General features: G+C 46.0%; 1 protein-coding gene, 2 long non-coding RNA genes, 1 other non-coding gene and 1 pseudogene across 9 annotated transcripts; 1 reads left to right on the top strand and 4 right to left on the bottom strand.

Annotated features, from left to right (window-relative positions):
• Nucleotides 1–132,937: 132,937 nt before the first annotated feature.
• On the bottom strand, nucleotides 132,938–633,869 carry USP9X (ubiquitin specific peptidase 9 X-linked). 6 transcript variants are annotated; one of them, XM_063955592.1, is made up of 45 exons: nucleotides 633,294–633,867; nucleotides 499,208–499,461; nucleotides 451,910–452,055; nucleotides 449,911–449,990; nucleotides 449,577–449,689; nucleotides 440,459–440,677; nucleotides 422,370–422,485; nucleotides 420,959–421,210; nucleotides 419,966–420,104; nucleotides 417,500–417,652; nucleotides 402,038–402,142; nucleotides 401,149–401,364; nucleotides 400,730–400,866; nucleotides 385,711–385,844; nucleotides 384,623–384,710; nucleotides 379,736–380,078; nucleotides 364,112–364,207; nucleotides 345,890–346,101; nucleotides 339,057–339,297; nucleotides 338,648–338,797; nucleotides 337,882–338,002; nucleotides 335,985–336,115; nucleotides 335,020–335,295; nucleotides 312,325–312,441; nucleotides 312,098–312,223; nucleotides 310,788–310,954; nucleotides 256,256–256,364; nucleotides 254,462–254,608; nucleotides 253,104–253,250; nucleotides 246,308–246,515; nucleotides 232,952–233,172; nucleotides 223,799–223,989; nucleotides 220,842–221,015; nucleotides 220,499–220,640; nucleotides 195,033–195,783; nucleotides 193,737–193,860; nucleotides 187,497–187,722; nucleotides 187,209–187,338; nucleotides 186,358–186,543; nucleotides 176,487–176,722; nucleotides 151,920–152,008; nucleotides 138,715–138,871; nucleotides 138,072–138,284; nucleotides 136,774–136,869; nucleotides 132,938–133,453 (listed from the first exon to the last, which is right to left on the bottom strand). In XM_063955592.1, exons 2-45 carry the CDS (start codon nucleotides 499,301–499,303, stop codon nucleotides 133,319–133,321), a joined length of 7,656 nt encoding a protein of 2,551 aa, XP_063811662.1. In that variant the 5' UTR covers nucleotides 499,304–499,461; nucleotides 633,294–633,867; the 3' UTR covers nucleotides 132,938–133,318. The 6 variants fall into 6 exon arrangements, with proteins under 6 accessions (XP_063811662.1, XP_063811665.1, XP_063811664.1 ...); XM_063955595.1 differs by having other exon boundaries at nucleotides 176,502–176,722; nucleotides 633,294–633,866; XM_063955594.1 differs by having other exon boundaries at nucleotides 401,158–401,364; nucleotides 633,294–633,866.
• On the bottom strand, nucleotides 241,208–241,321 carry LOC135054098 (U5 spliceosomal RNA). The gene has a single exon (XR_010243351.1). It is a non-coding gene; the product is annotated as a U5 spliceosomal RNA (small nuclear RNA).
• LOC135051838 (5S ribosomal RNA) lies at nucleotides 316,315–316,433 on the top strand (annotated as a pseudogene).
• A 210,315-nt stretch (nucleotides 633,870–844,184) lies between the features above and the next one.
• Nucleotides 844,185–846,122, bottom strand: LOC135051264 (uncharacterized). The gene is made up of 3 exons (XR_010242144.1): nucleotides 845,942–846,122; nucleotides 845,255–845,774; nucleotides 844,185–845,173 (listed from the first exon to the last, which is right to left on the bottom strand). It is a non-coding gene; the product is annotated as an uncharacterized LOC135051264 (long non-coding RNA).
• Nucleotides 846,123–860,853: 14,731 nt separating this feature from the next.
• Nucleotides 860,854–946,918, bottom strand: LOC135051263 (uncharacterized). Its single transcript, XR_010242143.1, has 4 exons — nucleotides 946,885–946,918; nucleotides 946,073–946,160; nucleotides 900,226–900,309; nucleotides 860,854–861,454 (listed from the first exon to the last, which is right to left on the bottom strand). It is a non-coding gene; the product is annotated as an uncharacterized LOC135051263 (long non-coding RNA).
• Between the last annotated feature and the right edge of the window lie 123,200 nt (nucleotides 946,919–1,070,118).

Raw genomic sequence — 1,070,118 nt, 5'->3', positions numbered from 1 at the left:
CAGTTATCCGTTCTCTGCCTGAAAAAAACGCTCCATATCTCTGCTCAGTGTGCTGCATATATCTGTGCTCACACTGCTTAATTGTGGGGACTGGGGAGCAGCTGTATTATATAGCAGGAGTACAGTGCAGAGTTTTGCTGACAGTGACCACCAGTATACGTTGTCTGCCTGAAAAACACTCCATATCTGTGCTCAGTGTGCTGCTTTATTGTGGGGACTGGGGACCACCAGTATAATATATAGGAGGAGTACAGTGCAGAGTTTTGCTGACCACTGACCACCAGTATATAATATATAGCATTACGGTACAGTAGGCCACTGCTGTACCTACCTCTGTGTCGTCATTAAGTATACTATCCATCTAGATTCTATACCTGTGGTGCATTTCAGTTGTGCAGTTTGCTGACACAGTGACCACCAGTATATATATAGCAGTACGGTACGGAAGGCCACTGCTGTACCTACCTCTGTGTCGTCATTAAGTATACTATCTATCTACATTCTATACCTGTGGTGCATTTTAGTTTTGCAGTTTGCTGACACAGTGACCACCAGTATACTATATATAGCAGTACGGAAGGCCACTGCTCTACCTACCTCTGTGTCGTCAAGTATACTATCCATCCATACCTGTGGTGCATTTCAGTTGTGCGCAGTATATATAGTAGTAGGCCATTGCTATTGATAGTTACTGGCATATAATTCCACACATTAAAAAATGGAGAACTAAAATGTGGAGGTTAAAATAGGGAAAGATCAAGATCCACTTCCACCTCGTGCTGAAGCTGCTGCCACTAGTCATGGCCGAGACGATGAAATGCCATCAACGTCGTCTGCCAAGGCCGATGCCCAATGTCCTAGTAGAGAGCATGTAAAATCCAAAAACAAAAGTTCAGTAAAATGACCCAAAAATCAAAATTTAAAAGCGTCTGAGAAGAAGCGTAAACTTGCCAATATGCCATTTACGACATGGAGTGGCAAGGAACGGCTGAGGCCCTGGCCTATGTTCATGGCTAGTGGTTCAGCTTCACATGAGGATGGAAGCACTCATCCTCTCGCTAGAAAAATGAAAAGACTTAAGCTGGCAAAAGCACAGCAAAGAACTGTGCGTTCTTCTAAATCGCAAATCCCCAAGGAGAGTCCAATTGTGTCGGTTGCGATGCCTGACCTTCCCAACACTGGACGTCACTGTTGAAGTACACCAGGATGAGGATATGGGGGTTGCTGGCGCTGGGGAGGAAATTGACAAGGAGGATTCTGATGGTGAGGTGGTTTGTTTAAGTCAGGCACCCGGGGAGACACCTGTTGTCCGTGGGACGAATATGGCCATTAACATGCCTGGTCAAAATACAAAAAAAAAATCAGCTCTTCGGTGTGGAATTATTTCAACACAAATGCGGACAACAGGTGTCAAGCCATGTGTTGCCTTTGTCAAGCTGTAATAAGTAGGGGTAAGGACGGTAACCACCTCGGAACATCCTCCCTTATATGTCACCTGCAGCGCATTCATCATAAGTCAGTGACAAGTTCAAAAACTTTGGGTGACAGCGGAAGCAGTCCACTTACCACTAAACCCCTTCCTCTTGTAACCAAGCTCCTACAAACCACACTACCAACTCCCTCAGTGTCCATTTCCTCCTTACCCAGGAAAGCCAATAGTCCTGCAGGCCATGTCACTGGCAAGTCTGACGAGTCCTCTTCTGCCTGGGATTCCTCCGATGCATCCTTGAGTGTAACGCCTACTGCTGCTGGCGCTGCTGTTGTTGCTGCTGGGAGTCGATCGTCATCCCAGAGGGGAAGTCGGAAGACCACTTGTACTACTTCCAGTAAGCAATTGACTGTCCAACAGTCCTTTGCGAGGAAGATGAAATATCACAGCAGTCATCCTGCTGCAAAGCAGATAACTCAGGCCTTGGCAGCCTGGGCGGTGAGAAACGTGGTTCCGGTATCCACCGTTAATTCAGAGCCAACTAGAGACTTGATTGAGGTACTGTGTCCCCGGTACCAAATACCATCTAGGTTCCATTTCTCTAGGCAGGCGATACCGAAAATGTACACAGACCTCAGAAAAAGACTCACCAGTGTCCTAAAAAATGCAGTTGTACCTAATGTCCACTTAACCACGGACAAGTGGAGCAGGGCAGACTCAGGACTATATGACTGTGACAGCCCACTGGGTAGATGTATTGCCTCCCGCAGCAAGAACAGCAGCGGCGGCACCAGTAGCAGCATCTCGCAAACGCCAACTCGTTCCTAGGCAGGCTACGCTTTGTATCACCGCTTTCCAGAAGAGGCACACAGCTGACAACCTCTTACGGAAACTGAGGAACATCATCGCAGAATGGCTTACCCCAATTGGACTCTCCTGGGGATTTGTGACATCGGACAACGCCAGCAATATTGTGCGTGCATTACATCTGGGCAAATTCCAGCACGTCCCATGTTTTGCACATACATTGAATTTGGTGGTGCAGAATTATTTAAAAAACGACAGGGGCGTGCAAGAGATGCTGTCGGTGGCCCGAAGAATTGCAGGCCACTTTCGGCATTCAGCCACCGCGTACAGAAGACTGGAGCACCACCAAACATTCCTGAACCTGCCCTGCCATCATCTGAAGCAAGAGGTGGTAATGCGGTGGAATTCAACCCTCTATATGCTTCAGAGGATGGAGAAGCAGCAAAAGGCCATTCAAGCCTATACATCTGCCCACGATATAGGCAAAGGAGGGGGAATGCACCTGACTCAAGCGCAGTGGAGAATGATTTCAACATTGTGCAAGGTTCTGCAACCCTTTGAACTTGCCACACGTGAAGTCAGTTCAGACACTGCCAGCCTGAGTCAGGTCATTCCCCTCATCAGGCTTTTGCAGAAGAAGCTGGAGACATTGAAGGAGGAGCTAAAACAGAGCGATTCCGCTAGGCATGTGGGACTTGTGGATGGAGCCCTTAATTCGCTTAACCAGGATTCACGGGTGGTCAATCTGTTGAAATCAGAGCACTACATTTTGGCCACCGTGCTCGATCCTAGATTTAAAACCTACGTTGTATCTCTCTTTCCGGCAGACACAAGTCTGCAGAGGTTCAAAGACCTGCTGGTGAGAAAATTGTCAAGTCAAGCAGAACGTGACCCGTCAACATCTCCTCCTTCACATTCTCCCGCAACTGGGGGTGCGAGGAAAAGGCTAAGAATTCCGAGCCCACCCGCTGGCGGTGATGCAGGGCAGTCTGGAGCGAGTGCTGACATCTGGTCCGGACTGAAGGACCTGCCAACGATTACTGACATGTCGTCTACTGTCACTTCATATGATTCTCTCACCATTGAAAGAATGGTGGAGGATTATATGAGTGACCGCATCCAAGTAGGCACGTCAGACAGTTCGTACGTATACTGGCAGGAAAAAGAGGCAATTTGGAGGCCCTTGCACAAACTGGCTTTATTTTACCTAAGTTGCCCTCCCTCCAGTGTGTACTCCGAAAGAGTGTTTAGTGCTGCCGCTCACCTTGTCAGCAATCGGCGTACGAGGTTACTTCCAGAAAATGTGGAGAAGATGATGTTCATCAAAATGAATTATAATCAATTCCTCCGTGGAGACATTCACCAGCAGCAATTACCTCCACAAAGTACACAGGGAACTGAGATGGTGGATTCCAGTGGGGACGAATTAATAATCTGTGAGGAGGGGGATGTACACAGTGAAAGGGGTGAGGAATCGGAGGATGATGATGAGGTGGATATCTTGCCTCTGTAGAGCCAGTTTGTGCAAGGAGAGATTGATTGCTTCTTTTTTTGGTGGGGGCCCAAACCAACCAGTCATTTCAGTCACAGTCGTGTGGCAGACCCTGTCGCTGAAATGATGGGTTCGTTAAAGTGTGCATGTCCTGTTTATACAACATAAGGGTGGGTGGGAGGGCCCAAGGATTTTCCATCTTGCACCTCTTTTTTTTCTTTCATTTTTCTTTGCATCATGTGCTGTTTGGGGACAATTTTTTTTGAAGTGCCATCCTGCCTAACACTGCAGTGCCACTCCTAGATGGGCCAGGTGTTTGTGTCGGCCACTTGTGTCGCTTAGCTTAGTCACACAGCGACCTTGGTGCGCCTCTTTTTTTCTTTGCATCATGTGCTGTTTGGGGACTATTTTTTTGAAGTGCCATCCTGCCTGACACTGCAGTGCCACTCCTAGATGGGCCAGGTGTTTGTGTCGGCCACTTGTGTTGCTTAGCTTAGCCATCCAGCGACCTCGGTGCAAATTTTAGGACCAAAAATAATATTGTTAGGTGTTCAGAATAGACTGGAAATGAGTGGAAATTATGGTTATTGAGGTTAATATAACTATGGGATCAAAATGACTCCCAAATTCTATGATTTAAGCTGTTTTTTAGGGTTTTTTGTAAAAAAACACCCGAATCCGACAAAAAAATTTCGGTGAGGTTTTGCCAAAACGCGTCCGAATCAAAAACACGGCCGCGGAACCGAAACCAAAACACAAAACCCGAAAAATGTCCGGTGCACATCACTAGTTACAACAGGGTCTGTTCTTTTTCTCCGATTTAGCGCGGCTGCGTTTGACGGAGTGGCTGTTGAGACAGCCCTCTTAAAAAGAGAGGGCATTCCAGAATAGGTTATACCAACCATGTTACGAGCTAGGAATCCGGTTACGGCAGCTCATTATTATAGAATTTGGCATGCCTATATAGGTTGGTGTGAAGTTCGGAAGTTTCCGACATCTTTCAAGTTATCCCGTCTTTTGTTATGTCTACAGATGGGGTTAGATGGAGGTCGGCGTTTATCCACACTAAAGGTGCAGATATCTGCGTTGTCAATTTATTTTCAAAGAAGATTGGCTCTATTGCCGTCGGTACACACCTTTATGCAGGGTGTCCTCAAAGTACAGCCTCCATTTCACTCCACTTACTGCGCCATGGGACTTGAATCTGGGTTTAGATTTCTTAGTCTTTTTGTTTCGAACCCTTACAACAAGTGGATATTAAGTTTCTCACTTGGGAAACAATTTCTCTCCTAGCTTTAGCTTCGGCAGGGCGGGTTTCAGTTTTGGGTGCCTTGTCATGCAAGCGACCGTATTTAGTGTTTCATAATGACAGAACGGAATTTTAGACGAATCCCGCTTTCCTGCCAAACGTAGGGTCCTCTTTTCACATCAATCATCCAATAGTAGTTCCTGTGTTAACAGGAGATTCTGGAATTTTGGTTGTGGTACGCGCATTACGAGTTTATGTATTCTGAACGTCTACAGTTCCTAAGACGGATACGTTGTTATTCTCTATGATGCGGCCAAGATGGGTTGGCCACCTTCTAAGCAGACCTTATCCAGATGGATAAAACTGACCATACGTCAGGCTTACCTTCATGTTAGATTACAGCCGCCTACATCAGTAACAGCTCATTCCACACGTTCTCCGGGAATGTCATGGGCAGCTGGTCGTGGAGTTCTACGACACAGCTTTGCAGTGCGGCTACATGGTCTTCAGTGCACATGTTTGTGCGCTTTTACAGGTTTGATATTTTTGCGGCATCAGCATCTAGCTTTGGCCGTCTAGTGTTACAGGTGCCAAACAGCTCTCCCGCCCAGGGGGGAAACTTTGGTACGTCCCTAGAGTACTCCAGTGACCCCTAGTGGATGAAAAAGAAAATAGGATTTTGGTACTTACAGGTAAATCCTTTTCTTTGAATCCATAGGGGGCACTGGACGCCCACCCAGAGCAGTTGTTTACCTGGTTGTGGTAAGTGCAGGGAATTTTATGGTAACACACTCTTACCGACTGTTTCAAATTAGAAATTCTATCGGGTTGGTGTCAACTGTTAGTTGTCAGTTTCGTTTTGTGTCAACTTTATTGTTGTCCGTTTTTGGTTATATGTATTTCTCCATTGTCAACCTCTATAGCTCCAGTTCGGCTCAGTAAAAAACACTGAGGTACTCTGGGATATGGAGGGGAGGTATAGTCAAAGTTTAACTATTCAGTGCCTAGTTCCTGTGGAACCGTCCATATCCCTAGACTACTCCAGTGCCCCCTATGTATTCAAAGAAAAGGATTTACCTGGTAAGTACCAAAATCCTATTTTTTTCTCTGTCAGGGGCAGTCATAAGGCCAGCTATTGCTTCACCTTGGATGGCAAAAGCAGTTGCTGAATGGGCTGAGGTACTGGAAGACGGGCTTGCAGCACCTTCTAGGAAGCAAGAACCCCATATAGCTCACATGAAACAGGCTGCAATATTCTTGGAAGAAGCAGCAATAGATATGGGTACTATTGCTTCTAAAGCATCAGCCTTAACAGTAGCTGCTCACAGAGCAGTTTGGTTACGTACATGAAAAGCTGATTCAGAATCAAAAAAAGTGGAATCTTTGCCTTTTGTAGGGAATATTCTGTTTGGTAAGGAATTGAGATATTCTGGAATCAGAAGCAGAATCCAAAAAGGTCAGGTTTCCTGCCACATATAACCCCAGGCCTAAGGGTCCGGTTTTTCGGCCATTTCGGTCGCAAGGAAAAGCAAAAGGAAAAAGTGATCATAAAAGCAGCCCCAATACAATAAGTTTGGTAAGGCAAAGAAGTATTGGACCACCAGAGGGCCAGCTTCCAAACCAGATGATAAGCCATCAGCCTGATGGTGTGGGCCTCCGCCTGGGGGACCTCAGGGTAGGGGGCCGACTTAATTTTACACAGATATGGCAGCAGTCTACAACAGATGCCTGGGTGCAAGAAGCGATATCTCTGGGTTATGGTTTCCCTTTCAAGAAGCAGCCTCCTCGAAGGTTCTTCTGCACCAGCCCATCTCGGGTAGAGGCGAAGGCCAGAGCCCTGCAAGAAGCAGTTCAGAAATTGCTTCAGTCCAGTACCCTCTGCACAACGGAGACAGGGTTTTTATTCCAACCTGTGTTTGGTTCAGAAGCCAAATGGGTTGTTTTGGCCCATTCTCAATCTCAAAATGCTAAACAGGTACTTTTTGGTACCACGGTCCACATGGAGACGTTACGCTCCATAGTTTTGGCCATGGAACAAGGGGATTATATGGTATCCCTGGATATACAGGATGCTTAGCTACATGTTCCTATAGCACTGTCTCATCAGCATTATCTCAGGTTCCTCCAGCAACATTTTCAGTTCCAGGCTTTACCCTTTGGGTTTGCCACGGCCCCCAGAGTATTTACCAAAATTATGGTGGTTATGGCAGCTTATCTCCGCAAGCAGGGGATAAGGATTTTTCCATACCTCGACGACCTTTTAATCCTGGGACAATCCCAGGAATTGCTCTTGGGCTATCTCCAACAAACAATAACTTGTGTACAGGAGCACAGATGGCTTATAAATGGGGCAGAGTCATCTCTGATTCCGTCACAACGCATGATTCACTTGGGGACTATTGGATTCAAGTCTGCAGAAAATATATTTTTACCTCGGAACAAGATATCCAAGGTACAGTTAAGGATTCAGGAGTTGTCACACAGTCAAACAACATCAATTCATGCAGCAATGTGAGTGATGGGTTTGATGGTGTCAACATTCGACATGGTGGAGTATGCACAATTCCACTCAAGACCTCTGCAGTGTCTGATTCTGGCCAGATGGAATGGAGTCCATCAGACAAAGAAACAGACCATAGTATTTTCAGAAAAGGTAGTCATTAGTTTGGTGGTTGCAGACATCCCATCTAGACAAAAGGAGACCCTTTTGGATATCAGATTGGGAGAATCTGACAACAGATGCCAGTCTTCAGGGCTGGGGAGCAGTGTCCAGAAAATTATGGTTCCAGGGACAATGGACCAAAGAAGAAAGTCGCCTGCCAATAAACCTGTTGGAACTTCGGGCCATATACATGGCACTGATTCAGGCAAAGGACAAAGAAAACCAGTCCAGATCTGCTCGGACAATGCAACGGCAGTAGCGTACCTCAACCATCAGGGAGGAACTCGCAGCCAAAAAGCAATGGAGGAGGTAAGTCGCATACTAGAGTGGGCAGAACTCCATCGTCCAGCCTTGTCCGCAGTGTTCGTTCCAGGAGTCCTAAACTAGGAAGCGGACGTTCTCGGTCAACACACCATTCAAGCAAGCGAATGGGCTCTACACCCGGAAGTATTTCAGACTCTGGTAGACAAGTTCGGTTTGCCAGAGAGAGATCTCATGGCGTCCCGTCTGAACAACAAAGTGCCAGTATACGGGCGTATATTCATTGGTGCAGTGAGAAGTATGGACCCGAAATCTTTAAGAGTTTCCAGGGTCTTAGCTTTCCTTCAGGCAGGAATGGATAAAGGTTTGAAGGTGGCTTCCTTGAGAGTTCAAATATCAGTATTGACTGTATGGTTCCAAAAGAAAATTGCCAATTTACAGGATGTGCGTACTTTTTTCCAGGGAATGCTGCGCATTCAACCGCCTTTTGTTCCTCCTACAGTGCCTTGGGACTTAAGTCTAGTTCTCAAAGCCCTTCAAGTAGCTCCGTTTGAACCACTTAAAGTGGATCTTAAATGATTGACGGCTAAAGTTCTCTTTCTACGGACTATGGCTTCAGCTAGAAGAGTGTCAGATTTAGGAGCGCTGTCATGTAAATCTCCTTTTTTCTGAATTTTTTTTTTTTAATCCAGATAAAGCAGTTCTCAGAACTAGGTCTGGGTATCTTCCTAAGGTGGTATCTAAATACCAACTTAACAAAGAAATTGTAGTCCCGGCTTTTCAGGTATCGGGACTTTCTGCAGGAGAAGCGTCGCTGGACGTAGTCCGTGCATTAAGAATCGACGTGAATCGTACCAGTGCCATCAGAAAGATTCTCTCTTCATCTGACCGTTAATTGGATCACCAACGCTTTCTCCACCGGCAGAAACACCCTCTGCACTTCCGTATCGAGTATCATCCCCAGGAAGGGCAGCCTCCTTGTCAGCTCCAAATGTGACTTTGGAAGGTTTTGGATCCATACTACTTTCACTGCACCAATGAATATAAGCTTGCCATATTCGGTGATAAATGCGAGCTGAGGAGGGTTTCCTTGCTCTGAGCATAGTTTGAATTACCTGTTGTGAGAATCCTCTTGACTTTAGGATAGAGGTTTCAACAGCCAATCCAGATGCCTGTGATAACAAGGACCCTGCATCAGTAGATCTGGACGTTGAGGGAGCAGAATTGGAACATCCATCGACATTCTATGCAGATCTATGTACCAATGCCTTCTGAGCTAAGCCGGAGCTATCAATCACTGTACCCTTTGCTTGCTTTATTTTCCTCACCACCCTGGATAGCAGGGAGAGTGGAGGAAACAGGTATGCCAGATGAAAGTCCCATTTCACTGCCAGTGGATCCACAAGGATCGCTCCGGAGTCCTTTTTTCTTGACCTGTATGCTGGAACTTTGTTGTTTAGACCTGATGCAATGAGGTCTATCTCTGGCAACCCCCTACTAGAGTCTGAAAGACCTCCGGGTGTAGAGCCCATTCACTTGCTTGAATGGTGTCAACTGAGAGAGTCCGCTTCCCAGTTTAGGACTCATGGAACGAACACTGCGGACAATGCTGGAAGATGGAGTTCTGCCCACCTTAGTATGTGACTTAACTCCTTCATTGCTTTTTGGCTGCGAGTTCCTCCCTGATGGTTGAGGTACGCTACTGCCGTTGCAATGTCTGAACGGATCTGGACTGGTTTTCCTCGCAGAATGTCCTCTGCCTGATTCAGTGCCATGTATATGGCCCGGAGTTCCAACAGGTTTATTGGCAGGCACGTTTCTTCTGTGGTCCATTGTCCCTGGAACCATAATCTTCCGGACACTGCTCCCCAGCCCTGTAGACTGGCATCCGTTGTTAGGATCTCCCAATCTGATATCCAAAAGGACCTTCCCTTGTGTAGATGGGATGGCTGTAGCTACCAGGCTAATGACCTTTTTACCTTTACTGGAAGTACCATCATTTGTTTCTTTATTGTCTGATGTATTCCATTCCATCTGGTCAGAATCAGATGCTGCAGAGGTCTTGAGTGGAATTGTGCATATTCCACCATGTCGAATGTTGACACCATCAACCCCATCACTCGCATTGCTGTATGAATTGATATTGTCTGACTGTGTATTAATTCCTGAGTCATTAACTGCACCTTGGATATCTTTTCCTGAGGTAAAAATATTTTCTGCAGACTTGAATCCAATACAGCCCCCAAGTGCATCATCCGTTGTGACGGAATCAGAGACGACTTTGCCCAATTTATGAGCCATCCATGTTTCTGTAGACAATTTATTGTCTGTTGGAGATGGCTCGAGCAGTTCCTTGGATTGTGCCAGGATTAACAGATCGTCGAGGTATGGAAAAATCCTTATCCCCTGCTTGCGGAGATAAGCAGCCATAACCACCATGATCTTTGTAAATACTCTGGGGGCTGTGGCTAACCCAAAGGGTAATGCCTGGAACTGAAAATGTTGCTGGAGGATGGCGAACCTGAGGTAACACTGATGGGACAATACTATAGGCACATGCAGGTAAGCATCCTGTATAGCCAGAGATACCATGTAATCCCCTGCTTCCATGGCCCAAACTATGGAGCATAACGTCTCCATGTGGAATCTTGGGACCCAAATGTATTTGTTTAACATTTTGAGATTACGAATTGGCCGGAATGACCCATTTGGCTTCTGAACCAAAAAAAGATTGGAGTAAAAACCCTGCCCCTGTTGTGCCGTGGGTACTGGAATAATTACCCCGGACTAAAGCAATTTCTGAACTGCTTCTTGCAGTGCTCTGGCTTTCGCCTCTATATGAGACTGGCTGGTGCAAAAAAACCTTCAAGGAGGCTACTTCTTGAAAGGACAAACGAAACACAGACGCTTCTTGCACCCAAGCATCTGTCGGCGACTGATACCATATGTGTGCAAACTGAAGAAGTCGGCCCCCTACCTTGGGGTCCCCCAGGTGGAAGCCCTTACCATCAGGCTGATGGTTTTTGTTCTGGTTTAGAAGCTAGCCCTCTGCTTCTTTGCTTTACCAGACTTCTTGTACTGGGTCTGCTTAGAATCATTTTTGCCTTTTGTTTTACCTTGCCACCGAAATGGCCGGAAACCTTAGGCCTAGGGTTATAACTGGCAGGAAACCTGACCTTCTTTGATTCTGCTTCTCACTCCAGCATATCAATTCCTTACCAAAGAGAATATTCCCAACAAAAGGCAAAGCTTCCAGAACCTTCTTGGATTCTGAATCCGCTTTCCATGTACGCAGCCAAATTGCTCTGCGAGCAGCTGCCATTAAGGCTGATGCTTTGGAAGCAATCGTACCCATATCCATTGCTGCTTCTTCTAAAAAATAGTGCAGCCTGTTTCATATGAGCTATATGGGATTCCTGCTCCCTAGTAGGTGCTGAAAACCCGTTTTCCTGTTCGTCAGCACATTCAGCTACCGCCATTGCCATCCAGGCCGAGGCCATAGCTGACCTTATGACTGCCCCTGATAGAGAGAAAATATTTTTCAAAAACCACTCTTCTGTCCGTGACATCATTTAATGATGTTGATGGTAAAGGCAAAATAGATTTTCGCAGTAATCGAATAACGTGCTTATCTACCTTAGGAGGCACTTCTCTTTTTAAATAGTCCCCAGTTGGGTAATAGGAATCCCATTTTTTTGGAATTCTATATTTTTTGTTGGGTGTAGCCCAAGCTTCCTCCATAATTTCCATCAGTTCCTCTGACCTTGGAAACTCAACCCTAACTGTTTTGGGATGTTTAACACAGATGCTTTAGCTTTTATTATTGGCTCTGCTGAATCCTCTAGAGCAGGCATTCCCAACCGCGGTCCTCAAGGCACACTAACAGTGCATGTTTTAGTGATATCCAGGCTTCAGCACAGATGGTTAAATCAAAATAACTGAGGTACTAATTAAGTCACCTGTGTTCAAGCCTGGATATCCCTAAAACCAGGATTGTTAGTGTGCCTTGAGGACCGAGGTTGGGAAACACTGCTCTGGAGACAGAATAGCTCCAATTAACTCAGCTCTATCTTCTGAGCTGAAACCTTCTACCTGTTCATATGGTGAAGTAGAGTGAAGCTATCCTCATCTAATGTATCATCCTGTGTAGCCTGTGAATTTGATGATTTATTTACCCTTGGTTTATCAGCTTGTTAATTTGTAGAAGCTGTAAGGCCTATACCATAAGACGGGAGCTGCATGTATGGGTTAATAGTGTACCCTATTCTTGAGGTTGAAGCTGTAGGGACCAACCTGTCAGCAATACTGGATAAGGTTTGTGAAAACATAGCCCAAGGTGGATCTATTTGTTGTTGAACAGGGATCTGCCTTGCAATCTGCTGAAACGCAAAACAATTTGCACATAACCCATCATGTGCCAGATGCTGAGCTGATAACCCCACCTTGCAGGATAAACATGTTATAAGTGTTGGTGTTACTGTTATTGTAACCTCGTCATGTTTGCCGCTCTTAGACATGATAAATAATCAGCTTTACCCAGTATACTACACCATCTGTGACTAATAACTTTACTGTATTAAAGTAATATCAATCTGACCCCAATCCAAGCACCAGCATTGAGGCTCAGAAGAAACACTGACAAACATATATAAAGTCAGCAACCAGTCATATGAGCATATTATCAACTACAAACACATTTCAAGTATGTATGAGTTCATATTACTGCATTCTGGTCTATACAGTTATTTCTCTAACGTCCTAGTGGATGCTGGGGACTCCGTAAGGACCATGGGGAATAGACGGGCTCCGCAGGAGATAGGGCACTTTAAGAAAGCTTTGGATTCTGGGTGTGCACTGGCTCCTCCCTCTATGTCCCTCCTCCAGTTAGATCCTGTGCCCAGAGGATGAAGGGCGCACTGCAGGGAGCTCTCTTGAGTTCTTTGCTATAGAAAGCATTTTTGTTTTGGATTTTCACTTTTTTACAGGGAGCACTGCTGGCAACAGGCTCCCTGCATCGAGGGACTGAGGAGAGAGGGGCAGACCTACTTAACTGATAGGATCTGCTGCCTCGGCTACTGAACACCATTAGCTTCAGAGGGGGTGAACACAGGTTCGTCCTGGGCGTCCACCCCCGGAGCCACGCCGCCGTTCTCCTCACAGAGCCAGAAGAGCTGTAGCAAGAAGACGTCTCAGGCGGCAGAAGCCTTCAGCTTCACAGAGGTAACGCACAGCACTGCAGGTGTGCGTCATTGCTCCACATCACCTCACACACTCCGGTCACTGTATGGGTGCAGGGGATGGGGGGTTTGGGGGGAGGGGATGGGGGGGATGGGGGGTTTGGGGGGGGGGGGGGCGTCCTGGGCAGCAATGGTTACACCTCTTGGATGGCAAATAGGTATATACATGTACAGCTGGGCACTGTACATGTATATAATTGAGCCCCCGCCATTTTTTCACGATTTTGAGCGGGATAGAAGCCCGCTGCCGAGGGGGCTTCTCCCTCAGCACTCACCAGCGCCATTTCTCTCTCCAAAGAACGCTGAGAGGAAGCTCCCCGGACTCTCCCCTGCTTACACACGGTGAAGGGGGTTTAAAAAGAGAGGGGGGGGGGGCGCACATAATTGGCAGATACAATATAATACAGCGTTACTGGGGGAAAACATTCTGTGTTGGTCTCCAGGTTGTTGCGCTGGGGTGTGTGCTGGCATACTCTCTCTCTGTCTCTCCAAAGGGCCTTTCAGGGGATACTGTCTTCAGAAAAAGTTTCCCTGGGTGTGTGCAGTGTGTCGGTACGGGTGTGTCGACATGTTTGATGAGGAATGCTCGCTAAATGTGGAGGGGGAGTGCTTGAATGTCAGGTCGCCGTCGGCAACGCCGACACCGGACTGGGTGGATATGCTAAATGTCTTGAATGCAAATGTAAATCTGCTGCATAAAAGATTAGACAAAGCTGAAGCTAGGGATCAGTCAGGTAGCCAGTCCGTGCCAGTCCCTGGGGAGCCAGGACCTTCAGGATCTCAAAAGCGCCCCATATCCCAGGTCGCTGACACAGATACCGACACAGATACTGACTCTAGTGTCGACTATGAGGATGCAAAATTACAGTGAAGGTGGTAAAAGGTATTAGGTACATGATTATTGCCATAAAGGAGGTTTTGCATATCACGGAGGAACCCCCTGTCCCTGACACGAGGGTTCACATGTATAAAGGGAAAAGGCCTGAGGTCACGTTTCCGTCCTCATTTGAGCTAAGCGAATTATGCGAAAAGGCTTGGGAATCTCCAGATCGGAGACTACAGGTTCCCAAAGGATTCTCATGGCTTATCCCTTTCCACAGAAGGATCGGATACGATGGGAATCTGCGCCTAAAGTAGACAAGGCGCTAACACACTTATCCAAGAAGGTGGCACTGCCTTCTCCGGATACAGCTTCCCTCAAGGATCCTGCTGATCGCAAGCAGGAAATCACCCTGAAGCACATTTACACACATTCAGGAACTATAGTTAGGCCGGCCATGGCGTCGGCCTGGGTTTGTAGTGCTGTCGTGGCATGGGCAGACTCCTTATCTACGGAGATTGACACCTTAGATAGGGATGCCATTCAAATGACCATAGAGCATATCAGAGATGCTGCCTTGTATATGAGGGATGCTCAGAGAGACATTTGTTTACTAAGCTCTAGAATAAATGCTATGTCTATTTCTGCTAGGCGGCTCTTGTGGACCCGACAGTGGAGGGGAGACGCCGACTCGAAGCAGCATATGGAGTCATTGCCGTACAAGGGGGAGGAGTTGTTTGGAGAAGGCCTCTCGGACCTAGTCTCTACTGCTACGGCTGGTAAATCAAATTTTTTACCTTATGTTCCCCCGCAGCATTCTAAGAAGGTACCGCATTATCAAATGCAGTACTTTTGTTCCAATAAAAACAAGAAGGTACGTGGATCGTCCTTCGTTGCCAGAGGTAAAGGCAAGGGAAAACGGCTGCACTCAGCTAGTTCCCAGGAGCAGAAGTCCTCCCCTGCTTCCGCAAAGTCCACAGCATGACGCTGGGGCTTTCCGGGGGGGGGGGGGGGGGTCAGATCAAGTGGGGGCACGTCTTCGTCTTTTCAGCCACGTCTGGGTTCAATCACAGGTGGATCCCTGGGCAATAGAGATTGTTTCCCAGGGATACAGACTGGAATTCGAAGACATGCCCCCTCGCCGGTTTTTCAAATCGGCTCTGCCAGCTTCCCCGTCAGAGAGGGAGCTAGTGTTAGCGGCAATTCACAAATTGTACATTCAACAGGTGATAATTAAGGTTCCTCATCTCCAGCAAGGAGAGGGTTATTATTCATCCCTGTTTGTGGTACCGAAACCGGACGGTTCGGTCAGACCCATTCTTAATCTAAAATCCCTCAAGTTCAAGATGGAATCGCTCAGAATGGTCATCGCCAGCCTGGAGGGAGGGGATTGGATGGTGTCCCTGGACATAAAGGATGCGTACCTTCATGTTCCGATTTTCCCCCCTCACCAGGCGTTTCTGAGATTTGCAGTACAGGATTGTCACTACCAATTTCAGACGTTGCCGTTTGGTCTTTCCACGGCCCCGAGAATTTTCACCAAGGTAATGGCGGAAATGATGGTGCTCCTGCGCAAGCAGGGAGTCACAATTATCCCGTACTTGGACGATCTCCTTATAAAGGCGAGATCTCGGGAGAAGTTGCTGGACAGCGTGTCTCTGTCCGTGAAGACGTTGCAGAGGCACGTTTGGATTCTCAATTTACCGAAATCTCAGCTAGTACCTGCAACGCGTCTGACTTTTTTGGGCCTGATTCTAGACACAGACCAAAAAAGAGTTTTTCTTCCGGTGGAGGAGGCTCAGGAGCTCATAGCCCTGGTCAGGAACCTTTTAAAGCCGAAAAAGGTTTCTGTGTATCATTGCACAAAAGTTCTGGGGAAGATGGTGGCTTCATACGAGGTCATCCCCTTCGGCAGGTTCCATGCGAGAATGGCTTCAGAACAAACCGGTTCTGATTCAGTCGGACAATGTCACGGCAGTGGCTCATGTAAACCGCCAGGGCGGCACAAGGAGCAGAGTGGCCATGGCAGAGGCGTCCAGGATTCTGCGCTGGGCGGAAGGCCATGTAAGCGCGCTATCAGCAGTGTTCATCCCGGGGGGACTTCATCAAGAAGTCTTCACACAGATCGTGGATCGGTGGGAACTGCCTCAAATAGACATGATGGCTAAAGAGGTATTGCGCCAGGTCAAGAGACCCTCAGGCGGCACCGTGGGTGTTCAGATCGGTCTATGTGTTTCCTCCTCTGCCTCTCATACCCAAGGTGTTGAGATTAATAAGACTAAGAAGGGTCAGAGCAATTCTCATTGTTCCAGATTGGCCAAGGAGGACTTGGTATCCGGATCTGCAAGAGTTGCTCACAGAAGATCCGTGGCCTCTTCCTCTAAGGCAGGACCTGCTGCAGCAGGGGCCCTGTTTGTTCCAAGACTTACCGCGGCTGCGTTTGACGGCATGGCGGTTGAACGCCGGATCCTAGCGGAAAAAGGGATTCCGGAGGAGGTCATTCCTACCCTGATCAAGGCTAGGAAGGATGTGACATCGAAACATTATCACCGTATATGGCGGAAATATGTTTCTTGGTGTGAGGCCAGAGCTGCTCCTACGGAGGAGTTCCATTTGGGCCGTTTGCTTCACTTCCTTCAAACGGGAGTGAATTTGGGCCTAAAATTAGGGTCCATAAAGGTCCAGATTTCGGCCTTATCCATTTTCTTTCAAAGAGAATTGGCTTCTCTTCCTGAAGTACAGACTTTTGTGAAGGGCGTGCTGCATATTCAGCCTCCCTTTGTGCCTCCGGTGGCGCCTTGGGATCTTAACGTGGTATTAAGTTTCCTCAAGTCACCTTGGTTTGAACCACTCAAAACAGTGGAGTTGAAATACCTCACTTGGAAAGTGGTCATGTTGTTGGCCTTAGCTTCTGCAAGGCGTGTTTCAGAATTAGCGGCTTTATCATATAAAAGCCCATACCTAATTTTTCACGTGGATAGGGCAGAGTTGAGGACTCGGCCTCAATTTCTGCCCAAGGTGGTCTCATCTTTTCATATGAACCAACCTATTGTCGTGCCTGTGGCTACTCGAGACTTGGAGGACTCTGAGTCCCTGGATGTGGTCAGGGCTTTGAAGATTTATGTGACCAGAACAGCTAGGATCAGGAAGACGGAAGCTCTGTTTGTTCTGTATGCGGCCAACAAGGTTGGCGCTCCTGCTTCAAAGCAGACTATTGCTCGCTGGATCTGTAACACCATTCTACGGCAGGATTGCCATTACCTAAATCGGTTAAGGCCCATTCCACTAGGAAGGTGGGCTCTTCTTGGGCGGCTGCCCGAGGGGTCTCGGCATTACAGCTTTGCCGAGCGGCTACTTGGTCAGGTTCCAACACTTTTGCGAAGTTCTATAAGTTTGATACCCTGGCTGAGGAGGACCTTGTGTTTGCTCAATCGGTGCTGCAGAGTCATCCGCACTCTCCCGCCCGTTTGGGAGCTTTGATATAATCCCCATGGTCCTTACGGAGTCCCCAGCATCCACTAGGACGTTAGAGAAAATAAGATTTTACTTACGGGTAAATCTATTTCTCGTAGTCCGTAGTGGATGCTGGGCACCCGTCCCAAGTGCGGACTTCTTCTGCAAGACTTGTATATAGTTATTGCTTCAATAAGGGTTATATTATAGTTGGTCGGTCTTGAACCGAGGCTATATTAATTGTTCATACTGTTAACTGGGTAGTTTATCACAAGTTATACGGTGTGATTGGTGTGGCTGGTATGAATCTCGCCCTTAGATTACAAAAATCCTTTCCTCGTACTGTTCATATCCTCTGGGCACAGTTTCTCTAACTGAGGTCTGGAGGAGGGACATAGAGGGAGGAGCCAGTGCACACCTAGAATCCAAAGCTTTCTTAAAGTGCCCTATCTCCTGCGGAGCCCGTCTATTCCCCATGGTCCTTACGGAGTCCCCAGCATCCACTACGGACTACGAGAAATAGATTTAACGGGAAGTAAAATCTTATTTTAACGTATTCAGATGCATTGCGAATAAAACAACAGTAATGTACACAGACTCATATGCAATAGGCACTAAAGTTAACTACTCATACTAACAAAATAGATAAGAAATTTAGTGCTGTATAACCCTTAATGTGTAGAGTGGGAAACAGGGAGACTCACCCCACTTCCAGGATCGATCAATATGTTCGCGAACACCGAGTGGATCCAGACGCTACTAGTATACACTGCTGCTCTGGTAACTTTAGTGGACACAGATGCTCAGTGAACGCCAGTGCATGTAGACGCACCCGTCTGCGACCCGATTTAGCGGTAACCTTAGTGTATACAGATGCAGCGGCCTATGCTGCGACCGAGACCACTCGTGGTAGTGTCTGAGACGGAAGTGAGGCAATCCGTTCATGGCGGGAGACGCATGGAAACTGGTCATGAACTGGGGGGAGGGGCGAACAGGAAAGCGTCTGACTCCTCACCGCTGGCTTCAACCCTAGGGATCGCAGCCTCAAACTAATCCTGGTGCCTTATGATCCCTAAGGCCTAGCGCTGGAGCACCCGTGGTGGCGGCGCGCCAGCTACTGTTTGGTAGTCTCCCCCCAAACAGTCCGGCTGTGTCCGTATTCCCCTTCTAAGCGGAACTGATGCCTTATGTTCTCTCCCCGTGCTCCGGCCACAGCCTGGTAACGTCTTCTGGACCTGCTAGTATATCCCACAGAGACGCCCGTCGAGGCAGCACTTGTACCGTGGGTAAGCGTTGCGACCCGGCGGAGAGTTGTTGGAGTGACTCTTTCCAATATGCGTGTAAGATGCTGCTAGGAAAGATCACTCAAAAACTATGTAGTAATACTAAAAATAAAATAAAAAAGCTTAGGGCTGCCAAACACAGCAGCCCTGTGACCATGGTCCGACTTCCTGCCGCACCAAACAAAAAACTGATTTGACTGAGCCAGTGGGCAGGGATATATGGACGAGCCTGTTACATCCTGGGAGGCCTGAAAGCTTGTGATCGTTTGGTGCCAATCCGCTGTCGCTCCATCATATCCCATTGTCATCCTGTGGACCCAGCCGGAGAAAGCCAGAATTTCACTCCGCTGGTGGCTGCAAGCTTCTCACCTACTCGAAGGCCGCAGGTTCGGGATTCAGAATTGGATCCTTCTAACCACGGATGCAAGTCTCAGAGGGGAGTAGTCACCCAAGGGGCAAACTTCCAAGGAAGGTGGTCTAGTCAGGAATCTCTCCTTCCAATAAACGTTCTGGATCTGAGGGCCATTTACAACGGCCTTCTACAAGCGGCACATCTTCTACAAGGTCAAGCCATTCATGTTCAGTGGGACAACGTCACAGCGGAGTCCTACATAAACAGGCAGGGCGGAACGAAGAGCAGAGCTGCGATGTCAGAGGTAACAAGAATCATCCTCTGGGCAGAAAAGCACGCGGTGGCGCTGTCGGCAATCTTCATTCCAGGAGTGGACAACTAGGAAGCGGACTTCCTCAGCAGACACGATCTCCATCAAGGAGAATGGGGTCTCCACCCGGAGGTGTTTGCAGAGGTAACAAGCCGATGGGATGTACCTCAAATAGACATGATGGCCTCTCGCCTCAACAAGAAGCTTCTGGGGTACTGTTCCAGGTCGAGAGACCCACACGCAGTGGCGGTGGACTCACTGATAACTCCGTGGACGTACCAGTCAGTGTATGCATTCCCTCCACTTCCACTCATCCCAAGGATTCTCAGGCTCATAAAGATAACGAGTTCAGGTGTTCCTCATTGCCCCGAACTGGCCAAGAAGGGCTTGGTATGTGGATCTTCTGGATCTACTGCTGGAGGATCCGAGGCCTCTTCTCGAGGACCTTCTGCAGCAGGGGCCATTCACCTATCAAGACTTACCGCGGCTACGTTTGACGGCGTGGAGGTTGAACGCCAGATCTTAGCTTGGAAGGGCATTCCGAAAAAGGTCATTCCTACCCTGATACAGGATAGGAAGGGAGTAACGTCAAAACATGATCATCGGATTTGGAAATAGTATGTGTCTTGGTGTGAATCCAAGAAGTTTCCTACTGTGGAATTTCAACTGGGACGGTTTCTCCTCTTTCTGCCAGCAGGTGTGGATGTCGGCTTACGCTTGGGCTCCATAAAGGTCCAGATTTCGGCCTTGTCCATTTTCTACCAGAAACAATTGGCTGCTCTTCCTGTAGTTCAGACATTCTTGAAAGGGGTTCTGCATATTCAACCACCCTTTGTGCCGCCTACGGCACCTTGGGATCTTAATGTGGTACTGCAGTTCCTGCAATCAGATTGGTTCGAGCCTTTACAGGACGTGGCGTCAAGTTTATTATTTGGAAAGCGGTCACACTGTTGGCTTTGGCGTCTGTTAGATGTGTGTCGGAATTAGGGGCATTGTCATGCAAGAGCCCCTACTTAATTTTCTATGAGGATAGAGCTGAGCTTAGAACGCGTCAGCAATTTCTTCCGAAGGTTGTCAGGCTTTCATATCAATCAACCTATTGTGGTGCCAGTGGCTACGGACTCCTCAATTACCTTAAAGTCCTTGGATGTTGTGAGGGCTTTGAAAATATATGTGAAGAGAACGTCTCGTCACAGGAAGTCGGACGCTCTGTTTGTCCTTTATGATCCCAACAAGGTTGGGTTTCCTGCTTCTAAGCAGACAATTTCTCGCTGGATCAGGTTCACTATCCCGCATGCTTATTCTACGGCAGGCTTGCCGTGTCCAATATCTGTTAAGGCCCACTCTACTCGTAAAGTGGGTTCTTCCTGGGCGGCTGCCCGGGGTGACTCTGCTTTACAGCTTTGCCGAGCAGCAACTTGGTCAGGGTCGAACACGTTTGCTAAGTTCTACAAGTTACAAGATACTTTGGCCTCTGAGTCAGTTTGGTCAGTCTGTTCTGCAGGAACCTTAGCATTCTCCCTCCCGTACTGGGAGCTTTGGTACATCCCCATGGTACTAAAATAGACCCCAGCATCCTCTTGAACGTAAGAGAAAATAGGATTTTAATTACCTACCGGTAAATCCTTTTCTCGTAGTCCGTAGAGGATGCTGAGCGCCCGCCCAGTGCTTCGTATTCCTGCTTTGTTACATGGTTCAGTTTGTTGGTTCAGCCATTGCTGAATTGTTCCGAGTTGGTTAGCTTGGCTTTCCTTTTGTTATATGTGTGAGCTGGTGTGAATCTCACCACTATCTGTAAATTTCCTTTCGAAGTATGTTCGTCTCCTCAGGCACAGTTTCTAGACTGAGTCTGGTAGGAGGGGCATAGAGGGAGGAGCCAGCCCACACTATTAAATCTCTTAAAGTGCCCATGACTCCTTGTGGACCCGTCTATACCCATGGTACTAAAATGGACCCCAGCATCCCCTACGGACACGAGAAAAGGATTAACTGATAGGTAATTAAAATCCTTTTTTTCTGGCTCCTTTTTATCAAAGTATCGTAGTCTGGAAGAACTGTAGGTGGGGGATAGAAAAATATGTAGCCAATTGGATAAATGAAAGTGTCTTTGGAGAACAGAATTTCTCTAGCATCCATAAGGGATATTGGTGGATACTAGTACAATGGGGTATAGACAGGGTCCATAGGAACCAGTGCACTTTAAATTTCTTCAACTGGGTGTGCTGGCTACTTCCCTCTATGACCCCTCCCACAGGCAGTTTAGTAAAGTGCCCTCAGGAAAGGATACACATCTCTGCAGCTCCAGAAAGTTTTCTTAAATTGTATTATTTTCGGTATGCTGTCGGGGCAACAGCATACCTGTGCCGTGGGAGTTAGTGGGGGGAACGGTCACCAGCCTTTCGAGGTGCAGAGTTGCTTCCCTGCTGCAGGACCACAGTCCTGAGGGGCGGCTGTTCAGGGGGGCACTGCACCTTGGCTGTCAGAGCCGTAGCATGCCGCACACCCATAACGCTGCCTGAAGGTGACATCGATGGTGAGTATAAACCGGGGGCCCCGCTAGGGGGGTCCTCTGGTTCAAAGTGCTGCGGACCACGGGTGCGGCATACGGGACCCCTCCTGGGGGGGTCACGCTAAGATCCCCTGTGTAGAACTGGCACAAAAGGGCTTGACTAGTACTTCTGTGATGTTTTAAGCTATATAGGAGACTTTGCCAGTATAAATATACGTTATGGTAAGAACTTACCGTTGATAACAGTATTTCTCCTATGTCCACAGGTTTCCACAGGATAACAATGGGATATGATGGAGCGACAGCGGATTGGTACCAAACGATCACAAGCTTTCTGGCCTCCCAGGATGCAACGGGCTCGTCCATATATCACCCCACTGGCTCAGTCAAATCCGTTGTTTTCCAAAGCATTTAGGCAGGAGCATTATGTAGAACCCTATTCAGGCGAGAAGAACACACATGCACACCCTTGCATGCAAGGGGGAAGAGGTTAGTAAGTATAAAGATTCTCAAATCAGGTGCGTCAGGGTGGGATCCCTTGGGAAACCTGTGGACATAGGAGAAATACCGTTATCAACGGTAAGTTCTTACCATAACGTATATTTCTCTGACGTCCTAGTGGATGCTGGGTACTCCGTAAGGACCATGGGGAATAGACGGGCTCCGCAGGAGACTGGTCACTCTTTAAAGAAAGATTAGGTACTATATCTGGTGTGCACTGGCTTCTCCCTCTATGCCCCTCCTCCAGACCTCAGTTAGAATCTGTGCCCGGCTCGAGCTGGTTGCACACTAGGGGCTCTCCTGAGCTTCTAGTAAAGAAAGTATTTATTAGGTTTTTTATTTTCAGTGAGATCTGCTGGCAACAGACTCACTGCTACGAGGGACTTAGGGGAGAGAAGCGAACCTACCTGCTTGCAGCTAGCTTGGGCTTCTAGGCTACTGGACACCATTAGCTCCAGAGGGATCGAACACAGGCCCAGCTTCGGTCGTCCGGAGCCGCGCCGCCGTCCCCCCTGCAGAGCCAGAAGAAGAACATCCTGGAAATCGGCGGCTGAAGACTCCGGTCTTCATTAAGGTAGCGCACAGCACTGCAGCTGTGCGCCATTGCTCCCTATGCACACCACATACTCCGGTCACTGATGGGTGCAGGGCGCTGGGGGGGGGGGCGCCCTGGGCTGAAATTAGAGTACCTTACATGGCGAACAGCACATAATATAGTCTAATAAACTATATATGTGCAAAAATCCCCCGCCATAATATAAATATAAGAGCGGGAGAAGTCCGCCGAGAAGGGGGCGGGGCTATCTCCCTCAGCACACTGGCGCCATTTCCTCTTCACAGCTCCGCTGGAAGACAGCTCCCCAGGCTCTCCCCTGCAGTTTCCAGGCTCAAAGGGTAAAAAAGAGAGGGGGGGCACTAAATTTAGGCGCAAACTGTATTTGTAAAGCAGCTATAGGGAAAATCACTTTGTGTTAGTGTAAATCCCTGATTATATAGCGCTGTGGTGTGTGCTGGCATACTCTCTCTCTGTCTCCCCAAAGGACTTTGTGGGGTCCTGTCCTCAGTCAGAGCATTCCCTGTGTGTGTGCGGTGTGTCGGTACGGCTGTGTCCACATGTTTGATGAGGAGGCTTATGTGGAGGCGGAGCAGGTGCCGATAAATGTGATGTCACCCCCTGCGGGGTCGACACCAGAGTGGATGGATATGTGGAAGGTTTTACACGTCAGTGTCAACTCCTTGCATAAAAGGTTCGATGACATAACAGCTGTGGAACAGCCGGCTTCTCAGCCAGTGCCTGCCCAGGCGTCTCAAAGGCCAGCAGGGGCTCAAAAACGCCCGCTACCTCAGATGGCAGACACAGATGTCGACACAGAGTCTGACTCCAGTGTCGACGAGGACGAGACTAATGTACATTCCACTAGGGCCATCCGTTGCATGATTACGGCAATGAAAAATGTGTTGCACATTTCTGACATTAACCCAGGTACCACTAAAAAGGGTATTATGTTTGGGGAGAAAAAGCAACCAGTGGTTTTTCCCCCATCAGATGAGTTGAATGAAGTGTGTGAAGAAGCGTGGGCTTACCCCGATAAGAAACTAGTGATTTCTAAAAAGTTACTGATGACGTACCCTTTCCCGCCAGAGGACAGGTTACGTTGGGAGACATCCCCGAGGGTGGATAAGGCGCTCACACGCTTGTCAAAAAAGGTGGCACTGCCGTCTCAGGATACGGCCGCCTTAAAGGAGCCTGCGGATAGAAAGCAGGAGGCTATCCTGAAGTCTGTATATACACACCCAGGTACTATACTGAGACCTGCAATTGCTTCAGCTTGGATGTGTAGTGCTGCAGCAGCTTGGTCCGACACCCTGTCTGAAAATATTGATACCCTCGACAGGGATACGATTTTGCTAACCATAGAGCATATTAAAGACGTAGTCTTATATAGGAGAGATGCACAGAGGGATATTTGCCGGCTGGCATCTAGAATTAATGCAATGTCCATTTCTGCCAGGAGAGTATTATGGACTCGGCAGTGGACAGGTTATGCGGATTCTAAAAGGCACATGGAGGTTTTGCCTTACAAGGGTGAGGAATTGTTTGGGGAGGGTCTCTCGGACCTCGTTTCCACAGCAACAGCTGGGAAGTCGACATTTTTACCTCAGGTTCCCTCACAGCCTAAGAAAGCACCGTATTATCAGGTACAGTCCTTTCGGCCCCAGAAAGGCAAGCGGGTTAAAGGCGCGTCCTTTCTGCCCAGAGGCAGGGGTAGAGGGAAAAAGCTGCACCATACAGCCAGTTCCCAAGAACAAAAATCCTCCCCTGCTTCCACTAAATCCACCGCATGACGCTGGGGCTCCACTGGTGGAGTCAGGTGCGGTGGGGGCCCGTCTCCGGAACTTCAGCGACCGGTGGGTTCGCTCACAGGTGGATCCCTGGGTTCTGCAAGTGGTATCTCAGGGTTACAAGCTGGAATTCGAGATGTCTCCCCCTCGCCGTTACCTCAAATCAGCCTTGCCAGCTACTCCCCAGGACAGGGAGGTAGTGCTGGCGGCAATTCACAAGCTGTACCTCCAGCAGGTGATAATCAAAGTTCCCCTTCTTCAACAGGGACGGGGTTACTATTCCACAATGTTTGTGGTACCGAAGCCAGACGGTTCGGTGAGACCCATTCTAAATTTGAAATCCTTGAACACTTATATAAGGAAGTTCAAGTTCAAAATGGAATCGCTCAGGGCGGTTATTGCAAGCCTGGAAGAGGGGGATTACATGGTATCACTGGACATCGAGGATGCTTACCTACATGTCCCCATTTACCCACCTCACCAGGTGTACCTCCGTTTTGTGGTACAGAACTGCCATTACCAATTCCAGACGTTGCCGTTTGGTCTGTCCACGGCACCGAGGGTATTTACCAAAGTAATGGCCGAAATGATGATACTCCTTCGAAAGAAGGGAGTTATAATTATCCCGTACTTGGACGATCTCCTTATAAAGGCGAGGTCCAGGGAGCAGTTGTTGGTCGGAGTAGCACTATCTCAGGAAGTGCTACAACAGCACGGCTGGATTCTGAATATTCCAAAGTCGCAGCTGGTTCCTACGACGCGTCTGCTGTTCCTGGGTATGATTCTGGACAGGTTTTTCTCCCGGAGAAGGCCAAAGAGTTGTCATCTCTGGTCAGAGACCTCCTGAAACCAAAACAGGTGTCGGTGCATCACTGCACGCGAGTCCTGGGAAAGATGGTAGCTTCTTACGAGGCAATTCCATTCGGCAGGTTCCATGCAAGGATCTTTCAGTGGGATCTGTTAGACAAGTGGTCCGGATCGCATCTTCAGATGCATCGGCTGATCACCCTGTTCCCGAGGGCCAGGGTGTCTCTGCTGTGGTGGCTGCAGAGTGCTCATCTTCTCGAGGGCCGCAGATTCGGCATACAGGACTGGGTCCTGGTGACCACGGATGCAAGCCTCCGAGGTTGGGGGGCAGTCACTCAGGGAAGAAACTTCCAAGGACAATGGTCGAGTCAGGAGGCTTCCCTACACATAAATATTCTGGAACTAAGGGCCATTTACAATGCCCTAAGTCAGGCAAAACCCCTGCTTCAAAACCAGCCGGTGCTGATTCAGTCAGACAACATCACGGCGGTCGCCCATGTAAACCGACAGGGCGGCACAAGAAGCAGGATGGCGATGGCAGAAGCCACAAGGATTCTCCGATGGGCGGAAAATCACGTGATAGCACTGTCAGCAGTGTTCATTCCGGGAGTGGACAACTGGGAAGCAGACTTCCTCAGCAGGCACGACCTCCACCCGGGAGAGTGGGGACTTCATCCAGAAGTCTTCCAGCTGATTGTAAATCGTTGGGAAAGGCCACAGGTGGACATGATGGCGTCCCGCCTCAACAAAAAGCTAAAAAGATATTGCGCCAGGTCAAGGGACCCTCAGGCGATAGCTGTGGACGCTCTAGTGACTCCGTGGGTGTACCAGTCGGTTTATGTGTTCCCTCCTCTTCCTCTCATACCAAAGGTACTGAGGATAATGAGAAAGAGAGGAGTAAGAACTATACTCATCGTTCCGGATTGGCCAAGAAGGACTTGGTACCCGGAACTACAAGAAATGATCTCAGAGGACCCTTGGCCTCTGCCTCTCAGACAGGACCTGCTACAGCAGGGGCCCTGTCTGTTCCAAGACTTACCGCGGCTGCGTTTGACGGCATGGCGGTTGAACGCCGGATCCTGATGGAAAAGGGCATTCCGGTTGAAGTCATTCCTACGCTGATAAAAGCTAGGAAGGATGTGACAGCAAAACATTATCACCGCATATGGCGAAAATATGTTGCTTGGTGTGAGGCTATGAAGGCCCCAACAGAAGAATTTCAGCTGGGTCGATTTCTGCACTTCCTACAGTCAGGAGTGACTATGGGCCTAAAATTGGGATCCATTAAAGTCCAGATTTCGGCCCTGTCTATTTTCTTTCAAAAAGAACTGGCTTCACTGCCTGAAGTTCAGACGTTTGTTAAGGGAGTGCTGCATATTCAGCCCCCTTTTGTGCCCCCAGTGGCACCTTGGGATCTCAACGTTGTGTTGGATTTCCTAAAATCACATTGGTTTGAGCCACTTTAGACCGTGGAGTTGAAATATCTCACGTGGAAAGTGGTCATGCTTTTGGCCTTGGCTTCGGCTAGGCGGGTGTCAGAATTGGCGGCTTTGTCCTGTAAAAGCCCCTATCTGATCTTCCATATGGACAGGGCAGAATTGAGGACTCGTCCCCAATTTCTCCCTAAGGTGGTATCAGCGTTTCATTTGAACCAACCTATTGTGGTGCCTGCGGCTACTCGGGACTTGGAGGCTTCCAAGTTGCTGGACGTAGTCCGGGCCCTGAAAATCTATGTTTCCAGGACGGCTAGAGTCAGAAAGACTGACTCGCTGTTTATCCTGCATGCACCCAACAAGCTGGGTGCTCCTGCTTCTAAGCAGACTATTGCTCGCTGGATCTGTTGCATGATTCAACTTGCACATTCTGCGGCTGGACTGCCGCATCCTAAATCAGTCAAAGCCCATTCCACAAGGAAGGTGGGCTCTTCTTGGGCGGCTGCCCGAGGGGTCTCGGCTTTACAACTTTGCCGAACTGCTACCTGGTCGGGATCAAACACGTTTGCAAAATTCTACAAGTTTGATACCCTGGCTGAGGAGGACCTTGAGTTTGCTCATTCGGTGCTGCAGAGTCATCCGCACTCTCCCGCCCGTTTGGGAGCTTTGGTATAATCCCCATGGTCCTTACGGAGTACCCAGCATCCACTAGGACGTCAGAGAAAATAATAATTTACTCACCGGTAATTCTATTTCTCGTAGTCCGTAGTGGATGCTGGGAGCCCGTCCCAAGTGCGGATTGTCTGCAATACTTGTATATAGTTATTGCTTAACTAAAGGGTTATTGTTATGAGCCATCTGTTCAGTGAGGCTCAGTTGTTATTCATACTGTTAACTGGGTATAGTTATCACGAGTTGTACGGTGTGATTGGTGTGGCTGGTATGAGTCTTACCCTGGATTCCAAATCCTTTCCTTGTAGTGTCAGCTCTTCCGGGCACAGTTTCCCTAACTGAGGTCTGGAGGAGGGGCATAGAGGGAGGAGCCAGTGCACACCAGATATAGTACCTAATCTTTCTTTAAAGAGTGCCCAGTCTCCTGCGGAGCCCGTCTATTCCCCATGGTCCTTACGGAGTACCCAGCATCCACTACGGACTACGAGAAATAGAATTACCGGTGAGTAAATTCTTATTATCTCCGGCTGGGTACACAGGTTACCCACAAGATAACAATGGGATTTCCCAAAGCAATTTTTAGTGGTGGGGATGCTCCTGATTAGACAGGAGAACCTTTTGCCCGAATTCAGCGTCATGAGAGGCAAAAGTATCCAAGGCATAATGTCTAATGAATGTGTTAATGGAAGACCATGTGGCTGCCTTACATATCTGTTCTGCTGAAGCACCATGTAGTGTTGCCCATGAAGGACCTACCTTACGTGTAGAGTGATCAGAGACATTAGCCGGAACAGGGAGATCAGCTCGAGAATATGCTTCTGAAAACGTCATTCGAAGCCAACTTGCTAGCGTCTGTTTAGTAGCAGGCCATCCCCTCTTGTGAAATCCGTAGAGAATGAAGATAGAATCTGTCTTTCTGATGGCACTGGTACGATCCACGTAGATTCTTAATGCACGGACTACGTCCAGCGACGCTTCTCCCGCAGAAAGTCCCGACACCTGAAAAGCAGGGACTACATTTTCTTTGTTAAGGTGAAACTTAGAGACCACCTTAGGAAGATAACCAGACCTAGTTCTGAGAACTGCTTTATCTGGATAAAAAATCAGAAAAGGAGACTTACATGACAGCGCTCCTAAATCTGACACTCTTCTAGCTGATGTCATAGTCAGTAGATAGAGTACTTTAGCTGTCAACCATTTAAGATCCACTTTATTAAGTGGTTCAAACAGATCCCCTTGAAGGGCTTTGAGGACCAGACTTAAATCCCAAGGTACTGTAGGAGGAACAAAGGGTGGTTGAATGCGCAGCATTCCCTGGAAAAAAGTACGCACATCCTGTAAAGTAGCAATTTTCTTTTGAAACCATACAGTTAATGCTGATACTTGAACTCTCAAGGAAGCCACCTTCAAACCCTTATCCATTCCTGCCTAAAGGAAATCTAAGATTCTGGATACTCTGAAAGATTTTGGATCCATACTTCTTTCACTGCACCAATGAATATGGGCTTGCCATATTCTGTGATAAATGCGAGCTGAGGAGGGTTTCCTTGCTCTGAGCATAGTCTGAATTACCTGTTGTGAGAATCCTCTTGACTTCAGGATAAAGGTGTCAACAGCCACGCCATCAAAGACAGACGATTCAGATGCCTGTGATAACATGGACCCTGCATCAGTAGATCTGGACGTTGAGGCAGCAGAATTGGAGCATCCATCGACATCCTCTGCAGATCTATATACCAATGCCTTCTGGGCCAAGCCGGAGCTATCAGAATCACGGCACCCTTTGCTTGCTTTATTTTCCTCACCACCCTGGGTAGCAGGGGGATTGGAGAAAACAGATATGCCAGATGAAAGTCCCATTTCACTGACAGTACGTCCACAAGGACCGCTCCGGGGTCCTTTGTTCTTGACCCGTATGCCTGAACCTTGTTGTTCAGACGGGATGCCATGAGGTCTATCTCTGGCAACCACCACTTGTGTACTAGAGTTTGAAAGACCTCTGGGTGTAGAGCCCATTCGCTTGCTTGAATTGTGTTTCGACTGAGAAAATCCACTTCCCAGTTTAGGACTCCTGGAACGAACACTGCGGACAATGCTGGAAGATGGAGTTCTGCCCACCTTAGTATGTGACTTACCTCCTTCATCACTTTTTGGCTGCGAGTTCCTCCCTGATGGTTGAGGTACGCTACTGCCATTGCATTGTCTGAATGGATCTGGACTGGTTTTCCTTACAGAGTGTCCTTTGCCTGAATCAGTGCATGTATATGGGCCGGAGTTCCAACAGGTTTATTGGCAGGCGACTTTCTTCTATGGTCCATTGTCCCTGGAACCATAATCTTCCGGACACTGTTCTCCAGCCCCGTAGACTGGCATCCGTCGTTAGGATCTCCCAATCTGATATCCAGAAGGGTCTTTCCTTGTTTAGATGGGATGTCTGTAGCCACCAGGCTAATGACCTTTTTACCTTTACTGGAAGTACCATCATTTGTGTCTTTATTGTCTGATGTATACAATTCCATCTGGTTAGAATCAGATGCTGCAGAGGTCTTGAGTGGAATTGTGCATATTCCACCATGTCGAATGTTGACACCATCAACCCCATCACTCTGACTGTGTATTAATTCCTGAGTCATTAACTGCACCTTTGATATCTTTTCCTGAGGCAAAAAATATCTTCTGCAGACTTGAATCCAATACAGCCCCAAGTGAATCATCTGTTGTGACGGAATCAGAGACGACTTTGTTCAATTTATGAGCCATCCGTGTTTCTGTAGACAAGCTATGGTCTGTTGGAGATGGCTCAAGAGCAATTCCTGAGATTGTGCCAGGATTAACAGATCGTCGAGGTATGGAAAAATCCTTATCTCCTGTTTGCGGAGATAAGCAGCCATAACCACCATGATCTTGGTAAATACTCTGGAGGCTGTGGCTAACCCAAAGGGTAAGGCCTGGAACTGAAAATGTTGCTGGAGGATGGTGAACCTGAGGTAACACTGATGGGACAATGCTATAGGCACATGCAGATAAGCATCCTGTATATCCAGAGATACCATGTAAGCCCCTGCTTCCATGGCCAACACAATGGAGCGTAACGTCTCCACGTGGAACCTTGGGACCCAAATGTATTTGTTTAACATTTTGAGATTGAGAATTGTCCGGAATGATCCATTTGGCTTCTGAACCAAAAATAGGTTGGAGTAAAAACCCTGCCGGCATTGTGCCGGGGGTACCGGAATAATCCCCCAGACTGAAGCAATTTCTGAACTGCTTATTGCAGTGCTCTGGCCTTCATCTCTATATGAGACTGGCTGGTGCAAAAAAACCTTCGAGGAGGCTGTTTCTTGAAAGGGAAAACATAACCCAGAGATACCACTTCTTGCACCCAAGCATCTGTCATCGACTGATGCCATATGTGTGCAAACTGAAGAAGTCGGCCCCCTACCTTGAGGTCCCCCAGGTGGAGATCCGCACCATCAGGCTGATGGCTTCTGTTCTGGTTTGGAAGCTGGCCGCTGCTTCTTTGCTTTACCAGACTTATTGTACTGGGTCTGCTTAGAATCATTTTTGCCTTTTGTTTTACCTTGCCACCAAAATGGCCAAAACCCGGAACCCCTAGGCCTAGGGTTATAACTGGCAGGAAACCTGACTTTCTTGGACTCTGCTTCTGATTCCAGAATATCGGTCAATTCGTTACCAAAGAGAATATTCCCAACAAAAGGCAAAGCTTCCAGAACCTTCTTGGATTCTGAATTAGCTTTCCATGTACGCAGCCAAATTGGTCTGCGAGCAGCTACCGTTAAGGCTGATGCTTTGGAAGCAATTGTACCCATATCCATTGCTGCTTCTTCTAAAAATAGCGCAGCCTGTTTCATATGAGCTATATGGGATTCCTACTCCCTAGTAGGTGCTGAAAACCCATTTTCCAGTTCGTCAGCCCATTCAGCTACCGCCTTTGCCATCCAGGTTGAGGCCATAGCTGGCCTTATGACTGCCCCTGACAGAGAAAAAATGTTTTTCAAAAACCCATCCACTCTTCTGTCTGTGACATCATTTAATGATGTTGATGAAAAAGGCAAAATAGATTTTCGCACTAATCGAATGACGTGCATATCTACTTTAAGAGGCACTTCTCTTTTTAAACAGTCCCCAGTTGGAAAAGGGTAATAGGAATCCCATTTTTCTCCTTACGTCCTAGAGGATGCTGGGGACACTTCAAGAACCATGGGGTATAGACGGGATCCGCAGGAGACATGGGCACTTTAAGACTTTAAAAGGGGTGTGAACTGGCTCCTCCCTCTATGCCCCTCCTCCAGACTCCAGTTTAGAATCTGTGCCCAGTGAGACTGTATGCACACTGAGGAGCTCTCCTCAGTTTCTCTGAAAAAATACTTTTGTTAGGTTTATTATTTTCAGGGAGACCTGCTTGCAACAGACTCCCTGCATCGTGGGACTGTGGGGAGAGAAGCAGACCTACTTCTGTGAGTTTCAAGGCTCTGCTTCTTAGGCTACAGGACACCATTAGCTACTGAGGGTCTGAATGCTAGGTACACCTTGATGCTCGTTCCCGGAGCCCGCCGTCACCCCCTTTACAGAGCCAGAAGTCAGAAGACAGGTGAGTAGAAGAAGATCAGAAGACTTCAGTGACGGCTTTGAGGTAACGCACAGCGGCCGCGCTGCGCGCCATGTTCCCACACACACAGCGGCACTACAGGGTGCAGGGCGCGGGTGGGGGGGGGCGCCCTGGGCAGCATAAAATCCTCATTTTGAGACTGGCTATGTGGTATTTAAGTGCCTAGGCACTAAATCCGAACCCCCGCCAGTATAAATAATAAAAAAAATAGTGGGGCTGAAGCGCGCCATTAAGGGGGCGGGGCTTAGCCCTCACAGCTCTCACCAGCGCCATTTTCTCTTCACAGAGCTGCAGAAACGCTGGTCCTTCCTCAACACTGCTGTATCAAGTAACAGGGGGCAAAGCAGGGGGGGGGGACACAGTTAATTTGGTGCTGGATTAATGATATAAAAGCGCTAACAGGTCTGAGGCATTATATAAAAAGTTTCAGAACCGGGATAGGCACTGGGTTGTGAGCTGGTAGAACTCCCTCTGTGTTTCTCTTACAGGCTTTGCTGTGGGTCTGTCTCCTATAGCCCCAGTGTGGTTGTGGTGTCGGTACACGTGTGTCGGCATGTCTGAGGCTCTTCCCAGGAGAAGACTGAATTAGGGAATGAAACGACTGTGGGAGTGACCCTGTCAGACCCAGACACGGAAGAAATCCGTGGAGGATGTGTTGTCACAAGTTCAGACCCCCTCGGGGTCACAAAAGTGTTCTTTTACCCAGATACAGATACCGACACGGACTCTGACTCCAGTGTCGACTATTGTGATGCCAGATTAAATCCAAAACTGGCTAAAAGCATTCAGTACATGATTGTGGCGATAAAAGACGTGTTACATATCACGGAGGACCCTGCAGTTCCTGATACAAGGTTCTGTATGTTTAAAGGAAAGAAACCTGAGGTAACGTTTCCTCCCTCTCATGAACTGAACGCTCTTTTTGAAAAGGTTTGGGAAAATCCTGACAAGAAGTTTCAGATTCCCAAGAGAATTCCGGTGGCATATCCGTTCCCCACTGGGGATAGGGAAAAGTGGGAGTCACCCCCCACTGTGGACAAAGCTCTGTCGCGGCTGTCCAAAAAGGTGGCGCTTCCGTCTCCTGACATGGCAGCCCTAAAGGAACCTGCGGATCGTAAGCAGGAAAATATATTGAAATCCATTTATATCACTACGGGTACGCTACTCAGACCTGCCGTTGCTTCGGCGTGGGTGAGTAGCGCTATTGAAAAGTGGGCAGATAACTTGTCATCTGAGTTAGATACCTTAGATAGAGATAACATTCTTTTGACTCTGGGTCATATCAGGGATGCTGTAGCCTACCTTAAGGAAGCTGCGAGGGTCATTGGCCTTTTGGGATCAAGAGCCAATGCTATGGCAGTCTCAGCTAGGAGAGCATTGTGGATTTATCAATGGAATGCTGATGCTGACTCTAAGAAGGCTATGGAGTCTCTGCCGTATAAAGGTGATGTCTTGTTTGGTGATGGCCTCGCTGACCTGGTACCTACGGCTACAGTGGGTAAGTCATCCTTTTTACCTTATGTTCCTGCACAACAAAAGAAAACGCACCACTATCAGATGCAGTCCTTTCGGCCCAATAATTACAAAAGAGGATGAGGGTCTTCCTTCCTTGCTTCGAGAGGAAGAGAAAATGGAAAAAGGTCACTGACTGGCAGGTTCCCAAGAGCAGAAGTCATTTCCGGCTTCTACCAAATCCACCGCATGACGCTGGGACTCCTCTGCGCACCAGTGGGGACACGTCTCCGACTCTTCAGTCATTTCTGGGTTAATTCAGCCCTAGACCCATGGGTATTAGAAATAGTGTCCCAAGGGTACGAGCTGGAATTTCAAGACGTGCCCCCTCGACGATTTTTCAAATCAGCCTTACCAGTTTCTCTTCCGGACAGGGAGGTGGTATGCGGTGCTATACAAAAGCTATGTCAAAATCAAGTCATTGTCACTGTGCCCCCGTCACAACAGGAAGAAGGCTTTTATTCGAGCCTGTTCGTGGTCCCGAAGCCGGACGGCTCGGTCAGACCTATTCTGAACTTAAAATCCCTCAATTTCTATCTAAAAAAATTCAAATTCAAGATGGAGTCTCTCCGAGCAGTGATCTCCAGTCTGGAGGAAGGGGATTTTATGGTGTCGGTCGACATAAAGGATGCCTACTTACACGTCCCCATATATCCTCCACATCAGGATTACCTGAGGTTTGCCGTTCAGGATTGTCATTACCAATTTCAGACGTTGCCGTTTGGTCTGTCCACGGCTCTGAGGGTTTTCACCAAAGTTATGGCGGAAATGATGGTTCTTCCGCGCAAGCAAGGTGTCACAATTATCCCGTACTTTTAGCTAGGGGATTCTGCCGCTCCTTCAGCATTGCCCCGTGACCTACAAAATCTGTGCTGTTACTTGCTTCGTAGCCGAGGGCCTCCATGGGGCACGGAGTCACAGGCGGTAGCCATTTCAATTGAGTCAGCCCTGCTACAGAATTGTATATGTACCGTTTGGTGCATAGAACCTTAACAGTACAACTGCTCCTGCAGCTTTGCCCTGGTTTATGTGAATAACTCCCTCCCTGTCTACTGCATGACCTGTGAAGGCTCCCAGTGGGGAAGGGCGATGGGCTAGTGGGAGGCGGTGGAAAATACTGTGCTTTTGAAATGCAAGTACTGTATGAGTCTGAGTCCCCAGTATGTTCTTCTAGTGTACTAATTAGCAGGAACAGCTTGTAACGTACAGTGGCAAGTTTAATCTTTCTATGGCAAGTTTAATCTTTCTATGTATAATGGAGAGATAAAAGCTCCTCCCTAAGTTCCTAGATGCCAAATCACCGTCCTTAGTATCTCTGTACAGTATGTTCTACTAGTGTACTAATTAGCACGAACAGCTTTTAACTGGATGCCAAACCACCGTACTTAGTATCTCTGTACAGTATGTTCTATTAGGGTACTAATTAGCACGAACAGCTTGTACCGTACAGCGGCAAGTTTAATCTTTCTATGTATAATGGAGAGAGATAAAAGCTCCTCAGTAAGTTCCTGGATGCAGTGGTTGGTCTGCCCCGAAAGCCAAGAGTCTCCTCTTTTTTATGGTACCAGTCCTGAGTCTCTGGGACACCCAGAACCAGAGATATCAGTACGCAAAGTGGACCCATTTTCCCATAGATTATAATGGGCCCGTTAATTCAGACCCACCATGGGTTCCGACGCTTGCCATGAGCCTTGTGGGGGTCACAGAAACTTGCGGTTGGTACCCTCCAGTAGCTAATTGTCTCCCCTTCCATACCAACCTAGCAATGAAGGCTCCCACCTCCCACGCTGAGAGTCCCAGGTTTGAGTCCCAAAGTGCCAACCTTTTTTTTTTTTCATTTTATATGTTCCCGTGACATTCACTTTATTATTATTTTTTTTCTTTGTTATACATTCAGTGAAAAGGTGCACACAGGTTTCACATAATTCAAAGTAAATCTGCAGCAGTGATTCATTCCGCTATATACAAATACACAGCGGTAATGAGTATAAATAAGTGTATTCCGACGCAACTAACTGAGCAACATAGTACTGTAGATCGTCGGCATTTGTGTATTGTACCTGACCTGAACTCCCTCCCTGTCCACTGCATGACCTGTGCAGGCTCCCAGGGGGGAAGGGCGATGGGGTAGGGAGAGGCGGTGGAAAATACCGTGCTTTTGAAATACAAGTATTAGCGTCCGAGTCCCCTAAAAACCAACACCAATTGGAAGGAAGTGCCAACCTTTTTTTTATGTGTTCCTGTAACATTCACTTTATTATTATTTTTTTCTTTGTCATACATTCAATGGAAGGGTGCACACAGGTTTCACATAAATCAGAGTGGGCGGGGGATTTTCCTACATACAGTAGTATACTGTTGCACATGTCTTGTAACCTGATCGGAACTCCCTCCCTGTCTACTGAATGTACTTTGCAGGCTCCCAGGGGGGAAGGGGAAAGTGGGATGGGGGTAGGGCAACGCAGTGGAAAATATCGTGTTCAAAGAAAAGGCATAATCAAAACCATGGGGAACTTTGCGGTGTATCGTTATGTGCATAGACCTAGCTTATCCATATCACCCCTGTATATTTTAGCTAGGGGATTCTGACACTCCTTCAGCATTGCCCCGTGACCTACAAAATCTGTGCTGTTACTTGCTCCATAGACTAAGGCCTCTATGGGGCAAGGAGTCACAGGCGGTAGCCATTTCAATTGAGTCTGCCCTGCTACAGAATTGTATGTGTACCATATGGTGCATAGAACCTTAACAGTACAACCGCTCCTGCAGCTTTGCCCTGGTTTATGTGAATAACTCTCTCCCTGTCTACTGCATGACCTGTGCAGGCTCCCAGGGGGGAAGGGCCATGGGCTAGCGGGAGGCGGTGGAAAATACTGTGCTTTTGAAATGCAAGTACTGTATGAGTCCGAGTCCCCAATATGTTCTTCTAGTGTACTAATTAGCGCGAACAGCTTGTAACGTACAGTGGCAAGTTTAATCTTTCTATTTATAATGGAGAGATAAAAGCTCCTCCCTAAGTTCCTAGATGCTAAATCACCATCCTTAGTATCTCTGTACAGTATGTACACTAGTAGAACATACTGTGGATAAAAACTCCTTCCTATGTTCCTGGATGTCAAATTACTATGCTTAGCATTTCTGTACAGCATTTCCTATCTAGCCAGAAGCCCTGCATCCTGTGCAAGCTAGGCGGACAACTGGAGGGGACCCGATACACGGTTGCTTACCGTTTCCGTTTCCAGTGTCACATAAACCAGTGGTTGTTCTGCCCCGAAAGCCAAGAGTCTCCTCTTTTGTATGGTACCAGTACTGAGTCTCTGGGACACCCAGAACCAGAGATATCAGTACGCAAAGTGGACCCATTTTCCCATAGACTATAATGGGCCCGTTAATTCAGACCCACCATGGGTTCCGACGCTTGCCATGAGCCTTGTGGGGGTCACAGAAACTTGGGGTTGGTACCCTCCGGTAGCTAATTGTCTCCCCTTCCATACCAACCTAGCGATGAAGGCTCCCACCTCCCACGCTGAGAGTCCCAGGTTTGAGTCCCAAAGTGCCAACCTTTTTCTTTTTTTTTTATATGTTCCCGTGACATTCACTTTATTATTATTTTTTTCTTTGTTATACATTCAGTGAAAGGGTGCACACAGGTTTTACATAAATCAAAGTAAATCTGCAGCAGTGATTAATTCCGCTATATACAAATACACAGCAGCAATGAGTATAAATTAGTGTATTCCGACGCAACTAACTGAGCAACACAGTACTGTAGATCGTCGGCATTTGCGTATTGTACCTGACCTGAACTCCCTCCCTGTCCACTGCATGACCTGTGCAGGCACCCAGGGGGGAAGGGCGATGGGGTAGGGAGAGGCGGTGGAAAATACCGTGCTTTTGAAATACAAGTATTAGCGTCCGAGTACTCTAAGGCATAAACCAACACCAATTGGAAGGAAGTGCCAACCTTTTTTTTATGTGTTCCTGTAACATTCACTTTATTATTATTTTTTTTCTTTGTTATACATTCAATGGAAGGGTGCACACAGGTTTCACATAAATCAGAGTGGGCGGTGGATTTTCCTACATACAGTAGTATACTGTTGCACATGTCTTGTAACCTGATCGGAACTCCCTCCCTGTCTACTGAATGTACTTTGCAGGCTCCCAGGGGGGAAGGGGAAAGTGGGATGGGGGTAGGGCGAGGCAGTGGAAAATACCGTGTTCAAAGAAAAGGCATAATCAAAACCATGAGGAACTTTGCAGTGTATCGTTATGTGCATAGACCTAGCATATCCATATCACCCCTGTGTATTTTAGCTAGGGGATTCTGACGCTCCTTCAGCATTACCCCGTAGCCTGCAAAACCTATGCCGTTGCTCGCTCCATAGCTGAGTGCTGCCACAAGGCAGGGGTTCACGTGCCTCAGACATTTTGTCACTTTGCGATGCGATGGGGTCTGGTGTATCATTATGTGCATAGACCTCGCTTATCCCTATCGCCCCTGTGTATTTTAGCTAAGGGATTCGGACGCTCCTTCAGCATTGCCCCGTAGCCTGCAAAATCTGTGCTGTTACTTGCTCCATAGCCGAGTGCCTCCATGGAGATAGGAGTCACAGGCGGTAGCCATTTCAATTGAGTCTGCCCTGCTATAGAATTGTATGTGTGCCGTACGGTGCATAGAACCTTGACAGTAGAAACTCTCCTGCAGCTTTGCCCTGCTTTATGTAAAACTTGTGTTTTGTCAGTTTGCTATGCGATCAAGCCCAGTGTAATGTAATGTGCATAGACCTCGCTTATCTCTATCGCCCCTGTGTATTTTGGCTAGGGGATTGTGACACTCCTTCAGCATTGCCCCGTAGCCTGCAAAACTTATGCCATCTCTCACTCCATATCCGAGCGCTGCCTGCCACGTGGTGGGGGTTCAGGGGCGGCGGCCATTTTGCCAGTGTGCTATGCGATCGAGTTCGGTGTACCGTAATGTGCATAGACCTCGCTTATTACTATCGCCCCTGTGTATTTTAGCTAGGGGATTGTGACGCTCCTTCAGCATTGCCCCATAGCCTGAAAAATCTGGACTGTTACTTGCTCCGTAGCCTAGGGCCTCCGTGGGGCAAGGAGTCATAGGTGGTAGCCATTTCTATTGAGTCTTCCCTGCTACAGAATTGTATGTGTACTGTACGGTGCATAGAACCTTAACAGTACAACCGCTCCTGCAGCTTTGCCCTGGTTTATGTGAATAAAAATAATACTAAAGTGTCTGGAAAAAACTAACATGCATTCGTACTTTAGGAATCGAACCAGGGACTCTGAGTATAGGAAGTGGAACACTTCACCACTTCGCCGCAGACAGATGAATAAATCCATTGGTTTTGATTATGCTGTAATGGCTACGGGATTAGGACTCTAACATACTGTACAAAATTCCTAATCTCAAGAGGCAATAGTGAACTTCTAACACATCCATTTGCAACAGTGTACACTACTGGTTTTGTTGTTTTGTCTGCGGGACTTGGACGTTCACATATTCATAAAGTACTGTAGATGGATCATATACGGCATCTGTACCGTATATACTGTATTAAATAATGCAGCGTAATGAGTATTTACTGTATGCAGCGTAATGAGACGCCTTAGTAAAGTAGTCCTTATATATTACAGTATTGTATTTTACGGGAGACCACACGCATGCGCAGTGGTGATTGTAAAAAGTGACATCTGGTGGATGATCGCAGGTATTACACGTAAAGGTAACGCCAAACACTCTGTCTGCCTCCGTGCGATTAGGTACGCCTCTCTGTGACTAGGCGCGCCTCCCTACGCCCCGGTACACTGCGTATGCTCGATCGGGACAAACGCCTCAGCCAGTCAAGATAAAGGTGGCTACATCTGTAAGGTAGAGTTGAAATTCGTCACTTGGAAAGTGATCATGCTGTTGGTCTTGGCCTCTGCAAGGCGGGTGTCTGAATTGGCGGCCTATTTGATCTTCCATGAAGATAGAGCGGAGTTGAGAACTCGTCAGCAACTTCTGCCTAAAGTGGTGTCATTGTTTCGCATGAACCAACCTATTGTGGTGCCAGTGGCTACGGACGCCTTTGAAGAATCGAAATCTCTAGATGTGGCCAGAGCTTTGAAAATTTATGTAGCCAGAACGGCTCAGATTAGGAAAACGGAGGCTCTGTTTGTCCTGTATGATCCCAACAAGATTGGGGCTCCTGCTTCCAAGCAGACTATTGCACACTAGATCTGTAATACGATTCGGCAAGCTCATTCTTCGGCTGGATTGCCGTTATCGAAATCGGTGAAGGCCCATTCTACCAGAAAGGTGGGCTCATCCTGGGCGGCTGCCCGGGGGGTCTCGGCATTACAGCTTTGCCGAGCAGCTACTTGGTCGGGTTCAAACACCTTTGCAAAGTTTTACACGTTTGATATCCTGGCTAAGGAAGACCTCTTGTTTGGTCAATCGGTGCTGCAGAGTCATCCGCACTCTCCCGCCCGTTCTTGAGCTTTGGTATAAACCCCATGGTTCTTGAAGTGTCCCCAGCATCCTCTAGGACATAAGGAGAAAATAGGATTTTAATACCTACCGGTAAATCCTTTTCTCTTAGTCCGTAGAGGATGCTGGGCGTCCGTCCCAGTGCGTACTGTATCTGCAGTCATTGGTTATGGTTACACACGTGTTGTGTTGAGGTTATAGTCAGCCTGTTGCTGTCATTATTCATGCTGTTGCATGCGTTGGGTTGAATGCCATGTTGTACGGCATGTTTGAGGTGTGAGCTGGTATGTATCTCACCTTAGTTTAAATCAAAATAAATCCTTTTTCCTCGAAATGTCCGTCTCCCTGGGCACAGTTCCTATAACTGGAGTCTGGAGGAGGAGCATAGAGGGAGGAGCCAGTTCACACCCCTTTTAAAGTCTTAAAGTGCCCATGTCTCCGGATCCCGTCTATACCCCCATGGTTCTTGAAGTGTCCCCAGCATCCTCTACGGACTAAGAGAAAAGGATTTACCGGTAGGTATTAAAATCCTATTTTTTGGAATGCTATTCTTCCTATTGGGTGTAGCCCAAGCTTCCTCCATAATTTGCGTCAGTTCCTCTGACCCTGGAAACTCAACCCTAACTGTTTTGGGACATTTAAACACAGGTGCTTTAGTTTTTATTATTGGCTCTGCTGAATCCTCTAGAGACAAAATAGCCTTCATTGCTCCAATTAACTCAGCCATATCCTCTGAGCTGAAACCTTCTACCTGTTCTTCATAAGGTGAAATAGAGTAAATGGAGTTATCCTCATCTGATGTATAATCCTGTGTAGCCTTTGAATTTGATGATATATTTACCCTTGGTTTATCAGCTTGTTGATTTGTAGAAGCTGTTGGGGCTGTACCATAAGACGGGAGCTGCATGTATGGGTTAATAATGTACCCTGTTCCTGAGGTTGAAGCTGTAGGGACCAACCTGTCAGCTATACTGGATAAGGTTTGTGCAAACATAGTCCAAGGTGAATCTATTTGTCGTTGAACAGTTTACTTAGTATACTACACAATCTGTGACTGTAATCACTTTACATGTATTAAAGTGATATCAACCTGACCTCAACCCAAGCACCAGCATTGAGGCTCAGAAGAGACACTGACAAACATATAAAGTCAGCAATCACACTAGCAGTTAGTCACGTTACATATTAGTCATATGAGTATTTTATCAACTACGAACACATTTCAAGTATGTAGGAGTACATTTACTGAATTCTGTTCTATACAGTTATTTAACGTATTCAGATGCATTTGCGAATAAAACCACAGTAATGTACACAGACTTGTATGCAATTATGCACTAAAGTTAACTATTCTTACTAACAAAAGTAGATAGAAATTTAGTGCTGTATAACCCTTTTCTCCATAGAGTGGCATACAGGGAGACTCGCCCCACTTCCAAAATCGATCAATACGTTCGCAAGCGCTGAGTGGATCCAGACGCTACTAGTGTACACTGCCGCTTCGGTACTTTTTAGTGGACACAGACGCTCAGTGAACGCCAGTGCATGCAGACGCACCCATCTGCGACCTGATCTCTAGTGGTAACCTTAGTCTATACAGATGCAGCGGCCTATGCTGCGACTGAGACCCCTCGTGGCAGCATCTGAGACGGAAGTGAGGCAATCAGTTCATGGCGGGAGATGCACGGAAACTGGTCATGAACTGGGGGGAGGGGCGACCAGGAGAGCGTCTGACTCCCCACCACTGACATCAACCCTAGGGATCGCAGCCCCAAACTAAACCTGGTGCCTTTTGATCCCTAAGGCCTAGCGCTGGAGCACCCGTGGTGGCGGCGCACCAGCTACTGTTTGGTAGTCTCCCAAAACAGTGTGGGTGTGTCCGTATTCCCCTTCTAAGCGGAACCGATGCCTTACCTTCTCCCCGTGCTCCGGCCACAGCCTGGTAATGTTTGCTTGGACCTGCTAGTATATCCGACACAGATGACCATCGAGACAGCACTTGTACCGTGGGTAAGCATTGTTGCGACGCGGCAGAGAGTTGTTGGAGCGATTCTTTCCAATATGCGAGTAAGACGCTGTTAGGAAAGATCACTCAAGACAATGTAGTAAGACTATAAAAATAAAATAAAAAAGCTTAGGGCTGCCAAACAGCATCCCTGTGACCATGGTCCGACTCCTGCCATACCAAACAAAAAACGGATTTGACTGAGCCAGTGGGTGGGGATATATATGGACGAGCCCGTGTCATCCTGGGAGGCCAGAAAGCTTGTGAGCATTTGGTACCAGTCCATTGTCGCTCCATCATATCCCATTGTTATCCTGTGGATAACCTGTGGACCCAGCAGGAGAAATATTCATTATAGCTCCGGCGCCTTTAGAGGGGGCGGAACTAACTCAGAGCAGGACCTGAGGCGTTTTGGCGCCTTCCTCTGCTTACTGCAGCCAAGACACACTGGAAAACGGATACAGGGTGTAGCAAACGGGGAGAGCCGCTTGTGTACTCTATCCTTATTCTCTGTAGGACAAAAATTGTTAGTGTTTACTGTGTTTTAGAAAGCTGACAGCCTCACTTGTGCTGCGCAGCTCAGGGTGTGCTGGTGTCCGCTCTTCTCTGTGTATCCTCTCACAGTAGGGCAGGCTTGCATTAGAACTGTCTGTGTGTATGTTATTGTGCTTACTGTGAAATATGGGTAAACACAAGCTGCGCAGTGTATGTCACCCCAGATTCTCTACATTATCTAATGATTCTGTTTCTTATGAACAATGTAGTCAATCTTCACAAACTAGTGAAGGGGCTGGGGTAGAGGGTCCAGAGGCCCACTGAATAGGGTCTCTTAAGACTATGATGTCGGATATGTCTTCCCAGCTCACTGCTAATGTGCAGAAAACTCAGCTACTACAACAAATTGTTGCGGATTTAGCTGCTAGGGCAGATGTACAGCCCCCCCTCCATGAAGGGATACAGAAGTGTGGTTTACCTGCTCTGTTATCTGATACAGATGATTGTATACAAGATGACGGGGATGACCTGGATCCCGTTAGTGGGGATCCCGATGCTGCTCAGCGTATTGAACACCTCATTTTGGATATACGGGATGTGTTAAAGCTCCCTCTAGAGGACGCTGCATCATAACAGTTGTTTTTTTTTAGTCCAAAACAAGCCCAATGTCCCTTTCCCTGATTCTCCAGAGTCAGATGACTTATTCAAACAGGCCAGACAAAAAATTCCAAGTGTCCAAAAAGTTTTTGCGCACTTTCCCATTTGCTTCTGAAAGTAGAAAGAACCCACTGGAGTGGATATCTAAGTCTCTCGCCTGTCTAAGAAGACAGTGCTGCCTGCCCCGGGCTTCTTTACCATGAAGGATCCAGGGGATCGGAAGATAGAGACTACTCTAAAATCTATATACATTGCAGCCGGCCTATCACAAAGACCGGTCATTGTGGGTTGCTGGATGACCCATGCTATTAATTCTTGGGCCGCGCAAATTCAGGGAGGCCTCTCAGAGGATATGCCCTTAGTTACTATGGTAACCCTCCTGAAGCACATTCAGGACACTACCCGTGTCCTCTGTGATTCCCTCAAGGTGATGGGGAACATTCATGCTTGGACGTCGGCCATGGCAGTGTTGGCGCACAGGGCCTTGTGGTTTCATCAGTGGATTGCAGACGCAGAATCCAAACAGTGTGGAATCCCCTTTTCTGGGGAATGGCTCTTTGGGGCTGAGTTGGATACGTGGTTTTCCAAAGTCACTGCAGGGAAATCCACGTTTCTCCCCTCTGGAGCCCCCGCCGGCTAGGCGTTCCTACTGGGGCCGTCTGTTCAGTCTAACAGATTTCATTCTAGGGCCAGAGGTGCCTCCACTGTGACTAGAGGCACCAGAGAGGAGACAGAAAACCCAGTCATCGCAGGTTCTCAGGAGAGCACCAGTTCTGCTTCCACTGAGGCCTCGGCATGACGGTGCCCACCCACTCCGAGGGGATCTCGAGGTGGGAGCTCGACTGCGTCATTTCAGCTGCGTCTGGGAGAGCTCCTACCAGGATACCTGGGTAAAGGACCTAATCTCTCACGGCTACAAGCTGGAGTTTGACTGCGCTCCTCCCCATACGATATTTCAAATTAGGCTTACTAGCTTTGGAGGATACGCGTGTTACGCAGCAACAGGCCGTCCAAATATTGGTCCAGTCTCAAGTAATTGTTCATGTGCCACTGCAACAACAGGGGAAAGGGTTACTACTCCATCATGTTCATGGTACCGTCACTGGATGGTTTGGTAAGGCCCATTTTGGATCTAAAATCCTTGAACCCTTGCCTAAAGGTTTTCAAGTTCCAGGTGGAATACATGTGAGCAGTGCTTGCAGGCCTAGAAGACCAGGAGCTTTTTTTGGATTCTCAATTTACAGAAGTCCCACCTGGAGCCAACTCAGCTGCTCCTGTTCCTGGAAATGTTGCTGGATACTGTGACCCGATGTAGGTAAACTGGATTCTGTAAATTTTCCTTGGATTTGATGGAAAATTACTTTTTTTAATAAGATTTTCCTCCCAAAGACACGTAAGTTTGTCTCCCACATAAACCGGTTAAAGGGCTTAGAGGGTGAAAAAGTGAGACCCTTCATTAGTATACTCTTTAAGTCTTCCGTGAGTTCCATGAGGTTGATAATGTTAAGTTGATTGGTGTTGTTAATTTCTTCTTGTATGTCCTGGTGGGATATCTCGGAAGGTGTTCCTCCCAGGGGACACAGTGAGAGCACTTCGGGAGATGGTCCGCATGGTACTCCGGCCTACTCGAATATCCATCCATTCTTGCATAGGATCAGGCTCGGACTAGCCCATAGGGGTACAGGTGAAACCACCGGTGGGCCCCACTGCCTAGCGGACCACCCTCTCAAATTATACATTATGAACATGTTACATTATACTGCACAGGACAATGGTGTATTTTCTACAGGGCATTGCTGTTATTCTGGCACATTATCATGCATGCAAAAGCAGTATTTACTATATATATATTACTTATCAAGGGACCCAGACCATGCACTAATGGTTACCCAAGTCTATAAGAATGGGCCCCTACCACTGCATTTCCCCGGTGGGCCCTTCATGCCCCAGTCAGACACTGCATAGAATTGTTGGGAAAGATGGCAGCCTCATACGAGGCGATCAAGTATGGAAGGTTCCCTGGCAGGACATTTCAATTGGATCTCCTGAGCAATCACATCTTCAGATGCACCGGATAATACGGCTGTCACCTCAGACCAGGATTTCTCTCCTGTGGTGGCTGTGGTGGTTTTTCAAAACAGGTAATTCAAACAATGCTCAGAGCAAGGAAACCCTCCTCTGCTCGCATTTACCACAGAATATGGCAAGCCTATATTCATTGGTGCAGTGAAAGAAGTATGGATCCAAAATCTTTCAGAGGATCCAGAAACTTAGATTTCCTTTCGGGCAGGAATGGATAAGGGTTTGAAGGTGGCTTCCTTGAGAGTTCAAGTTTCAGCATTGACTGTATGCTTCCAAAAGAAAATTGCCACTTTACAGGATGTTCGTACTTTTTTCCAGGGAATGCTGCGCATTCAACCACCTTTTGTTCCTCCTGCAGTACCTTGGGATATAAGTCTGGTCCTCAAAGCCCTTCAAGGGGCTCCGTTTGAACCACTTAAGAAAGTGGATCTTAAATGGTTGACAGCTAAAGTACTCTTTCTACTGACTGACATCAGCTGGAAGTGTCAGATTTAGGAGCGCTGTCATGTAAATCTCCTATTCTGATTTTTTTATCCAGATAACCAGACCTAGTTCTGAGAACTGCTTTATCTTCCTAAGGTGGTATCTAAGTTTCACCTTAATGAAGAAATTGTAGTCCCGGCTTTTCAGGTATCGGGACTTTCTGCGGGAGAAGCGTCGCTGGACGTAGTCCGTGCATTAGGAATCTACGTAGATCGTACCAGTGCCATCAGAAAGACAGATTCTCTCTTCATTCTCTACGGACTTCACAAGAGGGGATGGCCTGCTACTAAACAGACGATAGCAAGATGGCTTCAAATGATGATTTCAGAAGCATACTCTCGAGCTGATCTCCCGGCTAATGTCTCTGCTCACTCTACACGTAAGGTAGGTCCTTCATGGGCAGCACAACATGGTGCTTCAGCAGAACAGATATGTAAGGCAGCCACTTGGTCTTCCGTTAACACATTCATTAGACATTATGTGTGGGGATACATTTGCCTCTCATGCCGCTAAATTCGGGCGAAAGGTTCTCCTGTCTAATCAGGAGCGTCCCCACCACTAAAAATTGCTTTGGGAAGTCCCAATGTTATCCTGCGGATAACCTGTGGACCTTGCCGGAGAAATATACGTTATGGTAAGAACTTACCGTTGATAACGGTATTTCTCCTATGTCCACAGGTTTCCACAGGGATCCCACCCTGACGCACCTGGTTTGAGAATCTTTATACTCACTAACCTCTTTCCTCTTGCATGGAAGGGTGTGCATGTGTGTTCTTCTCATCTGAATAGGGTTCTACATAATGCTCCTGCCTAAATGCTTTGGAAACAACTGATTTGACTGAGTCGGTGGGCGGGATTATATGGACGAGCCCGTTGCATCCTGGGAGGCCAGAAAGCTTGTGATCATTTGGTGCCAATCCGCTGTCGCTCCATCATATCCCAATGTTATCCTGTGAAACCTGTGGACATGGGAGAAATACCGCTATCAACGGTAAGTTCTTACCATAACGTATATTTTAAGGATATGCTTGCTTGTGTGCCATTAGTTGGATCCTGAGGCTAGCCAACTCGGCAAGATTGCAGGGTTGGTCCTGGGAAGGACCTGGGTTGTGGCGCAGTGTAAACTGGTAAGCTGGGTTGGTGCGACCCGGCACATGTTTATTGCATAGGGGGAGCTGGCTCTAGGAGATCTTATTTCCAAACGCCATGGCTGCAACTATGTGGAGTGACTTTACCGCCACCGCAAAAACTATGTGGGGTGACATCACCGCCACTGCAATAAGCCAGGACCGGCTGCCAGTCTGAAAGGGGTCTCAACCAGTTCGCACCTCGGTTGGACTAGTGTACCAAATCCTATTTTCGACCCAGCATCCTAGCCTAAAAGGGGTATTAATGTACTTTCAGGGCTGTAGTTGAAACACTGCTGAATACACATGCTTCACAAGGGCTTCTCAACTTCAGTCCTTACATACAACTAATACCCCTTTCAGACATGTGACCCGAGTCTAGCAGCCGGCAAATTGGTCGGTAATAGGGTCGGGGACCTAGGACTTATTCCCGGGTTGTGTCTTTTCACACATGCAGAAATCCTGGGTTCGTGCGCATTCACCTGCATAAACCTGGGATTTAGCTGCATGTCTGAAAGGGTATAATTGGTCATGTTTTGTGGATTTCTTTAATAATGCACAGGTTAATATATTTTGCTTGGTCAATAATTTATCTCACCGGCTTGCACAGACAAAAATCCTGCTCTACTGCACTATGGGTGTCATTCCGAGTTGTTCGCTCGTTGACGATTTTCGCAACGGAGCGATTAAGGCAAAAATGCGCATGCGCATGGTACGCAGTGTGCACGGGCTAAGTATTTTAGCACAAAACTTAGTAGATTTACTCACGTCCAAACAAAGAATTTTCATCGTTGAAGTGATCGGAGTGTGATTGACAGGAAGTGGGTGTTTCTGGGCGGAAACTGACCGTTTTCTGGGAGTGTGCGGAAAACACAGGCGTGCCAGAATAAAACGCGGGAGTGTCTGGAGAAACGGGGGAGTGGCTGGCCGAACGCAGGGCGTGTTTGTGACGTCAAACCAGGAACGAAATGGGCTGAGCTGATCGCAGTGTAGGAGTAAGTCTCGAACTACTCAGAAACTGCTAAGAAATTTCTATTCGCAATTCTGCTAATCTTTCGTTCGCATTTCTGCTAAGCTAAGATACACTCCCAGAGGGCGGTGGGCTAGAGTTTGCAATGCTGCTAAAATCTGCTAGCGAGCGAACAACTTGGAATGAGGGCCTATATACGATTATAGTTCTTATATGAACAACAAATTTCCTAAATATTGTTTCTCTAGCATCCAGGGATATTGGGGACAACTTAGTACGATGGGGTCCAAAGGAGCTGGTGCACTTTAAATTTCTTCAACTTGGTGTGCTGGCTCCTCCCCTCTATGCCCCCTCCCACAAGCAGTTTTTACTAAGGTGTCCTCAGGAGAGGATGCACACTCTGGAGCTCCAGAGAGTTTTCTTCAGTTTCTTTTAAAACTTTATTATTTCCAGTGTGCTGTTTGGGCAACAGCATACGTGCACCGTGGGAGTTAGGGGGGGGGGGGTCACCGGCCTCTGTAAGGTGTCAGTCGCTTGCCCGCTGCAGGACCACTGTCCCGAGAGGTTGTTGTACAGCAGGGCACTGCGCCTTAGTGGTCACAATTGCAGCACACCACACACCCCTATCCGTAGCCTGAAAGTGATGACAGTGGTGAGTACAAACCGGTGGCCCCTGTTCTTGGTGTGACAAAAATGCAGGGGAGGCATATGGGACCCTCCTGGGGGGAGACCCGCTATAGCCCCCTGTGGACACTGACCATCGGTTGTGAAAACAGGTATTTTTACAGCAGTGTACACTGTGTTCCACAGGGTATACATTGGGGTGTAGAGATGGATCTTGTTCCAGGCACAAACAGGTTAAAGCTTTAGCTGTCCCAAGATGCATTGGGGCCTCCTCTATAACCCCGCCTCCAGGCACTGTGAGCTCAGTTTTCAGTAGGTGTCTGCAGAAGCAGGCCACTTAACAGGTGGGCTGCACTGGGCAGCCCTGAAAAAGTTTTTCTGACAGAAAATTTCTTCAAAACTGGGATGTTAGCGATGTATGTCATGGTGACACTTCAGCACTGCATCTCCATCACCTCCTAAGCGGCGTGGCATACTCTCGCTGGCTCAGTTCCCGGGTACTTGCGGCGGAGATGCTCCGGCTTAGGCACACAGTTGCTGATGCTCTCCTGGTTCGCGTGGCTGCTACAGGGAGGAGGTAAGGGGGTCACCCAGATGGGACTCACCATTAAATCGCGTTCCGATCACAGTCTAGGGAGACGGACTGCGATGCTGGCATGGACACTGTGACCGAGCAGGGACTCCACTACATCCACCAGGGCATAGGAGTACAGGTCGGATATACTAATGTCCACTTTTAATAAGACTCCACAGTACCAGGTGGAGAAGTCCAGCATAGGGGAACCGGCGCTTGACTTGTAGCCCATCCCCCGGCCCAGGGCGCCATCTACTGCTGGTGTTCCCGCCCTGGAGCTGCCTCACACTCCCTCAATCCCTGAGATACTGAGTGCCATTTTCTAAAATAGATGCGACTGGTCTCCGGGACTGCAGGGCAAGGTCTCCTTTGTAAACCTACCTGTACATCAGCGGCGTGGTTTTACAAACACTTAAGTATTCTACATGTCGATATTAAGACAGCGTTAGTTATGAACAAGTGTACCTGTGCCAGAATATATTGTAAGGGTATTCTGATATATACATCCGGTCTCAGACCGTGCATTGCTATATTATTTATATATATATATATATATATATATATATCTCCTATATAATAGCCCAGATCTGTGACTTTGTGATTCATTTGCTAACGCTGGGCGGAGTCACAAGTGGGCGGAGTTAGTCAAATGAGTCACAGATCTGGCCAAATCTACAGGAGACTAGGAGCAGAAGCAGATAGTATGGGCATGGCACAGGCAGGGGTGCATACCTCCCAGCTTTCTGCAGGAGCTTTCTTCAGACAGAAGGAGGGACACACACTCGGCGAAAAGGGGGCGTGGCTTCACGGGAGGGCCCCGTTTTCGTCAATGAGGGGGCATGCCCAGCGCTCTGTGAGCTGCTGGCATGCCCCCAGGGGCAGATTATGAGTCCGGGGGGGCCAGGGCACTTGAGACAGGGGAGCCCTATCTCATTGCTGTGCCTGCTGTGGGTTGGGGGTGTGACCTAATAGCGGGACGCGAGGCCACGCCCCCTTACGCAAATTCCGTTTTTGATTTTTTTTAAATGGAATTTTGGCCCCTCAGCTAGGGGTAAATCCAGAGGAGGTCGCTCCCACCTACACACCCGCACAGGCAGAAGAAAGCAGGGAGACTGCTGCCTCCCTGCAACACCACAGACCTGCCGTGTGCTGACAGTAGCACAATGCTGCCGTTGTTGCTGGCAGGACGGGGGGGGGGGGGGTTCTGAGCTGGGACAGAGCTACTCGAGCCGGGGGGCCCCCTAAAACTGTGGGGCCAACGGTACGTACCCCCTGCCCCCCCCTTAATCCGGCTCTGCTGCTGGAACCCCCCCTTAATCCATACCCCCTGATGCCCCCTCTCCCTCTGTCTCCACTATTCACCGCTGCTCTGCTAAGCAGAACAGCGAGTACAGGAGCTTTCCAACTGACCCCCCCGTTACCGCGGGACACTGCGACCCGCGGGTGGGACAGCGGGACAGACCCCAAAAAATGGGACTGTCCCGTGAAAATTGTGACATTTGGGAGGTATGGGGGTGTGTGAGGGGGTATGCCGTACAGACAGACGGGCACCGGCTCACTGTGTGCTTGACCCCCCCCCCCTCTCTGGCGCGGAGGAGCGTCACTTTCTGGCACACTCCACGCTTCTTAGCTGCAGTTTTGTGGGGCACCTGCCGCTGTGCAGGTTCCATACTGCCTCTGTTATCTCCAGCCCCGGCAACCCCACCGCTAGCTGCAGCGCTGCCACCCACAGTGAGGTGCGCCCAGCTCCTTCGCACACTTTAGCCGGCGGGTAACGCTGCAGAAGTCCGAGCTGCTTGCAGGCTCCGACCCCCTCCTCCCTCCAGCCGCAGCATCTCCTGGGGGCTAACCAGTCACTCCCAGTCTCCCCTTACCACAGTGCCCGGCAGCTGCGCGAGGTCTGCGGTGTGTGACTGAGGAGGGGGGGAGGGATGCGGACGGGCAGAGGAAGCAGGACTCCAGCCTAAGAGAGTCAGCCATGCCAAGTCTCCACCAGCAGCAGATCCCCAACAGGTTGGAGTGGAACAGCAGCAGCCAGCAGCAGTGACTCCGGTAAGACACATCTGTCTGTCACCACTGGTGTTTTGTCCCTAATACCAATCTCTCCCGTGCCCTGTGTTCTGTCATGTCCCTGTCACCCCTGGCCTTGCCCTGCCCCCCTTATCCTGGCCCTTTCACCCTTATCCTGGCCCTGTCACCCTTATCCTGGCCCTTTCACCCTTATACTGGCCCTGTTACCCCTATCCTGGCCCTGTTACCCCTGTGCTTGCCCTGTCAACCCTATACTGGCCCTGTCACCCCTGTCCTGTTCCTGCCACCCCTACCCTGTCACCCCTATCCTGTCCCTGTCATTTCTGTCCTGGCCCCGTCGCCCCTGTCCTGGCCCTGTCACCCCTTTTCTGACCCTGTCACCCCTGTCCTGGCCCCGTCAACCCTGTTCTGACCCTGTCACGGCCCTGTTACTGCATACCCTCCAACTACCTTTTTGGCAGGTACAGTACCCGCAGCGCCTCCAGACCTCTCCCCAATGCACCACACCTCCGCACCTTCCCCTCCACCCCACCCCCACACGCTGTGCCTCCAGACCCCCTACACCACCCGCGGCTCCTACTCCTCCGCCCCTTCACCACCCACAGCACCTCCAGGCCCCCTCCACCATCCACCCCCTTTATATGTCTCCCCCCACACCTGCCCCCCTCCACCCGCAGCATCTGCAGACACCCTCCTCCATCCCCGGTCCCCCCCTCCCCCACCAATGGCACCACCGCACCTGCCCCTCCACCACCAGCAGCACCTCCGGACCTCCTTCCCTATGCTCCGCACCACCCGTACCTGCCCCTCCCCTACCCATGGCGCCTGCGGACCCCTACCCCACCCCCGGCACTCCCGCCCCTTCCCATCCCACAGCACCTCCGGAACCCTTCACCCATCCACAACATCCCCACACCTGCCCCTCTCCCACCCATGGCACCCCTGCCCCTCCCCCACCTGCAGTGCCTCCGGACCCCTCCCCAATCTGCATCCCCCACTCCTCTGCCCCTCCCCCCACCCGCAGCACCTCCCGACTCTTCCCCATCCGGGCCCCGCCCCCACTTCTGCCCCCCCTCCACCTGCAGCATCTACAGACCCCATCCGCAGTCCCTCCCCGCACCCGCTACATTCTGTACATCGTGCCCTGCAGGTGCTGTTCACGCCGTCGCAAGGGGCTGCGCCTCCTTCACCATCGCACGCCCTTTCATTGTGCAATATTTAACCACTAACAAAGGAATGCAGGTAATACTTTATATAATACAAATATTGAACCCCAGAAAGGCATGCAAGAATTAAGGGGGCGTAGCCCCTTGCGACGGTGTGAAGAGCGCCCGTAGGGCGCGATGAAAGCACCTAGTATATATATATATATATATATATATATATATATACACTGCTCAAAAAAATAACGGGAACATTAAAATAACACATCCTAGATCGGAATGAATGAAATATTCTTATTAAATACTTTGTTCTTTACATAGTTAAATGTGCTGAAAACAAAATCACACAAAATTTATCAATGGAAATCAAATTTATTAACCCATGGAGGTCTGGATTTGGAGTCACACTCAAAATCAAAGTAGAAAAACACACTACAGGCTGATCCAGCTTCGATGTAATGACCTTAAAACAAGTCAAAATGAGGCTCAGTAGTGTGTGTGGCCTCCACGTGCCTGTATGACCTCCCTACAACCCACACAAGTGGCTCAGGTAGTGCAGCTCATCCAGGATGGCACATCAATGCGAGCTGTGGCAAGAAGGTTTGCTGTGTCTGTCAGCGTAGTGTCCAGATCATGGAGGCGCTACCAGGAGACAGGCCAGTACATAAGGAGACGTGGAGAAGGCCGTAGGAGGGCAACAACCCAGCAGCAGGACCGCTACCTCCGCCTTTGTGCAAGGAGGAACAAGAGGAGCACTGCCAGAGCCCTGCAAAATGACCTCCAGCAAGCCACAAATGTGCATGTGTCTACTCAAACGATCAGAAACAGACTCCATGAGGGTGGTATGAGGGCCCGACGTCCACAGGTGGGGGTTGTGCTTACAGGCCAACACCGTGCAGGACGTTTGGCATGTGCCAGAGAACACCAAGATTGGCAAATTCGCCACTGGCGCCCTGTGCTCTTCACAGATGAAAGCAGGTTCTCACTGAGCACGTGACAGAAGTGACAGAGTCTGGAGACGCCAAGAAGAACGTTATGCTGCCTGCAACATCCTCCAGCATGACCGGTTTGGCAGTGGATCAGTAATGGTGTGGGGTGGCATTTCTTTGGGGGGGCCGCACAGCCCTCCATGTGCTCGCCAGAGGTAGCCTGACTGCCATTAGGTACCGAGATGAGATCCTCAGACCCCTTGTGAGACCATATGCTGGTGCGGTTGGCCCTGGGTTCCTCCTAATGCAAGACAATGCTAGACCTCATGTGGCTGGAGTGTGTCAGCAGTTCCTGTAAGACGAAGGCATTGATGCTATGGACTGGCCCGCCCGTTCCCCAGACCTGAATCTAATTGAGCACATCTGGGACATCATATCTCGCTCCATCCACCACAGACTGTCCAGGAGTTGGCGGATGCTTTAGTCCAGGTCTGGGAGGAGATCCCTCAGGAGACCATCCACCACCTCATCAGGAGCATGCCCAGGCGTTGTAGGGAGGTCTTACAGGCACGTGGAGGCCACACACACTACTGAGCCTCATTTTGACTTGTTTTAAGGACATTACATCAAAGTTGGATCAGCCTGTAGTGTGTTTTTCCATTTTAATTTTGAGTGTGACTCCAAATCCAGACCTCCATGGGTTAATAAATTTGATTTCCATTGATTATTTTTGTGTGATTTTGTTGTCAGCACATTCAACTATGTAAAGAACAAAGTATTTAATAATAAGAATTCACTCACCGGTAATTCTATTTCTCGTAGTTCGTAGTGGATGCTGGGAACTCCGTAAGGACCATGGGGAATAGACAGGCTCCGCAGGAGACTGGGCACTCTAAAAGAAAGATTAGGTACTATCTGGTGTGCACTGGCTCCTCCCTCTATGCCCCTCCTCCAGACCTCAGTTAAGGAAACTGTGCCCGGAAGAGCTGACACAACAAGGAAAGGATTTGGAATCCAGGGTAAGACTCATACCAGCCACACCAATCACACCGTACAACTCGTGATAACCATACCCAGTTAACAGTATGAACAACAACTGAGCCTCAGTAACAGATGGCTCATAACAATAACCCTTTAGGTAAGCAATAACTATATACATGTATTGCAGAGAGTCCGCACTTGGGACGGGCGCCCAGCATCCACTACGGACTACGAGAAATAGAATTACCGGTGAGTAAATTCTTATTTTCTCTGACGTCCTAGTGGATGCTGGGAACTCCGTAAGGACCATGGGGATTATACCAAAGCTCCCAAACGGGCGGGAGAGTGCGGATGACTCTGCAGCACCGAATGAGCAAACTCAAGGTCCTCCTCAGTCAGGGTATCAAACTTGTAGAACTTAGCAAATGTGTTTGAACCCGACCAAGTAGCAGCTCGGCAAAGCTGTAAAGCCGAGACCCCCCGAGACTGTATTATGTGTATTTTTATGCCAAAAGGTATTTTATTGCTGCCCAGGGCGCCCCCCCCCCCAGCGCCCTGCACCCTACATTGACCGGAGTGTGTGGTGTGCAGTGGGAGCAATGGCGCACAGCTGCAGTGCTGTGCGCTACCTTAATGAAGACCGGAGTCTTCTGCCGCCGATTTCATCTCCTTCTCTTCTGTCTTCTGGCTCTGCAAGGGGGACGGCGGCGCGGCTCCGGACGATCGAGGTCAGGCCCTGTGTTCGAACCCTCTGGAGCTAATGGTGTCCAGTAGCCTAAGAAGCACAAGCTAGCTGCACGCAGGTAGGTTTGCTTCTCTCCCCTCAGTCCCTCGTAGCAGTGAGTCTGTTGCCAGCAGATCTCACTGAAAATAAAAAACCTAACAAATACTTTCTTTCTAGCAAGCTCAGGAGAGCCCTCTAGGAGCACCCAGCTCTGGCCGGGCACAGATTCTAACTGAGGTCTGGAGGAGGGGCATAGAGGGAGGAGCCAGTGCACACCAGATAGTACCTAATCTTTCTTTTAGAGTGCCCAGTCTCCTGCAGAGCCCGTCTATTCCCCATGGTCCTTACGGAGTTCCCAGCATCCACTAGGACGTCAGAGAAAAGAATATTTCATTCATTCAGATCTAGGATGTGTGATTTTAGTGTTCCCTTTTATTTTTTTAAGTAGTATATATATATATATATATATATATATATTTATGTGTGTTCATATAATAACCCAATGCAATTTTATGGTCATGAAAATAATTATCTGCATTGCAAATGTGACTGTGTGCCTGTATCTGCTATATGATTTCACTGCGGTGTATTCCAGATATATCTATCACCGTATACTGTACCCTAGGGGACTAGGTGCGTCTGGATCAGTATATAGGCCCTCATTCCGAGTTGTTCGCTCGGTAAAAATCTTCGCATCGCAGCGATTTTCCGCTTAATGCGCAATGTTCGCACTGCGACTGCGCCAAGTAAATTTGCTATGCACTTAGGAATTTTACTCACGGCTTTTTCATCGTTCTGGCGATCGTAATGTGATTGACAGGAAATGGGTGTTACTGGGCGGAAACAGGCCGTTTTATGGGCGTGTGGGAAAAAACGCTACCGTTTCCGGAAAAACCGCAGGAGTGGCCGGAGAAACGGAGGAGTGTCTGGGCGAACGCTGGGTGTGTTTGTGACGTCAAACCAGGAACGACAAGCAGTGAACTGATCGCAGATGCCGAGTAAGTCTGAAGCTACTCAGAAACTGCTACGAGGTGTGTAATCGCAATATTGCGATTACTTCGTTCGCAATTTTAAGATGCTAAGATTCACTCCCAGTAGGCGGCGGCTTAGCGTGAGCAACTCTGCTAAAATCGCCTTGCGAGCGAACAACTCGGAATGACCTCCATAGTGCGTCACAATATTTACCTATTACGTGTATTCTACTGTGTACTCAGTCACATAATGCCAGATTTATTCGCAGGTGTTGTGTACTGGGTACTGTCACATGCTAACGGATTTATTCGCAGGTATTGTACTCTGTCTTCATCATACTAAACCGCTCTCTGTTGCATTTGTGTATAATGTTTAATATGTAGGGCAGTAAATCTGGGGACACTCTTGCATCCTGCAGAGCATGCGCAACAGATTTACCTGAGGGGAAAGTTTTGGGTGATGGTCTGCGTACTATGTCTCATACATCTCCCAGTCAGTCCGCAGCTCCTGTAATCAATCTGGAGCCAACCTGGGCTGCGTTCTCAAACCTACTGGGTACTCTAGTTGAACACTTTGTGCCCCCTATGGGAGCACCTGTAACATTACAGTCACTGATGTCCCCATGGTTAATCCGCTTTGGGCAGGAAAATTTTGCCTCACTGGTATTAGCCTATGACTCAGTCCAGGCAAAACCCTATTCCAGGTCACTCATGTGTCTGAGTCATCTAAGTGGGCTGCTCCCTCCCCCCTATCCAATAGTGTCTCTGATATTTTATCGGAAGAGAGGGGGATCATTCTGACCTGTCAGTCCCTATATTAGGTATTTCTGACAAGGATTTTTCATTGCTAAATGATACCACTTGCCCTTGTCGTTACTGGGTAACAAATCCTATAAAACACTGATAAGAGGATTCCCCTACTGTGGTTAAGCAAACTGATATGTTCACACGTCAGAGGGTAATTAAAACTCTGTTACCACAATCTGACCATTAAGTGTACTGTACATCAGACAAGACCCCTGGTCTAATTCAGGGAAGACATTCCTCCTGGCTACAACGGGCATTAGCTCGATATCCTCCCCTGCAGAGTTATATAACAAGTAGGTAATTCACTGCTAGTGAACTCATGTGTCACCCATTGGGTATCGTCCACTCTGCCTCTCACCACTGTCCCCTTACTGTAGAATCCGACAAATAAGCGTGTGGATTACTCCCTTACGGGTGTTGTACCTAGACCACGATTGCGTCCTCTTGGGACTGCAAAATAGATTGATGATCAGGCATTAGAGGAAGAGCTGCCCGAGGATACATCGGACAATGCCAGACAATCCCTGTCTCACAATACCACCGCCACCTTTTTCTACACCAGGGGGCATCCCCTGAGGCGGGTGTGTTGGCTGCCAAGGCATCGAATACGTCTGTCCTGGCTCATCGTATTCTGTGGTTGAGGTCATGGAAGGTGGATCTGGACTCCAAAAGTCCTTGGAGGTATTCCCCTTTACTGGGGACATCTTATTTGGGGAAGACCTAATTAAAAATTGGGTCTGAATCGGCAGCTACTATGACTGCCTTTCTCCCAAATGCTAGTCCTTCTGCACAGAAAGCATAAGGTACCACTTTTCCCTGCTTTCGGCCTTAAGGGAAAGCAAAGGTCAGGGATACCTGAGATTGTCTCATTCTCCCAACAACCACTAAGCCCAAGGCCTAACTATCCTGAGCTGCTCGTCGGCCTGCTTCTAATGATAAGCCTGCTGCATGACAGGACAGGCCTCCCCCTGGGGGATCCCAGGGTGGGGGGGGCCAACTTCTACGATTCTTCCAGGTCTGATTAATGATCACTTCAGACGCATGGGTGTGAGAAGTTGTCTCTCACGGGTACACAGTCTCTTTCAAGAGATGTCCCCGTCGCCAGTTCTGCACAACAGTTATCCCTTCAGATCCGTTAAAGGCACAAGCTCTACAGATGGTTGTGTGTTCCCTCAAGGATACAGGAGGGGTAGTGCCGGTACTTCTGTCCCAGAGTTGCAGAGGATACTACTCGACCCTGTTTCCAGTCCCGAAACCTGATGGGTCTTTCCGGCCTATTCCCAACCTCAAATCACTGAACAAGTTTGTTAGTGTCCAAGTTCTGTATGAAAACACTGCGCTCAGTTGTACTGGCCATGGAACCTGGAGGCTATATGATATCCCTGGATATACAAGATGGTTAACTGCATATACCTATTGCCATATCACATCAGCAATATCTGAGGCTTGCTATTGGCAACCTTCACTATCAATTCCAGGCTCTGCCGTTTGGACTGGCCACGGTCCCTCGGATCTTCACCAAGGTTATGGCCGTGATGATGGCTCATCTCCGTCGCCAGGGAGTCGGGATCCTGCCGTATCTGGATGATTTGCTGATTCTGGCAAACTCACACAATGTCCTCCTCAGTCATCTACAACTGACTGTAAACTTCCTACAAGCCCACGGGTGGCTCATCAACTGGAAGAAGTCCTCGCTGGTCCCTGCCCGGAGCATGGTGCACCTCGGGGCGCTACCGGACACACACAGTCAATGGCTGTTTCTGTCTCCAGAGAAGGGTCGGAAACTTCAGGACAGAATCAGATACTTCCTTTCTCACCCAAGAGTGTCGATACACTCAGCGATGCAAGTACTAGGCCTCATGGTGTCGGCTTTTGATATGGTAGAGTACGCTCAATTCCATTCCCACCCTCTACAGATGGGATGGCCTGCCTCATCGGATCAGGTCTCACATGATCTCCTTGATTCCGGAGGTTCGTCTGTCAATGACCTTGTGGCTACAGGACCAGCAGTTGAGCAGGGGCCGTCCCTTCTGGATCCCCAACTGGGTCCTACTGACTACAGATGCCAGTCTGAGGGATTGGGGTGCGGTGTTGGAGCATCACTCTTTCCAGTGTCGGTGGACCATGGAGGAATCACTCCTCCCGATAAACATTCTGGACTTGCGGGCAATGTTCAATGCATTGTCTATCGCCCTGCCTGATACAGAACAGGCCTGTTCAAGTACGTTCACACAACGCCACCACAGTGGTGTACATAAACCATCAAGGCAGCACAAGTGAACAAGTGGGGCCTACTAGATGTAGGCCTGATGGCATCTCGACACAATCACAAAGTTCCGGTCTTTGGATCAAGAACCAGGGATCCTCAAGCAGCGTTCGTGGACGCATTGGCAATTCCGTGGAACTTTCGGCTGCCCTATGTGTTCCCTCCAGTGTCACTCCTGCCCAGGGTACTATGGAAGTTCAAACAAGTAGGAGGAATACTACTTTTGGTTGCTCCAGCATGGCCCAGACGGCATTGATTCTCAGACCTACAGGGTCTATCGATAGAGCATCCTCTTCTATTTCCTCAACGCCCAGACCTCCTCGTTCAGGGCTTTTGTATCTATCCAGACATGGCCAGACTGGCTTTGACGGCGTGGCTCTTGAAGCTTTACTCCTGAGGGCCAAAGAATTCTCAGAGGCGGTCATTCAAACTGTGCTGAAGGCCCGCAAACTGGCATCTACGCGGATTTATTCTAGGGTCTGGAATTCTTACTTCCCCTGGTGTGCTGCTAAGAATTATGAGGCTTACAAATTCAGAACTTCCAGACATCTGGCTTTTCTTCAACACGGCCTGGACTTAGGCCTTTGTCTGGCCTCCCCCAAAGGTTCATATCCTTGCCTTGTTGGTATGGTTTCAGAGAAAAATTGCGTATATTCCTGACGTTCATACTTTCACTCAGGGTGTTTTACGGATTCAGCCTTCCTATGTCCCTTCTGTGGCTACATGGGATCTGTTGTTCTGCATGTCCTACAAAAGTCTACATTTGAACCTCTTGAGTCAGTGGACCTGAAATGGCTCACGGTCAAGGTCCTGTTCCTACTGGTTATTGCCTCTGCTAGAAGGGTGTCGGACCTAGGCGCTTTGTCCTGTCATTTCACTGTGACCGGTCAGTTCTTAGAACTCACCCTGGTAATTTGCCTAAGGTGGTGTTATCTTTTCACCTTAACCAAGAGATTGTGGTTCCGGCCTTCATCTCTTCTGGTTTGTCCTACAAAGAGCAGTCTTTGGATGTGGCACGGGCTCTCCATATATATGTGGAGAGGACTGCCTCTATCAGGAGGTCAGATTTCCTTTTTGTACTTTTTGGTTTCACAAACGTACCTGGTCTGCGACTAAGCAAACCTTGTCCAAATGGATTAGAATGGTGATTGCAGAAGCTTATGCACAGGCTGGACCTCCAGCTCCTGCTGCTACTAAAGGCCATTCTACTCGGTCTGTTGGACCCTCTTGGGCGACCCACCGTGACGCATCCACAGAACATTGGTGCAAGGCGGCACGTTCATTAGGTTCTATGCCTTTGATACTTCCACCTCCCAGGATGCTTCCTTTGGACGCCGGGTTCTCATACCCGCTAAGGCACGTCACCTCCCTTTAGGAACTGCTTTGGGACATCCCCAGTGTATTCCCTGTGGAACACAGTGTACACCTCTGCAGAAAGAGATTTATGGTAGACTTACCATTGTTATATCTCTTTCTGCAACGTACACTGGGTTCCACAGGGCGCCCGCCCTGACGCACCTAGTTTCTATGAGTTTGTATGGCATTAGTCGCTGGTCCCTTCTCCTATCGTGAGAATGTGGTTCTGTGTGACTAACATCTACCTTCTCTTTTACCTGCTCCTGCATTGGACTGGTTAACGAAACTGAGTTCACAGTGCATGGAGGCGGGGTTATAGAGGAGGCCCCAATGCATATTGGGACAGCTAAAGCTTTAACCTGTTGGTGCCTGGATCAAGATCCATCTCTACACCCCAATGTATTCCCTGTGGAACCCAGTGTACCTCGCAGAAAGAAATTTAACAATGGTAAGTCTACCATAAATCTCCTTTTATATAATGTTTTACACCAAGAGGAGACATTTGCCAGTATAAATAAATGTGTAGCTCTGGCGCCATTGCAGGGGGCGGAGCTACCTCAGAGTGGGACCAGCAGCTTCTTGGCGTCTTCCTCTGCTTCCAGCAGCATCAGGCACACAGCTCCTACAACACTCCAGAAACATATAGGGGTGTTAGAAAGGGGTAGAGCAGCTATTATACCTGTAAATAGAGTCCTGATAAGGACACAACACCGGTGTTAAACTGAGTCACAGTATAAAGTTACAGTCTACAGTCTCCCTGAGTCTGTTAGGTTTGGTGTGCTGGTAATTTTCTCTGGGTCTCCTACTCACATACCAATCAAGGGCAGACTTGCTTGTACAGTGGTTGTGTGCGTGTCTCCTGTGAATATGGTAAACTCCATTTATGCACATACAGATTCCCCCCCCCTCCTCTCATGAACAATGTAGCAAGTCCTCACAAGGAGGCTGGGGGGGGGGGGGGGGGTGCAGCAGCAATCCTGGTTAAAATCCCTGGATGGCAGACATATTCTCTCAGCCCTCTGCAAATAGTCAGAAGAACTGCAACAGGCTGTAGCAGACCTGGCTGCAAGAGGTAGAGGACAGACCCCTCTCCATAGCTTAGAGGGGGAGGAGTTGGACCCTATTATTGAGGATTTATCTCCTGCACAAGGACTTGAGGCCCTCATAATTGTTATCAGGGATGTGTTAAAACTCCCAGTAGAAGATGATGCAGTAAAGCAGTCATTTTCTTCCTCACAGAAAAAGGTTAGGGTCACTTTCCCCAATTCTAAGGAATTAGATATGTTTAAAGTTGACCTGGAAAAATCCTGATAAAAAATTCCAGGTGACCAGACGCTTCTCAACACTGTCCCATTTTCTCCTGAATGCAGAAAAAACTGGGAAGATCTGCCGGCTGTTGACGTCTCTGTCTCACGCCTGTCTGAAGAGGTGGTGTTACTGGTCCCTGGCTCTTTGGCTTTGAAGGACCCTGGGGATAGAAAACTAGAGACTACACTGAAGTCTATTCCACAGCAGCTGGTATATAACAAAAACCTGTGATAGCGGGGTGCTGGATGTTACATGCCATTCACAACTGGGTGGGCCAGTTCAAGAGAGCCTTGCGGGGAGATATGTCTCTGGTGAGTATGGTTACTCTGTTCCAACACATTCAGAATACTGCGCGCATCCTGTACGACTCTATTAAAGAGATAGGTGCTATTAATGCAAATACTACTGCCATGGCAGTGTCGGCACACAGAGCTTTGTGGCTGCGCCAGTGGATAGCAGATGCAAATTCCAAGCGTAGTGTGGAGTCTCTCCCTTTCTCAGGGGAGTGGCAATTCAGGGTGGAGTTGGATTTGGGGATTACAAAAGCTACTGCGGGGAAATCCACATTTCTCTCCTCTGGGGCCCCACCAGCTAGGCACTCCTACCTGGGGCCAACTAATCAGTTCTTTCGGATCGCTATGTTTCAATCTAGAACCAGAGGCGTCTCAAACGCTGCACGAGGCACCAGAGGTAAGGCAAAAAAAGCCAGCAGCTGCAGGTTCCCAGAAACAAAGCACCACTTCAGCTTCCACCAAGGACTCAGCATGATGGTGCCTCCCCCCCTCCCGAGGGGATCTCGGGGTGGGCGCTCAGTTGCATCACTTCAGCTGCATCTGGGAAAGCTCCTGCCAGGATACCTGGGTAAAGGAGCTAATTTCTCAGGGCTACAAGCTGGAGTTCGACGGCACTCCTCCCCAACGATTTTTCAAATCAAGTTTACCAGCTTTGGAGGATATGCGTGTTTCGCTGCAACAGGCCATCCAAATATTGGTCCAGTCCCAAATCATTGTTCCATTGCCTCTGCAACAACAGGGAAAAGGTTACTACTCCAACCTGTTTGTGGTAACGAAACCAGATGGTTTGGTAAGACTCAATTTGAATCTAAAATCCTTGAACCCTTTCCTAAAGGTTTTCAAGTTCAAGATGAAGTCCTTGCGAGCAGTGATTGCAAGCCTGGAAGAACGGGAGTTCATGGTCTCCCTGGATATAAAGGACGCTTATCTTCATATCCCAATTTGGCCATATCACCAGGCCTTCCTGAGGTTTGCCCTGCTGAACGACCACTACCAGTTCTAGGTGCTACACTTCAGCCTGTCCACAGCTCCGAGGGTATACACGAAGGTGATGGCAGAGATGATGTTTCAACTTCGGGTCCAGGGGGTCCATATTATCTGGATGATCTCTTGATAAAAGCAAGGTCCAAAGAGATTCATATAGACCGCACTATCCAACTTCTGTAACACTTCAACTACCGAAGTCCCACCTGGAGCCAACTCAGCGGCTCCTGTTCCTGGGAGTGTTGCTGGATACTGTTGGGGAAGATGGTAGCCTCATACAAGGCGATCCAGTATGGAAGGTTCCATGCCAGAACATTTCAATTAGATCCCTGAGCAAGTGGTCTGGATCACATCTTCAGATACACCGGATAATATGGCTGTCACCTTAGGCAAGGATTTCCCTCCTGTGGTGGCTGCAGTCCTCCAACCTACTGGAAGGTCGAAGTTTTGGGATTCAGGATTGGATCCTCCTCATGACAGATGCGAGTCTGAGAGGATGGGGAGCGGTCTCCCTGGGGGCTCAGTTCTAGGGCAGGTGGTCAGCCCACAAAGCCCTCTTTCTGATCAACATTCTAGAACTTCGGGTGATCTACAATGCCCTGATTCAGGCCTCTCCTCTACTCAGGGATCATGCGATCCAAGTTCAGTCAGGCAACCCCATGGCAGTGGCGTACATCAATCGACAAGGAGGGACAAAAAGCAGAGCCTGCATGCAGGAAGTGCCAAAGATACTCCTCTGGGCAGAAAGAAATGCAAGAGTAATGTCCGCAATTTTCATTCCGGGGGTAGACAACTGGGAAGCAGACTTTGAGTCATCACGAACTACACCCGGGAGAGTGGGGGCTTCACCATCAGGTGTTTCAGCAGATCATCAACCAGTGGGGCTGCCCACAGATAGACATGATGGCTTCTCGACTCAACAAGAAGCTTTGATGGTATTGCTCACAAACCAGGAACCCTCAGGCGAGGGCAGTGGATGCACTGACGTTGCTTTGGCCTGGCTGGTTTACCCATTTCCACCGATTCCATTGCTCCCAAGGGTGCTAAAGCGAATCAGGAATCGAGGAGTTCAGGCAATTCTGATTTTCCCTGGAGCGCGTGGTACGCAGATCTTCTGGACATGTCAGTCGAAGACGCTTGGCCTCCGCCCCTGATAAGAGATCTTCTTCAACAAGGACCATTCGTCTACCTGGGCTTACAGCAACTTTGTTTGATGGCATGAAGGATGAGCTGAATATCCTAGCTCACAAGGGCCTTTCCAAAAAGGTTCTTGCTACCATGGTTCAGGCCAGGAAAACTGTGACGTCAAAAACACTATCATATCTGGAGAAGATACTTGTCTCTTGGTGCGGGGACCGCACGTATCCGCCTGCAGAGTTCAACTTGGGACATTTCCTCCATTTCCTGTAGGCTGGTGTGGCTAAGGGCTTACGTCTGGATTCCACTAAGGTCAACATTTCAGCTCTCTCAATTTTCTTCCAGAGGACATTGGCAGTATTGCCAGAAGTTCAGACCTTCTTGCAAGGGGTGCTTCACATTCAACCTCCTTTTGTGCCGCCCACGGCACCCTGGGATTTGAATGTAGTGTTGGAGTGTCTACAGACCTCTTGGATTGAACCTCTGATGACGGTAGAAGACAAGTACCTCAGGTGGAAGACGGTGATGTTTTTGGCCCTGGCTTCTGCTAAGAGCGGAGCTCAGGACTAGGCAGCAGTTCCTGCCGAAGGTAGTCTCTGCATTCCACTTGAATCGACCTATTGTGTTTCCATCTAGTTCTGGCATTTCTGCGCCTCCGGAGGCATTTGATGCTGTGCAAGCCTTGAAGGTCTATGTCAAGTGAATGGCACAGATCAGAAAGACGGATTACTTGTTCGTGCTACATGATGCACAGAAAAAGGGTTGCCCTGCTTCAAAGCAGTCCATTGCTCGTTGGCTTTGGCTTACTACAACAGGCCTGTGTGTCAGAAACCTTGCCTGTTCCAGTCTCTGAAGCCCCACTCTACAAGATTGGTGGAGTCTCGGCCTTGCAACTATGCCGAGCTGCTACCTGGTCGGAGAACACATTTGTGAAGTTCTACATGTTAGATACCCTGGCCCAAGAGGATTCCCAGTTTGGGCAGGCGGTGCTGCAGACGTCTCCGCACATTCCCATCCTTCTAGAAGCTTTGGGATGCCCCCAATATCCCTTATGGATGCTAGAGAAAATAAGATTTTAATTACCTACCGGTAAATCCTTTTCTCGTAGTCCATAAGGGATATTGGGCGCCCGACTCAGTGCATTGACTTGTCTGCATGTTTTCTCTTGGGTGTGGTATGTAAGATAGACTAGAATTAGGTTGACAGTGTCTAGGTTGACCACTGTTGGTCGACAGTAAGTAGGTCTACATTGTTTCTAGGTCGACATGAAAAAAGGTTGACATGAGTTTTAAAAAAAAATTGTGTCGTTTTCTTTGTAGAGTGTCCAGGAACCCCAATTAGTGCACCGTGTATGCTCGCCATGCTTCGGGCAAGGTGCCTCGCTCCATTACCGCTGCGCTCGGCACAGGTTACCATTCCCAATTGTAGTCCACATGGATTGTAAAGTACGAACAAGTTGAAAAAAAATTAAAAATAAAATAAAATGTGAAAAACTCATGTCGACCTTTTGTCATGTCAACCTACTATCGACCAATAGTGGTCAACCGAAGTCTTGTCGACCTAGAGACTGTATCCCTTTCTCTTATATGGTTACCTGTTCAGCTGTTGATGTTTTGTTCCCAGCCGTTGCTGGTCGTTTTATGTTAGTGTGTGAATCTCACCTCTCATTGTTCTGTTCCTCCTCTCAAGTATGTCCTTTCTCCTTCGGGAACTATTTTACCTATAGCTGCCTATGGGAGGAGCCAGCACACACAGTTGAAGAAATTTAAAGTGCACCAGCTCCTTTGGACCCAGTCTATACCCCATCGTACTAAGTTGTCCCCAATATAGATTCTAGAATACCACAAGGGTCTGTACTCGGACCACTACTGTTCAACATATTTATCAATGACCTAGAAATAGGCCTGGAAAGCACAGTGTCAATCTTTGCAGATGATACTAAACTGTGTAAGGTAATTAGTTCAGAATTGGATGTCGAGTCCTTGCAGAATGATCTATCTAAACTTAAACTCTGGGCGTCTAAATGGAAAATGAGGTTCAATACAGACAAAGGCAAGGTTATGCATTTTGGGACTAAAAACAAACTTGCATCCTACATATTAAATGGGGAACACCTAGAGGAAACAGAGTTGGAAAAAGATTTGGGGGTATTCATTGATAATAGGCTTAATAAACGTACACAATGTCAAAACGCAGTAAAGAAGGCAAGTAAGGTGCTAGCATGCATAAAAAGGGGAATAGAGACAAGGGACTCTGATGTAATCATACCGCTGTATAAGGCATTGGTACGTCCGCACCTGGAATATTGTGTTCAGTTTTGGGCACCATTGTATAAAAAAAGACATCAGTGAACTCGAAAGTGTTCAAAGGCGAGCTACTAAATTGATTAAAGGCCTAGAAGGACTGGACTATAAGGAAATACTTACTAGGCTGAATATGTATATACTAGAAAAGAGGCGCCTAAGAGGAGATATTATTAATATCTTCAAATATGTAAAGGGACATCACAAAGAGTTATCAGAGGAATTATTTATTAAAAGAACTCAGTTTAGGACACGTGGGCACTCGCTGTGACTGGAGGTGAGAAAGTTCCGAACGCAACGGAGGAAAGGGTTCTTCACGGTTAGGGCAATCAGGATGTGAAATTCCCTGCCAGGGAAGGTGGTAATGGCGGACTCTGTAATTGAATTTAAAAAAAAGGAATGGATAAATTTCTGAATGAAAAAGCTATCCAAGGTTATAATACTTAAAATATCAACGTAGTTAATCCGGGTGTAACATGAGTTATAGTAGCTAACTAGTCATAAAACATTATTTAGCAAGTATGTAGAATCATCACAACTTAAAACAGGTTGAACATGATGGGCAATTTGCCTCCATTCAACCTCAAATACAATGTTACTATATCCCTTATGGACTACGAGAAAAGGATTTACCGGTAGGTAATTAAAATCCTATTTTCTCTAACGTCTTAAGGGATACTTGGATGGTCTTAGTACCATGGGAAATAGATGGGGTCCATTGGAGCCTGGCATTTAAAATATTCTTCAGAATGTGTTGGCTCCTCCCCTCTATGCCCCTCCAGCAGACTCCGTTTAGAAAAATGTGTCCAAGAAGACGGGTGCATTCTCCAGAGTGTTTTCTTCAAAGACCATTTTAGTTTATTTTCAGGCAGCACTGGCTGGCACCAGTCTGCCTGCATCGTGGGACTTAGGGGGGGACCGGACCAACCTCTTGAAGGGTTAATGGTCCAGATCCCCGCTAACAGGGCATAACTCCTGAGGCGTTGTTTCGCTCACCCCCAGGGTTCGCGCGCACTCCAACAGCATGCTGCCACCCCTAACAGAGCTGAAGACGCTGGTGTGGTGAGTACAGGAACCGTGGTCCAGGTTAGCGAGTCCCCAGTTCACATGGTGGCATAAGGGCTGGGCAGGCACTCGGCACTGCAGTGCTCGCTGCATATACCCACACTGGTGCTGACACAAAGGGGTTTTAACCCCGTTTTCTGTAGATTGGAGTGACTTGCCAGTATAGTAAAGTACGGGGACCGCACGCCATTAAGGGGACTGGGATTCCCAGAGAGTGGGAAAAGCGGCTCAGAGGCGCCATTTACTATTGCATCACACTACAGACTGCATGCAGAAAGGCGCTGCTCCTCCAAGGACCCTCAAAAGCATCTTTCACTGGTACCAGGGGGTTTTGTAGAAGGGGGGAGCAACACATTGTCTGTTAAAACTAGTTACCTTAGCTAAGGTTCTAGTTTCTGCCCTGCAAAGCACTTCTTTAGCTGATTGAGGCAGGAATGTGCTGGTTTTTTCCCTCTCTCTCACTTCATCCAGGCTGTAACCTGCGTTACTGTGTTATTCCACTGCTCCTGTGTGTGTGTTCTGCTGCATAAACATGTCTGGCAATAAAGTTATAAGTCAGTCCTGTAGCACAAAGTTTTCCACCACTCCAGGGGGTCTCTGTTGTGTACTCAGTGCAGTCTCCCTTCACAAGGAAGCAGCACACAGGAACCAGAATGGCTGGATTCAATTAAAGGGATGATGTCTAATATATCATCTGAACTGGCTACTGCAAGGCAGGAAAGACAAGTGTTTAAAAGATCTATGGATGATTTTCTGATCTCAGACCTCCCTCAACCCCCCTCTGCTGGTTTCCCAGAAACTCATGCTGCCACATGTGCTCCAGTCTGACTCTGACAATGAGATACCAGATTTGGAGGAAGGGGAAGTAGAGGTTGCTAAAGGAGACCGTACTCTGTCTCAGGGTGCAGAGGCATGTATCTATTCTGTTAGGGAGGTCCTGACTATCCCTGATAAAGAGTCAGAACCTAATAAGGAGTAATTTTTTAATGTAAAACAAAAGTCTACTGCCACCTTTCCTGTCTCTAAAGTATTAAACACACTTTTTAAAGAGATGTGGGTTAATACTGACAAATTTCAGACCCCTAAGCAGTTGCTAAATTCCTTCCCTTTGCCCCTGTGTATAGGCAGGTGTGGGAGAATCCTCCAGCTGTGGATACCTCAGTGTCCAGGCTGTCAAGTAAGATTGTACTGCCAGTACCTGGTGCTATCTCCTTGAAAGACCCTGCTGATCATAAGATTGAGACTACACTCAAATCCATTATACACTGCAGTGGGAGTCGCACAGAGACCCACCAATGCTTGTGGTTGGATCACAAAGGCCATTGTTAAATGGTCTGGTAACATGATAGAAAGTTTTGACACTATGCCTCAGGATGATCTTCTGACACTCCTGCAACATATTCAGGATTCTGCTAACTTAATGAGTGAGGCTATCAAGGAGATTGGCCTAATCAATTCACGTACCACGCCAATGGCTGTGTCGGCTCGCAGGGCGCTATAGCTGCGACAGTGGACAGCAGATGCTGAGTCCAAAAGAGGAGTTGTGAATATTCCCTTCACAGGGGAGGCTCTGTTTGGTGAGAAACTAAATATGTGGATTTCACAAGCAACTGCTGGTAAGTCCACCTATCTGCCGTCTGCAGCTTATCTGGCTAGATGTACTTACCCTGGCCCCTCTTTACAGTCCTTTCATGTGGCCAGATTCAGAAGTAGGGACAGGGGTGATGCCAGTGCAGCTAGAGGAAATTGAGGTAAACCTCGCAGACCAGCAGCCGCTAGATCACTGGAGCAGAATTCAGTTTCTTCCTCCACGAAGCAGTCCGAGTGACGGTTGGCCTCGGCTGCAGGGGGACTTTCAGGTGGGTACTTGACTTCAATATTTCAAACAGGTTTGGGTGGAGTATTGCCGGGATCCTTGGATGATAGACCTGATCTCCCAAGGATACTGGTTGGAATTTCAAGCACTCCCTCATCACAGATTCTTCAGGTCAGGCTTACCAGCTTCACCTGTAGGAAGAGTTACCTTGCAAGAGGCCATCCAAAAACTGTTAAAGTTGCAGTTCCTCCTCTGCTCTGAAACAGGGGATTTTAATCAAGCCCGTTCGTGGTGCCGAAACCGGATGGTTCGGTTAGGTCAATATTGTACCTCAAATCTCTGAACCCGTACCTATGCGTGTTCATGTTCAAAATGGAATCTCTGCGAGCTGTGGTTTCTGGTCTAGAAAAAAGGGAGTTCCTGGTATGCCTGGATATGAAGGATGCATACTTTCACATCCAGATCTGGCTGCTTCATCAGGCCACTTCCAGTTTTGGGCCTTGCCTTTTGGTCTCTCCACGGCACCAAGGGTGTTCACGAAGGTGATAGCAGAAATGATGCTACAACTCTGCGTGATGAGGGTGAACATCGTCCCGTACTTGTACGATCTCCTCATAAAAGCTGTGTTCAGGGCTCAGTTGTTGGAAAGCTTTGACCTAACTAAGCGACTTCTCATGAATCACGGTTGGACTCTCAATCTACAGAAATCACACCTGAAACTATCGCAGAGGCTGCAATTCCTGGGGATGATACTGGACACGGTGTCTCAGAAACTGTTTCTTCCTCTGGACAAAGCCTTGACAATTCAGTCGGGTTTGTTCCGCTCTGAAACCACACAAGATCTCGGTGCATCTTTGCATCCGCCTACTAGGCAAAATGGTAGCCTCCTATGAGGCAATTCAATATGGAAGATTCCATGCCCATCCATTCCAGCTGGATCTGCTGGACAAATGGTCAAGGTCACATCTCTACATGCACCAGAGGCTAGCCCTTATACAAAGGGCAAGGATTTCCATGCTATGGTGGTTACAGATCTCCCACCTAGTAGAAGATCGACTGTTCGGAATTCAGGCTTGGATTCTGTTGACAACAGATGCGAGCCTCCGCGATTGGGGTGCTGTGACCCAGGGGGCTCAATTTCAGGGAAGGTGGTCGCCTCAGGAGTGTTCTCTTCCAAAAAACATTCTGGTACTCAGGGCAATTTACAATGCGCTTCTACAGGCCTCTTCCCTCCTTCAACATCAGGCCATTCAGGTCCAGTCAGACAATGACACGGTGGTGGCATACATAAACCAAGGAGGAACAAAAAACAGGGCCACAATGTGAGAGGTGTCCAGGATACTCCTCTGGGCAGGACGCAACTCCAGGGCCATGTCGGCCATATTTATTCCGGAAGTGGACAACTAGGAAGCAGATTTCTTCAGCAGACACAATCTGAACCCGGGAGAATGGGACCTTTACCTGCAGGTGTGTCAGCTGTTGGTTCAAGGGTGGGGCAGCCCGCTGATCGACATGATGGCTTCACGGCTCAACAAGAAGCTGGGTAGCTACTGTTCCAGGATGAGGGATCCACAGACTGCAGTGGTGGGTTTACCAGTTCCTCTGTGTCCTCAGATTCCTCTCTTTCCCAGGAGTTCTAAAAAGGGAATGCCTACAGACAATTCTTTTTTTTTTTTATAAATTTTTTTATTGACAGATGGTTACAGAATATAGTAACAGATAACAGAACACAAATGTATCCAGTGCAAAACAGCTTGACAATACATATAAATTATGGTGTTTCGCCATATTTTAACATCCTTAGATATGTATTTAGAACAATCAATTATGCAAAGATGAACGTGATATTATAAAGTCATATCATATTCTATGGAAGTTATGTGAAGACAGGTATATAGATGAAGATCAGAGTCAGAAAGGAGCAGTAGAGTTAAGCGTCTCTAGTAGGTACCATCTGGTATCTTGAAAACATTGTCGTAAAGCGGCCCTTACCAGTGGAGATAAGGTTATAACATACGGTAGCCAAGTTTGGAAGTATTTTTCTGTTAGTTTGTCTTTCTGTAGTGAGGTGTTGGTCCAATCCAGGTGGAAGAGATGGGAGATTCTGGGATGTAACAGTGTGATGGGGATTGGATCAGTGGCGATCCATTGAGAGAGGATTGTTTTCTTTGTTGCAGCGGCCAGTTTGATTAATAGGATGCGATTACCTTTGGTTAGCGTGTTGTGTGAAGAAGGTGGGTAAATGCCCCAAAACGCCCAGGTCCTATTTATGGTAAATTGTATTTTCAGCTCTGTGGTTATATATGATTGGAGTGCCTGCCATAAGACCTGTGCTTTAGGGCATGACCAGAGGCAATGGACTATACCCGCTTCTAAAGCGGTGCATTTGTAACAGCGTGATGTAGGGGCAGCTCCTATAAGAAACCTCAACCTGGGGGTGACATATGCTCTGTGTAATATTTTCTGGTGCATCTCTGTGTATGTGACTGAGCCCAGTGTCTTATCTAGGTAGCTGTTGGCGTCTAAAATATTTCTTAGTGTCAGGTCCGGGAAGTCCCTTGTCCATTTCAGTAAGCCCACTGTGCCAGAATCTATATTTAGTAATGGGCGAGAGTGTGTGTGTATGAATGCTATTGAGAAATGATCTTTTGGATTAAGTCGAGCCGATCTATCTAAGGCGTTGGAAATGTCTTGGGAGGATAGACTGGATAATAATTTTCTTACAAAGCTGCTTGCTTGAAGGAAGGGGAACAATGGTATGGATAGGTTCGGGAAACGTTCTATGATCTGCGAGTGTGTGAGTAGTGTTAAATTTTGGGTGTCTAAGAAGTGATGTGCATATTTTAGTCCCCCTTCGTGCCAATTACGGAATATCGGAGAGGTGACATGTGGTTTAAAATCAGGATTGCCCCAGAGGGGTGTGAAGAGTGACGTCTGGTTTGAGAGTTTTAATTGAGAGCGGATCTTTTGCCATGCAGCACAAGTAGAAGAGATGAGCACATTGTCTTTTATGTGGTTGGGCATGTTATTCGGGGAGGTGTGTAGTAGGGATGTCAAGTTCCAGGTGGGACTGAAGGATTGTTCTAGTTGTGCATTGGTGTATTTGTTTTGTCCACCAATCCAGTCCAGGGCAATCCTGTAATTTGCTGCCAATGCGTATGCTCGATGGCATGGTAGGTTTAAACCCCCGAGTGACCTTGGTTGTCGCAATTTGAATAGGGAGAAACGTGGGCGTTTACCCGCCCAGATAAATTTAGTCAGTGCTTTGTCTAGTTGTGTAAATGTGCCTTTATTTGGGATCATCGGAAGCAATTGTAACACGTATAAGAGGCGTGGGAAGCTGATCATCTTATACAAGTGACCTCTGCCTGTGTATGTCAGCGGAAGGTGAGCCCATCTGATGAAATCTGCGTGAGTTCTGGCGAGGAGTGGGAGAATATTGAGGGAGTATAATTTGGAAGGATGATCTGGGATTATGATGCCCAGATAGGTGAGACGGTTATTCTTTGCCCATTGGAATGGAAAGGTGTCACCCCATCCCAATTTAGCTGCAGGAAAGAAGGCTAATGCTTCTGTCTTTGAGTAATTAATTTTGAATCCTGATACTGTTTCAAAGGAATTAAGTATATTAAGCAAATGTGGCATGGCCTCATGAGGATTGCTAACGTAAAATAGTATGTCATCTGCAAATGCTGAAAATTTAAGTTCCTGATTGGCTAGTTTAATACCTCTCCATTTTTTTTCCTTTAAGAAGTGTCTGAGGAGGGGGTCCATAGCTAGGTTAAATAAGAGAGGGGATAAAGGACAACCTTGTCTGGTCCCACGTTGTAGTATAAAACGTTTAGAGTTATGGGCGTTGATTGTTAAGAATGCTTGGGGGTTTTGGTATAGTGTTTGAAAAACATGTGTAAAGGCTGGATCAAAGTTCTGGTGTTTAAATATCCTATTAATATGGGCCCAAGATACCCTGTCGAAGGCCTTGTCTGCGTCGCAGCTGAGGATTATATTTCCCATCTCCCGTGATTCGTGGGATTTGATCATGGCCGCTAGTAAAGATCGAACATTGATCACAGAGTGCTTATTACGTAGAAATCCTGTCTGTGCAGGGTGTAGAAGTGTGGGCAGTATCAATTGGAGGCGGGAGGCAAGGATTTTTGTAAAAATTTTGAAGTCTTGGTTCAGTAGCGAGATGGGTCTATAGGATGAGACCAGCCTACAGACAATTCTGATTGCCCTCGACAGGCCTGGTATGCGGACCTCTTGGCCATGTCCCTCGAGAAAGAGTTCTTCTTCTGCAAGGGCTGTTCATCTATGCAGACTTACCAAGGCTTTGTTTGACGGCATGAAAGTTGAAAGGGAGATTTTAACCCAGAAAGGACTTTCCACCAAGGTTATTGCGACAATTGTCCAAACCAGGAAGAAGGGCACGTCTAAGCATTACCACCGCATATGGAAGAAATATGTTTCTTGGTGTTAGTCGACAGTATTCTACTGCGGATTTTCATATTAGCCGGTTCTTACTCTTCCTGCAAGCAGATATGGGCTTACCTTTAGGCTCCATTAAAGTTCAGATCTCTGCCCTGTCTTCAGATCTTCTTCCAGAAGCAGTTGGCTGTTATTCCGGAAGTCCAGACGTTCTTGAAAGGTGTCCTCCGCATTCAACCACTCTTTGGACCTAATTCAGAGCTGATCGTAGCAGCAAATTTGTTAGCAGATGGGCAAAACCATGCGCACTGCAGGAGGGGGGCGGATATAACATATGCAGAGAGATTTAGATTTGGGTGGGATAGATTGTTTCTGTGCAGGGCAAATACTGGCTGTTTTATTTTTACACTGCAACTTAGATTTCAGTTTTAACACATCCCACCCAAATCTAACTCTCGCTGCACATGTTACATCTGCCCCCCCCCCCCCCCTGCAGTGCACATGGTTTTGACCATCTGCTAACAAATTTGCTGCTACGATCAGATCTGAATTGGGCCCTTTGTGCCTCCCACGGCTCAGTTTAGTCCTGACCTTTCTCCAATTGGATTGGTTTGAAACTTTACACAGGGTGGACATGAAGTATTTAACTTGGAAGACTGTTCTGTTGTTGGCCTTGGCGAAGCGTGTCTCAGAATTGGGGGCCTTATCCTGTAAGAGCCCTTATCTGGTGTTCCACGAGGATAGATCGGAACTCAGGACTCCTCTACAATTTTTGCCTAAAATGGTGTCAGCTTTTCACATCAATCAGCCGATAGTAGTTCCTGTGGCGTCAGTTACGCCGAAGTTCCTGGACGTGGTTCGAGCTTTGAATATTTATGTCAAGAGGGCGGCTCGTCACAGGAAATCTGACTCGCTTTTTGTGCTCTATGATGCTACCAAGATTGGATGTTCTGCTTCAAAGCAGGCCATTGCTTGTTTGGATACGTCTGACCATCCAACAGGCTTATTCTTCGGCAGCCTTGCTGCTGCCAAGATCTGTTCAGGCCCACTCCACACAGTTGTTGGGTTCTTCATGGGCAGCTGCCCGTGGTGTCTCAGCTTTACAGTTGTGCCGAGCAGCTACTTGGTCTGGTTCTAACATGTTTGTAAAGTTTTACAAGTTCGATACCTTAGCTACTGCGGACCTTTAGTTTGGTCAATCGGTTTTGCAGGGGTCTCAGCACTCTCCCACCAAGTCTGGGAGCTTTGGGACTTCCCCATGGTACTAAGACCATCCCAGAATCCCCTAGGACATTAGAGAAAATATGAATTTAATACCTACAGGTATTTCCTTTTCTCGTAGTCCGTAGGGGATACTGGGCGCCCGCCTCAGTGATTCGTGTTTTTCCTTTAAGAGTTGTTCTTGTTTATTCTTGATTGGCTCTGCTGTTACTGTCCCTGTTTTCAAGTTGTGGCTAGCGTTGCTATCCTCTTGTTATGTTGTGTGCTGGTTCGTTCTCTCACCACTTTCTTGTCTATTTTCTTCCTCTCAAAGTATGTCCATCTCCTTGGGCACAGTTTTCCTAGACTGAGTCTGCAGGTGGGGCATAAAGGGGAGGTGCCAGCACACTCTGAAGAATGGACCCCACTAAGACAATCCCAGTATCCCCTATGGACTACGAGAAAAGGATTTACCGGTAGGTATTACATTTCTATTTTCAGTGATCTTTTAACATGCAGTTAATCTGACCCATCACATTTGCTGCACAGTAGCAGCTCATCAGGGCTGACAAATGTGCATTACTCCTGCTCGTTAGAGCAAACCTGATTTACTTTCAAACAGTTGGCTCTGGTTGCTGTGTACACACAGTTATAATCAGACTGACCGGCCAAGAATTGGTTGATTGGCCTGATTATTGCAGTGCGTACCTAACTTTAGGGCACCAAATTCAATAAATTGCTTATTTATATACAACTTATAGCTTGAATGAATGAGAAGCTTTTCAAGAGTAAATTAGTGGGTCCTTTGGTACTGTAAGTAGTTAAGGGGCCTATACCCAGGAGAACTACCTTGGCAAGTCCCATATTTCGGTGACTGGGTCAGGTAATTAGAATCAGCAATCATCGGAGTCTGCAGATTATCATAACAGGGAATTGGACAGTAGATGTATGACCCACATTTCTTGCATTGCAAGGGGATGCTTGGTTAATTGAATTCCCATGTAAGTGATATTACTGAATGTTTATTGTTTGTGTTACTACTTATCACTTGAATTATGTATTACACTTCAAGTTTCAGGTCCTTGTATGCAATTGTTTTATGTAATAAACACGTCAATGTACAGTAATACATAGTATTTCAGAACTTGATAAATAAGATTATGTACTGTATACATAGGTTTACCATACCTTTAAACTGTGACACTTACGGATTACACAGGATCTGTGGCTGCTGACTTCATGCCTGCATTTCATCTGGTTTTACTCAGCCACAGAACCTGTGTAATCCATAAGTGTCACAGTTTAAAGGAATGGTATGGTAAGTCTATGTACATATAGTTTATACAATTGTCTAGAATAGAATACATACAATTTACGGACGGGATGCTGGCTGTCATGATCCAGACAGTGGGATCCATCAGCCAGCAGCAGGGCGAGCGCTAGAATGAACCTTGCGGGCTCGCTGCGGTCGCCATGATGAGGGTAGTCTCCCTCTATGGGTGTCATGGACACCAACATAGGGAGAATAGCCTGTGTCACCGGTATTCTGGTAGCGGCATTTCATCGCCTGTCAGGATTCCGATGTCTGTATTGTGACCGGCAGGATCCCTACTGCCGGTATTTCAACCGCTTCCCGTCTAGAACATGGTACATAGGCTATGCAGACATTTATTATGTAGATGCTAGAATATCAACATTTATAGCGACATGGTTAAAATGTTCACAACTAAAATATTGACATAGTAAAAATGTCGACATTAGGATTTAAGTGTATCTGAAAATTGGATTGTCAATATTTCACCAGTGTCAACATGATGAACATTTTGACATGTGCTCTGTCGACATCATGAGCATGTCAACATGGTCACTGCAGCCCTAATACACTGAACCCTGGCACACAGATGGAAATTGTTGCATGGTTGCTGGCGATACCCAGCCCCTCTCTTGCATAACAGTTAACATTTGTAAGCTCATAATGGTATTAAAAATTTTAGTCAGCCACTGGTTTTAAGGTTTGAACACCTTTTAAGGACAAAATAAAAAATTGCATAATCAATATAAAGACCAACAGCCTAATTAAAGTTGATCTATGCCGCTAAAACACAGGTTATTGCCGTGAGAACCAGGGAGCGGCACAATGGAAAAGGGTTAACCTGGGTTCAGTGACAAAGAATAATACAACCTGGCTTACTTGCAGGGTTGGTCCAGGTAAGGACCCGGGTTGATGCAACCTGGCTCAAGTTTGCAGCATAGGAAAAGCCGGCAATAGGAGATGATCTCCTCTCTAGTGCTGACACTGTATACGTGACTAGTGACGTCGCTGACCCAGCAATAAGCCAGGTCCAGCCGCCACTCTGATAGTGGTCTCAGCTGGGTCGCATCTAGGTTGGACCCTTATACAAAATCCTCTCTGCAACCTGGTATTTTAGTGTAAAACAGGTATACGATTGTATACTTGGTTCCCAAGCTATTTATTGCTCAAATGGCATTAATTACACCCAACAAGCCATATTTTGTGGATTTCTTTTATCTTGCACAGCTCAGTTAACCTATTTTGCTGGACCAGTAATTATGGCAGATGTTTCCACAAATTGAAATTTAGAAAACATGACCTGTTGGTAGAGAGTTGACAACTACAGATTTTTTTTTTTTTCTTTTTAAGATGCCATAGCACTCTTTAGTCCATTAATGCAACTCACTTAGCTAAATATAATTTCTGGGAAAAAAGATACAAATGATCACCATACCCTGACTATACTAACAAAACACACTACAATGAATGTCTCATTAATTGGGGAATTTCATAAATGCCTTCTCTTGTATTTTCAAGTCATCTGAACTTTTAACGATGGGGAAAAAACCCAAAAAGCCTTTTACCTTACTAAGAATGGACCACATTTATCATCATTGCAAATGGGAGATAAGATTTTAATCTTTTCTGAGATAACAAATACAGTACTACACGGATACGACAGGTGGAGAGTCATAATTTCGACTTTAAACCATGTGTACCAGTGATGAAATGTTTATGACCAACAAGCAGTTTTATGCTAAGTAGCTATGCCACAGATAATGTGGATGTAGGATGTCTGAATCTGTGTAAGAATGGAGGAGGCAAAGATATGCAGAGAATAATAAAGTGCAACACTCATGAAATAATGTGTAAATGACACAATCTGACACATTTTGAATATGGAATGATTGTTGATACTGGTAGAAGTTGTAAAAGGGAACACTGACTGGGCCAGCAAACAAAAGCCTGGGAATGAGCACAAAGGCCCATGGCCGTAAACAGCTACTAGATGCTTGAGTGGAATAAACAGTGGGCAGACTTGTTTGGTTGCATAAATGGGCAACAGTGCATTACATTATGGCTAATCTGAATCAGGGACCAAGTCAACCATTGTCAACAGGGTGAAACACCTCCACTTTTCTCAGCAGCACAGAAATTGTACATTACATGATTGAGAATGTGATTTGTTAGAATGCATGCTCAATTTCCATTCAGAACATGCAGATGGTAGGGTGATGATATGGAGACAACAGCGGTTTGTTATGACGCTCCAGGCTGGAGGTGTCAATGTTATATTATGGGGCATGTTTTTATGGGAGCATCCAGGACCCTTGATTCCGGTGGACATTAAGTAGAATCCATGCCTAGAAGAATTCAAGCTGTATTAAAGGCAAAAGGTGGCCCGACCTAATACAAACCCGGTTGTCATAATAATTTGGCCACTTAGAGCAGGGATGTCAAACTCATGGTCATCCAGCTGTAGTGAAACTACATGTCCCAACATGCTTTACCAGCTGATCAGTGGAAGGTATGCTAGGACTTGTAGCCCTCCAGCTTTGGTTAAACTACAAGTTTAACATGCCTGACTCAGAGTATAGGTTTTTAACCTGTGGCCCTCCAGCTGCTGTGGAACTATACATACCAGCATGACCTGCCTCAGTTTTAGAATGTCTTAATAGCAAAACTGGCAAGGCATGCTGTAATGTGTAGTTCCACAGCAGCTGGAGAGCTACAGGTTGAAGATCCATGACTTAGTGCATATTATATATGTGTACACACACACACACACTAAGACAATAATAAAATAGTTGTTGAAGTCTGGATAATATATTTTCTAATCTGACTTTTACAATAAACATAGGTTTCTTAGAGCACATTTTTCCCAAATTGTGGATGCCCATCTACCCAGGCAAAGTGGCCTTTTTCAGATGGTACAGTAACTTGTGCCCCATATCTGCACAGAATTTTTACCTCCTCTATTGAAATGTGTTGGTGAGAATGTGAACAGATTGCTTTGTTTCACCACACATTCTGGATGTGCCCTAAATTTACACACATGTGGACTAAAGTACATACTTTGAGGACACAGGTTACTGATGTACCTTCCACTTATTCTCTATTACCTTGTACGATACCAGTGTTACGTAAACACACGCAAAAACTGATTTGGCATATCCTAAATACTGCAAACTGGAAAAACCCAGCTCCACCCACACTTGCCTCAATTCAGGAGGCGGTGTGGTTTACATACCAAATGGAGTACATAATCAGTATTATCTGGATTCTCGGCCATATGTTCACCGCTGTAGGACTACGATGACGCTTCTCCTCCTCGCTCCCTGGCTCAATGATTGCAGGCTCCTTACACTATTTGCACCTTTTGCTGTTCACATGTGGAAACAAACCTCTTAGTACGTTCTAGGTCTTATGTATTGGTTTTGAAATTAGTTAATAGTTGCCAAATGGTGCATAGTTGCTCTTTGATTTTTCAACAGCATTTGAATGCTTGTACTGTGTCCCTCCCTTTCTTATCTTATCCCTCTGTTTCTTTCTTCTTGTGCCCCTTCCTATCATCCAACGTTTCAAATAAAAATTAAGGATAAGTTTTACCATAACGCTTTCTTCAAGATCAGTGTGTTAACGGTGGGCTATGCTTGTTGGACACCAAGATTCACGCACAGAACAGCAACGCTTTGAGCCTCCTGGGATACACTAAATCCCTCTTCCCTCAAACCCTACCTACTGCACAGGCTCTTCAGTTTAAGTTAACAAGCCCAAAGCAGGAGCTGAAGAGGAGAGAAGGAAGATTATTATACACAAGACACACACTCACTAGTAGGAGAATGGAACTGGTGAATGAGAGAAGTAACGCATTGAAGCTAGGTGCGTTTGGGTGGGCACCCTGTGGCTCCTAAGGACCTCAAAGAAAAAGTAGTTAACAAGATTAAATTTTACCATAACTCTTATTTTCTTCTTCAGGGTCCATGGTCTTCACAGGGTTAATCTTGGGGATGTCCCAAAGCAGTTGTAATAGGAAGGGAACGCTTCTAAGCAGAAAGTAGGATTTTGGTACTTACCAGATAAATCCTTTTCTTTGAATCCACAGGGGGCACTGGAGTACTTTTGGGATATGGATGGGGCATTAGCAGGATAGGCACATTTTAAATATTTAAATTAATAACTCTCCACCCTCTTCATACTCCCAAGTTATCTCAGTGATTTTTACGGAGCCGAACAGGAGCGATAGAGAAGATGAACAATAGAGAATTACATATAACATAACTTAACGGACAACAATGAAGTTGACACATAACGTAACGTACAACTAGTTGGCACAATAATCGATATCACCTGAACATGGAACAAGTCGGTGGGAATGTGGTACCATAAGATCTACTGAACTTACCACAAGAAGGGTAAACCTGCTCTGGGTGGGCATCCAGTGGCACCTGTGAATTCAAAGAAAGGGATTTACCTGGTAAGTACCAAAATCCTATTTTCTTTTTCATACACTAGGGGACACTGGAGTACTCTTGGGATGTACCAAAGTTTTCCCCTTGGGCAGGAGAGCTGTTTGGCACCTGTAACACTAGACGGCCAAAGCTAGATGCTGATGCCGCAAACATATCAAACTTGTAAAAGCACACAAACGTGTGCACTGATGACCATATAGCCGCACGGCAAAGCTGCGTCATAGAGGCTCCATGACCTGCTGCCCATGAAGTTCCCACAGACCGTGTGGAATGAGCGGAAACTGATGTAGGCGGTTGTAGCCTAGGATGAAGGTAAACCTGACTTATGGTCAGCTTAATCCACCTGGACAAGGTCTGCTTGGAAGCTGGCCAACCCATCTTAACTGCATCATAGAGAACAATGTATCCATTTTACATACTGTAGACGTTCGGGCTACATAAACGCGGAGCACGCGTACCACATCCAAAGTAGCTGGAGTTCCTGCACTTCCTGATAACACCGGAACTACGATTGGTTGATTGATGTGAAAAGATGATACTACCTTTGGTAGGAAAGCGAGATTCGTCCGAAGTTCCGCTCTATCACCATGCAACACCAAATAGGGTGGCTTGCATGACAAGGCACCCAATTCTGAAACATGCCTTGCTGAGGCTAAAGCTAGCAGAAAAACTGTTTTCCAAGTGAGAAACTTAACATGCACCTGTTGTAAGGGTTCAAAAAGTGAAGACTGTAAAAAATCTAACACTAGATTCAAGTCCCGTGGCACTGTAGGTGGTATAAATGGAGGTTGTACTCTGAGGACACGTTGCAGGAAAGTGTGTACAGCTGGCAAAAGAGCCAAATGCCTTTGAAAGTAAATTGACAAGGCAAAGACCTGCACCTTTTGTGTAGATAAACATAGTCCTCCATCTAACCCAGTCTGTAAAAATAGCAAAAGACGGGATAACTTGAAAGATGATGTCGGAAACTTAAGAGCTTCACACCACCCTATATAGGCACGCCAAATCCTGTGATAATAAGCTGCCGTAACTGGTTTCCTAGCACGTAACATGGATGGTATAACCGATTCTGGAATGCCCTCTCTTCTTAAGAGGGCGGTTTCAACAGCCACCCCATCAAACGCAGCCACGCTAAATCGGGGTAAAGGAACGGACCCTGTTGTAACAGGTCCAGACGTAGCGGGAGCGGCCAAGGATAGTCTGCGAGTAGCCTGCGGAGATCCAAGAACCATGGTCTCCGAGGCCAATGAGGCACCTCTAGTATGACTGTCGTGGACTCTCGTTTGATCCGCTTTAGCAACCGAGGAAGCAGCAGAAACGGTGAAAACAGATACACGAGGCTGTACGGCCACGCGATCGTGAGAGCATCAACTGCCTTTGGATCTCTTGTTCTGGACACATACTGGGATGTTTGATGATTTTGTCGAGATGCCATTAGATCCACCTGTGGGTAACCCCATTGCTGGACCAACATCTGGAACACTTCTGAATTTAATGCCCATTCTCCTGGAAGAAAATCCTGACGGCTGAGAATCTGCCTCCCAGTTGTCCACTCCCGGAATGAACACTGCCGACAATACCACCTGGTGATGTTCGGCCCAATTGAGGATTCGAGCATCTTCCCACATGGTCATGCGACTTCGACTTCCTCCTTGTTTGTTGATGTATGCGACTGCCGTCGCATTGTCTGACTGAACCTGGACAGTCTGAGACCGGAGCATGTGCACTGCCTGTCGCAGCACATTGTAAATTGCCCTGAGTTCCAGGACATTTATTGACAGTAATCTTTCTTGGTCTGACCAGAGACCCTGAAACTGACAATTTTGGACCACTGCTCCCCAACCTATGAGACTTGCGTCCGTCGTTAGAATTATCCAATTCCAGACTCCGAACCTTTTCCCTGCGGTGAGATTGTGTACTTGGAGCTACCAGAGTAGATACTGTGGCCCATGGAGACAACCGCACCATCTGGTGAATTTGTAGATGCAAGCCTGACCACTGTGCGAGAACATCCAGTTGAAAAGGACGTGAGTGAAATCTTCTGAACTGGAGCGCTTTGAAAGACGCCACCATCTTTCCTAATAGTCGAATGCACCGAGACTGTCCGTGGTTTGAGCACTAACTGTACCAGATGACGAATACTTTGTACCTTCTGTTCTGGCAGGTAAATTTGTTGATCCACCGTATCGAGAATCATTCCTAGCAATTGAAGTCTTTGAGACGGAATCAGGTTTGATTTCTTGAAGTTGACAATCCAACCGTGCTGAACTAGTACATTGTACGTTAGCAAGGCATATTGAAGGAGTATCTGTTGAGCAGATCGTCTAAGTACGGAACTATTATCACTCCCAGGGATCTGAGATGCGCTATCATCACAGACTTCACTTTGGTGAATACCCGAGGCGCTGACGAGAGGCCAAACGTTAGAGCCCAAAATTGATAATGGATTTGCTGTACTGCAAACCTTACGTACATCTGATGCGGTGGCCAAATTGGAATGTGCAAGTACGCATCCTTGAGATCCAGCGCAATCATGAATTCCTGTGGCTCTAAACCTGCAATCACTGACCGCAGGGATTCCATCTTGAATCTGTAGTAAGTGACGTACTGATTGAGCCCCTTTAGGTTCAATATCGGTCTGACAGAGCCATCCGGCCTTGGTACTACAAAAAGACTGGAATAACAACCTTGACCCTATTGGTGAACTGGAACCGGGATCAAAACTGCTGAATCTAGTAGATAGCAGAAGCCAGTTTGTGCGCAGGAGAAACAATTTAAATATAATATCAATAAAAATGGTTTATTAATTGTCCAATTAATGAATAAATATAACTAAAACACAATCCTTGAAGTGACCACATTAATATATTAATATGTTAAATATCATTGATATGATGCATATTGTTAAAAAACAAGACAATCTATTATTATTCCTATATATGACCTCGTATTTGAAAACAGAAACAAATTGTAACAGTCTCTCTATGATTGTTACTGTTCCTTGAACTTGTGCTTCTATGATGATTCAGGATGTAAAATCTCACTTCACAGTTCTTCATAATAGATAAGTCTATATATATATATCCTCAATGGCTGGCCAGCCTGTTGGAGCTTTAATAAATATTTGGCTCTCAATATAAATTCATCCAAATGCCAAATTAACAGATGATAGTGTAATAAGAATTTACTCACCGGTAATTCTATTTCTCGTAGTCCGTAGTGGATGCTGGGTACTCCGTAAGGACCATGGGGAATAGACGGGCTCCGCAGGAGACTGGGCACTCTAAAAGAAAGATTAGGTACTATCTGGTGTGCACTGGCTCCTCCCTCTATGCCCCTCCTCCAGACCTCAGTTAGGGAAACTGTGCCCGGAAGAGCTGACACTACAAGGAAAGGATTTGGAATCCCGGGTAAGACTCATACCAGCCACACCAATCACACCGTACAACTTGTGATAACTATACCCAGTTAACAGTATGAACAACAAATGAGCCTCATGAACAGATGGCTCATAACAAAACCCTTTAGTTAAGCAATAACTATATACACAAATTGCAGAGAGTCTGCACTTGGGACGGGCTCCCAGCATCCACTACGGACTACGAGAAATAGAATTACCGGTGAGTAAATTCTTATTTTCTCTGACGTCCTAGTGGATGCTGGGTACTCCGTAAGGACCATGGGGATTATACCAAAGCTCCCAAACGGGCGGGAGAGTGCGGATGACTCTGCAGCACCGCATGAGCAAACTCAAGGTCCTCCTCAGCCAGGGTATCAAACTTGTAGAATTTTGCAAACGTGTTTGACCCCGACCAGGTAGCAGCTCGGCAAAGTTGTTATGCCGAGACCCCTTGGGCAGCCGCCCAAGAAGAGCCCCCTTCCTCGTGGAATGGGCTTTTACTGATTTAGGATGCGGCAGTCCAGCCGCAGAATGTGCAAGTTGAATCGTGCTACAGATCCAGCGAGCAATAGTCTGCTTAGAAGCAGGAGCACCCAGTTTGTTGGGTGCATGCAGGATAACAGCGAGTCAGTATTTCTGACTCTAGCCGTCCTGGAAACATACATTTTCAGGGCCCGGACTACATCCAGCAACTTGGAGGCCTCCAAGTCCCGAGTAGCCGCAGGCACTACAAAAGGTTGGTTCAAATGAAACACTGATACCACCTTAGGGAGAAATTGGGGACGAATCCTCAATTCTGCCCTGTCCCTATGGAAGATCAGATAAGGGCTTTCACATGACAAAGCCGCCAATTCTGACAAACGCCTAGCCGAAGCCAAGGCCAAATATATAAATATATGACCACTTTCCACGTGAGATACTTCAACTCCACGTTCTGAAGTGGCATAAACAATGTGATTTTAGGAAAACCAACACTACGTTGAGATCCCAAGGTGCCACTGGAGGCACAAAAGGGGCTGAACATGCAGCACTCCCTTAACAACGTCTGAACTTCAGGCAGCGTCTTTCCTAGCCTTTAACAGCGTAGGAATCATTTAATCCGGAACGCCCTTTTCCGTTAGGATCCTGCGTTCAACCACCAAGCCTTCAAACGCAGCCGCGGTAAGTCTTGGAACAGACAGGGCCCCTGCAGTAACAGGTCCGTCTGAGACACAGAGGCCATGGGTCCTCCGAGATCATTTCTTGTAGTTCTGGGAACCAAGTTCTACCTGGCCAATCCGGAACTACGAGTATAGTTCTTACTCCTCTCTTACTTACTATCCTCAGTACCTTGGGTATGAGAGGAAGAGGAGGGAACACATAAACCTACTGGTACACCCACGGTGTCACGAGTGCGTCCACAGCTATCGCCGAGGGTCTCTTGACCTGGCGCAATACTTTTGTAGCTTTTTGTTGAGGCGGGACGCCATCATGTCCACCTGTGACCGTTCCCAACGGTTCACAATCTGCGTGAAAACTTCTAGATGAAGTCCCCACTCTCCCGTGTGGAGGTCGTGCCTGCTGAGGAAGTCTGCTTCCTAGTTTTCCACACCCGGAATGAACACTGCTGACAGTGTTAGCACGTGATACTCCGCCCATCGGAGAATCCTTGTGGCTTCTGCCAACGCCATCCTGCTTCCTGTGCCGCCTTGTCGGTTTACATGGGCGACAGCCGTGGTGTTGTCTGACTGAATCAGCAACGGCTGGTTTTGAAGCAGGGGTTCTGCTTGCCTTAGGGCATTGTAACTGGCCCTTAGGTCCAGAATATTTATGTAGGGAAGTCTCCTGACTCGACCATTGTCCTTGGAAATTTCATCCCTGAGTGACTGCTCCCCAACCTCGGAGGCTTGCATCCGTGGTCACCAGGACCCAGTCCTGAATGCCGAATCTGCGGCCGTCGAGAAGATGAGCACTCTGTAGCCACCACAGCAAAGACACCCTGGCCCCGGGGACAGGGTGATCAGCAGATGCATCTGAAGATGCGATCCTCACTTGTCCAACAGGTCCCACTGAAAGTTCCTTGCATTGAACCTGCCGAAGGGAATTGCTTCGTAAAAAGCTACCACCTTTTCCAGGACTCGCGTGCAATGATGCACCGACACCTGTTTTGGTTTTTAGGAGGTCTCTGACCCGAGATGACAACTCCTTGGCCTTCTCCTCCGGGAGAAACACCTTCTTCTGTTCTGTGTCCAGAAACATGCCCAATATCAGCAGACGCGTCGTAGGAACCAGCTGCGACTTTGGGATATTCAGAATCCAGCCGTGCTGTTGTAGCACTTCCTGAGACAGTGCTACTCCGATCAACGACTGCTCCTTGGACCTCGCCTTAATAAGGAGATCGTCCAAGTACGGGATAATTATAACTACCTTCTTTCGAAGGAATATCATCATTTTGGCCATTACCTTGGAACACACCCTCGGTGCCGTGGACAGACCAAACGGCAACGTCTGGAATTGGTAATGGCAGTTCTGTACCACAACCTTGAGGTACTCCTGGTGAGGTGGGTAAATGGGGACATGTAGGTAAGCATCCATGATGTCCAGTGATACCATGTAATCCCCCTCTTCCAGGCTTGCAATAACCGCCCTGAGCGATTCCATTTTGAACTCGAACTTCCTTATATAAGTGTTCAAGGATTTCAAATTTAGAATGGGTCTCACCGAACCGTCTGGTTTCGGTACCACAAACATTGTGGAATAGTAACCCGGTCCCTGTTGAAGGAGGGGAACTTTTATTATCACTTGCTGGAGGTACAGCTTGTGAATTGCCGCCAGTACTACCTCCCTGTCCTGGGGAGTAGTTGGCAAGGCTTTTTTGAGGTAACGGCGAGGGGGAGACACCTCGAATTCCAGCTTGTATCCCTGCGATACCACTTGTAGAACCCAGAGATCCACCTGTGAGCGAACCCACTGGTCGCTGAAGTTCCGGAGATGCGCCCCCACCGCACCTGTCTGTGGAGCCCCAGCGTCATGCGGTGGACTCAGTAGAAGCAGGGGAGGATTTTTGTTCCTGGGAACTGGCTGTCTGGTGCAGCTTTTCCCTCTCCCCCTGCCTCTTGGCAGAAAGGAAGCACCTTTGATCCGCTTGCCTTTCTGAGGCCGAAAGGACTGTACCTGATAGTACGGTGCTTTCTTAGGTTGCGAGGGAGTCTGAGGTAAAAATATCGATTTCCCAGCTGTTGCTGTGGATACAAGGTCCGAGAGACCATCCCCAAACAATTCCTCACCCTTATAAGGCAAAACCTCCATGTGCCTTTTAGAATCAGCATCACCTGTCCACTGCCGGGTCCATAATACCCTCCTGGCAGAAATGGACATTGCATTAATTCTAGATGCCAGCCGGCAAATATCCCTCTGTGCATCCCTCATATATAAGACTACGTCTTTAATATGCTCTATGGTTAGCAAAATAGTATCCCTGTCGAGGGTATCAATATTATCTGACAGGGTATCAGACCACGCTGCAGCAGCACTACACATCCATGCTGAAGCAATTGCAGGTCTTAGTATAGTACCCGAGTGTGTATATACAGACTTCAGGATAGCCTCCTGCTTTCTATCAGCAGGCTCCTTCAAGGCGGCCGTATCCTGAGACGGCAGTGCCACCTTTTTTGACAAGCGTGTGAGCTCCTTATCCACCCTAGGAGATATCTCCCAACGTGACCTATCCTCTGGCGGGAAAGGGTACGCCATCAGTAATTTTTTTTAGAAATTACCAGTTTCTTATCGGGGGAACCCCACGCTTCTTCACACACTTCATTCAACTCATCTGATGGGGGAAAAAACACTGGCTGCTTTTTCTCCCCAAACATAATACCCTTTTTAGTGGTACCTGGGTTAATGTCAGAAATGTGTAACACATTTTTCATTGCCGTAATCATGCAACGGACGCCCCTTGTGGATTGTGTATATGTCTCATCCTCGTCGACACTGGAGTCAGACTCCGTGTCGACATCTGTATCTGCCATCTGAGGTAGCGGGCGTTTGTGAGCCCCTGATGGTCTTTGAGACGCCTGGGCAGGCACGGGCTGAGAAGCCGGCTGTCCCACGGCTGTTACGTCATCCAGCCTTTTATGTAAGGAGTTGACACTGTCTGTTAATACCTTCCACATATCCATCCACTCTGGTGTCGACCCCGCAGGGGGTGACATCACATTTATTGGCACCTGCTCCGCCTCCACATAAGCCTCCTCATCAAACATGTCGACACAGCCGTACCGACACACCGCACACACACAGGGAATGCTCTGACTGAGGACAGGACCCCACAAAGTCCTTTGGGGAGACAGAGAGAGAGTATGCCAGCACACACCACAGCGCTATATAATTAGGGATTTACACTATTACAGAAAGTGATTTTTCCCTATAGCTGCTTAACATGTATAGTTTGCGCCTAAATTTAGTGCCCCCCCTCTCTTTTTAACCCTTTGAGCCTGGAAACTGCAGGGGAGAGCCCGAGGAGCAGTCTTCCAGCGGAACTGTGAAGAGAAAATGGCGCCAGTGTGCTGAGGGAGATAGCCCCGCCCCTTTCACGGCGGACTTCTCCCGCTCTTTTATTAATATTATGGCAGGGGATTTTTACACATATATAGTTTATTAGACCATATTATGTGTTTTTTGCCATTTTTAAGGTAATCTAATTGCAGCCCAGGGCGCCCCCCCCCCCCCCCCCCCAGCGCGCCCTGCACCCATCAGTGACCGGAGTATGTGGTGTGCATGGGGAGCAATGGCGCACAGCTGCATTGCTGTGCGCTACCTTAATGAAGACCGGAGTCTTCAGCTGCCGATTTTCTCCTCGGAATCTTCCGTCTTCTGGCTCTGCAAGGGGGACGGCGGCGCGGCTCCGGTACCGGACGACCGAGGCTGGGCCTGTGTTCGATCCCTCTGGAGCTAATGGTGTCCAGTAGCCTAGAAGCCCAAGCTAGCTGCAAGCAGGTAGGTTCGCTTCTCTCCCCTAAGTCCCTCGTAGCAGTGAGTCTGTTGCCAGCAGATCTCACTGAAAATAAAAAACCTAACAAATACTTTCTTTACTAAGAGCTCAGGAGAGCCCCTAGTGTGCAACCAGCTCGAGCCGGGCACAGATTCTAACTGAGGTCTGGAGGAGGGGCATAGAGGGAGGAGCCAGTGCACACCAGATAGTACCTAATCTTTCTTTTAGAGTGCCCAGTCTCCTGCGGAGCCCGTCTATTCCCCATGGTCCTTACGGAGTACCCAGCATCCACTAGGACGTCAGAGAAAAAGTACCTGTGAATGATTAGGATTCCATGAAGTTATATCGTTATTGAAGCAGTGATTACCGTGAGGCTGAGTTCTATTATCACACCGTAGCCAGTCTTATAGCGTACCTGGCCGCTGGTAATAGGCTGATAGATCCCATACAGATAGGCGGTTCCGGTTCTCACACAGCCGCTAGTAGAAATAGCTGTATGGCCAGGATATTGATAAGACCATAGTACTTGTATCTCACATATGGGAAACAGCTTGATGCCTCTTCTAGCCGCTGCTTGTAATACCCGTCTATCCGGGATAGCACCGAAACTCCGCTGCTTGTAATCCACGAGCCGCCGTATACTGCGCTGCCTGGGTGCTTCCCAGACGGTGCAGCTGGGTTGTCCTTTGAGGCTGAAATCGTGTATAGAAGATTGCTTGCGGCGGGTTGAATTGGCGGCTGTGCAAATAGTTTCCAAATAAAGTGAGGCAGTTCAGTAGATGGTCTGAATGAAGGGGTCACTCAAATATCGTCACCCAACGCGTTTCTCGACCTTAGCACTGGTCGTTTCATCAGAGGAAATAGGATAAGAAGGAGTCCTTGTCCAGCTGTATTTAAAGCCCCAAGATAATTGCTTAAATGCAAACAGCTGAAGTGTTCTGGTCAGGTCAGCCTTATAAACCAGATTGAAGTGATACAGAGTCCAAGATTCTAATATGTGTAGCTCAAACAAATAAATTAGTAAATCTTAATACCATATATCCTACTAAAATTAGAACTAATAAACATAAATATGTGGACTCAAACCCACGTAGGTCTAGATACACATATGGCGTCATCCACAAAAACATGTCCATAAACCACAGTTCTCAGGAGTGGAATAGTAGAGAAATTATATGTATAAATATATGATATTATAATAATAATAGTAATAAAAAAATATATATAATGAAGTATAATAATATAAACATACAAAGATATATTTGAAAATACATACATATATATATATATATATATATATATATATATTGGGAAAAGTGTGTATAAATGAATATATAAATGAACAATAAATGTGAATTTCATATACATAACCAATATATAAACTGATTTACACAATCTATATATCAATATTCGTTTTAATATTTATTAAGATAAATAACTTAGTGTTAAATTAATTATTTAAATTTAAGTGTGAAAAATACATTAATAAATTCAATAAATAAAGTGAATTGTGATCAACACATTCAAAATATCTCCAATGAGTATCCAGTTACATTAACTTAACTTGGCCGGTCAGTGGGGTCGACAGAGGGGCAACCCACCATAAACAGGAGAGATATATTTAAACTCATCCCAAGCATGCCCGTCGCCAATTCGTCAACTCCACTTACACAACCCGGTTATGATCCCAAATACCTAACCACCATTAAACCTAGTAAAGACAATCTAACCTATTTATCCACTGTTAAGAAGAGAGGAGGAGGATACAGTAAACTAAATTCTGGTGTAGGTACATATGTAATGTTGCATATAGTACTTACATATAGAGATGTTCACCAAAAAGGTGTGGAATATAACTAAACAACTAGTAGATATTAATTAATAAATATGCCCCATAAGCTACTCTAAAAATAAGAATTTACTTACCGATAATTCTATTTCTCGTAGTCCGTAGTGGATGCTGGGGACTCCGTCAGGACCATGGGGAATAGCGGCTCCGCAGGAGACAGGGCACAAAAGTAAAAGCTTTAGGATCAGGTGGTGTGCACTGGCTCCTCCCCCTATGACCCTCCTCCAAGCCTCAGTTAGGATACTGTGCCCGGACGAGCGTACACAATAAGGAAGGATTTTGAATCCCGGGTAAGACTCATACCAGCCACACCAATCACACTGTACAACCTGTGATCTGAACCCAGTTAACAGCATGATAACAGCGGAGGAGCCTCTGAAAAGATGGCTCACAACAATAATAACCCGATTTTTGTAACAATAACTATGTACAAGTATTGCAGACAATCCGCACTTGGGATGGGCGCCCAGCATCCACTACGGACTACGAGAAATAGAATTATCGGTAAGTAAATTCTTATTTTCTCTGACGTCCTAAGTGGATGCTGGGGACTCCGTCAGGACCATGGGGATTATACCAAAGCTCCCAAACGGGCGGGAGAGTGCGGATGACTCTGCAGCACCGAATGAGAGAACTCCAGGTCCTCCTCAGCCAGGGTGTGCCCCTGAGCAAGTAGCAGCTCTGCAAAGTTGTAAAGCCGAGACCCCTCGGGCAGCCGCCCAAGATGAGCCCACATTCCTTGTGGAATGGGCATTTACATATTTTGGCTGTGGCAGGCCTGCCACAGAATGTGCAAGCTGAATTGTACTACACATCCAACTAGCAATCGTCTGCTTAGAAGCAAGAGCACCCAGTTTTTTGGGTGCCTACAGGATAACAGCAAGTCAGTTTTCCTGACTCCAGCCGTCCTGGAAACCTATATTTTCAGGGCCCTGACAACATCTAGCAACTTGGAGTCCTCCAAGTCCCTAGTAGCCGCAGGTACCACAATAAGCTGGTGCAGGTGAAACGCTGACACCACCTTAGGGAGAAACTGGGGACGAGTCCGCAGCTCTGCCCTGTCCGAATGGACAATCAGATATGGGCTTTGTGAGACAAAGCCGCCAATTCTGACACTCGCCTGGCCGAGGCCAGGGCCAACAGCATGGTCACTTTCCATGTGAGATATTTCAAATCCACAGATTTGAGCGGTTTAAACCAATGTGATTTGAGGAATCCCAGAACTACGTTGAGATCCCACAGTGCCACTGGAGGCACAAAAGGGGGTTGTATATGCAATACTCCCTTGACAAACTTCTGGACTTCAGGAACTGAAGCCAATTTTTTTTCTGGAAGAAAATTGACAGGGCCGAAATTTGAACCTTAATGGACCCCAATTTGAGACCCATAGACACTCCTGTTTGCAGGAAATGCAGGAATCGACCGAGTTGAAATTTCTTCGTGGGGCCTTCCTGGCCTCACACCACGCAACATATTTTCGCCACATGTGGTGATAATGTTGTGCGGTCACCTCCTTCCTGGCTTTGACCAGGGTAGGAATGACCTCTTCCGGAATGCCTTTTTCCCTTAGGATCCGGCGTTCCACCGCCATGCCGTCAAACGCAGCCGCGGTAAGTCTTGGAACAGACATGGTACTTGCTGAAGCAAGTCCCTTCTTAGCGGCAGAGGCCATGAGTCCTCTGTGAGCATTTCTTGAAGTTCCGGGTACCAAGTCCTTCTTGGCCAATCCGGAGCCACGAGTATAGTTCTTACTCCTCTACGTCTTATAATTCTCAGTACCTTGGGTATGAGAAGCAGAGGAGGGAACACATACACCGACTGGTACACCCACGGTGTTACCAGAACGTCCACAGCTATTGCCTGAGGGTCTCTTGACCTGGCGCAATACCTGTCCAGTTTTTTGTTCAGGCGGGACGCCATCATGTCCACCTTTGGTCTTTCCCAACGGTTCACAATCATGTGGAAGACTTCCCGATGAAGTCCCCACTCTCCCGGGTGGAGGTCGTGCCTGCTGAGGAAGTCTGCTTCCTAGTTGTCCACTCCCGGAATGAACACTGCTGCCAGTGTTATCACATGATTTTCCGCCCAGCGAAGAATCCTTGCAGTTTCTGCCATTGCCCTCCTGCTTCTTGTGCCGCCCTTTCTGTTTACGTGGGCGACTGCCGTGATGTTGTCCCACTGGATCAATACTGGCTGACCTTGAAGCAGAGGTCTTGCTAAGCTTAGAGCATTGTAAATTTCCCTTAGCTCCAGTATATTTATGTGGAGAGAAGTCTCCAGACTATATCACACTCCCTGGAAATTTTTTCCCTGTGTGACTGCTCCCCAGCCTCTCAGGCTGGCATCCGTGGTCACCAGGACCCAGTCCTGAATGCCGAATCTGCGGCCCTTTAATAGATGAGCACTCTGCAGCCACCGCAGAAGAAACACCCTTGTCCTTGGAGACAGGGTTATCCGCTGATGCATCTGAAGATGCGATCCGGACCATTTTTCCAGCAGATCCCACTGAAAAGTTCTTGCGTGAAATCTGCCGAATGGAATCGCTTCGTAAGAAGCCACCATTTTTCCCAGGACCCTTGTGCAATGATGCACTGACACTTTTCCTGGTTTTAGGAGGTTCCTGACTAGCTCGGATAACTCCCTGGCTTTCTTCTCCGGGAGAAACACCCTTTTCTGGACTGTGTCCAGAATCATCCCTAGGAACAGCAGACGTGTCGTCGGAAACAGCTGCGATTTTGGAATATTTAGAATCCACCCGTGCTGTCGTAGAACTACTTGAGATAGTGCTACTCCGACCTCCAACTGTTCTCTGGACCTTGCCCTTATCAGGAGATCGTCCATTTTCTTTGAAGAAGAATCATCATTTCGGCCATTACCTTGGTAAAGACCCGGGGTGCCGTGGACAATCCAAACGGCAGCGTCTGAAACTGATAGTGACAGTTCTGTACCACGAACCTGAGGTACCCTTGGTGAGAAGGGCAAATTGGGACATGGAGGTAAGCATCCCTGATGTCCAGGGACACCATATAGTCCCCTTCTTCCTGGTTCGCTATCACTGCTCTGAGTGACTCCATCTTGATTTGAACCTTTGTATGTAAGTGTTCAAATATTTCAGATTTAGAATAGGTCTCACCGAGCCGTCTGGCTTCAGTACCACAATATAGTGTGGAATAATACCCCTTTCCTTGTTGTAGGAGGGGTACTTTGATTATCACCTGCTGGGAATACAGCTTGTGAATTGTTTCCAATACTGCCTCCCTGTCGGAGGGAGACGTTGGTAAAGCAGACTTCAGGAACCTGCGAGGGGGAGACGTCTCGAATTTCCAATCTGTACCCCTGGGATACTACTTGTAGGCTCCAGGGGTCCACTTGCGAGTGAGCCCACTGCGTGCTGAAACTCCTGAGACGACCCCCCACCGCACCTGAGTCCGCTTGTACGGCCCCAGCGTCATGCTGAGGACTTGGTAGAAGCGGTGGAGGGCTTCTGTTCCTGGGAATGGGCTGCCTGCTGCAGTCTTCTTCCCTTTCCTCTATCCCTGGGCAGATATGACTGGCCTTTTGCCCGCTTGCCCTTATGGGGACGAAAGGACTGAGGCTGAAAAGACGGTGTCTTTTTCTGCTGAGATGTGACTTGGGGTAAAAAAAAAAGGTGGATTTTCCAGCTGTTGCCGTGGCCACCAGGTCCGATGGACCGACCCCAAATAACTTTTACTCTAAGCAGCTCTTTAGGAGAGCCACCTAGATTGCACCCTTCTCGGCCGGGCACAAAAACCTAACTGAGGCTTGGAGGAGGGTCATAGGGGGAGGAGCCAGTGCACACCACCTGATCCTAAAGCTTTTACTTTTGTGCCCTGTCTCCTGCGGAGCCGCTATTCCCCATGGTCCTGACGGAGTCCCCAGCATCCACTTAGGACGTCAGAGAAATAAAAATAACAATGATAATGACCAAAAGGGGAGGACCAGAAACCAACCATCTATACACATGTACACATAAGTACTCACACATTAGTACCTATGTGTAGTAAAGGCTCCAGATGATCCATTATTATCCCCCATTAATCTAGAATTACCTAGATAAAAATAAAAATTAATAAAAATAAGAATTAAAAATTAAACCATTGAATGGTAATAGATATCACTCAATGGAATGACCTCAAAATTATATCGTAACAATTGGACTAATGATGTACAAAAACTAAACAGAGGATTGCAGAATAGGACCCCTAATATGTAAAGACCATAATCTATAGTATCTAGAGATAAGATCCAAATGATTATCCACTCATTGGGTTCCAAGTGACCCCCAGGGACCTGGAGAGTCAATTGGAGAAACCAATGAATCAGACATTAAGTTCAACCGTGTCATTAAGGCCATGCGGAGATAATGTTTGTAGTTGGAAAATCCAAAAAGCCTCTCGCTTGCAGAGTTTGTTATACCTATCACCTCCCCTACTAGTTGGCTTACCTTGTTCAATCGCTCTCACCGTGAGGTCCTTCCCACGTATTGAATCCCGCAGTGACACTGAATTACGTATATAACATAGTTAGATCTACAGTTGAGATAAGAAGTAATCTCAAATTTCTCTTTGGTTACATGTGAGCTTACATTGGCACATTTATGGTCAACATATGAACACGTCAAACATCTTTCTTTCCCACATTTAAAAAACCCCTTTGGTTTGGGAGGTAATCTAAATTTTTGTTCATTAGTGTCCATAACGGATACTACAGACTCTTTTGAACATACTTGGCGCTAGCCTGTTTCAAATTTTGTGCTTTCCTAAATACCACAGGATTTCTATCAGAGATGGCACCTTCTAAAAAACGGTCTGATTGTAAAATAGTAAGATTTTTAGAAAGAATTTTCTATAATTTGACCTGCAGCAGAGTTATATTGTGTAATAAATGTAGGTAACCGGTCAAATCTTGGGTCTTTTCGAGGTGCATCCCTATTTGGATTAATCATTGATGATCTAGAGCAACCACTGGTTGTTTCTAATGCCTTATCAAGGAGGTGGATAGGATATCCTTGTTCAACAAATGACGCATACATATCCTTGGCTTGTAACTTAAACGATTCTTCAGTGGAACAATTCCTACGCAGCCTGAGGAACTGACCTTTGGGAATGTTATTCTTCCAAGGATTATAGTGACTACTTCTATAATGTAAATAGTTACCACAGTCCACCTCATTGATATAGGTAGAAGATTCTATTTTAGAATCTTTAATCGAGATAGTGATATCCAGGAAATTGAGACTAAATGAACTAAAATTATACGTAAATTTCAAGCCCAAGGAGTTTGAATTAAGATAATTATTAAAACCCATTAATGATTCAATGTCACCTTCCCAAATAATAAAATATCATCAATGAACCTGCCATAGAGGACTAGGTCCGCGCCAATGGTGTTGTTAAAAATGCAACTTTCTTCAAACCAACCTATAAATAGGTTGGCGAAGCTCTGCGCGAACCTAGTCCCCATGGCAGTATCTCTATTCTGTAGGTAAAACAGAGAGTCAAAGGAAAAATAATTATGTTCTAAAATAAATCTGATAGAGAGCAATATGAAAGGTCTCAAATTATCGGAAATTTCTGAATCACGTGTCAAATAATAATTAATAGCCAATAAACCCCATTCATGTATAGGGACTCAATATCACATGCTAAAAGTGTATACGTGTCTCTCCACTTGATTTCTTCTAACTTCTGTAAAAAGTGTGTAGTATCTTTAGTGTGAAGGGAGGGAAATGACATATTTCTCTAAATGAGCATCTACGAAAGAAGAAAGGTTTGCTGTGAGGGATCCTACTCCGGATATAATTGGTCATCCTGGGGGGGAGGGGGGGGGACCAATGATTTATGCACTTTTGGGAGATGGTAATAAATTGGAGTGATGGGATATGGTGTCCACAAATGTCTCCAGATATCTTTAGTGATATCTCCTCCTCTCTTAACAGTGGATAAATAGGTTAGATTGTCTTTACTAGGTTTAATGGTGGTTAGGTATTTGGGATCATAACAGGGTTGTGTAAGTGGAGTTGACGAATGCGTGATGGGCATGCTTGGGATGAGTTTAAATATATCTCTCCTGTTTATGGTGGGTTGCCCCTTCGTCGACCCCACGGACCGGCCAAGTTAAGTTAATGTAACTGGATACTCATTGGAGATATTTTGAATGTATTGATCACAATTCACTTTATTTATTGAATTTATTAATGTATTTTTCACACTTAAATTTAAATAATTAATTTAACACTAAGTTATTTATCTTAATAAATATTAAAACGAATATTGATATATAGATTGTGTAAATCAGTTTATATATTGGTTATGTATATGAAATTCACATTTATTGTTCATTTATGTGTTGATTTATACGCACTTTTCCCAATATATATATATATATATATATGTGTGTGTGTGTATTTTCAAATATATCTTTGTATGTTTATATTATATATATATTTTTATTACTATTATTATTATAATATCATATATTTATACATATAATTTCTCTACTATTCCACTCCTGAGAACTGTGGTTTATGGACATGTTTTTGTGGATGACGCCATATGTGTATCTAGACCTACGTGGGTTTGAGTCCATATATTTATGTTTATTAGTTCTAATTTTAGTAGGATATATGGTATTAAGATTTATTAATTTATTTGTTTGAGCTACACATATTAGAATCTTGGACTCTGTATCACTTCAATCTGGTTTATAAGGCTGACCTGACCAGAACACTTCAGCTGTTTGCATTTAAGCAATTATCTTGGGGCTTTAAATACAGTTGGACAAGGACTCCTTATCCTGTTTCCTGATGAAATGACCAGTGCTAAGGTCGAGAAACGCGTTAGATGACGATATCTGAGTGACCCTCTCATTCAGACCATCTACTGAACTGCCTCACTTTATTTGGAAAAGATTTGCACAGCCGCCAATTCAACCCGCCGCAAGCAATCTTCTATACACGATTTCAGCCTCAAAGGACAACCCAGCTGCACCATCTGGGAAGCACCCAGGCAGCGCAGTATACGGCGGCTCGTGGATTACAAGCGGCGGAGTTTCGGTGCTATCCCGGATAGACGACTATTTCTACTAGCGGCTGTGTGAGAACCGGAGCCGCCTATCTGTATGGGATCTATCAGCCTTATTACCAGCGGCCAGGTACGCTATAAGACTGGCTACGGTGTGATAATAGAACTCAGCCTCACGGTAATTACTGCTTCAATAACGATATAACTTCATGGAATCCTAATCATTCACAGGTACTTTATTACACTATCATCTGTTAATTTGGCATTTGGATGAATTTATATTGAGAGCCAAATATTTCTTAAAGCTCCAACAGGCTGGCCAGCCATTGAGGATATATATATATATATATATATATATATATATATATACACACACTTATCTATTATAAAGAACTGTGAAATGAGATTTTACATCCTGAATCATCATAGAAGCACAAGTTCAAGGAACAGTAACAATCATAGAGAGACTGTTACAATTTGTTTCTGTTTTCAAATACGAGGTCATATATAGGAATAATAATAGATGGTCTTGTTTTTTTTTTAACAATATGCATCATATCAATGATATTTAACATATTAATATATTAATGTGGTCACTTCAAGGATTGTGTTTAAAGTTATATTTATCCATTAATTGGACAATAAACCATTTTTATTAGTATTATATTTTTTTAATTGTTTTTCCTTCTGCGCACAAACTGGCTTCTGCTATCTTTTGTCATTGTATTCCATTTTGAGGGGTTGGCAATCTCCCCTCTCCCCAAGTTGTGCAGCATTAGGAAGTTCCCTGGGGTTGAAGGTTATGGGCGCCTTTTCTTTTCTTCTTGAATCTAGTAGAGACTGAATCGCGGTTTGCAGAACTGCCTTCTAGTCTTCTGACACAGGCATACCTGTCTTGAAAAAGCACAGTGGTGGGAGACAAACTATTTTGTAACCTTTTAACACTAAATTGCAGATCCACCCATCTGTGAATGTCTGAAACCACGCCAAATGGAACGTCTGAAGGCGTGCCCCCACAACTGAAGATCCGAGATGGGCTGGGAACCCATCATGCCACTGGCTTGTCGGCGGTCTTAGCGTCCCGACGATGGTTGGTCTTTGATTTGTTAAAAACAACGTCCTCTACCACGTCTACTGTGTGTGGTTGTTCCTCTAGCACGGCCTCGAAAGGACTGAGGTCTAAAAGATTTGAACGCTGAACCTGAATATTTTCATTTAGGAGCCTGTGTAGGCAATGGTAAGAAAACAGATTTCCCCCCCGTGGCCTGAGAAATCCATTTGTCTAATTCAGGACCAAACAACATCTCACCAGCGTAAGGCAACGCTTCTATTTCTCGTTTGGACTCTGCCTCCGCCTGCCAAGAACGCAGCCAGAGTTCACGTCGTGCCGAAACTAGTGAAGCTGAAAGGCAAGAACTAACCTGGCCGACGTCCATAGAAGCTGTACATAGATACTCAGCAGATTCACTGATGTGATCAGCAAGTAGTATAAGGTGGTCGTCTTGTAGGGCCGACCTGAGCTGCTACCCATGTAATTACAGCCTTATTTATCCAAATTCCAACCAAAGCAGGCCTAAGGAACACCCCTACTGCTGTATACATTAACTTTAGCATAGCATCTAGCTTACGCTCTGACGGGTCTTTAAGCGTAGTAGCAGTTGGTACTGGAATGGTTAACTTTTTAGAAAGTTTTGACACTGACGAATCCACCGTCGGAGGATTCTCCCATTTAGATGTCAGACTCTGGAAACAGGTAACTAGACAGAAACCGGGGAGATATAGAAAACCGTTGATCCAGATTCTTCCATGCTTGTTAACTGCTTATTAAGAGACTCTGAATAAGGAAAACACACCGGAGATCTGTCGTTTAGCAAATAACACCTCATCATTTGAAAGAGGTTCTTCAGTCTCTGTAAAATTTAGAGTCTGACGTACTGCCCTGATGAGATTATCAATGGCCGGGCTGTCAGTATCCTCACTATCTGAGTCCTGGCCCAATTCTCCCTCATGTTCCTCTTGAGATATGAGGTCTGGCATGGAATCGTCTGAATGCAACATAGCAGAAACTGGTAAATTATAAGACAAATGATAACTATCTTTATGACCCGAACTAGACTTGGACCTTTGCAAAGTCCTAGACATGTCCCAAAACCCCTCCGGTATCTCCGGCGGTCTCACCCGAGCCTCAGGTCTATCCGCATCACGCTCCTTTTGAGTGGCGGTCAATGCTGATTGTAACCCAGACATTATATCCGCTAGCATTGCCCACGGAGGATCAGGAGAATAAATTGTATTTGTAGCTGTATTTACAAAACATACTGTGCATATGGTAGATCCATCAGGTAACACACTCGCACAGACATTGCAGTGAAGCTGCTTTTTTGATTTTGTATGTGCCTTACTCATGTCACAGACAAGTAGACAAAGACAGACAAGTCCCACGACTAAGTAAAAATGTTACTAAAGTGTGTATACGGACGAAGTGCAGTGCACGTGGCAACACTACAATCCGTGAAACCTGATTTGTCCAAATTCCTACTAACACCCCAGCTCCATCCGGTGAACGAGTGTTGTAGGACAGCAAACTTCCTGGAAGAAGCAGGAAGTCGAGTTTAAGTGGTTCCCAACCATGTGCTTTCATGATATACATGTATAAGAAACCACAGTGTCAGGTTATACTAACACAGTCATCATACAACCAGATTATGTATAACCTATTTTTAAATAGACATCCCTCTTATTACAGGCTTAATACCCAGATATGAGGGACAATACTACTCCCCAGAGCCGTGGCACTGCAAGGTATAATGCCCCCACTCAGCCCACGCGTTCTCCTCCTGTGCAGCATCACTGCTTGTAGCGCTGGCAGACCGTGGCAGCAGCGAGAGCTGCCCGCGGTCTGATTAATGACTGAGCCGGTCGTGAACACTGTCCGCATCAGAGCTCCCCCCCTCCCGCTGTGATCACCTAGCAGGAGCCAGAAAGCAGATGGAGCTGGGGAACGCAGGCAGACGCCCAGCGGTGGCAGCTCCCACTGTGATCACCTAGCAGGAGCCAGAGAGCAGAGGGAACCGGGAAACGGTGGCCGCTCCCGCCGTGATCACCTAGCAGGAGCCGGAGAGCAGAGGGAACCGGGGAACACAGCCCAGCGGCAGAAGTGTGGCTGGGCGGAGAAGCAGGCAGCGGGAGGCAGCAGCTTGGGAGTGGCTGCAAACGCCAAGGGGCAGTGGGACATACATTATGCACACAGTGGGCCGGCAGCATGATGACAGCCCCAATCCCCCAGCAAGTCACATTAAAGAAGTGGCGGCAGTGTGAGCTGCACGTTACCTTATTCCAGTGGAGGCCATGACGGGGCTTCTGTAGCAAGCTCTCTCCAGCTCCCTGAGCAGTCTCAGGCTGCAAAAAGCACAGGTGCGTGTGGTCCATGGCGGTTCTCCTCTCTGAGCACCGACAAGCCAATAGCTGCATGCAGGAGCACCAACAATCCCGGACCCAAGCTTCTTTATAAGCTGAGAATGGATTGCATGTGAACAAGAAAGAGAAAAATAAAAAATAAAAAAAATAGACATAACGTGGAAATTGTCCACGTGTGTTCTATCCTGATTGAGCACAGAAAAAAACCTGAGGTATCTTGGGAGTATGAAGAGGGTGGAGTTACTAATTTAAATATTTAAATGTGCTTATCCTGCTAACACCCCGTCCATATCCCAAGAGTACTCCAGTGACCCTTAGTGGATGAAAAAGGAGGACATTGCAGCCAAAGGTTGCAGCCTGAGAGGCAAATGTATCAAAGGCACAAAAAAAGTGTGGTCAGAGGACCACGTTGTAGTCTTGCAGAGTTGTTCAGCATATGCACTACGGCGGGCTGCCCTCGAAGGTCCCACAGAGCGATTAAAGGGAGCAGAGACTGTACTGGGTACTGGCAGGTCAGCTTGCGTGCAGGCCACTAAGATGGTGAAGCTGAGCCAACAAGCTTAAGTTTGTTTATTAATAGGCCAGCACTGCTTGTGGAATAGAAAAACAAACAAGGGGAATTTGTTTTCATAATGGAACGGGTACTGTTCATGTAGATCTTGAGAGTTCAGACCACATCTAACAAAACTTTCTCAGGGTAAAGGCCAGGTGTATGGAAGGCAAGTAGCACAACTTCACTGTTGATATGGTAATTGGAGGCCATCTTGGGGAGGTATCCCTCTTTAGTCCAAAGGACACCTCTATCATGATGAAAAATCAAAACGGGGGGGGGGGGGAAACTGCAGGAGAGCACCCCCCAAGTCAGATACTCTGCGGGCTGAGACAATGGCCAAGAGGAGACAATGGTTCAAATAAAGGCTGTTGTAATGACCGAAGAACCAAAGACAAATCCCAAGGAGCCACTGGAGGGACAAAGGGAGGTTGTATTTGCGCAGCCCTTGAAGGAAGGTACAGACATCCAACAAGGAGCAAACCTTTTATTGAACCAGACAGGGCTGAGACATTAACTTTGAGAGATGCCAGGCTGAGACCAATGCCCAGGCCAGCCTGTAGAAATGCTAGGAGTCTAGAAAACCGAAACATCAGAGGATCATAGTGTCAATGAGCAAACCACTGAAAAGAAGAGTGCCAAATACAGTAATCTATGCAAGCTGATGATGATTACAGACTATGAAGCATGGTTTGAATAACTGTACTGGAAAACCCTTTATTCTTTAGGATAGAGGACTCAAGAGGCATGCCGTCAAAGACAAGCGAGCTAAGTCCGGGTGTAGACAGGGACCTTGTTACAATAGGTCTGGTCATAGCAGCAGGGCGAATCTATGGAGACACACTGAAGAGCCGTGAACCAATGGCTCCTGAGCCATACTTGGAGTCACCAGGATGATTGTGTGGCCCTCCACTTTGAATTTGCGTAGGACTCTGGAAAGGAGATACTGGAGAGAAAAAATAAGCCAGACGAAATGGCCATGGGACTGTTAGAGCATCCACGAAGGTTGCGTCCAGATCCCTTGTCCTGGACCCGTACACAAATACATTGCTTGTGGTAGTGTCTTGAGGCCATAAAGGTCCATGTACGGAAGACACCATTTGTTAACCAGCAGCTGAAAGATGTCTTTGTGTAGAGATCACCCTCCATTGTGTACATCCTGTCAACAGAGCAAATCTGCTTCCCAGTTGAAGACCCCCGGGATGGAGATGGCTGGAAGGTGGAGTTCTGCCCTGGTAAGAATCTGAGCAACTTTCTGCATCGCGGCGGCACTGCGAGTGCCCCCTGCTGACTTATATAAGCCACTGCTGTTGCATTATGTGACTGTACTTGGACGGGAAAGCCGTGAGGGTCATGGCAGAAGATCCAGCACGTTGATCGTAAGATCTTTGTTAGGGACTAGTGACCCTGAAAGGAGTGACAGCTCCCCAGCGGAGGCTGGCATCAGTGGTGAGAAGAACCAAGAGTGGAATCCAGAACGGGTGACCCTAGCCCAGGTTGGAAGTTTGTAGCTACCAGGAGAGGAACATCCAGACATTCTGAGGTAGAACCATAGTTTGAGATTTGATCTACTTGGGTTGTCCCCATTCCACCTGGCGAGTAGGTGTTAGAGACGCCTGTAGTGGAATTGTGCGTATTCCACCATGTCAAAAGCAGATACCATGGAGCCCGGGGTCTGCATTTCCGAGTGAATAGAGACTCTGCGACTGTACAGTAGGTTGTGAATGCACTATTGTAATTCCGCAATCTTGTCCAGAAGAAGATGCATTGCACTTGAGCACCTAGCAGAGCTCCGAGCTGGAGCATCCTCTGAGACAGGATGAGAAAGTACTTGGCCAGGTTGATCAGCCATCCCTGACTCTGAAGGAATGACATTGTTACCTGGAGTTGATGATGGAGGACCCCTGAAGAATGTCTTGTATATCCAGGGAGACCATAAAATCCACAGGTCGCATAGCCAGGACAATGGAACAAAGAGTTTCCATTCAAAACCTGGGCACCTTGAGATATTTGTTCAGTCATTTTAGATTGAGGATAGGATGATGAGACCCATTGGGTTTCTGAACCAAAAAGAGTGAATAGAACCCATGGCACTGTTGAAGCATGGGGACAGGAATAATCACCCCTAATTGCAGTAAGGAGTGAAAGATAGTCTTCAGCGCCTTGGCCTTGCTGAGGTCTGCTGGTGGACTGGTAGGAAATTAACATCTGGGAGTACGCTTCAGGAAGGAGAGCGTACCCCGGAGAGACCACTTCTTGAATCCAGGTGTCCATTGTGATCTGACACGATGCATGGACTAACTGAAGAAGTCGGCCCCCCAGGGAAGGCCCCGCCCCATCAAGCAGAGGGTTTATCCTCCTGCTTGGTAGTTAGGCATCTAACAGCCCAAGCCTTGGGGGGGGTAAGACTGTCTAGGGAAGGTCTGACCTCTGGCCTTGCCCTGGGGGCGAAAGGACGTAGTCCAAAGCCACATAGAACATACTGAGGGCAGGCAAGATTTTTTTAGACATTGATAGGTTATTTACAATCTTATCCAATTCTGGCACTTTTTTTGCCTGTGTATGGAAGTGCTTCCAGGGCTTTCTTAGCATCAGGGTCCGCCTTCCAGGAACGAAGCCGCCACAGCCTTAGAGGACAGTAGTGCAATGTAGAAGGTGGCACCTCTTATGTTTGCAATTGACAATTGTTCCTTGGTTGCCTCCGAAGGAAAACAATTTTCAAGGGCATCCACCCAGTTTTCAATTGCATTAGCTACCCAGGCCGTAGCTGTAGCAGGTCTGGTTGTGACTCCTCCAAGTAAATACATAGATTTAAGATACGTGTCAAATTGCCTATCTGGACGGTCCTTTAGGGAGGATGCTGTTGGAATCAGAAGAATGGAACTTTTAATTAAACCCGTCACATGAGAATCCACAGGTGGATTTTCCCATTTTGTACAATCAGCCATGGGTAACGGATAAAAGGAGCTTAGCCTTTTAGGTACCATACAACTTCTTGGTAGGAGTTTTTCATGCCTCATTCATAGCATCAGATAAATGATCTGTATAGAAACTCAACAACTACAACGTTCTGTAGTTTACACACAGGATCTTTAGCTTTTGGGGCTGGTTCAGTATCCTCAAGCTGGAGTGAGAATGTAACCTTCCTAATTAAAGCAGGCACATTCAATTTTTACTGCACCTCTTCATCCCAGAGGGGGACTCTGCATCAGACACCAGCCTGATCTGGTGCAGAAGATTCCTCAGAATAGGAGTGACAGACTGTGAAGATGGAACAGTACGCTTATTGGCAGGTGTAGGTAGTGTCACCTGGCCATGCAATGTTTTGAAACGCAGCCAATGAAGCAGCCAGATTCTGTATAGAGAACACATCCAACAAGGGAGGAGGGACAGGTGGGGCTAACAGGCTGTAAGAGACCCATAGAGGGGGTCACAGATGGGGGGCTGCAATATGGTTAGCAATTTTTGCCAGCAGGTTAGAAAAAAAGGCATGGAGGCGCCTGTGCTGGCACTGGGGGAGCCGATGGACCCAGGGGCACAAAACAAGAGGTGCACTGACCATATTGTAATAAATCCTGAGGTAAACCTCTGAGGTTTAGGTCCTACATGACACTAGAGTAGGGGCCCCGGTCTGCTTAGCTGCCTTGACTTTGTTAGACATAACTGCAAGGAGAGCACACACACAATATGGTAATGTGCAGTGTATAACTAAAAATAGTATGAGCTTTCACAAATACAATTATTTGCAATGTGTGGCAAAGTAAACCCTGTACACATCAGTATCTAAGGTTTACTGTAGCAAGAAAGGTACAGGTGAAGCAATATAATGGACAGAGAGAGTAGTACAAACAGCAGAACTAGCATAAGTCACATGCAATGCAGATAATACAATTTAGCTGCAGTGGGCATGGATATCAACTAGCCAGCTATTAGAGAAGGTAGGAAGCAGCGCATTGTAGAACCCGACTCCAGGGAGAGGTATACAGGGGGATCAAACCCAGCGTTCCTGAAGACATGCATAGCTCTTGTAATGGCTGCCCAGCATCTCTGTGAGGAAGGAGGGTGAAGGAGCAGCAGGGGACAGGAAGACCTCCCCTTGCTGACATCCACCACTGGTTCCCTGTCCTTATAGCAAGTGTCTCTCAGCGGTAGTAAAGTAAGCCCCGGAGGTCTAGTGAAGCTCAAGGTCACACAATGGTCTGGGTCCACGCCAGCACCGCCAGTCCATCTCCCAGGACCAGCAGTTTCGGACTGCTGTGATTGCAGATCTCAAAAGCGGGAACCCACTCTACCTGTCCCCAATGAGTCCGATTGCAATCCGGGGTGCCCATGTACCCTTTTTATCAGGTGTCAGAATCTTGCTGAAGTCATCGAGCCATGGCTAGTGTTGTGGCGCCGGCATGGGGTGATGGAGCACTGCATGCTCAGTTAAAAGTAAAAAAAATAAAAAATGTTAAGCTTGGGTTGCATCATGCGGCCCCACTGTTCAACTGTGACAAGCTCCTGCTGGCACAAAACTAGAGCTCAAGCTGTGGGTGGGGTAGGAGGTGAGAGGGACGCAGTGCATCCTGGGAGGCTCAAAGCTTTGCTGTTCACTGCCTGAATCCTGGTCTCCACTAAGCATACCACAAGGTTAACCCTGTGGAGACTATGGACCCTGAAGATAGATATTAAAAAAAACAACATACACTAACACTATAATTTTAATGTGGAACTTACCATGCTTTGTGCTGCTGAAATAAAACTTACCATGTTGTTCTGATTAGAACACCTATGGAGATATCTATATAGCCACACATATACTATATACTAGCAGATGCCCCCAGTGGTGCCTGGGGCTTTTTCTCTTTCCATATCAATTGCCAATCTCTCTCCTTATACTCAATATTCTCCTCTACCAACGTGCCTTCTAAAACAGTAGCATTGTTTTTTACACTTATATCACATACCCACAATTATTTGTACTCATTCTTGTTTTCAGCCACATTACCCTCATGCCACTCTTCTCATCGTCTCTTATTTTTACTCTGCCACTCCTCCATGGACCTGAAATCCTCAGTTCTGGTTAACACTGTCATTGCGTTGGTGCATGAGACGTGTATAGTGTGCACACATATGTCTGTTTACCAGTGCCTGCATGAATTGGACTTGTCTGTAGCTGCAGTAAAGCAAAGTACAAATGTGTGTATGATGCTAAGCATTATACATGTGAGCAGAGGGGAAAAGTATTTAGAAATAATTCAGCATTGCACCTTACTATATATTGGAAGTGCACATGCTTCCGTACTTACTAGTAATTTTTCGATTTCGTCCTAGAGGATGTTGGGGACACCAAAAGAACCATGGGGTATAGACGGGATCCGCAGGAGACATGGGCACTTTAAGACTTTCAAAGGGACGTGACCTGGCTCCTCCCTCTATATCCCTCCCAGACTCAGTTTAGAAAATGTGCCCTGCGAGACGGAGGCACTCGGGGGAGCTCTACGGAGTTTCTCTACAGCCTCCCTGCTTCGTGGGACTGAGGGGAGAGCAGTCTAGACCCACTTCTAATGAGTTTCAGGGCTCTGCTGCTGCTGACAGGATGCCTCCGCACCTGAGCGGAGATGAACGCCGGGTACTCTCGGATGCTCGCTCCCACAGCCTGCCGTCACCCCCTTTCAGAGCCAGAAGTCAGGTATGTAGAAGAAAAGAAGACTTCTCTTCACTAAGACGGCATTACAGAGGTACCGCCCAGCGAGTGCACAGTGCGCGCCGGGCTCCCATACAGTACACACCGCTGGGTGCAGGGCGCTGGGGGGGCGCCCATTTACCTCAGAAAAGCTGGCTAGTGGGACTAAAAGTGCCTAGGCACAGTCCCCCGCCAGGGTAAACAGGCTCACTGCTCACTCGGCGCCATTTCCTCCTCCACACAAGCAGCGCTGGTCCTTCCTCACAAGTACCAGGGGCATAAGAAAACGAGGGGGGCAGAATTAATAGACAAATATAGCGCTGCAGCTCTGGGGCACTTGAAGGTGTTTTCAGACCTGCATTTTGGCGCTGGGGTGTGAGCTGGCTTTTTCCCTTTGTGTTCCCTGACAGGCTTTGATTTGGGTGTTGTTTTCAGTGGACGACATGTCCGAGACAGATTATTCCTCTCAGGGTGATAATTTATTGGGGACACCAAATGTTTTGGGGGTGGCCCTGTCGGCACCGCCAACTGCTGACTGGTTATCTACTTTGAATGCTTCAAATGCTAATGTCGTTTTAAATCAAAAAAGTTTGATCAGTCTGAATCTCAAATCCAGCTAAGAGTATCCAGTATATGATTGTAGCTGTTAAAGACATTACATATTGATGAGGACCCTATTACACCTGAAACGAGGGTCCTTATTTACAAGAAAAAGAGACGCTCAGTTGCTTTTCCTCCATGTTTTGAACTAAATGACCCCTTCGATGGCATTTGGAACAACCCTGATAAAAAAATTCTAATTCCCAACCGGATCAAGGTGGCGTACCCCTTTAAAGCGGCTGATAGGGAAAAGTGGGAAACACCACCCACAGTTGACAAGGCCCTAGCGCGCTTGTCTAAACAGGTAGCCCTCAGCGGCTCGGTGGACGACCCTTAAGGAGCCGTCTGATCGTAAGCAGGAGGCTACTTTGAAAGCTATTTTTACAACCACGGGGACGCAGCTTAGGCCTCAGCGTGGGTAAGTAGCGCTATTGAAAAATGGGCTGAAAGTTTGTCTTCTGATTTGGATAATCTTGATAGGTATAGCATCCTAGTGACGCTTGGTTATATCAGGGACGCAGCTGCGTACTTGAAAGAGGCTGCGCAAGAGATGCTGGCCTCCTGTGTGCTAAGGCTAATGCTATGTCAGTTGCGGCTAGGCGAGCGCTTTGGACTCACCAGTGGAATGCTGACGCCGATTCCAAGAAAAATATGGAGTCCCTTCCATTTAATGGAGATTAATTTCTTAGGGTTGGCCTTACTGATTTGGTATCGGCGGCCACCGCGGGTAAGTCAACCTATTTACCTTATGTTCCTGCGCAATAAAAGAAACCACACTATCAAATGCAGTCCTTTCGGCCCAACAAGTATAAAAGAGGCCGAGGAAATTTCTTCCTTGCTACCAGAGGTAGAGGAAGGGGCAAGAGAACACCCACCTCCTCGGGTTCCCAGGAGCAGAAGTCCTCCTCGGCTTCTGCCAAATCCACCGCATGACGCCGGGTCTCCCCTACAGGAGACCGCACCGGTGGGGGCACGTCTAAAGCTCTTCAGTCAGGTCTGGGTTCGTTCGGACCTAGGCCCTTGGGTGTTGCAAATTGTGACACAAGGGCACAAACTGGAGTTTCAAGACGTTCCCCCCTCGCCGTTTTTTCAAATCAACCTTACCAGCTTCGCTTCCAGACAGAGTTCTAGTCTGTGGAGCAATACAAAAATTGTGTTAAAATCAGGTTGTGGTCCCGATTCCCCTGGCACAGCAAGGGGAGGGCTTTTATTCAAGCCTGTTTGTGGTACCAAAGCCGGATGGCTCGGTAAGACCAATCCTCAACCTGAAATCTCTAATTTTTTTCCTGAAGAAATTCAAATTCAAGATGGAGTCTCTCAGAGCGGTGATCTCCAGTCTGGAGGAGGGGGAATTCATGGTATCTTTGGACATAAAGGATGCATACCTTCATGTCCCCATCTATCCCCCTCATCAAAGGTACCTCAGGTTTGCAATCCAGGATACTCATTACCAGTTTCAGACGTTGCCTTTTGGCCTGTCCACGGCTCCGAGGATTTTCACAAAAGTCATGGTAGAGATAATGGTTCTCCTCCGCAAGCGAGGAGTTACAATTATCCCATACTTGGACGATCTCCTGATAAAGGCGAGATCCAAAGACAAGTTGGTACAGGACATTGCACTGTCCCTATCGATTCTGCAACAGCACGGCTGGCTCTCAAACTTGCCGAAATCACAGTTAATCCCAACAACCCGGTTGGCGTTTTAAGGTAGGATTCTGGACACGGTCCAGCAGAGAGTGTTCCTCCCTATGGAGAAAGCTCTGGAAATTCAGAGTTTGGTAAAACTCATTCTGAAACCAACAACAGTCTCCATTCATCAATGCATTCGGTTGCTGGGGAAGATGGTAGCGGCATACGAAGCCCTCCAGTTTGGGAGGTTCCATGCCAGAGTGTTTCAGGGGGACCTGTTGGACAAGTAGTCCGGATCCCACCTTCATATTCACCGGAGAATAATTCTATCTCCCAACACCAGAATCTCACTCCTGTGGTGGCTCCACAGCTCTCACCTCTTAGAGGGACGCAGGTTCGGGAGCCAGGACAGGATCCTAGTGACCACGGATGCAAGTCTCCGAGGTTGGGGAGCAGTCACACAAGGGGTGACCTTCCAAGGAAGATGGTCAGGTCCAGAGACTCATCTTCACATAAACGTTCTGGAGCTAAGGGCCATTTACAACGGCCTTCTGAAAGCGGAGCATCTTCTTCGAAACCGGCCTGTCCTGATCCAATCGGACAATGTGACAGCAGTAGCATACATAAACCGCCAAGGCGGCACAAAGAGCAGGACAGCCATGGCAGAAGCCACAAAGATTCTCCGCTGGGCAGAGACACATACAAGCGCTCTGTCAGCAATATTCCTTCCGGGGGTGGACAACTGGGAAGCAGACTTCCTCAGTAGACACGATCTACATCCAGGAGAGTGGAGCCTCCATCAAGAGGTCTTCACACTAGTGACAAGTCTTTGGGGGGTTCCCCACATAGACATGATGGCGTCTCGCCTCAACAGAAAACTTCTGAAGTATTGTTCCAGGTCCAGGGACATTTTCCCTCAGTTTCCTCTCATCCCAAAGGTTCTGAGAATTCTAAGAAAAATGAAGATTCCAGCGCTCCTTATAGTTCCAGACTGGCCAAGGAGAATTTGGTACCCGGATCTTCAGGCGTTACTGGTCGAAGATCCCTGGCCTCTTCCTCTTCGTGAGGATCTGCTACGACAGGGGCCGTTCGTCTATCAGGAATTACAGCGGCTACGTTTGACAGCATGGCGGTTGAACGCCAGATTTTAGGCCGAAAGGGTATTCCCAGTGAAATAATCTCTACCCTTATTCTTGCTAGGAAGGGTGTGACGTCAAAGCACTATCACCGTATTTGGAGGAAATATGTTTCCTGGTGCGAGTCCAAGAAAGCTCCTGTGGAGAAGTTTGACCTTGGACGGTTTCTCCATTTTCTACAAAATGGAGTGGATGCGGGCCTTAAATTAGGCTCCATTAAGGTGCAGATTTCTGTCTTTTCAATTTTCCTTTCAGAAACAATTGGCCTCACTTCCTGAGGTGCAGACCTTTGTAAAAGGAGTCCTGCACATACAACCTCCCTTTGTGCCCCCCTGTGGCACCTTAATGTGGTATTGACATTCCTTCAATCACATTGGTTTGAACCTTTACGTAAAGTGGAATTGAAATTCCTCACTTGGAAGGTTGTCATTTTGTTGGCATTGGCATCCGCAAGGCGGGTGTCTGAGTTAGCGGCCTTGTCTCACAAGAGCCCTTATTTGATCTTCCATGAAGATAGAGCAGAGTTGAGAACTCTGCAACAATTTCTGCCGAAGGTGGTTTCCTCTTTTCATATTAACCAACCTATTGTGGTGCCAGTAGCTACTGGCGCTTTGGCTGAGGAAAAGTCTCTAGATGTGGTCAGAGCTTTGAAAATGTATGTCGCCAGAACGGCTCCAGTTAGGAAAACAGTCTCTGTTTGTCCTGTATGCTCCCAGTAAGATTGGGTGTCCTGCTTCCAAGCAGACCATTGCCCGCCGGATAAGTCAAAGATTCAGCAGGCTCATTCCACGGCAGGTTTGCCGTTGCCGAAATCGGTGAAGGCCCATTCCACTAGGAAGGTGGGCTCGTCCTGGGCGGCTGCCCGAGGTGTCTCGGCATTGCAACTTTGCCGAGCTGCTACTTGGTCGGGGTCAAACACGTTTGCTAAATTTTACAAGTTTGATACCTTCGCCGATGAGGACCTTAAGTTTGGTCAATTGGTGCTGCAGAGTCATCCGCACTCTCCCGCCCGCTATAGAGCTTTGGTATAAACCCCATGGTGCCCCCAACATCCTCTAGGACGAAATAAATAGGATTTTAATACCTACCGGTAAATCCTTTTCTATGAGTCCGTAGAGGATGTTGGGCGCCCATCCCAGTGCGTACTGTATCTGCAGTTCAGTTCTGGTTACACACAGGTTGTGTGATGGTTTCTTCAGCTTGTTGCTGAATTTTGTTTATGTCCGTTGGCATGTGTTCAGTTGAATGCCATGTTATTCGGCATGTTTATGGCGTGAGCTGGTATAATGCTCACCTTGTTTGTGAATTCCTTTCCTCAAAATGTCCGTCTCTCCGGGCACAGTTCCAAACTGAGTCTGGGGAGGGATATAGAGGGAGGAGCCAGGTCACGCCCCTTTGAAAGTCTTAAAGTGCCCATGTCTCCTGCGGATCCCGTCTATACCCCATGTTTTTTGATGTCCCCAACATCCTCTACAGACTCATAGAAAAGGATTTACCGGTAGGTATTAAAATCCTATTATTTCATTACACAAATATATTATTAAAAAACCATTAGCTATTTCCCCAGCACACTTCTTTTTGCAACACCATGTGTTACCTGCCAGGTCACATCTATACTTTTAAGTACGTCTGCTGTCAGTATTTATAGTAAATTGTTCACCTAAAATTTACTATTGTAATGTGTATGACTTCACAATAATGGTTATGTTAGAATAAGCAAACACAGAATTTGATGGCAGATAAGAACCACTTGGTCCATACAGCCCCCCCCCCCTTTTCTTTTTAACCATAGTTACCACAAACCTTATATGATCCTTATTTCTATGTAAGGATATCCTATGTCTATCCCAAGTATGTTTAAATTGCTCTACTGCTTTATCCTCAACCACCTCTGATGGGAGGCTTATCCACTTGTCCACTACTCTTTCTGTAAAGCAATTTTTCCTCATATTTCCCCTGAACCTACCATCCTCTAGTCTTTGTGCATGTCCATATTCTAATACTTCTCTTCCTTTAAGAATGTTTCCCTCCTGGACTTTGTTAAAACCTTAGAAACTTTCAAATCTATGAATCTCGTCTCCACTTTCCCTTCTCTGCTCCAAAATATACATAGAGACTTTTATTTTGGTTTTTCCAGGTACGTTTTGTTATGTAGGCCATGCCCCATTTTAGTTTCCTTTCTTTGTAATCTCTAATGTATTAATATTCTTCTGAAGATATGGCCTCCCAGAATTGAACACAGTGTTCTAGATGAGGCCGTACCAATGACCTATACAGTAGCATTATTACGTCTTTCTTTTTGCTGCGGATTCCTTTCCCTATGCAAACAAGCATCTGACTAGTCTTCCTCATTGCTTTGTTACATTGCTTACCTGCCTTTAACCACTTAACGGACGTCCCCCCCCCCCCCAAAAAAAAAAAAAAAAAAACGCTCCGGGTTTTTTAATGAGTGAATTAGGTGAAGAACATAAATTTAACCCTATCCAAAATGATTTTAGTTTAAAAAAAAAACGAGATTTATGGTAAGAACTTTCCATTGTTAAATCTTTCTGCGAGGTATACTGGGCTCCACAGGGAACATCGGGGGGGAGTAGAGTAGGATCATGATCCGAGACACCAGACTCAAAGCTTTGACTGTTCCCAAGATGCATAGCGCCACCTCCTCTATAACCCCGCCTCCGTGCACAGCTCAGTTTTTGTTAGCCAGTCCAATGCAGTAGCAGGTAAGAGACGACAATCGTTAGTAGCCACATACACCACACACTCAAGACAGGAGAGGGTGTCAGCAGCTAATGCCATACCAACCCAAAGAATCTAAGTGTGTCAGGGTGGGCGCCCTGTGGAGCCCAGTGTACCCTCACAGAAAGATTTAACAACGGTAAGTTCTTACCATAAATCTAAATTTCTGCAGCGGGGTACACTGGGCTCCACAGGGAATAACATCAGGGATGTCCTAAAGCAGTTCCCCTTGTGCCCGCGACATTGTACTGTAGCGGGCACAAGAACCCAGCGTCCAAAGGAAGCATCCTGGGAGGCGGAAGTATCGAAGGCATAGAACCTTATGAACGTGTTCACTGAGGACCACGTAGCCACCTTGCACAATTGTTCAAGGGTCGCACCACGACGGGCCGCCCAAGAAGGTCCAACAGACCGAGTAGAATGGGCCTTAATGGTAGCAGGAGCTGGAAGACCAGCCTGTACATAAGCATGTGCAATCACCATTCTAATCCATCTGGCCAAGGTCTGCTTATTAGCAGGCCAGCCACGTTTGTGAAAACCAAACAGTATGAAGAGATTCAGTCTTCTGAATGGAAGCAGTTCTCTTCACATAGATACGGAGAGCCTGTGCCACACATCCAAAGACCGCTCTCCAGAAGACAACTCTGGAGAATTAAAGGCAGGAACCACAATCTCCTGGTTAAGGTGGAATGAAGACACCGCCATAGCTAGGTAACCAGGGCGTGTTCTAAGAACTGCTTGATCACAGTGAAAAATCAGATAGGGGGACTTACAGGATAAAGAAACCCTGGTCTGAAACGCGTCTAGCAGAGGCAATGGCTAGCAGAAGCAAGACTTTAAGGGAAAGCCACTTAAGATCCGCGGATGCAAGAGGTTCAAATGGAAATTCTTGCAAGGCCTCCAAGACCACCGACAAATCCCAAGGGGCCACAGGTGGAACATAAGGAGGCTGAATGCGCAACACACCCTGAGTGAAGGTATGAACATCAGGTAGAGATGCAATTTTTCTCTGAAACCATACCAACAAGGCAGAAGTATGAACCTTGAGGGAGGCTAGACAAAGACCCAAGTCCAGGCCTTGCTGTAGAAAAGCCAAAAGTTTGGCTGTACTAAACTTGTAAGCATCATGATTGTTATTTGCGCACCAAGCAAAGTAAGAATTCCAGACGATATGGTAAATCCAAGCAGAAGCCGGCTTACGGGCCTTCAACATAGTTTGAATGGCCGCGTGCAAAAAAAACCTTTGGCCCTCAGTACGGAAGCTTCAAGAGCCATGCCGTCAAAGCCAGTCGGCCCAGATCATGGTAGACACAAGGGCCCTGAACGAGGAGGTCTGGTCGTTGTGGAAGTAGAAGGGGACACCCTAGCGAGAGGCCCTGGAGGTCTGAGAACCAATGCAGCCTGGGCCACGCGGGGGCAATCAGAAGAATTATGCCCCCTTCTTGTTTGAACTTCCTTATCACTCTGGGTAGTAGAGACACTGGAGGGAACATATATTGCACCCGAAAGTTCCACGGGATTGCCAGTGCGTTCTCGAACGCTGCTTGAGGATCCCTTGCTCTTGTTCCGAAGACCGGAACCTTGTGGTTGTGTCGAGACGCCATCAGATCTACATGCGGAGCGCCCCACTTGCCCACGAGGAGTTGAAATACTTCTGGATGGAGGCTCCAGTCCCCGACGTGCACGTCCTGACTGAGAAAGTCCGCTTCCCAGTTGAGGACCCCTGGAATGAACACCGCCGATATAGCTGGTAGATGGCGCTCTGCCCATTGAAGAATCCTTGATACTTCCCTTATTGCCATGCGGCTCAGAGTGCTGCCTTAAAGATTTATGTACGCCACTGTGGTGGCGTTGTCAGACTGTACCTGAACAGGTCTGTTCTGAATTAGATGCTGGGCCAGGTTCAGCATGTTGAAGACTGCCTGCAGTTCCAGAATATTTATTGGGAGGAGAGACTCCTCCTTGGTCCATCGACCCTGAAGGGAGTGTTGCTCCAACACCGCACCCCAGCCTCTCAGACTGGCATCCGTTGTCAGAAGGACCCAGTTGGAGATCCAGAAGGGACGACCCCCACTCAAACGTCGGTCCTGTAGCCACAAGCTCAGTGACAGACGGACCTCCGGAGACAAGGAGATCATGTGAGACCTGATGCGGTGAGTCAGGCCGTCCCATTTGGCAAGAATCAGTTTCTGCAGAGGGCGGGAATGGAATTGAGCGTACTCCACCATGTCGAAAGCAGACCTAGCACTTGCATCGCCAAATGTATTGACACTTGCATACGAGATAGGAAGTATAGCATCTTGTCCTGAAGCTTCAGGACCTTCACATGAGACAAGAACAACCGATGGTTGCGGGTGTCCAACAACGCTCCCAGGTGCACCATGCACTGCGCGCAGGGACCAGGGAAGATTTCTTCCAGTTGATGAGCCACCCGTGGGCTTGCAGAAACTGGATAGTCAGATCCAGATGGCGTAGGAGAACTTCTGGGGAATTTGCCAGGATCAACAATTCGTCAATATACGGTAGGATCTTAACCCCTTGACGGCGGAGTATAGCCGTCATTACCGCCATGACCTTGGTGAAGACTTGCGGAGCCATGGTCAAACCGAAAGATAACGCCCGAAATTGGTAATGGAGGTTGCCAACAGCAAACCTCAGGTACTGCTGATACGACATTGCAATAGGAATATGCAGGTAAGCATCCTGTATGTCCAGGGAGACCATATAATCCCCAGGTTCCAAGGCAAGAATAATAGAGCGAAGGGTTTCCATACGAAACTTGGAAACCTTGACAAATTTGTTCAAGGACTTGAGGTTGAGAATGGTCCGGAAAGACCCATTCGGTTTTGGGACTAGGAACAGCGATGAATAGTACCCCTTGCCTCTCTGAGCCAGAGGCACTTGTACTACCACTCCTGTGTCCAGGAGGGACTGTACTACCGAATGAAGTGTGTTTGCCCTCACCTGATCCGAAGGGACGTCTGTCAGGCAAAATCGCTGAGGGGACGTTTCTTGAAGGATACGGCGTAACCTCGAGTGACGACTTCCCGTACCCAGGCATCGGAAGTGGTCTTCAACCATTCCTGGGTAAACACTAGAAGTCGGCCCCCGACCCTGGGATCTCCCAGGGGGAGGCCCGCCCCGTCATGCGGCAGGCTTGTCAGTTTTGGAAGCAGGCTGACGGGCAGCCAAGGCCGTTTGGGTTTGGGCTTAGTAGGTTTGGAAGTGCGACCGTGTTTCGGGTACGCCTGACCTTTTGCTTTTCCCGGAAGACGAAAAGGAACAAGAAGTAGTGCTTAGCCTTCGGCGCCAAAGGAGCAGTACTAGGCAGACATGCCGTTTTAGCAGATGCTAAGTCAACCACTATCTTGTTGAGGTCTTCTCCAAAAACAATGTTTCCCTTAAAAGGGAGTACACCTCCAGGGTTTTCTTGGAGTCCAGATCAACAGACCAGGACTAGATGCAGTAGAAGCCTTGGCCGCCAGAATACCGGCATCAGAAGCCTCCACATAATGTGAAGCTGTGACAATATACGATAGGCATTGTCTAGCGTGATCAGAAGCATTGGAAGGCAACTCTGCCGCCAACTCCTGGGCCCACGCCTCAATGGCCTCTGCAGCCCAAGTTGCTGCAATAGTGGGCCTATGCGCAGCACCAGTTAGGGTGTATATTGCCTTCAAACAACCCTCCACATGCTTATCAGTAGGTTCCTTCAGAGATGTGATGGTAGTCACAGGCAGAGCTAAGGATACTACCAGCAGCGCCACTTGTGAATCCACTGGCGGGGGTGTTTCCCAATTTTTACTTAGCTCCGCAGCAAGAGGATAGCGAGCCAGCATGTTTTTGTGAGGTGTGACTTTCTTACCTGGAGTTTCCCGGAATTCTTGACGTATGTCCACTAAGTGGTCAGTGTGAGGCAAAACTTGTTTGAACCTGTCCGGTGTCTTAGGAACGGCATCAGGCTCTGCGTCATCAGTGATCTGAAGAATCATCCTGATCGCCTCCAACAAGTCAGGAACATCTACCTGCCTCCCCATCAGAACTATCAGGATCAGAATCTGAGGGGTCAGTATAAACACCATCCTCATCAGATGAGGTGTCTGGGACAGTGGTAGACTGAGGAAGTGATGGCCCGTTTAGATGACCCCTTGATCTTAGGCGGGCGAGAGTCAGATTTCTTTTTAGTCAGTGACTGGTTTAATTGCTGTAACTGACTGGAGATTTGATCTGCCCAGGGCCGATTAACTGCAGGGACCATAATTGGTTGTACCGGCACAGGAGGTCCCATAGGGGGCGTAAGTTTAGTTACAAGCGTAGTTAATAACGAGGAAAATGTAGCCCAAGGTGGGTCATTTTGTACCCCCGTTGCCACTATTCCACTGGGGGATAGGGAACCCCCAGAACCTGAACTCTCAGCTGCCAAGTTATTCTCAAACATGCCTGCAGTGTCACCTCCACACACTGTGGGATCAGCTCCAGCTCTGTTGCCCCCTGTAGCTGACATAGCCAAAAGCACAATCTCAGGCAACACAGTACAATATCAGCAGCAGTAAACCTGACAAGCACCCCCTGTGCAGCTTATATATTCCGCAAACAGGGAATTCAAGAGGTATATGGTGACTAAAGATCACAAAGAAACATACATAATGAGTATATCTTGTGAGACACCTATATCAGATAATAAACCTGATGCACTGAGCCCCCTCAGGTCATAGACTATAGGGATAGCAATCTGAGACACACGAAATGGAGGTCACACAGCAGCTACATGCACACACATATAGTCACAATGTACAATGCAGAAATTATGACACGCAATAAAACTGCACTGGACTAGCAATACAAAGTAATACTCAGTATAGCTATATAATTAGTAGATATATCAATGCACAGTAAAGACTGGATGTATATCACAGGGTACTTGTACTATATAACCCTGACCAAATGCACTGTTTCTTAACTAACACTGTCAACAGACATGTAGAATACTTAAGTGTCTTGTAAAATGCACAGCGCTGACATGCAGGCGGCTTTACAAAGGAGGATTTGCCCAAACAGTCCCAGGAACAGTGTTGCTCTGTGTAATGGCGTCCAAACACTGAGTGGGAGTGAGGGAGAGAAATATCTGCAGCTCCAGGGCGGGAACATTACTGTATATGGCGCCCTGGGGCTGGGGGAGGGGCTACAGGTCCAAGCCTTATCCCCCTGCTGGACCTCACCACTGGTACTATGGGCTATAATAAAAATGTTTTTTATGAGGAAAAAAACGACCTGTGCCCTTGCCCTGGTGGTTTAGTGGAGTCCCTGCTCGACCAGAGTGTCCACGCCAGCACGCCCCACTGGCCGCGACGGACTGCGATTTCAGTGGGACCCGCCTAGGGGACCCACTTACTTCCTCCCTGAGTGCAGCCACGCGATCCAGGAGAACTGCGGCGAGTGTGTGACTAACGGGGAGCAAACCGAGACTCCGCTGTAAGTACTCGGCAACCAGGGCGCGGGAGATGATGGAGCTGCTGCAGGAGATGTCAGACTGACATCTATCACAACTGCAGCCCTTGAAGTCTTCTATCTTCACTTAGAAAAGCTCTCCTGTTATATGCCTGCTTACTGCATGGCACCAACTACAAAACTGGAGCTCCTGTGCATGGAGGCGGGGTTATAGAGTAGCCAGCGCTATGCATTTTGGGAACAGTCAAAGCTTTGAGCCTGTTGGTGCCTCGGATCAAGATCCTACTCTACTACCCCCCCCCCCCCCCCCCCGATGTTATCCCCTTTGGAGCCCAGTGTACCCCGCAGCAGAAATATATATATACATGTTTTGATTTTTGTAAAATGGTTTTACATTTTTTGCAAACATTGATCGGGAACATTGCGACCATCAGTAACCTCGCAACTTTACTTTTTAGATCCCGGACAGCCTCCAGGTATACAGGGGTGGCTTGGGTGGTTAATTTATACTCCCCAGCAGCTGCTATTGTCTGCAGCCACTAGGGGTGGGAGATCCTGCCATGCTGACCGATCAGCAATGATGGGCAGCATGGCAGACACAGGGGGAGGGTACAGGGACCTTCTGGTCCCTCTGACAGCAGCAGCAGAGGGAAGTTTCCCTTCCCTGCCAACACAGTTTATCTGACTGGTCGCATCCTGTGCGACCAGGTCAGATAAAGCACTTGCAGGTGCAACCATGCCAGGCAAGTGGTTAAAGGCACCTGAAATAGTGACTCCTAGATCCCTTTCCTCCCTCAGTAGTTTTCAGTATAGTGATTTTTGAAACCCAAGTGCATGATTTTGCATTTTTTAGGCATTACACAGTAATTGCCACACTATTGACCATTCCTCTAGTCTATCTATATATTAATCAATCATTTGTTTTACCCCTCTGGTGTGTCTTACCCTGTTGCATACCTTTGTCATCTGCAAAAAGGCTTACTTTCCCTTTAATGCCATTTACAATGTCACCAATAAAGATACCAAAAAGTACTGGGCCAAGTACAGATCCCTGGGGTCCTGTGAACGCACTCCATTTACTACAACAGTTTTCTATCCTGCAACCTAGATCTTATCCATTCAACCATTTTAGTACCCAATCCACTGCTTTCGAGTTTATTTAGCAGTCTGCAATGTGGGAAAGGTTCAAAAGCCTTACTCAAGTCTACATAAGCTATATCTATGGCCCCACCTTGATCTATTACTTTAATTAACCAGTCAAAAAATCAATAAGGTTTGTTTGACATGATCTCCCCTCCAGTGAATCCATGCCATTTGGGATCCTGTAAATTGCTAAATTTGAGATAATCTACTAGTGCTTTAAGGCTCACTGGTCGGTAGTTGCTGGTCTCTTCTTTGCTTTCACTTTTTAACAGTGGGACTACATTTGCTCTTTTCCAGTCCTCTGGAATTACTCCTATAGCTAGTGACTAGTTGAATAATTATATTAATGGTGCTACCATCACACCTTTAAGCTCTTTAAGTATCCTTGGATGTATCCCATTTGACCCCATTGATTTATCCACTTTCAGTTTTGAGAGTTTTGTTAGGACCTTCTCTGTAAATGTACTTGTTTAATTTTTATGAATATCCCTGCAACTTAATTGTGGTCCCTCCCCCTCTTTCAATAGTAAATATTGAGCAAAAATAATTATCTGCTTTCACATTGTCTCCCTCAACAAGATTCCCAGGCTCTGGCTTTAGTCTTACTTTTCTGACTTTTGTTTTTCTCCTTTCGCTTATACACCTAAAAAAAGTTTTGCCTCCTTTACCCACTGACTGGGCCATTTTCTCCTCAGCTTCTGCCTTCGCACATCTGATTACCTTCTTAGTCTCCTTCTGTCTAACAAGATATCTTCATTATTTTAAGTCTGCCTATATTGCCTAAAAGCCATTTTTTTTTGCTTTCACATTACTTGCTACTTCTTTCGCAAACCACACTGACTTCCTGTTCCTTGTATTTTTCCTAACCCTGTTGATACAAAGGTCTGTTGCGTTTAGTATTGCACTTTTTCATTTTTCTCACTTCTCCTACACTCCTTTCAAGTTTCTCAACTCTGCCAAAGAATCACTTACACATTTTCCCATCCCTACAAAATAAGCCTTTCTAAAATCGAATACCTAGTTTTTGTATGGGATGAGTCAGTCTGTCTTTATGCTGAAACATACTGCTCGATGATCACTGGATCCCAGGTTTCCCCCACTTTCACCTCAGATATTCTGTCTCCACTACGAAGCATTATGTCTAATATAGCGTCTTTCCAAGTGTGCTCCCTCGTCAATTGGTGGAGGGACGCTTCCTGTAAGGAATTCAAAATTTTTCCTACTTCTAGTGGAACTAGCAACCGATACCTCCCAGTTTACATCAGGAAGATTAAAGTCTCCCATGATTACCTCTCCTTTTAATGCCATTTTAGTGCTGTCCTGGAATAAGTGCTTGTCCAGTTCCTCTTCCTGACCCAGTGGTCTGTTTATCATGACAAAACAAAGAATCAACTTCTCCCATTTCTATGATCACCCATTGGGCCTCAGATTTTTCTTCAATACTTTGTGTTAAGGTAGTATTTATGCTTTTTTTTTTTTTAACATACATTGCTACCCCTTTTCCGATTCTTCCCATTCTGTCCTCCCTAAATTAAGTATATCCCGGTATAGCTATGTCTCAGTCATGATTTTCATTACACTAGATTCTTCTGCAGAAGAAACTGGGATATTTATTTATTTTTTGGTAATAGATCATAAAATGAGATTGGGCACACGGTTTCCATATTATTAGGTAATTGTGAGCAGGTTGGCAAACAATTACATATTATTTGATTATTAAAATAAGAATTTACTTACCGATAATTCTATTTCTCGTAGTCCGTAGTGGATGCTGGGACTCCGTAAGGACCATGGGGAATAGCGGCTCCGCAGGAGACTGGGCACAAAAGTAAAGCTTTAGGATCAGGTGGTGTGCACTGGCTCCTCCCCCTATGACCCTCCTCCAAGCCTCAGTTAGGATACTGTGCCCGGACGAGCGTACATAATAAGGAAGGATTTTGAATCCCGGGTAAGACTCATACCAGCCACACCAATCACACCATACAACTTGTGATCTGAACCCAGTTAACAGTATGATAAAAACGTAGGAGCCTCTGAAAGATGGCTCACAACAATAAACCCGATGTTATTGTAACAATAACTATATACAAGTATTGCAGACAATCCGCACTTGGGATGGGCGCCCAGCATCCACTACGGACTACGAGAAATAGAATTATCGGTAAGTAAATTCTTATTTTCTCTGACGTCCTAAGTGGATGCTGGGACTCCGTAAGGACCATGGGGATTATACCAAAGCTCCCAAACGGGCGGGAGAGTGCGGATGACTCTGCAGCACCGAATGAGAGAACTCCAGGTCCTCCTCAGCCAGGGTATCAAATTTGTAGAATTTAGCAAACGTGTTTGCCCCTGACCAAGTAGCTGCTCGGCAAAGTTGTAAAGCCGAGACCCCTCGGGCAGCCGCCCAAGATGAGCCCACCTTCCTTGTGGAATGGGCTTTAACAGATTTTGGCTGTGGCAGGCCTGCCACAGAGTGTGCAAGCTGAATTGTACTACAAATCCAACGAGCAATCGTCTGCTTAGAAGCAGGAGCACCCAGCTTGTTGGGTGCATACAGGATGAACAGCGAGTCAGATTTTCTGACTCCAGCCGTCCTGGAAACATATATTTTCCGGCCTTGACAACGTCTAGCAACTTGGAGTCCTCCAAGTCCCTAGTAGCCGCAGGCACCACAATAGGTTGGTTCAGGTGGACGCTGAAACCACCTTAGGGAGAAACTGAGGACGAGTCCTCAATTCCACCCTGTCCGAATGGAAAATCAGATAAGGGCTTTTACAGGATAAAGCCGCCAATTCTGACACGCGCCTGGCCCAGGCCAGAGCCAACAGCGTGACCACTTTTCCTGTGAGATATTTTAACTCCATAGATTTAAGTGGGTCAAACCAATGTGACTTTTGGGACCCAAAAACTACATTGAGATCCCAAGGTGCCACTGAAGGCACCAAAGGAGACTGTATATGCAGTACCCCTTTTACAAACGTCTGAACTTCAGGGACTGAAGCTAGTTCTTTTTGGAAGAAAATTGACAGAGCCGAAATTTGAACCTTAATGGACCCCAATTTCAGGCCCATAGACACTCCTGTTTGCAGGAAATGTAGGAATCGTCGAATTTCCTCCGTCGGGCCTTACTGGCCTCGCACCACGCAACATATTTTCGCCAAATGCGGTGATAATGTTTTGCGGTTACATCCTTCCTGGCTTTGATCAGGATAGGGATGACTTCATCCGGAATGCCTTTTTCCTTCAGGATCCGGCGTTCAACCGCCATGCCGTCAAACGCAGCCGCGGTAAGTCTTGGAACAGACAGGGTCCTTGCTGGAGCAGGTCCCTTCTTAGAGGTAGAGGCTACGGATCCTCCGTGAGCATCTCTTGAAGTTCCGGTTACCAAGTCCTTCTTGGCCAATCCGGAGCCACGAATATAGTGCTTACTCCTCTCCATCTTATCAATCTCAGTACCTTGGGTATGAGAGGCAGAGGAGGGAACCCATACACTGATTGGTACACCCACGGTGTTACCAGAGCCTTTACAGCTATTGACTGAGGGTCCCTTGACCTGGCGCAATACCTGTCGAGTTTTTCCCAACGGTTTATAATCATGTGGAGGACTTCTGGGTGAAGTTCCCACTCTCCCGGGTGGAGGTCGTGCTGAGGAAATCTGCTTCCCAGTTGTCCACTCCCGGAATGAATACTGTTGACAGTGCTATCACATGGTTTTCCGCCCAGCGAAGAATCCTTGCAGCTTCTGCCATTGCCCTCCTGCTTCTTGTGGCACCCTGTCTGTTTACGCGGGTGACTGCCGTAATGTTGTCCGACTGGATCAACACCGGCTGACCTTGAAGCAGAGGTCTTGCTAAGCTTAGAGCATTGTAAATGGCCCTTAGCTTCAGATATTTATGTGAAGTGATGTCTCCAGGCTTGACCATAAGCCCTGGATATTCCTTCCCTGTGTGACTGCTCCCCAGCCTCGCAGACTGGCATCCGTGGTCACCAGGACCCAGTCCTGAATGCCGCATCTGCAGCCCTCTAGAAGATGAGCACTCTGCAACCACCACAGGAGGGATACCCCTGTCCTTGGTGACAGGGTTATCCGCTGATGCATCTGAAGATGCGACCCGAACCATTTTTCCAGTAGGTCCCACTGGAAAGTCCTTGCGTGGAATCTGCCAAATGGGATTGCTTCGTAGGAAGCCACCATTTTTACACAGAACCCTTGTGCATTGATGCACTGAGACTTGGCTCGGTTTTAGGAGGTTCCTGACTAGCTCGGATAACTCCCTGGCTTTCTCCTCCGGGAGAAACACCTTCTTTCTGGACTGTGTCCAGGATCATCCCTAGGAACAGAAGACAAGTCGTCGGAACCAGCTGCGATTTTGGAATATTGAGAATCCAATCGTGCTGCCGCAACACTACCTGAGATAGTGCTACACTGACCTCCAACTGTTCCCTGGATCTTACCCTTATCAGGGAATCGTTCAAGTAAAGAATAACTAAAATTCCCTTCCTTCGAAGGAATATCATCATTTCGGTCCTTACTTTAGTAAAGACCCGGGGTGCCGTGGACCATCCCTACGGCAGCGTCTGAACTGATAGTGACAGTTCTATACCATAACCTGAGGTACCCTTGGTGAGAAGGGTACATTTTTTTGACATGAAGGTAAGCATCCTTGATGTCCCGAGACATCATGTAGTCCCCTTCTTCCAGGTTCGCAATCACTGCTCTGAGTGACTCAATCTTGAATTTGAACCTCTGTATTCAAAGATTTTAGATTTAGAATCGGTCTCACCGAGCCGTCTGGCTTCGGTACCACAATAGTGTGGAATAATACCCCGTTTCCTTTTGCAGGAGGGGTACCTTGATTATCACCTGCTGGGAATACAGCTTGTGAATGGCTTCCAAAACTGCCTCCCTGTCAGAGGGAGACATCGGTAAAACCGACTTTTGGAAACGGCGAGGGGGAGACGTCTCGAATTCCAATTTGTACCCCTGAAATATTACCTGAAGGATCCAGGGGTCTACTTGCGAGTGAGCCCACTGCGCACTGAAATTCATTGAGAACGGGCCCCCACCGTGCCTGAGCTTGTAAAGCCCTAGCATCATACTGAGGGCTTGGCAGAGGCGGGAAAGGGTTTCTGTTCCTGGGAACTGGCTCATCTCTGTAGCCTTTTTCCTCTCCCTCTGTCACGAGCAGAAAAGAGGAACCTTTTGTCCACTTGCCAACAAAGGACTGCGCCTGATAATACTGCGTCTTATTTTGAGAGGCGACCTGGGGTACAAACGTGGATATCCCAGCTGTTGCCGTGGCCACCAGGTCTGAAAGACCGACCCCAAATGTCCCCTTTTTTAAGACAATACTTCCAAATGCCGTTTGGAATCCGCCTCACCTGACCACTTTACTGGTAGAATTGGACAACGCACTTATACTTGATGCCAGTTGGCAATATTCCGCTGTGCATCTCGCATATATTTTAAATGCTCTATAGGCAATAATATACTGTCCTTATCTAGGATATCAATATTTCCAGTCAGGGAATCCGACCACGCCAACCCAGCACTGCACATCCAGGCTGAGGCGATTGCTGGTCGCAGTATAACACCAGTATGTGTGTAAATACATTTTAGGATACCCTCCTGCTTTCTATCAGCAGGATCCTTAAGGGCGGCCATCTCAGGAGAGGGTAGAGCCCTTGTTCTTACAAGCGTGTGCGCGCCTTATCCCCCCTAGGGGGTGTTTCCCAACGCACCCTAACCTCTGGCGGGAAAAGGTATACTGCCAATAACTTTTTAGAAATTATCAATTGTTATCGGGGGGAAACCCACGCATCATCACACACCTCATTTTATTTCTCAGATTCAGGAAAACTACAGGTAGTTTTTCCTCACCAAACATAATACCCCTTTTTGGTGGTACTCATATTATCAGAAATGTGTAAACATTTTCCCTTGCCTCAATCATGTAACGTGTGGCCCTATTGGAAATCACGGTTGTCTCTTCACCGTCGACACAGGAGTCAGTATCCGTGTCGGCGTCTGTATCTGCCATCTGAGGTAACGGGCGCTTTAGAGCCCCTGACGGCCTATGAGACGTTTGGACAGGCACAAGCTGAGTAGCCGGCTGTCTCATGTCAACCACTGTCTTTTATACAGAGCTGACACTGTCACGTAATTTTCAACAGTACATCCACTCAGGTGTCGACCCCCTAGGGGGTGACATCACTATTACAGACAATCTGCTCCGTCTCCACATCATTTTTCTCCTCATACATGTCGACACAAACGTACCGACACACAGCACACACACAGGGAATGCTCTGATAGAGGACAGGACCCCACTAGCCCTTTGGGGAGACAGAGGGAGAGTTTGCCAGCACACACCAAAGCGCTATAAACTGTATAGGGACAACCTTATAATAAGTGTCTATCCCTTATAGCTGCTTATATATATTTTTAGCCAAATAAGTCCCCCCCCTCTCTGTTGTACCCTGTTTCTGTAGTGCAGTGCAGGGGAGAGTCTGGGAGCCTTCCTACCAGCGGAGCTGTGTGGGAAAATGGCGCCGTGTGCTGAGGAGATAGGCCCCGCCTCCTTCTCGGCGGGCTCTTCTCCCGCTTTTATCTGGAAAACTGGCAGGGGTTAAATACATCCATATAGCCCAGGGGCTATATGTGATGTATTTTTTGCCATAGGAGGTATTTACATTGCTGCCCAGGGCGCCCCCCCCCCCCCCCAGCGCCCTGCACCCTCAGTGACCGCAGTGTGAAGTGTGCTGGGAGCAATGGCGCACAGCTGCAGTGCTGTGCGCTACCTTAATGAAGACAGGAACGTCTTCTGCCGACGATTTCTGGACCTCTTCACTCTTCAGCATCTGTAAGGGGGCTGGCGGCGCGGCTCCGGGACCCATCCAGGCTGTACCTGTGATCGTCCCTCTGGAGCTAATGTCCAGTAGCCAAGAAGCCCAATCCACTCTGCACACAGGTGAGTTCGCTCCTTCTCCCCTTAGTCCCTCGATGCAGTGAGCCTGTTGCCAGCAGGTCTCACTGAAAATAAAAAACCTATTTAAACTTTACTTCTAAGCAGCTCAGGAGAGCCACCTAGCCTGCACCCTTCTCGTTCGGGCACAAAAATCTAACTGAGGCTTGGAGGAGGGTCATAGGGGGAGGAGCCAGTGCACACCACCTGATCCTAAAGCTTTACTTTTGTGCCCCGTCTCCTGCGGAGCCGCTATTCCCCATGGTCCTTACGGAGTCCCAGCATCCACTTAGGACGTCAGAGAAATTTAGAATTTCTTCCCATCCAAATCAGGCTGTTCAAACAGGGCAAAAATTACACCCTTCCCCTCACATTGATCAATTTAAAGTAAAGAATACTTGACGAAATGCGAGTAGGTCTCGGTTTTAAAATTGGAGTCTTCTACTACAGGGCTGTTACTGAAGGTGCCCAAACACTGTCAGATAAAACTCACCATCAGACAAACAGACCATTATATAACATGCTAAAAACATACAATATTCTTGCCATAAACTGTCAGATTATTGGTCTGTCTGGTGGGAAGTATATCCACTGAAAGATCAGGACACAAAGATTGTTCATGACCAACAGACCAATGGTGATCGGTTGCAACCATACACAGTACAATTATCTGTCCAATAATTGGTGGATTGGGCTAATAATTACACAGCGTATGGCCACCTCTATAAAACACTTTTTTTTCTCTTTCTAGCAATGTAAATGGATCACATGGCCAGTGTGTTCTATGAAGTCACTACTTTGTATTCAAATATAACAAACAGTAACTGAACAATACACAATTATAAGCGTTTTGATCATCCTTACCAACCTGCTATAGCCCCTGCACAGGCCCTCACTTACCTGGCTATATTTATGGGGGAAATGGAAGAAATAGTGAACATTGTCACCAGATCTTTCATGGTACAAAATTTTCATTATTAACATCAGTTACAGAAGATTAAACATTGAAAACAGCCATGAATGATTTTGGGCTGTAAAATAGCCGATTGCTCTGGTTCTGCTTTCATGGATCAAGGAGTAAAATGTCCTGCATAACCTGGAATTCTCAGTCTCAATTTTGTTGAATCAGATGGGCTATAAAATGACAAATCTAGTCTAAAAAGGTAAATGGCTGTTGCCATCACTACACATATCAAAGGGTTTGGGAAGATAGTTAAGCTGTGGCTATTATTAAGCTTTATTTATAAAGTGCAAACATTAAGAAGTGATGTACATTGAGGGGTCGTAATACAACATAAATAACATACAAAAAGAAAATGAAAAAGTGAAGATGGTAGGCAATTTCCAACTCCCATATTCTGAAACTATGCTCAGAATAATGATTTCTATCTGATGTACACAATGGTGAATGGCCCTTATGAAACATCACAGAAAGAAAATTTACAAGATGAAAAGCCCCCCACACAAAAAATATAAATAAAAATAATAAAAACAATAAAACGCATATTTATTTAATTTTCGGCTTCATATCTCTTTCTGATTGTTTGCCCCCCACCCCCAATTTTTACAGCACGTGCCTTGGAGTGCTCTGAGTGATAGAAAGATAGAAAACAAAAAATGTGTAGAAACTGCAGTGTTAGAGGTGCTGCCTAATAGCAGTGTTGTTATACAAACACAGGAAAAAAAAACATTTGTATAGTACAATGTGTGGTTTAATTTTTTTATTTAAAAAAATATATATTAAAAACGTTTTTCACCAATATCTTAAGAACACCAGTTGCTCAATGTTCTCGTCCATACAGTATAGTGCAGCTATAGCTGAGTCAACGGTTTCAGAAAGCAGGTTATAAAAAAATATATATATATATATGAAATGTAAATATATCTATTTAAAATGTTTGCCTGGTTGTTCTAAAACGAGCAACATCATCCTTTACATAAAATTAATAAAAGGGCTAGGGTCATGCCAAGTCAGTTGGTTCCCAAGGCAGCTGCATGTTTGGCTATAGTCACGTAGTGTATTATCCTTTATCGATCTGCTATAGGACTAACTGCATCTCAATAAATAATACTGTATAGCATGCATGAAGGCCTAAACTGTTCATGCATTGTGGTGTAAGCCTTTACCTTCTTTAATTTTATATATATATATATATATATCTATCTCATACACTGTATTCAAATTTATTACGCCATATTATTTATTTCCAGATACAAAATTCACTTTCTGTAAATCTAGCATTAAAATATATATTTCGATATCCCTTTCCTAAGACCAGAAGGTTTCTGTTCCTTACAATTCATTTTTATGTACACTCCTCATTTGTGATAATGGTGAATTTACGTGCATAGTGTAACTCCTACCAGGCAATTCAACTAACCATTATATTTCCACGCTGAATAGTCTGCCTTAAAGTAATGCTATATATACACACACACACACACACCTCTCAACACATTGACATGCTTCTTGTGATCATGTAGAGTTTTGCTTGCACTATTCTCAATCTTAAATGGATTAAATATAATATCAAAATACAATTGTGTCACGTAAGCAAAATGACTGCTAAGCCAGTAGAGAAGGCTTTTTGTGTGCTAGAATTAGATAAAACGGTTACAGTTGTACAGTGACTTTTTAGAATATGATATGGGAAACTTCTACCTATAAAGCAGTCCATCTATGACTGGAGCAAGAAATTTATGAACACTGGTTGTTTATACAAAAGCAAAGAGTGTTGACAGTGACATGCTCTGGTGTGTTTGGAACAAATTGGATTATCATATTGATATGCAGTATGACAAAAGGCTCACACATACTGTAGAACATATGTAACTTAGTAATAGAAATGTATACATATTACATATCCATGTAAGAAATGTCACTATGTCAATCACTTACCTTCGATGTGTATCCTTTAACAACCATTTATATTAACTTACCTGTGTGCCTCTCTCACATTTCTCAAGTTCCACTAAGTGGGAGTAATTACAGTTTACTTTTATATAGGACCTTTTTAAAAACTGGGGCACAGGTAACTCTGCAAAGGAGGTGCCATATACCACAAATCAGTTTGTGGTAATTTCCCTTCAAGGTTAAAAAATGTTAAAAAAAATAAAAACAATTAGAATCCCACTGCTGTAGTTACTGTACTTTTTTTTTGCAGTTATCAGGAACCATCTGCCCATCACAATAAAACCTTTAAAATATTTGTACATACCCCTCATTTTCTTAGATATCTCTGAAAATTAGCAAGCACCGCTCCAAATGGTAACAAATTCAAATTCATTTTTATTTTGTTATTTTACCAAAATAACAGTTCTTGTGATAGACTGTTTAGTAGAATTTTATTCATTTATATTTTTAAACGGCGCAACTGACTGGCTTCTTGTTAAATAAAATAAAAGTTCTTTTTTGATGAACATGCCGTTGCTGTATTATTTCTAAATGCACAGCAAGCATTCAGATACCTAACTTCTACTGTACATGTAAAGCTTTCAAAAACCATAAGGATCCCATGTAATATGCAAACTGTAGCAGCAATGAGGTGGTGATATAGTGCTATTGTAACACACAGAGGAAAGCACGGAGGCTATAAAATAGCTCTATATAAAACAAATACAAAAATAATACACATTTTAAGATAGCCTACAGGAATAATGCATAACATTTTCTTATGTGTGAAATTTTATGACATCAAATAAACCAGCACCAAACAAATTTAAGGCAGAAAGAATTTTGTCCAACCCATGTTAAGCATGACAGACAAAATCACAATCACTAATTTATTCAAACCTTACTCACAGAAGAAACATAACTGGTGCAAAGGTAACTGCTGAAACACAGCAGTTTGTTCTCATTTTCTATACTGTACAACAAAAAACTAAAAGATGATTGATTAGCTGCTGTGGATCACAGAACATTTTAGGCACAGATACCTGTGCACCAGCTTTATCAAATGGGCATGTTGAGGGGAATAGTATGACTGCCGCTTGTCTGTTTAATCAGACTTCCAGAGTGAAGAACACATTTATACACTTGACCACTGATGGAAGCAGGATGGGAAAAGTTAGATATTATATATATATATATATATATATATATATATATATATATATATATAGGATGCATTTATAAAAAACAGAAAAATTACATATACCTTAAAAAAAAAAAAATTCCTTTCAACAAAAACACCCACCTTACTTATATATTATTGCTATGAGTAGACTCCAAGTTTATATACGTGCTCATAATATAGCAATCTACACGCAGAGGTATAAAATAAAACATACTAATATACTGCCAAATATGGTATGGGGTCATGGTTCTGAAAAAATAAATATCAAACATAATAATCTGCCTTAAACTATTATACAAATATCTCTGTGCGATAATAAAAACACACAACAGGACAATGTATTTCTTCTTAAATCAAATTCTATTTGTGAATTCAGCAAAATAATTTCTATAAAATAAAACAGCAAAATATTTAAATATTATAGGATGGGCTGTATATGTTTTGCAAGGAGTATTTGGTTTTTTAGACAGGTCCAAAAAAATACACACATTCAAGTTACCAATTTTCTTTTAAATACAGTATTTACTGCTTTCCTTGAAATTAATAAACATTTCTAGCCTGGAATCCATGCTACTTTGAAACTGCGTTTGACTAACCAGTAGTTCTTATGTTAAGTCCCTGCTTCTAAATGTTCTATATATCTCTTACAGAGTTAATTAAGGACTACAGGACAATTATCATTTCAAGTAGAACTGTTGTACACAGAGCAAATACCACCAAGTCTTACCCAGGCAGTGGTATTCACAGGTGTCAGAATGTCGCAGGCCCTCACTTTGAGGTGCAGTAGAAGGGAAAAGTGCCAGACAAGCGTCTTGAATAAGCTTTACCAAAACGAACAAAACAAGCACACAAAATATCATCTCTACTATGCTCCAGCGCTCCTGGCATAGTGATTGCTTGCATATTTGTTTTCTTTCCTCCATCCTCTGTAAATTATTGAAACTTAAGTATTATGTATCATATTCACAGGCAATTTTTAAATATTACAAATGGGCCACGTGTGCATGTCAATTCTAATTTTTTTGCCATTTTCAATCCCATTTTATAGTCAAGGCCTAACAATCAAAACACAAAAAAAGCCCTGAACAGTGCAACTGTTTGTAGAACATATTGTCCCAGTCACCCCTCCCGAAACCCCTATATCTGGCTACACTACCCTGGTGTGAAGCCATGCTATATGTTACAGCATTTTTCAATGTTGAAACTATTATGATAATGAAAGTAATGGGAGGAAATCTAGAAACAAATGTTACATCACCACTTATCCACATCAACCAAAAGAAAAAAAAAAAAAAAACAAACAAACAAACCAAAAAACACAAGTTTACCAACCATCAAAGTTGTTTAGAGGAAAGCTGACATGGTGGTGAAAAGTTAACATTGAACTACTTCTGTGGTTGGTGCAGAAAGGATTTACTTTTCATTTGCTGCAAAGATCCAACTGCTGTATGGCAGAAAAATTATTGTAGAGCAGATTGTTCAACAAAACTTCTCCCCCACCCCCGAGGTTGATTTTTTTAAAATATTTTTATTTTTTTGTAAATCTGTGAATCTCGTCAAGCCCCAAATAAAAAAAAAAAAAGGGGGAAAAAAAAAAGTCTTCCATAAGAATTAACAGTCAAACATTAATATACTATGTACACCTTTGCCATTTACACATTAGCATCAGGCCGTTTATTACAAAACACTATACACTTTCCACTGCAGGCGGGTTATATATTGACAGCAAGTTTCTGCAGATAAGACAGTGAATAGACTCTCCACTCGAAGTTGATTAGGAATAGTTTTTTTTTCTAGTTTTAAATATTAGCCAGACACAAAGGAAGGTTGGACTGTAAGGCCTGGGTGCACAGTCTCAGAGGAGATAAGTATAATGATTATGAGTTTCACTAATCTTTTGTTTGAATTAGGGGAGCTTCTTCACTGCCTTCAAATTCTTCTTGTGCTCGTTGGCCTGTCCGCTGAGGATTGTTCATGTGATGTGCTGCTGGGCCGGTATAAGGTTGTCCATGCAAATGGTTATTCTGAAAGGCATAACAGAAGATATTATGTACAGTCAAACTTTTATTTTAGCATCAGAACCTAAAGATCATTAGCCTCAACAACTATGATTAAATTGTCGAAGGGAATTATCATAGATGGAATTCTGCAAGCCCTGTCTTTAATTTAGTGATAAGAGACACCTATAATCTTGAGTGTACACTTCATTAGGTAGTATAATCTTGAATGTAGATCTATATGCAACAGTAGATCTGGAACATAAACCGGATATGGAGGATGTAATTTCCCCTTCGTTGACTTATTGTACCAAGCACAAATTCTATCCCTAACTCAACAATTCATGTAAAAGGTTTACAGTATAATGCTACATATTTAAGTTTTTGTTTGCAAGCGTTTTGTTATACCCAATGATGTTAAATGTAATTATGAAGGGTTAATTCAGGCTTACCGTACTATCCCTTTAAAATGGGACGCTCAAGGATAATACAGATTCTGTGGCTAATTAAAACTAGCTAACATTCTGGCTTGAAATGGCGCCAGCCACAGAACCTGTATTATTCATTAGTGTCCTGGTTTAAAGGGATTTCATGGTAAGCCTAGGTTTAATACATCATTTGGCCACACTAAATAAATATTGAATAATAATAATAAAAAAAAAAAAATCTGCTCAGGTTTGGAAAAAAAAAATCCCTGTTAAGTGCAGCCTGCGGGGACAAATGCACAGTTATCACAGCTAATTGAGTTCCACACTTAGCTTGCAGGATGGGAGGGTTAGGGTTATGGGTACCGTATTTATCAGAACACTGGCGCATCATATGGACAGCAACATGACCGTCAGGACCAGGAAGCAATCACTGGAGATGCCACTGCCAGAGGGACCAGGTTAAGCGACTGTTGGACCACCAGGGACGATATTGTTTCATCAGCATCAACATGATAAATGTCGAGATTTCATGCCTAACCTATCTGGCTGGCAAAAATAGCATGTATTTAAAGATATTTAAAGAGGAGGCCAGAAGCTTCCCCTACTCTGTCAGCTGTAAGCTGTATTGAAAACCTGCTGAAGAAACGGTCCCAAAACCAAGGGGACTGTAAGTTCCTATAAACTGCAATTCACTTAAGAACTCCCCCTCAACTGGACTGTCAAGTACATTTAGAATTTTCCTGGACTTGCAATAGGTCTTTTTTTGTTGGAAAAAAAAGACTGTTGGCTGAGGTCTGGATTACTCAAGAACCTGAATGATGGGATAGTGCAAAAGAATGTTTCATGCCAAGAGCGAAACAGACCTACAATTATTAGCATCTTTGGGAAAAATGCAACTAGATGTTTAGACAATCTTAGGTTTTTCAAAATTTTAGATATAGAATATTTTCCACTGTTATATATTAAATTAGTTTACATTAAAATAGGATTCAAAGCAGCAGTACTAGGGCATTTAAAAGTAAAATGTTGAAAATAGAATAGTCTTTAATCAATGAAAGTATTACAACAAAATTATTTTATTTTAATTCCTTAGTAAATGTTAACGCTAGTCAACCAACTGCCATTGTTAAGTAACACTGCAGAATTTCACAAATTACAAACAAACATGCTAAGCACTGACAATAGAAGAGTGAAACATGCGCAATTTGAAGGCAGAGCAGATATTTAGAAAATTTCATATATAATGCTCCTTCTTTAATTACAATTATCAATAAGAATATATTTTCAGCTGCTTTACAAACCACATCATCACTGGAACACCAATTTTGGCCTGTGCTTCAAGTTAATCTTACAAATAGGGAGAGCAGTGTTAATTTATTATATTATTTGATACACTTTGGAAGTCTTTTAGGTAGGTCAATATTAGAATACAATTTGGAGGTGCCAATAATGGCGCATATATCTATACACTTTGAAACCCATTAAAAGGGTAGATAACATGTTTGTGGGTCATGCTTTGTTTACCTTTGTTAAAAAGAATCAATTACCAATTTGTGACTAATTTGGTAAGTACACAACTTAAACCATGAACTCTAAAAGCACACAACTAAAATTGAAAAGACTTGCAGAAACCAAATTAACATTAGGATTGAACGTCATTTTCCTGTGAATGGACTAAACCATGAAATACAAGTGAACAAAAGAAAAATAGACCCTTTGTGCGCTTAAATACTATTAGCAGCCCTTGGATACCAAAGGAACCTTTCACCGTGATTCACAAAAATACAATAAAAACAATGGATGTGGCACCACGTGGCGCTAATTTTATACCCTCAGGAAAAAAGGACCTTACACAATGGAGTCTGGTTTGTTCTCAGAGGCAGTAGGTTCATATAATGCATACAGGCTTATAAGGCGGTTTTGATATTGCATGTAGATAAATCAAAAGGTGTTGAAGTTGCCACTATCCCTCAATGGAACAAGACTCCTTACTGGATGGCTGAGGTAATGGTTATAAGAGAAAATTGAATAAAGATAGGGTACGGTGAAAACTGAGGTAATGGTTATAAGAGAAAATTGAATAAAGATAGGGTACGGTGAAAACTCACTGCCGGTCACCGTCACCTCCTCTCCTGTAACCCGCCGACTCCACCGAAAAACAAGCCCAGCACCAGCGTCCTGTCTCCACACACACAGGAAACTTCTCCTCCCCCTAATCCATGTCCTTCACTCTGAGCTCACACAGAGCCCCTCTCTCACTCCCTGCATTAACTCCTTCAGCTCCTGAAGTGGTGACAGCCCGGGCTGTCACCACTTCAGGAGCTGAAGGAGTTAATGCAGGGAGTGAGAGAGAGGCTCTGTGTGAGCTCAGAGTGAAGGACATGGATTAGGGGAAGGAGGGGGGAGGAGAAGTTTCCTGTGTGTGTGGAGACAGGACGCTGGTGCTGGGCTTGTTTTTCGGTGGAGTCGGCGGGTTACAGGAGAGGAGGTGACGGTGACCGGCAGTGAGTTTTCACCGTACCCTATCTTTATTCAATTTTCTCTTATAACCATTACCTCAGTTTTCACCGTACCCTATCTTTATTCAATTTTCTCTTATAACCATTACCTCAGCCATCCAGTAAGGAGTCTTGTTCCATTGAGGGATAGTGGCAACTTCAACACCTTTTGATTTATCTACATGCAATATCAAAACCGCCTTATAAGCCTGTATGCATTATATGAACCTACTGCCTCTGAGAACAAACCAGACTCCATTGTGTAAGGTCCTTTTTTCCTGAGGGTATAAAATTAGCGCCACGTGGTGCCACATCCATTGTTTTTATCATGAAATACAAGTGTCCTTTTTCCTTAGATCTGGGTTAGAATCATTGCCAAATAAGTCACAAGAGAGTGTATAAATAAAAGTGCATCTTATACCTGCTGATACTGAGAGCCAGGTGAATGGGGATACAATGGGGCATCTTCAGGTGGTGAGGACTCATGTTCCTCAGGGGCATCTTGGTCATCTGGCTCCTATAAAGTTTGTAAGAGTCGAATTTTGTCATACACAAGTTTACATAATTCAGACTCATCTCAACAGTTTTACTGCCAGACGATAATATTAAAAAATACTTGTTACAAATTTAGGCCAGTTGAGGCCTAGTCCTCTTAATACACAACTCTACAATCTCCACTACACCAGGAGCAATATGCAATAGCCTGTGAGGTGCAAGTTGTTGGGGAATTCCGTCGAATCTGACCATATTTTTAAGCGTCAATCATTTACAGGGCAAACCACCTCATTTTGCCTTGTAAATGATTGCTGCTTTAAAAATACGGGCAGACTCGACAGAATTCCCAATCAGCCTGTACGTCGCAGGCTATTACATATTAACCCAAGTCTATTTCCCATGGGGATTTTTATATCTCTGTCTCTCTTTACACACATACAAATATTCATACACAGCTAAATTCAACCATCTTAAAACTTTCAAAATAGTACAAGCACAAAATTAGTAGTATCGCTTTGTCACAGTTCAATACTGGCTATATGCAGTCACATTATTAGACACCTCAGACAATGTTTTACTCCAATATTTGTTCCACTATTGACAAAGTGAAGGTACACAAAATTAAATTTTTCAAGGATGAAACGACTTCAAGGACAAACCTAAAAAATGTTTCTGAAATATTCACTTACAGATTCTCAAGTTACAAATTCCTAAAATTCGCAATTTCAGCAATAGAACATTATTTCTACTTAAAATAAAAGCTGTAAAACACAAAATGTCATTAGTACAAATTAGTGGAGTTAGTAAAGCAAAACATAAAACCAGGGTTATACAACTTTTATAGAAGGAAAAAGGTGTTTTTCTTCGTTCTGTATTACTGATATTTATTGATGTAGGGGGAAGAAAAGTAGAACGTTTTGACTGTGCGTGTATTCCATTAACATAACAACTGGGGGACACTTGTGAATGTCAGTGCCAAAAAAAAAAAAATGGTCTGCCAGTAGCAAGCTTTGCTTTAATTTTCATAAAAGAAACAATGTAATAGGCACAAACTAGCTTTTCACACTATGTCTAATCGAAGAAATTAAAGGTGATTAGATCGCTATAATATTCGCAGTGTGATTATTAACAGAAATTACCTTCAAAGATGTATTTTAAAATCTGCTCTTTTCACATGTTATACATACGGCTATGCAAATCTAAATAAACTGCAAACTGAATTACCTCTTCTGGGCAAAGCTCACAAGCCTTGGCAAGAGTCATCCTAGCACTGTGCGACCTCTCTAAAAAGTAGCCATTTGAGGTTTCATTGCTTTGTACTGGTGGGGACCAATTATTGTAGGTGTACTGCGGATTGCCAGTATACGGCCTGCGCTCCAACTCATCGCCCAACCATTCCACTGCCCAAGTCCATTTTCTTTTCAAATCTCCGTTGCTCTAAGAGAGGGAAATATTTTGTACTCAGGCAAATAGTCCAATTACGTTACATTACATTCATTTAGTATTGTTTATCCTTACAATGAACATACTACATTTCACCTTCCTAAATAGCACATGGACAAGTGCCACATTTGTACACACAAACTTTATTGCATTAATTTTACACCTAGCTCTGTGTTACATTTCTTCAAAACATCTGTCACTTGGTTATTTCAGTTCATGGTCTGTCTTGCAGATACCCTTCTGAGAACAGCCATATACAGTATGCATATATTATGTGAATAACTGATGCGTAGTGACAAAGAAAGTTTAGTAAATGTTCTCCTGAAGAAAAAGTGGAGAGCAGTAGATAACAATAATGCATCGTGATAAATGGACCATAAATACATAATGGTTGCACCAGACGACACTTGAAATGTGAGGTTACCTGCAATATTTGGTAAGCGACAGAACAGTTGCTGAACAAAGCCACCATGCATTTTATACATTGATAAGCCCTCTTCTGATAGTGGTTCTTGGAGCGTTGGATGGTATCAAATAAACCATCTCTGTCATCTGGTATTCCTTTAAGTGCATTATGAATCCTAAAGAAAAAACCCCAATTTGGTTTAAATTTTATGATTAATGCATTCCATGTGATCAATGCAAAAAATAAATAACTATATGTGGTTACAATATTGTATTTATTACCATTTCTACTAAACTGCCACAACTAAGTTACAAACCCTTTCTTCCTGTAGCAGAGTTGCCGCTTACGGGAATACAGTTAACAAAAGCAAAGAATGATTATATAAGACCACTGAAATGTAGGCATACTTTAGAAGCAGAAACACATACTCAAATTAGAATGCACAATTTAACTTTACTCTTTCATTACGTTGCCTTTATATTAATCTATCAAGAACTCAATCTTTTGACTTGGATTGTGTATAATGTGTTCAATCATAGTTACATAGTTGTTGAGGTTGAAAAACGACAAATGTCCATCGAGTTCAACCTGTATTATAATTTTTACATTAATTAAATGCTGTATCCCTGGATATTTTTTTCCGCTAGGAATTTATCTAATCCATTTTTAAACTTACTGATTGAGTCCACCATTACTACCTTCTCTGGAAGAGAATTCCAAATCCTTACTGATCTTACTGTGAAGAACCCTTTTCTCCGTTGAGTATGGAATTTTTTTCTTCTAACCTCAGGGGGTGTCCTCGTGTCCTGTTTTATTTTTATAAACAAATAGTTTGATAAATCCTTGTTTTGTCCCTTAATGTATTTGTCGCCTCTTTTCCAGTGTGAACATATCTAACCTTTTAAGTCTTTCCTCATAATCCAGTGCCTCTAACCCCTTAACCAGTTTAGTGGCTCGCCTCTGAACCCTTTAGAGTTCCAAGATACATCTTTTTTATAGTGAGGTACCCAGAACTGTACACAATATTCCAGGTGTGGTCGCACCAATGATTTGTACAGTGGCAGGATTACAGTCTCTATTGTCTCCATACCCCGTTTTATGCATGCTAACACCTTATTAGCTTTTGTTGCTGCATTTTGACATTGCATACTGCTACCAAGTTTATTATCAATGAGCACTCACAAATCTTTTTCAACTACCGTTATCCCTACATTTTTCCCATTTAGTTTAAAGGGTGCCTGATTGTTCTTAGTCCTAAAGTGCATAACTTTATATTTGTCTATATTGAACCTCATTCTCCATTTATCCGCCCAGACCTCAAGTCTAGATAAATCATTCTGTAGAGACTCAACATCCTTGTCTGAATTAATTACTCTACATAGTTTAGTGTCAACTGCAAAAATTGACACTGTGCTTTCCGAGTCCCTCTCCTAGGTCATTAATGAATATGTTAAACAGCACTGGCCCGAGTACTGAGCCCTGCGGTATTCCACTGAGTACTGTAGCCCATTCAGAGTACATCCCATTAATCCCCACTCACGGTTCCCTATTGAACAGCCAATTACTCACCCAAGTACAAATAGTGTTTCCTACCCCAAGCTCTCTTAGTTTGAGAATTAGTCTCCAATGTGAAACTTTGTCAAAGGCCTTAGCGAAGTCTAAAAAGATCATGCCCACTGCTTTACCCTGATCAATATTATTGCTCACTTTCTCGTAGAAGCTTATTAAGTTCGTTTGACATGACCTGTCCTTCACAAAGCCATGCTGATTCCTAGTAATAACCTTGGAAGTATCCAAGTACTCTAGTATGCTATCCCTTAATATACCTTCTAGTATTTTCCACACTAAAGATGTCAAACTTACCAGTCTATAGTTCCCGGGGTGCATTTTAATACCCTTTTTAAATACTGGGACTACCTCTGCTATACTGAAAATCAAGTATAGAGGTCTCGATATCTCTATGTTAAGTTCCATAAGAATCCTGGGGTGGAGTCCATCCGGCTCAGGAGAGTTAATTTATCTTAATTTTACTTTCTCGGACTACTCCCTCGTTTAACCAAGTACCAAGCAACGGGTCGCTATTATATGTTATGCTCTACTCTCGACAATCTGTCCTCTTTCGTGTATACTGATGAAAAGAATTTATTAAATAAATCCGCTTTTTCCCTATCACTAATCAAGACATCCAAATCGCCCTTTAAAGGCCCAATTTTCACCCTTTTTACTGTTTATATACTTAAATCAAGTTCACATTAACTTAAAGAAAGGCTCCACTGCAATAGTAAATAGATATGAGAACACAAGCATTTTGTACTTACAGTTCCATCCATCTCTCTGAATCCATTTGGTGGACACCACTTGTTTGTAATCTGGCTCTTCCTCGCTATACCCACACAATTAGACCTCAGTTACAGACGAACAAAGCCCAGTTACAAATTAAAACCACTTTTCCACTGCCGCGGGTTACTGCTGTGATAAACTGGGAAGCGGCTCAGTGGGAAAGGGCTAATTTGGGTCCAGTGACCTGGGAATCTAATCCGACGAGCTTGCAGTGTTGGTCCTAGGAAGGACCCTGGTTTAGGGGCAGTGTAAATCAGAATCAGCTTTATTGGCCAGGTGTACTCATGTACACTAGGAATTTTTTGTGGTACAATGCATTTCCAAGTAGCAACATGAAGGGGAAAATAAGATTTTAAACCTACCGGTAAATCTTTTTCTCGTAGTCCATAGAGGATGCTGGGGACTCCGTAAGGACCATGGGGATAGACGGGCTCCGCAGGAGACATGGGCACTTTAAGAAAGACTTTAGATCTGGGTGTGCACTGGCTCCTCTCTCTATGCCCCTCCTCCAGACCTCCGTTAGAGAAACTGTGCCCAGAGGAGACGGACAGTACGAGGAAAGGATTTTGTTAATCCAAGGGCGAGATTCATACCAGCTACACCAATCACACCGTATAACTTGTGATATACTACCCAGTTAACAGTATGACAACAACATAGCATCAGTCGAAGACCGATGAAAACTATAACATAACCCTTATTGTAAGCAATAACTATATACAAGTCTTGCAGAAGAATACCGCACTTGGGACGGGCGCCCAGCATCCTCTACGGACTAGGAGAAAAAGATTTACCGGTAGGTTTAAAATCTTATTTTCTCTTACGTCCTAGAGGATGCTGGGGACTCCGTAAGGACCATGGGGATTATACCAAAGCTCCCAAACGGGCAGGAGAGTGCGGATGACTCTGCAGCACCGATTGAGCAAACAGGAGGTCCTCCTCAGCCAGGGTATCAAACTTATAGAACTTTGCAAAGGTGTTTGAACCCGACCAAGTAGCAGCTCGGCATAGTTGCAGTGCCGAGACCCCTCGGGCAGCCGCCCAAGATGAGCCCACCTACCTAGTGGAATGGGCCTTAACCGATTTTGGTAACGGCAATCCAGCCGTCGAATGCGCCTGCTGAATCGTGTTACAGATCCAGCGAGCAATAGTCTGCTTTGAAGCAGGGGCGCTAACCTTGTTGGCCGCATATAGGACAAACAGTGCTTCTGTTTTTCTGACTCTAGCCGTTCTGGCCACGTAAATTTTCAAAGCCCTGACTACATCAAGGGACTCGGAATCATCCAAGTCTCGCGTAGCCACAGGCACCACAATAGGTTGGTTCATATGAAAAGATGACACCACCTTAAGCAACAATTGAGGACGGGTCCGCAATTTCGCTCTATCCATATGGAAAACTAGATAGGGACTTTTATGAGACAAAACCGCCAATTCTGACACTCGCCTAGCCGAAGCCAAGGCTAACAAACATGACCACTTTCCAAGTGAGATATTTCAACTCCACCGTTTTAAGTGGTTCAAACCAGTGGGACTTAAGGAAACTCAACACCACGTTAAGATCCCAAGGTGCCACCGGAGGTACAAAAGGAGGCTGAATATGCAGCACTCCCTTCACAAACGTCTGTACTTCTGGAAGAGAAGCCAATTCTTTTTGAAAGAAAATGGATAAGGCCGAAATCTGAACCTTAATGGAGCCTAATTTTAGGCCCATATTCACTCCAGTTTGTAGGAAGTGAAGTAAGCGGCCCAGATGGAATTCTTCCGTAGGAGCATTCCTGGCCTCACACCAAGATACATTTTCGCCATATACGGTGATAATGCTTAGATGTCACGTCCTTCCTAGCCTTTATCAGCGTAGGAATGACCTCATCCGGAGTACCCATTTCCGCTAGGATCCGGCGTTCAACCGCCATGCCGTCAAACGCAGCCGCGGTAAGTCTTGGAACAGACAAGGCCCCTGTTGCAACAGGTCCTGTCTTAGAGGAAGAGGCCACGGATCTTCTGTGAGCATTTCCTGCAGATCCGGATACCAGGTCCTTCGTGGCCAATCTGGAACAATGAGGATTGTTTTCACTCCTCTTTTTCTTACTATTCTCAACACCTTGGGTATGAGAGGAAGAGGAGGAAATACATAGACCGGACGGAACACCCACGGTGTCACTAGGGCGTCTACAGCTACTGCCTGAGGGTCTCTTGACCTGGCGCAATACCTCTGTAGCTTTTTGTTGAGGCGGGATGCCATCATGTGTATCTGGGGCAGTCCCCACCGACTTGCAATCTGTGCGAAGACTTCCCGATGAAGTCCCCACTCTCCTGGATGCAGGTCGTGTCTGCTGAGGAAGTCTGCTTCCCAGTTGTCCACTCCCGGAATGAACACTGCTGACAGTGCGCTTACATGATTCTCCGCCCAGCAAAGAATTCTGGTGGCTTCCGCCATTGCCGCTCTGCTCCTTGTGCCGCCTTGGCAGTTTACATGAGCTACTGCGGTGACGTTGTCTGACTGGATCAGAACTGGTTGGTCGCGAAGTAAGGTCTCCGCTTGCCATAGGGCGTTGTATATGGCCCTTAGTTCCAGGATGTTGATGTGAAGACAAGTCTCCTGACTTGACCAAAGACCTTGGAAACTTCTTCCCTGTGTGACTGCTCCCCAACCTCGGAGACTCGCATCCGTGGTCACCAGGATCCAGTCCTGAATGCCGAACCTGCAGCCCTCTTGAAGGCTAGTACTCTGCAGCCACCACAGGAGAGATACCCTGGCCCTGGGGGATCAACTGATGAATCTGTAGATGTGACCCGGACCACTTGTCCAGTAGGTCCCATTGGAAGATCCTCACATGGAACCTGCCAACGTATCCAGAATCATGCCCAAGAAAGTCAGACGAGTCGTAGGAACCAACTGCGACTTGGGGATATTGAGAATCCAGCCGTGTTGCTGTAACACCTTCAGTGAAAGCGATACGCTGTTCAGCAACTGCTCTCTTGATTTCGCTTTTATGAGGAGATCGTCCAAGTACGGGATAATTGTGACACCTTGCTTTCGCAGGAGCACCATCATTTCCGCCATTACCTTGGTGAAAATTCTCGGGGCCGTGGAGAGACCAAACGGCAACGTCTGAAATTGGTAATGACAATCCTGTACCGCAAATCTTAGGTACGCCTGATGAGGTGGATAAATGGGAACATGAAGGTATGCATCCTTTATGTCCAGAGATACCATAAAATCCCCCCCTTCCAGGCTGGCGATGACCGCTCTTAGCGATTCCATCTTGAACTTGAACCTTTTCAAGTATAGGTTCAGGGATTTTAAATTTAATATGGGTCTGACCGAACCGTCCGGTTTCGGGACTACAAACAGGGTCGAGTAATATCCCCTTCCTTGTTGAAGCAGGGGAACCTTGACCACCACCTGTTGAAGATACAATTTGTGAATTGCATTTAACACTATCTCCCTTTCTGGGGGAGAAGTTGGTAGGGCCGATTTGAAAAACCGGCGAGGGGGCACTTCTTCGAATTCCAGCTTGTAACCCTGGGAGACAATTTCTACCGCCCAGGGATCCACCCGTTAGTGAACCCAGATGTGGCTGAAAAGTCGAAGACATGCCCCCACTGGGGCGGACTCCCTCAGTGGAGCCCCAGCGTCATGCGGTGGATTTTGTAGAGGCCAGGGAGGACTTCTGGTCCTGGGAACTAGCTGTGTTGTGCAGCTTTTTTCCTCTGCCCTTACCTCTGGCAAGAAAGGATGCACCTCGTACTTTCTTGTTTCTTTGTGATCGAAAGGACTGCATTTGATAATGTGGCGCTTTCTTAGGCTGTGAGGGAATATAAGGCAAAAAATTTGATTTACCAGCTGTAGCTGTGGAGACCAGGTCCGAGAGACCTTCTCCAAACAATTCCTCACCCTTGTAAGGTAATACCTCCATATGCCTCTATGAGTCGGCGTCACCTGTCCATTGCTGGGTCCATAGGACTCATCTAGCAGAAATCGACATAGCGTTGATTCTAGAACCCAGCAGACTAATGTCTCTTTGAGCATCTCTCATATATAGGACAGCATCTTTTATATATATTAAAATGGTATCCTTATCTAGGGTCTCAATTTCCGCTGATAAGGTATCTGTCCATGCTGCTACCGCGCTACAAACCCAGGCCGACGCAATCGCCGGTCTGAGTAAGGTACCAGAATGTGTGTAAATGGACTTCAAGGTAACCTCCTGTTTGCGGTCCGCAGGATCCTTGAGGGTAGCCGTATCTTGGGATGGTAGCGCTACCTTTTTGGATAAGCGTGTCAATGCTTCGTCCACCCTAGGGGAAGATTCCCACCGTATCCTGTCCGTTGGCGGGAAAGGATACGCCATAAGAATCTTTTTGGGAATCTGCAGTTTCTTGTCTGGAGATTTCCAAGCTTTTTCACATAATTCGTTCAACTCATGTGAGGGGGGAAAGGTTACCTCAGGTTTCTTTCCCTTATACATGTGTACCCCCTCGTGTCAGGGACAGGGGGTTCCTCTGTGATATGCAAAACATCTTTTATTGCAATAATCATATATCGAATACATTTAGCCAATTTTGGCTGCAACTTTGCATCATCGTAGTCGACACTGGAGTCAGAATCCGTGTCGGTATCTGTGTCAACAATTTGGGATAGTGGGCGCTTTTGAGACCACGAAGGTCCCTGCGACATAGGGGCAGGCATGGGTTGAGTCCCTGACTGTACCCTAGCTTCAGCTTTGTCTAATCTTTTGTGCAATAAATTAACATTAGCACTTAAAACATTCCACATATCCATCCAGTCAGGTGTCGGCGTTGTCGACGGAGACACCTCATTCATTTTTACCTCTTCCTCCTCCTGAAAGCCTTCTACCTCAGGCATGTCGACACACGCGTACCGACACACCACACACTCAGGGAATCCTCTTATCTGAAGACAGTTCCCCCACAAGGCCCTTTGGAGAGATAGAGAGAGAGAGAGTATGCCAGCACACACCCCAGCGCTATATGACCCAGGAAAAAACACTATATAATTATATGTTTACCCAGTAGCGCTGTTGTAATTTATAAATGCGCCAATTATGTGCCTCCCCTCTTCTTCAAAACCCTCTTTCACCGTGGATTAAGCAGGGGAGAGTCCGGGGAGCTTCCTCTCAGCGCTGTGCTGTGGAGAAAATGGCGCTGGTGAGTGCTGAGGGAGAAGCCCCGCCCCCTCGGCGGCGGGCTTCTGTCCCGCTCAAATATACTGAAAAACTGGCGGGGGCTCATTATATATATATATATATATATATATATATATATATACACACACACACACACACACACATATACAGTGGCCAGCTGTATATATATTATTTTTGCCAGAAAAGAGGTTTATATGCTGCCCAAGGCGCACCCCCTGCGCCCTGCAGCCTTACAGTGACTGCCGTGTGTGAGGTGTATGGGAGCAATGGCGCACAGCTTCACCGCTGTGCGTTACCTCAGTAAAGATCATGAAGTCTTCTGCCGCCTCTGAAGTCTTCTTTTCTTCTCGTACTCACCCGGCTTCTATCTTCTGGCTCTGTGAGGAGGACGGCGGCGCGGCTCCGGGACGAACTCCAGGGTGAGACCTGTGTTCTGACTCCCTCTGGAGCTGATGGTGTCCAGTAGCCTAAGAAGCAGAGCCTTGAAACTCACAGAAGTAGGTCTGCTTCTCTCCCCTCAGTCCCTCGATGCATCGAGTCTGTTGCCAGCAGGCTCCCTGAAAATAAAAAACCTAACAAATATACTTTCTGTCAGAAAGCTCAGGAGAGCTCCCTGAAAAGCACCCAGTCTCCTCTGGGCACAGTAGCAAACTGAGGTCTGGAGGAGGGGCATAGAGGGAGGAGCCAGTGCACACCCAGATCTAAAGTCTTTCTTAAAATGCCCATGTCTCCTGCGGAGCCCGTCTACCCCCATGGTCCTTATGGAGTCCCCAGCATCCTCTAGGACGTAAGAGAAATGGCAGAATTTAAGTGGGGTCATCCAACCCAGCTCGTGTTTACAGCATGGGGCGATCCATGGGGATGTTGCTTTCTGGTTCCTGCAGCGCTGACACTTATCTGGGGGCATGGCCAGTAATGTGAGGGGGCGGAGTTGAAGTCTCTACAGCTAATGCTGCTGCTGCCAAGACTCCCAGCACTACAGTGTAAACAACACCGACCCAGAAATAATCCGGGTCGGAGTCGCGGTGGAAAGGGGTCAGTCCAGGGTCTGATCCGGTGTTCCAAATCTTGTGTCAGACCTGGGACTTAGGTGGAAAAGGGGTATAACAAAGCCCAACAGAAAGAAGAGTGACTGAGAGGTCATGGAATGGATGGAACACTTTCCTGCCATAGTTTGAGAAATAACCCTGTCCAACTCTGGACCAGTAGAGGTCAGACTAAGTGGAAGGTTAAGGCTCCAGAGTCCATTTGGAACGGATTCCAGGAAAAAAACAGTGCGTGTATTACCAAGGCCGAGATTATGGATATTTTGCTAGTAGTGTTAGTGACAGCTTCTCCTTAGTACACTAATGTTCCCTATATATGGTCCCACTAACAGCAACAATTCAGGATTGGGTGATCCAGATATTTAGACTTGGGGGTATATTTACTAAAGTGCAGGTTTTTGTAAGTGAAGATGTTGCCCATAGCAACCAATCAGAATCTACTTATTTATCTAGTACGTTCTAGAGGATAAAAGCTAGAATCTGATTAGCTGTTATGGTTAACATCTCCACTTCTAATAACCTACACTTTAGTAAATATACCCCGTAGTGTTAATTTGCTCACTCCACTTTGCTACCACTTTATTTACCCAAGAGGCCACTAGCACGGATCTGACAAATGTGCCCGCAGTGGCAAAGATGGATTTAAAAATCCGAACACATTTCTTATCCATGTTGAAGAAGATCAAAGTAATATGAATGTGGTGGATATTGCAAGATGAACAATAAGGGCATTAAGGCTAGATGGGCGTCTCCCATGTACCCATGTTACATGGGAGAAGGGGTAGCAAAAACAGCTCCTCGGAAATTGAACACTGCCCATTTGGTTTATGCCAGGCCGCAACAAAAGTTCTGCCAATTGTTGGTATGACGGAGGAGAACATTTTGAAAAAAGGAAATATCCGATTAATACTGTGGGTTTGTTGAATCACTAACAAAAATTCATTGACATCCTCTTTGTTGGAGCAATAATCATCTTATCCTATGAACTCCTCACAGTTTGAATTCCCAGAAGTTTCACCTTGTATCACAGACAGGAGCACCACAATATTTTCAGGCTATGGAGAGGGATAAGATGGAGCAGCCGAAAAGGGATTATCTTCATCCTGATTAGTTTAGATGGAGATCGCACTATGCCACGTGACCCAGCCTGGCGCCTCTCAAAAACTTTGTTCCAACACCTTTGACTAAAGAGGACAATCAACCCTCACACTAAGAGGAAGCTTCCTGGATGACTGGAGCTCCAAAAATGGTATACTGTTAAATTACCGGCTGTCGGGATCCTGACAGCCAGGGAAATGCCAGCAGTCAAATTCCCTACCCAAGCCCGTTATTCCCACTCGGGTGGTGGTCCACGCCACCACCGAAGGGGCAATATAATAGTGTGGCGACCAAAAGGTTATCACCGGGCCCGAAGCATGGCGAGCCCACAAGGGGACATGCTGCGTTCGCTGTTGGATTCCCAGTGTCCCCCAAGAATACCTCCAGCAAGGAAGACACACATGAACCTTTAGCTAGGGTTCAGACTCTGATTCTTGAAATTTCTCAGGCATGTGCTGGAACTATATATATATATATATATATATATATATATATATATATATATAAAACATACACATATTTATGTATATATATATATATATATATATATATATATATATATATATACATATACAGACTATAGATTCCTGAAGCGAACTGGAGAGACTGATATGCATTAGCCATGGTGCTGCTAAATCGGATCACTACGCAGGAGGAAAATAACTGCAAACGTGTCATAGCACCAAGACCTGTTACTGACTACTCGAGATCCATCGTTGTATACAGTCCTGCATCATAAAAAGCGCAGAAATCACAAGACTTAGACTTATTATAAAACATCTGTTGGGAATGAGACCCAGACCTCAGGGTTTACAATAATGGTGCAGTTGCTATACTCATGGGGTTTATATAAACCTACAATATACACAACACGCATAGCAGACAAGTCTGACAACCCAAACAATGCGAGATGGCCGCACATCTTAATATCTCAAACATAATATATATATCCGTTATGACCCTCTATAGAGGAAAGTGGTACATGGTGACCTATGGCAGATGAATTAATTATAATACATAGTATTATACTCAGTGAGCCCATGTGTCTGTAGGTTAAGCCACAGCAGTGATGTGAAGCCAAGGGGGAAAGGAGACACACTCAGCCATCTATACCTAGAATTACGTGATGTTAGTACAATAGTTAAGTGTGGTTGGGCATGTCCATGGCCTCTATTTAGGGATAAAAACAGAAACAGTGAGTATATTATTATACAGGTTGAGTATCCCATATCCAAATATTCCGAAATACGGAATATTCCGAAATACGGACTTTTTTGAGTGAGAGTGAAACCTTTGTTTTTTGATGGCTCAATGTACACAAACTTTGTTTAATACACAAAGTTATTAAAAATATTGTATTAAATGACCTTCAGGTTGTGTGTATAAGGTGTATATGAAACATAAATGAATTGTGTGAATGTACACACACTTTGTTTAATGCACAAAGTTATAAAAAATATTGGCTAAAATGACCTTCAGGCTGTGTGTATAAGGTGTATAGGTAACATAAATGCATTCTGTGCTTAGATTTAGGTCCCATCACCATGATATCTCATTATGATATGCAATTATTCCAAAATACAGAAAAATCCGATATCTAAAAATACCTCTGGTCCCAAGCATTTTGGATAAGGGATACTCAACCTGTATATACATTTATACTAATACCTATAAACTCCAAAAAATAGCACATCCATGTAAATTACAAAAATGTTTCTACATATATCCAAGCATGCTGGCTTATCACCCACAGACTGGCAGGACTGATCTAGCTGATGTTGCCACAGGGAGAAGCAGCACATGCCGCATTACACAGATTGCCTATACTGGTCAATTCCTGGACATGAAAATGTAGGGGAGAGAAGAATCAGTGACAACCACCTCACTGTAATGGGGTAGTCTGTCTCTCAAAACTGAGCCATGTCAGCCTGCATGGTTAAAGGCATCCGCTGTAGGGTTAGCCATAGACCACAGATGGTTACAAAACATTGATTTTTAAATGCCAGTAATAGTCAATGTTGCTTTTGATGGTGGAAAACCAATGGTTCTCCACCATGAATGGATTTTTTTCCACCTAGTTGGTGATGGGAACGGAGCCTAGCGTTGTTCCTGATGCACCTGCAAAGCTCCAACCTCCTGGATGTGATTGTCCCACAGGCCAGTCAGTGAAAAAAAAAAAGAAAAAAAAGAAAAAAAAGAAAATGCCCATCGATGGGTGAACACATTGATGATCCTCAATTACATAGGGATGCTGTCATCGATGATCACTTCCAGTTTCACCATTAATGGTGAGTGCACCTATGGTCTTCCCAAATCTGCAGACAGCCTCTAAATAAAAGTAACAAGGTGCTAGGCTAAAGACAGCAGAAGCCAATGTAACCTAATCCCTGAGAGTTACCACAGGGTTTGGCTGTGATCCATGTGGAGGGAAGGGGGCTTATAAAGGAAAATATAGTGTAAGTGAACCACAGCAATAACACAGAAATGGTATTGCTATGAAGACTACACTGCAATAACAGGCAGATACTGATATGCAGAGCAATAACATACAGCAGACAAAATAAGCACAATCTACAGTAATAACAAGAAATAATTCACTTCCTGTATAATAAGGCTCAGCATGGAGTTTCTTCCCTCTCCAGTACAGCTGTACAGCACAGGAATGAAAGGATGCTGTTGCCCATGTGTAGTCAGATCTTCCCCCAGCTCTCTCACTCTCATCCAAGTACAAACACCACTGTGAACTTCCCTTTTACAGGGAAAACATTTGCTGTAACCCATTCTAGGGCTGTGGAGTTGTGGGAACATAACAGGCAATATGGTGTCCACCATATTCTGACCTTACAGCCACTGGCACACTCTAAAAGGGGACAGCACTGGCAACAGGTTCAAATGGTCCACTGAGTTGGGGCCCAAACAGGAGAACTGAGGCAGTAAACAGACTTTCTCCGGCAGCCCTATAGCGTAAAGACCCAGAAGCCCCCTTCCTGCACTGCTCAGTTCTTGTAGAGTCTCTGTGTGTGTGCTGATAGTTGTGAAGCACACTTCAGCCAGTAAAAATAAATTAAAAAAACTACAAATCAAACAAAACTAACACTTAGGAGGAAGGGGCTGAAGGAGAAGACCAGCTGCCATGGACCCTTAAAAAATACTTAAGATCAGGGGTTACAGAGGAGAGGTCAGGGGTTGAAGAGGAGAGGAGCTTCTGTTTTAAACTGAAGTTTGTATTAACTGCCAGTTCCTTTCAGACAGTTCCAGCAAACCATTTCCAGATTGGATGAATGAGGTGGAAAGAGGGGTGGGCAGCCTGTACCCATCCAACTTGACAGAATAGAAGAGGTAGCAAAGCATACTCTAATAGATTCACAGCTGACACTGCAGCTCAATTTAACTTCTGAAGGGGTGAATACTTGTATAACCAACGTCTTTAATCTAAACACTTTTTTTCTTTTCTTTTCTTTTTAGAATAAACCAATTTTACCTTATATATAAAGTGTATGTAACATTTTTTTGTTAAAACTGTACACATTTGTCGGACTACATTGAAGTAAAGGATAAAAACACCCACCTATGGGTCTGCCAAGAGTCCTCAATCAACAAGATCTGGAGCAAGAGATCCAAGTAGGGCCTAAGCTCATAAGTGTAAGAATATGCAACCTATAGAAAAAAAAAATGAAATTGTAGTGAAGAAAACTTAATCCACAAATCCCAAAGATTACAAACCTCTCGACATTCTACACTGGACACAAATCAGATCACACCCTAGAAGGCACATCTAGGGGTTGAAAGGTTAATTTTTTTCTGAGCAAGAGACATTTAAATTCTGCATGTGCACAGCAAAAATGCTTATGACCATATGTAGAACACAGACTCCTACGCTTGAAGGAGTGGAATGGAGGTGGCCAAGAGCAGGTCGAGTATAGTAAGGGCATAATCATGCAATTTTGGCACTACTGATTTGGAAGCATCCACAAATACACAGTTCAGGAGGCAGATATGGAAGGACTGGCAGAATAATACCAGCAGTACTATCTGGCCACATGCTGAACCCCCCAAGCTGATAGCACTCATGTACTGTTCATTTTAGCACCCTGCACCTAATTAGTAAGGAAGGCATATTTTACTTTGAAGTGCAAAATTTTAGACATGATGTATCGCTGCAGCCACTGTAGCGATACATCACGTATAAAAATTTGCCCTTCAAAAGTAAAATATGCCCTGCTCACTGATTAGGTTCAGGGTGCTAGAATGAACACTACTCAAGTCATTAGTGTTGAGGCTATATTTTATAAAGTTGCAGTGATCCATTTCCTTTTTGACTACTGCAGAAAATAAGATTTTACTCACCGGTAAATCTATTTCTCGTAGTCCGTAGTGGATGCTGGGAACTCCGTAAGGACCATGGGGAATAGCGGCTCCGCAGGAGACTGGGCACAACTAAGAAAGATTTAGGACTACCTGGTGTGCACTGGCTCCTCCCTCTATGCCCCTCCTCCAGACCTCAGTTAGGAAACTGTGCCCGGAAGAGCTGACACAATAAGGAAAGGATTTTGGAATCCCGGGTAAGACTCATACCAGCCACACCGATCACACCGTACAACTCGTGATACTATACCCAGTTAACAGTATGAATAACAACTGAGCCTCACGAACAGATGGCTCATAACAATAACCCTTTAGTTAGGCAATAACTATATACAAGTATTGCAGACAATCCGCACTTGGGATGGGCGCCCAGCATCCACTACGGACTACGAGAAATAGATTTACCGGTGAGTAAAATCTTATTTTCTCTGACGTCCTAGTGGATGCTGGGAACTCCGTAAGGACCATGGGGATTATACCAAAGCTCCCAAACGGGCGGGAGAGTGCGGATGACTCTGCAGCACCGAATGAGCAAACTCAAGGTCCTCCTCAGCCAGGGTATCAAACTTGTAGAATTTAGCAAATGTGTTTGAACCCGACCAAGTAGCAGCTCGGCAAAGTTGTAAAGCCGAGACCCCTCGGGCAGCCGCCCAAGAAGAGCCCACTTTCCTTGTGGAATGGGCTTTTACAGATTTAGGATGCGGCAGTACAGCCGCAGAATGTGCAAGTTGAATCGTTTTACAGATCCAGCGAGCAATAGACTGCTTTGAAGCAGGAGCACCCAGCTTGTTGGGCGCATACAGGATAAATAGCGAGTCCGTTTTCCTGACTCCAGCCGTCCTGGAAACATAGATTTTCAGGGCTCTGACTACGTCCAGCAACTTGGAATCCTCCAAGTCCTTAGTAGCCGCAGGCACCACAATAGGTTGGTTCAAATTAAAAGCTGATACCACCTTAGTAAGAAATTGGGGACGAGTCCTCAATTCCGCCCGATCCATATGGAAAATCAGATAAGGGCTTTTACATGACAAAGCCGCCAATTCTGACACACGCCTGGCCGAAGCCAAGGCCAACAGCATGACCACTTTCCACGTGAGATATTTTAGTTCCACGGTTTTAAGTGGCTCAAACCAATGTGACTTAAGGAAATTCAACACCACGTTGAGATCCCAAGGTGCCACTGGAGGCACAAAAGGGGGCTGAATATGCAGCACTCCTTTAACAAACATCTGAACTTCAGGCAGTGAAGCCAGTTCTTTTTGGAAGAAAATCGACAGAGCCGAAATCTGGACCTTAATGGAACCCAATTTTAGGCCCATAGTCACTCCTGACTGTAGGAAGTGCAGAAATCGACCCAGCTGAAATTCTTCCGTTGGGGCCCTTCTGGCCTCACACCACGCAACATATTTTCGCCATATGCGGTGATAATGGTTTGCGGTCACCTCCTTCCTAGCTTTAATCAGCGTAGGGATGCCTTCCTCCGGAATGCCCTTTTCCTTCAGGATCCGGCGTTTAACCGCCATGCCGTCAAACGCAGCCGCGGTAAGTCTTGGAACAGATAGGGTCCCTGCAGCAGCAGGTCCTGTCTGAGCGGCAGAGGCCATGGGTCCTCTGAGATAATTTCTTGAAGTTCTGGGTACCAAGCTCTTCTTGGCCAATCCGGAACCACAAGTATAGTTCTTACTCCTCTCCTTCTTATTATTCTCAGTACCTTGGGTATGAGAGGCAGAGGAGGGAACACATAAACCGACTGGTACACCCACGGTGTCACTAGAGCGTCCACAGCTATCGCCTGAGAGTCCCTTGACCTGGCGCAATATTTTTTTAGCTTTTTGTTGAGGCGGGACGCCATCATGTCCACCTGTGGCCATTCCCAGCGATTTACAATCAGCTTGAAGACTTCTGGATGAAGTCCCCACTCTCCCGGGTGGAGGTCGTGCCTGCTGAGGAAGTCTGCTTCCCAGTTGTCCACTCCCGGAATGAACACTGCTGACAGTGCTATCACGTGATTTTCCGCCCATCGGAGAATCCTTGTGGCTTCTGCCATCTCCATCCTGCTTCTTGTGCCGCCCTGTCGGTTTACATGGGCGACCGCCGTGATGTTGTTTGACTGGATCAGCACCGGCTGGTGTTGAAGCAGGGGTCTTGCCTGACTTAGGGCATTGTAAATGGCCCTTAGTTCCAGAATATTTATGTGTAGGGAAGTCTCCTGACTTGTCCATAGTCCTTGGAAGTTTCTTCCCTGTGTGACTGCCCCCCAACCTCGAAGGCTGGCATTCGTGGTCACCAGGACCCAGCCCTGTATGCCGAATCTGCGGCCCTCTAGAAGATGAGCACTCTGCAGCCACCACTACAGCGACACCCTGGTCCTTGGAGACCGGGTTATCAGCCGATGCATCTGAAGATGCGATCCGGACCACTTGTCCAACAGATCCCACTGAAAGATCCTTGCATGGAACCTTCCGAAAGGAATTGCTTCGTAAGAAGCCACCATCTTTCCCAGGACTCGCGTGCAATGGTGCACCGACACCTGTTTTGGTTTTAGGAGGTCTCTGACTAGAGATGACAACTCCTTGGCCTTCTCCTCCGGGAGAAACACTTTTTTCTGTTCCGTGTTTAGAGGAAGCGGGGGAGGACTTTTGTTCCTGGGAACTGGCTGTATGTTGCAGCTTTTTCCCTCTACCTCTGCCTCTGGGCAGAAAGGACGCGCCTCTAACCCGCTTGCCTTTCTGGGGCCGAAAGGACTGTACCGGATAATACGGTGCTTTCTTTGGCTGTGAGGGAACATGGGGTAAAAATGCTGACTTCCCAGCTGTCGCTGTGGAAACGAGGTCCGAGAGACCATCCCCAAACAACTCCTCACCCTTGTAAGGCAAAACTTCCATGTGCCTTTTAGAATCTGCATCTCCTGTCCACTGCCGAGTCCACAATCCTCTCCTAGCAGAAATGGACATTGCGTTTATTTTAGATGCCAGCCGGCAAATATCCCTCTGTGCATCTCTCATGTATAAGACAGCGTCTTTAATATGCTCTACGGTTAGCAATATAGTGTCCCTGTCTAGGGTATCAATGTTTTCCGACAGGGAATCTGACCACGCAGCTGCAGCACTGCACATCCATGCTGAAGCAATAGCCGGTCTCAGTATAATTCCTGAGTGTGTATATACAGACTTCAGGATAGCCTCCTGCTTTCTATCCGCAGGCTCCTTTAGGGCGGCCGTGTCCGGAGACGGTAGTGCCACCTTTTTTGACAGACGTGTGAGCGCTTTATCCACCCTAGGGGATGTCTCCCAACGTGACCTGTCCTCTGGCGGGAAAGGGTACGCCATTAGTAACTTTTTAGAAATTACCAGTTTCTTATCGGGGGAAGCCCACGCTTCTTCACACACTTCATTTAATTCATCAGATGGGGGAAAAACCACTGGTAGCTTTTTCTCCCCAAACATAATACCCTTTTTTGTGGTACCTGGGGTAATATCAAAAATGTGCAACACATTTTTCATTGCCGTAATCATATAACGAGTGGCTCTATTGGAATGTACACTAGTCTCATCGTCGTCGACACTGGAGTCAGTATCCGTGTCGACATCTGTGTCTGCCATCTGAGGTAGTGGGCGTTTTAGAGCCCCTGATGGCTTTTGAGACGCCTGGGCAGGCACGAGCTGAGAAGCCGGCTGTCCCACATCTGCTATGTCGTCAAACCTTTTATGTAAGGAGTTGACACTGTCACGTAATTCCTTCCACATGTCCATCCATTCAGGTGTCGACCCCGCAGGGGGTGACATCACATTTATCGACACCTGCTCCGCCTCCACATAAGCCTCCTCATCAACCATGTCGACACAGCCGTACCGACACACCGCACACACACAGGGAATGCTCTGACTGAGGACAGGACCCCACAAAGTCCTTTGGGGAGACAGAGAGAGTGTAAGCCAGCACACACCAGAGCGCTGTATAAAGCAGGGATTCACACTACACACAGTGATTTTTCCCCTATAGCTGCTAATATTACACAGATTGCGCCTAAATTTAGTGCCCCCCCTCTCTTTTTTACCCTATGGAGTCTGGAAACTGCAGGGGAGAGCCTGGGGAGCGTCCTTCCAGCGGAGCGGTGAGGGAAAATGGCGCCAGTGTGCTGAGGGAGATAGCTCCGCCCCTTTTTCGGCGGACTTCTCCCGCTTTTTTATGGAAAGTTATGGCAGGGGATTTTACACATATATAGTCTTAATGACTATATTATGTGGTAATCTGCCAAGTAAGGTACTCTTATTACAGCCCAGGGCGCCCCCCCCCCCCCCCCAGCACCCATCAGTGACCGGAGTGTGTGGTGTGCATGGGGAGCAATGGCGCACAGCTGCAGTGCTGTGCGCTACCTTAATGAAGACCGAAGTCTTCTGCCGCCGGTTTCCAGGAACGTCTTCTTGCTTCTGGCTCTGCAAGGGGGACGGCGGCGCGGCTCCGGGACCGGACAACCGAGGCTGGGCCTGTGTCCGATCCCTCTGGAGCTAATGGTGTCCAGTAGCCTAGAAGCCCAAGCTAGCTGCAAGCAGGTAGGTTCGCTTCTCTCCCCTCGGTCCCTCGTAGCAGTGAGTCTGTTGCCAGCAGATCTCACTGAAAATAAAAAAACTAATTTATACTTTCTTTTCTAGAAGCTCAGGAGAGCCCCTAGTGTGCATCCAGCTCGGCCGGGCACAAAATTCTAACTGAGGTCTGGAGGAGGGGCATAGAGGGAGGAGCCAGTGCACACCAGGTAGTCCTAAATCTTTCTTAGTTGTGCCCAGTCTCCTGCGGAGCCGCTATTCCCCATGGTCCTTACGGAGTTCCCAGCATCCACTAGGACGTCAGAGAAAAGAATATCCTATTTCATTTTTAAAATGGAAAAACAAATAAGCATCTGACTCAACAATTTTTATGTGCATTCTCTTTGTAGATTTGGAGCACAAAATGCTCCTGTTACCTTTAAATGAGCCCTGAAATCCAGAAATCACCCCTGACCTCTCCATGCCACAACTATTTCACCGTAAGATCAGGCCACACATTTTAAACATATTAAAGTAAGAACAGTACTATGAAAATAGAATGGGTTGTAAACCTTCATATCCTAGCTTATTCAAGGAAAGTATGCATACTTGAAAAATACATGAAAAATATATTTTGTAAACACATCAGCGAAATATAGATTATTTAAAAAAACCAAACAGCACACTCACACACACACCATACTTGCCTACTCTCCCAGGTCAGGGTATTGCCTCCCGCTGCCCCAGAAAGTAAGTAAAAGCCCCGTATTCCCCTACCGTGAAGCAATGGTGTCTCACCCTAATGACAGGACACCGCATGACATATGGTTTACATGGGTATAACCTGAATGTTCAGAGTCTAGATGCAGATGCTGCTGGCGGGGGAGAGCATATGACAGAAGAGTCCAGTATTATGGACTCCTAGATGACTTTGGCAACATTGCCTGCCGCCCTCCTGCAGCAAGGACAGATCTCTCTGCTACTAGTGTGTGTGTATATTAATTATCCATCTATCTCTATCTATCTATCTATCTATCTATCTATCTACTAATGCCTGGCACCATGGGTTTTGGGGGTTTATGCTGGGCACTGTGTGGGCATGGGAGTTGTGCTTATCCTGGACACTGTGTGGTTAATGGGCAGTGCATGTTAGGTAGGCACTGTATGTGTAAGGGGCATATTTCCCTATCTTCCCGCATCGTGTAGGAGGCTTCCAGAACAGTGTAGAGTGTAAAGGTGCATACACACTGGGCGTTTTTGCCCACCGTGTATGCACAGCGATGATCGCTGGGCTGAAAATCGCTCAGTGCATATACACTGAGCTGTTTCCCCCCCTGCCCAGAGAGGTCAGCGGGGGTGAACGGCTTTCCATAGCAGGTCGCTATGGAAAGCCGTTCACCCCGCCGTTCATCTGCTGGTGATACCGGCTGCCGCCGGTGATGAAGCGGGAGCGCGCATCAGCGCTCATCGCTGGGGCATACACACTGGGCGGATTTGAGCTGAAAGCAGCTCTACACACCAAAAGTGAGCTGCTTTCAGCTCAAAATCGCACCGTGTGTATAGGCCTTAACGCTGCTCAGGAAAGTTCATTAAAATACTGATTCCCCTGCCCTGTCAGGAATCCAGATTCAGCATGCATGCGTTTAGATGCGACAGGGAGTAGGGCCTGGAGGAGAGAACGTCACAACATGTGACATCTGTGTACTTAATGTGGGGTTCTGGTGGCTGCCTCACCCAGCAGGCTCCAGAGTCTGAGCCCAAGTGGCTTGCACTGTGTGGCAGCGTCAGCCTCTTCTCACCCTAAGCATAAGGTGGCCTATATGTTAAAAAAAAAATATTAGTTGGTTCTGGAACTCGGGAGAATTTGACTTATTTAGTTTGTGTGTTTCTTAGAAGCATTTGAAAAGTTTAGTATATGTGCTTTACACATTCTACCACAACATGCTGTGAATAGTGGAGATATACGAGCCTTTTAATAGAACATATGAAGTTTTTAATGGAGATATATGGAGGTATATGAGGCTACCAAGGATGTATAATTGCTCTTTGGGGTCCTATGAAGAGTGGAGTCTGATGGGCACAGTATTTCTTTACCCATACAGTGAGCATCAAATATTAACTAATTTACACAATAAATATTTATTAACATTAAATGAAAAAAAAGTGCCTTTTAACAAAGTATGTGATAAGGATCCTATCTGCAGCAAAAAAAAAAAAAAAAAATTCTTGCCAAACTACATGTCAGATATCTACTTTTGGGTCATTTATTCTGTCGTGCAAGCTAACTGAATGGGCAATGTCATTCTGGAATTATAAGACCATTATCCAATACACAGTTTGTATTTAGGATTATATGGCTGCTAAGGAATGTAATTATTGGGTGCATTTACTAAGCAGTGATAAGAGCGGAGAAGTGAGCCAGTGGAGAAGTTGCACATAGCAACCAATCAGCACTGAAGTAACATCTATAATTTGCATACTATAAAATGACACAGAGCTGCTGATTGGTTGATGGGGAAATTTCTCCACTGGCTCACTTCTCCGCTCTTATCACTGCCTAGTAAATGTTCCCCTAATTCCCAAAACATCTATCTAGGGGCAGCAGCCATATCTTCATCTTAATACTATAGTTTTCACCCCCCTCACTGCAGGACAAATCCAAGTGGCAACAGATACGCCTACAGGTAGAGTTAGACACACCACTTTGGCAGAGCATGACACGCCCCCACAACGATGCATACTGCTACTCACTATAATCTACCTCAAACTAGTTTTCTAACAGGCAAGTATGACACACACAAAACCTCCCTCCATAAGAGAACCCCCAAAAAATGAAACACCCAATCAAGAGACTACCCCCCCCCCCCCCCCCCAAAAAAAAAAAAACAACCCAAACCACCTGTAAAATGTCCCAAACCAGCTGTAATGGAATTGTGATAAGACCAATCTATAACATCAGTTTGTAAGCCTGCACAGAATTTTTCTGCTCCAGCTTGGGAGAGCCTTCACTCACAAGGCTTGCATCTACACAAAGCACTTATATCGGCCACATTTTCTAATGATACTGCAATGTGGGAATGTCAGCTTGAAGGGTATATGTATCAAAACATGGAGAGAAATAAATTTGAAAAAGTACTAACCAATCAGCTCCTGTAATTTTTTTTAAACATAGCTTGTAACATGGCAGATAGGACCTGATTGGTTGGCACTTTATCTTTCTGCAAACTTTGATACATACAGTGCATCCGGAAAGTGTTCACAGCGCTTCACTCTTTCCACATTTTGTTATGTTACAGCCTTATTCCATAATGGAATAAATTAATTTTTCCCCTCAAAATTCTACACACAATACCCCATAATAAAACATAAACCAAATATTGAGCTCAGGCGCTCACAAAAGCATATATACACTTCTCTTAAATTCTTAAGTGAGATGGATCTGGGGGTTCTTCCTTTCAGTTTTCACGATATGTCCACATACATGAAAAAGAACACAAACACACCCCAAGATCCTTGTGTATTATTGTGAGGTGATATTGGTAATCACTCTCTAACTATTTCCATAGGACAGTTTGAATATAACGGGGAAGTCCCCCTTCCAAAACACTTACAACAGTGCAAAGGAAACGTGCATATAAATTCAAAATCTGTGGATAGGCAATTTGTCACCACGTGAACAAGAGATATCGAGGTTGCCCCTTACGTATGACACTCACAGTTTGCTGATATATAACATGCATATAAGGTGGGTCTTTCTTTTCCACTCCTTATTTCTAGGCCACGCAAATATTCTCCAAAAGTAATATATCGGAGAAGATGTTGAAGTATAAAAAGTTATTTTAATAACAAACAAACATCAAATAAAAGCAGTTGTGATCATATCCAGGTAGGCAGGGGTGAATAGATGTGTACAGAAAAAACGGGGCCCTGTTAATCTGATCTCCTCCAAATCCTACGAGGGTAAGTACAGTCCAGATGCAGGCCTCCCCACCTGGGTGGGAAGATTTTGAATTTATACGCACGTTTCCTTTGCATTGTTGTAAGTGTTTTGGAAGGGGGACTTCCCCGTTATATTCAAACTGTCCTATGGAAATAGTTAGAGAGTGATTACCAATATCACCTCACAATAATACACAAGGATCTTGGGGTGTGTTTGTGTTCTTTTTCATGTATGTGGACATATCGTGAAAACTGAAAGGAAGAACCCCCAGATCCATCTCACTTAAGAATTTAAGGGAAGTGTATATATGCTTTTGTGAGCGCCTGAGCTCAATATTTGGTTTTTGTTTTCTTGGTATATTCTTTTGTATGGAACTGTTGTGAGTCCATATCCAATATATTTCTCAGGCTGCAATACATCAGCGCATAGAGGTACCTCAATACATTTTTCACGGTTGTAATACCCCATAATGACAACGTGAAAAAAGTTCGAGACTTTTGCAAATTTATTAAAAATAAAAAACTAAGAAATCACATGTACACAAGTATTCACAGCCTTTGCTCAATACTTTGTTGATGCACCTTTGGCAGAAATTACAGCCTCAAGTCTTTTTGAATATGATGCCACAAGCTTGGCACATCTATCTTTGGGCAGTTTCGCCCATTCCTCTTTGCAGTTCCTCTCAAGCTTCATCAGGTTGGATGGGAAGCGTCGGTGCACAGCCATTTTCAGATCTCTCCAGAGATGTTCAATCGGATTCAAGTTTGGGCCACTCAAGGACATTCACAGAGTTGTCCTGAAGCCACACCTTTGATATCTTGGCTGTGTGCTTAGGGTTGTTGTCCTGCTGAAAGATGAACAGTCTCCCCAGTCTGAGGTCAAGAGTGCTCTGGAGCAGGTTTTCATCCAGGATGTCTGTACATTGCTGCATTCATCTTTCCCTCTATCCTGACTAGTCTCCCAGTTCCTGCCGCTGAAAAACATCCCCACAGCATGATGCTGCCACCACCATGCTTCACTGTAGGGATGGTATTGGCTTGGTGATGAGCGGTGCCTGGTTCCCTCCAAACATGACGCTTGGCATTCACGCCAAAGAGTTCAATCTTTGTCTCATCAGACAAGAGAATTTTGTTTCTCATGGTCTGAGAGTCCTTCAGGTGCATTTTGGCAAACTCCAGACGGGCTGCCATGTGATTTTACTAAGGAGTGGATTCCGTATGGCCACTCTACCATACAGGCCTGATTGGTGGATTGCTGCAGAGATGATTGTCCTTCTGGAAGGTTCTCCTCTCTCCACAGAGGAATGCTGTAGCTCTAACAGAGTGACCATCGGGTTCTTGGTCACCTCCCTGACTAGGGCCTTTCTTCCCTGATTGCTCAGTTTAGACGGCCGGCCGGCTCTAGAAAGAGTCCTGGTGGTTCTGAACGTCATCCATTTATGGATGGAGGCCACTGTGCTTATTGGAATCTTCAAAGCAGATATTTTTTTTTACCCTTCCCCAGATTTGTGCCTCGAGACAATCCCGTCTCGGAGGTCTACAGAAAATTCCTTTGACTTCATGCTTGGTTTGTGCTCAGACATGCACTGTCAGGTGTGGGACCTTATAAAGACAGGTGTGTGCATTTCCAAATCATGTCCAATCAATTGAATTTACCACAAGTGGACTCCAATTAAGCTGTAGGAACATCTCAGTGATGATCAGTGGAAACAGGATGCACCTGAGCTCAATTTTGAGCTTCATGGAAAAGGCTGTGAATACATATGTACATGTGATTTTTTTTTTTGAGTTTTATATTTTTAATACATTTGCAAGTATCCCCAAAAACTTTTTTCACGTTGTCATTATGGGGTACAGTATTGTGTTTAGAATTTTGAGGGGAAAAAGGAGATTTATGGTAAGACTTACCACTGTTAAATCTCTTTCTACGAGGTACACTGGATTCCACATGGAATAACATTGGGGTGTAAAGTTGGATCTTGATCCGAGGCACCGACAGGCTAAAGCTTTGACTGTTCCCAGGATGCAATGCACCGCCTCCTCTATATCCCCGCCACCAGGCACTGGAGCTCAGTTTTGTTAACCAGTCCAATGCAGTAGCAGGTAAAAGATGACAGTAGTTAGTAGCCACATTCTCACGACAGGAGAAGGTACCAGCGGCTAATGCAATACAAATCCAAAGAAGCTAAGTGCATCAGGGTGGGAGCACTGTGGAATCCAGTGTACCTCGTAGAAAGAGATTTAACAATGGTAAGTCTTACCATAAATCTCCTTTTCTGCAGCGGGGTACACTGGTGTTCCACAGGGAACAATATTGGGGATGTCCTAAAGTAGTTCTTCATGGGAGGGGACACACTGTAGCGGGCACAAGAACCCGGCGTCCAAAGGAAGCATCCTGGGAGGCGGAAGTATCAAAGGCATAGACCCTGATGAACGTGGTCATTGAGGACCACGTAGCCGCCTTGCACAATTGTTCTAGGGAAGCGCTACGGTAGGCTGCCCAAGAAGGTCCAACAGACCCAGTAGAATGGGCCTTGATAGTAGTAGGAGCTTATTCGCAGGCCAGCTACGTTTGTGAAAACCAAAAAGGACAAAAAGAATCAGATCTCCTAAGAGAGGCGGTTCTCTTCACATATATATGGAGAGCCCATACCATATACAAAGAGCATTCTTTGGGAGACAAACCAGGAGAGATAAAGGCCGGAACCACAATCTCTTGGCTAAGGTGGAAAGACGACACCCCCATAGGCAGATAACCAGGGCGAGTTCTAAGAACCGCACGGTCATGGTGAAAAATCAGATAGGGTGACCAACAGTATAAAGCACACAAATCTGAAACCCTTCTAGCAGAGGCAATAGCCAGCAAAAACAAGACCATACATGTAAGCCACTTAAGTTCCACAGACTCAAGGTTCAAACGGAGACTCTTGTAGGGCATCCATAACAACCGACAAATCCCAAGGAGCCACAGGAGGCACATAGGGAGGTTGAATCCATAAAACACCCTGAGTGAAAGTATGAATGTCAGGCAGAGACGCAATTTTTCTCTGAAACCATACCATAACATAGGAGGAAGGCCAGACAAAGGCCTAAGTCCAGGCCCTGTTGCAGAAAAGCCAAAAGTTTGGCAGTACTGAACTTGTATGCTTTATAATTCTTAGCCGCACACCAGGTGAAGTAAGAATTCCAGACCCTATAATAAATCCGTGCAGAAGCCGGTTTACGGGCTTTCAACATAGTTTGAATGACCGCCTCAGAAAATCCTTTGGCCCTCAGAACTGAAGCTTCAAGAGACACGCCGTCAAAGCCTGTCAGGCCAGATCCTGGTACAGTGATGGCTAACCACGACACTCCAGCTGTTGAACTACATATCCCAGCATGCCCTGCTACAGTTTTGTTATTTGGCCATGCTAAAACGGATGCAGGGCATGCTGGGATGTGTAGTTCAACAACAGCTTGAGTGTCAAGGTTAGCCATCACTGTCCTGGTAGACACAAGGGCCCTGAACGAGGTGGTCTGGGCGTTGCGGAAGTAGAAGACGACGCTCTATCGAGAGACCCTGCAGGTCTGAGAACCAATGCCGTCTGGGCCACCCTGGAGCGATTAGAAGTAGTATTCCTCCTTCTTGCTTGAACTTCCTTATTACCTTGGGTAGAAGTGACACCGGAGGGAACACACACGGCAGCCGAAAGTGCCATGGAATTGCCAGCGCGTCCACGAACGCTGCTTGAGGATCCCTTGTCCTTGCTCCGAAGACCGGAACCTTGTGATTGTGTCGAGACGCCATCAGGTCTACATCTAGTAGGCCCCACTTGTCCACTAGAAGTTGAAAGACTTTCGGATGAAGGCTCCACTCTCCGGCGTGTACGTCCTGACGACTGAGGAAGTCCGCTTCCCAGTTGAGGACCTCCAAAATGAACACTGCCGATATGGCTGGCAGATGTTGTTCGGCCCATAGAAAAATCTTTGACACTTCCATCATTGCCATGCGGCTTCGAGTGCCACCTTGATGATTTATGTACACCACCGTGGTGGCGTTGTCAGACTGTACTTGAACAGAAACAGGCCTCTTCTGTACCAGAGGCAGGGCCAGTTTCAGAGCATTGAACACTGCTCGCAGTGCAGATGTTTATCAGGAGGAGAGACTCCTCCCTGGTTCACCGACCCTGAAGAGAATTTTGCTCCAACACCGCGCCCCAACCCCACAGACTGGCATTCGTAGTTAGGAGGACCCAGTTAGAGATCCAGAAGGGACAACCCCTGCTCAATCGTTGGTCCTGGAGCCACCAGCTCAGAGACAGACAAACTTCCGGAGTCAAGGAAATCATGTGAGACCTGATGTGGTGAGGCAGGCCGTCCCACTTGGAAAGGATTAACCGCTGCAGAGGGCGAGAATGAAATTGAGCGTACTCTACCATGTCGAAAGCCGACACCATGAGGCCTAGTACTTGCATCGCCTAGTGTATCGACACACGTGGGTGAGAGAGGAAGCATCTTATCCTGTCCTGAAGTTTCAGGACCTTCTCCAGAGACAAAAACAACTGATGATTGTGTGTACCCAGTAACGCGCCCAGGTGCACCATGCTCTGAGCAGGGAACAGCGAGGATTTCTTCCAGTTGATGAGCCACCCGTGGGCTTGCAGGAATTGGCCAGTCAGTTCCAGATGACAGAGGAGAACCTCTGGGGAGTTCGCCAGGATCAACAAGTCATCCAAATACGGCAGGATCCTGATAACCTGACAGCGGAGAAGGGCGGTCATGACTGCCATGACCTTGGTGAAGATTTGCAGAGCCGTGGTCAGTCCAAAAGGCAAGGCCTGGAATTGATAATGTAGGTTGCCAATAGCAAACCACAGATATTGCTGATGCGACATGGGAATAGGTATATGTAGGTAAGCATCCTGTATGTCCAGGGATACCATATAGTCCTTTGTTCCAAGGTGAGAATAATAGATCGAAGAGTTTCCATACGGAATTTGGATACCTTCACAAATTTGTTTAAAGACTTGAGGTCAAGAATGGGTCGGGAGGATCCATTCGGTTTCGGAACTAGGAACAACGTTGAATAGTAACCCCTGCCCCTCTGAGCCAGAGGCACCGGCACTATTACTCCTGTGTCAAGGAGGGATTGTACCACCAAATGTAGAGTCCTTGCTTTCAACGGATCCAAAGGGATATTTGTCGAGCAAAACTGGCGAGGGGGACGTTACTTGAAAGGCATGAGTGACAACTTACCTCACAAAAAAAAAAAAAAATATATATATATATATATATATATATATATATAGTGTGTGTGTGTGTGTGTGTTGAGTATCCCTTATCCAAAATCCCAAATTTTTGGGTCCCCTACTGAGATAATGGCGTATATATTATATATTCTGTGAATATATAGATATATATAATATAATATACATATATGTGTCACTATCTCAGTAGGGGAACCAAAAATGTGCGATTCTGAATAAGGGATGCTCAACATACACACACACACACACTATATATATATATATATATATATATATATATATATATATATATATATATGGATTCTGATGCAGAATATTGGGATAACAATGTGTGTGAGATACCCGGAATAGGAACCACACGGCAGCTATAGGCACACAGTGTCACATGTACAATGCAGAAATGATTACAAACAATAAAACTACACTGGACTAGCAATACTACGTAAAGCTATGTATGTATATAGATATAACAATGCACAGTAAATACTAGATGTATATCACAGAATACTTGTACTAAATATTCCTGTAGTTATGCACTTGTTCTTAACTAACACTGTCTAAACGACATGTAGAATACTTAAGTGTCCTGTAAACGCACAGCGCTGATTAGGCAGGCGGCTTTACAGAGGAGAGAGTGCCCAGCAGTCCCAGAATCAGCGCAGCTCTGTGTAATGGCACCCAAACGCTGACAGGGAGTGAGGGAGAGAGATACAGCTCCAGGGTGGGAACTTCTGCTGTAGATGGCACCTGGGGGAGGGGCTACAGGTCAAAGCCTTATCCCCCCTCTGCTGGACTTCACCACCTGGTACTATGGAGCCTGTACTAAACAGATTTCAGTAAATCCAACCTGTGCGCCTTGCCCTGGTGGAAATAGTGGGGTCCCTGCATGCCCACGCCAGTGGCGCGGCCCGTCTCCGGAGACCGCGGACTGGATTGCGATTTTGGTGGCTCCCGCCTGGGGGACCTCTTACCTCCTCCCTATCGTGCAGCCACGCGATCCAGGAGAGCAGCAGCGGTATGTGTGCCTGACCGGAGCGCCTCCGCTGTAAGTACCCGCCGCTGGGGGAGGTGTGGGAGCCGCAGCACGATATGTCAGCATGTCATATAGCACCAAGTGCCTATGCTGCGGCCCTTGAAGTATTTTCTTATCAGAAAAGCTCTTTTCAGGGATGCCTAGCGCAGCCCTCCCTGTTAGCAGCCTGCAGTTAAGGCACCAACTTACAAACTGAGCTCCAGTGCCTGAAGGCAGGGATATAGTGGAGGCGGTGCAGTGCATCCTGGGAACAGTCAAAGCTTTAGCCTGTTGGTGCCTCGGATCAAGATCCAACTCTACACCCCCATGTTATTCCCTGTGAAATACCAGTGTACCCCGCTGCAGAAAATGTATTTATTCCATTTTGGAATAAGGCTGTAACATAACAAAATGTGGAAAAAGTGAAGCGCTGTGAATACTTTCCGGATGCACTGTATGCTCCCTTAATCTGACATATCCACGTTGCAGCTGAATCATGTATAATATACAAAGGCACTCCATACTTCTTTGGAGTATTTCCACTGTACAGACGAAGAAATGGTGAGATTACCTGTGAACGTGTAACACACGTCCCGTTACTTTTTACTGCACTGTGCTTGCGTGGTTTAGGTTCATTATGTAATGCCGATGGTCACATTACAGACATCGGCATCCCGTCCTTTAATTTCCAACAGGCCCGTAGTTAGCACCCTACACTTACCCTGTACCCTACCCTTACCCTCCCTTGCGGGTGCCTAACCCTAGCCCTCCCTGGGAGTGCCAAACCCAACCCTCCCTGGAGATGCCTAAACCTAACCCTTCCTTCCCCACTGCTTAACCCTAAACTTTCCACTCCCCCCCCAGCGCAATCGGGATTCTCTGCGTCTGTATTTTGACACCGGGAATCCAACCTATGTCGGCATGTGAACATTGGGGTTATGGCTACCGGGCGGAATTCCAGCGTCTGTATTTTGGCCGCTGGGATCCAGCCCGGTGGCATTTTAACTGCATCCCGTGTTATCATATACAAACATATAATTAGGAAATAAAATTGATAAACAATTGATGTAAAGCTTATTCAATATCTTGAAAATATAGCTGGCTGCAACACTGAACATGGTATAGCTCTGAACAAACAAATTGCTACATAAGGTGCTACAAATATCTAAACTGCAATATATTTTGAACCATTATTTATTTTACTATGTATTCTATACCTGAACACGTAAGAAGAATTTAATTGATAATCACCGCCATATCTCCAGTCTAATGTGATGGGAGATCGCGAGGGTGAAATTCAATTGATGCTGGTTATCGCGCCCATTAGTGTCGGGTTTAGCCGTAAAAAGCAGCTAAAGCCAACTAAACGAATGGGTGCAACGCGAAAAGTCCCATTTTTACTTTTCGTGCATTTCAGCTGCCATCCCCGGGAGGTGTGGGCTGAAAGGTATCCGTTCACATGGTCGACCATGTTATGGTCGACAGTCATTAGGTCGACCACTATTGGTCGACATTGACATGGTCGACATGGACACATGGTCGACACATGAAAATGGTCGACACATGAAAGGTCGACACATGAAAAGGTCGACATGAGTTTAACTTTTTTTTCTTTTGGGGAACTTTTCCATACTTTACGATCCACATGGACTACAATTGGAACGGTAAAGTGTGCCGAGCGAAGCGGTAGCGGAGCGAAGGCACCATGCGAGGGGACGCGGTGCACTAATTGGGGTTCCCAGTCACTTTACGCAAAAAACGACACCCAAAAAAAGTAAAAAAACTCATGTCGACCTTTTCATATGTCGACCTTTCATGTGTCGAACAATTTCACGTGTCGACCATGTGTCCATGTCGACCATGTGTCCATGTCGACCAATAGTGGTCGACCTAATGACTGTCGACCATAACATGGTTGACCATTCATACCGGAACCGGGCTGAAATGCCAGCACTGGCAACCGATTGTGCCTGAATGGCGCTCCATTTGAATAGCTCCATTGGACGCCATCTGCTGGCTGCCAGCTAAAATAACAATTAAATTCCCCCAAAGTGTCTATGAATAGGGTAAAGCTTCCATCCTTTGCTTTTTTACTAAATGATACATGTAAATTAAAGATAACCCAATAGAAAACATAAATCCTTGTTTGGAAGAAAGTCTATAAAACTAAGAAAAATGTACTTGCATATTGTAACTTGACATGATTCAGGTAAGACTATAAACTCTCACCAGCAGAACCCTTTGCCCTCTTGGTCTTTTCCTTCCCTCACTTATACCATCATCTCCTCCCCAACCTTTGGGTTTGGCCGGCCCGCTGTCTATTTGGGTCTTAGGGTTGCTGCAGAAGCAGCAATGTTTATATACCTTGTCCATGCTCTACTATGTTTTGTAATGCAAGTCACTTTTTTTCTAGTTTTGTTTATACGGTTCCTGATTATGTACATTGTAAGCTGCAGTGGACCCCTTGTGGCGCCATATAAATAAAAAAAAAAGGTGATAATAGTAAGATTTTACTCACCGGTAAATCTATTTCTCGTAGTCCGTAGTGGATGCTGGGAACTCCGTAAGGACCATGGGGAATAGACGGGCTCCGCAGGAGACTGGGCACTCTAAAAGAAAGATTAGGTACTATCTGGTGTGCACTGGCTCCTCCCACTATGACCCTCCTCCAGACCTCAGTTAGGATACTGTGCCCGGAAGAGCTGACACAATAAGGAAGGATTTTGAATCCCGGGTAAGACTCATACCAGCCACACCAATCACACAGTATAACTCGTGATACTATACCCAGTTAACAGTATGAAATATAACTGAGCCTCTCAACAGATGGCTCAACAATAACCCTTAGTTAGGCAATAACTACATACAAGTATTGCAGACAATCCGCACTTGGGATGGGCGCCCAGCATCCACTACGGACTACGAGAAATAGATTTACCGGTGAGTAAAATCTTATTTTCTCTGACGTCCTAGTGGATGCTGGGAACTCCGTAAGGACCATGGGGATTATACCAAAGCTCTCAAACGGGCGGGAGAGTGCGGATGACTCTGCAGCACCGAATGAGAGAACTCAAGGTCCTCCTCAGCCAGGGTATCAAATTTGTAGAATTTAGCAAACGTGTTTGCCCCTGACCAAGTTGCAGCTCGGCAAAGTTGTAAAGCCGAGACCCCTCGGGCAGCCGCCCAAGATGAGCCCACTTTCCTCGTGGAATGGGCTTTTACTGATTTAGGATGCGGCAATCCAGCCGCAGAATGCTCCAGCTGAATTGTGCTACAAATTCAGCGAGCAATAGTCTGCTTAGAAGCAGGAGCACCTATTTTGTTGGGTGCCTACAGGATAAAAAGCGAGTCAGTTTTCCTGACTCCAGCCGTCCTGGAAATATAAATTTTTAAGGCCCCGACTACGTCCAGTAACTTGGAATCTTCCAAGTCCCTAGTAGCCGCAGGCACTACAATAGGTTGGTTCAAGTGAAAAGCTGATATCACCTTAGGGAGAAACTGGGGACGAGTCCTCAATTCTGCCCTATCCATATGGAAAATCAGATAAGGGCTTTTACATGACAAAGCCGCCAATTCTGACACACGCCTGGCCGAAGCCAAGGCCAATAACATGACCACTTTCCACGTGAGATATTTAAAATCCACAGTTTTAAGTGGCTCAAACCAATGTGATTTTAGGAAACTCAACACCACGTTGAGATCCCAAGGTGCCACAGGAGGCACAAAAGGGGGCTGAATATGTTGCACTCCCTTTACAAATGTCTGAACTCCAGGCAGTGAAGCCAGTTCTTTCTGGAAGAAAATCGACAGAGCCGAAATCTGGACCTTAATGGAACCCAAGTTTAGGCCCATAGTCACTCCTGACTGTAGGAAGTGCAGAAAACGACCCAGCTGAAATTCCTCTGTTGGGGCCTTCCTGGACTCACACCACGCAACATATTTTCGCCAAATACGGTGATAATGGTTTGCGGTTACTTCTTTCCTGCCTTTTATCAGCGTAGGAATGACTTCCTCCGGAATGCCCTTTTCCTTTAGGATCCGGAATTCAACCGCCATGCCGTCAAACGCAGCCGCGGTAAGTCTTGGAATAGACAGGGCCCCTGCTGTAGCAGATCCTGTCTGAGCGGTAGAGGCCATGGGTCCTCTGATATCATTTCTTGAAGTTCTGGGTAGCAAGCTCTTCTTGGCCCATCCGGAACCACGAGTACCGTTCTTACTCCTCGTTTTCTTATTATTCTCAGTACCTTTGGTATGAGAGGCAGAGGAGGGAATACATAAACCGACTGGTACACCCACGGTGTCACTAGAGCGTCCACAGCTATTGCCTGAGGGTCCCTTGACCTGGCGCAATATCTAGTTTTTTGTTTAGGCGGGACGCCATCATGTCCACCTGTGGCCTTTCCCAACGGTTTACCAACAGTTGGAAGACTTCTGGATGAAGTCCCCACTCTCCCGGGTGTAGGTCGTGTCTGCTGAGGAAGTCTGCTTTCCAGTTGTCCATTCCCGGAATGAACACTGCTGACAGTGCTAAGACGTGATTTTCCGCCCATCGGAGAATCCTTGTGGCTTCTGCCATCGCCATCCTGCTTCTTGTGCCGCCCTGCTGGTTTACATGGGCGACTGCCGTGATGTTGTCTGATTGGATCAGTACCGGCCGGTTTTGAAGCAGAGGCCTTGCCAGACTTAGGGCATTGTAAATGGCCCTCAGTTCCAGAACATTTATGTGTAGGGACGACTCCTGACTTGACCAAAGCCCTTGGAAATTTCTTCCCTGTGTGACTGCCCCCCAGCCTCGAAGGCTGGCATCCGTGGTTACCAGGACCCAGTCCTGTATGCCGAATCTGCGGCCCTCTTGAAGATGAGCACTCTGCAGCCACCACAGTAGAGATACCCTGGTCCTTGGAGACAGGGTTATCAGCCGATGCATCTGAAGATGCTATCCCGACCACTTGTCCAAGAGGTCCCACTGAAAGGTTCTTGCATGGAACCTGCCGAATGGAATTCTGCTTCGTAAGAAGCTACCATTTTTCCCAGGACTCGTGTGCAGTGATGCACCGATACCTGTTTTGGTTTCAGGAGGTCTCTGACTAGAGATGACAGCTCCTTGGCTTTCTCCTGCGGGAGAAACACTTTTTTTTCTGTTCTGTGTCCAGAACCATCCCCAGGAACAGTAGGCGTGTGGTAGGAACCAGCTGTGACTTTGGAATGTATAGAATCCATCCATGCTGTTGTAGCACTTCCCGAGATAGTGCTACTCCGACCACCAACTGCTCCTTGGACCTCGCCTTTATAAGGAGATCGTCCAAGTACGGGATAATTAAAACTCCCTTTTTTCGAAGGAGTATCATCATTTCTGCCATTACCTTGGTAAAGACCCTCGGTGCCGTGGACAGTCCAAACGGCAGTGTTTGAAATTGGTAATGGCAATCCTGTACCACAAATCTGAGGTACTCCTGGTAAGGATGGTAAATGGGGACATGTAGGTAAGCATCCTTGATGTCCAGGGATACCATGTAATCCCCCCTCCTCCAGGCTTGCAATAACCGCCCTGAGCGATTCCATCTTGAACTTGAATTTTTTTATGTATGTGTTCAAGGATTTCAAATTTAAAATGGGTCTCACCGAACCGTCCGGTTTCGCTACCACAAACAGTGTGGAATAGTAACCCCGTCCTTGTTGAAATAGGGGCACCTTGACTATCACCTGCTGGGAATACAGCTTGTGAATTGCCTCTAGCACAGCCTCCCTGCCTGAGGGAGTTGTCGGCAAGGCAGATTTGAGGAAACGGCGGGGGGGAGACGCCTCGAATTCCAGCTTGTACCCCTGAGATACTACTTGAAGGATCCAGGGATCCACCTGTGAGCGAGCCCACTGATCGCTGAAATTTTTGAGGCGGCCCCCCACCGTAACTGGCTACCCCCCGCATCATGCGGTGGACTCAGAGGAAGCGGGGGAAGAATTTTGATTCTGGGAACTGGCTGACTGGTGCAGCTTTTTCCCTCTTCCCTCGTCTCTGTGCAGAAAGGAAGCGCCTTTGACCCGCTTGCTTTTCTGAAGCCGAAAGGACTGTACCTGATAATACAGTGCTTTTCTTAGGCTGTGAGGAAACCTGAGGTAAAAAATTTTCTTCCCAGCTGTTGCTGTGGATACGAGGTCCCAGAGACCATCCCCAAACAATTCCTCACCCTTATAAGGCTCTATGTGCCTTTTAAAGTCAGCATCACCTGTCAAGTGTCGGGTCTCTAATACCCTCCTGACAGAATGGACATTGCATTAATTCTGGATGCCAGCCGGCAAAATATCCCTCTGTGCATCCCTCATATATAAGACAACGTCTTTAATATGCTCTTATGTTCGCAAAATAGTATCCCTGTTTGACAGGGTCACAGACCACGCTGCAGCAGCACTATCTGCAGGTCTCAGTCTAGTACCTGAGTGTGTAAATACAGACTTCAGGATAGCCTCCTGCTTTTTATCAGCAGGTACCTTCCAAGTGGCCGTATCCTAAGACGGCAGTGCCACCTTTTTTGACAAACGTGTGAGCGCCTTATCCACCCTAGGGGATATCTCCCAGCATAACTTATCCTCTGGCGGGAAAGGGTACGCCATCAGTAACTTTTTAGAAATGACCAGTTTCTTATCGGGGGAACCCACGCTTTTTCACACTTCATTCATTCATCTGATGGGGGAACAAAACACTGCCTGCTTTTTCTCCCCAAACATAAAACCCTTTTTTAGTGGTACTTGGGTTAATGTCAGAAATGTGTAACACATTTTTTATTGCCGGGATCATGTAACGGATGTTCCTAGTGGATTGTGTATATGTCTCAACCTCGTCGACACTGGAGTCAGACTCCGTGTCGACATCTGTGTCTGCCATCTGAGGGAGCGGGCGTTTTTGAGCCCCTGATGCCCTTTGAGACGCCTGGGCTGGCGCGGGCTGAGAAGCCGGCTGTCCCACAGCTGTTACGTCATCCAGCCTTTTATGTAAGGAGTTGACACTGTCGGTTTATACCTTCCACCTATCCATCCACTCTGGTGTCGGCCCCACAGGGGGCGACATCACATTTATCGGCATCTGCTCTGCCACCACATAAGCCTCCTCATCAAACGTGTCGATACAGCCGTACCGACACACCGCACACACACAGGGAATGCTCTGACTGAGGACAGGACCCCACACAGCCCTTTGGGGAGACAGAGAGAGAGAGTATGCCAGCACACACCAGAGCGCTATATAATTTAGGGATAAACACTATATTGAGTGAATTTTTCCCAATAGCTGCTTGTATATACAATATTGCGCCTAAATTTAGTGCCCCCCCTCTCTTTTTAACCCTTTGAGCCTGCAAACTACAGGGGAGAGCCTGGGGAGCCGTCTTCCAGCTGCACTGTGAAGAGAAAATGGCGACAGTGTGCTGAGGGAGATAGCTCCGCCCCTTTTGCGCTGACTTTTCTCCCGCTTTTTTATGGATTCTGGCAGGGGTATTTATCACATATATAGCCTCTGGGGCTATATATTGTGATATATTTGCCAGCCAAGGTGTTTTTATTGCGGCTCAGGGCGCCCCCCCCCAGCGCCCTGCACCCTCAGTGACCGGAGTGTGAAGTGTGTATGAGGAGCAATGGCGCACAGCTGCAGTGCTGTGCGCTACCTTGGTGAAGACTGATGTCTTCTGCCGCCGATTTTCCGGACCTCTTCTTGCTTCTGGATCTGTAAGGGGGACGGCGGCGCGGCTCCGGGAACGAACACCAAGGCCAGTTCCATGCGGTCGATCCCTCTGGAGCTAATGGTGTCCAGTAGCCTAAGAAGCCCAAGCTAGCTGCAAGCAGGTAGGTTCGCTTCTTCTCCCCTTAGTCCCTCGATGCAGTGAGCCTGTTGCCAGCAGGTCTCACTGTAAAATAAAAAACCTAAAATAAACTTTCTTTCTAGGAGCTCAGGAGAGCCCCTAGTGTGCATCCAGCTCGGCCGGGCACAGAAATCTAACTGAGGTCTGGAGGAGGGTCATAGTGGGAGGAGCCAGTGCACACCAGATAGTACCTAATCTTTCTTTTAGAGTGCCCAGTCTCCTGCGGAGCCCGTCTATTCCCCATGGTCCTTACGGAGTTCCCAGCATCCACTAGCACGTCAGAGAAAACATTAATTCCATCGGTCTCGCAGGTGCCTGGATTATTGTTAAATTTATCTATGTGAGTAAACTGTACTCAAAACTAAATTCTTACTCTTCAGTTGAGTTATCCTTATCTCAATTTTCCATTAAAGACACAGTAACCCCATATTTACAAGGCAAATAACTCATAACAATCCCTTTGCTCCAGGAGCTTTACATACAGGCATCCAAGTACTGCCCTTCCATAATGCAGGTAAAACATTATCTTACTAGGCATTTGTTCCAAGGGGAATGGAGGAAGAGAAGGCAGAACAGCAAAATGGATCACCAATGACTACGCATGGCTGAGCTAGAGTGCCTTTATGATGGATATTAGTCAACAGTATAAAAAAGAAGCGCTAGCAAAGAGGCGTTATTTAGGAGAAGCAGATGCTGTCAAAAGAGGTCCACCACATCTATAAATACTCTTAGAAGAAAAAAAAAATCAAGACAGAACTGTGTAATTCAAAAGGCTACTGTAATAAGGTAGAATGCATATGTATTTATATTACACACACTATATATATATATATATATATATATATATATATATATATATATATATATATATATATATATATATATATATATTATTTTTTAATAGAAAGATCTCCAATAAATTTTCACCCTCTTATATCTGCATAATGGTTGTTTGTGTTCTTAACAGTTTTATTAATGTAATTCATTCAATTTCAGAGATACGTGTGTGTTTTAGATTTTATGAAGATATTGGAACCAGTGAATATTATATTACCCAAAAAAAAGTGCCATCCTCCTTATCATAGAATCCTACTGAATTTCAAAGTACTGACTTAAGTCTTTTTTTCTTGATGCTGGGTAACAGTTTAATTATACGTATAAAGATAAAATAAGAAATGTAAAACACAAAAAGTAAAGTACATTATAATTTGTCACCTGCCACAGCAGTTCACTTAGAACGGTAGATGAGAACTGTGGATTCTCCCAGCAACAGAATCTCAGCAGTTTGATGGTCTCCTCTGAGTTACTGCAGTCCTCTATTATCTTCTTCACATAACTGGTTTTCACAAATAACAACTCTGCTACGTTTTGCTGCAGAGGCATTATAGGCTGCGATAAATTAGGATCTCCATAGGGGTTGGAGAGTGGTGGGTTACCTAGAATTGGTAAAATAAGATCAAATTAGAACAGTGTATTCAGGATATAATTAGTATTTGTATCTACTACCAGAGCAGAACTCATTTTAAGTACAATGATTATACAACATATTGCTTTCACTTTTTGACATGTTGTTATAGTCTCCCATTAACACCTTGAAAAAAAAAAAAAAAAAAATATATGAAGCAAATGGTTTTCATTTGAGTACAAAAAATATAGGATTTTAAATTACCTACCAGGAAATCCTTTTCTCTTAGTCCATAAGGGATATTGGGGGAATCTAGAACGATGGGTATAGACGGTGTCCAAAGGAGCCGGTGCACTTTAAATTTCTTCACTGGGTGGGCTGGCTCCTCCCCTCTATGCCCCCTCCCACAGGCAGTTATAGGTAAAATAGTGCCCGAAGGAGAAAGGACATATATGAGAGAAGGAACATGAAACCAAAGAGTTGTGAGATTCATCTACCAGCACCCCACTAACATAACAACCAGCAATGGCCGGTAACACCAACAGCAACAGCTGAACAGGTAAACACATAAGAGAACCTGCAGAAAAGTCAACGCACTGAGGCGGGTGCCCAATATCTCTTATGGACTACGAGAAAAGGATTTACCGGTAGGTAATTAAAATACTATTTTCTCTAGCATCCATAAGGGATATTGGGGAATCTAGTACAATGGGGACGTCCCAAAGCTTCCAGAATAGGCGGGAACGTGCGGAGACTGCTGCAGCACAGCCTGCTCAACCTGAGTATCTTCTTTGGACAGGGAATTAACTTGTAGAACTTTACAAAAGTGTTTTTCCCCGACCAGGTAGCAGCTCGGCACAGACGCAAGGCCGAGACTCCACGGGCAGCTGCCCAGGAAGAGCCCACAGATCTTGTAGAGTGGGCTTTCACAGACTTATGAACAGGTAAGGCTGCCAAAACATAGGCCTGTTGGAAAGTAAGCCTAAGCCAACGAGCAATGGACTGCTTAGAAGCAGGACAACCCTTGTTCTGCGCATCACAGAACACAAACAAGGAATCCGTCTTTCTAATCCGAGCTGTTCGCTTGACATAGATCTTCAAGGCTTGCACAGCATTCAACGCCACCGGAGGAGCAGAAGAGTCAGAAGCGGACGGAACCACAATAGGTTGATTCAGGTGAAAAGCAGAGATAACCTTCGTCAGGAACTGCTGTCTAGTCCAGAGCTCCGCTCGGTTCTCGTAAAAGACCAAGTATGGACTTTTACACGATAAGGCCCCCAATTCTGAGTCACGTCAAACAGAAGCCAGGGCCAGTAACATCACCGAATTTAGCTTGAGGTACTTGTCTTCCACTGTCATCAGAGGTTCAAACCAGGAGGACTGTAGAAAATCCAACACCACATTCAAATCCCAGGGCGCCCTAGGCAGCACAAAAGGAGGTTGTATGTGGAGTACCCCTTGCAAGAAGGTCTGAACTTCTGGCAACACTGCCAATTTCTGCTGGAAGAAAATGGAGAGTGCTGAAATCTGGACCTTGATGGAACCCAGACGCAAGCCCTTATCCACACCAGCCTGCAAGAAACGTAAGAAACGTCCCAAGTGGAATTCTGCAGGTGGATACGTGCGTTCCTCGCAACAAGAGACATACCTTCTCCAGATATGATAGTGTTTTGACGATACAGGTTTCCTGGCCTGAACCATGGTAGAAAAGAATTGTGGCAGGGATCAGTTCATTAGGGTGCACTCATCCCATTCACAAGTGTGTGCCTGTAATATTTAATAATTTCATGTATTTATTACTGAGTATGTATTCTCAACCAAAAATGATCAATATCCACGTGGAATAATTCCCCTACTTTTATTCCACATATGATATTATTATGGCCTAAATATTCGACCATACAAAAGCGAAATATTTAAAAACAATATAGAGATAGAAAAACGTGAAGAAAAGAAGATCTTTATTAGACAGATTTCTGTCTTGTGTACAAAATAAATGTTTGTTAAAACCAAATCGTGTGCTGCCTGTTATTTCTTATATATTCAATATACTCTTATGATGAGTACAAATGTTTAAAGCTCCAACTATTTATATATATATCTCCTATAAATGGTAATATATTGTAATCCTTGCCATAAATTTCTGTGTATGATACATAACTGCACCTATATACAAATGGTGTACCGCATGCTGTATGTCATATAATCTGTATTAATCTCAACAAATTATCTAAAGTGAAAAGGAGGAGTATGATATTTCAGTCACAGCCTGGGTATTTACATCTATTCACTAAACTGTGCTAGCAACAATTATTTTCAATGTAGTATTGCTTTATATGCAAAAATTGGCAACAAATGTTGCCATATAAGTTTCAAATCAGTTCTTGGCAATCTGCCCTTGTTTCTGTGCTAGGGACATTGTGCAGGCATTACACACACCCAGGTTATTGGCTATGCATGATGTTCTCCCCCAGATGCTTGTTATTTCAATTTATGTCCCTCTATGTGTCCCTGCGTAGCACAGATGTATGGAATTATACAATTATAGTTGCTGATATTGTCCCACAACAAGGGAGATACGTCCCAAAATAATATACCAATCAATTGATATAAATTGTATTAGATGCTCCAATATAATTCCAAATACATCTGGTCTTGTGCTTTTATGTACAGCGTTCTATGATTCCCCACACATGATGTGCACTGGACATGCTAATTGCTTGCTACAGGAACTGCTGTCTGTTACTAATACATGCAAACTGTGATGAATTATACACGAGAGTCAACAGTTGATATATATTAAATTATTTGCGATGGTACTTAGTTCAAAATATGTTGACTCTACTGTTTATGGTTATGTACTCTTGAACAGACAGTGCATCAAGAAGCAGTATAAGAATAACTAGCACTTTTTTTTTGACGGACACTCGCAACCAGGTTTTCTATAACTGAATCTCCTCCAGATATTACACACACTACACGGTATATGGGTACACAGTTAGAGCAAGTAACTTATGAGCTATAAACATTTGACATAGCGCTGGTGGCACACGGCTAAACCAATGCGCATTTCGCTCTATGGTAGAGCTTCCCCAGAGGAAGCTCTACCATAGAGCGAAATGCGCATTGGTTTAGCCGTGTGCCACCAGCGCTATGTCAAATGTTTATAGCTCATAAGTTACTTGCTCTAACTGTGTATCCATATACCGTGTAGTGTGTGTAATATCTGGAGGAGATTCAGTTATAGAAAACCTGGTTGCGAGTGTCCGTAAAAAAAAAGTGCTAGTTATTCTTATACTGCTTCTTGATGCACTGTCTGTTCAATAGTACATAACCATAAACAGTAGAGTCAACATATTTTGAACTAAGTACCATCGCAAATAATTTAATATATATCAACTGTTGACTCTCGTGTATAATTCATCACAGTTTGCATGTATTAGTAACAGACAGCAGTCCCTGTAGCAAGCAATTAGCATGTCCAGTGCACATCATGTGTGGGGAATCATAGAACGCTGTACATAAAAGCACAAGACCAGATGTATTTGGAATTATATTGGAGCATCTAATACAATTTATATCAATTGATTGGTATATTATTTTGGGACGTATCTCCCTTGTTGTGGGACAATATCAGCAACTATAATTGTATAATTCCATACATCTGTGCTACGCAGGGACACATAGAGGGACATAAATTGAAATAACAAGCATCTGGGGGAGAACATCATGCATAGCCAATAACCTGGGTGTGTGTAATGCCTGCACAATGTCCCTAGCACAGAAACAAGGGCAGATTGCCAAGAACTGATTTGAAACTTATATGGCAACATTTGTTGCCAATTTTTGCATATAAAGCAATACTACATTGAAAATAATTGTTGCTAGCACAGTTTAGTGAATAGATGTAAATACCCAGGCTGTGACTGAAATATCATACTCCTCCTTTTCACTTTAGATAATTTGTTGAGATTAATACAGATTATATGACATACAGCATGCGGTACACCATTTGGATATAGGTGCAGTTATGTATCATACACAGAAATTTATGGCAAGGATTACAATATATTACCATTTATAGGAGATATATATATATAAATAGTTGGAGCTTTAAACATTTGTACTCATCATAAGAGTATATTGAATATATAAGAAATAACAGGCGGCACACGATTTGGTTTTAACAAACACTTATTTTGTACACAAGACAGAAATCTATCTAATAAAGATCTTCTTTTCTTCACGTTTTTCTATCTCTATATTGTTTTTAAATATTTCACTTTTGTATGGTCGAATATTTAGGCCATAATAATATCATATGTGGAATAAAAGTAGGGGAATTATTCCACGTGGATATTGATCATTTTTGGTTGATAATACATACTCGGTAATAAATACATGAAATTATTAAATATTACAGGCACACACTTGTGAATGGGATGAGTGCACCCTAATGAACTGATCCCTGCCACAATTCTTTTCTTCTATATACTTTTGGATCAGTGGGTAGCACCGATGTTTATATATACATGTGTTATGTACACTAAGAACTTAACATATAATTCCCAATATTAAAACATCAATTACTAGTAGTCCAGGTGCGGGATACTTTCTCCCTGAACCATGGTAGCAAGAACCTTTTTGGAAAGGCCCTTTTGAGCTAGGATGTTCCGCTCAACCTCCATGCCATCAAACGAAGTCACCGGAAGTCTGGGTAGACAACTGGACCTTGCTGAAGATGATCTCTTATTAGTGGTAGAGGCCAAGGGTCTTCGACGGACATGTCCAAAAGATCTGCGTACCACAACCTCCGAGGCCAATCAGAAATTACTGAACACCTTGATTCCTGATCCGCTTGAGCACCCTTGGGAGCAACAGAAATGGAGGAAACAGGTAGACCAGCCGGTAAGGCTAAGACAATGTCAGTGCATCCACTGCCCTCGCCTGAGGGTCCCTGATTCGTGAGCAATACCAGTGAAGCTTCTTGTTGAGTCGAGAAGCCATCACTTCTATTTGTGGCCAGCCATCATGTCTATTTGTGGTGGATGATCTGCTAGAACACCTGATGGTGGAGTCACCACTACCCCGGGTGAAGATCGTGACGACTGAGGAAGTCTGCTTCCCAGATGTCCACACCTGGAATGAAGATTGCAGACATGGCTCTTACATTTCTTTCCGCCCATAGGGGTATCTTTGACACCACTCGCATGCAGGCTCTGCCTTTTGTCCCTCCTTGTCGATTGATATACGCCACTGCTGTGTCGTCTGACTATACGTTGATCGCGTGATCCTTGAGCAGAGGAGAGGCATGAAGCAGAGCACTGCAGACTGCCCAAAGTTCGTGGGCTGACCACCTGCCCTGGAACTGCGCCCCTTGGGTGACAGTTCCCCATCCTCTCAGTCTCACATTTGTCGTGAGGAGAGTCCAATCCTGAATCCCGAAACTCCGGCCTTCCAGGAGCTTGGAGGACTGTAACCACCACAGGAGGGAAATCCTTGGCTGAGGTGACAGCCGGATTAGCCGATGCATCCGTAGATGTGATCCGGACCACTTGCTCAGGAGATCCAATTGAAATGTTCTGGCATGGAACCTCCCATATTGGATCGCCTCGTAGGAGGCAACCATCTTTCCCAGCAATTGTATGCATAGCTGGATGGACACTCGAGTAGGTCGCAGCACAAGTCGGACCATCTCTTGAAATGTTCTAGTTTTGTCCTCCGGAAGGAACATTCTTTGTACCACAGTATCCATCAACATCCCCAAAAACAGGAGCCGCTTAGTTGGCTCCAGGTGGGACTTCTGTAAAATTGAGGATCCACCCATGGTGTGACAGAAGATGGATAATGCGGATGATATGGAGCAACAGAAGCTCCCTGGATCTTGCTTCTATCAGAAGATCGTCTATGTAAGGAACCACCTGGACCCGGAGTTCGAACATCATCTCCGCCAACACCTTTGTGAAAACCCTCGGAGCTGTAGACAGGTCGAAGGGCAGGGCTTGGAACTGGTAGTGATCGTCCAGCAGGGCAAACCTGAGGTACACTTGATGAGGTGGCCAAATTGGAATATGAAGATAGGCATCCTTGATTTCCAGGGAGACCATGAATTCCTGTTCCTCCAGGCCCGCAATTACTGCTCGCAAGGATTCCATTTTGAAACTGAACCTTCAGGTAAGGGTTCAAGGACTTGCGATTCAAAATGTCCATTACAGAGCAGTCTGGTTTTGGTACCAAAAACAGGTTGGAGTAATAACCCTTGCCTCGTTGTGGTAGTGGTACAGGAACAATGACGTGGGACTGGACAAACTTTTGGATGGCCTGTTGCAACGTAACCTGCACATCCTCCAAAGCTGGTAATTTGATTTGAAGAAATCCTTGGGGGGGGGGGGGGGAAGCACCGTCGAACTCCAGATCGTAGCCCTGAGAAATGAGATTTCTGACACAGGTATCCTGGCAGGAAGCCTCCCAGACACGGCTGAAGTAACGCAGTCAAGCTTCCACCTTGAGATCCCCTCGGGGTGGGTGGGCAGAGTCATACTGAGTTCTTAGTGGAAGCAGAACTGGTGGTCTGGTCCTAAGAGCTGGTGCTTGCAGGTTTTCTTGTCTTACCTCTGTTGCCTCTAGCCACATTGGAAGCACCTCTGGCCTTAGATCGAAATCTGTTAGACCGAAAGGACTGCACAGACGGCCCAGTGTAGGAGCGTCTCGCCAGCGTGGCCCCAGAGGGGAGAAACGTGGATTTCCCAGCCTTTACTTTGGAAATTCATGTATCCAACGCAACACCAAAAAGACATTCCCCTGAAAAGGGGAGGGCTTCCAAACTGCGCTTTGATTTTGCGTCCGTAATCCACAGATGCAACCACAAAGTTCTGCGCGCCGACACTGCCATGGCAGAGGTCCTAGCATTAATATTAACCACCTTCTTGAGCGAGTCACACGGGACGCGTGTAGCGTCCTGAATGTGTTTGAGGAGAGTCACCGTAGTGACCAGGGGCATAGACCCAGAGAGGCCTTCCTTAATCTGAGTAGTCCACATATGAATGGCATGGGTCATCCAGAATCCAACTATGACCGGCCTCTGCGATACACCTGCTGCCATGTAAATAGATTTTAGCGTAGTCTCTATTTTCCGGTCCCCAGGATCCTTTATGGTAAAGGAGCCCGTGGCAGGCAGCACCGCCTTTTTAGACAGTCGAGAGACTGATACGCCAACCCCTGGGGGTTCCTCCCAAAACTTCCTGCCTTCAGGAGCAAATGGGAAAGTGTGCAAAAACTTTTTGGACACTTGGAATTTTTTGTCTGGATTTTTCAAGTCTAACTCAAATAGGACATCTACCTCTGCAGAATCAGGGAACCTGACATTAGGATTGCTTTGTATAAAGAAAAACAACTGCTGTGAAGCAGCGTCCTATAGAGGGAGCTTTAACACATCCCGTATAGCCAAAATTAGGGGTTCAATACCCTGAGCAGAATCTGAATCCCCACTAACGGGATCCAAGTCCTCTCCATCCTGTATGTATATCCTCATCTTTATCACAGAGCAGGGGATCAGGACGAAATCCCGCCGGACGGGATCCCGGCGGTCGGAATACCGACACCAGAATCCAGACCGGGACAATCCCGACAGGGGGGCGAGCGCAATGCAGCCCCTTGCGGGCACGGTGCCTCGCTACGCTCGGCACACTAATTTATTCTCCCTCTATGGGTGTCGTTATTCTGACCGCCGGGATTCTGTCCGGCGGGATCTTGACCACATCCCCAGAGCAGAACCGGTAGACCACGCTTCTGTGGACCTACATGAGAGGGGGGGGGGGGGGGCTGTGTAACATCTGCCCTAGCATTTAAGTCTGCAACAGCTTGTTGCAGTAGCTGAGTTTTATGCACATTAGCAGTGAGTTGGGATGACATAGCTGACATCGTAGTTTTAAGAGACCCTAGCCTGTGGGGTTCTGGACCCTCTCCCCCAGCCCCTTTCACGGATTTGTGAAGACTGGCTGCATTGTTCACAAGAAATAAATCAGATGACATGGGAGAGATCTAGTGTGGCATACACTGCACAGTTTGTGTTTACCCATGTTTCACAGTAAGCACAATGACAGACACATACACACAGATAGTAATACTCTGCAAGCCTGCCCTTACTGTATGTGAGAGGAGACACAAAGAGAGAAACACTAGCTCACCTCTAGCTGCACTGCCCCAGTGAGGCTGACAGCTAACTATAACACAGCAAATACTAGTAAGTTCTGTACTGTAGAGGACACAGACCGTGTACAATAGCAGCTCTCCCCCTTTCCTATACCCTCTACCAGATTTCCAGCGTGTCTTGTGATGCAGGAAGCGCTGTGTGTGCCGTTAATTAAGCAGAGGAAGGCGCCAAAATGTCTCTGGTCCTGCTCTGCGTTAGCTCCACCCTCTCCAAAGGCGCCGGAGCTATAACGATTTTTAAACTGGCAAAGTCTCCTGTGTGGCTTAAAAACGTTGCACAAGTGCTAGTTTAAGCTAATAGAAGCCATTGTACACGGGGGCTCTAGCAGGACTCCCCCAGAAGGGTCCCGTCTGCCGCGCTCGCGTTCAGCCGCACTTTGAACCGGGGGATCCCCCTAGCGGGGCCCCCTGGTTTGTACTCACCTTCAGATTAGTGTTAGGGGTGTGTGGCACGCTGCGATTGTGACAGCCAAGGCGCAGTGCCTCGCAAGGCCGGTGACCATCCCACCCCTAACTCCCACGGTGCAGGTATGCTGTTGCCCAAACAGCATACCGAAAATAATAAAAGTTTAAAAGAAAACTTAGAAAACTCTCTGGAGCTGCAGATATGTGCACCCTCTCCTGAAGGCACATTTTTTTTTTAAAACTGTCTGTGGGAGGGGGCATAGAGGGGAGGAGCCAGCACACCCAGAGAAGAGAATTAAAGTGCACAGGTCTCCTTTGGACCCCTTCTATACCCATCGTACTACATAGCCCCAATATTCCTTATGGATGCTAGAGAAAAAGTGACTTGGGGGTAATTTGAGGACAGTTAATTTTTTTTTTTAAACTAAAAATTGTGAAGAATAATAAAAAGCTATTTTTAATTTAAATAACTATTGTACTTAAATTTGGGGTGCACACACTTTTTGAGGGTAATTTGTTGATTTTTTGCACCCCAATAATGACAAGTAATTATTAGAACAATTAATAAGCTAACTGTGAGCTTCCAATTGCCTAATTCAGGCCTGGCCAACCTGTGGCTCTCCAGCTGTTGTAAAACTACAAGTCCCATCATGCCTTGCCACAGTTTTACTATTAGGGAATGCTAAAACTGTGGCAAGGCATGCTGGGATGTGTAGTTTCACAACATCTGGAGAGCCACAGGTTGGCCAGGCCTGGCCTAATTAGTCATTAGGGGTAGCGGGGTGTACCAGGAGTTCTGATGGAAGTCCTGATATTTTTACCTTAACTAAGGATTTTTCCACACTTTGCACCTGCTCTGGGGCTGCGAGAAATTAGCAGTGTAAATTCCTAGTGTAATTACCGCGGCTTAATTTCTCGTAGTCTACTGAACAGGAAAAAAAACTTGTGGCTGTAAAAATCAATGCGTAACACTAACAAGATATAATGATATAATTGATGGACTCTATAAAAGTAGAAGGGTACAGATGTATTACTGTAGAAGGACATTACCATTAATAGAGGACTGCATACGCGATGATACATCGCAACAACGGATTAGCTGTGACACTACAGTGTACAATTTGCCCAATTCCGCATACTGGTATTTGATTGGAGGACCTGGCCCTTCATCCATTGCTACTAGCATAAAAGTTGCAGGCACATTGAGTTTCAAGAGCTGGGTCTTTTCTTGCATGCCTGTGAATTAAAGATACACATTTTAGATTAAAAACAAAAAGATTATATTGTACGAATGATCGTGACTAGATAAACTATAATCTAGTGTGTGTTATGTTTCTTGGTTATAGTCTGGTTTGGTTTGGCAAGAGATTGTGATAGGCTTAGGATCCAAAGGGTTCAGAGAAAAGCGGAAAGAATTATTGGGATTCAGGAGTTGTATATGTCTAGGGTGTGAAAGCAGGCAAGTAATATTGTAAGGAATCAGTCGCATCCTGGTTGTTCCCTGTTCCAACCACTTCCATCAGACAGGTGCTTTAGAGCGCTGCCTGTAAAAACTATACATCAAAAGAGTTTATTTCCGCAGGCAATTCGTTTGTTGAACACTTGATGGAAGGTCTGCTTAGTCTTGTATTATTCTTTTTTTGTTTTATCAATAGGACATCTCTTTTTTAGAATAGGGGATTTTATGTTCTATTGATTGTTATTCACTTATGTATTGTTTTATGTAGTGATTGGAATGTAAGATGTTTGTTTATGCAAGAGTTTGCTGGCATGCTATAAACCAGAGATAAATTCTGGGTATACGGAGGTATACTTGGCCAATAAAAATTGATTCTGATGAGAACATGCTATTTTATATATTCATTATTATAAGAAAACAAATGAGATTTTTTTTTTCTCACCAAGATTAGCATACATGACAAAGAGGTTGAAGTACTGTTGTAGATGACGCCCATGTTCGGACACTTCTCTTCTCAGCAGGTTCAGGACAGCTCTCAGCAACTGATCACTCAGGCTTAAATTATCATAGGACTGGAAGACAAATCATATTGATGAACAAGGAGGGGAACGTAAAACTGCATGCAGTACTGAAAGTGTTGCATGCAGCAGATTAAAGAGTTTATCATGAATGGCAGCTTAAAAGCCATTGTTCTTATCTACTGCAAGTTTTTTTAAAAACAAAAATGTACCTGACTTGATGGTCCAGGTGAAGCAAAGGGTAAAGTACAGGGTCCGTCTTGCAAAGAAAAATGTGCAATAAATACTACAAGTTTTGCAAAAGCTCCCCTAACTTCAGCGCTAGGACACTCCAAAAGATATTCAGAGAAGCGATTTGGATAAGCAAAAAGAACGCCATGCGCAAACCAGTAGCGGACATTCTTGCTATGGCGGAGAAGGATGCACAATGCATCATACCTAAAACAAAGCAATAAAAAAGCGTCAGGTTTGCCAAGAACTCTGCAATATAAAATAAGATTTTACTCACCGGTAAATCTATTTCTCGTAGTCCGTAGTGGATGCTGGGGACTCCGTAAGGACCATGGGGATTAGCGGCTCCGCAGGAGACTGGGCACAACTAAAGAAAGCTTTAGGACTACCTGGTGTGCACTGGCTCCTCCCACTAAGACCCTCCTCCAGACCTCAGTTAGGATACTGTGCCCGGAAGAGCTGACACAATAAGGAAGGATTTTGAATCCCGGGTAAGACTCATACCAGCCACACCAAATAACTCGTGATACTATACCCAGTTAACAGTATGATAACAACTGAGCCTCTCAACAGATGGCTCAACAATAACCCTTTAGTTAGGCAATAACTATATACAAGTATTGCAGACAAACCGCACTTGGGATGGGCGCCCAGCATCCACTACGGACTACGAGAAATAGATTTACCGGTGAGTAAAATCTTATTTTCTCTAACGTCCTAAGTGGATGCTGGGGACTCCGTAAGGACCATGGGGATTATACCAAAGCTCCCAAACGGGCGGGAGAGTGCGGATGACTCTGCAGCACCGAATGAGCAAACTCTAGGTCCTCCTCAGCCAGGGTATCAAACTTGTAGACTCTTGCAAGAGTGTTTAAACCCGACCAAGTAACAGCTCGGCAAATTTGTAAAGCCGAGACCCCTCGGGCAGCCGCCCAAGAAGAGCCCACTTTCCTTGTGGAATGGGCTTTCACAGATTTAGGGTGCAGCAGTCCAGCCGCAGAATGTGCAAGTTGAATCGTGCTACAGATCCAGCGAGCAATAGTCTGCTTAGAAGCAGGAGCACCCAGCTTGTTGGGTGCATACAGGATAAATAGCGAGTCAGTTTTCCTGACTCCAGCCGTCCTGGAAACATATACTTTTCAGGGCCCTGACTACGTCCAGAAACTTGGAATCCTCCAAGTCCCAAGTAGCCGCAGGCACCACAATAGGTTGTTTCACATGAAAAACTGCTACCACCTTAGGAAGGAATTGGGAACGAGTCCTCAATTCCGCCTTATCCATATAAAATACAGATAAGAGCTTTTGACAAAGCCGCCAATTCTGATACACGCCTGGCCGACGCCAAGGCCCACAGCATAACCACTTTCCACGTGAGGTATTGTAGCTCCACGGATTTAAGTGGCTCAACTCAATGCGACTTCAGGAAATCCAACACTACGTTGAGATCCCACAGTGCCACTGGAGGCACAAACGGGGGCTGACTATGCAGCACTCCCTTAACAAAAGTCTGAACTTCAGGCAGTGAAGCCAGTTCTATTTTGGAAGAAAATCGATAGAGCCGAAATCTGGACCTTAATGGAACCCAATTTTAGGCCCATAGTCACCTCTGACTTGTAGGAAGTGCAGAAATCGACCTAGCTGAAATTCCTCCTTTGGGGCCTTACTGGCCTCACAGCACGCAACATATTTCCGCCATATGCGGTGATAATGGTTTGCGTTCACTTCTTTCCTAGCTTTAAATAGCATAGGGATAACTTCCTCCGGAATGCCTTTTTCCTTCAGGATCCGGCGTTCAACCGCCATGCCGTCAAACGCAGCCGCGGTACATCTTGGAACAGACAGGCCCCCTGCTGCAGCAGGTCCTGTCTGAGCGGCAGAGGCCATGGGTCCTCTGAGATCATTTCTTGGAGTTCTGGGTACCAAGCTCTTCTTGGCCACCCGGAACAATGAGTATAGTTCTTACTCCTCTCCTTCTTATTATTCTCATTACCCTGGGTATGAGAGGCAGAGAAGGGAACACATACACCGACTGGTACACCCACGGTGTTACAAGAGCGTCCACAGCTATCGCCTGAGGGTCCCTTGATCTGGCGCAATATCTTTGTAGCTTATTGTTGAGGCGGGACGCCATCCTGTCCACCTGTTGCCTTTCCCCATGGTGTACAATCATTTGGAAGACTTCTGGATGAAGTCCCCACTCTCCCGGGTGGAGGTCGTGTCTGCTGAGAAAGTCTGCTTCTCAGATGTCCACTCCGGGAATGAACACTGCTGACAGTGCTAACACATGATTTTCCGCCCATCGGAGAATCCTTGTGGCTTCTGCCATCGCCATCCTGCTTCTTGTGCCGCCCTGTCTGTTTACATGAGCGACCGCCGTGATGTTGTCTGACTGGATCAGCACCGGCCGGTGTTGAAGCAGGGGTCTAGCCTGACTTAGGGCATTGTAAATGGCCCATAGTTCCGGAACGGTTATGTGTAGGGAAGTCTCCTGACTTTTCCATAGGCCTTGGAAGTTTCTTCCCTGTGTGACTGCCCCCCAGCCTTGAAGGCTGGCATCCGTGGTCACCAGGACCCAGTCCTGTATGCCGAATCTGCGGCCCCCTAGAAGATGAGCACTCAGCAGTCACCACCACAGCGACACCCTGGCCCTTGGAGACAGGGTTATCCGCCGATGCATCTAAGGATGCGACCCGGACCACTTGTCCAACAGATCCCACTGGAAGATCCTTGCATGGAATTGGCGAATGGAAATTCTTCGTAAGAAGCTACCATCTTTCCCAAGGCTCGCGTGCATTGAAGCACCGATACCTGTATTTATATAGGTGGTTTCCGTCTAGAGACGCCAACTCCTTGGACTTCTCCTCCGGGAGAAACCCTTTTTATCCTGTTCTGTGTCCAGAACCATACCCAGGAACAGTAGACGCGTCGTAGGAACCAGCTGCGACTTTGGAATATTCAGACTCCAGCCGTGCTGTTGTAGCACTTCCCGAGATAGTGCTACTCCGACGAACAACTGCTCCCTGGACCTCGCCTTTATAAGGAGATTGTCCAAGTACGGGATAAGTACTTCGGCCATTACCTTGGTAAATACCCTCGGTGCCGGGGACAGACCAACGGCAACGTCTGGAATTGGTAATGACAATCCTGTACCACAATTTTGAGGTACACCTGGTGAAGAGGGTAAATAGGGACATGCAGGTAAGTATCCTTGATGTCCGTGATACCCTGAAATTTTCCAGGCTTGCAATAATCGCCCTGAGCGATTCCATTTTGAACTTGAACCTTCGTATATAAGTGTTCAAGGATTTCAATTTTAGAATGGGTCTCACCGAACCGTCTGGTTTCGGTACCACAACATTTTGGAATAGTAACCCCGGCCTTGTTGAAGGAGGGGTACCTTGATTTCACCTGTTGGAAGTACAGCTTGTGAATTGCCGCCAGTACTACCTTTCTCCGAGGGCAGCAGGCAAGGCTGATGTGAGGCAACGGCGAGGGGGAGTCGTCTCGAACTCCAGCCTGTATCCCTGTGATACTACTTGCAGAACCTAGGGATCCACCTGTGGGCAAGCCCACTGGTCCCTGCAGTTCCCGAGACGCGCCCCCACCGCACCTGTCTCCACCTGTGGAGCCCCAGCGTCATGCGGTGGACTCAGAGGAAGCGAGGGAAGATATTTCATCCTGGGAACTGGCTGACTGGTGCAGCTTTTTCCTTCTTCCCTTGTCTCTGTGCAGAAAGGAAGCGTCTTTGACCCGCTTGCTTTTCTGAAGCCGAAAGGACTGTACCTGAAAATACGGTGCTTTCTTAGGCTTTTGTGAGGAAACTTGAGGTAAAAAATTTTCTTCCCAGCTGTTGCTGTGGATACGAGGTCCCAGAGACCATCCCCAAACAATTCCTCACCCTTATAAGGCAGAATCTCCATGTGCCTTTCAAATGCAGCATCACCTGTCCACTGCCGGGTTTCTAATACCCTCCTGGCAGAATGGACATTGCATTAATTCTGGATGCCAGCCGGCAAATATCCCTCTGTGCGTCCTATATATATATATATATATATATATATATATATATATATATATATAAGACAACGTCTTAAATATGCTCAATGTTAGCAAAATATTATCCCTGTCTTAGCGTATTATTATCTGACAGGGTATCAGACCACGCTGCAGCAGCACTATTTATGCTGAGGCAATTGCAGGTTTCAGTATATAACCTGAGTGTGTAAATACAGACTTCAGGATCGCCTCCTGCTTTTCATCAGCAGGTTCCTTCAAGGTGGCCGTATCCTAAGACGGCAGTGCCACCTTTTCACAAACGTGTGAGCGCCTTATCCACCCTAAGGGATATCTCCCAACGTGACCTATCCTCTGGCGGGAAAGGGTACGCCATCAGTAACTTTTTAGAAATTACCAGTTTCTTATCGGGGGAAACCACGCTTCTTTACCCACTTCATTCATTCATCTGATGGGGGAACAAAACACTGGCTGCTTTTTCTCCCCAAAAATAAAACACCTTTTATGTGGTACTTGGGTTCATGTCAGAAAATGCGTAACACATTTTTCATGCTCCTAGTGGATTGTGTATATATCTCAACCTCGTCGACACTGGAGTCAGACTCCGTGTCGACATCTGTGTCTGCCATCTGAGGTAACGGGCGTTTTTTTTTTTTTTTTTTGAGCCCCTGATGGCCTTTGAGACGCCTGGGCAGGCGCGGGCTGAGAAGCCGGCTGTCCCACAGCTGTTACGTCATCCAGCCTTTTATGTAAGGAGTTGACACTTTCGGTTAATACCTTCCATCCACTCTGGTGTCGGCCCCACAGGGGGCGACATCCCATTTATCGGCCTCTGCTCCGCCTCCACGTAACCTTCCTCATCCAACATGTCGACACAGCCGTAACGACACACCACACACACACAGGGAATGCTCTGACTGAGGAAAGGACCCCACAAAGTCCTTTGGGGAGACAGAGAGAGAGTATGCCAGCACACACCAGAGCGCTATATAATGCAGGAATTAACACTATAACTGAGTGATTTTTCCCCAAATAGCTGCTTGTATACATATATTGCGCCTAAATTTAGTGCCCCCCCTCTCTTTTTAACCCTTTGAGCCTGAAAACTACAGGGGAGAGCCTGGGGAGCTGTCTTCCAGCTGCACTGTGAAGAGAAAATGGCGCCAGTGTGCTGAGGGAGAAGCCCCACCCCTTTTCCAACTGACTTTCTCCCGCTTTTTCTGGAATACTGGCAGGGGTAATTTTACATCTATATAGCCTCTAGGACTATATATGATGTAGATTTGCCAGCCAAGGTGTCATATTGCCCTCAGGGCGCCCCCCCCCCAGCGCCCTGCACCCATCAGTGACCGGAGTGTGAGGTGTACATGAGGAGCAATGGAGCACAGCTGCAGTGCTGTGCGCTACCTTGGTGAAGACCGAAGTCTTCTGCCGCCGATTTTCCGGACTCTTCATGCTTCTGGCTCTGTAAGGGGGACGGCGGCGCGGCTCCGGGAACGAACACCAAGGTCGGGTCCTGCGGTCGATCCCTCTGGAGCGAATGGTGTCCAGTAGCCTAAGAAGCCCAAACTACCACCTGTTAGGTAGGTTCGCTTCTTCTCCCCTTAGTCCCTCGCTGCAGTGAGTCTGCTGCCAGCAGATCTCACTGTAAAATAAAAAACCTAAATATACTTTCTTTCTAGGAGCTCAGGAGAGCCCCTAGTGTGCATCCAGCTCAGCCGGGCACAAGAATCTAACCGAGGTCTGGAGGAGGGTCTTAGTGGGAGGAGCCAGTGCACACCAGGTAGTCCTAAAGCTTTCTTTAGTTGTGCCCAGTCTCCTGCGGAGCCGCTAATCCCCATGGTCCTTACGGAGTCCCCAGCATCCACTTAGGACGTTAGAGAAATCAAGACAAACAACATCGCTTGAAAGATCAGGTACAGCCCATTTTAGACATGTTTATATAAAAACAGACATTACAGAGGCTGACCTATAACAGAAGAAACTGCAAAAAAGGTTTAGATGTGCACTTTATAACCCAAGATACAGTAATGTAGTAACATATTAGATCCCATGAGATGTGAATCTGTCCTACAATGAAGAAATCCTTTATAAATAGACCTCCAATCAATTTTAAACCTTCAACATATCTATTGTAGCCTCACTATAAAGGTTACCTCTAAACCAAATGCAATAAAAGACATGTTTAACATAAAATAAAGCATTACCAGTCACTGGCAGGACCACGGACAACTTTCTTTGTATGAAATCCTGTAGTAAACAAGAATTTAGCAGCAAGCTGTATACTAATCATGGTTATTTCTTCTGGCTCAGGCATCAAATGTTCTTGCCCTGAAAATATATAGAGTGTAAAGGGGTTTTCGGAGTATAAACTTGGTCCTGCATTTTTGTATGGTTAATTGAAAGTACTTTAAATAGGGAAAATAAGAAAATTTGGTGCAAAAGAAAACTGGTATGGACTGTAGCAACCAGAATAGTCTCATTTTAAACTACACTAGAAAAAAGGACATTTGTATTAAGAGCAATTTGCACTAAAATGTATTATTATATTTGGAGAGAACACACGGTGTTCAAATTGCTTCTGACCAAAACATACACGCCAAACAAAAAAGTGTGTTTAAGTGAATGATGTATGTACACACTAATGTGAGTATATGGATGAAATAAAATGACATTTGTGCAACGAGAGACGAATAATTGAACAGAGCAAAGCTAACTGGTCAAGGTCAATATCTGGAGGATATTATAGATCAACAGAAAAAAATGGGTGGATTGTGCTAGATTTCTTTTGCCATTCCATTTACAGTAGTTCTATTTCTGATTCCCATGGAAATTACTTCTAATTCCTTTCTTTTAAACACAGCATAAAACAAGAATTCATTCAGTAACCTGAGCGTATTTTCATATTGTGGCAAGTACTAAAGGTCCATATACACTTGACGTCGTCGCTCTATGAGCATCGTCGTCTAGTGTTACCCTCCCGGGCCAGGCGGTCATTGGCCGCCCGTACACACAGCGATATGACCACTCATAACTATCAGTGACGTCATGAAGCGGCCGGCCGTGCATGCAGCTCCTGGGCGACGCCAAATCGAACATGCATGCACTGCAGACAGCGACGATCGTTGCCAACCCGTGGGGCCGGGCATCAATTGTCGCTGGCACGATACACATTGGCCAAGAAAATGAGCGACATTACTCAGGAAGGGGGAAAATGAGCGACGCCGCTCATTTTCTCGGCAAGTGTATATGCACCTTTAAATTCTTCAGAATACCTAAACAAAAAAATAGATCCCTTATCTAAACACAAACACTGAATTTCTAAGCAAAAAAAAGCAACCAACAACTTTGTAACCAACAAGGTTATATTAGCACTAGGTATTCTAATTATCCCCAACTTTTAACGGCTCATGGATGACATTATTGCACACAAGACAAAGTAGATTTTACAGGAAGATCTACATGTATTCATGTCACCTGAGTAATGTATAAATATTACTGACCTGGGGGAGGGTTCAAATAGACACTGTTACAGGTTAGTAACTTCTTTATAAATTGAAAATATTCTAAACTGAATTGCATCCGGTTGTGCATGAATTGGACATTTTGCTTGCGCACACTTCGTTCAATAGCTGATGGCATCTTGATCTGATGGGGTTTGGAGGTGATTGCTAACTCTGTAATATATTTGATCAATTCATTGTCTTTGTCTAGAGTGTCCATACGTTCATAAAAAAGAATGTAGGCATTCCACCACCTCTTTTGACGTCTGTATGACATTCTTTTCATCATGTGGTCAAACACTTCCCCCATGTACTCTCCACCAAAGCACTGGTTTTTCATTTCCTCATCATCGTCCATTTTGCATTCTGTTACATCTCCATCATCAAACTTATACCAGCGGTTCTTTTCCCCATCTCCTCCATTTCTTTGGATGATGTAAGAATAGTAATGACCTCCGCTGGCCTGTCCACTATGCACCAACACCCCTACTAATCTGTATTTAGTGCTGCCAGCAGGTTCATTCTCAGTCTGTTCATTGGGGATAACCTGATTCTCAGGGTTTACATCATCTCCTTCCAACTTTGCTACACCTGCCACTGTGTATGGCTCCATATCTAGCTCTCGCGGAAACTCAAAATAGTCATTAAATTTAATTGCACATTCCCTTTCCCAGTCATAGTCAAAGCGTTTCAGCTGGATGGCTAAAACAGGAGGCAGCTTCTTAATCAACAAGCGCTTCACCGTATCAACCTAAAAAAATAAAATAAAAAAAATACAGAAATTAGCTCTGCAATCTTACAAAGAAATTGTTCCTGAAACAATTTGTTTCACAGTCTAAAAATACTTTTAGGAATATATTTTATATGTAGCATTAAAACCTGGAAAATAAACAGAAAAGTGAAAGGACACAGTTACATCTCAAATAAAAATAAGATTTTACTTACCGGTAAATCTATTTCTCGTTGTCCGTAGTGGATGCTGGGGACTCCGTAAGGACCATGGGGGAATAGACGGGCTCCGCAGGAGACAGGGCACTTCAAGAAAGAAATTGGATACTGGTGTGCTCTGGCTCCTCCCTCTATGTCCCTCCTCCAGACCTCATTTAGAGAAACTGGGCCCGGAAGAGCTGACAGTACAAGGAAAGGATTTTGGAATCCAGGGCAAGACTCATACCAGCCACACCAATCACACCGTATAACTTGTGATAAACTTACCCAGTTAACAGTATGAACAACAATAGCGCATCAGATCAACCCGATGCAACTATAACATAACCCTTATGTAAGCAATAACTATATACAAGCATTGCAGAAAAAAGTCCGCACTTGGGACGGGCGCCCAGCATCCACTACGGACTACGAGAAATAGATTTACCGGTAAGTAAAATCTTATTTTCTCTAACGTCCTAGTGGATGCTGGGGACTCCGTAAGGACCATGGGGATTATACCAAAGCTCCCAAACGGGCGGGAGAGTGTGGATGACTCTGCAGCACCGAATGAGCAAACACAAGGTCCTCCTCCGCCAGGGTATCAAACTTGTAGAACTTTGCAAAAGTGTTTGAACCCGACCAAGTAGCTGCTCGGCAAAGCTGTAATGCCGAGACCCCTCAGGCAGCCGCCCAAGAAGAGCCCACCTTCCTTGTGGAATGGGCTTTTACGGATTTTGGCTGCGGCAATCCTGCCGCAGAATGAGCCTGCTGAATCGTGTTACAGATCCAGCGAGCAATAGTTTGCTTTGAAGCAGGAGCACCCAGCTTGTTGGGTGAATACAGGATAAACAGTGACTCAGTTTTCCTGACTCTAGCCGTTCTGGTTACATAAACCTTCAAAGCCCTGACCACCATCTAGTAACTCGGAATCCTCCAAGTCACGAGTAGCCACAGGCACCACGATAGGTTGGTTCATATGAAAAGATGACACCACTTTTGGCAGAAATTGCGGACGGGTCCGCAATTCCGCCCTGTCCATATGGAAAACCAGATAGGGGCTTTTATGTGACAAAGCCGCTAATTCTGACACACGCCTAGCTGAAGCCAAGGCTAATAGCATGACCACCTTCCACGTGAGAAATTTTAACTCCACGGTTTTTAGTGGCTCAAACCAGTGTGACTTCAGAAAACTCAACACCACGTTAAGATCCCAAGGTGCCACTGGAGGCACAAAAGGGGGCTGAATATGCAGCACTCCCTTCACAAACGTCTGGACTTCAGGAAGAGAAGCCAGTTCTTTTTGAAAGAAAATGGATAGGGCCGAAATCTGGACCTTAATGGAACCCAATTTTAGGCCCAAAGTCACTCCCGACTGTAGGAAGTGAAGGAAATGGCCCAGCTGGAATTCCTCCGTAGGGGCATTCCTGGCCTCACACCAAGCAACATATTTTCGCCATATACAGTGATAATGTTTAGCCATCACGTCCTTCCTAGCCTTTATCAGCGTAGGAATGACCTCATCCGGAATGCCTTTTTCTGCTAGGATCCGGCATTCAACCGCCATGCCGTCAAACGCAGCCACGGTAAGTCTTGGAACAGACAGGGCTCCTGTTGCAACAAGTCCTGTCTTAGAGGCAGAGGCCATGGGTCCTCTGTGAGCAGTTCTTGCAACTCTGGATACCAAGTCCTTCTTGGCCAATCCGGAACAATGAGTATTGTTCTCACTCCTCTTCTTCTTATGATTCTCAGCACCTTGGGTACGAGAGGAAGAGGAGGAAATACATAGACCGACTGGAACACCCACGGTGTCACTAGAGCGTCTACAGCTATCGCCTGAGGGTCTCTTGACCTGGCGCAATATCTCTGTAGCTTTTTGTTGAGGCGGGATGCCATCATGTCTACTTGTGGCAGTTCCCACCGACTTGCAATCTGCGTGAAGACTTCTTGATGAAGTCCCCACTCTCCCGGGTGGAGGTCGTGCCTGCTGAGGAAGTCTGCTTCCCAGTTGTCCACTCCCGGAATGAACACTGCTGACAGTGCGCTTACGTGATTCTCCGCCCAGCGAAGAATTCTGGTGGCTTCCGCCATCGCCAACCTGCTCCTTGTGCCGCCTTGGCGGTTTACATGAGCCACTGCGGTGATGTTGTCTGACTGAATCAGCACCGGTCGGTCGCGAAGCAGGGTCTCCGCTTGTCGTAGGGCGTTGTATATTGCCCTTAGTTCCAGGATGTGGATGTAAAGGCAAGTCTCCTGACTTGACCACAGACCTTGGAAATTTCTTCCCTGTGTGACTGCTCCCCACCCTCGGAGGCTTGCGTCCGTGGTCACCAGGACCCAGTCCTGAATGCCGAATCTGCGGCCCTCGAGAAGGTGAGCACTCTGCAGCCACCACAGGAGAGACACCCTGGCCCTGGGGGACAGGGTGATCAGCCGATGCACCAGTAGATGTGATCCGGATCACTTGTCTAACAGATCCCACTGAAAGGTCCTCGCATGGAACCTGCCGAAGGGAATAGCCTCGTATGAGGCCACCATCTTTCCCAGGACTCGCATGCAGTGATGCACAGACACCTGTCTTGGTTTTAATAGGTCTCTGACCAATGTCATGAGCTCCTGAGCCTTCTTCATCGGGAGATAAACCCTCTTCTGGTCTGTGTCCAGAATCATGCCCAGGAAGGGCAGACGAGTCGTAGGAATCAATTGCGACTTTGGAATAATCAGAATCCAGCCGTGCTGTTGTAATACTTCCCGAGAACGTGCCACGCTGATCAGCAACTGCTCTCTGGACCTCGCCTTTATGAGGAGATTGTCCAAGTATGGGATAATTGTGACTCCTTGCCGTTGCAGGAGCACCATCATTTCCGCCATTACCTTGGTAAATATTCTTGGTGCCGTGGAGAGACCCAACGGCAACGTCTGGAATTGGTAATGACAATCCTGTACCACAAATCTGAGGTACTCCTGATGAGGTGGATAAATGGGGACATGAAGGTAAGCATCCTTTATGTCCAGAGACACCATAAAATACCCCTCCTCCAGGCTTGCGATGACCGCTCTGAGCGATTCCATCTTGAGCTTGAACCTTTTCAGGTATATGTTCAGGGATTTTAAATTCAATATGGGTCTGACCGAACCGTCCGGTTTCGGTACCACAAACATGGTCGAATAGTAACCCCTTCCCTGTTGAAGGAGGGTCCCCTTTACCACCACCTGCTGAAGATACAATTTGTGAATTGCAGCTAACACTATTTCCCTCTCTAAGGGGGAAGCTGGCAGGGCCGATTTGAGGTAACGGTGAGGGGGCATTTCTTCGAATTCCAGCTTGTATCCCTGAGACACAATCTCTATAGCCCAGGGATCCACCTGGGAGTGAACCCACTTGTGGCTGAAATTTCGGAGACGCGCCCCCACCAGGCCTAGCTCCGCCTGTGGAGCCCCAGCGTCATGCGGTGGATTTAGTGGAGGCCAGGGAGGACTTCTGTTCCTGGGAACTAGCTGTATTATGCAGCTTTTTTCCTCTACCTCTGCCAAGAAAGGACGCACCTCGTACTTTCTTGCCTCTTTGTGATGGAAAGGACTGCATTTGGTAATATGGTGTTTTCTTAGGTTGTGAGGGAATATATGGCAAAAAATTTGACTTTCCAGCCGTAGCTGTGGAGACCAGGTCCGAGAGACCGTCCCCAAACAATTCCTCACCCTTGTAAGGTAAAACCTCCATGTGCCTTTCTGAGTCGGCATCGCCTGTCCATTGCCGAGTCCACAGGACCCTTCTGGCAGAAATCGACATTGCATTTATTCTAGAGCCCAGTAGGCTAATGTCTCTTTGGGCATCTCTCATATATAGGACAGCGTCTTTTATATGCCCAAGGGTCAGTACTATAGTATCCTTGTCCAAGGTATCAAGTTCTTCAGATAAGGTATCTGTCCATGCTGCTACAGCACTACACATCTAGGCCGACGCAATTGCCGGCCTTAATAGGGTACCTGAATGTGTATAAATGGACTTCAGGATACCCTCCTGCTTTCTATCCGCAGCATCTTTTAGGGTGGCCGTATCCTGTGACGGCAGGACTACCCTCTTGGATAAGCGTGTTAAAACTTTGTCTACCTTAGGGGAGGATTCCCAGCGTAACCTGTCCGTTGGCGGGAAAGGATACGCCATAAGCATCCGTTTGGAAATCTGCAGTTTTCTATCTGGAGAATCCCAAGCCTTTTCACATAACTCATTAAACTCATGTGAAGGGGGAAAGGTCACCTCTTGCCTTTTTTTTCCCCATACATATAAACCCTCTTGTCAGGGACTGGGGTTCCTCTGTGATGTGCAACACATCCTTCATTACTATAATCATGTAACGAATGGCTTTAGCCATTTTAGGCTGTAACTTTGCATCATCGCCATCGACACTGGAGTCAGAATCCGTGTCGACATCTGTGTCAACAATTTGGGATAGTGGGCGCTTCTGAGACCCTGACGGCCTCTGCAACATAGGATCAGGCATGGGCTGAGGCCCCGGCTGTCCCAAGGCTTCAGCTTTATCCAACCTTTTATGCAAGGAAGTAACATTATCATTTAAAACCTTCCACATATCTATCCAATCGGGTGTCGGCGGCGACCCACATTCATTTGCTCCCGCTCTGTTTCCACATAGCCTTCCTCGTCAAACATGCCGACACAAGCGTACCGACACACCACACACACAGGGGAAGCTCTTTTTGAAGACAGTTCCCCCACAAGGCCCTTTGGAGAGACAGAGAGAGAGTATGCCAGCACACACCCCAGCGCTATATGTCCCAGGAGTCACACAGTAACTTAGTGTTAACCCAGTAGCTGCTGTATATATTGTTTTTGCGCCAAATTTATGTGCCCCCCCCTCTCTTTTTACCCTCTTCTACCGTGATTCTGCAGGGGAGAGCCTGGGGAGCTTCCTCTCAGCGGAGCTGTGGAGAGAAAATGGCGCTGGTGAGTGCTGAGGAAGAAGCCCCGCCCCCTCAGCGGCGGGCTTCTGTCCCGCGTTTCTGTGTAAAAAATATGGCGGGGGCCCATGCATATATACAGTGCCCAACTGTATATATGCCCACTTTTGCCAAGAGGTTTCTAATTGCTGCCCAGGGCGCCCCCCCCTGCGCCCTGCACCCTACAGTGACCGGAGTGTGTGGGTTTAGTGTGGGAGCAATGGCGCACAGCTGCAGTGCTGTGCCCGACCTCATATGAAGACTGGAGTCTTCTGCCGCCGATTTCGAAGTCTTCTTGCTTCTGACACCGGCTTCTGTCTTCTGGCTCTGCGAGGGGGACGGCGGCGCGGCTCCGGGATCGGACGACCAAGGGTGCGATCCTGTGTACGATCCCTCTGGAGCTAATGGTGTCCAGTAGCCTAAGAAGCAGGACCTATCTTCAGTGAGTAGGGCTGCTTCTCTCCCCTCAGTCCCACGTAGTAGAGAGTCTGTTGCCAGCAGATCTCTCTGAAAATAAAAAAAACCTAACAAAATACTTTCTTTTTAGCAAGCTCAGGAGAGCTCACTAAGTAGCACCCAGCTCGTCCGGGCACAGATTCAAACTGAGGTCTGGAGGAGGGACATAGAGGGAGGAGCCAGAGCACACCAGTATCCAATTTCTTTCTTGAGGTGCCCTGTCTCCTGCGGAGCCCGTCTATTCCCCATGGTCCTTACGGAGTCCCCAGCATCCACTAGGACGTTAGAGAAAGCAGATTAAACTATAGCTGTTATAGTAACGGGTGTATACAATGTCGACAGTAACTAGGTTGACAGGGTCTCTAAGGTGACATGGTGTAGGTTGACATGATTTTTTTTAAAATGTTTTTCTGGTGTAGTTTTCTCTGTACAGTGATGGGGGACCCCAATTAGTGCACCGTGTCCCCTCGCACAGGCAAGGTGCCTCGCTGCGCTTGGCACAGGTTACTATTTCCAATCGTAGTCCGCGTGGATTGTTAAGTATGAAAAAAGGTTAAAAAAAAACAAAAATAAAAAATAAAAAAAAATTGTGAAAAACTCATGCCGACCTTTCGACCTGTCCACCTAGAGACCTTGTCTACCTAGTTACTGTCGACCTAGACACCAGATCCCATAGTAACGGCATACTTGCAGCACCTATGACTGAACAGAAAACAGCAGAAAGCATATCAGATTATAGGCTAGATTTATCAAAGCTTAGAGAGATACAGTGGAGAGAGAAATGAAGTAGCAACAAATCAGTATCTAACTGCCATGTTACAGGCTGTGTTTGGAAAATGACAGTTAGGAGCCGATTGGTTGTTACTCGATCTCCAAGCTTTGATAAAAGATCCCCCATATTGTCATTCGGAAGTATCTAAATCACCCTTGTACTCTTAGCATTCAGTCTCTCTACCGGGGGAAAACTACAAACAAATCCGGAAACTTTCTCACTCAGGAAAGTTAATCCTTTCCCACTGTCACTCCATACAATACCTTGCAGCACTGTTCTTCTGATGTATCCTTGCATTTGTATGTACTTTCTAATCTATATAAAACTAGAAACGATAAACATTTTTTTCACAGTTGTACCCATGAATAATGCTGGCTTGGACCAAGATATGTTATCTATCATAAAAGACGTGTAGTACTGCATTATTTATTCTTGAAAAAAATGGATTGGATTGCTACATCTTGGATTATGATTGGATTATTAAATTTTATTGAACAAAATTATTTTTAGTTAAGGGACGCTTTTGCTGAAATAATTTCTTCTTGTAAAATTAACGGTTTCTCCTTCATCCAGGCTGGGGGACACTAGACCTTGGGGATGTAGACTGGGACTGCAGGTGCTGGCACTTAAAGTAAAACTAAAAGTGCAGCTTTAACCCTAGAAGGTTCTCCCCTCTGCAAGCCCAGCATGACCGTACGTTAATTGACTGTGGTATTGGACACGTTTTAGAGGGGGTTCTCTTCTGCGATCGATTGGACCTGGGGACTGTGGAGCGTTTTCACATTTTTAGGTGGAGCAGCGCTGTTCCGTATGAAATAGCCATTTTGCCAGATCTCTGTAGCAGAATCCTGGATCTCTGTAGCAGCATCCCACGCGCGCAAAAACAATTTAGGGTCCAGAAGAGTAGTAAACACTGCTGCACACCACAGCTACATAAGCATCAGGTCCTATCCTCTGCAGCTCCAGAGTTTGCCCATCCTTTAAGGATAAGTAGCAAGGTTTTTCACTTTTCAGTATCTCAGGGGTGTACAACAGAGGTCAGCCTGCCAGAAGCACGTTTTGTCCCAGTAGCCCATTGACACCAAAAGGCAGTTATTTTGGTACTAACAGGTGCTCGGGAGTGCCTAATGGGATCTCGCCTCACCCAATATGGTCGTAGGTCGATTGCTGGAGGTCAGAGACATAATTTCTGCTGGTTAAGTCGAGAGCTAGATTTGGGTGGGGTGTGTTCAAATAAGAATCTAAATTGCAGTCTAAAAATAAAGCAGCCAGTATTTACCCTGCACAGAACATGAATAACCCACCCACATCTATCTCTCTCTGCAAATGTTATATCTGCCACACCTGCAGTGCACATGGTTTTGCCCAACTGCTAACAAATTTCTTGCTGTGATCAACTCTGAATTACCCCCATAGAAACATAGAATTTGACAGCAGATAAGAACCACTGGGCCTATCTAGCCTACCACTTTTTTTTTTTTACCTTTTAGTAACCTCAACCCTATTTGAGCCTTAGTTTTTGCAAGGATTTTCATATGCCTATCAGAAGCATGTTTAAAATTACTCTGACTTAGCCTCAACCACCTCTGATGGGAGGCTATTCCACCTATCCACTACCCTTTCTGTGAAGTAAATATTTCCTAAAAATTTTCCCATTTCTCAGTGCTTCTCCTCATGTTCTAGCATTTCTCCTCCTTTAAAATAAGAATTTACTCACCGGTAATTCTATTTCTCGTAGTCCGTAGTGGATGCTGGGAACTCCGTAAGGACCATGGGGAATAGCGGCTCCGCAGGAGACTGGGCACAACTAAGAAAGATTTAGGACTACCTGGTGTGCACTGGCTCCTCCCTCTATGCCCCTCCTCCAGACCTCAGTTAGGATACTGTACCCGGAAGAGCTGACACAATAAGGAAAGGATTTTGGAATCCCGGGTTAAGAGTCATACCAGCCATACCAATCACACCGTATAACTCGTGATACTATACCCAGTTAACAGTATGAAAAATAACTGAGCCTCTCAACAGATGGCTCTAAACAATAACCCTTTAGTTAGGCAATAACTATATACAAGTATTGCAAACAATCCGCACTTGGGATGGGCGCCCAGCATCCACTACGGACTACGAGAAATAGAATTACCGGTGAGTAAATTCTTATTTTCTCTGACGTCCTAGTGGATGCTGGGAACTCCGTAAGGACCATGGGGATTATACCAAAGCTCCCAAACGGGCGGGAGAGTGCGGATGACTCTGCAGCACCGAATGAGCAAAAGCAAGGTCCTCCTCAGCCAGGGTATCAAACTTGTAGAACTTAGCAAACGTGTTTGAACCCGACCAAGTAGCAGCTCGGCAAAGTTGTAAAGCCAAGACCCCTCGGGCAGCCGCCCAAGAAGAGCACACTTTCCTCGTGGAATGGGCTTTTACAGATTTAGGATGCGGCAGTCCAGCAGCAGAATGTGCAAGTTGAATCGTACTACAGATCCAGCGAGCAATATACTGCTTTGAAGCAGGAGCACCCAGCTTGTTGGGCGCATACAGGATAAATAGCGAGTCAGTTTTCCTGACTCCAGCTGTCCTGGAAACATAGATTTTCAGGGCCCTGACTACGTCCATCAACTTGGAATCCTCCAAGTCCTTAGTAGCCGCAGGCACCACAATAGGTTGGTTCAAATGAAAAGCAGATACCACCTTAGGAAGAAATTGGGGACGAGTCCTCAATTCTGTCCTATCCATATGGAAAATCAGATAATGGCTTTTACATGACAAAGCCGCCAATTCTGACACATGCCTGGCCGAAGCCAAGGCCAACAGCATGACCACTTTCCACGTGAGATATTTTAGTTCCACGGTTTTAAGTGGCTCAAACCAATGTGACTTAAGGAAATCCAACACCACGTTGAGATCCCAAGGTGCCACTGGAGGCACAAAAGGGGGCTGAATATGCAGCACTCCTTTAACAAACGTCTGAACTTCAGGCAGTGAAGCCAGTTCTTTTTGGAAGAAAATCGACAGAGCCGAAATCTGGACCTTAATGGAACCTAATTTGAGGCCCATAGTCACCCCCGACTGTAGGAAGTGCAGAAATCGACCCAGCTGAAATTCCTCCATTGGGGCCCTTCTGGCCTCACACCACGCAACATATTTTTGCCATATGCGGTGATAATGGTTTGCGGTCACCTCCTTCCTAGCTTTAATCAGCGTAGGGATGACTTCCTCCGGAATGCCCTTTTCCTTCAGGATCCGGCGTTCAATCGCCATGCCGTCAAACGCAGTCGCGGTAAGTCTTGGAACAGACAGGGTCCCTGCTGCAGCAGGTCCTGTCTGAGCGGCAGAGGCCATGGGTCCTCTGAGATAATTTCTTGAAGTTCTGGGTACCAAGCTCTTCTTGGCCAATCCGGAACCACAAGTATAGTTCTTACTCCTCTCCTTCTTATTATTCTCAGTACCTTGGGTATGAGAGGCAGAGGAGGGAACACATAAACCGACTGGTACACCCACGGTGTTACCAGAGCGTCCACAGCTATCGCCTGAGGGTCCCTTGACCTGGCGCAATATCTTTTTAGCTTTTTGTTGAGGCAGGACGCCATCATGTCCACCTGTGGCCTTTCCCAACGGTGTACAAACATTTGGAAGACTTCTGGATGAAGTCCCCACTCTCCAGGGTGGAGGTCGTGCCTGCTGAGGAAGTCTGCTTCCCAGTTGTCCACTCCCGGAATGAACACTGACGACAGTGCTAACACATGATTTTCCGCCCATCGGAGAATCCTTGTGGCTTCTGCCATCGCCATACTGCTTCTTGTGCCGCCCTGACGATTTACATGGGCGACCGCCGTGATGTTGTCTGACTGTATCAGCACCGGCTGGTGTTGAAGCAGGGGTCTTGCCTGACTTAGGGCATTGTAAATGGCCCTTAGTTCCAGAATATTTATGTGTAGGGAAGTCTCCTGACTTGTCCATAGTCCTTGGAAGTTTCTTCCCTGTGTGACTGCCCCCCAACCTCGAAGGCTGGCATCCGTGGTCACCAGGATCCAGTCCTGTATGCCGAATCTGCGGCCCTCTAGGAGATGAGCACTCTGCAGCCACCACAGTAGCGACACCCTGGCCCTTGGAGACAGTGTTATCAGCCGATGCATCTGAAGATGCGACCCGGACCACTTGTCCAACAGATCCCACTGAAAGATCCTTGCATGGAACCTTCCGAATGGAATTGCTTCGTAAGAAGCCACCATCTTTCCCAGGACTCGCGTGCAGTGGTGCACCGATACCTGTTTTGGTTTTAGGAGGTCTCTGACTAGAGACGATAACTCCTTGGCCTTCTCCTCCGGGAGAAACACTTTTTTCTGTTCTGTGTCCAGAACCATCCCCAGGAACAATAAACGCGTTGTAGAAACCAGCTGCGACTTTGGAATATTCAGGATCCAGCCGTGCTGTTGTAGCACTTCCCGAGCTAGTGCTACTCCGATGAACAACTGTTCCCTGGACCTCGCCTTTATAAGTAGATCGTCCAAGTACGGGATAATTAAAACTCCCTTTTTCCGAAGGAGTATCATCATTTCGGCCATTACCTTGGTAAATACCCCCGGTGCCGTGGACAGACCAAACGGCAATGTCTGGAATTGGTAATGACAGTCCTGTACCACAAATCTGAGGTACTCCTGGTGAGGAGGGTAAATGGGGACATGCAGGTAAGCATCCTTGATGTCCAGTGACACCATGTAATCCCCCTCGTCCAGGCTTGCAATCACCGCTCTGAGCGATTCCATCTTGAACTTGAACCTTCTTATATAAGTGTTCAAAGATTTTAAATTTAAAATGGGTCTCACCGAACCGTCCGGTTTCGGTACCACAAACATTGTGGAACAGTAACCCCGTCCTTGTTGAAGGAGGGGTACCTTGATTATCACCTGCTGAGAATACAGCTTGTGAATCGCCTCCAGCACTGCCTCCCTGTCCAGGGGAGCTGTCGGCAAGGCAGATTTGAGGAAACGGCGAGGGGGAGACGTCTCGAATTCCAGCTTGTACCCCTGAGATACTACCTGTAGAATCCAGGGATCCACCCGTGAACGAGCCCACTGGTTGCTGAAGTTCTTGAGACGGGCCCCCACCGTACCTGGCTCCGCCTGTGGAGCCCCAGCGTCATGCGGTGGACTTAGAGGAAGCGGGGGAGGACTTTTGTTCCTGGGAACTGGCTGTATGTTGCAGCTTTTTCCCTCTACCTCTGCCTCTGGGCAGAAAGGACGCGCCTCTAACCCGCTTGCCTTTCTGGGGTCGAAAGGACTGTACCTGATAATACGGTGCTTTCTTTGGCTGTGAGGGAACATGGGGTAAAAATGCTGACTTCCCAGCTGTTGCTGTGGAAACGAGGTCCGAGACACCATCCCCAAACAACTCCTCACCCTTGTAAGGCAAAACTTCCATGTGCCTTTTAGAATCTGCATCTCCTGTCCACTGCCGAGTCCACAATCCTCTCCTGGCAGAAATGGACATTGCGTTTATTTTAGATGCCAGCCGGCAAATATCCCTCTGTGCATCTCTCATGTATAAGACAGCGTCTTTAATATGCTCTACGGTTAGCAATATAGTGTCCCTGTCTAGGTTATCAATGTTTTCCGACAGGGAATCTGACCACGCAGCTGCAGCACTGCACATCCATGCTGAAGCAATAGCCGGTCTCCGTATAATTCCTGAGTGTGTATATACAGACTTCAGGATAGCCTCCTGCTTCCTATCAGCAGGTTCCTTTAGGGCGGCCGTGTCCGGAGACGGTAGTGCCACCTTCTTTGACAGGCGTGTGAGCGCTTTATCCACCCTAGGGGATGTCTCCCAACGTGACCTATCCTCTGGCGGGAAAGGGTACGCCATTAGTAACTTTTTAGAAATTACCAGTTTCTTATCGGGGGAAGCCCACGCTTCTTCACATACTTCATTTAATTCATCAGAAGGGGGAAAAACCACTGGTACTTTTTTCTCCCCAAACATAATACCCTTTTTTGTGGTACCTGGGGTAATATCAGAAATGTGCAACACATTCTTCATTGCCGTAATCATGTAACGGGTGGCTCTATTGGAATGTACACTAGTCTCATCATCGTCGACACTGGAGTCAGTATCCGTGTCGACATCTGTGTCTGCCATCTGAGGTAGCGGGCGTTTTAGAGCCCCTGATGGCTTTTGAGACGCCTGGGCAGGCACGAGCTGAGAAGCCGGCTGTCCCACATCTGCTATGTCGTCAAACCTTTTATGTAAGGAGTTGACACTGTCACGTAATTCCTTCCACATGTCCATCCATTCAGGTGTCGACCCCGCAGGGGGTGACATCACATTTATCGGCCCCTGCTCCGCCTCCACATAAGCCTCCTCATCAAACATGTCGACACAGCCGTACCGACACACCGCACACACACAGGGAATGCTCTGAACGAGGACAGGACCTCACAAAGTCCTTTGCCAGCACACACCAGAACGCTATATAATGCAGGGATACACACTACACAAGTGATTTTTCCCTATAGCAGCTATATATATATTATATGCGCCTAAATTTAGTGCCCCCCCCTCTCTTTTTTACCCTATGGAGTCTGGAAACTGCAGGGGAGAGCCTGGGGAGCGTCCTTCCAGCGGAGCTGTGAGGGAAAATGGCGCCAGTGTGCTGAGGGAGATAGCTCCGCCCCTTTTCCGACGGACTTCTCCCGCTTTTTAAATGTATATTTGGCAGGGGTATTTTACACATATATAGTCTTTATGACTATATTATGTGGTATTTGCCAGCAAGGTACTCATATTGCAGCCCAGGGCGCCCCCCCCAGCGCCCTGCACCCATCAGTGACCGGAGTATGTGGTGTGCATGGGGAGCAATGGCGCACAGCTGCAGTGCTGTGCGCTACCTTGATGAAGACCGAAGTCTTCTGCCGCCGATTTCCAGGAACGTCTTCTTGCTTCTGGCTCTGTAAGGGGGGCGGCGGCACGGCTCCGGGACCGGACGATCGAGGCTGGGCCTGTGTTCGATCCCTCTGGAGCTAATGGTGTCCAGTAGCCTAGAAGCCCAAGCTAGCTGCAAGCAGGTAGGTTCGCTTCTCTCCCCTTAGTCCCACGTAGCAGTGAGTCTGTTGCCAGCAGATCTCACTGAAAATAAAAAACCTAAAATATACTTTCTTTTCTAGGAGCTCAGGAGAGCCCCTAGTGTGCATCCAGCTCGGCCGGGCACAAAATTCTAACTGAGGTCTGGAGGAGGGGCATAGAGGGAGGAGCCAGAGCACACCAGGTAGTCCTAAATCTTTCTTAGTTGAGCCGCTATTCCCCATGGTCCTTACGGAGTTCCCAGCATCCACTAGGACGTCAGAGAAATAATGTTTCCCTCCTGGACCTTGTTATAGCTAATAGTTTCTATCATGTCCCCTCTTTCCCTTCTCTGCTCCAAACTATACATGTTAAGAACTTTTAGTATTTCCAGGGAAGTTTTGTGATGTAGACCATGCACCATTTTAGTTAGCCTTCTTTGTACACTCTAATGTATTTTTATCCTTCTGGAGAGATGACCTCCTGAACTGAATACAGCATTCCAGATGTGGCCGTACCAATGACCTATACAATGTCATTATTTGTTTTACCTGCTATGGATTTCCCTCCCTATGCAACAAAGCACCTGACTTGTCTTTCTCATTGCTTTGTTACAATGCTTCAAAGCCTTTAAGTCACTTGAAATAGTGACTCCTAGATCCCTTTCCTCCTCAATTTTCATTATAGTACACTTGATGCTATATTTAGCCTTTGGGCTTTTGAGACCTAAGTGCATGATTTAATATTTTTTAGCGTTAAACTTTAATTTGCATGTTCGTGCCCGTTCAAGTCTACCTAGATCATCAGTCATTTGTTTTACCCTTCCTAGTATGTCTATCCTGTTGCATATCTTTGTATCATCTACATACAGGCATACTTTCGCTTCAAAACTATTTACAATGTCACCAACAGCACCAGTACAGATACCCGGGGTACTCCACTGGTAACAAAGAATGCACTACATTTATTACAACTGTCTGTTTCCTATTCTGCAAGTAGGTTCAAATATATTCCACTGTTTTATAATACAATCCCACACTTCGGAGTTAATTTAGCAATTTGCAATGTGGGGCTGTGTCAAATGCCTTGCTAAAGTCTTAGATCTGCTACTTCTATGGACCCCCCTGATCTAATATTTTAGTCACGTAGTCAAAAAAGTTGATAATATAATCTCCCCCCAGTAAATCTATGCTCTTTGAAATCCAGTAAATTGTTGCATTTAAGATATTCCACAACTCACTCTTTTAATGATGCAAGGCTTACTGTCTGTAGTTACTTGATTCTTATTTGCTTCCACTTTTGTGCAGTGGTACTACATTTGCTCTTTTCCAGTCCTCAGGAATTACTCCTGTTGCTAGTGACTAGTTGAACATTCTGTGAATGGTTTTACCAGCACACCTTTAAGATCTTTTGGTATCCTTGGATGTATCCCATCTGGCCCCATTGAATTATCCACTTTGAGTTTTGAGAGCTCTGTTAGGACCCACTCCTTTGTAAAAATACTTTCATCCACCTTATTTTTATGAATGTCCTTGCAACTTAACTGTGGCTCCTTCTCTCCTTTAGTAGTGACTACCAAGCAAAAAAATAAGATTTTAAACCTACCGGTAAATCTATTTCTCCTAGTTCGTAGAGGATGCTGGGGACTCCGTAAGGACCATGGGGTATAGACGGGCTCCGCAGGAGATAGGGTACCTAAAAAGAACTTTGACTATGGGTGTGCACTGGCTCCTCCCTCTATGCCCCTCCTCCAGACCTCAGTTAGAGAACTGTGCCCAGAGGAGATGGACAATACAAGGCAGGATTTAGAAATCCAAGGGCAAGATTCATACCAGCCCACACCAATCATACCATGTAACCTGGATCATACATAACCAGTTAACCATATGAACAACAGTAACGGTCCAAGACAGATTTCAACTGTAACATAACCCTTATGTAAGCAACAACTATATACAAGTCTTGCAGAGTTTCCGCACTGGGACGGGCGCCCAGCATCCTCTACGGACTAGGAGAAATAGATTTACCGGTAGGTTTAAAATCTTATTTTCTCTTACGTCCTAGAGGATGCTGGGGACTCCGTAAGGACCATGGGGTTTATACCAAAGCATCCAATCGGGCGGGAGAGTGCGTATGACTCTGCAGCACCGACTGAGCAAACGCTAGGTCCTCATCAGCCAGGGTATCAAACTTGTAGAATTTAGCAAAAGTGTTTGACCCCGACCAAGTCGCCGCTTGGCAAAGTTGTAATGCCGAGACGCCTCGGGCAGCCGCCCAAGAAGAGCCCGCCTTCCTAGTGGAATGGGCCTTAACCGAATTTGGTACCGGCAATCCAGCCGTAGAGTGAGCCTGCTGAATCGTATTACAGATCCAGCGAGCAATAGTCTGCTTCGAAGCAGGTGCGCCAATCTTATTGGCCGCATATAGGACAAACAGAGCCTCTGTTTTCCTAATTCTAGCCGTCCTGGCTATTTAAATCTTTAAAGGCCCTGACTACGTCCAGGGATCTGGAATCCTCCAGGTCACTTGTAGCCACAGGCACTACAATAGGTTGATTCACATGGAATGAAGAAACCACCTTAGGCAAAAATTGCGGACGTGTCCTCAATTCAGCACGATCCACATGAAAAATCAAGTAGGGGCTTTTGTGTGACAAAGCCGCCAATTCTGATACTCGCCTTGCTGATGCCAAGGCCAACAACATGACCACCTTCCAAGTAAGAAATTTCAACTCAACCTTGTTAAGGGGTTCAAACCAGTGTGATTTTAGGAACTGCAACACCACGTTGAGGTCCCACGGTGCCACTGGAGGCACAAAAGGAGGCTGGATGTGTAGCACTCCCTTTACAAACGTCTGGACTTCTGGAAGAGAAGCCAATTCCTTTTGAAAGAAAATCGAGAGGGCCGAAATCTGAACCTTAACAGAGCCTAATTTCAGGTCCATATCCACTCCTGTCTGTAGGAAGTGGAGAAAACGACCCAGATGAAAATCTTCCGTAGGTGCATTCTTGGTCTCACACCAAGGCACATACTTTCGCCAGATACGGTGATAATGCTTAACCGTCACCTCCTTCCTAGCCTCTATTAAAGTAGGGATGACCTCTTCCGGAATCCCCTTTTTCGCTAGGATTCGGCGTTCAACCGCCATGCCGTCAAACGTAACCGCGGTAAGTCCTGAAATACACAGGGCCCCTGTTGCAACAGGTCTTCCCTCAGAGGAAGAGACCAGGGATCTCCTGTGAGCATCTCTTGTAAATCTGAGTACCAGGCCCTTCGAGGCCAGTCTGGGACAACGAGTATCGTCTGTACTCTTCTTTGCCTTATGATCCTCAACACCTTTGTGATGAGAGGAAGAGGAGGAAACACGTAGACCGATTTGAACACCCACGGTGTTATCAGAGCGTCTACTGCCACTGCCTGAGGGTCCCGAGACCTGGCACAATACCTCCGAAACTTTTTGTTGAGGCGTGACGCCATCATGTCTATTTGAGGAACTCCCCAGAGACCCGTTATCTCTGCAAAGACTTCTTGATGAAGTCCCCACTCTACTGGATGGAGAGGAAGTCTGCTTCCCAGTTGTCCACTCCCGGAATGAATACAGCCGACAGAGCGCTAACATGATTTTTCGCCCAGCGAAGAATCCTGGTGGCTTCCGCCATTGCGACTCTGCTTCTTGTCCCGCCTTGGCGGTTCACATGAGCCACTGCTGTGACATTGTCTGACTGAATCAGAACCGGTAGGTTTCGAAGAAGACTCTCCGCGTGTCGAAGGCCGTTGTAAATGGCCCTGAGTTCCAACACATTGATGTGTAGACAGGACTCCTGGTCTGACCAAAGTCCCTGAAAATTTTTTCCCTGTGTGACCGCTCCCCATCCTCGGAGGCTCGCGTCCGTGGTAACCAGGATCCAGTCCTGAATTCCGAACCGGCTACCCTCCAGCAGGTGAGCACTTTGCAACTACCACAGGAGACACACTCTGGCCCCTGGGGACAGTTATTTTCCGATGTATTTTCACTCGATTACTGCGATCTGTAGATGAAGGACTTTTAGCAGTACCTAGAATCTCCCGTAATTCATCTGGGGGTCGAGCTTTTAGTCATGCGGCTCCGACTCTATGGAACTCACTTCCCCGCACAGTGCGAGAGGCCCCAACTATAGAATCCTTCAAAAGTAGACTCAAGACTTTTCTGTTTACTCAAGCATTCCCATAATTGTCCCTTTTAGTATCTTCATGCTTCTGTATTTTATGAAAATGTACTTCATTATTTACTGTACTATATTATGCTATGTATCTGTTAAGCGCCTTGAGTCCTATGGGAGAAAGAGCGCTATATAAATAAAATTATTATTATTATTATTATTAAGTGCAGATGGGACCCGGACCACTTGTCCAGAAGGTCCCATTGAAAAGTCCTTGCATGGAACCTTCCGAAGGGAATGGCCTCATAAGCCGCCACCATTTTTCCCAGTACTCGAGTGCATTGGTGAACTGACACCCTTTTCGGTTTTAGCAGGTCTCTGACCATGTTCTGGATGTCCTGGGCTTTCTCTATTGGGAGGAAGACCTTCATTTGTTCCGTATCCAGTATCATACCTAGGAACGGTAGTCGAGTTGTCGGAATCAACTGTGACTTCGGTAGATTTAAAATCCAACCGTGTTGCTGGAGCACTCTCAGAGAGAGCGCCACACTGCCCAGCAATTTCTCCCATGATCTCGCTTTTATCAGGAGATCGTCCAAGTATGGGATAATTGTGACTCCATGCTTGCGCAGGACCACCATCATTTCCGCCATTATCTTGGTGAAAATCTTCGGGCCCGTGGAAATTGGTAATGACAATCCTGTACAGCGAATCTCAGGTACTCCTGATGGGGGGCATATATGGGGACATGCAGGTACGCATCCTTTATGTCCAGAGACACCATAAACTCCCCCTCCTCCATGTTGGCTATTATCGCTCTGAGTGATTCCATTTTGAATTTGAATCTTTTTATGTACAGGTTTAGGGATTTCAGATTCAAAATAGGTCTGACCGAACCGTCCGGTTTCGGTACCACAAATAGGGTTGAGTAGTAACCTCTTCACTGCTGGTGCAGGGGAACCTTGATTATCACTTGCTGTATACACAGCGTTTGAATTGCAGCTAACACTACATCCCTTTCCGATGTGGAAGCTGGTAGAGCAGATTTCAAAAATCGGCGCGGGGACACCTCCTCGAATTCCAGTTTGTACCCCTGGGAAACTATTTCCAACACCCAGGGATTCAGGTCTGATCTGACCCAGGTCTGACTAAAACGTCGATGACGTACCCCCACCAGTGCGGGCTCCCTCAGGGGAGCCCCAGCGTCATGCTGTGGGTTTTGGAGCAGCCGGGGAGGACTTTTGGTCCTGGGCACCTGCCGAAGCAGGTGCTCTTTTGCCTCTGCCCTTACCTCTGGCGAGGAAAGAGGATCCCCGAACTCTTCTGGACTTGTGCGACCGAAAGGACTGCATCTGATAGGGTGTTACTTTCTTTTGGTGTTGGGGAATATATGGTAAAAAATTTGATTTACCTGCTGTAGCTGTGGAAACCAGGTCCGTCAGCCCATCCCCAAACAATACATCACCCTTATAGGGTAGTACTTCCATATGTTTTTTGGAATCCGCATCACCCGTCCATTGGCGAGTCCATAAGGATCTTCTCGCCGAGATAGACATGGCATTGGCCCTAGAAGCTAGCAGTCCAATGTCCCTTTGAGCATCCCTCATAAATAAGACTGCGTCTTTAATATGGGCTAGAGTTAAGAATATAGTATCCTTATCCATATTATCAAATTGATCTGTCAGCTCATCTGTCCAAGCTGCAATTGCGCTACACACCCATGACGACGAAATTGTCTGTCTTCGCACAGCACCCGTATGAGAATAAATACACTTTAAGGTAGTTTCTTGCCTGCGATCGGCAGGGTCCTTAAGGGCCGCTGTGTCAGGAGACGGTAGCGCCACTTTCTTGGACAAGCGCGTCAGGGCCTTGTCCACAGTGGGGGGTGATTCCCAAATCCCCCTGTCCTGCTTAGGGAAGGGGTATGCCATATAAATTCTTTTGGGGATCTGCGGTCTCTTTTCCGGAGTCTCCCAAGCTTTTCCAAAGAAATCATTTAATTCATGAGATGTGGGAAAATTAATAATCTGTTTCTTTTCCTTAAACATGTGTACCCTTGTGTCGGGGACCGAGGGTTCATCCTCAATATGCAACACATCCCTTATTGCCACAATCATACACTGAATGGTTTTAGTCACCCTAGGGTGCAATTTTACTTCGTCATAGTCGACACTGGAATCAGAATCCGTGTCGGTAGTAGTGTCGTGTGTTAAGGGACGCTTTTGAGACCCCGACGGGCCCTGTGAGTTGGTCCAATCCGAGGATTGACCCCCTGATGTCCCCCCTAATTCAGCCTTATCAAGCCTTTTATATAAAGATGCCACACTTGCATTCAACATATGCCACATGTCCATCCATTCCGGAGTCGGCACAACCGACGGGGACACATCACTCATTTGCTCCACCTCCTCCTTGGAGAAGCCTTCCGCTTCAGACATGTCGACACCACGTACAGACACCCCACACACACACACAGGGATTAACCTACAAGGGGACAAAACCCCAACCAGGCCCTTAGGAGAGACAGAGAGAGAGTATGCCAGCACACACCTTTTAGCGCTTTTTTCTATAATAATATTCCAATTCCCACTCACTGCGTCGCCAATGTGCCCCCCTCCTCTTTTTTCCAGCCTGTGAAGTTCAGCAGGGGAGAGACCAGGGAGCCAGCGTTCAGCATGCAGCCTCTGTGGAGAAAATGGCGCTGGTTAGTGCTGAAAATCAAGCCCCGCCCACCCGACGGCGGGCTTCGGTCCCAGTGCTTTTTTATTAAAATGGCGGGGGATTCTTGGATTTACTGCCTCCGCAGCCTAATCCATCTTAACATGCCCAGAAGTGAGGAATATTGCTGCCCAGGGCGCCCCCCCCAGGGCCCTGCACCCTTCAGTGCTGCTCTGTGTGTGTATAGTGGGAGCAATGGCGCGCAGCTTACCGCTGCGCGCCTTACCTCATGAAGATCTGATGTCTTCTGCCGCCTGATGTCTTCTGCCTTCTCATACTCACCCGGCTTCTATCTTCGGCATCTGTGAGGAGGACGGCGGCGCGGCTCCGGGACGAACCCCAGGTGAGACCTGTGTTCCGACACCCTCTGGAGCTAATGGTGTCCAGTAGCCTAGAAACAGAGCCCAACCGTAAAGCCAGCCCTGCTTCTCTCTCCTCAGTCCCACGATGCAGGGAGCCTGTTGTCAACAGGACTCCCAGAAAATAAAAAAACCTAACAAAACTCTTTTAAAACAGAAAACTCTGGAGAGCTCTCTGCAGTGTACCCTTTCTCCTCTGGGCACAGAATCTAACTGAGGTCTGGAGGAGGGGCATAGAGGGAGGAGCCAGTGCACACCCATAGTCAAAGTTCTTTTTAGGTGCCCTATCTCCTGCGGAGCCCGTCTATACCCCATGGTCCTTACGGAGTCCCCAGCATCCTCTAGGACGTAAGAGAAATACATTTAGATGATCTGCTATTGTCTCCCTAAACCAAGTTCTCTCCTCTAGTTCAGTAATGCCAGCTCTCAATCAGCATCTTAAGTCTTCTTATTCCTCCATATGATTTTCTCCTTTCACTTATATAGTTGAAAAAAGTTTTGCCCCTTTATTCAACTGACTCGACCATTTTCTCCTCAGCTTCTGCCTTTTTCTCTTTCTAACCTATACCTTGTTCAGAAGCGGAACGGCTCCTTCCAACAGATTCTGAATCTTAACACCTTCAACACCAGATTTTGGGTGGATCCTCTTCGACTGGTGTTCTGTGGCATGAAGGACAACAGATTATGGCCCTGCTCGGCATAAGTGTCGCTTACCTTCGTGTTCCTACATGGGCAAGTTGTTCTCTTCTCTAGTTCAGTAATGTCGGCTCCTTATCAGTTGCAGGACCTGCCGTCAGCTTTGGCCACGGTCCAACTTATTTTCACAAATGTAAGGTATTGTGGATTTAGACACTTTGGTTCTGGAGTCCTATTCGGCTATCCAGTTGCAGGTGCACCTGTACCACATGGTATCGGTACTTCTGAATCACAGCTGAATTATGAATTTGGAGAAGCCACAGCAGATACCTTGTCAGCGCCTGCTGTTGGTGGGGGTGGTCTTTGACACCTTTTTACAGCAAGTGTCCCTGCTGCTGTCCAGTGCACAGACCCTCCAGGATTAGATCCCAATGGTGCTGTAGGTGCCTCGTCCTTCCATGCTGTGCATGAAATTGCTGGGCACCATTGGTCTACACCTTCAAGACCATTCCATACTCCTGGTTTTGCTCACGGGAATTATAGTGGGCGATTCACCAGAATTGGACGGAATGCACAAAGTCTCTTCCGTCTCAGCTTCTCATCCTGTCTGCCAGCATTTGTCACTGATCTGCTGCTGCTGAATGGACAGGATGCAGTTCATTTGCTGACGGTCGAGATCCCAGAGGTCAGGATACAGACCCCCGGAATCCCGACTGCTGACAATGCCGACTGACGGAATCCTGGCTAAAAGGGGCTATTCCCACTCGTGGGTGTCCACGACACCCATAGAATGGGAATAGAACCTGTGGCGAGCCTGCAAGGGGACTCTTTGTGCTTGCCCCGCTGCCGGCATACTGATGGCCGGGATGCCGCTGTCTGTATCCTGACGGCCGGCATGTCGGACGTTGGTATATCATACTGATCCCGCATGGACTATCCTTTGTCACCCCAGCTTTGGTCATTGTTATCCCGAACATGAGTCTCCTTGGTTGGAGTGCGGATTTAGTTTGACAACACCTTGGTGGTGGTGGTGTACATAAATCATCAGGAAAGCACCAGGAGCACGGGGGCTATGACGGAGGCATCTAGCATTCTCTCCTCGGCAGAGGTCTTTATCCGGTAATATCGGTGATCATGTTCCGAGTGAAAAACGGGGAGGTAGACTTCCTAAGAAAAACAATGTTTCTTCCAGGGGTGTGGTCACTCCATCCAGGGGTCTTTCAACAGCTGGTTGGAAGTGGAGTCTTCAGGCGTAAGACCTCACGGTCTCTTCTCGCATCTTCAAGGTTCCCAGTTATGCGTGAGGTGCAGGGACCCAATGACCCCTGATTCCAATGTTGACTCGGGTGCACAGAAGAGTCAAGACTCACAGGGTAACTGTACTCCTAGTGGCTCTATACTGACCACACAGGTTGGGCTTCGGCGACATTTTTAAACTGTCAGTGGGGCCCGGGTGGTGATTTCTACTATGGCCAGATTGGCAGCTGCAGGGTTCATTTGTGCAAGTAGACCTTCCTCGGTTAGCTTGCTGGCTTGGCTTTTGGGGCCAGGCTCTTGACAGCTAAGGGTTCTCCTCCTTTGGTGGTCCGTACTATGTTATGGGGCCCGGAAACCAGTTTCAATGCGCAATTACCACTGAGTCAGAAAGATCTACAACTTATGTGAACAGGTTTCATACTTTCAAGTTTCGCCTGCCTCATTTCTTGGCCTTCAGTCAGCGAGGTGTGGAATCTAATTTACAGCTTTGTTTCTTGTAAGTGCAGTTTTCGGCTTTGTCACTTTATTTCCAGCGGTGTCTGGCTCTTCTACTATAACTTCAAAACCCTTTTCCAAGGTGTGTTGTGGATTTAACCACCGTTTCATCTGCTGAAAGCAATGTGGGATGTTAACGTGGTCCTCTTGGCTCTTAAGCCGGCTCTCTTGAGCCTTTGAATTTGTTGCTTATTTATTACCAGTCATTTATACAGCGCACGCATATTCCAGAGAATATGTGGTCATTCACATCAGTCCCTGCCCCAGTAGAGCTTACAATCTATATTCCCTACCACATGTACACGCAAACACATTCACGCTAGGGTTAATTTTGTTGGGATCCAATTAACCTACCAGTATATTTTTGGATTGTAGGAGTAAACCGGAGTTCCAGGAGGAAACCCACGCAAGTACGGGGAGAATATACAAACTCCACATAGTTAGAGCCATGGTGGGAATAGAACCCATGACCTCAACGCTGTGAGGCATTAATGCTAACCACTACACCATCCGTACTGCCCAACTTGGTAGTTGGTCTTCTTGTATGGCCACTGCCTCAGTTCGGGTTGGGAGCTTTGGCTTGCAGGCTGCAATTTCTTAATTTCATGATGCTGAGGCGGTTCCATGTATGGTTCACTCGTTCCAACCTACGGTTGTTTTGGCTTTCCTCTTGAACCAGGAAATTGTCTTTCAGTGCTTTCTCCATCAACGACTTTGTACTTCCATGACGATCTGTCTCTGTTAGCTATTGTCCGGGCCCTGCGAATCTACTTAAACAAACCTTCTTCAGTCTGTCACACAGATTACTCGCTTGTTCTTTATAATGCTCAGAAACCTGGTTGGTTGGCTACAGTGCAGACAATTGCAAGATAATCTGTTCATTCCTCATTTAGATTTATTCTGGTGCGGGGTGACAGGTGCTGGACCATGTGTGCGCGCATTGTACTAGGGCAGTGGGGTAATCCACAAAATGAGTCTTCCGGGCAACTACCTGGACCCCTGTGCACTAATTTTCCTTATTTTGAATGTTTTTGCATCCGGCAATGCCCAGTTACTCTAGCAACACTGAGGGAATGCTCAGTCAGGCAGCCTGAGTGTTATCTTCCCTGGGGTTGGCTGTTGAAAGTCCCATGGTCCAATGCCCCCCATGATGGATGACGAAGAAAAGGGGATTTTGGTACTTGCAGATTAATTATTTTCTCTGAATGTGGCTGGGGAACACTGTGTTCCCTCCCTCACACTCAGTTGTGCAGTGTTGTCTTGATAGTCATTTTCCTTACTGTTTTGTTTTAAATGTCCTGTTTTGTTTTAGTGTTGTTCTAACGGGTTCACTAATTTACGACTTCTCACTGCAGGGCTCTTTTAAAGTTCTACTGGCATGCTGGAGATGCAGAGTGGAGGAGCTTAGGGTTAAAGCTATCATTTTAGATTAAGAGCCAGCTCCTGCAGTCCTAAACTTCAAAACCATGGTCCAGTATCCCCCACCCAGATTCAGAGAAAAGGATTTAACGGTAAGTATAGTCTACCATATATAATTACATGGCCACCAGGATCACTGGGTCATTAGAGTTTATACATACAACAATGGCCAAATATATACATACATGCACATGACGGTACATTTATAGGGTAATAAAGTTCTAATGAGTTCTCCTTTGTAAAAAAAAAAAAAAACCCAGACATTAATATTCTCACTTTTTTGTTGCACTTTTCACAGTGATATGCGTTTGCACCTTCCAGCAGGTCTCCTTTGACATACTGCTCCATTGAGTCAAGAAGATTTTGATGGTTCCTAATATCTACATTCAAGGTAGTAAAAGACTCTTCACATTCGTACCTAAACATGCAAAAACATTTATCAATTGACTAGCAATATTCAGGAAGGCGCAAACCATTTATTCATTACAACTAGCTTCATGTTACAAAATCTGTGTACAAAATACGTGAAAGTCATCAATTAAAATCAGTGCTAACAGGGTTGTCTTTAAAATATAAAAATATTGTATACTCTAAATGTCATCCATATTGGGACACTTACCTATGGGGGCATCCTTGACAAATTTTTTGATCAGCAAAGGATCCACCTAAAACTTTGCTTAGCATAGTTGGGTGACCTAATGCTTTTAAAGCTTCGTCTAAACTGTCAACCAGTGAATTAAAAAATTCTAAAGCATCATGTTGCTCCCGAAGGTTAACTGGTTCTCCCCAAAGCCTGAGAAGAAAAAACAACGTCAATACACAACTGTACCAATGGTTAAATGTTTGAAAAAATTAGATTTAGTAGCAACATGAGGAATAAAAATCTTAAAGTAGAATCCACTTCTGCCTGTTCTAGCCTTGCTTTCAAAAGCTTCGTAAAAAGCTGGTCATACCAAAGTCACAATGGGGGAGATACACTTAATTTCCCCCCATAGAGGTTGAGGAGCAGTGTTTGCCTTTTATTAAATGGGATAAAATAAGTGTTACAAGTTACAACAAACATCTTAACACTTAACGAACGAGATGCATCAAACCTTCTAAAGAGTGGAGAAGTTGCCTGTAGTTAACAATCAGGTTTTACCTATCATTTTATAGTATGCACTTGGAAAATTATTGGTTGCTATGGGCAGCTTTATCCACTCTTCCTTTTCTCCATCCTTCAGAACTTTTGATATTTTGCAGGCCGGCAGCCACTAAATGGCGCCCGACGGAGCAGCTCTACTGTAGCTCCGTTTGGTCTTACACAACCACCAGCGTGACATTGCTTTTATCATGTCATCATTTTGACAGGCTGGTAACTAGTTATATTAAAATGTCTGCTGATATATTACAGATCGTGTAAGTGTATCTAAGATTAGGTTTTAGCATTTTACTGAGATTAAGGGAAACGTACACAACTTTTAAAAAGCATAAGATTGCTCTTTACAGCTCAAATCATTTATAAGTGCAGCTGCAGCGTTACTATCCTGTGTTCACTGGAGGCAACTGAAAGAATACTAGTCTTCAATTAAAGCTTTATCCTGTGAAAATAAATTTGTACGAGTAATAAATCATGGACAAAAGAAAATCGCTGACCCACTCAGTCAATATAAAACACACACAAAAAAAACAACAAAAAACCGGCTTCCAAATTATCATTCTGGACAGTCTCAAAGCTGTTACAGGAAAGGGGACATCCATGTTGCAATTAAAACATTAACGTTGTATCTGGAGCCTGTAACTATTAAACTTATAAAGCCCTAGAACAATATAAGTGTTTATACGGAGAATCAATTTCAACCTGAAAAGCCTTTGCAGTTAAACTACCAAAATGACTTGTCACAGTAAATAGTCCAGTATTTAACAAGTATCAAATGTGTGTAACAGTTTGGTCATGTGAGTGTCCTATGCCTAAGAGCAATGATATAATGGCATCGGCTATTTTGGCAAGGCATCAGATGCATACTATGCAGTTTTTAAATAAGCCTCTTTCACAAAATCAAAAGGGTTTTGATGACTTCTGCTGCTGCTTCACTTGAATTTTGGTTACTGGACTAGCAACTACAGGAACTGGTTACAGCAGATTTGAACTAGTAGTGCTTGCAGTTTTGGATTAACTAATTCCTCCCGAAGCTATAAATGCCTATAATATGAATAATGCCTATAATAAAATGCCTATACACTGCACTGTTAATAACCCTCAAATAACAAAACTGGTAACTCTCAAATTTAAGTTATACTCTAATGCAATACAATTTACACACAACTACTTCTGTAAACAGGAATACTTTTAGTGGAGTTGTAGTCAATGTGGGTTCACCAGTGTATACGCTGGAATACCAGAATCTCACAAACCTGCAGTCATAAGACAACAGAAACTGTTGCCCAAAGCAACCAGATTCTACTTTTCCTTTATCTAGCCCTTTCTAGAAGAGAATAGTTAGAATCTGACTGGTTGCTATGGGCAACATCTCCACTTCTAAAAACCTGCACCTTAGCAAATATACCATGCAGAGTCTACACATTAGTATAAGCACAAGTGGCTGAACATGTAAAAAGCTTAAAAAAAATAAAAATATCTAATAGGCCTCCAATGGAACAATGGTAGCAGTAGCAATGGAAAAAAAAAACGAACCATGACACTGACCTGTCAATGGGAATATATTAGATCATATGTGCCCTCACCCAACTAGTACAGGTTGAGTATCCCATATCCAAATATCCGAAATATTCCGAAATACAGACTTTTTTGAGCGAGAGTGAGATAGTGAAACTTTTGTTTTCTGATGGCTCAATGTACACAAACTTTGTTTAATACACACAGTTATTAAAAATATTGTATTAAATGATTTTCAGACTGTGTATATAAGGTGTATATGAAAAAAATGAATTGTGTGAATGTAGACACACTTTGTTTAATGCACAAAGTTATAAAAAATATTGGCTAAAATGACCTTCAGGCTGTGTGTATAAGGTGCATATAAAACATAAATGCATTCTGTGCTTAGACCTGGGTCCCATCGCCATGATATCTCATTATGGTATGCAATTATTCCAAAATACGGAAAAATCCCATATCCAAAATACCTCTGGTCCCAAGCGTTTTGGATAAGGGATACTCAACCTGTACTTACTTAAATGCTTTATGTTCTTGAGCAACTTGTTTTTATTTAGATATAATGAAGCTACACAATACATAAAGCAGTGTTGATCAGGACTGCATAAAAAAAAGCAGCGCTTCCAAATGAAAGAAAAATACAAAAAAGGGTTGTATTTGTAAAAGTTGAAATAAAGAACTAAGGGGTATATTTACTAAGCATTGGATGGAGATAAAGTGGACAGAGATAAAGAACCAGCCAATGAGCTCCTAACGGTCATTTTTTAAACACAGCCTGTGATATGAGTTAGGAGCTGGTTGGCTGGTACTTTATCTCCGTCCACTTTATCTGCATCTAAAGCTTAGTAAATAGACCCCTAACACACCAATAAAGTTAAAGTAAACAGAACAAGTTGATACCAAAGCAGAATTTAACAAACCTGAACTGCTTCCAAAATCCTCTTGGAACGTAGTACTGTAATCTGGATGCTGCCAAATGGCCAAAGATAACTTGCAGATGTCTCAGCACACCAATATTGTACTCTTTCCTATCCTCTGTTTTGCTCAGGGAGGGCTTGTCATCATATTGGTGGGGGTATCCAAAGACATCATCTCGTGGGTCTACATTGCTCTGTCAAATATATATATATATTTTTTTTTTTACGAAAACTGTAGAGTACAATTTATATAGTGAATATAAAAGGTGCAAAAAAACTGAGTAATGCTGCAATTCCAGACTTAATCCCTCAAATGCATTTTTCATGCAGTCAAAACAGTACCATGACTTGTATAATATATAAGCATAATAAAGAAACAATAAAATTAAAAATCAGAATCAAGTTTCACAAAAGTGTGTTATGCTCGATTACACCTCATTTAGTGTCCAAGTCAGACATTGGGGTCTATGCAATTGCGGTCGAATTGCCGCAAAAGTCGAAAAACGGGGCATTTTCGACAAAAAAAACATGTCGAATTAGATTCGACAATGCAATACAGTACTTTTCGACAAAAAACCTGCCGTTTCAGATTCGACTTTTTGCAATTCGACATTTACTAAAATTCGACATGTCTGCAATGTTAAAAATGCGGCTTTTCGACAAAAGTATATTCAATTGAAGAATGTCGATTCGACAACAGTGCTTTTTGACAGTAATTTAGTCAATTTCATTCCGCCTCACTTTGCTGGCGGAATCTAATAAAAATGTTTAAAAACATGTTTTTGTTGTTGCTAATAGCATATCTAGTTATATTAGAAGGGAGTATCTACTTGGTTTGTCTAAAAAAATTTTTTTTTTGTAACTGACTAAAATAGAGAGAGCATGGTTTTCAGTGGGAATGGGTTAAAATCAAGAAAAAAAAATGCGTGGGGTCCCCCCCTCCTAAGCATAACCAGCCTCGGGCTCTTTGAGCCGGTCCTGGTTGTAAAAATACGGGGGGAAAATTGACAGGGGATCCCCCGTAATTTTAGAACCAGCACCGGGCTCTGCGTCCGGTCCTGGTGCAAAAAATACGGGGGACAAAAGACGTAGGGATCCCCCGTATTTTTAACACCAGCACCGGGCTCCACTAGCTGGAGAGATAATGCCACAGCCTGGGGACACTTTTATATCGGTCCCTGCGACCGTGGCATTAAATCCCCAACTAGTCACCCCTGGCCGGGGTACCCTGGAGGAGTGGGGACCCCTTAAATCAAGGGGTCCCCCCCTCCAGCCACCCAAGGGCCAAGGGTGAAGCCCGCGGCTGTCCCCCCCATCCAAGGGCTGCGGATAGGGGGCTGATAGCCTTGTGTCAAATAAAAGAATATTGTTTTTTGCAGCAGAACTACAAGTCCCAGCAAGCCTCTCCAGCAAGCTGGTACTTGGAGAACCACAAGTACCAGCATGCGAGGGGGGAAATGGGCCCGCTGGTACCTGTAGTTCCACTGCAAAAAAATACCCAAATAAAAACAGTACACGCACACCATGATAGTAAAAATAAGAATTTACTCACCGGTAATTCTATTTCTCGTAGTCCGTAGTAGATGCTGGGGACTCCGTAAGGACCATGGGGAATAGCGGGCTCCGCAGGAGACTGGGCACTCTAAAGAAAGATTTAGTACTATCTGGTGTGCACTGGCTCCTCCCTCTATGCCCCTCCTCCAGACCTCAGTTAAGGAAACTGTGCCCGGAAGAGCTGACATTACAAGGAAAGGATTTTGGAATCCAGGGCAAGACTCATACCAGCCACACCAATCACACTGTACAACTTGTGATAAACTTACCCAGTTAACAGTATGAACAACAACTGAGCATCCCTCAACCGATGCTACACAACCATAACCCTTTGTTAAGCAATAACTATATACACGTATTGCAGAAAGTCCGCACTTGGGACGGGCGCCCAGCATCCACTACGGACTACGAGAAATAGAATTACCGGTGAGTAAATTCTTATTTTCTCTAACGTCCTAGTGGATGCTGGGGACTCCATAAGGACCATGGGGATTATACCAAAGCTCCCAAACGGGCGGGAGAGTGCGGATGACTCTGCAGCACCGAATGGGCAAACACCAGGTCCTCCTCAGCCAGGGTATCAAACTTGTAGAACTTTGCAAATGTGTTTGAACCCGACCAAGTAGCAGCTCGGCAAAGCTGTAATGCCGAGACCCCTCGGGCAGCCGCCCAAGAAGAGCCCACCTTCCTTGTGGAATGGGCTTTCACTGATTTTGGATGCGGCAATCCAGCCGCAGAATGAGCATGCTGAATCGTGTTACAGATCCAGCGAGCAATGGTTTGCTTTGAAGCAGGAGCACCCAGCTTGTTGGATGCATACAGGATAAACAGCGAGTCAGTTTTCCGGACTCCAGCCGTCCTGGCAACATAGATCTTCAAAGCCCTGACTACATCAAGCAACTTGGAATCCTCCAAGTCACGAGTAGCCGCAGGCACCACAATGGGTTGGTTCAGATGAAAAGATGACACCACCTTTGGCAGAAACTGCGGACGAGTTCGCAATTTTGCCCTATCCATATGGAAAACCAGGTAGGGGCTTTTACATGACAAAGCCGCCAATTCTGACACACGCCTAGCTGAGGCTAGGGCCAACAGCATGACCACTTTCCACGTGAGATACTTTAGCTCCACTGTCTTAAGTGGCTCAAACCAGCGGGATTTCAGGAAAGCCAAGACCACGTTAAGATCCCAAGGTGCCACAAAAGGAGGCTGAATATGCAGCACTCCCTTAACAAACGTCTGAACCTCAGGCAGTGAAGCCAGTTCTTTTTGAAAGAAAATGGATAGGGCCGAAATCTGGACCTTTATGGACCCTAATTTTAGGCCCATAGTCACACCTGACTGTAGGAAGTGCAGGAATCGACCCAGCTGGAATTCCTCTGTAGGGGCCTTCCTGGCCTCACACCAAGCAACATATTTTCGCCATATACGGTGATAATGTTTTGCTGTCACGTCCTTCCTAGCCTTTATCAGCGTAGGAATAACTGCTTCCGGAATGCCCTTTTCTGCTAGGATCCGGCGTTCAACCGCCATGCCGTCAAACGCAGCAAGTCTTGGAACAGACAGGGCCCCTGTTGCAACAGGTCCTGTCTGAGAGGCAGAGGCCATGGGTCCTCTGTGAGCATTTCTTGCAGTTCCGGGTACAAAGTCCTTCTTGGCCAGTCCGGAACAATGAGTATTGTTTTCACTCTTCTTTTCCTTACGATTCTCAGTACCTTGGGTATGAGAGGAAGAGGAGGAAACACATAGACCGACTGAAACACCCACGGTGTTACCAGTGCGTCCACAGCTATCGCCTGAGGTTCCCTTGACCTGGCGCAATACCTTTTTAGCTTTTTGTTGAGGCGGGACGCCATCATGTCCACCTGTGGCAGTTCCCACCGACTTACAATCTGCGTGAAGACTTCTTGATGAAGTCCCCACTCTCCCGGGTGGAGGTCGTGCCTGCTGAGGAAGTCTGCTTCCCAGTTGTCCACTCCCGGAATGAACACTGCTGACAGTGCTTGCACGTGATTCTCCGCCCAACGAAGAATCCTGGTGGCTTCCGCCATTGCCACCCTGCTTCTTGTGCCGCCCTGGCGGTTTACATGAGCGACTGCCGTGATGTTGTCTGTCTGAATCAGTACTGGTTGGTCTCGAAGCAGAGGCTCCGCTTGACTCAGGGCGTTGTATATGGCCCGTAGCTTCAGGATATTTATGTGCAGCCAAGTCTCCTGACTTGACCACAACCCTTGGAAGTTTCTTCCTTGAGTGACTGCCCCCCACCCTCGGAGGCTTGCATCCGTGGTCACCAGGACCCAGTCCTGTATGCCGAATCTGCGGCCCTCGAGGAGGTGAGCACCTTGTAGCCACCACAGAAGAGACACCCTGGCCCTGGGGGACAGGGTGATCATCCGATGCATCTGAAGATGCGATCCGGACCACTTGTCCAGCAGATCCCACTGAAAGATCCTCGCATGGAACCTGCCGAAGGGAATGGCTTCGTATAACGCCACCATCTTTCCCAGGAATCGCGTGCAGTGATGCACCGACACCTGTTTTGGCTTTAGGAGGTCTCTGACCAGAGTCACGAGCTCCTGAGCCTTCTCCTCCGGGAGAAACACCTTCTTCTGGTCTGTGTCCAGAATCATGCCCAAGAAGGGCAGACGCGTCGCAGGAATCAGCTGCGACTTTGGAATGTTCAGAATCCAGCCGTGCTGACGCAACACTTCCTGAGAGTGTGCTACGCTGATCAGCAACTGCTCCCTGGACCTCGCCTTTATGAGGAGATCGTCCAAGTAAGGGATAATTGTAACCCCTTGCTTCCGAAGGAGCACCATCATTTCCGCCATCACCTTGGTAAAAACTCTCGGTGCCGTGGACAGGCCAAACGGCAACGTCTGGAATTGGTAATGACAGTCCCGTACCACAAACCTGAGGTACTCCTGATGAGGCGGATAAATGGGGACATGCAAGTAAGCATCCTTGATGTCCAGAGACACCATAAAATCCCCTTCCTCCAGGCTTGCAATGACCGCTCTGAGCGATTCCATTTTGAACTTGAATTTCTTCAGATAAATGTTCAGGGATTTTAAATTTAAAATGGGTCTGACCGAACCGTCCGGTTTCGGTACCACAAACATAGTGGAATAGTAGCCCCTTCCCCGTTGAAGGGGGGGAACCTCTACCACCACCTGCTGGAGAAAAAGTTTGTGAATTGCCGCCAACACTATCTCCCTTTCCATGGGGGAAGTTGGTAAGGCCGATTTTAGGTAACGGTGAGGGGGCATCACCTCGAATTCCAGCCTGTATCCCTGAGACACAATTTGTATAGCCCAAGGATCCACCTGTGAGCAAACCCACTGGTGGCTGAAATGTCGGAGACGCTCCGCCTGTGGAGCCCCAGCGTCATGCTGTGGATTTAGTGGAAGCCGGGGAAGACTTTTGTTCCTGGGAACTAGCTGCAAGGTGCAGCTTTTTTCCTCTACCCCTGCCTCTGGCAAGAAAGGACGCACCTCTGACCTTCTTGCTCTTCTGAGAACGAAAGGACTGCATTTGGTAATACGGTGCTTTCTTAGGTTGTGGAGGGACATAAGGCAAGAAATTTGACTTCCCAGCCGTAGCTGTAGAAACTAGGTCCGAGAGACCGTCCCCAAACAATTCCTCACCCTTATAAGGTAAAACCTCCATGTGTTTTTTAGAGTCGGTATCCCCTGTCCATTGCAGAGTCCATAAGACCCTTCTGGCAGAAATGGACATTGCGTTAACTCTAGAGCCCAGCAGGCAAATGTCCCTCTGGGCATCCCGCATATATAGGACCGCATCCTTGATATGTGCCAGGGTCAGTAGAACAGTGTCCCTGTCCAGGGTATCTCCTCAGACAAAGTATCCGTCCATGCAGCTACCGCACTACACATCCAGGCCGAAGCAATTGCTGGCCTCAGCAGTGTGCCAGAATGTGTATAAACAGACTTCAGGATAGCTTCCTGCTTTCTATCCGCAGGATCCTTTAGGGCGGCCGTATCCGGAGACGGCAGGGCCACCTTCTTAGACAAGCGTGTCAACGCCTTGTCTACCCTAGGGGAGGATTCCCAGCGTAACCTGTCCGTTGGCGGGAAAGGATACGCCATAAGTAATCTCTTGGAAACTATCACCTTCCTGTCAGGGGAATCCCACGCTTTTTCACATAATTCATTTAATTCATGTGAAGGGGGAAAAAGTCACTTCATGCTTTTTCTCCCCATACATATAAATCCTCTTGTCAGGGACAAGATTTTCCTCAGAAATGTGTAATACATCCTTCATTGCTACAATCATGTAGCGGATGGCTTTAGTCATTTTAGGCTGCAACTTTGCCTCATCGTCATCGACACTGGAGTCAGATTCCGTGTCGACATCTGTGTCAACTATCTGGGATAGTGTGCGCTTTTGAGACCCTGACGGCCTCTGCGCTGTAGGATCAGGCATGGGTTGAGACCCTGACTGTTCCACGGTTACAGTTTTATCCAATCTGTTATGCAAGGAGTTTACATTATCATTTAACACCTTCCACATATCCATCCAATCAGGTGTCGGCACCGTCACCACATTCAGCTGCACTTGTTCTGCCCCCACGTATCCTTCCTCATCAAACATGTCGACACAGGCGTACCGACACAGCACACACACACAGGGAATGCTCTGACTGAGGACAGGACCCCACAAAGGCTTTTGGGGAGACAGAGAGAGAGTATGCCAGCACACACCCCAGTGCTATATAACCCAGGGATTACACTGTACCTTAGTGTTTACCCTGTAGCTGCTGTTAATATATCTCTGCGCCTAAATTTATGTGCCCCCCCCTCTCTTTTTTACCCTCTAATGCACCTGTATACTGCAGGGGAGAGTCTGGGGAGCGTCCTTCCAGCGGAGCTGTGAAGAGAAAATGGCGCTGGTGTGCTGAGGAAGAAGGCCCCGCCCCCTCAGCGGCGGACTTCTGTCCCGCTTTAATGTGTAAAAAATGGCGGGGGCTCGGGCATATATACAGTCCCAGACTGTATATATGTCTCTTTTTGCCAAAAAGGTACTTAATTGCTGCCCAGGGCGCCCCCCCCTGCACCCTACAGTGACCGGAGTGTGCTGTGTACTGTGGGAGCAATGGCGCACAGCTGCAGTGCTGTGCGCTACCTTAAGTGAAGACAGGAGTCTTAAGCCGCCGATTTCGATGTCTTCATGCTTCTGCTGCTTCTGTTCTTCTGGCTCTGCGTGGGGGACGGTGGCGCGGCTCCGGGAACGGACGATCAAGGTTAGGTACCTGTGTTCGATCCCTCTGGAGCTAATGGTGTCCAGTAGCCTAAGAAGCGCTACCTAGCTGCCGTAAGTAGGTTTGCGTCTCTCCCCTCAGTCCCTCGTAGCAGAGAGTCTGTTGCCAGCAGAAGCTCTCTGAAAATAAAAAACCTGACAATACTTTCTTTTCTAGCAAGCTCAGGAGAGCAGACTAGGAGCACCCAGCTCTGGCCGGGCACAGATTCGAACTGAGGTCTGGAGGAGGGGCATAGAGGGAGGAGCCAGTGCACACCAGATAGTACTAAATCTTTCTTTAGAGTGCCCAGTCTCCTGCGGAGCCCGCTATTCCCCATGGTCCTTACGGAGTCCCCAGCATCCACTAGGACGTTAGAGAAACTTTATTACATACATGCCGACACACACATACGTACCTATGTTCACACGCCGACCTCTGTCCACTTCTCCAAGTAGAATCCACGGTGTACCTGAAAATAAAATTATACTCACCAAAATCCAGTGTAGCTGTTTCCTGTTCTTTTTTTGTAATCCACGTACTTGGCAAAAAAAGAAAACGCATTACCCGGACCACGCACTGAAAGGGGTCCCGTGTTTACACATGGGACCCCTTTCCCCGAATGCTGAGACCGCCTGTGACTCCTGTCACAGAGGGTCCCTTCAGCCAATCAGGGAGCGCCACGTCGTGGCACTCTCCTGATTAGCTGTGCGCGTCTGAGCTGTCAGACGCGCATAGCACATACCGCTCCATTATCTTCAATGGTGGGAACTTTGCGGTCAGCGGTGAGGTTACCCGCGGTCAGCCGCTGACCGCGAGTGACCTCACCGCTGACCGCAAAGTTCCCACCATTGAAGATAATGGAGCGGCTGTGCGATGTGCCGTCTGACAGCTCAGACGCGCACAGCCAATCAGGAGAGTGCTACGACGTGGCGCTCCCTGATTGGCTGAAGGGACACTCTGTGACAGGAGTCACGGGGGGTCTCAGCATTCGGGGAAAGGGGTCCCATGTGTAAACATGGGACCACTTTCTGTGTGTGGTCCGGGTAATGCGGTTTGTTTTTTTTGCCAAGTACGTGGATTACAAAAAAGAAGACGAGAGATGCTACACTGGATTTTGGTGAGTATAATTTTATTTTCAGGTACCCCATGGATTCATCTTGGAGACGTGGACAGAGTCGGCGTGTGAACATAGGTACGTATGTGTGTGTCGGCATGTATGTAATAAAGTTTTACTTTCATGGTGTGCGTGTACTGTTTTTATTTGGGTATTTTTTTTGCAGTAGAACTACAGGTACCAGCGGGCCCGTTTCCCCCCCGCATGCTGGTACTTGTGGTTCTCCAAGTACCAGCTTGCGGGGGAGGCTTGCTGGGACTTGTAGTTCTGCTGCAAAAAACAATATACTTTTAGGCTATCAGCCCCCCATCCGCAGCCCTTGGATGGGGGGGGGGGGGGGGGGGGGGGGGAGGAGACACAGCCTCGGGCTTCACCCCTGGCCCTTGGGGGACCCCACTCCTCCATGGTACCCCGGCCCCGGGTGACTAGTTGGGGATTTAATGCCACGGCCTCAGGGACCGATATAAAAGTGTCCCCCGGCTGTGGCATTATCTCTCCAGCTAGTGGAGCCCGGTGCTGGTGTTCAAAATACGGGGGACCCCTACGTCTTTTGTCCCCCGTATTTTTTGCACCAGGACTGGACGCAGAGCCCGGTGCTGGTTCTAAAAATACGGGGGATCCCCTGTCAATTTTTCCCCCTTATTTTTACAACCAGGACCGGCTCAAAGAGCCCGAGGCTGGTTATGCTTAGGAGGGGGGACCCCACGCAATTTTTTCAGGGTTTAACCATTTTTGTGCCGTCCAAAAACTCGAATCCAGGACGCACACTATCCGTCAATTGGTCCGTTTTTCGACAGCGGGACTGTCGAATCCGTTTTTTATTGAATATGTCGAATTCGGGTCCCGGTGGGAGGGTAAGTGACTGTCGAATTGTGTCGAATTTAAAAACGGTCGAATTCCAGCCGGAATTCGACCGCAATTGCATATACCTAATTGTGTTTTGTCTTTACAAAGAGGAGGAAAAAAATAAAGAAAAAACGGTTTACAGATGGCTATCTGGCAATACACCAAAACACAATGAAGTGAAGTCATGTTTTTGTGTCATTATCTACAGCATCATTAGTGACTCACCTTGCAACTATTTCCTTGAAAAATTCCTTTTTATATTCAAAAAGCACTGTAACATGAACTCTTAATTGAATATGCCACTTCTAATATTCCAGAGACCCTTTAATTTACATAATGTACACAACTCTGCATCCACAGATCATTAACTCACTAAATTTACCTCATTGTCCTGTTTCTCATCCCCAGACATGTCATCATCAACATCAGTTCCAGTGCCTTCAATAGCGAGAATACCATTCCGTATTGCAGGGATCATGTACAGCTGCTGAATTACAGAGTTCATGTAGCATGTAGCACCAGCATTTTTTAGCCCAACAAAACCCTTGGGAGGTCTTGGCCCAACTGGAGGCAGATATTCCCACTCTGTAAGAGCTTCACAACCTATAAAAATAAAGAAAAGTAAGGGAAGGAGGGAAAATAGGATTTTAATACCTACAGGTAAATCCTTTTCTCGTAGTCCATAAGGGATATTGGGGACAACTTAGTATGATGGGTATAGACGTGGTCCAAAGAAGCCAGTTCACTTTAAATTTCTTCCACTGGGTGTGCTGGCTCCTCCCCTCTATGCCCACTCCCACAGGCAGTTGTAGGTAAACCGTGCCCGAAGGAGAAATGACATACAGATGAAGCCACGATTATATTGACTTCTATGTTGTGCATAGGCACACCATGGTTTATTAGCATAAGACTTTCATCTATTATTCTCAGCTGCAATACAATAGAGACCAATACAGCAGGGTATTAAGTCCGACTGCCCTGGCTCAGTTAATCCTATTAAAAGCTAAGATAAAGGTGGCTCTGTCTGTACTTGAGAGAAGGAACAGAACAATAAGTGTGGTGAGATTTACACACCAGCACACCATAACATAACAGGGCCAGCAACGGCTGGCAACATAACAGCAATAGCTGAACAGGTAACACAGAACAGAGACCCTGCAAAAAGTCACCGCACAGAGGCGGGCGCCCAATATCTCTTATGGTCTAGGAGAAAAGGATTTACCGGTAGGTATTAAAATCCAATTTTCTCTAGTATCCATAAGGGATATTGTGGACACATTAGTACAATGGGGATGTCCCAAAGCTTCCAGAATGTGTGGGAACGTGCAGAGACATCTGCAGCACCACTTGCCCATACTGGGTATCCTCTTTGGCTAGGGTATCAAACTTGTCAATCTTCACAAAGATGTTCTTCCCAGACCAGGTAGCGGCTCAGCATAGTTGCAGGGCCAAGACTCCACGAACAGCCGCCCTGGAAGAGCACACCTATATAGTAGAGTGGGCCTTCAAAGAGACTTAGGAACAGGTAAGGCTTCCGACACATATGCCTGTTGGATAGTAAGTTGAATCCAACGAGCAATGGACTGCTTTGAAGCAGGGCAACCCTTTTTCTGCGCATCATAGAGCAGGAATAAGGAATCAGTCTTTCTGACATAGATTTTCAAGGCTCGCACTGCATCCAATGCCTCCAGAGGGGCAGAAGTGCCAGAACTGGACGGAATCACAATAGTTTGATTCAAGTGAAAAGCGGAGACCACCATCGGCAGGAACTGCCATCTATGCCTGAGCTCTGCTCTGTTCTTGTAAAAGACCAAGTATGGAGTTTTACACGATAAGGCCCCCAATGTCGAGACACGTCGAGCAGAAGCCAGGGTCAGTAACATCACCGTCTTCCACGTGAGGTACTTGTCTTCCACCGTCATCAGAGGTTCAAACCAGGAGGACTGTAGAAAACGTAACACCACATCCAAATCCCAAGGTGCCGTAGGTGGCACAAACGGAGGTTGTATGTGAAGCACCCCTTGCAAGAAGGTCTGAACTTCTGGCAATAGAGCCAACTTCTTCTGGAAGAAGACAGAAAGAGCTGAAATCTGGACCTTAATGGATCCCAGACGTAAGCCTTTATCCAGTTTGCAGGAAACTAAGGAATCTTCCCAAGTGAAAGTCTGCAGATGGATATGTGCGTTCCTCGCACCAGGAGACATATCTCTGCCAGATATGATCGCGTTTTGACGTCACAGATTTTCTGGCTTGCACTATAGTGGCAATGACCTTTTTGTAAAGCCCTTTGTGAGCTAGGATGTTCCGTTCAACCTCCATGCCGTCAAACAAAGTCGCCGTAAGTCCGGGTAGACGAACGGTCCTTGCTGAAGAAGTTCCCTCTTAGTGGCTGAGGCCAAGGGTCTTCTACAGACATATCAAGGAGAGCCACGTACCACGCTCTTCGAGGCCAATCCAGGGCAATCAAGATTGCTTGCACTCCTTGATGTCTGATCGTCTTGATCAACAGAATCGGAGGAAATAGGTAAGGCCAAGGCGATGTGAGCGCATCCACTGCGTTCGCCTGAGGATCTCTGGTCCGCGCGCAATAGCAGTGAAGCTTCTTGTTGAGACGAGCCACCATCATGGCAATCTGTGGGCATCCCCACCGGTCGATGATCTGTTGAAACACCTGAGGGTAGAGTCCCCACTCCCCCGGGTGGAGATCGTGGCGACTCAGGAAGTCCGCTTCCCAGTTGTCCACTCCAGGAATGAAGATTGCGGACAGTGCTCTTGCATTTCCGCATCTGTCGTGAGGAGGACCCAATCCTGAATCCCCAAGTGTCGACCTTCCAGTAGATTGGAAGACCGTAGCCACCACAGGAGAGAAATCCTGGCCTGGGGCGACAGCTGAATCATCCGGTGCATCTGGAGATGTGAACCGGACCATTTTTTCAGGATGTCCAACTGGAAGGGTCTGGCATGGAACCTTCCATACTGTATTGCCTCGTACGAGGCCACCATCTTTCCCAACAATTTTAAGCAAAGATGAAAGGATATTCGAGCAGGTCGGAGAACTATGCAAACCATTTCCTGGAGCGTTCTTGCTTTGTCCTCTGAGAGGAATATTCGTTGTGCTACAGTATTTAGTAACATACCCAGAAACAGGAGCCGCTGAGACGGGTCCAAGTGGGACTTCTGGAGATTTAAGATCCACCCGTGGTGAGACAGAAGTTGTATCGTGCAATGTATATGGAGCAGGAGAAGCTCCAGGGAATTCACTGTTATTAGCAGATCGTCCAAGTAAGGGACAACGTTGACCCCATGGACTCGGAGTTAAAACATCATTTCCGCCATCACCTTCGTGAACACCCTCGGAGCAGTAGACAGGCCAAAGGGTAACGCCTGGAACTGGTAGTGATCGTTCAGCAGGGCAAAATCGGGATATCCAGGGATACCAGGAATTCCTGTGGTTCCAGGCCTGCGATCACCGCTCTTAAAGATTCCATCTTGAATTTGAAAACCTTCAGGTAAGGATTCAAGGACTTCGGATTCAAAATGGGTCTCACAGACCCGTCTGGCTTTGGTACTATGAATAGGCTGAAGTAGTAACCTTATCCCTGTTGATGCAGGGGCACTGGAACAATGACCTGGGAGTGGACCAACTTTGTGATGGCCAGTAGCAGCATAACACGCATATTTTCCAAAGCTGGTAAGCTTGATTTGAAAAATCGTTGGGGAGGAGCACCGTCGAACTCCAGCTTGTAACCCTGAGAGATGAGGTCTCTTACCCAGACATCCTGGCAAGAACCTTTCCAGATGTGGCTGAAGTGACGTATCAGAGCTCCCACCACGAGATCCTCTCGGGGGAGGGGGGCACCGTCATGCTGAAGCTTTTGCGGAAGCTGAACTGGTGCTCTGTTCCTGAGAGCCGGCAACGGCTGGTTTCTTAGGCTTACCTCTGGTGCCTCTAGCTGCGCTGAAGGCACCCCTGGTCCTAGATCGAAATCTGTGGGACCGAGAGGACTGGGTAGACGGTACCGGGTAGGTACGTCTAGCAGGGGGAGCCCCAGAGGGAAGAAACATGGATTTTCCAGCAGTAGCCTTGGAAATCCATGCGTCCAATTCACCTCCGAAGAGTCATTCACCTGTAAAGGGAAGACATTCCACACTGTGTTTGGAGTCAGCGTCTGCAATCCACTGACGCAACTATATGGCTCTGCGTGCAGATACAGCCATAGCAGTGGTCCTAGCATTAATATTGCCAATCTCTTTTAGGGAGTCACAGAGGACTCTAGCTGTGTCCTGGATGTGTTTGAGGAAAGTAACTGTAGTAAACAGGGTCATATTCCCCAAAAGACCCTCCTGAATTTGAGTAGCCTATGAATGAATTGCATGCGTCATCCAGCAACCTGCTATTACTGGTCTTTGAGATACTCCCGCAGCAGTGTATATAGATTTCAGTGTGGCCTCAATTTTCCTATACCCCCGGGTCCTTTACTGTAAAGGATCCTGAGACAGGGAGTACCGCCTTTTTGGAAAGGCAAAAGAGAGACATCTACAGCTGGAGATTCTTCCCAGAACTTTCTGCCTTCAGGGGCAAAGGGAAAGGTATGCAAAATCGTTTTGACACCCGATATTTTTTATCAGGAGTTTTCCAGGCTAATTTCAACAAATCATCTAATTCCTTGGAATCAGGAAAAGTGACTGTCAATTTGTCTTGTGGGAGGAAAAAGGACTGCTGATTTGTAGCGTCTTCCAGGTGGAGCTTTAGCACATACCTTATAGCAAAAATGAGGGGTTTAATACCCTGTGCAGGGGTGGAGTTCCCACTTATGGGGTCCACATCATCCTGTATATCATCATCAGTATCTGATAGGAGTGCAGGTAAAGCACGTTTATGTGCACCTGTAGTAGACAGTGGGGGATGGGGGCATCAGCCCTGGCAGCTAGACTTGCTACTGCTTGTTGCAGTTCTTGTGTTTTATTGGCATTAGCAGTTAATTGAGGTGACATAACAGACATCATATTTTTGATAGCCCCCAACCAGGAGGGCTCGTGACTCACTCCCACATTGTCAGCATTTTGTGATGACTGACTACACTGCTCACATTATAAGGCGCCAAATGAGGGAGAGGAGAATCTGGCATTACATACACTGCATAATTTTTGTTTCACCATTATGGAGTAACACACAATAACACATACAACACAGACTGAGTTACAAACAAGCCTGCCCTATTGCATGTGAGAGGAGACAAATAGTAAGAGAGGACACCCACACACCAATACTGCAGAGCCCCAGTGAGGCCGTCAGCGTTTTTATATATCAGTTAAACTGTTTCTAACTAGGATTCCCCTAGAGTAGGGCTGGCCAAACCGGTCCTCGAGATCTACCAACAGCTCATGTTTTCCAGGCCTCCTGGAGATCTGCAGAATTGCCAGTTAGGAATGAATGCAGCACATCTTAATTAGTAATGACTACACCTGTGCTCTAGCTAGGTGGGCTGGAAAATGTGAACCGTTGGTAGATCTCGAGGACTGGTTTGGCCAGCCCTGCCCTAGAGGAATATTGTGCACAAACAGCGGCTCTCCCCCTACTCAAACACCCTGTACTAGTGATCCAACGTGTGACAAACCGGAGGAGCTGTGTGAGGCTGCTGCTTATGCAGAGAAAGGCGCCAAAATGCCGCTGAGCCCGCTCTGATATAGCTCCGACCCCCATAATGGCGGCGGAGCTACTGTTACATATTTATACTGGCTAGGTATAAATGCGCTGTGGTGTCACACAAATGTTAAGTACAGCTAATGTCAGCCAGTGTCACGCAGGGGCTATAGCAGGTCCCCCCCAGGAGGGACCCATATGCGGGGCCCCCGATGTATACTCACCACCGACGATCACCGTCAGGCAGCGTTAGGGGTGAGCGGCATGCTGCGACAGCTAAGTGCAGAGTCCCGCTGAACAAACAACCCCTCAGGACGGTGGTCCTGCAGCAGGGAAGCAGCTCTGCACCTCACGTGGCAGGTTACCGTCCCCCCCTCTAACTCCCATGGCAGCATACCGAAAATAATAAAGTTTTAAAATAAATTGAAGAAATCTCTCTGGAGCTCCAGGGTGTGCATCCTCTCCTGAGGGCACTTTTTTCTAAACTGCATGTGGGAGGGGGCATAGAGGGGAGGAGCCTGCACACACAGTGGAAGAAATTTAAATATCTGGCTCCAAATCTCCTGCAATAAAATTTGGTCCCGAAGTTCACGCCACCAACAGAGTGGGAATAGAACCTATGGCGAGTGCAGTGAGCCTTCAATGGGACTCGCTGTTGGTATTCTGGCAGACGGGATGCCGCTGTCAGTATACTAGCAGCCCGCATCCCTTCTGCTGGTATATTATACCGGACCCGTGGAAAATAGGATTTTGGTACTTACCAGGTAAATCCTTTTCTTTGAATCCATAGGGGGCACTGGAGTACTCTTGGGATATGGACGGGCGTAGCCGAACAAAGGCACTGAATATTCAAATTTAGGACTCTCCCCCCCCTCCATATCCCCGAGTACCTCAGTGTACGACCTCAGTGTTTTTTACTGAGCGAACAGGAACGATATAGAGAGGTTGACAATGGAGAATACCTATAACATAACGGACAACAACAATGTTGACCCATAACCTTACTGTCAACTAAACCGTTGACACTATAACCGATAGAACTTTATAATTTGAACCAATCGGTGAAAATGTGTTACCATAAGCTCCTCTGAGCTTAATATCAATCAAGTAAAACTTGTTACCCTAAGCTCCCTTGAGCTTAAAATAACCCAGGTAAAACTGCTCTGGGTGGGCGTCCAGTGCCCCCTATGGATTCAAAGAAAAGGATTTACCTGGTAAGTACCAAAATCCTATTTTCTTTATCATCCACTAGGGGTCACTGGAGTACTCTTGGGACGTACCAAAGCTTCCCTCGTGGGCGGGAGAGCTGTTTGATACTTGTAACAGTAGGCAGGCCAAAGCTAGATGCTGATGGCGCCACCATTTAGAACGTGTAAACGTGCACAAACATGGTGCACATGAAGGCTATATAGCCGCGTTTTAGACACTCCACGACCCACTGGGTCTGACATTCCCACAGAACCTGTGGGATGAGCTATTACTGACGTAGGCGATTGTAACTTAGCCTTAAGGTAAACCTGACTTGTAGTCATTATTATTACCCAACTGGATAATGTCTGCTGAGAAACTGGTTAACCCCAGTTGGCAGTATCCTAGAGAACAAACAACGTATTCATATCACGTACTGTTGACGTTCGGCATATAAACGCGTAATGCGTGTACCACATTCAGAATTCTAAAATGTGCTGTCCACACAGGAACCCCTATTGGTATATTGATGTGAAGAATACGAAAGCGTGATTCGTCCGAAGATCTGCTTTGTCATGAGAAAACTCAAATACGGTGGCTTGGAATACAAGGCACCCAAATATGAAAACAAAACCCTTGCCGAAGCCAAGACTATAAGAAAATTGTTTTCCAAAGTGAGAAACTTAATTCCCATTTGTTGAAAGGGTTCAAAATATGAAAACTGTAAGAAAACTGAACCCAACCTCAAGTCGCCTGGCGCTGTAGGTGGGATAAATAGAGTCTGAACTTTGATGACACCTTGTAGAAAGATGTGTACAGACGCAAATAGAGGCAAACGTCTTTGAAAATAAGTTTACCACACAGATACCTGCACTCTTAGTGTAGATCAACGCAGTTTTCCATGCCACCCCGTTTAACAGAATACGGGTAACTTGAAGGATGATGTTGGAAACTTCCAAGGTTTACAACCTATGTAAGCACACGAAATTTTGTAATAATGAGCTGCCTTAAGCGGCTTACTAGCTCGTAACATGGTTGGTATAACCGATACTGTAATGCTCTATTTCGTAATAATGAGCTGCCTTAAGCGACTTACTAGCTCGTAACATGGTTAGTATAACCGATACTGTAATGCTCTATTTCTTAAGAGGGCGGTCTGAACCCTCACCCTGTCAGCCGCAGCTGCGGTACATAGATAATAGGTACCTAGGTAACTATGGGTAAACGAACGTTCCCTGATGTAACAGGTTGGACGTATTATGAGCGGGCCAAGATCGTGTGCCAGTATTCCTTTAAAATTCGAGAAGCAAACTTCTCCGAAACCCATGAGATACCACCAGTATGTTGTGACGAACTGTCTTATGATCCGTTTTGGCAACGGAGAGAGAGCAGTGGAAAATGGTAGAGCCAGATACCCGATGCTGAATGACCACACGAATGTGAGAGACTCCACCGCCACTGCCCTTGTGATCTGTTTTGTACACATACTGATCTTTTCTAATTGTGGCGAGATGCCATCCTGTATACTTGAGGGTAACCCCCTTCTGTGGACTCACATATGACACACCTGTGGATTTAATGTCCAGTTTTCAAGATCCAAATCCTGACGGGTGAGATCCTCTGTCTAACAGATGTCCACTCACGGAATGATCTCTTGACATTTTCACATAATGGTGTTCTGAGCCATTGAGGATTTGAGTCACATGCCGCATTGCCATGCGGCTTCTTGGTTCTCATGCCGCATTGCCATGCGGCTTCTTGGTTCTCACTTGTATGCAACTGCCGTTGCCTTGTTTGACTGCTAAAGGCCAGCGTGAGGCAGGCATCAAAAATTTACATGAAACTCACGGTTGTTCCCCTCCACGGAAATCTTTAGTAAAAGGCGAAAGATTTATTCGTTCTGAAGAGAAACCAGAGTATATCCCTGGTCAGACTGAAAGCGAATCATGTATTGCATTGTAAAATGCACAGAGTTCTAGGACATTTATCGACCGCAAACTGTCGTGTTTTAGAACCTTTGTCGCTAATTTTAACTACAAATCCTGACCCTCTGCGACTGTAGTCCAGAGTATATGCACCCTTGTTCCTCTGTGGGAAACGCGAGTGAAGGGTGGCGAACTAAATTGAAAACACATCTTTATTCTTAATAGGTGAATACACCAATGTACCGCTAGTGTGCGTGTTTTGCACTAATTACTAGATGTACATTTGTTCTTGCTGGTGTAGTAGGTAAAAGTCTTTGATTTACCGTATTTATAATCTTACCTAGGAATTGACATCGTTTAGACGGAATTAGATGCGATTGTTTTCGAACTTGATCTGCTACCGCAGTATACCTTAGTAGCGCAAGTTAGAGGAACTTTGTTGAGACAGAGTTCTTATGTGAGATGAGCTATCATCCGAACATCACTTTGGTAAATACCCAAAGCGATAAGCAACGGTAGACATGAAATGGTTAATGGTTGTGGCGATTTGCAAACGCTAGAACCTGTGATGAACAAACCGGACTGGGTAAATACGCATTGTGAAGATCCAATGCAATTATGCAAATTTTGTGGCTCCAATAAGCAAATACTAACCGCAGAAAATCCATTTTCTAACTGTAGTAAATGACTTGCTGACTGATATTGCGACAGAGCTGTTTGGTTTTGCTCAAACAGAAGGGAATAAGTAACTTTGACTCTGTTGGCGTACTACTGCCTGGTTTATAAACCAGCAAAGACTAAATGACAACCTGCCAACCGTTCGACAGAGGCCGTTTTGTACTTTAAGCTGTAAATAGCTGAGACATGTATGAGTTGAAGTCCTGAAACCTCGCAACTGTAACATGTAAAGACACGCTTCCCCAATGTAAAAGAGGTCATCAAACCACTGGCTTGCTGACTGTAACGTCATGTCGTCAACGTCAGCGTGACTGTTTCTTATAAAGGGATAAAACGCCGTTACAAGTATGCGCTAATGGCTGAATAGCCTAAAGGGATAAAATGCCGTTACAAGTAGATCAAATGTATGAGCAAACAAGCTCTGGCATTGTCGCGCTTAACTAGCGACCATGAAAATAACCGGCGTTAGCAGAAGCTTTACAGATATGCTCTGCAGCTTATTTTAACAGTGATCGGCATGGTTTCATACATAGATTCTAGTGACCCACATGTATCTGTGGTTTTTATAATGTTTGACAGAAACACATACCAATGGCGGATCGCGTCCTTTTGGAAACGATTATGTATGGTTGTCCAAAACCCCGCACTATCTGCGTGCTGGACTAATGTACCCTTCTCACTTGTAGTTATCGGTGTGAGATTTGACATAGAATCGTGCATTAAATTATAAGACCAGTGAAATAAACACTCTGGTACCCAAAGGAAAATTGGCCCTTTGGAAAGACTGTCTTTTGTTAGCGCTGGCGGAGTCATTCCGAGACTCCGATTACCGCTGTTTTAATTTGAATTGCCAATGTTAACAATTTTAGTCTGCACTAGAGCCTTATTCGCTATGTAGACAGACATCATAATAGGCAACAAACAGACACTTGCACGACTTAATAAAGTTATTATATGGCATATATATCAATATATATATATGTTATTGCTGAACAGCATATTCTAAAGTGTTCTTTATGTGAAAAGCAGTTCACATGGGCATGAAACCCGAACCAAATTCCTACTAACACCCCTGCGCCTTCTGGTGGCTTAAAGATGTAGGGCAGGAATGTTCTAGAATCATCCTGAACTAAAAATTCCCACTAACACCCCTGCGCCTCCTTGTGGAGTAAAGGTGTATGGCCGGAATGTTCAGGAATTATAAGCTGGAAAAACAGCAATGATTAAAAATGGCTTATCTCCCCCCCCTCCTTAACCCATGCAGCCTCTGCTGCTATGGGCATTTACTCCCCCCTCACCCCCCCTGCAGCTGCGCTGCTTGTGAGGTAACTTCTATCCTATGTTACCTGCAGCGGATTGGAGCGGGTGCAGGGAGAGCGTATCAGCCCCTTGTGTCCCGCGATCTCCCCCTGTTCAGCCGTAGTGCTGTCCCCTCTTACACCGCAATAGCTAGCAGAGGGGTGCCGGGGAGCCGGATAGCGGCGGGGGACGGATGTAGGAGGCCAGCGGCAGCAGCCTGTCTCCGCAGCTGGCTGTATAGCGGACAGCGGGAGCCGGCCGGAAGTCGTGCGGCGCCGGATATGAGCGGCGTCGCTGGCTCTCTGCAGAGTAGCTGGCTCGGGCGGCGCTTTGTACAGCAGTGGCCGGGTACCAGCGTTGGGAGAGCGGCCGGCGTCTGATTGACGTGCGGCCGCTCGGAGCTGTGTAATCTCAGTTACCACCCCCTAGCTATACTGCAGTGTCCAGCTTAGCGATGGGAGAGCGGCCGCCGTCTGTGATTGACGTGCGGCCGCTCGGAGCTGTGTCCTCTCTGGGAGAGCGGCCGGCGTCTGTGATTGACGTGCGGCCGCTCGGAGCTGTTGACGTGCGGCCGCTCTGCTTCTTGGAACGGGTGCAGGGAGATAATTCAGCGGGGCATGAGCGGCGGCTGTAATCAGCTGTGGGCAACAGAAAAAATAAACACTTTCCCCACACTGCAGGGCGGCAGCGTGAGCTGACCGCCCTGACCCCACCATACCTTGTGCTGCAAGCTCCGTCCAGCTTGAGACGGGCTTCTGATGCTGGCTGTGACGGACTTCTAAGCTCTGTCCAGCTTTCAGATCATCATCTTGGCTGTGCTATCCTGGCTGTGACGGAGCTTCTTCTGTAAGCTCCGTGCAGCCTGCAGGAGACAGCTGCCTGTGGCTGTGAGGGTGCTCTTTGTGAGGACCGACACGCCATGCGCTGCCTTGCAGCGCCTGTGGCTGTGAGGGTGCTCTTTGTGAGGACCGACACGCCATACGCTGCCTTGCAGCGCCTGTGGCTGTGAGGGTGCTCTTTGTGAGGACCGACACGCCATACGCTGCCTTGCAGCGGCACCATCCCGGACCCCTGTTTTTCAAGAAACTGGGGAAGGGAAGTGTAAAATAAAAAGAAAAATAAAATCTCAAATGTGGGCTCTTCCCACAAGCCTTGATGTTCGTGCTGTGAGCACCGAAAAAACACTGAGGTCGTACACTGAGGTACTCGGGGATATGGAGGGGGGGGGGGGGGGGGAGTCCTAAATTTGAATATTCAGTGCCTTTGTTCGGCTACGCCCGTCCATATCCCAAGAGTACTCCAGTGACCCCTAGTGGATGATAAAGAAACAACCAGTATGCATTACATCCGACAGTCTTAGGCACTGAGCGCATTGGTTAAGCAGTTGCAGTCTGTGGAAATTAGCTGCTGACACCCAGTGAAAGCAAGGGAACATGCAGCGTCACAGCAGCATTTAAGGCTTGAACGCTAAACATGCATTTTTTAAACACAATTGCTAATGTTATTTCTACAGTTCGTCTGATATTTCACACAAAACTGTAGCCTGATATGGTGAAATCCTGGCACTGCAAGCAGATGAAATGTTCAGACTTATCCCTGGCCAGGCATGTTTGCATACCAAACTGACCAAAAGTAAGCCAAGCACTTCAAAAGGGTTCAGAATAAAATATTCAACTGCATTCTAGCCAGTCTAAACTGGCTTTTACGTACATCCTCGACCAAGCATCAATACTTCTTTTCATGCTGAAGATGGAAAAATCCTGCAGTGTGTAATTATTGCAGCATGCCACATTTCCTCTGTAGGACCAATAGACTTCACACTTTTACCTCCTCTGCAGCTCAAATTAAATATTTTGCACATTTATTTTAAGATGACCACAAAAGCCTCACAAAGAAAAATGTATTAGACTGTGAAACGTGTGATCTAAAACAATTACCAAAGCAAATGTCAGGTGTTTAGAATTTATGGCAGCTACAAACTTTCCATGTGCTACACTACAGGTGCATTCTTAATTGATCTTTTTCATTTACTTTGCTTAAAATGAATAAACTTTTAAGCTGTGAAACACAATTCTGCCTATTCCACTTAACATGTAATAAAAAAATAAGAGATTTGTCATCAGAGCAATACCAAATCACATCCTGTGATAATGTGCTTGGTCTGATACCACAGAATGGGTGCCCAATGCAGATGCTATACAGAAAAGAATCCAATCTGATCAATACAGAGCATATCAATAAAAGGAGACACATTTGGCGATTTAGGTGTGTGGCTACATGGGACTTAAACTTCTCTACGCCTGATGATCGACAGATTTAATTTATGTGTTGCTCCATCAAATGTTTTGACAGTGAGCTTCTGCAACGGAAAAGGGATACCAAGCAACATTTAAACTACATCAATGCACATTACAGTAAGGGCAAATATAGGTTTAAAACAGTGTCTTAGGGTGTGTACACACGGTGAGATCCTTGCTGTGCCCGATTTTCACTTGCGATTTCCCTTGAACTCCCCGAAGCCCAGATAGCACAGATATTGATTTTCTTGAGATATGGACTATGTGTGCTTCCTATTTTGGCTTATGTGAGATGTCATTGACATGTGAGATGAACTAGATAGTACACCGATCTAGCAAGGATTGACTTGCCTTCACAGTCTATCTTTTCTTGCGATGCCGACCTGGCGGGACCGCGCATCACGATCGAATCGGGATCGCAAGGTGACTTTCACCTTGCGATCTGCACTAACTTTTCTTGCGATTTTGACTATATAGTCAAAATCGAAAGAAAATATCTCACAGTGTGTACACACCCGTAGACTATTTATACAAAGTATTTATTCAAGTCTAGACATCTTCTGGTATGGAATGGTGGGAACCTCCATAATGGAGAACTCCGGTATGGAGCAAATATAGATCGATAACAGCCACTCACCAATGGTTTAAGAAAAGTAAAAGATCATACAGTACATGCACCATAATCAGAATATTGTAATAAGCAATACCTGTGTAATACATTTCGTTCAATGTATCTACAATCTGTCTGAGATTACGGACACATCCCACAGCTAATGCAACCAGCAACTCAAATCCTGCATTTATTGTAGCAGGTGAACTGCACACTGGAATAGCTTGTTCAGCAGGAAGCTCTCCACTCTTCATATACTGCAAATACACGTTGGATGCTGGGAAGATGAAGTCATCAATCAACTCCTGGGAGGAAAAAAATAATAATAATGTAAAAATGTACAGTATATTATATATATATATATATATATATATATAGCACCTCGAGAGTTAAACGAACATTCAGGTATCAATATGTTGGCCCTTAATAGCTGAGCCAGTAAGTTTATTGCTTTGATTCGTTTTTGTTACATTGTAATTTAGCATGTGGGCACCTTAATAGCTTATCTATTCTTTAGGAATTGTTATGCCATTGTGATCTATATTGGATTACCTTGGGATTTTCTCATATAGTAAAAAACGTATGCAAGTAGACGATATATAGTGTGTGTATCTGCCCTTCTAAGAATGAGTCCCTGTATTTGTTTCTAGCGGTTGTCATGGTGATGGGCAGTGTTGGTGTTGCAGGACGTTGTGCGCTGAAGCGCCATGGCGTCATTGCTAATGCGCCGCCGATTTGGTGTGCAGTCCCGCCGCGGCAAACATTTTACTCCAAAATGCCATGCATGTAACACTACATTACCTGCAAGTAGGGAGTTAATTTTTCTCTTCATAATGTAACAGAGCTCAAACAGTCTAACCAATGATTGGGAATAACAAAGTATCAACAAACAGTAGGTACTCAGCATATACGTAGAACACATTTAAGAAAGAAAAATATTAAGAGAGCCTCTGGAGAATGTGGATGTTAATGTCACACGCCAATCAGCCGCACTGCTCGCCTGCAGCCCGCCTGACCAACTTCATCAACAATGGCCGGTAGCAGCAAACGCTGACTGGAACTACCAGCCTTGACTCATACACTGCTCAGAATTTTGACGCTCCTTGCTTGGAGCCACAATCACTGGAGCAGAATACCATCACCAGTAGGAGCCAAAAGGTAGGGGTAGATGAGGACAGAGCTTAGTTCCATCACGGGCAGTAGTCTACTGTATCCGGACTCCATACATATTATAAAAGGAGTGTTATGGTAATCTTACCATGGTTAACACGCTCTGTGAGGTACATTGGTTCCACAGGAAAACATTGGGGTGAAGACTGAATCTTGATCCAGAGGCACTAACAGGCTAAAGCTTTAGGCTGTCCCGGGATGCATTGAGGCCTCTTCTATAAACCAGGCACTGGACCTCAGTTTTGTTAACCAAATGCAGGAGCAGACAAGAGAGAAGTCACACAGAACCACAATCTCACGACAGGAGATGGAACCAGAGGCTAATGCCATACAAACTCATAGAAGCTAGGTGCGTCTGGGTGGGTGCCCTGAGGAAGCAATGTACCTCGCAAAAAGAGTGTTAACCATGGTAAGTCTACCATAACTCTCATTTTCTGCAGCAGGATACAATGGTTTCTAAAGGAGAACATCGGGGATGTTCTAAAGCAGTTCCTCAAGGGAGGGGAAGCGCCTTAGCGGGTATAAGTACCCTGCATCCAAAGGAAGCACTCTGGGAGGTGGAAGTATCAAAGGCATAGAACCTAATAAACGTGTTCACTGAGGAACACGTAGCCGTACTGCACAATTGTCCTGCGGACGAGCCACAGCGGGCCGCCCAGGAAGGTCCCACAGACCGAGTAGAATGGGCTTCAATAGCAGCAGGAGCTGGGAGACCAGCCTGCGCGCATAAGCTTGTGCAATCACCATTCTAATCCATCTGGCTACGGTTTGTTTATTCACAGGCCAGTCACGTTTGTGGAAACCAAAGAAGACAAAAAGGGTATCTGACCTCCTGATAGAGGCAGTTCTCTAAACATATACACGGAGAGTCCTTACCACAACCAAAGAGAGCTCTTTGGAGGACAAATCTAAAGAGATATAGGCCGGAACCACAATCTCTTGGTTAAGGTGAAAAGATGACACCACCTTACGTAAATAACCCGGTCTAGTAATTTGGACTGCCCATTCACAGTGAAAAATCAGAAAGGGTGGACGACCGGACAAAGCTCCTAGATCTGACAACCTTCTTGCAGAGGCAATAGCCAGCAAGAACAGGACCTTGGCCGTAAGCCATTTCAGGCCCACTGACTCAAGAGCCAGAAGGGCATTCAGTACAACAGCCAGATCCCATGGAGCAACCAGAGGGACATAGGGAGGCTGAATTTGAAGGACAACCTGTGTGAAAGTATGAATGTCAGGTATAGACACAATTTACCTCTGAAACCATACAGACAAGGCATATATATATACCTTGAGGGTGAACAGATGAAGACTTAAGTCCAGGCCTTGTTGCGGAAAAGCCAGGATTCTGGAAGTTCTGAATCGATATGCATCATCATTCTTATCAGCACACCAGGTGAAGTAATAATTCCAAATCCTGTAATAAAGTAATAAATCCGTTCAGAAGCTGGTTTGCAGCTTTCAACATAGTCTGGATAACCTCCTCGGAAAATCCTTTGGCCCTCAGGAGTGATGCTAAAGAGCCACGCCGTCAAAGCCAGTCTGGCCAGTTCTGGTTCAAGACAAAAGCTCTGTACGAGAAAGTCCAGGCGCTGAGGAAGTAGAAGGAGTCTCTGTCGATAGATCCTGCAGGTCTGAGAACCAATGCTTTCGAGACCACGCTGGAGCGACTAGAAGTAGTATTCCTCCTTGCTTGAACTTCCGTAGTACCCTGGGCAAAAGTGATACTGGAGGGAACACGTAGGGCAGCCGAAAGTTCCATGGAACCACCAGCACGTCCACGAACGCTGCTCGAGTATCCCTGGTCCTTGATCTGAAGACTGGTACCTTGTGATTGCGTCGAGATGCCATCAGGTCTATGTCCGGCAGACCTCATCTGTCCACTAGGAGTTGAAAGGCTTCCGGATGAAGACTCCACTGTCTCTCAGTCGCCAGGAAGTGCACGCCGAAGTCCGCTTCCCAGTTAAGGACGCCCGGAATGAACACTGCCGATATGGCTGGCAGATGGCGTTCTGCCCAACAAAGGGTTTTTGACACTTCCATCATTGCCATGCAGCTTTGAGTGCTGCCTTGATGGTTTATGTTGTCTGACAGTACTTCAACAGGCCTGTTCTGTACCAGAGGCAGGGCGAGAGATAATGCATTGAACACTGCCCTCAAATCCAGACTGTTTATTGGGTAGAGTAATTCCCTCTTGGTCCAGCGACCCTGAAACGAGTGTTGCTGCAATACCTCCCCCCATTCCCTCAGACTGGTGTCCGTTGACAGCAGGATCCAGTCGGGGATCCTGAAGAGACGGCCACTGTTTAATCGCTGGTCCTTTAGCCACCAGGTCAACGTCAGACAAACCTCCGGAGTCAAAGTGATCATCTGAGATCTGATCCGATGAGGTTGGCTGTCCCATTTGGAAAGTATTAACCTCTGTACTGGGCGGGAATGAAATTGAGTGTACTCTACCATGTTGAATGCCGACACCATCAGGCACAGTAGTTGCATCGACTAGTATATCAACACACTGTGGCGGCAAAGGAAGCATCTTATCCTGTCCTGAAGCTTCAAGATCTTTTAAGGAGACAGAAACCGACGTTGACTGTGTGCGACCAGCGAGGACTTTTTCCAATTGATAAACCACCCTTGGGCTTGCAGGAAGGTTACTGTGAGTTGCAGATTACCGAGGAGGACATCGTGGGAATTTGCCAGAATCAGCAGGTCGTCCAGATACGGCAGGATTCCGATACCCTGGCGACGGAGATGGGCCGTTATAACGGCCATGACCTTGGTGAAGATCAGAGGATCCAATGCCAGTCCAAATGGTAGTGCCTGGAAATTGATAATGTAGGTTGCTTATAGCAAACCGCAGAAACTGGTGATACATGGCAATAGGTATATGCAGGTATGCATCCTGTATATCCAGGGATACCATATAGTCTCCTGGTTACATAGCCAGTACAATCGAGTGCAATGTTTCCATACGAAACCTGGACGCTCTCACAAACTTGTTCAGGGATTTGAGGTTGCGTATAGGCCGGAATGCCCCATTTGGTTTCAGGACTAGAAACAGGGTCAAGTAATAACCTCTGCCTCTCTGGGACTGAGGTACCAGCACAACAACTCCTGTACTCCGGAGAGAACTGATAATTGTTTGCAAAGCTTGCGCCTTTAACGGATCCAAAGGGATATCCGTGGTGCAAAACTGGCGAGAGGGATGTCTCTTGAAAAAGACAGCGTACCCGTGAGAGACAACTTCCAGCAACCATGGGTCTGAAGTGGTCTTTAATCAAACCTGGGCGAACTGTAGAAGTCAGCCTCCCACCCCTGGGGTCCCGCCCCGTCATGCAGCAGACTTGTCTTGTTTTGAAGCAGGCTGATGGGCTGCGCAGGATTGTTTGGCCTTGGGCTTTGTGGTTTTGGGAGCATGAGACAGTCTCGGTTAGGCCTGATCTTTTGCTTTCCATTGAGGCCGAAAGGAACGAAAAGTGGTACCTTTTGCCTTCTGCGCAGAAGGATTAGTATTTGGGAGAAAGGCAGTTTTAGCAGCTGCTCATTCAGACACAAATTTATTCAGGTCTTCTCCAAACAAAATGTCCCCAGTAAAGGGGAGTACCTCCAAGGTCTTTTTTGGAGTCTAGGTCCACTTTCCATGACCTCAACCACAGAATACGGAGAGCCAGTACAGACGAAGTTGACGCCTTGGCCGCCAACACACCCGCATCAGAGGATACCTCCTGAATGTAATAGGCGGCAGTGGTAATGTGAGACAGGTATTGTCTGGCATTGTCAGAAATATCCTCGGGCAGCTCTTCCTCTAATGCCTGAACCCACACCTCAATACCTTTTGCAGCCCAAGAGGCAGCAATAGTGGGCCTACGCACAGCTCCTGTAAGGGAGTAAGGAGACTTCAGGCATCCCTCCACATGCTTATCTGTCAGTTCCTTCAGTGAGGTGACAGTGGTGACAGGCAGAGTGGATGACCCCACAAAGCGGGTGACGTGAGATTCCACCGGCGGCGAATTTTCCCACTTACTACATAACTCTGCAGGGTGAGGATAGCGAGCCAAGGACCGTTTACGCAGAGGGAATTTCTTCCCTGAAGTAGACCAGGAATCCTTTCGGATGTCCACTAAATGGTCAGAATGTGGTAACAGAATTTTAACGACTTTCTGCTGTTTAAACATATAATTTTTCTTTGCCACAGTAGTGGACTCCTCCTCATCAGAGATTTGTAGGATTTGTTTAATAGCAACCTCTAAGGCAGGGACATCCAATTTGCAATGGAGAATCCTCATCAGTAACACCAGATTCAGTGTCTGACAGGACTGTATGTTCCCCCTCCTCTTCAGATGAAACATCAGAGAGGTATGTGGACTGTGAGGAGGAAGTAGCCAGCTTACATGACCCAGAGACATGGGCGAGACCTGGGGTGGATTTCTGTCTAACCAAGGACTGATTTAATTGTTGCAGCTGGTTAGATACATTTTCTGCCCAAGGCAAATCAACCATAGGGACAATATGTGGCAGTAGTTGTACAGGTGGTCCCATAGGGGGCGTAAGGCGTTCTACCCAGTAGGTTAGTGAACGCAGCCCAGGGTGGCTCCTGAGTAGACCCAGACACTGGGACTGACTAGGTGGTGTATGACACAAAGTACATAGACCATCATACAAAACTTTCCCTTCTGGTAAATCCCTGGAGCATGCTCTGCATGATGCAGGCGCTTCCACTGATTTAATGCCCTTTCTGTTAAACATTATGAAAAAAATGCAACAACAAAGCAACTTAGCACGATAAAGCCAAAGTACAACACCTGCGAATAAAACCGGTATTATGTGACCGAGTACACAGTAGAATATGCGTATTGGATAAATACTATGACGCACAATATTAGCGGACCCAGACGAACCTAGCCTGTTAGGGTACAGAATATGGTGACAGTTATATCTGTGACAATTTAGTAAATTTACCTACAATCAAAATCCTGATGGTCAAAATACCGACATTGTCAAAATACAGACATTTAAAACAAGGGCACGCGGTACACCTATACGGTATCCATGTCAGATTTTGTCAACCGGGATATAGTATGTATTCCCTCCGGTGAACCACATTTTTATTCATTTTTTCACCCCCACAATGGTGCGCACTATTTTTCTTTTCTTGTTTTTCTTCCCTACAGTGCATGGATAGACCTAAAACAAAGTAGATCTACAAAGAAGAGCTGTCAGTGAAGAAATAGGTCAGTTATTTTTCTGATGTAATAGCTCACATATTTGGGTAAGCATATGTATAAAATTTCCCATATGATACCATTTGCATGAAGTACAAAAATGTATTTTCTCTCTATTCTTGCTTGTATTTTCTGAATTTGTGCCTAGGTTCTCAGCCACTTCTCTGGCTGCATAAACAATAAGGAACAGATATTCTGCTGAGGAATGGAAGTGTCCCTACACTATGGTCACAAAAATAGTTTTTGCGATATTCCAATTCAAAACAAATGTTTTAAATGGTAATGGTTTTAAAATGAAGGGCTTTACGGTTCAATGAGGTACAATAGCAATTCTCTATGCTTAAATATATTAGCAATGTAATCCTAACCAATTCCCTAGAAAAGAGCGACAACAATTTTAACTTTCACATAAACAATGCTTCAGCCCACAAATGACAGCACAGAGTGAGTGTATGTACTAGGAACACGTAAATACAGAAGGAAACCCAAAATGGACTGTACCTTAATAAGATTAGCGCCCCCTTTCTCGCACCCAATGTGGTATTTCTTCTCAGGTGTCTGGAATGCTAGCAATTCTTTTGTTACTCCCAAGTGACCTTCAAGAATGGTCTCCTCAATACCTGTTTCACCAGTTCTTTTCACATCATCCTAAACAAAGTTATGGCCAAACAAGTAGATTTTATTTTATAAGGTCACAAATGTTAACACAACAATGCTTTAACAATACTGTTGATAAAATATGCCCTTGGGTCCTATATACTAAATCTTCTGCATTTAAAAACAAAATTACAAAATACATATTTAGCTGGGAAAATAATCAGAATCACAGACAAGCTTAAAGCATCTTTGCTACAAAAAGAACAATTACACTATTTTGTGATCTGTTCATATAGAGGGCACCTTATTTGGAATGTTCCTAAATACCTGGAGGTGCATATGGCTATTTCCACTTAGACAAAATTACCTGAATTTTGTACCAAGTAGGAGCTTATAGATATGGTTACTCCTAGAATTACAGTTTGTATTGCAAAGCTCAACTTCTATTTTTGCATCGCGTCTCTGCACACACTCTTCAGACATATTGTAATTATTACAATAAATCCCCCTAAGAGCAGAGTAAACAGGCATCCTGCTGTGTGTGGGGGGCAAATCAAGACCTTTAGTGTTCTGCGGAGGGTGCCACATAAGCTACACTATGTACACAACAGTGATTGGATACTGACAGCAAATAGATCAATCAGTACTTTGTAAATTCACCACATGCACAGAATACAGCAAACACCGTTCTTGGCAAATGTCCACAAGTTCCTGAACAGCAGAAGGTGGCATGTTTTGCCATTCCACCTTAAGAATAGTGACCAACTGTGACACTAAAGAAGGTTGAGTTGGCCTGGAATGCAACCATTGCTCCAATTTGTCTCAGAGGTTCTCAGTGGGGTTAATACCTGGACTCTGAACTGGCCAATGCATCTGGGTTTACCGAATTTACAGTATACCAGTCCAGCATCGCCTTGAAAACATGACAGGTAGCATTGTCGTCCTTATAAAAACCATTTGTTGTTTCCGCAGAACTTCCACAATGTAGGGAGCACAGAGTTGTCGAGAACATCTCTATACTTCTGAGAGTTAATGGTCGTCAGAGTTAATGTGACCATGCATTACAACTAGCGTACCAATATCAAACCAGCTAAAACAGCCCCACAACATAACACCAACACCTCCATGCTTCACTGTAGGTACTATAAACTCTGGCATCAGACATTCTCCTGACAATCACCAAACCCAAAAATGTCCAATAATAATGTACATAGATACTTATACAATCGAGTGATTTAAAAAAATAATAATACAATACTTACTCTTATCCTCTTGAGCCAATCAATTTCATTGTTGAGCAGCACTTCTGCATTGGGGATATTAATGTTACTATTGTAGGCATAATTCAGGAGGTGTCTTAATAGGGTGAAGTAATCTCCAGCATGTTTGGCCCGTTCTCTAGCCGTACTCTGTAAATCCAACAGAAGCAGTCAAACTTCTATTGATTTTGTTTTACAACACTTTAAATTCAATTTACTTAGCAGTAAATGTAGCCAAAAAAGCAGCCGAAGTAGAACCACTGTTTTCACTAATAGTCGTTATATTTTTGTAGCAATATTTTAAAATGGCTTAACTGTATATACTTGTATCAAACACATTTATATTTGTAAGAATTACTTTTAAAAAAGCACTAAGCAGCTACATTTTCTTAGAGAGCCTAATGATTCCAGACCAAAAGAGATCCACCCATTTTCTGGAAGCTCAGATTATGTAATACTAAATACTTTGCATCTCAACAAGTATAACACTAAATAAAACTAGGTATTCCATAGGCAAAACTTCTACTAAAGGACTTTAAGGGTAAGACTCAATTAGCAGTGAGGTTCCATCAAAATTTCACAAGCAACTATACCTTGCACCGCACCACTAAGTTAGAGCAAAGTTGTCAACTTCTTTAAGTGACTACAATGTGCTTAATTAAATGTGCCCCAAAGAATGCTATAATTTAGCTTATATGATATTCCACACACCTATATACATCTATATCTATCTCAGTCTATATATTTAATAACTGCCTGACTCAATTGATGTTTACTTCTGCTAGAGCATTTGTGGATGAAGCATTCACATGAGGGGTTGGCCTACAAGTATCACAGTTGATATAGGAACAGGGATAGTATAGAAATATTTTCACAATAACAAAAAAGCTCTGGTTGCTTTTCAGTGTCCAATAAAATAGTAAGTTAACAATTGAAATAAAAAAACACTGAAATTAGAGGGCTGCCAAAATTGACAGCACTTAAAAACAGATAAAAAATAAAAATAATTGTATGAAATGATGGTACCTAATTGGTATTCTCGGTAATATAACTGTACATCCCCACATAAACTGATATTCCACACAAGAGTGCAGTGTTACTTCCTGGTGTAATCTGAGCAGCACTTGCAACACTGCATCTACTCAAAAGACAGCTAATAGCTGGAAATCCGTCCTAAGTATATATAATTTGATTGGCTGCACAGCGAAGGATTGCTCCGCGAGTTTACTACTGGCATTTAAATAAAGGGAAAGCCCCTGTACTTGAATATTTCTTTAGATCCTGCTCTGTTGTTAGAATGTCACTTGACGTGTAAGTGGATGTAAATTCATGCTCTTTGTAGTAAAAAGTTAAAATAAGAAAAGGTCAAATAAAAACACCAGTTATCACACTTCACAGTAAGCATAGGCTGTAAAAAAACTATACATTATAGTTATCCCTAAAAACCTATTAAAAAACCCCCCCAACAACAACAAAGCTATAGAAATGTATTTGGGGAGAACAAAACTATGGCCAACTGTATTACTTGTGCAATCCTTTTATAACTAAACTAAAAAATGTATAAATTGTCTTTTGGGACAACACATTGAACACTTAAGTAAGATATACCCCACCCAGCCCCAATAAAGTAGACATATAGGGGGGAATTCAAGTGTTTGAAAAGTCGGTTGGGTGTCTTGTTTTTTTCCTATTCGATAGGAAAAAACAGACCCCTAACTGACTTTTCAAACAATTGAATATTCCCCATTGAATTTGGTCTAGTAATGAACATTTGTCCAAACTGTGTAAAGAACTTACCCCCAGTACGGTGAAAAGCAAGGTTATGAAGAAGATAAGAGGCCTGTGTCCCATGCAGCACCTTGTTGCCATAAGAAAAAACTGCTCCTGCGCCATTTGTCTTACCAGTCTACAATATGCAAAACATTAAGAGCACATTAGCCAACATATTTCCCAAGTTACAATCAGTGTACTTTCTGTAGCTCTAACTAACATTTGAGATAGGGAGAGTGACACTATATATTAACACCAATACATGCAGTTTTGAATCATTTTAATATAAAATTAATCAGGCTTTGGTACACAGAATGGAATCAGTATGTAATCCCGGCGGTCAGGAGACAAACGCCGGGAACCCGCCAGCCGGAATCCCGGCAGCGACCGCAGCATGAAACCTCGCTCACTGCACTCGCCATGCTTCGGGCCTGGTGTAGAGCTTCGCTCACCAACAGGGTTAAATTCACCCTCCAGGGGTGACGTGGACCACCAGCTGAGAGGAAATAGGGGGGTTGTGCCGTGATTGTGCGCGCAGGCATTTCACCGGCTGTTGGGATTCCGCCGTCAGTATCCTGAACGCCGGGATGGTGATTGCATCCCCACTGAAACATACAACTACGCAATGTGTAGTCAATTAACACATTGTGCAGCAAATTTAACAGAAGCACAAACAATTCAATATGAATGAGAAAAGAGACAGTAACTTTCTGGCTTCCTTGTCTGTTTTTCAGACATGTATTTCTATTGCTCTAGGATACAAAGAGCAGATAGACTGCAACTGTACCATGGCTACCAGCAATAAAAACAAAACAACAAAAAAAACCCTCAGGTGGATAGTATAAAACACATGACTGCAAAGCACAGAGGTCAGAAAGGAGAACAATGACAGCAGACAAGTCCATTTAAAGGGACAGAAAACATTTCATACTTCTGTCTAGAACCATTATGAGATGAACAAGAAAGCTGGCAGAGGGCACCATAACACAAAACGCATAACACACAGAGATCAATACTATTAATTAGGAGTTTGCTAAAGAGTTACATCATGAAACGCTAATACATCACATGAATGCACACATACACGGAAAAGCGGTCAGGGAGAAGTGCATGAAAAAGTAGGGAAACCATCATGGACCCCAAAAATTGAAGAGATAGCAGGGCCACATAGAAGGCCGTTAGTGGCCATAGAAAAATTATTGGAGATTTTAAGATGTCAAATGAAAGAGTTTTGCATTTCTTATTAATGGTAAAAAAATTGAGAGCCAGTAAGTGATTTTTGTCTTTCCAAGGAAATTAAAATCTTTCCAATATTTAGAGGTACAGAAAAAAACACATTATTTGATTTTTCAGTTTTTTCATACAAGTTTGTAAAACACTGCAAAAAAAAGTTGTTGTTTTTTTTTTAGCTTCCATCTACTAGTTAAAAATCCCTCTCTCATCAATACAACACGCCACATACCTGATCCACATCATTTAACCCATAAAAGCTTTATAGAGAAATACACCTGAAAACGGTCATCTTTATTAGCCAAAGTATGCTATTTAAACACCTGAGTCCATTATTATTTATTGGGAGAGGTTATCAGAGGTTCTGAACCGTGTCCTAACATTTTTACCTTTCAATAACTATTTATAACTTTACACCTGCTTGGGGGACAGGAGTTGTACACAAACATTGCAAATATCCTCAGAAAACGCAAGGGGCGTTTCACTGAAAGAACTGTTCTGGGTACACCACTAGCACCAAATAAGACTGACCCCCAAAGATATATCGTCTGTCTTGCATTGTGAACCTCTGCTCTGTCTACATGAATCTCAATCCATCTGAATATCCCCATCTTGTGTCCCTGTGCTTAGCTCCATATTTATCTAAAGCCATATACTTGCATTGTAATGTTCACTTGAGTTGTGAGTATTATACTGAAAAAATGGCAGCTGTGCCATTGTAGAAAACCACAAAACAGCAATTCAGCAGCCAACTGATAGATACCAGTGATAACCAAGTGAAGGATGAAGAAAAAAAAACCCCATCAACTTTTCAATGAATCTATTTAAGAAATTGATTTGAGGAACGTATTTCATAAATGGAGTCATTTGTCTAAATGTCAAATAAAATCAGATGAAAAAAAAACAAAACACTTTCTATAGTATTCTAACAATGGGTAGCTTGCTTTCCTACGATAGTGCAGGAGCAAGGGGTAGAATAAAATTCAGTGTAGATGCCGAACATCCAATCACCAAGATCAGATATGCAGCATTTCCTGTGAACCCATTTGAAAAATCACACCCCTATCATAGCAGATATATTTAAGTAACTCTCTTTGCTCCAACACTCTGGAAAACAGCCGAAGATTGTTTTTCAGACAAGCTGGTTAGCTCAGAAAGATTCAACGGACTTGACTGAACGACCATATTAGTCTGTTTTCCAGCCTTTGGGAGCAATTCCCGATTGTCATTTGCTCCAATACATTACCAGATATTCAGAACTAACCAACTAGTTGGATGGTTGGAGGAAAGTTGGCCTGGTGTATGGCCAGCTTTATAGATGTTACTGCAGCAAAAGGTGTTTCTACCAATCACTAGACTGAAGGAGTTGATTTTGTATGCAAGCAGTGAATAATGATTTATGGGTCTGAAAATTTATGTGACAGATATTGCATGGGCTGGGTAAGATCCAACACACTTAGGCTGGGTACACACTTGCCGATGTAACATCGTGCAAGATCCCCACGTAAACGATATTGTTCATACACACTGAACGATAGTTTGTTTCTCGTCAGTGATGGCATGCACCCACATCCAGGTGCATGTCGTCTTCTACAATATCTTTAGCTTTCAAGTTGCAAACAAAAGATATTGTACATTGTTAACAACTCGCGGGAGCGCGCATTGTTAACGATATAGTGAATACACACTGGACGATCTGAACGTTCAGATATATTGGGTGCATATCAGCAAATGTGCACCCAGCCTTATTTCCACCTTAGGCAGGATACAGTTTCATAAGCAGGAATCGTAGTTCAGGTTTACAAGCAGTTCTCAACACCGCAGATAATAGTCCAAATGTTCGTAGTCACAAACAGTGCATGTGCCAAAAGGCTCCTAATGTAACCCCACCTTTCACCTGGGCATTAAGTGCTATCAGGAGCAAAGTCTATGTGCACTGAACACATACTAAAAGGTAGATTACAGGTGCTGTTAATTAATGAATTAGCCTAGCTTCTGGCTGACAACTGAGGCAAAATCTGGACTGGACCCTTCAATCCTGCTGTATGTATGTATGTATGTATGTATGTATGTATGTATGTATGTATGTATGTATGCATGCATGTACAGGTTGAGTATCCCATATCCAAATATTCCTAAATATGGAATTTTTCGAGTGAGATAGTGAAACCTTTCTTTTCTGATGGCTCAATGTACACAAACTTTGTTTAATACACAAGGTTATTAAAAATTTATTAAATGACCTTCAGGCTGTGTATATGAAACAAATGATTTATGTGAATGTACACACACTTTGTTTAATGCACAAAGATATTAAAAATATTGGCTAAAATTACCTTCAAAATATTGGCTAAAATTACCTTCTGTGTATAAGGGTATATATGAAACATAAATGCATTCTGTGCTTCGATTTGGGTCCCATCGCCATGATATCTCATTATGGTATGCAATTATTCCAAAATAAGGAAAAATCAGATATCCAAAATATTAATATATATTAATTAATATATATATATATATATATATATATATATATATATATATATATATATATATACATACATACATACACATACATACATATATACACTAGGTGATTCATCGCGCCCTACGGGCGCTCTTCACACCGTCGTAAGGGGCTACGCCCCGGTAAACTGGACAGAAAAGTGAAGGAGTAGAATAGTAGATGGTGAAGTTGTGATGGAATGGTTGGTTTGTTTGTGGGTAGATGTAGTATGACAAAAGGGAATGTGCTGGTGAATGGGGTGCAGGCTTTTGTGAGTGGGTGAGCAGTGTGTATAGGGGAGGCTGGTAAGATTGTAGGTGTCAATGTTATGTATAGAGGAGATGGTTGTTCAAGGCAAGTATGTGAAGATATGGTTTACATGTTAAAAATTTGAGTGAAAACAACATTTTTAGTAAAGTGTTGGGTGTCACCAAGGAGCTGGCCTTGTTGTTCAGTTGGTGTAATGTGTACTTTGACGTGATGTGCTTTTCTTGAGCGTGATAACACGTGTGTAGGTGTTACTGGTACAGGGGGCCGTTACGTGTGTAAGTGTCACTGGTACAGGGGGCGTTACGTGTGTAAGCGCCACTGGTACAGAGGGCGTTTTGTGTGTAAGAGTCAGTGCTACAGGGGGCATTACGTGTGTAAGCGGCACTGGTACAGAGGGCGTTTCGTGTGTAAGCGTCACTGCTGCAGGGGGCATGACGTGTGTAAGCGGCACTGGTACAGGGGCGTCACGTGTGTAGGCGTTACTGGTACAGGGGGGCGTTACGAGTGTGTCACTGGTACAGGGGGCGTTACGTGTGTAAGTGTCACTGGTACAGGGGGCGTTACGTGTGTAAGCGGCAGTGGTACAGTGGGCGTTACGTGTCTAAGCGGCACTGGTACAGAGGGCGTTTCGTGTGTAAGCGTCACTGCTGCAGGGGGCATGACGTGTGTAAGCGGCACTGGTACAGGGGTCGTTACGCGTGTAAGCGGCACTGGTACAGGGTGGGCGTTACGTGTGTAAGCGGCAGTGGTACAGAGGGCTTTACGTGTGGGTCACTGGTACAGGGGGCGTTACGTGTGTAAGCGTCAGTGCTACAGGGGGCATTACGTGTGTAAGCGGCAGTGGTACGGGGTCGTTACGTGTGTAAGCGGCAGTGGTACAGGGGGGGGCGTTACATGTGTAAGCGTCACTGGTACAGGGGGCGTTACGTGTCTAAGCGGCACTGGTACAGAGGGCGTTTCGTGTGTAAGCGTCACTGCTGCAGGGGGCATGACGTGTGTAAACGGCACTGGTACAGGGGTCGTTACGTGTGTAAGCGGCACTGGTACAGGGTGGGCGTTACGTGTGTAAGCGGCAGTGGTATAGAGGGCGTTACGTGTTTAGGCGGGTCTGGTACAGGGGCGTTAGGTGTCTAAGCGGCACTGCTACAGGGGCGTTACGTGTGAAAGCGTCACTGGTAAAGGGGGGCATTATTATGTGTTTAAGTGTCAATGGTACAGGGTGGTGTTACGTGTGTAAGTGGCACTGATGCAGGGGGTGTTATGTGTGTAAGCGTCAGTGGTACACCTCGGTGTGCTGAGGGTGACGGGGCTGCTGAAGGGGGGTGGATGTGAAGGAGGCTGCTGTGCAGTGTGGTGGTGGAGTGACATGGTAGGGTGGGGCTAGCGGCGGCCTTGGTAGCAGGTGTGTGGTGGGTAAAGTAGGTGGTGGTGGGTGGTAAGGGTGTGTGGGTGTCTGTTTGTGTACCTGCCAGGGTGGGCCGTCAGTGAGAATGGTGTGTCTCCTGGTGGTCCCTTCTCCTATAGTGTGTCATGTGGTGTGCTGACACAGATAGGGCAGGGTCTGTGACTCCAATACACACACACATATACAAACATATTTTATTAAGAAATATATATCCATAAATATACACACATCCATATAGATTTCCACACCCCTATATATATATATATATACACACACACACACATCTTAGTGCTCAGCAGTCCTGTAAATCACTGACCCCTCACAGGCTTAATAGCCTGAGCTGTTTGCTGCCTTAAACGCAGCTTAGTTATGGGGCCTCCCTGTGGGCATTACTCCCCCCCCCCCCCCCCCCTCCCCGCGATCTGCCTTCTCAGAGACGGACCGCGGCTGCCGTGAGAGCTGTCTGCGGTCAGCCTTACAGCTCTCCCCCCTCTGCATACAAAGGCGCCGTTCGCGGCTCCGCAGCTGTGGCGGGTAGCGGCTAGCAGAAGCTAACCGCGGGAGGGAGGGGGGAAGCGGCGTCCGCGGACTGGGGAGCGTAGGTATGGGAGCGGGCGGCCGGGAAGCGGCTGCGGCTTGGCGCCCAGTGGCAGCTGCTGTGCAGTCCGCGGCTGGGCAGTGGAATACAGGCAGTGTATGGTGGCATGGCGGCCAGCGGCGGCTGTCCGCGGCTGGCCAGGCAGGAGGTGTGGTGAACTTTGCTTGGCTGCTGAAGGGGGGTGGATATGAAGGAGGCTGCTGTGCAGTGTGGTCGTGGAGTGAGATGGTAGGGGGGGGCTAGCGGCGGCCTTAGTAGCGGGTGTGTGGTGGGTAAGGTGGGTGTAGTAGAGTGGGGTGAGGGTGTGTGGGTGTTTGCTTACCTGGCAGTGTGGGCCGTCAGTGAGAATGGTGTGTCTCCTGGTGGTCCCTTCTCCTATAGTGTGTCATGTGGTGTGCTGACACAGATAGGGCAGGGTCTGTGACTCCACCCAGCGTTAGAAGTGCAGCCACAGAGTCACAGGGCTAATATATAGGAGATATACACACCAACAAATATAAAACCACAGCACTCACCACCCCAGAAGTCTGCACTCACCACTCATAGGGTGGGGTGCATGTAGCCCATGGCCACCTACTTAAAAATATACAAACAGAGTTCAGCACTCACCAAAGCAAGCTCACTGTCAGGTGACTAGTGTACCTTTAAAAGCCATGGAGTATTTGGCAGATACACAGTAAACCAAGTGGGCATATTTGCAGTTATATTATGTGTGATACAGTTGCTAGGTTTTAATTTTTGAGACTCTGTGATAGTGTAGGACCTGCATGAAGATGGGGTGCCTTGGCGAGCGGTTTGCAGGCTTCCGTGCATTGGCCAATTCACTAACTAAACCCCCATCATTTATTTATTGATGTTGTGAAGATAAGTGAGCTTGCTTTGGTGAGTGCTGAACTTTCTGTTTGTATGTATATATATATATATATATATATATATATATATATATATATATATAAAATTTTATTTTTTATTTAGTGGCAGGAGAGGTACTTTGCCACCTGTAAGCTACACACAGGGTCCTGGGGGTAGGTGGGAAGTGTGGATGGACCAGGTTCCCATCCGTTTGGCCCAGACCAGGTCTTATAGGCTTCTTAGCCCAAGAAGCTGCTTCATCAGCCAGCACCTGGGTGCTGGGTTTAAAGCAGAGTCTCTCCCATGAGTCAGGACTCCTGGAGGCAGTTAGTGTACAGGTGATAGGCCTGCTAGGGACAGTGGGATCCGGAGGGCTGGGCCACTAGTGTCAGGATGCAGGGACCTGAAGGGTTACTTATTAAGTAAGAGGGAGTGAGGCAGGGCCTAACCTCCCTGGTAGTTTATACTAAAGACAGTGATCTTTGTTTTATGTATATCTTTGTTTTTGAGCTACCTGAATAAAAGGTATTTGTTGTTTTTGCACAAGCCTGGAGTCTTAGTTGGTGGAAATTTTGTAGCATAGTGCATTCTAGCAAGGCTCCTGTTAAATAAATAAATAAATATATATATATATATGAATATATATATATATATATATATATATATATATATACACACACACATACATACATACATACATACAGCGGGTTGGTACGGCACTCCAAGCGACTATCACAAATAGGCAAAAGGGTCCTCGGAGTGGACAACGTTTCAAAGCAATTTAATACAGCTTTTTCATCAGGTCATATACAGCAAACAAAGTGTACTCACCTAAATACCCAGCGTGTGCGTCGCTCACCACGCGCTACCGGAACTCAGGCACCCGCCAGGCTCGTCGGCGCTATGTGGTGACGTAATCGGCCAGTGCCCATCACCATAGGAACAACTTAAACAACAAAGACACAAACAGGAACATTGTGCTATGTGCGTACAAATGGAGATCGGCACATAGATAAGCATATACAATCGGCCAAGGCTTAATAGACATTAGCATTGCAGAATATTAGTCAAGACAAATTGATATAGTGGAGTAAGAAATATGAATGCAATTCGCGGCTAAATAAGCACTATCTACTAAGCGAGTGCTGCTCATAAGTCACAGCCACCCTATATAGGTGTTGCAAATTCCACAGCTATATGGTCATTAGTTAAGTTTAGATGCTAACATATAGTAGATACCTGGAATTCCCTTAGAGAAATTTTTTCAAAAGAATTCCTCACAATAATGCATGCAGACCTAACTGTTCGTTAAGGCCCCTTGGGTGGAGAGTTCCCAACCGATGGATACACCTTACCTCACATTCCAGTAATTTATGTCCCCGGTCACCTCCACGTATAAGGGGGGGGACATGGTCTATCATACGGTAGCGTAGTGACGTTAATGAGTGCCGCGCCATCGCAAACTGTCGGGCGACCGGCTGGTCACTAGAACCCTTTGCGATAGCTGATTTTATTGCCGACCTGTGGGCTGCCATACGTTCCTTGAACATACGTTCGGTCTTACCAATGTATGACAGCCCACAGGGGCACAAAAGCTGGTAAACAACAAATTTCGATGAGCATGTCAAGGTAAAATTAATAGTCAGTGAGCGGCCAGTGAGGGGATGCTGGAAGGTCCTACCACCGATCATAAACTGGCAGGTGACACAAGTACAGCGGATACATCCGCGGGGGTTAGAACACATATTGGTATGGGGTTTAGGAGTAATATCCGATTTAACCAAAATATACCTTATGTTACGCCGCCGGGTATAGCAGGACATGAGGCGTGTGTCTTGCAGATCTAAATCGGGATCCGATTGCACAATATTCCACAGTGTCTTAGACACCTGGTTAATTTCTTTACTAGCGGGGCTGAATTGGCCTACCCATGGGATGATTTTCTCGGCTTTGGGACATCTAGATTCCTGTTGTAATAGTTGGGCTCGATCTAATGCCATAACTTTCAATTTAGCTTGTTGTAGTAGCTGCATAGGGTAACCTCTACACCGGAATTTGTCAATCATAGTAGACATTTGTGCCTCAGCTAACTCAGGATCAGATGTGATCCGCCGAATTCGCAGTAGTTGGGAATACGGCAAGCCCCGTTTCAATGATGGTGGGTGAAAGCTGGCAAAATGCAAAAGGTTGTTTCTATCGGTAGGTTTGCTGAATAATGATGTGTAAACATGGCCGTCACTGATGGATAGGTTAACATCAAGATAATGTATTGATTGTTCACTCATGGTATAAGTGAATTTCACCGGATGGTTCCTATCATTATGGGTGTCGATGATCTGTTTTAGCCGTTCAGGACTGCCCCTTCCATATGATGAGTAAATCATCTATGTAGCGGTAATAACTGATAATATCAGCAGCTATCGTAGGGTCATCGAAGAACACCTCCTGTTCCACTTGGAACATGAAGATGTTCGAGTACGATGGGGCCACAGGGGACCCCATCGCACACCCAGTTTGCTGTAAATAGATTTTGCCGTCAAAAGAAAAGAAGTTTTTTGTTAGAATCATGTATAGCATGTCCAGACAAAATTGGAGTTCAGGGCCTTTATACTCAGGGTGATTCTGCAAGAAACCCTGTACCGCCTGCATCCCACTGTCATGGGGAATGATGGTATACAGGCTCTGGACATCAATACTGCACAGGATTACCTTACCCTCAAATCTATTCAGCATCTGTAATTTACGTAGCAGCATATTAGTGTCAAGCAAGAAGCGAGGATGCGATTGAATACACGGCTGGAATACTGAGTCAAGGAACAGAGCAATCGGTTGGAACAGGGATTTAATGGCCGATATAATTGGCCTACCCGGAGGTTTTTCTAAAGACTTATGAATTTTTGGGGTAGTGTAGAGAAGTGGCATAACAGGAAATTTGGGAAGTAATGCATTACGGAGATCCCTAGATATAATCCCTGCTCCAACCGCCTCGTCCAATCTACTGCTCAACTCATTCTTAAATAGCATAGTGGGGTCAACCTTTAGACACTTGTATGTACATGGATCTGCAAGTTGGTTATAGGTTTCCTCTTTATAATCGGACAAATCCTGTAGTACAAGGGCACCCCCTTTATCTGCCGGTCTAAATACAATATCACGGCAAGATGACAGACAATCTAGGGCTGTTTGTTCAGCTCTACTGAGGTTATTTCTAGTTGCCGGTAAAGCAGAAATACATCTATCAGTCTCAGATTCTAAGAGTCGCATGAATGTCCGGACAGATGCATTATGCGATTGGGGTTCAAAAGTAGATTTAGGCATAAAGTTCTTAAGTTTGGGGGGGATATCTGAAGGCTCATCCGATATAGCAGGGTGTCTAGTAAAATGTTCCCGTAATTTCAATTGTCGGTGCAGGCGGTATTTGTCGACCTTCCACTGCAAAGGATCTTGTCGGCAAGTAGGTATAAATGATAATCCACGTGAGAGGACAGACAGTTCTACATCACTTAATTCGTAGCTGGACAAGTTGATTACTAAGTTCTCTGATTTTTCGCGTTCTTGGGCGGTCGTCCCACTCTGCCCCTTCCTCGTCCATTGGTGCCCACGTCTTGTGTGATGACGTTGCCTCTTACGCCTGGGCTCTTGGCCCTGTTGGCAACCCCTAAAGGGTGAGTATGTCGTGATGTCTGGGCAGCACTATCAGAATCACTGGTGGTTGACGTGTGTTCATGTGAGGATTCTAAATCACGAGTGCGATGAGTCCTGCGTCGAAAAAATGGGCGTCTGTTTTCACGTTTAGCATTGCCATCAGTCCATTTGTAGACATTGTGTTGTTCATAGTCCATATCGACTTTTTGTCTTTTAACTGCTTTAAATTTAATCAGGTCTCGTTTATGTAGCTGTAATTGGTCGTTAAGTTTGGTGAACCAATCAACCGTAGTGTCCGCCTCTAAATTGGCTTTATGTTTTAATTCAAATTCTGTTGCTTTCGCTTTGTATGTATTCATTTCCATGGTGGATTTCTCAATAATGAGTAACATAAGGTCCATGGAGCAACGATTTAGGATACCGACCCACTTCCGGCAAAACGAGGGGTCATTACGTCCAATTGTGGGGAAGATAGTGCTTATTTAGCCGCGAATTGCATTCATATTTCTTACTCCACTATATCAATTTGTCTTGACTAATATTCTGCAATGCTAATGTCTATTAAGCCTTGGCCGGTTGTATATGCTTATCTATGTGCCGATCTCCATTTATACGCACATAGCACAATGTTCCTGTTTGTGTCTTTGTTGTTTAAGTTGTTCCTATGGTGATGGGCACTGGCCGACTACGTCACCACATAGCGCCGACGAGCCTGGCGGGTGCCTGAGTTCCGGTAGCGCGTGGTGAGCGACGCACACGCTGGGTATTTAGGTGAGTACACTTTGTTTGCTGTATATGACCTGATGAAAAAGCTATATTAAATTGCTTTGAAACGTTGTCCACACCGAGGACCCTTTTGCCTATTTGTGATAGTCGCTTGGAGTGCCGCACCAACCCGCTGTATGTATTCATTCCATGTGAGGGCACCCAGCGCTTTTTGATCTTAATGGGAGAGCCAGACCTGCCTGCTGTATATGTATGAGACTACACAAGGCTCCCCATCATTCAAATGCACTTTTATTATACTATACTCAGTGTCTGCCTTCTTATCATTGAAATATATGAGAACTTGCTGCTATTATTATTATTTTTCTACATTTTTGCACACTAGCACTTTGGGCTGCACTTCATTTGCACTTTGGCCTCTGTGATTTGTGCATGTTGCATACATTGGATCTGACACACTCGGCATGGCTTGTGGATATTAGCATATAGGAAAAGATTTGCAAAGATCTTCCCAGTCCTCAAGTTTTTCACTTTTTGCCTCTAGTTGTTTCTGGCTGGTATAGCCATATAGTGCATTATTAGCACGTGGTGATCATTATGGCTAATGAAAATAAGAATTTACTCACCGGTAATTCTATTTCTCGTAGTCCGTAGTGGATGCTGGGAACTCCGTAAGGACCATGGGGAATAGCGGGCTCCGAAGGAGGCTGGGCACTCTAGAAAGATTTATGACTACCTGGTGTGCACTGGCTCCTCCCACTATGACCCTCCTCCAAGCCTCAGTTAGGACACCGTGCCCGGACGAGCAGACATAATAAGGAAGGATTTAGAATCCCGGGTAAGACTCTTACCAGCCACACCAATCACACCGTACAACTCGTGATACTATATCCAGTTTGACAGTATGAAAACAACTGAGCCTCTCAACAGATGGCTCAACAATAACCCTTTAGTTAACAATAACTATTTACAAGTATTGCAGACAATCCGCACTTGGGATGGGCGCCCAGCATCCACTACGGACTACGAGAAATAGAATTACCGGTGAGTAAATTCTTATTTTCTCTAACGTCCTAGTGGATGCTGGGAACTCCGTAAGGACCATGGGGATTATACCAAAGCACCCAAACGGGCGGGAGAGTGCGGATGACTCTGTAGCACCGAATGAGAGAACTCCAGGTCCTCCTCAGCCAGGGTATCAAATTTTTTGAATTTTGCAAACGTGTTTGCCCCTGACCAAGTAGCTGCTCGGCAAAGTTGTAAAGCCGAGACCCCTCGGGCAGCCGCCCAAGATGAGCCCACCTTCCTTGTGGAATGGGCATTTACAGATTTTGGCTGTGGTATGCCTGCCACAGAATGTGCATGCTGAATTGTACTACAAATCCAGCGAGCAATAGACTGCTTAGAAGCAGGAGCACCCAGCTTGTTGGGTGCATACAGGATAAACAGCGAGTCAGATTTTCTGACTCCAGCCGTCCTGGAAACATATTTTCAGGGCCCTGACAACGTCTAGCAACTTGGAGTCCTCCAATTCACTAGTAGCCGCCGGCACCACAATAGGCTGGTTCAGGTGAAACGCTGACACCACCTTAGGGAGAAATTGGGGACGAGTCCTCAACTCAGCCCTATCCATATGGAAAATCAGATAAGGGCTTTTATATGATAAAGCCGCCAAGTCTGACACTCGCCTGGCTGAAGCCAAGGCTAATAACATGACCACTTTCCACGTGAGATATTTCAGATCCACGGTTTTTAGTGGCTCAAACCAATGTGATTTTAAGAAACTCAACATCACGTTGAGATCCCAAGGTGCCACTGGAGGCACAAACGGGGGCTGAATATGCAGCACTCCTTTTACAAAAGTCTGAACTTCAGGTACAGAAGCTAGTTCTTTTTGAAAGAAAATCGACAGAGCCGAGATCTGTACTTTAATGGAGCCTAGTTTTAGGCCCATATCCACTCCTGCTTGCAGGAAATGCAGAAATCGACCTAGTTGAAATTCCTCTGTTGGGGCCTTATTGGCCTCGCACCATGCAACATATTTTCGCCATATGCGGTGATAATGCGTTGCCGTAACATCTTTCCTGGCCTTAATAAGCGTAGGAATGACTTCTTCCGGAATACCCTTTTCCTTTAGGATCCGGTGTTCAACCGCCATGCCGTCAAACGCAGCCGCGGTAAGTCTTGGAACAGACAGGGCCCCTGCTGTAACAGGTCCTGTCTGAGCGGTAGAGGCCACGGGTCCTCTGAGAGCATCTCTTGAAGTTTCGGGTACCACGCTCGTCTTGGCCAATCCGGAACCACGAGAATAGTGTTTACTCCTCGCTTTCTTATTTTTCTCAATACCTTTGGAATGAGAAGCAGAGGAGGGAACACATAAACCGACTGGTACACCCACGGTGTCACTAGAGCGTCCACAGCTATCGCCTGAGGGTCCCTTGACCTGGCGCAATATCTTTTTAACTTTTTGTTGAGACGGGACGCCATCATGTCCACTGTGGTTTTTCCCAACGGTTTACCAGCATCTGGAAGACTTCTGGGTGAAGTCCCCACTCCCCCGGGTGGAGGTCGTGTCTGCTGAGGAAGTCTGCTTCCCAGTTGTCCACTCCCGGAATGAACACTGTTGACAGTGCTAGTACATGATTCTCCGCCCATTGGAGAATTTTTGTGGCTTCTGCCATTGCCATCCTGCTTCTTGTGCCGCCCTGTCGATTTACATGGGCGACTGCCGTGATGTTGTCTGACTGGATCAGCACCGGCTGGTGTAGGAGCAGGGCTTTTGCTCGACTTAGGGCATTGTAGATGGCCCTTAGTTCCAGAATATTTATGTGAAGGGAAGTCTCCTGACTCGACCATAGTCCTTGGAAGTTTCTTCCCTGTATGACCGCCCCCCAGCCTCGAAGGCTGGCATCCGTGGTCACCAGGACCCAGTCCTGTATTCCGAACCTGCGGCCCTCTAGAAGATGGGCACTCTGCAGCCACCACAGAAGAGACACCCTGGTTCTTGGAGACAGGGTTATTAAGCGATGCATCTGAAGATGCGATCCGGACCACTGGTCCAACAGGTCCCACTGAAAGATTCTGGCATGGAACCTGCCGAAGGGAATTGCTTCGTAAGAAGCTACCATCTTTCCCAGGACCCGTGTGCAGCGATGCACTGATACCTGTTTTGGTTTCAGGAGGTCTCTGACTAGAGATGACAACTCCCTGGCTTTCTCCTCCGGGAGAAACACTTTCTTCTGGACTGTATCCAGAATCATACCCAGGAACAGTAGCCGTGTCGTCGGAACCAGCTGTGACATTGGGATATTCAGAATCTAGCCGTGCTGGTGCAGCACCTCCTGAGATAGTGCTACTCCCACCAACAACTGTTCCTTGGACCTCGCTTTTATTAGGAGATCGTCCAAGTACGGGATAATTAAAACTCCCTTTCTTCGAAGGAGTATCATCATTTCCGCCATAACCTTGGTAAATACCCTCGGTGCCGTGGACAGTCCAAACGGCAGCGTCTGGAATTGGTAATGGCAATCCTGTACCACAAATCTGAGGTACTCCTGGTGAGGATGGTAAATGGGGACATGCAAGTAAGCATCCTTGATGTCCAGGGATACCATGTAATCCCCCTCGTCCAGGCTTGCAATAACCACCCTGAGCGATTCCATCTTGAACTTGAATTTTTTTATGTACGTGTTCAAGGATTTCAAATTTAGAATGGGTCTCACCAAACCGTCCGGTTTCGGTACCACAAATAGTGTGGAATAATACCCCTACTTCAACAAGGCCGGGGTTACCTTGATTATCACCTGCTGGGAATACAGCTTGTGAATTGCCGCTAGCACCGCCTCCCTGTCCGAGGGAGCAATCGGCAAGGCAGATTTTAGGAACCGGTGGGGTGGGGACGCCTCGAATTCCAGCTTGTACCCCTGAGATACTATTTGCAGGATCCAGGGATCCACCTGTGAGCGAACCCACTGATCGCTGAAATTTTTGAGGCGACCCCCCACCGTACCTGGCTCCGCCTGTGGAGCCCCACCGTCATGCGTCGGACTTGGAAGAAGAAGCGGGGGAGGACTTTTGCTCCTGGGAACCTGCTGTTTGTTGCAGCCTTTTTCCCCTACCTCTGCCTCTGGACAGAAAGGACCCGCCTTTTCCACGCCTGTTTTTCTGGGTCCGAAAGGACTGAACCTGATAAAACGGCGCCTTCTTAGGCTGTGAGGGGACATGGGGTAAAAATGCTGACTTCCCAGACGTTGCTGTGGAAACTAGGTCCGAGAGACCATCCCCAAATAATTCCTCACCCTTATATGGTAACACTTCCATGTGCTTTTTTGAATCTGCATCTCCTGTCCACTGGCGAGTCCATAAGCCTCTCCTAGCAGAAATGGACAATGCACTTACTTTAGATGCCAGTCGGCAGATTTCCCTTTGTGCATCTCTCATATATAAGACTGAGTCTTTTATATGGTCTATGGTTAACAGGATCGTGTCTCTGTCTAATGTGTCAATATTTTCTGACAGTTTATCTGACCACGCAGCGGCAGCACTGCACATCCAAGCTGACGCAATAGCTGGCCTAAGTATAATGCCTGTGTGTGTATATACAGACTTCAGGATCGCCTCCTGCTTTCTATCAGCAGGTTCCTTGAGGGCGGCCGTATCCGGAGACGGTAGTGCCACCTTTTTAGACAAACGTGTGAGCGCTTTATCATTTAATTCATCTGATGGGGGAAAAACTACGGGTAGTTTTTTCTCCCCAAACATAATACCTGTATTTATATCAGAAATGTGTAACACCTCTTTCATTGCCTCAATCATGCAGTGAATGGCCTTAGTGGGCATCAGGTTAGACTCATCGTCGTCGACACTGGTGTCAGTATCAGTGTCGACATCTGGGTCTGCTTGAGGTAGCGGGCGTTTTAGAGCCCATGACGACCCATGCGACGCCTGGGCAGGCACGAGCTGAGAAGTCGGCTGTCCCACATTTGGCATGTCGTCGATTTTCTTATATAAGGAGTCTATACGTGCACTCATTACTTTCCATAAGCCCATCCACTCAGGTGTCTGCCCCGCAGGGGGTGACATCCCTTCTAAAGGCATCTGCTCCGCCTCCACATCATTATCCTCATCAAACATGTCGACACAGCCGTACCGACACACCGCACACACACAAGGAATGCTCCGAATGAGGACAGGACCCACAAAAGCCCTTTGGGGGGACAGAGTGAGAGTATGCCAGCACACACCAGAGCGCTATATAATGCAGGGACTAACTGAGTTATGTCCCCTATAGCTGCTTTTTATATTTTATATATATATATATATATATATTGCGCCTAAATTTAGTGCCCCCCCTCTCTGTTTTTACCCTGTTCTGAAGTGTAGACTGCAGGGGAGAGCCAGGGAGCTTCCTTCCAGCGGATCTGTGAAGGAGAAATGGCGCCAGTGTGTCTGAGGGAGATAGCTCCGCCCCTTTTCCGCGGCCTATTCTCCTGCTTTTTCCTGGATTCTGGCAGGGGTATTTTCCACATATATAGCCTCTGGGGCTATATATTGTGGTATTTTTGCCAGCCAAGGTGTTTTTATTGCTGCTCAGGGCGCCCCCCCCAAGCGCCCTGCACCCTCAGTGACCGGAGTGTGAAGTGTGCATGAGGAGCAATGGCGCACAGCTGCAGTGCTGTGCGCTACCTTGGTGAAGACTGATGTCTTCTGCCGCCGTTTTTCCGGACCTCTTCTTGCTTCTGGCTCTGTAAGGGGGACGGCGGCGCGGCTTCGGGACCGAACACCAAGGACTGGGCCTGCGGTCGATCCCTCTGGAGCTAATGGTGTCCAGTAGCCTAAGAAGCCCAATCCGGCTGCAAGCAGGCGAGTTCGCTTCTTCTCCCCTTAGTCCCTCGCTGCAGTGAGCCTGTTGCCAGCAGGTCTCACTGAAAATAAAAAACCTAAACTATACTTTCTAAGGGCTCAGGAGAGCCCCTAGTGTGCATCCAACCTCGGCCGGGCACGAAATCTAACTGAGGCTTGGAGGAGGGTCATAGTGGGAGGAGCCAGTGCACACCAGGTAGTCATAAATCTTTCTAGAGTGCCCAGCCTCCTTCGGAGCCCGCTATTCCCCATGGTCCTTACGGAGTTCCCAGCATCCACTAGGACGTTAGAGAAATTAGTGATACCAGCAGCCAAGGGGTGTCTTTTGCTCAATACCCTATTGGGGAATTACATGGCTATTCAGAAGCTGAAGCAGATGCCATTTTATATTCTGCTAAATTGTGTGAACAACAGGAATCCTTATCTTTGGAGGACCTGTATTACGATCTTTTAAAAATTAAAAAGAAAGAGATAGACTATTTCTATCATTGTCTCTCGCTATCAGAATATTATAGATCAAAGAAGATACCACGTGGGCTGAGAGTGCGCAACTCCCCCACAATTGGACGTAATGACCCCTCGTTTTGCCGGAAGTGGGTCGGCATCCTAAATCGTTGCTCCATGGACCTTATGTTACTCATTATTGAGAAATCCACCATGGAAATGAATACATACAAAGTGAAAGCAACAGAATTTGAATTAAAACATAAAGCCAATTTAGAGGCGGACACTACGGTTGATTGGTTCACAAAACTTAACGACCAATTACAGCTACATAAACGAGACCTGATTAAATTTAAAGCAGTTAAAAGACAAAAAGTCGATATGGACTATGAACAACACAATGTCTACAAATGGACTGATGGCAATGCTAAACGTGAAAACAGACGCCCATTTTTTCGACGCAGGACTCATCGCACTCGTGATTTAGAATCCTCACATGAACACACGTCAACCACCAGTGATTCTGATAGTGCTGCCCAGACATCACGACATACTCACCCTTTAGGGGTTGCCAACAGGGCCAAGAGCCCAGGCGTAAGAGGCAACGTCATCACACAAGACGTGGGCACCAATGGACGAGGAAGGGGCAGAGTGGGACGACCGCCCAAGAACGCGAAAAATCTGAGAACTTCGTAATCAACTTGTCCAGCTACGAATTAAGTGATGTAGAACTGTCTGTCCTCTCACGTGGATTATCATTTATACCTACTTGCCGACAAGATCCTTTGCAGTGGAAGGTCGACAAATACCGCCTGCACCGACAATTGAAATTACGGGAACATTTTACTAGACACCCTGCTATATCGGATGAGCCTTCAGATATCCCCCCCAAACTTAAGAACTTTATGCCTAAATCTACTTTTGAACCCCAATCGCATAATGCATCTGTCCGGACATTCATGCGACTCTTAGAATCTGAGACTGATAGATGTATTTCTGCTTTACCGGCAACTAGAAATAACCTCAGTAGAGCTGAACAAACAGCCCTAGATTGTCTGTCATCTTGCCGTGATATTGTATTTAGACCGGCAGATAAAGGGGGTGCCCTTGTACTACAGGATTTGTCCGATTATAAAGAGGAAACCTATAACCAACTTGCAGATCCATGTACATACAAGTGTCTAAAGGTTGACCCCACTATGCTATTTAAGAATGAGTTGAGCAGTAGATTGGACGAGGCGGTTGGAGCAGGGATTATATCTAGGGATCCCCGTAATGCATTACTTCCCAAATTTCCTGTTATGCCACTTCTCTACACTACCCCAAAAATTCATAAGTCTTTAGAAAAACCTCCGGGTAGGCCAATTATATCGGCCATTAAATCCCTGTTCCAACCGATTGCTCTGTTCCTTGACTCAGTATTCCAGCCGTGTATTCAATCGCATCCTCGCTTCTTGCTTGACACTAATATGCTGCTACGTAAATTACAGATGCTGAATAGATTTGAGGGTAAGGTAATCCTGTGCAGTATTGATGTCCAGAGCCTGTATACCATCATTCCCCATGACAGTGGGATGCAGGCGGTACAGGGTTTCTTGCAGAATCACCCTGAGTATAAAGGCCCTGAACTCCAATTTTGTCTGGACATGCTATACATGATTCTAACAAAAAACTTCTTTTCTTTTGACGGCAAAATCTATTTACAGCAAACTGGGTGTGCGATGGGGTCCCCTGTGGCCCCATCGTACTCGAACATCTTCATGTTCCAAGTGGAACAGGAGGTGTTCTTCGATGACCCTACGATAGCTGCTGATATTATCAGTTATTACCGCTACATAGATGATTTACTCATCATATGGAAGGGGCAGTCCTGAACGGCTAAAACAGATCATCGACACCCATAATGATAGGAACCATCCGGTGAAATTCACTTATACCATGAGTGAACAATCAATACATTATCTTGATGTTAACATATCCATCAGTGACGGCCATGTTTACACATCATTATTCAGCAAACCTACCGATAGAAACAACCTTTTGCATTTTGCCAGCTTTCACCCACCATCATTGAAACGGGGCTTGCCGTATTCCCAACTACTGCGAATTCGGCGGATCACATCTGATCCTGAGTTAGCTGAGGCACAAATGTCTACTATGATTGACAAATTCCGGTGTAGAGGTTACCCTATGCAGCTACTACAACAAGCTAAATTGAAAGTTATGGCATTAGATCGAGCCCAACTATTACAACAGGAATCTAGATGTCCCAAAGCCGAGAAAATCATCCCATGGGTAGGCCAATTCAGCCCCGCTAGTAAAGAAATTAACCAGGTGTCTAAGACACTGTGGAATATTGTGCAATCGGATCCCGATTTAGATCTGCAAGACACACGCCTCATGTCCTGCTATACCCGGCGGCGTAACATAAGGGATATTTTGGTTAAATCGGATATTACTCCTAAACCCCATACCAATATGTGTTCTAACCCCCGCGGATGTATCCGCTGTACTTGTGTCACCTGCCAGTTTATGATCGGTGGTAGGACCTTCCAGCATCCCCTCACTGGCCGCTCTCTGACTATTAATTTTACCTTGACATGCTCATCGAAATTTGTTGTTTACCAGCTTTTGTGCCCCTGTGGGCTGTCATACATTGGTAAGACCGAACGTATGTTCAAGGAACGTATGGCAGCCCACAGGTCGGCAATAAAATCAGCTATCGCAAAGGCTTCTAGTGACCAGCCGGTCGCCCGACAGTTTGCGATGGCGCGGCACTCATTAACGTCACTACGCTACCGTATGATAGACCATGTCCCCCCCCTTATACGTGGAGGTGACCGGGGACATAAATTACTGGAATGTGAGGTAAGGTGGATCCATCGGTTGGGAACTCTCCACCCAAGGGGCCTTAACGAACAGTTAGGTCTGCGTGCATTATTGTGAGGAATTCTTTTGAAAAAATTTCTCTAAGGGAATTCCAGGTATCTACTATATGTTGGCATCTAAACTTAACTAATGACCATATAGCTGTGGAATTTGCAACACCTATATAGGGTGGCTGTGACTTATGAGCAGCACTCGCTTAGTAGATAGTGCTTATTTAGCCGCGAATTGCATTCATATTTCTTACTCCACTATATCAATTTGTCTTGACTAATATTCTGCAATGCTAATGTCTATTAAGCCTTGGCCGGTTGTATATGCTTATCTATGTGCCGATCTCCATTTGTACGCACATAGCACAATGTTCCTGTTTGTGTCTTTGTTGTTTAAGTTGTTCCTATGGTGATGGGCACTGGCCGATTACGTCACCACATAGCGCCGACGAGCCTGGCGGGTGCCTGAGTTCCGGTAGCGCGTGGTGAACGACGCACACACTGGGTATTTAGGTGAGTACACTTTGTTTGCTGTATATGACCTGATGAAAAAGCTATATTAAATTGCTTTGAAACGTTGTCCACACCGAGGACCCTTTTGCCTATTTGTGATAGTCGCATGGAGTGCCGCACCAACCCGCTGTATGTATTCATTCCATGTGAGGGCACCCAGTGCTTTTTGATCTTAATGGGAGAGCCGGACCTGCCTGCTGTATATATATATATATATATATATATATGTATATATATATATATATATATTTTACATACATACACAGACACACATATATATATATATATATATATATATATATATATATATACACACACACACATACATATATATATATACACATACACACATATGTATACATACATGCATACATACACAGGGAAATCTCAGTACCAGGGTGTATTATTTCTAGTTGACACAAAACTGTTGAAAGTTTCTAAAGAGGTTAATAAGTCTCAGAAGACACTCCCCTGATATTTAAAAATAGTGAGTGTCTGCTCTACCTTAAGTATGAAAAGCGATGGCTAGTCACTTAAATAAAAATATAGTGATAGAGATAGGGTATTATAAGCGACCACTGACATAAAAATGTAAAAAGATTGGGTTTTAAAATATATAAAACATAGTTTTTTTTAATTAAAAACAGAGAGAACATACTATTACAATACTGTCACATGGAAAAATAGTACATAAGAGAAGAGTAAAAATTCAACAAAAAGAAACTATGATAGAATAAAAAAATAAGAATTTACTTACCGATAATTCTATTTCTCGTAGTCCGTAGTGGATGCTGGGGACTCCGTAAGGACCATGGGGAATAGCGGCTCCGCAGGAGACAGGGCACAAAAGTAAAAGCTTTAGGATCAGGTGGTGTGCACTGGCTCCTCCCCCTATGACCCTCCTCCAAGCCTCAGTTAGGATACTGTGCCCGGACGAGCGTACACAATAAGGAAGGATTTTGAATCCCGGGTAAGACTCATACCAGCCACACCAATCACACTGTACAACCTGTGATCTGAACCCAGTTAACAGCATGATAACAGCGGAGCCTCTGAAAAGATGGCTCACAACAATAATAACCCGGTTTTTGTAACAATAACTATGTACGAGTATTGCAGACAATCCGCACTTGGGATGGGCGCCCAGCATCCACTACGGACTACGAGAAATAGAATTATCGGTAAGTAAATTCTTATTTTCTCTGACGTCCTAAGTGGATGCTGGGGACTCCGTAAGGACCATGGGGATTATACCAAAGCTCCCAAACGGGCGGGAGAGTGCGGATGACTCTGCAGCACCGAATGAGAGAACTCCAGGTCCTCCTCAGCCAGGGTATCAAATTTGTAGAATTTTGCAAACGTGTTTGCCCCTGACCAAGTAGCAGCTCGGCAAAGTTGTAAAGCCGAGACCCCTCGGGCAGCCGCCCAAGATGAGCCCACCTTCCTTGTGGAATGGGCATTTACATATTTTGGCTGTGGCAGGCCTGCCACAGAATGTGCAAGCTGAATTGTACTACACATCCAACTAGCAATCGTCTGCTTAGAAGCAAGAGCACCCCGTTTGTTGGGTGCATACAGGATAACAGCAAGTCAGTTTTCCTGACTCCAGCCGTCCTGGAAACATATATTTTCAGGGCCCTGACAACATCTAGCAACTTGGAGTCCTCCAAGTCCCTAGTATCCGCAGGTACCACAATAAGCTGGTTCAGGTGAAACGCTGACACCACCTTAGGGAGAAACTGGGGACGAGTCCGCAGCTCTGCCCTGTCCGAATGGACAATCAGATATGGGCTTTTGTGAGACAAAGCCGCCAATTTTGACACTCGCCTGGCCGAGGCCAGGGCCAACAGCATGGTCACTTTCCATGTGAGATATTTCAAATCCACAGATTTGAGCGGTTTAAACCAATGTGATTTGAGGAATCCCAGAACTACGTTGAGATCCCACAGTGCCACTGGAGGCACAAAAGGGGGTTGTATATGCAGTACTCCCTTGACAAACTTCAGGACTTCAGGAACTGAAGCCAATTCTTTCTGGAAGAAAATCGACAGGGCCGAAATTTGAACCTTAATGGACCCCAATTTGAGGCACATAGACACTCCTGTTTGCAGGAAATGTAGGAATCGACCGAGTTGAAATTCCTCCGTGGGGGCCTTCCTGGCCTCACACCATGCAACATATTTTCGCCAAATGCGGTGATAATGTTGTGCGGTCACCTCCTTCCTGGCTCTGACCAGGGTAGGGATGACCTCTTCCGGAATGCCTTTTTCCCTTAGGATCCGGCGTTCAACCGCCATGCCGTCAAACGCAGCCGCGGTAAGTCTTGGAACAGACATGATCCTTGCTGAAGCAAGTCCCTTCTTAGTATCTCTTGAAGTTCCGGGTACCAAGTCCTTCTTTGCCAATCCGGAGCCACGAGTATAGTTCTTACTCCTCTCCTTCTTATAATTCTCAGTACCTTGGGTATGAGAGGCAGAGGAGGGAACACATACACCGACTGGTACACCCACGGTGTTACCAGAGCGTCCCAGCTATTGCCTGTGGGTCTCTTGACCTGGCGCAATACCTGTCCAGTTTTTTGTTCAGACGGGACGCCATCATGTCCACCTTTGGTCTTTCCCAACGGTTCACAATCATGTGGAAGACTTCCAGATGAAGTCCCCACTCTCCCGGGTGGAGGTCGTGCCTGCTGAGGAAGTCTGCTTCCCAGTTGTCCACTCCCGGAATGAACACCGCTAACAGTGTTATCACATGATTTTTCGCCCAGCGAAGAATCCTTGCTGCCATTGCCCTCCTGCTTCTTGTGCCGCCCTGTCTGTTTACGTGGGCGACTGCCGTGATGTTGTCCGACTGGATCAGCACCGGTTGACTTTGAAGCAGAGGTCTTCCTAGGCTCAGAGCATTGTAAATTGCCCTTAGCTCCAGTATATTTATGTGGAGAGAAGTCTCCAGACTTGACCACACTCCTTGGAAATTTCTTCCCTGTGTGACTGCTCCCCAGCCTCTCAGGCTGGCATCCGTGGTCACCAGGACCCAGTCCTGAATGCCGAATCTGCTGCCCTCTAGTAGATGAGCACTCTGCAGCCACCACAGAAGAGACACCCTTGTCCTTGGACACAGGATTATCCGCTGATGCATCTGAAGATGCGATCCGGACCATTCGTCCAGCAGATCCCACTGAAAAATTCTTTCGTGAAATCTGCCGAATGGAATCGCTTCGTAAGAAGCCACCATTTTTCCCAGGACTCTTGTGCATTGATGCACTGACACTTGGCCTGGTTCTAGGAGGTTCCTAACTAGCTCGGATAACTCCCAGGCTTTCTCCTCCGGGAGAAACACCTTTTTCTGGACTGTGTCCAAAATCATCCCTAGTAACAGCAGACGTGTCGTCGGAATCAGCTGCGATTTTGGAATATTTAGAATCCACCCGTGCTGTCGTAGAACTACTTGAGATAGTGCTACTCCGACCTCCAACTGTTCTCTGGACCTTGCCCTTATCAGGAGATAGTCCAAGTAAGGGATAATTAAGATGCCTTTTCTTTGAAGAAGAATCATCATTTCGGCCATTACCTTGGTAAAGACCCGGGGTGCCGTGGACAATCCAAACGGCAGCGTCTGAAACTGATAGTGACAGTTCTGTACCACGAACCTGAGGTACCCTTGGTGAGAAGGGCAATTTGGGACATGGAGGTAAGCATCCTTGATGTCCAGGGACACCATATAGTCCCCTTCTTCCTGGTTCGCTATCACTGCTCTGAGTGACTCCATCTTGATTTGAACCTTTGTATGTAAGTGTTCAAAGATTTCAGATTTAGAATAGATCTCACCGAGCCGTCTGGCTTCAGTACCACAAATAGTGTGGAATAATACCCCTTTCCTTGTTGTAGGAGGGGTACTTTGATTATCACCTGCTGGGAATACAGCTTGTGAATTGTTTCCAATACTGCCTCCCTGTCGGAGGGAGACGTTGGTAAAGCAGATTTCAGGAACCTGCGAGGGGGAGACGTCTCGAATTTCCAATCTGTACCCCTGGGATACTACTTGTAGGATCCAGGGGTCCACTTGCGAGTGAACCCACTGCGCGCTGAAACTCTTGAGACGACCCCCCCCACCGCACCTGAGTCCGCTTGTACGGCCCCAGCGTCATGCTGAGGACTTGGCAGAAGCGGTGGAGGGCTTCTGTTCCTGGGAAGGGGCTGCCTGCTGCAGTCTTCTTCCGTTCCTCTACCCCTGGGCAGATATGACTGGCCTTTTGCCCGCTTGCCCTTATGGGGACGAAAGGACTGAGGCTGAAAAGACGGTGTCTTTTTCTGCTGAGATGTGACTTGGGGTAAAAAGGTGGATTTTCCAGCTGTTGCCGTGGCCACCAGGTCCGATGGACCGACCCCAAATAACTCCTCCCCTTTATACGGCAATACTTCCATGTGCCGTTTGGAATCTGCATCACCTGACCACTGTCGTGTCCATAAACATCTTCTGGCAGACATGGACATCGCACTTACTCTTGATGCCAGAGTGCAAATATCCCTCTGTGCATCTCGCATATATAGAAATGCATCCTTTAAATGCTCTATAGTCAATAAAACACTGTCCCTGTCAAGGGTATCAATATTTTCAGTCAGGGAATCCGACCAAGCCACCCCAGCGCTGCACATCCAGGCTGAGGCGATCGCTGGTCGCAGTATAACACCAGTATGTGTGTATATACTTTTTAGGATATTTTCCAGCCTCCTATTAGCTGGCTCCTTGAGGGCGGCCGTATCTGGAGACGGTAACGCCACTTGTTTTGATAAGCGTGTGAGCGCCTTTAATTTTCTATCGGGGGAAACCCACGCATCATCACACACTTCATTTAATTTATCTGATTCAGGAAAAACTACAGGTAGTTTTTTTCACACCCCACATAATACCCTTTTTTGTGGTACTTGTAGTATCAGAAATATGTAACACCTCCTTCATTGCCCTTAACATGTAACGTGTGGCCCTAATGGAAAATACGTTTGTTTCTTCACCGTCGACACTGGAGTCAGTGTCCGTGTCTGTGTCGACCGACTGAGGTAATGGGCGTTTTAAAGCCCCTGACGGTGTTTGAGACGCCTGGACAGGTACTAATTGGTTTGCCGGCCGTCTCATGTCGTCAACCGACCTTGCAGCTTGTTGACATTATCACGTAATTCCCTAAATAAGCCATCCATTCCGGTGTCGACTCCCTAGAGAGTGACATCACCATTACAGGCAATTGCTCCGCCTCCTCACCAACATCGTCCTCATACATGTCGACACACACGTACCGACACACAGCACACACACAGGGAATGCTCTGATAGAGGACAGGACCCCACTAGCCCTTTGGGGAGACACCAAAACGCTATAATTTTACAGGGACAACCTTATATAAGTGTTTTCCCTTATAGCATCTTAATATGTAATAATATCGCCACAAAAATGCCCCCCCTCTCTGTTTTAACCCTGTTTCTGTAGTGCAGTGCAGGGGAGAGCCTGGGAGCCTTCCCACCAGCAGTTCTGTGAGGGAAAATGGCGCTGTGTGCTGAGAATAGGCCCCGCCCCCTTTTCGGCGGGCTTCTTCTCCCGTTTTTCTGACAACCTGGCAGGGGTTAAATACATCCATATAGCCCCAGAGGCTATATGTGATGTATATTTAGCCAGCATAGGTACTTTCATTGCTGCCCAGGGCGCCCCCCCCCAGCGCCCTGCACCCTCAGTGACCGTTGGTGTGAAGTGTGCTGAGAGCAATGGCGCACAGCTGCAGTGCTGTGCGCTACCTTAAGAAGACTGGGAAGTCTTCAGCCGCCGATTTCTGGACCTCTTCTCTCTTCAGCATCTGCAAGGGGGTCGGCGGCGCGGCTCCGGTGACCCATCCAGGCTGTACCTGTGATCGTCCCTCTGGAGCTAGTGTCCAGTAGCCTAAGAAGCCAATCCATCCTGCACGCAGGTGAGTTCACTTCTTCTCCCCTAAGTCCCTCGATGCAGTGAGCCTGTTGCCAGCAGGACTCACTGAAAATAAAAAACCTAAACAAAACTTTTACTCTAAGCAGCTCTTTAGGAGAGCCACCTAGATTGCACCCTTCTCGGCCGGGCACAAAGATCTAACTGAGGCTTGGAGGAGGGTCATTGGGGGAGGAGCCAGTGCACACCACCTGATCCTAAAGCTTTTACTTTTGTGCCCTGTCTCCTGCGGAGCCGCTATTCCCCATGGTCCTTACGGAGTCCCCAGCATCCACTTAGGACGTCAGAGAAAAAAATTTTCTTGTGCAAAAAGAACAAAATATATCATACTGGCTGAATACCTGTGCTTCGATAAGGAATTTCAAGTATTTCAGTACGTATAACTTTCATTTCAAAGGACTTCCTGGTAAACTAAGACCACCAATGCCCCAGCACGGCAGCAGCCAGCAGCATCCAGAGGGAGCAGCCCAGAGACGGAGGGGATGTCCGCCGCTGGGAACCTCCTGGAATCACACCTTCCCCAAGACGGACACCGCAGCCAGCGTCTGGTACACCAGCGGAGAGACATCTGAGTTACCCAGGAGTGGTGGTGCCGCCGTGCCCCCCCACCCTGGGGGGGGTGGTCACAGGAGCAGCGACCCTGATGCGATTTACCATTTACCAGTTGGTGGAAAGCGAGTAGCGGTGGAGAGCCTGGACCGGGTGGATCTGTGTGAGAGTCTGTTAACGTGGGTAAGTGTGGAAGCAGCAGCAGGGCTGCCCCATTACAAACCCCTGCACACACTGCCGACAGCTGTCATTGTTTCATCACCCGAACCACGTGTAGTCTATACAGGAGCAATTCCCCCAGGGGTTACTATGTAATGGGCCTCTGGGCTATATACTTGTCATTCTGATGCTTATAGCGCCAGTATAATTTGACACTAATGTCGGTCATTTTAACATTTTATTTTTCACCCCTTCTCGCCCCCCCTCTATGCTGATGGGGGCTGAACTTGCACTTAAACGGCATTGGGAGTGTCACTATTCATCACTCCAACCCCGCGATTTTTACATGCATCCCCTGTCAAAAGTTATGCTGTAACATACACACAAACATATACTGTACATCTGTTTTTATATACATTGTATAGATAGAAGACATGAGATCAATATATAGATGCTTATCTGTGAAATTAGATATATTCAGAGAGTCCAATGCATTTTATCCTGTGGACTTTGCAAAGTCAAATTCTTAAAGGAATTAATGAATTGATCGCCAGCTGCAAATAGTCGCAAGCTGGCACGCCATGCCGCATGACAGTAAGATGAGCATGGCTACAGCTATATATACTAGTTACCAGCCTGTCAAAATTACAGAACAACATAACAGTAATGTCAGCACCGACACCTATACGCGCCTGAAAGGAGCAACACTTCAATTGCTCCGTCAGGCGCCATCTTGTGGCTGACATCCTGAAAAAACACTTGAATTCCCACCATAGATTTGAGAAGCGTTAGCCTTTTATTGAATACTATAAGATATCTTTACCTTATTGCATGTAGGAATCAGCATTCACATCCACATGAGAAGCATCGTGGGGGGTGCACGCACGCATACATACATACATATGGGATCAGTACTGATCATAATACAGATGCCAGAATCCCGAAGTGTGAAATCCTGACAGGGGCGAGGTAAGTATGTTTCCCCCTCTAACTTAATCTTCCCTATCTGCAGAATAACCCTAACCCTCCCCTTTAGGGCCTAAACCTAACCTTTCCCCCAGTGGTGTCTAACCCTAACCCACCCACTCAGAAGCCTAACTCTAACTTCCCACCCCTCCCCAGCCCAAACATTCCCAGGTGGTGCCTAACCCACACCCCACCCCTCCACCCATTGCCCTAAGCCGCCAGATATACTTACAGTCAGGTTTCCGGCTGTCAGGATTTCGCCGTGGGTCAACTGATTCCACCCCATTTTGACAGGTGTCATTATTGCTGCTGGGATCCCGACAGGCGGCATCTTAAACGCATCCCTCTCTATATATATATATATCTATAAAATTTTATTTTTTAGAGCCGGAAAGTATTCACAGCACTTCACTTTTTCCACATTTTGTTCTTTTACGGCTTTATTCCAAAATGGAATAAATTAATTTCTTCCCTCAAAATTCTACACACATTACCCCATAACGACGATGTAAATAAAGTTTTTTTGAGATTTTTGCAAATTTATTACAAATAAAAAACTAAGAAACCACATGTAATTAAGTATTCACAGCCTTTGCTCAATACTTTGTTGATGCACCTTTGGCAGCAATTACAGCCTCGTCTTTTTGAATACCATGCTACAAGCTTGGCACACCCATCTTTGGCCAGTTTCGCCCATTCCTCTTTGCAGCACCTCTCAAGCTTCATCAGGTTGGATGGGACGCGTCGGTGCACAGCCATTTTCAGACCTCTCTAGAGATGTTCAATCGGATTCAAGGGCTCTGGCTCGGCCACTCAAGGACATTCACAGAGTGGTCCTGAAGCCACTCCTTTGATATCTTGGCTGTGTGCTTAAGGTCGTTATCCTGCTGAAAGATGAACCGTCACCCCAGTCTGAGGTCAAGAGTACTCTGGAGCAGGTTTTCATCCAGGAGGTCTGTACATTGCTGCATTCATTTGTACTTCTATCCTGACTAGTCTCCCGGTTATTGTCGCTGAAAAACATCCCCACAGCATGATGCTGCCACCACCATGCTTCACTGTAGGGATGGTACTGGCCTGGTGATGAGCAGTGCCTGGTTTACTCCAAACATGACGTCTGGCATTCACGCCAAAGAGTTCAATCTTTGTCTCATCAGACCAGAAAATTTTGTTTCTCATGGTCTGAGAGTCCTTCAGGTGCATTTTGGCAAACTCCAGCCGGGCTGCCATGTGCTTTTTACTAAGGAGTGGCTTCCGCCTGGCCACTCTACCACACAGATATATACAAAAAGAAAAGCGCTGGTGTATGGGAAAAATGTCTTATTTTTTATTTTCCAGAAAAAGATGACATTTTTCCCATACACCAGCGCTTTTCTTTTTGTACATATTTTTATAGTTTTTTTGGGTTGAGTATACCCAGAGAAAGGTAGCAAGTGTTTGGGGAACTAATAGGCACCTGATTACATCTTAAGTTCTTACTCTACCATACAGGCCTGATTGGTGGATTGCTGAAGAGATGGTTATCCTTCTGGAAGGTTCTCCTCTCTCCACAGAGGAATGCTGTAGCTCTAACAGAGTGACCATGGGGTTCTTGGTCACCTCCCTGACTAGGGCCTTTCTCCCCTGATTACTCAGTTTAGACGGCCGGCCAGCTCTAGAAAGAGTCCTGGGGGTTCCGAACTTCTTCCATTTATGGATGATGGAGGCCACTGTGCTCATTGGGACCTTCAAAGAAGCAGATATTTTTCTGTACCATTCCCTAGATTTGTGCCTCGAGACAATCCTGTCTCGGAGGTCTACAGACAATTCCTTTGACTTCATGCTTGGTTTGTGTTCAGCCATGCACTGTCAAGTGTGGGGCCTTATATAGAAAGGGTTTTGCCTTTCCAAATCATGTCCAATCAACGGAATTTACCACATGTGGACTCCAATTAAGCTGTAGGAACATCTCAAGGATGATCAGTGTAAACAGGATGCACCTGAGCTCAATTTTGAGCTTCATGGCAAAGGCTGTGAATACTTATGTACATGTGATTTCTTAGTTTTGTATTTTTTTTTCCAAACTATTTTTATTATAATCTCACATTGTACAGAGTAAGTAAACAGCATTTCGAGACGTGGAATAGAATATATAGTTAACATTGTATAACATAATATATATTATACATAATCCTCCTAACAGGAGACAGGGAGTCACAGATTATTCAGTCTCATATAATACCAGGTAGAGATCAAAACATATTTTCAAACTTTTCCTCATATAAAAACTTTTATACCCTTCCAAGAAAGGGAACATGTGTATAACTAGTGATATCAGGGAATTTATAGTGTGTTTTAATTACCAAAGCGGAGCAAACTATAGATGAAAAGGGATGGATCAAATATCGATTCTCCACCAGCAAAGACAAATTATCCAAAAAATCCCTAAACTTATATAAAATACCTAAAACATAAGAAATTAAACTAACATGTAATGCCTACTATGGGACACGAGTCGTCGATCCATCCACAGAACAATCTTCCCAAATCGGGGGTCTATATTTCCAATCAACCCGGTATACAATTGAATATAGAAGGGAGTGGAGGAGGGGTCCAGAGTAGTTTTGTATTTTTAATAAATTGCAAAAATCTAAAAAAAACAAAAAACTTTTCACGTTGTCATTATGGGGTATTGTGTGTAGAATTTTGAGGGAAAAATGAATTTATTTCATTTTGGAAAAAGGCTGTAACATACCAAAATGTGGAAAAAGTGAAGCGCTGTGAATACTTTGCAGATGCACTGTATATGTGTGTGTGTATGTGGGTGTATTATACACACACACATATTATGTACATACATTATACTGTACTAATCATTAAATGTCTTGAGAAAAGGATGTCACAATGTTGCATTTTACAATATACTTGACATTATTTAAGAAGCACAAGTGCCATGCTTGTTGACTTTTCAACATTAGAAGCACCTTATTTATTCTGCATTGGCACTGTGGTGGATATAGACACACACATATATATGTGTGTATATATATATTTCTCTAATGTTCTAGTGGATGCTGGGGACTCCGTAAGGACCATGGGGAATAGACGGGCTCCGCAGGAAACATGGGCACTTTAAGAAAGAATTTAGATTCTGGTGTGCTCTGGCTCCTCCCTCTATGTCCCTCCTCCAGACCTCAGTTTGAATCTGTGCCCGGACGAGCTGGGTGCTGTTCAGTGAGCTCTCCTGAGCTTGCTGTAAGAAAGTATTTTGTTAGGTTTTTTATTTTCAGGGAGCTCTGCTGGCAACAGACTCCCTGCATCGTGGGACTGAGGGGAGAGAAGCAGCCCTACTCTCTGAAGATAGGTCCTGCTTCTTAGGCTACTGGACACCATTAGCTCCAGAGGGATCGTACATAGGATCTCACCCTCGTCGTCCGATCCCAGAGCCGCCGTCCCCCTCGCAGAGCCGGAAGACAGAAGCCGGGTGAGCATGAGAAGCAAGAAGACTTCGAAATCGGCGGCAGAAGACTCCGGTCTTCACTGAGGTAGCGCACAGCACTGCAGCTGTGCGCCATTGCTCCCACACACACCTCACATACTCCGGTCACTGTAAGGGTGCAGGGCGCAGGGGGGGGGGGGGGGGGGGGGGCGCCCTGGGCAGCAATTGGGACCTCTTTGGCAAAAGTTAGCATATATACAGTTGGGCACTGTATATATGTATGAGCCCCCGCCAAGAAAATGTATATTTAAGCGGGACAGAAGCCCGCCGTCGAGGGGGCGGGGCTTCTTCCTCAGCACTCACCAGCGCCATGTTTTTTCTCCACAGCACCGCCGAGAGGAAGCTCCCCAGCCTCTCCCCTGCAGATACACGGTAGAAGAGGGTGAAAAGAGAGGGGGGGGCACATAATTAGGCGCAAAAATCAATATAAAGAGCAGCTACTGGGTTAACATTAAGTTACTGTGTTATTCCTTGGTTAATAGCGCTGGGGTGTGTGCTGGCATACTCTCTCTCTGTCTCTCCAAAGGGTCTTGTGGGGGAATTGTCTTCAGATGAGCATTCCCTGAGTGTGTGGTGTGTCGGTACGTGTGTGTCGACATGTCTGAGGTAAAAGGCTCCCCTAAGGAGGAGATGGAGCAAATGTGTGTGTGAGGGGTGTCGCCGTCGACAACGCCGACACCTGTTTGGATATGTGTAATTAAGTGCTAAGGTGAATTTATTGCACAAAAGATTAAAGAACAGACAAGGAATCTACCCATGTCTGTCCCTATGTCGCAGAGACCTTCAGAGTCCCTCAATGCTCACTATCCAAAATAATAGACACTGATATCGACACGGAGTCTGACTCCAGTGTCGACTACGATAATGCAAAGTTACAGCCAAAATGGCAGGAAAGTATTCAATATATGATTATTGTAATAAAAGATTATTTGCATATCACTGATGACTCATCTGTCCCTGACACAAGGGTACACATGTTTAAGGGGAAGAAAGCTGAGGTAAATTTCCCTCCTCTCATGATGAAAAAGAGTGGGAATCTCCAGACAGGAGACTGCAGTTTCCCACAAAGAATTCTCAGGGAGTATCCTTTCCCTACTAGGGCCAGGATACGATGGGAATCTTCCCCTAGGGTGTCACGTTTGCCCAAAAGGTAGCCCTGACTTAACAGCTATCCTCAGGGATCTTGCAGATAGTGTGCACATTCTGGTACACTACTCAGACCGGCGATTGTGTCGGCATGGGTTTATAGCACTGTAGCAGCGTGGACAGGTACCTTATCAGCAGAGATTGAGACCCTAGTATGTATATGTGTATATATAGATATATATATATATATATATATATATATATATATATATATATATATATATAGATATATATATAGATATATTAAAGATGCTGTCTTAAGATATATAGATATATATATATATGGAAAGAGTTTTATAGGTCGGTGCGCTTTGTCCAACGAAGGACGTATCTTATCTCATTAATTTCAGGAAATATAGGGGAGGGTTCCCTAAGAAATCTGCGAGGTTACTACACTATATGGCGATGATCCTTGTCTCCTGATATATAGGTGGGGAACAGCCACTGAGAATAAAGAGAGACAGATAGGCCTGATCTCAAGAATCCATCCGGTACTTACATTTTATATATGTGTTTACAATATTCCGATTAATCCAAATTACTACACCATATGGCGCTTGTTCTTCTCCCCTGCCTCCACATATACATATACATATATATATATATATATATATATATATATAAAACATGCCCAAAGAGACATTAGTCTACTGGGTTCTAGAGTCAACGCTATGTCAATTTCTGCTTGACGTGTCCTGTAGAATATGCAATGGACAGGTGATGCCGACTTAAGAGGCATATGGAAGGCTGAGGATTGTGTGGAGAAGGGATCTCGGACCTGGTCTCCACAGTTATAGCTGGTAATTCTGATCTTTTGCCTTATATTCCTGCACAGCCTAGGAAAGCACGACATTATCAAATGCAGCCTTTCGATCACAAAGAAACAAGGAAGTCTGAGGTGCGTCCTTTCTTGGCAGGGGCAGGGGAAAGAAGCTGCACAACACAGCTAGTTCCCAGGAACAGAAGTCCTCCCCGGCCTCTACAAAATCCACCGCATGTCGCTGGGGCTCCACAGGCGGAGCTAGGCCCGGTGGGGGCACGTCTTCATAATTTCAGCCACAAGTGGGTTCACTCCCTGTTGGATCACTGGGCAATTGATATTGTGTCTCAGGGATACAAGCTGGACTTTGAGGAGAGGCCCCTCACCGACGGCCCTGCCGGCTTCCCCCCACGAGAGGGAAATAGTGTTAACTGCAATTCACAAATTGTATCTTCAACAGGTGGTGGTCAATGTTCCCCTCCTTCAACAAGGAGGGGGTTATTATTCGACCATGTTGTTGTCCCGAAACCGGACGGTTCGGTCAGACCCATATTGAATTTAAAATCCCTGAACATATACCTGAAAAGGTTCAAGTTCAAGATGGAATCGCTAAGAGCGGTCATCGCAAGCCTGAAAGGGGGAGATTTTATGGTGCCTCTGGACATAAAGGATGCATACCTTCATGTCCCCATTTATCCACCTCATCAGGCGTACCTCAGATTTGCGGTACAGGATTGTCATTACCAATTTCAGACGTTGCCGTTTGGTCTCTTCACGGCCCCGAGAATCTTCACCAAGGTAATGGCGGAAATGATGGTGCTCCTGCGGAAGCAAGGTGTCACAATTATCCCGTACTTGGACGATCTCCTCATAAAAGCGAGATCAAGAGAGCAGTTGCTGAACAGCGTATCACTTTCTCTGGAAGTGTAACGGCAACACGGCTGGATTCTAAATATTCCAAAGTCGCAGTTGGTTCCTACGGCTCGTCTGCCTTTCCTAGGCATGATTCTAGACACAGACCAGAAAAGGGTTTATCTCCCGATAGAGAGAGCTCAGGCACTCATGACACTGGTCAGGAACCTATTAAAACCAAAACAGGTGTCAGTGCATCACTGCACCCGAGTCCTGGGAAGGATGGTGGCTTCATACGAGGCCATTCCCTTCGGCAGGTTCCATGCGAGGACCTTTCAATGGGACTTACTGGACAAGTGGTCCGGATCACATTTTCAGATGCATCGGTTAATCACCCTATCCCCCAGGGCCAGGGTGTCTCTCCTGTGGTGGCTACAGAGTGCTCACCTTCTCCAGGGCCGCAGATTCGGCATTCAGGACTGGGTCCTGGTGACCACGGATGCAAGCCTCCGAGGGTCTGTGGTCAAGTCAGGAGACTTGCCTTCACATCCACATCCTGGAATCGAGGGCCGTATACAACGCCCTACGTCAAGCGGAGACCCTGCTTCGCGACTAACCGGTTCTGATTCAGTCAGAAGCCACCAGAATTCTTCGCTGGGCGGAGAATCATGTAAGCGCACTGTCAGCAGTGTTCATCCCGGGAGTGGACAACTGGGAAGCAAACTTCCTCAGCAGGCACGACCTCCACCCGGGAGAGTGGGGACTTCATCAAGAAGTCTTCACGCAGATTGCAAGTCGGTGGGAACTGCCACAGGTGGACGTGATGGCATCCCGCCTCAACAAAAAGCTACAGAGGTATTGCGCCAGGTCATGAGACCCTCAGGCGATAGCTGTGGACGCATTGGTGACACCGTGGGTGCTCCAGTCGGTCTATATATTTTCTCCTCTTCCTCTCATACCCATAAGAAAAAGAGGAGTGAGAACAATCCTCATTGTTCCGGATTGGCCAAGAAGGGCTTGGTATCCAGATCTGCAAGAAATGCTCAGAGAGGACCTGTGGCCTCTTCCTCTAAGACAGGACTTGTTGCAACAAGGGCCCTGTCTGTTCCAAGACTTACCGCGGCTGCGTTTGACGGCATGGCGGTTGAACGCCGGATCCTAGCGGAAAAAGGCATTCCAGATGAGGTCATTCCTACGCTGATAAAGGCTAGGAAGGACGTGACAGCTCAACATTATAACTGTATATGGCGAAAATATGTTGCTTGGTGTGAGGCCAGGAATGCCCCTACGGAGTAATTCCAGCTGGGCCGTTTCCTTCACTTCCTACAGTCGGGAATGACTTTGGGCCTAAAATTGGGTTCCATTAAGGTCCAGATTTCCAGATTTCGGCCCTATCCATTTTCTTTCAAAAAGAGCTGGCTTCTCTACCTGAAGTTCAGACGTTTGGGAAGGGAGTGCTGCGTATTCAGCCCCCTTTTGTGCCCCCGGTGGCACCTTGGGATCTTAACGTGGTGTTAAGTTTCCTGAAATCCCACTGGTTTGTACCACTCAAAATGGTGGAACTGAAATATCTCGCGTGAAAGGTAGTCATGCTACTAGCATTGGCTTCGGCTAGGCGTGTGTCAGAATTAGCGGCTTTGTCACATAAAAGCCCCTATCTGGTTTTCCATGCGGATAGGGAAGAATTGCGGACCCGTCCATAATTTCTGCCAAAAGTGGTTTCATCCTTTCATATAAACCAACCTATTGTGGTGCCTGTGGCTACTCGTGACTTGGAGGGTTCCGAGTGACTAGATGTGGTCAGGGCTTTGAAGGTTTATGTAGCCAGAAAGGCTAGGGTCAGGAAAATAGAATCTTTGTTTATCCTGTATGCTTTCAACAAGCTTGGTGCTCCTGCTTCAAAGCAAACTTTTGCTCGCTGGATCTGTAATACGATTCAGCAGGCTCATTCTGCGGCTGGATTGCCGCTGCCAAAATCAGTTAAGGCCCATTCCACTAGGAAGGTGGGCTCTTCTTGGGCGGCTGCCCGAGGGGTCTCGGCATTACAGCTGTGCCGAGCGGCTACTTGGTCAGGTGCAAACACTTTTGCAAAGTTCTACAAGTTTGATACCCTGGCTGAGGAGGACCTTGTGTTTGCTCATTCTGGAGGAGGGACATAGAGGGAGGAGCCAGAGCACACCAGAATCTAAATTCTTTCTTAAAGTGCCCATGTCTCCTGCGGAGCCCGTCTATTCCCCATGGTCCTTACTGAGTCCCCAGCATCCACTACGGACTACGAGAAATAGATTTACCGGTAAGTAAAATCTTATTTTATATATATATATATATATATATATATATATATATATATATATATATATATCTATCGGTGGCACTCAGCATCAAATGAAAGACGACATCACCATTGCTTTCTATAATAATTCTTCCATGTGATTTAGTGAATTTCTTATTTCTTGGATATTCCTGCAGCTGTATGATCTACATATTTTGCTAGAATACGTAAATACTGTGGTCTAGCATATTTATTCAGTCAGCATTGTGATGATAGGATTATGCTACATTTTTTGACAGATAGTTTTGTTCATTATGCTAGACTTGTATAAGTCCATATAGATTAGGTCATTTATATAGCCTTTTATTTGGATGTCCTGTATTTAATGCATAATATGGAAGCATGTGGTCCACGGTTCATATGCATATCCATGATCTCAGTGTATCACTGTTAGGTGTGTTTTATTTTGTATTTCTCCCACTTGTATATGCATAACATCATTGTGCACTTCCTGCATTGCATGGTTGCCGGGCAACCGTCACCAATGAGAGATCTGGAGACTCCCCCCGCCCTCCGATCACGAGTGCCTGACGTCAGGACACTGAGACGGGGCAGCGGAAGTGAGTGTCATCCAGGCTCCCACATGGTGGTTGCTAGACAACCGGCGCATACCGTCTCTAATCCAGCTGGCTGTGATTCCCCGTACGGGACTGTGCGGGTGACGTCACAGCCGGGCGCCGGCAGAGAGCGGGCGGGATTTTGATTGGTGTTAGGTGAGTCTCATTTATGTATTTATAGGTGTTGGCTGTACTGGTACTTGTTGTGTCTGACTGTAACCAGTGGTGATGTCGTCTTTCATTTGATGCTGAGTGCCACCGATATCTATTGTCTACATGCTCCACGGAGAGGTTGTGCACTGGACTGTCATTTACTAGTAAGCGTGAGTGCTGGACATACTTTTGTTTCTATCTATATCTATATATCTCTATATATCTCTATATATCTCTATATATCTCTATATATATATATATATATATATATATATCTCTATATACATACACTGCTCAAACAAATAAAGGGAACACTAAAATAACACATCCTAGATCTGAATGAATGACATATTCTTATAAAATACTTTGTTCTTTACATAGTTGAATGTGCTGACAACAAAATCACACAAATTATCAATGGAAATCAAATTTATTAACCCATGGAGGTTTGGATGTGGAATCACCCTCAAAATTAAAGTGAAAAAACACACTACAGGCTAATCCAACTTTGATGTAATGTCCTTAAAACAAGTCAAAATGAGGCTCAGTAGTGTGTGTGGCCTCCACATGAGGCTCAGACTGAATTTAATGGTATGTTGGAACGATTAAATAGCTTAGAGTCCACGGTGCGATTTACTGGACATGTGAGCAGTAGCTCAATTAATTTTCTGGACCTGACAATCTTCCGCAAGGGTAAAACACTGGGTACCACTCTGTTTAGAAAGGAGACAGATCGAAATACAATCTTACACGCTACAAGCAATCACCCACCTGCGCTCAGGTAGAGCCTACCCATTTCGCAGTTTATGCGAGTATTGAGGAACAACACGGAACAAGAAACTGCAGAAGTACAAATTCTAGAAATGAAGGCTCGCTTTGTGGAGAGAGGCTACAAGGTGAGCATGATTAACTCATTCTTGGAAAAGGCTCGATTAAGATGCATTGGGTCAAATATGTCAAAAGAGACAAGAATGATATACGTTACACAATTTGATGAAAAATCAACACATATTGGATCATCGCTGAGGCGACACTGGCCGATAATAAGCTCTGACCCTAAGCTAAAGGGTATATGTGAACATCCACCGATGATGGCATTCAGACGAGGCCGTAATCTAAAGCAGCTTTTGATGCATCCGACAAGGCAGAGTAACATTGCGGATGGCGGTTGGTTAAATCCACAAAAGAAGGGCTGTGTCAGATGCCTAGGATGTACTACATGTCGTTCAATGCTGGTTGGAGACAAGTTTCCACATCCTCTGAGTGGAAAACCCGTTCATATCAGATTTAGACTCCACTGCCACCTTGATCATGTGATATACATGTTGTTATGCCCATGTGGCCTCCCGTATGTGGGGATGACCACCTGTACGTTCAGGTAAAGAATGGCGAACCACCGCAGCACAATCCACCAGGCACTTCTGACAGGACGTACAGATAAGCCTGTGGCTCAACATTTCTTGCTAGAGGGACACCAAGTAGCCTCTCTCAAGTGTCGTATCATAGATTGGGTTCCGATACCCAAGAGGGGTGGAGATCGATCACTCCTTTTAAAAAAACTAGAATCAAGGTGGATCCTTAGACTGGGTTCGGTGGCACCCAATGGACTTAATGAATCGAATCCTCTGAATTTATTCCTGCGTTGAGTAAGTATTTTCTTCTTCCTTTTTTTTGGGTGGCGTACCTTATAAATTGTTTTTATAGTGTCTGACCGACACAATTTTTTGATTCACATGCACATCATTGTATGTACACATTTGTGTACATGTGGAGCTTTATTGATAAATTGCTGATAATATGCACTTAAGAATTGGCACTGATGGATCTAGTATATCTATAGATTAGGATAAGTGGTGTGTTGTGTTTGTATATTTTAATATGTACCCGCGGCTGCCTTAGCGTGGGATGGGATGGAGCTCTCCACGTCTTTAATAGGAGTGTAGTTGTTTAGTAATATTTAAAAAATATTTTTGGATTTTGTTGCCTAGTATATGGAGAAACCACCACATCCCCGCTGGCAGGGGCGTGTCTATGTTTATTTACATGTAGGGATGTTTTTAACTGTTGCTTGACTGGCTCTTGCACCCATGAATTCAGTGCTCATTTGTACTGTCCATGGTGTATTGACAATTCGTCCGTGATTAGATTTGTAGGTTTAAGATCGGAGTGCCTCAGCAAACCTGATGCATTGCTTAGGATAGCGCTACATCATTTCCGCCCGGGCACCGCTTGCGGTCCATGGGCCGGAAGTGTCGCACGTTGCCCAGCGACAGACTGGAAGTGGCCTGTGTTGCTGGGCAACGTAGGTCTTGACGCGATCTGGACTCTCGGAGGATGGATGCGTCTGCCGGCACGGAGTGGTCATGCTGGCGGACGTAATTTGGCAATACTTAATGGGTATGTGATTTAATATGCTGTGTACGGATATACGGATGCGCACTGAACTTCATATTTACACTGATATGGGTTTAGCTCGGTTTAGAAATTTTTGACATATGCTAATTTTGATATATGCTAATTTGTTCATTAACTATGTCATCCATGGGCGTCCTTTGGCGCCAATTTTGATTGTTTGGGGGTGTATATAGAGCCAGTCAGGCGTGACCAGCTTCACTGCTGGACGCCTGGGATTAAGTATTAATTTTGACTGTTTGCTATACAGTTACTGCGATTTGCCTCCTGAGGAAGGCCCGCTGTGGGCCGAAAACGCTTGAGGATACTATCGCATGTACCAAGTGAACGATGTAACGTATATCAAAATAAATGTGATCTTCTTTTGCATAATAAGAAAAATCTGGAGAGTGCCTCTATTAACTTTCTCCATCTACAGTGCTTTGGCATTAGAGTGGACACCCCAGTTGTTGTTTGGTTCTGAGGATGAGAGTGCGACTTATCTTGGATATATACATGTAGTCCATAGCACCATAGCAGCCGGCACTCCAACTCTGAAACGCAACAAGTCTCCGTGCAACAGTGTAAAATCACATGCACACCTCCTGGAATCACGGCACTGGAGACAGTTTGTATATAAGCAAATGACTTGTATTAGGGTACCCTAATACAAGTCATTTGCTTATATACAAACTGTCTCCAGTGCCGTGATTCCAGGAGGTGTATATATATATATATATATATATATATATATATATATATATATATATATATATAGAGAGAGAGAGAGAGAGAGAGAGAGAGAGAAAATGTCCACGAAGTGGGGATGCACTCTCGCTGTATAAATACCAATCAATCAAAGACAATCACGTCACCGTAGTTTTTAATGTCGACGTTTCGGCCTATAAATAGGCCTTTCTCAAGACCGGTGATACAGCATGTCAGATGTTCAATAATAACAGTCAAAAAAATAAATATCTGCAAAGACAATAATCACAATCAGATTTACAAGCCTCTCCGGTCCCTGGGAAACCACACACCACAGTGGGGAAAAATTTTTGCTTTAAAATTTGAATAACATTGGGTGTATATACTATAATAAGAATTTACTTACCGATAATTCTATTTCTCGTAGTCCGTAGTGGATGCTGGGGACTCCGTAAGGACCATGTGGAATAGCGGCTCTGCAGGAGACTGGGCACAAAAGTAAAGCTTTAGAACTACCTGGTGTGCACTGGCTCCTCCCCCTATGACCCTCCTCCAAGCCTCAGTTAGGATACTGTGCCCGGACGAGCGTACACAATAAGGAAGGATTTTGAATCCCGGGTAAGACTCATACCAGCCACACCAATCACACCGTACAACTTGTGATCTGAACCCAGTTAACAGCATGATAACAGAGGAGCCTCTAGAAAAGATGGCTCACTACAGCAATAACCCGATTTTTTTGGTAACAATAACTATGTACCAGTATTGCAGACAATCCGCACTTGGGATGGGCGCCCAGCATCCACTACGGACTACGAGAAATAGAATTATCGGTAAGTAAATTCTTATTTTCTCTGACGTCCTAGTGGATGCTGGGGACTCCGTAAGGACCATGGGGATTATACCAAAGCTCCCAAACGGGCGGGAGAGTGCGGATGACTCTGCAGCACCAAATGAGAGAACTCCAGGTCCTCCTCAGCCAGGGTATCAAATTTGTAGAATTTTACAAACGTATTTGCTCCTGACCAAGTAGCTGCTCGGCAAAGTTGTAAAGCCGAGACCCCTCGGGCAGCCGCCCAAGATGAGCCCACCTTCCTTGTGGAATGGGCTTTTACAGATTTTGGCTGTGGCAGGCCTGCCACAGAATGTGCAAGCTGAATTGTACTACAAATCCAACGAGCAATAGTCTGCTTAGAAGCAGGAGCACCCAGCTTGTTGGGTGCATACAGAATAAACAACGAGTCAGATTTTCTGACTCCAGCCGTCCTGGAAACCTATATTTCCAGGGCCCTGACAACGTCTAGCAACTTGAAGTCCTCCAAGTCCCTAGTAGCCGCAGGCACCACAATAGGTTGATTCAGGTGAAACACTGAAAACCACCTTAGGGAGAAACTGAGGACAAGTCCTCAATTCCGCCCTGTCCGAATGGAAAATCAGATGAGGCTTTTACAGGATAAAGCCGCCAATTCTGACATGCACCTGGCCCAGGCCAGGGCCAACAGCATGACCACTTTCCATGTGAGATATTTTAACTCCACATATTTAAGTGGTTCAAACCAATGTGACTTTTGGAACCCAAAAACTACATTTAGATCCCAAGGTGCCACTGGAGGCACAAAAGGAGGCTGTATATACAGTACCCCTTTCACAAACGTCTGAACTTCAGGGACTGAAGCTAGTTCTTTTTGGAAGAAAATTGACAGGGCCGAAATTTGAACCTTAATGGACCCCCATTTCAGGCCCATAGACACTCCTGTTTGCAGGAAATGTAGGAATCGACCTAGTTGAAAATTCCTCCGTAGGGGCCTTACTGGCCTCGCACCACGCAACATATTTTCGCCAAATGCGGTGATAATGTTTTGCGGTTATATCTTTCCTGGCTTTGATCAGGATAGGAATGACTTCATCCGGAATGCCTTTCTCCTTCAGGATCCGGCGTTCAACCGCCATGCCGTCAAACGCAGCCGCGGTAAGTCTTGGAACAGACAGGGTCCTTGCTGGAGCAGGTCCCTTCTTAGAGGTAGAGGCCACGGATCCTCCGTGAGCATCTCTTGAAGTTCCGGTTACCAAGTCCTTCTTGGCCAATCCGGAGCCACGAATATAGTGCTTACTCCTCTCCATCTTATAATTCTCAGTACCTTGGGTATGAGAGGCAGAGGAGGGAACACATACACTGACTGGTACACCCACTGTGTTACCAGAGCGTCTACAGCTATTGCCTGAGGGTCCCTTGACCTGGCGCAATACTTGTCGAGTTTTATAAACATGTGGAAGACTTCTGGGTGCAGTCCCCACTCTCCCGGGTGGAGGTCGTGTCTGCTGAGGAAGTCTGCTTCCCAGTTGTCCACTCCCGGAATGAATACTGCTGACAGTGCTATCACATGATTTTCCGCCCAGCGAAGAATCCTTGCAGCTTCTGCCATTGCCCTCCTGCTTCTTGTGTCACCCTGTCTGTTTACGTGGGTGACTGCCGTGATGTTGTCCGAATGGATCAACTCCGGGTGACCTTGAAGCAGAGGTCTTGCTGAGCTTAGAGCATTGTAAATGGTCCTTAGCTTCAGGATATTTATGTGAAGTGATGTCTCCAGGCTTGACCATAAGCTCTGGAAATTCCTTCCCTGTGTGACTGCTCCCCAGCCTCGCAGGCTGGCATCCGTGGTCACCAGGACCCAGTCCTGAATGTCGAATCTGCGGCCCTCTAGAAGATGAGCACTCTGCAACCACCACAGGAGAGACACCCTTGTGCTTGGTGACAGGGTTATCCGCTGATGCATCTGAAGATGCGATCCGGACCATTTGTCCAGCAGGTCCCACTGGAAAGTTCTTGCGTGGAATCTGCCGAATGGGATTGCTTCGTAGGAAGCCACCATTTTACCCAGAACCCTTTCATTGATGTACTGAGACTTGGCTCGGTTATAGGAGGTTCCCGACTAGCTCGGATAACTCCCTGACTTTCTCCTCCGGGAGAAACACCTTTTTCTGGACTGTGTCCAGGATCATCCCTAGGAACAGAAGACGAGTCGTCGGAATCAGCTGCGATTTTGGAATATTGAGAATCCAATCGTGCTGCCGCAACACTACCTGAGATAGTGCTACACCGACCTCCAACTGTTCCCTGGATCTTACCCTTATCAGGGAATCGTCCAAGTAAGGGATAACTAAAATTTCCTTCCTTCGAAGGAGTATCATCATTTCGGCCATTACCTTGGTAAAGACCCGGGGTGCCGTGGACCATCCATACGGCAGCGTCTGAAACTGATAGTGACAGTTCTGTACCATAAACCTGAGGTACCCTTGGTGAGAAGGGTAAATTGGGACATGAAGGTAAGCATCCTTGATGTCCCGAGACATCATGTAGTCCCCTTCTTCCAGGTTCGCAATCACTGCTCTGAGTGACTCAATCTTGAATTTGAACCTCCGTATGTAAGTGTAAGTGTTCAAGATTTTAGATTTAGAATCGGTCTCACCGAGCCGTCCGGCTTCGGTACCACAACAGTGTGGAATAATACCCCGTTCCCTGTTGCAGGAGGGGTACCTTGATTATCACCTGCTGGGAATACAGCTTGTGAATGGCTTCCAAAACTGCCTCCCTGTCAGAAGGAGACATCGGTAAAGCAGACTTTAGGAAACGGCGAGGGGGAGACGTCTCGAATTCCAATTTGTACCCCTGAGATATCACCTGAAGGATCCAGGGGTCTACTTGCGAGTGAGCCCACTGCGCGCTGAAATTCATTGAGACGGGCCCCCACCGTGCCTGATTCTGCTTGTAAAGCCCCAGCGTCATACTGAGGGCTTGGCAGAGGCGGGAGAGGGCTTCTGTTCCTGGGAACTGGCTGATTTCTGCAGCCTTTTTCCTCTCCCTCTGTCACGGGCAGAAATGAGGAACCTTTTGTCCGCTTGCCCACGAAAAGACTGCGCCTGATAATACGGCGTCTTCTTATGTTGAGAGGCGACCTGGGGTACAAACGTGGATTTCCCAGCTGTTGCCGTGGCCACCAGGTCTGAAAGACCGACCCCAAATAACTCCTCCCCTTAATAAGGCAATACTTCCAAATGCCGTTTGGAATCCGCATCACCTGACCACTGTCGTGTCCATAACCCTCTACTGGCAGAAATGGACAACGCACTTAGACTTGATGCCAGTCGGCAAATATTCCGCTGTGCATCACGCATATATAGAAATGCATCTTTTAAATGCTCTATAGGCAATAATATACTGTCCCTATCTAGGGTATCAATATTTTCAGTCAGGGAATCCGACCACGCCAACCCAGCACTGCACATCCAGGCTGAGGCGATTGCTGGTCGCAGTATAACACCAGTATGTGTGTAAATACATTTTAGGATACCCTCCTGCTTTCTATCAGCAGGATCCTTAAGGGCGGCCATCTCAGGAGAGGGTAGAGCCCTTGTTCTTACAAGCGTGTGAGCGCTTTATCCACCCTAGGGGGTGTTTCCCAACGCACCCTAACCTCTGGCGGGAAAGGATATAATGCCAATAACATTTTAGAAATTATCAGTTGTTATCGGGGGAAACCCACGCATCATCACACACCTCATTTAATTTCTCAGATTCAGGAAAACTACAGGTAGTTTTTCCTCACCGAACATAATACCCCTTTTTGGTGGTACTCGTATTATCAGAAATGTGTAAAACATTTTTCATTGCCTCAATCATGTAACGTGTGGCCCTACAGGAAGTCACATTTGTCTCTTCACCGTCGACACTGGAGTCAGTATCCGTGTCGGCGTCTATATCTGCCATCTGAGGTAACGGGCGCTTTAGAGCCCCTGACGGCCTATGAGACGTCTGGACAGGCACAAGCTGAGTAGCCGGCTGTCTCATGTCAACCACTGTCTTTTATACAGAGCTGACACTGTCACGTAATTCCTTCCAACAGTTCATCCACTCAGATGTCGACCCCCTAGGGGGTGACATCACTATTACAGGCAATCTGCTCCGTCTCCACATCATTTTTCTCCTCATACATGTCGACACAAACGTACCGACACACAGCACACACACAGGGAATGCTCTGATAGAGGACAGGACCCCACTAGCCCTTTGGGGAGACAGAGGGAGAGTTTGCCAGCACACACCAGAGCGCTATATATATACAGGGATAACCTTATATAAGTGTTTTTCCCCTTATAGCTGCTGTATTTTTAATACTGCGCGTAATTAGTGCCCCCCTCTCTTTTTTAACCCTTTCTGTAGTGTAGTGACTGCAGGGGAGAGCCAGGGAGCTTCCCTCCAACGGAGCTGTGAGGGAAAATGGCGCCAGTGTGCTGAGGAGATAAGGCCGCCGAGAAGGGGGCGGAGCCTATCTCCCGTTTTTCTGTGTATTCTGGCAGGGGTTAAATTCATCCATATAGCCCAGGAGCTATATGTGATGCATTTTTTGCCATCCAAGGTGTTTTTATTGCGTCTCAGGGCGCCCCCCCCCCAGCGCCCTGCACCCTTAGTGACCGGAGTGTGAAGTGTGCTGAGAGCAATGGCGCACAGCTGCAGTGCTGTGCGCTACCTTGTTGAAGACAGGACGTCTTCTGCCGCCGATTTTCCGGACCTCTTCTGTCTTCTGGCTCTGTAAGGGGGCCGGCGGCGCAGCTCTGGGACCTATCCATGGCTGGGCCTGTGATCGGTCCCTCTGGAGCTAATGTCCAGTAGCCTAAGAAGCCCAATCCACTCTGCACGCAGGTGAGTTCGCTTCTTCTCCCCTTAGTCCCTCGATGCAGTGAGCCTGTTGCCAGCAGGTCTCACTGAACATAAAAAACCTAAAACTAAACTTTTCACTAAGCAGCTCAGGAGAGCCACCTAGTGTGCACCCTTCTCGTTCGGGCACAAAAATCTAACTAAGGCTTGGAGGAGGGTCATAGGGGGAGGAGCCAGTGCACACCAGGTAGTTCTAAAGCTTTACTTTTGTGCCCAGTCTCCTGCGGAGCCGCTATTCCCCATGGTCCTTACGGAGTCCCCAGCATCCACTAGGACGTCAGAGAAATTAGGTTATCACCCAGGTGAATCACCTCCACCTAATCAGTACCTGATGACCCATACCTGTAACATATCGTCCACATCTTACAGTATCAGTTGCATATGACACTGGACCTGGACAACTTAAGACAGGCCACACAGGACTTATTGTCCATACCACTAAAACACATAAGAAATACAAATGTGATTTGAAATTATCACTCTACCAACACCCACTGGTGTATTGCCAAATTTATATATAAACCAAGGGACTAAAAATTACCTATTAGGTGGCCATCCTCACACCTGGATGCAGCTAGGGATGTAGCCATTCAAAATGCTGTTAGGGGGTCCAAGGTTAATTCATATCCAAAGCTCGTCATCAAAACAGCCCATAATGCTATAATCTACTTACTTATAACCGGAGACATCATGTGTGCAGCTGCATAGCTTCCCTGACTATGGAATGAATTTAAATAGCATGCCGGCCGGAAGTGACGCGGTGCTAGGGGAAAAGAAACCATCTAGTCCGCCGGGCTATATACACCAACCACTCACAGCTATGACCCCCTCCACCAACAAGGGCCGAAGGCCAGCCCGAGTCGCGTTGTCCCCACACATCAAACATTGCCGGCAACGGCATCCGCAGGACGGAGACCGACAGCCGCGTCACCCTGCGTTCCACCAAGGCGGAAGTGACGTTGCGGTGCGGTCCAAGGCCGTGAGTACGAGACCGGAAGCCGCGTCGCCGTGCGTTCCATTTAGCCGGAACTTTGCATCCAAGTGCGTTCCACAGCTACGGGGGCGCTGTCATACTCGAGCCCCCCTTCACTAGCCAAAAGGCTACATTATCAATATATTATAAATCAAATTCCACGGCCATCAAGGGGAAAGATTCACCTCTTAAAATACATATCACACTTAGGCAATATAGACACATATAATCAATAAAGGTACCATATACATTTCAGATCGAAAACGGTCCTGATATCCATAAACAGTCTGACGTTTAACACTTATGCCTCCATCATCCAACTAGTTGTCAGTCTCTTTAGCCTTAGAACTGATTAGATTGGAGAGGAGCTAGTCAAATGAGATGCTGGAAGTGGCACTGTGGCAGTTACACGTGTGTGTGTGTGTGTGTGTGTGTGTGTGTGTGTGTGTGTGTGTGTGTGTGTGTGTGTGTGTGTGTGTGTGTGTATGTATGTATGTATGTATATTTAGGGAGTGAAGAAAACGGCGCCTACTAGTGTCTAATAAGATTATATAGAATATAAAGTATAGAGCTGGTGTGATTGAGAACAGGACGCTACTTATCTGGCATAAACAGACTTTTGCTTCAGTCATAGGACCAGTATAGGTACATGAAAAAAGAAGAACAAAATAACATAGCGCGTACTGTTTTTACGCAATTTTCAATCTACAAGTCAAATAAACCAATTATGTGTATAAAAAAAACTTTCTGGGTAAAGGCAAGTCCCACAATTTAAAATCCACAGCCAGGGATTTTTTTTTTATTTTTTTTTTTTAAGTTTTTCACAATATTTAATAAAACACATAAAACATAAAAGGTAGAAGTAATGCGAGCGTACAAGATAAAATAAATGACAAGCTTATCTGTCCATATCAGGAATGGGATACATCAAATTTTCCATAAACATCCAAGATAGATAGTAAAAATTCAAACGTACAAAAAATAAATATTAAAACAGCTTATCTGCCCATAAGGGAAGTTCAGGTGCATCAGTCCCAACGCGTTTCGTCCTTAATTAGACTTCATCATGGGGATAAGGTCAGTGAGCAAAGATGCTCCATTTATAACTAAGGAGATAGTGTGAGCCCAGCACATGGCCAGGTAATTGATGACATCACTTCCTGTTGGGTGATATCAATTTTTACTGGTGAGAAACATTCTATTTTTAAATAAAGGTATGATAGCTATATGTGGTATGTATATAAAGCACAACCAAGTGATGAGGCAGGGAAGAACTGTTAAACGAAGCTTAAAAGCTTCGTATGGCGCTGTGTAGCGCGGTGGAACGCACGCTGGAACGCACAGCTAGTTCCTGGCGTGGTCCGTCGCGCGTCACTTCCGGTCTTGCGGAAGATACTTCCGCCGGCCGGTGGAACGCACTGTGGAACGCATCGTCATCTCAATGACGATGCGCCCTGTGCTGCGGAGCTTAACAGCAAATACTAGCTGCTGCTCTTGAACTGGAGACAAAAAAAGGGGGCAGTGACGGAGGGATGGAGTGGGCAAAGTGATAAATATATAAGGGCACATAAATATAGAGCATATCAGGAGTAGTCCTAATTAAAAGAGAAATAGATCAAAATATAAAAAGATATATGTAAAAAATATATATATAAACAAATATGATGCACATAGTGGTGTAGTTCTTTTTCCATGTATAGGAGTATGTCCCATCTTAATAGGTTTTCATGGATTCCAACATAAAGTCCATAGTAGAAATGTAAGATGTGCAATTAAACTAAATTGCAGGTAATTACCTGCAATTTAGTTTAATTGCACATCTTACATTTCTGCATGTTATATTGCACTGGTTCTTAATTACTCCAGTCATCATATATTAAATTAATTTATTCTCTTAATGTTCCAGCCCATTGGCGAAAAACCAGCTTCGTCCAGCTTAAGTTTGTACGTTTTTTAAACTTTATGACCACTACGTGTGAACTACTATGGACTTTATGTTGGAATCCATGAAAACCTATTAAGATGGGACATACTCCTATACATGGAAAAAGAACTACACCACTATGTGCATCATTTTTGTTTATATATATTTTTTTTATATATATCTTTTTATATTTTGATCTATTTCTCTTTTAATTAGGACTACTCCTGATATGCTCTATATTTATGTGCCCTTATATATTTATCACTTTGCCCACTCCATCCTTCCGTCACTGCCCCCTTTTTTTGTCTCCAGTTCAAGAGCAGCAGCTAGTATTTGCTGTTAAGCTTCGCTGCACAGGGCGCATCGTCATTGAGATGACGATGCGTTCCACCGGCCGGCGGAAGTATCTTCCGCAAGACCGGAAGTGACGCGCGGCGGACCACGCCAGGAACTAGCTGTGCGTTCCAGCGTGCGTTCCACCGCGCTACACAGCGCCATACGAAGCTTTTAAGCTTCGTTTAACAGTTCTTCCCTGCCTCATCACTTGGTTGTGCTCTATATACATACCACATATAGCTATCATACCTTTATTTAAAAATAGAATGTTTCTCACCAGTAAAAATTGATATCACCCAACAGGAAGTGATGTCATCAATTACCTGGCCATGTGCTGGGCTCACACTATCTCCTTAGGTATAAATGGAGCATCTTTGCTCACTGACCTTATCCCCATGATGAAGTCTAATTAAGGACGAAACGCGTTGGGACTGATGCACCTGAACTTCCCTTATGGGCAGATAAGCTGTTTTAATATTTATTTTTTGTACGTTTGAATTTTTACTATCTTGGATGTTTATGGAAAATTTGATGTATCCCATTCCTGATATGGACAGATAAGCTTGTCATTTATTTTATCTTGTACGCTCGCATTACTTCTACCTTTTATGTTTTATGTGTTTTATTAAATATTGTGAAAAACTTTTTTAACAAAAAAAAAAAAAAAATCCCTGGCTGTGGATTTTAAATTGTGGGACTTGCCTTTACCCAGAAAGTTTTTTTATACACATAATTGGTTTATTTGACTTGTAGATTGAAAATTGCGTAAAAACAGTACGCGCTATGTTATTTTGTTCTTCTTTTTTCATGTACCTATACTGGTCCTATGACTGAAGCAAAAGTCTGTTTATGCCAGATAAGTAGCGTCCTGTTCTCAATCACACCAGCTCTATACTTTATATTCTATATAATCTTATTAGACACTAGTAGGCGCCCTTTTCTTCACTCCCTAAAAATCTCTTTTTATGTGTTTTCCAAGCACATATCTATTGCTTAAGGTTGCAGCCACTCTCACTTTAGAGGAAGTGTCACGTATCGCATACACTCGATTTTGTATTTATTACTGGTAGTACACTGTGACATCTGAGCGCCTCCGTGTCTATTTGTTCGTATGTGTATATATATATATATATATATATATATATATATATATATATATATATATATATATATATATATATATATACACACACATATACACACATACGTTATTTTTTTTTGTGTCTATATCCACCACAGTGCCAATGCAGAATAAATAAGGTGCTTCTAATGTTGAAAAGTCAACAAGCGTGGCACTTGTGCTTCTTAAATAATGTCAAGTATATCGTAAAATGCAACATTGTGATATACTTTTCAGATGCTTATTGTAATGTCAGTCAGTTCACTGAGTTATGGCATCTCACAGTCCAAAATACACGGTAAGCAGGAACAGCTATATTGCTTGCTTTACAGAGGATACATTAAGTATCATCCGCATACTGTAGCAAGGCAATATCAGTCCCCTTTGCGTTATAAAACAGTAATTTTCTAACATTCAAGTACTATAATACGCAGTTGACTTTCTACAAACGATCAAAAAGAAAGAGCTACTACATGGATTTGGATCTGCTGTGCTCGTTCTACATTCAATGCATATACTGTACTGTTGCAGCAGGTCACACTTGTGCCATGAATTTGCAGTCATGTTTACAACAGAACAGGCATTGTGTACATGGTCAGCAGGTACATCACTTAAAAATATATCCGACAGTCAGAAAAGAACAATTCTTTTTAATTTAAGTTACGCAGCATTTGTAATATGGAGATGGCTCAGTTATTCTGCTGTCTGGACATTTAATTAAGCAGGACTTGCTACAGCAGTGCAATAAAGGTATGGCACAACCCCTGTACTATAAAGAGATGGATGAAAGAAGCTAATCAGAATAACTGACATATACTGTATACTTGAGAACAATGATCCACAGAGTCTGATTCTGAGTCACGCACAGTGTCAATGGCGTATGGAGCTTGCCAATGTTTTCAGATTTATGCATGCGTCCTGATTATTAGTGCTCAGACACAGAACGGAAGTGGATGCACGGTCTGTGAATTATACTGGACCTGGGAGGTTACATGGGGATGGCTAAGCAGATGTGGACATAACGCATAGCCGCTTACACTGGAGGCTATACTCACACAGAGAAACTGCAACTGCCATGTGGCTGGTACAAGCTTCCATGGTGCAACCAATGCACCAACATAGATTTGCAGCACTGCAGTATGCTAAAAGTGGGTGTCTCAGAACAGACAAGATGGGCTGCTATATTAGCATAAAGATGCAGCCATTACTGCGTGCGACTCACAATCTGCCCCCTAGAACTCAAAATAAAATATTTAACTATATGAAGCCTATAAATAAATCTGGAAATATACAAAAGCAGTGTTTTTGACACAAACGCCTGCAATTCTTCAACGTAACACAACTACAGTACTAACACACTATTACTTTTTTTTTTTTTTTTTTTACAGAAAAAGGCACTTTGACCTCTGCTTTTAAGGTTACCTATGATTCAGTAATAATCTTGAAGAAATAAAAAAAAGGGGTCATGAATGTAAACCACTGTTCCTTGCATACTTACAGTGATCGCGCTGAGCCCCCCAAAAAGTGGGTCCCAGGGACCCCTCACTTTTAAAAATTGGGGTCCAACCGGTCCTTTTCTGGGTCCCATTGGGTTAAAGGTTCTTATTGATCTTAATCTTATTTGGACACCACAAAATAGAGTTGCAAGGGGGAAGGGGTGTGTGGGGGTTTGGGGTGACAATGCTGCTGGGTTGTGTAGCATGCAGGACACCCTGCACCAGAGCTGTAACTAGACATTTTGGTGTCCTCTGGCAGAAAGTGAAATGCTGCCCCACCTCCAAGACCCCAGACTACAGGCAGTGCGCGCCACAAAAATTTAGGGGCGTGGCTTCATGGGGAAGGGACGCGGCCACACAATAGTGCCGCTTATACACATTGCACCAGGTAGAACCTCTTATACACACTGCGCCAGTTAGAGCACATTATACACATTGCTCCAGATAGAACACATCATACACAATGCGACAGGTAGAGCACATTACACACATTGCACCAGATAGAGCACATTATACACAATGCGATAGGTAGAGCACATTACACACAATGCGCCAGATAGAGCACGTTACACACAATGCACCAGATAGAGCACGTTATACACAATGCGCCAGATAGAGCACGTTATACACAATGCGCCAAGTAGAGCACGTTATACACAATGCGCCAGGTAGAGCACGTTATACACATTGCACCAGGTAGAGCACGTTATACACAATGCGCCAGGTACAGCACGTTATACACATTGCGCCAGGTACAGCACGTTATACACATTGCACCAGGTAGAGCACGTTATACACAATGCGCCAAGTAGAGCACGTTATACACATTGCAGCAGGTAGAGCACGTTAGACACATTGCAGCAGGTAGAGCACGTTATACACATTGCAGCAGGTAGAGCACGTTAGACACAGTGCGCCAGGTAGAGCACGTTACACACAATGCGCCAGGTACAGCACGTTATACACATTGCGCCAGGTAGAGCACGTTATACAGATTGCACCAGGTAGAGGATCACTTACACACTGCAGACACCACCTCAGACCCCCACTACTGGATGTGTAGGCTAGAGATGGTGTAATATCACCAGGGAGAGAGAGAGGGGACAGGATACACCCTGCTGTTGCTAGTGGCTACTATTACATGTCTCCCTGCAGCTCAGCCTCTTGGGCTCCATGAGCTGAACTTTCAGAGCAGCCTCACCCCTGGCTTGTGCCTAGCCCTGTCCTATGCTGGGAGCTGGCTGCACACAGTAATAACTGTATGGACACTGCAGCCCTCCCCCACCACCTCCGAGCTCCGCTCACAGCACAGCCTAATAAATCAAGCAGAGGGCGGCTGCCGCTGATCTCCATAAATCCCGGGTGGTAAGGGAATGTGTACAGTGAGAGCTACGTGATGGATTACATAGAGAGGATCAAGGACGGACTTTGCTAGGGGATGTGAACACTAGCAATGACGTGCGGTAGTGCACTGTAGCCGCCCTTTCCCTCCTTCACTGCCAGATCCTCCTGTGCGGTGTGCTCCTGGACATACTCCCCAACCCCATCCCCGCTGCTGCTGCGCTTACTGAGGCATGCAGGACATCAGAGGTGCGTGGCCCCCCTCCCCCATGTGATTCGTATCTAAAACAGCGCATCAGCCGATCAGAACTGCAGCAGCGCCAGCACTGAACATGCTGGTAGCTGCTGGGTTATGAATACACAGACGGTCACTCACTGTCGCGGCCAGCCAGAGCGCCCGGGAAGCAGGGAAGAGTCAAATACACTTTTTCTGAAGGGGTGTGTCCCTGGGGACGCGCTCCACTCAGATTGGCTAGAGGTGTAATGATTGATGTCTCCCTTGACCAATAGGCTCCTTCTCCACATATTTAGTTCTCTCTGCAGCCGGACAAGGTAGAAATCAATCATTACACCTCCAGCCAATCCCAGTGGAGCGCGTCCCCGGGGACCCACCCATTTAGAAAAAGTGAGTCCCTGGACCTTAATATTGGGTAAAATACGCGCTATGCCGCGTTTTTGCGATCACTGTACTTAAAAAGTTTAACTTACTTGCTTTGACAATGTAGCAACAAGTCAATAATGAATGTCTGCCATGCCTTCTCCTTGCTAAGTGCTTCCAGTGCAGTTGGTATTAAAGCAAAACACAAGGTCATTGCCTCAAGCGCTTCACAACAAACTTGCTCATCTTCTGGGTCTGGTTCATTACCGGCATTGGTCTGTGAAATAGTGATCAAACATACAAAATCTTAAGCAAAGATCAGTTTATTGTCTTCGTACAAATACAGCCATCCTGGAAAATCTGAACATTAGTGTATGTAAACTATAAATATACTTAGCCATAAGAAATTTGTGCTATCAGTAATGTTGAAGGAAATTTAGTCTTGACCATAGTAAATGATTTTGCCTTCGCTTTGTAACTTTTTCTAAAAAATGATTGGCTGGGTATAACTTCACTATGATAAGCACACAAAACACAATTCAGAGTTTTTATAATAGCACACTTATATGATGGGTACAGTGCTCCTCTAAAAAAGTACCAAATAATAATACTTCATCAATAGCCTTGATTAGATGGCTGAACTATTAGCACTACTCTAAACAGTCTCCTGGTTGATTTATAATTCTGACCCGTAGGTACAAGGGACTGTTCCTCTGAGAATGGTGGTACATCTGGCTTGCTTTTTGAGTAGCAAAGACCAAATAAATGAGCATAATAAAGCTGTCAAGCTCTGCTTGAGCCCCCTAAAGAGAAGAATTACCAAGTGATGAGTCTTCTGTGTTCTTGAAGCATACACTCACAGGCAGGGAACACCATCATCAGCATGGACAGTAGCTCTAGCCTTTAGGTTTAGGCACTAAGGGGTCCGGGGTAGCCATAGCTGCCAAGGCTTAGGGAAGGAGACAGGGTAGAAATACTTACCCCCTCCGATGTCTATCTTCACAGTCGGAATGCTGCTGTCGGTCAAGTGTCCGCTGGCATCATGACCACAGGGATTTAGATTTTGTATGTATTCCATAGAGCAGCGGGAAAATTAGCAAGCTTGTAGGTTTCCAGTGCAGAAACTGCTAAGAGGAAGGACGTCTCTCATATCAAAAAGGAAAGGCCGGCCCCTCTACCCACAGTCACACACAATGTGTCCCCCAGCACGGATGATAGGAGGAAGAGAGGCTCAAAGGGCCCTTGCAAGGATTACATGATCGGATGAAAGATTCCTCTAGACGAGCTGGACTATAAAGGAACATTCCTTGTAATTTGTTCTTTTATCAGTTGAATGTGCTTGACTTTTTAAAGATGCTTTTTAGGCAGAAAAAAATTGTATACTGTATGTCTTTCATGAATTCTCTTTGCAAGCTCTTACCTTCTCATAAATTTTGCTTATTTCCTCATTGGCTGAAAACACCAGTTGAACAGACCCACATCCAGAGGCCCAGATTACTTTTTGTATTGCTCGAATGACACAAATATCAGGGATGTATTTAGAAGCCTACAATAAAATCATGAAATAGATTTGAACACACAGAAACACATTTATCAATCTTGTGCAAATATTTCCATTGATGAATCATTTTCTGCGTAAATAGTTACCTCATCGGATATTTGCTGTGCTAGTCGTATTGCTACATTTCTCAACATACATTCTGAAGTTGGATTAGGGATGTTCTGTAGGGCATTTTGTAGCACCACTGCTTGATCGTGGGTAGCCTGGAATTACATAAAAGTGAGTCAACTAAATTTGCTCTATTTTAAGATTTTGATTGCCTGTAAATATACTTTTCACTACAGCTCTAAAGAAAATGTAGCATTTAAATTTCCTTAAAAACTGAATTGGAATTTGCATAAACTTTAATTCTAACTATAGTTGTAGTATTCCAACTGCATCATTGACTAATTAAACTACCAATGCAAACAAGGTCTATTAAGATTGGCCAAATAGCATTCTTATAAAAAAAAAAAAAATTAGTCTCCAATATTAACTATAACAAACAAAAGGCTAAATTCAATTTGCTGCAAGTAAACTGCGAATTGACCATGAATCGCTGTAAATTTGCTAAAAAAAAAAAAAAAAAAAAAAAAAAAGGTCTATTCAATTGTCCACAGAAAAATTTCAATTTACCAATTTACCTGAGCAGGTAATAAACTTGGGGAAAATCACTATTTTAAAGTTTAATTTTCTGGATTTGCTTCTAAGCCCCTGGCACACACCCCTGAATGACTAATTAGGCACTTAGAAGTTTATAATGATTTTTAATTTGGCCAATAAAGACTTAGCACTTTTTTCCCTGAAAATGCCAAGTATGGAAGAGGTATATTGGAATGCTTAAGGATTTAGACTTACAGGTAGGAGTAATCTGTCTGTTACCACAATTTTTTTTTAAAGTCCCTTAAAATGACCCTAATATATACTTATACCCATTTTTATGTACACTGAATTTAATATGAGCACTTTTTTGGCTGGAAAAAAAAAAAAAAAGGATTTAAATTACCTACCGGTAAATCCTTTTCTCGTAGCCGGTAGAGGATACCGGGGTCCACATTAGTACCATGGGGTATAGACTGGTCCACTAGGAGCCACTGGCACTTTAAGAGTTTGAGAGTGTGGGCTGGCTCCTCCCTCTATGTCCCTCCTACCAGACTCAGTCTAGAAACTGTGGCAGGGGAGACGGACAACTTCGAGAGAAGGATTTTCCACAGATAGTGGCGAGATTCACACCAGCTCACACACAAGGCAAACCAAGCTAACTAGCTTGAAACATGAGCAACGGCTGAGCAATATTACTTGCCAAGTAACAAAACAGTACTTAACCAAGAACTAAGCAGTACTGAACAAAGTAACCACTGCAGGATCACGAAGCGCTGTGCGGGTGCCCAGCATCCTCTACAGACTAGGAGAAAATAATTTACCGGTAGGTAATTAAAATCCTATTTTCTCTTACGTCCTAGAGGATGCTGGGGTCCACATTAGTACCATGGGGATGTACCAAAGCTCCCAGAACGGGAAGGAGAGCGTGGAGGCTCCTGCATAACTGACAGACCAAACTTAAGGACCTCAGAGGCCAAAGTATCGAACTTGTAGAACTTTGCGAACGTGTTCAACCCTGACCAAGTAGCCGCTCGGCAAAGCTGTAAAGCTGAAACACCCCGGGCAACCGCTCAGGAAGAACCCACCTTACGAGTGGAGTGGGCTCTAACAGATGTAGGATATGGCAATCCTGCCGTAGAAAACGCATGCTGGATAGTGAACCTGATACAGCGAGAGATCGTCTGCTTAGAAGCAGGACACCCAAGTTTTTTGGGATCATACAGGACAAACAGAGTCCGATTTTCTGTGACGAGCAGTCCTCTTCACATAGATTTTCAGAGCCCTTACAACATCCAAGGACTTTGATGAAATTGAGGAGTCAGTAACAACTGGCACCACAATAGGTTGGTTGATATGAAATGCCAAAAACAGTGAAGAGAAAAAGAGAGACTCTTTTGTGGGCGCACTCTTTACTTTTAAACAATAATGTAGATATTACATGAATTAAATACGGAAAAAATCTAAGTATAAGATATAACTTTTATTAGCATCATGGAATAAAAGAATGTGTAATCGTCTAATGAGGTAACAATCCAATGTATACTGAAATTGGGATAACAAAAAATGATGTTGATCCTCAGTAACACAAACTGATAATATGTAAATAAATGTTCAATTAGTAACAAGTCAATACTAAAATTAGCATAATCGGTCCCGATTGCATAAATCTAGTAAGAATGCCATGAAAATAAATCAAATATAACGCCTCCAAAATATATTTGGTCTGCCTAAACTGGTTGGCCCTATAACCATGCAAAATCAAATTATGATATTCATTTTCCCGCTATTTGAGCAGGGGATAGAGCAGATGAGAAAAAGATAGCAGTGTGAATCTGCTGTCAGCGTTAGACTCAGAGCGTAACGGACCAATATGAGCTCTACAACACCGGGTATTCCTCAATGGTCACCCACTAGAGTACTGACTCAGCCCGACACTGATTAGCTTCCAAGATCGGACGGTTTTGAGTGTTTACAGTGTGGTATGATAAGTAGAGGATTGCGGATGATGGCAAGGGCTCTGGAATCACTGATGAGAGTTCACTAAATGTATAGTAGAAAGAAAAAGATGGATCTGCTGCCAATGTTAAGACAGGGATAAACCCTGAATCAATGGTGAGAGTCCACGAAACAGATATAAAGGATGAAAGCAGATAATAGTGCCTATCAGCTATACATGCCTTGCCAAAGATTACATACTAATGAATACATATCAATTTATGAATGATGTCAAAACTAGGATTCTTTGTATGCACACACAATAACAAATGATAGAAAGTTATGAATTCTGCACATGAATGCAAGAAACATAGTATCAGGATTTGAAATGTAACAGCAATGTTGCCAGTGCTCCCTGTTTGAACCCAAAAGGAAAAAAATGAATGAAAAAATAATAATAAAATTATACTTTGTAAATGTTGCTGATTCCAGGTCACAAAGGACACACTGATCTATTGGTCTATGAATACAAGGAACATAGTATCAGGATTTGAAATGTAACAGCAATGTTGCCAATGCTCCCTGTGGTTCCAGGTCACAAAGGACCCACTGATCTATTGATATAAATATCGTATCTCCTATCAAAAAATGAGTAACATCAAATGATCAAATTATATCAATTAACTGAATGAAAAATAAATAAATTACACAGCCAGCGGTTAAATTAACAAGTAACAAGATAGAAATACACTGCCGAGGTTAAGTCGGTAAATGGTGCGATATTACCCGCAAGGTAGTCGAAGGGAAAAAGGTCCCAGATGTGGATGATGGTCCTGATATGAACTGGGGTGTGGAGTTTTCATAGAATGTAGTCACCTTCCAGGACATGAGGCACGTATGCCGGGCAGGCTGTGTAATTTATTTATTTTTCATTCAGTTAATTGATATAATTTGATCATTTGATGTTACTCATTTTTTGATAGGAGATACGATATATATATCAATAGATCAGTGGGTCCTTTGTGACCTGGAACCACAGGGAGCATTGGCAACATTGCTGTTACATTTCAAATCCTGATACTATGTTCCTTGTATTCATAGACCAATAGATCAGTGTGTCCTTTGTAACCTGGAATCAGCAACATTTACAAAGTATAATTTATTATTTTTTTCATTCATTTTTTTCCTTTTGGGTTCAAACAGGGAGCACTGGCAACATTGCTGTTACATTTCAAATCCTGATACTATGTTTCTTGCATTCATGTGCAGAATTCATCACTTTCTATCATTTGTTATTGTGTGTGCATACTAAGAATCCTAGTTTTGACATCATTCATAAATTGATATGTATTCATTAGTATGTAATCTTTGGCAAGGAATGTATAGCTGATAGGCACTATTATCTGCTTTCATCCTTTATATCTGTTTCGTGGACTCTCACCATTGATTCAGGGTTTATCCCTGTCTTAACATTGGCAGCAGATCCATCTTTTTCTTTCTACTATACATTTAGTGAACTCTCATCAGTGATTCCAGAGCCCTTGCCATCATCCGCAATCCTCTACTATCATACCACACTGTAAACGCTCAAAACCGTCCGATCTTGGAAGCTAATCAGTGTCGGGCTGGGTCAGTACTCTAGTGGGTGACCATTGAGGAATACCCGGTGTTGTAGAGCTCATATTGGTCCGTTACGCTCTGAGTCTAACGCTGACAGCAGATTCACACTGCTATCTTTTTCTCATCTGCTCTATCCCCTGCTCAAATAGCGGGAAAATTAATATCATAATTTGATTTTGCATGGTTATAGGGCCAACCAGTTTAGGCAGCCCAAATATATTTTGGAGGCGTTATATTTGATTTATTTTCATGGCATTCTTACTAGATTTATGCAATCGGGACCGATTACCGTATATACTCGAGTATAAGCCGACTTTTTCAGCACTTTTTTTTGTGCTGAAAAAGCCACCTCGGCTTATACTCGAGTCAGTGCAGGCAGAGGCAGAGCAGTGTGAAGGAGGGACATGGAGCGCACAGCGCGCGGCGCTCCTGTGTCCCTCCTGCATCTCCGGCGGCAGCAGCGGCGGTTCTATTACAGGAAATACCCGTTCGTGACCTCTGATCACGAACCGGCACTTCCTATAATAGACCCGCCGCGGCCGCCGAAGATGCAGGAGGGACACAGGAGAGCCGCGCACGCTGTGTGCTTCGTGTCCCTCCAGAAGACAGCGCGGGATCGACGGAGGGGTAAGTAACAACACTGTGGGGCATACCTGGCACTTGGGGAGGGAACGTATCTGGCAGCACTGTGGGGGCATATCTGGCAGCACTGTGGGGGCATATCTGGCAGCACTGTGGGGGCATATCTGGCAGCACTGTGGGGGCATATCTGGCAGCACTGTGGGGGCATATCTGGCAGCACTGTGGGGGCATATCTGGCAGCACTGTGGGGGCATAACTGGCAGCACTGTGGGGGCATATCTGGCAGCACTGTGGGGGCATATCTGGCAGCACTGTGGGGGCATATCTGGCAGCACTGTGGGGGCATATCTGGCAGCACTGTGGGGGCATAACTGGCAGCACTGTGGGGGCATAACTGGCAGCACTGTGGGGGCATATCTGGCAGCACTGTGGGGGCATAACTGGCAGCACTGTGGGGGCATAACTGGCAGCACTGTGGGGGCATATCTGGCAGCACTGTGGGGGCATATCTGGCAGCACTGTGGGGGCATATCTGGCAGCACTGTCGGGGCATATCTGGCAGCACTGTGGGGGCATAACTGGCAGCACTGTGGGGGCATAACTGGCAGCACTGTGGGGGCATAACTGGCAGCACTGTGGGGGCATATCTGGCAGCACTGTGGGGGCATAACTGGCAGCACTGTGGGGGCATAACTGGCAGCACTGTGGGGGCATATCTGGCAGCACTGTGGGGGCATATCTGGCACTATGAGGGCATATCTGGCACTGAGGGCTGTGTACGGCTAGAGCTGCATTTCCCACCCTAGGCTTATACTCGAGTCAATAAGTTTTCCCAGGTTTTTGTGGTAGAATTAGGTGCCTCGGCTTATATTCGGGTCGACTTATACTCGAGTATATACGGTATGCTAATTTTAGCACTGACTTGTTACTAATTGAACATTTATTTACATATTATCAGTTTGTGTTACTGAGGATCAACATCATTTTTTGTTATCCCAATTTCAGTATACATTGGATTGTTACCTCATTAGACGATTACACATTCTTTTATTCCATGATGGTAATAAAAGTTATATCTTATACTTAGATTTTTTCCGTATTTAATTCATGTAATATCTACATATGCGCCCACAAAAGAGTCTCTTTTTTCTCTTCACTGTTTTTGTTAACATCCCCATTGACTCTGGGTGCACCGCCAAATCATAATTGAAAACTTAGCGTTTTCTCTATAACTATTAATTTTGGCTGATTTGATCTATTTCACGATACTCTATCCACCGGTGCGGTATTTATCCAAATACAAATGATATGAAATGCCGACAAAACCTTCGGAAGGAACTGCTGACGTGTCCGGAGCTCAGCTCTATCTTCATGGAAGATCATTATGTAAGCCACTGTCGTTACATTGTCTGACTGCACTTGAATGGCCCGATCTCGCAGAAGATGGGCCGCTTGGATAAGACCATTGTAAACGGCTCTTACTTCCAGAATGTTTATTGGTCCAGTCCTAAATCCCGAACCTGTGGCCCTCCAGAATGTGAGGTTAATTGTAGCCACCAGAGGAGTGAAATCCCGGCCTTTGGCGACAGACGTATTCTCTGGTGCATGTGTAGATGAGATCCCGACTACTTGTCCAGGAGATCCAGTTGGAAGGGCCAAGCATGAAACCTCCTTTAATGCAGAGCCTCGTAAGAGACCACCATCTTCCCCAGAAGGCGAATGAACTGATGAACCAACACCCGGGCTGGCTTCAGGACATCCCGGACCATTGTTTGTATCACCAACGCTTTCTCCTCCGGAAGAAACACCCTCTCCACTTCCGTGTCGAGGATCATTCCCAGAAAGGACAACCTCCTGGTCGGCTCCAAATGTGATTTTGGAAGATTCAGGATGCAACAGTGTTCCCTGAGTAGATGGGTCGTGAGAACAATGGACTGCAACAGCTTCTCCTTGGACGATGCCTTTATCAGCAGATCGTCCAGATACGGAATTATATTCACTCCCTGTCTGTGGAGGAGAACCATCATCTCCACCATCACCCTTGGTGCTGTGCAGAGGCCGAATGGCAGGTCCTGGAACTGAAAATGACTGCGAATCGGAGAAAAGCTTGATGCGGCTGCCAAATCGGAATATGGAGGTACGCTTCCTTGATATCCAGCGATACCAGGAATTCCCCTTCCTCCAGACCTGATATCACTGCCCTCAGAGACTGCATTTTGAACTTGAACTCCCTCAGAAAGGGGTTTAGTGACTAAGTTCAAAATGGGCCTGACCGAACCATACGGTTTCGGTACCACGAAAATGTTCGAATAGTAACCTTTGTTATGCAAATGGGGTGGAACTGGTACAATGACCTGCGACTCCACCAACTTCTGGATGGCTTCCTGTAGGATAGCCCTGTCCGCCAGCAAAGCTGGCAAGCCTGATTTGAAGAATCGGTGAGGAGGGAGATCTTGAAACTCCAGCCTGTACCCCTGGGAAATAATATCTTGCACCCAGGGCTCCAGGCAGGACGACACCCAGACGTGGCTGAAATGCCTGAGTCTCGCCCTCACCGGCCCTAATTCCAGGTCGCGTGGTTCACAGTCATGCTGAGGACTTAGGCGTACCTGAAGCAGGCTTCTGTTCCCTGGAACCTTGGCCGACCTCCCCTAAAGAATGTGTTAGACGGCTTGGCCTTTCTTGCTTTAGTAGCCCGAAAGGACTGTGATGCAGGAGAAGTGAAAGGTTTCTTCATAGCCGGTGAAGCTGAGGGAAGAAAAGGTGACTTACCCGCGGTAGCTGTGGAAATCCACGTATCCAGCGCTTCCCCAAAGAGAGCCTGACCTGTGAAGGGTAGGGTCTCCACACCTCTCCTGGATTCCGCATCAGCAGACCACTGGCGCAGCCTAAGTCCTCTGCGAGCTGAGACAGACATGGAAGATATCCCCGCAGCCATCGAACCCAGGTCCTTCATGGATTCCACCATAAATCCTACGAAATTTTGCGATCAGCCGGTTCTTTTAACGCAGTAGATCCTGGGACAGGTAAAACCACCTTTTTTGGGAGTCTGGATACAGACGCGTCAAGTATGGGTGGATTTTCCCATTTTTTCCTATCTTCCTCAGGGAAGGGAAAAGCAACCAGAACCCTTCTAGGGATCTGACATTTTTTCTCCGGGTTTTCCCAGGCGTTCTCAAAAATAAGATTTTAAACTTACCGGTAAATCTTTTTCTCCTAGTCCGTAGAGGATGCTGGGGACTCTGTAAGGACCATAGGATATAGACGGGCTCCGCAGGAGACATGGGCACCTAAAAGAACTTTCTAGTATGGTGTGCACTGGCTCCTCCCTCTATCCCCCTCCTCCAGACCTCAGTTAGAGAACTGTGCCCTGAGGAGATGGACAATACGAGGAAAGGATTTTGTTAATCTAAGGGCAAGATTCATACCAGCCCACACCAATCATACCATATAACCAGGAATACACACAACCAGTTAACAGTATGAACAAAACAACAGTATCGGTCCAAGACCGATTCTAACTGTAACATAAACCTTATGTAAGCAATAACTATATACAAGTCTTGCAGATTTTCCGCACTGGGACGGGCGCCCAGCATCCTCTACGGACTAGGAGAAAAAGATTTACCGGTAGGTTTAAAATCTTATTTTCTCTTACGTCCTAGAGGATGCTGGGGACTCCGTAAGGACCATGGGGTTTATACTAAAGCTCCCAATCGGGCGGGAGAGTGCGGATGACTCTGCAGCACCGACTGAGCAAACGCTAGGTCCTCATCAGCCAGGGTATCAAACTTGTAGAATTTAGCAAAAGTGCTTGACCCCGACCAAGTTGCTGCTCGGCAAAGCTGTAATGCCGACACGCTCCGGGCAGCCGCCCAAGAAGAGCCCACCTTCCTAGTGGAATGGGCCTTTACTGAATGCGGTAACGGCAATCCAGCCGTAACATAAGCCTGCTGAATCGTGTTACAGATCCAGCGAGCAATAGTCTGCTTCGAAGCAGGCGCGCCAATCTTGTTGGCAGCATACAGGACAAACAATGCATCTGTTTTCCTAATTCTAGCCGTCCTGGCTACATAAATTTTTAAGGCCCTGACTACATCCAGGGACATGGAATCCTCCAAGTCACTCGTAGCCACAGGCACCACTATAGGTTGGTTCATATGAAACGAAGACACCACCTTAGGTAAAAATTGAGGACGAGTCCTCAATTCCGCTCTATCCACATGAAAAATCAAGTAAGGGCTCTTGTAAGACAAGGCCGCCAATTCTGACACACGCCTCGCAGATGCCAAGGCTAACAACATGACCACCTTCCAGGTGAGAAATTTCAACTCCACTGTTTTAAGGGGTTCAAACCAGTGTGATTTAAGGAACTGCAACACCACGTTCAGGTCCCATGGTGCCACTGGGGGCACAAAAGGAGGCTGGATGTGCAGTACTCTTTTTACAAACGTCTAGACTTCTGGGAGAGAAGCCAATTCCTTCTGAAAGAATATTGACAAGGCCGAAATCTGTACTTTAACAGAGCATAACTTTAGGCCCATATCCACTCCTGTCTGTAGGAAGTGGAGAAAACGACCCAGATGGAAATCTTCCGTAGGAGCATTCTTGGTTTCACACCAAGAGACATATTACCGCCAGATACGGTGATAATGTTTTGACGTCACCTCCTTCCTAGCCTTTATTAGAGTAGGTATGACCTCCTCCGGAATACCCTTCTCCGCTAGGATCCGGCGTTCAACCGCCATGCCGTCAAACGTAACCGCGGTAAGTCTTGGAACATGCAGGGCCCCTGCTGTAACAGGTCTTCCCTTAGAGGAAGAGGCCAGCGATCTTCCGTGAGCATCTCCTGAAGATCTGAGTACTAGGCCCTTCGAGGCCAGTCTGGAACAATGAGTATTGTCTGTACTCTTTTTCATCTTATGATCCTCAACACCTTTGAGATGAGAGGAAGAGGAGGAAACACATAGACCGACTGGAACACCCATGGTGTTACCAGAGCGTCTACTGCTATTACCTGAGGGTCCCGGGACCTGGCACAATACCTCCGAAGCTTCTTGTTGAGGCGTGACGCCATCATGTCTATTTGAGGAATTCCCCAGAGACCCGTTATCTCTGCAAAGACTTCTTGATGAAGTCCCCACTCTCCTGGATGGAGATCGTGTCTGCTGAGGAAGTCTGCTTCCCAGTTGGAATGAAGACAGCTGACAGAGCGCTTACGTGATTTTCCGCCCAGCGAAGAATCCTGGTGGCTTCTGCCATCGCGACTCTGCTTCTTGTCCCGCCTTGGCGGTTCACATGAGCTACTGCTGTGACATTGTCTGATTGAATCAGAACCGGTAGGTTGCGAAGAAGATTCTCCGCTTGTCGCAGGCCATTGTATATGGCCCTTAGCTCCAACACGTTGATGTGTAGACAGGACTCCTGGTCTGACCACAGTCCCTGAAAACTTCTTCCTTGGGTGACTGCTTTCCATCCTCGGAGGCTCGCGTCCGTGGTTACCAGGATCCAGTCCTGAATGCCGAACCTGCGACCCTCTAGAAGGTGAGCACTCTGCAGCCACCATAGAAGAGACACCCTGGCCCTGGGGGAGTGTGTTATTTTTTGATGTAATTGTAGATGGGACCCGGACCATTTGTCCAGAAGATCCCATTGAAACGTCCTTGCATGGAACCTGCTGAAGGGAATGGCCTCGTAAGTTGCCACCATTTTCCCCAGAACCCGAGTGCATTGATGAGCTGACACTCTTTTTGGCTTTAGTAGTTCTTGGACCATGTTCTGGAGTTCCTGGACTTTTTCCAACGGGAGGAAAACTTTCTTTTGTTCCGTGTCCAGTATCATGCCTAGGAACGCTAGTCGAGTTGTCGGAACCAACTGTGACTTTGGTAGATTGAGAATCCACCCATGTTGCTGAAGCACTCTCTGAGAGAGTGACACGTTCTCCAGTAATTGCTCTCTTGATCTCGCTTTTATCAGGAGATCGTCCAAGTATGGGATAATTGTGACTCCTTGCTTGCGCAGGATCACCATCATTTCCGCCATTAACTTGGTGAAAATCCTCGGGCCGTGGACAGCCCAAACGGCAACGTCTGAAACTGATAACGACAATCCTGTACCGCGAATCTCAGGAACTCCTGATGAGAGGGATATATGGGGACATGAAGGTAAGCATCCTTTATGTCCAGTGACACCATAAAATCCCCCCCCCCTTCCAGGCAGGCTATCACCGCTCGGAGAGATTCCATCTTGAATTTGAATCTTTTCAGGTACAGGTTCAGGGATTTCAGGTTTAAAAATGGGCCTGACCGAACCATCCGGCTTCGGAACCACAAATAGGGTTGCATAATACCCTTTTCCCTGTTGGCTCAGGGGAACCCTGATAATCACTCGCTGTTGACATCGCGTTTGAATTGCAGCTAGCACTACTTCCCGCTCTGGGGTAGAATCTGGTAAGGCCGACTTGAAAAACCGGCGAGGGGGCACCTCTTCGAATTCCAGCTTGTAGCCCTGGGAGACTATTTCTATCACCCAAGGGTCCACGTCTGACTGAACCCAGACTTGGCTGAATAGTCGAAGGCGTGCCCCCACCTGTGCGGACTCCCGCAGGGGAGCCCCAGCGTCTTGCGGTAGACTTAGCGGAAGCCGGGGAGGACTTCTGCTCTTGGGAACCAGCCGCAGCAGGTGTCCTCTTGCCTCCACCCTTACCTCTGGCGAGGAAAGAGGAGCCCCGACCTCTTCTGGATCTATGCGACCGAAAGGACTGCATCTGATATTGTGGGGGTTTCTTTTGCTGTTGGGGAACAAAAGGTAAAAAGGTCGACTTACCCGCGGTAGCTGTAGAAACCAGGTCCGCGAGGCCGTCCCCAAACAATACATCACCTTTGTAAGATAAAACCTCCATATGCCTTTTTGAGTCTGCATCCCCCGTCCATTGGCGGATCCATAAGGCTCTTCTTGCCGAAATAGCCATAGCATTGGCTCTTGAACCCAGTAATCCAATGTCTCTTTGAGCATCCCTCATATATAAGACTGCGTCCTTAATATGAGCTAATGTTAACAAAATTGTATCCCTATTTAGGGTATCAAGGTCCGTTGACAGTGTATCTGTCCAAGCTGCTACTGCACTACATACCCTTGCCGACACAATTGCTGATCTAAGCAAAGTACCAGTTTGAGTGTAGATAGACTTTAATGTAGTCTCTTGCCTGCGGTCCGCAGGATCCTTGAGGGCCGCTGTGTCAGGGGACGGTAGCGCCACCTTCTTGGAAAGGCGTGTTAAGGCTTTGTCCACTGTGGGAGAGGATTCCCAACGTACCCTGTCCTGTGTAGGGAAAGGGTACGCCATAAGAACCCATTTGGGAATCTGCAGCTTCTTATCTGGAGTTTCCCATGCTTTTTCACATAACTCATTAAATTTCATGTGAAGGAGGAAAGTTTATAACCTGTTTCTTTCCCTTAAACATGTGTATCCTCGTGTCCGGCACCGAGGGCTCATCAGTGATATGTAAGACATCTTTTATTGCAATAATCATGCACTGAATACTTTTTGTCACCCTGGGGTGCAATTTTGCTTAATCATAGTCGACACTGGAATCCAAGACCGTGTCGGTATCTGTGTCCCTTATTTGTGAGAAGGACGTTTCTGAGACCCCGACGGGTCCTGTGAGTCGGTACAATCCGTAGATTGATTACCTGCCGACGCGCTGAACTCTGCTTGGTCCAGCCTTTTATGCAGTGAAGCTACACTAGCATTTAACATATGCCACATATCCATCCAATCCTGAGTCGGCACCGCCGATTGAGACACACCACTCATCTGTTCCACCTTCTCTTTGGATAAGCCTAACGTTTCAGACATGCCAACACACGTACCGACACCCACACACACAGGGATATAGCTATGAGGGGACAATTCCCTAAAGCAGGCCCTTTGGAGAGAGAGAGAGAGAGAGAGAGAGAGAGTGAGTATGCCAGCACACACCAGCTCCAACTGACCCAGGGGAAAAAAAAACATATAGTGCATATATATATTAAGCCTCGACCCGTTACTTAAAGATGTGATCACACAACATCCTAGGATTATATATAAAAAATCATGTTCCCTGAAGGATCGTCTAGCCCCTAGTAATATGAGAAAAGCCAACAAATATGAGGGAGGTAATAGATTGGAAGGCTTCTTTCCTTGTAATAAATGTAAAATGTGCCAGTTTGTAAATAGAAATAAGCAATTCTCGAATTCATGTAATGATAAATCTTGGAAAATTAAAGGTAAACTAAGTTGTGTGAGCACTCATGTAATCTATATGTTGGAGTGTAAATGTGGGAAACGCTACATTGGAAAGACCAAGCGCATGTTAAAATTACGTATATTAGAACACACCCGCAATATACTGCACAAAATAGATAATCATAGTGTTCCACGCCATTTCTCAGAGTGTACCAGTTCCAGTTTAAATGGTTTCTCCTTTAAGGCAATAGAGAAGGTCTGCCTGGATGAGAGAGGTGGACATTTGTTGAAAAAACTGAGCCAGAGAGAAACATACTGGATTTATACATTAAATACGTTTGTACCATTTGGTCTTAATGAGGGCTGCGATATAGGTACCCTTCTTACACTGTTAATGTGAAAGTCAGGACCCTTCTGATGATCCAAACGTGGCAGCGGCTAAATCCCGGCGAGTGGATCTATGGGGGGGTTCATGGCTGACACATTTTTTGTTACAGCCTAATAATAAGAAATAATTCCTCCTTTTCAGCTAGAAATCTAAGATTCGAGATACGAGTTGATTTATTTTTTAAAAGAATCCCTTCTAAAAATTCATGCTAGTAGGTTTATTTGGAAACAGACAAATAAACAGTAGTAGCGTGATTTACCAAAATATAGTTTACAATATGATCAGATATATAAGCCTGTAACCATTGTGATATCTTTGGTAATATTTTTAAATTATGGTTCATGTGTATTTGCTAGTAATGTGTTTTTAAAATATATGTAGTATTAAAATGAATTGTTAGTGGTAGCGACTACTCTAAACTTTGTGAAGTGAGAAGTGTCAATCCCATTTTCTGCTTTATAATGAACAGCTGGGATTAATTGTGATTGCTAGCAGACAGCTAGACTACGGGATAACTGCCTTTAGTAATTAAACTACTCTGGAGATTTGTAATTTAATAAAATTTAAATCAAAGGATATGTAATAAATGGGATAGACAATTTTTGCTGAAAAGCCTGTATGGATAATCTGCCGTTTTGATCCAATCGTGAAATGTGAGTGCATTACTATGAAGTACAATTAATTAGTAACAGCTGTTATGAATCGGAATGGGTATATAAGATCGTGCCTATGCACATAAACCACATCCCCATACGAAGACTGTGATAGGTCGAAACGCGTTGGGCGTGGCTATCTGCTGAGGACGTTGTGACGTCACCCGCCGGGTCCGGAGCCGACGAGACAGTTCCAGCTCGGTTGAGCACAATTCTGTTGGTCGTGTGGACTTCACGGAGTTTGGAAGTTTTTACTGCAATGTATGTGGATATTACTTTTTCTATATAAAGTGAATGATTTTACGTTTACCAGTGCGCTCTCCTTATTTGTTTCTAGCATATATATATATATATATATATATATATATATTTCCCCCACTCCCTGCGCCAAATATGTGCCCCCCCTCTTTTTTTCAGCCCTCTGATGCTCAGCAGGGGAAAGTCCGGGGAGCCAGCGTTCTCTGCAGCCTCTGTGGAGAAAATGGCGCTGGTTAGTGCTGAGGGTTCAAGCTCCGCCCCCTCACGCGGCGGGCTTCTGTCCCGCTCGTAAATTAAAAAAAATGGCGGGATCTGTAGTTTACTGCCTCCGCAGCCTAACTACACGCTTTAATGCCCAAAACGAGGTTTATTGCTGCCCAGGGCGCCCCCCCCTGCGCCCATCAGTGCCCAGTGTGTGTGTAAGTGTGGGAGCAATGGCGCGCAGCTTCCTGCTGCGCGCTTACCTCATGAAGATCTGAAGTCTTCTGCCGCATGGCGTCTTCATATGTCTTTCATACTCACCCGGCTTCTTTTTTCCAGCATCTGTGAGGAGGATGGCGGCGCGGCTCCGGGACGAACCCCAGGGTGAGACCTGTGTTACGACTCCCTCTGGAGCTAATGGTGTCCAGTAGCCTAAGAAGCAGAGCCCTTAACTCTTAAGAAGTGGGACTGCTTCTCTCCCCTCAGTCCCACGATGCAGAGAGTCTGTTGCCAGCAGAGCTCCCTGAAAATCAAAAACCTAACAAAATTATTTTTACAGAAAACTCAGGAGAGCTCCCTGTAATGCACCCTATCTCCTCTGGGCACAAGATCTAACTGAGGTCTGGAGGAGGGGCATAGAGGGAGGAACCAGTGCACACAATACTAGAAAGTTCTTTTAGGTGCCCATGTCTCCTGCGGAGCCCGTCTATACCCCATGGTCCTTACGGAGTCCCCAGCATCCTCTAGGACTTAAGAGAAAATAAGAATTTACTTACCGATAATTCTATTTCTCGTAGTCCGTAGTGGATGCTGGGGACTCCGTAAGGACCATGGGGAATAGCGGCTCCGCAGGAGACTGGGCACATCTAAAGAAAGCTTTAGGACTATCTGGTGTGCACTGGCTCCTCCCCCTATCACCCTCCTCCAAGCCTCAGTTAGGATACTGTGCCCGGACGAGCGTACACAATAAGGAAGGATTTTGAATCCCGGGTAAGACTCATACCAGCCACACCAATCACACCGTACAACTTGTGATCTGAACCCAGTTAACAGCATGATAACAGAGGAGCCTCTAGAAAAGATGGCTCACTACAGCAATAACCCGATTTTTTGGTAACAATAACTATGTACCAGTATTGCAGACAATCCGCACTTGGGATGGGCGCCCAGCATCCACTACGGACTACGAGAAATAGAATTATCGGTAAGTAAATTCTTATTTTCTCTAACGTCCTAAGTGGATGCTGGGGACTCCGTAAGGACCATGGGGATTATACCAAAGCTCCCAAACGGGCGGAGAGTGCGGATGACTCTGCAGCACCAATTGAGAGAACTCCAGGTCCTCCTCAGCCAGGGTATCAATTTTGTAGAATTTTACAAACGTATTTGCTCCTGACCAAGTAGCTGCTCGGCAAAGTTGTAAAGCCGAGACCCCTCAGGCAGCCGCCCAAGATGAGCCCACCTTCCTTGTGGAGTGGGCATTTACAGATTTTTGGCTGTGGCAGGCCTGCCACAGAATGTGCAAGCTGAATTGTACTACAAATCCAACGAGCAATAGTCTGCTTAGAAGCAGGAGCACCCAGCTTGTTGGGTGCATACAGGATAAACAGCGAGTCAGATTTTCTGACTCCAGCCGTCCTGGAAACATATTTTCAGGGCCCTGACAACGTTTAGCAACTTGGAGTCCTCCAAGTCCCTAGTAGCCGCAGGCACCACAATAGGTTGGTTCAGGTGAAACGCTGAAACCACCTTAGGGAGAAACTGAGGACGAGTCCTCAATTCCGCCCTGTCCGAATGGAAAATCAGATAAGGGCTTTTACAGGATAAAGCCGCCAATTCTGACACGCGCCTGGCCCAGGCCAGGGCCAACAGCATGACCACTTTCCATGTGAGATATTTTAACTCCACAGATTTAAGTGGTTCAAACCAAAGTGACTTTTGGAACCCAAAAAACTACATTGAGATCCTAAAGTGCCACTGGAGGCACAAAAGGAGGCTGTATATGCAGTACCCCTTTCACAAACGTCTGAACTTCAGGGACTGAAGCTAGTTCTTTTTGGAAGAAAATTGACAGGGCCGAAATTTGAACCATAATGGACCCCAATTTCAGGCCCATAGACACTCCTGTTTGCAGGAAATGTAGGAATCGACCCAGTTGAATTTCCTCCGTCGGGCCTTACTGGCCTCGCACCACGCAACATATTTTCGCCAAATGCGGTGATAATGTTTTGCGGTTACATCCTTCCTGGCTTTGATCAGGATAGGGATGACTTCATCCGGAATGCCTTTTTTCCTTCAGGATCCGGCGTTCAACCGCCATGCCGTCAAACGCAGCCGCGGTAAGTCTTGGAACAGACAGGGTCCTTGTTGGAGCAGGTCCCTTCTTAGAGGTAGAGGCCACGGATCCTCCGTGAGCATCTCTTGAAGTTCCGGTTACCAAGTCCTTCTTGGCCAATCCGGAGCCACGAATATAGTGCTTACTCCTCTCCATCTTATCAATCTCAGTACCTTGGGTATGAGAGGCAGAGGAGGGAACACATACACTGACTGGTACACCCACAGTGTTACCAGAGCGTCTACAGCTATTGCCTGAGGGTCCCTTGACCTGGCGCAATACCTGTCGAGTTTTTCCCAACGGTTTATAATCATGTGGAAGACTTCTGGGTGAAGTCCCCACTCTCCCGGGTGGAGGTCGTGCTGAGGAAGTCTGCTTCCCAGTTGTCCACTCCCGGAATGAATACTGCTGACAGAGCTATCACATGATTTTCCGCCCAGCGAAGAATCCTTGCAGCTTCAGCCATTGCCCTCCTGCTTCTTGTGCCACCCTGTCTGTTTACGTGGGTGACTGCCGTGATGTTGTCCGACTGGATCAACACCGGCTGACCTTGAAGCAGAGGTCTTGCTAAGCTTAGAGCATTGTAAATGGCCCTTAGCTTCAGGATATTTATGTGAAGTGATGTCTCCAGGCTTGACCATAAGCCCTGGATATTCCTTCCCTGTGTGACTGCTCCCCAGCCTCGCATCCGTGGTCACCAGGACCCAGTCCTGAATGCCGAATCTGCGGCCCTCTAGAAGATGAGCACTCTGCAACCACCACAGGAGGGACACCCTTGTCCTTGGTGACAGGGTTATCCGCTGATGCATCTGAAGATGCGACCCGGACCATTTGTCCAGCAGGTCCCACTGGAAAGTTCTTGCGTGGAATCTGCCGAATGGGATTGCTTCGTAGGAAGCCACCATTTTACCCAGAACCCTTGTGCATTGATGCACTGAGACTTGGCTCGGTTTTAGGAGGTTCCTGACTAGCTCGGATAACTCCCTGGCTTTCCCCTCCGGGAGAAACACCTTTTTCTGGACTGTGTCCAGGATCATCCCTAGGAACAGAAGACAAGTCGTCGGAACCAGCTGCGATTTTGGAATATTGAGAATCCAATCGTGCTGCCGCAACACTACCTGAGATAGTGCTACACCGACCTCCAACTGTTCCCTGGATCTTACCCTTATCAGGGAATCATCCAAGTAAGGGATAACTAAAATTCCCTTCCTTCGAAGGAATATCATCATTTCGGCCATTACCTTGGTAAAGACCCGGGATGCCGTGGACCATCCATACGGCAGCGTCTGAACTGATAGTGACAGTTCTGTACCATAAACCTGAGGTACCCTTGGTGAGAAGGGTAAATTTTGACATGAAGGTAAGCATCCTTGATGTCCCGAGACATCATGTAGTCCCCTTCTTCCAGGTTCGCAATCACTGCTCTGAGTGACTCAATCTTGAATTTGAACCTCTGTATGTAAGTGTTCAAAGATTTTAGATTTAGAATCGGTCTCACCAAGCCGTCCGGCTTCGGTACCACAACAGTGTGGAATAATACCCCGTTCCCTGTTGCAGGAGGGGTACCTTGATTATCACCTGCTGGGAATACAGCTTGTGAATGGCTTCCAAAACTGTCTCCCTGTCAGATGGAGACATCGGTAAAGCCGACTTTAGGAAAACGGCGAGGGGGAGACGTCTCGAATTCTAATTTGTACCCCTGAGATATCACCTGAAGGATCCAGGGGTCTACTTGCGAGTGAGCCCACTGCGCGCTGAAATTCATTGAGACGGGCCCCCCACCGTGCCTGATTCTGCTTGTAAAGCCCCAGCGTCATACTGAGGGCTTGGCAGAGGCGGGAGAGGGTTTCTGTTCCTGGGAACTGGCTGATTTCTGCAGCCTTTTTTCTCTCCCTCTGTCACGGGGCAGAAATGAGGAACATTTTGCCCGCTTGTCCACGAAAAGACTGCGCCTGATAATACGGCGTCTTCTCATGTTGAGAGGCGACCTGGGGTACAAACGTGGATTTCCCAGCTGTTGCCGTGGCCACCAGGTCTGAAAGACCGACCCCAAATAACTCCTCCCCTTATTAAGGCAATACTTCCAAATGCCGTTTGGAATACGCATCACCTGACCACTGACGTGTCCATAACCCTCTACTGGTAGAAATGGACAACGCACTTAGACTTGATGCCAGTCGGCAAATATTCCGCTGTGCATCACGCATATATAGAAATGCATCTTTTAAATGCTCTATAGGCAAAAATATACTGTCCCTATCTAGGGTATCAATATTTTCAGTCAGGGAATCCGACCACGCCAACCCAGCACTGCACATCCAGGCTGAGGCGATTGCTGGTCGCAGTATAACACCAGTATGTGTGTAAATACATTTTAGGATACCCTCCTGCTTTCTATCAGCAGGATCCTTAAGGGCGGCCATCTCAGGAGAGGGTAGAGCCCTTACAAGCGTGTGAGCGCTTTATCCACCCTAGGGGGTGTTTCCCAACGCACCCTAACCTCTGGCGGGAAAGGATATAATGCCAATAACATTTTAGAAATTATCAGTTGTTATCGGGGGAAAACCACGCATCATCACACACCTCATTTAATTTCTCAGATTCAGGAAAACTACAGGTAGTTTTTCCTCACCGAACATAATACCCCTTTTTGGTGGTACTCGTATTATCAGAAATGTGTAAAACATTTTTCATTGCCTCAATCATGTAACGTGTGGCCCTACTGGAAGTCACATTTGTCTCTTCAACGTCGACACTGGAGTCAGTATCCGTGTCGGCGTCTATATCTGCCATCTGAGGTAACGGGCGCTTTAGAGCCCCTGACGGCCTATGAGACGTCTGGACAGGCACAAGCCGAGTAGCCGGCTGTCTCATGTCAACCACTGTCTTTTATACAGAGCTGACACTGTCACGTAATTCCTTCCAACAGTTCATCCACTCAGGTGTCGACCCCCTAGGGGGTGACATCACTATTACAGGCAATCTGCTCCGTCTCCACATCATTTTCCTCCTCATACATGTCGACACAAACGTACCGACATACAGCACACACACAGGGAATGCTCTGATAGAGGACAGGACCCCACTAGCCCTTTGGGGAGACAGAGGGAGAGTTTGCCAGCACACACCAAAGCGCTATATATATACAGGGATAACCTTATATAAGTGTTTTTCCCCTTATAGCTGCTGTATTGTTAATACTGCGCCTAATTAGTGCCCCCCTCTCTTTTTTAACCCTTTCTGTAGTGTAGTGACTGCAGGGGAGAGCCAGGGAGCTTCCCTCCAACGGAGCTGTGAGGGAAAATGGCGCCAGTGTGCTGAGGAGATAGGCTCCGCCCCTTTTTCGCGGACTTTTCTCCTGCTTTTTTATGGATTCTGGCAGGGGTTAAAATTCATCCATATAGCCCTGGGGGCTATATGTGATGTATTTTCGCCAGCCAAGGTGTTTTTATTGCTGCTCAGGGCGCCCCCCCCTAGCGCCCTGCACCCTCAGTGACCGAAGTGTGAAGTGTGCTGAGGAGCAATGGCGCACAGCTGCAGTGCTGTGCGCTACCTTGGTGAAGACAGGATGTCTTCTGCCGCCGATTTTCCGGACCTCTTCTGTCTTCTGGCTCTGTAAGGGGGCCGGCGGCGCGGCTCTGGGACCCATCCATGGCTGGGCCTGTGATCGTCCCTCTGGAGCTAATGTCCAGTAGCCTAAGAAGCCCAATCCACTCTGCACGCAGGTGAGTTCGCTTCTTCTCCCCTTAGTCCCTTGATGCAGTGAGCCTGTTGCCAGCAGGTCTCACTGAAAATAAAAAACCTAAACTAAAACTTTCACTAAGAAGCTCAGGAGAGCCCCTAGTGTGCACCCTTCTCGTTCGGGCACAAAGATCTAACTGGGGCTTGGAGGAGGGTCATAGGGGGAGGAGCCAGTGCACACCAGATAGTCCTAAAGCTTTCTTTAGATGTGCCCAGTCTCCTGCGGAGCCGCTATTCCCCATGGTCCTTACGGAGTCCCCAGCATCCACTTAGGACGTTAGAGAAAATAGCATTTAATTCTTTCGACGCAGGGTTGGTTAGGGAGGCTTTCTTATTGTCTGTAAAGTAAGCCTCCTCAACCTGCTCAGGTGTTGTATCAGCAATATTCAATACTTCTCTAATGGCCTCTATAATCAACTGCACCCCTTTTGCAAGAGATGCCGCCCCCCCGCAATACATCCCCATCTGCCATGTCAGAGTCGGTATCAGTGTTATCTTGCATAATTAGGGCAAGAGCACGTTTTTGGGAGCGTACGTCAGGGGGCCAGGAGGCAACAGAACTGGATCAAACAGCCATAGAGTTCTGTAAAACCTGAGTTGCCAACTCATTTTGTGCAACTCTAGTAGAAATCTGAGAAATCATGCTTTTAAGAGAGGCTAGCCACTCAGGATCCCTTGCTGGGACCTGTGCTAACACAGTGCAATCCTGATTTCATGGAATGGGATCACCCTGAGTGGACATATCCTCTGCAGCATATGACACAGAGTCCCTGGACATAGCTTAATGGAGACCACAAACACTCCACACACACACACGCACACACACACACACACACACACACACACGGAAAGGCAGACAGAGTTTTCCCCCAAGAATGCCAAGAGAGAGACAGAGATTGGAGCCAACCCACACACAGCGCTTCTTGGATAGAGAACAGCCACTACCCAGCGCTGACTGTGTACCTTAATAGGTTACACAGCCCCCCCTTCTACAACCCCCCGTTACCGTTGTAAGATAGCTGGAGTTGATGAGGAAGGAAAGCTCTCCCTCCATTTCAGAGTCTCTGCAGGCAAGGAAAATGGCGCTGAACGCTGTTGTGTCCGCTCTGAGGAGAAGCTCCGCCCCCTTTCATGGCGCTGCTTCCCGCTCTCTGTTTGAATTATACTGGCCTGAGGTATGTGCTGGCAGTGATCCGGGGTCCCTGACAGGCTTGCCGACCAGTGGAGGGTGTAGGCGCTGGCTCAGGGCGCCCTTCACAGCGCCGCACTATGTACCGCTGAGCCCCGAAGCACAGTTAGTACTGCGCTCCATACCCTGTTGCCGCCATCCTCACACCGGCTCCCCGCTTGCTGGGGGGGGGGGGGGGGGGGGCGCGGTGACTAACTCGCCACAAATCTTCTGGCTCTGTAAGGGGGTGGCGGCACGCTGCCATGGTGAATGATCCCCAGCGGCGGCGATTGATCAATCCCCTCAGGAGCTCAGTGTCCTGTTAGCGGAGATTGTGGCTCAGACCCCTTAGGTCGGACACTACTCTCCAGCCCCCCCCCCCCCCCCCCCTTAGTCCCACAAAGCAGGGAGGCTATTACCAGCAGCCTGCCTGTAAAATAATAAACTCTAAAAAAAACTTTTACTAGAGAACCTCTGGAGAGCTCCCATTGCTGTGACCGGCTCCTCTGGGCACAATTTCTAAACGGAGTCTGGTAGGAGGGGCATAGAGGGAGGAGCCAACCCACACTCTCAAACTTCTAAAGAGCCAGTGGCTCCTAGTGTACCAGTCTATACCCCATGGTACTAATGTGGACCCCAACATCCTCTAGGACGTAAGAGAAAATAGCTTTTTATAATTTTTTATAAAATAAAACAAAACTGCAAATAACAGCTATTTGACGCAATTTAGGTTGCAGAAATACTTTTAATTATAACCAAAAATAAACGTTTATACTGTACTGTTATCCGATGTTAGTTTAGCATTTTTGGGGGTACGGGTAGTTAACAATTTTTTCACTTTTCACTGCCAGCAACAAATTTCGCAAATATGCAATTGAATAGGTGAATCGAGGGAGCGTACATACCCACAAAAATCATGTTTTCACAGTAAATTACCGCAATTTTGTGGCTAATTAAATTCTGCCCATTTTCTAAAACATACCATCAAATGTACTAGAATTTGTTTGCCTCAGGGCATGCAAATTTCACATGTATCATAATTATAACTGCTTCAGACATTCTGAAGCATCTAAAAAAGATAACCAACGTACCGGTGAGACTGGATGTGTTCCTTCCGCAGGCTGGCAAGCTTCGGCGACAGCACGGACATGTCCATAACCAATCGCAGTAAGCAGCAATTTGGCGACTTTCAGAGCATTCAAATAAGCACTCCTTCTTGTTTCCATGTCAGCGTTTGGCAGGAAATTATTCCGAGTAAGCATGCTCAATACAAGAGGCAAGCCACCACTTTTTAGGAAGTTGTACTGAAAATCACTGGCATCTTCTCCCAAGGGAGCATTGGCAGGCATTAACAAAGCATAAACAACCTAGAAATCATATACAGATGCATCATTAACACATATTCCCACTGTGTCACACTCTCAAAGTGCTGCAAATTTCTATCACTTTACAGCAGTTAAAATACATAATGCAAACATAGCCTGAACTATGATTTATATGCAGGAATCTGGCATTAGCTGTGGTCCTGTCCTTGAGCTCTGTGTTTTGGTCTCATGTGGGGCATGAGACCACACACACACACACATTCCTTTACTGAATATAGTATTTTTGGTTTACGCCTCAAACATTTCTTGAGCAAAGGTCTACAGATATGTTAATAACCTCCAGGCACTGGCTATAGAGTGTATTGCAAGGCGGTGAATGGGTCCACAAGCTCCTATTAATTTCAAGATGGCAAATCCTACAGCTGCTCATGAAAGATTTGTGTGTGCTTGCTTAAATTTGGCAGAGTCTGGTCCCTTTAGCACAATGTCAGATGTGCCTTGTAGGGGGAGGACCCTACTGCCTAGGCTGTGTTTATGCCTCACAGATGCCCACTTTTTTTTCTAATGACGTCTTGTTGTGGCCCAGTCCCCTTTACACACTGTTATTTTGTGCTGTATTTTGTGTGTTTTTAACTTGAAAACTTTAAATAAAGATCAAATTCTATAAAAATACATAATAAAACTTGAATGCACAGTAGCAAATGTGTACCAGTTAAAAGAAAATCACCAACCTCTGTTAGATAAAGAACTTGTGAAGCCGACTGGCCAAAGAATAGCGAATCTAAAGATGAACTCAGGCTGCTTTCTCCAAGTTTAGCATGATCTAAACAAATTGCTCTGAGTTTCTCTACAATAGTATTGTCTGAAATTAAGAAGAAACAGAAACCACTAAATACAAAGCTGGCAAACTCCAAGGGGCATATTCAATTACCAGCGGCAAATACCAGCAGAAAGTGATCACTGCTACCTCTGGGCTACTCATAGGTCTCTAACTGGATAAACTAGGTGACTTTACCTGGGAGAAGAAACAGTTTGACACAATTCATGGGAAATGTAATCTGCCCCAAAGACTGTGCACACATACAATCCAAAATTGCAAATTTAAGGAAAAACAAAGAAGCCTATTGGGATGCAGATTATTTGATTTAAACAACTCCCATATGAGCAGGGCACTTGAAGAAAAAAGGCTCCTCAAGACCCTAGTTAATACCCCCTCCTCCAGAAAGAGAGCTGTTTCATATAGCAATAACAAAATTGGGGGTCGCTGTAAAAAGTGTCGGTATGGGGGAGAAGTGATATCAGCGCATGTTAAGTATGTATGCAAGTTTAAATGCGGCGGCAAATGCCACATGACTATGCGCCCCTGTCTATATTAATGCTGCCATCTACAAGACAGTGCACAAAAGGGGGAAATTTATGAGCGGTCAGTGCGACTGACCGTTCTGACACCTGCAGCTATTGGCTGCCGGGTCCAGGCTGCATGGGAGATTTCACGATAGTAGCAAGATCTCGCGCAAGCCTAGTGGAGCCAGAAGGGAGGAGAGACACAGCGCATTGGCACTAAGCTGATGCGTTGTGGACTCTGGTGGGGATCACCAGAAAGGGTTGTTTTCACTCACCCATTCTGGTAAATTAAATGGTAATACAGCTCGTCTGTGAAGATGCCTGTTTGCTATTGTTTGGGACATTATTTACATTTTCTCTCTAAAATACAAATCTGGATAAGTAAGGCAACAACAAGATTTTAAGGGGCCTAGGTCTTAAGATAAAGGGACATGGTGCCGAATAAAACACAGGACAAGCCCATCACCTCAGCCTCCTTGCTGAGGGCAAAAGAAAGAAGAAAAAACATTAGGAAAACTCCAAACACTTGGTGTGCTGACTGAAGCAGAGGTTGAAGTAGGGATTTCATCCTTCTCTGTTCTAGTGCTCTGCCCGTTATGAGCTGTGCATAGTCCTGTCCGATTCCTGCTCCCCTTGAAAGAGTAGCCTCATTAATATTAAATGTCGTCTACATCAGAACAAAGCATTTCAGCTATCAGCCATTACCAAAGCAAATATGGAGCACATATGAAACCAAATGCTTTTTCCTTATTAAAATTTAACTCAATTGATATGAGATTTTTGTTAACTTCTTACATATATAATTAAGATTATTATTAGTTGCTCTTTTATATCAAGGTTATTTTGACAAGCAATTGGCTATACACAGGCTGCAACAGCATGAATAAACAATGTGTAATATGCTAGATACATGTAGGGCCTCTCAACATGCCAGTAACGCAAGATTCCAGTATAGATGGTGAACATCATTCATTGAACATTGTCTGGATAGAATTAATATTTTAATATATAAAAAAAAGCAAAGTAATTGATATTTGCTTGTGGATAAACATATTTACAATTGTTTCTTCATAATATACTTTTTTTTTATTTTTTTTTTATAATTGGGTCATTTCTTATAAGTAAACATAAAATTAAAAACAAACATTTTATAGTACAGGTTTGTAGGAGCAGCTCAGTAACTTTGCAATTAAATTCAGGAAGATTTTACATCTGTTTTAATACAGTAACCAACATATATGCATGCTTATAATAACAGGTGAATAGCCTGTATTTAAATATTACCCGGTGGCATAAGTTTCATCAGTACACGTGCACCATCACGTAGCGGTGACATGTTTAGGCTGCTTCCCAAGTCTGCAACTTGCCAAAGAAAAGAGATATACCGGTGGTGTAATGACATGATCTGAAAAAACAAAAATATAGTCACATCTTACATACTGTGAATGATAGCAAGAGCAAACAATTCTATAAAGCTGAAGTAATCCTTAAAGCCAAATGCAAAACACAACACACACAATGGAATGAAAATTAAAACTCCCCCAACATGACAGACCTAAAACGTCAGATAATCAAGATAAGGAAAATAAAACGGACCTCCAATCGCGCGAAAGCTCATGGGATAGGGGATAAGTCCCCGATCCCATGTGTAATCGTGGCTCAGTCAGCTCGGTTATCGCGGCTTATGCTTCAGGTGCCTGAGGCACCTGTAGCATAATCCGCAATAAGTGCAGACATCGGGAGGAGCATGTCGCATCGGGCCGAATAGGATAGCGCCCGACGATACAATACCGCGGGTAACTGGATACCCCCCCAAAGTCTGTTATTGGCTTGATTTGCATTGCGTTCTCACACCATAATTATAGAATTTATCTATAAAAATGCATACAATGATTTTAACGCTCATAAAAACGAGCACGAAATACCGAAAGGTTTGTGTATTTAAGTTACGACTGGAGCAGGAACAAACACTAAAGCAACTAACACCATATTAGTTATATTTGTTACAGCATGAAAGAAAAAAAAAATATACATATATATATATACAAACCACTCCAGGCAGGCAGCTTTCAACTTCTGGATTGGGGCCATCGCTATAGTGGTTTCCATGATTACCAGGAGAGCCCGTTGAGGAGTCTGATGAACTGTCAGGACTTGAAGGCATATTTGAACTTATCTGGGTGAGTTTGGCTGTAATCAGCTGAAACACATACACCATAAATACCATCACTGTACACAACACTTGTAAAATCACACATTTTGCAAAAAAAAAAAAAAAATTCTATACATACAAAATATGAACACCACTATATGTAAAATATATATTTATATTCTGGCTGTACATGGGTGCTTCAAGACACCCCTCACTGCAGCATTCTATGAAATTAAACAACTAAATACCTTCTTTATGGATGTGTATGTATTTTACATACAGATCAATGCAAGAACAATATACTTACAGTTTTATCTTTCAGATTCAACTGGCCAATCAATTTTCTATCTTCAGAAGGATCTACGAGTTCTCCTCCAATAAAAAGTTCAACCTTTGTATGTGCGCTATTTGCCTTGATACGATTAAGTATACAACGACGAACCGAACCTATTGTGTCATTTGTGTGAGACCATATATCCAAATCCTCCACCTGTCGACCCTGATTTGGAAATCGCACAACCAATGTTATGTGCTTACCCCGGAAAGCCCTACAAAGAACAAAAAATGAGCATGAACAATGAGCAGAAAAAGGAGGAAACAAAAAAGGAAAGCGTTAAATATGACATGAATTAATTCTTTGGGTGAGTAGTTATGCCAGACTTTCTATTTTTGGGTCTTACAAATTATAAACGTTTTCCAATTTTTCACTAAGTGTTAAGTCATCTCTGTACACTGTGGTCAATGACAGAAACGCAGGTATAGTATAGTTAAAATCCTTTCCCTGTACGTCCATCTGGGGGATAGTACAGGGCTAACTCTGGAGGTTAGAGGGGCTGGTACAATATTAGGGCACTCAACTCTTAACTAGTTCTGCCCCCTCTAACCATTCCCTATCCCCCCATATCTCAGATTATTCTACTAACAAAGGTGCCTGGGAAAGTCGAAAACAGCAAGAACACCCAGAAAGGGTGAGATACCAGTATACCCAGATGGATCACGATAAAAGGATTTTACAGTGAGTACACAAAAAAATCCACATTTCATCATACATCCCATCTAGGAGAACACTGCAGTACTGACTCTGGGACTTCCCAAAGTGGGCCTAATACTGAAGGGGCCTTGTTTGTCAAAAACACACATAAAACAAAAGTATGGAAACAGTCAAATTTGGTAAAAGTATGTACAGATGACCAGGTTGCCGCTCTGTACATTTATTCCAAGGCCCCATGGCGAACTGCTGAAGATGCACCAATGGCACAAGTCGAATAAGCCCAGAGGGGAGGCAAAACTAACGTACTGGAAGATCGATACGCCTGGCGAATGGGGGCACTAATCTGCCAAGCAATAGAAGACTTTGAGGCTGGCCAGCGACGCTTGGGAGTGTCCATGAGATTTAAAAAGCCATCTGTACATTAAATAGAAGAGGCATGCACTACAACATCAAAAAGGCAGTGGGCAGAATATACAGAATATGACAAACTGGCAACAGTCGAGAGAACAATGTATTAGTTTAAATTAAACTTTGACACAACCTTAGGGTGGTGTTAAGTGACAATCCTAATTACCTATCAGTATGAAAGATGAATATGGGAGGATTACAAGATACTGCAACAATTCCGGGATACCCGCCTATCAGAGGCAATAGCTAGGAGGAAAACCACCTAAAGTAAGGTAATTAAATTCCACAGATTCAAGAGACTCAAATGGCGCTTTCTGAAGTGCATCCAAAACCAAAATCAAATCCCACTGAGAGATAAGCGGAATGTACAGCGGTTGTGTGCAAAGCATCCTTGGAGGAATGTCTGCACTTCCAGAACGATCGTTAACCTTCTTTGGAAAGGGAGTGAATTCGCAAACACCTGATCTTTAAGGAAGGAAAGGAGAAGGCCTATAGAAAACCCTTCCTGAAGAATAAAAGATAGGAGCCTGGGAATGAAAAAAAAATACTCACTAAGAGAAGTCTTCTTTCAAGCCACTGAATATAAAATCATCAAATACGATGGTATATTCTTGATGTGGCCAGCTTTCTAACCTAGAAAACGATAGGACTTGTCTGAAAAACCCACGGGCTCCCAGAATCTGGGTCTCAAGAGACAAGTCAACAAAACAAGCGAAGACAAATCAGGGTACAGAAATGACCCTTTTTGCAGTAGATCCTCCTGCAGAGGATGACGCCAAGGTGTCTCGACCAGCAGACCCCTCAATGTTGTGTACCACTACTAACTAGGCCAATCCTGAGTAATTAGAATGTACCTTTTGCTGAAATCTCTAACTCACCATGGACAGCATGAACAGAAACGAAACCAGATAACCCATCCGGAAGGATCAAAGGTACAGTCTTGGTGTCCACAAAGGTCGCCCGAGTGTCTCTGGATCCCACTCTGTGCACAGGCAGCTTACAGAGACAGAAAACCATGACATCTATGTTGAGCGTCCCCCAACAATCCGAAACCATCTGATATGCCTCCTTATATACCCTCCATTCACCAGAATGGGCCGTATGGTGACTAAAAAAGTCCACTTACCAGTTCTCCACTTCTGGAATGTGGATGGTCGAAATGGTAGGAACCCAAATTTCCGCCCAAATGAGATGTGAACTAACTCCATCACCTGACAATTTTCGGTCCCTCCCTGGCGAACGACATACAAGATGGGCATTGTCAGACTGAATGCGAGCTGGCTTGTTGGGCAGTACATCCAGAACCTGAACCACAGGGTGTCTCACAGCTCTCACCTCCAGAATGTTGATGGGATAAGCTGATTTCACCCTGGACCAGCAACCCTGGAGATGTACAGTATGTTCATAGTTACTGGCTGGCATCTGTTGTGGCCAGGGTCCAATCCCAAATCAAGAAATGGGACCACTTGGATAGGTTCTGGGATTGGAGCTACCACTCCAGATACTGGCGAGTCTGAGGCGATAGTCAGAACAACTGCTGGTCTAAACAGGGTCCTGTCCTGTTCCAATGTTCAAGGATCTAGCTTTTTAGAGGACGATCATAGAACCAGACATACGGGTCAGCTTCAAATGAGCCACCATCTTTCACAGGAGTTGCATACACCAAAGTTCAGGAAAATGGGGTTGGTAAAGAAACGTTCTCACAGAGAGGTCCTGAATTTTCAACGGAGTATTATAGACTCCGACAGTGAGTGTTGAATAAGAGGCCCAAGAAAACTATACTTTGGGATGGTAGGAGGTAGGACTTTGAATAATTTAGGATCCATCCATGAGTCTGTAGAATATCCACTTCCACTAGCTGAAGCAGTATGGTACCTGAAGGTGCCGGCGTCCAAACAGGAAATGGTGGTAATGCCCTTGAGCCTTATCAAAGAAACCACGTGGGCCACAATTTTATTTATTTTTAAACTCTGGGGGCTGTGAACAGATCGAAAAGTAAGGCTCAAAACTGAAAGTGCATCTTACCCACTGTGAAGCAGAGTAACTTCTGATGGCCTTTCCAAATAAGGATACCAGGAATTCGCCTTCCACCATTGTGCCAGAAACTCCATCTAGAAGTGTGCCAACTCAAGGTATGGATTGAGCAGTTTTCAAATTCAGTATTTGACGAAAAGAACAATCCAAAAAGTTTACCAGGAATAGGTTGTTGGTGTACAATAACTACTGAATCTAGGAGAGAATGAACAGCATCCTGCAAAGCTGCCTTTTTTGCAGGATCCTGGGGAACAGGAATGGAGAAGAATCTACTGGGGCTGTGGTCTGTCAAATACAGACTGTAACCTCTGTTCAGAACGTCCTGTGCTCTTACCTTCAGTGGCCTGGTATACAATACTGGCGAGTTCTGGACCAAAGAGTCTCCTGCAAATGGAACCACTTCCAAGGTATGCTTGGACTCTGGATCTGCCTCCCAAGATCTGAGCCAAAATGATCTTCTAGCTGAAGTCGCAAGAGAAGAGGTACTCGATTGCGAGGAAACTATGTCTAATGCCTCATCACCCATATAGATCAAGAGCTCACGGAATTGGTCAACCAAAGAGACGATCCATGGAATCTCCCTAATCAGCACAACAATTGCTCTGTCCAAGATCCCAGAGCTTGTTGATCCAGGCCATATCTAAAACTGCTGGTCCCTGCAAAGAAAAACAAAATGTTTTTGAGCAAAGCATTACTCTTTATACCTGTCTGATCCTGTGAGTTTGCTGCTTGTCCAAAGGGATAACAGTCGCCTTGCCTATTCTGGAAATGGAAGCATCCACTCAAGGTGGCCCCTCTTGGATTTGAAGTGGTCCACTTCAATAAAAGAAGGGGGGGGGGGGGGGGGGGGCTACACACAAAGAGGCACTGGGAGGAAAATGGCGGTTGAGGGTTTTCATCCTAAAAGCTTGTGAGGGAACTTGCTGGCCAAGGCAGATGGCTTATCGGGTCATAGGGATCGCTGTAAGTGGTGCAGGCTAACCTAACGAAAGGAGAAGTTCTTCCCAGCTTATTTCAGCCCCACAGCGGTCTCGGACCTACCAGGAAGATCCTGGTAACAAATGATCTGATCCCAGCAGAACTAACCTCTCATGCTGTAACAGGAAGCTGGGAGTAGAGCGAGAGTCCCGTACTTAACTACTGGTCTCACTCAAACTGCCTGAGCGATGTGACTGAGGCAATATGACCAAAAAAATGTTTGATCTAAAATTAAAATCTGTGCCTTACTGCACATGCACTAAAGAAAAAACAGATATCGGGGGAAATGGGAGTGGTTTGAAGGGACAGCACTGCTGTGTCCCCCATATCAGATGTATGAGTGAGGAATTAGTTCTAATACATGCTACACATACATACATTTACAGCCGCACACACATTATATATATTATATATATATATATATATATATATATATATATATATATATATACACACATACACACACACACATATATATATATATATATACACACACACACACACACACACACTGCTCAAAAAAATAAAGGGAACACTAAAATAACATCCTAGATCTGAATGAATTAAATATTCTTATTAAATACTTTGTTCTTTACATTAGTTGAATGTGCTGACAACAAAATCACATAAAAATTATCAATGGACATCAAATTTATTAACCCATGGAGGTCTGGATTTGGAGTCACCCTCAAAATTAAAGTGGAAAAACACACTACAGGCTGATCCAACTTTGATGTAATGTCCTTAAAACAAGTCAAAATGAGGCTCAGTGGTGTCAGTGGCCTCCACGTGCCTGTATGACCTCCCTACAACCCACACAAGTGGTTCAGGTAGTGCAGCTCATCCAGGATGGCACATCAATGCGAGCTGTGGCAAGAAGGTTTGCTGTGTCTGTCAGCGTAGTGTCCAGAGCATGGAGGCGCTACCAGGAGACAGGCCAGTACATCAGGAGACGTGGAGGAGGCCGTAGGAGGGCAACAACCGAGCAGCAGGACCGCTACCTCCGCCTTTGTGCAAGGAGGAGCACTGCCAGAGCCCTGCAAAATGACCTCCAGCAAGCCCCAAATGTGCATGTGTCTACTCAAACGATCAGAAACAGACTCCATGAGGGTGGTATGAGGGCCTGACATCCACAGGTGGGGGTTGTGCTTACAGCCCAACACCGTGCAGGAAGTTTGGCATTTGCCAGAGAACACCAAGATTGGCAAATTCGCCACTGGCGCCCTGTGCTCTTCACAGATGAAAGCAGGTTCTCACTGAAAACATGTGACAGACGTGACAGAGTCTGGAGACGCCAAGGAGAACGTTCTGCTGCCTGCAACATCCTCCAGCATGACCGGTTTGGCAGTGGGTCAGTAATGGCGTGGGGTGGCATTTCTTTGTGGGGCCGCACAGCCTTCCATGTGCTCACCAGAGGTAGCCTGACTGCCATTAGGTACCGAGATGAGATCCTCAGACCCTTGTGAGACCATATGCTGGTGCGGTTGGCCCTGGGTTCCTCCTAATGCAAGACCATCCTCATGTGGCTGGAGTGTCAGCAGTTCCTGCAAGACGAAGGCATTGATGCTATGGACTGGCCCGCCCGTTCCCCAGACTTGAATCCAATTGAGCACATCTGGGACATCATGTCTCGCTCCATCCACCAACGCCACGTTGCACCACAGACTGTCCAGGAGTTGGCGGATGCTTTAGTCCAGGTCTAGGAGGAGATACCTCAGGAGACCATCCGCCACCTCATCAGGAACATGCCCAGGCGTTGTAGGGAGGTCATACAGGCACGTGGAGGCCACACACACTACTGAGCCTCATTTTGACTTGTTTTAAGGACATTACATCAAAGTTGGATCAGCCTGCAGTGTATTTTTCCACTTTAATTTTGAGTGCGACTCCAAATCCAGACCTCCATGGGTTAATAAATTTGATTTCCATTGATAATTTTTGTGTGATTTTGTTGTCAGCACATTCAACTATGTAAAGAACAAAGTATTTAATAAGAATATTTCATTCATTCAGATCAAGGATGTGTTATTTTAGTGTTCCCTTTATTTTTTTGAGATATATATATATATATATATATACATACACACATACACATACATATACATATATATATATATATATATATATATATATATATATATTGGTGACTGCAGTCTGGGTACGTATTGGAGAACCCCATAATATCTTCAAATAGGTGTGGTGCTACACTAGAAATGTTTAGAAGACTCCCAAACGTGGTAGCAACCCCAAATAGCCTCACTGACTAAAGCAAAGTATAGCCTTAGTGTCCACTCTAGGCTGTTTTAGCAGGGCGCGGCGCCCTGCCCTATTTTTTAAAGTCAAAATCCGCCCTGCCCGTTTTGCGGCGTCCTGCTAGAACAGCCGCCCGCTTCCTGCCCTCCCAGCGTGTAAAGATGCCGTGCCATTCACGATATGGGAGAGAGCTGGGGAAGCCCAGCACCAACGGAGGTGCTGGGCACGCCCCCAACAGTGACGTCGACGGCCACAGACGCACCCTATAGCAACGTCTGTGGCCCGCACCGTCCACTAAAATGACGTTAGCGTGGTCACGCCCCCTAATTTACATGGCCGCGCCCCCGTTTCACCGATATGCCCCTGGAGTCCGGCGCCCTGCCCCATATTAATTCTAGAAGGAACACTATAGCCTCTCAATATAACATCTCCAAAACTTCAATTTAAAGTATAACTCACTCTGCAGTAAAACAAACCTGGACATCGGAAGAATTGTCCTCTCTTCGTGGTAGTCACTGTCGCATTCATTTATATATTCTTTGAGGACAGTCAAAACCCTGACCATTCGTATTGCTTCTTGCCTTGCACAATTAATACTGTCTTTGTCACCATCTAACACACATAATGTGTCATAAGAGGCTTTCAAACGATCAAAGCAAGACTGAATGAAGTCCTCATGTATCTCCACCTAAAGGAAACAAAATCAATGAAAAAAACAGAAACCGGGAAATATGACGGGGGGGGGGGGGGGGGGGGGGAGAGAAAGAGTACTAAAATTACTGTTCCAACTTCCCATTTCCTCAGCGTTTCAGGGCTTGTTTTTCGCTACTATTTTGCTTGCACACAAATAAATGCATGAAGAGCTAATCAAAAATAGGGCAAGTAAGAATACTCACACCACTGCATTCAAAAAATTAAACTATAGGTTTACATATTAGAAAGAAAAAACAACCTAATTCTCATAAGTTAGGGGTTTGCTACCAGTAAAACAGATTGCATTGTTAAAAGCGAAATACAAAAATACCATATGGAAACTGACACATTAATACATGCTTAAATCATTTGTTTTCATTAATTTCCACCAATTTTTCCAGCACGTCTGAACAAGTTCAAGTTTAATACCGATACATGTACAGTAATTTATCATACAAAAAGGGAAAAAATTTTTTTTTTATAAAGACAAAAAGGTAATTCTAGCACAAACCGGTCATAAAGAAGAACAATCAATCGGCTATCCAATTTGTTCCTTTTCTGAGCAGGGGATCACTTTGGGGAAAATCCCTATTTTAAGTTAGAAGCATCAGGATTTATTTCTGAACCCCTGGGACAACTCCCTGAACGACTACTTAGGCACTTAGTAGTTTTTAATTGGCCAATAATGAAATGTAATTTTTGGGTCAAAAAATGCAAAGTGATGGAAATTTGAATACAAGGTATGGGACAGGTATAATGGGGTGCTTTATGAGTGGGACAAGTGTTTTTAGATTTCCAAGAGGGAACAATTGGTCTGCTTCCATTTTTTTTTTTTTTTTTTTTTTAAGTCCCCTAAAATTACTCAAATACATACTTAGACCGTTAAAAGATAGACAGTCATTAGGAAGACTCCATATGGGCGACAGTCAAAAGTCCGACAAGGTCAAAGGTCCGACACCAAAAAATATAGTTTGTTTTTCTGTGGGTTTTTTTTTTCTTTACAACTTTTGCCTCGTTTACTATCCATGTCACAAATCATTACCTTTTAGTAAAGTTGTGCCGAGAGAAGCGGAGCGAGACACAGAGACCAAAGCGTGGCGAGTGCAGCGAGTCCACGAGAGGACCAATTTCAACAAATTTGGGTAAAAAATGTTTAAAAACACAAAAAAATATATATTTTTTTTGTGTCTGACTTTTGACTGTCGACCATATAGTGTCTACCTAATGACTATCTTTTAACTATGTGCTATACTACACCCCATTTGTTGATGTACCCTAAATTTAATCAGAGCACCTATTTTGCAGAAAAAATAGCTATAATTTTAAAAAAATTTATATAACAGCCATTTGACCCCCCACAATGCTGCTATCAACAGATGCTGGAAAAGCCTTTAATGAATTGGATAAACAAGTCAAAAGCTAAACTGAATTGGTAGGCTCCTGTGAAATGTAATCAATACTTCCTTTTGGGAGACAGTGTCCTGATCTGAGAACTAGTCTTAGTTGGTTGAAGGGACAATGAAGGAATTGTCTCCTGCTGAATTCTGTGTGATCTGGATTCAATTTTGGCTTTGTGAGTCATAATTTGTGTATCCCCTCAACAACTAGAGGTGTGCAACATCTGTATGCTGTGGTACCCCTAAGCACCTTCAGCTAAGGGTTTGTCCATTTCAGGACATATACTGACGCGAATACACATCTTGCTTTAACATGCAGCATCAGTTTGTATCCACTGGCCATTTGTTAAGCACTATGCGCTTAACCATTTCTGGCTGCCATGAGGTGGAGCCTAGCGTCTCCAAACTCAAGCTGTCTGTCTACTACAAAGTGCAGTTTTGGTCTATAGGAAGTGACCAGAGGGAAATTAACCAACAGTAACCAGGAGGTATAGCAGCAGAATAATCACACATACAAGTAAACTGTTCAGGTGCCAGCGGTAGGAGCCCTTGAGAAGCGGTTACAGGTTCCAATCAGGAGCCTGTTGGAACAAGCGATTTCATGTGCCAATGTACGAACCTACTGACGTCAGCCAGTTATTCATCCACAACACATTCATAGAAGTCAGTAATTGGTTGCTACAGATGGTGAGAGGAAATCCCTATAACCTAAGAGTGGTTAAGTAAGCATATTTAGCTTGCAACAAGTAGAGTAACTTCTACAATTAACATGACTGCCTGGTGGCGGGAGGTCATCGGGTTACAGAATTGTTCATGTCCAAAGACTGACAAGAAACCTGGTTAGTCAAAAGGACCATCACAAGGCAAAACCAGACACCATCATTTGATTTATATGGAATTTAAACATCACTTTTGGGAAGAAATGGGCCTAGTACGAAGTACCATCATGTCATCCTGAAACACTAGATTAAAGGAACAGGACAAGACAATAGGCTCTGAAACCTCTATACAGAGGAAGAGAAAAGTGGGAACATTTACATTTAGGGGTAAATTTACTGAGGTGGGAGTTTTTTTTTTCTTGTTTTTTTTTTTAAAACTGGGGATGTTGCCCATAACAACCAATCAGATTCTATCTATTTCTTCTAGAACAGGCCTGGCCAACATGTGGTTCTCCAGCTGTTGTGAAACGACATGTCCCAGCATACACTGCCACAGTTTTTCTACTAGGGAATGCTAAAACTGTGGCAGGGCATGCTGGGATGTGTAGTTTCACAACAGCTGGAGAGCCACAGGTTGGCCATGACTGTTCTAGAAGAAGCTAGATAAAAGTTAAGTAGAATCTGATTGGTAGCTATGAGCAACATTACCAGTTCTAAAAGAAAATACTCCCATCTTAGTAAATTCACCCCCCTGACCGCAAAGTTCCCACCATTGACTATAATGGAGGGGTTGTTCGATGCGCTGTCTGCCAGCTCAGACGCGCATAGGCAATCAGGAGAGTGCCAGGACGTGGCGCTCCCTGATTGCCTGAAGGGACCCTCAGTGACAGGAGTCACGGGGGGTCTCTGCCTTCGGGGAAAGGGGTCCCATGTGTAAACATGGGACCTCTTTCAGTCCGTGTGGATCGGGTATGCGGTTTTTTTTTTGCCAAGTACGAGGATTACAAATAATAACAGGACACTGGATTTAGGAAAGTATAATTTTATTTTCAGGTACACGTGGATTCTACTTGGACAAGTGGACCGAACGTCGTGTCAACATAGGTAAGTATGTGTGTGTGTCGACACGTATGTAATAAAGTTGTACTTTCAAGGTGTGTGTGTCCTGTTTTTATTTGGGTATTTTTTTTGCAGTAGAACTACAGGTACCAGCGGGCCCGTTTCCCCCCGCATGCTGGTACTTGTGGTTCTCCAAGTACCAGCTTGCGGGGGAGGCTTGCTGGGACTTGTAGTTCTTCTGCAAAAAACAATATTCTTTCATTATCAACAAGACTATCAGCCCCCCATCCGCAGCGGTTGGATGGGGGGGGGGGGGGGGGGGACAGCCTCGGGCTTCACCCCTGGCCCTTGGGTGGCTGGAGGGGGGAGACCCCTTGATTTAAGGGGTCCCCACTCCTCCAGGGTACCCCGGCCAGGGGTGACTAGTTTGGGTTTTAATGCCACGGCCGCAGGTACCGGTATAAAAGTGTCCCCCGGCTGTGGCATTATCTCCCCAGCTAGTGGAGCCCGGTGCTGGTACAAAAAATACGGGGGACACCTACGCTTTTTGTCCCCCGTATTTTTTGCACCAGGACCGGACGCAGAGCCCGATGCTGGTTCTAAAAATACGGGGGATCCCCTGTCAATTTTCCCCCCGTATTTTTACAACCAGGACCGGCTCGAAGAGCCCGAGGCTGGTTATGCTTAGGAGGGGGGACCCCACGCATTTTTTTTCTTTATTTTAACCCATTCCCACCCCTTCCCACTAAAAACCATGCTCTCTTTATTTTAGTCAGTTAAAAAAAAAATATTCTTTTTAAAAATACATAATACTTGTGTCCCTCTAATAGACAAACCAAGTACATAATCCCTTCTAATATAAATAGATATGCTATTAGCAATAAAAAAAAAACATGTTTTCAAAATTTTTTTATTAGATTACGCCAGCAAAGTGAGGCGGAAGGAAATTGACGATATTACTGTCAAAAAGCACTAAAGTCGAATAGACATTCTTCAATTGAATATACTTTTGTCGAATTGCCGCATTTTTACCACTGCAGACATGTCGAATTTTCAAAATGTCGAATTGCAAAAAGTCGAATCTGAAAAGTCAGGTTTTTTGACGAAAAGTACTGTATTGCATTGTAGATTTTTTTTTTGTGTCGAAAATGCCCCGTTTTTCGACATTTTCAGGAATTCAACCGCAATTGCATATACCCTATAGGCACACCATATCTGGTGATAACGCTGAGCAGTTAAACTTCCTCATGATAGCGAGAGGCCAGAGTACCACTACGTATAAGGCCAATCTAGAGGTAATAAAATGACCGTCACCCATTCTAACTTGATGTATTTGAGAACACGTGGCAGCAGTGGGAAAGGAAAGAGTTCGATCAGGTGAAAATTCTACAGAACAGTCAAGGAAATCGAACAAGAGTGTTGCTGGAACTCTTTTTGAAACAATAATGTGCTACCTCCAGATGAAGGGACCACCTCATAGGGGTTAAAATCCTGCCAGCTGAGATGATCTGCCTCCCAATTGTTAACCCCAGCACTTGTGCCCTCCTGGTGATTGAGATACACCATAGCCATGGTGTTGTCTGACTAAGCCTTCACCAGAGATCACCACAGATGGATCTGAGCCACAGTCAAGGCCCTGTAGATTGTCTGGAGTTCCGGGACATTGATGGTTAAGGACCTATTGACTGAACAACATTCCATGGTACAGAAACTGAAGACGCATAACTCACTGGCCTCTGGTCACCAGAGTCCAATTCCAGATTGTGAAGAAGCGACAGATGCCTAATTTCTTGGAATCCAGCCACTACAGGAGGGAAAGTGTTATGCAGAGACAGCAGAGTCACCAGAGATAAACAGAAATGGAATCCATTCCATTTGGACAGCAGATCCAACTGGAATTCCCAGAAATGGAACAGCCTTGCTGGGAAAGACAAGTTTTCCCAACATGCACGCGCAGAAATGTACTGAAACCACCTTCTTCAGAACCAACCAAATCAGGAATTATATGGACAGAATCTTGTCCAGAGGGAGAAATGCCCTCTGTAGAGCGGTATCTAAGATCATGCTTAAGAACAGCATCCACTGCAATGGATTAAGTCTGGATTTATTAAAGTTAAGTCCAACTATGAGATATCAGAATACAGAGTCAAACATGGGACTAAAGAACTTCCGGAAATGGGCCTCGGATCAGGTGGTCAATGAGAAAGAGACTATTGGCACCCCCAAAAGATAAGACCGCTTAAACCTTTGTTAACACCAGTGGGATGGTGGAAAGGCCAAAGGGCAGAGTCCTGAACGGAAAATGCTCATTCTGTGTTGCAAACTGAAGGAGGGACTGATGAAGCTCCCATCCCTGACGTCTATGGACATCATCATTTCCCCATTATTTGCTGGAAACTGAATCAAGAGTTTACATCTTAAACCTCTGGAGCCATAAATAGACGTTCAGAGGCTTTAGGGCAAACAGACATGTCTTCCTTGGGAACTACAAACAGAGTAGAACAGAAACACTGTTTTTCTTGCTCCACCATATCAGGAAATACCACACCGGAGGAAATCAAGTTCTGCACGTCCTCTTCCCCAAAGCCAGACGTATCCGACGAAAACCCGGAAAGAACCTCTGAGGAGGATGTCCCAAGATTTCTATCTGGTATCCCATCAAGAGGATGTCCCGCATCCAAGGAAATGAGTGACTGCTGACCAGGATTAACGGACTTTAAATCTGACCCCCCCCAACCCCCACGCCACCCTGGACTATCCTGTGGCAACTCTGGAACACTGGACCAGAACGAGGGGAAGAAAGGTGCTTCCCCCACCCTTCCCCAGACGAGGGAAGAAAGAGCCCTATGTGACGTGATTGCTAAAGCTGCACCACTGTATGCCATTGAGATAGAAGAGCTGTGTCTGCAACTGAAACTTTTGACATGCTGTCAACATACAAATCCACTCCAGGAAAGGAGGGGAGAGCAGGGAGTAATTTCACCTTCTGAGGTCGGACCCCTTCTGGTGTCATGGAAACATGAGGATTCTCCTTCTAAAGGCAGGGACAGAAGCTGACTGCGGATTTCCTCCAATGCCAATCAGTCCTAAGATGGATCCTACTTACTGCTACTACTAGCCTCCAGCGCATGGACACAACAATCTCCGGTATCTCCTTGGAATCCCATGTAGAAAACAGACTTCCGTAGCATGAAGTCTGCCCGGAAAAGGACAGTAGAGAGTTACCCATCCACTCGGCAATGAGAGAAGTCAGAAACGGGTAGTTACTGACTGTGGGATGGACTCCCTATACCCCAGGAGTGGCAAAGTAAGCCCACTCAGCTTGCAGAGAAATACAGTAATTTATCTGCAATCTGTACTGGCCAGCGGAGTAAGAACATCAGGGAAAATTATCTTTGGAAGTTTTCACAAATCAACTTTTGTGTGTAAGGGTTCACTCAAACAGTATACCCAACTCGCCCCGCCCCCCCCCCAAAAAAAAAAGTATGGACAAGCTTGAAATATGAAAACAAAAATAAGAATTTACTCACCGGTAATTCTATTTCTCATAGTCTGTAGTGGATGCTGGGAACTCCGTAAGGACCATGGGGAATATACGGGCTCCGCAGGAGACTGGGCACTCTAAAAGAAAGATTAGGTACTATCTGGTGTGCACTGGCTCCTCCCTCTATTCCCCTCCTCCAGACCTCAGTTAGGGAAACTGTGCCCGGAAGAGCTGACACAACAAGGAAAGGATGTGGAATCCAGGGTAAGACTCATACCAGCCACACCAATCACACTGTACAACTTGTGATAACCATACCCAGTTAACAGTATGAACAACAACTGAGCCTCCTTTTACGGATGGCTCATAACAATAACCCTATAGTGAAGCAATAACTATATACAAGTATTGCAGAGAGTCCGCACTTGGGACGGGCGCCCAGCATCCACTACGGACTACGAGAAATAGAATTACCGGTGAGTAAACTCTTATTTTCTCTGACGTCCTAGTGGATGCTGGGAACTCCGTAAGGACCATGGGGATTATACCAAAGCTCCCAAACGGGCGGGAGAGAGCGGATGACTCTGCAGCACCGAATGAGCAAACTCAAGGTCCTCCTCAGCCAGGGTATCAAACTTGTAGAATTTAGCAAATGTGTTTGAACCCGACCAAGTAGCAGCTCGGCAAAGCTGTAAAGCCAAGACCCCTCGGGCAGCCGCCCAAGAAGAGCCCACCTTCCTTGTGGAATGGGCTTTTACTGATTTAGGATGCGGCAGTCCAGCCGCAGAATGTGCCAGCTGAATCGTGCAACAGATCCAGCGAGCAATAGTTTGCTTTGAAGCAGGAGCACCCAGCTTGTTGGGTGCATGCAGGATAAATAGCGAGTCAGTTTTCTTGACTCCAGCCGTCCTGGAAACATAAATTTTCAAAGCCCGGACTACGTCCAGCAACTTGGAATCCTCCAAGTCCTGAGTAGCCGCAGGCACCACAATAGGTTGGTTCAAATGAAACGCTGATACCACCTTTGGGAGAAATTGGGGACGAGTCCTCAATTCTGCCCTGTCCATATGGAAGATCAGATACGGGTTTTTACACGACAAAGCCGCCAATTCTGACACACGCCTAGCTGAAGCTAAGGCCAACAGCATGACCACCTTCCACGTGAGATACTTTAGCTCCACGGTCCTAAGTGGCTCAAACCAGTGTGATTTCAGGAAATCCAACACAACGTTAAGATCCCAAGGTGCCACTGGAGGCACAAAAGGGGGCTGAAAATGCAGCACTCCCTTTACAAACGTCTGAACTTCAGGCAGTGAAGCCAGTTCTTTTTTAAAGAAAATAGATAGGGCCGAAATCTGGACCTTTATGGACCCCAATTTTAGGCCCATAGTCACCCCTGACTGTAGGAAGTGCAGAAATCGACCCAGCTGAAATTCCTCTGTTGGGGCCTTCCTGGCCTCACACCAAGCGACATATTTCCGCCATATGCGGTGATGATGCTTTGCTGTCACATCCTTCCTAGCTTTTATCAGCGTAGGAATCACTTCATCTGGAATGCCCTTTTCTGTTAGGATCCGGCGTTCAACCGCCATGCCGTCAAACGCAGCCGCGGTAAGTCTTGGAGCAGACAGGGCCCCTGCTGTAACAGGTCCTGTCTGAGAGGCAGAGGCCATGGGTCCTCTGAGATCATTTCTTGTAGTTCTGGGTACCAAGTTCTGCTTGGCCAATCCGGAACGATGAGTATAGTTCTTACTCCTCTCTTTCTTACTATCCTCAGTACCTTGGGTATGAGAGGAAGAGGAGGGAACACATAAACCGACTGGTACACCCACGGTGTCACTAGTGCGTCCACAGCTATCGCCTGAAAGTCCTTTGACCTGGCGCAAATTTTTTTTTAGCTTTTTGTTGAGGTGGGACGCCATCATGTCCACCCGTGGCAGTTCCCAGCGATGTACAATCTGTGTGAATACTTCTTGATGAAGTCCCCACTCTCCCGGGTGGAGGTCGTGCCTGCTGAGGAAGTCTGCTTCCCAGTTGTCCACTCCCGGAATGAACACTGCTGACAGTGCTAGCACGTGATTCTCCGCCCATCGAAGAATCCTTGTGGCTTCTGCCATTGCCATCCTGCTTCTCGTGCCGCCCTGGCGGTTTACACGGGCGACCGCCGTGATGTTATCTGACTGAATCAGTACTGGGTGGTTTTGAAGCAGGGGCTCTGCTTGACTCAGGGCGTTGTAAATGGCCCTTAGTTCCAGTATATTTATGTGTAGTGAAGTCTCCAGACTTGACCACTGTCCTTGGAAGTTTCTTCCCTGAGTGACTGCCCCCCATCCTCGGAGGCTTGCATCCGTGGTCACCAGGACCCAGTCCTGTATGCCGAACCTGCGGCCCTCGAGAAGATGAGCACTCTGCAGCCACCACAGCAGAGACACCCTGGCCCTTGGGAACAGGGTGATCAACCGATGCATCTGAAGATGCGATCCGGACCATTTGTCCAACAGATCCCACTGAAAGGTCCTTGCATGGAACCTGCCGAAGGGAATTGCTTCGTAAGAAGCCACCATCTTTCCCAGGACTCGCGTGCAGTGATGCACCGACACCTGTTTTGGTTTCAGAAGGTCCCTGACAACAGATGACAATTCCTGGGCCTTCTCCACTGGGAGAAACACCTTCTTCTGTTCTGTGTCCAGAATCATACCCAGGAAAAGCAGACGCGTCGCAAGAATCAGCTGCGACTTTGGGATATTCAGAATCCAGCCGTGCTGTTGCAACACTTCCTGAGAGAGTGCTACGCTGACCAACAACTGCTCTCTGGACCTCGCCTTTATGAGGAGATCGTCCAAGTACGGGATAATTATAACTCCCTTCTTCCGAAGGAGTATCATCATTTCGTTCATTACCTTGGTAAATATTCTCGGTGCCGTGGAGAGACCAAACGGTAACGTCTGGAATTGGTAATGACAGTCCTGTACCACAAACCTGAGGTATTCCTGGTGAGGTGGGTAAATGGGGACATGCAAGTAAGCATCCTTGATGTCCAGCGACACCATAAAATCCCCCTCTTCCAGGCTTACAATAACCGCCCTGAGCGATTCCATTTTGAACTTAAACTTCTTTATATAAGTGTTCAAGGATTTTAAATTCAGAATGGGTCTCACCGAACCGTCCGGTTTCGGTACCACAAACATTGTGGAATAGTAACCCCTTCCCTGTTGAAGGAGGGGGACCTTGATTATCACCTGCTGGAGGTACAGCTTGTGAATTGCCGCCAGTACTACCTCCCTTTCCCTGGGAGCAGCTGGCAAGGCTGATTTGAGGTAACGGTGAGGGGGAGTCGCCTCGTACTCCAGTTTGTATCCCTGAGATACAATTTGTACAGCCCAGAGATCCACCTGTGAGCGAACCCACTGGTTGCTGAAGTTTCGGAGACGCGCCCCCACCGCACCTGGCTCCTCCTGTGGAGCCCCAACGTCATGCGGTGGACTTAGTGGAAGCAGGGGAGGATTTTTGTTCCTGGGAACTGGCTGCCTGGTGCAGCTTCTTTCCTCTACCCTTGCCTCTGGCCAGAAAGGATACTCCTCTGACCCGCTTGCCTTTCTGAGGCCGAAAGGACTGCACTTGATAATACGGTGCTCTCTTAGGCTGTGAGGGAACCTGAGGTAAAAAAGTCGACTTCCCAGCAGTTGCTGTGGATACGAGGTCCGAGAGACCGTCCCCAAACAATTACTCACCCTTATAAGGCAAAACCTCCATGTGTTTTTTAGAATCAGCATCACCTGTCCACTGCCGAGTCCATAATACTCTCCTGGCAGAAATGGACATTGCATTAATTCTAGATGCCAGCATGCAAATGTCCCTCTGGGCATCCCGCATATATAAGATAATGTCTTTTATATGTTCGAGGGTTAGCAAAACAGTATCCCTGTCGAAGGAATCAATGTTGTCTGACAGGGAATCAGTCCATGCTGCTGCAGCACTACACATCCAGGCTGAAGCAATAGCAGGTCTCAGTAGAGTACCAGAGTGTGTATACACAGACTTCAGGATAGCTTCCTGCTTTCTATCCGCAGGCTCCTTTAGGGCGGCCGTATCCTGAGACGGCAGTGCCACCCTTTTAGATAAGCGTGTTAGCGCCTTGTCCACCCTAGGGGATGTTTCCCAACGTAACCTATCCATTGGCGGGAAAGGGTACGCCATCAGTAACCTCATAGAAATCACTAGTTTCTTATCAGTGGAACTCCACGCTTCTTCACACAATTCATTTAATTCATCAGTTGGGGGAAAAGTCACTGGCTGCTTTTTCTCCCCAAACATAATACCCCCCTTGGTGGTCACCGGGTTAATGTCAGAAATGTGCAATACATCTTTCATTGCAGTAATCATGCATCGGATGGCTTTTGTAGACTGTACATTTGTCTCATCCTCATCTACACTGGAGTCAGACTCCGTGTCGACATCTGTGTCTACCATCTGAGCTAGCGGGCATTTATGAGCCCCTGACGGCTTCTGAGTCGCCTGGGCAGGCGCGGGCTGAGACCCTGGCTGTCCCAAGGCTGCTGCGTCATCGAACCTTTTATGTAAGGAGTTGACACTGTCGGTTAAGACCTTCCACATATCCATCCAATCAGGTGTCGGCCCCGTTGGGGGCGACACCACACTTATCTGCCCCTGCTCCGCCTCCACGTAACCCTCCTCATCAAACATGTCGACACAGCCGTACCGACACACCGCACACACACAGGGAATGCTCAGACTGAGGACAGGACCCCACAAAGTCCCTTGGGGAGACAGAGAGAGAGTATGCCAGCACACACCACAGCGCTATATAACACAGGGATTTACACTATAAAAAGTGATTTACCCAATAGCTGCTTAAATATCTTATTTGCGCCTAAATTTATGTGCCCCCCCTCTCTTTTTTTACCCTTCTTGTATCAGGATACTGCAGGGGAGAGCCTGGGGAGCTGCTTCCAGCGAAGCTGTGAAGGGAAAATGGCGCTGGTGTGCTGAGGAAGAAGGCCCCGCCCCCTCAGCGGCAGGCTTCTGTCCCGCGTTTTATGTAACTTAATGGCGGGGGGTTTTACACATATACAGTTTTCAGACTGTATTATGTGTATTTTAAGTGCCAAAAGGTATTATAATTGCTGCCCAGGGCGCCCCCCCCCAGCGCCCTGCCCCTACAGTGACCGGAGTGTGTGGTGTGTTGTGGGAGCAATGGCGCACAACTGCGGTGCTGTGCGCTACCTTAATGAAGACAGGAGTCTTCTGCCGCCGATTTCATCGCTTCTCTTCTGTCTTCTGGCTCTGCAAGGGGGACGGCGGCGTGGCTCCGGGAACGGACGATCGAGGTCAGGCCCTGTGTACGAACCCTCTGGAGCTAATGGTGTCCAGTAGCCTAAGAAGCACAAGCTAGCTGCAAGCAGGTAGGTTTGCTTCTTTCCCCTCAGTCCCACGTAGCAGTGAGTCTGTTGCCAGCAGATCTCACTGAAAATAAAAAACCTAACAAATACTTTCTTTTCTAGCAAGCTCAGGAGAGCCCACTAGGAGCACCCAGCTCTGGCCGGGCACAGATTCTAACTGAGGTCTGGAGGAGGGGCATAGAGGGAGGAGCCAGTGCACACCAGATAGTATCTAATCTTTCTTTTAGAGTGCCCAGTCTCCTGCGGAGCCCGGCTATTCCCCATGGTTCTTACGGAGTTCCCAGCATCCACTAGGACGTCAGAGAAATAGAAATAGAAACGCAAGGATCCCGTTTCTGTTGATGCAGAGATTACTGTGCCTTACTGCTTTTGCATTGCCTACAACTGGGGCTTGGCTCCAATAACCAAGCATTTTAGGAATTATGCTCAACTATTTCCCCTACCATTCTGTTTTTGTGGATGTATATATTTTAGATATACACAAAAACAGTTATACACAAAAAAATCCTCCCAGCTTGAGGCTATAAATCTACTGTGTATAGAAAATGAGAGTTTAAAATAAGAATTTACTTACCGATAATTCTATTTCTCATAGTCCGTAGTGGATGCTGGGGACTCCGAAAGGACCATGGGGAATAGCGGCTCCGCAGGAGACTGGGCACAAAAGTAAAACGCTTTAGGACTACCTGGTGTGCACTGGCTCCTCCCCCTATGACCCTCCTCCAAGCCTCAGTTAGGATACTGTGCCCGGACGAGCGTACACAATAAGGAAGGATTTTGAATCCCGGGTAAGACTCATACCAGCCACACCAATCACACCGTACAACTTGTGATCTGAACCCAGTTAACAGCATGATAACAGAAGGAGCCTCTGAAAAGATGGCTCACAACAACAATAACCCGATTTTTGTAACAATAACTATGTACCAGTAATGCAGACAATCCGCACTTGGGATGGGCGCCCAGCATCCACTACGGACTATGAGAAATAGAATTATCGGTAAGTAAATTCTTATTTTCTCTAACGTCCTAGTGGATGCTGGGGACTCCGAAAGGACCATGGGGATTATACCAAAGCTCCCAAACGGGCGGGAGAGTGCGGATGACTCTGCAGCACCGAATGAGAGAACTCCAGGTCCTCCTCAGCCAGGGTATCAAATTTGTAGAATTTAGCAAACGTGTTTGCCCCTGACCAAGTAGCTGCTCGGCAAAGTTGTAAAGCCGAGACCCCTCGGGCAGCCGCCCAAGATGAGCCCACTTTCCGTGTGGAATGGGCTTTTACAGATTTTGGCTGTGGCAGGCCTGCCACAGAATGTGCAAGCTGAATTGTACTACAAATCCAACGAGCAATCGTCTGCTTAGAAGCAGGAGCACCCAGCTTGTTGGGTGCATACAGGATAAACAGCGAATCAGATTTTCTGACTCCAGCCGTCCTGGAAACATATTTTCAGGGCCCTGACTACGTCCAGCAACTTGGAATCCTCCAAGTCCCTAGTAACCGCAGGCACCACAATAGGCTGGTTTAAGTGAAAAGCTGAAACCACCTTAGGGAGAAATTGAGGACGAGTCCTCAATTCTGCCCTGTCCGTATGAAAAATTAGGTAAGGGCTTTTATAGGATAAAACCGCCAATTCTGAGACACGCCTGGCTGAAGCCAGGGCTAACAGCATTACCACTTTCCAGTGTGAGATATTTTAAGTCCACAGTGGTGAGTGGTTCAAACCAATGTGATTTTAGGAATCCCAAAACTACATTGAGATCCCAAGGTGCCACTGGAGGCACAAAAGGAGGCTGTATATGCAGTACTCCCTTGACAAACGTCTGAACTTCAGGAACAGAAGCCAGTTCTTTTTGGAAGAATATTGACAGGGCCGAAATTTGAACCTTAATGGACCCTAATTTGAGGCCCATAGACAGTCCTGTTTGCAGGAAATGCAGGAAACGACCCAGTTGAAATTCCTCTGTAGGGGCCTTCCTGGCCTCGCACCACGCAACATATTTACGCCAAATACGGTGATAATGTTGTACGGTTACATCCTTCCTGGCTTTGATCAGGGTAGGGATGACTTCATCCGGAATGCCTTTTTCCTTCAGGATCCGGCGTTCAACCGCCATGCCGTCAAACGCAGCCGCGGTAAGTCTTGGAACAGACATGGTCCCTGCTGGAGCAGGTCCTTTCTTAGAGGTAGAGGCCACGGGTCTTCCGTGAGCATCTCTTGAATTCCTGGGTACCAAGTCCTTCTTGGCCAATCCGGAGCCACGAGTATAGTCTTTACTCATCTCCTTCTTATGATTCTCAGTACTTTTGGTATGAGAGGAAGAGGAGGAAACACATACACTGACTGGTACACCCACGGTGTTACCAGAGCGTCCACAGCTATTGCCTGAGGGTCCCTTGACCTGGCGCAATATCTGTCCAGGGTATCAATATTTTCAGTCAGGGAATCCGACCAAGCCACCCCAGCACTGCACATCCAGGCTGAGGCGATTGCTGGTCGCAGTATAATACCAGTATGTGTGTATATACTTTTAAGGATATTTTCCAGCTTCCTATCAGCTGGTTCCTTGAGGGCGGCCGTATCAGGGGACGGTAACGCCACTTGTTTTGATAAGCGTGTGAGCGCCTTATCTACGCTAGGGGGTGTTTCCCAACGCGCCCTAACCTCTGGCGGGAAAGGGTATAATGCCAATAACTTTTTAGAAATTAGCAGTTTTTTATCGGGGGAAACCCACGCTTCATCACACACCTCATTTAATTCATCTGATTCGGGAAAAACTACGGGTAGTTTTTTCACACCCCACATAATACCCTTTTTTGTGGTACTTGTAGTATCAGAAATGTTCAAAACCTCCTTCATTGCCGTGATCATGTAACGTGTGGCCCTACTGGAAAATACGTTTGTTTCCTCACCGTCGACACTGGAGTCAGTGTCCGTGTCTGTATCGACCTGAGGTAACGGGCGCTTTAGAGCCCCTGACAGTGTTTGAGACGCCTGTACAGGTATTAACTGATTCGCCGGCTGTCTCATGTCGTCAACAGTCTTTTGTAAAGTGCTGACACTATCACATAATTCTTTCCATAAGACCATCCAGTCAGGTGTCGACTCCCTAGGGGGTGACATCACTAACACAGGCAATTGCTCCGCCTCCACACCATTTTCCTCCTCATACATGTCGACACAACGTACCGACACACAGCGAATGCTCTGATAGAGGACAGGACCCCACTAGCCCTTTGGGGAGACAGAGGGAGAGTTTGCCAGCACACACCAGAGCGCTATATATATACAGGGATAACCTTATATAAGTGTTTTTCCCTAATATAGCTGCTGTATATATTTATATGCCAATTTAGTGCCCCCCCTCCCTTGTTTTACCCTGTTTCTGTAGTGCAGGACTGCAGGGGAGAGTCAGGGAGCCTTCCTCCAACGGAGCTGAGGAAAAAATGGCGCCAGTGTGCTGAGGAGATAGGCTCCGCCCCTTTTTCGGCGGCCTTTCTCCCGCTTTTTTATGTAAAAATTGGCAGGGGTTAAATACATCCATATAGCCCAGGAGCTATATGTGATGTATTTTTTGCCAAAAAAGGTGTTTTTATTGCGTCTCAGGGCGCCCCCCCCCCAGCGCCCTGCACCCTCAGTGACCGGAGTGTGAAGTGTGCTGAGAGCAATGGCGCACAGCTGCAGTGCTGTGCGCTACCTTATTGAAGACAGGACGTCTTCTGCCGCCGATTTTCCGGACCTCTACCGTCTTCTGGCTCTGTAAGGGGGACGGCGGCGCGGCTCTGGGACCCATCCATGGCTGGGCCTGTGATCGTCCCTCTGGAGCTAATGTCCAGTAGCCTAAGAAGCCCAATCCACTCTGCACGCAGGTGAGTTCGCTTCTTCTCCCCTTAGTCCCTCGGTGCAGTGAGCCTGTTGCCAGCAGGTCTCACTGAAAATAAAAAACCTACTTTAAACTTTTACACTAAGCAGCTCAGGAGAGCCCCTTAGCCTGCACCCGTCTCGTTCGAGCACAAAAATCTAACTGAGGCTTGGAGGAGGGTCATAGGGGGAGGAGCCAGTGCACACCAGGTAGTCCTAAAGCTTTTTACTTTTGTGCCCAGTCTCCTGCGGAGCCGCTATTCCCCATGGTCCTTTCGGAGTCCCCAGCATCCACTAGGACGTTAGAGAAAAATGATTGATCTACAACAAAGTGCTTGGGGAAATACCGAATATACTCGAGTATAAGTCGACCCGAATATAAGCCGAGGCACCTAATTTTACCACAAAAACCAGGGAAAACTTATTGACTCGGGTATAAGCCTAGGGTGGGAAATGCAGCTCTAGCCGTACACAGCCCTCATAGTGCCAGATATGCCCTCATACTGCCAGATATGCCCCACTGTGCCAGATATGCCCCACTGTGCCAGATATGCCCCACTGTGCCAGATATGCCCCACAGTGCCAGATATGCCCCACAGTGCCAGATATGCCCTCATGCTGCCAGATATGCCCCACAGTGCCAGATATGCCCTCATGCTGCCAGATATGCCCCACAGTGCCAGATATGCCCTCATGCTGACAGATATGCCCCACAATGCCAGATATGCCCCACAGTGCCAGATATGCCCTCATGCTGCCAGATATGCCCCACAGTGCCAGATGTGCCAGATATACCCCACAGTGCCAGATATGCACCACAGTGCCAGTTTGTTACTTACCCTCCAACGCTCCCGCGCTGTCCCGTCGCTCCCGCGCTGTCTTCTGAAGGAGGGACACGGAGAGCACAGCGCGCGGCTCTCCTGTGTCCCTCCTGCGTCTCCGGCGGCAGCGGCGTGTGTGTTAAAGGAAGTGCCGGTTTCCGGCACTTCCTTTAACACACACACGCCGCTGCCGCCGGGGACACAGGAGAGCCGCGCGCTGTGCCCTCCGTGTCCCTCCTTTAACACACACACGCCGCTGCCGCCGGAGGGACACAGGAGAGCCGCGCACTGTGCCCTCCCCTGTCCCTCCTAAATACTCACTCGTGTATATGCCGAAGAGGCTTTTTCAGCGAGAAAAAAAAGGTGCTGAAAAAGTCGGCTTATACTCGAGTATATACGGTAAGACTTTCATACTAGAATGTATTGCAATATCACAATCAAAACTTTGTAGAAGCAAACAGAAATGCAAAAAGAAAGGGTCAGCACTTAGAACTGAGAAAAAGGAGGCAAAACAAACTAAATGACATAATTAACTGAGAGGAGATAACTATCATACACAAGAAAAGTCACAATAAAAAATAATTCAAGCTTTGAATGTCTAAAATTGTCACATATAGGCCCAATAAGGCAGATATTTTATCAGGGGAACTAATCCTTATGATGGAACACGGATATGGCTGATATGTGCAATAGCAAACATAATAGCTCCTTTGTAAATAGATCCTAATGAAAGTATAAAAAGAAACATGAACTTGGTGCTAAATATCAATACAGGTTGAGTATCCCATATCCAAATATTCCGAAATACGGAATATTCCGAAATACGGACGTTTTTGAGTGAGAGTGAGATAGTGAAACCTTTGTTTTTTGTTGGCTCAATGTACACAAACTTTGTTTAATACACAATGTTATTAAAAATATTGTATTAAATGACCTTTAGGCTGTGTGTATAAGGTGTATATGAAACATAAATGAATAGTGTGAATGTAGACACACTTTGTTTAATGCACAAAGTTATAAAAAATATTGCATAAAATTACCTTCAGGCTGTGTGTATAAGGTGTATATGAAACATAAATGCATTCTGTGCATATATTTAGGTCCCATCACCATGGTATCTCATTATGGTATGCAATTATTCCAAAATACGGAAAAATCCGATATCCAAAATACCTCTGGTCCCAAGCATTTTGGATAAGGGATACTCAACCTGTATTTTTTTTTTAAATGCACCAAATTATTTGCCAATGAAGACATGCATTCCTGATAAGATTGTTTTGACCCAAGCACACTTTGCAGGTTTACCTGATTTACTTGTAACCTTGGTCCAAGGTTGGTGTAAATTTCCTTGAGAAGATCTATTGCTCTGCTTGCAATGTCATCACTACCCTGAATTACAACCTACAATGGAATAATACCAAAGAATAAACCACTTTTTATTTGGACATTAGAATAGAATACATGTAACTGGACTAATTACATCACCAACGTACATTTAAAAAGATCACATTGTTTACAAATCCATATTTTGATGCTTGATACAAAACCATATAAATTACTGCATTTATCTGTTGCCGTGAGTGTCTTCATAGTACAGTATATGAGCATTAAGCAGAAATCATAAATTTCACTTTCATCCACTAGGGGACACTGGAACTGCTTCAGACAGCTGGGGTGTGAAGCATGCAGACCGGAGGTGGCACAAACTAAATAAGAACATGTATGCACAGCCGGCTCCTCCCCCTTCACGCCCCCTATCCCTCAGTTTTAAAAAAATGTGCTGGAGGTGCAGTACAGAAAGAAGGGAGCTCCTGCTCCACTAAAATAATTATTTTATATTTAAGAGTCTGGAGCTGAGCCAACATATCTAAAAGGGGGGGGGGGGGGGGGGTGAATGCTCTAAGCTGTAAGAGACAAAAATCCCATTTGAAGGGATCTGTATCTCTCAGGAGATCCAGCGTACAGAGAGCGCAGTGAGTACACTGAGGGGGGAGCAGTGGGTTAGGCAGTAAGTAAGCGACCGTCCCTCCCTGCAGCATCCAGGAGTGTAGACGCGCTAGAGTGAGGTAGCACTGAATAGCTGGGAGCCATGGGGAGAGCGTACACCGACATGGGCAGTGCAGAAGGCGGTGAGGGCTGTCAGGTTACGGCCGCATAGCTCCGAAGAGGTGGATTGTTTCAGTAGACAAAGCCGCTTACCACGTTCCCGGGTGCGGGAGTCAGTGTGCAGAGGTAACCACGCTGACAGGGGGCTGCAAGGACTATCCCATTTTAACGTTGTGAATAGAAAATTTAAGTGGCGGACATCTTCTTTTCAATCATTGGCGCGCAGCTTGAGCGGGCCTCCCTCTCTGAGGATTTTAGCTGAGCCCAGTCAGAGTTACCTGATAGATAGAAGGATATCTGATAGAGGAGGCTTAGTCCCCCTGCTGGTATTAGGCGCTGTTAGATCACAGCAGCAGAGATTCTACTCTCACTGCACATAAAGGTTAAACTATATGGTTTTTATTTTCCAAAGGACTCTACTGAAAGGTCTGCGGAGAAAGAAGGGAGCAACTGATCTGCCAACCCGGTCTACTCAGGCTGTATTACCAGTTGGTGGTGTGGGGTTGCAACTGTCAGGCTGGTTCAAAATATACATGTGTGTGCGTGTATATATATATATATATATATATATATATATATATATATATATGTATGTGTATATATATATATATATAAAATTATTTTTATATATATATATTTTTTTTTAAAATATATAAATATAATTCCAGCTCTGTGTCTCCAAGTTACCTTTGCTCCCTATAGCCCTACGGTCTTTCTCTTCCTATTCTAATAGGATGAAAGCACTGCTGAGTGGTCTGTGTGTATGTATTTCATCATGTCAAGAGCACCAGCCAAGACCACAAAGACCTATTATGTATGCTCAAAATGTGGTAAAAAGAGCACAAATGTTGGCAGCTTCAGGGTGTGCGACGCATGTTTGGAAAAGGACACTCAGCCTGGGAGCAGTGGTCCGTCTGGGTCATGGGAAAGTGCCCTGGCTGATATTTCTAGAGAAATAGTGAAATCTTGCAAGCAACATTTAGAATGGGCAGCAGGGTTTTACAAAACTATGGAAGAATTTCTGATTAGAATTGCACCGCCAGCACAAGCAGAAAAGAATGTGCGTAAAGCGGTAAATAGACCACTCCCTCTCCTGCGGGAAGAGTCGGAGTAAGGTCTTATAGAGGGCGAGAAGGAGGGAGAGTCAGGCAAATCATGGATGTCAGTCCTCAGGAGGATGCTGAGATCAAGGGTTTAGTTTCCCTCAATGAGGAGGTAAAAACAGGTCCTTAACTTCAAGGAAGAAGAGGTTAGGGAACCTGAGGTGTATGATTTATTTGGGTCTCAAAAACCGCAAACAACGGTTTTTCCAATTACTCAGACTCTACAGGATCAAATGAGTTAAGCATGGAAGCAGCCTGATAAACGCTTCCAAATTCCAAGAAAATTCTCGGCCAATTACCCATTACATAAGAGTGTCATGTCCAGGTGGGAGGTTCCTCCAATTGTGGATGCCTCCCTGGCTAGGCTGTCAAAAAAGAATCTTGCCGATACCAAACGTGACTACGCTAAAGGATGCGTTAGACACAGCATTGAGGTCTATTTTTGTGGCAGCTGGTGCATCACATAGACCCATGGGCGGATTGAGCCACCGGGATACCGGGTGAAATTACCAGTTGGCTGGTCCCTTAGCCTCTTTGTCCGGGCTGGCTCACACTGACTTCAGGCCGGCAGCCGCACACTTACGGCTCCGTGAGCCAGGACAGCAGCAGCTGCTGTAGTATGGGTCCGGTTGTGGATGCTTAGGGACTCAGCAGGGGGCGAGGCTACATGGGGACTCGGGAGCGGACGGAGCTACATGGGGACTCAGGCACCTCATTGCTGCTGCTGTCAGAAGGAAAAGAGGAGCTATTGCAGATCCAGGGCCGGCCTTGATTGGGACTGCACTGCACTCTGCTCAGTGTTTGTTTGTTTGTTTGTAAGGTACAGTTAGAGGGAGTGGAGGGAAAGGTGTGTATCTATGTGACTGTGTGTGTGTTGCTTGAATGTGAGAGTACGTGTGTGACATATGCGAGTGTGTGTGGCTTGTATGTGAGCGTGCTTGTGTGTGACTTGTATGTGAGCGTGTGACTTATGCGAGTGTGTGTTTGTGTCACTTGTATGTCAGCGTGTGAAGCAGCGGATTGGCATGCCTCACTGGCTGCCCGCCACCCCCATGCAGGCCACCAGCCTGTGCAAAGTGTCTAACGTGCGCTACCTGGCGCAAAGTGTCTAACGTGCGCTACCTGGCGCAAAGTGTCTAACATATACATAAATATATATACACTAGGAGATTCACACACATACATATACACTAGGTGATTAATCGCGCCCTACGGGCGCTCTTCACGTTGTCGTCTCCCTGTGTCCCCAGCTCCCTCCATATAGCGGGTCCGGGGGATGAGGCCGGCTACCTGGTGTGGCTACTGAGCGTACGGGCTGTCCCGCGGGTCTCTCGCTGTCTCGTTGGAGGCAGCGTCTCCAGCTCCCTCCATATAGTTGGTCCGGGAGATGAGGCCGGCTACCTGGGGGGGGGGGGGGGGGCTCAGTGTGAGGGGAGGGAGGGCACGGGCAACTTACCAGACTGGCACTCGCTTGTTATTGTAGTGTCTGGCAGCGTCTCCCTGTGTGAGCAGGCACCCAGCTGGAGGCAATTAATAAAGTGGCAGCTGAATGGGCTGCCAGTGACAGTGCTGCCTGCCGCTATGTGTCCAATGGCTTGCGGCGGGGGTCGTGCCCTCGATGGAGCCGTAAGCAATGGTTTGTGGAGGGGGAATGGGCCGAGAAGGCGCGTTAACCTGCTGGCGCTGGGATGAGGCTGGTTACCTGGTGTGGCTGAGTGGCAGGGTTGATGGAGCGTACGGGCTGTCCCTCGAGTTCTTTCGCTGTCCCGTTGGCGGCAGCGTCTCCCTGTGTGGGTGGTGGGCCAGCAGCTGCACGGGCTGGCAATCACAGCGCGTCCTGGCGGCGTCTGGCCAATGGCAGGCGGAGTGTGCCGGGGGCTCGACGGAGGGAGGCCCAACCAATGGCTGGCGGAGGGGGTGGGCCACATGGGAGTTTGAACCAATGGCTGGCGAGGGGGGGGCGGAGCCGCAACGGAGCCTTAAGCTGGTGCTGCGGCCTCGACGGAGGGAGACTCAACCAATGGCTGGCGGAGGGGCGCATCGGAGGTTGAACCAATGGCTGGCGAGTGGGGCGGAGCTGCGACGGAGCCTTAAGCTGGTGCTGCTGCCTGGGGCTCCACAGAGGGAGACTCAACCAATGGCTTGGGGGGGGGGGGGGGGAGAGCCGCATCAGAGTTTGAACCAATGGCTGGCGAGGGAGGGCGGAGCCACGACGGACCCTTAAGCTGGTGCTGCTGTCTCTGCACAAACGCGGCCACTCTGATATAACATGCGGGCAGTTATGTATCCAATGCTTACATATATATTAGGGCAGATCTCCTATGGCAATCTCCTATATATATTGGGGCAGATCTATGGCTTGACCCCGCCCAGCGTTAGCAAATGAGGCACAAAGTCACAGATCTGGGCTAATAAATGTATATAATATATATATATATATATATATATATATATCTATCTATATCTCTATCTATCTATCTATCTATCTATCTATATATGTATCTATATCTATCTATATATCTCTCATGCTCTACCTGGCGCAGTGTGTATAGAAGGTTCTACCTGGTACAATGTGAATAAGTGGCACTACTGTGTGGTAAATTGGCACTATTATGTGGCGACGCCCCTACCCCACAAAGCCACGCCCCTAAAATTTTGCGGCGAGTTGAGGCGCACTTTCCAAGCATACCTGTTGTCGGGCCTTCTGAGCAGTAATCCCGACCACTTCACAGACTCCACCCCCCTCAACAGCCCCCCCCCCCCTTCCCTATTAGGGCTGCTTCCATAAAATTTCCCGGGCTGGTTTTCGATCCCAATACGCCCCTGCATAGACCTACCATTATTAGTGATTCAGTGACCAAGGCTATTGTAGCATGGGCCGGTAATATTGTCCAGGACATAGAGCAGGATAACAGTCAGGAGGAAATTGTACGGTTAGCAGAGCATATCCGGGAGTCTGCCACGTACATTTGCCAAGACACAAAGGATGCTAGCAGAATAGCATCACGCATCTTGGCTTCAGTCATATCGGCCAGAAGGATTTTGTGGCTGAGGGAATGGCAAGTAGATTCTGATTCCAAGAAGGCAGGTGAGGCTATCCCCTTTGTAGGGGAAAATGTATTCGGTCCAGAATTAGACAAGTGGATTTCACAGGCAACAGGGAAATCTGCTTTTCTGCCTACTACTTATCCTAGAACCAACCCACCGGTCAGAAGGAATTACTCTGGTCCGGTGTTCAATTCCTCTAGATATCAATCCTTTCGAGCTAGAGGAACAGGTTTTGGAGGTCAACCTCGTGGAAACAGGGGTAGAGGCCGTTCTCAGTCCACAACCAGAAAACAGGACTCTAAACCAGCTGACAAGACTGTGGCATGGCGGTCTCCCAGCTCACCTGGGGTCTCATATGGTGGGTGCACGGTTGTAAAGGTTTTGGGACACCTGGGCCGAAACCTCACCAGAAATCTGGATCAACAAAATTAGTCAGTTTTTTACAACAGGTATTCCTCTGTGCCTTCAAAAAGCCAGGGCATTAGATATGGCGATTCAAAGGTTACTTCAGATGGAAGTAATTATACCGGTCCCGACTTCACAAAGACGAAAGGATTTTACTCAAATCTTTTTGTAGTGCCAAAACTGAATGGGTCCGTCAGGCCAATCCTCAATTTAAAAGTTTTGAATAAATTCAGGAAAATTTACGAATTCAAGATGGAGTCAATACAGTCAGTTATTGCAGGACTGGAACTAGGAGAGTTCATGGTGTCCCTGAACATAAACCAGACAGTCTCTCTGCATCTTTGTTTAAAGCTTCTTGGAAAGATGGTAGCATCCCTCGAAGTGATCGAATACGGCAGGCCTCATTCCATACCTTTTCAGCTGAATCAGATTGCACAGGGGGCAGGCACGCATTGGCTTCTCCACCAAAGAATTTGCTTGTCGCCCCAAGCCAGGACCTCCTTACTTTGGTGGTCGGTCCACAAGAATCTAGCAGCAGGAAAGAGTTTAGGAATCTGGGATTGGAAGATTCTCACAACAGATGCCAGTCTCAGAGGATGGGGAACAGTACTGGAAAACCATCAGTTTCAGGGAAGATGGTCACTGCAGGAGAGCAGTCTTCCAATAAATGTTCTGGAACTAAGAGCCATTTACAATGCACTTCTTCTGGCGGAAGACCTAGTGAGGTCTCAACACGCAAGTCTCCAGTCTGACAATGTGACGGCAATGGCATACATAAACTGTCAGGGAGGAACAAGAAGCAGCATGGCTCTACAGGAAGCCACAAGAATCCTGTCTTAGACAGAAAAGCGGTCTTCATTCCAGGAGTGGAAAATTGGGAAGCAGACTATCTTAGTCGCCAAGATATGCATCCAGGGGAGTGGTGTCTACACCCACAGGTGTTCGAGGCAGTAATACAAAGGTGGGGCCTAACACAAATAGACCTAACGGCCTCTCAAAAAAAAACATCAGTTACCAAGGTATGTGGACAGGACACGGGATCCAGCAGCATAGGCATTGGACGCGCTGGCGATTACCTGGACATACGATCTGGTGTACATCTTTCCGCTGTTCCCCCTTTTGCAAAGTGTGTTAATGAAGGTGAAAAAGGAGAGAGAGCGTGGCTGATTTTAATAGCACCAGAATGGCCTCAGAGAAATTGGTACTCGGACCTGAGGGCACTCCTAGCGGAGGATCTTTGGAGGCTGCCTCAGAGGGATGGCCTCTTGTCACAAGGCCTATTCCTTCACCCAGACCTGAACAGTCTGCGTTTGACGGCGTGGTTCTTGGGACCAAGATCCTAAGAGACAGAGGTATTCTGAAATCAGCTATCCCTACCATGTTAGCGGAAAGGAAGCCTGTCATGGTGACACATTATTCTATAATATGGAAGTGCATAGACTGGTGTCAGTCTAAGGGTTGGAATTCAAGAGAGTTCCGCCTCAATAGACTTTTGCGGTTTCTCCAGAATGGTTAAGATGGAGGTTTGAGGTTGGGATCCTTGAAGGTCCAGGTCTCGGCCCTCTCCATTCTGTTCCGATAACGTCTGGCATCCTTACAGGAGGTCCAGACATTTTTACAAGGTGTGTTGAGTATTCAACCACCTTTTTCGTAATCCCACGGCCCTGTGGTATTTAAATTTAGTGCTCGAATTTTTGAAGTCGATAGTTTGAGCCTTTGGAGAAAGCTGATTTTAAATACATATCCTGGACAGTTACTTTGTTTCTAGCTTTAGCATCGGCAAGAAGGGTCTCAGAGTTAGGGGCTCTGTCGTGTAAAAGTCCTTTCCTTGTTTTTAATGAGGACAGAGCGGAGCTCCGTACAAAAGCAGAGTTTCTTCCTAAGGTGGTTTTGGGTTTCCACATCAGCCAGCCATTGTTGTCACCTCCTTCCAAGGATTTGCTGAGGGGGACTTGTCTTTGGATGTGGTCAAAGCCTTGAAGTATTACGTTCAGGCTACGGCCTCTATTAGAAAGTCTGAAACTTTGTTTGTTCCGTATAATGGACCCAAGAAGGGTTGGACTGCTTCAAAGCAGACGCTAGCCAGATGGATCCGATTTACTATCAAACAGGCTTATATCTCTAGTGGTAAGAGGGTCCCTTTTCGGTAAGGTGTTCATAACACCAGATCAGTGGGGGCTTCATGGGCTGCGGCTAGAGGAGCCTCCACTACCCAACCTTGTAGAGCTGCAACGTGGTCATCAGCCCACACGTTGACGAGATTCTACAAGTTGGATACATTTGCATCTAGGGACGCCAGGTTTGGAAGATTGGTTCCACAAACTTCGGACAACACTCCCGCCCAAAGGAGAATCTTTGGGATGTCCCCAGTTGTCTGAAGGAGTTCCAGTGTCCCCTAGTGGATGAAAGAGAAAAGAGAATTTTGGTACTTACCGATAAATCCATTTCTCTGAATCCACTCGGGGACACTGGACGACCACCTCAGTGCCGTCAGCCTGCGTGTTCTGGTCGATATTTAGTTCAAACGGTTTTCATTATTATGTTAATGGTTCTTGGTTGCTGTTTCATGTGTTGCTACGGTTGGTTCCTCTCCATATGACTATTTTTCATGTTCTTTCTTCTCTCAAATGTTTCAAACTGAGGAATAAAATTTAGATTGTGCCACCTCCAGTCTGCAGACTTCACACCCCAACTGTCTGAAGGAGTTCCAGTGTCCCCGAGTGGATTCAGCGAAATGGATTTATCGGTAAGTAACAAGATCCACTTAAAACACTTGAGATAACAAAATGCAAGATATCACAGTCCCATACTTCTTAGTGATATGAAAGGTTGATTTACTAAATTTATCTTGGAAATCTGAATTTATAGTGGGGCGATAATAAACCAACACTGTTGGGTAACTGGGGGGGAACAAAATGTGACAACTCCAAAAGGGTTTCCAAAAGGACAGACTATTATGTAAGTAATCTTATTGTTTAGTAATGCCATGAATGGACACAGTGAAACGAATGGACATACAGATATGTCCTCTTACATCTTTGCTCCATGCGGTACAAGTCCTGTTACGCTTAACGCGCAAGTGCCGTGTGACTGTAGTTATGAGTGTCTATTTCGCTTTTTCCCCCACAAAAATGTGTCTTAGACGCAATGTAATATAGTAGGACGTACAAGCAACTTCTGCTGATTAAAATTATATGCAGCATGCCTATATTCTGTGTGACTGCAACTGCATTTGCATACAAAATGCTATGCTAGTGTTTTCATGGAAAACACTGTAAAATGGCATTTTGCATGCAAATAGAGCCACAATTACAAACAGAATATAGGCATGCTGCATATTATTTAATCAGCAGAAGCTGCTTGAGCGTCCTATTCCATTACATTGCATCTAAGACGCATTTTCATAAAAAAAAAAAAAAAAAAAAAAGACGCTCAGCCCTAAAGAGTCCCGCCATGGCATGCGGCGACTTCAAGGGCTGTTTAGCGTGACTGCAGCAAAGACGTAAGAGGACACATCTGTACTGAAATGAATATGAAGAAAAAAATCAAAGGTTGCTACAATCTGTAGGTTTATGGAAAATAGAAAAATAATTATAATAATATATATACACATCCACAGTAAATCTCAAGAATGCCTATCAACCTTAACTAGAATCCATCTCCCTAAATGTCTCTGTGACAATATCATTAGAAAAATATGCACTACTGTCAAAGACAAGCATTATGTACCGATAAGTATTCCATTCTACAACGCTCAACTTCCTTGCGAGTGAACATTCAAATTGAAACTCATCTTACTACGCAGATTTCTGACTAGTCCTTTACAAGAACTAGATTTTGGAGAACTGATAGTCTTCACAAGTTTGCTTAATAGATTGTAAGCTTGCGAGCAGGGCCTTCCTACCTCTGTCTGTCTGTTTTTACCCAGTTTTGTTCTATTACTGTTGTTCTAATTGTAAAGCGCAACGGAATATGCTGCGCTATATAAGAAACTGTTAATAAATAATAATAATAAATAATTGTTTGCAATAAAAGTGAGTAACCTGTAGAACTGCCTTTATGGCTTAATGTGAAAACCACCTCAAGGCTTGGTTATGAACACTGAATGTATGGAATGAATGGAAGCATTTCCTTGACTATTCAAGACAACACAGGTTAAACATCACTTCCTGGTTGAGTTCTACATTCAGATGCAGAGGTGATCAGTAGGTTTTAAATTTAAATATTGTTGAAAAATATATTTTAGTGTTAAAATGCCTTTGCATATATTAGAGAGCTTTGAAATGTTACTATATTTCCTGTTAAAATAAAATAGACATGACTTGGCCTTGTAATCGCAGAATCAAAAAAAAAAAAAAAAAAAAAAAAGTTAACATTTATAAGTAAAACCAATAAACAACCAGGCTGTCTAATTATGGGGTAGCCAGGATTCTGGATCTAATGGTGCCCATACACGGTGCTATTTGTGTTAGATTACGATTTGAGCCTATACAATGTGTGCTATGCGATTTGTAGTAAGTGGGTATGCTATTTGAACTACATGCTATTTTGCATACACTACAGTATGTACTATATGTGATGTAGTACAAAAATACGTGCCTGCAGATAATATTTTGCCTTGAGATATGGACTAAACAGGAGCGCGCATCGCAAGGGGCAATATACACGGTACGATTTGAACTAGACGCAATGCTATTTGAACTAAAAAGATCAACTACCATGCGCACTGTGTGTCGGCACAACAAGACAAGGTTATCAAAAAAGACACAACAGCAAATAAAATAACCCAGAAATCTATGGTCTACGTGAAATCTACCATAATCAATATGATGGCCTGCCTTAAACAGCTGGTGGTTCAAATTTCAGATGTTAAAATAGGATTTTAATTACCTACCAGTAAATCCTTTACTCATAGTCCATAAGGGATATTGGGGAGACTTCGTACAATGGGGTATAGACGGGGTCCAAAGGAGCCAGTGCACTTTAAATTTCTTCACTGGGTGTGCTGGCGCCTCCCCTCTATGCCCCCTCCCACAGGCAGTTATAGGTAAAACAGTGCCTGAAGGAGAAAGGATATATATGAGAGAAAGAACATGAGAACAAAGAGTGGTGAGATTTAATACCAGCACACCACGAACATATAACAACCAGCAACGGCTGGTAACAATAACAGCAACAGCTGAACAGGTAACCACATAACAGAGAACCTGCAGAAAAGTCAACTCACTGAGGCGGGTGACCAATATCCCTTATAGACTACGAGAAAAGGATTTACCAGTAGATAATTAAAATCCTATTTTCTCTAGCATCCATAAGGGATATTGGGGAGACTTCGTACAATGGGGACGTCCCAAAGCTTCCAGAATGGGCGGGAATGTGCAGAGACTTCTGAAGCACAGCCTGCCCAAACTGGGTATCCTCTTTGGCCAGAGTATCAAATTTGTAGAACTTTTTAAAAGTGTTCTTCCCCAACCAGGTAGCAGCTCGGCACAGTTGCAAAGCCGAGACTCCACGGCAGCTGCCCAGGAAGAGCCCACTAATCTTGTAGAATGGGCCTTCAGAGACATAGGAACAGGTAAGGCTGTCGACACATAGGCTTGTTGGATAGTAAGCCTAAGCTAACGAGCAATGGACTGCTTCGAAGCAGGATAACCCTTCTACTGCGCATCATAGAGCACGAACAAGGAATCAGTCTTTCTGATCCGAGCTGTTCGCATGGCATAGATGTCCAAGGATCGCACAGCATCCAACGCCACTGGAGGAGCAGAAGAGTCAGAACTTGATGGAACCACAATAGGTTGATTCAGGTGAAAAGTAGCGATGACCTTCAGCAGGAACTGCTGCCTAGTCCTGAGCTCCGCTCTGTCTTCGTAAAAGACTAAGTATGGGCTCTTACACTATAAGGCCCCCAAGTCTGAGACACATCTAGTAGAAGCCACGACCAGTAACATCCCCGTCTTCCACGTGAGGTACTTGTCTTCTACCGTCATCAGAGGCTCAAACCAGGAGGACTGTAGACATTCCAACACCACATTCAAATTCCAGGGTGCCGTAGGTGGCACAAAAGGAGGTTGTATGTGGAGTACCTCTTAAAAGAAGGTCTGAACTTCTGACAACACTGCCAATTTCCTATGGAAGAAAATGGAGAGCGCTGAAATATGGACCTTAATGGAACCCAAACGTAAGCCCTTATCCACACCAGTCTGCAGATAACGTAAGAAATGTCCCAAGTGGAACTCTGCTGGTGGATACATGCGTTCCTCGCACCAGGAGACATATCTTCTCCAGATATGATGCTAGTGTTTTGACTAGTGATGAGCGGATTCGGTTTTACTCGGTTTTACTCGGTTCTCAAAACGGCATCTTATTGGCTCACGGATGTCACGTGTTTTGGATAGCCAATAAGATTCTGTTTTAAGAACCGAGTAAAACCGAATCCGCTCATCACTAGTTTTGACATCACAGGTTTCCTGGCCTGAACCATGATAGCAATAACCTTTTTTGGAAAGGCCTTTGTGAGCTAGGATGTTCCGCTCAACCTCCATGCCGTCAAACGAAGTCACCGTAAGTCCGGGTAGATGAACGGTACTTGTTAAAGAAGATCTATTCTTAGTGGTAGGGTCTTCAACGGACATGACCAGAAGATCCGTGTACCACGGCCTCCGGGGCAATCAGAATTGCCTGGACTCCTTGATTTCTGATTCGCTTGAGCACCCTTGGGAGCAACAGAGTTGGAGGAAACAAGTAAACCAGCCTGTAAGGCCAAGGCGACGTCAGTTCATCTACTGCCCTCGCCTGAGGGTCCCTGGTTTGTGAGCAATACCAGTGAAGCTTTTTGTTGAGATGAGAAGCCATCATGTCTATCTGCAGGCAGCTCCACCAGTGGATGATCTGTTAGAACACCTGATGATGGAGACCCCACTCCCCCGGGTAGAGATCGTGACAAATCAGGAAGTTCGCTTCCCAGTTGTCCACACCCGGAATGAAGATTGCAGACATTGCTCTTGCATTTTTTTCCGCCCAGAGGAGTATCTTTGACACCTCTCACATGCAGGCTCTGCTTTTTGTTCCTCCTTGCCAATTGATGTACGCCACTGCTGTGGTGTTGCCTGACTGAACTTGAATCGCGTGATCCATGAGCAGAGGAGAACTTAAAGCAGAGTGTTGTAGATCGTCTGAAGTTCCAGAATGTTGATCGGAAGGAGGGCTTCGTGGGCAAACCACCTGCCCCGGAACTTGGGTGACCGGCTTTGGTACCACAAACAGGTTGGAGTAATAACCCATGCCTCATTGTGGTATCGGTACTGGAACAATGACGTGGGACTGGACCAACTTTCAGATGGCCTGTTGCAACGTAACTTGCATATCCTCCAAAGCTGGCAACCTTGATTTGAAAAATCGTTGGGGGAGGAGCACCGTCGAACTCCAGCTTGTAGCCATGAGAAATGAGTTCACGTACCCAGGTATCCTGGCAGAAGCCTTCCCAGATGCGGCTGAAGTGACGCAGTCGAGCTCCCACCTCGAGATCTTGTCGGTGTGGGTGGGCATCATCATGCTGAGGGCTTAGTGGAAGCAGAACTGGTGTTCTGTTCCTAAGAACTGGTGGTGGCAGGTCTTTTTGACTTAACACTGGTGCCTCTATTCGCTTTGGAGGCACCTCTGGCCCTAGATCGAATCTGTTAGACCGAAAGGACTGAACAGACGGCCCAGGTAGAAACGCCTAGCCGGCGGGGCCCCAGAGGGGAGAAAAGTGGATTTCCCAGCAGTGACTTTGGAAATCCATGTATCCAACTCAACCTCAAAGAGTCATTCCCTAGAAAAGGGGAGGGATTCTACACTGCGCTTTGATTCTGCGTCCGCTATCCACTGACACAACCTCAAAGCCCTGTGCTTGAGGAGAGTCACCATAGTGACCAGAGGCATATCCCCAGAGAGGCCCCCCTGAATTTGAGTAGCCCACATATGAATGGCATGGGTCATCCAGAAACCTGCTATGACTGGCCTCTGCAATACACCTGTTGCCATGTAAATAGATTTGAGAGTAGTCGCTATCTTTCTGTCCCCAGTATCCTTCATGATAAAGGATCCCGCGGCAGGCAGCACGACCTTTTTGGACAGGCAAGAGACTGTTACGCCAATCCCCGGGGGTTCTTCACAGAATTTCCTACCTTCAGGAGCAAATGGGAAAAGTGCGCAAAAACATTTTTGGATTTTTTTTGTCTGGATTTTTCCAGGCCAACTTGAAAAGGTCATGTAAATGCAGAATCAGGATAAGGGACATTAGGCTTGTTTTGTGTAAAGTAAAACGACTGCTGTGAACAATGACGTGGGACTGGACCAACTTTCAGATGGCCTGTTGCAACGTAACTAGCCAGAATGAGGGGTTCAATACCCTGAGCAGAATCAGAATCCCCACTAATGGGATCTAAGTCCTCCCCACCCTCCTGTATATCCTCATCTGAATCAGAGAGTAGGGCAGGTAAACCAGGCTTGTGTGGACCTGCATTTGAGAGGTTTTGAGATGGAGCCCAGCCCCTTCACCGATTTGTGAAGATTGGCTGCATTGTCCACATGAAACAGAATCAGTAGATAAGGGAGAGAATCTAGTGTGGCACACACTACAGAGTTTGTGTTTACCCATGTTTATAGTAATCACAATAACATACACACACAGACAGTTAACTGTGAGGAGACACACAGAGAAAGATACCAGCACACCCCTATCTGCACAGTCCCAGTGCAGTGCACCCCCCCCCCCCTGCATTCAGCCGCACTTTGAACCGGGGGACCCCCCTGGCGGGGCCCCCGGTTTGTACTCACCACAGACGTCACCTTCCGGCATATTAGGGGTGTGTGGCGTGCTGCAATTGCGACAGCCAAGGCGCAGTGCCCCTTTGAACAACCTCTCAGGACTGTGGCCTTGCAGCGGGGTAGCGGCTCTGCACCTCGCAAGGCCGGTGTCCCCCCCCCCCCCCCCCCTAACCTCCCACGGTGCAGGCATGCTGTTGCCCAAACAGCATACCGAAAATAATAAAAGTTTAAAATAAATTGAAGAAAACTCCCTGGAGCTGCAGAGTGTGCATCCTCTCCTGAGGGCACTTTTTTCTAAACTGTCTGTGGGAGGGGGCATGGAGGGGAGGAGCCAGCACACCCAGTGAAGAAATTTAAAGTGCACCGGCTCCTTTGGACCCCGTCTATACTCTATCGTACCAAGTCTCCACAATATCCCTTATGGATGCTAGAGAAATTAGGTTTACACAACATTAATCATATCCTTTTAGTACTGTGGTACACCCAGAGACACAGATTATGGGGTGATACAATTGTTCCCCTGCTGCTGCCACCAGATAACACTGAACTGAAATTAGGTCACGGGAGGGGGGGGGGGGGGGGGGAAGAGAGGACGCATGTCAGCTCGCAACCTCCTGAGGTGGGCCCAAAGTCGTGAGTTTGGTGGCTCCGAAGCAGTCCTTTAGACAGGTTTAGCCGCTTTGCGTGGCTAAAACAGTCACTTACGGGTGAACACAGATGGCACTCATGACCAAGGGGGACGGGACACAACTGAATTCCACCAGTGGGCACCCATTATATTTGGCCACCTACACTACAATTGAAGTCCCCCTATATTATGAAAAGGAAATTCACATTTAAAATATCCACAGATTTATATTCATATAGGAAAACCTTGACATTTCTGGAATCTTCCCAAGCCAGAAACGTTTTATATAACGACATGTTGTACACAAATATATTGAAAAGTATAGCTGACAAGTAAGGAGCACAACCATGATAAACAAGGACAGCAATGAGTCACGCAAGAGAGTACTTTATGGTATACATAAAAGTAGGATAATTTATGCGAACATCACTTAGCATAACGCAAAATGACACCAGATGGGTCTAGTCAGACCCAATACATTGCCTCCTCACAGCCAGAACACTTAGCACAAGGTAATGTTCATCCACTAGTTACAGCTAGTGATGAGCTGTTTGGTTCCGATTGATTTGAGACTGGATCTGCTACTGGTCATCAGTCTGTCACGTTTTGGACGGCCAATAAAACAGGTCCGAACTTTAAAATTTAGCGATAAGTGGAGAAATGCATAAAACCACTCATCTTTAATTACAACACAGTTGACAGAAATATTTGATGCCATGACGTAATGCAACTCAACATTTCTAAATGTTGCTGAAGGTATTTCCTATGGTGCTTACATTGGAGATTAAAATTTCAATTTAAAGTTTTGTGACAGACAAGTACACTTACCCTCCAGAGGTAATCAAGCCCTATAAGCTCCAAGTCATCCATCATGTAAGCCCGACGCTTGGCCACAAGCTTTCCTTCACGACAGTTCACAGCTTTGAAAAATCGCTCAAAACATTTCATGCCATTTTCTGTTAAGAGGGAGGGATCCAGCTGCAGCACATTGTTCTCAAAGAAGTCCTTATTAATGTCTGGATCAAGGTCTGGTTCGTCACCCATTAGCTTGGAGTACCACTTGAAACAGGCTTCACGATCACAAAGGTAGGCTGCGTTCTCTGCTAAACATTTCCAAATCTGCTTTGCCTGAGGGGCACAAAGCCAGAGCTGACCATCCTTCAATAAAAATCTGCATTGGAGAAAAATAAAAACACCAATAAATAAGTTAATAGACAGTTTTAGACAAACCTGGAATCTAACGCTTTGAAATAAATTCTTGGCTCCCCACAACATCACAATGCTACAGAAAGAATGCAATATGAGGTGAAAGCTTTTTTCAATGCACTAGTAATGACAGGAAGGAACGCCACTTGTTCAGGGAAAGGCAGCACAGATACTGTATGTATCCGTTTCCCAGAAAAGGTCAGCAGAAATACCCATTACTTGCAACAACAGTGCGATGCCTTGAAGACAAAGTAATGAATGTAGCAAAAAAAATACCCAAGTCAACGAGTCCTAACAATTATGATCAAAAAAATAAGTGCCCATTTCACAGATATACAGAGGTGTCCACACACAACTAGTCTCCTGGCATGTTAAACAGCCCTTCTATTCATGCCATGCTGTGACTCGGTACCATTAAACTGCATCTTATTGCCTGGTAAATACTGTAACGTACCATTTCGTATGCAGATACAGCTGCAGACGCACACAGAATACAGGCATACTGCATAACATGATGCGAATAAGATGCAGCATTGTCATCAAAATAGGCTTTAAAAATAAAGAGAATACGAATAAATATCTCTTCTCTTAGAATCTGTATTTCAAATCTTCAAGTACGGGAGAGGGGGGGATAAATACTATTAACTAAAATGTGTGATATAATGAGTTATTGTAGACTTACCTTTGTTAACTCTCGAGGTCCACAGAGATAACATTGGGGTTATAGGGGGTGGATGAGGATCCGGGCACCAAACAGTTAAGCTTTCAGTTATCCCAGAATGCCTTAGTCCTTCCCCACTATAACCCCACCCCATTCTCAGGCAGGTCAGTTTTGTTAACAAGCCCAAAGCAGGAGCAGGAGACGAGATAGATTATGGTACACCTAAGAACACAGTCTCACAGATAGAAGGGAACCAGTGACCAATGCCACAAATCATAAGCCAGGTGGGACAGGGTGGGCTCCCTGTGGACCCTATTGACCTCGAAGAAAAGAAAGAGTTAAAAGTTCAGTCTACAATAACTCATTTTCTTCTTCGGGTTCCATGCGGCTCCACAGGAATAACATCAGAATCCAACGTTCAAATGAAGCATCCCGAGAGGCGAAATGTTTCATAGACATAGAACCTAAGAAAGCTTTGGACAGAAGACCTCGTAGCTGCCTTACACAATTGTTCGGCAGATGCCCATGAAGGTCCCAGAGCGAGCAGAATGAGCAGAGATTGCAGCTGGCACTGGAAGGTCAGCATCCGTGTACAGTATGCCTGTGAGTTAGTCAAGCAAAGCCATCTGCCCAGAGTCTGTTTGTTAACTGGCCAACCTCTTTTATGAAATCCACAGAGGATGGAAGTCAGATTTTCTGATAGAACTAGTACGATCTACGTCAGAGGTTCTCAAACTCGGTCCTCAGGAGCCCACACAGTGCATGTTTTGCAGGTCTCCTCACAGAATCGCAAGTGAAATAATTAGCTCCACCTGTGGACCTTTTAAAATGTGTCAGTGAGTAATTAATACACCTGTGCACCTGCTGGGTTACCTGCAAAACATGCACTGTGTGGGCTCCCGAGGACCGAGTTTGAGAAACTCTGATCTACATAGATCTGGAGAGCACAAACCACATCAAGGATAGCTTCCCCCAGCAGAGAGACTTGGGGAGATAAAAACCGGAACCACAATCTCTTCGTGAAGGTAAAGCCTGGACATAACTTTAAGAAGGTAACCAGGCTGGGCAAGTAGAACCGCTATATCTTGATGAAATATTAGAAAAGGAGAGCGCTCCTAAGTCCAACACCCATCTGGAAGATGCAATGGCCTGAAGGAAAAGGTTTGTCGCTGTTAACCAGTTAAGCTCCACTGAACCCAGAGGTGCAAAGGGAGAGTTCTGAAATGTATCTAGAACTACTGACAAATACCAAGGAGCTACTGTTAATGAACGTAGGGAGGTTAAACACGCATTGCGCACTGAAGAAAAGTGCGAACATCGGGCAAAGGAGCAATCCTGCGTTGAAACCATAAGGACAAAGCAGAGATATGTACTTTAAAGTAGGCTAGGAGCAGCCCTAGATTCAATTCATTCAGGAGAAAGGCAAAAATTCTTCTCCAAAAAGGTCTTTAAGGTTTCAAGGTGTCTAGTGGTGCACCACTGGAAGTAAGCATTATCTGTACTACAGAACGAAAAAAACCTTTTGCTCTTAAGATGAACGACTCAAAAGCCACGCCGTTAAAAACAGACGTGGTAGGTCCAGGTGTAGACAGAGACCCCGAGAAGGTTGGTCTGGTCGCTGAGAAAGTTTAAAAGGGAACTCAGACAGAGAGACTCTGTAGGTCGGAGAACCAGTTACATGTGGCCACACTGGGGCTACTAAGAGGAGATCTCGTCCCTCTTGCTTGAATTTCCGAAGAACCCTTGGAAGAAAGGATACTGAAGAGAAGATGTACAGTACCGTAAAGGTCCACTTAACTGCTAGAGAGTCCACAAAAACGCTGTTGTTGGATCCCTTGTCCTGGATCTGTACCCAGGAACCTTGTGGTTATGTTATGAGGCCCATGTCCGGTAGACCTTTGGATGTAGAGCCCACTCACCCGCATGTACAGCTTGGCTGCTGTGGAAATCTTCTGCACAGTTAAATGTTCCTGGAATGAAGACCATTGAGATGGCTGGAAAAAGACGTGCGGCTCATCTGAGAATTTGGGTTAAGTCCTGCATTTGCCATGTGACTGCGAGTGCCGCCCTGATGGTGAAGATATGCTACTGCTGTGGCACTGTCAGACCGAATATGGACTGGTCTGCCCTGAAGCACCTTGCGTGCCAGAGTGAATGCTCCGTATACCACTCGTAACTGTAGGGCATTGATTGGCAAGCAACTTTCTGCTGGAATTCAACGACCTTGAAAGGAGTGCTGTCCTGTTACTGCCCCCCATCGACGCAGACTGCCATCTGTGGTGAGGAGAACCCAGTCTAGAATCCAGAAGGAGCATCCCTTGGCCAGGTGTGTAGTTTGGAACCACCAGGTTAGGGACAGACTGTCATCATCTGTGGTGGATCAAGTGCTGTAGAGGCTGAGAAAGGAACTGAGCATACTCTACCATGTCGAAGGTGGAGATCATCGATCCTAGGACTTGCATGGCCGAGTGGATGAATACTCGGCAAGAGTGAAGTAACTTGCGGACTTGTTTCTATAATTTTACAATTTTGTATGTAGTCAGAAGGAGCCTCTGGACTTGAGAGTCCAGGAGAGCTCAACATGCAGCCACCTCTGTAATGGCGTGAGAGATGACTTCTTCCAGTTGATAAGCCATCTGTGTAACGTATACAATATTTGTGACTAACTTTAACAGCTTCTGGTGAGTTATGAAGATCTTAGTTCCCCTAAACACCTGGTTTTAAGGTGAGAGAAAGGAAATGGAGATAGTCATATGAATGGCAGCAGAAACAAAGATTCAAACAGCAGAGCTAGCATAAGTTACATGCAATGCAGAATACACCATAAATTCAATTCAGTTAAACTGTAATGGGCACTCTAATAAACTACTTGGCTTAAATAGCAGGAAGGAGAGGTTTACAGGGAGACTGGACCCAGCGTTCTGGAGACTTACTTGCTGCCCTAAAAATGGAAGCCTCTAGTCTCTGAGGAAGGAAGGGGGGGGGGGGGGGGAGAGAAGCAGCTCTGAGGTGGGCAGACTGCCGCAGTGGTATGGCAGCCAAAGCTGAGGGAGGAGCCACAGGCAGAGGGCTGGTATCCACTACGCTGGCGTTACCCACCTGGTACGCTGGCCTCACTACTATGTGTATAATATACACTGCCTGTGCCAGATGCCCTGGTGATGTAGTGGAATCCCTGGTCCAGCCAATGTCCACACCAGCATCGCAGTCAGTCTCCCAGGACACGCGGCGGACTGAAATTTAGAACGTGGTCTCTGTAAGCAGACACCCGCCTTACCTGTACCCCGATGCGGGACATGCAGTACTGGGTTCTCTGGAGGTAGCGGTGCTAGCTGCACTCAGCCAATCCCACCAGAAGTACCTGTCTTAGCTGCAGCTGTGCAGGAGTTTTGGCGGCGGCAGGGGATGGCGGAGCAGCAGGGCTGGCGTCTAAGAGACTGCCTAGTGCTGCTGGCTCAAATAGTAGTAGTAGAAAAGTAAAAAATTAAAAGCTTGGGACTTCAGAATAGCAGTCACCTGTTTAGAAATGCATCCGGCTTCTGCTGTACCAACAAAAAACGGACCTTCCTGAGCATAGGGTCGTAGAGTAACGAGCATTCTAGGATAGCTGAAAGCTTAACTGTCTGGTGTACGGATCCTCATCCGCCACCTACAACCCCGATATTATCCCTGTGGAGCCCTATGGAACCCGAAGAAGAAAAGGAGATTAAAAGAACTTAACAGTACAATTAGAAGCCACTTAATAAAACAGGAATATGAAGTTATCACATTAGCAGCAGAATACATCTACAGCAGAAAGGCTGCCGAGCCATTTTTGTACTGGAAGTACATTCGAAAACCTAAGTTACCTCAGAAAATTTAGCCGTTCCTGGACTTCCTGTACATGACTGTATCGACTTCCTGGCCTTACAGTTTGTGGATCATACTCCCCATGTTCTGAAAAGAAAATACCATTTCAATTACTATAAATCATTACAGCCATAACATAAATGAAGCCAAATACACTTTATATACGAGTCTCTATAAAATTTCAAAATGGTTTTTTTCAAGAACGGATATTGCAAATGGCAACAGAACATTGCATGAATATAGCAGTGTTATTTTGCAAATAGTATAAATGGGATAGAAAGACTGGAATTTGTTTTTATATTTATGTATGGATTCAGTATCAAAAGCAAAGATCCACCATCTTTTTTCATTGATCTTTATATACAGCTGACACTACCTGGCCTCTGGATCAAGCACCATTTACATTTTAATGTGCTTGACAGGTCTTTTTATGCATAACCACATGCTAGTGTTACAATAGATTGTGACGGTAAATGCTTCAGAACCTAGAAAACAATCTCAAAACGCATCACTAAAACGTGTTGAAAACGCATTGAGCTAAGAGAGACAAAAAGCAAATTGTATGCAATATTAAAGTGCTAAAATGACAACTATGAATGTTACTTTTTCACGAAGACTCAATGGGAGATATTCAATTGTTTGAAAAGTCGATTGGGTGTCTGTTTTTTCCTATCAATTGAACACCCACCATAATTGAAAAACTAATTAGAACATAAGAGGTTAATACAATCCCACTTTAAGGCAGGGCCTAATGCACTCAGAGCTGAAAATTTGTATTATTTGACATTAACCACAAGTCTATAGTAACTACATCCAGAACATATAAACCATCCACTCCCGGGGTCACTAAACAATAAAATAAAAAATAATTGTTAACATTTCAATATGTAGGAAACGTTGGATTAACATAAAGGTAGCGGAGACATAAAGGTTGTGAAAATGGAGCAATATTATTAGTCACACTCTAAACTGATTTTATACATTAATCGTTAAGAAACCAATATGGAATCATTTAAATGTGAGTAGGAGTTCTACTTTAAATAAGTTGTAAGTAAAAGTAAGGACTCTTACACAATATTTGGGTTACCTTTTGCATATTGTCGCATGCTGTCCATGTAGGAAGAAAGATTTTCAGCCACTAAAGTGACAAGGGCATGGTTATGCTGGAGTTGGTTAATTAAATCATGGCGGTAGAAAACATGAGGGCTGCGCTGTGTCTGACTGAAATGAGAAAGCAGTTATTACGTAACCAAAAAAATACATTGACTTTACAGTACAAAAGATTACAAAGGTATTAATAGAAACAAAACTGAATTTTAAGTTAGTAAAGTATTCTCTAACACAGAGGTTCTAACAAACGCAGTCCTCAAGGCATACTCAACGGTCCAGGTTTTAAGGATAACTCCGCTTGGTAACAGGAGTCTTCACCTGCGGTAATCTGAGTTTGCGTACATCTCTGTATTAGGCCCATTGGGTGATTTTTAAGAAACTCTGCCATACTGATTACAAAGCCATTGCCACAGAAACATTCCAGCAATATGGAATATCAAACAACTACACCAGAAACAATTCAAGAAAAACTATGCTACTTTATATCAGGATCCCCTGCCATATTCAATAATATACAACCAATATTTACTACCATTACAGTATTTCAGACCTCCTACAATCGGATTTGTTTTAACACCATTGTTTTGCTCAAGGTCTCAGGTGTAAGGGAAAAAAAAGCACTGCCCAAATGCTTATATATTGGACACAGCAAAGGTAAGTAACTCGTCACCAGGCTGGCCCTGGTTATAATAAGATTTTACTCACCGGTAAATCTATTTCTCGTAGTCCAACATAACATAACCCATTATTAAGCAATAACTATATACACGTATTGCAGGAAGTCCGTACTAGGGACGGGCGCCCAACATACACTACGGACTACGAGAAATAGATTTACCGATGAGTAAAATCTTATTTTCTCTAACGTCCTAGTGGATGCTGGGGACTCCGTAAGGACCATGGGGATTATACCAAAGCTCCCAAACGGGCGGGAGAGTGCGGATGACTCTGCAGCACCGAATGGGCAAACTCAAGGTCCTCCTCAGCCAGGGTATCAAACTTGTAGAATTTTGCAAATGTGTTTGAACCCGACCAAGTAGCAGCTCGGCAAAGCTGTAAAGCAGAGACCCCTCGGGCAGCCGCCCAAGAAGAGCTCACCTTCCTTGTGGAATGGGCTTTCACTGATTTTGGATGCTGAAATCCAGCCGCAGAATGAGCCTGCTGAATCGTGTTACAGATCCAGCGGGCAACGGTTTGCTTTGAAGCAGCAGCACCCAACTTGTTGGGGGCATACAGGATAAACAGCGAGTCAGTTTTCCTGACTCCAGCCGTTCTGGCTACATAAATCTTCAAAGCCCTGACTACATCTAGTAACCTGGAATCCTCCAAGTCACGAGTAGCCGCAGGCACTACAATAGGTTGGTTCAAATCAAAATAAGATTTTACTTACCGATAAATCTATTTCTCGTAGTCCGTAGTGGATGCTGGGGACTCCGTCAGGACCATGGGGATTAGCGGCTCCGCAGGAGACAGGGCACAAAAGTAAAAGCTTTAGGATCAGGTGGTGTGCACTGGCTCCTCCCCCTATGACCCTCCTCCAAGCCTCAGTTAGGATACTGTGCCTTACACAATAAGGAAGGATTTTGAATCCCGGGTAAGACTCATACCAGCCACACCAATCACACTGTACAACCTGTGATCTGAACCCAGTTAACAGCATGATAACAGCGGAGCCTCTGAAAAGATGGCTCACAACAATAATAACCCGATTTTTGTAACAATAACTATGTACAAGTATTGCAGACAATCCGCACTTGGGATGGGCGCCCAGCATCCACTACGGACTACGAGAAATAGATTAATCGGTAAGTAAAATCTTATTTTCTCTGACGTCCTAGTGGATGCTGGGGACTCCGTCAGGACCATGGGGATTATACCAAAGCTCCCAAACGGGCGGGAGAGTGCGGATGACTCTGCAGCACCGAATGAGAGAACTCCAGGTCCTCTTTAGCCAGGGTATCAAATTTGTAGAATTTTACAAACGTGTTCTCCCCCGACCAGGTATCTGCTCGGCAGAGTTGTAATGCCGAGACCCCTCGGGCAGCCGCCCAGGATGAGCCCACCTTCCTTGTGGAATGGGCCTTGACAGATTTAGGCTGTGGCAGGCCTGCCACAGAATGTGCAAGTTGAAATGTGCTACAAATCCAACGAGCAATCGTCTGCTTAGAAGCAAGAGCACCCAGTTTGTTGGGTGCATACAGGATAACAGCGAGTCAGTTTTCCTGACTCCAGCCGTCCTGGAAACCTATATTTTCAGGGCCCTGACAACATCTAGCAACTTGGAGTCCTCCAAGTCCCTAGTAGCCGCAGGTACCACAATAAGCTGGTTCAGGTGAAACGCTGACACCACCTTAGGAAGAAACTGGGGACGAGTCCGCAGCTCTGCCCTGTCCGAATGGACAATCAGATATGGCTTTTGTGAGACAAAGCCGCCAATTCTGACACTCGCCTGGCCGAGGCCAGGGCCAACAGCATGGTCACTTTTCATGTGAGATATTTCAAATCCACAGATTTGAGCGGTTTAAAATGTGATTTGAGGAATCCCAGAACTACGTTGAGATCCCACAGTGCCACTGGAGGCACAAAAAGGGGGTTGTATATGCAATACTCCCTTGACAAACTTCTGGACTTCAGGAACTGAAGCCAATTCTTTCTGGAAGAAAATTTACAGGGCCGAAATTTGAACCTTAATGGACCCCAATTTGAGGCCCATAGACACTCCTGTTTGCAGGAAATGCAGGAATCGACCGAGTTGAAATTTCTTCGTGGGGCCTTCCTGGCCTCACACCACGCAACATATTTTCGCCACATGTGGTGATAATGTTTTGCGGTCACCTCCTTCCTGGCTTTGACCAGGGTAGGAATGACCTCTTCCGGAATGCCTTTTTCCCTTAGGATCTGGCGTTCCACCGCCATGCCGTCAAACGCAGCCGCGGTAAGTCTTGGAACAGACCTGGTACTTGCTGAAGCAAGTCCCTTCTTAGCGGCAGAGGCCATGAGTCCTCTGTGAGCATTTCTTGAAGTTCCGGGTGCCACGTCCTTCTTGGCCAATCCGGAGCCACGAGTATAGTTCTTACTCCTCTACGTCTTATAATTCTCAGTACCTTGGTTATGAGAAGCAGAGGAGGGAACACATACACCGACTGGTACACCCACGGTGTTACCAGAACGTCCACAGATATTGCTTGAGGGTCTCTTGACCTGGCGCAATACCTGTCCAGTTTTTTGTTCAGGCGGGACGCCATCATGTCCACCTTTGGTCTTTCCCAACGGTTCACAATCATGTGGAATACTTCCCGATGAAGTCCCCACTCTCCCGGGTGGAGGTCGTGCCTGCTGAGGAAGTCTGCTTCCCAGTTGTCCACTCCCGGAATGAACACTGCTGACAGTGCTATCACATGATTTTTCGCCCAGCGAAGAATCCTTGCAGTTTCTGCCATTGCCCTCCTGCTTCTTGTGCCGCCCTGTCTGTTTACGTGGGCGACTGCCGTGATGTTGTCCCACTGGATCAATACCGGCTGACCTTGAAGCAGAGGTCTTGCTAAGCTTAGAACATTGTAAATTGCCCTTAGCTCCAGTATATTTATGTGGAGAGAAGTCTCCAGGCTTGATCACACTCCCTGGAAATTTTTTCCCTGTGTGACTGCTCCCCAGCCTCTCAGGCTGGCATCCGTGGTCACCAGGACCCAGTCCTGAATGCCGAATCTGCAGCCCTTTAGTAGATGAGCACTCTGCAGCCACCGCAGAAGAAACACCCTTGTCCTTGGAGACCGGGTTATCCGCTGATGCATCTGAAGATGCGATCCGGACCATTTTTCCAGCAGATCCCACTGAAAAGTTCTTGCGTGAAATCTACCGAATGGAATCGCTTCGTAAGAAGCCACCATTTTTCCCAAGACCCTTGTGCAATGATGCACTGACACTTTTCCTGGTTTTAGGAGGTTCCTGACTAGCTCGGATAACTCCCTGGCTTTCTTCTCCGGGAGAAACACCTTTTTCTGGACTGTGTCCAGAATCATCCCTAGGAACAGCAGACGTGTCGTCGGAAACAGCTGCGGTTTTGGAATATTTAGAATCCACCCGTGCTGTCGTAGAACTACTTGAGATAGTGCTACTCCGACCTCCAACTGTTCTCTGGACCTTGCCCCTATCAGGAGATTGTCCATTTTCTTTGAAGAAGAATCATCATTTCGGCCATTACCTTGGTAAGGACCCGGGGTGCCGTGGACAATCCAACCGGCAGCGTCTGAAACTGATAGTGACAGTTCTGTACCACGAACCTGAGGTACCCTTGGTGAGAAGGGCAAATTGGGACATGGAGGTAAGCATCCCTGATGTCCCGGGACACCATATAGTCCCCTTCTTTCTGGTTCGCTATCACTGCTCTGAGTGACTCCATCTTGATTTGAACCTTTGTATGTAAGTGTTCAACTATTTCAGATTTAGAATAGGTCTCACCGAGCCGTCTGGCTTCAGTACCACAATATAGTGTGGAATAATACCCCTTTCCTTGTTGTAGGAGGGGTATTTTGATTATCACCTGCTGGGAATACAGCTTGTGAATTGTTTCCACTACTGCCTCCCTGTCGGAGGGAGACGTTGGTAAAGCAGACTTCAGGAACCTGCGAGGGGGAGACGTCTCGAATTTCCAATCTGTACCCCTGGGATACTACTTGTCGGATCCAGGGGTCCACTTCCGAGTGAGCCCACTGCGTGCTGAAACTCTTGAGACGACCCCCCCCCACCGCACCTGAGTCCGCTTGTACGGCCCCAGCGTCATGCTGAGGACTTGGCAGAAGCGGTGGAGGGCTTCTGTTTCTGGGAATGGGCTGCCTGCTGCAGTCTTCTTCCCTTTCCTCTATCCCATGGCAGATATGACTGGCCTTTTGCCCGCTTGCCCTTATGGGGACGAAAGGACTGAGGCTGAAAAGACGTGGTCTTTTTCTCCTTTATACGGCAATACTTCCATGTGCCGTTTGGAATCTGCATCACCTGACCACTGTCGTGTCCATAAACAACTTCTGGCAGATATGGACATCGCACTTACTCTTGATGCCAGAGTGCAAATATCCCTCTGTGCATCTCGCATATATAGAAATGCATCCTTTAAATGCTCTATAGTCAATAAAATACTGTCCCTGTCAAGGGTATCAATATTTTCAGTCAGGGAATCCGACCAAGCCACCCCAGCGCTGCACATCCAGGCTGAGGCGATCGCTGGTCACAGTATAACACCAGTATGTGTGTATATACTTTTTAGGATATTTTCCAGCCTCCTATCATCTGGCTCCTTGAGGGCGGCCCTATCTGGAGACGGTACCGCCACTTGTTTTGATAAGCGTGAGCGCCTTATCCACCCTAAGGGGTGTTTCCCAACGCGCCCTAACTTCTGGCGGGAAAGGGTATACCGCCAATAATTTTCTATCGGGGGAAACCCACGCATCATCACACACTTCATTTAATGTATCTGATTCAAGAAAAACTACAGGTAGTTTTTTCACACTCCACATAATACCCTTTTTTGTGGTACTTGTAGTATCAGAAATATGTAACACCTCCTTCATTGCCCTTAACAAGTAACGTGTGGCCCTAAAGGAAAATACGTTTGTTTCTTCACCGTCGACACTGGAGTCAGTGTCAGTGTCTGTGTCGACCGACTGAGGTAAAAGGACGTTTTAACGCCCCTGACGGTGTTTGAGACGCCTGGACAGGTACTAATTGGTTTGCCGGCCGTCTCATGTCGTCAACCAACCTTGCAGCGTGTTGACATTATCACGTAATTCCTTAAATAAGCCATCCATTCCGGTGTCGACTCCCTAGAGAGTGACATCACCATTACAGGCAATTGCTCCGCCTCCTCACCAACATCGTCCTCATACATGTCGACACACACGTACCGACACACACAGGGGCGGATCCAGAAGAAAATGACAGGGGGGGCACCATGGAAGGGGCAAGTACATTTGCGGACGCCTTCAGCGCATGCGCTCCCAGAAAAGGGGTGTGTCACCACTACAAGGCGTGAGGCCTCACAGTACAGGGAGAGAGAGTGAGAGAGTGACTTGCAGTAGGTGACAGGGAGAGTGACTATCAGTTGGTGACAGCTAGCGGTTGATGGAGAGTGACTGGCAGTGGGTGACAGGCAGTGGGAGAGAGGGTGACTGGGAGAACGTGACTTGTAGTGTGTGACTGGGTATAGAGTGACTGGCAGTGGGTGACGAGAGTGACTGGCAGTGGGTGACGGGGAGGGTGACTGGCAGTGGGTGACAGGGAGAGGGTGATTGGCAGTGGGTGACAGGGAGACTGGCAGTGGATGACAGAGAGAGGGTGACTAACTGGCAGAAGAGATGCTGAAGGGGAGATACAGGGAGGGTGAGGGTGCTGAGGGGGAGATGCTGAGGGGTCATACAGGGAAAGGTAGGGTGCTGAGGGGGAGATACAGGGAGGGTGAGGGTGCTGAGGGGGAGATACAGGGAGGGTGAGGGTGCTGAGGGGGAGATACAGGGAGGAGGAGGGTGCTGAGGGGGAGATACAGGAAGGGTGAGGGTGCTGAGGGGGAGATACAGGGAGGAGGAGGGTGCTGAGGGGGAGATACAGGGAGGAGGAGGGTGCTGAGGGGGAGATACAGGAAGGGTGAGGGTGCTGAGGGGGAGATACAGGAAGGGTGAGGGTGCTGAGGGGGAGATACAGGAAGGGTGAGGGTGCTGAGGGGGAGATACAGGAAGGGTGAGGGGGAGTTACAGGGAGTGTCAGGGGTGCTGAGGGGGGGATACAGGGAGGGTGAGGTTGCTGAGGGGGAGATACAGGGAGGGTCAGGAGTGCGGAGGGGGGATACAGGGCGGGTGAGGGTGCTGAGGGTGAGGGTGCTGAGGGGGAGTTACAGGGAAGGTCAGGGGTGCTGAGGGGGGATACAGGGAGGGTGAGGTTGCTGAGGGGGAGATACAGGGAGGGTCAGGGGTGCTGAGGGGGGATACAGGGAGGGTGAGGGTGCTGAGGGGGAGATACAGGGAGGGTCAGGGGTGCTGAGGGGGAGATACAGGGAGGGGGAGAGTGCTGAGGGGGAGTTACAGGGAGGGTGATGGTGCTGAGGGGGAGTTACAGGGAGGGTGAGGGTGCTGAGGGGGGATACAGGGAGGGTGAGGGTGCTGAGGGGGAGATGCTGAGGGGGAGATACAGGGAGGGGGAGGGTGCTGAGGGGGAGATACAGGGAGGGTCAGGGGTGCTGAGGGAGGATACAGGGAGGGTGAGGGTGCTGAGGGGGAGAAACAGGGAGGGGGAGGGGGAGAGTGCTGAGGGGGAGTTACAGGAGGAGGAGGGTGCTGAGGGGGAGATACAGGGACACACTGTAACTTTGTTTCAGGAAAGAAACAACAAAGGATTCCCTGACAACCTTGCATGCCCCCCCCATCCTATCACATTTACTTAGCAAATACCTTAAGTCTTTGCCCCACTGGCTGGCATCCTAGGACAGGAAGGAGCGTTTGTGACTCCTAATGGTGCCCATAAACAGCAGCTTCAGGAGGAGAGAGCGCTCAGCGCACGGTGAGTAAAGGCTGGGTACAGGAGGAGAGAGCGGCAGCGCGCGGCGCGGTACAGGACGAGAGAGCGGCAGCGCGCAGCGTGATGTGTTGGCGCCGGGTTGCCATTGGCTACGAGGCAGGAGGAGGTGCAGCGCAGCGCCGGCGGCTGACAGTGTGAGCTCTGACCGCCGGGCCTCCTGCGCTGGGACTACTGCCCGCTGGCTCTATCAAGGGGAGATTGCAGCAGTGCCGTTGCCGGTCTAAAAAAAAAAAACTGCCACAAATGACAGGGGGGGCACGGGCCCGAGTGCCCCTCCCCTGGATCCGCCACTGGACACACAGCACACACACAGGGAATGCTCTGATAGAGGACAGGACCCCACTAGCCCTTTGGGGAGACAGAGGGAGAGTTTGCCAGCACACACCAAAAACGCTATAATTATACAGGGACAACCTTTATATAAGTGTTTTTCCCTTATAGCATTTTAATATATATAGTCATATCGCCAAATAAGTGCCCCCCCTCTCTGTTTTAACCCTGTTTCTGTAGTGCAGTGCAGGGGAGAGCCTGGGAGCCTTCCCACCAGCATTTCTGTGAGGGAAAATGGCGCTGTGTGCTGAGGAGAATAGGCCCCGCCCCCTTTTCGGCGGGCTTCTTCTCCCGTTTTTCTGAGACCTGGCAGGGGTTAAATACATCCATATAGCCCCCAGGGGCTATATGTGATGTATTTTTAGCCAGAATAAGGTACTATCATTGCTGCCCAGGGCGCCCCCCCCAGCGCCTGCACCCTCAGTGACCGCTGCTATGAAGTGTGCTGACAACAATGGCGCACAGCTGCAGTGCTGTGCGCTACCTTATGAAGACTGAAAAGTCTTCTGCCGCCGGTTTCTGGACCTCTTCACTTTTCTGCATCTGCAAGGGGGTCGGCGGCGCGGCTCCGGGACGAACCCCAGGGTGAGACCTGTGTTCCGACTCCCTCTGGAGCTAATGGTGTCCAGTAGCCTAAGAAGCCAATCCATCCTGCACGCAGGTGAGTTCACTTCTCTCCCCTAAGTCCCTCGATGCAGTGAGCCTGTTGCCAGCAGGACTCACTGAAAATAAAAAACCTAACAAAACTTTTACTCTAAGCAGCTCTTTAGGAGAGCCACCTAGATTGCACCCTTCTCGGCCGGGCACAAAAATCTAACTGAGGCTTGGAGGAGGGTCATAGGGGGAGGAGCCAGTGCACACCACCTGATCCTAAAGCTTTTACTTTTGTGCCCTGTCTCCTGCGGAGCCGCTAATCCCCATGGTCCTGACGGAGTCCCCAGCATCCACTAGGACGTCAGAGAAAAGATGATACCACCTTTGGCAGAAATTGGGGAGGAGTCCGCAATTCTGCCCTGTCCATATGAAAAACCAGATAGGGGCTTTTACATGACAAAGCCGCCAATTCTGACACACGTCTAGCCGAAGCTAAGGCCAATAGCATGACCACCTTCCACGTGAGATACTTTAGCTCCACGGTCTTAAGTGGTTCAAACCAGTGGGATTTCAGGAAACCCAACACCACATTGAGATCCCAAGGTGCCACTGGTGGCACAAAAGGGGGCTGAATATGCAGCACTCCCTTAACAAACGTCTGAACTTCAGGAAGAGACGCCAGTTCCTTTTGAAAGAAAATGGATAGGGCCGAAATCTGGACCTTTATGGATCCCAACTTCAAGCCCATAGTCACTCCAGACTGTAGAAAGTGCAGAAATCTGCCCAGTTGGAATTCCTCTGTAGGGGCCTTCCTGGCCTCACACCAAGCAACATATTTTCGCCATATGCGGTGATAATGCTTTGCTGTCACGTCCTTCCTAGCCTTTATCAGCGTAGGAATAACTTCCTCCGGAATGCCTTTTTCCGCTAGGATCCGGCGTTCAACCGCCATGCCGTCAAACGCAGCCGCGGTAAGTCTTGGAACAGGCAGGGTCCCTGTTGCAACAGGTCCTGTCTGAGAGGCAGAAGCCATGGGTCCTCTGTGAGCATTTCTTGCAGTTCCGGGTACCAAGACCTTCTTGGCCAATCCGGAACAATGAGTATTGTTCTCACTCTTCTTCTTACGATTCTCAGCACCTTGGGTATGAGAGGAAGAGGAGGAAACACATAGATCGACTGGAACACCCACGGTGTTACCAGGGCGTCCACAGCTATCGCCTGAGGGTCTCTTGACCTGGAGCAATACCGTTGTAGCTTTTTGTTGAGACGGGACGCCATCATGTCTACCTGTGGCAGTTCCCATCGATTTGTAATCTGAATGAAGACTTCGTGATTAAGTCCCCACTCTCCCGGGTGAAGGTCGTGCCTGCTGAGGAAGTCTGCTTCCCAGTTGTCCACCCCCGGAATGAACACTGCTGACAGTGCTTGCACGTGATTCTCCGCCCACCGAAGAATCCTGGTGGCTTCCGCCATCGCGACTATGCTTCTTGTGCCGTCCTGGCGGTTTACATGAGCCACCGCGGTGATGTTGTCTGACTGAATCAGCACCGGTTGGTTGCGAAGCAGGGGCTCCGCCTGACTCAGGGCGTTGAATATGGCCCTTAGTTCCAGGATATTTATGTGCAGACAAGCCTCCTGACTTGACCACAACCCTTGGAAGTTTCTTCCCTGAGTGACTGCCCCCCACCCTCGGAGGCTCGCATCCGTGGTCACCAGGACCCAGTCCTGTATGCCGAACCTGCGGCCCTCGAGAAGGTGAGCACTCTGTAGCCACCACAGAAGAGACACCCTGGCCCTGGGGGACAGGGTGATCAGCCGATGCATCTGAAGATGCGATCCGGACCATTTGTCCAACAGATCCCATTGAAAGATCCTCGCATGGAACCTGCCGAAGGGAATGGCTTCGTACGATGCCACCATCTTTCCCAGGACTCGCGTGCAGTGATGCACCGACACCTGTTTCGGTTTTAAGAGGTCTCTGACTAGAGTCTCAAGCTCTTGAGCCTTCTCCGTCGGGAGAAACACCTTCTTCTGGTCTGTGTCCAGAATCATGCCCAGAAAGGGCAGACGCGTCGTAGGAATCAGCTGCGACTTTGGGATATTCAGAATCCAGCCATGCTGTTGCAACACTTCCGGAGAGTGCGCTACGCTGATCTGCAACTGCTCCCTTGACCTCGCCTTTATGAGGAGATCTCCAAGTATGGGATAACTGTGACTCCTTGCTTTCTCAGGATCACCATCATTTCTGCCATTACCTTGGTAATATTCTCGGTGCCGTGTAGAGCCCAAACGGCAACGTCTGGAATTGGTAATGACAGTCCTGTACCACAAATCTGAGGTACTCCTGATGAGGCGGATAAATGGGGACATGCAAGGAAGCATCCTTGATGTCCAGAGACACCATAAAATCCCCCTCTTCCAGGCTTGCAACAACCGCTCTGAGCGATTCCATTTTGAACTTGAATCTTTTCAGATAAATGTTCAGGGACTTTAAATTTAATATAGGTTTGACCGAACCGTCCGGTTTCGGTACCACAAACATTGTGGAATAGTATCCCATTCCCTGTTGAAGAAGGGGAACCTTTACCACCACCTGCTGAAGAAATAGCTTGTGAATTGCCGCTACCACTACTTCCCTTTCTATGGGGGAAGCTGGCAGGGCCGATTTTAGGTAACGTTGAGGGGGCATCACCTCGAATTCCAGCTTGTATCCCTGAGACACAATCTGTATAGCCCAGGGATCCACCTGTGAGCGAACCCACTGGTGGCTGAAATGTCGGAGACGCGCCCCCACCGCTCCTTTCTCCACCCGTGGAGCCCCAGCGTCATGCGGTAGATTTAGTGGAAGCCGGGGAGGACTTCTGTTCCTGGGAACTAGCTGTAAGGTGCAGTTTTTTTCCTCTACCCCTGCCTCTAGCAAGAAAGGAAGCACCTCTGACCTCCTTGCTTCTTTGTGCGCGAAAGGACTGCATTTGGTAATACGGTGCTTTCTTAGGTTGTGAGGGAATATATGGCAAAAAGTTTGACTTCCTAGCAGTAGCTGTGGAAACCAGGTCCGAGAGACCGTCCCCAAACAATTCCTCACCCTTGTAAGGTAACACCTCCATGTGTTTTTTGGAGTCGGCATCACCTGTCCACTGCCGAGTCCACAGGACCCTCCTGGCAGAAATTGACATTGCATTAATTCTAGAGCCCAGTAGGCAAATGTCCCTCTGGGCATCCCTCATATATAGGACAGTGTCTTTTATATGCCCCAGGGTCAGCATAATGGTATCCCTGTCCAAGGTATCCATTTCCTCAGACAGAGTATCTGTCCACGCTGCTACAGCACTACACATCCACGCCGACGCAATTGCCGGCCTCAGTAGAGTCCCTGAATGTGTATAAACAGATTTCAGGATACTTTCCTGCTTTCTATCTGCAGGATCCTTTAGGGTGGCCGTATCCTGCGACGGCAGGGCCACCTTCTTAGATAAACGTGTGAGAGCTTTATCTACCCTAGGGGAGGATTCCCAGCGCACCCTGTCCTCTGGCGGGAAAGGGTACGCCATAAGTAACCTTTTGGAAATCAGGACTTTCTTATCTGGGGAATCCCATGCTCTTTCACATAACTCATTTAACTCTTGCTTTTTCTCCCCATACATATAAACCCTCTTGTCAGGGACAGGGTTTACCTCTGATATGTGTAAAACATACTTCATTGCTATAATCATGTAGCGTATAGCTTTTGTCATTTTCGGTTGCAATTTTGCATCATTGTCGTCGACACTGGAGTCAGAATCCGTGTCGACATCTGTGTCAACCATTTTGGATAGTGGGTGCTTTTGAGACCCTGAGGGCCTCTGCGCTGTAGGATCAGGCATTGGTTGAGACCCTGACTGGCCCGAGGTATCAGCTTTATCCAACCTTTTATATAAGGAGTTTACATTATCATTTAACACCTTCCACATATCAACTGCACTTGCTCTGCCTCCACATAGCCCTCTTCGTCAAACATGTCGACACACGCGTACCGACACAGTGATGTTATTGTTGTTGATATGAGTCTTGAAGTCTTCCAGTCTATCTTCTGTTCCGCTCCATATGAAGAAGATATTGTCAATATAGCGATAACAGCATATGAGAAAATCAGTGTATTCATTATTTGACCAGATATTGTCGTCTTCCCATTTGGCGAGAAAGAGGTTGGCATAGCTTGGCGCCAAATGGGAAGACGACAATATCTGGTCAAATAATGAATACACTGATTTTCTCATATGCTGGTATCGCTATATTGACGATATCTTCTTCATATGGAGCGGAACAGAAGATAGACTGGAAGACTTCAAGACTCATATCAACAACAATAACATCAATCTAGAATTTGACACAATCTCAAGTAAAGAACAAGTGTTTTTTTTAGATTTAGAAATATACATATCTAATTAAACAATACAAACAAAAACCCATATAAAAAAAGTAAATGGAAACATGCTCCCCACTACGAGCAACCATCACAGAAATTGGATCTCAAACATCCCGAGAGGACAATTTCATTGAATTAGAAGAAATTGTACAGACTTGCAAATTTTTAAAGAACAAAGTCAAGAAATGATGTCAAACTTTGTGGAAAAGGGATTACCAAAGTGAAAAATTAGAGCAAGAAATAGCCAAGACAGAACAAATGGAGAGGAAAGAACTCTTGAGATACAAAGAAAAGAACAAAAATCCGAACTACTCCATCCCCTTTATCACACAATTCACCAGTAACATCAATTTGGTGGAAAATATGGTGAAATCACATTGGCACATTCTGTTACTAGATGAAACACTGCGACCGATACTTCCAGAAAAACCTCAAGTAGTATACCGAAAAGCAAAGAACATCAAGTAACTGACAGTTTCCAGTTTTCTGAAGAACGAAAATTCCCAACATAGGACGAATACCAAAGGAAACTTCAGATGCCTACAATGCAAAGCATGCAAAAATGAAAAAGAAAAATCTACTAAACCTGTGACTGATTTTATATCATATACTACAAAGAAGACATATGCAATTAAAGATCATCTTACATGCGAAACAGAAGGTGTAATCTACATAGCAACCTGTCCCTGTGGATACCAATATGTAGGTCAGACAAAAAGGAAGGCAAAAATCAGGTTTGCCGAACAGATCTACAACGTAATAAAAGGATTAAAAACGCACAGTTTGTCTAATCATTTTTTGGAGAAACATGATAAGGACCCAATGGGGCTAACATTTCTGCCGATTCAAAAAATAAAAAAGGATTGGAGAGGTGGAGATATCACTACAACACTGAAGAAAAACGAAAGCAGATGGATATTCGAGTTAAAAACATTATACCCGAAAGGACACAATATAGACATCGAGCTCAATGTTTTTTTTATAAATATCGTTTTTTTTATAAATATCTTTATATTCACACAAATCAACTGACTTTAGAAGAGAATATAGTGGCACCTGTTTATATAGTTTTTTATCTATTTTTGTCTAATACAAGCAGTTTTTAGAAAAATTCAATTTGGCCCATTGAAATCAATGTGGTATTTTAAGCCATGCGGTTCCCTCATTTTATATCACTTCCGGACCGGAAGTGACGTGTTTTCCGTTTTGTGACTAATAAAGTTTTAGGTATAAAAAGGACTCCTTTCAACTACATATCCAACCTTGACAAAGTGCTAGAAACAGCACGAAACGCGTTGGTGGATAGCGGTATTACAAGGACATTCTGCCGCCTAGGAGATTGGACGCCGCCGAGTGACGTCACCCGCCAAACTCTGCTTCCCCGCTGGACGCAGCGGTGAAGGATAAGAACATACAAGCCACGGACAGCTATCTATACCATCAGGCTGAGGAATCCCGTGGACTGAGAGTGAGGTAGGGAAAGTTAGATCTCTTATGGACTGTGCGATACCGCAAACAAAGCTCTTAAAAAGGGCTGTAAACATATGCTAACAAAACTTCTTTTTTACAGGTACCACATAGTTATAGCTTTTCCAAGCGCTCAATATTTTTTTACATTATCTATTGACTTATCTGAGCAGCCATAGTAATACAAGCGCATGAAACATTATATTTTCAGTCATGAATGTGTCTGCATAAACATGTGATAGGGAATATAGAATGTAAGCTCCACTGGGGCAGGGACTGATGTGAATGGACAAGTATTCTCTGTAAAGCACTGCGGAATAGTTGTGCACTATATAAATAACTGGTAATAAATATGTTTTTCTATATTTCTGCACAAATTTGGCTTTAAACTACCTCAGACTTCCAAACAAGTCCTAAAAGTAGAAAATGATCCAATATCGCATAGTGGCAAAAGTATGTCCTTAGGAGGCTTGATACATCCCCCCACAAGGAATCTAGGTTAAAGTACCTGAAGCATATGATAAAACCTAAAAGAAAGATTTTTGTCAAAAACATAAATCTAGATTTTTATGCTTCTCCACATTTAGATAAAGTTATGATTTTGACATTTTTGGGTAAAAAGTGTACTTTGGAATCTTACCTTAAATTTTGTGGCGCTTCACCAAATAAACTGCAGATTTCTCTAATTTGTTTTAGAGCTGGAATGACCCACTTGTCATTTGTACGCAGTTCCTCTATAAAGCGATCTATCCACTGAATTTTCTGCGTGTCTCGATCCTAAAACAAGGAAATAAAATAAAAATTCAAGTAAGAATATTTTTCAACCAAAATAAAAACCCATTCCATTTCCTGCAGTCAATGTTCTACTTAAGCCAGCAGGTATTACAAACACCATAACTGCCACAATTAGGGCATGCTGAGGAAGACCGTACAAAAGGGACTTTAACATGTATCTATGGTAAACACTTCTTTATTTAGCAACCTAGAAAAAAAAAGTGTCATGCGCTATCATTAGTGATGTTAATTAAAACCAAGCAAAAGATAGAAAAATGAACCTACTTTACTAACCTGCGAGCAGCTGTAATCCAAAATTTTAATGTGAGCACTCAAGGCTTGGTCCATTATATCAACTGGTACATCATCACTGTGAGCCAAATTCCACAAAAGGTTCAACACTTTATGAGCCATTACGCCATCTTTGTCATCCTCCGCTAGTCGCCGTATCAACTCCAGCAACTTTTCCCGTTGTTTTTTACTTGCGTTTGTCCAACTGGCCTAAAAAAAAAATCAGTCAATAATACGGAAAGTTACCTCAGTATACATACTATAAAATAATTCAATGATGAGAGCAGAGGGGTTGGGGGGGATTGCAACTTCTCTTTTGCAGTTTTTTTTTTTTGTTTGTTTTTTTACTAAAGTCTGAAGCTCACATTAGTTACAGCCTAACCTTGTGAATGGCTTGGGGTTAATGTGTTTGCACCAGACACAATTGAACAGTTTACAAATGGGAAAAACAGAGTACACAAATACAATTGAAAAAAAAAAAAAGTTTTATACACAATCAGGATCAATTTATAAACCAGGCTAGACAATTTTTCCTTTAAGAATATTGTACTTGCTAGATGGCAACACATACAGTAGTCTAAAAGGGTTTATAGTTATTAATCTACCTACTAGAGCAGTGGTTCTCAACCTTGGTCCACAAGTACCCCCAAACAGTTCGTGTTTTCCAGGTCACCTAGCAGTTGAACAGGTGTATTCATTACTCACTGACACATTATAAAAGACCCACAGGTGGAGCAAATTATTTCACTTGCAATCCTGTGAGGAGACCTGGAAAATATGAACTATTAGGGGTACTTGAGGACAGAGGTTGGGATCCACTGTACTAGAAAAGTATTAAACATGGAACAAATTATGACTGCAGCTTTTAAATAAAAGCATTTACCTTAAAACAATCAAACAGATGGTCAAGTTGTTCTGGGGAAAAATCCCACGCTAGTTTAGCAAGTAAATCATGGACATTTTTTACAATGGCTTCATGTTTTCCTGCCTGCAAAGGAAAAACAAAACGCATACTTTACTTGTGTAAAGATAAACACTTTACATGCAATTACACATTTACTGGGGGGTGGACACATATAGGTATATGCAATTGCGCTCGAATTCCGGCTGGAATTCGACCGTTTTTAAATTCGACAGACACCCTCCCGCTGGGACCCGAATTCGACATATTCAATAAAAAACGGATTCGACAGTCCCGATGTCGAAAAACGGACCAATTGACGAAAGCGTGCGTCCTGGATTCGACTTCATGGACGGCACAAAAGTGTTTAAAAAAAATCAAGAAAAAAAATGCGTGTGGTCCCCCCTCCTAAGCATAACCAGCCTCGTCCTGGTTGTAAAAATACGGGGGGGGGAGCGAATGACAGGGGATCCACCGTATTTTTACAACCAGCACCAAGCTCTGCATCCGGTCCTGGTGCCAAAAATACGGGGGACAAAAAACTTAGGGGTCCCCCATATTTTATCACCAGCACCGGGCTCCACTAGTCAGAGAGATAATGCCGCAGCCGGGGGACACTTTAATATCGGTCCCTGCGGCCGTGGCATTAAATCACTAACTAGTCACCCCTGGCCGGGGTACCCTGGAGGAGTGGGGACCCCTTAAATCAAGGAGTACCCCCCTCCAGCCACCCAAGGGCCAGGGGTGAAGCCCAAGGCTGCCCCCCCCATCCAAGGGCTGCGGATGGGAGGCTGATAGCCAAGTGACAAAATAAAGAATATTGTTTTTTTAAGCCTCCCACGCAAGCTGGTACTTGGAGAAACACAAGTACCAGCATGCGGGGGGGGGGGGGGGGGGGGGGGGGGGGGGGGGCACGCTGGTACCTGTAGTTCTACTGCAAAAAAATACCCAAATAAAAACAATACACAGACACCGTGAAAGTAAAGCTTTATTACATACATGCACACCGACACACACATACTTACCTATGTTGACACGCCGACTCGGTCCCCTTCTCCGCGTAGAGTCCACGGGTTACCTGTAAATAAAATTATACTCACAAAAATCCAGTGTAGATCTGTCCTCTTCTTTGTAATACACGTACTCGGCAAAATAATAAAACGCAAAACCCAGACCACGCACTGAAAGGGGTCCCATGCTGAAACCCCCCGTGACAGAGGGTCCCTTCAGCCAATCAGGGAGCGCCACGTCGTGGCACTCTCCTTATTGGCTGTGCGCGTCTCAGCTGTCAGGCGGCACATAGCACTATGCCGCTCCATTATATTCAATGGTGGGAACTTTGCGTCAGCGGTTAAGGTTACTCGCGGTCAACCGCTGACCACAAAGTTCCCACCATTGACTATAATGGAGCAGCATAGTGCTATGCGCCGCCTGACAGCTCAGACGCGCACAGCCAATCAGGAGAGTGCCACTCCTCCAGGGTGCCCCGGCCAGGGGTGACTAGTTAGTGATTTAATGCTGGTGTTAAAAATACGGGGGACCTCTACGTTTTTTGTCCCCCGTATTTTTGGCACCAGGACCGGACGCAGAGCCCGGTGCTGGTTGTGAAAATACGGGGGATCCCCTGTCATTTTTTCCCCTGTATTTTTACAACCAGGACCGGCTCAAAGAGCCCAAGGCTGGTTATGCTCAGGAGGGGGGACCCCACGTATTTTTTTTTTTCATGATTTTTAACCCATACCCACCCCTTCCCACTGAAAAACATGCTCTGATCTCTCCATATTATTTTAGTCGGTAAAAAAAAAATATATTCTTTTAAAAAATATATTAAATAATACTTGTGGCTCCTAATAGACAAACCAAGTAGAAAATCCCTCCTAATATAAATAGATATGCTATTAGCAATAAAAAAAAACATGTTTTTAAAAAATGTTATTATATCCCGCCAGCAAAATGAGGCAGACTGAAATTGACTAAATGACTGTCGAAAAGCACTGTTGTCGAATCGACATTCTTCAATTGAATATACTTTTGTCGAAAAGCCGCATTTTTACCATTGCAGACATGTCGAATTTGACAACTGTCGAATTGCAAAATGTCGAATTTGAAACAGCCATTTTTTTTTTGTTGAAAAGTACTGTATTGCATTGTCGAAATCATTTTTTTGTGTCGAAAATGCCCGTTTTTCGACATTTGCGGCAATTGCATATACCCCATAGGAGTTTCTTTTGATACCATGGTCAATATATTATTTATTTATTAACAGTTTCTTATATAGCGCAGCAAATTCCATTGCGCTTTACAATTGGAAATAACAATGATATAACAAAACTGGGTAATAACAAACAGTCAAAGGTAGGAAGGCCCTGCTCGCAAGCTACAATCAATATATAGACATTTTTTCTCTAGCATCCATAAGGGATATTGGGGACAGAATTAGTACGATGGGGTATAGACTGGGTCCAAAGGAGTCAGTGCACTTTAAATTTCTTCAACTGGGTGTGCTGGCTCCTCCCCTCTATGCCCCCTCACACACACCGTTTAGAAAAAAGTGCCCTCAGGAGAAGATGCACATCTCGGCAGCTCCAGAGTTTTTCTTTAATTTCATTTAAATCTTTTATTTTTTTCGGTAAGCTGTCTGGGCAACAGCAAACCTCCGCCATGGGAGTTAGGGGGGGGATGGTAACTGGCCTTGCGAGGTGCAGAGCCGCTTCCCCGCTGCAGGACCACCATTCTGAGGAGCTGTTTGTTCAGCAAGGCACAGCGCCTTGGCTGATGCAGCACACCCCTAACGCTGCCTGAAAGTGACATCAGTGGTGAGTACACAACGGGGGGCCCGGTTCAAAGTGAGGGTGATAACGGGTGCGATGTACGGGACCCTCCCTGGGGGGGTCCCGCTAGGATCCCCCGTGACTACACTGGAACAAACATGCTTAACCTAGCACTTGTGTGAACTTTTAAGCTTATGGGAGACTTTGCCAGTATAAATATTGTGTACAGCTCCGGCGCCATTGGAGGGGCGGCGCTTCCTCAGACCGGGACCAGTGGAGTTTGGCGCCTTCCCCTGCTTACAGCAGCTATCAGCAGCACACACTCAATGCTTACTGCCTCACAGACATGCTGGAAACTGGTACAGGGTGTAGCTAAGGGGGGGAGCCACTGTTGTACACTATTCTGACCCTATTCAGGACTGCATTTATTAGTGTTATTGTGAATACAGAGCTGACAGTCTCACTGGGGCTGTGCAGCCCTGGGTGTGCTGGTATTTCTCCCTCTCTGTGTATCTCCTCTCACATACAGTAGGAAAAGCAGGCTTGCATTATAACTGTCTGTGTGTGTTTGTTCTTACTGTGCAGTATCTGTCACACCAGATTCTCTCCATTGTCTAATGACTGTTTCCTGTGAGCAATGCAGTCAATATTCACAAATTAGTGAAGAGGTTGGGGGAGAGGGTACAGAGCCCCACTGGTTAGGGTCTCTTAAAACTAAGATGTCGGATATGTCATCCCAGCTCACTGCTAATGTGCAGAAAACTCGTCTGTTAAAACAAGCTGTTGCAGATTTAGCTGCTAGGGCTGATGCACAGGGGCCTTGTGGTTGCGTCAGTGGATTGCGGACGCAGAATCCAAAAGTAATGTGGAGTCCCCTCCCCTTTTCTGGGGAATGGCTTTTGGGGTTGAGCTGGATGCCTGGATTTCCAAGGTTACTGCCGGGAAATCCACGTTTCTCCCCTCTGGAGACACGCCAGGGAGACGTTCCTATCCGGGACCATCTGTCCAGTACTTTCGGTATCGCACATCTCGATCAAAGGCTAGAGGTGCCTCCAATGCGGCTAGAGGTACCAGAATTAAGTACAGGAAACCTGCAATTACCAGTCCTCAGGAACAGTCCATCCGTTCTGCTTCCACTAAAGCCTCAGCATGACGGTGCCAACCCACCCCGAGGGGATCTCGAGGTGGGAGCTCGACTGCGTCACTTCAGCCGCGTCTGGGAGTCCTCCTGCCAGGATGCGTGGGTCAGGGAGCTCGTTTCTCATTGCTACAAGCTGGAGTTCGACAAGTATACCCCTCCCCCAATAATTTTTCAAATCAAGCTTACCAGTTTTAGAGGATATGCAAGTCACGATACAACAGGCTACTCAAAAATTGGTCCAATACCACGTCATTGTTCCAGTATATCTACCGCAATGTGGCAAGGGGTTTTACTCAAACCTGTTTGTGGTGCCGAAGCCAGACGGTTTGGTCAGACCCATTCTGAATCTGAAAGCCTTAAATCCTTATCTAAAAGGTGTTGAAGTTCAAGATGGAATCCTGGTCTACTTGGAGATCATTGACACCTATCTCCATATTCCGATTTGGTCTACTCATCAGGCGTACCTGTGGTTTGCCCTGCTGGACGATCACTTCCAATTCCAGGCACTGCCTTTCGGCCTGTCAACAGCACCGAGGGTATTCACAAAGGTGATGGCGGAGATGATGTTTCACCTCCGGATCCAAGGGATCAATGTGGTGCCTTATCTAGATGTTCTCCTCATAAAGGCAAGATCCAGGGAACTTTTGTTGCCTTATATCGACCGCACCAACTGTCTTCTGTCCGACCATGGGTGGATTCTCAACTTACAGAAGTCCCACCTGGATCCAACGCAGAGGCTCCTGTTCCTGGGGATGTTGCTGGATACTGTGGCACAGAAGGTGTTTCTACCAGAAGACAAGGCAAAAACACTCCAGGAGATGGTGCTACGACCTGCTCAAGTATACATCCATCTTTGCATCAGATTGTTGGGGAAGATTATCGCCTCATACGAGGCAATACAATATGGGAGATTCCATGCCAGAACATTTCAATTGGATCTCCTGAGCAAGTGGTCCGGATCACATCTCTGGATGCACCGGATGATATGGCTGTCACCTCAGGCCAGGAATTCCCTCCTGTGGTGGCATCAGTCTGGAATTCAGGATTGGACCCTCCTCACGACGGATGAGAGAGTCTGAGAGGATGGGGAGCTGTCATCCAAGGGGCGCAGTTCCAGGGCAGGTGGTTAGCCCACGAAAGCCTCCTTCCAATCAACATTCTGGAACTTTGGGCAGGCTACAATGCTCTGCTGCAGGTGTCTCCTCTGCTCAAGGATCACACAGTCCAGGTACAGTCGGACACCACCACGAAGGTGGCGTATATCAATTGACAAGGAGGGACAAAAAGCAGAGCCTGCATGCGAGAGGTGTCAAAGAATCTCCTCTGGGCGGAAAGAAACGCAAGAGCCATGTCAGCAATCTTAATTCCGGGTGTGGGCAACTGGGAGGCAGGACTTCCTGAGTCGTCATGATCTCCACCTGGGGGAGTGGGGTCTCTTATAGACATGGCTTCTCGTCTCAATAAGAAACTTCCCTGGTACTGCTCGCAGACCAGGGACCCTCAGGCGACGGCAGTGGATGCACTGGAGTTGCCTTGGCCGTACAGGCTGGTCTACCGGTTTCCTCCGATCGAGATCCCATTGCTCCTATGAGTGCTAAAGCGAATCAGGAATCAAGGGGTCCAGGCAATTCTGATTACCCCGGATTGGCCTCCAAGGGCGTGGTACGCGGATCTTCTGGACATGTCCGTCGAAGATCCTTGGCCTCTACCACTCAGAAGAGATCTTCTTCAACCCCCCCTCTCCTTCCCTCCTACCAACTCTAACATCTTTCTTTCCTGTATCTGGAGAGGAAGTCATGGTTCTCATCCGGTCCTCACCCCCCTACACCTCTCCACTTAACCCTATTCCCTCCCGCCTTCTCCGCTTCCTCTCTTCTTCTGCCTGTTCCCATCTTGCCCATCTACTTAATCTCTCGCTCTCATCAGGCACTATCCCTTCTGCCTTCAAGCATGCACTTGTCTCCCCGATTCTTAAACACCTACCCTTAATCAAACCAATCTCTCCAACTACCGACCCATCTCTCTTCTCCCTTTTGCCTCCAAACTCCTTGAGCGTATTGTCTACAACCGCCTCACTGTCTTTCTTTCATCCCACTCACTGCTCGACCCTTTCCAGTCTGGTTTCCGTCCTCAACACTCCACTGAAACTGCCCTCACGAAAGTCTGCAATTACGACCTTGCTGCGAAATCCAGGGGCCACTACTCTCTACTTATTCTCCTTGACCTCTCTGATGCTTTTGACACTGTAGACCACCTTCTCCTCCTGCAAATCCTTTACTCCCTTGGTTTGTGTGATACTGCTCTCTCCTGGCTGTCCTTCTACCTTTCTGACTGTTCTTTCTCTGTCTCCTCTCATGACTCCACCTCCCCCCCCCACTTCCTCTACCAGTAGGTGTCCCCCCCAAGGTTCTGTTCTTGGGCCTCTCCTTTTTTCTCTACACACATCCTCTTTAGGTGAGCTCATTAGCTCTTTTGACTTAAAATATCATCTCTACACTGATGATACTCAAATCTACCTTTCCTCCTCTGACCTCTCCCCTGCTCTCCTCACTCGTATCTCCAACTGTCTCTCTGCTATCTCCTCCTGGATGTCCCAGCGCTTTCTTAAACTTAACATGTCTAACGACTGAGCTGATCATCTTCCCTCCCTCCCGAATCACCTGACCTCCCACAATTTCATTATCCATTGATAGCTTAACTATCTCCTTTAGCCCCCAAATGCGATGTCTTGGAGTAATCCTTGGAGTAACTCCCTCTCCTTCAAACCACACATTCAGTACCTCTCAAAAACCTGCCATTTCCACCTCAAAAACATTTCTAGGATCAGACCCTTTCTCACCCAGGACGCTACTAAGACCCTCATTCACTCACTGGTCATCTCCAGATTAGACTACTGCAATCTCCTCCTATCTGGCCTCCCTCAAAAATGCCTCTCTCCACTTCAATCTATCCTCAATGCTGCTGCACGTCTCATCTTCCTCACCAAACGTACTACATCCACATCCCCTCTCTTGCAGGACCTTCACTGGCTACCCTTCCCATTCAGAATCCAATTCAAGCTTCTCACACTCACCTACAAAGCCCTCACCCACTCTTCTCTCTCTTACATCTCTGACCTAATCTCTCTTTACATTCCCACCCGTCCTTTTCGCTCTGCTAATGCATGCCGTCTCTCTGCCAACTAATTACCTCCTCCCACTCCTACCTACAAGATTTTGCAAGTGCTGCTCCCTATCTTTGGAATGCTCTACCTCTCCCCATCCGACTCTCCACCTCTCTACAAAACTTCAAATGGGCTCTCAAGACCCACGTCTTCACCAAACCCAGTCAACTCTCCTCCTAACCCTCTTGTCTATGCTCACTGTCTACCCCGTCTGTGTCACTCTGGTCTGTTAGCCCCTCACCTTTAAGATTGTAAGCTCGCAAGAGCAGGGACTTCTTTCCTCATGTGCCTTTCCTTTTCTTACTTACACTATCTTATACGCCATACTCCCTTTGATGGCAACTAACCCCGGGTTTTCTATACCTGTCCTATTTTGTCATGTACTATAAGTGCGGTTTTCTTGTTTGCTCATTTTATTATGTACTGTGTAATGGGCGCTGCAGAGCCGTTGTGGCACCATATAAATAAAGGATGATGATGATGATAATAATAACAATAATAATAATAACAACAGATAATAACAACCACCCTTCGTCTACCCGGACTTGGGGCGACTTCATTTGACGGCATGGATTTTGAACGGAACATCCTAGCTCACAAGGGCCTTTCCACAAAGGTTATTGCAACCATGGTTCAGGCCAGGAAACCTGTGATGTCAAAACACTAATCATATCTGGAGGATGTATGTCTCTTGGTGCGAGGAACGCATGTATCCGTCTGCGGAGTTTCACTTTGGACGTTTCCTGCAGGCTGGTGTGGAGGAGGTCTACGTCTGGGTTCCATTAAGGTCCAGATTTCAGCTCTCTCCATTTTCTTTCATAAGAAATTGGCAGTGTTGCTAGAAGTTCAGACCTTCTTGCAAGGGGTACTCCACATACAACCTCCCTTTGTGCCGCCTACGGCACCCTGGGATTTGGAAGTAGTGTTAAAATTTCTACAGTCCTCCTGGTTTGAAGACGGTGAAGTTAATGGCCCTGGTTTCTGCTTGACATGTTTCAGAATTGGGAGCCTTATCGTGAAAAAGTCTCTACTTGGTCTTTTACGAGGACAGAGCGGAGCTCCGGACTAGCCAGCAGATCCTGCCGAAGGTTGTCTCCACGTTTCATCTGAATCAACCTATTGTGGTTCAGTCCAGTTCTGATGCTTCTGCTCCACCGGAGGCATTGGATGCTGTGCGAACCTTGAAGACAGAGGTCAAGCGTACAGCTCGGGTCAGTAAGACTGATTCCTTGTTCGTGCTCTAAGATGTGCAGAAGAAGTGTTGCCCTGCTTCAAAACACTCCATTGCTCGTTGGATTAGGCTTACTATACAACAGGCCTATGTGTTGGCAGCCTTACCTGTTCCTAAGTCTCTAAAGGCCCACTCTACTAGACCAATGGGCTCTTTCTGGGCGACTATCCGTGGAATTTCGGCCTTGCAACTATGTCGAGCTGCTACCTGGTCGGGGAAGAACACTTTTGTGAAGTTCTACAAATTTGATACCCTGGCCAAACAGGATTCCAAATTTGGGCAGGCGGTGCTGCAGCAGTCTCCGCACGTTCCCACCCATTCTGGAAGCTTTGGGACGTCCCCATTGTACTAGTTTCCCCCATTATCCCTTATGGATGCTAGAGAAAACAGGATTTTAATACCCACCGGTAAATCCTTTTCTCGTAGTCCATAAGGGATATTGGGCTCCCGCCTCAGTGCGTGTACTTTTCTACAGGTTCTTGTTCTATAGTTACCTGTTCAGCTGTTGCTGTTACCAGCCGTTGCTGGTTGTTGTATGTTAGTGGTGTGCTGGTGTATAACTCTCACCACCTTTTCGGTTATCATGTTCCTTCTCTCATATATGTCCTCTCTCCTTCGGGCACGTTTTTTACCTATAACTGCCTGTGGGAGGAGGCATAGAGGGGAGAAGCCAGCACACCCAGTGAAGAAAATTTAAAGTGCACTGGCTCCTTTGGACCCCATCTATACCCCATCATACTAGTTTACCCCAATATCACTTATGGACTACAATAACGAGTTTTATGGTAAGAACTTACCTTTGTTAAAACTCTTTCTGCGAGGTACACTGGGCTCCACAAGGATTGGACAATGGGGTGTAGAGTAGGATCTAGATCCGAGGCACCAACAGGCTCAAAGCTTTGACTGTTCCCAGAATGCACAGCGCCGCCTCCTATATAACCCCGCCTCCCCGCACAGGAGCTCAGCTTTTAGTTAACCAGCCCAATGCAGTAGCAGGAAAAGAGACAACAACAGTTAGTAGCCACATACACCACACTCTCATGACAAGAGAAGTGTCAGCGGCTAATGCCATACAAACCCAAAGAAGCCAAGTGCGTCAGGGCGGGCGCCTTGTGGAGCCCAGTGTACCTCGCAGAAAGAGTTTTAACAAAGGCAAGTTCTTACCATAAAACTCGTTTTCTGCTGCGGGGTACACTGGGCTCCACAAGGATTGGACAATGGGGATGTCCTAAAGCAGTTCCTTATGGGAGGGGACACACTGTAGCGGGCACAAGAACCCGGCGTCCAAAGGAAGCATCCTGGGAAGAGGCAGTATCGAAGGCATGGAACCTAATGAACGTGTTCCCGGAGGACCACGTAGCCGCCTTGCACAATTGATCAAGTGTCGCACCACGTTGGGCCGCCCAAGAAGGTCCAACAGACCGAGTAGAATGGGCCTTAATGTGATCAGGAGCTGACAGACCAGCCCTCACATAAGCATGTGCAATCACCATTCTAATCCATCTTGCCAGGGTCTGCTTGTGAGCAGGCCAGCCATGTTTGTGAAATCCAAACAAAACAAAGAGAATCAGATTTTTTAATAGAAGCAGTTCTCTTCACATAAATACGGAGAGCCCGTACCACATCCAAAGACCGCTCTTTGGAAGACCAATCAGGAGAGACAAAGGCCGGAACCACAATCTCCTGATTAAGGTGGATCGAAGAAACCACCTTAGATAAATATCCGGGACGAGTCCTAAGAACCAACCGGTCACGGTGAAAAATCAGATATGGGGAACTACAAGACAAGGCACCCAGATCCGACACTCTTCTAGCAGAGGCAATAGCCAGCAAGAACACCACCTTAAAAGAAAGCCACATAAGGTCAGCTGAACCAAGGGGTTCAAATGGAGGCTCTTGCAACGCCTCCAAAACCACAGACAAGTCCCAAGGAGCCACAGGAAGGCGGTTGGATACGCAACACACCCTGAGTGAAAGTATGAACATCAGGTAAAGTCGCAATTTTTCTCTGAACCACACCGACAAGGCAGAAATATGAACCTTGAGGGAGGCCAGACGCAGGCCTAACTCCAGGCTTTGCTGCAGAAAAGCCAAAAGCTTGGCTGTACTAAACTTGGAAGCGTCATAAATGTTAGATGCGCACCAAACAAAGTAGGAATGCCAGACCCTATGGTAAATCCGAGCAGAAGACGGTTTCCTGGCCCGTAACATAGTTTTATTGACCTCTTCAGGGAAACCCTTAGCCCTCAAGACGGAAGCTTCAAGAGCCACGCCGTCAAAGACAGCCGGGCCAGGTCCAGGTATACACAGGGGCACTGTACGAGGAGGTCTGGGCGTTGTGCAAGTAGAATTGTACGCTCTGACGATAGGCCCTGCAGGTCTGAGAACCAGTGCCATCTGGGCCACGCCGGAGCTATGAGAAGCAGATTTCCTTTTTCGTGCTTGAACTTCCGAATTACCCTGGGCAGGAGTGACACCGGAGGGAACACGTACGGCAGCCGAAAACCTCCACGGCACGGCTAGCGCATCCACGAACGCTGCTTGAGGATCCATTGTCCTTGCTCCGAAGACCGGAACCTTGTGATTGTGTCGAGACGCCATCAGATCCACATCTGGAAGACCCCACTTTTCCACTAGGAGTTGAAACACTTCTGGATGGAGGCCCCACTCGCCAGCATGCACGTCCTGACGACTGAGAAAGTCCGCTTCCAAATTCAGGACTCCCGGAATAAATATTGCCGATATGGCCGGTAGATGGCGTTCAGCCCAACGTAGAATCCGTGAGACTTCCTTCATTGCCAAACGGCATCGAGCGCCGCCTTGATGATTTATGTAAGCCACTGTGGTGGCGTTGTCCGACTGTACTTGAACAGGACGGTTCTGAATTAAATGCTGTGCCAGGTGAAATGCATTGAAGACCGCCCGCAATTCCAGAATGTTGATCGAGAGGAGAGATTCCTCCTTGGTCCACCGACCCTGAAGGGAGTGTTGCTCCAGCACCACGCCCCAACCTCTTAAACTGGCATCTGTCGTCAACAGGACCCAGTTGGATATCCAGTAGGGACGACCCCTGCACAATTGTCGGTCCCGGAGCCACCAAAGCAGCGACAGACGGACCTCCGGAGTCAATAAGATCATTTGAGATCTGATCCGGTGAGGCAGGCCGTCCCACTTGGCTAGAATCAGCCTCTGGAGGGGGAGAGAATGGAATTGGGCATACTCCACCATGTCGAATGCTGATACCATGAGGCCCAGCACCTGCATTGCCGAATGTATCGACACTTGCGGATGAGAAAGGAAGCAACGAATCCTGTCCTGAAGCTTCAGGACTTTCTCCTGAGACAAGAACAACCTCTGGTTGTGAATGTCCAATAGCGCTCCCAGGTGCACCACGCTCTGAGCAGGGACCAGGGAGGATTTCTTCCAGTTAATGAGCCACCCGTGGGCTTGTAGAAACCGGACCGTCATATCCAGATGACGTAGGAGAGGATCTGGGGAATTTGCCAGGATTAACAAGTCGTCCAGATACAGCAGTATCCTGACCCCTTGACGGCGGAGTACCACCGTCATCACCGCCATGACTTTGGTGAAGACTCGCGGAGCCGTTGTTAAACCAAAAGGTAACGCCCGAAACAGGTAATGGAGGTTGCCAATAGCAAACCTCAGGTATTGCCGATGTGACACTGCTATAGGAATATGCAGGTAAGCATCCTGTATGTCCAGGGAGACCATGTAGTCCCCAGGTTCCAAGGCCAGAACTATAGAGCGAAGGGTTTCCATACGGAACTTGGAAACCTTCACAAACCTGTTCAATGCCTTGAGGTTGAGAATGGGCCGGGAGGACCCATTCGGTTTCGGGACTAGAAACAGCAGAGAATAGTACCCCCGGCCCCTCTGAGCAAGAGGCACTTGTACTACGACTCCTGTATCCAGGAGGGTCTGTACCACAGAGTGTAAAGTTTTTGCCTTTGTCTGGTCCAAAGGGACGTCTGTCTGGCAAAATCGATGAGGGGGTCGGTTTTTGAAGGCTATGGCGTAACCTCGAGTGACGATTTCCCGTACCCAGGCATCTGAAGTGGTCTTCAACCATTTCTGGGTATACCCTAGAAGCCGGCCCCCCACACTGGGATCCCCCAGGGGGAGGCCCGTCCCGTCATGCGGCAGGCTTATCGGTCTTGGCAGCTGGCTGACGGGCAGCCCAGGCTCTTTTGGGCTTCGGCTTACCAGGCTTGGAAGTGCGGGCCTGCTTATGTTACGCCTGACCTTTTGCTTTACCTGAAGGACGAAAGGGGCGAAAGGACGGACTTTTAGCCTTCGACACAGAAGGAGAGGTATTAGGCAGACAGGCAGTTTTGGCAGTAGCCAAGTCAGCCACTATCTTATTTAAGTCCTCCCCAAACAAAATATCTCCCTTGAAAGGGAGTACCTCCAGGGTTTTTCTAGAGTCCAGATCCACGGACCAAGATCTCGGCCACAATATCCGGCGAGCCAAAACTGACGTAGTAGAGGCCTTGGCTGCTAGGATACCGGCATCAGAAGCTGCCTCTTTAATATATCGAGAAGCTGTGACAATATATGATAAGCATTGTCTAGCATGTTCAGAGGAGATTTCAGCTTCTAACTCCAAGGCCCATGCTTCAATAGCCTCTGCAGCCCATGTAGCTGCAATAGTGGGCCTTTGTGCAGCACCCGTGAGGGTGTAAATCGCTTTCAGACAACCCTCCACACGTTTATCCGTAGGCTCTTTTAGAGACGTAACGGTAGTGACAGGTAGAGCTGAGGAAACCACCATCCTAGCCACATGTGAGTCCACTGGAGGAGGTGGTTCCTAATTCTTAGACAGCTCTGGCGCGAAGGGATAGCGAGCCAGCATCTTCTTTTGAGGCACAAACTTCGTACCCGGGTTTTCCCAGGGTTCCTGATGTATATCCACTAGGTCATCAGAGTGAGGTAAAACTTGTTTAACCGCCTTCTGACGCTTGAACCTATCTGGTTTCTTAGGAGGGACGGATGGCTCTGGATCATCCGTAATCTGCAGAATTAACTTAATAGCCTCCAAAAGATCAGGAACATCCACATGTGAACACCCCTCCCCATCAGCCGTATCTGAGTCAGTATATGTGCAGTCTTCATCAGACGAGGTGTCAGTGACAGCAGTGGATTGTGAGGAGATAAGCGCTCGCTTAGAGGACCTCTTGGACTTAGGCGAGCGTAGGTCACACTTTTTAGTAGTCAAGGACTGGTTCAACTTCTTCAATTGAGCAGATAAATCGTCCGCCCATGGCGGGTTAGCTGCAGGGACCACATACGGTTGTACCGGCATTGGGGGTCCCATAGGGGGTGTTAGTTTATGAACTAGCGTATGTAGAAACGTGGAAAAAGCGGCCCACGGTGGGTCAGTATGTGCCTCAGTTGCCACAGTCCCACTGGGGGGCAAGGATCCCCCAGAACCAGAGCCCACAGCTGCTATATTCTCCTCATATGGGTCTGTGGCTTCAGCAACACCAGCAGTGTGTTCAGACCCAGCACCCTTACCCTCAGAAGCAGAAATGATATAACTTGCAGTGTGAGGCAACACAGTACAATTATCAGCAGCACTATACCTTTGGACCCAAACTCCTGCGCAGTGTAGTCAGCACTAGCAGAGATAGAGGAGATATATGGTGACTAAATCACAGAGAAAAATAAGTAATACAGTATATCTTTGTGAAAATCCTATATTAGATAACACCTGACGCACCAAGCCTCCTCAGGTTATGGAATATAGGGATAGCAAGTTGAGTGAAAGACACGAAATGGACACCACTCAGCTATCAAATGCACACACAGAAAGTCACAGTTTGTACAATGCAGAGGTTATTACTGACAATAATACTGCACTGGACTAGCTTATATTGCTAAATCGTCAATAGATATAACAGTACACAGTAAGAACTGGATGTATATCACAGGGTAATTTTACTATAAAATCCAGACTAAATGCACTCTTTCTTAGCTATCACCGTCTAAAAAGGCAGGTAGAATACTTAAGTGTCATGTAAAAGGCACAGCGCTGACAACCAGGCGGCTTTACATAGGAGGATTTGCCCAAGAAGTCCCAGGAACAGTGAGCTGAGGAATAATGGCGCCGCAGACACTGACAGGGAGTGAGGAAAAGACAGAAATGCAGCTCCAGGGCGGGAACACTTGCAGGAAATGGCGACCTGGGGCTGGGGGAGGGGCTTCAGGTCTAAGCCTTATCCCCTCTGCTGGCAAAACCACCGGGTACTGTGGGCGATATAAAAACCGGTTTAGAGAGAAAACCTGACCTGCGCCCATGCCCTGGTGATCTAGTGGGATCGCCTGTACTGCCACAGTGTCCACCTCCAGCGCGCGCGGCCCGCCTCCCACTGACCGCGCCGGATCGCGATAAAGACCGGGTCCCGCAAGCGGGACCCACTTACCACCTCCCGAAGCGCAGCCACGCGATCCTGGAGAGCCCCAGCCATGTGTGTCTAACGTGAAGAAAACCGGAGCCTCCGCTATAGGTACCTGGCAACCAGGGCTCGGGAGTGTATAGCGCCGCTGGGGAGAGCTGGAGCTGCAGCAGTGAATATCACAAGACATTTACCACCGCTGCTGCCCTTGAAGTCTTCACTTTTTTCTCATAAAAAGCTTTTCTTAGGGCTGCTTGGAGCAGCCTCTCTGTTAAGTGCCTGCTTACTGCAGCACCAACTTACAAAACTGAGCTCCTGTGCGGGGAGGCGGGGTGATATAGGAGGTGGCGCTGTGCATACTGGGAACAGTCAAAGCTTTGAGCCTGTTGGTGCCTCGGATCAAGATCCTACTCTACACCCCACTGTCCAATCCTTGTGGAGCCCAGTGTACCCCGCAGCAGAAAAAAAGGATATACCGGTAGGTATTAAAATCCTATTTTTATTATTTATTAAAGTAATTAAAAAAAAAAAAAAACACAACAAAACCATGTAATTTAAAATAAAGAATTTTTTGCAACTGTTTCCCTAGATGCCTTCATAAAGTGAATTCACAACAGACGCGGACATATAGGAATAAAGACTAGCGTTGGGTCAAGAAGCAAGCAGAAAACTAAATCTAACATTCAGAAAATAACAAATCCGTAAGAAAACCAGTGAATTACCTGTGCTGCCCAAATGTTGTCTAGGTCCTGCAGAGTTAGGGCTTTTTCCTTGATGACAAATCTAAGAATTTTCTCTAATTTTTCAACATATTGCGGTTGGTGAAGGCTATCACGTAAAACAATTGATAGGATATTGTTCTGTTGGATCCATTCCTAAAATGTTATTACATTAACACAAAGGAAAAAAACAAGATGTTCTTAAAATCTTCATAGGGAAAGACCTCTATTAAAATACAAAAAATGTTAAGCACCATTTTTGTTAGCCACGCTGATTTTTCCAGGCTTGAGATAATCTGCTTTCAGAACAGCTTTTTGACGAACCAGCTTGCATTTACAAAAGTATGTGAAAAGATAAATATCATCAAGGGTCTAACAAATGAGCCTTTTGCCCCAGTAAGCATTAAGATATTGATAACACGACTTCTTCAACATGTACCAGGCTGCACTATTCTGTAGCAACAGCTATAAATGTGTGTATTGGAGTGTGGCTTAAAAATCACAGGAAAGGTACTAAAAGGCATAACAACGCATTACAATTACAAATCGGTGTAATAAGGTCTAACATGAATATGAAATCTTTGCAAACTGTCAACATGAAGGGAAAAATAAAACAGAAAACTATATATTTGGTATACGTTCAATATGCCGGCTGACGGGATCCTGGTGTTCAGGATACGGACGCTGGAATCAGAGGTGGATTTAGACCTCATGGGGCCCTAAGCAAGACACGGATTTGGGTCCCCCCTTCCTACAACAATCCTCAGTGTGCCCCCCCACCGCCCCCCAACCAACTGTAGCAGACAGGTCCCCACTCATTACACCGCCAAGTCAGAGTATGCTCCCCAATCTGCCCGCAGGTGATTATAGCAGGCATATGGTAATTACACTAGTTTATTGATTATTATTTAGTACCAGTTATTTATATAGCGCACACATATTCTCCTTCCCCAGAGGCGCTTACAATCTATATTCCCTACCACATGTACACATTCACCCGAGGGTTAATTTTGCTGGGAGCCAATTAACCTACCAGTATATATATTTTTGGATTGTGGGAGGAAACCGGAGTACCCGGAGGAAGCCCATGCAAATACGGGGAGAATATACAAACTCCACACAGTTAAGGCCATGGTGGGAATGAAACCTATGACCCAAGTGCTGTGAGGCATTAATACTAACCATTGCACCGTCCATGCTGCCCTTAAAATCACACCTGGCATATATCTAGTCACTGTAATCAGCCCAGCACTTAGACATTTTTTGGCGGAAATCAGAAAAGCGCCCCTGATTCTATGATCTTTGGTGAGCCCCCTGGGACCGGTCAGTCCCTTGCGGCTGCTTTGGTTGCAAGTGGTAAATCCGCTACTGCACTGTGGAGAGTCTGCTAACTTAATTGTCAGACCTTGTATAATAAAGTCAAACTAAAGGCACGGATATATAGTTAATACAGTCACTGACTGAGGGGTGCACTAACAGATATTATAAGGGATGGGGGACCTGCTAATAGGTGATGGGCAACGTGCTACAATCAGTGTGTTTTTGTGTGTGTAGGGGGCACTGATGTATAATGCAATACTGACTGTATTAGCTTAGTAGGTCCCCCATCCCTTATAATACCATTATACCCCTCAGTCAGTGTGACTATATTTATTACATATCAGTTCCCTACCGATTGTAGCAGGCATCTGCCATACACAGTAGTACTTAAAATAGAGTATTACAGCATATTGATATATTGTCAGTCAGTGTGTGCCTCCTCCCCAGCCATGATTGTAGCAGGCAGATGTTAGACAGTGTACTTAAAATAGCACTGTCCACCCCCATTCCCCGCTGCCGACTGATTGGAATTTGAAGTAGGTGGATGTTATATAAAATTGAAAATATACTGTAATAAGGTACACTGGAAGTTTTTTTTTTCTGTGCACATCCCGGCTCATCTCTCTAAGCTTCTAAAGTCATACATACGTGTGTCATGACTGGTCACAAGCAGACACCCATCAGCTGTCAAATCACTGACAGCCTGCTGGAAGTAATCAGCCAGCCCAGCTCTCGGACAAGTTCGGTGAGGTTCGTGGTCCTTCAGAAATGCCCTTTATACAGCCTTGTCGGCGGGCCCCCCTGGGACCAACAGGGCCCTAAGCAGTCGCTTTGGTTACCTTGTAATAAATCCTCCTGTGGCTGGAATTCAGACAGCTGGCAAAGCCGGCAGCCGGAATACTGGCGCAACAGGGCTATTCCCACTAGTGGGTATCCACGACACCCCTAGAGTGGGAATAGAACCTGTGGCGAGCGCAGCGTGGCTATAGCAGCGAGCCCGCAAGAAGAATCTTTGCACTCGCTCCGCTGACGGCAAACTGGCATCCGGGATGCTACTGTCTGTATATTGAGGGCCGGCAAATCCTACTGAACCCATATATTTAAATCATGTATAAGGTTACTAGGATTAAACTTGAACGTCATACTTACTGCCATACGTTCTGCAGTCAGCCACTCCTCCTCCTCTGGATTGCCATGTCTGTGTGTATAGTACGATACACTTGATATAACTTTGTTCACTTCATTAAGTGCATTCATTTTTCCATTAAAGGAAGAAATTTGTAACAACCTGGAAAAGAAGCACTTTAATGCAGATTTGTTTTACTCAGAAAAGTAAAATTACAGTACAAAATAAAAGTAAACATGTCCATTGTGAAGGATGGTAAAAACTCACAAGGGTCCATTATTTCTATTGTATGTTCTCCATTCTTAGAAGGATGAGCTTTATGCCCAAAACTACTACAGAATAACCACCTGCTTATTTAATTCACCGAGGGCAGCTTGAAAATGCTGAGACTTTAGGGGGAATTCAATTAGCGGCAGGACTTAAGGGGGGTACTCATGGAGCAATATTCAAAGCAATCTGACCAGATTGCTTAGAATTTAAGCATTATCGCTCCGTGTGTACCCCCTACAGCGATAGCGTTGCACAGCCCTGCGCATCGCTATCACTGGTGCTAGATTGGCCTGCATGCAGGCCAATCTAGCGGGTCGCTCACTTCACCCGCTGGGTGAAATTAGCAGCCCCCCCGTCTCCCCCCGCACGCTCAGCACACGTCGCGCTGTGCTGAGCGGTTCGCTCAGCACACATCTCTCCCACATCGGCACATCTATATGGGCCTTTACCGCAGACTTTTGGTTCCCTTACATCATTTATAAACCCTGAGGGTGCTTTTGAAGCAGATTTCTGTTATCACCTCAGGAGGGTTTGAACAGATATCTTTTCTAAGTGCACCCTCCGGGCTTACCGCACCTGGAATTTGCATAGCTCCCTACACTTCACTAATCAGCGGACAGAAAGCTAGTAGGTAGCAGATTTAAAAAACTTGTAGACATATGTTCAAGTTTGAATCTTTTATAAGTATGAGGCTATTATAACCAGATGGAACATGAATAGGTCATACACATACACACAAAACTTACCTAAGTATCATTTTAAGCCTAAAAATTTCTAAATTTTTGACAGTTTCTTCTTGCCCTGGAACTCGGGAAGCTAGGTTTTTAAGGGATTTTATTATCATGGACAGAGCATCATTTTTGGCTTCATTCTTTGCTTCTTTTTTCAACTCCTCATCAGTTAGATTTTCTAAAAACTGAGGAACCATTTCTATAATTGGAAGAAAATACTTCTTGACTGTGTGGAGAGTTAAAAAATCATAGCACTGTCCAAATGGCCTGAAGGGGGGGAAAAAAAAAAAAAAAAAAAAATACAATTTCAATTAAACTTAAATCACAAAACAGAAATCTGGATTGTTTTCACTCTAAAAAGCTTATTTAAAAAAAACAACAACCCATACATCCAGTACCCTTGCAGAAAGGATTTGCAATATTAAGGGGCAAATCTAACTAGCATTCCCCTCACTGGGCTAGGATAGGGTTATAAAGTCTGCTGGCAGAGTCAAGCATGCAGCACAGAGCACTTGATTTTTTTCAACTCTGCTTCAAATTCTGTTATTTCCTCTAAAGTCTCTCCATGGGCCATATCAGTCTGTTATAATCCTTAGAAAACAGCAATATTAGTTGTATCACATCACAGGAGATATGCCTACATTAGAAAACATTGTTCGCTTGGCTATATATAGCCTTTACAGGTTTTGAGGAAACCTATCCCCTGGAGGGTCATTTCATATGCCATCTGACAGCTCAGTTCCAAGAAAAACAAAACAAAAAAACCCAGATTTTATGGATTTCATTCATTTTAGTTTATTTAGGAAAAACATCTTTGCTTCCAAGTTATAGCTGGTGGTATCAGCATCTACCATAATTGGCTCCATCTATCATCACTTTCTATGGCGGCTATTCAAGTGTTTATGCGCGCACAATCTCCTGTCTAAAGTGATGTGAGATCTTGGGGAGCAATTTAAAGTGCTTGTCACAAGCAGACAGACCAGGTTTAGCTGTGTAAAACAGCTAAACATGATGAAAGTGTTGGGCATTACGTGAAAAGTACATTTTAGTCGCCCAAACTGGTCACTTTGTGCACATTTCTGCTCACCAGCTCGAGTGCTGCAAACAGTAGTGGTGTCTGCTGTTCGCGTCCAAAAGGAGAAACAACTGAATTGCTCTGTCAGGTGCCCAGCACTGGCAGCCACTGGCACAAACAACTGTATTTGCCCCTATGAATCACGTATCTGACAAGAGTCAAAATAAAAGGAAAAAGCAGTCTCATCCAGAGCCGCATCAAAAGAAAAAAAAAAAAAAATCCCAAATAGTATATTTGTGTTTTGTAAAGTGGTCCTTTAAGTAGAATCAGTCTTATCCTACAATTGCATGGTGCCGTTTTCAATACCAAACAAATACTTTCAATATAATAATTTGGAACTTTGCAACTTACTTTATGAGAGCGGCAATGATTTGAACATTCAATGCAGAGCCATTCATAAATCGATCATGCAGGATCTGGAACCCATTTAATGCGCCAAACTTATTTATAAGGTCTACTAACCAACCCTGCAAATGAAAGAAACACATTATTGACTTAAGCCATTAGCAGATATGAAACACTTGAAAGTCACAGACTAACCAACTGATACACATACAGACTGCTGTCATGCAAACGTCACTGTAGCTCTTATCCATGAATCGTCTGTAGAAAAACTGTTGATTTCTTAAATCAAAATATAACTTAACTTGAAATCAAGATTATTCACTCTGTGGGAGATTTTTTTTTTTTTTACATTTTGTGCTGTCCCTGCAGGAAGATAGGAGAAAGGTGGAGGAAGATAGGACGGAAGTATCAGTCATGGGGGACTGACTAAATTACCATTAGCTCATTTGCACTACACCTATGTGGTCTTAAACCTTCTTCTATATATGTATGCTGTGAAGTATGTTAAGCAGAACACCACAGATTGCACCGGTATTGAATACTGTGGTATGCAGCCTTCTCCCACATCTACCAAGAGCCTCGTTAATACCACAATTCACACCAGCTGTTATTTAGCAAGGATATGACAGACATTTCTTAATACCTTTTTGTGCATTAAAAAAAAAAAAGCAAACATTACAACCATTTCTTGGTAGACTATACAGCATCTACAGTATTTAGGTTGCCTCAAAGCACGAGTTACAAATTTAAATATAATTTATGTAAAACCATAATTCAAAGAATTTTTATTTTGTGACAAACGTTACATTTGGCTCGATTCAATTCAGTGCGCTGTGACACCCAATGAGAGGATTTCTTTTGTCACACCCCTCCTGGGGTGCAAGCAGAAATCCGACAAGTGCTGGCAAGATGACAATTTCTACCCGCGGTGGAAACAGCATTGTGCCGGGCACTTAGACATAGAATGCCGTTTCTCACAGCAAAACACCCTGTTTAGTTTGCGAGAACCAGCCTTCCCCGACATGACAGCGGAACCAGATTCCCGGCGCTATTCAATCCATGCTGATTTGTATCAAGCCCAAACATTAATTCTAGTTACTAGTAAAATCATTAAAAAAAAAAAGATACCAAAGTATGTTTATTTCTGAAGAAAATAAAACATGTCTGTAATAATGAGCCAGTTTTAACTAGACAAAATTATTCTGCATGCCGTCTGCCTTTTTCCCATGTCATAATTGGACAAGTTTAAATAGCTGTTTACGAGTGTTGAAGGTTCCCTAGGTCATGCTGACCATACACACTGGAGAGTCTCAACCAATATTGAGGCAATAGGCTCAAACTAGTATGGATCAGACGTCTTAGCGTTGACCCCAACTTGCCTGGGTGACTTCTAATCTTCTGACTGCACTATTAGGTCCCAGTAACACCCCAACTGACTCGAGTAGTCACATCAAAATTGTGTCCCCTACACAAGGAAGTATCCAACATTTTTTTGCAGCCAGCTTTACATTTACTATGACATTTTAGAGAAAGAAAATCCCGCACCAGAACTAATGATAAATGGATTTTAATATAAGGGGTTAAGCGTTAGATTTCAACTAGATACATTCAAATAATTTTAACACTGGTGCTACCCACTGATCTACAAAATGTATACAAAGAAGAATAATTGTGACAGAGATCAGTTTGTCTGGGTGCACTCTGCCCCCTTCATGAATCTAATCTATAGTATTTTTACTTTAATAATTTATCAATCTTTATAAACATAAGGTACCAATACCCACATGGAATATCATCCTATATGCATGATCTCCCATACGGTATTATAATGGCCTGAATATTAGGCCATACAAAGCGAAATATTAAAAAAACATTTTTTGTTTAGAAATAGAAAAACGTGAAAAGAAGAAATGTTTATTAGACAGATTTCTGTCTTGTGTGAAAGTAAGAATAAAATAAAATTGTTAAAACCAAATCGTGTGCCGCTTGTTATATCTTGTATATTTTATATCACTCTTATGATGAGTATAAGTGTTCTAAGCTCCAATTATTTATATATATGCACCTAGTGAATATCAGTATAGTGCTCTTCTACCCAAATGTTTTTGCTGTGCTATACCTATACATGAACAATGTAATCGTTTTGAGTGTACCACACATATTACATTTGGCAGTGTGAAAAGAAATAACAAATTACAGTTCCTGTCCAGGTTTTAGTGTCAACACTGTATCTGCTTTATATTTATTGATAGACAATAATGTTTAAATTTCCCACTACTCTGTGTGCGATGTTGACATTGTATCCACTCATTCCTCTGACAGTGATAGGTTTCAAATACACACTGCTTTATGTGCAGGGACTGGCAACAAATGTTGCTGCATATGTATCAGTATAAATTCTTGGCAATCTGCCAGTCTTCCTGTACTGCACAGATTTAGAGATGTGATTGCTTCTTATTCTTTAACCACGAATGATGCTGAAGTGTTCACTCTCAGTTCAAACTATGTTGTATAACCATATATTTCTCATATGTATGATAGATATAATATCAATTGCTGCTTCTTATGATTTAGGATAAATGATGGGGAATTAAATATACCAGTCCCCTTATTTCACACCATTTTTGCATAAATTCCATAAATTATGTTATGCAGTTATAATAAGAGGCATGCATATGTGGGGATGAGGGCTACAATAGGCTGTCAGTCCGTACTGAGCCTCACCAGCAATCCTGGGTTATTAGGAAACGGACTATGTCAGAGAATATAGCATAGTTGATGTTAAAGTGAGCTTGCTTTCTTATGTACAAGACCCATAAGCTGGCATGCTCCGCATGGTTTAATATATGTTAAACAAAAACGAAATGCAAGTTTCTGACAGCCTAAGTATGGTCATATAATCCTCATGCCCTCCCTCCTATGGTCGCATATCATTATACATAACTATGTATCTGAGGGTGTCTCTGAGTATACATAAGCATCAGATTGTTGGTTATTCTCCTAAGATAAGCTATCACATAAATGTACGATACATGGGCAGATAAATTAGGTGCTTTTAGAACAACACATTAGTATTAGCGGCGCACGGCTACACCAATGCGCATTTCGCTCTTTGTTAGAGCTTCTTCTGGGCTGTAGCGTCCGGCGCCCGCCTCCTCATGCAGTTTATACCGTGGGGGGACCAATCGTCATGTCCGCTGTATTCACATCTCACTGTCATTGGCGGGCGGGGGATTTTCAAACCTCCCGTCCGTTTCTCAGACTTGCGGTATAGGCAATTAATCCTCATGCCTAATTCGTTTACCCTCCACAAAGGGGGGAACATCGTCCTTTGGAGCAAGGAACTTTATTTAAAGGAGGCATATAGGCAACTTTCAGATATCTCAACGTACAAGAGATTGATATTTAATCCGACAGCGAATTTTCTAAAGGAGTATAATACTCGTTAGCAATGCATTACAGGATGAGATAATTACTAAAACAGGAGCTGACTATCTCGAAGTTAAAGATTCAAAGGTACCTACCTTGAATATGTTACCTAAAGTACACAAGTGTAAAGAATGCCCGCCTGGAAGACCGATAATATCAGGTATTGATAGTATGGCCGAAAAAGCCAGTATCTTTATAGATCTAAACTTAAGAAGCTTCGTACTAGAATTACCCTCGTATATACGAGACTCTATGGATGTACTCAATAAACTTGAAAATATCCACTTACAACCCAATACATGGCTATGCACGTGTGATGTCGAGGCATTATACACGAGCATTAGCCATGATATTGGAATAAGAGCTGTTAAATACTTTCTCAGCATGGGCAGACACCAAGATTTTGATGACTTCCTACTACAATTGTTGAACTTTGTATTAACCAAAAACTTCTTCTTATTTGATGACAAATACTTCCTTCAAGTGCGGGGCACCGCTATGGGGAGTACTTGTGCCCCGACATATGCGAATATATACTTGGGATGGTGGGAGAAGGAGTGGGTTTTTAATGACGTCAATGCCAAGCACACGGAACACATAAGTTGGCACAGATTCATAGACGATATTTTGATCATTTAGGAGGGAGAGAAGGAGAACCTTGAAGAGTTCATATCAATTTTAAATGATAATGAATTCAATCTGAAATTAACATCTGAGATCAGTCAGGAGAGCATAACCTTCCTAGATCTTATTATCCATGGTCCCCTCATGGTATAAACTGCATGAGGAGGCGGGCGCTGGACGCTACAGCCCAGAAGAAGCTCTAACAAAGAGCGAAATGCGCATTGGTGTAGCCGTGCGCCGCTAATACTAATGTGTTGTTCTAAAAGCTCCTAATTTATCTGCCCATGTATCGTACATTCATGTGATAGCTTATCATCTTAGGAGAATGACCAACAATCTGATGCTTATGTATACTCAAAGAAAGAGACACCCTCAGATACATAGTTATGTATAATGATATGCGACCATAGGAGGGAGGGCATGAGGATTATATGACCATACTTAGGCTGTCAGAAACTTGCATTTCGTTTTTGTTTAACATATATTAAACCATGCGGAGCATGCCAGCTTATGGGTCTTGTACATAAGAAAGCAAGCTCACTTTAACATCAACTGTGCTATATTCTCTGACATAGTCCGTTTCCTAATAACCCAGGATTGCTGGTGAGGCTCAGTACGGACTGACAGCCTATTGTAGCCCTCATCCCCACATATGCATGCCTCTTATTATAACTGCATAACATAATTTATGGAATTTATGCAAATGATGTGAATAAGGGGACTGGTATATTCAATTCCCCATCATTTACCCTAAATCATAAGAAGCAGCAATTGATATTATATCTATCATACATATGAGAAATATATGGTTATAGAACATAGTTTGAAACAGAGTGAACACTTCAGCATCATTCGTGGTTAAAGAATAAGAAGCAATCACATCTCTAAATCTGTGCAGTACAGGAAGACTGGCAGATTGCCAAGAATTTATACTGATACATATGCAGCAACATTTGTTGCCAGTCCCTGCACATAATGCAGTGTGTATTTGAAACCTATCACTGTCAGAGGAATGAGTGGATACAATGTCAACATGACACACAGAGTAGTGGGAAATGTAAACATATTATTGTCTATAAATAAATAAATAAATACAGTGTTGACACTAAAACCTGGACAGGAACTGTAATTTGTTATTTCTTTTCACACTGCCAAATGTAATATAAGTGTGGTACACTCAAAACGATTACATTGTTCATGTATAGGTATAGCATAGCAAAAACATTTGGGTAGAAGAGCACTATACTGATATTCACTAGGTGCATATATATAAATAATTGGAGCTTAGAACACTTATACTCATCATAAGAGTGATACAAAATATACAAGATATAACAAGCGGCACACGATTTGGTTTTAACAATTTTATTTTATTCAACATTTCACACAAGACAGAAATCTGTCTAATAAACATTTCTTTTTTTCTTGTTTTTCTATTTCTAAACAAAAAATATTTTTTTTATATTTTGCTTTGTATGGCCTAATATTCAGGCCATTATAATACCGTATGGGAGATCATGCATATAGGATGATAATCCATGTGGGTATTGGTACCTTATGTTTATAAAGATTGATAAATTATTAAAGTAAAAATACTATAGATTAGATTCATGAAGGGGGCAGAGTGCACCCAGACAAACTGATCTCTGTCACAATTATTCTTCTTTGTATACATTTACTATGACATGCAAGAAATCACTGGCTAGTACATGGAAAACTGACAAATAGGGGCTGATTCATTTGTTTTGGGAGTCTAATTTTCTTGTGTAAATGGGACTGTTCAGAACCCCAAATGTCACAATCCAATTGTAGTTTGAGTGCACATGCATATCGCGCCCAAACAAACAGGGTTTAGCTGTGTAAAACGGCTAAACCAGTCTAGAGTCCTGCTTTGGCCTTCCGCCCAAAGTGCCGACTTAGTGCACATTTCTTATGGCACCTCAGGAGGTTAAAGAAATGTCCTCCCCGTGGCTACCAGGCATCTAAACGGAGCAACAATTGAATTGCGCCATTTTTCTGCCCCTAGTAGTAGCCACGGGGTAAAAATTTAATCGGCCACAGTTTCCCAGGTTACTAATGAACCCTGTATAAATAAATGGATTAAAAACAGAAGAATGACAAGTGATAGTAGCAGAAATAAAATCACATGTAAAAAAAAAAATTACAGTATGGTTTTGTTACCAATGTCAGAGGGTTGCATGCGTTTTTTTGCTCATCTATACAGTAGAGTGAACATACCCTATCAGGTTTCTCAACTAACTTAAAAGGCAGGGTAAAAATAAAATGTTTAATTTACCTATCCCTGAAACAATCTCCTTCCATTTATGTGCATCCTTTTACAATAAATTTGTCGCTTAAAAAAAAACCCAAAACACCATGTTAAACAAAATAGTCATTTTATGTATGTCAATGATACAACCTGATATCAAACACACACATTGTACACAATTCAATTCATTGACAATTGAATAGCACCGGTAAGTAGCTCACGGTGCTATTCAATATGGCGCTGTGTGACACCCAAGTACGGGATTTCTTCTCTTATCCCCCTGGGGTGCTAGCAGAAATTCGCCAAAAGTGTCGGTGCGATGCTGATTTCTGCCCTTAGCGTGGCAAAAACAGCGCTGTACTGGGCACTTAAGTCGGAGAATGCCTGTTCTCTCGACAAAACACCCTGTTTAGTCCGGGAGAACAGGCATTTTCCGACTTACAAAGTGCTTGCAGGGTGTGGGAAAACTTATTGGGCGCTAGAAAGGAACCAGGCAGCCTGGGATACACCTACGGGGTTTTCCTTCTTTACCCCAAGAAGTATAAATGTAAGAGGATGGTGGTGTACCTTGGGCGCCTACCCTTTCTGTGGTCTTATGAGAGGGCCAAAACAATGGTCACCTTATAACATGGGTAGATGTATATGTGCAAGTGTGATTTGAAAACTGATAACGTAAAGTGTTGTATAAAATTAACACATATTGGATGGATCTACGGCTACCGGACCAAAGAAGGAATACCGATTGTTCATCCATCTGACACCGACCTGTGGTAAACTTGGGAGCCAGAGCAGGGTGAAGTCTGGACCACCCTGCTTATTACAAAACCTACGGCTCCGCAGCTACCTCACTGGTACGTTTCTGCTTTGTTTGAACAAAACTGTACGAGTATTGTCATCCATCCGGGGACATTGACCCATTATTAAGCTTAGGAGCCTGAGCAGGGTGAAGCTTGGACCACCCTGCCCTATTTAACACCTGCGGCTCCTAGCTTACCTTATTGGTAAGCTTTTATAAGTTGTTTTATATGTAATTGTGTATTAAATATGTGTTAATTTTATACAACACTTTACGTTATCAGTTTTCAAATCACACTTGCACATATACATCGACCCATGTTATAAGGTGACCATTGTTTTGGCCCTCTCATAAGACCACAGAAAGGGTAGGCGCCCAAGGGTACACCACCATCCTCTTACATTTTCCGACTTACCACTGCGCTGTATTGAATAGCGCCTATTCCCGGTGCTATTCAACTTTCACTGAATTGAATCATGCCCATAGAAACTATTTTTGTTGTTTTTTTTTAATTTACGAGTTGGTTGTAATGGGACTATACCCCAAATGTAGATAAATACCCCAACCATTTTCTAGGGGCAAAGAAAGAAAAAAAATTTAAAAAAGAATACTTAAAATATATTAAAACTAAAAAAAAAAATTTTTTTAAAAGCTATTTTGACACAACCATTGTATACGCTGCTCCAAAAAATAAATGGAACACTTAAACAAAGCAATGTAACTTCAAATCATACTTCTGTGAAATCAAACTGTCCACTTAAGAAGCAACACTGATTGACAATCAATTTCACATGCTGTTGTGCAAATGGAATAGAGAACAGGTGGAAATTACAGGCAGTTAGCAAGACACCCCCAATAAAGGAGTTGTTCTGCACGTGGTGACCACAGAACACTTCTCAGCTCCTATGCTTTCTGGCTGATGTTTTGGTCACTTTTGAAAGCTGGCGGTGCTTTCATTCTAGTGGTAGCATGAGACGGAGTCTACAACCCACACAAGTGGCTCCGGTAGTGCAGCTCATCCAGGATGGCACATCAATGCGAGCTGTGGCAAGAAGGTTTGCTGCATCTGTCAGCGTAGTGTCCAGGGCATGGAGGAGCTACCAGGAGACAGGCCAGTACATCAGGAGACGTGGAGGAGACCGTAGGAGGGCAACAACCCAGCAGCAGGACCGATACCACCGCCTTTGTGCAAGGAGGAACAGGAGGAGCATTGCCAGAGCCCTGCAAAATGACCTCCAGCAAGCCACAAATGTGCATGTGTCTACTCAAACGATCAGAAACAGACTCCATGAGGGTGGTATGAGGGCCCGACGTCCACAGGTGGGGGTTGTGCTTACAGCCCAACACCGTTCCGGATGTTTGGCATTTGCCAGAGAACACCAAGATTGTCAAATTCGCCACTGGCGCCCTGTGCTCTTCACAGATGAAAGCAGGTTCCCACTGAGCACATGTGACAGACGTGACAGAGTCTGGAGACGCCAAGGAGAACGTTCTGCTGCTTGCAACATCCTCCAGCATGACCGGTTTGGCAGTGGGTCAGTAATGGTGTGGGGTGACATTTCTTTGGGGGGCTGCACAGTCCTCCATGTGCTCGCCAGAGGTAGCCTGACTGCCATTAGGTACCGAGATGAGATCCTAAGACCCCTTGTGAGACCATATGCTGGTGCGGTTGGCCCTGGGTTCCTCCTAATGCAAGACAATGCTAGACCTCATGTGGCTGGAGTGTGTCAGCAGTTCCTGCAAGACAAAGGCATTGATGCTATGGACTGGCCCGCCCGTTCCCCAGACCTGAATCCAATTGAGCACATCTGGGACATCATGTCTCGCTCCATCCCCCAACACCACGTTGCACCACAGACTGTCCAGGAGTTGGCGGATGCTTTAGTCCAGGACTGGGAGGAGATCCCTTAGGAGACCATCCTCCACCTCAACAGGAGCATGCCCAGGCGTTGTAGTGAGGTCATACAGGCACGTGGAGGCCACACACACTACCGAGCCTCATTTTGACTTGTTTTAAGGACATTACATCAAAGTTGGATCAGCCTGTAGTGTGTTTTTCCACTTTAATTTTGAGTGTGACTCCAAATCCAGACCTCCATGGGTTAATAAATTTGATTTCCATTGATCATTTTTGCGTGATTTTGTTGTCAGCACATTCAACTATGTAAAGAACAAAGTATTTAATATTATTTCATTCATTCAGATCTAGGATGTGTTGTTTAAGTGTTCCCTTTATTTTTTTGAGCAGTGTAAATGGAGCCCTTTCTCTCCTTTTCCACTTAACACAGACTGTAAACATTACAGGCAGAAATTGCTAAATTAGGCTTTAACATGATGACAATACAATTAGTATATGGTATAAGATGCCAGTGACTATTTGGGAATTATTGAGAATGAGGATGTCACAGTAACATTAAAGCATGTTAAGTGGAGGCTGTTTAACGTGTCATTTTTGCAACTGCAGCTTTTAGTTGCAACGGTGGATATATTTGGTTGGCCTACGTTATGGACATTTCAATTCAAATCATTCACTGGTACAATTACTCCTTCTAATGTGCTAATCTATAGAATATATTTGCATGGCCTTCTAGTTAGAGTTGACAGACACAGGCATTGTGCATGATCTAAAAGCCTGCATAATTGTCCTTTAGCTGATAGTTGAACCAGTAATGTAAGCAAGGACTTGTACAAAAGCACACACTTTGACAAGCTTGCACTTCATGCCAGTTTCAGCATTAACTGCAGTGTTAGCAAGCATTAATGTGATGCACTTTGTACACTAAGCTGCAGGGATGCTTTGAGAGTATACTTTGAATGCTCTGTTAAAAGGACAAAGTACAATGTAAGGGCTTCACTTTTATCCACTTTTTTTCAAGTGTATACAAACCAACTGCTAAACACTTTACTGGTAAAGTACGTTTCTTTTTGGTGTGAAGTCAGTAAACATTGAGAGGTAAACTCAACATTATGTTCATCAACCAGTATAAAAAAAAAAAAAGCTCTACTTAATAATACTAATACTGTGGGCGGTTTCCAATTAGCCACACTAAGTTGCTTATCCAGAGCTAAAGTATTACCCCCAAGGCTGGCACTTATCAGTGCATTTCTTTCGCCTGAAGGTCCCAGATAAGTCACCAAGCTTTCTGCAGCCGCGGGAAGAAAAAAAAAATAGGTCCGTGGGTTTTCACAAATAGAATGTGTTTCCATGCGAAAATAGGAAATTTTTGGCATGGAAAAAATGGGCTATAATTGGATAGACTGATAAAAGCCTATTTTGTGCGAACAATTACCGCAGCTAATATTATGGGGTATATGCAATTGTGGTCGAATTCCCGAAAATGTCGAAAAACGGGACATTTTCGCCCCCAAAAAAAAAAAAAAAAAAAATCGACAATGCAATTCAGTACTTTCCTTCAAAAAAAACGGACTTTCCAAATGCGACTTTTTGAAATTCGACATTTCTGCAATGGTACAAATGCGGCAATTCGCCAAAAGTATATTCAATTGAAGTTTGGAAATTCGACAACAGTGCTTTTAGACAGTAAATTCGTCATTTTCAATCCGCCACACTTTGGTGGCAGAATCTAATAAAAAAAATTTAAAACATGTTTTTTTTGGTGTTTTTTTTTATTGGTAATAGCATATCTATTTATATTAGAAGGGATTAGGTACTTGGTTTGTCTATTTTGGAGGCACAAGTATTATTTATATATTTTTAAAAATATTATTTATTTATTTATTTATTTTTTAAATGGAATGGTAAAAATCAGAAAAAACATTGCGTGGGGTCCCCCCTCCTAAGCATAACCAGCCTCGGGCTCTTCGAGCCGGTCCTGGTTCTAAAAATCCGGGGGGGGAAACTGACAGGGGATCCCCCGTATTTTTAAAACCAGCACCGGGCTCTGCGCCTGGTGCAAAATATACGGGGGACAAAAAGAGTAGGGGTCCCCCGTATTTTTTACACCAGCATCGGGCTCCACTAGCTGGACAGATAATGCCACAGCCGGGGGTCACTTTTATACAGCGCCCTGCGGCCGTGGCATTAAATATCCAACTAGTCACCCTTGGCCGGGGTACCCTGGGGGAGTGGGGACCCCTTCAATCAAGGGGTCCCCCCCCAGCCACCCAAGGGCCAGGGGTGAAGCCCGAGGCTGTGTCCCCCCCATCCAAGGGCTGCGGATGGGGGGCTGATAGCCTTGAGAAAATTGAAAGTATTGTTTTTTCCAGTAGTACTACAAGTCCCAGCAAGCCTCCCTGCAAGCTGGTACTTGGAGAACCACAAGTACCAGCATGCGGGAGAAAAACGGGCCCGATGGTACCTGTAGTTCTACTGGAAAAAAAATAAGAATTTACTCACCGGTAATTCTATTTCTCGTAGTCCGTAGTGGATGCTGGGGACTCCGTCAGGACCATGGGGAATAGCGGCTCCGCAGGAGACAGGGCACAAAATTTAAAAGTTTGACCACTAGGTGGTGTGTACTGGCTCCTCCCCCTATGACCCTCCTCCAAGCCTCAGTTAGGATACTGTGCCCGGACGAGCGTACACAATAAGGAAGGATTTTGAATCCCGGGTAAGACTCATACCAGCCACACCAATCACACCGTACAACTTGTGAAAAGATGGCTCACAACAATAAACAACCCGATTTTTTTGTAACAATAACTATGTACAAGTATTGCAGACAATCCGCACTTGGGATGGGCGCCCAGCATCCACTACGGACTACGAGAAATAGAATTACCGGTGAGTAAATTCTTATTTTCTCTGACGTCCTAGTGGATGCTGGGGACTCCGTCAGGACCATGGGGATTATACCAAAGCTCCCAAACGGGCGGGAGAGTGCGGATGACTCTGCAGCACCGAATGAGAGAACTCCAGGTCCTCCTTAGCCAGGGTATCAAATTTGTAGAATTTTACAAACGTGTTCTCCCCTGACCACGAAGCTGCTCGGCAGAGTTGTAATGCCGAGACCCCTCGGGCAGCCGCCCAAGATGAGCCCACCTTCCTTGTGGAGTGGGCATTGACAGATTTAGGCTGTGGCAGGCCTGCCACAGAATGTGCCAGTTGAATTGTGCTACAAATCCAACGAGCAATCGTCTGCTTAGAAGCAGGAGCACCCAGCTTGTTGGGTGCATACAGTATAAACAGCGAGTCAGATTTTCTGACTCCAGCCGTCCTTGAAATATATATTTTCAATGCTCTGACAACGTCCAGCAACTTGGAATCCTCCAAATCGCTAGTAGCCGCAGGCACCACAATAGGCTGGTTCAGGTGAAACGCTGATACCACCTTAGGCAGAAAATGAGGACGCGTCCTCAATTCTGCCCTGTCCGAATGGAAAATCAGATATGGGCTTTTATACGATAAAGCCGCCAATTCCGACACTCTCCTGGCTGAAGCCAGGGCCAGTAGCATGGTCACTTTCCATGTAAGATATTTCAAATCTACCGATTTGAGTGGCTCAAACCAATGGGATTTGAGAAAATCCAAAACTACATTGAGATCCCACGGTGCCACTGGGGGCACAACCGGGGGCTATATATGTAGTACTCCTTTTACAAAAGTCTGGACTTCAGAAACTGAAGCCAATTCTTTCTGGAAGAAAATCGACAGGGACGAAATTTGAACCTTAATGGACCCTAATTTGAGGCCCATAGATAATCCTGTTTGCAGGAAATGTAGGAATCGACCCAGTTGAAATTCCTCTGTCGGGGCCTTCCTGGCCTCACACCATGCAACATATTTTCTCCAAATGCGGTGATAATGTTGTGCAGTCACCTCCTTCCTGGCTTTGACCAGGGTAGGGATGACCTCTTCCGGAATGCCTTTTTCCCTTAGGATCCGGCGTTCAACCGCCATGCCGTCAAACGCAGCCGCGGTAAGTCTTGGAATAGACACGGTCCCTGCTGAAGCAGATCCCTTCTTAGAGGTAGAGGCCACGGATCTTCCGTGAGCATCTCCTGAAGTTCCGGGTACCAAGTCCTTCTTGGCCAGTCCGGAGCCACTAGTATCGTTCTTACTCCCCTTTGCCGTATAATTCTCAGTACCTTGGGTATGAGAGGCAGAGGAGGGAACACATACACTGACTGGTACACCCATGGTGTTACCAGAGCGTCCACAGCTATTGCCTGAGGGTCTCTTGACCTGGCGCAATACCTGTCCAGTTTTTTTGTTGAGGCGGGACGCCATCATGTCCACCATTGGTCTTTCCCAATGGACTACAATCATGTGGAAGACTTCTGGATGAAGTCCCCACTCTCCCGGGTGAAGATCGTGTCTGCTGAGGAAGTCTGCTTCCCAGTTGTCCACTCCCGGGATGAACACTGCTGACAGTGCTATCACATGATTTTCCGCCCAGCGAAGAATCCTTGCAGCTTCTGCCATTGCCCTCCTGCTTCTTGTGCCGCCCTGTCTGTTTACGTGGGCGACTGCCGTGATGTTGTCCGACTGGATCAACACCGGCTGACCCTGAAGCAGAGGTTTTGCCAGGCTTAGAGCATTGTAGATTGCTCTTAGTTCCAGTATATTTATGTGAAGAGACGTTTCCAGGCTTGACCACACGCCCTGGAAGTTTCTTCCTTGTGTGACCGCTCCCCAGCCTCTCAGGCTGGCATCCGTGGTCACTAGGACCCAGTTCTGTATGCCGAATCTGCGGCCCTCTAACAGATGAGCACTCTGCAACCACCATAGCAGAGAGACCCTTGTCCTTGTCGACAATTTTATCCGCTGATGCATCTGCAGATGCGATCCGGACCATTTGTCTAGCAGATCCCACTGAAAAATTCGTGCATGGAATCTGCCGAATGGAATCGCTTCGTAAGAAGCCACCATTTTTCCCAGGACTCTTGTGCATTGATGCATAGACACTGTCCCTGGTTTTAGGAGGTTCCTGACTAATTCGGATAACTCCCTGGCTTTCTCCTCCGGAAGAAATACCTTTTTCTGAACAGTGTCCAGAATCATCCCTAGGAACAGCAGACGTGTCGTCGGGATCAGTTAGGATTTTGGAAAATTCAGAATCCACCCGTGCTGATGGAGCACTACTTGAGTTAGTGCTACTCCGACCTCCAGCTGTTCTCTGGATCTTGCCCTTATCAGGAGATCGTCCAAGTAAGGGATAATTAATACGCCTTCTCTTCGAAGAAGGATCATCATTTCGGCCATTACCTTGGTAAAGACCCTGGGTGCCGTGGACAATCCAAACGGCAGCGTCTGAAACGGATAAGGACAGTTTTGTACCACGAACCTGAGGTACCCTTGGTGTGAAGGGCAAATTGGGACATGAAGGTAAGCATCCTTGATGTCCAAGGACACCATAAATGTACAGGTTCAGAGATTTCAGATTTAGAATAGGTCTTACCGAGCCGTCCTGCTTCGGTACCACAAATAGCGTGGAGTAATACCCCTTTCCCTGTTGTAGAAGGGGTACCTTGATTATCACCTGCTGAGAATACAGCTTGTGAATGGCTTCCAATACCGTCGCCCTGTCTGAGGGAGACGTTGGCAAAGCAGATTTTAGGAACCGGCGAGGGGGAGACTTCTCGAATTCCAACCTGTAACCCTGAGATACTACCTGCAGGATCCAGGGGTCCACCTGCGAGTGAGCCCACTGTGCGCTGAAATTCTTGAGGCGACCCCCCACCGCCCCTGAGTCCGCTTGTAAGGTCCCAGCGTCATGCTGAGGCCTTTGCAGAAGCCGGGGAGGACTTCTGCTCCTGGGAAGGGGCTGCTTGCTGCAGTCTCTTACCCTTTCCTTTGCCTCGGGGCAAATATGAATGTCCTTTTGCTCGCTTGTTCTTATAGGAACGAAAGGACTGCGGCTGAAAAGACTGCGTCTTTTTCTGCTGGGAGGGGACTTGAGGTAAAAAGGTGGACTTCCCGGCTGTTGCCGTGGCTACCAAATCCGATAGACCGACCCCAAATAATTCCTCCCCTTTATACGGCAATACTTCCATATGCCGTTTGGAATCCGCATCGCCTGACTACTGTCGTGTCCATAGACTTCTTCTGGCAGATATGGACATCGCACTTACTCTTGATGCCAGAGTGCAGATATCCCTCTGTGCATCTCGCATATAAAGGAATGCATCCTTTAATTGCTCTATAGTCAATAAAATACTGTCCCTATCCAGGGTATCAATATTTTCAGTCAGGGAATCCGACCAAGCCACCCCAGCACTGCACATCCAGGCTGAGGCGATTGCTGGTCGCAGTATAACACCAGTATGTGTGTATATACTTTTTAGAGTATTTTCCAGCCTCCTATCAGCTGGATCCTTGAGGGCGGCCGTATCAGGAGACGGTAACGCCACTTGTTTGGATAAACGTGTGAGCGCCTTGTCCACCCTAGGGGGTGTTTCCCAGCGCGCCCTAACCTCTGGCGGGAAAGGGTATAACGCCAATAACTTCTTTGAAATTAGCAGTTTTTTATCAGGGGTAACCCACGCTTCATCACACACGTCATTCAATTCCTCTGATTCAGGAAAAACTACAGGTAGTTTTTTCAGACCCCACATAATACCCCTTTTTGTGGTACTTGCAGTATCAGAGATATGCAAAGCCTCCTTCATTGCCGTGATCATATAACGTGTGGCCCTACTGGAAAATACGTTCGTTTCTTCACCGTCGACACTAGATTCGGTGTCCGTGTCTGGGTCTGTGTCGACCGACTGAGGCAAAGGGCGTTTTACAGCCCCTGACGGTGTTTGAGACGCCTGTACAGGTACTAACTGGTTTGCCGGTCGTCTCATGTCGTCAACCGACTTTTGCAGCGTGCTGACATTATCACGTAATTCCATAAACAAAGCCATCCATTCCGGTGTCGACTCCCTAGGGGGTGACATCACCATTACCGGCAATTGCTCCGCCTCCACACCAACATCGTCCTCATACATGTCGACACACACGTACCGACACACAGCAGACACACAGGGAATGCTCTGATAGAAGACAGGACCCCACTAGCCCTTTGGGGAGACAGATGGAGAGTTTGCCAGCACACACCAAAGCGCTATAATTATATAGGAACAACCTTATATAAGTGTTGTTTCCTTATAGCTGCTTAAATATATATAATATCGCCAAAAAATGCCCCCCCTCTCTGTTTTTTACCCTGTTTCTGTAGTGCAGTGCAGGGGAGAGCCTGGGAGCCTTCCTAGCAGCGGAGCTGTGTAGGAAAATGGTGCTGTGTGCTGAGGAGATAGGCCCCGCCCCCTATTCCGGCGGGCTCTTCTCCCGGTTTTTCTGAGACCTGGCAGGGGTGAAATACATCCATATAGCCTCATGGACTATATGTGATGTATTCTTTTTAGCCAGAAAGGTATTAACATTGCTGCCCAGGGCGCCCCCCCCAGCGCCCTGCACCCTCAGTGACCGCCGGTGTGAAGTGTGCCTGAGCGCAATGGCGCACAGCTGCAGTGCTGAGCGCTACCTCATGAAGACTGAAAAGCCTTCAGCCGCCGGTTTCTGGACCTCTTCTTACTTCGGCATCTGCAAGGGGGTCGGCGGCGCGGCTCCGGTGACCCATCCAGGCTGTACCTGTGATCGTCCCTCTGGAGCTAGTGTCCAGTAGCCTAAGAAGCAAATCCATCCTGCACGCAGGTGAGTTCACTTCTTCTCCCCTAGGTCCCTCGTTGCAGTGAGCCTGTTGCCAGCAGGACTCACTGAAAATAATAAAACTATCAAAACTTTTACTCTAAGCAGCTCTTTATGAGAGCCACCTAGATTGCACCCTGCTCGGACGGGCACAAAAACCTAACTGAGGCTTGGAGGAGGGTCATAGGGGGAGGAGCCAGTACACACCACCTAGTGGTCAAACTTTTAAATTTTGTGCCCTGTCTCCTGCGGAGCCGCTATTCCCCATGGTCCTGACGGAGTCCCCAGCATCCACTAGGACGTCAGAGAAAATACCCAAATAAAAACAGGACACGCACACCGTGATAGTAAAACTTTATTTCACACATGTCGACACATACATACTTACCTATGTTCACACGCCGACCTCTGTCCACTTGTCCAAGTAGAATCCACGTGTACCTGTGAATAAAATTATACTCACCTGATCCAGTGTCCAGATTATATTCCACGTACTTGGCAAAAAAAAAAAAAAAACGAACACCCGGACCAAACGGACTGAAAGGGGTCCCATGTTTACACATGTAACCCCTTTCCACGAATGCCGGGACCCCACGTGACTGCTGTCACAAAAAGGTCCCTTCAGCCAATCAGGAAGCGCTACTTCGTGGCACTCACCTGATTGGCTGTATGCGCGTCTGCTGGCGCATCCCTGCTACAGCCTTCAGCAGAGTGAACGGGTCAGAATGACTCCCTTAAAGAGTACTTTGACAACAAGTGTGATTGTTTTGTTTCTCTGTCTAGCTTTTAGGTCTTGAATAATCTAATGGGTTATATAGGCCGCATGAAACACAACATATTTTACTAGTCCAAACTAAAACAGAACTAGTTACTTGGACAAGATACACTGGTAAAAACTCAAATTAATAATAATAATAATTTATTATTATTATTATTATTATTATTATTATTTATTCCACTGTCAAGTTACCCCAAAGACTGCTTAATCATCTATTCAAGTCACAAGGACATTCTCAAAAAAGTGGAGCAGTTACAACTCCAGGGGCGCTAGATAGGGGGCATCATTGCAACTAAAATTAGTTTACTACATAAAATGTACAGCGGGCAGAAAAAAAATCATTTAATCACAGGTGTAAAACAAAAGTGGGCTTATCACATTCCCCCGGAGCACATGCAACCCTGCTAGCTGTAACAAGGTAGTTACATTTAAAAAAATATTTAAAAAAGTTCCATGGCATTATTCTTCAATACATTTGGAAATAAGGGATTTCAAATGTTTCTTCTTCTAACAGTTTATCGCCTTCTGGAGACAACAGATGCAGAAACCAATATAAACGCAATAACCATGAGGCAACTACTGCTCAAGTTCAGATAATACTCACTTTCGGAGAACGTGGGTCAGGAGGACGGGCAAACAGCTCATCTTCTGCTAGTTGTACTCCAGCTGGAACGGTCTCTGATGGACGTGTACCATTGTAGATGTGAAATTTACAATGAGGATTTAAGGCCATAGCAAGAAGTTCAAGAAGAGGAAACCAATCCTGGGAAAGCTTGGCTACACATAGTTCCACAAGGCGATGAGTGTTGTTAATAATACACCTCTGTTTAGAAATAGGTAAAAATACTATTAGAATCATGACTGAATGAGGACATCTGACTATACGGTTGTAAATCTAGACCTAAACAGGTTACAAATACTGCCTGGTCATAAACATATCTGTACACTACTTTAAGCAAAAAAATACAATTGGAGATACAGATGTGCCCTTATACATCAATGCTGCAGTCATGCCAAATAGCCCCTCTCGGTGGACAAGATGCCATGAGGCCCTACCCCCCCCCCCCCCCCACCCCCACCCCCACCCCCACTGCTATGGCAACCTGACCCAGCAAATTGCCAGGTCAGGGAGACAGTTGTTAGGGTCAAATGCCGGGTCCCACCAGTTTCCAGTTACTGGGTTGTACCCGGCATTTGTGATGTGAAAGGGGTATAAGAGGTATAAAACATTAAACCATTCACAAGACAACTGTTTACATAACAGAAATCAAACCGAGTAAAATGTGAGAAATAAAAATAGGATTTTGGTTACCTACCCGTAAATCCTTTTCTCGTAGTCCGTAGGGGATGCTGGGGTCCACATTAGTACCATGGGGTATAAACGGGTCCACCAGGAGCCATTGGCACTTTAAGAGTTTGAGTGTGTGGACTGGCTCCTCCCTCTATGCCCCTCCTACCAGACTCAGTCAATAAACTGTGTCCGAGGAGACTGAAATCTTTGAGAGAAGGATTTAACACAGATAGTGGCGAGATTCACACCAACTCACACCCACAAGGCACATCAAGCTAACTTAGCTTGAAAACTCAGCAACCGCTGAAAAATTACTTACCAAGTAAAAATGCAGTACTCAACTAAAACGAAGTTGTACTGGACCAAATAACGATAGCAGGAAAACAAAGTGCTGGGCAGGCGCCCAGCATCCTCTACGGACTACGAGAAAAGGATTTACCGGTAGGTAAGCAAAATTCTATTTTTTCTCTTACGTCCTAGAGGATGCTTTTGTCCACATTAGTACCATGGGGATGTACCAAAGCTCCCAGAACGGGAGGGAGAGCGCGGAGGCTCCTGCAGAACTGATTGGCCTCTGATAATCTGAAGTTCAGTCAAAGTATCGAACTTGCAGAACTTTGCAAACGTGTTCAACCCTGACCAAGTTGCAGCTCGGCAAAGTTGCAAAGCCGAGACACCCCGGGCAGCCGCCCAGGAAGACCCCACCTTATGAGTGGAGTGGGCCTTAACAGACGTAGGACACGGCAATCCTGCCGTAGAATACGCATGCTGGATAGTGAATCTGATCCAACGAGAGATCGTCTGCTTAGAAGCAGGACACCCAATTTTCTTGGGATCATACAGGACAGAGAGTCTAATTTTGTGTGACGAGCAGTCCTCTTCACATAGATTTTCAGAGCCCTTACAACATCCAAGGACTTTGATGAAATTGAGGAGTCAGTAGCCACTGGCACCACAATAGGTTGGTTGATATGAAATGCAGACACAACCTACAGAAGAAACTGCTGGCGTGTCTGGAGCTCAGCTCTATCTTCGTGGAAGATGAAGTATGGGCTTTTACAGGACAAAGCCCCCAATTCCGACACACATCTAAGCAGAAGCTAAGGCCAACAACGTGACAGCCTTCCATGTAAGAAATTTGACCTCAACCTCCATAGAGGCTCAAACCAGTCCGATTGGAGGAACGGCAAGGTCCCAAGGAGACGTAGGCAGTACAAAGGGAGGTTGGATGTGCAGAACTCCCCTCAAAAAGGTCTGCACCTCAAGGAGGGCAGCCAATCGTTTCTGGAAGAAAATGGATAGGGCCAAAATCTGGACCTTCATAGATCCCAACCTGAGGCCCATATCCACACCGGCTTGTAGGAAGAGGAGAAACCGTCCCAGTTGAAACTCCACCGCAGGAAATTTCTTGGACTCACACCAAGATACATATTTTTTCCAAATTCAACGGTAATGTTTAGACGTTACTCCTTTCCTAGCCTGTATCAGGGTAGGAATAACCTTGTTTGGAATGCCCTTTCGAGCTAGTATCAGGCGTTCAACTTCCATGCCGTCAAACGTAGCCGCGGTAAGTCTTGATAGGTGAACGGCCCCTGCTGCAGCAGGTCCTCCCGAAGAGGAAGAGGCCTCGGCTCTTCTTGCAGTAGATCCAGAAGGTACGCGTACCAAGCCCTTCTTGTCCAGTCTGGAGCAATGAGTATCGATTAAACCCTTGTTCTCCTTATGAGCTTTAGAACTCTTGGGATGAGTGGAAGTGGAGAAAACACGTACACCGACTGGAACACCCACGGAGACACTAGGGCGTCCACCACCACTGCTTGCGGGTCCCTCGACCTGGAACAATACCGCCGAAGCTTCTTGTTGAGACAAGAGGCCATCATGTCGATCTGGGGTACTCCCCAAAGTTCTGTTACCTCCTTGAAAACCTCCAGATGGAGACCCCACTCCCCTGGATGGAGATCGTGTCTGCTGAGAAAGTCCGCTTCCCAGTTGTCTACTCCCGGAATGAAGATTGCCGACAGCACCAACGCGTGTTTTTCTACCCAGAGGATGATTCTTGTTACCTCTGACATTGCAGCTCCGCTCTTCGTTCCGCCCTGTCGGTTTATGTAAGCCACTGTTGTCACATTGTCCGACTGCACTTGAACGGTCCGATTTCTCAGAAGATGGGCCGATTGAATAAAAACGCTGTAAACGGCTCTTAGTTCCAGAATGTTTAATCGGCAGGCCGGCTTCCAGGCTTGACCACCTTCCTTGGAAGGTTTCCCCTTGAGTGACTGCGCCCCAGCCCAGGAGACTTGCATCCGTGGTTAGAAGGATCCAGTCCTGAATCCTGAACCTGCGGCCCTCCAGAAGGTGAGCCAGTTGCAGCCACCAGAGTAGAGAAATCCTGGCCTTTGGAGACAGACGTATTCTCTGGTGCATGTATAGATGGGATCCCGACCACTTGTCCAGGAGATCTAGTTGGAAGGACCAAGAGTGAAACCTCCCGTACTGTAGGGCCTCGTAAGAAGCCACCATCTTTCCCAGAAGGCGAATGCATTGATGAACCAACACCCGAGTTTGCTTCAGGACATCCCGGACCATTGTTTGTATCACCAACGCTATTTCCTCTGGAAGAAACACCCTCTGCACTTCCGTGTCGAGGATCATTCCCAGAAAGAACAACCTCCTGGTTGGTTCCAAATTTGATTTTGTAAGATTCAGGATCCAGCCATGTTCCCTGAGAAGCTAGGTCGTGAGAGCTATGGACCTTAACAGCTTCTCCTTGGATGATGCTTTTATCAGCAGATCGTCCAGATATGGAATTATGTTCACCCCCTGTCTGCGGAGGAGAATCATCATTTCCGCCATCACCTTGGTGAACACCCTCGGTGCTGTGGAAAGGCCGAATGGCAGGGCCTGGAACTGAAAATGACAGTCCAACAGTGTGAATCGAAGATAAGCTTGATGCGGTAGCAAAATCGGAATGTGGAGGTACGCATCCTTGATAACCAGGGATACCAGGAATTCCCTCCTCCAGACCTGATATCACTGCCCTTAGAGACTCCATTTTGAACTTGAACTCCCTCAGAAAGGGGTTTAGTGATTTTAAGTTCAGAATAGGCCTGACCGAACCAACTGGTTTCGGTACCACGAAAAGGTTCGAATAACCAACTTTGTTTTGCATACGAGGTGGTACTGGCACAATGACCTGTGCCTCCACCAACTTCTGGACGGCTTCTTGCAGGACAGTCCTGTCCGCCAGCAGAGCTGGCAAGCCGATTTGAAAAATCGGTGAGAAGGGAGATTTTGAAATTCCAGCCTGTAACCCTGAGACACAATATCTTGCACCAAGGGGTCCAGGCCGGAAGACACCAAGAAGCGACTGAAATGTCCGAGTCTCGCTCCCACCGGCCCCACCTCCGGGGAGTACAATACACAGTCATGTGGAGGACTTTGGTATACCTGAAGCAGGTTTCTGTTCCTGGGAACCTGCAGCCGCAGGCTTCTTGGACTTCGGCCGACTTCCCCGAAAGAAGGTGTTGGACAGCTTGGTCTTTCTGGGCTTGGTATACCGAAACGGCTGTGATGTAGCTGAAGAAAAGGGTTTCTTTGGAGCAGGTGTAGCTGAGGGAAGAAAAGGTGACTTACAAGCCGTAGCTGTGGAGATCCACGCATCTAACGCTTACCCAAAGAGAGCCTGACCTGTGTAGGGTAGGGTCTCCACACTTCTCCTGGATTCCGCGTCGGCAGACCACTGGCGCAACCACAGTCCTCGACGAGATGATACAGACATGGAAGAAATTCCTGCAGCCATGGAACCCAGGTCTTTCATGGATTCTACCAGAAATCCTGCCGAATCCTGAATGTTAAGTAAAAACAATTCAACATCACATTTCTCCATAGTATCCAGGTCTTCAAGTAACGTGTCTGACCACTTTATTATAGCTTTGGCAATCCAAGCACTGGCAATAGTGGGACATAGTATTGCCCCAGAAGCCGTGTACATGGATTTGAGCGTATTATCAATTTTTACGATCAGCCGGCTCTTTCAAGGCGGTAGATCCTGGAACAGGTAAAACCACCTTTTTTGAGAGTATGGATACTGACGAGTCAACAATAGGCGGGTTTTCCCATTTTTTCCTATCCTCTACCGGGAAAGGAAAAGCCACCAGAACCCTTTCATGTATCTGGAATTTTTTATCCGGATTTTCCACAAGCCTTTTAAAAAAATAGCATTTCATTCCTTTGACGCAGGGAAGGTTAGCGAGGCTTTCTTATTTTCAGTGAAGTAAGCCTCCTCAACCTGCTCAGGTGTTGTATCTGTAATATTCAACACATCTCTAATAGCCTCTATCAACTGCAGCCCTTTAGAAAGAAATGCGGCCCCCCGCAACACATCCCCGTCATCGTCTGCAGTGTCAGAATTGGTATCCGTATCATCCTGCATAATCTGCGCAAGAGCACGTTTATGTGAATATACAGTGGGGAGCCCTGAGGTACCAGAACTGGGCCAGACAGTCATGGGGGTATATGCAATTGCGGGCGCATTGCGGCAATTTTTCGCCCGTTTTTTAATTCTACACAATTCGACTGTCGAATTCCGGCAGGTGGGTGCCGGAATTCGACATATTCAATAAAAAACGGATTCGACAGTCCCGCTGTCGAAAAACGGCCAATTTGACGGATTTTGATCCGATTTTTAAAAATAGTAAAAAAACGGTAAAAATCCCGAAAAAAAATTGCGTGGGGTCCCCCCTCCTAAGCATAACCAGCCCCGGGCTCTTTGAGCCGGTCCTGGTTGCCAGAATACGGGGAAAAAAATGACAGGGGATCCCCCGTATTTTAACAACCAGCACCGGGCTCTGCGCCTGGTGCAAAAAATACGGGGGACCAAAAGAGTAGGGGGTCCCCCGTATTTTTTGTACCAGCACCGGGCTCCACTAGCTGGACAGATAATGCCACAGCCGGGGGTCACTTTTATACAGCGCCCTGCGGCCGTGGCATTAAATATCCAACTAGTCACCCCTGGCCGGGGTACCCTGGAGGAGTGGGGACCCCTTCAATCAAGAGGTCCTTCCCCCAGCCACCCAAGGGCCAGGGGTGAAGCCCGAGGCTGTCCCCCCCCCCCATCCAAGGGCTGCGGATGGGGGGCTGATAGCCTTGAGTAAAATGTAAGAATATTGTTTTATTGCAGAAAAACTACAAGTCCCAGCAAGCCTCCCCCGCAAGCCGGTACTTGGAGAACCACAAGTACCAGCATGTGGGGGGGGGGGGGGCCCCGCTGGTACCTGTAGTTCTACTGGGGAAAAAATACCCAAATAAAAACAAGACACAGACACCGTGTAAGTATAACTTTATTACATACATGCAGACACACATACTTACCTATGTTGACACACCGACTCTGGCCTCGTCTCTAATGTCGACGTCCGGGGTACCTGAAAATAAAATTATACTCACCTGATCCAGTGTCCTGGTCTTTTATTATAATCCACGTACTTGGCAAAAAAACAAACCGCATTAACCCGAACCAGACGTACTGAAAGGGGTCCCATGTTTACACATGGGACCCCTTTCCCCGAATGCAGACCCCCCCACCCCGTGACTCCTGTCACAGAGAGTCTCTTCAGCCAATCAGGTAGCGCCACGTCGTGGCACTCTGCTGATTGGCTGTATGCGCGTCGAAGCTGTCAGACGCGCATCGCACAGCCCCCTCCATCATCTTCAATGGTGGGAACTTTGCGGTCAGCGGTGAGGTCACCCGCGGTCAGCGGCTGACCGCAAAGTTCCCACCATTGAAACTAATGGAGGGAGCTGTGCGATGCGCTGTCTGCCAGCTCAGACGCGCAAAGCCAATCAGGAGAGTGCCACGAAGTGGTGCTTCCTGATTGGCTGAAGGGACCTTTCTGTGACAGGAGTCAGTGGGGGTCTCTGCATTCGGGGAAAGGGGTCCCATGTGTAAACATGGGACCCCTTTCAGTCCGTCTGGTTCGGGTTAATGCGGTTTGTTTTTTTGCCAAGTACGTGGACTATAATAAAAGACCAGGACACTGGATCAGGCGAGTATAATTTTATTTTCAGGTACCCCGGACGTCGACATTGGAGACGAGGCCAGAGTCGGCGTGTCAACATAGGTAAGCATGTGTGTGTGCATGTATGTAATAAAGTTATACTTTCACGGTGTCTGTGTCCTGATTTTATTTGGGTATTTTTTTTGCAGTAGAACTACAGGTACCAGCGGGCCCGTTTTTCCCCTGCATGCTGGTACTTGTGGTTCTCCAAGTACTGGCTTGCGGGGGAGGCTTGCTGGGACTTGTAGTTCTTCTGCAAAAAAACAATATTCTTACATTTTACTCAAGGCTATCAGCCCCCCATCCGCAGCCCTTGGATGGGGGGGTCCCCACTCCTCCAGGGTACCCCGGCCAGGGGTGACTAGTTGCGTATTTAATGCCACGGCCGCAGGGCGCTGTATAAAAGTGACCCACGGCTGTGGCATTATCTGTACAGCTAGTGGAGCCCGGTGCTGGTACAAAAAATACGGGGGACCCATACTCTTTTTGTCCCCCGTATTTTTTGCACCAGGACCAGGCGCAGAGCCCGGTGCTGGTTGTTAAAATACGGGGGATCCCCTGTCATTTTTTTCCCTGTATTTTGGCAACCAGGACCGGCTCAAAGAGCCCGAGGCTGGTTATGCTTAGGAGGGGGGACCTCACGCAATTTTTTTTCGGGATTTTACCCCATTACATTAAAAAAAAATATATATTTTTTAAAAATATATAAATAATACTTGTGCCTCCTAAATAGACAAACCAAGTACCTAATCCCTTCTAATATAAATAGATATGCTATTACCAATAAAAAAAACACTAAAAAAAATATGTTTTTAAAAAATGTTATTAGATTCCGCCAGCAAAGTGTGGCGGATAGAAAATGACGAATTTACTGTCTAAAAGCACTGTTGTCGAATTTAAAATCTTCAATTGAATATACTTTTGTCGAATTGCCGCATTTGTACCATTGCAGAAATGTCGAATTTGACAAATGTCGAATTTCAAAAAGTCGAATTTGGAATGGCCGTTTTTTTGGCGAAAAGTACTGTATTGCATTGTCGAATTTTTTGGGGGGCGAAAATGTCCCGTTTTTCGACATTTTCGGGAATTCGACCGCAATTGCATATACCCCATAGAGTTCTGTAAAGCCTGAGTTGCAAATTCATTTTGTGCAACCCTATTTGAAATCTGAGAAATCAGAGATTTGATAGAGGATAACCACTCAGGCTCCCTTGTTGGCATCTGTGCTAAACCAGTGCAATCCTGATTACATGGAATGGGATCATCCTGAGAGGACAGATACTCTCCTGCATATGACACAGAGTCCCTGGACATTGCTTAATGGAGACCACAGACACTCCACACACACACAGGGGAGGACAGACAGAGTTTCACCCCCAAAAATGGCAAGAGAGACACAGAGATTGGAGCCAACCCACACACATCGCTTTTAATGTAAAGGGAGACCCCTACTAGCGCTGACTGTGCAACTTAATAGGTTACACAGTCTTAATGCAGCCTCCCCTTCTACAACACCCTGGTACCATGAAAGATAGCTGGAGCTGCTGTTGAGGGACTTGCTCTTCCTGGATAGCGCTGTGCAGGCAGGAAAATGGTGCTGAACGCTGCTAGGTCCGCTCTGAGGAGAAGCTCCGCCCCCAACATGGCGCTGTCTTCCCGCTCTTCACAAGGATCATACTGGCCAGAGGTAAAATGCTGGCTGAGATCCATGGACCCCGACAGGCTTGCTGACCAGAGCAGAGTTCAGGCACTGGCTCATGGCGCCCCTCACTGCGCTCCTACCCCAGTTGCCGCTATCTTCACAACGGCCACCCGCTTGCTAGGGGGGTCGGTGACTCACTCTCCACTGATCTTCATCTCTGTAAGGGGGTGGCGGCATGCTGCTGGGATGAGCGATCCCCTGTGGCGGGGAACGATCTATCCCCTCAGAAGCTCAGTGTCCTGTCAGCGGAGATAGTGGCTCAGACCCCGCAGGGCGGACACTACTCTCCTCCCCCCCCCCCCCCCCTCCCCCTTAGTCCCATGAAGCAGGTAGGCTATTGCCAGCAGCCTCCCTGTAAAATAATAAACTCTAATTAAAAAAAAAAAAACTTTACTAAAGAATCTCTGTAGAGCTCCCCTAGCTGTGACCGGCTCCTCCGGGCACATTTTCTAAACGGAGTCTGGTAGGAGGGGCATAGAGGGAGGAGCCAGCCCACACTCTCAAACTCTTAAAGTGCCAACGGCTCCTGGTGGACCAGTCTACACACCATGGTACTAATGTGGACCCCAGCATCCTCTAGGACGTAAGAGAAATACATATATATTTCTTCAAATTTCATTTTTTTTTTTCTAGAAAACTAGTCACCCAAAAACCTAATAAATCTAACACTTACATGGATCTCAAACTTCCAGCCACTCACTGCCTCGTCCGTGAGAATTTTTGTAAAAGATATTGTTAGACCATCTCTAAAGAATCGTTGGCAAGCTTCACTTTTCACATCAAGGCCTAAACAGAGAAAATAAAATGTAAAGTCCTAAAGATATGATGTAGTAAATACATAAAATCAAACATAATTAAGCCTGAAAGAGACAATGGAGAGGAGGCATTTAACGCTTAGAGCAAATTACCAGCTGAAACGGAAAGGATAACGCAGTTCTAGCGTCTAGCTCTTACTATTTTAAGAAGGAAATGGTGTTTTAAAAGGTCTTTTTTTCTGCTCAACTTACTTTTTTTACTAAGATCAATAGCAGCTTCTAAAAGAACTTCTAATTCACCTTTAGGCAAAACTGGAACAACCCAGCGAGGTCTGGAAAGAAAACAAATGAGTGTCATTTCACGAACATAACATTTTAAGATTAAGTTTCTCTGCAGTATATATTGTAAACAATTGTGTTTATCAATCCCAGTACATGATTTCTGTCCATAACTATAAATACATAAAACATTTCTTTGTATATCTCTAACAGTGGTGGCACTCCTGGACTCCTCCGTCCAGGAGTGCCACCTCTGTTATTTATGCGTATGGATAGGGTTTGCTAGCCCCTAGGAGTGCACCCTGGCAAGCTAAGTTTGGTGCTAACAAGGGACTGTCGGATTATTGGGAGACATATAGATGGATAGATATATTTTACACACACACACACACACACACACACGTTATATATATATATACACACACACACACACACACACACACACACACACACACACACACACACACATACATACATACACTTTTTATTTCATTTAAGTTTTTACAAATGTTGGATTCCCTTGGTATCAAGGCTTTACAACTCTACAATAAAACAGCCATGTAAGTGTGGCCGGAGGCCCGTTCCTCAAGATAAAGTCGTGTTGCTTTTGCCATTATCTAAATCAGGGATGCGGAACCTTTGGCCCTCCAGCTGTTGTTGAACTACACATCCCAGCATGCCTTGCAATAGTTTTAGCATGGCCAAATAGCAAAACTCTAGCAGGGCATGCTGGGATGTGTAGTTCAACAACAGCTGGAGGGCCAAAGGTTCCCCATCCCTGATCTAAATGGACAAATCAGCACTAGGTGCCATGTACTGTAAGTGCATGCCATGTACTGTAAGTGCATGCTTAAGGATGTGTTTTAACATGTTAAATGTAGTGTTCTATGTCAGGTTGTAAGATTACATGTTTAAATGTATTTATATTTAAGATGTGTTTGAAAGAATGCATTTTAAAAAGGAAAAAAAAAATGCACCAGATCTGGCGAAACCTTTTTGATAATGGCCAGTATGCAGCAGGTAATGTGCTTGTATTTTTCAGTTTTCTTCTGAATTGTTAAGAGTGAAATGATCAAGACTTTGGTTACTGCAAAATTGCCCTTAGGCAATCTCTGGTGTGTCTGTGCTTTTGGGGAAAGCAGTTTGTTTTCAATGATTTCCTGTATATTTGTTACAGGTACATAAACGGCAGGAGGAAAACAATTTGTTAATTTCCAGGATGTTTTCCTGTATCATTTGTTCGTCAAATGCAAACATTAGTGCTGTATAAACTTGTATAGATTTTGAATCTGTGTGATCAAAAGTGGAATGTAAATAACCAGTTCCTGTATAATGTGAGCTATATAGTGTCTTCTGACTATATATAAGGGGCTGTGAGCACTGAGTTGTGGTAGAGAAAATTATTCTGAGAGAGAGAGAGAGAGAGAGAGAGAGATCTTCTGGCTGAGAAGTGTGTGTACATCTTTCTATTACATCTCTAACTGCTGTAAACATTTCCTATGCTGTATCCCCTTGAAAAAGGGACGAGTCAAGACTTTTTAAGCAAATAAACATCTTGCCTTTACAACGAGTGCATCCAGATCCTGCGACCACTGAATTGCCCAAAACGCTATTCTGATTTCCCGCTGTACTAGAGTGAACCCCAGTGTCTCCAAGCTCCGCCCTCTGCTAGCTACCAATGCAGGGCCTGGTCAAAGGTCAGTGACCATTGGAGAATCACAGACGCAAGTCCGGAGGTGTGTCAACAGTGTGACTGCGCATACACAGCAGTAAGTGTTATTCAGGTGCCGATGGTAGGAGCCTGGCGGTGGCAGCAAAATACCCACCCACTGCGCAGTGGGTGGAGTCAGTAACAGGCAGTTACTGACGGTAAGAGGGAATTCCCTACTGGGCAGTTCTCGTAAGAAGAAGCAAGGGGGCATCCGGTCACAGTACATATATACAATAGTAGATTACACAGTAGAAATATTACCTGTTGATCATGTCATCCAGCTTGGCCAAGTCAGTGTGAGGAAAGGCGGGTTCCTCATCCTCAAGCGGAGGTGGTGCCTCCCCTTGTCCCTGCTCATCTGGAGGGCTGACTGGGGAGTTCTCATTGGAAGAATCAGGTGAGGAGGTCTGTGCATACAACAATGTAATAAGATAAGTGTGTATTCCACATCACTGAAGTCAAATTTACTTTCTCACATCTAACTAAACTAAATTAAATTTTTCACACCGTTGCTTTGATTACAGAGAAACATAAGTTTCGACAAGAGTTATAGAATCTAGGAACCGCAAAAAAAAAATTGCAGAAATCAGATAAGCATACTATATATATATATATATATATATATATATATATATATATATATATATAGAGATATATATAGAGATATATATAGAGATATATATAGAGATATAGACATAGATATATAGATATATAGACATAGATATATAGATATATAGATATAGATATATAGATAGATAGATTTAGCTTTAGCTGTCTTATACTGAGGGCACCGGAGCAGCCATCACATTTTTAGGAAGTGCCGGTCCAGCTACGTGCGTGCATGATAGATATATAGATAAATATAAAAGAAAACAAAATATATATATTTTTTAATTAGCTAGATAATGATGACCATTATGGCCACCCAGTCCCCATCATGACGTCTATCCCATTAGGCTGCTTCTCACCCCCTCAAGTCCATTCACTACTCCCTGTAACTCCTCCATATCAGCACTGCCAAATCAATCATTTTCTCAATCATCCTTTCCACATAATCCCTCCATCATCATATCTCCATCAAAAACTACTATTCCGTCCCCATCATCAACATTACTGTTATTCGCCATCACATCCATTTCAAAAACTATAACCATAATTAACCCTTATCAGTTATTAAATAATCCATGATTAACCTCTACTCATTCACAGCTGGGCCATTGCTGCACATTTACTAAGCAGGGAAAATCATACATCAATTCTCCTGTGTGACTGATCTAAAAAGGAAACAGAGTCCGCACTGGTAGTAAGAATAGGTAGGTATAATAAAGAAAAATATTTATAAAAACAATATTCTAGACCAGTGGTTCTCAAACTCGGTCCTCAGGACCCCACACAGTGCATGTTTTGCAGGTAACCCAGCAGGTGCACAGGTGTATTAATTACTCACTGACACATTTTAAAAGGTCCACAGGTGTAGCTAATTATTTCACTTGCGATTCTGTGAGGAGACCTGCAAAACATGCACTGTGTGGGGTCCTGAGGACAGAGTTTGAGAACCTGTGTTCTGGACTGTAATAATTAAATTCATGCAGTGTTCTATTGGTGGCGCTCACAGAATTTTACAGAATACACAATTTCAAAGGAGAAAGACAAAAAAAAAAAAAAAAAAAACAACACCACCACCACCACTTCCAGGAGAAATCTCCTGTGTGACTGCAAAGCCTGTGTCTCCTTTATCACTACTGTATGAGAAGCTCCTCTCTCATCAAGTTTCAATTTAACTGGACGACAGCAGCAATTTGGACAATGAACAATCTGAATGATGATCATTATCGTCCAAATTGTTTTGCATTGCAAAATGATGTGAATGCAACAATGAACGACCACAGGTACTTGCATCGTTCATTGTTGGTGCCTACACACTAAACGATATATTGTTAATTTCTGAGCGATATCGTTGATATTGCCCAGTGTGTAGGGCCCTTATGTTGACAGTCAGACCTTAAGACAGATCTATTGGCTGCCACATACACAAGCAGCATAAAACAGCAGCGCCCATAGAAGGACAAATGTCCTGATTGATTGGGCATACACACAGGGCAATTCTTGCCTATTTTCTAAGCGATCTGTCTAGACCGCTTAGAAATTAAACACGGATCGTTCCTTGTGTACACCCCATAGATATGGCGATGCACGTCACCAGCGCCTGCTCAGATCTTTAGCACATGCAGGCAAGATCTAGTTGGGTCGCCTAGGATGTGCATAAAGAACACTAGTCAGCACAGATCGTCTATATAGCAATGTGTGCTGAGCAATCTGCGCTAACCTAGACCGCTTAGCACACAGTACCAGCCGCCCCGTGTGTATGCCCCCTAACACTACATGCGCCTAAGAAGGTAAGTCCCATTTCCCAACTTTACGCGCCAAAGTACCAAGCATTTGTGAAGTCATAACATGACCCATAACTTTAATTAAAATGTCAATTCTATATATGCTCAACTTTATACAAAAGTCTTAGAAAAGAAAGTTTACCACTAGGAGGTGAAAATAATTATTTACTCACCAGTAATTCTATTTCTCGTAGTCCGTAGTGGATGCTGGGTACTCCGTAAGGACCATGGGGAATAGACGGGCTCCGCAGGTGACTGGGCACTCTTAAAAGAAAGATTAGGTACTATATCTGGTGTGCACTGGCTCCTCCCTCTATGCCCCTCCTCCAGACCTCAGAAAGGGAAACTGTGCCCGGAAGAGCTGACATTACTATGAAAGGATTTGGAATCCAGGGTAAGACTCATACCAGCCACACCAATCACACCGTACAACTCGTGATACTATACCCAGTTAACAGTATGAAATATAACTGAGCCTCTCAACAGATGGCTCAACAATAACCCTTTAGTTAGGCAATAACTATATACAAGTATTGCAGACAATCCGCACTTGGGATGGGCGCCCAGCATCCACTACGGACTACGAGAAATAGATTTACCGGTGAGTAAAATCATATTTTCTCTGACGTCCTAGTGGATGCTGGGAACTCCGTAAGGACCATGGGGATTATACCAAAGCTCCCAAACAGGCGGGAGAGTGCGGATGACTCTGCAGCACCGAATGAGAGAACTCAAGGTCCTCCTCAGCCAGGGTATCAAACTTGTAGAATTTTGCAAACGTGTTTGCCCCTGACCAAGTAGCAGCTCGGCAAAGTTGTAAAGCCGAGACCCCTCGGGCAGCCGCCCAAGATGAGCCCACCTTCCTTGTGGAATGGGCTTTTACTGATTTAGGATGCGGCAATCCAGCCGCAGAATGCGCCAGCTGAATTGTGCTACAAATCCAGCGAGCAATAGTCTGCTTAGAAGCAGGAGCACCTATTTTGTTGGGTGCATACAGGATAAAAAGCGAGTCAGTTTTCCTGACTCCCGCCGTCCTGGAAACATAAATTTTCAAGGCCCTGACTACGTCTAGTAACTTGGAATCTTCCAAGTCCCTAGTAGCCGCAGGCACTACAATAGGTTGGTTCAAGTGAAAAGCTGATACCACCTTAGGGAGAAACTGGGGCCGAGTCCTCAATTCTGCCCTATCCATATGGAAAATCAGATAAGGGCTTTTACATGACAAAGCCGCCAATTCTGACACCCGCCTGGCCAAAGCCAAGGCCAATAACATGACCACTTTCCACGTGAGATATTTCAAATCCACAGTTTTAAGTGGCTCAAACCAATGTGATTTCAGGAAACTCAACACCACATTGAGATCCCAAGGTGCCACAGGAGGCACAAAAGGGGGCTGAATATGAAGCACTCCCTTTACAAAAGTCTGAACTTCAGGCAGTGAAGCCAGTTCTTTCTGGAAGAAAATCGACAGAGCCGAAATCTGGACCTTAATGGAACCCAATTTTAGGCCCATAGTCACTCCCGACTGTAGGAAGTGCAGAAAACGACCCAGCTGAAATTCCTCTGTAGGGGCCTTCCTGGCCTCACACCACGCAACATATTTCCGCCAAATACAGTGATAATGGTTTGCGGTTACTTCTTTCCTGGCTTTTATCAGCGTAGGAATGACTTCCTCCGGAATGCCCTTTTCCTTCAGGATCCGGAATTCAACCGCCATGCCGTCAAACACAGCCGCGGTAAGTCTTGGAACAGACAGGGCCCCTGCTGTAGCAGATCCTGTCTGAGCGGTAGAGGCCATGGGTCCTCTGATATCATTTCTTGAAGTTCTGGGTACCAAGCTCTTCTTGGCCAATCCGGAACCACGAGTATCGTTCTTACTCCTCGCCTTCTTATTATTCTCAGTACCTTTGGTATGAGAGGCAGAGGAGGGAACACATAAACCGACTGGTACACCCACGGTGTCACTAGAGCGTCCACAGCTATCGCCTGAGGGTCCCTTGACCTGGCGCAATATCTCTTTAGCTTTTTGTTGAGGCGGGACGCCATCATGTCCACCTGTGGCCTTTCCCAACGGTTTACCAACAGTTGGCAGACTTCTGGATGAAGTCCCCACTCTCCCGGGTGTAGGTCGTGTCTGCTGAGGAAGTCTATTTCCCAGTTGTCCACTCCCGGAATGAACACTGCTGACAGTGCTAGTACGTGATTTTCCGCCCATCGGAGAATCCTTGTGGCTTCTGCCATCGCCATCCTGCTTCTTGTGCCGCCCTGTCGGTTTACATGGGCGACTGCCGTGATGTTGTCTGATTGGATCAGTACCGGCTGGTTTTGAAGCAGGGGCCTTGCCTGACTTAGGGCATTGTAAATGGCCCTCAGTTCCAGAATATTTATGTGTAGGGACGACTCCTGACTTGACCAAAGTCCCTGGAAATTTCTTCCCTGTGTGACTGCCCCCCAGCCTCGAAGGCTGGCATCCGTGGTCACCAGGACCCAGTCCTGTATGCCGAATCTGCGGCCCTCTAGAAGATGAGCACTCTGCAGCCACCACAGTAGAGACACCCTGGTCCTTGGAGACAGGGTTATCAGACGATGCATCTGAAGATGCGATCCCGACCACTTGTCCAAGAGGTCCCACTGGAAGGTCCTTGCATGGAACCTGCCGAATGGAATTGCTTCGTATGAAGCCACCATTTTTCCCAGTACTCGTGTGCAGTGATGCACAGATACCCGTTTTGGTTTCAGGAGGTCTCCGACTAGAGATGACAGCTCCTCGGCTTTCTCCTGCGGGAGAAACACTTTTTTCTGTTCCGTGTCCAGAACCATCCCCAGGAACAGTAGGCGTGTGGAAGGAACCAGCTGTGACTTTGGAATGTTTAGAATCCAGCCATGCTGTTGTAGCACTTCCCGAGATAGTGCTACTCCGACCAGCAACTGCTCCTTGGACCTCGTCTTTATTAGGAGATCGTCCAAGTACGGGATAATTAAAACTCCCTTTTTTCGAAGGAGTATCATCATTTCTGCCATTACCTTGGTAAACACCCTCGGTGCCGTGGACAGTCCAAACGGCAATGTCTGGAATTGGTAATGGCAATCCTGTACCACAAATCTGAGGTACTCCTGGTGAGGAAGGTAAATGGGGACATGCAGGTAAGCATCCTTGATGTCCAGGGATACCATGTAATCCCCCTCGTCCAGGCTTGCAATAACCGCCCTGAGCGATTCCATCTTGAACTTGAATCTTTTTATGTATGTGTTCAAGGTTTTCAAATTTAAAATGGATCTCACCGAACCGTCCGGTTTCGGTACCACAAACAGTGTGGAATAGTAACCCCGTCCTTGTTGAAGTAGGGGTACCTTGACTATCACCTGCTGGGAATACAGCTTGTGAATTGCCTCTAGCACAGCCTCCCTGCCCGAGGGAGTTGTCGGTAAGGCCGATTTGAGGAAACGGCGGGGGGGAGACGCCTCGAATTCCAGCTTGTACCCCTGAGATACTACTTGAAGGATCCAGGGATCCACACGTGAGCGAACCCACTGATCGCTGAAATCTTTGAGGCGGCCCCCCACCGTACCTGGCTCCGCCTGTGGAGCCCCACCGTCATGCGGCGGATTTGGAAGAAGCGGGGGGAGGACTTTTGTTCCTGGGAACCTGCTGTATGTTGCAGCTTTTTTCCCCTTCCTCTGCCTCTAGACAGAAAGGACCCGCCTTTTCCCCGCCTGTTTTTCTGGGGTCGAAAGGACTGTACCTGATAATACGGCGCTTTCTTAGGCTGTGAGGGAACATGGGGCAAAAATGCTGACTTCCCAGCTGTTGCTGTGGAAACAAGGTCTGAGAGACCATCCCCGAATAACTCCTCACCCTTATAAGGCAAAACTTCCATGTGCCTTTTTGAATCTGCATCCCCTGTCCACTGCCGAGTCCATAAACCTCTCCTAGCAGAAATGGACAATGCACTTATTCTAGATGCCAGCCGGCAGATCTCTCTCTGTGCATCTCTCATGTATAAGACTGAGTCTTTTATATGCTCTACGGTTAGCAATATAGTGTCCCTGTCTAGGGTGTCAATATTTTCCGACAGGGAATCTGACCAAGCAGCAGCAGCACTGCACATCCACGCTGAAGCAATAGCTGGTCTCAGTATAACACAAGTGTGTGTATATATAGACTTCAGGATAGCCTCCTGCTTTCTATCAGCAGGTTCCTTTAGGGCGGCCGTATCCGGAGACGGTAGTGCCACCTTTTTTGACAAACATGTGATCGCTTTATCCACCCTAGGGGGAGTTTCCCAACGTGACCTATCCTCTGGCGAGAAAGGGAACGCCATTAGTAATTTTTTTGAAATCACCAATTTTTTAATCGGGGAAAGCCCACGCTTCTTCACACACTTCATTTAATTCTTCAGATGGGGGAAAAACTATTGGTAGTTTTTTCTCCCCAAACATAATACCCTTTTTTGAGGTACCTGGGTTTATATCAGAAATGTGTAATACCTCTTTCATTGCATCAATCATGCAACGAATGGCCCTAGTGGACATTAAATTTGACTCATCGTCGTCGACACTGGTATCAGTATCCGTGTCGACATCTGTGTCTGCCATCTGAGGTAGTGGGCGCTTCAGAGCCCCTGATGGCCTTTGAGTTGTCTGGGCAGGCACGAGCTGAGAAGCCAGCTGTCCCGCGTTTGGCATGTCGTCAAATTTTTTATGTAAGGAGTCGACACTTGCACGTAATTCCTTCCATAAGTCCATCCACTCCGGTGTCTGCCCCGCAGGGGGTGACATCACATTTATAGGCATCTGCTCTGCCTCCACATAAGCCTCCTCATCAAACATGTCGACACAGCCGTACCGACACACCGCACACACACAGGGCTCTTAAAGGAGAAAGGACCCCACAAAAGCCCTTTGGGGAGACAGAGAGAGAGTATGCCAGCACACACCAGAGCGCTATATAATGCAGGGACTAACTGAATTATGTCCCCTTATAGCTGCTATAAGTTATACTGCGCCTAAATTTAGTGCCCCCCCTCTCTTTTTTACCCTTTCCGTAGTGTAGACTGCAGGGGAGAGCCAGGGAGCTTCCTTCCAGCGGAACTGTGAGGGAGAAATGGCGCCAGTGTGTTGAGGGAGATGGCTCCGCCCCTTTTTCGGCAGACTTTTCTCCCGCTTTTTTTATGGATTCTGGCAGGGGTAATTACCACATATATAGCCTCTGGGGCTATATATTGTGGTTATTTTGCCAGCCAAGGTGTTTTTATTGCTGCTCAGGGCGCCCCCCCCCAGCGCCCTGCACCCTCAGTGACCGGAGTGTGAAGTGTGTATGAGGAGTAATGGCAGTGCTGTGCACTACCTTGGTGAAGACTGAAGTCTTCTGCCGCCGATTTTCCGGACCATCTTCATGCTTCTGGCTCTGTAAGGGGGACGGCGGTGCGGCTCCGGGAACGAACACCAAGGACGGGTCCTGCGGTCGATCCCCCTGGAGCTAATGGTGTCCAGTAGCCTAAGAAGCCCAAGCTAGCTGCAAGCAGGTAGGTTCGCTTCTTCTCCCCTTAGTCCCTCGTTGCAGTGAGCCTGTTGCCAGCAGGTCTCACTGTAAAATAAAAAACCTAAAATATACTTTCTTTCTAGGAGCTCAGGAGAGCCCCTAGTGTGCATCCAGCTCGGCCGGGCACAGAAATCTAACTGAGGTCTGGAGGAGGGGCATAGAGGGAGGAGCCAGTGCACACCAGATAGTACCAAATCTTTCTTATAGAGTGCCCAGTCTCCTGCGGAGCCCGTCTATTCCCCATGGTCCTTACGGAGTTCCCAGCATCCACTATGACGTCAGAGAAATTATCAATGGAAATCAAATTTATTAACCCATGGAGGTCTGGATTTGGAGTCACCCTCAAAATTAAAGTGGAAAAACACACTACAGGCTGATCCAACTTTGATGTAATGTCCTTAAAACAAGTCAAAATGAGGCTCAATAGTGTGTGTGGCCTCCACGTGCCTGTATGACCTCACTACAACCCACACAAGTGGCTCAGGTAGTGCAGCTCATCCAGGATGGCACATCATTGCGAGCTTTGGAAAGAAGGTTTGCTGTGTCTGTCAGCGTAGTGTCCAGAGCATGGAGGCACTACCAGGAGACAGGCCAGTACATCAGGAGACCTGGAGGAGGCCGTAGGAGGGCAACAACCCAGCAGCAGGACCACTACCACCGCCTTTGTGCAAGGAGGAACAGGAGGAGCACTGCCAGAGCCCTGCAAAATGACCTCCAGCAAGCCACAAATGTGCATGTGTCTACTCAAACGATCAGAAACAGACTCCATGAGGGTGGTATGAGGGCCTGACGTCCACAGGTGGGGGTTGTGCTTACAGCCCAACACCGTGCAGGACGTTTGGCATTTGCCAGAGAACACCAAGATTGGCAAAATAGCCACTGGCGCACTGTGCTCTTCACAGATGAAAGCAGGTTCTCACTGAGCACATGGACAGACTTGACAGAGTCTGGAGACGCCAAGGAGAACGTTCTGCTGCCTGCAACATCCTCCAGCATGACCGGTTTGGCAGTGGGTCAGTAATGGTGTGCAGTGGCATTTCTTTGGGGGGCCGCACAGCCCTCCATGTGCTCGCCAGAGGTAGCCTGACTGCCATTAGGTACCGAGAAGAGATCCTCAGACCCCTTGTGAGACCATATGCTGGTGCAGTTGGCCCTGGGTTCCTCCTAATGCAAGACAATGCTAGACCTCATGTGGCTGGAGTGTGTCAGCAGTTCCTGCAAGACGAAGGCATTGATGCTATGGACTGGCCCGCCCGTTCCCCAGACCTTAATCCAATTGAGCACATCTGGGACATCATGTCTAGCTCCATCCACCAACGCTACGTGGCACCACAAATTGTCCAGGAGTTGGCGGATGCTTTAGTCCAGGTCTGGAAGGAGATCCCTCAGGAGACCATCCGCCACTTTATCAGGACCATGCCCAGGCGTTGTAGGGAGGTCATACAGGCACGTGGAGGCCACACACACACTACTGAGCCTCATTTTGACTTGTTTTAAGGACATTACATCAAAGTTGGATCAGCCTGTAGTGTGTTTTTCCACTTTAATTTTGAGGGTGACTCCAAATCCAGACCTCCATGGGTTAATAAATTTGATGTCCATTGATAATTTTTGTGTGATTTTGTTGTCAGCACATTCAACTATGTAATGAACAAAGTATTTAATAAGAATATTTCATTCATTCAGATCGAGGATGTGTTATTTTAGTGTTCCCTTTATTTTTTTGAGCCGTAATATTAATATATATACATATATACAGGTTGAGTCTCCCTTATCCAAAATGCTTGGGACCAGAGGTATTTTGGATATGGGATTTTTCCGTATTTCAGAATAATTGCATACCATAATGAGATATAATGGTGATGGGACCTAAATCTAAGCACAGAATGCATTTATGTTACATATACACCTTATACACACAGCCTGAAGGTAATTTTAGCCAATATTGTTTATAACTTTGTGCATTAAACAAAGTGTGTCTACATTCACACAATTCATTTATGTTTCATATACACCTTATACACACAGCCTGAAGAACATTTAATACAATATTTTTAATAACTTTGTGTATTAAACAAAGTTTGTGTACATTGAGCCATCAAAAAACAAAGGTTTCACTATCTCACTCAAAAAAAGTCCGTATTTCGGAATATTCCGTATTTCGGAATATTTGGATATGGGATACTCAACCTGTATATACATATATATATATATATATATAATATCGCTCATGAAAACACACAAGTTCACTGAAACCTGTGTTTTTATAATGAGTGCAGTGCATTTTTTCAATACTTGCCCTGTGTATCCCGCGGCACAGCAGCAGCGCTGCAGAAGTCACTGGGAAAATGGAGTCATGGCATTTTCCTGGAGGTCTGCCCATGCGCACTAGACTCTGTGACAGCACTAGGGACTCCTAGTGCCCAGAGTCATGAACACTGTCTACTAGAGAGGAGGGGTCCAGAAGGAGACTGCAAACAGGCCTCCTCCTCTCTTAAGACAACCGTTCTGTCGCAGCCCCGGGATTCTGGGATTTGGTTTCGCCTGCCTGAGGCAGGTGAAACAGTTCTCGATAAACCGCTGCTTGCGCCGGATTATAGGGGTAAACTGAAAAGCCCCCGGTGAAGCAACTACCTGCGGTCAATAATATAAATATACACACACAGTGGGGGTTTGTACACAATCACTAATTTGTCATATATTCAATGCTGTGACTGACAAATTAGCAGCCACAAATGCAGATGTACATTTCACACACTAAATCCAAATCTATAAATCATTAAAAACTAATAAACTGCAGTATTGTTATGTATAGATTTCAAAACTATAACTTCTGGAGAAGTTATTAAGCTTTATGCATATTACACAGTGGATGTCCATCTACCACGACAAGGTGACATCATAAGAAATGTATATAACTACAAGTCATATTGTTAGAGACAAGGCAGTACTTTAATTAAAAACACCTATGGATAGATGAGTGATGGGGTATCTGGATGGTAAGTCAACATGTATTAGGTCAACAGTCAATAGGTCGACCACTGTTGGTCGACATGGACATGGTCAACATAGGAAAAAATTTGACATGGGACATGTCCACACATGGAAAGGTCGACATGATAAAATGGTTGACGCGGGACATGTCAACACATGGAAAGGTCGACATGACACCTGGAAAAAAAATTTTTGCTTTTTCATACTTCACCATCCACGTAGACTACGATTGGGAATAGTAACCTGTGCAGAGTGCAGCAGTAGCAGAGTGAGGCACCTTGCCCGAAGCATGGCAAGCAAAGCGAGCCATGAAAGGGGACAGGGTGCACTAATTGTTACGCAAAAAGAGACACCAAAAAAAAAATAAGATTTTATTCACCGGTAAATCTATTTCTCGTAGTCCGTAGTGGATGCTGGGAACTCCGTAAGGACCATGGGGAATAGCGGCTCCGCAGGAGACTGGGCACAACTAAAGAAAGCTTTAGGTCACCTGGTGTGCACTGGCTCCTCCCACTATGACCCTCCTCCAAGCCTCAGTTAGGACACTGTGCCCGGACGAGCTGACATAATAAGGAAGGATTTTGAATCCCGGGTAAGACTCATACCAGCCACACCAATCATACCGTATAACTCGTGATACTATACCCAGTTAACAGTATGAATATAACTGAGCCTCTCAACAGATGGCTCAACAATAACCCTTTAGTTAGGCAATAACTATATACAAGTATTGCAGACAATCCGCACTTGGGATGGGCGCCCAGCATCCACTACGGACTACGAGAAATAGATTTACCGGTGAGTAAAATCTTATTTTCTCTGACGTCCTAGTGGATGCTGGGAACTCCGTAAGGACCATGGGGATTATACCAAAGCTCCCAAACGGGCGGGAGAGTGCGGATGACTCTGCAGCACCGAATGAGAGAACTCCAGGTCCTCCTCAGCCAGGGTATCAATTTTGTAGAATTTAGCAAACGTGTTTGCCCCTGACCAAGTTGCAGCTCGGCAAAGTTGGAAAGCCGAGACCCCTCGGGCAGCTGCCCAAGATGAGCCCACCTTCCTTGTGGAATGGGCTTTTACAGATTTTGGCTGCGGTAGTCCAGCCACAGAATGCGCCAGCTGAATTGTGCTACAAATCCAGCGAGCAATAGTCTGCTTAGAAGCAGGAGCACCCAGTTGCTGGGTGCATACAGGATAAACAGCGAGTCAGTTCTCCTGACTCTAGCCGTCCTGGAAACATAATTTTTCAAGGCCCTGACTACGTCCAGTAACCTGGAATCCTCCAAGTCCCTAGTAGCCGCAGGCACTACAATAGGTTGGTTCAAGTGAAAAGCTGATACCACCTTAGGGAGAAACTGGGGACGAGTCCTCAATTCTGCCCTATCCATATGGAAAATCAGATAAGGACTTTTATATGACAAAGCCGCCAATTCTGATACACGCCTGGCCGAAGCCAAGGCCAATAACATGACCACTTTCCGCGTGAGATATTTTAGATCCACGGTTTTTAGTGGCTCACACCAATGTGATTTTAAGAAACTCAACACCACGTTGAGAACCCAAGGTGCCACTGGAGGCACAACTGGGGGCTGAATATGCAGCACTCCTGTTACAAGGTCTGAACTTCAGGTACTGAAGCAAGTTCTTTTTGGAAGAAAATCGACAGAGCCGAGATCTGTACCTTAATGGAGCCTAATTTTAGGCCCATAGACACTCCTGCTTGTAGGAAATGCAGAAATCGACCTAGTTGAAATTCCTCTGTTGGGGCCTTTTTTGGCCTCACACCAAGCAACATATTTTCGCCATATGCGGTGATAATGTTTTGCAGTTACATCTTTCCTGGCTTGAATCAGCGTAGGAATGACTTCCTCCGGAATGCCCTTTTCCTTTAGGATCCGGCGTTCAACCGCCATGCCGTCAAAACGTAGCCGCGGTAAGTCTTGGAACAGACAGGGCCCCTGCTGCCGCAGGTCCTGTCTGAGCGGCAGAGGCCATGGGTCCTCTGATATAATTTCTTGAAGTTCTGGGTACCAAGCTCTTCTTGGCCAATCCGGAACCACGAGTATCGTTCTTACTCCTCGCCTTCCTATTATTCTCAGTACCTTTTGTATGAGAGGCAGAGGGGGGAACACATAAACCGACTGGTACACCCACGGTGTTACCAGAGCGTCCACAGCTATCGCCTGATGGTCCCTTGACCTGGCGCAATACCTTTTATAGCTTTTTGTTGAGGCGGGACGCCATCATGTCCACCTGTGGCCTTTCCCAATGGTGTACAATCCTTTGGAAGACTTCTGGATGAAATCCTCACTCTCCCGGGTGGAGGTCGTGTCTGCTGAGAAGATCTTCTTCCCAGTCGTCCACTCCGGGAATGAACACTGCTGACAGTGTTAACACATGATTTTCCGCCCATCGGAGAATCCTTGTGGCTTCTGCCATCGCCATCCTGCTTGTTGTGCCGCCCCGTTGGTTTACATGGGCGACTGCCGTGATGTTGTCTGACTGGATCAGTACCGGCTGGTTTTGAAGCAGAGGCCTTGCCTGACTCAGGGCATTGTAAATGGCCCTCAGTTCCAGAATATTTATGTGTAGGGAAGTCACCTGACTTGACCAAAGTCCCTGGAAGTTTCTTCCCTGTGTGACTGCCCCCCAGCCTCAAAGGCTGGCATCCATGGTCACTAGGACCTAGTCCTGTATGCCGAACCTGCGGCCCTCTTGAAGATGGGCACTCTGCAGCCACCACAGTAGAGATACCCTGGTCCTTGAAGACAGGGTTATCAGCCGATGCATCTGAAGATGTGATCCGGACCACTTGTCCAACAGGTCCCACTGAAAAGTTCTTGCATGGAACCTACCGAATGGGATTGCTTCGTAGGAAGCTACCATTTTTCCCAGGACTCGCGTGCAATGATGCACCGATACCTGTTTTGGCTTCAGGAGGTCTCTGACTAGAGATGACAGCTCCTTGGCTTTCTCCTCCGGGAGAAACACTTATTTCTGTTCTGTGTCCAGAACCATCCCCAGGAACAGTAGACGTGTCGTAGGAACCAGCTGTGACTTTGGACTGTTTAGAATCCAACCGTGCTGTTGTAGCACTTTCCAAAATAGTGCTACCCCGACTAGCAACTGCTCCTTGGACCTTGCCCTTATAAGGAGATTGTCCAAGTACGGGATAATTAAAACTCCCTTTTTTCGAAGGAGTATCATCATTTCGGCCATTACCTTGGTAAACACCCTCGGTGCCATGTACAGTCCAAACGGCAGAGTCTGGACTTGGTAATGGTAATCCTGTACCACAAATCTGAGGTACTCCTGGCGAGGATGGTAAATGGGGACATGCAGGTAAGCATCCTTGATGTCCCGGGATCCCATGTAATCCTCCTCGTCCAGGCTTGCAATAACCGCCCTGAGCGATTCCATCTTGAACTTGAATTTTTTTATGTATGTGTTCAAGGATTTTAAATATAAAATGGGTCACACCGAACCATGCGGTTTCGGTACCCCAAACCGTGTGGAATAGTAACCCCATCCTTGTTGAAGTAGGGGCACCTTGAGTATTACCTGCTGGGAATACAGCTTATTAATTGTCTCTAGCGCAGCCTCCCTGCCTGAGGGAGTTGTCGGCAAGGCATATTTGAGGAAACGGCGGGGGGGGGGAGACATCTCGAATTCCAGCTTGTACCCCTGAAATACTACTTGAATGAAACAGGGATCCACCTGTGAACGAGCCCACTGATCGCTGAAATTTTTGAGACGGCCCCCCACCGTACCTGGCTATACCTGTGGAGCCCCCGCGTCATGCTGTGGACTCAGAGGAAGCGAGAGAAGAATTTTGATTCTGGGAACAGGCTGACTGGTGCAGCTTTTTCCCTCTTCCCATGTCTCTGTACAGAAAGGAAGCGCCTTTGACCCGCTTGCTTTTATGAAGCCGAAAGGACTGTACCTGATAATACAGTGCTTTCTTAGTCTGTGAGGAAACCTGAGGTAAAAATATTTCTTCCCAGCTGTTGCTGTGGATACGAGGTCCCAGAGACCATCCCCAAATAATTCCTCACCCTTATAAGGCAGAATCTCTATGCGCCTTTTAAAGTCAGCATCACCTGTCCAGTGACAGGTCTCTAATACCCTCCTGACAGAATGGATATTACATTCATTTTGGATGCCAGACGGCAAAATATCCATCTGTGCATCCCTCATATATAAGACGACGTCTTTAATATGTTCTTATGTTTGACAGGGTCACCGACCACGCTGCAGCAGCACGATCTGCAGGTCTCAGTCTAGTACCTGAGTGTGTAAATACAGACTTCAGGATAGCCTCCTGTTTTTTATCAACAGGTACCTTCAAAGTGGCCGTTCCTGAAACGGCAGTGCCACCTTTTTTGACAACCGTGTGAGCGCCTTATCCACCCTAGGGGATATCTCCCAGCGTAACTTATCCTCTGGCGGGAAAGGACACGCCATCAGTAACTTTTTAGAAATTACCAGTTTCTTATCGGGGGGAACCCACGCTTTTCACACACTTCATTCATTCATCTGATGGGGGAACAAAATACTGCCTGCTTTTTCTCCCCAACATAAAAACCCATTTTTAGAGGGTTAATGTCAGAAATGTGTAACACATTTTTTTTTATTGCCGGGATCAAGTCACGGATGTTCCTAGTGGATTGTGTATATGTCTCAACCTTGTCGACACTGGAGTCAGACTCCGTGTCGACATCTGTGTCTGCCATCTGAGTGAGCGGGCGTTTTTGAGCCCCTGATGGCCTTTGAGACGCCTGGGCAGGCGCGGACTGAGAAGCCGGCTGTCCCACAGCTGTTACATCATCCACCCTTTTATGTAAGGAGTTGACACTGTCGGTTTATACCTTTCACCCAACCATCCACTCTGGTGTCAGCCCCACAGGGGGCGACATCACATTTATCGGCATCTGCTCCGTCACCATATAAGCCTCCTCATAAAACATGTCGACACAGCCGTACCGACACACCGCACACACACAGGGAATGCTCTGACTGAGGACAGGACCCCACAAAGCCCTTTGGGGAGACAGAGAGAGTATGCCAGCACACACCAGAGCGCTATATAATGTGGGGATTAACACTATAACTGAGTGAAATTTCCCCAATAGCTGCTTGTATATATAATATTGCGCCTAAATTTAGTGCCCCCCCTCTCTTTTTAACCCTTTGAGCCTGAAAACTACAGGGGAGAGCCTGGGGAGCTTTCTTCCAGCTGCACTGTGAAGAGAAAATGGCGCCAGTGTGTCTGAGGGAGATAGCTCCGCCCCTTTTTCGCGGACTTTTCACCCGCTTTTTTCTGGATTCTGGCAGGGGTATTTACCACATATATAGCCTCTGGGGCTATATATTGTGGTATTTTTGCCAGCCAAGGTGTTTTTATTGCTGCTCAGGGCGCCCCCCCCCCCAAGCGCCCTGCACCCTCAGTGACCGGAGTGTTAAGTGTGTATGAGGAGCAATGGCGCACAGCTGCAGTGCTGTGCGCTACCTTGGTGAAGACTGATGTCTTCTGCCGCCGATTTTCCGGACCTCTTCTTGCTTCTGGCTCTGTAAGGGGGACGGCGGCGCGGCTCCGGGACCGAACACCAAGGCTGGGCCTGCGGTCGATCCCTCTGGAGCTAATGGTGTCCAGTAGCCTAAGAAGCCCAAGCTGGCTGCAAGCAGGCAGGTTCGCTTCTTCTCCCCTTAGTCCCTCGCTGCAGTGAGCCTGTTGCCAGCAGGTCTCACTGAAAATAAAAAACCTAATTCTATACTTTCTTTCTAGAAGCTCAGGAGAGCCCCTAGTGTGCATCCAACCTTGGCCGGGCACAAAATCTAACTGAGGCTTGGAGGAGGGTCATAGTGGGAGGAGCCAGTGCACACCAGGTGACCTAAAGCTTTCTTTAGTTGTGCCCAGTCTCCTGCGGAGCCGCTATTCCCCATGGTCCTTACGGAGTTCCCAGCATCCACTAGGACGTCAGAGAAAAGATAAAAAATAAGATTTTACTTACCGGTAAATCTATTTCTCGTAGTCCGTAGTGGATGCTGGGGACTCCGTAAGGACCATGGGGAATAGACTGGCTCCGCAGGAGACATGGGCACTCCAAGAAAGCATTTAGATTCTGGTGTGCTCTGGCTCCTCCCTCTATGTCCCTCCTCCAGACTTCAGCTAGAGAAACTGTGCCCGGAAGAGCTGACAGTACAAGAAAAGGATTTTGGTAATCCAGGGCAAGATACATACCAGCCACACCAATCACACCGTATAACTTATGATAAACTTACCCAGTTAACAGTATGAACAACAACAGAGCATCAGTTCTGAACAACAACAGAGCATCAGTTCAACCCTGATGCAACTATAACAATACCCTTATTGCAGCAATAACTATATACAAGTATTGCAGAAGTAGTCCGCACTTGGGACGGGCGCCCAGCATCCACTACGGACTACGAGAAATAGATTTACCGGTAAGTAAAATCTTATTTTCTCTAACGTCCTAGTGGATGCTGGGGACTCCGTAAGGACCATGGGGATTATACCAAAGCTCCCAAACGGGCGGGAGAGTGCGGATGACTCTGCAGCACCGATTGAGCAAACACAAGGTCCTCCTCAGACAGGGTATCAAACTTATAGAACTTTGCAAAAGTGTTTGAACCCGACCAAGTAGCCGCACGGCACAGCTGTAATGCCGAGACCCCTCGGGCAGCCGCCCAAGAAGAGCCCACCTTCCTAGTGGAAGGGGCCTTATCTGATTTTGGCAGCGGCAATCCAGCCGCAGAATGAGCCTGCTGAATCGTGTTACAGATCCAGCGAGCAATAGTTTGCTTTGAAGCAGGAGCACCAAGCCTGTTGGAAGCATACAGGAAAACAAAGACTCTGTTTTCCTGACCCTAGCCGTTCTGGCTACATAAACCTTCAAAGCCCTGACCACATCAAGCAACTCGGAATCCTCCAAGTCAGTAGTAGCCACAGGCACCACAATAGGTTAGTTTATATGAAAAGATGAAACCACTTTTGGCAGGAATTGTGGACGGGTCCTCAATTCTGCTCTATCCGCATGGAGAACCAGATAGGGGCTTTTATGTGACAAAGCCGCCAATTCTGACACACGCCTAGCCGAAGCCAAGGCTAGTAGCATGACCACCTTCCACGCGAGATATTTCAATTCCACCGTTTTGAGTGGTTCAAACCAGTGTGATTTCAGGAAACTCAACCCCACGTTAAGATCCCAAGGTGCCATTGTTGGCACAAAAGGGGGCTAAATATGCAGCACTCCCTTTACAAACGTCTAAACTTCAGGTAGAGAAGCCAGCTCTTTTTGAAAGAAAATGGATAAAGCCGAAATCTGGGCCTTAATAGAACCCAATTTTAGGCCCAAAGTCACTCCTGACTGTAGGAAGTGAAGGAAACGGCCCAGCTGGAATTCCTCCGTAGGGGCATTCCTGGCCTCACACCAAGCAACATATTTTCGCCATATACGGTGATAATGTTGAGCTGTCACGTCCTTCCTAGCCATTATCAGCGTAGGAATAACCTCATCCGGAATGCCTTTCTCTGCTAGGATCCGGCGTTCAACCACCATGCTGTCAAACGCAGCCGCGGTAAGTCTTGGAACAGACAGGGCTCCTGTTGCAACAAGTCTTGTCTTAGAGGAAGAGGCCACGGGTCCTCTGTGAGCATATCTTGCAGATCTGGATACCAAGTCCTTCTTGGCCAATCTGGAACAATGAGGATTGTTCTCACTCTTCTTTTTCTTATGATTCTCAGCACCTTGGGTATGAGAGGAAGAGGAGGAAATACATAGACCGACTGGAACACCCACGGTGTCACCAGTGCGTCCACAGCTATCGCCTGAGGGTCTCTTGACCTGGCGCAAAACCTCTGTAGCTTTTTGTTGAGGCGGGATGCCATCATGTCCACCTGTGGCAGTTCCCACCGACTTGCAATCTGCGTGAAGACTTCTTGATGAAGTCCCCACTCTCCCGGGTGGAGGTCGTGCCTGCTGAGGAAGTCTGCCTCCCAGTTGTCCACTCCCGGGATGAACACTGCTGACAGTGCGCTTACGTGATTCTCCGCCAATCAAAGAATTCTGGTGGCTTCTGACTGAATCAGAACCGGTTGGTCGCGAAGCAGGGTCTCCGCTTGACGTAGGGCGTTGTATACGGCCCTTAGTTCCAGGATGTTGATGTGAAGGCAAGTCTCCTGACTTGACCACAGACCTTGGAAATTTCTTCCCTGTGTGACTGCTCCCCACCCTCGGAGGCTTGCATCCGTGGTCATCAGGACCCAGTCCTGAATGCCGAATCTGCGGCCCTCGAGAATGTGAGCACTCTGCAGCCACCACAGGAGAGACACCCTGGCCCTGGGGGATAGGGTGATTAACCGATGCATCTGAAGATGTGATTCGGACCACTTGTCCAGTAAGTCCCATTGAAAGGTCCTCGCATGGAACCTGCCGAAGGGAATGGCCTCGTATGATGTCACCATCCTTCCCAGGACTCGAGTGCAGTGATGCACTGACACCTGTTTTGGTTTTAATAGGTTCCTGACCAGTGTCATGAGCTCCTGAGCTCTCTCTATCGGGAGATAAACCCTTTTCTGGTCTGTGTCTAGAATTATGCCTAGAAAAGGCAGACGAGCCGTAGGAACCAACTGCGACTTTGGAATATTTAGAATCCAGCCGTGTTGCCGTTACACTTCCAGAGAAAGTGCTACGCTGATCAGCAACTGCTCTCTTGATCCCGCTTTTATGAGGAGATCGTCCAAGTATGGGATAATTGCGACCCCTGGCTTCCGCAGGAGTACCATCATTTCCGCCATTACCTTGGTAAAAATTCTCGCTGCCGTGGAGAGACCAAACGGCAACGTCTGAAATTGGTAATGACAATCCTGTACCACAAATCTGAGGTACACCTAATGAGGTGGATAAATGGGGACATGAAGGTATGCCTCCTTTATGTCCAGAAACACCATAAAATCCCCCCCTTCCAGGCTTGCGACGACCGCTCTCAGCGATTCCATCTTGAACTTGAACCTTTTCAGATATCTGTTCAGGGATTTTAAATTCAACATGGGTCTGACCGAACCGTCCGGTTTCGGGACTACAACATGGTCGAATAATAACCCCCTCCTTGTTGAAGGAGGGGAACCTTGACCACCACCTGTTGAAGATACAATTTGTGAATTGCAGTTAACACTATTTCCCTCTCGTGGGGGGAAGCCGGCAGGGCCGTCGGTGAGGGGGCATCTCCTCGAAGTCCAGCTTGTATCCCTGATACACAATATCTATTGCCCAGGGATCCAACAGGGAGTGAACCCACTTGTGGCTGAAATTTCGAAGACGTGCCCCCACCGGGCCTAGCTCCGCCTGTGGAGCCCCAGCGACATGCGGTGGATTTTGTAGAGGCCGGGGAGGACTTCTGTTCCTGGGAACTAGCTGTGTTGCGCAGCTTCTTTCCTCTGGCAAGAAAGGACGCACCTCGGACTTTCTTGTTTCTTTGTGATCGAAAGGCTGCATTTGATAATGTCGTGCTTTCCTAGGCTGTGCGGGAATATAAGGCAAAAGATCAGAATTACCAGCTATAGCTGTGGAGACCAGGTCCGAGATCCCTTCTCCACACAATCCTCAGCCTTCCATATGCCTCTTAAGTCGGCATCACCTGTCCATTGCATATTCTACAGGACACGTCAAGCAGAAATCGACATAGCGTTGACTCTAGAACCCAGTAGACTAATGTCTCTTTGGGCATGTTTTATATATATACATATATCTAAGACAGCATCTTTAATATATATATCTATATATATATATATATATATATATATATATATATATATATATATATATATATATATATATACTGTGACAAGAACACTGGGATAGTGTTTGAAGGCAGGTATGTTTGTCCCAGGTTCTTGTCTTACGTGTATTAGAAAAATGAAAACTTCTAGGAATATGTTTTGTTAGAACCTTTTCAGTTTGTTGGAAAAGCTGGGTAAGGGCCCTGAAAGAGAGATGGGGCAAGTTCCAGACATTGGGCCCAGTTCGGGTCTTTGGCCTCACAGAAGGCTAATCAGGCTTTCAGCTGTGTAAGAGTCTTATAGAGCTGCTGGCCTGATTAGGGTGTGCAGACTGCCTGGGAAGACTGCAGGATCTCTGTGAGAGAAACACGCTCCTGATACAAGTGAGCTATACAGTGCTTACTGGAGAACTCTGTGGGTTTTTTGTATAGTGATAGTTAGGACCATCTTGTGTTTAGTTAGTGCCGGACAGGCAAGGTATTTTCTTTTGGTGTTTGTTTTATTTTCTGTATAATAAAACTGTCTGGGGCCAGTTGTACCAGAACCTGGACTTGTGTTGTTCCTCACCTGCTGCGTGCTGCCATATACCCCAGGAAACGGCACCTTGCACCCTTACAGTGTTACAACTTGGTGGAGAATGCGAGCATGCCGTTCTGCGCATAAGTGAAAGCAGCAGCTTTGTGAGGTCTGCAGAAAACGGTGGTTTATGCAGATACAGCCCAGTGTGAAGTTACTGAGACTCGCCCTGAGGATTTGATATATGTCCTGGGTGAAAGCAGCTACAAAGCCACCTGAAAAATCTGTCGACATGGAGGAACTGCTTAAAGCCTTGCTGCAAGCTACAGCGGCTCAGCAGGAGGCCAACAGGCAGCAGCAGGTGGCAATGGAGGAAAATTGGAGACAGCAGCAGGTGGCAATGGAGGAAAATAGGAGACAACAGCAGGCAGCTGTTGACGAACTTTACAGGCAACAGCGTCAGGATAGAGAGGCCTTAACAGAAGTGGTGCAGAGCCTTGCAGCCCGGATTGGAGATGTGGCCGTCAGTGCTCCGACCAGCTCTAGTTCTATACGGGCCAGTCACTTCCTGCAGAAAATGACAGAGGCTGATGATGTGGAGGCCTACCTGACCACGTTTGAAAGGACTGCCGAGCGTGAGAACTGGCCGAAAGCACAGTGGGCCAGCCTGCTGGCACCTTTTCTGTCAGGTGAGCCCCAAAAAGCGTACTTTGATTTAAGCCCTGCTGAGGCTCGGGACTATGATAAACTAAAGACTGAGATCCTGATCCGCCTGGGAATCACGCTGTCAGTACGAGCACAACGGGTGCACCGTTGGGTGTACGCCATGGAGAAGCCGCCTCGCTCCCAGATGCACGACCTTATTCAGCTAACAAAAAAATGGTTACAGCCAGAGACATTAACTGGTCCCCAGATGGTTGAAAGAGTCGTCATGGACCGCTACTTGAGATCTTTGCCCATGGTCCTGCGCAAGTGGGTGAGCCATGGAAACCCGGGTACTGCTGACCAATTAGTGACATGGTAGAGAGGTATTTGGCAGCAGAGGAACTACTGATGACCACCCAGCAACCCATAGATCCTCGACAGCGCCCTTCAGTAAAGACTGGTAAGACTGTTCCGTGGGAAAATGTTGCTGGGCGGTTAAGAGAACGCAAGGCTGGAGAGACTGTAAACACTGGCCCTGGAGACAGGCCAATGGGGCTAGAATGGTCTATGCTGCCCAAACGGGTTGATAATCGTGTGGTTAAATGTTTTAGGTGTGGTATGCCAGGTCATGTTATTGCCAATTGCCCAGTCACACAAGAACCCATGCAATGTGATGCTGCCTTTGAATGTCGCAGAATGTCTTTCTTTGCTAGGTTAGCCTGTACTGTGGTACCTTCACCTGAGCTGGAAAAACAAATGTGTGATGTGTTCTTAGAGGGTAACCGGGTAGAGGCCTTGCTAGATTCAGGAAGTTTAGTTACCCTCGTGAAAGCGGGGTTAGTGAACCCCTTAAAGGTCCAGCAAATACCTATTGGGGTAACTTGCATATATGGGGATACCCAACATTATGTCACTGCTGAAGTGAATATAGAAACTTGTTGTGGGTCAGCAATTGTTAAAGTAGGACTGGTCCCCACCTTGGTGCATGAGGCCATAATAGGGAGGGATTTTCCTCATTTTTGGAAACTGTGGGAATCACGTTTATCAACAGATGTGAGAAGTAAAGAGCCAGTTGATAATACCGGTGATTTCATGGATGTACGTGTGTCTTCGGAACTTTCTGACCCTTTGCCTTTTGCTAAATTGGTTGGGGAAGGGACAGATGGTGAATCCAGTGGGGAACAGAGACATAGTAGTTAGAACTGAAAGCGTGCCTGACCTGGAGGTAAAGAAGGATCTATTTGCGTCTGAACAGTTAAAGGATCCTACCTTAATAAAGGCTAGAGAGAATGTTACGGTTGTTAATGGAGGACCTGTGGTACCAGGTGACAGGGTTACGTATCCCCACATGGCGATCTGTAATGAGCTCTTGTACCACATTGTCAAAAGGGGTGAGGATGTGGTGGAACAGCTGGTAGTTCCCCAGCCTTATCGGAGAACGGTACTAGATTTAGCTCATAGTAACGTTACCGCAGGACATTTAGGGGCAGAAAAAAACACTGAAAGAGTTTTACAAAGGTTCTTTTGGCCGGGGGTTTATAAAGAAGTGTCTGAATATTGTTCTTCCTGTTCTAATGCCAGTATCATGCCCCTAGACCCCATTTCAGGAGCCCACTAGTTCCCATGCCTATTATAGAGGTCCCGTTTGACAGAATAGCCATGGATCTCGTTACGGCCCTTGTTAAAGTCTGCTCGGGGCCATCAGTATATCCTGGTAATTATGGACTATGCCACTCGATATCCTGAGGCTGTCCCTTTACGCACTATCACAACCAAGGCGATAGCTAGGGAGCTGGTGCAGGTTTTTAGTAGAGTGGGAATACCAAAAGAAATTTTGACTGACCAAGGTACTCCATTTATGTCAAGGATCATGAAAGAATTGTGCAAATTATTTAAGGTCACTCACCTCAGGACGTCCATCTACCATCCCCAAACTGACGGGTTGGTGGAAAGGTTTAATAAAACATTAAAAAGTATGTTAAGAAAGGTTGTTGAGAGAGATGGGAAAAACTGGGATTGTTTGTTGCCCTTACTTGTTAATGGCCATCAGAGAAGTTCCTCAGTCCTCTACGGGGTTTTCTCCATTTGATTTGTTGTATGGTAGACACCCCAGAGGGTTGTTGGACATTGCCAAAGAGACGTGGGAAGGACAGCCCACTCCTTATAGAAGCGTTATTGAACATGTAACACAAATGCAGGATAGGATTGCAGCCGTGGTACCTATTGTCAGAGAGCACATGGAACAGGCCCAAAGTGCTCAACAGAGGGTATATAACCGGAGTGCCAAGATACGGGAATTTGTTCCTGGAGATAGAGTTCTTGTTTTGGTACCCACTGTGGAAAGCAAATTCCTAGCTAAATGGTAGGGCCCATTTGAGATCAGGGAAAAAGTGAATGAGGTTAATTACAAAGTATACCAGCCAGGAAAGAGAAAACCCGAACAAATCTACCATGTTAACTTAATCAAAACCTGGAAAGATAGGTTGTCTCTGCTAGCGGAGCCTTGCCCTTCGGTGTCTTCACCTCGGTTGCTTCCCGCAGTAAAGGTGTCAGAGACATGATCAGCTGATCAGAACAATCAGGTTAAAGAATTTCTCATCCAAAATAGGGAGATATTTTCAGAGCTCCCTGTCCGAACGACCATAATAAAACATGACATTGTCATAGACCCAGGGGTCAGGGTTCATTTAAAGCCATATAGGATTCCTGAAGCTCAGCGAGAAGCTGTTTCTAAAGAAGTTAAAACCATGTTAGAACTTGGAGTCATAGAGGAATCTAACAGTGAGTGGTTCAGTCCCATAGTTCTCATCCCGAAGCCCGACGGTAGCATACGCTTCTGTAATGACTTTCGTAAGTTAAATGAGGTGTCCAAGTTTGACGCGTACCCCATGCCCCGTGTGGATGAGCTTATAGAAAGGCTGGGAACAGCCAGGTTTCTCACCACGTTGGACCTGACCACTGGTTACTGGCAAATACCTTTATCTGATAGCGCAAAAGAAAAAACAGCCTTTTCGGTTCCGCAGGGGCTGTACTAGTATAAGATGTTACCCTTTGGGTTGCATGGGGCTCCAGCAACCTTTCAACGGGCGATGGATAAAATTTTGAGACCCCATAGAAAATATGTAGCTGCCTATTTGGATGATGTGGTAATTCACAGTACAGACTGGGGGTCCCATTTGGTTAAAGTACAAGCAGTACTGGACTCAGAGAGGCAGGGTTAACTGCTAACCCAAAGAAGTGCTGCCTCGCAATTGAGGAGGTCAAATACTTGGGCTTCGCCATAGGCAGAGGTCTAATTAGGCCCCAATTGAATAAAATTGATGCTATTCAAAACTGGCCTCGTCCAGCGAATAAAAAACAGGTAAGGGCTTTTTTGGGAATAACTGGGTACTATAAACAGATTATTCCCAATTTTGCGACCACAGCGGTGCCGTTGTCAGACCTTACCAAAGGGAAGCAGTCAAATATGGTGAAAAGGAACCCTGATGCAGAAAAAGCGTTCCAAGCGTTAAAAGTGGCTTTGTGTTCACAACCGGTATTGATAACACCAGATTTTTCAAAAGAATTTGTGGTACAGACAGATGCCTCAGAGGTAGGGATAGGCGCTGTGCTGTCCCAAACCAGAGATGGGGACGAACACCCTATCATTTATTTGAGTAGGAAACTCAATGAGCATGAAAAAAGGTATGCCATTGTGGAAAAAGAGGCTTTGGCCATTAAGTGGGCACTAGATACCTTGAGATATTACCTCTTGGGTAGACAATTCAGACTAGTGACGGATCATGCCCCTTTAAAATGGATGTATGTAAATAGAGGCAAGAATGCTTGTGTAACTAGATGGGTTCTAGTGTTGCAGGATTTTAAGTTTACTGTCGAACATAGACCGGGTACACAATTGGCCAACGCAGATGCATTGTCCCGCATCTTCTGTTTGGGGGCTACAAGTGTTGCGGCCCCTAGGTCGAAACAGAGGAGGGGGATATGTGACAAGAACACTGGGATAGTGTTTGAGGGCAGGTATGTTTGTCCCAGGTTCTTGTCTTACGTGTATTAGAAAAATGAAAACTTCTAGGAATATGTTTTGTTTTGTTAGAACCTTTTCAGTTTGTTGGAAAAGCTAGGTAAGGGCCCTGAAAGAGAGATGGGGCAAGTTCCAGACATTGGGCCCAGTTCGGGTCTTTGGCCTCACAGAAGGCTAATCAGGCTTTCAGCTGTGTAAGAGTCTTATAGAGCTGCTGGCCTGATTAGGGTGGGAAGACTGCAGGATCTCTGTGAGAGAAACACGCTCCTGATACAAGTGAGCTATACAGTGCTTACTGGAGAACTCTGTGGGTTTTTGTATAGTGATAGTTAGGAACATCTTGTGTTTAGTTAGTGCCGGACAGGCAAGGTATTTTCTTTTGGTGTTTGTTCTATTTTCTGTATAATAAAACTGGCTGGGGCCAGTTGTACCAGAACCTGGACTTGTGTTGTTCCTCAGCTGCTGCGTGCTGCCATATACCCCAGGAAACGGCACCTTGCACCCTTACAGTGTTACAATACACATATACACATATATATATATATATATATATATATATATATATATATACACACATATACTAGGGTCTCAATCTCTGCTGATAAGGTACCTGTCCACGCTGCTACAGCGCTATAAACCCATGCCGACACAATCGCTGGTCTGAGTAGTGTACCAGAATGTGCACGCTATCTGCAGGATCCCTGAGGATAGCTGTTAAGTCAGCGCTACCTTTTGGGCAAACGTGACACCCTAGGGGAAGATTCCCATCGTATCCTGGCCCTAGTAGGGAAAGGATACTCCCTGAGAATTCTTTGTGGGAAACTGCAGTCTCTCTGGAGATTCCCGCTCTTTTTCATCATGAGAGGAGGGAAATTTACCTCAGCTTTCTTCCCCTTAAACATGTGTACCCTTGTGTTAGGGACAGATGAGTCATCAGTGATATGCAAAACATTTTTTATTACAATAATCATATATTGAATACTTTCCTGCCATTTTGGCTGTAACTTTGCATTATCGTAGTCGACACTGGAGTCAGACTCCGTGTCGATATCAGTGTCTATTATTTTGGATAGTGAGCATTGAGAGACTCTGAAGGTCTCTGCGACATAGGGACAGACACGGGTAGATTCCCTATCTGTTCTCTAATCTTTTGTGCAATAAATTCACCTTAGCACTTAATTACACATATCCAAACAGGTGTCGGCGTTGTCGACGGAGAGACCCCTCACACACACATTTGCTCCATCTCCTCCTTAGGGGAGCCTTTTACCTCAGACATGTCGACACACACGTACCGACACACCACACACTCAGGGGAATGCTCATCTGAAGACAATTCCCCCACAAGGCCCTTTGGAGAGACAGAGAGTATGCCAGCACACACCCCAGCGCTATTAACCCAGGAATAACACAGTAACTTAATGTTAACCCTGTAGCTGCTGTTTATATTGATTTTTGCGCCTAATTATGTGCCCCCCCCCCTCTCTTTTTACCCTCTTCTACCGTGTATCTGCAGGGGAGAGGCTGGGGAGCTTCCTCTCAGCGGTGCTGTGGAGAAAAAACATGGCGCTGGTGAGTGCTGAGGAAGAAGCCCCGCCCCCTCGACGGCGGGCTTCTGTCCCGCTTAAATATTCATTTTCTTGGCGGGGGCTCATACATATATACAGTGCCCAACTGTATATATGTGTACTTTTGCCAAAAGAGGTCCATATGCTGCCCAGGGCGCCCCCCCCTGCGCCCTGCACCCTTACAGTGACCGGAGTATGTGAGGTGTGTGTGGGAGCAATGGCGCACAGCTGCAGTGCTGTGCGTTACCTCAGTGAAGACCGGAGTCTTCTGCCGCCGATTTCGAAGTCTTCTTGCTTCTCATACTCACCAAGCTTCTGTCTTCCGGCTCTGCGAGGGGGACGGCGGCGCGGCTCTGGGATCGGACGACGAGGGTGAGATCCTGTGTACGATCCCTCTGGAGCTAATGGTGTCCAGTAGCCTAAGAAGCAGGACCTAGCTTCAGAGAGTAGGGCTGCTTCTCTCCCCTCTGTCCCACGATGCAGGGAGTGTTGCCAGCAGAGCTCCCTGAAAATAAATAACCTAGCAAAATACTGTCTCACAGCAAGCTCAGGAGAGCTCACTGAAAAGCACCCAGCTCGTCCGGGCACAGATTCAAACTGAGGTCTGGAGGAGGGACATAGAGGGAGTAGCCAGAGCACACCAGATTCTAAATTCTTTCTTGGAGTGCCCATGTCTCCTGCGGAGCCCGTCTATTCCCCATGGTCCTTACGGAGTCCCCAGCATCCACTAGGACGTTAGAGAAAATGCGGTTGACCTGTTGACAGCTGACCTAATCTATTGAATCCATGACCGAGTAATGGTGCTGGTCCAAACAGAAGGCAGTCCCCACCTTCAAATGAATACATCCATCTACCCAAAAGGTGAAGGAGCTCCCCAACTCATTTATAGTGATATGCAGGAGGCTATTTGTACAGTGTAGACACCTAGTGGCTGCAGGAGTCCATCATACAAACTGCTTCCACAGAACACATACTAAATCAAAGGCAGATTTCTACCAGAAATGACAATTGCTTCCAGCAGCTCCTTCATTCTTTATACTTCTTCCTTATACCTACAGTATGAATGAGTAACTGACCATGGGCCGGGGATCATGAAGTGTAAAAATTCCCATGGGGCTTTATAAAGCAGAGTGATTAAACTAGCCACTTTACAACACTGTCTCCTAATTTTTTTTATTCTTAAAGTCACCAGAATGTGACAAAATATGTATGACAGGTTGGAATAATTTGGCATAATAATTAAGACTACATTGTGAGTGGGATGCGGTCATGTAACCGGCGCTCGGGATCCCGGCAGTCACCATGTCGATGCCGGAATCCTGAGCACTCAAAATGCCGGCCAACGGAATGCCGACCCACAGGGTCTATTGCCACTCGTGGGTGCCCACGACACCCATAGGGTGGGAATAGACCTGTGGCAACCGGCTTTGCTGCGCACACACACACACCCCTCCCTGTCGGCATTCTGCTGCTGGGATCCCGACAGCCAGCAATACATTCCCAACACTTGTGAGTAACCATTACAGTACTAAAAAGAAGCCTCATCTCCTATCAGATTCCGGCCCTTCTAACCCGCGCGAAGATGAAAGGATGAAGTGCCACATTCTAACAAGTAGAGCAAGGTCTGTAAACGGCTCCCACACCTTATGTCAACATCTGCTTAACTGACAATGTTAACTGATCTCAGTTAAAACACTCCTGTACATCCAACAGTCTACAGCCAAGACAATGACATAATTTATGCACTAAACACCACACAACAGTTTATTACCAATTCATTGGGCATAAATGATAAAAAATAACAAAATTGACAAGAACTTCAATTATTTAAAAAAAATTTAAAGCGCTTTTAACAAAATAAGTCACAATTTTTTTTTACATGTATAAAAAGGATACTAGATTATATTTTACGTAAATAGAAAACCATAGCAAATGATAAATACACCTTTAAAACATACAATATACATTAAAACAGCAAAAGTCAAACCAAAAACGTATACATTTCTAACAAAGATATTGCCTTCCTTCTTACTAGTAGAATTGAGGTGGGTTGGTGCAAGAACCAGTGCTCCAGGAAATCCCTTTCAAGTGCTGTGCTTGTCCCTGGCACGGGCAAGCATCAGACCTTAGGACAGCATTTCCCAAACTTTTCAATTACAGTACAGGTTTTGATGATATCCATGCTTGAGCACTGATAACTTGGTCTGTATCTCAGTCAGTTTGATTTAACCATCTGGACTCAAGCATGGATGTCCTTAAAACATGGATTGTAATGGCAGAATTTATCTGCTTTAGGGGGTGTGCAGGTTACCACTGCATATAGACAGAAGGCTGTTTCGGTTTTACTTTCTACTTGCTTGTCAAAATCAATTAACGTTATTACTTGAAATTAGAACAATCGCTTTCAAAAGTTTATATTTAGGGGGCGTGGCCTGGCAGACGTGCGGCACCAGGGCTCTGCTCAACAAACTCCAAATAACCTGTTATATTGCTGGCTGCAACCCGAAACCCTTTTCTTACACCCCCCTTCCCGCACTCTGGACGAAATATAGCTGCAGAAGGTAGCGCTCACGGAGCCAGGAGTGGCATTAAGCTGCTCTGCGGGTTGTGGCCTACCTCCTGCGTCGGGCGCTGGGATCTGGATTGCTGCCGCTGCTCGGACCTTCCAGAAGGGAGACTGCAGGACCCTGCGGACCAGCGCAACCATCTGTCCCCCCTGTGCTGTCCCAACAGCTTCCACCCAGTTCAAGCGAAAATAAACTTTAACAATTACGTGGTATTAAGCTTTTTTAAGTCTGGTCTTAAGCTTTCCTAGCTTCCACTGAGTGTTGCCTCACCTCACATTTCTATTAAACGACTCCGGCTCTCTGCTGGGCTGGATTATTATTACCACCTGGACCACGTCACATCTTTTGTTTCAGATACTGTCACCCCGCACTCCAGTGAGCAGTGCGTGCTGGGAGCTTTTTTTCTCCCCCGCATTGTTCACTACCTAGTAATGCTGCCCTAAATACCATATTTTTCGACCAAGAGCTAAAATATATTTGAGTAGATACCTCCTCGACATTTCTCTGTATTCTATGAACACTAGCTACACAGTTAACCTATTGTACTATGAGCTGAAATTCAACAAAAGTTAAGACGAAAAGGTCCTCAGGAAATATCCCATCACTTCCTTCGCCAAGGAAAGCAACTTTGTACTCCCTCACCTAAAAGTCCCTTGCCGTCCTCTGGAATGGATCAAATGTCACCTGCCACTAGGGGTGATATTCAATACCTGCAGGCCCTTTTCATAGACCTTAAGGAACCCTTCACCACTGCACTTCAGAAAGCTGTCGGCCAACTTAAAACTGATATGACAGAACTTTCCTCTCGTACTACCTCTCTCTCTCAAGACCCATGTGGATAAAGTACATGAGGAATATAACTGATAATGTTTGTTTATTTGGACATGAACTACTATTATAATGAACTAGATCTTCTGAGGGACAAAAACGAAGATTTAGAAAATCGGGAGAGATTTAATAACCTTCGCATACGCAATGTCCCCGAAACCTTAGTGGCAAGTGAAATTGAACCCTATCTCAGTCGACTCTTCCAACATCTTCTACCCTCGGAGGATGTGTCTACTTTTCAAATTGAGAGAGCTCACAGAGCCCTGAGGCCCAAACCTAAGGACACTGAACCTCCCAGAGACAAAATCCTCAAGTTGCTCTCCTTTAAAACCAAGAATATGATCACTATGGCTAGCAGATCCTCCTCTTGCATTATGTTTGAAGAGTCCAAACTTCACATTTTTCAGGACTTCACTGCCTCAACTATTGCTAAAAGGTGAGACTTGCGCACGGTGACTGTGCTTCTGAGAGAACATGGATATAAATACAAATGGGGGTTCCCGTTTCATCTACTGGTAGATGTTAAAGGGAAACCATACTCTGTGAGGACTTTAGCCAAGGGGAAAGACCTCCTACGCAAGCTCCAACTTTCCTCAACTGATCCTCCTCGACGGTAGACCAGGCCTCAGATTTCCTGACCTGAAAGAGTCACTATTACGGTCGTGCTTACTTTTTAATTGTCGTTTCATATTGTTGGCTCTGGTTAGCTATGTGTATTACAGTTTAAGACTTGAGAATATACTGTAGTATCTGTTAACTGTTTTTCTAGATGTTTTGACTTAATTTATGCCTATAATATGCTATATGTTAGACTTCAGATGTGGTAGATGTCTATTTAGAGTCAAAGTTCGGCTTAACCATTTTCAGTATCCACATATTTTTCTTGCTTTTTTTTTTGCATCTAAGCACTGGGTGTGAATTGTAGGTATCCCACCAGGCCTCACCACCCCCACTTTTAGGGATTATTGCTTTTGAAGCTGTGTAATTTAATTTTCTTATATGGGCATCGTTCCCGCTTTACTAAGCCTCGCCCTCGAGCTCACCTCTTTTATAGAGCTCAGTTGTGTTGCGGCCCTTCATACCTCTTGGCGGTCCAAGCTACTTTCACTGTCCCTTTTCTAGACCATGTTTTTGTTGTAATTTTGCTCTATTAGAGAGAGTCCATTCCCAATTTTTTATTTTTTTTACTCAATTCACCATGCCCTTCAAAATGTATATCCATTAATGTTAAGGGCCTCAATACCCCACAAAAACGCTCTCATTTGTTCCACTCCTTGAAACGCCTCCACGCCAACTGCATTTTCCTACAAGAAACCCAACTCAAATCGAGTGGCCACCCTTCCCTGGCTTCTATACATTACCCAACTGTATATTGCTCTAATAAAGTTTCCAAGAGAAATGGTGTGGCTATTATACTTCACTCAACCTTTCCTTTTGTATTATTGGAGATTAAATCTGACTCTAAAGGCCAATATCTACTTCTGAAAGGTAAAACTAGGCCATGAAGAAGTCACTTTCGCTATTGTCTATGCTCCCAACTCTGGCCACTCCCAATTTTAATAAATTTTTTCATATTCTTTCTGATTTTAGACGGGGTAAAACCCTGGTAGGAGGAGATTTTAACACTGTCCTACTACAATCTTTAGATAAGTCAGGTCGTCTAAGTGATAGGTTCCTTGTCCCTGGGTCAGCGGCTCTCCGGAGACACGTTGCAGAGGCCGGTCTATTTGATATATGGAGATCCCTCAAATCCTGCTGTTAAGGATTATACTTTTTATTCTACTTCCCACGACACCTATTCCCGCGCATTGACCTGTTTATCGGATGCTCGTCTTTTTCCAGCACTGCAGTTTATTCCTGGATTTCTCCTAATACTTGATCTCATCATTCCTCTCGAGGCTTCCTATGGACTCCTCGAGGATACTTCTGGTAGACCCTCATGAAAGTTAAAATGAACTGCTTCTGAAAACTTCCTCACTTTCAAGATTTGGTAAGAGACCGTTAGTAGGAATACTTCCAGTTTAACTCTTCAGATGATGTACCTTTACCTACAGTTTGGGAGGCGCATAAAATCAGTGGTTAGAGGGCATATAATTGTTTGCCTCACACCGCAGAAAACAGGATTTTAATTACCTACCGGTAAATCCTTTTCTCGTAGTTCATAGAGGATACTGGGGTTCCATTTAGTACAATGGGGTATAGACAGGTCCACTAGGTGCCGTGGGCACTTTAAGAATTTGATAGTGTGGGCTGGCTCCTCCCTCTACGCCCTTCCTGCCAGACTCAGTCTAGGAAACTGTGACTAAGGAGACGGACATACTTTGAGAGAAGGATAGATAAAGATAGTTGTGAGATGCCAAACCAGCACACACAGGGGAAAGCTATGCTAACCCAACTTGAAACAGGAACAGCAACAGCTGAACCAACAATATTTTACCAAGTAATCGTACAGGAAGAAAGAAGCACCAGGCGGGCGCCCAGTATCCTCTACGGACTATGAGAAAAAGAATTTACCAGCAGGTAATTAAAATCCTGTTTTCTCTTACGTCCTAGAGGATTCTGGGGTTCCATTTAGTACCATGGGGACGTACCAAAGCTCCCAAACCGGATGGGAGAGTGCCGAGGTTCATGCAGAATTAATTGACCAAACTGAAGGACCTCAGAGGCGAAAGTATCGAACTTGCAGTAACTTAGCAAACGTGTTCGAACCTGACCTAGTCGCTGTTCGGCAGAGCTGTAAAGCCGAGACACCCTGGGCAGCCGCCCAGGAAGTACCCACCGACCTAGTCGAGTTAGCCTGTACAGATTTCGGAACCGGCAAACCTGTCGTGGAATAAGCATGCTCGATAGTAAACCTGATCCAGTGTGCAATTGTCTGATTTGAAGCAAGTCACCCACTCTAATAGAACGAACAGCGAGTCGGATTTCCTGTGATGAGCGGTTCTCTTTACATACACCTTCAAAGCCCTCATAACATCCAAAGACTTTGAAGTAGTCAAGGTGTCCGTAACAGCCGGAACCACAACAGGTTGGTTGATGTGAAACGCGGACACCACCAAAGGAAGAAATTGCTGACGAGTTCTGAGGTCAAATCTGTCCACATGAAAAATTAAGTAGGGACTCTTGTGAGAAAACGCTCCTAGCTAAGAAACACGTCTTGCTGAAGCCAAGGCCAACAGTGTGACAGTCTTCCACATAAGGTACTTTTTTACGTCAACCACCTGTAACGGATCAAACCAGTCCGATTGGAGGAACTGCAGCACCAAATTGAGATGCCAAGGTGCCATGGGAGGCACAAAGGGAGGTTGGATGTGCAGAACACCTTTCAAAAAGGTCTGGTCCTCAGGGAGAGAGGCCAATTGTTTTTGAAAGAAAATGGACAAGGCCGAAATCGGGACATTTATGGAACCCAGATGTAGGCTCACATCCACACCTGCCTGCAGAAAAAGCAGGAAACGTCCCAGGTGAATTCCACAGCAGAATATTTTCTGCCCTCACACCAAGAGACGTATTTCTTCCAAATACGGTGGTAATGTTTAGACGTTACCCCCTTCCTGGCTTGGATCATAGTCGGGAAAACTTTGTTAGGGATCCCTCTTCTGGCTAGAATCAGCCGTTCAACTTCCATGCCGTCAAACATAGCCGTGGTAAGTCCTAAAAGACAAACGGGCCCTGTTACAGAAGATCCTCGCAAAGAGGTAGAGGCCACAGATCTTTGAGGAGCATCTCCAGAAAGTTCGCGTACCAGGCCCTTCTTGGCCAGTCTGCAGCAATGAGAATTGCTTGAACCTTTTCCCTTTTTACTCTTTTCAGAATTCTTAGGATCAGAGTAAGTGGAGGAAACACGTACACCATCTGATAGACCCATGGAGTCGTCAGAGCGTCCACCGCCACTGCCTGTGGGTCTCTCGACCTGGAACAATACCGCTTGAGCTGCTTGTTGAGACGAGAGGCCATCATGTCGAAGTGTGGATATCCCCACCGACGTGTCAACCACCGGAATACTTCCGGGTGAAGGCCCCATTCTCCCAGGTGCTGGTCGTGTCTGCTGAGGAAGTCTGCTTCCCAGTTGTCTACTCCTGGAATGAAGACCGCTGACAACGCCAGAGTGTTTTTTTTCTGCCCAAAGGAGAAATCTTGACACCTGACATTGCTGCTCTACTTTTCCTTGCGCCCTGTCTGTTTATGTACGTCACTGCCGTCATCATTGTCAGACTGGACCTGAATGGCCCAATCCTGAAAATAAGAGGCTTGCAGAAGGGCGTTGTATATGGCCCTGAGCTCCAGAATGTTAATTGTAAGGGTGACTTCCTGACTTGACCATCTTCCTATCCTCTAGGGGAAAAGGAAAAGATGAACACAACCTTTTAGGGATTCGAAATTTCTTATCAGGATTAACCCACGGTTCTTCAAACAGGGTATTCACTTGTTTTGACGCAGGAAAAGTGACAGAGGACTTCTTTTTTACATTAAAATAATATTCCTCACACTCCTCTGACACCTTATCAGGAATTTGCAGAACATCTCTGAAACCTTCTATCAGAGCCTCTATTCCCTGTGACAGAGTAGCATCCACCCTCCAAATCCACCTCACCCTCCTCCATGTCTGACCCGTCAGCGTCAGACTGCAGGATATGGGTCAGAGAACGTTTTTGCGGAGAAATGGGAGGGGATTGAGACGCTGGTTTGGGGACTCTACTCAAACTCATCCACAGTCTGTCTTAAGTATTGTATCTTTCTCATTGCGGGATAGCTTTGTACAAATATTTGAGATCATTCCCTTAATGGAAGTAATCCAATCCCATTCAGCCACGCTATTCTGTTAAGGTGCACTGTCCCGAGTACCCAGTAGTGAGTCCCCAGGTGAAGAGGAACACTCCGCTTTACAAGAAACACACTCTTTGCCTGACATAATGTAAATGTGACAGCACACATACGAAAAGGTTAAGCATAATTAATCCACAAAGAGCCCTTCAGGGAGACGCTTATCTGGAGCCAGCCCCCACTGCGCCCTTATTGCGAATGCCAAGCTTAGCCAGGTCGCAGACTAAGTACCCTGATAGGGGGCTTAGTACATTAAGAATCGCCCCCCCCCCCCCCCCCTTCCTGCAATGACCCTCTGGTACTGCTGAGGTAATCTGGAGTCTCTCCGGAGGAGCTGTCAGTCAGCGTCTGTGTCCACTGCAGAGGGAAAATGGCACTGGTGAGCTGCTGGATCTGCTCATAGTGAAGGCCCCGTCCCTTCAATGGCGCGCGGTCTTCCCGCTTTTTTTATACTGGCTGAGGTAATCTGGTGCTTAAAATGGAGAGAAAACAGTTTTAAGGCTATTTTTTGCCAGTGTGGGTACCTTGTACAGTGTACTGAGACGCAGCTGTGCACTGTGTCTGGAGACGCATTCCGCCCTGGTTAGAAGCCATGAGTCTCCGTACCCTCATGCCGCCATAATGGCCGGCGACCCACTTGTTGGGACGCCGACTTAGTACTCACCACTCTTCTTTCTTCTGGCTCTGTTAGGGGTGGAGGCATGCTGCTGGAATGTACGCTGGCCATGGTGGGGCTTGCGAATAGTTCCCTCAGGAGTTCAGTGTCCTGTCAGCGGGGATCGAGACCATTAACCCTTCAAGAGGTTGGGCCGCTCCCCTCCCCAAGTCCCACGAAGCAGGCAGGCTGGTGCCAACCAGCCCTGCCTGAAAATAACAAACCTAAAATAAATGCAGAAAACTCTTCAGGAGCTTCCAGAGACGTGACCAGCTCCTCCGGGCACATTTTCTAAACTGAGTCTGGTAGGAGGGGCATAGAGGGAGGAGCCAGCCCACACTATCAAATTCTTAAAGAGTCCATGACTCTTAGTGGACCCGTCTATACCCCATGATATTAAATGGAACTCCAGTATCCTCTAGGACGTAAGAGAAAATCTCAGGAAGCGTTGATAGAATCTTTACACACTGACATTGCCTTTTTAGACCGGGAACACAAAAAAAACGCCGTCTAGAAAAGACCCATCTCAACTTTCTCAGAAACGTGCTAAGCTACAGGTTCTTTTGACTGAACGGGTTGAGAGGTGCCTCAGATGGGCCAATCAAAAATTCTACGATAAGAACAATAAAGCTCATAGTCTACTAGCCCGTAGACTGCGGTCCAAACAGGCCTCGCAAGTCATCTCTGCGATTAGGGATTCCTTAGGGAACCTGGGGTATAATCCCAAGGATCTAAAATGGGATTTTTGTTAATTACTATGAAGCTCTCTACAATTTGTCTGCCCCATCTGATGCTTCTTCTCATACTCCGGTAATTCAGCAATACTTGGGATTAGTGTGCGCTCCCCACCATCTGAGTTGGAGGCTCGGGCATTGGGGACCGGCGTCACCGAGGAGGAATTTGCTTTTGCTCTCAAGGCACAGAAGTCGTCAAAGGCTCCTAGCCCGATTGCTTTACAATGGCTTACTATAAATCGTTTGCACAGCAATTTTACCCCAGAATGGTGTGCTGCCTTCGTTAATATATCCAGACCAGGTGGGTTTTATCCCACAACACCAGGTCTCAGATAATACCAGACGCACTATAGATTTAATACACTATTATAACGTTAATATGATTCCTTCAGTTGTCTTGGAGGAGAGAAGGGAAAGGGGAGACATGATAGAAACTTTCAAATATACCAAAGGTTTTAACAAAGTTCAGGAGGGAAACATTCTTCAAAGGAAGAGAAGTATTAGAACTCGAGGACATACACTGAAACTGGAGGGAGGCAGGTTCAGTGTATGTCCCACAGAAAAGGTAGTGGATAAGTGGAATAGCCTCCCATTAGAGGTGGTAGAGGCTAAGACTGTAGAGCAATTTAAACATGCTTGGGATAGGCATATGAATATCCTTACAAAGAATTAAGCTTCAAAAAGGGTTGAGATTACCTAAAGGATTAAAAAAAAGGTGCAGACTAGATGGGCCAAGTGGTTATCTGCCGTCAAATTCTATGTTTCTATGTCTTGGCCTTGGATGCAGAAAAGGCTTTTGAACGCCTAATGTGGCCTTTTAGGTTTACCACACTGTCTTCAATAGGCATTTGTAGTAATTTTTTCCAAACTATCAAAGCTCTCTACTCACACCCGACAAACTGTTATGACAAATGGCTTGCACTCCTCACGCTTTGCTCTGGGGAACGGAATGAGACAGGGGTGCCCTGTTTCCCCACTTTTATTCGCTATCTGCATTAAACCATTAGCGGCTAGAATTAGAGCTAATCCTGATATTAAGGGAATCGAGGTGGGGAAGAATCAATACAAAGTAACTCTCTTCGCTGATGACATGTCTAACCCCTTCGTATCTCTTCCTAATCTTCACTTGGCATTACAAAAATATGGCTCCTTTTCCGGGTACAAAATCAACAGCTAAATCTGAAGCTATGGCTCTTTGTGCTCCTACGCAACTTCCCTCCACGCTTACTCCCTCCTTTTCCTATACATGGCGTCCTAAGGCTATCAAGTCCCTGATGTCTTTATCTCTAGATTTTACTGTCTTCTGTATAAGACTAACTATTCCCCTCTGTTTCAAACGTTACATATAGACTAAGAAAGCTGTCAATCTCTATATTTCATGGTTTGGTAGAATCAATACGATTAAAATGAACCATCTCCCGAGATTGTTGGATTTGTTTCAAACCCTGCCATACCTGCTCCAATTTCGGCATTAGACTCCATACAAGTGAGCTGTAAATCATTTTATTTGGGCACATGGTAAGCCGCGTATTCGCAAAACTGTACTAGCCAAACAGGTTCCTGACGGAGGCCTTGGTCTCCCAGTACTTCGCTCATATTACCATGCTGCCCATCTGAACCAGATTATATTGTGGCATTTGGAACCCGGGTGACGTAGATTTTGAAAACGATAGGATTCCGGACGGCAGTGTAGACGAGAGAGTCTGGCTCCCTGGATCGCTTAGACCGGCCTCGGCTTGTGCAATTCCAACAGTACACTTTAGCCTTAAACTGTGGGACAAACTTTACCTATCATTAGATCTAGCCCAGTTTACCTTTCCTATGTCCCCTAGATGGCATCACCCTAATTTCGCTCCAAGTTGCGAGAGGCGCATGGCCACCTACTGGCAAAATCTTGAGATTATACGGTTCAAACCTGTAAAAATCCAATCAGCCCTGGCCACACTTACCGACCTTCAATCTACATACTCAATCCCTGCGTTTTATCAATTTCAATATATTCAAATTATGAGTTTTGTTAATTCTCAATATCCAACCAACAAATCACGACCGCTCTCCCAATTTGAACACCAATGTTCCCACTCCATCGGCCGAAAGGGCAACAATTCTGTCTTATATCACTCTATCTTGACGCCTACTGTCCCTGAAAAAGAACCACGAGTTAGCCTGGGAAGCAAATCTCTTGACCCCTGTTGATGATGAGGAATGGTCAACTATCAGGTCTAGATGAGCTAAAGCATCTCTTAGTGCAGCCATCAGGGAAACCTGTTACAAAGTATACACTAGATGGTACTTGGTACCGTCTAAGCTTCATGACATTTTTCCTTCATCCTCTGATCTCTGCTGGAGGAACTGTGAGGATGTAGGCACATTTTTTCATACCTGGTGGTCTTGTCCAATAATACAGATGGGTCCATGTTTATCTTGACCTTTAATAGGATTAACTGAGACTGGGAAATCAGACTTAATCCCTTGATGTAATGACTTAATTCCCTGCTGTATTGTTCTCTGTATTGTATTGCAGCTGAGAACAATAGATGAAGGGTTTATGTTAATAAACCATGTTGTGCCTAGGCGCAGCAAACTAGCCAAGATAACCGTGGACCCATCTGTACAAGGCTTCTGGACACGTATATGGGCATTACTATCTAGGATTCTGGCTACTCCGTACTGTCGATTAATGTCAAGATAAGCTAAATTATTAATGTCTGTAATGCCGCTATATCCCTGATCGCTAAGAACTGGAGATCCCCAACAGCACCACACTGACTGCCCTTCATGCCCGTATCCATTTTGTGGCATCTATGGAATACATAACGAGCTTACAAAACAATTAGTTGTCTGCTTTCCATAACATATGGGCCACTTGGTATATCTTTTGGTCTTCCGCTCGCCCTGGACTCTGCTGATGTCCCCTCCTATTTTTTTTCCCTTTGGTTGTTTTTTTTGTTTTTGTTTTTGTTTTTTTTTAAATATTTGGAATTTTTATTCTGTTGTTACAATTTATAAAGGACCCGGTGGTTCCCCAGTTCTTAGTCAGCCAGGAGTTCTGTAACTCTGTTCTAGATCATTCTTCTTCAATTCCCGATGGCAATATTTTTAATACACTGTATTTTTTATGTCTTTGCTACTGGCCTTTGTACAACATTTTGCTGATATTTGTTGTGTACTGTTTTGTACTTCTGTATCAAAAATTGGATTCGATAATAAAAATAAAAATCATTGTTTTCGAAAAAGTTAATATTTATCCAATGTGACACTATTTCTTAGCCGATTAGGCCTATATGGTGGGACTAATTATTATTAATTATTATTATTATTCATTACTTATATGGCACCACAAGGGTTCCACAGCGCCCAATTACAAAGTACATGACTGATAAAGACTGCTGGTACTGAATCAAAACACATTTCAGATTACAATTCCATCTATATCCAATAAACAAATTTGAGTGCTTAAGTCAGCTTAGACATGAACATGCTATCCCCTATGGGCGATTGCCAGTCAACGGCATAAAGTGGACTTTAGGGAGTAACCAATTACCGGAAAAATTGCGGACATTTACCGCGATTGCAGATTTTTCCATTTTTGCTTCTTTCTTTTTTTTTATGAGAAAACAGACTATTCACGGGTATGCATACTCCCGCGATTTGCCCTATATACGTATATGCAAATTAGCGAATACGTGATTACCACAAAGATTGATGCCAAAACTGAAAAATTGGTAAATCTGCCCACACCCCCCAAAAAAGCTAAACTAACATCGAAAAAACAGTATAAAAGTTTATTATTGGTTATAATAAATGTACTTATGGTACTTAAATTGGATCAAATGGCTGTCATATGCATTCTTTTTATTTATTTTTATGATAGACAGCTATTTATTTTTTTTCAGCAATATAAGTGCTAAAATGAAACTTGAGGTACATAAAAATGGGTGTAAGTATATATTTTGGTCTAAAAAATAAAAATAAAAAAAATAAAGTAAAGTAGAAACAGACTGATTAGTTTCATCTGCAATTCTAAAAACTTGTCCCATTCACAGAACCCCAATATACCTGTCCCATACCCTGTACAACAATTTCCATAATTTTACACTTTTCCACATCAAAATGTCGTAATTATTGCCAAGTAAAAATAAATTAATTAGGTACTCAAAAGTTTTTAGTCATTAAGGGGGTTGTACCAGGGGTTCAGAACCAAATCCCAACATTTTAACTTAAAATATGGATTTTCCCCAAATGTATTACCTGCTCAGAGTTGGTGAATTGAAATTCGCTGTAAAATTGCAGTGAAAACGTTTTTGAGGACATTTATAGCGATTCGTGGTAATTTTGCATCTTTTTACAGCAAAACCGCATTTTTGCCGGTAATTGAATTCCCTCTTTGCCTTAATGTTAAAAACTAACTTGATGACATTAACATTAAAGAGAAACTGGTGCTACGGGATGAGATAAAGTACCAGCCTAGATTCACCTGTAGTCCTCTACAAAGACTGTTTTTAAGGACATGTATGTAGGAGGACGACTTTTTGGGGGAAATTCAAATGTTTGAAAAATAGGATTTTAATACCTACCGGTAAATCCTTTTCTCTTAGTCCGTAGAGGATGCTGGGGACACCATTAGAACCATGGGGTATAGACTGGATCCGCAGCAGACATGGGCACTTTAAGACTTTCAAAAGGGGTGTGCACTGGCTCCTCCCTCTATGCCCCTCCTCCAGACTCCAGTTATAGGAACTGTACCCAGGGAGACGGACATATTTCGAGGAAAGGTTTTTATGTTAAACTAAGGTGAGATTCATACCAGCACACACCTCAAGCATGCCGCAGAACGTGGCATTCAACAAAACACAAGCCAACGGCATGAACAATTGCAGCAACATGCTGAAAATAAACGTAACACAACATGTGTGTAACCACAACTAATAACTGCAGATACAGTACGCACTGGGACGGGCGCCCAGCATCTTCTACGGACTAAGAGAAAAAGGATTTACCGGTAGATATTAAACTCTATTTTCTCATACGTCCTAGAGGATGCTGGGGACACCATAAGAACCATGGGGTTATACCAAAGCTCTAGAACGGGCGGGAGAGTGCGGATGACTCTGCAGCACCGATTGACCAAACTTGAGGTCGTCATCGGCCAGGGTGTCAAACTTGTAAAACTTCGCAAAAGTGTTTGAACCCGACCAAGTAGCAGCACGGCAAAGTTGCAATGCCGAGACCCCTGGGCAGCCGCCCAGGACGAGCCCACCTTTCTAGTAGAATGGGCCTTCACCGATTTCGGCAACAGCAATCCAGCCATGGAATGAGCATGCTGAATCGTGTTACAGATCCAGCGTGCAATGGTTTGTTTGGAAGCAGGACACCCAATCTTGTTGGGAGCAAACAGGACAAACAAAGCCTCGGTTTTCCTAACCTAAACCGTTCTGGCGACATAGATTTTCAGAGCTCTGACCACATCCATAGACTTTGGCTCAACGAAAGCATCAGTAACCACTGGTACCACAATAGGCTGGTTCATGTGGAAAGATGAAACCACCTTCGGCAGAAAATGCTGACGAGTCCTCAACTCTGCTTTATCTTCATGAAAAATGAAATAAGGACTCTTGTGAGACAAGGCCGCTAACTCAGACACCCGCCTTGCAGATGCCAAAGCCAACAGGATGACCACTTTCCAAGTGAGAAACTTCAACTCCACCTCCTGTAAAGGTTCAAACCAATGTGATTGAAGTGACTGCAACACCACGTTAAGATCCCATGGTGCCACTGGGGGCACAAATGGAGTTTGGATGTGCAACACACCTTTCACGAAAAGTCTGAACTTCTGGAAGGGAGGCCAATTGTTTTTGAAAGAAAATCGATAAGGCTGAAATCTGTACCTTAATTGAGCCCAACTTTAGGCCCGCCTTCACACCTGCTTGTAGAAAATGGAGAAAACGTCCTAGCTGAAACTCTTCCGCAGGAGCCTTCTTGGATTCACACCAAGACACACATTTTCTCCAAATGCGGTGGTAATGTCTAGACGTTACTCCCTTCCTGGCCTGAAGAAGTGTGGGAATGACTTCACTGGGAATGCCATTCATGGCTAGGATTTGGCGTTCAACCGCCATGCAGTCAAATGCAGCCGCGGTAAGTCTTGGTATACGCACGGCCCCTGTTGTAACGTAGAGGAAGAGGCCAGGGATCTCCTATGAGTAATTCCTGAAAATCTGGATACCAAGCCCTCCTTGGTCAGTCCGGGACAATGAGGATCGCTTGAACCTTTGTTCTTCTTACGATCTTTAGAACTTTTGGAATGAGAGGTAGCGGCGGGAATACATACACCGACAGAAACAGCCATGGTGTCACCAGTGTATCCACTGCTATTGCTTGAGGGTCCCTCGACCTGGAATAATATCTCTGAAGCTTCTTGTTGAGACGAGACGCCATCATGTCTATTTGAGGAATTCCCCAATGACTTGTCACTTCTGTGAAGACCTCCTGATGGAGGCTCCACTCTCCTGGATGGAGATGGTGTCTGCTGAGGAAGTCTGCTTCCCAGATGTCCACTCCTGGAATGAAGATCGCTGACCGTGCGCTTGTATGCTTTTCCGCCCAGCGGAGAACCTTTGTGACTTCTGCCATTGCCGCTCTGCTTTTTGTTCCGCACTGGCAGTTTATGTACGCCACTGCTTTAACATTGTCTGACTGGATCAGTACAGGCAGATTGCGAAGAAGATGTTATGCCTGCACAAGGCCGTTGTAAATGGCCCTTAACTCCAGAACGTTTATGTGGAGACAAGTTTCCTGGCTTGACTATCTTCCTTGGAAGTTTTCCCCTTGCGTGACTGCTCCCTATCCTCGGAGACTTGCATCCGTGGTTACTAGGATCCAGTTATGGATCCCGAACCTGCGCCCCTCTAGGAGGTGAGGACTGTGTAGCCACCACAGGAGTGATATTCTGGTCTTGGAAGACAGGATTATCCTCTGGTGCATGTGCAGGTGGGATCCGGACCACTTGTCCAATAGGTCCCACTGAAACACCCTGGCATGGAATCTGCCAAACTGAATGGCCTCGTAGGCCGCAACCATCTTGCCCAGCAACCGAGTGCATTGATGGATTGACACTCTTGCCGGTTTCAGAATTTGTTTGACCAGAGTCTGAAGTTCCTGAGCCTTTTCCACTGGAAGAAAAACTCTGTAGTTCTGTGTCCAGTATCATTCCTAAAAACGACAACCGCGTCGCCGGAATCAACTATGATTTTGGCAAGTTTAGGAGCCAACCATGTTGTTGAAGAACGGTCAGGGACAGTGCAATGTTTCTCACCAACTGGTCCCTGGATCTCGCCTTTATCAGGAGATCGTCCAAGTACGGGATAATCGTGACTTCTGGTTTGCGAAGGAGAACCATCATTTCCGCCATCACTTTGTTGAAAATCCTCGGAGCCATGGACAGACCAAACGGCAACGTCTGAAATTAGTAATGACAATCTTGAATTGCAAACCTCAGGTAAGCCTGATGCGGAGGATAAATGGGAACATGTAAGTAGGCATCCTTTATGTCCACCGACACCATAAAATCCCCATCCTCCAGACTGGAGATCACCGCTCGGAGAGACTCCATCTTGAATTTGAATTTTTCCAGGTCGAAATTGAGGGATTTCGGGTTTAGGATTGGTCTGACCGAGCCATCCGGCTTCGGGACCACAAACAGGCTTGAATAAAAGCCTTCTCCCTGTTGTGACTGGGGAACCTTGACGATGACCTGATTTTGACACAACTTATGTATTGCGTCACAAACTACCTCCCTGTCCGGAAGAGAAGCTGGTAAGGCCGATTTGAAAAATTGGCGAGGGGGAACCTTTTGAAACTCCAGTTTGTACCCTTGGGATACTATTTGTAAAACCCATGGGTCCAGGTGCGAACGAACCCAGAACTGACTGAAGAGTTTGAGACGTGCCCCAACCGGTGCGGACTCCCGCAGAGGAGCCCCAGCGCCATGCGCTGGATTTGGCAGAAGTTGGGGAGGACTTCTGCTCCTGGTAACCCGCCACGGCTGGTGATCTTTTACCCTTTCCCCTTCCTCTAGTAGCAAGGAAGGAATCGCCCTTTCTTGTATTTATTGGGCCGAAAGGACTGCATTTGATAGTGGTGTGTTTTCTTTTGTTGTGAAGGCACATAAGGTAAAAATGATGAATTACCCACGGTAGCCGTAGATACCAAATCAGCGAGGCCGTCACCAAACAAAACACCACCTTTATATGGTAGAGATTCCATATTTTTCTTGGAGTCAGCATCAGCATTCCATTGATGAATCCACAATGCTCGCCTAGCTGAGACTGCCATGGCATTGGCCTTTGATCCCAAAAGGCCAATATCTCTCGCAGCTTCCTTTAGATAAGCTGCAGCGTCCTTGATATAACCCAGCGTCAAGAGGATGCAATCCCTATCTAGGGTATCTATATCAGATGACAAGTTATCTGCCCACTTTTCGATAGCACTACTTACCCACGCAGATGCAATGACCGGTCTGAGTAGCGTACCTGTGGTCGTATAAATGGATTTTAACGTATTTTCCTGCTTACGATCCGCAGGGTCTTTAAGGGCTGCCGTGCCAGGTGACGGACGAGCCACCTTTTTAGACAAACGCAATAGGGCCTTGTCTACAATGGGGGGTGACTCACACTTTTCCCTATCCCCAGAGGGAAACGGATAAGTCACCGGAATTCTTTTGGGAATCTGAAACTTTGTCAGGACTTTCCGAGACTTTTTCAAATAGAGTATTCAGTTCATGAGAGGGAGGAAACGTTATCTCAGGTTTCTTTTCCTTATACATACAGACCCTTTTATCAGGAACAGCAGGATTCTCAGTGATATGTAATACCTCTTTAACCGCCCCAATCATGTACTGAATGCTCTCTGCCAATTTTGGATCTAATCTGGAATCGCTATAGTCGACACTGGAATCAGCGTCCGTGTCGGTATCAGTGTCTGCCAACTGGGCAAACGTATGTTTCTGTGACTCCGAGGGGCCCTGGACTTGTAATAACATATACTCCACAGATTTCTTCCATGCCTGGGTCTGAGACTCAGACTTGTCTAATCTCTTACTAATACGAGCCACATTAGCATTCAAAACATTTACCCAATCAGGAGTCGGCGGTGCCGACAGGGCCACCCCCACTGCCTTTTGTCTCTCTAATACAGCCACCTCCTGGGAAGAGCACTCAGCCTGAGACATGTCGACACACGTGTACCAAACACCCACAGACACACCGAGCCAATAGAGGACAGACCCACAGTAAAGTCTGTCAGAAAGACACAGAGGGAATTTGCCAGCTCACAACCCAGCGCCAAATCAACGGGTCTGAAGCGACTAATAAAAATGCCCCAGACCTGTAGCGCTTTTAATATCAAGTATATTGCACCAAATTATCCTGTCCCCCCCCCTCCCGCCCGGTTTTGCACCCTGATACTTGTCAGCAGTGTGAGGAAGGACCAGCGTCTCTGCAGCTTGTGTAGAGAAAATGCGCGGTACCTTAGAAATACCATCACTGAAGTCTTCTTTTCTTCTGCTACTCACCTGTCTTCTGACTTCTGGCTCTGTAAGGGGGTGACGGCCGGCTGTGGGAGTGAGCATCTAGGCGTACCCAGCGATCAGCACCCTCAGGAGCTAATGGTGTCCTGCAGCCAGAAGCAGAGCCATTGAACTCACTGGAAGTTGGTCATACTTCTCTCCCCTAAGTCCCACGAAGCAGAGACTGTTGCCAGCAGCCTCCCTGAAAATAAAAAACCTTACATAAGTCTTTTTCAAAGAAACTCAGTAGAGCTCCCCTGTATAGCGTCCAGTCTCACTGGGCACAATTCTAAAACTGGAGTCTGGCGGAGGGGCATAGAGGGAGGAGCCAGTGCACACCCCTTTTGAAAGTCTTCAAGTGCCCATGTCTCCTGCGGATCCTGTCTATACCCCATGCTTCTAATGGTGTCCCCAGCATCTTCTAGGACGTATGAGAAAGTCGGTTGGGCGTCTATTTTTTCCTGTCTGTTAGATAGGAAAAAAACAGACACCCAACTAACTTTTCAAACAATTGAATACCCCTTTTCTGGGCTCTGAAAGAAATATTTAAATGTAAGGTAAAGCCAGACTCCGAATGCAATCGCTGACTTTATGGATCTGATGGTCTGCCACAAGCATTTTGATGATATTTCTATAATAAAAGGACCAATTTATTAAGTACCATACAATGTGCCAACAGTCACCTTTCTTAAAAAAAAAAATTATATATCTATATCTATATATATATATATATATATATATATATATCTATATATATATATATCTCTATATATATATATATATATATATATGTTTATTTTTTATTTATTTTTATATATTTTTTTCATTTTACAATGTCCATCCTACTGTTTAAATTCCTTCCCTATACTTTTATGTAATGTAAAAAAATTTAAGTTTGAGCTACGCACCTGATTCTGTTGGAGTGGAGGCTGGGACTGTCCATCGGGAGCTTGGCCCTGGCTTTCATTCCCTCCAACCGGAGAGCCACGGGTCGTGGCTGTCATACTCGACACAGGGCAGATTTTTGCAATTTTGTCTGTTTATGTAGCAGTTGCAAGAGAAGAAATTATAGTCCCTTTAATAAAGATGACAAGCAGGCATATGTCTGTCGTACGAAGCTCCACCTCAAACACAGAACATTTTGCAGAGACCATTGCATAACCTGTTAAGAAAATAAATTGATTAAAATTTGACCATAATTACTGGAAAAAGAATTTCATGTAAAACCTATTTTACAAGATCTAGGGAATAGAAGCATTGCCCTCCTTCAGAGACCATCCACAACTGTAACTTGTCACTCAACCCTGGCTACAGACAGCCTTCCAGCATGGAATACATTATTTTCAAAACGTAATGTTATGGCAGAAAGACTTATATTCATGGCTAATTGAAGAATGGTTGTTAGATTCCCCTTGATAGATATAGATTTATCTCTTTATATATATTTATATATCTTTATATCTTGTAGTTCGACAGTGTGCACAGTGATCCTAAAGCACAATAGTTCCTATGTTGTGTTGGACTCCTTTTGCTAATTGAGCGCACATGCAGTGCGATATAGATTTATTTAGGACCTGTAGCTCCACCGAGTGTGAAGATGAAGAGAGATTATATATATATATATATATATATATATATATATATATATAGATATAGATATAGATATATAGATATACATACATACACACACCCCTGAAATCTGAACTGCAGTGTAAAAATAAAGCAGCCAGTATTTACTGTGCACAGAAACAAAACAACCCACCCAAATCTAACACTCTCTGCAAATGTTATATCTGCCACACCTGCAGTGCACATTGTTTTGCCCAACTGCTAACAAATTTCCTGCTGCGATCAGGTCTGAATTACCCCCTTTGTCACCTGAATATATTTAACAATTCTGCAACAATATTTATAAAGGAATGTTTTATTTTTAATTTTAATGTTCTAGTAATTAAATTATTATTTATTATTATTATCTCATACATGTATTCCATATGAATTAATGTAATTATCATGGGTATTAAATTTGTGTATTTATTATAATCATTGAGTCTCTAATTTTATTCAGCTACATTAGTGTATTTTATTTTTATTTGTATTAGCGCTGGTCTTCATTTGGTTGTATAATATTGTTTCTTTAAGGTGGAATTTTTTTTTACACTTGTCCACACAGATTTCAGCTGTTTTGGATTATTTATTAGCATTATTGAATAATTAAGGATTTTTTTGTACATATACATCAGCTTTGGTTAGTTTTTGCATGTGCTATCTTTTCGGCCGTGTATATACGCATACACATGTAAAAATTATACACGTATATTGATTTGATAATTGAAGAATAGGCTCAGCAACAATAGTGAAGAGAATGATAACACAAACGTAAACAGTTTACAGTACATATTTGTGGTACAGGTTGAGTATCCCTTATCCAAAATGCTTGGGACTAGAGGAATTTTGGATAACGTATTTTTCCGTATTTTGGAATAACTGCATACCATAATGAGATATCATGGTGATGGGACATAAGTCTAAGCACAGAATGCATTTATGTTACATATACACCTTATACACACAGCCTGAAGGTCATTTTAGCCAATATTTTTTATAACTTTGTGCATTAAACAAAGTGTGTGTACATTCACACAATTCATTTATGTTTCATATACACCTTTTGCACACAGCCTGAATGTCATTTAATACAATATTTTTAATAACTTTGAGTATTAAACAAAGTTTGTGTACATTGAGCCATCAAAAAACAAAGGTTTCACTATCTCAGTCTCACTCAAAAAAGTCAGTATTTCGGAATATTTGGATATGGGATACTCAACCTGTAATGATTGGAATGCTTCTGACAACTCTAGAATTGTAGCCTATTCAGCTTCACTAATAAATAAAAAAAAGTAAAAACTCCAGGAACAAATATTAAAAATTAAAAAAAAAAAAGTCAACATGGCGATTTAGACTTTTTTTTTTTTTTTTTTTGGGGTGGGGGACGGGTTTAGGGGGGGGATAGAGAGACAGATTGACAATGCTTCATGAGAGATGGGATACAAATCACATTTTCTACTGGGGTTTTTTTTTACATACTTCCAAAAAGCAGTAACAAATAGATCAACCAACCACCTCTCTTCTTGCTATACTACAATCTCAGGCTAAGGGATCACAAGTCCAAATTCAAGTGTCTGAAGGGTTCACTTCAATGTTTTATAGTGTGGCAGGAGAGCAGGCACTCTGGCATGTGGGGTATGGGTCAACACAACTTAGCTCGACAGTCATTAGGTCAACCACCATTGGTCGTCAGGGTCACTAGTTCGACATGGTCATTAGGTCAACATGCACTAGGTCGGCAGGTCAAAAGGTCGACATGAGGTTTTTTGTTTGTTTTTTTACTGTTTTTGGTGTTGTTTTCTTCGTAAAGTGACAGAGAACCCTAACTAATGCACCGTGACCCCTCGGATGGCTCACCATGCTACGGGCAAGGTGCCTCGCTCTGCTGCCACTGCCCTCGGCACAGGTTACCGTTCCAAACTGTAGTCTACGTGGATAGTAAAGTATGAAAAAGTTCAAAAATGTTTAAAAAAAAAATTTACACACTCATGTCGACCTTTTGAACTGTCAACCTAATGACCACGCTGACCTAATGCATGTCGGCCAATAGTGGTTAACCTAATGACTGTCGACCTAACGACCGTATCCCGGCATGGGTGCCTGCTCGATGTATGTCCATAGATTCACTGTGCAATTTGACCAGGCTACAGTCTTCAGCAAGATAGATAGATAGATAGATAGATAGATAGATAGATAGATAGATAGATAGATAGATAGATAGATAGATAGATAGATAGATAGACCCACACTCAAAAATGCTTATTGACATCACGGTATCTGATGGCAAAGAAAATATTCCATGGCTTATGTTGAAAAAAGTTGCACACAACTGCTTACATACAACACATTAGACACCACAACTACGCTTCTACTTGGATGTGTCTAGCAGTTGATAAGAGACTTGTCGTTTTCAAAAATAACTATGAATATATTTCATTAGCTCAATGTATAGGCTTTGCAACCTAAGAAATAATAATATTTAAAAAAAATGAAAAAAGTATTTTTCTACATAGCTGCTTTATTTGTTATACACCTAAAAATGCGTAAAATGATGCAAACACACAGACCTAGGCATTCTTATGGAAACAAGCAAAACTAAGAAACAAAAATCCCATTAGGAGTACATAAGGTTACACAGTCAGCCAGATTAATGAAAAGTTACCAAGTACACTAGGCACACTGTGAAACAATCATTAAGTCTATCATTCCAGCCATCTTGATATGGCCTGAAACAACCTTCTCTTAAAAGCAAATGCTAACAAGTATGGAGCAAAGGTTGAAGAAATAACCACAGTGTAACAACTAACCCCATGTTGTTACAGAGTGGCATCATACAGCAGTTGTTAACAGCTTACATAGAAGTTGCTATTTTTCCACATAACAAAGCATCCTCCGCCTTGTGTCCAGCTAGCTCTAGGCAATCACTATTCGTATTTCTGTTTTCTGGCTCTTCGTATTTAGAGATATCGTACAAGAGTAGCATTTTTTTATTTTCTGTTCTTGCAATTACAATGGCTATTAAAATACAGGTTGAGTATCCCATATCCAAATATCCGAAATACGGAATATTCCGAAATACTGACTTTTTTGAGCGAGAGTGAGATAGTGAAACTTTTGGCTCAATGTACACAAACTTTGTTTAATACACACAGTTATTAAAAATATTGTATTAAATGACCTTCAGACTGTGTATATAAGGTGTATATGAAACATAAATGAATTGTGTGAATGTAGACACACTTTGTTTAATACACAAAGTTATAAAAAATATTGGCTAAAATTACCTTCAGGCTGTGTGTATAAGGTGTATATGAAACATAAATGCATTCTGTGCTTAAATTGAGGTCCCATTGCAATGATATCTCATTATGGTATGCAATTATTCCAAAATACGGAAAAATCCGATATCCAAAATACCTCTGGTCCCAAGCATTTTGGATAAGGGATACTCAACCTGTACAACTACAATTTTTAATAAATCATTCAGGGTACATATTTCTTTAGAGCACGAAGAAACTGTAGGTAGATTTCAGGCTCATACAGTTCTTTGATACACATACCAGGTGAAAATGTATTACATACAAAATATAGATAATAAAAATATTAGTAGTCATTATACACTTGAGGAGGAATTCAATTGATTTATTGTGGCCGCAGCTCCAGTCTAAAGCGACTGGAGCTATTCAATTGTTTGCGCAACAATCATTTATTGCACATTTTAACAGAAGCGATTCAATTGTTATTTAAGTACCAGTCACTAAAGAGTGCCCCAAAAATAGGATTTTAATTACCTACCGGTAAATCCTTTTCTCGTAGTCCATAAGGGATATTGGGGAAAACTAGTATGATGGGGTATAGACGGGGTCCAAAGGAGCCAGTGCACTTTAAATTTCTTCAACTGGGTGTGCTGGCTCCTCCCCTCTATGCCCCCTCCCACAGGCAGTTATAGGTAAAAACGTGGCCGAAGAAGAAAGGACATATATGAGAGAAGAAACATGATAATAGAAAGGGTGGCGAGATTTACACACTAACACACCACTAACATACAACAACGGCTGGTAACAACAGCAACAGCTGAACAGGTAACTATAGAACAAGAACCTGCAGAAAAGTCCACGCACTGAGGCGGGAGCCCAATATCCCTTATGGACTACGAGAAAATGATTTACCAGTAGGTAAATTGGGGGAAACTAGTACGATGGGGACGTCCCAAAGCTTCCAGAACGGGCGGGAATGTGCGTAGACTGCTGCAGCACCGCCTGCCCAAACTGGGTATCCACTTTGGACAGGGTAACAAACTTGTAGAACTCAACAAAAAAAAAAAAAAAGTGTTCTTCCCCAACCAGGTAGCAGCTCGGCATAGTTGCAAGGCCAAGACTCCACGGGAAGCCGTCCAGGAAGAGCCCACTGATCTAGTAGAGTGGGCCTTTAGAGACTTAGGAAAAGGTAAGGTTGCAGACACATAGATAGGCCTGGTAGATAGTAAGCCTGATCCAACGAGCAATGGACTGCTTTGAAGCAGGGCAACCCTTCTTCTGCGCATCATAGAGCACGAACAAGAAATCAGTCTTTCTGACCCGAGCTGTACGCTTGACATATCTTCAAAAGGCACGCACAGCATCCAAAGCCTCCGGAGGAGCAGAAGCGTCAGAACTGGACGGAACCACAATAGATTGATTCAGATGAAACGCGGAGACAACCTTCGGCAAGAACCGCTGTCTAGTCCGGAGCTCGGCTCTGTCTTCATAAAAACACCAAGTATGGAATTCTACATAATAAGGCCCCTAATTCTGAAACATGTCGAGCAGAAGCCAGGGCCAGAAATATCAGTCTTCCACGTGAGATACTTGTCTTCTACCGTCATCAGAGGTTCAAACCAGTAGGACTGCAGAAATTTCAACACTACATCCAAATCCCAGGGTGCCCTAGGCGGCACAAAGGGAAGTTGTATGTGGAGTACCCCTTGCAAGAAGGTCTGAACTTCTGGCAACACTGACAATTTCTTCTGAAAGAAAATGGAGAGAGCTGAAATCTGAACCTTAATGGAACCCAGACATAAGCCCTTATCCACACCAGTCTGCAGGAAAATGTAGGAAACGTCCCAAGGGAAACTCAGCAGGCAGATACGTGCGTTCCTCGCACCAAGAGACATATCTCCTCCAGACATGATAGTGTTTTGACGTCACAGGTTTCTTGGCCTGAACCATGGTTCAATAACCTCCCTGGAAAGGCCTTTGTGAGATAGGATGTTTTGCTCAACCTCCATGCCATCAAACAAAGACGCCGTAAGTCCGAGTAGATGAACGGTCCTTGTTGAAGAAGATCGCTCCTGAGTGGTAGAGGCCAAAGGTCTTGGACGGACATGTCCAGAAGATCCGCATACCACGCCCTCCGAGGCCAATCCGGGGCAATTAGAATTGCATGGACACCTTGATTCCTGATTTGCTTTAGCACTCTTGGGAGCAATGGGATCGGAGGAAACGGTAGATCAGCCGTACGGCCAAGGCGACGCCAACTCCAACCAGAGGAGTATCTTTGACACCTCTCTCTCACAAGCAGGCTCTGCATTTTGTCCCTCCTTGTCAATTGATATATGCCACCGCCGTGGTATTGTCCGACTGTACCTGGAACGCGTGATCCTTGAGCAGAGGAGAGGCTTGAAGTAGAGCATTGTATATTGCCCGAAGTTCCAGAATGTTGATTGGAAGGAGGCTTTCATGGGCTGACCACCTGCCCTGGAACTGCGCCCCTTGGGTGACAGCTCCCCATCCTCTCAGACTCGCATCCGTCGTGAGGAGGGTCCAATCCTGAACTCCAAACCTCCTGCCCTCCATGACATTGGAGGACTGACGCCACCACAGGAGGGAATCCTGGCCTGAGGTGACAGCCAAATCATCCGGTGCATCTGGAGATGTGAACCGGACCACTTGCTCAGGAGATCAAACTGAAACGTTCTGGCATGGAACCTCCCATACTGGACTGCCTCGTAGGAGGCAACCATCTTTCCCAACAATCTTTTGAAGAGATGTACGGTCACTCGAGTAGGGCGGAGCACCATGCGGACCATTTCCTGAATGTTGTTGCCTTGTCATCTAGTAGAAACACCTTCTGGGCCACAGTATCCAGCAACATCCCCAGGAACAGGAGCCTCTGAGTTGGCTCCAGGTGGGACTTCTGTAAGTTGAGGATCCACCTATGGTCGGACAGAAGACGGATGGTGCGGTTGATATGGAGCAACAAAAGCTCCCTGAAACTTGCCTTTATCAGAAGATCATCCAGATAAAGGACCACATTGATCCCCTGGATCTGGAGTTGAAGCATAATCTCCGCCATCACCTTCGTGAATACCCGCGGGGCTGTTGACAGGCTGAAGGGCAGTTCCTGGAATTGGAAGTGATCATCCAGCAGGGTAAACAGCAGGTACACCTGATGAGGAGGCTAAATCGGAATATGGAGATAGGCGTCCTTGATATCCAAGGAGACAAATTCCTGGCCTTCCAGGCCCGCAATCACTGCTCGTAGGGATTCCATTTTGAACTTAAACACCCTCAAATAAGGATACAAGGATTTCAGATTCAGAATGGGTCTGACTGAACCATCTGGCTTAGACACCACAAACAGGTTTTAGTAAAACCCCTTGCCACGTTGCGGCAGTGGCACTGGAACAATGACGTGGGACTGGACCAGCTTTCGGATAGCCTGTTGTAATGTAACTTGCATATCATCCAAAGCTGGCAAGCTTGATTTAAAAAGTCATTGGGCTACAAGCTGTCGAACTCCAGCTTGTAGCCTTGAGAAACGAGTTCCCTGACCCAGGCATCCTGGCAGGAGGTCTCCCAGACGCGACTGAAATGACGCAGTCGAGCTCTCACCTCGAGATCCCCTCGGGGTGGGTGGGCACAGTCATGCTGAGGCTTTAGTGGAAGCAGAACTGGTGGACTGTTCCTGAGAACTGGTAATTGCAGGTTTTCTGGATCTACCTCTGGTGCCTCTAGCCGCAATGGAGGATCTTCTGGCCTTCGATCGAAATGTGCGAGACCGAAAGAACTGGACAGACGGTCCCGGATGGCAGCGTCTCAACGCCGGGGCCCCAGAGGGGAGAAACGTGGATTTCCCAGCAGTAACCTTGGAAATCCATGCATCCAACTCAATCCCAAAAAGCCATCCCCCGGAAAAGGGGAGGGACTCCACATTATGTCTGGATTCTGCATCCGCAATCCAGACGCAACCACAAGGCCATGCGCGCCGACACCGCCTTGGCCAACATCCGAGCATTTATATTTCTCATCTCCTTGAGGAAATCACAGAGGACACGGGTAGTGCCCTGAATGTGATTCAGGAGGGTTATTATGGTAACTAAGAGCATATACCCCCGAGAGGCCCCCCTGAATTTGCATGGTCCAAGAATGAATAGCATGGGTCATCCAGCAATCCGCAATGATCGGTCTTTGTGAAAGGACGGCTGCAGTGTATACAGATTTTAGGGTAGTCTCTCTCTTTCTATCCCCAGGAGCCTTCATAGTAAAGGAGTCCGGGGCAGGCAGCACTGCCTTCTTAGACAGGCGCGAAACGGAGACATCCACCCCAGGGGTTTCCTCACAAAATTTTCTACCTTTAGGAGCAAACGGGAAAGTGCGCAAAAACTTTTTGGACACTTGGAATGTGTGTGGATTTTTCCAGGCCTGTTTGGATAAGTTGTCTAACTCTGGAGATTCAGGGAAAGGGACATTGGGCTTGTTTTGTATAAAGAAAAACGACTGCTGTGAAGCAGCGTCCTCTAGAGGGAGCTGTAACACATCCCTTATAGCCAAAATGAGGGGTTCAATACCCTGAGTAGAATCGGGATCCTCACTAACGAGATCCAGGTCATCCCCATCATCTTGTATATCATCATTTGTATCAGAAAGCAGAGCAGGTATACCACGCTTCTGGGGACCTGCATGAGATAGGGAGGGCTGTGCATCAGTCCTAGCAGCTAAATCTGCAACAGCTTGTTGCAGTAGCTGAGTTTTCTGCACATTAGAAGTAAGCGGGGATGATATATCTGACATCATAGCTTTAAGAGACCCTAAACCAGTGGGGCTCTGTACCCTCTCCCCCAACATCTTCACTAATTTGTGAAGATTGACTGCATTGCTCACAGGAAACAGTCATTAGATAATGGAGAGAATCTGGTGTGACAGATACTGCACAGCTTGTGCTTACCCATATTTCACAGTAAGTACAAAAACATACACAGATATAATGCAAGCTTGCCCTACTGTATGCGAGAGGAGACACAGAAGGATGATACCAGCACACCCTGAGCTGCACACTAACAAAATGCAGTACTAAACAGGCTCTGAATACTGTACACAAGCGTCTCTCCCCCTGAGCTACACCCTATACCAGTTTCCAAAGTGTTTGTGAGGCAGGAAGCGCCGAGTGTGTGCTGTTGATGGCTGCTGTAAGCAGAGGAAGGCGCCAAAACACAGCTGGTTCCACTCTGAGGTAGCTCTGCTCCTTCCAATGGCGCCGAAGCTGTACATATTTATACTAGCAAATTCTCCAAATAAGCTTAAAACCTCAAACAAGTGCTTAGTTAAGCAGATTTGTGCCAGTGTGCCCAGCGGAAATCCCCAGTGTGTACTCACAATCTGTTGTCACCTCCATGCAGCATTATGGGTGTGCTGCGGCTGTGACAGCCAAGGCGCAGTGCACCGCTGAACAAACAGCCCCTCAGGACGGTGGTCCTGGAGCGGGGAAGCGGCTTTGCACCTCACAAGGTCAGTGACACCCCCCCAACTCCCACGGCGCAGGTATGCTGTTACCCAGACAGCATACCAAAAAAATAAAAGTTTTAAATGACATTGAAGAAAACTCTCTGGAGCTGCAGAGTGTGCATCCTCTCCTAAGGACACTTTTTTATAAACTGCCTGTGGGAGGAGGCATAGAGGGAAGGAGCCAGCACACCCAGTTGAAGAAATTTAAAGTGCACCAGCTCCTCTGGACCCCGTCTATACCCCATCGTACTAGTTCCCCCAATATCCCTAATGGAAGCTAGAGAAAATAGGATTTTAATACCTACCGGTAAATCCTTTTCTCCTAGTCCGTAGAGGATGCTGGGGACTCCAAAAAAACAATGGGGTATAGACGGGATCCGCAGGAGACATGGGCACACTAAAAGACTTTGACTGGGTGTGAACTGGCTCCTCCTTCTATGACCCTCCTCCAGACCTCAGTTATAGGCACTGTGCCCAGGGGAGACGGACATTTCGAGGAAAGGATTTTTGTTAAACTAAGGGTGAGATACATACCAGCTCACACCATACAACTGGATTAGCAGGAATACCAGATAACAGTATGACGAAAAACAGCAACAAGCTGAACATAACCAATACACAACCTTCGTGCAACCGAAACCAACAACCAACAATACAACTGCAAGTAACAGTACGCACTGGGTTGGGCGCCCAGCATCCTCTACGGACTAGGAGAAAAGGATTTACCGGTAGGAATTAAAATCCTATTTTCTCTTACGTCCTAGGGGATGCTGGGAACTCCAAAAGGACCATGGGGTCTATACCAAAGCTCCAGACCGGGCGGGAGAGTGCGGACGACTCTACAGCACCGATTGAGCAAACATGAGGTCCTCATCAGCCAGGGTATCAAACTGGTAGAACTTAGCAAAATTGTTTGAACCCGACCACGTAGCTGCTCGGCAAAGTTGAAGCGCCGAGACTCCTCGGGCAGCCGCCCAAGATGAGCCCACCTTTCTGGTAGAATGGGCCTTTACTGACTTCGGCAACGGCAACCCAGCCGTAGAATGAGCGTGCTGAATCGTATTACAAATCCAGCGCGCAATAGTCTGCTTGGAAGCAGGATTTCCAATCTTGTTGGAAGCATACAGGACAAACAGAGCCTCCGTTGTCCTAACAAAATAAATTTTCAAAGCTCTCACGACATCAAGAGATTTTGGCACTGCCACAGCATCCGTAGCCACAGGCACCACAATAGGTTGGTTTATGTGAAACGAAGAAACCACCTTTGGCAGAAATTGTTGACGAGTCCTCAATTCCGCTCTATCCACATGGAAAATCAAATATGGGCTCGTGAGACAAAGCCGCCAATTCCGACACCCGTCTGGCGGACACCAAGGCCAAAAGCATGACCACTTTCCAAGTGAGAAATTTTAACTCAACCTTTCGCAAAGGTTCAAACCAGTGAGAACTAAGAAATTGTAACACCACTTCAAGATCCCACGGTGCTACAAACGGAGGATGGATATGCAGCACTCCCATCACAAAAGTCTGAACCTCAGGAAAGGCGGCCAATTATTTTTGAAAGAAAATAGATAAAGCCGAAATCTGCACTTTGATGGAACACAATTTCAGGCCTGCACCCACGCCTGCATGCAAAAAATAAGATTTTAAACCTACCGGTAAATCTATTTCTCCTAGTCCGTAGAGGATGCTGGGGACTCCGTAAGGACCATGGGGTATAGACGGGCTCCGCAGGAGATAGGGCACATAAAAAACTTTTACTATGGGTGTGCACTGGCTCCTCCCTCTATGCCCCTCCTCCAGACCTCAGTTAGAGAACTGTGCCCAGAGGAGATGGACAATACAAGGCAGGATTTAGAAATCCAAGGGCAAGATTCATACCAGCCCACACCAATCATACCATGTAACCTGGATCATACATAACCAGTTAACCGTATTAACAATAACAGCAACGGTCCAAGACCGATTCCAACTGTAACAGAACCCTTATGTAAGCAACAACTATATACAAGTCTTGCAGAGTTTCCGCACTGGGACGGGCGCCCAGCATCCTCTAAGGACTAGGAGAAATAGATTTACCGGTAGGTTTAAAATCTTATTTTCTCTTACGTCCTAGAGAATGCTGGAGACTCCGTAAGGACCATGGGGTTTATACCAAAGCATCCAATCGGGCGGGAGAGTGCGTATGACTCTGCAGCACCGACTGAGCAAACTCTAGGTCCTCATCAGCCAGGGTATCAAACTTGTAGAATTTAGCAAAAGTGTTTGACTCCGACCAAGTCGCCGCTCGGCAAAGCTATAATGCCGAGACGCCTCGGGCAGCCGCCCAAGAAGAACCCACCTTACTAGTGGAATGGGCCTTAACCGAATTTGGTACCGGCAATCCAGCCGTAGAATGAGCCTGCTGAATCGTATTACAGATCCAGCGAGCAATAGTCTGCTTCGAAGCAGGTGCGCCAATCTTATTAGCAGCATACAGGACAAACAGAGCCTCTGTTTTCCTAATTCTAGCCGTCCTGGCTACATAAATCTTTAAGGCCCTGACTACGTCCAGGGATCTGGAATCCTCCAGGTCAATTGTAGCCACAGGCACCACAATAGGTTGATTCATATGGAATGAAGAAACCACTTTAAGCAAAAATTGCGGACGTGTCCTCAATTCAGCTCGATCCACATGAAAAATAAAGTAGGGGCTCTTGTGTGACAAAGCCGCCAATTCTGACACTCGCCTTGCTGATGCTAAGGCCAACAACATGACCACCTTCCAGGTAAGAAATTTCAACTCAACCTTGCTAAACGGTTCAAACCAGTGTGATTTTAGGAACTGCAACACCACATTCAGGTCCCATGGTGCCACTGGAGGCACAAAAGGGGGCTGGATGTGCAGCACTCCCTTTACAAACGTCTGGACTTCTGGAAGAGAAGCCAATTCCTTCTGAAAGAAAATCAAGAGGGCCGAAATCTGTACCTTAACAGAGCCTAATTTCAGGCCCATATCCACTCCTGTCTGTAGGAAGTGGAGAAAACGACCCAGATGAAAATCGTCCGTAGGTGCATTCTTGGTCTCACACAAAGACACATACTTTCGCCAGATACGGTGATAATGTTTTACCGTCACCTCCTTCCTAGCCTTTATTAAAATAAGAATTTACTTACCGATAATTCTATTTCTCGTAGTCCGTAGTGGATGCTGGGGACTCCGTAAGGACCATGGGGAATAGCGGCTCCGCGGGAGACTGGGCACATCTAAAGAAAGCTTTAGGACTATCTGGTGTGCACTGGCTCCTCCCCCTATGACCCTCCTCCAAGCCTCAGTTAGGATACTGTGCCCGGACGAGCGTACACAATAAGGAAGGATTTTGAATCCCGGATAAGACTCATACCAGCCACACCAATCACACTGTACAACTTGTGATCTGAACCCAGTTAACAGCATGATAACAGAGGAGCCTCTAGAAAAGATGGCTCACTACAGCAATAACCCGATTTTTTGGTAACAATAACTATGTACCAGTATTGCAGACAATCCGCACTTGGGATGGGCGCCCAGCATCCACTACGGACTACGAGAAATAGAATTATCGGTAAGTAAATTCTTATTTTCTCTAACGTCCTAAGTGGATGCTGGGGACTCCGTAAGGACCATGGGGATTATACCAAAGCTCCCAAACGGGCGGGAGAGTGCGGATGACTCTGCAGCACCAAATGAGAGAACTCCAGGTCCTCCTCAGCCAGGGTATCAATTTTGTAGAATTTTACAAACGTATTTGCTCCTGACCAAGTAGCTGCTCGGCAAAGTTGTAAAGCCGAGACCCCTCGGGCAGCCGCCCAAGATGAGCCCACCTTCCTTGTGGAGTGGGCATTTACAGATTTTTGGCTGTGGCAGGCCTGCCACAGAATGTGCAAGCTGAATTGTACTACAAATCCAACGAGCAATAGTCTGCTTAGAAGCAGGAGCACCCAGCTTGTTGGGTGCATACAGGATAAACAGCGAGTCAGTTTTCCTGACTCCAGCCGTCCTGGAAACATATTTTCAGGGCCCTGACAACGTCTAGCAACTTGGAGTCCTCCAAGTCCCTAGTAGCCACAGGCACCACAATAGGTTGGTTCAGGTGAAACGCTGAAACCACCTTAGGGAGAAACGGAGGACAAGTCCTCAATTCCGCCCTGTCCGAATGGAAAATCAGATAAGGGCTTTTACAGGATAAAGCCGCCAATTCTGACACGCGCCTGGCCCAGGCCAGGGCCAACAGCATGACCACTTTCCATGTGAGATATCTTAACTCCACAGATTTAAGTGGTTCAAACCAATGTGACTTTTGGAACCCAAAAATTACATTGAGATCCCAAAGTGCCACTGGAGGCACAAAAGGAGGCTGTATATGCAGTACCCCTTTTACAAACGTCTGAACTTCAGGGACTGAAGCTAGTTCTTTTTTGGAAGAAAATTGACAGGCCGAAATTTGAACCTTAATGGACCCCAATTTCAGGCCCATAGACACTCCTGTTTGCAGGAAATGTAGGAATCGACCCAGTTGAATTTCCTCCGTCGGGCCTTACTGGCCTCGCACCACGCAACATATTTTCGCCAAATGCGGTTATAATGTTTTGCGGTTACATCCTTCCTGGCTTTGATCAGGATAGGGATGACTTCATCCGGAATGCCTTTTTTCCTTCAGGATCCGGCGTTCAACCGCCATGCCGTCAAACGCAGCCGGGGTAAGTCTTGGAACAGACAGGGTCCTTGCTGGAGCAGGTCCCTTCTTAGAGGTAGAGGCCACGGATCCTCCGTGAGCATCTCTTGAAGTTCCGGTTACCAAGTCCTTCTTGGCCAATCCGGAGCCACGAATATAGTGCTTACTCCTCTCCATCTTATCAATCTCAGTACCTTGGGTATGAGAGGCAGAGGAGGGAACACATACACTGACTGGTACACCCACGGTGTTACCAGAGCGTCTACAGCTATTGCCTGAGGGTCCCTTGACCTGGCGCACTACCTGTCGAGTTTTTCCCAACGGTTTATAATCATGTGGAAGACTTCTGGGTGAAGTCTCCACTCTCCCGGGTGGAGGTCGTGCTGAGGAAGTCTGCTTCCCAGTTGTCCACTCCCGGAATGAATACTGCTGACAGTGCTATCACATGATTTTCCGCCCAGCGAAGAATCCTTGCAGCTTCTGCCATTGCCCTCCTGCTTCTTGTGCCACCCTGTCTGTTTACGTGGGTGACTGCCGTGATGTTGTCCAACTGGATCAACACCGGCTGACCTTGAAGCAGAGGTCTTGCTAAGCTTAGTGCATTGTAAACGGCCCTAAGCTTCAGGATATTTATGTGAAGTGATGTCTCCAGGCTTGACCATAAGCCCTGGATATTCCTTCCCTGTGTGACTGCTCCCCAGCCTCGCAGGCTGGCATCCGTGGTCATCAGGACCCAGTCCTGAATGCCGAATCTGCGGCCCTCTAGAAGATGAGCACTCTGCAACCACCACAGGAGGGACACCCTTGTCCTTGGTGACAGGGTTATCCGCTGATGCATCTGAAGATGCGATCCGGACCATTTGTCCAGCAGGTCCCACTGGAAAGTTCTTGCGTGGAATCTGCCGAATGGGATTGCTTCGTAGGAAGCCACCATTTTACCCAGAACCCTTGTGTACTGAGACTTGGCTCGGTTTTAGGAGGTTCCTGACTAGCTCGGATAACTCCCTGGCTTTCTCATCCGGGAGAAACACCTTTTTCTGGACTGTGTCCAGGATCATCCCTAGGAACAGAAGACAAGTCGTCGGAACCAGCTGCGATTTTGGAATATTGAGAATCCAATCGTGCTGCCGCAACACTACCTGAGATAGTGCTACACCGACCTCCAACTGTTCCCTGGATCTTACCCTTATCAGGGAATCGTCCAAGTAAGGGATAACTAAAATTCCCTTCCTTCGAGGAATATCCTCATTTCGGCCATTACCTTGGTAAAGACCCGGGGTGCCGTGGACCATCCATACGGCAGCGTCTGAACTGATAGTGACAGTTCTGTACCATAAACCTGAGGTACCCTTGGTGAGAAGGGTAAATTTTGACATGAAGGTAAGCATCCTTGATGTCCCGAGACATCATGTAGTCCCCTTCTTCCAGGTTCGCAATCACTGCTCTGAGTGACTCAATCTTGAATTTGAACCTCTGTATGTAAGTGTTCAAAGATTTTAGATTTAGAATCGGTCTCACCGAGCCGTCCGGCTTCGGTACCACAACAGTGTGGAATAATACCCCGTACCCTGTTGCAGGAGGGGTACCTTGATTATCACCTGCTGGGAATACAGCTTGTGAATGGCTTCCAAAACTGTCTCCCTGTCAGAAGGAGACATCGGTAAAGCCGACTTTAGGAAAACGGCGAGGGGGAGACGTCTCGAATTCTAATTTGTACCCCTGAGATATCACCTGAAGGATCCAGGGGTCTACTTGCGAGTGAGCCCACTGCGCGCTGAAATTCATTGAGACGGGCCCCCCACCGTGCCTGATTCTGCTTGTAAAGCCCCAGCGTCATACTGAGGGCTTGGCAGAGGCGGGAGAGGGTTTCTGTTCCTGGGAACTGGCTGATTTCTGCAGCCTTTTTCCTCTCCCTCTGTCACGGGGCAGAAATGAGGAACCTTTTGCCCGCTTGTCCACGAAAAGACTGCGCCTGATAATACGGCGTCTTCTCATGTTGAGAGGCGACCTGGGGTACAAACGTGGATTTCCCAGCTGTTGCCGTGGCCACCAGGTCTGAAAGACCGACCCCAAATAACTCCTCCCCTTAATAAGGCAATACTTCCAAATGCCGTTTGGAATACGCATCACCTGACCACTGACGTGTCCATAACCCTCTACTGGTAGAAATGGACAACGCACTTAAACTTGATGCCAGTCGGCAAATATTCCGCTGTGCATCACGCATATATAGAAATGCATCTTTTAAATGCTCTATAGGCAAAAATATACTGTCCCTATCTAGGGTATCAATATTTTCAGTCAGGGAATCCGACCACGCCAAGCCAGCACTGCACATCCAGGCTGAGGCGATTGCTGGTCGCAGTATAACACCAGTATGTGTGTAAATACATTTTAGGATACCCTCCTGCTTTCTATCAGCAGGATCCTTAAGGGCGGCCATCTCAGGAGAGGGTAGAGCCCTTACAAGCGTGTGAGCGCTTTATCCACCCTAGGGGGTGTTTCCCAACGCACCCTAACCTCTGGCGGGAAAGGATATAATGCCAATAACATTTTAGAAATTATCAGTTGTTATCGGGGGGAAAACCACGCATCATCACACACACCTCATTTAATTTCTCAGATTCAGGAAAACTACAGGTAGTTTTTCCTCACCGAACATAATACCCCTTTTTGGTGGTACTCGTATTATCAGAAATGTGTAAAACATTTTTCATTGCATCAATCATGTAACGTGTGGCCCTACTGGAAGTCACATTTGTCTCTTCACCGTCGACACTGGAGTCAGTATCTGTGTCGGCGTCTATATCTGCCATCTGAGGTAACGGGCGCTTTAGAGCCCCTGACGGCCTATGAGACGTCTGGACAGGCACAAGCTGAGTAGCCGGCTGTCTCATGTCAACCACTGTCTTTTATACAGAGCTGACACTGTCACGTATTCCTTCCAACAGTTCATCCACTCAGGTGTCGACCCCCTAGGGGGTGACATCACTATTACAGGCAATCTGCTCCGTCTCCACATCATTTTTCTCCTCATACATGTCGACACAAACGTACCGACATACAGCACACACACAGGGAATGCTCTGATAGAGGACAGGACCCCACTAGCCCTTTGGGGAGACAGAGGGAGAGTTTGCCAGCACACACCAGAGCGCTATATATATATATAGGTATAACCTTATATAAGTGTTTTTCCCTTTATAGCTGCTGTATGTTTAATACTGCGCGTAATTAGTGCCCCCCCTCTCTTTTTTTAACCCTTTCTGTAGTGTAGTGACTGCAGGGGAGAGACAGGGAGCTTCCCTCCAACGGAGCTGTGAGGGAAAATGGCGCCAGTGTGCTGAGGAGAAAGGCTCCGCCCCCTTATTGGCGGCCTTATCTCCCGTTTTTCTATGTATTCTGGCAGGGGTTAAATGCATCCATATAGCCCAGGAGCTATATGTGATGCATTTTTTGCCATCCAAGGTGTTTTTTATTGCGTCTCAGGGCGCCCCCCCCAGCGCCCTGCACCCTCAGTGACCGGAGTGTGAAGTGTGCTGAGAGCAATGGCGCACAGCTGCAGTGCTGTGCGCTACCTTGTTGAAGACAGGACGTCTTCTGCCGCCGATTTTCCGGACCTCTTCTGCCTTCTGGCTCTGTAAGGGGGCCGGCGGCGCGGCTCCGGGACCCATCCAGGCTGGGCCTGTGATCGTCCCTCTGGAGCTAATGTCCAGTAGCCTAAGAAGCCCAATCCACTCTGCACGCAGGTGAATTCGCTTCTTCTCCCCTTAGTCCCTCGATGCAGTGAGCCTGTTGCCAGCAGGTCTCACTGAAAATAAAAAACCTAAACTAAAACTTTCACTAAGAAGCTCAGGAGAGCCCCTAGTGTGCACCCTTCTCGTTCGGGCACAAAGATCTAACTGAGGCTTGGAGGAGGGTCATAGGGGGAGGAGCCAGTGCACACCAGATAGTACTAAAGCTTTCTTTAGATGTGCCCAGTCTCCTGCGGAGCCGCTATTCCCCATGGTCCTTACGGAGTCTCCAGCATCCACTTAGGACGTTAGAGAAAGTAGGGATGACCTCTTCCGGAATCCCCTTTTTCGCTAGGATTCGGCGTTCAACCGCCATGCCATCAAACGTAACCGCGGTAAGTCTTGAAATACACAGGGCCCCTGTTGCAACAGGACTTCCCTCAGAGGAAGAGGCCAGGGATCTCCTGTGAGCATCTCTTGTAGATCCGAGTACCAGGCCCTTCGAGGCCAGTCTGGGACAACGAGTATCGTCTGTACTCTTCTTCGTCTTATGATCCTCAACACTTTTGTGATGAGAGGAAGAGGAGGAAACATGTAGACCGATTTGAACACCCACGGTGTTACCAGAGCGTCTACTGCTACTGCCTGAGGGTCCCGAGACCTGGCACAATACCTCCGAAGCTTTTTGTTGAGGCGTGACGCCATCATGTCTATTTGAGGAGTTCCCCAAAGACGCGTTACGTCTGCAAAGACTTCTTGATGAAGTCCCCACTCTCCTGGATGGAGATCGTGTCTGCTGAGGAAGTCTGCTTCCCAGTTGTCCACTCCCGGAATGAAGACAGCCGACAGAGCACTTACGTGATTTTCCGCCCAGCGAAGAATCCTGGTGGCTTCCGCCATCGCGACTCTGCTTCTTGTCCCGCCTTGGCGGTTCACATGAGCCACTGCTGTGACATTGTCTGATTGAATCAAAACCGGTAGGTTTCGAAGAAGACTCTCCGCGTGTCGAAGGCCGTTGTAAATGGCCCTGAGTTCCAACACATTGATGTGTAGACAGGACTCCTGGTCTGACCACAGTCCCTGAAAATTTCTTCCTTGTGTGACTGCTCCCCATCCTCGGAGGCTCGCGTCCGTGGTAACCAGGATCCAATCCTGAATTCCGAACCTGCGACCCTCCAGCAGGTGAGTACTTTGCAACCACCACAGGAGAGACACCCTGGCCCCTGGGGACAGAGTTATTTTCCGATGTAAGTGCAGATGGGACCCGGACCACTTGTCCAGAAGGTCCCATTGAAAAGTCCTTGCATGGAACCTTCCGAAGGGAATGGCCTCGTAGGCCGCCACCATTTTTCCCAGAACTCGAGTGCATTGGTGAACTGACACCCTTTTTGTTTTTAGCAGGTCTCGGACCATGTTCTGGATGTCCTGGGCTTTCTCCAGTGGAAAAAAGACCTTCATTTGTTCCGTATCCAGTATCATACCTAGAAACGTTAGCCGAGTTGTCGGAATCAACTGTGACTTCGGTAGATTTAGAATCCAACCGTGTTGCTGGAGCAGTCTCAGAGAGAGCGCCACACTGCTCAGCAATTTCTCTCTGGATCTCGCTTTTATTAGGAGATCGTCCAAGTATGGGATAATTGTGACTCCATGCTTGCGCAGGACCACCATCATTTCCGCCATTATCTTGGTGAAAAGCCTCGGGGAAGTGGAAAGCCCAAACGGCAACATCTGAAATTGGTAATGACAATCCTGTTCAGCGAATCTCAGGTATTCCTGATGGGGGGAATATATGGGGACATGAAGGTCCGCATCCTTTATGTCCAGGCACACCATAAACTCTCCCTCCTTCATATTGGCTATTATCGCTCTGAGTGATTCCGTTTTGAATTTTAATCTTTTTATGTACAGGTTTAGAGACTTCAGATTCAAAATAGGTCTGACCGAACCGTCCGGTTTCGGGACCACAAATAGGGTTGAGTAGTAACCTCTTCCCTGCTGGTTCAGGGAACCCTGATTATCACTTGCTGTAGACACAGCGTTTGAATTGCAGCTAAGACTACATCCCGTTCCGATGTGGAAGCTGGTAGGGCTGATTTAAAAAATCGGTGCGGGGGCACCTCCTCGAATTCCAGTTTGTAACCCTGGGAAACTATTTCCAACACCCAAGGATTCAGGCCTGAGCTGACCCAAGCCTGTCTGAAAAGTCGAAGACGTGCCCCCACCGGTGCGGACTCCCTCAGGGGTGCCCCAGCGTCATGCTGTGGGCTTTGGAGTAGCCGGGGAGGACTTTTGTTCCTGGGCACCTGCCGAAGCAGGTGCTCTTTTAGCTCTGGCGAGGAAGGAGGATCCCAGACTTCTTCTGGACTTGTGCGACCGAAAGGACTGCATCTGATAGGGTGGTACTTTCTTTTGCTGTTGGAGAATAAATGGTAAAAAATTTGATTTACCTGCTGTAGCTGTGGAAACCAGGTCAGTCAGCCCATCCCCAAACAATACATCTCCCTTATAGGGTAGAACTTCCATATATTTTTTGGAATCTGCATCACCCGTCCATTGGCGAGTCCATAAGGATCTTCTCGCAGAGATAGACATGGCATTGGCCCTAGAAGCCAGCAAACCAATGTCCCTTTGAGCATCCCTCATAAATAAGACTGCGTCTTTAATATGGGCTAGAATTAAGAATATTGCATCCTTATCCATCTTATCAAAATCAGCTGTCAGTTCATCTGTCCAAGCTGAAATCGCGCTACACACCCATGCCGACGCAATTGTCGGTCTTAGGACTGCTCCAGTATGAGAATAAATACACTTTAAGGTAGTCCCTAGCCTGCGATCTGCAGGGTCCCTAAGGGCAGCTGTGTCAGGAGACAGTAGTGCCACTTTCTTGGACAAGCGCGTCAGGGCCTTGTCCACAGTGGGAGGTGATTCCCAACGCTCCCTGTCCTGTTTAGGGAAGGGGTATGCCATATAAATTCTTTTGGGTATCTGCGGTCTCTTTTCCGGAGTCTCCCAAGCTTTTTCAAAGAAATCATTTAGTTCATGAGATGTGGGAAAATGTATAATCTGTTTCTTTCCCTTAAACATGTGCACCCTTGTGTCGGGGACCGAGGGTTCATCCGCAATATGCAACACATCCCTTATTGCCACAATCATACACTGAATGCTTTTTGTCACCCTAGGGTGCAATTTCACTTCGCCATAGTCGACACTGGAATCAGAGTCCGTGTCGGTAGTAGTGTCTTGTGTTAATGGACGCTTTTGAGACCCCGACGGGCCCTGTGAGTCGGTCCAATCCGAGGATTGACCCCCTGATGTCCCCCCTAATTCAGCCTTATCAAGCCTTTTATATAAAGATGCCACACTTGCATTCAACATATGCCACATGTCCATCCATTCCTGAGTCGGCACAACCGACGGGGACACCACTCATTTGCTCCACCTCCTCCTTGGAAAAGCCTTCCGCTTTAGACATGTCGACACCACGTACCGACACCCCACACACACAGGGATTAACCTATAAGGGGACAAAACCCCAACCAGGCCCTTAGGAGAGACAGAGAGAGAGTATGCTAGCACACACCCAGCGCTTAACAACACTGGAAAAATATGACCAGATAGCGCATATATATATATATATATATATATATATATATATATATATATATATATATATATATATATATATATATATATATATATATATATATATATATATATATATAATGACCAGATTCCCACTCGCTGCGCTCAAAATGCCCCCCTCCTCTTTTTTCCAGCCTGAATGTTCAGCAGGGGAGAGACCAGGGAGCCAGCGTTTTCCTCATGCAGCTTCTGTGGAGAAAATGGCGCTGGTTAGTGCTGGGGATCAAGCTCCGCCCACCCGACGGCGGGCTTCGGTCCCGGTGATTTTTTTATAGAAAATGGCGGGGGATCGTAGAATTACTGCCCAGCAGCCTAATCTACCTTGTCAGTGCCCAAATGTGAGGTTTATTGCTGCCCTGCACCCTTCAGTGCTGCTCTGTGTGTGAGAATGGGAGCAATGGCGCGCAGCTTACCGCTGCACGCCTTACCTCATGAAGATCCGATGTCTTCTGCCGCCTATGATGTCTTCTGCTTTCTCATACTCACCCGGCTTCTATCTTCGGCATCTGAGAGGACGACGGCGGCGCGGCTCCGGGACGAACCCCAGGTGAGACCTGTGTTCCGACTCCCTCTGGAGCTAATGTTGTCCAGTAGCCTTAGAAACAGAGCCCAACCGTTAAGCCAGCCCTGCTTCTCTCCCCTCAGTCCCACGATGCAGGGAGCCTGTTGCCAACAGGACTCCCTGAAAATAAAAACCTAACAAAATTCTTTTTCAACAGAAAACTCTGGAGAGCTCTCTGCAGTGCACCCATTCTCCTCTGGACACAAGATCTAACTGAGGTCTGGAGGAGGGGCATAGAGGGAGAAGCCAGTGCACACCCATAGTAAAAGTTCTTTTAGGTGCCCTATCTCCTGCGGAGCCCGTCTATACCCCATGGTCCTTACGGAGTCCCCAGCATCCTCTAGGACGTAAGAGAAAATGGAGGAAACGACCCAAGTGAAACTCCTCCGCAGGAGCTGATTTGGTTTCACACCACGACACATATTTTCTCCAAATACGGTGATAATGCTTCGCAGTGACCTCCTTTCTAGCCTTAAGAAGAGTGGGGATGACTTCCCCGGGAATTCCTTTACGAGCTAGGATTTGGCGTTCAACCTCCACGCCGTCAAACGCAGCCGCGGTAAGTCCTGAAATACGCATGGCCCCTGCAGTAACAGGTCCTCTGAGAGGAAGCGGCCAAGGATATTCTATGAGCAATTCCTGAAGATCCGGATACCAGGCCCTCCGTGGCCAATCTGAAACGACAAGCACTGCCGGAACCCTTGTTGGTCTTATGATCCTCAACACCTTTGGAATGAGTGGAGGGAACACATACACCGACCGAAACACCCACGGAGTTACCAGGGCATCCACTGCACTGGCTTGGGGGTACCTTGACCTGGAACAATACCTCGGAAGCTTCTTGTTGAGGCGAGACGCCATCATTTCTATGTGAGGAATTCCCCAACGCCTTGTCACTTCTGCAAATACCTCTAGATGAAGGGCCCACTCCCCTGGATGGAGATCGTGTCTGCTGAGGAAGTCTGCTTCCCAGTTGTCCACGCCCGGAAGGAAGACTGCTGACAGAGCGGTCACGTGCTTTTCCGCCCAGCGGAGAACTCTTGTGGCCTCCACCATTGCCGCTCTGCTCTTTGTTCCGCCCTGGCGGTTTACGTACGCCACCGCTGTTATGTTGTCCGACTGAATCAGGATAGGTAGACCTTGAAGAAGGTTTTTCGCTTGCAGAAGGCAGTTGTAAATGGATCTTAACTCCAGAACATTTATGTGGAGACAAGATTCCTGGCTTGACTACTTTCCCTGGAAAATTCTTCCTTGTGTGACTGCACCCCAGCCTCGGAGACTTGCATCTTTGGTCAGCAGGACCCAATCCTGGATTCCAAACCTGCGTCCCTCTAGAAGGTGAGAACTTTACAGCCACCACAGGAGAGAAATTCTGGTCCTGGAAGATAGACTTATTTTCCGGTGCATGTGCAGGTGAGACCCGGACCATTTGTTCAGTAGGTCCCACTGAAACACGCGGGCATGAAACCTGCCAAACGGAATGGCTTCGTAAGCCGTAACCATCTTCCCTAGCACTCGAGTGCATTGATGAATCAACACCCTTGCCGGTTTTAGAATCGCCTTGACCATGCAATGGATTTCCAGAGCTTTTTCCGCCGGAAGAAACACTCTGTAGTTCCGTGTCTAGGATCATGCCCAAGAAGGGCAGCCGAGTTGTCGGGATCAACTGAGACTTTGGCAAATTTAGAATCCAACCATGATGTTGCAGAACAGTCAGGGAAAGTTCCACAATTATTAGCAACTGCTCTTTTGATCTCGCCTTTATCAGGAGATCGTCCAAGTACGGGATAATTGTGACACCTTGCTTGTGCAGGAGTGCCATCATTTCCGCCATCACCTTGGTGAAGACCCTCGGGGCCGTGGAAAGCCCAAACGGCAACGTCTGAAATTAGTAATGACAATCCTGCACCACAAACCTCAGGAAGGCCTGATGAGGAGTATATCTTGGGACGTGTAAGTAGGCATCTTTTATGTCGACTGACGCCATAAAATCCCCCCCTTCTAAGCTGGAGATTATAGCTCAATGAAATTCCATCTTGAACTTGAAAGTTTTCAAGTACGTATTGAGGGATTTTAGGTTCAGGATCGGTCTGACCGAGCCGTTCGGCTTTGGCATGACAAAGAGGCTCGAATAGAACCCTTCCCCCCGTTGGGACGGGGGAACCGGGACAATGACCCTCTGTTGACACAGCTTTTGTATCGCAGCATGTACTACTTCCCTTTCCGGAATACAAACTGGCAAGGCTGATTTGAAAAATAGTCGGGGGGGCATCTCCTGAAACTCCAGCTTGTACCCCTGGGACACTATATCTAAGACCCAAGGATCTAGGCACGATTGAAACCAGACCTGACTTAAGATTCGGAGATGGGCCCCCACCGGCACGGACTCCCGTAGGGGAGCCCCAGCGTCATGCGGTGGACTTGGCAGAGGCGGGGGTGGATCTTTGGTCCTGGGCGCCAGACACAGCAGGCAACCTTTTTCCCCCTTCCTCTACCTTTTGAAGCGAGGAAGGACGAGCCCCTTCCTTTCTTGTATTTATTAGGCCGAAAGGACTGCATCTGACAATGGGGCGCCTTTTTCTGTTGTGCGGGAACATAAGGAAGAAAAGATGACTAACCCGCAGTAGCTGTAGACACAAGGTTAGCAAGGCCATCACCAAACAAGACACTACCTTTAAAAGGAAGAGCTTCCATAGCTTTCTTGGAATCGGCATCAGCATTCCGTTGATGAATCCACAGCGCCCTCCTGGCCGAGACCACCATGGCACTGGCCCTTGATCCCAAGAGGCCAATATCCATCGCCGCATCCTTTAGGTAAGCTGCAGCGTCCCTGATATAACCAAGATTCAAAAGAATGTTATCCTTATCAAGGGTATCCATGTCAGATGCCAAATTATCAGCCCACTTAGCAATAGCACTACTCACCCACGCCGACGCCACGGCAGGCCTGAGGAGTACACCCGTAGTGACATAAATGGCCTTTAAAGTAGTTTCCTGCTTGCGATCCGCAGGATCCTTGAGGGCAGCCGTGTCAGGAGACTGAAGCGCCACTTTTTTGGACAGTCGGGACAGAGCTTTGTCCACATTGGTAGACGATTCCCATTTCTCCCTGTCGTCAGAGGGGAAAGGATATGCCATAAAAATTCTCTTGGGAATCTGCCATCTTTTGTCAGGCGACTCCCAAGCCTTTTCACAAAGAGCGTTCAGTTCATGAGAGGGGGGAAACTTCACCTCAGGCTTTTTCCCTTTAAAATAAACAAACCAGTGTATCTGGAACCGGAGGTTCCTCAGATATATATAAAACATCTTTAATAGCCACAATCATGTACTGAATACTCTTTACCAATTTTGGATGTAAAGTGGCTTCACTAAAGTCGACACTGGAATCAGAGTCCGTGTCGGTATCCGTATCTGCCATCTGGGTAAAGGAACGTTTCTGTGACCCTGAGGAGGCCTGTACCTGAGACAAGGCGTCCTCCATGGATTTTCTCCACGTTTGTGTCTGAGAATCCGATTTATCCAGCCTCTTAGACAATAACGCCACATTTGCATTCAGTGTACTCAACATATTCACCCAATCAGCAGTGGGCTGCGCCCCCAGTAACTTCCTCCGGGGAGGAGCACTCAGCCTCAGACATGTCGACACACGGTACAGACACACACACACACACCCTAGCCAAAGGGGACAGACCCACAGGGAATCCTGTAGAGAGAACACGGAGGGAGTATGCCAGCTCACACCCCAGCGCCCATATACTACTAAAACCAATAATATATGATAAATTGCGCTGATATAATCTATATATATATATATATATCTATATCTATATATATCTATATATATCTATATATATATATATATATATATCTATATCTATATATATATATACACATACACATACATACACATATACACACACACACACATACATACACATATACACACACACACACATATTAGGGGCTGTGATTATCCTGATGAAGGTCCGGAGTGGACCGAAACGTTGAGATCACCAACTATGAAACATATGTGAGGATTAAAATACTCTTTTTTATGGATTTGTTCTGGTGAGTGCACTTTTTCTACTTTTCTATATATGGACTTCTTTTGGATTTCCCAAGTGACACCCCAGCCGATGGACATTGTTTGATGTGAGTGCGACCCGCCTATGTCTGTATCTATGGAACACCGACCCTTGTGGACTTTGTTTCTATGGGGTTTGACACCCATCCGTTATGATATGTATTCTTTGTGAGAAGTCTTCTCTATACCTGCCTACAGCCAATTTTAGTGAGAGCTATTTGTTGCTCTTTTGAGTAATGTACACGTGAACACGTGTATATGTATATATAACACAATTTTTTTGATTTGATGTTTGGGGTGTGTTGGTTCTTCTTTTTTCTTTCTGGTGCCCTTCCAGATAGTTTTGGATTATTTGATTGATTATTCATTTGTTTAGCTGGTAGCTAATCCCTCTGCTATATTTATTTCTTTGCTATTCTGTTATGTTACTATGTCACAGACTAGCCTATTTAATTTTGATGAAGGTTTGCTACAGGCAGCAGAGGGTGGTTTGGGATCACTTACTGATGACGACACTGAGAAAACCTACTTTGACCATCTTGAATTTAGAAGCCTTCCAGCAGAGAAGCCTATTGACATCTACCATAAATTACTCAGACTTAAACATAGAGAGATTGAGCTCACCCTACACGGCCAATTTCTCTCCGAGTATCACAGGTCCAAACGCATCCCCCGTGGTTTCAGAGTTGCTAACACCCCCACTATAGGCCGCACTAATGCAGCGTTTTGCAGCAAGTGGTGTGGTGTACTAAACAAATGTTCTCTGGATCTCATTTTGTTAGTCATTGAGGAGGTCGGGACTGAGGTCAGGAAGGTGCGTGAGGACATTGTGATACTCGAGAAATCTAGCTTACCTCCTTTAAAACAGGATCGCACTGAGAACTGGTGTGAGAAACTACAGATTAATGTTGACAGTTTTAAGGTTCAGTTGATTGCATTTAAGAGAAGAAAGTTACAGACTGTCCACAACAATTATACGCGTCATCAAGTGTATAGGTGGTTGACTGGTGACACCTCCAGCAATCGGCGCAGGAGGTTCCAGCGGAATCCCAATTATAGGAAGTTTGAAAAGTTAGAATCTACATCCTCCCAATCTGCTTCTGATTCTGAGCCATCTAATCAGCTACCTCCCAGTGGTTTTTTAGACCAGCGTATCAGAACGCCTACTCGGGTAAACTTAAGTCACACAGACCCCACCCGAGGAGGGGGTGGGTTATAAAACGCACCGGCAGGAGGAAGAAAACGTAGCGCTTATTTTTAATTTTTCTGACTATCCACTTTCTATTGATGAGACTTCTTTATTACATTTGGGTATGTCCTTTGTAACATCACATACACATGATAGATATAATTTGGCAGTGGATCAATTTAAATTTGGACGCAAATTGAGACTCCGTGAGTTTTTTGGTGAACAGAAAAGTTCTTCCACGGATGTGAGCTCCACCTCTATGGTTTTGCGCACACCAAGTTTGTTTGATCCACCTTCGTCAAATACAAGTATTCGTACTTTTCTCAGAATGATTGAACATGAGTTCGATACGTCACATTCTAAGAGACAATATGGTAATTTGTCTTCAAAACAACGGCAGGAATTGAAATCTTTAAAAGCCAATCAGTCTATTGTCATACGCCCCGCTGAAAAAGGCGGGGCGGTGGTAATACAAAACTATGAGAATTATGATAGAGAAATTAAACGTCAGCTCTCTGATCAATCTACATACAAGAAATGTTCCATTAACCCTATTCCAGGTATCAAGGTTGCTGTTAACGACATCATTAGGATGGCGGTTGCACATGGTTGGATTACGGAACAGATCTCAGAGTATTTACGGGTTGATTATCCTATTTGTCCGATCTTGTACACCTTGCCCAAGGTGCACAAGACTCTGATAGATCCCCCTGGCAGACCGATTATCTCTGCCAGGGGATCTTTGTTGCAACCTCTGGTGATTTTTATTGATGACTTTCTACAGGATTTGATGGTACTCATTCCAAGTTATCTTAAGGATACGGGTGATTTCATTGAAAAGATTTTGTCAATCAATGATCTTGAGGGTGACATCTTTCTATCTACAATGGATATGGCTTCATTATATACTATTACTCCGCATCAACAGGGAATAGCAGCAGTGAGATCGTTAATGGCAAATGAGCCTTCTGGCCCCCCACTATCTTACAGTTACTCGAATTGGTTTTGGTGCATAACCACTTTATGTATGAGGGTGATTATTATATCCAGACGGCAGGCACCGCCATGGGGTCCAACGTGGCCCCGGCATACGCTAGCATTTTTATGCATGAGTATGAGATTAAAGCATATTTTGCCCAGATTTGGGAATAGTATTTTGTACTTTAAAAGGTACATTGATGACATTTTTTTGATCTGGAAGGGCACCAGGGAGGGTTTTGATTTGATGCTCAGTGAACTTAATTCACTTGACCGTACAGTACGGTTTACAGGTTTGTGTAATCATGAGAAGATTGATTTTTTGGATGTCACGATTACCCGCAATGGGGCAGGGTTTAGTACCACGCTTTTTCGGAAGGATACGGATCGTAATACTATCCTTCATGCCTCAAGCAACCATCCACCGAATTTGAAAAACAGCCTGCCTATTTCTCAGTTCATGCGTGTTATGAGAAACAACTCTGATCCTTGTGTTGCTGAGACACAACTGCTTGAAATGAAAACGTTTCCGTGAGAGGGGCTACAAACATCAGACTATTGAAAAGTGCCTCACCAGAGCACGCCAAAAACTCACACGTGCAGTGAAAAAAGACAATAAAAGGATGATCTTTGTTACTCAATATGATGAACGGTCCCCGATTGTGTCTAAGGCGATTAGGAAACACTGGCCCATTGTCAGCACAGACCCAACGGTTGGCAAGCACTGCTCTGAACCCCCTATGATTACTTACAGACGGGGAAAAAAACTTGAAAAAGCTCCTTATGCACCCGAGCAGGACCAAGAAAGTGGTAGATAAGACCTGACTCTTAAACACAAAAACCGGGGTGCTTCAAGTGTACAGGTTGCGCTACATGCCAACATATGGTGTCGGGGCCAAGTTTTCCACATCCTCAGAATGGTGACTCTATACGTATCCGATATAAGCTACACTGTCTTTCAGACTTTGTCGTCTATTTGCTGACTTGTCCGTGCGGACTGTCCTATGTAGGAATGACGACCTGTAAATTTCGAGAGAGGATGGCTAATCACTGTATGTCGATCCGGCAGGCACTCTCCTCTGGAGTTACGGAAAAACCAGTAGCACTACATTTCCTGAAATTGGGTCATCAGCTATCGACCCTTAGATGTCGCATTATTGACTGGGTGCCACCTCCAGTCCGCGGAGGAGATCGGACATTGCTACTGAAGAAACTAGAGGCGCGATGGATATTCCGCCTCGGGACAATGGCCCCATATAGCCTCAATGAGTGTAACCCACTTAACATTTTCTTGCGATAAGATTGCTATACTCTTTGAAAGGTATCTTCATCATTGGGATGTTATGTTTATATTACATACCGTACTGTTGGAACTGGAGACTTGGCAGATATGCCGGGCCTCCTGTTCTAAAAAGTGTATTTTAAAATAAGTTTTTTTGGTTACCAACACCCCCCTGGACATTTGTATTTGTATTTGTTCTGTTTTGTTTTTTTGTTTCTATACACACTAGCTGTTTGATATCTAGTACTCTTTAGGATTATATATGTTTACTAGTTAGTTTAATATTTGTGCCTGTCTAGTATGGGCGTGGCACTGTGTGTATATTTAGTTAAGGTTAGATCTGATCTATATGCTCTTTTCTTGCTTGACGAGCTCCTTAATGCCGTTCCAGGATCCCTTTAATTATGAGTTTCCATAATTGCCTATACATGACCCGCCATGTCCGGATGCATTTGATTAGGGTAATATATCCGAACACTTATTTTACGTGGATGACAGGCTGGCGGATTCATGTTGCCAGAGTACGCGTTGTGCTCCACTTGTTACATGTGGAGCGCATTTGTGTCCCTGGTTGCCATGGAGGCATTACCAACGGGCGGCGGAAGTGATGGATGCGTTCCACTGGGTTCTGGTGGAATGCACCAAGGTGGCTTCTAATGGGGTCGCACGGGTGCTGTGTTACCCAGTGCGCACCCGGAAGCGGAAGTGACGGTGACGCTATGCGCTCCGTCGATGCCTGGTGGAACGCATTGTTCCGGAAGTGGCGTGGTGCGTTCCGCCGGTATTTGGTGGAACGCACGCTAAAGGTCCCTGCCTGATCTGATTAATGCTTTTGATGGCTAGGTGTGACATGCATGGGCCAGGTCGAAGTAATTGATCCTAATGGATGTCTTGACCTGGTAGTAAAAAGCCCATTGATTAAGGTTATTATTTACTGTTTGGTATGCTGTTGGATCAGGAAGTGATGCAATTCCATTATGCATAGTGATTGGCTGATTTGAATTTGACGCCTTTTCTGGGACTTCCTGGTGGTATTTTAGGGGCCTGTCAGGCACTGTTTGGTTGATGCTGGTCTGGACTGTGACAAGATGCTGTAACAGATTATGCTGTGAATATCCTGATGAAGGTCCAGAGTGGACAGAAACGTTGAGATCACCAACTATGATACATATGTGAGGATCAAAATACTCTTTTTTATGGATTTGCTCTGGTGAGTGCACTTTTTCTACTTTTCTATATACCACATATATATATAGCACCAATGACTGTGCCCCCCCCCCCCCCCCCGTTTTGCTCCTAGTACTTGAAAAGGAGAGTGGAGGTCCGGGCCAGCGTCTCTGCATGCACTGTGAAGAGATAAAATAGCGCTGGTAAGCTGTGCAGCTAAGCCCCGCCCCTTCCCAGCGCGCTGTAGTCCCGCTGAAATTTTAATTATTATACTGGCGGGGGATTCAAACATAGTGCCCAGGCACTCAATATGCTGTTTTTGCCAGTTAACAACCTCAGTAACTTGCTGCCCAGGGCGCCCCCCCCAGCGCCCCGCACCCTGTGAGTGCCGTTGGTGTGTGGGAGCATGGAGCGCTGCACGACCGCTGCGCTGTACCTCCGTTACTGAAGTCTTCTGCTTTCTGCATACTCACCCGGCTTCTGTGAGGGGGTTGACGGCGTGGCTCCGGGAACAAGCAGCTAGGCGCACCAAGTGAGCGAACCCTCTGGAGCTAATGGTGTCCAGTAGCCTAAGAAGCAGAGCCCTTAACTCAGCAGAAGTAGGTCTGACTTCTCTCCCCTCAGTGCCATGAAGCAGAGAGCCTGTAGCCAGCAGGTCTCTCTGAAAATAAAAAACCTAACAAAGTCTTTTCCAGAGAAACTCAGTAGAGCTCCCCTAGTGTGTGTCCAGTCTCTCCTGGGCACAGAATCTAACTGGAGGAGGAGGGGTAAAGAGGAAGGAGCCAGTTCACACCCAGTCAAAGTATTTTAGTGTGCCCATGTCTCCTGCCGATGCTGTCTATACCCCATGGTCCTTTTGTAGTCCCCAGCATCCTCTAGGACGTAAGAGAAAAACATTTGAATAGCCTCCATTACGTCCAAATGCACCAGGTTTAGATGAGTAAAGTGCTAAGCCCGTGTAGAGTACTGGGCAAGTTGGTTTGATCACCCAAAAGCATGACTTTGGACGGATTTCTGCTGGTCACCTTAGGAGAGTGTGAGATAAAAAAAATAGGGACCTGCACCACTCATACCCAGCGGCATAAGCAATTGAATAGCTTTTTTTTATATTTTATTTTTTTATAAGGCAGCAAAAAGCAAAGAAAACAATAGAATTCCATTGAACAGTAGTGGCGGCTGCCATGCTCAACTCAACCGTTTCTTGTGCACCCATGTCTTTAAAACATACTTTGGACACAATTCTCCAAAACGATGGTACTTTGCTTGTTGCATTTAAGCACAAAGTCTACAAAGGGTTTATAAAGTAAGTGGTTTCATTATGGGATCCGGATTGAAAGTCGACAGTAACTAGGTCGACAATGTCTAGGTCGACCACTATTGGTCGACAGTAACTAGGTCGACAGGGTCTTTAGGTCGACATGTTCTAGGTCGACAGGTCAAAAGGTCGACATGAGTTTTTCACGATTTTTTTCTTTTTTTGAAACTTTTCATACTTAACGATCCACGTGGACTACGATTGGAACGGTAATCTGTGCTGAGCGAAGCGGTAGCGGAGCGAAGGCACCATTCCCGAAGCATGGTGAGCGAAGCGAGCCATGCGAGGGGACGCGGTGCACTAATTGGGGTTCCCAGTCACTCTACGAAGAAAACGACACCAAAATAACATTAAAAACTCATGTCGACCTTTTGACCTGTCGACCTAGAACATGTCGACCTAAAGACCCCATCGACCTAGTTACCGTCGACCAATAGTGGTCGACCTAGACATTGTCAACCTAGTTACTGTCAACTTTCAATACCACACCCTTTCATTATATTTGTTAGCTAGTATGAGTGGCAAGTGTCCTATTACTTGCTCTGTTGACAGAAGCACCAAATGGCCACAAAATGGTAATATGCTTACATACTTCCAAGCAATAACAAGCAGAAATAGGTAAATCAATTTGTAAATCGTTACCAAATTCCAAAACACTACAGAAAATTAAGAACGCACTAGAGATTCAGGCCTATCACAACATATGGAAAACAAAGCAGGATCTACAAGTATAATAAATCTATAGCCTTGTAGAAAGGAAAACAGTTACCCAAAGCCATATGTGACTAATAGTGTTCACTCTAGGATTTTTTTAGGGCAGGGTGCTGAGCATTTTAGAGGGCACATTTTTATTTTGAAGGGCACATTTTTGATGTGACGCTTTGCGCGCAAAGCATAGCGCATATGTTTATAGTTTTTGTACATATATTTTGCCCTTAGTAAATAATATACCCATGCATACATATAAGACACCTAACATATGTACTGAGAAACATACTGTATATGTCCAGTCTTCTTGAAAGATCGGCTGTAGCATATACATAAATAGATAATTATAAATGTCTTTTCCAGTGCTGAAGTAGTTATAATCCGTATGTGTTATAAAATAGAAAAGTTAAACAATGGTTTTTTAACACTGCTTACCCTGTTCTTTCCCTCTTGATCAGAATGCTGTATTATTTACAGTGCCTCCTCTGCCATCCAGTTGGCTAAGGACAGAAATTGTGTTCCAATTTCAGAGGTGGGCAAGGAGTAGACGACAACATTGTAACATTCACTCTGACTGTTGCATTCTGTATACAAGGGGGCAATTTATGGTCCTGCAGGGTGCACTGAAAAAGGGCAGGGTGCTTTTTCACATTTCAAAAATGGGCAGGGTGCAGCACCCTGCTGAAACAGCCTAGAAGGAACACTAACTAAATTGTTTTCACTACCTTTTACTAGTTCCATTCGCTAGATACAGAAATATAAAGTACAATCAATTGTGATATGTAACAGTGCATTTACTATAATGCCACATGTTGAAATATAGATATATTTTTTTTTTAACTTTTGAATTAACTCTGCTTACAGTCAGTCAAAACATCCAGTCTTCTACAGACCACTAAAACCACCTGCAACATCCATAGGACACTGTCCTAACTGGACAAGATGCAGATGAGTTGGCGATGCTGTAGCCAGTCAGATTCCTGTGACATTTCCAGCAACACCAGGATGTATAAAGTAATACTAAGGCCTTATTCAGAGACAAACTCTGTGGCTTTTTCAGTGTAGTTTGCATGCGCAAGTCTACAGCTGCTACTCCTTCCCCTTCTTGTATGACGTGATTGGGGGTATAGCTTCCAAGTGGTTTAGAGCATCTCCATTGCTTTGGTAAGTAGACACACATATATATTTTATTTGTATGCCCACAGGTCATCATTTAGAAATAAATATGTTGGCTTCCCCATCCCTAATTGTGCATGAATTATTCTTAACTGCTCCTGCAGTTTCCATTTATTTGAATAGACAGGTTTATCACAACTTCAGAAACATAGAATTTGACAGCAGATAAGAACCTCTTGGCCAACTTAGTTTGCCCATGGCATGTACACGCACAATATGAGGTTAGGTTAATTTGTTACCAACAAAAAAACTAATACCCCTTTTACACTCGCAGAAAAATCCCGGGATATTGCACGTGAACGCGCATCATCCCGGGATTCTTCTCAGTGTAAATGGGTACAGGGACAATTTCCCGGGACGAGCATCCCGGGATTTCATCCCAGGTCAAAAGCAGGGTTGGTCCCGGGACCGTCCCGGGAAGCTGGGTAGTGTGAAAGGGTCCGTCCCGGGATTCACTATCCCGGGACTGTTAAAAGGACTCGGATTGGAGCTTTCTTGGGCTCAGAAAAGCTGATGTCATCTTTTCTGAGCCCAAGGCCATTTCTAATGACATACTAATGCATTTGCAGGGATATCCCGGGATCAGTGTAAATGGGGCTGTCCCGGGTCGATCCCAGGTCTTAATGCAGTGTGAAAGGGGTCAGTCCCGGGAATGCATCCCGGGATGCATCCCGGGAGTGACCCGGGAGTGCGAGTGTAAAAGTGGTAACAGGATTTATTGGGATTGTGGGAGAATACCTACGAAAGCATGGGGAGAATATACAAACTCCACACAATTAGAGCCATGGTGGGAATAGAAACTATGACCTCAGTGTTGAGGCAGTAATGCTGACCATTACACCATCCGCACTGCTAAATGTGCTACCAATCAGATTCAGTTGTCATTACAAAGTTTACACCAAGGGCAGAGAACACGCAACTCATATCCCTCCAAGAAGCTGAATTTCCGACTGTTTTACGATCATTTGAGTAGCACTTTAAGACTACAAGCCCTGTGCTTTTGCTGTGTCTGCATACCCACTTCCATAAATTGCACGCCCATTTCACATCACTTCATGGTCGCAAGTCCAGGTGTGTACACACGGTGAGATAAATCTGTAGGATTTTGATTAGTCAAAATCTTAAGGAAAGTTAGTGCACATCTCAAGGTGTTAGGCAGCTTGCGATACCGATGTGATCCCAATGCACCCTCCAGCAGGGTCAGTATCGCAAAACTAGATAGACTGTGCAGGCAAGTCAATATTGACTATCTAGTGTACTATATAGTATAGTCAAAATTGGCACTTAGTCAAAATCGTACATAGATAAAATCTGTGCTATTTGGGCTTCTGGGGGAGTTCAAGGGAAATCGCATAGTTACACACAGAAAACAAAACAGACACAAAGTGTGCAATAAAAATAAATCACAAGTTGAGACTGAAAAAGATCTCATCTTACACTTGCGATGGACTCTGAGTAAGGCCCTTTGAGCCTGCCACTCACAATGTGCTGTCCTACAGGGAGTATGACCTAGGGGTATATGCAATTGCCGGCGAATCGCGGCAATTTTTCGCCCGTTTTTTAATTCTACACAATTCGACCGTCGAATTCCGGCAAGTGGGTGCCGGAATTCAACATATTCAATAAAAAACGGATTCGACAGTCCCGCTGTCGAAAAACGGCCGATTTGACAGATTTTGATTAGACTTGTAAAAATAAAAAAAATAAAAAACGGGAAAAACGGTAAAAACCCCGAAAAAACATTGCGTGGGGTCCCCCCTCCTAAGCATAACCAGCCTCGGGCTCTTCGAGCCGGTCCTGGTTCTAAAAATCCGGGGGGAAAACCGACAGGGGATCCCCCATATTTTTAAAACCAGCACCGGGCTCTGCGCCTGGTGCAAAAAATACGGGGGTCAAAAAGCGTAGGGATCCCCAGTATTTTTTACACCAGCATCGGGCTCCACTAGCTGGACAGATAATGCCACAGCCGGGGGTCACTTTTATACAGCGCCCTGCGGCCGTGTCATTAAATATCCAACTAGTCACCCCTGGCCGGGGTACCCTGGGGGAGTGGAGACCCCTTCAATCAAGGGGTCCCTCCCCCAGCCACCCAAGGGCCAGGGGTGAAGCCCGAGGCTGTCCCCCCCATCCAAGGGCTGCGGATGGGGGGCTGATAGCCTTGAGTATAATGATAGAATATTGTTTTTTCCAGAAGAACTACAAGTCCCAGCAAGCCTCGCCCGCAAGCTGGTACTTGGAGAACCACAAGTACCAGCATGCGGGTGGAAAAAACGGGCCCGCTGGTACCTGTAGTTCTACTGGAAAAAAAATACCCAAATAAAAACAGGAGAGACACACCGTGAAAGTAAAAGTTTATTTCATACATGTCGACACACATACTTACCTATGTTGACCCGCCGACTGCCACGCCCCCCTCGTCACTTTAGAATCCGGGGTACCTGTGAATAAAATTATACTCACCTGATACAGTGTCCGGATCTTTTTAAATAATCCTCGTACTTGGCAAAACAACAAAACGGCAACCCGGACCAAACGGACTGAAAGCAGTCCCTTGTTTACACATGGGACCCCTTTCCACGAATGCCGGGACCCCACGTGACTCCTGTCACAGAGGGTCCATTCAGCCAATCAGCGAGCGCAACGTCGCGGCACTCTGCTGATTGGCTATGCGCGTCTGAGCCGGCAGACAGCGCATCGCACAGCTCCCTCCATTAGTTTCAATGGTGGGAACTTTGCGGTCAGCGGCGAGGTCACCCGCGGTCAGCCGCTGACCGCAAAGTTCCCACCATTGAAACTAATGGAGGGAGATGTGCGATGCGCGGTCTGCCAGCTCAGACGCGCATACAGCCAATCAGGAGAGTGCCACAAAGTGGCGCTTCCTGATTGGCTGAAGAGACCTTTCTGTGACAGCAGTCACGGGGGGGTCTCTGCATTCGGGGAAAGGGGTCCCATGTGTAAACATGGGACCCCTTTCAGTCCGCCTGGTCCGGGTGTTCGTTTTTTTTTTTTGCCAAGTACGAGGATTATAATAAAAGACCACAGGACACTGGATCAGGTGAGTATAATTTTATTTTCAGGTACACCGTGGATTCTACTTGGACAAGTGGACAGAGGTCGGCGTGTGAACATAGGTAAGTATGTGTGTGTCGACATGTGTGAAATAAAGTTTTACTCTCACGGTGTGCGTGTCCTGTTTTTATTTGGGTATTTTTTTCCAGTAGAACTACAGGTACCAGCGGGCCCGTTTTTCTCCCGCATGCTGGTACTTGTGGTTCTCCAAGTACCAGCTTGCGGGGGAGGCTTGCTGGGACTTGTAGTACTACTGGAAAAAACAATATTCTTTCAATTTTCAAAAGGCTATCAGCCCCCCATCCGCAGCCCTTGGATGCGGGGGGGGGGGGGACAGCCTCGGGCTTCACCCCTGGCCCTTGGGTGGCTGGAGGGGGGGACCCCTTGATTGAAGGGGTCTCCACTCCTCCAGGGTACCCCGGCCAGGGGTGACTAGTTGCGTATTTAATGCCACGGCCGCAGGGCGCTGTATAAAAGTGACCCCCAGCTGTGGCATTATCTACCCAGCTAGTGGAGCCCGATGCTGGTGTAAAAAATACGGGGGACCCCTACGCTTTTTGTCCCTCGTATTTTTTGCACCAGCACCAGGCGCAGAGTCCGGTGCTGGTTTTAAAAATACGGGGGATCCCATGTCGGTTTTTTCCCCGGATTTTTAGAACCAGGACCGGCTCGAAGAGCCTGAGGCTGGTTATGCTTAGGAGGGGGGACCCCACGCATTTTTTTTTTCTGATTTTTACCATTCCATTTAAAAAATAAAAATAATATTTTTAAAAATATATAAATAATACTTGTGCCTCCAAAATAGACAAACCAAGTACCTAATCCCTTCTAATATAAATAGATAGGCTATTACAGGTTGAGTATCCCATATCCAAATATTCCGAAATACGGAATATTCCGAAATACGGACTTTTTGAGTGAGAGTGAGATAGTGAAATCTTTGTTTTCTGTGGCTCAATGTACTCAAACTTTGTTTAATACACAAAGTTATTAAAAATATTGTATTAAATGAACTTCAGGCTGTGTGTATAAGGTGTATATGAAACATAAATGAATTGTGTGAATGTACACACTTTTTTTAGTGCACAAAATTATTAAAAATATTGGATAAAATGACCTTCAGGCTGTCTATATAAGATGTATATGAAACATAAATGCATTCTGTGCTTAGACATGGGTTCCATCGCCATGATATCTCATTATGGTATGCAATTATTCCAAAATACGGAAAAATCCCATATCCAAAATACCTCTGGTCCCAAGCATTTTGGATAAGGGATACTCAAAATGTACCAATAAAAAAAAAAAAAACACAAAAAAAAAAACATGTTTTTAAAAAATTTTATTAGATTCCGCCAGCAAAGTGTGGCGGATTGAAAATAACGAATTTACTGTCTAAAAATAAGAATTTACTCACCGGTAATTCTATTTCTCGTAGTCCGTAGTGGATGCTGGGCACTCCGTAAGGACCATGGGGAATAGCGGGCTCCGAAGGAGGCTGGGCACTCTAGAAAGATCTTAGACTACCTGGTGTGCACTGGCTCCTCCCACTATGACCCTCCTCCAAGCCTCAGTTAGGTACTGTGCCCGGACGAGCGTACACAATAAGGAAGGATTTTGAATCCCGGGTAAGACTCATACCAGCCACACCAATCACACCGTACAACTCGTGATATGAAACACAGTTAACAGTATGAAACAATAGAGCCTCTCAACAGATGGCTCAACAATAACCCGATTTAGTTAACAATAACTATGTACAAGTATTGCAGATAAACCGCACTTGGGATGGGCGCCCAGCATCCACTACGGACTACGAGAAATAGAATTACCGGTGAGTAAATTCTTATTTTCTCTAACGTCCTAGTGGATGCTGGGAACTCCGTAAGGACCATGGGGATTATACCAAAGCTCCCAAACGGGCGGGAGAGTGCGGATGACTCTGCAGCACTGAATGAGAGAACTCCAGGTCCTCCTCAGCCAGGGTATCAAATTTGTAGAATTTTGCAAACGTGTTTGCCCCTGACCAAGTAGCTGCTCGGCAAAGTTGTAAAGCAGAGACCCCTCGGGCAGCCGCCCAAGAGGAGCCCACCTTCCTTGTGGAATGGGCATTGACAGATTTTGGCTGTGGCAGGCCTGCCACAGTATGTGCAAGCTGAATTGTACTACAAATCCAACGAGCAATAGTCTGCTTAGAAGCAGGAGCACCCAGCTTGTTAGGTGCATATAGGATAAACAGCGAGTCAGATTTTCTGACTCTAGCCGTTCTGGAAACATATATTTTCAGTGCCCTGACAACGTCTAGCAACTTGGAGTCCTCCAAGTCCCTAGTAGCCTAGGCACCACAATAGGCTGGTTCAGGTGAAACGCTGACACCACCTTTGGGAGAAACTGGGGACGAGTCCTCAATTCTGCCCTATCCATATGGAAAATCAAATAAGGGCTTTTACAAGACAAAGCCGCCAACTTTGATACTCGCCTGGCAGAAGCCAAGGCCAATAACATAACCACCTTCCACGTGAGATATTTCAGATCCACGGTTTTTAGTGGTTCAAACCAATGTGATTTTAAGAAACTCAACACCACGTTGAGATCCCAAGGTGCCACAGGAGGCACAAACGGGGGCTGACTCTGCAGCACTCCTTTTATAAATGTCTGAACTTCAGGTACTGAAGCCAGTTCTTTCTGAAAGAAAATCGACAGAGCCGAGATCTGTACCTTAATGGAACCCAATTTAAGGCCCATAGTCACTCCTGCTTGCAGGAAATGCAGAAATCGACCTAGTTGAAATTCCTCTGTTGGGGCCCTTTCGGCCTCACACCATGCAACATATTTTCGCCATATGCGGTGATAAAGAGTTGCTGTAACCTCTTTCCTGGCTTTAGTAAGCGTAGGAATGACTTCCTCCGGAATGCCCTTTTCCTTCAGGATCCGGCGTTCAACCGCCATGCCGACAAACGCAGCCGCGGTAAGTCTTGGAACAGACAGGGCCCCTGCTGCCGCAGGTCCTGTCTGAGTGGCAGAGGCCATGGGTCCTCTGATATAAATTCTTGAAGTTCTGGGTACCAAGCTCTTCTTGGCCATCCACGAGTATCGTTCTTACTCCTCGCCTTCTTATTATTCTCAGTACCTTTGGTATGAGAGGCAGAGGGGAGAACACATAAACCGACTGGTACACCCACGGTGTTACCAGAGCGTCCATAGCTATCGCCTGAGGGTCACTTGACCCGGTGCAATATCTTTTATAGCTTTTTGTTGAGGCGGGACGCCATCATGTCCACCTGTGGCCTTTCCCAATGGTGTACAATCCTATTGGAAGACTTCTGGAGGAAGTCCCCATTCTCCCGGGTGGAGGTCGTGTCTGTTGAGAAGATCTGCTTCCCAGTTGTCCACTCCGGGAATGAACACTGCTGACAGTGCTAACACATGATTTTCCGCCTATCGGAGAATCCTTGTGGCTTCTGCCATCGCCATCCTGCTTCTTGTGCCGCCCTGTTGGTTTACATGGGCGACTGCCGTGATGTTGTCTGATTGGATCAGTACCGGCTGGTTTTGAAGCAGAGGCCTTGCCGGCCTCAGGGCATTGTAAATGGCCCTCAGGTCCAGAATATTTATGTGTAGGGAAATAACCTGACTTGACCAAAGTCCCTGGAAATTTCTTCCCTGTGTGACTGCCTCCCAGCCTCAAAGGCTGGAATCCATGGTCACTAGGACCTAGTCCTGTATGCCGAACCTGCGGCCCTCTTGAAGATGGGCACTCTGCAGCCACCACAGTAGAGATAACCCTGTCTCCAAGGACCAGGGTATCAGCCTATGCATCGGAAGATGCGATCCGGACCACTTGTCCAACAGGTCCCTCTGAAAAGTTCTTGTATGGAACCTGCCTAATGGGATTGCTTCGTAGGAAGCTACCATTTTTCCCAGGACTCGCGTGCAATGATGCACCGCTACCTATTTTGGCTTCAGGAGGTCTCTGACTAGAGATGACAACTCCTTGGCTTTCTCCTCCGGGAGAAACACTATTTCTGGTTTATGTCCAGAACCATCCCCAGGAACAGTAGACGTGTCATAGGAACCAGCTGTGACTTTGGACTGTTTAGAATTCAACCATGCTGTTGTAGCACTTTCCAAAATAGTGCTACCCCGACTACCAACTGCTCCTTGGACCTCGCCCTTATAACGAGATTGTCCAAGTACGGGATAATTACAACTCCCTTTTTTTGAAGGAGTATCAACATTTCGGCCATTACCTTGATAAAACACCCTCGGTGCCATGTACAGTCCAAACGGCAGTGTCTGGACTTGGTAATGGTAATCCTGTACCACAAATCTGAGGTACTCCTGGCGAGGATGGTAAATGGGGACATGCAGGTAAGCATCCTTGATGTCCCAGGATACCATGTAATCCCCCTCGTCCAGGCTTGGAATAACCGCCCTGAGCGATTCCATCTTGAACTTGAATTTTTGTGTTCAAGGATTTTAAAATAAGAATTTACTTACCGATAATTCTATTTCTCGTAGTCCGTAGTGGATGCTGGGGACTCCGTCAGGACCATGGGGAATAGCGGGCTCCGCAGGAGACAGGGCACATCTAAAAAGCTTTTTAGGTCACATGGTGTGTACTGGCTCCTCCCCCCATGACCCTCCTCCAAGCCTCAGTTAGGTACTGTGCCCGGACGAGCGTACACAATAAGGAAGGATCTTGAATCCCGGGTAAGACTCATACCAGCCACACCAATCACACCGTACAACTTGTGATCTGAACCCAGTTAACAGTATGATAACAAAACGAAGTAGCCTCCGAAAAGATGGCTCACAACAATAGTAATAACCCGATGTTTGTAACAATAACTATGTACAAGCATTGCAGACAATCCGCACTTGGGATGGGCGCCCAGCATCCACTACGGACTACGAGAAATAGAATTATCGGTAAGTAAATTCTTATTTTCTCTAACGTCCTAGTGGATGCTGGGGACTCCGTCAGGACCATGGGGATTATACCAAAGCTCCCAAACGGGCGGGAGAGTGCGGATGACTCTGCAGCACCGAATGAGAGAACTCCAGGTCCTCCTTAGCCAGAGTATCAAAATTTGTAAAATTTTACAAACGTGTTCTCCCCTGACCACGTAGCTGCTCGGCAAAGTTGTAATGCCGAGACTCCTCGGGCAGCCGCCCAGGATGAGCCCACCTTCCTTGTGGAATGGGCATCTACATATTTCGTCTGTGGCAGGCCTGCCACAGAATGTGCAAGCTGAATTGTACTACAAATCCAGCGTGCAATAGACTGCTTAGAAGCATGAGCACCCAGCTTGTTGGGTGTATACAGTATAAACAGCAAGTCAGACTTTCTGACTCCAGCCGTCCTAACTATATATATATATATATATATATATATATATATATATATATATATATATATATATATATATATATATATATATATATATATATATATATATATATATATTTTTTTTTTTTTAGGGCCCTGACCACGTCTAGTAACTTGGAGTCCTCCAAGTCCCTAGTAGCCGCAGGCACCACAAGAGGTTGTTTCAGGTGAAAACGCTGACACCCCTTTATGAAGAAACTGGAGACGAGTCCCAGTTCTGTCCTGTTCAAATGGAAAATTTTAATATGGGCTTTTGTAAGACAAAGCCGCCCATTCTGACAATCGCCTGGCCGAGGCCAGGGCTAACAACATGGTCACTTCCCATGTGAGATATTTGTCAACAGCATGGTCACTTTCCATGTGAGATATTTCAAATCCACAGATTTGAGCGGTTCAAACCAATATGATTTTAAGAAATCCCAACACTATGTTGAGATCTCACGGTGCCCCTAGGGGCACAAAAAAGCTGTATATGCAATACATCCTTTACAATCTGGACTTCAGGAACTGAAGTCAATTCTTTCTGGAAGAAAATCTACAGGGCCGAAATTTAAATGTTAATGAACCCCAGTTTGAGGTCCAAAACACTCCTGTTTTCAGGAAGTGTAGAAATCGACCTAGTTGAATTTCCGTCGTGGAGCCTTCCTGGCCTCACCCACGCAACATATTTTCACCACATGTGGTGATGACGTTGTGCGGTCACCTCCCTCCTGGCTTTGACCAGGGTAGGTATGACCTCTTATGGAATGCCTTTTCCCTTCAGGAACCGGCATTCAACCGCCATGCCGTCAAACGCAGCCGCGGTAAGTCTTGGAATAGACATGGTACTTGCTGAATCAAGTCCCTCTCAGCTCCCCAGGCCCTTAGTCCTCTGTGAGCATTTCTTGAAGTTCCGGGTACCAAGTCCCTCTTGGCCAATCCGGAGCCACTAGTATAGTTCATACTCCTCTATGTCTTATAATTCTCAATACCCTGGTTATGAGAAACAGAGGAGGGAACACATACACAGACTGGTACACCCACGGTGTTACCAGAACATCCACAGCTATCGCCTGAAGGTCTCATGACCTGGCGGAATACCTGTCCCGTTTTTTGTTCGGGCGGGACGCCATCATGTCCACCTTTGGTCTTTGCCAACGGTCCACAATCATGTTGAAAAACTTCCCTATGAAGTTTCCACTCTCCCGGGTGGAGGTCATGCCTGCTGAGGAAGTCTGCTTCCCAGTCGTCCACTCCCGGAAAGAACACTGCTGACAGTGCTATCACATGATTTTCCGCCTAGCGAAAAATCCTTGCAGTTTTCACTGCCCTCCTGCTTCTTGTGCCGCCCTTCTGTTTACGTGGGCGACTGCCGTGATGTTATCCCACTGGATCAATACCGGCTGACCTTGAAGCAGAGGTCTAGCTAAGTTTAGAGCATTATAAATTTGCTCTAAGCTTATTTATGCGGAGAGAATTCTCCAGACTTAATCACACTTCCCTGGAAATTTTTTCCCTGTGTGACTGTTCCCCAGCCTCTCAGGCTGGCCTCCGTGGTCACCGGCATCCAATCCTGAATGCCGAATCTGCGGCCCTCTAGAAGATGAGCACTCTGTAATCACCACAGGAGAGACACCCTTTTCCTTGGATATAGGGTTATCCGCTGATGCATCTGAGGATGCGATCCGGACCATTTGTCCAGCAGATCCCACTGAAGAGTTCTTGCGGGAAATCTGCCGAATGGAATTGCTTCGTAATAAGCCACCATTTTTACCAGGACTCTTGTGCAATGATGCACTGACACTTTTCCTGGTTTTAGGAGGATCCCGATTAGCTCGGATAACTCCCTGGTTTTCTCCACTGGGAGAAACACGTTTTTCTGGACTGTGTCCAGAATCTTCCCTAGGAACAGTAGACGTGTCGTCGGAAAAAGCTGCGATTTTGGAATATTTAGAATCCACTCGTGCTGTCGTAGAACTACTTAAGATAGTGCTACTCCGACCTCCAACTGTTCTCTGGACCTTGCCCTTATCAGGAAAGCGTCCATGTTTCTTTTATGAAAAATCCTCATTCCGGCCATTACCTTGGTAAAGACCCGGGGCGCCGTGGACAATCCAAACGGCAGCGTCTGAACTGATAGTGACAGTTCTGTACCAGGAACCTGAAGTACCCTTGGTGAGAAGGGCAAATTTGGACCTGTAGGTAAACGTCCCTGATATCCAGTGACATCATATCGTCCCCTTCTTCCTGGTTCGCTATCACTGCTCCGAGTGACTCCATCTTGATTTGAACGCTTGTATGTAAGTGTTCAAATATTTCAGATCTCACCGAGCCGGTTGGCTTTAGTACCACAATATAGTGTGGAATACTACCCCCTTCCTTGTTGTAAGAAGGGTACTTTGATTATCACCTGCTGGGAATACAGCCTGTGAATTGTGTGAGGGGGAGACGTCTCGAATTTCCAATGTACACCTGGGATATTACATGTAGGATCCCGGAGTTCCCTTGCGAGTGTTGCTGAAACTCTTGAGATGACCCCCTACCGCACCTGAGTCCGCTTGTACGGCCCCAGCGTTATGCTGCGGACTTGGCAGAAGCCGTGAGGAGCTTCTGTTCCTGGGAATGAGCTGCTTGCTGCAGTCTTCTTCCCTTTCCTCTCCCCCTGGGCAGATATGACTGGCCTTCGCCCGCCTGCCCGTATGGGGACGAAAGGACTGAGACTGAAAAGACTGTGTCCTTTTCTGCCAATATGTGACTCGGGGTAACAAAAGGTGGATTTTTCAGCTGTTGCCATGGCCACCAGGTCCAATGGACCGCCCCTTTATACGGCAATACTTCCATATGCCGTCTGGAATCTGCCTCACCTGACCACTGTCGTGTCTTCGTCTGGCAGATATGTACATCACATTTACTCTTGATGCCAGAATGCAAATATGCCTCTGCGCATCACACATATATAGAAATGCATCCTTAAAATGCTCTATAGGCAATAAAATCCTGTCCCTGTCAAGGGTATCAAAATTTTCAGTCAGGAAATCCGACCAAGCCCCCTCAGCGCTGCACATCCAGGCTGAGGCGATTGCTGGTCGTAGTATAACACCAGTATGTGTGTATATACTGTTATGATATTTTCCAGCTTCCTATCAGCTGGCTCCTTGAGGGCGGCCGTATCTGGAAACGGTAACGCCATGTTTTTTTATAAGCGTGTGAGCGCCTTGTCCACCCTAAGGTGTGTTTTCCAACTCGCCCTTACTACTGGCGGGAAAAAGGGTATACCGCCCATAACTTTCTGTCGGAGGAACCCCACGTATCATCACACACTTCATTTAATTTATCTGATTCAGGCAAAACTACAAGTAGTTTATTCCCACCCTACAAAATACCCTTATTTGTGGTACTTGTGGTATCAGAAATACGTAACACCTCCTTCATTGCCCTTAACATGTAACTTGTGGCCCTAAAGGAAAAATACGTTTGTTTCTTCACCGTCGACACTGGGGTCAGTGTCCGTGTCAGTGTCTGTCGACCGACTGAGGTAAATGGGCGTTTTTACAAGCCCCTGACGGTGTCTGAGACGCCTGGACCGATACTAATTTGTCCGCCGGCTGTCTCATGTCGTCAACCGGCTTGCAGCGTGTTGACATTATCACGTAATTCCATAAGTAAGCCATCCATTCTGGTGTCGACTCCCTAGAGAGTGACATCACCATTACAGGCAATTTTCTCCGTCTCCTCACCAACATTTTCCTCATACATGTCGACACACACGTACCGACCTACAGCACACACATACAGGGAATGCTCTGATAGAGGACAGGACCCACTAGCCCTTTGGGGAGACAGAGGGAGAGTTTGCCAGCACACACCAAAAGCGCCATAATGTATATAACAACCCTAGAAGGTGTTGTTTCTATATATGGGCTCTTAATATATAATTATATCGCCAATTAATGCCCCCCTTCTCTTTAACCCTGTTTCTGTAGTGCAGGGGAGAGTGGGAGCCTTCCTCACCAGCGGAGCTGGTCAGGAAAATGGCGCTGAGTGCTGAGGAGAATAAGCTCCGCCCCTTTCACGGCGGGCTTTTCTCCCGGTTATTAGGAAAACTGGCCTGGGTTAAATACATACATATAGCCTTAATGGCTATATGTGATGTATTTATTTGCCAAATAGGTATTTATATTGCTGCCCAGGGCGCCCCCAGCAGCGCCCTGCACCCTCCGTGACCGTGTCAGTGAGCCGTGTAGCAACAATGGCGCACAGCTGCAGTGCTGTGCGCTACCTCTCTGAAGACTGTGAAGTCTTCTGCCGCCTGTTTCCGGACCTCCGTTCCGCCGTCTTTCTTCAGCGTCTGTAAGGGGGATCGGCGGCGCGGCTCCGGGACGAACCCCAGGCTGACCTGTGTTCCGACTCCCTCTGGAGCTCAGTGTCCAGTAGCCTAAAACTTCAATCCTCCTGCACGCAGGTGAGTTGCAAGTCTCTCCCCCAAGTCCCTCGTTGCAGTGATCCTGTCGCCAGCAGGAATCACTGATTAGAAACCTAAAAAAAAACTTTACTAAACAGCTCCTTAAGAGAGCCATCCAGTTTGCACCCTTCTCGGACGGGCACAAAAACCTAACTGAGGCTTGGAGGAGGGTCATGGGGGGAGGAGCCAGTACACACCATGTGACCTAAAAAGCTTTTTAGATGTGCCCTGTCTCCTGCGGAGCCCGCTATTCCCCATGGTCCTGACGGAGTCCCCAGCATCCACTAGGACGTTAGAGAAATATAAAATGGGTCACACCGAACCATGCGGTTTCGGTACCCCAACCCGTGTGGAATAGTAACCCCGTCCTTGTTGAAGTAGGGGCACCTTGAGTATTACCTGCTGGGAATACCGCTTATTAATTGCCTCTAGCACAGCCTCCCTGCCTGAGGGAGTTGTCAGCAAGGCATATTTTAGGAAACGGCTGGGGGGAGACATCTCGAATTCCAGCTTGTACCCCTGAAATACTACTTGAAAGAAACGGGGATCCACCTGTGAGCGAGCCCACTAATTGCTGAAATTTTTGAGACGGCCCCCCACCGTACCTGGCTACACCTGTGGAGCACCCGCGTCATGGTGTGGCCTCACAGGAGGCGGGGGAAGAATCTTGATTCTGGGAACAGGCTGACTGGTGCAGCTTTTTTCCCTCTACCCTTGTCTCTGTACAGAAAGGAAGCGCCATTTGTTTCTGAAGCCGAAAGGACTGTACCTTTGTCTGTGAGGAAACCTGAGGTAAAATCATTTCTTCCCAGCAGTTGCTGTGGATACGAGGTCCCAGAGACCATCCCCAAATAATTCCTCACCCTTATAAGGCTCTCTATGCGCTTTTTAAGTCAGCATCACCTGTCCAGTGACAGGTCTCTAATACCCTCCTGACAGAATGGACATTACATTTATTTTGGATGCCAGCCGGCAAAATATCCCTCTGTGCATCCCCCATATATAAGACGACGTCTTTAATATGTTTTTATGTTTGCCAACTAGTATCCCTGTTTGACAGGGTCACCGACCACGCTGCAGCAGCACTATCTGCAGGTCTCAGTCTAGTACCTGAGTGTGTAAATACAGACTTCAGGATAGCCTCCTGTTTTTTATCAACAGGTACCTATTAAAGTGGCCGTATCCTAAGACGGCAGTGCCACCTTTTTTGACAAACGTGTGAGCGCCTTATCCACCCTAGGGGATATCTCCCAGCGTAACTTATCCACCTGGCGGGAAAGGGTACGCCATCAGTAACTTTTTATAAATTACCAGTTTCTTAACGGGGGAACCCACGCTTTCACACACTTCATTTATTCATCTGATGGGGGAACAAAACACTGCCTGTTTTTTTCTCCCCAAACCTAAAACCCATTTTTAGAGGTGCTTGGGTTAAAGTCAGAAATGTATAACACATTTTTTATTGCCGGGATCACATCACGGATATTCCTAGTGGATTGTGTATATGTCTCCACCTTGTCGACACTGGAGTCAGACTCCGTGTCGACATCTGTGTCTGCCATCTGAGAGAGCGGGCGTTTTTGAGCCCCTGATGGCCTTTGAGACGCCTGGGCAGGCGCGGGCTGCGAAGCCGGCTGTCCCACAGCTGTTACGTCATCCACCCTTTTATGTAAGGAGTTGACACTGTCGGTTAATACCTTTCACCTATCCATCCACTCTGGTGTCGGCCCCACAGGGGGCGACATCACATATATCGGCCTCTGTTCTGTCACCATATAAGCCTCCTCATTCAACATGTCGACACAGCCGCACCGACACACCGCAGACACACAGGGAATGCTCTAAACGAGGACAGGACCCACAAAAGCCCTTTGGGGGGACAGAGTAAGAGTATGCCAGCACACACCAGAGCGCTATATATATACAGGGACTAACTGAGTTATGTCCCTAATAGCTGCTTTTTATATAATATACTGTATACAGTGCCAATTTTAATGCCCCCCCCTCTCTTTTCCCTCTTACTGTACTGTAGAATTGCAGGGAAGAGCCAGGGAGCTTCCTTCCAGCCGAGCTGTGAGGGAAAAATGGCGCCAGTGTGCTGAGGAGATAGGCTCCGCCCCTTTTTCGCGGCCTATTCTCCCGTTTTTTTATGGAATTCTGGCAGGGGTATTTACCTCATATATATAGCCCCTGGGGCCATATATTGAGGTATTTTAGCCCGCCAAGGTGTTTTTATTGCTGCCTCAGGGCGCCCCCCCCAGCGCCCTGCACCCTCAGTGACCGGAGTGTGAAGTGTGTGAGAGGAGCAATGGCGCACAGCTGCAGTGCTGTGCGCTACCTTGGTGAAGACAGAGTCTTCATGCCGCCGATTTTCCGGACCATCTTCTTGCTTCTGGCTCTGTAAGGGGGACGGCGGCGCGGCTCCGGGACCGAACATCAAGGCTGGGCCTGCGGTCGATCCCTCTGGAGCTAATGGTGTCCAGTAGCCTAAGAAGCCCAATCCGGCTGCAAGCAGGCGAGTTCGCTTCTTCTCCCCTTAGTCCCTCGCTGCAGTGAGCCTGTTGCCAGCAGGTCTCACTGAAAATAACAAATTCTAAGACTATAACTTTCTAAGAGCTCAGGAGAGCCCCTAGTGTGCATCCAACCTCGGCCGGGAGGAGGGTCATAGTGGGAGGAGCCAGTGCACACCAGGTAGTCTAAGATCTTTCTAGAGTGCCCAGCCTCCTTCGGAGCCCGCTATTCCCCATGGTCCTTACGGAGTGCCCAGCATCCACTAGGACGTTAGAGAAAGCACTGTTGTCGAATTTACAATCTTCAATTGAATATACTTTTGTCGAATTGCGCATTTGTACCATTGCAGAAATGTCGAATTTGACAAATGTCGAATTTCCAAAAGTCGAATTTGGAAAGTCCGTTTTTTTGTCGAAAAGTACTGAATTGCATTGTCGAATTTATTTTTTTGGCGAAAATGTCCCGTTTTTCGACATTTTCGGGAATTCGACCGCAATTGCATATACCCCCTTTACTTTGTTTTAATCATGTTACTGCAGGCCATTTGTTTTGGTCATGATCCCACTCAATGCACTGCGCTGTGGAATAGGTCAACGCTTTAAAAAAAAAAAAAAAATCAATAAAAGCCTCCATCCTAAACTGACAAATCGCTGCAGAGATGTGAAAGGCATGGGACATTTTCTGAATTCGAAAATATATCCATTGTTTCATGCATATTACTAGATCTACTAATACACATGTATAATATTGTGAAGTAATGGCTCAAATATCTCTTTTGTATAGGGATCCTGATAATAAATACACCGTTAGGGCAGTGTCTGCATACTTTTGCGCTTCCCTCATTATTCCACAGCGATTCAAGTTACCAAGACAGCTCTGGCCATCAAACCAATTTCTGCAGCGAGGTACACTGGTATTCCATAGGGAATAACATTGGGGGTGTAGAGCAGGATCTTTATCCGAGGCACCAACAGGCTAAAAGCTTTGATTGTTCCCAAGATGCTCAGTGCCGCTACGTCTATAACCCCGCCTCCGTGCACAGAAGCCCAGTTTGTAAGTTGGTGCAGGCAGGGCTTCTCCAGCAGCCCTAAGAAGAGCTATTTTAAAGAAGATAGAAGACTTCAAGGGCTGCAGCAGAGGCACTCTAGTGCTAGATATCATTCTGATATCTCCTGCTGCAGCTCCATCACCTCCCACAGCAGCGCTGTATACTCCCGCGTCCCTGGTTGCTGGGTACTTACAGCGGAGGTTCCGGTTCTTCACCAAGGGCTCACACACTAACAGAAGTTCTCCGGGATCGTGTGGCCGCACTCAGGGAGGAGGTAAGAGGGTCCCCCAGACGAGACCCGCTGGAAATAGCGATCCGCCGCGGCTATTAGGAGGCGGGCCGCGCACGCTGCTGTCGTGGTCGTACAGGGACCCCACTAAACCACCAGGGCAAGGGCACAGGTCAGATTAGGCTATAATCCATTTAATTAAGGCCCGCAGCACCCGATGGTGAAGTCCAGCAAGGGGATAAGGCTCTGGCCTGTAGCCCCTACCCCCAGCCCCATGGCGCCATTTATAGTAAATGTTTCTGCCCTGGAACTGCATCTCTCCGTCTCCCTCACTCTCTGTCAGCGTTTGGGCGCCAATACACACAGCTGCACTGATTCTAGGACTGCTGGGTGATGCCTCCTCTGTAAAGCCACCTGCATCATCAGTGCTGTGCATTTACAGGACACTTAGGTATTCTACATGTCGTTTAGACAGCGTTAGTTAAGAACAAGTGCATACTTCAGGGTTATTTAGTACAAGTACCCTGTGATATTCATCCAGTTTCTACTGTGTATTGATATATCTGTTTATATACATAGCCTTACTTAGTAATAATATTGCTAGTCCAGTGCAGTTTTATTGTTTGTCATAATTCCTGCAGAGAGAGAGAGTGTGTGTGTGTGTGTGTGTGTGTGTGTGTGTGTGTGTGTGTGTGTGTGTGTGTGTGTGTGTGTGTGTGTGTGTGGCTGCTGGGTGATCTCTACTCCGTGTATCTCACTCCTACTGCTATCCCTATATTCTGTAACCTGAGGAGGCTCTGTGCGTCAGGGTTATTAGATAATAATGGTATTTCTCAGGATATACGTATTTTGTATTTTTCTCTGTGTTTTCAGTCACATTTTACCTCAGAAATCCTCTGTTTGTGCTGTCACAGTGCACTGGGGGGGGGGGGGGGCTTTGTGTTAGGTATTCTATCTCCTGACATTGCACTGAGTCGCCCGTGGTTTACGCTTTCATATGTCAGCTACAGGGCACGATGGGTCTGGGACTGAATCCGCCGTGCGCAGTTATGATGTCCAAGATGCATTTGAGGATAACATGGCTGCAGAGGGTTCAGGTTTTGGGGGTTCTGTACCCCCCAGTCAGTTTGTAAAACGGGGGCACATCAGGGCCCGCCCTGGTCTGCCTTTTCTAATTTACTGACTACGCTGATAACTAGACTTGTGCCCCCTGTGGGACCTCCTGTGTCTTATCAGCCTTATATGGTCCCTGCAGTTAATACGCCATGGATAGATGCTCTGTCCACTCAGTTACAGCATTTGAAACTCTTTGAATAAAACGTATTCCTGACCCTCGCCTGCCTAAGACTAAACCTAAGACGTCCTCTAAGTGGGCTGTTACTTCCTCTCAATCCACGCATGTTCCGGATACCTCTTCTGATGAAGATGGCGTGTATACTGACCCCACAGACACTGATAACGTTTCTGATAGGGAATCAGTTTCACAGGTGGATGTTCCTGATCCCCTAGCGCAGGTCTGGCCAACCTGTGGCTCTCCAGATGTTATGAAACTTCACATCCCAGCATGCCCTGCCACATTTCGAGCACTGATGAAGAGCAAAACTGTGGCAGGGCATGCTGGGATGTGAAGTTTCACAGCAGCTGGAGAGACACAGGTTGGCCAGGCCTGTCCTAGAGGTTATCAGGCTCATTCTTCAGATTGATGATGATCCTGACCCTGCTACCACATCCAAGAAACCGGACAGGTTCAAAACGTCAGAAGGTAACTAAATTGGTTTTACCTCATTCTGACCACTCGGTTGACATACGTTGGGAATCCTGGGAGAACCCAGGAAAAACATTCACCTAGCACAAGATGATAGCCCGCTATCCCCTTGCGGCAGAATGGAATAAAAATTGGAAACTGGACTTGCAAATTGCTCGGCTGGTGGTGTCATCTGCTCTGCCTGTCATTACCGTCACTTCTCTCAAGAAGCCGACGGATAAGCGTGTGGAGGGCTGCTTAACAAGTATCTATACCCTTGCAGGGGCTGCACATAGGCCCACCATTGCGGCTACATGGGCCGCAGAAGCAATTGAGGCGTGGGCTCAGGAAATGGAGGCCGAGTCTCCGTCCGATTTTCCTGAACATGCCAGACAATGTCTCTCTTATATTGTCATGGCATCTCATTACATTAATGAAGCAGCTTCAGATGCCGGTGTTCTGGCGGCCAAGGCTGCTACGACATTCATTTTGGCTCGCCGTATTCTCTGGTTATGGTCCTGGTCGGTGGACTTGGACTCTAAGAAAACCCTGGAGGTGCTCCCGTTTAAAGGAAACATCCTCTTTGGTGAGGATCTAAACAAGATTGTCACTGACTTGGCGTCTGCTAAGATTGCATGTCTACCTAGTACTACTCCTTTGGCCCCGAAGGCTAAGAATACTTCCTTTCGTTCCTTTCACCCTCCGGGTAATGCAAAGGGTCAGGTGTATCCGAAACAGTCTCGCACTTCCAAAACCACCAAGCCTAAACGTGCCTGGGCTGCCCGTCAGCCTGCTTTCAAATCTGACAAGACTGCGGCATGACGGGGCGGGCCTCCCCCTGGGGGATGCCAGGGTGGGAGGCCGACCTCTACAGTTCACCCAGGTATGGTTGAAGACCACGTCAGACGCTTGTGTACGGGAAGTCGTCAATCATGGATATGCTATATCCTTCAAGACGCGTCTCTCCCTCCCTCCCTCCCCCCCCCCCCTTCCCCCCCTCCTCCTCTTGTTGTTGCCTGACAAAGATTCCTTCGGATCAGGTGAAGGCAACAACTCTCCGTTTAGTGGTATAATCCCTCCTGGACACCGGAGTGGTAGTGCCGGTGCCTCTGGCTTAGAGGGACAGGGGGTACTATTCAACGCTGTTCCTAGTCCCCAAACCGAATGGTTCCTCCCAGCCCATTCTCAACCTCAAATCTTTGAACAAGTTTGTGAGGGTCTCCAAGTTTCGTATGGAGACCCTTCGCTCTATTGTCCTGGCTTTGGAACCAGGAGACTATATGATATCCCTGGATATACAGGATGCTTACCTGCATATCCCTATTGCCATGTCACATCAGCAATACCTGCAGTTTGCTATTGGCAATCTCAATTACCAATTCCGGGCCTTACTGTTTGGTCACCACGCCTCCGCGAATTTTCACTAAGGTCATGGCAGATATGACTGCTTCATTCCGCCGTCGGGGCATCAGGATCCTGCCATATCTGGACGACCTGCTGATCCTGGCCAATTCCCCAGAAGTTCTCCACCATCATTTGGATCTGATGGTCCAGTTTCTGCAAGCCCACAGGTGGCTCATCAACTGGAAGAAATCATCCCTGGTCCCTGCCCAGAGCATGGTGCATCTGGGAGCATTGTTGGACACACACAACCAGAGGTTGTTTTTGTCACAGGAGACAGTCCTGAAGTTTCGGGACAAGATACGTTGCTTCCTCTCTCGTTCGTGTGTGTCGATACACTCGGCGATGCAAGTACTAGGCCTCATGGTGTCTGCTTTCGACATGGTGGAGTACGCTCAATTTAATTCCCGCCCTCTGCAGAAACGGATTCTTGCCAAGTGGGATGGCCTGTCTCACCGGATCAGGTCTCAAATTATCTCCTTGTCCCCGGAGGTCCGTCTGTCACTGACCTGATGGCTGTAGGACCAACGATTGAGCAGGAGGGGTCTTTCTGACGACGGATGCCAGTCTTAGGGGTTGGGGCGTGGTGTTGGAGCAACACTCTCTTAAGGGTTGGTGGACCAGGGAGGAGTCTCTCCTCCCGATAAACATTCTGGAATTGCGGGCATTGTTCAATGCTCTGAAACTGGCCCAGCATCTGGTACTGAACAGGCCTGTTCAAGTACAGTCAGACAACGCCACCACGGTGGCGTACATAAATCATCAAGGCAGCACTCGAAGCCGCATGACAATGATGGAAGTGTCAAATATTCTTCAATGGGCAGAACCATCTGCCAGCCATGTCAACAGGGTTCATTCCGGGGGTCCTCAACTGGGAAGCGGACTTACTCAGTCGTCATGACGTACACACCGAAGAGTGGAGCTTTCATCCAGAAGTATTTCAACTCCTAGTGGACAAGTGGGGCCTACCAGATGTAGACCTGATGGCGTCTCAACACAATCACAAGGTTTCAGTCTTCGAAGCAAGAACAAGGGATCCTCAAGCGGCGTTCGTGGAAGCACTGGCAATTCCATGGAACTTTCGGCTGCCACACGTGTTCCCTCCGGTGTCACTCCTGCCCAGAGTAGTGAGGAAGTTCAAACAAGAAGGGGGAATCCTTCTAATAGCTCCAGCGTGGCCCAGACAGCATAGGTTCTCAGACCTACAGGGTCTCTCGCTAGAGCGTCCTCTTCTGCTTCCGCAATGAGCAGACCTCCTCGTTCAGGGCCCTGTGTTTACCAGGATTTGGCCAAACTGGCTTTGACGGGGTGGCTCTTGAAGCTTCCGTACTGAGGGTCAAAGGATTTTCTGAGGCGATCATTCAAACTATGTTGAACGCCCGTAAGTCGTCTTCTGCTCGGATTTAACATAGGGTCTGGATTTCTTACTTTGCTTGGCGCGCATCTAACAGTCATGACGTTTACAAGTTTAGTATGGCCAAACTTTTGGCCTTCCTAAAACAGGGCCTGGACTTGGGCCTTCGGCTGGCTTCCCTCAAGGTTCATATTTCTGCCTGGTCGGTACGATTTCAGAGAAAAATTGCGACTCTGCCTGATGTTCATACATTCATTCAGGGTGTTTTACGGATTCAACCTCCCTATGTCCCACCTGTGGCTCCTTGGGATTTGTCGGTGGTTCTGGAGGCTTTTGCAAGAGTCTCAGTTTGAACCTCTTGAATCTGCGAACCTTTAGTGGCTTTCCCTCAAGGTCTTGTTTCTGCTGGATATTGCCTCTGCTAGACGGGTATCAGATTTGGGTGCCTTGTCTTGTAGGTCCCCCTATCTGATTTTTCACCTTGACTGGGCGGTTCTTCGGACACACCCTGGTTATCTACCTAAGGTGGTGTCTTCTTTCTAACTTAACCAGGAGATTGTGGTTCCGGCCTTTGTCTCTCTGGATTTATCCTCCAAAGAGCGGTCTGTGGATGTGGTCCGGGCTCTCTGTAACTATGTGAAGAGGGCAGCCTCCGTTAGGAAGTCTGATTCTCTCTTTGTACTGTTTGGTTTCCACAAACGTGGTTGGCCTGCTAACAAGCAGACCTTGGCCAGATGGATTAGAATGGTGATTGCACATGCTTATGTACAGGCTGGCCTTCCAGCTCCTGCTACCATCAAAGCCTATTCTACTCGGTCTGCTGGACCTTCTTGGGCGGCCCGCCGTGGTGCGACCCTTGAACAATTGTGCAAGGTGGCTACGTGGTCCTCAGTGAACACGTTCATAAGGTTCTATGCCTTCAATACTTCCGCCTCCCAGGATGCTTCCTTTGGATGCCGGGTTCTTGTGCCCGCTACAGTCCGTCCGCTCCCATAAGGAACTGCTTTAGGACATCCCCGATGTTATTCCCTGTGGAATACCAGTGTACCCCGCTGCAGAAAAGGAGATTTATGGTAAGAACTTACCTTTGATAAATCTCTTTCTGCGAGGTACACTGGATTCCACAGGGAGCCCACCCTGACGCACTTAGCTTCTTTGGGTTGGTATGGCATTAGCCGCTGATACCTTCTCCTGTCGTGAGAATGTGGTGTCTGTGGCTACTAACTGTTGTCGTCTCTTTTACCTGCTACTGCATTGGACTGGTTAACAAAACTGAGCTCCTGTGCACGGAGGCGGGGTTATAGAGGAGGTGGCTGAGCATCTTGGGAACAGTTAAAGCTTTTAGCCTGTTGGTGCCTCGGATCAAGATCCTACTCTACACCTCCAATGTTATTCCCTGTGGAAACCAGTGTACCTCGCAGAAAGATTTAACAAAGGTAAGTTCTTACCATAAATCTCCTTTTAAACTACACACTCCCAAAGGCGTAAACCAGGGCTTGGCAATTTTTTTTATTTTTTAAGAACCTAAACACCAGGTCAACGTTTAGCCTCCAGTCTCATTACACACCTCACCTCTCCTATGTGCATTATGCTTCACTTTCAAACCACATCATCTTTATCCTCCAGTATAATAATCTTAAAATTCCTATAGACTACCCCCTGCTCAAATCCATTCTATATGCTCCATCCAAACCCAGTCAACCCCTCTTCAGCATTATTAAAGCCATCTGATACCCCTTTTAGACATAAACTCAGACTTTAATCCAGCTCAGATCCATGAAGCCACATGAGAGACGACCCGTGTTATTCCTAGGTCGGTCACCCTTCACACCCTTCCTAGGTCGTCACCCTTCCACTCTAAGCATCCTACGGCTTAGAGTGGATGCTTTGAAAAATTATGTCACTTTCAAGAGCTACTGTCCCTGTCAAAGAATTTCTTTTAGGCATGACATTATCATCAAGACCAGTCATACTTTTCACTCATATAAAAGCCGGGGCACTGACCCGGGTTGCTAGTCCCGGGAATAACCCTGGTTCGTAGCAGGGTCTCGGAAACTGTCAGACATAAGCAGGACCCGGGTCGATGTGCATGATTAGGGAAAAACAGGGATTTGGATTGTGTCTGAAAGGGGTATGATTCTGCTTCTCCATCCCATTTCACCCTGAAAACCTCTCTCACAATAATACTATCAATAGTATTACCTTCATCCTCATTACCAACCCATCTCTCATCAACCCCCAGCCACTATCATCTCGCCCTCAACATTTTATTAACCACCACAAAGTAATCATTAACCCCCTCATTAATTTACACCAATCCTTATCAACCCCAAACAGATTAAACTCTTCCTTTCTATTTCACTGCTGCCCTGATCCCAGATTACAAATTGTTGCATTATTATGAAACCCTCCATTGTTACGGACTAACCTTCATGAACTGCATCCTTCATTAAGCCCACCTTTATTAGTAATTCCTTCATTAAACATACTTTGTTTCTCAATGGTCAACTAAAACATCCATTCTCCACAGAGTACTTCCATACCATCAGTTATCTTTGCAGCAAATTTATATTTTTCGTACTCCATGGTTGTGATCCGTGCACACCACAAAACTGCCAGAAAGTTTGTTACAGAGCGATGTACTCAGAGTCTTCTCAAAGCACAGAGTGGGCATAACTCAGGGGACAGCTTACCAGACTTCAGGAGAAACAAAAGGCCCACTTTTTATTCTGTATAGTTAATGCAACAGGTCAATCAATGGCTTAACTAGAACTTCTGGGGCACCATAGCAAAATATTCCTCTGGACTGCTCTGAGCAGACCGTTACACCAGCAATGACTGAGCAGAATTTTATTAGGGAGCCCTATTTGAGCATATCTAAATAATGTGTCATCTGTAGGACCCAAACTTTAGTAAAGCACTTTCTTTAATCCTTCATGTATCCAATATTAATATTGAAGAACTGCTAGTTCCTCAATATTGAGATCAATTTAGTCTCCAGTGTGTACTCTTTCAGAATCATTCACTACTGCACAATAAACCAGTGTACAACAGATTAGTAAGCATATTTTACTCCAAACATCACTGGTTCTCGATTTAGAAACCTAGCATATGGAAGGGGCTGCAATTTTAGGCAGGCCCTACAGCATTGTACTTACCCATCCTATCAGTCATTTAAAATTTTAAGAAAAAGTGTTTTAGAAATAATAATAATAATAATAAGAATTTACTTACCGATAATTCTATTTCTCGTAGTCCGTAGTGGATGCTTGGGACTCCGTCAGGACCATGGGGAATAGCGGCTCCGCAGGAGACAGGGCACAAAAATAAAGCTTTAGGATTAGGTGGTGTGTACTGGCTCCTCCCCCTATGACCCTCCTCCAAGCCTCAGTTAGGATACTGTGCCCGGACGAGCGTACACAATAAGGAAGGATATTGAATCCTGGGTAAGACTCATACCAGCCACACCAATCACACCGTATAACTTGTGATCTGAACCTAGTTAACAGTATGACAAACGTAGGAGCCTCTGAACAGACGGCTCACAACAATAACAACCCGAATTTGTTTGTAACAATAACTATGTACAAGTATTGCAGACAATCCGCACTTGGGATGGGCGCCCAGCATCCACTACGGACTACGAGAAATAGAATTATCGGTAAGTAAATTCTTATTTTCTCTAACGTCCTAAGTGGATGCTGGGGACTCCGTCAGGACCATGGGGATTATACCAAAGCTCCCAAACGGGCGGGAGAGTGCGGATGACTCTGCAGCACCGAATGAGAGAACTCAAGGTCCTCCTCAGCCAGGGTATCAAATTTGTAGAATTTTGCAAACGTGTTTGCCCCTGACCAAGTAGCAGCTCGGCAGAGTTGTAATGCCGAGACCCCCCGGGCAGCCGCCCAGGATGAGCCCACTTTCCTTGTGGAATGGGCCTTGACAGATTTAGGTTGTGGCAAGCCTGCCACAGAATGTGCAAGTTGAATTGTGCTACAAATCCAACGAGCAATCGTCTGCTTAGAAGCAGTAGCACCCATCTTGTTGGGTGCATACAATATAAACAGTGAGTCAGACTTTCTGACTCCCGCCGTTCTTGAAATATATATTTTCAATGCCCGGACCACGTCCAACAACTTGGAATCCTCCAAATCGTTAGTAGCCGCAGGCACAATAGGCTGATTCAGGTGAAACGCTGACACCACCTTAGGCAGAAAATGAGGACGCGTCCGCAGTTCTGCCCTGTCCGTATGGAAAATCAGATATGGGCTCTTATATGATAAAGCCGCCAATTCTGATACTCTCCTGGCTGAAGCCAGGGCCAGTAGCATGGTTACTTTCCATGTAAGATACTTCAACTCCACCGATTTGAGCGGCTCAAACCAATGGGATTTGAGAAAATCCAAGACTACATTAAGATCCCACGGTGCCACTGGGGGCACAACCGGGGGCTGTATATGTAGTACTCCTTTTACAAAAGTCTGGACTTCAGGAACTGAAGCCAATTCTTTCTGGAAGAAAATCGACAGGGCCGAAATTTGAACCTTAATGGACCCCAATTTGAGGCCCATAGACAATCCTGTTTGCAGGAAATGTAGGAATCGACCCAGTTGAAATTCCTCCGTGGGGGCCTTCCTGGCCTCACACCACGCAACATATTTCCTCCAAATGCGGTGATAATGTTGTGCAGTCACCTCCTTCCTGGCTTTTACCAGTGTAGGAATGACCTCTTCCGGAATGCCTTTTTCCCTTAGAATTCGGCGTTCAACCGCCATGCCGTCAAACGCAGCCGCGGTAAGTCTTGGAATAGACACGGTCCCTGCTGAAGCAGGTCCCGTCTTAGAGGTAGAGGCCACGGATCCTCCGTGAGCATCTCTTGAAGTTCCGGGTACCAAGTTCTTCTTGGCCAATCCGGAGCCACTAGTATCGTTCTTACTCCCTTTTGCCGTATAATTCTCAGTACTTTTGGTATGAGAGGCAGAGGAGGGAACACATACACTGACTGGAACACCCACGGTGTTACCAGAGCGTCCACAGCTATTGCCTGAGGGTCTCTTGACCTGGCGCAATACCTGTCCAGTTTTTTGTTGAAGCGGGACGCCATCATATCCACCATTGGTTTTTCCCAACGGTTCACAATCATGTGGAAGACTTCTGGATGAAGTCCCCACTCTCCCGGGTGTAGATCGTGTCTGCTGAGGAAGTCTGCTTCCCAGTTGTCCACTCCCGGAATGAATACTGCTGACAGTGCTATCACATGATCTTCCGCCCAGCGAAGAATCCTTGCAGCTTCTGCCATTGCTGTCCTGCTTCTTGTGCCGCCCTGTCTGTTTACGTGGGCGACTGACGTGATGTTGTCCGACCGGATCAACACCGGCTGACCCTGAAGCAGGGGTTTTGCCAGACTTAGAGCATTGTAAATCGCTCTTAGCTCCAGTATATTTATGTGAAGAGACATCTCCAGGCTTGACCATACTCCCTGGAAGTTTCTTCCCTGTGTGACCGCTCCCCAGCCTCTCAGACTGGCATCCGTGGTCACCAGGACCCAGTCCTGTATGCCGAATCTGCGGCCCTCTAACAGATGAGCACTCTGCAACCACCACAGAAGAGACACCCTTGTCCGTGGCGATAAGGTTATCCGCTGATGCATCTGCAGATGTGATCCGGACCATTTGTCCAGCAGATCCCACTGAAAAGTTCGTGCGTGGAATCTGCCGAATGGAATCGCTTCGTAAGAAGCCACCATCTTTCCCAGGACTCTTGTGCATTGATGCACAGACACTTTCCCTGGTTTTAGGAGGTTCCTGACAAGTTCGGATAACTCCCTGGCTTTCTCCTCCGGAAGAAACACCTTTTTCTGAACCGTGTCCAGAATCATTCCCAGGAACAGCAGACGTGTCGTCGGGGTCAACTGAGGTTTTGGAAAATTCAGAATCCACCCGTGTTGTTGCAGCACTAGTCGGGTTAGTGCTACTCCGTCCTCCAGCTGTTCTCTGGACCTTGCCCTTATCAGGAGATCGTCCAAGTAAGGGATAATTAATACGCCTCTTCTTCGCAGAAGAATCATCATTTCGGCCATTACCTTGGTAAAGACCCGAGGTGCCGTGGACAATCCAAACGGCAGCGTCTGAAACTGATAATGACAGTTTTGCACCACGAACCTGAGGTACCCTTGATGTGAAGGGCAAATTGGGACATGCAGGTAAGCATCCTTTATGTCCAGGGACACCATAAAGTCCCCTTCTTCCAGATTCGCTACCACTGCTCTGAGTGACTCCATCTTGAACTTGAATTTTTGTATGTACAGGTTCAAAGATTTCAGATTTAGAATAGGTCTTACCGAGCCGTCCGGCTTCGGTACCACAAATAGCGTGGAGTAATACCCCTTTCCCTGTTGTAGGAGGGGTACCTTGACTATCACCTGCTGAGAAAACAGCTTGTGAATGGCTTCCAATACCGTCGCCCTGTCTGAGGGAGACGTTGGCAAAGCAGACTTTAGGAACCTGCGAGGGGGAGACTTCTCGAATTCCAACCTGTAACCCTGAGATACTACCTGCAGGATCCAGGGGTCCACCTGTGAGCAAGCCCACTGTGCGCTGAAATTCTTGTCGACCCCCCACCGCTCCTGACCCCCCACCGCTTGTAAGGCCCCAGCGTCATGCTGAGGGCTTTGCAGAACCCTGAGAGGGCTTCTGTTCCTGGGCAGGGGCTGCTTGCTGCCCTCTCTTACCCCTTCCTCTGCCCCGAGGCAGATATGACTGTCCTTTTGTCCGCTTGTTCTTATAGGACCGAAAGGACTGCGGCTGAAAAGACGGTGTCTTTTTCTGTTGGGAGGGGGTCTGAGGTAAAAAGGTGGATTTTCCGGCAGTTGCCGTGGCCACCAGATCCGATAGACCGACGCCAAATAATTCCTCCCCTTTATACGGCAATACTTCCATATGTCGTTTGGAATCCGCATCACCTGACCACTGTCGCGTCCATAAACTCCTTCTGGCAGATATGGACATCGCATTTACTCTCGAAGCCAGAGTGCAAATATCTCTCTGAGCATCTCGCATATAAAGGAAAGCATCCTTTAATTGCTCTATAGTCAATAAAATACTGTCCCTATCCAGGGTATCAATATTTTCAGTCAGGGAATCCAACCAGACGACCCCAGCACTGCACATCCAGGCTGAGGCGATGGCTGGTCGCAGTATAACACCAGTATGTGTGTATATACTTTTTAGGGTAGTTTCCAGTCTCCTATCAGCTGGATCCCTGAGGGCGGCCGTATCAGGAGACGGTAACGCCACTTGTTTTGATAAGCGTGTGAGCGCCTTATCCACCCTAGGGGGTGTTTCCCAGCGCGCCCTAACCTCTGGCGGGAAAGGGTATAATGCTAATAACTTTTTTGAAATTAGCACTTTTCTATCTGGGTTAACCCACGCTTCATCACATACATCATTTAATTCCTCTGATTCAGGAAAAACTACAGGTAGTTTTTTCACCCCCCACATAATACCCCTTTTTGTGGTACTTGCAGTATCAGAGATATGCAAAGCCTCCTTCATTGCCGTGATCATATAACGTGTGGCCCTACTTGAAAATACGTTTGTTTCATCACCGTCGACACTAGATTCAGTGTCTGTGTCTGGGTCTGTGTCGACCGACTGAGGTAAAGGGCGCTTTACAGCCCCTGACGGTGTCTGAGACGCCTGGGCAGGTACTAACTGGTTTGCCGGCCGTCTCATGTCGTCAACTGATTTTTGTAATGTGCTGACATTATCACGTAATTCCATAAACAAAGCCATCCATTCCGGTGTCGACTCCCTGGGGGGTGACATCACCATTATCGGCAATTGCTCTGCCTCCACACCAACATCGTCCTCATACATGTCGACACACACGTACCGACACACAGCAGACACACAGGGAATGCTCTTATCGAAGACAGGACCCCACTAGCCCTTTGGGGAGACAGAGGGAGAGTTTGCCAGCACACACCCAAGCGCTATAATATATATGGGAACAACCTTATATAAGTGTTGTTCCTTATAGCAGCTTAAATATATCAAAATATCGCCAAAAAATGCCCCCCCCTCTCTGTTTTACCCTGTTTCTGTAGTGCAGTGCAGGGGAGAGTCCTGGGAGCCTTCCTCACAGCGGAGCTGAGCAGGAAAATGGCGCTGTGTGCTGAGGAGAATAAGCCCCGCCCCCTATTTCGGCGGGCTTTTCTCCCGGAGTTTTAGATATCTGGCATGGGTTAAATACATACATATAGCCTCAATGGCTATATGTGATGTATTCTTTTGCCATAAAGGTATTAAATATTGCTGCCCAGGGCGCCCCCAGCAGCGCCCTGCACCCTCCGTGACCGCTTGGTGTGAAGTGTGTGACAACAATGGCGCACAGCTGCAGTGCTGTGCGCTACCTTCATGAAGACTGAAGAGCCTTCTGCCGCCTGTTTCCGGACCTTCAATCTTCAGCATCTGTAAGGGGGGTCGGCGGCGCGGCTCCGGGACGAACCCCAGGGTGAGACCTGTGTTCCGACTCCCTCTGGAGCTAATGGTGTCCAGTAGCCTAAGAATCCAATCCATCCTGCACGCAAGTGAGTTGAAATTCTCTCCCCTAAGTCCCTCGATGCAGTGAGCCTGTTGCCAGCAGGACTCACTGAAAATAAAAAACCTAAAAACTTTTTCTAAGCAGCTCTTTAGGAGAGCCACCTAGATTGCACCCTGCTCGGACGGGCACAAAAACCTAACTGAGGCTTGGAGGAGGGTCATAGGGGGAGGAGCCAGTACACACGACCTAATCCTAAAGCTTTATTTTTGTGCCCTGTCTCCTGCGGAGCCGCTATTCCCCATGGTCTGACGGAGTCCCCAGCATCCACTTAGGACGTTAGAGAAAATAATAATAATAATAATAATAATATTATTAATAAATTGTACTGCCTTTGATTAGTCTAAAATAAAATGGTAAGCCTAAACCTAGATGGAAAGCATAGTGTTTAACCACTTGCATATCTGCAATTGTTTGAGCTCTGCAGCGAAGGACAAGATATTAAACTGAATATAACCGTGACCCTTGCCATGCTGTGCTGTAAAGTGCATGGAGTAAATAGTTCTTCTCTACTCTGACATTGAAACCTATGTAGCAGTGGATGTGAGGTGAGGCAGAGCCTTTCCTGTCATTACAGTATAAGCCAGAGTTTTGACTATATAAACTATATGAAAAATACAATGAATATATGAAAAATACATTCGTTGCATTATTCTAATAATTTTTATAGCCAAAACTCTGGAGTAAAAAGTCTGGCAGGTGAGGCACTGCCTCCCCTGCTTATCTCTTCCGCAAAAAACGTCCCATATTTCCAGGTTATACTGCTGCACTTGTGTATAATGGCCACAGGAACCATTTAGCATATGGTGTGTAAATCTGGCTCTGATACTAGCCAGTGCAGCCATTTAACTAACCGCACGTCCCTGCTATATAGTGTCGACTGGCAGAATGTCGGCACTCACAGAATATCATCAATGGTATTTTACTTCAAACTTAACTCTGAACCTAACCCTTACTGCAACCTGCCTCTAAAATCATAAGTTGACATTCTGGCATCAAGTTGCAGAATGTTGACATGATGTACATGTCAACAGTGCAAATGTCTGCATTCAGATCTTATCGACATTCTGACACAAACTGTGTCATAATGTACATTACGCGGGATAGTACTATCCTTTTACCAAGTATTACATGCAAGCAGTAGCTACGCTTTATTTACACTTATTAATATAGCGCCAGCATATTTCGTTGCGCTTTACAACTGGGAACAAAAACAGTAGTAAAACAGGACTGAGTAATAACAGAAAAAGGCTGTTATCTAATTAACTGCAATTTACCGCAGCAAATGGATTCGGCAGAGGCTATCCGATTAGCCGCGATACGCTACACTTATTGGGGATTAGGCACCCGAAGCATAATGTCGAAGCTGCGATAATACATGGGATCTTATCCCAGATCCCATGTGTTATCACACAATCAAAGGTCCTTTTTAAAGGCGCTAAAAAACGACCTATAATTGGAAAGTGTGATGTGGCCGGAGACCCCCCTCCCACATGGAGAAAATGGCCACCGTGACACTGAAGGTTTTAACCCTGTGTTGCAACATTATTTTTAAAATGGACAATAGATGCCATTTAAACTGTTACTGGCGCTAGTGCTAGGTATGTAAAATAAAATATACTCAGATGTTACCTACTTCCGGTCCAAGCAATGTTAAGTGTCAAATCTCCCCAGTAACCGCGGCAATGCTGCTGGTTAACCCCTGGTGTACGTGGGCTGGGCACCAGGAACAGCTGCAGCAGCTGTGTGTGTACCGCATGCAGGGGAACTGGGAGACGCAGCTTCCCGTACCCCCATGATGAGTGCGACAATGCTGCAATGTGATGCATTGCAGCCCCGGATCATCATCGGGAAAGCCAGCTACCAGTGTGGCGGTTTAAGCGGTTTATATTTATGTGAAGCAAAGAACTGGGACTGCAGGTCTCAAACTGCAGTGCCTGGGTAGGTGCAGGGCACCAGGCACAAAATATTTGTGTGTATTAAGTGTATTTAAAATGGGGTTTTGAAATAATGTAATCTAAAAAATAGGAATTTAATACCTACTGTTAATTCCTTTTCTCCTAGTCCGTAGTGGATACTTGTACTTTAATACCATGGGGTATAGATCGGGTCCACTGGAGCCTGGCACTTTAAAACTTTTAGTGTGTGCATTTGTGCGCTGGCTCCTCCACTCTATGCCCCTCCTACCAGGCTCAGTCTAGGAAAACTGTTCCCGAGGAGACGGACATAATATGAGAGAAGAAACAATACAACAGCGATGAGGCAACAAGCCAACACACAACCATAAACGAAAGGAGGGTGCTAACCAGAACAGAGGATAGCAACACCAACCTAACCCAGATAGCACAGCTATCCCAACAACAGAATGGGACCGCAACATCTGTCTAATCAAACACTTACACAGGTAAGCAGGAACGAAGCACTGAGGCGGCGCCCAGTATTCACTACGGACTAGGAGAAAAGGAACTACCGGTAGCTATTAAATTCCTATTTTCTCCTACGTCCTAGTGGATACTGGGGTCTTGTACTTTAGTACAATAGGGAAGTCCCAAAGCTCCCAAACGGGTGGGTGAGTGCTGGGACCCCTGTAAAACCGCCTGACCAAACTGAAGGTCATCCTTGGCCAATGTATCGAACCTATAGAATTTAACAAACATGTTCGAACCAGACCAAGTTGCAGCTCGGCACAACTGTAGGGCCGATACCCCCCCGGGTAGCCGCCCAGGAAGACCTCGTCGAGTGGGCCTGAATAGACGTCTCCAAGGGCAGAGCCGACGAAGTATAGACCTGTTGAATGGTCAACCGGAGCCAACGAGCAATAGATTGCTTAGAAGCTGGCCGACCAATCTAGGTGGCATCATAAAGGACAAACAGCGAGTCAAATTTCCAATAATGGCCCATCCGTTTGACGAATCTTCACAGCCCTGACCACATCCAAGGACTCACGATTAACGGAAGCGTCAGACAACACTGGAACTACATTAGGTTGATGAACATGAAAAGCTGAAACCACTTTAGGCAAAAACTGAAGGTGGGTCCTAAGTTCCGCCCTTTCTGCATGAAAAATCAAATAGGGGCCTTATCCTGTAAGAGCTCTTAATTCAGAGACACATCTGGCAGATGCCAATGCTAATAATAGCACAGTCTTCAAGGTTAGAAACTTTAACTCCACCATACTGTATGTAAGGGTTCAAACCAGTCCGATTAGAGAAAGCACAAAACCACATTGAGGTCCCACGGAGCCGTGGGAGGTATAAAAGGTGGTTGCTTATGAAGAACACTCTTAAGGAAAGTCTATACTTCCGGCAACATGGCAAGCAGTTTCTGGATTTTGATTGAGCCTAAACGTAGGCTTATATCCACTCCTGCTTGGAGGAAAAGTAGAAAACTACAAATTCTAAATTCCACGAGAGACACCTTTCTACTTTCAAACCAGGAAACATACTTTTTCCAGATACGATGATAAGGTTTTGACGTCACCATCTTCCTGGCTTGGACCATGGTGGAAATAACCCGGGAGGGAAGACCCTTTCTTGCTAGAATTACACTCTCCACTCCCAAGCCGTCAAACATAGCCGCTGTAAGTCTGGATAGACGAACAGACCTTGCTGCAGAATATCGTCATGGAGAGGCAGAGGCCAGAGATCCTCCAGAGACATGGTCAGGAGGTCCAAGTACCACGCCCGTTGAGGCCAATCCGGGGCAATTAGAATTGCCTGTATGCTTTCCCTTCTTAGCCTTTTTAGTACCCTTGGGATATCGATTCCTGTCTCGACCATATCACCTTGAACTGGGCCCCTTGGGTCACAGCCCCCCAACCCTGGAGGCTGGCATTCGTCGTCAGTAGAATCCATGAGTGGATATTGAAACTCATACCCCCTACCAGGTGAGGAACTTGTAGCCACCATAAGAGAGAGATCCGGGCTCTCGGAGATAAAGTCATTTCCTGATGCATGTGAAGAGGAGACCCTGACCATTTGTCCAGCAGATCAAGCTGAAAGGGTGGGGCATGAAATCTGCTGTATTGGATTGCCTTGTAAGCAGCTACCATCTTGCCCAGTAACCGAATGCGAAGATGAAAGGATACCTTGCGAGGACTGAGCACCAAGCGAACCATAGCCTGGATGGCCTTTTCCATCGGGAGAAACACCTTTTAAGACACTGTATCCCGTTTCCATTCCCAGGAACTGAAGACGCTGGGTCGGTTCCAGGTGAGATTTCTGAAAATTTAGGATCCACCCATGATCCGTAAGGTGAGTAGTCAGATCGATGCTGTACAGCAGACGCTCCCTGGACACAGCATTTTTTAGGAGATCGCCCAAGTATGGGACTATGTTCACTCCTATCATGCACAGTTGCAGCACCATCTCTGCCATAACTTTGGTGAAAACCCTTGCAGCTGTGGATAGACCAAAGGGTACCTGAAACTGGAAATGGTTTTCCAATATGGCAAACCTGAGGTAAACCTGATGTGGTGGGCACATGGGAATTTGTAGGTAAGCATCCTTGACGTCCAAGACACCAGGAACTCTCCGTCCTCCAGAGCGGACACCACCTCCCGCAGGAATTCCATCTTGAATTTCAACAACCGCAGATATGGGTTTAGAGACTTCAGGTTCAAGATGGGGCGCACCGAACAGTCTGGTTTGGGAACGACAAAAAGACTGGAGTAAAAACCCATGTTGCATAACTTAGGAGGTACAGGAACTACCACTCCTGTGTGCAAAAGTTTTTGAATAGCCTTGTGCAAGGTAACTTTTGCTGCGGGTAAAGCTGGTAAACCCGACTTGAAAGACCTGTGAGGAGGGAGTGCTTGAAATTCCAGCGGGTATCCTTGGGAAATAAGGTCCCTCACCCAAGGATCCCTGCAGGACTCCGCCCACACGTGGGCAAAGTGTTGAAGGCAAGCACCTACTTGAAAGTCCCCTTGACGCTTGGGACAACCGTCACGCGTAAGGCTTTGTGGCAGGGAATACGGTGGTCTGGTCCAGGGAGACAGCAGGTGTAGGTTTACAGGACTTATCACGAGATCCTCTGGAAGTGGTGGAGGCCCCTGCCTCCGAACCATGCCACACGAGTAGGACTGCAATGAGCGTCCTGTGTAAGGACCGTTGCTTGGGAGACCTATTTATTTAGTTTGTCACCAAACAAAGCATCACCTGTAAAGGGAAGATTTTCTACACCCTTTTTGGAATCAGCGTCTGTCGACCTCTGATGCAACCACAGAGCCCTGCTTGCCGAAACAGCCATAGCAGTTGTGCGGCCATTAATCTTACACAATACCTTAATAGCCTCGCTCATTAAATTTGCAGCATCCCGTACATGTTGCAGCAGTGTAACAACCTCATCTCAGGGCAAAGAGTCCAAACCGTCGATAACGTTATCAGACCACTTAACTATTGCCCTGGAAATCCATCCACAAACAATTGTGGGGAGTTAAGCAGAGCCTGCCGCCGTATATACTGCCTTGAGCGTGGTCTCAATCTTATTGTCAGCTGGCTCTTTTAGTGATATAGCACCTGGCACCAGCAGTACCAATTTATTAGACAGTCTGGACAAAGACATATCGACTGACGGGGGAGTTTTACCATACCTTCCTGTCCTCATTGGGAAAGGGAAAAAATAAAAATTTACTTACCGATAATTCTATTTCTCATAGTCCGTAGTGGATGCTGGGAACTCCGAAAGGACCATGGGGAATAGCGGCTCCGCAGGAGACTGGGCACAAAAGTAAAAGCTTTAGGACTACCTGGTGTGCACTGGCTCCTCCCCCTATGACCCTCCTCCAAGCCTCAGTTAGGATACTGTGCCCGGACGAGCGTACACAATAAGGAAGGATTTTGAATCCCGGGTAAGACTCATACCAGCCACACCAATCACACCGTACAACTTGTGATCTGAACCCAGTTAACAGCATGATAACAGAGGAGCCTCTGAAAAGATGGCTCACAACAATAATAACCCGATTTTTGTAACAATAACTATGTACAAGTATTGCAGACAATCCGCACTTGGGATGGGCGCCCAGCATCCACTACGGACTATGAGAAATAGAATTATCGGTAAGTAAATTCTTATTTTCTCTGACGTCCTAGTGGATGCTGGGAACTCCGAAAGGACCATGGGGATTATACCAAAGCTCCCAAACGGGCGGGAGAGTGCGGATGACTCTGCAGCACCGAATGAGAGAACTCCAGGTCCTCCTCAGCCAGGGTATCAAATTTGTAGAATTTAGCAAACGTGTTTGCCCCTGACCAAGTAGCTGCTCGGCAAAGTTGTAAAGCCGAGACCCCTCGGGCAGCCGCCCAAGATGAGCCCACTTTCCGTGTGGAATGGGCTTTTACAGATTTTGGCTGTGGCAGGCCTGCCACAGAATGTGCAAGCTGAATTGTACTACAAATCCAACGAGCAATAGTCTGCTTAGAAGCAGGAGCACCCAGCTTGATGGGTGCATACAGGATAAACAGCGAGTCAGATTTTCTGACTCCAGCCGTCCTGGAAACATATATTTTCAGGGCCCTGACTACGTCCAGTAACTTGGAATCCTCCAAGTCCCTAGTAGCCGCAGGTACCACAATAGGCTGGTTTCTGTGAAACGCTGAAACCACCTTAGGGAGAAATTGAGGACGAGTCCTCAATTCTGCCCTGTCCGTATGAAAAATTAGGTAAGGGCTTTTATAGGATAAAGCCGCCAATTCTGAGACACGCCTGGCTGAAGCCAGGGCTAACAGCATTACCACTTTCCATGTGAGATATTTTAAGTCCACAGTGGTGAGTGGTTCAAACCAATGTGATTTTAGGAACCCCAAAACTACATTGAGATCCCAAGGTGCCACTGGAGGCACAAAAGGAGGCTGTATATGCAGTACCCCCTTGACAAACGTCTGAACTTCAGGAACTGAAGCTAGCTCTTTCTGGAAGAATATCGACAGGGCCGAAATTTGAACCTTAATGGACCCTAATTTTAGGTCCATAGACAGTCCTGTTTGCAGGAAATGCAGGAAACGACCCAGTTGAAATTCCTCTGTAGGGGCCTTCCTGGCCTCACACCACGCAACATATTTACGCCAAATACGGTGATAATGTTGCACAGTTACATCCTTCCTGGCTTTGATCAGGGTAGGGATGACTTCATCCGGAATGCCTTTTTCCTTCAGGATCCGGCGTTCAACCGCCATGCCGGCAAACGCAGCCGCGGTAAGTCTTGGAACAGACAGGGTCCCTGCTGGAGCAGGTCCTTTCTTAAGAGGTAGAGGCCACGGGTCCTCCGTGAGCATCTCTTGAAGTTCCGGGTACCAAGTCTGTAAACTATAGTCTAAAGCGGGATGTAGTGGCTTTACCGGCGGTCTGGATTCCGCAATCCCTACCGCTTACAATGCCAGCAAACAGTGGCTATTCCAACTCGTGGGTGTCCACGACACCCATAGAATGGGAACAGAACCTGTGGCTAGCGGAGCGAGCCACCTTGCCCGCTACGTGATGAGCGAATCAGGCCCGTAAGGGGCTCCATTATGCTCCCCCCCCCCCCGTCTGGCATTCTGGCGGCCAGGATCCTATGGTTGGGATGCTAACCTTCCGGATCCCGACTGTCGGCATTACAGCTCCAACCCTCTAAAACATCACGCAGGAAAGTGTAATTATGAGAGGTTACCTTAGCTGCTTTTGTTAGAAATGAGAACAATGAATCTAATGAATAAGACCAATCTTGGTCAGGTAAGTGTGGAATAATAATCATAATCTGAGCCACATAATGCTGAACATGATAATAGGCAAAGGGATAGGGGGCCAGCAAGTTATATTTTTCTACCACCTGATGGAAGTGAGAGGCCTCATAGAGGCTCTATCTAATAAACATCCAATAGTCTATAGTCTACCAAATTAGGTAAGGATAGGCAACATGTGTATGTCAGAATTCTGGATTCCGTTTAATGGAATAAAAAAGGTCTTACTTGAGTTTAGGTAAGCTTTATAGCGTAATATGTGCCACAGTCTATGGGTATTCCAAAGAAGCAGATTTTCTCTTAGCCACTGAGGTATTTCAGAATCATGAAAGTGGGAAAAGGAAATTAAGATATAAATCGGGTGGGGGGGGGGGGGGGGGGGGGAGGGGGGAATGTCTTCTAGTGTTGGATCAGTGTAAATACTGGACCCTTTCAGCCAATCCCGCATCGATCTTACAAATGCAGCATGATTATAATATGCGAGGTTGGGAAATTAATTCCTCCATAGGTTTTAGGTTGTTACCATTTAATTAAGCCTATTTTACACAGTTGAGGATTACAAATTAATTTGACAAAGTTTGAATCAAATCTTTTAGGAGTCTATTCATGAAGCAGTGAAAACAATGGAGAAACAGACCAGCGGAGAAGTTGCCCATGGCAACCAGCCAGCATAGTCCTTATATTTTACAGAATGTACTTGATGAAGGCTTCCCTTCATAGCCGATAGGTTGCTATGAGCAACTTCCCCAATTGTTCTTTTCTCCACTCTTTTTACATCTTCATGAATATACCCCTTAGTGTCTTCTAAGGTGCGATGTAATGAAAGTGATTGGAGCATATAAAAATTAGTTTTGGAAGTTTATTAATTTTTAGTAAGTTAGCCCTGCCCAGGTAAGAGATGGAGAGGACACAACCCATTCAGATCTATAAGTATAAAATAAGCCACCAGTTGGGGGTCTTTATTGGGCAAAAAAAAATAATTGTTATATATATATATATATATATATATATATATATATAACAAAGTGTGTGAGGAATCAATTTTAACCACACAGTTCCTACAATATGGGGAATTAAATTGTTTCTCACCACAGCTGCCAGTGGATGGCACCCAATGGAGCAATTCATTTGTTGCTCCAATCAGGCACGCTGAGCAACAGGGAGATATATTTTAGCTCACAGCCTCCAGTGCTGGCGTGCTGCAATGTGTGCAAAGTGACCAATTTGAGCATGCAGACGGCACTTTTCACATCGCGCCCATCACCTTGGTCGGGTTTAGCTATTTTACACTGCTAAACCTGGCCTGTCTGGGCCGATTGGAACAATTGAATTGCACACCACGATTTCCTGTCTCAACTTTTATTCATTTTCCCGTGGTTCTCTCTGTGGAGACTGACTGAAATTGTCACAGATCAATGCACCAAAGCAATACATCACATGCACAAAACTTACTTCTGTAGCAGGCATATGTTTGGGTTCATTCTATTGTCAATGAAACTAGAACCCTTACAGAATATCAATGGGAGAGGGGGCCCTTATGGTGTTAAAATTACTTGAAAATAAATATAAAAGGACTCTGTTAAAACAGATTTCAGAAAAGCTGAACCTTGCTCTTTAGTTAGCAAAATTTTCTTGCTTTTAAAATAACATGTAGATTAATTTTGTCAAGAGCCAAAGCTTCTGGTAAAGTTGAACACTGGACCTAATACGAGTATTTGCATACCGTAGAATAATATATGCAGTGGGATGAGTCCTGGTATTTTTAAGCAGCTCCTGAAACCATTTTTTATGAGCAGGATCAGATCACACAGCAATAGACCTACGCTTGGCTTAATCAAACTGGTGAATACATTACCAATCCTTCATAGACTATTACTCAACATAGCAGCTCACCGTTTAAATAAAGGTTTATTTCAATTGGCATATTACCAAGACGTCTTGTACATACAAAGTGTGTCACCCATGCTGTATAAAAGCAGCAGAATGAACTTTTAATCACTTTGTCAGAGCAAATTATGATTTTTACGTTTTGCTCTTTGCATCTTACAAAAGACATTTAGCATTGTCCTAAAGCCCGAGCTACTACTTTCACATACACAAAAGTCAACACCACAGACTTGTTCCAGAAGAGAAAACAAAAGCAATGACCTGTGAATCACAAAGCCTCATACAGGAAGGTTAGAGGGTAACATTTGGCTATTCAGAAGAGGCATAGTCTATATACTTGGTACATGCCCACACCAGCAAAGAACGTATTTTGAATAAAGGCACAGTAAGGTCAGTAAAAATGGCATCTGCAAGTAAGGGCTCCCATTGGAACGCCTCCATTTTTCATTTTTTTTCTTCGTTTTATTTATCTCTTCTCAGGTACGCAGATGTTAACTGTTGCTAGAACTTAACCTCCATGTATTGTCCAGTGCACATGTATTGTTAAGAATATGGCGCATAAGAGAAAACTGATACAGGCTTGTGGCTCACTACCCCACATAAATTCCTCACAAATGCTTGCCGGCTCTGACTCCATCACATTGGAAAAAAGCGTACTGTAATACCCCTTTTCCACCTAAGTACCGTGTCCGATCCGGGATGTTTAACACGGCTACAACCCGTGTCGGCCACCCCATTTCCACTACACTTCGACACGGGTTATTCCCGTGTCTGATCTGTTTCCACCTAACCCGGGTAAGCTCTGTAAAAGCCTATTGCTGTCATTACAAATGGACTTTTTACTGTCTCATCAAGATGATATCAAAAAAACCAAAAGGGAGGGGTGGGGCCTGCTCACAGCATTGCAGCGTGACTTCAGAGTGTTTTGTTTGCAAGCTGCCTCAATTCCTGCATGTGCCCAGCGTAGTGTTGTAGCTGCTGCAATAGATGCGCATCCGCGTTTGTTTGCTGCTGCGGTGCCTGCATGTGCCCAGCGTGTCTCCCAGGGATGACATCATCTTCCAGTGCCCCAGAAGCACCAATCAGCGTCTCAGAGTTACTCGGGTCTGAAAACACGTGTAATGACCGTTTCCACTGCACAGTTATCCGTGTCATTACAGTGTTCTACCCAGGTAAATAGCCGGGTAGGATTCCCGGGTCACTCAATCTGTGTTGACCCGTTTCCACCTACTTAAAAACCTGTGTCGATGCGCGCCCCCGTGCAAAAACACGGGTAAAAACAGCTAGTGGAAAAGGGGTATTAGTGTGACCCTGTGCATACAGGGAAAAGGAGTTTGCGCCCAGCCAGAGTTGGTTTAATTACAGGTTAACAGAGGTCTGTTTCCTTCCTCCACTAAACCAGTAAGAATTCTTTGCTGAAATGAGATCTACTAGTAATAGGACATAAGAGAAATAGGACAAAGATTATAGAAGCCGAATTTCCAGCAACAGCATTCATCTACAATTAAAGTATGCAGTGCTGCTATAACCCCATTGTGAACCATTCAGTATCTTCTGAACTTATGCATAAATGGGATCTTAAATTTGTTCAGATTTTCATTATAATCATAATATAGAGTAAACAAAACTCAAAGAAAAGAGGATATATTTCCAGTTTCTTCTTACAGAACTGCTTCAACTTAACCATTCTCTAAACACATTGGGAGGTTAATTGGATTTAGACATAAATGTGTGGTAGGGAATTTAGGCTTTAAGCACCAATAGGGCACAGACTGATGTGGATAATTATTTAGAATAGCAACTGAGCGCACCAAAGAGGTCTTCCTCTCACTCTGCAATAACGTAAAGTCCTGCTTATGTAAAGGCTCTATATAAAATAATGGTATTATATCTATTGGATAACTATATAAACTTTACTCTGCCAGTACAAAATGCAGAATTTGTTCCGCTTTGACTTTTTTTGTAGACCAACTTCTGTGTTTAGGGTTGCTGAGTCAATGATCCATTTTTCGCTTGAGCTTCAGTTCACAGAAAACCTGACATGACATTCTCCTCTAGAAATTGTTGAGACAACCAACAATACATTGTTCTATCAATGATGGCAAGGACTCCTGGTCCCTTTGTAACAATAGCCTATAGCCCAAATCATGATTCTGCCACCACCATATTTCATGGTTGGGATGAGGTTCATGCGTGTTTGGGGGGGAGACGGGGGGGGGGGGGGGGGGACACTGCATCCCAATAAAACATTCTTCATTTAAGCAAATAAAAGTTATATTTTGAATTTCTCTCTCTAGAGAGAACAATTTTCCAGTAGTCTTCTGGCTCCAAGTGGTTTTTAGTAAACTTGATACGATACACTGAGTGCACACAACCAATAAAGAAAAAGCAGTTTCAAACTTTGTTTGAATAGTGTGCTTAAACAAATTTTAAATGGGCAGCAATGCAGTTATCAGACAGCACGGCAGGGTTTCTCAAACAAAATCCTCAGGGACCCTTAACAGTGCGTGTCTTCCAAATCTCCTAGTTGTTTCACAAGTGCATTTATTACTGGCTGATGCATTCTAACAAATATGTGGTGATAATTATAACAGTTGTAATACTGAAAAGAACTGTACAACAACAAAAAAACTAGCAGAGGAACTTTTTCCTTGCTATCTTGCCATACACAGTATGTTTGTTCAGTGCTTGTCTGTGGTGTTATTGGGTTCTAGACACTGTAGTTAATTGTGACAGTCACCGCTGACTTAGGGTCCCTCTGCTTCCTGGTTCCTTTACCCCAGTGCTTGCCATGCAGCCAGTCACTGCTGATTGGGCAGCCCGGCAGCACCCCCAACACTGAGTGGCTGCAACAACAAAACAAAAAAAAAGTAGCCCCTCACCTTCCGTGTGGCCACCCTACTGCTGCAGAGAGAAGCAGCTTCCGGGAAAATATAGTGCGTCATTCAGGTGTGGTCGGATTTGCCATCACTGCTGCTTCCTTGGAACCTGCAAGCACAAAACGGGTCCTGCGCATGTGCAAAGTACTGATTTTCAGTACTTTGCCCCGATGGTCTCAGGTGCAGAATGACCCCTATAGAGCAGTGAACATCACAATATTCTGATAATCAATGGACCAATAAATCTGCCACTGATGTTAAGAAAAAAAAATAAAAAAAAATTTATATATATATATATATATATATATATATATATATATATATATATATATATATATATATTTTTATTTTTTATTGTTTCTTATTTGTTATTTTTTCATTAGTCAGTTAAGTGGTTAATTGTAAGTGAGGGTGTGTTATGAATGGGATCCGGTCTGAAGATCGACAGTATCTAGGTCGACAATGTTTAGGTCGACCACTATAGGTCGACAGTCACTAGGTCGACATGGATGGAAGGTCGACAGGGTTTCTAGGTCGACATGTGCTAGGTCGACAGGTCTAAAGGTCGACATGAGTTTTTGGGGAAAAAATTATTTTTTTGACTTTATTCATACTTTACGATCCACGTGGACTACGATTGGAACGGTAATCTGTGCCGAGCTAAGCGGTAGCGGAGCGAAGGCACCATTCGAGGGGACGCGGTGCACTTATTTGGGATCCCGGTCACTCTACGTAGAAACCGACACCAACAAAAAAAAAAAACATGTCGACCTTTAGACATGTCGACCTAGAAACCCTGTCGACCTTCCATCCATGTCGACCTAGTGACTGTCGACCTATAGTGGTCGACCTAAACATTGTCGACCTAGATAGATACTGTCGATTTGATGAACCACACCAGTTATGAATAGGGAGCACCTGCATTATAAACTTACAGCTTATAATAGTAAAACTCTTTGACAGATACAAGCCACATAATCAGGAAAAAATAAAAACATTTTCAATTTGGCAAACAAAAATAAAGTGTACCAAATGTTTCCAAAATCTATAAAAAAAAAAATAAGATTTTACTTACCGATAAATCTATTTCTCGTAGTCCGTAGTGGATGCTGGGACTCTGTAAGGACCATGGGGAATAGCGGCTCCGCAGGAGACAGGGCACAATAATAAAAGCTTAAGGATCAGGTGGTGTGCACTGGCTCCTCCCCCTATGACCCTCCTCCAAGCCTCAGTTAGGATACTGTGCCCGGACGAGCGTACATAATAAGGAAGGATATTGAATCCCGGGTAAGACTCATACCAGCCACACCAATCACACCGTACAACTCGTGATCTGAACCCAGTTAACAGTATGATAAACGCAAAGGAGCCTCTGAAAAGATGGCTCACAACAATAATAATAACCCGAATTTTTGTAACAATAACTATATACAAGTATTGCAGACAATCCGCACTAGGGATGGGCGCCCAGCATCCACTACGGACTACGAGAAATAGATTTATCGTTAAGTAAAATCTTATTTTCTCTGACGTCCTAGTGGATGCTGGGACTCCGTAAGGACCATGGGGATTATACCAAAGCTCCCAAACGGGCGGGAGAGTGCGGATGACTCTGCAGCACCGAATGAGAGAACTCCAGGTCCTCCTCAGCAAGGGTATCAAATTTGTAGAATTTAGCAAACGTGTTTGCCCCTGACCAAGTAGCTGCTCGGCAAAGTTGTAAAGCCGAGACCCCTCGGGCAGCCGCCCAAGATGAGCCCACTTTCCTTGTGGAATGGGCTTTTACTGATTTTGGCTGTGGCAATCCTGCCACAGAATGTGCAAGCTGAATTGTACTACAAATCCAACGAGCAATAGTCTGCTTAGAAGCAGGAGCACCCAGCTTGTTGGGTGCATACAGGATAAACAGCGAGTCAGATTTTCTGACTCCAGCCGTCCTGGAAACATATTTTCAAGGCCCTGACAACGTCAAGCAACTTAGAGTCCTCTAAGTCCCTAGTAGCCGCAGGTACCACAATAGGTTGGTTCATGTGAAATGCAGAAACCACCTTAGGTAGAAATTGAGGACGAGTCCTCAATTCCGCCCTGTCAGAATGAAAAATTAAGTAAGGGCTTTTATATGATAAAGCCGCCAATTCTGACACACGCCTGGCTGAAGCCAAGGCTAACAGCATCGACACCTTCCATGTGAGATATTTTAAGTCCACAGTGGAAAGTGGTTCAAACCAATGTGACTTTAGAAAACTCAACACAACATTGAGATCCCAAGGTGCCACTGGAGGCACAAAAGGAGGCTGTATGTGCAGCACCCCTTTTACAAATGTCTGAACTTCAGGTACTGAAGCCAGTTCTTTCTGGAAGAAAATCGACAGGGCCGAAATTTGAACCTTAATGGATCCTAATTTTAGGCCCATAGACAGTCCTGTTTGCAGGAAATGAAGGAAACGACCCAGTTGAAATTCCTCTGTAGGGGCCTTCTTGGCCTCACACCACGCAACATATTTACGCCAAATGCGGTGATAATGTTTTGCGGTTACGTCCTTCCTGGCTTTGACCAGAGTAGGGATGACTTCTTCTGGAATGCCTTTTTCCTTCAGGATCCGGCGTTCAACCGCCATGCCGTCAAACGCAGCCGCGGTAAGTCTTGGAACAGACAAGGCCCCTGCAGTAGCAGGTCCTTTCTTAGAGGTAGAGGCCACGGTTCCTCCGTGAGCATCTCTTGAAGTTCCGGGTACCAAGTCCTTCTTGGCCAATCCGGAACCACGAGTATAGTTCTTACTCCTCTCCTTCTTATGATTCTCAGTACTTTTGGTATGAGAGGCAGAGGAGGGAACACATACACTGACTGGTACACCCACGGCGTTACCAGAGCGTCCACCGCTATTGCCTGAGGGTCCCTTGACCTGGCGCAATATCTGTCCAGTTTTTTGTTTAGACGTGACGCCATCATGTCCACCTTTGGTTTTTCCCAACGGTTTACAATCAGGTGGAAGACTTCTGGGTGAAGTCCCCACTCTCCCGGGTGAAGGTCGTGTCTGCTGAGGAAGTCTGCTTCCCAGTTGTCCACTCCCGGAATGAATACTGCTGACAGTGCTATCACATGATTTTCCGCCCAGCGAAGAATCCTTGCAGCTTCTGCCATTGCCCTCCTGCTTCTCGTGCCGCCCTGTCTGTTTACGTGGGCGACTGACGTGATGTTGTCCGATTGGATCAACACCGCCTGACCCTGAAGCAGAGGTTTTGCTTGACTTAGGGCATTGTAAATGGCCCTTAGTTCCAGAATGTTTATATGAAGAGATGTTTCCATGCTTGACCACAAGCCCTGGAAATTCCTTCCCTGTGTGACTGCTCCCCAGCCTCTCAGGCTGGCATCCGTGGTTACCAGGATCCAATCCTGAATGCCAAATCTGCGGCCCTCTAGTAGATGAGCACTCTGCAGCCACCACAGGAGAGACACCCTTGTCCTTGGCGACAGGGTTATCCGCTGATGCATCTGAAGATGCGATCCGGACCATTTGTCCAGTAGATCCCACTGAAACGTTCTTGCATGGAATCTTCCGAATGGAATCGCTTCGTAAGAAGCCACCATTTTTCCCAGGACCCTCGTGCACTGATGCACTGAGACCTGGCCCGGTTTTAGGAGGTTCCTGACTAGCTCGGATAACTCCCTGGCCTTCTCCTCCGGGAGAAACACCTTCTTCTGGACTGTGTCCAGAATCATTCCTAGGAACAGTAGACGTGTCGTTGGAATCAGCTGCGATTTTGGAATATTTAGAATCCACCCGTGCTGACGTAACACTACCTGAGATAGTGCCACTCCGACTTCTAACTGTTCCCTGGACCTTGCCCTTATCAGGAGATCGTCCAAGTAAGGGATAATTAAGATGCCTTTTCTTCGTAGAAGAATCATCATTTCGGCCATTACCTTGGTAAAGACCCGAGGTGCCGTGGACAATCCAAACGGCAGCGTCTGAAACTGATAATGACAGTTTTGTACTACAAACCTGAGGTACCCTTGGTGAGAAGGGTATATTGGGACGTGGAGATAAGCATCTTTGATGTCCAGAGACACCATATAGTCCCCTTCTTCCAGGTTCGCTATCACTGCTCTGAGTGACTCCATCTTGAATTTGAACCTTTTTATGTAAGTGTTCAAGGATTTCAGATTTAAAATTGGTCTCACCGAGCCGTCCGGCTTCGGTACCACAAACAGCGTGGAATAATACCCCTTTCCCTGTTGTAGGAGGGGTACCTTGATTATCACCTGCTGGGAATACAGCTTGTGAATGGCTTCCAAAACTGCCTCCCTGTCGGAGGGAGACTTTGGTAAAGCAGACTTCAGGAACCGACGAGGGGGAAACGCCTCAAATTCCAGTTTGTACCCCTGCGATACTACCTGTAGAATCCAGGGATCCACTTGCGAGTGAGCCCACTGCGCGTTGAAATTCTTGAGACGGGCCCCCACCATGTCTGAGTCTGCTTGTAAAGCCCCAGCGTCATGCTGAAGACTTGGCAGAAGCAGGGGAGGGCTTCTGCTCCTGGGAAGCGGCTGCATGGTGCAGTCTTTTTCCTCTTCCTCTGCCCCGGGGCAGAAAAGAGTGGCCTTTTGCTCGCTTGTACTTATGGGAACGAAAGGACTGAGTTTGAAAAGATGGTGTCTTTTTCTGCTGATGTGAAGTGACCTGGGGTAAAAAGGTGGATTTTCCAGCCGTTGCCGTGGCCACCAGGTCCGATAGACCAGCCCCAAATAACTCCTCCCCTTTATACGGCAATACTTCCATGTGCCGTTTGGAATCCGCATCCCCTGACCACTGTCGCGTCCATAATGCTCTTCTGGCAGAGATGGACATAGCACTTACTCTTGATGCCAGGGTGCAAATATCCCTCTGTGCATCACGCATATATAGCAAAACAAAATATTGTCCCTATCCAGGGTATCAATATTCTCAGTCAGGGAATCCGACCATGCGACTCCAGCACTGCACATCCAGGCTGAGGCGATTGCTGGTCGCAGTATAACACCAGTATGTGTGTATATACTTTTTAGGATATTTTCCAGCCTTCTATCAGCTGGTTCTTTGAGGGTGGCCGTATCAGGAGACGGTAACGCTACTTGTTTAGATAAACGTGTTAGCGCCTTATCTACCCTAGGGGGTGTTTCCCAACGCGCCCTAACCTCTGGCGGGAAAGGATATAGTGCTAATAATTTATTAGAAATTAGCAGTTTTTTATCGGGGGAAACCCACGCTTTCACACCTCATTTAATTCATCTGACTCAGGAAAAACTATTGGTAGTTTTTTCACACCCCACATAATACCCTTTTTTGTGGTACTTGTAGTGTCAGAAATGTTCAATGCCTCCTTCATTGCCGTGATCATGTAACGTGTGGCCCTACTGGACATTACGTTTGTCTCGTCACCGTCGACACTAGACTCAGTATCTGTGTCTGGGTCTGTGTCGACCCACTGAGGTAACGGGCGTTTTAGGGCCCCTGACGGTGTCTGAGACGCCTGGACAGGCACTAATTGATTTGCCGGCTGTCTCATGTCGTCAACAGTTTTTTGCAAAGTGCTGACATTATCACTTAATTGTTTAAATACAATCATCCAGTCAGGTGTCGACTCCCTAGGGGGTGACATCACTAACACAGGCAACTGCTCCGCCTCCACATCATTTTCCTCCTCATACATGTCGACACACGCGTACCGACACACAGCACACACACCGGGAATGCTCTGATAGAGGACAGGACCCCACTTAGCCCTTTGGAGAGACAGAGGGAGAGTCTGCCAGCACACACCCAGCGCTATATATATATATATACAGGGATAACCTTATATAAGTGTTACTCCCTTATAGCTGCTGTTTATATCGTTATTTGCTGCCAAAAGTGCCCCCCCTTCTCTTTTTTACCCTGATTCTGAAGCAGGACTGCAGGGGAGAGTCAGGGAGCCGTCCTTCCAGCGGAGCTGTGAGGGAAAATGGCGCTTGTGTGCTGAGGAGATAGGCTCCGCCCCTTCACGACGTCCTTATCTCCCGTTTTGTGTAAAAATGGCAGGGGTTAAAATACATCCATATAGCCCAGGAGCTATATGTGATGTATTCTTTTTGCCACCTAAGGTATATTCTGTTATATTGCGTCTCAGGGCGCTCCCCCCCCAGCGCCCTGCACCCTCAGTGACCGGAGTGTGAAGTGTGCTGAGAGCAATGGCGCACAGCTGCGGTGCTGTGCGCTACCTTAGTCTGAAGACAGGATGTCTTCTGCCGCCGATTTCACCGGACCTCTTCGTCTTTTCTGGCTCTGTAAGGGGGACGGCGGCGCGGCTCCGGTGACCCATCCAGGCTGTACCTGTGATCGTACCTCTGGAGCTAATGTCCAGTAGCCTAAGAAGCCCAATCCACTCTGCACGCAGGTGAGTTCGCTTCTTCTCCCCTTAGTCCCACGATGCAGTGAGCCTGTTGCCAGCAGGACTCACTGAAAATAAAAAACCTAAACTAAACTTTTATTCTAAGCAGCTCAGGAGAGCCACCTAGATTGCACCCTTCTCGGCCGGGCACAAAAATCTAACTGAGGCTTGGAGGAGGGTCATAGGGGGAGGAGCCAGTGCACACCACCTGATCCTTAAGCTTTTATTATTGTGCCCTGTCTCCTGCGGAGCCGCTATTCCCCATGGTCCTTACGGAGTCCCAGCATCCACTAGGACGTCAGAGAAAAAAAAAATATAGTCAAGCGTACTGTTCAGAATATGGTTTTATACCAGAATGCTTATGATTAACCTATGTATACACCAGACACTACTATGGTATGCTGCTGTAGGTTATGTATAATCTGGTCAACTCTTTGTTGCTCTGACATAATCACTTGCTGACACCATACCCTGCCCCCATGTAAGCACACTAGCAATTAGGCCATGTTCCCAAACTATTACATTGTGATTACTGAGAGGCAAAGTCAAATAACCAAGTGTACTCTGTGTACACACTTATTTGAACTAGCAGCTACTTTCACATGTACAGTATACAACCGTCCCTGTTGCCTTGCCAAACTCTCACTTACCGACAGATCATTCCCAGGCATTCTATATAAATACAGAACACACATTTGGGTGGCAATTCAATTGTTTTTTGGTGCCCATGCAGATAGCGCATGTCACAGCCAAACAGACAAGGTTTAGCCGCATAAACAAAACAAAAATTTCTAAAAGCAGTCTAAAGTCTTGCTTTGTGTGTACAAACTACAATACGGACGCCCCAAAGTGCCAACTTAAAAACTATTTTTTTCTCGCTTCTCAAGAGGCTGTGAGCAGAAATGTCAACCCTGCAGCTAACGGGAGTATAAACAGAGCAACAATTGAATTGCTCCGTTTGGCACACCCTTGCGGTAGCATTGGGGGGAAAACAACTGAACTGCCACCTAACGGTCTATATGGAGCCGCAGAGCATCTGTTGCGAGGGGCAGAAGCAGATGCATTGCTAAAGGTGCCAGCGGCTGACTCGAAGACTAATACGTTAAATAATAAATTTTTGCCTGTTCTATTACAGGATAGAGGCATTGTCTAGGAATATCATTGTGGAGAAAAGCTAGCAAAGGAAATGCAAATTGATGGGAGAATCAAAAACAATAACAGCAGTGTCACATAACTGGAAAGAGTCAATTAAGTGCAAACTTTGGTAGGATATTAATGGTACAATACCATTTTTGTGGCACAAAACAGTCAGTGTTCTCTGTAGAGTAATATCCGTAATTGTGTACAGCAGCACATCGCTTCTAAGTGTCCTCACGTTTAATTCATTCTAACCATTGATGTGCAATTTTAACACAATACACCTCAGCAAAGAGACACAAGTGGCTGTATAATATGGGAGGCAACTACCAGTTAAAAATCATCATGGGGGCAATTCAATCAATGCCGTTGGAAAGTAGCTCCTTGGTTAAGTGCCCAAAGCTATCTGCATTAGTAAGTGCCTCAGAGCTAGTTGTGGTATTAGCGTGTGCAGTAATTGCATCATACCCAGCACTTAACCTGGATGGCGCACCTTGCTGTGACTAAGCCTCAGGGGTGTGGTATGTTACATAGAATAGACTTAGGTCGACAATGTCTAGGTCGACATGGTTTCTAGGTCAACAGGGACTCTAGGTTAACATGTACTAGGTCTCCATGAAAAAAGGTCAACATGAGCTTTTTATATTTTTTTGGTGTTTTCTTCATAGAGTGAAGGGGAACCCCAATTAGTGCACCGTGTCACCTCGCATGGCTCGGTTACCGTTCCCAATTGTAGTCCACGTGGATCGTAAATTATGAAAAAGTTTAAAAAATGAGCAAAATGTGAATATTGACCTTTTGTCATGTCCACCTAGTACATGTCGACCTAGAAACCATGTCGACCAATAGTGGTCAACCTAGAAACCATGTTGACCTACTTACTGTCGACCAACAGTGGTCAACCTAGACACTGTCGACCTAGAGACCGGATCCCAAGCCTCAGGCACTAGCTGAAGTAAAGTGCACGTCCTGGGTTAAGTGTAGGACGCAATGCAGTCCACTGAATAGCTCCAGGCACTTAACCCTGGGAGCTACAGCATTGCTGTTTTAACAGAATCGACCCCATGGTGTTGCAATTAGTGGGGACAAGTGCTCTGTATATTTTTGTTGTACCTGGAACTGTCTTTCAGCATAAGAAAGCATGGACACTAAGGGGGGTAATTCAATTATCGCCACCCAATCTCCCATCTAAAGTGATGAGATCACAGGGGTGATATTCAATTGATGCTGCTTATCGCGCCCATTAGTGTCAGGTTTAGCAGTGTAAAGTAGCTAAACCTAAGTCAACTAATGGGCGTGATCATGAAAAGTGCTGTTTGACCAAACAGATCACTTTTCGCATATTTCAGCTCGCCACCTCCAGGGGGCAAGAGCTGAAATGCCGACACGGGCAGCCCAACAGGAGCAGCAACTGAATAGCTCCGTCAGGTGCCCAGGAAATACAGCTGCTGGTGCTAACAATTTAATTCCCCACTAAATCCATGACTAAGTTTAACTATTCACCTAAGGGGGTTTTAAGACTATTTATGTTATGGTTGTTTATTGGTTTGTACCAATCTGATTTAAACAAATAATTTTATGTTCAGTAACCAATACAATGCCAGACTCCTTTAAACAGAAATATCAGTTAAACATGTAAAGAGCAATCATTTTACGCAATGTGGTGAGAGGATGAAGTGCAACCACTGACCAGCAAAATATCTTCGAACAAGAACATTTTTTATTATATATTCATTCCTTAATATAAATCATACACAAAAATATTAGGGAAAACAAAAGAAATAGGATTAGAGTGCCAAAAATGTTCAAACTAACCCATAAGGAAGCATTCTCCATGGTGCCAACAATACATATAAATGCATTTTGCATCACTAGCAATGTTGCTTGCTTCCTTTGTCTTGTTCTGTGGGTGGTATTTTATCTGCCAAAATGACTTGGAACAGGGTTTTCTTACTATTTTAGAAACAACTCAATCTGGTAAATTATGAATGGGAGTCAGAGTGGCAGTAGATAAACCAGATCCAGGGAGGGAAAAAATAAAATAAAAAAGGCATGACTAGGTTTAGAGAAAAACCTAACAGATCAGAATTTCATATATCGGATTTAAGCTCAGGCTTTGACCCTGGTGCCAGCACCCATATTCTTTTCATAAAATTCTGTATCACAAATCAAATGAAACACTGGGGAAAAAAACTACATGTACGATTTTCCTCTTACACTGACCCAGGAGGTTTGTTGCTGCTGTGTACTGTTTGAAATGCCATGAGTAAGCAAGAAGAGTAAACATTACATTACAAGTAACCTGACATTCCCCTGGTTAATAAACTTAAGGTTTTTGAGATTTGATGTTAAATATTCCATTCTTTGAATATTAGCAATTTCCAATGCAATTATAGTAGTGACGGCAAAAGCAGCATATTCCACTGGAGCGCAAAAAGGCAGTATGCTGAAATTATTACTACTAATTATTTATATTCTGTAGTGCTTTTACAGAGAAAATTTGGCCATTCCCCTCAGTCCCTGCTTCACTTGCTTTATACACGCCCTAATAGACGTGCGCATATATTTCCTTCCTTGGTGCAATAGTGTGAATTGCAGAACTGTGTAAGACTCCTGAGAAGAAATTCCAGCTGCCATGCAGTTATCCTTTAATGGGTGATATTCAATTATCACTCCTGATACCCCCTCTAAAGTGAAAGGAGATCAGGGTAAATATTTTATTGTACATCTTCATAACGCTTATCACGCCCAGAGAGGTTGGATTTAGCCGTGTAAAGTACCTTAACCTGACCACAGTAATGGGCACAATGTCCTGTTTGAGCACTCCAATGGGTCACTACTCACTCATTGCAGCTCGCCACCAACAGGTTGGGGCAACCTGAAATGCAAGTACCGGCACCATCGCATCCGAACAATCTACCCTAGAACAATTGAACATCACCCAATGTATCCTGACCCAGATAATGATATTGTGCATCGTGAACTGTCACTAAGGGTAGATGTTCCTATAGCACGATTGTTTAAGACTACGGCCCTCCGTATTCCGGACGGTGCCTCCCATAGAGACCACTCAGACCATAAACGTGAAAATATTCTAAAATCCATTTATATAGCTGCAGGGTAAACACTCAGACCTAGTATGGCCTCAGCTTGGGTAGCAAACGCTATGGAGAAATGGATTGGACTGTTGGTAGAAGGGATTCAGACTGACTCCCCTAAGTCTCAGTTGTAGTCTATAACTGAACAACTCAGAGAAGGAACAGAATACTTAGATAAAACACATCTTTGATGCAGCCAAAAATTATCAGGTTTAGCAGTGGTAGCTAGACGAGTAATATGGTCAAAATAATCAAATGCAGATAAAGAAACAAAAGACATTTTTGAAACATTTACAGAGTACATTTTGCAACAAAATGGCTTAAAGACAAAACAAAATGTATAAAGTAAGTCCATAAAAGGCCTTCAGGATTCAGGGGTAATCATACTTGTACCCAACTGCCAAAGAAAGATGGGGTTTTATTCCATACTATGGGGTATATGCAATTGCGGGCGAATCGCGGCAAATTATCGCCGTTTTTTTAATTCGACACAATTCGACAGGTGAATTCCGGCAGGTGGCTGCCGGAATTCACCATATTCAATGAAAAACGGATTTGACATTCCCGCGGGCGAAAAACGGCCGATTTGCCGGATTTTGCCGCAAATTAAAAAAAAAAAACGGGGAAAAACCCGGAAAAAATGGCGTGGGGTCCCCCCTCCAAAGCATAACCAGCCTCGGGCTCTTCGAGCTGGTCCTGGTTCTATAAATGCGTGGAAAAAATTGACAGGGGATCCCCCGTATTTTTAAAACCAGCACCGGGCTCTGCGCCTGGTGCAAAAAATACGGGGGACAAAAAGAGTAGGGGTCCCCCGTATTTTTTACACCAGCATCGGGCTCCACTAGCTGGACAGATAATGCCACAGCCGGGGGTCACTTTTATACAGTGCCCTGCGGCCGTGGCATTAAATATCCAACTAGTCACCCCTGGCCATGGTACCCTGGGGGAGTGGGGACCCCTTCAATCAAGGGGTCCCCCCCCCAGCCACCCAAGGGCCAGGGGTGAAGCCCGAGGCTGTCCCCACACACACCGTGACAAGTACAACTTTATTACATACTGCCGACACACACATACTTACCTATGTTGACACGCCGACTGCCACAGTCTCCGACGATCCGAGGGTACCTGTGAAAAAATTATACTCACCTTCCAGCATCCAGAGATAAATCCACGTCCAGAGTATAATCCAGGTATTTGGCAAAATAAAAAAACGCAAAAACCCGTGCCAGCGGACTGAAAGGGGTCCCATATTGACACGAGACCCCTTTCCCCCGAATGTGCCGGGACCCCACGTGACTCCTGTCACTGAGGTCCCTTCAGCCAATCAGGAAGCGCTACTACGTGGCGCTCACCTGATTGGCTGTGCGCTGTCTGTGCTGTGACAGCGCATCGCACAGCTCTCTCCATTATATTCAATGGTGGGAACTTTACAGTCAGCGGGGGGGTTACCCGCGGTCAGCCGCTGACCGGCGGGTGACCCCACCGCTAACCGCAAAGTTCCCACCATTGAATATAATGGAGAGGCTTTGCGATGCGCTGTCTGAGCTCAGACGCGCAGAGCCAATCAGCAGAGTGCAAGGACGTTGCACTCGCTGATTGGCTGAAGAGACCTTTCAGTGACAGCTGTCACGGAGAGGTCTCTGCATTCGGGGAAAGGGGTCTCATGTGTCAATATGGGACCCCTTTCAGTCCGCTGGCACGGGTTTTTGCGTTTTTTTATTTTGCCAAGTACCTGGATTATACTCTGGACGTGGATTTATCTCTGGACGCTGGAAGGTGAGTATAATTTTTTCACAGGTACCCTCGGATCGTCGGAGACTCTGGCAGTCGGCGTGTCAACATAGGTAAGTATGTGTGTGTCGGCAGTATGTAATAAAGTTGTACTGGTCACGGTGTGTGTGTGTCCTGTTTTTATTTGGGTATTTTTTTCCCAGTAGTACTACAGGTACCAGCGGGCCCGTTTTTCTCCCGCATGCTGGTACTTGTGGTTCTCCAAGTACCAGCTTGCGGGGGAGGCTTGCTGGGACTTGTAGTACTACTGGAAAAAAAAATATTCTGACATTTTTCTCAAGGCTATCAGCCTCCCATCCGCAGCCCTTGGATGGGGGGGGGGGGGGACAGCCTCGGGCTTCACCCCTGGCCCTTGGGTGGCTGGGGGGGGGACCCCTTGATTGAAGGGGTCCCCACTCCCCCAGGGTACCCCGGCCAGGGATGACTAGTTGGATATTTAATGCCACGGCCGCAGGGCACTGTATAAAAGTGACCCCGGCTGTGGCATTATCTGTCCAGCTAGTGGAGCCCGATGCTGGTGTAAAAAATATGGGGGACCCCTACTCTTTGTCCCCCATATTTTTTGCACCAGGCGCAGAGCCCGGTGCTGGTTTTAAAAATACGGGGGATCCCCTGTCAAATTTTCCCCTGCATTTTTAGAACAAGGACCAGCTCGAAGAGCCCGAGGCTGGTTATGCTTTGGAGGGGGGACTCCACGCCATTTTTTTCCTTGATTTTACCGTTCCAGTTATTAAAAAAAATTATATATATATATATATATATATATATATATATATATATATATATATATATATATATATATATATATATATATATATATATATATATATAATATTTTTTTTTTTTTTTTTTTTAAATATATAAATACTTGTGCCTCCAAAAAAGACAAACCAAGTACCTAATCCCTTCTAATATAAATAGATATGCCATTACCAAAAAAAAAAAAAAAAAAAAAAACACCAAAAAAAACATGTTTTAAAAAATATTTATTGGTTTCACCCTCCAAAGTGTGGCGGATTGAAAATGACGAATTTACTGTCTAAAAGCACTGTTGTCGAATTTTCAAACTTGAATTGAATACACTTTGGTCGAATTGCAGCACTTGTATCATTGCAGAAAAGTCGAATTTGACAAAAGTCGAATTTCAAAAAGTCGAATTTTGAAAGTCCGTTTTTTTGACGGAAAGCACTGAATTGCATTGACTATTTTTTTTTTTTTGGCGAAAAATTCCCGAAATTCGACAATTTCGGGAATTCGACCGCAATTGCATATACCCCTATATTTGGTCCAAAAACCAGATGGGAGGCGACATGGAGTCTATAAGGTCAGTCATAAACGAGACAAACGAGGTACTGGCATGTACAGACATCAAGGAATTCCATCTTCAAAAACCTACTTTAAAAGGCTATCAGAGTTTAAGAATTGCTATCAGGGAAAGGTATGTCTAGTTCAGGGCCCTGCCTTTTGTGCTAGCAACAGCCCCTCGTATATTTGCAATGGACATAGCAGTTATGATGAGCCTCCTACTTAGACAATTTACTGTTCAAACCAGAGTCAGAAGATGCGCTTAAAACAGAACTTGTAAGGGCACTACAAATGTTGCAGTGCCATGGCTTTATCAACTGGAAAAGAATCTAGGTTGATTCCCAGTTGATATATGGAGCTTTGGGGTCTCAGATTCGATACAAAATGAGCCAAAGTTTTTCTAACAGATGGAAAAAAAAAAAAAAAATAGACCCATTCAAAAGTAAGTCAAAAGGATTTTGGTACTCAGAAATCCATAAGTTCTTTGTTGCATGAAACTGTTGGGGAAAATTGCACTTTCATTTGACACAAACTAAAAGACATTCTAAAGAGTTGGGCAGGGTCCAGCCACCAGCTATCACAACAGTTCATTGTACTGTCCCCAGAGACAAGACAGTCAAACTCAGGTGGTGGACTCATGCGGAAAACCTGAACAAAAAGGCAGGAGCTTCCTTTCCCTGGACTGTGATTACTACAGATGCTAGTCTCCAGGAATGGCGGGTAGTCATGGGGAACCACCATTTTCAGAAACTATGGTCCAAGAAGAAAATGAGGCTTCTCCTAAATGTGTTGGAGCTAAGTACCGATAAAAATTCAGTCAGACAGTGCTACAGTGGTAGTACACAAGTCACCAGTGAGGGACAAGTAGTTCCTTGGCTATGAGAAAAACATTTCAAATGCCGTCTTGGGCAGAGCACAGGGTCCCAACAAAATCATATTGATTTAGAAGGTTAAGGCGCCAGACTAGTCTTTCGTGGGAATGGTCTCTACACCCTGAAGTATTCTACAGTCTGTCTGTGATATGGGCACAGCCAGAGATAGATTTGATAGCCTCTCTGTTCAGAAACAAGACAGAAGGGATTTGTTGCACAACCAGGAATCCAGTTGCATTCTTAATAGATGCAATGGTGGTTGCATGGAAAGTTCAACTGGCATACATATTACACCAATACCAATGATTCTGCAGGTTCAAAGGAAAATGTAAAAAAAAAAAAAAAAAAAAAAAAAAGGAAGAAAAGAAGTAAGATTAGTAACACCAAACTGACAAAGTAGAATTTGGTAAAGATACAGTGAAAATGGCAAGGGGTCTAGGAGTTTAATGTAACATTCTTCTTTTTCATTGCCTAGAGTACTTTCTTTTCTACAGCCTGGTTTCTCATAAGGTCTCAGGCTAGGATCGTTGAAGGTACAGATATCAGCCCAATCTACTTTCAGAAGAGGTTGGCTGTTATTCCAGAAGTAAAGACCTTTTCGCAGGGTGTTTTACACATACAATCACCATATAGAAAAATTGTCAATGCTGGATATGGTTAAAGTTTTGAGAAATTAATTCTACAGGACTGCAAGTATTAGGAAAACAGATAGTTTATTCATTTTTTATGATACCAAGAAAAGAGGTGCAGAAACATCCAAGCAGGTTATAGCAAGATTGATTACTGCCACAATTAGGCAGGCATATACTGGGGCTGATAGGCCCGTTCCATTTACGATTTCCACTCAGTAGGTCCTTCATGGGCAGTGCAGAATGGGACATCTGCAGAGCAGTTATGTAGAGCAACTACATGGTCCCCAGTTCATATATTCACCAAATTCTACAGCTTTCATGATTTTACGTCCAGTGAAATGGACTTCGGATGTAAAGTTTTAAGTTCAGATAGGTCTGAATGAATCCTCCCCAAGGACCAGCTTTTGCACATCCTCATGGTAAGTAGTGTACCCCAGAGGAAGGAAAAAGAGAAGACAAGATGGGGGTTGGTTTGTTTTTTTGGTATTTACCAGTTAAATCTTTTTCTCTGACTTCATCTGGGGAACACTTTGATCCATCCCCTTCAGGTTGAGTATATGAGAAGGATGATAGTAGCATTTTATTCAACCTATCCTTAATGCATTTTAAGTTTAAACTGAGGAAGCGTTTGGAGGGGAGGAGCTTATATACACCGCAAAAAAGCTAGAGGCATTGGCAATTAATAAGCTATCACCATGAGTCAGAGAAAGATTTAACTGGTAAGTACCAAAAAAAATCTTGCTCTCTCTCTCTCCAAGATCTGAAAAATCTGCACCTATATTTGGAATTTTGATTAAGGAAAAGCATTTAAGTCAAGGGAGAGCAGGGGGCTTATTTACCAAAAATCAGCACTTCCGATCATGTGAATTGCTAGTTAAATCATTGCCATTTTAAATTTCAGGAATTTAAAATGAGCAGAGGAGACAAGTTTTATAACAAACTCAATTTTACTTTACTTTGAAACATAATAACTTTAGGAAACATGGTAAGGATGCAGACTTACAATTTTTGTTGTACAGTTAATAATGATTAGTTTTTGGAAGTAACCAATGTGTCAAAATGAGGAGTTCATACATTTTAAATAGGCAACTTGTAAAAAGTGATTGTGCAATCCGAAACATAGCACACACAGTATGCCAGGTCTTATGAATGGTGAGTCATGCTAGACCACATACGTCAGCAACACAGGACATAGAAGAAAGAACCGGCCTAAAGTCCTAATTCAGAAAATTCTATATATAAGCACTTTGATATATACCCGAGATTGCATAGAATGGCGACAGACAAAATACTATGTAGTCCATAGTCCGTCACTTACAGTGCAAGAACAGCTAAGATTTTCAGCAATTGTAGTTTAAATATGCCAATTTATAATTCTACAACAGCCAGCTGCATCCTTTCTACTTATGCCATCCTTTGCCCCATTCCACATTTTCTTATTAATGAAACAGGATATGGTGCAAAGAATGGAACAGGTTGAAGGAAACACTGTAGTAAGTCACAGATAACACTCTGACATAAACCAGAATTTAAATCTGTAAAACAGCCACATAAATATATAAACCGTACAAAATTATGAAAGCTAGAAAACGCAGCCTTCCTTTTTGTGCATGGTAAAAACAGCTTATAAATATGTAGTTCATAAGATATCAATAACCAACATACGAGTGTACACAACAAGCAATATCATATTGCAGTGAATAGAAGCTGGATACCAAAACTCAAAAACCCAAGCATGGCAGCTGCTTTTCATCAGTTGTCACTGGCATTTTAATCGCCAGATATTAATGCAAAACATGGGTGGAGAGAAGAGGGTTGCAGTATACTGTAATCTAACAGCCACTGTTGGGAGACCAAGGAATATATTCTATTAGAGTCGGAGCATTTGTCAGAATGGATCCGACAACCCCTATTCAAATCTCATCTCAATTCGACTTTTAAAAAGTCGAATTGAGATGAGGGACCCAGAGGAGGAGAGGTGGGGGAGACGCAGGGAGACCAGCGGGCAGACGGAGGAGAGCAGCGCTGCAGGTAGGATATCACACAGCTTCACGGCAGTGTCCACCCGGCTCCAGCAAGAGTGACCTCACTTGCTGGAGCCGGGTGGACGCTGCAGTGAGCGGCGCGGATGTGAGACATCCTGCTGCAGCGCTGATCTCCCCTGTATGCCCGCGGCTGTCCCCCGTGATTCCCCCCCCCCCCTCTCCTCCTCTGGGTCCCATATCTCAGTCCGACATTTTTTTTAGGTCGGACTGAGATGGTCGAAAAGGGGGCCAAAACACGTGGATCGGCAGCTATTCCGCCGATCCACGTGCTTTTCGACAAGTCTTAATTCCTCGACCTATAGAAAAATTTTGGGTTTGATTAAATAGGTAGAATCACGATTCGACCTTAAAAAGACGAAAACCGACGTCTATTCGACAGACTTCAATTCTTTGCTTTCGACTTCAATTGAATATACCCCCAAGTATTTTCCTATGTTATGTTTTCCTTAAGTAATGCAAATGGGTTTTTATGTAGAAAAAAAAAAAAAAGTTAGGTTTTCACAACAAATTCCCAGTTTTAAACAATAAAAGTCGAAACGTTCTATTCATCACATGTTTTCGACAGCCGATACATTTAGTTTCAATCAATATTATACAAGGTCAGAAAATGCCTGTCAGACCGACATGTTGTTATCTGACAGCCTGACACCCACCAGATATTGTGGTCATATGCTGTGAGGAGAAAGAAGAGACATTTCCCTATGCCTCCTCTGTAAAAGGGACATGGAATGCCAGGTAGTCAGCCACGGCAGTGCATACGCTGCCTGTTGCAGTTAACTTGCAACTTCAAAATATCACATACGCTGTGAAGGAACAGGGGAAATGTCGGGCAATCGACCCGCTGCAGTAGACTTGCAACGTCAAAAAATTACTTTAGACTGACATGCTGGACAATCCAACATGTCCAACCGATCTATATTTTTTTCGGATCTGTCATGCATATAAACTGTAGAAATACCTGCCCGATGCACCAATATCAGGTGGATCAGCCAAGATAATTACATAGTGTATGCCCAGCACTAGATACTTGGTAGATTCCATACAGTCAAACACTCTAGCTTAAAGCCTTCAATAGTATTGCATCTTAAAACCAGATTTTGCCTTAAAATAATACTTGTAAACTAGTGACTAGCAACCTGACACCAGTGAACCGCAGTGATTGGTAACCAGACAACAGTGAACCACATTGGGTGCCCTCTAACAGTTAATAGTGCTGCTTATAAGTGTTGGGTATGCTTAACAGATGGCCGGGATCCAGTCGGTCAGCTTACAGACGCGTGAATCCCGGCCACCAGAACGCCGGCAGGAGGGCGAGCACAAAGAAGCCCCTGGCGGGCTTGCTGTGTTTGCAACACTGCAGGCTCGGTGGCTCGCCACGTTGTGGGCTCGGTGGCTAGCTGCACTCGCCACAGGTTCTACTCCCACTCTATGGGTGTCGTGGACACCCAAGAGTGGGAATGCCTTCGGCCCCCTGCCAGCATTCTGGCGGCCGGGATACCTGCATCGGTATGCTGACCACTGGGATCCCGGCCGACCGGATCGTAACTACAACCCGCTTTTAACACTTAGAAGGCAATTCAATTGTTTTGGGCACTTGCGGCTCCCATATAAAGTGAGGGGAGCTATTCAATTGTTTCCTATACCCATAATGCAGGATTAGCTAAATAAATCTGCTTCACTTGTGCTAAATGCACTGCAGTTAAGGTGCATCAGGCACTCGTGCCCAGCCCAAAAGCCCTACTTTAGGTAAAAATCCACAATAAGAGCAGTATTAGGGCAGGGCACCCAAAACAATTGAAGAACTCCCGGTTACTTTAAGCGGGAGCTACAGTAACCCAGCACAACTGAAAAGACCTTTGCATTTCAGTATTAAGTTAAATCAATGATAAACACACATTTAATTACATATCATACAGCATTTTGAACAAGAGTAATAGGCTATTACATACATACCGTATATACTCAAGTATAAGTCGACCCGGATATAAGCCGAGGCACCTTTTACCACTGGGAAAACTTATTGACTCGAGTATAAGCCTAGGTTGGGAAATGCAGCTCTAGCCGTACACAGCCCTCAGTGCCAGATATGCCCCCAGAGTGCCAGCTATGCCCTCATGCTGCCAGATATGCCCCACAGTGCCAGTTTGTTACTTACCCTCCGTCGCTCCCGCACTGTCTTCTGAAGGAGGGACACGGAGGGGGCACAGAGCGCGGCTCTCCTGTGTCCCCTCCTGCGTCTCCGGCAGGCAGCGGCGTGTGTGTGTTAAAGGACGTGCCGGTTCGTGCACTTCCTTTAACACACACACGCCGCTGCCGCCGGAGACGCAGGAGGGACACAGGAGAGCCGCGCGCTGTGCCCTCAGTGTCCCTCCTAAATACTGACTCGTGTATAAGCCGAAGTGGCTTTTTCAGTACAAAAAAAAGGTGCTGAAAAAGTCGGCTTATACTCGAGTATATACGGTACATACAATCATGACAAAGCAGAAAGGACCTGGTAGCCACAAGTTAAGGATCGGAGAGCAGCATGCAACTCACCAAATTAAAAATAGGATTTTGATTACCTACCGTTAAATCCTTTTCTCGTAGTCCGTAGAGGATACTGAGGTCCATTTAGTACCATGGGGTATAGACTGGTCCACTAAAAGCCATGGGCACTTTAAGAATGATAGTGTGGGCTGGCTCCTCCCTCTATGCCCCGCCTACCAGACAGTCTAGGAAACTGTGCCCGAGAAGACAAACTTTGAGATAAGGATAGTGGTGAGACTGCGAACCAGCGAGCACAAGCGGAAAGCCAAGCTAAACAAACTTGAAACAGGAACAGCAACAGCTGAACCAACATTACTTAACCAAGTAACAGTGCAGGAAGAACGAAGAACTGGGCGGGCATCCAGTATCCTCTACGGACTACGAGAAAAGGTTTTACCGGTACGTAATTAAAATTCTATTTTCTCTTACGTCCTAGAGGATACTGCGGTCCATTTAGTACCATGGGGATGTACCAAAGCTCCCAAAACGGGATTGGGAGAGTGCTGAGGTTCCTGCAGAACTGATTGACCAAACTGAAGGTGCTCAGAGGCCAAAGCATCGAACTTGTAAAACGTGTTCAAAACTGACCAAGTAACTGTTCAGCAGATCTGTAAAGCCGAGACACCCCGGGCAGCAACCCAGGAAGAACCTATCGATCTAGAAGAGTGGGCCTGTGCAGATTTTGGACACTGCAAACTTGCCGTGGTATAAGCATGCTGGATAGTAAGTCTGATCCAGCGTGCAATGGTCTGCTTTGAAGCAGGACACCCAATCCTATTGGGATCAAAGAACAAAAAGCAAATCCGTCTTTCTGTGACGAGGTGTTCTTTTCACATACACCTTCAAAGCGCTCAACATCCAAAGACTTTGAAGTAGCTGAGGTGTCGGGGACAACCGGAACCACAATAGGTTGGTTGATGTGAAATGAGGACACAACTTTAGGAAGAAATTGCTGACGAGTTCTGAGTTCAGCTCTGTCCTCATAGAAAATTAAATAGGGACTTTTGCCAGACAACGCCCCTAGCACCGACACACGTCTTGCTGAAGCAAAGGCCAAAAGGTGACGGTGTTCCACGTAAGATATTTACGTCCACCTCCTGTAACGGTTCAAACCAGTCCGATTGGAGGAACTGCAGCACCAAATTGACATCCCAAAGTGCCGTGGGAGGCACAAAGGGAGGTTGGATGTGCAGAACACCTTTCCAGAACGTCTGGACCTCAGGGAGAGAATCCAATTGTTTCTTAAAGAAAATTGACAAAGCCGAAATCTGGAGTATTATGGAGCCCAGGCGCAGGCAAACATCCACGCCTGCCTGCAGAAAAAGCAGGAAACGTCCCAGATTAAATTCCACCGTAAAATAATTTCTGATCTCGCACCAAGAGACGTATTTCTTCCAAATACGATGGTAATGCTTAGATGTTACCCCCTACCTGGCTTGGATCATAGTCTGGATAACCTTGTTAGGGATCCCTCTCCTGGCTAGAATCAGCTGTTCAACTATTCATGCCGTCAAACGTAGCCGCGGTAAGACCTGAGAGACTAATGGGCCCTGTTGCAGAAGATCCTCGCGAAAAGGTAGAGGCCACGGATCTTCAAGGAGCATCTCCAGAAGGTCAGTGTACCAGGCCCTTCTTGGCCAGTCCGGAGCAATGAGTATTGCTTGAACCTTTTCCTTTTTTATTAATTTTAGAATTCTTGGGATCAGAGGAAGTGGAGGAAACACGTACACCATCTGATAGTCCCATGGTGTTCTTAGGGCGTCTATCGCTACCACCTGTGGGTCTCTTGACCTGGAACAATACCGCCTGAGCTTCTTATTGAGACGTGGCCATCATGTCGATCTGTATAAATCCCCATCGACTTGTCAAGCACCTGAACACTTCCGGGTGAGGGCCCCACTCCCCCGGGTGCAGGTCGTGTCTGCTGAGGAAGTCTGCTTCCCAGTTGTCTACTCCCGGAATGAAGACTGCTGACAACGCCACAGTGTTTCTTTCTGCCCAGGGGAGAATTCTTGACACCTCTGACATTGCTGCTCTGCTTTTCGTTCTGCCCTGTCGGTTTATGTACGTTACTGCCGTCACATTGTCCGACTGCACCTGAATTGCCCAATCTTGAAGAAGATGTGAGGCCTGCAGAAGGATGTTGTATATGGCCCCGAGTTCCAGAATGTTGACTGGAAGGATGTCTTCCTGACTTGACCATTTGCCCTGAAACTGCACCCCCTGAGTGACTGCTCCCCAACCTCTGAGGCTTGCAACTGTGGTTAACAGAATCCAGTTCTGAATTCCAAACCTCTGTCCTGTAACAAGGTGAGAAGACTGTAGCGACCACAGAACGGAGATCCTGGCCTATGACGACAGACGGATCCTCGGGCACATGTGAAGATGCGATCCGGACCATTTGTCGAACATATCGAGTTGGAAGGGTCTTGCATGAAACCTTCTACATTGAAATGCCTCATAAGAGGCCACTATTTTCCCCAGAATGCAAATGCACAGACACCTGGGTTGCCTTCAGGACATCGCGAACCATCAACTGGATTACCAATGCCTTTTCCAATGGAAGGAACACCTTTTGTGACTCCGTGTCCAGTATCATTCCCAGGAATGGGAGCCTCCATGTTGGATCTAGGTGAGATTTCGGAATGTTCAGAATCCACTAGTGATCCTGGAGGAGTGTGGTTGAGAGAGTAATGCTATCCAGCAACCTTTCCCTGGGCGGCGCTTTTATCAGGAGATCATCCAGGTACGGAATTATGTTCACTCCCTGTTTGCGGAGTAGAAACATCATCTCTGCCATCACCTTGGTGAACACCCTCGGTGCCATGGAGAGACCAAATGGCAGGGCATGGAACTGGTAGTGACAGTCCTGCAGTGCAAACCGGAGGTAAGCCTGATGAGGCAGCCAGATTGGAATATGAAGGTACGCGCATCCTTGATACCCAGACACACTAGGAATTCCCCCTCCACCAAACCTGAGATCACCGCTCTCGGAGACTCCATCTTGAATTTGAACACTTGTAAAGTACAGGTGTAAAGACTTGAGGTTCAGAATTGGTCTTACCGAACCGTCCGGCTTCGGTACTACGAACAAGTTGGAATAGTACCCCTTGTTTAGTAGATGAGGTGGAACTGGAACAATGAGCCGAGTCTGTACCAGTTTTTGGATGGCATGCTGTAAATTTATACTTTCCTCTTGTGAAACTGGCAAGGATGATTTAAAAAATCTGTGAGACGGGAGCTTTTGGAACTCCAGTCTGTAGCCCTGGGAAATAAGATCTATGACCCAGGGATCCTGGCACGAACCTGACCAGATCTGACCGAAAAATTGCAGTCGGGCTCCTACCTGACAGCCTTCCAGGCATTGCGGTCCACCGTTATGCTGAAGTCTTTGAAGAAGCACAGCTTGAGCTCTGTTCCGGAGCACCTGCAGTTGCTGGTTTGCGTGGTTTACCTCTTGCACCACTGGAGGACATAGAAGCACCTCTGGATTTGCCCTTGAACTAGGCGTCCGAAAGGACTGTAACTTAGAAGCTGAATAAATCTTCTTGGTTGGTGGGGCTGCGGAAGGAAGATACGTAGACTTACCCGCAGTAGCGGTGGAGATCCATTTGTCTAAATCATCTCCAAACAGGGCCTCTCCTGTGAATGGTAGGCCTTCCAAGCCTTTCCTGGAGTCCGAGTTAGCAGTCCACTGGTGTAGCCACAAGACCCTCCTGCATGCTGACACTGCCATGGCGGTGGTACGTGCGTTAAGCACGCCTAATTCCTTTATGGCTACCACCATGATGTTCGCAGAGTCCTGTATATGCTGCAGGAGTAAGACAACTTCCCCCCTACATAAGGAATCTAACCCCTCAATTAGGTTACCTGACCATTTAGCAATGGCTTTAGTGATACACACACATGCAATAGTGGGTCTTTTGGCCACCCCAGCAGCTGTGTACAATGATTTGAGTGTAGTCTCAATTTTACAATCAGCCATGTCTTTCAGGGAGGCTGCACCAAGAACAGCCAATACAATTTTACGTGACAGCCTAGAACAGTGTTTCCCAACCACGGTCCTCAAGGCACACTAACAGTCCTGGTTTTAGTGATATCCAGGCTTGAACACAGGTGACTTAATTAGTACCTCAGTTATTTTGATTTAACCATCTGTGCTGAAGCCAGGATATCACTAAAACCTGCACTGTTGGTGTGCCTTGAGGACCGCGGTTGGGAATGCCTAGCCTAGAGACTGATGCATCCACTATCGGTGGATTTTCCCATTTTTTCCTATCCTCCAGAGGAAAAGAAAAAAAAGATGAGAGCAACCTTTTAGGGATCTGAAACTTCTTATCAGGATTAACCCATGGATCTTCAAACAGGGTATTCAATTCTCTTGACACAGGAAATGTAACTGAGGACTTCTTTTTTACATTAAAATAAGATTCCTCACACTCCTCTGACACCTTATCAGGAATATGCAGAACATCTCTGATAGCCTCTATAAGAGCCTCTATTCCCTGTGACAGAGCCACATCTCCCGCCCCCCCCCCCCCCCCCGCCCCCTCTGAGTCTACCTCCCACTCCTCCATGTCTGACCTGTCAGAGTCAGACTGCAGGATATGGGCCAGAGATCGCTTTTGCAGACAAATGGGAGGAGATCGAGACGCCCTTTTAAGTACTGCGTCTTTTTCTCATTGCGGGACAATTTTGTAGAAACAGTGGAGGTCATTCCTTTAAGAGAATTAACCCACTCCGGTTCAGCCCTGCTATTCTGTGAACCCCCGAGTACCCAGTAGTGAGCCCCCTGGTGAAGAGGAACATTCCGCTGTACAAGAAACACACTCTTTGCATGACATAACGTAAATGTGACAGCACACACACACACACACACGAAAAGGTTAAGCACAATGAACCCACAAAGAGCCCTTTAGGGAGACACTGAGTTCTTTGGAGCAAGCCCCAACCGTGCCCTTACTGCTAATGTCATGCTTAGCCAGGTCGCAGACCAAGTACCCTGATAGGGGACTTTGTACACTAATAGTCGCCACCCCACCCCCCCTCCCTGCTATGACCCCCTGGTACCGCTGAGGTAATTTGGAGTCACACCGGAGGAGCTGCACATCCCTGTCCGTCAGCGTCTGTGTTCACTGCAGAGGGAAAATGGCGCTGATGAGCTGCTGGATCCTTTCATAGTGAAGCCCCGCCCCTTCAATGGCGCACGGTCTTCTCACTTTTCTTAATACTGGCTGAGGTAATTTGTGTGCTTAAAATGGAGCAGAACAATTTTAAGGCTGTTCGCCAGTTTGGGTACAGTGTACAGAGATGCAGTTGTGTACCCTTGTGCCGCCATAATTGCCGGCACTCCGCTAACCGGGACGCCTGCTCAGTACTCACCACTCTTCATTCTTCTGGCTGTGTTAGGGGTGGCAGCGTGCTGCGGGAACGTACGATCGCCGTGGTGGGGCTTGCAAATAGTTCCCTCAGGAGCTCAGTGTCCTGTCAGGGGGTGGGAACGGCGTCCCGTCCCTGGCTAAGTGCCACGAAGCAGGCAGGCTGGTGCCAACCAGCCCTGCCTGAAAATAATAAACATAGAAAATAAATGCAGAAAACTCTTCAGGAGCTTCCTTCAGCGTGACCGGCTCCTCCGGGCATATTTTCTAAACTGAGTCTGGTAGGAGGAGCATAGAGGGAGGAGCCAGCCCACACTTTCAAATTCTTAGCGTGCCATGGCTCCTAGTGGACCAGTCTATACCCCATGGTACTAAACGGACCCCAGTATCCTCAAGGACGTAAGAGAACAATAAAAATAAACTGGAAAATTAGCTTAAGTAGCTACTGGCAATATTAAAATGCAGCTCGAAGAGCACCTTTTATTGTGGAATCATACTACTATGGCAGATATATAATGGCAAAGGGCTGTCATATATTTACTATACATTTGCAATAACAAAACAAATAATTCAGAAACCAGTCAAATATTTAGGAGCAGGATCATTTTAGGAGCATTTGCAGAAATACAAAGGTCACCATAATTGCTTACTTTTAGTAACCTGTTATTTATTTTCTCTTTTTGACTAAACAAGCAATAAGGGGCGATAAAAAAAAAATCATACTTAAATATTATGGGGACATTGCAGACACCTTATTAGTTTTTTTTTTCTCTAAACATGCTTAAATTATAGGGGTCAATCCAATCAGGTGTTAGTTGCAAGTTTCATGAAACACGCATTCGCACAAAATGCGCGCTCCCCAGAATTCTCCAAACCAAATAAAAATGCCTATTCACAGTACTTACTGCGGGGTTTACAAATTGTTAGCCATATGCGATGTGACTGAAGTGCATGAAAAAGTGGCGACCTTCATGGGTTGTGCACGGTGTCCCGACATTTTAACCTTTTTCCCTACCACCTCTCACCTCACGGAGGTATGAATGGAAAATTCATAATGTGCTGGGCCACATTAAGTGAGTGGGGAACTCAAATAATATATTTGGAAGGCAAGTATTTCTAAGTTGCTGTACAAAGGGGTCAATTCAATTCGATGACTAGTTGCCAATTCTGCTAGTTTACTTAAGTTTTGTCGACAATTGGAATTCCCACTAATTCAATTCTCACCAATGTGACTGTTTAGTCGGTGATGTATATACAATTCCCGACAATTTGTTCTCCCTATAGGTTATAATGGTCAGACCAATTCAATGAACTCGCGGGTGGGGAGAGAGTTCGAATTCCTGACAATTTTAGACTTAAACTCTCCCTTTTATTCTCTCATCCCCCAAGGGGTGAGAGTTTACAAATTTTTGTTTTGAATTTAATACTAAGCTATTAGAAATGTTGTAAATAGGTAATTTTTCAATCCAACATATTTATATTCCAACTGGCTAGTTTAGCAAGTGGTTTGTCCCTCTCTCTTCTTAGTTGTTTCAACTAACATATCTTGCTGCAGTAGAGTATTTTATTTGAAGAGGGAGGACAGCATGAACTTGAGTGGAGTTTGAAAAGGAAGCGGATCAAACCTCATCATATAGAAATAGGATTACACAACTAGGACAGCAATGTGTTTTGTGCTGCAGCGTACCGTCACTACCCTGCACACACTACCTTGCACCCCCATCCCCACAAACACTATACTACAGCCACTACCCTGCAACCCCCTCCCCGCACACACTACCTTGCACCCCCATCCCCACAAACACTATACTACAGCCACTACCCTGCACCCCTCTCCACGCACACACTACCTTGCACCCCCATCCCCACAAACACTATACTACAGCCACTACCCTGCACCCCCCTCCCCGCACACACTACCTTGCACCCCCATCCCCACAAACACTATACTACAACCACTACCCTGCACCCCCCTCCACGCACACACTACCTTGCACCCCCATCCCCACAAACACTATACTACAGCCACTACCCTGCACCCCCCTCCCCACACCCAGTACACTAGGCCGGACAATCGGTTGATCAGCAGTTCACGCTACCATATTAGTAATGGTACACAGAGACCTCTGAGTATTTACTATATGAGAACATAAGACATTTGCACAGGGGCAATTCCCAACGTGAAAAGGGCAAACACATATGCATGGACAAATTCACTGCATGTCAGTATTTTTGTAACTGTGGAAGTAATTTGGAGTTGGGTGTATACTCATTTGCATAGTGAAATATCCACGTTTGACCTGTGCATGCCTACCTCTCAACTAACACTCCCCTCACACAGTACACTACCTCTCACCCTGCATCCCCTCCCCGCAAACACTACTGCAGCTACCCTACACCTTCCCCATGTGCACACTACACTACTTCTCATTGTACACACCGTCCCCTCCATACTACAGCTGAACAAGTGGATACCTTTAAATACCTGGGTTCAACTATCAATGGTCAAAAGGTAGCCACTACAAGTGACATCACGAGTCACATAGGTTGTGCCACAGCTGCCTTTGCATCTCTGAAAAAAGGCCTCTGGGGCCAACAGGACATTACCACTGCCACAAAAATTAGGGTATTCAACGTATCAGTTAGAACAATATTACTTTATGGTTCAGAATAATGGCAATACTTAAATGACCTAACAAAGCTGTAACGTTCCCAAATGAGGTGCTTACGAAAAATATACTACAAGTAAAACTAAAGACCGGAGAAATTAAAACATCCAAAAACTATGCAAAGACCAACCCACAGTTGAATCGTATATTAGAAGACAGCGTTGAAAGTGGTTTGGGCATGTCTGCAGAATGGAGCCTAAAAATACCATACCAGTGTCTAAATACTCTAACACATGCCCGGAGGAATGGAAAATAGTAAGTGATACGCCAAAGAAAACATGGCTAAAGTCAATTGCCCAAGATCTTCAACCATTACACTTGCATATTGATGATGCCAAGCAAGCCACCCTAAACCAATCCCAGTTGCGTGTGATAATTAGAGATTCCCTGCCTTTGGCTGTCACACAGTGCCAGCAAGCTTAACCTACTGGTACCAATGACAATTAAGTCACATTATAAAGCGATGATTGATGTTTTTCCACACTTTCACAAAACAATGTACTGCTTCCCACTGCTGCTACCATTCCTTTCATGTCAGTACCAAAACGGTTGTGGCTTCTTCTCCAAAATCTTACAAGGTGGGAAAATAAGTCTCCTCCCTGTCCCTTCGCCGACTTGCATATTTAAGTCAAACCAATTACAATATCCCTCCCTGAAGTGAATTGCAGACTAAAAAACATATTCCTGACAATTTAATTCCCGGGAGTTTGCAAATTCCCGACATGCATATTTAAGTCAGACTAATTACAATATCCCTCTCTGAATTGAATTGCAGACTAAAAAACACATTCCTGACAATTGAATTCCCGTGATGCACGGGAGTTTGAAAAGTCAGGAATTTGAAGACAAACTGTCACTGAATTGAATTGACCCCACTGTGTTATTGACTTTTAGTAAAATATTAGAATGATGATTAGACAATGGGGTCAATTCTATTCACCGACAGTTGAACAGCGCCGGGAATTAGCTCCCGGCGCTATTCAATACAGCGCCAAGTGACACCAATTGTCGGGAATTATTCTCTCACCCCCGGGGGATGAGAGAGGACATCTGAAAAAAGTGCTGCCGCACGCCCGGCGCGAGGCTAATTCTGTCGGGACTCAGCATTGCGGCGGGGAGTTAAGTCGGAGAATGCCCATTCTCCCGACGATTCAACCTGTTAAGTCTGCGAGAACGGGCCTTCGCCGACTTAACATGAGCTGAATTGAAAAGCGCGGGAGCTAATACCCGGCTCTAGTCAACTGTCGCCAAATAGAATTGACCCCATTGCATCAAAGCCACTATAGACGTCAGACCACTATCAAATGATAGGCATTCTTATAGAAGAAAAAAAAGAAGAAAGAAAAAAAAAAATTATGCATGAGATATACTGGAGGAAAAAAAAAAATGTTCAAACCAATTCCAGAGTAAAAGGTGGGTACACACTAGACTATTTTGAAGACTATAAAAATTAGATGTCCCTTGAAACGTCCCCAGCAGCAGAATGAACGATATAGAGCACACATACTGAACGATATCATTCAGTGACGTCACCCCTCTCAATCCTGAACATGCAGTCATGGAAGACTCAGACTAAATTGGACTGCATGTTCAGTGGACAAAGAAACGATAACGACCAGCGTCATTGGGTATCCTTATCGTGCATACTAACTTGGTGATATGCACAATAATATCTTTATTGTGCAAACTGTCCACTTAATTCTTCTAGTTTGTATGCCCCTTCAGCAGGATCAGCCCAACAGATATGCTAGCTATGCAGTAAGGATTGCATTGCTTGTTTCATGTCCGACAGGATTTGGCCGTTCCCGACAATGCCAACCCAACTTTTAAAGTCGGATTGACATGGTCGGAAACGGGGCTAAAACCTGTCGGATTTGGCCGCGTTTCTGTCAAAAGACGTAGATCCGCAGCTATTCCGCTGATCCACGTGTTTTCCGACAAGTCAGAATTCCCTACTTGTCGGAAAAACGGAGGGAGGATTGAATAGGTCGGAACAACTTCCAACCTAAAAGAGTCGGAAATTGCTGTCTTTCCGACAAGTCGGCAGTTTCCGACTGCAATTGAATACACCCCTATAAAGGTTTATGAGGATTCTAGACATCTAACCAATACCTCAATGTCCTTTGATGGCCATTAAATAAAATAGCTTAACTTAACTTATAAAGGGTAACTAATATTACACATGTATTTACGCCAATATCATACGCTAAATATTAATACTTTGTCCTCTTTTGGAAACCTTCTAGGGGTAAAGCAGAGTGTTAAAATACAATAGGCTCTAGAAAATTGAAGTTAGTTTTTTTTATCATGAAATTAAGAAATTTTAAGTTATACAAAAGGTGGAAGCATTGGTAGGATGATGATCATTTGAGGGCAAGGGCCAGGGACCTCTTTGGACTTTATGTGCTTTCACATTTTTTTTTTGCTTGCAAAGAAAACAGAGCAAGTAATAGACAGTGGACCTCATACATTAAACATACATTCTTTAAATTAACAGATATATCCCATGCTGTATGTATAAGGTATTGGCGCTGTGGTTTGAGCTGCCTGCGTTTCCCAATAATCAGCTCCCAGTATGACACTGCTCTGCGGCAGACTGTATGCTGGGATCAATGCTACTGTGTCACCTTTTGCGGATGGGGTGGGGCTTATAAGGAGTGAGTCATCACCCAGTACATCCGGATTATTTTAAAGTAGGATAATATTTTGGGTTCAAGTTCAGAAGATGGGACCCATTGGATTAAAGTAACTAAGCTGCTTCAGATAATTACATTTGTTCAGAACATTAAAGGTTGACAGGGTGAAAAGGGCGATGCGACAATGGTCAACACAAAAATGGTTGACAGATTAGCAGACACAAATACTGTTCACGCTATTTTTTTTTGCCAATTATTGCATAATGCATGTTATGGGACCACCCTTAGTAAAAATGTGCCTCTTCGCAGTCTTGCTGTGGTCGCCACACGTCCAGCTCTTTGGTTCACTTGGTGGCTCGTTCTCCTTTGCTTGCCACACGTCACCGTTCCCATTAGATGTCCAAGTGGATGGTAGAACCAATTGCCCAGGGGGTCCCATGTTGTGAATATGAACCAGTGTAAACCTACTGACTGTCAACCAAAACATTGGCAATCTACCATCTGCATACCCTCTGCAGAGGTGTCTCCTCTCCAGGGGTCGGGACTGATTGTGAGGCTCCTTTCAGCTCAGCATCTGTCACATGAAATGAATCATATCATGGTAAAAGCCCACATGATGGTGTTGGTGGCACCTTAAAGAGGACAGTATGGAAAAGTGTTTTAAAAAGGCAAAGGTGTAGTGCGAAATTACAAAGAATTTTTTGAGATTGCCAGCCAATCCAGAAAAATCCACTGTAATTCTTATTCATGCTACTCTGAGACAACAATTCATATATGACAATCAAGAAACAATGTTCGCCGACTTCCAAGATGCAAAAGGAATACATGGAGCAAGATGTGGGATTCCTGTCAAGGAATTTGCTGTGAAATTATATGAGAAACGATGGAGAAAGTGTTCTATTTAATACATGCAAATTAAAACACATTGCTGATGTTGAAAATCATCAAGTTCAAATGTCAACTTCTGATGAACATGCAAATATTGATTAATCTGCTTTTACAACTGCTAATAATACCCAAGAAGTTGAATCTCAGGTCACAGTTCTACCGGTGAACTCTTCTGTAGTAGTTTAGTATCCTACAGTTAAAGGGGATCACAAACACTGCATTGGAAGGGTGTGGTATGGCAGGTAGCTGGTAACTAGATCAACAGGGTCAAGGTCAACAGGTCATAAGGTCGACATGAGTTTGTCTTTGTTTTGTTTATGTGTACTTTTCTTCGTAGAGTGACCGTGAACCCCAATTAGTGCACCGTGTCCCCTCGCTTCGCTCGGCACAGGTTACCGTTCCAATCGTAGTCCACGTGGACCGCTAAATATGAAAAGGTTCAAAAAAAAAAGGAAAAAAATTGTGGAAAACTCATGTCGATCTCTTGACCTAGAGACCCTGTCGACCTAGAAACCCTGTCGACCTAGATAGTGTCTACATAGTTACTGTCGACCTAGAGACCGGATCCCGCATTGGAAACAAGCATCAGCAATGACAACTTTATTACTGTACAATACTTGAAAAGAAAAGGTGGTCTGGTTTTACAGGATTATGTTTTTCCTGAGAAAGATGACATTGACATCATATGCACATTATATGATTTGCCATGTAATATTGAGTTGTTAAATGTTTATTGTTATACTGCACAGAGCAAAATCTATATTCTGTGTGTACTGTAACAGTTATATAGGTTGAGTATCCCATATCCAAATATTCCGAAATACGGAATTTCTTGAGTGAGACCAATATAGTGAAACCTTTGTTTTCTGATGGCTCAATGTACACAAACTTTGTTTAATACACAAAAGTATTAAAAATATTGTATTAAATGACCTTCAGGCTGTGTGTATAAGGTGTCTATGGAACATAAATGAATTGTATGTACACAAACATTGTTTAATGCACAAAGTTATTAAAAAATAAGATTTTACTTACCGATAAATCTATTTCTCGGAGTCCGTAGTGGATGCTGGGGTTCCTGAAAGGACCATGGGGAATAGCGGCTCCGCAGGAGACAGGGCACAAAAAGTAAAGCTTTTCCGATCAGGTGGTGTGCACTGGCTCCTCCCCCTATGACCCTCCTCCAGACTCCAGTTAGGTACTGTGCCCGGACGAGCGTACACAATAAGGGAGGATTTTGAATCCCGGGTAAGACTCATACCAGCCACACCAATCACACCGTACAACTTGTGATCTAAACCCAGTTAACAGTATGATAACAGCGGAGCCTCTGAAAGATGGCTTCCTTTAACAATAACCCGAATTAGTTAACAATAACTATGTACAACTTATGCAGATAATCCGCACTTGGGATGGGCGCCCAGCATCCACTACGGACTCCGAGAAATAGATTTATCGGTAAGTAAAATCTTATTTTCTCTATCGTCCTAGTGGATGCTGGGGTTCCTGAAAGGACCATGGGGATTATACCAAAGCTCCCAAACGGGCGGGAGAGTGCGGATGACTCTGCAGCACCGAATGAGAGAACTCCAGGTCCTCCTTAGCCAGAGTATCAAATTTGTAAAATTTTACAAACGTGTTCTCCCCTGACCACGTAGCTGCTCGGCAAAGTTGTAATGCCGAGACCCCTCGGGCAGCCGCCCAAGAGGAGCCCACCTTCCTTGTGGAGTGGGCCTTTACAGATTTAGGCTGTGGCAAGCCTGCCACAGAATGTGCAAGTTGGATTGTGCTACAGATCCAACGAGCAATCGTCTGCTTAGACGCAGGAGCACCCATCTTGTTGGGTGCATACAATATAAACAACGAGTCAGATTTTCTGACTCCAGCTGTCCTTGCAATATATATTTTTAATGCTCTGACAACGTCCAGTAACTTGGAGTCCTCCAAGTTACTTGTAGCCGCAGGCACTACAATAGGCTGGTTCAGATGAAATGCTGACACCACCTTAGGGAGAAAATGCGGACGAGTCCGCAGTTCTGCCCTGTCCGAATGGAAAATCAGATATGGGCTTTTGTAAGATAAAGCTGCCAATTCTGACACTCTCCTGGCAGAAGCCAGGTCTAGAAGCATGGTCACTTTCCATGTGAGATATTTCAAATCCACCTTTTTTAGTGGTTCAAACCAATGAGATTTTAGGAAGTCCAAAACCACATTTAGATCCCACGGTGCCACTGGAGGCACCACAGGAGGCTGTATATGCAGCACTCCCTTAACAAAGGTCTGGACTTCAGGGACTGAAGCCAATTCTTTTTGAAAGAAAATCGACAGGGCCGAAATTTGAACCTTAATAGATCCCAATTTGAGACCCATTGACAATCCTGATTGCAGGAAATGTAGGAATCGACCCAGTTGAAATTCCTCCGTCGGAGCACTCCGATCTTCGCACCACGCAACATATTTTCGCCAAATTCGGTGATAATGTTGCACGGTTACTTCCTTCCTTGCTTTAATCAAAGTAGGAATGACTTCTTCCGGCATGCCTCTTTCCTTTAGGATCCGGCGTTCAACCGCCATGCCGTCAAACGCAGCCGCGGTAAGTCTTGAAACAGACAGGGACCCTGCTGAAGCAAGTCCCTCCTTAGAGGTAGAGGCCACGGATCTTCCGTGATCATCTCTTGAAGTTCCGGGTACCAAGTCCTCCTTGGCCAATCCGGAACCACTAGTATCGTTCTTACGCCTCTTTGCCGTATAATTCTCAATACTTTTGGTATGAGAGGCAGAGGAGGAAACACATACACCGACTGGTACACCCAAGGCGTTACCAGCGCGTCCACAGCTATTGCCTGCGGATCTCTTGACCTGGCGCAATACCTGTCCAGTTTTTTGTTGAGGCGAGACGCCATCATGTCCACCATTGGTCTTTCCCAACGGGTTACCAGCATGTGGAAGACTTCTGGATGAAGTCCCCACTCTCCCGGGTGAAGATCGTGTCTGCTGAGGAAGTCTGCTTCCCAGTTGTCCACTCCCGGGATGAACACTGCTGACAGTGCTATCACATGATTCTCTGCCCAGCGAAGAATCCTTGCAGCTTCTGCCATTGCCCTCCTGCTTCTTGTGCCGCCCTGTCTGTTCACATGGGCGACTGCCGTGATGTTGTCCGACTGGATCAATACCGGTTTTCCCTGAAGCAGAGGTTCTGCCTGGTTTAGAGCATTGTATATTGCTCTTAGTTCCAGAATGTTTATGTGAAGAGACGTTTCCAGGCTCGTCCATACTCCCTGGAAGTTTCTTCCTTGTGTGACTGCTCCCCAGCCTCTCAGGCTGGCGTCCGTGGTCACCAGGATCCAATCCTGTATGCCGAATCTGCGGCCCTCCAATAGATGAGCACTCTGCAACCACCACAGAAGAGACACCCTTGTCCTTGGAGACAGGGTTATCCGTAGGTGCATCTGAAGATGCGACCCTGACCATTTGTCCAACAGATCCCTTTGGAAAATTCTTGCGTGGAATCTGCCGAATGGAATCGCTTCGTAAGAAGCCACCATTTTTCCCAGGACTCTTGTGCATTGATGTACAGACACCTTTCCTGGTTTTAGGAGGTTCCTGACAAGCTCGGATAACTCCTTGGCTTTTTCCTCCGGGAGAAAAACCTTTTTCTGAACCGTGTCCAGAATCATCCCTAGGAACAGCAGACGAGTTGTCGGCATTAACTGGGATTTTGGAATATTCAGAATCCACCCGTGCTGTTTTAGCACTTCTTGAGACAGTGCTAATCCCATTTCTAGCTGTTCTCTGGACCTCGCCCTTATTAGGAGATCGTCCAAGTATGGGATAATTAATACGCCTTTTCTTCGAAGAAGAATCATCATCTCGGCCATTACCTTTGTAAAGATCCGAGGTGCCGTGGACAATCCGAACGGCAGCGTCTGAAACTGATAGTGACAGTTTTGTACAACGAACCTGAGGTACCCCTGGTGTGAGGGGTAAATTGGAACGTGGAGATACGCATCCTTGATGTCCAAGGATACCATAAAGTTCCCCTCTTCCAGGTTCGCTATCACTGCTCTGAGTGACTCCATTTTGAACTTGAACTTCTTTATGTACAGGTTCAAGGACTTCAGATTTAGAATAGGCCTTACCGAGCCATCCGGCTTCGGTACCACAAAAAGAGTGGAATAATACCCCTTCCCTTGTTGCAGAAGAGGTACCTTGACTATCACCTGCTGAGAGTACAGCTTGTGAATGGCTTCCAACACCGTCTCCCTTTCGGAGGGGGACGTTGGTAAAGCAGACCTCAGGAAACGGCGAGGTGGATCTGTCTCTAATTCCAACCTGTATCCCTGAGATATTATCTGCAGGATCCAGGGATCTACTTGCGAGTGAGCCCACTGCGCGCTGTAATTTTTGAGACGACCGCCCACCGTCCCCGAGTCCGCTTGAGAAGCCCCAGCGTCATGCTGAGGCTTTTGTAGAAGCCGGGGAGGGCTTCTGATCCTGGGAAGGAGCTGCGTGTTGCTGTCTCTTCCCTCGACCTTTGCCTCGTGGCAAATATGAATAGCCCTTTGCTCTCTTATTTTTAAAGGAACGAAAGGGCTGCGGTTGAAAAGTCGGTGCCTTTTTCTGTTGGGGAGTGACTTGAGGTAGAAAGGTGGATTTCCCGGCTGTAGCCGTGGCCACCAAATCTGATAGACCGACTCCAAATAACTCCTCCCCCTTATACGGCAAAACTTCCATATGCCGTTTTGAATCCGCATCGCCTGTCCACTGTCGCGTCCATAAAGCTCTTCTGGCCGAAATGGACATAGCACTTACCCGTGATGCCAGTGTGCATATATCCCTCTGTGCATCACGCATATAAAGAAATGCATCCTTTATTTGTTCTAACGACAGTAGAATATTGTCCCTGTCCAGGGTATCAATATTTTCAATCAGGGATTCTGACCAAACTACCCCCGCACTGCCCATCCAGGCAGTTGCTACAGCTGGTCGTAGTATAACACCTGCATGTGTGTATATACTTTTTTGGATATTTTCCATCCTCCTATCTGATGGATCTTTAAGTGCGGCCGTCTCAGGAGAGGGTAACGCCACTTGTTTAGATAAGCGTGTTAGCGCCTTGTCCACCCTAGGAGGTGTTTCCCAGCGCTCCCTAACCTCTGGCGGGAACGGGTATAATGCCAATAATTTCTTTGAAATTATCAGCTTTTTATCAGGGGCAACCCACGCTTCATTACACACGTCATTTAGTTCTTCTGATTCAGGAAAAACTATAGGTAGTTTTTTCATACCCCACATAATACCCTGTTTAGTGGTACCTGTAGTATCAGCTAAATGTAACGCCTCCTTCATTGCCAAAATCATATAACGTGTGGCCCTACTGGAAAATACGGTTGATTCGTCACCGTCACCACTGGAGTCATCGCCTGTGTCTGGGTCTGTGTCGACCGACTGAGGCAAAGGGCGTTTCACAGCCCCTGACGGTGTTTGAGTCGCCTGGACAGGCACTAATTGATTGTCCGGCCGTCTCATGTCGTCAAACGACTGCTTTAGCGTGTTGACACTATCCCGTAGTTCCATAAATAAAGGCATCCATTCTGGTGTCGACCCCCTAGGAGGTGACATCCCCATATTTGGCAATTGCTCCGCCTCCACACCAATATCGTCCTCATACATGTCGACACACACGTACCGACACACAGCAGACACACAGGGAATGCTCCTAATGAAGACAGGACCCACTAGCCCTTTGGGGAGACAGAGGGAGAGTTTGCCAGCACACACCAAAAGCGCTATATATATATCAGGGATAGCCTTATAATAAGTGCTCCCCTATAGCTGCTTTGTTATATAAAAATATCGCCATAAATTTGCCCCCCCTCTCTGTTTTACCCTGTTTCTGTAGTGCAGTGCAGGGGAGAGACCTGGGAGCCGTCCTGACCAGCGGAGCTGTGAGAGGAAATGGCGCCGTGTGCTGAGGAGATAGGCCCCGCCCCTTTTCCGGCGGGCTCGTCTCCCGCTATTTTGAGAAATCAGGCAGGGGTTAAATATCTCCATATAGCCTCTAGGGCTATATGTGAGGTATTTTTAGCCTTTATAGGTACTCATTTTGCCTCCCAGGGCGCCCCCCTCCCAGCGCCCTGCACCCTCAGTGACTGCCGTGTGAAGTGTGCTGAGAGGAAAATGGCGCACAGCTGCAGTGCTGTGCGCTACCTTTAGAAGACTGCAGGAGTCTTCAGCCGCCGATTCTGGACCTCTTCTGTCTTCAGCATCTGCAAGGGGGCCGGCGGCGCGGCTCCGGTGACCATCCAGGCTGTACCTGTGATCGTCCCTCTGGAGCTTGATGTCCAGTAGCCAAGAAGCCAATCCATCCTGCACGCAGGTGAGTTGACTCCTTCTCCCCTCAGTCCCTCGCTGCAGTGATCCTGTTGCCAGCAGGAATCACTGTAACATAAAAAACCTAGCTAAACTTTCTCTAAGCAGCTCTTTAGGAGAGCCACCTAGATTGCACCCTTCTCGGCCGGGCACAAAAATCTAACTGGAGTCTGGAGGAGGGTCATAGGGGGAGGAGCCAGTGCACACCACCTGATCGGAAAAGCTTTACTTTTTGTGCCCTGTCTCCTGCGGAGCCGCTATTCCCCATGGTCCTTTCAGGAACCCCAGCATCCACTAGGACGATAGAGAAATATTGTATAAAATGACCTTCAGTCTGTGTGTATAAGGTGTATATGAACCATAAATGCATTCTGTGCTTAGACTTGGGTCCTATCACCATGATATCTCATTATGGTATGCAATTATTTCAAAATACGGAAACATCAGTTATCCAAAATACTTCTGGTCCCAAGCATTTTGGATATGGGATACTCAACCTGTATCAGGTGATATTTGTTAAAACATATGCCTATTTTGATAAATATTAAGCATAAACAATCTTCCATAGGACATTTGCTATTGTAAAGGGAAAAGTTGCCATTTACCTCATTTAACAAATTTATTTAAATAAATACGGAGGGTTTTTTTAATCATTCATGGCATGTAGTACTAACTTTCTAAAAATGTGTGAGAAACATTATTTCCCTGTTTAACCGATCAGAATTGAGATTATTCTCGTTATACTACAGTAAAAAATAGAATTTGAAATAACTACCGGTAAATTATTTTTTCGTAGTCCATAAGGGATATTGGGGACAGAATTAGTACGATGGGTATAGACGGGTCAAAAGGAGCCAGTGCACTTTAAATTTCTTTAACTTCAGGCAGCGTTAGGGGTGTGCGGTATACTGCGGCAGCCAAGGTGCCATGCCCCGCTGAACAAACAGCCCCTCAGAACGGTGGTCCTGCCTCGGGGAAGCAGCTCTGCACCTCAAGAGGCCGGTGACCATCCCCCCTAACTCCCACGGTGCAGGTATTTTGTTGCCCAAACAGCATACTTAAAAAAAAATAAAACTTTAAAAGAAATTGAAGAAAAACTCTGGTGCTTGCAGAGTGTGCATCCTCTCCTGAGGGCCCTTTTTTCTAAACTAACCTGTAGGAGGAGGCATAGAGGGGAGGAGCCAGCACACCCAGTTGAAGAAATTTAAAGTGCAATGGCTCCTTTGGACCCGTCTATACCCCATCGTACTAATTCTGTCCCCAATATCCCTTATGGATGCTAAAGAAAATAATTTTTCCTGCGTTATATTTTCTCTATGTAATGTCAGTTACGTGTGTGTAACATTGGTTACAGGAACATTTAATACATATTAAACACCCTTGAAACTCATAGCATTTAAATAAGATTTTACTTACCGATAAATCTATTTCTCGTAGTCCGTAGTGGATGCTGGGGACTCCGTCAGGACCATGGGGAATAGCGGGCTCCGCAGGAGACAGAGCACATCTAAAAAGCCTTTTAGGTCACATGGTGTGTACTGGCTCCTCCCCCTATGACCCTCCTCCAAGCTTCAGTTAGGTACTGTGCCCGGACGAGCGTACACAATAAGGAAGGATCTTGAATCCCGGGTAAGACTCATACCAGCCACACCAATCACACCGTACAACTTGTGATCTGAACCCAGTTAACAGTATGATAACAAAACACGAAGTAGCCTCTAAAAAGATGGCTCACAACAATAGTAATAACCCGATTTTTGTAACAATAACTATGTACAAACATTGCAGACAATCCGCACTTGGGATGGGCGCCCAGCATCCACTACGGACTACGAGAAATAGATTTATCGGTAAGTAAAATCTTATTTTCTCTAACGTCCTAGTGGATGCTGGGGACTCCGTCAGGACCATGGGGATTATACCAAAGCTCCCAAACGGGCGGGAGAGTGCGGATGACTCTGCAGCACCGAATGAGAGAACTCCAGGTCCTCTTTAGCCAGAGTATCAAATTTGTAAAATTTTACAAACGTGTTCTCCCCTGACCACGTAGCTGCTCGGCAAAGTTATAATGCCGAGACTCCTCGGGCAGCCGCCCAGGATGAGGCCACCTTCCTTGTGGAATGGGCATCTACATATTTCGGCTGTGGCAGGCCTGCCACAGAATGTGCAAGCTGAATTGTACTACAAATCTAGCGTGCAATAGACTGCTTAGAAGCAGGAGCACCCAGCTTGTTGGGTGCATACAATATAAACAGCAAGTCAGACTTTCTGACACCAGCCGTCCTAAATATATATATATATATATATATATATATATATATATATATATATATATATATATATATATATATATATATATATATATATATATTTTTAGGGCCCTGACAACGTCTAGTAATTTGGAGTCCTCCAAGTCCCTAGTAGCCGCAGGCACCACAATAGGTTGTTTCAGGTGAAAACGCTGACACCCCTTTAGGAAGAAACTGGAGACGAGACCCAGTTCTGCCCTGTTCAAATGGAAAATTTTTAATATGGGCTTTTGTAAGACAAAGCCGCCCATTCTGACAATCGCCTGGCCGAGGCCAGGGCTAACAACATGGTCACTTTCCATGTGAGATATTGGTCAACAGCATGGTCACTTTCCATGTGAGATATTTCAAATCCACAGATTTGAGCGGTTCAAACCAATATGAATATAAGGAATCCCAACACTATGTTGAGATCTCACGGTGCCCCTAGAGGCACAAAAGAGCTGTATATGCAATACACCCTTTACAATCTGGACTTCAGGAACTGAAGTCAATTCTTTCTGGAAGAAAATCTACAGGGCCGAAATTTAAATCTTAATGAACCCCAATTTGAGGCTCAAAACACTCCTGTTTTCAGGAAGTGTAGAAATCGACCTAGTTGAATTTCCTTCGTGGAGCCTTCCTGGCCTCACCCACGCAACATATTTTCACCACCTGTGGTGATGACGTTGTGCGGTCACCTCCTTCCTGGCTTTGACCAGGGTAGGTATGACCTCTTATGGAATGCCTTTTCCCTTCAGAATCGGCATTCAACCGCCATGCCGTCACACGCAGCCGCGGTAAGTCTTGGAATATACATGGTACTTGCTGAAGCAAGTCCCTTCTTAGCTCCCCAGGCCCTTAGTCCTCTGTGAGCATCTCTTGAAGTTCCGGGTACCAAGTCCCTCTTGGCCAATCCGGAGCCACTAGTATAGTTCATACTCCTCTATGTCTTATAATTCTCAATACCTTGGTTATGAGAAACAGAGGAGGGAACACATACACTGACTGGTACACCCACGGTGTTACCAGAACATCCACAGCTATCGCCTGAAGGTCTCAAGACCTGGCGGAATACCTGTCCCGTTTTTTGTTCGGGCGGGACGCCATCATGTCCACCTTTGGTCTTTGCCAACGGTCCACAATCATGCTGAAAAAACTTCCCTATGAAGTTTCCACTCTCCCGGGTGGAGGTCATGCCTGCTGAGGAAGTCTGCTTCCCAGTCGTCCACTCCCGGAAAGAACACTGCTGACAGTGCTATCACATGATTTTCCGCCTAGCGAAAAATCCTTGCAGTTTTGTCACTGCCCCCCTGCTTCTTGTGCCGCCCTTTCTGTTTACGTGGGCGACTGCCGTGATGTTATCCCACTGGATCAATACCGGCTGACCTTGAAAACAGAGGTCTTGCTAAGTTTAGATCATTATAAATTTGCTCTAAGCTTATTTATGCGGAGAGAATTCTCCAGACTTAATCACACTTCCTCGGAAATTTTTTCCCTGTGTGACTGTTCCCCAGCATCTCAGGCTGGCCTCCGTGGTCACCGGCATCCAATCCTGAATGCCGAATCTGCGGCCCTCTAGACGATGAGCACTCTGTAATCACCACAGGAGAGACACCCTTGTCCTTGGATATAGGGTTATCCGCTGATGCATCTGAGGATGCGATCCGGACCATTTGTCCAGCAGATCCCACTGAAGTGTTCTTGCGGGAAATCTGCCGAATGGAATTGCTTCGTAATAAGCCACCATTTTTACCAGGACTCTTGTGCAATGATGCACTGACACTTTTCCTGGTTTTAGGAGGATCCCGATTAGCTCGGATAACTCCCTGGCTTTCTCCACTGGGAGAAACACGTTTTTCTGGACTGTGTCCAGAATCATCCCTAGGAACAGTAGACGTGTCGTCGGAAAAAGCTGCGATTTTGGAATATTTAGAATCCATTCGTGCTGTCGTAGAACTACTTAAGATAGTGCTACTCCGACCTCCAACTGTTCTCTGGACCTTGCCCTTATCAGGAAAGCGTCCATGTTTCTTTTAAGAAAAATCATCATTCCGGCCATTACCTTGGTAAAGACCCGGGGCGCCGTGGACAATCCAAACGGCAGCGTCTGAACTGATAGTGACAGTTCTGTACCAGGAACCTGAAGTACCCTTGGTGAGAAGGGCAAATTTGGACCTGTATGTAAGCGTCCCTGATATCCAGTGACACCATATCGTCCCCTTCTTCCTGGTTCGCTATCACTGCTCCGAGTGACTCAGTCTTGATTTGAACGCTTGTATGTAAGTGTTCAAATATTTCAGATCTCACCGAGCCGGTTGGCTTCAGTACCACAATATAGTGTGGAATACTACCGCCTTCCTTGTTGTAAGAGGGGTACTTTGATTATCACCTGCTGGGAATACAGCCTGTGAATTGTGTGAGGGGGAGACGTCTCGAATTTCCAATGTACCCCTGGGATACTACATGTAGGATCCCGGAGTTCCCTTGCGAGTGATTCTGAAACTCTTGAGATGACCCCCTACCGCACCTGAGTCCGCTTGTACGGCCCCAGCGTTATGCTGCGGACTTGGCAGAAGCTGTGAAGGGCTTCTGTTCCCGGGAATGGGCTGCTTGCTGCAGTCTTCTTCCCTTTCCTCTACCCCTGGGCAGATATGACTGACCTTTGCCCGCCTGCCCGTATGGGGACGAAAGGACTGAGACTGAAAAGACTGTGTCCTTTTCTGCCGATATGTGACTCGGGGTAACAAAAGGTGGATTTTTCAGCTGTTGCCATGGCCACCAGGTCCAATGGACCGCCCCTTTATACGGCAATACTTCCATATGCCGTCTGGAATCTGCCTCACCTGACCACTATCGTGTCTTCGTCTGGCAGATATGTACATCACATTTACTCTTGATGCCAGAATGCAAATATGCCTCTGCGCATCACGCATATATAGAAATGCATCCTTAAAATGCTCTATAGTCAATAAAATCTTGTCCCTGTCAAGGGTATCAAAATTTTCAGTCAGGAAATCCGACCAAGCCCCCTCAGCGCTGCACATCCAGGCTGAGGCGATTGCTGGTCGTAGTATAACACCAGTATGTGTGTATATACTGTTATGATATTTTTCCAGCTTCCTATCAGCTGGCTCCTTGAGGGCGGCCGTATCTGGAAACGGTAACGCCATGTTTTTATAAGCGTGTGAGCGCCTTATCCACCCTAAGGTGTGTTTTCCAACTCGCCCTTACTTTTGGCGGGAAAGGGTATACCGCCCATAACTTTCTATCGGAGGAACCCCACGTATCATCACACACTTCATTTAATTTATCTGATTCAGGCAAAACTACAAGTAGTTTATTCCCACCCTACAAAATACCCTTATTTGTGGTACTTGTGGTATCAGAAATATGTAACACCTCCTTCATTGCCCTTAACATGTAACTTGTGGCCCTAAAGGAAAAATACGTTTGTTTCTTCACCGTCGACACTGGGGTCAGTGTCCGTGTCAGTGTCTGTCGACCGACTGAGGTAATTGGGCGTTTTTACAAGCCCCTGACGGTGTCTGAGACGCCTGGACCGATACTAATTTGTCCGCCGGCTGTCTCATGTCGTCAACCGGCTTGCAGCGTGTTGACATTATGACGTAATTCCATAAGTAAGCCATCCATTCCGGTGTCGACTCCCTAGAGAGTGACATCACCATTACAGGCAATTTGCTCCGTCTCCTCACCAACATTTTCCTCATACATGTCGACACACACGTACCGACCTACAGCACACACACAGGGAATGCTCTGATAGAGGACAGGACCCACTAGCCCTTTGGGGAGACAGAGGGAGAGTTTGCCAGCACACACCAAAAGCGCTATAATGTATATAACAACCCTAGAAGGTGTTGTTTCTATATATGCGCTCTTAATATATATATATATATATATATATCGCCAATTTATGCCCCCCTTCTCTTTAACCCTGTTTCTGTAGTGCAGTGCAGGGGAGAGTGGGAGCCTTCCTCACCAGCGGAGCTGGGCAGGAAAATGGCGCCTGTGTGCTGAGGAGAATAAGCTCCGCCCCTTTCTCGGCGGGCTTTTCCTCCCGGTTTCTTTAATACTGGCCTGGGTTAAAATACATACATATAGCCTTAATGGCTATATGTGGTGTATTTCTTTTGCCAAATTAGGTATTTATATTGCTGCCCAGGGCGCCCCCAGCAGCGCCCTGCACCCTCCGTGACCGTGTCAGTGAGCCTGTGAGACAACAATGGCGCACAGCTGCAGTGCTGTGCGCTACCTCTATGAAGACTGAGAAGCCTTCTGCCGCCTGTCACCGGACCTCCGTCTCCGCCGTCTTCAGCGTCTGTAAGGGGGATCGGCGGCGCGGCTCCGGGACGAACCCCAGGCTGACCTGTGTTCCGACTCCCTCTGGAGCTCAGTGTCCAGTAGCCTAAGACTTCAATCCTCCTGCACGCAGGTGAGTTGCAAGTCTCTCCCCTAAGTCCCACGTTGCAGTGATCCTGTCGCCAGCAGGAATCACTGATTAGTTTAAACCTAAAAAAGACTTTTCTAAACAGCTCTATAAGAGAGCCATCCAGGTTGCACCCTACTCGGACGGGCACAGAAACCTAACCGAAGCTTGGAGGAGGGTCATAGGGGGAGGAGCCAGTACACACCATGTGACCTAAAAGGCTTTTTAGATGTGCCCTGTCTCCTGCGGAGCCCGCTATTCCCCATGGTCCTGACGGAGTCCCCAGCATCCACTAGGACGTTAGAGAAATTTAAATAAATACCAACATGATCAGGTTTAGTGCTGTACTGAAGAATAAAAAATGGCATTTATATAAACTATATAGAAAAGCAGAAAATTTAATTATAACAAAGACTTACTTTTAATCCCTTATTACAAGTAACATTAGTTACAGTAAGATGGATCAGAATTTGTCAACCTACATGTTTCAGCAAAGAAAGTAAATTACACATTACATTATAAAAGCACATTCAATTCCTCTTATCTTGTAATAGTATATTTTACACATCTTCCACCTATTTGGAAGGGGTTGGGTATAGGTGACCGGTGCTTGGGATCCCGCCGGTCACTATACTGACACCGGGATTCGGGGGTTAGAATGCCTGGGGGGGGGGGCGCAACAAAGCCCCTTGTGGGCTAGGTGGCGAGCTGCGTCACGAGGTCTTTTCCCCTTCTCTATGGGTGTCATGGACATCCAATAGTCCCTGTTAGTCAGCATGCTGACTGTCTGGATTGTGAGGGTGTGGGATGTAGGAGTTGGTACTGTCACATACCTACATCACAATTGGAAGAAATGCAGTATTGTTCAAGTAACAAACAGTAGGTATGTAATGTTAGTTACTTTGTAATGGCCCCTCCTGATTCACCTAGGCTCAATCCCATTGAGAAAGTCTGGGATGAATTAAACAGAAAGTGCATGTAATGGCTCCAACAAATACTAAACTTATGGGAATGTCTGAACAAAGCCTGGAAAGGAATAACTTACGAAATTTTAGAAAAGTTGGTGTCTCAAATACCCAAATTATGTGAAACAGTAATATACCCCAGAGGAGGACAAACTGATGAAAGCCAAATTTAACCTGAGATTTATGTTACACTAAGAAATTATAAATAAATTTAGATTTTTAGCTACAATATGTTAAAACCATTATGATTCAATATTTTCACTACATACACACACAAAATAGTTGTACCTGTTATGTGCTCAAACCTATATGTTTTCTATTTCATATAATCAACTTACAACTTGACTTTAGGGCTGCTGACTCAAAAATAACTTTTGCCAGCAAGTACTGGAAGATAGATACAAATAGATAGTAGAGTAGGGCACACTAAATAGTACAATGAAAAACTCTTGTTCATTTACGTAATATTTACATATCTTAAACAACGATGAGAATGATTCAGTATACAGAGTACACCTTCTACATTTTAATACAAAGTTTTAATAAAAATAAAAAATGTATAAAATAATTTTTTTTTTTTTAAATCATGTGTCAGAAAGTACTTAAGATTCATTTGTGCTTCGTGTTACAACAGAGTTTTCAGTTATTCCATCCACCCATAGGAATATAGTGTCACCCAACGCTTTTTGTCACATGACTTCTATTTGTTTGCAGGTCAAATCTAACATGGAGACCTTTTCAGGGATTAAAAAAAAAAAAATCCACATGATTTTCTTCTTTTAGACCTAAAGTAATACACTTGTTTTCTTGAATGTCAACTCTTAGTAGAAACGACTTTAAAGAAATGGATTTTTCTCCTTTAGGTAGATTTTAAGTGATATACTTATATTTCAATAAATGTTGGTTCATCATTCTTAAGCCAGAATCAATGGGGTAGATTCAATTCAGCAACAGTTGAATAGCGCCGGGAATTAGCTCCCGGCGCTATTCAATTCAGCTAAAGTTAAGTCGGAGAATGCCCGTTCTCGCGGACTCAACAGGTTGTTTTGTTGGGAGAACGAGCATTCTCCGACTTAACTACCCGCAGAGATAATGATTCCCGACAGAATCAACCTCGCGCCGGCCGACAATTGAGGGTAACTAGTCGCTGTATTGAATAGCGCCGGGAGCTAATTCCCGGCGCTATTCAACTGTTGCTGAATTGAATCAACCCCAAAGTATCTGTTTTGCTAGAATCTTAACCCAAATAGAATAGGCGAGTCTCTCCTACAACCAGGCAACACAGAGGTCCAGGTCCAGTACTTGTAGCCTTACCTAGTTACTTTTTAAATGATACACATCATATTTTATTAAGCAAGAATACCAGATCCATTTCAACGCATCTGATAGGATAGAAAAAGATATTGGAAATGGTTTGGGGGGGGGGGGGGGGGGGGGGTCAGATTCATTTGTTTTTAATGCGCCTATTAGTTTTGGGTACCTGACTGAGCATTTCAATTGTTGCTCCATTCAGGCACGAATAGCAGCAGATGCATACATTTCAGCTCACACCTTCTCTTTTGGTGGATTTCTGCTCACCACTTCAGAAGGGTGCAAGCAGACTTAATGGGCGCCCGTGACTTTCATGCCCACACGCACAAAAATTAAATATTTCCTGTGTTTAGACAGGAGCAGCAGCCGCAAAAAAACTTAAGTCCCGCCTCAGACTGCAAATAATTTTCAGACTAGTGGTTCTCAACTCCAGTCCACAAGCACCACCAACAGCACATTTGTGGATTTATTTAATCATGCACAGTGCGGTTCTTAAGTGCAGAAGCACCCTTTTAAAAAGGAAATGAGTAAGGAAATATTAATCCAGGGTCTATACATATGATAGTGAGGGAAAACTTTTTACGATATGTCACCAGTATGGCTGCCATCTTAGATGCAACGCTAATTTTTAATTGGAAAGGCAGTCATGTGACATATCAAACTTGCAAGTTTCATATGAAAAACAAATGGTATTGGCGTTTTAAGGTTTCTTTGGGGTCGATTCTATTCGGCAACTAATGAATAGCGCCGGGAATTAGCTCCCGACGCTATTCAATTCAGCAACTAGTTACGTCGGCGATGGCCCGTTCTCGCCGACAAAACAGGTAGTTTTGTCGGGAGAACGGGCATTCTCCGACTTAACTCCCCGGCGAGAGGCTGATTCCCGACAGAATCAGCCTCGCGCCGGCCGCGAGGCAGCACTTTTGTCGGGTTTCTCTTCTCATCCCCCGGGGATGAGAGAAGAATTCCCGACAATTGCAGGTAACTAGTTGCTGAATTGAATAGCGTCGGGAGCTAATTCCCGGCGCTATTCATTAGTTGCCGAATAGAATCGACCCCTTTATTCAGTCTCAAGTTTTAACAGAGTTTTCTTTTGCAGTTAGTGACATTAATATTTCCTTACTAATATCCTTTTTGTGGACCACCCTGTATTTTGCTGGGTCAGCAATTGTCCCACATACAGAAAATCTCAAAACATGAGCTGATAGGAAAACTTGAGGCCGAGAACCAATAGTTTTGACCATTGACAAATCTTCATTGAACCAGTAAGCGCAAAATTTTTCAGCGCTAGGCAATGCATTAAATGGTTGCCCAGGAAACTACAACTATACAATCATTGTTTTATTGGGTTTTTACAAACAAAATAAACAATAAGCCATGCGTTGAGTAATGTGCAGGAAATGTACCTTGTCTATAGAGATTGTCTATAGGAGCGACAAATCCAGGTTGCGCAATTTAAGAGGAGGAAGGGGGAAGGAGGAAGGGAAAGTAGTGGCAACCCTATAAAAGGGATGTAATGGCTAAATGTATATTTGACATTATATGGAAAACAAACCCAGAGATTAACTGCTTGTTCCCACATTGTGTCTCAATTTAAGACAGCTGCAATGTGGCAGAAGCCCTTAAATGGATTTAAGTGATATGCCCATTACGTAGGCAATTCAATTGTCGTCCTCCCGGTTACCACTAGTGATCGCAAAGCGGAGAAATTCAATTGTTGCTCCGTTTGGGCACCCACTAGCCATGGGAGAGAGATTTCTTATTGCCGTTTCCTTAGGTGGCAAGAAGAAATGTCAGAAAAGTACATGGTTTAGGCACCCAAACAAGAGTCTGGACACACTAACAAGGACATTCGACAGGATTAGCAGATATTCACAGCTAAACCTTATTTATTTGGGTGCTTCAAAAAGTAATGGGCAGCAAATTATATCAACAATTGAATTGCAGTGATGGGAGCCCAAAAAAAAATCCTGCTTTTTGCTATTTTGGAAAGGTAGATTGATAAAATAAGAACCACAAAGTATTTGTTTGGGGTGCTCATAAAATAAACAAAACAATTTGTGTGGGTACTTTATAAAATAAGAGATATGGATGTTGGAATGGAGCAACGCAAATGTCTGAAAGTGGCCACAGCCGCAGAATTTATCCAAAGGGATTAATTCATTTAGGAGGTGTTATGCTTATGATCGGTGCATATATTTGCCATTTGTCATAACCCCAGAATAAAATTTGTGTACGCCTCTACGTGGCCAACAAAAGCACACAATGTAGAAACAATGCAGAATTGCATTACGTATATAACTGAATCAACAGAAAAGAGTCAACACATCCTAAGGCCCAGTTACACATACTTTAAAGCGCTACATCCATGTGCAAAGGCAAAATGAACTCAAGTACAGCAATCATTAATTCCCACACAAAAACAGATGGCCAGTGTACACAGGTTTCTAAGAAAAGGCATGATGGATTAAGAGAACAGCACGCAGTTATATTTTGTCATTGATCGGTCACACATTTTCTAAAAATCTTTACTGTATACCAACCATCTGTGGGGCTTGATTCATTAAGCTGCTTGCAGGTGCTTACCACCTCCTCCCTGCATTTGCGATGCGATCATATATATTAGATGTTCATCTGCGATGGCAGGCTAAGTAAGTTTCAGCCTAATAAGCCTTGCCGTTGCAGTGCGGCTTGCGGGTCCAAAGACAGTGCGACTCGCGACGCAATCCTTGGCCTTGCCACTCCTGTTTTCACCAACGCCGGCTGCCTCTCCACTCGAACACCTATGCCTGTCAACCATGCAGAGGCGTTTGCATGCGTGTGCCGCGACCACAGATCGGGTCCTTCGCATATGCAGTTTCCCCACCATCGGTAAACTGCACATAGGGTTGCATAAGCGATCCCTGAATAGGGCTGGTGATATGATGCAGTGTTGGGTTCGTGCTATGTTGACACACTGGCGAACGTTATACTTTAAAGCCATCTCAGACTGATTGACAGGCAGAGGCGGTCGCCGGGTGGGAGGGGGCTGCACGGCGGCATGGCCGGACCCCGTTGGGGGGGGGGGGGGGGGGGCGGGCCGTGGCGGCTGCGTGACATCGCGACCTGGGCAGCGAAGGAGGTTCTCCCGGTCAGCCGCAGGAGCTGCACTGGTTGGGAGGTACTCCTGAAACGCAAAAGCATCGGCGCAGTGCGATGCTTTTACATTTCTGCAGGGGGGGGGGGCGGCACTGGCATGCGGGGCAGTCTAGCCCTGTGCTGGGCTTCCCCCCCATGTCTGAGTGCCTGATCGTAGCGGTGCTAAATTTAGCACAGCTACGGTCAACTCGGAATGACCCCCATTATGCATATGGTATTAGGCATGGAGAGTGGAGACCAAACACTACTTTGGCCTTTAGACTCTTGGAAGTAGCATTTAGGTTGAAATATCTAGCGCATCATACACTCTGATCTTTCAGGGAATTTGCTGGTCTATGGGGGTAATTCAGATCTGATCGCTGCTGTGCGTTTTCGCACGGCGGGCAATCAGATCCTAACTGCTCATGCACCGCAATGTGCAAGCGCGTCGGACAACAGGCATCGCCGGTCAGCGACTGAATAGTGCGAAAAATCCGATCGCATGGGCGTTCACAAGGTGATTGAAAGGAAGAGGCCATTTATGGGTGGCAACTGAGCGTTTACTCGGAGTGTTGGGGAAAACGCAAGCGTGCTCAAGCGTTTTAAGGGAGGGTGTCTGATGTCAGCTTTGGCCCCAATCAGCCTCTTCTCATTGCACTGGAGGAGTAAGTCATGGGTTGCGCACAGACTGCACAAAGTGGTTTTTTGCAGATCAGCAACACATGCGATTGCACACTCGCACAGCGAATTTACACTCCCCCTCTAGGCGGCGACTATCTGATCGCAGGACAGCAAAATTAGCAGACCAGTGATTAGATCTGAATTAGGCCTTCTAGTTGTAGCTCTTCCACATGGTAGAACAATGGACTTTGCCTTAATTCCCTTTCCAGATTGATGAACAGAAGCGATACCATTACTGAGACTACGGAAGATGTCCTTGCCATGTCAACGCTCGAGGTTGTAGCAGGTACTAATCCAAATAATGAAGTACACTCAATTAAAAGCACCTAGCTTACATGTATTTCTATACTTGTATGTAAGCAGTGAAGTATTTAATTTTTCAGTACGACTTCCTCATGTTGGCTTACTCTTTGCATCAAATTACAAAGCATAATCTTACACAGGTAATCTGTCACGATATTACATTTATCATGTTTTAGGATTTAGTGAGGACTAAATAGTTAAAAGTATGGTGTGAAAAAAAAACAGATTTCAAAGGGCTTGATTTAATTCAACGTGATGTTTAAAGTGCAGGAAAGGAGGCCGAGAGCTATTCAATTGTCCTCACCACTAGTCTGGAGATGGTAGTTCTGGCACCTTAAGATGGGTGTTTAGTAGCGAGAACAGTCATTCTCCAATTTAAGTGCCTGCCACGATGCGGTTTGCGTCGTTCTAAAGCCAGAAATAGGCATTATGACACTAATTTAGTTGGCTTTCTGCTCACACCTCAAGAGGTGTGCGTGCAGAAATCTTCTAGTTGGGCTTAACAGTGCAGCCAATTCAATAGCTCCAGGAGCTCCTAACCGGTGATAACAACATTGCGTAGAATTGAATCGAGCACATTAAGAGTACTCTCTCCCTATGACTGTATGCAAAGCACAACTACAGAACGGACAAATCCTGTTCACCAAGCACTTGCACCGGATTGGATATGTGCGAGACCACCGGTCACAATACCAACGGCAGGATCTCGGCTGTTAGGTGGCCCGCAGAGGGTGGGGAGCAAGCGCAACAAAGCCGCTCGTGGGCTCGCTGCTCTCACCACACTGCGCTCGCCACAGGTTCTATTCCCACTCTATGGGTGTCGTAGACACCCAGGAGTGGGAATAGTCCCTTTTGGTCGGCATGCTGACCGGCGGGATTTTCAGATGCCGGGATCCTGGCGGTGGTATTGTGAACAGCGGGCTCACATAAACGCATCCCCTTGCACCACAGATGGTCTTTGGACTGCAGTCGAATCTATAGTGGAGAGTTGTTGAAAAGCTAAAGGCTATATCTATTATTCTGACAGATGAGATATTACTAAACCTGCAGGAAAAAAAAAAAACTTTTTGCTTTTGTGTGGGTATATAGGCCATTATAATGTGGTCTTTTAATAGGGCAACAAATCAACAGCAGAATGCATTTACTTAGATAAAGATTGTCGTCCTAAGGACATAGGTTGACCAGGAGAGGCGCATGAGTCTATAACTGCGCTGTGCATGCAACCATCTTCAAGAATGCTTGTGTAGCTCATAAGTTATTAATCACAATATTGCTGGCTAATAACTTTTAGATAAATTGTGCATACTTGCATTATTAAACTACTTTTAGTCCAGTGTGATAGACAGTCCACCAAGGCTGCAAAGACAGTAAGCCAAACCTTCGACTGACTCATGTAATAGTAAAACAGGAGTCTGAGTCGAATGTTTGGCTTATTAACGGCACAACACTTCCACCATCCAATCAATATTAACAATAAACATGGAAGCAACATGAATATTATGAAAATAAACTCACAGCATAATACTTAATAAAATAATACTTCTCACAGTACGTTTTATAAGGGGGATTCAGACCAATTTGAAAAAGCTGGTACTAACTTAATGAATAACTCTGCTAATACTAAAACATTTACTTTGAGAGTAGATGGAGTTAAAAAAAAAAAACAGCATAGCTACTTGCATCTATTTGGAGTTATGTGAACACTGGGCACCTACTGGTTAAACTATGGGGTCAATTCAATTCGGCAACTTATGAACAGCGCCGGGAATTAGCTCCCGACGCTATTCAATTCAGCTGCTAGTTACCCGCAATTGTCGGGAATTCTTCTCTCATCCCCAGGGGATGAGAGAAGAAACCCGACAAAAGTGCTGCCTCGTGGCCGGCGCGAGGCTGATTCTGTCGGGAATCAGCCTCGCGCCGGGGAGAGTCGGAGAATGCCCATTCTCCCGACAATTCCACCTGTTTAGTCGGCGAGAACGGGACATCGCCGACTTAACTGGAGCTGAATTGAATAGCGGCGGGAGCTAATTCCCGGCGCTATTCATAAATTGCCGAATTGAATTGACCCCAATGTGACAACCAGAATATTTTAATGTTCAATAAGTGTGTACCACAAAGTTTGGCTTAACCTGGGGTGCCACGGGTTGGTGGTCCAAAACCATATCAGAATATCGTCAAAGTGATAGGCAGCCACTAGCACTGGTTTTGCCCATCATAAAACATGGACAATTAGAAGCTCAACTGTACACCACCATATAATTGAACCTAAAGCCCCATACACACTAAACGAGTCCCCGCCGACGCTGATATTGCCGGCGGTGGGGACCCAGCATCGTTAAGGAGGACCTCCCTCGTCTGTACATGTTCAGACAAGGGAGGGGGTCATTAATAATGCGTGGGAACAAATGGGAGTGTACACACGAGATTGTAAAAAAATCTCAATCAGATTGGCCCTTCTGAGCAAGATCTTTTACTTTCTCGTCCAGTGTGTATGGGCCTTAAGGATGACAGGTAGGCACAATTTACTTCATTCAATATAATTTTCCAAATTTATCAATACAAAAAAATAATATTATATATTTATTTTTTTTACTTAACCTAGGGGTGCCATGAAACAAATGCTGATACTCTAGGGCACCGCGATTTCAGAAAGTTTGGGAACGCCTGGCTTAACCTAAAAAGAGATCACTAACCCACATAAAGAACAAGCTTTAGAACACAATAATTCACTGTGTACACTAGGTAGATCATGGATTCACTACATCTGTGAATACCCAATTGCATTACATCATCATTTAGTATGAACGTCAACAAATCATAATATACAGAAAAATAATACCACTACTCCCATAAGAGATCTCATGCACTTTTTTGTTGTTATTATTATAATTTTGACCTATTTATATAGCATCACTTAAGTCAGTGTCTCATTGATGCTTCCCGTCTAAGGGGATTATGTACTAAGCCTTGGGTAGGGGTGGTCTTCAGGTTGCCGGCGGTCAGGCTCCCGACGACCACCATACCAGCGCCGGAATCCCGACCGCCGGCATACCAACATCTTTTCTCCCTCTTGGGGGTCCACGTGCCCGCAGCGTGGCGTGCGCAGCGAGCCTGCAAAGGGCTCATTTGCGCTCACCCAGCTGTCGGTATGCCGGCGATCGGGATTCTGGCGCAGGTATGCTGGCCGCCGGGAGCCCGACCGCCGGCATCACATACTACACCCTTGTGTAGAGATAAAGTACCAGCAAAAAAAAGTGTCATGTTATAGACTGTTTGAAAAATGACAGCTAGACGCTGATTGGCTGGTACTCTCTCTCTCTCTCTCTCTCTCTCTCTCTGGCTTAATACGTCTCCACCAAAAAAAAAAAAAACACAAGCAAGCATATGCATGTTGTTATTTTGTTTTTGGCAGTAGCCAATTAACCTAGCAGTATGATTTCTGGTGTGTGGGAGGAATCCCACAAAAATACGGATATGACTTCATGCGGATAGGACCGCTGGCTGGAAAAATTACTCATTTAACCAATGCTGCGATGCAGCAATACCAACCACTGTGCTGTACGTATATCTTTAGTAGATACACTGTATGATTCATTAGAAGTTAAACAATTCTATTAATAATTCATGCCTTTCATGGGATCCGACTCCCTCCTCCCCCCCCCCCCCCCCATCCCCTCCCTCTCAATAGAATGATACCCTATCCACCAAGAAGCAGTATATTTGTTGATGCTTTATATGATGGATCACTTTATAAAATAGCACATCTCAACCCGCAATGGGGTCGATTCTATTCGGCAACTAATGAATAGCGCCGGGAATTAGCTCCCGACGCTATTCAATTCAGCAACTAGTTACGTCGGCGATGGCCCGTTCTCGCCGACAAAACAGGTTGAATTGTCGGGAGAACGGGCATTCTCCGACTTAACTCTACGGCGCGAGGCAGATTCCCGACAGAATCAGCCTCGCGTCGGCCGCGAGGCAGCACTTTTGTCGGGTTTTTTTCTCTCATCCCCCGGGGATGAGAGAAGAATTCCCGACAATTGCAGGTAATTAGTTGCTGAATTGAATAGCGTCGGGAGCTAATTCCCGGCACTATTCATTAGTTGCCGAATAGAATCGACCCCAATGTGAACTTAGAATATTTGATCACACATTGGCAGACGGGGATGTAGTCGTCATCCCAACATTCAGGCTATCAATGGTCAGAACATCGGTGCCATAATCCTGAGAGCTAAAATCTTGAACGCAAGTATACCAGTGAGGGTTAGTGTTTGGCTGCGGAGGGTGTTAAGGTTTGGCACTAGGGCAGGGTTAGGTTTAGACTGCGGGTGGAGAGGATTAAGGTTAGGTTGAGGGTAACAGGCATGGTTAGTTTACCTTCTAAAAAGTTACGCGATTCTGATCGTTGGGATGCCACTATCTGTATTCTGACTGTCGGCATCCTCACTACATTGACCTCATCCAAGTTTTTATAAAAACATTAAACTAAAATAAAAGGGCCGGATTCAAATGTTCATCACCCCCTCCCACCCGCCGCCAGCTATTCTAAAGTTGCTGCTGACGGATTTCACAAGTTCTTTTCAGCTTGCTACCACGGAGGTAGCGAGCTGAAATGCGCATAAAGAAACCCGTTTGACACCCAAATGGGTCTTTTCACGCTCAGCGCGATAAGTGGGGCCATTTGAATATCGACCCGCGATCTCCAGTCACTTTAGACGGGAGATCGGGGGTGCAATAACATTCGAATTCCCCCCATAGTGACCAAAAAAAAAAAAAAAAAAAAAAAAAAAAAAAGGTACAAGTCATGCAGTGGATTACCGTACATGAAAATAAAACTTGGCAATCCTATGCAATAAAAGGCTACCACTGCTCCTCACCTCTATGGGGGGAGGTATTCAAGTGTTTTGTATGCCGGCGCCTGACGGGGCAATGCAAGTGTTGCTCCATTCAGCCGCGCATAGCCACCAGTACTGAGATTACGGTTATCTTGTTCTGTCATTTTGACAGGCTTATAACTAGTATTTATAATAGCAGTCATCAGTCAATAATTCAATGCATGGAACCAATAAGAAAATCCAGATTAAAGGTAATATAATCTCTGTCAAAAACGTTTAACCAGTTACATTACTACACATTTTGGATATATTTTTCCTATAAAGTGATCTTTACACACACTGACAACATCTGGAAATATGACAAACATCTACACAAAGGGGTCGATTCAATTCACTGACAGTTGAATAGCGCCGGTATTCAATACAGCGACGAGTGACCCTTAATTGTCGTGAATTCTTCTCTCATCCCCGGGGGATGAGAAAAGAAACCCGACAAAAGTGCTGCCGCGAGGCTGATTCTGTCGGGAATCAGCCTCGCGCCGGGGAGTTAAGTCGGAGAATGCCCGTTCTCCCGACAAAACAACCTGTTTAGTCGGCGATAACGGGCGATCGCCGACTTAACCGGAGCTGAATTGAATAGCGTTGGGAGCTAATTCCCGGCGCTATTCAACTGTCGCTGAATAGAATTGACCCCAAACATCAACTTCCTGACACTACATCACTAAAGTTGTGAGAAAGACCTATTCAAAAAGGCAATTAAAACAGTTTTTTGTTTAGGACAAACCCAAAAAAAAAACAAGCATAATTGGTAACATAAAACGTAGTAGATAAACATGTCAGCAGGGGACAGCGGACCAAGAAATAATATATAAAACAATAGAGATCTAAATTTCCCAGAAATAAAAGCAATAAACACAATTTGAAGTGAAAAGTTAATTATCTACAAGATACATGGTTCATGTATGCAAATAAGCCAATGTCACAGAATGTATTTCATAGTATCCAAATATTCAAGCAAACACTTATATCGAAACAAAAATAATATGTATGCCTTATAGATGTACCAGTCACGATTAGGGCATAAATACCATTGCTATAATCCTCATAGAGGAGTAACACACACACTAACTATACATCTGAATGCACAGGCTAGCATAATATTACGTGCAACCTGAAACACAGAAAATGCTTTGGTAAGGCTGTAGTGACAGCACCAGGGCTGAGACTTTCTATACCAGCCCCAACTTGGTTGTTACTTACGTGTCCGGCAGCAGCTGCAGTCTCCGGCCTGTGATTATTAATATGGGCTGAGCGGATACAATGGAGAGAGCCGGCCTCAGGAAGGGAGAGCCAGAGCTGCCATGTCAGTGCAGTCAGAGGCCTATAGCTGCAGGCAGGGCCTAGTCCATGTCTCTCGCTTATCTTCCCCCCATCCACCCCCTCCAAATCACTCCACCTCAGTAATGGCGTTTGGCAGAAAACAGAAGAGAAGAGGGAGGAGAGAGCGGAGAGGGCAGAGGGAGGGTAGGAAATGCTGGCCTGCCAGGAGGGCACAGACAGGGAGAGACGGATGGAGCGGACGGCTTGGGCCGGGGGCTGCTGGCTGGGAGCGGCGTCGGTGCAGCCCACCTCCTCACTCAGGAGGCTACGGACAAAGGGTTAAGTGGAAATAAATAAGATATATGGGATGTGAGGGGGAGGGAGGGATGTGAGGGCAGCAATGGCTCCTGGAGGAGGAGAGAGGAAGAGGAGGAGGAGGAGGAGTAGCGCTGCCACCACCGCCGCCGCTGCCTGATCATCCCCAGCAGCAGCAGTCACTGCCCCAGACAGGATGGGGGAGAGCGGAGACGTCAGCCATTTTCCTTTACACTTCATCATGTTATATGGAGGGGGGTGGCGGCGGCAGCAGCACATACCGCGCTACCCATTCCATGTGTATGATTTGCCCCACACAGGGCGTCCCTCACCTGCCCCCATACGTGTCACCAGGCCGGCTACTATGTTACTCAGCATCTGCCAGGGCCCTTCCTCCTGCTGCCAGGACACCGGCTATAACCCACACACAGACAGACACCCAGGGCATACAGGACAGAGACCATTACTCACCGCAAACTAGTGAGCCCTTCTCCCCTGAGGAAGAGCCGGTCTGCGCCTCATAGCAGCAGGGGGTAGCGGAGACACATGTGGCAGCGGCAGTACTGTCAGACCCAGTAATGTGTATATATAGGAGGCTAGTGACTGAGCGGAGGCTGTGCAGAGCGGCGCGGTCGGGCAGCCTCGCTTCCTTTATGTCCTCCCCCACAACTTCATATGCATTAAAACTTCTTCACGTCGCCTCCCGCGCCGGTATTTCTCCTCCCTGTCGCAAGCTCAGAGCCGGTTCCTGGAGGCCTCCGTTGCAGTAGTGCTCTGTCAGCGGCCGCCTCTGTGCGCTCCCCGCAGCAGGGGGCTTGGTGCGGCGCTTCTCCTCTTCCGCTAATATATTTAGAATAGTCCTCTCCACTCTCGCACGGTCTCGCTGTGGCCGGCGGTGCGTTTTTCCTGCGTCATGAGCACCAGCAGCAGCTTCAGCTGAGCACCTCCTCCTCTCCCACCATCATCATCAGCAACCACCTCCTCTTCCTCCTCATGCCCGGACATACACTCACTGGTGCTGCTGTCACATTGCTGTCCGGGTCACCCAAGCCGGCACAGGGCTCACTGACGGCATTTGTATTAAAGGTTACACTGACTATAAATATTGCGCTACGTAATGTACGTGTGCATGGCATGAGCCCCCGGCTGCCTCCTAGGGAGCTCTGGAAGGGTTAATTTTAGGTGATTGTCAGTAATCTGATAACATTATTAATATGACGCCAGGCAGTACAGCACCGGCATGCCGCACACCGTGCTATTCACACTAGGAGGAAATCATGCTTATTTATCAGTGCATTCACAGTAGCTCAGACGAGGAAGGGGATACGTCCCCGAAACGTCACACGCATTAAAACAGCATCCCTGGATGGGTGCTTTTTTCACTACTTTGTGCAAGTCTTTGAGTGCCGCCTTCGTTTCTGTTTGCATATCTGTGTGGGATTTCCCCACAAGGAAGGCACCTTAGCAAGCAAATGTAGCAGGAGTGCCGGAGCCGAGCATTTGTGTATATATATATATATATATATATATATATATATATATATATATATATATTATATTTTCATGGACAAAAGGTAAAAATAAGAATAAATCTAGATATAAAATATGCATAAAATTTGGCACAGAGGACGCAACAATAGATGTTCCTTAGATGGTAATGCAATCTGCATATAAAACATGCATCAAACATGATTTTAAATTTTTGTCAAGAAATCCATGTAATATTTTATAAAGTCAAAGATACCCTACGCGTTTCGAGCTTTTCAGAGCTATTCTTCAAGGCAAATACCTCACTTGTGTCACCAACCATTGCCTTGAAGAAGAGCTCAGAAGGAGCAAGAAACGGTTCGCCCAGTACTTGAACGATTTCTACAAACAACTCTGGATAAGCTTTGGACCCAATGCAGGGCATGGTCCAACTCTGGACCATGGGGGTCATTCCGAGTTGATCGCTCACTAGCAACTTTTTGCAGCGCTGAAATCAGATAGTCGCCGCCTATGGGGGAGTGTATTTTCGCTTTGCAAGTGTGCGAACGCTTTAGCAGCCGACGGCACAAAAAAGTTTGTTGCAGTTTCTGAGTAACTCTGGACTTACTCAGCCGCTGCGATCACTTCAGACTTTTTGGTACCGGAATTGACGTCAGACACCCGCCCTGCAAACGCTTGGACACGCCTGCGTTTTTCCAAACACGCCCAGAAAATGGTCAGTTGACACCCATAAAGGCCCTCTTTCTGTCAATCACCTTGCGATCAGCTGTGTGAATGGATTCTTCGTTAAATCTATCGCCCAGCACAGATCCTCTTTGTACCCGTACATGCGCATTGCGGTGCATGCGCAGGTTTGCAGAGTTTTAACTTGATCGCAGCGCTACAAAAAGTTGCTAGCGAGCGATTGACTCGGAATGACCCCCTATACTCTGCAAACACCACCTACGGCTCCAACATCTCCAGTTTGGTAGGATATCTTCTTTGACTTTATAAAATATTACATGGATTTCTTGAAAAACTTTTGAATCACATGTGGTGCATGTTTTTATATGCACCTTGCATTACCATCTAAGGAACATCTATTGAGTCCTTTGTGCCACATTTTGTGCATTTTCTATATTTATACTTTTTTTTTTATAATGGTTTTTATTAGATTTGAACAAACATAAAACCAAAAACAACAGTACACAGTACATGAGATATCAAGAGAGATGACTGAATTGAGTAACCAGCAAAACTTACATAATACAATAACCATACAACAGGGTATTCAGTTTGCTAAATGTGTACTACCGAATTTGGCAACAAACAAATAAAGATCAAGAAAACAGCAAATAGAACAGGTACAAAGTAAGACAAGGAGAGAGATAGTACAGTGACACAAAGAGGAAAACATAAAAACAGGTCAGATTTTACTTATAGGAGTGTCTCTAAAACGGCATAATCAAACATTGATATAAAAAATAAGTAAGAAAATCAAGTATAATCAGGTAGTATCAGATTGTGGGGAATGTAATAGTGATAAATCTGTAGAGCCATTATTAGCCATAGGAAGCCCCCGCCGCTCCCGAAATTCCTTCCATTTCAACCATTTTTTCTGCACCGAAGGAGACGATAGTGAATATACACCTCCTGCTGTTTCAAATAAGAAATGCTTATGGGTATTATTGACAATAGCTTGGATGGTGGGTACTGACTGTGATTTCCACAGCTGTCCAATTGCCGCCTTAGTGGATATTAGGACATGGCCAGCAACATATCTGTCACATTGCAATAAGTCAAACGTTGAATAATGAAATAAAGCAAACATAGGATTTATTGGCACCTCCTCCCCCAGTACCTCCCGGATAAGAGAAAACACTTAGGTCCACAGCGGTCTCAGAATTGGGCATTCCCAGAAAATATGCAAAATATTACCCACATGGCTGCAATTTCTCCAGCAAAGCTGGGAAATCGAGGGCCAGATGCTATGAAGCCGCTGTGGAGTGAAGTAGGCTCTGTGGCATAATTTAAAGTACATTTCAGAATGTTGGAGGCACCTAGAAATCTTAAAGCACAATGAGGAAATGGAGTCCCATTCTTCCTCTCAAAGAACTATAGAAATATCTCTTTCCCATTTCAGCTGCGAGGGAGTCTTACCCTGTTTAGTCAGAAGAACAATGTACAGATACCATTTAGAAATCCCTCCGCCATGTGCAGGGGAAGACAGTCTAGAGCAGGCATTCCCAACCACGGTCCTCAAGGCACACCAACAGTGCAGGTTTTAGTGATATCCAGGCTTCAGCACAGGTGACTTAATTAGTAGCTCAGTTATTTTGATTTAACCATCTGTGCTGCAGCCTGGATATCACTAAAACCTGCACTTTTGGTGTGCCTTGAGGACCGTGGTTGGGAATGCCTGGTCTAGAGTATAAAGAAGCAGGGAGGGGAACGGGGCCAACGAACCCACCAGTACAGGAGTGAAGCCAGTGACGTATCTGCAGGTATTTAAAGAAATCCTGTTTTGGTAGACCTGAATAAATTTGTAAACTAGAGAAGGTCACCAAACCTCCCTCCGAGCAGAGATCCCTCAAGTGCACAATCCCAGCATCAATCCAAATGTCCAGCGCAAGATGAGGTATGATACAAGCAATAGTTCTAATAGATAAGTCGGCTGATGGCAACGAAATAGTCAGATCAGATGCAACAACCGAATGCCAAAGCTTCAAGGTGCATCTAATCGCTTCTCCCGGGCCCTGCCATTTTGGGACGCTATGAATGGGAAACCGAAAAAGATCTCTCATGTCCATCGGACCCGGAAAGGACCGTTCGATGAGGACCCACGGTTTGGGATTATGCATATTGAACCAATCTCGAGCCTGACTGATAAGGCAGGCAGAATGGTACACCTGTAAATTAGGGTAGGCTACACCCCCAACATTCTTGGGTAACGTCAAAACCTGCCTAGCAATTTAGAGCCTAGACCCCTTCCATATATAGTGTGAAATGATTTTGTTAGCCCTTATGCTAAGAGGTTTGGGGAACCTGCGAGGGATAGCCCGAAACAGGTATAAGAGTTTAGGGAGTAAAATCATCTTAGTTGCGGATATACGTCCTAGCCAGGAAATTTCATGAAGGGACCATTCTTTAATTAATTTTTCAAATGCGCTTAAAAGGGGTGAATAATTACAGTCATATAAGTCCCTGTTTAAGGAGAGATGAATACCCAGATACTTGATAGATCTCCCTTGCCAAGCATATCGGTATCTGTCTTTAAGCAAACTCACAGTGCGTGGCGGAGTGTGAAGCGGGAGAGCTTCCGTTTTGGAGGTGTTTAATTTATAATAGGAAATCCTGGAATATCGATCCAGGATACCATGGAGAGCGGGGAGAGATGTGTCAGGATGAGTTAAACAGAGCAAAATGTCGTCAGCAAATAGACTGATCTGTGAGTCAGACCTCCTATCTCTGGGCCCGTAACTGTCGGCTCAGACCTAATGGTTTCGGCTAGAGGCTCAATAGCTTAGACGAATATGAGGGGCGAAAAGGGGCAGCCCTGTCTAGTGCCGTTCGAGATATTGAAGTCTCCCGACAAACAACCATTGACAAACAATAGATTCCAAGAACCTCCCAACAAATCCAAATTTATCCAGAACAGCTCTCAGATATCCCCAGTGGAGTCAGTCAAACGCCTTTTCGGCATCCAATGACAGTATGAGAAGGGGCATTTTATGTGCATTGCAATATTCCAATATGTTATACACTCTCCGAGTGTTGTCCGGGGCCTGCCTGCCAAGAACAAAGCCAACCTGGTCAGCAGCTATGAGAGATGGAAGCAGCGGGGAGAGGCGGTTGGCGATCAGCTTTGCAAAAAGCTTAACGTCTGTGTTTAACAGAACTATGGGACGGTAATTTTGGACGGATGTAGGGGGCTTACCAGGTTTTGGAATAGTAACAATTTGTGCCTCAAGCATTTCCCTTGGAAACCTCCCCACAGTCGATGCTTCATTAAAAACAGACAACAGTACAGGGGCCAAATCAGCCTTATATGATTTGTAAAAATTTGAAGGGAAGCCATCAGGGACAGGGGCCTTATCTCTCGGGAGATCATCAATAGCTGCTTCTAGTTCCTTTATTGTCCAAGGGGAGCTAAGGGACAGGCAGGTCGCGGAGTCCAGCATCGGGAGGGAAATGTCCTTCAGGAAAGACTGGATATCGGCAGCTCTGGGTTGTGGGAGTAGTCGGGTCCGATTGTAAACTGTAGAGTCGGGAATAGTACTCTGCAAAGGTGTTTGCAATATCATAAGGGTCAGACACTCTAGATCCTGTAGAGGAACAAACATAGTGAATTCTAGCTCTAGGTCGCCTACCTCGCAGCTTCCGAGCCAGAAGGCGACCCGCCTTATTACCAAGTACATAAAACCTCTGGTTCAGTCGTGCAATATTACGCTGCACATCCCGAAGAGAGAAAACGTTAACCTTTTCCCTAGCCGCTAGCAGAAGCTTGAAAACAGATCCATTTAGGGGGTCAGCTTTATGCAGTAATTCTAGTCTGGCAGCCTCACTTTCAGCTAATAGGTGCTCAGCATGTTGAGAGCATTTAAGCCTGGAAGCCGTTTGAATGGCAGATCCCCGAACCACTGCCTTAAAGGAGCACCATTTATAAAAGATCTAGTTATCCTCCGGGTTATTAGTGTCTAAATATAACTGTATAGAGCGTCGTATGGCGAGGAAAGCTTCAGGGTGGCTAAGTAAGATATTCCCAGTCTCCAGGGCCCTGGAGAAACTTTACAGGCCTCTGGGTCCCATACTACTAATAATGGGGAGTGGTCGGACCAAATCATTGGCAGTATAGTAATTTCTCGGATGGCTGTTAGAGTTTCTTTATTAGTCAAAACAAGGTCTATCCTAGAATATGGGGAGTGAACGTGCGAGTAGAAAGAGTAGTCCCTCACAGTGGGATGTTTGGTCCTCCATGCATCATAAAGATCGTATTCACCTAATAAGTGGCGGAGGCCAGCCTTCCCATACCGGATGTTCTGACTCCCAGACCGGGTACCCCTAGTAGTGCGAGATCTATCCATAATAGGATCAACAACCAAGTTGAAATCCCCCAACATCATAACAGCCCCCTTAGTGTGCTTTTGTATTAAGGAACATAATTTCTTGCAGAACGCAAGCTGACCAGAGTTGGGAGCCTAGCATGAGACCAAAGTGACCGTAATGTTTTCAAGTAAGCCTATTAATATAAGGTACCGACCCTCAGGGTCTGCGATTTGAGATTCTAGGGTAAAAGAGCAGTTCAGGGAAAATAGTATCGCTACCCCAGCCTTTTTTGGGGTCTGGGACTCCAGGTCGACAACAAAAAGGTCGACACACCTTAGGTCGACGCCAATTAGTTGACACACCTTAGGTCGACATGGACAAAAGGTCGACGGGAACAAGGTCGACATGGAAAAAGGTCGACATGAGTTTTTTATGTTTTTTTGGTGTCGTTTTCTTCGTAGAGTGACGGGGAACCCCAATTAGTGCACCGAGTCCCCTCGCATGGCTCGCTTCGCTCGCCATGCTTCGGGCATGGTGCCTTCGCTTCGCTCGGCACAGATTACCGTTCCAATCATAGTCCACGTGGATCGTTAAGTATGAAAAGGTTCCAAAAAAGAAAAAAATTGTGAAAAACTCATGTCGACCTTTTCCCACGTCGACCTTGTTCCTGTCGACCTTTTGACGATGTCAACCTAAGGCGTGTCGACCAATTGGCGTCGACCTAAGGTGTGTCGACCTTTTTGTTGTCGACCTGGAGTCCGGATACCCCTTTTTTGTGGGACCATTAGCCATATAACAAGTAGGGAAATGGTTATCATGAAATCTAGGGGGGGTCTAACTTCCTAAAGTGGGTTTCTTGAATTGCGACCACATTCGCCTTCATTTTATAAAAGGAGGATAAAGCCAGTTTACGCTTCTGTCGGGAGTTCAATCCTTTAACATTTAGTGAGACTATTTTGACCATAACTAAGTAATCGGGAAGCGGAGCAGCCGCTGAAACCAACAGATGTAATCAGAAGAAATACCGTATCCTGAACATTGTAATATAGTAGAAACAAAACCCTGGGGGCGACAAGACACACAAGGGGGACACACAGGGGTAGAAAAGAGAGAGAAAAAAAAGAAATGAAGGAAACAGACCCCGTAGAGATACAGGGCCATAGTAAGGCGCCAAAACATCCAGCGCCTCACACTACTAAATAGAGAGGTTAGTGGCCAACCTCCCTGCAACCAAACATCCGAGGCTTGTGAATCTCAGTATAAATAAAACCATGCGACATACAGAACATATAAATGCAAAGCTACAGAAACATGCTATCCTAAGCAGATCACTGAGATCTAGAGTAAATAGGTGAACCTAAGATCAACAGCAAAAATATCAGAATGAGGCATAGTACATATCCTTGACTCCTAAAACATAAACTCTAAACTGTACATATATGTGCAGACCAGGAGAAAATGCACAACAAAGGAATCTCAATGATAGTAATCAACATATGCAATAACTATAGCAGTCTCTGCAGAAATACATCTCGGAAGTGAAATAACACCAAGCAAAGGTTGCTCATGGCAAATAGGTGTAACATAGGCATAACTCTACTTCTCAACCGTCGACCAGTCCTGCTGGAGTCGGCGGTCAGGAGAGCCAGACCTGCGATCTCCTCCCAGATTCCATTTACGCAGAAGTTTTATACCATCATCCACTGAAGAAAGAGCAATTGTGGAACCATCTCTGGAAATTAGTAGACGCGTGGGTAATCCCCATCTATAGAATAGGCCAGCCTTCCGAAGAGCTATGGTAACAGGTTGGAAAGAGTGTCTTTTGGTAAGGGTGTACTGCGACAAGTCTCCAAAGAGTTGAAGCTGGCCCAAGGCCTCTGCTGAGTCAGAAGAGGGTCTAGCCGCTTTGAGCAGGGATTCCTTAATATGAAAGACGTGAACTCTCATTAGAACATCCCTGGACGATCCCTCTGGAGCACTCCGGGCCTTCGGAACCCGATGGATGCTGCGAACTATCAGCAGATCCGAGGAAGTGGCGGAGGGCAGCAATTTCTTGAAGATCTCTATAGTGTAGTCATGAAGACTGCTATTGGAAACCGATTCAGGGACTCCTCTAAGTTTAGGGTTGTTTCTTGCTAATTAGTGTGCTTTTTTTTGTTTGTTAAGAACTCTGAATTATTAAGTATTATTGCTCAGTTAGAATTGTACTTTAAAGTTACATTTTAGTATTTTGCTTTGTTTTAGTCAAGATTTAGTCAGTGGATCTAATTTTTTCAGTTTAGTCTAATTTCAGTAATTGTTTTAGTCATAACTTTTGCAAATAGCTTAATGATACTGTAATGGATTTTGCTAAAGAACATTTCTCTAAAATTCTTTTGAGAAGTTTGTATACCCTTAACTATCTGTTTAGTAATTTTGACTCAGCGGGCTGAGAATGTGTTACATTCTGAGTCTTACCATAGTGCTCCCATATATCATATAAAAATGAATGCCTTAAGTTTGTTAGAAACACAAGTGCCATACACAATTATTTATATCACAGCAGGTCATATTTATTTTATGCAAATATCTAGAACACACAATTGTTCTTTAAAAATTAAAAACCCTATTTCCAGTATTAGTTTTGACAAGGATTTTAAATTTAGTATTAGTCTTAATCACTTTTTTTTTTTTGCTTTGTTTTAGTTAAGATTTAGTCAGTGGATCTCAGTTTTCATTTTAGTCTACTTTTAGTCATGAAATAAACTGCAGTTGACGAATACTCTTAGTAAAAATTTTCGTCTACAAAATTAATCCTGGGCCATACCATTCGTCCTTAAACCAATTCTGGACAACTTGGGGCCAATGACACGCATTAGTGCATTATCCTGCAGGAATATTCCTTAAACCAATTCTGGACAACTTGGGGCCAATGACACGCGTTAGTGCATTATCCTGCTGGGATATTCCATCATTATGGGAGTACATGAAGGGCAGCAAATAGTCACCAAGAACTACCAGTAAGGGAGTGGTCTGGGCTTGTTGTCACGAATTGCAACTAAAATGGGCTTGCATGGAGTGAAATGACTTGCAGGTGCATTAACGTTGACGTGTAAGTTGTACACTAGAAACATAGAATTTGACGGCAAATAAGAACCATGTGGCCCATTTAGTCTGCCCCTTTTTAGTTAACGGATTCCTATGCCTCCAGACATCGGTCAAACCCAGAGTCTCTACATATTTAGCAAATTTTGAAGGCGTGCTTCCAGGTCAGGCGCATGAGACCCCCTCCATTTATCCAAACTGTAATCCATTAGGTTGTTAAAATCACCCAGGCATATTACAGGAGCGTGAGGTGATTGTGCAAAAAATTCTGCAGCCTGTTACAACACTTCATAATTAAAGGGGGGGGGGGGATAATTAAGGGTTGGGAGAAAATGTTACAATCCAAGAAAACATACCAGACCAGAGGGTCACTTTGAATGGATTGCAATACAAATTGCACATTTATTTTTATAAGAACAGATACCCCACTAGAGTGTGAGGTGTGAGAGGCATGATAGGCCCAGCCCACCCAGGGTCTGCACAATGACAGTAGTCTATTGCCCTCTAGGTGAGTTTCTCTTACGTCCTTGGGGATACTGGGAATCCATTTAGTACCATGGGGTATAGACGGGTTCACTATGAGCCTTGGGCATTTTAAGAATTTGATAGTGTGCGCTGGCTCCTCCCTCTATGCCCCTCCTACCAGACTCATTTTAGAAAATGTGCCCGGAGGAGCCGGTCACGTCGCTGGAAGCTCCTGAAGAGTTTTATGCATTTATTTAATATATTTGTTATTTTCAGGCTGGACTGGATGGCACCAGCCTGCCTGCTTCGTGGGACTTCGGGGGGAGGGGGGGGGGGATGCGGCGGCCCGACCTCTAGAAGGGTTAATGGTCCCGTTCCCTGCTGACAGAACACTAGCTCCTGAGGGAACTATTTGCAAGCCCCACCACGGCGAGCATACATTCCCGCAGCACGCCGCACCTCTAACAGAGCCAGAAGATAGAGGAGTGGTAAGTACTAAGCCGGCGTCCCGGTTAGTGGGTCGCTGGCCATTATGGCAGCATGAGGGTACGGAGACGCACGGCTTCTACATGGGCGGTTGGGTCTCCAGACTCAGGACACAGTGCAGACGCACGGCTTCTGAATGAGCGAACTGAGTCTCAGTACACTATATGTGTACACAGTACCCAGACTGGCATTACAGACTTAAAAGGGGGCTACCTCCATATTAGGCACAAAATTACCTCAGCCAGTATAAAAAAGTGCGGGAAGACCGCGCGCCATTGAAAGGGCAGGGCTTCACTATGAGCTGATCCAGCAGCTCACCAGCGCCATTTTCCATCTGTTGTGTACACAGATGCTGACTGACAGGGACGTGCAGCTCCTCCGGAAAGACTCCAGATTACCTCAGCGGTACCAGGGTGGGAGCGCTTACTAGTGTACTAAGTCCCCAATCTGGGTACTTAGTCTGCGACCTGGCTAAGCTTGACATTAGCAGTAAGGGCACTGTGTGCTTGCTCCATGCTATCTCTGTGTCTCCCTGGAAGGGCTCTTTGTGGGTTAATTGTGCACTTAACCTGTTCCTGTGTGTGCTGTGGAAACAAATAACTGCTTAAAAGCGCCTCAAAAATAATAAAAACTAATATTAGTGTTAATAAAGGATCTCCTGGGAGACTGCGCCGCCGTACACACTATGTGAGTGTTGTAGAGAATAGAATTAAAACAAAAAGCGGCTGCGCTGTATACCAGGAGATAATAGAGAGATGAGAGCCGGCAAATATAATATATGGATTTATTCACAATGCATAAAAGGTTAAAAGACATCTAATTGTAAACAATAATTAATACGTTTGATAAGCACACCTTTTTTGTCTCATAGGAGAGGTCTCTCTTTCAGCGTATATAGCAATAGCTGAAATGGATTCCTTTAGTAATTGTCCGTAGTCACTGAATGCTGATAATATTAAGAATGATACCTGGTGATCAGAAAACAATTGAAGCTGTCCCGGGATATCAAATAATTAGTCTCACCACGCTCAGTAGATAAAGTAGTGTTTGCCTCTCTTTGTGGGCTGGTAATGGACCGAGCGTCCTCGGCCAATGTCCTGCAATGCCCACAGACGCACCTTTGATAAAGTCACGTGGAGCGTGACGAAACGCGCTAGGACTCCGCCTCCAAGCACACCGTGCCCAGGTCTCCATCTGTAGCCACCTGCATTGATCTAGCGTGATCTTCATCAGACCCGCTCACTGCTGCTGTCAATTGCCGCACCTCACGCCGCTCTCGGCCAGACACTCTGCCGGCGGCTTCTTTATACCATCTCTCCTCCACTGCTTAGCGTCTGTGGGTATTGCAGGACATTGGCCGAGGACGCTCGGTCCATTATCAGCCCACGAAGAGAGGCAAACACTACTTTATCTACTGAGCGTGGTGAGACTAATTATTTGATATCCCGGGACTGCTTCAATTGTTTTCTGATCACCAGGTATCATTCTTAATATTATCAGCATTCAGTGACTACGGACAATTACCAAAGGAATCCATTTCAGCTATTGCTATATACGCTGAAAGAGAGACCTCTCCTATGAGACAAAATAGGTGTGCTTATCAAACGTATTAATTATTGTTTACAATTAGATGTCTTTTAACCTTTTATGCATTGTGAATAAATCCATATATTATATTTGCCGGCTCTCATCTCTCTATTATCTCCTGGTATACAGCGCAGCTGCTTTTTGTTTTAATCCTGTGTGTGCTGTCACTGTCACAGTATTTCAGACAAAGAGTGTGTTTCATGTAAGGCACAGTGTTTCACTTCTCTAGGGGGTTCACTACAGGGTACTCAGTGCAGTGTACCCTTCCAGGCTAGCGGGGCAGAGCCAGCTTGGCTGGACTCCATTAGGGGAATGATTTCCAATATTTCTACTAAATTGTCCCGCAATGAGAAAGAGATGCAATACTTAACACAATTGATGAAAAGAGACTCAGTACCCAAACCAGCGTCTCAGTCCCCTGCCATTTGTCCGCAAAAACGTCCTTTGGCCCATATCCTGCAGTCTGACTCTGATGATGAAGGGTCAGACATGGAGGAGGGGGAGGTGGACTCAGAGGTGGGGGAGGCTACTCTGTCACAGGGAATAGAGGCTGTCTAAGAAGCTATCAGAGAAGTTCTGCATATCCCTGATAAGGTAACAGAGTAAACTAGTATTTTAATATAAAAAAGAAATCCTCAGCCACTTCTCCTGTGTCAAAGGAACTAAATACCCTGTTTGAAGAACCGTGGGTTAATCCTGATAGGAAATTTCAAATCCCTAAAATTTTGATATCATCTTTTCCTCCTGAGAATAGGAAAAAATGGGAATATCCTCCGATAGTAGATGCATCAGTATCCAGGCTGTCACGAAAAATTGTATTGCCTGTCCCGGGTGCAGTCTCCCTAAAAGACACGGCTGATCGCAGAATTGAGAATACAAATGGTCGGGTAACCGAGTTGAGGGGTTAGATACGTTGCCTCAAGGGGAGATTATTTTACTCCTGCAACATATACAGGACTGCAAATTTTATGGTGGAAGCCATAAAAGAAATAGGCTTGCTTAATGCATGCACCACTGCTATAGCAGTGTCAGCATGCAGAGGCTTATGGCTAGACAAGTGAACTGCTGACGCGGACTCCAGGAAAGGTGTGGAAAGGCCTACCCGTCACAGGAACAGAGTGCCAGCTCTGCTTCCTCAAAGCCTTCAGCATGATGGTGGACCGCGTTGCCTGGAAGACTGGCAGATGGGAGCCCGTCTAAAATGTTTCAGTCACATCTGGATAGGTTCGTGCCAGGATCCCTGAGTCATAGATCGTATTTCCCAGGGCTACAGACTGGAGTTTCAGGAGCTCCCACCTCACAGATTCTTCAAATCAGGCTTACCAGTTTCACAGGAGGCAAGTATAACTTTACAGAGCGTCATTCAAAAACTGGTACAGACTCAGGTCATTGTTCCAGTTCCACCTCATCTGCAAAACAAGGGATATTATTCCAACTTGTCTGTAGTAGCAAAACCGATGGATCGGGAAGACTGATTTTGAACCTCTAGTCGTTAAACCCGTACTTACGAGTGTTCAAATTCAAAATGGAGTCTATGAGAGCAGTGATCTCAGGTCTGGAGGATGGGGGATTCATAGTGTCTCTGGCTATCAAGGATGCGCACCTTCACATCCTGATCTGGCTGCCTCATCATCTACGATTTGCGCTGCAGGGCTGCCACTACCAGTTCCAGGCCCTGCCATTTGGTCTCTCCACGGCACTGAGAGTGTTCACCAAGGTGATGGCAGAGATGATGTTTCTACTCCGCAAACAGGGAGTGAACATAATTCCATACCTGGATGATCTTCTGACACAAGGCACCATCCAGGGAGCAGTTGGACAGCATTGGCCTTCCAACGAGACTACTCCTGGATCAAGGGTGGATTCTGAACTTACCAAAATCTCACCTAGAACCAACGCAGAGGCTTCCTTTCCTGGGAATGATACTGGACACAGAATCTCAGAGAGTGTTCTTTCCCTCGGAGAAGACTATGGTAATCCAGTCGATGGTTCGGGCTGTCCTGAAGCCAACTCGGATCTTGGTGCATCTGTGCATTCGCCTTCTAGGGAAAATGGTAGCCTCTTAAGAGGCACTTCAGTATGGAAGGTTTAATGCGAGGCCCTTCCAGTTGGATCTGTTGGACAAATGGTCGGGATCGCATCTTCACATGCACCAGAGGATCTGTCTGTCGCCAAGAGCCAGAATCTCCCTTCTGTGGTGACTACAGACTTCTCACCTCGTCGAGGGTTAGAGGTTCAAGATTCAGAATTTGATTCTGCTAACCACAGACACAAGCCTCAGAGGTTGGGGAGCAGTCACCCAGGGGGTGCAGGTTCAAGGAAGATGGTCAAGTCGGGAAGTCGTCCTCCCAATAAACATCTTGGAACTCAGGGCAATCTACAACGCCCTTCTGCAGGCCTCATCTCTGCTTCAGAATCAGGCCATTCAAGTCCAGTTGGACAATGTAACGGCGGTAACGTACATAAACTGACAAGGCGGAACGAAAAGCAGAGCCGCAATGTCAGAGGTGTCAAGAATCCTCCCCATGGCAGAAAAACACACCGTGGCGTTGTCGGCGGTCTTCATTCTGGGAGTAGACAACTGGGAAGCAGACTTCCTCAGTAGACATGACCAGCACCCGGGGGAATGGGGCTTCCACCCGGAGGTGTTCCGGTGGTTGACACGTCGGTGGGGATATCCACAGATTGACATGATGGCCTCTTGACTCAACAAGAAGCTCAAGCGGTATTGTTCCAGGTCGAGAGACCCACAAGCAGTGGCGGTAGATGCTCTGATAACTCAGTGGGGCTACCCGCTGCTGTACGTGTTTCCTCCACTTCCTCTGATCCCAAGAATTCTAAAGAGAATAAAAAGGGAAAACGTTCAAGCAGTCCTCATTGCTCCAGACTCGCCTCGAAGGGCCTGGTACGCGGATCTTCTCGTGATGTTGATCGAAGATCCGTGGCCCTTACCTCTTCGCGAGGATCTTCTGCAACAGGGCCCGTTCGTCTATCAAGATTTACCGCTGCTACGTTTAACGGCATGGAAGTTGAACGACTGATTTTAGCCAGGAGAGGGATTCCTGACAAGGTAATCACGACTATGATCCAAGTCAGGAAGGGGGTAACGTCTAAACATTATGACCGTATATGGAAGAAGTATGTCTCTTGTTGTGGGATCAGACAATATTCTGCAGTGGAATTTCATCTGGGACGTCTCCTGCTTTTTCTGCAGTCGGGAGTGTATGTGAGCCTACGCCTAGGCTCAATTAAAGTCCAGATTTCGGCCTTGTCTATTTATTTTCAGAAACAATTGGCTTCTCTCCCTGAGGCCCAGATGTTCTTGAAAGGTGTTCTGCACATCCAGCCTCACTTTGTGCCTCCCACGGAACCTTGGGATCTAAATTTGGTGCTGCAGTTCTTCCAATCAGACTGGTTTGAAACATTACAGAAGGTTGACGTAAAGTACCATATGTGGAAGACCATCACACTGTTGGCCTTAGCTTCAGCAGGATGTGTGTCGGAGCTAGGGGCGTGGTCTCACAAGAGCCCCTACTTAATTTTCCATGAGGACAGAGCTGAACTCAGAACTTGTCAGCAATTTTTTCCTAAGGTGGTGTCCACATTTCACATCAACCAACTTGTTCTGGTTCCGGCTGCTACGGACACCTCTACTACTTCAAAGTTTTTGGATGTTGTGAGGACTTTGAAAGTGTACATAAAGAGGACAGCTCGTCACAGGAAAACGCTGTTCATTCTCTATGATCCCAATAAAATTGGGTGTCCTGCTTCAAAGCAGTCTATTGCACGTTGGATCAGGCTCACTATCCAGCATGCTTATTCCACGGCAGGATTGCCGGTTCTAAAATCTGTACAGGCCCACTCTACTAGGTCAGTGGGTTCTTCTTGGGTGGCTGCCCGGGGTGTCTCGGCTTTACAGTTCTGCCAAGCAGCTACTTGGTCAGGTTCGAACACGTTTTCAAAGTTTTACAAGTTTGATACTTTGGCCTCTGAGGACCTTCAGTTTGGTCAATCAGTTCTGCAGGAACCTCAGCACTCTCCCATCCGGTTTGAGAGCTTTGGTACTTCCCCATAGTACTAAATGGATTCCCAGTATCCCCAAGGACATTAGAGAAAATAGGATTTTAATTACCTACCGGTAAATCCTTTTCTTGTAGTCCGTAGGGGATACTGGGCGCCCGCCCGGTGCTTCGTTCTTCCTGTACTGTTACTTAGTTAAGTATTCTGGTTTGTTCAGCTGTTGCTGTTCATCTTTCAAGTTTGGTTAGCATGGCTTTTCTATTGTTCTGTGTGTGCTGGTTCGTAATCTCACCACTTTCCTTATCTATCCTTCTCTCAAAATATGTCCGTCTCCTCGGGCACAGTTTCCTAGACTGAGTCTGGTAGGAGAGTAATAGAGGGAGGAGCCAGCACACACTATCAAATTCTTAGAGTGCCAAGGCTCCTAGTGGACCAGTCTATACCCCATGGTACTAAATGGATTCCCATTATCCCCTACGGACTACAAGAAAAGGATTTACCGGTAGGTAATTAAAATCCTACTTTCAGTGAGACATGTCACATCCACATCATATTGTCTAACAAGTTTAAGGACCAACAATCTCTTAATCCTGTCAATCTCTTAATCCTGTCATCCACCCCACGGATATTCCATGTTAATAAATTCAAGGCTAATGGCATAATTTGTTAAGATAAATAAAAAGAATGTCCATCAGGTGATGCACTCAGTCTACCAACCCAGGTTACCATTTCAAATGCAGGTACCATATTGAGATTACAATGTATATCCTGAAGCACACACGCAGTAGGAGACTCAAAATATATAGTGAAAAAAAGAAAACTGTAGAAATGTTAAAACCCCAGAAACGGCATTCCCCCACATGGTACACCTCACCGAACCTAGGCATACTTGGATCCCGAACAAGAAAAAGGGTAACGCTAACAGAACCCAAGAGTGGTAAAACTTTGCGCTGTGGTGTAAACACTCCACAAGCAACTCTTATATACCACCAGGGGTTAAAGTGAGCTGGAACGGGGCAGAACTGTGTTCTGTCAGTTCCACTCGCAGATGGAACACAGTTCCGCCTCCTCCGGCTCACCTCACCCGAAGTGTGCCGGCGCCGTAGGGAGATGCCGAGCGCCCGCTGAGATTGTGTTACCAGCGGCGCCCAGCTCTCCCTGCACAGCGGAAGCCGGCAGCAGGAGCTCACTACTGAGCTCTGGCTTCCGGATCTGTCAGTGCGCGCTATGAGAGAGACGTCATGACGTCTCTCTCATAGTGCTGGGGAGCCGGACGACAGGAGGATCACATCGATCAGACGCGGGAGCGGGGCTTGGTAAGTATGGTGTTTATTTTTATTTTTTTAAAACATGTGTGAGTACTACTGGGGGCATAACTACAGGGGGGCTAAACTACAAGGGGGCAAACTACAGGGGGTCATTACTACTGGGGGACTAAACTACAAGGGGGCAAGCTACAAGGGGGCTAAACTACTGGGGGCATTACTACTTGGGGAAAACTACTGGGGACAAACTACATGGGGCTAACTACTGGGGGCTAACTACAAGGGGGCAAGCTATTGGGGGCATTACTACTGGGGCAAACTACATGGGGCTAAGCTACAGGGGCGCATTACTACTGGGGGCATAACTACAGGGGCGCATTACTACTGGGGACATAACTATAGGGGCGCATTACTACTGGGGGCATAACTACAGGGGCGCATTACTACTGGGGGCATAACTACAGGGGCATTACTACTGGGGTCATAACTACAGGGGCTAAACTACTGGGGGCATTACTTCTTGGGGCAAACTACATGGGGCTAAACGACTGGGGGCATTACTACAGGCGACATTACTACTGGGGGCAATACTACACAGGGGATAACCATTAAGGGCATTACTAATGGGGGCACTAATGATGAGGGCATTGTAAAGGGGGCACTTCATAAGGGGCATTACTCCTGGGGACATAAGGGGCACTACTACTGGGGGGCATTGCATAAGGGGCACCACTACTATAGGCTCTATATAAGGGGCACTACCACTGTTGGCACTACCAGCACAGTGGACATTGCATAAGGAGCACTACTACTGTGGGCATTGTAAAAGGGGCGTTACTGCTGTGGGCATTGTGTATTACTGGGTGCTACTACTGTTGCCATTATGTGTATTAGGGGTGCTACTACTGTGGGCATTATTACCATTACGTGACCACGCCCCTTTCTTTTTGAGACCACGCCCATTTGGGGGGCGCACGTCTACGGCGCACGCAATACCTTTACTGCATGGGCGTCGGGGGGGGGGGGGTGAGTTCTACCACCTCTCTAGGACCACTTTAAGCACTGAATACCGCTACAATACTCAAACTACAACAATAAAATCAATCCAATAGAAAAGTATAATACCCTGTGAGCAATGAATGTATGAAGCTACCAATACAAGGGAGCTCCCCGGTCAATTAGATAAACAGTACTTAGCCGGCGCACTATATAAAGAAAAAATTAGAAGGTGCATCCTAAATAGATTATAACATGCCAGTAATTAAACCATAAATTCCCTTTCATCTGGAATCACAGGTATAAACAATTAAAGCGTATAGTCAACAGTAGCAGCCTGTAATAACATATATAGCACATATTATGGTATATCTAGAGCGGTAAACTCTTTATAGAGTTACTGTGTATGAATCGAGCCAGGGTAAACAGATGGTCGTCAGTCCGGGGCCATCTGTCGACCACTCGTGGCAAAACGATCTAGCCACGTGGCCGCTTCACGCAGCTTGGTGAAAAACTTGGATTCCCCTCCAGCGACCACACAGGAGCTGTGCTGGAAACAACACGGTATATGGCAGGGTCAGGTCCCGGAGTCTGCATTTCACTGGAATGAATTTTGGATGTCTGCTGCGAAATCTGGAAAGGTAGAAACTTTTATGCCATTCCCGGTCAGGGGGGCTTCCGTGCGACCCAGGCTTAGTGCAGCGTCCCGGTCCTTGTAATGTAAAATTTTTGCAATAAACGTGCGAGGCGGTACTCCCTAAGGTAGAGAGCACCTGGGGATTCTGTAAACCCTCTCCACAGCGAACTGGGACGTAAAAGAGTCTTTACTGTAAATTTCAAGCAGCCACGTTTCCAGAAAGGAAACCCCTCCTCCTTTTCATGCAGGCCGACAAACTGCACATTGGGGGTCATTCCGAGTTGATCGCTCACTAGCAGTTTTTAGCAGCCGTGCAAACGCTATGCCGCCTCCCACTGGGAGTGTATTTTAGCTTATCAGAAGTGCGAAAGAAAAGATCTCAGAGCGGCTACAAAATAATTTTGTGCAGTTTCAGAGTAGCTTCAGACCTACTCAGCGCTTGCGATCACTTCAGACTGTTCAGTTCCTGCTTTGACGTCACGAAAACACCCTGCGTTCGCCCAGCCACGCCTGCGTTTTTCCTGGCACGTCTGCGTTTTTCCAAACACTCCCTGAAAACGGTCACTTGACACCCAGAAACGCCCACTTCATATCAATCACTCTGCAACCAGCAGTGCGACAGAAAAACTTCGCTAGAGCCTGTGTGAAACTACATCGTTCATTGTAATAGTACGACACGCGTGCGCATTGCGCCGCATACGCATGCGCAGAAGTGCAGATTTTTTGCCTGATAGCTGCGCAGCGACCAAAATCTGATAGCGATCAACTCGGAATGACCCCCATTGTTTCTGCGATTCCTCTCCTCCATGTCCAGAATCTTATTTTGTATAGTAGATACTTGTTGTGTCAGCGAGGTAACCATATTTTTAATCGGGCTAAAGGAATCTTCAATAATTGATATGTGGGTTTCCGCCTTGCCAACTCTTTCTCGAATGCGCTGGACATCCTGTCTTAACAGAGATAGGTCGCCTTGCATCCGCTCAATTTTATCAGAGTGTCTTTTTGCTGCTGACAGTGGCCTCAAGCACTTGTTGCAGGAACACTGGAGGGGGAGCAGCAGTTGCAGAATCTTGCGAGATATCCGATTAACCAGAGTCAGGTTGATTACTAGCACCAGAAGGTGCAGAGCCCTGTGTGTCAGGATTCCTTGCATATTTTCCAAGTTTAGCAGTTGTAGACTGGTGAAGTTGCTTCACCATATTGAAATAGAAAGGCAGCAGTATGATATGCTTTAACTACTTGCCTGGCATGGTCACATCAAATGCGACCATACCTGCAAGTGCTTTATCTGACCTGGTCGCACGGGGGGGGGGTAATTCCAAGTTGATCGCAGCAGGATTTTTGATAGCAATTGGGCAAAACCATGGCCCTCATTCCGAGTCGTTCGCTCTGTAATTTTCTTCGTATCGCAGCGATTTTCCGCTAATGCGCATGCGCAATGTTCGCACTGCGACTGCGCCAAGTAAATTTGCTAAGAAGTTTGGTATTTTACTCACGGCATTACGAGGTTTTTTCTTCGTTCTGGTGATCGTTGTGTGATTGACAGGAAGTGGGTGTTTCTGGGCGGAAACTGGCCGTTTTATGGGTGTGTGTGAAAAAACGCTGACGTTTCTGGGAAAAACGCGGGAGTGGCTGGAGAAACGGGGGAGTGTCTGGGCAAACGCTGGGTGTGTTTGTGACGTCAAACCAGGAACGAAACTGACTGATCTGATCGCAGTGGCAGAGTAAGTGTCGAGCTAATCAGAAACTGCTTAGAAATTTCTATTCGCAATTTTGAGAATCATTCGTTCGCAATTTTGCTAAGCTAAGATTCACTCCCAGTAGGCGGCGGCTTAGCGTGTGCAATGCTGCTAAAAGCAGCTTGCGAGCAAACAACTTGGAATGAGGGCCCATGTGCACTGCAGGGGAGACAGATATAACATGTGTAGAGAGAGTAAGATTTGGGTGGGTTATTTTGTTTCTGTGCAGGGTAAATACTGGCTGCTTTATTTTTACACTGCAATTTAGATTGCAGCTTGAACACACCCCACCCAAATCTAACTCTCTCTGCGCATGTTATATCTGCCCCCCCTGCACTGCACATGGTTTTGCCCAATTGCTAACAAAAATCCTGCTGCGATCAACTTGGAATTACCCCCAGGATGCGACCAGTCAGATAAACAGTGTTAGCAGTGGCAGGGAAAGGAAACTTCCCTCTGTTGCTGCTGTCAGAGGGACCGGAACGTCCCTCTGCCTCCCTGCACCCTCCCCTCAGTATTGCCGTGCTACCGATCACTGCTGATTGGTCAGCACGGCAGGATCCCCCACCCCCAGCGGCTGCAGACAATAGCAGCCACTGGTAGGTGTAAATCATCGCCCTCAAGCCTCCCTGTGTACCTGGCAGCTGTCAAGGCTCTAAAAACTAAAGTTGCGATTGTCGTGATATTCCCGATCGATGTTCCGATGTTTTGTTTTTTTTAAATCATTTAGGATAGGGTTATATTCTTCACCTAATCCACTCATAAAAAAAACCCAACAATTTATTTTTTGGGGGAAATAAAGTGGTTAAATGCAGGGTATAGGAAAACCTCAGCCAGGAGAAGATGAGCTGTGGAGGAGAAGGCACCAGGTAATAGGGCCAGTGCTTAAAGTGGTCCTAGAGATGTGGTGGAACTCACCCCCCCTCCCCACGGCGCCAATGTAACAAAGTTATTAAAAAGGGGTGTGGTCTCAAAAAGAAAGGGGCGTGTTACACAATAGTAATAATGTCCACAGTAGTAGCACCCCATAATACACATAATGCCCACAGCAGTAGCGCCTCTTATACAATGCCCACAGTAGTAGTGCTCCTAATGCAATGTCCACTGTAGTGGTAGTGCCCCTTATATAGAGCCCATAGTAGTGATGCCCCTTATGCAATGCCCGCAATAGTAGTGCCCCTTATGTCCCCAGGAGTGATGCCCCTTATGAAGTGCCCCCTTTACAATGCTCTCATTAGTAGTGCCCCCATTAGTGATGCCCTTAATGGTAATGCCCCTGTGTAATATTTCCCCCAGTAGTAATGTTGCCTGTAGTAATGCCCCCAGTTGTTTAGCCCCTGTAGTTATGCCCCCTTGTAGTTTAGACCCAGTAGTAATGCCTCCAAGTAGTAATGCCCCCAAGTAATGCCCCCAGTAGTAATGCCTCCAAGTAGTAATGCTCCCAGTAGTTTAGCCCCTGTAGTTATGCCCCCAGTAGTAATGTCCCCAAGTAGTAATTCCCCTCGTAGTTACTCTCCCAGTAGTAATGCCCCTGTAGTTATGCCCCCAGTAGTAATGCCCTCCTGTAGTTTGCCCCCAGTAGTTAGCCCCCTTGGAGTCTGCCCCCAGTAGCTTGCCCCCAGTAGCTTGCCCCCAGTAGTTTGTCCCCTTGTAGTTTGCCCCCAGTACTAATGTCCCCCAGTAGTTTGCCCCCAGTCGATGCCCCCAGTAGTTTGCCCCCAGCAGATGCCCCCCAGTACTTTGCCCCAGGTAGATGCCCCCCAGTAGTAATGTCCCCCAGTAGTAATGTCCCCCAGTAGATGCCCCCAGTAGTAATGCCCCCCAGTAGTAATGCCCCAGTAGATGCCCCTCAGTAGTAATGCCCCCCAGTAGTTTGACCCCAGTAGATGCGCCGCTACACAAATAAAAAAAACCAAACACAACACACCATACTTACCAAGCCCCGCTCCGTGTCCGACCACTGCAGTCATCTGGGCATCCGCTCCTCGGCACTATGGGAGAGACGTCATGACGTCTCTCCCATAGCGCGCACTGACAGAGCCGGAAGCCGGAGCCCAGTACTGAGCTCCTGCCTCCGGCTGCCGCTGTGCAGGGAGACAGGCGCCCGCTGGTAACACAATCTCAGCGGGCACCCGTCATCTCCCTGCTGCGGCGCCGGGGACACATGGGGTGAGGTGAGCCAGAGGAGGCGGAACTGCGTTCGGTCTCCAAGTGGAACTGACGGAATGCAGTTCCGCCCCGTTCCTGCTCACTTTAACCCCTGGATAGGGCTGAGTATACTGTATGCTGGAAAGCACCAAAGATGGCTGCCGACAATGCAGCACTCTGCCCCAACTTATAGCTCAGACTGCAGCTGTAGGGACAGTCAGGCACCTGACCCACTCAGGGTCACCCAGAGCACAGGCTGATCAATTTTATGCCCCGTTCCTGAGGACCCCCGAAGACCCCTGAGCAGCTGCCGCACCAGGAGTACTGCACTGGTAATAAGAGCAGCTTCCGGAAGTGACAGACGGCCACGGCATCACCCTGCCGCCGGGCTGCTCACTAGCCCGTCTAGCCGCGGCTTGGTGATAGGATGCCCAAACCACCGTGCAGCGCTCTGGAGACAGCAGGAGTCAGGGCACCGGGCTGGGTATGTAAGGCAGCCCTGACCGGGCTAAGGATGTTGGAAATAGGATATAGGACCGGGGAGCTCTGTCTACCCACATCCTAGTGCCTTGCCCCTGTAGCCACGCCCCCTGCTTGCCCCTTTTTACCACATTTTTACCTCAAACTTTATTTGATCCTTATTTCTTTGTAAGAATATCCTTATGTCTATCCCATGCATTTTTAAATTACTCCACTGTCTTAGTTTCCACCATCTCGGATGCAAGGCTATTCCTCTTGTCTACTAACCTTTCTGTGAAATAATTTTTCCTCAAATTTCCCCTGAACCTACCTACCTCCAGTTTCAGTGCATGTCCTCGTGTTCTAATACTTCTCTTAATTTGAAGAATGTTTCCTCCTGGACTTTGTTAAAACCTGTGATATATTTGAAAGTTTCTATCATGTCTACCCCTTTCCCTTCTCTGCTCCAAACTATGCATATTGAGATTGTAGCCCATACACCATTTTAGTTGCTCTTCTGTGTATAGTCTCTAAGGGATTAATATCTTTCTGAAGATATGGCCTCCAGAATTGAACACAGTATTCTAGATGAGGCCGTACCAATGACCTAAACAATGGCATTATTACTTCTTTATTTCTGCTGCTGATTCCTCTCCCTATGCAACCAGGCATCTGACTAGCCTTCCTCATTGCTTTGTTACATTGCTTACCTGCCTTTAAATCACCTGAAATAGTGACTCCTATATCCCTTTCCTCCTCAGTAGTTTCCAGTTTAGTGCCATTAATACTATATTTAGCCTTTGGATTTTTGAGACCCAAGTGCATGATTTTGCATTTTTTTTGGCATTAAACTGTAATTGCCACTCTCTTGGCCATTTCTCTAGTTTGCCTATGTCATGAATCATTTGTTTTACCCCTCCTGGTGTGTCTACCCTGTTGCTTACCTTTGTGTAATCTGCAAAAAGGCATACTTTCCCTTTAATGCTATGTGCAATGTCACCAATGAAGATATTAAAAAGCACTGGTCCAAGTACAGATCCTTGGGGTACTCCACTGGTAACATTTCCCTCATGTGAATGCACTCCATTTACTACAACTCTCTGTTTTGTATCCTGCAACTAAGATCTTATCCCATGCTTTTATTTAGCAGTCTGCAATGTGGAACAGTGTCATAAGAGTTACTAAAGTCTAGATAAGTTATATCTATGGTCCTACCTTTATCTATTACTTTAGTCACACAGTCAAAAAAGTCAGTAAGGTTTGTTTGACATGATCTCCCCCCAGTGAATCCATGTTGTTTGGGATCCTGTAAATTGCTGGATTTGAGATAATCTACAACTCCTTCAATCAAATTCATTACTACTGATGAAAGGCTCACTGATCAGTAGTTGCTTGCCTCTTCCTTGCTCCCACTTTTGTGCAGTGGGACTACATTCACTTTTTTACAGTCCTCTAGAATTACTATTGTAGCTAGTGACTGGTTAAATAATTCTGTTAATTGTGCTACTAGCACCCCTTTAAGCTCTTTTAGCATCCTTGGATGTATCCCATCTGGCCCCATTGATTATGGCAACTGCATCTTATTAGCCACACACATTGTAAACATACCCATTTATGTAAAATCACTAAAATGCTTGAACAATGTCTCAAAAATTACTTTATATTGCAATGCACATTTATTTGACCAAATAAAAAATGCACATTCCATTGCACGGTGGAGTACAACGGGAAGGCTGAAATAAGAATTTGCATATTTGCATTACTGAAAGAGCGGCTGCATTACCAGCCATCTCTGAATCAGGTCCTCTGTGTAATATGTTCATATTTAATCTTAGCATTAATATAGAAAAATGATGTGACATTTCTGGAAATACATTTTCAAATAAGTCTAATATACAGTAAACTGACCACAGCTAATATGTGATTGATTGGTTAATGTTTAATTTATGGTATTTGTGCAGTATGTTTAATGAAACATAGTAGTGATTATTTAGTTATTTGGAAACATTGGATTATTTGAAGTGTTTATTGTTAATCAAAACAAATGTTTTCAAAACTGTTTTGTTCTGGTTTGTTTTTTGTGTTAATTTTTCTGCCAAAATTTGGTCTTCTTGATAAGGACTCCATGTTAAGAAGGCACATGACATGAAATTTGCTTAGTCTATAAGAGCAAATGCTTACTTTTGAGAACATAGGGGTCATTCCGAGTTGATCGTACGCTCATGTTCCCAGACATGCACGGGGACGCCCAGCACAGGGCTAGTCTTCCCCGCATGTCTGTCCGGCCCCCCTGCACAAGTACAAAAGCATCGCACAGCGGAGATGCTTTTATACTTGCGGAGTAACTCCCGGCCAGCAGCAGGAGCTGCGGGAGTTGATCATCGCTGCCCCTGGTCGCAGCGGCTGCGTGTGACGTCATGCAGCCACTGCGGCCCGTCCCCTGCACGGTCTGGCCATGCCTGCGTTGGCCGGACCGCACCCCCATAATGGCGGCCAAACGCCGCCGCGCATCCCTCCCTCCCAGCGACCGCCTCTGCCTGTCAATCAGGCAGAGGCAATCGCTAGGGAATGACGGCATGCGCCGGCACACTGCAGTGCCGGTGCATGCGCAGTTTTGACCCGATCGCTGCGCTGCGATAAACTGCAGTGAGTGATCGGGTCGGAATGACCCCCATAATGCATTTGTAGGAACCTATTACTACTAATGCTGTATTAGTTTTATCAGAACTCTGGACTCTAGTATACCAAATAAAAATATTCAAGTGGCAATTTATCCAGACTATGGGCGTGATTCAGGTTTGATCACAATATGCGATCCAACCATAAAAATGACTAAAAGGATGTAGGCACTTGCTCAGGGCCCGTACTCCGCATATGCCCACATTTTCTGCGGGTGCCTGCAGAAAATGCGAACGCATATGTCTGTCAATCAGGCAGAGGTGTTTCGCGGGGAGGGGGGGTCAGCAACGTTTCATTTCGAAGGCGGAAACGGAGTGTTGCAGGGGCATGTTTAAGAAACGGGGGCACACCGGCGCGAACAGGGTGCATGAGGGGGCGTGAACAGGGCGGCTGCGTTACATCACATGCAGCCGCCGTGATCAAAAAGATGGCGGCAGTCAGTATGCTGGGTGGCCTTGCCCTGCGATGGGCGGCCCCCAGCATAAGATCAGAAGGATTGAAAATTCTGCTAAAACAGAATTTGCAATCCTTACTGAATTAGGTCTATGCTTGGAAAACTAGGACATATAATTATAGTACCTCTGCTGAACATATGGCATAGAAACCCTTAGTTTTGGTGAGATATATGTTTATGAAAAAAGATGGCCTTCTTGAAGAATTGAAAGAAACCCAGATGTATATTTTGCAAAAACAGCAACGTTTAGGGCCTTTCTCAAGCTTAACGACAGTGTCATCACTGTGGTCTCGCATGAAAGGGCATGGTCCTGCAGAAGCCCCCATTTCATCACTCTTGGGGTGTTCCCAGCACTCTTGGAGATGCTGGACTGCCGAAAGATACTCTCCCCGCACTGCCGGCTCCTCCCTAGTGACGGTGGGGTGGGTGCTGCACTGTGACATTAGCGTGTAGCGCCTGCTCCCAGCTTAGTGTCACCCCTTCAGAGGTTGTCATCCCATGCAGTCCACACTCCCCTAGTAGTGATGCCATTGACTACACACATCGGGCCCAAAAATTTTTTTGAAAAATAGGTTTCAATCTAAGTTTACTTAAATGCGTCTTTTTTTTTTTAATGAACATCATTCACTTCTGTCTGGTCAGTGCCTGCTTTTTTTCCTATTATACAGTATAAAACATATGTGTCTGTGTGCATATGTGTTTGTGCAGGACAAGTTATGCTCATTAAGTCCATGAAATACATACATTCAACTTTTACGTGTTTTAGGGGCATAACCCAGTGGTGTCATAAGGGGGGTGCGGCCCACACCCGTGTGTCACCCTCTGAGGGGGTGACACCAAAATGCTGGCTCCTCCACAGTGACGGGACCGGGTTCTGCAGTGTGACAGTCTCCTGCAGCACTTGCCTCTTGTCATAGATGAGTGTCACAACTGAGGGCCTGAGCTGACGGGAGGCAGCCTCAGTTGTAGGGGCTGAGATGTACCGGAACCTGGGAGGTTGTATCAGACCCCTGGACATGTAAGTAACATGAATAATAACTGCCCGAAGGCGTGACCACGACAACTTAGATAAAAGTCAATGATGTTTATTATGACAACTCCGCATCACAGCAGCAATAAAAGAAAACGTAAAAGTCAGCAAAGAATAAATACAGTTCCTGAGTACTACAGCATGGCAGGAGCCACAGGGCACTGGTAGTGTGAGATAGTTCTTATGATCTTCTAGATGGAAAGTCCTTACCAGGCCCGGCTGTAGCAATGGAGATAACCCAGGATTATACCAGCTGGTGTTCCAGGAAGAGCTGGGTTGCTGAAGGTAAAACAGCTGCTGTGGATACTGGCTGGAACCAGACTGTTGTTAGCACGGAGTGGATACTGGCTGGAACCAGTTAAATAATAAATGAACTTTGGGAGCGATGAAATGTGAACTGAAATGTAGAACTTGAGAGCGGAGAAATAATAATTCCGGTGGAGAGTGGTAAAGTGTAGAAAGGACACCGGCCCTTTAAGGGAAGCTGTACTCTGCTGGAAGCTGAGGCTGGAAGCAGGTAGTGTTGTAGCTGGAAACAGATGAATCCACAATGGATTGGAGAGTCAGGCTACACCGCAGGTGGAATGCTGGTGCGGGTCTCTATGGTGGAAGTCTTGAGACAGGAGCTGGAACCTGGAAGACAATCATAGAAGAGAGACAAACAGGAACTAGGTTTGACAACCAAAGCACTGACGTCTTCCTTGCTCAGGTACAGCTTACTTATACCTGCAGCAAGGAAGGGGTTGGCTAGGCAATTATGCAAATCAACAACACAGACAGCAGATTGGTGGAAATGATCAGATGACAGAATCCAAGATGGCTGCGCCCATGCAGACACTTGGAGGGAAGTTTGGTTTGTAATCCATGTGGTCTGGGAAACAGTAATGGCGGCGCCGGCCACCGGAGACAGGAGACGCCAGGCTGATAGATGCACATTTAACCACGCGGGCACAGCGGAGGCCGCGGCTGATGAAAAGACCACTCTGTATGTGGAAACTCAGGAACAGCGGAATCCGGTCCTGGAACGCTGAGCCCGCCTTAGGAGGCATCTGAAGGGTAAGTAATGGCGTCCAGATACCCGGATCGTGACAATGAGGAGCCGACAGTGCAGGAAGACTGTTTCCGGGGGCAGCCCAGCATCTCTGGAGATGCTGGGCACGCCCCCTGGGTGGTGATTTCGGGATCCCCGTGAGGCCATGCCCCCTTTATGTCCAGCCATGCCCCCTTTTCGCCTCAAGCTCGCCTCCGTCGTTCAGGAGATCCAGAGTGTGCACCCGGTGACGCCTCTGGCATACACAAATGAATGAGTGGGGCATTTTTTGCTGCAAAATTTAAGGTGGCTATTGTGCCCATTTTTCAGTTATCACAGGTATGCGTGCTATCCAGTTGAAAAAAACTCGGATGCGGTAATTTTCCTGGCAAAAACTTGCATGAAATTGAAAAAAAAAAAAAATGTGGAAATCAGCCTGTAGCCCCAAACAATGACAATAAATAATAGGTGACAGTATAGGTGTTAATTACTTTCCCAAATAAAAATATTTTGAGCTTTACATTTTTTTAAAATGTCTGATTTGTGCATAAAAAAAAACTGATGAAAAGCTATTTTGTTTAAATAAATACTTTAAACACTGGGAGCGCAGATGCGTCATAGCAGGAAGGAAGAGCCGCTGCTTCCTCCTGCTGCATGCACATGCCTGCCTTGTTGCTTTCCATCAGCCGCTGCCTGGAGTGGAGGGTGAGTGTCTAAAGGCCAGTACACACTGGCCGATATATCGGCCGTTCTCTTGTACGGCCGATATATCGCGGGTCCGTCGGCCAGTGTGTATTGCGTCGGCCCCGCAGCAGAGCCGACAGCCACTATATCTACCGATATATTGGCGCGTCGCTGTCCGTACACATGCTGCAGCGGCCGGCGGGGATTGACAGCTGAACTAGGCGGGCGTGTGTACACGCCCGCCCAGTTCATGATGTCAGTCCCCGACGGATCGGGCAGTGTGTATGCTCAACACACTGCCCGATCCGTCCATAGATATATCTGCCGATCAATTGATCGGCAGATGTATCTTCCAGTGTGTACCCAGCTAAGTGAGAGAGACACAGAGTTAAGGAGTGGGGTGAACGCAGGCTGAGAGACAGAATGAAGGGGGAAACGCAGACTGAGAGAGACTGAATGGGGGGGCACAGGCTGAGAGACAGAATGAAGGGATGGGGAGAAGCAGGCTGAGAGACAGAATGAAGGGGGGGGGGACGCAGGCTGAGTGAGACTGAATGAAGGAGGTGGGGAACGCAGGCTGAGTGAGACTGAATGAAGGGGGTGGGGAACGCAGGCTGGGAGACAGAATGAAGGGGGGGGACGCAGGCAGAGAGACTGAATGAAGGGGGGACGCAGGCTGAGAGACAATGAATAAGGGTTGGGGGACGCAGGCTGAGAGAGACTGAATGAAGGGGAGAAATGCAGGCTGAGAGAGACTGCATGAAGGGGGGGGGAATGCAGGCTGAGAGAGACTGAATGAAGGGGGGGACGCAGGCTGAGAGACAGAATGAAGGTGGGGGGCACGCAGGCTGAAAGAGACAGAATGAAGGGGGGGGACAGGCTGAGAGAGACAGAATAAGGGGGGTAACACAGGCTGGTAGGCACAGAATGAAGGGGGGAGGGACGCAGGCTGAGAGAGACAGAATGAAGGGGGGATGCAGGCTGAGAGACACAGAATGAAGGAGACGGGAATGCAGGGTGAGAGACACAGAATAAAGGAGGGGTAATGCAGGCTGAAAAAGACTGCATGAAGGGGGGAACACAGGCTGAGAGAGACTGAATGAAGGGGGTGGGGAACGCAGGCTGGGAGACAGAATGAAGGGGTGTAGGGGGGACGCAGGCAGAGAGACTGAATGAAGGGGGGGACGCAGGCTGAGAGACAGAATGAAGAAGGGTGGGGGGATGCAGGCTGAGAGAGATGGAATGAAAGGGGGAAATGCAGGCTGAGAGAGACTGTATGAAGGTGGGGAACGCAGGCTGAGAGAAACTGAATGAAGGGGGGGACGCAGGCTGAGAGACAGAATAAAGGGAGAGTGGGGGGCACGCAGGCTGAAAGAGACAGAATGAAGGGGGTGGAAGCAGGCTGAGAGAGACAGAATAAGGGGGGGGGGACGCAGGCTGAGAGACAGAATGAAGGGGGGAGGGACGCAGGCTGAGAGAAACAGAATGAAGTGGGGGGAATGCAGACTTAGAGACACAGAATGAAGGAGGGGGGGGACGCAGGGTGAGAGACACAGAATGAAGGAGGGGGAACGCAGGCTTAGAGACACAGAATGAAGGAGGGGGGACACAGGCTGAGAGACAGAATGAAGTTGGAGGGGAACGCAGGCTGAAAGACGCAGAATGAAGGAGGTGGAAATGCAGGCTGAGAGACACAGAATGAAGGAGGAGGGGAACGCAGGCTGAGAGACACAGAATGAAGGAGGAGGGGAACGCAGGCTGAGAGACACAGAATGAACGGGGCACAGGCTGAGAGACACAGAATGAAGGAGGGGGAAATGCAGGCTGAGAGACACAGAAAGAAGGAGGAGGGGAACGCAGGCTAAGAGACACAGAATGAAGGAGGAGAGGAACGCAGGCTGAGAGACACAGAATGAACGGGGCACAGGCTGAGAGACACAGAATGAAGGAGGGTGAACGAAAGGCTGAGACACAGAATGAAGGGGAGGAAGAATGCAGGATGAGAGACACAGAATGAAGGAGGGGTAATGCTGGCTGAGAGAATACAGAATGAAGGAGGGGAATGTAGGCTGAGAGACAGAATGAAGGGAGAGGAATGCAGGCTGAGAGACACAGAATGAAGGAGGGGGAACACAGGCTTAGAGACAAAGAATGAAGAGGGGGGGGCACAGACACAGTGGGGATTGAAAGTTTTGGCACCCCAGGCAAAAATTCATTTTAATGTGCAAAAAGAAGCCAAGGAAAGATGGAAAAATCTCTAAAAGGCATCAAATTACAGATTAGACATTCTTATAACATGTCAAAAAAAGTTTGATTTTATTTCCATCATTTACACTTTCAAAAGAACAGAAAACAAAAAATGGCGTCTGCAAAAGTTTGGGCACCCTGCAGAGTTAATACCTTGTACTGCCCCCTTTGGCAAGTATCACAGCTTGTAAACGCTTTTTGTAGCCAGCCAAGAGTCTTTCAATTCTTGTTTGAGGTATCTTCGCCCATTCTTCCTTACAAAAGTCTTCCAGTTCTTTGAGATTCCTGGGCTGTCTGTGACGCACTGCTCTTTTAAGGTCTATCCATAGATTTTCAATTATGTTGAGGTCAGGAGATTGTGAAGGCCATGGCAAAACCTTCAGTTCACGCCTCTTGATGTAATCCACTGTGGATTTTGAGGTGTGTTTAGGATCATTATCCATTTGTAGAAGCCAGCCTCTCTTTAACTTCAGCTTTTTCACAGATGGCATTAAGTTAGCGTCCAAAATTAGCTGGAATCTTATTGAATCCATTTTTCCTTCTACTCGTGAAATGTTCCCTGTGCCACTGGCTGCAATACAACCCCAAAGCATGACTGATCCACCAGAATGAAGGTGGGGGAATGCAGGCTGAGAGACACAGAATGAAGGAGAGGGAATGTAGGCTGAGATACACAGAATGAAGGAGGGGGGAATGCAGGCTGAGAGACACAGAATGAAGGATTGGGAGAATGAAGACTGAGAGACACTGGGGGGAGATGACTGTGTGGCTGAGAGTATCGGGGGAGAGGATGGCTGGGAGATGCAGGGGGGAGATAATGGTGTAGCTGAGAGATGCAGGGGGTAGAAGGTGACACAGCTGGTAGGAATTTGGTTGAACCTCTGTTGTATGACAATGACTTTGGTTATATTCCTACACAAACAGGCATCTTCCGGATCATGTAATTTCCCACATGAATAGTGAATACCGACTAAAGACGCTGTCTGACCAGGGAGGATACACTTATTCAGAGGTTAAATAAAACAAAGGAAGAGTGATGATCAAAGGCGCCCAATAATAAAATGAAATGTGAGGAATATAAAATGTGAAGAAATAAATAAATTTAACAATACGGTCTGGTTTTTTCAAACAAAAGTCCTTGGGTCACTCGTCTTGAGCCAAATGTCCACAGCGAATATGCAAAACAAAAAAGAAATGGGGAAATCCAATGTGTAGTAATATTGAAACAATCTATTTCATGGGCCAATATTTACTAATATTCGTGTTTGTGTCGGATTGTGTAGTGTTTAAACTCGTCTTGTATCGGGTGCATTTTCATGCAACTTTTTGAAACTATATACGCCAAGTTACGAAGCAGTCGACTTTATGCTTTTCGTGTTTTCCGATGTCGATGCCAGTCAGTTTTTTTTGGACCATTCTCGGCCGTCATTGTCATTTGCGTACGTCTTTTGGTTGTTTTTACTGGTATTTTTTCTAAGTTAAACGCGGCAGGGTTTTTTTAAGACCCCGGCCGCATTTTCACTTTTAGTTTCGATTTTCATCCCCGTTCGTGATTGGTTGTGTTTCAGATGGTAGGAGTGTCTGTGCGCAACCATATAAATACGCCCCAAACCGTCCGCACCTTTTCGGTTTAGTTAGTGGTGAGGAGGAGGGAGGTTGTGCTGTGGAGGTAGGTGAATTAGTGTTTTGGTGAGGAGTGTTGGTATCGATTTCTGAGTGTGGTATTGTGTTTGTAAGTCGTCTTGTCATTCTTGTAGTCTTGTTTTTTGTGGTTTTGTCTCATTTTTGGTCCAAGTTATTTTTCTTTATAGTCCCTTGTTAGTGTGTGTGTGTGTGTGTGTGTGTGTGTGTGTGTGTGTGTGTGTGTGTGTGTGGGTGTCTGTGAGTTGTGTAGTGGTAGTGGAGGAGTGTGTTGTTTTTTTTCCCCTGTGTTAAGTGTTTAGACACACAATTATGTGTGACTCAGAGGTGGGTGAGGTGGAGGGTGTGAGTGAGGGGGAGGAGGTCGGTCAGGTGGAGGAGGTGAGTGTTAGTGAGGATAGTGAGGTGGAGGAGGTGGGTGAGGTTGCTGCAGCAGCCTCAAGTGACAGTGATAGTGACAGTCAGACAGCTCCACAGCCACGCACCACTACTAAGACTGGGCGGAATGTCAAGTTTAGTTTTGCTGAAAATGTGGCATTGGTGCGTGAGCTGACGAAGTATCAGCGGCAGCTATTTGGGCCTGAGTCCGCCATGGTGCCAACATGGAGGAAGACGGTGTTGTGGGCGAAAGTTGTTGCTGCTGTCAATAGTGAGGGGGTGGTCAAGCGGACGGAGGACACGTGCCGCAAACGGTACTATGACATTAAGCAACGTGTCAAGTCCAAAATTGCCAAGGAGGCGAAGTCGGCTCGAAAAACCGGTGGTGGGCAGCCCTATATTGCAAGATATCTGGAGTATGAGGAGCCCATGCGGAGTGTAATACCTCCTGAAGTAGTCTCTGCAACCCATGTCCGGGATTCAGATAGGCCCAGGAAGAATGGTGAGCATGTGTATTTGCATTAACATTCTATGACCTTATTTTTTTTTTTTTTTAAATGTGTGTCATGTCACGTTGCATATGACTCCCATCTTCAAGTGTGTGTCAGCAAATACATTGTTTTGGGTAATGTTTTATACAAAAGCCAATGTAACATCTTACTTTATTGTATGTCATGTGTTTTTTCCCAGTATATTTTGCATGTGTAGTTTGGACTTGGTGTGTCATTGAATTGTCCTGCAATAATGTTTTCCTTTTGGACATTTTTGGATGTTTAATTTGGCCTATGTTTTATATTTAGGTTATCCATGTGCAATGTTTCCAAAACAGTGGTTGTCATGTTAGAGGCTGGAGTAGTGGAAAGTGGTTTGGAAACCACTTACATGTGTAATGTCATTATTACAGAATCTAATATTTTTTTTTATTAAAAACCACTATGTGTTTGTTCAGTTTGAGTTTGTATTTGTACCGTGACACAACACTGCAGTCTAATTTTTTTTATTTGTGTTTTTTTTTGGGTTTGGCTCATATAGTGGTAATGTGTGTTTGGAGTGCCACATCACACAGCAATTTCTATATTGCATCTGTAATATTTTTCCTTTCATTACAAAATTAAGATGCGTGTGTTTTTGGTTGTTAATGTATGTATTTTTACTTGTGGCCTATGTCAGTGTCCTGTACATGTTTTCCTGTGTTGAACTTTCCATAGTGCATATGGCTATTGGACAATGTTTATTGTTTTATGTAGTGGTTTTTTGGTTTCCGTTCATTATGTTTTTCAGAAAAATAAAGCAAGCATTTCTTAAAGAATAAATGTTTATAAGCATAATGGGTGGTTGTATCAACAATAGCATGAATACATTTTTTTTTTTTTACAGTGTTTGTAAAAAGCAGTACTACTCGTCCTCCAGTAACTCCCATCACATCTGAGGATGATGACGCTGCGGAAGCAGGTAAAGTGTCCATTGTAGTATAGGGTATGTTTGTAAAGGAATGGGCATAACAAAATTTAACTTTCATTAATAGGTCCATCAAAAGAAGTCTGGAGCAGCAGAAGTGGGACTTCTGGAAGACACCACCGCAAAAAGCCTGCGGCAGCAAAGGAAGCAAGGGCTGATGTCCAGGGCCAACCACAGCAGGCTACCCCACCACGAAGATTATCCACAGTATGTTCGGTCCCCCCACTCCAAATTTTGGACACACCTCCAAGACGTCATCCACACTCCCCTCATCTTGATTGTGAGTATCAAACTGAAATAAATGTACACAATTTCAGATCGTTAACAAACTTTTTCTTAACCGCATTAAGTAAAAACACATCAAAAACGTAAATAATTACTGAAGTAAGTAAAACATGAAATGGAATCCAAACAAAATGGCCTTGTCCACATCCAGTAAAGATATGTATGTCCACTTGAGGCATACAGTAGCACATTGTGTAAGATGCTGCAACAGAAACTCATGTTTAATTTTTGCAAATAGTAAGGTTGATTTTCAAATTTTATCATGTGTGTTTGAGCTCACATTGCCAAATACATATAAAAACATTACTATGTTTGTTTGAGAAAAGCTATAAGGTAACACATTATGGGTTACAATGTGTTTTTATGTTGGAGTATGTCTGATCTACAATAAAACTAAAGTGTTTGCTTTCACAATTAAGTAAGCAGAAACATTTGCCACAAACAGGCATATATATGTATTTAAGTTAAGAGTGATGATGTTGCTAGGCAGAATATCTGAAAGCAACAGTTAATGACATGTGTTCCATGTGCAGTGATTTGTTTTCATTTATCAAACATATGGATAGCTAACGGCAAATTTTTATACATTTCAGCTTCTAGTCCTGGTAACAGCATCCCTCCGCAACAACTGCAACACAGTGACATGGAGGAGACAATCATCTTAGAAATGCAGCCATTAAGCCAAGGAATCAGCCCCCCAGCACCTGTGAGTACACCACCACAGCAAAGCACACCACCACCACCACCACCACAACACAGCCCAACAACACCAGTAACACAAGGCCCTGATCAGGTGTTTTGGACCATTTGGGCTAGACAGCAGGCCACTAATGAAGATTGCCTGCGTAGGCAGGCACAAATGTTTGCAAGCCTACCATGTCACCTCAGAAGAATCACCAGAAATCTGAGTAGACAAAATGAACAAACAACCAGAATTGGCAATACCATGGAACTCATGCGTACAGACATTACACAGGTCATGGGCAACTTACAGCGCATAATGGAAGAACAGCACAGACAACAGCAAAGTTATATGAACATTTTTCAAAACAATCAAAAGATTAATGATAGTTTATTCCGAATTGTAGACAATCAAAATGCTGCTACACGTGAACTCAATGCCACCCTCACTAACCTGAATGAAACACTCAGATCCATGCACCAACAGCAAACAAGCAGCAGTTCTGGTACGACTACTCCAAATATCACGCCAGTCTCATCACCACCAAGATGCTCCACTAGAGCACGACAACATGACAGTGCTATTGGCAAAGGGCAGGACAAGCAGGCACCCAAAAAAAAAACAAAAAAAAACAAACAAACAAATTTAACATTTCTGAGAAGTAATTCAAAATAGTTAGTAAGTGTCTGTTTGGCTCAATATATATAACACTTAGCTCCTTGACAATTTATACAACATCATTAATTATAAGTGCTACAAACAACAGCATCAAATTTATACGCACATTTATTCTTTACCATCTTTGTTTATTTTTGGAGGAGGGAAATGTTGTTGAAGCTGCACATACATGTTAGCAGGAAGTAACCATACCACTTGATTTTTTTTATAATCATTACTCTTTCTAGATTCCAATAATTCTTATATCCTGCAGCCAATCCAAATTACAATGTGATTGTTAACTATTTTTCCTTTCTTCTCTATACAACATTACAAGATTAACACAATTGAGTTGCGTAAAAAGCTTTTAATATGTTGTCATTGAATTGAGATAATTCATTCCCAAAATTAATGTCATTATTGTTGGGCCATGTTTGTGTGTGTTAAAAATGAGTAATAATGTTATTACACATGATGCAGAAACAAAAAAAAAAAGAAATTCTAAACCAAAACACAAATAATGTGGATAATAATGTATATATGTGGCAAACTGTGTATTTCCTTACAAATCAGCAAGTTTACTGCAGCAAACATTACAAAATAAATTATTTTTGATGAGAGTAAGTTTGTGTCCCTTAAATATGATGGAGCATCACACATAGGAACACATGTATTCCTCAAGGCTAACATATTATATGTTGAGGACTGTTTATTTAGAACACAGGTTCTCAAACTCAGCCCTCAGGACCCCACACAGTGCATGTTTTGCAGGTCTCCTCACAGAATCACAAGTGACATAATTAGCTCCACCTGTGAACCTTTTAAAATGTGTCTGTGAGTAATACATACACCTGTGCTTCTACTGGGTTACCTGCAAAACATGCACTGTGTGTGGTCTTGAGGGCCGAGTTTGAGAACCTGTGCATTAGGACGTCCAACACAATCATAAAGTAAAATACTAAATAAATTACTATGTGGATTATGTGTGCTTGTAAGAAATTATCAGTTTACGAACACTTATCCAGACTTAATGCATGCCACTCATAATCTGTTGTTTAGATTTAAAAAAAAACCCACAAGACACATGCGACATTTGTTTTGCATAAAGCCAGGGTATGTTTGTATGTCTCAAGGAGACAGACACATTCTGAGTAATGGTTTTTACACTAAAAATGGGCCAACATCTATTTATGATTACACAACAAATGAAATAAGCAAAACAAACTTACCTTAGAAATAGCGAGTGATGAGCTCTTGCCTAACCTGCCTCCCTACATCTGTACTCCAAGTATCACCAGATGTCTCTAATTCCTCTGCTTGCTGCCTGCTTTCTTCATCCTCCTCCTCCTCCTCCTCCTCCTCAACATGTGGCAGATGTTGTTGCAAACACCTGTTATGAAGAAAGCAGCAGCAGAACACAATTTGAGTCAACTTGGAGGGACTATAAAACAAAAGGCCACCAGACTTATCCAGACACCAAAACCTAGATTTCAGCACACCAAAACATCTTTCTATCACATTCCGCGTGGACTTATATGCATTATTGTAATTGTGTTCAGCAGGGGTATCAGGTCGGGACAATGGAGTTAGAAGCCAAGAGAAACAGCCATATCCTCCATCACCTAAAAGACAGATATAGTAACGTGATTCATGTTAAGATACAGCAACACATAAGTAACACACTGTGGGGCAGATGTATTAACCTGTAGAAGGCATAAGGTAGTGATAAACCAGTGATATGTGCAAGGTAATAAAGGCAGCGGACAATCTGTTCCTAAATGTTCATTTACATATTGGAGCTGATTGGCTGGTGCCTTTATCACCTTGCACATATCACTGGTTTCTCACTTCCTTATGCCTTCCTTATTCCTTCTACAGGTTAATACATCTACCCCTGTATTTGGACAAAGTATACGCAGGCCTACACATATCAAATTACATACCCAGCAGCCATCCATCTGGCATTTGTCCGTCCTCAAACTTATTAAAGAGGGATGACTGACTGAGGATGAAGGAGTCATGGCAGCCCCCAGGGTAACCAGCAACAACACTCATTATTTTGAGATTTGCATCACAAACCACCTGCACATTTGTGGAGTGTTCGAAATGGCGCTTAGTATATATGTGCTGCCTGCCCCTAGGTGGTCTCAGCTGAATGTGTGTGCAATCTATGGCTCCAAGCACATTGGGCATGCCAGCCAGCTCATAGAAATCTACCCTGACGGCATGCCACTGAGACTCCTGGGTAGGGAAGCAGATTGAGGCATTGATGTGGGGCTGCAAAACAGCCAACACCTGTGTGTATATTTGAAAGAACAATAAACATGAGATTTTAGGACAGAACTGGCCACCGAGAAATTAAAACAAACAAAAAACAGAAGAGGTAGTTAGGTATACATCACCTGTGTTAATATTCTGGAAAATGAGGGCTGTGAGATTCCTTTGACATCCCCAGACACAGCCTGAAAGCTGCCAGTAGCCATAAAGTGCAACACAGCCAGGAGTTTGTGCAGGCCTGAGACAGAGCGAGAGCGTGCTGTCTCAGGGTCTAGGCCCAGTTTGACAAGGTCATACAGACGGAAAATGTTGTTACGATTTAGACGGAACATCTGTATGACCATATCATCGGACAATGCGTTCAAGTTTAAACGCCCCCTAAAAAAACAAGGCCTGCGCAGCCTCCGCAGAACCTGTACAACCTGCTGACCATGTTCAGTTTGTTGGCCCTGGTTACTTACAGGCTGATGTCTGAGTCTGAGGAATCCCACAGCACACAAAATATCACTGGTCCACAGTCCTGCTGCCATTTCTGAGTGTAGGTGGATTGAATTGGGCCTAACATCCTTTTATAGGCATCCGTATTCAGTTGTGATTGATTTTTGAGATGCAACACATGTAAACACGATTGAAAAAAGTAGGTCTATTTTTTTGCCGCTTTTTTTACCGAATCGCAAAAAAATACGACCGCAATTGAGCACTCAGAAACTAACACCCAAATACGAATGTATAGTGAATTCCCGTATTGTATGAAATAACAGCCGCGTTTGACTGATGGTCTATTCATTCGTATTTCTGAACTTTGCTAATCAAACCATTACGAATAGTCAAAACACTGCCGAGATTGGTGCTTAGTGAATTCCCGAATTGGGACTTAGAAAAAAAAACACAAATCGGACAAACTCGAATTCTTAGTAAATTTTGGCCATGGTGTCCAGAAATGGAACCCTGGTGTATTGTTGAAATTTGATAGAAGAAAGGATAGGGTCTCACCACCAATTGAATGCAGAATGAGGCGTACCAAAACTCACATAAAGGAGAGTAAAGAGAAGCACATAAAGGTATCTTTTATCATCAATGTATATAGGTACAACGTACCCCACTCACGTGTGGGTTGAATTCATTCCATGTGTAAAGGTATCTTTAAATGATGATCCAAACGGAGTAAAAAGGAAGTTTTTATTTTTCCAAAACAGAATTGGCAATTAAAAATAAGCTAAAATGAAGCTAAACAACCTTGTTTGCCACTCTAAAGAGCCTGCTGGGGGATAGGAGCAGGTGTAAAAGACTCCAATAACAGATGGGAAATCTGGAATGCCCACTGTGTAAAACCCCAGCGTACCTTAAGTGTGGGACAGGTAGTCAAACTTGCATAAAAATCACAAAAGGTGGTAAGAATTCCACTCTCAGCATGCACCAACGACGTTTTGACCATACAGGTCTTTTTCAAGGTGTGTATGCTGAGTGTGGACTAAATCTATTTAAACCCATAAGACAGGAAGTGGAGGGAAGCAATGCATGATGGGACTTGGAAAATGTTCAATATTGGATTCAAAAGCATATAAACATATTAAAAGGAAATTGAGAACCGGTAGATAATGTTAAAAAACAAATTTCTCATACGTCCTAGAGGATGCTGGGGACACTTCAAGAACCATGGGGTATAGACAGGATCCGCAGGAGACATGGGCACTTTAAGACTTTCAAATGGTGTGACCTGGCTCCTCCCTCTATGCCCCTCCTCCAGACTCCAGTTTAGATCTGTGCCCAGGCAGACTGGATGCACACTGAGGAGCTCTACTGAGTTTCTCGGAAAAGACTTATGTTAGGTTTGTTATTTTCAGGGAGAACTGCTGGCAACAGTCTCCCTGCATCGTGGGACTTAGGGGAGAGAAGTCAGACCTACTTCGGATGAGTTTAAAGGCTCTGCTTCTTGGCTACAGGACACCATTAGCTCCTGAGGGTTTGGAACACTAGGTACGCCTAGGGGTTCACTCCCAGAGCCCGCCGTCACTCCCCTTGCAGAGCCAGAAGTCAGAAGACAGGTGAGTAAAGGAAGATCAGAAGACTTCAGTGACGGCGTTTGAGGTACCGCACAGCGGCCACGCTGCGCGCCATGCTCCCACACACAGCAGCACTGGAGGGTGCTGGGCGCGGTGGGGGGGGGGGGGGGGGGGGGTGCCCTGGGCAGCATATAACTCCTCAAATAAAGACTGGCAAACACTAATATGAGTGCCTAGGCACTATATCCAACCCCTGCCAGTATAAATATATTAAAGAAATAGCGGGACTGAAGCGTGCCATTGAGGGGGCGGGGCTTAGCCCTCACAGCTCACATCAGCGCCATTTTCTCTCCACAGAGACGCTGGTCCTTCCAAAACACTACTGTACATAACAGGGTGAAAAACGAAGGGGGGGGCACAGTTAATTGGTGCAAGATAAATTAATAATAAAGCACAATATATAAGGGATTGAGCGCTGGTAAACTCTTTCTGTGTTCCCTGACAGAATTTAGTGGGGTCCTTCCCTTATAGCCAGTGTAATGTTGGTGGGTGTTTTCTACACGTGTGTCGCCATGTCTGAGGCTGAGTGCTCTGCCACAAACGGCTGTGGGAGTGACCCTGTCGGCACCGCTGACTCCTGATGGTACATGGTACATATAAAAAGTGTCAACATGTCGGTAGATGTTTTCCCCAAGAGAAAACTATATGGGGACACAGAAGTGTGTGGGTGACCCTGTCGGCACCATCAATATCTGACAAAAAAAAAGAAAAAAAAGAAAGGGCTATACCTATAAGTATATATGTATAGTAAGGTTGCATAAAGCTGTGACCCAGACACAGACGTAGTAATATTTATGGAGGGTATCATATTCATTGAATATATTTCCCTCAGACCCCTTGGGGTCGCAAAAATGGTAATTTTGCCCAGTTACTACTCCCGGATATCGACACGAATATTGTTCTTCTGTCAACCGTAATGTTTCCTGATTAGAGCCACAAAATACTATACAGCATTCAGTACATGTTTCATACACATTAAGAACGTATTAACGTCACTAGGGACCCTGCTGTCCCTGACAAAAAGTTATATATATATATGAGATATATATATATGCGTGTATATGTGTATATGGATATATGTATTTGTGTGTATGGGTTTGTGTGTGTATATATATATATATAGATAGATAGATAGATAGATATAGATATATTTAGAGAAATTTATAATGACTACTGAGGTTAAGTTCCTCCTTCTCAGGTGCTGAGCGCTCTGGGGAAAAAAGTCAGGGTCAGCCCTGAGAAGATGGTTTCAAATCCTCGAGAAATTTCCGAGTGTTTATCCTTTTCCCGCTGCGGAGAGGATAAAGTGGGTCTTACCCCCTGTTCTACGGGGGGCCCTGTCACAAAGGATCGTATGCAGGAAGCTACGTTATATTCCAGTTATGTGTCCATGCGTACATAAATTATACCTGCTACTCCCCCCTGCTGTGCATGGGGGAGTAGTAATAGTCAGAAAGGGTCGGTTACCTTGTCATCTGATATAGATACCCTGGGGAGAGATGGGATACTCCTTAAGTTGGGTCATATCTAGGACACTGCAGCATACTGCCGTGTGACTACAAGGGATATAGGACTCTTGGGTTCGCAGGCCAATTCCATGGCAGTCTCGGCTAGGAGGGCGTTGTGGAGTCACCAATGGAATGCTGGTGCTGACTCCGAGAAGAAATGGAGTTTTCTTTCCTATGAAGGTAAAGCCTGGTTTGGTGATGGCCTCGTTAGTTTGATCTCGGCAGATGACGCTGGTAAGTCTACCTTCTTGCCATATGTTCCCTCACAACGGATGATGACGCATCATTGTTGGATGCAGTCATTTCGGCATAATAGATACAGATCCCCCTTTTCTTTGCAGGTAGAGGAAGGAGGAAAGGGAAGAGGTCAGCAGCCTCTTCAAGATTACAGGAGCAGACATCATCCTCTGTTCTGTCACATCCACCGCATGATGCTAGGACTCCCTTGCGGGAGCCCACACCGATGGGACAACGTCTAAAAACTCTTCGGTCAGTCCTGGAACGGACCTGGACCCGTGGGTTTTACGAATAGTGTCCCAAGGCTGCATACTGGAGTTTCCAGACGTTTCCCCTCACCAAATTTTTCAAATTACCGATTCTCCTTCGGACTGGGAGGTAGTATGCGACACAATGCAAAGGTTGTATCGGGATCAGGTCATTGACCTGGTTTCCCCTGGCACAACAGGGAGAAGGTTTTTTATTCAAGCTTCTTCGTGGTCCCGAAGCCAGACGGCTCGGTCAGGCCAATCCTAAATCTGAAATCCCTCATTTTCTACTTAAAGAAATTCAAATCCAAGATGGAATCTCTCAGGGCAGTGATCTCCAATCTGGAAAAAGGAGTTTTTTTCCATGGTCTCAGTAGACACAAAGAAGGCCTAATTACATTTTCCCCCGCATTAGGCTTGCCTGAAGTTTGCAATTCAGGGGTGTCATTACCAATTTCAGACGTTGCCGTTGGTCGGTCCACGGCTCCAAAGGTTTTCACCAGGGTGATAGTGGTAATGATGGTTCTCCGTCGCTAGTACGGAGTCACTATTATCCCGTACTTGGACGATCCCCAGATAACGGAGTGTTCAAGGAACCAGTTGGTGCAAAACATTGCACTCTTCCTGTCAGTTCTTCAACAACAGGGTTAGCTCCTGAACTTGCCAGAATCACTGTTGGTCCCAACAACGCGTTGTCTGTTTTGGGAATAATACTAGTGAAAGAGTTTTTGTTTTCTTCCAGTGGAAAAGGCTCTGGAGATCCAAAATCTGGTCAAACAAATACCAAGTCCAGCAAGAGTGTAATTTCATCAATACATTTGGTTGCTGGAAAAGATGGTGGCAGCCTACGAGGCCACTCGATTTGGCAGTTTCCATGCCAGGGTGTTCCAGAGGGACCTGTTGGACAGGTGGTCCGGTTCCCACCTACACATACACCGGAGGATAATCCTGTCTTCCAAGACCAGAATCTCACTCCTGTGGTGGCTGCGCAGTTCTCACCTCCTAGAGAGGCGCAGGTTCGAGATCCAGGACTGGATCCTGGTGACCACGGATGCAAGCCTCCGAGGCTGGGGGGCGGTCACTCAGGGGGAAAAACTTCCAAGGAAGTTGGTCAAGTTAGGAAACTTGTCACCACATAACCGGTCTAGAATTAAGGGCTGTTTACAACGATTTTCTACAAACGAAAAGCAGAACAGCAATGGCAAAAGCCACAAGGATTTTCTGCTGGACGGAGAAACATACAAGCGCTTTGTCAGCGATGTTCGTTCCGGGAGTGGACGACTGAGAAGCAGACCTCCTCAGCAGACGGTCTCCATCCAGGAGTAGGGAGACCTCCTTCAAGTAGTCTTCGAAGGGGTGACATGTCGTTGGGATTCCTCGAGTAGGAATGATGGCATCTCGTCTCAGCAAGAAGCTTCAGAGTTCCAGGTCAAGGGACCCTCAAACAGGAACAGTGAATACACTGGTGACACCGTGGGTGTTTTCAGTTGGTATATGTATTCCCTACGTTTTCTCTCGTTCCAAAAGTTCTGGGTTCATACAAAGAAAATTCGGCCGAGCCTCATGGTCCCAGACTGGCCAAGGAGAGCTTGGTATCCAGAGCTCAGGAATTACTCATAGGAGATCCCTGGCCTTTTCCTTTGCGCGAGGACCTGTTGTGACAGGGGCCATGTGTGTATTAGGACTTACCGCGGCTACATTTGACGACATGGCGGTTGAACACCGGATCCTAGTCCGTAAGGGTATTCCCACGGAAGTAGTTCCCACACTTATTCGGACTAGAAAAGGGATAATGTCTAAACATTACTACCGGTTTTGGAGAAAATAGGTTTCTTGGTGTGAATCCAAGAAGACTCCTACGGCAGAGTTTTCAACTATTAAAATCGGCCTTATCGGTTTTCTTTCGGAATCAATTGGACTCCTTGTCAGAAGTTCAGACTGTTGTGAAGGGAGTGTTGCACATCCAACCTCTTTTTGTGCCCCAGTGGCACCAGGGAATCTAATGGGGTGTTGCAGTTCCTTCAATCACATTGGTTTGAACCTTTACGTAAGGCGGAGTGACATTCCTCACTTGTAAAGTGGTCATCAGGTTGGCCTTGGCATACGCAAGGCGAGTGTCTGAGTTAGCGGTCTGGTCTCACAAGAGACCTTATTTGATCTTTCATGAAAATAGAGCAGAATTGAGGACTCGTCAACAATTTCTGCCGAAGGTGGTTTCTTCTTTCCACATGTACCAACCTTTTGTGGTGCCGGTGCCTACGGTCGCCTTTGTTTAATCGAAGTCTCTGCATGTGGTCAGAGTTTTGAAAATTTATGTCGCCAGGACGGCTCCGTTTAGGAACACAGGGTCTGTTTGTTCTGTTTGCTCCCAACAAGATTGGGTGTCCTGCTTCCAAGCAGACCGTTGCGTGCTGGATCTGTGGTATGGTTCAGCATGCTCATCTCACGGCAGGATTACCGTTACCAAAATAGGTGAAGGCCCATTCTACTAGAAAGGTGGGCTCGTCCGGGGCGGTTGACCAGATAGTTTCGGCATTGCATCTTTGCCGAGCAGCTATTTAGCAAACAATTGGGCTAAGTTTTGCAGTTTTAATACCTTGGCCGAGGTTGACCTCACGTTGGTCATTCGGTACTGTGGAGTCATCCGCACTCTCCCGCCCGTTTTAGAGCTTTGGTATAACCCCATGGTTCTTGAAGTGTCCCCAGCATCCTCTAGGACGTATGAGAAAATAGGATTTTAACACCTACCGGTAAATCCTTTTCTCTTAGTCCGTAGAGGATGCTGGGCGCCCGTCCCACTGCGTACTGTATCTGCAGTTATTGGTCGTGGTTACACACAGGTTGTGTTACGATTTTTGTCAGCATATTACTGCATATTCTTCATGCCGTTGGCTTGTGTTCTGTTGAATGCCACCTTCTACGGCAAGCTTAAGGTGTGAGCTTGTAAAATGCTCACAGTGGTTTAACAATAAATCCTTTCCTCGAAATGTCCGTCTTCCTGGGCACAGTTCCTTAAACTGGAGTCTGGAAGAGGGACATAGAGGGAGGTGCCAGGTCACACCATTTGAAAGTCTTAAAGTGCCCATGTCTCTTGCGGATCCCGTCTATACCCCATGGTTCTTGCAGTGTCCCCAGCATCCTCTACGGACTAAGAGAAAAGGATTTACCGGTAGGTATTAAAATCCTATTATAAACAAATACCAGAATTAAAGATGCAGGAGAACAATGTTAACACTCGGTTTTTAAAGTAATCGCGCCAGACCGGAAGTGCCCGCGGTCCGCGATGCGTTCCACCCGGCCAGGAAGTGCGCTGTGCGTTCCACATAACCGGATATGTGTTCCACCTTACCGGAAACGTGTATCGCGCATGCGCGCTGGGCAATGGAATCAAATGGAAAAGGGGAAGCGGTTTTGTACCTTTTAAAAGATTTTTTTAAATATTTTACACCACAAACCACATTGCACCTGGGAGATATAACTATACCAAATAAACACAGACACAACGACAATTTCAGAACTAATTGCGCCGGACCGGTAGTACCCGTGGTACGCAAATGCGTTCCACCCGGCTTAAAGACACGCAATGCGTTCCACATGGAGGAATGTATATACCACATGAACAATAAAACATATTGCGCGTGCGCATTAGATCTGAGTGATTATAATGGATAAGATACCGGTTTATAACATAACTATATTGTACATAGAAATTAGACTGTAAAGAAATACAAACATATAATAATTGGTTTTAAAATTTGATGGAAGTGGACTGAGAGAAATTAGTAAACCAAAAAAAAAATATCATAAAAATTTGGTTAAAAAAAAAAGCCAAATAAAGTCTATATCATGATGCACCCAAATATAAAGATACACTTAATTCCATATGTAGTAAATAATAAAAGAATTTGAAAGTCACAAAAACCATTTCAAATCAAATTCAGAGTTGAGGCCTGCAGGAATAAGAGTATTCAATTTGAATATCCACCCACCTCAGAAAATAAAGATCAGGTAAAAAATTTTAACTTAAGCTCAAGAACCTTAACAACAGATGAAGTAAATATCCTTCAAAAAGGTCTCAAATTTGCACCTACCTCACAAGTAGATCCTTTTAATGCACATATTGCGGTGCAGGCAAACTCAATCTTTTGCTTCATATTGATATTCACAAGTTTTCCAGGAAATTGACCCTAAAGAAATTCTTCGCTATCAATACCATAGAAACTCAAAAAGAAAATGTAGAAGTTACTCCTTTTAAGAAAAAATCCACTTTTCATCCAGCTCATGTAAGAGGATGCATGATAGAGAGCTTCACTAAGTCAGTAATCCTCGATCAAACATAACACGAAAAGAGAAACTGGCAATTAAATCACTCAGGGAAGACAAGGAAATCATGATCATTGATGATAAAAGATACCTTTATGTGCTTCTCTTTACTCTCCTTTATGTGAGTTTTGGTACGCCTCATTCTGCATTCAGTTGGTGGTGAGACCCTATCCTTTCTTCTATCAAATTTCAACAATACACCAGGGTTCCATTTCTGGACACCATGAAATAGATTGTTTCAATATTACTACACATTGGATTTCCCATTTCTTTTTTGTTTCGCATATTCGCTGTGGACATTTGATTCAAGATGAGTGACCCAAGGACTTTTGTTTGAGAAAACCAGACCGCATTGTTAAATTTATTTATTTCTTCACATTTTATATTCCTCACATTTCATTTTATTATTGGGCGCCTTTGATCATCACTCTTCCTTTGTTTTATTTGTTCTTGAATTCACCTGTATTTGGGCAGGTAAAAGGGTTTTGATTAGGCTGACCATATTCGGTGCGCCAGAGTTCACTTACCGTTTCTCTATCACTTATTCAGAGGTTCCCCATTCTTCAGAGAAACCACCATAAAGGTAAGGTGCATATGGAATGTAAAGTAATGTTCCTACAGTGACGAGAAATGAAGGGGGGGGGAGTCATGTCGACATGCCACATTTTCACTGGCAATGCCCCTTTGTGGCACATGGCCACACCCATTTTTTCAACTCGCGCCTACGGCCCGCGCGCACAGTACCACTAAGACGTTTTTTTCTACTTGCATCACTGGGGGACAGCAATGCTCCTGATACCCATGTTCAGGCCGCTATCGGGTGCGTGCATATACACACACCTGTGACTATTAGCATATCAATGGATTTTGGCCTTAATTCAGATCTGATCACAAAAGGAAAATCTTTCTCTAATGAGCAAAACCATGTGCACTGCAGATGTGGCAGATATAACATGTGCAGAGAGAGTTAGATTTGGGTGGGATACTTTGTTTCTGTGCAGGGTAAATAGTGGCTGCTTTATTTTTACACAGCTATTTAGATTTCAGTTTGAACACACCCCACCCAAATCTAACGCTCTCTGCACATGTTACATCTGCCCCACCTGCACTGCACATGGTTTTGCCCATTAGAGAAAACAATTGCTTTTGCGATCAGGTCTGAATTAGCCCCTTTGTTAGCTGCGGGAGGCTACGGCATGCTGCGATGTGGCAGCACCAGTACAATCTGCCTCCCGCAGCAAGTGTGTAGGAGGACACATTTGTAAGTGTGAGTCTGCAAATGCATTTTTTTGTAATGAAACAGATTTCCGCATGAATGTGCATAACTGAAGGTGGCCATACATCAGAAAGATGAATCGCAAGTGATCATCGCATGAGATTTTCCTTGAACTCCCCAGAAGCTCCCCAGTAGTCTTGGACTCACAATAGCATACACAAGTGCTAGAAAACTAGTAAAAAAACATTACTAAGGGCTCAGTGTGATGTGTTACCATACCGGGTGACACAAACCCTAGTGACGCCTCTGTACTTGTCTCACATCTTTTAATCCATTACTAGAGAAAGACCACCTTTCTGTCAAACTGACAGTTGCCACACCCCTTTCTCCTGGGGAACTCCCCCTTTAATATTAAATTATAGTGTTTGATATTGCTTTTATATAAAATGTAATATAAAATTTATAGAGCTCGATATTAAACTGTATTAAAAGATAATTGCTTTGAAAAGAGTGTCACATAACACCAGTCGCAGAATACGCCATAAAGCTGTATCACAAATCAGCTTGTGATGAAAAAATTCACTATTTTGACTTTACCAGTCTGTACACTTTTGTTAACAAAATATTACACAGTGTTATAGTTCACACATTCCAGCAATTGAAACTTCATGCATGGCACATATGGTACTATTTAAAAATCACACTATGTCACACATGGTACAGGTTTAAAAAGCATAATGACTAATGACCGTGTCCATTTTCTTAGATGCACGGAAGCATCACACATGGCACTGATTTAAAAAGCATATTGATTTTAATGACCATGCATGATTAATGATGACAGCACAATTTCAAAAGCCTTAGATCTATGGACTACCCATGACAGCATAATTTCAAAAATTAATGTACACAATGTGTTAATCTCTGCAAAAGAACATCTCTGCAAAAGAACATTAGCACCACCTACAGGTCTATGTATTGACTCAAAATGACATCTTAATTTTAAGCAGTGCTTTTAAATAAAAAAGATGTATGTATGTATATATATATATATATATATATATATATATATATATTTTTTTATTTAAAAGCACAATAGTTTAAATAGAATCAGCAACATGAATGTTGGGAATACATGACATAAGAAGTTGGGGTGCTGCAATTGCACATAATACAGCTGTGTAAATTATAAGTAATTGGTATATTTTTGAAGTACTGAGTACAGCGTTTAAGAATCCGCTAACAGATTATATTTTCATTGTAACTGTAAAGAATTATCACACTTACTAAATTATACACCCAAAGTTTATATGCTTAAAAAAAAATCCTAGCCTTGCTTGTAACAAAAGCATCTGTTTGTTATTAATGTACACAACATGTTAATCTCTGCAAAAGAACATTAGTACCACCTACAGGTCTATGTATTGACTCAAAATGACATCTTAATTTTAAGCAGTGCTTTTAAATAAAAAAAGATATATATATATATATATATATATCTTTTTTATTTAAAAGCACAATAGTTTAAATAGAATCAGCTACATGAATGTTGGGAATACATGACATAAGAAGTTGGGGTGCTGCAATGGCACATAATACAGCTGTGTAAATTATAAGTATTTGGTATATTTTTGAAGTGTTGAGTACAACGTTTAAGAATCCGCTAACAGATTATATTTTAATTGTAACTGAAAAGAATTATCACACTTACTAAATTATACACCCAAAGTTTATATGTTTAAAAACCCTGCCCCAGCATCTTGGAAATGTGGGACGGCATACCACAGGTTGGTGGGGGCCATTTGGCTCACATCCATGACTATAAGAATGGGACACAGCTCTGAAGTGGGACACAGCTCTGAGAAAGAATTTCAACTGAAGTTACATCGCTATACACATGCAAGGCATCATGGTAAGTGTTATTATTATTATTATTATTATTATTATTATTATCATTATGGATCTAATGCTTGGGCTGGAGGTAAAATTATTATTATTATTATTATTATTATTATTATTATTATCATTATGGATCTAATGCTTGGGCTGTGAGGATGTAAAATTATTATTATTATTATTATTATTGTGGATCTAATGCTTGGGCTGTGAGGAGGTAAAATTATTATTATTATTATTATTATTATTATTATCATTATGGCTCTAATGATTGTGTTGCAGGGAGGCAGATAAAATATGTGGTAATAGTGCCATCTAGCGGCGCATTTTGGAAATACACTTAAATATATATATATATAATGGATCTAATGCTTGCACTGTGAGGATGTAAAATTATTATTATTGTTATTATCATTATGGATATTATCATTATTATTACGCTAACTGGGGTGTGTTGTGTGCAATGCCTCGTAATTATTATTATTATTATTATTATTATTATCATTATGGATCTAATGCTTGGGCTGTGAGGATGTAAAATTATTTATTATTATTATTATTATTATTATTATTATCATTATGGATATTATCATTATTATTATTATGCTAACTGGGGTGTGTTGTGTGCAATGCCTTGTAATTATTATTATTATTATTATTATTATTATTATTATCATTATGGATCTAATGCTTGGGCTGTGAGGGGTTAAATTATTATTATTATTATTATTATTATCATTATGGCTCTAATGATTGTGTTGCAGGGATGCAGATTAAATATGTGGTAATAGTGCCATCTAGCGGCGCATTTTTGGAAATGTATTTAAATATATATATATATATATATATATTATGGATCTAATGCTTGGGCTGTGAGGATGTAAAATTATTATTATTATTGTTATTATTATTATTATTATCATCATTATGGATCTAATGCTTGGGCTGTGAGGAGGTAAAATTATTATTATTATTATCATCATCATTATGGCTCTAATGATTGTGTTGCAGGGAGGCAGTGCAGATGCAATATGCTGTCTCATATTATACAAACGTTATATTTTTTATTTTACAAATATGGCTGTGAATTAGGTATAATTGTGACTTACTGAAGGATGTTTAAATATGTGGTAATAGTGCCATCTAGCGGCGCATTTTGGGAATGCACCGACGCTGTATTATTTCATGTAAATCGTTTGAAGACAGATGTTATAGGCTGTCTCATATTATACAAACGTTATATTTTAAAGCAAACACATTTAATGTGTGCATCGTTTAAAAGAACACTGATATTAATTGTATCTCATTTTCATTATTGGTTCAGCGACAGACAATGCAGAACATCAACAACAAAGATAACGACATGTGCACATCCGGATCCGAAGATGATGATTTGCCAAGTTATCAAATGAACCATGGTAAGCTAAGTCTATAAATACCATTGACACGTTTTTATTTATTTTTAAAAGTTTAAATAGTACAAAATTATAGCCAAGGTCTACAATTTGTTCATTTTTACTTATTTTTAAAAGTTTAAATAGTATGAACGTACTACAGTCTGGATACAACGTTGATAAGTAATTAATTCAAATTTTTATTTCTCACAATTAAATGACAGATACCACAAACACAGAGAATTTCGATGATGTTGGAGGAAGTCCGTTTGGTTCAGATTTCAGCATCATACCAGATTTCACTAACATTTTGGAATTGGCTCCTGCCTGTGAGTAACATGTAATAGCTTATAATAATAATAATAATAATAATAATAATAATAATAATAAAATAATTAAAAAGATTTATATGTTAAAATAAATTAAAAATAAATGATGTTAAACGCCTGTAATTATTTTATTTTTATTTTTTTTATTTTATTTTTCCACCGGCTAAAGAATTAAAATAAACCTTGTACCGTTATGCTGATTTGTTGTCACCTGTACACACTTTATATTCTCAATAATACAACTATTTTTCATGTTATTCTAATTTTATACTGTATGTAATAATTATTTTTCATTTTTTCACCGACTAAAGATTCCACAAAAATGAATGATGCGACGGCTGACAGTATTCTGCGGGACATATTGAACAAACCTGAATATTGTCACAACACAGCTATACAGACCGGCAATGCTGTTGATGAGCGACCGTTTTTTCCCCACTCGACAGGGGGCCGGGCTCAAACATTCGAATATAAAGCAGGTGTGTAATCAAACACTGTTATATGGTATATTGTTATGCAGTGATTTAAATGCTGATTTACGTGCATCGATGTTTATATTTATTTTATAATATATGTATTACAGATGATGCTGTAGCAAGACGATATGATCCTACGATACCAGTAGGTCATAATACAGTCGCGCAAATACACAGGCCTAGTACAAGCAGGAAAACAACAAAACGCACAACAGCCGCTGAAACGGAGAACCATCAATTCGCAACGCCGTCGATCGTAAATAACAGCCTAAATGAGCATGCTAGGTTATGGGGGTGCATAACGGCTGTATCAACCCGAACAAACGAAGGCCGGCTCAACCAAGAACGAATGAGAGAAGTCATAATTCAGCATTTACCAATCTTAAAAGAAAATTGTCGTATTCCGAAAATGATACGCCGCAACGGAGAAGGATCGCGTTACAAACTGTATCAAGTGTAAGTAACAATGGTGCTGTAACATCAAAACACACATCATTTAACACTGCAGACCGGGATGTCGCTGGTAATACAAAGACTGTAAAGGTTAAGAGGGCATCGCGTCTCTCAAGAAGTAATGTTAAGCAATTGTCGCAATCAGCTGTAATCACAATTCCTGATACACAGGGCTGCTCTGAAACAGAAACAAGACACATAGCAGGCATTGGTGTGTTATCAAATGTTGACTCAAGAAGTAATGTTAAGCAATTGTCGCAATCCGATGTAATCACTATTCCTGATACACAGGATTGCTCTGAAACAGAAACAAGACACATAGCTGGTAATCCTGTGATATCAGATATTGATGACATAAATGGGCAAGAACTTATTACACCCTGTGTAGAGTCAACGACACAAGAACCGCAGAATAGTTCTGATGAAGTATTATCAGCCGTTGCAGGAATTCCTGGTAATACTACAACAGTTGATTGGGTAACATCAATGCCCAATATTTTTACAACGGCCGCCGTGGTACACGCATCGGCAGATGCGCGTGCACCGGTGCACGGGGTAGCGCCCAACATAGTTGATGGAAGTCAAAATACAGAACAATTAGGCCAAGACGCTGAAATACAATTTTACGCGTTGTTGGGTAAGATACGGGAAGATGTTGAGAACATGGGCGTAAAAGCCGGATATTTGTTAAAACACATTAAAGGTGTGAGCCATGGTGGTAAATGTAAACAAGACATTGTTAAAGAAGTTGTTGAGACGTATATGAATGTCATGTCAAAATACATAGATCGGTCATTTAAGACAACTGAATTTATTAAAGCCAACATACATAATTTTGCAGAAATAAATGAAACTGAGCCGTGACTAGGCATGTTAGGCAATGGTTTGAAACATGTTTTAAATTTAAATGCCTGTAAAAAACCCCCCACAAATTAAACCTTGTGTAACATACAAGATCTCACAGTTATTCCGACGTGCAAAGGTGAAACAGGCTGTAACAACATTAACCAGATTGAGAAAGCGCAAGCGGCACAGGGAACATGTGAAAGGCGGGGAGCAGAGCGCTAGGCATGTAGATTTAGATCAATCGCCACCCCAAGCATTACCGATTGACGAATCACAGCCTGACAATATTGAGCGCATTGCAAGCCCCATATATAATGAGGCACGCGGTGTTGAGTCACCCGGTAATGACGAAGTTCAGCAACATGTATACTTAGAAGCAATTAACAGTTATGAACGACAACGACCGAATTTCAGAGCCGTTGAGTACCACAACCACTATCGGTTTGTTAATTTGGACAGGGTTACATCATTTGTAGAGGGAGTTCGAGCCGTTCATACTGCTATACAGGCCATGCTCGATGGCGTCCTTGCGGGCGTGGATCCTGCCGACCGCGTTCAGCTTAGGTTGGAGGGGGGTGGGTTACACAACGCCATTTTTTCGCATCGTAAGCCGAAAGAAACATCAGACGCTGCCAGTTTTTTTAACCAGATTACAAACGCGCTTCAAAGTAACGCTGAATTCTTATTATACACAGGTTTAAGGTTTGTGATCAGTATTTTTAGGAACAGATCGGGAGTGGGTTGACCGGTAGAAGTTTACACCCCGCCACCCTATAGTTTAATCATTAACAAGCGTAAAAGATACCTGTATGATTTCAGAAATATCGGTAATAACCTGTGTTTGGCCGCTAGCATCTGTAAACTTCTGGATAAAGGTAACAATGCCAATGACCATGTAATACAGGAGAGAGCGATCCAACTACATAAAGCTTTGAATCTGTCGCTTGATAAAGCGGTCAGCTTTAGCGATGTTGCATTTTTTGAAAATTACTTAAATGTTACGATCAATCTCCTCTATTACAATCAAGGGGATTGGAAATATTACTGTACGGACAGCCTACAAACACACGCTGTTTGTGCTATATCACGATTGCCACTTTTATGGGATACTCGATATCAAAGCGTTTCTTGGTGCCCGATAATATTGCATCCGTTGTCATAGCGCTTATCATCATAGAAATAATCACGATTGTCTTTTCTTTTGTAAGGCTTGTCACAGGCCGGATTGTATTGACGACGGTGTGACTGCGTTAAGGTGTTCGGTGTGTAGGGTATTTTGTCGATCAAACGAATGTTTACAGCTACACAAAGCTTTAGCTCTTGATCACAAAATATCCTGTCTTGAACATGTATATTGTAGAAAGAGAAAAGAAGACTCTATCTTGGGGGCACTCTTTGAAATATAAATAGGGCCAGATATACCCTTAGGTATCATTAAAATATAACCTTTAATTGTATCTTTAAAATTAATAGGAATTTGAAAAGGAAAAATATATAAACACACACACAGGTTTATTCATATACACCTTGGGATCACTTGTCTATCACAAGGAGTTCAAAGAACACTGATTGCTCACTATGGAGCTTATTGGCTCAGAGAACACTGATTGCTCACCGAGGAGCTTGTTTTAATTATTTTTATTCAGATTTTTTTTATAACCAATTATGATCTCTCACTGTTTAAACAACCATATCATGAATAGGTATTGATTTACCGAACGTCAGCTCCTATATTCTCAAACACATGTATAATTATAAAAATTCTAAATTTGCCCAAATGGTATATACACAGTGTTGAGAGAAGCAGAATGCCCATCATATTTATATGGTATCTTATGCGCTCATTAGTAGCCCGACATTTATAGTTGGTATAGAGAGAAAAAAGGAAAGAGTAAAAAAGATGATCAGTATGCCATGGTACATTGCTTCTACTGTCTCACCGTCATGAGCTCAAGGTTTTTGTTAGCTCAGCGGCCGGTGGATGAGAGGGCAGCGACCTTGAAATTTCTGACCAGAAAGAGGATAAGTGGCCGTACTGCTTTCCCTGTTACAGCGGATGGAATGTCTCGATATCCTAGGACATTGCAGGACACTGCACCGCAATCCAGGGATGAGTGTTAACCGAAATTGAGTACAATTCCTGCCTGTTTAATTTTCAGGTAATTGCAGGGAGATGATAGGGAGTGGTTCAATGTTAAACCAGTGCCGTGCACATTCTCACATAGAAATGCATTTATCAAAAAAGCCGTTCTCCACACAGGCTATTAGCAAAGTACTTTCCCAAATTTATTTTCAGGTATACTTTATCGGTATACTAATATTGTTAGGCTCACTTAACATAATTCATTATTTTCTCTAACATTTGACCATAGGTCACTGAACAATATGTGTTGGGCTAAAAAGTAGCAGCAAACCCAGCTAGAATGAAAAGTTTTTATGACCGCAAACCCAGTCCAGCCGCTGAGATCTCTTTTCGTCATGTACTCTGGTCACTAGGACCGGTGCAGCGGACGGCAAATATGAAAACAGCAGCGCTTCGGGTATTACTGGCCGGAAAAAAGATTAGTAGCTGTGCTGCTTTCCACGTTAGAGGCGACATTGCCATGCTGATTCCAGCTGTGCCAAAACGCGTTTTCACCCGTAGGCTTGCTCACTTCACTGCACTATCTGGCATCAAAATTTTTTGATGCCAGATAGTGCAGTGAAGTGAGCAAGCCTACGGGTGAAAACGCGTTTTGGCACAGCTGGAATCAGCATGGCAATGTCGCCTTGTGAAAGTTAGAATCACTGGTCCTACAACCAACATACGCTGCTCCATCCAGAAGTCCTGCTGCCTTTAGAACGGTAATCTTCCTATTTTCAGCTAGCTCTCATCCACGGATTGTGGTGCAGCGTCCTTGCTCTGTCCTATGATATCAAGGCGCTGCAACCGCTCTAACGTGGAAAGCAGCACAGCTACTAATCTTTTTTCCGGCCAGTAATACCCGAAGCGCTGCTGTTTTCATATTTGCCGTCCGCTGCACCGGTCCTAGTGACCAGAGTACATGACGAAAAGAGATCTCAGCGGCTGGACTGGGTTTGCGGTCATAAAAACTTTTCATTCTAGCTGGGTTTGCTGCTACTTTTTAGCCCAACACATATTGTTCAGTGACCTATGGTCAAATGTTAGAGAAAATAATGAATTATGTTAAGTGAGCCTAACAATATTAGTATACCGATAAAGTATACCTGAAAATAAATTTGGGAAAGTACTTTGCTAATAGCCTGTGTGGAGAACGGCTTTTTTGATAAATGCATTTCTATGTGAGAATGTACACGGCACTGGTTTAACATTGAACCACTCCCTATCATCTCCCTGCAATTACCTGAAAATTAAACAGGCAGGAATTGTACTCAATTTCGGTTAACACTCATCCCTGGATTGCGGTGCAGTGTCCTGCAATGTCCTAGGATATTGAGACATTCCATCCGCTGTAACAGGGAAAGCAGTACGGCCACTTATCCTCTTTCTGGTCAGAAATTTCAAGGTCGCTGCCCTCTCATCCACCGGCCGCTGAGCTAACAAAAACCTTGAGCTCATGACGGTGAGACAGTAGAAGCAATGTACCATGGCATACTGATCATCTTTTTTACTCTTTCCTTTTTTCTCTCTATACCAACTATAAATGTCGGGCTACTAATGAGCGCATAAGATACCATATAAATATGATGGGCATTCTGCTTCTCTCAACACTGTGTATATACCATTTGGGCAAATTTAGAATTTTTATAATTATACATGTGTTTGAGAATATAGGAGCTGACGTTCGGTAAATCAATACCTATTCATGATATGGTTGTTTAAACAGTGAGAGATCATAATTGGTTATAAAAAAATCTGAATAAAAATAATTAAAACAAGCTCCTCGGTGAGCAATCAGTGTTCTCTGAGCCAATAAGCTCCATAGTGAGCAATCAGTGTTCTTTGAACTCCTTGTGATAGACAAGTGATCCCAAGGTGTATATGAATAAACCTGTGTGTGTGTTTATATATTTTTCCTTTTCAAATTCCTATTAATTTTAAAGATACAATTAAAGGTTATATTTTAATGATACCTAAGGGTATATCTGGCCCTATTTATATTTCAAAGAGTGCCCCCAAGATAGAGTCTTCTTTTCTCTTTCTAGAATATTTGGTTTTCTGACTCTGGGGAGCAACACCAACCCTGTATTATGGTGAATCTACCCGAGTAATCATAGGTATTTGGTTTTCTTTAAAGAATTAACCCCCCTCGTGTGTTCATTTTGTGTGTAACTGTGTCATCCAGGCACAAACAAGGGGGTATCTTGTTGCGGATCATCACAAATGTTTCTTCCAACATGTATATTGTGACAGGTGTTGTCTCTACCGGCGAACAGATCATAACTGCCGAGGCCTAAAGTGTCCCATCTGTAAGGTGTTCGTTGATGGGTTTTCGAACCATTTGTGCTATATACAAACCATCAAGCCGGAAGAGCCCACAAAGAAATACATCTTTTATGATTTTGAGTGTATGCAGGAGACGGGTGTGCACATACTAAACTACTGTTACTTTCTAACATTAATGGGGTAGAAAGACTGGGAGTTTATGGGTGTTGCGTGTATCGAAGACTTTGTAAAGACGTTCATGAAACCAAAATTTGTGCATTACACATTCATAGCTCATAATGCAGGTCGTTATGATGCATATTTTGTGCTGCGCCAGCTGATTAAGGAGAAATTAAATATGGAATTATTATCTAGAGGCGGCAACATAATGTGCATCACGGTAAAAGATTTGAAGATAAGATTTATCGACTCTTTAAATTTTTTACCCATGCGGCTTAGCAAGTTACCAAAGGCGATGGGGTTTGACGGTACCAAAGGTTATTTCCCACATTTTTTTAACACAGCTGTTAACCAAAATTACATAGGGTCTATGCCATCAATAGAGTATTTTGGTCCACAATACATGATGCCTGATGAATTATCTGAGTTTACAGCTTGGTATAAACAGTGTGTACACAAACCGTTTAACTTTCAAAAAGAGCTTGTACGATATTGTAAAGACGATGTGAAAATATTACAAAAAGCTTGTGATGCTTTCAGATCAGCTGTTATAGCCATGACAGAACAGGAGTTTCTAATAACAAAGGGAAAAAAAAAGGTTGTGGTCAAACGTCACATCGAGGCTTTTCAATTAGTCACATTGGCATCCGTCTGCATGTCCATGTACCATTGTAAATTTTTACAGGAAAAGACACTGGCCCTTGTACTGGGTGATAAGTATCACAAGACTCAGAAGCGTTACTCAACGCCAGCCATATAGTGGTTAATGTACATAGAGCACAAAGAAGGTGTGAGTATAATACACGCTTTACAAGGGGGCGAGAAGAAAGTTGGTAAATACAGCCTGGATGGTTACGCCGTGATTAACGGCACACCCACTGCTTTTGAATTCCAAGGTTGTTTTTATCACGGCTGTGGTGCTTGTTACAACGCCGATGATAAAAACAAACTGACTAAAACAACCTACGGTCAATTGCACCACAAGACGCAGGTAAAGTTGCACTACCTTAAACGATGTGGATTTCAGATACGTGAAATCTGGGGTTGTGAATGGAAGTCTATGCTAGAGTCTGATGCGGATCTACAGGCTTTTCTGAAGGGTAAAGAATTACCCGAACCCTTGGAGCCACGTGATGCTCTTTATGGCGGACGCACGAACGCCATAAAGCTGTATCACAAAACAGGTTGTGATGAAAAAATTCACTATTTTGACTTTACCAGCATGTACCCTTTTGTTAACAAAACCAAAACGTATCCTATACAGCACCCACGCATCATTTATAAGGATTTTGGTGATGTCACAAAGTATTTAGGTTTTGCCAGGGTTAAAGTTTATCCGCCTCGTGGTCTATTCTTTCCGGTTCTGCCGGTTAAAATGGGCGGCAAGTTAATGTTTCCATTATGTCGCACATGCGCCGAGTCTGGACAGACTGAGCCATGCGTTCATGATTCAGAAAAACGTGCACTCATCAGTACATGGTGTACCGTGGAACTAAACTTGGCTGTAGAAATGGGGTACATGGTGTGTAAAATCTATGAGGTGTGGCATTTTGATGAGAGATCTGACAAATTGTTTTCAGGTTACATTAAAACGCACCTCAGGGATAAACAAGAGGCCTCTGGTTATCCCGAATGGTGTACAGACGCAGTGAAACGCCAAGAGTATATAGACGCCTATCAAAAAAATGAAGGCGTGTCTTTACGCCCCGATCACATAGAAATCAACCCCGCCAAAAGACAAATTTCAAAATTGTTTTTAAATTCCTTATGGGGTAAATTTGGCCAACGTAGCAACATGCCCAATACATGTCTAGTGACCGATCCCGACAAACTTTTTGAATACGCGTTCTTACCGTACTATGATGTGTCTGCTTAGGACTTTGTTGACGATGATACCGTTATGGTAAATTGGAAGTATGCCAAAGACCATTGCACCAGGGGCGCAATTTCAAATGTAACTATAGCCATCTTTACAACTGCTTATGCACGTGTTGAACTGTACAAACTACTGGATAGATTACAAGATAGATGTCTTTATCACGACACAGATTCTGTAATTTTTGTCAGTAGACCCGGTACCTGGAGCCCGCCATTGGGTGATTATTTAGGCGAGTTGACCAGCGCACTACCCACAGGCACCCATATAACAGAATTTGTCTCAGCCGGTCCCAAGTCATACGGCTATCGACTAAACAACGGAAAGACCTGTTTAAAAGTTAAAGGTATAACGCTCAATGTTGATAATGCGCAGCACGTTAACTTTGACAGCCTGAAAGAACTGGTCTTAGATTATCCTTTAAACCCCGAAGGCGACGACCAGAAAAAGGTTGTGATCCGTCAACCCGGTATAGTACGTGTGAAAAAGTGCTGGCAGATAGAGACGCGTACTTTGCAGAAGACGCAAAGGTGTGTTTATACTAAACGGTCTCTTACGGACAACTTCACAACACTGCCGTTCGGCTATTAAGATGGACACCAGATTTCAGCACCCGTTCAATTCGGGTAAAAGTTATTTTGTGAAAACGCTGTTGCAGCATGCTGCAACACATATGACTCATGTACCTGATAATGTTGTTTGGTTTTACACCTGTTGGCAGCCTATATACGACCAACTTCTGTGTGATTACCCCGGTACGCGTTTTATAGAGGGTTTACCAGAGTCTTTTAGCGATGATCAACTTTTTCCCCCTGATAAGATTAATTTAACAGTGATTGATGATATGATGGACGCAGCTAGTAATAATTCTGAGGTTGAGAAAGCTTTCACAAAGTATGTACATCATCGTAATCTCAGTATCCTATACCTTGTCCAAAACATATTTTGTCAAGGTAAAAAGAGCAGGACTATACATTTAAACACAAAATATATGGTCCTGTTCAAAAACCCCAGGGATAAAATGCAGGTGGGCATTCTGGCTAGACAAATGTACCCATCGAAACATCGTTTTTTTCTCGAATCCTATGAATCCGCGACGGAGGCCCCTTATGGGTATTTACTGGTTGATTTAAGAAACAACGCTCTTGACGATTATCGTTTACGAAGCGGCTTATTCCCACCAGACACACCTGTCGCTTTTGTCATTAAGAAGCGCGGTTCTATAAAGCTATAACCGTACAACCTTTAGTCATTCGTTGTCATTCTAACAATGGTGAACATGTCGGGACGGATAAGACGTAATTGGGCGCTTTTAAAAACGTTAATTAAAGCAACACCAACCCAAAGAAACAATATTTTATCCAACGCTTCAAACGATTTAGTCACGGCTATTTGTGAGATAGCGCTCAACACGCTTAAAGGTAAAATACCGCTATCTCAACGACAGTTGAACTACCTTAAAAAGAAGCGAGAGCTTATAAAATCACTTTGTAATAAGAAATGTGCCATTGGAAAAAAGAGGTTGGTTAAACAGTCGGGTGGTTTTATCGGTTCGCTGCTTGGTTTTGCTATACCGCTAATTACAGGACTATTGTCTAATCGCTGATGGAGTACGCTGAGAAAATGTATCTGGTGCCTCAGAATCAGATAGACCATTTACATAACAAACCGAACAGCGACGACATACGTAAAACAGCAACGCACGGTCTAGATGTAGAGATCGTGAAAATACTACAGAATAATTGTTTATCAGAATATGAAAAAGCAAAGCGATATACAACGTTGTTGCAGAGATATCTGGTGTTGAGTAAACAGGCTGAAAGTGAAATGTCAACTTTAGCTCTTTTATCCCCCGTTGCAAAATCTGTTGATGAATCAAATAACACGACACAACCTGTTGCGCCCGATGCTGTTTATCATGAGCTTTTGAGCGGTGTTAATGCCCGGTATAAAAAAAACTGTGAAATACTATTGAGTAAAATGACACGCTCTAAACACATCACAGACTGGAACAGTAAAGGGGAGTTTCTGTACAAAGGCATCGCTGTGCCAGGTTCCAACATGTTAGATTTAATAAGAAGCATCACGCAAAGCCACGGTGTGTCGAGCCTTAATTTACCGAACGGCTGGCCGGAATTTATGCGGGCTGTATCTGAATTAAATATTCCCTCAACCGTCATAGGTAATGCGGCAAATAGAATTTGCTTAGAATGCTTAAAAGCTGAGAAGCAGGAGGACTCTGATGGCGCTGTGACATCGCCCATGTCGCTACAAACCCTTAACAAAGGTCGAATAAATGTTTTAAGTCCCCCAGGGTTAACAACGCCGCACGGGTACTTACTGCCTAGGAAAAGATCCGTAAATCTATTTCAGGATTCACATTGGCTGAAACTATAACATATAACTAATTTATACTATTTTTTATACACTGTATTTTGTGTTGGCATTTTGCGCCACAATGTTTAACTTATGTCAATAATATTTTATGTAATGTTTTAAATGTGTCTTTACCGTGTTATATATATCAATAAAATATGCTTATGATTTATAAAACAACGTTTTGTTCTTTGTTTCTATTGCTGTAAACGGAAGAAATTTCAAGCACGCGATATAAAGTTTAATAAACAACGTTGTTTATTAGAAAAACATCATAGATATGATACGTTGTACATAAAACGCATCAAACAGAATGTTGATTACAAGTTACAAAAACAATACAGCGTTGTACGTAACACGCTTCACACACAACGTTGTGTGTGAAACGTTTTATGTACAACGTGCCATAGTTATGCCGCGTTGTACATAAAACGCTTCACACACAACGTTGGTTACAAGTTACACAATTCTGTATATATTTGTCTGCATAATGACTCAGACAATGACTTCTTGGGAGCCGTATTACAAAGTTTGAAACAAAACAATCATTACGTTTTGTGTCATCACTAAAACGGGCCAGTACATCCACATATTTGTATTTTTTACACATGTAAAATATAAAGTATACACAATATTGACCGCAAATGGTGCTGTTAAAATTTTGCAACTGCTTATTTTGGTGATAAACACTTTTTGAATTCAAGTTTAAAAAATGTATTATTGCTTTTGGGAATAGGGGGCTGTCAGGGGCTAACCCGTAAGAATAAAAAAAGTAACATTCACGCTGTTCGTTAAAATAAGCGGCCAACCAGTGCTCACCCAGCTGCCCGCTGCTATGCATATTGATTACAAACGCGCAAGGGTATTGCGCCAGTTTACCGACCGGTAACATATCGCACGGATACGTTCTTTTAAAAATATGCCGTGTGCTTTGCACAGCGTACAGAATACAGTTTATCTGTAATGTGTTCATTTTTTCAGCAGTGTAGTGTTAGTTTATTTCATTTATAGATAATCGTACAGCACATCGTGCCTTTGATTAATCTCGATGATGTTATCAAATAGAGCATATATTATCACATTGACAGTCCGGTCCAACGCTTCTGCAAAGCGGAATTCGGCACGTAGATTGCCTGTTCTTATCAGGGAAAGGTGTTCTCCACACTCCTGTTCTGGTGAAAGGTCAAAAGCAAATAGCGTGTAGCCTCTGAGGTACTCTTCGCGGTCAATCAGTATACGATTGTCAGATTTCTGTTTATTTGTGATCTGTATGAGTGACATATACTCTCTTACAGCATTACCGCGTTCAAAGTCGGGTTGAAATGGTTTGGCGGGGTGCGGTGTTCCATCCAGATAAAGGGAGGCAAAACTTACATTTTTATGTTCAAAGCAAAGGGGATTCCGGTTATGGATTCCTGAAAATGATTCGTTATCCACAAAACAGGCTATAACTGTTTTCGGCACTTGACCTAGAAATAGATTTTCTAGATTAAATACTCTACTGCCTGTTGGTACGCTGTAGATTTTCATCCCAACGCGGTCAATCGCGTATTTCGCGTTACCGTTTAGCAGGGCCTGCGCATGCCCAATCCGCATGGCCGGTGAGACCTGCAATCTTTTCACGAACAGGGACGCTGCTGTGATCTGTATTTTAAAGGCATCCGCTTCAGACGACATTAAGCAGAATGCGTCTTTGTTTCTGGTTAGTTTAATCTTCAGATCAACGGCGTTTAAAATTAGTTTATGTTGATGGAAAAGGTCGCAGTGAAGCGGTCCTAACAATTCAACGGTGCGACTCTGCTCTATTGCTCCTGCTCGTTTTTTGAACGTCGTATTCGGACCGTCCAGCGCCGTGTTGTTAAATTCACCAGCCGAATCTTTGTAAAATAATCCTATTGTGTGTTTTGTTGACAATGCATCCGAGCTGTAATTCAATATAGTCTCAATGTACGCGCGATATGCGTAAAGATTGTTGGATTGTGATATGAGCCTGTCGCCCAAAGTTACATCCACTTGGTTGATTAATGTCGCTATTGGGTAATTAATAAGTGCGACCCGCGCACCTTGCGGTATCGGTGTGTTATCGGTTCATACGATCTTGCATGTCACGTACAACAGCGTGTTGTTCAGATCGTAGTAGTGTTCAGCGCTGGCTGCTATATAAAATTCAAGCAGAGCTGTGTCGGATAACGCCGCTAAAGGTTGAACTTCGACGTATAGACTTTTCTCTATGCTAGTTTGTGTCGGGGGCACGTCAAAAGATCCAGCTCTGTTTTTTCACATTCAACGGACTCGTGGTGTATGAAAGACATGTTTAAAAAATATCACCAACGGAGCGCTTCGGCTTTCTCTTCTTCTTTGAGTTGCGTCGTCTCTGTTTTTTATTTAAAAAGGGTATGTCCCAAGGCGGAAGCGCTATCATACGCTTCCGTTTTCTTTTAGACACGCCTTTTCTTGTATATATTAGTCCTGAACCGTCTTGCTTTGCTTGGTTCGCCTCGTGTATCTTATTCACCACGGCCGTTGTGTCTTGCACGATTACATCTTTCGCTATATTACGTGCCGCGGTCTTCATATGCGGTTTAGCTAACTCTAAACCTCTCCGGAAAAGATGAACAGCTTTTCTGAAAAGACTTAAAAAAATACCGCCTAAACCGCAGCCGTACATGTACGCGCTGCCGTGAAAACCTGGTAATCCATTACCGGCTTGAGATTTATAATATTGCGCATAGAGGCCCAGATCGCCATAATTTTTAACAGCGACCATTCTGCTTAGTTAATAAAATTCAGTTTTGCGGCGTCTGAAGTGTAGCTTCACGATCGCTTTCCCAAACTTAAATGACCTGTTCTCGTTCTGGTCGTTCTTTATCTCTATGGCTATCGTGTCAAAATGTGTTTTGCACAATGGTACATAATCGGGCTTCTCGTATCGTATTGTGACCACCTCATTGTTATAACCCTTCATTTCAACAGTGCGAAGTAGCGATACATAACTATCCCCGACCCGTTGGTGTTCGATAATGTCTGTGTACACGTACATCGTATATTGGCCGCCTTTGATGTCGGCGCATGGTTTAGAAATCTTAGTTTTAGGTTGTAAACCCAGTATCCATGTCAGCTTAGAACCGGCGTGGATTTGATACAACAGCTTACTGACGCATGTTACAACGCGTGCAAACGGATCGTACGTTAGTCTTAATCCAACGTCCAGTTTCAGTTGTACAATTTCAGCGTTGATTACGTTCAGTAACGCTTCGATTGTTTCATAAATACCCAGTTTAATGCACAAACTTGCGACTCTCACCACCGGCTGATCCGCCGTTCCATCCCATGATAATTGCAGTCTACAATCTTGTAAATCCAATGTATTCCACGTGTGCGGATATTGTATCTCAGTAAGTGCTACTTCCCATTCGCCATTTAAGTCTATCGGTTTAGCCAACTTTGTCGTATAGTTAGAAATCTTATTTTGCGGGAAAGTAACCGCCGAGGCGTTGCTGGGTAAGGTTATGTAGAACGACTTGTCATCCATCGCTCGTCTTGTTTAGATAGTGATGAGCTTTATATGTCTTTTATCACCGATGCCGCGACCCAACTGTTAAATTTTGCGGGGTACCCGCGCCACTTGACTAACGCGTATTTTCGGCCTCTGACCGTCTTATTTTTTTAAATCTTTTCCACTTTGTAAACCCTGTTATAGTTTTTTGGTATGCTTTGAAGCTCTTCGGGGTAAAAACTACCTGTTATAACTTCACCGTACAGATCTGTCAACTTATAAAGCGGCTTAAGCCCTTTAGTGTTCACACTATGTACAACAAATGTCTCCTCAGAAAAACTCTGTTCGTAACCTTTCTGAAATATGTCCTTATATTTAGAAATACGGACGTGCTCACCGATTCCTAAACAAACGGGGGCTTTCTTACTTTTAAAGTAATCACCGTAGGTCGTTTTGAAGACACTCAATGCGTTAGAGTCATTCACATCGTTTGGAGCACACTTAATCGTTCTATGGTATGTGTTATTATAGCTGCGTATGAAGTCTTGTAAAACGTCTATATATCTGTAGGTATTCTTTGCCGTGAAATAGCGCCACATGCGTGTTTTTAAAGTCCTATTGAAGCGCTCTATAACAGCCGCTTTCACATCGTTATTGGTCGTGAAATGCTTTATACCGTATTTTTCTAACACCTTTTTTAGGTTTCTGTTTAGAAACTCTTTACCATTATCGGTTTGTAGCTTCATCGGCACAGCACCCCGCTGGAATATTTTTTCAAAAGCATTAGCGACTGTTGCGGCGTTCTTAGCGGTCAGACTTTCAGCCAACACCCTCTTATTGAATATATCGATGACTGTTAATATGTATTTAACACCATCGTTGTATTTTGACAGATCTATCAGCGAAACCAAATCGCATTGCCACTGTTGGTTTACACCCGATGCACAAATCATGTTCCTTTTATAGTTTTTTCTTGCCGGTTTGTGCAACGTGTATGTGTCTTATTCTTGTAACCACTTTCTTAGGTCGGATCTTTTAAATTTATTTTTAACCGACCCATAATATTTATCAGTGCCGCTAAAACTACCTGGTTTTAGCACTGTGTAATATGCATCTTTCTTCCGCTTGATTTGACACGCTGCGTTGCGTGACATTCTGCGACTGGTGTTACGTGACACTCTTTTCAAAGCAATTATCTTTTAATACAGTTTAATATCGAGCTCTATAAATTTTATATTACATTTTATATAAAAGCGATATCAAACACTATAATTTAATATTAAAGGGGGTGTTCCCAGTGGCGTAACTACTGCCCCTGCAGCCCTCGCGGTGGCTTGGGGGCGAGGGGCTGCGGGGGTGCTGCCACTGATTTAGAGCAGATTGACATGCGGACGAGCATCCGCATGTCAATCTGCTGTCTCCTCTCCCTCCCTGCTGTAATGGGACACGGAGGGCACAGCGCGCCGCGCGCGCCTCTCCAGTGTCCATCCTGCATCTCCGTCCGTCTGGTCTAATAATGGAAGTGCCGTTCGTGAGCTCTGATTGGCTCACGAACTGGCACTTCCTTTATTAGACCAGAGAGACGGAGATGCAGGAGGGACATGAGAGAGGCGCGCACTGTGCCCTCCTTGTCCCACCTTTACAGCAGCGAGGGGGGGGGGACACTGAGGGGACATGTATGGCACTGAGGGGGCATGTATGGCACAGGGGGCATATATGGCACTGAGGGCATATATGGCACTGAGGGGGCATGTATGGCACAGGGGGCATATATGGCACTGAGGGGGCATGTATGGCACAGGGGACACTGAGGGGGCATATATGGCGCTGAGGGGGCATGTATGGCACAGGGGGCATATATGGCACTGAGGGCATATATGGCACTGAGGGGGCATGTATGGCACAGGGGGCATATATGGCACTGAGGGGGCATGTATGGCACAGGGGGCACTGAGGGGGCATATATGGCAATGAGGGGGCATGTATGGCACAGGGGCACTGAGGGGGCATATATGGCACTGAGGGGGCATGTATGGCACAGGGGGCACTGAGGGGGCATATATGGCACTGGGGGGGCACTGAGAGGGTATATATGGCACTGGGGGGGAAGTGTGGAGGCATATATGGCACTGAGGGGGCATATATGGTACTCGGGGGGTACTGAGGGGGATATATGGCACTGCATGTGTACCTGGCACATGGGGGGGCTATATTTGGCACTGGGGGCACATGAGCACCTGGCACTGTGGGGGAATATCTGGCACTGGGGGCATATGTGGCACTGGGGGAGGGTTGGGCTATATTTGGCACTGGGGGCATGTGAGTACCTGGCACCGTGGGGGAATATGTGGCACTGGGGACATATGTGGCACTGGGAGCACAGCCCTAGCAACAAGCACTACCCCCTAGCAACGAGCATGACGCCCAGTGCATGAAACTCCTGGCAACGAGCATGACACCCAGTGCATGAAACACCTGGCAACGAGCATGACACCCTGAGCATGAAAACCCCTGGTACCGTGCATGGAACCAAGAGCATGAAACCCCTGGCAACGAGCAGGTAATTTAAAAGTAATTAGAAGCCTTACTGTAGGACTTAATGTGTAATGGGCATTACGGTGTGTGGCATAATGTATCACGGACATTGCGGTGTGTGTCATAATGTGTCACATGCATTACGGTGTGTGGCATACTATATCACGTGCATTGTGGTATGTGGTATAATGTCTCAGGGGCATTGCAGTGTGGCATAATGTATAACGGGCATTGCGGTATGTGCCACAGGTATTATGGTGTATGGTATACTATATCACGGGCATTGTGATATGTGGTATAATGTCTCAGGGTCATTGCAGTGTGTGGCATAATGTATCACGGACATTGCGGTATGTGTCATAATGTGTCGGGCATTACTGTGTGTTGTATACTATATCACGGGCATTGTGGTATGTTGTATAATGTCTCAGGGTCATTGCAGTGTGTGTCATAATGTGTCACAGGCATTGTATGTGCTATAATCTATCAGGGGCATTGCAGTGTGTAGCATAATGTATAACGGGCATTGCGATTTCTGTCGTCATGTGTCACAGGCATTACGGTGTGTGGCATAATGTGTCACAGGCATTACAGTGTGTGGCATAATGTGTCACAGACATTGTATGTGCTATAATGTATCAGGGGCATTGCAGTGTGTAGCATAATGTATAACAGGCTTTGCGATTCCTGTCGTCATGTGTCACAGGCATTACAGTGTGTGGCATAATGTGTCACAGGCATTACGGTGTGTGGCATAATGTGTCACAGGCATTACGGTGTGTGGCATAATGTGTCGGGGGCATTATGGTGTGTGCATATTGTGTCATGTGCATTATTGTGCGTGGAATAATGTCTAAGGGCCATTGCAGTATGTGGCATAATGTATACTGGGCATTACTATAAGGAGGACAAATGACAAATAATGTAAGGGGCATGAATCAGGATTATTTTTCTTTCCAGTGGTGGCTAACGTCTGGGCGTGCAGGTTGCAAAACTGGGGTATAAGGAAGTCTTTTCCTGCAATACCACGCCCCTTTATGCAAAGCCACGCCCATTCCAACGAAGCCACCCCCCATTTTGGCGGCATTTTTTTGGGGGGATTGGGGGGGGGGGGGGCGAAGAATTTTTTGGCTTGGGGGAGAAAAACTTCTAGTTACGCCACTGGGCGTTCCCCAGGAGAAAGGGGTGTGGCAACTGTCAGTTTGACAGAAAGGTGGTCTTTCTCTACTTCCATTATTCTGCACTTTGCACAATTTCACCTCAATAATAACATGTAATTAATGGCCCAATTGAGCTAACTGAAAATGTAAATTGCCTAATTAGTTATTAAGGCTGGGTGTCCCACGGATTCTGAACCAAGTCCCGATATTTTTTCTTTAAAATAATGATTTTTATTTTTTATTTATTTTTTATTTTTCTATTGAAGCATGGATAAGAAAATACAAAGTTCACAAGTATTATGATACAATATGGATATAATAAAGCAGTGGCATGACATCAATGAAGTTTTCTGGTGATAGTCATTATTTATCAACCATTAAGAAAAATAAAAAAAGTAATGGAAAAAAATAATTACTTGTCAATCATAATATAAAGATACAAATATACAGTTCAAACCCTCAATAGAATGCGTGGCTATCACCTCCCATAAAATAATGATTTTTCTTAAATTTGCACCTGTTCTGAGCTGCCAGAAAAAAAGCTGCACTAATTTCTATAGAAATTCCCAGAACTAAAATTCTCTCATTTAATTGAATACCATAGACCGTGCAGCTGCCCGAAATGTTGTGCATCGCAGGGAAAAACAATTACGCACTTAATTAAATATGCCCCTTAGGGTACAATGTTGTCTCTTATTTAATATATGTGATATTATTAATCTCAGTTAATTGTAAATTGTAGATTGCTTTTATATGAGACAAATGATTTCTAAACACTTATATTAAAAATATAATTACAATCACAAATTGTGTTGTGCTTCCATATATGAATTATAATACAATAAAATAGAAATACAAAAGAACAACCCCAGGAAAAGCGCTCATTGGGCCTGATTCAGGTTTGTAAGCAAAGCAAAAAAAAAAACCACATAACTGGGAAAAACCATGTTTCACTGCAGGTGTGGCAGATGTGCAGTGAGATTTAGATCTGGGTGGGTTATATTGTTTCTGTGCACATTGCAATTTAGATTTCAGTTTTAACACACCCACCCAAATCTAAATCTATCTGCACGTTACTTCTGCCCCACCTGCAGTGCCTAGTTACAGTATGTGCTTTTTTGCTTTGCTTACAAACTTGAATCATGTCCATTGTGTAGTATTTTCACATCACATGGGTGCTTCTCATAAACAGTTATATATTTGCGTACTGGGCCCAACCTTGCTTAGAAGCCTATCACAGTATCTTTTTCATACACCACTTCTGGAAGTGATTCCTCCTTGAGATGTGTCTCTAAAACACAGCTACAGTACATACCAGAAAGCACCTGATATCAAACAGAGGTGATAGTGTAGTATTTTATAAAAGTATTATGAAATGCAGCTGTGACCGGATGCGCCTAACTGCCTGTGCCAAGTGATTACAGACTTGTTTGATCTCATGGGACCTTAGCCAATAGGGGATTCCCTCTTACCATCTGTAACAGCCTGTTACTGACTCCAATCACTGGGGGTCATTCCGAGTTGATTGCTCGCTAGCTACTTTTAGCAGCCATGCAAACGCATTGTTGCCGCCCACCGGGGAGTGTATTTTTGCTTTGCAGAAGTGCGAAAGCTTGTGCAGCAGGGCGCCTTCAAAATAATTTTGTGCAATACAAGACCAGCACTGTAGTTACTCTTCGTGTCCGTTGATTCTAACGATGGAGGGACGGCTTTTGACGTCACACACCTGCCCATCATTTGGCCAGCCACGCCTGCTTTTTTTCCCGACACGCCTGCATTTTTCCCGACACACCTGCATTTTTCTAAGCACTCCCTGAAAACGGTCGGTTGACACCCAGAAACGCCCACTTCATGTCAATCTTCCTGCGTTCGGCCGTGTGACTGAAAGCTTTGCTAGAACTTGTGCAAAACCACGATGCTCTTTGTACCCGTACGTCGAACATGCGCATTGTGGTGCATACGCATGCGCAGATTAGCCATTTTTGTTCACTGATCGCTGCGCTGCGAACAACGACAGCTATCGATCAACTGGGAGAGGGACTGTTGGACCCTGCAGCCCACAGAGGACTCTGTGTTACCCCTAGATCCCCAAGAAAGAGAGTAAGTGCATTTTTACATTTTAAATACACACATTTAGTAACCTTTTTACATTGTAACATACACACCTGGTACCTTACCCAGATTCAACACACTGTGGCATTGCAGCTTAGTGCTGCACATACTTGAAACAACATTTTTATATTTGTTAAATTATGTGGCTTCACTACCATAGCCTTGCAGTCTGGGACTGCTGGGGCTCTCCCCGGTGCAGCACAGTGCATTGGGTGTTAACAGCTTTGAAGCACACCATGTGAGTTGGCATTCTCGGTCCTCCCAACAGGCAGCTCCATGCACACTTCCGGGAGTTAAGCCTACTAGTGGTCCGTCTGAGCCACAGGGCTCAGGTTGGCTGCGGACACTTCTTACTTTTCTAGGAACCCTTTTCCCCCAGCATGCGGCAACTCTCCCTGCATTGCTGCACTTGTAGGCGGCTTACATGGGCCCCCAGCATGCAGCCACTCATAGCCCTGCAGCCCCAGCAGTGGCTCTCTACCTCCCTGTAGTGCTGGGGTACTGGATCACAGCTCTCAGACCTCAAAGGTCAGACCTCAATGGATTGTGTCGTGGCTGCAGTAGCTCTTTCATTAACAAACATTAATGCAGCAGCCGCCCGGAGAGGGTCTGAGCCGCAGCAGCTCAATGCACTTATTTAAAATACATTTCTTGAAAATACCCAGTGCATAGCACTGGTAATATATTTAAAAAAACTGGCACCTCATGCCTATTGGTCTATTCAAATATGGCACCTTAGAACAAGGGTTAACCCTTTTAGTGAGTGAGAAACTGTGTTAGAGCATCACTGTGGAAGACTTAGCTCCAGAGAGAACTGAAATTACCTGCAATCTCTGATTCCAGTGTTCTTGTAGAACTATCCGTGGAAGTTCCGCTCCATGGGAACCAGTGTGTAACAGTTAGAACGGGTTGGCGCAACTGGGGCATGGTGGTGGTTCCGGGCCTAGGCGGGCACATGCCCCGATTGCCGGATTTGAGGGGGTGCCGAGGGGTTACAGAGGAGCAGGGGGTTGTGATACCGGCAGTGCAGCAGTGGTGAGAAGAGAAGTCACTGCTGAGAGATGCTGGATGTTGCTGGGAACTGCTGCCGCCGCTCCCTATTAAGCCAACCCTATAGGTGGATCTCAGGATGAAGGTACGGCTCTATGAAGAAGCCGGGACGACTGGGAGGAGGAACAACAGTGACAGCAGGTGGACCCCGGAGGTGGCACTGGCCGTAACTGATAGCAGATACCTGGGCTGAGGTGGCTCTCGGGATGGAGGTGCGGCTCTGTGAAGAAGCTGGGACTATTGGGAGGAGGAGCCAAAGTGACAGCAGACGGCCCCCAGAGGTGGCACTGGTGGTGATTGACAGCAGATCCCTGGGCTGAAGGTGTAGCTCAGACATCCATGGGCATCTAACAGGAGGATTCAGCGATAGAAGGTGGCCTCTGGTGAGTCTGAGAACAACATGCAATGTACGGGGACACACAGAGGGGCATGTAGTGGACCACACTGCTGGGGTGCAGTGTGACAGGGATGCTTTCAGGGCAATATCGTCCAATAGTGTCCCCTTTTTTGTAAATATTTGACAATCTTATTATCTTAGTGTGAATGGGGGGAGGGGGCGGGGCAATTACTGCCTTGACCTTGGTGACTAAGAGGGTAATTCAGATCTGATTGCTGCTGTGCGTTTTCGCACAGCGGGCGATCAGGTCATAATAGCGCATGCAGATGCACCACAATGCGCATGCGCGTCGGACAACAACTGGCATTGCCAGTCAGCGACAGGATAGTGCGAAAAATCCGATCACACGGGAGTTTGTAAGCTCATTGACAGGAAGAGACCATTTCTGGGTGGCAACTGAGCGTTTACTGGGAGTGTCCGGAAAAACGCAAGCATTTTCAGGGAGGGTGTCTGACGTCAGCTCCGGCCCCGATCAGCCTGTTCTCATCACACTGGAGGAGTAAGTACTGGGCTGCGCAGGGACTGCACAAAGTGTTTTTTTGCAGCTCAGCTACACATGCGATCGCACACTTGCACGGCGAAAATACACTCCCCCTGGAGGCTGCGACTATCTGATCACAGGAAAACAAAACACGCAGTCCAGCGATCAGATCTGAATTAGGCCCTAAAATCCTAGTTTTTTTCCTAGGTTAGGCAACTAGGCTGTTGAAAGTTAACAACACATTATTGTACAACCTATATTTATTTTTGGTACAAGATGTTTGTGATACACAAAATATATTTTGAACTACAGCGACAGAGGCGTAACTAGGGTTTTTGGAGCCCAGGGCAAGATGAAGAGTGGTGCCCCCCCAACCCCCACCCCACTTTAAAAAAAAACCTAAAAAAAAACCCATAAAATCAACTATGTGTGCACACCTGGAAAAATGGGCATGGCAACATACCAGAAGGGCGTGGTCACGCACCAGAATGGGCATGGTCACATACCAGAAGGGGCATGGCCACTGAAAATGGGGCATGCCAACTTGACTATCACCTACCCCCTGTGTCGCCTCTCAGCACACTATCACCTCCCCCTGAGTCATCTCTCAGCAAACTATCACCTACCCCTTGTGTCGTCTCTCAGCACACTATCACCTACCCCTTGTGTCATCTCTCAGCACACTATCACCTACCCCTTGTGTCGTCTCTCAGCACACCTTCAGTGATTGACAGGAACTGGGTGTTTCTGGGAGGTAACTGACCGTTTTTGGGGAGTGTGTGTAAAAACGCAGGCGTGTCAGATACAAACGTGGGCGTGGCTGGCCGAACGCAGGGCGTGTTTGTGACGTCAAAACAGGAACTAAATAGTCTGAAGTGATCGCAAGGTAGGAGTAGGTCTGGGTCTACTCTGAAACTACACAATTTTTTTTGTAGTCACTGTGCGATCCTTTCGTTTGCACTTCTGCTAAGCTAAGATACACTCCCAAAGGGCGGCGGCTTAGTGTTTGCACGGCTGCTAAAAGCAGCTAGCGAGCGAACAACTCGGAATGAGGGCCATAGATGGGTCCACTAGGAGCCATGTGCACTTTAAGAGATTAATAGTGTGGGCTGACTCCTCCCTCTATGCCCCTCCTGCCAGACTCAGTTTAGAAAATGTGCACGGAGGAGCCGGTCACAGCTAGGGGAGCTCTTAGGAGTTTTCTTAGTTTTTTTGTTTTAATAGAGCATTAGGTACAGGAAGTGTGTTGGCAACAGCCTTCCTGCTTCGTGGGACTTAGAGGGAAAGTAGGAACCAACTCTTGAAGTTAATGGTTCTCTATCTCCGCTGACAGGACGCTGAGCTCCTGAGGGTGCTGATCGCAAGCCCACGAGGCTACCGCTCACTCCCGCAGCATGGCCGCCACCCCCTAACAGAGCCAGCCGGCGGGTATGGCGGCACAAGGGTGGGAGCGCAGCTCTGACAGGCTGCGCTCCATGAAGGTTCAGCAACACACAGTGTAGGCGCTTGGAGAGGCGTCCTGTGCCAGCGCGATCACCCTAAACTGGTAAAAGCTGCTAACAGGGGCTAATCCCGCTGTTATCATATAAGACCTCCGGCCAGTATAATAAAATTGTGCAGGAAGCCATGCGCCATTATAGGGGGCAGGGTTTCTCCTCAGAGTATATCCAGCACTCGCCAGCGCCATTTTCTCCCTGCAGACATAGTAAGCAAGACGCTGACAGGGAGCGCTACCCTCCACATAACTCCAGTTATCCTCTGCGGTACCAGGGTGTTTTAGACCCGGGGGGAGTGTGTTGTTAGTACTAATTAACCTATTAAGGTTGGTTAGTCAGCGCCGGCCTTTTATCGTAATAAATGCCCACAGGGGCGCTGTGTGGCTGGCTTCTTAGACTCTATGGCTCTCTGAAGGTACTCTGGGGGAAACTGTATCTGACATTTTCCTGTGTGTGTGTGTGTGTAAGTGTGTATATTCCACATTACCATGTCCAAGGACTCTGTGTCCTACGCTGCAGAATGTTTATCTTCTCCTGAGGAGTCTATTCCATGTACTCAGGACTGCAATATGCTATCTCAGCCTTCCGAATCCGAACCTGTAGGGGTTGATTCTTTAAGGGGAATGATATCCCAGAATTCTACAAGGATGTCACATACTGAGAAAGAGACACAGTTTTTTAGGAAATCTGTGGAGGGTTTGCAGTATTTGGCCTCCACTAATTCGTCATAAACCTCACCTACATACCCACAAAAGTGTACACTTGCCCAGATAATGCAAGCTGACACTGATACCGACTCTGATACAGGGGACGGTGATGGGAATATGCAGGGGATGGGATGCATCCCTTGCTAAAGGGGTGTAACTAATGATTGAAACCCTTAGGGATGTTTTGCACATTACTGAGAAGGTACATGAGCAAGTGGAGGAATCCTATTTTACAGAAAGTAAAAATCCTTGCTTATCAACCCAGTTTCCAAGGAGTTAAACTCTTTGTTTGAAAAATCCTGGGAAAACCCAGAGAAAAAATTCCAGATCCCAAAAAGGGTTCTCATTGGTTTCCCTTTCACTGAGGAGGATAGAAAAAAGTGGGAAAAGCCCCCTACAGTTGACGCTCCTGTATATAGGTTGTCAAAAAAGGTGGTTTTACCTGTACCTGGATCAACCGCATTAAGGGGGTCATTCCGAATTGTTCGCTAGCAAATTTCAGTCGCAGCGCAGCGATCAGGCAAAAAGACGGCACTTCTGCGCATGCGGCGCAATGCACACGCGCGTCGTACTATTACAATGAACGATGTCGTTTCACAAAAGGTCTAGCGAAGCTTTTCAGTCCCACTGCTGGCCGCAGAGTGATTGACAGGAAGTGGGCATTTCTGGGTGTCAACTGACCGTTTTCAGGGAGTGAGCGGAAAAACTCAGGCTTGCCAGATAAAAACGCAGGCGTGGCTGGGGAAACGTAGGCGTGGCTGGCCGAACGCAGGGCGTGTTTGTGACGTCAAAACAGGAACTGAATAGTCTGAAGTGATCGCAAGAGCTGAGTAGGTCTGGAGTTACTCTGAAACTGCACAAAATTATTTTGTAGCCGCTCTGCGATCCTTTCGTTCGCATTTCTGCTAAGCTAAAATACACTCCCAGAGGGCGGCAGCTTAACGTTTGCACGGCTGCTAAAAGCAGCTAGCAAGCAAACAACTCGGAATGACCACCTAAAAGAGCCAGCTGACCGCAAGATTGAGACTACACTCAAATCACTATACACAGCTACTGGCATAGCTTTACGGTCCACTATTGCTTGTGCGTGGATTTCTAAAGCCATAGTAAAGTGGTCTGTCACATTGCTACAGGACTTGGATACTATGGATAGGATTGACATTGATTTGTTCTTGCATCACATACAGAATTCTGCAGGGTTCATGATGGAGGCCATGAAGGACCTTGGCATGCTGAATGCACGGGCTACTTCTATGGTGGTCTAGGTGCACAGAGAACTCTGGCTACGCCAATGGACTGTGGATGCAGAATCCAAGAAAAGCGTGGAGAACCTACCATTCACAGGTCAGGTTCTGTTTGGGGACACATTGGATGCATGGCTCTCCACGGCAACTGCGGGTATGTCAACCTTTCTTCCCTCAGCAGCACCACCGGCTAGGAAATATTATCCTTCGCCTACACTGCAGTCCTTTCGGACTGCAAAATTTTAAAAAATCCAGACCCCCGCCCACCTTCTTTAGAGTAGGTCGGGGGAAAGTCCAGAAAACCTGCACCATCAGGTTCTCAGGAACAGAAACCAGGTTTTGCTTCCTCAAAATCTTCAGCATGACGGTTAACCTCCCAGACTGGAGGTCGTGCAGGTCAGTGGTAAACGCAGGATTTAATAAGGGTGGTTTCCACCATGGAGTGAGTGTATGCATGTATACAGAGTACATATATATATATATCACTATATACTCTGTATATATGCATATACTGTGTGTGTGTGTGTGTGTGTTTAGATATATATATATATACACACACACACACACACACACACATGAATACATGTATATATATATATATATATATATATAAAACGAAATATCTCTGTGGAGCGCACTTATTTTATAAACTAATGTGATTGAATTGATTTTACTGGATAATTTATAAAGAGAGGATGACCTTACACATATAAACACCCGTATTAAAACACATATATTTTTTATTATTGTGAAAAACAATATAGTTTAAATTCACATTTATGTTAAAATTAACTGATAATAAACATTTTTTTTACATTGAAAATACAGTTGTGTAATTCAACATTATTCATGTAAAGAAAATTAAAGAGCTTTCACTCAACGCGTTTCGTCTTATAGAGACTTCTTCAGGGGTGTTCTTCGGGGTGTCATCAAGAGAAATAAAAATAAAAAAGTATATAAAATAAGTAAAAATAAAAAGGAACAATGGCAAAGAGAGGAATATGCATATCAAAATATAGTCATAGTGTCCATACTTGAACAAACTGATGTTATATATAACAATAATGATTTTCTGAGTTTTAGAGGTGAATTATTCTTATACTTTCTTATACATCATTTATATTTTGCACAATTACATTTTATGTAACATCACAAACCACATGTTATAGTAATGGTGGTCTGCTGAATCACTCCATAGTAGATTGAACAGTTTATAAATTAGTACTTACTTTTAAATGGCAGCTCTCTATTTATTTTGAAAAAGCTGTCTTATTCATAAAAGTTAAAGGATTTTAATTGAGACAATAATTGGAAAAAAGACCAAAATTCAAATATATAACCCAGTTTCTCTTATATATTCATTTATTTCTATAGATTTATTTTAATATACTTACTAAAGATTGTTTTTAAAAAGAATTAGAAGACTTGAGGAAAAGGACTCCCATAAGCTGACGATATTTGGTGGGGTTCCTTATTTCTTAAGCTTGTGAAGTATAATTCTCATAACAAAAACGATATTAAGTGGGGTTCCTTATTATAGGTCACCCTACATAAAAATATGTATACATAAATATATATTTTAGGGTTTAATTTCAAATTTTTCAATAATGTAAATATATAATAAAAATTCCACATTACTTACTAATAGAAAATATTCTTCTCCCAAGTGTGGATACATTGGTTGTTAATCGAACCTCGTTATATCTCTATTCCTAACAAGAACAGAATAATAATTTATTTTATCCTACTCACCACAAAAAATTGAAACTAAAGAAGTTTTTTCCTTTAGAGATATAGCTTACCAGCAGTTTTTCTAAATATCTATAAATCACAAAAGAAGGATCCGCCTATGGACTGGATGTGAATAAATCCCTTTCGGTTTCCTATTAGGGACAATATATTACTTAATGTCTTATTTTTGTCAAAACCCAAATAAGAATTCAAAAAGTAGCCCTGATTGCTTACCAGCAAACGTCCTATAGGTCTGCATGCATAGGGATCCAAAACTAGAAAGAAGACTGAGCTCACAGTCTCCCTATTTAAGCTCCTCTACCTATTACATCACTTCCTATCATAGTTTATTAATTGCTTAATTGATGCATTTAATCAGAGTATTTATTTTATACTTTAAATTCATTAAACAAAGATGTTTTTGTTATAAATAATTTTATTGGTAGTTCCTGATTCAGATAACTATATTATCCAGCAGAATTAAACATACAGTACAGACTTAGATCCAAATTGAAATCAAATTGATAACACAGGAGCAGCAAGATGCTTCCTGTATGTGTCCCAAGCCTCCCTATGGCGGGCGTGACGTCATCACGTTCGTTCGGTTGCCTAGCAACTACTGGAATATTCATTAGTAGTATTTATGTGTCTCAGGAGCGGAGAACCACTTCCTGTATGTGTTTAGACCACGGGCGTGATGTCAGCGCGTACGTCCTATTGCTTGGCAACGGGCGTGACGTTGGTGCGTACGTCCTGTTACTTAGCAACCGCACAGAGGTAAGCGCTACTCAGAGCGCTTCCCATACACGGTCGCCCAACAGCTATATTGTGATGTTTAAAATTAAACACCTAATTATGACCCTTATATGATATCGAAGACTGAACCCAGATTATTTCACAATTTCAAAAACAGGAGACTGTAATCAAGATGTATCATAATAATTAATTTATGGAGCTTGTGTCCAAAATTAACTAGGTGTAAGTTACATCAATAATTTTTAATGACCTAATTTATTATTTATTTAATATTAAATAATTATAGCTATATATTAATTGATTATTTTAACAATAGTGATTCAATTAATATACCTAATGATGAATTATTATTTAATTTTATAAATTATTTCATTTATTTACAGAAATAAGCCCTATTATAATCCATCCTAAAGTGTTCACTAATGGTGATAATATTTTTATATATTTATTAGTCAATGGTGAACTCTCCTAAACTTATTACCTTATAATGTTCTATCTTGTGAAACTTATATTATGTGAAAATCAATTATTATTAGCTACGTAGTCTCAAAATTATTTTTTTTTTTATAATTGGAGTCTATCGAATTACACCTAGAGATTAATTGCCTTAAAGTTTCCTACCCCTTATTGTTAAGTATATAGTATGATTATCATTTGACCATTAGTACTTTAATATATTTTTGCTGGAGTTCTTCAAATGACAAACACTTTACAAATAGGCCAAACTAATATATAAACGGAAAAACCAACCATAGGAATGAAACTGATAACACCAATTTGTCCTATTATGTCTTCATTAGTTTATGAACAGTAAATAGATATATATAAAGCTAAACTTACAACATGACCACTTTACAAAAATGAAACAATGTCTATTCCTTCATTCATTCCATAAGGAATAAGGGTATTTAAGGTAAAAATCCAATAAGATTCTCTTGTAGATAATTGTAATTCTCTATTACCCCCTCTTTCATTTTCTGCAATGTGTTCCAGTATAGTAAATTTCAAACGTTTGGTATCGGAATTATGAGCTTCTGAGAAATGCCTAGGTACACTATGTGTGGTGATCTTATTTTTAATGTTTCTCAGGTGTTCTTGAATCCTAACCTTAATCATACGTTTGGTTTTGCCTATGTAGGCTTTCCCACATCCACAGATAATTCTGTAGATGACAAACGTGGAAGTATGGATCCCTTTTAAGCTATATGATTTTTTATTTAGTTCATCATAAATTGCTGGTGATTTTTCAATAAATTTACAACAAATGTATCTGGTGCATGGAAAACACCCTGATTGCATAATTTTTTTTCCTGATTTGTGGTTGGTTTTATCTAATGGTCTTAAATTGCTCGGAGCTACCATATCTTTCAAGTTGGTTGCCTTTCTAAAAATAAGAGTAGGTTTCTGAGAGAGGTGAGGACCCAAGATGGGATCTCTTTGTAAAATGGGCCAATTGTTTTCCATAATTCTTTTAATCTGTATATGTTCTTTATTAAATTGGGTAATGAACGGCTTGTTCTTTACGTTCCCTTGATCGTTATTCATATTGGGTTTCAATAATTCTATTCTATTTCTTTTAAATGCTTTAATTCTAGCTTCTTCTATTTTTTCTTTACAGTACCCTCTTTCGAGGAATCTTATCGCTAGTTTTTCTGATTGCTCCCAATAGCTACCATCTTCACTACAATTCCTTCTAATTCTAAGGAATTGTCCAAATGGAACATTATGTTTCCAGATGGGGAGATGGCAGCTATCAGCAGGAATGAAACTATTCATATCGGTATCTTTAAAGAATGTAGAGGTTTCTATTTTCCCTGATACATTGCCCTTCAATATTAAGTCCAAATAATCATTTTTCTCTATATTAGTTTTATAAGTAAATTTCAAATTATAGTCATTAGTGTTAATATATTCTATAAATCTATCAATGCCCATCTGGTCCCACATCCAGATAATAATCAAGTCATCAATATATATTTTATATAATGCAATATGATTTGTCTCCCAATCAGAACCGTAAATATAGCTCTGTTCCCAATCACCTATGAGAATATTTGCATAAGCTGGTGAAAATTTAGTTCCCATGGCTGTACCCTGACTCTGCAAATAAAATTTGCTTTCAAATTTTAAATAATTATGATTTAATATGAATGAGATACTATCAAGTATGAACTGACGTTCCTTATCCGATATTTCATTATCCTCCAATAGTTTTTTTCCACTGCTTCTAAACCCTTCTGATGTGGAATTGATGAATATAATAATTGAGCATCTATTGTTAACCATTGGTAATTTAAATTCCATGTGGTCTCATTTAAAATATTTAAGATATTCATAGAATCCTTAATATAAGATTTGAGGTTTTTTACATATTTTTGCAGCTTTAGATCAATATAATGCGACAAGTTTGTTGTTAAGGAATCCATTCCAGATATAATAGGCCTTCCAGGGGGGCAGTTTTTATCTTTGTGTACTTTGGGTATATGATATAGAGTGGCTATGCGAGGATGTTTCATATACATATAGTCAAATTCCTTTTTATTGATTAAGCCATCTATTTTTGCTGTATTAAGTATTTGAAATAATTATTTCTGATATTCCATCTTAGGGTCTGTTTTTAATTACCTATATGTGTTTTCATCTTTCAGAATTTTGTATGCTTTTACGAGATATTGGTCTCGATTCTGAATTACAACTGCCCCCCCTTTATCAGCTTGCTTTATCACAATGGTGTTGTCAGTTTTCAGTTGTTTTATTGCTTGTTTTTCTACAGGTTCAAGATTACAATCTTTAAACTTTTTTGTATTAATCTTAAGCTTTTAAAAGTCTTCCTTGACACAGTCATAAAAGATATCTATATGGCTCCCTTTGGACTCGACTGGATAATATTTAGATGGGAGTGAAACAAGTGGTTTTTTGGGGGTTCGTAGGATAATTTTGGCACCGGATTTTTTAAGAAATGTCTTTGTAAAGTCAAATTGCGGACATATTTATTTAGGTCAATGAATAAGTTGAACCGATTTATATGTGAGTCGGGGCAAATTTTAAACCTTTTTCTAATATCTTGCTTTGTGGTTCTGATAATTGCTTGTTGGATAAATTGATGACTCCTGTCGGTTTTCCTCTACAGGGTTGGACGGGTTTTTCCTTTTTTTTGGCGATCCTCCCACTGCCCCTCTTTCCTCTTCTCCAATGTTTAACCTTCTTTTTAAACTCTGAGGAGAATCCATTCTGTAATGGAGTTCTTCCTTCCTTTGGGTATAGGGGAGCTGTGTGCTCCTTTTCCCATCTAAAAAATGTCTCCTATTGGGTGGTGGGGAGGATGAAAGGGGTTCATACTAATTTCTGATAGGAACGGGATTATAATATTCCTTATGGTTATATTTAGGAGCAAATCTTGCAGGTCCTTTTTTGTTTCTATTGACTTCATGTCACCTTTCATTACTTTGATAGTTACTATCTGATCTTTTTCTATTTCTTTGGTAAGTGAAATTATTTCTTGATCTAGCTCTATTAAATCTCCCTTGATGGTAATGTTCACTTCTTGATCTGTCTCTATTAAATTGCCTTTGGTACCTATATTGAGACCTGTACTTTTGTTGGTTCTGTTGATCTCAACTATTTCCATCCAATTATGTATTCTATTGTTCTCATAATCCTTTTTATCCCTATAGAATTTCTTTTGTTTCTAATAATTAGATCATTCTCTAATCTGTCTAGCCTCTCTTGCGCAAATTCAACCTCTTTTTTGTAATTTAATTGTTTTCAAATTTTAATAGATTTGATTCATAATTATGCATACCTTCCTCTATCTTTTTTAGTTCTCTTTTTCTTTCTGTAACTAATAAATCTACCAGTTTCAAAGAACCTTCTTCTAAAATTTTGTTCCAATTTGCCATAAAAACAACATTAGAATTTCCAAAAGTAGGATTTTTTTGAAGTCTCAGTCCCCTAGGGACTCTTCCGACTTCTAAATATTTTTCTAATGTTATGATATCGTACCAGCTTATTAATTCACGTGCTGATAGTTTTTCCATGCCTCTAATGAGGTCATAAAAGTCATCCTCCTCTTTATTAATATCCATTTTAATCCCATCTTGTTTGAAGATGTTTTTACTATTTTTTGTCCATTCGGACCTATCTCTAAAGATAGGCATTTTTTGGCAGCAACAAAGGGAATTTCTCATACATCCTAGAGGAAGCTGGGGATGACATCAAGACCGTGGGGTATAGACAGCTTCCGCAGGAGACATGGGCACTCTAAAGACTTTTCATTGGGTGTGAACTGGCTCCTCCCTTTATGCCCCTCCTGCAGACCTCAGTTTTAGAAATGTGCCCAGGTCGACTGGATGCACTCTGAGGAGCTCTACTGAGTTTCTCTAAAAAGACTTATGTTAGGTTTTTTATTTTCAGGGAGATCTGCTCGCATCAGACTCCCTGCTTCATGGGACTGAGTAGGCAGAAGCAGAACCAACTTCCTCAGAGTTTCATGGCTCTGCTTCTGGCTGACAGGACACCATTAGCTCCTGAAGGGAACTGAACGCTAGCCGTGTCTAGATGCTCACTCCCACAGCAAGCCATCACCCCCCTCACAGAGCCAGAAGTCAGAAGACAGGTGGGTATGATAAGAATGATCTTCAATCAAGTAAGTGATGGCTGAGGTGCGGCGAGGCTGGCGGGAGCGCAGCGCGCCATTGCTGCCCACACACACAGGCACTGCAGGGTGCAGGGCGCGGGGGGCGCTCTGGGCAGCAAGAAAAATACCTCAAACTGGCTAAAAGGGGGCATAAGATGCCCAGGCACAGCCCTACCCCCGCCAGTATAAATATTATGAAAAGTTTCTGAAGTAAAAAGGGTGGAGCTTCTTCCTCAGGCAGCCAGCACACTACTCAGCACCATGTTCTCTCTTTCCTCAGGCTCCAGAGAACACGCTGGTCCTCTCCTCCACTTCTGACAAGTACAGTGTGCTATAAAGGGGGGCACAAAGCGATTGTGGTGCATTTGATAGTGTATATTGCTATTTAAAAGCGCTTTTGGGCTGTGGACATACTGTGTTCACAGGCAATACTAGCGCTGGGTTTGTGAACTGGCTGCTCCTATCCTGTGTCCCTCTGACAGATTTTACTGTGGGTCTGTTCCCAAAATAAGTCCCAGTGTGTCTGTGAGTGTGGTGTACACATGTGAGGCATGTCTGAGGCAAAGAGTTCCTCCCCGGAGGAAGCCATTTTAGGGACACAGAGTTGTAATGTCGTGGTGCTACCGGCACACCAAGAGCCTGCATGGGTGAAAGAGCTACGTGACAGTATGCATCTGATTAACCGTAGATTGGATAAGTCTGAATCTAAGGCTGCATGCTGGAGAAAATCTGTGGAAGATGTGATTTTTCAGGATGCTGTTATTCCTTATGCGGGCGGCCCCTCTGGGTCACATAAGAGACCATTTGCAAATGTTGTAAACACTGATACCGACACGGATTCTGATTCTTGTGTCGACAATAGTGAATCCAGAGAGATAGATCATAAATTGGCAAAAAGTATACAATATATGATTGTGGCTATAAGGGACGTGTTGGAGGTAACAGAAAGCACTCCTGTACCTCAGGAGAAAGCTTATTTATGTAAGGAAAAGAAATCCAAAGTCACGTTCCCTCCTTCACACGAACTACATGCTCTGTTTGAAGGGATGTGGGTGAATCCTGATAAAAAAAATTGTATTCCCAAAAGGATTCACATAGCTTATCCTTTCCCGGTTGAAGACAGGAAAAAATGGGAGTCACCCCCTGTGTTAGACAGTGCACTTTCCAGGTTGACAAAGAAGGTAATTCTCCCTGCTCATGGCACGGCTTCTCTTAAAGAGCCGGCAGACCACAAAATGGAAACGACATTGAAATCCATTTATGTTACCAATGGTACACTGCTCAGGCCCACTATTGCCTGCGCATGGGTGAGTCGCGCTATTGAAAAATGGTCAGAAAGCGTGTCGTCAGAAATTGACACGATTGATAAAGATGAGATACTCCTTAAGTTAGGGAATATCAAGGACGCTGCCGCCTACATGTTGGAAGCAATGAAGGATATTAGACTGTTGAGTTCACAAGCCGCTACCATGGCAGTATCGGCTAGGCGGGCGTTATGGATTCGCCAGTGGAACGCGGATGCAGATTCCAAAAGAAACATGGAGGCTCTCCCATATAAAGGTGGGGCCTTATTTGACGATGGCCTGGATGCGTTAGTCTCGGCGGCTACCGCAGGCAAGTCAACATTTTTGCCCTCTGCGCTTGCACCGGCAAAAAAGACCTATCACCCGCAAATGCAGTCCTTTCGGCCCAATAAATACAAAAAGACGAGAGGTTCCCCCTTCTTTACAGGAAGGGGAAGGGTAAAGAAGCCCACACCGGCTCCAGGTTCCCAAGAGCAAAAGTCTACCCCTAATTCTGCCAAATCCCCAGCATGACGCTGGAACTCCCTTGCGGGAGGCCGCTCGGGTGGGGGCACGTCTCAAACTCTTCAGCCAGGATTGGATTCTGTCTGGCATGGACCCCTGGGTGTTGCAAATAGTATCCCATGGATACAAACTAGAGTTTCAAGACATTCCCCCATGCCGATTTTTCAAATCGACCTTGCCAGCTTCTCCGCCAGAGAGAGAAGCAGTAACAGCGGCAATCAAAAAAATTATGTCAAGACCAGGTCATAGTCCTGGTACCGTTGTCACAACAAGGGCGGGGTTTTTATTCTAGCCTTTTTGTTCCGAAGCCGGACAGACCTATCAGACCGATCCTAAATCTAAAAATCTGAATTTCTTCCTGAAAAGGTTCAAGTTCAAGATGGAATCACTTCGGGCGGTGATTGCCAGTCTGGAGGAGGGGGACTACTTGGTGTCAGTAGACATAAAGGATGCTTACCTGCATGTTCCCATTTATCCTCCTCACCAGGCTTATCTGAAATTCGCGATTCAGGATTGCCATTACCAATTCCAGTCGTTACCTTTCGGTCTCTCCACGGCGCCGAGGGTATTCACCAAGGTGATGGCAGAGATGATGGTCCTCCTTCATCAGAAAGGAGTCAATATAATCCCTTATCTGGACGACCTCCTGATAAAGGCGAGATCCAGGGAGCAGTTATTACAAAACATATCCCTCTCCCTGTCAATACTCCAACAACACGGGTGGATCATAAATTACCCAAAGTCACAGTTGGTCCAGAAAATGGTAAAACAGATATTGAAACCATCAAGTGTGTCGATCCATCAGTGCATTCCGTTGTTGGGGAAGATGGTGGCGGCCTATGAGGCCACACAGTTTGGCAGGTTCCATGCCACAGTATTCTAGTGGGACCTGTTGGACAAGTGGTCGGGGTCACACCTACACATGCACAGTAAGATAATCCTGTCGTCAAAAACCAGGATTTCGCTCCTGTGGTGGTTGCACAGCTCTCACCTGCTAGAGGGACGCAGGTTCGGCATTCAGGACTGGGTCCTAGTAACCACGGATGCAAGTCTCCGAGGCTGGGGAGCAGTCTCTCAGGGAGAAAACTTCCAGGGATGTTGGTCACATCAGGAAGCCTGCCTTCACATAAACATGCTGGAGCTAAGAGCCATTTACAACGGCCTTCAACAAGGCACATCTTCTTCAAGACCGTCCCATGCAGATCCAGGCGGACAATGTAACAGCAGTCACATACATAAACAGGCAGGGCGGAACGAAAAGCAGAGCAGCAATGGCAGAGGCGACAAAAATCCTCCGCTGGCCAGAAAAACATCTACAAGCTCTGTCGGCAATATTCATTGCGGGAGTAGACAACTGGGAAGCAGACTTCCTCAGCAGACAAGCTCTCCATCCAGGAGAGTGGGGCCTCCACCAAGAAGTCTTCGCAGAGGTGACAAGTCTTTGGGGAGTTCCTCAAATAGACATGATGGCGTCTTGTCTCAACAAGAAGCTTCAGAGATACTGTTCCAGCTCGAGAGACCCTCAAGCAGTAGCAGTGGATGCACTGGTGACCCAGTGGGTGTTTCCGTCAGTGTATGTTTTCCCTCCACTTCCGCTGATCCCAAAAGTACTCAGGATCATAAGAAAGACAAGGGTTTGAGCAATCTTCATTGCCCCAGACTGGCCAAGAAGGGCTTGATACCTAGATCTTCAGCAGTTACTCATAGGAGATCCTTGGCCTCTTCCTCCTCGGAAGGACCTGCTGCAGTAGGGGCCGTGTGTGTACCAAGACTTACCGTGGCTATGTTTGACATCATGGCTGTTGAGCGCCGTATCCTAGCCAGGAAGGGTATTCCTAAGGAGGTCATCCCCACCCTTATTCAGGCCAGAAAGGGAGTAACGTCAAAACATTACCACCGTATTTGGAGAAAATATGTGTCTTGGTGTGAATCCAAGAAAGCTCCTACGGAAGGGTTTCACTTAGGACGTTTTCTCCATTTTTTGCAGGATGGTGTGGAGACGGGCCTACGATTGAAATCAATCAAGTTCCAAATATCGGCCTTGTCAGTGTTCTTTCAAAAACAATTGGCCTCTCTTCCAGAGGTTCAGACCTTCGTGAAAGGGGTTCTGCACATCCAGCCTCCATTCGTGCCTCCAGTGGCACCATGGGACCTTAATGTGGTATTGCAGTTCCTTCAATTGGATTGGTTTGAGCCTCTACAAAAGATAGATTTGAAGTTTCTCACTTGGAAAGTGGTGATGCTTTTGGCATTGGCATCCCCAAGGCGGGTATCTGAATTGGGGGCCTTGTCTCACAAGAGCCCTTACCTGATTTTCTATGAAGATAGGGCAGAGTTGCGGACTCGCCAACATTTTCTTCCAAAGGTGGTTTCTGCTTTTCACATAAACCAACCTATTGTGGTGCCAGTAGTTACTGACACATTCACTGATTCAAAGTCTCTAGATGTGGTTAGAGCTTTGAAAAACTATGTTGCTAGAACAGCTCGTATACGGAAAACAGAGGCTCTGTTTGTCCTGTATGATCACAACAAGATTGGTTGTCCTGCTTCCAAGCAGACTATTGCACGTTGGATTAGAAATATGATTCAGCAAGCTCATACTACGGCTGGATTGCCGTTACCGACGTTGGTAAAGGCCCACTCCACTAGGAAGGTGGGCTCATCCTTGGCGGCTGCCCGGGGGGTTTCGGTATTACAACTTTGCCGAGCAGCTACTTGGTCAGGGTCAAACACATTTGCTAAGTTCTACAAGTTTGACACCTTGGCTGATGAGGACCTAAAGTTTGGTCAATCGGTGCTGCAGGGTCATCCGCACTCTCCCGCCCGTACTGGAGCTTTGGTATAGACCCCATGGTCTTGATGTCATCCCCTGCATCCTCTAGGACGTATGAGAAAATAGGATTTTGATAACCTACCGGTAAATCCTTTTCTCCTAGTCCGTAGAGGATGCTGGGCGCCCGTCCCAGTGCGTACTTTACCTGCAGTTTAGTTATTAGAGTTACACAAGTTTTGTTATCTTGGCTTCAGCATGTTGCTGCAATTAGTTCATGCCTGTTGGCGTGTGTTATGTTGAATGCCATGTGTGCAGCATGGTTGAGGGTGTGAGTTCGTAGATATCTCACCACTAGTTAAGTAATTCCTTTCCTCGAAATGTCAGTCTCCCTGGGCACAGTTCCTACAACTGAGGTCTGGAGGAGGGGCATAGAGGGAGGAGCCAGTTCACACCCAATGAAAAGTCTTTAGAGTGCCCATGTCTCCTGCAGATCCCGTCTATACCCCATGGTCTTGATGTCGTCCCCAGCATCCTCTACGGACTAGGAGAAAAGGATTTACCGGTAGGTTATCAAAATCCTATTATCGACAACAAAAGTAAACAATAGTATAATCCTTTGATGCGCTCTTAGTATACACTACTGGAGTTCTTTTCTTTATATCAATTAGTTGATTATAGATTTGCCAAAAATAAGTATCACTATATTTCCAAATAAAGGGCAAGCTTCCACACAGAGCAGATCCCTTGTCGATAGAGATCAATAAAAGTGAGAAATTAAAATCCTTTACCTTTTATGAATAAGACAGCTTTTTCAAAATAAATAAGAGAGCTGCCATTTAAAAGTACTAATTTATAAACTGTTTAATCTACTATAGAGTGATTCAGCAGACAACCATTACTATAACATGTAGTGTGTGAGGTTACATAAAATGTAAATATGCAAAATGTAAATGATGTATAAGAAAGTATAAGAATAATTCACCTCTAAAACTCAGAAAATCATTATTGTTATATATAACATCAGTTTGTTCAAGTATGGACACTATGGGGTAAATTTACTAAGATGGGAGTTCTATTTCGGATGGGATGTTGCCCATAGCAACCAATCAGATTCTACTTCTCATTTATCTAGCACCTTCTAGAAGATAATACCTGGAATCTGATTGGTTGCTATGGGCAACATCCCATCTGAAATAGAACTCCCATCTTAGTAAATTTACCCCTATGACTGTACTTTGATATGCATATTCCTCTCTTTACCATTGTTCCTTTTTATTTATACTTATTTTATATACTTTTTATTTTTATATCTCTTGATGACACCCCGAAGAACACCCCTGAAGAAGTCTCTATAAGACGAAACGTGTTGGTTGAAAGCTCTTTCATTTTCTTTACATGAATAATGTTGAATTACACAACTGTATTTTCAATGTAAAAGAAATGTTTATTATCAATTAATTTTAACATAAATGTGAATTTAAACTATATTGTTTTTCACAATAATAAAAAATATATGTGTTTTAATACGGGTGTTTATATGTGTAAGGTCATCCTCTCTTTATAAATTATCCGGTAAAAATCAATTCAATCATATTAGTTTATAAAAAAAAGTGCGCTCCACAGAGATTTTTAGTTATTCTCACTTTTATTGATATCTATCGACAAGGGATCTGCTCTGTGTGGAAGCTTGCCCTTTATTTGGAAATATAGTGATATTTATTTTTGACAAATCTATAATCGACTAATTGATATAAAGAAAAGAACTCCAGTAGTGTATACTAAGAGCGCATCAAGGGATTATGCTATTGTTTACTTTTTTTGTCGATATTCCCTTTGTTGCTGCCAAAAAATGCCTATCTTTAGAGATAGGTCCGAATGGACAAAAAATAGTAAAAACATCTTCAAACAAGATGGGATTGAAATGGATATTAATAAAGAGGAGGATGACTTTTATGACCTCATTAGAGGCATGGAAAAACTATCAGCACGTGAATTAAAAAGCTGGTACGATATCATAACATTAGAAAAATATTTAGAAGTCGGTAGAGTCCCTAGGGGTCTGAGACTTCAAAAAAATCCTACTTTTGGAAATTATAATGTTGATTTTATGACAAATAGGAACAAAATTTTAGAAGAAGGTTCTTTGAAACTGGTAGATTTATTAGTTACAGAAAGAAAAAGAGAACTAAAAAAGATAGAGGAGGATATGCATAATTATGAATCAAATCTATTAAAATTTAAAAACACTGAAAATTACAAAAAAGAGGTCGAATTTGCACAAGAGAGGCTAGACAGATTAGAGAATGATCTAATTATAACAAAACAGTCCGGTGGGCGGGGAATCTAGCATGGCCGCTTTTTAGTCCCTCTCTACACAGGGGCTAGAGTAATCCACTCCAATCCTCGTTTTTTGGCCTTCTTGGGGTCACATAACTCCTAGGAGTGTGTTCCCCGAGTACAAAGGAACAATTTAATACCTTACTCACCCCTGTGGACCTATTATCCACCGAATCTGAGCTGTTAATGTTGACGGCGTGGAGGATTACCTGCCTTTGGCGCGAATTTTGGGAGGAACGCGGCTGAAGCCATTGCAGCATTGACCTCCCAGCCCTCTCCACCAACCCTTATCTCCCACTTCACTACTCGGATATATTGGGGAGACTGCGCTACAGGGTATTCTTTACCTGCCTCGTGGGGTGGCGCCCCCACCGCGCCTGTCTGAGTCTCCGGCCGTGGGTTCCCGGGGCTGCACTCGGGAGGCCTGGACCGCCGGGCGGAGGGCCCTCTCGCTGTGACGCCGCGGCTGGGTTCCCTGCTTCTTACGGAGCCACTGCCTGCCGTTTGGGGGAAGCCTTCCCGCCTTTCTACATCGCGGGCCGGGGTGCGACACGGGCTGTCCCCCCATGCTCACTGGACTGCCCGCTTCACAGACACGGACGGTCCTTCTGGGGCCTCCGTGACCAGCTCGGCTCTGCGCATCCGGAGATACCTGCGGGGATTGCCGCGGCTGTGTGTTATCCCCTGCTGTGGACGCTTTCCTGACAGGGGCCGCATGACGCACTGGGGCTGCTGTTAATCGCCCCAACCTGTGCCCTTGTAACTGGCCGTGGGAGCCGGCGGGAGTGTGGACCTTCTGTGCAACCGTGTACCTGTCCTCACACGGATCTGTTTTTCTCAAAGTGCCCCATCCTTGATTGTGCTGCTGAGGATCGATGCCGAGACTGCCAGTCCTCTTTGCCGACATCCAAAGGGACCTCGTGATTGCAAACCCCAAGGCTTTTAATCAGCTGGTGCTCCTGGAGATGACCCGACACCTGCAGCTGCTGCTCACTTGCAGGGCCTTGCAACCACCCCAGGTACTAACACTGTCTGTCTCCCCTGCTGCCTTTTACTAACAATCTCCTCTTTCCTCTTTTGAACTACCCCATACTTGGTACCACCCCCCCTCGTGTGTGAGCCTTTCCCCCCCCCTCGAAATCCATTCCACTCCTCCCTTATCAAAGTTACCCTCACTTGTTCCCCTTTTACTCTACCTTCTCTGTACATCTCTTTTGGGCACCACAGGTGTGTTTAGGAGCCTCTTCTGTATTTCTGGAGGGGACTAGCCCCTTCTATGGACTTTCACGGGTCCCTATTCACCATTGTTTTATGATGGGTATATACTGAAGCTCCTTTTAAACTGTGTTGCCATTGCCCCTGTTAAGGTGCCTACCACACCACCCAGCGCTGCATAGCACCGGCCGGGGCTATATCGGGACGTCCGATCTCAGAGGAGGACTCTGTATAACATTTGCAGGACTACCGAGTTTGAACTTTGCTTGCTGTACTAACGGTATTGTATGCCTGGGAGTTGGGTTTGGGGTTATGCAGATTGCATGGTGTGGCAGTGGAGAAAATTGTGCCACCTAGAGGTTCTTGGATAAGAAACTCATGAAGTGATTGCATATTTACTCCTCATCTCCTTGAGCATTTCAGTTGTATTTTTACCTTTGCTGGCACCTGACGATGCCTATATGTACTGTTTGTTATTTTACTGTCAAATGTGATATTTTCTGCTTTTTCTTCTCCGGGAATATTTTGTGACGTTTGTTATTTTTCACACTCGCAGGGTTTCAGGTGATATATCTCTATATCTCCCCTGCGGAGTACTCTCTGTGACGTTTGTTATTTTTCACACTCTCAGGGTTTCATGTGATATATTTCTATTCCTTCCCTGCTGAGCATTCTTTGTGACGTTTATTATTTTTCACACTCTCAGGGATTCATGTGATATATTTCTATTCCTCCCCTGCTGAGTATTCTTGGTGACGTTTGTTATTTTGAAGATTACTATATCTTAGTATGTTCTGAATAATTTGGTTGGTATCACATTTCCGCTCGAGTTCCAAACACAATTACTTTAGCTTAAATATCATTGCCTATACCTGTGGGACCATTGCCCACAGGAGACGCTGATTATTCCATATCTCTTTCCCTGGGGTATGGACAAATACCTCGACAAAGCCATGCCACCGAAACAATCTGCCAATTCTTGTAAAGCGGGGAAGGGGAAGGACGCTTTCCCTAAGTTGGGACCGCCCTCCCAGGCTGAACATAGGTCGGAATCCTCGGGTTCATCTGGTGATAAATCCCCTCCCCTGACAGCTAAAGAAATTTCCGATTTTCTCATGCCCTTGCTTGATAAACGATTTGACGACTTACAAGCCCGTTTGGACGCGGGCTTAGCTCGCATAGATTCCCATGCAACGCGCATAACTGCATTGGAAACGAGGTTAAGTGACACTGAGGACTTAGCTCAGTCTTGTCGGGAGGGGGTATCAGCCCAGGACAAATGTATTCAGCAATTGCAGGATAAGGTTGAGGACCTGGAAAATTGATCTCGTAGAAATAACCTCAGATTTATTGGTTTTCCAGAGTCCTTGACGGGCCCGGCTCTATCCTCCTATCTTAGTGTAGATCTCCCGACCTCATTGGGAATAGTAGATGATATTGAAGTCCCATATATCGAAAGAGCACATAGGCTGGGAGCAATGCAGGACGGGGCGCGAAAAAGCGTTCTCGACCAGTCATCGCCCGTTACTTAGACTACAGGGCCAAGGAACAATTCCTAGCAGTCTACCATAAAAACAGGGAAGTGTTGGTCAAGGGCCATAAGATCCTGATATTCCAAGATTTCTCGGCAGCTGTGGCTCAGAAAAGAAAGGAATTTTCTGAAGTCTGCTCCCGCCTGCACAGTGAAAGTATTCGATTTGCCCTGCTCTACCCAGCTAAATTGCGGGTCTTAGAGAATGGAAATCAGATGTTTTATACTGACCCAGAGGTGGCGCGAGCTTGCTTCCTGACTCACAGATCCCCGACAAGGTCATCTATTAGCTAGGAAAGCAATCAGTGGGGCGCAAATGGTTGAACAACTTGGGTATCACCGCCTCGGGCGGATGTGTGTTAACCTGCCTTAAAATTTTATTTTATTTTCTCTTTCTTATTTTAGTTGTTTCTGTATTAACCTGAAAGTATATATTTTTACTACTTCAGTGATTATTTTTGATAGTGTTCAGTGTGCGCACCACTAGGCCTAGTTGGTGGCCACCATAGTTTTGGTTGTTAGGAAAATGTTAGAAAATAGAGGTACGAGACATTATGGTACACAATTGAATTCCCAAATGCTGGGACTGTGCATTGCATGTTATACTGATGTTACTGCTGTCAAAATATTTACTACCCTGGAGATCTTGGGTCAAGTGGGGAGCCGTCAATATATGCTTACTTATGTTGTTTATCCGTCAGATAATTCACTACCCTGAGGGGATTGGGTAGCCATGCCGCCGACAGATTCTTCCTAATCTGAGGTAATACCCCTGAAGCCACTACAATTCATCTCTTGGAATGTGGAAGGACTTAACTCCCCTGTCAAGCGACGACGTGTGATCACGCACCTCAAACGCTCTCAACCAGATGTGATTTTCTTACAAGAAACACACTGGCTGACGGGTGAGGAGAATGTACTGAAAGCCCCATGGCTTGGTTCTTGTATTGCTGCTCCTTTCCGTTCGAAATCCAGAGGAGTTGCCATACTTTTTCGAAAAAATCTCCCCGTCTCTGTTTTGACAGAAATCATTGACCCCGAAGGCAGATACATCATAATGGACATAGAGCTCTTTCTTTCCAAATTTACCCTTGTCAATCTATATGCCCCGAATGTTAATACACACATATTCCTTCAAGACTTCACTCACATTCTCCTAGGCAGAACTAATTATTCTTTCATAGTGGGTGGAGACTTTAACATGGTAGATGACCCTACAGTTGACAGGTCACTGACTATGCCAAGAACCACTGACTCCCAGAGCAGACACTTACTGACATTTAGAGATTCCCTGGACATCTCTGATCCATGGAGATTGCTACACCCAACAGACAAAACGCACACCCGTTTATCACTGGCACATGGGACGCTGTCCCGTATTGACATGTTCTTAATTGCTGATGACTTAATATCTCAGGTTGCCGGGGTGGACATACTTGACATATTGATTTCTGATCATGCCCCTGTTACGTTGGCATTAACCTATCCCCATATGCACCCGACAGATCGTATCTGGAGATTCCCACAATACTTAGCAGACTTGGAGGATTTGAAATTGTATCTTACGTATCATTGGACCAATTATGTGGACGAAAATATAGATTACTGGGATAGACCTGACATCTTTTGGAATGCCTCCAAGGCAGTAATGAGAAGTCACATTATTAGTTATGTCACTCGGAAAAAAAGGGAATCCAAACAGGAATACACTGCGTTAAAAGCTGCAATGTCAACAGCCTTCCAAACATACATCTCTACTCCAACAGAGCTCACCACCCTTACTGAGTACAAGCAGGCCAGGTGCCTGCTTGAAACTTATTTAGCCACCCAGGCGAAACACTCCCTAGACTTTACAAAAAATAAATTCTATAGATGGGACAATAAGGCTGGTCGGCTACTGGCGACCATTTCCCGGCCTCCTAAAAAACGACACATTATAACTTCTATACACCACCCTAGGTCTGGTCGTATTATCACCAACTCTCAAGAAATAGTGGACCAATTTCAATCCTATTTTCAATCCTTGTTTAGCTCGGCACATGTAGACACTGACATACAATCACAGCTGCTCACAGACGAGGTATTGCCTGCTCTGACTCAAGACCAGAGGGAAGCCCTTGTAGGAAAAATAACGACAGGGGAAATTAATACTGTTATTTCCAAATTACCTCATGGCAAGTCTCCGGGTCCAGATGGCCTGTCGGGAGACTACTACCGCATGTTACAGGCCCACATTGTCCCCACCCTATTGGAATTGTTTCAAGCTATACATGAAAAGAGCTTTCCATCTCCTTTCTTTAATGAGGCATTTATTACACTTATCCCCAAACCTGGTAGGGACGCCGACTTTCTCTCCTCATACAGACCAATTAGTCTATTAAATGTTGAATACAAACTATTGGCCAAGATAATGGCGGTGCGGCTTCAATCTATTCTCCCTGATATACTTACTACAACACAAATGGGTTTTGTAACTGGTCGACATGCAGTTAAAGCAATCCGCATGGCGCTGGCGGTGGTAGCGGCATCTCAGTCTCCATGTATGGATTCAAATATGCTTCTCAGCCTCGATGCCAATAAGGCCTTTGACATGGTCTTGTGGCCACATTTGTTTACCGTGTTGGAGAGAAGAGGCTTTGATACGGGCTTTATAAATTATGTCCGATACATCTACGACAATCCATCTGCCTCTTTATTAATAAATGGGATCAGGGGCCAACGGTTCCTTTTAGAAAGGGGTACCCGACAGGGATGCCCTCTGTCACCGCTGCTATTTAATCTGGCCCTCGACCCGCTGCTTGGGACACTACAGGATTGGTTGGTTTTTCGGGGCATAAAGGTGGGTGGGCAGGAAATTAAGCTGTCCGCTTTCGCTGATGATATCCTTCTGTATATATCTGACCCTGAGCATACCCTTAATTTGATCTTAGACAAGATCCAATTATTTGGCCGCATTTCAGGTTTTAGTATCAATATGGATAAATCTAAAGCGCTACTGTTGTGTGGTAGTGTGACATGTCCGAGCTGGACCTCACACTTTCCCTTACACTGGGTGTCCACATATATTATTTATTTGGGGGTTATGGTACCACGTTATATGTCCGAACTATACAAAATCAACATAAGCAAGGCCATACTCACTCTAACTGAGGATATTAAGAGATGGGAACGTCTTCCACTGTCATATCTAGGCAGGGCTAACCTGCTAAAAATGGTGGCTATACCGCGCATATTATATCCATTGCAAACACTTCCCATACTACTGACTAAACAGGACGTCCAAACGATTAACAAACTAATCAGAACCTTTATATGGAAGGGAGGCCGGGCACGTATTGCTCTGCGTAAACTTGCCCAACCTAAGTCCAATGGAGGTATTAACTTTCCAGATGTAGTAGTTTATAACCACGCTGCACTTCTGAGACACTTGAGAGATTGGCTACAAAATAGCTCTGTATATACGAACACATCCCTCGAACAGAATTTTTTAGCACAAATGGGTCTGACATGTTTTCTTCACCAACATGATTGGGAGATACCGGATCATATCAGGTCTAACCCACTCCTGTGGTCTACTAGAAAAATGTGGCACATACTGCGCCACAATGCAAAATTGAACCAATACTACTCCCTGCACTTGCCCTTAATTAAAAACCCAGAGTTTTTGGATGGCATGGCTGCCCATCCCTTCACGACGTGGAGGGAGGCTGGTATAACATCAATTAGGTCATTAGTATCTGTGGAGGACCAACGTTTGCTTACCTTCTCAGAGGTTTCAACGAGACATGCAGTGGTAATCTCGTCCCCCCTTCCATTTTTACAAACGCAGTTTTACGTTAGGCATATTCTTACACAGTTTGCGGAGGGGTTTTGGACTAACCCACTGGATAGCCTATTACTGCACCCAGTACTGAGACACAAGGCCATATCCATACACTACACTTTCTTGAGGACAATACAAGACCATGCCGCTGTGACAGGTGGCATGTCCAAATGGTTGGCTCATTTCCCTGGACTGACCATACCAACAATGGAAAAAGCACTACTATACTCTCGAAAGGTCCTTTCAGCAAGCATGTACACTGAATTATTTCTTAATGTGTATCATAATACTTATCTATCCTCGTTATGACGCTACCATATGGGAACGTCAGAAACACACTCTTGCCCAAGATGCCACCAGAGTGAGGCTGACACATATCATTGTTTATGGGCATGCCCAATTGTACAGTATTTTTGGCATCTCATTAGGAGATATGCGGAGGCTAATTTAATAACTTATGTGTCCTGTCAAAGTCAGAAAAATATCACGCTACACACTGCCATATTTGCACCTCATGCGAGTGCCTGTTGCACGTTCATGAGCCCTGCCGTGCGTGCGCATACTCGCCATTGCGGGCACCCGCGGGCGCACGGTGTGCGCATTTACGGTAAAGTTTATGTGCGTCTAGCGGGCGACTCGTTCATAACATATTTTAACAATATAATGTATTTTGTAGATCATGGTCTCTTTGATAGAATCTGAAAGTTTAGTTAATGTAGCATGTTCATGGACAAAGAGATCCCTCTTTGTTTGATACGAAGGGTCAGACAAGGGTTATACAGTGGTGTTTAGTATCCATCGGAAGAGTATTTAATTAGCAATATTCCGGTGTTGGTTTGAAGCGGATAACTCGCTCGTGCGAATAGTTATGGACATAAGAAGTTTATGGACTTTTACTATATTTGCACTTTATTATCCATGCGGCGGGAAACCTAGTTTCCCACCCACCTGAGCAGTTGGAAATAGTCACAGCCCACCTGTATGAATCAACCTATGACCTTTTGTTATAATGCGAAGAGGAATTCCTGTGTCCAATGAACAATAAGAATATAGGGACCATTGTACTGTATTATGTGTAGGGTATAAAAGGACAAGCCGACCTGATCCATCTCTCTATTCTCTTCAACGGTTCTCATTGCTGATAATCGGGAGCTGGATATCCAGAGGCGCATGCGATTGTTTCCCTTTGTGCGTAAGTTTTCTCCGCAATCATATTGTCTTTCTTGTTATTATGAGCCATATATCTCTCTCTCTCTCTTCTCCTCTTTCTCTCTCTTTCACTTGAGTGTTATTGTACTGCCATTGTATTTCATGTGTAGTTATCTGGTTAGGTAGTCTATGTTATATTGGTAGTGTATGACTTGTATTGTATGATTCTTTTTGAACGTTCATTCATTTCCTTAAAAGGCGTTAGACCCTTAGACCGGCATTGTGTGTGTGTTCATTATATTGCAGTGGGTAATAGGAGCGTCTCTATCGCTCAAACAGCTTTAGTGTAAACAAGGTTACACTGTGTTGCATTTTCACCTTATCACTACACAAGGGTTTACTGTATAAGTACATTGTTTATGGTATAGTTATAAAGGTTTAACATTGTGAGCGTCTGCGCCGCTGGTGATCTCCTCGTGGTCCCGAGCGTCCGCTACGCTAATAGCGTATCATTACGTTAGTCGGCAGCCTATAGCGTGCCTGCCTGTGATCTCTTGGCCGTAAGCGAACGTGACGCTCGAGCGTCTCGACTACGGCTAAGCGATTGTTACGCAACGTGCGTACCCTTACGGTATACCATACGCCAATAGCGTACTGTGTTCTTCCACCTTTTAGAGGGTTTTAAGTAAGATAAATATTCGGCTTTATCAATTGGGAGCTCGTCCTCCGGTCTTCACATATCTGCACTAGGTAATTTCAGCAGACATTATCCATCAGCAAAGGGCGGGAGGTCATATTCCTTGTAGTGCTGTCTGGATAAGCGTCTGCTTCGCTTAGTAAAGGGTGCTGAAGGAATCCGGAACCGGAGGTAAGAACAACACGCTAGTGTCTTTTAAAACTGTTTATTTCTGTCTTGCGTACGCACGCACGCATATATCTGCATTTCTTTTCATTCGTGTATTTTCATATCACTCTCCTGTTTGCCATTTCACAATTGTTAACGGGCTAAGAAAGATTTGTTGCTATCAGTAGTTAAAGAGTAAAAATGATGCATTAAAGGGTAATTTGTAAAACACACGCACAGCTTTGCCTGAGATACAAGGAGAGACCTGTGTGGTGCTTGGTAGATGATTACAGTTAAAAAATCATCTACATTGATAAACGTGCTAATTGTATTTTTGTGGCCAGCGTACACGTGTCTCTAACAAAAGGGTGAGACTAGCGTACGCAACACAAAGGCCGACGCACGCAGCGTATATTACGCAACGGAGCGTCTGGGTACGCCCACCGAAAACTCAAATCGCACAATAGCATTGTTTTAGTGGGGGCGGTATAGTATAGCCACGCGATAATAGCACAAATTGATTTCAGTTTTCCAAAACTTAGTTTAAATACCTTACTTTACTGTAATGCCTCTGGGGAGAGCTATCAGATTACGGGAAATGATTTTTCTGATCAGAAAACTATAGAATGATAGTGGGTTGAAAACGGTATGAGTGTATTGAACTCCTCTTGGTGAAATCTTGGTGCTTGGTGAATCACGGTCAAGGTGAATACGTGATGAGCACGGTCTAAGTGAAAACGTGCGACGGAGTGTGATAAAGTTTTTCGTTGTATTACGCTCTGGCTGTTTTGGAGCACAGTAGGGAGACTCCAAATGATCCTACCATTTATGGGCAACAAGTGTCTATAAGTGGTATGATTGGACCGCACGGTTGTAGGTGTGACCAAATAACGCAACGTGATACGAGGTAAATTGCCCTCATACGTGTTGTGGGAAGCACATGCAAGCGTGATTTGTGTAAAGAAAAAGGAAGGGAATTTTCGCTGGTCTCAGGGAAATCTCTAGAGGTAGGGCCTGCAACGGCTACACGTGTCTGCTAGAAGGCGGACCGGGGATACCCGGAGCAGAAGAAGCTGGTGGAAGAGCTTGGAGAACTCCCACCGTAGACTTCTGTGTTTGGTGCATTTTAGGAAGTTTTTCTGTGTTAAAAAGGTCCACAATGGAAGCCAAGTGCACAACACAGGGACGTTTAGCAGTCAGAGTTCAGGCTGCAGAGGCTTGCAGACCCCGAGGGTCTGCTCGGTTAGTAATGTGGGGGAGATATGGTACCCACACTGAGACCTTTTGTGACGAATGGACACGAATGACTGTGGGGGATAAAGCACCATTTCCTGGGATAGGTAGTTTTGACTCAGAGGTATTGCATAATTTAAGGCGGAGGATCTGTCTCATAAAATCCTGGAAACAACGAGTTAAACATTATGATTGTTTGCAGTTATGGCAACAGGAAAGTGAAATGCAAAGAAATTTAACTTACATACCTGATTTTCATCTTGAGAGGAGAGACATGGCAATGGAGAGGATTATGGTTGCGGAGAAAAGCACAATGTTGTACGATGAAAATGCACTTAGTAACTATATTAAGAATGAAAGTAACAAACGTAATAAGGTTTATAAAAATGAAAGTGTTAAATGTACAACTATTAACCCATGCAAGTCGCACCCCATGTTAAACTTTCCTCAGGATCACCAGCAAGAAAGTGAGCCCAGCACGATGTCGGCACCTTTTCCAGCAGCCATCATACAAGACATCCAGGTGGACGCGACCAAATCGGTAAAGGCAGTAATCAAACCCCCTAATGGAGGGTCAGGTGAGGTCGTGTCCACAGGTACGTATGGTGTTATACATCACGCACAAACAAATGTACCTCATATTGTAGAACCAACTCAGAATTACGTTATTGGACTTAATCCTGTCAGGGTAATTGCAGTACCAAATGGGAAAACTGACACTTCAGGAGTCACTCCTGTCAGGAACATTGCCATGTACAGCCCGTTTTCCCGAATGGAATTAAGAACCATAGTGTCTGAATTCCCTGATCCAAGAAAAGATCTAGTTGCAAGTCAGAAATACATCAGAGACCTAGGGAACACTGTAGAGCCCAATAACAAAGACTGGCAGATATTGCTGAGGGCATGTTTACCCTCCAATGTCGACTCAGCTCAATTTTTAGCTGACTGTGGATTGGATCAGGATGTACCCCTTACGGATGTGTACAACCAAGATAATGTAAAAAGAATCAATCTACAGTTAGGAGTATATTTTCCTGCAGTAGTAAAGTGGAATAAAATCTTTACAATAAGACAAAAAGAAAGTGAACCCACACCAGAGTATTTTCATCGGGCTCTGCAGGATATGGCTAGGTACACTGGTATAGATGACATTGAAACTAATGTACACCACAGAGAGGTAGCTGTGTCTGTATTAATGGACGGCTTAAAAGACACACTAAGAATCAGGGTACAAACCTCTCTACCTCACTGGAGAGGTATCTCGGTGGCTGCATTAAGAGAGTCCGCTATCGAGCATGACCGCAATATCCAAAGAACCAGGGAAGCACAGGGAGAGCGCTTGATGGTAATGAGCATCCAAGCACTAGAGGAGGCATCAAGTCGACCAAAACCCCAGGCCCCTAGCACATGGAGGAAGCCAAGGATTTGTTATCTTTGTAAAAGAGAAGGGCATTATGCCAGCAACTGTAACAGCACACATAAAGTCAGACCCCCTAGACAAAGAAATGAGCAAAGTTATGACACACCAAATTATAATCAGGGATCATATAGGAAGAATTTTGGGCCACACCCATAATATATAGTCAGGAAAGGTGATCATTAGGACTGATGGTAAGCCTGAGGTAAAGGTTAATAAATTGGGAGGTCATTCCCTGAAGACACAGGAATGACCGGGTGAAACGTTGTAAATGTATCTGTTAAATATTTTTTTCTTCTCTCCCCATCTCTGACGATTATTGGTAGGACTCAAACATTGCATATCTACTTGGTCTTTGCAGAAGTCTACCAAACCCCAGCATGACCTACCCACATCAATGTATCCTGGCCAGATACAAAGGGTGGAGTATGGACAGGTGGTGGGAGGGACTGCGCAAGGAAACCATTGGACATGTAGATATGACAGCCTGATGAACAATGTTTTAAAGTGTTTGAAAAATGTGTTTGGGGAAAAAAAAAAATTGTTTTTTTTCCTGTTTATTGTTAATTTATGTGATATATACATATATGAATTGTTCTCTCTCTCTTTTGTTTTTGTTTGCTCTCTTCTCACTCATGTTTTCATGTTTTAAAGATGGTATGTCACACATCAGTTAGACAAATGGTAATGCAAGATTTTTGATCCTTACAGAAAGATCGCTGGTTTGGAAGAAATATTGTATCACCAGAATGTTCGGTTGGAAGACTGAGAGACAGCACCTTTGAGATGACAGCAGAACAAGAAGAACAACAAGACTAGAGAACTAATTATCATAACAAGTTTCTCTCCCCCTCAAACTGTTTTTCTGTACCCCCATTACAAATTTCTCCTTTTCTCCTCCTGTAAGATGGACTCGCCTCAAGAGACTGTGATCCGTGTTTTCATGTTGACCCTGATGTTGACCAGAGCAGTCTGTTTCGGTGAGAGTACCAGTGAGGTCGAGAAAGGATCCAGAATGGGTTTCTGATGACTGAGACGGAGGTGTAACTTTCCAATAGCAACACAATCACCAAGCAAAGGCGAGTACTGGAAACGATCAAGCAGCCATGTTATTTGTAGACAATTTTGAAGGATTGTTAGCTGAGAAAAGAACTGTATCTGTAGACACTGTGATAGTTGAGGATGGGTGCATCAAGAAATGTCAGTCCAGTTTTAACATTAACATGGACCGGCACCCATTGAGTGACTATCACTCCTTAGTGGGTAAAGTGTTAAATCAGACAGATTGTTGGGTATGCTCTCAAGTACCTCAAGGCCATAGCAAATCAGGTTTAGTACCATTCCCTTTAACGGTAGGGGAGGTACTTGAGTTAAGTGGTGGGAGGCCGGTGGACAGGAGGTTTAATATCTCCAGTCCTCCTAGTTTGAAGCTCCACCAATATCATGTGGATAGATCCCTAGTATGTTTTAACATTTCCAATCCCCGAAAGCCGGGAAATAGGGAAGTGTCATGGAATAACCAAACCATGACCTTTTCATACAGAGCCGATAGAATGCCAACAGATACAGAACTTATACGCCACATAGCTGGTAGTGGAAAATATTTCCGATATAGGTATACCCTAGGAAGTAGGTCCATGAGAGTTGGAGAGGTATCACCAGGATACTGTGCACATATCATACAAACAGATACGTGTACTAGACAGATGGGAGAATTAGGGTTAGGAGATTTCACATGGAAAATGTGTAATATGGTTATGTCCTACTCCGTCCCATATGTTCTCCCCGATGATGCATATTTCATATGCGGGAGGAAGGCGTATAAGTGGCTTGCCCCAAACTCAGAAGGGTTGTGTTATATTGGAAAAGTACTGCCTGAGGTAATGACTGTATCACATACTAAAATGAAAGATATTCACTGCAGTGCCCAAGCTCCTTATACTCACACTCATTACGAGCACATCGTTAAACGGCACCTGATAGAGAGAACAGAGCATCCGGCCTCTGACCTGATCAGTGAATCCACCGGGATTCAATTCCTAATCGCGTTAGATATCACTCGCACCGCCAGAGGAGTGATAAATTATAAATATATATCAGCGCTTGCAAATTTATTAGACAATATCACAGAAATGTATGACGACACTTTTAGATATACCGGAAGAGAGCTCCAAGCTTATAAAACAGAACTGGTTCAGCATAGGATGATTCTTAATTATCTCACGGCAGTGACAGGTGGATATTGTGTCACACTGGCAACGCAGTACGGCGTGAAATGCTGCACTTATATTACGAATAGTACCGAGGACCCGGTCGAGGTCATAGACCAAAAGATGGACGACATTCTCCAATTAAAGTGGGAATTTCGCAGGAGACACAATCTCACCCTTGCTGCTGTGGGTAATGAGCTGACCAGTTGGGTGTCATGGTTGAACCCGCGAAATTGGTTCTCTGGTTTAGGAGAATGGGCTCAAGGAGTCATAATGGATGTAGGGAAGTTTCTTCTATGTATCTTGGGTGTTGTCATATCGATTGGCTTGATATTTAGATGCGTTCAGGCTTTAACAAAGTGTAAACGTAGCGCCCGAGTGATGAGTTTAAGGAGCAAAGATACTGTAATAACAACGACTGATGTGATTTATGACCCAACGATAGAGACAATGTTGTGATGAAAATGTGAATCCACGGTCCGTTTCTTTCACCTGTTTCTCGTTTTTCTCCAAGATAAAAAGACCCGCATGGAAGAGGAATTTGATGACCCGGTATACAGACAACAGATGGTCTAAAGAAGAAGTTTTGACAACCTTGTACACAGACAACTGATGAACTATGCCATAGACCCCCTTATCCCTAGTAACGTTAAAATCTACGCTAGCCCAACACTTTTTGTAAGTCTATGGACATTGACAAAGCTTTTGCTCGCCCTTTTGACAAAAGCCCAAAGAAGACTGCAGTCAACAGACACCAGACAAGACTTCAATCAACAAATGCATATTAACCTCACATAGAATACCACTGCATTTACCATAATTGTTTCTTTATCTTCATTTCTACAACCTTCAGGTAATGACACACCTAGTCGATAGGGAATACCGGCACAGATATAAGCATTCACATATTCCCCCATTCATGTATCATCAACTAAAATGTGCTCCCCCATTTTGTTGCAACCAAAAGCCGAAGAGAGCTCGGTAAAGTTTGACAGCCCATCCACAGACCCGTACCACGGGATAAGAAGGAATTCAAATGTATACTTCGCAATACCTCGAAGCTTGATTTAAGACACGTACGGCACGATGATACATGACCCCCCAAACATGGATTCATACACACATGCTTCTGCTATCTCACTAGGTCATACCCTTTTCTCACCTTCTCCTCTCCTCCCCTACCCAACCATAGAAATATTTACACATGACATATATTTTTCTCTTTTTGAAATGTTTTAGGAAGTGGCAGTTATTGGTGACTGCCAAAGGGTGGACTGTCAAAGTCAGAAAAATATCACGCTACACACTGCCATATTTGCACCTCATGCGAGTGCCTGTTGCACGTTCATGAGCACTGCCGTGCGTGCGCATACTCGCCGTTGCGGGCACCCGCGGGCGCACGGTGTGCGCATTTATGGTAAAGTTTATGTGCGTCTAGCGGGTGACTCGTTCATAACATATTTTAACCATATAATGTATTTTGTAGATCATGGTCTCTTTGATAGAATCTGAAAGTTTAGTTAATGTAGCATGTTCATGGACAAAGAGATCCCTCTTTGTTTGATACGAAGGATCAGACAAGGGTTATACAGTGGTGTTTAGTATCCATCGGAAGAGTATTTAATTAGCAATATTCCGGTGTTGGTTTGAAGCGGATAACTCGCTCGTGCGAATAGTTATGGACATAAGAAGTTTATGGACTTTTACTATATTTGCACTTTATTATCCATGCGGCGGGAAACCTAGTTTCCCACCCACCTGAGCAGTTGGAAATAGTCACAGCCCACCTGTATGAATCAACCTATGACCTTTTGTTATAATGCGAAGAGGAATTCCTGTGTCCAATGAACAATAAGAATATAGGGACCATTGTACTGTATTATGTGTAGGGTATAAAAGGACAAGCCGACCTGATCCAGCTCTCTATTCTCTTCAACGGTTCTCATTGCTGATAATCGGGAGCTGGATATCCAGAGGCGCATGCGATTGTTTCCCTTTATGCGTAAGTTTTCTCCGCAATCATATTGTCTTTCTTGTTATTATGAGCCATATATCTCTCTCTCTCTCTTCTCCTCTTTCTCTCTCTTTCACTTGAGTGTTATTGTACTGCCATTGTATTTCATGTGTAGTTATCTGGTTAGGTAGTCTATGTTATATTGGTAGTGTATGACTTGTATTGTATGATTATTTTTGAACGTTCATTCATTTCCTTAAAAGGCGTTAGACCCTTAGACCGGCATTGTGTGTGTGTTCATTATATTGCAGTGGGTAATAGGAGCGTCTCTATCGCTCAAACAGCTTTAGTGTAAACAAGGTTACACTGTGTTGCATTTTCACCTTATCACTACACAAGGGTTTACTGTATAAGTACATTGTTTATGGTATAGTTATAAAGGTTTAACATTGTGAGCGTCTGCGCCGCTGGTGATCTCCTCGTGGTCCCGAGCGTCCGCTACGCTAATAGCGTATCATTACGTTAGTCGGCAGCCTATAGCGTGCCTGCCTGTGATCTCTTGGCCGTAAGCGAACGTGACGCTCGAGCGTCTCGACTACGGCTAAGCGATTGTTACGCAACGTGCGTACCCTTACGGTATACCATACGCCAATAGCGTACTGTGTTCTTCCACCTTTTAGAGGGTTTTAAGTAAGATAAATATTCGGCTTTATCAGTCCTTCACCCCCGAATGGGCAATCCTGTGTATTATTGATCCCACTCTTCGCATGCCATCAGAATGTAAAAAGCTAATGATAGCCCTTAGTGCGGCCGGGAAAAAAAGGATTCTACAAGGGTGGATATATAGCGCGCCACCACAGATACCACTATTTTTGAGTAAATTACATCATATATTCAGGATGGATTGGGTGGAGGCTATTGTTGATAGAGGTAAACAGGTAGACAGATTTTTCAATCTCTGGGAATCTTATATATCCACTCTGCCCCTTACTACACGGCTAAACATTCATAACATCCTCAAGAACACTACATGGTACTTAACTAGGCTGGCTGCACAGGACCAGCCTCTATATTTGGTTTAAGAACAGACAATTTTGACGGCTCCCCTCACAGATACGTCCATGATGCATAACACCGTCAATGTATCGACAATTTCTTCAATTATCATGCAAAAGTTTTTATAGTTTGACATATGTGAATGCGTTGTACGACTCCTGGCTATAATTCTTGTATGTTACTGTACATTAATTTCTCTGTGCATCTGTACTTTGTAATACGGTATCAATGATGTCTCAATAAAAAGTTTATTAGTAATTATAAGAAAACAAAAGAAATTCTATAGGGATAAAAAGAATTATGAGAACAATAGAATACATAATTGGATAAAAATGGATAGAGATCAACAGAACCACCAAAATTACAGGTCTCAATATAGATACCAAAGGCAATTAAATAGAGACAGATCAAGAAGTGAAAATTACCATCAAGGGAGATTTAATAGAGATAGATCAAGAAATAATTTCACTTACCAAAGAAATAGAAAAAGATCAGATAGTAACTATCAAAGTAATGAAAGGTGGCATGAAGTCAATAGAAACAAAATAGGACCTGCAAGATTTGCTCCTAAATATAACCATAAGGAATATTATAATCCCGTTCGTATCAGAAATCAGTATGAACCCCTTTCATCCTCCCCACCACCCACTAGGAGACATTTTTTTAGATGGGAAAAGGAGCACACAGTTCCCCTATACCCAAAGGAAGGAAGAACTCCATTACAGAATGGATTCTCCTCAGGGTTTAAAAAGAAGGTTAAACATTGGAGAAGAGGAAAGAGGGGCAGTGGGAGGATCGCCAAAAAAAAGGAAAAACCCGTCCAACCCTGTAGAGGAAAACCGACAGGAGTCATCAATTTATCCAACAAGCAATTATCAGAACCACAAAGCAAGATATTAGAAAAAGGTTTAAAATTTCCCCCGACTCACATATAAATCGGTTCAACTTATTCATTGACCTAAATAAATATGTCCGCAATTTGACTTTACAAAGACATTTCTTAAAAAATCCGGTGCCAAAACTATCCTACGAACCCCCCCAAAAAAACACTTGTTTCACTCCCATCTAAATATTATCCAGTCGAGTCCAAAGGGAGCCATATAGATATCTTTTATGACTGTGTCAAGGAAGACTTTAAAAAGCTTAAGATTAATACAAAAAAGTTTAAAGATTGTAATCTTGAACCTGTAGAAAAACAAGCAATGAAACAACTGAAAACTGACAACACCATTGTGATAAAGCAAGCTGATAAAGGGGGGGGGGGGGGGGGCAGTTGTAATTCCAATATCTCATAGAAGCATACAAAATTCTGAATGATGAAAACACATATAGGAAATTAAAAACAGACCCTACAATGAAATATCAGAAAGAATTATTTCAAATACTTAATACAGCAAAAATAGATGGCTTAATCAATGAAAAGGAATTTGACTATATGTATATAAAACATCCTCGCATAGCCACTCAATATCATATACCCAAAGTACACAAAGATAAAAACTGCCTCCATGGAAGGCCTATTATATCTGGAATGGATTCCTTAACAACAAACTTGTCGCATTATATTGATCTAAAGCTGCAAAAATATGTAAAAAACCTCAAATCTTATATTAAGGATTCTATGAATATCTTAAATATTTTGAATGAAACCACATGGAATTTAAATTACCAATGGTTAACAATAGATGCTCAATCATTATATTCATCAATTCCACATCAGAAGGGTTTAGAAGCAGTGGAAAAAAAACTATTGGAGGATAATGAAATATCGGATAAGGAACGTCAGTTCATACTTGACAGTATCTGATTCATATTAAATCATAATTATTTTAAATTTGAAAGCGAATTTTAATTGCAGTCAGGGTACAGCCATGGGAACTAAATTTGCACCCGCTTATGCAGATATTCTCATGGGTGATTGGGAACAGAGCTATATTTATGATACTGATTGGGAGACAAATCATATTGCATTATATAAAAGATATATTGATGACTTGATTATTATCTGGATGTGGGACCAGATGGGCATTGATAGATTTATAGAATATATTAACACTAATGACTATAATTTTAAATTTACTTATAAAGCTAATATAGAGAAAATTGATTATTTGGACTTAATATTGAAGGGCACTGCATCAGGGAAAATAGAAACCTCTACATTCTTTAAAGATACCGATATGAATAGTTTCATTCCGGCTGATAGCTGCCATCTCCCCATCTGGAAACATAATGTTCCATTTGGACAATTCCTTAGAATTAGAAGGAATTGTAGTGAAGATGGTAGCTATTGGGAGCAATCAGGAAAACTAGCAATAAGATTCTTCGAAAGAGGGTACTGTAAAGAAAAAATAGAAGAAGCTAGAATTAAAGCATTTAAAAGAAATAGAATAGAATTATTGAAACCCAATATGAATAAAGATCAAGGGAACGTAAAGAACAAGCCGTTCATTACCCAATTTAATAAAGAACATATACAGATTAAAAGAATTATGGAAAACAATTGGCCCATTTTACAAAGAGATCCCATCTTGGGTCCTCACCTCTCTCAGAAACCTACTCTTATTTTTAGAAAGGCAACCAACTTGAAAGATATGGTAGCTCCGAGCAATTTAAGACCATTAGATAAAACCAACCATAAATCAGGACATTATTTTATGCAATCAGGGTGTTTCCATGCACCAGATGCATTTGTTGTAAATTTATTAAAAAATCACCAGCAATTTATGATGAACTAAATAAAAAAATCATATAGCTTAAAAGGGATCCATACTTGTAATTTCATGTTTGTCATCTACAAAATTATCTGTGGATGTGGGAAAGCCTATATAGGCAAAACCAAATGTATGATTAAGGTTAGGATTCAAGAACACCTGAGAAACATTAAAAATAAGATCACCACACATAGTGTACCTAGGCATTTCTCAGAAGCTCATAATTCCGATACCAAACGTTTGAAATTTACTATACTGGAACACATTGCAGAAAATGAAAGAGGGGGTAATAGAGAATTACAATTATCTAAAAGAGAATCTTATTGGATTTTTACCTTAAATACCCTTGTTCCTTATGGAATGAATGAAGGAATAGACATTGTTTCATTTTTGTAAAGTGGTCATGTTGTAGGTTTAGCTTTATATATATCCATTTACTGTTCATAAACTAATGAAGACATAATAGGACAAATTGGTGTAATCAGTTTCATTCCTATGGTTGGTTTTTCTGTTTATATATTAATTTGGCCTATTTGTAAAGTGTTTGTCATTTGAAGAACTCCAGCAAAAATATATTAAAGTACTAAGGGTCAAATGATAATCATACTATATACTTAACAATAAGGGGCAGGAAACTATAAGGCAATTAATTTCTAGGCCTATTTGTAAAGTGTTTGTCATTTGAAGGACCCCAGCAAAAATATATTAAAGTACTAAGGGTCAAATGATAATCATACTATATACTTAACAATAAGGGGTAGGAAACTATAAGGCAATTATTTTCTAGGTGTAATTCGATAGACTCCAATTATAAAAAAAATGTTTTTGAGACTCTATGTAGCTAATAATAATTGATTTTTTCACATAATATAAGTTTCACAAGATAGAACATTATAAGGTAATAAGTTTAGGAGCGTTCACCATTGACTAATAAATATATAAAAATATTATCACCATTAGTGAACACTTTAGGATGGATTATAATAGGGCTTATTTCTGTAAATAAATGAAATAATTTATAAAATGAAATAATAATTCATCACTAGGTATATTAATTTAATCACTATTGTTAAAATAATCAATTAATATATAGCTCTAATTATTTAATATTTAGTAAATAATAAATGAGGTCATTAAAAAATTATTGATGTAACTAACACCTAGTTAATTTTGGACACAATCTCCATAAATTGATAATTATGATACATCTAGATTACAGTCCCCTGTTTTTGAAATTGTGAAATAATCTGGGTTCAGTCTTCGATATCATATAAGGGTCATAATTAGGTGTTTAATTTTAAACATCACAATTGGTTTCGAACGGGTTTAAGCAGGCTTAATAATGCTTTGTTGGGAAAAAAGGACTACATGCAGGAGGCGCACTAAGTAGCTCTTATCCTGCATGTATAATATTGTTGCTAGTAACTGCATGCAGGAGGCACACTGAGAGGTGCTTATCCTGCATGTATAATATAGCTGTTGGGCGACTGTGCATGGGAAGCGCTCTGAGTAGCGCTTACCTCTATGCGGTTGCTAAGTAACAGGACGTACGCGCTGACGTCACGCCCGTGGTCTAAACACATACAGGAAGCGGTTCTCCGCTCCTGAGACACACAAATACTACTAATGAATATTCCAATAGATGCTAGGCAACCGAACGAACGTGATGACATCACGCCCACCATAGGGAGGCTTGGAACACATACAGGAAGCATCTTGTTGCTCCTGTGATATCAATTTGATTTCAATTTGGATCTAAGTCTGTACTGTATGTTTAATTCTGCTGGATAATATAGTTATCTGAATCAGGAACTACCAATAAAATTATTTATAACAAAAAATCTTTGTTTAATGAATTTAAAGTGTAAAATAAATACTCTGATTAAATGCATCAATTAAGCAATTAATAAACTATGATAGGAAGTGATGTAATAGGTAGAGGAGCTTAAATAGGGAGACTGTGAGCTCAGTCTTAATTCTAGTTTTGGATCCCTATGCATGCAGACCTATAGGACGTTTGCTGGTAAGCAATCAGGGCTACTTTTTGAATTCTTATTTGGGTTTTGACAAAAATAAGACATTAAGTAATATATTGTCCTTAATAGGAAACCGAAAGGGATTTATTCACATCCAGTCCGTAGACGGATCCTTCTTTTGTGATTTATAGATATTTAGAAAAACTGCTGGTAAGCTATGTCTCTAAAGGAAAAAACTTCTTTAGTTTAAATTTTTTGTGGTGAGTAGGATAAAATAAATTATTATTCTGTTCTTGTTAGGAATAGAGATATAACGAGGTTCAATTAACAACCAATGTATCCACACTTGGGAGAAGAATATTTTCTATTAGTAAGTAATGTGGAATTTTTATTAGATATTTACATTATTTAAAATTTTTAAATTAAACCCTAAAATGTATATTTATGTATACATATTTTTATGTAGGGTGACCCATAATAAGGAACCCCACTTAATATCGTTTTTGTTATGAGAATTATACTTCACAAGCTTAAGAAATAAGGAACCCCACCAAATATTATATGGGAGTCCTTTTCCTCAAGTCTTCTAATTCTTTTTAAAAACAATCTTTAGTAAGTATATTAAAATAAATCTATAGAAATAAATGAATATATAAGAGAAACTGGGTTATATATTTGAATTTTGGTCTTTTTTCCAACATAGGCACAATTATTGGCTCAATTAAAATCCTTTAACTTTTATGAATAAGACAGCTTACTAGTACTAATATTATATACTATATAATATAATATATAATAATATATAATATATATAATTATATAATATAATATACTAATTTATAAACTGTTTAATCTACTATGGAGTGATTCAGCAGACAACCATTACTATAACATGTGGTGTGTGATGTTACATAAAATGTAAATATGCAAAATGTAAATGATGTATAAGAAAGTATAAGAATAATTCACCTCTAAAACTCAGAAAATCATTATTGTTATATATAACATCAGTTTGTTCAAGTATGGACACTATGACTATATTTTGATATGCATATTCCTCTCTTTACCATTGTTCCTTTTTATTTATACTTATTTTATATACTTTTTTATTTTTATTTCTCTTGATGACACCCCGAAGAACACCCCTGAAGAAGTCTCTATAAGACAAAACGCGCTGGGTGAAAGCTCTTTAATTTTCTTTACATGAATAATGTTGAATTACACAACTGTATTTTCAATGTAAAAGAAATGTTTATTATCAATTCTTTTTAACATAAATGTGAATTTAAACTGTATTGTTTTTCACAATAATAAAAAATATATGTTTTAATACGGGTGTTTATATGTGTAAGGTCATCCTCTCTTTATAAATTATCCAGTAAAATCAATTCAATCACATTAGTTTATAAAATAAGTGCGCTCCACAGAGATTTTTCGTTATTCTCACTTTTATTGATCTCTATCGACAAGGGATCTGCTCTGTGTGGAAGCTTGCCCTTTATTTGGAAATATAGTGATATTTATTTTTGGCAAATCTATAATCGACTAATTGATATAAAGAAAAGAACTCCAGTAGTGTATACTAAGAGCGCATCAAGGGATTATACTATAATATATATATATATATATATATATATACACACACACACACACACACACACACACACACACACACACACACACACGCATAAATACATACATAGCACACACATTCATATATACACAAACACACATACATACATATATATAAACACACAAGCACACACACACACACACACACACACACATACATACATACAAATTTCATATACAGTATACATACTGTATATGTTATACTTACATACAGTACCACCAGGGCATATGAGGCGGGGGCAAACCAGCGGCACTGTGTGAGGATGGAGGGAGCTGCTGTGGCTGAGCATGCGCAGCCAGCAGCTCCCCCGGGACACTTTCTATACAGAGAGCTACATAGCTCTCTGCTACAGCAGCTCCGCTATCGCGGTCACATATGCGATCGCAGCTTTTACTGAGACAGAGACACTGCAGTCTCCATCTCAAAAATAAAAAACAGGTACTCGGAAACCCCCCCTGTGTGCGCGAGTGCAGGTGGGAGCGAGACTAAAAGCTTTCAGTCATATTTGGGCGTCATCATGCCTACACCCCTGGGTAAAGGATATTGTTGCCCAGGGATACAGACTGGAGTTTCAAGAACTCCCACCTCACAGAGTCTTCAAATCAGGCTTACCAGCTTCGCTGACAGAAAGTGCCATCCTACAGGAAGCCATTCAAAAATTGGTTCAAACGAATGTCATTGTTCCAGTTCCACTTCATCTACAACACAAGGGTTATTACTCAAACGTGTTTGTGGTATCGAAACTGGACGGTTCGGTAAGGCCAATATTAAACCTAAAGTCATTGAACCCCTACTTGAGGGAATTCAGATTCAAGATGGAGTCTCTGTGAGCGGTGATCTCAGGTCTGGAGGAGAGGGAATTCCTAGTATCCCTGGATATCAAGGATGCATACCTTCACATTCCTATCTGGCCGCCTCACCAGGCTTATCTCAGATTTGCACTGCTAGACTGTCACTATCAGTTCCAGGCACTGCCAGTTGGCATCTCTGTTCACCAAGGTTATGGCGGAGATGATGCTACTCCTCTGCAGACAGGGAGTGAACATAATTCCATATCTGGACAATCTGCTGATAAAAGCATCTATCAAGGAGATGTTGCAGAGTATTGCTCTCTCAACTCGACTACTCCAAGATCATGGGTGGATCCTGAACCTTCCAAAGTCACATTTGGAGCCGGCAAGGAGGCTGCCTTTCCTGGGGATGATACTTGACATGGAAATGCAGAGGGTGTTTCTACCAGTGGAGAAAGCGTTGGTGATCCAATAAGCCAGCCCGGGTAATGGTTCATCAGTGCATTCGCCTTCTGGGGAAGATGGTTGCATCCTACGAGGCTCTTCAGTATGGAAGATTCCATGCGAGGCTCTTCCAACTGGATCTCCTAGACAAAAGGTCGAGATCACATCTTCACATGCACCAACGGATACGCCTGTCACTGAAAGCCAGAATTTCACTCCTATGGCGGCTGCAAGCTTCTCACCTACTCGAAGGCCGCAGGTTCCAGATTCAGAATTGGATCCTTCTAACCACGGATGCAAGTCTCAGAGGTTGGGGAGCAGTCACCCAAGGGGAAAACTTCCAAGGAAGGTGGTCTAGTCAGGGATCTCTCCTTCCAATAAACGTTCTGGAACTGAGGGCCATTTACAACGGCCTTCTACAACTGGCACATCTTCTGCAAGATCAAACCATTCAGGTTCAGTCGGACAACGTCACAACGATGTCCTACATAAACAGGCAGGGCGGAACGAAGAGCAGAGCTGCGATGTCAGAGGTAATAAGAATCATCCTCTGGGCATAAAAGCATGCGGTGGCGCTGTCAGCAATCTTCTTTCCGGGAGTGGACAACTGGAAAGCGGACTTCCTCAGCAGACACACTCTCCATCCAGGAGAATGGGGCCGCCACCCGTAGGTGTTCGCAGAGGTAACAAGCCGATAGGGTGTACCTCAAATAGACATGATGGCCTCTCACCTCAACAAGAAGCTTCTGAGGTACTGTTCCAGGTCGCGAGACCCACGCGCAGTGGCAGTGGACGCACTGGTAACTCTGTGGACGTACCAGTCAGTGTATGTATTCCCTCCACTTCTGCTCATCCCAAGGATTCTCAAGCTCATAAAGAGAACAGGAGTTCAGGCGATCCTCATTGCTCCGGACTAGCCAAAAAGGGCTTGGTACGCGGATCTTCTGGAATTGCTGCTGTAGGATCCGAGGCCTCTTCCTCTTCGCGAGGACCTTCAGCAACAGGGGCCGTTCGCCTATCAAGACTTACTGTGGCTACGTTTGACAGTATGGAGGTTGAACGCCAGATCTTAGCTCGGAAGGGCATTTCCGAAAAAGGTCATTCCTACCCTGATACAGGCTAGGAAGGGAGTAATGTCGAAACATTATCATCGGATTTGGAAAAAGTATGTGTCTTGGTGTGAATCCAGAAAGTTTCCTACGGTGGAGTTTCAACTGGGACGGTTTCTCCTCTTTCTGTAAGCAGGTGTGGATGTGGGCCTACGCTTGGGCTCCATAAAGGTCCAGATTTCGGCTTTGTCCAATTTCTTTCAGAAACAATTGGCTGCTCTTCCTGAAGTTCAGACGTTCTTGAAAGGGGTTCTGCATAATCAACCACCCTTTGTGCCGCCTACGGCACCTTGGGATCTTAATGTGGTACTGCAGTTTTTGCAATCAGATTGGTTCGAGCTTTTACAGGACATGGACGTCAAGTTTCTTACTTGGAAAGCGGTCACACTGTTGGCTTTGGCGTCTGCTAGATGTGTGTGTCGGAATTGGGGGCATTGTCATGCAAGAGCCCCTACTTGATTTTCTATGAGGACAGAGCAGAGCTCAGAATGCATCAGCAATTTCTTCCGAAGGTTGTGTCAGCCTTTCATATCAACCAACTTATTGTGGTGCCAGTGGTTACTGACTCCTCAATTACCTCAAAGTCCTTGGATGTTGTGAGGGCTTTGAAAATATATGTGAAGAGAACTTCTCGTCACAGGAAGTCGGACGCTCTGTTTGTCCTTTATGATCCCAACAAGGGCCCTCATTCTGAGTTGATCTCTCGCTAGCTACTTTTAGCATCCATGCAAAGGCATAGTCGCCGCCCACAGGGGAGTGTATTTTCACTTTGCAAGTGTGCGAACGGCTTTGCAGCCGAGCTCTGCAAAAACAGTTTGTGCAGTTTCTGACTAGGTCTGGACTTATTCTTATTATTATTATCCTTTATTTATATGGCGCCACAAGGGTTCCGCAGCGCCCAATTACAGAGTACATAAACAAATAATCAAACAGGAAAACAGCAACTTACAGTTGACGACAATATAGGACAAGTACAGGGTAAATAAACATAGCTACATCAGCAGATGACACTGGAATAAGTATCAGGTGGCAGAAGACTGCTGGATTTGGTGCAGCTGAAGATTATTAAAGTAAGAAAAGGGTAAGCACATGAGGGAAGAGGGCCCTGCTCGTGAGAGCTTACATTCTAAAGGGGAGGGGTAGACAGACAGGGGTGAGACAGATGGGGTACATAGAGAGCGTGGAACAGATGTTTAGGATGAGATTTGGCTGGGTTTGGTGAAGAAGTGGGTCTTGAGAGCCCGTTTGAAGTTTTGTAGAGAGGTGGAGAGTCTGAGGGGGAGAGGTAGGGAATTCCAGAGAAGTGGTGCAGCATGTGATAAATCTTGGAGGTATGAGTGGGAGGAAGTAATCCGTAGGCAGAAGTGTATTAGCAGAGCGAAGAGGACGGGTGGGAGTGTAAAGCGAGATAAGTTCAGAGATGTAGATGGGAGAGGAGTGGGTGAGGGCTTTGTAAGCAAGTGTGCGAAGCTTGAAATGGATTCTAAAAGGGAAGGAGAGCCAGTGAAGGTCTAGTAAGAGAGGAGAGGTGGACGTAGTGCATTTGTTGAAAAAAATGAGCCGGGCAACAGCATTGAGGATAGATTGGAGTGAAGAGAGGTATTTGTCAGGAATGCCAGTCAGGAGGAGATTACAGTAGTCCAGTCTGGAGATGACCAGTGAGTGGATAAGAGTCTTAGTAGCATCCTGGGTCAGAAAGGGTCTGATCCTGGAAATATTTTTTTACATGAAAACGGCAGGTTTGTGAGAGGTGCTGAATGTGTGGTTTGAAGGAGAGGGAGGAGTCAAGGATTACTCCAAGACAGCGCACTTAAAGGGTAGAGGAGATTGTAGTGCCATCAACAGATAACGAGATTGTAGGAGGTGAGGTTATGCGGGAGGGAAGATGATCAGCTCTGTCTTAGACATGTTAAGTTTAAAAAAGCGCTGGGACATCCAGAAAGAGGTAGCAGAGAGACAGTTGGAGATACAAGTGAGGAGAGCAGGGAAGAGGTCTGGAGAGGAAAGATAGATTTGAGTGTCATCAGCATAGAGATGATATTGGAAACCAAAAGAACTAATGAGCTTACCTAGTGAGGACGTATAGAGAGAGAAGAGAAGAGGACCAAGGACAGAACCTTGGGGTACCCCTACAGTTAGTGGAAGTGAGGGGGAGGTGGAGTCATGAGAGGAGACAGAGAATGAACGGTCAGAGAGGTAGGAAGACAACCAAGAGAGGGCAGTGTCATGCAGACCAATGGAGTGAAGGATTTGCAGTAGGAGAGGATGGTCCACAGTGTCAAAAGCTAGAGAGAGATCAAGTAGAATAAGTAGAGAGTAGTGTCCCTTAGATTTAGCAGCATGGAGGTCATTGCATACTTTTGTAAGGGCAGTTTCAGTGGAGTGGAGAGGATAGAAACCAGACTGGAATGGGTCAACAGTGAGTGTGAGGAAAGAAAGGAAGTAAGGCGGTTGTAGACAATACGCTCAAGGAGTTTGGAGGCAAAAGGGAGGAGAGAGATGGGTCGGTAGTTGGAGAGAGTGTTTGGATCAAGGGTAGGTTTTTTAAGAATAGGAGAGATGAGTGCATGCTTGAAGGCAGAGGGGACAGTGCCTGATGAGAGGGAGAGATTGAGAAGGTGGGAAAGATGGGAACAAGCAGAAGGAGAGAGGTAGCAGAGGAGGCGGGAGGGGATAGGGTCAAGTGGGGAGGTGGTGAGGGGACAGGAACGATTGAGGGCCATGACTTCCTCTCCAGATGCATGGGAGAAAGATGACAGAGTTAGTGCGAGGGATGGGGAGGGTTGGTAAGGGATGGGAGAAGGCTGGTTACTGATGGTCTGGTGTGATGTGATGTCCTGACGTATGGAGTCAATTTTGGATGTGAAGTAAGTGGCAAAGTCAAGAGCAGAGAGTGAGGAAGGGAGATGAGGTGGAGGTGGGCAGAGGAGTGAGTTGAGAGTGGCAAAGAGGCGCCGGGGGTTGGAAGACTGGGAGGAGATGAGGTTCTTGAAGTATGACTGTTTAGCAAGAGAAAGGGCAGCACTGAAGGATGAAAGCATAAGTTTGAAATGGAGGAAGTCTGCCTTAGAGCGTGATTTCCTCCAGTGTCGCTCAGCAGTACTTGAGCATTTTTGCAGATATCTGGTGCATTTGGTGTGCCAGGGTTGAGGTGTTAATTTGCGAGGGTGAATAGTGGTTGGTGGAGCAACAGAGTCAAGAGCAGAAGTAAGGGATGCATTGTATATAGAAGTGGCTTGTTCAGGGCATGAGAGAGAGAGAGAGAATAGGAGAGAGAAGTGAGTCAAACAGGGAGGAAAGGAATGTGGTGTCAATAGCTTCAATGTTACGCTTAGTGATGGTAGCCTTAGGAGGTAGAGATGGGGAAGTCGAGAGAGATAGGTTAAAGGAGAGCAGGTGGTGGTCAGAGAGGGGAAATGGGGAGTTGGAAAAATCTGAAATATCACAGCGGTGAGTGAAGACCAGATTCACATGGGAGGGTGAGGAGGTCCACTGGGAGAGACCAAGTGAAGAGGTGAGGTTAAGGAGTTTAGAGGCAGGGGATTGTGTGGGGATGTCAATAGGGATGTTGAAATCACCTAGGATAATGGTGGGAATGTCAGAAGAGAGGAAGTGAGGAAGCCAGTAAGTAAAGTTGTCGATGAATTTGGAAGTAGTGCCAGGGGGGACTGGTTGGAAGAGGCCTATGACATGGACCTCAAATGTAGAGAATGTAAGGGATGGTTCTGGTGGTATGAGTTGGTAGGAGTAACTAGAAGGTAAAAGGACCCCAACACCATCCCCATGGCGACCCCCAGGTCGGGGTGTGTGTGTGAATGTGAGGCCACCAGCAGAGAGAGCAGCAGGAGAAGTAGTGTCAGAGGGTGTAATCCAAGTTTCAGTAATGGCTAGTAGGTGTAGGGAGTTGGAAATGAAAAGGTCATGATTGGGGACCAGTTTGTTACAAACAGATCTGGCATTCCAGAGGGCACAGGATAGGGGGTATGAGTTTGTGGGAGAGATGTGAATGAATTATATTTTCAGGGTTGCTGTAGCGATGAGGCGAGATTAACTTTGAGGGCAGGGATGATGAGAGAGTAGTGATGGTACGGGTGCCTGAGCTAGGAGGGGAAACTGCAGGAGGTGGGCAGGGAGGGAGGTCAGTGTGATGTGGATGGGGGTGTGGGGAGGTGACAGGGAAGGGAGAGAGGGAGCAGGGCTGAGTTGTGGGGTAGCAGGACGATGTGGCAGAGGTGAATGAAAGTGGGGTAACAGGAAATGTGGGGGAAGGAAACAGGGATGGAGGGGAGACAGAGGAGGGGAGAGAGGAGGAGGTGTAGGAGACTAGGGGGGAAGGATAAAGATACATTATTAGGTAGACACTGAGTGATGTGGGGAGTATAATAAAGCCTTGACATAGTGTTAAGTAGGTAAGTAGGTTGAGGGAAAGTGGAAGTAGGAGAGGAGACTGTAAGGGAATCCGAGCAGAAGAATTTGCAGAAATGCAGGTGAGAAAAGCAGTGTAGGCTCAAGGGGTGTAGATTTAGTATGAAATGAGTCAAAAGCGTAGATAAAGTGGGTGCAGAAATGTATTTGGAGTGTAAGAAATGAAAGGTTTGTGAGTGGTTTAAGAAGCAATGGTAATTATGTTAGATTTTTTAAGTGTTTGCAGGTAAAATTGCATTGGTGCAGCTGTGCTTAAAAAACAAAATTACATTAATACAGAAACAAGCATTTGTAGGTGAAATGGACGGTTTTTGAAATGTCCAAGTAAGGTAGTTCCGTGCTATTTAATCAGATGCAACAATCAGGAGGTGAGTGATCTGAGGAGTAAGTGACTCCCACTTACTTCAGTCATTTTGGTCCCGGAATTAACGTCAGACACCCGCCCTGCAAACGCTTGGAGAGTCGGAGACGCCTGGTCAGTTGACACCCATAAACGCCCTCTTTCTGTCAGTCTCCTTGCGATCGGCTGTGCAAAAGGATTCTTCCTTAAATCCATCGCTCAGCAATGATCCGCTTCATACCCGTACAGCGCGCCTGCGCATTGCGGTGCATACGCATGTGCAGTTTTGCCGAGTTTTGAGCTGAAAAACGGCAGCGAGCGATCAACTCGGACTGACCCCCAAGGTTGGGTGTCCTGCTTCTAAGCAGATAATTTCTTGCTGGATCAGGTTCATGATCCAGCATGCTTATTCTACGGCAGGCTTTCTGTGTCCAAAATCTGTTAAGGCCCACTCTACTCGTAAAGTGGATTCTTCCTGGGCGGCTGCCTGGGGTGTCTCGGCTTTACAGCTTTGCCGAGCAGCTACTTGGTCAGGGTCGAACACGTTTGCTAAGTTCTACAAGTTCGATACTTTGGCCTCTGAGGACCTGAAGTTTGGTCAATCTGTTCTGCACGAACCTCAGCACTCTCATTCACTTACTGGGAGCTTTGGGGAGTAATTCTGAGTTGATCGCAGCAGCAAGTTTGTTAGCAATTGGGCAAAACCATGGCCCTCATTCCGAGTTGTTCGCTCGGTATTTTTCATCGCATCGCAGTGAAAATCCGCTTAGTACGCATGCGCAATGTTCGCACTGCGACTGCGCCAAGTAACTTTACTATGAAGAAAGTATTTTTACTCACGGCTTTTTCTTCGCTCCGGCGATCGTAATGTGATTGACAGGAAATGGGTGTTACTGGGCGGAAACACGGCGTTTCAGGGGCGTGTGGCTGAAAACGCTACCGTTTCCAGGAAAAACGCAGGAGTGGCCGGAGAAACGGTGGGAGTGCCTGGCCGAACGCTGGGTGTGTTTGTGACGTCAACCAGGAACGACAAGCACTGAACTGATCGCACAGGCAGAGTAAGTCTGGAGCTACTCTGAAACTGCTAAGTAGTTAGTAATCGCAATATTGCGAATACATCGGTCGCAATTTTAAGAAGCTAAGATTCACTCCCAGTAGGCGGCGGCTTAGCGTGTGTAACTCTGCTAAATTCGCCTTGCGACCGATCAACTCGGAATGAGGGCCCATGTGCACTGCAGGTGTGGCAGAAATAACATTTGCAGAGAGAGTTAGATTTGGGTGGGTTATATATATTGTTTCTGTGCAGGGTAAATACTGGCTACTTTATTTTTATACTGCAATTTAGATTTCAGTTTGAATACAACCCACCCAAGTCTAACTCTCTCTGCACTTGTTATATCTGCACCTCCTGCAGTGCACATGGTTTTGCCCAACTGCTAACAAATTTGCTGCTGCGATCAACTCAGAATTAGTCCCTTGGTACATCCCCATGGTACTAAAATGGACCACAGCATCCTCTAGTACGTAAGAGAAAATAGGATTTTAATTAACCACCGGTAAATCCTTTTCTCGTAGTCTGCAGAGGATGCTGGGCGCCTGCGCAGTGCTTCGTATTCCTGCTTTGTTACCTGGTTCAGTTTGTTGGTTCAGCCGTTCCTGAATTGTTCCGAGTTGGTTACCTTGGCTTTCCTTTTTTTGTACGTGTGAGCTGGTGTGAATCTCACCACTGTGTATTTCTCTAACGTCCTTGAGGATGCTGGGACTCCGTAAGGACCATGGGCAATAGACGGGCTCCACAGGAGATAGGGCACTTTAAGAAAGCTTTGGACTCTGGGTGTGCACTGGCTCCTCCCTCTATGCCCCTCCTCCAGACCTCAGTTTTTATACTGTGCCCAGAGCAAGATGGGTGCACTGCAGAGAGCTCTCCAGAGTTCTCTGCCTAGAAGCATTTTTGTTTGGATTTTTCTTTCTACCTTTTACTACTTTTTTTACAGGGAGCACTGCTGGCAACAGGCTCCCTGCATCGAGCGACTGAGGAGAGAGGAGTAGACCTTCTTGTCAAAGATAGGCTCTGCTTCCTCGGCTACTGGACACCATTAGCTCCAGAGGGGGTGAACGCAGGTTCTTACTGGGCGTCCACCCCCAGAGCCGCGCCGCCGTTCTCCTCACAGAGCTAGAAGTACAGAAGACAGAAGTCGTCAGGCGGCAGAAGCCTTCAGCTTCACTGAGGTAACGCACAGCACTGCAGCTGTGCGTCATTGCTCCCATACACCTCACATACTACGGTCACTGTAAGGGTGCAGGGCGCAGGGGGGGGGGGGGGGGGCCCTGGGCAGCAATATAAACCTCTGCATGGCAAAAAGACTATATACATGTACAGGTGGGCTCTGTACATGTATATAAAAGAGCCCCCGCCATATTTTACTAAGTTTGATCGGGACAGAAGCCTGCCGCCGAGGGGGCGGGGCTTCTCCCTCAGCACTCACCACCGCCATTTTCTCTCCACAGCACTGCTGAGAGCAAGCTCCCCGGACTCTCCCCTGCTTACACACGGTGAAAGGGTGCTTAAAAGAGAGGGGGGGGCACATAATTGGCGATTTACATATTATACAGCGCTGCTGGGGAAAAACATTTTGTGTTGGTCTCCAGGGTTATTGCGCTGGGGTGTGTGCTGGCATACTCTCTCTCTGTCTCTCCAAAGGGCCTTGACAGGGATACTGTCTTCAGGAAAGGGGTTCCCTGTGTGTGTGTGAAGTGTGTCGGTACGCGTGTGTCGACATGTTTGACGAGGAAGGCTCGCTTAATGTGGAGGGGGAGTGCTTGAAATCGCCGTTGGCAACGCCGACACCGGAATGGGTGGATATGCTGAATGTCTTGAATGCAAATGTCTATCTATTGCATAAAAGATTAGACAAGGCAGAAGCTAGGGATCAGTCAGGTAGCCAGTCCATGCCTGTCCCTGGGGCGCCAGGTCCTTCGGGGTCTCAGAAGCGCACTATATCCCAGATCGATGACACAGATACCGACACAGATACTGACTCTAGTGTCGACTATGAAGATGCAAAATTACAGCCGAAGGTGGCTAAGGGTATACGTGCATGATTATTGCCATTAAAGAGGTTTTGCATATTACTGAGGAACCCCCTGTCCCTGACATGAGGGTACACATGTATAAAGGGAAAAAGCCTGAAGTCACTTTTCCATCCTCATTTGAATTAAGTGACTTGTGCGAAAAGGCTTGGGAATCTCCGGATAGGAGACCACAAGTTCCCAAAAGGATTCTCATGGCGTATCCTTTTCCACAAACTGATAGGATACGCTGGGAATCTTCGCCAAAAGTTGACAAGGCGCTGACACGTTTGTCCAAAAAGGTGGCACTGCCTTCTCAGGATACGGCTTCCCTCGAGGAACCTGCTGATCGCAGGCAGGAAATTACCTTAAAGCACATTTACAATCATTCCGGTACTATTGCTCGACTGGCTATGGCGTCGGCCTGGGTTTGTAGTGCGGTTGTGGCATGGGCAGATTCCTTATCTACGGAAATTGACACCTTAGATAGGGACGCCATTCAAATGACCATAGAGCATATCAGAGATGCTGCCTTGTATATGAGGGATGCTCAGAGAGACATTTGTTTATTAAGCTCCAGAATAAATGCTATGTCTATTTCTGCTAGGCGGCTCTTGTGGACCCGACAGTGGACGGGAGATGCCGATTCAAAGCGGCATATGGAGTCCTTGCCTTACAAAGGGGTGGAGTTGTTTGGAGACGGCCTCTCGGATCTTGTCTCTACGGCTACGGCTGGTAAGTCAAATTTCTTACCTTATGTCCCCCAGCAGCATACAAAAAAGGCACCTCATTATCAAATGCAGTCCTTTCGTTCCAATAAAAACAAGAAGGTACGTGGATCATCCTTTGTTGCCAGAGGGAAAGGCAGGGGAAAAAAGCTGCACACAGCTAGTTCCCAAGAGCAGAAGTCCTCCCCTGCGTTTGCAAAGTCCACCGCATGACGCTGGGGCTTTCCGAGGGGAGGCAGATCTGGTGGGGGCTCGTCTTCGGTTTTTCAGCCACGTCTGGGTTCACTCGCAGGTGGATCCCTAGGCATTAGAGATTGTTTCTCAGGGATACAGGCTGGAATTCGAAGACTTGCCTCCTCGCCGATTTTTCAAATCGGCTCTACCGGCTTCCCCGTCAGAGAGGGAGCTAGTGTTGGCAGCAATCCAAAAATTGTATATTCAACAGGTGATTGTCACAGTTCCTCATCTCCAGCAAAGAGAGGGATATTACTCAACCCTGTTTGTGGTTCCCGAAACCGGACGGTTCGTCAGAACCATTTTAAACCTGAAATCTCTGAACCTGTACTTGAAGAGGTTCAAGTTCAAAATGGAATCACTCAGGGTGGTCATCGCCAGCCTGGAAGGGGGGGAAAGATGGTGTCCCTGGACATAAAGGATGCTTACCTTCATGTTCCGATATTGCCCCCGCATCAAGCGTTCCTGAGATTTGCAGTGCAGGACTGTCACTACCAATTTCAGACGTTGCCGTTTGGGCTTTCCACGGCGCCGAGAATTTTCACCAAGGTAATGGAGGAAATGATGGTGCTCCTGCGCAGGCAGGGGGTCACAATTATCCCATACTTGGACGATCTCCTCATAAAGGCGAGATCTCGGGAGAGGTTGCTGGACAGCGTGTCTGTCCATGAAGACGTTGCAGATACACGGCTGGATTCTCAATATACCGAAGTCCCAGCTAGTCCCTACAACGCGTCTGACCTTTTTGGGGCTGATTCTAGACACAGACCAGAAAAAGGTTTTTCTTCCGATCGAAAAGGTTCAGGAACTCATAGCCATGGTCAGGAACCTATTAAAACCAAAAAAGGTTTCAGTGCATCATTGCACGCGGGTCCTGGGGAAGATGGTGGCTTCCTACGAGGCCATCCCTTTCGGCAGGTTCCATGCGAGGACTTTTCAATGGGACCTCTTGGACAAGTGGTCCGGGTCCCATTTACAAATGCATCAAACGATCACCCTGTCTCCCAGGACCAGGGTATCTCTCCTGTGGTGGCTGAACAGTGCTCACCTACTAGAAGGTCGCAGGTTCGGCATTCAGGACTGGGTCCTGGTGACCACGGACGCAAGCCTCCGAGGCTGGGGAGCAGTGACACTAGGAAGAAATTTCCAAGGTCTCTGGTCAAGCCTAGAGTCTTGTCTCCACATCAACGTCCTGGAGTTGAGGGCCATATACAATGCCCTACGTCAAGCGGAGGAATTGCTTTGGAGAAAACCGGTTCTGATTCAGTCAGACAATGTCACGGCAGTGGCTCATATAAACCGCCAAGGCGGAACAAGGAGCAGAATGGCCATGGCAGAAGCGACCAGGATACGCTGGGCGGAAGGCCATGTAAGCGCGCTGTCAGCGGTGTTCATCCCGGGGGTGGACAACTTGGAGGCGGACTTCCTCAGCAGGCACGACCTGCATCCGGGAGAGTGGGGACTTCATCAAGAAGTCTTCGCACAGATCACGGATCGTTGGGGACTGCCTCAAATCGACATGATGGCATCCCGTCTCAACAAAAAGCTAAAGCGGTATTGCGCCAGGTCAAGGGACCCTCAGGCGGTAGCGGTAGACGCTCTGGTGACACCTTGGGTGTTCAGATCGGTCTATGTGTTTCCTCCTCTTCCTCTCATACCCAAGGTGTTGAGAATCATACGAAGAAGCAGGGTCAGAACAATACTCATTGTTCCGGATTGGCCACGGAGGACTTGGTATCCGGAGCTGCAAGAGTTGCTCGCAGGGGATCTGTGGTCTCTTCCTCTAAGGCAGGACCTGCTGCGGCAGGGGCCCTGTCTGTTCCAAGACTTACCGTGGCTGCGTTTGACGGCATGGCGGTTGAACGCCGGATCCTAGCGGAAAAAGGGATTCTGGAGGAAGTCATTCCTACCCTGATCAAGGCTAGGAAAGACGTGACGTTAAAACATTATCACCGTATATGGCGGAAATATGTTTCTTGGTGTGAGGCCAGAGCTGCTCCTACGGAGGAGTTCCATTTGGGCCGTCTACTTCACTTCCTTCAAACAGGAGTGACTTTGGGCCTAAAATTAGGGTCCATAAAGGTCCAGATTTCGGCCTTATCCATTTTCTTTCAAAGAGAATTGGCCTCTATTCCTGAAGTACAGACCTTTGTGAAGGGAGTGCTGCATATTCAGCCTCCCTTTGTGCCTTCGGTGGTGCCTTGGGATCTTAACGTGGTGTTACGTTTCCTCAAGTCACCTAGGTTTGAACCACTCAAAACTGTGGAGTTGAAATACCTCACGTGGAAAGTGGTCATGTTGTTGGCGTTAGCTTCGGCAAGACGTGTTTCCGAATTGGCGGCTTTATCACATAAAAGCCCATACTTGGTTTTTCACGTGGATAGGGCAGAGTTGAGGACTCGCCCTCACTTTCTGCCAAAAGTGGTCTCATCTTTTCATGTGAACCAACCTATTGTCGTGCCTGTGGCTACACGGGACTTGGAGGATTCCGAGTCCCTGGATGTAGTCTGGGCTTTGAAGATTTATGTGACCAGAACGGCTAGAATCAGGAAGACTGAAGCTTTGTTCGTTCTGTATTCAGCCAACAAGGTTGGCGCTCCTGCTTCAAAGCAGACTATTGCTCGCTGGATCTGTAACACGATTCAGCAGGCGCATTCTACGGCAGGATTGCCGTTACCGAAATCGGTTAAGGCCCACTCCACTAGGAAAGTGGGCTCTTCTTGGGGGGCTGCCCGAGGGGTCTCGGCATTACAGTTGTGCTGAGCAGCTACTTGGTCGGGGACAAACACCTTTGCAAAGTTCTATAAGTTTGATACCCTGGCTGAGGAGGACCTCCTGTTTGCTCAATCGGTGCTGCAGAGTCATCCGCACTCTCCCGCCCGTTTGGGAGCTTTGGTATAATCCCCATGGTCCTCACGGAGTCCCAGCATCCTCAAGGACGTTAGAGAAAATATGATTTTACTTTCCGGTAAATCTATTTCTCGTAGTCCGTAGAGGATGCTGGGCGCCCGTCCCATGTGCGGACTTCTTCTGCAAGACTTGTATATAGTTATTGCTTACATAAGGGTTATGTTATAGTTTTTCGGTGGAACCGTGGCTATGTTGTTGTTCATACTGTTAACTGGGTAAGTTTATCACAAGTTATACGGTGTGATTGGTGTGGCTGGTATGGATCTCGCCCTTAGATTTACAAAAATCCTTCCTCGTACTGTCCATCTCCTCTGGGCACAGTTTCCCTAACTGAGGTCTGGAGGAGGGGCATAGAGGGAGGAGCCAGTGCACACCCAGAGTCCAAAGCTTTCTTAAAGTGCCCTATCTCCTGTGTAGCCCGTCTATTCCCCATGGTCCTTACGGAGTCCCAGCATCCTCTACGGACTACGAGAAATAGATTTACCGGTATGTAAAATCTTATTTTCCTTCTCTCGAATTATGTCCGTCTCCTCGGGCACAGTTTCTAGACTGAGTCTGGTAGGAGGGGCATAGAGGGAGGAGCCAGCCCACACTATTAATCTCTTAAAGTGCCCATGGCTCATAGTGGACCCGTCTATACCCCATGGTACTCAAATGGACCCCAGCATCCTCTACGGACTACGAGAAAAGGATTTACCGGTAGGTAATTAAATCCTATTTTTCCACAGTACACACAGTGTCAGATACACATTGCTCCACAGTGCCAGATACATATGACCCCACAGTGCCAGATACACATTGCCTCACAGTGCCAGATACACATTGCCCCACAGTGCTAAATACATATCAAACCCTCCACCCACTCCCCCCCCCCACCCCCATCCCGCTCACCGCTGCTATCTGCCCTCAATGCTCCATGAAGTTCGGTCTCCAGCGGTGGGTAATCTTGGCGCCGGTTCATTAGCCAATCAGAGCTCGCAGACAGGCAGCCAATCAGGAGCCGGTCCACGAGCTCTGATTGGCTAACAAACCAAACCAATGAGACTCGCCCTGCCACTACTGGAGACCAGACACTGAGCACATTGAGGGGCAGGAGAGGCGCTGCGCTCTCCTCCCCTCACATAGCATCAGGATGGGGGACAGCCTGGGGGCAGAGCAATAGCAGCAAGGGTGAGTGGGCATGATGCCCTGACCGCTTGTGGCGCCCCGCTCTGCTGGGCCTGCCAAGGCGCACAGGGCACGTGCCCTGCTCGACCCCCCTTAGTTACATCTCTGTACAGCGAACATTTGTAACTGGATTTATTAGTGAGTCACACATAACCCAGTCTAACCCTAGTGACTTCAAAAGCATAGGCGTGCACAGATGCCAACATGGGGGTGCCGCTCTGGATTTCCCCCTACTCCGCTGCATTATGGTCTACTCTCCCCCTCCCCGTTCAAGGCAATAACAGGGCGGCTCAGGTGAGCAGTCTTATGTCCCATTGCAAGGGGTAGAGGGGGTAGTCCTCATACCTGGCGATGGGGAGAAGTCCGGTGAGGGACCCCCATGTCAGCGTCTGCGCACGCCTATGTGCAAAACTGATAAAAACATTGTCACGATCCGGGTATCTGGACGCCATTTCTTACCCATCAGATGCCTCCTAAGGCTGGCTCAGCGCTCCAGGACCGGATCCCATCTGTTATCCTGATGTGTACATTCCTGTATCCTCTCCTGTCACTCTGGGACGCTGTCACAGTAAACGCCATATTACACCTGGCATGGCGTCTCCCGCGGCCTCCGCCGCCGTCCCTGAACTTCTGCATGCAGAGTGTCTGAGTGGCGATTACGTCAGCCGCGGCCTCCGCTGTGTCCGCGTGGTTGGATGTGCATCTGTCAGCCTGGCGCCTCCTGTCTCCGGTGGCCGGCGCCGCCATTACTGTTTTCATTACCACATGGATTACAAACCAAACTTCCCTCCAAGTGTCTGCATGGGCGCAGCCATCTTGGATTCTGTCAGCTGATCATTTCCACCAATCTGTTCTCAGTATTGATAATCTGCATAATTGCCTAGCCAATCCCTTCCTTGCTGCAGGTATAAATACACTGTGCCTGAGCAAGAAAGGCGTCAGTGCTTTGGTTGTCAAACCTAGTTCCTGTTTGTCTCTCTCCTGTGATTGTCTTCCAGGTTCCAGCTCCTGTCTCAAGACTTCCACCATAGAGACCCGCACCAGCATTCCACCTGCGGTGTAGCCTGACTCTCCAATCCATTGTGGATTCATCTGTTTACAGCTACAACATTACCTGCTTCCAGCTCAGCTTCCAGCAGAGTACAGCTTCCCTTAAAGGGCCGGTGTCCTTTCTACACTTTACCACTCTCCACCGGTATTATTATTTCTCCGCTCTCAAGTTCTACATTTCAGTTCATATTTCATCGCTCCCAAGTTCATTTATTATTTAACTGGTTCCAGCCAGTATCCACTCCGTGCTAACAACAGTCTGGTTCCAGCCAGTATCCACAGCAGCTGTTTTATCTTCAGCAACCCAGCTTTTCCTGGAACACCAGCTGGCACAATCCTGGGTTATCTCCATTGCTACAGTCGGGCCTGGTAAGGACTTTCCATCTAGAAGATCATAAGAACTATCTCACACTACCAGTGCCCTGTGGCTCCTGCCATCCTGTAGTACCCAGGAACTGTATTTATTCTTTGCTGACTTTTACGTTTTCTTTTACTGCTGCTGTGTTGCGGAGTTGTCATAATAAACATCATTGACTTTTATCCAAGTTGTCGTGGTCACGCCTTCGGGCAGTTATTATTCATGTTACTTACATGTCCAGGGGTCTGATACAACCTCCCAGGTTCCGGTACATCTCAGCCCCTACAACTGAGGCTGCCTCCCGTCAGCTCAGGCCCTCAGTTGTGACAGTAAGCACTGACCTAATGAATCCAGCCGGAGACCAGGATCAAGCGGCCAGGCCGATGCAAGAACTGGCAGCCCGACTAGAACATCAGGAGGCTGCACAGGGCCACATCATCCGCTGTCTCCAGGATCTCTCTACTCGGCTGGATGGGATTCAGACAACTCTCCGTGGATCAGGCGCGTCTGGTGCGTCAACCACAGTGACTCCAGCTATAACCCCACCCACCTTACCCATTTCTGCTCCACGTCTTCATCTTCCAACGCCAGCAAAATTTGACGGATCTCCAAGATTCTGCAGGGGATTTCTCAACCAGTGTGAGATTCAGTTTGAGCTACAACCTGGCAATTTTTCCAGTGACCGTACAAAAATTGCCTACATTATTTCTCTTCTCAGTGGCTCAGCCCTTGATTGGGCATCACCGTTATGGGAGAGGTCCGACACCCTGCTATCTTCCTACACTGCCTTCGTGTCAACATTCAGGTGCATCTTCGACGAGCCAGGCCGGGTAACCTCAGCTTCATCCGAGATTCTCCGTTTACGCCAGGGGTCACGTACTGTAGGACAATATCTGATACAGTTCCAGATCCTGGCATCCGAACTGGCATGGAACGACGAGGCCCTGTATGCTGCATTCTGGCATGGCTTATCTGAGCGTATTAAAGATGAGTTAGCTACCAGAGACTTACCTTCTAAGTTAGATGAGCTAATCTCACTCTGCACGAAAGTTGATTTACGTTTCAGAGAGAGAGCAACTGAGCGTGGAAGATCATCTGCTCCAAAATCTTCTGCTCCTCCTCCTCGTCAACTGTCACCATCTAAAGATGAGCCCATGCAACTTGGCCGTTCCCGTTTAACTCCTGCTGAGCGCCGAAGACGTCTCTCCGAGTTTCTCTGTCTCTATTGTGCAGCTCCGTCTCACACCATTAATGCCTGTCCCAAACGTCCGGGAAACTCCAAATCCTAGCTCGCCAAGGAGAGGGCCGGCTAGGAGTAATGATCTCCTCTCCATCTCCTCAAGATTGTAATCTCCCAGTCTCGCTTCAAGTTGCTCAACGTTATCGGAACGTCATTGCCCTCCTTGATTCCGGAGCAGCTAGGAACTTTATTACCGAAGCCTATGTTAAACGGTGGTCCCTACCCACCGAGAGACTTCCTTCGTCCATTTCTTTAACTGCCGTGGATGGCAGCAAAATTTTTGATGCAGTTATTTCTTTAAGGACTCTACCAGTTCGTCTGAGAGTGGGAGTTCTTCATTCCGAACTTATTTCTTTTTTAGTGATTCCAAGATCCACACATCCTGTGGTCCTGGGCCTTCCATGGCTCCGTCTTCACAATCCTACAATTGATTGGACGACTACGCAAATCCTGGCATGGGGTTCCTCCTGTGCTGAGACATGTTTGTTTAAAGTATTGCCTGTCTGTTCTTCCTCCCCCAGGTCGTCTGATGTTCCACCTCCTCCATATCAAGATTTCACGGATGTGTTCAGTAAAGCTTCTGCTGATATCCTTCCTCCTCATAGAGAATGGGACTGTCCGATTGATCTCGTTCCAGGGAAGGTTCCACCTCGAGGCCGAACTTATCTGTTGTCTCTGCCTGAGACGCATTCTATGGAGGAATATATTAAAGAGAACCTAGCAAAGGGGTTCATTCGACCTTCTTCTTCTCCAGCCGGCGCAGGCTTCTTTTTTGTAAAAAAGAAAGATGGTGGTCTGCGGCCGTGCATCGACTACAGAGGTTTGAACGACATTACCATCAAGAACCGTTATCCTTTACCCCTGATTACTGAGCTCTTTGACAGAGTTAGCGGAGCTACCATCTTTACAAAGCTGGACTTGCGAGGTGCATACAATCTCATCCGGATCCGTGAGGGTGACGAGTGGAAGACCGCCTTTAACACCCGTGACGGACATTATGAGTACCTCGTCATGCCCTTCGGATTGAGCAATGCTCCAGCTGTCTTCCAGCATTTTGTCAATGAGATCTTCAGAGACATTCTATACCGTCATGTCGTGGTCTATCTAGACGATATCCTAATTTTTGCCAACGATTTAGAGGAACATCGTTTTTGGGTTAAAGAGGTTCTGTCCCGTCTCGGTGTCAATCATCTCTATTGCAAATTAGAAAAATGCGTCTTTGAAGTCAAGTCCATTCCGTTTCTAGGGTACATTGTGTCCGGTTCCGGACTAGAGATGGATCCTGAGAAACTACAAGCAATCCAAAATTGGCCGGTACCCTTAACCCTCAAAGGGGTCCAGAGGTTCTTAGGGTTCGCCAACTATTACCGAAAGTTTATACGAGACTTTTCCACCATTGTGGCGCCTATTACTGCTTTCACTAAGAAGGGTGCTAACCCGTCCAAGTGGTCTGAAGAAGCCATGCAAGCATTTCATCTTTTAAAACAAAGGTTCATCTCTGCGCCTGTTCTGAAACAGCCTGACATCGACTCTCCTTTCATCTTAGAGGTGGATGCCTCCTCCGTTGGAGTAGGAGCAGTGTTATCTCAGAGGGCTAAAGATGGCCATTTACACCCTTGCAGTTTCTTCTCCCGGAAGTTCTCCCCAGCTGAGCGCAACTATGCCATTGGCGACCAGGAGTTGCTAGCCATCAAGCTCGCTCTAGAAGAGTGGAGGTATCTGTTGGAGGGAGCTTCTCATTCAATCACCATACTTACAGACCACAAGAACCTTTTATACCTGAAGGGCGCACAATGTCTCAACCCTCGTCAGGCCAGATGGGCACTTTTCTTTTCCAGGTTCGACTTTAAACTCCAGTTCTGTCCGGGCTCTCAGAATCGCAAGGCCGATGCCCTTTCCCGCTCATGGGAGCAAGAAAATGAGTCAGAGTCTTCAGACAAGCATCCTATTATAAATCCGTTGGCATTCTCCACGGTAGGGATGGACTCTACGCCCCCATCAGGGAAAAGTTTTGTGAAGCCGATGCTAAGGAAGAAGCTCATGCATTGGGCCCATGCTTCCCGTTTTGGCGGACATACAGGTATCCAAAAAACCCTGGAGTTTATCTCTAGGTCCTATTGGTGGCCAACTCTGAAAAAGGACGTCTTGGAGTTTATTGCATCTTGCCCAAAGTGTGCCCAACATAAAGTATCCCGCCAGTCGCCTGCGGGGCAACTGGTTCCACTATCCGTTCCCCGTCGACCATGGACCCACTTGTCGATGGATTTCATTACAGACTTACCCATGTGCAACAAGTTCAATACCATCTGGGTGGTAGTTGACCGGTTCACCAAGATGGCACACTTCATTCCTCTCACCGGTCTTCCGTCAGCTTCCAAGTTGGCTCAAGTATTCATACAAGAGATCTTCCGACTCCACGGTCTTCCTGAAGAAATTATCTCAGATCGAGGAGTTCAATTCACAGCCAAATTCTGGCGAAGTTTATGTCAAGTCCTCCAAGTCAAGCTAAAGTTTTCCACGGCTTACCATCCTCAGACCAATGGTCAAACCGATAGGGTGAATCAGGACTTGGAGGCCTTCCTCCGCATCTATGTGTCCTCCTCTCAAGATGACTGGGTTCAATTACTTCCCTGGGCCGAGTTCTGTCATAACAACCAGTATCATTCTTCATCTGCTTCAACACCATTCTTCACTAACTTTGGATTCCACCCTAAAGTCCCTGAGTTCCAACCGCTTCCAGCAACTTCTGTTCCTGCAGTGGATATCACCTTGCATCAGTTTGCCAATATCTGGAAGAGCGTACGATCAGCTCTGCTCAAGGCATCGTTCAGGTACAAGAAGTTTGCGGATAAGAAGCGTCGAGCAGTTCCTGCTCTCAAGGTGGGTGATCGGGTATGGTTATCCACGAAGAATTTGAGGTTAAGAGTTCCCAGTATGAAGTTTGCACCTCGCTATATCGGTCCTTTCAAGATTGAACAAGTCATCAATCCTGTTGCTTACAGACTCCAGTTGCCTCCCTTCTTAAAAATACCCAGGACATTCCATGTTTCCCTGTTGAAACCGCTGATCTTGAATCGGTTTCATTCCTCACTTCCTCCAACTCCGAAAGTCCAAACTCAACGAGGCGTTGAGTATGAAGTGGCCAAGATCCTGGACTCACGTCACCGTTACGGTCAACTACAATATCTTATTGACTGGAAGGGTTATGGTCCTGAGGAACGTTCATGGACCAATGCTTCTGATGTCCATGCTCCTGCCTTGGTCCGGAGATTCCATTCCAAGTTTCCTCAAAAGCCAAAGAAGTGTCCTGGGGCCACTCCTAAAGGGGGGGGTGCTGTCACGATCCGGGTATCTGGACGCCATTTCTTACCCATCAGATGCCTCCTAAGGCTGGCTCAGCGCTCCAGGACCGGATCCCATCTGTTATCCTGATGTGTACATTCCTGTATCCTCTCCTGTCACTCTGGGACGCTGTCACAGTAAACGCCATATTACACCTGGCATGGCGTCTCCCGCGGCCTCCGCCGCCGTCCCTGAACTTCTGCATGCAGAGTGTCTGAGTGGCGATTACGTCAGCCGCGGCCTCCGCTGTGTCCGCGTGGTTGGATGTGCATCTGTCAGCCTGGCGCCTCCTGTCTCCGGTGGCCGGCGCCGCCATTACTGTTTTCATTACCACATGGATTACAAACCAAACTTCCCTCCAAGTGTCTGCATGGGCGCAGCCATCTTGGATTCTGTCAGCTGATCATTTCCACCAATCTGTTCTCAGTATTGATAATCTGCATAATTGCCTAGCCAATCCCTTCCTTGCTGCAGGTATAAATACACTGTGCCTGAGCAAGAAAGGCGTCAGTGCTTTGGTTGTCAAACCTAGTTCCTGTTTGTCTCTCTCCTGTGATTGTCTTCCAGGTTCCAGCTCCTGTCTCAAGACTTCCACCATAGAGACCCGCACCAGCATTCCACCTGCGGTGTAGCCTGACTCTCCAATCCATTGTGGATTCATCTGTTTACAGCTACAACATTACCTGCTTCCAGCTCAGCTTCCAGCAGAGTACAGCTTCCCTTAAAGGGCCGGTGTCCTTTCTACACTTTACCACTCTCCACCGGTATTATTATTTCTCCGCTCTCAAGTTCTACATTTCAGTTCATATTTCATCGCTCCCAAGTTCATTTATTATTTAACTGGTTCCAGCCAGTATCCACTCCGTGCTAACAACAGTCTGGTTCCAGCCAGTATCCACAGCAGCTGTTTTATCTTCAGCAACCCAGCTTTTCCTGGAACACCAGCTGGCACAATCCTGGGTTATCTCCATTGCTACAGTCGGGCCTGGTAAGGACTTTCCATCTAGAAGATCATAAGAACTATCTCACACTACCAGTGCCCTGTGGCTCCTGCCATCCTGTAGTACCCAGGAACTGTATTTATTCTTTGCTGACTTTTACGTTTTCTTTTACTGCTGCTGTGTTGCGGAGTTGTCATAATAAACATCATTGACTTTTATCCAAGTTGTCGTGGTCACGCCTTCGGGCAGTTATTATTCATGTTACTTACATGTCCAGGGGTCTGATACAACCTCCCAGGTTCCGGTACATCTCAGCCCCTACAACTGAGGCTGCCTCCCGTCAGCTCAGGCCCTCAGTTGTGACAAACATGCTCTGCAAAAGCATTTGCGTGTGCGCGAAGTTCAAAATGCGATCGCACTGTGTATGCAGTCTAATTATAAAGAGATTGTAATTGGATTGACAGGAAGTGACCATTTGTGGGTGGTAACATGGCGTTTGGGGGGCAGTGCTTGGGAAAACGCAGGTGTGTCATGGCCATTTCAGGGCGTGTGTCTGGCGTCATCTGTAAACACTGCGTTCAAAAATATGGCACCCAGTGTGACTGCATTCTCATTAATTTGAGTATGCTAGGGTCAGCCGCAGCTGTCGATGGTGCTCATTTTTTGCATACGCCTTGTGATTTTGCTAATGCATACGCAGATTTCTGAATGCAGCGGTGTGCAGCTTTTATACTTTCTCGGCGGCTCTTCACCTGCAATATTTAGCATTAGCAGATTTATGAAATCACTATCTCAGCCTCAGTAGAGATCCATAGTGAATTAGGCCCATGGTTTCACCAATTAAAATGATCAATCAGGACTTTAGTGAGGTAGGCAGTTTATATCCCCTGCATCCATAGTAGTCCTATGAGAATGCTAATATTTGGATATACAGGTGAAACTCAGAAAATTAGATTATCGTGCAAAAGTTTATTTATTTCAGTAATTCAACTTAAAAGTGAAACTAATATATTATATATAGACTCATTACATGCAAAGTGAGATATTTCAAGCTTTTATTTGTTATAATTTTGATGATTGTGTCTTACAGCTTAAGATAACCCCAAATCCAAAATCTCAGAAAATTAGATTATTACATAAAATCAATAAAAAAAACGATTTTAAATACAGAAATGTCGGCCCTCTGAAAAGTATAATGATGCATACTGTATGTACTCAGTACTTGGTATGGGCCCCTTTTGCATGAATTACTGCCTAAGTGCAGCGTGGCATGGATTCCATCAGCCTGTGGCACTGCTGAGGTGTTATGGAAGACCACAGCTCAGAGCGACCACAATTTAGCCGCAATTGGATATGCTTATGCTTCCTATGCGCAATAACAGGAAACATCGACTGCTCGAGTAGGTCTATAGCTACGCAGACTGGACGCGGCAATACGCACACAGGCACCATGTTTTTGGGCATTAGATCCCCCAGATGACGTCAGATGCATACTCCAAAAACGGCCATGACACACCTGCGTCTTTACAACCACTCCCTGCCAACACCATTTTAACGGGTGTAGTATGGTATGCCCGCGGCCGGGCTCCCACCAGCCAGCATACCGGCGCCGGAATCCCGACCGCCGGCATACCGACCGCCAGCATTCCGACAGCTGGGTGAGCACAAATGAGCTCCTTGCGGGCTCACTGCGCTCACCACGCTGCGGGCACGGTGGTGCGCTACGCGCGCCACGCTATCTATTCTCCCTCCAGGGGGGTCATGGACCCCCAAGAGGGAGAAAAAGTGTCGGTATGCTGGATGTCGGGATTCCGGCACCGGTATACTGTGCGCCGGGATCCCGACAGTCGGCAAACTGAAGATCACCCCATTTTAACACCGCCAAACGCCCACTTCCTATCAATCACTTTGCAAAGAAATCCTCATTGAATGCGGATACGCAGCTCCACCCGGACACATGTGCAATGTAAATGTAACAAATGCGCAGTCTGCTGATAATCGCTCAGGTCCATGGAACATCGGATATGTGTCCATCTCTGAATCAGGCACTGTATATGGTTTTCAGATGCAAATCTCAGGATTTACTAATGAGCAATTTGCAGGAATAAAATCACACCTCACTTACATGGCAATTATTTGCTTCTTATTAACCCTTACTAATTTTCACCTGTGTGCTGCCCTGGGGTAGCCGGCCTGTGCCGACATGATGGGGTCCCGCACCCTGGACCCACACCTAGTATTAGGGACCACCAGTGACAGAGATGCCGTTCGGCCTGGGGGCTTAACCCTATATCTGCAGATATACACAACTAAGATCTCTGTATTAACTGATTATTATGTAGTGTTATTTCTCATTCAGTGTGCATTAGGGATAGCAAAATGTTTTTCACGTACCCAGAATTACCCCTCCCTTTTAGCACCTTAGTGACATCACAATCTGATTGAGCAGCTTGCCAATAAATGTGCATTGTATTTCAGAGAGGCTTGGATGGGTCAGCATTAGGAAGGATTGCTGACTCCAGAGTGCCATTGGAGAAGCTAGGGGTGTCTCCAGGTAAGCTGGTTCTCAAATGCTGTAGGAGCCATTATCATGTGGCCTTACACTGGGCTATTAGACCCAGACATATTTGTTATTATTTATGGGGTGGGTTTGAGGTGCGATTTTCCCTGTGTTGGTATGGCTGGGCTGCTTCAGGTTGGCACACCCTAGCACTTTATTAACACTTATGTTTTTCCCTATCACATTGTATATATGTTTTTATTATTTTAATCACACCTCACTTACATAGCACTTATGTGCTTCTTATTAACCCTTACTAATTTTCACCTGTGTGCTGCCCTGGGGTAGCCGGCCTGTGCCGACATGATGGGGTCCCGCACCCCGGATTCACACCTTGTATTAGGGAGCCCCAGTGACAGAGACGCCTTGCCGTTGAGCCTGGGGGCTTAACCCTATATCTGTAGATATACGCAACTAAGATCTCTGTATTATCTGATTATTATGTAGTGTTAATTCTCACTCAGTGTGCATTAGGGATAGCAAAATGTTTTTCTCTTACCCAGAATTACCCCTCCCTTTTAGCACCTGAGTGACATCACAATCTTATTGAGCAGCTTGCCAATAAATGTGCAGAAATAAAATTGAAACAGCACCAGTGTGTGGCAGCAGGGGTATATTATACCTTCCACTGTCCCGATTTTTGTGGGACAGTCCCATTTTTTGGGACTGTCCCGCAGTCCCACCCACGGGCCGCAGTGTCCCGTGGTGGGGGTGGGGTGGGGCAGTTGGAAGGCTCCTGTATTCACTGCTCTGCCTAGCAGAGCAGCGGTGAACAGACGCTGTGCGCATGCACACAGCATCTATTCACAGGAGACAGAGGGACTGGGGGCATGCTAGCAGCTCATAGAGCGCTTGCCATGCCCCCAATTGGCGGAAAACAGGGGCATGGCTTGCAATCATGGCACTCCCGTGAAACCACACCTCCTTTTCTGTAGTCCACACCCCTTTTCGGGCAGGCGCAGCTTCGCTGTGCCATTGTTTCCCTCCTTGACACATCAAAATGTTGGGAGGTTTGGTATATTAAGAGAGGAAAACGCCCCTGTGCAATCTTCATCCGGACCTACTCCTCTCTAGACAGCTGCACAAGTGAGTAGACTCTGGTGCTGTGCCAATGTGTACTGCCCTTGCGCAGGTCTCTGGGAGAATTTTACTGGTCATTTTTCTACTACGCATGGGAATATTGCTTGGAAAATGTCCGCCAAGTAGACAGTGAAATAAATGTTAATATATTCTTTAGAAATGCCGAAAGTGTAGCTGTGAAAAGATTAGGTCAAAAAGCAAAATGTACAGAAAGGCCTGCATACCTCCCAACATGATCCTCTCCAAGAGGGACACAGTGCTCTGCTCCTGGACTTTTCTCTTTAAGTATGATTGCCGGCACCTGTGTTGAACAGGTTTATGGACAAGATAGGTGTTTCACCACAGGTGATGGCAATCATAAATTAAGAGAGAAGTCCAGGAGCAGAGCATTCTGTTCCTCCTGGAGAGGGTTATGTTGGGAGGTATGGCGCCTGTAAAATACGTAACATTGCAATGCTAAGTTTATTTTACATTCCAAGGAGTTGGCTAGCTCCCTGACAGAGCGCAGGAGCTGCGCAGTAGCTGCGCAGGCAGGGAGCTATTCGCCAGGTGCAAAAACATCGCCGCCGCACGATACTTTTGCACCAGTGCGGTGTGTGTGTGTGTGGGGGGGGGGGGGGGGGGGGGCAGAGCCAGACATGTGGGGCGGACTAGCCCTGTGCTGGGCATTCCCTTCGCATGTCTGAGTAAATGATCATAGATGTGCTAAATTTAGCACATCTACAATCAGATCTGAGTTAGTCCCAATGATGAGAGTTGATGGCGCTTGGGAATCATTTGTGATTGGCTGCTTGTGAATACTCCACATGCACTGATTGGTGTTTTCATTGCTTGTTTTTGGCTGAAACATATTTTATGCCCCCTTTGACCAATGTAATTCAAACATTTATAGACAAAAGTGACACACGTAATAAAGACAGTCCCAGTTCTAATTAAATTAAGACATGTTGAATTTATGCCAAGCAGGAATTTATGGTTAAAATAAAATAAAATGTTCAACTAAATAAATGGTGGGAAGACTTTAAGTGATTTTTTTCACCACTGGCTTATTAATTGCATCTGTAAACTCACAAAACTAGATGAAGTTTCTGGGGCAATTTCATAGACTGTAACATGGGCATGTGTATGATTTTTACCTCCTGGCTATCTTCGTATATAGTAGCAGTGTTCACAATCAGTTCTGCATACCTCCCAACAGCCACGATTTTGTAGGGACAGTCCAGTTTTTAATGGGTCTATCCTGCTGTCCCAACCGCGGGTCGCGGTATCCAGTGGTGGGTGGGCAGTTGGGAGACCCTCCCACAGCGTCTATTCACCGGGAGAGAGTAACAGGGGGAATGCCAGCAGCTCACAGTGCGCTCGGCATGCTACACGCAGAACACAGGAGCGCTTTAGGAAATTACCACTTACAGTAGTCTCAGGAGAAGAAAGAAAGGATATTTTGCATTGAGCTGACTGTGTATCCCCCTCCCCCCCACAAATAAATAAATACAATCAATAATCTGTGTGCAAGAATTCAAAGCATGGCTGACTTGGCCTAGTGGTATTGTCAATGCTCGAGGGGTGGTTGATAAGTACCCGAGTTTGAAGACAGATGGCGCCACTGACTTCAAACCTGTATATCATCGTTTAGTGTCATCTGTCAAACAACGACTGTCAGAATTTCAGATAAATTCATTGTGTACTTTTGTTTTGGTAGCTGTTGGAAGTGAGCAAGTTTGAGTTTTTTCTAACTATGGAGAAATGCAGTACGGATTGGTGATTAGATTCTTGTTTTTGAAAGGGAAGACGTGTGAGGAAATCAAAGAAAAGTTGGAAGCGGTTTATGGGGACCTTTCACCTCGATGACAACCATCAGATATTGGTTCAATGAATTCAAGCGTGGTCATACATCCTTCCTCGATGAAGAGCGTCAGGTCACCCATTTGAGGTGACTACAGATGAAATAGTCAACAAAATCCATGATATCGTATTGGCAGACTGGCGAGTGAAAATCAGAGAGATTGTTGAGATCGTAGGCATCTCATTTGAACGTGTGCAGAATATCCTACATGAGCATTTGGGCATGAAAAAGCTATCGGCAAGATGGGTGCAAAGTTTGCTCATTGTGGACAACAAGCGGAATCGAATGACCACTTTGAAGCAGTGTTCGGACCTGTTTAAGCACAATCTGAAGGAGTTTCTGTGCCGTTTTGTGACTGTTGATGAAACATGGATCCATCACTACACGCCAGAAATGAAGGAACAGTCAAAACAGTGGACTTCACCCGGCGAACGTGCACCAAAGAAGGCGAAGACGTTCCATCGGCCGGAAAGGTCATGGCCACCGTTTTCTGGGATTTGAAAGGCATAATCTTCATCGACTATTTGGAAAACGATCATAGGGCAGTATTATGCTCAATTATGGGGCAGATTCAACGACGCATTGAAGAGAAAACGGCCCCACTTGGCGAAGAAAAAAGTGCTGTTCCACCATGACAATGCGCCGGCACACTCGTCCCACATCGCCACAGAGATATTGGTGGAATTTGTTAGGCACACCAGTGCCTGCAGGAAAGTACTGGTGTCAGAACTGTTATGCACTCCAGTGTCTGCAGGAATGTACTGGTGTTTGAACTGTTATGCAAAACAAATGGACTCACAGACAAACTGGGGAATATGACATAATGTACACAGAAGGTAATAGGGTAACAAAATACACACAAAGTGAACAGAGAAGCCCAGAGGCTAAGGAACTGGGTATCTCCCTTGTATTAGAACTGCACAGATGGAAAAAGCAAGATGTTGTGTTTTAATACGTAGAGAATCCGAAATGCTGTTGCTAAGGGCAACAGCAAAACCCTAAAGGGTTACCAACGGGTGTGGCAGTAAACTCCTTGGTCAGAGATGGAATGATAGACACAAGGAGAGTCTCCACAATCCTATTTCTCACTTGCAGTGCACAGGTTTTAGCTTACTGCCACTAAACTGACCCCTGACACCTAGCACAGTGAGACAGGATTAGACAGGCAAGTCTTAGAATACAGCCGCAAACTTGCTAAGTTCACAGAGTAGTAACAGAACCCCAGCAAGCTAAACGGCTGACTCCAGTCTTACTGCTAGGTCTGGATTGGCAGAGTGTAATACCAAATCCCCAGGCCTATTTGCAGTAAGCAACAAACAAATACAAAGCTACACAGTACTGGCTAACTTTCATGAACTGACTAACCAACAAAGATTCAGCAGCATCTGCTTACCCTGAAAAGAGGCCTTATAAAGCAGGTGCTGTCCACGCCCCACTCAGACCTCACAGACTGTGAGCACAAAAACCAGCACCGGATCCCCTGCCGTGCACAGAGCCTATAACCACTGCACAGCAAAAGACCCGAACCGGAGTATCAGCTGCGCTCAGGTTACTCCACTAGCACTTGTCTCCCAGTTGCCATGACGACGTGGCAGCACAGGGCAGGAGACCCTAACAGTACCCCCCCTCTGACGAGGGGTCAAAGAACCCCTACCACCGGGTTTATCGGGGAACTGCGAGAAGAAAGAGCGTATCAGTCTGGGGGCATGAAGATCACAACTGCGCACCCACGACCGCTCCTCCGGGCCATACCCCTTCCAGTGCACCAAAAATGACAGCCGACCCCGAACCACCTTGGAGTCAAGAATCCTTTCAACAACAAACTCCCTCTGGCCACGTATCAGAAGAGGGGAAGGTCTTCCACTGGAAGAAGGATTACTAATCGCCCGTTTTAAAAGGGAACAATGAAATGTTTTATTGATACCCAAAGAACGGGGCAGATCTAACTGAAATGCCACCGGATTGATAACCCTGGTGATCTTATAAGGGCCGATGAACCGGGGCCCTAACTTATGAGATGGCTGTCTCAACTTCAAATTCTTGGTAGACAACCAGACGAAGTCTCCTAATTTGAAGCTGCAGGGTCTTTTCCGCTTATCAAAAACCCTTTTGGTCACTAATGACACAGACACAAGGGCTTTCTTCACTTTCCGCCAAATACCTCTAAGGACCAAAACCACAGAGGAACCACCAGGCGTGGAGTCCAGGGGGTCAAAAGAATTGGCCTTAGGATGATGCCCATACACACAAAGGAAGGGAGAGATCCCTGTGGCAGAGTGAGCCGCGTTGTTATAGGCAAACTCCGCCATGGACAGATGAGCAACCCAGTCAGTCTGACACTTGGAGACATAACACCTGAGGAACTGCTCCAAGGACTGGTTCACCCTTTCAGTCTGCCCATTAGACTGCGGATGGTAGCCTGACGACAAGCTGACAGAAATCTGGAGATCGGAACAAAATGCCCTCCAGAATTTGGCCACAAACTGGGATCCGCGGTCAGAGACCACATCAAGTGGCAACCCGTGGAGACGCACAACATGCAGCATAAATAATTAAGACAGGCGTCTGGCTGATGGCAGCCCAACCAGTGGAACGAAGTGCGCCATCTTCGAAAACCTGTCAACGACAACCCAGATGGCTGTCATCCCCGAGGATTTGGGCAAGTCCACCACAAAATCCATGGAAATGTGGGTCCATGGCTTAGATGGGATAGAGAGTGGATGTAATGGGCCAACAGGAACCCCTCTAGGAGTCTTATTTCGGGCACAGATGTCACATGCCTGAACCCACTGATCCACATCCTTAGCCACCGAGGGCCACCACACCGCCCTAGATAGCAACTCCCGAGTTCTGGCAATACCCGGGTGACCTGCCGACTTCTTGGCATGGAATTCCAGGAACACTCGCTGTCTTAACCTAGGAGGCACAAACAAAAGACCTACCGGAAGGTCTGGAGGAGCCTGCTCCTGTGCTCTAAGGACTAATGATAAGAGGTCCTGGGTAATGCCCACTTTAATACATGATGGGGAAACAATGGGCAACGGCTCCTCGGTGGTCTCCTGGATTGGAGCAAAACTCCGCGAGAGCGCATCAGCCTTGATGTTTTTTGACCCAGGGCGATATGTTATCAAAAAATTAAAGCGAGCAAAAAACAAAGCCCATCGTGCCTGTCTGGCATTGAGACGCTTCGCTGACTCTAAATATGCCAGATTCTTATGGTCAGTGAGAATTGAGACCACAAACTTAGCCCCCTCAAGCCAGTGTCTCCACTCCTCGAGTGCATCCTTAATAGCCAACAATTCCCGGTTACCCACGTCATAATTCATCTCGGCAGGCGAAAATTTACGGGAAAAGTAAGCACAGGGATGAAGGCGATTATCAGACACTCCCATCTGAGAAAGCACTGCCCCAATACCCATCTCAGAGGCATCCACCTCCACCACAAAAGGACGCTCTGGATCTGGGTGTCGCAGCACCTTGGCCGAAACAAATGCCCTTTTGAGACGGGCAAAAGCCGCTTTAGCCTCACAAGACCAGTGAGCAACATCCGCCCCTTTCTTAGTGAGTGCCACCAAGGGCGCCACTATAGACGAAAATCCAGCGATAAATCGTCTATAAAAATTCGCAAAGCCCTGGAAACGCTGAAGCGCCTTCAAACTAGTGGGCTGCACCCAATCCAGGACTGCCTGTACCTTGGAACCCTCCATTTGGAAACCTTCTGGGGAGATAATATATCCTAGAAATGCGATTTGCTGAACTTCAAATTCGCACTTCTCCAGCTTCGCCCCAAGCCGGTGGTCTCTGAGTTTCTGGAGGACTAAGCGTACATGCTTCCGATGTTCCTCCAGGGAATGGGAGAAGATTAGGATGTCATCTAAGTATACAACTAAGAATCTATCCAAATATTCCCTGAGCACATCATTCATGAAATCCTGGAAGACTGCCGGGGCATTACAGAGCCCAAAAGGCATCACCAAATATTCATAATGCCCTGAGTGGGTATTAAAGGCAGTCTTCCATTCATCCCCCTCTCTTATTCGGATTAGATTGTACGCACCGCGTAGGTCAATCTTAGAAAAAATGGTGGCAGTACGAAGCTGGTCAAACAAGACCGAAATGAGAGGCAGTGGGTATGAGTTTTTAATCGTGATACGGTTCAATTCCCTGAAGTCGATGCAGGGTCGCAACGAACCGTCCTTTTTACCCACGAAGAAGAACCCCGACCCAACTGGAGACTGTGAAGGTCTGATAAATCCCTTAGCCAAGTTCTCCTGAATGTGCTCTGCCATAGCCTGAGTCTCAGGACGTGACAGGGAGTACAACCTGCTCTTGGGAAGCTTAGCATTTGGCAACAAATCAATGGCACAGTCATAGGGGCGATGGGGAGGTAGTACCTCTGCAACTTTTTTGGAGAACACGTCCGCAAAATCTGCATAACACCCTGGCAATCCTGGCAAACTTAGCTGCGAGAGCCTGACTGGAAGGCTCAAGCAACTCCTGAAACAATCAGTACCCCAACTAAGAATCTCCCCAGAGACCCAGTCAAATTGAGGATTGTGGGCCCTTAACCAGGGTAACCCCAACACCAATGGGGCAAAAGTACAGACAGTCACATAAAAGGACAATTTTTCAGAGTGTGTGGCTCCAATAAACAAAGAAATCTGGCTAGTGCAAGAGGTAATTTTACCTTGGGATAATGGTTCCCCGTTTAACCCACAAATCTCAATTTCCGATGCCAAGGGTACTAAGGGAACAGAGTGTTTCAGGGCGAATTGGCGGTCCATAAAAACCCCGTCGGCCCCACTGTCCACAAAGGCCTCAGTTTTGACAGTTTGACCGAGGATCTTCAAGGTCACCGGAATGATAAAAGTCTTCTTGGGAAATTCTGACTTCTGGCCTGACAGGATATTTCCCATCACCCTCAGGCCCTGAAGTTTTCCGGCTTTTCTGGGCATGATTCCACCACATGACCTTTATTCCCACAGTACAAACACAACCCCTGCTGTCTCCTCCGCGTCTTCTCACGCGAGGAGAGGCGGGTAGCCCCAATCTGCATAGGCTCCTCAGAAAATTCCTCAGAGTCTGAGGTTCCCTTGGGAAGGAAGGAAATCTCAGTCTCCCTTTCAAGCCTACGCTCTCTCAGCCGTCTATCCACCCGGATGGATAACTGCATGAGCTGATCCAAGCTATCAGGCAAGGGATATTGTACCAGTTGGTCCTTTATCTGGTTAGAAAGACCTCTTCGGTACTGGTGTCTCAGGGCTGGGTCATTCCACTGGGTATCATGGGCCAACCTCCGAAACTCCGTACAGTAAACCTCAACTGGCCTTCGCCCTTGCTTAAGGATCGAAATCTGAGCCTCGGCTGAGGCCGTCTTGTCAGGGTCATCATACAACATGCCCAGTGCCGTAAAAAAAGCATCAACACTTTTAAGCGACGGACAGTCAGGCTGCAACCCATATGCCCAGACCTGTGGGTCTCCTTGTAGCAAGGAAATCACTATGCCCACCCGCTGAATCTCCGACCCAGAAGACTGAGGCCTAAGCCGGAAGTATAGCTTGCAGCTCTCCTTGAAACAAAAGAACTGCGAGCGATCTCCAGAAAAACGATCCGGGAGATTTACTTTCGGCTCCTTAACCCCTGCAGGTGCTGCTGCTGCGGGAGCTCCGCCAGCAGCCTGGGAGGTGTGCATTTTAATGGACAAATCATTAAATTGTCGAGTCAGGACCTGCACCTGATCGACCACCTGTTGCAACGTATTTTGAGGGGTATGCTCCATATTCCCACAAAATTTCAACAGGAGTATTTGGCTGCTGAATATGTTATGCACACCAGTGCCTGCAGGAAAGTACTGGTGTCAGAACTGTTATGCACTCCAGTGTCTGCAGTAATGTACTGGTGTTTGAACTGTTATGCAAAACAAATGGACTCACAGACAAACTGGGGAATATGACATAATGTACACAGAAGGTAATAGGGTAACAAAATACACACAAAGTGAACAGAGAAGCCCAGAGGCTAAGGAACTGGGTATCTCCCTTGTATTAGAACTGCACAGATGGAAAAAGCAAGATGTTGTGTTTTAATACGTAGAGAACCCGAAATGCTGTTGCTAAGGGCAACAGCAAAACCCTAAAGGGTTACCAACGGGTGTGGCAGTAAACTCCTTGGTCAGAGATGGAATGATAGACACAAGGAGAGTCTCCACAATCCTATTTCTCACTTGCAGTGCACAGGTTTTAGCTTACTGCCACTAAACTGACCCCTGACACCTAGCACAGTGAGACAGGATTAGACAGGCAAGTCTTAGAATACAGCCGCAAACTTGCTAAGTTCACAGAGTAGTAACAGAACCCCAGCAAGCTAAACGACTGACTCCAGTCTTACTGCTAGGTCTGGATTGGCAGAGTGTAATACCAAATCCCCAGGCCTATTTGCAGTAAGCAACAAACAAATACAAAGCTACACAGTACTGGCTAACTTTCATGAACTGACTAACCAACAAAGATTCAGCAGCATCTGCTTACCCTGAAAAGAGGCCTTATAAAGCAGGTGCTGTCCACGCCCCACTCAGACCTCACAGACTGTGAGCACAAAAACCAGCACCGGATCCCCTGCCGTGCACAGAGCCTATAACCACTGCACAGCAAAAGACCCGAACCGGAGTATCAGCTGCGCTCAAGTTACTCCACTAGCACTTGTCTCCCGGTTGCCATGACGACGTGGCAGCACAGGGCAGGAGACCCTAACAGAATTAGGCTACGAATTGCTGCCGCATCCGCTGTATTCTCCACATTTGCAACTTGTTCCTGTTTCCAAACATGAAAAAATGGCTTGGTTGAAAGAGATTTGCATCGAACGAAGAGGTGAAGCCTATTTCTCAGAGTTCGATAAATCCTATTTTTTGGAGGGCTTGAAAAGTTGGAATATCGTTGGGCCAAGTGTATCGAGCTAAAAGGGGACTATGTTGAAAAAGAAATCAAAATCTTCCCAATAAATTTTTTTTCTTGCCTAACATGGGTTCTTATCAGTCACTGTATATACCCTTTAACCTGGGTTCGTTTCCTAGAAATGATAGGTGTTTACACTTTTTAAAACAGTTTAGAATTCTGTTGTTATCAATTTACTGTATAACTGAATATATATTTTAAAAAACGTTTATGTAACAACCTTTTCTGGAATTGATACAGTATCAATTGTTTATATATTTTTTTAATTTATGTGTTTTTAATTAATTAATTTGTTACTAATAATTAATAATAATAATAATAATAATAATAATAATAATAATAATAATCCCTTCCCCAACCAAAGCCAGCATGAGCCATTCATTTACAGCAATAAGAAATTTGGTAACTGCTCAATCAAATTAGTATGTTATCCAGGTGCATGAAAGTGTTAGGAAAAGGCTAGATCATTGGACTTGTTAGACGCTGTGGAGTAATCCAATGTTAGATCCTTGGACTTGCAAGATTCTGTGGAATACTCCAGTACTATTTAGGAACGTAGCAGGCTTGGACTTGCTTGAAGTCGTGGGAAGTTCTGGTACTATTGGGGTAAAACACCTAGAGCCCTCAAGAGGCTTTTCACCATTAGCAACCCCCCGCTGTTCTCTTAGTGATTGTTGCGCACACTGGTACTTAGGTGGCCCCCTGGACTTAGTTCCTCCAGCACAGGGGCGTAAGTTTATAGTAGACGCCCTGAGGCGAAATAGATGATGGTGCCCCCCCCCCAACACAGCCACATGTACACACATGTATACAAATACACATACAGCATCCATATATACACACAGCACACAGCCACACACAAATACACAGACACACATACACCCCAATCACATATATACATATATGCACACAGCCACATATGTACTGTACAAATGCACACACACACACACACACACACACACATATACATATACATTTACAAGCTAACAGCCATTGTCCCGACCCTCCAGTCGTCAGTCCCTTCTTCTCACCAGTTAACTTTCTCCCCACATTGCAGCAGCTCCTGGACAGTGGAGGGGAAGGAAGCGGCGTTAGTTGGTTCCGTGTGTCTGCGGGAAGGAGCCGGGCAGCCGCGGTGTCAGCGGGAGCCTGTGTGTCTGCGGAAGCAAGCCGGGCAGCCGCGGTGTCGGGACGGGAGCTGGAGTGTCAGTGGGTGGGAGCCGGCCAGCCGCAGTATCGGGGCGGGAGCCGGGGTCACGGGCGAGAGCCGGGCAGCATGGGAGTCAGCAGGAGAGATCCCATCAACACGCAGAGTCTGGGGGCGGGACTCGGGAGCTGGGGTGTCGGTCGGTTCGGGCGCTAGCAAACCCCACATCCCCTTTTCTCATACAGTGGAAGTTGCTGGTGCACAGTGATGGAAGTGCACCACAGGCAATGGAGAAGGTGCCCCCTTCACTGCTGGAGCCCGGCGGCAACCGACTCCATTGACTCCGGTACTTCCGCCACTGCTCCAGCATTAGGAGCTCACCCAATAGACCTAAGACCATGGGTTTCCGGGTTGCACAAAATAGGGACAATGGAGAGAAGATACGGCATTGCTTGGTAACTTAGACACTACTTGATTGGACCTCATTACTACTGGATTCTACAAGATCCTCCCATACCAGTGGTTGCAAAGAGGTAGAGTAAACCATAGGCAGATGTAGGCTGACCAGTATGTCAGGAATGGCTGCGGCTCAGCCGTATAGGGTAACAAATGTCAGGCCAGATATACTTTAACAGTAGAAGCTTGGTCTTGCTGGATGTTAGTTTCAGGTCCGGTATGCAAGATTGGCTGAAGCTTGGCCCTGCAGGTTGTCAGCAGACCAGGTGTGCAGGAATGGCTGTAAGCTTGAATTTACAGGATATCAGCAGACAGACCAGGTATGCAGGACTGGCCAGAGCTTGGCTTTACAGGATGTTAGCAGGCAGACCAGGTATGCAGAATAGACTGAAGCTTGACTTTGCCTGATATTTACTGACTGATCAGTTGTGCATGAAAGACTGAAGCTTAACCATGCAGGATGTTAACTTGACAGGCCAGGTCTGCATGGTAGACCAAAGCTTGGCCTTGCAAGATGTTAGCTGACCAGCTAGGTGTGCAGAGTTGACTGAAGCCTGATCTTGCAGGATGTCAGCAGACAGAACAGGTTTTCAGGAACAGCTTCAGCAGACAAAGAAGCCAGGAAGATCCAGAGTACAAACAGAGCGACAAGGGCTCCCACAGTAACTGAGGACTATAACTGGCAAGGCTAAGCAGGAACTTATTCTAGGGAAATATAGGGGAGGAGAGCTAATCCGGAGGCCAGCACAAACAAGCCCCCTTATATTACAAACACTGTGCAGCTGGAGTCCTGCACGCCCCCACAGGCGGGAGGAGAGCTAATCCGGAGGCCAGCACAAATAAGCTCCCTTATATTACAAACACTGTGCAGCTGGAGTCCTGCACGTCCCCACAGGTGGCCCACAATTCCCCACGGCCACTTGTGGGGACGCTGTGATGTCCCAGTTGCCTCTCAATGACCGGAACTTTCTTGGCCTACTGATTTTGTCAATGCTTGGCATACCCTTGAACTTGGGTTCAATTCCCTGAACTGACGTTTACAATTTTCAAAAATGTATAATTCTGTTGGTAACAATATTATGCTACATATGTATTTTTTACAAACTATGCATCTTGTGCAGCAATCTAGAATAACTTTGCTGTGACTGTGTACATGTTAGGATCTCCTGCTCTGTGCTGCCACGTCGCCATGGCAACCGGGAGGCAAGTGTTAGCGAAGTAACCTCAGCGCAGCTGATACTCCGGTCCGGGTTTTTACTGTGTAGTGGTTACAGGCTCTGTGCACGGCAGGGAATCCGGCGCTGGTTTTGTGCTCACAGTCTGTGAGGTCTGAGTGGGGCGTGGACAGCACCTGCTATATAAACCATCCTCTCAGGCTAGGCAAATGCTGCTGAATCTTTGTTTGTTAGTCAGTTCCAGAGAGTTAGCTAGTACTGTGTGACTTTGTATTTACTTGTTGCTTACTGCGAATAGGCCTTAGGATTCGGTACTTCATTCTGCCAATCCGGACCTAGCAGTAAGACTGGAGTCAGTTGTTTGACCTGCCGGGGTTCTTTTGCTATTCTGTGAACCCAGCAGGTTTGCGGCTGTACTCTCAGACCTGCTTGCTTAATCCTCTCTCACTGTGCAGGGCGTCCAGGTGTCGGTTTAGTGGCAGTAAGCTGAACCTGTGCCCTGCAAGTGGGGGTTAGGATTGTGGATACTCTCCTTGTGTCTATATTTCTATCTCTGACCAAGGAGTTTATTCCCACACCCGTTGGTAACCCTTTGGGGTTTTTTCTGTTGCTCTTAGCAACATCATTTCAGGTGCTCCACATGTTAAATCCCTACACATCGCTTCATTCTCCGCTCTATTCCATCTGAGCATTCCTGACACTAGGGAGACACCCAATTCCTGAGCCTTTGGGCTTCTCCGTTCACTTTGTGTTTATTAGTTATTCCATCACCTCCTGTGTATGTTATGTTATACTGTCTGTGAGTTAGTTTGCTTCGCTTCCCTCTCTGTTCATACACCGGTATACTCCTGTTAGTACTGGTGTGCGTAATATATTCAGCAGCCTTACTCCTGTTGAAATTTTGTGGGAATATGGAGCATACCCCTCAAAATACTTTGCAACAGGTGGTCGATCAGGTGCAGGTCCTGACTCGACAATTTAATGAGATGTCCATTAAAATGAACACCCCGCAGGCCGCTAGCGGAGCTCCCGCAGCAGCAGCGGCAAGTTCAGGGGTTAAGGAGCCGAAAGTAAATCTCCCGGATCGTTTTTCTGGAGATCGCTCGCAGTTCTTTTGTTTCAAGGAGAGCTGTAAGCTATATTTCAGGCTTAGGCCCCAGTCTTCTGGGTCGGAGATTCAGCGGGTGGGCATGGTGATTTCCTTGCTACAAGGAGACCCACAGGTCTGGGCATATGGGTTACAGCCTGACTGTCCGTCGCTTAAAAGTGTTGATGCTTTTTTTACGGCACTGGGCATTTTGTATGATGACCCTGACAAGATGGCTTCAGCCGAGGCTCAGATTACGGTTCTTAAGCAAGGGCGATGGCCAGCTGAGGTTTATAGTACGGAGTTTCGGAGGTTGGCTCATGATACCCAGTGGAATGACCCAGCCCTGAGAAACCAGTACCGAAGGGGCCTTTCTGACCAGATAAAGGACCAACTGGTACAATATCCCTCGCCTGATAGCTTAGATCTGCTCATGCAGTTATCCATCCGGGTGGATAGACGGCTGAGAGAGCGTAGGCTTGAAAGGGAGACCGCAGTTTCCTTTTTTCCCAAGGGAACCTCAGACTCTGAGGAATATTCCGAGGAGCCTATGCAGATTGGGGCTACCCGCCTCTCCTCGCATGAGAAGACGCGGAGGAGACAGCATGGTTTGTGTTTGTACTGTGGGAATAAAGGTCATGTTGTAGTATCATGCCCAGAAAAACCGGAAAACTTCAGGGCCTGAGGGTGATGGGAAATATCCTGTCAGGCCAGAAGTCAGAATTTCCTAAAAAGACTTTTCTCATTCCGGTGACTTTGGAGATCCTCGGTCAAACTGTCAAGACTGAGGCCTTTGTTGACAGTGGGGCCGATGGGGTTTTCATGGACCGTCAATTCGCCCTGGAACACTCTGTTCCCTCAGTACCTTTGGCATCAGAGATTGAGATCTGTGGGTTAAACGGGGAACCATTGTCCCAGGGTAAAATTACCTCCTGCACCAGCCAAATTCCTTTGTTTATTGGAGCCACACACTCTGAAAAATTGTCTTTTTATGTGACTGTCTGTTCTTTTGCCCCATTGGTTTTGGGGTTACCCTGGTTAAGGGCCCATAACCCTCAATTTGACTGGGTATCTGGGGAGATTCTTAGTTGGGGTAGTGATTGTTTCAGGAGTTGCTTGAGCCTTCCAGTCAGGCTCTCGCAGCTAAGTTTGCCAGGATTGCCAGGATGTTTCGGTTTTGTTTGACCAGCTTCGTACTGCCACCATTTTTTCTAAGATTTACCTATGCGGTGCTTACAATCTAATCCGAATAAGAGAGGGGAATGAATGGAAGACTGCCTTTAATACCCACTCAGGGCATTATGAATATTTGGTGATGCCTTTTGGGCTCTCTAATGCCCCGGCAGTCTTCCAGGAATTCATGAACGATGTGCTCAGGGAATATTTGGATAGATTCTTAGTTGTTTATCTAGATGACATCCTAATCTTCTCTCATTCCCTGGAGGAACATCGGAAGCATGTACGCTTAGTCCTCCAGAAACTCAGAGACCACCAGCTTGGGGCGAAGCTGGAGAAGTGCGAGTTTGAAGTCCAGCAAATCGCATTTCTAGGGTATATTATCTCCTCAGAAGGTTTCCAAATGGAGGGTTCTAAGGTATAGGCAGTCCTGGATTGGGTGCAGCCCACTAGTTTGAAGGCGCTTCAGCATTTTCTGGGCTTTGCGAATTTTTATAGACGGTTTATCGCTGGATTTTCGTCTATAGTGGCCCCCCTGGTGGCACTCACTAAGAAAGGGGCGGATGTTGCTCACTGGTCTTGTGAGGCCAAAGCGGCCTTTGCCCGTCTCAAAAGGGCATTTGTCTCGGCCAAGGTGCTGCGACACCCAGATCCAGAGCGTCCTTTTGTGGTAGAAGTGGATGCCTCTGAGATAGGTATTGGGGCAGTGCTCTCTCAGATGGGGGTGTCTGATAATCGCCTTCATCCCTGTGCTTACTTTTCCCGTAAATTTTCGTCTGCCGAGATGAATTATGATGTGGGTAACCGGGAATTGTTGGCTATAAAGGATGCACTCGGGGAGTGGAGACACTGGCTTGAGGGGGCTAAGTTTGTGGTCTCAATTCTCACCGACCATAAGAATCTGGCATATTTAGAGTCAGCGAAGCGGCTCAATGCCAGGCAGGCACGATGGGCATTGTTTTTTGCTCGCTTTAATTTTTTGATAACATATCGCCCTGGGTCAAAAAACATCAAGGCTGATGCGCTCTCGCAGAGTTTTGCTCCAGTTCAAGAGACCACCGAGGAGCCATTGCCCATTGTGTCCCCATCATGTATTAAAGTGGGCATTACCCAGGACCTCTTGTCATTAGTCCTTAGAGCACAGGAGCAGGCTCCTCCAGACCTTCCGGTAGGTCTCTTGTTTGTGCCTCCAAGGTTAAGACAGCGAGTGTTCCTGGAATTCCATGCCAAGAGGTCGGCAGGGCATCCGGGTATTGCCAGAACTCGGGAGTTGCTGTCTAGGGCGGTGTGGTGGCCCTCAGTGGCTAGGGATGTGGATCAGTGGGTTCGGGCATGTGACGTTTGTGCCCGAAATAAAACTCCTAGAGGGGTTCCTGTCGGCCCATTACATCCACTCTCTATTCCGTCTAAGCCTTGGACCCACATTTCCATGGATTTTGTGGTGGACTTGCCCAAATCCTCGGGGATGACAGCCATTTGGGTTGTCGTTGACAGGTTTTCGAAGATGGCGCATTTCGTTCCACTGGTTGGGTTGCCATCGGCCAGACGCCTGTCTGAGTTATTTATGCAGCATTTTGTGCGCCTCCACGGGTTGCCACTTGATGTGGTCTCTGACCGTGGATCCCAGTTTGTGGCCAAATTCTGGAGGGCATTTTGTTCTGATCTCCAGATTTCTGTGAGCTTGTCGTCAGGCTACCATCCACAGTCTAATGGGCAGACTGAGAGGGTGAACCAGTCCTTGGAGCAGTTCCTCAGGTGTTATGTCTCCAAGTGTCATACTGACTGGGTTGCTCATCTGTCCATGGCGGAGTTTGCCTATAACAACGCGGCTCACTCTGCTACAGGGATCTCTCCCTTCCTTTGTGTGTATGGGCATCATCCTAAGGCCAATTCTTTTGACCCCCTGGATTCCACGTCTGGTGGTTCCTCTGTTGTTTTGGTCCTTAGGGGTATTTGGAGGAAAGTGAAGAAAGCCCTTGTGTCTGTGTCATTAGTGACCAAAAGGGTTTTTGATAAGCGGAGAAGACCCTGCAGCTTCAAATTAGGAGACTTCGTCTGGTTGTCCACCAAGAATTTGAAGTTGAGACAGCCATCTCATAAGCTTGGCCCCCGGTTCATCGGCCCTTATAAGATCACCAGGGTTATCAATCCGGTGGCATTTCAGTTAGATCTGCCCCGTTCATTGGGTATCAATAAAACATTTCATTGTTCCCTTTTAAAACTGGCGGTTAGTAATCCTTCTTCCAGTGGAAGACCTTCTCCTCTTCTGATACGGGGTCAGAGGGAGTTTGTGGTTGAAAGGGTTCTTGACTCCAAGATGGTTCGGGGTCGGCTGTCATTTTTGGTGCACTGGAAGGGGTATGGCCCGGAGGAGCGGTCGTGGGTGCGCAGTTGTGATCTTCATTCCCCTAGACTGATACGCTCTTTCTTCTCGCAGTTCCCCGATAAACCCGGTGGTAGGGGTTCTTTGACCCCTCGTCAGAGGGGGGGTACTGTTAGGATCTCCTGCTCTGTGCTGCCACGTCGCCATGGCAACCGGGAGGCAAGTGTTAGCGAAGTAACCTCAACGCAGCTGATACTCCGGTCCGGGTTTTTACTGTGTAGTGGTTACAGGCTCTGTGCACGGCAGGGAATCCGGCGCTGGTTTTGTGCTCACAGTCTGTGAGGTCTGAGTGGGGCGTGGACAGCACCTGCTATATAAACCATCCTCTCAGGCTAGGCAAATGCTGCTGAATCTTTGTTTGTTAGTCAGTTCCAGAGAGTTAGCTAGTACTGTGTGACTTTGTATTTACTTGTTGCTTACTGCGAATAGGCCTTGGGATTCGGTACTTCATTCTGCCAATCCGGACCTAGCAGTAAGACTGGAGTCAGTTGTTTGACCTGCCGGGGTTCTTTTGCTATTCTGTGAACCCAGCAGGTTTGCGGCTGTACTCTCAGACCTGCTTGCTTAATCCTCTCTCACTGTGCAGGGTGTCCAGGTGTCGGTTTAGTGGCAGTAAGCTGAACCTGTGCCCTGCAAGTGGGGGTTAGGATTGTGGATACTCTCCTTGTGTCTATATTTCTATCTCTGACCAAGGAGTTTATTCCCACACCCGTTGGTAACCCTTTGGGGTTTTTTCTGTTGCTCTTAGCAACATCATTTCAGGTGCTCCACATGTTAAATCCCTACACATCGCTTCATTGTCCGCTCTATTCCATCTGAGCATTCCTGACACTAGGGAGACATCCAATTCCTGAGCCTTTGGGCTTCTCCGTTCACTTTGTGTTTATTAGTTATTCCATCACCTCCTGTGTATGTTATGTTATACTGTCTGTGAGTTCGTTTGCTTCGCTTCCCTCTCTGTTCAGACACCGGTATAGTCCTGTTAGCACTGGTGTGCGTAACAGTACAGTACTTTTCACTGTCATTTTCACTTGAGAAAGACGCACAGTCAGCTTAATGCAAAAATACTTTTTTTCTGTGCTGATACTTGTAGTTACTATAAGTGATCCCAAGCACCACAGCCATATGCAGTATAAACAGTACCTACTTGTTTGCTTGTACCAAAAGATGTAGTCAGCTCTTCATACAAGCAGACATTTTTCTGTCCTTAGACAGAAGTGATCATATCCTAAAGTGCCCACCAGTCATTTGTAAGGCATGCTATCACAGCATCACTGCTGTGCAAGGACCACATGTGCACGACACAAGTCGCAGTGTGTAAGAAAATGAGACTTGTAATGTAAAAAATATATCTGTAGCATAATATTGCTAACAATAGAATTATTAATTATTTTAAAAAGTATAACCATATGGCATTTCAAAGATTCAAACTCGAGTTCAATGGTATGCTAAGCATTGACAATACGAATAGGCCAAGACAGCTACACGAGTCAAACCGTGCAATCCTGCAGTGCTATACTGTAGTGATACTGTGATATACTGTATAAATAGAGATGGTAGTAATGGGCTGCGACACTTGAGTATGAATATAAAGTTCTCCAAAAAGCAATAAGGTTTGCGTCTATATAAAGGGTGAAAAGGTAGGATATAAGGACAGTGAGATAAGGAAGTGAAGTTAGGATAGTGAGCTGTGTCCATTTTATAATTGCTGTGAATTTTAAGTGCAACCAATGAAAAAGAAGAGAGTGAGGTTTGCCTTCACATTTGGGCAATAGTAGCAGAAACAAGGATGTGTCCAAGAAGATGTCTATTATGAGCTAGGAGAGAAGACGGATATAGGTGATGAAGTGCTACTACAGGAGCCAACACCAGGGAAAGGCCCATAATTTGGAGAATAAGGTTTACCGGTTCACTCCAAAAGTTCCAAACCCCAGGGCAAACCCAGAATATATGTAAGAGGTCTACAACACCTCCATAATTGCGCCAACAATTTTGATTTTGATTGGGCAAGCTAGATCCTATGTTGTTTCTACAGGGTGAGATACATCTTATGGAGACGTTTACAGAACATCTCTACATGAGTAAGACATTTAATTTGAAACGAAAACCTCTTCCCAATCATTCCCAAACACCATTGTCCAATGTGACCTAGAGATCCGTCTCCCACTTAAGCTGGAAAGAGACTTGCAAATGAGGGGTTTGTACCTCCTAGAAATGCTCCTTTTTGGAGTAGACAAAGTAAGGCCCAGGGAGAGGAAGGGAGAGGGTATAATAACTCAGTAGGAAAGAGATGGTAACCAATGATGGATCTGCAGGAATTTCTGAAAGTCTTTAAATGACTAAAGTCATTTTGTATTTGGGTGAATGACATAATGCCTTCCTAAACAATAATCCACAATAATATCTTTGAGTATATCTATAAATGAAAGATTAGGTATTATCAGAGCAAGGCTAGATATGGGCAGAATAAGCATTGAAAGGGAGAGAACATAATCAAGAGACAGCAATTTGTCCAGTGCTATCCAGTTAGCCCCTTGACAGGGTAGGGTTAGTTCCGGGACCTCAGCAGGCACCAAAAATAAATCCCAGTTAATTAGTCTGTTTTTCTTGAAGGCAGTCAGTGAAAACACATAGATCCGTTAACTTATTGAGGATTCCATGGGTGGAATTCAAATGTTTGAAAAGTCGGTTGGGTGTCTGTTTTTTTCTGTCTATTAGATAGGAAAAACAGACTCCCAACTGATTTTTCAAACATTTGAATCTCCCCCCATGTGGTTTCACTTGAAAACAGATAAAACGGGCTCTAATTGAATAGCCAGAATCAAAAGAAATTCTAAAAAAGGCAATTTTTTTGTGCCCGGTAAATTATCGGTGCTAATTAAATTCTCCTCTTTGAGTGTAGCTAATGTGACTCAAGAGGTACAAGGATGAAGTTGTCTGGTGGGGCCAGGCAACCACAGGAGGTCCAGTGCTGGGAAGGCACCATGCATATCAACTTCAAGATTAACCCAAGGCTTCAGGAGGCATACTGCTGAACCAAATTTGGAAAGACTAGACCCCCAGCTGATTTAGGTAAAGATATCTATTTCCTTGCCAGACAAGCTTTCTTTGACCCCCAAATTAATGCATTAATGACAAAGTAAAATTTAGGGATAGATCAAAATAAATGCAGCAATTTATGGAGGATTATCTTTTTAATAGCTGCAATCTGGCTCATCCACGAGACCTTGTAATCTTGCACTGCCAACAATGCCTGCTGCCGATACCACTAGCACCCCCACACTGAGGATACGGCTGGCTCCCCCGCACTGCCGAGACCGCCAGCACCTCCACACTGCTGGCAGAACAGGCACTTCTGCACCGAGGACACTGGTGGAACCCCTGAACTGAGAACACTGCCAGCACTCCTGCACTGCAGACAATGCTGGCACTCCTGTACTGCCGATACTGCCAGCACTCCTGCACTGAGGACATCGTCGGTACCCCTTCACTGAAAATAACACCGGCACCCTCTGTCACAGTAAGTGCAGGATTGTTGTATCCAACCACCACTGTACGCAACCCGCATTGTCTCCGTCCCACACTGTATCCGACCCACGGTATAACCTGAACTGTATCCAACCCATACTGTATCTGACCCGTACTGTATCTGACCCACATTATATACAACCCACACTGTATCCGACCTGTACTGTAACCTGCACTGCAGGGCCGGTGCTAGGGTGTTCGGTGCCCCCCTGTAAACTATAAATTTGCGCCCTCCCTCTCATACTGTAGTTTAATAAAGTGAGCGCGTGCGCCGAAGGCCGCAAAAAAAAGGATTATGGATTCCCAAGGGGTGTGACCACACAACAGTATCCCCAATTCAACTTATGCCACACAGTAGCACAATCTTATTCACATTTCACCGCACATAGAATGAGCCGAAATTCCCATTATAGCACACAGAATGAGCTGAAATTCAGATTATACCACACGGTATTAGCCGAAATTCCCATTATACCACACGGTATGATACGAAATTCACATTATACCACACGGTATGAGCCGAAATTCCCATTATACCACACGGTATGAGCCGAAATTCACATTATACCACACGGTATGAGCCGAAATTCACATTATATCACACAGAATGGACCGAAATTCACTTATCACACAGAATGAGCCGAAATTCACATTATACCACATGGTATGAGTCGAAATTCACATTATAGCACACAGTATGAGCCACATTCATATTACACCACACAGTATGAGCCAAATTCACATTACACCACACAGTATGAGCTGAAATTCACATAATAGCACACAGAATGAGCCGAAATTCACAGTATACCACATGGTATGAGCCGAAATTCACATAATAGCACACGGAATGAGCCAAAATTCACATTATAGTACACAGAATGAGCTGAACTTCACATTATAGCTCATAGAATGAGCCGAAATTCACATTATAGCACACAGTATGAGCCGAAATTCTAATTATGCCACATGGAATGAGACAAAATTTAGGGAGAGTGACAGCAGGGAAAGAGAGAGAGAGAGGGAAAGTGACATCAGGGACATAGGGACAGGGAGAGTGACAGAGAGACAGGGAAAGTGACAGCAGGGACATAGGGACAGGGAGAGTGACAGATGGACAGGGAAAGTGACAGCAGGGACATAGGGACAGGGAGAGTGACAGAGAGAGGGATAGCAAGGGCGTACAATAGGGACTATCGAGAGAGAAAGGCAGCAGGGTAAGGTTACCTATTTAGCAGCGGCGGTGCTGAGGATGCTGTGGTCTGCGGTGCGGTGGATTAGGAGGCTGTGGTCGACATGGTGCGGAAGTGCGGAGAAGGACTGAGGGTGGCGGCGGTGTAGCAGAGGAGGATTAGGGCGGTGGCGGGGCAAGGAGGAGGAAGCTGTGGTCGGCGGCACTGCGGCTCCTATGACCGCAGCGCTACTATTTTAAATCCGCCGTGGACCTGCAGCCAATCAGAAGGGGGCAGGATAAGATCAGTGGTGAGGAGCAGGAGGGGGCAGGATGGGAGCAGTGATGCGGAGCAGGAGGTGGTAGGATGGGAGTAGTGGTGCAGAGCAGGAGTGGACAAGATGGGAGCAGTGGTGTGGAGCAGGGGGGGACAGGTTAGGAGCAGTGGTGCGGAGCAGGGGGGCAGTATGGGAACAGTGGTGCAGAGCAGGGGGGGCAGTATGGGAGCAGTGGCGTGGAGCAGGAGGGGGTAGGATGGGAGCAGTGGTGTGGAGCAGGGGGGGGGACAGATTAGGAGCAGTGGTGCGGAGCAGGGGGGCAGTATGGGAGCAGTGTTGCAGAGCAGGGGGGCAGGATGGTAGCAGTGGTGTGGAGCAGGTGGGGCAGGATGGGAGCAGTGGTGCAGAAAAGGGAGGGCAGGATGGGAGCAGTAGTGCGGAGCAGGGGGGGCAGGATGGTAGTGAAAGGTTCTCGCTTGCTAAGTTAAACAAGAATGTCACCTGCTCCCCACAGGTCCCGGGTGCCTGCCGACGTTGTTCCCTCCGTGGACAGTGGCAGCAGCCTCACACAGGAGCCGCGGTGCTAAGACAGATAGCCAGAGCAAGTGTGACTAGAGCTCCCGCCGTGTCCCGCTCCTCTGTCTCCTCACAAGTCCCATCAACAGAGCAGCTCTCCTCTGCTCCAGGAGCCTCATACCGGGGAGTCAACAGGAGAAGCGTGGAGACACTGCATGGCACACGAACAAGATCTGACCGGGCCCCTCGGGGGCGACATTAATCGGCAGCATGGGTGGACACTTTAACCAGCGGCAAGCTTGTGAGTGGGGGGTGTCATGATGCCTATGGTCTGCACACTGCTATTAGTAAAATAAAAACAAAAAACTTCTGGGTCAGTGGCGAAGTGCCGGTATGCCATATCGTTGCATACTGGCCCACTTCGACCACTGCATATACATTATACACAGGGCCGGTGCTAGGGTGTTCGGCGCCCCCCTGCAAACTATAAATTTGCACCCTCCCATAGTTAACAAAGGGACAGCGTGCGGCAAAAAAGGGGTGTGGTCTCACAAGGAAGCGGCGGTGCCACACAATAGTACTCCCATTTCAAATTACGCCACACAGTAGCATAATCTTATTCGCATTACCCCACGCATAGAAGTGCTGTTTATACACATAATAGCCCCTGTAGCAGCGCCACTTATACACATAATAGCCCCTATAGTAGCACCGCTTATACACATAATAGCCCATGTAGTAGCACCGATTATACACATAATAGCCCCTGTAGCAGCACTGCTTATACGCATAATAGCCCCTGTAGTAGCACCGCTTATACGCATAATAGCCCCTGTAGTAGCACCGCTTATACACATAATAGCCCCTGTAGTAGCACCGCTTATATGCATAATAGCCCCTGTAGTAGCACCGCTTATATACATAATAGCCCCTGTAGTAGCGCCGCTTATACAAATAATAGCCCCTGTAGTAGCATTGGTTACATATAATGCCCTCAGAAGTGCCATTTATACAAATTATTCCCCCTCTCCCACACACAGATAGATACACACACACACACACACACACACACACACACACACACACACACATGGCCGGAGGGGTGACAGCGGCGGCCATTCAGGGTCCCCAAGACACAGCGCGTTTGGAATCGGAGGAGTTTCCCTCCGCTTGTCCCAGTGTCCCACTTGCCTTATAAGAGTCCTGTGCAGAGGGGAGTGCCATCCCTGGATGCCTGCCTGCTCCCTCTATATGAGTGTATTCTGCTGCAGCAGCGGTGGCTTCTCTCTGACAGCAGTGACAGCTGCGCCGCTCATCTCACTCTCCTGCTGCTGCATGCTCTGGCGCTGAGCGGTCCACCACTCTCCCGGCTATAAGGATCTGGCTGGGCGGCGCAACCTCCTTCACACTCACACGGTAGCATAGCTGCGATGTGCGGCGAGGGGCGGCGATGTATCTTAATACATCCCGCCCTCAGTCTGCTCCACATTTTACCAGTGAGACTTAATGGCAGGTGGTGCCCCTGATGATCTGGAGGGATGCATAGGGAAGGAGCCTCACCCCACTAGTAGATGGGTGAAAAGGGTGGGCTCTCAACCACACAGCTCTGGTCCAGGTTTTCGGACCTTCCCAGCCACAGCTGGGAATTGGTCTTATTGTACTGGCAGGGATTTAAACCCTGCTAAGTCTACTGCTCAGGACACTGGTGACGATAAGCAGCCAGCGAGTACTGAACGTTTCCACTAGTGCTAGGGACTTGAACCATCAGTGCCTGGAGGCACTGAGAGACCGTGCATACGGTCAGCGGATTGGACAATGTATTTCTTTTGTTTGGTGTGAAGTTTGTTTGCTGCTGGTATGCCATTAAATACTCTCACAAACTCTGTATACTGCCTGCTGTGTCCTGACTTTGACGGTGACCTTGTTACACTAGTTACGCAATCACATATGGTTCCTTTAATGGGAGTGTTATGGGAGTGTCATTGGTATGTCAATGAAAGCGACAATATACTGTACTAAGATGCACAGCTACAGACATAGAAAGTCATAGTCAGATGGAGAACTGCACCTGCCATAGGGCTGAAGATGGTTTTAATTATTGTGCCACAGCATCTATTCATGAGAGACAGAGGAAGAGAGGGCATGCCAGCAACTCACAGAGTGCTGGGCATGCCCCCTCAGTGACGGAAATGGGATGTGTGGCTTGCGGTCGCAGCACTCCCGCGAAGCCAAGTCTCCTTCACATAGACCACGACCCCTTTTCGGCCACGCAGATGTCCCTCTCCCGAATAAAGAAGTGTTGGGAGGTATGCATAAGGGAAAGACTTTCACCTAAAGCTGCATACTGGCAACCGCCACAAAGATGCTGCATACTGACAACCGCCACAAAGATGCTGCTGCAGGCACTTCTGCATCCTCCTTTGAATCAGGCTATTTGTGTGAAGTGGATTGCAGACTGCCCCTTGATAGAAAGATCTGAAAAGTGTCCTGAATGTTTATTATTTTTTGCTCATTTACAGATTTAGCCCACTAGAAAGATGGGGGTAACCTCATTTGAAAGAGGCAAGTCTCCACTTTCAAGCAGTACATGAAAGCTAATGTCTGATGATGATATTGATCAGGACCATAACTAGTGATTGGCAAGGATAGCACCCACCAGGTGCGCTGGTGGTAGGGCGGCACGATAGACAAAACCATGGCAGTCTTCCTGGCCTGGAAATGAATGGGACTCCTCACAGAAAATCCCAATGCCAGGCCTGTTATAAATGATGCAGCGGTGCACCAATCTTCTGGCCCACCCAGAGCCGGCCCTAACCAAAATGATGCCCTAGGCAAGATTTTGACTGGTGCCCCCTAGCACCACTGCTGGTTCTGCCTCTGACCCTGCACCCCTTTCCCAGCACCAACACCCCCCACCCATAGCAGTCCTTTTTTTCCCCCTACCCCCTGTAATTTAAATTCAATATTTTTTATTGAGATTTTCAAGTTTGCTTTAACATTTCACACAAACAACACACAAACACTATCCACACTCAACATGTGCGGAAATGACATTACATGTATGCAGTTTATAATATAGTTAGCACTCATAAACGCCCATACAATATATATTCACATAGCAACAGTGTCTTATCCCACACACCTTAAACATAGCCGTTTTCTTAAGCTTGTATACATGGCAGAATTGTTACATTTTGCAATATCCTAGCAAGGCAAGGCCGGCCGCTGGAGCTCCCCGCCCACACCCCCCCCATAACGACCCCCTAGGGGAAATCCGGATCTAGCTATATCTCTCTTTATAATATTTAGAATCCATCCATCTACCCCATATTGTGGACCATTTCTTCTCCACCTTCCTAGCCAGAAACACAAATTTTTCATGCGCAACTGTTTCATTGACCAAGGATATCCACGCCCCAGATGTCGGGGCCTCGCTGGCCAGCCATAGCCGGGCAATACAGACTCTAGCTAAAGCGCATAGGTTAATAACATATCGCCTGCTAGTTGGGTCTAAGGCTTCCTCGTCTACAATCAGCAGTGTGCAAAGTGCAGGAGTGCACACGAAGGAGGGAATACCTGTGTCACACAAAATCCGTATAACCGCCGTCCAAAACACAGACACGCCAGGACACACCCACAGTAAATGCCAGAAGTCTGCATCCACTGTTCCACATCTAGGGCATTGCGAGTTGTGCGCACCCCCGATATGTGCTAATCTCACCGGGGTCATATACACCCTGTGTAAGATGTACAGTTGTATTTGTTGGTATCTAACCGAGGAAGTGGAGATCCTATGGGCCCCCAAGGCAGTATTCCATGCATCATCCGATAGCATGCCCACATCTGATTCCCACCTACCCTGAAGAGTCGTAAGAGGGTCACCGTGATGTTTTAGCAGGATACGACCATAAATCCTAGAAACTAAGTGTCCCGAGTCCAGCGCCTGCAACATTGTTTTAACCGGGGAGTCGACTAAGACTGGAGGGCCATTTGGGAACTGGGCTGCCAGTGCATGTCTCAACCGTAGGAATTGAAAAAAGAACCCTGAGGGAATGTTGTGCTCGTGTTGAAGTTGCTGGAAGGAGTTAAGAATCCCAGCACTATATATATGGCCCAGAGATGTCACTCCCCATCTTCCCCAAACTTCTCGGACCTGAAGATGACACAGTTCGGGTAACCCATATATGTTATCCAGAGGGGTGTCAGGGTCGACGCCATGGCCCCGCATCACCGAGTGCACCGCTTTCCATACCAGGATGGCTTGCTTAATAAGCGGTATTGTGGACATTCTAACACTGCCACAATGAAGTAGCTGTAATGGGGAGCCCCCCGGATAGTCATGGTGCAACATCAGCGAGTGCAGAGCCAGGGGATCGAGATCATTAACCCACTCCCAGACATGTGTCATTTGCGCCGCGTAGTAATAGAAGCGGAAGCCTGGGAGGGCCAGACCCCCCATTTCGCGTGTTCTGCTCATGGTATCTATTTTCAAGCGTGCACGTTTACTGGCCCACACCAGGGAAGAAAGTAACCCGTCTATTTGTTTGAAAACTTTCTGTGGAATATAAACGGGTGATTGCTGCAGGACATAGAGAAGCTTGGGCAGGAAGACCATTTTAACCATATTAACCCTCCCCGTGACTGTCAAGGGCAACTTACCCCAAGCCTTCACCCGGCCGCGGAGATATACTATTTGCGGAGTAATATTGAGAAGAGAGAATCTTTGAGGGTCATTCGACACCCAAACACCCAAATATTTGAATGATTCCACCCACTTCAGTGGAAGAACCATCAACGGGGAGGCAGGGACTTCGCCCTTTAGTGGGATGATAAAGGATTTCTCCCAGTTTATCAGTAAGCCTGAGTATCGCCCGAACCCATCAATAATTCCCAGGATCCTAGGCATAGACTCAGCATAGCGATCCACAAACATCAGGATGTCATCAGCGTATAGGGCCACTCTGTCCTCCCGAGCACCCACCTTAAGTCCATAAATACCCGTATCTGCTCTCAGGAGACATGCAAGGGGTTCAATGGCCATAGCAAACAGGGTAGGAGACAGGGGACAACCCTGTCGCGTGCCTCTAGACAAGGGAAAGGAGTGAGATACGAAACCGTTGACCGCCACCCTTGCCGAGGGGGAGGAGTACAGCAGTTGGACATATTTAATAAATTTCGGGCCGATGCCAAATCTTCGCATAACTTCCCATAAATATTCCCACTCCACAGAATCAAAAGCCTTAGCGGCATCCAGCGAGATTACAATGGAGGAGGAAGGGTCCGCCCGGGGGATCTGTAGGTGGGTAAATAAACGTCTAAGATTAATGGAGGTCGATTTATTAGGCATAAATCCCGTCTGGTCTGGGTGTATAATGTGGGAAATAACTGTATTTAGTCTACCAGCCAATATCTTAGCCAAAATTTTAATGTCAGTGGGCAGGAGGGATATAGGGCGGTATGACTCCACTTTCTTTGGATCCTTGTCAGGTTTAGGGAGAACCACAATCACTGCCTCCGCCATCGACGGGGGAAGAGAGTCTTGTGTAAAAATCTGGCCATATAACTCAAGTAGCTGGGGGACAAAAAAATCCAAGTTATGCTTATAGACCTCAGATGGTATTCCATCCAGGCCCGGGGCCTTACCACTAGGAGAGGCCTCAATCGCTGCTTTAACTTCATCCGGGGAAATGGGCGCCTCCAAAAGGTCACAAGCCTCCCCGGACAAAGTGGGGAAGCAGACACCGTCTAAATAATTATTTAATTGTGATGAGGTACAATCTAGTTTAGATTCATATAAGCGACTATAGAAGGACACAAATTCAGCCGTCATCTGTGGAGTCTGGGTCAGGTGAACACCGTCAGCATTCATAATCTCTACCACCACGCTAGTGGGTCTGTCTCCCCGAGCCAGAGAGGCCAGATATGTCCCCGGCCTGTCCCCCGTTGCGTAAAAGGTGTGGGATGAGAAAAGGAGTCTATGCTGAGTCTTTTCCATTAGGTACTCTCTCCATTCCCTCTGAGCCGACAACCAGGCCGACTTAGAACTGATCAAGGAATCCTGCAAATATTGTAGTTCTGCAGCGACAGTCCGGGCTTCCAACTCAGCCTCCCTTTTCCTATAGAAGGTTTTTAGATCAGACACCCGTTTAATCAAACTACCCCTCAAGAAGGCCTTAAATGTGTCCCATAGGTTAGAAATAGATTGGTCAGTGCTATTCAGCTCAAAGAACTCCCGCCATGCAGCCACCATATCAGATCCGTCACCCATGTGAACGAGCCAAAATGGGTTAAATTTCCACACAGCTTGACCCCTATCACAATTAAAATCTAAATTAAAGGTCAAGGGGGAGTGGTCTGATATACCTCTAGTCTCATATCTAATGTTACCAACGCGTGGAACCATGTCAGTCGAGAAGAGGGCCAGGTCGATCCTAGAGAACGAAGAATGGGAGTGTGAAAAGCACGAGTATTGTTTAAGGGAAGGGTATCTCAGTCTCCATGGATCGACCAGGCCCAGTCCCGACACCACATTTGCAAACCCAGACCCCCCAGCACCCACAGCAGATGGAGACCTGGATAGCCTATCCATGACCCCGTCCAGCACATTATTGAAATCCCCCAAGCAAATAACAGACACCCCGGGGGATAGGGCCATGAACCCAGCAACCCTCTTAAGAACATCGGGAGAGTACGGAGGGGGCACATAGACTGCCAGCAGGAGGACAGGAACATAAAATAACCTACATTTCAAGAACACATACCTCCCCCAGGGATCCGTTTGTATAGATTCCATTACAAAAGGGACGGTCCTTTTAATAAGGACTGAGACCCCGCGTGAGGCGGACGTGTGCATAGAGTGATATGCCCATCCCACCCAGGGCCTTTTTAGTGAGAGAGTCTTACTGCCTACCAAATGTGTTTCCATAAGGCAAACGATATCAGCGGCATATTGTTTGAGCTGTCGGAGCACAAGAGACCTCTTAACTTTATCATTGAGCCCTCTCACATTCCACGATACCACCTTAATCCCCGTCATAGTACAGCAGAGGTATAATCAGCGCATCGCCCCGCGGCCGGCCAGCCCCGCCACAGACAAATTCTGCAACCAGACACCATTGCTTATATTGCACAGTTGTAGACCAAATACTTTCACTACATACATTTCCGCTCAAAACATAAACATACCCCTTCCCTCTCCCCTTCCCCCCACCCTGTATACCACCCCCAACATGCAGCATACCTGGATCCCAAAACTGAGTGCTCATACCAAAAAACTAAAATAAACCAAACTGTATTGCACCATCGGCCAGTGCAAACACTCTTTAATCGGGGCTTAGTTGATGCAACCACCACACCTCGATCGGGGCCAAGAATATAATGACCCTCTGGAGAATAGAGATAGCCTCCAGCCTCCAGCCCCCCTCCCCGGAAAAAATATGGGAGGGGAAACCATAGACATCCACCCCCTGGGTCCGGTCACACCCAAAGTAAGCATGTATGTCTAACAAAGAGCCAGTCATACCGACCCGCAAACATAACCCCCCCCCCCACCCCCCCAAAACAACAGGAGATAATATAAATCCGGTAGCCTACCCGAAACATCAAAGTAGGCAAATGGGTAGTTACATGCCCTGTCTATCCTGTGAGATAGAGTAAATTAGCTAGTTTTCAGAGGACAGTGACCACAAGATATCACCCCCACATCCTATTACCACATATTAATTAACCCTCATGTGCAGCCCACATAACAGATAACTAGAGAAGCACACATGGATAGAAATAAAAGGAAAAACCACAAATATAGCAAACAGGATATAGTCAGCGTCAGGGGTAGCTGGAGGCTCAGGGGTCCGCAAGGGCACGCCTCGCTGGGAATCGTCTGTCCAGCCACGTCGTAGCCTCACGAGGAGTTGTGAAAAACTTTGTTTCCCCATCAGCCACCACCCGCAACCTAGATGGGAAAAGCATGGCATATGGCAGGTCCAGTTCACGGAGCCTCCTCTTAACAGACAGGAACTGAGCCCTGTCCTTTTGCACATCCACGGCAAAGTCCGGGAAAACCGATATGGGCGATCCATTCCATTTCAAAGGTCCTTTGGTGCGGGCCAACCTCAAAACTGTGTCGCGGTCCCGGAAATGAAGGAACTTAGCAATAAAGGTGCGGGGAGGAGCCCCCGGAGGCAGCGGGCGCATCGGAACTCTATGGGCCCATTCAACGGTAAAATAAGGCGAGAATTCCTCAGGCCCAAAAGCATCCCTGAGCCACTTTAGGAGAAATTCTTCAGGAGTTGAGCCCTCCTCTTTTTCCGGCAGGCCAACGAAACGGACATTATTGCGCCTCAAGCGCCCCTCCATATCCGTCAGTTTTTTGCGCACCTCCGTCATTTGAGATTCCAAAACATCAGTGCGCCGACCCAGCGGGGCGACGGAGTCTTCGACGTTAGATATACGGGTCTCAGCTTCGCCCACTCGCTCCCTCACCCGCTGAAGGTCCTGATGTATAATGGAGAGATCAGACTGCACTTGCCCGATCTTGTCCGCCAGACGCGTCTCGCTGGCATTCACCGCATCTAGTACTCTCTGCAGGGCAGCATCGGGATGGTCCGAGGAGGCGGAACTATATGCAGGAGATGGTGGTGCAGATTCTGATCCAGCATTTTCACCCCCCCGACGTTGATTGCCAGGATTTCGGACAAACTTATCCATTGCGCCCGCCGCCGCGTTACTTTGGCGGCCGCGCACCATTTTAGACAACACGGTGTCGCTCTGCTCAGCCGAGCAAATATATCAAAGCAAATATAAGTAAGCAAGCGGGGGGCGTCCACACCAACCCCCTATATAAAGGTCAGCGGGTTCAGGGCAGAGTATGGATATGTAAAGTTAAACAGCAGGGCCAGGGACTCCGGATATATTGTGCATCCGTCTGATGGAGCAGAGTGCCAGTTATTCCCCCTTAATCAGAGCCGTGCAGAGAGGATACACAGGCCCTCGTACTGATCTCCAGGCAGGGTGGGTTCAGGAGCAGCTAGCCAGAGGTGTGCAGCGGGGGGAGAGGGGGGGAAGGGCACACACGACCCAACAGATTTCCAGCCAGCCCAGGTATGCTCCTACAGAGCCAGGTGTCCCTGATGGCTGCAGCTAGCAGGGGGAGATCGCAGGAGGTACACTTCCGGGGCCTGCGGCAGCGGAGGGTAGCAATCCGGGCCGCCTCAGCTACGGCTCTTGTCCCCCAGCAGGTGTACAGGGCGGCAGTCGAGCTCTCCCCCCTCCTCGCCACGGACGCGCGGGCGGCGGTACGGAGCCGGAGCCGAACTTCCGGTCCCCCGGGCGGCACTAATCTGCGGCGGTACAGAGCGCCCCAGGCGCTGCAGACTCCTCCACGATCCCGGCAGCGGGCACTCCGGGTGGCAGGTAGATGTCCCTCACCTCTCCTCAGTAGATGACGAGCAGCGGCGGAGAGCAGGAGCTTAACTTCCGGTCCGGGGTCAGCGCGAGGCAGCCGCTCCAACGCCGAGCAGGGCCCGCCGGTTAGATATGGCTGCAGGAGTTAGGGAAACACAGGCATCCAGCCCAAATTTACTCCGGAGGGGCAGGGGGCCTTCATGCAGGGGTGACCCAGATTTCAGACCCAGGGAGGGAGTCCAGGATGTTTTTTCAGGATGTACTGGCTGGAGAGCTGCACTGTGCAAGTGCTACTCCATGCTCGTCCAGGCCACGCCCCCTACCCCCTGTAATTTAAATAAGAACAGTGTGCACATTCGGCGCACAGCCCAAAAAGGTATGCATTTTTGCTGGCAAGGGGCATGGCCACACAATAGTACCCCCAATTCAACTTATGCCTCACAGTAGTGCAACTTTATTCACAATTTATATTGCAATATTGTCCCTTATTCACATTACATCACACAGTAGTACCACTTTACCTTATATACGTTACTCCTCACAGTAGTGCCCCTTATTCACATTACACCACACCATATTGCTCTTCATTCACATTAGACCACACAGTAGTGCCCTTTCTATATGTTATGCCGCACAGTAGAGCACCTTATAACATAATGCCACACATTGGTAATGCATTTATACACATAATACCACACAGTAATGCCTTTTACACATATGACACACATTATTAATGTCCTTATAAACATAATGCGCTTTACACATTATGCCAACCCTTATTAATGCCCTTATACACATAATTTCCCTTACACATATGCCACACATTGACTACAGAAATTGGCAACCAACAAAGCCTCAGGATAACAAAAGGAGAGAAAGGATATGGCAAGAAAAAATGCCAGAAAGAAATCAAAGAAGATCTGAAGACTACAGAACGAAACAGTACACATCTAGGGATGTTTCTAGAAACCAGGACCAGAGACAATTTCATACAGAAATGTATCCCAACTCAAGGACCAAAAGGGATCCTAGAGAAAATAGAGGAGAATGGAATAAAGACACCAAATTGGAAAGAAGACCTGAAAGAAACAGAAACTCAGAGATAGGAAGACCCCTTGATGAGGGCAGGATCAGAGAAATCTATAAACAAGGTCAAGAATTCAGCCAAAACCAAATGGATGTATCAGCCAGAACACTGATGGAACGTATAAAAGAAAAAGCAGAAAAAGAAAAACACAGAATGTTACCAGTTGAATCAGACACAGAGATTGACGATGCAGATGAATATCTAGATGCTTTTTTAGAGCTAGTACAGAAGAACTGCTCTTTCACCAATACAGGTGCCATACCGAAGAAAACAACAAATCCAATCGAGAATCAGGACAGGAAGAAAAGAAGAAGAAAAGGAAGCGAAACCAGCGAGGAACACGAGGAGGTGCAAAAATTAAATCAAAAAAAGAAAAAGAAAGGAGGAAGGAAATAATACCACCAGGAATATACAACCTTAGCAAACACAACCTGACGGATGCAGAAACAAAAATCCTCACAAAAGGCTTAAAATTTGCACCAACCAATGAAATAAAAGAATTTGAGACTTTCATCGATCTGGAAAAATTCATGAGAAAATTAACTATAAAGAAATTCTTCCATAGGAAAGAAAAGGAAAGATCTGAGACAGACATACCTCAAAATATCCTTAAAGAAGATGGTTTCAAACATACAAATTTAAAAGAAAAATCCACCTTCTACCCTCAACATTTAAAAGGTTCCCAACTGGTGACCTTTCAAAAATTAGTTGAAAGAGACCTGAAAAAGATGAAAAAAACAAGAGCCGACACACATAGAAGATGTCAGGACGAGAAAAATAATTTAACCGCTGAAGAGAAGAAGGCCCTCAACACATTAACAAAAAATAAAGAAATTGTCATAAAACAAGCCGATAAAGGAGGTGGAATATGCATTATGGACAAGGACAAGTATATTTCCGAAGGCAAGAAACTACTGAGTGACCCACTAACCTATAAAATTTTACAAAAAGATCCAACCAACCAGTACAAGCTAGAATTAATTGAACTTCTGAAAACCGGCCAAGAGAAAAAGATCCTGACAGATGATGAATACAAATATCTTTATCCGAAATATCCAAAGATTCCGGTGTTCTACCACCTTCCGAAGTTACATAAGAACCAGCAAGAACCACCAGGAAGACCAATAGTATCCGGAATTGGATCTCTGACAGCCAATTTATCAGGATACATAGATCAGTTATTACAACCAATTGTAATACAACAACGCGGCCACCTCAAAGATACTACACAGGTACTGAATGTCCTTCAAGAACTAGAGTGGAAAGATACTTATTGTATGGCAACCTGCGACATCAAATCTCTCTATACATGCATAGAGCACCAACAAGGATGTAACAATATCAAAAAAATCTTAGAAGAAGATTCCACAATACATCACGAACAAATAAAATTTATAGTGGACGGAATAAAATTCATTTTGAAACATAACTATTTCTGGTTTGAAGATCACTTCTACAGCCAAGAGAGGGGGACCGCGATGGGTACGAAATTCGCACCGGCGTATGCAAACCTCTTCCTGTCACAGTGGGAGAAAGAACGTATATGGAAAAACAACAACTACATAAAGAGTATAAAATTGTGGGCCAGATATATAGATGACGTGCTGATTATCTGGGACGGAGAAGTAAAAAACCTAGAAGAATTTATCAACAACATAAACATCAACAGTGAGAACCTGGAGTTTACCAGTGAAATTAGTAGAAGCAATATAAACTTCCTGGACCTAACCATCTATATAGAAGAAGGCAAAATAGAAACTAAGAACTACACCAAACCAGTGGATTGCAATAACTATCTGGACGCAAGGAGCAACCACCATCCCAACTGGTTGTCGAATATCCCCAGAGGACAATTACGTAGGGTAAAGAGGAACTGTTCTAAAAAAACCGAATACGAAAAACAATCAGATATTCTAATAAAAAACTTTGAAGAAAAGCATTATGATAAAGAGAAAATCAAGAAAGACAAACAGCACACAGACACTCTAAAAAGGAATCAACTTCTAAAATACAACACGAATAAGGAAGAAAAAACAGAAAAACAAAAACAGAACATAAATTTCATAACAGAATATTCCAGACGGAGTAAATCTCTAGAAACCATTTTAAATAAACACTGGCACATTCTCCAAACCGATGAAGACTTAAAGGAGATACTACCAAAAAAACCGAGGATTATCTATAGAAGACCTCCAACAATAAAAACAAGTCTGGTAAGGAGTTGCATGACAAATTCAAATAAAGAAAGGAACCCAGGGACATGGTTGAACGATAACGTTAAAGGTTTCTACCACTGCAGAACATGTGCAGCATGCAAAAAAACAAACATCAAATCTAACAAAGCGATAACAACAATCACAGCCTATTCAAATAAAATTGTCTATAGGATCAGAGAAAAAATCACATGCCATACAAAAGGGGTTATCTATTTACTATTCTGCCCATGTGGACTCCAATACATAGGGAAAACCTCAAGAAAATTAACCACAAGGATAAACGAACATTTATGCAATATCAAAAATAAAAAAGAAGATCACAGTGTCCCAGTACATTTCTCAAAGTACCATGGAGGAGACCCTGCACAAATACAATTTGTGGGACTAAAACAAGTCAAAAGACCATGGAGAGGAGGAAATGTAGAGGATCTGCTGTTAAAAGAAGAAACCAAACTCATTTATGAACTAGACACCTTAAACCCCAATGGACTCAATTTGGATTTCGAACTGAAACCATTTCTCAAAGACTAACACAAATCCACTTAAGATAAAAATGCCATCTAACGAAAATAATGGGAATAAATACAAGGAGAAAAATAATTAGAATCAAGACCAAGATATTAATTAATTAATAATTTTTTAATTTTTTATTTAATATATACATATATGTCTATTAATTTATTTTTATTTTTATTTTTATTTTTATTTATTTTTTGATATTTCTTTATATTTATATTGATCTATTATTTTTACTACTATTAATTTACAGCAATTGTAATCAATTAATTTTTGTCATAATTATTCGGAATTTTAATTCATATCCCTTAATATTTATTCATAAAGAGTATTATACCATAATTTTTTCGGTCATATAACGCACAATTCACTTAAATAGATATCTGAATAATAAAAGCCACACCGACAATATTTTTATGTTATATGTAAACTCAAATGTTGTCATGTCTTATGTAATTCATTGTGGTAACTAGTAGATTATTAACTAAACCGATTGAACTACTCAAGTCTAATTCGAACAAATTACTTATACCTGGAACACGTAACAATAACAACAAAGACACTAATTGAAACTAATTAATTAATTATCCCCGGAATATCTTGCTGAACTGCTAAAACATTAAAGAAAAATACAAGATCAAAGAAGAACCATAGTCCAACAAGGAATAAACTTGCACAATGGACAACAAACGCACACCGATAAAATAAATCAATTATCTAAGACGGCACTGTCAATTAAGGACGGACCGCACCAAAGATAAAAAGCAGCCCACAATGTTATTGATTATCTCGACCATCCTGACGAAGCCTGGACAGGCGAAACGCGTAGATTGTAGAGAACACGGACCGCCGCTGAGCCCGCTAGTCCTCACCGAACGCCGGACACCGTAAACGGGGAGCCCAGGACCAAGGAGGAGGACGACGCGGTAAGCAAACGTCCAAGTCTGCCGGCAGACAAAAATCAATACATTTTTCGGAGCAGCAACTTTGAACTTTTATGTAACTAATGCGGGACACAGCATCTAAACCCGCACAGCAATAGACTGCAATTATTGCAGGTTACCTAACCGAACTGACATAAAGTGACATTTTTAAAGAGGAAATCAAAGAAAACACAGGGGAGTAGAGTAAACCGCTACAAAGTGTATCAACTCCCCCTGGAATATAAATAGTTACCACAGATATGTTTGTCTTTATGTTTGTATATGTATGTCCATGTGTATCGTCCATATGAGTGTTTAAATTATTGCAAGCAAATGCATTCTTGTGATCACAAGTAGAAAAACAATTTATAACATCAATTTTATTGGTCCAAATACTTGTACCATTTTCATTTTATTTTATTTTATTATTTTTTTTTTTTTTTATTTTATTTGTCACAGTGCTTATAATTTATGTCAACAATAAACAGAATTTATTTATATAAAAAAAAAAATCTGTCTATATAAAAAATCTTTTTTATTAGATATATATAAAGTGAAGCGCTGGAAATCTTTTTCTCTTTCTTATATGCCACACATTGTTAATGCCCTTATACACATAATGACACACATAATGTCCCTTACACATATGCCGCACATTATTAGTGCCCTTATACACATAATGACACACATAGTGCCGCTTACACATATGTAACACATTATTAATGCCCTTATACACATAATGACACATATAGTTCCTGGCGTGAGTCAACTGGCAGCTCTGCTAACGTCGGGTGCCTATTTTTTTATGAAAATGCATCTTATTTGCATTGCTATGTGGCTAGCATGCTCACAAGCAGCTTCTGCTGATTAAAATGATATGCGGCATGCCTATATACTGTGTGCAACTGTGGCTGTATCTGCATACAACATTCTACACAGAATATAGGCATGCCGCATATCATTTTAATCAGCAGAAGCTGCTTGTGCCCCATGGCATACAAGATGCCCTAGGCAACTGCCTAGTTTGCCTATGCCTATGGCCGGCTCTGAGAGGTTAGACGCCTTCCCTCAGGAGGAGGTTATCTTGTTCCTACAGCATATACAGGACTCTGAGAATTTTATGGTGCAAGCCATAAAAGAAATAGGTTTGCTTAATGCATGCACTACAGCTATGGCAGTGTCTGCACGCAGGGGTCTATGGCTATGCCAGTGGATGGTGGATGCGGACTCCAGGAAAGGCGTGGAAGTATACCTTTCACAGGTGAGGCCTTATTTGGAGATGAACTAGACAAATGGATCTCCAAAGCTACTGCGGGTAAGTCCACGTACCTTCATTCTGCAGCTCCCCCAGCTAGGAAGTCCTACTCAGGTCCCAATTAACAGTCCTTTCGGACTGCCAAGTTTTGGGGCAAACCCAAAGGTTCTTCTACAGCCACCAGAGGCACTAGAGGTAAACCACGTAAACCAGCAACTGCCGGTTCACAGGAACAGGGCTCAAGCTCTGCTTCCTCAAAACCTTCAGCATGACGATGGACCGCGATGCCTGGAAGACTGGCAGGTGGGAGCCTGGCTAAAATTCTTCAGTCACATCTGGACAAGTTCATGCCAGGATCCCTGGGTCATAGATCTTATTTCCCAGGGCTACAGACTGGAGTACCAGGAGCTCCCACCTCACAGATTCTTCAAATCAGGCTTACTAGTTTCACAAGAGGCAAGTATAACTTTACAGGACGTCATTCAAAACAGGTACAGACTCAGGTCATTGTTCCAGTTCCACTTCATCTGCAAAACAAGGGGTACTATTCCAACTTGTTTGTAGTACCGAAACCTGACGGTTCGGTAAGACCGATTCTGAACCTCAAGTCGTTGAACCCTTACTTACGAGTGTTCAAATTCAAGATGGAGTCTTTGAGAGCGGTGATCTCAGGCCTGGAGGAGGGGGAATTCCTTGTGTCTCTGGATATCAAGGATGCGTACCTTCACATTCCGATCTGGCCGCCTCATCAGGCTTATCTACGGTTTGCACTGCAGGACTGTCACTACCAGTTCCAGGCCCTGCCATTTGGTCTCTCCATGGCACCGAGGGTGTTCACCAAAGTGATGACAGAGATGATGTTTCTACTCCGCAAAATAGGAGTGAACATAATTCCGTACCTGGATGATCTTCTGATAAAGGCTCTGTCCAGGGAGCGGTTGTTGGACAGCACTGGCCTCTGTAAACGCTGGTTGATGTACAGGACTAAAGCAACACTTTAAAAAGACATTTCATACACTTTAAATGAAGCTGCTGCGGCTTCCATACTTAATCCACAACCTACGTACCTATTAGACCATTAGCGTACAGAGTCCCGTACCATGTACGGACTTTGCGTAGAAACGCTGCGCTGACTGTACAAAGTACACGCAGTGCGTACACACCCAAAGATACACCGTAACCCTTAACAACTATGCATGCGATAGTAATACACTTTAAACCTTAGCAGGGAAAGGAAAAACACGACACCAGATTGTATTTAAACTGCTGGGTTCCGACACCACAACATATTATTACTGAAAGGGGGTTACAATCACAAAGCAATACAATACAAAAGAATGATGGCTACAGTCAATGGTACATATTAAAGGAAATGAAACAATGACTTGCGCCCCAGCTGCAGCTGGAAACACGTCCCAAAGAACACCACTTCTTTTCTAGCTACAAAAACAATGATGGACGAACTCCCAGCGCTGCTAAAACCGGAACTCCTTGTGTCTGAAAACCCTCAAAGGAAACAGAATGCACAATATTCTTATCAAGACTTCAGCATACGGTTATTCACTTGAGATATCCTTTAGAAACTGACCTTCATTATAGGCCCTATATTCACATAAAGGTTTCTTTATCTTCTATCTGATGTACTTCAATCACTTATTGGTATATCACTTATTGAAATAAAGCTCACCTTTATGATAAGCCCTATATGCATCCAAAGGTATCTTTAACGAATTCACCCTCACAGGGATACTTCAGTGGTCTTGTATGTGTGTCCACAGCCTCACGATAGATTAAAACTCCATCAGTCCATTTAAGTAAAAAACTTTTGATTTTCTTTAATTCTTACAGTCAAACAATCTTCTTTAAAACAATTTCATACAAACAATGGAGGTACCCCATAAACCAAACCGGCAGAACCACTTCCACTCACACCCCTAAGATGGAATCAGGGGGATAACTACAAACTCACAAAGATCAGGATTAGAAGCCAATCCGGAGGATGTTTAGTGAGTGGTCAGGTACAGCCAGGGGTCCTCTGCAGCAAACACCAACGCGTTTCGGAGCTTAGTCCTTCCTCAGGGTGTGACAGTGGAAGTAATTCTCTCGGCCTTTTATACCCACTATCACTATCACATGACAGAGTTTGGCCAATCCGTTTACTTCCTTTACAATCATACATTTCTATATGGTTATACAAATTCTGTCTCAATGCTATTGCATGACAACAAAACATTATAAATATATATCCCAATAAAAACGAATAAAACATCATAATAATAATAAAAAACCTATTTCATACATAATTGGTTGGCACTAAAGTGAGGCTGTAATTCCATTTCATATATTGTTACCAATAAGTAGAGCCCTAATCCTGGATTAATATGTCCATATTTTTGCGCTACTTTTTCCACATTCTTTGGATCCCATCAGACCCTGCGGCTCGTTGCCATAGAAACCGCACGTACATCTGTTGTGGTTTCCGACTCAGCTGTGTTTATTTATCATAGTCCGGACTTCCGCTGTACCAGTGTATTAGGCTTCCGTCATACATATCTCTTGTTCTATCTATGAGCCACTCGTCACAGCCGGATCTCTTAATCGCGATACGTCATATCCGGTATCTGGAACGCATACCGGAAGTCCATATTCAGCCGAGCTGGAACGCAAACCGCTATATCGCTCTCCCCAACGAATACATAGAGAAAAATACACATCCATTAGTTATATGGTCTCCAACATATTCCAATTTAATATAATTTCATAGTACAATGTTTTCTCTATATATCCAAAATTTTTTTTAGTATTAAACACACTTTATATCAAATAAACCATTTTGTCTCGAAATCTATATTGAGACCCCTTGGGTGCAAAGTTTTTAATTCGAAAATTTTCCTCATCTCCGCTTTTGCCAATCTTTCCTCCTCATCTTTCCTGCGCCAATTGGGACTTATACCCATAATTGCACAAAAGTTAGCAAGATGATTAATATCACATTTATGTGTGTTTTTAAAGTGTAGTGAAACATTATGGGTTTCCAATCCCTTTTTAATATTGCGGACGTGCTCGGCCATACGTACTTTCAAGGCCCTAGTGGTCCGTCCGACATATTGTAACCCACACGTACACTCAAGTAGATATACCACATGTTTAGTTGAACATGTTAAAAATTCTTTGATGGCAAAGGTTTGTTTCGTTTGTCTGGATGTGTATTCTGTAATTTTATTTCTCTTATCTCCACAGGTTCTGCACATAATACATGTGCCACATCTATAGAACCCTTTGGATTTAATTCTAGTTTGCATCCTGGGAACGGATATCACACTGCTCACGATATTATCCCGCAGGTTTCTGGCTTTTCTATATACAAATCTAGGCCTGTCAGGGATATACTCCTTCAGTACCGGGTCTCTGACAAGGATGTCCCAATGTTTACCCACAATTTTTTCTACCTGTCTAAATTGGCTATTATAGCCTGTGATAAAGCTCACCTTATTATTACCTTTATTGTTTTTATAATATCGTGAGCAGTGTGATATCCGTTCCCAGGATGCAAACTAGAATTAAATCCAAAGGGTTCTATAGATGTGGCACATGTATTATGTGCAGAACCTGTGGAGATAAGAGAAATAAAATTACAGAATACACATCCAGACAAACGAAACAAACCTTTGCCATCAAAGAATTTTTAACATGTTCAACTAAACATGTGGTATATCTACTTGAGTGTACGTGTGGGTTACAATATGTCGGACGGACCACTAGGGCCTTGAAAGTACGTATGGCCGAGCACGTCCGCAATATTAAAAAGGGATTGGAAACCCATAATGTTTCACTACACTTTAAAAACACACATAAATGTGATATTAATCATCTTGCTAACTTTTGTGCAATTATGGGTATAAGTCCCAATTGGCGCAGGAAAGATGAGGAGGAAAGATTGGCAAAAGCGGAGATGAGGAAAATTTTCGAATTAAAAACTTTGCACCCAAGGGGTCTCAATATAGATTTCGAGACAAAATGGTTTATTTGATATAAAGTGTGTTTAATACTAAAATTTTTTTTGGATATATAGAGAAAACATTGTACTATGAAATTATATTAAATTGGAATATGTTGGAGACCATATAACTAATGGATGTGTATTTTTCTCTATGTATTCGTTGGGGAGAGCGATATAGCGGTTTGCGTTCCAGCTCGGCTGAATATGGACTTCCGGTATGCGTTCCAGATACCGGATATGACGTATCGCGATTAAGAGATCCGGCTGTGACGAGTGGCTCATAGATAGAACAAGAGATATGTATGACGGAAGCCTAATACACTGGTACAGCGGAAGTCCGGACTATGATAAATAAACACAGCTGAGTCGGAAACCACAACAGATGTACGTGCGGTTTCTATGGCAACGAGCCGCAGGGTCTGATGGGATCCAAAGAATGTGGAAAAAGTAGCGCAAAAATATGGACATATTAATCCAGGATTAGGGCTCTACTTATTGGTAACAATATATGAAATGGAATTACAGCCTCACTTTAGTGCCAACCAATTATGTATGAAATAGGTTTTTTATTATTATTATGATGTTTTATTCGTTTTTATTGGGATATATATTTATAATGTTTTGTTGTCATGCAATAGCATTGAGACAGAATTTGTATAACCATATAGAAATGTATGATTGTAAAGGAAGTAAACGGATTGGCCAAACTCTGTCATGTGATAGTGATAGTGGGTATAAAAGGCCGAGAGAATTACTTCCACTGTCACACCCTGAGGAAGGACTAAGCTCCGAAACGCGTTGGTGTTTGCTGCAGAGGACCCCTGGCTGTACCTGACCACTCACTAAACATCCTCCGGATTGGCTTCTAATCCTGATCTTTGTGAGTTTGTAGTTATCCCCCTGATTCCATCTTAGGGGTGTGAGTGGAAGTGGTTCTGCCGGTTTGGTTTATGGGGTACCTCCATTGTTTGTATGAAATTGTTTTAAAGAAGATTGTTTGACTGTAAGAATTAAAGAAAATCAAAAGTTTTTTACTTAAATGGACTGATGGAGTTTTAATCTATCGTGAGGCTGTGGACACACATACAAGACCACTGAAGTATCCCTGTGAGGGTGAATTCGTTAAAGATACCTTTGGATGCATATAGGGCTTATCATAAAGGTGAGCTTTATTTCAATAAGTGATATACCAATAAGTGATTGAAGTACATCAGATAGAAGATAAAGAAACCTTTATGTGAATATAGGGCCTATAATGAAGGTCAGTTTCTAAAGGATATCTCAAGTGAATAACCGTATGCTGAAGTCTTGATAAGAATATTGTGCATTCTGTTTCCTTTGAGGGTTTTCAGACACAAGGAGTTCCGGTTTTAGCAGCGCTGGGAGTTCGTCCATCATTGTTTTTGTAGTCAATGGTACATACTTTTGGTTTCGCCTGCGCTTCCCAGTCCGGTCCTCGGTCATCAAGGGTGATGACCTTCAGGGTCTGTGATAGTGACCTGGCATGCAGCTGGCTCTTTATACAGTAGATCAAAACATAATACAATAGACACTGTGTGCTCTTCTTCCATTTGTTCGGGGTTGGGACATATCCTGTGCAACGGGGATCATTGGTCAGCTCAAGAAGTGGGCGATGGCTAGGACTTGAGATGTGGTTTTTGTTGTTTGCATCTGAGTTCCCGCCCCATGACCAGTTAAACCCATCACATTAATCATACATAAATCTGGTATTATTAATAACTTAATGTGGTAATATATAATACTGTTCTTATTCCCACCAGATTAATGTTTACGTGACTCTGAACAATATGATCCCACACATGATATGATTATCTATTTCCATCCTCAAGATATACATATATCCACATATATCCATATACTCATATATATATATATATATATATATATACACACACACATACACACACATACTCCTGCTATTACAATTTGTTAGGAATTATATATATATATTGATAATGTCGATTATCTTTACAGAAATAAAAGGTATACCTTAAACACACCATCAATACACTTTAAACCTTTAGCCGCGGCGGCCGCTATACTTAGTTCACACTCTACACACCTTTTACGCTATTTGCGGACAGAGTCCCGTACAGTGTACGGACTTTGCGTACACACACCGCGCTGACGGTACAAAGTACTCTCGGCGCGTACACACCCAGAGATACACTTAAAACCTTTTATAGCAATGCAATGCAATAATAACAATAATAATACACTTTAAACCTTAGCAGGGAAATGAGCACATGACACCAATTGTGATTAACTGCTGGGTTCCGACACTACAGTGGATTATTTCTGAAAGGGGGTTTACAATACAAATTATACACTACAATACAAACAATATATATAACAGAATAATGGCTACAGGTCAATGTACATACGTGAGAATATTTGCGTGCGCTTCCTGGTCCAGTCCTCCGTAATCAAATAGATAACGTTGTGAGTCTTGTGACTGGCCGCTCTGCAGCAGGCTTTATTTATACAAGTCTTCCAAAAGCAATACAATGGATACTGTAATCCCTTTGTCCATTGGACACAGGGATGCACCTTTACAGTACAGGAGAGGTCATAGGTTGATTTAAAAAGGTGGGCGATGTCTTTCTCAACTGTTCTTGTAGGTGGTCTCCTCTGGATTCCAGCCGCATACATAATATACAGTAAATACAGTTTATATCTATATTCTGCTTCTGCACATAACTATCCGCAGGAGCATGCGATCTTCCGCAGACCAACACCGGAATGTTTCCCTTAAAATACCCTACAGCTGGATACCAAATACCACCTTATAACCTTAGTCTGTCCCCTCTTACCCTGTAAAGGTGAATCCCTTTGTTCTGCAACCATTTAAACAGCTATAACTTTCTGATGTGGTGCAAGGAGACTATGTGTACATTGTGCACTATTTGGATTAAATATGTAATGTGTTCTGATGGCCCTCCATGCGTACACAAACTCTGCCGTAAATACCCATACCATGCGCCGACGCGCAGGTCACGCGGGAGCGACCATACGCAAATTGCGGATATGTGCACTCACGGCAGAACAAGTGCACGCGCAGTGGGCATGTGTGTGCAGTTTATATGTGCTGTGTGTTCTTCAATAATTTTCGACTTTGACCGTCCACCCTTTGGCAGTCACCAATAACTGCCACTATCTAATCACTAGACAGAAAAATATCAATACAATATCTACAGTCGATTGGATGGTCGGAGGAGAGTTGTAGGTGGGAAATGTATGACCTAGTGGGATAGTAAAAAGCATGTATGTATGAATCCATGTCTGAGGGGCATGTATCATTGTGCCGTATATGTTTTAGATAAGCTTCGAGGTATTGCGAAGTATACATTAAATCCTTCTTATCCCATATTAAGGGTCTGTAAGTGGGCTGACAAACACTACTGAGCTCTTTTCGGCTTCTTGTTCCAACAAATGGGGTGCACATTTAGTTGATGATACATGGAGGGGGAACATATGTGAGTGCTAGTATATGTGGATATCACCTGTCGACTATGTGTGTCATTAACTGGAGGTTGTAGAGATGAAGATAAGACACATATCTAAAATACATTCACATAACATTTTCATAATCATTCTTGGGTAGGGCTGATGTCTTTTCCGGATGGGTGTATCTGGGCAGAGGGGGAGACAAAGGAAAACGGATGAAAGAAACAGGCCTTGGAATTCATTTGCAATCCTTATCATAACACTGTCTCTATGGATGGGTCATAAATTAAATATGCTGCTATAACAATGCCCTCGCTCCTTAAACTCATCAAATTTGTGCCGTGCTTGCTCCGCTTCAGAATTCGAAGACACCTAAATATCAAGCCAATAATTATGACTACTCCCAAGATACAAAGGAGAAACTTTCCTACACTCATAATAACATTTTGAGCCCACTCTCCTAATCCTGAGAACCAATTTCGTGGGTTCAACCATGAGACCCAGCCGGTCAGCTCATTACCCACAGCGGTCAGGGTAAGGTTGTGTCTCCTCCGGAACTCCCACTTCAACTGCAATATATCATCCATCTTTTGATCGATAATCTCTGTGGGGTCGTCAGTGCTGTTTGTAATATACGTACAGCACTTCACACCATACTGAGTTGCCAAAGTGACACAGTACCCACCCGTCACGGCCGTGATATAATTAAGGACCATCCTGTGCTGGATCAGTTCTGTCTTGTAAGCTTGTAACTCCCTTCTCGTATACAAGTACAAGTATCAGGCTGGATGATATGAGCACAGTACACAGTACTTCTCCAACCCACATGGTCTTGCTTCCTCGAGTATACCTATACCGAAAATACCTTCCACTATTGGCTATTTGGCATACAAGTTCAGAGTCTATGGGTATCCTATCAGCTCTGTGCGAAAAGGCCATTGTCTGGTTATTCCATGTCACCTTCCAATTTCCCGGTTTTCGGTAATTGGAAATATTGAAACATAATAAGGATCTATCTACATGATACTGGTGGAGCTTCACACTAGGAGGCCTAGAAATATTGAATTTCTTTTCCACCGGTCTCCCACCCCATAATTCGAGTACCTCATCTATTGCTAAAGGGTACGGTACTAATCCTGACTTGCTCTGACCTTGAGGTACTTGTGAGCACACCCAGCATTCTGTCTGGTTTAAGACCTTACCCACTAGTGAGTGGTAATCACTCAATGGATGATGGTCCATGTTGATATTAAGGCTGGACTGACATCTCTGGATGCACCCATCCTCGACTATGTTCTCACAATTCTTACAAATGCAATTTTCCTCAGCCAATAACCCTTCACAGTGCCTACGAGCTGCCTGACTACCAGATCGCTTTCTGATACTCGCCTTTGCTCGAGTGATGTGTTGCTCTTGAGATTCTACAAATCCATCCCCGCCATCAGAACCCATTACAGATCCTTTCTCGACCTCTCTGGGACACTCATCGAAACAGACTGTCCTGGTCAACAACAGGATTAACAGGAAAACCTGGAATGCAGTCTCTTGGGGTAAGTCCATCTTGTTAAGGGAAGAGAAAGGAAACAAGAAGAGGGGGGAGAAAAAGAAGAAGAGAAGGAGGGTAGTGGGGAATGGAAAAAATAAAAAAAACTGGTGCGACAACCGCCTCTGGTCTTGTTGTTCTCCGCGCTCAGGTGCCGTCTCAACAGTACTGCCTCTCAACCTTCCCGGAACAGACACTCCAGTGATACGATGTTCTCTACACTCTGCTCTTTGTCACGGGTTCTCTCTGGGTCAGCGTCCTTCTTACAGTGGGAAGAGTGGACCCAAGTCTCTCTTTCGGCAACCTTTTGTTATGAGCCACGGCTGTGGCTCATTTTGCATTTTGGTTATGTATTTTATGTTATACTTCTGTTTATGTTCCCCGTGGGTGTCATGGGGTGCTCGGAGCTCACCCTTAAGGAGAGGATACTGTTATGAACCACAGGTAGTGGTTCATTCCTATTTTATGTTTATAAGTTGTCTTGCAGGCCAGGATTTCCCGTTGCTCTGTTTAAGAATACTCTTGTTTGCTGCCGGTGGTGAGTCTGTGTAATTGCAGCTTGTTCCCATGTGTTCAGCCTCACCTGGCTGCTAATTGCATCTTGTCAGTTTGGAGTCATGCAACAGGGCAGCTGCATGACATAATTAAGTAGGCCTCTCTGTTATATGCTGGCTGAGTGCAATTCACAGACGCTGGTGATATTTCTAGGTTTCCAGTCTGCTTGAGTTCTGAGCTTGTTCCTGCCAGTTCCTGAGCTCCTGTCTAGCAGTGTCTGTCTAGCTGCTTCCTGTGTCGATTCCTGTGTCAGTCCCTGTGTCGATTCCTGTGTCTGATCCCGTGTCCTGCCGTGAAGCATTCCTGTCCAGAAGTCCTGTGGCTTTGCCTATGCCTGGTCGAGTTTCTGGCTACTTGGTGTCCACCGGTCTGTCATTTGGGATTCTGCCTGTCCTCCAGTTCTGAGAGTCTGTGTTGGCAGCGTTGGGGGTTCCTGTCCGTTTGCCAGTATTTGTACCGGTTCCGTGAGTAGCGGCTCTGCCTAGGCCGCTGTATTCCTTGGTTATATCTGGCACTGGTGTTTTGCAGAGGGTTCTGCTTATGCTGTCACCACCGATACACAAAAGTATTGTGTCGGCGTGTGGACAGCATTTCCTTTGTTGTTCTTTTCCTTTGGCGGCAAGCCGCACATACATTTAGTTTTAGGCTAGTCAGTAGCCCCTGGCTTTGGTTGTTTCAGTTAGAGGGCCCCTTGTTATTACCCTGTCTCAGTTCACTCTTTGTCTCTCTTAAAGACCTGAGGGGGCATCGGAGTTGGGCAGACTTAATCCGCCCTTCAAACGCGGCTGCCATGGGCCCAAGAAACCATAGTCTCGCAAGAGTGAATTGACAGCACGGGTAAAACAACGGAGGTAGGGTGCCAGGGGCTATTTCCATTCCGTTTCCCTTTCCCGGCATTACGTCCTGGTGCTCTGGACTCTCTTTATAACATCTCCCTTGTTCTGAGCACCAGGAACCTAACATTATCACCAGCCATACCACAAAAAAGAAATAAAACTTTTTTCTTTTTTGGCCCAGTCCAGTGTCTAGTCTAGAATCCAGTCCGGTGTTTAGAATCCAGTCCGGTGTTTAGAATCCAGTCCGGTGTTTAGAATCCAGTCCGGTGTTTAAAAATCCAGTCCGGTATTTAAAAAAAACTAAAAAAATCCAGTCTTGTTTTGTCTAGTTTAAAAATTCAGTCTCGCCTTGTCTAGTCTTGCCTTGTCTAGTCTTGCCTTGTCTTGTCTTGTCTAGTTTTAAATCCTCCTATGTCTACTATGCAAGCCCTGCAGGCATCTCTCTCAGCCCTGAACTCTGCTTTCAGTGCTTTGAAACCTGAGCGACTAGAAGTTTTGCAGCAATCCTTAAAGCAACTGCAAAATTTTCTGACTAAAATCTTGCTCATCTTGCCAGAAGTCGTTGAGAGTACATCTATCTCTAAAGAGACTCTTGTTCACAGTATAGTGACAAGAGAATCCTCTGGTTTAATTGAAGAGAAAAGGTTTAAAAGTTTTCTGCGGCCCAGGCTCTCAGAAGAAGAGCGTCTGCGTCGCAGAAACTTAAACTTATGCCTATATTGTGGGGGTTTAGGCCACTATCTGCAGACCTGTGAGTTGCGCAAGCCAAAGTGTGGTGACAAGTCTTGCCCTCTGGCCAAGTTGAGTCAGGATACAAGACCTACTCCTGTCTCTACTGTGGCAGAGGTACTTGTCACACAACCCACACTAAAAAGCTCTCTGTCTTATAATTGGGGTCCTTGGGCAAGGGAGCCCCATTATAGATTCAGGAATCAAAAGAGAATGTTTCTCTCCTCTCTTGAGGTTCCTGTTGAAGCAGAGTTGCAAGCCCCTGGAGTGGTGCCCGATGCCCAGGTTCCTGGAGTGGTGCCCGTTGCCCAGGGTCCTGGAGTGGTGCCCGTTGCCCAGGGTCCTGGAGTGGTGCCCGTTGCCCAGGGTCCTGGAGTGGTGCCCATTGCCCAGGGTCCTGGAGTGGTGCCCGTTGCCCAGGGTCCTGGAGTGGTGCCCATTGCCCAGGGTCCTGGAGAGGTGCCCGATGCTCAGGATCTTGGTGCAGTACCCAATGCCCAGAGTGCTGGAGCGGTACCCGATGCCCAGAGTGCTGGAGCGGTACCCGATGCCCAGAGTGCTGGAGCGGTACCCGATGCCCAGAGTGCTGGAGCGGTACCCGATGCCCAGAGTGCTGGAGCGGTACCCGATGCTCTAGCTTATAGAGGGACATCAAATATTATAGCTCAGGTTTCCATACCAGAAGGGATCTCAGAAGCTGTTACCTCAGGTAGGGACTTGAAAAGCGCAACCCCAGAAAGGGTATCTAAAACCATAGTTCTAGAAGGGAACTCGAGAAGCAAAACCCCAGAAGGGATCTTTGAAGTAATATCCCCAAGTGGGGTCTCGAGAGACGCAGCCTCAAAGAAGGGTCTAGAGGTTGCTTCCCCAGGAAAGAACTTAAGAGGCATAGCATTTGTGGAGGTTCTGAAGGTTATAGCTTCAGCAAAAGTCCCGAAAGTCATATTCCCGGGAGAAGTTTCGATAATTATCGACTCAGAGAGGGAGGCCAATGGCTCAGTCCCAGTGAGGGAAGCCGATGGCTCGGTCCCAGTGGGGGAGGCCGATGGCTCGGTCCCAGTGGGAGAGGCCGACGGCTCGGTCCCAGTAAAAGAATCCGAGGTGCTGACCCCAGCGGGGTTCCCGGAGGCCACTGCCCCAGCGGGGTTCCCGGAGGCCACTGCCCCAGCGGGGTTCCCGGAGGTCACTGCCCCGGGTGGGGTTCAGAAAGTCACTGCCCCGGGTGGGGTTCAGAAAGTCACTGCCCCGGGTGGGGTTCAGAAAGTCACTGCCCCAGGTGGGGTTCAGAAAGTCACTGCCCCAGGAGGGGTTCAGAAAGTCACTGCCCCAGGTGGGGTTCAGAAAGTCTCAGCCTCAAGTAAGGTCAATAGTGACCAGGTCCTAGCAAAGCACTCTAGTCAGTCAGATGGGAAGGAAGCAGATCCTGACTCTGTTGATATCTCAACATCTATAATCTTTGATGGGGACTTAGTCCAATTTCTGGCGCTTTACAAACACTATTACACCATTTTGTTGTCTAGACCATTTCTGGGCATCACTTCAGAGAACCTAGTGCTCTATCTGATATATTCTTTTAAAGGAGAGCCTTTTGAGTGGGCGACCAGCCTAATGAAAGCTAAAGATACCATTCTTCAGGATCCCCCAGCATTCAGTGATGCAGTTATTAAAAGATATGGTTCCAAAGAAATTGGTTCAGGTTCCTCTAAGTCACCCGTCTTGTCTGCTGAGAGTCCACCAAATACTGTAAACTCGGCACAAGAGTCTCAGCCCATTGTTTTGACTGCAGGATGTGCTTTTCTGTCTTCTTCTTATAGTAGTACTTTGCCTGAAAGTTCAGCTCCCAAGGTTAAGAAACCAATCTCTGATTTGAACCCAGCCTTGCTGGGAGGTACCATCAGTTCAGACAATGTTTGGGGAATTACCTTGGTCAGACCTCAAGAACTTTGTAAAAGTAAGAAGAAGAAGAAAAAGAAATGATTATTGACTCTTGCCTTGTTAAAAAAAATAAAAAAAATAAGATTTTTTTCCCCTTGTCTTGTGACCAGTGGCCACCGTCAAGGGGGGGGGGGCACCGTTACTAGCTGTTGTCACAGCTTGTTTCTGTTAGACCAGTGTGTCAGGTTTTTTTTTTGTATCCCTTGTTTTGGAAAGTCTGAATTTTGGGGTCCTTTGACCCCTCCTCAAGGGGGGGGGGGGTAATGTTATGAGCCACGGCTGTGGCTCATTTCCATTTTGCATTTTGGTTATGTATTTTATGTTATACTTCTGTTTATGTTCCCCGTGGGTGTCATGGGGTGCTCGGAGCTCACCCTTAAGGAGAGGATACTGTTATGAACCACAGGTAGTGGTTCATTCCTATTTTATGTTTATAAGTTGTCTTGCAGGCCAGGATTTCCCGTTGCTCTGTTTAAGAATACTCTTGTTTGCTGCCGGTGGTGAGTCTGTGTAATTGCAGCTTGTTCCCATGTGTTCAGCCTCACCTGGCTGCTAATTGCATCTTGTCAGTTTGGAGTCATGCAACAGGGCAGCTGCATGACATAATTAATTAGGCCTCTCTGTTATATGCTGGCTGAGTGCAATTCACAGACGCTGGTGATATTTCTAGGTTTCCAGTCTGCTTGAGTTCTGAGCTTGTTCCTGCCAGTTCCTGAGCTCCTGTCTAGCAGTGTCTTTCTAGCTGCTTCCTGTGTCGATTCCTGTGTCAGTCCCTGTGTCGATTCTTGTGTCTGATCCTGTGTCCTGCCGTGAAGCGTTCCTGTCCAGAAGTCCTGTGGCTTTGCCTATGCCTGGTCGAGTTTCTGGCTTCTTGGTGTCCACCGGTCTGTCGTTTAGGATTCTGCCTGTCCTTCAGTTCTGAGAGTCTGTGTCGGAAGCGTTGGGGGTTCCTGTCCGTTTGCCAGTATTTGTACTGGTTCCGTGAGTAGCGGCTCTGCCGCGTCCGTCGGCCTAGCCCGCTGTATTCCTTGGTTATATCTGGCACTGGTGTTTTGCAGAGGGTTCTGCTTATGCTGTCACCGCCGATACACAAAAGTATTGTGTCGGCGTGTGGACAGCATTTCCTTTGTTGTTCTTTTCCTTTGGCGGCAAGCCGCACATACATTTAGTTTTAGGCTAGTCAGTAGCCCCTGGCTTTGGTTGTTTCAGTTAGAGGGCCCCTTGTTATTACCCTGTCTCAGTTCACTCTTTGTCTCTCTTTAAGACCTGAGGGGGCATCGGAGTTGGGCAGACTTAATCCGCCCTTCAAACGCGGCTGCCATGGGCCCAAGAAACCATAGTCTCGCAAGAGTGAATTGACAGCACGGGTAAAACAATGGAGGTAGGGTGCCAGGGGCTATTCCCATTCCGTTTCCCTTTCCCAGCATTACGTCCTGGTGCTCTGGACTCTCTTTACAACATCTCCCTTGTTCTGAGCACCAGGAACCTAACACCTTTAATGCTGTCGTGCTGGTTAGCAAGACTTGGTACGGTCCTTCCCACCTGTCAATGAGGCAACCTGAGCGTAGAATTTTTTTTCGAATCATTACATAATCCCCAGGTTCAATGTCATGACAATTACTGTTCGGTAGGTCAGGATTAACCAGCTTTAGATTTCTATTTTGATTCCTCAGCTGCTGTCTCATCCTTACCAAATATTTTACAGTCACTTCGTTATTGCATTTCAAATCATCCTGGGGGTCTATCATTACATGGGGTTGTCGGCCAAAAAGAATCTCAAAGGGTGATAGGTTAAGGGGGGACCTGGGAGTGGTTCTGATGCTGTACAATACTAGTGGCAAAGCTTCTGGCCACGACAATCCAGTCTCAGCCATCACTTTGCTCAGCTTGTTCTTAATAGTGCTGTTCATACTCTCCACCTTCGCACTCGCCTGTGGTCGGTACGGAGTATGCAGCTTGCTATTAATTCCCATCAGTTTGCACATTACCTGAAAGACTTCACCTGTAAAATGGGTACCCCTATCGCTTTCAATTATTCTAGGGATACCATATCTACACACAAATTTCTGCACAATTTTCTTTGCAGTGAACATAGCAGTATTTGTGGCAGCGGGGAACGCTTCTACCCAATTGGAAAACACATCAATACAGACTAACACATATTTTAAATTCCTACAGGGTGGTAACTGTATGAAATCAATTTGTATTACCTGAAAGGGGCCGTCTGTCTGAGGGATATGGGATGGTTCTGTTGGTATTGACTTTCCAATATTCTTCCTCAAGCAAGTAAGACATGTCATTGCTCTCTTACCCGCATGAGAAGAGAATCCTGGCGCACACCAGTAGGCTCTCACCAGCTTACACATACCCTCTTTACCCAGATGAGTCAGACCGTGTGCCGCCTCAGCTAAGCTTGGAAGATATGCTCTGGGGGCCACTGGCTTACCGAGTCCATCTGTCCAGAGTCCTGAGGACTCCTGGTCATACCCCATTGACCTCCAGACCGCCTTTTCCTGTGCAGAACACAAATTTTGCATTTCGATTAATTTTTGTGTGTTGATTGTGTTGAATGTCATCAGTGATGTGATGTTCGTTTGTATGGGGGTGCTGGCTGCTGATTTAGCAGCTTCGTCTGCTTGGCTGTTACCAAGTGAGATTGGGTCTTGGTTGTAAGTGTGTGCTTTGCACTTGATAACAGCCACTACTCCAAAGGCATACCTAGAATCTGTGTATATATTGGCTGACTTACCCTTGGCCAATTCACACGCTCTGGTTAGGGCGACCAGCTCAGCAACTTGTGCTGAGTGCGGTGGGCCCAGGGGTTCAGCTTCTATGATACCTCTGTCATCTACGACTGCGTATCCAGTACACAGGTCTCCCGAGTCCGTCTGTCTGTGGCAACTACCGTCAGTGTAAAAAGTAAAATCTACGCCTTCCAGTGGGTTGTCACTGATGTCAGGTCTTGCAGTGAAAGTCTGATTCAGGTATTCCATACAATCATGCGTATCAGTATCTGTACTAAATCCTCCTTCACCATCATTCTCATCCTCCACCCTTTGTGCCTGTCCAGGCATACTTGGCAGATAAGTTGCAGGATTTAGTGCGCTGCATCTCTTTATGGTGATGTTTACAGGGGCCATTAGTGCTAATTCCCACTTTGTAAACCGTGCCGATGAGACATGTCTGGTTTGGGCGGAGTTCAGTAAGGCTGATACTGCATGAGGTGTATGGATGGTCAGGTTGTGTCCTAACACTACGTCTTCGCTTTTACTTACTAGCAAAGCTATCGCTGCAACACTTCGCAAGCATGTGGGGAGAGACCGTGCTACGGTGTCCAACTGTGCACTGTAGTAAGATACCGGCCTGCTGGCATCACCATGTCTCTGGGTTAAAACTCCTGCTGCGCACCCAGCACTTTCCATACCGTATAATTCAAAGGGCTTCCCATAATCTGGCATACCTAATGCAGGTGCCTGTGATAGGCACTGTTTGAGTCTCTCAAAGGCCAATTCGGACTCATCTGTGTGCGAGATCCGATCTGGTTTGTTCGAGGAGACCATTTCTTGCAAAGGTAAAGCCAGTATGGAGAATCCTGGGATCCAGTTTCGGCAGTACCCACACATTCCAAGGAAAGTGCGGATCTGTTGCTGGGTTTGTGGCAGGGTCATGTCGCGAATTGCCTGTATTCTATCAGCGGTGAGATGTCTAAGGCCTTGAGTCAAGCAATGTCCCAAATATTTTACCCTGGTCTGGCACAGCTGCAACTTATCCTTTGAAACCTTGTGTCCCGTATTAGAAAGGTGAAACAGAAGCTGTTTTGTGTCTTTCAAGGACGATTCGAGTGAATCAGAACACAACAATAAGTCATCGACATACTGTATTAATACTGACCCGCTCTCAGGTTGAAAGGATTGTAAACAGTCATGCAAAGCCTGGGAGAAAATACTTGGGCTGTCAATAAAACCTTGGGGGAGACGAGTCCAGGTGTACTGTACTCCCCTGTATGTAAATGCAAAGAGGTATTGGCTGTCCGGGTGCAGAGGGACAGAAAAGAAGGCAGAACAGAGGTCAATGACAGTGAAACATTTTGCAGTAGGGGGAATTTGCATGAGGATGACAGCTGGATTGGGCACTACGGGGAATTGGCTCTCAACTATCTTGTTTATCCCCCTTAGATCCTGCACTAGCCTGTAACCCCTCCCCCCACTCTTTTTCACAGGGAAGATGGGACTATTGGCAGTGCTGGACGTCCTGACTAGTATGACCTGTTGTATCAATCGTCCAATGACGGGGTACACTCCTAATTCTACCTCTGGCTTTAGAGGATACTGAGGGATTTTTGGAGCTATCCTACCGTCTTTTACTTGCACTACTATCGGAGCTACATTCGCCATCAATCCAGTGTCTTGTCCATCTTTGGTCCAAAGGGAACCCGGTATTTGTGAGATCATTTCCTCTACCATTGATGGACACTTGTCTATAACAGCAGAATGCGACATTAGCCTTTGAGGGGTGTCTAATATATCGTGCACTTCCTGAACGTGATTCTCAGGTATATCCAAGAAGACACCCTCAGGAGTACAGTATATGACACACCGCATTTTACACAATAAATCTCTTCCAAGCAGGTTAGTCGGAGCCGCTGCAGCCAGCAAAAAAGGAATGCTCGGTTTGCAAGGGCCCTATCGTAATCTCTGCAGGTCTACTCAAAGGGTAGTGTTGCACTATTCCTGTTACTCCCATTGCCGAAATTGTTTTACCCGTGGTTTTCATACCTACAGTTGAATTTAACACTGACCTGGCCGCCACTGTATCTACAAGAAAAGGTAATGGTACACCAGCTACATCAACCGTGACCTCAGGTTCACTACCAAGGCTAGCAATCAACTTCACTGGCTGCAGACTACAGGTGTGGCCCAACCCCTATGGTGTGATGATACCCTCCCGCAGCACGTTGGCAGCTACGATATGTGGGGGAGGTAGCTGAGAATTTCCGGAGGTCTGCCCATCTCTCCTTGGGGGTTACCTCCTTGTTTCCCCTGCATGTGGCTCGTAACTTCTCCTATGTGGTCCCTGATCCCAATTATGTGAGTAGTAGTGTGGTTCGTATTCTCTGTCTAGGGTTTTATCTTGGCTATGCGCTCTACTACTCCTACAGTCTTTGGCAAAATGCCCTTCCTTCCTACAAATGTAGCATATTCTAGGTCTATCCCAAACAGCAGGGGTCCGGGTTTTTGGCTGATGGTGTTTTGCCGTAAGGGCCTGTATACTTACCGTCATCAGTTTTTCCCCCTGTTACTCCCTGTGTTTAATGATGTTCCTATCATGCTCGACAGTGGACTCTCTCAATGCAGCCACTGAGATTCCTCTCCAGTTTGGTAGAGAGGTCTGTACCCTTGTTCTGAGTGCCTCCTTCAACCCGTTCATTAATACTGAAACAGCAACCTCCCTATGATGTGCATTGTCCTTAATATCCTCAACCCCAGTGTATCTAGTCATTTCCTGCAGTGGTCGATGGAAATATTCGGATGCCGTTTCACCTTCCTTTTGTCTTATGGAAAAGATTTTATTCCATTTAACAACAGTAGGGAAATATATTTCTAATTGCAGATTGATTTGTCGTACCTTCTCCTGAGTGTACTCATCAGTGATAGGTACTTCTTCGTCTAAATTGCAATCAGTTATGAACTTCACGGGGTCAATATTGGAGGGTAAACATATCCGTAGCACTGTTCGCCAATCTTTGTTTGTGGGTTCGGTGGCGTTACCTAACTCTTTAATGAACCTCTGGCATGCGACTAGATCCTTTCTGGGATTGGGAAACTCTGACATAATTGACCTCAATTCTGTCCGGGACCAGGGACATTGCATGGCAATGTTCCTGATGGGAGTGACTCCCTGAGCGTCAGTCCTCCCATTGGGGACTGCAATCACTCTGACAGGATTTAATTCAATTACATCCTTCTGGTTTGATTCTACAATGTGGGGTGCTATGGTTTCTGCATGATGTACGGTACCGTACTTACCTGTGGACACGACCTCACTTATCCCTCCGCTAGGGGGCCTGACTACTGCTCTTGTTGGTTGGGCTGTGCCCACCTGAGTGTCTTGTATGGTGTCTGCTAGAGAGAGTGCCGATATCGTGCTGGGATCATCTTCTTGTTCGCAATCCTGGGGAAAATTTAAAACAGGGTACAACTGGCAAGGGTTAGGGTTAGTACATTTTGCAATTACACTCTTATTCTGTACCAATGTATCATTGCCTGTAGCCATTTTCTCCCCAACCATATATGGTGGTGGTGCCGTCGCCATTGTTTTCCCGCTAGGTTTGGAACCTGCTGCGCGAGCTAATTCCTTTTGCATATCCCCGTCCTGTTGCCATAAATTTAAACAGTCTGTATGTTTAATCCTTTGTTTCTTGGATTTTATCAGACATATGCTTAACCTTAAGTTCTGTAATACCTCTGGTTCAAAGCTGCCCACTCTAGGGAATGGTACCCTATCATTGTTGGTCATACATATCCACTCATTGCATAAACCTTCTGTGTGTGAACCATATTTTTCACACATTATAACCTTGCGGAGCCTTTTGGCCACGATCCTGCCTGAACCCTGTCTAAACGTCTCTTACTTGAGCAACTGGCTCCCATATTTGTGGGTCTCTTCTAATACCTTTTAAAAAATTCCCACAAACACCAAAATACTCAATATAAGTAGACGGTGGAAGTATACCTGAGCGCCTTCCTCTCGCTCGCGCCCACGCTGGCCAGTACTACCATACACTGTTGATAGCGAAGGCAATGTACCCAACTTAGGGCTCCTATCAGACCTTACACCGTAATTTCTTTCGGTGGAAGTTCTGTTTGGAATATTTTCCTGAGAGAGGCAGTGAAAATTTCCTTTTCGGTTTCTTTTACTGGAATTGTTTGTAGGGTGAAAAACAGAGAAATTAGATAACTATTTTTCACTCTTTCCAGTGAAGCCCACCAGGGAGATTTCCCGAAGTTATCAAAGAAAAACCACTTGGTCTATACAATCACGTCTGCGTATGCTCTTCCACAGATGATACAATAATATCACGTTGCTCTGTGCAGAACAAACGGACGTGTGATGCAATATGTGATGCAATATAACTATAGATACTAGTTATCTATATGCCCTACGATTGTTGTAGACCACTTAGTACCACTTAGTAGACCACCTCAGAGTTGTATGGGATACCACTCAGTCCACTAAGACCACTTTAGTCCACTCTTAATAATGCAGGGTTGCGAACCCTACGCCACCGGATCTCTACTAACCCAGTGTGCACACTTATACCACTTTAGTCCACCTTGTTCACTTAGTTCTTGGGTTCAGTATCCACTAACTCCTGCACTCGCTCACTCAAATGCACTTTATTTTTCTGTACAGAAAATTATCATTCAGACAAGCAGCTTTACTCCCAGAGGCAATACAGTAAATAAGGGTTTTATACTAAACTTTGGAAGCTGGGCAATCTTGTGTTATTGTAGCGTGGCTACTATCCCACCTTTAAACTAAACGAACTATTGTGTGGTTTTATTTTGCGTACACAATGCTACGCAAGCTTGCGTAATTACGCAAATGTGCGTACCTTTATACCATGTGTGCGGCCTTGCGCTATGTGCACGTTTTGTGTACGCTGTCCTCACGTTCCGTACCACGTGTACCAATGTGCGGACGCAATAAAACAATTCACACAATTTCTATAAATGTGAGCAATATTAACTATAATCACTCACTTAACACGCCACACAGTTTTTCTTCTGTATAAACCCTTATAACTAGGCCAGACTGTGTTTGTGTTTTACACTTACTTCCTTAATATTTATATTATGAATCTAGTAATGTGAATGTTATGGCAACAATGTGGGAGAGTATGCACAGGGTATGGGTGTACGCTTTTGTTGTGTACGCATTTGCACCAAAAATAAATTCACAGATTTTAAATAACTTTTTACCTGCTTACCTTACGAGTTCTTACCAGCATCTCTACAAACCATACAGAGCAGACACCATCTAATCAGCAATTAAGTAGGGCTTTCAGTATATCCACCGACCAAGAAAAGGATACGTAGGATCCCCCGTCCACCCTTATGCTGATAGATTATGTCTGCTTGTGACCTGTTAAGCAGAAAAAATGTAGAAAATCCCGGACGAGCCCCCAATTGATAATGTCGATTATCTTTACAGGAATAAAAGCTATACCTTAAACACACCGTCAATACACTTTAAACCTTTAGCCACTGCGGCCGCTATACTTAGTTCGCACTCTATGCACCTTTTACGCTATTTGCGTACAAAGTCCCGTACAGTGTACGGACTTTGCGTACACACGCCGCGCTGACGGTACAAAGTACTCTCGGCGCGTACACACCCAGAGATACACTTAAAACCTTTTATAGCAATGCAATGCAATAATAACAATAATAATACACTTTAAACCTTAGCAGGGCAATGAGCACACGACACCAATTGTGATTAACCGCTGGGTTCCGACACCACAGTGGATTATTTCTGAAAGGAGGTTTACAATACAAATTATACACTACAATACAAACAATATATATAACAGAATAATGGCTACAGGTCAATGTACATACGTGAGAATATTCGCGTGCGCTTCCTGGTCCAGTCCTCCGTAATCAAATAGATAACGTTGTGAGTCTTGTGACTGGCCGCTCTGCAGCAGGCTTTATTTATACAAGTCTTCCAAAAGCAATACAATGGATACCGTAATCCCTTTGTCCATTGGACACAGGGATGCACCTTTACAGTACAGGAGAGGTCATAGGTTGATTTGAAAAGGTGGGCGATGTCTTTCTCAACTGTTCTTGTGGGTGGTCTCCTCTGGATTCCCGCCGCATATATAATATACAGTAAATACAGTTTCTATCTATATTCTGCTTCTGCACATAACTATCCGCAGGAACATGCGATCTTCCGCAGACCAACACCGGAATGTTTCCCTCAAAATACCCTACAGCTGGATACCAAATACCACCTTATAACCTTAGTCTGTCCCCTCTTACCCTGTAAAGGTGAATCCCTTTGTTCTGCAACCATTTAAACAGCTATAACTTTCTGATGTGGTGCAAGGAGACTATGTGTACATTGTGCACTATTTTGATTAAATATGTAATAGGTTCTGATGGCCCTCCATGCGTACACAAACTCTGCCGTAAATACCCATACCACGCGCCGATGCGCAGGTCACGCGGGAGCAACCATATGCAAATTGCGGATATGTGCACTCACGGCAGAACAAGTGCACGCGCAGTGGGCATGTGTGTGCAGTTTATATGTGCTGTGCGTTCTTCAATATTTTTCGACTTTGACAATATATATATATATATACATATATATATTTATATATATATGTATATACAAACACATACATCTCCAAGAGTTTAGACTAAGGTGTATATTTACTAAGCTCCCGATTTTTACCGAGATGGTGTTTTTTCTTCAAAGTGTCATCTCGGGAATTTACTAAACTCAAATCACGGCAGTGATGAGGGCATTCGTATTTTTGTTGAAGTCAAAGAAAAAAATTACGAATGAACACACCATCGGTCAAATACGCCTGTTATTTGCTTGAACTCGGTAATATACTAAAATTTGTATTTCACAAACACTGCCGGCAATAGCCAAACACTGCCGTGAATAAATACAAATTGTAAAAATAAGCAGTTTTCAAATAGACCTGCTTTTTTTTACCGTGTTCTGATAGGCATGCACGGATCCATGAGATCCGTGCATGTTTATCAGTGGTAAGGGGTGGGAAAGTGTTAAATGTAAGAAAAAAATGCGTGGGGTCCCCCCTCCTAAGCAAAACCAGCCTCGGGCTCTTTGAGCCGGTCCTGGTTGTCAAAATATGGGGGAAAAAATGACAGGGGTTCCCCCATATTTCATCAACCAGCACCGGGCTCTGCGCCTGGTCCTGGTGCAAAAAATACGGGGGACAAAAAGCGTAGGGGTCCTCCGTATTTTTTGAACCAGCACCGGGCTCCACTAGCCAGGTACATAATGCCACAGCCGGGGGGCACTTTTATTGTGATCCTGGCGGCCCTGGCATTACATCCCCAACTAGTCACCCCTGGCCGGGGTACCCTGGAGGAGTGGGAACCCCTTAAATCAAGGGGTCCCCCCCTCCAGCCACTCAAGGGCCAGGGGGGCTGATAGCCAAGTGTAAAAAATCAGAATATTGTTTTTAGTAGCAGTACTACAAGTCCCAGCAAGCCTCCCCTGCAAGCTGGTACTTGGAGAACCACAAGTACCAGCATGCGGTGGAAAACCGGGCCCGCTGGTACCTGTAGTACTACAACTAAAAAAATACCCAACAAAAAACAGGACACACACACCGTGACAGTAAAAGTTTATTACATACATGCACACCTCCATACATACATACTTACCTATGTTCACACGAGGCTTGGTCCTCTTCTCCATGTAGAATCCTCAGGGTACCTGTGAAAAAATTATATTCACATAATCCATAATCAAACTTTTACTGTCATGGTGTGTGTGTCCTGTTTTTTGTTGGGTATTTTTTTAGTTGTAGTACTACAGGTACCAGCGGGCCCGGTTTTCCACCGCATGCTGGTACTTGTGGTTCTCCAAGTACCAGCTTGCGGGGGAGGCTTGCTGGGACTTGTAGTACTGCTACTAAAAACAATATTCTGATTTTTTACACTTGGCTATCAGCCCCCCATCCGCCACCCTTGGATGGGGGGACAGCCTCGGGCTTGGGTGGCTGGAGGGGGGGGACCCCACTCCTCCAGGGTACCCCAGCCAGGGGTGACTAGTTGGGGATGTAATGCCAGGGCCGCCAGGACCACAATAAAAGTGTCCCCCGGCTGTGGCATTATGTACCTGGCTAGTGGAGACCGATGCTGGTTCAAAAAATACGGGGGACTCCTACGCTTTTTATCCCCCGTATTTTTTGCACCAGGCGCAGAGCCCGGTGCTGGTTGATGAAATATGGGGGAACCCCTGTCATTTTTTCCCCATATTTTGACAACCAGGACCGGCTCAAAGAGCCCGAGACTGGTTTTGCTTAGGAGGGGGGACCCCACGCATTTTTTTTTTAACACTTTATTTTTTTTAAGAAAGGTGCACAATGAAGCCCTGCATGGATCTCACAGATCCGGCCGAGATTCATTGTGTTAATTTCGGCAGTGTTTTACTATTCACTCCCGTAAAACACTGCCAAAAAATACGAATGACATCGACATCGGAAAACACGAAAATGCAGAATACGACAGCATAGTAAATTAGTCGTAATAAATTCAAAAAGTTGCAATTTCACACATTCGATGTCATTCGTGTTTGAACTTTAACCTCATTCTGAAAATTACGAATTTTAGTAAATATACCCCTATGAATGTTAATATTTCAGATTCCTAAATGTCTGGTTTGTGTTTTTGTTAGCTATTGCTAATTGAGTTTCTCTCAGCCTGGGTTTCTGGGAATTGTCTCTTTATTTGTTTTGTCTTCAGGTAAGACAATGACAATCCAGTTCTTATTGCTTTTCAATAGAAACTCGGCAACCCTAGTAAACAAAGGTGTTTGCCTTCTTCTTAGAATTTCAAAGCTTAGTGTAAATAAGGCCATTGTATTTTAGTCTATGGGAGTTTAATTTATGTGTGACCGATCTTCATGCTATTTAGAAAAGGATGCAGACAGTGTGGGATTTATGCAATATATAGATTACATTTATGATATGTCTTTGTGGCTTTTCCATGTGAGTACAAATTCTACTGTAATTACTCATACCATGCTCTAATGCGCAGGAATGCGGGAACGACCATATGCAATTTGCGAATATGTTCACGCACAGCCGAATATGCACGCACATGGAGGCCATCTATGTGGTGTTTGTACGTAATGTGTGTGTTGTAATATTTTCTGACTTCGACAGTCCACCCTTTGGCAGTCATCAATAACTGGCACTAACTAATCAATAAACAGGGAAAAAAATATTACCTATACAATATATACAAAAGCTTGGATGATCGGGGAAGAGTTGTAGGTGGGAAATGTATGACCTAGTGGGATAGTAAAAAGCATGTATGTATGAATCCATGTCTGAGGGGCATGTATCATTGTGCCGTACATGTTCTAGATAAGCTTCGAGGTATTGCGAAGTATACATTAAATTCCTCTCATCCCGTATTAAGGGTCTGTAAATGGGCCAACAAACACTACCGAGCTCTTTTCGGCTTCTTGTTCCAACAAATGGAGTGCACATTTAGTTGATGATACATGGAGAGGGAAACATATGTGAGTGCTAGTATATGTGGATATCACCTGTCGACTATGTGTGCCATTAGCTGGAGGTTGCAGAGATGAAGATAAGACACATATATAAAAATACATTCACATAAACATTTTGGGTAGGGCTGACATCTTTTCCGGTTGGATGTATCTGGGCAGAGGGGGAGACAAAGAAAAACGGGTGAAAGAAACAGGCCATGAAATTAATTTGCAATCCTTATCATAACACTGTCTCTATGGATGGGTCATAAATTAAATCTTCTGCTATAACAGCCCCCTCACTCCTTAGACTCATCAAATTTGTGCCGTGCTTGCGCCGCATTAGAATTTGAACACACCTAAATATCGAACCAATAATTATGACGACTCCCAGGATACAAAGGAGAAACTTCCCCACACTCATAATGACATTCTGAGCCCACTCTCCTAAACCTGAGAACCATTTGCGTGGGTTCAACCATGAGACCCAGCCGGTCAGTTCATTACTCACAGTCGCTAAGGTAAGGTTGTGCTTCCTCCTGAACTCCCACTTCAACTGCAAGATATCGTCCATATTTTGATCGATAATCTCCGTTGGGTCGCCAGTGCTGTTTGCAATATAAGTACAGCACTTCACACCATATTGAGTTGCCAGTACCCACCTGTCACGGCTGTGACATAATTAAGGACCATTCTGTGCTGAATCAGTTCCTTCTTGTAAGCTTGTAACTCCCTTCCCGTATACCTGAAGGTGTCGTCATACATCTCAGTGATATTATCTATCAAGTTCGCTAGCGCATGGCTATACCTATAATTTATAGTTCCTCTGGCAGTACGAGTAATGTCTAATGCGAGAAGGAACTGAATCCCGGTGGATTCGTGGATCAAATCAGAGGCTGCGTGCTCTGTCCTATCTCTGAGGTGTCTCTTGATGATGTGTTCATAGTGAGTATGAGTATAAGGAGCCTGAGCACTGCGGTGAACGTCTTTCATTTTATCATGGGTTATGGTCATGACCTCTGGTAGTACTCTCCCAATATAACACAATCCCTCTGAGCTCGGGGCAAGCCACTTGTATGCCTTCTTCCCACATATGAAATAGGCATCATCTGGGAGAACATAGGGGACAAATTATAACATCACCATATTACAAATTTTCCAAGTAAAGAAACCGATCCCTAGTTCTCCCATCTGCTCAGTACAAGTATCGGGCTGGATGATATGAGCACAATACCCTGACGATACTTTTACAACCCACATGGTCTTGCTTCCACGAGTATACCTATACCGGAAATACCTCCCACTGTTGGCTATTTGGCATACAAGTTCAGAGTCTATGGGTATCCTATCAGCTCTGTATGAAAAGGTCATTGTCTGGTTATTCCATGTCACTTCCCAATTTCCCGGTTTTTGGTAATTGGAAATATTAAAACACAATAAGGACCTGTCTACATGATACTGGTGGAGCTTCAAACTAGGGGGACTAGAGATATTGAATTTCTTGCCCACCGGTCTCCCACCCCACAATTCAAGTACCTCATCTATTGCTAAAGGGTATGGTACTAATCCTGACTTACTCTGACCTTGAGGTACTTGTGAGCACACCCAGCATTCTGTCTGGTTTAAGACCTTACCCACTAGTGAGTGGTAATCACTCAACGGATGGCGGTCCATGTCGATATTAAGGTTGGACTGACATCTCTGGATGGACCCATCTTCTACTATATTCTCACAATTCCTACAAATACAATATTCATCACACAATAACCCCTCACAGTGCCTCCGAGCTCCCTGACTACCAGAGCGCTTACTGATGCCAGCATTTACTAAAGTGATGTGCTGCTCCTGAGATCCTACAAATTCATACTCGCCATCAGAACCTATTCCAGATCCCTGCTCGACCTCTCTGGGACCCTCGCCAAAACAAACTGTCCTGATCAAAACCAGAATTACTAACAGAACCCGAATTGCAGTCTCTTGTGATCGATCCATTTCGTTAGGGGAAAGGAGGATAATATGAAGGAAAAAAGAAAGGAAAATGCAGGGGGAGGTGAAAAAAGAAAATGGTACGACAACCGTTCTAGATCTTGTTACTCTCTGTGCTCAGATGCCCTTCAACAGTCCTGCCTCTCAACTTTCCCGGAACAGACACTCCAGTGATACGAGATTCTCTATACTCTGTTCTTTGTCACGAGTTCTCTCCGGGTCAGCGACCTTCTTGCAGTGGGACGAGTGGACCCAAGTCTCTCTTTTGGCGACCTTCAATGCTGTCGTGCTGGTTAACAAGACTTGGTATGGTCCTTCCCATCTGTCTATGAGGCAACCTGAGCGTAAGAAATTTTGAATCATCACATAATCCCCAGGTTCAATGTCATGACAATTACTGTTCGATAGGTCAGGGATCACCAGCTTTAAATTTCTTTGTTGATTTCTCAGCTGCTGGCTCATCCTAACCAAATATTTCACAGTCACTTCATTATTACATTTCAAATCATCCTGGGGGTCTATCATCACATGAGGTTGTCGACCAAAAAGAATTTCAAACGGTGATAAGTTAAGGGGAGACCTGGGAGTGGTTCTGATGCTGTACAACACTAGTGGCAAAGCTTCTGGCCACGACAATCCAGTTTCAGCCATTAATTTGCTCAGCTTGTTCTTAATAGTGCTGTTCACTCTCTCTACCTTTGCACTTGCCTGTGGACGATATGGAGTATGCAGCTTGCTATTAATTCCCATCAGTTTGCACATGACCTGAAAGACTTCACCTGTAAAATGGGTACCCCTGTCACTTTCAATTATTCTAAGGATACCATATCTACACACAAATTCCTGCACAATTTTCTTTGCAGTGAACGTAGCAGTATTTGTGGCAGCAGGGAACGCTTCTACCCAGTTGGAAAATACATCAATACAAACTAACACATATTTCAAATTCCTACAGGGTGGTAACTGTATGAAGTTGATTTGTATTACCTGAAAAGGTCCGTCTGTAGGAGGGATATGGGATGGCTCTTTTGGTATTGTCTTTCCAATATTCTTCCTCAAGCAAGTAAAACATGTCTCTCTTACCTGCATGAGAAGAGAATCCTGGCGCACACCAGTAGGCCCTCATCAGCCTGCACATACCCTCTTTGCCTAGATGAGTCATACCATGTGCCACCTCAGCTAGACTTGGAAGATATGCTCTGGGGGCTACTGGCTTACCGTGTCCACCTGCCCACAGTCCTGAGGACTCCTGGCCATACTCCTTTGTCCTCCAGACTGCCTCTTCCTGTAGGGAACACAAATTTTTTCATTTTAATTTACTATCGTGTGTTATCAGTTGTGTGAAGTAAACCGTCTCTGGATGAGAGAAGAGAGAGGAAAAAAATAGTAAATAAAAGAAAGAAAATGTCAGGTTTGGAAATGTCAGGTTTTGCATTCACCAACAGGCTGTCACACCATCACGCATATCGGTGTCTGTACACAGTCTTCCTTCACCAGTATTCTCATTCTCCACCCTTTGTGCATGACCAGGCACACTGCATTAATACTGGTGTCCTTATGCTGGTGAGATATACTGGATTTGAGCAGAGCTCTGAAGGACCGATTAGGCATGTGGCGTTTGAACTGTGATCGGGTCCATGTATTGTACCCTCCTGTCGGTGAATGTAAGAAATGAGGCGGAAACTTTGAAGGAAAATCACATAGATGTTAGTTATGGTGCATACACACGGAGCGATATAACTGAGCGATTTTGACTATATAGTCAAAATCGCTCAGAAAGTTAGTGCAGATCGCTCCGTGTGTACACAGCCAGCGATAGCGATGCGCGTCCCCGCTAGGTCGCTATCGCTGGGAAAAATAGTCAGTGCAGGCAAGTCAATTTTGGCTATGTCGCTGCAAAAGTTAGTCAAAATCGCTAACACTTTAAGAGGCCAGCGATTTTTCCCAGCGATAGCGATGTGCAGGCGGCGGTGGTGCGGGCGGCGGCGGGTTGTGGCGGCGGTGCGGGCGGCGGCGGGTTGCGGTGGCGGTGTGGGCGACGGCGGGTTGCGGCGGCGGTGTGGGCGGCGGTGGGTTGCGGTGGCGGTGTGGGCGGCGGCGGTGCGGGCGGCGGCGGGTTGCGGCAGCGGTGCGGGCGGGGGAAATTTACCTTTCTATTGCAGAGTTTGGCAGCGGAGCGGTACCAGTTTCAAAAATGGCGCCTCAGCGTCATTTTTGAAATTCAAGATGGCCGCCGCGAGCCAATCACGGCTCGCCGCGTCATCACCCCGCCCCCTCCCGCTGACTTATATAAGTCAGCGCGAGGCAGCGGCTGTCAGTCCGACGGCGGAGGAGGAGCGGAGAAGAGCTCCTGAAGACGCCGTGGAAGTCCTGGATGGGCGGCGGCTATGCAAAAGAGCTTAGCAGCCGCCGCCCACCAGGTGAAGACGCCGGAGCAAGACCCCAGAAGCCCTGGGGAGGTGGCGCCCCCCCAGGTGAAGACGCCGGAAGCCCTGGGAAGGCGGCGGCCATGCAAAAGAGCTTAAAGGCCGCCGCCCCCAGGTGAAGACCCAGTTTAATAAAGGATTTTTAAAAGAATGTGTTGTGTTTTTTTTTTTATATTTTCTTTACAGGTGGACTACAGGTGCCAGCGGGCCCTTTATGTCCGGGCATGCTGGCACTTGTGGTTCTCCAAGTGCCAACATGCTGGGGCAGGCTTGCTGGGACCTGTAGGCCTCCTGTAAAGAACAATATTACTATTGAAAGGCTATCAGCCTCCCATCCACCGGGCCACGGATGGGGGGGACAGCCTCGGGCTTCACCCCTGGCCCTTGGGTGGCTGGAGGGGGGGACTCCTTGATTTAAGGGGTCCTCACTCCTCCAGTGTACCCCGGCCAGGGGTGACTAGTTGGGGGGGTAATGGCACGGCCGCAGGGACCAATATAAAAGTGTCCCCCGGCTGTGGCATTATCTCCCTGGCTAGTGGAGCCCGGTGCTGGTTTGGAAAATACGGGGGACCCCTATGTCTTTTGTCCCCCGTATTTTTTAAACCAGGACCGGACGCAGAGCCCGGTGCTGGTTGTCTAAATATGGGGGAACCCTACTCATTTTTTCCTCTGTATTTTAACAACCAGGACTGGCTCAAAGAGCCCGAGGCTGGTTTTACATAGGAGGGGGGACCCCACGCAAATTTTTTTTTTAACTTTCAGCTATTTAAATACCAGCCACCCTGTAAAATCGTCCTATATATGACACTCATCCCCTTATTTAAATGAGATAGTCAAAATCTCCCATAGCCAAAATCTCCCATAGCCAAAATCTCTTGCATAGTTAGACAAAATCTCTGGTAAAGTTAGTCAAAATCTCCTACTGCCAGTTCAAGGGAAAAGTTAGTCAAAATCTCTCATAGCCAAAATCTCTCCGTGTGTATGCACCTTAACAGATAAGTTTGTAGAGGCAAAGAGGATTTTTATAAAATTTGACAACTGGATTGTGCACTATGGGGAAGTGATTCTCTACTGTCTATACCCCTATAAAAAAATTCTGTGTGTCTTATCTCTACTGGGACTATCCCAGCCATCAATCCAGTATCCTGTCCATCCTAAATTCATAGGGAACCTGGTAATCTGTGAGATAATTTTCTGTACCTGTGATGGACATGCATCTAGAACAGTGAAATGCAACATTAGTCTTCGTGGGTATCCAACATACTTTGTGCTTCCTGGGCGGGAGCACAGTATATGTATATCATCTCTAACAAAACTCCTGTTATGTTAATCAGGGGCCATTTCTGCTAGAGAAAGAAGCAAAAGTTTAGAGGCCCCATCTTAACCCCAGCAAGTTCTGTCAAAAGGGTAAAGTTGCATTTATTCTGTTCTTCCCATTAACCGAATCTGTGTTTTCTATATGGCTCATGATTCCTTACTATATGTCCCTTGATCCCGTCTATGGGGTATATGCAATTGCGGTCGAATTTCCGCGAAAGTCGAAAAACGGGGCATTTTCGACAAAAAAATACATGTCGAATTGGATTCGACAATGCAATACAGTACTTTTCGTCAAAATACCTGCCGTTTCAGATTCGACTTTTTGCAAATCGACATTTTCAAAATTCGACATGTCTGCAATAGTCAAAATGCGGCTTTTCGACAAAAGTATATTCAATTGAAGATTGTCGATTCGACAACAGTGCTTTTCGACAGTAATTTCGTCAATTTCATTCCGCCTCACTTTGCTGGCGGAATCTAATAAAAAATTTAAAAAACATGTTTTTTGTTGTTGTTTTTTTTAATTGCTAATAGCATATCTATTTTTATTAGAAGGGATTATGTACTTGGATTGTCTATCTTTGACTCACAAGTATTTATTAATAGATTTTTAAAAAGAATATTTTTTTCTTCACTCTGCTGAGGGGAATGTACCCATGCTTCAACAGTTTTACCCAGGATACACTTCTGCAAAACCACTCCAGTATTGGACCAGTTTACCCCACTCCACCATGGATGTCTTACTTGTGATGTGGACCTGAACCATCGCCATGTTAGAGTCACTCTTTCAGGTGAGATGTATTGGCCAAGGCGTCGGCTGAGGGTCCGGAAAAGCGGAGTGACCGCACTACGGAGCTGCTACCAAGAGATCCGCTGACTTATCGCTCATCTTCACAGCGGCTGCCCATAGACGGGAGTTTATGAAAACGTCATCCCTTCTGTGTGAGAACGATCAAAGAAACCGTTATATGATTACATCTACTTGTTACAAGTAAGCTACGTGTAAGCTGAAAATCTCTGACCATTTGGGTAATATATGGGAACTAATTGTGAGAAGTAAATTACAAGGAAAAAGATACCTTTATGTGCATGAGAATACGTGTTTTATGTAAGCATACAAAGTGAGCATAAATACACATCATCACGTTGATTTGGGTGGTCCCCTAATTTAGACCATACACGGAGTGGGAATCCACGTTTAAAGATCCTGGTCTTCCCGAATTGATTCACCTTTATATTTTCCGAATTGTGAAATAGACTGTACTACACATTGGACTTTTTCTGTTTGTTTTTTGCTTTCCCCAGCTACCATCTACGGTGTTCGTTTGGAGGAGAAAAAAGTTTTGGGTCTTCCAACCTAAAAGGAGGGAGGAAGGAGAACCGTTTTGGACTTGTTATACGAGAACTTTCATAAGATTGAGTATCTGTTTTATCCTATCAAATGTGGGGCGCATAAGATATCGAATCTTTGTCTTGTCTATTGCCTGAGTAACCTGTTTATATGCGCAGTGTTGCTGGGACCTTTTGTTCTTTCCCAGGGTGGAGGAAACACTCTCGAATTACCTCCTTATTCTCTTCCGCAGGTCTTGTGGACTATCCTTCCCGATTTGCAGGAACCAGCGTGGATGAAGGGACCGGACAGTTCCCCTGCTGTACCATGGGTGACCTACTTGGGATGTGGACCTGAACCTCCGCCATGTTGCAGACACCCCCCCCCCCCCCCCCCTCAGGTGATATGTATTGCCCAAAACTCTCTCTTGTCTAAAAGTAACCCAGGCATGTCCCAACTGCGGCCCTCCGGCATTTGCAAAACTGCATATCCAATCATGCCCTGAAACAGCAATGCTTACGCTGTGTCAGGGCATGCTTGGATGTGTAGTTTCTCAAGTGCCGGAGGGTTGCATTTGGGACAAAGGCCAATGTAACCTGCTTGTGTTCAAGTGTTGCTTGTACCTTGTCTTTGGCTGACACCATACTATTCTCTTCCACAGGTCTTGCGGAGTATCCTTCAAGGTGCAGGAACCAGCGTGGATGAAGGGACCGGACAGTTCCCCGGCTGTACCATGGGTGACCTACTTGGTATGTGGACCTGAACCTCCGCCATGTTGCAGACACCCCCCCTCCTCAGGTGAGATGTATTGCCCAAAACTCCCTCTTGGTTAAAAGTAACCCAGGCATGTCCCAACTGCGGCCCTCCGGCATTTGCAAAACTGCATATCCAATCATGCCCTGAAACAGCAATGCTTACGCTGTGTCAGGGCATGACTGGATGTGTAGTTTCTCAAGTGCCGGAGGGTTGCATTTGGGACAAAGGCCAATGTAACCTGCTTGTGTTCAAGTGTTGCTTGTACCTTGTCTTTGGATGACACCATACTGTTCTCTTCCACAGGTCTTGCGGAGTATCCTTCCCAAGGTGCAGGAACCAGCGTGGATGTCAAGGGACAAGACAGTTCCCCTGCTGTACCATGGGCAACCTACCACAATACCACTGCATCTCTGAAATGCCCTATTTTACATTTTATTAACTAATAATTTAAAGAAAAACCACACAAAACTTCTCATTTTAAAAATTTATTGAAGAATTAAAAATATTTTTTTTATTAAAAAAATAAAATGTAATAAAAACAAAAAAAGTAGTGTGTGTTCTTCTTTACATTCTTTTCTTGTGTAGAGATCTGTGAAATAAAAAAAAATCCATATTAAGTAAAGACACTATTGATGTCATGTTCATTTCTTTCCCAAGAACATTTGTGGAACCACACAGCCCAGCATGACTCATTGCTGGACTGTGTTGTTCCCCAAGTGCAGGCGGTCCAAAGTGGCAGAGTGGTGTCAGCGGTCAGCACTTTGACACGCCTGCACTTGGGGAACCACACAGCCCAGCATGACCCATTGCTGGACTGTGTTGTTCCCCAAGTGCAGGCGGTCCAAAGTGGCAGAGTGGTGTCAGCGGTCAGCACTTTGACACGCCTGCACTTGGGGAACCACACAGCCCAGCATGACCCATTGCTGGACTGTGTTGTTCCCCAAGTGCAGGCGGTCCAAAGTGGCAGAGTGGTGTCAGCGGTCAGCACTTTGACACGCCTGCACTTGGGGAACCACACAGCCCAGCATGACCTATTGCTGGACTGTGTTGTTCCCCAAGTGCAGGCGGTCCAAAGTTTCTTGAATATATACATTGAAACATGGCTTTACTCACCTTGGTATGCACAACACGAACTACGCCGTCCACTTCAATTTTCCACCCAATCCTATGAAGAAGCCAAAAATAAACACTAGTGAATAGTAAATTCACACAACAGTGAAAGCCTATTTTACACCAATACAAAAAGGAGTTGTTGTTTTTTAAAAAGTGGTATCAGAATAGCTCTTTGGCCCATCATACATGTAACCACAAGGAGCTTTCATCAGTTACCACACGCGCCCGCATACATGCCCGTGCATGTATGCCTAGACATAAAGCTCCTTGGTAGTATTCGGTCGGGGGTGGGGGAGCCCAACAGACATATAAGACAATATTAAGAAAAAAAACAAACTAATGGGAGGAGGAGAAAGGGAAACATGAAAAACATGAGTAAATAATAAAACAATACGACCGGGCTTATGGTGGTTGTTGGCCATCCGGATCCTCTTCTTCCTCTTTTAATTTGGCGTCGATGCCCTGGGCGGCTGTGGGGTGTGTTGAATTGGCCTCGGTGGCCATGCTGGTGTAGACGTGGCGGCCGGTGGTGGAGGCATCTGGTAGGGGTGGTACATCCCTGTATATCCTTGGTACAGCTGTGACCGTCCATACCAGGATCGTGGTGTAGCAAGGGCAGGAGGCGTCAGTGTGGCTTGTGGTGGTGGATGTGGTGGTTCACCAGCGTGTTGTTGAGCTGGCTCTGGGAGCTTATCATAGATCATCTGTAGCGTTGTTGCGATGATCTGTTGGCTGGATGCGGAATGTCCATGGCTGGCCGACATGTTGTCAACGCTGTGTACCAGGCATGATGTGTTATCCACCAGCCGGTTGATGGATGTGGCCAGAACGTGAAGGATGTCAAAGTCACCTGCGCGCCGACGATGTGTGGCGCGCAGGTGATGATCTGAGCGCTGCTGATGCTTGCTGCGCATGTGATGGTCCGCGCGCTGCTGCCGATGCCTGCTGCGCAGGTGATGGTCCGCGCGCTGGTGATGTCCTCTGGGCAGGCGTGTCTGGGGAAAAAGAACAAACACATTAGCAAATAAAAAAAATAAAAAAAAAGATTAGTGCAGCTCATCTGAATGTATTCTTACCATCAGGCCTCCTTTTGGACTGCTTGTCTCCCGCCGTCTTCCGTCTTCTGGGCGGTTCTTCCTCCTCGGGAAAGCCAGCAGGACGGCTAGAGTCCACACCTCCGCGAACTCCTTGGACGATGACAGGGTTCATGCACCTTTTAATAACGTTCTCCCAGAGTAGCCACTTCAGATTGAGAGCCGGACCACCTCCCGTAGCTGTCTCATGTCGGCGCTGAATCCCCATCTTCTTCTTGGTCTGTCTGCGGCAATCACTGTACCGCTTCATGCAGTTTCTGGTGCTCCGGCGGTTTACAGATACTGCAGTGACTTGTCTCGCGATGGCATCCCAGATGTTTCGCTTGGTCTTAGCTGCTGTGGTCTGTGCCCTTGGTCCATACAGAACGTCGTAGGACTTGTCGACGCCATCCACTAGGGCACAGTTTTACGCCTCAGTGTATCTGGGTCCACGCGGCTACTTCTGTCCTGCGTCTTCACCAGAGGCTTCCTCCTCCGACTGATCCTCTGGCTGGCTTCTTGCCTTTAGGGATTAAAAAAAACATGCATTTAATAAGATCGGTATGTACCTGTGAGTGTGTCAGTATCCCTGGCAGTGCACAAAGACACCTGTAGGTGTGCATGGCAGTGCGCAAACTAGGGTGTGTCAAGTTGGATGCTATTGTGTCTGCAGGTGTTGTCAGTATTTACCTGTCTAGGCCTTTTCTTTTTCTTTTGCTTCTGTCTTTGGTCCCTTGACGACCGCAGCTGGTCACTGCATGCCTGGTCGGTCGTATCCTCCTCCTGGGCCGTCTCCCACTCCTCATTGCTGTGCAGGGAAAATGCTTCTGAGGGGTAGGGGGAAGGGGGGGGATCGGGGCCGCTTGTCCCTGGACATCTCTGTTGTAAAAAGAAAGAAAAAATATTTTTACAAATTTCACACACATTACATAATTACATGCAACCACACGTCATGCTGCTGGGTCCCCAGTGCTCAAGCAGGACCAAACACAACCAAAAAAAAAATGAAAAATTGAAAAAAACCTCATCCAAACAAGCCAAAACCCCCGTACAAGCATCCCTGCATCTGCTGGAGGTCAACCAGTGCTAAAAAAGGAGTGAAAAAACATGTTTTGGAAACAAACTACAGCACGTCGGCCACATGGCAGATACCGACACAGTCAAGTCAGCCCAAACAAGGCCAAAATTACCTCCAGCATGTGCAGGGATGCACCAGTGCTAAAATAGGAGCAAAAAAACATGTTTTGGAAACAATCTACACCACATGTCGGCCACATGGCAGATACTGACACAGTCAAAGTCAGCCCAAAATTACCTCCAGCATGTGCAGGGATGTACCAGTGCTAAAATAGGAGCAAAAAAACATGTTTTGGGAACAAACAACGACACATGTCGGCCACATGGCAGAACCCGACACACTCTAAAATCACCCCAAAACAAGCCAAAAAGCATCCCTGCACATGCTGGAGGTCAACCAGTGCTAAAGTAGGAGCAAAAAACATGTTTTGGAAACAATCTACACCACGTCGGCCACATGGCAGATACCAACACAGTCAAAGTCAGCCCAAACAAGCCCTAAATTACCTCCAGCATGTGCAGGGATGCACCAGTGCTAAAATAGGAGCAAAAAAACATGTTTCGGGAACAAACAACGACACATGTCGGCCACATGGCAGAAACCGACACACTCTAAAATCACCCCAAAACAAGCCAAAAAGCATCCCTGCACTTGCTGGAGGTCAACCAGTGCTAAAGTAGGAGCAAAAAACATGTTTTGGAAACAATCTACACCACATGTCGGCCACATGGCAGATACCAACACAGTCAAAGTCAGCCCAAACAAGCCCAAAATTACCTCCAGCATGTGCAGGGATGCACCAGTGCTAAAATAGGAGCAAAAAAACATGTTTTGGGAACAAACAACGACACATGTCGGCCACATGGCAGAAACCGACACACTCTAAAATCACCCCAAACAAGACAAACAGCATCCCTGCACATGCTGGAGGTCAACCAGTGCTAAAGTAGGAGCATAAAACATGTTTTGGAAACAAACGACATCACATGTCGACCACATGGCTGATACAAACACGATGAAAATCACCCCAAACAAGCCAAAAAGTACCTCCAGCATGTTCAGGGATGCACCAGTGCTAAAATAGGATCCAAAAAACATGTTTTGGAAACAAACGACATCACCTGTCGACCACATGGTGGATACCGACACGGTCTAAAATCACCCCAAACAAGCCAAAAATCATTCCTGCACATGCTGGAGGTACACCAATTCAAAAGCATGACCAAAAAACATTTTATGAAGAAAAAAAAACGTGAAAAACTACCCCCAAACACACAACTGAAAAAAAAAAAAAAAACATGCAGCAATACAAGCAGGAGCTATATACACATACCTGCACACATATACATACCCCAAACACCCCAAAGCAACGCCACATGTACACCTCATGGCACCTCCCCACTACACAAACACATACATGCAACGCCAGACCACATGTGGTACTTACCTACAAATGTAGAAATCGCTCCAAAAACGACTCTCCTCCGGGGTAACAGGTCTCCTGTCTGTCCTGTATTAAAGCCTGCTGGGTGTCCAAACGATACCACAGCAAACAAACAATTTGCTAGCTCTGCAGCACCTCCACCTCACTCTGCAGGTTCACAAAATGGCTGCTGAGCACGCAGCAAACAAGCCCATATAAAGGGCTGAAAACGGTGGGAAGTCGAATCCAGGACGCCCCCTACTCGACGATTGGTCCGTTATTCGACAAGGGGAGTGTCGAATGTGTTTTGTATTGAATATGTCGAATTCATGGTCCCGGGTGGAGGGTTTCGGCTGTCGAGTGCAGTCGAATCCTAAAACGGACGAAAAAAAGACGCAATTCTGCCAGAATTGCATATACCCCTATGTGTTTAATACTGTGGCTTGTTTTCTCTGTCTAGGGGTCTATATTGACTATGTGTTCTACTATATCTACAATCTCTGGCAAAATGCCCTTCCTTCCTACAAGTGTAACATATCCTAGGTCTTTTCTTACTATCCGGGTTTTGGGGTTTAGGTTGATGAGACTTTGCTGCAAGAGCCTGTAGACTTATTGGCCCTCATTCCGAGTTGTTCGCTCATTCTTTTTCATCGCATCGCAGCTATTTTCCGCTAATTGCGCATGCGCAATGTTCGCACTGCGACTGCGCCAAGTAAATTTGCTAAGAAGTTTGATATTTTACTCATGGCATTACGAGGTTTTTTCTTCGTTCTGGTGATCGCTGTGTGATTGACAGGAAGTGGGTGTTTCTGGGCGGAAACTGGCCGTTTTATGGGAGTGTGTGAAAAAACGCTGCCGTTTCTGGGAAAAATGCGGGAGTGGCTGGAGAAACGGGGGAGTGTCTGGGCGAACGCTGGGCGTGTTTGTGACGTCAAACCAGGAACGACAAGCACTGAATTGATCGCACTGGAAGAGTAAGTCTCGAGCTACTCAGAAACTGCACAGAAAAATCTTTTCGCAATATTGCGAATACTTCGTTCGCATTTCTGCTAAGCTAAGATACACTCCCAGAGGGCGGCGGCTTAGCGTGTGTACTGCTGTGAAAAGCGGCTAGAGAGCGAACAACTCGGAATGAGGGCCATTGTCATCAGCTTCTCCTCCTGTTGTTTTCTACGCCTAGCAATATTTTTATGATGTTCAATTGCGCACGCTCTAAGACAAGCTACTGTGGCCCCTCTCCAATTAGGCAAAGATGCTTGTACCCTGTCCCTAACTGCCTTGAGTCCGTCCATTAGCACAGAGACAGCCATCTCCCTGTAATTCGCATCGTTCTCTGTATCTGAAACTAGAGATGAGCGGGTTCGGTTTCTCTGAATCCGAACCCGCACGAACTTCATGTTTTTTTTCACGGGTCCGAGCGACTCGGATCTTCCCGCCTTGCTCGGTTAACCCGAGCGCGCCCGAACGTCATCATGACGCTGTCGGATTCTCGCGAGACTCGGATTCTATATAAGGAGCCGCGCGTCGCCGCCATTTTCACACGTGCATTGAGATTGATAGGGAGAGGACGTGGCTGGCGTCCTCTCCATTTAGATTAGAAGAGAGAGATTGACCTGATTTACTGGAGCTTAGGAGTACTGTAGAAGTGTAGAGAGTGCAGAGTTTACTAGTGACTGATCACAGTGACCACCAGACAGTGCAGTTTTATTTAATATATCCGTTCTCTGCCTGAAAAAAACGATACACACAGTGACTCAGTCACATACCATATCTGTGTGCACTGCTCAGCCCAGTGTGCTGCATCATCTATGTATATATATCTGACTGTGCTCAGCTCACACAGCTTATAATTGTGGGGGAGACTGGGGAGCACTGCAGTGCCAGTTAATAGTTATAGGTTATAGCAGGAGCCAGGAGTACATATTATATTAAAATTAAACAGTGCACACTTTTGCTGCAGGAGTGCCACTGCCAGTGTGACTGACCAGTGACCTGACCACACTGACCACCAGTATAGTTAGTAGTATACTATATTGTGTGATTGCCTGAAAAAGTAAAACACTCGTCGTGTGACTTCACTTGTGTGGTGTTTTTTTTTTTATTCTATAAAAAACTCATTCTGCTGACAGACAGTGTCCAGCAGGTCCGTCATTATATAATATATACCTGTCCGGCTGCAGTAGTGATATATATATATTTTTTATATCATTATTTATCATCCAGTCGCAGCAGACACAGTACGGTAGTTCACGGCTGTAGCTACCTCTGTGTCGGCACTCGGCAGTCCGTCCATAATTGTATACCACCTACCCGAGGTTTTTTTTTCTTTCTTCTTTATACATACATACTACTACATCTCTTTATCAACCAGTCTATATTAGCAGCAGACACAGTACGGTAGTTCACGGCTGTAGCTACCTCTGTGTCGGCACTCGGCAGTCCGTCCATAATTGTATACCACCTACCCGTGGTTTTTTTTTCTTTCTTCTTTATACATACATACTACTACATCTCTTTATCAACCAGTCTATATTAGCAGCAGACACAGTACAGTACGGTAGTTCACGGCTGTAGCTACCTCTGTGTCGGCACTCGGCAGTCCGTCCATAATTGTATACCACCTACCCGTGTTTTTTTTTTCTTTCTTCTTTATACATACATACTACTACATCTCTTTATCAACCAGTCTATATTAGCAGCAGACACAGTACAGTACGGTAGTTCACGGCTGTAGCTACCTCTGTGTCGGCACTCGGCAGTCCGTCCATAATTGTATACCACCTACCCGTGGTTTTTTTTTCTTTCTTCTTTATACATACATACATACTACTACATCTCTTTATCAACCAGTCTATATTAGCAGCAGACACAGTACGGTAGTTCACGGCTGTAGCTACCTCTGTGTCGGCACTCGGCAGTCCGTCCATAAATGTATACCACCTACCCGTGGTTTTTTTTTCTTTCTTCTTTATACATACATACTACTACATCTCTTTATCAACCAGTCTATATTAGCAGCAGACACAGTACGGTAGTTCACGGCTGTAGCTACCTCTGTGTCGGCACTCGGCAGTCCGTCCATAATTGTATACCACCTACCCGTGGTTTTTTTTTCTTTCTTCTTTATACATACATACTACTACATCTCTTTATCAACCAGTCTATATTAGCAGCAGACACAGTACAGTACGGTAGTTCACGGCTGTAGCTACCTCTGTGTCGGCACTCGGCAGTCCGTCCATAATTGTATACCACCTACCCGTGGTTTTTTTTTCTTTCTTCTTTATACATACATACTACTACATCTCTTTATCAACCAGTCTATATTAGCAGCAGACACAGTACAGTACGGTAGTTCACGGCTGTGGCTACCTCTGTGTCGGCACTCGGCAGTCCGTCCATAATTGTATACCACCTACCCGTGGTTTTTTTTTCTTTCTTCTTTATACATACATACTACTACATCTCTTTATCAACCAGTCTATATTAGCAGCAGACACAGTACAGTACGGTAGTTCACGGCTGTAGCTACCTCTGTGTCGGCACTCGGCAGTCCGTCCATAATTGTATACCACCTACCCGTGGTTTTTTTTTCTTTCTTCTTTATACATACATACTACTACATCTCTTTATCAACCAGTCTATATTAGCAGCAGACACAGTACAGTACGGTAGTTCACGGCTGTAGCTACCTCTGTGTCGGCACTCGGCAGTCCGTCCATAATTGTATACTAGTATCCATCCATCTCCATTGTTTACCTGAGGTGCCTTTTAGTTGTGCCTATTAAAATATGGAGAACAAAAATGTTGAGGTTCCAAAATTAGGGAAAGATCAAGATCCACTTCCACCTCGTGCTGAAGCTGCTGCCACTAGTCATGGCCGAGACGATGAAATGCCAGCAACGTCGTCTGCCAAGGCCGATGCCCAATGTCATAGTACAGAGCATGTCAAATCCAAAACACCAAATATCAGTAAAAAAAGGACTCCAAAACCTAAAATAAAATTGTCGGAGGAGAAGCGTAAACTTGCCAATATGCCATTTACCACACGGAGTGGCAAGGAACGGCTGAGGCCCTGGCCTATGTTCATGGCTAGTGGTTCAGCTTCACATGAGGATGGAGGCACTCAGCCTCTCGCTAGAAAAATGAAAAGACTCAAGCTGGCAAAAGCAGTAGCACCGCAAAGAACTGTGCGTTCTTCGAAATCCCAAATCCACAAGGAGAGTCCAATTGTGTCGGTTGCGATGCCTGACCTTCCCAACACTGGACGTGAAGAGCATGCGCCTTCCACCATTTGCACGCCCCCTGCAAGTGCTGGAAGGAGCACCCACAGTCCAGTTCCTGATAGTCAGATTGAAGATGTCAGTGTTGAAGTACACCAGGATGAGGAGGATATGGGTGTTGCTGGCGCTGGGGAGGAAATTGACCAGGAGGATTCTGATGGTGAGGTGGTTTGTTTAAGTCAGGCACCCGGGGAGACACCTGTTGTCCGTGGGAGGAATATGGCCGTTGACATGCCTGGTGAAAATACCAAAAAAATCAGCTCTTCGGTGTGGAGGTATTTCAACAGAAATGCGGACAACAGGTGTCAAGCCGTGTGTTCCCTTTGTCAAGCTGTAATAAGTAGGGGTAAGGACGTTAACCACCTCGGAACATCCTCCCTTATACGTCACCTGCAGCGCATTCATAATAAGTCAGTGACAAGTTCAAAAACTTTGGGTGACAGCGGAAGCAGTCAACTGACCAGTAAATCCCTTCCTCTTGTAACCAAGCTCACGCAAACCACCCCACCAACTCCCTCAGTGTCAATTTCCTCCTTCCCCAGGAATGCCAATAGTCCTGCAGGCCATGTCACTGGCAATTCTGACGATTCCTCTCCTGCCTGGGATTCCTCCGATGCATCCTTGCATGTAACGCCTACTGCTGCTGGCGCTGCTGTTGTTGCTGCTGGGAGTCGATGGTCATCCCAGAGGGGAAGTCGTAAGACCACTTTTACTACTTCCACCAAGCAATTGACTGTCCAACAGTCCTTTGCGAGGAAGATGAAATATCACAGCAGTCATCCTACTGCAAAGCGGATAACTGAGGCCTTGGCATCCTGGGTGGTGAGAACCGTGGTTCCGGTATCCATCATTACTGCAGAGCCAACTAGAGACTTGTTGGAGGTACTGTGTCCCCGGTACCAAATACCATCTAGGTTCCATTTCTCTAGGCAGGCGATACCGAAAATTTACACAGACCTCAGAAAAAGAGTCACCAGTGTCCTAAAAAATGCAGCTGTACCCAATGTCCACTTAACCACGGACATGTGGACAAGTGGAGCAGGGCAGGGTCAGGACTATATGACTGTGACAGCCCACTGGGTAGATGTATGGACTCCCGCCGCAAGAACAGCAGCGGCGGCACCAGTAGCAGCATCTCGCAAACGCCAACTCTTTCCTAGGCAGGCTACGCTTTGTATCACCGGTTTCCAGAATACGCACACAGCTGAAAACCTCTTACGGCAACTGAGGAAGATTATCGCGGAATGGCTTACCCCAATTGGACTCTCCTGTGGATTTGTGGCATCGGACAACGCCAGCAATATTGTGTGTGCATTAAATATGGGCAAATTCCAGCACGTCCCATGTTTTGCACATACCTTGAATTTGGTGGTGCAGAATTATTTAAAAAACGACAGGGGCGTGCAAGAGATGCTGTCGGTGGCCAGAAGAATTGCGGGACACTTTCGGCGTACAGGCACCACGTACAGAAGACTGGAGCACCACCAAAAACTACTGAACCTGCCCTGCCATCATCTGAAGCAAGAAGTGGTAACGAGGTGGAATTCAACCCTCTATATGCTTCAGAGGTTGGAGGAGCAGCAAAAGGCCATTCAAGCCTATACAATTGAGCACGATATAGTAGGTGGAATGCACCTGTCTCAAGCGCAGTGGAGAATGATTTCAACGTTGTGCAAGGTTCTGCTGCCCTTTGAACTTGCCACACGTGAAGTCAGTTCAGACACTGCCAGCCTGAGTCAGGTCATTCCCCTCATCAGGCTTTTGCAGAAGAAGCTGGAGACATTGAAGGAGGAGCTAACACGGAGCGATTCCGCTAGGCATGTGGGACTTGTGGATGGAGCCCTTAATTCGCTTAACAAGGATTCACGGGTGGTCAATCTGTTGAAATCAGAGCACTACATTTTGGCCACCGTGCTCGATCCTAGATTTAAAGCCTACCTTGGATCTCTCTTTCCGGCAGACACAAGTCTGCTGGGGTTGAAAGACCTGCTGGTGAGAAAATTGTCAAGTCAAGCGGAACGCGACCTGTCAACATCTCCTCCTTCACATTCTCCCGCAACTGGGGGTGCGAGGAAAAGGCTCAGAATTCCGAGCCCACCCGCTGGCGGTGATGCAGAGCAGTCTGGAGCGACTGCTGATGCTGACATCTGGTCCGGACTGAAGGACCTGACAACGATTACGGACATGTCGTCTACTGTCACTGCATATGATTCTCTCACCATTGAAAGAATGGTGGAGGATTATATGAGTGACCGCATCCAAGTAGGCACGTCACACAGTCCATACTTATACTGGCAGGAAAAAGAGGCAATTTGGAGGCCATTGCACAAACTGGCTTTATTCTACCTAAGTTGCCCTCCCACAAGTGTGTACTCCGAAAGAGTGTTTAGTGCCGCCGCTCACCTTGTCAGCAATCGGCGTACGAGGTTACATCCAGAAAATGTGGAGAAGATGATGTTCATTAAAATGAATTATAATCAATTCCTCCGCGGAGACATTGACCAGCAGCAATTGCCTCCACAAAGTACACAGGGAGGTGAGATGGTGGATTCCAGTGGGGACGAATTGATAATCTGTGAGGAGGGGGATGTACACGGTGATATATCGGAGGATGATGATGAGGTGGACATCTTGCCTCTGTAGAGCCAGTTTGTGCAAGGAGAGATTAATTGCTTCTTTTTTGGGGGGGGTCCAAACCAACCCATCATATCAGTCACAGTCGTGTGGCAGACCCTGTCACTGAAATGATGGGTTGGTTAAAGTGTGCATGTCCTGTTTTGTTTATACAACATAAGGGTGGGTGGGAGGGCCCAAGGACAATTCCATCTTGCACCTCTTTTTTCTTTTATTTTTCTTTGCGTCATGTGCTGTTTGGGGAGGGTGTTTTTTGGAAGGGACATCCTGCGTGACACTGCAGTGCCACTCCTAAATGGGCCCGGTGTTTGTGTCGGCCACTAGGGTCGCTTATCTTACTCACACAGTCAGCTACCTCATTGCGCCTCTTTTTTTCTTTGCGTCATGTGCTGTTTGGGGAGTGTTTTTTGGAAGGGCCATCCTGCGTGACACTGCAGTGCCACTCCTAGATGGGCCCGGTGTTTGTGTCGGCCACTAGGGTCGCTAATCTTACTCACACAGCTACCTCATTGCGCCTCTTTTTTTCTTTGCGTCATGTGCTGTTTGGGGAGGGTTTTTTGGAAGGGACATCCTGCGTGACACTGCAGTGCCACTCCTAAATGGGCCCGGTGTTTGTGTCGGCCACTAGGGTCGCTAATCTTACTCACACAGCTACCTCATTGCGCCTCTTATTTTCTTTGCGTCATGTGCTGTTTGGGGAGGGTTTTTTGGAAGGGACATCCTGCGTGACACTGCAGTGCCACTCCTAAATGGGCCCGGTGTTTGTGTCGGCCACTAGGGTCGCTAATCTTACTCACACAGCTACCTCATTGCGCCTCTTATTTTCTTTGCGTCATGTGCTGTTTGGGGAGGGTTTTTTGGAAGGGACATCCTGCGTGACACTGCAGTGACACTCCTAAATGGGCCCGGTGTTTGTGTCGGCCACTAGGGTCGCTAATCTTACTCACACAGCTACCTCATTGCGCCTCTTATTTTCTTTGCGTCATGTGCTGTTTGGGGAGGGTTTTTTGGAAGGGACATCCTGCGTGACACTGCAGTGACACTCCTAAATGGGCCCGGTGTTTGTGTCGGCCACTAGGGTCGCTAATCTTACTCACACAGCTACCTCATTGCGCCTCTTTTTTTCTTTGCGTCATGTGCTGTTTGGGGAGGGTTTTTTGGAAGGGACATCCTGCGTGACACTGCAGTGCCACTCCTAAATGGGCCCGGTGTTTGTGTCGGCCACTAGGGTCGCTAATCTTACTCACACAGCTACCTCATTGCGCCTCTTATTTTCTTTGCGTCATGTGCTGTTTGGGGAGGGTTTTTTGGAAGGGACATCCTGCGTGACACTGCAGTGCCACTCCTAAATGGGCCCGGTGTTTGTGTCGGCCACTAGGGTCGCTAATCTTACTCACACAGCTACCTCATTGCGCCTCTTATTTTCTTTGCGTCATGTGCTGTTTGGGGAGGGTTTTTTGGAAGGGACATCCTGCGTGACACTGCAGTGACACTCCTAAATGGGCCCGGTGTTTGTGTCGGCCACTAGGGTCGCTAATCTTACTCACACAGCTACCTCATTGCGCCTCTTTTTTTCTTTGCGTCATGTGCTGTTTGGGGAGGGTTTTTTGGAAGGGACATCCTGCGTGACACTGCAGTGCCACTCCTAGATGGGCCCGGTGTTTGTGTCGGCCACTAGGGTCGCTAATCTTACTCACACAGCTACCTCATTGCGCCTCTTATTTTCTTTGCGTCATGTGCTGTTTGGGGAGGGTTTTTTGGAAGGGACATCCTGCGTGACACTGCAGTGACACTCCTAAATGGGCCCGGTGTTTGTGTCGGCCACTAGGGTCGCTTATCTTACTCACACAGTCAGCTACCTCATTGCGCCTCTTTTTTTCTTTGCGTCATGTGCTGTTTGGGGAGGGTTTTTTGGAAGGGCCATCCTGCGTGACACTGCAGTGCCACTCCTAGATGGGCGCGGTGTTTGTGTCGGCCACTAGGGTCGCTTATCTTACTCACACAGTCAGCTACCTCATTGCGCCTCTTTTTTTCTTTGCGTCATGTGCTGTTTGGGGAGGGTTTTTTGGAAGGGACATCCTGCGTGACACTGCAGTGCCACTCCTAGATGGGCCAGGTGTTTGTGTCGGCCACTAGGGTCGCTTAGCTTAGTCATCCAGCGACCTCGGTGCAAATTTTAGGACTAAAAATAATATTGTGAGGTGTGAGGTATTCAGAATAGACTGAAAATGAGTGGAAATTATGGTTTTTGAGGTTAATAATAATATGGGATCAAAATGACCCCCAAATTCTATGATTTAAGCTGTTTTTTAGGGTTTTTTGAAAAAAACACCCGAATCCAAAACACACCCGAATCCGACAAAAAAAATTCGGTGAGGTTTTGCCAAAACGCGGTCGAACCCAAAACACGGCCGCGGAACCGAACCCAAAACCAAAACACAAAACCCGAAAAATTTCAGGCGCTCATCTCTATCTGAAACCCCAATGTATCTATCCATTCAGATGCCATTTAATTTTCCCTCTGTTTTATGGAGAAAATTCTTCTCCACTTAAGAGTAATGGGGAAACACAACTCTAGTTGCCTATTAATTCGTTCTATATTTTCCTGATTGTTTCCGTCTGTCATAGGACTATCCAACTCTAACCTACAATCAGTGATACATTTTTGGGTGTCAATATTAGGGGGTAGGCACGCTTTTAAAAGTATCCGCCAATCTTTATTAGCTGGTTCATAAGCATTACCCAGATCTCTGATACACTTTTGACATCTGGCTAAATACTCCCGGGGATCGGGGAATTCTGAAATGATTGACCGCAGCTCAGCTCTGGACCACGGGCAATACATTGCATTATTCCTGGTGAGGATTACTCCCTGACTATCGGTTCCCCCACTGAGACTTACTATTTCCAAGACAGGATGTAATCCTACCATTCCGTTTCTAATCTGTTTACTGTAGGGTGTTGTTGTCTCTGTGCAATGACCCGTCTCACACTTACCGGTAGCTGTGACCTCACCAGTTCTTTCAGTGGGGAACACTGGTACTGCTCTAACTGGGTGGACAGGCCCCACCTGAGTTTCCTGCAAAACGACTGCCTGAACGAGAGCTGTGATTTGGCTGGATCATTCATCTTCCTGTGACCTATGACCTTGAAAAGACTTCAAAACAGGATACAACTTGCAAAGGTTAGGGTTAATACATTGCTCTTGCATACTACTATCATTTACAGATGTACCATTGATTGTAGCCATCTTATTCCCTTCGACCCGTGTCGGTAATGGTGAGTTCGTGTCTCCATTCCTGCTTGGTTTGGAACCTGCTTTACAAGTTTGTTCCCTTTGCATCTCCCCCTCTTGCTGCCATAAATGTAAACAATCTGTATGTCTAATCTTTTGTTTTCTGGATTTTATCAGACATATCCTTATCCTTAAGTTCTGACTTCGACACCTCTCAACCAGACTACTCCTGGATCATGGGTGGATTCTGAACCTACCAAAATATCTCCTAGAACCACCACAGAGGCTTCCTTTCCTGGGAATGATACTGGACACAGAGTCTCAGAAAGTGTTCCTTCCCTTGGAAAAGGCTTTGGTAATCCAGTCGATGGTTCGGGCTGTCCTGAAACCAACCCGGCTCTCGGTGCATCTGTGCATTCACCTTCTGGGGAAAATGGTGGCCTCTTACAGTGCAGAACGTTTCATGCGAGGCCCTTCCAGCTGGATCTGTTGGACAAATAGTCCAGATCGCATCTTCACATGCACCAGAGGATCCGTCTGTCGCCAAAAGCCAGGATCTCCCTTCTGTGGTAGCTACAGACTTTTCACCTAGTCGAGGGTCGGAGGTTCGGGATTCAGAAATGGATTCTGCTAACCATGGACGCAAGCCTCAGTAGTTGGGGCGCAGTCACCCAGGGGGTGCAGTTTCAGGGGAGATGGTCAAGTGAGGAAGTCGTTCTTCCGATAAACATCCTGGAACTCAGGGCTATATACAATGCCCTTCTGCAGGCCTCATCTCTTCTTCAGAATCAGGCCATTCAAGTCCAGTCGGACAAATGTGATGGCAGTGACAAACATAAACCGACAGGACGGAATGAAAAGCAGAGCCACAGTGTCAGAGGTGTCAAGAATTCTCCTATTGGCGGAAAAACACGCCATGGCATTGTCAGCGGTCTTCATTCTGGGAGTAGACATCTGGGAAGCAGACTTCCTCAGCCGACACGACCTGCACCCGGGGGAGTGGGGCCTTCACACGGAGGTCTTCCGGTGGTTGACACGTCGGTGGGGATATCCCCAAATCGACATGATGGCCTCTCGATTCAACAAGAAGCTGAAGCGGTATTGTTCCAGGTCGAGGGACCCACAAGCAGTGGTGGTAGATGCTCTGACAACTCCGTGCGTCAACCAGCTGGTGTACTTGTTTCCTCCGCTTCCGCTGATCCCAAGAATTCTAAAAAAGAATAAAAAGGGAAAAGGGTCAAGCAATTCTCATTGCTCCAGACTGGCCACGAAGTGCCTGGTATGCGGATCTTCTCGAGATGCTGCTCGAAGATCCGTGGTCTCTACCTCTTTGCGAGGATCTTCTGCAACAGGGCCAGTTCGTCTATCAAGACTTACCGTGGCTACGTTTAACGGCATTGAAGTTGAATGGCTGATTCTAGCCAGGAGAGGGATTCTTGACAAGGTCATCCCGACTATGATCCAAGCCTGGAAGGGGGTAACGTCTAAACATTAGCACCATATTTGGAAGAAATATGTCTCTTGGTGTGAGTGCAGACAATATTCTGCAGTGGAATTTAATCTGGGACGTTTCCTGCTCTTTCTGCAGTTGGGAGTGGATGTGGGTCTACGTCTAGGTTCCATAAAAGTCCAGATTTCGGCCTTGTCTATTTTCTTTCAGAAACAACTGGCTTCTCTTCCTGAGGTCCAGACGTTCTTGAAAGGTGTTCTGCACATCCAACCTCCCTTTATGCCTCCCACGGCACCTTGGGATCTCAATTTGGTGCAGCAGTTCCACCAGTCTGACTGGTTTGAACTGTTACAGGAGGTAGACGTAAAGTACCTTATGTGGAAGTCTGTCATACTGTTGGCCTTGGCTTCAGCAAGATGTGTGTCGGAACTGGGGGCGTTGTCTCACAGGAGCCCCTACCTAATTTTCCATGAGGACAGAGCTGAACTCAGAACTCGTCAGCAATTTCTTCCTAAGGTGGTGTCTGCATTTCACATCAACCAACCTATTGTGGTTCTGGTTGTTACGGACACCTCTGCTACGTCAAAGCCTTTGGATGTTGTGAGGGCTTTGAAGGTGTATGTAAAGAGGACAGCTCATCACAGGTCATTGGGATCGCTGTTCGTTCTCTATGATCCCAATAAAATTGGGTGTCCTACTTCAAATCAGTCAGTTGCACACTGGATCAGGCTCACTATCCAGCATGCTTGCCGGTTCCAAAATCTGTACAGGCCCACTCTACTAGGTCGGTGGGTTCTTCTTGGGTGGCTGCCCGTGATGTCTTAGCTCTACAGCTCTGCCGAGCAGCTACTTGGTCAGGTTTAAACACGTTTGCAAAGTTTTACAAGTTTGATACTTTGGCCTCCGAGGACCTTCAGTTTGGTCAATCAGTTCTGCAGGAACCTCAACACTCTCCCACCCAGTTTGTGAGCTTTGGTACTTCCCCATGGTACTAAATGGATTCCCAGTATCCCCTAGGACATAAGAGAAAATAGAATTTTAATTACTTACCGGTAGAGATGAGCGGGTTCGGTTCTCAGAGAACCGAACCGTATCAATCTTCACCATTCGAGTCCAGATCAGAGCCAGGCTCGGGTTTTCCCACCTGACTCGTAAGTTTAAAAATATTTTTCACGTGTTCAATCCTGCGCTATTCTGCTTAACCATGTGTAAAACATATACCACAAGAGTGCATATAAAAAACAGATGATCGAGCAACATAAAATGTGTACATGCAAAGCACCACATCCAAATAAAATGAAAAGTTACTGAGCTTTTATAAATGGAATGGATCACACGCTTCTGTGAGCAACTTCTTAATACATGTAGGAGACAAGATCATCCAAGAATCTCTGAAATCAGAAAAAAGTGCTTCCCTCTAATGGGTATAACCCTTTGCAGGGGGGATCAGCACAGAGAATAAATCATAGTGCAGTATTTTGTATAAAATCAGAGGGGTTTTAATACAAATCGCACTTACAACACATAGGAATAAAAGTCACATGTAAAAACTCCTTTCATGGCAACAGCACTTGAACATTGCAAACATATCACCACAGCTCCTGTTGATGTACTCAGGATAGGGTTCGGCAGCCACAGCTCCTGAATCTGTGGGAGCTTCTCCAAGGTGACAGTGCAGAGTCGGTGAGTGTCCAAACAGGCAGGAGTTACAGAACCACACTTAACGCGTTTCGGACCTCGCTGGGTCCGTCATCAGAAGTGTGGTCACAGTTACAGAATGAACCTTTTAAAGGATTTACTAATTGTACAACTAGAAACAGCGGTGCAGGATCCTCGTTTCCTGTTCCCTGACCGGAAATAATGTCATCCGTTTGAGAGCGCTGCGTTCCATAACTATTCTACCGGAAACAGGAAATCCTTCTCAGCTGGCTTCAGCGCTGCATTCCACTGCGGGTCATAGAGTCACTTGCGCCGCGTTCCACTGTGGGTCATAGCGTTCGTATAGTCACTAGCATGAATATTCATATAAGTCCATGCTTTACACATATAAATAATAGATGTTGATAACATTTTTTATCCATAGAGATATTCCAACAGACCCTGCCAAAAATGTAAAATATATGGTGATACATACATTCTGAATTTCATAATTTCTCAATGTTAGCCTTCACCATACCAACATCCATAAAGTGACAGTGCTTGTTACAGACTGTGTGGGAAAGAATAATACATTTGTATTAACTAAGATAAAAAGCATCCTAATTCAAATTCATTATTCAAACCATTGGGAGTGAGAGTTTTCAATAAGAAAATCCACCGCATCTCTGCTTTAGATAACCTTTTTTCCACATCCCTGGTTCTCAATTTTGGCAGGATTAATTCTATACCACAGAAGAATTTTAAATGGCATTCCTTTTTATCATGATATTTTTTAAAATGTGCCGACACAGTGTGTGTGTCCAGACCTTTTCTAATGTTGTATATGTGTTCGGCCAGCCTCGTTTTTAAGGCTCTAGTGGTCCTGCCTACATAGTACAGGCCACAACTACAACCGAACACATATACAACATTCCGTGAATTGCACGTAATAAATTGATTAATGGTGTAAATCTTATCATTAATGGTTAATTCCTTAATTTTACTGGTGTCACTTTTAACTGTTCGGCACATAAGGCAACATCCACACCGGTGGAAACCCTTAGTTCGAACACTCTGACGTGATTCTACATCTAAACTGCTTCTCACGAGTTTATCTTTTAAGGCCGGAGCCTTCCTATAAATAAAAGACGGTGCTGTTGGGAGACTCTCAGAGAGAGCTTGATCCTGCAGCAAGAGCTTCCAATTTCTTCTAAAAATATTTTCTATGCTTTTAAAATTGGTACTGTACTGACTAATAAAAGCCCATTCATTCTTATCATTTTTCTTATTATCGCAATCTTTAATCTTTAGCAGATCATCTCTATCTATGTTGTTTATTTTGGTTCGTGCTTTCTCAATTGTGCCTGATGCATAACCCTTCTGTTTAAAACGTTCTGAGATCTCATTCAACTGTACATCACAAATCTCTTTATCTGTACAATTGCGTTTAACTCTTGAGAACTGACTGAAAGGTATCGCCTCCAGCCAGTTATCATGGTGCAAACTTGATCTCTCAATAAAACTGTTGGTATCAGTGGGTTTTCTATAATTTTTAGTTTTTATGCACCCTTGATCAACATAAATGCACAGGTCCAAGAAATGAATTTCCTTTTTGCTATATGAGAACGTGAGTTTTATCGCCATATTGTTCTCATTAAGTAGATTACAGAACATAGTTAATGATTCCTCATCGCCCCTCCATACAAATAGGACATCATCTATGTACCTCTGCCAGGTTCTGCCAGGTTCGCCACTAGACCGCCATCCGGCCATATCTGGTGTTCCTCCCAGTACGCCATAAACAAATTGGTGTAACTAGAGGCGAACCTGGTGCCCATGGCAGTACCCACAACCTGTAGGTAAAAATCACCATCAAAACTAAAATAATTATTGACAAGTATAAACTCTATTCCTTCTAAAATAAATCTTTTTGTCAGTGGATTCAAATCACTTTTTTCTAGGAAAAAGGAGACTGCTGTTAAACCCCTTTCCTTCTCAATAACGGTGTATAACGTGGTGACATCAGCACTGCATAAAAAAAGTTCAGGTTCCCAATTCTGATCCTTTAATTTTCTAAGTACATCCCCTGTATCCTTCAAGTAAGCTTTTGTCAATATTACTAAAGGTTGTAGGTAATAGTCAATTACTGCAGAGAGATTTGAAGTAATGCTATTACAACCCGAAATTATAGGGCGACCAGGTGGGTTATTACAATCCTTATGAACTTTTGGGAGGGTGTATATAGTTGGAATTGTGGGGTTCTTTATCTTGATGAAATCTACTTCATTTTGTGTTAATACCCCATCATCCATAGCTTTTTGTACAAATACTCCTAGTGCTTTCTCAATTTTCAAAGTAGGGTCACTTTTTAGTTTCTTATAAGTGATTCCATTATTGAGTCGTTTGTGAATCTCTTCCACATATTTACTTTTGTCCATGAGGACTACTCCCCCGCCTTTATCGGCGGGTTTTATTATAAGTTCAGAGTCCTCCTTTAAAGATTTGATGGCTTTAAATTCATTTTTAGTGAGATTTAAGCTTCTGTTTGGGCCCTTTTTGTTTTTATTAGACAACAGAGCATCAATTTCACTGCAGACGACTTTATTAAAGCAGTCGACACAGCTTCCCCTACAGTGGGTAGGATAAAAAGTGGATGGAGGTTTAAATTTAGACTTTTTGTTTACCTCTATTGCACTTATGTTTGGTGCTTCTTTCTCCTTATTCAGGAAGAAACGCTTTACTGCCAATTTCCTGACAAACTTCTGTACATCCACATAAATTTCAAAAGGATTAGATTGGTACGAAGGAGCGAACTTAAGTCCCTTCTTGAGGACTCTCTCTTCATTAGTATCTAGCACTCTTGAACTCAAATTAAAAATCTTACTCACTAACTTTTTCCGTCCCATTTTCTATGTTGGGGGCCTTTTTCTTTCTTTTTTGTGTATTGGATATAGATTTTGTTCCCGCTCTTTTTCCCCTATATCTCTTTTTATTTTTACCATTTTTTATACTTTGGGTCTCCTTGGGGTTCTGGGGTCCCAGTTTAAACGGGGCGAGTATGAGGTGGATGGATTTTCATCCTGCATTTCTTGAAAGGCTGAAAACCTATTCGTAGTATTATAGGAATTATAGTTCCTGGGTACCCTCTCAAAAGGGGCCTTCCATGTGTCCAATCTATAGGGGTCACCACTTTCCTGATTATATCTCTGTTTGTGGTTATAATTCCTATATTTAAACTTTGATGATCGTCTATTATAAACTGGTTCAAATGGTTCATTCTGTTGATATGAATTATTTCTCCATTGTACATTATGTTGTGTCCTAAAATTTCTTACATTATTCTTCCTCCAAGTGGGTGTATTATTTGTTTTTTTTTTTGGGATAAATAGATACTTTTTCTATATTCACTTCCCCTATGTCTCTTAAATATTTTTTATGCTTTTTATCTCTCAATTCCTTGGTATTCTTGGTTATCTTCCTTAATAATTCTCTTTCAGCTGTTCTAAAATCTTCAAGTTCTTTAAAAGGGTTAATGAGGGTGTGTAACAGATTAATTTCATCATTTAACTTGGATATTGCTGACCTTCTCTCCTTAATAATGAGGCCTATCAAGGACAGCGAACAGCTATCCAAGATAGAGTCCCATTCTCGTTTAAAATTCCCATCTTCAGTAGTAAATGAAGGGGGCTTGACAATCTTAAGACCTTTGGGAATGATCTGGTCAGCATGATACTTTTCCAAGGTAATTAGTTCCCACCATAAGCGGTTCTCTTTTAACATCACCCCTCTAATTTAGAAAAAATAGTATCCAAATCTTCATCGCAGACATCAATTATGTCATTGGTTTTTGAAAAAGTGGATGATATTAACTCTTTTCTTGTTTCTCTAAAATTGAACATGTCTGCTGCAAGGTGTAACACCCAATGGATGAAATTTGGAACAAGTGAAAATTATATATGGGTGTGACAAATATGCGCAATTAAAACCAGAATTATGCAGCAGAAACACACGTGAATAGAGTGTTCATCCAACACTCAAAAAAACTGAATGTTTAAAAATATTTTTCACGTGTTCAATCCTGCGCTATTCTGCTTAACCATGTGTAAAACATATACCACAAGAGTGCATATAAAAAACAGATGATCGTGCAACATAAAATGTGTACATGCAAAGCACCACATCCAAATAAAATGAAAAGTTACTGAGCTTTTATAAATGGAATGGATCACACGCTTCTGTGAGCAACTTCTTAATATATGTAGGAGACAAGATCATCCAAGAATCTCTGAAATCAGAAAAAAGTGCTTCCCTCTAATGGGTATAACCCTTTGCAGGGGGGATCAGCACAGAGAATAAATCATAGTGCAGTATTATTATTATTTATATGTGTAAAGCATGGATTTATATGAATATTCATGCTAGTGACTATACGACTATATGAACGCTATGACCCGCAGTGGAACGCGGCGCAAGTGACTCTATGACCCGCAGTGGAACGCAGCGCTGAAGCAAGCTGAGAAGGATTTCCTGTTTCCGGTAGAATAGTTATGGAACGCAGCGCTCTCAAACGGATGACATCATTTCCGGTCAGGGAACAGGAAACGAGGATCCTGCACCGCTGTTTCTAGTTGTACAATTAGTAAATCCTTTAAAAGGTTCATTCTGTAACTGTGACCACACTTCTGATGAAGGACCCAGCGAGGTCCGAAACGCGTTAAGTGTGGTTCTGTAACTCCTGCCTGTTTGGACACTCACCGACTCTGCACTGTCACCTTGGAGAAGCTCCCACAGATTCCGGAGCTGTGGCTGCCGAACCCTATCCTGAGTACATCAACAGGAGCTGTGGTGATATGTTTGCAATGTTCAAGTGCTGTTGCCATGAAAGGAGTTTTTACATGTGACTTTTATTCTTATGTGTTGTAAGTGCGATTTGTATTAAAACTAGAGATGAGCGGGTTCGGTTTCTCTGAATCCGAACCCGCCAGAACTTCATGTTTTTTTTCACGGGTCCGAGCGACTCGGATCTTCCCGCCTTGCTCGGTTAACCCGAGCGCGCCCGAACGTCATCATGACGCTGTCGGATTCTCGCGAGGCTCGGATTCTATCGCGAGACTCGGATTCTATATAAGGAGCCGCGCGTCGCCGCCATTTTCACACGTGCATTGAGATTGATAGGGAGAGGACGTGGCTGGCGTCCTCTCCGTTTAGAATTAGAATAGATTAGAGAGACACTTGATTTACTAATTTTGGGGAGCATTAGGAGTACTCAGTAGTGTACAGTGCAGAGTTTTGCTGATAGTGACCAGTGACCACCACTTTTATTTATAATCCGTTCTCTGCCTGAAAAAAGCGATACACAGCACACAGTGACTCAGTCACATACCATATCTGTGTGCACTGCTCAGGCTCAGGCCAGTGTGCTGCATCATCTATTATCTATATATAATATTATATATATCTGTCTGACTGCTCAGCTCACACAGCTTATAATTGTGGGGGAGACTGGGGAGCACTACTGCAGTGCCAGTTATAGGTTATAGCAGGAGCCAGGAGTACATAATATAATCCGTTCTCTGCCTGAAAAAAGCGATACACAGCACACAGTGACTCAGTCACATACCATATCTGTGTGCATTGCTCAGGCTCAGGCCAGTGTGCTGCATCATCTATTATCTATATATAATATTATATATATCTGTCTGACTGCTCAGCTCACACAGCTTATAATTGTGGGGGAGACTGGGGAGCACTACTGCAGTGCCAGTTATAGGTTATAGCAGGAGCCAGGAGTACATAATATATTATATAGTGAGTGACCACCAGACACACAGTGCAGTTTATTTAATATATCCGTTCTCTGCCTGAAAAAAGCGATACACACAGTGACTCAGTCAGTCACATACCATATCTGTGTGCACTGCTCAGGCTCAGGCCAGTGTGCTGCATCATCTATATATATTATATATCTGTCTGACTGCTCAGCTCACACAGCTTATAATTGTGGGGGAGACTGGGGAGCACTACTGCAGTGCCAGTTATAGGTTATAGCAGGAGCCAGGAGTACATAATATATTATATAGTGAGTGACCACCAGACACACAGTGCAGTTTATTTAATATATCCGTTCTCTGCCTGAAAAAAGCGATACACACAGTGACTCAGTCAGTCACATACCATATCTGTGTGCACTGCTCAGGCTCAGGCCAGTGTGCTGCATCATCTATATATATTATATATCTGTCTGACTGCTCAGCTCACACAGCTTATAATTGTGGGGGAGACTGGGGAGCACTACTGCAGTGCCAGTTATAGGTTATAGCAGGAGCCAGGAGTACATAATATTATATTAAAATTAAACAGTGCACACTTTTGCTGCAGGAGTGCCACTGCCAGTGTGACTAGTGACCAGTGACCTGACCACCAGTATATAATATTAGTAGTATACTATCTCTTTATCAACCAGTCTATATATTAGCAGCAGACACAGTACAGTGCGGTAGTTCACGGCTGTGGCTACCTCTGTGTCGGCACTCGGCAGCCCGTCCATAATTGTATATACCACCTAACCGTGGTTTTTTTTTCTTTCTTTATACATACATACTAGTTACGAGTATACTATCTCTTTATCAACCAGTCTATATATTAGCAGCAGACACAGTACAGTGCGGTAGTTCACGGCTGTGGCTACCTCTGTGTCGGCACTCGGCAGCCCGTCCATAATTGTATATACCACCTAACCGTGGTTTTTTTTTCTTTCTTTATACATACATACTAGTTACGAGTATACTATCTCTTTATCAACCAGTCTATATATTAGCAGCAGACACAGTACAGTGCGGTAGTTCACGGCTGTGGCTACCTCTGTGTCGGCACTCGGCAGCCCGTCCATAATTGTATATACCACCTAACCGTGGTTTTTTTTTCATTCTTTATACATACATACTAGTTACGAGTATACTATCTCTTTATCAACCAGTCTATATTAGCAGCAGACACAGTACAGTGCGGTAGTTCACGGCTGTGGCTACCTCTGTGTCGGCACTCGGCAGCCCGTCCATAATTGTATATACCACCTAACCGTGTTTTTTTTTTCTTTCTTTATACATACATACTAGTTACGAGTATACTATCTCTTTATCAACCAGTCTATATATTAGCAGCAGACACAGTACAGTGCGGTAGTTCACGGCTGTGGCTACCTCTGTGTCGGCACTCGGCAGCCCGTCCATAATTGTATATACCACCTAACCGTGGTTTTTTTTTCTTTCTTTATACATACATACATACTAGTTACGAGTATACTATCTCTTTATCAACCAGTCTATATATTAGCAGCAGACACAGTACAGTGCGGTAGTTCACGGCTGTGGCTACCTCTGTGTCGGCACTCGGCAGCCCGTCCATAATTGTATATACCACCTAACCGTGGTTTTTTTTTCTTTCTTTATACATACATACTAGTTACGAGTATACTATCTCTTTATCAACCAGTCTATATATTAGCAGCAGACACAGTACAGTGCGGTAGTTCACGGCTGTGGCTACCTCTGTGTCGGCACTCGGCAGCCCGTCCATAATTGTATACTAGTATCCAATCCATCCATCTCCATTGTTTACCTGAGGTGCCTTTTAGTTGTGCCTATTAAAATATGGAGAACAAAAATGTTGAGGTTCCAAAATTAGGGAAAGATCAAGATCCACTTCCACCTCGTGCTGAAGCTGCTGCCACTAGTCATGGCCGAGACGATGAAATGCCAGCAACGTCGTCTGCCAAGGCCGATGCCCAATGGCATAGTACAGAGCATGTCAAAACCAAAACACCAAATATCAGTAAAAAAAGGACTCCAAAACCTAAAATAAAATTGTCGGAGGAGAAGCGTAAACTTGCCAATATGCCATTTACCACACGGAGTGGCAAGGAACGGCTGAGGCCCTGGCCTATGTTCATGGCTAGTGGTTCAGCTTCACATGAGGATGGAAGCACTCAGCCTCTCGCTAGAAAACTGAAAAGACTCAAGCTGGCAAAAGCACCGCAAAGAACTGTGCGTTCTTTGAAATCCCAAATCCACAAGGAGAGTCCAATTGTGTCGGTTGCGATGCCTGACCTTCCCAACACTGGACGTGAAGAGCATGCGCCTTCCACCATTTGCACGCCCCCTGCAAGTGCTGGAAGGAGCACCCGCAGTCCAGTTCCTGATAGTCAGATTGAAGATGTCAGTGTTGAAGTACACCAGGATGAGGAGGATATGGGTGTTGCTGGCGCTGGGGAGGAAATTGACCAGGAGGATTCTGATGGTGAGGTGGTTTGTTTAAGTCAGGCACCCGGGGAGACACCTGTTGTCCGTGGGAGGAATATTGCCGTTTACATGCCAGGTGAAAATACCAAAAAAAATCAGCTCTTCGGTGTGGAGGGATTTCACCAGAAATGCGGACAACAGGTGTCAAGCCGTGTGTTCCCTTTGTCAAGCTGTAATAAGTAGGGGTAAGGACGTTAACCACCTCGGAACATCCTCCCTTATACGTCACCTGCAGCGCATTCATAATAAGTCAGTGACAAGTTCAAAAACTTTGGGTGACAGCGGAAGCAGTCCACTGACCAGTAAATCCCTTCCTCTTGTAACCAAGCTCACGCAAACCACCCCACCAACTCCCTCAGTGTCAATTTCCTCCTTCCCCAGGAATGCCAATAGTCCTGCAGGCCATGTCACTGGCAATTCTGACGAGTCCTCTCCTGCCTGGGATTCCTCCGATGCATCCTTGCGTGTAACGCCTACTGCTGCTGGCGCTGCTGTTGTTGCCGCTGGGAGTCGATGGTCATCCCAGAGGGGAAGTCGTAAGCCCACTTGTACTACTTCCAGTAAGCAATTGACTGTTCAACAGTCCTTTGCGAGGAAGATGAAATATCACAGCAGTCATCCTACTGCAAAGCGGATAACTGAGTCCTTGACAACTATGTTGGTGTTAGACGTGCGTCCGGTATCCGCCGTTAGTTCACAGGGAACTAGACAATTTATTGAGGCAGTGTGCCCCCGTTACCAAATACCATCTAGGTTCCACTTCTCTAGGCAGGCGATACCGAGAATGTACACGGACGTCAGAAAAAGACTCACCAGTGTCCTAAAAAATGCAGTTGTACCCAATGTCCACTTAACCACGGACATGTGGACAAGTGGAGCAGGGCAGGGTCAGGACTATATGACTGTGACAGCCCACTGGGTAGATGTATGGACTCCCGCCGCAAGAACAGCAGCGGCGGCACCAGTAGCAGCATCTCGCAAACGCCAACTCTTTCCTAGGCAGGCTACGCTTTGTATCACCGCTTTCCAGAATACGCACACAGCTGAAAACCTCTTACGGCAACTGAGGAAGATCATCGCGGAATGGCTTACCCCAATTGGACTCTCCTGTGGATTTGTGGCATCGGACAACGCCAGCAATATTGTGTGTGCATTAAATATGGGCAAATTCCAGCACGTCCCATGTTTTGCACATACCTTGAATTTGGTGGTGCAGAATTTTTTAAAAAACGACAGGGGCGTGCAAGAGATGCTGTCGGTGGCCAGAAAAATTGCGGGACACTTTCGGCGTACAGGCACCACGTACAGAAGACTGGAGCACCACCAAAAACTACTGAACCTGCCCTGCCATCATCTGAAGCAAGAAGTGGTAACGAGGTGGAATTCAACCCTCTATATGCTTCAGAGGTTGGAGGAGCAGCAAAAGGCCATTCAAGCCTATACAATTGAGCACGATATAGTAGGTGGAATGCACCTGTCTCAAGTGCAGTGGAGAATGATTTCAACGTTGTGCAAGGTTCTGATGCCCTTTGAACTTGCCACACGTGAAGTCAGTTCAGACACTGCCAGCCTGAGTCAGGTCATTCCCCTCATCAGGCTTTTGCAGAAGAAGCTGGAGGCATTGAAGAAGGAGCTAAAAGGGAGCGATTCCGCTAGGCATGTGGGACTTGTGGATGCAGCCCTTAATTCGCTTAACAAGGATTCACGGGTGGTCAATCTGTTGAAATCAGAGCACTACATTTTGGCCACCGTGCTCGATCCTAGATTTAAAGCCTACCTTGGATCTCTCTTTCCGGCAGACACAGGTCTGCTGGGGTTGAAAGACCTGCTGGTGACAAAATTGTCAAGTCAAGCGGAACGCGACCTGTCAACATCTCCTCCTTCACATTCTCCCGCAACTGGGGGTGCGAGGAAAAGGCTCAGAATTCCGAGCCCACCCGCTGGCGGTGATGCAGGGCAGTCTGGAGCGACTGCTGATGCTGACATCTGGTCCGGACTGAAGGACCTGACAACGATTACGGACATGTCGTCTACTGTCACTGCATATGATTCTCTCAACATTGATAGAATGGTGGAGGATTATATGAGTGACCGCATCCAAGTAGGCACGTCACACAGTCCGTACTTATACTGGCAGGAAAAAGAGGCAATTTGGAGGCCCTTGCACAAACTGGCTTTATTCTACCTAAGTTGCCCTCCCACAAGTGTGTACTCCGAAAGAGTGTTTAGTGCCGCCGCTCACCTTGTCAGCAATCGGCGTACGAGGTTACATCCAGAAAATGTGGAGAAGATGATGTTCATTAAAATGAATTATAATCAATTCCTCCGCGGAGACATTGACCAGCAGCAATTGCCTCCACAAAGTACACAGGGAGCTGAGATGGTGGATTCCAGTGGGGACGAATTGATAATCTGTGAGGAGGGGGATGTACACGGTGATATATCGGAGGGTGAAGATGAGGTGGACATCTTGCCTCTGTAGAGCCAGTTTGTGCAAGGAGAGATTAATTGCTTCTTTTTTGGGGGGGGTCCAAACCAACCCGTCATATCAGTCACAGTCGTGTGGCAGACCCTGTCACTGAAATGATGGGTTGGTTAAAGTGTGCATGTCCTGTTTTGTTTATACAACATAAGGGTGGGTGGGAGGGCCCAAGGACAATTCCATCTTGCACCTCTTTTTTCTTTTCTTTTTCTTTGCATCATGTGCTGATTGGGGAGGGTTTTTTGGAAGGGACATCCTGCGTGACACTGCAGTGCCACTCCTAGATGGGCCCGGTGTTTGTGTCGGCCACTAGGGTCGCTAATCTTACTCACACAGTCAGCTACCTCATTGCGCCTCTTTTTTTCTTTGCGTCATGTGCTGTTTGGGGAGGGTTTTTTGGAAGGGACATCCTGCGTGACACTGCAGTGCCACTCCTAGATGGGCCCGGTGTTTGTGTCGGCCACTAGGGTCGCTAATCTTACTCACACAGTCAGCTACCTCATTGCGCCTCTTTTTTTCTTTGCATCATGTGCTGTTTGGGGAGGGTTTTTTGGAAGGGACATCCTGCGTGACACTGCAGTGCCACTCCTAGATGGGCCCGGTGTTTGTGTCGGCCACTAGGGTCGCTAATCTTACTCACACAGCTACCTCATTGCGCCTCTTTTTTTCTTTGCGTCATGTGCTGTTTGGGGAGGGTTTTTTGGAAGGGACATCCTGCGTGACACTGCAGTGCCACTCCTAGATGGGTCCGGTGTTTGTGTCGGCCACTAGGGTCGCTAATCTTACTCACACAGTCAGCTACCTCATTGCGCCTCTTTTTTTCTTTGCGTCATGTGCTGTTTGGGGAGGGTTTTTTGGAAGGGCCATCCTGCGTGACACTGCAGTGCCACTCCTAGATGGGCCCGGTGTTTGTGTCGGCCACTAGGGTCGCTAATCTTACTCACACAGCTACCTCATTGCGCCTCTTTTTTTCTTTGCGTCATGTGCTGTTTGGGGAGGGTTTTTTGGAAGGGACATCCTGCGTGACACTGCAGTGCCACTCCTAGATGGGCCCGGTGTTTGTGTCGGCCACTAGGGTCGCTAATCTTACTCACACAGCTACCTCATTGCGCCTCTTTTTTTCTTTGCGTCATGTGCTGTTTGGGGAGGGTTTTTTGGAAGGGACATCCTGCGTGACACTGCAGTGCCACTCCTAGATGGGCCCGGTGTTTGTGTCGGCCACTAGGGTCGCTTATCTTACTCACACAGCGACCTCGGTGCAAATTTTAGGACTAAAAATAATATTGTGAGGTGTGAGGTATTCAGAATAGACTGAAAATGAGTGTAAATTATGGTTTTTGAGGTTAATAATACTTTGGGATCAAAATGACCCCCAAATTCTATGATTTAAGCTGTTTTTTAGTGTTTTTGGAAAAAAACACCCGAATCCAAAACACACCCGAATCCGACAAAAAAAATTCGGTGAGGTTTTGCCAAAACGCGTTCGAACCCAAAACACGGCCGCGGAACCGAACCCAAAACCAAAACACAAAACCCGAAAAATTTCAGGCGCTCATCTCTAATTAAAACCCCTCTGATTTTATACAAAATACTGCACTATGATTTATTCTCTGTGCTGATCCCCCCTGCAAAGGGTTATACCCATTAGAGGGAAGCACTTTTTTCTGATTTCAGAGATTCTTGGATGATCTTGTCTCCTACATGTATTAAGAAGTTGCTCACAGAAGCGTGTGATCCATTCCATTTATAAAAGCTCAGTAACTTTTCATTTTATTTGGATGTGGTGCTTTGCATGTACACATTTTATGTTGCACGATCATCTGTTTTTTATATGCACTCTTGTGGTATATGTTTTACACATGGTTAAGCAGAATAGCGCAGGATTGAACACGTGAAAAATATTTTTAAACATTCAGTTTTTTTGAGTGTTGGATGAACACTCTATTCACGTGTGTTTCTGCTGCATAATTCTGGTTTTAATTGCGCATATTTGTCACACCCATATATAATTTTCACCTGACTCGTAAACCAGAACCAGGCAAAATGTCATCATCCCACTGTCGGATTCTCGCGGGGTTTGGATTCCATATAAGGAGCCGCGCGTCCCCACCATTTTCACTCCGGCATTGGTGAGTGTAGAGAGAGGACGTGTCTCCGTTCTCTCAGTGTCCTCAGTGCCTGTGTCTTGTGCTGAATCTGTCCAGTCACAGTGCTTGTGTCCTCTGCTGCCATATGTCCAGTGCTGTCCAGTGGTGCTGTGTTGTGCTGCATTAGTTCAGTGGTGGTGTGTTGTGCTGCATCAGTCACAGTGGTGGTGTCCTCTGCTGCCATATGTCCAATGCTGCTGTATAATAAGTCCCTTACAGTGTCGCTGTGTTGTCCTGCATCAGACCAGTGGTAGTGTCCTGTGCATCAGTCAGTCCAGTGATCAGTCACAGTGGTGGTGTCCTCTGCTGCCATATGTCCAATGTTGCTGTATAATAAGTCCCTTACAGTGTTGCTGTGTTGTCCTGCATCAGACCAGTGTCCTGGCCATCAGTCATTCCAGTGACCAGGCAGTCACAGTGGTATAGGCTGCTGCTATATGTCCACTGCTGCCGTATAATAATAATAATAATAATAATAACAACAACAAGTCCCTTACAGTGTTGCTGTGTTGTGCTGCATCAGACCAGTGGTAGTGTCCTGGCCATCAGTCATTCTAGTGACCAGGCAGTCACAGTGGTATATGCTGCTGCTATATGTATGTCCACTGCTGCCGTATAATAATAATAATAACAACCACAACAACCACAACAACAACAACAAGTCCCTTACAGTGTTGCTGTGTTGTGCTGCATCATACCAGTGGTAGTGTCCTGGCCATCAGTCAGTCCAGTAACCAGGCAGTCACAGTGGTATACGCTGCTGCTATATGTCCACTGCTGCCGTATAATAATAATAATAATAATAATAATAATAACAACCACAACAACAACAACAACAAGTCCCTTACAGTGTTGCTGTGTTATTCTGCATCAGACCAGTGGTAGTCATTCTAGTGACCAGGCAGTCACAGTGGTATACTCTGCTGCTATATGTCCAGTGCTGCTGTATAATAATAATAATAACAACAACAACAACAAGTCCCTTACAGTGTTGCTGTATTGTGCTGCATCAGACCAGTGGTAGTGTCCTGGCCATCAGTCATTCCAGTGACCAGGCAGTCACAGTGGTATATGCGGCTGCTATATGTCCACTGCTGCCATATAATAATAATAACAACAACAACAACAACAACAACAACAACAACAAGTCCCTTACAGTGTTGCTGTATTGTGCTGCATCAGACCAGTGGTAGTGTCCTGGCCATCAGTCATTCCAGTGACCAGGCAGTCACAGTGGTATATGCGGCTGCTATATGTCCACTGCTGCCATATAATAATAATAACAACAACAACAACAAGTCCCTTACAGTGTTGCTGTATTGTGCTGCATCAGACCAGTGGTAGTGTCCTGGCCATCAGTCATTCCAGTGACCAGGCAGTCACAGTGGTATATGCGGCTGCTATATGTCCACTGCTGCCATATAATAATAATAACAACAACAACAACAACAACAACAACAAGTCCCTTACAGTGTTGCTGTATTGTGCTGCATCAGACCAGTGGTAGTGTCCTGGCCATCAGTCATTCCAGTGACCAGGCAGTCACAGTGGTATATGCGGCTGCTATATGTCCACTGCTGCCGTATCAAAATAATAATAATAACAACAACAACAACAACAACAACAACAAATCCCTTACAGTGTTGCTATATTGTGCTGCATCAGACCAGTGGTAGTGTCCTGGCCATCAGTCATTCCAGAGACTAGGCAGTCACAGTGGTATACGCTGCTGCTATATGTCCACTGCTGCCATATAATAATAACAACAACAACAACAACAACAACAACAACAACAACAACAACAACAACAACAACAAGCCCCTTACAGTGTTGCTGTGTTGTGCTGCATCAGACCAGTGGTAGTGTCCTGTGCATCAGCCATCAGTCATTCCAGTGCCGCATATTGTGTTATATAACTCCAAAAAAATAATGGAGAACAAAAATTTGGAGGATAAAATAGGGAAAGATTAAGAACCACTTCCTCCTAATGCTAAAGCTGCTGCCACTAGCCATGACATAGACGATGAAATGCCATCAACGTCGTCTGCCAAGGCCAATGCCCAATGTGATAGTAGAGGGCATGTAAAATCCAAAAAGCCAAAGTTCAGTAAAAAGACCCAAAAAAAAGAAACTGAAATGGTCTGAGGAGAAACGTAAACTTGCCAATATGCCATTTACGACACAGAGTGGCAAGGAACGTCTGAGTCCCTGGCTATGTTCATGACTAGTGGTTCTGCTTCACATGACGATGGAAGCCCTCATAACTGAGGCCTTGACACTTATGTTGGTGTTAGACGTGAGTCCGGTATCCGCCATTGGTGCAGTGGGATTTAGAGAATTGATGGAGGTATTGTGTCCCTGGTACCAAATCCCATCTAGATTCCACTTCACTAGGCAGGCGATACAGAGATTTTGCCATTTAATTCCAATGATTTGGATGTATAATTCCAGTGATTTTGCCATTTAATTCCAGTGATTTTGCCATTTAATTCCAGTGATTTGGACGTATAATTCCAGTGATTTTGCCATTTAATTCCAATGATTTTGCCATTTATTTCCAGTGATTTTTCCATTTAATTCCAGTGATTTGGATGTATAATTCCAGTGGCAATTGTTTGTGTTGCTTGGCTTAGTCATACAGCTACATCATTGCACCTCTTCGACATCTTTGCATGAGGTACTGTTTGGGGCCTAGTTTTTGAAAAGTGCCATCCTGTCTGACATTTAGTATATATGTCCATTGGGACTGCCATTTAATTCCAGTGATTTGGATGTATAATTCCAGTGATTTGGATGTATAAATACAGTGATTTTGCAGTATTATTACAGTGATTTTGCAGTATAATTCCAGTGATTTTGCCATTTAATTCCAGTGATTTGGACGTATAATTCCAGTGATTTTGCCATTTAATTCCAGTGATTTGGACGTACAATTCCAGTGATTTGGACGTATAATTCCAATGATTTGGATGTATAAATACAGTGATTTTGCAGTATTATTACAATGATTTTGCAGTATAATTCCATTGATTTTGCCATTTAATTCCAGTGATTTGGACGTATAATTCCAGTGATTTGTCCGTTTAATTCCAGTGATTTGGCCATTTAATTACAGTGATCCTGCCTTATAATTCCAGCAATCCTGCCATATAATTACAGTGGTACTGGCGTATAATTACAGTGATCCTGCCGTATAAATCCAGTGATCCTGTCGTATAATTATAGTGGTACTGGCGTATAAGTTCAGTCCAGTGATACTGGCGTATATATATATATATATATATATATATATATATATATATATATATATATATGGGTTCACTACGATCTGCCGGCGGCCGGCCTCCCGGCGACCAGCATACCAGCGCCAGGAGGCCGGCCGCCGGCTTACCGACAGTGTGGCGAGCGCAAATGAGCCCCTTGCGGGCTCGCTGCGCTCGCCATGCTACGGGCACGGTGGCGCGCTACGCGCGCCACACTATTTTATTCTCCCTCCAGGGGGGTCGTGGACCCCCACGAGGGAGAATAAGTGTCAATATGCCGGCTGTCGGGCTCCCGGCGCCGGTATGCTGGTCGCCGGGAGCCCGACCGCCGGCATACTGAAGACCACCCATATATATATATATATATATATATACCCTGTTGCAAAGCCGATTACTGAGGCCATAACAACTATGCTGGTGTTAGACGTGCGTCTGGTATCCACCATTAGTGCAGTGGGACTGCAGTGCCAACCCTAGATGGGCCAGGTGTTTGTGCTGCACACTTGTATCGCTTAGTTTAGTCATACAGCTACCTCATTGCCCTCTTTTACTTATTGGCATGATGTGCTGTTTGGGGACTATTTTTTTTAAAGTGCCATCCTGTCTGACACTTCCGTATATGTCCAGTGGTACTGCCATTTAATTCCAGTGATTTAGACGTATAATTACAGTGATTTTGAAGTATATTTCCAGTGATTTTGCCATTTAATTCCAGTGATTTGGCCGTATAATTCCAGTGATTTGGCCGTATAATTCCAGTGATTTGGCCATATAATTCCAGTGATTTTGACGTATAAATCCAGTGATTTTGCCATGTAATTCCAGTGATTTGGATGTATAATTCCAGTGATTTTGCCATTTGGATGTATAATTCCAGTGATTTGGACGTATAATTCCAGTGATTTTGCCATTTAATTCCAGTGATTTGGAAATATAATTCCAGTGATTTGGAGCAAAATTACAGTGATTTTGCAGTATAATTCCAGCGATTTGCATGCATAATTCCAGTGATTTGGACGTATAATTCCAGTGATTTTGCCATTTAATTCCAGTGATTTGGACGTATAATTACAGTGATTTGGATGTATAAATCCAGTGGTAATTGTTTGTGTCGCTTGGCTTAGTCATACAGCTACCTCATTGCACCTCTTCTACATCTTTGCATGAGGTGCTGTTTGGGGCCTAGTTTTTGAAAAGTGCCATCCTGTCTGACACTGCAGTGCAAATCCTAGATGGGCCAGGTGTTTGTGCCGCACACTTGTGTCGCTTAGCTTGATCATACAGCCACCTCGGTGCAACTTTTAGGCCTAAAAACAATATTGTGAGGTGTGAGGTGTTCAGAATAGACTGGAAATGAGTGGAAATGAATGTTATTGAGGTTAATAATACCGTAGGAGCAAAATTACCCACAAATTCTGTGATTTTAGCTATTTTATGTTTTTTTCAAAAATCATCCAGATCCAAAACCAAAACCAAAACTCGAAAGGGTGGTTTTGGCAAAACCAAGCCAAAACTAAAACACGAAAGTGGAATTAGAACCAAAACCAAAACACAAAACACGAAAAGTGCCAGCTGCACATCTCTACTTACCGGTAAATCCTTTTCTCATAGTCCGTAGGGGACACTGGGCTTCCGCCCGGTGCTTCGGTCTTCTTGCACTGTTACTTGGTTAAGTATTCCGGTTTGTTCAGCTGTTGCTGTTCCTGTTTCAAGTTTGATTAGCATGGATTTTCTCTTGTTTTGTGTGTGCTGGTTCGTAATCTCACCACTTTCCTTATCTATCCTTCTCTCAAAGTATGTCCGTCTCCTTGGGCACAGTTTCCTAGACTGAGTCTGGTAGGAGGGGCATAGAGGGAGGAGCCAGTGCACACTATCAATTTCTTAAAGTGCCCATGGCTCCTAGTGGACCCGTCTATACCCCATGGTACTAAATGGATTCCCAGTATCCCCTACGGACCACGAGAAAAGGATTTACCGGTTGGTAATTAAAATCCTATTTTTACCCCCTCAGTGCTCAAAGTGGTCCGGTATACAACGGTATTGCATACCGGCACTTCGAGCACTGACCCCCGCCACCGCCTTTCAAATTCCGCACTGTCAAGCACTGGAACTGGCAGCCAATCACGGCCGCTCCTGATTGGCTGCCGATCCATGGGAGATTTCAAATGGTGGCACCGCGGTCATAGGGACCGAAGGCCATCTTCACATCACCGCTATCCCGGGCTTTCTCCTCTTGTCCGCTGCCGCCCACATCCTCCGCCGCTGCAGCCCACGTCCTCCGCTGCTGCCGCCCACATCACCCGCCGCATCTCTGCCCAGGGCCTTCTCCTGGTCACCGGCGCTGCCCAGGGCCTTCTCCTCACCGTTCTTCAGCCTCTGCTCAACCGCCGACTACAGCCTCGTCTGCTGCTCATTAGGTACTGTCCCTCTGTCACTCTTTCTGTCCCTCTGTCACTGCTGTCACTTTCCCTGTCCCTGCTGTCACTGTCTCTGTCACTCTCCTTGCTGTCACTTTCTCTATCACTCTCCCTGCTGTCACTCTCTCTGTCACTCTCCCTGCTGTCACTCTGTCACTCTCCCTGTTGTCACTCTGTCACTGTCCCTGCTGTCACTCTCTCTGTCACTCTGTTCCTGCTGTCACGCTCCCTGTCCCTGCTGTCACTCTCCCTGCTGTCTTTCTCTCTTTCACTCTCCTTGCTGTCAATCTCTCTGTCACTCTCCCTGCTGTCACTCTGTCAATGTCCCTGCTGTCACTCCCCCTGTTGTCACTCTGTCACTGTCCCTGCTGTCACTCTATTCCTTCTGTCACTGTCCCTGTCCATATGTCCCCGCTGTCACTCTCTCTGTCCCTATGTCCGTGCTGTCACTCTCCCTGTCCCTGAATTTTGGATCATACTGTGTGGGATAATGTGAATTTCGGATCATACTCTGTGGGGTAATGTGAATTTTGGATCATACTATGTGGAGTAATGTGAATTTTGGCTCTTTCTGTGTTGCATAATGTGAATTTTGACTCATTCTGTGTTGCATAATGTGAATTTTGGCTCATACTGTGTGGCATATTGTGAATTTTGGCTCATTCTGTGAGTCCTAATGTGACTTTTGGCTCATTCTGTGTGGCGTAATGTGAATTTTGGCTCATTCAGTGTGGCATAATTTATAAGGGGCACCAGTACTAGATAGTATAAGGGGTCCTACTATTGTGGTGCATAATGTGTATAAGGGGTATATGGAGGAGGACATAATACAAATTGAGGATTTGTGTGTGGAAGTGGGACAGGATGAGGGTTATATGTGTGTACTATTGGACAGTGAGGATTTTGATGATGATGCTGTTTGTATAAGTCAGCCACAAGTGGTTGCAGTTGTTGACTGTGATAAAAAGAAAGCCATTGGATGCCTGGACATAAAACCAAAAAAGCCACCTCTTGGGTGTGGGATTATTTTTACTCCAATCCTGAAAATGTTTATGAAAGCATTTGCTCCATTTGTGAGGCCAACTGTAGCAAAGGTAGGAACGTTAGCCATCTAGGCACCTACCTCCTCCATGTTACAGCATTTGCGGCGAAGACATTAAATTTGTTGTATAATATTACAATGCAATTAACTGCTCATCATTAACATCCTCAGAGTAATTCTTAACAGAGGAAGTCCTTCTAAAAAATTGTTTTGTGGGGGACCAAACAATCCAATCATTTGAGCCACAAGTGACGGTCCCTGTCGATGAAATGATTGTATTGTTAAACTGTGCATGTGCTGTTTAATATATACAACATAAGGGTGGGTGGGAGGGTCCATGGACAATTCCATCTTGCACCATGGCCCTCATTCCGAGTTGATCACTCGCTAGCTGTTTTTAGCAGCCATGCAAACGCAAAGTCGTCGCCCACCCGGGAGTGTATTTTCGCTTTGCAAGTGTGCGAAAGCCTATGAAGCCGAGCTCTACAAAAACATTTTGTGCAGTTTCAGAGTAGGTCTGAACTTACTCAGCCCTTGCGATTAGTTCAGTCTTTTTGGTGCCGGAATTGACGTCACACACCCGCCCTCCAAACGCCCGGACACGCCTGCGTTTTTCCTACCACTCCCAGAAAACAGTCAGTTGACACCCATAAACGCCCTCTTCCTGTCAATCTTCTTGCAATCGGCTGTGCATATGGATTTTTTGTTAAATCCATCACTCAGCAATGATCCGCATTGTACCTGTACGATGTGCGTGCGCATTGCGGTGCATACACATGAGCAGTAGAGACCTGATCGCAGCGTAGCAAAAATCGTCAACGTGCGATCAACTCGGAATGATCCCCCTTATTTCTTTGCATTAAGTGCTCTTTGGAGCATTTTTTGGGCATAGTTTCTAAAACTGCCATCCTTTCTGCCACTGCAGTGCCACTCCTAGTGCCACTCCTAGATGTGCCAGGTGTTTGTGCCGCCCAATTATGTCGCTTAGCTTAGTTATCCAGCTACCTCGGTGCAACCTTTTGGCCTAAACTGGTTAAAAACCATATTGTGAGCTGCGAGGTATTCAAAATAGACTGGAAATTAATATTATTGAGGTTAATAATACTGTAGGAACAAAAACAAGCCCAAATTCTGTGATTTTAGCTGTTTTTACAATAAAAAAAAAATTAGAACCAAAACCAAAAAACACACAAGGGTGGTTTTGGCAAAACCAATCCAAAACCAAAACATGAAGAAAACAAAAACAAAATCAAAACCAAAACCCGAAAAATGGCCAGGCGCACATATCTACTAAGTATTCCGTGTGGTGTGAAGCGGGAGGAGATCCATGGGGGGTGACACCATGAGTTACCACACTGGGTGACACCAATCCTAGTGATGCCTCTGTCTGTATACGTACATTATTTATTTGCAAAACATTTTTAAACAGAAGTAACTGCCATGTGTTTGTGACAGTTTAGCCAGCCAGTCTTTGGTCTATGTTGGTGAACAATATAGTGAGCTGTGAGGTGGTCAAAATTGAGTGGAAATTACTGGAAATATGTGAGGAATCTGCGTTCAGCGGTATCTCACTTATCAAAGCACTGGTGCGCGGGCCTTCGGAGGTCATGCTCCCAGCTTGATGCTGCGTGTGTGGCCTGTCCGCGGTGCACAGAACCCTCTACCTCTTTGCACCCCTGAATTCCACCTGGCGTGTACCCCGCTGTGTTCCCGCCATCTGCACTGCATGGGCGCTGCCATGACACTGGCGGTCAGCTGATCCGGTATCATCCAATTCTGTATAGGAAAATGCAGGGGGGGGTTCCGGTTGCCTGTAAACCCCCATCCCCATGGCAAGTCGCTGAAATTATGACAACAATAGCAATAGTATATAATACGATTACTAGAGCTGTTGCCACATCATGCAGTTTAAGGGACAGAGCACATGCCTAGTGGTAGCATCTTCTTCTGCCAAGTTTGCTGTTTGTGTGGATTTGAGTCCTCAATCAGTGCACTGGACCAGAGAGTAGCTACCAGGGAGAAGAGACAGGAGCCTTACCATGATGTGGGAGAATTTATTTATTATAGTATGTTTAACCTTTTCCTGACCGATTATATTATTAATATTAGTTAAATATGGTTGATCCAGCCTATACTATAGACCATCTATAGTGTTAATTATTAATACGGTATTCCATACACTATACAGTGTAGAAAAAGACCAATGTTTACAGTTATGTCCAGGGTCGTTATTAGGTTCTAATACCACTCCCCCAGACTCCCGTATTTGCTCCAATGTTCTGCAGAGTGGGAGATTGTGGATTGCATTTGGTAACCCCCTTCTAGAAATTCTGCATTTGCCACTGTCCTGCACACATGACTCAGTCATCCAATGGCTGCTGACCAGGCGGTATATAGTCAGAACCCTGGCTGAGTATCATTGTCTTGAACAACGCGTCGCATCCAGTGCACAGCGTCTCCTGGCTCCAGTTTCCTGTGACTTCCCTGTGTCAGCTCTTCCGTGGAACTATAGGCACCAACCATCCAGTTTGGTCACAGCTTCATCTACGTGCTGCTTCTACAACCACTTGCAGTAAAGCTGGTCATACACTATGCAATTATCTGGCAGATTATCTGGCAGATCTGGCTGGTTGGAATGAAAATCTGGCAATGGATGAGGGCAAATAACAATCGACCATTTGCTCCCAATCACTGGAAAACAGACATAACCTGTCATTCGTACAAATTGGTTAAATCCGTGTTGTAAGCAATTTGTATGAGTAACACTTTTTGTCCGTTTTCCAGTGTTTGAGAGCAAATGGCAATTGCCATTTGCTCTCATCTATTGCCAGATTTTTATTCCAACCAACCAGATTTGGCAGATAATCTGCCAGATAATTGTATAGTGTATGCCCAGTTTTAGAGACTCTCTCCAAGTGCTGCCTTACCATTCTCACCTGTTCATTACCACTCTGCAGCAGTACTGTGCTAATCCATCTGCACAAAGAATCCTTCTTTAGGTAGGCTGAGCATACTAGCCAGTGGTGCAAGTAGAAAAAATGTCTTACAGGTACTGTGTGCGTGTGTGACAAAAAATGGGTGTGGCCAAATGCCACATGGGGTGTGGCCAATGAGAATGGGGGCGTGATACACATTTGGGGGATGGGCAGATACACATATGACCTCAATAGTGCCAGATACACGTTGCCCCACAGTGCCAGATATACATTGCCCCACAGTGCAAGATATACATTGCCCCACAGTGCCATATACACATTGCCTCACTGTGCCAGATACACAAATGCCCCCAGAGTGCTAGATATACATTGCCTCACAGTGCCAGATACACATTGCCCCACAGTGCCAGATACACAAATGCCCCCAGAGTGTCAGATACACAAATGCCCCCAGAGTACCAGATATACATTGCCTCACAGTGCCAGATACACATTGCCCCACAGTGTCAGATACACAAATGCCCCCAGAGTGCCAGATATACATTGCCTCACAGTGCCAGATACACAAATGCCCCCTCTGTGTCAGATATACATTGCCCCCCAGTGCAAGATACAGAAATGCCCCCACAGTGCCAGATATGTCCCCAGTGCCAGATACAGAAATGCCCCCAGTGCCAGATACACATGTCCCCCCAGTGCCAGATTTGCCCTCAGTGTCAGATACATATGTCCCCGCAGTGCCAGATATGCCCCTAGTGCCATATACACATGTCCCCGCAGTGCCAGATATGATCCCAGTGCCAGGTATATATGCCCCCCCAGTGCCAGATATGCCCCCAGTGCCAGATACACATGCCCCCCCAGTGCCAGATACACATGTCCCCCCAGTGCCAGTTATGCTGTCAGTGCCAGATATGCTCCCAGTGCCAGGAATACATGCACCCACCCTCTCCCCGCGCTGCTCACTGCTGCTGCTGTCCTTTGTGTGTGTGTGAGGGGAGGAGAGCGCAGCCTGCGCCTCTCCTTCCCCTCAGTCTCTGGTGGGTACGGGTTTCTTAGTTCAATTCGGCACCGATCCGTGAGCAAATCAAAGCTCGCGGTCCGTCAGACTGCGAGCTTTGATTGGCTCACATGGGTATGGCGTACCCACGGCTACATTCTTAAGGGTACGCTGTACCCACCCATACCCGCCCACTTGCACCGCTGATGCTAGCCCTTTACACTGGGACACTCATGAATTATACAGGTTCTGTGGCTGGCTGACTTCAACCCTTCAAGAACCTGTGTAATTCATGAGCGTCCCAGTTTAAAGGTCTAGTATGGTCAGCCTACTTTTAGGTTACAGCTGTCTCCTTCAAAAACCAAACCTGGTCCTGTCACTGGTAAACACATTAACTGCCTGAGTAGTTCTGTTTCAAGTCATCATTGGTTTCCAGACCGACCATCGTTTGTATCAAGTCACCATCGGCTTCCAGGCCAATCATCGGTTGCTCCCAGTAATCATCGGTTTCCAAACCAAACTATTTCAAAGTGACTATTTATTTCAGAGACTTTATCAGCTTCCACGCTGAGTTATATGTTTACATTTTACATTGATCCAGTTACTAGTATTTCCTGTGTACTTTCAATAAGTACCATTTGCGCACATGCACAGGAATTTACTTCAGCCTTCTCGTTTCCTCCACCACTGAACCACTAGTGCCCCCTCCGGGAATAGACGCAAACACAGACCTAACAAAATTAATGTTATTGTGGCTAATAATACCATAGGAACAAAAAAGCCCTTTTTTGGGCAATTTGTGGGAAAAAAACCAAAACCAGTCACGGCTGAAATGCACAACCGAATCCAAAACCAAAAACGAATGACGAATTAGAACCAAAATGAGGAAAAAATGGTCTAGCGCACATCTTTAATATAGATAAATGATCTGGTGGCCAAAAAAAGTGGTGCAACTCCCAGCTTTCCAGGAACCTTGCTTATAGGGAGTAACCCTTAACTTTCCCTCATTACCGCTTCTAGCAGTACGTGCTGTGGGCAGTACCCCAGACTTATCAGTTCTGCTTTTTTCAGAACTAGGAACATTACAATTTAGACAATCATTATTTGTACATTTCCATCCTGATACTTTTGTATAAACCAGGGAACAATTTGGATCCACTGTTCTTGTGGATGACATAATAAAACTATTCTGGAGGTTGGGTACAACCAAACCATTAAGTATTTTAACACTCAAGTATATTAAACTTAGGTAACATTTAACACTTAGGTACTTTTCCAAGTATCAATATCCAGGATCCAAAGGATTGTAGGATATGCAGCTATTTGCTCGATTTCCTGAACTAGCAAGGAAACCAAACCACTCTTTGCTGATATCACTTGGTTTTGGAATAAAGTGACACCCCATCAATATATAAACACATTCTATTGAGTCCATAGTGTTTCTCCACACTCCTGGTTCAGTGCAAAACGAAATAGCTCTCAATATAAAAGGGCCCTGCCCTTTGTTTTCTATAAATGCCACACACAAACACTCTGAGCATACATCTTCTGTTGACATGTGTATACGCTTTAACTATTTATTCATACAGGTGATGTATTAAACAATATGCCCCTGAAACAGTTTGCCAAATTTTTTAATAGTGTCAGTAAAACCTTGTTTATCAATCCAGTGTTTGTTGTTTGCTTCAAATCTCCCTCATTAGTAAAACACTTCCCTTCCTCTGGGAAGTTTGCCCCTTACACAAATTGCACCAATAAGTCCCTATTTTTCCTTCGCTAGTACTGACAATTTACTGTGCGGTCCCTTCGCGTGATTGATCAATTCACTGTGCGAAAATCCTTCGGGGCTGCACCTTTACTTGTACTGCGCAGTATCAAAAACAAAGGTCAGTAAATACCTCAGCTTAAAAGATTTACTCTTTAAAGCATCACACTTATAGTAATAAGTGTTTTCTAGGCAACTCTCAGTTTAAGACTTAGGGTGAGATTCAAATGATATATCACGCCCAATTTCCTTTCTAAAATGATCTCTGTTATCGTGCATATTGCACCCATAGTAATCAGGTTTACTGTAAAGGGTTGGGTGCCTCACTACTCCAGGGGTAGCGAGGTGAAATAATGATACAACGTCCCTGAGGGTGGAAACAGAACGAGTGTGGAAAGGGGTGAAAAGAATTGAATCCCACCCATTGTCTTGCAAACATCACACTAGTATTAAGTGTTTTCTTAGGAAAATACCTCAGTTTAAAAGATATATATTCTTAAACATCACACTTATATTATTCAAGTGTTTTCTGTATTCATCAACAATGCGGGACCAAATGAAGCAAAACCCTTGGATCTTAATCCTCTGACACAACAAACTAAAATTCTGTCATTACTGACTTGACTTTATCTAGTTTACAAAGACTTCTTAAATCACTGAGTCATAGGTTTTTTTTATATATGAATAAGTTACCTTTGTCAATAACGGCTTTAACGTCTACTTCTAATAATGTTAAACCAGGAATACATTTTAAGTGACAAAAAGACTTAGTATACTTTATTATGAAAAAAGCTGATACCGTTATTACCAAACCTTGTATGTTAAATCACGGCTGCAGATTCTGGATTTAAAAAGGCTGAGTATGTGAGTGTTCAGTGTCTTAACCGTACTGGTTAAATGTTGTTTACAATCAGTAGAATTTCCTCCACTAACTATAACTGTGGAACCAAAGGATATATAACTAACAGGTAATTTATCAAGACAATACAGAAATTTATCACCAATAAATTTTCTATCACCACCTTATTAACATGCCATCCCACAACTGTTCCCTACAAAACTGAAATCACTATATTGCAATATACCTTTAAATTCACAATATTCAGACTCAATAGCAGGATTATACCACAAAAATTCTGACACGTCATTTAAAATAAAACCACATTTTTTTCCTTCTCTTGCAAAAGTGAAACCAAAACTTATAACTTTAAACAAACCACTTTTTTCCCTTGCAGCAGTGAAGCTAAAACTTATAACATTATCAGCGTACACAGAAAAATAATAAATGATTTTCACGCAGACAATTGGGTCCAAATAATCGAGTATTGCTTACTTAAGCAGATGACCAGACCAGATGACTGTATACAAGTACTGACAAAGTAATCAGGTTGATATATAATGATCAATCTTCAGATTACTTTTTCAGATATGTCAGTAGTTGCACACATCTAGCAGTCGCGTCGTCATCTGATATTGATAAGCTCATCGATTCTGGAACAAGAGCCCCATGTAACTGTTGGAGATAAGCCTCCTCTAGCAAGTCCCTTCAATCGTCTGTATGATACCGGTTGGTTACCAATGCATTGGGAATCCCAGGAAGCAGACAACATACGTAGTTATGTTCACCAAATGAGACTGGCTCTACTTTATTTAGCATGACATTATATTGAGAAAAAAAGGTACTTGCATGAACACTTGATACACGTCACATTTCAAAAACAATAATGCATCTCTTCTCATAACTCCTCTCATGCTGACACCCTCATACGTGTCCTTCACACGAAGTCTAAACACAAGAGACTGTCTAATAACATATTTTCAAGACTATAGCTGCGACCTTGTTTCGCACAGAATGTACTATGAAATGTCAGCATTATTATGATTTATCCAGCAAAGCATACTTCTATTTCACTACATCATGGCTACTACTTAACAAAATGGCTGACACTGCTTAAGCTCAATACATTTATCTTCCTCACAGTCTTCACAGTTCTTCAGCCTCGCCTCCGCATCACTCAACAATTCAACTTCACAGTTCTTCAGTCTCGTCTTTATATCAATTTAAGTATATTCCTCACAGTTCTTTAATCTCGGCCTCGTATCATTCAGTGACTTCATTCCCTGCAGTTTCCCAATCCTGAACTAATTAGTCTAAGTCTTCCCACAGTCTCATTCTGATCTGTTATCCTTAATAAATATATGAAAAGGAATTATCTTCGTCCTCCTTGTTTCCAGCACTCAGGGACATCTGCTCCTTCAGTTGGTCAGAGTCCAAGGGATCCATAAACACAGCCTGTTCTGACAGTAAGCACTGGCCCACATGGATCCGACAGGCGACCAGGCCTCCGGAGGTGATGCTATGGCCAACATTCTCTCACGCCTGGAAATTCAGGAGTCCACTCAGTCGCAAATTGTCCAATTCGTGCAAACCATGTCAGACCAGTTAGAAGCTCTTCACGCGGCCATTAGGGCCCCACAGTCCCCAGCTCCAGTAGCCTCTTCCTCTACAGTAGTTCCTCCGGCGACAGTCTCAACATCACGACTGCAGCTATCTCCACCTAGCAAGTTCAATGGCTCTCCGAAACTTTGTAGGGGATTCCTTAACCAGTGCAAAATCCAGTTTGAGCTTCAGTCGGCCAATTTCCCATCGGTCCGCACAAAGATCGCATATATTATTTCTCTTCTCACTGGTCAAGCATTGGACAGCTCTGCTTTGGGAGAGAGGGGACCCTATCCTATCCAATTATGCTGAATTTGTTTCTTCATTCAGGAAGATCTTTGATGAGCCAGGCCGAACCACCTCAGCATCTCTTGAGATCCTTTGTCTTCGGCAGGGCTCGCGTCCTGTCAGTCAGTATGTGATCCAGTTCCGTACTTTGTCTTCTGAGTTGAATTGGAATGAGGAGGCCTTGATCGCTGCCTTTTGGAATGGCCTCTCTGACAGGATTAAGGATGACTTCACGGTTTGGGATGTGCCACGAAATTGGATGAACTGATTTCTACTTGTAACAAACTGGACTTGCGGTATAGGGAACACTGGAGAAATCTAAGTTCGAACGTCCAAGTCTTCGTTTTCGGGTAGAACCTCGGCAAGATCCCTCTTTGTCTCCACCTGCTCCAGCAACTGAAGAGCCGAAGCAAATCGGTCGCTCTCGGCTTTCGGGAAAGAAGAGCATTCTCGTTGCCATCAGGGGAACCTCTGCGGCTCTTCAGATCACTTTGTGAAGTCCTGTAAACTCTGGCCGGAAAACTCCCGCTCCTAGCTTACTCCAGAGAGGTTAAGCTAGGAGTTACTTTAGAGTCACGTACTGGAAAGGAGCCAACTGTGCCCATTTATTTGGAAGTTCCATCTTCTGTCTTCTTTGTCTCAGCTTTATTAGAATCCAGAGCAGCTGGGAACTTAATTTCTTCCACCATCGTCCAGCAGTTTAAGATTCGGACTGTGCCCTTGAAACAGACAGTTTCCATTACGGCGGTGGATGGGAGTCAAATCCCTGAAGGCATAATCACCTTTCAAACTACTTATCTTAGAAAGAAAGTGGGCGTATAACACTCCGAATATATCTCCTTTCTCGTGATTCCCAAAGCCTATCATGACGTGATTCTCGGATTACCTTGGTTACAAAAATATAATCCAAAACTCTGTTGGCGTACTATGGAGATCCAATCGTGGGGAGAATCCTGCACTGATACTTGTTTGGCCTCAGTTAAACCACTTTGTTCGCTTCGTGTCTATGAAATACCCAGTTTACCAGTCTTACCGTGACGTCTTCAGCAAGCAAGAGGCAGATTCTTTACCACCTCACCGTGAATGAGATTGCCTGATTGATTTGATGCCAGGCAGGACTCCTCCCAGGGGTCAAATTTACCTGTTGTCAATCCCTGAGACTCAGGCTACGGCTGATTACATACAAGAGAATTTGGACAAAGGGTTTATTAGACTGTCGTCATCTCCTGCAGGGGCCAGATTCTTTTTTGTCAAGAAAAAAAAGATGATGGCCTGCGACCATGCATTGACTACTGCAGACTCAATGAGCTCACTATCAAAAATCGGTATCCACTTCCGCTGATCTCTGAATTGTTTGATTGAGTGAAGGGGGGCCACAGTTTTTACTAAACTTGATCTTCGAGGCGCTTATAACTTGATTAGAATACGTGCAGGGGATGAATGGAAAACGGCCTTTAATACTCGGGATGGGCATTACGAGTATCACGTAATGCTGTTTGGTCTCTGTAATGCTCCAGCGGTTTTCCAAAGTTATGTGAATGAACTTTTTTGGGATCTTCTCTATAAATGCTTGGTGGTATACTTAGATGATATGCTAATATTCTCCAAAGATCTATTCCATTTTTGGGTTTCATCATTTCCGGATCAGAGCTACGGATGGATTCTGACAAAGTTCAAGCTATTTGCGACTGGACAGCTCCCACGACTCTAAAAGGGATTCAACGCTTCCTTGGCTTTGCCAATTTCTACAGGAAATTTATTAAGAGTTACTCCTCCTTGGGCGCACCCATCACGGCCTTAACACATAAAGGAGTGGATCCCTCGAATTGGACTCCTGAAGCTGCTAAAGCCTTCCTCAGTTTGAAACAAGCCTTCACGTCTGCTCCCATTCTTCGTCAACCTGACCTTAATCATCCATTTCTCGTGGAGGTGGATGCTCCCACAGAGGCAGTTTGGGCTGTTTTATCCCAAGTTTACAAGGACAAGAAGGTCCATCCATGCGGTTATTATTCTCGAAGATTCCTGCATGCCGAACGAAACTACGCCATCGGGGAGCAGGAATTGCTTGCCATTAAGTTAGCATTAGAAGAATGGAGATATCTTTTAGAAGGAGCTCAACATCCCATCACAGTATACACGGATCATAAAAATCTTCTTTGTTTACAAACAGCTCAATGTGTCAATCCGCGGCAAGCAAGATTGGCTCTCTTTTTCACCTGGTTTAACTTCAAACTCACTTATTGCCCAGGAACTGTGAATAAGAAAGCTGATGCCCTCTCCCGCTCTTTCAATTCTTCTGAATCCAATGCGCTAAAAAGTGAACAAGCTATTGAAAGTCCAACATCTTTCTTAACAACTCAGATTTCTTCAGTTCCTGTACCCCTGCCTGGAAAAACATTTGTTGCCCCAAATCTCCGGAAACGGCTATTAACTTGGGCTCATGCTTTATCTTTTATGGGTCACCCTGGGGTCCGCAAGACTCTTGAATTCATTCAACGGTCCTACTGGTGGCCACATCTTAGAACTGATGTTCAAGAATTTATAGCCGCTTGTCCTAAATACGCCCAACACAAAAATCCCAAGGGCCCGCCACCTGGTCTGCTACATCCATTATCCATTCCAGAAAAGCCTTGGACCCATATCTCGATGGATTTTATAACTGAGTTACCCCCGTCGAAGGGACGAAATACCATCTGGGTAGTGATGGATAGATTTTTAAGAATGGCGCATTTCATTCCTCTAACAGGACTGCCCTCGGCCCCGGTACTTGCCAAATTATTCATCTCCGAGATCTTCAAGATGCATGGCCTTCCTTTAGAAATCGTTTTGGATCGGGGCACACAATTTGTGGCCTAATTGAATCATTCTTCAGCATATCATCCCCAGTCGGATGGACAAACAGAACGAGTCAATCAAGATCTTGAAACCTTCCTTCATTTATATATTTCCTCTTCACAAGATGATTGATTGGACTATCTTTCGCTAGCAGAATTCGCTCATAATAATCTCTTTCATTCATCTTCTGAATCCATGCCGTTCTCTGGGGGTCATTCCAAGTTGATCGCTCGCTGATGATTTTCGCAGCACAGTGATCAGGTAAAAAAAGGCAAAACTGCGCATGCATATGCACCGCAATGTGCAGGCACGTTGTACGAGTACAAAGTGGTTTGTTTCTGAGCGATAGATTTAACGAAGAATCCATTCGCACAGCCGATCGCAAGGAGACTGACAGGAAGAAAGTGTTTATAGGTGTCAACTGACCATTTTCTGGGAGTGGTTGGAAACACGCAGGCATGTCCAAGCGTTTGCAGGGCGGGTGTGTGAGGTCAATTCCGGACATGAACAGGCTGAAGTGATCGCAAGGGCTGAGTAAGTCAAGACCTACTCTGAAACTGCACAAAATGTGTTTGCAGAGCTCGGCTGCAAAGGCATTCGCACACTTGCAAAGCGAAAATACACTCCCCCGTGGGCGGCGACTATGCGTTTGCATGGCTGCTAAAAGTAGCAAGCGAGCGATCAACTCGGAATGAGGGCCAATGTCAACTATGGTTTCCATCCACGAGTACCAGAGTTTAAACCTCTTCCAACTCAGGAAGTGCCAGCAGCTGACTTAGTTCTCAAGCAACTTTCTAAGATTTGGACTCAAGTTTGCAAGTCTTTAGTTAAAACTTCCATACGTTATAAATCCTTCGCTGATAGAAGGCGAAAGGCATGCCCAGTTACAAGGTGAGGGACCAAGTCTGTATATCTACTCGCAATCTCAAGTTCAAGTACCCTCCCTGAAATTTGCGTCCAGGTACATTGGTCCTTTTCCTATAGAAAGCGTGCTTAATCCTGTGTCTTGTAAAGTGAAACTGCCGTCTTCCTTCAAGATACATAGTAACATAGTAACATAGTATCTAAGGTTGAAAAAAGACAATTGTCCATCGGGTTCAACCTATTTGTGGTCTCCTATGCACGATTATTTTGTTTAAAATTTTGACTGAAGTTGATGACTGCCGTTACGTTTTACCCCTCTTTTTTATAATAACCATAGTGTGTGACTATGCCCCGTAACCCTGGATATCCTTATCCATTAGGAATTTATCTAACCCATTCTTAAAGGTGTTGACTGAGTCGGCCATTACAACTCCCTCAGGCAGGGAATTCCAAACATGTATTGTCCTTACCGTAAAAAAGCCGTATTGTGGCGGAATCTCTTTACGCCGTATTGTGCGGAATCTCCTCTCCTCTAACCTGAGCGAGTGTCCACGAGTTCTCTGTGTTGATCTAACCAAAAACAGGTCCTGTGCAAGATCTGTATATTGTCCCCTTATATATTTGTAAAAGTTGATCATGTCCCCTCTTAATCTCCTCTTTTCCAGTGTAAACATGCCTAGTCTTGCAAGCCTTTCCTCGTATTCCAGCGTCTCCATACCCTTAATTAGTTTGGTCGCCCGCTTTTGAACCTTTTCTAGCTCCAGGATATCCTTTTTGTAGTAAGGTGCCCAGAATTGTACACTGTATTCAAGGTGTGGCCTCACAAGTGATTTATATAATGGGAGTATAATACTCTCGTCCCTACCATCAATTCCCCGTTTTATGCATGCTAATATCTTATTAGCCTTCTTTGCTGCAGTCCTACTTTGGGTACTACTGCTTAGTTTGCTATCTATGAGGACACCTAAGTCCTTTTCCAGTACAGAATCCCCTAATTTTACCCCATTTAGTAGGTAGGTGTTATTTTTGTTCTTGTTACCACAGTGCATTACCTTACACTTGTCTGTATTGAAGCGCATTCTCCATTTCGCTGCCCAAGCTTATAATTAAACTAAGTCATTCTGAAGCAACTCAGCATCCCCCTCCGCATTTATAACTTTACACAATTTGGTATCATCTGCAAAAATTGACACCATGCTCTCTAGACCTTCTGTTAGGTCGTTAATGAAAATATTGAACAATAGCGGTCCTAATACTGAGCCTTGCGGCACACCACTTAGCACTTCAGTCCAAGTTGAAAAAGATCCATTAACCACAACGCGCTGCTCCCTATTATCTAACCAGTTTTTGACCCAAGTGCATATTGTGCTTCCTAGCCCTGATTCTTGTAGCTTGTAGATAAGTCTCATGTGTGGTACAGTGTCGAACGCTTTGGCAAAATCTAAAAAGATTACATCTACGTCTTTACCCTGATCTAGGTTTGCGCTTACTGTTTCATAAAAGCCAAGTAAGTTGGTTTGACAGGATCTGTCCTTCATAAACCCATGTTGATTCCTTTAATGACCTTATTGACTTCAAGGAACTTCTGAATACTATCTGTTAGAATACCTTCCAATACTTTCCCCACTATAGATGTAAGACTAACTGGTGTATAATTACCTGGTTCAGCTTTACTTTTTGAATATAGGCACTACTTACGCTATACGGCAGTCTTTGGGAACCGTATCTGATATTACTGAATCCTTAAAGATCAAAAATAGCGGTTTTGCAAGTTCAGAGTGAAGCTCCATTAGAACCCTTGGGTGAATACCATCGGGACCTGGTGACTTATTAATCTTTAAATGTTTTAATCGGTCACAGACTACTTCCTCGCTTAAATAAGTATCTATTAGTGGGATATTCTCATTATTGAGATTATGTGTTAGTCCCTGAATTGGGTCCTCTCTAGTAAATACTGTTGAAAAAAAATTATTTAGTGTGTCCGCTATGTCATTATCATTTTTGCTTAAGACTCCCAACTTGTCTTTTAAAGGGCCTATACTCTCCTTCTTTAATCTCATGCTATTAATGTATTTAAATAATTATTTGGGATTCGCTTTGCTTTCCTTTGCTACTAGTTTTTCAGTTTCTACTTTAGCCGCTCTTATTTCCTTTTTGCATATTTTGTTACATTCCTTATAGTGCTGAAATGACTCTGCTTCCCCGTCAGATTTGTATTTTTTAAATGCTCGCCTTTTCTTGCCCATAAGTTCCTTTATCTTTTTGTTAAGCCACATCGGTTTATGATTTTTATTTCTTTTTTTGCTGCTTGTAGGAATAAATTTAAGTGTATTTTTAGCTAGCAGGAATTTTAGTACCTCCCATTCTCTGTAGTATTTTTTCCTAAAAACAAACCTTCCCATTCAATATCCCTGAAAAATACCCTCATCTTTTAAAAATTCGCTTTGCTAAAGTTTAGAGTCCTAGTTGAGCCAGTACAGGGCTGTTTATGGAAACTGATATTGAATGTGACCATATTGTGGTCGCTGTTTCCTATGGGTTCCCCTACTATAATACCTGATACCAAATCCCCATTGTTTGTTAATACCAGGTCTAAGATTGCATTGTACCTAGTTGGTTCCTCAATTAGTTGAACTAAGTAGTTATCATTAAGTGTGTTTAAAAACATATTGCCCCTAGCAGTATCACATGAATCATTTTTCCAGTTTATCTCTGGATAGTTAAAATCTCCCATCACTACTATGTCTTCTACTTCTGCTGCTCCTTCAATTTGCTTTAGTAACAATTCCTCATCAGATACGTTGATACCAGACGGCCTATAGTATACACCCAATACTAACTTTTTTATTCCTTTTTCCCCGCATGCAATTTCTACCCATAATGTCTCGACAGTGTCCACAGTCCCCTCCTGAATATCTTCCCAAATATCAGGTTTTAAAAAACGGCTTTACGTAAAGACACACCGCTCCACCCTTTTTATTTAGTCTGTCTCTCCTAAACAGTGTATAGCCCTCTAGATTGACTGTCCAATCATGAGATTCGTCCCACCAAGTTTCAGTAATGCCTATAATATCATAATGTTTGCTTGCTGCAAGTATTTCTAGTTCGCCCTTTTTACCAGTAATGCTTCTGGCATTTACATACATACAACTAAGATAAGTATTTTCCCTTGCGTTAGGGACATCTTTCACCTTATGTAGCAATGATGACCTGTAATCGTCATTGGTTAGTGCTTTGGTAAAATCTCTTTTAGTATCCATGTTAGTAACCTTACCGCCTGCTCTTACCCTCCCCCCAACTTCTCCCCATTTCGTTTACTACCGCTATCCCCACTATTCTCACTGCATTACCCGTAGTTTCTAGCTAAACCCTCCCCCAGGCTCCTAGTTTAAAATCTCCTCCAACCTTCTAACCATCCTTCCCCCCAGCAACGCTGCCCCCTCCTCAGTCAGGTGCAATCTGTCACGACAAAAGAGATGGCGCCTGACTGAGAAGTCCGCCCAGTGTTCCAGTAACACAAACCCCTCTTTCCTGCCCCAATCCCTAAGCCACACATTTACCTCCCTAATCTCCCTCTGCCTCCCTGGACTAGCGCGTGGCACGGGTAATAATTCCGAGAATATTACCTTAGATGTCCTTGCCTTAAGTTTCTTTCCTAAGTCCCTATAGTCTTTCTTAAGGACATCCCACCTTCCGCTAACTTTGTTGTTGGTGCCAACGTGCACCAAGACCGCCGGGTCTTTCCCAGCCCCTCCCAACAATCTATCTACCCGGTCCGCGATGTGCCGTACCCGAGCACCCGGGAGACAACAGACTGTACGGCGATCACGGTCCCGGTAGCAGATTGCCCTATCTGCCTTCCTGATGATAGAATCCACTACCACCACCATCTGACTAGGTACCTCACTATCTTTTATCCCAACCACGCCAGAGGGACCGCTCCTCTGGATGCTAGAGGGAGCAGTCTCCTCCGGCACCGTCATTTCTTCACTATCATCCTCCGATTCCTCGTCCAATCGGGCAAATTTGTTCGGGTTTGATAGTTCGGAGATGTCGAGCCTCCCCCTCTTTCTTTCTTCTAACTGTGACCCTACTGGCTACCTGATCATCATCCTCTTCTACCAGTGACCCCTCCCGCAACTCCTCCACCGTTCTGTCTAAACTACGCTCGAGATTGTGAATCTCCCTCAGTCGCGTAACGGTTTGCTCTAGATCAGTTACCTGGGCTTCCAGGGCAACCGTTCGCACACACCTCGTGCAGATGTAATCACACTGGGCTGGTAGCTCCAGGTGTGCATACATCTTGCACGACATGCACTGAGTGAGGTCCGCAATCACAGCCCCTCCCATATTGTTTGTAAGGTCTAACTCCCTGTTACTCTCAAAGAAAAAGCAGCAAAAATAAAAAGTAGAAGACAAACAATCTCACTTATACAATAATTAAGCTTGCTTATACTTATCTATCCTTGTGCGGTTCTTGGTCCTTCACTTTTATGCAGCCGTAGTACTCTCTCCTGCGGCACCGATACTCCTCTTAGCAGTTGCAGTTGTTCCAGCTCACTGCACCTCCTTTTCACTCGGCTTCCAGCTCCTGCTAAAAAAAAAAAAAAAATGCCCCTCACACACGCACAATCACAGCCCCTCTGCTACTCCAAGTAAGAGACCCTGTCACTCACTCACAAAGTCAGCCCCTTGCAGCCTCACCAGAACTTTAATGGTACTGCAAATATGTGTGTTCCTGATTGTGTATTATAAAACTCACCTTTTTCTGTATTCTAACTCACCTTTTGCTGTTACCAACTCACATACACTTACAAATCCAAGCAGCACTTTAAAGTACAAGCCCTTACAATGAGCAAGCTCCAATGAGTCTAATCACTGATTATATAGGTTCAGCCAGCTGCTTTAGTCAGCCCCTCCGTCTCCTGATTACTCACACATGATTCAACCCCCTCCCTCTGGCTTTTCACCTCACACTTTTTTTCCCCCTCCACAAAAAAAAATCAGTACAGATACAAAAAAAAAACCCCCAGTATAGATACAAACAATCAGATTCAGATTAACTTTCTCTCACAATATTACTATCCTTATATGGATAGACAGAGAATAATCAGAACTCACCTTTTGCTGTTACCAACTCACGTACACTTACAAATCCAAGCAGCACTTTAAAATACAAGCCCTTACAATGAGCCTTTCACATATCACTTCTGAAGCCTTTGATTCTCAACAAATTTCATACAGTCTTGCCCAAACCTCCTAAAATTCGCAATTTACAACATGAAGAATTTGAGGTTAAAGAAATTCTAGACTCTCATCATCGTTATGGACGTCTTCAATATCTTCTCGACTGGACCCGAGGAGAGGTCTTGGGTTTTCGCTGAGGATGTCCATGCTCCTAGGTTAATTCAGAACTTTCACTCCAAAAATCCTAACAAAGCTCAAAGGTGTTCGGAGACCACCCTCAGAGGGAGGTGTACTGTCACACGGCGGGTGCTTACCTCCGCGGGTCCCGGGATCCATCCTCTGCCAGTGCGGCTGCCTGCGGTGCTCTGTGGCTGCACGGGGACGCGGCTGGGTCAGCGACGGGAGTGACGGCTTCCGGAGGCTGGAGGGAGGACCTAGTGGCCTGCAGCTTTCTGGCGTGTCTGCAGTGCTGGGAGTGGCCATGTTGGAGACCAAGGGCAGCACCAATGAGCGTGATGGGTGAGTGTTGGCCAATCCTGTTTTCCTGCTGCCTATAAATAGGCTGGGATTATAATATTCTGTGCCAGTGCTTTGTTGTGATTACTCTTTGCCTTAGCTCTGTGCTCCCGCAGTTTGTTCTGTGCATCTCTTGTTAATTGGTCCCGTCAGGCTCTCTGAGTTCTCAGCCGACTCTCGCTGCACAATGCTTGCCAGCTCTCCAGTGCGCGGTCATGGTCAACCTCTTTCCCACCGGTGCCTTCGGATTCCGCAGGATTCTCGCGGTGGTTCGCCAACTTCAGCCTGTGATCTTCATTCCCGTCTTTGCATCATCCTGGAACCAGTCTTCACAGTTCTTCATTCACGTCTTCGCATCATCCTGCAACCAGTCTTCACAGTTCTTCATTCACGTCTTTGCATCATCCAGCAACCAGTCTTCACTGTTCTTCATTCACGTCCTCGCATCATCCAGCAACCAGTCTTCACAATTCCACATTCATGTTTTCACATCATCCTGCTAACAGTCTTCACAGTTCTTCAGCCTCGCCTCCGCATCACTCAACAATTCAACTTCACAGTTCTTCAGTCTCGTCTTTATATCAACCGAAGTATATTTCTCACAGTTCTTTAATCACGGCCTTGTATCATTCAGTGACTTCATTCCCTGCAGTTTCCCAATCCTGAACTAATTAGTCTCAGTCTTCCCACAGTCTCATTCTGATCTGTTATCCTTAATAAATATATGAAAAGGAATTATCTTCGTCCTCCTTGTTTCCTGCACTCAGGGGCATCTGCTCCCTCTGTTGAAACACAGCCTGTTCTGACACCTTATTTACACCATCAACATCAATTCACGCAAGAGAGAATTGCCTTGAAATAACTATAATAATCATAAATTTCTCATTCATTGGAAGAGCAGTGGTCACACGTGGAGCCTGCTGTGAACCACGCAGGTGCTGTTGTACATTATGTGGCTTAGCTGAATTTTTACTGAAATGTGTGTACAGTTTGGTGGTTTAGCAGAGTTAAGGCCCATACACATTTGTCGGGAAAATGAGCGACGTCGCTAATTTTTCCCCTTCCTGAGCGGCGCCGCTCATTTTCTCGGCATGTGTGTATGCCGCCAGCGACAATCGATGCGCAGCCCGGTGGGTCATCAACGATCGTCGCTGTCGGCAGTGCATGCATGGTCTTTCTGGACTGTCGTCCAGGAGCTGCATGCACGGCCGGCGGCTGCGCAACGTCACTGAGAGATATGAGCACCCCGGCCCGGGAGGGGAAAATCTAGACAACGTCGATCATAGAGCAACGTCGTCTCGTGTGTATGGACCTTTAGAATACACACTAATGGAATGTGATTGACCCAAGGACCAGTCCACTTTAGCTTAACCAGTTAGAGTGGTTTATTGAACAAGTGATAGCACAGCCATACTCACTGTTACACTGGTTGAATAGCATGAAGCGGAGCGAGGGTTCAGACAGATTACCAACCAGTGACTGTCTCTAGGATGCGGTAGCAGTGCAGGTGCTGAAACAGTGGTTTCACTCATACACAGTAACAAGATGACACCATACTTGCGCAGTAATAATAGTGGTGGTCATCTTGATAAGGGAATGAAGCATCATTCCCAGAGGAGACTACGCAGTAGTGCTCTACTATTCTAAAAAATCTATATATTAATTCTATAAGGTTCTTTATAGTGAGACCTACATATTTTGAGAGACCAGCTGGACGTAAAAATATGGTTAAGATATCAAAATAAAGGTCTTACCATGTAGATGTGCCAATCAAAAAGGATAATGAGATTGGGGCAATGGTTTGGGCGTTCTGGAGCGGAAAAGTTTCCATGTAAAGTCTATGGGAGACAAGCAATGTAAACATTAGCTCTCCTGCTAGATCCAAAATATCCACTTTATTTGTTTACCTAGTGAAAGGGATCATTGTCCTTATCTACATAAGGTGCTCAATTTAGTGTCAGACTTGGTGTGTGCGTGGTGTTCTATAAATACTTTATTGCATACTTACCCTTAATCATTTCTGTGGAAATTTTGTGCGGAGAACATAAGGGGTTGTTGCATACTTTGCCATGCATTCCACTGACTACAAGCGACAACACTTTCCTATTTACGAATCGACACAAGTTTTTCTTTTCTTTTCTTTTTTTTCCAACTTTTTCATACTTTACCATCAACGTGGACTACAATGGGAATAATAACCTATGCCAAGCACACAGTATCGGAGCGAGGCACCTTGCCCGAAGCATGGCGAGCAAAGCAAGCCATGCAAGGGAACGCAGTACAGTAATGTGGCTTTTTTTGTGGCAGAAAAGTGACAAAATATCCCCCCAAATAAATTTGTGTCAACCATTTCCATGTTGACCTTTTCACTCTGTCGACCTTTTGTAATGTCTACCTATTCCATGTTTACATTTTGACCCTGTCGACCTCTTGACCGTGTCAACCTAATGCATATTGACCATTAGTGGTCGACCTATTGACTATAGACCTTTTTAGTGTAGATCTAACGATCCACACCCCCTGCTACAACCAGCCTTCTCACATGGGGCCTGATTCAAACCTAATCGCTGCTGTGCCCATGGTGTTTTTGCACAGCAGGCAATCAGCTATTAACTGCACATGCGTATGCACCGCAATGTGCATGCACGTCTGCAAACAACAACAAGCATCACCGGTCAGCGACAGGCTGGTGCGAAAATTTTAATTGCACAGCCTTTTGTATGCTGATTGACAGGAGGAAGCTGTTTGTGGGTGGTAACTGAGTGTTTTCTGGGAGTGTCAGGGAAAATGCAGGCGTGCCCAAGTGTTTTCAGGGAGGGTGTGTGACGTCAGCTTCGGCCCAGATCAGCCCGTTCTGATCGCACTGTAGGAGTAAGTCCTGGGCTGTGCCGAGACTACACACACAGGGCAAATCATTCACTGATAAGTGAGGTGCGAACGTATTTGCAGCTGTCCGCTGACTGAGGGTATTTTAGCGGCTTGGCGTACACATGTGATCGCACACTTGCACGGCGAATATATACTCCCCTTGGGCAGCGACTATCTGATCACAAGGCTACAATTTTAGCAGCCTAGCGATAGTGATGAGCGGGTTTGGTTCCTCGGAAACCAAACCCACCCGAACTTCACCCATTTTACAATGGTCCGAGGCATACTCGGATTCTCCCGTATGGCTCGGTTAACCCGAGCGCGCCCGGACGTCATCATCCCGCTGTCAGATTCTCTTGAGATTCAGATTCTATATAAGCAGCCGCGCGTCGCCGCCATTTTCACTCGTGCATTGGAAATGTTAGGGAGAGGACGTGGCTGGCGTCCTCTCCGTTTATTGTTGAACTTGATTGATTGTGCTTTATTGCTTAATTGTGGGGAGGACTGGGGAGCAGCTGTATAATATAGGAGGAGTACAGTGCAGAGTTTTGCTGATCAGTGACCACCAGTTTTATCTGTTCTCTGCCTGAAAAAAACGCTCCTTATCTGTGCTCAGTGTGCTGCATATATCTGTGACCACCAGTATACCTTGTCTGCCTGAAAAACACTCCATATCTGTGCTCAGTGTGCTGCTTTATTGTGGGGACTGTGGACCACCAGTATAATATTATATAGGAGGAGTAGTACAGTGCAGAGTTTTGCTGACCAGTGACCACCAGTATACGTTGTCTGCCTGAAAAACACTCCATATCTGTGCTGCATTGTAGACAGTTATAGTAGGAGTACAGTGCATAATTTTGCTGACCACCAGTATATAATATATAGGAGTACGGTACAGAAGGCCACTGCTGTACCTACCTCTGTGTCGTCAAGTATACTATTCATCCATACCTGTGGTGCATTTCAGTTTTGCACAGTTTGCTGACCACCAGTATATAATATATAGCATTACGGTACAGTAGGCCACTGCTGTACCTACCTCTGTGTCGTCAAGTATACTATCCATCCATACCTGTGGTGCATTTCAGTTTTGCACAGTTTGCTGACCACCAGTATATAATATATAGCATTACGGTACAGTAGGCCACTGCTGTACCTACCTCTGTGTCGTCAAGTATACTATCCATCCATACCTGTGGTGCATTTCAGTTTTGCACAGTTTGCTGACCACCAGTATATAATATATAGCATTACGGTACAGTAGGCCACTGCTGTACCTACCTCTGTGTCGTCAAGTATACTATCCATCAAAACCTGTGGTGCATTTCAGTTTTGCACAGTTTGCTGACCACCAGTATATAATATATAGCATTACGGTACAGTAGGCCCCTGCTGTACCTACCTCTGTGTCGTCAAGTATACTATCCATCCATACCTGTGGTGCATTTCATTTTTGCACAGTTTGCTGACCACCAGTATATAATATATAGCATTACGGTGCAGTAGGCCACTGCTGTACCTACCTCTGTGTCATCAAGTATACTATCCATCCATACCTGTGGTGCATTTCATTTTTGCACAGTTTGCTGACCACCAGTATATAATATATAGCATTACGGTACAGTAGGCCACTGCTGTACCTACCTCTGTGTCGTCAAGTATACTATCCATCCATACCTGTGGTGCATTTCAGTTTTGCACAGTTTGCTGACCACCAGTATATAATATATAGCAGTACGGTACAGTAGGCCACTGCTATACCTACCTCTGTGTCGTCAAGTATACTATCCATCCATACCTGTGGTGCATTTCATTTTTGCACAGTTTGCTGACCACCAGTATATAATATATAGCAGTACGGTACAGTAGGCCACTGCTGTACCTACCTCTGTGTCGTCAAGTATACTATCCATCCATACCTGTGGTGCATTTCAGTTTTGCACAGTTTGCTGACCACCGGTATATAATATATAGCATTACGGTACAGTAGGCCACTGCTGTACCTACCTCTGTGTCGTCAAGTATACTATCCATCCATACCTGTGGTGCATTTCATTTTTGCACAGTTTACTGACCACCAGTATATAATATATAGCATTACGGTACAGTAGGCCACTGCTGTACCTACCTCTGTGTCGTCAAGTATACTATCCATCCATACCTGTGGTGCATTTCAGTTTTGCACAGTTTGCTGACCACCAGTATATAATATATAGCAGTACGGTACAGTAGGCCACTGCTATACCTACCTCTGTGTCGTCAAGTATACTATCCATCCATACCTGTGGTGCATTTCATTTTTGCACAGTTTGCTGACCACCAGTATATAATATATAGCAGTATGGTACAGTAGGCCACTGCTGTACCTACCTCTGTGTCGTCAAGTATACTATCCATCCATACCTGTGGTGCATTTCAGTTTTGCACAGTTTGCTGACCATCGGTATATAATATATAGCATTACGGTACAGTAGGCCACTGCTGTACCTACCTCTGTGTCGTCAAGTATACTATCCATCCATACCTGTGGTGCATTTCATTTTTGCACAGTTTGCTGACCACCAGTATATAATATATAGCAGTATGGTACAGTAGGCCACTGCTGTACCTACCTCTGTGTCGTCAAGTATACTATCCATCCATACCTGTGGTGCATTTAATTTTTGCACAGTTTTCTGACCACCAGTATATAATATATAGCATTACGGTACAGTAGGCCACTGCTGTACCTACCTCTGTGTCGTCAAGTATACTATCCATCCATACCTGTGGTGCATTTCAGTTTTGCACAGTTTGCTGACCACCGGTATATAATATATAGCATTACGGTACAGTAGGCCACTGCTGTACCTACCTCTGTGTCGTCAAGTATACTATCCATCCATACCTGTGGTGCATTTCATTTTTGCACAGTTTGCTGACCACCAGTATATAATATATAGCAGTACGGTACAGTAGGCCACTGCTGTACCTACCTCTGTGTCGTCAAATATACTATCCATCCATACCTGTGGTGCATTTCAGTTGTGCGCAGTATATATAGTAGTAGGCCATTGCTATTGATACTGGCATATAATTCCACACATTCAAAAATGGAGAACAAAAATGTGGGAGGTTAAAATAGGGAAAGATTAAGATCCACTTCCACCTCGTGCTGAAGCTGCTGCCACTAGTCATGGCCGAGACGATGAAATGCCATCAACGTCGTCTGCCAAGGCCGATGCCCAATGTCATAGTAGAGAGCATGTAAAATCCAAAAAACAAAAGTTCAGTAAAATGACCCAAAAATCTAAATTGAAAGCGTCTGATGAGAAGCGTAAACTTGCCAATATGCCATTTACGACACGGAGTGGTAAGGAACGGCTAAGGCCCTGGCCTATGTTCATGGCTGGTGGTTCAGATTCACATGAGGATGGAAGCACTCATCCTCTCGCTAGAAAAATGAAAAGACTTAAGCTGGCAAAAGCACAACAAAGAACTGTGCGTTCTTCTAAATCACAAATCCCCAAGGAGAGTCCAATTGTGTCGGTTGCGATGCCTGACCTTCCCAACACTGCCCCCTGCAAGTGCTGGAAGGAGCACCCGCAGTCCAGTTCCTGATAATCAAATTGAAGATGTCACTGTTGAAGTACACCAGGATGAGGATATGGGTGTTGCTGGCGCTGGGGAGGAAATTGACAAGGAGGATTCTGATGGTGAGGTGGTTTGTTTAAGTCAGGCACCCGGGAAGACACCTGTTGTCCGTGGGACGAATATGGTCATTGACATGCCTGGTCAAAATACAAAAAAAATCAGCTCTTCGGTGTGGAATTATTTCAACACAAATGCGGACAACAGGTGTCAAGCCGTGTGTTGCCTTTGTCAAGCTGTAATAAGTAGGGGTAAGGACGTTAACCACCTAGGAACATCCTCCCTTATACGTCACCTGGACCGCATTCATCAGAAGTCAGTGACAAGTTCAAAAACTTTGGGTGACAGCGGAAGCAGTCCACTGACAACTAAATCCCTTCCTCTTGTAACCAAGCTCCTGCAAACCACACCACCAACTCCCTCAGTGTCAATTTCCTCCTTACCCAGGAAAGCCAATAGTCCTGCAAGACATGTCACTGTCAAGTCTGACGAGTCCTCTCCTGCCTGGGATTCCTCCGATGCATCCTTGAGTGTAACGCCTACTGCTGCTGGCGCTGCTGTTGTTGCTGCTGGGAGTCGATCGTCATCCCAGAGGGGAAGTCGGAAGACCACTTGTACTACTTCCAGTAAGCAATTGACTGTCCAACAGTCCTTTGCGAGGAAGATAAAATATCACAGCAGTCATCCTGCTGCAAAGCAGATAACTCAGGCCTTGGCAGCCTGGGCGGTGAGAAACGTGGTTCCGGTATCCACCGTTAATTCAGAGGCAACTAGAGACTTGATTGAGGTACTGTGTCTCCGGGACCAAATACCATCTAGGTTCCATTTCTCTAGGCAGGCGATACCGAAAATGTACACAGACCTCAGAAAAAGAGTCACCAGTGTCCTAAAAAATGCAGTTGTACCCAATGTCCACATAACCACGGACATGTGGACAAGTGGAGCAGGGCAGACTCAGGACTATATGACTGTGACAGCCCACTGGGTAGATGTATTGCCTCCCGCAGCAACAACAGCAGCGGTGGCACAAGTAGCAGCATCTCGCAAATGCCAACTCGTTCCTAGGCAGGCTACGCTTTGTATCACCGCTTTCCAGAAGAGGCACACAGCTGACAACCTCTTACGGAAACTGAGAAAGATCATCGCAGAATGGCTTACCCCAATTGGACTCTCCTGGGGATTTGTGACATCGGACAACGCCAGCAATATTGTGCGTGCATTACATCTGGGCAAATTCCAGCACGTCCCATGTTTTGCACATACATTGAATTTAGTGTGCAGAATTATTTAAAAAACGACAGAGGCGTGCAAGAGATGCTGTCGGTGGCCCGAAAAATTGCGGGCCACTTTCGGCATTCAGCCACCGCCTGCCGAAGACTGGAGCACCACCAAACATTCCTGAACCTGCCCTGCCATCATCTGAAGCAAGAGGTGGTAACAAGGTAGAATTCAACCCTCTATATGCTTCAGAGAATGGAGGAGCAGCAAAAGGCAATTCAAGCCTATACATCTGCCCACGATATAGGCAAAGGAGGGGGAATGCACCTGACTCAAGCGCAGTGGAGAATGATTTCAACGTTGTGCAAGGTTCTGCAACCCTTTGAACTTGCTACACGTGAAGTCAGTTCAGACACTGCCAGCCTGAGTCAGGTCATTCCCCTCATCAGGCTTTTGCAGAAGAAGCTGGAGATATTGAAGGAGGAGCTAAAACAGAGCGATTCCGCTAGGCATGTGGGACTTGTGGATGGAGCCCTTAATTCGCTTAACCAGGATTCACGGGTGGTCAATCTGTTGAAATCAGAGCACTACATTTTGGCCACCGTGCTCGATCCTAGATTTAAAACCTACGTTGTATCTCTCTTTCCGGCAGACACAAGTCTGCAGAGGTTCAAAGACCTGCTGGTGAGAAAATTGTCAAGTCAAGCGGAACGTGACCCGTCAACATCTCCTCCTTCACATTCTCCCGCAACTGGGGGTGCGAGGAAAAGGCTAAGAATTCCGAGCCCACCCGCTGGCGGTGATGCAGGGCAGTCTGGAGCGAGTGCTGACATCTGGTCCGGACTGAAGGACCTGCCAACGATTACTGACATGTCGTGTACTGTCACTGCATATGATTCTCTCACCATTGAAAGAATGGTGGAGGATTATATGAGTGACCGCATCCAAGTAGGCACGTCAGACAGTCCGTACGTATACTGGCAGGAAAAAGAGGCAATTTGGAGGCCCTTGCACAAACTGGCTTTATTCTACCTAAGTTGCCCTCCCTCCAGTGTGTACTCCGAAAGAGTGTTTAGTGCAGCCGCTCACCTTGTCAGCAATCGGCGTACGAGGTTACTTCCAGAAAATGTGGAGAAGATGATGTTCATCATAATGAATTATAATCAATTCCTCCGTGGAGACATTCACCAGCAGCAATTGCCTCCAGAAAGTACACAGGGACCTGAGATGGGGGATTCCAGTGGGGACGAATTAATAATCTGTGAGGAGGGGGATGTACACAGTGAAAGGGGTGAGGAATCAGAGGATGATGATGAGGTGGACATCTTGCCTCTGTAGAGCCAGTTTGTGCAAGGAGAGATTGATTGCTTCTTTTTTTGGTGGGGGCCCAAACCAACCAGTCATTTCAGTCACAGTCGTGTGGCAGACCCTGTCGCTGAAATGATGGGTTCATTAAAGTGTGCATGTCCTGTTTATACAACATAAGGGTGGGTGGGAGGGCCCAAGGACAATTCCATCTTGCACCTCTTTTTTCTTTCAGTTTTCTTTGCATCGTGTGCTGTTTGGGGACAATTTTTTTGAAGTACCATCCTGCATGATACTGCAGTGCCACTCCTAGATGGGCCAGGTGTTTGTGTCGGCCACTTGGGTCGCTTAGCTTAGCCATACAGCGACCTTGGTGCGCCTCTTTTTTTCTTTGCATCATGTGCTGTTTGGGGACAATTTTTTGAAGTGCCATCCTGCCTGACACTGCAGTGCCACTCCTAGATGGGCCAGGTGTTTGTGTCGGCCACTTGGGTCGCTTAGCTTAGTCACACAGCGACCTTGGTGCGCCTCTTTTTTTATTTGCATCATGTGCTGTTTGGGGACAATTTTTTTGAAGTGCCATCCTGCCTGACACTGCAGTGCCACTCCTAGATGGGCCAGGTGTTTGTGTCGGCCACTTGGGTCGCTTAGCTTAGTCACACAGCGACCTTGGTGCGCCTCTTTTTTTATTTGCATCATGTGCTGTTTGGGGACAATTTTTTTGAAGTGCCATCCTGCCTGACACTGCAGTGCCACTCCTAGATGGGCCAGGTGTTTGTGTCGGCCACTTGGGTCGCTTAGCTTAGTCACACAGCGACCTTGGTGCGCCTCTTTTTTTATTTGCATCATGTGCTGTTTGGGGACAATTTTTTTGAAGTGCCATCCTGCCTGACACTGCAGTGCCACTCCTAGATGGGCCAGGTGTTTGTGTCGGCCACTTGTGTCGCTTAGCTTAGTCACACAGTGACCTTGGTGCGCCTCTTTTTTTCTTTGCATCATGTGCTGTTTGGGGACAATTTTTTTGAAGTGCCATCCTGCCTGACACTGCAGTGCCACTCCTAGATGGGCCAGGTGTTTGTGTCGGCCACTTGTGTCGCTTAGCTTAGTCACACAGCGACCTTGGTGCGCCTCTTTTTTTCTTTGCATCATGTGCTGTTTGGGGACAATTTTTTTGAAGTGCCATCCTGCCTGACACTGCAGTGCCACTCCTAGATGGGCCAGGTGTTTGTGTCGGCCACTTGTGTCGCTTAGCTTAGTCACACAGCGACCTTGGTGCGCCTCTTTTTTTCTTTGCATCATGTGCTGTTTGGGGACAATTTTTTTGAAGTGTCATCCTGCCTGACACTGCAGTGCCACTCCTAGATGGGCCAGGTGTTTGTGTCGGCCACTTGGGTCGCTTAGCTTAGTCACACAGTGACCTTGGTGTGCCTCTTTTTTTCTTTGCATCATGTGCTGTTTGGGGACAATTTTTTTGAAGTGCCATCCTGCCTGACACTGCAGTGCCACTCCTAGATGGGCCAGGTGTTTGTGTCGGCCACTTGTGTCGCTTAGCTTAGTCACACAGTGACCTTGGTGCGCCTCTTTTTTGTATTTGCATCATGTGCTGTTTGGGGACAATTTTTTTGAAGTGCCATCCTGCCTGACACTGCAGTGCCACTCCTAGATGGGCCAGGTGTTTGTGTCGGCCACTTGTGTCGCTTAGCTTAGTCACACAGTGACCTTGGTGCGCCTCTTTTTTTCTTTGCATCATGTGCTGTTTGGGGACAATTTTTTTGAAGTGCCATCCTGCCTGACACTGCAGTGCCACTCCTAGATGGGCCAGGTGTTTGTGTCGGCCACTTGTGTCGCTTAGCTTAGCCATCCAGCGACCTCGGTGCAAATTTTAGGACTAAAAATAATATTGTGAGGTGTAAGGTGTTCAGAATAGACTGAAAATGAGTGTAAATTATGGTTATTGAGGTTAATAATACTATGGGATCAAAATGACCCCCAAATTCTATGATTTAAGCTGTTTTTGAGGGTTTTTTGTAAAAAAAAAACCAAATCCAAAACACACCCGAATCCGACAAAAAAATTTCAGGGAGGTTTTGCCAAAACGCGTCCGAATCCAAAACACGTCCGCGGAACCGAATCCAAAACCAAAACACAAAACCCGAAAAATGTCCGGTGCACATCACTACCTAGCGATCAGGTCTGAATCAGCCCTATGGTATTCTCTACAATGCCCTATCTCAAGCAAGATCAAAGGATTCTGTTGCAGTAAAGATCACTTACAAAGATGTACCTGGATTGGGCTCAAAATATTGGCCCTCATTCCGAGTTGTTCGCTCGGAGATTTTCATCGCATCGCAGTGAGAATTCTCTTAGTGCGCATGCGCAATGTTCGCACTGCGACTGCGCCAAGTAACTTTACTATGAAGAAAGTAAGTTTACTCACGGCTTTTTCATCGCTCCGACGTTCGCATTGTGATTGACAGGAAATGGGTGTTACTGGGCGGATGCACGGCGTTTTAGGGGCGTGTGGCTGAAAACGCTACCGTTTCCGGGAAAAACGCAGGAGTGGCCGGGGAAACGGTGGGTGTGCCTGGGCGAACGCTGGGTGTGTTTATGACGTCAGCCAGGAACGAAAAGCACTGAACTGATCGCACAGGCAGAGTAAGTCTGAAGCTACTCAAAAACTGCTAACTCGTTTGTGATAGCAATATTGCGAATACATCGGTCGCACATTTAAGAAGCTAAGATTCACTCCCAGTAGGCGGCGGCTTAGCGTGTGTAACTCTGCTACATTCGCCTTGCGAGCGAACAACTCGGAATGAGGGCCATTGTCTTTAGTGAAGTCTTTGGATGAAATTTTTAACATTTGTTTTGTCAATCAAATACAGTTTACATATGTTGCTTGATATGAGTTTATTCTTTAAAAGAAAAAACACCTTGATTTCGATGATTTTTAACTAGTTTCGATTTTATTTCTGTAACCATTCCTCTCATTTCATTTATGCCATTCCTTATAAATTATCTCTGTGCATTTAGAGTGTATTGCCACTAAACACATTACAGAATCAAGAGCTGATGGATGTGTTCAGTATAATCTATGTGGTTACATTTACTGACATGTTAGATTTTTTTTTTTTTTAAAGACGTTGCCTAACTGCCCTCTGGTTTTCAGAATGCACCCACTCATGTAACCTTCTGTAAGCTGGATTTTTACTCATATTTCAGGGTTTTTCTATACATCCAAAGAGGCTTTGTGTAACAGCCTGAGTCACGGCGAATATGGCTTCCTGTTGCTTTTAGTTCTCATTATGCAGCAACATGCCAATCTAAATTGTCTGCTTTTCAATTTCTCTCATGTTTGAGAAATAATTTTATAAAGTTTTACAACATTAATTCAAGAAAAAAAAATACATTGGATGAATTTAAGTACAGATCAATAAAATGGTTAATGCTATGTACAATTACATGGATAATGCTATGATAATTCTATGTTACATCAGTTGAAGAGTTATTGTATTATCTGCAATAAAGGCAATTTCCAAACATGCATGGGCCTGCAGCATAAAGTCATGAGATTGTTATATGGGAAGTGAATTAATGTTATGGTTTATGCTGGATTGTAAAAATTAGCTTTTTGCAGTGTAGGATTGGGGAATAAAGGGCCCACCGGGGAAATTTAGAAGTAAAGGCTCAGGCTTAGGGTGTTGGCAGCCTGTATAGGGTGTGTGGCCAGTTACTACAGAGGTTTGGCTACCCATTATTGAGTCCATGGTCTGGAACACTGGCGGAATTTACCTATGGGCTGCAGAACTGCTGCCCCTCCCCTCCCCAAGTAAAATCTGACACTTCAGTGAGCTCAGCTTAGCCAATTGCAGTCTGTGTGACTGCATTTGCTCAGTGGCTTCACTGTGACTGGCAGTGACTTCCTAATGGATGTCCTAACTGCCAGGCACCCGCAGGACAGGCAGCCCCATTGGGAGATGTTTCCTCCCTCCGAGACTGCCAGACCAGGCTGCGAATAGCAGAGAGCTGGCTTCTTATAGGTACTGTCCCGGCCGTTCCCCCTGATGGCGTTTTTGCTAGCAGCTTGTGCATGTACTGTTGCCCTTCACCAATGCTGGATCATTCACTCTTCCTCTCATCCTGCAGGCAATACTCCAAACCATAAGTGACCAATACTTTTTCTCTAGCATCCATAAGGGATATTGGAGACAAACTATCTTCTGTGTCTCCTCTCACATGCAATAGGTCAGGCTTGTATTGTATTCAGTCTGTGTTGTATGTGTATTGTTTCTGTCTTTCAATATGGTGAAACAGAAGTCATGCAATGTATGTAATGCCAGATTCTCCCCTAGTTCATCGGGCTCCATATCCTGTGAGCAGTGTATTCAGTCATCACAAAATGCTGATAACAACATGGGGGAGAGTCCAGAGCCTTCCTGGCTGGGGGGTTAAAAAACCATGATGTCGGATATGTCATCTCAACTCACTGCCAATAAAACACAAGAACTGCAACAAGCAGTGGCTAGCCTAACTGCCAAGGCTGATGCTTCCCATCCCCTCGTTGGCTACAGGTGCCCAAAAACGTGCTTTGCCTGCAATCCTATCAGATACTGATGATGATGTACAGGATGATGTGGATACCATTAGTGGGGATTCCACCCCTACACAGGGTAGCAAACCCCTCATATTGGCTATACGGGATGTGTTAAAGCTCCCCCTGGAGGACGCTACTAATCAGCAGTCATTTTTCCTCCCACAAGACAAACTGACAGTCACCTTTCCTGATTCCAGAGAATTTTACGATTTATTTAAATTAGCCTGGAAAAATCCAAATAAAAAATATCAGGAGTCCAAAAGGTTTTTAAATACCTTCCCATTTGCCCCTGAAGGCAGGAAATTCTGGGAAGAATCTCCAGCAGTAGACGTCTCAGTCTCTCGCCTTTCTAAAAAGGCAGTGCTCCCTGCTCCGTGCTCTTTTATGGTAAAGGACCCGGGGGATAGGAAAATAGAGACCACTCTAAAATCTATCTACACTGCTGCAGGTGTGGCTCAAAGACCGGTCATTGCTGGTTGCTGGATGGCATATTCATACATGGGCTACTCAGATTCAAGAGGGTCTTTCAGGTGATATGAACTTGGTTACTACTGTAACTTTCCTAAAACACATTCAGTACATGGCAAGAGTCCTCTGTGACTCCCTTAAAGAGATTGACAATATAAATGCTAGAACCACTGCTATGGCTGTGTCTGCACGCAGAGCCATATGGTTTCGTCAGTGGATTCCAAATGTAATGTTGAATCTCTTCCCTTCACAGGTGAATGGCTCTTCGGAGGTGAATTGGACACATGGATCTCCAAAGCTTCTGCTGGGAAATCCATGTTTCGCCCTTCAGGGGCTCCGCCTGCTAGGTGTACCTACCCGGGACCATCTACTCAGTCCTTTCAGTCCTCCAGATTTCGATCTAGGGCCCGGGGTGCCTCTAATGCAGCTAGAGGCTCCAGAAGTAAGCCTAAGAAACCAGCCATTGCTGGCTCTCAGGAACAGAGCACCAGTTTAGCTTCCACAAAGACTTCAGGGGGATCTCGTGGTGGGAGCTCGATTACATCACTACAGCCACATATGGGATGGTTCCTGCCAAGATGCCTGGGTAAGGGACCTTATTTCTCAGGGTTACAAGCTGGAGTTTGACGGTGCTCCTCCCCAATGATTTTTCAAATCAGGCTTGCCAGTTTGGGAAAACATGAGAGGTACGTGACTGCTGGCCATCGACAAGTTGATCCAGTCCCAGGTCATTGTTCTGGTACCCCTGCTACAACAAGGACAAGGTTACTACTCCAGTCTGTTTGTAGTGCTAAAACCAGACGGGTCTGTGAGACCCATATTGAATCTGAAGTCCTTGGAACCTTACCTAAAAGGTTTTCAAATTCAAGATGGAATCTTTGAGAGCGGTGATCATGGGCATGGAACAACAGGAATTCCTCGTGTCCCTGGATATCAAGGACTCCTACTCCTACCAATTTGGCCTCCTCATCAGGACTATGGCCCTCATTCCAAGTTGTTCGCTCGGTAGCTGCTTTTAGCAGCATTGCACACGCTAAGCCACCGCCCCCTGGGAGTGTATCTTAGTATAGTAGAATTGCGAACTAAAGATTATCAGATTTGCGAATAGAAAATTCTTAGCAGTTTCTGAGTAGCTCCAGACTTACTCAGCCATTGCGATCAGTTCAGTCAGTTTCGTTCCTAGTTTGACGTCACAAACACACCCAGCGTTCGCCCAGACACTGCCCCGTTTCTTCAGACACTCACGCGTTTTTCCCAGAAACGCCAGCGTTTTTTCGCACACTCCCAGAAAACGGCAAGTTTCCGCCCAGAAACACCTACTTCCTGTCAATCACACTACGATCACCAGAACGATGAAAAATCCTCGTTATCCCGTGAGTAAAATACCTAACTTTTAAGTAAAATAACTAAGCGCATGCGCTCTGCGAACCTTGCGCATGCGCAGTAAGCGACTAATCGCAATATAGCAAAACTCGGCAACAAGCGAACAACTCGGAATGAGGGCCTATCTGCGGTTCGCCCTACTGAATGATCACTACCAGTTTCAGGCATTGCCCTTTGGCCTGTCTACAGCTCCGAGGGTGTTCACGAAGGTGATGGCGGAAATGATGTTCCAGCTCAGAGTCCAAGGGATCAACATTGTCCCTTACCTGGATGATCTCCTGATAAAAGCGAGTTCCAGGGAGCTTCTAATGCTCCATATAGATTGCACTATCCAACTTCTGTCTCACCACGGGTGGATCCTCAATCTACAGAAGTCTCAACTGGATCCATCTCAAAGGTTCCTGCTCCTGGTATGATACTGGATATGGTAGCTCAGAGAGTGTTCCTCCCAGAGGACAAGGAGAGAACACTTCAAGAGATGGTTCGCATGGTTCTCAGACCTGCTCGAGTTTCCATTCATCTTTGCATAAAATTGTTGGGAAAAATGGTGGCCTCGTATGAGGCGATACAGTTCGGAAGGTTCCATGCCAGACCCTTCCAATTGGACATCCTGAACAAGTGGTCTGGTTCACATCTTCAGATACACCGAATGATTAAGCTGTCACCCCAGGCCAGGATTTCACTCCTCTGGTGGTTACAGTCTCCCAACCTACTGGAAGGTCGACGTTTCGGGATTCAGGATTGGTTCCTCCTCACGACGGATGCGAGCCTGAGAGGATGGGGAGCTGTCACCCAGGGGTCACAGTTCCACGGCAGGTGGTCTGCCCAAGAGGCCCTACTTCCGATCAACATTCTTGAACTTCGGGCTATCTACAATGCTTTGATTCAGGCCTCCCCTCTACTCAGGGATCAGGCGATCCAGGTTCAGTCGGACAACGCCACGGCAGTGGCATACATCAATCGACAGGGAGGGACAAAAAGCAGGGCCTGCATGCGAGAAGTGTCAAAGATACTTCTCTGGTTGGAAAGAAATGCAAGAGCACTGTCCGCAATTTTCATTCCAGGAGTGGACAACTGGGAAGCAGACTTCCTGAGTCGCCACGACCTCCACCCGGGGGAGTGAGGATTACATCCTCAGGTGTTTCAACAGATTGTCGACAGGTGGGGATACCCGCAGATCGACATGATGGCATCTCGCCTCAACAAGAAGCTTCACTGCTACTGCTCGCGACTTGTCATAATCCTGACTAAAATCATATCATTTGGTGACTTACCTCTGCCTTCTGTCCTGTAACCTGCATGTTTTTTGCTGGCTGGGATAAACAGCTCACCAGTATCATGAGTTCTCTGTGTGCTGAGCTCACTATCTGCTAACGAGTTCATCTGTATTGATTAACCTTCTGTGTGGATTCAGAACTCAGCAAGTCTCTGCATGGTGTGCCTGCATAGCAATCATTGAGGATTCTCATGCTGTCCTATACTTCCGTGCCAGCATCCACAAGTCCAGTGGTTACCAGATATACCTTTGTGTGCTCTCAGGACCTGTGGCCATTATTGCCTGTCTATGCACACACTACGCTGGAGTTCCCTCCAAAACCAGATATGGACGTCGCTATGACAGTTCCTGGTCAGCTGACCTTCTAGGGTCCAATCCAGATTCACTTCCACATCATGTGAGCTGCTCATCCACTCAACTGTAAGCACTGGGTATAAGTTTCAGGTCTCAAGCAATAGCAAGCTGTCAGTGCTTTGGTGAGCTCCAGAATCTCCTGCTCCTGTGCAATTTACCATCCCCCGCACTGCCTGACTCCCTGGATGACTTAAAGGGCCATCGCTGCCACTATATGCCGACAGCTCCAGATTAACTGGAAGTCCTCCAGTGATCCAGAGGGACTATCCTATATCCCTAGTGGCATTTGCAATTGTCATCTCACGCACTTCCTGACTTCATGGACGATTTAAAGGGCCATCACTGCCACTACATTCTGGCATCTCCAGACTCAATGGAAGTCCTCCAGTGAACCAGAGGGACAGTCCTATATCCCTAGCGGCCTTAGAGACTTTGCTGGTTCTTGCCAGCTTCCAGTTCTCCGCTGTGCAAGGTAGCACACCATAGTATCTGGAAAACCTGCCACTGCTGTCTACAACATTGCAGTATCCATTGTGCAGACCCACCGCATCACAGCTACTGGGAAACCAGCAGTGCCGACACTGCACAGCATACGGAATCCCCATTGCGCTACCTCAGCTGCCCAGCATCTGGAAACCTGTGTTGCTGACATCCTTAGCTGTGGTTACAAGTATTGCAGACGTCCTCAGCATCTGCTACAAGCATTGCCGACGTCCGCGGCTTCAGTTACAAGTATGGCTGACGTCCTCAGCTTCGATTACAGGCATTGCTGACATCCTCGGCTTCTGCTACAAGCATTGTCGTTCGTCTACCTGGACTTACAGCGGCTTCATTTGATGGCATGAAAGTTGAGCGGAACATCCTAGCTCACAAAGGGCTTTCCAAAAAAGTCATTGTCACTATGGTGCAAGCCAGAAAACCTGTAACGTCAAAACACTATCATCATATCTGGAGAGTTATGTCTCTTGGTGCGAGGAACGCACGTATCCACCTGCAGAGTTTAACTTGGGACGTTTCCTACAGGCTGGTGTGGATAAGGCTTATGTCTGGGCTCCGTTAAGGTCCAGATTTCAGCTCTCTCAATTTTCTTTCAGAAGAAATTGGCTCTGTTGCCAGAAGTTCAGACCTTCTTACAAGTGGTACTCCACATACAACCTCCCTTTGTGCCGCCCACAAATTTCTACAGTCGTCCTGGTTTGAGCCTCTGATGATGGAAGAAGACAAGTACCTCACATGGAAGACAGTGATGTTACTGGCCCTGGCTTCTGCTAGACGTGTCTCAGAATTGGGGGCCTTATCGTGTAAAAGTCCCTACTTGGTGTCATGATCCGGGTAACTAGACGCCGTTTCCTACCTGTTAGGTGCCTCCTGAGATTGGCGCAGCGAGCCAGAGCCTAGCCATAGCTATGTTTATGGTTATTGCCTGCAGCGCTGGTTTCAGCGGCCTTCTCAGTGTATGCACTTACGGCGGTGCGGCGCTCGCAGTCCCGTCGCGGCCGTCACTGCCGCGCCTGTGGTCTTCTGCTGGATGTGTGTCCTCTGTGTGCCCCGGCCGCTGCTTCCATCCCTGTGGCTGCTATGTGCATCTGGGTGCGTGGAGTTCTGCTGCTGCCTCCGCCGCCATTGTTGTTTTACACATGGTTTCAGAATGCTTCTTTCCCCTTCAATCTCCATCAATGGGCGCAGCCATTTTGGACTTGGATCACATGTCACTATTTTCACCTATCCTCAGTGCTGCTGGAGCCAGGTCATAATTGTCAGCCAATCCCTGCTATCTAGCAGGTATAAATATCCTGTCCCAGCACCCAGAAGGTTGTCAGTGCTTCAATTGTCTCTCCAGCGATTCCAGTGTGCAGTTCACTGTGGACTCTCCTGTGGACTTGCCCTGCGGTATAGCCTGACTCCCTGGTGCTTTCCCTCTGTGGTGCAGTTCCAGCTCTCCTGTGCTAAAGCTCTGTGGTGCTACCTGCCTCCCTTGTTTCCGCACCCAACGCTAGCAGAGTGTATCTCTCCGGCTTTCCAGCAGCCACTCTCCAGCAGTTCTCTGTTTACCTCCCAACCAGTATTCACCCTTACTGTGGAATACAAATCCTGCGAACCCCAGTATCATTTACAGTTTTCCTGCGAACCCCAGCTTCGCACACAGTTACCTGCGAACCCCAGCTTCGCTCTCAGTTTACCTGCGAACCCCAGCTTCGCTCACAGTTACCTGCGAACCCCAGCTTCATTCAAAGCTTCACCTGTGATTCCCAGCATCACCTTTAACCTCACCTAGGCTCCCAAGTATTATACAGCACTTTCACTCCAACTCCGGATTACTGGTCTCTAGCAGTTGTGTTTCAGATACTCACGTTTTCACTTATTGTTTGGTTGCTTATCCTTGACTTTTATGATTTAATAAAAACCCTCAAAGGCATCTCCTGTTGTCGTGGTCACGCCTTCGGGCATTTGGGTGCTACTGCTTAAGCACATGTCTAGGAGTCCTCTCTCATCTCCTAAATTCCGGTACCCGTCAGCCCCTACAACTGAGGCTTCCAGCTACCGACGCCAGCCCTCAGTTGTGACACTTGGTCTTTTATTAGGACAGAGCGGAGCTCCGACCTAGACAGCAGTTCCTGCTGAAGGTTATCTCCGTATTCCATCTGAATCAACCTATTGTGGTTCCATCCTGGCTGACACTTTGGCTCCTCCAGGGTCTTTGGATGTTGTGCATGCTTTGAAGATCTATATCAGGCGCACAGCTCGGGTCAGAAAGACGGATTCATTATTCGTGCTTTATGATGCGCAGAAAAAGGGTTGTCCTTATTTAAAGCAGACCATTGCTCGTTGGATTAGGCTTACTATCCAACAGGCCTATGTGTCGGCAGCCTTACCTGTTCCTCAGTCTCTTAAGGCCCACTCTACAAGGTCAGTGGGCTTTTCCTGGGCGGCTGCCCGTGGAGTCTCGGCCTTGCAACTATGTCGAGCGGCTACCTGGTCGGGGAAGAACACGTTTGTGAAATTCTACAAATTTGATACCCTGGCCAAAGAGGATACCCAGTTTGGGCAGGCGGTGCTACAATAGTCTCTGCACGTTTCCGCCCATTCTGGAAGCTTTTGGACATCCCCATCGTACTAAAACTGTCCCCAATATCCCTTATGGATGCTAGAGAAAATAGGATTTTAAATACCTACCGGTAAATCCTTTTCTCGTAGTCCATAAGGGATATTGGGCGCCCGCCTCTGTGCGGTGACTTTCTGCAGGTTATCTGTTATGTCTTACCTGTTTAGTGGTTGCTGTTTTCTGTTGCCAGCCATTGCTGGCCAGGTTATGTTTTGGTGTGATGGTGTGCTCCTTTGGACCCATCTATATCCCCATCGTACTAAATCTGTCCCCAATATCCCTTATGGAGTACGAGAAAAAGATTTACTGGTAGGTATTTAAAATCCTATTTTTACAAACTTTTCTTAGTGCCAAATTAGTATAGAAAAATTCACAAGGCACATGAGCAACACATTCTGACACATATAATGAAACTAGAGTGAATGTCTCAGACCTTACATAGCCTCATACTATAAAAGAAATTGCCATCAGGGTCAGCAAAGAATGGCCAGCGTGAATGGTAAAGTATTATGTATTACAAATGCTGCAACCTATTTTTCTTGCAATTAGCAGAAGAGAAACCTGTTAATTAGAATTCCTTACCCTCCAGTAGGCTATAGTAACATGGTGATAATGATACCTAGTAGCAAACCAGGCACAAACACAGATACAGTCTCATCTTTAAATGCATAAGACTCTGCATATGTCCAAAAATATATGCATTTTCTCTATACACCCTTCTCTACTATATGGACACTGTGTTTTATTTTTTTGTTGGTTTTATTTTTAATTTCCCACGTCATTACATGTGAAATTACTTACCTGGTATTGGTGAGCAAAATGTATTTGAGTTATGCAGGTTGAGTCTCCCATATCAGAAAATTCAGTATCCAAAATATTCTGAAATTCAAACTGTTTATGTCCGACTGATACAGTGACATCATTCCTTTCTGTTGGTTCAATGTACACAGACTCTGTTTCCTGTACAAAATTCTCAAACATTTTGTATGCAATTATCTTCAGGCCATGTGTATAAGGTGTATACAGGGGCGGATTAGTGTGCCGGGACACCGGACCGGATTCCGTTTGGCCGTCCGGTGTCCCCTCATTGGCTGGCCGTCATCCCCTGTGAAGGCCGCCGCCAGCCGCCGCCACGATCACGGCAAACGGGCAGAGTTAAGTGAAGCTGCGCAGAAGCCAAGTGAAGCATTTCAAAAATGCCCACCGTCGGAGCTTCTCCGCATGCGCAGCTGCTCCGACGGCGGCCATTTTTTAAATGCTCCATAGAGCTTCTGTGCATGCGCAGAAGCTTCACTTAACGCTGCGGTGATCACGGCTGCGGCTGATGGCCTGCAGCGGCGGCAGCCTTCATGAGGGGTGACGATAGCGGCTGCGGCTGGTGGCTGGCAGTGGTCTGCATAGGGGGGGGGGGGCGGCCAGCCAATGAGGGCTGTGCTTTATTTATGATTTAGGAAGGATTAACTATAAAGGTATGTTTGAGGCGCGCAGACAGGGGGGGTTTCCGAGTACCTAGAAACCCCCCCTGGCGCCGATGTATCGCAGCTTACCGATTATTTTATTTTTTTGTATTTGTTTATTTAATAGAGTACGTCCTCCGGAGCTCAGCCTCCCTGCGCGGCTACAGCAGCTGCCTCTGCTCCGTTACCTACCACTGAGAGGCTGGATGCTGCATGCAGGGAGAGCGGCTCTTCTCAGGCTGTTTTCGTTTGGGTGCAGCTTGAGAGGTGAGAAGCGCATGGTAGCGGCTGCTGATAAAACTTGGACGCGGCAACCAGCTAATTCTGACTGCGCCACACACCAGTTGTGTGACAGTCATTAAGTACTGTCTACTAAACTACATTTAATAATTATATAGTGTGCCTGCCTGCTGCATCATATATATTTTATATATTAGTATAACGTGCTCTACCTGGTGCAATGTGTATAATATGCTTTGCCTGGTGCAATATGTATAATGTGCTTTTCCTGGTGCAGTGTGAATAATGTGCTCTACCTGGTGCAATGGGTCATTCCGAGGTGTTCGCTCGTTGCCGTTTTTCGCAAGGCAGCAATTAGGTGGAAAATGCGCATGCGCATGGTACGCAGCGCGCGTGCGCTAAGTAATCTAACACAAAACTTTGGAGGTTTACACAAGCTCGAGCAACGTTTTTTCAACGCTCGAGTGATCGTAGTGTGATTGACAGGAAGTGGGTGTTTCTGGGCGGCAACTCAGCGTTTTCAGGGAGTGTGCTAAAAAACGCAGGCGTGCCAGGTAAAAACGCAGGATTGGCTGGGGAAACAGGGGAGTGGCTGGCCGAACGCAGGGCGTGTTTGTGACGTCAAACCGGGAACTAAACGGACTGAAGTGATCGCAATCTACGAGTAGGTCTGGAGCTACTCAGAAACTGCAAGGAATTATTTAGTAGCAATTCTGTTAATCTTTCATTCGCAATTCTGCTAAGCTAAGATACACTCCCAGAGGGCGGCGGCCTAGCGTTTGCAATGCTGCTAAAAGCAGCTAGCGAGCGAACAACTCGGAATGAGGGCCGTAATGCGAATTGGCACTATTATGTGGTCACGCCCCTTCCCCATGAAGCCACGCCCCTAAAATTTAGCAGCGCGCCCACGGTTCGCACTTCCAATCCCTGCATATAGTCAGGCCTTCAGAGCAGTACTTCTGCCCACTTGACAGACTCCACCCCCTCAACAGACCCCACCCCTATTATGGCTGCTTCCATAAATTTCCCGGGCTGTTTTTTTTATCCCAATTTGCCCCTGTGTGTATACAATGGTGTATCTATAATGGATGCAGGGTGTGCAGTGCACATAAGCCTCTGGGTCCAGGGGGCCCATACCGCATACCCTGCATCCATTTCTTCTATACTTACCTTAACAAAGTCCAGCATTGGCAGTAGCAGCACTGCAAAATCACAGCGAAAATGGTGTGATACCCATTTTCCTGGTGTTTTGTGCATGCAAAGTAGGGAAATCACTGGGAAAATGGCCACTGCACCATTTCCACAGAGACTTGCGCCAGAGTCTACTAGCACTCAGGGGGTAATTCAGATGTGGTCTGAGTTGCTTTGTGTGCTGCAAAGTACTTTTTATCAGTATTTTGCACATGTACAGATTCATTCATGTGCGAATGGATCCTGTGACGGCGAAAGCAGTCCGGCATCAGACTGTCAGTGACTGGCTGATGATGTGTGGGGGAGGAAGGGGTGGCGATGGCCTCTGTTTCGGCAATGTTTAAGGGGAGGGAAGAGGCCAGGATCTCTATCTGTTTACCTATCCTCCCCTGACCTCTCCCCCTCTCTCCTCACACGTATCTCCAGCTGCCTCTCCACTATCTCTTTTTGGAGGACCCAGTGCTTTCTAAAACATAACATGTCGAAGACTGAGCTGATCATCTTCCCATCCTCCCACATAACCTCACCTCCCACAATTTCACTATCTATTGATAGCACAACTATCTCCTCTAGCCCTCAAGTACGCTGTCTTGGAGTTACAGTCTCCTTGATTCCTCCCTCTCCTTCAAACCACACATTCAGTACCTCTCGCAGTCCTGCCGTTGCCATCTCAAAAATATTTCCAGGATCAGACCCTTTCTCACACTAAATGCTAATAAGACACTCATTCACGGTCATCTCTATGTTGGACTACTGTAATCTCTTCCTATCTGGCCTCCCTGACAAATGCCTCTTTACATCTTTACACTCTATCCTCAATTTTGCTGCTCGGCTCATCTTCCGCACCATTTATACTATATCCACCTCCTCTCTCTTACAAGCCCTACACTGGCTCCTCTTCCCCTTCCAAATCCAATTCAAGCTTCTCACACTAGGTTACAAAAGCCCTCACCCATTTCTCTCTCATTTACATAACTGACCTTATGTCCCTTTACACTTCCACCCGCCCTCTTCACTCTATAAATATATGCCATCTCTCCTGCCAACTGATTACTTCCTCCCATTCCTGCCTCCAAGATTTTGGCTGTGGTGCTCTCTACCTCTGGAATTCTATGCCTTTCCCTATCAGACTCTCCACCTCTGTAGAAAACTTTAAATCTCAAGACTCACTTCTTCATCAAACCCAGCTATCTCTCATCCTAACTCTCTATTACATGTTCACTTCTACCATATCTTTGTCACTCCTGTCTGCCCCTCCCCTTTAGAATGTAACCTCTCACGAGCAGGGCCCTCATGTACTTTTCCCTCTCTCAGTCTATTTGATACTCCATACTCCCTACAACGGCACCTAACCCTCGGTTTATGCCACCTTAATAATTAATTATTTCAGTGTCCTGTCCCTTGATGCAACAATGTTTAAATACTATGTACCTGGCCTACATTGTCTTGTACTGTAAGTCATTGTTTACTTGTTTTGCTCATATGTTTATGTACTTTGTTAGGCACTGCAGAACTTTTGTAGCGCCATATAAATGAACAATAATAATAATATACTGTGAAATTGAGATCTACTACAGTTAAATAGTGTTTATTTATCCAATCACAGGCGAACACCAAACTATAGCTGCTAATGAGCCACATAACTTAAAAGATCGGTCTCCACTCTTTCAAGTATGGGTGCTTACCTAGTTTCCAGTGTCATAATAGGGTGGTGGGGAAGGGAGGGGGGGGGGGGGGGGGGATAATAGGGTACATAGTGTTCTTACCCCATGTATGGAATATGTACATTTTCCACATTGCAGCCAATAAATATTACTGGGCCACATCATTTGAAAGAGAGGACCACTCTTTATCAAATATGTGTGCTCCTGAATTTATGGATGCCAGGTTTAGGTGAGATCTTCCCGCATCACAGGACTCCATAATTTTTCTGTAGTGCGGAGGTTAATTCCCTGTGTTTACACTGATCACCAGGCATGCATTTCAAGGTTTCTCTTATATTTCTTTTATGGTGGGGGAAATGGAGGGGCTTAGGTGTAGATGTACTATAGCGGCACATATCATGCTACTATAGCTCTTACAGTGCATTCGGAAAGTATTCACAGCTCTTCACTTTCTCCACATTTTGTTATGTTACAGCCTAAATTCATTTGTCCCTCAAACTTCTGCACACAATATCCCATAATGACAACGTGAAAAAGTTTTGAGATTTTTGCAAATTTATTAAAAATAAAAATCTAAGAAATCACATGTACATAAGTATTCACAGCCTTTGCTCAATACTTCCTCTTTGCAGCACCTCTCAAGCTCCATCGGGTTGGATGGGAAGTGTCAGTGCACAGCCATTTTCAGATCTCTCCAGAGATGTTCAATCGGATTCAAGTCTGGGCTCTGGCTGGGCCACTCAAGGACAGTCACAGAGTTGTCCTGAAGCCAATCCTTTGATATCTTGGCTGTGTGCTTAGGGTTGTTGTCCTGCTGAAAGATGAACCATTGCCCCAGTCTGAGGTCAAGAGCACTCTGGAGCAGGTTTTCATCCAGGATGTCTCTGTACATTGCAGCATTCATCTTTCCCTCTATCTTGACTAGTCTCCCAGTTCCTGCCGCTGAAAAACATCCCCACAACATGATGCTGCCACCACCATGTTTCACTGTAGGGATGGTATTGGCCTGGCGATGAGCGGTGCCTGGTTTCCTCCAAACATGATGCCTGGCATTTATGCCAAAGAATTCAATCATCAGGCCAGAGAATTTTGTTTCTCATGGTCTGACAGTCCTTCAGGTGCATTTTGGCAAACTTCAGGCAGGCTGTCTTGTGCTTTTTACTAAGGAGTGGCTTTCATCTGGCCACTCTACCATACAGGCCTAATTGGTGGATTGCTGCAGAGATGGTTGTCCTTCTGAAAGGTTCTCCTCTCTCCACAGAGGAATGCTGTAGATTTGACAGAGTGACCATTGGGTTCTTGGTCACCTCCCTGACTAGAGCCCTTCTTCCCCGATCGCTCAGTTTAGATGGCCAGCCAGATCTTGGAAGAGTCCTGGTGGTTCCAAACTTCTTCAATTTATGGATGATGGAAGCTACTGTGCTCATTGGGACCTTCAAAGCAGCAGATATTTTTCTGTACCCTTCCCCAGATTTGTGCCTCGAGACAATCCTGTCGCGGAGGTATAAAGACAATTCCTTTGACTTCATACTTGGTTTGTGCTCAGACATGTACTGTCAAGTGTGGTACCTTATATAGACAAGTGTGTGCCTTTCCAAATCATGTCCAATCAATTGAATTTACCCCAAATGGACTCCAATTAAGCTGTAAGAACATCTCAAGGATGATCAGTCGAAACAGGATGCACCTGAGCTCAATTTTGAGCTTCATGGCAAAGCCTGGGAATACTTATGTACATGTGATTTCTTAGTTTTCTATTTTTAACAAATTTGTGCAAAAATGACAAAAAAACTGTTTTCATGTTGTCAGTATGGGGTATTGTGTGTAGAATTTTGAGGGGAAAAAATTATTTATTTTATCTTGAATAAGGCTGTAACATGAAAAAGTGAAGCACTGTGAATACTTTCCGGATACACTGTATGTGATGCCGTTGCAGTTAGATATAAATTGTCCCATCAGGCTAGCACTATGTCCAAAGTACGTAGGTGAGGGTATAAATACAGACAGCTATTGCAGGTAAGCCTAACACATTTTTGGGCAGATGTATTAAGCCTGGAGAAGGCATAAAGCAGTGATAAGTGCAAGGTGATAACGCACCAGCCAATCATTACTAGTTTTTTGAAATATGACAGTTAGGAGCTGACTGGCTGGTGCGTTATCACCTTGCACTTATCACTACTTTATTACTTCTTTTCCCCTCCTCCAGGCTTAATACATCTGCCCCTACATTACTTATGAATAACTTCAACAGAAGAAGGTACTAATTTCCTATCTGGATCAATTTAGACAATAGGTCTATGGATAGTGCACTGGTTACTCCCACTTTTTCCCATTTTAATGGTGGAACTGATAGAAATACATATGCTATGGATTCCTGAATAGCAGAATAAGAAGGATTACCATTTTATTATTTTCGTATACCCAGACAGGGGCATGACGAAGGGCATGGGCAAAACCACATTAGGTTACTATTATAGGGCCGTATTCAGGTTTGTTAGCAAACCAAAAAAGTAACCAATTGGGAAAAACCATGTTGCACTGCAGGGGGGGCAGATGTAACATGTGTAGAGAGATTTATATTTGTGTTCAAACTGAAGTTTAAATTGCAGTGTAGAAATTAAGCAGCCAGTATTTACCATGAACAAAAACAATATAATCCAACCAAATTTAAATCACTCTGCACATGGTACATCTGTCTCACCTGCCATACAACATGGTTATGCCCATATGCTAGGATGTTTCACATTATACATCAAAACTTTCACCACTGGCAAGCAGACACTGCTATTTAATTCTTCACTAGCACTATGCATACATTTTATGGTCCCTATAGCCGATTGCTGCTGGGATGGGGGAGTAGGGAGGTAGCAGTGGTTTGGCATCAGGCACAGGCATCAGATGAGGTGGGTAGAGGCAATTAGGAGATGAAAAAAGGCAGGTAGAGGCACCATCGGGGGAGATGGGCAGACACATTAGAGGAGTTGGGTGGAGTTGGGTGGAGCCACCCACCCCCCGCGCAGCATTTCTGGGGACCGCTGGTCAGTCCTGCCTCCTTTCCCAAAGCCTCCTCTAGTAAATGTTCCTCCCAAAATGGCTGACATCTCCTCTAGCATCCTTCACAACTGTCTCCTCTGAGGAGATGGCCGTTTTGGGAGGGCCTTTTTCAACAGTATTCCATGCAGTCAGCCAGACCAATGGTAATACTGTGCAGATGCCCCGTCCAATTGCACAGCTCGGCCAACCCTAAGAACAGTTTTGTATGCAGTGATATTCTTTATAAATAAACACTGATAGGAGCCATTATTACCAAAGGTATCAGTACTAAAATTTTAGTAATACAAAAATCATATAAAACAAAGATGATAAAACTATATGTTCCTTGACATGTTTCTCTGCTTCATAGCTTCAGTTTCCTCAGAAGAAAAAACAAAACAAGTTCCCTCTTCTCGCTGCGAAGGTACAGCAAATGAGATATACACCCTACATGATAATAGTAATGCAGAGATCTCAGTTACGTACATTTGAAAACATATGGTAAGTCACCATCCACGGCATGGACCCCCACCCAATGATTCTTTAGAGAAAGAGACACCTCATTTAATGTTATACTAGTGCCCTCAGTTCATATTATACCACACTGTAGTGCTCCAGTTCATACTGTGCAACATTAAAATGCTCCCAGTTCATCACTTCATATTATGCCTAGAGATGAGCAGGTTTGGTTTCCTAGAAACTGAACCTACCGAAACATACTTATTATGAGCAGATCTGAGCCCCGGCTCGGGTTTTCCCACCGTGTTTGGATACAAAAACGAGGCAAAACGTCATCTTCCTGCTGTTGGATCCTGCGGGTTTTGGATTCGGGTCTCATTTCCAATTCCCATAGCAATCTATAGGCTAATCTCTAATTGGCTGAGAGAGCCGATCTCTGACAATAACTCCCTGCATTCTCATCCAACTCCAACAAAACACAAATAACGAAAGCGCTGCTGTCCCAGATGAAATGATTAATTCAATAAGCAATATAGTACAATAAAAACATTTAATATAAAAGTGTTATATACACAGGGCCGGTGCTTAGATTTACCACAATTTACATAAGAAAAATAAAAAAGATTAATCTTATTTCAGAAAAGCATATAGATTTCAATACTTAATGCTGATCATGCCTCTATCCCCTTCTATATAATTGATTGGGGCAGCAATAATTATTGTACCAATGTCCCGAGACACCTTTATGGCTTATTTGTAACAAATATGTATCCACCAGTGGAAAGTCTCTCCGTATGAAAAGAGATATCCTAGCATAGATATCCCTGTATTTGATAGTCAGCTGATCGCCTGCTGGTTCAAACTGGTTAATAGAAGAATTGTAAAGAAAAGCTTACGGATCGATCCACTTGAGACTTAAGCCTTTGTGTGATGGAAAAGTCCCCAGGTGAGCCCTCCAAGAAATCCGTGGACAATTAGCGGCACACTCCCATATTTCTCATCCACTCAGCCGAGTGGTCTTTAATGCAAAGTGTCCTCCGTCCACTAGGCAGCGGCTCCCTCCGGCAGACTCAACGGGTAAATTCCAGCAGCACCACGTCACCTTCTTTACGCGTTTCTCCGCCTACAAATCATCGGCGGCTTCCTCAGAAGGCATGATCAGCATTAAGTATTGAAATCTATATGCTTTTCTGAAACAAGATTCATCTTTTTTATTTTTCTTATGTAAATTGTGGTAAATCTAAGCACCGGCCGTGTGTAATAACACTTTTATATTAAATGTTTTTATTGTACTATATTGCTTATTGAATTAATCATTTCATCTGGGACAGCAGCACTTTAATTTATGTGTGTTTTGTTGATGTTTACTCTAAGGGATTAGGTGGTCCCTTTTTTAGAGCTGCGGCTGCCCCAGAATTGAGTCTCACAGAACTTTTCAGTCAGCGCCCTTGTTTATGTGTGTTCTTTCAACCACATTGTGGGAGAAGCACGCACATATACTATAAATTTCTTTTTTGGTCATCCAACTCAAAGGCTGCTGCAGCCACAATCCAGCTGCACACAATGCTCATGCTGAGAGAGCGGTATCACTGCAGCACCCAAACCATCATCATCCTCACAGACACTACCACCGGGGGCATTTATCATCAGGGGGCCCCCCCCTGCCTGCTGTTACAGCAAGTGCACTATTACTACAAGGCTACAGCCAGCATGTCTACCTGCACTGTAACCGTCCCACACTATAACCCATAGTACATCTGACCCACACTGTATCCAACCTGCACTGTAACCCGCACTGTATCCAATCTGCACTGTAACCCGCACTGTATCCAACCTGCACTCTATCCGACCCATACTGTATCCAACCTGCACTGTAACCTGTACTGTATCCAACCTGCACTCTATCCGACCCATAGTGTATCCAACCCGCACTGTAACCTGTACTGTATCCGACATGCACTTTAACCTGCAATGTAACCCGCACGTTATCTGACCCACACTGTATCCAATCTGCTGCGTAACCCACACTATATCCAACCTACTCTATAACCCACACTGTATCCAACCCGCACTGTGACATGCTCTGTATTCGACTGGCACTGTATCTGACCTGCACTATAACCCATAATGTATGTGACCCGCACTGTATGTGACCTGCACTATATCCAACATGTGCCAGCGCTGTAACCAGCGCAATATCTAATTGTGTATCCCAAAGTATTCTGCACTGTACCCTGCACTGTGGACCTCATTCAGCTTGGATCGCTGTGGAGACAGATTTTCTCAATTCAGCTTCTGCTAAAAAACGCATGTGAAGAGCCACACATAAAAGGTAAAAGAGGCCGGCCGATGCAATTGCAAAATTGCATATGCAGTCGCATAACTGCGATGCATACACATAAATCGAGTACCATTGACAGTTGCGGATGACCCAGGCCCTACTCAGAATGAGAATGCAGTCACACCAGACACCATGTTTTAAGTCGCAGTAATTGCCTCCTGCCCACTGAAAAAAATTGCAACAGCACACATGATGTGCAGAAGATTGCTTCCTCTGTAATAATTATAGACTAGTCTATATATATTATATATGAAAGTGAATATATTAATAAGATATTCATGATGCTGTGCTGTAGCCTGTACAATTTCCTTTACACTGCCTGCCAGCCCAGGAATCAGGATCTCCAAGAACACTCTCCACTCCAGTCAGAGAGAGTCTCTACCTCTTCTCTCCATCAGCGGCAGCCAGGGAAGCGAGCTGTGCGGCCTCTGCACGGAACCCGCTCAAAGATGTCTCCTCCGGCCAGGCAAGCATGCACCACCGCCCACACGAGGCGCCGCGGTCGGCGGCGGGCGTCCTGCCCAAGCACAGGTTGCGCATGTTGTAATGTGCGGCGTGACGTCATGATGTCCCGCCGCTCATTACAGATATGCACACTGCACACAGGGAGGAGGAGCCGCGTTCGCCGAGCAGGCAGCCGCAGCAGCATAGTGAGTAACAGAGTCACTGAGCTGTGCTGAACGCTGCTTTGTTGAATGACAGCAGACTGAGTGAGTTCACTCTGTGTGTGGCGCCTTACTCATCTGCATAATTATAGGGCCGGTCCTGAACGTGCTGTACCTGGAGCAAAGTGTATAACCGTGCTGTACCTGGAGCAAAGTGTATAACCGTGCTGTACCTGGAGCAAAGTGTATAACGTGCTGTACCTGGAGCAAAGTGTATAGCCGTGCTGTACATGGAGCAAAGTGTATAGCCGTGCTGTACATGGAGCAAAGTGTATAACGTGCTGTACCTGGAGCAAAGTGTATAATGTGCTCTATCTGGCACAATATGTATGAAGTGCTCTACCTGGCGCAGTGTACATAGGAGGTTCTACCTGGTGCAATGTGTATAAGCGCACTACTGTGTGGTGTAATGTGAATTGGCACTATTATGTGGTCACGCCCCGTCCCCATGAAGCCACGCCCCTAAAATTTAGCGGCGCGCCTGCGGCACGCACTGCCTATGCTTTGCTGTCTGGGAGGTGGAATACCAATTCACTTTCTGCCTAAGGGTACCAAAATGTCTAGTTACACCTCTGGTGCAGGGTGTCCTGCATGCTACACAGCCCAGCAGCATTGTCACCCCATCCCCCCACCTTGCAACACAAGATTAAGATTAATACGAACCTTCATTCAGATGGGACCCAGAAAAAGACCGGTAGGAACCCAATTTTTTAAAGTGAGGGGTCCCTGGGACCCACTTTTTTTGGCTCAGCGCGATCACTGTGTTCCTTTGTAATACATTGCTGAGAATCACCAAATGCTGTGTTTCCTCCTTTGTTATGTTTTGCTGCTGTCTTCAGTTGGTTTTTGTGTCTTGCATTTATCTTTGTTTTCAGCAAGTGAAATGCATGCCTGAGTGGGTTGAGATCAGATTATTGAATATCCTGCTAAGTTTTAACTTTATGGTAGACAGTTGATTACACCCAGTGGCGGAACTAGCGAGTGGGTGGGCTCATGTGCAACAATATGCTTTGGGCCCCCCCTCTCATCCCGTCCAAGTCCACCCCCTCACCCCAAACTCCAAATTAGGGACACTTTGCATGCTCCCGTATAATATATATATATATATATATATATATATATATATATATATACATACACATATATATACACACACACACACACACACACACACACACACACACACACACACACTGTATGTATAGATATAGACATCAGAGCCGGTGCAACCCGCTCAGCAGATCCTGCAATGCAGGGAGGCGCCAATGCTGAAGAGGCGCTCTCCCCGCACAGCTGAATACTCTGCTGTTGCTCCCACGTGGGTTGCACCCAGCTCCTGCCGCCACTGGAGCCACACAGTGCACCCACTGGAAGGCTTTCTTGTTGAATCCAAATAATCAAATATGTTCCTCTCCCACCCTACACCCCCCTCTCACCCTGCATCCTCACCCACCCTGCACACCCTCCTCTCACCCTGTGTCCCCTCTTCTCACCCTGCGTCCCCTCTCACCCTGCGTCCCCTCTTCTCATCCTGCGTCCTCTCCCACCGTGCACACCCCTCTATCACCCTGTGTCCTCTCCCACCCTGCACACCCCCCTCTCACCCTGCAACCTCACCCACCCTGCACACACCCCTCTCACCCTTAGTCCTCTCTCACCCTGCACACCCCTCTCTCACCCTGCACACCCCCCTCTCACCCTGCGTCCTCTCCCACCCTGCACACCCCTCTATCACCCTGTGTCCTCTCCCACCCTGAACACACCCCTTCTCACCTTGCGTCCTCTCCCACCCTGCACACACCCCCTCTCACCTTGCGTCCTCTCCCACCCTGCACAGCACAACCCCTTCTCACCCTGCACACCCCTCTATCACCCTACGTCCTCTCCCAGCCTGCACACCCCCCTCTCTCACCCTGCGTCCTCTCCCACCCTTCGCAGCAAAACCCCCTCTTACCCAGCGTCCTTTTCCACCCTGCACAACCCCCTCTCACCCTGTGTCCTCTCCCACCCTGCACACCCCCACTCTCACCCTGCGTCCACTTCGACCGAGATCGCCAAGCTGTCGGTAAGCCGGCGGTCGGGCTCCCGGCGCCGGGATGCTGGTCGCCGGCCAGCCGTAGTGAATATATACATATATACACACACACACACACACACACACACACACACACACACACACACACACACACACACACACACACTTTATCTGCCTGCCTCTTTATTAGGGGCACCACTGTTTGAAGTGCTCCGGGCCCTCTATAGCCTTAATCCGGCTCTGCGCGGCTGCCCCCACAGAGGACATCTGCATCCACAGCCGCGGATCCCGGAACTAGGTGCACCGAACAGTAGCAGACAGAAAGAAATCCCGCTGCTACAACCATCAGCTCCCAGGCGCTACGAATAGGCGTGAACAAACGCTGTGCTGCTGCCAGACACCTACGTGGGAGAGACTGAGCACCATTCACCTGTGAGTTATATATTCATTGGATTAAGTATGGATTGCCGCTACCACTGTTTACATGAGCGCCGGGGAGACATAAGGGAAACTGATTTTTAAAGGTTCCACAAACTGATAATGCACATTAAAAACTTTAATAAAGGTTAATAAAACGTTTTGTTCTATGCATTTTCCACACATTCAACTACCCCCCTGAACATCACTGCCGCCGATAGTTCCCCCCCTCACCTCCCACAGACTTCACAGTGCCAGTAGCAGACCCCTTCCCCCTCCCACACAACCACCGCCGATAGGGTCCCCTTTGCCTGGAGGCCTACTCTGCTGTAAATATGGCACTGGCGGCCACAGCTCTTCAGTCTCTCTGAAATCTCCTGTGTAAGTACTGCACTCCCCCCTCTCCCCTCCTGTGGACAATAGTGTAAGGGGCACTATTACTGTGGCCATTGTGTGTTGCACTACTACTGTCGGTGTTATGTGTGGCACTACTACTGTGGGCATTACGTGTATGAGGGGTACTACTGTGTCTGGTAACATGAATAAGGTACACTACTATGTGGCACAACATGAATCATTAGCACTACATTCGTTGTAATAAGATTGTGTTACTGTGTGCCATAATTTGAATTGGGGGTACTATTGTTTGGCCATGCCCCTTCCTTGCGATACCACACCCCTTTTGTAGTGCACGCCTATCCATTTATTATGTATGACAGGGCGCAAATTTATCATTTGCAGGGGGGTGCCGAACACCCTAGCACCGGCCCTGATAGACAATAAGAATTTACTTACCGATAATTCTATTTCTCATAGTCCGTAGTGGATGCTGGGGACTCCGTCAGGACCATGGGGAATAGCGGGCTCCGCAGGAGACAGGGCACATCTAAAAAAACTTTTAGGCCACATGGTGCGTACTGGCTCCTCCCCCTATGACCCTCCTCCAAGCCTCAGTTAGGTACTGTGCCCGGACGAGCGTACACAATAAGGAAGGATCTTGAATCCCGGGTAAGACTCATACCAGCCACACCAATCACACCATACAACTTGTGATCTGAACCCAGTTAACAGTATGATAACAAAACGAAGTAGCCTCTAAAAAGATGGCTCACAACAATAATAACCCGATTTTTGTAACAATAACTATGTACAAGTATTGCAGACAATCCGCACTTGGGATGGGCGCCCAGCATCCACTACGGACTATGAGAAATAGAATTATCGGTAAGTAAATTCTTATTTTCTCTAACGTCCTAGTGGATGCTGGGGACTCCGTCAGGACCATGGGGATTATACCAAAGCTCCCAAACGGGCGGGAGAGTGCGGATGACTCTGCAGCACCGAATGAGAGAACTCCAGGTCCTCCTTAGCCAGAGTATCAAATTTGTAAAATTTTACAAACGTGTTCTCCCCTGACCACGTAGCTGCTCGGCAAAGTTGTAATGCCGAGACCCCTCGGGCAGCCGCCCAAGATGCGCCCACTTTCCTAGTGGAATGGGCCTTTACAGATTTAGGCTGTGGCACGCCTGCCACAGAATGTGCAAGTTGGATTGTGCTACAGATCCAACGTGCAATCGTCTGTTTAGACGCAGGAGCACCCATCTTGTTGGGTGCATACAAAATAAACAACGAGTCAGATTTTCTGACTCCAGCTGTCCTTGAAATATATACTTTCAATGCTCTGACAACGTCCAGTAACTTGGAGTCCTCCAAGTCGCTAGTAGCCGCAGGCACCACAATAGGCTGGTTCAAGTGAAAAGCCGAAACCACCTTAGGGAGAAATTGAGGACGTGTCCGCAATTCTGCCCTGTCCGAATGGAAAATCAGATATGGGCTTTTGTACGATAAAGCCGCCAACTCTGAAACTCTCCTGGCTGAAGCCAGGGCCAATAGCATGGTTACCTTCCATGTAAGGTATTTTAAATCTACCGATTTTAAAGGCTCAAACCAATGAGATTTGAGAAAATTTAAAACCACATTCAAATCCCACGGTGCCACTGGAGGCACTATTGGGGGTTGTATATGTAGTACACCTTTTACAAAAGTTTGTACTTCAGGCACTGACGCCAATTCTTTCTGGAAGAAAATTGATAAGGCCGAAATTTGAACTTTAATGGACCCCAATTTGAGGCCCATAGACAATCCTGCTTGCAGGAAATGTAAGAATCGACCCAATTGAAATTCTTCCGTTGGAGCCTTCTTGGCCTCACACCACTCAACATATTTTCGCCAAATACGGTGATAATGTTGTACGGTCACTTCCTTTCTAGCCTTAATCAAGGTAGGAATAACTTCCTCTGGAATGCCCTTTTCTTTTAGAATCCGGCGTTCAACCGCCATGCCGCCAAACGCAGACGCGGTAAGTCTTGGAACATACAAGGTCCCTGCTGAAGCAGATCCCTTCTTAGAGGTAGAGGCCACGGATCCTCCGTGAGCATCTCTTGAAGTTCCGGATACCAAGTTCTTCTCGGCCAGTCCGGAGCCACTAGTATTGTTCTTACTCCTCTTTTCCGTATAATTCTCAGTACCTTTGGTATGAGAGGCAGAGGAGGGAACACATACACTGACTGGTACACCCACGGTGTTACCAGAGCGTCCACAGCTATTGCCTGAGGGTCTCTTGACCTGGCGCAATATCTGTCCAATTTTTTGTTGAGGCGAGACGCCATCATGTCCACCTTTGGTTTTTCCCAACGGTTCACAATCATGTGGAAGACTTCTAGATGAAGTCCCCACTCTCCCGGGTGAAGGTCGTGTCTGCTGAGGAAATCTGCTTCCCAGTTGTCCACTCCCGGGATGAACACTGCTGACAGTGCTATGACATGATTCTCCGCCCAGCGCAGAATCCTTGCAGCTTCTGCCATTGCACTCCTGCTTCTCGTGCCGCCTTGTCGGTTTACGTGGGCGACTGCCGTGATGTTGTCGGACTGGATCAACACCGGCTGACCCTGAAGCAGAGGTCTTGCTTGGCTTAGGGCATTGTATATCGCTCTTAGCTCTAGTATATTTATGTGAAGAGCCTTCTCCAGGTTTGACCACACGCCCTGGAAGTTTCTTCCCTTTGTGACTGCTCCCCAACCTCGTAGGCTGGCATCCGTAGTCACCAGGACCCAGTCCTGTATGCCGAATCTGCGGCCCACTAACAGATGGGCAGTCTGCAACCACCACAGGAGAGACAACCTTGTTCTCGGTGACAGTGTTATCTGCTGATGCATGTGCAGATGCGATCCGGACCATTTGTCCAGCAGATCCCATTGAAATGTCCGTGCATGAAATCTGCCAAATGGAATCACTTCGTACGAAGCCACCATCTTTCCCAGGACTCTTGTGCATTGATGTACTGACACAGTTCCTGGTTTTAGGAGGTTCCTGACAAGTTCGGATAACTCCCTTGCTTTCTCCTCCGGGAGAAACACCTTTTTCTGAACAGTGTCCAGAATCATTCCCAGGAACAGCAGACGTGTCGTCGGGGTCAATTGAGATTTTGGAAGATTCAGAATCCACCCGTGTTGTTGAAGCACTACTTGGGTTAGTGCTACTCCGACTTCCAGCTGTTCTCTGGACTTTGCCCTTATCAGGAGATCGTCCAAGTAAGGGATAATTAATACGCCTTTTCTTCGTAGAAGAACCATCATTTCGGTCATTACCTTGGTAAAGACCCGAGGGGCCGTGGACAAACCAAACGGCAGCGTTTGAAACTGATAATGACAGTCTTGTATCACGAACCTGAGATACCCTTGGTGCGAGGGGTAAATCGGGACATGTAGATAAGCATCTTTTATGTCCAAGGACACCATGAAGTCTCCTTCTTCCAGATTCGCTATCACTGCCCTGAGTGACTCCATCTTGAACTTGAATTTCTGTATGTACAGGTTCAAGGATTTCAGATTTAGAATAGGCCTTACCGAACCGTCCGGTTTCGGTACCACAAATAGTGTGGAATAATACCCCTTTCCCTGTTGTAGGAGGGGTACCTTGACTATCACCTGCTGAGAATACAGCTTGTGAATGGCTTCCAAAACCGACGTCCTTTCTGAGGGAGACGTTGGTAAAGCAGACTTTAGGAACCGGCGAGGGGGAAACCTTTCGAACTCCAGCATGTAACCCTGAGATATTATCTGCAGGACCCACGGGTCCACTTGTGAGTGAGCCCATTGATTGCTGAAAATCTTGAGTCGACCCCCCACCGTTCCGGAGTCCGCTTGTAAAGCCCCAGCGTCATGCTGATGGCTTTGTAGAAGCCGGGGCGGGCTTCTGTTCCTGGGCAGGGGCTGCTTGCTGCCCTTTCTTACCCTTTCCTCTGCCTCGCGGCAGATAAGACTGTCCTTTTGGTCGCTTTTTATAGGAGCGAAAGGACTGCGGCTGAAAAGACGGTGTCTTTTTCTGTTGGGAGGGGGTCTGAGGTAAAAAAGTGGATTTGCCGGCAGTTGCCGTGGCCACCAGGTCCGAAAGACCGACCCCAAACAATTCCTCCCCTTTGTATGGCAATACTTCCATATGCCTCTTGGAATCCGCATCACCTGACCACTGTCGCGTCCATAAACTTCTTCTGGCAGATATGGACATCGCACTTACTCTTGATGCTAGAGTACAAACATCCCTCTGAGCATCTCGCATATAAAGAAAAGCATCCTTTAATTGCTCTAGAGTCAATAAAATACTGTCCCTATCCAGGGTATCAATATTTTCAGTCAGAGAATCCAACCACACTACCCCAGCACTGCACATCCAGGCTGAGGCTATTGCCGGTCGCAGTATAACACCAGTATGTGTGTATATACTTTTCAGAGTAGTTTCCAGTCTCCTATCTGCTGGATCCTTGAGGGCGGCCGTATCAGGAGACGGCAACGCCACTTGCTTTGATAAACGTGTGAGCGCCTTATCCACCCTAGGGGGTGTTTCCCAGCGCGCCCTAACCTCTGGTGGGAAAGGGTATAAAGCCAATAACTTCTTTGAAATTATCAATTTTCTATCGGGTGTAACCCACGCTTCATCACACACATCATTCAATTTCTCTGATTCTGGGAAAAATACAGGTAGTTTTTTCACACCCCACATAATACCCCTTTTTGAGGTACCAGCAGCATCAGAGATCTGCAAAGCCTCCTTCATTGCCGTGATCATATAACGTGTGGCCCTATTGGAAAATACGTTTGTTTCTTCACCGTCGACACTAGATTCATCTGTGTCGGTACCCGTGTCGACAGACTGAGGTAAAGGACGTTTTACAGCCCCTGACGGTGTCTGAGACGCCTGAACTGGTACTAACTGGTTTTCCGGGCGTCTTATTTCGTCAACTGACTTTTGTAATGTGCTGACATTATCACGTAATTCCATAACTAACGCCATCCATTCAGGTGTCGACTCCCTAGGGGGTGACATTACCATCCTCGGCAATTGCTCTGCCTCCACACCAACATCGTCCTCATACATGTCGACACACACGTACCGACACACAGCAGCCACACAGGGAATGCTCTAAACGAAGACAGGACCCCCTAGCCCTTTGGGGAGACAGAGGGAGAGTTTGCCAGCACACACCAAAAAGCGCTATAAATGTATATAAACAACCCTAGAAGGTGTTGTTTACTATATATGCGCTTTTAATATATAAATATGGCCAATTTATGCCCCCCTTCTCTTTGTTACCCTGTTTCTGTAGTGCAGTGCAGGGGAGAGTCCTGGGAGCCTTCCTCACCAGCGGAGCTGAGCAGGAAAATGGCGCTGAGTGCTGAGGAGAATAAGCTCCGCCCCCTTTTCGGCGGGCTTTTTCTCCCGGTTTTTAAGAACTGGCCTGGGTTAAAATACATACATATAGCCTTAATGGCTATATGTGATGTATTTATTTTGCCAATAAGGTACTTATATTGCTGCCCAGGGCGCCCCCAGCAGCGCCCTGCACCCTCCGTGACCGAGTCAGTGAGCCGTGTGACAACAATGGCGCACAGCTGCAGTGCTGTGCGCTACCTTCATGAAGACTGTGAAGTCTTCTGCCGCCTGTTTTCCGGACCTCCGTTCTGCCGTCTTCTTCAGCGTCTGTAAGGGGGATCGGCGGCGCGGCTCCGGGACGAACCCCAGGCTGACCTGTGTTCCGACTCCCTCTGGAGCTAAGTGTCCAGTAGCCTAAGATTCCAATCCATCCTGCACGCAGGTGAGTTGGAAATCTCTCCCCTAAGTCCCTCGATGCAGTGATCCTGTTGCCAGCAGGAATCACTGAAATGAAACCTAAAAAAAAAACTTTTCTAAACAGCTCTTTAGGAGAGCCACCTAGATTGCACCCTCTCGGACGGGCACAAAAACCTAACTGAGGCTTGGAGGAGGGTCATAGGGGGAGGAGCCAGTACGCACCATGTGACCTAAAAGTTTTTTTAGATGTGCCCTGTCTCCTGCGGAGCCCGCTATTCCCCATGGTCCTGACGGAGTCCCCAGCATCCACTAGGACGTTAGAGAAATATTATTTAAAAAAGGGATTGCTGGCCACACAGGTGTTTGTATGTGTGTTATATATATATATATATATATATATATATATATATATATATATATATATATATAATACATACCAAGAAAATACCCTATTAATTGCGCTCGGATAAATAAGGCTGCAACCTAAAAGAGATCACCTGCTAGTGGAGATCAAGCAATAATAATCACAATAAATTCCTTAGGTGCGCCAATATACTCAGGATATATTTTAAAATTATCCTCTATGGACCTGCTGTCCATTTTCTTACAACACCAATGTCAATATATTTTATATTTTTAAAATTTATTCAAATGTGCATGTAAAAACATTTACCGTATATACTCGAGTATAAGTCGACCCGAATATAAGCCGAGGCACCTAATTCTACCACAAAAACCTGGGAAAACGTATTGACTCGAGTATAAGCCTAGGGTGGGAAATGCAGCTTTAGCCGTACACAGCCCTCAGTGCCAGATATGCCCTCATACTGCCAGATATGCCCCCACACTGCCAGATATGCCCCCACACTGCCAGATATGCCCCCACACTGCCAGATATGCCCCCACACTGCCAGATATGCCCCCACAGTGCCTGATGTGCCAGATATGCCCTCATGCTGCCACATATGCCCCCTCATGCTGCCACATATGCCCCCTCATGCTGCCACATATGCCCCCTCATGCTGCCACATATGCCCCCTCATGCTGCCAGATACGTCCCCTCATGATGCCAGATACGTCCCCTCATGATGCCAGATACGTCCCCTCATGATGCCACATATGCCCCCTCATGATGCCAGATATGCCCCCTCATGCTGCCAGATATGCCCCCTCATGCTGCCAGATATGTCCCCTCATGCTGCCAGATATGTCCCCTCATGCTGCCACATATACCCCCTCATGCTGCCAGATATGCCCCACAGTGTTGTTACTTACCCCTCCGTCGTTCCCGCGTTGTCTTCTGGAGGGACACGAAGCGCACAGCGCGCGGCGCTCCTGTGTCCCTCCTGCATCTTCGGCGGCCGCGGCAGGTCTATTAAAGGAAGTGCCGGTTCGTGATCAGAGGTCACGAACGGGTACTTCCTGTAATAGAACCGCCGCTGCTGCCGCCGGAGATGCAGGAGGGACACAGGAGAGCCGCGCGCTGTGCGCTCCGTGTCCCTCCTTCACACTGCTCTGCCTCTGCCTGTCACTGACTCGAGTATAAGCCGAGGTGGCTTTTTCAGCACAAAAAAAAAGTGCTGAAAAAGTCGGCTTATACTCGAGTATATACGGTACATAAAACCCAAACAGCATAATACAATGAATAATATCAACAAGACCTGTCTACTAATACAGAGGCTAGATGTTCATGCACTTTGCCCTTACGGGAGTGTGCTCACAAAAGAAGATCCACTGTATATTTCTCTGACGTCCTAGTGGATGCTGGGAACTCCGTAAGGACCATGGGGAATAGCGGCTCCGCAGGAGACTGGGCACAAAAAAGTAAAAGCTTTAGAACTACCTGGTGTGCACTGGCTCCTCCCCCTATGACCCTCCTCCAAGCCTCAGTTAGATTTTTGTGCCCGAACGAGAAGGGTGCAAGCTAGGTGGCTCTCCTGAGCTGCTTAGAAGTAGAAGTTTAAATAGGTTTTTTATTTTCAGTGAGTCCTGCTGGCAACAGGCTCACTGCATCGTGGGACTAAGGGGAGAAGAAGCGAACTCACCTGACTGCAGAGTGGATTGGGCTTCTTGGCTACTGGACATTAGCTCCAGAGGGACGATCACAGGTTCAGCCTGGATGGGTCCCGGAGCCGCGCCGCCGGCCCCCTTACAGAGCCAGAAGAGCGAAGAGGTCCGGAGAAAGCGGCGGCAGAAGACGTTCCTGTCTTCAAATAAGGTAGCGCACAGCACGGCAGCTGTGCGCCATTGCTCTCAGCACACTTCACACTCCGGTCACTGAGGGTGCAGGGCGCTGGGGGGGGAGCGCCCTGAGACGCAATAAAAACGATATAAAAACCTTATATGGCTAAAAAAAAAAATGCATCACATATAGCTCCTGGGCTATATGGATGCATTTATCCCCTGCCAGTTTCCTGAAAAAAGCGGGAGAAAAGGCCGCCGTGAAGGGGGCGGAGCCTTTCTCCTCAGCACACAAGCGCCATTTTCTTTCACAGCTCCGCTGGAAGGACGGCTCCCTGACTCTCCCCTGCAGTCCTGCACTACAGAAACAGGGTAAAACAGAGAGGGGGGCACTATTGGCAGCTAATATATAAATACAGCAGCTATAACAGGGAGTAACACTTATATAAGGTTATCCCTGTATATATATAGCGCTCTGGTGTGTGCTGGCAAACTCTCCCTCTGTCTCCCCAAAGGGCTAGTGGGGTCCTGTCCTCTATCAGAGCATTCCCTGTGTGTGTGCTGGGTGTCGGTACGATTGTGTCGACATGTATGAGGAGGAAGATGATGTGGAAGCAGAGCAATTGCCTGTGTTAGTGATGTCACCCCCTAGGGAGTCGACACCTGACTGGATGGTAGTAATTAAAGAATTACGTGACAATGTCAGCACTTTGCAAAAAACTGTTGACGACATGAGACAGCCGACAAATCAATTAGTGCCTGTTCAGGTGTCTCAGACACCGTCAGGGGCGCTAAAACGCCCGTTACCTCAGATGGTCGACACAGACCCTGACACGGATACTGAATCCAGTGTCGACGGTGACGAGACAAACGTAATGTCCAGTAGGGCCACACGTTACATGATCACGGCAATGAAGGAGGCATTAAACATTTCTGACACTACAAGTACCACAAAAAAGGGTATTATGTGGGGTGTGAAAAAACTACCAGTGGTTTTTCCTGAGTCAGATGAATTAAATGAGGTGTGTGATAAAGCGTGGGTTTCCCCCGATAAAAAACTGCTGATTTCTAATAAATTATTGGCACTATACCCTTTCCCGCCAGAGGTTAGGGCACGTTGGGAAACACCCCCTAGGGTAGATAAGGCGCTCACACGCTTATCAAAACAAGTGGCGTTACCGTCTCCTGATACGGCCGCTCTCAAGGAACCAGCTGATAGAAGGCTGGAAAGTATCTTAAAAGGTATATACACACATACCGGTGTTATACTGCGACCAGCGATCGCCTCAGCCTGGATGTGCAGCGCTGGAGTGGCTTGGTCGGATTCCCTGACTGAAAATATTGATACCCTGGATAGGGACAGTATATTATTAACTATAGAGCATTTAAAGGATGCATTACTATATATGCGAGATGCACAGAGGGATATTTGCACCCTGGCATCTAGAGTAAGTGCGATGTCCATTTCTGCCAGAAGAACGTTATGGACGCGACAGTGGTCAGGTGATGCGGATTCCAAACGACATATGGAAGTATTGCCGTATAAAGGGGAGGAGTTATTTGGGGTCGGTCTATCGGACCTGGTGGCCACAGCAACGGCTGGAAAATCCACCTTTTTACCCCAGGTCACCTCTCAGCAGAAAAAGACACCGTCTTTTCAAACCCAGTCCTTTCGTCCCTATAAGGGCAAGAGGGAAAAAGGCCGCTCGTTCCTGCCCCGGGGCAGAGGAAGGGGAAAAAGACTGCACCATGCAGCCTCTTCCCAGGAGCAGAAGCCCTCCCCCGCTTCTGCCAAGTCCTCAGCATGACGCTGGGGCTCTGCAAGCAGACTCGGGCACGGTGGGGGGCCGTCTCAAGAATTTCAGCGCGCAGTGGGCTCACTCGCAAGTGGACCCCTGGATCCTGCAGGTAGTATCACAGGGGTACAAATTGGAATTCGAGACGTCTCCCCCTCGCCGGTTCCTGAAATCTGCTCTACCAACGTCTCCCTCCGACAGGGAGGCAGTATTGGAAGCTATTCACAAGCTGTATTCCCAGCAGGTGATAATCAAGGTACCCCTCCTACAACAGGGAAAGGGGTATTATTCCACGCTGTTTGTGGTACCGAAGCCGGACGGCTCGGTGAGACCAATTTTAAATCTAAAATCTTTGAACACTTACATAAAAAGGTTCAAATTCAAGATGGTGTCACTCAGAGCAGTGATAGCGAACCTGGAAGAAGGGGACTATATGGTATCTCTAGACATCAAGGATGCTTATCTCCATGTCCCAATCTACCCTTCTCACCAAGGGTACCTCAGGTTTGTGACACAAAACTGTCATTATCAGTTTCAGACGCTGCCGTTTGGATTGTCCACAGCACCACGGGTCTTTACCAAGGTAATGGCCGAAATGATGATTCTTCTTCGAAGAAAAGGCGTATTAATTATCCCTTACTTGGACGATCTCCTGATAAGGGCAAGGTCCAGAGAACAGTTAGAGGTCGGAGTAGCACTATCTCAGGTAGTGCTACGTCAGCACGGGTGGATTCTAAATATCCCAAAATCACAGCTGATTCCAACACGTCTACTGTTCCTAGGGATGATTCTGGACACAGTCCAGAAAAAGGTGTTTCTCCCGGAGGAGAAGGCGAGGGAGTTATCCGAGCTAGTCAGGAACCTCCTAAAACCAGGACAAGTGTCAGTGCACGAGAGTCCTGGGAAAAATGGTGGCTTCTTACGAAGCGATTCCATTCGGAAGATTCCATGCAAGAACTTTTCAGTGGGATCTGCTAGACAAATGGTCCGGATCGCATCTTCAGATGCATCAGCGGATAACCCTATCTCCAAGGACAAGGGTATCTCTCCTGTGGTGGTTACAGAAGGCTCATCTTCTAGAGGGCCGCAGATTCGGCATTCAGGATTGGATGCTGGTAACCACGGATGCCAGCCTGAGAGGCTGGGGAGCAGTCACACAGGGAAGAAATTTCCAGGACTTGTGGTCAAGCATGGAAACGTCTCTTCACATAAATATCCTAGAGCTAAGGGCCATTTACAATGCCCTAAGTCAAGCAAGGCCTCTGCTTCAGGGTCAACCGGTATTGATCCAGTCGGACAACATCACGGCTGTCGCCCACGTAAACAGACAGGGCGGCACAAGAAGCAGGAGGGCAATGGCAGAAGCTGCAAGGATTCTCCGCTGGGCGGAAAATCATGTGATAGCACTGTCAGCAGTGTTAATTCCGGGAGTGGACAACTGGGAAGCAGACTTCCTCAGCAGACACGACCTCCACCCGGGGGAGTGGGGACTTCATCCAGAAGTCTTCCAAGTGATTGTAAACCGTTGGGAAAAACCAAAGGTGGACATAATGGCGTCCCGTCTCAACAAGAAACTGGACAGATATTGCGCCAGGTCAAGGGACCCTCAGGCAATAGCGGTGGACGCTCTGGTAACTCCGTGGGTGTTCCAGTCGGTATATGTGTTCCCTCCTCTTCCTCTCATACCAAAAGTACTGAGAATCATAAGAAGGAGAGGAGTAAGAACGATACTCATGGCTCCGGATTGGCCAAGAAGAACTTGGTACCCGGAGCTGCAAGAGATGCTCACGGAGGACCCGTGGCCTCTACCTCTAAGGAAGGACCTGCTCCAGCAGGGACCTTGTCTGTTCCAAGACTTACCGCGGCTGCGTTTGACGGCATGGCGGTTGAACGCCGGATCCTGAAGGAAAAAGGCATTCCAGATGAAGTCATTCCTACCCTGATCAAGGCCAGGAAGGATGTAACTGCAAAACATTATCATCGCATTTGGCGAAAATATGTTGCGTGGTGTGAGGCCAAGAAGGCCCCTACGGAGGAATTTCAACTGGGTCGTTTCCTACATTTCCTGCAAGCAGGATTGTCTATGGGCCTAAAATTAGGATCCATTAAGGTTCAAATTTCGGCCCTGTCGATCTTCTTCCAGAAAGAACTGGCTTCAGTGCCTGAAGTTCAGACGTTTGTCAAGGGGGTACTGCATATACAGCCTCCTTTTGTGCCTCCAGTGGCACCTTGGGATCTCAATGTAGTTTTAGGGTTCCTAAAATCACATTGGTTTGAACCACTTGCCACAGTGGATTTGAAATATCTCACATGGAAAGTGGTAATGCTGTTGGCCCTGGCTTCAGCCAGGCGCGTATCAGAATTGGCGGCTTTATCCTATAAAGGCCCTTACCTGATATTTCATTCGGATAGGGCGGAATTGAGGACTCGTCCTCAATTTCTCCCTAAGGTGGTTTCAGCGTTTCACATGAATCAACCTATTGTGGTACCTGTGGCTACTAGGGACTTGGAGGACTCCAAGTTGCTGGACGTAGTCAGGGCCCTGAAAATATATGTTTCCAGGACGGCTGGAGTCAGAAAATCTGACTCGCTGTTTATACTGTATGCACCCAACAAGCTGGGTGCTCCTGCTTCTAAGCAGACGATTGCTCGTTGGATTTGTAGTACAATTCAACTTGCACATTCTGTGGCAGGCCTGCCACAGCCAAAATCTGTAAAAGCCCATTCCACAAGGAAGGTGGGCTCATCTTGGGCGGCTGCCCGAGGGGTCTCGGCTTTACAACTTTGCCGAGCAGCTACTTGGTCAGGGGCAAACACGTTTGCTAAATTCTACAAATTTGATACCCTGGCTGAGGAGGACCTGGAGTTCTCTCATTCGGTGCTGCAGAGTCATCCGCACTCTCCCGCCCGTTTGGGAGCTTTGGTATAATCCCCATGGTCCTTACGGAGTTCCCAGCATCCACTAGGACGTCAGAGAAAATAAGAATTTACTTACCGATAATTCTATTTCTCATAGTCCGTAGTGGATGCTGGGCGCCCATCCCAAGTGCGGATTGTCTGCAATACTTGTATATAGTTATTGTTACAAACAAATCGGGTTGTTTATTGTTGGAAGCCATCTTTTCAGAGGCTCCTACGGTTATCATACTGTTAACTGGGTTCAGATCATGAGTTGTACGGTGTGATTGGTGTGGCTGGTATGAGTCTTACCCGGGATTCAAGATCCTTCCTTATTATGTACGCTCGTCCGGGCACAGTATCTTAACTGAGGCTTGGAGGAGGGTCATAGGGGGAGGAGCCAGTGCACACCAGCTAGTCTAAAGCTTTTACTTTTTTGTGCCCAGTCTCCTGCGGAGCCGCTATTCCCCATGGTCCTTACGGAGTTCCCAGCATCCACTACGGACTATGAGAAATAGAATTATCGGTAAGTAAATTCTTATTTTTCAGGTCGTTTAAATTACTCAGCGCGTTTCGTCCTTTTGGTTGGACTTCATCAGGGGTATATAGCTTTCAAAAAACAATTGTACAACATGTTTAGAATCAATAAAATACATAATATGACATATCACAGACATTTGGTGTTTTTACTTGCTCCATCAAGGTGTTCAATAATGATCATACTACATTTTACAGTATATAATAGGAGGAATTTAGAAAAAACAATTCTAACAACTGGTTACCATAGCATAAGTCAAAGGGGATATTGACTATAACTACTTAAACAAAAAAAAATTATGTCATAACATCAGATTATTTTAAGATTTTCAATTATAACATCTGATTATTACAGGTATACATACCAATATTAAGATGTATTGAGAGTAGATCTGTTTCTACACAAAGAAATCCATAATGATCGTAGATTCTGATAGGGAACTCTCTATGATCCTGATTTGTAATTTAAAATGACATCATCAGTATTAATCTCTACATAAATATGCGTATATAGGCATTAAACAAAAAAAGGGGGAGAAGCCTACCATTTTAATGTCTTATCTCTAAACGTAAATTATAGATGAATTACTCCATAGTCAGAAATCACTGTAGACTTGGTCTCTAGAGAATATATAATTTTTACTTATAGTTTAATGATGCCTATCTTTTTCATATAGTTTTAATTGTAAAAATGAAAGACTATTGCTGATGTAACTAATATTGCAAAATTAGTACATACCTAATCAGACGTTTCTAGTACTAGGGAATGATCAGTTTCCATCCACAGATATAGTAATGTTGTTCTAATTAGAACATAAGGATATTTGGGATGTATTACTCTAATATATATATTATTATTATTATTATTAAAACATATAGACATTTGGGATGTATTGCTCTAATTTATATATAGTGTTATAATGGCACATCTTCCACATATAGCCTTTTATGTAATATTATATACCATATATAATCCCAAATGAATTCACTGCTATACAAATGATATACTACTTCAGTGATTCTTATATAGTTCTCATATAAAGTTCTTAACAGACTATTATACTTTACAATGCCAATTACTTGGAAATAAAATTCTTTTAGCCATATCCGACTTTTATAATACAATAAATACAAAGAAAATTGACCAAAAATATCCACAAAGGGCTGTTTTACTTACTTGTAACACTGTGTCAGAATCTGTCTTTCTAGCAAATGCTGCATGTTAGGTGTGGTTACTTCCTAGGTTTTTATAGAGACACACTATTGCCTCACTTCCTTAATTGGATAATAAGGCCCAAATCAACATTATGAGTCTGTATACTATTATAGACATTAAGATGAAAAATGTTCACTGTCAGATTAATATACTACCTTAATATAATATTTTTTAACTTAATGGACTGTTCTTTAACTCCATATAATCCATCTGTATATAAATAACAATATTAATTGGTTAAACTATCAGCTATAGTATTCACTAATGAATACAGCTGGCAATTAACATCAGCTGTATAGAATACATACTTCCTATCACTACTGCTCTATTCCGCCCCCCTGGAGCGCATTGCTCTTCCTATTAGCTATGTGGAGCACATATCAGCGCTCAATTCCGCCGCGTGGAACGCACAGCGTTTACTTCTGCCGCGTGAACCGCATAGTGCTTCCTATTAGCCGCGTAGAGCGGCGTGACGTCTTACGTCCGTGCTCCGAGCGGCGCCTAGCAACCAGTGTGGCCGGAGTCTCTATCCTTACACACTTGTAGCCATAGATACCGCTACGGGCTACTACCCGGGACTTGGTCTATTCTATTGGAATCTAAATAGTGTTTCATTTGCAGTCAGGGCCGGCGACAGGGGGGGTCAAAGGGGACAACTGTACCGGGCCCCAAGGGTCAGAGGGGCCCCAAGGATATGCCACTTAGTGACCGTCAGGGATGTGAGCCGTCTTGTCCAAATAGGTGGTGTGGGCGCAGCCTCAGAGTAATCAGGAGGGCGGGGGTAGCAAGTCTGCGCTGTATAGGACTGAGACAGCTGGCCATGTGGAGAGTGCCAGGGCTCCCTAAGGGCTCAGTACAAAAGTACAAAATGAAAAAGGGGGTGTGCTCTCTCTACAATGGAGCCTCAGAGTGACAGGAGCCTCTTACACACAGTCATTATGCGGCGCAAGTGTGCACCTGCTATTCTGGGTCCCTATCTGTTGCAAGCAGTTATGGGACATGGCAGCAGCTCCGCTGGGCAGGATTCCTGTGCCCTGTGCTGGCCTCTTCTGGTGGGGTGTGAGCAGGGCCGGCGACAGGGGGGGTCAAAGGGGACAACTGTACCGGGCCCCAAGGGTCAGAGGGGCCCCAAGGATATGCCACTTAGTGACCGTCAGGGATGTGAGCCGTCTTGTCCAAATAGGTGGTGTGGGCGCAGCCTCAGAGTAATCAGGAGGGCGGGGGTAGCAAGTCTGCGCTGTATAGGACTGAGACAGCTGGCCATGTGGAGAGTGCCAGGGCTCCCTAAGGGCTCAGTACAAAAGTACAAAATGAAAAAGGGGGTGTGCTCTCTCTACAATGGAGCCTCAGAGTGACAGGAGCCTCTTACACACAGTCATTATGCGGCGCAAGTGTGCACCTGCTATTCTGGGTCCCTATCTGTTGCAAGCAGTTATGGGACATGGCAGCAGCTCCGCTGGGCAGGATTCCTGTGCCCTGTGCTGGCCTCTTCTGGTGGGGTGTGAGGGCCGCATGGTATCTACTGTGTGGTGTGCGGGTCTGGATAGTGGAAAGTGCAGCGCAGGTGAATCTCTCCCCTGGGTAAGAGTGGATTGGTGAGGGTATATATTGCTTTGGCATAGGGTAGGGGAGCTAGGAATGCAGCATGTAGTCATTGGGGACAGACAGACTGAGGGAGCCACAGCTGGGTTGGACATATGTCCCCAGCATGGACGTTATTTGTGAGAATATTCCAATATGCCATATGCTGACTTTGCACTAGTCGTGTCTTGGATGACATTAAATCACTTTATGCTATGAATGGAGTGCTGGTCTTGTCTGCAGCATAGCCCCTGCTGGAGCCTCTGTGTGTGGATAGATAGATAGATAGATAGATAGATAGATAGATAGATAGATAGATAGATAGACAGTATATATATATAAAATTAGATGGGGCCCCACAGATATCACCGTACGGGGCCCCGAGATTTCTGTTGCCGGCCCTGGGTGTGAGGGCCGCATGGTATCTACTGTGTGGTGTGCGGGTCTGGATAGTGGAAAGTGCAGCGCAGGTGAATCTCTCCCCTGGGTAAGAGTGGATTGGTGAGGGTATATATTGCTTTGGCATAGGGTAGGGGAGCTAGGAATGCAGCATGTAGTCATTGGGGACAGACAGACTGAGGGAGCCACAGCTGGGTTGGACATATGTCCCCAGCATGGACGTTATTTGTGAGAATATTCCAATATGCCATATGCTGACTTTGCACTAGTCGTGTCTTGGATGACATTAAATCACTTTATGCTATGAATGGAGTGCTGGTCTTGTCTGCAGCATAGCCCCTGCTGGAGCCTCTGTGTGTGGATAGATAGATAGATAGATAGATAGATAGATAGATAGATAGATAGATAGATAGATAGATAGATAGATAGATAGATAGACAGTATATATATATAAAATTAGATGGGGCCCCACAGATATCACCGTACGGGGCCCCGAGATTTCTGTTGCCGGCCCTGTTTGCAGTACTGAGGAACGGACATAGGGCATCTGCCTTTGTCTTATCGTTCATTATAATGGTCACTACATGAGTTCTATAATCACATAGGGTGACATTACCATATGAATTTTGACCTATTTATGTGATTTTTAAATTCTTAAAATATTATTACATATTAAATATTTATGGAGTGCTTATAGTTAAACTACTGCTAGTGTGAAATATCCCTACTAGTGATCTCTAAATATATAGAATTTTAAATAAATTATTTACTTTTTATTTTCATCTTGAAATGTTTACTTTTATTAATAATATAACCTAATTCATTAATTAGTGTATTAAACCATTCTATATATTATTAATAATAGTATATACCTAATTGATATATAGAACCCCTATTTATACCTTAATCTTACTTATTTTAATATACTATAGTGATATAAAACAAAAACATTCGTTTTGTGAATACTTTTGATCTTACAATCATATTTACACAGTGATAAAAAATGTTTTCATATGGTATTCTTCATACTCCCATATGTGTCCCTTATAAAACTAATATATCGTAAGTACATATAGCTGGCAAGCAACAATACAAATATTTACCCCACTTGATTCATATTTGCTGAAACTTGAAGTGGCAAGATCACATATCCCACTCAATTTCTCTACAAAAAAGAGACTACATCTATCCCTTCGTTCAGACCTCTCGGTGTAAGGGTATTAAGTGTATATATCCAAAAAGTCTCCCTTTTGGATAAATGGAGCTCCCTATATCCCCCTCTCGGGTTGAGTTTTATATACTTTATATACAGTGATATCATGTAGTTGTGATTTAGCATATATCGGAAAGACCACCAGAAGTATAAAAATACGAATACAAGAACATCTCAGCAATATTAAGAACAGGCTGAAGATACATAGTGTCCCCAGAGATTTTGAAGAAAAACATGGGTCGAGTACAGATGATTTTAAATTCACTGTTATAGACAGCAGGGCCGTAACTACGTGTGTGCCAATGGTGCCTTGCCCACAGCGCAAATGCACTGAAGGCGCACTATCTCCAGTGAGTCACTACTCCCCCTGAGTCCAGCCGGCGCCGCCTGCCTTTCGCTGCTGCCTCTGCAAGGGCCTCGCTGATTATGTGCCTTGCCCACAGCGCAAATACACTGAAGGCGCACCATCTCCAGTCAGTCACTACTCACCCTGAGTCTGCAAGGGACTCGCTGATTATGTGATTATGTGCCTTGCCCACAGCGCAAATGCCCTGAAGGCACTACTCACCCTGAGTCCCACCTGCGCTGCCTGCCTCTCGCCGCTGCAAGGGACTCGGGAGCGCTGCATTCCCACCCGCATGGTTGCTATCTCAGGCAGTCACTGCTCACTGGGTCTCCAAGTCCCGTCGGTGGCGCCGCCTGTCTCCTGCCACTGTCATCTCTGCAAGTGATTCGGGAGCGCTACTGCAGTCGCCAACTCCCGAGTCTCTGCCTCCTCTGCCATTTACAGCCCTGGATGCCGGATCAGATGTTTCTCGGAGCTTAGCTTACTCAATCTCTGCCCTGCGCCTTGCCCTGTGCCACAAGGAGCTGATAGCTGGGGGAGGACTCAGGCAGGAAGGAGAAGAGGCGATGCCTGCCAGCTGGTCACAGGTAAGTATAATACTTATGTACACACACACACACACACACACACACACACACACACACACACACACACACACACACACACTGTCCCTCTCTCTTGTGTAAAAAGGGGGACTCTGCCTGCCTAATGTGTAAAAGGGGACGCTGCCTGCTTAATGTGTAAAAAGGGCTGTTGTAATCTGTAACAAAAGGAGGACTAATGTGCAAAAAAGGGGGGACTCTTCCTGCTTAATGTGTAAAAAGGTGACTGCCTGCTTAATGTGTAAAAAATGGGGACTCTGCTGCTGTAATGTATAAAAAATGGGGACTCTGCCTGCCTAAGGTGTAAATAATGGGGGGCTTTGCTGCCATAATGTGTAAAAGGGAGCTATGTGGCCACGCCCCTTTCCCATGAAGCCACACTCCTATATTTTTGGCATGCGCCTATGTGCGCTCTGGCCCCGTTTTGTATATGAGGAGGCGCAAATGCTGTTTCTTGCACACAGCGCTAAAATGTCTACTTACGGCACTGGCTAACAGCCTTAGTCATTGTGAGTTGTTACATATGTTTTAGGGTTCTCTAACCTATTTTTCTTATACAGGTTGAGTATCCCTTATCCAAAATGCTTGGGACCAGAGGTATTTTGGATATCGGATTTTTCCGTATTTTGGAATAATTGCATACCATAATGAGATATCATGGTGATGGGACCTAAATCTAAGCACAGAATGTATTTATGTTACATATACACCTTATACACACAGCCTGAAGGTCATTTTAGACAATATTTTTTATAACTTTGTGCATTAAACAAAGTGTGTGTACATTCACGCAATTCATTTATGTTTCATATACACCTTATACACACAGCCTGTAGGTCATTTAATACAATATTTTTAATAACTTTGTGTATTAAACAAAGTTTGTGTACATTGAGCCATCAAAAAACAAAGGTTTCACTATCTCACTCTCACTCAAAAAAGTTTGTATTTCGGAATATTCCGTATTTCGGAATATATGGATATGGGATACTCAACCTGTATATATTCTTTATTTTGTTTTTTTCAAAGAAAACCATTGAGTATAAAATAGTATATAAACAACAGATGGAAGTACAGCACGCCATAGTGACAATATCTCTACAACCTGACAGTATGCAGGCAATAATATATAGAAAAACAGATCATGACGTAGTGTTCCAGTGAGTCTTCATTGGAAAAACTCACTTGAGGAGTCAATAATAATACAGATATAGCATATAGTAATAATACATTAACCATATGAACAAAAGAAGACTCAAGACAAGACAGAGGGTGGGGGAAGGTAAAAGCAGGAAAAGAAGGGAGGTTTGGGAAGGAGGTGGGCGGTCCAATAATATCGAGTAACAAGCAATTCCGAGGGGCCATTACTTAATAAAAGAAGATAATCAACATCATGCTCCATGTAGCGGTATCAGGTCCTTATAAAATGAGGTAGTTTTGATTTACAAACAGGAGAACCATGTAGCAACACAGTCTGATTGCATCTCCTTGGCTGAGTAATATATACAGTGCATCCGGAAAGTATTCACAGCGCTTCCTTTTTTCCACATTTTGTTGTGTTACAGCCTTATTCCAAAATGGAATAAATTCATTTTTTCCCTCAAAATTCTACACACAATACCCCATAATGACAACGTGAAAAGTTTTTTTTACATTTTTGCAAATTTATTTAAATAAAAATCTAAGAAATCACATGTACATAAGTATTCACAGCCTTTGCCATGAAGCTCAAAATTTAGCTCAGGTGCATCCTGTTTCCACTGATCATCCTTGAGATGTTCCTTCAGCTTATCCCTAGCTAATTCTTATCTGCATAGATGTTTCAATAAAACAATCTAGAATATTCTAAAATGAAGATATATAGAAATTGTAATATGCAAGTTCTCAGAGTGTATAAAAATAAAATTATACAGTAATTATAAGCAGATTCTCAGAGTTGAATATAAAATAGTATATGAATTTTATTGTGAAAAAAAAAGATAAGAATTAGCTAGGGATGCGCTGAACTATTCCTTTTCACAATTGTATCTCTCTAGAGTAGGTGTTTTGTAGTACACCTACTAATAGTACATCAGCAGCAACCGGCGTAGATAGTTTGTGTGGTATTAATTAGCGCAGTTCTTCTAACCTATATCTATTGTTCCTACAGCTTAATTGGAGTCCACCTGTGGTAAGTTCAGTTGATTGGACATGATCTGGAAAGGCACACACCTGTCTATACAATTGACAGTGCATGTCTGAACACAAACCAAGCATAAAGTCAAAGGAATTGTATGTAGACCTCCGAGATAAGATTGTCTTGAGGCGCAAATCTGGGCAAGGGTATAGAAAAACACGTGCTGCTTTTAAGTCCCAATGAGCACATTGGCCTCCATCATCCGTAAATGGAAGAAGTTCGGAACCACCAGGACTCTTCCTAGAGCTGGCTGGCCATCTAAACTGAGCGATCGGGGAAGAAGGGCCCTAGTCAGGGAGGTGACCAAGAACCCGATGGTTACTCTGTCAGAGCTACAACATTCCTCTGTGGAAAGAGGAAAACCTTCCAGAAGGACAACCATCTCTGCAGCAATCCACTAATCAGGCCTGTATGGTAGAGTTGCCAGACTGAAGCCACTCCTTAGTAAAAAGCACATAGCAGCCCACCTGGAGTTTGCCAAAATGCACCTGAAGGACTTTCAGACCATGAGAAACAAAATTCTCTGGTCTGATGAGACAAAGATTGAACTCTGGCATGAATGCCAGGCTCATGTTTGAAGGAAACCAGGCACCGCTCATCACCAGGCCAATACCATCCCTACAGTGAAGCATGGTGGTGGCAGCATCATGCCGTGGAGATGTTTTTCAGTGTAGCGGGAACTGGGAGACTAGTCAGGATAGAGTCACGTCATCATTATGGGGTATTGTGTGTAGAATTTTGAGGGAAAAAAATAAGATTTTACTCACCGGTAAATCTATTTCTCGTAGTCCGTAGTGGATGCTGGGACTCCGTAAGGACCATGGGGATTAGCGGCTCCGCAGGAGACTGGGCACAACTAAAGAAAGCTTTAGGACTACCTGGTGTGCACTGGCTCCTCCCACTAAGACCCTCCTCCAGACCTCAGTTAGGATACTGTGCCCGGAAGAGCTGACACAAATAGGATGGATTTTGAATCCCGGGTAATACTCATACCAGCCACACCAATCACACCGTATAACTCGTGATACTATACCCAGTTAACAGTATGAAATATAACTGAGCCTCTCAACAGATGGCTCAACAATAACCCTTTAGTTAGGCAATAACTATGAACAAGTATTGCAGACAATCCGCACTTGGGATGGGCGCCCAGCATCCACTACGGACTACGAGAAATAGATTTACCGGTGAGTAAAATCTTATTTTCTCTGACGTCCTAAGTGGATGCTGGGACTCCGTAAGGACCATGGGGATTATACCAAAGCTCCCAAACGGGCGGGAGAGTGCGGATGACTCTGCAGCACCGAATGAGCAAACTCTAGGTCCTCCTCAGCCAGGGTATCAAACTTGTAGACTGTTGCAAAAATGTTTGAACCCGACCAAGTAACAGCTCGGCAAAGTTGTAAAGCCGAGACCCCTCGGGCAGCCGCCCAAGAAGAGCCCACTTTCCTTGTGGAATGGGCTTTTACAGATTTAGGGTGCGGCAGTCCAGCCGCAGCATGTGCAAGTTGAATCGTGCTACAGATCCAGCGAGCAATAGTCTGCTTAGAAGCAGGAGCACCCAGCTTGTTGGGTGCATACAGGATAAATAGCGAGTCAGTTTTCCTGACTCCAGCCGTCCTGGAAACATATACTTTTCAGGGCCCTGACTACGTCCAGTAACTTGGAATCCTCCAAGACCCAAGTAGCCGCAGGCACCACAATAGGTTGGTTCACATGAAAAGCTGATACCACCTTAGGAAGGAATTGGGAACGAGTCCTCAATTCCGCCTTATCCATATAAAATACAGATAAGGGCTTTTGTATGACAAAGCCGCCAATTCTGATACACGCCTGGCCGACGCCACGGCCCACAGCATGACCACTTTCCACGTGAGGTATTGTAGCTCCACGGATTTAAGTGGCTCAACCCAATGCGACTTCAGGAAATCCAACACCACGTTGAGATCCCACGGTGCCACTTGAGGCACAAACGGGGGCTGACTATGCAGCACTCCCTTAACAAAAGTCCGAACTTCAGGCAGTGAAGCCAGTTCTATTTTGGAAGAAAATCGATAGAGCCGAAATCTGGACCTTCATGGAACCCAATTTTAGGCCCATAGTCACCTCTGACTGTAGGAAGTGCAGAAATCGACCTAGCTGAAATTTCTCCTTTGGGGCCTTCCTGGCCTCACAGCACGCAACATATTTCCACCATATGCGGTGATAATGGTTTGCGTTCACTTCTTTCCTAGCTTTAAATAGCGTAGGGATAACTTCCTCCGGAATGCCCTTTTCCTTCAGGATCCGGCGTTCAACCGCCATGCCGTCAAACGCAGCCGCTGTACGTCTTGGAACAGACAGGCCCCCTGCTGCAGCAGGTCCTGTCTGAGCGGCAGAGGCCATGGGTCCTCTGAGATCATTTCTTGGAGTTCTGGTTACCAAGCTCTTCTTGGCCAACCCGGAACAATGAGTATAGTTCTTACTCCTCTCCTTCTTATTATTCTCATTACCCTGGGTAAGAGAGGCAGAGAAGGGAACACATACACCGACTGGTACACCCACGGTGTTACCAGAGCGTCCACAGCTATCGCCTGAGGGTCCCTTGACCTGGTGCAATATCTTTGTAGCTTTTTGTTGAGGTGGGACGCCATCATGTCCACCTGTGGCCTTTCCCAACGGTGTACAATCATTTGGAAAACTTCTGGATGAAGTCCCCACTCTCCCGGGTGGAGGTCGTGTCTTCTGAGAAAGTCTGCTTCTCAGTTGTCCACTCCGGGAATGAACACTGCTGACAGTGCTAACACATGATTTTCCGCCCATCGGAGAATCCTTGTGGCTTCTGCCATCGCCATCCTGCTTCTTGTGCCGCCCTGTCGGTTTACATGAGCGACCGCCGTGATGTTGTCTGACTGGATCAGCACCGGCCGGTGTTGAAGCAGGGGTCTAGCCTGACTTAGGGCATTGTAAATGGCCCTTAGTTCCAGAATATTTATGTGTAGGGAATTCTCCTGACTTTTCCATAGCCTTGGAAGTTTCTTCCCTGTGTGACTGCCCCCCAGCCTCGAAGGCTGGCATCCGTGGTCACCAGGACCCAGTCCTGTATGCCGAATCTGCGGCCCCCTAGAAGATGAGCACTCTGCAGCCACCACAACAGCGACACCCTGGCCCTTGGAGACAGGGTTATCCGCCGATGCATCTGAAGATGCGACCCGGACCACTTGTCCAACAGATCCCACTGGAAAATCCTTGCATGGGACCTGGCGAATGGAATTTCTTCGTAAGAAGCTACCATCCTTCCCAGGGCTCGCGTGCATTGATGCACCGACACCTGTATACGTATTAGGAGGTCTCTGTCTAGAGACGACAACTCCTTGGACTTCTCCTCTGGGAGAAACCCTTTTTATCCTGTTCTGTGTCCAGAACCATACCCAGGAACAGTAGACGCGTCGTAGGAACCAGCTGCGACTTTGGAATATTCAGAATCCAGCCGTGCTGTTGTAGCACTTCCCGAGATAGTGCTACTCCGCCGAACAACTGCTCCCTGGACCTCGCCTTTATAAGGAGATCGTCCAAGTACGGGATAATTATTTCGGCCATTACCTTGGTAAATACCTCGGTGCCGGGGACAGACCAACGGCAACGTTTGGAATTGGTAATGACAATCCTGTACCACAATTTTGAGGTACTCCTGGTGAAGAGGGTAAATAGGGACATGCAGGTAAGCATCCTTGATGTCCAGTGATACCATGAAATTCTCCAGGCTTGCAATAATTGCCCTGAGCGATTCCATTTTGAACTTGAACCTTCGTATATAAGTGTTCAAGGCTTTCAATTTTAGAATGGGTCTCACCGAACCGTCTGGTTTCGGTACCACAACATTTTGGAATAGTAACCCCGGCCTTGTTGAAGGAGGGGTACCTTGATTTCACCTGCTGGAAGTACAGCTTGTGAATTGCCGCCAGTACTACCTTTCTCCGAGGGCAGCAGGCAAGGCTGATGTGAGGTAACGGCAAGGGGGAGTCGCCTCGAACTCCAGCCTGTATCCCTGTGATACTATTTGCAGAACCTAGGGATCCACCTGTGGGCTAGCCCACTGGTCCCTGAAGTTCCGGAGACGCGCCCCTACCGCACCTGTCTCCACCTGTAGAGCCCCAACGTCATGCGGTGGACTCAGAGGAAGCGGGGGAAGATTTTTGATCCTGGGAACTGGCTGCTGGTGCAGCTTTTTCCTTCTTCCCTTGTCTCTGTGCAGAAAGGAAGCGCCTTTGACCCGCTTGCTTTTCTGAAGCCGAAAGGACTGTACCTGAAAATACAGTGCTTTCTTAGGCTGTGAGGAAACCTGAGGTAAAAAATTTTCTTCCCAGCTGTTGCTGTGGATACGAGGTCCCAGAGACCATCCCCAAACAATTCCTCACCCTTATAAGGCAGAATCTCCATGTGCCTTTTATAGGCAGCATCACCTGTCCACTGCCGGGTTTCTAATACCCTCCTGGCAGAATGGACATTGCATTAATTCTGGATGCCAGCCGGCAAATATCCCTCTGTGCATCCTTTATATCTAAGGACGACGTCTTTAATATGCTCTATGTTAGCAAACTATTATCCCTGTCTTAGAGTATTAATATTATCTGACTGTGTATCAGACCACGCTGCAGCAGCACTATTTATGCTGAGGCAATTGCAGGTCTCAGTATATAACCTGAGTGTGTATATACAGACTTCAGGATAGCCTCCTGCTTTTTATCAGCAGGCTCCTTCAAGGTGGCCGTATCCTAAGACGGCAGTGCCACCTTTTTTGACAAACGTGTGAGCGCCTTATCCACCCTAAGGGATATCTCCCAACGTGACCTATCCTCTGGCGGGAAAGGGTACGCCATCAGTAACTTTTTAGAAATTACAAGTTTCTTATCGGGGGAACCCACGCTACTTTACACACTTCATTCATTCATCTGATGGGGGAACAAAACACTGGCTGCTTTTTCTCCCCAAAAATAAAACCCCTTTTATGTGGTACTTGGGTTCATGTCAGAAATGCGTAACACATTTTTCATTGCCGAGATCATGTAACGGATGTTCCTAGTGGATTGTGTATATGTCTCAACCTCATCGACACTGGAGTCAGACTACGTGTCGACATCTGTGTCTGCCATCTGAGGTAACGGGCGCTTTTTTTTGAGCCCCTGATGGCCTTTGAGACGCCTGGGCAGGCGCGGGCTGAGAAGCCGGCTGTCCCACAGCTGTTTTACGTCATCCAGCCTTCTATGTAAGGAGTTGACATTGTCGGTTAATACCTTCCACCTATCCATCCACTCTGGTGTCGGCCCCACAGGGGGCGACATCCCATTTATCGGCCTCTGCTCCACCTCCACGTAACCTTCCTCATCCCACATGTCGACACAGCCGTACCGACACACAGCACACACACAGGGAATGCTCTGACTGAGGACAGGACCCCACAAAGTCCTTTGGGGAGACAGAGAGAGAGTATGCCAGCACACACCAGAGCGCTATATAATGCAGGGATTAACACTATAACTGAGTGATTTTTCCCCCAATAGCTGCTTGTATAAACAATATTGCGCCTAAATTTAGTGCCCCCCCTCTCTTTTTAACCCTTTGAGCCTGAAAACTACAGGGGAGAGCCTGGGGAGCTGTCTTCCAGCTGCACTGTGAAGAGAAAATGGCGCCAGTGTGCTGAGGGAGATAGCTCCGCCCCTTTTTCGCGGACTTTTCTCCCGCTTTTTTATGGATTCTGGCAGGGGTATTTATCACATATATAGCCTCTGGGGCTATATATTGTGATGATTTTGCCAGGCAAGGTGTTTATATTGCTGCTCAGGGCGCCCCCCCCCCAGCGCCCTGCACCCATCAGTGACCGGAGTGTGAGGTGTGCATGAGGAGCAATGGCGCACAGCTGCAGTGCTGTGCGCTACCTTGGTGAAGACTGAAGTCTTCTGCCGCCGATTTTCCGGAACTCTTCTTGCTTCTGGCTCTGTAAGGGGGCCGGCGGCGCGGCTCCTCGACCGAACATCAATGGCCGGTTCCATGCGGTCGATCCCTCTGGAGCTAATGGTGTCCAGTAGCCTAAGAAGCCCAAGCTACCACCAGTTAGGTAGGTTCGCTTCTTCTCCCCTTAGTCCCTCGCTGCAGTGAGTCTGTTGCCTGCAGATCTCACTGTAAAATAAAAAACCTAAAATATACTTTCTTTCTAGGAGCTCAGGAGAGCCCCTAGTGTGCATCCAGCTCAGCCGGGCACAAGAATCTAACTGAGGTCTGGAGGAGGGTCTTAGTGGGAGGAGCCAGTGCACACCAGGTAGTCCTAAAGCTTTCTTTAGTTGTGCCCAGACTCCTGCGGAGCCGCTAATCCCCATGGTCCTTACGGAGTCCCAGCATCCACTTAGGACGTCAGAGAAATTAATGTATTCCATTTTGGCATAAGGCTGTAACATAACAAAACGTGGAAAAAGTGAAGCGCTGTGAATACTTTCCGGAAACACTGTACATCACTGAATCAGGCCCATAATTGTTTACATCTGTGTCACAGAAACTCCCTTAAATCTGCACTGTAAATCCAACTAACAGATACGGAAGTGTTTAAGCTTGCATAGTGAGAAGTGTCAGGCTGACAACTTGGCAACTCTGGCATGTAATTATAACTTTTACACTTTTAATTATTCAAGTTCAAATAATTTAAAGCATTGGCATGGGAGATTACATCATTTCACAGAAGGTATGACATTAACCATTATAGTCAACTGTGGCTAAATTTTTACATTAATCTTTCAGATTTAAATGTAATTCACAGTCTTGCTTTATTTTTTGGTACTTTCAGTATGTGGGTTTATTGAGAAACAATAATAATATAGGGACAGAGGTCAGAGAATGGTAACACTGACAATACGGCGACAGGGGGGATATCACTGTCCATTTCTGCTGGCATTCGGGTCCATATACTGTATAACCTACCCCACCTAATGCTAAATCTTCCCACCGGAAAAGACTGGAGACTTATGCATCTATCAGCCACCCATATCACACTGGTTATAATGGGAAAAATATTCTGATAATATAGTAATAACATACAATTTATCTAGATAAATCAACAGTAACATTATTTCAACATGATATTGGTAATTTACCACTTGTAATGCAGTTGGCCGCTGCAGCAATAACAGATGCTATGATCAGACTGAAGTGCAATACCAATAATTTGTCCACTGAATAGAGATTATGGGCAAGAAATAAACAGGTCAGGTGAATAACCTTCATGAGCAGTAATAATTAAAATAAGACAGCATGGCATTTCTCTACAGTCTCTGTACAATCTCTGAAAGTAAAGTCTTGGCCTGCTAGCTATTCATAGTAACCAGATCCAGGCCCATATACAGTATGTGAATATGGCTACACACCTGAGCCTGGAACAGAATAATATGCTCACAAAGGCTGGAGAGTGCTAAGGTTCCTGCAGAACTGATTGACCAAACTGAAGGTCCTCAGAGGCCAAAATATCGAACTTGTAAAACTTGGCAAACGTGTTCAAACCTGACCAAGTAGCTGCTCGGCAGAGCTGTAAAGCCGAGACACCCCTGGCAGCCGCCCAAGAAGAACCCACCGACCTGGTAGTGTGGGCCAGTACAGATTTTGGAACTGGCAAGCCTGTCGTGGAATTAGCATGCTGGATAGTGAGCCTGATCCAGTGCGCAATTGACTGCTTTGAAGCAGGACACCCAATGTTATTGGAATCATAGAGAACGAACAGCGATTCCGATTTCCTGTGACGAGCTGTCCTCTTTACATACACCTTCAAAGCCCTCACAACGTCCAAGGACTTTGAAGTAGCAGAGGTGTCCGTAATAAACGGAACCACAATAGGTTGGTTTATGTGAAACGCAAACGCCACCTTAGGAAGAAAATGCTGATAAGTCCAGAGTTCAGCTCTGTCCTTATGGAAAATTAGGTAGGGGCTCTAGTAAGACAACACCCCCAACTCCGACACACATCTTGCTGAAGTCAAGGCTAACAGTGTGACGGTCTTCCACGTAAGATACTTTACGTCAACCTCTTGTAACGGTTCAAACCAGTCCGATTGGAGGAACTGCAGCACCAAATTGAGATCCCAAGGTACTGTGGGAGGCACAAAGGGAGGTAGGATGTGCAGAACACCTTTCAAGTACATCTGGACCTCAGGAAGAGAAACCAATTGTTTCTGAAAGAAAATACACAAAGCTGAAATCTGGAGTTTTATGAAGCCTAGACGTAAGCCCACATCCACTCCCGACAGCAGAAAAAGCAGGAAACGTCCCAAATGGAATTCTACCGCAGACTACTGTCTGCTCTCACACCAAGAGACATATTTCTTCCAGATACGGTGGTAATGTTTAGATGTTACCCCCTTTCCTGGCTTGGATCATAGTCGGGATGACCTTGTCAGGTATCCCTCTCCTGTCTAGAATTAGCCGTTCAACTTCCATGCCATTAAAACGTAGTCGTGGTAAGTCTTGATAGAAGAACGGGCCCTGTTGCAGAAGATCCTCATGAAGAGGTAGAGGCCATGGATCTTCGAGCAGCATCTCGAGAAGTTCCGCATACCAGGTCCTTTGTGGCCAGTCCGGAGTAATGAGAATTGCTTGAACCTTTTCCCTTTTTATTCTTTTTAGAATTCTTGTGATTAGAGGAAGTGGAGGAGACACGTTCACCAGCTAGTAGACCCACAGAGTTATCAGAACGTCTACTACCGCTGCTTGTGGGTCTCTCGACCTGGAAGAATACCGCTTGAGCTTCTTGTTGAGTCGAGAGGCCATCATGTCGTTCTGTGGATATCCCCACCGATGTGTCAACCAATGGAACACCTCCGGGTGAACGCCCCACTCCCCTGGGTGTAGGTCGTGTGTGCTGAGGAAGTCTGCTTCCCAGCTGTCTACTCCCAGAATGAAGACCGCCAACAATGCCATGGCGTGTTTTTCAGCCCAGAGGAGAATTCTTGACACCTCTGACATTGCGGTTCTGCTTTTTGTTCCACCCTGTCGGTTTATGTACGTTACCGCCGTCACACTATCTGACTGGACTTGAATGGCCTGATTGTGAAGTAGAGATGAGGCCTGCAGAAGGGTGTTGTAGATAGCCCTGAGTTCCAGGATGTTTATTGGAAGGACGACTTCCTGAAATGACCATCTTCCCTGGAACTGCACCTCCTGGATGACTGCTCCCAAAGCTCTGAGGTTTGCGTCTCTGTTTAGCAGAATCCAATTCTGAAGCCCGCTGTTTCCAGGAATTCTGCTTTGCCTGCCGGAGGCAGCTGAAACAAAATCCCTGATAAGCCGGTGCGTGCCGCGGCTTATCGGGGGTAATTAGCTAGCCCCCGGCGGGACAATTAGCTCTGGTAAATTACCGGGGCTAATTGGATATCCCCCCAGGTGAGAAGTCTGTACCCACCACAGAAGGGAGATCTTGGCTTTTGGCGACAGACTGATCCTCTGGTGCATGCGAAGATGCGATCTGGACCATGTGTCCAATAGAGCTAGCTGGGAGGGCCTCGCACGGAACCTTCCATATTGAAGCGCTTCGTAAGAGTCCACCATTTTCCCCAGAAGGCGAATGCACAAATGCACCGAAATCCAGTTGGCTTCAGGACAGCCCGAACCATTGACTGGATTACCAAAGCCTTTTCCAAGGGAAGGAACATTTTCTGAAACTCTGTGTCCAGTATCACTCCCAGGAAAGGAATCCTCTGTGTCGGTTCTAGGTAAGATTTTGGCAGGTTCAGAATCCACCTGTGATCCAGGAGTAGTCTGGTTGAGAGACCAATGCTGTCCAACAACCACTCACTGGACGGTGCCTTTATCAGAAGATCACCCAGATACGGAATTATGTTTACTCCCTGTTTGCGGAGTAGAAACATCATCTCTGACATCACTTTGGTGAACACCCTCAGTGCCGTGGAAAGACCAAATGGCAGGGCCTGGAACTGGTAGTGACAGTCCTGCAGTGCAAACTGTAGATAAGCCTGATGAGGCGGCCAGATCGGAATATGAATGTACGCATCCTTGATATCCAGAGACACTAGGAACTCCCCCTCCTCCAGACCTCAGATCACCGCTCTCAGAGACTCCATCTTGAATTTGAACACTCGTAAGTACGGGTTCAATGACTTGAGGTTCAGAATCGGCCTCACCGAACTGTCCGGTTTTGGTACTACAAACAAGTTGGCATAGTACCCCTTGTTGTGCAGATGAGGTGGAACTGGAACAATGACCTGGGTCTGTACCAATTTTTGAATGGTGTCCTGTAAAGTTATACTTTACTCTTGTGAAACTGGTAAGCCTGATTTGAAGAATCTGTGAGGTGGGAGCTCCTGGAACTACAGTCTGTAGCCCTGGGAATAAGATCTTGTCCAGATGTGACTGAAGAATTTTAGCTGGGCTCCCACCTGCCAGTCTTCCAGGCATCGCGGTCCACCATCATGCTGAAGGTTTTGAGGAAACAGAGCTTGAGCCCTCCTGTTCCTGTAAACTGGCAGTTGCTGGTTTGCGTGGTCTACCTCTAGCGCCTCTGGTGGCTGTAGATGAACCTCTGGGTTTGCCCCTAAACTTGGCAGTACGAAAGGACTGTAAATTGTGACCTGAGTAGGTCTTCCTAGCTGGGGGAGCTGCAGAGGGAAGGTATGTGGACTTACCCACAGTAGCTTTGATGATCCAGTTGTCTAGTTCATCTCCAAATAAGGCCTCGTCCATGAAATGTAGGCCTTCCACGCCTTTCCTGAAGTCCACAGTCCACTGGCGTAGAAATAGACACCTGCGTGTAGACACTGCCATAGCTGTAGTGCGTGCATTAAGCAAGCCTATTTCTTTCATGGCTTCCACCATAAAGTTCGCAGAGTCTTGTATATGTTGCAGGAACAAGATAACCTCCTCCTGAGGCAAGGTGTCTAACACTTTAATCAGGATACCTGGCCATTTAGCAATGGCTCTTGTAATCCACCCACATGCTATAGTGGGTCTCTGGGCCATTCCAGCAGCTGTATACAAGGATTTGAGCGTAGTCTCAATTTTACGATCAGCCGCGGCTTTTAGGGAGGCTGCACCCAGGACAGGCAATACAATTTTTCGGGAGAGCCTGGATACTGATGCATCCACTATCGGTGGATTTTCCCATTTTTTCCTATCCTCCAGAGGAAAAGGAAAGGATGATAACAACCTTTTAGTGATTTGAAATTTCCTATCAGGATTAACCCATGGTTCTTCAAACAGGGTATTTAGTTCCTTTGCCACAGGAAAAGTGGCTGAGGATTTCTTTTTTTTATATTAAAATAAGATAAATCACACTCCTCTGTCACCTTATCAGGGATAATCAGAACTTCTCTGATAGCTTCTATAAGAGCTTCTATTCCCTGCGACAGAGTACTTTCCCCCACCTCTGAGTCCACCTCACCCTCCTCCATTTCTGACCCATCATCAGTCAGACTGCAGGATATGGGCTAAAGTGCGTTTTTGCGGACAAATGGCAGGGGACTGAGACGCTGGTTTGGGTTCTAAGTATCTCTATTCATAAACTCAGTCATAGATTGTCTCTTTCTCATTCCAAGATAACTTAGTAGAGATTGTGGAAATCATTCCCCTAATGGAGTGCAGCCATGCTGGTTCTGCCCCACTAGCTTGGGAAGGGACACTACATTGAGTACATACTAGTGAACCTCTTGTGCCTTACATGAAACTTACTGTGCCTTACATGAAACACACTCTTTGCTTGACATACTGTAACAGTGACAGCACACACACACAGGAAAAGGTTAAATGCACAATTAACCCACAAAGAGACCTTCCAGGGAGACACAGAGGGAGTATGGAACCAGCACACGGTGCCCTTAACGCTAATACCAAGCTTAGCTGGGTCGCAGACTAAATACCTAAATTAGGGACTTTAGAGTCATTCCGACCTGATCACACGCTGCTGTTTTTCACGGCGCATCGATCAGGTCACTACTGCGCATGCGTATGCACCGCAATGCGCAGGCACGTCGTACAGTTACAAAGCGCATCATTGCTGTGAGATGGATTTAATGAAGAATCCATTCGCACAGCCGATCGCAAGGAGACTGACAGGAAGAGGCCGTTTGTGTGTGGCAACTGACCGTTTTCTGGGAGTGTTTGGAAAAATGCAGGCGTGTCCAAGCGTTTGCAGAGCGGGTGTCTGATGTCAATTCTGGGACCGGACAAGCTAAAGTGATCACAAGGGCTTTGTAAGTTCTGAGCTACTCAGAAACTGCACAAACTATTTTTGTACCGCTCGGCTGCACATGCAATTGCACCCTTGCACAGCAAACATACACTCCCCAGTGGGCGGCGACTATGCGCTTGCACGGCTGCAACAAGTAGCTAGTGAGCGATCAACTCGGAATGACCCCTTAGTACACTAATAATCTCTCCCCCCCTGCTATGACCCCATGGTACCGCTGAGGTAATCTGGAGTCTCTCCGGAGGAGCTGCGCATCCCTGTCAGTCTGCATCTGTGTCAGCTACAGAGGGAAAATGGCGCTGGTAAGCTGCTGGATTGGCTCATAGTGAAGCCTCACCCCTTCAATGATGCCCGGTCTTCCCACTCTTTTTTATACCGGCTGTATGTGTCTATGTGCATAAAATGGAAAAAGACTCTTTTTATTGCTATGTTGCCAACCTGGGTACTGTGTCGGCTGTTCAGCGTCTGTGTATGTACACAGTGGGAGACGCAGTCCGCTCCATTTAGAAGCCGTATGTCTCTGTACCCTCATGCCGCCATAATGGCCGGCGACCCGCAAACCGGGAAACCGGCTTAGTACTCACCACTCTTCAATCTTCTGGCTCTGTTAGGAGTGGCTGCGTGCTGCGGGAATTTACGCTAGCCATGGTAGGGCTTGCGAATAGTTCCCTCAGGAGCTAGTGTTCTGTCAGCGGGGAATGGGGCCCATAAACCATGAGAGAGGTTGGGCTGTTTACCCCCCTAAGTCCCACGAAGCAAGCAGGCTGGTACCATCCAGTCCTGCCTGAAAATAACAAACACAGAAAATAAATGCAGAATACTCTTCAGGAGCTTCCAGAGATGTGATCAGCTCCTCCGGGCACATTTTCTAAACTGAGTCTGGTATGAGGGGCATAGAGGGCGGAGCCAGCACACACTGTGTTGGTGGTTGGGGATACGGTAGTGCTGACTAGATAAGCATCTGCATCGCTACGTTGTAGGAGTGCTGGTGGAATCCGGAACCGAAGAAGGTAAGAACATTAAGCTATTGTCTTTTTAAATCTGGTTTTAATTTCTATTTGGTGCCAACTGCACACGCAGATTGGATTGCTTGTCTGTTTAAATAGGTTTAAATGTATTTTCAATCGCTCTGCATAGCTTGATAGTTTTATTTTTAACTCAGGCCTAAAATAACTTTAGGGGCTGGCATGGTGATTTTCTTTGTGACAAAAGGAGCCGCATGGTTTGTCCTCCATTTTGTGTAACCCTCATGGATGTGGAAGGGGGAGGAGCAGCGGCCATTTTGGGAAGGTCAAATTTTTTTTTCTGAATGGCTGATTTTCAGTTGACTCTGGAAATAATCAGCCATCCATTGTCAAAAAGAAATCATCATTTAATGAGTTTTTAATGCATTTATCTAATTCATATCATAAATCAATTATAAATAGTTCAGATGGGGATTAATGAAAGTTAATAATAAAATAAATATTTGAACGACACACAGAAATAAAACAAAGTTGTTGTTTTTTTTTCTTTTTCTCCATTCAAGAGCCTGTTTAACTCTGCTACTTGTGAGATGGGCCATTGAAATGTAAATGAACCTGTGTAACTGGGTTTTGGTTTGGTTTTTTTCTCCCAGCAGTGAAAGAAATCGCCTTCACAGATAGTTAAAAAGCACATTCATATGCAAATTAGAAGCACTGAATAGGGTCTCATAGATGTAATAGTGATTAGTACATTTATGTAATATCTATATGTGCGTGCTTACATCAATGTATGTTATTAGATTAATTTAGAATTGCATTTTTCATTTGTGTAATTTTCACATCTCACTCTCCTGTTTGCCATTTATCATTGATAACGTGCTGAGAAAGATTTGTTGCTATTGGTAGTTAAAAGTAAAATTAATACGTAAGGGAGTAATTTGTAAAACACGCACACGGCTTTGCCTAAGATACAAGGGAAATCTGTGTGGTGTTCAGTAAATGATTACAGTTAAAAATCATTTGCATTGATAGAAACGTGTTACTTGTGTTACTGTGGACGTGTCTGGCCTGTGTACACGTGTCCCTAGCAAAGGGCGGGACAAGCGTACGCGACGCAAGGGCCGATGCACGTAGCGTATATTACGCAACGGAGCGTATGGGTACGCCCACGTAATACAAATCACACGATAGTATTGTTTTAGTAGGCGATACGGAGGCAACGCGATAATAGCGCAAGTCAATCTCAGTGTCCTAAATTTTAGCGTAAATAATCCTTCTCTAGTTGTAACTCCTTTCGGGACTAGACTGCGATACTGAATGAAAGGGATTTCTGCGCAGAAACGAAAGTAAAGAGTATATGAGGTGAAAGAGTGTGTATACATATATATAAGTTTCTCATTTTTGGGTGGAACCACAGGAAATCGAGTTCTCGTGAGGTACATTCGTGAAAGTGACAGCGCGGTGGCTTGGGAGGCATCCCTTGTTAAACATATTAAAATAAGAGCATTAGAGTATAACGGACCAGGAGGTCCAGAGACAGACCAGGAGGTCTAGGTACAGCGGACTAGGAAGTCCGCTATAGATAGAGTCAAGAAGCACAACCCCAGGAGGGTTGGTGCAATACCCATATACGCCATTAAGCTCTGGCTGAAGGAAATCGCAGCCACAATTTTCGATTCCACTGGTCGTTCCGCACATAAGATTAGTTGCTTATGTGCAGAACGATTGTACCGCATGTAATTGTGTGCATTAGTTTGTAACTTGACCCAGTACCATTTGCGTACGCTAGAGGGGTCATAAACGCTATTTGTACATTCTAACGTGATTTGTGTATTTTTATTTTATTTTAAGGGAGGTTCGCTGGTCACTCAGGAATTCTCCAGCAACTGATATTTACTGGGAAGGGTTAAGTGCTCTTCGGATCACACCCACACGTTCCAGTAAATAGAGGTTCAGGTTGCAAGGGCCCTAGGTTGAGTACGCCAGCGCTAAGGCAGTGTGTGGGCGTATTGGTCGATGTGGGCGAGTGAGTGAAGGTACTCGGTGAACTTTCACCGTCGGCCTACCCCGGACATCTTGGTTTTTGTAAGGGTTCGCTGAAGAACCTGATTTGAAGGTCAGAGGTAGTGAAAGCAACACCTGCAAAGATGGGGGCCAGTTGTTCAGGTAGGGGACGATCAACCCTGGTTCAGGTTGATTTAGTAAACCGGCCCATAAGGTCGGCAAGGTATATAACGTGTGATACAGACCAGGAGGTCCAAGATGAATCACATACAAAGGTTTTCAATGAATGGGAAAGAATGACTGTGCATGACGGGAAAAAGTTCCCACGGGTAGGCAGTTTTAGCCCCGAGGTGTTACAAAATCTAAGGAGAAGGATATGTCTCATTAAATCTGCAAAGAGACGGATCAAACATTATGATTATTTACAGTTATGGCAACGGGAAAGTGAAATACAAGGAGGATTAGCTTACACAGCTGACTCTCACTTTGGTAAGAAAAATATGGCAACAAGAGAGAAAGTGGTTACAGAGAATGGCACACTGGGGTATGATAAACATGCACTTAGTAACTGTATAGATGATAAGAATAATTGTAACGAATGTAACAATGATAAAAGTAAAACTGTTAAATGTACAACTGTTAACCCGTGCAAGTTGCACTCCATGTTAAACTTCCCTCAGGATTACAAGCAAGAAAGTGAGCCCAGCACGAGGTCGGCACCATTTCCAGCAGCCATCATACAAGACATCCAGGTGGATGCGACCAAATCGGTAAAGGCAGTAGTCAAACCCCCTTGCGGAGGGTCAGGTGAGGTCGTGTCCACAGGTACGTACAGTGTTATATATCACGCACAAACAAATGTATCTCATATTGCAGAACCAACACAAGATGATGTTATAATTGAATGGAACATCAAAAGACACCTGGAGTCACAGGGCAGTAAGCAAATGACAATCAGTAGACAAGCCCTGACAACGAAGCCACACCAGCTTAAGCCCCAAACCCCTGTGAGAAATTCAAATGTGATAGTTTGTTATCATTGTCACAAAGAGGGACATTTTGCAAGAGATTGTAGATCAAGAAATATACAAAAGTCATATCAACCCCCTAGACAACGACATGACCATGATATCCAAAGAAACAGGGAAGCACAGGGAGGTAAGAAGCCTCAGATCCCTGTGGGTAAGTCAAAGGTGATAAGATGTTATAATTGCCAGAGGGAAGGTCATTTTGCACGAAGTTGTAGGGTTAAAGATCCACAAAAGGTATATCAACCCCCTAGGGAAAAAAAAAAAACATGAGCAAAGTCATGATACACGAAATTGTAATCAGGGATCATATAAGAAGAAGTTTGGGCCGCACCTGTAATATGCAGTCAGGAAAGTTGATCATTAGGCCTGGTAGTAAACCTGAGGTTACAGTTAATGATATTGGGAGGTCAGTTCCGTGTAGACACAGGAACGGCCGGGTAAACTTTGTAATTTATCTGTAAATGTTTCTTTCTCCCCATCTCTGACGTTCATCGGCAGAACTCAAACATCACATAGCTACTTGGTCTTTGCAGAAGTCTATCTAACCCCAGTGTGACCTACCGACATCGGTGTGTCCTGGCCAGGCACAAAAGGGTGGAGTGTGGAAATACTGGTGGGGGAGACTGCGCAAAGATACCAATGGATGTGATGGTGTGACAGCCTGATGGTGAACGGAAGATCTGACAATGTTTTTTTGTTTGTTGTTTTAGGTAACATATATATGAATTGTTCTCTCTCTCGTTTTTTTTTCTTTCTCTTCTCTCTCATGTTCTCATGCTTTACAGATGTTATGTCACACATGAGTTAGACAAATGGTAATGCAAGATTTTTTGCTCCTTACAGAAAGATCGCAGATTTGGAAGGAATATTGTATCACCAGAATGTTCGTTTGGAAGATTGAGAGACAGCACCTTTGAGATGACGACAGAGCAAGAGGAACAACAAGACTAGAAGACATCGTAACATTTTTCTTTCCCCTCAATTATTTTTTGTACCCCCATTACAAATTTCTCCTTTTCCTCCTATAAGATGGACTTGCCCCAAGAGACTGTGATCCGGATTTTCCTGTTGACCATGATGTTGACCAGAGCAGTCTGTTTCGGTGAGAGTACCATGGAGGTCGAGAAAGGATCTGGAATGGGTTCTGATGACCAGGATGGAGGCGTAGTTTTCCAAGAGCAACATAATCACAGAGTAAAGGCGAGTATCAGAAAACGATCTGATAGCATTGACAATCGAAGGAATTGTGAAGAATTGTTAGCTAAAGAGAACTACATCTGTAGGCACTGTGACAAGATAGTTGAGGATGGGTGCATCAAGAAATGTCAGTCCAGTTTTAATGTCCACATGGACCGGCATCCATTGAGTGACTATCACTCCTTAGTGGGTAAAGTGTTAAACCAGACAGACTGTTGGGTATGCTCTCAAGTACCTCAAGGTCATAGCAAATCAGGACTAGTACCTGTTAGGCGCCGGGGTCCGCTCGTCGGTGCGGCCCGGCGCCTAGCAACCAGGGACGCCGTGCGCGTACAGCCGCCGGCTCCCTGGCAACGCTAGACGCCGGGCGCACGGAGCCGCACGGACCCTAGCAACGGGGACGCCACTGGCGGACCGCGTTCCCCGTTGCTGGGTCCATTTAAATTAGTAAGGGCACCTGTTTCCTGGCCGTGCAGCAAGGCAGCTGCACGGCATTCATGCAATCAGCACTGGCAGCAGTTGATTGGAGGGCTTCGGTTTATATGCTCTTGCAGTGCCTCACACAGACGCCGGTAATAGCTTCCTGCATGCTGTATCTGTTTGCTGAGAGTGTTTCCAGTCCTGCTGTATCCGGTCGTTCCTGTCCTCAGTTGTCCTGCACTCGGAAGTCGTCATCTGTTCCTAGAGTCCTGACTGAGCACCGTTAAACATCCAGTGGTGTTCGTGAGTCGCGGCGTAGCCGTGTGTTGCGGCTTGGCCGCTTTATTACTTATTATTTATTATTTGTGTTTCTGAGCTTTTGCGGAGGATTCCGCTCCCACAGATCCACTCTGGTATCCAGCGGTGCTGGGTAGGAGTAATGGACTAGTGGATTTTGGTTGTCCTTTTATCTGGCGGTTTTTCCGCGCATACTTCAAGTTTGGTTAGTTAGCTTGTTGCCCTTGGCCTGTTGTAGTCAGAGGTCCTCTTGTCATCATCCTGCCTCGGATTTCCCTTTGTCTCTCACTAAGACCGGGGGGCACCGGAGTTGGGCAGACATAATCCGCCTTTCAAACGTGGCTGCCAGGGGCTCAAGAAACCATAGTCTCGCAAGGGATTTCCGATAGCACGGGTGAGACAATAGAGTTAGGGCGCCAGGGGCAACTAGTCTTTCCTGCTCCCGTAACCAGCATTCCCTTCCAGTACTCTGGCCATTGTCATAAGATCTCCTCCGGTCAGGAGTACTGGAATCATAACATTATTACCGGCCAAACCAAAACTTAAAATTAAACAGGGTTTGATTTTTTCCTTATTCAGTTTTGTAAGAGTTATCGGCCTCATGAATCCCACAGGTTTAGGGCCAAATCCTGGTCAGCTCCTAGTCAGCCAGATTCAAGAACTTACTCAGATGGTTCAGGATCTTTCCCTGCGGGTGAAGTCGCAGGAAGATCTTTTACGAACTTCCCCGAGGGTAGTCCCTGAACCAAAAATGCACTTGCCTGACCGTTTTTCTGGTGATAGGAAGGAGTTTTTTAATTTTAAAGAATCCTGTAAACTTTATTTTCGTGTAAGACCGATCTCCTCAGGTACTGAATCTCAGCGGGTTGGAATCATTATTTCTTTGCTCCAGGGGGACCCTCAGACCTGGGCATTTGGTTTAAAAGCAGAGGATCCGGCATTGTTGTCAGTCGACGCTTTTTTGGGGTCTTTAGGGCTTTTGTATGATGACCCTGATAGAGAGGCATCCGCTGAGAGTCAGTTACGCGCTCTCAGACAGGGTAGAAATCCTGCAGAGGTTTATTGTACAGAGTTTCGCCGTTGGTCGAACGACTGTGGCTGGAATGACCCAGCCCTGCGCAGTCAGTTTCGCCTTGGCTTATCTGAGTCTATAAAAGACAGTCTCCTTCAGTATCCCGCTCCTGAGACTCTCGATAAACTCATGGAGCTTTCTATTAAGATTGATCGACGTCTCAGAGAGCGGAGGGCTGAAAAAGGAGCACCAGTCAGGACTACTCCATGTGTATTTTCCATTCCTGAGGACGTAGAGGAGCCCATGCAGATGGGTCTCTCCCGACTGTCTCCAGAAGAAAGAGCCAGAAGGCAAAACTCTGGTCTTTGTTTGTACTGTGGGGGTAAGGGACATTTTGCCCGTAATTGTCCGAACAAGTCGGGAAACGCCTCGACCAAGTGAATTGTGAGGGGGTTCACTTTGGTCTGCAGCTTATCTCCTCGAATAACTCCCTTTTAGTCCCAGCTAAAGTTTCCTTTGGCAGCCTCAGTTCTTCGGTGTCGTCTTTTGTCGACAGTGGAGCTGCAGGGAACTTTATGGACTTAACTTGGGCCAAGGCCTTAGGTATTCCTCAGTTAGCCTTGGGTAGGTGTATCACCATGCATGGTTTAGATGGGAGTCCCTTGTCCAATGGGGTTATTTCCCTCTGTACACCTCCTGTACTAGTTACGGTAGGAGCTCTTCATTCCGAAAAGATCGAGTTCTTCCTTACCCATTGCCCAGCAGTTCCAGTGGTTCTGGGTCACCCTTGGCTGGCCTTTCATAATCCCACCATTGATTGGCAGTCGGGGGAGATTTCACAATGGGGTACCATCTGTAATAAGGAATGTATTACGTTTCCCGTTAGAATAGCTGCTGCCATTCCCGAACTCATTCCCGTGGAATACCAGGACTTTGTTGATGTGTTTTCCAAGGGCAATGCGGACATTCTGCCTCCCCATCGGCCTTATGATTGTGCTATTGAGCTAATTCCCGGTGCCACATTGCCAAAGGGAAGGTTATATGCTTTATCCGGGCCAGAAACTGCGGCCATGAATGAGTATGTTAAGGAGAGTCTAGGGAAAGGATTTATCAGGCCATCTAAATCCCCTTTAAGTGCAGGCTTCTTCTTTGTGGAGAAAAAAGATGGATCACTCAGACCTTGCATTGACTTTAGAGCCCTGAATAAGATCTCAGTTAAAAATACTTATCCTCTGCCGCTGATTTCTGTCCTCTTTGATCAGCTGCGTTCGGCTGTGATTTTTTCTAAAATTGACCTGAGGGGAGCATATAACCTCATCCGAATCAAGTCTGGAGATGAGTGGAAGACGGCTTTCAGTACTCAGTCGGGTCACTACGAGTATCTGGTGATGCCGTTCGGCTTGTCTAACGCTCCGGCAGTTTTCCAGGATCTCATTAACGATGTGCTTCGTGACTTTCTAGGAAGATTCGTGGTCGTTTACTTAGACGACATCCTGATCTATTCTGACTCAATTGAACAACATGTTACCCAGGTGCGTCAGGTTCTTCAAAAATTACGTGAAAATCATCTATATGCCAAGCTGGAGAAGTGTGAGTTTCATGTCACGGAGGTATCCTTTTTAGGGTACATTATTTCCCCTCGGGGATTCTGCATGGAACCTAAGAAGCTCCAAGCCATCCTTAGTTGGGCGCAACCCACCAACTTAAAAGCAATTAAGCGCTTTTTAGGGTTTGCGAATTATTATAGAAGATTTATTCATTCTTTTTCCGACCTGGTTGCTCCCATGGTGGCACTGACTAAGAAGGGAGCGGATCCTACCAACTGGTCACGTGAAGCTGAGTTATCCTTTCAGGCCTTGAAACAAGCTTTTGTCTCAGCTCCAGTCCTCAGACATCCCAACCCAGAATTGCCCTTCATTGTTGAGGTTGATGCCTCGGAGGTTGGAGTGGGGGCTATCCTATCTCAAAAGGATCCGGAGTCTCTGGAACTACATCCTTGTGCCTTCATGTCCAGGAAATTCTCATCCGCTGAATCCAACTACGATGTTGGTAACCGGGAGTTACTGGCTATTAAATGGGCTTTCGAGGAGTGGAGACATTGGCTTGAGGGAGCAACACATACCATTTCAGTATTGACTGACCACAAAAATCTTCAGTACATCGAATCAGCTAAGCGGCTGAATGCCCGGCAGGCTCGTTGGGCTTTATTTTTTACTCGTTTCAAGTTTATTATCACCTTTAGGCCAGGTTCCAAGAATACCAAGGCGGATGCCCTGTCACGCAGTTTTCTTCCAGTTCATAATAACAGTCCTGTTACTCCCATACTTCCGTCTTCAGTCATTTGGGCAGGCCTCACACAAGATTTATTTACCCAGTTAAAGCAGCTTCAACATCAAGCTCCTGTAAATACTCCTGCTGGTCGTCTTTACGTCCCTGAGTTTTTGAGAGCTACTGTTTTGACTGAATTTCATGATAGCAAAGTTGCCGGGCATCCGGGGATCTCTAAGACTTTGGAATTAGTCTCCCGCTCAGTATGGTGGCCTGGTCTTTCTAAAGACATTAAGGAGTTTGTTTTTTCTTGTCAGGTCTGTGCACAGCATAAGGTTCCCCGTTCCTTGCCTATCGGGCAACTTATGCCCTTAAATGTTCCTCTCAGGCCATGGTCTCATATTTCCATGGATTTTGTGGTAGACCTCCCTCTGTCAGCCGGATTCCGAGTCATATGGGTGGTAGTGGACCGTTTTAGCAAGATGGCTCATTTCATTGCTCTTCCCCGACTGCCATCTGCCCAGGGATTGGTTGTTTTGTTTCTCCGCCATGTTTTCAGACTTCATGGGTTGCCCACTGATATTGTTTCTGATCGGGGTCCACAATTCATTGCACAATTCTGGAAGTCCTTTTGTGCCTCATTAAAGATGAAATTGTCTTTAACATCCGGTTACCATCCCCAATCCAACGGGCAGACCGAGCGAGTTAATCAATCATTAAAACAGTATTTGCGTTTGTACTCAGCCAAACTCCAGAATGATTGGTCCGAGTTTCTTCCTTTGGCGGAGTTTGCTTACAATAATTCTTGTCATTCCTCCACTAATGTGTCTCCATTCTTTTCAGTTTTTGGTTTTCACCCCAGAGCTAATTCTTTTTTTCAACATTCTTCTGTTTCCTCGCTAACCTTAACCTCTCATCTCAGAGTCATTTGGAAAAAAGTGCACCTTGCCCTCAGAAAAGCGTCATTTCGAGAGAAAATTTTTTCGGACAGGCTCCGACGTCCTTGCACTTTTAAGGTGGGAGACAGGGTATGGTTGTCGACTCGTAACATTAGACTTCGACAAACCTCAGCTAGATTGGGCCCCAAGTTTATTGGACCATTTCATATTATTAAAAAAATCAACCCAGTTGCTTTCCGGTTACGTTTACCAAGAGCTCTCCGGATCGGAAATACGTTCCATTGCTCCCTGTTGAAACCATACGTTTCTTCCAGTAGATTTCCTCGGAAGATCTCTCAGGGGAAATCACCAGTAGATGTACAGGGACAACAGGAGTTCTTGGTGGAGAAGGTTCTCGATTCCAAATTGTCCCGGGGTCGGCTTTATTTTCTGGTGCACTGGAGAGGCTATGGTCCAGAGGAAAGGTCTTGGGTCCTGGATAAGGATCTCCATGCCCCGAGGCTCAAGAGGGCATTTTTTCGGGAATTTCCTCGGAAACCTGGCTTTAGGGGTTCCTTGACCCCTCCTCAAGGGGGGGGTACTGTTAGGCGCCGGGGTCCGCTTGTCGGTGCGGCCCAGCGCCTAGCAACCAGGGACGCCGTGCGCGTACAGCCGCCGGCTCCCTGGCAACGCTAGACGCCGGGCGCACGGAGCCGCACGGACCCTAGCAACGGGGACGCCACTGGCGGACCGCGTTCCCCGTTGCTGGGTCCATTTAAATTAGTAAGGGCACCTGTTTCCTGGCCATGCAGCAAGGCAGCTGCACGGCATTCCTGCAATCAGCACTGGCAGCAGTTGATTGGAGGGCTTCGGTTTACATGCTCTTGCAGTGCCTCACACAGACGCCGGTAATAGCTTCCTGCATGCTGTATCTGTTTGCTGAGAGTGTTTCCAGTCCTGCTGTATCCGGTCGTTCCTGTCCTCAGTTGTCCTGCACTCGGAAGTCGTCATCTGTTCCTAGAGTCCTGACTGAGCACCGTTAAACATCCAGTGGTGTTCGTGAGTCGCGGCGTAGCCGTGTGTTGCGGCTTGGCCGCTTTATTACTTATTATTTATTATTTGTGTTTCGGAGTTTTTGCGGAGGATTCCGCTCCCACAGATCCACTCTGGTATCCAGCGGTGCTGGGTAGGAGTAATGGACTAGTGGATTTTGGTTGTCCTTTTATCTGGCGGTTTTTCCGCGCATACTTCAAGTTTGGTTAGTTAGCTTGTTGCCCTTGGCCTGTTGTAGTCAGAGGTCCTTTTGTCATCATCCTGCCTCGGATTTCCCTTTGTCTCTCACTAAGACCGGGGGGCACCGGAGTTGGGCAGACATAATCCGCCTTTCAAACGTGGCTGCCAGGGGCTCAAGAAACCATAGTCTCGCAAGGGATTTCCGATAGCACGGGTGAGACAATAGAGTTAGGGCGCCAGGGGCAACTAGTCTTTCCTGCTCCCGTAACCAGCATTCCCTTCCAGTACTCTGGCCATTGTCATAAGATCTCCTCCGGTCAGGAGTACTGGAATCATAACAGTACCATTCCCTTTAACTGTAGGAGAGGTACTTGAGTTAAGTGGTGGGAGGCCGGTGGACAAGAGGTTTAATATCTCTAGTTTGAAGCTCCACCAATATCATGTGGATAAGTCCTTAGTATGCTTTAACATTTCCAATCCCCGAAAGCCGGGAAATTGGGAAGTGTCATGGAGTAATCAAACCATGACATTTTCATATAGAGCCAACAGAATGCCCATAGACACAGAGCTTATACGCCAGATAGCCAACAGTGGAAAATATTTCCGGTATAGGTACACTCTAGGAAGTAGGACCATGCGAGTTGGAGAAGTATCACCAGGATACTGTGCACATATCGTACAACTGGATACGTGTACTAGACAGATGGGAGAGTTAGGGTTAGGAGATTTCACATGGAAAATTTGTAACATGGTAATGTCATACTCTGTCCCATATGTTCTCCCCGATGATGCATATTTCATATGCGGGAGAAAGGCGTATAAGTCGCTTGCCCCAAACTCAGAGGGATTGTGTTACATTGGAAAAGTACTGCCTGAAGTAATGACTGTATCCCATACCAAAATGAAAGACATTCACCGCGGTGCCCAAGCTCCTTATACTCACACTCATTACGAGCACGTCGTTAAACGGCACCTGATAGAGAGGACAGAGCATCCGGCCTCTGATCTGATCCATGAATCTACCGGGATTCAAGTCCTACTCGCGTTAGATATCACTCGTATCGCCAGAGGAGTGATAAATTATAGATATATATCTGCGCTAGCAAACTTGTTAGACAATATCACCAAAATGTATGACGACACGTTCAGGTACACTGGGAGAGAGTTACAAGCCTACAAAACAGAGCTGGTTCAGCATAGGATGATTCTCAATTATCTCACAGCAGTGACAGGCGGGTATTGTGTTACCTTAGCGACTCAGTATGGAGTAAAGTGCGGCACATATATTACAAACCGCACTGAGGACCCGGCCGAGGTCATAGACCAAAAGATGGATGACATTTTGCAATTAAATTGGGAGTTTCGAAGGAAACACAATCTCACACTCGCTGCTGTGGGTAATGAGCTGACCAGTTGGGTGTCATGGTTGAACCCCCGAAATTGGTTCTCTGGTTTAGGAGAATGGGCCCAAGGTATTATAATGGATGTAGGGAAATTTCTCTTGTGTATTCTGCTAGTCGTCATATTGGTTCGTCTGATATTTAGATGCGTTCGGGCTTTAACGAAGTGTAAACGTAGTACCAGAGTGATGAGTCTGAGGAGCGAGGACACTGTAATAACAACAACTAATTTGATTTATGACCCAACGATAGAGACAATGTTGTGATGAAAATGTGATTCCACGGTCCGTTTCTTTCACCCGTTTCTCCTTTGTTTTCCTCCAAGGTACAAAGACATCCGCTTGGAAGAAGAATTTGACAACCTCTTTTATACAGACCATTGATGAACTATGTCACAGACCCCAATATCCCTAGTGACTTTAACTTTTTACGAAAGCCCAATACTTTAGAGACTGTAATTTTATGGACAATGGAACAGCTTTTGCTCGCTATTTACAACAAAAGCACCGAGAGACATCAGACAACATGTACATCAGACAAGCCATCAGACAAGTCCTCAATCGGCGACTGTTTATTTAAACTCACATAGTTTACGACTGCATTTATAACGATTGTTTCTTAGCTTCATCTCTACAACCTCCAGGTAGTATCTCACATAGCCGACAGGTGATTCTCACATATTAGCATTCACATGTTCCCCCCTTCATGTATCATCAACTAAATGTGCTCCCCCATTTGTTGCAACCAGAAGCCGAAAAGAGCTCGGTAGAGTTTGACAGCCCATCCACAGACCCGTAATACGGGATAAGAAGGATTCAAATGTATACTTCGCAATACCTCGAAGCTTGATTTAAAACACGTACGGCACGATGGTACATGACCCCTCAGACATGGATTCATACACACACGCTTCTACTATCTCACTAGGTCATATCTTTCTCACCTTATCCTCTCCTCCCTTTACCCAATCATAAAAACGTATTTACATGATGACATATATTTTTCTGTTTGAACTGTTTAGGAAGTGGCAGTTATTGGTGACTGCCAAAGGGTGGACTGTCAAAGTCGAAAAATATAGCGACCTATGATGCCTTGTACTAACCCCATGCGCTTGCCCGCTGCACGTGCACATTCTCTCCCGTGCGTGCGCATATTCGCAGTTGCGTGACGGCGCCTCCACGGTCGTGCGCTCAGGCGCGTGGTATGTGCATTTACGGTAGAGTTTGTGTGCGTCTGGCGGGCGACTCGATCGTTACATAGTTAATCCAAATAGTATATTTTATAGGTTATGGTCCCTTTAATAATATCTGTAAGTATGTTTAGTGTAACTGGTTCATGAACAAAGGCATTCCTCTTTTGCATGATACGAAGGGTCAGACAGGGTCTGAACAGTGGTGTTTAGTACCTAACCGAAGATTATATTATTAGTAACATTCCGGCGTTGGTTTGAAAGAGATTAATCGCTCCTGCTTATAGTTATGTTTAAAAGAAGTTTATGGACTTTAAAAGTATTTGCTGTTTTATTACACATGTGGGGGGAAACCTGAGATTCCCTCCCACCTGAGCATTTTGGAATAGTCACAGCCCACCTGTTCAAACAAACCTATGACCTTTTGTTATAATGTGAAGACAGATTCCTGTGTCCAATGAACAATGAGATTGTAGGGCCCTTTGTAGTGTACTGTATGTTGTGTATATAAGAAACAGCCAGGCTGGACCAGCTCAGTCTACTCTCCACAAAAGGTTTTCATCACTGACTAACTATGGAGCTGGTGACCAGGACTGCGCAGCGATCATTCCCCAGTGTGTAAGTTTTTCTCTGTGACCAACTTATTCTCTGTTTGTATTTGCCATACTCTCTCTCTCTCTCTGTTATTGTTTAGGATTAAGACGCTATTGTATATTTATGTCTAGTTATCCTGCTTAGGTGTTTCATGTTAGTGCTGTAGTGTATAAGCTGTAAACTGTATTTTTCCCTTTTCACATAGCTAAATCTCGTTAGTAAAGGTGTTGGAACCTCAGCAGGGTGTCTGTGTTTCTCTAGCTAGTACAAAGGGTTTCTGAGTATCTCAATCACTCAAACAGCTTGCTTAAATATCCAGGTTAACCAGTGGTATATCATTGTAGTATCTCAATACTAAGACTTACAGTATAATCAGGCTCTGTGTTTAAAGTTTATAAAAGTACTGTCTGTGTGTACGCTCGCTGTGTGTATTCCATACACCCAGCGCAGTGTGTGTACGTTACTTGCGTACCACGTGTGAGGTCTTCATACGCAAATAGCGTACGGAGTGCGTAGCACGTGCACGAGGTTTAGCGGCCATTACGGCTACACGGTATTAGTATATAGCTAATGTTAAAAGGTAGATAACGGACACTATCAATACGGAACTTGGAAACCTTCACAAACCTGTTCAATGCCTTGAGTTTGAGAATGGGCTGGGAGGACCCATTCGGTTTCGGGACTAGAAACAGCGGAGAATAGTACTCCCGGCTCCTCTGCGCAAGAGGCACCTGTACTACGACTGCTGTATCCAGGAGGGTCTGTACCACCGAATACAGAGTGTTTGCCTTTGTCTGGTCCAACGGGACGTCTGTCTGGCAAAATCGATGAGGGGGCTGGTTTTTGAAGGCTATGGCGTAACCTCGAGTGACGACTTCTCGTACCCAGGCATCTGAAGTGGTCTTCAACCATTCCTGGGTATACCCTAGAAGCCGGCCCCCCACCCTGGGATCCCCCAGGGGGAGGCCTGCCCCGTCATTCGGCAGGCTTATCGGCCTTGGAAGCTGGCTGACGGGCCGCCCAGGCTCTTTTGGGCTTTGGCTTACCAGGATTGGAAGTGCGGGCCTGCTTGTTGTACGCCTGACCTTTTGCTTTACCTGAAGGACGAAAGGGGCGAAAGGAAGTACCTTTAGCCTTCGACACAGAAGGAGCGGTACTTGGCAGACAGGCAGTTTTGGCAGTAGCCAAGTCAGCCACTATCTTATTTAAGTCCTCCCCAAACAGAATATCTCCCTTGAAAGGGAGTACCTCCAGGGTTTTTCTAGAATCCAGATCCACAGACCAGGATCTCAGCCACAATATCCGGCGAGCCTGGACTGACGTAGTAGAGGCCTTGGCTGCTAGGATACCGGCATCAGAAGCCGCCTCTTTAATATAGCGAGAAGCTGTGACAATATATGACAAGCATTGTCTGGCATGGTCAGAGGAGATTTCAGCTTCCAACTCCAAGGCCCATGCTTCAATAGCCTCTGCAGCCCATGTTGCTGCAATAGTGGGCCTTTGTGCAGCACCCGTGAGGGTGTAAATCGCTTTCAGACAACCCTCCACATGTTTCTCCGTAGGCTCTTTTAGAGACGTGACGGTAGTGACAGGTAGAGCTGAGGAAACCACCATCCTAGCCACATGTGAGTCTACTGGAGGAGGCGTTTCCCAATTCTTAGACAGCTCTGGTGCGAGGGGATAGCGAGCCAGCATCTTCTTTTGAGGCACAAACCTCATACCTGGGTTTTCCCAGGGTTCCTGACGTATATCCACTAGGTAGTCAGAGTGAGGTAAAACTTGTTTAACCACCTTCTGACGCTTGAACCTATCTGGTTTCTTAGGAGGGACGGATGGCTCGGGATCATCCGTAATCTGTAGAATTAATTTAATAGCCTCCAAAAGATCAGGAACATCCACATGTGAACTACCCTCCCCATCAGCAGTATCTGAGTCAGAACCTGTGGGGTCAGTGTAAGTGCCGTCTTCATCAGATGAGGTGTCAGTGACAGCAGTGGAATGTGAGGAGACAAGCACTCGCTTAGAGGACCCCTTGGGCTTAGGCGAGCGATGGTCAGACTTTTTAGTAGTCAGGGACTGGTTCTACTTTTACAATTGAGCAGATAAATCGTCCGCCCACGGCGGGTTAGCTGCAGGGACCACATACGGTTGTACCGGCATAGGGGGTCCCATAGGGGTGTTAGTTTATTAACTAGTGTATGTAGAAGCGTGGAAAAAGCGACCCACAGTGGGTCATTATGTACCTCCGTTACCACCGTCCCACTGGGGGGCAAGGAGCCCCCAGAACCAGAGCCCACAGCTGTTATATTCTCCTCATAGGGATCTGTGGCTTCAGCAACACCGGCAGTGTGTTCAGCCCCAGACCGTTACCCTCAGAAGCAGATATGATAAAACTTGCAGTATCAGGTAACACAGTACAATTGGCAGCAGCACAATACCTCTGACCCAAACCCCTGCGCAGTGTAGTCAGCACCAGCAGAGATAAAGGAGAGATATGGTGACTAAATCACAGAGAAAAATACGTATTAAAGTATATCTTTGTGAAAATCCTATATCAATATAAAACCTGACGTACCAAGCCCCCTCAGGTTATAGAATATAGGGATAGCAAGTTGAGTGAAAGACACGAAATGGACACCACTCAGCTATCTAATGCACACACAGATAGTCACAGTTTGTACAATGCAGAGGTTATTACTAACAATAATACTGCACTGGACTAGCTTATAAATATAGCTATATAGTCAATAGATATAACACTACACAGTAAGAACTGGATGTATATCACAGGGTAATTGTACTAGAAAACCCTGACTAAATGCACTCTTTCTTAACTAGCACTGTCTAAAAAAGGCAGGTAGAATACTTAAGTGTCATGTAAAGTCACAGCACTGACAACCAGGCGGCTTTACACAGGAGGATTTGCCCAAGCAGTCCCAGGAACAGTGTAGCTGAGAGATAATGGCGCCCAGACACTGACAGGGAGTGAGGGAGAGACAGATATGCAGCTCCAGGGCGGGAACATTTGCGGGAAATGGCGCCCTGGGGCTGAGGGAGGGGCTTCAGGTCTAAGCCTTGTCCCCCTGCTGGCAAAACCACCGGGTACTGTGGGCTACAGAAAATGGTTTAGACAGAAAACCTGACCTGCACCCATGCCCTGGTGATCTAGTGGGATCGCCTGTACTGCCACAGTGTCCACCTTCAGCGCGCGCGGCCCGCCTCCCACTGACCGCACCGGATCGCGATAAAGACCGGGTCCCGCAAGCGGGACCCACTCACCACCTCCCGAAGCACGGCCACGCGATCCCGGAGAGCCCCCGTCGTGTGTGCCTGACGTGAAGAAAACCGGAGCCTCCTGCTGTAGTTACCCGGCAACCAGGTCTCGGTAGTGTACAGCACCGCTGGGGAGAGCTGGAGCTGCAGCAGTGAATGTCTTCTGACATTTACCATCGTTGCTGCCCTTGAAGTCTTCACTTTTTACTTCAAAAAAAGCTCTTCTTAGGGCTGCCTGGAGCAGCCCCTCGGTTATGTGCCTGCTTACTGCAGCACCAACTACAAAACTGAGCTCCTGTGCAGGGAGGCTGGTTATAGAGGAGGCGGCGCTGTGCATTCTGGGAACAGTCAAAGCTTTGAACCTGTTGGTGCCTCGGATCAAGATCCTACTCTACACCCCAATGTCTATCCTTGTGGAGCCCAGTGTACCCCGCAGCAGAAAAATGTGGTATACAGCATTTTGGGGGTCATTCCGAGTTGATCGCTTGCTAGCAACTTTTTGCAGCGCTGTGATCAGGTTAAATCTTGGCATAACTGCGCATGCATATGCACCGCATTGCGCAGGTGTGTCGTACGGGTACAAAGAGGATCGGTGCTGGGTGATGGATTTAACAAAGAATCCATTCGCACAGCCGATCGCAAGGTGATTGACAGAAAGAGGGAGTTTGTGGATGTCTACTGACCGTTTTCTGGGAGTGTTTGGAAAAATGCAGGCGTGTCCAAGCGTTTGCAGGGTGGGTGTCTGACGTCAATTCCTGCCCCGGACAGGCTGAAGTGATCGCAGCGGCTGACTAAGTCCAGAGCTACTCAGAAACTGCAAAAAACTTTTTGTGCCGTCAGCTGCAAAAGCGTTTGCACACTCGCAAAGCTAAAACACACTATCTGATCGCAGCGCTGCAAAAAGGTGATAGCGAGCGATCAACTCAGAATGACCCCCTTTGTCTCCTTTTCCTCAGGTGCAGATAGCAAGACCCAGCCCATTAAATACACCTGTGATCTCGACTAAACACACTCTTTTAGGGGTATGGTAATTTTGATAGAGGCAGATTGGAATCATCCTTGGCAATCTTGGATGGATTATGAGTTGAGGAGAGCATACCTCCCAACTTTTGGCTGGATGAAAGCGGGACTTCGTCGCGCGCAGACCCGAAAAGGGTGTGTGGCCTCGCTCGTGATCGGCGTGGCCGTGCTCGAGTGGGCGTGGCTTCACCAAACGACCCATTTTTCTGCCTTTTGGGGGCGTGCCCAGCGCTCCCCGAGCAGCTTGGCAGCCCCCGCTCCCCTCCTAGCTCTGAATACATGCCGTGCGCGTGCGCACAGCATGTATTCAGTGATCACCGGCTGCTTTGCAGAGCAGAGCAGCGGGTGATCAAAGCCTCCCCCCAACTGCCCCCCCCACCCGTGGGACACTGCTGCCCGCGGGTGGGACAGTGGGACAGGGTCCGAATAGCGGGACTGTCCCACTGAAAGCGGGACAGTTGGGAGGTATGGGAGAGTGACTGCATGTGTGATAATAGTACTGCTAGGAATCACATAGCATCATTACTTTTCAAGGTTTCATTCACAGTCTAAAGGGGGAGTCCATGAGGATACCTCCAGCTACACATTGGTGAACCAGCTGCCACTCCTCGACCCAAGATTCCTCTTAATGGCTCTATTTATATACAATATTTGAACACAAAAACTATACTGAAGTTTCATTGTCATATCTCTTTCAGTAAATCACTTTCTACTTTCTATGTAAATCTATAGTTTATAGCTGGCACATTTACATACAAACAATAACAACAATATAACACTATAGGGCTTCACATACAGAACTTCAACAAAACAACTGGATAAAAGAACGGGGGTTAAGATTGCCTGTCCTTTGGTCAGTGCTTATTATGTAGTTATCTAGTTATAGTTACCCGGTGTCATGACAACAACTAAGGAACTAGAAATAACTGTTGACTTTGTTTTCTTCCTTATAGCACTAAAAATAAAAAAATAAAAACTGTTCCTGTAAATAACGCAGAAAGATAATGGGGAATACATCACATATGATTTCTCAGAGCAATGTACTGTATAAACACAATATGCCTGCATATTGTATTACAGTACAGAAACACATGGGCATTACATGGCCTGGGACGCATAGTACAGCCAGGTCCAATAGTGGCTGCACATCATTCTCTTGTTGTACTTCCCAGTTTACTTAATTTCCCATGTGCAAATGGCAGATAAACCTCCTAATGATACTCTGTGGACCCCTTCATTCAAAGTAAAGCATTCATTACCTCTAGTACCAAGAAATAATGACACGGAGACTTGAATTTGGCAGAAAATTGCTAGCTATTTATTGTACCCTAACCATTAGCAAACCTGTAAATTGAAAATTTTGTTAACATGCCGATTCAGCCGGCATATGGTGGCAGAAAAAAGAACGGCTCTATTGAACTGACGCTAACCTTAAAAACGTTAAAATTCAAAACTATCCTAATTTAAATACAAACTAAAAAAATCGGTAATAGGTGCCCAACTCAACCCCCACGGTGACTACCCACCCTGATGGGTGCCTGCCGCTGCCCCCGGACGGGTGGTCGAGCGGCCTTAAAAGTCGATGGAGGTGAGTGCACCTAAACCACACCAAACTGTAAATCACTACAGCTAACAAGACAAACTACAACCTGCCGTTCTTTTCCGCCAACAGCGAAAGACTCCTCCCCAGAGTCTTCGCACCGCCACCATAACCTCAACCTAACTCCTGCAACACCAAAAACAGATCCTCCAGGAAAAGCATCATCCCCTCATTGGACAGATGCACACCATCAGGCCGAAAAAGGTGACTGTCACGAAACCGAATCCTAGGGTGGCGAACCACTTTGCCTCCGTGGGACAACACCCACTTCGCCACCGCCCCATTCACCTTTTGCCTGGCCTCATCAATCAGGCGACCGTCCGCCACACCTCGCCAACTCAACCTTGGCACCATCAAAGAGAACACCAAGACACAATTGGTCCATGCTGCGGCCACACTGGCCAGATCCTTCATCATGGCCCACCGCAGCTCCAAAGATGTCCTCTTCCCCAGGTCGTTGCCACCTAAATGGACAACCAGCACCCTAGGGACTCCATGCTCGCTGGTCTGACTGACTAATCTACTCTTCAGATCTTTCCACATCATCCCCCGCCAACCAAGCCAACGAACGCCATGAGCCCTAGGAAACATCTGTGCCCCCTCCGAGGCCAAAAACCTGGCTGCCCAGTACACATAAGAGTGGCCAACCACCCAGATAGCCAGATCATCTTCTACCCAACCCAAAGAGAAGGAAAGGGGTAAAAATTGGTTACTAAGTATCTATAGCAGTGTTATTAAACGCATTACCCTGAAGGATCTGCCAAAAGAAAAAATTGGGTTTTCGTTTATTGCAGAAGTCACGGCCTAGCCGATCTGCACATGCTTCCAGCCAATTTGAAGCAGAACATAAACACACAATGGAAAAATCAAAATTAAAATAAGAAATTAAACGGGGTGTGGGGGGGGGGAGGGGGGTATAAAATGGGAAAAACATGTAAGAACTCAGCTGGAGGTGAAAGCGTAAAAACCTGCTGAGGGACTTTGATTAGAACTGATCAGCCGAATTCAGTCCGTCAAGTCAGGCAAAAAATCGCAAAAGAACTCCAGACCCCCGCTGCCAGCAGCAGCGAGTGGCTAATCCCTGAGTAGGATAAACCGGGGAGACAAACAGACACACAACACAAGGACGTACTGAACTGTACAACATGACTTATAACAACTACAAATAAACAAAACCACACGCAAGCAAACATCTCATGCAACGGGGCGAATATATCGTCTGTAACTTGACGACTTCCATCGCCCCACCGCCTGGATTTCAGCCACGGAAAACCCTGCCGACGCAGCCGACGTCGCAGCCCCGATGCGAAAGGAATGCGTCCCGAAAGCAGCGGGTGGAAGGCCCAAGCTCGCCAGACAGCGACCCAGCATCCAACGAAACTGATATTTCGTCACCGGCAGACCGTCATAATGAAGCAACCACGACCCCCGACCATCGGGCCGTACTGCCGCATACTGAACTGCCAACCTCACTGGGCAAATGCTCTCCTCGAGCGCCGGAACCAAGGTGACCCATTGACCTCTACCTACTTGGTCCGTCTTAGAGCGACGCAATCTGCACAGCAAGGACCTCTCACCCACCACCACGTCCTCGAGAAGCATGCGCGAATCTGCTCGCTTAGAAGGCGCCACCAGCTCCGAAACCCGAAAGGCACCATGATAAGCCATTGAAAACGCCAAACTGAACAGCAGCGACTCAAACATGGACGACGCGATACCGCCAACCGCCATGATGACAGCCGGAAGCAAGGCAGCATCAATGGGCCGCCTCCTATCAGGCGGCGTCGGCGCCACGCGCGCCCATCCCTTCATTGCCTTAAGCAGAATCCCGCTCTTTGTCACGTCAGGGACACCGTTGATTTTGCTAAAGAACAAAATACCAGCCAAGTACCGGGATACCACCGCTCTAGACCTACCCGTAACAAACAGCTGCCAAATAAAAGAAAGCATCATCCGATGCCCACTCTTACCTTGTTGACTTCGTCCTCGGACAAACTCCTCCCACTCGCTCCAAGCTTGTCCGTAAGCCTTGAGCGTGTTCGGAGCGATTGACCGCATCGCTAGACCCTCCAGTCCGGCCCGATCACCTGCCAGACATAACCGGGACATTGAAAACCTTGCTCATCGGCCTCGGGTGCCAACAAACAAAACCTCTCCCACTGACCTCGTGACAATGCGTCGGCAATTCCGTTCTCCAGCCCAGGCACATGCTGCGCGCGGAACCACACATTCCTATGCAAGCATGTCAACAGCAACTGCCCCAGCACCCTCAGGACCACCAGCGACTTCGCCCTTTGGTTATTTATCGCATGCACCACGCCCAGATTGTCACATCTAAACAAGATGCTGCGATGCGCCAGACGATCACCCCAAACCTCCAGCGCCACCATAATGGGGAAAAGCTCCAGCAGCAAAAGGTCCTTAGTTAAACCCTCGCGATGCCATTCCGCCGGCCACGAGGCCGCGCACCAAGATCCCTCCAGATAGCAACCGAACCCAGAGGAACCCGCCGCGTCGGTAAACAGCTGCAGACCAGCGCTGTCGACTGTTGGGGCCTGCCATATACACACCCCGTTGAAGTCCTCCAGGAACGAGGCCCATACGGCCAAATCCCTCTTAATCTCGGAGGACAAGCGCACGAAATGATGTGGTCTGGCACACCCCGCAGTCGCCCTTTCCAGCTTCCGGCAGAAAACCCTGCCCATCTGGATTACCCGACACGCAAAGTTCAAAATGCCCAGCAAGGACTGCGCCTGCCGCAGAGTGACTTTGCGCGACCTTCCGAACCGGCAGATAGCCTCGCGGAGCTTCGCAACCTTGTCCGGAGGCAGTCGACACGATCCCGCCACCGTGTCGATTTCTATCCCCAAAAATGACAAACAGGAGACCGGCCCCTCTGTTTTATCCTCGGCCACGGGAACGCCGAAGTGAAAAAACAGAGCTCGGATGCTGAACAGCAAGTCGCCGCACCGTGGTGAATTTGCCGGACCCACACACAGGAAGTCATCGAGGTAATGGGCGACCCCATGACCCCCTGACGAAGACTCGCACCAATGTAGGAATGTGCTAAACCGTTCGAAAAACGAGCAGGAAACGGAACATCCCATCGGCAAACACGTGTCGATGAAATACTCCGCTCCAATCCGAAAACCCATAAAACGGAATGAGTCCGGATGCAACGGCAGCAACCGAAACGCGGATTCCACATCTATCTTAGCCATAAGGGCCCCAGGCCCGTAACTATGGACCAGCTCTAGCGCCTCGTCAAACGACTGATACACCACCAAGCAATGAGCCGGCGGTATCGCGTCGTTGACCGACGACCCCGACGGGTAAGAAAGATGCTGAATGAGCCTAAAAGCACCTGAAGTCTTCTTGGGAACCACCCCCACTGGGGAGATGACCAAGTCATCCACCGGGGGTGAGATAAACGGTCCCTCCATCCTACCCAGCCCAACCTCCTTATCCACCTTCTCCCGCAGAACCGACGGCAAGGCACGAGCAGACTGGAGATTCCGTTGGGCCCGAACTGACACCTTGCTCGCAACAGGCAAGCGAAAACCAAACCGAAAACCGTAAAACAAAAACTGCGCGTCCGCCCTATTTGGATACCAATTCAACCACTTGGCCATTGTATCCAAATTAATTGGCGTTGGAGCTCTGCGGAGCGCTCCCGCTTGCGCCAGGTCTTGGGTAATTTTGCTTACCCCGGGCACCCTGGCGACTGCCTTTAAAGCAGGTAGAGGCTGGGTGGGAGCCGCCACATTGCAAGCACAAATGTCGAAACCGACACTGCTTGCCGAAGGAACAGGACGCGTTGTTAAATGCGAAGCACTTCCCTTTTGCGGCGGCCTGCCCCCTCCACGGACGGCCGACCTACCTGTCTTGCCCGATCCGCCGTCCGAGCCGGTCCCTTGGGCGGACGACCCTGCGCGGTGCCCGTCCGCCCCCGGATTCCGGGGCTCCCTAGCCTGTTGAGAAGCCCGGGTGACTTGGAGCCAGACTTCCACGTCCTTGCAACCAAAGTCTACCACCTGCAAGCAGTCCTGCTTTTCCCGGAATTTCTCGTCATACATCCGCCATTCAACGCCCGACGATGTGCGCTGCATATCGTGTATTAAATGCAGGTACCTAATGACGTTCATATGTTCGTCCGGCCTGGCTTCTAGGTAACATGCCGCGAAGACACAAAAACCGGCCAGCCAGTTGTCGAAGGTACGGAAAGCCTCGGCCCCGATGCCCTTCTTCGCTGACGCCGACTTATAATCCTTCTTTGCGTCCTTCGTCAAGACGAACATATCAACGTAATCCCCCCTGCAGATTTTCCTATGGCAGCTGTCCCTCAGTCCCCGCATCACGGCAGTGTAATCGCAGTGGACTACCCCAGGCAAATCGCGGCGCTTCTTGGCCCTGCGAGCGTCCACGCTAAGCCGCTTACGCCTCTTCCGTCTCTCCTGCTGACCCGCCGCCCTCTTGGCGTATTTCGTCGCGCGCTTCTTCGCCCTAGTCGTGCTACTGACTTTGGACGCACGCGACGACAGAGAAGAAGAAGAGGAAGAGCTGCGAGAACTAGAGCGCGTGCTGGAGCCCGACCCCGACTGCTCCACCTCACCTGATGTCGTCGACTGCTCGGACATGGAATCCTCCGGTGTGGCAAACGCAACATCCTCATCCTCACTCCCCACCATCTCCACTTCTCCGCGATCACCTGAAGAAGAAGACGGAGCAAAAGACCCAGAAAACAAACGCAGCGTATGCCTAGCACCTCGGGGCGCAGGCGTCCCCGCTTCGCACCCCTGCTCGTCCCGCACGGCACGATGATCCAGCTGCGCCGCAACCGCCCCGAGCTCCCGGCAGGCGCGAGCAACTCGTTGCGCCGCCGACACCGCCCGCGTACCGGACCCGCCTGCTACTGCATGCGTGCCGGAACGGCTTGCCACCCCCGGGGATGCGGCTGCGGCCAGCGGCCCCAATGCCGCCGCCACCACCATTGCCAGGGCCAACGCCAGTGTTCCGGAGGGGTCCTGACCACCCCAAAACTCGTTGTCGTCCCCCGTGGGTTCCCCAGCTGGTGTCGGTGCGCGCCTTCCTGCCCGACGCCCGCCAGGCGCCAACAGGGGCCCCGACGTCCGGAGCCCAGACTGGCCCGGTGGGGAACCGGCAGCGCCCCTGACCACCAGCGGCCCGGTCCCCCACAATTCTCTGCTCTCCCCTTGGGACTGCCCACTGGTGCCAGCGCTGCCTCCTCTCCCAAATTCCCCGCGCGCACCCTCCCCCCGCAGGCCGGAGCTCCCTCCGCCCGCTGGGAGGGCGCCGCGGTGTGACTCCCCTCTGCCCTGAGCAGCACTGCTGCCCCTGACCCTCACTCTGTCTCTACCCCTCCCCTGCTCCCCGCCGGACTCCGGCTGCAAGGGAGTGAGCTGGGGAGACAGGGAGACCAGCGGCGCCACTGCGCGCACACGTGCACGAACGGCGCCACCTGTTGAGAGCGCGGGCGCGCGCGCACCCCGTGCGCGCGTCCCGCCTCTTCCCGCCATCAAGCCCCCGGCCATGCCGCCTTGTGAATCCGCCGGACGAGACCCCGCGACGGGCCTCGTCCGGCTAACCGCCGCCTCCTGTCTGCACAGCCCCCCTCGCCTGGCACTGCTTCGCGGCCGTGACGAGGGGGAAGAGACTGGAGACGATTCCGTCTCCATCGACGGCCACCCACCGCGGCGCGCATGCGCACGCCCGCTGGCGCCCGGCACTGAGGCTTCCCCCGCTGCACTCGGAGGTGAGGGCCGCTGCCCGTCCACCTCCGGGCATCCTGCCTGCACCCCCGGCCCTCCCCGCCACCCGCGCCCGGCCGGCAAAACCGGCCCGGCCCCCAGCGGCCAGGATGACCGAGTCCGCCGCTCTCTGCCCTTGCCAGAGCCCGTGTAGGCCCCAGGGGACGGGACGCCATCCGCAGGGCCAGCCAGCCCGTCCTCGGGCCCAGACCCACCGCCAGATGAGCGGTAATGGGCTGGGGTCCCGGCGGAACGACGAGGGCGAGAAGCAGCCATGACAACAAGGGAGTGAAATGTAGGGAAGAGGCTTGTAATAATGCTAAATCAGTACAAAGACAAAACAATGGGGAGACACTGCTATGCAGCACTCACCCACGGCAATTCAGCAGCAAGAGAGACCAAGCTGGCCTAGCATTCCCTATATATATTAAACCTCCCCCTTTTCCAAAGGCTGTACTTTCCTCACAGCTAGGTCCACCCCTCACAGGATGTTTAACTCTTTCCATTCCTATGCAGTCATTTCTCTCTCCTTAGGATAAAATGGATACCAGTATTTTCACTCTCTTGTCTTTATTAATATAGTATAGTTATGTCCATCCACTGTATAATAGAATATTTTCATATGTTTTACAGTAATTGATCTGTATTACAGCTTTCAATTCCATAGGATCTACAATAATCCCTATTTCACACAACAGTCTGACAACCTGGCAACTCTGGCATGTGACTTTTTTTATTTACACTAAGCTAGATCTAAATTATGACTTTTGCCTATCTAATGAAATTCAAATAATTTGACCCTTAGGGTTTTTGGCATAGAAGGCTAGCTGTTTCATAGAAGTTACAACTTTAACATTTATGTCCATTTATGTCTAAATGTATACTTTCATTTTTGTGACTGTTCAGTTCATAGGTAACATCTTTTGCACGTAACCCCTACATGAATGGCCGCTTTATGCATTTTCATTGTTCACAGTGGGAATGACCAAAGCCCTCCTCACAAACATGGCCACACCCCCACAGTCCCCTCAACATACACCTGATTACAGCTGCCCCTTTTCCCCGTCATTTTATTTTGGATCCAGCACTGGTAAAGGTCCACTGTCCTGCAGCAAATGTGGATGTAGAACCCTACAGTGGGCTGTAATGTCCAGCCCTGTATACGGGTGGAATCTCCAACACTAAAAATACATTGACAGGAGTGGGCACCAGCCTAATGTTAAATCTGCCACTGGAAAAGACTGGAAACATACACACCTACCAGCCAACCAGACTGCACAGGTTACATTATAGTACAGTAATAATAATAATAGGATTTTAATACCTACCGGTAAATCCTTTTCTCTTAGTCCGTAGAGGATGCTGGGGATGCTTCAAGAACCATGGGGTATAGACGGGATCCGCAGGAGACATGGGCACTTTAAGACTTTAAAAGGGTGTGTGAACTGGCTCCTCCCTCTATGCCCCTCCTCCAGACTCCAGTTATAGGAACTGTGCCCAGGGAGACGGACATGTCGAGGAAAAGGATTTATTTAATTTTTCTAAAACTAAGGTGAGATACATACCAGCTCACACCTCAAACACGCCGTACAACATGGCATTCAACAACAACACATGCAACGGCATGACCAACATCAGCCACAGACTGACTGAACTTAACTCAATATGAGTGTAACCATAACCAAACTGCAGATACAGCCCGCACTGGGACGGGCGCCCAGCATCCTCTACGGACTAAGAGAAAAGGATTTCCCGGTAGGTATTAAAATCCTATCTTCTCATACGTACTAGAGGATGCTGGGGATGCTTCAAGAACCATGGGGTTTATACCAAAGCTCTAGAACGGGCGGGAGAGTACAGATGACTCTGCAGCACCCACTGACCAAACAAGAGGTCCTCCTCAGCCAGGGTATCAAACTTGTAAAACTTCGCAAAGGCGTTTGAACCCGACCAAGTAGCAGCTCGGCAAAGCTGTAATGCCGAGACCCCTCGGGCAGCCGCCCAGGATGAGCACACCTTTCTGGTAGAATGGGCTTTTACCGATTTCGGTAACGGCAATCCTGCCGTAGAATGAGCCTGCTGAATCGTATTACAGATCCAGCGCGCAATAGTCTGCTTAGAAGCAGGAGCCCCAATCTTGTTGGGAGCCCACAGGACAAACAGATTTTCAAAGCTCTGACCACATCGAGAGACTTCGATTCTGCCAAGGCATTAGTAGCCACCGGCACCACAATAGGCTGGTTTACGTGAAATGATGAAACCACTTTCAGTAGAAATTGCTGACGAGTTCTCAACTCCGCTCTATCAGCATGGAAGATTAAATAGGGGCTTTTGTGAGACAAAGCCGCCAACTCAGATACCCGCCTTGCGGACGCCAAGGCCAACAACATGACTACCTTTCAAGTAAGGAATTTTAACTCCACCTTACGTAAAGGTTCAAACCAATGAGATTGCAGGAATTGCAATACCACATTAAGATCCCACGGTGCCACAGGGGGCACAAATGGAGGTTGGATGTGTAGCACGCCTTTCACGAAGGTCTGAACTTCTGGAAGGGAGGCCAATTCTTTCTGAAAGAAGATTGATAAGGCCGAAATTTGTACTTTAATAGAGCCTGCATCCACACCTGCTTGCAAAAAATGGCGCAAACGCCCCAGCTGAAATTTTTCCGTAGGAGCCTTCTTGGATTCACACCAAGACACATATTTCCTCCAAATACGGTGGTAATGCTTTGCCGTTACTTCTTTCCTAGCCTGAAGAAGTGTGGGAATGACTTCACTGGGAATACCCTTTCGGGCTAGGATTTGGCGTTCAACCGCCATGTCGTCAAACGCAGCCGCGGTAAGTCTTGATACACGCACAATCCTTGTTGTAACAGGTCCTCCCATAGAGGAAGAGGCCAGGGCAACTCCTGAAGATCTGGATACCAGGCCCTCTTTGGCCAATCCAGAACAATGAGTATCGCCTGAACCCTTGTTCTTCTTACAATCTTTATCACCTTTGGAATGAGTGGAAGTGGAGGGAACACATAGATCAACGGAAAGACCCACGGTGTCACTAGGGCATCCACCGCTATTGCTTGAGGGTCCCTCGACCTGGAACAATATCTCTGAAGTTTCTTGTTGAGGCTTGACGCCATCATGTCTATTTGAGGAATTCCCCAACGACCTGTCACTTCTGCAAAGACCTCTTGATGAAGACCCCACTCTCCTGGATGGAGATCGTGTCTGCTGAGGAAGTCTGCTTCCCAGTTGTCCACTCCTGGAATGAAGACTGCTGACAGAGCGCTTGCATGTCTCTCCGCCCAGCGAAGAGCTTTTGTGGCCTCGGCCATCGCCGCTCTGCTCTTTGTTCCGCCCTGGCGGTTTATGTACGCCACTGCTGTTATGTTGTCTGACTGAATCAAGACGAGCAGACCGCGAAGAAGATGTTCCGCTTGCAGAATGTTGTTGTAAATGGCTCTTAATTCCAGAATGTTTATGTGCAGACAAGCTTCCTGTCTTGACCATTTTCCCTGAAAGTTTCTCCCCTTTGTGACTGCTCCCCAACCTCGGAGACTTGCATCTGTGGTCACCAGGATCCAATCCTGAATCCCGAACCTTCTTCCTGCAGAAGGTGAGAACTCTGCAGCCACCACAGAAGGGAGACCCTGGACCTGGAAGATAGGATTATTTTCCTGTGCATGTCCCGGACCACTTGTCCAACAGGTCCCACTGAAACACCCTGGCATGGAACCTGCCATACGGAATGGCCTCGTAGGCCGCCACCATCTTCCCCAACAACCGAGTGCATTGAAGAATTGACACTCTTGCCGGTTTCAGAATCTGTTTTACCATGTTCTGTATTTCCAGAGCCTTTTCCACTGGAAGAAAAACTCTCTGTAATTCTGTATCCAGAATCATACCCAGGAACGACAGCTGTGTCGTCGGAACCAACTGTGATTTTGGCAAGTTTAGGAGCCAACCATGTTGTTGCAGAATCGTCAGTGAGAGCGCAACATTTTTCAGCAATTGCTCCTTGGATCTCGCCTTTATGAGGAGATCGTCCAAGTACGGGATAATTGTGATTCCCTGCTTGCGTAGGAGAACCATCATTTCTGCCATAACCTTGGTGTAAATCCTCGGAGCCGTGGACAGACCAAACGGCAACGTCTGAAATTGGTAATGACAATCCTGAACAGCAAACCTCAGGTATGCCTGATGTGGAGGATATATGGGAACGTGTAAGTAGGCATCCTTTATGTCGACCGACACCATAAAATCCCCCTCCTCTAGACTGGTGATCACTGCTCGGAGAGATTCCATCTTGAATTTGAACTTTTTTAGAAAGAAATTGAGGGATTTTAGGTTCAGAATCGGTCTGACTGAGCCATCCGGCTTCGGGACCATGAACAGACTCGAATAAAAACCCTCCCCCTGTTGTGACGGGGGTACTGTAACAATGACTTGATTTTGACACAGCTTTTGTATTGCAGCGCATACTACCTCCCTTTCTAGAAGAGAAGCTGGCAAGGCCGATTTGAATAATCGGTGAGGGGGCACGTCTTGAAACTCTAATTTGTACCCCATGGTTACTATTTCTAATATCCAAGGATCAAGGTCAGAGTGCACCCAGACCTGACTGAAGAGTTTGAGACGTGCCCCCACCGGTGCGGACTCCCGCAGAGGAGCCCCAGCGTCATGCAGTGGATTTGGTGGAAGCCGGAGAGGACTTCTGCTCTTGGGAACTTGCCACAGCCTGTGACCTTTTTCCCTTTCCTCTTCCTCTCGCAGCAAGGAAAGAGGACCCTCGCCCTTTTTTGTATTTATTGGGCCGAAAGGACTGCATCTGATAGTGGGGCGTTTTCTTTTGTTGCGCCGGAACATAAGGTAAAAATTAAAACTTACCTGCAGTAGCCATAGATACAAAGTCAGTGAGGCCGTCACCAAACAAGACACTACCGTTAAACGGTAGAGACTCTATAGTCTTCTTAGAGTCAGCATCAGCATTCCATTGATGAATCCACAATGCCCTCCTAGCCGAGACTGCCATGGCATTGGCCCTTGATCCCAAAAGGCCAATATCCCTCGCAGCTTCTTTTAAATATGCTGCAGCGTCCCTGATAAGACCCAGAGTCAAAAGCATGCTATCCCTGTCCAGGGTATCTATCTCAGATGACAAGTTATCTGCCCACTTTTCAATAGCGCTACTCACCCATGCCGAAGCAACGGCAGGCCTGAGTATCGAACCTGTAGTGACATAAATGGATTTTAGTGTATTTTCCTGCTTACGATCCGCAGGATCCTTTAGGGCTGCCGTGTCAAGAGATGGAAGCGCCACCTTTTTGGACAGACGCGATAGAGCTTTGTCCACCGTGGGGGTTGCCTCCCACTTTTCCCTGTCTCCAGAGGGGAATGGATATGCCACTGGACTTCTTTTGGGAACCTGTACCTTCTTGTCAGGATTTTCCCAAGCCTTCTCAAAAAGAGCGTTCAGTTCATGAGAGGGAGGAAACGTTACCTCAGGTTTCATTCCTTTAAACATACAGACCCTTGTATCAGGAACAGCAGGGTCCTCTGTGATATGCAAAACTTATTTTATCGCCACAATCATGTACTGAATGCTCTTAGCCAGTTTAGGATTTAATCTGGCATCACTATAGTCGACACTGGAATCAGTTTCCGTGTCGGTATCCGTATCTGCTATCTGGGTAAATGCATGTTTCTGTGACCCCGAAGGGGTCTGGGCTTGTGACAATGCATCCTCCATGGATTTCGCCATGTCTGGATTTTAGACTCAGATTTATCTAATATCTTAGTCAACCGAGCCACATTTGCATTCAAAACACTCAATATATTTACCCAATCAGCCGTCGGAGGTGCCGACACGGTCACTCCCACAGCCTTTTCTGTCCCCACTCCAGCCTCCTCCTGGGAAGAGCACTCAGCCTCAGACATGTCGACACACGCGTACCGACACCCACAACCACACTGGGGCTATAGGGGACAGACCCACAGTAAAGCCTGTTAGAGAAACACAGAGGGAGTTCTGCCAGCTCACAACCCAGCGCCTGTTCCGGTTCTGAAGGGAGTAATATACTGCCCAGACCTGTTAGCGCTTTCAATATCAACCAAATAGCACCAAATCTCTTGTGCCCCCCCGTTTTGCACCGTTACTTGTACAATAGTGTGGGAGGCCAGGCTCACCGTTTCAGCAGCTCCTGTGAAGAGAAAATGGCGCTGGTCAGAGCTGTGAGGACTAAGCCACGCCCCCTTAATGGCGCGCTTCAGTCCCGCTTAATTTCAGATTTTTATACTGGCGTGGGTCTGTATTTAGTGCCCAGCACTGTATACACTCATTGCCAGTCGCTATTTGAGGTTTATGCTGCACAGGGCGCCCCCCCTGCACCCTGCAGTGCCTTATGTATGTGAGAGCATGGCGCGCAGCGCGGCCACTGCGCGGTACCTCAAACGCCGTCTTCTGCCGTCACTGAAGTCTGCTGATCTTCTTCTACTCACCCGGATTCTGACTTCTGGCTCAGCAAGGGGGGTGACGGCGCGGCTCCGGGAACGAGCAGCTAGGCACCAAGTGATCGGACCCTCTGGAGCTAATGGTGTCCAGTAGCCTAAGAAGCAGAGCCCTGAAACTCACAGAAGTAGGTCTGCTTCTCTCCCCTCAGTCCTATGATGCAGGGAGCCTGTTGCCAGCAGGTCTCCCTGGAAATAATAAACCTAACAAAAGTCTTTTTTCTGAGAAACTCAGTAAAGCTCCTCAGTGTGCATCCAGTCTCACTGGGCACAGAATCTAACTGGAGTCTGGAGGAGGGGCATAGAGGGAGGAGGCAGTTCACACCCCCTTTTAAAGTCTTAAAGTGCCCATGTCTCCTGCGGATCCCGTCTATACCCTATGGTTCTTGAAGCATCCCCAGCATTCTCTAGGATGTGTGAGAAATACCTTTTATTTTGGTAAATAATCTATAACATCTGAACATGATCTCAGTAACTTACCAGATGTAAATCCAGGTTGTCACTAGGATTGCAGTAAGTATGACAATTGTAATAATGGTATGGGCTATTAATAGCCCTTCCAGGACCTGGATATTATAAAGGTCATATATACAAGACACAGGTGCGGTGAGTAACTTCATTGCATTTGCAGTCATATTACACTATTCAATTCCTTATTAAAAGCTATAAAAACAACAACAGAGCTGCTTCCGTAACATAAGCAGTGTTGCTAATATTTGCAATAAGTAAAAAAAGATAGCATGGCACACTTGTATTATTTTATACACAGTCTCTGAACTAAAAGCCTGGGCTGGCTAGCAATTCACGGTAAACAGATGTTGAAGTCGAAAATATTACACCTAAACTCAGCACGTGCAAACATCACACAGAGTGGCCTCTGTACGTGCACGTGTTCTGCCGTGCGTGCGCATACCCGCAAACTGCGTACATTGGCTCGCGAAGCCCTGCGTATTAGCGCGTGATATGAGTAAATATGGTAGCATACGCATTCGCATAGAAAAGCCACAAAGACATATTCTATATTTTATCCACATAGTGCATAATTTACACATAGCCTACACACACCACACCAGCAAGTTACATTTACTTAGGAAATTGAACAACAGAGATATCCAGCTTTACAGGATGTGAGGGGACAGAACTAGGTTAGGACATAGTGTTTGGTATCCAGATGTACAGTATTTCAAGGGCTACATTCCGATTGCAGTTTTCAGATTATAGCATGCTCCTGCGCATAGATATGCGCAGGAATACAATATTCATAACTTACTATAATTACTGTACTCGTGATATTCGGCAGGAACCCAGTGGAGGACATCTGCAAGTACACCTGGACCAGGCATCGCCCACCTATTCAAACCAACCTATGACCCCTCATGTACTGTAAATGACCTTCCCCTTGACCTATGGAAAAAGAGCTTACAGTTTCCTTTGTATTGTGTTTTGGACCATTGTATAAAAGCAAGGCCTCCTGGCCGGTCTCGGTCTATTCTCTGAAGGTCATCTTGCTAAGACTGACTGAGGACCGGATCCGGGAGGCGCAAGCGAACAAACGTATGTACTATTGGTTGTAGCTCTTCTCTTGTGATATTGTTGTATTTCTGTGTATATCCCTTTTAGTAAATATTTGTTGCTGCGTTGGACCACAACATAACATACACAACTGGTGTCGCATTCCATTCTTGTTTGGGTATATAAGTGTAATCAGCCACACGTGTTGCTGTATAGTGCGCATAGCGTGTCGGCGTGCATAAGCCACGTGCATTCACATTGTAGGGGTATTGTCTGCATTCAGCGGCCGCAGCGGCCCGCATCACAGTATTATAAGGTACTGCATTTTCCCTGTAAGTTAAACGAACTTAACACAGACCCAGGCCTATATCTGGGAATAATGCTAGGCACCAGAGGATGGAATGAAGAGTTGTACATGTGTAATACAACGATAAAGTTGGTGGAGTGTGTTCGTACCTGAAGTTCAGTCGTGTTTGTTGTCGGCTGAATACACTCCTCAATGACCAGCGACTATTCTTCACTTCACCTGTATGGCTGAGACAGGAGGATAAGGAGTACCCCAGAAGGACAACCCAAACACAGTATACTGAAGGACCACTACACGGGGAGACAGTGACAACCATTTATTAAACGGAACATAATCAGTCACCGCTGTAGTTAGGTCTATATGTTACTATTTGATCTCGCAATATTCCAGTTACGGTAGGATCGGTAATAGCAATCACAGTTTACATATTTTTGAAAGGCACAACACAGGTTTGGTGAAGCAATCATATAAATCACGTGCAACATTGATCATTATGATATGATTACCCGCTTCAAACATTTTAAGGCAAGAAATGTCCTGGCAGTCAATTTGGTACACTACCTTAACTGTCCACAGGGTGGCGCTGCACACCATACAATAACGTTCAGTTCCTGCGCCTTAGTTGGCGCTTGGGGTCAGTGTCTCCTTGTTTAAAAGAACACTAGCACTGTAATAATGATCTCCTAGGAAGACGTCAGTGGACGTAAGGTAAGTATTTATAATATAACACAGCAACAATGGCTAACGGTGCTAACAGTATTTGTATCCACGAAAAGATAAGTAAGAGGGAGCAACACTATTCTAAGCAAGGTATCGCTCTAGGCAGGCAGGCATGCCGTGTAAGCTGGTGGCTTTATAAACAGACTCTGGCTTGTGAGAGGAGATCATATAAAACAAGATCATGCAGGATGTCACTGTGTAGGCAAGGCATAGTTAAGTATAAGGGGAGCTTTTGGAAAGGGTTGTTTCTGGGCAGTAGCGTCCCCCTTTTTACCCGGGATACACTGTTACAGATGGATCCCACTATGGGGGTCATTCCGAGTTGATCGTAGCTGTGCTAAATTTAGCACAGGTATGTTCAAGTTCCCTGACATGCAGGGGGACGCCCAGCACAGGGCTAGTCCGCCCGCATGTCAGTCCACCCCCCCCACAAATGCAAACGCATCGCACAGTGGCGATGCCTTTGTATCTGAGGAGTAACTCCCGGCCAGCGCAGCTCCTGCGGCTGGCCGAGAGTTATTTGTTGCTGCTGCTGGCCGCAGCGGCTGCGTGACATGTCACGCAGCCACCGCGGCCCGCACCCCCCAACGGTCCGGCCATGCCTGCGTTGGCCGGACCGCTCCCCCTAAACAGCGGCTTAACGCCGCCGTTCAGCCCCCTGTCTCAGAGGCGATCGCTAGGTAACTAAAGCTGCCATGCGCCGGCACACTGCAGCGCCGGCGCAGTTCCGACCCATTTTGTGACAAACTGCAGCGAGCGATCGGGTCGGAATGACCGCCTATATGTAGATTTGCAGGAATGGAGAGGTGACCCGGTACCTGCTATAGGAGTGGATGCTCCTGTTGATTGTCTCCTTGTAGTTAGTTGCAGCAGCGTCCTCTGTGCAGTTTTCCCCTCTGTGGTGGGTGTAAGTGCGGAGGCATTGTTCCTAGGGGCCAGCTGCCAGTAGGCTCTGGCTCCTCTGTCTCTGAATGTGGCTGTGATGGGCGGCTATGCACTGCCGCCAGCCCCGTCTCTGCTCCGGCCAGCCGCGGCTCCCTGCACACACATGGCAGGTCTCTCTCTCTCCCCTTACACCAGGCGGCCACTCTCTCTCAGGTCTCCGCCTCCCGCTGATGGGGCTGTACACTACCGCATCTCTCTCTTCCCCACTGCCCGCCGGCGGCTCTTCTCCTATTGACACTTCGGCGGCGGCTGGCAGCTCTCCTCTCAGCACAGCCACGCGACGGAACACCCCTTCTCCCAGACGCTGCTCTTCTTATAAGTCCCCTTCTCTTCTTCTTGGCACCTTCCTGCCCTCCAATCTCCAGCGCTCCAGGGGTTCCCGATCTCCCAAAATGGCTGGAAGCTCCTGGGTCCCGGTGCTCTCCATGGGCCGTTGCCAGGCAACCGGAGAAAAGGGTTTTAACCCTATCAGTGCCTTTCGCTGGCAACTTCAGACAGTGTTAGTTACAATGGGGGGAGGGGTTAGCATGCATCAATAGTACCCCAAATGTGGGTACCACATGTTGCCCTGTTGGAAGAATGCGTGTCCTCACGCATTAGTAGCAAGTCAAAGTCTCTACCATGAGTTTCTCAATTCAGCAACGAAAAAAATATAACATTAAACAAGTGCAAAAGAATGCAGTATAAGTATACAGCGGAAACAGTCAACAATTTACTCTCTATACCGTAAAGGCTTTTGTGCAACGTCCCGACCTTCTGGTCTTGACCACAGGCCTGTTGAACACCGGGTCTGGAGCTATAGGTGGTGCTGAATACAGTGGTGGTAGACCGCCCATAAACACTAAGAGCTCCATGGGATCATGTAAGGGTATGCCCCCCAGGGTCTCCTGTCCCTCTGCCACAGGTAAGTCTACACTCTTCGTCGGTAGTCCTACGGTACAGAGCTTGAGTTGGTCTCTTGGCACAACGCTGACTGGACCTTTTTGGCTTCTACGGATCTCGTAGGTATATTGTCCGCCCTCAGGAACACTGACCACGATGTATGGGCAACTTTCCCACATAGTGTCAAGCGTGGTTCCGTTTCTTCCAGACAAGGTCTCAAGTTTTCAGTGGCTCAGGTCGGATGTTGGCATTGTAGTTCATCTCTTGGTGATGCTGAGCATTCTCCACTCTTTTCGTGACAATTTCCTGGGCAGCCTCTATTCTTCGCTGGTGCTCACGGACCCAGTCGGTTTTTGGGTCGACAGGATGAATCACTGTGGGGGCCAGTTCCAGGTCCTGGGGTAATTTGCTTTGTCGGCCAAACATGAGGTAGTACGGCGTGAAGCCGGTGGAGCAATGTTCAGTGTTGTTGTAGAGATAGGTTAGTTCGGGGAGTACGATCGGCAACTTGGTGTGGTCTTCTGCCGACAGGCTCTGGAGCATCCTGATGAGGGTCTGGTTAGCTCGTTCGCACAATCCATTCCCCTGTGGATGATAAGCAGTCGTCCGAGCTTTTCGGCAGCCGTGGTAGGAACAAAGTTTGTGAAATAACTGTGACTTGAAGGCAGGGCCCTGGTCGGTCAAGATACAGTCTGGATACCCATGGGGTCTGGCAAAGTGCTTTAAAATCAGTTCGGAAGTGGTTTTAGCAGTGAGGTCCTTGACCGGGACGGCTACTAGGAATTTGCTGTAATGATCCGTTATCGTAAGGGCATACAGATACCCATTGGTGCTCGGCTCAATTTCACATGGTCCACGGCAACGATCTGTAGTGGATGTTGGCTCTTAATGGGATGCAGAGAGTCCCTTTGGGTAGCATCATTCTTTGTACATGGGACACAGTCGCAGCACCATCTTTCCACATCTTCTCGCATGCCCACCCAAAAATACAGCGTGCGTAGAATGGCTTCAGTCTTTTGGGTGCCGAAGTGTCCGGATTTGTCATGGTAGGCCGTAAGTAGAAGGGTGGCTTGATCTTTAGGGACAATCACCTGAGTGACTGGTTGGTGAGTACTTGGATCTATGCTGGTACGCACTAGGATACCTCATTCCAGGTGAATGCATTCTCTATGCCATAGCAACTTGATCAGCTCCGGGTCAGCTTCAGCCCGTTGGATCTGGGTTAACTGGCGTTGCTGATGCACCAAGGCCAAGAGCTCCCTCACCACAAGGCTCTTTTGCTGTCTCTCACGCCAATCAACAGTGGGAGCATCAAGTAGGGCATTTCCCAACAGTGGGGTTCCTGTGACTGACAGGGGGTCTGATGTGACCGTTCATCCCTTTCGAGAGGCTTTAAACACCGGGGTTTTGACATCCTCGTCTACATCTCTGTCTTCCTCCGCAACATCTACGGTAGGTAACCGGGAGAGGGCGTCGGCGTTCTCGTTTGACTTCCCACTTTGGTAGGATACGGTGTACCTAAAATTTGGCAGTCGGGATACCCATCTCTGTTCAAGAGCTCCAAGCTTAGCCGTAGACAGATGTGCCAGCGGGTTATTACCCGTCATGATGATGAACGGTGTGGCGGCCAAATAATGTTTAAACTTCTTAGTGATGGCCCAGATGAGGGCGAGCAACTCCAGCTTGAAGGCACTGTAGTTTTCACAGTTCCGCTCAGTCTTGCAAGGGACCCGGCTGGGGTATGCAATCACTCTTTCACACCCGTTCTGCATCTGGGAGAGTATGGCTCCTAGCCCCCGGTGCTGGCGTCCGTTTACACCTGAAACGGTTGTACATAATCAGGATAGGCCAATAATGGGGCTTTGATTAAGGACGTCTTCAACTGGTGAAAGGCCCGTTGTTGGCGGTCAGTGATTCGGGCCTTTCCAATCTCACCCTGACTATTGACAAACTTCCTTTGACTCTATAGCAATTTGACCGTCTGTTGCAGGGCCTTTCATTCCATTGGGGCTGCTGTCTTCATCTCGTGTCAGAGGGCTTCGACTAGCTCCTCTGGACAGTTTCTCAAGATGTTCATGCCCAGAATAATGGGTGGAAAGTGCACACTGGGCGCGGTGGTGACGAGGTATCCCTGGTGGGTCAAGGCGATGTTTCCTACTTTCACATCAGCTTCCCAGTAGCCCTGAAAGGTGATGGGTTGTCCATTGCTGGATAGCAGGTGGAGCCATGTAGCAGGTGGGGACACAATGGCGGCTTCATCCCAGTGCTGAAGGAATTCCGTGAGTCAGATGGCAGAGACTTGCGAGCAGGTTACCAAAAGAGTCGGTATCTCGATCCCACTGATATGTATATTCAGATGGGGACACTCTCCAACATACTGGGGCCACCAATCCCGTGACGGCGGACCTGTCAGTGTTTCTCCCGAGGGCCAGTCCCTCGCCACGGGGTTCCCTTGTTTAAAGGGGCAAGTGGTCAGTTCCATTCGATGTGTCCACTCTGGCGACATCCTCTACAAATCGGCCGACCCTGTAAATCAAACTGGTTGGTAGACCATCGGCCTGACTCTCTCGCGCCCTCCCATCGAGTACAGTTCCTTCCACTGCACTCCTGACGCCATTCTCTGCGTCGGCTTCCACCTTGGTCTTTGCCATCCTCTGGCTCATCCGGGACAGGCTAAGTGTCACTTCTGACATCTGGCGATTCAGGGCTTCGATAGGGTCTGGCCCTGGTGGGGCCTGCACCTGCTGAAGGACTGCCCCAGTTTGGGTGAAGGCATCTACATTTTTGTACGGGGAGATGCTCTGGAGGTTTTTTCGTCAATTTTTCCTGATGCCCCGTCGTCTTCAGTCCCATCGCCCTGGTTCAATCCCAATATTTGTAAGACATATTCTTTAAATGCAGAGAAAGAACTGTCTGGCTTTTTGCGTTTTCACATTCGTAACTGTGACCAAATTGCTTCGCCTTGTGCTCCTTCAATAAATAGGTTGATTAGGGTTTCGTCGGTCAGTCCAACATCCTGTGTGTCCAAAGATCGTACAGCCTTCAGGGCTTTCTGTAGGCCTAGTGCAAATTCCCGCAATGATTCACCTGGTCATTGCTTCTTTGCATACTGACGGCTCTTTAGTTCTGCTACCATTTACAGTCGAATATGTTCCTTAGTTTCTGGAGTATGCAATCTGTACTCTTCTCATTATCTTCCCATGCTCCTACTTCCCACAGTGCCGGGCCTGTTAATTGTCCCTTCAGGATCTCCACTTTTTGTTCTTCAGTGAGCGTATATAAGCAAAACATAGAAAGCATTTTGTCTCTAAATTCCTTGAACCAGGAACTCGTTTTCCTGCATGTGTTGGTAACCATGGGGCCCCAAAGTAGTATGGGAATAGGTGATGCAGTCGTCCCAATCGGGTTTCCCGGGTGACGCTGGTGTTCCCGAAGTTGACGCAGGTGTGTCTGGGTCTGACATCTTGAAACGATTCTGTTCGCGGATGCCAAGTGTAATATAACGATAAAGTGGGTGGAGTGTGTTCGTATCTGAAGTTCAGTCGTGTTCAGTCGTGTTCGTTGTTGGCTGAATCCACTCCTCAACGATGTCGAGACCAGCGACAATTCTTCACTTCACCTGTATGGCTGAGACAGGAGGACAAGGAGGACCCCGCAAGGACAACCCAAACACAGTATACTTAAGGACCACCACACGGGGAGACGGTGACAACCATTTATTAAACGGAAAGTTATCAGTCACCGCTTTAGTTAGGTCTATATGTTACTATTTGATCTCGCAATATTCCAGTTACAGTAGGATCGGTAATAGCAATCACAGTTTACACATTTTTGAAAGGCACAACAATGGTTTGGTCAAACAATCATATAAATCACGTGCAACATTGATCATTATGATATGATTACCCGCTTCAAACATTTTAAAGCAAGAAATGTCCTGTCAATTTGGTACACTACCTAAACTGTCCACAGGGTGGCGCTGCACGCCATACAATAACGTTCAGTTCCTGCACCTTAGTTGGCGCTTGGAGTCAGTGTCTCCTTGTTTAAAAGAACACTTGCACTGTAATAATGAACTCCTTGGAGGATGTCAGTGGGCGTAAGGTATTTGTAATATAACACAGCAACAATGTGTTACATTCTCTGTGCTTAGAACGTGAGTTATTGAGTTGATAAGTCCCAAGCACAGAAACATGATGCTATAGTTAGGACAGGGAATGACAGTAACCCCTAGGACCCTACCTCCGTTGTTTCACCCGCGTGGTCAGTTTACGCCTGTGAGACTATGTGTTCTTGGGCCTACGGCAGCCGCATTTGAAGGGCGGATTAGGTCTGCCCAACTCCGATGCCCCCAGGTCTTGATATGAGACAAGGCGTAAACCGAGACGGGATGATAACAAGGGGACCTCTAACTAAAGCAAACTCAGAGCTCGGGGCTACTAAAAAAACCTAAAACTAAATGTATGTGTGGCACACCGCCAAAGGAAAAGGACAACAAAGGTACTACTGTCCACACCCTACACGGCACCGTTGTGTACCGGGGAGGACAGTTATGGCGGAACCCTCCGCAAAACACCAGTAACTAGTATAACTAAAGAATACAGCGGCCTAGGCCGCAAGACGCGGCAGAATCCGCTACTCACGACACCGGGAGAGTAACCCAAATGAACGAGAACCCCGAGATGACAGGCACAGGTAACAGTCAACTGGAGAACTGGAAAGACTCCCACAACCGGCTTCTGAACACCAGGACTCAGGACCACAGGGAACATAATCGACCAGATAACAGCACGCTTGGACAGGGAATACTGCAGGGCAGGAACAGCATACAGGAAGCTATCACCGGCATCTGTGTCAGGCACTAAGGGAGAATATAACAGGGAGCCCTCCAATAGCTGCAGTGAAGCTCAATTGGTAATGTCATGCAGGGCGTCTGTGTCAGGCACTAAGGGAGAATATAACAGGGAGCTCTCCAATAGCTGCAGTGAAGTTCAATTGGTAATGTCGTGCAGCTGCCCTGCTGCACGACCCAGAGCTGACAGGTGGATGGTTGATGGGTAGCAACGGGGAACGCGGTAGCCTGTGGCGTCCCCGTTGCTAAGGGTCCGGCGGCCAGCGCACACGGCGTCCTAGCGTTGCTAGGCGCCATGCGGGGGCAGGAGGCGCGAGGGCCGTGACGTGCCGGGACCGTTGCCTAGGCCTAACAGTACCCCCCCTTGAGGAGGGGTTAAGGAACCCCTATATCTGGGTTTGAGGAAACTCCTGAAAGAACAGCCTCTTAAGTCTAGGGGCATGTAAATCCTTGTCCAGGACCCAAGACCTTTCCTCTGGATCGTACCCTTTCCAGTGAATCAAAAAATAGAGCCGACCCCGAGAAAATTTGGAATCTAAGACCTTCTCCACTAGGAATTCTTGCTGACCCTGAACAGGTCTTCCCTGGAAAATTCTCAGAGGAAATCTTCTGGAAAGGACACACGACTTCAACAGAGAACAGTGAAAAGTGTTGCCACTTTTAAGTGACTTTGGCAACCGTAACCGAAAAGCCACTGGATTGACTTTTTTTGACAATAAGAAACGGTCCAATAAATCTAGGTCCCAATCTAGCCGAGGGTTGTCGGAGCTTAATGTTGCGGGTTGACAACCACACCTTATCCTCTACCTTAAATGTACATGGGCGTCGGAACCTATCAGAAAAAAAATTCTCCCGAAAAGCAGCCTTCTTAAGGGCAAGGTGTACTTTTTTCCAAATAACTCTGAGACGGGAGGTTAAGGACAAAGAAGAAGCCGGATAATGGGGAGAAAAGGAATTGGCTCTAGGGTGAAAGCCCAGGACAGAAAAGAACGGAGACTCCTTGGTGGATGAATGGCAAGCGTTATTGTAAGCGAATTCGGCCAGAGGAAGAAAATCTGACCAATCATTCTGAAGTTTGGCAGTATAAAGAAGTAAATATTGTTTTAATGACTGATTTACACATTCAGTCTGCCCGTTAGACTGTGGGTGGTATCCAGACGTTAAACAGAGTTTCTTGTTTAATGATGCACAAAAACGCTTCCAAAAACGGGCAATAAACTGTGGTCCCCGGTTAGAGACTATATCCACGGATAAACCGTGAAGCCTGAAAACATGGCGGAGTAACAGAACTGCCAGAGCTTGGGCGGAGGGCAATCGGGGTAAAGCAATGAAGTGGGCCATTTTGCTAAAACGATCCACAACTACCCAAAATACCCGGAACCCGGATGAAAGAGGGAGATCCACCACGAAATCCATGGAAATGTGTGACCATGGTTTGAGTGGAATAGTAAGAGGCATGAGTTGTCCGATTGGCAAGAACCGGGACACCTTGTGTTTAGCACAATCCTGACAGGAAAGGACAAATTCCTTAACGTACTTGGAAAGATTAGGCCACCACACAGAGCGAGAGATTAATTCCAAGGTTTTAGCAATACCAGGGTGACCAGCAACCTTACTATCATGAAACTCTGCGAGGACACTGCCTCTCAAGCGCTCAGGAACAAAGAGACGACCAACAGGAGTATCACTAGGAGCCTGCTGCTGAACCTGGACAAGTTGTGTGAACAAATCCTGTGTGAGACCGGCCCGGATGACGGATGTTGAGATAATGGGAGTTGCGGAAGTGTGGTTATTGTGAGCAGGAAGAAAGCAACGAGACAGGGCATCGGCCGTGGTATTCTTAGAACCGGGCCTGTAGGTAATGATGAACTTGAAACGTGTAAAAAAACAACGCCCAACGCGCTTGCCGAGCATTTAGGCGTTTAGCTGATTCAATATACTGTAAATTCTTGTGGTCCGTGAACACCGTAATGGTATGCTTCGCCCCCTCAAGCCAGTGCCTCCATTCCTCAAAAGCCCATTTGACTGCCAGCAACTCTCGATTACCAACATCATAGTTGGACTCAGCGGAGGAGAGTTTCCTGGACATGAAGGCACAAGGGTGTAACAACAGAGACTTGGGGTCTTCCTGAGAGAGAATGGCTCCCACTCCAACCTCTGAAGCGTCTACCTCGACAATAAAGGGAAGGTCAGGGTTGGGGTGTCGGAGAACTGGAGCAGAGACAAAGGCCTGTTTTAGAGCCCGAAAGGCAGACTCGGCTTGAGGCGACCAGTTGGATGGATTGGCTCCCTTTCTTGTTAACGCCACGATAGGAGCGACTAAATCTGAAAAGGCGTGAATAAAACGCCTATAATAATTTGCAAAACCCAAAAATCGCTGGATCGCCTTCAAGTTAGTGTGTTGTGTCCATCTTGAAATGGCCTGGAGTTTCTTAGGTTCCATATAAAACCCCTTTGGAGAAATAATATACCCTAAAAAGGATACCTCAGTGATGTGGAAATCACACTTCTCCAATTTCGCATACAAATGGTTCTCCCGCAACCTTTGAAGCACTTGCCGCACATGGACAACATGCTGTTCAGGAGACTCAGAGTAAATTAAAATGTCGTCGAGATAAACGACCACGAACTTCCCTAAAAAGTCGCGGAGGACATCGTTTATAAGATCCTGAAATACCGCAGGAGCGTCAGACAGCCCGAACGGCATCACAACATATTCGTAATGTCCGGACTGAGTACTGAAAGCCGTCTTCCACTCATCCCCAGATTTTATTCGGATGAGGTTGTAGGCTCCCCTGAGTTCGATTTTGGAGAAAATAACCGCAGTGCGGAGTTGATCAAACAACACCGAAATCAACGGCAAGGGGTAGGTGTTTTTAATAGAAATCTTATTCAAAGCCCAATAGTCTATGCACGGTCTTAGGAATCCGTCTTTTTTCTCAACAAAAAAAACCCTGCACTTAACGGAGATTTCGAGGGCCTAATAAACCCCTTCTTCAGGCTTTCCTGTACATAGTCATCCATGGCCTTAGTCTCGGGACCAGACAATGCATATAGTCTCCCTTTAGGCAGAGTGGCACCAGGAACAAGGTCAATAGCACAGTCGTATGACCGGTGGGGTGGCAGGATATCAGCGTTACCCTTAGAGAAAACATCAGCAAAATCTTGATATACTGAAGGTATGAGTTCCGGAGTGGCAACCGCGACCCGGACTGGACGAGAAATACATTCTCTAACACAGAAGGAATCCCAGCGGGAAATTTCCCCAGACCGCCAATCTATAGTGGAATTATGAAGGGCAAGCCAGGGGTGACCTAAGACGACCGGCACAGCCGGACAATGGGTGAGATAGAACTCAATTTTTTCAGAATGTAAAGCCCCCACTGTCAGTTGTACTGGAGGGGTCTGGTGAGTAATTACCCCATTAGAGAGTGGACCACCGTCTAATCCGTGCATAGTGATAGATCTGTCTAATTGGAGCTGCGGACCTCCCAAAGCTTGAGCCCAAGCAACATCCATAAAGTTCCCGGCAGCTCCGCTGTCAATGAAGGCTGAAACAAATGAACCAAGACTTCCAAAATAAATTTTAACAGGAATTAACAACGAATCATTTGAGATTAACTGCAGACCCAAGTGAACCCCCTCACAATTCACTTGAACTGAGCGTTTCCCTGTTTATTTGGGCAGTTACGCGCAACATGTCCCTTGCCACTACAATATAAGCAGAGCCCCGAGTTTAGCCTTCTGGCTCTTTCCTCTGGAGACAGCCGGGAGAGACCCACTTGCATGGGCTCCTCGACGTCCTCAGGGAAAGCATACACACATGGACTAGACCTGAAATTAGTTCCTCTTTCAGCCCTCCATTCTCAGAGACGACGATCAATTTTAATAGCAAGCGCCAAGAGTTTATTTAAAGTCTCCGGAACTGGGTACTGAAGGAGACTATCTTTGATTACTTCAGATAGACCAAGGTGAAACTGACTGCGCAGGGCAGGATCATTCCAGCCACAGTCGTTCGACCAACGGCGAAATTCAGTACAGTATGCCTCTGCAGGATTTTTACCTTGTTTAAGTGCACGCAGGTGGCTCTGAGCCGACGCTTCCCTATCTGGGTCAGCATACAAAAGGCCTAAAGACTTAAAGAAGGCATCTACTGTTAGCAAGGCTGCATCGTCGGATTTTAACCCAAAAGCCCAGGTTTGTGGATCGCCTTGAAGCAAAGACATCACAATGCCCACCCGCTGAGACTCAGTACCTAAGGACCGGGGCCTTAAACGAAAATGAAGTTAAAGAAATCCTTTCGGTTACCCGAAAAGCGGTCAGGAAGATGCATTTTTGGTTCAGGAATCATACCCGGGGAGGCTCGTAAAAGATCTTCCTGCGATCTCACCTGAAGGGTAAGATCCTGAACCATCTGAGTGAGTTCCTGAATTTGATTGGCCAAAAGCTGGCTGGGATTCGGTCCTAGTACTGCCGGATTCATGAGGACCGAATTTCAAGGCCACCCAAAAAATAAATATATATATATATATATATATATATATATATTCTTTTTTTGTGTTGGGACCGGTGATAATGTTACGTTCTCTGTGCTTAGAACGTGAGTTATTGAGTTGATAAGTCACAAGCACAGGAACGTGATGCTATAGTTAGGACAAGGAATGACAGTAACCCCTAGGACCCTACCTCCGTTGTTTCACCCGCGTGGTCAGTTTACGCCTGCGAGACTATGTGTTCTTGGGCCTACGGCAGCCGCGTTTGAAGGGCGGATTAGGTCTGCCCAACTCCGATGCCCCCAGGTCTTGATATGAGACAAGGCATAAACCGAGACGGGATGATAACAAGGGGACCTCTAACTAAAGCAAACTCAGAGCTAGGGGCTACTAAAAAAACCTAAAACTAAACGTATGTGCGGCACGCCGCCAAAGGAAAAGGACAACAAAGGTACTACTGTCCACACCCTACACGGCACCGTTGTGTACCGGGGAGGACGGTTAGGGCGGAACCCTCCGCAAAACACCAGTAACTAGTATAACTAAAGAATACAGCAGCCTAGGCCGCAAGACGCGGCAGAAGCCGCTACTCACGACACCAGGAGAGTAACCCAAATGAACGAGAACCCCGAGATGACAGGTACAGGTAACAGTCGACTGGAGAACTGAAAAGACTCCCACAACCGGCTTCCGAACACCAGGATTCAGGACCACAGGGAACATAATCGACCAGATAACAGCACGCTTGGACAGGGAATACTGCAGGGCAGGAACAGCATACAGGAAGCTATCACCGGCGTCTGTGTCAGGCACTAAGGGAGAATATAACAGGGAGCCCTCCAATAGCTGCAGTGAAGCTCAATTGGTAATGTCGTGCAGCTGCCCTGCTGCACGACCCAGAGCTGACAGGTGGATAGTTGATGGGTAGCAACGGGGAACGCGGTAGCCTGTGGCGTCCCCGTTGCTAAGAGTCCGGCGGCCAGCGCGCACGGCGTCCTAGCATTGCTAAGCGCCGTGCGGGGGCAGGAGGAGGCGCGGCAGCCGTGACGTGCCCAGGGTGCCGGCGAGGGCCGCCACGCCTAACACAATGGCTAACGGTGCTAACCGTATTTGTATCCATGAAAAGTTAAGTCAGAGGGAGCAACACTACTCTAAGCAAAGTATCACTCCAGGCAGGTGGGCACGCCGTATAAGCTGGTGGCTTTATAAACAGATTCTGGCTTGCGAGAGATCATATAGAACAATCTCATGCAGGATGTCACTGTATAGGCAAGGCATAGTTAAGTATAAGGGGAGCTTTTGGACTGGGAGTTTTCTGGGCAGGGGCGTCCCCCTTTTTACCCGGGATACACTGTTACAGATGGACCCCACTATATGTAGATTTGAAGGAATGGAGAGGTGACCTGGTACCTGCTATAGGAGTGGATGCTCCTGTTGATTGTCTCCTTGTAGTTAGCTGCAGCAGCATCCTCTGTGCATTTCTCCCCTCTGTGGTGCGTGTAAGTGCGGAGGCGTTGTTCCTAGGGGTCAGCTGCCAGGAGGCTCCGGCCCCTCTGTCTCTGAATGTGGCTGTGATGGGCGGCTTTGCTCTGCCGCCAGCCCCGTCTCTGCTCTGGCCAGCCGCGGCTCCCTGCACACACGCGGCAGGTCTCTCTCTCCCCTCACACCAGGCGGCTGCTCTCGGTTAGGTCTCCACCTCCCACAGATGGTGCTGTACACTGTCGTGTCTCTCTCTTCCCCACTGCCTGCCGGCGGCTCTTCTCCTCTTCACACTTCGGCGGCGGCTGGCAGCTCTCCTGTCAGCGCAGCCACGTGATGGAACACCCCTTCTCCCAGACGCCGCTCTTCTTATAAGTCCCCTCCTCTTCTTCTTGGTGCCTTCCTGCCATCCAATCCCCAGCGCTCCAGGGATTTCCGTTCTCCCAAAACGGCTGGAAGCTCCTGGGTCCCGGTGCTCTCCATGGGCCGTTGCCAGGCAACCGAAGAAAAGGGTTTTAACCCTGTCAGTGCCTTTTGCTGGCAACTTCTCAGGCAGTGTTAATTACAATGGGGGGTTAGCATGCATCAATAGTACCCCAAACGTGGGTACCACACAGGCTAACAAGGCCGCTGTATTAAAGGAGTAAGAAATGCTGGGTGCAGCGTTTTAGGGGATCCTCCCCTTCCTCAGGTGCAGAAGCCAGACCAAGGTCGCATCCCTACTTAACACACTTAGTCTATGCGCAGCTGTCAACCGTCGCTAATTTCCAGGGACAATTCCAGAATGTAATGATCTATTCCTGGAAAAATGTACTGTATACCCCTAGAAATGTCACTTTTGTTGAGCATTGGCCTATTGTACAGTGATATTCCTCAGTTTTTTATGTCAGAAAGATTTCTTAGTACATATGCTCATCCATGGGTTTATAATTCTACATTTATTTTAAAAGATAATATTATTTTAAATGCAAAAACTATATTAGGCCTTATTCAGCGTAAGGTGCAAAACAAAAAACGAGCAAGGTGCAATTTGCTTCTGAAACAAACCAATCTGCAACGTTTCATGGATGGAAAATACTGACTGCTTTTGTATGTAGAGAACAAACACTGGGCAGCTTGTATTCACACTGAAATACAGAATTATGCTGAGACCTCTTCCCAACTACAAATCTCTGTACACTTAGGGGGTCATTACGACCTGATCGCACGCTGCACTTTTTCGCAGCTGTGCGATCGGGTTGGAACTGCGCATGCACTGCGGCCGAAATGCGCAGGCGCGTCATTACCCAGCGATGGCCGTCGCTGGGCAACGACAAGAACTATGAAGAAAGACTTTGCAGTGGCAAACGCAAGAAGATTGACAGGCAGAAGGTGGATCCGGGCATCAACTGTTTTCGGGGAGTGGTGAGTCCAACGCAGGTGTGTCAAGGCGTTTGGAGGGCGGATATCTGACGTCAATTCCGGGACCTGACAAGCTGAAGTGGGTAAGTACGTCCAGACCTACTTCTAAACTGCACAACATGTTTTTGCATAGCTTGGCTGCACAAACGAACGCAGCCTTGCTATGCAAAAATACACTGCCCCATAGGCGGCGACTATCTGATCACACGGCAGCTAAAAACAGCTACCATGCGATCAACTCGGAATGAGGTTGCCCCACCTGCAGTGCAACATGTTTTTGATAAGGTGCAAATTGCTAATTTTATAGCTTATTTTTTTTAATTTGTTCATGAATCTTAATTCCTTGAGGGACAGGGCGCCAGTGGGGAAGCCACAGCATGATTAGACAGAGGAGCAGAGGATAAAATAAAGGGGATTGTTCATCAATAATGAATACACATCACCCTTCAGTACATTGGTGCAGCTGCTGTCCAAAGGTATTGTGCAGGGTCAGCGTGTCTGTTGGCATACTGTCCACACACACCGCACAGAATGGATTGAGGCATGAGGCAGGTCATAGGCTGGCACAGCAATACCCCTTTCACATCGCACAAATAACCCGGTATCGACACGGCATATTGCCGTGTCGACACGGGTCAGTGTGCGATGTGAAAGCACTTTCGGCGAATTAGCGGGTCGCATGACCCGGTATAAAAGAAGGATTATACCCGGGTTGAATACCGAGTCAGGCTCAGTGTGAATGGGAGCCGCGTCGATGCAACACGGTTCCCATTCACAGCATAGGGAGAGGCGGCGCAAGAGATGAGCTCATCTCCCAGTGCCGCCTCCAACCCTGCCCTGCTGCGCCCCACTGCTGCTATGGCAACCGACCCGGTATATTGCCGGGTCAGAAAGCCAACAAAAGCAGAGCAAATGCCGGATCCCACCCGGTAAGGACACATTTTCTCTTACCGGGTGGGATCCGGCATTTGTGATCTGAAAGCAGTACAAGTCATTCAGTTTAGCAGATTGAACAGAGCATATTGTTGGAGATACCCTAAAGCCTGCAGCCCTTCTCTCATGGTTAGTGATTTTTTTTTTTAAATAAACTGGTGATGATACACCCTGAGGCTGATAGCATATATGGAGCATGTGGAGGAGTCTGGCGACATATAGGGTTTGTGAAAGGGTCTGATGTTTTATAAGAGGCATGTGGAGGGTCTGATGGCATATAAGGAGTACATGGAGGTGTCTGATGTCATATAAGGGGAACAAGAAGAAATCTGATGGCATGTGAAGGATTTTGATGGCATAGAATAGGCATAAAGAAGGGTCTGATGGCAAAATCCCCTCTATGCCCCCTCCCACAGTTATAGGTAAAACAGTGCCCGAATGAGAAAGGACATATATGAGAGAAGGAAAATAACGAGCGGTGAGATTTATACACCCGCACACCACTAACATACAACAACCAGCAACGGCTGGTAACAACAGCAACAGCTGAACAGCTAACCACATAACAGAGAACCTGCAGAAAAGTCAACGCACTTATGCACTACGAGAAAAGGATTTACCGGTAGGTAATTAAAATCCTATTTTCTCTAGCATCCATAAGGGATATTAGTGAGACTCAGTACGATGGGGGCGCCCCAAAGGTTCCAGAATGGGTGGGAACATGCGGAGACTGCTGCAGTACCGCCTGCCCAAACTGGGTATCCTCTTTGGCTAGGGTATCAAATTTATAGAACTTCACAAAAGTATTCTTCCCTGACCAAGTAGCAGCTCGGCAAAGATGCAAGGTCGAGACTCCACGGGCAGCTGCCCAGGTAGAGCCAACTGATCTTGTAGAGTGGGCCTTCAGAGACTTAGTAACAGGTAAGACACATAGGCCTGTTGGATAGTAAGCCTAAGCCAACGAGCAATGGACTGCTTCAAAGCAGGACAGCCCTTTTTCTGTGCATCATAGAGCACGAACAAGGAATCCGTCTTTCTGATCCAAGCCGTCCGCTTGACATAGATCTTCAAGGCTCGCACAGCATCCAATGCCTACGGAGGAGCTGAAGTGTCAGAACTTGATGGAACCACAATAGGTTGATTCAGGTGAAACGCAGAGACAACCTTCGTCAGAAACTGCTGTCTAGTCCTGAGCTCCGCTCTGTCCACATAAAAGACCAATATGGACTTTTACATGATAAGGCCCCCAGTTCTGAGACACGTCTAGCAGAAGCCAGGGCCAGTAACATCACCGTCTTCCACGTGAGGTACTTGTCTTCTACCGTCATCAGAGGTTCAAACAAGGATGACTGTAGAAATTCCAACACCACATTCAATTCCCAGGGTCCATAGGCAGTACAAAAGGAGGTTGCATGTGGAGTACTCCTTGCAAGAAGGTCTGAACTTCTGGCAACAGTGTCAATTTCTTCTGGAAGAAAATGGAGAGAGCTGAAATCTGAACCTTAATTGAACCCAGACGTAAGCCGTTATCCACACTAGCCTGCAGGAAACGTAAGAAACGTCCCAAGTGGAACTCTGCAGGTGGATACGTGCGTTCATCGCACCAGGAGACATATCTTCTCCAGATATGATGATAGTGTTTTGACATCACAGGTTTCCTGGCCTGAACCATGGCAGCAATAACCTTTTTGGAAAGGCCCTTGTGAGCTAGGATGTTCCGCTCAACCTCCATGCCGTCAAACGAAGTCGTCGTAAGTCCGGGTAGATGAATGGTCCTTGTTGAAGAAGATCTCTTCTTAGTGGTAAAGGCCAAGGGTCTTCGAGGGACATTTCCAGAAGATCCGCGTACCACGCCCTCCGAAGCCAATCTGTGGCAATCAGAATTGCCTGGAGTCCTTCATTTCTGATTCGCTTGAGCATCGTTGAGAGCAACGGAATAGGAGGAAACAGGTAGACCAGCCGGTAAGGCCAAGGCGACGTCATTGAACCCATTGCCCTCGCCTGATGGTCCCTGGTTCGTGAGCAATACCAGTGAAGCTTCTTGTTGAGTCGAGAATCCATCATATCTATTTGTGGGCATCCCCACTGGTGGATGATCTACTGGAACACATGACGGTGGAGTCCCCACTCCCCCGGGTGGAGATCATGACGACTGAGGAAGTCTGCTTCCCAGTTGTCCATTCCCGGAATGAAGATTGCAGACATTGCTCTTGCATTTCTTTCCGCCCAGAGGAGTATCTTTGATACCTCTTGCATAAGGCTCTGCTTTTTGTCCCTCCTTGTCGATTGATGTACGCCACTGCTGTGGCGTTGTCTGACTGTACTTGGATCGCGTGATCCCTGAGCAGAGAAGAGGCCTGAAGAAGAGCATTGTAGATCGCCTGAAGTTCCAGAAGGTTAATCGGAAGGAAGGCTTCGTGTGCTGACCACCTGCCCTGGAACTGCGCCCCTTGGGTGACAGCTCCCCATCCTCACAGACTCGCATCCGTCATGAGGAGGGTCCAAACCTGAATCCTGAGACTCCGGCCTTCCAGGAAATTGGAGGACTGCATCCACCACAGGAGAGAAATCCTGGCCTGGGGTGACAGCCGAATCATCCGGTGCATCTGTACATGTGATCCAAACCACTTGTTCAGGAGATCCAATTGAAATGTTCTGGCATGGAACCTCCCATATTGGATTGCCTCGTATGAGGCATCCATCTTCCCCAACAATCTTATGCAAAGATGGATGGATACTCGAGCAGGTTGGAGCACCATGCGGACCATCTCCTGAAGTGTTCTCGCTTTGTCTTCCGGAAGGAACACCTTCTGGGCCACAGTATCCAGTAGCATCCCCAGGAACAGGAGTCGCTGAGTCTGCTCCAAGTGGGACTTCTGTAAATTGAGAAACCACCCATGGTGTGACAGAAGTTGGATAGTACAGTCACTATGGAGCAATAAAAGCTTCCTGGACTTTACTTTTATCAGAAGATCGTCCAGGTAAGAAACATTAACACCCTGGAACCGGAACATCATCTCCGCCATAACCTTTGTGAATACCTTCGGAGCTGTGGACAGGCCAAAGGGTAGTTACTGGAACTGGTAGTGATCCTCCAGTAGGGCAAATCTCAGATAAGCCTGATGAGGTGGCCAAATTGGAATATGAAGGTAGGCGTCCTTGATATCCAGGGAAACCATGAATTCCTGGTCTTCCAGGCTCGCAATCACTGCTCTCAAGGATTCCATTTTGAACTTAAAAACCCTTAGATAAGGGTTCAAGGACTTTAGATTCAAAATGGGCCTTAAGGAACCGTCCGGTTTCGGTGCCACAAACAGGTTGGAGTAATAACCCTTGCCTCATTGTGGTATTGGTACTGGAACAATGATGTGGGACTGGACCAACTTTTGGATGGCCCGGTGCAGCGTAACTTGCGTATCCTCCAAAGCTGGTAAGCTTGATTTGAAAAATCGTTGGGGAGGAGCACTGGTGAACTCCAGCTTGTAGCCCTGAGTGGGTGGGCACCGTCATGCTGAGGACTTAGTGGAAGCAGAACTGGTGCTCTGTTCCTGAGAACTGATGTTTGCAAATCTTTTCGACTTACCTCTGGTGCCTCTACCTGCATTGGAGGCACCTCTGGCCCTAGATAATACTCTGTTAGACCGAAAGGACTGAACAGACGTCCCCGGGTAGGAATGCCTAGCCGGCGGGGCCCCAGAGGGGAGAAAATAGGATTTTAATTACCTACCGGTAAATCCTTTTCTCGTAGTCTGTAGAGGATACTGGGGTTCCATTTTGTACCATGGGGTTCAGACGGATCCACTAGGAGCAATGGGCACTTTAAGAAATTGATAGTGTGGGCTGGCTCCTTCCTCTATGCCCCTCATACCAGACTCAGTCTAGGATACTGTGATCGAGGAGACGGACATACTTTGAGAGAAGGATATAAAGGATAACGAGATTTATGGTAAGAACTTACCATTGTTAAATTTCTTTCTGCGAGGTACACTGGGCTCCACAAGGATTCACATCGGGGTGTAGAGTAGGATCTTGATCCGAGGCACCAACAGGCTCAAAGCTTTTGACTGTTCCCAAGAAGCTAAGTGCATCAGGGTGGGCACCTTGTGGAGCCCAGTGTACCACGCAGAAAGAGATTAACAACAATAAGTTCTTACCAGCCTGTACATAAGCATGTGCAATCACCATTCTAATCCATCTGGCCAAAGTCTGCTTGGAAGCAGGCCAGCCACGTTTGTGGAAACAAAACAATACAAAAAGAGAATCAGATTTCCTAATGGAGGAAGTTCTATTCACGTAGATATGGAGAGCCTGTACCACATCCAAAGACCGCTCTTTGGCAGACAACTCAGGAGAATTAAATGCCGGAACCACAATCTCCTGGTTAAGGTGGAAGGAAGACACCACCTTAGGCAAATAACCTGGCTGCGTTCTAAGAACCGCCCGGTCACGGTGAAAAATCAAATAGGGAGACTTACAGGATAAGGAAACCCAAGTCTGAGACCCTTCTAGCTGACGCAATAGCCAGCAAGAATAGGACCTTAAGAGAAAACCACTTAAGGTCAGCAGAGGCAAGAGGCTCAAGCGGAGACACTTGCAAGGCCTCCAAAACCACCGACAAGTCCCAAGGGGCCACAGGCGGTACATAAGGAGGCTGAATCTGCAACACACTCTGAGTGAATGTATGTACATTAGGTAAGGTAGCAATTTTCCTCTGAAACCAAACCGACAAGGCAGAGATGTGAACCTTGAGGGAGGCCAGACGCAAGCCTAAGTCTAGGCCCTATTGTAGAAAGGCCAATATTTTGGCCGTACTAAACTGGCAAACGTCATGATTGTGAGACGCACACCAAGTAAAGTAAGCATTCCAGACCCTATGGTAGATACGAGCAGAAACTGGCTTATGGGCCTTCAACATAGTTTGAACGACCGCCTCAGAAAAACCCTTGGCCCTCAGGACGGAAGCCTCAAGGGCCATGCCGTCAAAGCAAGACGGGCCAAATCCTGGTAAACACAAGGCCCTGAACGAGGAGGTCTGGTCGTTGTGGAAGTAGAAGGGGACGATCCCATGAGAGACCCAGTAGATCGGAGAACCAGTGCCGTCTGGGCCACGCTGCAGCGACCAGAAGCAGGTTTCCTCCTTCTTGCTTGAACTTCCATATTACTCTGGGCAGGAGTGATACTGCAGGGAACATGTACGGTAGCTGAAAGTTCCATGGAATTGCCAGAGCATCGACGAACGCAGCTTGAGGATCCCTTGTCCTTGCTCCGAAGACCAGAACCTTGTGATTGTGTCGAGACGCCATCAGATCCACATCTGGAAGGCCCCACGTGTCCCCGAGAAGTTGAAACACCTCCGGATGGAAACTTCACTCTCCTGCGTGTACATCCTGATGACTGAGATAGTCCACTTCCCAGTTCAGGAAGCCCAGAATGAACACTGCGGATATGGCCGGCAGATGGAGTTCTGCCCACTGAAGAATCCGTGATACTTCCTTCATTGCCATGCGGCTTCGAGTGCCGCCTTGATGATTTATGTACGCCACCGTGGTGGCGTTGTCCGATTGTACCTGAACAGTTCTGTTCTGTATTAGATGCTGGGCCATTGTCAACGCATTGAACACTGCCCGCAATTCCAGATAATTTATTGGGAGCAGAGACTCCACCTTGGTCCACCGACCCTGAGGAGAGTGTTGTTCCAACCTCTCAGACTGGCATCCGTTGTCAGAAGGACCCATTCGGATATCCAGAAGGGACGGCCCCTGCTCAATTGTTGGTCCTGCAGCCACCAGCTCAGTGACAGGCGGACCTCCGTAGACAATGAGATCATGTGAGATCTTATCCGGTGAGGCAGGCCGTTCTACTTGGACAGAATTAACTTCTGCAAAGGGCGAGAGTGGAACTGAGCATACTCCACCATGAGACCCAGCATTTGCATTGCCGAATGCATCGACACCTGCGGACGAGATGGGAAGCACCGAATCTTGTCCTGAAGCTTCAGGACTTTCTCCTGAGACAGGGACAACCGTTGGTTGTGAGTGTCCAATAACGCTCCCAGGTGTAACATGCTCCGAGCAGGAACCAGGGAGGATTTTTCCAGTTGATCAGCCACCGTGGGCTTTCATGCACTGGACAGTCAGATCGAGATGACACAGAAGAAGTTCTGGGGAATTTGCCAGGATCAACAAATCGTCCAAGTACGGTAGGATCCTGACCCCTTGACGGCGGAGTGTAGCCGTCATGACCGCCATTACTTTGGTGAAAACTCGGGGAGCCATTGTCAAACCAAAGGGTAATGCCCGAAATTGGTAATGAAGGTTGCCCACCGCAAAACCGCAGATACTGTTGATGAGATTCCGCAATAGGAATATGCAGGTAGGCATCCTGTATGTCCAGGGAGACCATATAGTCCCCAGGCTCCATGGCCAGAACAATAGAGCGCAGAGTTTCCATACGAAACTTGGAGACCCGCGCATTCTTGTTCAAGGACTTCAGATTGAGAATGGGCCGCGAGGACCCGTTCGGTTTCAAGACTAGAAACAGTGGTGAATAGTACCCCTTGCCTCTCTGAGCCAGAGGCACATGTACTACCACTCCTGTGGTCAGGAGGGAATGTACCACCGAGTGCAACGTGTTTTCCTTTGCCGGATCCAGAGGCACATCTGTCAGGCAAAAGCACTGCGGGGGACGATTCTTGAAGGGTATGGCGTAACCTCGAGCGACGACTTCCCTCGCCCAGGTATCTGAAGTGGTATTCAACCATTCCTGGGCAAAACCTAGAAGTCGGCCCCCCACCTTGGGATCCCCCAGAGGGAGGCCCGCCCTGTCATGCAGCAGGCTTGTCCGTTTTGGAAGCTGGCTGACGGGCGGCCCAGGCACGCTTTGGTCTGGGCTTGGCAGGTCTGGAAGCATGAGCTTGCTTTGGGTACGCCTGACCTTTTGCTTTTCCTGGAGGACAAAAGGGCCGAGGGAAAGTACTTTTAGCCTTCTGAGTTGAAGGAGCCATACTAGGTAGGCAGGCTGTTTTAGCAGTAGCCAGATTAGCAACAATCTTATTGAGGTCTTCTCCAAAGAGAATGTCTCCCTTGAAAGGAAGCACCTCCAGGGTTTTCTTGGAATCCATATCCACCGACCAGGATCTCAACCAAAGGATACGTCTGGCCAAGACGGAGGTAGTAGCAGCCTTGGCCGCGAGCACCCCAGCATCGAATGCCGCCTCCTTAAGGTACAGAGAAGCTGTGGTAATATATGAGAGACATTTTCGAGCATGCTCAGATGCGTTGGAAGGCAGTTCTGCCTCAAGCTCCTGAGCCCAGGCCTTAACAGCTTCAGCAGCCCAAGTCGCTGCAATTGTTGGCCTATGGACAGCCCCCGTTAGGGTATAAATCACTTTTAAACAGCCCTCCACACGTCTATCCGTCGGTTCCTTCAGAGAGGTGACGGTAGTTACTGGCAGAGCAGAGGAAACAACCATACGCGCCACATGAGAATCTACGGGCGGAGGGGTTTCCCAATTTTTACATAGCTCCACAGAGAGGATAGTGAGCCAACAGTCTCTTATTAGGTGCGAATTTTGTCCCTGTATTTTTCCAGGATTCCTGACGTATGTCAACTAGGTGTTCAGAATGAGGTAAAACTTGTTTAACCACCTTCTTACGTTTAAACCTATCTGGTTTCTTGGGGACAGTGTCAGGCTCAGGATCATCAGACACCTGAAGAATGAGCCTGATTGCCAAAATCAAATCCGGGACATCCACCAATGACTTCCCTTCCCCATCAGAAACATCTGTGTCAGTGTCTGTGGGGTCAGTATATGCACCGTCCCCGTCGGAGGACGCGTCTGGAATAGCAGTGGATTGGGAGGAGGTAATGGCCCGTTTAGAAGACGACTTAGTCTTAGGCGGGCTAGAGTGACACTTAGATTTAGTCATAGATCGGTTCAAATGCTGTAACTGAGTGGAAAGCTGATCCGCCCATGGCGGGTTTACAGCAGGGACCATAAACTGTTGCAGTGGCACAGGTGGTCAAACGGGGGGGTCAATTCAGTTACAAGCGTGTTTAACAATGTGGAAAACGTAGCCCAAGGCGGGTCTTGTGATGCCCCAGGTGCTACAGACTAACTGGGGGGTAAGGAACCCCCTGAAACTGAACTCTCAGCTGCCATATTATCCTCTGTTACGTCCGTGGCCTCACTACCACGCAGTGTGGGAGAGGCCCCAGCGTCGTTGCCACATGAAGCAGACATAGCAGTGTGCACAATAATTGGCAACCTGGTACAAAGTGTAGCAGCACTATACCTATCAAGAACTCTCAGTAAAGTGTGCCTTTGATAGCACAGACCGTGAGATCAAGGGATATAGATTAAATGGGGACTATAAACCACAAGTAAAAATACACCGTCAGTATATCTTGTGATTCAATCCTATATTAAACAGAAAGAAAATCCTGAAACACTTGGTCCTCTCAGATATAGCAATATAGGAATAGCCCACTGAGTGAAATACCCTGTAATAAGGCAACCACGCAGCAGCTACATGCACACACACAGATATAGTCACAAACATACCATGCAGAAATTATGTACCATAAAACTGCACTGGACTAGCAATACAAAGTAATACTCAGTATGGCTATATGTGTTAACAATAGATATAACAATGCACAGTAAACACTGGATGTATATCACAGGGTGTTTGTACCACACAACCCTGAATGTAAGCACTCTTTCTTAACCAACACTGTCCCAGTGACAGGTAAAATACTTAAGTGTCCTGTAAGAAGCACAGCACTAGCAATCAGGCGGTTCTACAGAGGAGGATTTGCCCCAGCAGTCCTAGAAACAGCACAGCTCAGTCTATGATGGCCGCTGGTCAGGAGTGAGGGAGATGTGCAGCTCCAGGGCAGGAACATTGCTGAAATGGCGCCCTGGGGCTGGGGGGAGGGGCCTCAGGTACTACCTGCTCCCCCTGCTGGCATTCCCATCTTGTACAACGGGCTAAAAACGGGGTTAATATATAAAAAAAAAATCCTGACCTTTGCCCATAAACGATCCTGGTGGCTAGTGGAGTGGCTGCCCAGTATTCAGTGTCCACGCCAGCGCGCGTGCAGCCCGCCTCCTACGTTCGCGCTGGATCACGGTAAAATGCGGGCACAGAAGCCCCTTGCCTCCCCCTTGTCAGCAGCCCCGCAATCCGGGAGGTCAGCGTGTGTGTGACTGACCCGGGAGAAGAACACCGGAGCCTCCGCTGCAGTGACCCGGCAACCAGGGCGTGGGAGTATACAGCACCGCTGGGGGTGACGGAGCTGCACGCAGGGAAGTCTGTCTGACTATTCTTGCTGCAGCGCTGTAGTATTCTGACAAGATTCTTCTGTCTTTTTCTTTCAAACTGCATGGCACCAACTTACAAACTGAGCTCACTGTGCATGGAGGCGGGGTTATAGAGGAGGCGGCGCTGAGCATCTTGGGAACAGTCAAAAGCTTTGAGCCAGTTGGTGCCTCGGATCAAGATCTTACTCTACACCCCGATGTGAATCCTTGTGGAGCCCAGTGTACCCCACAGCAGAAAGTGGTGAGATTGCGAACCAGCACACACAAACCAGAGGAAAGCTATGGTAACCCAACTTTAAAAAGGAACAGCAACATCTGAACCAACAATACTTAACCAGGTAACAGTGCAGAAAGAACAAAGCACCGGGCGGGCGCCCAGTATCCTCTACGGACTACGAGAAAAGGATTTACCGGTAGGTAATTAAAATCCTATTTTCTCTTACGTCCTTGAGGATACTGGGGTTCCATTTAGTACCATGGGGATGTACCAAAGCTCCCAAACCGGGTGGGAGAGTGCTGAGATTCCTGCAGAGCTGATTGACTAAACTGAAGGTCCTCAGAGGCCAAAGTATCGAACTTGTAGAACTTAGCAAACGTGTTTGAACCAGACTAAGTAGCCGCTCGGCAGAGCTGTAAAGCCACCCAGGAAGAACCCACTGTCCTAGTAGAGTGGGCCTGTACAGATTTTGGAACCGGCACACCTGCCGTGGAATATGCATGTTGGATAGTAATCCTGATCCAGCGTGCAATTGTCTGCTTTGAAGCAGGTGTTAAAGGTAACCCCAGGAAAGGGCACCCTTTGCTTAACCAAGTTCAAGCACGCATTCAGTCAGTCAGCATCAGGTTCATACACGGCTGCAGCCAGTGACCAGTCAACAAATTAACATTTGTAATAACTAGCCACGTGTGTTCAGTGAGGAATAATAGTGCGGAGCTGCTTTATTTCCTGAAAACATTACATTATAAAGAGGTACATATTTGCATACAATGGCGTAGCTTCCCTACACAAAACATAATCCTATTGGTTAATGATCTCTTTAATTCTATTGGTTAACATACTTTTCTTATCCTATTGGTTAATAAACTCCTATCTTCTTAGCAACGCTATAATTCCAGTTTGCGGTTTTATGTGGGGCAACAGGGGACTTTTGTTAAACTCATAACCTACATATGTCTGGTTCTGTTTTCGCACCTGTTATACCGCAAACTGACAAATACCTTTGAAGCCTTCACATTTAGCTGCTGACAATATATTTCTGCAAGGAAAGTATATCTTAGATAAAGGTCATAGCTTCACAATATGGGTTCAAACAAAGTACAGGTCTATACTCTTTCCTGTGTCAGTTCTAAGCTGAAAAACAATTTGAAACAGCTTGTAAGATGTCAATTATAAAATGGAGTCCTATGAACAAATATGGCTTCCATCTTTATCAACTTCCCCTCTTTGTTTCTAATTTTAATTTACCCTTCCTTTACCTGGTCATTGATTCTATAGGGACACCTACTTTCACGACTGGTGTACTATAAGGGCACTCCAGGCATGGGCTAGTCCATTCAACATCCCTATGCTCGGGTAGAACCAATGTTCCCTATCCTCTTATTCCTAACCACAAGAGAAAGTCCATAATAGAGAAGCGGTTTCTCAAGATGAGATTATTATAATGTTCGTAGTCTTTGAAAATGTTTTAACTTCATATTGTGACAGCAATGTTCCTTTAGATCACTTTATCATAGCAATAGGGACAGCTGGAAGCTTCTGTGTATCTGGTATGGCAGGTATCACAGTAGAATGAAGTGGAGTTGTATATGGTGGTGTCTCCCAGAAGTTCCAGATAAATCGGTTGTGATTTTCCAGTTTCAGAAACACCTCGGAGAGAAAAAGATCTTTGTGTAAGTATCTTTTGTATTATCCACATAATAATCTTTACAACAATATAGATTACTAATAGCAAAGCAAGCATTTTGGCAATAATGGACAATATTCCTGCTATCCATCCTCCTATGCCCTGGAACCAGTTGTTTGGATATAACCATGAAAGCCAAGAGAAGTATGAGTCTGGAATTACACTGGTGTAGTTATGGTCAATAGCGAACTGATTTTTTAACTGTATTACTTTATCTTTTCATCAATAATATCTTCTGGGTTGGTATCATTAGTTATATAAGTACAACACTTAACTCCATATACAGTTTGTAATGTGACACAATAGCCTGCAGAAGCTGCTGTAAGGTAATTAAGAATCATGCAGTGCTGAATAAGTTCTGTTTGGACCGATTGGAGCTCATGTCCAATATACCTAAAGGTACTATTATATATTTCAGTGATATTGTTAATTATATCCCCTAAGGCTTGGATCATTTTTTGATTTGCAGTGGATCCCCACGTACCAAATGTAATTATGTTTCCAAAGCTCAATCTTAGTTTGTAACCTGTACTTAGGGTAAAGAGATGCTTATATTTCTTGCTTATTGTCTTGACTTCACGTTTGGTCAACTTTTGGCCTGGGGGTGTTACCTCAGATGTAAATTGTTTTTTCATATTCTCATGATCTAATGTAACTACATCAGGAATGAATGTATCTATAAAACATATTCCAAAAGTATTGTACGATAACCATTTATAAGCCCGTCTACCACAGATGTAATAGATCCCACTAGGTAAAGTGTATGGCTCATCCTACAATGCATATATTATTGCTTCGTTTAAGAGGTCACAAGGATATTCCTCTCTTATTATCCTTTCCTGAAATCGGTTCCATGCTTTAGAGACATTTACCCCTACCATTTTTGCTATTATGGCCCAAAAGTATTTTGGATTATCTATATTTAATATGTGTGTACAGCCTGTGGTGGCCCCCAAGAATTTTATTCTAGTAAGATCAGTCCCTTCATCAGGTTCCCATCCTGCCCATCGTTTGGCTGTTTTTTCTCCTACAGATTTATTTATACACACTACCTGTTGTTCTTTAGTAAAATGATAACTTTTTACTATTAAAGCTGGAGCTTTGGTCATATCATAAGGGGGTGCAGTGTGTTTTTTATAACCACGATTTTTGACCATGTCATATGTGACGGGCACTGGGACAAATCCTACATTTCCTTGTCCTCTTGGGACGTGACTGCAAATCCAACAATCTGTGAGGTTTGCACCTTTACCCAGTAATGTATGGTAGGTATCGAGAGGGTGTGTATGTACCGTGTGCGAGGGGTCACCCTTTCACCACTTTTCGCATGTTGCTTTTGGATTAGGCCCGCAATACCTACAAATACACTCTTCTACTGCTGTCTTTTGCTTACAGTTGTTCCTTATTGTATCTACTGATCTGCGTCTTCTAGGTTTATATGCATTTACTGGAGTATTTGGTGAAGTCATAACAGTAGACATTTCTGATAAAATAGGGAGGATTCCTGATTTATTTATATTTCCCTTTGTGTCATTACCCTTGGTATGGTTACTATCTATGGCCCTGTCACGTGACTCCTCTTATTGTATGGATCAAATATTAATGACCATATAAGGATAACCATGCCAACAATAAGAACTGAATAACACATTATACATGCCCACAGACCCATGTCTGGTCTGGCGCTTATGAGATGATATCTGTACATTCTGATTGTGTATCGTGATTGGATAATACTTCCTTTGTCACTTTCTTGCAATGTGATGCATGTACCCACGAATTCCTTCCACACAATTTGACCGACGTGGCTGTCGTCAACAGGACTTGGAATGGACCTTCAAATCTGGGTTCTAGAGACTTTCTTACGTGTTTCTTAGTGACCACCCAATCACCTGGCTTCAGTTCATGCGTTTCCTGTGACTTATTAGGATCTGGAATAGAACCAAAAACTTTTTCGTGCATTTTGGTTAGTTGTTGTTGTATATGTATTACATACTGAGCTAAGTCACCATGCTCATGTTGCAATTGTTGAGGAAAATAACAGCCTGTCCTAGCTGCAGTACCAAAAAGGATTTCATATGGTGTTAACCCATGCTTTCCACTAGGAGTATTTCTGACTGAGAAAAGAGCTATGGGCAAGCATTCTAACCACGTTTTCCTTGTTTCTGCCACTAATTTCTGTAGCTTTAATTTTAGGGTATAGTTCGTGCGTTCCACGTGACCACTGCTTTGGGGATGATAAGCCGTGTGGAAGGCCTGGGTAACCCCTAAATCAGATAAAATTTTGCCCAATATCTCTCCTGTAAAATGAGTACCTCTGTCACTTTCAATAACTTCAGGTACTCCAAACCTGCATATTACTTTTCTCTAACGTCCTAAGTGGATGCTGGGGACTCCGTAAGGACCATGGGGAATAGCGGCTCCGCAGGAGACTGGGCACATCTAAAGAAAGCTTTAGGACTATCTGGTGTGCACTGGCTCCTCCCCCTATGACCCTCCTCCAAGCCTCAGTTAGATCTCTGTGCCCGAACGAGAAGGGTGCACACTAGGGGCTCTCCTGAGCTTCTTAGTGAAAGTTTTAGATTAGGTTTTTTAATTTCAGTGAGACCTGCTGGCAACAGGCTCACTGCATCGAGGGACTAAGGGGAGAAGAAGCGAACTCACCTGCGTGCAGAGTGGATTGGGCTTCTTAGGCTACTGGACATTAGCTCCAGAGGGACGATCACAGGCCCAGCTTGGATGGGTCCCAGAGCCGCGCCGCCGGCCCCCTTACAGAGCCAGAAGGCAGAAGAGGTCCGGAAAATCGGCGGCAGAAGACGTCCTGTCTTCAACAAGGTAGCGCACAGCACTGCAGCTGTGCGCCATTGCTCTCAGCACACTTCACACTTCGGTCACTGAGGGTGCAGGGCGCTGGGGGGGGCGCCCTGAGACGCAATAAAAACACCTTGGCTGGCAAAACTGACACCATATATAGCCCCAGAGGCTATATAGGTGTAAATTACCCCTGCCAGAATAACACAAAAAGCGGGAGAAAAAAATGCATCACATATAGCTCCTGGGCTATATGGATGCATTTAACCCCTGCCAGAATCCATAAAAAATCAGGAGAAAAGTCCGCGAAAAAGGGGCGGAGCCTATCTCCTCAGCACACTGGCGCCATTTTCCCTCACAGCTCCGTTGGAGGGAAGCTCCCTGTCTCTCCCCTGCAGTCACTACACTACAGAAAGGGTTAAAAAAAGAGAGGGGGGCACTAATTGGGCGCAGTATTAACTATGCAGCAGCTATAAGGGGAAAAACACTTATATAAGGTTATCCCTGTATATATATAGCGCTCTGGTGTGTGCTGGCAAACTCTCCCTCTGTCTCCCCAAAGGGCTAGTGGGGTCCTGTCCTCTATCAGAGTGTGTGCTGTATGTCGGTACTTTTGTGTCGACATGTATGAGGAGAAAAATGATGTGGAGACGGAGCAGATTGCCTGTAATAGTGATGTCACCCCCTAGGGGGTCGACACCTGAGTGGATGAACTGTTGGAAGGAATTACGTGACAGTGTCAGCTCTGTATAAAAGACAGTGGTTGACATGAGACAGCCGGCTACTCAGCTTGTGCCTGTCCAGACGTCTCATAGGCCGTCAGGGGCTCTAAAGCGCCCGTTACCTCAGATGGCAGATATAGACGCCGACACAGATACTGACTCCAGTGTCGACGGTGAAGAGACGAATGTGACTTCCAGTAGGGCCACACGTTACATGATTGAGGCAATGAAAAATGTTTTACACATTTCTGATAATACGAGTACCACCAAAAAAAGGGGTATTATGTTCGGTGAGGAAAAACTACCTGTAGTTTTCCTGAATCTGAGAAATTAAATGAGGTGTGTGATGATGCGTGGGTTTCCCCCGATAACAACGGATAATTTCTAAAATGTTATTGGCATTATATCCTTTCCCGCCAGAGGTTAGGGTGCTTTGGGAAACACCCCCTAGGGGGGATAAAGCGCTCACATGCTTGTAAGGGCTCTACCTTCGCCTGAGATGGCCGCCCTTAAGGATCCTGCTGATAGAAAGCAGGAGGGTATCCTAAAAGGTATTTACACACATACTGGTGTTATACTGCGACCAGCAATCGCCTCAGCCTGGATGTGCAGTGCTGGGATGGCGTGGTCGGATTCCCTGACTGAAAATATTGATACCCTAGATAGGGACAGTATATTTTTGCCTATAGAGCATTTAAAAGATGCATTTTTATATATGCGTGATGCACAGCGGAATATTTGCCGACTGGCATCAAGTCTAAGCGCGTTGTCCATTTCTACCAGTAGAGGGTTATGGACACGTCAGTGGTCAGGTGATGCGTATTCCAAACGGCATTTGGAAGTATTGCTTTATTAAGGGAGGAGTTATTTGGGGTCGGTCTTTCAGACCTGGTGGCCACGGCAACAGCTGGGAATTCCACGTTTGTACCCCAGGTCGCCTCTCAACATGAGAAGACGCCGTATTATCAGGCGCAGTCTTTTCGTGGACAAGCGGGCAAAAGGTTCCTCATTTCTGCCCCGTGACAGAGGGAGAGGAAAAAGGCTGCAGAAATCAGCCAGTTCCCAGGAACAGAAACCCTCTCCCGCCTCTGCCAAGCCCTCAGTATACGCTGGGGCTTTACAAGCAGAATCAGGCACAGTGGGGGGCCCGTCTCAATGAATTTCAGCGCGCAGTGGGCTCACTCGCAAGTAGACCCCTGGATCCTTCAGGTGATATCTCAGGGGTACAAATTAGAATTCGAGACGTCTCCCCCTCGCCGTTTCCTAAAGTCGGCTTTACCGATGTCTCCTTCTGACAGGGAGACAGTTTTGGAAGCCATTCACAAGCTGTATTCCCAGCAGGTGATAATCAAGATACCCCTCCTGCAACAGGGAACGGGGTATTATTCCACGCTGTTGTGGTACCGAAGCCGGACGGCTCGGTGAGACCGATTCTAAATCTAAAATCTTTGAACACTTACGTACAGAGGTTCAAATTCAAGATTGAGTCACTCAGAGCAGTGATTGCGAACCTGGAAGAAGGGGACTACATGATGTCTCGGGACATCAAGGATGCTTACCTTCATGTCAAAATTTACCCTTCTCACCAAGGGTACCTCAGGTTTATGGTACAGAACTGTCACTATCAGTTCAGACACTGCCGTATGGATGGTACACGGCACCCCGGGTCTTTACCAAGGTAATGGCCGAAATGATGATATTCCTTCGAAGGAAGTGAATTTTAGTTATCCCTTCCTTGGACAATTCCCTGATAAGGGTAAGATCCAGGGAACAGTTGGAGGTCGGTGTAGCACTATCTCAGGTAGTGTTGCGGCAGCACGATTGGATTCTCAATATTCCAAAATCGCACCTGGTTCCGACGACGTGTCTTCTGTTCCTAGGGATGATCCTGGACACAGTCCAGAAAAAGGTGTTTCTCCCGGAGGAGAAAGCCAGGGAGTTATCCGAGCTAGTCAGGAACCTCCTAAAACCGAGCCAAGTCTCAGTGCATCAATGCACAAGGGTTCTGGGTAAAATGGTGGCTTCCTACGAAGCAATCCCATTCGGCAGATTCCACGCAAGAACTTTCCAGTGGGACCTGCTGGACAAATGGTCCGGATCGCATCTTCAGATGCATCAGCGGATAACCCTGTCACCAAGGACAAGGGTGTCCCTCCTGTGGTGGTTGCAGAGTGCTCATCTTCTAGAGGGCCGCAGATTAGGCATTCAGGACTGGGTCCTGGTGACCACGGATGCCAGCCTGCGAGGCTGGGGAGCAGTCACACAGGGAAGGAATATCCAGGGCTTATGGTCAAGCCTGGAGACATCACTTCACATAAATATCCTGAAGCTAAGGGACATTTACAATGCTCTAAGCTTAGCAAGACCTCTGCTTCAAGGTCAGCCGGTGTTGATCCAGTCGGACAACATCACGGCAGTCACCCACGTAAACAGACAGGGTGGCACAAGAAGCAGGAGGGCAATGGCAGAAGCTGCAAGGATTCTTCGCTGGGCGGAAAATCATGTGATAGCACTGTCAGCAGTATTCATTCCGGGAGTGGACAACTGGGAAGCAGACTTCCTCAGCACGACCTCCACCCGGGAGAGTGGGGACTTCACCTAGAAGTCTTCCACATGATTAAAAACTCGACAGGTATTGCGCCAGGTCCAGGGACCCTCAGGCAATAAGCTGTAGACGCTCTGGTAACACCGTGGGTGTACCAGTCAGGGTATGTGTTCCCTCCTCTGCCTCTCATACCCAAGGTACTGAGATTGATAAAATGGAGAGGAGTAAGCACTATATTCGTGGTTCCGGATTGGCCAAGAAGGACTTGGTAACCGGAACTTCAAGAGATGCTCACGGAGGATCCGTGGCCTCTACCTCTAAGAAGGGACCTGCTCCAGCAAGGACCCTGTTTGTTCCAAGACTTACCGCGGCTGCGTTTGACGGCATGGCGGTTGAACGCCGGATCCTGAAGGAAAAAAGGCATTCCGGATGAAGTCATCCCTATCCTGATCAAAGCCAGGAAAGATGTAACCGCAAAAACATTATCACCGCAATTGGCGAAAATATGTTGCGTGGTGCGAGGCCAGTAAGGCCCGACGGAGGAAATTCAACTGGGTCGATTCCTACATTTCCTGCAAACAGGAGTGTCTATGGGCCTGAAATTGGGGTCCATTAAGGTTCAAATTTCGGCCCTGTCAATTTTCTTCCAAAAAGAACTAGCTTCAGTCCCTGAAGTTCAGACGTTTGTAAAAGGGGTACTGCATATACAGCCTCCTTTTGTGCCTCCAGTGGCACTTTGGGATCTCAATGTAGTTTTGGGTTCCAAAAGTCACATTGGTTTGAACCACTTAAATCTGTGGAGTTAAAATATCTCACATGGAAAGTGGTCATGCTGTTGGCCCTGGCCTGGGCCAGGCGCGTGTCAGAATTGGCGGCTTTATCCTGAAAAAGCCCTTATCTGATTTTCCATTCGGACAGGGCGGAATGGAGGACTCGTCCTCAGTTTCTCCCCAAGGTGGTTTCAGCGTCTCACCTGAACCAACCTATTGGTGGTGCCTGCGGCTACTAGGGACTTGGAGGCCTCCAAGTTGCTAGACGTTGTCAGTGCCCTGAAAATATATGTTTCCAGGACGGCTGGAGTCAGGAAATCTGACTCGCTGTTTATCCTGTGTGCACCCAACAAGCTGGGTGCTCCTGCTTCTAAGCAGACTATTGCTCGTTGGATTTGTAGTACAATTCAGCTTGCACATTCTGTGGCAGGCCTGCCACAGCCAAAAATCTGTAAATGCCCACTCCACAAGGAAGGTGGGCTCATCTTGGGCGGCTGCCCGAGGGGTCTCGGCTTTACAACTTTGCCGAGCAGCTACTTGGTCAGGAGCAAATACATTTGTAAAATTCTACAAAATTGATATCCTGGCTGAGGAGGACCTGGAGTTCTCTCATTTGGTGCTGCAGAGTCATCCGCACTCTCCCGCCCGTTTGGGAGCTTTGGTATAATCCCCTTGGTCCTTACGGAGTCCCCAGCATCCACTTAGGACGTTAGAGAAAATAAGAATTTACTTACCGATAATTCTATTTCTCATAGTCCGTAGTGGATGCTGGGCGCCCATCCCAAGTGCGGATTGTCTGCAATACTTGTACATAGTTATTGTTACAAAAATCGGGTTATTATTGTTGTGAGCCATCTTTCAGAGGCTCCTCCTTTATCATGCTGTTAACTGGGTTCAGATCACAGGTTATACGGTGTGATTGGTGTGGCTGGTATGAGTCTTACCCGGGATTCAAAATCCTTCCTTATTGTGTACGCTCGTCCGGGCACAGTATCCTAACTGAGGCTTGGAGGAGGGTCATAGGGGGAGGAGCCAGTGCACACCAGATAGTCCTAAAGCTTTCTTTAGATGTGCCCAGTCTCCTGCGGAGCCGCTATTCCCCATGGTCCTTACGGAGTCCCCAGCATCCACTACGGACTATGAGAAATAGAATTATCGGTAAGTAAATTCTTATTTTTGCATTAACTTCTTTGCAACTGTTTTGGCGTTTGCTGCTCTACAAGGCCAAGCTTCAACCCAATTTGAGAATAGGTCTTTGCACACAAGTATATTTTCATACCCAGAACATTTGGGTAACTGGACAAAGTCTATTTGTAATCTCTGAAAGGGGTAGCAAGTTTGTGGGGTACTTTTTGCTGGTACCTTCACAACCTTTCCTGGGTTGTGTAGAGCACAAGTTACACACCCTGCAACATAAGCCTGTGCTGCTTGTGTGAAAACTGGTGCTACCCAATGCTGGTTTAGAATCCTCACCATTGCATCTCTGGATTGGTGCGTTTTTCCATGCAATATTTGTGCTAAGACTGGGTAAAGTGAGCGTGGTAAACAGATACGGTTTTCCACCATCCATCTGTCACCGTGTATTCGCCCACCTAATTTTTCCCAATCCTTTTTCTCCTTGCCTAAGGCCTGTGCTTGTAATTTGCACAAAAACTGTAAGTCTAATGACTCTGGTGTGACAGTTAACATCACCTGAGTGTCTGACAGAGGCAGGACACCCAATTTTATTGGGATCATAAAGAACAAACAGCGAGTCGGATTTCCTGTGATGAGCTGTCCTCTTTACGTACAACTTCGAAGCACTCACAACATCCAAATACTTTGAAGTGGTAGAAGTGTCGGTGATAACCGGAACCACGACAGGTTGGTTAATTTGAAATGCAGACATCACTTTAGGAAGAAATTGCTGACGAGTTCTGAGTTCAGCTCTGTCCTCATGGAATATTAAATAGGGGCTCTTGTGAGACAAAGCTCCCAGCACCGACACACATCTTGCTGATGCCAAGGACAACAGTGTGACGGTCTTCCACGTAAGATATTTTACGTCCACCTCCTGTAACGGTTCAAACCAGTCCGATTGGAGGAACTGCAGCACCAAATTGAGATCCCAAGGTGCCGTGGGAGGCACAAAGGGAGGCTGGATGTGCAGAACACCTTTCAAGAACATCTGGACCTCAGGGAGAGAAGCCAATTGTTTCTGAAAGAAAATAGACAAAGCCAAAATCTGGACTTTAAAAGAGCCTAAGGCGTAGGCCTACATCCACTACCAACTACAGAAAAAGCAGGAAACGTCCCAGATGAAATTCCACTGCAGAATATTGTCTGCTATCACACCAAGAGACATACTTCTTCCAGATACGGTGGTAATGTTTAGACATTACCCCCTTCCTGGCTTGGATCATAGTTGGGATGACCTTGTCAGGAATCCCTCTCCTGGCTAGAATCAGCCATTTAATTTTCATGCCGTTAAACATAGCCGCGGTAAGTCTTGATAGACAAACGGGCCCTGTTGCAGAAGATGCTCGTGAAGAGGTAGAGGCCACGGATCTTCTATCAGCATCTTGAGAAGATTTGTGAACCAAGCCCTTAAAGGCCAGTTGGAACAATGAGGATTGGTTGAACCTTTTCCCTTTTTATTCTTTTTAGAATTCTTGGGATCAGAGGAAGTGGAGGAAACACATACACCAGTTCGAAGACCAACGGAGTTGTCAGAGCATCTACCGCCACTGCTTGTGGGTCTCCCGACCTGGAACAATACCGCTTGAGCTTCTTGTTGAGTCGAGAGGCCATCATGTCCCCACCGATGTATCAACCACCGGAACACCTCCGGGTGGAGGCCCCACTCCAGGTCATGTCTGCTGAGGAAGTCTGCTTCCCAGTTGTCTACTCCCGTAAATGAAGACCGCCGACAACGCCACGGAGTGTTTTTCCACCCAGAGGTGAATTATTGACACCTCTGACATTGCTGCTCTGCTTTTCGTTCCGCCCTGTCGGTTTATGTACGTTACCGCCGTTACATTGTCCAACTGGACCTAACTGGCCTGATTCCGAAGTAGAGATGAGGCCTGTAGAGGGGCGTTGTAGATTGCCCTGAGTTCCAAGATGTTCACTGGAAGGCTGACTTCCCAACTTGACCATCTTCCTTGAAACTGCAACCCCTGTGTGACTGCTCCCCAACCTCTGAGGCTTGCGTCTGTGGTTAACAGAATTCAATTCTGAATCCCGAACCTCCAACCCTCGATAAGGTGAGAAGCCTGTAGCCACCACAGAAGGGAGATTCTGGCTTTTGGTGACAGACCGATCCTCTGGTGCATGTGAAGATGCGATCCGGACCATTTGTCCAACAGATCCAGCTGGAAGGGCCTTGCATGAAACCTTTCATACTGAAGCACCTCGAAAGAGGCTAGCATTTTCCCCAGAAGGCGACTGCACAGATGCTTCAGGACAGCCCAAACCATCGACTGGATTTCCATAGCCTTCTCCAAGCGAAGGAACACTCTCTGAGACTTTGTGTCCAGTATCATTCTCAGGAAGGAGAGCCTCTACGTCGGTTCCAGGTGAGATTTTGTAAGTTCAGAATCCACCCATGATCCGGGAGTAGTTTGGTTGAGAGGCCAATGCTGTCCAACAACCGCTCCCTGGATGGTGCGTTTATCAGAAGATCGATCAAGGTACGGAATTCTGTTCACTCCCTGTTTGCAGAATCATCATCTTTGCCATCACCTTGGTGAACTCTCTCGGTGCCGTGGAGAGACCAAATGGCAGGGCCTGGCACTGGTAGTGCAAATCCTACAGAGCAAACCATAGATAAGACTGATGAGGCGGCCAGATCGGAATGTGCAGTTACGCATCCCTGATATCCAGAGACACTAGGAATTCCCCCTCCTCCAGACCTGAGATCACCGCTCTCAGAGACTCCATCTTGAATTTGAACACTCATAAATATGGGTTCAGTGACTTGAGGTTCAAAATCGGTCTTACCGAACCATCCGGTTTCGGTACTACAAACAAGTTGGAATAATATCCCTTGTTTTGCAGATGAGGTGGAACTGGAACAATGACCTGAGTCTGTACCAGTTTTTGAATGGCGTCCTGTAAGGTTATACTTGCTTCCTGTGAAACTGGTAAGCCTGATTTGAAGAATTTGTGAGGTGGGAGCTTCTGAAACTCCAGTCTGTAGCCCTGGGAAATAAGATCTATGGCCCGGAGATCCTTGCATGATGTTGTCCAGATGTGACTGAAAAATTTTAGTCGGGCTCCCACCTGCCAGTCTTCCAGGCATCGCGGCCTGTCATGCTGAAGGCTTTGAGGAAGCAGAGCTTGAGCTCTGCTCCTGTGAACCGGCAGTTGCTGGTTTTCGTGGTTTACCTCTAGCGCCTCTGGTGGCTGTAGTAGAACCTCTGGTTTTGCCCTTAAACTTGGCAGTCCGAAAGGACTGTAGATTAGGTCCTGAGTAGGCCTTCCTGGCTGGGGAAGCTGCAGAAGGAAGATACGTGGACTTACCTGCAGTAGCTTTGGAGATCCATTTGTCTAGTTCATCTCCAAATAAGGCCTCTCCCCTAGTAGGCCTTCCACACCTTTCCTGAAGTCCGCGTCAGCAGTCCACTGGCGTAGCCATAAGCCTCTGCGTGCTGACACTGCCATAGCAGTGGTGCATGCATTAAGCAATCCTATTACTTTTATGGCCTCCACCATAAAATAAAATTCGAGTCCTGTATATGTTGCAGGAGTAAAATAATCTCCCCCTGAGGCAAAGTACCTAACCCCTCAATTAGGTTACCCGACCATTTGGCGATGGCCTTAGTAATCCACCCACATGCTATAGTGGGCCTCTGGGCCACCCCAGCAGCTGTATACAAAGAATTGAGTGTGTTCTCAATTCTACGATCAGCCGTATCTTTTAGAGAGGCTGCCCCCGGGACAGGCAATACAATTTTCCGTGACAGCCTAGATACTGATGCATCCACTATCGCTGAATTTTCCCATTTTTTCCTAACCTCGGGAGGAAAGGGAAAAGATAATATCAACCTTTTAGGGATATGAAATTTCCTATCAGGATTAACCCACGATTCTTCGAACAGGGTATTTAGTTCCTTTGACACAGGAAAAGTGGCTGAGGATTTATTTTTTATATTAAAATAAGATTCCTCAGTCTCCTCAGCTACCTTATCAGGGATATGTAGAAATTCTCTGATAGCTTCTATGAGAACCTCTATCCCCTGTGACAGAGTAGCCTCCCCCTCCTCCATGTCTGACCTATCATCATCAGAGTCAGACTGCAGGTTATGGGCCAAAGGACGTTTTTGCAGACAAATAGTAGGGGACTGAGATGCTGGTTTGGGTACTGAGTCTCTGTTCATAAACTCAGTCATCAATTTTCTTAAGTATTGCGTCTCTTTCTCATTGCGGGACAATTTAGTATAAATATTGGAAATCATTCACCTAATGGAATCCAGCCATGCTGGATCTCCTCCGCTAGCATGGGAAGGTACACTGCACTGAGTACACTGTAGTGAACCCCCTGGAGAAGAGGAACACTGTGCCTTACATGAAACACACTCCTAGTCTGACATACTGACAGCACACACACACACACACACACACACACACACACACACACAAACACAGGAAAAGGTTAAATGCACTATTAACCCACAAAGAGCCCTTCAAGCGAGACACAGAGATAGCCTGGAGCCAGCACACAGCACCCTTACTGCTAATGCCAAGCTTAGCAGGGTCGCAAACTAAGTACCCACTTTGGTGACTTAGTACACTAGAAAGCGCTCCCTTTTCCTGCTATGACCCCCTGGTACCACTGAGGTAATCTGGAGTCTCTCCTCCGGAGCTGCACGTCCCTGTCAGTCAGCTTCTATGTCCACTACAGAGGGAAAATGGCGCTGGTGAGCTGCTGAATCCGCTCATTCTGAAGCCCCGCCCCTTCAATGGTGCGCGATCTTCCCGCTTTTTTATACTGGCTGAGGTAATCTTAGTGCTTAAAATGGAGTCAGTCGCCTTTCAAGTCTATAATGCCAGTCTGAGTACTGTGTACACCCGTAGTATACTTAGACTCAGTTTGCTCCCTCAGAAGCGGTGCGTCCACACTGTGTACTGAGTCTGGAGACCCCGCCCCCCCAGTAGGAGCCGTGCATCTCCGTACCCTCATGCCACCATAATGGCCGGCGACCCGCTAATCGGGACGCTGGCTTAGTACTCACCAAACTTCTATCTTCTGGCTCTGTTAAGGATGGCGGCATACTCCGGGAATGGATGCTTGCCATGGTGGAGCTTGCGAATAGTTCCCTCAGGAGCTAGTGTCCTGTCAGCAGGGAACGGGATCATTAACCCTTCAAGAGGTTGGGCCGTTTTCCCCCTAAGTCACACGAAGCAGGCAGGCTGGTGCCATCCAGTCCTGCCTGAAAATAACAAACTCAGAAAATAAATGCAGAAAACTCTTTAGGAACTTCCAGCGATGTAAACACCTCCTCCGGACACATTTTCTAAACTGAGTCTGATAGGAGGGGCATAGAGGGAGGAGCCAGCGCACACTATCAAATTCTTAAAGTGTCCAAGGCTCCTAGTGGATCTGTCTATACCCCATGGTACTAAATGGATTCCCAGTATCCTCTTGGACGTAAGAGAAAAGTAAAACCTTGTTCATCCCCATGCTCGGCATTGTACTTCCATATTATCCAAGGAAACAGGATAGCTTCCCATTAGTCAGTACAAATTAGGCTTTCCTCTTTCCTTTATACACTGCACATTTTACATATCTTACTTACTGGTATGGCATGAAAGGTGCAATAAGCTATGAAGCTCTCACAAAAGTTTGCTCTTTGCATGTGCCCAGAAAGTACATTACAATCCAGGACATGTTTCAGTAACAAATATTCTGTGCAACATCCCTTTAATTAAATTAATTTTGAGCTACTGAATGCTGAATGTCTTTGAAACTGTAATTACCTTTAAATGTCTTTGGAACAGTATCTGAGAGTTATCATGAATTTGATGAAACAGTATTTGTTGACAGTGTTTTATCCCCTTCAAAATTTCTTCATTTTTGTCTTTTTTACATTTTTGCAGGCATGATGGGGGGAAAAAACATTCTTTAACACCTTTATCTTTAAAATGTTTTGTATTATTTTGTGAGTAAATAATTAATTAATGTGATTTTTGGCCACAATAACTACTTCCCTCCTGCAATCAACATGCTTTTTGTTCTACCAATTAATAATTTAGAAAGGGAAGATGTTGCTTCCTTATGAGAAAGCCTCATCTGTTCTCAGAAGTAGGATGTACATTGAACCTCCCCTGAAAAAGACAGTACAGACATATAATTACACAATTAGCCTGTTTTTCAGTCACACAAAATCTTCCAGTAGATTTTTAACTTACTATTTCTGCTATTTTATTTTTCCGTTTATCTGTCACTTGTTTAGTTAGAAAATATACAGTGTATTAATTGCTTCCGTCTCACCATCTTGTACCACAAATTAATCAGATATCAGCTGTGGTTATATACTAAATGGAGCTTATAATCAAGAATAAAGGGGATACTCAATTAGCCCCAAGGAGACATCGGGTGTAAAAATCCCCAATGTTTCTTTGAGTTTTGTGGTCGGGCTATTTGATTAGCTTGTCCGTTAAAAAGTGCATTTTTCCCCGAAAACACACAGGTTCAGTGAAACCTGTGCTTTTTCGAGTGAACTAGCCCCGTTTTCGGATGAAAATGAGACTGTTATCAGGGAGTTTGCTTCGCCTGCCAGAGGCAGGTGAAACAAAATCACTGATAAACCGTGGCACGCGCCGGCTTATCGGGGCTAATTAGATAGCACCCCCTGGCGATACTTTGCACTCGACAGTATGTGCGGGTAATTGAATATCCCCATATGCTTTATTCATGAGTTAACACAGTTGGGGAAAGTATAATCCTGTAACTATTATCAACTGTTGAGCTTCTGATTCTTAGTAAAACAGTTTCAGCATTGGGCAGCAGGTGAATAATATTCTTTTCCCAAATGGTTTTCCAAAACTCAAAAATGACCTAACATTACAATGTACAGCACTGCGTAATATGTTGGTGTTTTGTAAATAAAAGTCAAAATAGTAACAGCAGAAGTAAAATAGGATTTTGATACCTACCGGTAAATCCTTTTCTCTTAGTCCGTAGAGGATGCTGGGGATGCTTCAAGAACCATGGGGTATAGACGGGATCCGCAGAAGACATGGGCACTTTAAGACTTTAAAAGGGGGTGTGAACTGGCTCCTCCCTCTATGCCCCTCCTCCAGACTCCAGTTATAGGAACTGTGCCCAGGGAGACGGACATTTCGAGGAAAAGGATTTATTTAATTTTTCTAAAACTAAGGTGAGATACATACCAGCTCACACCTCAAACACGCCGTACAACATGGCATTCAACAACAACGCATGCAACGGCATGACCAACATCAGCCACAGACTGACTGAACTTAACTCAACATGAGTGTAACCATAACCAAACTGCAGATACAGCCCGCACTGGGACGGGCGCCCAGCATCCTCTACGGACTAAGAGAAAAGGATTTCCCGGTAGGTATTAAAATCCTATTTTCTCATACGTCCTAGAGGATGCTGGGGCTGCTTCAAGAACCATGGGGTTTATACCAAAGATCTAGAACGGGCGGGAGAGTGCAGATGACTCTGCAGCACCGACTGACCAAACAAGAGGTCCTCCTCAGCCAGGGTATCAAACTTGTAAAACTTCGCAAAGGTGTTTGAACCCGACCAAGTAGCAGCTCGGCAAAGCTGTAATGCCGAGACCCCTCGGGCAGCCGCCCAGGATGAGCCCACCTTTCTGGTAGAATGGGCTTTTACCGATTTCGGTAACGGCAATCCTGCCGTAGAATGAGCCTGCTGAATCGTATTACAGATCCAGCGCGCAATAGTCTGCTTAGAAGCAGGAGCCCCAATCTTGTTGGGAGCCCACAGGACAAACAGAGCCTCTGTTTTCCTAATCTGCGCTGTTCTGGCGACATAGATTTTCAAAGCTCTGACCACATCGAGAGACTTCGATTCTGCCAAGGCATTAGTAGCCACCGGCACCACAATAGGCTGGTTTACGTGAAATTATGAAACCACTTTCGGTAGAAATTGCTGACGAGTTCTCAACTCCGCTCTATCAGCATGGAAGATTAAATAGGGGCTTTTGTGAGACAAAGTCGCCAACTCAGATACCCGCCTTGCGGACGCCAAGGCCAACAACATGACTACCTTCCAAGTAAGGAATTTTAACTCAACCTTACGTAAAGGTTCAAACCAATGAGATTGCAGGAATTGCAACACCACATTAAGATCCCACGGTGCCACAGGGGGCACAAATGGAGGTTGGATGTGCAGCACACCCTTCACGAAGGTCTGATCTTCTGGAAGGGAGGCCAATTCTATCTGTAAGTAAAGAGATAAGGCCGAAATTTGTACACTAATGGAGCCTAACTTTAGGCCCGCATCCACACCTGCTTGCAAAAAATGGCGTAATCGCCCCAGCTGAAATATTTTCGGTGGAGCTTTCCTGGATTCACCCCAAGACATATCTTTTCTCCAAATACGGTGGTAAAGCATCGCGTTACTTCTTTTCTAGCCTGAAGCAGTGTGGGAATGACTCCACTGGGAATAACCTTTCGGGCTAGGATATGGCGTTCAATCGTCATGCCGTCAAACGCAGCCGCGGCAAGTCTTGATACACGCACGGCCCTTGCTGTAACAGGTCCTCTCATAGAGGAAGAGACCAGGGATCTTCGATGAGTAATTCTTGGAGATCTGGATAGCAAGCCCTCCTTGGCTGTCCGGAACAATGAGGATCGCCTGAACCGTTGTTCTTCTTATGATCTTTATCCCTTCGGAAAGAGTGGAAATGGAGGGAACACATAGACCGACTGAAACACCCACGGTGTCACCAGGGTGTCCACCGCTATTGCTTTAGGGTCCCATGGCCTGGGACCATATCTCTGAAGCTTCTTGTTGAGGCGAGCCGCCATCATGTCTATTTGAGGAATTCCCCAAAGACTTGTCACTTTTGTGAAAGCCACTTGATGAAGACCCCACTCTCCTGGATGGAGATCGTGTCTGCTGAGGAAATCTGTTTCCCAGTTGTCTACACCCAGAATGAAGACTGCTAGTAGAGCGTTTACATGCCTTTCCACCCAGCGGAAAACTCTTGTGGCTTCTGCCATTGCCGCTTTGTTCTTCGTTCCGCCCTAGCGGTTTACTTACGCCACTGCTGTTAAGTTGTCTGACTGAATTAAGACGGGCAGATCGCGAAGAAGATGTTCCGCTTGCAGACGGCCATTGTAAATAGCCCTTAATTCCAGAAAGCTTATTGCAGACAAGCTTCACGGCTTGACCTTTTTCCCTGGAAATTCTTCCCCTGGAAAGACTGCTCCCCAGCCTCGGAGACTTGTATCCATGGACACCAGGATCTAATCCTGGTACCCGAATCTTCGTCCCTCTAGGAGGTGAGAACTGTGCAGCCACCACAGGAGAGATATTCTGGTTCTGGAAAATAGGATTACTTTCCGGTGCATGTGCAGGTGAGACCCGGACCACATGTCCAACTGGTCCCGCTAAAACCACTCTGGCATTTAACCTGCTCACCGAATGGCGTCGTAGATCACAACCATCTTCTTCATCAACGGAACGTATTGATGGATTTACACTGTTGCAAATTTGATCCGACTCTGGATCCTCAGATCTCTTTCCACTGGAAAAACCAAACTCTCAACAGTTCTGTACCTAACCTTATTCCCAACTCCGACATCCGTGTCGTTGGGATCAACAGTGATTCTGGCAAGTTCAGGAGCCAACCACTGTGTTGAAGAACCGTCAGAGAGAAAACAACGATTTGTACCACTTGTTTCTTGACCTCGCCGTAGTCAGGAGAGCGTCCCAGTACAGAAAAATAATGGCTTTTACTATTGAAGGAAAACCATCATACTGCCATCACTCTGGTGAATTGGCAATGACAATCCTGAATAGCAAACCCAGGTAAGCTTAATGCGGAAGAACCCGCACTTAAACCCTCTTTCTTCTTTTACAGATTGGAGATCCCTGTCCTGAGAGATTCCATCTTCTAGTTCAACTCCTTAAGTAGAAATTTTTTGGGATTGTTCTGACCGAGCTGTCCGGGCTCAGAAGCACGAAAAAAACTTGAATAACAGCTTTTTTTTGTGTGACAGGGACAGCAGGACAATGTCCTGATCCTGACCCAACTCTTGTATGGCGTCGCATACTACCTCCCCGTCCAGAGGAGAATCGGTAAAATGTATTTGAAAAATCAGTGAGGGGAATCATCTGGAAACTTCAGTATGTCCCCCTTTGGACTCTATTCTTCACTCACTGGTCCATGTCCATTTCAGGACTGACTGAAGAGTATTAGACGTGTTCCCACCGGTGTGGGCTCCCGCAAGATAGACCCAGCGACATGCGGTGGATGTGGTAGAAACAGAGGACGATTTCTGCTTCTGCGAACTTGAAAAGGCTGCTGACCTCTTACCTTTTCACCTTCCTCTACCTGCAAAGAAGGGGGAAAAACGGTATCCACCCGGTCAAAATGACTGCATCCTGAGAAGGCATAACTTTACTTCAGCATTCATTATAAATTGTAATATGAATATACACATTTAAATACACATATACACACAAATATCTACATAAATATATCTCACATAGATATTTTTGTCAGGAACAGCAGGGTCCCTAGTGACGTTAATACGTTCCTAATGTGTATGAAACATGTACTGAATGCCGATGTTGTGGATCTAATCAGGAAACATCATGGTCGACATAAGAAATAGTATTCATGTCGATATCAGGGAGTAGTAACTGGGCAAAAATGAGTTTTATGGTAAGAACTTACCTTTGTTAAAACTCTTTCTGCGAGGTACACTGGGCTCCACAAGGATAGACATAGGGGTGTAGAGTAGGATCTTGATCTGAGGCACCAACAGGCAAAAAGCTTTGACAATTACCAAGATGCATAGCGCCGCCTCCTCTATAACCCCGCCTCCCTGCACAGGAGCTCAGTTTTTAGTTAACCAGCCCAATGCAGTAGCAGGAAAGAGACGACAACGGTTAGTAGCCACATATACCAAACTCTCACGACAGGAGAAGTGTCAGTGGCTAATGCCATACCAACCCAAAGAAGCTAAGTGCGTCAGGGTGGGCGCCTTGTGGAGCCCAGTGTACCTTGCGGAAGAGTTTTAACAAAGGTAAGTTCTTACCATAAAACTTGTTTTCTGCTGCGGGGTACACTGGGCTCCACAAGGATAGACATAGGGGATGTCCTAAAGCAGTTCCTTATGGGAGGGGATGCACTGTAGCGGGCACAAGAACCCGGCATCCAAAGGAAGCATCCTGGGAAGCGGCAGTATCGAAGGCATAGAACCTTATGAACGTGTTCACAGAGGACCACGTAGCCGCCTTGCACAATTGTTCAAGGGTCACACCACGGCGGGCCGCCCAAGAAGGTCCAACAGACCGAGTAGAATGGGCCGTAATGTGAGCAGGAGCTGACAGACCAGCCCTCACATAAGCATGTGCAATCACCATTCTAATCCATCTGGCCAAAGTCTGCTTGTGAGCAGGCCAGCCCCGTTTGTGAAATCCAAACAGCACAAAGAGAGAATCAGATTTCCTAATGGAAGCAGTTCTCTTCACATAGAGACGGAGAGCCCGTACCACATCCAAAGACCGCTCTTTGGGAGACAGATCAGGAGAAATAAAGTGCCGGAACCACAATCTCCTGGTTAAGGTGGAACGAAGAAACCACCTTAGGTAAATATCCGGGACGAGTCCGAAGAACCGCCCGGTCACGGTGAAATATCAGATATGAGGAACTACAGGACAAGGCACCCAAATCCGACACTCTTCTAGCTGAAGCAATACCAGCAGAAACACCACCTTAAGGGAAAGCCACTTAAGATCAGCTGAACCAAGAGGTTCAAAGGGAGACTCTTGTAGCGCCTCCAAAACCACCGACAAGTCCCAAGGAGCCACAGGCGGGACATAGGGAGGTTGGATATGCAACACACCCTGAGAAAAGGTATGCACATCGGGTAAGGTCGCAATTTTTCTCTGAAACCACACCAACAAGGCAGATATTTGAACCTTGAGGGAGGCCAGACGCAGGCCTAAGTCCAGGCCCTGCTGAAGAAAAGCCAACAACTTGGCTATACTAAATTTTAAGCGCCATAATCATTAGATGCGCACCAAACAAAGTAAGAATGCCAGACCCTATAGTAAATCCGAGCCGAAGCCGGTTTCCGGGCCCGCAACATAGTGTGAATGACCGCCTCAGAAAACCCTTTAGCCCTTAAGACGGAAGCTTCAAGAGCCACGCCGTCAAAGACAGCCTGGTAGAAACAGGGGCCCTGATCGAGGAGGTCTCGGCGTTGTGGAAGTAGAATTGGACGCTCTGATGATAGGCCCTGCAGGTCTGAGAACCAGTGCCGTCTGGGCCACGCTGGAGCTATGAGAAGCAGATTTCCTTTTTCTTGCTTGAACTTCCAAATTACTCTGGGCAGGAGTGACACCGGAGGGAACACTTACAGCAGCCGAAACCTCCACGGCACCGCCAGCGCATTCACGAATGCTGCTTGAGGATCCCTTGTCTTTGCTCCGAAGACCGGAACCTTGTGATTGTGTCGAGACGCCATCAGATCCACGTCTGGAAGGCCCCACTTTTCCACTAGTAGTTGAAACACTTCTGGATGGAGGCCCCAATCGCCGGCATGTACGTCCTGACGACTGAGAAAGTCCGCTTCCCAATTCAGGACTCCCGGAATGAATATTGCCGATATGGCCGGTAGATGGCGTTCTGCCCAATGTAGAATCCGTGAGACTTCCTTCATTGCCAAGCGGCTTCGAGTGCAACCTTGATGATTTATGTAAGCCACTGTGGTGGCGTTGTCCGACTGTACTTGAACAGGACGGTTCTGAATTAAATGCTGGGCTAGGTTCAACGCATTGAAGACCGCCCGCAATTCCAGAATGTTGATCGAGAGGAGAGATTCCTCCTTGGTCCACCGACCCTGAAGGGAGTGTTGCTCCAGCACTGCGCCCCAACCCCTTAGACTGGCATCTGTCGTCAACAGGACCCTGTTGGATATCCAGAATGGACGGCCCCTGCACAATTGTTGGTCCTGGAGCCACCATAGCAGCGACAGACGGACCTCCGGAGTCAATGAGATCATGTGAGACCTGATCCGGCGAGGCAGGCCGTCCCACCTGGCTAGAATCAGCTTCTGGATGGGGCGAGAATGGAATTGAGCATACTCCACCATTTCGAATGCTGATACCATGAGGCCCAGCACCTGCATCGCCGAATGTATCGACACTTGCGGACGAGAAAGGAAGCAACGAATCCTTTCCTAAAGCTTCAGGACTTTCTCCTGAGACAAGAACAACCGCTGGTTGTGAGTGTCCAATAGCGCTCCCAGGTGCACCATGCTCTGAGCAGGGACCAGGGAGGATTTCTTCCAGTTGATGAGCCACCCGTGGGCTTGTAGAAACTGGACAGTCATATCCAGATGACGTAGGAGAAGTTCTGGGGAAATTGCCAGGATTAACAAGTCGTCCAGATACGGCAGTATCCTGACCCCTTGACGGCGGAGTACCACCATCATTACCGCCATAACTTTAGTGAAGACTCGCGGAGCCGTAGTTAAACCAAAAGATAACGCCTGAAACTGGTAATGGAGGTTGCCAATCGCAAACCTCAGGTATTGCTTATGTGACGCTGCTATAGGAATATGCAGGTAAGCATCCTGTATGTCCAGGAAGACCATGTAGTCCCCAGGTTCCAAGGCCAGAACTATAAAGCGAAGGGTTTCCATATGGAACTTGGAAACCTTCACAAACCTGTTCAATGCCTTGAGGTTGAGAATGGGCCGGGAGGACCCATTTGGTTTCAGGACTAGAAACAGCGGAGAATAGTACCACTGACCCCTTTGCACAAGAGGCACCTGTACTATGACTCCTGTATCCAGGAGGGTCTGTACCACCGAATGTAGAGTGTTTGCCTTTGTCTGGTCCAACGGGATGTCTGTCCGGCAAAATCGATGAGGGGGTCGGTTTTTGAAGGCTATGGCGTAACCTTGAGTGACGACTTCCCGTACCCAGGCATCTGAAGTGGTCTTCAACCATTCCTGGGTATACCCTAGAAGCCGGCCCCCCACCCTGGGATACCCCAGGGGGAGACCCGCCCATCATGCGGTAGGCTTATCCGTCTTGGAAGCTGGCTGACGGGCCGCCCAGGCTCTTTTGGGCTTTGGCTTACCAGGTTTGGAAGTGCGGGCCTGCTTATTGTACGCCTGACCTTTTGCTTTACCTGAAGGACGAAAGGGGCGAAAGTAAGTACCTTTAGCCTTCGAGACAGAAGGAGCGGTACTTGGCAGACAGGCGGTATTGGCAGTAGCCAAGTCAGCCACTATCTTATTTAAGTCCTCCCCAAACAGAATATCTCCCTTGAAAGGGAGTACCTCCAGGGTTTTTCTAGAGTCCAGATCCACAGACCAGGATCTCAGCCACAAAATCCGGTGAGCCAAGACTAATGTAATAGAGGCCTTGGCTGCTAGGATACCGGCATCAGAAGCCGCCTCTTTAATATAGCGAGAAGCTGTGACAATATATGACAAGCATTGTCTAGCATGGTCAGAAGAGAATTCAGCTTCTAACTCCAAGGCCCATGCTTCAATAGCCTCTGCAGCCCATGTTGCTACAATAGTGGGCCTTTGTGCAGCACCCGTGAGGGTGTAAATCGCTTTCAGACAACCCTCCACATGTTTATCCGTAGGCTCTTTTAGAGACGTGGCGGTAGTGACAGGTAGAGCTGAAGAAACCACCATCCTAGCCACATGTGAGTCTACTGGAGGAGGCGTTTCCCAATTTTTAGACAGCTCTGGTGCGAGGGGATAGCGAGCCAGCATCTTCTTTTGAGGCACAAACTTCTTACCCGGGTTTTTCCAGGGTTCCTGATGTATATCCACTAGGTGGTCAGAGTGAGGTAAAACTTGTTTAACTACCTTCTGACGCTTGAACCTATCTGGTTTCTTAGGAGGGACGGATGGCTCGGGATCATCCGTAATCTGTAAAATCAACTTAATAGCCTCCAAAAGATCAGGAACATCCACATGTGAACCACCCTCCCCATCAGCAGTACCTGAGTCAGAATCTGTGGGGTCAGTGTAAGTGCCATCTTCATCAGACGAGGTGTCAGTGACAGCAGTGGATTGTGAGGAGATAAGAGCTCGCTTAGAGGCCCCCTTGGGCTTAGGCGAGCGAGGGTCAGACTTTTTAGTAGTCAGGGACTGGTTCAACTTCTTCAACTGAGCAGATAAATTGTCTGCCCACGGCGGATTAGCTGCAGGGACCACATACGGTTGCACCGGCATAGGGGGTCCCATAGGGGGTGTTAGTTTATTAACTAGCGTATGCAGAAGCGTGGAAAAAGCAGCCCACGGTGGGTCATTATGGACCTCCGTTGCCACGGTTCCACTGGGGGGCAAAGAGCCCCCAGAACCAGAACCCGGATCTGCTATATTCTCCTCAAATGGATCTGTGGCTTCAGCAACACCGGCAGTGTGTTCCGCCCCAGAACCGTTACCATCAGAAGCAGACTTGCAGTATCAGGTAACACAGTACAATTGGCAGCAGCACAATACCTCTTACCCAAACCCCTGCACAGTGTAGTCAGCACAAGCAGGGACACAGGAGAGATACAGTGACTAAAATCACAGAGAAAAATACATATTAGAGTATATCTTGTGAATATCCTATCCTATATTATTATAAAACCTGACGCACCAAGCCCCCTCAGGTTATAGAATATAGGGATAGCAAGTTGAGTGAGAGACACGAAATGGAAATCACCCAGCAAGCTAATGCACACACATATAGTCACAGTTGTACAATGCAGAGGTTATTACTAACAATAATACTGCACTGGACCAGCTTATATATATAGCTATGTAGTCAATAGATATAACACTGCACAGTAACAACTGGATGTATATCACAGGGCACTTGTACCAGAGAACACTGACTAAATGCACTCTTTCTTAACTAACACTGTCTAATTGACATGTAGAATACTTAAGTGTCACGTAAAGTCACAGCGCTGACAACCAGGCGGCTTTACACAGGAGGATTTGCCCAAGCAGTCCCAGGAACAGTGTAGCTGAGAGAAATGGCGCTCAAATACTGACAGGGAGTGAGGGAGAGACAGATATGCAGCTCCAGGGTGAGAACATTTGCTGGAAATGGCGCCCTGGGGCTGGGAGAGGGGCTCCAGGTCTAAGCCTTATCCCCTCTGCTGGCAAAACCACGAGGTACTGCGGGCTACACACAAAAAGGTTTTAAGGGAAAACCTGACCTGCACCCATGCCCTGGTGATCTAGTGGGATCGCCTGTACTGCAACAGTGTTCACCATCAGCGCGCGCGGCCCGCCTCCCACCGACCGCGCCAGATCGCGATAAAGTATGGGTCCTGTGAACGGGACCTACTCACCACCTCCTGAAGCGCGGCCATGCGATCCCAGGCAACCAGGGCGCGGGAGTGTACAGCGCCGCTGGGGAGAGATGGAGCTGCAGCAGTGAATGTCACGAGACATGTACACACTGCTGCAGCCCCTGAAGTCTTCACATTTCTTCTCAAAAAACCTCTTTTCAGGGCTGCTCAGAGCAGCCCCTGTTATGTGCCTGCTATCTGCGGCACCAACTACAAAACTGACCTCCTGTGCAGGGAGGCAGGGTTATAGAGGAGGTGGCGCTATGCATCTTGGGAACAGTCAAAGCTTTTGAGCCTGTTGGTGCCTCGGATCAAGATCCTACTCTACACCCCTATGTCTATCCTTGTGGAGCCCAGTGTACCCCGCAGCAGAAATTAAATTTTTACGATCCCGAGGGGTCTGAGGGAAATAATAAGAATTTACTCACAGGTAATTCTATTTCTCGTAGTCCGTAGTGGATGCTGGGGACTCCGTAAGGACCATGGGGAATAGATGGCTCCGCAGGAGACTGGGCACATCTAAAGAAAGATTTAGGTCTATCTGGTGTGCACTGGCTCCTCCCCCTATGACCCTCCTCCAAGCCTCAGTTAGGACACTGTGCCCGGAAGAGCTGACACAATAAGGAAGGATTTTGAATCCCGGGTAAGACTCATACCAGCCACACCAATCACACCGTATAACTCGTGATAGGAACCCCGGTTAACAGTATGATAACAACGGAGCCTCTGAACAGATGGCTCGCAATAACAACCCGATTTGTGTAACAATAACTATTTACAAGTATTGCAGACAATCCGCACTTGGGATGGGCGCCCAGCATCCACTACGGACTACGAGAAATAGAATTACCGGTGAGTAAATTCTTATTTTCTCTGACGTCCTAGTGGATGCTGGGGACTCCGTAAGGACCATGGGGATTATACCAAAGCTCCCAAACGGGCGGGAGAGTGCGGACGACTCTGCAACCCCGAATGAGAGAACTCCAGGTCCTCCTCAGCCAGGGTATCAAATTTGTAGAATTTTGCAAACGTGTTTGCCCCTGACCAAGTAGCAGCTCGGCAAAGTTGTAAAGCTGAGACCTCTCGGGTAGCCGCCCAAGATGAGCCCACCTTCCTTGTGGAATGGGCTTTTACAGATTTAGGCTGCGGTAGTCCCACCGCAGAATGCGCCAGCTGAATAGTGCTACAAATCCAGCGCGCGATAGTCTGCTTAGAAGCAGGAGCACCCAGTTTGTTGGGTGCATACAGGATAAACAGCGAGTCAGTTTTCCTGACTCCAGCCGTCCTGGAAACATAATTTTTCAGGGCCCTGACTACGTCCAGTAACTAGTTCCTAGTAGCCGCAGGCACCACAATAGGCTGGTTCAAGTGAAAACGCTGATACCACCTTCGGGAGAAAGTGAGGACGAGTCCTCAACTCTGCCCTATCCATATGGAAAATCAGATAAGGGCTTTTATAGGACAAAGCCGCCAATTCTGACACACGCCTGGCCGAAGCCAGAGCCAACAGCATGACCACTTTCCACGTGAGATATTTCAAATCCACAGTCTTAAGTGGTTCAAACCAATGTGATTTCAGGAACTCCAAAACCACATTGAGATCCCAAGGTGCCGCTGGGGGCACAAAAGGAGGCTGAATACGCAGAACTCATTTGACAAAAGTCTGAACTTCAGGCAGTGAAGCCAGTTCTTTCTGGAAGAAAATCGACAGGGCCGAAATCTGGACCTTAATGGACCCCAATTTGAGGCCCAACGTCACCCGTGCTTGCAGGAAATGCAGGAATCGACCCAGTTGAAATTCCTCCGTTGGGGCCTTCCTGGCCTCACACCAAGCAACATATTTCCGCCAAATGCGGTGATAATGTTTTGCAGTGACATCCTTCCTGGCTTTGATCAGGGTAGGGATGACTTCCTCCGGAATGCCCTTTTCTCAGTACCTTGGGAATGAGAGGCAGAGGAGGAAACACATAAACCGACTGGTACACCCACGGTGTTACTAGAGCGTCCACAGCGATCGCCTGAGGGTCCCTTGACCTGGCGCAATATCTTTTTAGCTTTTTGTTGAGGCGGGACGCCATCATGTCCACCTGTGGTCTTTCCCACCGGTTTACCAGCATTTGGAAGACTTCTGGATGAAGTCCCCATTCTCCCGGGTGGAGGTCGTGCCTGCTGAGGAAGTCTGCTTCCCAGTTGTCCACTCCCGGAATGAACACTGCTGTCAGTGCTAACACATGATTTTCCGCCCATCGGAGAATCCTTGTGGCTTCTGCCATTGCCCTCCTGCTTCTTGTGCCGCCCTGTCTGTTTACATGGGCGACCGCCGTGATGTTGTCTGATTGGATCAGTACCGGCTGGTTCTGAAGCAGGGGCCTTGCTTGGCTTAGGACATTGTAAATGGCCCTTAGCTCTAGAATATTTATGTGAAGCGAAATCTCCTGATTTGACCACAGTCCTTGGAAATTTCTTCCCTGTGTGACTGCGCCCCAGCCCCGAAGGCTGGCATCCGTGGTCACCAGGACCCAGTCCTGTATTCCGAATCTGCGGCCCTCTAGTAGATGAGCCCTCTGCAGCCACCACAGCAGCGACACCCTGGTCCTTGCCGACAGGGTTATCCGCTGTTGCATCTGGAGATGGGACCCGGACCATTTGTCCAACAGGTCCCACTGGAAAGTCCTTGCGTGGAAACTTCCGAATGGAATCGCTTTGTACGAAGCTACCATTTTTCCCAGGACTCGTGTGCATTGATGTACCGACACCTGTCCCGGTTTTAGGAGGTCTCTGACTAGAGATGACAACTACTCGGCTTTTTCCACTGGAAAAAACACTTTTTTCTGATCTGTGTCCAGAATCATTCCCAGGAACAGAAGACGTGTCGTCGGGACCAGCTGTGACTTTGGAATATTGAGAATCCAGCCGTGCTGTTGTAGCACTTCCCTAGAAAGTGCTACCCCCACTACCAACTGTTCCTTGGACCTCGCCTTTATCAGGAGATCGTCCAAGTACGGGATAATTAAAACTCCCTTCTTGCGAAGGAGTATCATCATTTCGGCCATTACCTTGGTAAAGACCCTCGGTGCCGTGGGTAACCCAAACGGCAGCGTCTGGAACTGATAGTGACAGTCCTGTACCACAAATCTGAGGTACTCCTGGTGAGGAGGGTAAATGGGGACATGCAGGTACGCATCCTTGATGTCCAGGGAGACTATGTAATCCCCCTCGTCCAGGCTCGCAATAACCGCCCTGAGCGATTCCATCTTGAACTTGAACCTTTTGATATAAGTGTTCAAGGATTTTAAATTTAAGATGGATCTCACCGAACCGTCCGGTTTCGGTACCACAAACATTGTGGAATAGTAACCCTTCCCTTGCTGAAGGAGGGGTACCTTGACAATCACTTGCTGTGAATACAGTTTTTGGATAGCCACCGACACTGCCTCCCTGGCAGAGGGAGTTGCTGGTAAGGCAGATTTTAGAAAACGGCGGGGGGGGGGGGGGGGGACGTCTCGAATTCCAGCCTGTACCCCTGAGATACTACTTGAAGGGCCCAGGGATCCACCTGTGAGAGAGCCCACTGTGTGCTGAAATTTCTGAGATGGGCCCCCACCGTACCCGGATCCGTGTGAAGCCCCAGCGTCATGCTGTGGACTTACCGGACGCGGGGGAGGACTTTTGCTCTTGGGAACTGGCTGTATGCTGCAGCTTTTTCCCTCTACCTTTGCCTCTCGGCAGAAAGGATGCACCTCGAGCCCTCTTGTGTTTATGGGGCCGAAAGGACTGTACTTGATAATACGGTGCCTTCTTTTGCTGTGGGGTAGCCTGTGGCAAAAATGACGATTTCCCAGCTGTAGCTGTGGAAACGAGGTCTGAAAGACCATCCCCAAACAGTTCCACCCCCTTATAAGGCAAAACTTCCATGTGCCTTTTTGAATCGGCATCACCTGACCACTGCCGAGTCCATAACCCCCTTCTGGCGGCAATGGACATTGCGCTTATTTTTGATGCCAGCCAGCAAATATCCCTCTGTGCATCACGCATGTATAAGACAGCGTCCTTTATATGCTCTACTGTCAGCAAAATAGTGTCCCTATCCAGGGTATCAATATTATCCGACAGGGAATCTGACCACGCAGCAGCAGCACTGCCCATCCATGCTGATGCAATCGCTGGTCGCAATATAATGCCCGTGTGTGTATATATAGCTTTTAGGGTAGCCTCCTGCTTTCTATCAGCAGGATCCTTTAGGGCGGCCGTATCCGGAGACGGTAGTGCCACCTGTTTTGATAAACGTGTAAGCGCTTTATCTACCCTAGGGGACGTTTCCCAATGTGACCTATCCTCTGGCGGGAAAGGGTACGCTGCCAATAACCGTTTAGAAATTATCAATTTCTTATCGGGGGAAGTCCAGGCTTCCTCACACACCTCATTTAATTCCTCAGATGCAGGAAAAACTACTGGTAGTTTTTTCTCACCGAACATAATACCCTTTTTTTTTGTGGTACCTGGGGTACTATCAGAAATGTGTAATACATTTTTCATTGCCTCAATCATGTAACGGGTGGACCTATTGGAGGGTACACTAGTCTCATCGTCGTCGACACTGGAGTCGGTATCCGTGTCGACATCCGTGTCTGCCATCTGAGGTAGCTGGCGTTTTAAAGCCCCTGATGACATTTGAGACGCTGGAACAGTCACAAGCTGAGTAGCCGGCTGTCCTATGTCGTCAAACCTTTTATGTAAGGAGCTGACACTGTCACGTAATTGCTTCCATAAGTCCATCCACACAGGTGTCGACCCCTCAGGGGGTGACAACACATTTACAGGCATTTGCTCTGCCTCCACATCATTTTCCTCATCATACATGTCGACACAGTGGTACCGACACACAGCACTCACACAGGGAATGCTCTGACAGAGGACAGGACCCCACAAAGCCCTTTGGGGAGACAGAGGGAGAGTATGCCAGCACACACCAGAGCGCTATATACCACAGGGATATCACCTATAAAGAGTGTTTTCCCTTATAGCTGCATATATATATTATACTGCGCCTAAATTTGTGCCCCCCCTCTCTTTTTTACCCTTTCTGTAGTGCAGGACTGCAGGGGAGAGCCAGGGAGCGATCCTTCCAGCGGAGCTGTGAGGGAAAATGGCGCCAGTGTGCTGAGGGAGATGGCTCCGCCCCTTTTTCGGCGGGCTTTCTCCCGCTTTTTGTGTTATTCTGGCAGGGGTAATTTACACCTATATAGCCTCTGGGGCTATATATGGTGTCAGTTTTGCCAGCCAAGGTGGTAATATTGCTGCTCAGGGCGCCCCCCCCCCAGCGCCCTGCACCCATCAGTGACCGAAGTGTGTGGTGTGCATGAGGAGCAATGGCGCACAGCTGCAGTGCTGTGCGCTACCTTGGAGAAGACAGAAGTCTTCAGCCGCCGATTTTCCGGACCTTCTTGCTTCTGGCTCTGTAAGGGGGACGGCGGCGCGGCTCCGGGAACGGACGACGAGGTCGGGTCCTGTGTGCGATCCCTCTGGAGCTAATGGTGTCCAGTAGCCTAAGAAGCCCAAGCTACCACCACTTAGGTAGGTTCACTTCTTCTCCCCTTAGTCCCTCGATGCAGTGAGCCTGTTGCCAGCAGGTCTCACTGTAAAATAAAAAACCTAAACTATACTTTCTTTCTAGGAGCTCAGGAGAGCCCCTAGTGTGCATCCAGCTCGGCCGGGCACAGAAATCTAACTGAGGCTTGGAGGAGGGTCATAGGGGGAGGAGCCAGTGCACACCAGATAGACCTAAATCTTTCTTTAGATGTGCCCAGTCTCCTGCGGAGCCGTCTATTCCCCATGGTCCTTACGGAGTCCCCAGCATCCACTAGGACGTCAGAGAAATATTATTAATATTACGCCCTCTACTACGTCTGTGTTCGAGCCACAGATCTATGCAACCGTACCATACATATATATATAGATTTCTGAAATGCATCACAATATCATGTAAACATTTTTTTACCCAGTCAGATTAGTCGGTGCCGACAGGGACACCCAGACACGTCTGTGTCTCCCTCTCATTGGAAAGAATACATCTACTGACATGTTGACACTTATATACATGAACCAAGTACCATCAGGAGTCGGCAGTGCCGACAGACATTCCCATAGCCGTTTGTGGCAGAGCCCTCAGCCTCAGACATGCCGACTGTAAGGAATAGACCCAGTACTTTCTGTCAGGGAAACACAGCAGACGTTTACCAGCTCTATTTACACCATATTCATTATATATATTGCACTAAAGAACTGTGCCGCCCCCCCCCCCCCCCCCCCATTTTTCACTGTGATCTGTTCAGCAGTGCTTTATTGGCAGGGCCAGCGTTTTTGAGGAGAAAATGGCACTGGAAAGAGCTGTGAGGGCTAAGCCACGCCCCTTAATGGCGCGCTTCAGCCCCGCTATTTTCTATATATTTATTACTGGCGGGGGTCTGTATTAGGTGCCCAGGCACTTAATATCTCTTTTGCCAGTTATTATCGGAGGTATACATGCTGCCCAGGGCGCCCCCCCCTGCGCCCTGCACCCTTGTAGTGCCGCTTGTGTGTGGGAGCAATGGCGCGCAGCGCGGTACCTCAGAATCACAAAGTCTTCTGCCGTCACTGAAGTCTTCTGTCTTCTGGCTCTGCAAGGGGGGTGACGGCGCGGCTCCGGGAACGAGCAGCTAGGCGTACCAAGTGATCAGACCCTCTGGAGCTAATGGTGTCCAGTAGCCTAAGAAGCAGAGCCTTTGAACTCAGAGAAGTAGTACTGCTTCTCTCCCCTCAGTCCCACGATGCAGGGAGACTGTTGTGAAAATAATAAACATAACATAAAGTCTTTTCCAAGAAACTCAGTAGAGCTCCTCAGTGTGTGACCAGTATCTCTGGGCACAGAATCTAACTGGAGTCTGGAGGAGGTGCATAGAGGGAGGAGCCAGTTCACACCCATTCAAAGTCTTAAAGTGCCCATGTCTCCTGCGGATCCCGTCTATACCCTATGGTTCTTGAAGCATCCCCAGCATCCTCTAGGACGTATTAGAGAAATAAGAAATATAGGAATAGCAAGATACTATAATAAAAGAAAAGAGAAAAAAAATAAGATTTTACTTACCGATAAATCTATTTCTCGTAGTCCGTAGTGGATGCTGGGGACTCCGTCAGGACCACGGGGATTAGCGGCTCCGCAGGAGACAGGGCACAAAACTAAAGCTTTAGGATCAGGTGGTGTGTACTGGCTCCTCCCCCTATGACCCTCCTCCAAGCCTCAGTTAGGATACTGTGCCCGGACGAGCGTACACAATAAGGAAGGATATTGAATCCCGGGTAAGACTCATACCAGCCACACCAATCACACCGTATAACTTGTGATCTAAACCCAGTTAACAGTATGACAAACGTAGGAGCCTCTGAACAGACGGCTCACAACAAATAACAACCCGATTTTTTTGTAACAATAACTATGTACAAGTATTGCAGACAATCCGCACTTGGGATGGGCGCCCAGCATCCACTACGGACTACGAGAAATAGATTTATCGGTAAGTAAAATCTTATTTTCTCTGACGTCCTAGTGGATGCTGGGGACTCCGTCAGGACCATGGGGATTATACCAAAGCTCCCAAACGGGCGGGAGAGTGCGGATGACTCTGCAGCACCGAATGAGAGAACTCCAGGTCCTCTTTAGCCAGGGTATCAAATTTGTAGAATTTTACAAACGTGTTCTCCCCCGACCACGTAGCTGCTCGGCAGAGTTGTAATGCCGAGACCCCTCGGGCAGCCGCCCAGGATGAGCCCACCTTCCTTGTGGAATGGGCCTTGACAGATTTAGGCTGTGGCAGGCCTGCCACAGAATGTGCAAGTTGAATTGTGCTACAAATCCAACGAGCAATCGTCTGCTTAGAAGCAGGAGCACCCAGCTTGTTGGGTGCATACTGTATAAACAGCGAGTCAGATTTTCTGACTCCAGCCGTCCTTGAAATGTATATTTTCAATGCCCTGACAACGTCCAGCAACTTGGAATCTTCCACATCGCTAGTAGCCGCAGGCACCACAATAGGCTGGTTCAGGTGAAACGCTGACACCACCTTAGGCAGAAACTGAGGACGCGTCCGCAGTTCTGCCCTGTCCGAATGGAAAATCAGATATGGGCTCTTATACGATAAAGCCGCCAATTCTGATACTCTCCTGGCTGAAGCCAGGGCCAGTAGCATGATTACTTTCCATGTAAGATATTTCAAATCCACCGATTTGAGTGGCTCAAACCAATGGGATTTGAGAAAATCCAAAACTACATTCAGGTCCCACGGAGCCACTGGGGGCACAACCAGGGGCTGTATATGTAGTACTCCTTTTACAAAAGTCTGGACTTCAGGAACTGAAGCCAATTCTTTCTGGAAGAAAATCGACAGGGCCGAAATTTGAACCTTAATGGACCCCAATTTGAGGCCCATAGACAATCCTGTTTGCAGGAAATGTAGGAATCGACCCAGTTGAAATTCCTCCGTGGGGGCCTTCCTGGCCTCACACCACGCAACATATTTTCTCCAAATGCGGTGATAATGTTGTGCAGTCACCTCCTTCCTGGCTTTAACCAGTGTAGGAATGACCTCTTCTGGAATGCCTTTTTCCTTTAGAATTCGGCGTTCAACCGCCATGCCGTCAAACGCAGCCGCGGTAAGTCTTGGAATAGACACGGTCCCTGCTGAATCAGGTCCCGTCTTAGAGGTAGAGGCCACGGATTTTCCGTGAGCATCTCCTGAAGTTCCGGGTACCAAGTTCTTCTTGGCCAATCCGGAGCCACGAGTATCGTTCTTACTCCCCTTTGCCGTATAATTCTCAGTACTTTGGGTATGAGAGGCAGAGGAGGAAACACATACACTGACTGGTACACCCACGGTGTTACCAGAGCGTCCACAGCTATTGCCTGAGGGTCTCTTGACCTGGCGCAATACCTGTCCAGTTTTTTGTTGAGGCGAGACGCCATCATATCCACCTTTGGTTTTTCCCAACGGTTTACAATCATGTGGAAGACTTCTGGATGAAGTCCCCACTCTCCCGGGTGTAGATCGTGTCTGCTGAGGAAGTCTGCTTCCCAGTTGTCTACTCCCGGAATAAACACTGCTGACAGTGCTATCACATGATCTTCCGCCCAGCGAAGGATCCTTGCAGCTTCTGCCATTGCTCTCCTGCTTCTTGTGCCGCCCTGTCTGTTTACGTGGGCGACTGCCGTGATGTTGTCCGACTGGATCAACACCGGCTGACCCTGAAGCAGGGGTTTTGCCAGGCTTAGAGCATTGTAAATTGCTCTTAGCTCCAGTATATTTATATGAAGAGACATCTCCAGGCTTGACCATACTCCCTGGAAGTTTCTTCCCTGTGTGACCGCTCCCCAGCCTCTCAGACTGGCATCCGTGGTCACCAGGACACAGTCCTGTATGCCGAATCTGCGGCCCTCTAACAGATGAGCACTCTGCAACCACCACAGAAGAGACACCCTTGTCCGTGGCGATAAGGTTATTCGCTGATGCATCTGCAGATGCGATCCGGACCATTTGTCCAGCAGATCCAACTGAAAAGTTCGTGCGTGGAATCTGCCGAATGGAATTGCTTCGTAAGAAGCCACCATCTTTCCCAGGACTCTTGTGCATTGATGCACAGACACTTTTCCTGGTTTTAGGAGGTTCCTGACAAGTTCGGATAACTCCTTGGCTTTCTCCTCCGGAAGAAACACCTTTTTCTGAACTGTGTCCAGAATCATTCCCAGGAACAACGTGTTGTCGGGGTCAACTGAGATTTTGGAAAATTCAGAATCCACCCGTGTTGTTGCAGCACTACTTGGGTTAGTGCTACTCCGTCCTCCAGCTGTTCTCTGGACCTTGCCCTTATCAGGAGATCGTCCAAGTAAGGGATAATTAATACGCCTGTTCTTCGCAGAAGAATCATCATTTCGGCCATTACCTTGGTAAAGACCCGAGGTGCCGTGGACAATCCAAACGGCAGCGTCTGAAACTGATAATGACAGTTTTGCACCACGAACCTGAGGTACCCTTGATGTGAAGGGCAAATTGGGACATGCAGGTAAGCATCCTTTATGTCCAGGGACACCATAAAGTCCCCTTCTTCCAGATTCGCTATCACTGCTCTGAGTGATTCCATCTTGAACTTGAATTTTTGTATGTACAGGTTCAAAGATTTCAGATTTAGAATAGGTCTTACCGAGCCGTCCGGTTTCGGTACCACAAATAGCGTGGAGTAATACCCCTTTCCCTGTTGTAGGAGGGGTACCTTGACTATCACCTGCTGAGAAAACAGCTTGTGAATGGCTTACAATACCGTCGCCCTGTCTGAGGGAGACGTTGGCAAAGCAGACTTTAGGAACCGGCGAGGGGGAGACTTCTCGAATTCCAACCTGTAACCCTGAGATACTACCTGCAGGATCCAAGGGTCCACCTGTGAGCAAGCCCACTGTGCGCTGAAATTCCTGAGTCGACCCCCCACCGCTCCTGAGTCTGCTTGTACAGCCCCAGCGTCATGCTGAGGGCTTTGCAGAACCCTGGGAGGGCTTCTGTTCCTGGGCAGGGGCTGCTTGCTGCCCTCTCTTACCCCTTCCTCTGCCCCGGGGCAGATATGACTGTCCTTTTGCCCTCTTGTTCTTATAGGACCGAAAGGACTGCGGCTGAAAAGACGGTGTCTTTTTCTGTTGGGAGGGGGTCTGAGGTAAAAAGGTGGATTTTCCGGCAGTTGCCGTGGCCACCAGATCCGATAGACCTACACCAAATAATTCTTCCCCTTTATACGGCAATACTTCCATATGTCGTTTGGAATCCGCATCACCTGACCACTGTCGCTTCCATAAACTTCTTCTGGCAGATATGGACATCGCACTTACTCTCGATGCCAGAGTGCAAATATCCCTCTGAGCATCTCGCATATAAAGAAAAGCATCCTTTAATTGCTCTATAGTCAATAAAATACTGTCCCTATCCAGGGTATCAATATTTTCAGTCAGGGAATCCGACCAGACCACCCCAGCACTGCACATCCAGGCTGGGGCGATGGCTGGTCGCAGTATAACACCAGTATGTGTGTATATACTCTTTAGGGTAGTTTCCAGCCTCCTATCAGCTGGATCCTTGAGGGCGGCCGTATCAGGAGACGGTAACGCCACTTGTTTTGATAAGCGTGTGAGCGCCTTATCCACCCTAAGGGGTGTTTCCCAGCGCGCCCTAACCTCTGGCGGGAAAGGGTATAATGCCAATAACTTTTTTGAAATTAGCACTTTTCTATCTGGGTTAACCCACGCTTCATCACATACATCATTCAATTCCTCTGATTCAGGAAAAACTACAGGTAGTTTTTTCACCCCCCACATAATACCCCTTTTTGTGGTACTTGCAGTATCAGAGATATGCAAAGCCTCCTTCATTGCCGTGATCATATAACGTGTGGCTCTACTTGAAAATACGTTTGTTTCTTCACCGTCGACACTAGATTCAGTGTCCGTGTCTGGGTCTGTGTCGACCGACTGAGGTAAAGGGCGTTTTACAGCCCCTGACGGTGTCTGAGACGCCTGGGCAGGTACCAACTGGTTTTCCGGCCGTCTCATGTCGTCAACTGATTTTTGTAATGTGCTGACATTATCACGTAATTCCATAAACAAAGCCATCCATTCCGGTGTCGACTCCCTGGGGGGTGACATCACCATTACCGGCAATTGCTCTGCCTCCACACCAACATCGTCCTCATACATGTCGACACACACGTACCGACACACAGCAGACACACAGGGAATGCTCTTATCGAAGACAGGACCCCACTAGCCCTTTGGGGAGACAGAGGGAGAGTTTGCCAGCACACACCCAAGCGCTATAATATATATGGGAACAATCTTATATAAGTGTTGTATCCTTATAGCAGCTTAAATATATATAATATCGCCATAAAAAGTGCCCCCCCTCTCTGTTTTACCCTGTTTCTGTAGTGCAGTGCAGGGGAGAGTCCTGGGAGCCTTCCTCACAGCGGAGCTGAGCAGGAAAATGGCGCTGTGTGCTGAGGAGAATAAGCCCCGCCCCCTATTCCGGCGGGCTTTTCTCCCGTAGTTTGTAATATCTGGCAGGGGTTAAATACATCCATATAGCCTCAAGGGCTATATGTGATGTATTTTTTAGCCATAAAAGGTATTTACATTGCTGCCCAGGGCGCCCCCAGCAGCGCCCTGCACCCTCCGTGACCGTTGGTGAGAAGTGTGTGACAAACAATGGCGCACAGCTGCAGTGCTGTGCGCTACCTTCAAGAAGACTGAAGAGCCTTCTGCCGCCGGTTTCTGGACCTTCAATCTTCAGCATCTGCAAGGGGGGTCGGCGGCGCGGCTCCGGGACGAACCCCAGGGTGAGACCTGTGTTCCGACTCCCTCTGGAGCTAATGGTGTCCAGTAGCCTAAGAAGCCAATCCATCCTGCACGCAGGTGAGTTGAACTTCTCTCCCCTAAGTCCCTCGAAGCAGTGAGCCTGTTGCCAGCAGGACTCACTGAAAATAATAAACCTAAAAACTTTTTCTAAGCAGCTCCTTAAGAGAGCCACCTAGATTGCACCCTGCTCGGACGGGCACAAAAACCTAACTGAGGCTTGGAGGAGGGTCATAGGGGGAGGAGCCAGTACACACCACCTGATCCTAAAGCTTTAGTTTTGTGCCCTGTCTCCTGCGGAGCCGCTAATCCCCATGGTCCTGACGGAGTCCCCAGCATCCACTTAGGACGTCAGAGAAATATAGATATCAATAAAAACTTATTAGGGTTCTCCACCGTTAAGTAGCCCGCACAAGACCATTTACTCACAAAGACAATAAATTATTTCCAATAGAATAATGTAATAATATTTAAAACATTGATTTTATTTACATGTTTTCTATCTGAAGAATCTATGTAATCCACATCTCTCCAAAGACTAGAGTGAATATTCTATATATGACAAAATCGATCTCAAAATAATTTCAATATATTTATATATATCAGTGGCGTGCAGTGGGGGGAGGCAGAGCCTTTCCTGTCATACTAACGTATACGTCAGAGTTTTGACTATATAAAGTATGTGAAAAATACAAAGAACATACCGGTATTAGAAATATCTTCTTTGTACTGTATTATTGTAATCATTCTTATAGTCAAAACTCTGGAGTAAAAAGTCTATGGCAGTCTTTTCCGCACATTTCTGATCAAAACTCACTCTTGTGTTTAAATCGGGCTCTGGTACAAGCCAGTGCCTCCTAAACAATTTACCTCACGCGCGTTCCTTTTTTATATATATATATATATTTAGCTGCTTAGATCTCACCATACAGAAAGAGGCGGCACTCTGGTATTCCAAAAATCCAACGGATTTCGTTGGATTTTTGGAATATCAGAGTGCCGCCTCTTTCTTTCCGTATGGTGAGATCTAAGCAGCCATCAATTTACTTGGGAGAGCACCTGAGTTATCGTACCTATAGCTGGAGTACCAAGCTACCACACAGTATGTATATATATATATATATATATATTTATATACACACACACATCGTCCCCTAGATCCGGCTCTCCTGTAGTTCCATTACTGCACCGGGTGCCTGCGTGGTTAACGAAATAGACAGACAGCAGACGCGGCACTCCAAGTGACTTGAGAAATAACAGCTCTTACAACAGGCAGGTGTATAAAGTACGACGTTTCAATGCCGCTTTATTAGGGCATTTTCCTCAGGTATAACAGATAAAATTAAAATCTTACCTTATAAAGGCAATCAATCACCCAAATGTGAGACAACGTGTGCCGGGCAGGACGCCCGCCGCACCGTTCGGCGCAGCGGAAGTGACGACGCACTACGTCACCTCCTACTGCTGTGCTCCCCGTCACCATAGCAACATACAACAATAGGTGCATCGGACACTGGAAGCATAATAAACATATGTGATACTATCTAGACACAACATAGACAAGCGATAATAGTATGCAGCATCTACATCATAACATACCGCTAGACCATCAATATATTTATAGGGTGAACCGACCTATCCGTAAAACATTGGTCAATGTCAGTATCCATAAAGCAAAGAAAATAGCATATAAAGTTAACTTAATATGCTGTGACTACAAGTGCAGCTAGAACATTATGGCTAAATCAACTAAATTATTTAGAAAGTGGTCTCTTATTGGCACATTATCCAATACACAACTGGATGAGAACTGATACTATAGCTAGCCAAATCTGCTTCCTAACTAGATAAATACATATGATACTATTAATTGCGGACATAGGCCCAGCAAGAGTCATATACCAGATTGAAATGAAGATCTCAGAGCAAGATGGAAAGTCTGACTATCAATCAGATATTAGTTGTTGGTTCCGGCGCAGTGACTAGCGGATGTTACAAAAAACTATTAAACCCATAGGACTCGTTGAGTCCCCGTGGGTGTACCGTGTTAAGCCGGTAGATCCACCGTGCTTCCAACCTCAATAATTTCCCACCGCGATCACTGCCATTAAAGCAGCCCTCAGTAAGAGATCTAGTGAGCAGCCCGTGGCCAGGCATTTTGCCCAATATCGACATCCACTAACCACTCTTAAATACCGCATGATAGATCATGTCCCCGCCTCTATCAGGGGCGGTGATCGCGGTGGGAAATTGTTGAGGTTGGAAGTACGGTGGATCTACCGGCTTAACACGGTACACCCACGGGGACTCAACGAGTCCTATGGGTTTAATAGTTTTTTGTAACATCCGCTAGTCACTGCGCCGGAACCAACAACTAATATCTGATTGATAGTCAGACTTTCCATCTTGCTCTGGGATCTTCATTTCAATCTGGTATATGACTCTTGCTGGGCCTATGTCCGCAATTAATAGTATCATATGTATTTATCTAGTTAGGAAGCAGATTTGGCTAGCTATAGTATCAGTTCTCATCCAGTTGTGTATTGGATAATGTGCCAATAAGAGACCACTTTCTAAATAATTTAGTTGATTTAGCCATAATGTTCTAGCTGCACTTGTAGTCACAGCATATTAAGTTAACTTTATATGCTATTTTCTTTGCTTTATGGATACTGACATTGACCAATGTTTTACGGATAGGTCAGTTCACCCTATAAATATATTGATGGTCTAGCGGTATGTTATGATGTAGATGCTGCATACTATTATCGCTTGTCTATGTTGTGTCTAGATAGTATCACATATGTTTATTATGCTTCCAGTGTCCGATGCACCTATTGTTGTATGTTGCTATGGTGACGGGGAGCACAGCAGTAGGAGGTGACGTAGTGCGTCGTCACTTCCGCTGCGCCGAACGGTGCGGCGGGCGTCCTGCCCGGCACACGTTGTCTCACATTTGGGTGATTGATTGCCTTTATAAGGTAAGATTTTAATTTTATCTGTTATACCTGAGGAAAATGCCCTAATAAAGCGGCATTGAAACGTCGTACTTTATACACCTGCCTGTTGTAAGAGCTGTTATTTCTCAAGTCACTTGGAGTGCCGCGTCTGCTGTCTGTCTATATATATATATATATATCTCTATCTATCTATCTATATATACACATACACCTTGCATGTGTGCAACACCAGCAGTTTTTAATCACGTTTGGTTTATTTCTGTAGTGTAGTCTCTCCCTCTTCCAGGCTTGACCACCTTCCTTCGAAGGTTTCCCCTTGAGTGATTGCGCCCCAACCCCGGGGACTTGCGTCCGTGGTTAGAAGGATCCAGTCCTGAATCCCGAACCTGCGGCCCTCCACTAGGTGAGACATTTGCAGCCACCAGAGGAGTGAAATCCTTGCTTTCGGCGACAGACATATCCTCAGGTGCATATGTAGATGAGACCCCGACCACTTGTCTAGGAGATCCAGTTGGAAGGATCGAGCATGAAATCTTCCGTACTGTAGAGCCTCGTAGGAGGAGACCATCTTCCCCAGAAGGCGAATGCACTGATGAACCGATACCCGGGGTGGTTTCAGGACATCCCAGACCATTGTTTGAATCACCAACACTTTTTCCTCCGGTAGAAACACCCTCTGCTCTTCTGTGACGAGGATCATTCCCAGGAAAGACAATCTCCTTGTCGGCTCCAAATGTGACTTCGGAAGGTTCAGGATCCAACCATGGGGGTCATTCTGACCGAAGCAAGTTGCAGTTTATCGCAGTGGTGCGATCGGGTCAGAACTGCGCATGCGCCGGCCGAAGGTCGTCGGGCTGCTACGATCGCCTCTACTTGATTGACAGGCAGAGGCGGTCGCTGGGCGGGGGGCGGAACGGCGGCGTTTGCCCGCCATTTTGTGGGCGCGGTCCGGCCAACGCAGGCATGGCTGGACCGAACGGGGGGCGGGCCGCAGCGGCTGCGTGACGTTACACGCAGCCACTGCGGCCCAGGGAGTAGGTCACGGCCAGCACGCTAAAGCTGCGCTGATCGGGAGCTACTCTTGAAGTGCAAAGGCATCGCCGATGTGCGATGCCTTTGCACTTCTGCGGCGTGGGCACTGACATGTGAGGCGGGATAGCCCTGTGCTGGGCGACCCCCGCATGTCAGTGTGAATTTAGCTAAATTTAGCACAGCTACGATCATCTCGGAATGACCCCCCATGTTCCCTGAGCAGTCGCTGCTGCTGCAATCAACTAGTACACGCCTATGGGGGAGTGTATTTTAGCTTAGCAGGACTGTGATCACTTGTGCAGCCCTGCTAAACTAAAAAAATTTCAAGCAGAAGTAGACTAGCCCAGGACATACTTACCCTGTGCGATGGATCCAGCGATGATGGGCCTGGCTTTGACATCACTCCTCCGCCCTCCGTTCTGCTGGACACGCCTGCGTTACACTCACCACTCCCCGAAAACGGCTCCAAACGGTACGGATCCGCCCTGTCACGCCTCCTTCCTGTCAATCTTCTGTGCGGTCCGCACTGCGACCGCTTCCTTCTCAAGACGCAACGTAACTCGACGACCCTTGTCGGCGGGCAACGTCGCGCATGCGCATTCCGCACTGCAGCGATAAACTGCTGCGTGCGAACGGGTCAGAATGACCCCCTACGTTCACTCCCAGTCTGCGGAGGAGAACCATCATCTCTGCCATCACCTTGGTGAATACCCTCGGTGCCGTGGAGAGACCGAATGGTAGTGCCTGAAACTGATAGTGACTAACAGTGCAAACCTGAGATAAGCCTGGTGTGGTGGCCAAATCGGAATGTGGAGGTACGCATCATTGATATCCAGGGATACCAGAAACTCCCCTTACTCTAGACCTGAGATCACCGCTCTCAAAGACTCCATTTTGAATTTGAACTCCCTCAGATAAGGGTTTAACGATTTCAAGTTCATAATCGGTCTGACCGAACCATCCGGTTTTGGTACCACGAAAAGGTTTGAACAGTAACCCTTGATTTACATATGCGGTGGAACTGTAACGATGACCGCTGACCTTTCCAATTTTTGAATGGCTTCCTGTAGGACAACCCTGTCCGTCAGTAACGCTGGCAAGCCTGATTTGAAGAATCGGTGAGGCGGGAGTTCTTGAAACTCCAGTCTGTACCCCTGGGATACAATATCCTGTACCCAGGGGTCCAGGCCAGACGACACCCAGACGTGGCTGAAACGTCTTAGCCTCGCACCCACCAGACCGTCCTCCAGGCTGTGCGGTTCACCGTCATGCTGAGGCTTTTGAGGAACCAGAAGCAGGCTTCTGGTCCTGGGAGCCTGCAGGCGCAGGCTTTTGGATTTTGCACACCCACCTCTAAAGAAAGTGGTAAGAGGCTTGGACTTTTTTGTCTTAGCGGTCCGAAAGGACTGCGATGCAGATGAAGAAAAGGGTTTCTACGTAGAAGGCGTAGCTGAGGGATGAAACGGTGACTTACCCGCGGTCTCCGTGGAAATCCACGCATCAAACGCTTCCCCAGAGCCTGACCTGTATATGGTAGGTTCTCCACACTTCTCCTGGATTCCGTGTCTGCCGACCACTGGCGTAGCCAGAGTCCCCTGCAAGCTGAGACAGACATGGAAGATATCCACACATTCAGCGTACCCGGGTCCTTCATGGATTCCACCAAGAACCCCGCAGAATCCTGTATGTTGCGTAAAAACAGTTCAATGTCACTTCTATCCATTGTATCTAAGTCTTCTAGTAATGTGCCTGACCACTTTACTATAATTTTTGAGATCCATGCACAGGCAATAGTAGGCCTTAATGTCACTACTGAAGCAGTGTATATGGATTTAAGTGTAGTGTCAATCTTACGATCAGCCGGTTCTTTTAACGCGGTAGATCCAGGGACAAGTAAAATGACCTTTTTTTGACAGTCTGGAGACAGAGGCGTCAACTATGGGTGGGTTTTCCCATCTTTTTCTATCCTCCTCAGGAAAGGGAAAAGTAACCAGAACCCTCTTGGGGATCTGGAATTTTTTCTCCGTGGTTTTCCCAGGATTTTTCAAAAAGAGCATTTAATTCTTTAGACGCAGGAAAGGTTAGCAAGTTTTTCTTATTGTCTGTGAAGTAAGCCTCCTCAACCTGTTCAGGTGGTGTGTCAGTGATGTTTACCACATCTCTAATGACCTCAATCATTAGCTGCACCCCCTTAGCCAGGGATGCCGCCCCCCTCAGCACATCCCCATCACCGTCTGCCATGTCAGAGTCAGTATCCGTGTCATCATGCATAATCTGGGCAAGTGCACATTTCTTTAGGAATATGCTAGGGGATTGAGAAGGAATAGGAACAGACCCTGACCAAACAGCCATAGAATTCTTTAAAACCTGAGTTTCCGTCTCAGTATGAGCTACCCTAGTAGAGATCTGAGATATCATTCCCTTAATAGAAGTCAGCCATTCTGGCTTATTAATAGGAAACTGAG

The sequence above is a fragment of the Pseudophryne corroboree genome, chromosome 2 (assembly GCF_028390025.1).
Source record: "Pseudophryne corroboree isolate aPseCor3 chromosome 2, aPseCor3.hap2, whole genome shotgun sequence".
NCBI classification, from domain to species: Eukaryota; Metazoa; Chordata; class Amphibia; order Anura; family Myobatrachidae; genus Pseudophryne; species Pseudophryne corroboree.
Note: the sequence above shows the minus strand (reverse complement) of the source record. Positions and strands in the feature narration are given on the sequence as shown.

Excerpts from the sequence above, each read along its gene's own strand:
- USP9X (XM_063955592.1), bottom strand. The coding sequence starts at position 499,303 with ATGACAGCCACGACCCGTGGCTCTCCGGTTGGAGGGAATGAAAGCCAG. Across the intron at positions 195,784-220,498 it reads GTGAAAAGTGCAACAAAAAA|GTTGATACGGTGAAGCGCTT; the intron begins GTGAGAATATTA and ends TTATTTTTTTAG. Across the intron at positions 176,723-186,357 it reads TATGCAGTCCTCTATTAATG|GTAACCCACCACTCTCCAAC; the intron begins GTAATGTCCTTC and ends TACCAATTCTAG.